Source organism: Bufo bufo, chromosome 6 (genome assembly GCF_905171765.1).
Source record: "Bufo bufo chromosome 6, aBufBuf1.1, whole genome shotgun sequence".
NCBI lineage: Eukaryota > Metazoa > Chordata > Amphibia > Anura > Bufonidae > Bufo > Bufo bufo.
Window position 1 is genome coordinate 38,998,923 of NC_053394.1, and position 1,099,402 is coordinate 40,098,324.

Consider the following 1,099,402-nt stretch of genomic DNA (forward strand, 5'->3'; position numbering starts at 1 on the left):
CATCAGAATACCAGTCTTGCGGAGTAGCCAGGGTTACAGAATCGGCCGGGCTATACTGTTTCCGTAAGGCCTTGTTCACACTGCAGTCATTTGATCGGGGATTGTGAGCCAAAACCAGAAGTGGAAACTTTGCATCTGCTTTGTGTTTTGGCTCAAAATTACGGAAGTGTGAACGAGCGCTAAGTCATAAAAGTGAATAAAATTAAAGTGATGGGGCGCTGTGCACCTCTTTATTCCAAATAGTTAGTCACAGGTCATTGCAGTTTTCAGGTGAGACAGGAGCCATCACAGAGATCACATAGACTTAGTGACTTTACTTATAAATACAACACGATAACATCTCAGGTAGAAAATAAATAGAACGTATCGCCACACGGACGGTGCAATGTGTTGTCAGCGTACGATGGCAAAACCATTCCAGTTCTGTGTCTTTTACAGGCAGAACGTAACAGGCGTAGGACCTGTCGTGTCGTTATCTGCTAGAGAAGACATTCGGTTCCTCTCTGTTGTCAGGTAGAAAGTATCCAAAGCACAAAAATAACAAACATGACGTAAAATCACCAGCGGCAGCCAGGGGACATTGCACGGGGCAGCTCCCAGACCACCTGTGGGCAGGGGCTCACTTTATTACTGCGGCATTCTGGACTGGGCCCCGGATCCGTGCCTCTGTATACCATCTGCCATCGACTTCTATGAAACCTACTTATAATGTGCAGTATGCAATAGTTGTTTTTTTTTTAAATTGATGGCAATCCTAGTTAGTATAACAGATAAGGTAAAGGTTTATACTTTAGCACAGGGGTAGGCAACCTCCGGCACGCCAGCTGTTGTGAAACTACAACTCCCAGCATGCATACTTGCTCTGCTCTTCTCAGAACTCTCACAGAAATGAATGGAGCATGCTGGGAATTGTAGTTTCACAACAGCTGGAGTGCCGAAGGTTGCTGATCCCAGCTTTAGCAAATGCATTCACATATTAAAAATCTAGATCCTCCCTACCCAGGCCCCCCTCCCAGTATGCCAACCATTGTGTACAGTTATGTCCACCGCTGCAACGGTGGCTGCACTTGTGCCGATCATTCGCCTAAGGCTACATGCACACGACCATATGTGTTCTGCGGTCCGCAAATTGCGGATCTGCAAAAAAAAAAAAAAAAAAAAAAACAACGGATGATGTTCGTATGCCATCTGTTTTGTTTTTTTGTGGATCTATTGTAACAATGCCTAAAACGGACAAGAATAGGACATGTTCATGTGGATAGCACACGGTGTGCTGTCCGCATTTTTTGCAGACCCATTGAAATGAATCCGCAAAGAAAAACGGACACGGAAACAAAATACGTTCGTGTGCATGAGGCCTAAGTTTGCATTGAGGATGAATGGATGTCTACTGCAGGCTGTAGGATGGCTCCTGTGCTGGGGGTCGGTTCTGTGGCGCCACGTACACAGGGCGTGCAGTATTAGGAGCGTGCAAATTGAAGTCATCCCGCTATTAGCTATATAATATGCAGTGGAACATGCTTGAGGTGCCCACCAAAAATGGGAGTGAAACGTTTTCTTCTGTGCAGGGGTCTCAATGTATAATGTTGCGCAGTCCTGAACGATAGGTTATAAGAACTCCGCCATACCAGAAGTGTCACTGTCTACACAGATGATAGTAAGCCTTCGCAGATCGTACAAGGAACAACTTGTGGTCCGATAACCCAGAAGTCCGTATCCGATGTGGTCTGGAGCCATAATGACTGCCTCTATGTACTTGTCAGACCTGTTACAGTCTCCTCAAAAATATACCTCTATATCACTGCAACGCTCTGTGGTCATGGATAGGGGCAGACTGGGAACTTAAAGTGGCCCTTGAAAAAAATACTAAAATTGACCCCGTATTGTAGTCAGGTCCAAAACTGATGGAAGGCAGAGCCAGCAATACCATATTGTGGCACATTATATCTCCAACAGAACCAAATACCACAGTCCATCACAAAATACATGCACAAAATCTTCCACTGGCCGGCCGCGAGGAGAACCCAGGCGGCCCCCTGGCATCGGCCCACCGGGAAATTTCCCTGTAAGGTCTATGGCCAATCCGCCCCTGGTCATGGATTAGTAAATGACCGGTATGAGGGGGGCTTGTGACAGTCATTCAGATTCTTAAAGGCAGTGCCTAACCTTATGAAAATATAATACAAAGTTCTGCAACTTTCTAATATACTTTGTGTTTCAATTCCTCCCCATGCGAAGGATCTCTTCTTGCTGTCAGTGAGCGGAAACATTCTTAGCTGAAAAGCGGTCTTTACCTAGTTCTTGCTCGTGTAGCTAGTGACAGTCCTCTGTGAGCTAATCTAATCTTTCCAGGCTCTTAAAGGGGGTTTACGGGATTCACATATTGATGGCTTATCAATAGGTCATTAATATGAGCTTGGCGGGGGTCTGACTCCTGGGCCCCCGCTGACATGTATGAAGAGGCCGCGAGCGCTTATTCCATGTAATGTCACGTTTATCGGTCACATGGCCTAGGAGCAAGTCAGTCTCATACAAGGGAACGGGGCTAAGCTGCAATACCAGGCACAGCCAGTATATAACTTATGGCGCTGTGCTTGGTGTGCTGTCAGGAGCTCCAGTAAATGCTGTGACTTCCTCAAACAGCTGATCGGCGGGGGTGCTGGGAATCGGACCCCCATCAAGAGATCATATTGCAGACCTATCCTGAGGATAGGTCATCAATATGTAAATCCCGGAGAACCACTTTAAAGGCTATGACACCTTCGAGGCAATTTTTTTATTATTGCATTTTACTCATTTTGAGATAAAAATAATTTTTTTCATTGGTCTTTATTAAAAAATATTGAGCCATTCTGTCACAAAGGGTTAACTGTTTGTCTAGCTGTGTGACTGGTACTGTCACTTTCACTCTGTGCCCCTTATCTCTAAATTACTAAAAAGTCATAAACATTTATTCACATTCTTATCAGTAAGATGAGGATTGAGCTGTAATGAATGTTTTATAATGTCAGAGAAGGAGCCGTCAGCTGAGCTGCCTGATGGAACAGAGTGAAAATACAGAACCTGCTACTAGAGAATCTCAAGGCTGTACAGAGAAAGGGGCTCAAAGTTTTAAAAAAATGAGTACAGTGCAATAATAAAGAAAAATATTGCCCCCAAAGTACAGTACACACTGGACTAAGGGTTCACTCGTCTGTATTCTGGACTCCGTATTCTTTCATGGTCCGACCATGAGTTTAATGACCCAAACTCGCCCCATCTTAGTTCCCTATGATAATGATAAATGAAGTCCCAGCAGAACCTTATTTATCATTGTTTTGCTACCAAAGGACTTACTTACCTGTTCCGTGCACCAGGGGCTGATTAAATCTACTAAAGGTGAGCTGGAATTTTACTATGGACGTTATATCCCTAAGATACTGTGAGTTTGGGTCAGTAAATCTGTGGTCTGGTTGGGACATGCTTTCGGAATACGGGAGTGTGAAATCAGATCTAATGTTGGGCGAACCGACCGATTTCAGCAGGACCAGCCATAATGTGTACTGGATGTTCAGTCTTTATTGGGGAATAAAAGGATCAGACATGTTGAATTTCACGCCTGATCTTTTTGTTCTTACGGCCTGTTTAAATGGAGCTTTTTGGCTCTGATTTTGGCACGTTTTCCACCTCAAAACACCGTCCCATTAATTTCAAAGGGAAGCAGCACTTGTTTTTTTTTTTTCATGTGGAAAAAAAGAAGCAGTGTTCCCTTTGTTGGTGCAGAATCCATGCTGAATCGCCCATTGAAAGAAAAAGAAAAAAAACAAAAAACACTCACATAGGGGAATGGAAGGAATAGCTGTTGGCTACTTAATGTGTTTCCATTTTCTGACAGCAAGCAGAGCTCTTCAAAAATAGTGAGGACGTGAAATGCAAAGCTTAAACAGTTGGAAGCCATTTCAGGTTGTGTCTGGTATTGCAGCTCAGCTTTACTGAAGTGAATGAGGCTGAGCTGCAATACCAGGCACAACCTGTGGCCAGGTGTGGTGCTGCTGTGGCAGAAAGTAGCCATGTTTTTCTAATCCTACACAGCTGGTCTGACCCGGGCATAATCACTTCATGGTTGTCGGGTCCCTCACTTTATCCTGTGGGAAGTCAAAGCGGTTTGTGGGGGTTCACAGTTTTAACAACGATGCGTGTACACTACATATATCAAACCACTGCTCTGAGATGGCTTGCCGGGGGAAGAGCCCATTGAGGGGCAGAGAAGGATTGGTCCGCCTGTCTTGGTCACTGACCACTCTCCAGAAGTGCTTCCCTTTAACGAGGAAGAGGGATTTGTGGCTGTAGGAGTAATACGCGGCGTCCAGGGTCGTGCTGGGATGGTTGTTTCGAACAACGGCGGGAAAGCTGTCCACGATTCTCTTCGGAAAACTCGGAACCACATGGTTTCTGTTCATATCAAAGGCAAAAACCTGCAGAGGAGGAGAGGATATTATTTATCAAATCCCTAGAAAATTCCTTTAATCCGGATTATTAGTCATAGAATAAAAAAAACAGACGCCGGATTACAGGAATGCACTACATATAAGAGGTTCGGTACAATAACATCCAATTTATACCTTTTACCTGTTTTAGTGACTACTTGCAATCCCCTTGTAATAACAATTCATATGTTCCTCTATTATTCCTACTACAAATTTGTGAATTGCCAGTTGTCTGCAATAAGGTTAGGGCTACACGGTGACACATGCTGACATTTTTTAAAATGACGGTCCATGGTGTCACACTGAGACATGCTGCGACTGCGACACAACAGTCACAAAAAATCCATCCAAGTTGGAATTTTGTGCGGCTGGCGCGTAGCAGTAGCAGTGCGACACCATTATAAAAAAATGTGGGGCATATTTATCGATCTCGCCTGTTTTTGGCTATAAAATTAGCCAGGTGTATTTCATTCAGCAAGTATCTACTAAAAGTCGCGCAGCCATTGATGATTTAGACTCGGCCTGTTATTAGTCTGACCTCTGGTGGTTGTTTTTCAGGATGACAGGTTCATATTCACTTTAATTGGTCCAAGTACAGAAGTACAGAAGTACGCCAGCTCTGGAGAGGAGTAGAAATTAGACTTTTTTTGTGACACATTTAGGTTAAAAAAAAAAAAAGGCGCACCTACAGAAATAGGTCAGAAAAAAGGCGCAAAACATAGAAAGCTTCTGAATTAGTCAAAAAAATCTAAATAGGAGAACAAGGTGCAAAAGCCTCTAAAACAGGCGCATTTTCAGTAGTAAAAAACAAAAAAAAGAGACTGTAAGGCCCCTTTCACACCTGTGTCACTGAAGAGGCTGAGAGCATTGAAGCTGCAGTTCTTATTTAGGCCACCAGGTGGCAGGCCAACATAAAAAATGAGCAATAGTCAGTAATAAATGTATTTAAAAAATTCATGATTGTTAAAAAAAAAAAATGCATAAATAACAAAAAAATATAAATATCATGGGTATCAGTGTGACCAACAACGCCTGTACTATTAAAATATAAAAATATTTTTCGGAAAAAAGGACTAAAAAGGCCAATTTCCCATTGCTTCTCTTCCCCCAAAATTTTTTATAAAATGTGATCAAAAGTCACACACACTCCAAAATGGTATCAATAAAAACTACAGATTGTCCCACAAAAAATGAGCCCCTAAACAGATTAGTTCACAAAATTATGGGGGTCAGAATATGGTGATGTAAAAAAAAAAAAATAAATTTATTAAACTTTACATTTATTTTTACACTTTTTAGACATAAAAAAACCTATACATATGGGGTATCATTACTGACCCAGAGAATGAAGGGCATGGGACAGTTTTGCCGCAAATGGAACGCTGTGGGAACAAAAACCGTAAAACGGTGAAGGAATTGCCTTTTTATTTCCAATTCCACCCCATTTGGAATTTTTTTTTACTGCTTCCCACTACATTGTATGCCATAATTAATGGTGGCATTAGAAAGTACAACTTGTCCCGCTAAAAATAAGCCCTCATACAGCTATGTGAACAGGAAGACGGCTCAAGGAAGAAAAATAAAAACGCAAAAACCTCTGGTATCCTAAGGGTTAGTGAATGTGCCCCAGTGGGCTGGTAAATATCGAAGAGGACGCTGTTCTCACACCAGCACCGCAGTCTCTTCAAATAGCTGATCAGTGGGGTGCCAGGAGCTGGACCCCCGCTCGTCTGCTATTGAGGACCTGTCCTGAGGATAGCACATCGATATCTGTAGCCTGGAGAACCCCTTTAAGCCGGTGAAGCTGCACCGACAGCTCAATGTGCGTCTCATTTTGGATTTAGCCGAGGATTTCACTCTTTGCAATGAATGGAAAAACGGTGACAGATCCAAGACATCTCCGCAAAAGGTAGGGCGTGCTGCGGATCTGAAAATCCACTGCAGACACTATGCACGTACAGTGCACATGTATACTGTGTATATATATGTACACTATGTGAATGATGGTCACACGTTGCCATGTTCTTATATAGTATGATAGAAAATCAAAGCACATGAATATATAATAACTATACAAGAGGTTATTAGAATTTCTCATAACGGAAGAGGTGCTGTCACCAATCATTACACGTCTTTTATTCTCCATGAAATAAGTATATTTGTGTTGTGCCCTTCCTTCATTATTCCTCCTGGAAATGTCTGAATACATTGACAACATGGTGCTAGCATTCATCTCTTACACAGTGGCTGTCCTGACTGTGTAGGGATAACCCCCCCTTTTCTCAAGAATAATGGTTCTCAGTGTATTCGTACAGTTCCAGGAGGAATAACAGAGGAACGGCTCAGCGCATTGTTCTAAGGAAAGATGCTGCAGATATGTTTGCTAAGACAGACGTCAGGAGAGGTGACAGGTCCTCTTTAATAGAAAACAGAGTCTCGAGAACACTGAAAGGACATTTTAATTCCTCCTTTTGGTTACAGCGCTTCCGTGTTCGTAAAAACTCCTCATTTTATGAGAACAGAACCGCGTAGCTAAATGTCAGACCTGGCACCGACTTGCCCGCTACAAAGTCCAGGTGGCGGTGGATCCCCTTAATTAGTATAGTGGGTGATAATTGCAAGACAGGAGCTGGTGCGCTGCCAAGTCTTAATGACATAGCAGAGTGGAAGGAGCTCATCAGCACCACGTTTTCATCTACACTACACCAAAGCCGATCCCGCGCGCCTTCCATCTTCAAGACGCAGTCTCATTAATAGGCTCTTACTAAATACATGTTAAAAATCCCAAATCTTGCAGGATTGTCTGGGCCACATAAGGGGGAGAGGGGGTATGCAGACATTTCCAGTAAAGAGGGCACTGCCACACTTCAGAAGAGGTTGTCGGTAGTGGTCCTCTGAGCACCCTGTTGTCAGAAATCTCCCATTCTCTGCAATGGAATTATAATCTACAAGCATGAATGGGGGGGATTACTGACAACAGACTTCGAGTGGGAAGACAAGGAGGAACATGTAGTCGGTGGGTGAGGAGGAGGTGGGCGTCAAACCCCCAAAGAACTTTCCCTTTAACAGCACCATTCCTTCCTATGGGTTGTGTCTGGTATTCAGTGAATGGGGCCGAGCTGCAATACCAGGCACAGCCACTTGCAGAAGGTGGCGCTGTTTCTGGAAGAGGTCAACTATGGGGAAACCATGTACATTAACGGCTATTGTATTTCTACAGGTTCCAGACTTGAAATGAGTTACTTTATGTCATGGACTGAGAACTGACTGTTTCCTCTCACCTGGGAGTCTTTAAAGAAGTAAATTCTCTGAGTTCTCCTGTCGAAGTAGGCTGTGTTAATTGGGCTGGGGATTCCAGGGAAACTTTGAGAAATCGGCCTGGGGTAGGTCTTCCCCTGAGTGTCTTCAGAGAAGGCTTTGTCATTTTCATTGTCGTATCTCCAGTACAGAGTCCCTGTAAATGCAGGGGAGACATTAAGGGCAGAGAATTCCCCAGTGCAGCGGTGACAGATCCCATGACTCCCCTGTATGAGGTGTCTAACAACACATCTCTTCTCGCCTTTCTGCTGGGGATATGTATTTTAATTCACACCCGTCACTGCTATCTCTTGACGATCCTACAACTGCTAATGTAGATTTTGACGTCAATCATCCTTTTATAAGGAACATACGTCTCAGAAGATCCTCCCGGAGGCAGATGGTCCTGCACCAATTCATTAGGGAGAGCATACTGCCAAGGAAGAGGAAGGATGCTTCTCGGTGACGGTGGTGGATCCTTGATAAAATCAAGACAAAACTTCCACCTGGAGAACATTGGACCAGCTTGAAGCCCTGTCTTATTTTAGACTTGTTATGAGAAGACCTTTTGGATAAGACAATTCTGCTTGGAGGAGTTGAAGGGGTAAAGAGGAAGAGGGTGAGAAGCACCAAAATCCTAAAACACATCATTGAGGAGCCAGGAGATATTCTGGCCACATGGATAAAAATTATTAAAGTGGTTCTCCGGGTGTTTAATATTGATGACTTATCCTCAGGATAGGTGATTAATATCAGATCGGTGAGGGTCCAAATCACCGCACCCCTGCCGATCTGGTGAGCACCGCAGCCTCTTACTAGGCCAGTGACATCACGATCATCGGTCTCATGGCCTAGGCACAGCTCAGCCCCAGTCAAGTGAATGCGGCTGAGCTACAATACCAAGCACAACCGCTATACAATGGATGGTGCTGTGCTTGGTGAGCTGTGAGGACCTCAAGGCACCTCACTGGAGCACCGTGGCCCTCATAAAACCTTTGATGAATGCTCGGGCGTGCTGGGTGACCAATCCCCATCAGTCAGATACTAATGACCTACCCTGAGGATAGGTCATCAGTATTAGAGACTTAGAAAAAAAAAAACTAAGACTCAGGAGAGGACATCCATGTTTGATCAATGGAGGATGGGTAAGAAATCACAAGTGATAGCTCTTCCATTTTGAAAATTGCAAATGTCCTAAAAAGGTTGTCTAGGGTGAGAAATGTTTTAGAAAGGACTTAAAGTAGGATAAAAAAAACCTCACTGATGTCCCACCATTCCCATTCTGATGCATACCGGGTTCCTGCTGGTCTCTACTTCCTGGTCCCGTCTTGAGACACAGGAAATGCCTGGAGATGCCTGCTCGGCCAATCGCTGGTTGAGGCGGGTCACTGTTGTGGCCAAAGATTGGCTGAACAGGCATCTCCAGGCATTTCCTGCATGTCAAGATGGGACCAGAAAGTAGACACCAGCGGGAACCCAACAAAGTATGGTGTGAAATATGTTACTGTGAGGACCTCTGCCACTTTAAAGCCATTTCTAAAGAAGTTTCTCTCACTGGACAACCCCATTAAAAAGGTTGCCTCAGCATCTGGACAGGGGTTTGTTCAGGGTCAGACGGGGGTTCCTTGGGCCCACCATAGCACATGATTCTAAGGGCCCAACCCCTATATCATCAATAAAGTCTAACAGGTTTTGAATCTTAGAAATAGATCTAGTGGCAAGTTATTGTCTACAAAGGCAGCTCCAAATGTGATTTATCTCCTGGACCTTTGGGGTCCATTGGATGATCCTCTGGTGGGCCAGTCCGATGCTGGGTTACTGTCTATGAGAAGATACAGATGTCATAAAGGAGGGTTAGGCCTTACAATTCCTCCCTATGACCCAGAACGGAGAACCACTCTGTAAGATCGTCTTGCCTTATGGTGGACTTTTCTATAGATCACTACTCACATGTAGCATTGATTTGTGTACCTTTAAAGAAGTAGTGGATGTCCTTGGTCCAGGTCCATACATGAACATAGGCATCGATGTTCTCTGCGGGAATGCCTTGCCACCCGGATGATATAGCAATGGGGTCTCCATAGCGTGTCCTGTTGTTCCTGTTCTCGTACATCCAGTACCAGCTGTTCCTGAAGAAGTACGTGTTGTAGCGTACCGCCATCTCTCCATATTGGTTCCTCTCCTTTCTCACAAAATCAAACACCGTGTCAAAAGGACCTTCACATGACCCTGTAATGGACAACATGTATGATAAGAGGAGGCATGCGTGATATGGAGATGTTCCATTGGATGACCCATATGGAGATCAGCTGGTCACTGCGGAACCGGCTGCTCTAACCTAAGCGTTGTACAGCCGTATAGTGACCAGGTAATACATGGGCATGGTGAGCCAATCAGAGCGTGAGACACACATTGCAGCTCCTCTTTGCTAGACGGGGGTATACTAAGTTGGAGGAACCCCCCCTTTATGATTTCCATATGTCCTTATACAGAACTAATGGACAACCCCTTTAAGATTTCTTGGTATGGACGTCTACTACTATGTTACATCCCTTAAGAAGATAAAGTAACACATGGACACTTTGGCCTGCAAACAGCGCCACTCTTGTCTATGGCTGTATGTAGTATTGCAACACAGGCCTGTTTAAATGAATGAGTCTCAACTGCAATACCAGACACAGTCTATAGACAAGAGTGGAGCTGTTTCTGGATGAAAGTAGCTTCATTTTGTCAACATATTGTCAAGATACACAAACCTCCTAAAGATTTAAAGGGTTGAGCCCTACTGCCTTTTCCGGGGTAACCTTTAAGACGTCATGCGTTATTTTTCTTTAGGTATTTTTGCTAGATTGTAATCTCTGCAAAATTTAAAGGGATTAGAAAAACCTGCTCCATAGGTGGTGTCTGGTATTGAGGCTCAGCTCCACTGAAGCGAATGAGGCTGAACTGCAATACCACACACGACCACTGTGACAGGGGTGGCGCAAAATTTTTTTTGGGGAAGAAAGCAGCTATTTTTCTAATCCTATAAAATCCTATTTGACGCCGTATAACTGGAATGTACTGTGGACCATAGACATAGGATAGTTGTTGGTTCTGGTAATAATTCCCTTGTTATTTCGTGTTTTATGTATATACATTTTTTTTAAAATAAATAAGCCACACCCTCAAATAATTGACCACACCCATAATTGTTGGCCACACCCAATGCAAAATATTGTGTTCCAGGCAAGTAGCACAAGCCCTGATGCCCTTAAAGTCGCCCAGTTTTCCCCAGACATAGGCCAAGTAAAGGTGGAACTGATGGGCACACAGGAGGCGCTTCCCCTTTAAGTCAGATTTCTTCTCGGCAGTGCATTGCAGTCACGTCTGCGCCCGTGCGCCATGTTATTCTCCGGTGAATTACAGCCCTCCAGCATCCTCCGTGTCTCCGCATTTACATCATTATTACTTACCTGCAGCCAGGGATATTACCTTGCGGGTTTTATTGGCATTTTCATGCGACTTTTATTAGCTTCTTATATTTTTATTTGTATGCCTGATACTTTGATTAAGGTTACTCTCCCGGAGATGATTTTTTCTTTTTTTTTCTTTGTTATTGCGCGTATTGAACAGAATTAAAGGGAAAATGAATGTGTCTGAATGTTTACAGGAGAAGAAATTACCTGGCGGCGGCGTCCTCCGCATCCACCTCCCCAGACTTAGATAAGAAGTGGCACCGTTGTTTTATATTCATAAGCGCGTAGATTTCTATTCATGTAGATTGCAATTTTACCGTTTTGTGCACTTTTTATCTGTTACTTTGTATCACTTTTTATGCTACAAATCAGCAGTGATGTTCTTGTATGTTTTTTGGTAAGTAGCGCTGCAGTTCACAGCTCTGTCAGAGTCATTAGTAGGTGCTGCGCCTGTGCAACGCAGGAGAACGCATTTATAGACGACCCGTCCTCGCTCTGAATGTGTCTGTTTTACTAAATACTTGTATTTCCCATGAAACAGCAGTTCTTGTCTTAGAATTAGGCATTGTGCTGTTCCTCTGTTATTCCTCTTGGGCGTTACCTTTCGCCTTGTTAATAGGGGGCGCGCACAGTCGGGCGCTGTCCAGCCAGAGCCGACAGTGTGTAGGGACGTGGCCCATTGACAAGTGGCATAAGTACACACCGCTGTGAATGTATTCAGATATTTCCCAGGGGAATAGCTGAGGAATGGCAAAATGAGGAGTTGTAAGAAAAGATCTAAAGAAGAGCAAAGAGATCCGTCACCCAAAAAGTGCATAAGGACCATAGAGGCAGCAAGATGTCTGCAGCTCCCTAGTGCTACTGTTTAGTATGGAGTAGATCTGGCCGGGTTCCTTATATTGCTATTGTAGGAACTGACATATCTGTTAATCATCCCCATTTTCCATGCTGTACTGTTTGATACTACCCTTAAAAGATAAAGCCCTGTTGTCAGGTCACTGCCTCTCACAAGGTCAACACACTCTTCTCCTGCTGCTGGAAGCCGACTGATGGACTACAGGGCGTTCTCATCCACTTCACAGCAGGGAGCACATAGAGTCAAAGGGGGTGAAAAATCAGACACTGGGGCGAGAGGCACAACTAAGAAGACACCCTGCACCGCTGAGACCATAAAGGACCAGAAGAGCCATTGTCACATAGTAACAGTAACATAGTACATAAGGCCGAAAAAAGACATCTGTCCATCCAGTTCGGCCTGTCATCCTGCAAGTTGATCCAGAGGAAGGCAAAAAAAAAAACATGAGGTAGAAGCTAATTTTCCTTACTTAGGGCTCATGCACACGACCGTATGTATTTTGCGGTCTGCAAAAAACGGATCCGCAAGAATACATCCGTGTGCATTCCGTATTTTGCAGAATGCGGACAATAATAGGACATGTTCTATTGTTTTACAGAAATACGGACACACGGAAACGGAATGCACACGGAGTAACTTCCGTTTCTTTTGGGTACCGATTGAAGTGAATGGTTTCGCATAGGGTCCGCAAAGAAAATACGTTCGCGTGCATGAGCCCTTAGGCTACTTTCACATTTGCGGCAGAGTGATCCGGCAAGCAGTTCCGTTGCCGGCAATCTGCATGCAAACGGACAGCATTAGTAGACGGATCCAGATGCGGATCCATCTCACAAATGCATTGCAAGAATGGATCCGTCTCTCCGTTTGTCATACGGACCCGTTTCTATATTTTTTTTCACATTTTACCGGTCTGCGCATGCACAGACAGGAAGGACAGATCCGGCATTGCGGTATTTTTAAAGTAAATGAATGCCGGATCCGGCATTCCAGCAACTGATCTGGAATTTTGGACGGAGATAATACCGCAGCATGCTGTTGTATTTCCTCCGTCCAAAATGCCGTTCAGTGACTGAACTGAAGACATCCTGATGCATCCTGAACGGATTTCTCTCCATTCAGAATGCATTGGGATAAAACTGATCAGTTATTTTGCGGTATTGAGCCCCTAGGACGGAACTCAGCGCCGGAAAAAAATAACGCTAGTGTGAAAGTACCATTAGAATCACTGCACACTTCACTCAAGCAAGGATGAATGGAAATTAAAATGTCACAGGAAGAGGTGAGAACATCCCGGACCCGGTGTCCTAATTTGCTGGAGCATAGTTAACGGCTCTTCCCCTCCCCCGGCCTGACGGAAGAAGTGCTCGACCATCAGTTTTTGGAGGTGGCGGGCCAACGAAAAGAGACATTAAAAATAATCCGGAAGGAAAAGTTCTCGCACAGAACCAGCCCTGTATATAAGGGGTACTGTGGTTGCAGCAAATAAAACCAATTCATTATGTAACAAACGGGCAATTTTCTAATATAATTTCTGTATCAAGATCTGCGCTTGCTGTCATTGAATTGAGGGACTGCGCTAATAAGCCCATTCTGGTCATGTGATGATCACACAGGTGCACAGCTCGTTAACACTGGTACTGCTACCGTAGCCCTAGTGATGATCACCAGGGCAGATATTCATCATCTGAAGGTTCCCATTCAATAGCTGCAAGCAAAGATCTTGAAAACTGTCAGTAATGTATATATAACGCAGATTTCTGCTCTTTATGCAACTATTGGAACATTTTCATACAATTAAAATAGAGTTTTTCGATCGGTCATGCTATTTCACCCATCTGCAGCATAACATGAGTGTCCGCCGTTGATCATTATTTCACATTCAGGTTAAAAATTTTGTGCTGATTAATTTCTTAATATATAATTATATCCACCTGAGCTTTGTTTTTCTGATACAGAGCTACTGCATAGACATAGATTTAGAGCATAACATGCTGGCTACTGGCAACCACCACTAGGGGGAGCTTTCAGCATACTCCTTTAAAGGGAACCTGTCACCTCCCAAAACCATCCCAAGCCCCCAGCAGTACCTGCGTGTAGCCAGCAGTGTGTTTCTGATGATGCCTTTCTTCCTGCAGGCAAAAGTACTGAAAACGTTGTTTTATCCCCTGCCCGGCGCGCTTCTCCACACATGCTTGAAGTGAAGGGGGCAGCGGCCTCCTTGCGTCAAGTCACGGTAACCACGACCCCTTCCCTGCCCCTTCGCTGTGACTGACAGCTGGCTGTCCGGCAAAGGCAGCCGAACCGTCGCGCATAAGCGCTGTCAGTCACACCGAAGGGGCAGGGAAGGGGTCGTAGTTACCGTGACTTGACGCAAGGAGGCTGCTGCCTCCTTCACGTCAAGCATGTGTGGAGAAGCGTGCCGGGCAGGGGATAAAACAACGTTTTCAGTACTTTTGCTGCATCGACCTTCAGGAAGAAAGGCATCATCAGAAACACACTGCTGGCTACACGCAGGTACTGCTGGCGGCTTGGGATGGTTTTGGGAGGTGACAGGTTCCCTTTAACCCCTTAACACATAATGCCATACATGCATGGTATTAGCATGTACCCGTGATGCACCAAGATGTATGGAACAAGGTCATGAGCTGAGCTCACTCAATACAAGGCAGATGCAGACTGTATAATACGACAGGCGCCCGCCAGCAGTGACTGGGATTGAAGATGCCGCCGATCCCAGTCATTTAAGCACTCAGATGCCGCTGTCAATAGAGATTTTGCATCTGTGGGGTTAGACGGAGGGAGGGGACTCCCTCTGTCCTCCTATCGGAGCCCCCATGGTGAAATCACAGGGCTCCGATCAGTTGCCATTACAGCCTCAGGCCTTTTGAAGGTTTCCAGGCCTGTCATGGTTAACTGCCTGTAAAGCTGTGCATGAGGCACTGCCTGACAGGCAGCCAGTGAAAATTCCATAGACTGTAATAGTATTCTATTGCAGTCTGTGGGACAAGCAATCAGAAGATTACAGGAGAATAAAAATGACAGGTAAAAAAATGTTTAAAAATAAATAAATAAATATAAATATATATATATATATATATATATATATATATATATACACATATATACATATATCTATAACCTTTCTTTCCCAATTTTACATATAAAACGAAATAAACAATACATACAATAAACAATATAAAAATAAAATATAACATGTATTGTGGCCCCCAAAAATGTCCAACCTATTAAAAAATCAAAATATTTTTCTGTGATGGAAAAAAAAATCCATCATTTGCCATTTTTTGGTCACATTGTCTTCCCCCCCCCCCCCATAAAGTTGAATAAAAAGTGCTAAAAAAAAAAAGTTATATGTACCACAAAATGGTATAATTAAAAACTGCAAAGAACAAGCCATCATTGAGCTCTATAGATTGAAATATAAAAAAAGTTATGGGTGTCAAAAAATAGCTATGCAGGGAATATTTTTATGTTTTTAATTATTATATATTTTTTTTTTAAGTAGTAAAGCAATAAATACTATACAAATTTGGTAATTGTGCCAGCCACAGAATAAGGAATTAGAACTTGATGTCATTTTTAGTGCACAGTGAACACCATTATATCAAAACCCAAAAAACCTTGGCAGAACTGTAGATTTTTTTAAATTTGACCCTACAAATATTTTTTTGCTGTTTCCCAATACAAGGTATGGTACATTTAATGGTGCCATAAAAAAATACAACTTGTCCTGCAAAAAATAAGCCCTCATAAGCCCTCATATGGCTAAATGAACGAATTTTTTTTTTTAAAAAGTTGTGGCTTTGAAAGGCAGATAGGAAGAAATGAAAACACAAAAACAATAATTGGCCTGGTTATTTAAAGGGATTCTGTCATGAGATTTGTGCCCTATAACCTAAACATATGGCCAGGTCCCTACTAATAACCTGAATCCGAAACTGTCCTTATTAAATGTGCCTGTGGCTCTATTAGCACATAAAACAGGTTTTTATAACCTGTCATTCACCTACCTAAGGTGCCCAAGGGGACGTCGCTTCATACAGGGTGCCCGGCTGCAGCCATCTCCGTCTGGTGCCCAGCGCCGCCTTCCCACTAGAAATCGCCGCCCTCCCTTTCTATAGAGCCGCCTCCCTCACCTCAGCACCGCCTCCGAAATCGTCCGCTCCCTCAGCCAGATCCCGTGCGGCTGTGAGAGGATGGCTGCAATAGGGCGGTCAAGGCAGGTTTGAGCGAAGTGCGCCGGATGGCGCATGCGCACTTCGCTCAACGAGGCCGCTGCCAGGAGTCCGCACGGGCGCATCAGGTTAAACCTAGTGCGCACGCGCGGGATCTGGCTGAGGGAGCGGACGATTTCGGAGGCGGCGCTGAGGTGAGGAAGGCGGCGATTTCTAGTGGGAAGGCGGCGCTGGGCACCAGACGGAGATGGCTGCAGCCGGGCACCCTGTATGAAGCGACGTCCCCTTGGGCACCTTAGGTAGGTGAATGACAGGTTATAAAAACCTGTTTTATGTGCTAATAGAGCCAGAGGCACATTTAATAAGGACAGTTTCGGATTCAGGTTATTAGTAGGGACCTGGCCATATGTTTAGGTTATAGGCCTCAAATGTCATGACAGAATCCCTTTAATGAGTTTAATGTCTAATGGTGTGCACTGGGCTCCCTCTAGTGGTGGCTGTAGGTAATCGGCATGTTATTTTTGAGAGAAATAACAAAAAGCAAAGCTAGATAGAAAAAAAGAGCAAGTTGACCGCTATACAACCACCTTGCTTATGGCCTCATGCACACGACCGTTGTGTGCATCCGCGGCCGTTGTTCCGTTTTCCGGAAAATGCACCGTTTGGCTTCGCGTCCGTGATCTGTTTTTCCAGTCCGTGAACAAAATATGACCTGTCCTATTTTTTTCACGGACAACGGTTCACGGACCCATTCAAGTCAATGGGTCCGTGAAAAATCACGGATGCACACAAGATAGTCATCCGCGTCCGTGATCCGTGTCCGTTTTTCCTATCATTTTCAATGCAAACTTTACTTTTTTTTTTTTTTTTTCACTTTTCATGTCCGTGGATCCTCCAAAAATCAAGGAAGACCCACGGATGAAAAAACGGACACGGATCACGGAACAACGGAAACCGTTTTTGCGGACCGCAAAAAAAAACGTCCGTGTGCATGAGGCCTATATCAGTGAGTAGATTATATTTAAATGTAAAAAAAATATTTAAATAGAGAGTTTATAAAGGGGTCCCTCAGGGGCTGAGGGCCACACTCGTGCACAGATAATGTTATTGCAGCCAGTTGAGCACCAGATTCATTTGTAATATTGATCCTATCTACTACAGAGGATGGTGAATTCCCAGCTACTGCATTAGGAAAACTTCCAGGTTTGACCCATCCCCCATTCGCTCGGTCTGCACTGTTTTGGGCACCTGGGAAATATTAGAGCCGTGAAACTGTCAAAGTGCAGTCCAGGAGTAAGTTGTAGGACGCTCGCTCTCCTCAGGTTTTTGCTGATGTGAGGCCAAACAGGATATCCAGACATTTATTACGATAAAAAAAACTCAATTCTGCTTCTCCTAGTACCCAATCAAGACCTAAACCATTTGATCCCTGCTGAGCTTACAGTCTTCTAAGACATCTTCTGAAAAATGTACAGTGTTACAGAACGCAGCCCTCCACATTTTATGACACTGTCCCTGATGCCTGCAAGCCTGTCTTCACTAAAAAAAATAATATAAAAATAAAGAGAGAGAGAGAGAGAAAAAAGATCACAGGAGTGGATAGGTCACTGCCTTCTGCAAGGTCATCACACTCATCTCCTGCTGTTATCATTTTTATGATCTGATTGACTACAGGATTCCCCCATCAAATTTATAACACTGCTCCTATCACACCCATCCCTGTGTTCTCCTATATAATGACATGGGTAGACAAGTCACTGCCCCCAACAAGGTAATCACACTCATCTCCTGCTGCTTTTATTCTTATGATCTGATCAGCCTATTGACAATATTATATAATCATGTACCAATTTGATAAAATTGATATATACTCTTTCTCTGTAACTTTTTATCAGCTTGAAAGAGGGTCACTAATTGAGAAAGAGAGAAAAGATCACAGGAGTGGATAAGTCACTGCCTTCTGCAAGGTCATCCCACTCATCTACTGCTGTTATCATTCCTATGATTTGATTGACTACACGATTCCCCCATCAAATTTATAACACTGCTCCTATCACACGCATCCTTGTGCTCTCCTATATAATGACATGGGTAGATAAGTCACTGCTTCCAACAAGGTCATCACACTGATCTCCTGCTGCTATTATTCTTATGATCGGATTGACTTATTGACAATATTATATAATCATGTACCTATTTGATGAAATTGATATATAGTCTTCCTCTGTTACTTTTTTTTATCAGCTTGAAAGAGGGTCACTCATTGAGAGAGAAAAGATCACAGGAGTGGATAGGTCACTGCTTTCTGCAGGAACATCACACTAATCTCCTGCTGTTATCATTCCTACGATCTGATTGACTACAGGATCCCCCCATCAAATTTATAATACGGCTCCTATCACACACATCCCTGTGTTCCCCTATATAATGACATGGGTAAATAAGTCACTGCCTCCAACAAGGTCATCACACTTATCTCCTGCTGCTATTATTCTTATTATCTCATCAGCTTATTGACAATATTATATAATCATGTACCTACTTGATGAAATTGATATATACTCTTTCTTTGTTACTTTTTTTATCAGCTTGAAAGAGGGCCGCTCATTGTAAGGGCCTGAAACGTTGCTATGTCTGCACTTTTCATGGCTGAATTAAATAAAAATATGCACTTTAAAAAGCAACATGAATTCCGATGTTTGCACCTTCTACCGGCTGACTGAAATACTACACAAATCCAATATACGAGTTGGAGTGCTGTCAGGAGCTGTTTTTTCTATTGACGACACGGTCCCCGGGTGGAGGAGGATCTTTAAGTGCCGAGCATCCAGTAGAAGCATAATCTACTGATGAGCGCTGCCGCCAGAGTATGTTCTAACTACCTACAAAAGTGGATAGCCTACTTCCTCCGTCAAGTTCATCATACTGATTTGCTGCCGTCACCATTCCTATGTTCTGATACGCTCCATCCAGTTTGCCACTGAGACGTACATCCCTTTTCCTCGCCAGTGGACAGGTCAGTGCTTCCAGCAAAATCAACACACTAGTTTCTGCTGCTGTCCTTATTCCATGATCTGATTGGCTTCAGGTTGTTCTATCTCTGCCAATGTCATAAGCAGGCCCTTGTCACCTGTCCTCACTATCGTAACCACAGGGAGTCAGGTCTCTGCTTCCTGTGAGGTCAAAACACTCCTCTTCTGCTGCTGGATTTATTCTCTTCATCAGAATACTTCACCGAGGTATACATATACAAAAAACTGCTATAGGCAGTAGACAGTATGTAGAAATGCCTCAAACAAGATCCTTGTAAACCATAGGAGATTGGCCAATATGCATCGAGGTTGCAGGCGACGCCATTTTTTGTTCCGCAGTGCACTAGGATTTGAAGGTGCACCGGGTGAATGTGAATCGCATCATAACAGAGTCAGATCCATAAGGCTGAATTTACACACAGCAAATGTACTGCCATTTCTGTGCTTGGAATCTGTCCCTGGGGTTGTGATGGCGGGAAGCACATGGATTCTGTAAGCCCCATTCAGGTGTATGGGACAGTCCCAGAAAACTCTGTGAAAAATCGACCGCATATGAATACGTGGAGCCTACGAATGTGCACATACACAGCATACAAATAATAAAACCGATCAATGGGACCAGATAGGGGACGGATTATTATATATAAAAATAATCTTATTTATCAGATGGTCATCGAAATGTATATAGCAACAGCATAGGCAAAGAGTTATCTTCTGAGGAAGAGAACCATCTCTATAGCGCCACCTTGTGGAAGTGGCTCCCTATGAGTCAAAATCACTTTTTAACAAACCTTGGGATTTGACAAGGGAATATAGCCGAGCCACATATATAATATAGCTGTTTCGGGGTCCTAGCCCCTGGTCAGTACAGAGTAGGATTCTGGCTGACTGGGTGCAATGCCTCAAGGGGTCGCTAGTGAGATGGTTTTCTTTCCTTGGGAGATACCTCTTTGCCTATACTTTTCCCATGGAGCATTACCCATAAGTCTCCATACATAGCTGGTCACTTTAAGGAGATCCAGCGCCCACGCCTAAGCTATATAGCAACTAAGAACCTTCAAAAGAAAATCTAAAATATAATGTTATCCCATCTGCTAAATCTATGACGTATCACTAGGATATCTCACAAATGTCAGATAGGATCGGATCCCAGAGGTGGGACCTGCACCGATCTCCAAAATGGGGCCCCCTGAAATGAAGTGAGAGCACACTACGAATCCCTTGCATCCTCGCCATTCATTGCTATGGGACTTCCAAAAATAACCAAGTGAGTATGCTGGGCTATTTCTAAAAGTCCCATAGCAGTGAATGGAGGGTGCACCTTACATGGGCAGTGCGCTGTCCCTTCGCTTTGGCACCCTGTTCTGGAGATAGGAGCGGGTGCCAGAGGTGGGATCTGCACCTATCTGACATTGAGCGCATATCCAGACACATCTCATACTAGAACTAATCTCTGATCAGTTTTCTGCTTCTGGTCTTTTGAAATTCCAAATGATGCTGTGCACCGTGTTGAAGACACACAGCGGTGCGCGGAGATTTGTTTTCTAGGCAATGCATCATGGGGAAAAAAGGAACTCATACCAGCCAAACCAGAGACCCCATCTGTAGACTGCTCTGTTCTGGGGGCTTTCTTCTCATCAGTGCAGAACTGGTTACTGGTTGGAAGGACAAGATGCCTCCGTTAATGTGCATTCTCTTTTCCCATGAAGCATTGCTTGAAAAATAAGTCTCCATACACCGATGTGTCTCTTCAATAAGAAACAGCACCCGACACCCTGAGCTGAGTCTTCGGGTACTTTCACACTTGCGTTTTTCTTTTCTGGCGCTGAGTTCCATCAAAAGGGCTTAATGCCGGAAAAGAACTGATCAGTTTTATCCCCATGCATTCTGACTGGAGAGCAATCCGTTCAGGATACATCAGGACGTCTTCCGTTCAATCATTTTAAATAATTGGGCAAAAGATAAAACCGCAGCATGCTACGGTTTTATCTCCGGCGAAAAAAACTGAAGACATGCCTGAACGCCATTTTTTTCCATAGGAATGTATTAGTGCCAGATCCGGCATTCAAAATACCGGAATGCCGGATTCGTCCTTCCGGTCTGCGTATGCCATCAGTTGGCATACGTTTTGACGGAACTGCTTGCCGGATCACTCTGCCGCAAGTGTGAAAGTAGCCTTAGGCATCTTATCCCGTCAGCCAGTACCCGGCTCTGTACTGATGGGGGCAAGAACCTGGAAACGTATCCCCCCAGAGTAAAAGAATATGGACAGATAGATATGTGATAGATAGATAATAGATAGATAGATGGATAGATGATAGGATAAAATAGATTACATGATAAATAAGATGCTAGATACAATGATAAGATAGAACAGACAGATAGATAATAAAATACATTAGATAAGATAGATATAAGATAGCTAAATAGATAGATATGAAATAAATACGGTAGATATGATACTTAAGATTAGATACGGTAGATATAAGAGATAGATACATATAGCAGATGATGGATATAGATAGATAATATATAGATATGAGATAGATAATAGATAGATGATAGATAGATAGATAGATAGATAGATATAGTAGATGATAGATAGATGATAGATAGATAGATAGATAGATAGATAGATAGATAGATAGATAGATAGATATAGTAGATGATAGATAGATGATAGATAGATAGATAGATAGATATAGTAGATGATAGATAGATGATAGATAGATAGATAGATAGATAGATATAGTAGATGATAGATAGATGATAGATAGATAGATAGATAGATATAGTAGATGATAGATAGATGATAGATAGATAGATAGATAGATATAGTAGATGATAGATAGATAGATAGATAGATAGATATATAGATAGATAGATAAATAGATAGATAGATAGATATGAGATAGATAGATAATAGATAGATATAGTAGATAATAGATAGATAATAGATAGATATAGTAGATAATAGATAGATAGATAGATAGATAGATAGATAGATAGATAGATAGATAGATAGATAGATAGATACAGATATGAGATAGATATAGTAGATGATAGATGGATAATATCCGGTGACGCTGGGTGACCCCCCTGTAGAAGCGGTTACATCAGCCCTATTACCTAGCTTTTCCAGAAACAGACGTAAAGCACTTTGTGAGAACTCCATGTTTTTGTCTGTCGGATTATCCGTCCCTTTCGCTTTTCTGGGAGAGGTTCCAGGCCCAGCAGGGTCCGGACAGACGTCGGCCGCCGCTCCCTACGAATGAGGACTAATCAGCGCCAGCGGCTCTTACCGTACAGGTTCTGTATCGCTTTCCTGTCAGACCAGTCCAGTTCAAAGCCTGACTCCTGGGGGATGTAATTGGGTTGCATTATTGATCCCGTCCTGTGGATGTGCGATAGTCCGAGGACATGGCCGATTTCATGAACTGCAACCTATTAATTGGAATAAAGACGTAATCAGCGGCGGGTTACCTTGTTAGAGTGGAGCACCGGGGGAAGGTTTAATTAGAGAAGTGATATATGCAAGCGGCCCAGGGCTGCAAATCCAACAACCCCGCTTGCTGTCTTCTTCCTTATCGTCTCTCTGTACACGTGAAAAATGGTGTTTTCATATATGCAAATGAGTCTCTAGGAGCAATGTGGGCGTTGCCATTACACCTAGAGGCTCTGCTCTCTCTGCAACTGCGGCGCCCTCTCCACTTTGATTGACAGGCTCAGGTGTGATGACTTTTCAAAGTGCAGAGGACGCAGCAGATCCTCATCCTCATTTGCATATATTAAAACATCACTTTTCTCAGTAATGTGGACACATATGAACATGGGACCAACACAGATGCCTTCAGCTGCCAAGTGCACATGTAACAGGTCAGCCGGTGTCATAGGTGCAAAACTGCTGACAGATGCCCTTTAAGCTGGAGGACATCACTTACTTTCAGCAGACTGATCCCGTTGTCACTGCTTGGAGCGGTAAAATGTTCATCGTCATCAAAATGGATATCTCCAAGAAACCAGGCATGGGCAAACTCCTGGCCCGATCCGTCGAATGCCCTGGTGCATCCCAAGTGCCGCCCTGCGGGTGACATAAACAGTTACATTGTAGCAAGTGAACGAAATATGTGTCAGCACTAAGACCGCCATCTAAGGGTCGCCAATGTCCCTAAAATATGCACCAGCTCTGCTAAGAAAAAATGGCGTCCCGTGTATCGGCGTCTGCGGGTTACTCCTCATTTGCATACGGCCGAGGAGGCGCTGCTTTCTTCACTTTCTAACGTTCATGACTTCTACAATAAATCACAGCAAAGTATAATCATGGAACATTTGCATATTAAACAATTTTATAATTATCCGCTGTCTGGGAGTATAATATACGGCAGAGCGTCGACTCTCGGTAGTTAAGTTTTAGAACAAATAGAGTTTTACGAGACTGAAACGCTCATTAAGGACATTGTCTTTGTTCTGTCTTTTATGGCAAAGGTTAACCAATATCTTCTCTGCAAAGATAAGCCGCTGATTGCACGTAGACGGTAATACCTGCGGTGTGGTCCCGAGCGTAGGGCCCAGCCCGTGGAGAAAACTTATTAAAGGGGCTGTACTGTTGAACGCCTCTTCTTGGGGCACCGATCGCTGGCTGCTGAGCTCCAGACGGCACAGCTCCATATACCGCTTAGTGACTGGAAATGGTACTGCAGCGATTATCCCATTACAGTCTATGGGGTCTGGTGGTGAACGACAGTGTCTGGCAATGCCGGATCAGGTTACCGGTGATGTGAAAGTATACTAAAGGGCTCTGATATGGCTTCCCAACTCATCCTGGTTGGAAAGAAACAAGTCAAGCATTGTGCCGGGTCTGCTCATTTTTGGGATCACTTAGAGTCCCGATTGTCATCCTATGTAAATCTTACACTAACGTCATGCCAAGGTCCATTAGAAGAAAACCCACTGAACGTTTCACTTGCATTTCTCTTGACTGTACACATTTCAGCCATTCGTGTCGTCTGCTGCTGCATTAAGGCCTGTGGCGACCCATGGGCTAAATATGAGGCGGGAGGAAGTTCTCACATTTTTAAAGGAGCGATAAAGGGGGAACAAAACTGTCTAAATAATAATAATGCCTTAATGTCATAAATAACCATAATAATGCAAATATGCAAAGTTACAATTAAATAAAACACAGAATAATAATAATAATAGCAGTGCCATATAATGCTCACTGAAAAGACCCTCACAGCTGTTATATAATAGAAACGTACAGTACCCAATTAAAACTCTCTTACGCGTTGGGAACTCCGGCACTGCAATCTGGTCGCTGTAATCCAGCGTACATGCCGGCTTTCAGATGGACAAAAATGCTACACATAACAATTTTTGTCCGGCCGAAAGTTGGCATATATGCCGGAAAGCAGCCAGATTACCACCGGATCCCATTACAGTGAATGGGGATCCAGCGGCACACGGTGGTATCCGGCTATGCCGGATACGGTGAACCTTGGCTGTCTTTCCCTCCGACAGAACAGACTGCCGGAGTTCCCAGCACACATGTGGCAGTGGCACATAAACAGTGACATGCATTGCTTTACAGTGCCAAAATCATGTCGCAGCTGGCACCATAAAGTAAACTCAAGACCAAGCTCTAAGAAGGGATTGAGAGCAGACTGCATGCAGTGGGGTTAAGGCTTAGGAGTCCCTGGAGCTATTGTCCTTAGATAAAACTTTCCAGTTACCAACATAGTACAATGTAAGAACATGGCAATAAAAAACTTTAAAAAATTATACTCGAAGGGAAAGATTTTATCAAGAATGGGCACCTACCTCGTCCAAAGCCCAGCTTGATATCAATTTGTGATAAAGGTGAGGTACTGTCTTCTTCAAAGTCCAAAGGCATGACCTCGCTCCACATGCGGAAGGCTAGCCTAAAGACGTATCTCTGCTCACTTATAGAAAGCTGGTTGCTGTATCCTTCCCCAATCATGCGCCATTTCAGGAGCTTTTTGCTGAATACCTTGCCTCCAGCACCCTGAGACGCTTCTTGTTCTTTCCTATATTTGTCTGAGAACATTAATTGGTCCAGGAACCTCTTGGAACGTTTCTTTGGAGCCCCGTCACCCTGGTTTGTGATGTTCTTCGTTGAGTTGATTTTGCTCGTAATTTCGACCAAATTTGGCTTTTCCTGGATGGTTTTCAACGCCTGGTTATCAGGAACACCGCATCTTGGCTTATTCATGGCATTAATGGTGACATCATCCAGCCTTCCAGTTACTGGTAAGTTATTCAGCTTTTGAAATTTTTTCAGTGCTTCTACGAAATGAGAACTTTTTGTTGGCTCGGGTGACCTTTTCCCCAAGTTGGCTGTCGCCTCTTGCATTGGATGAATGTCTTGCTGGTGTCCATTATCTTTAGTGACTGTGTCTTCCCACCTGACTGGCTCTGTCCAGCCATATTTTGACAAATATTGCTAAAATGCGTAAAAAAAGAAACAGAAAAGCACTGAGGATGCTGGAAAATCGACATGATTCAAAAAGTTGAAGAAGTAAAAAATACACATTTTATTAAAATCCCATCAGTCTCTGACATACATTTCATCAAATGTATAGTTATGTTAAACTGATCAGTGCTCTCATCAGTGATCTCCAGCTGCAGGCCATCAAAGGCATGCTAGGAGTAGTAGTTTTGCAACAGCTGGAGAACCACAGGTTGGAAGCCACTATAGCTCACGTCTTTGATATAATAGTGCACTGACCTGTGCTGAGGCGAAGTCTGTGACCAGCTCGGCTTGCTGCAGATTAGATGGTTCCATATCTGATTGATCCCTCCTATGGAAAAGCCTTTCGGAGTTGCTAAACCTGGACACCATTGAACAATGCAGGATCAGTATTACGAGGCCGTCAGCCTTCATGTCCAGTTCACTCAAAGGTTGAGCCCTCAACCAAGGACTGTCAAGTGATATTGCTCCAGATGATCTCACTTCTAGTTCCTTTTATAGACTGCTGACTATCGTCTTGCATTTTTCACACCCAACGAGTCTCTTTCGACACTATTTGGTCAACGCTTAGTCCTCAAAGTGTGCCTAAGATGTGTCAGGCCAGGACAAACATACATGAGTATCAGTTTGATGCCAACTTGTGTCCTCTGAACAATTATTTGACTTTTGGTTTGGACAGAGGTCACATCTCTGCATGGTTCCTTCTAGATGTTTCAGTTGCTTTGGAAATTTTAGGCTAATTGGCTTCCAGTGAAATTGGCCATAGAATGTGTCAGAGAGGACTATCTCCATTGGGGACGGGGTTTGATAAGAATGGGGACAATGTCTTGGACATATAATAATACATCATAATGACAATTGCTCAGTATAAATATACAAAAACATTGATTCTAATACTGTATCACTGATCTAAGCATCCATACCGGAAAAATGATCACTGTTGTTGGGGGTATCAGGAGATGCCAGCCGTAGGAATATTTACATTTGCCGAGTTCGGTCTCACGTTTTAAAGTGGTTTTCCACTTTAAAAATAAACTACCGAAGTTATTCAACGAAGTCACGTGCGACTTTGCGAATAACTTACTTCGGCTCATCGGAGCCCATACATTCTAATACTGTATGGAGATGGATCTCCATACAGTATTATTCTGAAGTTTTGAACAAAGTGACTTCACATGAAGCATCCGAAGCTTGCTTCGCTCAACACTACTCTCCACCATGACCAAGACCAAAGAGCTGTCTAAGGACACTAGGGACAAAATTGTTGACCTGCACAAGGCTGGGATGAGCTACAGGACAATAAGCAAGCAGCTTGGTGAGAAGGCAACACAAGATAACCGTCATCATCCTCAGTCTGGGGCTCCATGCAAGATCTCGCCTCGTGGGGTAAGGATGATTCTGAGAAAGGTCAGGAATCAGCCCAGAACTACATAGGAGGACCTGGTCAATGACGTGAAAAGAGCTGGGACCACAGTCTCAAAGATTACCGTTAGTAACACACTACGCCGTCATGGATTCAAATCCTGCAGGGCACGCAATGTCCCCCTGCTCCCGCCAGCACATGTCCAGGCCCGTTTGAAGTTCACCAGTGACCATCTGGATGATCCAAAGGAGGCATGGGAGAAAGCCATGTGGTCAGATGAGACCAAAATACAACTTTTTTGGTATCAACTCCACTGGCCGTGTTTGGAGGAAGAAGAAGGATGAGTACAACCCCAAGAACACCATCCCAACCATGAAGCATGGGGGTGGAAACATCATACTTTGGGGATGCTTTTCTGCAAAGGGGATAGGACGCCTGCATCGTATTGAAGGGAGGATGGATGGGACCATGTATGGAGAGATTTTGGCCAACAATCTCCTTCCCTCAGTAAGAGCTTTGAAGATGGGTCGTGGCTGGGTCTTCCAACATGACAATGACCCGAAACACAAAGCCAGGGCAACTAAGGAGTGCCTCCGTAAGAAGCGTTTCCAGGTCCTGGAGTGGCCTAGCCAGTCTCCAGACCTGAACCCAATCGAATATCTTTGGAGGGAGTTGAAACTTAATGTAGCCCAGTGAAAGCCCCCGAACCTGAAAGATCTGGAGAAGATCTGTATGGAGGAGTGGTCCAAAATCCCTGTTGCAGTGTGTGCCAACCTGGTCAAGAACTACAGGAAAGGTCTGACCTCTGTAATTGCAAACAAAGGTTTCTGTACCAAATATTAAAGGGGTTCTCTCACTTCAGCAAATGGCATTTATCATGTAGAAAAAGTTCATACAAGCCACTTACTAATGTATTGTGATTGTCTATATTGCTTCCTTTGCTGACTGGATTAATTTTTCCATCACATTATACACTGCTCGTTTCCATGGTTACGACCACCCTGCAATCCAGCAGCAGTGCCCGTTATTGCATACTATAGGAAAAAGTGTCCGCCTCCCTGATGGCTGGGACCATGGGAGCACACATAGGCTAGTGCTTTTTTCTATAGTGTGCAAGCACGACCACTGCTGATGGATTGCAGGGTGGTCGCAACCATGGAAACAAGCAGTGTATAATGTGATGGAAAAATGAATCCAGCCAGCAAAGGAAGTAATATGGATAATAACAATACACTAGTAAGTGCCTTGTAAAGGGTTTGTCTCATCATGGACAACGGGGGCATATTGCTAGGGTATGCCCCCATTGTCTTATAGGTGCAGGTACCACCTATATACAGAACGGAGCCCCGCAATGTGGTGGCTGGAGGACTCTGGTCCAGCCACCACCATGCCGGCTCCCCATAAAAGCTAATGGGAGCGTACCGTGCATGCGCAGCCCCCGCTCCCATTAATTTCTATGGGGCTGACAGAAATAGCCGAGCCAGCACTCGGCTATTTTCGCCGACCCCATAGAAAATGAATGCAGGGCGGCTGCGCATGCGCAGTGCGCCCTCCTTCACTTGCGGGGCTCCGTTCTCGATATAGGTGCGGGTCCCAGTCGTGGGACCCACACCTATAATACAATGGGGGCATATCCTAGCAATATGCCCCAAAAGTCCAAGAGGAGACAACCCCTTTAACTTTCTGTACATGATAAATGTCACTTGCTGAAGGGACACAACCCCTTTAAGTTCTATTTTTCTACTGTATCAAAAACTTATTTTATACAATAAAATGCTAATTAAATTATTTACAAATCATACAATGTGATTTTCTGGATTATTTGTAGGTGGGAAAACTTGCAAAATTGCCAGTGTATCAAATACTTCTTTTTTCAGACCCTTTGCTGATGTGACACTTGGAACAACCAATACTTAAAGATTTCACTTTCTCATGATTAGGTATTGAGTACAGAATGATGGGGAGAAGATTATTATTATTTTTTTTATTTATTTAAGCACAAGGTCGCAACATTAAAAAAAAAATTGAAAAAAGTGAAAGGATCTGAAGACTTTCTGACTGCATTGTGCATCTCGAAAAATTATCTGGGTCACCAGGGACCCAGAAAATGGATAGTAATTGCAGCCCCCCCATTTGGTTGTTTGGCTTTGTATCTGCTAATAGCCATGTACATGGGCCACCAGGATATTGATAATCATTGCATATGTGTGGAGGATTGGGAAAGACAGCTTGGGGGAAGGGGGGGGGGGGGGGCATGTCCTTCCTGCTGCAGCACTCTCCCTGTAATCGTCACTGCTTCTAACAGCAGATATCGCTGGTGGTAGTTAAAGGATGGGACTGAGCATGTGCGACCATGCTCAACCAGGTCTGGAGATGTAAATGCACATTAGTACAGCGATTAAACACCAGGGGGCGCCATTATAACGAACTAAAGTGAATATCTCACAACTGGAGCTATTTTTGTAACAGAAAGGAAAATATCAAATCCTTTAGTGTACCATGTTGGCCAATGTATCGACTACTATAGTACCTTGTGGGGTGTTCTGATCTAATACTAAGGGCATGAGCATGTAACCCTTTGACCGGCCCCCTTTAGAAGCCTTATATGTTTGCAATTGAATCCCCCCCGTATCTTGCTGGGAGCTAGTGGTCTATAGCAGTGTATCCTGCCCTGTATAGTCAGCCATATTGTCAAAAGATACCTGTACAACTTTTAACAATAGTTTGACAAAAGAGGACCAGAACTTCTACTATTTTTCTATTTAGGGGAAATGCTCTGTAATTCAGTGCACAAGTTCATCTAAAAGAAGGGAAAATTTCATTTGGAAAGGAGAAGTAAAGAGGAGTAATAAAAATTACATATTATACAAGGGATTTCTGCAGAACTGAAACTGTATTAATAATAATCTCAGATCGGGACAAAGGACTAATGCTAAAAATTACCATTCATTATCCTCTTTGAGGTAATTGCAAGCAAATCCATTTTTCTTCTAAGATGCCTGAAAATAAGTACAGTAAGGTTGGGCTGGCGAAGGAGATTTCATAAGAAAATAAATTTGAGAGATTATTAATTGTGTACAAGAGTTTTATTTGTATGGGAAAAATTATTGTCATTGTAATAATGTTCTCTCCGGAGAGTTATTATACAACATAATTGCAAATGAAAGAGCATAATGTTACTGCGGGGGCTGCTAACCGCTGCGGATTCCTTGCACTTACCCTACAGGCCAGATCTGTCTCCAGTTGCCCTTCCCCTGGTGGTCCCAGCCACCATGTGTGCTCCGTTTACCCTCGCAGACTGCTTGCTGGCTAGGCCTCTCCTACTGCACCCGTAGAGCGCGAGTGCGGGTGGCAACCCAAATAGGTCGCTTAGCTTACCAAGTTCCTGCTAGGTGTGCTGTATCTTGTTGTCTGCCCGTGTACTGACCTCTACCCGTTTACCCTTATTTGACCCTTTGTTGTCTGACCTGACTTGTGCCCGTTTCCTGTATTGATTCTACGCTGCTTGCCTTGATCTTGGACCTGTCACTGTATTGCATGTACTCTGCCAGGCCTAACTTTGGACTGTCCCTGACTACTAACCCTGCAGCGGTGTCTCTGAACCCAGTGGGTCAGGTGAACCACATAAAGACTAGTCTGGTGGCTTCCCTGCAGTGAAGTCCAGATCTCTGTATAGCGTGCCATGGGAGCACAGGAATAACGCCCTAAGGTTTGGCCCCAAGCTTAATCTTTTATTTAACAGTAGTTCCACATCCACTGCTGAAAGACATAGATTAGTAATTCTATGGACAATTAGCAAATGGACAATTCTGTTTTTGTGTCCTTAAAATGGCTCCACGGAGTGTAGGATGGAGAGGCGCCTTAAAGATGGCGTAATACTCAATAACGTCACGATATGGTGATGGTCACTCTACAATGAGCTGCTAGTTGACTTGAGAAGGTCTAGAGCAGGCGTCCTCAAACTGCGGCCCTCCAGCTGTTGTAAAACTACAACTCCCACAATGCCCTGCTGTAGGCTGATACCTGTAGGCTGTTCGGGCATGCTGGGAGTTGTAGTTTGGCAACCGCTGGAGGGCCGCAGTTTGAGGATGCCTTGTCTAGAGGCTCAGAGCAACATCCCACCATCAGTTACCATGGATGAGAAAGGACAAGGGCTAAAGTTGGAAGACGATGAGCTATAGGCAAAATGTTGACAGTCAGCAGATGAGGCACTCACAGGAACTTGAAGGCCAACGGGCAAAGTGTGGTAGGACAATAGCGGCTCATGGTCACAGGACAAATGGGGTGGGCAGAAGAATGGAAAATAATCTTAAATATGGGTCAAAGTCAGCAATAAAAGTCAAGCAGGCCAGCATGCAAATACTGTTTGATGGTGGTCAAATATATACAAGAGGGGTTAGGAATGGAAAGACAGGAGGTACCAAAATGCCAGTGCACTGACCAGACATATGTGGGACTTTGGATTATGGTACCACATGGGCTTACTGGAATTCCTAACCCTGCATGCATGGAACAAGTTTGCTTAGACCTCTAGGGTAGCAGCACTGCTGCTGTGGAAATGAATCATCGCATGACGCCAATGTAAATTATGGACGAAAGGGAGCAGCTATTTGCAACAACATTCCAGTCTGGAGGGCAAATGGGTAGACACTGTCTAATGTGGACATCCATTTTAAAGGAGGAACTACGAGACGTATATAAAAAAAAGCTTTTTTTTTTTTTTTTTTTTTAATAAATTTGCGGTTTGGCTTCTTAGAGTATAACTTGAATTGCTCTGTGTAAGGTGATCACTAAGGCCATTCAGTTATCTGGGGGTAGACAGAAGTGCTTGCAGGGATGTGTAAATTACACAGAAAGCGACCTCCTGCAAGGCGTTTGCCGGGCACACTTTGCTCGATGAAGGAGAATTGAGCGGTTTCCTGTTGCTCAGTTTGCACAGGTTTGTACGAAGCCTTTTCAATCAATCAGGTGACAGCAAATAGACTGCCGCATCCACCTGCACACACACCAAGCAGCTCAAAAACTGGCCGTATCCAAATAAATATAGACTGATATGTGGATACTCATTCATTCGCAGAGAAGGAGATATTGGCGGCAAGAAGACTTCATCTTTACATGACGTTAACTCATAGAAACATAGAATGTGTCGGCAGATAAGAACCATTTGGCCCATATAGTCTGCCCAATATACTGAATACTATGAATAGCCCCTGGCCCTATCTTATATGAAGGATGGCCTTATGCCTATCCCATGCATGCTTAAACTCCTTCACTGTATTTGCAGCTACCACTTCTGCAGGAAGGCTATTCCATGCATCCACTACTCTCTCAGTAAAGTAATACTTCCTGATATTACTTTTAACCTTTGCCCCTCTAATTTAAAACTGTGTCCTCTTGTGGTAGTTTTTCTTCTTTTAAATATGCTCTCCTCCTTTACCGAGTTGATTCCCTTTATGTATTTAAAAGTTTCTATCATATCCCCTCTGTCTCGTCTTTCTTCCAAGCTATACATCCAACTCCCCAGTGGCCACTATGGGCTCACTGCACACTGGCCCACATTTACTAATGTGTCTGCGCCTAGAATCTGTCTCGAGTGGCGCAAATTCGCGCAACAAAGGGGCAGGGTTTGGAGGAAAGGGACTGAGTTGGAAAGAGGACGTGGCCTAGGGTGTGCCGTTTTGCCCTCAAAATGCGCCACAATTCTGGCATGAAATTCTCTCTCAAAGTAAGAGTACAGGGTTAGATAAAGTTGTCCATCCCTGTGCCAAATTTATCATCCAGCCTGAGCCCCTGGGATAAATCTGGTGCAGGTCTAGATAGAGGGTCTGAGTCCACAACGTCTTTGTCTAAGCTCTACGCCTGACACATATGCCACTGGTATACACGGCAAAATGTAGGCATTCACCCGAAGGAGACCAAAAGTGTGATGGGTCGGCACGCATCAGCTTAGCTTTTTCAATTGTAAAGGAAAATGCACCAGATAATAAATTCATATCCAACGTGTAAGCATGGCCTTAGGATATCATATAAGGATCTAGTCAATCAATCTCAATGTATGCAGTCTATACAGTAGGTATATAAGTACTCTATTTGCCCATTCACATGGCAGTTTCTGTCATGGTTGCTCACTTTAGGACCTGCTCGTGGCGAGACATGTCCCTTCTTAGTGTGGTCAAGGCTGCATGACCTGTAGCGCTTATGGGAGGCACACCCCACCCACCTGGCTGCCGGCGCTGGATCTGTGAATGGGCCCTTGGGCTTCTGCTGAGCTTTCACTGAGGAACGCGCAATCCAATTTTGCAACAAAGTAATGTACGACACAAGTGAACAGGGATTTAACAAACCCCATTTAAAAACTGCATGCAAAAATAAATAGAAATAATCAGTGTAGCCCAAGCACGCTCCGGAGTTTCAAATCTGCTGCTTGTCCTAGACGTTGATTTTGGGCTTGGCTCTCGTCCATTGCATTGCTGTGGATGAAATCCCCGGCCAAAACTGAAGCAAAATCCACACATAAAATCCACAGAATAATTCATGGGTTTTGCTGTAGGTTTTTGGTCTGGTCCGGCAGCGCAAGTTTTATGTTCTGCGTGAATTTACTCTCCTTTATTTTTGGGAATATGCACATATTCGAGACTGGCTTTAGTTTATACGTTTTAAGTTGTATGATTGTTTTTATGGCACATGTTCCAGCAGCAACAGGTTTAAAAATAGTGGAAGGTTAGACAACCTCAAGAAAGAAGCTAAAAGAAAAGACAAAAGTCCCCCCTTGGAAAATAAAGATCTTTTATTTATTTAACTTTTTCACATTTTAAACACTTTACGTCTATGCACACCATCGGCATTTCTGCGCCACTTATAAGTTAGGGGGTCGGAGAGGCTCAATTAGTGCGTGCAATGTACTTTTTGGGAAGCCTTAACATTTCTGGAGTCTTTCCTTATGTCCTAATACCACTTGTCACATAATATTTTAATGGGGGTGTAATTGGAGAAATCCTATAACACGATGTGAGGTATTTTAAATAGATTTTGGGGTAACATATTTTTCTCTTATATGGGAGGGAAAAAAAAAAAATCATATTTTGTGATTATCAGCCAGTCCCGAATGCATTTTATTGCCTGTGAATTCTCTGTAGTCCTTCCGCCAGGTCCTGGGGCGTAGGGTTTTGCGCCGTGCAGCTAACAGCAAGTCCTTCCGCCACCATTGCCTCAGAAGTAGTTGGACCAATTGAAGCAAACTAGAACACAAGAAAGATACAGGAACATGGTCAAAGAGATTTCCTTATCAAACTATACAACCTATCGATTGCTGGGATCCCTACCGATCCCATTACAAGGGTTCCCTGGGCTCTACTTCCGGCAGATGGGGGGGGGACGGGACGCGGTCACTTCATTGCAGTAAATCAGGATGACTGCTAAAGCAATACAGTACTGTGGATAGTACATGTGGGCTAACAACACGTAATGTCGGGTTTAAAGGCGTTAGACACCTTTGCACAGTTTTTTTTTTTTTTTTATATATGAAAAATTAAAGCAACTTTCTAAAAAGTCTTCATTAAACATTTCCTTACCATTTTGCTTCTGCCGATTGTGTGCAAGTCCTTCACCTAGCTGTCGGTGATGCCGACTCTAACATAAATTCATCAGAGTGCTGCTCCTGTTTCTGACCGCTCTCTCTGCTGTCCCCCCTCCCTTCTAGCAGCAGGGAAAGGGAGGTGGTTGTACACGGCAGATCAGTGTAAGGAGATGGCGCAAAGCATCCAATAAGGGCAGCCCACACAGGCCGTAGATAGGGAGGAAAGCACACAGTTTGCAGGGGTAAGTTTACAGGATCGAGTTGCCCCACGACGGGTGCTCAATAAGGGCCTCAATTACAGTCTCACGGAACAATTCGATCCAGTTCGAGATTGACCTATTTAAAAGCTACTAGAAAGTTAAACCTCAAAAGATTATACGACAACCCTACAACCCCTAAAACACTTCCCAATCAGTTTGAAGGTGAACGACCTATGAGTATTGGCCCTTTGGGTTTCAGCGTTAACGCAAATTTCAGCGACGAGGAAATCTCCTGTCTTGAAGCTATGACAGATTCGGTCTTAAGGGATCACACACAGGGTAATGAATGCTCCACATTTACAGGGGGCATTCGCTCTACCCATTGTCCACCCTTGCCCGCCGGCTCTAGCATTGACCTCTTCCAGCAGAGGGTTATGAAGGATGTCAAGGCTTTCATATATCCTCTCGCAGAAAACAACCTCACAGATGTGGAGAAGAAGGCCTTGAAGTGGCTTAAAAACCGAGAGGATTTAGTGGTGAAGCCGGCGGACAAGGGGGTAATATAGTCATACTCAGCAGGTCTTATTGTGTCTCTGAAGCATTAAGACAATTAGACGATAGAGAGGTGTATGAGAAATTGACCGCAGACCCCACTTGGAAAATCCAGAACACTTTAAGAAGGTTTCTGCATACATATGTAGAGAAAAGCATTTTGTCACGCAAACAGGCAGAAAAATTGCTTCCTACTTTCCCGGGACGCCCCACCTGGTATTTTTTACCAAAAATACATAAGTCACTGACCCAGCCCCCAGGGAGACCTATTGTTTCCGGGACTGGGTCAGTGACTGAACCGTTGTCCAGGTATATAGATTGGCTTTTGAGACCGATTGTTACCATGATACCCTCACATCTGAGGGACACGTCGGACCTCCTCCGGTCACTGACTGATTTTCAGTGGCGGGAGGTGTTTCGACTGGTGTCCCTCGATGTAGAGAGTCTCTATACCCGGATCCCTCAAGATGGGGGCATTGCGGCAGTGATGGAAGTCCTACAAAATACAGATAGAAGTGAGGACTTCAAGATGTTCATCACAGAGGGCCTGAAATTAATTCTCACCAACAATGCCTTCATGTTTGGGGATTTATGGTATAAACAAATGGTCGGTACCGCGATGGGTACCCCTGTGGCATGTACGTTTGCCAATCTGTACCTGGCCCGTTTCGAAGATCGCTTTGTGTATTCTGTTTCCAATCCATTTTTGAAACATCTACATGCCCGTTACAGATTCGTGGACGATATTATTATTATATGGTCCAGCGACGAGGCACAGTTTCAGGATTTTGTGGAACACTTGAACGTACAGAATGATATGGATATGCGCTTTACTTACCAGTTTGGGGGCAATCGAATCGAGTTTCTGGATGTAGTGGTGTCCGTAGTGGAGGGGGAGTTGGTGACGGAGGGATTACGTAAGCCGACCGCCGCCAACTCCCTCCTCCACTTCTTAAGTTATCACCCAAATACAGTGAAAAAAAAATCGGTGCCATATGGCCAATTCAGACGACTTGCGCGTATCAATACTACCCCATTGAGCTACGAAAAACAGGCGCTGGATTTGCGAGAGAGGCTGAGAAATAGAGGCTATCCTTCAGATTTGTTAAATCAAGCTATGCAAAAAGCGTCAAAAGTACATCAGACCGAATTGAGGGAGGGTAAAACCATAACGAAATCCCCCCCCCCCCCCCACCCTTTGCTTTCTCCTTTAAATTTAGTCCCATGGCCGAGAAAATAAAACAGGTCATAGGAAAAAACTGGAATATCCTAGTGAGGGATGAATCACTAAAACAACTTAAAGATACAAAACCAGTGATAGCGTTTAGAAGGTGTCCTACAATACGCGATCAAGTAGTAACCAGTCATTACAGAAAAAAACGCCTCACATGGCTGTCTGAACAGAGACCAAAAGGGAATAGGAGATGCAGAAGATCACTTGCTTTAATTCCCAATTGCAAGTGATCTCTGTTGCAGGGATAGTACATAAAGTTTTTCCACTTATTACCTGCCGCAGCAAATTTGTGGTTTATATTATTTTATGTAGATGCGGACGCTTCTACATTGGAAAAACCATTCGCTGTTTATTTGAAAGATTCCGCGAACACCTAAATTCCCTAAAAACAGGGAAGGGGGTCCCACGGTTAATAGATCATGTGAACAGGGCACATAACGGAAATCCCAGCGTATTAACCTTTGCCGGTCTTGAAATAGTTAATCGCACTGAGAGAGGTGGTGATAGGGAGAGGGAGCTTCTGAGAAGAGAAACGAGGTGGATCCTACGCACAGACGCAATGGGTCCTCTGGGATTAAACGAAAAAATAGATATGAGTGTATTTCTGTAATGAAGCATTCTTGTATTAATTGTATTTACGTACTTATATTGTTTTTATTGGTTATGTATTTGCACATGCACTTTACACCAGTGAAGGGGTCCCGCCTTCGATTAACAATCCCTGTCGTTCGTTATTGAACCTCAGGTGTTGACTAAGTAAGCAATCACTGCGATGATGCGGCCTCCTGTGCACATTTACAGGTGCCGTGACCCCTGTCAATGGTGGAAAGCCAGAAGAAGCACATACACGCGTGAAACGGCTGTTGCTTGATGCTGTGTTTGCACCCCATGCACCCCCCTCCTGCTTTGGATTAAAGTATACCTTTCTACAAATCGGTGAGTGCCGCTCGTTTTGTTTCTCTCCTTTGAAGATTATTTTACACAGTTTGCAGGGGTAGGACAGCAGCATCCCGGACACACAGATCAAATATGTATTACTGGGATGGACACTGTCACGGCTGTGTCTCGGTCACGGTGTAGTTTGCCGTGACAGGTCTGCCATGCATGCAGTTGTTTCTGCATGTGTGTGCACTGCTCCTGTTTCCTGGCCTCTCCCCAGTCTGGTGGTTATGGGGTTAAGGTGTAGATCTGGGTGTGGTCTCATGGCTCTACTTATCCTGTTGCTCATTTGTATTCCAGCCTTGGTTGGTGATGGAGCCTTGTTCCTGTCCTGGATATTCCATCTGTCCAGTGTGAGGACCACCCAGTTTGACATACTGTCACCGTGCGGTGTGGGGAACTCCACACCGAACACCGATGGAAAGCAGGAAAAAGAAACTTATTCCTGCCCCCGGGATAAGAGAGCAGGTCACCTCCTATTGCAACCCTGATCCTAGCCATGACTCCTATCCGTATGAGCGGACCCAGATGGTAGGAGGGCTCATACCCTGAGTCGCCCTGATGATCCCAGAAATAAAGGTCAGGAACTAGAGACGAACTGTTCCTCCACAACACGGATGAACAGGAGTCTCCACAGGCATAGCAGTAAAGATAGGGGAAGACAGTGAACTGCAACTGGACCGGCAGGGAAAAACCCAGTGATACAACAACACACCGGAACAACAAGCACTTACCTGCCGCAGCAACAGGATGGAACACCAACACAAATAACTACCTGGACCCCCCATGTGGACAGGATGCATGGCGGAACCAGGCAGAGCTGCTCATTGACTTGTAGTTCCCCCTCCGGGGAACCCAGGAACCCTCTCACCGAAGGCACAGACAGACAGGGGAACATTCTAGCAACCATGCAGGACTACAAACACCAAACAGACCAGACATGGAACAAAAAAACTAGACATAACAACACACCCTGAACATAAACCACACCAAACAAAACAACAGGAAGGTAGGGTAGATTAAATAGAAACATAGGGAAGACATTGATGTCAAACTAGGTGGCCCTCACACTGGACAGATGGAATATCCACGACAGGAACAAGGCTCCATCACCAACCAAGGCCGGAATACAAATTACCTCATGCTCACAGCAACAGGATTAGTAGAGCCATGAGACCACACCCAGATCCACACCGTAACCCCATAACCACCAGACTGGGGAGAGGCCAGGAAACAGGAGCAGTGCACAAACATGCAGAAACAACACGTTGCCCCAGGCAACTGCATGCACGGCAGACATGTCACTGCAAACTACACCGGGACCAAGACACAGCCGTGACAGACACTTTCACATGATGATAGTCTAAACCTTGGAGCAGGGTGAAAGCTGGATATCAGAGGGTCTGAAAATCAAGGAAGGAATGAAGATTGCCTTCTGTAAATCAGTGCAGAACTCAAGGAACCACCTTTCTCGGGATTCATGGGGGAACCGGTCGTTGGACCCCCAGTGAACATACATTTATTAATAGCAGATGGCAAACGGAAAATGAATGAAGCAATGAAAATTGAAGCCTGAACCTCAGGCCCCAGTGGTTGGACACTCAGTGATCTTACATTTATCACTTATCCTGTGTATAAGCCCCTTCATCGATGGTACTGAGCAGCCAGCACCAAAGAAAGCGGATCCAGTCCTCTCATGTATAAAAACATGCAGAAAATTGAACTAAAAGTGCACAGGAGCATTTGACGATACTGTGCCCCCTGTCTCTATACTCACATAGTACTTTATGAATATTTTCTTTTTGCATTGGGTTACCTTAATTTCCTTTATTCTATCATTTGATAGCTCCTGGATAAATCTGAGGCAAAACTTCACTCCCGATGGGCTGAAAAACACGATGCTTCCCGGGACACCTTCCTAAAGAAGAGTAAATTCAATGAGAGAAACTGATGAATCTTCGCCTAGAACTTTTGATTAGTGAGAAGTCTGTAAAAAGCATGTCTATACACAGCGGGAAGGTCCAGCAATTACACCGCCACTTGATATTAATAGGTGCCCATTGACTTCCAGTCCTCTGAAGCGATAGCAGCACGGTGGCTCAGTGGTTAGCACTGGGGTCCTAGGTTCTAATCCGACCAAGGACAACATCTGCATGTTTTCCTAGCGATATGCCCCCATTGTCTGAGATGGGAATACCCCTTTAAGTGACTAGGAGCAGAGCTGCAGAAACCTGGCGGGGCCGCTGAACTGAGCTGTTCTTCCAGCTCCTTTCTCAGTGATGGTCCTGACATCGGTGGGACCTCCATCCATCTGATTTTAATGACCTAGCCGGATAGGTTATCAATATCTTTAGCCTGGAAAACCCCTTTAAAAAGGAGTTCTCTCACTTCAGCATTATCGTGTACAGAAAGGTAATACAAGGCACTTACTAATGTATTGTGAATGTCCATATTGCCTTCTTTGCTGCCTCGATTCATTTTTCCATCTCATAATACACTGATTGTTTCCAAGGGTCACGTTCACCGTTACAGTGCAGACACGGTGGATGGGACGGGAGCTGCTGCGCATGCGTGGCTATGTGCGCCGCCACGGTCCAGCCAAAATGCTTGCACACTATAGGCCAGTGATGGCTAACCTCCGGCACTCCAGATATGGTGAAACTCGGACTCCCAGCATGCTCTGTTCATTTCTATGGAGTCTGAGAACAGCCAAGCAAGTGTGCATCTTGGGAGTTGTAGTTTTACCACGGCTGGAGTGGCAGAGGTTAGCCATCACAGGTATAGGCAAAAGTGCCTCTCTGGCGGCTGGGACCGTGGGAGCTCAAATAGACATGCATGCGCAGCATCTCCCATCCTGGCCACTTTGTATCTGTGCTGCAGCCGCGGCCATAACCCTCGGATATGAGCAGTGTATAATGTGATGAAAAATGTGTATGGAAAAGGAATCCAGCCAGCAAAGGAAGCAATATGGAGAATCACAATACATTAGTAAGTGCCTGGTATTAACTTTCTCTACATGATAAATGCCATTTACTGAAGTGACACAAATCCTTTAAGGGAACTGGAAATAATAAAGCGAGTGTTTAGATTATGCGCCTCAAAGCAATCGTTATGGACTTTCCGACAAAATTTAATAGAATTCAGCAACTATTCCCCTAGTCATTAAAAAAGATAAACCACGAGCTACCCAACAAGCGCTGACAAAATTGATCTGCAAATTCAAAGGATTACAAAAACACAGCAGTGGGGTATTTTTATTTTTTTTCCTTTCTTTTACGGGGAAGTAAAACTGGAGCATTTATTAGGACGTGTAATGCTGCGCAGTTAACACGAATACCTTGGTGAAATAATCTGTCAGAGAGGATCGTATATCGGGATGCTGGGCCGTCTGATAAACTGTAAGGCTCTCCAGAGGTACATCTGTAATTAGAAAATAAAAAATGTATTTCTATACAACAGGCTGCCTCGTAACGCCGGCATATCACAAAGACCTACAACCTGCAATTTCACCGCGCTGGAAATGACGGCTTAGAATGTATTCTGGTTTCCTTATGGAAATCTGGATAATACAATAACTCATTTGCTGCCGGGAGGAGAGGCTTCATGACGCTCATCAGAACCCACTGAGGATGGCTCCTCTTTAAAGTGGACGGCTGGTACTGTACACGTTTTAGACTAAAACAGCGCCCCTCTTCTTTGTGGCCTGTGACCGGTACTGCAGCTCAGTCCCAATGCAAGTGACAAAAGGGGCACATTTATTAAGACAGGTCTTGATAAGGCCCTGCGCTGGCGGTGGATCCTCCGGAGCCATGTAGAGGCGCCAGCCTCTACATAACTTTGGCGTATGCACCGCTGCTTCTAAATGTTAGACAGCTTCCTACCCGTCTTACATTTAGACCACTTTCTATGCCTAAAACAGGTGTAGAAAATGATTAACGAGACGGGCTTCCCCGTCCCCTTTTTTAGACCTGGTGTGAGCGGGGAGAAGTCGCAGATTCCTGAGCAAAAGGACCTTTGCACCGCAATCTGTGCCAGAAATACGCCTAATTTGGGCGTGTTTCTGATTAATAAATGCCCCCCAAAGTGTGCAGTCCATAGTCATGGAGATACATAGGGCTGGGTAGGATAATTGTAACCCCTTCACTGCCAGTGGTTTTGCGACATTCTGCATACTTTTGACATACACAAATAAAATAAATCATGAATGTATAATATGGCTTCATGACCATATATTTTCTGAAAGTAGACACATGGCACTTGTGAAAACGACTCCCAGCACTTTAGGCTCATGGGTGCACTCATGGCATATTGTTTATAAATGCAATAAAACTGTATGCAGAATATATGCTGGCTTTCGACTGGACAAAAAACATTACATGCAGGATTTTTTTGTCAGACCGAAAGCGGGCATATATGCCGGGAAGCGGCCGGATCCCAATACAGTGAATGGAAATCCAGCAGTGCACGGTAGTATCCGGCTACGCCGAAAACTCCGGCAGTCTGTTCCTCCGCCGGAATAGACTGCCGGAGTTCACACCGCATATGTGGACGTGGCCTTAGAAACCACAATTCTGCAAAACTGATTTCCTGTCTAAAGTAATAAATGGGCCATATGGAAGGAGCGGGGAGTGAAGGCCACACGTCCTAGAGCCTCAGAGGTGTACCCACCGCACGTAAACAATGACGGTTCCCATTCAATGACTGCAAACAGAGATTTTGAATGCCACAGAATTGATACAGAAAGCATATGGTAAATTGTATAACTTTTCCATACTATAAATAATCTCTATTAGAAGACCAAAGCACACGAGCCTAAATACCGGTTACATCCTTCCAGAAAAAGGAGAATTGCATGACTGCATCTTGTAGGTACTCACTTTTTTCCTTAAGTCTTTTCGGTAGAACTTCCCTTTTTAAGGAGCCACATGGAAACAGGATGGGGGCAGAGTAAGAGATTGTCTCTGAAAAAAAGTAAAAAATAAATAAATAAAAAGTTGTTAAGTACAAAGCGCCATCCACTGTGAATGGGCGCAGCGCTGCAGTGATCAGCTCCATCGCTGCGCGACAGAGGGAGCGGTGTAATTGCGGTGCTGATTTCTGGCACTGGAGCCGATTACGCCCAATCTGTCCTGAGGATAGGTAGTCACTTGTAAAGGAGTGGACAATCCCTTTAAAGTGAATGCCCATTTGTAAGCGTTGTTCTCCATACACCGATGATCTATTGATAAGTCGGGGGTCTGCCAGTCAGGGAAGCGCCCTCCACACTCACCATTTACATAGGCACATCGCTGTACGGTCAGACTTTCCCATCTACTCCTGGAGGCTGAGAGCGTGACGTAACACGAGACTGCAGCATCCGACTACAATAGGGTTCCTTTGTAGTCTGTAACAATGGACACCCATAAGTCTGCATTGGAGCTGTATACATAAAGTTTACATGCACCGAGGCAATAACAAAAGGTGCCCGGCCTTCCTTCGGCACACGCCCGTTATTAGAATAATCAGTGTAACACAAGATATACACACGGGCATCGATGCTTTGTAAATCGTGCCGCCCATGGCAAACTTTAGGAATAGGAGGATAAAAAAACGGGATGATATAACGTATCAAGGAAATTAGTACTGATCTCCTCGAGACATACACTCATCTCACTCCTCCGTCGAGCTATTACACCACGCACGACCACATTCCCTTTGATCTCCGCGGCCTCAAACATTTGATTTAATTTTCAAGAAGAATCAGCAAACAGTCGATGTAAAGCAGGCGATAGATTTGCAAAATGCTAGAAGTGGATCTTGTTGTCAATTATAGCTTTTATTCCTCTGATTACAGGAGGAAAAAAAAGAGAAGCTGCTTGTCACTCTATGACATATTGCTAGGAACTGGTAAATACGGTTTTACATTTGGGAGACGATTAAAAAAATAATGCTAAAAGTTTGAAATTTATAAAGTAAAAAAAATCGTGTCTGCAGTCACCACTAGAGGGCGCTTACTGCATTTTGTTTTATCAATGAGTGTCAGCAGCAAGCAGTAATCTGAATACCTCCCTCTAGTGGTGAGTTCAATCAGCCCCAATTTTAATTTGGGTGTCCTCCGGGTACTCCGGTTTCCTCCCGCATTCCAAAATTATACAAATAGACAAAGTGGCTTTCTACAAAATTGATCCTGGTGTGCATTGTGTGTTGGGGTTGAGCCACTGACTTCCAAGCCACACAACTATCCCTTCGCTTTGGGTTCCTGTAAGAAAAGTGCATTACAAATGTTTGTCATTGCCTGTAGCAGACTATGAAGGGACAGGGAAACGGTAACACCCAATGGTAATGTGCTCAAATTTATAGTAGGAATAACAGAGGAATGGCTCAACATACATTTATAAGAAAAGACTCTTCAGAATTGTTATTTCACGGAGAACGCAAGTAGTTCCTAAAACAGACATAGTGACAGGTCCACTTTAATGCTATACATGGAATTTACAGTTCCAACCACTCCCATTTTGGAATTGTTTTTACCATATTGTCACCTGTAAAATCCATACCAGACCAGGTACCGGTATCGATGCTAGGTTTGGCTGCCTCAGCCAACTACATGCCTACCTCTCTCTCCTCGATTCCTCACTGCAATTCAGCAAAAACCGCTGTTTAACCAATTCGCACATTATGTCTTAAGTGCACCAAGGGCGGACCCAAGGCATTCAGTGCACCCTAGCTCCTACACTCTCCCTTCGACCACTCCATCCTCCACCTGACTGGCAGGGCTAGGCATCTGAATCCTCGTCTTGTCTGGCCCTGTCAGTCAAGTGGAATGGAGAGCGATTAGCGAGGGAGATCAGAGAAGCTAGGGTGCACCGAGTAGCTCAGGTCCACCCTTATTTGGCATATTAATGTAACAGCTTTTTTTTTGCAGCAAGGTATCGGGACGTGAGAGGTTTGCATTAATTTAGTGAGGCAGCCGTAAAGTGCATTGTGCCCGGTTTGATACGGGTTTTACGGGTGACAAATCCCTTTAAAAAAAATTCCCCGTCCGTTATTAAAAATCCTATGAGGCCAGTGACCAGCAATATGAAATCTCTGGGAAACCGCAGCAAAGTCCTATGTGTTGCATGCAGATTTTGGTGCAGATTTCACCCAATGCATTGCAGGGTGAGGGTGAAATCTGTGGTCATACGCTGCAACAAGTCGGCAGTAGAATTCACATGCATCTCCTCAATTCTGAACCGAAATTTACAGTGTGTGAATTTAGCCTTGTATTTCCCATAGAGGTTTGCCTAATCCCAGAATCCTAAACAGCAAAGTCTGTCCAAGCAAGAAGTATATTTCCAGCTACTTGTATCTCCGTAGCAACAGACTGCAAATACCCTTCGTAGTCTGATTCTGCAGTCATGTGCTATTTCTTCCAGGTGAAGATTAGCAAAGGGAGGGAGTAACACGACTGCGTGATCAGACTACACAGGGTTTGTCTGTAGTCTGTAACCATGGAAACACATAGGGCTGTATACATAACATTAAAATACTGTATTTTTTGCCCTTTGAGACACACTTTTTCCCCCCAAAAAGTAGGCGACAGTAGGACTCCTTGTGCTGGTCCTATACTCACTGCTCCCTGGTCTTGGTGTGCCGATGCCACACGCGTGCTCTGTGACCTTACGCTGTGTGACATCATGTCACAGCAAAGCGCAGCAGGAAGAGCGTTGGATCTCAGGAGCAGCAGCAAGAGTGGTAAGGAATTAACATTGGGGGGTCTGATCTGAGGTCAGATTAAAGGTGGGGGGGTCTAATCTGAGGACTGATGAAAAAAATAATATGTTTTTAATCAAAATTATTTGCAAGGATGCTTTGTGCATCATAAGGCAACCACTACACACGTTTTTAAAATTGCTGCACAGTAGACAATGATGACTTTGGTCTCGTCATAGAGCATCCTTTTCAGGACCAGACAAGGTGATTGGATCCAACAGTGAAAAATGAAGATTGTGTTTCCCCTTGAAGAACACAATCGACACATCAATGAAAAGTTCACTGTGTCCTTTGAAATCCAGCGAGACGCGTAGCACACTTTATTCTGTGTTTACCTAAGACGAGGGGGGACACTTCACACCGTGGCCTCCCGATGCTGCTGAATTTCAATCTGTGCCGGCGAACGTAGAAAAAAAAAATTATTTCCTTTTATTTTTGACTCTTCAAAGTCGACTTTGATGTCTGCAGGTAAAAACAAGCAGTCTGACACAAACCAAAATATTTAGAGGTCTCTGCGACATTTTTTGTGTAATATGAATTCAAGTGACTGGACTTGAAAGTGAAGCAGCAGTACGTGATATAGATGCTGGGATTGTGTGTGTGCTTTAAGGAGGTGTCAAGATCTGGACGTGGGGTCGGCGATAACAGCTATCATCTATCTCACAGTGAAAACACAGGATCAGGCTTTGCACAGCAAGCATGGGTTGCAGGTCTCCTGCGCTGAAAATCAATAAGCCTTTCAGGCCTCTCTTTAGCCCCACAGTAATGAACCCAGCAGTTACACCTAAGTTTGCTGTGGGCTAAGAGAGTTGTACTGGAGTGGGGAGGGAATGGCAAGTCCCCCTGACAACACCTGCCTGCCATTCCATAAAAAATTCAGCCCATTAATAAACTTGAACAAAGTGCCTCACAAAATTACACCTCACCCATCTGAGCATTATGGGTGTGATATACACCCCCTTCAGTATTTTACTACACACCATGCCCATCATGTTACAGTGCAGGTAACACCGGAAAGCAAAAAACGACACTGGAACACTGGTCCCTATTCAAAGGGGCACCGACCCATATCCCGTAACTTAAAGCGGTTGTCCGACCAAATATATTGATGAACTCAGCTGCTTGACAAGGAGGCGCTGCTTCCTGATCTTCACACTACACGTTGTGTAGGCGTAGTGTAATTACAAGTACTCACCCCATTAACTTGAATGGAGTGGGTACTTGTATTACACTGCACTTACGAGATGAAGTGCAGTGTAAGGCTGGTTTCACACGAGCGAGTTCAACGCATTGAACTTGCAGCGTGTGTCTGTGGAAGCTCCCGTCCTGACCTCCCTAGCACTGACGGGGGTCGCATAGCATTATAGTAATTTATGATGCTATGTAACCCTTAGAGGTCTGAAATGTATTGTTTAAACACTGACATAATTCTGTCAGTGTTATTAAATACATTCCAGAACTCTAATGGTTACATAGCATTATAAATCAGTATTATGCTATGCGACCCCAACAGTGCTGGGAGGTCAGGAAGGAAGCTTCCGCAGACACACGCTGCAAGTTCAATGCATTGAACTTGCTTGTGTGAAACCAGCCTAATGAAAATGAAGAACCGCTCTTCAAAACCGCTGATCGGCAGGGGTGCCGGGTCATCAGTAGGTTATCAATACATATGGCCGGACAACCCCTTTAAGGTTCACAACCACACTTAAAGGGGTTTTCCGGTATTACTCTGGATTTAACATATGCGCATATAGTTGCATACCTCAAGCACATCTTCCCCATGTTTTCTTTTTTAATTTGGACTCTTCTGACCGGATTTCACCATGTAAACCAATCCCTCTGGTTGTTTCCATCCTGTATGTAGCACTTCCTGTGTCAAACCAAACCCATGATGCACTTTCTCTGCCGCACCTACAGCACTGCCCCCAACATCCCGCTAGTTTATGATTGCTCCCACCCAGCTAGTTACATAAGAAATAAAGAGCGGCATGGACCATGGTCATGACATCAGAGGAATTAGAGAGCAGCATGGACCATGGTCATGTGCCTAGAATGGAAGAAAAACCCTTAAATTTTTAAACTGTATACCAGTAACACTGTAATGCCCATCACTAGGTCATGTACAGAGCTGTTATTTGGCGACTATAGGATGGCATTTACTAAGGGATTGTGTGGCACTGATACTTGGGCACTGTACAATATATTATTTTTGCAGTGTATGATGGTAGCAGCACTGGAAAGCATTGTTATTTGGGCAATTGTACAGAAGCGTGACATGGGCACCGTACTGTATGGTTATTCGTACACTGTATGACAGTACACTATTGGGAAGATGCTAACAAAAAGTACTGGACAGAACACCATCTATCATAAGGCCAACCTGGCTCTGGGGGAACCTGTCAGTTTTGGCCTTTAAGACCCCAAACATTTTAAAAATGTTGCCTTTTTTGCAATTTTAGGTCAACCAACCTCTGTTCACACTTCATTCTGTGAACGCGTTCAGTGTGTGCATGGAGAATGCTCCGGGCGCATATGTTAAACTCATCCGTAAGGCCTGTATGCAAAAAAAAAATGGTCTGGTATGCACTTTTTTTATTTTAAAAGGGGTTCTCCAGGATTTTCATATTGATCAACACCCATGGGATGAGCTCCCACTCTGCGCCGCGCCACTCCGTGGCCTCTTTCTAGACTAGTGATGTCAAGTTCATCGGTCGCGTGGCCTAGGCGCAGTTCAGTCCCATTCAAGTGAACTGCAATACCGAGAACAGCCGCTGTACAATGTGGGGCTTCCTCAAACAGCTGATCGGCGGGGGTGCCAGGCGTCGGACCCCCCCATGATCTCATATCGATGACTTATCCTATATGCAAGGGATCAGCAACCTTCAGCACTCCGGCTGCTGTGAAACTACTAGTCCCAGCATGCAGGCTTACTTGGTTTTTCTTCTAACTCTCATAGAAGTGAAAGGAGGATTCTGGGAGTTGTAGTTTCAGAACAGCTGGAGTGCTGAAGGTTGCTGCTCCCTGCTATAGGCCATCAATATGAAAATCCTGTTAATTGTATAGGAAAGTGTTGTCTTCTGCACTCTTCTATATGGATGGACACAGTAAGAGTGGCATACAAGGTATGTATATGTTTGGGAACTGTACCTATGATGTATACCTCAGAGGAAAGCAAAGTGTGAACGGAACCATATTGTATGAGTAATTTTTGCCGGACTGTACTTGTACTTTCTGACGGTGCTGGTCTTGGGTACATTTACAATAGAGATTTTCCATCATTCGGATTTTTGGATTTTTTTTTATCTTGAAAACTACATTCAATAGAGATTATGTACTGTGAGAACGTAGTGTTCATGTGTTAGTACATGGAACGGGATATACCTACTTGAGCATATGAGGTCAGCAAGCTTCTCCGCATTACCAGACGCTTCCCCTTCGGAAGAAAGGCCGAGGTCATCCACTAGAAGACAACATCCATAAGAGGGTCAGTGATACGGACCGAGACACAAGATACGCTATTTCCAGGTCAATAACTGGTTTGGTCGCTGTATCTTTATAGTGGAAACCAAGACGCATTGCTGGTTTGTCATGCGGCGGACACTAACGGTGCCTGAGGGACTCCACGGACTTATTTATCTTGTGTTTCAGAACCCACAGACACCACTGATGACCATTTCAGTGGACTATGACTTCTAATCCATGAGGCTTTGTCTGTTTCCCGACAGAAAATAACTGCAGCTGCCACTGAGGGGAGATCAATGCACAGAGATTTTACAGCTTCCATGGAGTTCAATAGTTCCAGTATAAATGCACAGAGCTCCGCCTAGTGGAGGCTGCAGGCAGCCAGTTTTATCATATACTTTGGGAGGCTTTAGAGCTGTAGGGAGGAGATGCACCTACTTATTTATGCCAGCTGTTTGCTGTAAATTTATTGAGAAAAAAAGCACCTGTTCCACTTTTTTCGACATGTTGGGTAAAGTGGGAAAAAGTGTGACTTTTCGCTAAACAATTTTTTTTAATATAAAATAGTGAGCAATATGACTAGGGGCCCTTGCTAAGTTCTGTTATGGGGCCCTATGAGAGTTGTGTATGTCCCTGTAATAATCTATAGTGTGAAGTGAGATCCGAGATATTACACTGCGCGCTCTCAGAATAATATCAGGAATGGCACTCGCCTCCGATTAAATATTTAAGATATTCTAATTACCTGGCTATTAAACCATGTTTCTCTTGGGGAAGGCAATTTCAAGTTTCCTTTACTGAAATTCACCCTGGAAACTAATGACGGTATTAAACATTCATTGGAGGAGCGTGTAATGACAACATAGATCAAGGCTTCCCTATTAAGGTGGCCAAGACGGTATTTAAAAGGTGAAGCGGTCAACACTTGCTTTGATTGAATTTTTTTTTATTTTATAGTATTACAATTCTAGCTGTTAAACACAAGCAAATGCACAGACGGTATTTTCACTTAGAAGCTAATTTCTGGGTTCTGAAATGGACTGAGAAAATCTGAGAAGCCGTAGTATCTCCACCAGTATGGCGAATCATGATGGTGCCCCAAGTGGGAGTAAGGGTCCATTCACACGTCCGTAAGTGTTTTGCGGATTCGCAAAACACTGGGCCGTTACCCCAACAGAAATGCCTTTTCTTTTCTGCAGCTGCGGACAAGAGTAGGACATGTTCTATTTTTTCTGCGGAGCTGCGGCCCGGAAGTTCAGGGCTGCGGCCCGGAAATGCGGGTGCGGACAGCACACTGTGTGCTGTCCGCATCTTTTCCGTCCCCATTGAAAATGAATCGGTCGGCACTCGTTCCGCATAATTGCGGAACGGATCCGGGCCCATTTGCGGACGTGTGAATGGACTCTAATAGTGGTTACTGGTAATAACATACAATCATGTAAAACTGTAAGAATAATCGGATACAGCCATCCGACCGGGTGACAGCGGTGGACCTTCTGTCACTCTCGGTCTACTGGAGCTTCCACTGAAAGCAATGCACCCATAATATAAAATGCACTGATGTAATAGGGTTAGTAAGGTTGGATAAAACATCATAAAAGAAAGTTAAAGGGGCTGTCTTCACTATCCTGTTTGGGTCCCCCTCTATGCTCTGTACGAGCCGTGTATACAAGCAGAGCGCTGCCACTGCTCATAGTGCTCTGCCATACATCCATGTCCCTGAAGAGCCACTCTTCACTTGGCGAAACGCGTCGGATGATGGAACAGATCTACGAGGGAGGTAAGCGTATAGGGAACTTTAGCACAGGCCCGAGGTTCCAGAGGTTGGGGGTCGACCTTCTCAGGGCGGGTGCTCCGATCACAGTCATTGAGGGATTCCCTGCACATAGACGAGGTGACACAGGGAAAGTGCTTAGGGAGAGAGTTACCCGCCTCATCATCCACCATTAGGCCACCCCCCTCTATACAGGGAGTGCAGAATTATTAGGCAAGTTGTATTTTTGAGGATTAATTTTATTATTGAACAACAACCATGTTCTCAATGAACCCAAAAAACTCATTAATATCAAAGCTGAATATTTTTGGAAGTAGTTTTTAGTTTGTTTTTAGTTTTAGCTATTTTAGGGGGATATCTGTGTGTGCAGGTGACTATTACTGTGCATAATTATTAGGCAACGTAACAAAAAACAAATATATACCCATTTCAATTATTTATTTTTACCAGTGAAACCAATATAACATCTCAACATTCACAAATATACATTTCTGACATTCAAAAACAAAACAAAAACAAATCAGTGACCAATATAGCCACCTTTCTTTGCAAGGACACTCAAAAGCCTGCCATCCATGGATTCTGTCAGTGTTTTGATCTGTTCACCATCAACATTGTGTGCAGCAGCAACCACAGCCTCCCAGACACTGTTCAGAGAGGTGTACTGTTTTCCCTCCTTGTAAATCTCACATTTGATGATGGACCACAGGTTCTCAATGGGGTTCAGATCAGGTGAACAAGGAGGCCATGTCATTAGATTTTCTTCTTTTATACCCTTTCTTGCCAGCCACGCTGTGGAGTACTTGGACGCGTGTGATGGAGCATTGTCCTGCATGAAAATCATGTTTTTCTTGAAGGATGCAGACTTCTGCCTGTACCACTGCTTGAAGAAGGTGTCTTCCAGAAACTGGCAGTAGGACTGGGAGTTGAGCTTGACTCCATCCTCAACCCGAAAAGGCCCCACAAGCTCATCTTTGATGATACCAGCCCAAACCAGTACTCCACCTCCACCTTGCTGGCGTCTGAGTCGGACTGGAGCTCTCTGCCCTTTACCAATCCAGCCACGGGCCCATCCATCTGGCCCATCAAGACTCACTCTCATTTCATCAGTCCATAAAACCTTAGAAAAATCAGTCTTGAGATATTTCTTGGCCCAGTCTTGACGTTTCAGCTTGTGTGTCTTGTTCAGTGGTGGTCGTCTTTCAGCCTTTCTTACCTTGGTCATGTCTCTGAGTATTGCACACCTTGTGCTTTTGGGCACTCCAGTGATGTTGCAGCTCTGAAATATGGCCAAACTGGTGGCAAGTGGCACTTTGGCAGCTGCACGCTTGACTTTTCTCAGTTCATGGGCAGTTATTTTGCGCCTTGGTTTTTCCACACGCTTCTTGCGACCCTGTTGACTATTTTGAATGAAACGCTTGATTGTTCGATGATCACGCTTCAGAAGCTTTGCAATTTTAAGAGTGCTGCATCCCTCTGCAAGATATCTCACTATTTTTGACTTTTCTGAGCCTGTCAAGTCCTTCTTTTGACCCATTTTGCCAAAGGAAAGGAAGTTGCCTAATAATTATGCACACCTAATATAGGGTGTTGATGTCATTAGACCACACCCCTTCTCATTACAGAGATGCACATCAGCTAATATGCTTAATTGGTAGTAGGCTTTTGAGCCTATACAGCTTGGAGTAAGACAACATGCATAAAGAGGATGATGTGGTCAAAATACTCATTTGCCTAATAATTCTGCACGCAGTGTATAAGGAACAACATCCGGCCATATATGTGACCATATACTTTGCTTACCCTCTAAATAGTGCAGTAATTCACTTGAATTAGTGTCTCATTTATTTTATTAGGAATAAATAAAAGTTACATTTTAACTTTCAACAATAAGGCATACTCCGTCCATTATATACAGCATAGAGACCACTGAGTTTATTCATTAGTAAGTCCATCTACCATAGACCTCTACTAAAAAACGGTTAATCATCCTTGTATAACATGGAAAATATATTCATGGGAAAAATTAGGATCTCAAAAGGTAAAATAACAATATTCACTGCCTGTAAAGATGTTAAAAGGGAAAATAATAAATCTTTAATGAAAAAATGTGTTTAAAAGGCAAAGATACCCGTTTCAGGCAATGAACTAATTTCTAGACCCTCCAGAATAGGAATATAAAGCTTGTATCGGCACAGTAGATGGAGATCGAGTCGAGTGTAGAACGTTCGTGGCATATTCAGTGGGGTCAGGGGTTAAAGGACCCACTGAGGACTTTTATTGGATATGTGAGCAGCAGAGCCAGAGCTTATATACCAGCTACCAAAGTGCCCCATCCTTATTTAGGAGCTCCAGATATTCGGTTCCCACTTATATCAGACGGCTACACAGATTACCAAAAACTAATCCTCCTGATCGCTTTTTCGCAGCCATCTATTGTGCAGATTACAAGCTTTATATTTCTGTTCTGGAGGATGTCGGAAATTAGTTCATTGCCTGAAAAGGGTATCTTTGCCTTTAAGGGCTCTTTCACACTTGCGTTCTTGTCTTCCGGCATAGAGTTCCGTCGTCGGGGCTCTATGCCGGAAGAATCCTGATCAGTTTTATCCTAATGCATTCTGAATGGAGAGAAATCCGTTCAGGATGCATCAGGATGTCTTCAGTTCCGGAACGGAACGTTTTTTGGCCGGAGAAAATACCGCAGCATGCTGCGCTTTTTGCTCCGGCCAAAAATCCGGAACACTTGCCGCAAGGCCGGATCCGGAATTAATGCCCATTGAAAGGCATTGATCCGGATCCGGCCTTAAGCTAAACGTCGTTTCGGCGCATTGCCGGAGCCGACATTTAGCTTTTTCAGAGTGGTTACCATGGCTGCCAAGACGCTAAAGTCCTGGCAGCCATGGTAAAGTGTAGCGGGGAGCGGGGGAGCAGCATACTTACCGTCCGTGCGGCTCCCCGGGCGCTCCAGAATGACGTCAGGGCGCCCCAAGTTAATGGATCATGTGATCACATGGACACGTCATCCATGCGCATGGGGCGCTCTGACGTCACTCTGGAGCGCCCCGGGAGCCGCACGGACTGTAAGTATGCTGCTCCCCCGCTCCCCGCTCCTACTATGGCAACCAGGACTTTAATAGCGTCCTGGCTGCCATAGTAACACTGAAAGCATTTGGAAGACGGTTCCGTCTTCAAATGCTTTCAGTACACTTGCGTTTTTCCGGATCCGGCGTGTAATTCCGGCAAGTGGAGTACACGCCGGATCCGGACAACGCAAGTGTGAAAGAGGCCTTAAACACATTTTTTATTAAAGATTTATTATTTTCCCTTTTAACGTCTTTACAGGCAGTGAATATTATAACACGGACCATTTAAAGGGGTTGTCCGAATGTTTAATACTGATGACCCATCCTCGGGATGGGTCATACGCATGTGATCGGTAGGGGTTGAACTTCCGGTACCCCTTCTTATTAACTGTTTGAAGAGGCCACAATGCAATGGTGAGCACCTCAGCTTCCTCGCAGTTATTTAAGCACACCGCCATCCACTGGATAGTGGCGGTGCTTGGTATTGCAGCTCAGCCCCATCTGAGCTGCGCCTAGGCCATGTGACCAGTTAAAGTGACATCCCCCGAGCGCCGCAGCTTCTTCATACAGCTAATCAGCAGGGGTGCAGGAGTCAAACCGCCACAATCAGACACCAATTTTAAACACTCCAACAAACCCCTTTAATATTACATTCCCCCTGCCAATACCAGCTGTTTGCTGGGAGCACCAGGAGTGGGACTCGGGGGTGTTCAGATATTTGACACATTTTCAAAGTTGCTGACTTTAAAGAGACAATCCTTTTAATCTAGTCCAACCTATTTGTAATGTTGATCCAGAGGAAGGCAAAAACTCCCACAAGGTAGAAGCCAATCTTCTTCATTTTAGGGGAGAAAATTCCTTCCCGACTCCAATCAGGCATCAGAATAACTCCCTGCATCTGTTGAGCACTGTTTACCTCCATCGTGCATATAGCTTAACTCCTTTCCGACCGCCTAACGCACGGATGCGTCCTGGCGGCGGTCGATTCATTCCTCCTGGACGCATCCGAGCGTCATCTCGCGAGACGCGAGATTTCGGTCTGAGCCGGCCCGCGCATGTGCATTGCGGGCCGGCAAAAGTTAAAGAACAATTTCGTTACCAGCCTGCCAGCCAATGATCGTCGCTGGCAGGCTGGCGATTTTCAAAAAATCGAATCACAAGCCATATAACACCTTACATTTATAAATATAAGGTGTTAAATGGCTTGTCTGCTCCTCTGCTGGTCCTTTTCGTCGGTTGGATCCAGCAGAGGAGCAGACATCACAGTGAGTAGCCACCAAACACCACACTTAGCCCCAGATCACCCCCCATAACCTCAATTAACCCCTTGATCACCCCTGTCAATCACCTAGTGAAAGGGAAAAAAGTGATCAGTGTAAACTGTCACTTTTTTTCCCCACTAGTATTGACTGTTAGGTTTTAGGGATAGTTTAGGCCCCTTGGTTAGGTAGTTTAGCGTCAGTTAGCGCCCAGCCCACCGCACCGCAGTCACTTTTATTCGCTGATTAGCGTACCGCTAATCAGCATTTGTACTTTTATAGTATCTGTAAGTGATCAAAACTGATCACGGTCAGATCTATAATAGTATTAGTGTCACCTTAGCTCGCCCTCCACCCAAAACGCAGTGTTTGCCCGATCAGGCCTGATCGGTCGCCCACACGTGCGTTCACCCACGCCCGCCCCACCGCAGTGACAAAAAATTATTATTTTTTGATCACTGCACAATCACTTTCCAAGCACTGCGGCGATAAAAAAAATCAGTTTTGATATTTTTTATCAACCGCAGCAGCCTCCGGTACTTCGCTAGCCTCCCATTTGTAAGACAGGCTTGCTTTTTTTCTTGGGTAGTCTCAGGGAATACCCCTAAATTTAGTAGTCCAAATGGCAAACAGGGGGTATTCTTCTGAAGAGGCCTACAGGATTCTGACCCAGTCGGATGAGGAATGGGAACCCTCATCTGATGAATCTAGCGGGTCAGAATATGAACCTGTAGAAAGAAGTGGCTCTCTGACCCAAAGTTCGGACGAGGAGGTTGAGGTCCCTGATACCACCAGGCGTACCCGGCCCCGTGTCGCTAGACCACAGGTTGCGCAGGATCCGCTTCAAGAGCAGCAGAGTGGGGCTGTCGCTGCCGGATCACGTGGTGAGGCATACACCAGCAGCGCAGCCCTCCCTGGACCTAGTACCAGCACTGCCGTACAACATGGTGACGTGGCGAGCACCAGAAGAGCAGTTGAAGCTGGTACGGTGGCACGTGCAATAGTTACCCCATCGCAGCCACCGCACAGACAGGCCCGTAGACCCCCTAGAGTCCCTGAGGTGCTGGCAAACCCTGATTGGCAGTCCCCAACTTCAGCCGCACCATTAGTTCCCCCTTTCACCGCCCAGTCTGGAGTTCGGGTTGAGACGGCTCAGATCGGTTCGGCACTGGGATTTTTTGAGCTGTTCTTGACTGCGGAGCTCTTGGACTTAGTCGTGGCAGAGACAAACCGGTATGCCATTCAATTTATAGCCGCCAACCCGGGAAGCTTTTATGCCCAGCCTTTCCGGTGGAAACCAGTCCAAGTTTCCGAAATTAAAATTTTTCTGGGCCTTCTCCTCAACATGGGTCTAACCAAAAAGCATGAATTGCGGTCATATTGGTCCACGAACCAGATTCATCACATGCCCATGTTCTCTGCTGCTATGTCCAGGACACGATTTGAGACCATCCTGCGTTTCCTGCACTTTAGCGACAACACCACCTCCCGTCCCAGAGGCCACCCAGCTTTTGACCGGCTCTACAAAATTCGGCCCCTCATAGACCACTTCAACAACAAATTTGCAGATTTGTATACCCCTGAGCAAAACATCTGCGTAGACGAGTCCCTTATACATTTTACCGGGCGCCTTGGCTTCAAACAATACATCCCAAGCAAGCGCGAGCCCGGTATGGGGTCAAATTGTATAAGCTCTGTGAAAGGGCCACAGGCTATACCCACAAATTTCGGATCTATGAAGGTAAAGATCGGACCCTGGAGCCGGTCGGTTGCCCTGACTACCTGGGGAGCAGTGGGAAGACAGTCTGGGACTTGGTGTCACCCTTATTTGGCAAGGGGTACCATCTTTATGTGGACAATTTTTACACAAGTGTGCCCCTCTTCAGGCATTTGTTCCTAGAACAAATTGGCTGCTGTGGCACCGCGCAACCTAGTCGCCGGGGCTTCCCCCAACGGCTCGTTACCATCCGTCTTGCAAGGGGGGAGAGGGCTGCCTTGTGTAACGAAGAACTGCTCGCGGTGAAATGGAGAGACAAGCGTGACGTTTACATGCTCTCCTCCATTCACGCAGACACGACAATACAAATTGAACGGGCAACCAGTGTCATTGAAAAGCCCCTCTCAGTCCACGACTATAACCTTCACATGGGAGGGGTGGACTTCAATGACCAGATGTTGGCTCCCTATTTATTGTCCTGCCGCACCAGACGCTGGTATAAGAAGGTGTCTGTATATTTGATTCAATTGGCTGCATATAATAGTTTTGTTCTCTACAGTAAGGCTGGGAGAACAGGATCCTTCCTCAAATTTCAGGAAGAGATCATCGAGAACCTCCTGTATCCAGGAGGTTCCGTGGCCCCATCCACCAGTGTAGTGAGCAGTCTACACGAGCGACATTTCCCCAATGTCGTTGCTGGTACCTCAACCCAACCGTCACCCCGAAAAAGAGGTTGTGTCTGTAGCAGGAGTGGAATAAGGCGTGACACCCGCTATTTCTGTCCTGACTGCCCTGACCACCCTGCCCTATGCTTAGGGGAGTGTTTCCGGAAGTGCCACACACAGGTACACCTAGCATAGGGATTGCATCTCACAGGACAGGCACACAGGGCTATTAGGGCCCTTTCACTCACAGCTGCTGCAAACCTCTCCTTTCACCTGGGATAAAGTGCATTACGTACTTCGCCACATCTTTGGGCGATTTGCGCTTTGCACATTGTCCCATGGGGAAGGAGAGGTTTGTCCTATAAAAGGTAAAAAAAACAAAACAAAAAAAAAATCACCGGTAAGCAAAAAAGTTAACGTTCAGTTCAAAAAGTTAAATAAAGTTTATATGTTCCGTTCAAATTTTATTATTAAGTTAATAAATTTATTGCGTTGCGGCCTGGTTTTTTCTTTTGTTTTTTTTACCTTCCAGGTGGACCAACCGATCGACTAGCTGCAGCACTGATGTGCATTCGGACAGAAGCATTGCGCTGCTGCCAGATTACACAAAAGTCGGTGTATGCGGCGCTGCAAGACGAAATTTCTCCTCTGCAGTAAAAGATACGTTTGCCGAGGCATATGAGCTGAGGAGGCGGCGGTGTTCATATACTTTGGCAAACACTTTGTATATAAAAAATAAATAAAAATTCCCGGCAATGATTTATTCATTCACATCGATTGCTGTGAATGGAGAAATCGGGTTTGCCAGGGCATACGAGCTAAGTGGGTATGGATGTTGGGCGGAGCTCCTATGTCCTGGCAGACGCCTTTCCCCTCCTTTTGTTTTTTTGGCAGAGATTTTTTCATCCACATTGATCGATGCGAATGAAGAAATCTGTGCCGTTCATTTTTTCTTTCAGCCCAGAGGCTGAACGGAAAAAAAAAATCTCATTACCCGTATGCTCAATATAAGGAGAATAGCAGAAACTCCTAATGCTGGCCATACATGTAATGATTGCGGAGACCCTCAAATGCCAGGGCAGTACAAACACCCCCCAAATGACCCCATTTTGGAAAGAAGACACCCCAAGGTATTCGCTGAGGGGCATATTGAGTCCATGAAAGATTGCAATTTTTGTCCCAAGTTAGCGGAAAGGGAGACTTTGTGAGAAAAAAAAAAAAAAAAAAAAATCAATTTCCGCTAACTTGTGCCAAAAAAAATAATAATTCTATGAACTCGCCATGCCCCTCATTGAATACCTTGGGGTGTCTTCTTTCCAAAATGGGGTCACATGTGTGGTATTTATACTGCCCTGGCATTTTAGGGGCCCTAAAGCGTGAGAAAAAGTCAGGGATCCAAATGTCTAAAAAGGCCCTCCTAAAAGGAATTTGGGCACCTTTGCGCATCTAGGCTGCAAAAAAGTGTCACACATGTGGTATCGCCGTACTCAGGAGAAGTTGGGGAATGTGTTTTGGGGTGTCATTTTACATATACCCATGCTGGGTGAGATAAATATCTTGGTCAAATGCCAACTTTGTATAAAAAAAAATGGGAAAAGTTGTCTTTTGCCGAGATATTTCTCTCACCCAGCATGGGTATATGTAAAAAGACACCCCAAAACACATTGCCCTACTTCTTCTGAGTACGGCGATACCAGATGTGTGACACTTTTTTGCAGCCTAGGTGGGCAAAGGGGCCCACATTCCAAAGAGCACCTTTCGGATTTCACAGGGCATTTTTTACAGATTTTGATTTCAAACTACCTCTCACATATTAGGGCCCCTAAAAGGCCAGGGCAGTATAACTACCCCACAAGTGACCCCATTTTGGAAAGAAGACACCCCAAGGTATTCCGTGAGGGGCATGGCGAGTTCCTAGAATTTTTTAATTTTTTGTCACAAGTTAGCGGAAAATTATGATTTATTTTTTTTTTTTCCTACAAAGTCTCATATTCCACTAACTTGTGACAAAAAATAAAAACTTCCATGAACTCACTATGCCCATCACAAAATACCTTGGGGTGTCTTCTTTCCAAAATGGGGTCACTTGTGGGGTAGTTATACTGCCCTGGCATTTTAGGGGCACGAATGCTTGAGAAGTAGCTTGAAATCAAAATGTGTAAAAAACTGCCCTGTGAAATCCGAAAGGTGCTCTTTGGAATATGGGCCCCTTTGCCCACCTAGGCTGCAAAAAAGTGTCACACATCTGGTATCGCCGTACTCAGAAGAAGTAGGGCAATGTGTTTTGGGGTGTCTTTTTACATATACCCATGCTGGGTGAGAGAAATATCTCTCGGCAAAAGACAACTTTTCCCATTTTTTTTTATACAAAGTTGGCATTTGACCGAGATATTTATCTCACCCAGCATGGGTATATGTAAAAAGACACCCCAAAACACATTCCTCAACTTCTCCTGAATACGGAGATACCACATGTGTGACACTTTTTTGCAGCCTAGGTGGGCACTAACTATGCCCATCAGCGAATACCTTAGGGTGTCTACTTTCAGAAATGGGGTCATTTGTGGGGTGTTTGTACTGTCTGGCCATTGTAGAACCTCAGGAAACATGACAGGTGCTCAGAAAGTCAGAGCTGCTTCAAAAAGCGGAAATTCACATTTTTGTACCATAGTTTGTAAACGCTATAACTTTTACCCAAACCATTTTTTTTTTTACCCAAACATTTTTTTTTTTTTATCAAAGACAAGTAGAACAATAAATTTTGAGAAAAATTTATATATAGATGTCGTTTTTTTAAAAAAAATTTACAACTGAAAGTGAAAAATGTCATTTTTTTGCAAAAATTTCGTTAAATTTCGATTAATAACCAAAAAAGTAAAAATGTCAGCAGCAATGAAATACCACCAAATGAAAGCTCTATTAGGGAGAAGAAAAGGAGGTAAAATTCATTTGGGTGGCAAGTTGCATGACCGAGCAATAAACGGTGAAAGTAGTGTAGGTCAGAAGTGTAAAAAGTGGTCTGGTCATTAAGGGGGTTTAAGCTAGGGGGGCTGAAGTGGTTAATAAAAGTAAATTTTCTACAAACTAGGGTGAGTGCCGTGGAATACAGCTACACTGAGCAAAAATATAAACACAACACTTTCGGTTTTGCTCCCATTTTGCATGAGCTGAACTCAAAGATCTGAAACATTTTCTACATACACAAAAGACCCTTTACTCTCAAATATTGTTCACAAATCTGTCTAAATCTGTGTTATTGAGCACTTCTCCTTTGCCGAGATAATCCATCCCACCTCACAGGTGTGGCATGTCAAGGTGCTGATTAGACAGCATGAATATTGCACAGGTGTGCCTTAGACTGCCCACAATACAAGGCCACTCTGAAATGTGCACAGTTTTACCTTACTGGGGGGGGTCAGAAAACCAGTCAGTATCTGGTGTGGCCTCCATTTGCCTCATGCAGTGCAGCACATCTCAGTCGCATAGAGTTGATCAGGTTGTTGATTGTGGCCTGTGGAATGTCGGTCCGCTCCTCTTCAATAACTGTGCGAAGATGCAGAATATTGGCAGGAACTGGAACATGATGTCGTATACTCCGATCCAGAGCATCCCAATCATGCTCAATGGGTGACATGTCCGGTGAGTATGCTGACCATGCAAGAACTGGGATGTTTTCAGCTTCCAGGAATTGTGTTCAGATCCTTGCAATTTGGGGCCGTGCATTATCATGCTGCAACATGAGGGATGGTCGTGGATGAATGGCACAGCAATGGGCCTCAGGATCTCGTCACGGTATCTCTGTGCATTCAAACATTTCACACACCGCACACGGCTATGTGAAGGCAGCCTTATGGCTCATGCACGTGTCACAGCAGATGGTACGGTTCCTATTGTAAAGGCTACGTGCGGTGCTATATGTATGGAGATGTTCTCCCCTAGGAGTAAGTATAGCAACAATGCAGTTTCCTTTTTCCCCCCATGAATTCCCTGTTTACTTATGTCTTTGTGCATTAAGCAGTGTGCTGTTACTTGTAGTTCTACGCATGTATTGTATTTTAGCCAAGGTAGTGTGCACCTGCGTCCTTATCTATATGCATTATGGAGGTGCTGGTTTAAATTTTCCCCTCCCCTAGGAGCCATGATTCTAGAGCAGATTACCACCATTTATTGGTCTCATTCATCCCATACGTACATTCCATATGTATGAAGTCAGTGGCATACAGAGGTATAGTAGACAGGCCTCATAAACGATGACCCTATTACGCCTCCATACAAAATGGCAGTTTGCGTTCTTGTGTGATTTACTCTTTAAATGGATTTTCAACAGCAGGGACTCTATCAGAATAATACTCACCTATCTGAATCCTCTCCAGTCCAGTGCAGTCTCTCCGTCCTCCCGTTAGGCTTTGTTCTCCTGACTGAAGCATTCACGACGTGCCCATATACCATATTCAACTGCTGCAGCCAATCAATGACCTTACGGTCTTGTGCCCTACCCTCCAGGTCAGTAAATGTCCGCAGCAGCCACGTGCAGTATAAGGCCTCATGCACACAAACTTATTTTCTTTCCGTGTCTGTTCCGTTTTTTTTTGCGCACCGTACATGGAACCATTTATTTCAATAGGTCCGCCAAAAAGTTACGGACAAGGATAGTACTGTTCTTTTAGGGGCCAGCTGTTCCGTTCCGCAAAATACGGAATGCACATGGACCTCATCCGTATTTTTTGCAGGTCCATTTTTTGTGGACCGCCAAATACATACAGTCGTGTGCATGAGGCCTAAGTGCAAGACATCCGTGCAGCCAAAACATTGCATAATGGCTGCGGTGGATTGGAGCAGGTGATGTAATGGAGGGGGCTCGGGACAGGGAGTAGAATATACACTGCTCAAAAAAATAAAGGGAACACAAAAATAACACATCCTAGATCTGAATTAATTAAATATTCTTCTGAAATACTTTGTTCTTTACATAGTTGAATGTGCTGAAAACAAAATCACACAAAAGAAAAAAATGGAAATCAAATTTTTTAACCCATGGAGGTCTGGATTTGGAGTCACCCTCAAAATTAAAGTGGAAAAACACACTACAGGCTGATCCAACTTTGATGTAATGTCCGTCAAAATGAGGCTCAGTAGTGTGTGGCCTCCACGTGCCTGTATGACCTCCCTACAACGCCTGTGCATGCTCCTGATGAGGTGGCGGACGGTCTCCTGAGGGATCTCCTCCCAGACCTGGACTAAAGCATCTGCCAACTCCTGGACAGTCTGTGGTGCAACATGACGTTGGTGGATAGAGCGAGACGTGATGTCCCAGATGTGCTCAATTGGATTCAGGTCTGGGGAACGGGCGGGCCAGTCCATAGCATCAATGCGTTCGTCTTGCAGGGACTGCTGACACACTCCAGCCACATGAGGTCTAGCATTGTCTTGCATTAGGAGGAACCCAGGGCTAACCGCACCAGCATATGGTCTCACAAGGGGTCTGAGGATCTCATCTCGGTACCTAATGGCAGTCAGGCTACCTCTGGCGAGCACATGGAGGGCTGTGCGGCCCTCCAAAGAAATGCCACCCCACACCATTACTGACCCAATGCCAAACCGGTCATGCTGGAGGATGTTGCAGGCAGCAGAACGTTCTCCACGGCGTCTCCAGACTCTGTCACGTCTGTCACATGTGCTCAGTGTGAACCTGCTTTCATCTGTGAAGAGCACAGGGCGCCAGTGGCGAATTTGCCAATCTTGGTGTTTTCTGGCAAATGCCAAATGTCCTGCACGGTGTTGGGCTGTAAGCACAACCCCCACCTGTGGACGTCGGGCCCTCATATCACCCTCATGGAGTCTGTTTCTGACCGTTTGAGCAGACACATGCACATTTGTGGCCTGCTGGAGGTCATTTTGCAGGGCTCTGGCAGTGCTCCTCCTGTTCCTCCTTGCACAAAGGCGGAGGTAGCGGTCCTGCCGCTGTTGTTGTTGCCCTCCTACGGCCTCCTCCACGTCTCCTGATGTACTGGCCTGTCTCCTGGTAGCGCCTCCATGCTCTGGACACTACGCTGACAGACACAGCAAACCTTCTTGCCATAGCTCGCATTGATGTGCCATCCTGGATAAGCTGCACTACCTGAGCCACTTGTGTGGGTTGTAGACTCCGTCTCATGCTACCACTAGAGTGAAAGCACCGCCAGCATTCAAAAGTGACCAAAACATCAGCCAGGAAGCATAGGAACTGAGAAGTGGTCAGGTCACCACCTGCAGAACCACTCCTTTATTGGGGGTGTCTTGCTAATTGCCTATAATTTCCACCTGTCGTCTATCCCATTTGCACAACAGCATGTGAAATTGATTGTCACTCAGTGTTGCTTCCTAAGTGGACAGTTTGATTTCACAGAAGTGTGATTGACTTGGAGTTACATTGTGTTGTTTAAGTGTTCCCTATATTTTTTTGAGCAGTGTATATTTTTTTAAAGGGCTTCCCGATACTTTTCTACTGATGACCTCCTCCGCTCGCCGTGGCATCACATGGCCTAGACTAAGCAGTACTGAGAACACCGGTGCCTTCTCAAAGAGCAGATCGGCAGGGGTCCCGGGTGTCGAACCCTTACCTATCAGATACTGATGACCTATTCTGAGCATAGGTCATCAGTAGAAAAGTCTCAGGAAAATCCCTTTAAATTATTCCAATAATAAAAAAAACCTGAAAATAAAATGTAACGCGGACAACCCCTTTAAACACCTTGGTAACTGCCTGAGTTGCTCTGCCCTTGACTCGACTGATGACTTCAGCAAGATTTCTGATGTGCATCGGCTTTCTGGACATATTTTGAAAAAATAAATAAATAAATAAATACATAAAAAAGTGAAACATCAGACCTGTAATTTTGCCGCAAGCCTCGGCTTTCGTAGTAGCTGCCCAAAAAAAAAGCCCCAAAAAAATATATATATAAAAAGCCCAAAAAAATAAATAAAATCACGTTTAAATGTCAGAGAAGTACGGCGGCCTTCAGCGCTCCTAAACAGTGACTTGTGCTGTCTATTATGGCGCCGCTCTGCAATGTCAGCCCCGGGTATTGGAGGAGAGAGGGAGAGCACCGCTCTCGGAGAGATCCCCGACACTGTAAGTCACATACAGAAGTAGAGTGTGACTAAAGCAGAGCACAGAGGTGACAGCTTTACAGCACGTCTTTAAAAGGAACAAAAAACAGCCTGCGCCAAAGAGTTACTAGCGGTTAGAAAACAAATTAACTCCGCCAGGCTACGGCGACGGTTCAAGGACAGTAGAGGATACTGCAGGAAAATATAAAAAAACTGCACCCATCCCCCCCCCCCCTCCTGCTGAAAATGCATTTGCTCCCACGATAAATAAGTCCTTGCTCCACTTACACGGAGGCACCAGAGTAAAATGGAGATGAGATTGTTATCCCCTCCAAGCAGCACAAAATATTATGCAGCGCGCAGATTACATCTGTCACTCGGTGACTTATCGTTCAACTCATAAAAATCACGGAATGCTTCCAAACGGCAAGAGTCTTTTTTTTTCTCTCCCCCCCCAGACGTGTCCATTTAATAATTGATGGAGTGGATGCATCAATCAATAATTCAAAGAGAGAGATGAAATGATGTGTCGGGATGAGGCGTATTTAGAATACGGTTTACAGGCCGAGCATACAGCTGTGAGGCAGATAATTATCCCACGGCGCGCGGCCGACCGGCTAAGGAGACTTTAAGGTGACAACTTCGGATTTTCTCAAAGTTACAGGGGGTTGTCTGCTTTATAAAATCCGACTTCTAATACCTTATTTAAGAGGGGTTTTCCAGCCAAATGCAAATCAGGGGCAGTGGCCTCAGAGGGGTTGTCTGAGTTCAATAAAAACTGCCCCTGTAAAGGTGACAAAATAACAAAACAAAAAAATTACACTTACCCCTTTTCTCCCCTGCCGATTCCAGCGACGCGCTCTGGGCCTCCCGCATGCTGACGTCTTCTCCAGGCTGCAGCGGTGACATTCCGTGTGCACAGGTCACCTGCAGCCAATCACTGAGCGAGCAGCGCATGGGCCCCCTGGGGCCACTGTTTGGCTGAGGGTGACCTGTGTGCGTGCACCATCACTGCTGTATTCGGGAAGACAAACAGGAGCAGCGAGGACTGGAGCTTACCAGAAATCACAGCTGAGGCCAGTAACCTGCTGCGGCGGTGACCTGTGTGCACGGGACATCACCGCTGCAGCCTGGGGAACAAACAGCAGTTGGGAGGACCAAAGCGCCTCGCTAGAAGTGGCAGCGGGGAAAAAAAAAAGGGGCAAGTATGGCTTGCTTTGTTATTTTAGCATATTTACAGGGGCTGCCTGAGTTTATATAGAACTCGGACAACCGCTATAAGAACGGATACCCTCGCCGATCCCCACCACTGCCATTCTGATCCCATTTCTCAGTTTGACATGCAAGAAATGCCCAGAAAGGCCCTCTCAGCCAATCACTGCCCCCAATGTTTATTCAGCTGGAAACCCATTTTATCGTAGGGGGGGGGGGTCTCCCATTTAGGACCCTTCTGTACTAGCCAGAGCTTCTCAGCTGTGGTGGCGCTACGGAGAATTGAACAGTTTTCACACCGATTATACCTGATCCTTGAGGGAAACTCTTGATCAGACACTTCTGACAAGAATGAATAGTCAAAAGCTGACAACCCCCTTAATTATTACAATGTAAGTGAATACATATATGTAATAAATACATAACTACTGGTAATTAAATGTCAGATAGATAATTGTATTTCATATAAATATAGGAATTTTCTTTCCAGGCTGACTCTAGAGATTTATCCACAGTGGTCAACAAATGTCCTGTTTGGTGGTATTAAGACCAGACCCTCATGACGACTTACCCAGGGCAGCAGTAGCTTTCCCCACCACGTAGATGCATTTTCTGTTCCACTTGTCTTTCAGGGAATGTTCCCAAGCTGAAAAAACATTAAACAAAGGACAAATTAATGCAAACATAATAAAAGCACGCGGACTTCACTATAGATGATGAATCAGGCTACATTTTATATTTGTGGAAATGTATAGTTATTTATTGTGTTTCGGTAAAACCTGTTAAAATAAATAATAATAATAATAATAATAAAATTTTAAAAACCTGCTTTCATCACTGAACACTTGTTTGCCATTGATGACCTCATCAGAGCTGGCTGGCTGGAGACACCTACCGCCATCACGCATAGTGTGGGGCACCATTAGCTACCATGGCCGTTCCAGTCTGATATTCACGGAGAGAACATTGACCAGCCTACAGTATATCTAGGAGATCATGGAACCTGTCCTACTGACTTTTTTTGACTCTGGAGAAGTAGTGCTCCAATGGGTCCATGGTCCGCATTTTGCAGGCAAGTATCGGACATGTGTTTTTTTTTTGAGGAAATGACATACAGATGAGGAAAGCACACGGATAACCAATGTCCTTTCCGCAACGGATAGAACATGTGCTATTCTTGGCTGCAAAATGCAGATCATGAACCCATTGATTTAAAAAAATAAATTAATGATGCAACATGGACGTCATCTGCATTTTGCAGACCGCAAAAGACATACGGTCGTATGGACGTAGCCTTAGTGTCCTAAAACACCGGTAACAACGTACTCGCAGACTGGCAACACAGGGGGATGTTCTTCTCAAATGTGCCCGACATTACCTCCAGATTTAGAGTTTCTTCAAGTCATCGGACATGACCCATGGATAAATGACTAAGGCTACTTTCACACTAGCGTTCGGGGCTCCGCTTGTGAGTTCCGTTTGAAGGCTCTCACAAGCGGCCCCGAACGGATCCGTCCAGACTTATAATGTAAGTCAATGGGGACGGATCCGTTTGAAGTTGACACAGTATGGCTCAATTTTCAAACGGATCCGTCCCCCATTGACTTTCAATGTAAAGTCAAAACGGATCCGTTTGCATTATCATGAACAAAAAAAAAAAAAAAAAAAAAAATTTTTTTTTTTTTGTTCATGGTAATGCAAACGGATCCGTTCTGAACGGATCTAAGCGTTTGCATTATAGGTGCGGATCCGTCTGTGCAGATACCAGACGGATCCGACCTAAACGCAGGTGTGAAAGTAGCCTTATCCAGTGGAAATTCTGGACAATTTGAGGCACTAAGGTTAGGTTCTTATAGTCATCATCCAGATATCATTGCAACCTGATGAACATGAGACAGTCTATAAAGCAGAATTAAGAGAATTGGAGTTGGAACGTCTTGATTAGTGTTCTACAAAAAAGGTACATGATAATAGACTGGGAAGAAAACAGATTGGGGGATGTCAACCTCAAAGCTGGCCACTAACACCCCAACCACAAGGCAGACTTAGAATTTCTTCAAATCGGTGTGCATGACCCATGGGTCAATTATTTATCCAGCTGAACCTCTGGAACTAAACTCAGGTTATTTGTGTGTGTGGACATCACTGCAGCCAGATGATAAGAAGTCTAGTAAGTTGTATTGGGCCAGTTTCAGACAGGTGTGATCACTACATGAAACAAGCTCTGTGAGGGTGCGTGAACTACCGTAGTGAACGCTGCTCCTTTCATCCATAATGCGGTGTGTCCCTGCCCTACTGGCCTAATGCCATCGGGACAAGTCATTACAGTTGAGGTCACACAGAATTATAAATCATTGTAATGCCATGGTGTCCAGTCAAAGAAGGAGAGTTCACGCTCCCACACGGAGCTTGTTTCATGCAATGAGCGCATAAGCCCGAAACTAGCCTTGCAAGAAGTTGGGTTGAAAACATTGGGATTAGTGACCCACAACACAGCCCCTACACCCCAGAAGCAATCCATATCTATGGCTCCAACGCAGCTCATGATGTTGTGGTTGACTCCTATGATATATGGTCATGCCGCAACGGTAGACATACAACTTAGATAGCTGTTGGCTGGACAAGTGTCCTGCTGGCGGCTATTCCTCCAAACCTCAATACAAATGTATGTCTTCTCGATGGGGAGAAGGGAACAAGCTGCTGCCAGACCCCTCTGATGGTGGCTTATCTCCCTTGAGAACCAGAGATCAAGCATGTTGAGTGGGGGCACCCCATACACATTAGGCTACTTTCACACTTCCCCTTTCCGTCAAAGCATCTCAATAGGGAAGGGGGGGGGGGGACAATTCCATTTTGTCCCCATTCAATGTCAATGGGGACAAAGCCGAACTGAACGAAACTGAGTGCTCCAGAATGCATTCTGTTCCGTTTGGTTGAGTCCCCATCGCAGACAGAATAACGCTGCACGCAATGTTTTTCTGTTCGCGATGTGCTGCGGAGCAAGACGTCCTGACACACAATGTAAGTTAATGGGGACGGATCCGTTTTTCTCTGACACAATAGAAAACGGATCTGTCCCCCACTGACTTTCAATGGAGTTCATGACGGATCCGTCTTGGCTATTTTAAAGATAATACAACCGGATCCGTTCATAACAGATGCAGACGGTTGTATTATCGTGACGGAAGCGTTTTTGCTGATCCATGACGGATCCAGAAAAAACGCTCGTGTGAAAGTAGCCTTAGATCTGTTTGGCTTATGTATGGACATCTTTACATTTTCCTATAGACTTGACTCCCGGAGAAGAGATTCCCTAACGCCTCCTCTTTGCATTTGTATTCTCGCCCACAATCGTGTCGATGCTCCGCTACGTTGCTGCCCCCTAACTCACCATGTTTACAGGTTTATTTTCTTGTTGCTTAATTTAATTACCCACGGTATAGTTTCCTATTTGCAGAGTTAATGCTTTAGTGGTTTATAAAAAGGAACAGTAAGGAAGGGAAGGGAAGGGGGGGGGAGCTTATAAATGCCAGCGGCTAATTTTGTGCAAAAAGGTTGTAATAACCCTATTCAACATATTAGTAATGATTAAAGATTTCATGGAGGGCGATTTTTCAGCTTAAAAATCAAGAGCCTAATTAAAAAATCTAAATGAGTCTGCAATATTAAATTTTCCAAGGAGGTTAATTTACAATAATTCCTTGTGTGGGACATAATAATTGAAAACAAAATGCGGTTATCTTTATTTAATTAGGAACTGACATCGCGGGTTTACTGAAAATGTCACAATATATGGAGGGCAGAGCGCGGTGAGTTCATCACCAAGGTGGCGGTCTTCATTACATTTCATAACTGTTATGGTGGAGACCCACACATTGTACCTGATAATCGGTGATGCGTTAAAGGGGTATACCGGTTACGCCCTATCGACAGGATAGGGGTTAACTGTTAAACTGTTGCAGGTTCGACCTCCATTAATCATGGTAACGCGGGTCATATGTCTCCTGCTTGAATGAGCATGCACACTGCCCCTCCATTCAAACTCGTTGGGACTGTCGGAGATATCCGAACACTATAGTCCACTCTCTCTGGGAGTCCCGAAGAGATAGATGGAGTGGCAGTGTGCATGCTCGACTCTCACTCCATTGATACAGGGGGACACAGGATCTCCCCATTCTTGTGACTGATGGGGTCCCCAGCAGTCAGACCCCCATCAATCTAAGGGTCCATTCACACATCCGTGTGTGTTTTGCGGATCGACGGATCCGCAAAACAAGGACACCGGAAATGTGCGTTCTGCATTTTGCGGACCGCACATCGCCGGCACTATAATAGAATATGCCTAATCTTGGTCGCAATTGCGGACAAGAATAGGACATGTTCTATTTTTTTTCGGGAACGGAAATGCAAACCCGGAAATGCGGGTCCGCATTTCCGGATCCGGGAAGCACATTGTGTGGCCCCATAGAAATGAATGGGTCCGCAATTCCATTCTGCAAAATGCGGAACAGAATTGTGGACGTGTGAATGGACCCTAACAGTCATCAACTATCCAATGGATAGCTTGTTCTTACTGGAATACCCCTTTAATTTGAGGATAAGATGGGTGAGAAAACTTGAATATAACACACTCCCTAATGAGGCATTCACATGACCATAAGCGCTTTGCAAATTGTGGATACCGGCCTTATGCACACCGCATTACGGTACAGACCACTGGTCCTCATGTTGCGGCGAAGTATAGGACATGTCCTATCTTTTGAGGCGCAGCCACATGAAAAGCTCTCTTCACAATTGCGTTAATGGGGTCTGTCTAGGGTTCTTACAGGCTTTCTGGTCTTTGACTGCACTAATAGCTCTGTGATCTGTAGTCCTTCTCTTGGCATCGCAGATACCAAAACCTTGACCGACCCGAATAAAGTCGAGAGGGCTATCAGGATTCATGGATCCAGCATAGCTGTTAGTTAGAAATAGAAATCATGATGTGTGACCACGCAGAAGAAGGAGGGGGGTGCCCATTATGAGGGTCCCAATGGTGAGACCTGCACCCATCAGACATTCATTGCATATCTTGCGGATATGCAAAAAACTAAAGTTACACCAAAGTACAGGGTGCACGCTACCAGAGCTGCAAGTGCACAAGAAAACAAACACTAAATGCAGCAGCACCCCGCAAAAACACCTACAAACACTGGAAACTGGAGACAAATCTGAATCTCACTACTGCTATACTTACAGAGGCTTTTTGCTCACATTTTTGTTTACCAGCAGCCTGTACTTTATATACATATTGTTTGGAGGTGCTAGTCTTTGCTTTTTGCATTGTACATTTCTGGGAGCGGCTGCCTCCATTTAGACCTCAACCTCCGCCCACTGGCCCCAGACTTCTAATCAGAATATAACACAGCTGAAGAGGCAAGTCTGATGTGTAGGTCCTGTCTGCTGGAAGCCACCTTGTCGCTGGTAGGTGGGCCCGACACAATATTGATCAAAATGTGCGCAAAGATGCTTCTAATTCTCATATAGTAAGTATAGCAGTGATGCAATTTCCATTCATTCAGAGTTTGCATGTGTCTCTGCATACAGAGCAGTGTGATGCTTCATGCAATATCTTGTGGATATGTCATAAACATCTAAGGTGGGAATAACCCCTTTAAAGACTAACTAAACCTTTATATGAAGTTTTAATACACTGCTCAAAAAAATAAAGGGAACACTTAAACAACACAATGTAGCTCCAAGTCAATCACACTTCTGTGAAATCAAACTGTCCACTTAGGAAGCAACACTGAGTGACAATCAATTTCACATGCTGTTGTGCAAATGGGATCGAAAACAGGTGGAAATTATAGGCAATTAGCAAGACACCCCCAATAAAGGAGTGGTTCTGCAGGTGGTGACCACAGACCTCTTCTCAGTTCCTATGCTTCCTGGCTGATGTTTTGGTCACTTTTGAATGCTGGCGGTGCTTTCACTCTAGTGGTAGCATGAGATGGAGTCTACAACCCACACAAGTGGCTCAGGTAGTGCAGCTTATCCAGGATGGCACATCAATGCGATCTGTGGCAAGAAGGTTTGCTGTGTCTGTCAGCGTAGTGTCCAGAGCATGGAGGCGCTACCAGGAGACAGGCCAGTACATCAGGAGACGTGGAGGAGGGCAACAACCCAGCAGCAGGACCGCTACCTCCGCCTTTGTGCAAGGAGGAACAGGAGGAGCACTGCCAGAGCCCTGCAAAATGACCTCCAGCAGGCCACAAATGTGCATGTGTCTGCTCAAACGGTCAGAAACAGACTCCATGAGGGTGATATGATGGCCCGACGTCCACAGGTGGGGGTTGTGCTTACAGCCCAACACCGTGCAGAACGTTTGGCATTTGCCAGAGAACACCAAGATTGGCAAATTCGCCACTGGCGTCCTGTGCTCTTCACAGATGAAAGCAGGTTCACACTGAGCACATGTGACAAACGTGACAGAGTCTGGAGACGCCGTGGAGAACGTTCTGCTGCCTGCAACATCCTCCAGCATGACCGGTTTGGCATTGGGTCAGTAATGGGGTGGCATTTCTTTGGAGGGCCGCACAGCCCTCCATGTGCTCGCCAGAGGTAGCCTGACTGCCATTAGGTACCGAGATGAGATCCTCAGACCCCTTGTGAGACCATATGCTGGTGGAGTTGGCCCTGGGTTCCTCCTAATGCAAGACAATGCTAGACCTCATGTGGCTGGAGTGTAGTTCCTGCAAGATGAAGGCATTGATGCTATGGACTGGCCCGCCCGTTCCCCAGACCTGAATCCAATTGAGCACATCTGGGACATCATGTTTCGCTCTATCCACCAACGTCACGTTTCACCACAGACTGTCCAGGAGTTGGCAGATGCTTTAGTCCAGGTCTGGGAGGAGATCCCTCAGGAGACCGTCCGCCACCTCATCAGGAGCATGCACAGGCGTTGTAGGGAGGTCATACAGGCACGTGGAGGCCACACACACTACTGAGCCTCATTTTGACTTGTTTTAAGGACATTACATCAAAGTTGGATCAGCCTGTAGTGTGTTTTTCCACTTTAATTTTGAGTGTGACTCCAAATCCAGACCTCCATGGGTTGAAAAATTTGATTTCCATTTTTTTATTTTTGTGTGATTTTGTTGTCAGCACATTCAACTATGTAAAGAACAAAGTATTTCAGAAGAATATTTAATTAACTCAGATCTAGGATGTGTTATTTTTGTGTTCCCTTTATTTTTTTGAGCAGTGTATGTTCTCCCTAATAAAACTATCTCTAATATACTTTATTAATGAATTTACTATTTTTACTATACTTTTTCCTACCTAAAGCGCACTATTCACTGTGCGCTTAAAACTCTGCTAGCTTAGCGGAGCAGGCAGAAGCAGGAGCCGCTCCGCTCAGCTAATCCTGGCATAGTACATGGGTACAGGGTACCCACATGCTATGCCAAGAGTTAGTAATCGTCCAGAGAGAAATGTGCGCTCCTGCCCGTACTCACAGCACTGCTGCAGCCCCATTGATAAAATGTGTACTCTGTACACCGCTGAGCTGTCAGCCGTGCACAGAGAACAGAGTTTTCTCATCCGTCTCATTGGGGGACACAGGCTTGACCATGGGTATAGCTGTTGCCGCTAGGAGGCGGACACTAAGCACAAAGTGTAAGCTCCTCGCTCTTCAGCTATATCCTTCCTACAGGGACCAAGCTAATCAGTTTAGTGCAAAAGCAGTAGGAGAAGCCAGACACAAGAAAATCACAATATGTGCAAACCCAGAACCACAGGCCCAAAAAGGCCCATAAACAAAAAACTGGGTGGGAGCTGTGTCCCCCAATGATCGGAAGAGAAACAGATTTTACGGTAAGTACAAAAATCTAGTTTTCTCATCTGTCTCATTGGGGGACACAGGCCTTGACCATGGGACATTCCAGAGCAGTCCCTGAGGGTGGGCATAACTACAACCCCCTGCCAATAAGAGAACCGCTGTTTGCAAGACTCTACGCCCCAAAGAAGCGTCAGAAGATGAAAAAGGTGTGCACTCTGTAAAACTTAGGAAAAGTATGCAAAGACGACCAGGTTGCCGCCTTGCAAACCTGAAGGGCCGAAGCCCCGTGATGCACCGCCCAAAAGGCCCCCACTGCCCGAGCCGAATGAGCAGTAACCCGGAAGGGCAGGGCCCGGTCCTTAACGGGGTACGCTTCCACAATAGCCAAACGAATCCACCTGGAAATGGAAGTCTTTGACGCTGCCAGCCCTCGTCTCGGCCCCTCTGGAATCACGAACAGGGAATCCGTCCGCCTGAAAGAAGCCGTCTGGGACAGATAGATAGGCACTGCACGCACCTGATCCAGAGTATGGAGCGACTGTACTCGAGGATGAGATGGATCCGGACAAAATGAAGGAAGCTAAAACTGATTAGCTTGGTCCCTGCAGGAAGGGTATAGCTGAAGCAAGGAGCTCACACTTTGTGCTTAGTGTCCGCCTCTTAGCGGCAACAGCTATACCCATGGTCAAGGCCTGTGTCCCCCAATGAGACGGATGAGAAACAGATTTTACGGTAAGTACAAAAATCTAGTTTTAAGTGCACAGTGAATGGTGCGCTTTAGGTAGGAAAAAGTGTAGTAAAAATAGGAAATGTATTAATAAAGTATATTAGAGAGAGAGAAAGTTTTATTAGGGCATTAGGGAGAACATATTAAAAGTTTAGATGAAGGTTTAGTTACTCTTTAAAAGGGGTTTTCCAGTTTGCATTGACATCCTTTAAAATGGTAATTATTTACAAAAGATAGCTGGAATTTTGTAATGGATTTCTTTTACCCTTATTGCTTCTATTTTCAGGGCTGTGGTCACATGACCATGTCCATGCAGGTCTTACTCCCTGTGAAGTGATGTCCATGGGCGGGGGAGTGATAGGGGAGTGTCTATGTAACTAGAGGTGGGAGGAGCTATAAACTAGATGGGCGTTGTTAGGGGTGGGGCTGGAGCTGTGGCAGAGGAAGGAGAAGTGCATCATGGGTTTGGTTGGATACAGGAACAGGAAGTGCTACATACAGGATGGAAGCAAACCAGAGGGATGGGTTTAAGTGGTGAAAACGGGTCAGGAGAGTCCAAGTAAAAAAAAAAAAAAGCATGGAGAAGATGTACATGAGGTAAGTAACATGAGCATATCTGTAAAAAAAAAAACATAGTAATCCCTGTAAAAAATCCTTTAAAAGGAATTGTGCAAGAATGGGGATCCATTTACGTCATGACAAATGGTTACACGACGCATGGGGATTTGGCCTCCGCTGAGGCCAGTGATAGGCTGCAGGCAATTGCAAACCAGATGTTTTCAGAGACGGAGTCCAGAGGAGCACTGCAGGCCGGGAGGAGAAGGAGTGGGGAGCCAGTGCCAGGAAGCAGGTAAGTAACCTCCACTTTACAGGTCCGGCCAGCGCCCCCACCCACCCCCACCACCACTCTTACACAACCCCTTTAAGGCAGACTCTTGGTCTTCTGCTTCTGGTCTTGAGAAATTCTACTTTAACTTGCTGTTCCATGTAGGTCATATGGGCCAGATTATCAGCTTTTCCGGATTATCCACTGCTGTATAAAGTAATTTCACCATACTATAGGGTCAAATACTTCAGAGTTTTCAAGATCTCTGCTTGCTGTCAGTGAACTGAAGGTTAGTCAGCAGATCACTTGAACATTCATGGGTTTTGTGGACCTACAGGTCATCTCGTGTCCACCAGAACGGAAGCATCTCCCCGTTCTGGCTCATAGAGGGGGTCCTGATGTCCATATATCCTTATGGGGCCTACAGACAAGGGCTGTCTTGATGAGCTATATAAAGCTCTGGAAGTCAGCGGCGGTCCGTGATCCCAGTCTTTCCTGATTATTTCACATCCATCTAAGACACATCAGAAGACCATTTTGAGCAGATTAACCCTTTAAGCAACACAAAAAAACTAAAATCCTTTCTTGGGGGAGTCTTGTAGGGTGATCAACTCATTTATTCCTCAGAGACCTCTGGGACTATTACTGAGAGTTGGGATTAGATGCCAGCGAAGAACATTGAATTAGCACGGTCAATTAAAAAAAGTCTTTAGCTCAAGTGACTGAAATACAAAAAAAAAAGAGAAGAGAAGAGAGACCCAACACAATACACAGAGAGAGCGTTTTCAGATCGACTCAATTCACAACACAGGGTGATTGTCGACTGGAAATGCACCCCGTGTATTTAAACAGATGGCATCAATCTCCGATGAAACCATGCTGATCATGTAAACAAGTGTCGGCAGAAGGAGCCACGGACAGATGACGAGACACCTAATTGTTCGACACAAGCAAAACAAGACAGATGCTCTTAAAGAGACATTTTTCTTCCCTGTATTATACATCACTCCTTCCACAAGTATCTCAGTAACGTCACCCTCTGTGCATTAATACACGTGTTATACAGTCAGGTCCATAAATATTGGGACATTGACACAATTCTAACATTTTTGGCTCTATACACCACCACAATGGATTTGAAATGAAACAAACAAGATGTGCTTTACCTGCAGACTGTCAGCTTTAATTTGAGGGTATTTATATCCAAATCATATGAACGGTGTAGGAATTACAACAGTTTGCATATGTGCCTCCCACTTGCTAAGGACCAAAAGTAATGGGACAATTGGCTTCTCAGCTGTTCCATGGCCAGGTGTGTGTTATTCCCTCATTATCCCAATTACAATGAGCAGATAAAAAGGTCCAGAGTTCATTTCAAGTCTGCTATTTACATTTGGAATCTGTTGCTGTCAACTCTCAAGATGAGATCCAAAGAGCTGTCACCATCAGTGAAGCAAGCCATCATTAGGCTGAAAAAACACAACAAACCCATCAGAGAGATAGCAAAAACATTAGGCGTGGCCAAAAAAATCTGTTTGGAACATTCTTAAAAAGAAAGAACGCACCGGTGAGCTCAGCAACACCAAATGACCCGGAAGACCACGGAAAACAACTGTGGTGGATGACCGAAGAATTCTTTCCCTGGTGAAAAAAACACCCTTCACAACAGTTGGCCAGATCAAGAACACTCTCCAGGAGGTACAGTCATGTGAAAAAATTAGGACACCCTTTGAAAGCATGTGGTTTTTTGTAACATTTTTAATAAATGGTTATTTCATCTCCGTTTCAACAATACAGAGAGATTAAAGTAATCCGACTAAACAAAGAAAACTGAAGAAAAGTCTTTTCAAGATCTTCTGTAAATGTCATTCTACAAAAATGCCTATTCTAACTGAGGAAAAAGATAGGACACCCTTGCCCCTAATAGCGAGTGTTACCTCCTTTGGCTGAAATAACTGCAGTGAGACGGTTCTTGTAGCCATCTACCAGTCTTCGACATCGGTCTGAGGAAATTTTACCCCACTCCTCAATGCAGAACTTTTTCAGCTGTGAGATGTTTGAGGGGTTTCTTGCACGTACAGCCCTTTTCAAGTCACCCCACAGCATCTCAATGGGATTCAAATCTGGACTTTGACTTGGCCATTCCAGGACTCTCCATTTCTTCTTTTTCAGCCAATCTTTGGTTGATTTACTAGTATGTTTTGGGTCATTGTCATGTTGCATGGTCCAGTTCCGCTTCAGCTTTAATTTTCTAACTGATGGTCTCACATGTTCTTCAAGCACCTTCTGATACACAGTAGAATTCATCGTGGATTCTATGATGGTGAGCTGACCAGGTCCTGCTGCAGCAAAGCAGCCCCAAACCATGACACTTCCACCTCCATGCTTCACAGTTGGTATGAGGTTCTTTTCTTGGAATGCTGTGTTTGGTTTACGCCAAACATGTCCTCTGCTGTTGTGTCCAAATAATTCAATTTTGGACTCATCTGTCCAAAGAACATTATTCCAGAAGTCCTGGTCTTTGTCAACTTTATCGCTGGCAAATGTCAGTCTGGCCTCGATGTTTCTCTTGGAAAGCAAAGGTTTCCTCCTTGCACACCTCCCATGCAAGTTAAACTTGTACAGTCTCTTTCTGATTGTAGAGGCATGTACTTCTACATCAACAGTAGCCAGAGCCTGCTGTAGTTCTCGAGATGACACTTTAGGGTTTTTGGATACCTCTTTTAGCATCTTGCGGTCTGCTCTTGGGGTGAACTTGCTGGGGCGACCAGTCCTGGGCATGTTGGCAGTTGTTTTGAAAGCCCTCCACTTGTAGACTATCTTCCGGACAGTGGAATGGCTGATTTCAAAATCTTTTGAGATCTTTTTAAATCCCTTCCCAGACTCATAGGCTGCTACAATCTTTTTTCTGAAGTCCTCTGACAGCTCTTTTGCTCTCACCATGGTGCTCACTCTCACTTCAACAGTCAGGAGCACACCAAACTAAATGTCTGAGGTTTAAATAGGGCAAGCCTCATTCAACATGCAGAGTAACGATCTACTAATTATGTGCACCTGGTGTGATATACCTGTGTGAGATCTGAGCCAATTTAAGAGGGAATACATGTGAGGGTGTCCTATCTTTTTCCTCAGTTAGAATAGGCATTTTTGTAGAATGACATTTACAGAAGATCTTGAAAAGACTTTTCTTCAGTTTTCTTTGTTTAGTTGGATTACTTTAATCTCTCTGTATTGTTGAAACGGAGATGAAATAACCATTTATTAAAAATGTTACAAAAAACCACATGCTTTCAAAGGGTGTCCTAATTTTTTCACATGACTGTAGGTGTATGTGTGTCAAAGTCAACAATCAAGAGAAGACTTCACCAGAGTGAATACAGAGGGTTCACCACAAGATGTAAACCATTGGTGAGCCTCAAAAACAGGAAGGCCAGATTAGAGTTTGCCAAACAACATCTAAAAAAGCCTCCACAGTTCTGGAACAACATCAGATGAGACCAAGATCAACTTGTACCAGAGTGATGGGAAGAGAAGAGTATGGAGAAGGAAAGGAACTGCTCATGATCCTAAGCATACCACCTCATCAGTGAAGCATGGTGGTGGTAGTGTCATGGCGAGGGCATGTATGGCTACAAATGGAACTGGTTCTCTTGTATTTATTGATGATGTGACTGCTGACAAAAGCAGCAGGATGAATTCTGAAATGTTTCGGGCAATATTATCTGCTCACATTCAGCCAAATGCTTCAGAACTCATTGGACGGCGCTTCACAGTGCAGATGGACAATGACCCAAAGCATACTGCAAAAGCAACCAAAGAATGTTTTAAGGGAAAGAAGTGGAATGTTATGCAATGGCTAAGTCAATCACCTGACCTGAATCCGATTGAGCATGCATTTCACTTGCTGAAGACAAAACTGAAGGGAAAATGCCCCAAGAACAAGCAGGAACTGAAGACAGTTGCAGTAGAGGCCTGGCAGAGCATCACCAGGGATGAAACCCAGCGTCTGGTGATGTCTATGCGTTCCAGACTTCAGGCTGTAATTGACTGCAAAGGATTTGCATCCAAGTATTAAAAAGTGAAAGTTTGATTTATGATTATTATTCTGTCCCATTACTTTTGGTTCCTTAACAAGTGGGAGACACATATGCAAACTGTTGTAATTCCTACACTGTTCACCTGATTTGGATGTAAATACCCTCAAATTAAAGCTAACAGTCTGCAGTAAAAGCACGTCTAGTTTGTTTCTTTTCATATCCATTGTGGTGGTGTATAGAGCCAAAAATGTTAGAATTGTGTCCGTGTCCCAATATTTATGGACCTGACTGTATATAGGAATGTGGTAAGAGGCCACGTGACAGCACTGGCTATGGGGAAGCAGTGCTTTCCTTAGTCTAAAAAATGATGGGGGCACGGATACTTCCTCTATAAATTACGCAGGCACAAATTGTACTGCCTCCCTGTACCCCCTATTATGTATTAACAGTAATTAGTAGTAACAGTAATTATGTTTCACCTATTACAGTATTTTTTGACTATAAGACACACCTAGGATATAGAGGAAAAAAGGAAAAAAATGATTTTCAGACCTCCAAGCTCCATCAGACCTCAGATCAGACCCCCCCCAGCTCCATCAGACCTCAAATCAAACCCCCATTCCTTCTCAGACCTCAGATCTCCATTCCTCTTCAGACCTCAGATCAGACCTCCAAGCTCCATCAGATCTCAGATCAGACCCACATCAGACCTCCAATCTCCATCAGACCCCCAAGTTCCATCAGACCTCTGTATTAGACCCCCATTCCTCCTCAGACCAGACTCGCAAGCTCCATCAGACTTTAAATCAGACGCCCATCAGATCTCTGTATTGGACCCCATTCCTCCCCAGACCTCAGATCAGACTCCCAAGCTCCATCAGACCTCTGTATTGGACCCCCATTTCTCCTCAGACCAGACCCCCGAAGTACATCAGACTTTAGATCAGTCCCACGTCAGACCTTCAAGCTCTATCAGACCCCAGATCAGACCTCCAAGCTCCATCAGACCTCATATCAGACCCCCCCTAGCTCCATCAGACCTCAGATCAAACCCCCATTCCTTCTCAGACCTCCATTCCTCTTCAGACCTCAGATCAGACCTCCAAGCTCCATCAGATCCACATCAGACCTCCAAGCTCCAACAGACCCCCAAGCTCCATCCGACCTCTGTATTAGACCCCCATTCCTCCTCAGATCAGACTCCCAAGCTCCATCAGACTTCGAATCATACGCCCATTAGATCAGATCTGTATTGGACCCCCATTCCTCAGATCAGACTCCCAAGCTCCATCAGACCTCTGTATTAGACCCCCATTCCTCCTCAGACCTCATATCAGACCCCCGAAGTACATCAGACTTCAGATCAGTCCCACTTCAGACCTTCAAGCTCCATCAGACCCACAAGCTCCATCAGACCTCAAATCAGACCCCCATGAGACCTCAGATCAGACATCTGTATTAGACCCCCATTCCTCCTCAGACCTCAGATCAGACCTCCAAGCTCCATCAGATCTCAGATCAGACCCACATCAGACCTCCAATCTCCATCAGACCCCCAAGTTCCATCAGACCTCTGTATTAGATCCCCATTCCTCCTCAGACCAGACTCGCAAGCTCCATCAGACTTTAAATCAGACGCCCATCAGATCTCTGTATTGGACCCCATTCCTCCCCAGACCTCAGATCAGACTCCCAAGCTCCATCAGACCTCTGTATTGGACCCCCATTTCTCCTCAGACCAGACCCCCGAAGTACATCAGACTTTAGATCAGTCCCACGTCAGACCTTCAAGCTCTATCAGACCCCAGATCAGACCTCCAAGCTCCATCAGACCCCAGATCAGACCCCTAAGCTCCATCAGACCTCATATCAGACCCCCCCTAGCTCCATCAGACCTCAGATCAAACCCCCATTCCTTCTCAGACCTCCATTCCTCTTCAGACCTCAGATCAGACCTCCAAGCTCCATCAGATCCACATCAGACCTCCAAGCTCCAACAGACCCCCAAGCTCCATCCGACCTCTGTATTAGACCCCCATTCCTCCTCAGATCAGACTCCCAAGCTCCATCAGACTTCGAATCATACGCCCATTAGATCAGATCTGTATTGGACCCCCATTCCTCAGATCAGACTCCCAAGCTCCATCAGACCTCTGTATTAGACCCCCATTCCTCCTCAGACCTCATATCAGACCCCCGAAGTACACCAGACTTCAGATCAGTCCCACTTCAGACCTTCAAGCTCCATCAGACCCACAAGCTCCATCAGACCTCAAATCAGACCCCCATGAGACCTCAGATCAGATGCCCATCAGACCCCCATTCCTCCTCAGACCTCAGATCAGACCCCAAGCTCCATCAGACCCCCATCAGACAATCGGATCCGGTGGTGCACGGTCGTGTCTGGATATGGAGAACTCCCATAGTCTGTTCCTCTGCTGAAACAGACTACTGGAGTTCAATAATGGAGATGTGAACATGGCCTAAGTAATAGAGACTCAGTTCTGACCTCCCATCCTTCCTGATAAGTTATGAAAGATGAGATAATACCGGCCTCCCAATCTCTGGCTGTACATACTGCTGTCACAGATAGCACTGACACACTGTCTCCAAGTACACAGAGAGCTGCCTACCTGTCTCTGCCGGTAAAAAATAAAGGGTCATATAGTGCCGCCTCCCTGTCTCTACTTGTAAATGATATCAGAACAGATAGTACTAAACTCCTGTCTCTCCCTGAGTTGTGAGTCATTATAAACCTTCTCATATTCTTTGGCTGAACATTAAGCAATAAAAAAGGAACATCCTGACAGAGGATGAGAAAATTAAAAACATTTCTGCTGGTCTTAGGAAGGAAAAGGAAAATATTTCATGGCACATTTGTGCTGCCTTCACAAGTATGCCTTCTATAGCTTTCTATGATAACACATGATATTTGATCATTGATCTGTCAGATATCGTAGAGGATTTTTGCTGCATATGAAAGTGATTCATAATGTAGTGTAATACGGAGGTGCAGCACGGGAGGTCCACATTCTGGGATAAGGGCCAGTAAGGTCACGAGGGATCCTGAGCTGTGTGACCGCTTGACAGGTCCTTCTGAATACACCGTGTTCATATAAAGGTCATTCTCTCCTGCAGGTTTTGCAGAACTCACCTTCTTTATTATTTTTCAAACATAATTTGACAGCTTCCACTGCCCTCGGACTGGTGAAAATGAGACCCTCGTAATTTTCAGGATGAGACAGCTTACAAGAAAGAAAAAGAAAAAAATAAGTATTTCAGACAGAGGTTCACAATTTATGGTGAATGCTGACATACAAATTCTGCAAAAAAAAAAAAAAATGTAAAAGGGGTGCTCTTGTTTGGACAACCTCTGTCCAGATGTCCTACATGGACATGTCAGAGAAGCATCCTCTGCACAGGACCCACCTCTGTAATCTAAAAACAGAGAAAATGGGCGACATGTAATACAAAATTCCCACCAAAATGGTCGCTGCATAGGACATCTTCTCCCAGGAAAACCAGCTTTCAAGGGCCAGTCCTGCAGTGATCACTGATCTGAAAGGGGATGTCATTAAAATAAAAATAAATCCGTAAATGTCGCCCTCATTTGTCAAGTTGTTTTAGGCCTCATGTATTTTCCGCATTCTTTCGATGAGGACCCATTCATTTCAATGGGTCCACAAAAAAATGTGCAGTCCACATCTGTATTTCCGCACGTCTGTCAAGCAAAAACATTTGCACATGTCCTATGCTTGTCCATTTTGCAATAGGGATTTTTACAATGGGGTCCGAGGAAAATGTAGGATGCAGACTTCTGGTGTCTGTATATTGCGAATTCGTGGACCACAAAAAACATACGGTTGTGTCACCCAACTTTCCCAGGCTCCTGAATGGCAAATCTGCCTTATTATACAGTAATATATACGATCCAGGGAGGCATAGGTGCAACAAAAAGACAGATTTGTCGTTCCAGTGTGCGGGAAAGACGGAAGACGCCACTTGTGGGATTGTAATGGAGACCTTTCATGGTTGCCACTAGTGGATTGCCGTATGTGAACCCAATCCGTTTGTAAACCATATAGCCTCTGTAAAATGTATGGGCTCCGCGGAGGTCTTTGCAAACTTGCGGCAAATATCGCAAGACTTGCTTCGCCTCGCGTCTTTGACGTGACCCTTCGTTTATTCGCAGAAATGACAGCTTTATTAACGAAGGCGAGTTCAGCTTCGAATTTTCACTCAAACAAAGTGTCACGTCATACACATGAGATGAAGCGAGTCTCGGGATATTTGCCAGAAGTTCGCAGAGACCTCCGCGGATCCCTTACATTTTGCGGTAGGACGGAGGCTATATGGTTAACGAAGTTTTCAAATGAATCGGGTTCGCTCAACACTAGTTGCCACCCATCTTTCCCAGACTACTAGATGGCAAGTTGGCCTTCTTATACAGAAATATACCACCCAGGGCTGAATTACTGCAAAATAGGCAGATTTACCATTCAGGAGACTGGTAAAGATGGGTGACAACACATTGTCGGACTGTGATGAACACCTTTCGTGGTTGTCATCCGGATATTGACTCCTGAGTGTCAAATCTGCCTTATTTATATTGGAATATAGGCTCCAGGGATGCATTACTGCAAAACAGGATAGGCTACGTTCACATCTGCGCTTTCCCTTTCCGCTATTGAGATCCGTCATAGGATGTGGTGCGGAGCAAGACGGATCCGTCATGACCCACAATGTAAGTCAATGGTAGCGGATCCGTTTTCGCGGACACAAAAGAAAACAGATCCGTCCCCCAGTGACTTACAATGGTTTTAGAGACAGATCCGTCTTGGCAATTTTAGAGATAAAATTCAACCATAACGGATGCAGACTGTTGTATTATCATGACGGACCCTGTTCCTACTATTTATAGAGTGGGGGGGGGGAGATTATATCAGTTTGTAACCCTTTGTGTGGCTGATATTACAGTAAATATGAGGTTAGAGGAGACTTAAAGGGGTTGTCCCATCTCGCCGTTTCCAGCATAAACCTAACAACGAGGGAGAAGATGATTAGGCTCAGTAATAAAGTGAGATCATACCTTGTCATAGAGATGCTCCAGGGACACAAATGTGAAGGATAACACTGGGATCAGGCCGGCCTCATATCCACGTGATGACATCTCCTAGGAAGGAGATAAATCACCTTCAGTTATACAATTCACACTCACATTTTTCTTTGCATAATTTCAGTAAAGAACGGACAGGAATCCAGAAGGAACTTGTCATGCTCCCCATATACTGAGGCTTTACCTATAGACGAGTACATGGGGTAGGTCATAGAATAAACCCCTTTAAATAGTGACACCTGTAAGATGCGCTAATAAAGATGAGCTTGCCCATGAAAAAAATAAAGTACCGGCATGGAGCACTGGGGACACGGACGTGATACTGCTAGGCTGTGTTGACACATATCCGTGCGGTGTATGTTCACCATATATGCTGCATACTTGCATTACAGAAATGCCAATGATGGGAACATGAATTGGCAATGTTTTTTCCTTATGTAACAGGCACTTATAGAGGACAAGCCCCACAACCTATAGCATTTGAATCATAAATAGTACATATGACCCCCCGCCCCAGCACACCCCAAAATACAGACCAAGCACCAGACTGCCTATAGATATAGACCGCAGTGCAGCCCATTGTACAGACCGCAGGCTAGATTCAATCTGTATATATACGCCAGACCAAACCCCAAGTCTATAGGGCGCAGACCAGATCCAACCTGTATACAGGCCGCAGACCAGATCCAACCTGTATACAGGCCGCAGACCAGATCCAACCTGTATACAGGCCGCAGACCAGATCCGACCTGTATACAGGCCGCAGACCAGATCCGACCTGTATACAGGCCGCAGACCAGATCCGACCTGTATACAGGCCGCAGACCAGATCCGACCTGTATACAGGCCGCAGACCAGATCCAACCTGTATACAGGCCGCAGACCAGATCCAACCTGTATACAGGCCGCAGACCAGATCCAACCTGTATACAGGCCGCAGACCAGATCCAACCTGTATACAGGCCGCAGACCAGATCCAACCTGTATACAGGCCGCAGACCAGATCCGACCTGTATACAGGCCGCAGACCAGATCCGACCTGTATACAGGCCGCAGACCAGATCCGACCTGTATACAGGCCGCAGACCAGATCCGACCTGTATACAGGCCGCAGACCAGATCCAACCTGTATACAGGCCGCAGACCAGATCCAACCTGTATACAGGCCGCAGACCAGATCCAACCTGTATACAGGCCGCAGACCAGATCCAACCTGTATACAGGCCGCAGACCAGATCCAACCTGTATACAGGCCGCAGACCAGATCCAACCTGTATACAGGCCGCAGACCAGATCCAACCTGTATACAGGCCGCAGACCAGATCCGACCTGTATACAGGCCGCAGACCAGATCCAACCTGTATACAGGCCGCAGACCAGATCCGACCTGTATACAGGCCGCAGACCAGATCCGACCTGTATACAGCCTGCAGACGAGAACCCTAATGTATACAGGCCGCAGACAAGATCCGACCTGTATACAGGCCGCAGACGAGAACCCTCATGTATACAGATCCCAGACTACATCCTACCTGTTTAAAGACCCCAGAAGAGTGTCTCCCATATACAGACCACCATTGCCTTCTTGGTGCCTTCATTTTCAACTGCATCAGGCCCTATTTATTTAGTAATTTGTTCAGATGTGTCATAGATTTTACCCACTTCTATGCATGTATGTGAAATTACAAAAACATGACCACTTTATTTCATGAATGGCGCCACTTCTGTCCATGGTCCTAGTCTGGTATTACAACATCACCAATCAAGTAATACCATAATCCACAATACACAGTGACGCTGGATCTAGATGATTCAAGCAACAAACAGAGGTCCCTCAGGAGGTTGCAACGCTATATCTTATATATTGTGAAGTTCAGAGGTCTCTAGGACCTAAGCGTAACATTTGCATCCTCTCTGTCTAGTAATATATAAAACATTATTCTTTATTGTTTACTCTTAAAACCACATATAACTCTTAGGAACTAATTAAAAATTCCTCAGGAAAGACAGGAGGGAATTTATGTCTTTGTATATTGTTGTTATATCATATGTTCAGATGAACCGTATTCTAGGTGGAACACCTGATCCTTTCTCAGGTCTTTCTGCCCTGCTGTTTGATTCTGTCTGTCACTATCTGAATGAACTTTCCCACTATGGGGTCCCTACCTCTCTATCCTGAACTAAAATCTATGCCTGCATCCCTACATGTTTCGCCGTATATTTCGGCGTCTTGAGAAAATGACGCGCAGGTTCGGCATGTGGGGGCGGTACCTGGGCTTTAAACCCTCGGTTTTTGCGGGCACCCACATGCCGAACCTGCACGTCATTTCCTCAAGACGCCGAAATATACGGCGAAACATGTAGGGATGCAGGCATAGATTAGTTCCTAAGAGTTATATGTGGTTTTAAGAGTAAACAATAAAGAATAATGTTTTATATATTACTAGTCAGAGAGGATGCAAATGTTACGCTGGATCTAGATGAACGCAGCCATATTTTTCTACCTCAACAACTTTAAATACAAAATAATGAGGAGTGATGTGAATGCAAAAAAAAAACAACAAAAAAAACAAACAACCAAACGCTGTCTAAATGTCAGTGTCTAGCAGAAAGTTTTTGGGTATTTTTTTTGGATCGTGTACAGTCCTCAGCTACCTCGGCAGCCCCATTGAATCGAATGCAGCACTTCGTTAGCACAGGGGACATGGGGACACTCAATCTTATGTGGGTTCCAGAGAAGTAGTGAGTGTGAAAGTGGTGTCAAAATCTTATTTTTCTATCGTACTCACCTGGACATAAGGGTCTGTGGCTGGGTCACCACTTTTGGGGTCTTTCAGTAGCAAAATTTTCATTATCCTGGATGAGTTCTGAAACAGAGGAACAGTATCAGGTCAGTGCCATCTGCGGAGTGGAATAGTCTGTATCTTTAAAAACCGCGGGGAATGATGAGTAAGGAGAAACCTGAGGAGGGGCCGCAGACCACTGATAAGAGACGTGTGCTGCTCCCTTCAGATACTACTGCAACTTATAGCAAAGTAAAGACTTAGGGCTCATTCATACGGCCACAGGCCGTCCGTGCCCGTATTGCAGGCCGCAAATGGCGGTTCTGCACTACACAGGCACTGGTCATGTGAAGCCCGAATCATAGGCACGGACCCATTGACTTGAGTCCGCAATCTACAAGATATGGTGCGGTGGCACCGATCGGAAGCCCACAGAAGTGGGCTTTTTGGTCCATGTCTCTACACCGCAAAAGTTAGGACATGTCTTATCTTTTGCCGTATAGTGTAGATCCGGGATCCATTCAAGTCAACAATACAGGATTCACATGGCCGGTGCCCGTGCATTGCGGACCGCAATATGTGGTCCAGAGCATGGGCAGCCTACGGTCGTGTGAATGGGCGCTTCAGCTTATATTAGACGTGCAGACCATTTAGGCAATTGTCGGGAGGGAAGCGTTCTCTCCCGGCGATTGCCTGCTCGTTAGCGGAGGAGACCATTTCTATTACAGGCAGCGATCTCCTCCACAGTATAGGAAGGAGAGATCGCTAATGCCATCGCCTGTCCCCATACTGATCACAGTTTGCCGCAGCAGATCGTGATTACACGGCAAGTTCTGCCGCCGGCAAACAATGATTTTCAAACCTGCTGAAAGATTCCAATTACTCAATGAACAAACGTTTGCTCGTTCATCGGCGGCAGTATTAGGCTGCGTTCACACGGGCGTGTCCGGATTAGGTCCGGATGCGTCCCGGTGTATTGCGGCAAACCCGCGCGAGTAGGAATGCAATTGCAGTCAGTTTTGACTGCGATTGCGTTCCGATGTTCAGTTTTTATCGCGCGGGTGCAATGTTTTTTGCACACGCGTGATAAAAAACCGACTGTGGTACCCAGACCCGAACTTCTTCACAGAAGTTCAGGTTTGGGTTAGTTGTAGTGTAGATTGTATTATTTTCCCTTATAACATGGTTATAAGGGAAAATAATAGCATTCTGAATACAGAGCATAGTAGGTGATCAATTGAGGGTTAAAAAAAAAATAAAAAAAATTAACTCACCTCCTCCGCGTAGTTCCCGGTCTCTTCTTTACTTCTTTAATGATGAACTACAGGCTAGGACCTGTGGTGACGTCAGATCACATGCTCCAATCACATGGTCCATCACCACGGTGATGGACCATGTGATTGGAGCATGTGATCTGACGTCACCAAAGGTCCTTTAGCCCACAGCTCATCAGAAGAGACTGGGAACTACGCGATCAAGAGGAGAAGGTGAGTTAATTTGTTTTTGTTTTTTTAACCCCTCCAGCGCTATTTTACTAAGCATTCTGTATTCAGAATGCTATTATTTTCCCTTATAACCATGTTATAAGGGAAAATAATACAGTGAATAGACTGTCACCTAGCAACCATGCGTGAAAATCGCACCGCATCCGCACTTGCTTGCGGATGCTTGCGATTTTCACGCAACCCCATTCACTTCTATGGGGCCTGCGTTGCGTGAAAAACGCAGAATATAGAGCATGCTGCGATTTTCACGCAACGCACAAGTGATGCGTGAAAATCATCGCTCATCTGAACAGCCCCATTGAAATGAATGGGTCGGGATTCAGTGCGGGTGCAATGCGTTCACCTACCGCATTGCACCCGCGCGGAAATCTCGCCCGTGTGAACGCAGCCTTACACTGCCAGATCATCGCTAACGAGTGTTACCAGGGCTACATACTGCTGCCTGACACAATGCAAAACATACCCGTCTTAGTATTCTGTGTATTTCCGAAATGCAGAAAATTTACTTTTATTCATATGCAAATGTGGTCTCAATGTGCCCAGCGGGGCGTGCAGAACTGTATAGGAGCCTGGAGAGGAAAGACAAAGCAACAGCGCTCTGCAAACCAGATAAAGTACAATAATGCCATAGTCAGAAAAAACATTTAAGTGCTAATGCTACTCTTATTTATAAAGTGAGATGCTTGGCAAATGCATTTTGTACAAAACCATTTGAGCCCGTCTGCCAAACGTCAAGGCGATCTCTGGAAGACGGGAACATAACACTAAATGCTACCTGTTATGCGCCATAATGGCCGCCATAAAGTTCAGAAAGTGTTGGTTCCACATGTATGCTGGGTCCACTCTGCCTTTTACCATTTTTGGTGCCATAAAGTTCCTCCATCACTTCCAGGGGATGCAGGTACCAACCACCTCTCTTGGCGCCAGACGGCTTCCAATGAATGTAGTGAGAGCAGGCCACAGCTGTAGGCCTCTTTCACACGACTGTATGGCCTTTTCAGTGTTTTGCGGTCCATTTTTCGCGGATCCGTTTTTTGTTTCCGTTGTGTTTGCAGAGTGCTGTTGCATTGTCTTTTTTCTCTGTTTCTAGCCATGGCAGCGTGCACCTACGCATTGGGATGTGCTGACTAACCCCCTTTTTTTTGTATACGAGCCTAGGCACGCCTTCTGAAGGAGCCCAATCCCTGCTCTTTACTTGTTCCCCATACCTCCCCTTGCTCCATCCAGCCCGTCCCCTCCACTGCAACGTCACAGTCCTCCTCCAGCTCCAGCCGGCTTGGGGCATAAGTATGGTGAGGCCGATGCCCACCGCAGGGCATTCAATGTGCAAGCACCGGCCCTTAACAATGCTCACCAGCCGGAGCTGAAGGAGGATTGTGGAGGGTGCAGGCTGGATGGAAGCCGCTGTAACCATCTAGCTTCAAACCAAATATTGCAACACAGGTATATCCAAGATTTAAAGGGGTTGTCCGGGCTTTTAATATTGATGACCTATCCTGAGGATAGGTCATCAATAGAAAAAGCCAGGACAACCCCATTAACTATGTTTGATTAAAGGGGTTGTCTCTCACTTCAGCAAACAGTATTTATCATGTAGAGAAAGTTAATACAAGGCACTTACTAATGTATTGTCATTGTCCATATTGCTTCCTCTGCTGGCTGCATTCATTTTTCCATCACATTATACACTGCTCGTTTCCATGGTTACGACAATCAATCCATCAGTGATGGTCACGCTTGCACACTATCGGAAAAAAAAAAAAGCACCAGCCTATGTGCTCTACCACGGTCCCGGACACAAAATAGACTGGCGCTTTTTCCTATAATGTGAAAGCACTACCACCAGTGATGGATTGCAGGGTGGTCGTAACCATGGAAACGAGGGGTGTAGAATGTGATGGAAAAATGAATCCAGCCAGCAAAGGAAGCAATATAGAGAATCACAATACATTAGTAAGTGGTTTCTATTAGGGCTCTTTCACACCTGCGTTCTTGTCTTCCGGCATAGAGTTCCGTCGTCGGGGCTCTATGCCGGAAGAATCCTGATCAGTTTTATCCTAATGCATTCTGAATGGAGTGAAATCCGTTCAGGATGTCTTCAGTTCCGGACCGGAACGTTTTTTGGCCGGAGAAAATACCGCAGCATGCTGCGCTTTTTGCTCCGGCCAAAAATCCTGAACACTTGTCGCAAGGCCGGATCCGGAATTAATGCCCATTTAAAGGCATTAATCCGGCCTTAAGCTAAACGTCGTTTCGGCGCATTGCCGGATCCGACGTTTAGCTTTTTCTGAATGGTTACCATGGCTGCCGGGACGCTAAAGTCCTGGCAGCCATGGTAAAGTGTAGTGAGGAGCGGGGGAGCAGTATACTTACCGTCCGTGCGGCTCCCCGGGCGCTCCAGAGTGACGTCAGGGCGCCCCACGCGCATGGATGACGTGATCACATGGACATGTCATCCATGCGCATGGGGCGCTCTGACGTCATTCTGGAGCGCCCCGGGAGCCGCACGGACTGTAAGTATACTGCTCCCCCGCTCCTACTATGGCAACCAGGACTTTAATAGCGACCTGGGTGCCATAGTAACACTGAAAGCATTTTGAAGACGGATCCGTCTTCAAATGCTTTCAGTTCACTTGCGTTTTTCCGGATCCAGCGTGTAATTCCGGCAAATGGAGTACACGCCGGATCCGGACAACGCAAGTGTGAAAGAGGCCTTAAAAGGGGTTCTCCAGGAATTAAGAAAATTAAAATACTTATTATAAATATATTCCCAAATACCTTTCATTATTTATAATGGCTCGTTTTGTCTGGGGAGCAATCATCAGGGGAAACAAAATGGCCACTGTCCTATTAGTTCACACAAAACCTGTCCTGATCACACAAGAGGACAAGTTACTTCACAACACTGAGATAAAGAGCTGCCTCATCCTCGTCCTCCTCTCTACTTGTCAGAGATTATGATCCTGAATACAGCTCATAAGATCTTCAGCTGAATCTCTGGGGAATTTAGTTCATGAGGAGACATGAAGTACAGAGAGGACGGACAGGACAGGCACTGGAGACCGTAAACAAGTGCTGCTGCCCGTTAGCCAGACCTCCCCCTCCTCTCATGTCTCATCATCATCTCCATTCCCACAGATTCACCTGTATTCAGGATCATGATTCCTGACAAGCAGAGAGGAGGATGAGGCAGCTCTATGGCTCATTGTGGTGAAGTAACTTGTCCTGCAGTGTGATTAGGACAGGTTTTGTGTATACCGATAAGACGGCGGCCATTTTATTTCTCCTAATGATTGCTCCCCAGACAGAACAAGCCATTATAAAGTAATAAAAGGTATTTGTGAATATATATATTTTTTTAATTCCTGGAGAACCCCTTTAACTTCCTCTACATTATAAATGCCATTTGCCGAAGTGATGCGTGAAAATCACCGCTCATCTGCACAGCCCCATAGAAACGAATGGGTCCGGATTCAGTGCGTTCGCATCACGCATTGCACCTGCGCGGAAAACTCGCTCGTGTGAAAGGGGCCTAATACTACTATATCAGAATGTTTGTATGAATGCTCGATCCTGAGCCCCTCATCACTATTTTTTCCTGTGTCAAGGGACCTTTGTAAGTGGGAGACATTTTTGTACAAACGCAGCGTTATGGTACACATCTGCCCCTGTTTATGGTACACATTATGGTACACATCTGCTCCTGTTTATGGTACACATTATGGTACACATCTGCCCCTGTTTATGGTACACATTATGGTACACATCTGCCTGTTTATGGTACACATTATGGTACACATCTGCCCCTGTTTATGGTACACATTATGGTACACATCTGCCCCTGTTTATGGTACACATTATGGTACACATCTGCCCCTGTTTATGGTACACATTATGGTACACATCTGCCCCTGTTTATGGTACACATTATGGTACACATCTGCCTGTTTATGGTACACATTATGGTACACATCTGCCCCTGTTTTTTTGTGCTGGGTCAGGAGGACTGATATTAAAAACATATGTATCCAATCAATAAGGAGACTTTTTTTTTTTTTGCAAAAATACGGAAATGCTTATTTTTATTCTGACATTTTTTTTGTCTCTTTTCTGTACATGATTACAGGTTATGTTTCACGCACAGTGTACTGGATGTCAGTAAGAATTGGTTAAAAAAGTAGTAAAAAAAAAAAAAGATTTGTGGGTAAATGTAGATGAAAAACTAGACAGAGACCAACACTGGGAGTGTACGATGGGGTGCACAGAAGGGTGGTGTACACCGCCACAGCTGTAGAGGCATGTCATGTAAAGGCTATATTACACTGCCCCACTTTTCGGCCGGTCATCTTGCACATGAACGTTGTGTGCCCGTGGCCGCATTGCTTCCGTGGTGTTTCTGTCCGTGCCTCCGCACCGCAAAAAAATAGAACTTGTTCTATTTTTTTTGCAGTGCGGACGGATCACGGACCCATTCAAGTTGAATGGGTCTCGATCTGTCCCGGCCGCCGCACGGACATTGCCCGTGCATTAAGGACCGCAGATTGCGGTCCCCAACGCACGGAACGGATGCACAACGTTCATGTACAAGAGGCCTAATACTGCCGCTGATTGGCCGATAACAAGAAAACACTCTTTCATCGGGCAATTCTGATTTTTAAGCATGCTGAAAAAGATTGTGCGATCTGCCGCCAGCAATCGACTGTACAGCACGGGGACGAGCGATGGCCTAGCGATCACTCCTTCCCACGCTGCGGAGGAGATCGCTGAGCAATCGCCTGCTCAATCGTCCTGTTTAATACAGCCTTCAGGCTACATGCATACAAAACGTATTTTGTTTCCGTGTCCGTTCCGTTTTTTTTTTTGCGGATAGGATGCGGACCCATTCATTTCAACGGGTCCGCAAAAAATGCGGACAGCACACCGTGTGCTGTCCGCATGTCCGTTCTGTAGCCCCCACAAAAAAGATAGAACATGTCCAGTTCTTGTCCGTTTTGCTGACAAGGACAGGCATGGTTACAATGGATCCGCAAAAAGGATGACATATGAAACGTCCTCCTTTTTTTTGCAGAACCGCAAAACACAAACGGTCGTGTGAATGTAGCCTTAGTTCCAGGGGCTTTACAATGGGGTATTATGTATGGGGGCACAATGGGCATTATTACTATGAAGGGGGCACAATGGGCATTATTACTGTGAAGGGGGCACAATGGGCATTACTACTGTGAAGGGGGCACAATGGGCATTACTACTGTGAAGGGGGCACAATGGGCATTATTACTATGAAGGGGGCACAATGGGCATTATTACTGTGAAGGGGGCACAATGGGCATTACTACTGTGAAGGGGGCACAATGGGCATTACTACTGTGAAGGGGGCACAATGGGCATTACTACTGTGAAGGGGGCACAATGGGCATTACTACTGTGAAGGGGGCACAATGGGCATTATTACTATGGAGGGGGCACAATGGGCATTACTACTGTGAAGGGGGCACAATGGGCATTACTACTGTGAAGGGGGCACAATGGGCATTGTTACTGTGAAGGGGGCACAATGGGCATTACTACTGTAAAGGGGGCACAATGGGCATTACTACTGTAAAGGGGGCACAATGGGCATTACTACTGTGAAGGGGGCACAATGGGCATTATTACTATGGAGGGGGCACAATGGGCATTATTACTATGAAGGGGGCACAATGTGCATTATTACTATGAAGGGGGCACAATGGGCATTATTACTATGAAGGGGGCACAATGGGCATTATTACTATGAAGGGGGCACAATGGGCATTATTACTATGGAGGGGGCACAATGGGCATTAGTACAGTGGAGGGGGCACAATGGGCATTACTACAGTGGAGGGGGCACAATGGGCATTACTACTGTGGAGGGGGCACAATGGGCATTACTACCGTGAGGAGGCACAATGGGCATTACTACCGTGAGGAGGCACAATGGGCATTACTACCGTGAGGGGGCACAATGGGCATTACTACCGTGAGGAGGCACAATGGGCATTACTACCGTGAGGGGGCACAGTGGGCATTACTACTGTGAGGAGGCACAATGGGCATTACTACTGTGAGGAGGCACAATGGGCATTACTACCGTGAGGGGGCACAATGGGCATTACTACCGTGGAGGGGGCATAGTGGGCATTACTACCGTGGAGGGGGCACAGTGGGCATTACTACTGTGGAGGGGGCACAATGGGCATTACTACTGTGAGGAGGCACAATGGGCATTACTACTGTGGAGGGGGCACAATGGGCATTACTACTGTGAGGAGGCACAATGGGCATTACTACTGTGAGGAGGCACAATGGGCATTACTACTGTGAGGAGGCACAATGGGCATTACTACTGTGAGGGGGCACAATGGGCATTACTACTGTGAGGAGGCACAATGGGCATTACTACTGTGGAGGGGGCACAGTGGGCATTACTACTGTGGAGGGGGCACAATGGGTATTACTACTGTGAGGAGGCACAATGGGCATTACTACTGTGGAGGGGGCACAATGGGCATTACTACTGTGGAGGGGGCACAATGGGTATTACTACTGTGAGGAGGCACAATGGGCATTACTACTGTGAGGAGGCACAATGGGCATTATTACTGTGGAGGGGGCACAATGGGCATTATTACTGTGGAGGGGGCACATATCTGGACAATACTACTGTGAAGGGGTACAATTTTTTTTTTTTTAAGTACAGTATAGGGGAAGGTGGTGTGTGCCAGAGAACGGACCCGCCCCGGGGGCCAAACACCTTAGGCACACCACTGGCAATATAAACCCTAGAGACAAGTTGGAAACGGGTAAAAAACGCAGTAGACGCGGTGAAAATCGCAAAAGCACTGGAACAATGCCAAAATGGTAACAGGGTAACAACCGGTAAACGGCCATGGTGACGGACTACAAGAGGGCCGCACCTATGGGCACAATCCTGCCAGCACTACGCCACTCACCGGGCACTGCCAGGCCTCCTCCAGCACGGCGCCTGTGGGCCCGTCCACGTGAAGTGAGGGGTGTCTGCACCATACACCAGAATAAAACTGACGGCAGAATCAGTAATAAAGGCTCCTAGTCACACGGTGATAATTAGCTTCTTCTAGTCCGTCATTCCATATCGCCACTAGTGTAAACCATTCAGCGGTGCAGCAGATAAGGTGACGGCGCGCACCCCTCTCCCCCCCCGCAGTTAAATGGTACAGTCCGGAGAGCATCCTGTTTACTTCCGCTAGGAGCACGCCGAGCCTGAGGGAGAGAGAGCAGCATGGCGTCCAGCGCGAAGAGGAGAGCCGTGGCCCAGGCTCAGCCACAGAGGAGGGCGGACGACGACGACGACGAGGAGGAAGACGACCTGGAGGGGGACATGGAGGGCGACGACGAGGAGGATTCCGACGACATCGAGGACGACGAATCCGAGCAAGACGAGGAGGTGAACGAGGTGAGGAGGCCGCGTGGCCTGATTGTCGCGCCGAACCTTTTCTAAATGTGGAACTGCAAGTCCCAGCGCCCCTTCTGCTGCCTGTCAAGGCATGCTGGGGCTTGTAGTCGTGTTAGAGTGTATGTTGGTAGAGCGCCAGCTGTTGACTATGGCAACCAATCAGATTTCACCTCTCATTTTTCAGAGGCCATTTGAGAAATGTAAGCGCTGATCCGATTGGCTGCTCCACTTTCCTGTACATTAATCTCCTCCTCGGTCTCTTATCCTATGGTCTCTTCACATTGGAGTATAACTCCTATCATGGACATTTGCAGTTGTAGCAAACTGCTCACCCCCAACACGACCACCATGTTTTTTCTCCTCTTACTGTTTTTGAAGAGTGGTTTCAGTGGAGGAGGAGTCCGAAAGTTTCATTAAAGGCGTTTTCCCATCTCAATGTGGGTTTATCGCTAGGATATGCCCCCAATGTCTGATAGGTGCGGGGTCCCACCTATGTATATAAAATAAAACTAAACCGGCAAGTGCTGGGTCCGGCCACCACCAATCGTTCCTATGGGCCCTCTGAAAATTGCAGAGTGGCGCGCTCTGCTATTTTCAGAATCCTCATAGAAATCAACGGCAAAGCGCTGCGCTTGCGCGGCCACCGCATCCATTCACTTCTATGGTGCTGACGGAAATAGCCGAGCCAGCGCTGGGAATGGAAGGCAGCGCGTGCGCGGTGCGCCCTCCTTCACGTTGCTAGCTGTGTTTACGTGCGGGCCCCACCTATCAGACAGTGGTGGGCAACCTTTTTTTTCAACTGAGCCAAATCTCGCCAAAACCACGATTGAAATTTATTTTGAGAGCCACATTTTTAAAACCGAAAATACATAGGATGGTACACTGTTTTTAGTTTCAATAAGTTTTTATTGAGAATATTGTGCATGCAAGTATCCACATAGGTCGGGTACTGTGGGACTCTTTGCACCAGCCCTGTCACGTGGACGTGACCAGAGCCTGTGCAAGGATTTTTTGGCAACACAAGCGAAGCTACATCTCGGTGACCCCCTTCTCCCCCCGCCCCGCCCGCAGCTCACCTGGTCCTGGTTCTGTCTGCAGCAGCTGGCTTCTCCTCTGTGTGGTCCTGATATCTTCGATCTGGTTTGAGGACTGTACTTTTCGCCCTATAAGATGCACATAGGTTTTAGAGGAGTATAATCAGAAACAATATTTTCCATTATACCTCAGGTCAGACCACCAATCAGACCCCCAATGTTAATCATACCTCAGATCAGCCCCCTATATCAGCCGTCAGCACCCCATCCATCATGCCCATGTCAGCCGTCAGCCCCCATGTCAGCCGTCATGCCCCTATGTCAGCCGTCAGCCCCCCATGTCAGCACCCCATCCATCATGCCCATGTCAGCCGTCAGCACCCCATCCATCATGCCCATGTCAGCCGTCAGCACCCCATCCATCATGCCCATGTCAGCACCCCATCCATCATGCCCATGTCAGCACCCCATCCATCATGCCCATGTCAGCACCCCATCCATCATGCCCATGTCAGCACCCCATCCATCATGCCCATGTCAGCACCCCATCATGCCCATGTCAGCCCCCATCCATCATTACCCCCCATGTCAGCCATCATGCCCCCCATGTCAGCCATCATGCCCCCCATGTCAGCCATCATGCCCCCCATGTCAGCCGTCAGCACCCCATCCATCATGCCCATGTCAGCTGTCAGCCCCCATCCATCATGCCCCCCATGTCAGCCGTCATGCCCCCATGTCAGCCGTCAGCACCCCATCCATCATGCCCATGTCAGCTGTCAGCCCCCATCCATCATGCCCCCCATGTCAGCCGTCATGCCCCCATGTCAGCCGTCAGCACCCCATGTCAGCCATCAGCCCCCCATGTCAGCACTCCATCCATCATGTCCATGTCAGCCGTCAGCCCCCATCCATCATGCCCCCCATGTCAGCCATCATGACCTTATGTCAGCCGTCAGCCCCCCATGTCAGCACCCCATCCATCATGCCCATGTCAGCCATCAGCACCCCATCATGCCCATGTCAGCCCCCATCCATCATTACCCCCCATGTCAGCCATCAGCCCCCCATGTCAGCCATCATGCCCCCCATGTCAGCCGTCAGCACCCCATCCATCATGCCCATGTCAGCTGTCAGCCCCCATCCATCATGCCCCCCATGTCAGCCGTCATGCCCCCCATGTCAGCCGTCATGCCCCTATGTCAGCCGTCAGCACCCCATGTCAGCCATCAGCCCCCCATGTCAGCACTCCATCCATCATGTCCATGTCAGCCCCCATCCATCATGCCCCCCATGTCAGCCATCATGACCTTATGTCAGCACCCCATCCATCATGCCCATGTCAGCCGTCAGCACCCCATCCATCATGCCCATGTCAGCCGTCAGCACCCATCCATCATTACTCCCATGTCAGCCATCATGCCCCCCATGACAGCCGTCAGCCCCCATCCATTATGCTCCCTAATGGGGGACAATGTTGGAGTCTGCACCATCGGGGGGGGTGACATGATGAGGGACAATGTTGGAGTCGGTACCTGATATATCACTGGGGTCTGGCTGGAGTGGGGTCGGTCTGGTCCTGGCTCCAATCTCAGCTGGCTCTGCCTTAAGGTGTCTTCTCCAGAGTCCAGACTAGAGTCCAGCAGGGTCGGCCAAGTTCCAACAAGTCGTGCCTCAGTGTTACTCTGTGACTGTGTTCTTCTGCTGCCAGCCTGGAGGGGCAGCTTTTACAGGCCATAGCAGACAGAGCAGCTCCGCCTCCTCGCCTCCCTCCGCCGCGGCCCCACTGACAGTCAGTGACGCCTCCTTTGGCCTGAGCGCCGCACGGCACACATGTAGGCAGGACAGCCGCAGGCTGCCGCCCCCGAGAGGAGGGAGGGGAGCGGGCGCCCGGCACACAGAACAGTGCTCCAGACTAAAAAAAAATTCCAAGTAGCCATTGGCTCCTGAACTGAAAAATTTAGGAGCCAAATCAAATTTTTAGTCGCCAAATCGAAACTCAATCAAAATGTTGGTATCGTGACAACGCTACGCCGATCAGATCGGCGTAGGGTTGTTTTGAAACCAAAATTTTGATTCGCTTTCGTCACCATAAAAAAGTATTGTGATACTCAATACCGTGCAAAAAAAAAAAAACACCAAAAAAAGCCGCGTGCATTTCGCATTTTATGAAACATTCGGCCCATAATAGAACAGTCCTATGCTATTTTTTGGGGTGACAAGGTGACTAAAAAGGCTATGTAATATGTTTATTTATTTATTGTTTATATATTTTATATGTAAAATTGGGAAAGGGGGGATTTAAACGTAATATTTTAAAGTACTTTCACACTAGCGTTTTTCATTTCCGGCACTGAGTTCCGTCACAGGGGCTCAATACCGGAAAATAACTGATCAGTTTTATCCCCATGCATTCTGAATGGAGAGCAATCCGTTCAGGATGCATCAGGATGTCTTCAGTTCAGTCATTTTGACTGATCAGGCAAAAGATAAAACCGTAGCAAAAAAAATGAAGATTTGCCTGAATGCCGGCTCCGGCATTTTTCCCCATAGGAATGTATTAGTGCTGGATCCGGCATTCAAAATACTGGAATGCACCCGCACTAAATCCGGACCCATTCACTTCTATGGGGCTGTGCACATGAGCGGTGATTTTCACACATCACTTGTGCGTTGCGTGAAAATCGCAGCATTCTCTATATTCTGCGTTTTTCGCGCAACGCAGGCCCCATAGAAGTTAATGGGGCTGTGTGAAAATCGCAAGCAAGTGCGATTTTCACGCATGGTTCCTAGGATGAAAGTCTATTCACTGTATTATTTTCCCTTATAACATGGTTATAAGGGAAAATAATAGCATTCTGAATACAGAATGCTTAGTACAAGGTCAATATAATAAACATTGGTGGCGCAGTGCGCCCCCCCATCACCCCAATATAATAAACATTGGTGGTGCAGTGCGCCCCCCCTCAATATAATAAACATTGGTGGCGCAGTGCGCCCCCCCATCACCCCAATATAATAAACATTGGTGGCGCAGTGCGCCCCCCCATCACCCCAATATAATAAACATTGGTGGCACAGTGCGCCCCCCCCCCATCACCCCAATATAATAAACATTGGTGGCGCAGTGCGCCCCCCCAACACCCCAGTATAATAAACATTGGTGGCGCAGTGCGCCCCCCCATCACCCCAATATAATAAACATTGGTGGCGCAGTGCGCCCCCCCTCACTATAATAAACATTGGTGGCGCAGTGGGCAGTGCCAATGAGGGTTAAAAAATAAAAAAATAATTAACTCACCTCCTCCAATTGATCGTCTCCTGTTCTTACTTCTTTCTAGTTTCTTCAGGACGCAGGACCTGTGGTGACATCACTGTGCTCATCACATGATCCATCACCATGGTAATGGGCCATGTGATGAGCTCAGTGACGTCACCACAGGTCCTGAAGAAACTAGAAAGAAGTAAGAACAGGAGACCGGCAGCTACCTGATCAACTGGAGGAGGTGAGTTAATTTTCTTTTATTATTTTTAACCCTCATTGGCACTTCCCACTGTGCCACCAACGTTTATTATACTGGGGGGGGGGGGGGCGCACTGTGCCACCAACGTTTATTATACTGGGGGGGGGGGTGCACTGTGCCACCAACGTTTATTATACTGGGGGGGGGGGGCGCACTGTGCCACCAACGTTTATTATACTGGGGGGGGGGGGGGCACTGTGCCACCAACGTTTATTATACTGGGGGGGGGGGGGGGGCACTGTGCCACCAACGTTTATTATACTGGGGGGGGGGGCACTGTGCCACCAACGTTTCTTATACAAATACAGGAGGCGGGTGCCGGAATCAAATAGCCGGCACCCGACCTTTGTGACAGGGAGCTGCGATCAGCGGCAGTTAACCCCTCAGGTACCGCACCTGAAGGGTTAACTCAACTGCAGCGGATCGCAGCTCCCTGTCACAGAGGTCGGGGGCCGGCTATTTGATTCCGGCACCCGCCTCCTGTATTTGTATTACAGGTCAGTTTTCTTCATTGGTGGCGCAGTGGCCACATCCCCTCCCCTCCTCCTCCTGTCTCTTATTGGCAGCGGCGGGGACAGCAGCAGCACAGGGGGGAGGGAGAGACTCCTCCTGCGCTGCTGAGAACGATCATCTCCTGTGCCGCGCCGCTGTATTGAGCAGAGCTGCGGCGGCGGGTCCAGTCGCAAATGGCATCTGGAGCCCTGCAGAAGAGCCGCATTAAAGTGTGTAAAGAGCCGCATGTGGCTCGAGAGCCGCGGCTTGCCGACCACTGTCCTAGCAGTAAGCCCCCGACGTCTGTGATGAGACAACTAGGGATGCGCAAACTTCTGTTCGGCGTACAAGGTTTGGGTTATCTACGAATTCTGTTATGGATTCCGCTACCACGGACCATAAGTTATGATCCTTGGTAGCGGAATCCATAACGGAATTCTTAGATAACCCGAACCTTGTACCCCGAACTTGAAACACAAGTTCGCTCGTCCCTAGAGATCGCCCCTGTGATGTGTATAGTTACGTAGGCCTAAATAACGTTAAAGGGGTTGTCCAGGCTTTTGCTATTGATGACCGACCCCTTTAACCCCACGGGGTTCTGCTCTGTAGATCCAGCGCCCACATATGAGATTACAGAGCAGAGCAAGGGGACAAAATAATACAGAGCGCTGAAAACGGACTGTTCAGCCCAAAGATGATATAGACCAGGGGTCAGCAACCTTCGGCACTCCAGCTGCTGTGAAACTACAACTCTCAGCATGCACACTAGCTCAGGTGTTCTGATAACTCCGATAGAAGTGAATAGAGGATTCTGGGAGTCGTAGTTTCAGAACAGCTGGAGTACCGGAGGTTAAAGATCCCTGATATGGAAGCAAACATCCTGACTTGCTGATCCCTGAACCAGCAGGCGCTGGCTGAGCACCTAATGCCCACATCCCCCTTCCTTCTTCGCTTATGCAGTCAGGGTCTCGCTCTGGTGCGGCATGGAGCAGCACGACAAAATTGGCCATTGAGCGTCCTCCCTAATAACCAAGCTCCTTGCTCGTCGCCTACACTAGACCTGCTTGTATGGAGCTGTGCTGTTGGATGTTTCATCCTGAAACCGGACAGGGCATCGCGATTCGCAGGTGACGCTAGGGAGGCTTGTCCTTGTCCCCGCCCGCCATTGGCTGCTCCCCTCTGCGCACGGGGAGAAGCGGTGCGGGGGTGCCAGGTAAGTATATTCCATGTGAGGGGCCCGGCATATGGGGGGTCAGTTTATAGTTTCAGATTATCCCTTTACGGAAAAATTCAGTGTTGGAAAGGGGTTAACGTACATTTTTGTATGATTCCTAAACAAGGGATCGGACCGTGTTGTCTGCAGAGCTCCGAATCTTAATGTGTAGTTTAGGCCTCTTTCACACGAGCGTGGTGGATTGGCTCCGGATGCGTTCAGTGAAACTCGCACCATTTTGCAAGCAAGTTCAGTCCGTTTTGTCTGCGATGTTGTTCAGTTTTTCCCGTGCGGGTGCAATGCGTTTTGATGAGTTTTTCACGCCCGTGATTTTTAAAAAACTGAAGGTTTGCAAACAACAATCAGTGAAAAACGCACTGTATCCGCACTTGCTTTCGGATGCGATGCGTTTTTCACTGAAGCCCCATTCACTTCTATGGGGCCAGGGCCTCGTGAAAAACGCAGAATATAGAACATGCTTCGTTTTTCACGCAACGCAGAACGCTCATGTACACAGACCTATTGAAATGAATGGGTCCGGATTCAGTGCGGGTGCTGTGCGTTCACGTCACGCATTGCACCCGCGTGGAAAACTCACTCGTGTGGAAGGGGCCTTAGGGGTAAAAGAATGAGAAGACCTGGCTCATGGTGGTATCTGAGCCGTCCGCCACTCAGCAGAAGACCCTCTTTGGGTGTCACCCTTACAACCTGAAAGTACAAATAAGTCAGTAAGATTGTGACGTGGTTTAGCAAAAAGCGACGTGTGTATCCTCCCAGTGTGCGTCTGGACGCAATTGGGAAAACCAGCGGAGGAATTCCTTGTCCAGATACAGGACGCCCCCTCTGTAGCCTTTTAGTTTTTATCCAAATATTGCACCCGAGGTAAATCCAAGATTGAATTATCCTATTGTATCACTGTGACGTGACATCTCATCTGCGGTCAGGTGAAGGTCCAAGCTGGACTATTGGGGTATGGCCACGTGTGGCAGGTCTGCACCGGATCAGGCTGCAAAAACTGCTCTAAAGGGGCTGATTTTTTGTGTAGACGTTGCTCCATTGCAATCTGCCGGGGATTTCAGATCTGCATCGGAGGTCAATTTACGTTGCAAGGTTTTGGCGCGTTGTACAGTGCTGTAGATTTGCTGCACAAAAATCTGCAACACAATATCCACAGCATTAACACTCACTTAAAGGGAACCTGTCACCAGGATTTTGTGCATAGAGCTGGGGACATGGGCTGCTAGATGGCCGCTAGCACATCCGCAATACCCAGTCCCTATAGCTCTGTGTGCTTTTATTGTGTTAAAAAACTGTTTTGATCAATATGCAAATGAACCTGATATGAGTCCTGTATCTGGAGATGAGTCAAGCGGAAAGGAGCCCAGCACCGCCCCGCGTCCTCCGAATCTCCTTCTTGCCGACTGACGTCACAGAGCTGGAGCGCCGAAATCTCGCGATGCGCGAGCTAGCGCATGCGCAGTGTCGGCATCATGTTCATTCCCTCTGCTGGCATCAGCACAGGGAACGAACTACGCATGCACTAGCTCGCGCATCGCGAGATTCCGGCGCTCCAGCTCTGTGACGTCAGCCGGCAAGGAGGAGAATCGGAGGACGCGGGGCGGTGCTGGGCTCCTTTCCGCTGGACTCCTCTCCGGACACAGGACACATATCAGGTCATTTGCATATTGATCAAAACGTTTTTTTAACACAATAAAAGCACACAGAGCTATGGGGACTGGGTATTGCAGATGTGCTAGCGGCCATCTAGCAGCCCATGTCCCCAGCTCTAAGCACAAAATCCTGGTGACAGGTTCCCTTTAAAGGGACAGTCCACCTTCCATGGTCTTTTGCCCAGATCCCGTGACGTGATCAGTCCTGCACAGGGAACCTGTTGCACTCTGGTCCCGTTCATCAGCATCCGGTTTGACAGGGTTCACGTGTGCTACTGCAGCCATTGATGTGGCCTACATGACCGCCCCATCTAACTGGATGTTGGTCAGCGGGAACAGTCAGAATCCTGGAGCATTGAGCAGGCACGTATGCTTCCCTAAAAGTCCGGCAAGCTGTGGGGGTCTGGGCAAAGGGCCCCCCTGATGGTGGACAATCCCTTTTAATGTTTGTCTTTGGCAAATTTGTGATATGATTTTGACTGGCAAAAGTTTTTGACACTTTTAATTAAAGATGTATTCACATCATAGACATTTAGGGCTGTTTCCCATGAGCGAGTCCATTGCGGGAATCGCGCTCCGTGTGTGAGCGTGATCCTCCGTTCTGGACTTGCAGGAGCACAGGGCATTATACTGATTTATAATGCAGTGTGTCTCTGCTTGACCTTGCTGATACAGAATCAGTGACCTAAAGCTAATGTCATACAGAGACACACAGCATTAGAAATCAGTATAATGCCCTTCGCTCCTGCAAGTCCAGAAGGGAGGATCACACTTTCCACAATGGACCCACTCGTGTGAAGCGTCCCTGATAGCATATCCAGAGTATATAGTGTATGTGTCTAGATTGAGGTCCCACCTCATGAGGCATAATGTCCATGGGTGGGAGGATGGAGAGAGCGGGGCACAAGTTAAACACAATCTTCTAATGTACAAGGTTTTTCTGAGTCTCCTTTGGAATGACTGACTTATGTCTCATTGCCTCTAGGAGGTGAACGTGGACTTTGAAGCCCATACTATGTCTGACGGCGACCATGATGGTATCAAAAAGCTTCTGAAGCAGGTAAGGGCTTGTAATTGCTTCTGCTTGAGAGCTCATGCACATTAGCGTAATGGCTTAGTGCCCGTGCTGCGGACCGCAAATGGTCCACAATACGTGGGCACTGGCCGCGTGCGCTCAGTCTGCAGGTGCAGACCCATTGACTTGAATACAACACGTCCTATCTTTTGTGGAGCGGAGGCACAGATCCGAAGAGCTTCCATAGGCTTTCGGGTCCATGCCTCCACACCGCAAAAAGGTAGAACATGTTCTATCTTTGGCCGTTTATTGCAACTTACGGACCCATTCAAGTCAACAGGTCCGCATCCACAAACGGTGTGCCCGTGGCTGGTGCCCGTGCAAATTGCGTCCCACATCACGGGCACTGAGCCATTGCACTCATGTGGATGAGCCCTTAAAGTAATATGTGATTTGTGTGATGGTGAAGTGGAGGTGCTGTACCATATCAGTGGGGTCAGCACAGCTTAACCCTTTCTACCCCAGAGGGTTTTTTGTTTTTGTGTTTTCTTTTTGCACCCCCTGCCTTCCCAGAGCCATCATTTTTATTTTATTTTTGTGTGTTCACATAGCCATATGAGGGCTTGTTTTTTGCAGGACAAGTTGTACTTTCCAACGCCACCATTTAATATTGCATATGATGTAGTGGGAAGCGGGGGAAAAAATTCCAAATGGGGTCAAATTGCAAAAAAAAAAATAGCAATTCCACCACAGTTTTACGTTTTTTTTTTTTAATTTACGACATTTGACGTGCGATAAAACTGACCAGTTACTTTTATTCTACAGGTCAGTACGAATCCGGCGATGCCTTATATGTATAGTTTTTCTTGCTTTTTGATAGTGCTAAAATAAAAAGTGGAAAAAATCTGCTTTATTTTTTCATTGCCATATTTTGACCCCTATAACCTTTTTTTAATTATGTGTGCGGAGCTGCGTGGGGGCTCTTTTTTTTTTTTTAGCCGGGTGATCTGAACTTTTCATTGATACTGCGGTGTGTATAACTTTTTGATACTTTTTTTTTTTTGTACAATATGATGCTTTTTCCGATTTACTGTTTGCCGTATGGGGAATATATTGTTAAACTATGGGCTTTTTTTTTTTTTTTTTTTTTTGGGGGGGGAAAAGGGTGTGATTTGAATTTTTATGTGTTTAAAGTTTTTAAAAATATATTTTTTATTTACACTTTTTTTATAGTTCCCTATGGGAACTATAACAAGCAATCATTAGATTGCTATTCTCATAGCATTGGAGTCCATGAGAAAATTGCTAGTTTCCTATGGAGCCCTATTACAGGCAAGGGCTCTATAGGAAATACTATGCAGCAGCCTCCTGTCATTCACAAAGACAGGGGCTGCTGCACACAAGCTCCGGCTCCTCCGATCGCCGCACAGGTGAGCCAGAGCATCACTGGAAGCACGCGCTTCTGATGTTTCACGCGCTCAGATCCCGTGGTCAGGATTGACCATGGCATCTGAGGGGTTAAATGTCTGCGATTGGCATTACTGCTGGTTGCGGTCATTGGCCGCGGGTGTCTGCTATAAGAAACAGCAGACCACCCGCAGCTATGGCACCCGCTCCGCTCAGGAGTGGGCGCCATCTTTAAAGCTATGGGAATCTCTGCGTTATCACATGCGCTCAGGGGATCCTTTAGACTAGAAGTCAGTCGGTTCACTGATCGGACCTCCATCTCCTTTTGACTTGTGTGAATACCCTGGTGTCACTCTCTAGGTGCCCTCTTCCTGGGTAGCAAAGACTTTTACCAGGATTGTAGAGGGTTATAAAACCTAGTGGCTTTCCTTCAAAAGCGGTGCCACACCTGGTTGTTCATGATATTGCAGCTCGGCTCCATTGACGTGAATGCTGTGGCGCTGTTTTAGGGAGAAATCAGTTATGTGTTTGTTCTAAATGTGGATGAATCTTTTAACCCTTCCTGTGTGACTGCTTGTGAGCTTCATAGCTGCCAGGTTTCTATGATATAAAACGGCAGTCACTGAGGTCTAATGTCTGCGATCGGTGATAATACCGATCAGACGTTTCATCCTTTCAGATGATCGAAATTGATTAGAAAGTCATACACACTCCAAAATGGTATGAATAAAAATTACGGATCATCCTGCAAAAAATGAGGCCCCACACAGCTCCAGAGACGGAACTGTAAACTTTTGGAGGTTAGAAGAGCGATGAGAAGAGAATCAATTTTTTTCAATTTATTTTTATTAATTTTTTTCCCCCAGTATTAAAACACACAAAATTGTATAAATGTGGTATTGTGGAAATGGTACTCGCCCAGAGAATGCGGGTAACAGGTCAGTTTTACCTCAGGGAGCATCGTAAAAACAAAACCTGTAAAACGGTGGCTCCAGGAAGGTGAGTGAGTGAAAAACGAAAATGCAAAAAATGGAAAATTGCAAGGGCCGGAAAGGGTTAAAGGTTCCTCCACCCAAACTATACAGTTCCCCTATTTTTTGTAAGAAAACTGCACCTTTCATATTAATTGGTGTAACTCTGGAGTCTATAGGCATCTGTGCTGCGCTGCCGCTGTCTGTTAAAGGGACGCTCCCATCTAGGATATTGATGGCATATTACAGTGGGGTCAGCCTGCGTGAGGGCTTATTTTGTACGAGACAAGCTGTAGTTTTTATTGGCACTATTTTGGGGTACATTTTGCTTTCTGGTTGCTTTTTATCTCCTTTTTGAGAGGTGAAGTCACACAAAAGCTGTTTGGTGTCATTTTTCTATTACACCATTCACTTGATGGGGTAGATCATGTGATATTTTTATAGATCCGGTCATTACGGACGCAACGATGCAAAATATGTCTTATTACGTTTTACACAATAAAAACATAAAAAAAAAAAAGAAAATTATGTTTGTGTTGCCATTTTCTTAGAGCCATATTTTTTTCATTATTCTGGCTATAGTCCTGTGTGAGTGCTTGTTTTTTGCGGGACAGGGTGACATTTTTATTGCTACCATTTTGGGGTACAAACGACTTTGATATGTTTTTTTGTGAGGTGACAAAAAAACTGTTGGCATTATTTTTTTTATTTTTTTACACCGTTCATTTGATGGGCGTAGATCATGTGATATTTTTGTAGAGCCAATTGTTAAGGACACGGCGATACCAAATATGTCATTGTCTATTTAAATTTTACACAGTAAGAGCATTTTTAGAAAAAATGTTTTCGATTGATTAACATGATGTTTTTTGGGAGGTGAGCTCACTAAAAAATCTGTTTTGTTGCAATGTTTATTCATTTTGTTACGGAGTTCACCTGATGAGGTAGATCATATGATATTATAGAGCCGGTCATTGCGGATGCGGTGATACCAAATATGTCTTATTTTTTATTTTTACATTTTAAAAAAAAAATTTTATTTGGGGAGGAAAACATTTATATTTTTTGAATGTGAAACTTTTTTTATTAAATTTTTATTTTTTTGTCTAAACCCTTTTTTAATTATTATTATTATTTATTATTATTATTATTATTATTATTATTATTATTATTATTATTATATATATTTTTTTTAACACTTTGTGTCCCCCATAAGGTCATACAAGACCTCTGGGGGACATTTGACTTAATTTTTATTTATTTTTTCCACTATTCATTTCTCCTGTAACTGGCGCTGACATAGTAGCCCCAGTTACAGAGGAAATACACCCCCCAGAGAGGCTGTACAGCGGTATACTGCGCTGTACAGCCTCAGTGCAGGGCTGATCGAGGTCCATGGAAGACCTCACACAGCTCCTGCACTCTCCCGGCGGTCACATGACCACGGGGCCGGGACAGGAAGCGGCATAGCATTTCCTGATCTGTACACAGAGCGCTCGTTGTATACAGCGATCTTGAAGGCAGGGACAACCAGGAACGGTCCCTGCCTTCTCTCTGGGGTGCTCTGCTGTCACGGACAGCGGGCCCCTGACACAGCAGCTGCACGATTAGCGTGCAGCTGCGATCTCTGAATGGACGTCCATGCAGAGATAAACAGACTGCCCAAGGTCGTTTATAGTCAATGGGCGGTCGGGAAGTGGTTAAACTGGCTCCGAAGAAAGTGTACCTCCAGAATTGTTTGTTTCCCTTTTATCTCCATACAAACAATGATAAGTGTTAAAGGGGTTCTGCAGTTTTTTTAAACTGATGATCTATCCTCTTGATAGATCATCAGCATCTAAATGGCGGGGGTCCGACGCCTGGGACCCCCGCTGATCAGCTGTTTGAGAAGGCAGCGGTGCTGGCAGTAGTGCCGCTGCCTTCTCGCTGTTTACCGCAGGCCCAGTGACGTCACGACTAGTATCACTGGCCTGGGCGCGGCTAAGCTCCATTCAAGTGAACAGAGCTTAGCCGCCCCCAGGCCAGTGATACTAGTCGTGACCTCACTGGGCCTGCGGTAAACAGCAAGAAGGCCGCAGCGCTACTGCCTTCTCAAACAGCTGATCGGCAGGGGTCCCGGGTGTTGAACCCCCGCCGATCAGATGCTCCAGAGGATAGATCATCAGTTAAAACAAACTGCAGAACCCCTTTTTATATCCCATGTACCCCAAAATGGTATCAAAGACGACATATGGTCCTTCAAGAAAGCGACATATGACTACACCAGGGCTGTGGAGTCGGTAGATAAATGCTCCGACTCCTCAGTTTTTGGTACTTCCGACTCCTCTGTATTTAATATGCGAATGTATTTTATACATTCCTTGAAGGAAAGAGGCAGCATACATGTCATTACCACAGAACTACTGGCTAGGAGCCGCTGCCTTCTCCTTTGTGCTGATCTTCTGCTGAAGATCGGGCAGTGGGGGGATCCAGGACGGGGCATTTATTGTAGAACATGATTTCCCCAGTAGAATCCCATAGTCATGTTTAAAGTTTAAGCTAACAATCTGAGTTTACAAGGTTTTATAGCCTTAGCTGAATGACAGCAGTTTTTCAAATGGTTTACAGCTTCAGTCTTGAACTATTGACCATCCGTTCCCTTCACTTATACAAGTGTCTCTAGTCCTGGAAAAATCATATTTACTTGATCAGTTATCAGTGAGAGGCGAGGTTAACCATGGGCGTTGCGTTCCCTGTAACAGCGGAACACAACACAATGGAAAGTATAAGTATTGCCGCTTCTTAACTGTGCGTTGCGTGCCATATAGTGAAGCATATGAAAAGCTTCTCCATGGTCACTTAACGTGTTCGTTTTGCGGTAACGTGACGCACTGCATGCATTGGCCTTTATTCATACAGTAGAGAAGTACCGTATTTTTCGGGAAAAATAGCGGTGCGTCTTATGGAGCGAATGCTGCGACCGTCCGGTAAATAGGCTGAGATGGAGGAGGGGCTGGGGGCCGGCATCTGTTTCTGTAATGGCAGCGGGGCCCGGTGCAGTCACTGTATTCTACTACACCGGGCCCCGCTCACTGTAGTATACGGTAATCATATCTAACTTGTGGGTATTGTTAAAGTATTCCAATCATCTTAAATCTAGCGCTCTACTACTTACTACTAACTTCTTGGCAGTCAGGAGGCCGGGTGGGCGCTCGTAGCGTAGCTCACTACGTCACGCGCCTGCTCCCCCCCCACTTTATGAATGAAGCAGGCATCCACAGATGCCCCCATAGCAGTGCCTACCACAGATGCCCCCATAGCAGTGCCATCCACAGATGCCCCCATAGCAGTGCCATCCACAGATGCCCCCATTAGTTCAAAACCCACCAAAAGCACACCTTTTGGTTCAAAATATTTTTTTTCTTATTTTCCTCCTCAAAAACCTATCATTAATTATAACTTTTTGTGAATTGGGACATTTAAGGCTACTTTCACACTAGTGTTCGGAGCGGGTCCGTCTGGTGTCTGCTCAGACGGATCCGCTCCTATAATGCAGACGTTTGTATCCGTTCAGAACGGATCCGTCTGCATTATAACTTAGAAAAATTTCTAAGTGTGAAAGTAGCCTGAACGGATCCGTTCAGACTTTACATTGAAAGTCAATGGGGGACGGATCCGTTTGAAGATTGAGCCATATAGTGTCATCTTCAAACGGATCCGTCCCCATTGACTTACATTGTAAGTCTGGACGGATCCGCTTGCCTCCGCACGGCCAGGCGGACACCCAAACGCCACCAGACTGATGCATTCTGAGCGGATCCGCGTCCACTCAGAATGCATTAGGGCTGGACGGATGCGTTCGGGGCCGCTTGTGAGCCCCTTCAAACGGAACTCACAAGCGGACACCCGAACGCAGGTGTGAAAGTAGCCTTTACTTGATTTTTTTATTTTTTATTCCAATTTAAATCTAGTAGGAGTCGGAGTCTGTTCATTTTTTGCCGACTTCGACTCCAGGTACCCAAAATTGCCTCCGACTCCACAGCCCTGGACTACATTGGCAAAAAATGTATGGCCAAGAAAGAAAAAAAACAGCCACCCAGCATCTTATTTTGTACTCCTCCACAGTATTTATACTCACAGGAAAATATGTAGTCCAACCCCTCAGTCCTCGTATTGTGGCCATATTACAACGTCTGAACCGTATTGTGGCCATATTACAACGTCAATCTGCTGCCTAAATTTTTATTTCCAAGGATGATATATAAAGAATAAAAAAGACAAGCAAAACAGGAGATAATCTTCTCACATGTCTGTATAGTCCAGGCGCTGCAACTCCTAGGTCTTTGGCTTTATGCAAAAGACATCTGTAATATCTGATTTCAAGTTATGGTTCAAGATTGTGTAGCCTTCTCAGGTTCAGCAGCTATTGGGTTTCTCCTGAGAATGGATTGAAGGTGGGACCCATTAGTGGGCTTTGTTCGACTTTATATCATCTTGTACCAATGTTGCCTAGTCCTTTGGATTGACTAGTACATGTATGCAGATCTCTGCCCAGGGTTTGGTACGTTGTCTATGTTCTGACGTGGTGAAGCAGATGACCCAACTCTTTGACTTCCTTTATGACCTTGGTATTGAAGAAAGTAGATGCGGTCTTGACGTCTACTCAAAAATAACAATGTAGTCCGGCTGGTTGTGGGATTGTCTAGATTACAAGTGCAGGCAACGCTAAGGTAGATTACAGCGCTATGTTGTGGATGCAGCTGCCATTTGGTTCACCAGTTGGACAGTCCTACAAGCCTTTTTATTGTTTGCGTCGCCACAAAAAAAATAACTTTGTTCCTTCAGTGGTCGATCCCTGTTTATTTTGTGTTCTCCCGTCCTTATCCTTTGGAAGAGCTGGCGCATCTCAAGTAATGTTTCCCGTGGAAAACCATTGTCTACGTGGAGTACTGGCTATATTATTCGACAGTGGTTCATCTGAAGTTGCTTTGAGCCACAAGAATCCGATTTGAAGGTATGTTTCAGAATTGTGCCTAGCAGAGAAGTGCCAGGGATAAGGGTGAGATGTAGAGGCACTGAACATGGACAAGAACCAAAGTTTGTCATACTAAGGAGTTTCTTCCACGCAACCCAACCCTTGGAGTAAGACTATCCGCATCAAATTTACCACTAGCAGGAATGAGTGCCTCTGACCCTACTGAGGAGTGGCATGCTGTCCAAAGCAGACTCCATTGGGATATGCTGGGGCCGCGACTGCAATAAACCCCTCGGTGAGCAACTCGTTGGGGTTTCATGTGTGCTGCACACTAGGTGGTATTGATTGTCTTGCATCTGGATCTTTTAGAATATTTGGTTCTTAAAAATGTCTTCCACCATACAAAAAAAAAAAACGCCTCCCCACCGCTTGTCCGTTGTCCTTGGATTTGCTCTAGCAAGGTGTGACTGTTCTGGAGAAAAGACGTTTGCCCAAAGTTGTGCAGTCTATATTTTTACATGTCCACCCTGGTGGTTTATGTTCTCTGTCTTCTCGTGATCTTTCAAGTTCCTTGCTCTGCTTGCTTTCATTAGCTTTTCTCTTGTTGTGCTTGTTCCTTTTTAGGTTTTGGCTTTTATTTTTTGCAGACTGCTGTGGCTTTTTTTTCTGGTAACTTTCGTTCAATGGTTGGCAATGCTAAATGCATGAATATATTTTATTTTTCTGATCTTTAACATATTGCGGGGGTCCATCCCTTCTTGGTCCCTTCCATTTTCAACTGGGGATTTGCCTTGTTGGCACTGTGCTTCTTTAAAGGAAGTTTTCTGCTTTTCGTGCCTTGCGAAACAAAATGCATAGCGTCTGACTTGTGGGTCAAAGCATGAGGAATACTCTTACATATGGCGTATCGGGTATGTTGGATAAGGTTCAACACTAGGTTTCTGACAGGGGGTCCCTATCTTGTCAAAATTGTTTCTGGCTGCTGCAAAATACTGGCCGGTCTGGATCAGATTTTCTGCAGTGAACACAACACCTATGACCATACCCTTCCACTCAGTCTGTCACTCACATTTCACTTGGAGAGCCAACTGAGCATCACACTGACACTGTTCACACACCCACGATACACAGCTCTCTGCCACCACCTACTGTGTTCGGAGCCGATAAATACCCAACCAACACATGCTCATTTTGAGCAGTCATGGAGTTAAAATGCTCTAAAAAAAAAAAAGGCTGTGGGTTATTTAGAGCATACAAGCACTAAACATCTTAAAGTTCTATTCTTTAATAAAAAAAAAAAAGTACGGCTCTTGCAAAATACAAGAAAAGATAATATGGTAACTTTGCAAAACTGTTAAAAATTTAAATATGAAATTATTAAAAAAGCCAAAACACTTGCAACTTTTAGGCCAAGTTTATTTATTTATGTTTTTGTGCAAATCATGTGGATTGCAGCAATATCCAGAAATCCACAACTCATCTAGTGTTGTGGATTGCCTATGGATCCAAAATTGGAACCACTGTCAAACGAAGAGGAATTTCTTATACGTTATAATTTTCCATCGTTGGCCGTGGCAGCTGCAAATCCAGACTCCGCAACAGGACCATGTATTGGAGGATGGACATGAAGGTCTCCAATTCATCCTGCAGGTAATGAGATTTTATATATATTTTTTTTTATATTGAGATGTAAATAAAATGTAAGTTATTTTTGTTTCATGTGACAATCCTCTTTTTCAGGTGAAGGCTCGTGGCTTGCTCTGGAATTCAACAGTCAGTGGATTTTGCGACCAAGAGCAGAACGGAAGAAGCGCGGGGTCAGGTCTCCAAGTCTCTGCGCCCCAATTGGGACAGCCTGTCCCAGCATGAACAGGATGTTGTCGGTGAGATTACAAAAATGATGGTCTTGTTGTAGGCTATTTTTTATATCTTCCTGTAGGGAATCTTCTTTTTTTTTTTTTTTTTTTTGTCTCCATTAGAAAGGACGTGCATCGTAGAGGAAACCTGACAGTGATTGTTCAGTTTCTCTGCAGCGCCACCACAGGAGAAATGTAGCATTACACAGTTCATTGAAATTGGTATATAGTCTGTATAATACAGGACAGGTCCTCCACAGTAAGAGATGCTCCGCTTTCCAGCGGTGGGGATCCTGAATGGAAGACCTCTCTGTTCCCTAATAGGTTTTTCTACACTGGACATCCCATTCGAAAAAACGAGGTTCATTGTTTGCAATTGCATGTATGTACTTAAAGGGGAAGTCCAACCTTGTCCATGGCAACCACACAGAGCTTTACTTTGCGTTCTTGTAAAACCGCTCTGGAGAAATGAAAGCTGAAAAGTTTGGTTATGTAATTATCTAAAATAAGGCTCATAATTTTGTAAATTTAAGGGGTGTTTTTGTTAACCTCTACACAGAACAAAGGGTGCTATGTCACTACCACAGCCAGAGTTCCCCCGTGAGGGTCCAGAGATGAGGCACCCACCACAGGTGAGGCGGCGTACTCAAGTGGAACCTGAAGGGGGGCTTGAAGAACAAGCGGATGAGTCATTGCAGGCCACTCCAACAACAGAGGCTAAAGGAGCCAGTGGCTCTGCGCCCTCTCTCCGTGCTCACCGAAGGAGAATTCGAAGGTCCCTCTGGAGTAAAGAAGTAGGGCTAGAGTCGGAGGTTCAGTCTCTGATCCAGAGACTCGAGGGCGAAGATGACAGATTTTTTTTTTTTTTTCCGGCTATACTGTGGCAGGCTTATGATGTTGCCTGCCAAGGGATAGGCAGTCGTCCTTTTGTCTGTTGTCCTTGCTATCTTGCAAGTCACCAAAATGTGGTGTAGTCATCAGGCAGGCCACACTAATGCAGCCTCTATGGCCCCTCCACCACCTCCTTCTTCTCATTATGGTCACTCCCAGCCTTCCCCATTACCACCTCAATGGCCACTCTGCCCCTTCAACTCATTCTTCTGATCCCTCCTTTTTTCTTTCAGGTCTTAAAATGGCCACTAAATTGGTCTCCATGAAACTACAAAATGCCTTTTGATGCCCACTTTTTTAGACTTTTTTTTTTTTTTTTTTATGTCTGGAGGTCCTGTCTTTGCATTCATCTTGTGTTCCTCCGGCTAATTTTTGTTTGCCTGCTCCTATCTCTCTCTCTATCTTTATATCTTGTTGGGGTGGAAAAGTTTTTGTCTTTTGGTAGGTGATGGGCTATTGGGTGTGGGAGGCAGAAAGGAAGTGGTGTGTATTTTGGAGTGGCTGTAAAGTAATGTTAAATAAAGGATTGTTTTCCCAATGTATTTGTATGGTGTATTTCTTTACTTTACTATACTAATAGTTATTTGTGACTCACTTGTAGGAGTTAATACGGAGACCTTTTTACTCAACACATCGACTAGTAACTACCAGTTAGTCGTGTTTCCTAAGGTCTACCTGTCTCAACATCTATGAAGTCCTGACGAAGATTGATGTGGAGCTATGAAATGGGTTTTCAGACCTATTGAAATGAATGGTTCCGCATACCGTCTGCAAAAAAAAAAAATGGACATGGAAAGAAAATACGTTTGTGTGCATGAGGCCTTAGGCTGTGATAGTGCTACAGCAACAACGTCTTGTTTGAAAGCTGAAAACCTAAGCTTTAAAACAAGACCAAGTTGTGGTGGTACATCGCAAGTTATACCCCTTAGAAATGGGTCCCAGTGAAAGGTGCATATACCTGCAAGTTTCACCCCTGACACAATTTCTAAAAGCTGTGTCTCCATGTGGCTTAGCTAGCACTGCGATCTTGATCATGTTTAAATTCTTTCTCCCTGTGTATATATACATGTCTCTAGGGGGAGGGTAACATGGACTTCTATGCATGTTAACTATCCCCCTCTCCCCATCAATCAGCTCTGATGATCACATATGGGTGTGAAAGGGGGTGCAGATGAGCCCTTGTTTATTTAACCCCCACCCCTTCACCTAATTAGTAGGCTGTTTAGTGACGCTTTGAGAAAAGTAGCCCCAAACATTTTGTATCCCCACCCCAGTTTCCATTTTACACGTTCCCTTTCCTGTCCATACACTTTTTAGTGTAAAATATGCTCACAGCTTCTTTAGTGATACCAATTACACGCTACAGTAATGGCGATAATACTGGAGTGGAATATCTCATGTATTTCTGACAGATGGGATAGGACATTTTCTCACAGACTGTAGCCATACTGTTTTCAATTAGTCTTATAAAACTAACCAATATAACAAACTAGGCTCCAGCACAGGGCTGTTTGGTTCAGGTGCATCACCATTTCACCTACCTCACCCCCCACAAAAAAAGTCAAACATTGTACGTACCCCAAAATGGATCCTATAAAAACTACAACTTGTCCTGCAAAATTTAAGATTTCGTATAACTAAATTTGAGAAAAAGAAAAGTTGTGATCGATCAAGAGAGAAGTGTTACTGGTCCTTAAAGGGAAATACTGTTTGTTATCCCCTATCTTGTGGATAGGGGATAACTATTTGGTGTGGGTCCTATAGCTGGGACTCCCCGTGATCATAAAAATGAACGGGAATGTCGAGCATGCACACTGCCGACCCATTGATCTCTACAGGAGTTCAGGAGACTGCCAAGTACAGAGCTCCCATAGAAAATGAATGGAGCGGCAGTGCCAAACAAAAAACTGGAGTGCTCTAAAACTTTTGACTGGTAGTGTATGTATGTGTGCATCTGTGTGTGTGTGTGTAGATATATGTACCTACCTAAAATGGCAGAAGGAAGAACAAGCGGTTGGCTGGCGACTGGGTCATGGGTGCTTGAGGCTTGTAGGGAATGAAGGGTAGGCTGTCTGGTCCAGTCTCGCGTAAGAGCTACTATAGATATAAATCCTCAGCAGTGTGTGAAATTGTCCTTAGTCTCTTCCGATTCCTTGGGGTTGGGAGGAATCTGGGATGCACACCTCAGACTTGGATCTGACCCCCACTGTCTTTTCTAAGTGGTTGCCTCTTAAATTCTGGTCACTGCTATAAGCTGTGGTCTGGCACATCCAGAACTACAAGTCCTGTTCCTCTGGCGAATTACAAGTCAAGCCTTCGTCTAGAAATTAAAGGGCATCTGTCGGCAGTTTTGTACCTATGACACTGGCTGACCTGTTACATGTGCGCTTGGCAGCTGAAGGCATCTGTGTTGGTTCCATGTTCACATGTGTGCTCGCATTGCTGAGAAAAATGTTTAATATATGAAAATGAGCCTCTAGGAGTAACGTGTTCCTCGTTACTTGTGGATGCCTCCTGCATTTTCTGTCTCCTGTTTTCTCTGCTTTGACTTAACCACAAACGGACTACTTTCATTTGAGTCTCTGCTCTCCTCTACTCTGATCTGTGTTAGGGTTTGGAAAAAGCAGAAAGCTGCAGTATAGTTACCTCACCACTCTCTTGGGAAGGTAACCAGGTTTCTTCCTTTTGGCAATGGGCATCTCGGGGGAAACCCTTACCGCTCTTTTCGAGTCTTGAACCTGAGACACTTCTGGCTCAAAGATACGGCACATGCTCCGAGCCTTTAGACACTTGGTCACCGCCTGTCTGCCCTGGTTATTCTCCTTTTAAGGACAGGTCGTCGGTAACAAGTCTTGGAAAAACTTTTTAAGTTTCAAATCCACACTCGAAACCACAGAACTATGAGGTACAGGTCCAAAGACTCCATCGTGGTAGTCTCAGACTCCATAAGATTTCGAGGGGTATGCTCACCACCCTATAGCTTTCTTCTACTAGGACTATACTGTTTCTGGCACAGTTGTCCCTGCTTCTGCTATCCTGTCCTTTCTCCCACGCACACTGTCCCTTTGGACCTGTGACCAGGACCTCATGTGACTTGTTTTGTGCCAGTAGATGGTCCATCAGGCACATACACAGAAAGCATTTTCCCCAGTTCACTTCCTAACGACACAAACATTTTGTTGGATACCTTTACCAGCACCCCAGATAAGTTTTTGCAACAGTCACTTTTGGATGTCATCTGGCCATTGACTGGGTACAGGCTTTTCAGGAATAATGTCCTCAGAGTTTATAATCCATGGAAGGAGCAGAGAAAAACTAGCGCCAACTTTTATTCCCCATGTCCCTTTACCCTCACCTTCACTGCTGCTCATCATTTTCTGTTTTACCACAGCCATGCATTATTGCCAATTTACTGGATTGACACTAGCTCAATCTGGACGGGCAGACATCTACACAAATCTACTTGATATAGCCGTTCTTCACGGCTTGTCCCGAACAGACTGGTGCTTCTTGGCTTGTTTCTCCTTTCAGCCTGGTGACCTCCACACTGATGCTCCATTCTTCGATTCTGGTGTCCTGTTAGTCTGCCATTTGTAGTGCCTGGTCAGTGGTTTTAGGCTCTAGATCAGACATGGTGACCTAGATCTGATGGATGGACAGATGTGGGGAAATTGGTTCTCGACCAAATCTTCAAAGCTGGTTACAGACTGTCCTCTGAAGCACTGCCAGAAAATGGTCCTCAAGCTATCTATATTTTTAAATTAGCTCTGCTTTTAACTGATCGTGATCTTTATTAAAGTCGCATGGAGGGTCAGAAAAACACAGGCTTTGCCTTTTAACCCTAGAGTAAGATGCTGTGCCCACCGCTCATGGGCCTGATGATATTGTCTGCGCAAAACAAAACCCAAAACGAAACCTGTTGAGGTCTATTGACATCGAGTAATTCAAGTACAAACACATGTAGTTGTGTAAGTAACCATAAAGGAGAAGGAAATTGTGAGACCTTTTTGTTTTCCCATGTACGCTGCTGCACTGGAAGCCTCTATGTACATGTCACTCCATCGGAGAGGATGGCTACCTGTGGTAAGTATCTATATTGTATAATGTATTAACACTCATGCATATATAATTTTTGACCCTTATTTTATATAGGTTTTTCTTATTTTTGCCTTGCAGTTAATGTTTTTATTTTTTTTTGTGATTCAATGCAGGTGGAAGCTCATCCTGTACTATGGGATACCTCTGAAAGCGGGTACGGTGACCGCCAGTTAAAGGACGAAGCCTGGAATACCATCTGCCGAAATCTGCACCTGGACTGGGATGGTCTGCCAGAGAAGGAGCAGGAGATCATCGGCAAGTGTCCCATCTGTTAATTAAGTCCAAATGATATCTAAAACTGTGTAGATTTTTTTTATATTTTTTAATGTTTTTATATTGTTTGTAGAATATGACATCAAGACCAAATGGCGCACTGTGCTCAACAGGTTCATAAGGGAACTGGCATGGGAGCAACAGGCCACGTTCTCCGCTCAGTTGAAGCGCAAGCCCTACGTATACAGGAAGGAGATGATGTTCCTTACAACCAGTGGGGAGATCCTTCAGTAAGTATTACATATACTTAAAGGGAGTCTGTCATCAAAGTTTCCCCTTTTTAACCCTTCCCATAGCTTTCTAGCAGCCTTACAGTTAATAAAAACGTTACCTTTATGAGCAATCCTGGACTTATAAAACCGGCAAAATACAACTTAGTATCATATGCAAATGAGGGCTCGCAAGTGCCCAGGGGCGGCGTTACCCTAGTAGGTGCCCAGCTAGCTCAGCCTTATTGTCGCTTCCCCCCGCCCGTTCTTTCCCTCTGACCGCCCATCTACTTACTTCTTGTTTCGCCGAGATCCCACGCCTGCGCACTCAGTCCGTCGGCCGGCGCACGCGCATTACTGTGATGCCGTACAAGGAATGGGCATCGCAGTGCGCCGGCCGACAGACTGAGTGCGTAGGCGCGGGATCTCGGCGAAACAAGAAGTAAGTAGATGGGCGGTCAGAGGGAAGAGACTGGCGGGGGGAAGCGACAATAAGGCTGAGCTAGCTGGGCACCTACTAGGGTAACGCCGCCCCTGGGCACTTTGCGAGCCCTCATTGCATATGCTACTAAGTTGTTTTTTGCCGGTTTTATAAGTCCAGGATTGCTCATAAAGGTAACGTTTTTATTAACTGTAAGGCTGCTAGAAAGCTATGGGAAGGGTTAAAAAGGGGAAACTTTGATGACAGACTCCCTTTAAGGGTCCATTCACACGTCCGTAGTGTATTGTGGATGCCCCTCCCCTTCCCCATAGAACTGCCTATTCTTTGGGACAAGAATAGCACGTTACAATTTTTTTGCGGAGCCGCAGCCCGGAAGTTCGGGCCGGAGATGCGGAGAGCACATAGTGCTGTCCGCATCTCTTCCGGCCCCATGAATGGGTCCGCACTTGTTCCCGATATTGCGGAACGGATGCGGACCCATTTGCGGACGTGTGAATGGACCCTAAAGGACCTATTGCATGGCAGCTGAAGGCATCTTGGGTACAAATCTGACAGATGCACTTTAAAGGGTTTGTCCAAGCAGGACACTCCTCTTCATAAAGCATATAGAGTGAGATCCAAATGGTAAGGATCATCACGTACTGCAGGGCTCGGACTGTCCATGTATTCATTAATTTCCCTGCAGCAGCCAGCGTAGTGGAAATGTCTGGTTTGCAGCAACCTTTCCCAGCAAAATCAATTGTTTGCTGTGGGTCTTGGGATCTGAAAAGTGGTTGTGATGCGACGGCCCCTTTTACATTTTACACAATTAATGCTACTGAATACAATAACCATCAGTTTGATATCATTTTTCACATTAGGGCTAACTTGGATGCTGACTCAGACTTTCCCGAGGAAGAGCACCAGAAGAAAGAGAAACGCTCGGCACAAACGAGAAAGGGGGGATCCAAACGTTCTGCAAAAGGAAAGAAGAATTCTTTGGTGATCTTGCCTCCGCGACCCCCTAGGATGAGGAAGAGACGTGTAGTCCGCAGCAGGGCCTTTATTTCCGAGCAGGTGGATGCAGGGCTTCTGACCCTTTTGCAAAAGAAAGCTTCTGAGGATGGTCTTAACAACTTTGGACGCGTAGTGGCTGCTCAAGTACGGAGATTGCCACTTAACAGACGTGCTGACTTCATGGCATTTGCCCTCAGCTCTGTGAAGTTCTTTCTCCCACCCTATAATCCCCCAGCAGTTGATACCTTGGTTTCTAGCCTCCGAGACGTGTGCACAGAGCAACCAAGCAGCTCCCATTCAGATGATTCCTAGACTTGTACTGTACAACTCATTCGGACAACCATGTCCCTGCTCCATCTCGGCTGTTATGTCTTCCCTCCCGTTTGTTTTTGTACTTGCCCCCCTCTAAGGGTATACTCCTCACATAGAATAGATGTGTTGCCTAAATTTCTATGATTGAAAATCTGTTACTTAGACTTGCAAACTACATTGAGATGAACGGGACAGTGTCAGACGTTTCTGCCGCAAATTTGCCGCTTGTGAGCGCATCCTAATTCTGCACCCCACCCTTCATTTTCCACAAATTATCTGTCCTTTGTGGTGTTCTCTTAAAGGTGTTGTCTGGTTTCCAATACTGACGACCGACTCCCAGGTTAAGTCATCGATATAGGATCAGCAGATGAACTTTCCTGAGGGTAGGTCATCAATATTGGAATCCCCTTTTAGCAAATTCAGATACAGAGAATGCGTTGAGTAGGTGGGAGATAGTAGGGTTGGATTTAGGTCCATTTTTTTTTTTTTATATAGCGGGTACATTTAGCCTGGAGATAAAAATATATAAAAATGTTATTTATACTGTTTGTGTTTTTTGTTTTTTTTAAGTAAAATTTTGGAAATTTTCGCGTTTTTGTCCTATTTTGTGTCTTGCCCAACTCAACCATGCCTAAAGTTGGAGATTCCGATTCTGGCAGCAAATTGCTGTAGATACCACTGCTTTAGATTGATATCCACATGTGGTATTCAATCTTGTAAGATTGTGTCACAGGACTGGAATAAGAACCTGGAGCAAAACTACTTGGTGTATGTGCATACATGGTGAATTCGGTGTAAAAGATATATGTTCATTGAGTTCAACCAAGGGATGGGAGGAGATGTGGATGGGGGACGTGTTTAGGTTTGCTGAAGGTTGACTGCGTTCTGCGTGGCAGAAGATGACCACATGGGCAAGAACAACCCAATCGAGAATGTCGTTGACCATTGTGGAAAGTATCCCATGCCAGCACAAAGACATGACTCTTGTGAGCGGTTTCCGGCAAGTTGTGTTATTGACCCACAGTCAAACGGGCAACGTGAACGTTGACTGCTGATGTGTCTTCTGTTCAGCTATTCACTGTAGAGGTTAATGACCTCACCAAATGAGGCATTTATTGCCCTGCCTACTACATGGGGCAGAGCCGAGGAGTCAACTGAACTGCGTTCTGAATACAAATTTCACCACACGGTGACTTGTATCTAACTTGGACGTCGACCTTGGGCCATTTTAATCATAAGCTGTAATTTGACTTCCAAGAGAATTAATTCACACCTACAATATACAGGTGAAACTTGAAAAATTTGAATATTATGCAAAAGTTCATTTATTTCAGTAATGCAACTTAAAAGGTGAAACTAATATGAGAGACTCATTACATGCAAAGCAAGATATTTCAAGCCTTTGTTATAATTTGGATGATTATGGCTTGCAGCTTATGAAAACCCCAAATTCACAATCTCAGAAAATTACATGAAATCAATAAAAAAGGATGTTAAATAGAAAAATGTGGGCCCTTTTGCATCAATTACTGCCTCAATGCGGCGTGGCATGGATGCTCTCAGCCTTTGGCACTGCTGAGGTGTTATGGAAGACCAGGATGCTTCAATAGCAGCCTTCAGCTCTTCTGCATTGTTCGGTCTCCTGTCGCTCTCATCTTTCTCTTGGCAATGCCCTATAGATTCTCTATGGGGTTCAGGTCAGGCGGTTTGCTGGCCAATCAAGCACAGTAATCCCATGGTCATTGAACCAGGTGTGGGCAGGGGCCAAGTCCTGCTGGAAAATGAAGTCGCCATCTCCATAAAGCTTGTCTGCGGAAGGAAGCATGAAGTGCTCCAAAATCTCCTGGTAGACGGCCGCGTTGACTCTGGACTTAATGAAGCACAGTGGACCAACACCAGCAGAAGACATGGCTCCCCAAATCAACACAGACTGTGGAAACTTCACATTGGACTTGAAGCATCTTGCATTGTGCGCCTCTCCATTCTCCTCCAGACTCTGGGTCCTTGGTTTCCAAATGAAATGCAAATGTTGCTCTCATCAGAAAAGAGGACTTTGGACACTGAGCAACAGACCAGTTCTTTTTCTTTAGCCCAGGTGAGACGCTTCTGACGTTTGTTGTTCAGGAGAGTCCTGACAAGAGGAATACTACATTTGAAGCCCATGTCCAGGATCCGTCTGTGTGTGGTGGCTCTTGATGCACTAACTCCAGCCTCAGTCCACTCCTTGTGAAAGTCCCCAACACTTTTGAATGGCCTTGTCCTGACCATCCTCTCCAGGCTGCGGTCATCCCTGCTGCTTGAGCACCTTTTGTCTTCCACCCTTGTCCCTTCCACACAACTTTTCTATTAATGTCCTTTTGATACAGCACTTTGGGATCATCCAACTTCTTTTGCAATTACCTTTTGAGGCTTTCCCTCCTTATGGAGGGTGTCAATGATGGTTTTCTGCACAACTGTCAGGTCAGCAGTCTTTCCCATGATTGTGATTCCTACTAAACCAGACTGAGAGACAATGTAAAGGCTCAGGAACCCTCTGCAGGTGTTATGGATTAATCACCGCGCAACAATGATTTTGCTCCTGAGAGAAAAACGTGATTTATACTAAAATGAGCGTGCTGATTCCAAATATGAACTTGGAATTTGCTTGACACGTCTAGATTTTAACCCCTTAAGGACCCTGGGATTTTCCATTTTTGTGTTTTCGTTTTTCACTCCCTGCCTTCCCATAGTCCTAACTCTCTTATTTTTTTCATTCACATAGCCTTATGAGGGCTTATTTTTTGCGGGACAAGTTGTACTTTCTAATGGAGCCATTTACGGTTGCATACCATGTATTAGGAAGCGGGGAAAAAATTCCAATTGGGGTAGAATTGGGGGGAAAAACTAAATTCTGATTAAAGATTTTTTTTTTTTTTTTTTTTTTTTACACCATGCTGTAAAATTGACCTGTTCTCTTCGTTCTCCAGGTCAGTACGGTTACAATGATACCACACTTGTATAATTTTTCTTGCATCTTAATACTAAAATGTGAGGGCTCATTTTTTGCGGGACGATCTGTTCTTTTCAATGATACCAATTTGAAGTGTGTGCGACTTTTTGATCACTTTTTATTAAAAAAATGATTGGGTAGTTGAAGTGACAAAAAATGGCAAATTGGCTGTTTTTATTTTTTTTCCTCGTTACGCCGTATGCCATTAATATTGTTATATTTTAATAGTATGGGCATTTTCGCATGCGGCGATGCCCATGATGTTTACTTTTTTCTATTGTTTAAGCATTTTTTATTTTAAGGAAAGGGGTGTTATTTGAACTTTTTATTTTTGTTATATTTGCAAAACCTTTTTTCTTTTACTTTAAATTTTTTACCTTTTTTTTTTTAAGTCACCTTGGGTGACAATAACTTGCAATCATTTGATTGCCTATTGTGTTCATTGATGTCTATATATTGGCCTGTATTGGTATAGTCATCTAATAAGCACTGAAGCCTGCTTAATGCTTCAGCCCATTAGATCAATGTAACAGGTTCCCCCATCTCAGCCGGGGAACGCTGTTACCGGAGTTAAAGTGCGCGACTTCCGCTTACGGACTGCGCAGATGCCGTGGTCACATTTGACCACGGCATCTGAAAGGGAAAATGCATGTGATCAGCCTTATGGCTGATCGCATACATGTGCCAGGGGTCTCTGCTATTTAAAATAGCAGAAACTCACCGGCTATGGCGCCCGCTGCACGTGCGACCGGGCGCCATGTTTGGGGCCCGGACTTCCGCTGTACATGTACGGCGGAGGCCCTTAAAGGGTTAAGTTCATGCAAAGCCTATTCAGTTATAATAATAATGCATTATATTGGAGATATTCCAATGGATATGTCCACACCTGTTCGGACGCAAGAATCTGACAAAGCGAGTGCGTCTTGCAGCTTGGGATGCATTTGTGCTAGTAGTGCAGAACTTGCTTGGGAACAGACGAGCTGCAAACTATGCTGAATTAGACCACATGCTTACAGCATATGAACAACTTGGCTGCCGAATGTCATTGAAAGTGCATTTTTTTACATTCCCATCTTGACTTTTTCCCACCCAATTTGGGACACGTAAGTGACGAACATAGAGAGCGATTCTATAAAGATATTTCTACAATAGAGAACAGGTATCAAGGCCGCTGGAATCACAACATGATGGGCACTACTGCAGGAAATGACCGTTCACAAAAGCAGATGCCTGAAGCACTTTTAACAGTTACTGGGCCTTGCTCAAGTAGGACTTTTAAACTGAAGACTTTTTGAAATTTTGTTGTTCCATTACATTTTCATACACTGTTTACTACGCAAACTTTGATGTACAGGGTGAGCCATTTATATGGGTACACCTTAATAAAATGGGAATGGTTGGTGATATTAACTTCCTGTTTGTGGCACATTAGTATATGTGAGGGGGGAAACTTTTCAAGATGGGTGGTGACCATGGCGGCCATTTTGAATCCAACTTTTGTTTTTTCAATAGGAAGAGGGTCATGTGACACATCAAACTTATTGGGAATTTCACAAGACAAACAATGGTGTGCTTGGTTTTAACGTAACTTTTATTCTTTCATGAGTTATTTAAGTAAGTTTCTGACCACTTATAAAATGTGTTCAATGTGCTGCCCATTGTGTTGGATTGTCAATGCAACCCTCTTCTCCCACTCTTCACACACTGATAGCAACACCGCAGGAGAAATTCTAGCACAGGCTTCCAGTATCCGTAGTTTCAGGTGCTGCACATCTCGTATCTTCACAGCATAGACAATTGCCTTCAGATGACCCCAAAGATAAAAGTCTAAGGGGGTCAGATCGGGAGACCTTGGGGGCCATTCAACTGGCCCACGACGACCAATCCACTTTCCGGGAACTGTTCATCTAGAAATGCTCGGACCCCTGACACCCCTAATGTGGTGGTGCACCATCTTGCTGGAAAACTCAGGGAACGTGCCCAGGCTTCAGTGCATAAAGAGGGAAACACATCATCTGTTAGCAATTCGCATATCCAGTGACCCCCTTAGACTTTTTATCTTTGGGCTAATTCTGAAGGCAATTGTCTATGCTGTGAGATATCGCAGATGTGCAGCACCTGAAACTCCGGATACTGGAAGCTCTGTGCTAGCATTCTCCAATCCACACAATGGGCAGCACATTGAACACATTTTATAAAGTGGTCAGAAACTTACTTAATAACTCATGAAAGAATAAAAGTTACGTTAAAACAAGCCACACCATTGTTTGATCTTGTGAAATTCCCAATAAGTTTGATGTGTCACATGACCCTCTTCCTATTGAAAAAACAAAAGTTGGATTCAAAATGGCCGCCATGGTCACCACCCATCTTGAAAAGTTTCCCGCCTCACATATACTAATGTGCCACAAACAGGAAGTTAATATCACCAACCATTCCCATTTTATTAAGGTGTATCCATATAAATGGCCCACCCTGTAGATCAGGTAACTGTTGGAGTAAAACTCGTTCTGTTCAAAATTATTCAATGCTTTCCAAGTGCGTAATTCATTTAGGCATACTTATGCATTCTGACCTCGGATTTGTAGTCCGCACACTCGATTTAGTATAGGACAAATTGTTTTTGCCCAGTAGCAGACGGAAAAAAAAAAAAAAATATATATATTTTTTTTTTTTTGCGTGGTGTTAGCTGACCAGAGTGTGACTCTTTGAGCCTAGAATATTGAATCTTTTCACAAAATTCTAATTTTCTGAGATTGTGACTTTGGGGTTTTCATAAGCTGTAAGCCATAATCCTCCAAATGATAACAAAGGCTTGAAATATCTCGCTTTGCATGTAATGAGTCTATCTCATATATTTCACCTTTTAAGTTGGATTACTGAAATAAATGAACTTTTGCACAATATTCTAATTTTTCGAGTTTCACGTGCATCTGTGATAGGCAATCTAGAACCAGAGCCACTAGTGAAGTGATGACACATAATATTCAGTGGTTGCCTGGGTTCAAATTCAACCAAGGTCAACCTAAAGTATACATGAAGTTTGTATGGTCTCCCCATATTTATGCAGGTTTCTTCCCACCCTAAAAATGGTAGGTTAATTGATTGCCATCACTCAATCTCTGCAGCTGCAGGCATAATGCACTAATTCCAGCTCTGCATGCATGACTGTGGTCTTCAATAGTGAATGTGCATCATACCTTGGTCACTGTATGCAACAACGGTGTCATCAGCAGTATACCTGGTGTATGGCTTAGGTGGTGCTTGATCACCATTTCTGGTATGAATGCTTCCCTGTGGAATAGGTCAAGTAATCATTCAAGTTTCATGATGCCTTTCAGTCTGTCAAGCTACCACAGATCCTTTCATCGTTGGCAATGATATTGTGTCCACTGAGAAGTCAATACTTCAACATTTGGCAACTTGTTATAATAAAAAGTCATCCAAAATATAGGATGCCAAACGGTTCCTCATGTTATTGCCTGATCTTTGGAGCACGGTGAGATGCTGATCAGCAAGAAATGCTCTCAAGAAAGCCAATTATTTGTATAGAGAAGACATGTCTTGGGCAAACACAACACCAGACATCTTGGAGTTGCTTCCAAGTGCAACCTCCTGCTTTACTTCCCTGCAAGCCTGAGCCCCATAAAGGTCAATGATCTCCGGAAAGGAGACTTTCTTCTCAACCCTCATGGCCATCAACTCTGCCCTTCGTCAAGGTTGAGAATAACTTTTGTGACCCTTGGAAACTAAAATATATATGGACTTTATTCTTTGGGAGTGCATTTTCTGACAGCAAATGGTGGTACCAGATATTTTCATACATCTTACCAATAGTTGCATGTTCCTTGAGGGGGGTTACCTGTATGACCTTGCCCTTGGACAGTCCCCATTTTGGGTGCATGGTGCCTGCTCCTCTATGAATTTACATTTGTGATCACCAATTTGATGATACACATCTGATTGTGACCAAACCTATCTTTCTCTACAGCAACCATATTAGCAGTAAGGGACCACAATGTTGTAATTAAGCAAGTACAGGGCAGGCCGAATGCTCCGGACCCAATCGATTACCCATTTACTTATTTGGTAGAGGGAGAACCTGACACCCAAGACTTCTTGCTTGCAGCTCTAGATTAGACCGAGACACCTCATCACAGGGAGACCTATATCTAGATAACGCATGATAAACCATTCAAAATCGTTGACGGTCACTGCTCAATCCTCCCCCTCCCTGCACAGTGACCTCTGCACGGTTCGCAGAGCATTCCAACACACTCCTATGACAGGTTCTTATATCCATGTGGTTGCTGTAAAGCTCTAAAAGTTAGCAGCTCAGGCCACTGTCCCTATAATCGTCTGTACAATGTAAAATAAATAAATAAAAATTCTACGATCGGCAATAAATAAAAAAAAAACAGATTTTAAGAGAATTTTTATCCGGTTTAAGTAAGAAAAATATCTAGGTAATACTTTTCTCTTGTGCTTCCTCAGGTACAATGCACCGACCACTGCATGTTGTGTTCTCGCTTCGCTTGCTCCTCCCTGGCTTTGTATGCTGGGGGTAGTTGTATAAATGATGGATTCTCACAATCCATCTTGACCGAGCTATTGAGGATCGGAAGCCTAAGTTGGCTGGTCCCTGGTGAGCCTTTAATAGTAGTAGAGCCCTTAGGCTTCTTTACAGTCTCTGCTGCCCCAGCCTTTTGGAAACCCCACAAAGGAACAGGACTTCCTGACAGATGAGAACACTAATCCCTATATATCCCATACAAAAAAGCCCTTGAGATGGGTTTGTTCTGTTTTAAAGAGCATCTGTGCTTTTAGAGTAGAGAAGGAAATGGACTACCTGGGGGGAAAAAAAAAAAGGGACCCTCTATACTAGGGCCGTACTTACTGTGATCATCACAATATGGGTGTATTAATGTCTAAGCAAACCTTGTCAGATACAGCATGGAGATCTGAGTGAAGCTGAAGGGCCACAACAATCCTTGAGAAGAGATGCCCATAAATTCTAGCCTCTGCCCTGTATGACGAACGCCCATAGGAGAATAAATGTAGGAAGAATCTACATTAGCTCTATCCCATAATAACCATAAGCAATCTTCCATCTAATGTTCTAGCTGTTCAGAATTGCCCATGTGAACATCTCGGCGTTGGCAGATCTCCTGATTCAGCAGAACCACATTGGCAGCGTCATTAAGGTAACCTGCATTTTTTTTTTATTTAAAGGGAGTTGGACCATGAACAACTGCTGAGGGACTGGAGAGCGCAGGACAAGCAGACTTGTTTCAGAGATTTTACCCTCACGAGTAGTGTGACCGAACATTTTATTCTGCTCCTGCAAGTGGAGCTTCACTGTGAACCCCCAACTGCATTGGGCCATTTATATGGATACACCTTAATAAAATGGGAATGGTTGGTGATATTAACTTCCTGTTTGTGGCACATTAGTATATGTGAGGGGGGAAACTTTTCAAGATGGGTGGTGACTGTCGGCCATTTTGAATCCAACTTTTGTTTTTTTAATAGGAAGAGGGTCATGTGAAATTCCCAATAAGTTGATGTGTCACATGACCCTCTTCCTATTGTTTTTTCAAAAGTTGGATTCAAAATGGCCGACTCAAAATGGCTGCCATGGTCACCACCCATCTTGAAGTACCCCCCTCACATATACTAATGTGCACAACAGGAAGTTAATATCACCAACCATTCCCATTTTATTAGTGTATCCATATAAATGGCCCACCCTGTACATTAAGCCATGCATCCAACCAGGAGACTGTGGGGAGGCACAGTGATGTTTCACCTCCTTCACTCCACTCCTGTTCAGACGCCCATCCCCACCACGATCAGCTGTTTGAAGAGGCTGCAGCCGCCCTCACGGCGTACCAAGGACAGCGCGGTACATTGGATAGTGGCTGTGCTTGGTATTGCAGCTCGGTCATCAATATCAGATCGGTTGGGATCCGACTTCTGGCACCTCCGCCGATCAGCTGTTCTCTTCACTATTTACCTGCATCGGTGATCCGGTGTAATTGCAGCTCCTCCACGCCGTGCACTTAGAACGGTAAGGAGCCGTTGTAGTTACACTCCATCTCATTTAAGTGTATGGGACGGCGGAGCTGTAATTGCACCCGATCGCCTCTGCGGTGGTGAACAGCTGATCGGCGGGGGTGCCTGGAGGATTGCTTGCAGACTCCCCCTGGATGCTGTATTTTGTACAGATTTTCCATTCTTGTTTTTTTCCATTGTTATAAAATGCTGCTTTCCAAATTTTACTCTTTGCTTTTGGAAACAGACCGCAGTGTGGTCCTCCCGCTGTCAGACATGTTGGCTGTAACCGTGGAATTGTCTTATGTTCTCTGGTGACAAAAACAAACTGATTCATGAATTTAGCTTTAGATCTGAATGGAGAAGAAGATAACGTGTAAGAAAATTTCTCCCCATTAGGGATGAGCGAATCGGTTTTGTTTTATTAGCAGGAGTCCTTCGCCTGTGAGGGGCTGCCCCCAGATTTGAAGAAGCGCCCACCTGCCGTATGATTGACAGGGGCTGACATCTCGCCCCGCAGCTACAATCTGGGCCTTACTCCACTACCGGGTTGAGTCGTCTGTCCCCTCAGTCAACAGGCAGGTGGGGCTTTTGGGGGACAGCCCCCCCACTCCTGGAGAGAGCCTGCTAATGAGACAAATTGATTACTCATCCCTATTCCTCGTGTTACGTGAAATAGATGATAGGTGTGGAAGGGATGAACGCGTCTCATTGGAATCCATCCTGATTCTCTGTTTTTGTTTTAAAGCAATCTGAAGCTTCGGAAGAGTGTGATGAAGATGAGGGGGAGGAGAACCACGTTTTCGGCTTCATTAGCCTTCTGAACTTAACAGAGCGAAAGGTTATCTATTTATCTATTTATCTATCTATTTATCTATCTATCTATTTATCTATCTATCGCAGCACAAGAATAAAACAACAAAAATAAGAGGTGCAAGCCCCAGGGAGCTTGACTCAAGAACTCAATAATATAGAAAAATACAAAAATAGTCAGTGCTCTCCAAAAATAAATAAAAAAATCTTGTATTCACCGATGTGGTTGCAACGTTTCAGCTCTAATGTTAATAGTGGCTGCCGACCGTCACTTACCTGCAGTAATAACTGACTAAAGGTAACAGTCTATACTTTATCTATCTGTCTAATCTCAGATATAAATGAGTTATAAATATCTGTCCCATTTATATCCATCTCATATGTCTGTTTCTATTTTCTGCTTCTGTAGTTTCTCATTTATATCTGATAAGGTCCTTATACACGCCTTGATTGACAGGCAATTATCAGGATTGAATGGTTTGTTCCCGCTAATTGCCTATCATTAAGCAGAGGAGAGAGCTGTATTTACATGCAGCAATCATCCCCTCTGAATGGAGATGAGCAATTACTATTGTGATCGCTCGTCCCCATGGAGATTCATTGTCTCTGGGCAGCAGATTGCTATTTACATGGGACGATCCGCTGCCAGCTAATGATGACGATGATATGTGCCGCATAAAAGATGTGGGCATCGGGTGATTATCAGGAAAGGGCATTCACACAAACGCTCCTCTCTGAGAAGTGCACTTGGTTCTTGGCTTGTGTGAAAGCCCTTTTATTTTCCTTGCTGCCTCAAAGGTGAAGTCTGATATTCTTAAAAACTTTACAGTAGAGGCTAAATTAGTCATAAATGCTTACTAGACACATTTGATCTGCTGCAGAACCTCATTTTGAAGTGTAAAGGGAGAAATTCAACACTAAAACGTCCTCCTCTTTTCCATAAAGGAGGTCTGCAGCAGCTGTGATGCCAATGACGAGGCTCTGCAGCAGTTTCGGTGCATATGACGAGGTTCTGCAGCAGCTGTGGTGCCTATGTCAATGTTCGGCAGCAGCTGCGGTGCGTATGACGGGGTTTGGCAGCAGCTGCGGTGCGCACTAGGGTGTTGTGTTGAAAGCACCATCTCAATGCACTGTATTACATAATCTCAGCTGAACAGTTGTGACTGAATTGAAGTAAGATCCAACAGAACTATGATGCCGCTCTGGATGTGAGTGAAGGTTTATATCATATCTGTGCCGTCATGTGATTAACTTTTATATAGGAGGTAAAGATAATATCGATGCTCTCCTTGCATGGGCTAGATTGCCATCTGAGCCCCAATCTAACGAATACCTGTGGCGGGAAAAAAAAAAATTATCATATTTTTTTGTTTGTTTTAGGATACCCCGTGTGCGGAGCAAATTGGAGAATTGCTTTGAGCCGTTGCGAAAAGAGCTGCGACCAGAGCGTTGTCGAACAGTTAGATAAGATATTAAATGACAACAGCAAGCCGGTGGGGCCTTGCTCCTGAGCGAGCGGTTCATAACGTCCCCGCGTCAGATTGCTCTGCCCATGTACCAGGCAGCTGCAGTACGTCTCATTTTCTCCTCTCCTTTGAACATTTTACTTTTTTTTTGTCTTCCATTCTCCCCTCAGTTGGCATCAAAGATGTTATTTAAATGTAAATGTCTGCACTGAATTTCCGTCGGTGCCGCAATGAAGTTGATGTGATAAGTGGCGACAAGATGTGTTTTGTGCGCGATTCAGAAGGAACAGTAGTAATTCGTTTTTATTTTATTGACCCGCTGCACAATATATACATGCCGATATTTTATACCTTTTAGTTTTACATGAATTATTTTCAGTTGTTACATTGATTTTCGAATAATTGTTTTTCACGTTTATTTATTTTTTCATTATTTTTACTTGATTTACATTTTTATTTAAACTTTTGACAATTTTATTTTTACACTTTATCAACCTTATATGGGGTGGCCGCTGCTATTTCTATGGCTAAGCTGCTGCGAGCAGGATGAGAGAAAGATGCGACGGCACGTGTGCTCTGCGTACGCTTCCCTTCATACTGTCTGAACGTCAGGGTACCGGAGTGTCGGACCCCCGCTGGTCTGAGTATCGTTGACCATCCTGAAGATAGGTCATCGATATTAAATGCCTGGTACTATCCCTTTTGATATTTTAATTTTTTGGAGACAGTTTTTCACCTACCGTTTATACTGGCTGTGACTGAAACACTTGCTTGGTTAGCAGCCGCCATCTTTCCAGACCTGATCATATGCCTGATGACAAATATTCTGGGTTATCTGGGATGGGCTAAGGTTCACTCATGGCAGGCTTATTTCTTTGCAGTAAGATATCTATTAATCCTAAAGAGGGTTTTCAGAATTCCATGTATGTGCATGCAGATCCATTACATTCAGATGCATGGAGCACCGTTTTCCTGTCAGAAAGATTGAGGAATAAAAGGCCGGTCTTGTCTGTTGACTTGTCTTACAGTATCTGATTTCTCAGCAGAATTCTGAATACAGCTCTGAATGTGACTGCAATCAGAGCCTTAACAGGAGATAAACCTAACCTCCACTGTCTGAATCGGGCAGAAAATACTGCAGATATCACAGGGGTTTCATCTCAGCTGGAGAGGGCAAGGCTAAGCAAGGGGGATGGGGCTTAAAGGGGTTTTCCGGGAGTAGAATATTGATGATCTTTTCTCAGGATAAGTCATCACTAAGTAGGGGGCCAACTGCTGGCGGTCCCCACTGATTGGCTGTTTGAAGAGGCCGCGGTGCTGCGGCCTCTCCCTGGCCCAGTGACTTCACGTTCATTGGTCACATGGTCTATATGCAGCTCAGTCCCGTTCAAGTGAAATGGGCTTGGGCTGCAATACCCGGCACAACCACTATACAACGTATGGCACTGTGCTTAGTCGTGACCACAGCTGATCGGCAGGGGTGCTGGGACCCACCCCCTATCGGGTACTGATGACCTATCCTGAGAGTGACATCAATACTGTACCCTTTTAACAATCTTTGTGTCCTACTGCAGACAGAGCAGAGGGGGGGAGGCTCCTGCTGCAGCCAGTTGTCTTACAGCCAGGCAATGGATAGAGAGGACGGAGCTGACTGATCTCCTAGGGCACAGAAAGCTTTCTTTATATAGCGTTTCTGTTGAAGAAGCAGGCCGTCCTCTCTGATTTGCTACAGCCTCCTTAAGGGGAATTTACGTGTTCAGAAAAAAAAAGCATTTACCTGTTGCCGATCGCAGCAGCCCCTATTATACGGCTGACCCCGGACTCTTTGTTAGGTGGCCCTTTAAGATGATGCATTGAGTGTACAGATGGCGTAGAGCGCTTGGTCTGTGTTATCTACTCTAGGGGAACCTGTGATTTATATGAGAAGGTTGTAGTTTAAATTGCTAATTGCAGGTCTTGCAGTAGAGGGGTCACTCCAGGGGGGGTCAGGAAATTACAGGATCGCTTCGCTGCAGTGAGTCTTATTAATCTTCTGCACAGATGAACTAGAATTGCTGGGGGTCATAGTCCCAGTGACCGCACTAAGTGCTTCTGTAGAGTAGAAGCGGATCATGCTGGAATCACTTGGCTTGCAGCCTGTAATTTAATAAGAAGCTGTCAGAGATATGTTGCACTTTTATGTCTTCCATTCTTTCCTCTTGCTTAAATGTCCCAGATAGGAGATGAGTCTTTTTCATGGGGCAACCACCTTAATATCGATACAGTTTTGTGAATTAAAAAAATGCATTTTCTTTTATCTAAATAGGTGTAAATCCTCAGTGTAGACATATAGTTGCAAGGTAAAAATCTGAATGTCTGCAGCCACCAGCAGGGGGAGCTCGCTGCATACTGTTTATACACAGCTCCTGAGCTCCCTCTAGTGGAGAGAACTTTTATCATTGTTGTTTCACTTCAAGTGGCATTTAACATGTAGAGAAAGCTAATACAAGGCGCTTACTAATGTATTGTTTCTCCATATTGTCTCCTTTGCTGGCTGGATTCATTTTTCCACCACATTATGCACTGCTCGTTTCCATGGTTACACACACCTGCAATCCATCAGTGGTGGTCGTGCTTGCACACTATAGGAAAAAGCATCGGCTTCTCTGGTGGCCGGGACTGTGGGAGCGCACATAGGCTGGTGCTTTTTCCTATAGTGTGCAGGCACGACCACTGCTGCTGGATTGTAGAGTGGTCGTAACCATGGAAACGAGCAGTGTATAATGTGGTGGAAAAATGAATCCAGCCAGGAAAGGAGGCAATATGTACAATAACAATACATTAGTAAGTGCCTTGTAATAACTTTTTCTCTACCTGATAAATGCCATTTGCTGAAGTGAGAGGGCTATGCATGGATTTGGAGCTCTGAACAACTGAAGATGCACAAGCTAAGGCCCCATTCACAACCATGTTTTTGGTCCGCATCCGATCCACATTTTTTCGCAGACCACATGCGGGCCCATTCATTTCAATGGGTCTGCAAATATGCAGACAGGACACAGTGTGCTGGCCACATCCGTATGTCCATACCGCGGCCCCGCAAAATAAGATAAGACACATACTATTCTCCATTTTGCGGACAAAAGGTATTATTGCAATGGAGCCCGAGCAAAGTGCGGGATTCACACGGACCGCATCCATATTTTGCAGACTGCAAAGCCGTTACGGTCGAGTGAATGCCCCCTAAACAGTTACACAGCGGCTTGAAACCCACAAATTGCAGAGCTCTGCTGCCATGCTGGGAGTAATAGATTCGCAGAGGCTCCAGTGCCATACGTTACAGATCTGCGATTCACGCTGTTAGGACATGTTGGGAATTGGAGTCTCGCAGAAACTTGAGCCACATGCTGAAGCCATTGCTGGGATTTGTATATCGGCAGAGGCTGCAGTGCCACAGATTGTAGACCACTGCTAGGCATTCTGCTGGGAGTTGTGGTTTAAGAATAGCTAGGGAGCCAATGGTTGCCAACTGGGAAGGCTCTCAGCGTGTACCAGGAGACGGGCAGGGTGGTGACTGGTTAGCACTGGGGACCTGGCTTTGATTCCAACACAAGACCACATCTGCATGGAGTTTGTATGGTTCCCTCACATACTCTGTAAACCTACTTGTAGGTTAATTGGTTTTCTAGGAACAGGGACTGAAATCTGTGCAAAGTGCAGAAAAGCCACTTGTTGCACGTTCCAGCGCATCTAGACCCTGTTGTAAACTGGGCCAAAATCTGGCCCAATCTAGTACTTTAAGAAATCCTCTGAGCGTAGCCTGGCGAGGGGAAAGGAGGCAGCAGGGCCCAATGTGCACCAGACTTATCCTCCAGCCTGAGCCTGGTGCAGGTCTAGACCACCGGTCTAAGCTTACACCAACTTGCGGCCCTCCAGCTGGTGCAAAACTACAGAAGGGCATGGTGGGAGTTGTAGTTTTAAAACAGCTGGAGGGCCGCAGGTTGAGCATGCCTGATCTATACGATTAGTAAATCTGCCCCGGCGTCCCTTTAAACCAGCACAGTGTTTCTGTAGCTTGGCTGCGAGTATTTACAGAGCAAATTGGACATTGGTGATTTCTCTGGCAGTCAATTTGCTTTCCTCGGAGCAGTCACTGTGAAAAAGCCTCCGTCCCGTTCGCCTCCCTCAATGAGCTTGGCTGAGTAGCGACAATTGGGCTCCATTGATTTTGGCTGAGTGGGGAAGGTGCGGCATCTCGTCCTGAAACTTGTATTAGTTCAGTCAGTTCATGATGAGCATGAAATGTCCTATCGATGCTCTACCATCCAGCGTTCCTTTTTTTTTCTTTTCAAGGCGACTTCTCCAATATAATTTGTCATCTTGTGAAATATTATTATTATTGTTCTGCCGCGTTCACAGATCCGTGCGTCCTAATTGTTCCCACTTGACCTCTTCAAACAGGAAAGAACTGGCTGAGGCACAACGAACCAACAAGCCCTGCGGGAAATGTTATTACTATCTCTTCATAAGCAAGACCTTCAAGGAAGCGGCAAAGAAATCGGGAGGAGTCGGAACTCAAGGGAAGGAAGAAATGATGTTTGCCAATGCGGAAGAAGAATTTTTCTATGAGGTAAAACACAATTGTTTCTTTACACCCCCGTCTCCCCTCTTAAAATTGTAAAATGTCCTAGAATTCAGTGATGGCTAGCCTCCGGCACTCCAGCTGTGATGAAACTACGACTCTCAGCATGCTCCATTCATTTCCTTGGAGTTCTGAGAACAGCCAAGCAAGTGTATATCTTGGGAGTTGGAGGTTAGGGTACTTTCACACTTGCGGCAGGACGGATCTGACAGGCTGTTCACCCTGTCGGATCCGTCCTTCCGCTATTTCGCCGGACCGCCGCTCCGTCCCCATTGACTATAATAGTCCGGCGGCCTTTCGCCGTGCACTGCGCCGGAGCTCTGCCCGGCGCAGTGCACGGGGACGGAGCGGCGGCGCGGTGAAATAACTGATCTGACAGGGTGAACAGCCTGTCGGATCCGTCCTGCCGCAAGTGTGAAAGTACCCTTGGCCATCACAGGCCAAGATAGTGTTTTTGTTTTTTTATACATCCGTTTCTAGGAAAGCTGGGTGACTATCAGTATGGCTGCGTTTTTAACTCCCACAAGGGCTGTCACTTATTATTCAGCTTTCCCGGACTCCTGAGCAGCAAAGGTGTGACTCTTCATCTTTTAATCCCATGCCATTTAGAAGTTGGTTGCGCAGTAGGTGAAGCACCTAAAACCATATGCTTCACCTGTATTTTACCGTGTGGCTGGGTGCGGCCACACATGGTCTTATCTAGTGATGGATTCATCACTGTGCATCCAAATCCATACGAGGTACAAGCAGATTTGGACGCGGATTTCTGCAGCATAAATTGACATGCTGTGATTTTTTAATTCACACTGCCGGCCAAGCAACGTGCGGATTCCACTGTGCAGAAAACGTTCGGCATGTGATCTAGATTTCATCTGCTTTGCTGCTTAATGTAAAATGCTAAAAGATATTTCTCACACAGTTCCACTTTTGGAAAATCCACAGCATCTATGCCACGTGTGGCCATACCCTTAGGCCCCATTCACACGACCGTGGGGCCGCCGTGCCAGTGTTGCAGACCACAAACAGCAGGTCCTCACAACACAGGCTGTATGTACTCCGCATCGTGGTGCCGACCCATTTACTTCACTGGGTTCGCGATCCAGACGTTGCGGTGAAAGATGGGATGGTATGAAATTAGACAAAAGTGTCTGTCCCTGCACCACATTTATCCTCCAGCCTGAGCCTCTGTTATAAATCTGGTGCTTAGGCTACATGCACACGAACGTTGTTTGTTTCAGTGTCCGTTCCGTTTTTTTGGCGGATAGGATGCGGAGCCATTCATTTCAATAGGTCTGCAAAAAACGTGGACAGCACACAGTGTGCTGTCCGCATCAGTATGTCCGTTCCGTTGCCCCGCAAAAAAAATTGTGCATGTCCTATTTTTTTTTTTTTCTTGTTTGCGGACAAGGATAGGCATTATTACAATGGATCTGCAAAAAAAAACGGATGCCATACGGAACATCATCCTTTTTTTGGCGGACTGGCAAACACATACGGTCGTGTGCATGTAGCCTTATAAGTACAAAAAATTCCCAGCTCTGATAGGTCCAGATTGGTGCGGGATTATTGGACTGAAGGGTGTAATAAATACACAAGTCCAGCTTTTCCAGCTACATCTGGCCATCCAATTTCTCTGCAGTGGCCTCTACAGGGGAAAAATCGTACTACACGGCGGCTGTTTAAAAAAAAAAATAAATGTAGTACCCACAGGCCAGGTCCACCTGAGTGGCATGCTTTTTGTGTGCCATTCAATGACCAGTCCGTATAAAGCAGCGATTCTGAACATGATCCCCTGATCAGGACACAAGGGGCCCTGAGCACGCATACAGCCCCCACTCTATACGAATATCTATTCTAAATCAGTGTCCACCCAAATGGAGGAATGAGGCTCTATTTTAGTGATTCATAAGAGGCTCTGCATTTGGATCCCAACCTCATGTTCCTTTAAGGGTCCATATTGTATTGCGGATCCGCAATACACCCCCCATAGAACTGCCTATCCTGGTCCTCAATTGCAGACAATAGGGACAGGTTCTATTTTTTTTTCGCGGACCGGAAGTTTGGGGGCCGCGCTCCGGAAATGCGGATAGCACACTGTGTGTTGTCTGCATCCATTCCTGCCCCATAGAGAATGAATGGGTCCACACCCTTTCTGGATAATTGCGGAACGGGTGCGGACACATTCTACAGACGCGTGAATGGACCCTAAACATGAGTCCAAGGGAGTGTAAATAATTTTTATTAGGGAATTGCTCATAATAGAATTCCCTAATATATGTGCCTGTAAAATGTCAAGCTTCACTGCACAAAGGGCTGTACAGAATTAGAAAATCATAGCTGCTTTCTTCCAAAAACAGCGCCACACCTGTGCACAGGTTCAGTTTGGCATTGCAGCTCAGCTCCATTGAAGTGAATCAGGATGATCTGCAGTAACATACAGAACCTCTTGTCAGATGTGGTGCTGTTGTTGGAAGAAAGCAGCCATGTTCTTCCAATCCTGAGCAATTCCATTGACTAGCATACCAGCGAGCCTAAAGGGGTTATTTAAAGCTGTAAACGCCCAGGCCCCTCATACAGACAATACTTACCTGGTCCCCGATTCCTCTAGGATCCCTAGGGCAGTCGCTGCATCTCCCTGGTGTGCAGATCTGGCATCTATAAACATCTGGCTACGCAAGGAGAGCGGGGTCATAGTCGCGGCCGGCTATTGGCTGCACGTCCCCATCGTCTGATGTTGTAATCTGCACAACGGGGAGATGCAGCAACGGCCGTGGAGGGATCCAGGAGGACACAGACAATGGATAACCCCTTTAAAGAACGTATTCCATTTGTAAGCCTTAGGCCTCTTGCATACGAAAGATACATTTTTTGCGTTCTGTATACAGAACCATTCATTTCAATGGATCCGCAAAAAAAAGGAAGGTACTCCATCTGCCTTCCGTTTAAAGATAGGACATGTTCTATTATTGTCCGCATAATGGACAAGGAGAGTACTGTTCTATCAGGGGCCAGCTGTTCCGTTCCGCAAAAAACTGAATGCACACGTACTTCATCCGTATTTTTTGCGGACCGCCATACGGTCATGTGCAAGAGGCCTTAGGATGCTGCAGAAAATTCTGCAAGAAAATTTGCAACTGAAAGTCAGTTCCATTAATTTGAATTGAGCCGCAAGCCCGATTCTAGTGAATGGAACAGATTTTCAGTCGCGGAAAATTCTGCAACAAAATCCGCAGTGTGCAAAGGCACCCTGATGTCTCTAAACTTGTAACTTTTTCTTTTTCCAGAAAGCAGTCTTGAAATTTAACTACTCCGTGCAGGAAGAAAGCGACACCCAGTTGGGAGGAAAGTGGTCCTTTGACGACGTGCCCATGAAACCCCTGAGAACGGTCATGTTGGTCCCGACGGACAGTATGACTTCTATCATGGAGAAGTTCAAGGAACATCTGTCAGTGTAATTGATATCTGCCCTCTGCAATATAACACTTTGCAGTTTTTGTACTGGTTCATTATGGGGGCTCCCCAGCTCCCGGTTGGTCTCTGAAGCCGGAGTAACACTTCAGCATTAGGAAACAGAATTTATATTTTATTACTATTTTACCAAGACAAAAAAAAAATAGAACATAAAAAAATATACAAAAAGTGAATTTCTAAAGTTGTAACAAAGATCTGCTGTCAGATTCACAGTCATTAAAGTCTTCAGTGTCTTTCCAACACATATTGCACTTGTTTGACGCCTTCTTTATCAGGCGGGGGGGGGGGGTTACTGTATATTACATCTTTGTTCCGGAGGATTAGCAGATAGACCTTCCTCTTCATCATCAGTCTCTGCTGCGTCGTCATCAGGGTCCTGAGGAGTAGAGTCTGATGCCTTCTGCAGTAGCTCTTTGCTCTCACTAGGGGGCAGGTTGCTGAAGTAATATTGGGGCGCCAACTGCATGAACCTACACAAAAGAAAAAAAAACACACACACACCTTTTAACCTAGCTGAGATGATGACGGCTGTGACTCGCGGCTTTCATCTTTTCTGATGTAACACCTTTGCACAGATTCAGAGTGGATTTTTCAGACAGATATGCAGACTCTACCCCCAGAGACTTTGGAGAGCTGCATATTACACCAATGAAAAGCTCATTGCTACTGAATCTTCTGTGCAAAGAACTGTAATATAAAAGGAAAGAAAGAGAGGGGAAAAAGTGTGGGGGCGGCCAGAGAACAAGGACATGCAGAGGTTTTTCCTGTTGTCCCCGCGCTGGAGAGAGATGTCACTTGCTGCAGTGGCAGCCAGGATAATCTGTATTTTATTGAGATCGCAAAAAGCGAGGAGCGTTTCATTCCCATTTACCTCTGCCTGTAAATCCCAGTTTAAACAACAGAGGAAATGAAATGTTATTACTTTTTCTATATAAATGCACTGTACGCTGGCTGTGTGGCCATACACGACATGGGAAGTGCTCTCCCTGCAGTCTGTGTGAACAGGAGCATACTGTAGAGCAGGTTTTCTCAAACTGCAGCCCTCCAGCTGTTGCAAAACTACAACTCCCAGCATGCCATCGTGGGAGTTGTAGTTTTACAATAGCTGGAGGGCCGCAGTTTGAGGATGCGCCTGTTTTAGATGGTCTAAATCCTGCAAAAAAGAATAATCTATAAAAATAAATAAATAAATTGGCTAAAAATACACAGCTCCTATTATCGGTGCATCCAGCAAGGGGCACACACATGCATTAAAGGAATTGTCCACTCCTTTACTATAGATGGTCTATCCGCAGGATACCCACCAATACCCCCTGCCGTTCTGCAGTTGCTCAAGTGCCGAAAGTACACAACATGTAGTGGACGGAACTAGTTACTGCAACGCTGCTCCCTTTGAAGTGCACAATGGATGGAGCTGTGCTCTTAAACAGCTGATCAGTGGGGGTGTGATGCACCGGACCCCCGCTGATCAGATATTGATGGCCTTTTGTGAGGAGCAATTCTTTAAAGGGGTTGTTCACTATCTCAGACATTTATGGTATAACCACAGGTAAGACCCTCATCTATCTCCATAATAGGGGGTGCCCTGCCTGGTGAGGTGGTGACTGAATGGACAGTTAGCCGCTGTACTACCCTGTCCATTCAGCCGAGTGGTGACTCCTATAGAAGTGAATGGACAGCACTGCGCACACGTGTGGTCACCTCATCACAGGTGAGACCCGCATCTATTAGACATTTATGACTTATCCTGTGGTTACGTCATGAACATCTATGATGGGAATGCCCCCTTTATTACCGTATGTAAATGGGTAGGTCCTCTTCACATAGACAGCACCTGCGGGGTAGGGATCGGCCACTGCCTCTTCTATATCCCATCAAATTCTCTCCTCCACCAAAAAATTCAAAGGAAAGCTTCTTGGACCCTGGAACAACTGCTTTTTAAATTAAGATCTGGGGTGTGAGTACTTACAGGTCTGGTGAGATTTCGGAGGCAACCCTGATACAGCTTCTGTCTGCTACACTGAATTCATGGAACAGGACCCAGTCTGGAATGACGTGGTTGAGGCAGTACCCAGAATCGGGATGGAGCTGCCCCACTTGTTTGTGTGTCAGCATGATGTAGTTTCCGGAGCCATCAACATCTCGAGCAATCTAGGGAAAAGAAAGAAGAAGAAAAAAAAGTGATACCCCTTCATATGTTGAAATTAAAGGGGTTGTTCTGGATTACTGTAAAATAAAGTGAATGACAACCCCTGAACATCTCATTCGGAGCCTTTTTTTCCCCCTAAAATTCCAAAATTCTGTGAGGTTTAATTTCTTTTTTTTTTTTTAAATGGAGCTTAAACCAAAAGATATGTTATAATCCCCTGCACAGACATAGAGGTAACAAAATAAATTATATGTAGCAAGCTCCCTCTAGTGGTGGCTGCAGGTAGCCAGAATTTATAATAAAACTATGCCAGGGATACTCAACTGGTGGACCACATTTCCCATCTGTCTGGATCCTTGCATGTCCTGATTTCAACTGTATCCGTGTCCTCAGGACGCAGACACCGTTGAATACAATGGTGAAGCAGAGGGCCGTCCGCTCAAGCAGGTGGGATGTAGTGACGTGCGCCACTGTGTTCATCGGGAGAACATGGGTTGGTAAAGTTTAAACTGGAGGCAATTCGGATGGCCATATAAGGGGGCATAACTGTGTGTGGGGGGCCACCTAAGGAGATATGACCATGGGGGGGGCCATCACTAATTGGGGCATTTAAAAGGGGACAATCATATTGTGTGAGTGGGGCACTTAGAGGACCACTTTGTGTAGGGGACAATTAAGGGGGAGCTTATTTTGTATAGGGCACGTAAGGGGGCACTTAGTGTCTCCCCACATGGGATGATGCCTCTAACACGGCGTCACACTGTCAGGGGCACCAAGGGATCACCCTGCTGTGAGAGGGCACTAAGGGGCATCAAACTCTGTGGGGAAGGGGGGCTGCACTAAGTGGAAATTCTTACTGTGTGGGGAGGGAATAAGGGGGCTCTTTTAGTTTGGGATTAGGTAGGCTTAGAGGTGTGGTTCATTGTAACAAAAAAATATATTATTGCAACTCTACAAGCCTCCTATCTTTTTTGCAGCGCTCTCTCTGCTATTATCGGAACGCCCACAGAAGTGTCTCATTCACTTTGGGAGGCTTTTTCAGGAGATAGGAGCCATTCCCAGAGGTGGGACCCACACCAAGGTATGATATGACAACTTGGACGACCCCCTTCCTTATGGAAGCAACCCCGATAGAGAGCTGATGATTGGGGAAGCAAGCTGCCTGAAGCCCTGTGTCCATCACTTTTTTCACTTACTAATTAGATTGCTCTTCTATGGACATTACGCGAGGCGGCAGGCTTGCATTTGGTCTCTAAATCACAATGTGCTCGGGGTGGCAGCCATTGCTTTCTTACTTGCATGAAGTATCCAGACAGCAGCGATCTCTTTATGTTCATTACATTTTCATCAGAGCCAAAAGCTGGTTCGGACACAGGAAGCTCAATTCTCTTCATGATGTCCAAGAGCTCTGCCCGTATGACACATGCCATCTCCAGCGCGGTGTAGTTCAGCAGGTGATCCTGGCACCATCTCTCAATGTCATCTGTTCAAAAAATTGAAAAAAAAACGCAAGTGAATAACACTGAGGATTTTACATCATCTGCAAACCTAAAACTAGGTCATATCCCATAGAAGGTCAACAGAGGAGAAATGAAGGATTAGGTCATCCATGGTCTTCAGACCAAGTACCACTCCTTGCAGTGCCTCTCTGTTCTGACTAATAGAGGTCAGAGGACTTCTATGATGTCCATATGTCCCAACATCACAACCTGAAATATAAGAACTCTGCAACCCATTGAGATATTTTTAGGGGAGCAATTTATGACTTATTGAGGCCAACTCAACCATTTGATCACCTTTATACCCGGTATGAGCAAGGAGTGGTGTTTTCCCTTGCAATTTGATAATGCTATAGATTTCTACCACCCATGGGATCAGGATAGGTCACCGGATCATCGTACCATGAGGCAGAGATGATGTACAGTACTCACACTGACTGGCATTGATGATCTTCATCTGGTCATATTCTCTGTAGATGTTTAGAAGAGTGAAGTGATCTCCTGCAGGGTGCAGAAACTTTCTTCTGTTGCTTTGCTTGGTGACATCAGCTTCATGGACTAAATCCAGAAAACAGTCAGGAGCTTGAAAAGAAAAAAAAGAAAGATGTTAAAGATTCAGGTGAACAGGTGGCTCGATGAGCTACAATCCATAAATCATCAAAAAATTTCTGGGATAATTAAAAATCTTGGACAACCCCTGCAAGGTCTTAAAATGTTCATATGTGCCCACATTGCTGAGAAAAATGAAGTTTTAAAAGGGTTTTCTGAGATTCTTTTATTTTTTTTTACTGATCGGTGGCGGTCAAACACCTGGGATCCCCGCCCATTCAGCTGGAGCGCTGCTGCCTTCTCTCCGCTCACCTAGCGCCGTACAATGCTTGGTATCGCACTCAGCCCCATTCACTTCTACTCCTAGGCCATGTGACAGATGAACATGCCGTCATTGGAGTGCCGCTGCCTTTTCGAACAGCTGATAAATGGGGGTCCTGGGTGTCGAACCCCCACCAATCAGATACGGATGACTTATCTCTTGGAAAACCCCTTAAATATATGCAAATGAGCCATTAGGAGCAACGAGGGAGTTGCCTTTAAACCTAAAGGCTCTGCTCTCTCTGCAACTGCTGTGCCCTCTGCACTTTGATCGACTTAGGAGAAGTCAGGGCGGGGTGTGATGTTTACACTGCCAGGACCTGTCAAAGTGCAGAGGGCGCGACCGTTACAGAGAGAGCAGAGCCTCTAGGTGTAATGGCAACGCCCCCGTTGCTCCTAGAGCCTCATTTGCATATATCAAAACTTCATTTTTCACAGCAATGCGGACACATATGAACATGGGACCAACACAGATGCCTTCAGCTGCCAAGTGCACATGTAACAGGTCAGCCAGTGTCATAGGGACAAAACTGCTGACAGATGCCGAAATATTCTACCTTGGAATAAAGTATCAAGGGGAATGTATCACAAGAAAATTGCTGTCCTGTAAATGCACCCTAAGACTGGCTGTTGTGTAAACCCAAGCCCAGAAGTCAGTGCATGGGGAACAGATCACTACTGCAGCCACTACCAACATGGGGTGTCCTTTACACCGCACTGCGTTAATGGGAGCATATCCGCCATAGTTTTGGGACATCCACTTGGCCTATGTGCAGTAATATACCGATGCCACAGCCTTTTCTGAAGCTACACTATCAATTCTCTGGCTCCAGGGTACGTTTGAAGTGTCAAGACAATGCAATCACATTTAAATAAACGTTTCGTTCCAAGAGATTTCCTGTGCAGAATATTTTCTATTGTACTGAGTGTTTCAATTGCGCTATCAGTGTCATCTGTCCTATTGAAACGCCAATTGTTTTGCAGTTAGAGGTAATGCAACTTTCATTTGCATGACAATAACATTGTTCCAGGCCGTGTTTGCTCATTGCAAGGCTGTGGCGCCCGATCAGACCCTGGCTCTCCAAGCCCTGGAGTGGGAAGCCCCCCCCCACCCCACCGTCTATTGTTTTACATGCACAATACCTGTCACCATGGCAGCCAGCGTCAGCAGTTCATCCACACAATCAAACTCGCAGGCAGCAAGAATAGATTTTGATAGCTGCGGATCCAGCGGAAATTCAGACATGATGATTCCAAATTCGGAAAGGTTTCCATCATTGTCAAGGGCTGCCAGGTAATCCAGGTCTTCTAAGGCTTGCATGAGACTTTCAGGGTCTGGAGGGAAGAACGTAGAGACAAGTATATTAGTGGATAATAATTGTCATCTCCGGGGGACTGCGGCGGCGGCAGCCTTCAACTTTTACCTTCCTTTACCCTGGAGGGTCTGGATGCTGGTATAATGAAGCAGACAGCGGAGCGGTGACACATCACAATATTACTCCTCCATTTCCAGCACGTGAAAGCTCTAAAAAAAACTCCGGACTAAACCCGATAGCAGCAAAAACTGCTCAAAAAGTGCAAATCAAGTCATCCAGGATAGCAAACCATAGGACGCCATTACTATACAGAAGCCAAAGTCATAAGGTGCTAATGTAAAGGCAACCAAATCCTAAGGATACGCAAGATGTAGGGCCCAACGTTCCATGGCTATGGAACCCCAAGGTGTGGGGCACCAATGTTCCCATGAAGTGAGATCTATAAAAATCTATCAAAGCACCTTTAACACTAGGGGTTATTTTTAGGTCCAAAATTCTTTGACGATTGACTTCTTAATATATCTTTAAGGCCTCCTGCACACGACCGTTGTGTGCACCCGTGGCCGTTGTCCCGTTTAACGTGTTTTTATGCGGTCCCATTGACTTTTAATGGGTCCGTGGAAAAATCGGAAACTGCACCGTTTGGCAGCCGCATCCGTGATCCGTGTTTCCTGGCTGTGAAAAAAATATGACCTGTCCTATTTTTTTCACGGCCAACGGTTCACTGACCTATTCAAGTCAATGGGTCCGTGAAAAATCACGGATGCACACAAGATTGTCATCCGCGTCCGTGATCCGTGTCTGTTTTTTCCTATAATTTCAATGGCAAACTTGACTTAGATTTTTTTTTTCATTTTTCATGTCCGTGGATCCTCCAAAAATCACGGAAGACCCATGGAAGAAAAAACGGGCACGGATCACGGTACAATGGAACCATGTTTTGCAGGACGTAAAAAAATACTGTCGTGTGCAGGAGGCCTAAGACAAATCAAAACTTCATTTTCTTAAACAGAACTCCAAATCCCTTGCATAGAGATAAAGGCTATGGACACCTTTGGGGCAATTTTTTATGATTGCATTCTACTCAATTAAGGATAAAAAAAAGAAATCTTTCAACCAATTTTTTTCAATTGGTCTTTATTAAAAATGTTCAGTCTTTTTTTTTTTTTTTTATACAAGGGTTAAAAATCTGTCTGTTTGCAGAGTATCACTTCTCAGTCCTGTCAGCTGACAGCTAATGTGTGGCCCTTGTCTCTGATCTCCTGACCTCAAACACTCATTTAAGCCATATTCTTAGCAGTTTTATAAGAGTTTAACAATAACGAGTGTTTAGGAGGTTAGGAGATCAGAGATAAGGCTTGACATGAGCAGTCAGATGACGGGACTGAGAAGTGATTCTCTGCAAAGAGACTGATTTTAAACCCCTGTATCTCAAAAACAACTAAACATTTATAATAAAGACTAATTGAAAAATAGATTATTATTTTTTTTGCCCAAAATGAGTAAAATGCAATAATAAAAAAATAATAATTACCCTGAATTTATCCATAGCCTTAAAGTAATACAATTCTGTATCTCTGAAGCCACCACAAGGGGGAGCTAGGATGCTTACCACATACTAACTCCTTGGCGACATCTGCCATACAATCTCAGGCCCTATTTCTAAGAATGTGATAGTTATAGAGGAGACTTGTAAATGGTTTCATTCTGCCCCTGGTGTATTGCAGATACTCCCGAATAAGTACAGATACATTTATTCCGCCTTGCATTCACCTGCTATGGCTTACTAGCCTTTATCAGTGCAAGATCAGAAAGCCATGGCACTAGGGAGCTGGGATTTTGAAAGCCCTAATCAAAGTTATAAGTCAAGATTAGGGTAAGGGTTAATAGAACCCATACAACACCTCTTTCAAACTATTAGAAATACACTAAGGCTTTGTTAAAGGGTTTGTCCAGGATTAGAAAAAAAAAAGTTTCCTTTCTTCTAGAATCAACAGAACTCTTGATCTACGGGCTGTGTCTGGTGTTGCAACATTCAACTAAATAGGGATGAGATGTAATACCAGACACAGCCTATGAACAAGGGTGGCACTGTTTCTAGAAAAAAAAAAAAAAGTGTTTTTTTTGGAAACCTGGACAGAAGACACTCACGTGCTTGGTTCTAAGGATACAGCTCTGGTACTCCATGCTATTTAGCAGCCACTGTTCTTACACCCCAGATGCCATTTTTTTTTGTTTTTTTTACCTATGACCACCGGAATGCCCATTTTAAGGGACTCTGAGATGCTTCTCTACCACTAGGTTAAGTACCAGAGGGGGTCCTAATAGCGGGATTAGATTGCCAGAAATGTCTCCTCCAGGCCTTCACTGATACTGGCCTGGAAATCCCATGTTTTGTGGACAGATGCTTAATGGTGTCCGGCCAAGGACTTTCTAGTACACCGGAATATTTATTAGTTGGAAGGTTTAATGCAAGCAGCGGCGAGACCTTGTAACGTTAAAGCGGTGAAGCGGAAAGAATGTCAGCAGCCGGCCAAGAAATGAGGAAGTGCATCTCAAATATAGGACACAAGACGGACGTTGGTGCTACTCAGAGGACAAAAAATGCAAATTACATAGTAATTGTGAGTAAAGGCTATGTACATCTTCGGGAAGGGGGGGGTTATGATTGCATTTTACCCATTTTTGCCCAAAAAGAATATTATATATATTTTTTTCAAAAATGTTCAGCCGTTTCTGAGATACAAGGGTTAAAATCAGTCTGTTTTCAAGCTTTCACAGTCAGTTTTTTTCTGAATCCAGTCATCTGACAGCTCGTGTAGCTCTTAACTCTGATCTCCTGACCTCAAACACTTAAGTTTAAAAGGGGTATTGCCATCACAGACAATGGGGGCATACTGCTAAGTGTGCAAGAACAGAACGGGGATGGTGGCGGAGGGGACACAGCGCATGCCAAGCCACCCTCCTTTCATTTCTATGGGGCTGCCGAAAATGGGATATCGCTGGATCGGCTATTTCCGTCGGCCCCCTAGGAAAGAATGGGAGTGGTGGCCACGCAACGCGGTGCGCTCTGATTCACTTGTATGGGGTGAGAGCTTGGTGGTTGTCCTCCTGACATCATTCTCCCCGTTCCGTTCTCTGTGTAGGTGCTGGTCCCAGAGGTGCACCTATCAGACAATGGGGGCATATCCTAGCGGTGGGAATACCCATTTAAGAATTGAGCTACAATGAGTGTTTATGAGGTCAGAAGATCAGAGAGAAGAGCTACACGAGCGGTCAGATGACAAGATTCAAAGAAAACAGACGGTGACAGACTTGCAAACAGACTGATTTTAACCCTTGTATCTCGAAAACGTCTGAACTTTTTTTTTTCATAAAGAGCAAAAGAGCAGCTGAAAGAACGATTTATAGCCCAAACTGAGTAAAATGCTGTATGGAGCTGTAATAAGGCTGTGTGCATACGGCTCACGTACTCCATTGCGGTACATTTTCTGCACACCACTTTTCTTTTGTATGTAGCCCTGATTTGCTGTGCAAATCTATTTATTCCCAGCTGCCGTTCCCAGACGCTTTGGCAAAGAAAGAGTTAATGAAGGTCATGTGAACTAGTCGGGAGACCTTGCACTCTATTATGTCCAATTCATTTTCATGTGCTTCGCTGCGCCTGAACAGGGTAACACGTTTGCTGGCTTTGTTCATTTCAATTACAGCAGGGAATTAGCTGGGCTACAATTGTACTTATAGGACAAGTAGTGATTTTTTTTCCCCCCGACAAAACCGTAACCCCAATTAATCTTCAGAAAGCGGCCCAGGATTTATTTGGAAAGTGCATCAATAAAACCACGAATGATTGAGCTGCACAGCTATAACGGCGGGGGCAATACTAAAAGAATTTACCTTAAAGGGGTTGTCTAACTTCAGCAAATAGCATTTATTTTATAGAGAAAGTTAATACAAAGGCACTTACTAATGTATTGTGATTGTCCATATTGCTTCCTTTGCTGGCTGGATTCATTTATCAATCACATTATACACTGCTCGTTTCTATGGTTACGGCCACCCTGCAATCCATCAGAAAAAGCACCAGCCTATGTGCGGTCCCAAGGTCCCTGCCACCAGAGAGGCCGGCGCTTTTTCCTATAGCGTGCAAGCACGACCACCACTGATGGATTGCAGGGTGGTTGTAACCATGTATACGAGCAGTGCATAATGTGATGGAAAAATGAACCATGCTAGCAAAGGAGGCAATATGGACAATCACAATACATTAGTAAGGGCCTTGCATTAACTTCTGCGCCTCCTTGCCGAGTGGTATAGTGCGGCCTAAAATGTCTCTTTATGCGTTTCACAGTGCTCCTACCTGGACACGGCTGGACCCCAGGCTTTGGCTCCGAAGTAATAAATAGGGGGAATAATTGTGGGATAAAAGAATAACTTGCGTCCAGACCTTGAGATGAAGTTCAATGGCAGCTTTACTTGAATAAACATTTCTCCAAATGGTTTACAGGCTTTGCCTTGGTTCCAGCAGGCTTTAGCATTAAACTGGCAGGCAAACTCCACTCTGCTATATCTGTTTCTCTCAGACTCTGCTGTACTGACAGGCTGGCTGTATAACTCAGCTTCTTCTGTATGCTGCACTTCACTTTGTAGTCTGACTCTAGGTTATGCCAGGGAACTTTCCTCCTGGCTTCTGAGGCTTCAAGCTTTGGCCTCCATGGCCAGCAGAGCTTACGGTGCTCTGGCTGGCATGGGCACGTCTAGCAGAGACATGCCCCGGCACACCCTTCCCCTAGCAGGGGGGGTAAACTAGACCTGACTAGAACTTTTGCCCCACCGTTCCTGCAGGAAGTAGGACTCGCCCACTCCCCTACAGAGGGGGGTTAGAATGGAATGGAAGGTTCCATTCTATCTAACTGTAGCTCTGCCATATTTTCTGCCACCTGCTGGTGAATCAGGCACATTACATGTGAACATAACAAAATAGAAATGCACATTGTATAGGACCTGGAATAAATGCATAAGATGACATGAGGTTAGACCAATAAAGACAGTAGCAAGGTGCAGAAGTGATAACACCACTTGGGGGGTGTTACACTTCCTCTACATAATAAATGCCATCTGCTGAAGTGAGACAACCCCTTTAATGTTTTCACCACAGATATGAACATTATTCTGCCCGTTCAGCTCCATATTCTCATCCCTAGGGGGGCGGGTAATGCTGCTGCTAGTTCTAGGAAAGTGAGAATACCTGTACACGAGTGCATATGTCATAACAGAAAATCTGGGCGTTTTTTTTTTTTGCGTTTCCGCACCAGATCCACACTAAAAACCGCATGTGTTTCTTGTGGTGCAGATTTGATGCAGATCTTCCGCAGATCTCACCTTTGCATTGAAAAGCACATAGATTTTAAGCTGTGCATAAAAAAGGCATTTTCTTCACAGGAATAGCCCTAAATAAATAGTATATTACTAAAATGAAGGGGAAAGAATGTCACCATTTACCAATCACCACGAATAATGTGTTCACCATATTGTAAGGATTATTATTAGAGATGAGTGAATTTCATATTTTAAAAATCGTTCACACTTCATTTGTTGGTTAAAGGTGAATTGCGTTATGGATTTCGTTACACACAGACCATAACGCAATTCTATGACGGCAGCATAATGGGGTGCCTTTAGAGGCATTCCTTTATTCATTCCGCCATAATAGAAGTCTATGGGCTGCAAAACGGATCCGTCCCGTTTCCGTCATGCAGGGAAGTCCTCTCCTGCATAACGGAAACGGGACGGATCCGTTTTGCAGCCCATAGACTTCTATTATGACGGAATGAATAACGGAATGCCTCTAAAGGCATTCAGTCATAGAATTGCGTTATGGTCCGTGGTAACATAATCCATAACGCAATTCACCTTTTACCAACAAACGAAGTGTGAACGATTTTTATAAGCGGTTTTTACAAGATTACCGAATCCAGTTTTGTGATATTTCATACTTAACTTATTTGTTACTTTTTGGTAACAATAACTTTGAAGAAAACTTTTACCATAAAAGAAAAAAAGCTGGAAAGTAAGAATTCTATTTTTCTGCCATAACTTTTACTATAAAGATTACTCTACAGATCTCCGTGAGATTTGAACCCCAGGCCTTCTGAGCTGCCTTATCCGTCCTCTATAGAAAAACTCTGCTGTCAAGATGAGATTTTTTATGCCTTATAGTATTTTTTTTATTTTTTTATTAAGACTAGGTTCACACCTGAGCGTTTTACAGCGCGTTCCTACGCCCTGTAAAACGCTCAACAGGCAAAAACCAATGTTTCCCTATGGGCATGGTTCTCACCTGAGCGTTTTGCAGCGCGTACGAACGCGCTGTAAAACGCCCTACGCCCCAAGAAGTACAGGAGCTTCTTTGGGGCGTATTGTCGCGCGTATTGTGGCAGTTTTTCATTGGGCGCCTCTGTGGCCAATCACACAAACGCGCGTTTCCAAAATACAAAAACACGCCAAAATACGCCTCAAAAACGCCCGATAAAAATGCCTGTAAAAAGCGCTTATCGAATACGCTCAGGTGTGAACCCAGCCTAAATATCACAAATAACACAAAACCGTATTTGATATCCCTGCAATCATAATAACCTGTACAAAATATACTAAACATATTATTCATGGTGATTGGTAAACAGCGTTAAATAAAAATGTTTTTTTCTGTACGGAGGCCTGAAATTCCAGATGGAAGCCCAGGGTCCAAGCCTGCTTGAAGCCATGCTGGGAAAACCACGCTCATAGACATCACATCTAAGGGTCCAGGAGAATGAGCAGAACACGGTGTCTACAGGGCAGAGCCTTACAAGCTTTACCACACCTCAGATGTAGACGTGATGTCATCAGGATAGGGAACCAACACCATGGGAAATGTCACATGAAAACGGGGTATTCCAGATAAACCATCACTATTAGGGAGTTATAACATGTTGTTTCCTGTCAACTGATGCTGAAAATTGAAAAACCAGAATACTCCTTTAACTTTGTATACATAATACTGTAATTGCCATTTGTAAAGTGAGACAACCCCTTTAATGTCTAGGCACCTTCTGGAAAGCAAATCTCAAAAACGCCACGTTGTGGAGTCGGTAATATACCAAATATATTGGTGTGGAGCCTTTGACGGTCGGCATTGAAGGTGACATCTGTGGAGAACATGAGTTAATGTTTTTCCTCCTCGCTTTGTGGGTCGTATTTCCAGCACAACAAGATCAATATTCCACTAATGAATATTGTTGCCTAGAGATGGTATGCGGTTTATTCACAGATTGCTGGGGCAGCCTGGTCCAGAGAACTGGTTAACCTTTTAAGCATCTAACTTCAGAGATGTCAATCCAATATTTCTGTAAACATGTAAAGCTGCCTTCACAGCAGTGCTTGCCTTTCTGCCAAAATGATGCCTCGTGGTCCACAAGTGCAGTTCCCCAGATCAGGGGGATTCTGCAAAATGTCTTGTATGGTATTGTACCCAGCATAGCCATGTATGGATGGCACAGCCAGGGTTAACAATCCTGGCTCAGCTCTTGTAGGAGGTTAGAGAGAGAATTGGAGACCTTAGAATTTTCATGGCAGGGCACTGGAGTCAGTAAGTATGCCCGCTACCAAAGCTGCTAAGACTTTACTGCAGTGAGGGACACTGTTAAAGAACACCGTTCACACACCTGGAAACAACTTGGTCAGTCGTATCTCTAAAAATCTGTTATCCTGCATTGGACATTTAGAGCCACCATGCCTGCCTTGATTCTGCAGGAAGAGACTTGAGACAGATAGAGAGGAAGAAGGCCATAACTCCCATCCTTGCCTAACTCCATACACCGCTATCTGGGAGATAATTACACTGTGTACAGCTGGAACTGTGTTGGATGTACTACAACTCCTATTTTGCAAGTACATACAGACATTTATTCTGCTACATCTGATATGGTTACTGACTCCTACACTATACGATACACCTAAACCATAAGATTGGGCGATTGATGGTTCTATTATTTGAGTCACAGTTTGCCATGGTGCCTTTACATGCAAATCTACGTTACAAAATCTATTCTCAAATCGCCCATTCAGGACCATAATCTATCAGGGACTACAAAGAGCAGCCCGTGTTCGAGGACCTGTTATCCTCACAGACAACACCCTGTGGCCCAGATTTACTAATGTATGTGAGCCTAAAACTTCTAAAAAGTGGCACGCAACATGCTTGATAAGGGGTGGAGCTTAGTGGAAAGGGGCAGAGCTTCACAGAATGGGGAGGGACCTAACATGTGCCATTTTGCGCCAAAATTGCACCACAAATCTGGCAATAAAATCCATCTCAAAGTAATCCAACCAATAGTCGGATCACGCCTCCAGCCTGAGCCCCTGTGAGTAAATCTGGTGCAGATCTGGACAGACCGGTCTAAGTTACTCGATCTATAGGATTAGTAAATTTGGGCCAATGATTTCAATACTTCATTTGTCCGGTGGTAGCACTTCAGCAAAATTGCACGCTTGCCGCTGAACCACCATAGATAGCAGGTGGTTTCTGGGGATCCTAAAAGTGGGAGTCCATGCAAACATCAGTCTTAGAAGGCTCTCCAGACAATATGCTGGATTATCCAAAGCACGTTGTGTAGACCGATCCAAAAAAACTCAAAAGAGGCAGCAGGGCTACAGCCTAATCGATCTCGAATAAATATTACAAATAAAAATAATACTAATAATAATAATAATAATATAACAACAGTAATACTAATAAAAAATAACAACACTAATAAATAAGCAATAATGAAAAAAAAAACAAAAAAAAAACAACACAACATTAACCCCTTCAGGACCCGACCATTTTTTGCAAATCTGACATGTGTCACTTTATGTGGTGATAACTTTAAAACACTTTTGCTTATCCAGGCCATTCTGAGATTGTTTTCTCGTCACATATTGTACTTCATGACACTGGTAAATTTGAGTCAAAATATTTCATTTTTATTTATAAAAAAAAAAAAATACCAAATTTACCAAAACTTTGAAAAAATTTTCAATTTTAAAAATTTCAATTTCTCTGCTTCTAAGGCCTCTTGCACACGAGCATATGTCTTTTTCTGTGTCTTGCGGTCCGTTTTTCACGGATCCGTTGTTCCCGTTTTTGTTTCAGTAGTGTTTCCGTTAAGTTCTGCCGTTCCGTTTGTGATCTGTTTTTTGCGGATCGGAAACGGAAGCATACAATAATGTTTAAACAGTAAGTACAGAAAAAAATTGGGCTGGGCATAAAATTTTCAATAGATGGTTCTGAAAAAACAGAAGACATACGGATGCATTCCGTTTTTTTTTGGCGAACCATTGACTTTAATGGAGCCATGGAACGCGATTTGCGGGCAATAATAGGACATGTTCTAACTTTGAACGGAACCGAAATACGGAAATGAAATGCATACAAAGTACATTCCGTTTTTTTTTTGCAGAACCATTGAAATGAATGGTTCTGCATACGGACCGCACACTGAAATCGCAAAAACGGAACAGAAAAAACAACAACTTTCGTGTGCAAGAGGTCTAAAAACAGATAGTGATACCTCTTAAAATAGTCATTACTTTACATTTCCCATATGTCTACTTCATGTTTGGATCATTTTGTAACTTACATTTCCTTTTTTTGGGACGTTAGAAGGCTTAGAAGTAAATCTTAAAATGTTTAAGAAAATTTCCAAAACCCAATTTTTAAAGGACCAGTTTAGGTCTGAAGTCACTTTGTGAGGCTTACATAATAGAACCAACCCATAAATGGACCAATTTTAGAAACTACACCCTCAAGGTATTCAAAACTGATTTTACAAACTTTAGGTGTTCCACAACAATTAACCTGTTGGGGACACAGTGCGTACAGGTATGCCCGGATGTCCCGGTACTTAAGCACACAGGGCGTACCGGTACGCCCTGTGTATTTCCAATCACCGCTGTGCGGCGGGTGGTGATCGGAACTGGGTGCCTGCTGAAATCAATCAGCAGGCACCCTGGGTCAATGCCGAGGGGGGTCCTGTGACAAACCGCACCGCCCCCCCCCCCCCCCCCCCCCCCGTATCGGCGATCGCTGCGGATTTGTGTTTGAGTGATCGCATCGAGTCCCCGCGCTGCTGTGGCGGGGACTCAAATGTCTCAGAAGGCAGCCCAATGCCGTGTAGAGGCTGCCCAATGCCTTGCACGGCATCGGGAACTGCCTTATACGGGTACCCAGGAGATTCAGCCTCAGGCCTGTCTCTTAGGCAACCTGTTAGTGTATGACTCAGTGTAATACACTAACAGGCAATGCATTACAATACAGATGTATTGTAATGCATTGCAGAGGGGATCAGACCCTCAAAAGTGAACATCAGAAATAAAGTAAAGAAAAAAAAAGTTAAAAAAAATGTTTTTAATAAAATTAATAAAGTAATAAAATTAATAAAGTAAAGAAAGAAAAAAAGAGCCCCTTTCCCCTTATTTTATAATAAAAAACAGAAAAAAAAACACATATTAGGTATCGCCGCGTCCGTAATGACCAGCTCTATAAATATATCACATGATCCACCTTGTCCAATAAATATCATAAAAAATAAAAATCAAAACGGTGTAAAAAAAGCCATTTTTGTCACCTTACATCACAAAAAGTGCAACACCAAGTGATCAAAAAGGCGTATGCCCCCCAAAATAGTACTAATCTAACAGTCCCTCAAAAAATGATCCCCTACCTAAGACAATCGCCCAAAAAATATAAAAACTATGGCTCAGAATATGGAGACACTAAAACATAATTTTTTTTGTTTCAAAAAATGCTGGTATTGTGTAAAACTTAAGTAAATAAAAAAAAGTCTACATATTAGGTATTGCCACGTCCATAACAACCGGCTCTATAAAAATACCACATGACCTAACCCCTCAGATGAACACCGTCAAAAAATTTAAATAAAAACTGCTAAAAAAACAAAAAAATGTTGTCACCTTACTTCACAAAAAGTGTAATAACAAGCGATCAAAAAGTCATACGCACCCCAAAATAGTGCCAATCAAACTGTCATCTCATCCCGAACAAAAATGAGCCCCTATACAAGACAGTTGCCCAAAAAATAAATAAAACTATGGCTTTCAGAATATGGAGACACAAAAAATGTATATATTTTTTAAAATGCTTTGTTATGTAAAACTGAAACAAATAACCATATTTGGTATCGCCGCGTCCGTGACAACCTGCTCTATAAAAATATCACATGATCTAACCTGTCAGATGAATGTTGTAAATAACAAAAAATAAAAACGGTGCCAAAACAGCTATTTCTTGTTACCTTGCCTCACAAAAAGTGTAATATAGAGCAACCAAAAATCATATGTACCCTAAAATAGTACCAACAAAACTTCCACCCTATCCTGTAGTTTCCAAAATGGGGTCACTTTTTGGAGTTTCTACTCTAGGGGTGCATCAGGGGGGCTTCAAATGGAACATGGGTGTCAATAAACCAGTCCAGCAAAATTTGCCTTCCAAAAACTGTATGGCATTCCTTTCTTTCTGCGCCCTGCCGTGTGCCCGTACAGCAGTTTACGACCACATATGGGGTGTTTTCTATTATGTAAGCCTCACAAAGTGACTTCAGACCTGAACTGGTCCTGAAAAAGTGGGTTTTAGAAAAATTTTCTGAAAAATTTTAAGATTTGCTTCTAAACTTCTAAGCCTTGTAACAAGCCCAAAAAATAAAATGGCATTCAAAAAATGATCCAAAACATGAAGTAGACATATGGGGAATGTAAAATAATAACTATTTTTGGAGGTATTACTATCTATTATAAAAGTAGAGAAATTGAAATTTGCAAATTTTTTCAAATTTTTTGTAAATTTGGTATTTTTTTTTAGAAATAAAAATGATTTTTTTTTAATCCATTTTACCAGTGTCATGAAGTACAATATGTGACGAAAAAACTGGCTCAGAATGGCCTGGATAAGTAAAAGCGTTTTAAAGTTATTTACACATAAAGTGACACTGGTCAGATTTGCAAAAAATGGCCTGGTCCTTAAGGTGAAAATGAGCCCGGTCCTCAAGGGGTTAAAGGCTATGTACACCTTTGGGGGCAATTTTTTTATTTTTTATTATTGCATTATACTTATTTTGAGCTAAAAATCTTTTTTTCAATTGGTCTGTATGAACAATATGGAATACTTTTTTCTGTACAGAGCTGACATGCTCTACTAGCTGCCTGTGGATTTTTGGTCCTTTCCGTCATCTGAGGAGCAGATTTGCAAAAAATGGCCTGGGCAGGAGGGTGAAAACTGGCCCGGAAGGGGTTAAATAAACTCCCCAGATTATTATTATAGACAGGATCAGAGCTGAGATGACTTCCAGGTATAGAGGAAAGCTGCCAGTGTCCTCTTCTCCCCAGGACCTACCTTCTCACACTTGCTGCAGGGGCCCCCATGTTCAACCATCTGGTAGCACCTTGCTGCTGTGTGAGCAGGTAATATGTGAATGTATCCGTACGCTGGGCCCCCAAAATACATTGTACTGGTGGGCCCTAGGCACCCCAGTCCGACACTGACCCAAATGAACGAGCTTTTGCTTGTTTGTTGGGTTATCGTTGGCCAATTATTTTTACAAATGCTCATCCCCGATAACTGGCTTGATTATCGGGGGGTGTAAAGGAACCTTTAGTGCGGTGTCAGAAGGACAACACAGACCATACACTTGAATTGGGCTGCAAACATACAAAAAATGGAGATGCCGCCATGTCAGAAAATGAGGAGGTTCATTATTCTCGTGCATTCGGCATTGAAATATCACAGGCAGAGCCATGGTAGTAATCAAAGTTAGTTACATAGAAACATAGAACATAGAATGTGTCGGCAGATAACCATTTGGCCCATCTAGTCTGCCCAATATACTGAATACTATGGATAGCCCCCGGCCCTATCTTATATAAAGGATGGCCTTATGCCTATCCCATGCATGCTTAAACTCCTTCACTGTATTTGCAGCTACCACTTCTGCAGGAAGGCTATTCCATGCATCCACTACTCTCTCAGTAAAGTAATACTTCCTTATATTACTTTTAAACCTTTGCCCCTCTAATTTAAAACTGTGTCCTCTTGTGGTAGTTTTTCTTCTTTTAAATATGCTCTCCTCCTTTACCGAGTTGATTCCCTTTATGTATTTAAAAGTTTCTATCACATCCCCTCTGTCTCTTCTTTCTTCCAAGCTATACATGTTAAGGTCCTTTAACCTTTCCTGGTAAGTTTTATCCTGCAATCCATGTACTAGTTTAGTAGCTCTTCTCTGAACTCTCTCTAGAGTATCTATATCCTTCTGGAGATATGGCCTCCAGTACTGCGCACAATACTCCAAGTGAGGTCTCACCAGTGTTCTGTACAGCGGCATAAGCACTTCACTCTTTCTACTGCTTATACCTCTCCCTATACATCCAAGCATTCTGCTGGCATTTCGTGCTGCTCTATTACATTGTCTTCCCACCTTTAAGTCTTCTGAAATAATTACTCCTAAATCCCTTTCCTCAGATACTGAGGTCAGGACTGTGTCAAATATTCTATATTCTGCCCTTGGGTTTTACGCCCCAGGTGCATTATCTTGCACTTATCCACATTAAATTTCAGTTTCCAGAGTTCTGACCATTCTTCTAGTTTTCCTAAATCCTTTTGCATTTGGCGTTTCCCTCCAGGAACATCAACCCTGTTACATATCTTTGTGTCATCAGCAAAAAGACAAACCTTACCATCGAGGCCTTTTGCAATATCACTTATGAAGATATTAAACAAAATCGGTCCCAGTACAGATCCCTGTGGAACCCCACTGGTAACATTACCTTGTTTTGAATGTTCTCCATTGACTACAACCCTCTGTTGTCTGTCACTCAGCCACTGCCTAATCCACTCAACAATATGGGAGTCCATGCTCAATGACTGCAGTTTATTGATAAGTCTTCTATGTGGGACAGTGTCAAAAGCCTTACTAAAATCTAGATATGCGATGTCTACTGCACCTCCACCGTCTATTATTTTATTCACCCAGTCAAAAAAATCTATAAGATTTGTTTGACATGATCTCCCTGAAGTAAACCCATGTTGTTTTTCATCTTGCAATCCATGGGATTTTAGATGTTCCACAATCCTATCCTTTAATAGGGTTTCCATTAATTTGCCTACTATTGATGTCAGACTCACAGGTCTATAGTTGCTCGATTCCTCACTACTACCTTTCTTGTGAATGGGCACGACATTTGCCAATTTTCCACCTTTTTTTTTACCTTTTGAAATTTCTTGCTGTACCTGTGGAAAAAACATACCGTGCAAAAATGCACAGATCTGCCGTATGGAAACCTAACTGTACCACGTGGGTACTGCTGCATATACCTTGGGGTATACCATTACATGCTGTTGACCCAGCTACTGATGTTACATGATGGCAGTTCTGCGCTTTTAATCTTCAGGTCTGCTTTTGCTTTCACATAAGGTTTTATGGAAACCATGCCCGATCCAGCTCACGTACAACTACACCTATATTACATAGAATTCAGGGTGGAGACAGAGCATCTCCTCAAGGTCTGAATTGTGGCCAGATTCAGGGGAGAACGCACGTGTACTTTACATCTGCAGTCAAGCCCAGGCACGGAGCAGATTTTATGCCTCCTTCATTTACAGTGGAGACGTGTGCACTGAAAGTCACACAAAAAAGGAAAAAAATTAGACACAATGTGGAATGCAGATCTTCTGAGACAACTTACCAGGTCGGTTGATGAATTCATAATGGCCCAGGCCGGCAATGTCCATCCTCTTCAGAAACAGAACCATCGACGTCAAGTTTGACTCCTCCACTTTTGGAGTCAGAAATGTTTTCATGTCCTTTTGGGCAAACTCCTCGGTGTAGAGGCAGAAGACTTTTCCTGCAGGAGGAAGGTTTCTTAGTATTTAAAAAGAGAGACTCCAACACTAATATTCAACCCGAGAGCAATTTAAGCAGCTAGAAGGATCCTGAGGCCTCCTTAGCTGGCGGGCCCGACATCATCAGGCGGGACTAGAGCTACATCCATGACATCTGTACAAGTCTATATCGTCTGCCACTTTGTAAGCAGGAAAATGTCTAAGTAATACTGCTCAGATTTAGAAGACAGCTCCATTACCAATTTACGCTACCCTTCTGACATTAGTCTATATGTCAGCAACAGGTACAAGATAGTGGTCAGACATTATTACAGCCCCAAAAAAATATTGTGCCCAAGGTTGTGGGCAAATGCATGATGAGGATGGACAAGCTTTTGGCTTTGGCTTGCTGAACTTCCAATCAAATTTTGGCAAAAAAAAAGAAAGTAAAAATAATACTTTTTGGCTGTTACCTGTAGGACAGGTGCCCAGGACCTGCTTCCTCATCTCAGCTCGTATTCTACCGATTGGCTGCGTGATCAGAGACTCGGCCCGGATTCTGGTATTGTAAACCTAGGAGGGGAAATTTCAAAATTAAAACATCACGACAATAAAAAGTAGTAATAAAAACCTGATGGGCGGCCTTCACCGCTTCTTGTAGGAGCCTTTCGCAAAGAAACGGAGATAAAAGCTTCAGCTTTATTTTTTGTGCTAGGGCGTTAACCCATGTTTCAGGGTCACACTGCCTTTAAGAAGTTTTCGCCCTCATGTTTTACTGTGTAACATCGGATCACAGAAGATTTGGACTTTCAGTACTGACCAACATACAGACAATTATGTTACCCACCTCACCCAGTTTCAGCGCTGTGTTGTGGCCGACCGCAACCCAATATTAGCTGTGTCCTCCCTGCACCCAGCCATGGCTCTCCTACTTTCTATACCTGGCACTTGCCGATAAGGTCAGGTCCTGCGGACTACTTAAAGGACATCCCACGCCTTGCCTGCTGATAGAGGTTCCTATTCTGTCCTGGCTCTCATTCTCAGCATTATAGTTCTTGATTTTGACTCCTGATTCATCCTTGGATATTGCTCCTGCCTTTCAGATTGCTGCCTTGATACCTGGTGTTCTTCTCCTGGCTCTGACCCTCGGCTTTGTTCCTGACTACTCTACGAAAGCATCAGCTGTTTTGGTAAATATTTGTATTCTTCATAAAATAACAAATGTGGAGCATCTTTTCCTAGACCTTTGCATTGCACCATTTCTCTGTAATTCCTCCTAGAAAGGAATGAAGAAATTGACGACTGGGTGTTACCAGTTGGGGGATGTGTCTCTACATAGTCTGACACTGTTCTATTTTGCTGACCTTCGAAAGTCTGTACAGACACACATGTGGGGAGTGGTAACGCATACTGTAGCTGTTTATTTATACACTTCCAGGAGTAGTAACTGAGGAATTATAAACCGCAAAATTACATGAAAAGATGTTTCATACAGCCAACTGTACAGGGAGTCAGAATTACCAGGAATACACCACAGGGCTGTATGTACAGTACCTCTATACGTTTAACCTGAAGTGATCACCCCGGGATGCTTAGACGGCAAGGTCCGCACTCCATTTCTAATGTAAAATTAACAAGACCTCATCTAATGCTTTTCCGTGAGATGTTTTAAAACACAAGCCCGGCTCAGCTACATACAGAGCGTCAGTCTCTTGGCCGTTGGTGTCCTGTGGCTCCATGCTCCTCTGCGCTCATTAGTGTCACAGTTATTTGGTAGAGGCGGCTGCGCGGCGTTTCATGATGTTTCCACATAGCGTTTTGCAGGTCCTAAGTGATCGCTGCTGTCAGTCCAGTAAACACACAGGTCGGAGGCAGTAGACAGACCCATCATCCTCCAGGAGAAAGCTTGTCGTTTGATTGCCTGCCATATAAATCATTCTACTTAAATACACCGCCGACCGTGCGGCCATAGTAATGGCGCGTGTTGAGCTGATTGAATGTTAAGATCAGAGACGAGCCTTCGCCTTCCTCTGCGACGTTCCCTGCTAGGAATGGAGGCTTTGAATTTATCTCTGGTTTAGGACAGATATAAAAGACAGAAGCACCATCTTTTATCTAGTGTTTGTCAAGTATACACTGAAGCGTGGCGCGCGCGGACGATACAACTACATCTTGCCATTCAACGTTCTGCTGTTAAAGGGCTTGTGCGAGACTTAAAGAAATTAAACTAACCGCAGGAAAGGTTATTAAAAAACACACACTACTTAACTTAAATCCCCCCCCTCCGATGCAGCGACGAGTATTTCCTAAGGTGATGATGGTTGTGTGAACTGGCGCTAGGGATTTGGAGCTCATTTTGGGAAAAAACAGAGCTCTGACCCCTGAACGAATAGTGGGCTTGCAGTATTTCAATGAGCTAAAATTAATTCAAAGAGCAGAGCACCCGTCCCCTCTCCTGACATGTCCGTTTTAGCAACTACGTGAATTCCCCACGTAATAACGATTCTGGAGCATCTACTGTTACAACTCTATGTTGTATCGACCCTCTATTATTCCTACTAGAAGTTTGTGAATGAATTGCCAGCAGTCTGCAGTAGAGGTACTTCTGGGTGGTACCAAGTGGGGATGTGCCCTTGCATAGTCCGACACTGGCAGCACTCTTTGGATAAATTAGGAATAATAGAAGCATGGCACAACTTAAAGCTAGGGATCGACCGATATTGATTTTTTAGGGCCGATACCGATACCGATAATTTGTCAACTTTCAGGCCGATAGCCGATAATTTATACCGATATTCTGGGTATTTTTATTTTTGAGGGAAAAAAAAAAAATTCCTACACAAATCTGCTGAAAATTAATGTTTATTGTTAACGTGTATTATTATTTTATTTTTTTTGTAAATCTTTTTCATTTATACTTAATATTTATTTATTTATTTTTTTTTACTAACTTTTAGCCCCCTTAGGGACTAGAACCCTTGTCCCATTCACCCTGATAGATCTCTATCAGAGTGAATAGGATCTCGCACTCTCCCTGCTGCCCTGTGCTCTGTGCACACAGCAGCATGGAGCTGACTATGGCAGCCAGGGCTTCAATAGCGTCCTGGCTGCCATGGTAACCGATCGGAGCCCCAGGCTTACACTGCTGGGGCTCCGATCGGAGGAGCAGGGGAGAGGGGATCCTGTGGCCACTGCCACCAATGATTAGAACTGGGGGGGGGGGGGGGGGGGCGCACTGCGCCACCAAGGTTTTTACTATTGGGAGGGGGTGGGGGGCGCACTGCGCCACCAATGACTAATACTAGGGGGCTAGAGGGGGGGGGGGGCGCACTGCGCCACCAATGTTTTTACTATTGGGGTGGGGGGCGCACTGCTTGAGGGGGGGGGGGGCGCACTGCGCCACCAATGAAGATACCTCTCTTTCACATACAGGAGGCGGGAGCTGGCTGCAGAATCACATAGCCGGCTCCCGACCTCTATGAGCGGTAGCTGCGATCCGCGGCACCTAAGAGGTTAACTACCGCGGACCGCAGCTGCCGTTTATAGAGGTCGGGAGCCGGCTATGTGATTCTGCAGCCAGCTCCCGCCTCCTGTATTTGAATTAATGAAAGACTCATCTTCATTGGTGGCGCTGCGGCCACAGCCCCTCCCCTCCTCTTGTCTTCCGTCCTGTCATTGGAGGCAGCGGCAGCAGCAGCACAGGGGGAGGAGACACTGCTTCCTTCTCCCCTGTGCTGCGGAGGGAACACAGAACGCGCTGAGAGCAGCGCGATCTGTGTTCCTAATACGTTATCGGTATATCGGCAAAATAGATGCCGATACCGATAACGTTCAAAATCCTCAATATCGGCCGATAATATCGGCCAAACCGATAATCGGTCGATCCCTACTTAAAGCCATATGAAAAGATGCAACAACATTGTTATTCCATGGGGAAAACAAGTAGTTACTAAAACAGAGATGTCAGGAGAGGTGACAGATCCACTTTAAAGGGGTTTGCCAGGATTAAAACCCCTTAAATGGCGTCTCTCACTTCAGCAAATGGCATTTATCATGTAAAGTTAATACCAGGCACTTACTAATGTATTGCGATTGTCTATATTGCCTCCTTTACTGGCTGGATTCATTTTTCCATCACATTATACACTGCTCTTATCCAGGGGTTACGACCACCCTGCAATCCAGCAGCAGTGGTCGTGCCTGCACACTACAGGAAGAAGAGCTGGCCTATGTGCACTCTTGTGGTCCCGGCCACCAGAGAGACTAGTGCTTTTTCCTATAATGTGCAAGTACGACCACCGCTGCTGCTGGACTGCAGGGTGGTCATTACCCCTGGGAACGAGCCGGAATGAAGCCAGCAAAGGAAGCAATATGGAAAATCACAATACATTAGTAATGGTGTCTGTATGAATGTTCATTGGGTGATCGGCAACATAATGCCAGATTGTCGGGAACGACCGTTTCGGTCTAGCGGCATCTTTTTCCCCGCTCCGTTTTGAGAGTGGATGCTCGGCTGAGCCCAGTTTGCATGGTGGAGTCAAAGGGAATGACTGCAGGCTGATGTCTAATGTGCATTGCAGGCTTAAAGGGGCTGTCCTGTTTCTAGAGGAAACCTGACAGCCCCTGTGATCCGCCAGCAGTAAAGAACAGATCGTTACTGTGACGGACTAGACCGTCACTGGGGCTGCTGGAGAAGCCTGAGGGCTAGCCTCCTTCCTACGGACTATGGACCCAGAACTATGGAGACCCTCTCAGACCCTTTGGGGTTTCAAGGAACTATGAACCCTGATTTATGTGTGAAGTTTATATGCCACATATTTCCTATTGCCCACTAAAGGCACTATTGCCCACAAAAAGGGTCAACTCTGCACTGAGACTCCCACTGATTGTGTTAGTGATGGGGTGAAGATAGCTGACTCTAGGAGTAGCCGACTCCGGTGTAGAGGAGTAGATCATCCTATGATACACTCAGGAGATAATCCCATCACATGTGTCTCCTCTCTCCCTATTCATTCATTAAGACACTGGGGAGGGGGATGTCTGTTTGCATGCTGTTCATGTTTGATTGAGTTATGTTGTTAGACTTCTTGAACTGTATATGTATACTGAGTTGGTCTTCAATAAAGGCAGTTCTTGATTTGTTTCAAGCTATATTTACTCTGGGGATTGCTATCGGTATTATACTCCCCTGGGATTACAACACGGTTCTACCCACTGGAAGCTGGATCCTGGTCTTGGGCCCAGGGTGGGCGGTGAACAGCGAGACCCCAGCCAAGCTGTAACGCTGGAAGTGGGGACTGCAGTGCTGATGGTGTCCGGTGGAGTGCTTAGAAGTACCCGGTGAGCACTAGGAAGCATCGATTGGCGGAGGCACCCTGTCGGGGTGGCAGGCGGTCCGTCGCAGTTACTTACCCAACAAATCCTGCACCGTCGGTCCGGTTCTCCCAGCAGGGCTCTATTTAACCAGTCCACATGTGACCACTCACCTCTTTCGCGCACTGCTGAGGCCAGTGATTGGCTGCAGGGGTCACAAGTTGTTGACGTGATGCCACCGCTGCAGCCGGGTAAACAGAGCCTGGCTAGGAGAACAGGAGCGGCAGCATGGAAGCTTTCAAGTAAGTCACGATCAATCGTTGGTTTCCTCCTGAAACTGGACCACCCCTTTAAGACCAGCAGGAATATTACAGGTTTGTCCATCCACATGGTAGAACATGGGTTGCATTACACTGACCATAAAGAGGACATCCATCTGTACTAATAGCTATTTTATGACAGGAAAAAAAAAAAGCCAAGTTTGGAAGCTGAACACAGCATTGCGAGAATTTGGCAGCCCCACGGGCAGACACGTATGAACCAGGCACACAGTAAAGACTTACAGAAAGAACGGTGGGATTTACCTTTCTCCGCTCCACTCCGACATCAATGACAAAGTGAATGTTGCTCATCCAGATGAGGGACTCGCCAAGACTGGTCGTCAGCACCACTTTCCTCCTGTGGTCTTTACCTCCGTAATCCAGACCCTCATACGGCAAGTACTGCGGAAGGCTTTGATGGGGATAGAGCGGGACTGGAAGCAGTTCGCCTAGTTTAGGATTTATGTACATGGCCTCCTGGTGGATCATTTCATAGGCCTGCTTTATTTCCTTCAAATAATTAAATATATTAATTAGTATTCTTAAAAAAAAAAAAAGTGTCTTACAATTTTTCTGGACAAACGCTGAGGTTCAGGGCAGTCATCCCTTCCCACACTCCGAGGTAAATGATGGGATAGCATTTTCAAATGTCCTAATAGGGGGTCCTAAGTTAAAGGGGTTCTCCGGGCTTTTAATATTGATGGACCTATCCTCAGGATAGGTCTCCAATATCAGATCGGCAGGGTCCGGCACCCCCGCCGATCAGCTGTATGAGGAGACGGCCGTGCGTGTACATAGACATAGCAGCAGCAGGAAGAGAAAGACGGGAGACAGCATGCGCACACGCCATCTCCTCATACAGTTGATTGGCGGGGGTGCGGGGTGTTGGACCTCCGCCGATCTGATACCGATGACCTATCCTGAGGATAGGTCATCAATATTAAAAGCCTGGAGAACCCCTTTAATAGATGGGGGGGCCTTTACTCAGGAAGAGAGTGCTACAAAGAGTTGCAAAAAAAGCAAAACCCAAAAACCAAACTGTAATGCTTCAGTTCGCCTGTGGAGGCACTGCAGCGAAACTGCATAGCTGGTTACAGACAACCCGTTTGAGTGTCAGAATAATTACCCGTATCAGTTGAACGTTTTTGGTACATTGGGACTATTTAGACTGTATTACACAGCCTGATGTTGCAGAGGGAAGCGTTCCCTCCCGGCAATCGTCTGCTCACTAGCGGAGGAGACTGCTGCTATTAAATGCAGTGATCTCCTCCGCTGGATGGGGAGCAGCGTTCACTATGCCATTGCTCGACCTCATGCTGTATAGTGGGGACGATCTCCCGCCTGCAAACGATCATTTTTTAACATGTCAAAAGATTTTGATTGCCCGATGCTCGTTCATCGGGAAATCTGCGGCAGTATTACTCTGCAAGATGATTGCTAATGAGCGTTCATGCGAATGCTTCTTAGAAATTATCTGCCAAAAATAAATAAAAAACGGCCAGTGTAATACAGACTATAGTCAGGGAATTGGTGGAACCATATATATGGGGCAATTATCTGGAAGGAAAATTTTCAACAAGCCGTGGGACATGACAAGGGAAAATTGTCATGTTCCAAGGCTTGTTAAAAAGTCAGATTTTGACTCGTAGGGAGCCACTTCCTCAAGATGGCGCTAGCGAGATGGTTCTCTTTCCTTGGGAGATACCTCCTCTTTGCAAATTATTTTTCCATTCAGCATTGCCAATAAGTCTCCATACACAGCTGGTCTTTTTAAGGAGACGTTGCACACTGTCTAAAGCCTCATTCACACGTCTGTATTTAAATCCGTGAAAAGGTGGCCAGTGATGCCTCCGTGAAGAATCTGTGTGTGGTCCGTGTGTCCGTTTTTTGCTGTCCGTGTGTCATCCACGAACCCGGACAAGATAGAGCATGCATCCGTTCTTAACACACGGACCCCACGGACCATGGTCAACTGATGAGTGAATTCACACATTAAAATGAATGGGTATGTGTGCTGTCCGTGGAGAATACGTACAGCACGCGTATGTGGAACGCTGACGTGTGAATGTGGCTTAAAGCTGCAATGTGGAGAAGGAAATCCATAGTGAATCCGCAACTCAATCCGCTGAAAAACTGCCATAGACACAGGTGCATATTTTGCTGTAGACTCGCTGTGGATCTGCAGTGAAATTCTGACCTTACCCTTATTGTTTTGGCGTGCTAATGCCCCTGGATACAAAGACAGAGGTCCTAGAGGCTCATTGGCATATATTAAAACATCACTTTTCTCAGCAATGCGGGCACATATGAACATGGCACCAACACAGATGTCTTCAGCTGCCAAGCGCACATGTAACAGGTCAGCCGGTGTCATAGGTACAAAACTGCTGACAGATGCCCTTTGACTCATGAATATCCATACGCCCTAATAGGCCATAAGGTCATGAGACAACATCTATAAACGGTTCAGAATTGAATGCTGGAAAAAGAAATGAGACCACAACTATTTGGATCCAAAAGATATACAATTTTATATCTTCTATAGCAGTGATGGCGAACCTATGGCACAGGTGCCAGAGGCGGCACTCAGAGCCCTCTCTGTGGGCACCCGCACCCTGGAAAAAGTCTATGGTGTACAATATGCCTTAGACCTTTCCTACCATTCACCAGCGCAGGGCGCACTATAAACGGCACAGGCAGTGCACTGAATTTAGGCAGGTTATTATAGCTAACTGATAAAGTACATGGAAGATATACTATATTGGACTGTAGTATTCAGGTTAACTTGCCGTGTTGGCACTTTGCGATAAATAAGTGGGTGTTGGGTTGCAGTTTGGGCACTCGGCCTATAAAAGGTTTGCCATTCACTGTTCTATATCATGAAGGACAACCTCCAGTCCAAATGACACATGTATGGTCAACATACAGTACCTGGTGCCCTCAGATTCTGCTTCTCCCTTCTGGTTCCCCATCTGAATCTTCAAGATGACCATCACCGTCTCCGACATCTCCCATGCACAGCATTGTAGGAAAGTCTAAGACACTGCCCCTCACCCCCATCCTCCGATGGACACAGGGCCTACATCATCGGTGCAGGTCCATGCGGTAGAGGAGGTCATGTCTTAGGCTTTCCTAGTTGGTGGTGGTCATCTAGAAAGAAATGAGGTCCAGAGTGGAGAGCACCATGGATGTTAACTCTACCTGTGTCACGTATGGTCAAATTTTAGGTTTGCTCTAAACCATAAAATCTGCAGAGCTTGCTTTAAAAAAAAGTCACGGAAAGCTAACTTCACAAGGTAGAAGTCACTCACAATAAAGAAAAAGATAAAAATCCAAACGGTATGCCCAATCCTCCCACCCCACCCCAATAACTACAGAGGAAGCAGCAGCAAAAAAATTATATAGGAAAAAGTTCCATCAATTTTTTTCCTTCCAGTAAACTTTTCATAAAAGTAGGAGCCAAATGATCAAACACATAGAAATGGCCCAGAACCCACCCACACCCACTTACTTGCTCACAGGCCAGAAAGACAACAATGTCCCCTTTCTCTTGTGTGTGGTGGATTTCGAAAAGGAGTCTCAAAGCCGCATGGAAATAGTCCCTTTGAATTGCCGAGGTGTATACGACTTCTGCTGAATATGTGCTTTCCACCTCAATGAGAGGAACATTTCCGTAGTAAGAGACCATTTTACCGGACAGTTCGGGAGGGGTGATAATCACAACCTTCAGTTTAGGTCTGGCTAAAAGGATGTCTCGGAGGAAAGCCAGGAGGACGTCAGTAGGTACAGAGCGCTCGTAAATGTCATCGATGATTATAACTCCGTAGCTGGACAACAGGGGATTCGACATCATCTCACGCAGCAACATCTCATCTGTACAATACCTGTGATGGAAGAATAATAGTACTTATGATAACCGAGGACCAGGAGCCATCATAGGCAGCAGGCAATGAGAAACTGCTGTCCTCAAGGACAGACCAAGGACTTTCGCTGTAGTCACTTTAGCGCAATTTCTTACTTTGCAGCGGCTCTTCATCTTATATAACAGGGCTTCCAGCGATAACCATTGATTTCCTGTCCTTTGTATTAACCATCAATGTGCCATTGGAGGGGTGCGACCTATTGCATGGATGGGGTTGACCTAAAGTACCAGGTATAGACACATGTAAGGATGTGCCATTAAAGGGGCCCTTTATTTTGAGGATTCTAGCTATAGACTATAAATAGTGCGGAAGATGGGGGTAGTTGGTGGCAAATGGAAGTGCAACGTGATGACATTACGGTACTGAAAGAACAGTAAGGACCGCCACTCACTGAAGTCGTCTGCAAAACACTTGTTTATTGTCACATAATCCAATATCCTGTGACGCGTTTAGACACTCGCAGGTGTCTTTGTCATACAGCAATTTGCAGGACGGCACAGACAGCCATTGATATAACTGCCTATTCTTGTCCGCAAAACGGACAAGAATAGGACAGGTTATAAATTTATTTTTTGCAGACCACGGAACGGAGCAACTCCGTGTGCTGTCCGCATCTTTTGCGGCCCTATTGAAGAGAATAGGTCCGCATCCAAGCCGCAAAAACTGCGGCTCGGATGCGAACCAAAACAACGGTCGTGTGCATGAGGCCTAATACAGATCGTAAATGTGATGCAAACCATTTTCAATAGTAAATCTGCCCCACTGACCAGAATAGGACATGTTCTTTCATTTGCAGAATGGACAGACGGATGCGGACAGCACGTGGACCACAAAATAAATACGGTCGTGTGCATGTATGTGCAGGGCCACCTTAAGGGGAAGTTCACAACTGATATTATAGCACAATTTTGGCGAGGATAGCCACACAAAAAAATCTTGCTGAAAACCCGCCGGCGCGCGCGTCCTTTCTGCCTTCTATTCATTTCAATGGGAGGCAGTGCTGAGGATCACGGAGCCGCGGCCAAGCCCATAATCTGATCCTCAGCGCTGCCTTTCATTGGAGATGTAGGGGAGGCAGAAAGGACGCAGGTTATTGGCAAAATTTAGGCGTGGATTTCCAAACCAAAATTCCGCTGTAAAACCCGTCCCCTAACACAATATTAGGCCCTGGTGGTCCAACAGACGACAACGCCAATCTCTTGCCACTAGGATCTATTACTTCACAGACGACCTACTAGACCTCACCGATGATCAGTCCTTACGGATACAAATCTACAAGTTACTTAATGCATTTCTTCAGTGTGACTGGAGTTCAGTCTGAACGTAGACAAAAGAGGCTTCGGACTTTGCACCGCGACTGCCCGTAGTAATAAAATGCTGCGCCTGTGGTTATTTTCCCATCTCTGAAATGCTATAAAACTCGTTATCTAAACATATTTCTCTTTAAAAAGGTTGCGCAATTCTAAAATGCCTCGTCACTGAAAGCAGCTGACAAAGTGAAACGCCAGCTGAATGTCGCTCCAGACACCGGACACTGCGTCTCCTCTACCCTCAGGACAGTGACAAGAAGCTATCCTAAGAGACATATTGGGAGAAAGACGAGACAGGGAAACACGACTGTCAATGCGGCTAAAATAACGAGCTCGTCTCCTATGGAAAACGCCTCACTTAGGAATTACTGGCGATAGCAGCCTTAAAGGGGTTGTCCTGCCATATATACTGATGATCTATGGTCAGGATAGGTCATCAATATCAGATCAGCGGGGGTCAGATCAGCTGCTTTCTGGTCTCCAGTGTAATTACAAGTACTCCCCCCATTAAAGTGAATGGAACGAGTACTCGTCATTACACTGCACTTCCGAGACGAAGGGTAGTGTAATGAACAGGAAGCAGTGCCTCTCCTCGGCGGGGTTCCAGGTGTCGGACCCCCACTGATCAGATTTTGATAACCTATCCTGATGAAAGGTCATCAATATATATGGCAGGACAACCCCTTAAAGGGCATCTGTCAACAGATTTGTACCTATGACACTGGCTGACATGTTACATGTGCGCTTGGCAGCTGTTGGTCCCATGTTCCCACATTGCTGAGAAAAGTGATATTTTATTATATGCAAATGAGCCTCTAGGAGCAGCGGGGGCGTTACCATTACACCTAGACGAGGCTCTGCTCTCTCTGCACTGTGATTGACAGGGCCAGGCAGTGAAAACGTCATCACAACTCGACCTGTCAATCACAGTGCAGAGAGAGCAGAGCCTCTAGGTGTAATGGTAACGCCCCCGTTGCTCCTAGAGGCTCATTTGCATATATTAAAACATAATTTTTCTCAGCAATGCGGGCACATAGGAACATGGGACCAACACAGAATAAAAACATAGAGTGTAGGGGCCGCACTTTTATCAGTCTCAGAGGTAACACAGATAAGTTAGTTGTTCGTGCGCTGCTTCGCTAATCTCCACCTCCCACTGCTGCAGCGTCTGTGTCTTTAAACCCGCGGGCTGGTCAGGGTCAATCTTGCTAAAAAAAACCCTCAAAGAAGTATTAACCTAGTGCAGACCCACTTTTAAAAAATTCTCAACACTCTTTATTTTACTCACAAGATGGTAGTCTTGGGATTCACATAACATAAAATAGGGCATGATCCCAAGACTACCATCTTGTGAGTAAAATAAAGAGTGTTGGGAATTTTTTAAAGTGGGTCTGCACTATGCAGACATCCCAACCTGCAAAAACTCATTTCAGGGAGGTTTTCTTTTTTTTTTTCTTTCACAAACTTTTTATTACATTTTCCAGACATATGCAGTATCTGCACACTTTGCTCTATGGTGTGGAGGCCTAGGCTCATTACCCGGCCCCAAATTATCCTATTTATGTATATGATTAAAGGGATTCTGTCACCACCTATAAGCCCTGTGAGCTAAACATATGCTTATGTCCAGGGTGGCATTCTGATTTCTAAGGTGGCCTTATAAAAGCTATTTGTGGCTTTATTCTGCGGAAAAACAGGTTTTACTAACCTGTCAATCATTGAATTAAGGTGCCCAAGCAGGGGAGGTCTGAGGATGCATGGTGCCCGGCCGCACGCATCGCCGTTCGTGCCCAGCGCCGCCTTCTACTCCTCAGTGCCGCCTCTCCCTCCCTCCCCCTCCTCCCGCTTTGAGATCCCGCGCGTGCGCACAGGCTCAGCCTGATGCTCCGTTGCGGACTGCTGGCATCGGCTTCTTCTTGCACTGTGCGCACGAGCCGAGAAGGGGACACTGCTACAGGTTGCCGGAAAGGTTTACTGCGAGTAAACTAGAGATGGGAAGTTCGGATCTTTCACATGAATCGGTTCATGAATCGAATCTTCGGTTCATTCGCTGAGATGACAAGAGGCAAGTGAACCCTGTGTGTAATTATCTACCCCACTGTAGGAAAAAAAACAAGCATCCAGGGGGGTGAATTTAACACTGGGGTAAATAATATAATTAAAATGGAGGGTTAAATGTGTAAATGTATTTAAAAAAAAATACATCTCTCTCAATAGTTATATAGCTACTGAATGAGACAGAAGAAGATGCCTTTAACATATATATCTCTTTGAGAAGCCAATTTGACCCTAAAGGGTTAATTCAACCTGTAATGTAAACTCTGTCCTGTCACTTCTCTTATCTCTCTGCTCTGCTATCAGTAAACCTTTCCAGGAGATATTGTCTCACATGGGGGTGTCAGGGAGCCGATATCTAATAGCGGGAGACTCCCTGAACTTCAGGGAGACTTGAGATCCCTGACTATGTTAAAGGATAACGGTCATATTTTTACTCAAAATTCCATTTTCCTCTATGTTGTTGCTGCTGTGGTGATCATCCATAATCACTAATTACTGTGTTCACATACCACTTGTTTTTAATAAGATTCCGTCCATAGCAACCGCTCCTCACAAGACTTCTTTCTGACTGTCTTCTCAAGATGGCCGCCGATGCCCTTGCCCTGAGGCTAAGACCTCCCTCCCTAACTACCCAGAATTCATTCGGCTCATCTCGGGAACGCGCAGCCTCACCCCAGCCAATCGGCTTTCTCTAGATTTAAACACGCCCTCTTCCTCCTGAGAAGTTGATCGCGAACATTCTAATCGCAAATTTTTTCACTAATTTTTATAGCGAATATCTGCACTATCCCGGTCCGACGGGAGCGCGCACGCAGCGTTTGGGACTGCCCACTACTACGTTCTCCGTCTTCTGTATATAGAAGATAGGAGACGGAGGACGCCTAACAACGCTGTTTTAGCCGCACCGCTGAGATGCCTGGGGGAGGAAAGAACATGCTGCAATTACTAGATAATTCAATACCTATACAAAAGTATTAACTAGGGAACTAAGGTAAACGTAGTCAGACCAATCCCATGACATAAAAAATAATAATATGACAGTTACCCTTTAATACTTCTTTGAGGGTTTTTTAGCAAGATCGACCCTGACCAGCCGGTGGAAGGTGCTGCAGCAGTGGAATGTGGAGATTAGCGAAGCAGCGCACAAACAACTAACTTAGTTGCAACCGCCCATGTGACACCAGGTGACCACCATTCAGTGTTTATATGGTGGTCACCTGGCCAGGAAAACAGTACAGTCTTCAAAAAGACTTCTGCGGAGAGAGATTTGGAGCATCCCCTTTACAGCAGTTACCTTACTGCTTCTCTGCGGGGCCCACAAACCGAACATGCAGGGCAGTTTTCTGAAAACAGGCGATCCAGCTGGGTGTTACCAGTCTGACATTGGAAGTCATGATTGGATAGTGTCAGACTGTGCAGGCACAACCCCCCCAACTGGTAACACCCAGCTGAACCTTCACTGCAAACTGCTAGTATTTCATGCATAACTTCTAGGAGGAATAATAGAGGAATGGCACATCATAGAGTCATAGGAATAGATGCTGCAGAATTGTTATTACATGTAGGGTGCAAGTAGTTACATAAATCAGACATGTCAGGAGAGGGGACAGGTGCTCTTTTAAGCGTTCACCGCGAAATGGCAAGTGGGCTTGTACAGTTTGTCAAAATGTGTACCAAGAACCTTAAAAGGGGTTTTCTCATCTCAGACAATGGGAGCATATTGCTAGGATATGCCCCCATTGTCTAAGATTACACAACCCCTTTAAAATTATGCCAAGTACCAAAAGACCAGCACAGATTGTTGGATGGATGGTCCAAGTCTTTTATTCTCTTTTTATACAGAGATACATGAGTATCTGGTAACATGTATATATATATATATATATATATATATATATATATATATATATATACACATACACACACACTGAACATATAGGGCCAGATTTATCATGACTCTGACAGCTCACTCCACTTTCACATATGGCTAAAGTCAGTTTTAGCCAAGTCAGATTTATGATCGGCCTTTTAAGACTGTAATAAATGTGGTTTGACGGTAGCAGTTTATCCGTCAGTAAGCAGCTTTACAAAAGTCGCACGTCTTTACGAAAAAGTCGCACGTTTTTACGAAAAAGTCGCACGTTTTTATGAAAAAGTTGCATGTTCTATTAAAAAGTCTCATAAGATAAGTAGTGAAATTGTGACTTTTTTGCGACTTTTTAAATAGTCCCAATAGTAAATCCGTCTAGAGATTCATTTACATAAGAAAACACGCCCACTTTCAGAAAACTGGCGAGCATAGTGCAGAGCAGAAAAAAGTCGCAAATTTGTGCGCAGTTTTAGCGTTTGGGACTTTTTCACTCCATTATTCTGACCTGAGCTAATGATAAATCTGGCCCATAGTGTATACCCTCTATAGGCAGAGCGCTGCACGCTGCCATACTTCTCCGACAGTCCAACCTCTCACCCTCTTCACGGACTTTGATAAATTAATAAAATGTTATGTGAAGGCGTGCGGTCGGCCTAAATGTCACCATTTATCTTGGCTCAGCACGTGAAGCATAATGATGAGCCCTGCAAGATGTAATGATGACAGTCGACAAAATGTGGAGATTGTAAGAGTAGAGCGCCCCGCGTCAGTGGGAATTCAGTTAGCCCAAATTTTTAAATAAGCAGAACGTTTCTTCTGATTTATGCCAAGAAACAGCGCCACTTGTATCGTCAGGCTGTGTCTGGTATTGAAGCCTTGCGTAAATGGGGCTGGGGATGCAATACCAGACACAGCCTATGGCTACAAGTGGCGCCGTTTCTGGATAAAAGAATTTTATAAAGTGTTGTTCACATGGAGCCTCCCATCATTTTTACATAAAGCAGAGCACCATACACAGCGCTATATTTCCCGTCAAAACAAGGGACGCTGTGGCCAAACCCAAGAGTACCCATAATAAGGCCTCATGCACACGACCGAGGTTTTGGTCCGCATCCAATCCGCATTTTTTGTAGATTGGATGGGGACCTATTCATTTCAATAAGGCCACAAAAGATGCAGACAACACACCGTGTGCTGTCCGCATCAGCACGTACGTTCCGCGGCCCCACAAAAAAAAAAAAAAATTGTCCTATTCTGGTCCGTTTGGCAGAACAGAATAGGCAGTTCTTACAGAGAACGCACACAGGTGGTATCCGTGGGTTGCGGATCCACAATTTGTGGACCACAAAAACTGCTACGGCCTTGTGCATGAGGCCCAAGTCACATGGGTCCACCGGCACCGATCCAGCACTTCATTTATTGCAGAGTCTACTCTCATACAACCTATTTCAAAGAGGGCCATTGTGCAAACTTTTTTCATCCCACAAAGGACATCTGTCACCTATCCACAGGATCGGTCAGAAAGGGTCCCATCACTAGGACCCCCCTGTTCCTGCTCATGACCGCAGGGGAGTTTGCATGGAGCAGTGGTTACGCATGCATGCTGCTGCTGCTCCATTCATTTCTATGTGGAAGACTATCCTCCGCTGGGTCCAGCAGCCCCATAAACATAGAATGAAGGGGCAGGGAACATGCGGGACCCCTGTTTGATTGAACAGCGGGGGTCCGAGTGATAGTTTTTGGGGGATAGGTGATAAATGTCCTTTTTTGGACTCATGGTGACACAGCCTGCTGAACAATGGGGAATGTAAACCACATAAAAATGTACAATCCTACAAAAAAAAAACAACAAAAAAACTAAAATTAATCATCCTGATGCGACGTGCGGATAAAGTGATTGGGCTGAGAACCAGCCGTGCAGTGTACTGTAAGATAAGGAGCATCTGCAGCCGCTGGAACGTTTCCCTGGGCTAACCACTACTCCGGGGGTCCGTGGAGGAGCAGGTGTCTCACCAGCCTTCAACATTGGGGAAAGTGTAACATGTTTACGCACATTACGTTTTTCAGTTCAGTTATATGCGTCTTACTAAAAATACGAGATTTATTGGAGCAGCGCTGCAGTAAGCAGCATGGCCAGCACACAGTGGATAGAGCCGTGTAGTCCAAGTGCCTGGTTCTGGCGCCGCCGCATAGCTGATCTCTGGGGGTGGGACCCCCATCACCCTAATATGGATGATTAGAGATGAGCGCATTTCATATTTTGAAATTCGTTCACGCTTCGTTTGTTGGTCAAAGGCGAATTGCGTTATGGATTCCGTTACCACGGACCATAGCGCAATTCTATGACGGAATGCAAAACGGGATGCCTTTAGAGAAATTCCGTTATTCATTCCGTCATAATAGAAGTCTATGGGCTGCAAAATGGATCCGTCCCAGTTTCCGATATGCAGGGGAGTCCTCTGCTTTCACCTTCTGAACTGCACCGCTGGCTGGCAAGCCTTGTCGCCGATCGCTATTGACCACAACACTAAGGGGTTAAATAGCTGGCATCAGAGCTTAATCCGATGCCACCTGTTACCTCTCAATCACAGCTGTGCTCCTGCTAATAAACCAGCGTGCAGCTCAGCGGCGCCCACAACTGGATTTTGGACATTTATTTACATACACATTTGCCCAAGGATAAAAAATATTGCCCACTTTGGACAAGCCATCTTTGTAAGGGTGCGTTCACATCACCGTTTCGCTTTCCGTTCTTCTGATCCGTCAGAAGAAGAGAGAATAAAAAAACGGATCCTGTTGCATCAGTTGTCATCCGTTTGAGCCATTTCCATCGGAGATCCTTTTTTTTAAACGGAAACAAAGTCCTGCATGCAGTAGTTTTTTTCACCATCTAAAAAAACGGATCTCAGACGGAAATGGCTCAAACGGATGACAACTGATGCAACAGGATCCGTTTTTTTTTTTTACAGGATCCTTTTTTTAATTTCTCTCTCTTCTTCTGACGGATCAGAAGAACAGAAAGCTAAACGGTGATGTGAATGCTCCCTAAGAAGGATCCCCGGGACAGTAAATTAAACGGGCTGTCCAGGATTTTGATAGTGATAGCCTATCCTCAGGACAGGTTGTCAATATCTGATTGGTGGGAGTCCGACTCCGGCACCCTCTCCGATCAAGAAGAGGCGTTAGCACTCTGGTGAATGCTGCGGCCTCCTCAAAGCTTACCAAGCACAGCGCTGTAGACTGTATAGTGGCTGTGTATGGTATTGCAGCTTAGGCCCATTCACTTGAATGGAATTGAGCTGCGCCTATAGGTCATGTGACCAATGAATGTGACGTCATTCGCCTAGGAAGAGGCCCCAGCGCTCACTGGAGGGCCTGGCCTCTGCAAACAGCTGATCGACAGGGGTGTTGGGAGTTGGACCCCCACTGATCAGATACAGATGATCTATCCTGACTCCGCATCATGATGTGGACCCACTGACTAAAATGGGTCCGTGATCTGCAAGATGCAGCGAAAGATAGGACATGTCCTATTTTTTGAGGCGCGGAGGTACGGACCCTGAAGCACACGGAAAGACACGGATGCCCTAAGTGTGATTTCCCCCTCCCTCCCCCACAGATAGGGAGACGCTCGCTGCTTCTGAGTGAAATGAATCTAGCTGTGCGGCTGAAACAGGGAATGATATGGCTGAAAGACATTAGGGAAGCCCAACAAGACCTGTTCCTTCACAGTTACGATTGTACAAAGAAGCACAGCCATTATGCAAACACGAGTAGGGATTTAGCCAAACCATAGTATCCTAGAAATAAAAGGTACACCCATCTGTAGACATCTTCCTTTAGAAGCGACTGGCTTGTTTAAATCCTTAGTCGTGTTTCGAGGCTCTTCTATGTTTTAGAGTTTGACATACAGACAGGGGCGGACTGGGAACTAAAAGTGGGAAAAAAAAATGTTGCAGGGGGTCCAAATTGACTTAAGGCGGGTCTAAATAATTAGGCAGGGCCAACGATACCAAAGTACAGAGCAATATACTGCTCAGCTGAACCAAATACCACAGTGCAGCACTAAATACTGCCACCTGCGCCACAGTATTCAACGGCATCGGCTGCTGGCCAGGTGCGTAAGAGAATCAGATCATTATGTACCTGGCTGGCGGCCGTGAGGACGGCTTGGGTGGCCCCCACCGGGAAACTTCCCTTCCCTGTAGGGTCTATGGCCAATCCAACCCTGCGTACAGGGTAGCTGCTTCCAACAGGTGGCACTAGAGAGACAGTTTTGTTCTTTTAGGAGAGCTACTTTGCATACTATTTCCCATGGAGCATTGCCTGCAAGTCTCTATATTGGCTGTGCCTCTTCAATGAGAACCAGTAAACCCCTAGAGGATATTACGGGTACGGCCACACTGCGAAAGTCGTAGGCCGGATGTGTGTCGAGCGCGACTTCTATTAAATTTAATGGTTAAGTCGCGCATGACATGCAACACAAAATCCTGCATGTCTGGATTTTTTGTGACTGTCACATTGAGACACCATTGACAAGGATTGCAAGAAATGTCTTGCTACACACTGCCACGGCGTCGAACCCTTAAAGAGTAACTAAACCTTTATATGAGCTTTTAATATGTTCTCCCTAATAAATCTATTTCTAATGTACTTCATTATTAAATTTAGTATTTTTCTTATACTTTTACTTCCCTAAAGCGCACCATTGCCTGTGTGCTTAAAACTCCGTTCTCCGCTGACAGTATGGACTGTAAGTTTTAATCGATGGGGCCGCAGCAGCGCTGCGAGTACGGGCAGGAGCGCACATTGCTGCTCCTGCCCGCACTCTCTGGACATACTATGCCAGGATTAGCTGAGCGGAGCGACTCCTGCTCCTGCCCGCTTCGCTGAGCTAAAAGCCGACATGCCGTTCCCTTAGCTTAGCGGAGCAGGCAGAAGCAGGAGCCGCTCCGCTCAGCTAATTCTGGCATAGTACAGGGTACCCATGTGCTATGCCAAGAGTTAGTAATCCACCGGGGGCAGGAGCAGCAATGTGCGCTCCTGCCCGTACTTGCAGCGCTGCTACGGCCCCATTGATAAAATGTACAGTCCATACTCCGTACACCGCCTAGCTGTCAGGGGTGTATGGAGAACATGGTGCACTTTAGGGAAGTAAAAGTATAAAAAAAAAATTTACAAAATTTATTAATAAAGCATATTAGAAATAGATTTATTAGGGAGAACATATTAAAGGTTTATATAAAGGTTTAGTTACTCTTTAAAGAGGAGTTTTTCCAATCAGACAACTCCTTTAAAATGCCCGTATGAAAACCTAAATTTAGTTTTTTTTTTTTACAGAGTTGGCCGCTGCAACTGAGCCATACAGAGATATGACGTCTTGCTGTGAGCCTGCTGAGAGATCTGTACCCACATCCTGCACTATTTCATAGATACACGTTTCTCAGTTCTTTTGTCACCTGGCGCTGCGTCTCAGTGACGAAGGCTGAAGGGCATAGAGCTGCGCCACAGCCAGGGCAGGATATCTGAGGGGGTTAACGAGACCCTGGGGACAAACCTGAGAATGGTGTCACTGGTACAACAGTTCTCGAAAGGCACAACATAACCAACTTCATGTCCAATGTTGACGTCCAGCTCGTCCGCTACCCTCATGGCGAGCCAAACGGCGGTCTGTCTCTGCACCTGGGTACACACCACGCTGCCGTGCTGAGACAGGCAGAACTCTGCGCACCACTGAGGGATCTGCAAAGAGAAGAGACACGTAACAGGTGACTGGGCTATAGGCACTGGAGTACACACAGAAATCAGGGCAAAATTTAGGAGGGCCCAACTTTTATGGAAAGATCCTTAGAATGTTTTAATCCTTTATAGTTAATGCTCCCCCAAAAAGCCTTTCGTTTTTAATGCATCTCTATTTTTCTGACTTTATAAATAATATCATTTTAGCCTGTACGGAGCCACCACTAGGGGGAGCTAACTGCATACAAATGTATACAACTGGAATTAAGCTCAATGGGAGCTGTATGAATCTGGATACAGTGGACTCCCCCTAGGGGGAGGCTAAGGCAGCGTTAGGGCAAACAGAGGAGGCGTTAGAGTGCCCACCCTCACACCACATGTCCCATAGCAGCAGAGTTCAATGGGAGTGGTGTGCATCCCTCTACAGTGAGCTCCCTCTAGTCTAGTAGCACCGACAGTCAGGCAGTGCATATTGGGAACTTTTGCCACTCCTGTGACGGCGTTTCCCTCTGTGCCTATATGGTATGTAGGTCACAGACTATGTACAATGGGCTACTCGTCATCAGACACCTGAACTGGGAGCTGTTCACACTGTGCTAACGATATACGTTTTGGGGCAGAGTCATTAATGTTTTCACCCCAGTTTTATGGTATACATATTTGCGCTATGGCGCTGTGACTTTTTACACAAACTATTGTCCGGGGCGTTGCAGGATCCTCCCAGTGCCCCCTTTGCGCAGCGCTGGGATGCTGCATTATCAGACTCAGGACCAACATCCTAATAACAATACTGAGGGGGTACGGCCAAGTCACAAAGAGGGGCATGGTCTCTTATATAAAAGTCCATGCCAATGCCCCCTAAAAAAAATTGGTATTACACGTTGAACAACGCATTGCGCTCTGAAATTTGAAATTTTTCACCACTTTTCAAAAATGGCAAGCGAACGGAGCTTAGCGGAGGTGGGGTGGCCACCCGAGGTCCTACAAATTATATATCTACACTTGCTCTTAGCTGGCGGGTTTAAAGGGGTTATACGACCACTGAAATGCCCCCCTATAGTCCGGGCCCCTCACCACTTACATCGCTCCCCGGCACCCGCGTTGCTTCTGAAGCCCGCACGGGCGCCGCTGCATCTTCTTGCCGCGCGGAGGGGGGCAGACGGTGACTGGGACGAGCCTCCCTAGTGTCGCCCATGATGCTAGGGAGGCTCGTCCCCATCGCAGCCTGCCATTGGCTGCCCCCAACGCCGGATGTTTTCATCCCAGCGACAAGGAGATGCAGCGGCGGCCGTACGGGCTTCAGAAGCAATGCGGGTGCCAGGGAGCAAGGTAAGTACATTGTGTGTGAGGGGCCCGGGCATATGGGTGGGGGGGCATTTCAGAGGTCAGATAACCCCTTTATCTTTCTGGTGCGCAGACTATCCGTAATTGCACCGAATTTCTTAAGAGGCCTGTACTTCTCAATAATGATGCATTCACACGACCATATGTATTTTGCAGTCCGTGTTGTATCTGTTTTTTTTGCGGACCCATTGTAACAATGCCTATTCTTGTCTGCAAAACGGACAAGAATAGGACATTTTCTATCTTTTTTGTGGGACTACGGAACTGCATTTTTGCAGACCCATTGAAATGAATGGGTTTGTATTCGACCCGCAAGAAATGCGGATCAGAAATACGGTCGTGTGAATGGGGGCTAAATTTGGCTCATTTTAGACTCCAATGGACTTTTCACTAAGGCTGGTTTATGGACACTGTAATGGGGTCATCTCATCTGACACGCTGATTCAATGTCAGATAGGAGCAGGTCCCAGAGGCGAGACCTGCACCCATCTCCAGAATGCGGCCCACCCTGAAGCGAAGATATAGCAGCCACTCTGTTCACCGCTGGGAGAGTTTAAAAAAATAGCAGCGTGCCGGTTTGGCCATTTCCCATAGCGGTAAATGTAGAGGAGCCTGCGCTTGCTCAGCTATTTCCAGAACTCCCATAAGCAATGAATGGTGAGCATGTTGTGCATGCGCAGTGCGCTCTCTTTCACTGTTCTGGAGATAGGAGCGAGTCCCAGAGGTGGGACCTGCACCTATCAGACATTGATGACCAATCCTAGCGAAAGGCTGTCAATGTCTGCGATGAGCCAACCCCTTTTTTTAAGCATATCCAACGTCCTAATGGCCTTCTTATTCTTTTACTGTATGCAATAGCAGAGTAGTTGCCGCTATTCCGTAGAGAGATGAAAAAAATTAAATCAAGCATACTGCGCGGTGTATGTTTTTCTATTACAATGGGACCCTATAGGCGTTGCATAAGCCTATACAGTGCGATACGTTGCAGCCCTCCATTGGGGGTGTTAGTCAGTAGCTTTTCCCAATGTATAGGGAGGCCGACATCATATCCCAGGTTCTCTTTGTGTCCCCAGATTTTATTATATGCAGTCAAAAATGTAATAAAAATAAATAAATAAAGGAGGAAAAAAAAAAAATTGTATTGCATTTGCCTCAAACTAATTGATCCGCATCAAGGTTAAATGGCGCAGCGGCTTTCCTACACCAGTTACTCCATTCTCAGTGACTGGTCGGTGACAAGTGAACAGGGAAATAAGGGCCTATTAGCCGGCAGCTCGCAGCAGGTGGCCGGCCAGGAACGCATTACATGCTCCGAGAACAGACACGAGCTCAGGAAGAAAAATAATACCGACTCTCCCCGGGAGGGAGAACAAACATTCATAATGTGACGGGTCCGGAGTGAAGAGATAATGGGCCGTGGTGCCGGCCACTCAGCCACAAGGAGGCACGGAGAATATGGTTTTTATTATATTAGGCACTGCTCACATCACATTTGGAGCCCGGGTTTAGCAGATACACCGGGAAATCAGGGAGGGGCACACCTGAATGGCTAATCTGCCTGCGGTAGGATTTCGTACCCCCTGCAGTGCAATATAGCTCAGCCCGGTACTGGTGCTCACCCAGCTTTCCCAGAAACAGATATAACTAGGAAACAGCTGGAGAATTTCAGCAACTTGAAAGAAAAGATTGCACCAATTTTTTTTTACATATAAAAGGAAGATGCTATTTAATGGTATTAAATTTGCCTCGGACCGGGAGGAGCCGCCGCGGAGGATTAGGATAGTAGTGGCTCTGGCTGCAACAATTTATAACAGTGGCTAGCCTCTCGACATAGCTCCCTAGGGTCGGGGCAGTGACAGGAGGGAGCACAACCTCATGTGGCTCCAGCTTGAGGATAGTTGGGGTGCCCTTGACGTTGTAAGGTTTGGTGTGGGGTGCCTGGCAGGAGGTGTAGGGTGCAATGGCCAGCGGATGGTGTAGGAGTCCAGGTCAGAAGAGAAGAATACAAGGTCTCTCTTTACTGAAGTGCAAAATGGGAGTTGTAGTAGCACAGATTCGTCTGTACATAGTGCAAATCCTTTCCCCAGATAGTGAGGTAGGGAGAGGGGCAAAGCTGGGAGTTATGGCCTTGACTATCTTGCTAAAGTCTCTTTCAGTACAATCTATGGCAGGCAACAGTACCTTGGCAATAATGGCTGTAATGTCCTCTGACGGCATGTCAGGCCAGGCCGTGTTCAAATGTGAAGGGTGTCTTTACAACATTGTCCCCCACAGCAGTAAGGTCTAAATGGCGGTAGTAGCAGGTTACCTTACTGACTTCTATGCTTGGCCATGCAAATTCTCCTCTCTCTGTTGATGTTACAGTAAATCATACAGAGATCTGTTAGTCTCTAGAACTTGGAGCATGAACCAACAGCTTCCTCTCTAAACAAACTCCAGTCTAGATAGACTTAAGATTAGATGTGGAGCCAGACCACATCTGACCTCCTATGAGGACTGAGCCAGGATAGCTAACCCTGGCTGTACCATCCATACCATGCTATGCTGGGTACAATACATGGCATAGCATTACATAACACCAAACAAACCATTTGCAGATACCCCCTGCTCTGGGATCTGCAGCATATATGCAGTATTTTTCACCACCAGAATTGCGGGTGGAAACTGCACATAATTTTACATTAGCAGCAATGTGGATGAGATTTAATAGGGGTTTTCCAGGAATAAATCATCCACCACTTATCCTCTGATCGGCGGTGTTCCAACACCCAGGAGTGCCATCGATCACCTGTGTGAAGAGGCTGCGGTGCTCCCTTGAGTGCTGCCGCCTCCTCCTCACAGCGCCATACATTGTATAGAGGCGGTAATTGGCATTGCAGCTCAGAACCATTCACTTGAATGGGACCGAGATCCACGTAGGCCATGTGACCGACGAACGTTACGTCACGTGATCCATCTTGAGGATACAGTAGGTCCTCAATATCTACTACCGGAAAATCCCTTTAAACAAATCTCATGCACTTGCCGTGTATAAAATCCACACGTAATTTGCACGGAAATTGACATGTGGTGCATCAAATCTGCCATGTGGAAAAGCAACCCAGCACCCCCATTCCCCATCAAAAGTTTGCAGGTTCTAATTTCTGTTTCAATTCCTCACCAGTATCAAGATCTCCGTTTGCGGTCATGAAAAAAATAAAATAATGTATTTTTTTTTTGTTTATATCCAAAGACTAAAACCTGATACTTCTCTGAGCTGTGCTACATTGTATACAGGATCATGAACAGCACCACAACTGTCCACAGGTTGGTTGTGGTATTGCAGCTCAACCCCTTTCACTTCAATGGAACTTGAGCTGCAAAAGGAGACATCGTTTCCAACCCTGGACAGGAGAGGCGCTGTTTCTGGATGGTTTTTCTAACCCTGGACAGCCCTTTTAATTTGCAGAGAATTTTCTGCTCTGGATACAACTGTAATGAACTGTCTGCTATAACCAGGCAAGTAAGCAAGAAGGCTGCCATTCACTGACAGCAAACAAATCTTAACATTGGCGAGGAACTGATGCACAACGTATATTCGGAAGCTGCAGAAGTCTTCACGTCTGTCATGATCCCGGCACGCCCTTTTAATCCCAGCTCCTGTTTGTAGAAGCTTTGGTGTATGTCTAAGGCCATGTTCACATCACAATCGTGACCTCTGCTTGATGTATACACCGAGAAAAGCTCCCACTAGCCCCCATGAGATCCAATTAAATAAAAGTGGCAGTATTGTGGATTTTTGCACAGATTTTTAACCTAAAAATGGGTGACGATATACAGTACCACGCAAAGTGAATGCGGTTTTCAGTTTTCAAACCGCATCCACATGTAGCGGAAAAATCTGGCCGAAATTCCGGACACGCTGAGGATTTTCAAATGGACGTTTTATTACAGAAATATTGCAGATTTTCACCACGGATTTAACCCTTCAGTGGATTTTCTACCCTCACTCCCGTGACGTTTTACAAAGTGGATGAGAGTTACACAAAGGTCTGCATAAAAATCCAACCGGAATCCACACAGGGATCGAAACGCGGCAAGGATTTTAAATCCTGCAAAGTGTCAATGCATATCATCTTTTGCCACGGATTTCATCCTCTACATTGCAAATCCACAGCAGAATATACCTGTAAGGGGTCATTCACACGGAATATCTTTTGCTGGTGCGGATGCTCAGCCAAAAATCCGACAGGCGGTTCTGCAGAATCCACCCCCCCCCTCCCAATGGGGAGGTCATTTTACCATTCATGCGGTCACACAGCCTGTTGCCTAGAAAGGGCACGTCCTGTGGTCAGGATACACTACAGTCTCCTATTGAAAACAATAGGAGGCGAACTCCGCGTGGCGGCCCAGCAAATTTTTGGTGCAGTACCTGCGCCAATTTCTGCCAGCCGAACACCCAGGTGAACGACCTCCAACTCAGATGTGCAGTCATGATATGAATTTTGGTGCTGCTTTTCACAACTCATGTCTCAGCGCTACCCCCCCCCAATTCCTCTATAAGAGTGACCCCCACAAGTGTGCCTGTCCACGGTGCCCCCATACAGCCAGCCCCGCATACAGAACAGCTACATTGCTGCGGGTATAAGAGGGGAGCCATTTAGCGGTACCCAAGGTGCACTGTGCTTTGCTGCCTGGAGCCTACGTCTGCCAGTGTTTGCTTATACAAATACAGTACAAATACTCCGCCGAGCCGGATGAAACTCAAACACAACACACGGGCGGACCCATCACACATACAAAGCATAGGACTGCTTGGAGTAATGAGATCCAAGAGCACCCATGATGAATGGTTACCCACAGGGCTCCAGAATGAAAACACCACTGGCCCCTAAATTAAATTAAAATAAATAAAAATTAAAAAACAAATGAACATTTAAAGAAAGAATCAAAAACAGGATTATTGTTATCCAAGAGACCGATGGCTGTAGACATAGACTTCTCAATGACAGAAGACTCCCAATCAGAATCCGTATTTTTGCCCATTCCGATCCAAAGAAACCCAGTTGGACTATTACCCCTGTCCTCAGCGGTGGCTGTGATTGGCTGCAGCAGTCATGTCCCATATCCCGGCATGTCTCCGCTAATGTTTGTAAAACAGCGGAAAGAGAATCGGACCAGTTGGGGCGGAAAAACAGCACCAGAGAATGGGGGAGTATAAAACATATTATTTTTAAAAACCATGTTAGGTCTTGTCGAATATTTTTTAATTATCTTAGACAACCCCTTTAATGACCTGTCGGATTTATGGTTGTTTGACTCCTGACACCCACCAGTCAGCTGACTGTAGGAGCCTCAACGCTCCAACTCCCGAAACACCAGGAGTTAGAGCGCTGACTTAAAGGGGACTACTGACACCTCTATGATCAGGTGACAAAGGGGTTGTCGGGAGTCAATCGTCCACCTATCCACAAGATAAGTGATAGATGCATAATTGCTGGGGGTCGGACCAATGGAACCCCCACGATCATTCGGTCCCTGTGCGAATGGAGCGGAATTGAGCAAGTGTGACCACCATTCATCACTATAGAACTGCTGGAGATAGCCGAGCGCTGTAATGATGGTCCCATAGACCGCAAAAGGGATGCGCGCCACCTTTCCATTCACTTGGAGAGCCCTGTTCTCTGGATCGATGTGGGTACCAGTGATTCTGCCCCAAGAAATTATACATTTGCCACCTAACCTGTGCTCATGGGTCAGCCCTTTTAAGTTAAAAGGGGTTTTCCAAGATTTTGATATTGATGACCTTTCCTCTTCGATCAGCCGTTTGAGGGGGCTGCGGCGCTCCAGTGTTCACAGCTGTGCATGGTATTGCAGAACAGGCCCATTCACTTGAATGGTACCAAGCTGCATTTAGGCTATGTGAATGATCAACGTGACGTCACTGCCCTAGGAAGAGGTTGGAGCTCTACAGGCTCTTCAAACAGCTGATCGGCGGGGTCCAACTCCCGGCACTCCTGTCTATTGGCTGTTTGAAGGGGCTTCGGCGCTCCGATGACCTATGCTGATGAATCACTATCAGAATCGCGGACAACCTCTTTAAGGGGGTATTCCCGCGTGGACATTTATGTCACATCCTCAGGTTATGCCATAAATGTCCAATAGGTGCACATTCTAGAAATCGGATCTGCACCTATCTTGAGGAAAGGGTCCTCAGACCCCAGTCTTGCAGGTGCCACAAATGGAGATGTGGCCCCACATGTGCAGTTCTCTCCATTCACTTCTATGGGAGTTCAGAAAATAGCTAAGCTAGCCTGGGACCAGCACCTATCTGCTATTTATTATTATTATTATAGCAGCGCCATTCCTTCCATGGTGCTGTACATATGAACAAGATGAGTTACAGAAGGAGAGAGGGTCCTTACAATCTACAAGGGATGGTGAGAGTAGGTGGGAGTAAAGCTGGTCATGGCGGTATAGAGGCAGCAGGGTTACTGTAGGTTGTAGTCTTGTCTGAAGAGGTGGATCTTCAGGTTTCTTTTGAAGGTTTCCACTGTAGGTGAGAGTCTGATATGTTGGGGTAGAGAGTTTCAGGTTACTGGAGACGCACTGGAGGAATCTTGGAGGAGATTGTGGGAAGAGGTGATAAGAGGAAAGTAGAGAAGGAGGTCTTGTGAGGTTACGTGTGGGAAGGCAGCGGGAGATCAGGTCACAGAAGTATGGAGGGGACAGGCTGTGGACGGTCTTGTATGTCATAGTGTTTTGTACTGGATTCTCTGGGACACGGGACTGGAAGAGAGAAGAGACAGGGGAGTAACGGGGGGAGAGGTGGATGTCTGGCAGCAGGATTGAGGATAGATTGGAGGAGTGTGAGGGTGCTAGATGGGAGGATGTTACAGTAGTCTAGGCGGGAGGTGATGAGGGCACGGCAAGCAGTTTTGCAGACTCCTGATTGAGGAATGTGCAGATCCGAGAGATATTTTTGAGTTGGAGGCGGCAGGAGGTAGAAAGGGCTTGGATATGAGGTTTAAAGGACAGAGCAGAATCAAAGGTTATCCCAATACAGCGGACCTAGTTGACCGGGGAGAGTGTGCAGCCATTGACTGCGATAAATAGATCTCATCGATTGTACGTTTTTGCGAGCAGGGCCCTCATTCCTCTTGCTTTAATTGCTAACCTGTTTGCTGCTATGTTATTTATGACTCTGTCTGTACATGAACCCCCGATTGTAAAGCGGTGCAGAACATGTAGGCGCAATGACAATTATTATTTATTACAGATGGGTCTGTTGGGGGGCTGAGCGTTAAGATTTAGGACCTATCTTGTGGATATACCATAAACGGTGAGATCTCTAACAACCATCTTCTGCTGCACGGAGCAGGACGGATGTCAGCGGGCTGTGCAGACGCTGGCAGCTACATAAACTTAGGCAAGTGTAAATTCTGCAATGTAATCCCCAGGAAAGGGAAAATGACAATATGATTGCAGCCGCCGCTGTGAAGACTGCCTCTTGTAGTGATGGGAGATGTCACCTCACGCTGGGAAGGTAAGACAGGCAGCCGAGCCGCGCGCTCCCATAAATCCTCATCATCTTGCGCTGTGTGCAGACGGACAGGGACAGACAGAAAGAATTTTTTGGCACATATGTACAAGGATTTTATAGCTTTATGATGTCAGATTTGAGGAAAAAAAGATCCCCTAATGCAAATGAATGGGTTTCTTCATACCTCATAGAGCGGAGAAAAACTGCGGAATAAAAAAAATAAATATAACGATGTGGACTTTAAAAATGGACAGCACGTTCGTGATTGCCTACGATGCTGTACAGAAATGCTACCAATTAGCTCCACTTGGTCATAATGGGACCAGGCCACAAGTGGAGGTTTCACCTTGGATTTCCGCCACCGATGCCTTGAAAAATCCATGAATGGCAAATCCAATAGATAGGACCATAACCTAACCCTGTACTGTGCGGAAACCACACTGCTTGACTTCTCTACCCCAGTCCTTCTATCCATCTGTCTACCTATCCACAGACATCCGGCCAATACTTCGATGAGCATCTCAAATCCCAACTGGAGAAAGGGCCAGCGACTTTCTCTAATCCTTAGAACGCCTCACAAGGATGAATGCTAAGCTGCCATTGCTGAGGCCTAGGGAGGTCTCCTGTGCTCTAGCTTCTATTATGGCTGCTACCCAAGTTAGGGTCCTTTTAAACGGGGTGAAGCGGGGCCATAACAAGGGTCTGTGTAAAAGGTCCTTTGGAACCAGAGCTCTGGACTAGATGACCCTACAGAAGAGGGTAGCATGGAGTTAATATACCTTATTACTGAAAGCAGGGGTTGTAGTTAGTTGGGGCAACTGGTCAGCGCATGTGCCCTGTGTGTAGGGTGCCTGGGGTAGGGAAGGGGCACCAACAAGACACTGCCTCGGGCAGAGCATTCGGATACAGAGCTAGGATGCAAACCGAACCTTGGCTCAGGTGAACCGTGTGAGGACCGTCTACAACTGACCCACTAGTGCCGGCCAGGTCATTTAGGAGGACGGATTTCGGGCCTCATTCACACGTGCACTATTTTTTCAGCATTTTGAAACAACTGGGGGGAAAAAAAAGAATAATAAAATGTTTCAAGTTCTACAATTTGTCAGGGATGGGCAATCTTACAGTGCAGGATGTTTAGGTCACACAGGATTGATAGGGCATCAATATAAAAGGAAACCCCCTTTAAGGGCTCATTAAGACGACCACGCCGTATTTTGCAGTCCGCAAATTGCGGATCCGCAAAACACGGATGCCGCTCGTGTGCGTTCCGCAAGGCCTGTTATAGAAATGCCTATTCTTGTCCGCAAAGCCGACAAGAATAGGACATGTTCGATCTTTTTTTGTGGGGCCACGGAACGGAGCAACGGAAGCTGACAGCGCCCCGTTAAAATGAATGGGTCCACACCCCCTGTTCTGCAAAATTGCAGAACGGATGCGGACCCATTCATACGGTCGTGTGAATATGCCCTAAGGGGGTTGACTTCCAACATACACTGCAAATGTATAGGTAACACATGTATGATCGCTGGGGGTTTGACCACTGGGATCCCCACCCCAGCGATCGTGAGAACAGGGGTCTTCAGGAGATAGCCGGGCGATGTACAAGCCAGTCCAATAAACCGTGAATGGAGTGGTGGGCCCACATGTGCACTACTGCGCTATTCACTCAGGGTCCCCCATTTTCATGATCAAGAGGGGTCCCAGCGTTTATACAATTAGCACCTATCCTGGGGATGAGTGAGAAAAGGTTGTTCATGAGATAACCCATGAGTGTTGTTAACTGAGTGTTGTTGTGTCAACCAAGGCAGCTCCGCCCCTGAAACGCGCTGTGTTCACCTGACACGGCTCTGGGATATGTTGAAATCACAGGGCAGAGTTCAATGGAACCAAATGCAGCGACACAAATAAGCTCCTGCCGTTTATTACCATTGCTAAATAAATATATGGCAAAAACTCCGACTCCTAATGCGTGGGCCGAGATAAAGAGACATAATTGCAGCTATTCCTAGTGACCTGGACAAAGTTTTCCTGCCCTGCCGGAGTAATTCAGGGCTGACTGCTCTGCACTTAGACCCATATTTCCCCTTGCAGAATTATCTGTGCGGTGGCGTCATGCCGCACACTGGTTTCTGTGTAATATACAATCATGAACCATAAAATCATATCACCAGGGAAACAGTCATAAACCAGGTTCCTGGATGACAGCTCTGCAATCGTTTCCAGGTAAAGGATCACCTGCCCTACAAAAACAGAACTTTAAAGGCCGAGTTCACACGAACGTGTGTGACCCGTGCCGCAATGCACGATCGCCGGCCATAGGTCAGCAGCATTGGATCGCGGACCCATTCACTTTAATGGGTCCGCGATCCGCCTGTTCCGCAAAAAGATAGAACATGTCCTATCTTTTTGCGGAACGGAAGTACGGGACGCAACCACACGGAAGCACTCCGTAGTGCTTCCGAGGGGTCCCGTTCCGTGCGGCCGTTCCGCAATTCCGGATTTGCGGACCCATTGAAGTAAATGGGTCCGCATCCGTGATGCGGAATGCACACGAAACTGTGGCCGTGTATTGCGGCCCGCAATTTGCGGGCCGCGATACGGCCACGGATCACACACGTTCGTGTGAACTAGGCCTAAGGCTGGTTTCACACAATGTGAAATGCGAGAGCTCCCGTCCTGACCTACCTAGCACTGATAGGATCGCATAGCATTAGGGCTCTCGCGGGAATCACGCTCTGTGTGAGAGAGAGATCTTGCAGTCTGGACTACAGAAGCGCACGGCATTATCGTGACTGATGATGCTGTGTGCCTCTGTGTGACCTTTCTGTAACGGAATCATACCGACATAAAGCTGTCAGTATGATTCCGTTACAGAAAGGTCAGGCAGAGGCACACAGTATTATCAATCATAATAATGCCCTGCGCTTCTGTAGTCCAGACCTCAAGATCTCTCTCTCTCACCCGAAGCGCGTGATTCCCGCAAGGGACACACTCGTGTGAAAGAGAACCTTATAAATCGATTTATGATGCTATGTAGCCCTTAGAGTTCTGGAATGTATTTAATAACACTGACAGCATTATGTCAGTGTTATGCAATACATTCCAGAACTCTAAGGGTTACATAGCATGATAAGTCAATGCTATGCGACCCAGTCAGTGCTACGGAGGTCAGGACGGGAGCTCTCGCAGACACACGCTGCGAGTTCAACGCATTGAATTTGCTGGTCTGAAACCAGCCTTAAGTGGCCAAACACTCTAGGCCTTCTTCTAGTCGACAGCTGTTATGCCCGACCACCCCTCATACACATGCATGCTCGGCTTTCCATCCGCAGCATGTCGGTTCATGCTGTGGAATATGTATCACAGATTTCACCCTTTGCAATGCAAATCAGATCCGCAAGCGGATTTTGACACAGATCTGATGCAGATTTTTCCTTCACAAGTTATGTCTCATGAGGACACGCCATTAAAGGGGGTTTTCCCCCATCTCATCATTTGTGGCATATCGCTAGGATATGCCACAAATGCCAGATAGGTAGAGTTCCACCTCTGGTGCATGCTCCTAACTCCAGAATGGGGCCCTCGAAGTGAAGGACAGCACGCCACACATGCGCAGCGTCCTCTACATTCACTGCGATAAGACTTCTGAAAAAAGCCAAGAGAGCGTGCCCGGCCATGTTCGGAAGTCCATTAGCAGTGAATGGAGAGCAATCCGTGCAAGAGTGGCCACCTCTCCATTCTCCGCTATGAGACTGCCAGCACTCTGCTATATTCAGAATTCCCGTAGCGGTGAGTGGAGGGTGGCAGTGCTTGCTCCGCTGTTCTCCCTTCACATCATGTGGGACCTGCACCTATCTGACATTTGTACCATATCCTAGCAATATACCACAGATGTTGAGATCTTTTCCCAGTGCATGTGTACAAAGTTACAAAAACTCCATTCACTTTCATGGAATGCATGGACTTGAGGGTAGGTTCAGATGGAGGATTTTGTCGGTGACGATATCCTCCGTGTATCAAGCGGCAGAAACCGCTGCGCTGCAGTTTCTGCTGTGGGTTTTCATTTGGACCCGCTCTAGGTTTAGCTCTACTGAACGGAGCCAAATCACGAGCAGGGTCCTGCTGCGGCTCTGTGAAGGGTGGGAAAGAATGGACCTGTACATCCTTGGTGCGGGATTGAAAACCATGTGGCAAAAAACCTGCATGAACTGCAGCGTGAAAACAGCGGGAGGTCGGTTTTAGCGCAGATTCGGCCCAGCTTTGGGCACTGAATCTGTGCTGGAACCGGCTCCATCTAAACATACTCTTAGATGCAGAAGGCCTCATCAAATCCTGGATATGAGAACGGGGCTGTACATATGATGGCAAGATCAGACTGCTCACTATTTGGTCTAACCCAAAGACTCTCCTGTAACGAGCTGTACTCTTCTGCGATCGTAACATGACTAGTCGTGGCCAGGAAGAGAGAGGCAGCAACAATAAAGCCCCCAAGGCACATGGGGTCATATATCATATAGTGACAGTGCTGAAGGGCCATACTATGGCACAGGGGCGGACTGGCCATAGACCTTACAGGAAAATTTTCCCAGGGGGCGCCTGGGCCCTCCCCATGTCCAGTGAAAGTTTTTGGGGATGTATTTTGTGCTGGACTGTGGCTCTGTTGGGGTGGTATATTATGGTATTGCTGGCCCTGCCTTCCATCAATTTGACCCGACTACAAAATGGGCCACTTTTAGTATTTTTTCCAGGGCCATTTTAAGTTCCCAGTCCGCCCCTGCTATGGCAGTTCGCCTCCTTAGAAGTCACTCTCAACTATTCTGAAGCAATAGGTGCAGACCGTTCTCAATAGAGACAAATTCTAAGTATTAAATAAGGTTCCTTTAGCTATGCGTAAATGGTACCACAAGGCCACCGCTAGGTCTACATCCACAAGTCATCACATTGTAATGCAAAATACATACACAGAAACCATAAAATTGTCATTAATCAGATCTCAGAAGCAACAGGTGCCAAACCAACCACTTACTTGAGAACTCTTCCCGCTCTTCGCCCGTCCGGACACCACCACAATTTGGTTGTGCAGCAAACTCTCCAAGAAGACATATTTAGCTTTCCAAATAGGAAGGTTCTCCCTTTGCTTGAGGAGCTGAAAAAAACGTGACGAGTACGGCAAACCATCAAAAGGATTTATCTCCAAGTCATCAAGCAACCCTTCGTCAACGTCGCTCGAGCCCGACTCATCCAGGAAACAACCTTTCTCAGGAGACACCTTTAGCAAATCGTTGGCTACTTCAGGAGTACCTGGCCGAAGAGCCATCATCGGAGGAAGTCAGGGATCCTTCCCATGAATCCAGAGACTCTGATCCAAAACTTTGCACCATCTGATTCCTGTAGACTTTCACTGGGAATTAGATACCTCCGAGCTGTCGAAATGAGTTTTGGAAGAGGTTAGACTTGTAGAAGAAACTCATATCTGCAGTAGAGAAGACAAGGAAGCCTCTAACAGAACTTCCCTTGTGTTCTCATTGTATGCTTGCCTAACTGCTCCTGTGTAGAGAATGATTAAGCAAAGACTGGCCTGGCCAACCCTCTCTTACACGTGTCTGGATCCTGAATGACTGTGTGAATACAAAGCAGTGGAGTGATTGTGGAGAGATGGTCATGTGGTGACCTAATCCCAAAACAATGGGACCTCAACTATGGGAAGTAAAAAAGGAGCTGACGGAGCATTGGAGCTTTCCTGGTCACCATATGTATCTGCCGCATGGAGGGTAAAAAAATAACTAAAAATAATTATTATTATAATAAAACAAATTACATATTATTTGTCAAAGCGGCTACAGAAACAAAGGCTGACATGACAGCTTGGGGAATACCAGAGTGTAACCTACATAGAAGGCTTTGTTATCTGAGACAGAAGGCTGACCTATATACACACACACACACGATGAGAGTGTGCGAGACAAATGAGGGAGGCGGACAAAGCTAAATGGATGGATAAAGCATAAAAACAGCAACACAATAACAAAACACAATAGTTAAACAGTGCATTCATTCTGATTGTATAATAGAGATGTCGGAGAAGTTCACCAGGTAGCCTCGTGTAATTACTTTTTGAAGATTCTGCTGACGATTTCATCAAGAACGCCCATAATCCAGGCAATTATAGGATGATTGGGGGATAAGAGAAGAAACACGTGGAGGAGTAGAAGAGCTGGAAAAGAACTTTCCCTACCAGAGGATTCAGTCACATGGGGAGTGCACGCTGCGGGGTGGCAAAGGATGAGGGCTCGTCCACATTTCTGTGTCCATTTAACTTCGGTGAAATAAATAAATAAATAAAGCATCCTTGTATTATCCGTGAAGGATCCGTGTGTCCGTTTTTACCGTCCGCGTGTAATCTGTAATTCACAGGCGCTGCTGATCTGAAAATTAATTTTCAAATCATCTCCTTTCAGTCATCAGTGAAAAACAGTGATTTTCACAGACCCATAGACTTCAATGGGCGTGCTTGGTCTGCATCACGGACCAAAGTAGTGCATGTCTCCGTGACAGCCCAAGTCATTGAAAAACGGAAATATGGACAAATTGTAGCCATGCGCTGCATTAAAAAAATAAAAGGTCAGCGGGAATTAATAAACCGTATGGATTGTTAAATCCAGCATATCAATTCATGCTGCAGATATCAATGCGAAATTCAGGGCAAATCCACACCAAAAGTCGTGTCAAAGTCTGCAGGAAAGTCCTATTTGGACACGGATGCATCGCAGATCTGTGGTGAGAGCCATAGCAGATTTTCTGCCTCAACGCTCCGACGATGACCCAGCATGCATGTGTTTGGGTCAGGAGGAACAGCTGTTGGCCTAATGCGTGTTTGACAGACAGCTCTCTGAAGTGGAGTCAGATTTACAGCACAACTAGTGTGACAACACGTGTGCGGTTAGAGACTGGCTGCTGGGCTTAAAGGGCATCTGTCAGCAGATTTGTCCCTATGACACTGGCTGACCTGTTACATGTGCGCTTGGCAGCTGAAGGCATCTGTGTTGGTCCCATGTTCATATGTGCCCGCACTGCTGAGAAATATGATGTTTTAATATATGCAAATGAGCCTCTAGGAGCAACGGGGGTGTTACCATTACACGTAGAGTCTCTGCTCTCTCTGCAACTGCTGTGCCCATCTGCACTTTCATTAACAGGACCAGGCAGTGTAAATGTCATAGTGCCTTGCCCTGTCTATCAAAGTGCAGAGGGTGCGGCAGTTGCAGAGAGAGCAGAGCCTCTAGGTGTAACGGCAACGCCCCCGTTGCTCCTAGAAGCTAATTTGCATATATTAAAGCAATGCGGGCACATATGAACATGGGACCAACACAGATGCCTTCAGCTGCCAAGTGCAGATGTAACAGGTCAGCCAGTGTCATAGGTACAAAACTGCTGACAGATGCCCTTTAAAGGGGTATTCTGGTAGGTAAAAGCTATCCCTTATCCACATGATAAGAGATAGCTAGCAGATCGGTGGGGGTCCTACCGAGCAGCTGGGGGTCTGCAGAGGGTATGGGGCCCCCGTCCTCATGATCGGTGGGGGTCCCAGTGGTAGGACCCCCAACAATCTGATAGTTATCCCCTATCCCGTGGATAGGGGATAACTTTTATCTACCGGAATACCCCTTTAATGTGCCCAAACACATTAGGCTAATGTTGGCCAACCATTGAATGTGTACAGGATTGTCCCAACTCTCCCCCGATGGCTCATAAAGAAGAAAGAAGGATTGAGAATGTTGGATATCAAAATAGGACTTAGTCCTCCCCTTCACTTGGAGAACACATGCATGCTTGATCAAGCCTAGCATGCATGTGTATGGGCGAGTCGAGAGGAACAGCTGTCAGTTATCTCAGGTGTAAGATCAGCTTTACATCTTGAGATGGAATATTATCGCTGCTGCATAGAAAACAAGGCGGGGGAACAGGGGACCGTGAGAAATGATTAGACGGCTGTAGTGACAGTGTTCTAGTCCCATACACAGACCGCAGAGCACCGTGCAGCTCACATCTCAGGGGCTGACCTCACCGCTTTATCTAATCCAGCTCAGAGGCAATTTAGCTTATGCCGAGTGAAAGGTCAATTTAAAGGGATGGGCAGGGAGCAGACTCTGCAGAGTTCCTGGCAGATGTCAATGTCTGGGCTGCTTTGTTCCATATAAAAATTTGAGGGAGATTCCATCAAAGACTAAAGCTCAAGGGCAATCATCGAATTCACCGCCAGCTGTCTTCTGATGCAATGCCGGCCCAGTGACCGGCAAGTAACTGCCCTGAAAGCTCCCGGTCTTCTCCACCGGGGACATTTACATGGGACTTTTTGCCACGATTTCTATATACACTGCAAATCTGCTACATTGTGTGTATATTATATATTTTTTTTTTTTTTACAAAAATGTCTGAGTTTGGGCTCAAACATACGACTATAAATATCTTCCTTTTTTTTCCAAGGCTAAAAAAAAAAAAACGTACCCACTGATTGCTTGGGAACTTGCATATGTGCATATATATTATTTTTTTTGCAGAACCATATGCTCCATCCCCAAATCTTAGCGCAGGTCCTAAGGGTACGGCCACACTGGTCACATGATGTGTGTTTTGCGGCCAGGATCGCAGAGTAGCAGTGAACCCATAGAACAGCCTGTCGGATCCATCCTGCCGCTAGTTCACGTGTGCCCCCGGACTACCGCTCCGTCCCCATTGACTATAATGGGGGCGGGTGCGGAGTTCCGGCGGCAGCGCACGGCGAGAGGCTGCCGGAATAAAAGTACTGAATGTCGTACTTTTAGTCCGGCTGCCTCTCGCCGCGCTGCAGCCGGAACTCCGCCCCATTATAGTCAATGGGGACGGAGCAGCAGTCCGGGGGCACACGTGAACTAGCGGCAGGATGGATCTGACAGGCTGTTCACCTGCTGGACTCCCCTGCCGCTAATGTGAAAGTACCCTAATTCTTGTCCATATTTGCAGTTGAAAATAGGCCTGTCTATTGATGGGGGTGAGAAGACTTTGGAATGTACAGAGAATATGCAAAATGTCAGGTCCCATCTCGTGGGAATGGAGAAGTGACCATGCACGTGAATCTCTCTCTATTCAGTTCTATGGGAAATCCAAAAATTAGCTGGGCACACTTACTTGGCTATTTTTGGAATTCTGATAGAAATGAATGGAGATAGCCGCGCATATGCAGCCACCTTTATTTCTCATCCGTCTCATTGGGGGACACAGGCCTTGACCATGGGTATATATATAAGGACCGGGGCCCGGTCCTTAACGCCGGTACTCTTCCACAATAGCCAAACAAATCCATCTGGAAATGGAAGTCTTTGACCCCTCTGGAATCACAAACAGGGAATCCGTCCGCCTGAAAGTAAAGTTTGTGACAGGATTTGAACTCACAGGTTCTGCATCACAGCCCAGAACCTTAACCACTACACTATATAGCTGCACGCACCAGATCCAGAGTATGGAGCGACTGTTCTCGAGGATGAGACACGTCCGGACAAAATGAAGGAAGAATAATCTCCTCATTTAGATGGAATGTCGACACCACCTTCGGCAAGAAGGGACTGCACAGGGCGAAGGACCACCTTATCCTGATGGAGGATCAGGAAGGGCGACCGGCATGACAGAGCCGCGAGTTCCGACACTAAGCTAAAACGGAGCTGTTTGCGGTGCAGCCTCTTCCCAGGGCAGCAACATCACGTTCATCGGTCATATGGCCCTAGATATGCAGCTCAGACCCAGTGAAGTGAACGGGGCTGAGCTGTAATACCAAGCACAGCCACTATACAAAGGATGGCGCTGTGCTTGTATACTGTGAGGAGGCTGCAGAGCTCATCAAACATCTGATCGGCAGGGGTGTCAGGTGTCAGACCCCCACCAATGCGATACCGATGAACTATCCAGTATTAAACACTTGGAAAACATTGGAGTTCCTTTCTAAAAATTTAAATTTTTAATCATCATATATTTTTAAGGCCTCATGCACACGACCGTTGGGTTCCGTTCCGCAAAATGGGGTTCCGTTGTTCCGTTATCCGTGTGTCTTCCTTTTTTTTTGGAGGGCCACCAAACATGAAGGAAAGTAAAAAAAAAATCTAAGTCAAGTTTGCTTTGCAAATGATAGGAAAAAAACGGACGCGGACGACAATCTTGTGTGCCTCCGCGTTTTGACTTGAATGGGTCCGCGAACCGTTATCCGCGAAAAAAATAGGACAGGTCATATTTTTTTGACAGACTGAAACCACGGATCACGGACGACAAACGGTGCTTTAGCCGAGTTTTCAACGGACCCATTGAAAGTCAAAGGGTCCGCAGAAAATCACGGAAAACGGAACAACGGACACGGATGCACACAACGGTCGTGTGCATGAGGCCTAAGTCTAAATTTTCTTCAGTAAAGCCTCTTTCACACGACTGTTTTTTTTTCCCGTTTACGGGCCGTTTTTTTTTTGCGTTCCTTATACGGTTCGTATACGGAACCATTCATTTCAATGGTGCCGCAAAAAAAACGGAATGTACTCCGTATGCATTCCGTTTTTCTGTTTTTCTGTTCCGTTGAAAGATAGAACATGTCCTATTATTGCCCGAAAATCACGTTCCGTGGCTCCATTTAAGGCCTCCTGCACACGACCGTTGTGTGCACCCGTGGCCGTTGTGCCGTTTTCCGTTTTTTTTCGCGGACCCATTGACTTTCAATGGGTCCGTGGAAAAAACGGAAAATGCACCGTTTTGCAGCCGCATCCGTGATCCGTGTTTCATGGCCGTGAAAAAAATATGACCTGTCCTATTTTTTTCACGGCCAACGGTTCACGGACCCATTCAAGTCAATGGGTCCGTGAAAGAACACGGATGCACACAAGATTGGCATCCGTGTCCGTGATCCGTGGCCGTAGGTTAGTTTTTATACAGACGGATCCGAAGATCCGTCTGCATAAAGCTTTTTCAAAGCTGAGTTTTCACTTCGTGAAAACTCAGAACCGACAGTATATTCTAACACAGAAGCGTTCCCATGGTGATGGGGACGCTTCTAGTTAGAATACACTACAAACTGTGTACAAGACTGCCCCCTGCTGCCTGGCAGCACCCGATCTCTTACAGGGGGCCGTGATCAGCACAATTAACCCCTTCAGGTGCGGCACCTGAAAGGGTTAATTGTACTATCATATCCCCCTGTAAGAGATCAGGGCTGCCAGCAGCAGGGGGCAGACCCCCCCCCCTCCCCAGTTTGAATATCATTGATGGCCAGTGCGGCCCCCCCCCCCCTCTATTGTAATTATTCGTTGGTGGCACAGTGTGCGCCCCCCCCTCCCTCCCTCTATTGTAATAATTCGTTGGTGGCCCCCATCGGCCCCCCCTCCCTCTATAGCATTAACAACATTGGTGGCCAGTGTGCGGCCCCCCCTCTCCCCCCCCCCCCCCCATCATCATTGGTGGCAGCGGAGTTCCGATCGGAGTCCCAGTTTAATCGCTGGGGCTCCGATCGGTAACCATGGCAACCAGGACGCTACTACAGTCCTGGTTGCCATGGTTACATAGCAATAGTACAATAGTAGAAGATTCATACTTACCGGCTGCTGCGATGTTCGTGTCCGGCCGGGAGCTCCACCTACTGGTAAGTGACAGCCTCAGGTCTGTGCGGCGCATTGCTAAATGAACTGTCACTTACCAGTAGGAGGAGCTCCCGGCCGGACACGAACATCGCAGATCCCAGGTAAGTATGAATCTTTTACTATTGTACTATTGCTAGTAACCCGCTGCCACCAATGATCGGGGGGGGGGGGGGGGGGAAGGAGATGGGAGGCCGCACACTGGCCACCAATGTTGTTAATGCTATAGAGGGAGGGGGGGGGGGCCGATGGGGGGCGCACACTGTGCCACCAACGATTTATTACAATAGAGGGGGGGGGGGCGGGGGGGCGCACACTGTGCCACCAACGATTTATTACAATAGAGGGAGGAAGGGGGGGGGGGGGGGGGGGGCGCACACTGTGCCACCAACGATTTATTACAATCGAGGGAGGAAGGGGGGGGCGGGGGGGCGCACACTGTGCCACCAACGATTTATTACAATCGAGGGAGGAAGGGGGGGGGGGGGCGGGGGGGGCGCACACTGTGCCACCAACGATTTATTACAATAGGGGGGGGGGGGCGGGGGGGCGCACACTGTGCCACCAACGATTTATTACAATAGAGGGAGGAAGGGGGGGGGCGGGGGGGCGCACACTGTGCCACCAACGATTTATTACAATAGAGGGAGGAAGGGGGGGGGGGGGGCGCACACTGTGCCACCAACGATTTATTACAATAGAGGGAGGAAGGGGGGGGGGGGGGAGGGGCCGCACAGGCCACCAATGATATTCAAACTGGGAAGGGGGGGGTCTGCCCCCTGCTGCCTGGCAGCCCTGATCTCTTACAGGGGGATATGATAGCACAATTAACCCCTTCAGGTGCGGCACCTGAAGGGTTAATTGTGCTGATCACAGCCCCCTGTAAGAGATCGGATGCTGCTAGGCAGCAGGGGGCAGTCATGTACACAGTTTGTAGTATATTCTAACTAGAAGCGTCCCCATCACCATGGGAACGCCTCTGTGTTAGAATATACTGTCGGAAATGAGGTTTCACGATCTAACTCATATCCGACAGTATATTCTAACATAGAGGCGTTCCCATGGTGATGGGGACGCTTCAAGTTAAAATATACTATCGGATTGGAGAAAACTCCGATCCGATGGTATAAAAGGGACTCCAGACTTTACATTGAAAGTCAATAGGGACGGATCCGTTTGAAATGGCACCATATTGTGTCAACGTCAAACGGATCCGTCCCCATTGACTTGCATTGTAATTCAGGACGGATCCGTTTGGCTCCGCACGGCCAGGCGGACACCAAAACGACTTTTTTTTCATGTCCGTGGATCCTCCAAAAATCAAGGATGACCCACGGACGAAAAAACGGTCACGGATCACGGAAAAACGGGACCCGTTTTTGCGGACCGCAAAAAAATACGTTCGTGTGCAGGAGGCCTAAATCAATGGGTCCGGAAAAAAAACACATACTGAAATGCACCCGTATGTCTTCCGTATCTGTTCCGTTTTTGCGGATCCATGTATTACAAATTTTATGCCCAGCCCAATTTTTTCTATGTAATTACTGTATACTATACATGCCATACGGAAAAACGGAACGGAAAAGGAAACACAACGGAAACAAAAAACGGAACAACGCATCTGTTTAAAACAGACCGCAAAACACTGAAAAAGCCATACGGTCGTGTGCAGGAGGCCTAAGGGTACATTCACACAACAGTGTGTAATCCTTTCCGTTTTGCGGTCCGCAAATAACCGAACCGTGTGTCCGCATTTTGCAGACAAATGACTTCTGTTTGTGTTCCGTATGTCTTCCGTTTTTTTACGGTCTGCAAAAAACAGAAGGAAAAAAAAGAGAGAGAGAGAAAAAAAAAAATTACAGGAACTGCAATTTGCGGATCCATTGACTTGAATGGGGCTGCGGACCGAGCTGTGCGGATAATAGTAGTACAAGCTTTATATTTTTGTGGACTAGAATACATACTGAACGCTGTCCGCACATTTTATTCACCCATAGAAATGAATGGATCCGCATCTATTCCGCAAGATGCGGATAAAATTATAGGGTGGTGTGAATGTAAATCTTCCAGTGTCTGCTCTGCGGTCACTTGGCAGGCAGTGATGCTGCTATGATCGAGGGCATGCGCTGCCGCTCGCCTTCATCAGCGCTGGCGCCAGCTTTTAGGCTTCTACATATTTTAAGTGGTCTCATTAACGCTAGAATCATCGCTGCCCTCCTAAAACCTCCAGCGCGCTTCCCAATATCCCAGACGCCGATCATGTCAATGGGCCGGGATTTATTAAAGCCTGTCATTTCCTATTAACGCTTCACCAATTTAAATTGGATTTTAAAGGTAGAAAGATGGAAGATTGAGGGTTTTAAACTGAGCTGCAACATTCATTTTGGGGAGGTGGAGGAGGGACTATGAGCGCCCCATGATCACTCCGGGGGCAGGAGGATCATTATTGATTATTCCTAGGACACTTTTGCAAAACTGTGCATTTTTTTGCTGCAGCTTTGAATTATTATTTTTTTTTGATGATGATATGCATTTTGTGACTACTCCCCGAGACCAGAGCTCTACAGTGTTAGGGCCCTTGCACATGACTGTATGCCCTCCGATATATACGGTCCGTGAGCGGGCCATGCACGTATGGGGCCGAACATGACGGGTGCAGGAAAACCCTGCAGTAACAAGCGCCCTTCCTGCACCCCACAAGTATATAAGGCCGGGTTCACACAGCTTTTCAGGCTTTTTCTGCAAATATGTTTTTGGCGCCTATTTTTATTTTATTTTTGCTTGGAAAAAAAATAAAAATAAAAAGGTCAGCTCCGGACGTTGGACGAAAGTCTATAGGAAATGTGAAACACAAGCTTTTTTTGCCTACTCATTATTTTTCCACTTGGGTGCATTTTTTTAAAAAAAAAATTCAAATACAGCACAGGTGCAAGGGCTTTAGAAAAGAGTTTAAAAAAATTTTTTTTTTTAAAAAGCATGCAGTATATATATATATTTTTTACAGGTAAGGAAACGCCAGAGCAAATCCGTGTGTGTAGGGACCCTCATAATATCTAAAATTACCATCGCAGATTTGTGTCTTTTTACATTACAATCTGAAATAAAGGACAGACGGATCGGGGGGGGATCCAACCACTGAGACCCCAAATGGTCACTCAGGCAGGGGCGATGGCTTAGAGATGGTGGAGGGGGGCAACATGACGTTCCAGGCCCCTAATGTAGAATTTGCATGGTGTAAAGTCATTTCCAGTCCTGGAAACCATTTGGACCCCCGACCCCTGCAGCCCCCTGTGTTTGGACTGGTGCAGGTGTCAATAGTGCGACCCTATGACATTACACACACATGGCATTAACAGTTGTCATGGGGGAAGGGAAGGGATTCCCTTTCATTGGCACCGGTCTGTCCTGTAACCACAGAGCCATAACCGCACGTAGACCGGGTATATAAACGTGAGGGGCGGCTAGTGACGTCATACAAGAGTGTATTTTCTATATCAGCCTGCCACGTTTACAAAGCCATAATCACAACACAAACCGCAGCCAGAGACTTTTTAGGCCCCCCGGGCTTCCGTACTCCGAGGCAGGCTCCCGGCCGTTACTATGACAACCGAACTACGCTTTACCACACCAACTCTAAAAGACCGGGGGAGTGAGAGGAGCATGGAGCCGGCAGGTAACGGACACGCTGGTGTATAGCTATACGTTACCTGTGTCTGCTGAGCCGGGGGAGGAGTGTCAGCTCCTGGGACTGCCCGGAACTCTCAGGCAGGGACTTGTATGAAGTGGTGATGATTTACTGCCTGGAGTAGAACCACAACTCCCAGCATGCTCCGCGCTGCAGGTGTCAGTGCATGCCGGGAGATGTAGTTTCCCACCAGGTGTGTGCACACTCTGGAGACACGTTGTTGAAAGGTGCACTTAAAGGGGTTGTCTCTCACTTCAGCAGATGACATTTATCATGTAGAGAAAGTTAATACCAGGCACTTACTAATGTATTGTGATTGTCCATATTGCCTCCTTTGCTGGCTGGATTCATTTCTCCATCACATTATACACTGCTCGTTTCCATGGTTATGACCACTCTGCAATCCAGCAGCGGTGGCCGTGCGTGCACTCTACAGGAAAAGACGCTCGACTCTCTGGTGGCCAGAAGCACACATAGGCTGACGCTTTTTTTCCCCCTATAGTGTGCAAACACGACCAAGGGTGCTGGATTACAGGGTGGTCTGGGGGGGGGGGGGGGGTGGTGTTCTAGGTCTGCCCCTAGGTGATCCCCTTATCTTGGATAGGGATAACTATTAGATCGGTGGGGGTCCTACTGCAGCGTACTCAAGTTGTGTTTAGAAATGTTCCTGGGTGTTGTAGTGCAATAGACACTAACCTGAGACGGCTGACTCTCTGCAAGGGCAGGTGATGGTAAGAAATGTTCGTGACGCCAGTGCCAAGTAAACGGTGGCACGCCGTTTGCGGATAGCAGGAATAAATGAGGAACCACGTGATGTTAAAACAGAACTCCAACTTTAGTAGTTATAAATATAGAGACATTCACGGAAGCGCAGTTCCTTGGCATACAGTCGATTTTTCAATACGGTTGATGCAGGCAATACAGATTGAGCAAGGTGACTACAGAGTGTTAAACACACAGGACTTACAGTACAGGAGCTTGCACTCTATCTCTGACTGATCCTGGAACATAGCAAATCTTCTCCAAGGCCCAATAACCTAGCTCTGGCTTATATCCTTGGTTTTCTCTTTATAAAGTACCTCCTCTGTTATCTTGAGTACCTCTTGCTTTTCTTGACTTTGCCTCTGTCTCTCTCTCTCTTTCCCCAGACTCTAGAAGCTTCTGAACAGTGGTCTTCCTGCTTCTGCATATATATATATTCAGGAGGGGAACCTTCTCCTTGGATTTGGAACCCGGTTACAGGGACTGCAATACCCTCTCCTGGTCCGCAGGCTTCAGGCCTGGACTTGTCTCTGACATAGTCTAAGCTCCAGCTTCAGACTACAGGCTGCAGCTTTAGACAGACACTTAGACTAGACTCACTTTTGCTTCCCTGACTGGGCCTTATATAAACTAGGGCTCCCTAGCTCCCTCTAGTGACTAGAAGCTGGAATGACACCCCTAGCAGGCCTGTACATGCAAGTGTCATAGTAACAGGGAAATACATAACATTACATTACATGACATTTTATAAAACTGACATATACCAACTTCCCCTACTGAGGAGGGACGACAGCACACCAAGTGACCCTTTTGTAGTGACGGGTATTACAGTTCCCGTACACTACATACCCCACTGCTTTAAGCTGAGTACGACCTCGTACTCCATCATGGGTCGCCCAACTGGAATCTCTACCTGAAATAGAAAAAGAGACATGCAGGCATACATATATGTAATTCATCTGCATTTACATTTACATCAGGTCCAATTGGCAAAGGTGAAGGATAGTGACAAGGGGCGTCGTTCTCTTCTCTCAGGATAATGAATGGAACTGGGGCGCTGACCTGGCACAGCGTAACATTATAACCAGGATAGTCCATGACAATGAATAAGTCCATAATAGAACAGCAAAAAGGATAAAACAGTATAAAAGTTCTTGGAGGCTCAAAGAACAAACATGAGTCCGTACCCAGGTTATTTTCCTATTAAATCACAGAGGCTCTCATGCGGTGGAGTCCATCTCTGGGCACATTTCCTTTAAAAGAGCAAAAATCTCAGAGGCTCAGGTTCTTTTGAGTCTGTCTCCGGGCACGGTTCCTTAGTATGAGGTTGCACAATAAAAGGACAGCAAAGACAAGTGCTGTAATACCCCTGATCAACCTGAAAAGGGGGTGAAGGGTAAAAGGTGCAACTAAGGAACAGGCACAACTTGGCGTGGGGTAGCAAAAGCAGGCAGGAGGTCCTGGAAACAAACTTGGCTTTGTTGACTTTAATACTTCAGTGGTCAACACCTACCACTGAGCCGTGGATGAACTGGCAGCCACAACAAACAACCAGGAAACATAGGACTCCTTATGTTAATACCCTCATTCATTGATGAAATAAATCAAAAGGCCTAGCAGGCTGATTTACAGAGGCATATCATAATCACTTGACCCTGCTGGCAAATATGGCCTGTAGTAGTCCTCTACAGGAGGATGGGCCCACATAACGGTGTTAGGGGGCAGCTGCAGAGTAAAGGGGCCCCTAATAGGTATTGGCCCCATGGGCCAAGGGGTAAACCCTTGGGTGGACTGTACCGGTCCCGGCATGATAATGGTGGGATGGAATGGAGCGGTTACCGCCGCCTCAAGCGGTCCGGTTGGCTCTGTGCAGCTACTCACAGCAACAGGAGGCCTTCTTTGGGGCACTGACGGAGCGGTGGCAGCAGAAGGTGGTCTACGGGTGGTGACAGGCACCCTTACCTCGTCCTTCTTTGGCGGCGTCTGGATCCTGGCGGTCGCGATCTTGCGCAGCTCCCGCAACTTCTCCTCCAGCCGGACAATCTGTTCACCGATGCTCTCCGTGTCGGAGTCGCTGTCATCTGCTGGCGCCGCCGGCGCAGGTACAGTCAACGATGGCGCGGACTCGGCCTCTGCAGGTTCTGGTGATGCATCGGGTCTCCGACCCCTCCGGATGTTCTCAAAGGTATTTTGAAGTCCTTTTAAATTTTCCATCTCTCGCATGGTCTTCTCCCGACGAGGCAGCTCGGGGGAAGGGTAAGGGCTCACCCATTTTTCCAACACAGTTGGCTGCCAGAAGACGTTAGGCCCAATGAAGAAGCTCCGCTCCTGGAAGGCGTGATGGGCCGGCTCTGGAGAGCGTTCCGGTTCCCGCTCGCAGCCAGAGTAGTCTTCTTCTTCTGCCTCCCAGTCCTCAGGTGCTCGCTTGGGACGGGTCACGGCAGTGGCATAAGGGCCTCTCAGGCTCTCGGCAGGGGTGAACTCCACTTCCTCTCCCTCGCGGAGGCTGTGCTGATAGGAAGGGAGGTAGTCTCTTTTGACAGACCTTCTATTGACATATAGGTCTCTGCCAGTCAGATAGTCTTGGATGAACCCGTAGCCACGGGCTTTGTCAAAGGACACCACCAACCCCTTTCTCCTTTCCAGGCGGGGTTGGGTGTTGGTGTGTCTTTCATGGACAGTCTTAGTCAACTCTTCATAGTAGATCTTGGTCTTGGTATTCCGCTTTATAGCGGCCTCCCGGATCTCCGCCATTAGTGAGGACCATTTGAAAGAGGGCTGAAAGAAGTCTCTCCACGAGCCATAGCAGGGCTCTGGTTCTTTCTCCCTTGGGCGGCAGGCGGGTTTCTCCGGTCCCGGAGAGTAGGCCGGTGGAGCCTCCTCTGGCTCTACACCAATATCAGTCATCTCTGGTATGTCAGGCGTGGACGCTGCAGCAACGCTCTGTTCACTTTCCAACATGCTCGATCCTACTCTGGAGAGCGATAGGGTCGCGTCAATTAAATCAGCCAGCTCCTCCCACTGCACTGGGAGGCCGCCCCCCAGGTATTCCAGTATATGGAAGGCGGTGTCCATGCTGGCAGACATGCAAATGTCCAGATAAGCAGTGGCGCCTGACCTTGAACTCTTTCCCGCTTTTTCCTCAGAAAGGCGCCAATTTTTCCCGTCTTTTCGGGATGAAGATGACGCAGCAGCTATTTCAGCAGCCTCAGCGGCCATCTTTGGGTATAAACGCTGTCTATTCACTGACAGCAAGCAGGATCATAAAAAGTCCATAAAACCACACTCCAATGTGGCGATTTTCTTCCTCTTGGTAGCGCAATACTGCACAGCGCTTTTTAGAGGTTTTGGGGACACTTTGGGTAGGATTTTCAGTTCACAAAGTCCACTTTAAATAAACAGGCAATTTGTCACTTTGGTCACAGGGCAACTGTATAAGGCACAAAGTTCACGCTTCTTGCACTAGAAAGCGTGCGAATCCTGTTCGTGACGCCAAAAGAGAAGTGCAGCGTACTCAAGTTGTGTTTAGAAATGTTCCTGGGTGTTGTAGTGCGATAGACACTAACCTGAGACGGCTGACTCTCTGCAAGGGCAGGTGATGGTAAGAAATGTTCGTGACGCCAGTGCCAAGTAAACGGTGGCACGCCGTTTGCGGATAGCAGGAATAAATGAGGAACCACGTGATGTTAAAACAGAACTCCAACTTTAGTAGTTATAAATATAGAGACATTCACGGAAGCGCAGTTCCTTTGCATACAGTCGATTTTTCAATACGGTTGATGCAGGCAATACAGATTGAGCAAGGTGACTACAGAGTGTTAAACACACAGGACTTGCAGTACAGGAGCTTGCACTCTATCTCTGACTGATCCTGGAACATAGCAAATCTTCTCCAAGGCCCAATAACCTAGCTCTGGCTTATATCCTTGGTTTTCTCTTTATAAAGTACCTCCTCTGTTATCTTGAGTACCTCTTGCTTTTCTTGACTTTGCCTCTGTCTCTCTCTCTCTTTCCCCAGACTCTAGAAGCTTCTGAACAGTGGTCTTCCTGCTTCTGCATATATATATATTCAGGAGGGGAACCTTCTCCTTGGATTTGGAACCCGGTTACAGGGACTGCAATACCCTCTCCTGGTCCGCAGGCTTCAGGCCTGGACTTGTCTCTGACATAGTCTAAGCTCCAGCTTCAGATTACAGGCTGCAGCTTTAGACAGACACTTAGACTAGACTCACTTTTGCTTCCCTGTCTGGCCTTATATAAACTAGGGCTCCCTAGCTCCCTCTAGTGACTAAGAGCTGGAATGACACCCCTAGCCGGCCTGTACATGCAAGTTTCACAGTAACAGGGAAATACATAGCATTACATTACATGACATTTTATAAAACTGACATATACCAACTTCCCCATGATTAAGGAGGGACGACAGCACACCAAGTGACACTTTTGTAGTGACGGGCATTACAGTCCCCGTACACTACACTACCCCTGATCACAAGAACGAGGAGCCTGCGGAGCCCCCCTGAAATGATTGAGGGCATATGTGCAGCTGTAGTAATAGGAAAATGAGCGAGCACTCATTCACTTGGCAACCAAATTGACATGTGCAGAAAATATTTGTTAAATCCCCATAAAATACAAGTAATAAAATTTATAAGAACAATGTAGCAATAATATACAACATTACAGTCACATATATTGTGGTAGATATGATCGATACTATATTCAATAAAAATATATTCGATAGAAATATTCGATAAATTGAATGGTAGAAAATTCAATGTTGAAATATTCGATACCACTCAATAGTGTTGATAAATTAAATAATATATATCACACCAAAAAACTTCAAGTATATGCTGTTATTTGGGAAAGAGGGGGTATACGCGTTTCGGGTAGATGAGGAAGGGAGAGTGAATCTACCCGTAACGCGTATGGTGAAACAAGTGATGTACCTGCATTGAAAAGCCTCCGATAATACTGTATGGCCATACAGAAGAAAATCTCTACAGTAAAGGATTAACTATTCTTATCGTCGAAAGCTGCACCAAAGGAAATTGCGGAACAGAGTGGCAACTCCCGCGATCTTTGGAACTCCCGCGAAATTTAAACCAGCTTGCTGTATGGAGCGACTGAATAAGCCGGCAAATATTTAAAGCTCCATTGAAGCAATAGGGAGACAGCAGACGCTAGACGGTAAGTCAAATATCGATTTAAAGTTTTCTCCAATCCAAAGCTCATATCGAGCTTAAAAGGATATGCTATAAGAGACTTTTCACATTATCAGGATTCCTGTGGACACTTTATGAACATGTTGCGCTCCCAGTGAATACACCTACAACATTTTCAGTGACATTCAGTTTCCCAAATTGGGATAGAGCGCTAGAAGATAATACCCCCTCTTCCCAAATAACAACATATAGTTGAAGTTTCTTGGTGTGATATATATTATTGAATTTATCGACACTATTGAGTCATATGAATATAGTATCGATCATATCTACCACAATATATGTGACTGTAATGTTGTATATTATTGCTACATTGTTCTTATAAATTTTATTACTTGTATTTTATGGGGATTTAATAAATATTTTCTGCACATGTCAATCTGGTTGCCAAGTGTATGAGTGCTCGCTCATTACTCTATTACTACATTTGCCTTTTAAGAGAGGGTGGGGTGATTCCCTCTATATGAGCTTGCAGCACCATACCTTAACTACTTGCTAGTGAGCCACCACAACCTACCACTATACACTCACCTAAAGAATTATTAGGAACACCATACTAATACGGTGTTGGACCCCCTTTTGCCTTCAGAACTGCCTTAATTCTACGTGGCATTGATTCCACAAGGTGCTGATAGCATTCTTTAGAAATGTTGGCCCATATTGATAGGATAGCATCTTGCAGTTGATGGAGATTTGAGGGATGCACATCCAGGGCACGAAGCTCCCGTTCCACCACATCCCAAAGATGATCTAATGGGTTGAGATCTGGTGACTGTGGGGGCCATTTTAGTACAGTGAACTCATTGTCATGTTCAAGAAACCAATTTGAAATGATTCGAGCTTTGTGACATGGTGCATTATCCTGCTGGAAGTAGCCATCAGAGGATGGATACATGTTCTCATTCTGTTTACGCCAAATTCGGACTCTACCATTTGAATGTCTCAACAGAAATCGAGACTCATCAGACCAGGGAACATTTTTCCAGTCTTCAACAGTCCAATTTTGGTGAGCTCGTGCAAATTGTAGCTTCTTTTTCCTATTTGTAGTGGAGATGAGTGGTACCCGGTGGGGTCTTCTGCTGTTGTAGCCCATCCGCCTCAAGGTTGTGCGTGTTGTGGCTTCACAAATGCTTTGCTGCATACCTCGGTTGTAACGAGTGGTTATTTCAGTCAACGTTGCTCTTCTATCAGCTTAAATCAGTCGGCCCATTCTCCTCTGACCTCTAGCATCCACAAGGCATTTTTGCCCACAGGACTGCCGCATACTGGATGTTTTTCCCTTTTCACACCATTCTTTGTAAACCCTAGAAATGGTTGTGCGTGAAAATCCCAGTAACTGAGCAGATTGTGAAATACTCAGACCGGCCCGTCTGGCACCAACAACCATGCCACGCTCAAAATTGCTTAAATCACCTTTCTTTCCCATTCTGACATTCAGTTTGGAGTTCAGGAGATTGTCTTGACCAGGACCACCCCCCTAAATGCATTGAAGCAACTGCCATGTGATTGGTTGACTAGATAATTGCATTAATGAGAAATAGAACAGGTGTTCCTAATAATTCTTTAGGTAAATGTATGTGCAGCTGTGTACGCCGCTATCTCCAGAACACCGATAGAGATGAATGGAGCGGCAGTGCACATGCCCGACCGGCCCCCCTGTTAATTTCCGGGGGCTCTTGAGGGCATGGGGTTTTGTATTACGCTTTGATGAATAATATGAATAGTCTTGGGACAGTTATGGTGACAGGTTGTGGCGGTGTAGGTTTTTTCTTTATAAGAAAAAAAAAGGTGCATTCACACTGCCGTGTCCGTTTTGTGGACCGCAAAAAATGGACGCCGGCTGTGGGGATCCATTGACTTCAGTGAGCTCACGATCCACGTGTTGAAGCCATAGGACATGTCCGCACTTGGAATGGCTTCAGCATGCAGATCGCGGACCCGTTGAAGTCAATGGGTCCAACACCGGGATGTGGGGTGCATATGGCCAGTTCCGTGTTTTGCAGATTTGCGGTCCACAAGACTGACACGGCCGTGTGAATGCACAACACAATAGAGCATGGATTGGCGCTTATTCCAGGAGCTTCACGGTACGTCTGCATGGGAGCGGAAGGAAATCTTTGACCAATTTATTCCAAAATACACATGACATGCAGATTTGCAGCGGATTATACCCCGTGCACGCCCTGTGTGGTATGATTTGACGCAATGGGGATTTAAAATCTGCAGCGCAGGTCAATTTCTGTGTGAATTGTGTGCAGATTTTTTTCCTGCAGCATGTGGATGAGATTTGGTAAAATCTAATTCACTTTGCCGCTGCTGAACGACGTGTGAACATTACCCTAAATCCTACAAGTCACCACTAGGGGGAGCCGTCTGCATTCTATGTTATTATAGACAGTTTGCAGCACGCTGCCCCTAGTGGTGGCTGCAGGCTGTCCAGGGAGCATCCAGGTGTTTAATAACACGGGCCCCTGGGATCACTTCTGCAGACGATTGACATCCATTCCAGCTTTAATTGGTGCCTGCAAAATCATATTATCCAGGGTCTGGTGTTGGGCTGCAACGAGTACTCGACTAAATCGTGTAATTCGACACCCAAAAAAAATTGCATTGAGGATTCGTTTGTGTCACATGACCACGGAGCAGGAGTATTACTCCGTGGTCTCCCGCTGCGCTCGGAATACTCACCTTTCCAGCAGGGGGCCTCCGGACACTGCACAGCACGTCCATGGTCCTGAACTGTACTGACCTGCTGACGTACGCACGCCGCGACCTGACGCGCTGTGTGATGTCAGGCACAGAGCAGCGCGGAACGATGGAGTGGCGGATTACAATAGGGACGTTCGGGTCGGCAGCCCGGGGCCCAACGCCAACCCGAACGCTCACATACCGCGGCGGGGCACGGGAGCGCATAGCTCCCTGTCCCGTCGCCGATCACCGCCATAGGCTTCAGGCCTAGTAGGCCTATGCGGTAGTGAAATCCCGACGCAGGCGGGCGTGATGACGTCATCGCGCGCCTGTGCCGGGACGCAGCACTGTGACGTGTGCACGCCTGCCCCATCCCGCCTTCCTCTGCGAGCAAGCGCCAGGCCCTGGACATAGGTGAGTATTTAGCTTTTAATTATTTATTTATTTATTTATTTCATGTGCCTACTTTGGGGGACATGTGGGTGGGGGGGGGGGAATACACAGGAGGACATATTAGGGAAGAGACATCGAGTACATCGGGGGGGGGGGGAATGTGGGGGCTGTGTGGAGCCAAATTATTATGGGAGGGACTACTATGTGGGGACAAATTACTATATTGGGCAGTGTGGTGGAAATTATTATGTAGGGGAATTTACTGTGTGGGGGCAAACTACTATATGGGGGCAGTTTGGGGGAAATTACTATGTGGGGGCCTTGCTATTGGGGAGGCACTGTAGGGGCCATTCTATTATTTCTGGGGACACTATACAGGGATTATTACCTGGAGCACAGTATAGGGTATTATTATTACTGGGGGCACTCTAGGGGACATTATAGCTGCTGCAGACGCTATAGGGACATCTGGGGTAATTTATCAAACTGGTGTAAAGTAGAACTGGCTTAGTTGCCGATAGCAACCAATCAGATTCCACCTTTCATATTTGACAGCTCTTTTGGAAATCAAGTTCTACTTTACAGCAGTTTGATAAATGACCCCAATTATGTCTGTTAGGGTCGCAATTTTTTCAGCAGTATAGTACCTGGGGCATTGGGGGGCACAACGGGCGCAGTATTGGGAGTGGCAACAGGATGACACTGTGGGGACACCAGGATGGGGGGGTTGATGAAAAAATTGTGAAATATTACGTGTCTGTGTTACAAACTCTGTAGAGACGAGATGCGGCTGAAATAATTTGTCATGGTGGTCTAACGAAGGAGAAGAGGAAAGAGAAGGTCTACATGACAGGAGATGTCCCTGGATGTAAGAGGTATGTGGTGCTGTATTCTCCTCCATGTCTTTTAAAAAAAATATTTATATGTATTTTAAATTTGGCGACCAAATTTTTCAGTTTAGGACCCAATTTGGGGTAATTTGGGGTATTTTTTTTAGTCTGAAGATGTCATATGGCCTAGGAAGAGACTGTGGCGCTCACGAAGCACCGCAGCCTCTTCATACAAAAATAATAATAAACTAAAATGAAGGGGGGGGGGGGGGGGGGGGCAAGTTGTGTAGACGGCCCCGGGCCTATCATGCACCTAATCCGCCCCTGAGTGTCAGAGGCGCCCCTGCTGGAAAGGTAAGTTGGTGTGACTAAGGCCGGGTGCCCGAAGTGCACAGCGTCATAGCAACCAATGACGCTGTGCACTCTGGGTGTCAGGAGTAACGGGGGGGGGGGGGGAGGGAGAGCTGCTGGCACAAGGGGGGGGTAGATGATGGCACAAGGGGGGGTAGATGATGGCACAAGGGGGGGGGCTGCTGGCACTGGGGTGGGGGAGAGCTGATGGCACTGGGGTGGGGGAGAGCTGATGGCACTGGGGTGGGGGAGAGGTGATGGCACTGGGGTGGGGGAGAGCTGATGGCACTGGGGTGGGGGAGAGGTGATGGCACTGGGGTGGGGGAGAGCTGATGGCACTGGGGTGGGGGAGAGGTGATGGCACTGGGGTGGGGGAGAGGTGATGGCACTGGGGTTGGGGAGAGCCAATAGCACTGGGGTGGGGGAGAGCTGATGGTACTGGGGGAACGGAGCTGATGGCACTGGGGTGGGGGAGAGCTGATGGTACTGGGGGAACGGAGCTGATGGCACTGGGGTGGGGGAGAGCTGATGGTACTGGGGGAACGGAGCTGATGGCACTGGGGTGGGGGAGAGCTGATGGCACTGGGGTGGGGGAGAGCTGATGGTACTGGGGGAACGGAGCTGATGGCACTGGGGTGGGGGAGAGCTGATGGCACTGGGGTGGGGGAGAGCTGATGGCACTGGGGTGGGGGAGAGCTGATGGTACTGGGGGAACGGAGCTGATGGCACTGGGGTGGGGGAGAGGTGATGGCACTGGGGTGGGGGAGAGGTGATGGCACTGGGGTGGGGGAGAGCTGATGGCACTGGGGTGGGGGAGAGCTGATGGTACTGGGGGAACGGAGCTGATGGCACTGGGGTGGGGGAGAGCTGATGGTACTGGGGGAACGGAGCTGATGGCACTGGGGTGGGGGAGAGCTGATGGTACTGGGGGAACGGAGCTGATGGCACTGGGGTGGGGGAGAGGTGATGGCACCGGGGGGAACTAATGCACTTGGGCTGATCGCACAGGGGGGAACGAAGGGTGTTGGGGTCTGATGAGTTTTTATAAAGGAAAACAGTCTATTAATTCATTTTTTCTTATTAGATTGCTTGATTAACCGTAAAAAATAATGGATAGAATACTCGATTTCTAAACTAATGGTTTCCTGCAGCCCTAGTCTGGTGTCAGTTCATCACACACAGATCTGCACTCTCCTCGCTCCTTACAAATTGTCTGTTGGGAGTCATTCTCTCTTATGATTCACTTGTTTGCAGCAAAATTGCTATTTCAGGCGGCGGCGGCGGTCTCCGGAGGCTGTTAACTAAGTCATGATTTGCTCTATGGCGCGGTGACGCAGCTGCCTCAGGTTCATAGGATATTACAGAAGCCACATCTGTGGAGGAGGAAGGAGCCGGAGACATAGAGCTTCCTGCGGGTTTCTCCGGCCGGGTATGAACGGATCTCACCACGCCTCCCTCTACTATACAGCTCGTCGCCCCCTTCTGACACTTAGGGGGTCTTCCTTGTTTGTTTCTTAAAGGGGTTGTCTGATTTACCCTCTTTTCACATAACCTTTTAGGGGAGGTCTCACCTGGGACAAGGTGCCAGATCGCTAGGATAGACCACCAATGTCAGATAGGTGCAGGTCCCAGAGGTGCGACCTGCACCTATCTGTAGCATGAATCTCTCAAAGAGAATGAGAGCGCACCGCGAATGTGTGGCCATCCTCCGTTTTTTTTTTTCTTCTGTGGGACCAATGAAAATAGCTGAGTGCTGGCTCGTTACTTTCAGCAGTTCCATAGAAGCGAGTGGGACTTCCGGAAATATCTGCTCCTTTGTAGTTGGGACCCCCACCTATCTGACATTGAGGACAAATCCTAGCAATATGCCACCAATGTCCCAGAGGAGACAACCCCATTAAAGGGCATCTGTCAGCAGTCTTGTCCCTATGACACTGGCTGACCTGTTACATGTGCGCTTGGCAGCTGAAGGCATCTGTGTTGGTCCCATGTTCCTATGTGCCCGCATTGCTGAGAAAAATGATGTTTAATATATGCAAATGAGCCTCTAGGAGCAACGGGGGCGTTACCATTACACCTAGAGGCTCTGCTCTCTCTGCAACTGCTGCGCCCTCTGCACTTTCATTGACAGGACCAGGCAGCGTAAAGGTGATCACTCCTGGCCCTGTCAATCACAGTGCAGAGGGCACAGCAGTTGCAGAGAGAGCAGAGCCTCTAGGTGTAATGGTAACGCCCCCGTTGCTCCTAGAGGCTCATTTGCATATATTAAACATAATTTTTCTCAGCAATGCGGGCACATATGAACATGGGACCAACACAACAGATGCCTTCAGCTGCCAAGCGCACATGTAACAGGTCAGCCAGTGTCATAGGTACAAAACTGCTGACAGATGCCCTTTAATGGAGGATTTTCTATAGTTTGAGGCTCGGCACTGTGAGATCGCAGTGAAATTCGCCATGCACCTCATGTAATAATTCTGCCATGCCTCACGCCGCGCTCTTCAGTTGCCACTCACAACCACAGCTGTGACTCCGACCACATTTCTTCTACGCTGTCAATTAAAATGCGGTTTAATTTCTGACATCTCACATGTTCTTCTTTTTAATCATATTGTCGACCATTTAATGTCGGTCACCACCCGCTATGAAGCGTCTGAATTCCACGCTTCCCTGCCTTCAGGCCGTACTTGCTGGGATGTGAACACTGCAAGGAAATTTAACCGAACGCATCCAAAGTCACAGGTGCACATCCATAAAGCTAAAACATGCAAACTGCAAGCAAAACATGGCAGCACGCCGCTCTACATGAAAACAATAGAGCTAGGGATTAGGGATCGTTCTGGATTACAGCAGTACTAAACCTACCATACATGAAATATGGAAGCTCTTTGAGCACATTTTTTTTATCAAATGTGTGTCGGGCTTCTACCGGCGTCAAGGTGGCTTCTGCAGATGGGTACCTTTTGCTTTGGGGTTTTTGGTCACCTCTCTTACGAAGACCCTTCTCCCCCGATTACTTACTTAATTATAGGAAGAGTCCTGGTCGTCCAAAACTTCTTCCATTTAAGAATTATGGAGACTACTGTGCTCCTGAGAATTTTTGATAAAGCTGATTATTTTTATTTATTTTTTTAGTTCCCTTCTCCAGATCTGTGCCTCCACACAATCCTGTCTCTGAGCCCTACAGGCAGTTCTTTCCTCCTCGTAGGTTGGTCTTTGCTCTGATATGTATTGTCAGCTGTGAGACCTTACATAGACAAGGCTGTGTCTTCCCAAATCATGTCCAATCAACTGAATTTACCGCAGGTGACTCCGATCAAGGTGTAGAAACATCTCAAAGATGATCCAGAGAAACGGGAGTCACCAGAACTAAATGTCAAGTGTCCTATACAAAATTTAACTTTTTCCTTTTTAATACATTTTCACAAATTTCTAAAATTCTGTTTCCACTTTCTCATTATGAGGTATTGAGTGCAGATTGATGGGGAAAACATAGATTTTTTTTATATTTTAGTACAAGGCGGCAGCATAACAAACTGCGAGAGGGTCTGAAGACTTTCCGAATGCGCTGTATATAAAGTAAACTTCCTATTAGGTCTAGCGCTAATTTACATAAAGGAGGGGGGGCATAACAAAGATCCATATGGGCTCCCCATTGTGGCGCCACATTTTGGGCTGGGTGTTTGCTTCTTCCTCCGCCCCTTTACATGACTCTTCCATTCCCCACTCCTTTGCTTGCTTGGGGTGTACATAAACTTTAGCTGTCAGCTTGTTCCTCAGAACCAACCCCCCCCCCCCTACCCGCTCCCTTGCCCACATGAGCTCAGGCTGAGCATGCGTGTGTTCTCAGTTGGGGAGAAGAGTAAGTCACTTCCTGACAACTCTGGTGGTGGCTTATCTCCCCTGAGAACAAAAGGATCGGGCAGCCATGAGGGGCGCTCGGAGGGGCCCCTGGACATTGGCCAACCAGGAAAATTTCCCTGTAGGGTCTACACCTCGGAGGTACCAACTTTTTCAGGTTACTATGGGTCCATGGCAATGTTGTATGTACCAGGAGCGTTCCCATCACATGCAGCAACCTTACCCAAATTGTTCCCGTTTAAAGGCAATCAAGCAGGTGATTTGTTGGTATGTGAGATAGCACGCTGGTGCCCCCCACCCATTGCAGAGTAAAGACTGTATATGGGGTCTGTATTCTGCACATAGAATAGTCATTCTGCACTTTGTGAATACAAACACCATATCGGCCTATCATTTACTGATGGAAATCACTCTCACTAGTGAAGGTGGTAAATACACAGGAGGCATCTGAGGTGCAGCCAGATCCAGCCCCCCCGGTCTTCTGGTCCTTGGCCATGGCAGAAAATACTCTTACTTCCCATATAAAGAAGTCTAATTGGAAACTCTGTACCTCCAGGCTGCAGACTATTCCTCCCAGTCCCTGTGTTCCCAGGCCCATGACTAATGTCTTACATGAAATTCACACTGATTGGTATTGAAACGTCTCAGTTTAAGTTTTCTCGGCCCCTGCATCTTAAAATGTCACTTTCCTACAGCATCTGATATTGTTCTATGGATTTTGGATATCAACTCCCCCGAATTCTTTCATCTGTTATGTTTTTGCTCTTGATTTTTAACGCATGGCCTTAGGGTAGACTTTGAACTGTTTAAGATACATCACAATCGGCAGCAAAACGACTACAATGGTGTGTCTTAATGCGTAGGCAGAGATGAGGCCGAAGATGAATCCTCAGATCAGACCCCCATTCTTCATCAGACCCCAAGCTCCATGAGCCTCAGATCAGAACCCCCAGCATCTTCAGATCAGACCCCCTAAGCCTCCATTAGCCTCAGATCAGACCCCCCTCCAGCCCTCATCATACTCAGATCAGACCCCCAGTAAGCCTCAGATCAGACTTCCCCCAGCCCCAATAAGCCTCAGATAGGACCCCCTCAGCCTCCATTAGCCTCAGATCAGCCCCTCATCAGCCTCAGATCGGACCCCATCAGCCTCAGATCGGACCCCCCCAGCCCCCATCAGCCTCAGATTAGACTCAATCAAACCCCACAGCCCTCATCAGACTCAGATCAGACCCTATCAGCCTCAGATCAGCCCCCCAGCCCTGATCAGCCCCCATCATACTCAGATCAGACCTCCAATCAGATCCTATCAGCCTCAGATCACCCCCCCCAGCCCTGATCAGCCCCCATCATACTCAGGGTCTGATTGGAGGTCTGATCTATCAGACTCCTCAGCCCCGCTCAGCCTCAGATCGGACCTCCAAGCCCCCATCAGCCTCAGATTAGACTCCATCAGACCCCCCCCCCCCCCCCCCATCCAACCCTATCGGCCTCAAATTGCACTCCCCAGCCCCACTCAGCCTGAGATTGCAATCCCCAGCCCCAATTAGACCTCAGATCAGACGTTAAATAGTTAAATAAATAAACTTGCCTCACTTGCTTCAGACGACGCTGCAGATCCAGGACTTGACGCTCCATTGCTTCTTCCGGATCCCGCTGTGTACGGTAACCTGACAGCGCACTGTGTAAGGTCATAGTGCGCGCCTACATGCGGCTGTGTGCAGTCAGGACACCACAGCGGGACCAGGGAAGGTAAGTACAGCCAGCGCAGTGCTGCCCTCTTCTCCCTGTGCCTCCCACATGCTAATGACTACTTCCATAATGGAAGCAATCATTAGCATTCAGACTATAAGACGCACTGTCATTTCCCCCCGATTGTGTTATTTTTTTGGAGGGGGGCAGGCGTCTTATAGTCCGAAAAATACGGTAACTAGATGACCTAGTTCCAGCACTAGGGCAAACGTAGTTCTTAGAGCACCGCCACCGCTATGCCTCCTTGTTCTGTACGCTAACTGCCCTGTCTAATGGTGCCTGCGCTGTGACTCACTAATAATCATTGGTGGTCCAGAGTTAAAGGGGTAATCCTGGAAATAATATTGATGACCTATCATCAGGATAGGTCATCAATATGAGATCGGTGGGCGTCCAACACCCAGGACCCCAGCCGATCAGCTATTAGGAAAAGCCGGGTGCTCCATGAGTGCCGCGGCCTCTTCCTAGGCCATGGGATGTCACCGTACATCAGTCACATGGCCTAGTTGTGGCTCAACCTCATTGAAGTCAAGTATTAGGCTGCCAGATCATCGCTAACGAGCATTCCTATTAACGCTCGTTAGTGATGATCTGGTCAACCATCGGTGCTAAAATATCAGAGCAAAGATTTCTATATCTTTTTTAAAGGTGTTTTCTGAGACTTTTATACGAATGACCTATGCTCTGGATAGGTCATCAGTATCTGATATGTGGGGGTCCAACACCATGGAACCCGCCAACCAGCTCATTGAGAAGGTATCGGCGCTCCTCTGAGTGCCATGGCTTTCTCCAGCTTTCCCTACTCCAGGTGACGTCACGTTCATCGGTCACATGGCCTAGGCGCAGTAGCTGTACATCATGGGTCCTATCCCTAAACATGGCGCCCGCTCGCACGTGCAGCAGGCGCCTTAGCCGCGGGGCCTCTGCTATTTTAAATAGCAGAGACCCGCGCCACATGTATGCGATCAGCCATACCGGAAGGCGCGCGCTTCCGGTCCGGTAACAGCGTTTCCAGGCTAAAATCAGGGGACCTGTTACCTCAATCTAATTGACCGAAGCCCCAAGCCGACTTCCGAGTCAATTAGATATATATATATATATATATATATATATATATATATATCTATCTCAATACAGGCCACTAGGTGGCAGCCTTGTATTGATATAGCGCAATTGAAGCCATCACTGAACACTATGGGCAATCAAATGATTGCCAGTTATTGTCACCCAAGGTGACTTAAAAAAAGTAAAAAAAACTAAAAGTTCAAATCACCCCCTTTCCTTAAAATAAAAATACTTAACCAATAAAAAAAAATAAACATCATGGGCATCGCCACGTGCGAAAATGCCCATACTATTAAAATATAACAATATTAATGGCATACGGCAAATGGCGTAGAGGGAAAAAAAATAAAAACAGCCAATTTGCAATTTTTTTCACTTCAACTACCCAATAATTTTTTGATAAAAAGTGATCAAAATGTCGCACACACTTAATTGGTATCACTAAAAAGAACAGATCATCCCGCAAGAAATGAACCCTCACACAGCCCCGTACACATAGCTACAAAAAAGTTATAGGGGTCAGAATATGGTTATAAAAAAAATTAATATTTTTTCCTCAAAGGTTTAAATTTTTTTACAGTCTTAAAACGCAAGAAAGATTATTCAAGTGTGGTATCGTTGTAACCGTACTGACCTGGAGAATGAAGATAACAGGTCAATTTTACTGCATAGTGTACAGTGTAAAAAAATAAAATTTATCCTTTCTCAGAATTGCGTTTTTTCCCAATTCTACCCTATTTGGATTTTTTTTCCTGCTCCCTACTACATGGTATGCAACCGTAAATGGTGCCATTAGAAAGTACAACCTGCAAAAAATAAGCCCTCATAAGGCTATGTTAATGGGAAAATAAAAAAGTTAAGACTATGGGAAGGCGGGGAGTGAAAAACGAAAACGCAAAAATGGAAAATCCCAGGGTCCTGAAGGGGTTAATGTGCTGTCCCCAGCTCAGCCGTTCCGAGGGCTATGTAAACAGCATAGCACAGACCGTCTACCCTAGCTGCCACATAAAATTGCTATTCCGATTTCCGCTGTCAATGGAGAATACCCCTTTAATTGCAATTTTGATATCCCGAAACATTGCCCCTTTTCCGTTTTTTTTCGCCTTTTTTCATACATATTTAGAAAGCCTCATAAAGAGCTGCACCAGTGTGACGGAGGGATTGTAACCACGTCCGCCTGTGCCCCTGCAAGTGATATGCAGTATAGTCTCCTCGCTTCTTTCTTATTAGGTGCAGCAGAGCAAGACGGGTGAAGAGAGAGGCGGCAGCTTATTTGCAATGTCCTCTCGATGCAGCGCCGTCTCTGTACATTATACAGGCCATGTAGAATAGCTGTTTTTTACAGTCGCCAAGAAATGAGATCTATTCAATTTGGGAAACGCGTCAGTCTGGTATTTTCTGGGTCAGGGAACAGGAGAAATTAAAAAAAACAAAAGCTTTCTGATTATTTTCTAATGCCAGCTTGCTTACAGGCTTACGTGTCGCCGATGCTCGCCTATTATTATTATTATTTTACGTTATTGCCGGTTTTGTTCCATTTCACAATCAGTTCTTTCTAAATAACACAAGCCGGGATCTCGCTGCCCCTTGGCGAGTAGCAGTTCATTGTGTATGAAAATGTATTTCTTCTATCCCCAAACATTGGGCTTACATTATTCTCGCCGCGTCTTTTAATAAAAGTATTTCAAGTGCGGAGCTGCGGTCAAATAAGACGCCAATCTTTTCTTCCTCTGCCGTACACGCATTCCGGATTGTGCAATTGCCATTATAACGGTATAAAGGCGCCTTTGGAACATTTGTCCTATGAGGCGTCTGGCTTGTACGCCGTTCCGATAACCAGTTATTCTGACGTTTTAGACGGTGTTAGCTTTTCACCTGGAGAAAATGGAAGACGACTTTCTTTTATTATTATGAAACTGCCGCCTTTGATTGCATAATAATAGTCATAGTAGTAACATCCTTCAGGGACTGTTCGCGCTTTGTTTTTTGAACGCTGAGCACTGTGCGTATGCCAAAAGAGTGTCCTTGTGGTATAAGCTGGATTGAAAATGCGTCCGAATCCTTTTTTCCATTTATTTATTTTTTTGTCTCTAATATACACAGTTTTGTACACTTTTGGGCATATGTCGACAAATTTGGTCTCATTTTTTGGTTTCATGCTTTGTCATCGGTGGCACACCTTCAGTGGAGACAGACCACACGAGGGCTATGGGAGACGGTGGCCAGGCGCTGAACTGCTTCCGTTCTGACATGAATACACTGCATTTTCATGCAGCCGCCACTAGGGGGAGCTCAGTGCAAAGAGATTTTTCCAACTTCTATTGCAGTCAGTGGTATCTGTGTAAAGGCCGATGCACTCAGCTCCCCCTAGTCGTGGCTTCAGCCATATTGTTTTACAATACGCTGTAGGAGTAAAGCAGCAGAACCGTATCTGGGAGGGGAAATTTATCAATGTAAAAATTCTGCCAGCTGTCTGGGGTAAATACAATATGGTGTGCAGAGCAAATGCCATATTTATGAATCACCTATTCTCTTTTTTTCTGTTATATACGTTGGATAAAGCAGGTAAGTAGGAGGGTATCCTTTTTTTTTTTTTTTTTTTTTTTTTTTTTATTACAATTTTTCCCCCCCTCATTTTTTCCTTTAAAGGGGTTGTCAGCCCCTCATGTCAGCCATATGTCAGCCCCTCATGTCAGCCATCAGCCCCTCATGTCAGCCATCAGCCCCCAGTGCAAAAAAAAACACCTCTCCTGCTCCTGGTCACCATCGCGATCCTCTTCATTCTGCTGTCGGCTGGCTGTGTATCGCGGCGCACAGTGTGAAATCACAGAGAGACCTCACGCTGTGCACAGCCGATAGCTGAGCCGAGGACCAGGAAGTGGTGAGTACAGATCCTTCACCGCTTCCTGGTCCTTCTGTACTAATGAAGTGCTTCCATAATGGAAACGCTTCATTAGTACAGCGTTAAAGACTGCCCTGATTGCCGCGGCCCGGCAAACCATCTTCCAGGGCCCGGTCCTGGGCCGCGACCCGGCGGTTGGGGACCGCTGCTCTAGATAGGTCATCAGCATCTGATCGGTGGGGGACTGACACCCGGGACCCCTGCCGATCATCTGTTTGAGAAGCCTGCGGCACTGGCGGTAGCACTGTGTCCTTCTTGCTGTTTACCTGTGACATCACAACTATGTAGTATCACTGGCCTGTGTGTGACTCAGCCCCATTATCATTACAGGCAGGATTACAAGGACAAATATCACTTATATTTAGATAACTGTCACGAGGGTATCAAGAGCCACGTCTGACTCCGTTATACCCGGGGTCAGGAAGTCGCAGCGGGTGGCTGCGCGCTCTATATCTAAAGATCACGTTGTTTCTTAGTGATTGTTTTCTGTGTTTGCCTTGCTATCCTTTTTGTCTCAATCAGGGATCCGTAGCTTCTCCTCCTCAGCTGTTTCTTGTCTGCCACTCCCAACCTCCTTATATTCTCCCCTCACACTTCTCTAGTTGCCAGTTATAGAGCTTCCTGCCTGGACATCTATACTGACCCACTGGAGTTGTGAATCCTGGTTGTCGTTCCAGAGTGCTACCCTCCGGATCCCTGTTGGGCTTCTTGTTGTCTCCTGTTGTCGCCCACCTGGGATTATATGTTGAGTCTGTGTTGTCTGTCCTCCCCTTGGTGTTTTCCCTTAGAGTTAGTGGTGCGGACTAGTGTTCCCACCGCCCTGTTCACTATCTAGGGCTCAGCTTAGGGAAAGCCAGGGCTTTAGGCACGTGATCGGCGTACGGGTGAGGAACCCGTCTAGGGACGTCAGGGCAGCCAGGTGCCAGCCGCCAGGTGAGTCAGGGGTCACCACCTTCCCTCTCACTTGGGCAGGGCCTTCCTCGTTCCCTCCCTCTGTGTCACGTATGTGATAGTCACGCCGACCGTGATATTATAACTGGCCTTTACTTTTTGAGAAAAAAAATTATAAAAATTTTTTTGTAGTTTTTTTTTCTCTACTTAGAATCCAATATGGATCCTATTGCTGCCTTGGCAAAACAGCTTCAAGGCCTGTCTTTGGAGGTGGCAGGATTGAGGTCGTCTGTCCTCCAACAACAGCAGCAAATGCAGCAGACCGCACCCCCAGCGGTTGCTATGGGTAACCAGGTTGTTACAGAACCCAAGGTTGTTCTTCCCGACAGATTTTCTGGGGGAAGGGACAAATTTGCGACGTTCCGTGAGGCCTGCAAATTATATTTTAAGTTGCGCCCTTACTCCTCAGGTCATGAAGAACAGTGGGTTGGGATTGTCATTTCCCTGCTTCAGGGGGATCCGCAATCCTGGGCGTTCTCGTTACACCCTGGTTCCCAGGCTCTCCGGTCAGTGGAGGGATTTTTTGGGGCTTTGGGTCTCATATATGATGACCCTGACCGAGTCGCCCTGGCTGAGTCGAAGTTACGGAGACTCCTACAGGGAGATCGGTCAGCAGAGGAATATTGCTCAGAGTTCCGTAGGTGGGCTACGGATACTCAGTGGAACGACCCGGCTCTCAGGAGTCAGTTCTGCTCTGGGTTATCTGAAAGGGTTAAGGATGCACTGGCGCTGTATGAGACCCCCCTTTCCCTTGATGCTGTTATGTCCCTCTCTATCAGAATAGATAGGCGTCTTAGGGAGAGATCGAAAATTCCTGAGCAATTGGTTACCTCTCCCAAGCAACAATTAGTCTGTACTGACTTAGATGAGCCTATGCAGCTAGGCGGAACTTCTCGTCAGGTCCGTCCTCCTGAGGTTCGCCGTAGGGGGGGGCTTGTTTTTTCTGTGGGGGGAAGGGTCATTTCATTAATGTCTGTCCCTCCTTTCTCAAAAACAAAAGACCGTCGGAAAACTACTAACCCCAGGCTGTGCGGAGGATGTCAGCCGGGGGGTATACGTTTCCTCCATACGAACATCTCAATTTGTGTTACCAGCGGTTATTGTTTTTGGTGTTAAGACGGAGACTATTTCTTTTTTTCTAGACAGTGGAGCAGGGGTAAATTTGATAGATGCCCATTTTGCCCGCACTATGGGTTTGTCTCTCTGTACGCTGCAGAGACCTATTCCCGTATTCGCTATAGATTCTGCTCCTCTGTCTCAGAGAAACCTCACCCACATTGTTCATAATTTACACCTTCGGGTAGGGGACCACCATAATGAGTGTCTTTCATGTTACGTTCTGGAGGGCCTTCCCTCTCCGGTGGTATTGGGTCTTCCCTGGTTGGTAGCGCACAATCCAGTGGTGGATTGGCAGGCCAGGGAGATATTGGAGTGGAGTGAGCATTGCAGAGAGAATTGCTTAAATAACAATTGCTTAATCGCCTCCATAGCTTCCCTACCTACATTTATTTCGGACTTTGAGGATGTTTTTTCTGAAAAGGGTTGTCAGAAACTACCACCTCATCGTCCTTATGATTGCCCGGTTAACCTGATTCCCGGTGCAAAATTACCCAAGTCCAGGTTGTATAATCTTTCGGGTCCCGAGAGACAAGCCATGAAAGATTATATCTCCGAGAGTCTGGCTAAGGGACACATCAGACCCTCTTCTTCACCCGTGGCTGCAGGGTTTTTCTTTGTTAAAAAGAAAGATGGGGGCCTGCGTCCTTGCCTAGATTTCCGTGAGCTAAACCAGATAACCATCCGAGACCCATACCCTCTTCCTCTCATTCCTGACCTTTTTAATCAGATTGCGGGTGCTAGGTGGTTCTCCAAACTTGATCTTAGGGGGGCCTACAATCTGATTCGTGTCAGGGAAGGGGATGAGTGGAAGACAGCTTTTAACACCCCTGAGGGGCATTATGAAAATCTAGTTATGCCTTTCGGTCTGACCAATGCCCCCGCTGTCTTCCAACATTTCGTTAATGATATTTTTAGTCATCTCATCGGCAGGTTTGTAGTCATATACCTAGATGATATCTTAATTTATTCGGCTGATCTGAAAACACATGAGGTGCATGTCAGGCAAGTACTGCAGGTCCTACGGACGAATAAATTATATGCGAAAATTGAAAAATGTGTCTTCGCCGTTCAGGAAATACAGTTCCTGGGATATCTATTATCTGCTTCAGGTTTCCGTATGGATCCTGGGAAGGTCCAGGCAATTTTAGATTGGGATCTTCCTGAGAACCTTAAAGCCCTACAACGGTTTTTGGGTTTCTCAAATTTCTATAGAAAGTTCATTAAAAATTATTCAGTGATCGTTAAACCCCTTACCGACATGACTAGGAAGGGGACTGATTTTTCCAAATGGTCTGACGCCGCTCAAAATGCATTTTCCTCTCTAAAAGAGAGGTTTACCTCGGCACCTGTTCTAATTCAACCTGATGTCTCCCAGCCTTTTATTGTCGAGGTAGATGCGTCAGAGGTGGGAGTGGGGGCTGTATTGTCTCAGGGTCCGTCTCCTGGCAAATGGCGCCCTTGCGCTTTCTTTTCCAAAAAATTATCTTCTGCAGAGAAGAACTATGATGTTGGAAATAGGGAACTGTTGGCGATTAAACTGGCGCTTGAAGAGTGGCGTCACTTCTTAGAGGGAGCAATCCACCCCGTCACGGTGATTACGGATCACAAAAACCTTATGTACCTAGAATCGGCTAAGCGTCTCACCCCTAGACAAGCTAGGTGGTCGCTATTCTTTACCAGATTTAACTTTGTAATCACCTATCGTCCTGGGGCAAAAAATACCAAGGCAGACGCGTTATCTCGTAGTTTCCCTGGAGGGGGTAATGTTAGTGATCCGGTACCTATTTTACAAAGAGGAGTGGTTGTCTCTGCTGTACACTCTGTTCTAGAGGGAAAGGTGTTAGAGGCCCAGGGGGACGCCCCGGCCTCTTGCCCCTCAGAGAAATTGTTTGTACCGTTAAACCTGCGTCTTGAATTATTAAAAGAACATCATAATTCGGCACTTGCTGGGCACCCGGGTAGTAAAGCAACCTTGGAGCTATTATCTCGTCGTTTTTGGTGGCCAAGGTTGCGTCAGGATGTAATGGATTTCGTGTCTACTTGCTCTACTTGTGCACACGCGAAAGTCTCTCATACACGTCCAGCAGGGTCTTTATTGCCACTTTTTATCCCCAATAGGCCATGGACACATCTGTCAATGGATTTCATCACTGACTTACCGTTGTCTGCGGGTAAAACAGTTATCTTGGTAGTAGTAGACAGGTTTAGCAAAATGGTACACTTTATTGCGCTACCCGCACTTCCTAATGCTAAAACTCTTGCTCAGGTGTTTATCAGTGAAATCGTGAAGCTTCACGGGGTCCCTTCCGATGTGGTTTCGGATCGGGGAACCCAGTTTATTTCTAAGTTTTGGAAAGCTTTTTGTTCCCGTTTGGGGGTACACTTGTCCTTTTCCTCAGCTTTCCATCCTCAGTCGAATGGACAGACTGAGCGTACCAACCAAAACCTAGAAACATATTTAAGGTGTTTTGTGTCTGAAAACCAAGAGTTGTGGTCATCATATTTACCGTTAGCTGAGTTTGCCATAAATAATCATTATCAGGAGTCCACTGGCAAGTCACCATTCCTTGGTGCATACGGTTTTCATCCCCAATTTTGTACTTTCAAAGAGGGGGGGTCTTCTGGGGTTCCCGAAGAGGAAAGGTTTTCTTCATCTTTTTCATCGGTATGGCAGAAGGTGCAAGTTAACTTGAAAAAGATGAGTGGTAAATATAAATGCATGGCCGATAAGAAACGGTCGCCAGGTCCGGACCTAGGGGTGAATGACTATGTGTGGTTGTCTACTAGAAATATTAAGTTGAAGGTTCCCTCTTGGAAACTGGGCCCTAGGTTCATTGGTCCTTATAAAATAGTAGCCGTCATTAACCCTGTGGCTTTTCGCCTGGAGCTACCTCAGACTTTTAAGATCCATAACGTCTTCCATAAATCGTTACTCAAGAAGTATGTTCCACCTCTAGAACCATCACCGCTGCCACCTCCTCCTGTTATTGTGGATGGTAATCTGGAGTTTCAAATAGCCAGAATTGTTGATTCTCGTCGGGTCCGCCGCTCTCTTCAGTATCTGGTGCATTGGAGGGGTTACGGTCCCGAGGAAAGAATGTGGGTTCCAGCGTCAGAGGTAAACGCCAACAGGTTAATTCAGGCTTTCCATGCCTCTCATCCTGAGAGACCTGGTCCTGAGTGTCCGGAGGCCCCTCGTGAAAGGGGGGGTACTGTCACGAGGGTATCAAGAGCCACGTCTGACTCCGTTATACCCGGGGTCAGGAGGTCGCAGCGGGTGGCTGCGCGCTCTATATCTAAAGATCACGTTGTTTCTTAGTGATTGTTTTCTGTGTTTGCCTTGCTATCCTTTTTGTCTCAATCAGGGATCCGTAGCTTCTCCTCCTCAGCTGTTTCTTGTCTGCCACTCCCAACCTCCTTATATTCTCCCCTCACACTTCTCTAGTTGCCAGTTATAGAGCTTCCTGCCTGGACATCTATACTGACCCACTGGAGTTGTGTATCCTGGTTGTCGTTCCAGAGTGCTACCCTCCGGATCCCTGTTGGGCTTCTTGTTGTCTCCTGTTGTCGCCCACCTGGGATTATATGTTGAGTTTGTATTGTCTGTCCTTCCCTTGGTGTTTTCCTTTAGAGCTAGTGGTGCGGACTAGTGTTCCCACCGCCCTGTTCACTATCTAGGGCTCAGCTTAGGGAAAGCCAGGGCTTTAGGCACGTGATCGGCGTACGGGTGAGGAACCCGTCTAGGGACGTCAGGGCAGCCAGGTGCCAGCCGCCAGGTGAGTCAGGGGTCACCACCTTCCCTCTCACTTGGGCAGGGCCTTCCTTGTTCCCTCCCTCTGTGTCACGTATGTGATAGTCACGCCGACCGTGATAATAACATAAGATGCAAAATTCACAGTAGGTGATGATCACAGCTTATCTACTCACTGTCCCTGTACAATGACCGCAGATCACAGAGCATGCCTAGCAAACTCCCCCATAGAAGTCAAAGAACACCTCCAGTCTTTTGGCTGCTATGGTCCATGTGGCCTATCTTAAAATGCTGTTAATTGCAGCTCAGACAAGATGGCCGTCTCCGTAATCATGTACAGAAAATAGAATTTAAAAAAATCTAATATTGGAAAATAAAAACAAACAAAATAAATGCTACACCATCTGGTTTTAATTGATATAAAAAATCAGTTAGAGATGATACATTCAGTATAAAAAACTGGACATTGACTGACAGTGGCTGCCTGTAGGTGGCACCATTGAGTCGTCTTCCTTGTGGAAGGGAGCTGTTTTGCATATATTAAAGCATCATTTTTCTCATCAATGTGGGCACATAGGAACACGGGACCAACACAAATACATGTGCACTTGGCAGCTGAAGGCAACAGGTCAGCCAGTGTCATAGGTACAAATCTGCTGACAGATGCCCTTTTAATGTAAAAAGCACCTTCGGGCACCCATCACCAATCATTGAGTGACAAATACTTAAAGGGTCACTACCCTTTCAAAAAACTTTTTTCATATGTCACAGAGACATAGCAAAAGTTCAGATCTGTGGGGGTCCAAGAGCTGAGACCCCCACCGATTCCTAGAATGAGGGGAGAGAAGCACATGCATATCGCTCTCTCTCTCTGCACGAGACGAGCTCCATAGAAGTCTATGGACTTGTCTTGATTCCATCCTCAGGAGCGAGGAGAGCTATAGGTGCGGGCTTCACGCTCCTCTTTCTTGGGATCAGTGTGGGGGGGTGGGGTCTCAGGGCTCAGATCCTCACCTTTCTAAACTTTTGATATGTCTTGTAGAAAGGTGCAAGGGGCCGTCATTGACGGAAGGTATGTGTCACCGAGGTTCCTGGCCTCGGTGAGGTAAGATACGGTAGTTTTTAGTGTCGGCGGCAGCTAGTGCTGAATGACACTGTTTGTAAAACCGATTCGGGCCTGCTCTTACTGGGAGTAGCCAAAGTGCTGGGTGGGTGGCTTCTCCCCACACTCCAGGCCGGGTCTTTATTGGCCTATATAAAACCCAGCCAGCAATCTCAGCTAGGTGTGGATGATCCTCCATCTGACAGGGAAGCTGTGGAGGTTTGGGTTCTGTGCGTTGGTGCCGTGCTAAAGGCTTGAAAGCCGTATGCCGGAAAACCGGCCCCTAAAGCCTGCTGTGGACGGCTGGGGGAAAGACTGCTAACCAGGTGAAGATTTAGTTCTATGGACATTGCATGGTGTGAACAGACACCAAGACTGTGAACGGTCATTTTTGTGTTTCCTTATGTGTGAACAAACGCCGAACTGTTTATGTTAAAGACTTTGTGATTGCCTCTGTACTGCGTCCGCTAGCCTGTCTACCAGAGCAAAAACCCCACAGTCTCTATTATATATCGAAAGTCTTTTGAGTTGACCCTTTCATTTTTAAAACCTAAAACAGAAGCGCACAGCGAATAGTAATGCTGAGGGCTGATAGACGTAGGAAAATGTAGAACGTGGAGCCTCCGAACACAACAAAGTCAGCACAGACATAGCGGCCGGTGGTCATTCCCATCTGTCGCTCTCCCCCGCTGTGTGTAGGCGACAGGTAATGAACATAACACTCGGCTCAGAAAGAGAAATCCATTCAATCCCCATCCGACTGTTCGGCGTCATAATTGGTTCTGTTCCCACACCGCTGTGTTGACTCTTTTTCTTTCTCATAACTCGGTTTTTTCGCTGGTGTGAAGAAATATACACGGATATGAATATTTCAATACCCCAGAGTCTCTTATTATTACAGAGAAATGTAACATTAGCATATCATATTGTGACTTAGTTCTCACAAGATACCAATGTCTTCTATTAATGGACGTAGTTGTAAGTTTGCCAGCCGCGCTGGCGTTTGCCTATTAGCCACATATAAAAAAGGTATATTAGCTCCCTCTTAATCAACTGCTGTAATTAGCATGGAAATGGGAAATTGTCTAAGCAAATGTTATTTACTGTGGCATAAACGTACAATAAAAAAAAAGGTAATTGGTATTTTATGACCCTACTTTATGTTACCGTCTCCTACCTTTTGCAATGGAGTTTAGATATTCGTTTGAAAATGTTTGGGGCGGGGGTCTGTCTAATGGTGCAAAAAGTTGCCAGAAAAAATAGCGGCGTTCACCGTTTCCGGATGTGGATCTGCCGTGTCACTGAAACAGATGTGACTTAAAGGGGTTATCTGCCTTTTTGACTGATGATCTGCAAGCGCCGCTGCCAGGTAATCGGCGGGGGTCCAACACCCTATCACATGCCGATGTCCTATCCAAAGGATGGATCATAATCCGTCAGAAAAAGGACAGAAAAGTTGATAGCCACTTAGTTACTCCAAAGGATGTTATCTACGGTAAGTGCCCCCACCCACAAGTCTTCACCCTTTAACCTCAGACAATGGGGGCATCTTGCTTGGATATGCCCCCATTGTCTGATAGGTGAGGGTCCCAGCGATGAGAACAGAGGCCCAAAAGTTGTGGCGGGCGCACTGTGCATACGCAGCCACCCTCCAGTCATTTCTATGGGGCCGCCAAAAATAGACGAGCGCTGGTTCAGCTATTTCCGCCGGCCCCATAGAAATGAATGGGAGCAGTTGCCGTTCAAGCGCGGTGTGCTCCCATTCAGTACTATGGGGAGAGTGCTTGGTGGTGGCCGGACCCGGTAAAACCCGGGGTCCTCTGGCCGCCATCTTCCCCATTCCGTTCTCGCCGTAGGTGCGAGTCCCAGAGGTGGGACCCGCACCTAACAGACAATGGGGGCATGTCCTAGCGATATGCCCCTATTGTCTCAAATGGGAATACCCCTTCAACCCCCTATACAGGGATATGGATTCCACTGCTGGGCAAGCACCAGGCAGCTGCCTCTTGGAGTAGACTCAGTTTAGTAGACTGCTGACCCATGGGGTGAAGAGACACCGTTTTGAAACACTGAGGGGTCAGGCAGGACCATGGTCAGGAATAAGCAGAGTTAGCGCAATCCAAAGTCAGTCCAAGGGTCAGGGCTCAGTGTCAGCATGTTAGCAGGACATAGGACATAACTAGGAGACATAACTATACATATATCATTTTTATTTATTAATATGATATTACTGCCCATACTGTGGACAGAAAACTCGATACTTTATGTAATTCTGAAACCAGAAATATATTAATGAGCACTTTTAAAAGGGTTGACCCATGAGGAAAACCCCTGTCCCTATGCACTACTGCAGTGTATATACAGTCAGGTCCATAAATATTGGGACATCGACACAATTCTAACATTTTTGGCTCTATACACCACCACAATGGATTGAAAATGAAACAAACAAGATGTGCTTTAACTGCAGACTGTCAGCTTTAATTTTAGGGTATTTACATCCAAATCAGGTGAACGGTGTAGGAATTACAACAGTTTGCATATGTGCCTCCCACTTGTTAAGGTCCCAAAAGTAATGGCCAGGTGTGTGTTATTCCCTCATTATCCCAATTGCAATGAGCAGATAAAAGGTCCAGAGTTCATTTCAAGTTTGCTATTTGCATTTGGAATCTGTTGCTGTCAACTCTCAAGAAGAGATCCAAAGAGCTGTCACTATCAGTGAAGCAAGCCATCATTAGGCTAAAAAAACACAACAAACCCATCAGAGAGATAGCAAAAACATTAGGCGCGGCCAAAACAACGGTTTGGAACATTCTTAAAAAGAAGGAACGCACCGGTGAGCTCAGCAACACCAAAGGACCCGGAAGACCACGGAAAACAACTGTGGTGGATGACCGAAGAATTATTTGCCTGGTGAAGAAAACCCCCTTCACAACAGTTGGCCAGATCAAGAACACTCTCCAGGAGGTAGGTGTATGTGTGTCAAAGTCAACAATCAAGAGAAGACTTCACCAGAGTGAATACAGAGGGTTCACCACAAGATGTAAACCATTGGTGAGCCTCAAAAACAGGAAGGCCAGATTAGAGTTTGCCAAACAACATCTAAAAAAGCCTACACAGTTCTGGAACAACATCCTATGGACAGATGAGACCAAGATCAACTTGTACCAGAGTGATGGGAAGAGAAGAGTATGGAGAAGGAAAGGAACTGCTCATGATCCTAAGCATACCACTTCATCAGTGAAGCATGGTGGTGGTAGTGTCATGGCGTGGGCATGTATGGCTGCCAATGGAACTGGCTCTCTTGTATTTATTGATGATGTGACTGCTGACAAAAGCAGCAGGATGAATTCTGAAGTGTTTCGGGCAATATTATCTGCTCATATTCAGCCAAATGCTTCAGAACTCATTGGACGACACTTCACAGTGCAGATGGACAATGACCCAAAGCATACTGCAAAAGCAACCAAAGAGTTTTTTAAGGGAAAGAAGTGAAATGTTATGCAATGGCCGAGTCAATCACCTGACCTGAATCCGATTGAGCATGCATTTCACTTGCTGAAGACAAAACTGAAGGGAAAATGCCCCAAGAACAAGCAGGAACTGAAGACAGTTGCAGTAGAGGCCTGGCAGAGCATCACCAGGGATGAAACCCAGCGTCTGGTGATGTCTATGCGTTCCAGACTTCAGGCTGTAATTGACTGCAAAGGATTTGCAACCAAGTATTAAAAAGTGAAAGTTTGATTTATGATTATTATTTTGTCCCATTACTTTTGGTCCCTTAACAAGTGGGAGGCACATATGGAAACTGCTGTAATTCCTACACCGTTCACCTGATTTGGATGTAAATACCCTCAACTTAAAGCTGACAGTCTGCAGTTAAAGCACATCTTGTTCGTTTCATTTCAAATCCATTGTGGTGGTGTATAGAGCCAAAAATGTTAGAATTGGGTCGATGTCCCAATATTTATGGACCTGACTGTATAGGCATATACATACGTCATAGAAGGGATTCCCCTTCCCTGTCTGTGTTTTAATGAATTGTATCTGAAAAACCTCAGCTGCTTCTCTGGCAGACTCGAGAGGTCTCCATGCAATTCTACACTCCCCCTGTAGTGGCCGCTGCAGAAGAAATCAGCATCCGGCTGCATCATTTCCCGGCAAAATCAGTGATCTGCTGAGTGTTGGCGCTCGGGAGAAGGGCGGTCTAACAGCTCCTTGCAGAACAAACATCCCAACACTTCACGCTATTTTCTTCTGACAAATGAGACTAAATGCAAAGTGTATTTTTTATTTTTTTGTATTTTTTGATCAGCAGTGTACAACTTGCTGCTTCACTGTGATGTATTTTTTATGAAGGCACGGTTAACTATACATCCATTAAAGTAAAATGAAATGGAATAAAATTTAACATGCGTTGTATAAACGCTGTATTGCCGGCATCTGTTCTTGCCCTGTATTCGGTTTAATAGGCCAGCTTGTAGTAGTACGGCATGATGGATAGCGGAGATCTGGTACGTGACCGTATTTTCCTACTTTTGCCCCTTTTTCAGTCTATTAGTTGGCTTACTCTGAAAACTGAATTTTATGCCAGAATTGGGGTTCAGTAGGCTACACCCCATTTACAGAAAACGCCGCCCCTTTCTGATAAGCCCCACCCCTTTGAACAGGCCAGAAAAAAAGTGTAGAAAAACGAGTTACGCAGAATCGCGCCAATTTGCTTCCGTTTTTAGACAGATTTTATGTGCAGACACGTTAGTAAATCTGGGCCAGTGCCTTCTTTTTGAAAATGAGGGCTCATTCAGACCGTAAGTGTTTCGGGGTCCGCCAGTTGCAGACCTGCAAAACACGGATACCGGCCACGTGTGTTCCGCATTTTGTGGAACACACAGGGCCAGCGCTGTATAGAAATGCCTATTCTTGTCAGCAATCGCAATCGGACATGCTCTATATATTATTTGCGGGGGCCGCGGAACGGAACTACGGATGTGGACAGCACTGTTCACCTGATTGGGCTGAGACGGGGAACACAACAGGTATGGATGTCGCTGTATGGAAGAGGCTGAAGCATCTGCTCTTCTGATCAGTAACGATCCAGTCCTAAAGATAAACCGAAAAAAAAAATCCCTCTTTAAGGGGAGTCTGTCCGCTGTATAGGCAATGGGGGAAGCAATGTAAACATACCTAGGGCGGTGGTCAGGCGGGATACACAACCAAGAAGTCCAGTTTATAATCCCCCTTGCGCCACAATTCCAGGCGCCATGGAGGCGGTGCCTTCTTGTAGAGTGCACTGAGCGCGTCCCCAGCCCCTCCCCTCTTAGTGGTGGCTTTAACAGTCTCCTGATTGGATGCTATAGCTGTCACTCTGAGCAGAGGGCGGGGCCTGAACAGGAATGAGCCTCCATGGCTCTTACAATGATAACAGGGATTACTTTGTCATGCAACCTGCATGACCATCACCCCAGATACGCTTACACTGTCCCCCCCACCACCTGCCCTATAGACTCCCCTTAAAGGGGTTTTCACCTTCCTGAGCTGACTCCCTCAGCGTGGTTGGATCCGCGGTGGTGAGCATACTTCTCTTTACCTGCTGATTCCCTCCACTGGGTTCAGGCTCCATCTCTCCCCCTCGGGATCCGTAAGTCATGGGTCTACCTGCGCCAACATCTGGTTTGACGCTGGTCACGTGACCGCCGCTGACAGTAACCGGTGAGAATGGTAATGTGTCACGTGATCCAGTGACATGACACAAGCCATGTCACCGCTGGTAGACCCCGGACCTGCTGTGCCCGGGTGGAGCGATGGCGCTGGAACCCTGCGGTGGGAATCAGCGGTGTATGAGTAAAAAAAGTGCAGAAGGGTCAACAAGCCCTTTCACAGCAGCCTTCTCACAGCTTTGCTTCGGCCACATGACGTCATAGGTATTGATGACCTATCCTGAGCGTGGGTCATCAGTATAATGCTGCGCACAGTACATATTATTAATCATACCGTCATATCCTCTGTAATGCAGATTTTGCTCCCATTTTTTTTTTTTTGTTTCTCAATATTTCTTAATAACTTAGTAACATTTACACCATAAATAAATATTGATTGTCGCTTCGGCCATCGCTGAGCTCATATGCATTTTTTAATATTCAGGCCATAGCCTCCAGTGTTTGCAGTTATCGGCACCTGACGTTCTTGTACCGGCTTTGAATTTATTACATTTTCTGTGACCCTGCGATGCTTTGCAGAGGTAGATGCTGATGGGGAATTGAGTTCAAGCACCAAACGCAGGGTTAAAGGTGCAAATTCCAGGTAACCAGACCCTCAGGACCAGTGCCATCCCCTCCGAAGACGCCTCCCTAAGGCTGGCCCTGAGCGGGGAAAGAAACAGTACTGAAGTGGTTAACGTGCAATGCAGAGCTTTAACTAGCCCTAGTATATATGTGATAGAGGGATAGATATGAGATACTTCACCCTCCTAGTCCTAGCTCATGATTAGTAGAACGTCTTTTCCTGGGGACTGGCGTGTGGGCCAGAATGGACGGACTTCTTCTCGTTGTACGGAGATCCGCGCTCTCGCACTTGGTATTCCTCTTATGCCGTTGGGTTGATTCACTGCTCCCGCTACAACTTCATGATCTCTAATGTAATTAGCTGTCAGAGTCTTATGAATGCTAATTTATGCTCCAGAGCTAAACCTATATAAATATATAAATCAATATATACTTTTTAATTATTTCAGACAAATGCAAGCCTCGGCATTGTGTAAGGATATCCAAACTAATTACTGAACGTTAACAATTCCCATTCCTCTTGTCTACATCTGACAATTCCATGGACTTTCTCTTACTCTGATTTCATTCTGTACCAACTTAGGAGAATATAAATGTCTCTTTCCAGGGGAAGTTTTCATCCAGCGTCCTGATCCGCCCGTGGTGGGAAAGGTGAATCACCACAGCATTGAGCTGTACTGGGACATCAGTCATGTCTACCAGCACATCGGGCCTCCTAACACACGGTGCAGGTTTTCCATTGAAGAAGAAGACGTTAAAACCCATATGTACGGCACCGTTTACTGGTAAGTGTCTATTGTGAAGATCGGTGCTCGGCAAGTTGTATTTATTAACCTTGTGACAGGTCATGTAGTGGTTCCTAAAAGAATACATAACGTTAGTTCCCAAGTGAAGTAAGCCTTGAGACATGGCTTGGATATTAAATAAGCCAGCATCTCATCTGCAGACAGCTGTTTCGGGGTGATTGCCCTGCTGACAGCTGTTCTCCCCCTGACCCGGACACAGGCCTCTCACCCAGTTAAGCCAGTACTCTCTGCTCTGTACTGGTGAGGGGCAATCACCCCGAAACAGCTGTCTGCAGATGAGATGCTGGCTTATTTAATATCCAAGCCATGTCTCAAGGCTTATTTTAAGAGCTGAACATTGACTTCTAGGATAGCTGCCTTACATCTGGTGGTATCCGAGGCAGAGCTTGTTAAGAGCTCATTTGCATCCCTTCCCTCCCAGAATTCCAGAGGAGCATGTATGGCCTATACGTCTCCTCACACTGAGTAAGGTGCTCTCTCCCTAAGGAGAGTTAGTTCCCCCCTGACATATAATATTGGAACACACCCAAATGTATCAAAACAATATTACATAACCACCCCTATGTAATAAGAACATCACAGTGTAAGAAGAACAATGTCACATATAATAGCCCAAACACCAAAAAGTAATAAAAATAATATAATGCATGTGTAATAAGAATGATATCACACTTCCACCAAAGTGTAATAGGAGCAATATCCCATATAATAGCCTAAACACCCAAAAGTAATAAAAATAATATAACAGACACACATTATTGTCATAAAAATACCGTAATATTACACCCCCAAAGAAATGCAATGCAATTTCACATGCAAAAGGGATAAAAGTAGTATAACACACATTAATGCCATAATAATATCACACACCCAACAAAATATAATAACAACAACCCCCCCCCATATTATAACAATATCACTCCCTAATTGAATATGAACAATATCCAATCTATCACGCACTCCAATGTAATGAGAACAATATCACATGTAATATCACACACCTTCACAATTATACGCACCACTGTAATAAGAATATTATCATATACATCATACACATTGACGCAATAAGAACATCATACAAGAATGTAACACGAAAAATAGCACATATAATATCAGACTCCCGCAATGCATGAAAAATGATATCATGCAAAATTTGAGAAAAATATCATTCGTGCTTTGGGGACCTCCCTCGCCGTGATCGCTAGCAGCCAATGTAGAACAGGTGAGCAGACGTGTGTCTGTGTATGACATGTACTTTACTGCAGGAGAAATGTCTGACTGTCAGTAGGTTGCACTGATTCCTAGCTCTGGTCCACACGTATTATGGCTTGATAGGCACTAAGCTCTGGACCATCTACTTAGGCCAGATCACTGAAATAATATCTTGGTAAAACTTTATGGAGTCGGCCATTTTCTAATAAAATGAATTCCTTAAAGGGGTTGTGTCACTTCTGCAAATGGCATTTATCATGTAGAGAAAATGGATACAAGGCACTTACTAATGTATTGTGATTGTCCATATTGCCTCCTTTGCTGGGTAGATTCATTTTTCCATCACATTATACACTGCTTGTTTCCATGGTCACGACCACCTTGTAATCCAGTAGCGGTAGCCGTGCTTGCACACTATAGGAAAAATTGCTAGACAGTGTGCACTCCCGCCGTCCCGGCCACCAGAGAGGCCGGAGCTTTTCCCTATAATGTGCAAGCATGACCACTGCTGATGGACTGCCGGGTGGTCATACCTATGGAAAAGAGCAGGGTGTAATGTGATGAAAAAATAAATCCAGCCAGCAAAGGAAGCAATATGGAGAATCATAATACATTAGTAAGTGCCTTGTAATAGCTTCCTCTACATGATAAATGAAGATAAAAGAAAGAAAGGAGGCAGCGCCTCATGTGTGGTGTTGTATAGTAAAATAATAAAAGATTAGTAAGAACTCTTACCAGAAGGTGTTGTGAGAAGTCACAAAACCTATATGAAGCTTGTGCTGATTTTCCCGATCAGCGTGCGGGGCGCCTGCGCTGCTGCCTAGGTTCCAGCCCGTGCTGTGAGAGCATTCGTCGGGGAGAGGTATCGATGCAGAAGAAGAAAGAAACTGAGCCTTTAGGATGGCGCTGTCAGCAGGAGTCAGAAACAGGTAAGTATTGGTAACACAATACTTTTTATTTACAGTCGACGCGTTTCAGGGGCGGAGAGCCCCCTTCATCAGGACAATATACAACATGAAGCAGCATTCACATATAGCGGTTATTTCAACTCAAAAATGGCGCATGAGACCCAGGAAAGGTGGAGCAGAGGGAGGGAAAGGGGCGGGGGATGGGCGTGTATCACAGACAATGGAAAAACGTCATCGGGCATTCAAGGTCCTTATGGACCTATTTAGTAATAGAACTGGTTTCTTTTAGAAGATATTTATTTATTTAGTTTTATTTAGTTGGGTGATTTTTCAAATGAGTAAATGTTGGAAAACTGATTTGTTTAAAAAAAGAGGGAGAAGAAAAAGCACAGGAGATTATCCTCTCCAAGTCCAGAAGGTAGTAAGTAGTAAGGATAATCTCCTGTGCTTTTTCTTCTCCCTCTTTTTTTAAACAAATCAGTTTTCCAACATTTACTCATTTGAAAAATCACCCAACTAAATAAAACCACTACACTCCAACTGGATTTTATACTCTGGTGTATTTCCCAGATATGCGAGTAGGAAACAAATACACCTTCTGATATTGATAGCGCACAGTAATTTTATTCATTCTCTCTCTCTCTCTCTATCTATCTATATATATATACTTTTTTTTCTATTCTTTAATTTTGAAACAAACGATTCTTTGACTCAGAATATAGAATAAACTAAATCAATGTAACCACCATACTTTAAACCACCCGCTGCCCGGTCCATGTCACAAACACTAGTATGAGATCTACACACCCGCAAACAACCTAAAATGCGGTCAATCCTACTACATTAGCACTGCCATATTTCACAGCACATTCTACAATAAATATCTTCTAAAAGAAACCAGTTCTATTACTAAATAGGTCCGTAAGGACCTTGAATGCCTGATGACGTTTTTCCATTGTCTGTGATACACGCCCATCCCCCGCCCCTTTCCCTCCCTCTGCTCCACCTTTCCTGGGTCTCACGCGCCATTTTTGAGTTGAAATAACCGCTATATGTGAATGCTGCTTCATGTTGTATATTGTCCTGATGAAGGGGGCTCTGCGCCCCTGAAACGCGTCGACTGTAAATAAAAAGTATTGTGTTACCAATACTTACCTGTTTCCGACTCCTGCTGACAGCGCCATCCTAAAGGCTCAGTTTCTTTCTTCTTCCGCATCTACATGATAAATGCTATTTGCTGAAGTGAGACAACCCCTTTAACCTTGTGGGCACTAGCCTAGGATGCCCTCTCATGTCTTACTTGAGCACCCGGTTCAGTGTCTTCCCGATGCCCACGGATCCCGTCTGTGTCTATGGCCATCAAGATGGTGGCAGTCACATGGTTTACCATTGTGACCGCTGCCCTCTTCTGCGCTTGTGCTGAAAGCATTCAGTGCATGTGCAGATAGATGTGGCGGGTTCTGCTGTATCTGTGCATGCATTGTATGCATTATGCCCAAGTGCAGAAGGCGATTCTTCACTGCAGCAGTCTTATGAGTAAATCAGGTGACCTCCGCCATCTTGATTGTCATGGATGCAGCAGCTGCATTCATCCACTGTTTACAGGCCAGATCCATGGGTGGCGGGGATAACAAGGTTGGAGTGTTAAGATTTTTTTTTTTTTTTTTTAGATAGTAGCCAACTCCTTTGATTTTTAAGAATCTTTAATAAAAAGCACAGTATAAAATACAATTACTTAGTAGTCAAGAAATGCAGTGGTCAGGCAAAGTCATTAATAGAAAGCTACTAATCCAACAGTACATCAAGATTAAAAGGGTTTTCTGACATTTTAATACTGATGACCTATCCTGTAGATAGGTCATCAGTATCTGATCGGTAGGGGTCCGACACCCGGGACCACCGCCGATCAGCTGTTTGAGAAGGCATCAGCTCTCCTGTGAGCGCCGCTGCCTTCTCAAGCTCATCAAGTACAGCGCCGTACATTGTATAGTGGTTGTGCTTGGTATCGCGCTCATCCCCATTCACTTCTACAGGGGCAAGCTGCTCCTAGGCCATGTGGAAAAGCAGAGAGCACCCTTGCCTTCTCGAACAGCTGATCGGTGGGGGGGTTCCCGGGTGTCGGACCCCCACCGATCAGATATTGATGACCTGTCCTGAGGATAGGTCATCAGTATAAAAACACTCGGAAAACTCCTTTAAATGCTTATGGACTGACCACTACTAAGACGTGGTTAGGTCCTTAGGCTTGGTCCTCATTTCTTAGCATCTATCCTGGATCCTGTGTCAAAGTAAAGGTCCTGCAGTTCAAGCCATACTTTATCAGGATAACAAAATAGGGATTTGGACCCCACTCCCGACTGTAAACTTAGATTCTGACCCAGATCCTGACCGTACTCTTAGATTCTGACCCAGATCCTGACCGTACTCTTAGATCCTGACCCAGATCCTGACCGTACTCTTAGATCCTGACTGTAAATTTAGATTCTGACCCAATCCTGACCGTACTCTTAGATCCTGACCGTACTCTTAGATCCTGACTGTATATTTAGATCCTGACCCAGATCCTGACCGTATTCTTAGATCCTGACCCAGATCCTGACCGTACTCTTAGGTCCTGACCCAGATCCTGACCGTACTCTTAGGTCCTGACCCAGATCCTGACCGTATTCTTAGGTCCTGACCCAGATCCTGACCGTACTCTTAGGTCCTGACCCAGATCCTGACCGTACTCTTAGGTCCTGACCCAGATCCTGACCGTACTCTTAGGCCCTGACCCAGATCCTGACCGTACTCTTAGGTCCTGACCCAGATCCTGACCGTACTCTTAGGTCCTGACCCAGATCCTGACTGTAAATTTAGATTCTGACCCAATCCTGACCATACGCGTAGATCCTGACCCAGATCCTGACCGTACGCGTAGATCCTGACCCAGATCCTGACCGTACTCTTGGGTCCTGACCCAGATCCTGACCGTAAATTTAGATTCTGACCCAATCCTGACCGTACTCTTAGATCCTGACCGTACTCTTAGATCCTGACCCAGATCCTAGCCATACGCGTAGATCCTGACCGTAATCTTAGATCCTGACCCAAATTCTGACCGTACTCTTAGATCCTGGCCCAGATCCTGACCGTATGCGTAGATCCTTACCCAGATCCTGACCGTACTTTAGATCCTGACCGTACCCTTAGATCCTGACCCAGATCCTGACCGTATGCGTAGATTCTTACCCAGATCCTGAACGTACTCTTAGATCCTGACCGTACCCTTAGATCCTTATCCAGATCCTGACCATACACGTAGATCCTGACCATACTCTTAGATCCTGACCCAAATCCTGACCGTACTCTTAGATCCTGACCCAGATCCTGACCGTATGCGTAGATCCTTACCCAGATCCTGAACGTACTCTTAGATCCTGACCGTACCCTTAGATCCTTACCCAGATCCTGACCGTATGCGTAGATCCTTACCCAGATCCTAAACGTACTCTTAGATCCTTACCTAGATCCTGAACGTACTCTTAGATCCTGACCGTACCCTTAGATCCTTACCCAGATCCTGACCATACGCGTAGATCCTGACCATACTCTTAGATCCTGACCCAAATCCTGACCGTACTCTTAGATCCTGACCCAGATCCTGACCGTATGCGTAGATCCTTACCCAGATCCTGAACGTACTCTTAGATCCTGACCGTACCCTTAGATCCTGACCCAGATCCTGACCGTATGCGTAGATCCTTACCCAGATCCTGAACGTACTCTTAGATCCTTACCTAGATCCTGACCGTATGCGTAGATCCTTACCCAGATCCTGAACGTACTCTTAGATCCTTACCTAGATCCTGACAGTACTCTTAGATCCTCACCCAGACCCTGACCGTACTCTTAGATTCTGACTGTATTCTTAGATGCCAACTCTTAGGTGCCCTGAGGAACCTAAAAAGTACCCAATCAATACTCCCTTTTCTGCTGTACCACTGTACTTGTACCAGTTTCCTCAGTGGGAGAGAAAACGTGGATTTATAGATGAGCGGTTACACATATGGCAGTTATATGCGTGCCATGCGGTAACCACTTTCATCTGTGAACCTCTGTTTCTCTCCCACTCATGAAACTGATAACATAAGGCCTTGTATTGCGGCATGAGGGGCCTTTCCCATACTGCCCTGTTATTGGTTGCTCTTAGTTTGTGACTTTCCCTGAGCACTGCATTTTTTGACTACTTGGCCATAGTATTCAATTGTGTGATTTTTTTTTTTTATTAAATCCAATTAAAAATGTTTTCAATGATTGTTTGTTGGAATAGTTCCTGGCTAACTAGCCTTATCCATTTTGCGGTCAGGATTTGTAGATTTTTAGCTGACCAGATGACAGATTTCCAGACCAGCAGTAAATTGCCAGCATTACTGTATTTTAATGCATGTGCTTCTCGCTGCTTCATTCACACATCATGTATTGAAGCTTGGACATATAGAAAGTTCTGATTCTGGTCTCTTCTGATTTTCCCCGTGATCTTCTAAAAAAAAAAATAATAATCTAGATTTTTGCTACTCTCGTGCATTCCTCTTGCCCTTATTGATTTACGTCATTGCACGTCACTTCTATGTGATGGAGTAGTTACCTAAAACAATTCCATGTGGTTTATTTTTCTGGCTACAAGGTCACAATAAGGGCTCATTCACACGACCGTGGTTCAGTTCCGCATCCGAGCCGCAGTTTTTGCGGCTCGGGTGCGGACCCATTTACACTCCGAGTGCTGTCTGCATCGGTTGCTCTGTTCTGTGGCCCCGCAAAAATTATAAGTCAAGAATAGGCATTTATATAAAGGGCCGTCCGTTCCACAAATTGCGGAAGGCACACGGGCGGCATCCGTGTTTTGCGGATCCGCAAGCCCTAACTATGTTCTGAATGAGGAGACGGGAGTTAGCCATCTCTGACTGCAGCTTACTTCCCTCGAAAACCAAAATTCGGGAGGGATAAACTCCAACTGCCTGAGATGGGAGGGCCCATACTCATGGAGTAGGTTGGTCCTATTGTCGGTTCAGCCTACATTAAAGGGGTTTTCCGAGTGTTTCATATCTGATTGTTGGTGGTCCAACTCCCTGAACTCCGCTGATCAGCTGCTTGAAGAGGCCACTTAGTTCCTGTGAGCGCCGCTGCCTCCTCGCAGCTTAACGGGCACAGCATCGCATCGTCCATTGGATAGTGCGTAGTATTGCAGTTCAGCCCCATTCACTTGAACGGAGCTTAGCCGCGCCCAGGCCAGTTGATACCAGTCGTGACGTCACTGGGCCTGCGGTAAACAGGGAGAGGGCCGTGGTGCTCCTGGAGTGCCGCTGCCTTCTCAAACAGCTGATCGGCGGGGGTCCCGGGTTTCGGACTCCCCCCAGTCAGATCCTTCTGATCTATCCAGAGGATTGATCATCAGTTTAAACAAACTGCAGGACCCCTTTACGTTTTTCAAACCAGCACCTGGATCTGAATACTTTTTCTAATTGCATGTAATGAAAAATGTAGTATGGCCACTGAGTTATAGCGGTTTCTTCATTTCCGCATTTCTCTTTCTACCTGAATAACATTGCTCAGTTCCATCTTTATCTACTGTTAGAAGTTGTGACGGTTACAGAGAGGGACAGAGCAATGGAAAGGACACCCCCCCCCCGATCAAAGCTGCAGCAGAAAGGAAACGCCCTGCGCTGTGATAGGGAGAGAGCTGTGGCAAAAATTTAAGGGATTGATGTAGATGAGGCCCAAGGCCATCCCATGCTGGATTACTACATTGTCTCACCATTAGGGCACATCCACATGGACATATACACTGCGGGTCAGACTCAGCAGATTTGCTTTAAGTAAATCCACAGTGTTTTATAATATCAGGAAAATGGTAAAAACACTGTAAAACAAAAAAAATTAAAAATCCACATCGTAAATGGCCCCAAATAACCGTTGTATGCCTTAATGCAAAATCATTAGCTCACAGAGGTACAGTGAGGGATTTGGGATCCACAGTCTGAATTCTGCCATATGCAAATAACAAATCTTGAAGGGCATCTGTCAGCAGATCTGTCCCTATGACACTGGCTGACCTGTTACATGTGCGCTTTGCAGCTGAAGGCATCTGTGTTGGTCCCATGTTCATATGTGTCCGCATTGCTGAGAAAAATTATGTTTAATATATGCAAATGAGCCTCTAGGAGCAACGGGGGCGTTACCATTACACCTAGAGGCTCTGCTCTCTCTGCAACTGCCGCATTCCCTGCAATTTGATAGGGCCAGGCAGTGAAAACGTCATAACCCCTGGACCTGTCAATAAAAGTGCAGAGGGCGCGGCAGTTGCAGAGAGAGCAGAGCCTCTAGGTGTAATGACAACGCCCCCGTTGCTCCTAGATCCTCATTTGCATATATTAAAACATCACTTTTCTCAGCAATGCGGGCACATATGAACATGTGACCAACACAGATGCCTTCAGCTGCCAAGCGCACATGTAACAGGTCAGCCAGTGTCATAGGGACAAAACTGCTGACAGATGCCCTTTAACTGTCTAATGAAATCTTACATACACGACTCTATATCCTATAAACCACCACTATAACTTGGCCGGGTGGCTCAGCAGTGGGTGTCTTTGCCGTCTCCGATTCCACACTGCACGCATTTGGCTTGTGCACCTTGGTTTTAGTTTTTGTGACCTGGCTAATTAACACAGTCTAAAATATCCCAGAATTAATTGGCTTCCTATGAAATTGGCCTTAGCGTGGGTGAGTGTGTAGGTGTCTGCTGAAGCAAAATGACCATATGAGCTCTGCTAAGACATGTTATGTAAATGATATTCGATGGAGGCATTTAAAGGGAGTCTGTCAGCAGGAAATTCACAGTTCCACCAGGCACAGTGTCTTGTCGGGCTAGCTCCGCTGAATGTAGTGATACCTTTCACTTAGGCTACGTTCACACTAGCGGCACGGACCTCCGGCAGGCTGTTCCGTCGGGTGAACAGCCTGTCGGATCCGTCCTGCCGCTAGTGAACGCGTGCCCCCGGGCCGCTCCGTCCCCATTGACTATAAGGCTGCCGGAATAAATGTCGGACATGTCGTAGTTTTATTCTGGCAGCTTCTCGCCGTGCCTCCGCCGGAACTCCGCCCCCGCCCCCCATTATAGTCAATGGGGACGGAGTGGCAGTCCGGGGGCACACGGTCACTAGCGGCAGGATGGAGCCGACAGGCTGTTCACCCGACGGAACAGCCTGCCGGAGGTCCGTGCCGCTAGTGTGAAAGTAGCCTTAGCGGTCCGCTGCTCCATTCTGGAGAAAAAGCCCTTTTAATCCATATGTAAATGAGCATCTTAAGTGCACTGAGGGCGGGCCCAGCACACTCTAAGCACCCTTGTTCCTCCTGCTTTCTTTGCCAGCTCCTCCCTCTTCCTGATTGACAGGGGCAGGTTCCTGCATAGTCCTCTCTCTTGGCCATGTCAATCAAGCAGAGGAAGCAGGAGGAGCAAGAGTGCACAGTGTCTTGGTCCCGCCCTCAGTGCACCTAACTGCTCATTTGCATATGGAGACGGATTGCTATGTTAAAGGTATCATTATATTCAGCTAGCTAGCCCTACAAGGCATTGTGCCTGGCCTAACTGTGAGGTCTATGGCTGCATTTATAAATATGGATGACTTGTCAGCTGATCAGCTGCTTGAAGGGGCCAGCCCTGCGACCTCTCCTCTGCCTGTGATGTCACATTCATTGGTCACATGACCTTTCTGCACCTCAGTCCCATGCAAGTGAATGAGGTGCAATACCAAGCACAGCCACTATATCATTTACGGCGCTGTGCTTGGTACGGTATGAAGAGGCCCCTTCAGCTGAGTCAGCTCTCCACCAATCTGATATTGATGACGTATACTCAGTATAGGTCATCAATATTTAATAAAAAATAAACACTTTAAAGAAGTTGTCCCACCAATAAATATCATATTCAAAGTATATATCCTAAAAAAAATTAAGCATATTTTCCATTTTCATATTGATAAACTAATCCACTTTCATTGTATGGCGCCATCTGGTGATCAAAGTATAGCAATTTGCACGTCCACTGAATGAGTTCAGTGCTGGTGGACACACATGCTCATTCGCTCCCCCCACAGCCAGGTCCCTGCCTAGTGATCCCCTGTTCACCGCTCAGCAGCCAATAGAAATAGCTTTCTGCCCTGCTTGTCAAGAAGGAGCAGATCCTCTGCGGTAACATGGCGGTATAGCTGGGCAGACTCCTTCTGCAGGGAAAATAAGAAGACTGTATATTGTCTGCTGCCAGAAGGGGAAGGAGACTGATTCTTTCCAGAGCTCGAACCCAGCAGCACAGATGAGCAGCGAAACAGGCGTGTGATACATGGAAGCAAAAAATGAATGATAAAAACTATATTTTTATGGTACAATGTAAATTGCTTTATAGCAATTAGTAACGATGGCTCATGACCCCTTTAACTAGGGCATAGCGTCCAACAGGCAAATCTTTGACCGCACTGCAATAAGATGAAGGGGGTTGGCACGCCTCCGGCGTTCTGCCAGACCTGCAAGGGGAAGATGACTTACCTGCTTCCCGCTCCTTCTCCTCCAGGCCTGCAATGCTCCTCTGGGCTCCATCAATGTCCACATCCGGTTTGACATCTCCGCAGCCAATCACTGATAGCGGCACTTTCTGGCTCCCCTTGCATCATGTGACCATTCGTCATGATGTAAGGCATGCCTGCGGCCCTCCAGCTGTTGCAAATCTTACAACTCCCATCATTCCCTGACAGCCTACACACAGCTATCATCCTACAGAAGGGCATCGTGGGAGTTGTAGTTTTACAACAGCTGGAGGGCCGCAGGTTGAGCGTCCCTGATGTGAGGGGAGCCGGACACCACCACAGCCAATGATTGGCTGCGGCGATGTCAAATCAGATGTTGACATCGATGGAGCCCAGAGGAGCATCGCAGGCCTGGAGGAGAAGGAGCGGGAAGCAGGTAAGTCATCTTCCCTTTGCAGGTCCAAGAAAAGGTTTACCAAAAGACCACCCATTCTTGCACAACCCCTTTAAGATCATTTGCACACTCTACGGCAGGGGTGCACAACCTGCGGCCCGGGGGCCACATGCGGCCCTTGATACCATTTTGTGCGGCCCCCAACCATCTGGTAACAGACATGTATGCCTATGTCTTGTGGCTGCTCACATGTATTTTTCATGTATTTCTCCCATTAGATGGAGTCCTGGAAGTGTAACTAGACATTAATGGTATATAATGTGTGTTTAATATGCCATAAGTACAATATTTCAGTTGTTAATACACCTTTAAATTTTTATTTCGGCCCTCGTCATTGGTTCAGTCTGGCAATGTGGCCCCCAACCAGGAAACGTTGTGCACCCCTGCTCTACGGCCTCTGTAATTGATAGCATATTGCCGATCGTCTCCAGCGACTGCTACATCTCGATACAACATTGATACATACATCTAATTGACAGATGTGCACACGCCATAGAAAACAGCAATAAACCGCTGTGCGCTGTCATCACGTTTCCAGCATATACCACTGCCTATGTGAACTTCAAATGACCCTCCTGGAATGGAGGCCTGCTACGTCGTTCCTATAGGATTCATGCTGGTAATGCCCCCGATCTACATAAAATCTTATACTAGTGCACCTGATCGTTTCCTATGATTATTCTTTAAATATAGATTATTGTTCTGCTTGAATCCTCATCGTAATTTTGCCAGATCTGAAGAGATTACACAAAAAAAAAAACATAAAAAAAAAAAAAAAATCCAGCCTGTTTTTGTCAAAGGAGAATGCAGAGTGACCACTAGGTGGCAGGCTGACCTAGTTAATATTCTGCCGCTATCACGTCTCCGGAGACTGCTTGATTTATACCTTCAGGTTTTAATACTTGATGGGGGAGAAATGCATAGACTATTGGAAAATAATTTTTGATTAAAGGTGATGAAGCTGCAAACAAGGCTGCTGACGTGTTGTGCTCCTTGCAGTCGGGGGCTGTTGGCATTTCCTGCATGCCCTGTAAATATTTCATCAGACGTAGGTTGCAAACCATGAAGCGGTCAGGTGGATTTTAATTACAGAAAATAGCGTTCGGCTGGTATTTTTTTTTTTTTTTTTTTGCATTTGTGCTCCGATGATTCACGGGGTTGATTGTCTTATGCATTATGTAAAGATTTTACAGCTCACTAACTCCCGTTTGCCTCCTGTGTAGTGGATACTCCAAGCAGCATGTTGTCGAGGGTTTAGAGCCCATCACCAGCTACAGGTTCAGGCTGAAAGTCACAGGACATGATGGAGAGTATGCGTACAGCCCGGCGGTCACAGTGTCCACTACACGTAAGTCAGTGTATGGCTTATGTCATCTAACAGCAATTCGGAAGGCCCAATAGGGCAGGGATGGCCAACCCGAGGCTCTCCAGATGTTGCAAAACTACAACTCCCAGCATGCCCAGACTGACTACAGCTATCAGCCTACAGCAGGGCATGGTGGGAGGTTGAACATCCCTGCAATAGGGGATACTAAATCTTTAGTGTCCCTTTAAAGGGTATGAAAACCTTTGGGGGCAATTTTTTTGCGTTGCATTCTGCTCATTTTGGGCTAAAAATCATTTTTACAGTTGGTCCTTAGTATAAAAATTTTCAAAAGTCTTTGTTTTCTACAGGGTTAAAGGGCATCTGTCAGCAGGTTTGTATTTATGACACTGGCTGACCTGTTACATGTGCGCTTGGCAGCTGAAGGCATCTGTGTTGGTCCCATGTTCCTATGTGCCCTCATTGCTGAGAAAATGATGTTTAATATATGCAAATGAGGCTCTAGGAGCAACGGGGGCGTTACCATTACACCTAGAGGCTCTGCTCTCTCTGCAACCGCCGAGCCCTCTGCACTTTAATTGACAGGTCTAGATGTGATGTTTCCACTGCCTGGTCCTGTCAATCAAAGTGCAGAGGGTGCTGCAGTTGCAGAGAGAGCAGAGCCTCTAGGTGTAATGGTAACGCCCCCGTTGCTCCAAGACGGTCATTTGCATATATTAAACATCATTTTCTCAGCAATGAGGGCACATATGGACATGGGAGCAACACAGATGCCTTCAGCTGCCAAGTGCAGATGTAACAGGTCAGCCAGTGTCATAGGTACAAAACTGCTGACAGATGCCCTTTAAGTTTCAGCCTATCTGCAGAGCATTCTGCTTTCAGTTTCAGACTGAACCCTTCAGGTTGCTGCTCTGACGGCTGTATGTGTAGTCCTTAACCTGGAACTCCTGACAGCTCATAAACACTCATTTAAGCTATATTCTTATCAGTTTGATAAGAATGTAGCTGCAATAAGTGTCTATGAGCTGTCAGGAGTTCAGAGGAGATATGCGTGGGATATACATTGAGCTGTCAGAGCCACACCTGACGGGTTCAGTATGAAACTGAATGAAGATGCAGATAAACTGAAACTAAACCCTGTAGAACAAAAACTGTTGAAAAGTTTTAATAAATACCAATTGACAAAAAAAGTTTTTTAGCCCAAAAAGAGTAAAATGCATAAGAAAAAACATTGCCCCTAAGGTTGTTCATGGCCTTTAAAAAAGAGCTGGCTGCTCATATCAAGGTCTGATGCCCACTGATCGTAAAGCCTTGGTATATCCTAGCAATGTGCCATCACTTTATGAGATGGTAATAACCATTTAAAGGGGTTGTCCATGATTTTAATCCTAGACCATAAATATCTGATCTTCGGGGGACTTACACCCTGCATCCCCACTGACCAGCAGTTTCAGATGAACTCATCAAAGCTACACAGCTCCATCAATTGTGCATTGGATGGTGATAGTAACAGCTCCATCTATTGTGCATTGGATGGCGGTGGTAACGGCTCCATCTATTGTGCATTGGATGGCGGTGGTAACGGCTCCATCTATTGTGCATTGGATGGCGGTGGTAACGGCTCCATCCATTGTGCATTGGATGGCGGTGGTAACGGCTCCATCTATTGTGCATTGGATGGCGGTGGTAACGGCTCCATCTATTGTGCATTGGATGGCGGTGGTAACGGCTCCATCTATTGTGCATTGGATGGCGGTGGTAACGGCTCCATCTATTGTGCATTGGATGGCGGTGGTAACGGCTCCATCTATTGTGCATTGGATGGCGGTGGTAACGGCTCCATCTATTGTGCATTGGATGGCGGTGGTAACGGCTCCATCTATTGTGCATTGGATGGCGGTGGTAACGGCTCCATCTATTGTGCATTGGATGGCGGTGGTAACGGCTCCATCTATTGTGCATTGGATGGCGGTGGTAACGGCTCCATCTATTGTGCATTGGATGGCGGTGGTAACGGCTCCATCTATTGTGCATTGGATGGCGGTGGTAACGGCTCCATCTATTGTGCATTGGATGGCGGTGGTAACAGTGCTGCTCACATTCAGTTTCAATGGCAGTGCTACAGCTCCTTTACCAGGTGCTACTCTGAAATAGCTGATGGGCGTGGGACCCCCACCAAGCATCTTGGCCTTTTCAAACAGCTAATCGGCGGGGGTCCCGGGTGTAAACCCCTTTAATCTCACTTTCCCTGGTGACCTAGAGTAGTAGAAGGGTTAATGTTTCCTACCTTGTGTTTAGTGGTTTACTAACCCCTCCGGGCTCTACCCCGTAGTAAGAAGGTTGAGACTGGAATGGACAGACTTTTCCCCCTTTCTCACACAGACTGTTCCACTTGGTCCCTCCTCTCTCTAACAGACTGCCCCTCATGCCACCGTCCCCTCTCACAGACCGCTACCCATGTGCTACCCGCTATGGCAGACACCTCATTTACCTATGTCAGTACTATCTGGGCCATCTCTCTACTTGCTTGACTTGCAAATCACTTTAAGAGTCTGTGAACTTCACATATACCTTTGGCAGTTTGATGTGCGTGTTTAAAGGGCACCTCCGACAGCATGCTCTACAGTGTTTCCCAACCAGTGTGCCTCCAGCAGTTGCAAAACTACAACTCCCAGCATGCCCGGACAGCCTTTGGCTGTGCGGGCATGCTGGGATTTGTAGTTTTGCAACAGCTGGAGGCACACTGGTTGGGAAACACTTCTCTACATCAACCTCCGTAACTCCAGCTGTTGTGAAACTACAACTCCCAGCATGCATAATTGCTTTGCTTTTCTCAGAACTCTCATAGAAATGAATGGAGCATGCTGGGAATTAGGGTTGTCACGATACCAAAATTTTGATTAGATTTCGATACCATAAAAAAGTATTGCGATACTCGATACCCCGCGAAAAAAATAAAACGCCAAATAAGCCGTGTGCATTCCGCATTTTATGGAACGTCCGGCCCATAATCGAACACTCCTATCCTATTTTTGGGGGGGGACAAGGTGACAAAAAAATGGCGAATCGCGCATTTATTATTTTTTTTCTGTCACGGCGTTCACCGCATAGGAGATATTTTTTTATATTTTAATAGTTTGGACTTTACGGACGCGGCGATATGTAATATGTTTATTTATTTATTGTTTATATATTTAATATGTAAAATTGGTAAAGGGGGTTATTTATACTTAATATCTAGGTTTAAATTTTTTTTAAACTTTTTATTTAATAACTATTAGCCCCCTTAGGGGCTAGAACCTGGGATCTTTTCATCCCTTGTCCTATTCACCCTGATAGAGCTCTATAAGTCCTCATGCACACGACCGTATTTTGTTTCCGTGTCCGTTCCGTTTTTTTTTTTGCGGATAGGATGCGGACCCATTCATTTCAATGGGTCCGCAAAAAACGCGGACAGCACACCGTGTGCTGTCCGCATCAGTATGTCCGTTCCGTTGTCCTATTTTTTTTTAGTTTGCGGACAAGGATAGGCATTATTACAATGGATCCGCAAAGAAAATGGATGCCATATGGAACGTCATCCTTTTTCTTTCGCGAATCCGCAATTTGCGGACCGCAAAACACATACGGTCGTGTGCATGAGGCCTTAGGGTGAATAGGATCTCACACTCTTCCTGCTGCCCTGAGCTTTGTGCACACAGCAGCAGGGAGCTTACCATGGCAGCCAGGGCTTCAGTAGCGTTCTTGCTGCCATGGTAACCGATCCTGGGGCTCCGATTAGAACTGCCACTGCACCACCAATGAGGAGGATGGGAGGGGACCCTGTGGCCACTGCCACCAATGATTTAACACTGAGGGGATTGGGGGGGGGGGGTGCACAGCTGGAGTGCTGACCCCTGCACTAGATCTATGCAGCGGCATGCCTCTATGGATAGTAGGGATGTCTGAATTAGAAAAACCCTTTAAAAAAATGTCCAGCGTGTCTGTATGTGGTTGCTAGAGTCGTCAGGTGCCGCAAAGAGCCCGCTGGAGGCCTTGCTCCAGTGAACATCTAGTGCTCGGGTCCCCTGCCAGAACCAAGGGGGTCTCGCTTTATATTGGGGGACCCAGCAGAAGTAAAGGGATTATCCAAACCAAACAACCTCCTTCTAATACACATGTCTAATAGGAGAACTCCAGTTACACATCATTGATAGCCCACGCTATCCGCTGTCTTATTTAGTATGCTGCCATACTCTTCCTGGCTTGGAAGGGGTTAACCGGCTCGCTACCGGTTTTATAGTCTCCCGGGGAGAAATATCTTGTCTCCGAATGTGTTCTGTAGGCATTCTGGATCTCTGCCATCGTTAGATTGCGCTGTGAGCAGTAAATAATAAATGGCAAATAATACTATGCTGTATACATTATTAATCTGTATATACAGCAAAAAGGAGAAGCGTGACCCGAGAGCTGCTGGAAAATGGCTTCTTATGTAATATGGTTGTAGTTTTTATTTTATTTTTTATTTCCTTGAAGGGATTGTCTGAGATTTTGATATTGATGACCTATCCCTAGGACCGGTGGGGGCCAACACTCGGCCCCCCTCACCGATCAGCATAACACAGCGCCGTACATTGTATAGTGGCTGTGCTTGGTACTGCAGCCCAGGCCCATTCACTAGTGTTGAGCGGCTCAAAGTCCATCCGAATTTCAGAAAAAATGTGATTTGCCGCGAAGCCGAATTTCCTCATGCTTCGTGTTAGCGATTAGATTTTCCCTGAAATGGTGTAAAAAACAAAAATAAAAAAACAAAAACAAATCATACTTGCCCTCATCCATTTGCTTGTGACGGGGCGGCGAACGCCATCTTGATTGCAGATCTCTAACGAAATCCCATGCATGGCGATGTATGATGTCACCACGCCGGCCGATGTGATGCACCAGATCTTCAATCAAGATGGCGGCGGCCACCCCGAGCAAACGGATGAGAGGAGTATGATTTTTATTTTATTTTGCACTGTTATTACTGTCAGATGCCACGATCGGCTATGAACGTGGCATCTGAGGGGCACAAAGACGGGGCGGATTTCCACAGGTTGGCACTAAAATCCGTACATAAGTCATTTTAGGTTTGCTGATATTTGCCATGTATTTCACCCTTTGGAATGCAGAAGGCGAAATCTGCCGCGTTTACACGCCAAACTCTGCACCATCCAGGGCAGATTGCGCTGCTGCGGATCTCGGCCGGATGCGGAGCCGTTACACGTGGTTGTGCTCTTAGGCCACATGCACACGTTGCATAGCATATCACGATTTGCTGTGCGGATATGTACGCTGAAATCTGCTGCCTAAGGCCTAGTTCGCACAAACGTTTTTTTTGCGAGTGTACGGGACGTTTTTTTGTGTTCCGTATACGGAACCATTCATTTCAATGGTTCCGCCAAAAAAAAAAAACGGACTGTACTCCGTATGCATTCCGTTTGCGTATTTCCGTTTTTCTGTTCCGTTGAAAGATAGAACATGTCCTATTATTGCCCGCAAATCACGTTCCGTGGCTCCATTCAAGTCAATGGGTCCGCAAAAAAAAAACCGGAACACATACGGAAATGCATCCGTGTGTCTTCCGTATCCGTTCCGTTTTTTCTGAACCATCTATTGAAAATGTTATGCCCAGCGCAATTTTTTCTATGTAATTACTGTATACTGTACATGGCATACGGAAAAACGGAAAGGAAACGGAAACACAACGGAACTCAAAAACGGAACGACGGATCCGTGAAAAACGGACCATACGTTCGTGTGAACTAGGCCTAAAGGCTATGTACACCTTGGGGGGGGGGCAATCGTTTTTTATCATTACATCTTTCTCGTTTTGATCCGCGAGAAGGGGAGATGCATCAGAGGCGACGCGGGTGCCGGGGAGCTGGGTAAGTACAATCTGTGTGAGGGGCCCGGGCATTGGGGGGAGGCATTATAGGGGTTGGATCCAAAGTCCCAGCATCTAATCAGCGTTGTGTTTGTGCAATTTAATATATATATATATATTTTTTATGTATATTTTGCAGCTGCTGCTGGGCCCGTCTCTGTGAGTAGGTTTGTATATACACTCATATATATATATATATATAAGGAATTCCACGACACCTCCATATGGTGAAAGACATTGTGTCCTTTATTCACCCACGCAATGTTTCAGTCCGCTTGCTGGGACTTTTTTCAAGATAGAGATATATATATATATCCGGTATAATTACATTGCATTGCACTGCTTCTCATTTCAGCGCACTCAAAAGACGAAAATTCTCATTTTCCACCCGGCTGTTAAAGCTCTTCCTGGATGAGACTGTATCGTGCAGCAGATACCTGCGCTCAGACACATTTCACTATTACCGTGGTAAAAGTCTCTAAAAATGGGATTTAATCTCGCCGCTGCAGCACTTTAAGCAATCTGCCGCAGCTCCTGAGAAGGTATTGTGCTGGAGATGCTGCGCGCTGGAATCCCATCCCGTCAGCCGTCGAAATCCTCTTTCATTCCATTTTATGTGCTTTTTTTTTCCAACTCCTAAGCTACAAATCTGTTTCAAGGCGAGATACAGGAATGTCTTTTTCAGACCGATGATGTTTCTGAACTGGAGAAAGTATGTTTTACAGGACAATGTCTATTGTGTCAGCAAATCCAGCGGAAGACGTCTAATATTGACTGAGAACGCCATTCGCCGGCTCCGGGAGAAATGCAGCAAGACGTTATCTATCTCTCTCTCTCTTTCTTATTGCTTACGGCGTAAAGTCTGATCACCTCCTGGATTCAAAAGGCTCTTTCAGTATCCGTGAAATGCAAAAAATATGTATATAACATTCAAGGGGTCCTTTAAGTTACAGTATTAGATCTCATGCACGCGACCGTGTGCCGGCCGAGCCTGTATCGCGGCGGCCCGCAAACAGCGGGTCACAACCGGACGTTTTTGCACCGAATCACGGATGTGGACCCATTCACTTGAGGAAAATTCACTCGTAATTGGTTCCAAGCCCCCAAAATGTCAGCTCAAAATAATACAAAAAGAGCATCGGTCAGCAGGATCAGGTCTCTTAAAGCAGGTGGGGTTGATCCTGCAGCGTTGTGGAGAAAATCAGCTTTGACTAAATATACAAGTTAGGGTTTGAAGGAGTTGTCCACTTCTTGGCTATAAATCAGGGCTGGCCAACCTGAGGCTCTCCAGCTGTTGCAAAACTACAACTCCCAGCATGCCTAGACTGCTTACAGCTATCAGCCTACAGCAGGGCATGGTGGGAAATGTAGTTTTACAACAGCTGGAGAGCCGCAGGTTGGCCAGCCCTGCTATAAATGATCTATTATAAATATCAGATAGGCAGGGGGATCCAACACTCGGCTCCCGCACCGATTAGCTATTTTGGTCAGCCACCAGCGCCAGAACCTATACAGTATGGGAGCTGAGCCGCAGTACCTCGGCACGGCCACTGCACAGTGAAGGGAGCCTTCTGCTTCCAGCTCCGTCCACCGTAGTTTTCAGCGCCGATGTCTGCCCAAAACAGCTGATCGGCGGGGTTGCCGAGCGTTGGACCTTCACCAATGTGATATTGATGATCTATCCCAGAAAAACCTTCTTAGTGCACCGAGGGGGAGGGCCTTAGCTCTTGATTGACAAGGCCAGACATCAGCAGTGTCAGGAGTCCCGGCCCTGCATTCCCGCGCCGGCATCATATAGATCAATTGGCGCATGTGCTGTAGATTCCACCGAAGTTCAGATTACTACTTTGCATGCGCCGATTGACCGCGCGATTATATGACTAGGCGCCATAAGCTACAGCAGCCAGTTGACGTGTAATATGATAAAGGCACACATTTTTATCATACTTTTCATCGTCGGGAATCGTGATACTTGTGTTCGACTGTCATTATTTTTTTTTATTTTTTTTTAAAAGGGATGAGAAAAAGCACAAAACAGCATCAAGTTGCAGACTATTGCACACAATGTGAAAGCCGACCAACGGTCATTGATAAACTCCCCATTTTATACATTTTTTTAATCTTTTTAGCAGGACCTTGTTTCTTTAGCTTTTAGGTTGTGATTTCACGGCAATGTATGTTCTTTAGGGAGTTCTAGTTCCATAGCTCTGACGGGCCGCGCCGCCTGATGTCTCAATTAGCATCGTTCCATCTTCCGTCTTGTAGGGGGTAACGTTTTTTTTATACTTTCCCAGGGGCAAATATCTTGTCTCTGAATATCAATGTCTCTCTACGTGTTAGGTAGGCTGAAATATGCGTAAGCAATCTGGATCTGCCCCATTGTGAACATGAGCAGTAAATAATGAAAGACACATAAATAATAGCGTGCTCAGACCCGGGACTGAATAAAGAAATGGCGGCACTTTGAAGTACTTCGTGGTCGTGAGGAATGAATTGGTGCTCACCTTGAAACATTGAATAAACGAAATAATTGCTGGGCTGCGCCAATTATATATATCTCTCGCTTCAGCAAATGGCATTTATCATGTAGAGGCACTTACTAATGTATTGTGATTCTCCATATTGCCTCCGTTGCTGGCTGGATTCGTTTTCCCATCACATTATACACTGCTCGTTTCCATGGTTACGACCACCCTGTAATACAGCAGCAGTGGTCGTGCTTGCATACTATAGGGAAAAAAAGAGCAGGCCTCTCTGACGGCTGGGACCACATGAGTGTGCATAGTCCAGCTCTTTTATCTACAGTGTACAAGCACGGCCACCACTGCTGGATTGCAGGGTGGTCTGTAACCATGGAAACAGGCTGTGTCCAATGTGATGGAAAAATGAATGAAACCAGCAAAGGAGGCAATATGGAGAATCACAATACATTAGTAAGTGCCTTGTATTAACTTCATCTACATGATAATGCTGAAGTGAGAGACAACCCCTTTAAGGCTTATTGCACACGACCGTATGGCTTTTTCAGTGTTTTGCGATCCGTTTTTCACGGATCCGTTGTTCCGTTTTTTGTTTCCGTTGTGTTTCCGTTTCTGTTCCGTTTTTCCGTTCCGTTTTTCCGTATGGCATATACAGTATACAGTAATTACATAGATAAAATTGGGCTGGGCATAACATTTTCAATAGATGGTTCAGCAAAAAACGGAACGGAAACGGAAGACATACGGATGCATTTCCGTATGTGTTCCGTTTTTTTGCGGACCCATTGACTTGAATGGAGCCACGGACTGTGATTTGCGGGCAATAATAGGACATGTTCTATGTTAAAACGGAACGGAAAAACGGAAATGCGGAAACGGAATGCATACGGAGTACATTCAGTTTTTTTTGCGGAACCATTGAAATGAATGGTTCCGTATACGGAACGCAAAAAACGGCCAGTAAACGGGAAAAAAAAACGTCCGTGTGCAATAGGCCTAAGGCTGTATTAGATCACCTGCTCGCTAGCAGAGGAGACTGTTGCTATTACATGCGGCAATCTCCTCCTCAGTATAGGAAAGAGCGATCGTTCTACCATCACTGTTCCCTATACGGAATCATTGTTTGCTGGCAGCAGATCGTGATTAGACACCACGATCTGCCACCTACGAACTATGATTTTTTTTTTTTAACCTGTCAAAAGATTTAGATTGCCCGGTTATCTGCGGCAGTATTACACTGACAGATCATCGCTGATGAGCGTTGCTACGATCGCTCGTTAACGATCATCTAGCAGAAAATCTGCCAATCTAATGCAGGCTTTATTCTTGTGCTGTGACATCATTTTGTGACCTTACAGCACACAAATACAAACAATGATGTCATAATACAAGGTGATGTCACTGTGTGTGTTATCCCTGCACTGTGATGTCACTGTGTGTGTTATCCCTGCACTGTGATGTCACTGTGTGTGTTATCCCTGCGCTGTGATGTCACTGAGTGTGTTATCCCTGCACTGTGTGTGTTATCCCTGCACTGTGATGTCACTGTGTGTTATCCCTGCACTGTGATGTCACTGTGTGTTATCCCTGCACTGTGATGTCACTGTGTGTGTTATCCCTGCACTGTGATGTCACTGTGTGTGTTATCCCTGCACTGTGATGTCACTGTGTGTGTTATCCCTGCACTGTGATGTCACTGTGTGTGTTATCCCTGCACTGTGATGTCACTGAGTGTGTTATCCCTGCACTGTGATGTCACTGAGTGTGTTATCCCTGCACTGTGATGTCACTGTGTGTGTTATCCCTGCACTGTGATGTCACTGTGTGTGTTATCCCTGCACTGTGATGTCACTGTGTGTGTTTTCCCTGCACTGTGATGTCACTGTGTGTGTTATCCCTGCACTGTGTGATGTCACTGTGTGTGTTTTCCCTGCACTGTGATGTCACTGTGTGTGTTTTCCCTGCACTGTGATGTCACTGTGTGTGTTATCCCTGCACTGTGATGTCACTGTGTGTGTTATCCCTGCACTGTGATGTCACTGTGTGTGTTATCCCTGCACTGTGATGTCACTGAGTGTGTTATCCCTGCACTGTGATGTCACTGTGTGTGTTATCCCTGCGCTGTGATGTCACTGAGTGTGTTATCCCTGCACTGTGTGTGTTATCCCTGCACTGTGATGTCACTGTGTGTTATCCCTGCACTGTGATGTCACTGTGTGTTATCCCTGCACTGTGATGTCACTGTGTGTGTTATCCCTGCACTGTGATGTCACTGTGTGTGTTATCCCTGCACTGTGATGTCACTGTGTGTGTTATCCCTGCACTGTGATGTCACTGAGTGTGTTATCCCTGCACTGTGATGTCACTGTGTGTGTTATCCCTGCACTGTGATGTCACTGTGTGTGTTATCCCTGCACTGTGATGTCACTGTGTGTGTTTTCCCTGCACTGTGATGTCACTGTGTGTGTTATCCCTGCACTGTGTGATGTCACTGTGTGTGTTTTCCCTGCACTGTGATGTCACTGTGTGTGTTTTCCCTGCACTGTGATGTCACTGTGTGTGTTATCCCTGCACTGTGATGTCACTGTGTGTGTTATCCCTGCACTGTGATGTCACTGTGTGTGTTATCCCTGCACTGTGATGTCACTGCGTGTGTTATCCCTGCACTGTGATGTCACTGTGTGTGTTATCCCTGCACTGTGATGTCAAGGTGTGTTATCCCTGCGCTGTGATGTCACTGAGTGTGTTATCCCTGCACTGTGTGTGTTATCCCTGCACTGTGATGTCACTGTGTGTTATCCCTGCACTGTGATGTCACTGTGTGTGTTATCCCTGCACTGTGATGTCACTGAGTGTGTTATCCCTGCACTGTGTGTGTTATCCCTGCACTGTGATGTCACTGTGTGTTATCCCTGCACTGTGATGTCACTGTGTGTGTGTTATCCCTGCACTGTGATGTCACTGTGTGTGTGTTATCCCTGCACTGTGATGTCACTGTGTGTGTGTTATCCCTGCACTGTGATGTCACTGTGTGTGTTATCCCTGCACTGTGATGTCACTGTGTGTGTTATCCCTGCACTGTGATGTCACTGTGTGTGTGTTATCCCTGCACTGTGATGTCACTGAGTGTGTTATCCCTGCACTGTGATGTCACTGTGTGTGTTTTCCCTGCACTGTGATGTCACTGTGTGTGTTATCCCTGCACTGTGATGTCACTGTGTGTGTTATCCCTGCACTGTGATGTCACTGTGTGTGTTATCCCTGCACTGTGATGTCACTGTGTGTGTTATCCCTGCACTGTGATGTCACTGTGTGTGTTATCCCTGCACTGTGATGTCACTGTGTGTGTTATCCCTGCAATGTGATGTCACTGAGTGTGTTATCCCTGCACTGTGATGTCACTGAGTGTGTTATCCCTGCACTGTGATGTCACTGTGTGTGTTATCCCTGCACTGTGATGTCACTGTGTGTGTTATCCCTGCACTGTGATGTCACTGTGTGTGTGTTATCCCTGCACTGTGATGTCACTGTGTGTGTTATCCCTGCACTGTGATGTCACTGAGTGTGTTATCCCTGCACTGTGATGTCACTGTGTGTGTTTTCCCTGCACTGTGATGTCACTGTGTGTGTTATCCCTGCACTGTGTGATGTCACTGTGTGTGTTTTCCCTGCACTGTGATGTCACTGTGTGTGTTATCCCTGCACTGTGTGATGTCACTGTGTGTGTTATCCCTGCGCTGTGATGTCACTGTGTGTGTTATCCCTGCGCTGTGATGTCACTGTGTGTGTTATCCCTGCGCTGTGATGTCACTGTGTGTGTTATCCCTGCGCTGTGATGTCATTTGCCTCCTTCTTAAGTGAGTTGGAGAGATAGAATCGTGTGATTATCTTTGCTGCCTCTTTTCCTCATTGGTTTCCCAACTGTCTGCATTCAGTTTTCCTCTGTCTCTCTGGCCACATCCACAGGCTGTAGAATTGCTCCTGATTTTCCGTCCGGATTTGCGTTAGGAAAATTGTCAGTGTATTTTTTCATCAACAAAGTGGATGAGATTCTAGTAAATTTCACTAGTTGAGGATGTCTTCAAACCAATAGTCCCTCCCCTGCTGCATTTATGTCCCATCTATGGTTAAGTTGACTGCTGCAGCCATTCACTGACCTCCCCAAGCGGCACATGTCTGCTGGCCCTGATTTCTGCAAAGCATGCCCACAACATTCTCCCATAGAAGTCAACGAATCATCATTTCTACAGGTTCCTATGGTCCATGGTGCTGCTGAAAATCATATTGCTAAATTCTGTTTAAAGCAGCTCGGGCAATATAGCTGCCCCCATGATCATTTACAAAAAAATTGAATAAACATAATCTACAAGGTAAAAAAAAACTATTAGAAAAAAGGAATTATTAGTGTCACTATCTGCTTTTAATTGGTGAAAAAATATCTTGATGTGGTAACTTTTAAAGGGGTTGTCCTACAAAAAATATTCTACAGTTTATATACCAGCTCCTGTATCTGAGTTTCTTTGTAATTGCATGCAATTAAAAATGTAGTATAGCCACTGAGTTAGGCCTCATGCACACGGACGTTTTTTTGCGGTCCGCAAAACGGATTTCCTTTGTTCCGTAATCCGTGACCGTTTTTTCGTCCGTGGGTCTTCCTTGATTTTTGGAGGATCCACGGACATGAAAAAAAAGTCGTTTTGGTGTCCACGGATCACGGACGCGGATGCCAATCTTGTGTGCATCCGTGTTTTTTCACGGACCCATTGACTTGAATAGGTCCGTGAACCGTTGTCCTTCAAAAAAATAGGACAGGTCATATTCTTTTGACGGACAGGAAACACTGATCACGGCCGCGGATGAACAACGGTGCATTTTCCGAGTATTCAACGGACCCATTGAAAGTCAATGGGTCCGCAGAAAATCACGGAAAACGGAACAACGGCCACGGATGCACACAACGGTCGTGTGCATGAGGCCTAATTCAGTGAAATCTATCGGTATAGCGCCACCTGCTGTTTGTTTTTTGTCTAATTTCTCTATCCACCTCAATGAAACGGAAGCACATGCTCAGGTCTATCCTTCAACTGCCTCCAGCTGCAGCAGAAAGGACACAACCCCTGTGCTGCCAGCTTCAAATAAATCTAGCAGAACAGTTGGAGCGGTGAATGGGGAGATCTCTGGATCCATGTGAGGTACAGGGCTGGTTCTAGCTTTGTTAGAAAGAGATCGGCATGTGCTATATGATGTCAGATTTTTATTTTTTACATCAATCATGGGTTAACCCCTTTAAGGCTACTTTCACACTTGCGTTTTGGCTTTCCGTTTGTGAGATCCGTTCAGGGCTCTCACAAGCGGTCCAAAACGGATCAGTTTTGCCCTAATGCATTCTGAATGGAAAAGGATCCGCTCAGAAGGCATCAGTTTGCCTCCGATCAGTCTCCATTCCGCTTTGGAGGCTGCCTGCAGCGTTTTGGTGTCCGTCTGATGAAACTGAGCCAAACGGATCCGTCCTGACACCCAATGTAAGTCAGTGGGGACGGATCCGTTTTCACTGACACAATCTGGCACAATAGAAAACTGATCCGTCCCCCATTGACTTTCAATGGTGTTCAAGATGGATCTGTCATGGCTATAGCAGACATAATACAACCAGATCCGTTCATGACGGATGCATGCGGTTGTACTATTGTAATGGAAGCATTTTTGCAGATCCATGACGGATCAGCAAAAAAAAGCTAGTGTGAAAGTAGCCTAAGATGTCAAACCTATTTTTGTGCACTATGCAGCTGTCATGACACCTTTTGGTAAGGTCCGTGAAATAATCCATCTTCGTACCCTTCTTATTTAGGAGAGCCCATGACTGGAGAACATCTTCACCGAGCCATAAATCTGAATGATGAAGCCGCAGTCCTAAAAATCCTTCAGACCGGGTTAGTTGTTCTGTGATATTTTATGTTCAGTAATAGTATTTGTTCTCCTGCTTATTGTAAAAAGAAATACATGTAGTGTAAATCTGAAGGGCGCCGAGCGGGACCTCTCCAGAACTGCGCAAGTGCCGAGAGTTGGAAGGCGCATAAGCGTCAGGTCTCTTCCTCAGGGTTTCCAGAAATCACATGGAAAGTTAACAGTCTGTAACATAGTAATAGACTGACGATTTCTATCACTGCGCAGACAGGTCCTTGAGCCACAACTTTTTAGACCACGACTGTCTCATTTGTCAGGCCCCATGCGCGCCACCAGATTTTGGATCATTTAAATGGGCCTGACAAAAAAATGTGCTGAATACAGATGCGTATCCACCATCCCGCAAAAAAAAAAAAAGAAGAAAAAATAGAACATGTCCTATTCTTGTCCATTTTGCGGACAAGAATAGGCATTTTTAAAATAGGGCAGGAAATTGCGGCCGGTATCCGCGATTTGCAGACCACAAAAAGGATACGGTTGTGTGCATAAAGCCTTAGACAATACATTTTAGAAGAATTATAAATTCAGCCGCCTAACCCTATACATTTTTATAGTGAAGAATAAGAAGAAGCAAAGGCAATAAAGCAAAAAAAAGAAACGTGCCAAAAAGGTCCAAATGTGATATCCTAATGCACTAAGATCGCTGTCACACTTCCGTTTTTTGGTCACTGATTTCAATCAGTGATTGTGAGCCAAAACTAAGACTGGAGCCTCCACAGACATAAGGTATAAGGCCTCATGCACACAACCGTTCCGTCTTTTGCGGTCCGCAGATCCGCAAAAAACGGAAGCCGCCCGTGTGCCTTCCGCAATTTGCCGAACGGAACGGGCGGCCCATTGTAGAAATGCCTATTCTTGTCCGCAAAACGGACAAGAATAGTACATGTTATATTTTTTTTCGCGTTTTTTTTTTAAGTGAATGGGTCCGCATCCGAGCCGCAAAAACTGTGGTTCGGATGCGGACCAAAACAACGGTCGTGTGTTTGAGGCCTAAGGGAGAGATCTGCATCTGTTCTGTGTTTAGAACCGCACCTGGTTTTGAATCCGAATCACTGATTGAAATCACTGAGCAAACACTGACTATCTGAAAACGGCCTAAGCCCTCCTCCACACGACTGTCTCTGTTTTGCGGTTCGCAAAATATGGATGCAGTCTGTGGCGAAACCAACCTCGCCACTGGGTTTTGGAGAGGACTGGTTGCTGGCCTCTTGCCCCTGGATTATGGGCCATATACTAAATTTTAAACCCCTGAACCTATTCAAGTGAATTTTGGATAGGTTTGTCCCCAAGTTATACTGTTTAAATTGATGTTAGTTATATGTATGGCCAATGTAAACTCACAAAGTTGTAACAATTTATAATAAGTGTAACTTGTCAGCTTAGGAGGAAATGCTGGGTGTGTTTCTATTGTGCCATTGTCCCATTGTGTGTTTAAAGGGTGATGTCTGTCCTATTGTCTGCACATGTGTATTGGTGACTTCTCTTTGTCTTGAGAGATAATTGGATTACGCCTCGGGTGTCTCGAGGGCAGAGAGGAGGAAACCATGATGCATTGTGGGGATGTGTTGTGTCTGTGTGTCCTAAGTGCTGTTTATCTGTCCTATGTCACAGTCTTCATTCTGGTCCCCTAGGGGCGTGTACACCAGATGGGCTGTACTTACATTATATGTGTTGTAAATTACTGATTGGTTATATTTCAAACCCCTGTGGGCAGTACTATGTTTGTGGTTTATGAATAAAAGAGGCTGTACGTGAAGTACAGTCGGAGCACTGCTTGACCCTCAACACGGAGCCTTGTCTCGTTATTGGGGGGATTCACTGTATGCTGTTAGAAGACCGATTGCCAGAAGTGTAAGCTGATCCCTGTTCGTCTGCTAGCAGCTATTCGTGAGGTTCCAGTTTAGAGTGCTATTTTGTATCCAGTTCGGGAGTTGGTGTTCTGCAAGTAGCTGTGCCTGTCTCTCAGAAAGGGGCTTATCGCCTAAATGGATTTTAACCCCTTGTCTGCTGAAATGGTCCGTTACATTGGTGGCAAGCAGCGGGATCGTTCCCACAGCCCAGAAGGACAGCTACAAAGAAACATCATTCCCTGGAATTACAATTTGAGGGCAACGCATGTCCCAGTACAGCGACCCTGACAGCACCAGAATGGAAACAGCAGTGGAGTACGATGAGGGTGTCATGGATGACCGAGATGCAGTCCGCAAAGGCATCTGGTACCAGGTACTGGGTATTGTGGAGTATATGCAGGACAAGAGACTCCCCACGGAAGACCAGCGGTTGCAGAAGCGAGTAGCCCTGCGGATGCCCTTCCTGGGAGAGCAGCCCCGGGAGGAATGGGTATAGGAATTGGAACTCCTAGCATGGCGGGAGCTGTGGCTAGAAGATGCCTACCAGGCGCTCTGGTGGTATGGGGCACAGTACCTACCCAGGACAGCTGAGCATGACAAGCCAGAGGGAGAGGAGTTTGATGGTCCTGGCTTGTTATGGGAGACTTTTTCAGAGCTGGAGTTTGGGAGCCCTACACATACCCGATTCCATGATCTCTTGGAATGGAGGGAGAGCAGGTATGACTGGGACGACACTCATGAGATTGAGCAGGACCTAGTCCACCTGGTGACCCGGGAGATGGAGCTGGAACAGGGCTACCAGCAGCTGTTCCACGCCAGTGAGAAGGCTCAGCAGGACAGTAAGGTGACAAACCCAGTCTCCATTCCCCAGCGGCAGTGTGAAGTGCAGGGAGAGGAGAGCAGCGTCCTCCCTCCCAGCGGCAGGCTGAGTTACAGGGGGCAGAGGTAGTTGTTCCTGCCCCCCAGCAGCAGAGTGATATGCCGGGAAGGCAGTGTGAAATGCAGGGAGAGGAGAGCAGCGTCCTCCCTCCCCAGCGGCAGGCTGAGTTACAGGGGGCAGAGGTAGTTGTTCCTGCCCCCCAGCAGCAGAGTGATATGCCGAGAAGGCAGTGTGAAATGCAGGGAGAGGAGAGCAGCGTCCTCCCTCCTCAGGGGCAGGCTGAGTTACAGGGGGCAGAGGTAGTTGTTCCTGCCCCCCAGCAGCAGCATGATTTTTTGGGAATTGGGAGCCCAGTCTCCATTCCCCAGCGGCAGGCGGAGTTACAGGGGGCAGAGACAGTCGGTCCTGTCCCCCAACGGCAGAGTGTCCAGCAGGGAATAGAGAGCCCAGTCTCCTTTCCCCAGCAGCAGGACACTGTATTGGGAGCGGAGACGGTCGGTCGCCCTCCCCAGCGGCTGGAAGTATGTATGGGAGAGGAGCTCATTACCCCCTCTCCCCAGCAGCAGCTTAACGCACCAGGGGGAGACAGTAAGCCCCACAACAGTGCAGATGGGACCGTGGTCTCTGCACTTACAGCACAGGGGGTAGAGACAGTCGGTCTCCCCCTCCAACAACCAGACTCTAAGCCAGGGAGCAACACAGAGACCGGGAGTACCAGCTTCCAACCTAACCTTGGTGGACTCACTGGACAGAGACAGGCTACCAAATGCAACAGGTCCAGTATTGGGTTGTGGGTGGGCTGCCAGACTAACTCAGGTACCGACCGGTGTGAGGTCAGGTACCTGGTTAGTCTTCCCTGGGGGGGGGAGATGTGTGGCGAAACCAACCTCGCCACTGGGTTTTGGAGAGGACTGGTTGCTGGCCTCTTGCCCCTGGATTATGGGCCATATACTAACTTTTAAACCCCTGAACCTATTCAAGTGAATTTTGGATAGGTTTGTCCCCAAGTTATACTGTTTAAATTGATGTTAGTTATATGTATGGCCAATGTAAACTCACAAAGTTGTAACAATTTATAATAAGTGTAACTTGTCAGCTTAGGAGGAAATGCTGGGTGTGTTTCTATTGTGCCATTGTCCCATTGTGTGTTTAAAGGGTGATGTCTGTCCTATTGTCTGCACATGTGTATTGGTGACTTCTCTTTGTCTTGAGAGATAATTGGATTACGCCTCGGGTATCTCGAGGGCAGAGAGGAGGAAACCATGATGCATTGTGGGGATGTGTTGTGTCTGTGTGTCCTAAGTGCTGTTTATCTGTCCTATGTCACAGTCTTCATTCTGGTCCCCTAGGGGCGTGTACACCAGATGGGCTGTACTTACATTGTATGTGTTGTAAATTACTGATTGGTTATATTTCAAACCCCTGTGGGCAGTACTATGTTTGTGGTTTATGAATAAAAGAGGCTGTACGTGAAGTACAGTCGGACCACTGCTTGACCCTCAACACGGAGCCTTATCTCGTTATTGGGGGGATTCACTGTATGCTGTTAGAAGACCGATTGCCAGAAGTGTAAGCTGATCCCTGTTCGTCTGCTAGCAGCTATTCGTGAGGTTCCAGTTTGGAGTGCTATTTTGTATCCAGTTCGGGAGTTGGTGTTCTGCAAGTAGCTGTGCCTGTCTCTCAGAAAGGGGCTTATCGCCTAAACGGATTTTAACCCCTTGTCTGCTGAAACGGTCCGTTACACAGTCCATGTGCATCCTGCAATTTTCGCGGGACCCACTGTAAAAATGGCCTATTCTTGTCCGCAAAATGGACAAGAATAGGACAGGTTCTGTTATTTGCATGAATGTGGACAGCACATGGATGTCATGAAATAGTCAGTGTGAAATCTGTAACACCCCGGAGTGGTGGTACCACTTCTGCACCTTGCTTCTATCTTTTATGGTCTAACCTGTGTGTCACCTATATATTTATTTCCAGGTCCCTCAACACTGTGCATTTATAATAATGTTATGTAACTGGTCATGTAATGTGCCTGGTTCACCAGCAGGTGGCAGCAAACACGGCAGAGCTATAGTTAGAGAGAATGGAACTTACCATTCCATTCTAACCCCCCTCTGTAGGGAAGTGGGCTAGTGCTGCTTCCTGAAGGAAGGGTGGGGACCTGTTGGAGTCAGTTGTAGTTTACCCCCTGCAAGGGGAAGGGTGTGCAGGGGCATGTCTCTTCTGGACGTGCCCACGTCAGCCAGAGCACCTTAACCTCTTAAGGACACAGGGCGTACATGTACGCCCTGTGTATTTTCGATCACTGCCGTGCGGCTGGCTGTAATCGGAACCCGGTGCCTGCTCAAATCATTGAGCAGGCACCTAGGCTAAATGCGCGGGGGGGGTCCCGTGACCCCCCCATGTCGGCGATCGCGGCAAACCGCAGGTCAATTCAGACCTGCGGTTTGCTGCGATTTCTGCAGTTTCTGGTCCGCGGGGATCAGAAACTTTATATGCCTAAAAAACGTTTTATTCACCCCCCCCTGCACCCCCGAATGATTTTATGGTGGCGGGAGGTGCAGGGGGAGGGTTGCGGGCGGTGTGGGCGGTGCGGCAGGCAGGATCGCGATCCCCCGCCCGCCTCCCCTTGTATAATCGTTGGTTTCTAGTGGGTATACCAGGGTGCCAGCACATTGCTGGCACCCTGGTATAAACGGCTGACATCTGCGATGCGATGTCAGCCGTTTAACCCTGTACGGACCGCTGTATGGAAAAGGTTAACAGCGCAGGGAGCTCCCTCCCTCTCCCATCAGAGGGGCTGCTGTGCCTTTGCAGCCCCCCGATGGGGAGGGAGAGAGCCCCCAGACAGCCCCCCGACAGATCCCCTCCTTACCCTTCCCCGTCTGCGAAGTTCTGAGCAGACGGGGAAGGTTCCCATGGCAACAGGACGCCTCTCAGGCGTCCTGCTGTCCGTGGTGCTGAACAGATCTGTGCTGAAGGCATAGATCTGTTCAGTGTAAGTAAAATACAGTGCAGTACAATATATATTGTACTGTACTGTATTATACAGACATCAGACTCACTGGATCTTCAAGAACCAAGTGGGTCTGGGTCAAAAAAAAGTGAATAAAAGTGAAAAAAAAGTAAAAATCAAAAAACAAATTTATCACTGATAAAAAATGAAAAAAATAAAATTCCCTACACATGTTTGGTATCGCCGCGTCCGTAACGACCTGATCTATAAAACGGTCATGTTACTTTACCCGAACGGTGAACGCCATAAAAATAAAAAATAAAAAACTATGATGAAATTGAAATTTTGCCCACCTTACTTCCCAAAAAAGGTAATAAAAGTGATCAAAAAAGTCGCATGTACGCCAAAATTGTAACAATTCAACCGTCATCTCATCCCGCAAAAATCATACCCTACCCAAGATAATCGCCCAAAAACTGAAAAAACTATGGCTCTTAGACTATGGAAACACTAAAACATGATTTTTTTTGTTTCAAAAATGAAATCATTATGTAAAACTTACATAAATAAAAAAAAGTATACATATTGGGTATCGCCGCGTCCGTATCGCCCGGCTCTATAAAAATATCACATGATCTAACCCCTCAGATGACCACCGTAAAAAAATAAAAATAAAAACGGTGTAAAAAAAGCAATTTTTTGTCATCTTACGTCACAAAAAGTGTAATAGCAAGCAATCAAAAAGTCATACGCACCCCAAAATAGATGCCAATCAAACCGTCATCTCATCCCGCAAAAAATGAGACCCTACTTAAGATAATCGCCCAAAAACTGAAAAAACTATGGCTCTTAGACTATGGAGACACTAAAACATTTTTTTGGTTTTAAAAATGAAATCATTGTGTAAAACTTACATAAATAAAAAAAATTGTATACATATTAGGTATCGCCGCGTCCGTGACAACCTGCTCTATAAAATTACCACATGATCTAACCTGTCAGATGAATGTTGTAAATAACAAAAAAAAAAACGGTGCCAAAAAAGCTATTTCTTGTTACCTTGCCGCACAAAAAGTGTAATATAGAGCAACCAAAAATCATATGTACCCTAAACTAGTACCAACAAAACTGCCAACCTATCCCGTAGTTTCTAAAATGGGGTCACTTTTTTGGAGTTTCTACTCCAGGGGTGCATCAGGGGGGCTTCAAATGGGACATGTTGTCAAAAAAACTGTCCAGCAAAACCTGCCTTCCAAAAACCGTATGGCATTCCTTTCCTTCTGCGCCCTGCCGTGTGCCCGTACAGTAGTTCACGGCCACATATGTGGTGTTTCTGTAAACTACAGAATTAGGGCCATAAATAATGAGTTTTGTTTGGCTGTTAACCCTTGCTTTGTAACTGGAAAAAAAATATTAAAATGGAAAATCTGCCATTAAATCTTGTGCAACACCTAAAGGGTTAACAAAGTTTGTAAAATCAGTTTTGAATACCTTGAGGGGTGTAGTTTCTTAGATGGGGTCACTTTTATGGAGTTTATAATCTAGGGGTGCATCAGGGGGGCTTCAAATGGGACATGGTGCCAAAAAAACAGTCCAGCAAAATCAGCCCTCCAAAAACCAAACGGCGCACCTTTCACTCTACGCCCCGCTTTGTGGCCGTACAGTAGTTTACGGCCACATATGGGGTGTTTCTGTAAACAGCAGAGTCAGGGCAATAAAGATACAGTCTTGTTTGGCTGTTAACCCTTGCTTTGTTAGTGGAAAAAATGGGTTAAAATGGAAAATTAGGCAAAAAAATGAAATTCTCAAATTTCATCGCCATTTGCCAATAACTCTTGTGTAACACCTAAAGGGTTAACGACGTATGTAAAATCAGTTTTGAATACCTTGAGGGGTGTAGTTTCTTAGATGGGGTCACTTTTAGGGAGTTTCTCCTCTAGGGGTGCATCAGGGGGCTTCAAATGGGACATGGTGTAAATAAACCAGTCCATAAAAATCTGCCTTCCAAAAACCAAACGGCGCACCTTTCACTCTACGCCCCGCTGTGTGGCCGTACAGTAGTTTACGGCCACATATTGGGTGTTTCTGTAAACGGCAGAGTCAGGGCAATAAAGATACAGTCTTGTTTGGCTGTTAACCCTTGGTTTGTTAGTGGAAAAAATGGGTTAAAATGAAAAATTAGACAAAAAAATTAAATTCTCAAATTTCCTCCCCATTTGCCAATAACTCTTGTGCAACACCTAAAGGGTTAACAACGTATGCAAAATCAGTTTTGAATACCTTGAGGGGTGTAGTTTCTTAGATGGGGTCATTTTTGGGTGGTTTCTATAATGTAAGCCTCGCAAAGTGACTTCAGACCTGAACTGGTCCCTAAAAATTGAGTTTTTGTAAATTTCTGAAAAATTTCAAGATTTGCTTCTAAACTTCTAAGCCTTATAACATCCCCAAAAAATAAAATATCATTCCCAAAACAATTCAAACATGAAGTAGACATATGGGGAATGTAAATTCATCACAATTTTTGGGGGTATTACTATGTATTACAGAAGTAGAGAAACTGAAACTTTGAAATTTGCAAATTTTTCCAAATTTTTGTTAAATTAGGTATTTTTTGGTGCAAAAAAAATTATTTTTTTGACTCCATTTTACCAGTGTCATGAAGTACAATATGTGACGAAAAAACAATCTCCGAACGGCCTGGATAAGTCAAAGCGTTTTAAAATTATCAGCACTTAACCACTTAAGGACCACAGGTTTATACCCCCCTAAAGACCAGGCCCTTTTTTACAAATCGGCACTACACTACTTTCACCGTTTATTGCTCGGTCATGACACTTACCACCCAAATGAATTTTACCTCCTTTTCTTCTCACTAATAGAGCTTTCATTTGGTGGTATTTCATTGCTGCTGACATTTTTACTTTTTTTGTTATTAATCGAAATTTAACGATTTTTTTGAAAAAAAATGACATTTTTCACTTTCAGTTGTAAAATTTTGCAAAAAAAAACGAGATCCATATAGAAATTTTGCTCTAAATTTATAGTTCTACATGTCTTTGATAAAAAAAAAATGTTTGGGTAAAAAAAAAATGGTTTGGGTAAAAGTTATAGCGTTTACAAACTATGGTACAAAAATGTGAATTTCCGCTTTTTGAAGCAGCTCTGACTTTCTGAGCACCTGTCATGTTTCCTGAGGTTCTACAATGCCCAGACAGTACAAACACCCCACAAATGACCCCATTTCGGAAAGTACACACCCTAAGGTATTCGCTGATGGGCATAGTGAGTTCATAGAACTTTTTATTTTTTGTCACAAGTTAGCGGAAAATGATGATTTTTTTTTTTTTTTTTTTTTTCCTACAAAGTCTCATATTCCACTAACTTGTGACAAAAAATAAAAACTTCTATGAACTCACTATGCCCATCACGAAATACCTTGGGGTCTCTTCTTTCCAAAATGGGGTCACTTGTGGGGTAGTTATACTGCCCTGGCATTCTAGGGGCCCAAATGTGTGGTAAGGAGTTTGAAATCAAATTCTGTAAAAAATGACCTGTGAAATCCGAAAGGTGCTCTTTGGAATATGGGCCCCTTTGCCCACCTAGGCTGCAAAAAAGTGTCACACATCTGGTATCTCTGTATTCAGGAGAAGTTGAGGAATGTGTTTTGGGGTGTCTTTTTACATATACCCATGCTGGGTGAGATAAATATCTTGGTCAAATGCCAACTTTGTATAAAAAAATGGGAAAAGTTGTCTTTTGCCAAGATATTTCTCTCACCCAGCATGGGTATATGTAAAATGACACCCCAAAACACATTCCCCACCTTCTCCTGAGTACGGGGATACCAGATGTGTGACACTTTTTTGCAGCCTAGGTGGGCAAAGGGGCCCATATTCCAAAGAGCACCTTTCGGATTTCACTCGTCATTTTTTACAGAATTTGATTTCAAACTCCTTACCACACATTTGGGCCCCTAGAATGCCAGGGCAGTATAACTACCCCACAAGTGACCCCATTTTGGAAAGAAGAGACCCCAAGGTATTCGCTGATGGGCATAGTGAGTTCATGGAAGTTTTTATTTTTTGTCACAAGTTAGTGGAATATGAGACTTTGTATGAAAAAAAAAAAAAAAAAAAAAAATCTGCATTTTCCACTAACTTGTGACAAAAAATAAAAGATTCTAGGAACTTGCCATGCCCCTCACGGAATACCTTGGGGTGTCTTCTTTCCAAAATGGGGTCACTTGTGGGGTAGTTATACTGCCCTGGCATTCTAGGGGCCCTAATGTGTGGTAAGTAGGTAAATGACCTGTGAAATCCTAAAGGTGCTCTTTGGAATATGGGCCCCTTTGCCCACCTAGGCTGCAAAAAAGTGTCACACATGTGGTATCGCCGTATTCAGGAGAAGTTGGGGAATGTGTTTTGGGGTGTCATTTTACATATACCCTTGCTGGGTGAGAGAAATTTCTTGGCAAAAGACAACTTTTCCCATTTTTTTATACAAAGTTGGCATTTGACCAAGATATTTCTCTCACCCAGCATGGGTATATGTAAAATGACACCCCAAAACACATTCCCCAACTTCTCCTGAGTACGGCGATACCAGATGTGTGACACTTTATTGCAGCCTAGATGCGCAAAGGTGCCCAAATTCCTTTTAGGAGGGCATTTTTAGACATTTGGATACCAGACTTCTTCTCACGCTTTGGGGCCCCTAGAATGCCAGGGCAGTATAAATACCCCACATGTGACCCCATTTTGGAAAGAAGACACCCCAAGGTATTCAATGAGGGGCATGGCGAGTTCATAGAAATTTTTTTTTTTTGGCACAAGTTAGCGGAAATTGATATTTTTTATTTTTTTCTCACAAAGTCTCCCGTTCCGCTAACTTGGGACAAAAATTTCAATCTTTCATGGACTCAATATGCCCCTCACGGAATACCTGGGGGTGTCTTCTTTCCGAAATGGGGTCACATGTGGGGTATTTATACTGCCCTGGCATTCTAGGGGCCCTAAAGCGTGAGAAGAAGTCTGGAATATAAATGTCTAAAAATTTTTACGCATTTGGTTTCCGTGAGGGGTATGGTGAGTTCATGTGAGATTTTATTTTTTGACACAAGTTAGTGGAATATGAGACTTTGTAAGAAAAAAAAATAATAATTCCGCTAACTTGGGCCAAAAAAATGTCTGAATGGAGCCTTACAGAGGGGTGATCAATGACAGGGGGGGTGATCAATGACAGGGGGGGTGATCAATGACAGGGGGGTGATCAGGGAGTCTATATGGGGTGATAACCAGTCATTGATCACGCCCCTGTAAGGCTTCATTCAGACGTCCGTATGCGTTTTGCGGATCCGATCCATGTATCAGTGCATCCGTAAAAATCATGCGGACATCTGAATGGAGCTTTACAGGGGGGTAATCAATGACAGGGGGGTGATCAGGGAGTCTATATGGGGTGATCACCACAGTCATTGATCATGCCCCTGTAAGGCTTCATTCAGACGTCCGGATGCGTTTTGCGGATCCGATCCATCTATCAGTGGATCCGTAAAAATCATGCGGACGTCTGAATGGAGCTTTACAGGGGGGTAATCAATGACAGGAGGGTAATCAATGACAGGGGGGTGATCAGGGAGTCTATATGGGGTGATAACCACAGTCATTGATCACGCCCGTGTAAGGCTTCATTCAGACGTCCGTATGCGTTTTGCGGATCCGATCCATCTATCAGTGCATCCGTAAAAATCATGCGGACATCTGAATGGAGCTTTACAGGGGGGTAATCAATGACAGGGGGGTGATCAGGGAGTCTATATGGGGTGATCACCACAGTCATTGATCATGCCCCTGTAAGGCTTCATTCAGACGTCCGGATGCGTTTTGCGGATCCGATCCATCTATCAGTGGATCCGTAAAAATCATGCGGACGTCTGAATGGAGCTTTACAGGGGGGTAATCAATGACAGGAGGGTAATCAATGACAGGGGGGTGATCAGGGAGTCTATATGGGGTGATCACCACAGTCATTGATCATGCCCCTGTAAGGCTTCATTCAGACGTCCGTATGCGTTTTGCGGATCCGATCCATCTATCAGTGCATCCGTAAAAATCATGCGGACATCTGAATGGAGCTTTACAGGGGGGTAATCAATGACAGGGGGGTGATCACCACAGTCATTGATCATGCCCCTGTAAGGCTTCATTCAGACGTCCGGATGCGTTTTGCGGATCCGATCCATCTATCAGTGCATCCGTAAAAATCATGCGGACATCTGAATGGAGCTTTACAGGGGGGTAATCAATGACAGGGGGGTGATCACCACAGTCATTGATCATGCCCCTGTAAGGCTTCATTCAGACGTCCGTATGCGTTTTGCGGATCCGATCCATCTATCAGTGCATCCGTAAAAATCATGCGGACATCTGAATGGAGCTTTACAGGGGGGTGATCAATGACAGGGGTGTAATCAATGACAGGGGGGTGATCAGGGAGTCTATATGGGGTGATCACCACAATCATTGATCATGCCCCTGTAAGGCTTCATTCAGACGTCCGGATGCGTTTTGCGGATCCGATCCATCTATCAGTGGATCCGTAAAAATCATGCGGACGTCTGAATGGAGCTTTACAGGGGGGTGATCAATGACAGGGGGGTGATCAATGACAGGGGGGTGATCAGGGAGTCTATATGGGGTGATCAGGGATGATCAGGGGCTAATAAGGGGTTAATAAGTGACGGGGGGGGGGGGTGTAGTGTAGTGTAGTGGTGCTTGGTGCTACTTTACTGAGCTACCTGTGTCCTCTGGTGGTCGATCCAAACAAAGGGGACCACCAGAGGACCAGGTAGCAGGTATATTAGACGCGGTTATCAAAACAGCGTCTAATATACCTGTTAGGGGTTAAAAAAAACACATCTCCAGCCTGCCAGCGAACGATCGCCGCTGGCAGGCTGGAGATCAACTCTCTTACCTTCCGTTCCTGTGAGCGCGCGCGCCTGTGTGCGCGCGTTCACAGGAAATCTCGGCTCACGCGAGATGACGCCTATTGGCGTTAGCGTAGCCTGGGGGAGCCGCCGCAATGACGCCTTTCGGCGTTACAGTTGCGGGAAGTGGTTAAAGGGACTCTGGTCAGATTTTCAAAAAATGGCCTGGTCCTAAGGTGTAAAAAGGCTGTGTACTTAAGGGGTTAAAGGATATGGACATCTTTGTAAAAAAAAAAAACTATTTTTTTTTTACACTAATTCATTTTTTGTGTGGAGAAAATCATTTCTACAATTGGTTCTGTTTATTTATTTATTTTCGTTTTTGGTCTACAGCCTGCTGTGCTTCATATGCACAGCAGGCTGTTATCAGTGGATTTACAGCGAATCCGTCATCTGACAGATTCTCTGTAACCACTCCTTGCTCCACACGGGAGCGCGCATGGTCTCCCTCTCCCTCCTCCAACTACACCCCCCCTCCCCTTCAGGATGGCAGAGCGGTGCAGACTGTCAGCTGTAACATACAGCTGACAGTCTGTTTTAAACTGCAGACATAACCCCTTCCTGCTGTGGCAGCGGCTCGATGCTTAAAGGGTAAACTGAGGAAGCTCCCTCCCCCATCGGGCCACTGCGCTGTGGCAGCGTCCCGATGGTTACCATGGCAACCAGAAGCTTTCACAGGCATCTGGCTTGCCGTGGTATATCTAAGCCTGATCAGGCTCCTGCTAAAGGCAGGAGCCTGATCAGGCTTAGGGCTCATTCAGACGGCCGTATGCTGTCCGTAAAAATGCGGATCTGTTTTTTTGAGGATTAGATGCTGTCCCATTCACTTCTATGGGGCCCTTTTCTTCCATTGCACGGCTCGGCAAAAAAATCAAACTGTCCTATACTTGTCCGTAAAAATCAGGACATGACCCTATTGAAGTCTATGGATCAGCAAAAAAAAAAAAAACTGAATGCAATCGGTTTTTTTGCGGACATGCATTTTTGCGGACAGCATACGGCCGTCTGAATGAGCCCTTAGTGTGAGCTCAATACACTGCAGTATACTATACAGTGTACTGAAGTGTATTGCAGAGGCATCAGACCACTGGATCTTCAAGAACCAAGTGGGTCTGGGTCAAAAAAGAGAAAAAAAATAAATCTAATTTCTTCCTATCCGCACATATAATTGGTTAAAAAAAAAAAAAAAAAAACGCGAAACATTTTTGGTATCGCCGCGTCCAAAATGACCTGCTCTATAAAAATATCACATAAGCTAACCCGTCTGATGAATGCCGTAAAATAAACAATATAAATACCGTGCCCAAAAATCCATTTTATATCACCTTACAACATAAAAGGTGTGATACCAAGCAATCAAAAAGTCATATTTGCCCCAAAATGGTACCAATAAAAGTCATCCCATCCCGCAAAAAATTAGCCTCTACCTAAGACAATCGGCCAAAAAATAAAAAAAATATGGCTTTCAGAAAATGGAGAAACAAAAACATGATTTTTTTTAAAAAAAATACTTTTGTGTAAAATAAAATTTAAAAAAATGCACATATTAGGTATCGCTGTGTCCATAATGACCTGCTCTATAAAAATATCATGTGATCCAACCCGTCTGATGAACGCTGTAAAAAAAGAAATAAAAAAATGTGCCAAAAAAGCAATTTTTTTTCACCTTACATCACAAAAAGTGTAATACCAAGCGATCAAAAAGTCATATGTGCCCCTGAATGGTACTTATCAAACCGTCATCTTATCCTGCAAAAAATGAGACCCTACCTAAGACAATCGTTCAAAAAATGGCTTTTAGAAAATGGAGATGCCTAAACATGATTTTTTTTTTTCAAAAAAATTATTTTATTGTGTGAAACAAAAAAAATAAAAATAGACGTATTAGGTATCGCCACGTCCGTTACGACCTGCTCTATAAAAATATCACATGATCTACCCTGTCAGGTGAACATTGTAAAAGATAAAAAAATAAAAACTTTGCCATTTTTTGGTTACATTGCCTCACAAAAGCATTATATATATATATATACACACACACGCGGGCGCGCAACTACCTTTAGCAAAAGATTTATATACTGCAGGAGTAACCGTAATATATATATATATTATATTTATGACAATGGCAGCACATCAGGCCAAATATAAATATGCAGGCCAATGGATCCGGCAACAAATCCAGGACAATATAAGAATAAAAAATAATGGCAGCACTCTCACAAAAAATGAGTAAAAAGAAAAACACTTTATTCACCCCTGTGGTCACAACTAGGGATGAGCGAACTTGTGTTTCAAGGCGTAAAAGGTTCAGGTTATCTAAGAATTCTGTTATGGACCATGGTCCGTTGTAGCAGAATCCATAGCAGAATTCTTAGATAACCTGAACCTTGTAGTACGCCGAACTTGAAACACTAGTCGCATTGTTTCAGCTCATAGGTTGGCTCTGTGAATGAGCTGAAAACATTGCGACCACAGGAGTGAACAAAGTGTTTGAGAGTGCTGTCATTTTTTTCTTTAAATAAATAAATATATATATATATATATATAGTCCTTTTTCAAACTGGTGAAAGTAGAACTGGCTTAGTTGTCCCATAGCAACCAATCAGATTCCACCTTTTCACAGCTACTTTGGAAAATTAAAGGAGGAATCTGATTGGTTGCTATGGGCGACTAATCCAGTTTTCCTTTGCACTAGTTTTGATAAATCTCCCCCACTGTGTACTTCTATATGTACAATAGCATTGTGTGTCGTCACACTGTACTAATCTGTGTGGGAAAATTGACCGCTCACTGTGCGGACTGCACACCATACTGTATTCAGAACTGTACAGAAAATTGTACTGTACAGAGCCCCCCATATAAAATACCCCTTCTTTGTGGCCTCAGTAGCCCCTATAGTGCCCCCAATCATGTGCCAGTAACAAGAGCAACCCCCCCAATCATGTGCCAGTAATAACAGCCCCCCCCATGTGCCAGTTATAACAGCCCCCCCATGTGCCAGTAATAACAGCCCCCCCATGTGCCAGTAATAACAGCCCCCCCCATGTGCCAGTAATAACAGCCCCCCCCATGTGCCAGTAATAACAGCCCCCCCCCCATGTGCCAGTAATAACAGCCCCCCCATGTGCCAGTAATAACAGCCCCCCCATGTGCCAGTAATAACAGCCCCCCCATGTGCCAGTAATAACAGCCCCCCCCATGTGCCAGTAATAACAGCCCCTCCCCATGTGCCAGTAATAACAGCCCCCCCATGTGCCAGTAATAACAGCCCCCCCCCATGTGCCAGTAATAACAGCCCCCCCCATGTGCCAGTAATAACAGCCCCCCCCCATGTGCCAATAATAACAGCCCCCCCCATGTGCCAGTAATAACAGCCCCCCATGTGCCAGTAATAACAGCCCCCCATGTGCCAGTAATAACAGCCCCCCCATGTGCCAGTAATAACAGCCCCCCCATGTGCCAGTAATAACAGCCCCCCCATGTGCCAGTAATAACAGCCCCCCCATGTGCCAGTAATAACAGCCCCCCCATGTGCCAGTAATAACAGCCCCCCCATGTGCCAGTAATAACAGCCCCCCATGTGCCAGTAATAACAGCGCCCCCCATGTGCCAGTAATAACAACTCCCCCCATGTGCCAGTAATAACAGCCCCCCCCCATGTGCCAGCAATAACAGCCCCCCCCCATGTGCCAGTAAAAGTATTGTGTATATATAAAAAAAAAAACAAAAAAAAAAAAACATACTTACCTCCATGTCAGCGATGTGATGCAGGCCTCTTCCGGCCTGTGTCCCGCGCTGTATGGCTCAGGCGGGGCGATGATGTCATCGCTCCGCTTGCGCCGGCCTCTGACAGGCTGCCGGCCTAGTGCCTGCAGCCTATCAGAGGAAGGGAAAGGGACATGCCTCTCCCTCCCCTGCCTCAGCACAGTCATCTGTATCGCTATCCTGAGGACGGCGATACAGATGACTATGGAGATGAGCGTTTTCCACAATGGAAGCGCTCATCTCCCTGTGCCCCGCCGCCTCGGCCCTTTGTGCCCCGCCGCCAATTGCCCCTTTGGCCCCCCCCCCCCTGGATCCGCCACTGCCACCAGGGGTATCTGGCTTCCTCTTCTGTTCCCATTGACATACACAGGGAGAGTCAGTAGAGGTACTTGTCGGCCAAATGAATGTTCGGCCAATAGTTGAAGTTGTATGGCCAGTTTTAGTCAATCCATTAAAGGGGTTGTCTGGGCTACAGATATTGGTGACCTGTCCTCTGGATAGGTATCAGACTGGTGGGAGTCCGACACCCCACCAGTCAGCTGTTTTGGGAATCTGCGGCATCAGAAACCATACAGTGTAGGGAACGGAAGGAGGTTCCATTCACTGTGTCGTTTCAGGCTCCAGTGTACTGCATTCACTTGAATAGGATCTAAGCTGCAGTACCGAACCATGGCCACTACACTGTGTATAGCGCTGTCTGCTTCTAGATCCGTATACCTGGGCTTCCCAAAACAGCTGATCCTGGGGGGTGTCAGTCCTCCATCGATATGATATTCATGACTTATCCGGTCGTCAATATCTAAGTCCTGGAAAACCATTTTAAGTGCACCGAGAGGTGGAACTTATCTCATCAGTGCACCTTAGATCATCTGCTCAGCCTTGTTGTATCCTCTCTCTCCTGTTGATTGTCAGGCGCATACATCACCAGTGTCATGAAGCCTGGCCCTGAATTCCTGCAGGCACGCTCACCTTTCTGATCTCCCTGTCCCCTACCATTCTCTCATCGTGATGACGTCACGAGGGTCGTGTTACTGCTGCAGCCAATCACTGGCTGTAGCAGGCCCCACGAAAAAATTTAAAAGTTATGGCTCTTGAAAGATGAGGATTAAGAAATGGATTGAAAACGGCTTGGTCTTTGAGGCTCAAACAGGCCTGGTCATTAAGGGGTTAAGCAGCGGTAACGTATTTTTAATTTCGGCTTCAATAGGTTATCCTTGGTGTTGTATCATAGGCGTGTAATAATTGCTTTGTGCTCTTATTCCTCACTGTTCTATGTTCTTATGTCTTGGCTCACCCTTCATCACTTGGGTCTGCTTATCGAAACCGCCCTCCCTTTTGGCGATCTACAGATGGATGCAGCGCCCGCCCAACCATAATCATTTCAGCGTGGTAGCCTCTGACCTGTAGAACGGTCACCACGCCCAATGAGGAAGGTTTATACCATCATTACCTAGACTACTAGTGGAGACTCCGGTTACACCTTTATCGTAGCACATTACACATTCCGGCCTGTTTTGAGACATGGCCCATGTAGGAACGTCCGTTTTTTTTCCCTACTTTAGATAATCTGCCAGACGAGATATACCATGTAGATCAGTTCTCATTCAGTAGATTTAAAGGGGTTGTCCGGGTTCAGAGCTGAACCCGGACGTAACCTCATCTTCACTCATTTAGCCTGTATGAATGGAGCATTTCTTGCTCCGATGCTCCCTCTTGCCTGATGCTGCATCGCACAGGACGAGGTCCATTTTGTTTACGTCCTCACTATACTAGACAGAGGCTTACGCCTAGCAGTGATCGCGGTGACATCACCGGCACAAATGGGCGGTCTATAGCGCTGCCCTAGGTTCTAATACAGCCTAGGGCAGTGCTATAGGACCGCCCATTTGTGTCACCGGGATTACTGCTAGGCAGAAGTCTCTGCCTAGCATACTCATGTAAACCCCGGCACGTCACCGGTAGTACAGAAAAAGCCCTTGCCCTGCGCAATGCAGCACAAGGCAAGAGGGAGCATCGGAGCAAGAAATGCTCCTACCCTCCACTCATAGGGGCTGAATGGGTGAAGATGAGGTTATGTCCGGGTTCTGCTCTGAACCCAGACAACCCCTTTAAGTGATGCAATCCTTGTACTATACAGGGACAAATGATCGTCAGCACGATCATTCATTCCCATACAAGTTGCATATTTTCGGCAGCTTGCCCCTGGTTTAGACAGTGGACAGCACAACGCGTGCTGTCCGCATCCGTATGTCTGATCCGTAGCGCCGCAAAAAAATAAAAAAGAAGTCCTATTCTTGTCCGTTTTGCAGACAGGGACAGGCATGGTTACAATGGATCTGGGGAAAAATACGGATCCAACACGAACGCCACATGGGTGTCATACGTATCTTTTGAGGATCTGCCTTTTGCGGGTTGCAAAATACATACAGTCGTGTGAAGGCACCCTAAGTGCTCACGCACACGACCGCTGTGCCTTGTGCATTCCGGCCCCTAATAGAACAGTCCTATCCTTGTCCGTGATGCGGACGATAATAGTGCGGATGATAAATGTTCTGTTTTTTTGTTAAATGGCCATGCAGAAGTACAGACATGGAATGCACTGTTTTTTTTTTGCAGTCCCATTGAAGTGAATGGTTCTACATACGGGATGCAAAAAAAAAAAAACGGAACGGACACAGAAAACAATTACATTTGTGTGCATATCCTCAGGATAGGTCATCAATGTCAGATTGTCGGGGGTCCGCCCAGAAATTTATGGACAGTCCGTAAGAATAGGTGACGTCTTTCCTGTGTCCCTGGAAAAAAAATTTATACAGTACAGACCAAAAGTTCGGACACACCTTCTCATTCAAAGAGTTTTCTTTATTTTCATGACTATGAAAATTGTAGATTCACACTGAAGGCATCAAAACTATGAATTAACACATGTGGAATTATATACATAACAAACAAGTGTGAAACAACTGAAAATTTGTCATATTCTAGGTTCTTCAAAGTAGCCACCTTTTGCTTTGATTACTGCTTTGCACACTCTTGGCATTCTCTTGATGAGCTTCAAGAGGTAGTCCCCTGAAATGGTTTTCACTTCACAGGTGTGCCCTGTCAGGTTTAATAAGTGGGATTTCTTGCCTTATAAATGGGGTTGGGACCATCAGTTGCGTTGAGGAGAAGTCAGGTGGATACACAGCTGATAGTCCTACTGAATAGACTGTTAGAATTTGTATTATGGCAAGAAAAAAGCAGCTAAGTAAAGAAAAACGAGTGGCCATCATTACTTTAAGAAATGAAGGTCAGTCAGTCAGCCGAAAAATTGGGAAAACTTTGAAAGTAAGCGCTAATTGACCATGAAGGAGAGTGATGGGGTGCTGCGCCAGATGACCTGGCCTTGACGGTCACCGGACCTGAACCCAATCGAGATGGTTTGGGGTGAGCTGGACCGCAGAGTGAAGGCAAAAGGGCCAACAAGTGCTAAGCATCTCTGGGAACTCCTTCAAGACTGTTGGAAGACCATTTCAGGGGACTACCTCTTGAAGCTGATCAAGAGAATGCCAAGAGTGTGCAAAGCAGTAATCAAAGCAAAAGGTGGCTACTTTGAAGAACCTAGAATATGACATATTTTCAGTTGTTTCACACTTGTTTGTTATGTATATAATTCCACATGTGTTAATTCATAGTTTTGATGCCTTCATAGTCATGAAAATAAAGAAAACTCTTTGAATGAGAAGGTGTGTCCAAACTTTTGGTCTGTACTGTATGTCTGTGATTTTTTTTTTTGAGGCTGGTGCTTCTGGAGTAGATTATTTTGACGGTAATTATCTTCAGTTTACAGCTCCGAGTAAATGCTGGTAATGAGTTCTTATCAGTATATTGACCTATAGACATGTGTCACTTAGAATCTTCATTCTTCATTATGGCTTTCTAATTAGTCCGTCAAGAAACGTTGGCTGTCCGTGATTTTGGGACAATTTGTCCAGAAAAAAGCAAAACTCTGGTTGGCAACCCTGCTGACGCCTGTTTCGGTTGTTTGAAGGGGGCGTGGCACTGGAATGAGCGCTGCTTCCTCTTCATCCTCGCCTGTGTAGCAGCGACGTAGGGTAATTATAACTGCTCCATCCCAGGGGGTGCTGGAAGTCGGACCCCACTGATCTGATACGACCGATCCTGCGGATCCGTGCACTGTATAGCTTCCAGCACCATGGCTTAGGCCCCCACCGAGGATAGGTCGTCAGCGTTACTCCACGGCACAACCCCTTTTATGTAACAGCCTAGGGTACATTCCTCATCATTCATTTACAATAGAAGATTCATCTTCGGGGGCTTTCATGCCTGGAAAGAATTTGGCGATTGATCTAAGGTACCGTTCAGACTCCAGCTCCTTTTCTGTGGTGTTATTGTGCTCCGTGTTCTTGGGGTTGCGAGTTTATTCTAGTTGGGGTCCTGGTAGGGGGCGCAGTTTTCAGTTTTGCTATGATAGTTGGCTTTGTCGTCATTTGCGGACCTCCCAGATAGAGCTTATATAAAGTGAAACTGAAAAATGTCAAAGGGGCTCACCATGGTATACCAGTCACAGTGCCTTGTAGGGCTAATTCAGCTGAATGGAATGATACCTTTCACTTAGTGATCCGTTGCTTCATTTAGGAGAAAAAGTACTTTAAAGCCATATGCAAATGAGGAGTTAAGTGCACTGGGGGCGGGTCCAAGACACTCTGTGCACGCTTGCTCCTCCTTCTTCCACTGCCAGCCTCTCGCTCTTTTTCTGATTGACAAGGCCAGGTTCTTGCATAGTTCTCTTGTCTTGCCCTGTACAACAAGAAGGAGGGGAAGCTGGAGGAGCAAAGTTGCACCCTTGTTGCCCTCGTTGCACTTACCTCCTCATTTGCATATGGATTCAAAATACTTTTTCTCTAGAATGAAGCAACGGATCACTAAGTGAAAGGTATCGTTACATTCACCGGAGCTAGACCTACAAGCCATGTGCCATTTACCATTCCCTGTGCACCAATGCTAGATTGTGTCACTGTTGACCAAAGAAAATTGTGACATCCCCATATACAAACATTTCTAGGAGGAATAATAGAGGAGCAGAGTTCTAGGAAAAAATGCAAAAGAATAATTTCATTAAAAAATACATCCTATCCGCAAAACAACAACGGTCGTGTGCATGAGCCCTTAATTTGTGTATTCACACATCAGTGTTTTAGCACGGTCCGTGGGTCATTGTTTTTAGCACGGATGCATGCTCTATTTTGTCTGTGTTCACAGATCCATCGCATCCATTATAGTCTATGGGTCCGTGAAAGCCACAGGTGCCATCCGTGTTTCACGGATCATTAGGATGAGATGCTTTGAAAATGATTTTTCAGCTGTGCAGTGTCACTGAAACACAGATGGCACACGGACACCAAAAAACACACAGACCAAACACGGATCCTTCACTGACCACCTTCTCACGGATTTGAGCACGGACGTGTGAATGAGGCTTTACAGCTCTGAAGCACAAACTGCTGCTGCTGCAAGTGAACTTCTGAGCATAAGCACGGGTAAAGTTTTCTAATTTGACCAGAGATCCACTTTCCAGTCCAGAGTGGCAAGATAACGTTAACTGAATCCAGATTATCAAGCGGCTTTGATTTTTATTTAAATATGGAAGATTTCACTATTTTATTCAAATCATTCTAAAAAGTTAAACGAGAAAGTGGAAACTACCTCTCTGACTTTTACAAGGAAACTCATCTACATTTAATCCATACAAATGTCACTTCTGGGCGCTCATAAGCGCTTCTACTGAGATAAGGCACGAGGGGGGTCATTCTGAAAATTACAAAAGGTTACAAGTAAAACTTCTTGAAAAGTTCTAAGACTTTAAGTTTATATATATAATATAAAAAAATATTCAGACCTGATGATTTGAATTAGAATTGCTGGAGGAAATGTTCCAAGGAGCCGTGTGATAAGAGGACGCACATTATTAATATCGACACTTCCAATGAATTATCTGCTTCAGCCAAAATATACTTATAATACAGTTCAAGGCATCTGGCCACAATGGGATACAAACACTGTGGTAAGGGTCTGAATTTGTACAGGATTTTCCTTGAAATGGACTTTGCAAAACCATGGTCTGAATCTGTACCAGGGACCTCAGCAGTCCGGACCTGAAATATGCTGAATGGGGGAAGAATCAGGAGGAGAACCTTGAATATGGCCATCCAGGAGAGTGGGGGAAGAAGCATGAGGAGAACCTGGAATATGGACATCCATGAGAGTGGGGGGGGGGGGGGACCTGGAATATGGCTGTCCAGGAGAGTGGGGGAAGAAGCAAGATGAGAATCGGGAATATGGCCATCCAGGAGAGTGGGGGAAGAAGCAGAAGGAAAACATGGAATATGGTCATCCAGGAGAGTGAGGGGAAAAAAGTAGGAGGAGAATCTAGAATATGGACATCTGGGGGATTGCGGGAAGAAGAACCTGGAATATAGCCATCCAGGTGGGAAGGAAGAAGCAGGAGGAGAACATGGAATATGGCCATCCAGGAGAGTGGGGAAACAAGCAGAAGGAAGACTTGGAATATGGGGATCCAGGAGAGTAGGGGGGGGGTGGAAGGAGGAGGATAACCTAGAATATGGGCATCCTGGGAGTGCGGGAAGAAGCACAAGAAGAACCTGGAATATAGCCATCCAGGTAGGAAGGAAGAAGCAGGAGGAGAACGTGGAATATGGCCATCCAGGAGAATGGGGGAAGAAGCAAGATGAGAACCTGAAATATGGCCATCTAGGTGGGGAGGAAAAAGCAGAAGGAGAACATGGAATATGGCAATCCAGGAGAGTGAGGGGGGAAAAAGCAGGAGGAGAACCTGGAATATGGCCATTTAGGAGAGTAGGGGAAGAAGCAGGAGGAGAACCTACAATATGGGCATCCGGGAGAGTGGGGGGGGGGGGAGCAAGAGAAGAACCTGAAATTCAGCCATCCTGGTGAGGAGGAAAAAGCAGGAGGAGAACCTAGAATATGGGCATCCAGGGGAGTGGGGGAAGAAGCAAGAGAAGAACCTGGAATATAGCCATCCAGGTGGGGAGGAAGAAGCAGGAGAAGGTTGTGGAATATGGCCATCCAGGAGAGTAGGGGAAGAAGCAGAAGAAGAACCTGGAATATGGGGATCCAGGAGAGTGGGGGGGGGGGGTGGAAGGAGGAGGAGAACCTAGAATATGGGCATCCGGGGAGTGCGGGAAGAAGCACAAGAAGAACCTGGAATATAGCCATCCAGGTAGGAAGGAAGAAGCAGGAGGAGAACGTGGAATATGGCCATCCAGGAGAGTGGGGGAAGAAGCAAGATGAGAACCTGAAATATGGCCATCTAGATGGGGAGGAAAAAGCAGAAGGAGAACATGGAATATGGCAATCCAGGAGAGTGAGGGGGGAAAAAGCAGGAGGAGAACCTGGAATATGGTGGTGGGGAGGAAGAAGCAGGAGAAGATTGTGGAATATGGCCATCCAGGAGAGTGGGGGGAAAAGCAGGAGGAGAACCTGGAATATGGTCATTTAGGAGAGTAGGGGAAGAAGCAGGAGGAGAACCTACAATATGGGCATCCGGGAGAGTGGGGGGGGGGGAGCAAGAGAAGAACCTGAAATTCAGCCATCCAGGTGAGGAGGAAAAAGCAGGAGGAGAACCTAGAATATGGGCATCCAGGGGAGTGGGGGAAGAAGCAAGAGAAGAACCTGGAATATAGCCATCCAGGTGGGGAGGAAGAAGCAGGAGAAGATTGTGAAATATGGCTATCCAGGAGAGTGGGGGAAGAAGCAGAAGAAGAACCTGGAATATGGGGGGATCCAGGAGAGTGGGGGGGGGGGGTGTGGAAGGAGGAGGAGAACCTAGAATATGGGCATCCGGGGAGTGCGGGAAGAAGCACAAGAAGAACCTGGAATATAGCCATCCAGGTAGGAAGGAAGAAGCAGGAGGAGAACGTGGAATATGGCCATCCAGGAGAGTGGGGGAAGAAGCAAGATGAGAACCTGAAATATCGCCATCTAGGTGGGGAGGAAAAAGCAGAAGGAGAACATGGAATATGGCAATCCAGGAGAGTGAGGGGGGAAAAAGCAGGAGGAGAACCTGGAATATGGTGGTGGGGAGGAAGAAGCAGGAGAAGATTGTGGAATATGGCCATCCAGGAGAGTGGGGGAAGAAGCAGAAGAAGAACCTGGAATATGGGCATCCAGGAGAGTGTGGAAAGAAGCAGGAGGAGAACCTTGAAGCTACCCTCAGTTCATTGCTCCAATTGCTCTGCTGGATCTATTTCAAGATGGTGTCCTTTCTCAGGGGGTGTACCCTTTCTGCTGTAGTTCTCTCCCTGTCAAAGCTCAAGGTGGGTGTCCTTTTTGCTGAAGCTCTCCTCCTATTACTGCTCAGGGGCTGTGTGTCCTTTATAAGGGGCATGTCCTTTCTGCTGTAGCTCTTTCCCTGTAACTGCCACAGCTTCTAACAGTATATCCAGTTTGGGGCAGTTGAAGAATGGGACAGAGCATGTGCGACCACCTACTGAGGTGGATAGAGAAATAAGGCAAAGGGCAAACAACCAGTGGCACTATACAGATACATTTTATGGGCTGTACTAAATTTGTAGTTACATGCAATTACAAAAGTATTCAGATCCAGGTGCTGTTTTGAAAAATGCAGAATGTTTTTTAATTTTTTTTGTGGGACAACCACTTAGGAGCCTTTTCGGTTTAGCCGTACAGCAGATCTGTTAGTAACCAAGTCTCCTGTTAACCATCATTACAATAAGGAAATCTGGATATTACCATGTTCTGAGACTGTAGATGATGTAGAGGCCCACTTTTAAGACCGCAAATCTTTTTTAATTATCACCCTTTCCAATTGCCCAGATGGCAGTGCTAGATTGTGTGGACTCACCAGCCATGCACGTGAAGCTGGGGCTACACTTAAACCTATTGGGGGTCATTTAAAAAGCCTGACATTTGTCTTCGATAGCCTCTGCGCTGCCGGAGGATACGCCTAATTTATGAGGAGGCGCGCGCCTCGTCTCAAATTAGTCTCATTCTCTTTCTGTCCATGCACCTAGTTTGAAATCTGCTCCAGTGAGGTGCCCTATTCTGCACCACACCTTATTAGCGAGGACGGCATAAAAACGCCTGTGCGACAAAATATATATATAATATTGTTGCATGGACGTTTTAAAAGTGGCAAAACAGGGTCTTGTGACTTTTTTTATGCCAAAAAGAGGCATAGTGATCTTGGTAAATGACCCCCTTTGATTTTAAAGGGAGTCGCCTATAACTTTTTCGTCTGCCAGTAAAAACCAGATGGTGACACATATCCTTTATTTATTTATTTATTTTTGGTATTTCTGAATTCAAATGTTTTTTATTCTGCTTCCTGAAAGTGCTTATGGGAGCTGCCATTTTGCCTGAGCTATTGTAAACAGCATTTAGAGACCTGCTCTGTGACTTGTACAAAGGAGCAGATAAGCAGTGACATCACCTGTTGGGAATGGTGAATCCTGCATTTTCTGTATATATAGGTGATATCTGTAATTTTAATCCTGCCTGTGATGATAAGGAGATGACTGCTGTGCAGACAAAGAAGTGGTGAATATTATGGGGCTTCGTGACCAGCGTGAAAATGGCAGGATTTTAGGATTTAATTTTTTTTTTAAACAAATCGTGGCATGGAAAATGAAAAATAAATTACCAAAAATTCTACAAATAATTTTATATAAATTTCTTTTAACAGAAAAACTTGATTTATGCAATTGGTAATTTTCTGATGGCACAGTCCCTTTTAAGGAGGACCTTTTCATTGATCCAGACATTTTGAAATAAGTTAAGGTAGTGTAGGGCATAGTACAGGCATGTAAGATCACTTACTAGCTTATCTGTCCGGTGCTCCGTTCCCCCGCTGTGCCCTCCGTTCACTTTTCCCGCCTGGTATGGAAATTAATAGCATCGGTACAGGGAGGAGGAGACTGCCCCGTTTCTCAATGGGCGTCTCCTTCTCCCTGGCTGTAGCGAGGTCCAATCACAGCGGAGAGCGTCACAGCCGGGGAGAAGGAGACGCCCATTGAGAAACAGGGCAGTCTCCTCCTCCCTGTACCGATGCTATTCATTAGCATACCAGGCGGGAAAACTGCAGGGCGGCACAGCGGGCGAGCGGAGTGGTGCCCAGACGAACTAGTAAGCAGTCTTACATCCCTGCACTATGCCCTACACAACCCCGTACTTATTTCATAATGTCTGGACCCATGAGAGGTCTTTTTTAACTATTGAGCTACACATGTAGTCCTTAGCAGCAAATTGACACGTATGCAATGCTGTAAACTGCAGCCATCCCTCAATTGATAGAATCAATCAAAGGTTTTAAAAAAAAAATCTATGAGGGTTGTAGTTATGGAATGAAGGCAGCACAGTGTTCATACGGCCCTACTCGGAATGGAATAGATTTCTATGCCAGGCAGATTCTCAGTCTCCGTCTCTAACCTGCTGTTTTTTGTTTTTTTTCCATAGACACGTGAAAGCCAATATTCCTGATAAACTGGGGTTCACACCTCTCATGGTTGCGGCACAAAGAGCAGATCTCAGGTAGAGTCTTATTTGTCGTCTTGTCTGCAGTCTCCTTGCGAATTCCTCTTCTGATATCTGGGTCAAGGTTTGCGGCAGGAGTGTATTTTTGTCCCAGACTTCAGCATTGATTAGAACCCGGTGAAATCCCTCAGTGTATGTATAGGGGGGATGGCTATGCAATCGGAGCAGCTGTACGAAGGTATGGAGAGAGCGCAGATTCCCTGTCTGTCACCTATCGGGAAGGACCCCCTGGACGCCCAGTGCCACGGAAGCTTCATAGGTAAATAGATATTGTAGAAGAGCCACAAATCTCCGTGATTTACTAAGCTGCATTAGGTCATGATGAGTGGAATTCATACAATGGAACTGATCCTCTAAATCTAGGCCACGGCATGCTATTGATTACCATTACAAGAAAAATACATGCTAAGGGCTCATGCACACGACCGTAAGTATTTTGCGGTTTGCCAAACACGGATCAGCAAATAATACGGATGACGTCCGTGTGCATTCCGTATTTTACGGAACAGCTGGCCCCTATTAGAACAGTCCTATCCTTGTCCGTAATGTGGACAATAATAAGACATATATTCTTTTTTTTTTTTTGCAGACCCAGTGAAATGAATGCTTCCGCATACGGTCTACAAAAAAATAAAAATAAATAAATGGAACGGACACTGAAAGAAAATACATTCGTGTGCATGAGCCCTAACGCTGCGTTCACACTTGAGCGTACGGGATGGAGCGCTCTGTATGCGCGTTTACAATCGCAGCTCCGGAACAAGCGAACGCCCATTGTCGCGCATTCCCGGAAGTCTGTGTATGGGAACGCGCGACAAGACGCCCCAAAGAAGCTCCTGAACTTCTTGGGGCGTCGGGCATTTTACAGCGCGATCGTACGCGCTGTAAAACGCCCAGGTGAGAACCATGCCGATAAGGAAGCATTGGTTTCTCCTTGTTGAGCGTTTTACAGCGCGTAGGAACACGCTGTAAAACGCTCAGGTCTGAACCGGCTGTTAGGGTCAGTTCACACTGAGTTTTTCGGTGCTGATTTTGGACTGTTTCTGCCTCAAAATCTGCTCCAAAAACGCCTCAAAACAGCCTCCTATTCATTTCAATGGGAAGCAGCACTTTCTTCTTTTTTACACGTGTTAAAAAAAGGAAGCAGCTTGTCCCATCTTGGGGCAGAATCAGCGCAGATTTTTCCTTTCAAATTAATGGGAAGCAGAAAAAAACGCACCTGTTGAGATGTGCGCATATATCAACATGCCAAAAAAACGCTTGTGGGAAAAGTACTATAGAATTTAATAAAGTAAAAAATCTGCCTGAAAAACTCTTTACAAAAAACGTGCGTAATTTTGAGGCATAAAAATCTGCTTGGATTCAGCGCTGATTTTTTACACATGTATTTTGAAAATCGGCCGTGTGAACTGACCCCAAGGGTTATTTATCAAGGGACTTGTGACTATTTTAGAGGTAAAAATAGTGGCAAGTCCCCTTTTTCTCAGACCCTGCGACAATATTAAGTGGCATGGACGGTGTCGAAACGTTTTTAACAGTTGAGCAGGACGGCGGCGGAGAAGGGGCTTGTCTGGGGGCAGTGCAGGGTATGGGACTCCGGCCCGGCAAATTTACTAACCTGTATGCCTGGAAACAGGTGTTACATGTTGGCTGAAAACTACACCAGCCTGGGGCCAGGCACACGGCTGCCGGAATATTAGCCAAATTTATGACTAGGTGCACGCCTCTTCATAAATGAGACTACTCCTCCAGCAGCGCAAGGAGAAACAAAGACTGGCATGAAAACGCTGGTCTTTGTAAATGTGCCGCAGGGAAACCCTATTAGGTCTATGAGTACATTGGCAATACAGTACATCAAGACGTGGGCATAATGTGGTGTGAACAGAGTCTAAACCCATCTAAAATCCATCTTGCTTGGTTTTAGTAACAAAAAAGACAGACACTACTCCAATGTCCTCCCATCACACAAAGAATCCAATCTAAAATCCTCACGGAAACATGTCCTCAGAAAATAACAACAAGTTTTTATGTTAAGCATATGTTTTTAAGCATTTTCTGTGATTTGTTAATTTTAAATGTTGCATGTCATTATCTATATTTTATTTTAAAAAATCTTGAATTGCTGCAGTTTTCACACTGAGACTGACACTTCCTGTTCTGCTGAGATCACTTCTCAGCAGTCATCTCATTATCATGACACGTAGGAAAAACTGGTGCCACCATTCAATATTGGTGATGGTCACAGCTCGCCTCCTCCCCCTCCCTGCACAATGACCTCTGTGCAGATCACAGAGCAGGCTCACTAAACTCCCAAAGAGGTCTATTTAGTCATCTCTAGACTACAGGTTCTAATGGTGCATATAGCTGCTGTAAGCAGCTCAGGCAAGATGGCTGGGCTGCCTCCATAATCATGTAAAAAAAAATTATATATATATATATATATATATATATATATATTTATATATATAAATCCAGTAAAAACTGTAGGTAATCAATTTTAGGTTAGTATTATTATATTCTACATTTCTACTGTAATTAACAAATACCACCTCACATACAGTCTCTGCTTTGCCAAGCTCAACCCCGTATACACAATTCTAATCATTTCATCACACTCTCAAATACAAGTCCTCCCTCGTGTTTCCCTTCTCTTCTGGAATTTACTCTTATGCTTTCTGACATTCTCCAACCCTCCAAACACATAGAGAACCTGCCTCCTCTGATAAGCCTATTACCTGGCCTGCAGAGACCCCCTATCAATATTCTACCACAGGGATGCTCAACCAGCTATTGTAAAACTACAACTCCCATCATGCCCTGCCGTAGGCAGAAACAGGTCGTTTTGCAACAGGTGGAGGACCGCAGGTTGGGCATCCATGTACGCCAGTTGGGCGTGATGGGGGCGGGGGCCATGCTGGGGCTGGATCTTCAGCCTCTACAAATTTACTTGCATTTGCAACTGGAAACGGGTGCAAATGTCAGCTAAAAACTATGCCAGCCAGGGGCACGGACTGCCACAGTTTCGCCTAATTTAGGCAATATCACCTATATCTATATGCACACACATAATTATACCTTTATAAGATATGGTTAATATATACAGGTTACGCAACACAAAAACAAATAATGGCCCAAGAAATGTAGTGGGCAACATCAGATCCCCTCAAAGGAAGCCAACTCTCAACATAGAGCAAACAAACCTCTACCAAAAAAGTCTGAAATGGCTCAAAAATTATAATCTTTATTAAATACATATATAAAAAATATTAAAAATAGAGACGAAATACATAAAAAATGAAAGTGCGGTATACACCTGAGGGAAAATATAGTAGGGCTCTCAATGCAGTGGTCCTTTCACTGTGAAGTGAAAACCATTTCAGGGGACTACCTCTTGAAGCTCATCAAGAGAATGCCAAGAGTGTGCAAAGCAGTAATCTAAGCAAAAGGTGGCTACTTTGAAGAACCTAGAATATGACATATTTTCAGTTGTTTCACACTTGTTTGTTATGTATATAATTCCACATGTGTTAATTCATAGTTTTGATGCCTTCATAGTCATGAAAATAAAGAAAACTCTTTGAATGAGAAGATGTGTCCAAACTTTTGGTCTGTACTGTATACATATATATATATATAATTATACCTTTATAAGATATGGATGAGATTGAATACATGCATGAAATGAGTCCTGTATGTAGACCTGCTACGGTATATACACTGCGTGCAGAATTATTAGGCAAATGAGTATTTTGACCACATCATCCTCTTTATGCATGTTGTCTTACTCCAAGCTGTATAGGCTCGAAAGCCTACTACCAATTAAGCATATTAGGTGATGTGCATCTCTGTAATGAGAAGGGGTGTGGTCTAATGACATCAACACCCTATATTAGGTGTGCATAATTATTTGGCAACTTCCTTTCCTTTGGCAAAATGGGTCAAAAGAAGGACTTGACAGGCTCAGAAAAGTCTAAAATAGTGAGATATCTTGCAGAGGGATGCAGCACTCTTAAAATTGCAAAGCTTCTGAAGCGTGATCATCGAACAATCAAGCGTTTCATTCAAAATAGTCAACAGGGTCGCAAGAAGCGTGTGGAAAAACCAAGGCGCAAAATAACTGCCCATGAACTGAGAAAAGTCAAGCGTGCAGCTGCCAAGATGCCACTTGCCACCAGTTTGGCCATATTTCAGAGCTACAACATCACTGGAGTGCTCAAAAGCACAAGGTGTGCAATACTCAGAGACATGGCCAAGGTAAGAAAGGCTGAAAGACGACCACCACTGAACAAGACACACAAGCTGAAACGTCAAGACTGATTTTTCTAAGGTTTTATGGACTGATGAAATGAGAGTGAGTCTTGATGGGCCAGATGGATGGGCCCGTGGCTGGATTGGTAAAGGGCAGAGAGCTCCAGTCCGACTCAGACGCCAGCAAGGTGGAGGTGGAGTACTGGTTTGGGCTGGTATCATCAAAGATGAGCTTGTGGGGCCTTTTTGGGTTGAGGATGGAGTCAAGCTCAACTCCCAGTCCTACTGCCAGTTTCTGGAAGACACCTTCTTCAAGCAGTAGTACAGGAAGAAGTCTGCATCCTTCAAGAAAAACATGATTTTCATGCAGGACAATGCTCCATCACACTCGTCCAAGTACTCCACAGCGTGGCTGGCAAGAAAGGGTATAAAAGAAGAAAATCTAATGACATGGCCTCCTTGTTCACCTGATCTGAACCCCATTGAGAACCTGTGGTCCATCATCAAATGTGAGATTTACAAGGAGGGAAAACAGTACACCTCTCTGAACAGTGTCTGGGAGGCTGTGGTTGCTGCTGCACGCAATGTTGATGGTGAACAGATCAAAACACTGACAGAATCCATGGATGGCAGGCTTTTGAGTGTCCTTGCAAAGAAAGGTGGCTATATTGGTCACTGATTTGTTTTTGTTTTGTTTTTGAATGTCAGAAATGTATATTTGTGAATGTTGAGATGTTATATTGGTTTCACTGGTAAAAATAAATAATTGAAATGGGTATATATTTGTTTTTTGTTAAGTTGCCTAATAATTATGCACAGTAATAGTCACCTGCACACACAGATATCCCCCTAAAATAGCTAAAACTAAAAACAAACTAAAAACTACTTCCAAAAATATTCAGCTTTGATATTAATGAGTTTTTTGGGTTCATTGAGAACATGGTTGTTGTTCAATAATAAAATTAATCCTCAAAAATACAACTTGCCTAATAATTCTGCACTCCCTGTACTAGGATATCTGTGTAGTAAGCTGTATTCTGTTCTGCTGTGCATCTAGGATTGTACAGTTGCTCATTGACCACGGAGCCGATATCAACCAAGTAAATGGAAGTGGAAAGAACAGGTATGTCCAATAATGCTTACAATATTTACATAAAAGAGAAGAAGTTGCATGATGGCGCACAGTATTGTCGCAGGTACAAGTTCTTGCAGTGTAAACTTCCACCACCTTTTTTACAGTAGATTTCAAACATAGAGTGAAGCGAGCCACACGATTTGCATGCGGAAATACTATAAAATCATGATTATACTTTTCACCTAATTTTGGCCTGGTTGTTCTTTCTGAAGCTACCTAAACGTGAACATCCAAGGACCAATTTTATACTCTTCATAAGGCCAGCATTCTATGCTGATAAGGCTACATGCACACGACCGTTGTGTGTTTTGTGGTCCGCAAAACACTGATGGCGTCCGTGTGCGGCGCAATTTGCGGAACGGCACGGACAGCCATTAATATAACTGCCTATTCATGTCCGCAAAACGGACAAGAATAGGACAAGTTATATTTTTTTGCGAACCACGGAACAGAGCAACGGATGCGGATCAGGGGGTTCCGGCTCCCCACACCCTGCCATTCAGTTGTTTCCTTCTAGCTCTGGTTGTGGATGGAGCTGGTTACTGCAGCACTGCTGCTTCCATTGAAGTGAATGCAGTAACCAGTTCCATCCACAGCACAATGGATGGAGCTGTGTACTTCTGGAAGTAACTTTTGCTGCCACATCTACTCTGAAGCATCTAATCAGAGGGGGTTCAGGGTACCGGACCATCAATGATTTGATATTGAAGGCTTATGCTGAGGATAGGCAATCAATATTAAAAGACATCTGTCAGCAGTTTTGTACCTATGACACTGACTGACCTGTTACATGTGCGCTTGGCAGCTGAAGACATCTGTGTTGGTCCCATGTTCATATGTGTCCGCATTGCTGAGAAGAATTAAGTTTTAATATATGGAACTGAGACTCTAGGAGTAACGGGGGCGTTACCGTTACACCTAGAGGCTCTGCTCTCTTGGCATCTGCCACACAGTCTCCACTTGGCAGGACCAGGTGTGATCACGTTTATACTGGTTGTCACTGTCCATCAAAGTAGAGAGGGTGTAGCGGTTGCAGAGCCTCTAAGTGTAATGACAACGCCCCCGTTGCTCCTAGAGCAGGGATCAGCAACCTTCGGCACTCCAGCTGTTGTGAAACTACAATTCCCAGCATGCTCCATTCATTTCTATGAGAGTTCTTAGAAGAGCAGAACAAGTATGCATGCTGGGAGTTGTAGTTTCACAACAGCTGGAGTGCCAGAGGTTGCTGATCCCTGTCCTAGAGGCTCATTTGCATATATTAAAACATAATTTTTCTCAGTAATGCGGACACATATGACCATGGGACCAACACAGATGCCTTCAGCTGCCAAGTGCACATGTAGCAGGTCAGCCAGTGTCATAGGGACAAATCTGCTGACAGATGCCCTTTAAAATCCTAGACAACCTCTCATAGTTCCAGTTTGTATTCAGTGATACTTTATCTCAAATTCCATAAAATTCAATGAAATCTTTTATTGAATTGAAATAGAAAAAAATGTGAAGAAAAGAGGAAACCACTGCGGATTCTTCCAGACTCTTTCTTCTAAGAAAATAATTAGACAGCAATGTAATAGTAGATTTTTGCAGCAGATGGGATGTGAAAGTCGTAACAATCAGCTTAATTTGCAGGAAGCAGAATATGTCTTCTTTAAAAAAAACTACGTATTGTACGCTAATTCCCTAAATAGATCATTGCGCGCCATCTAACCGCAAACAGCAGATTTAATTACTTATGGTGTTTGCTATCGAATATTACGCCCAGAAAATTTTTCTGTTTTTAATGGAGAAAGTAAGAAGAGATATCCGGAGTGTTTTACCATAATGTGAGCGCCTTTTATTTATGTGGAGGGGCGGTGGAGACAGAATTACCAAAGAGGATTTCCACCCAAAGCGTAAAAACGAGTACTGATCTGACTGGGTCAGGACTTGTGAGGTGTTCCTGGCATGCAATGGCTAGTACCTACCAAAAATGGTCCAAGAAAGGCAACTGGTGAACTTAGCATGGGTGACCAAAGCTCATTGATGCACATGGGGAGTGAAGGCTAGCCCACAGAAGATATACAGAAGGTTGCTGTCATTACAGTGGTTGCTACTTTGACACGTACCACCTACCTAAACATAGTAAAGGCCAAGCACTGTCCTTCATGGCCCTGGTATTACCTAATGACAGTGATCTCTTCTACTAGGATAATTCCCTGGACACACTACAGAACCTGTTGAGGAACATGATAAAGTGTTTGAAGTATTGACTTGGCCTTCAAACAAATCCCCAGATCTTAATCTAATGAGCGTCTGTGAGATGTCATGAGAAGTCCTGAAGGCCGCACTTCAGGACTTATTACAAGACTCAGGATCTACTGCTAACGTCTTGGTGCCATATACCAATGTACAGTTTTAGAGGTCTCTGCAAAGCCAACGAGAGACAGTTAGAGAGGGACCCCTATATAGCTTCACAGACCTGGTCCTGTAGGAGTAACTGAACTTGGGCCAGTTTAGATGAGCACATTGCATCCATGTTTATCAGTCTCTATCGGGGACATAACACCCAGACTCCTGTGCTCTCAGTGAGCTCCCACAAGACTTCAGGACTAGTGTTGAGCGAACTTCTGTTTTAAGTTCGGTGTCTAAAGTTCGACTTCCGGTTAGCGGAGAATCCCGATATGGATTCCGAATTCCGTTGTGGTCCGTGGTAGTGGAATCAATAATGGCCAATTATTGATTCCGCTACCCCGGACCACAACGGAATTCGGAATCCATATCGGGATTCTCCGCTAACCGGAAGCCGAACTTTAGACGCCGAACTTAAAACAGAATTTCGCTCAACACTATTCAGGACCAGGCTTGGACATGTCTTCACTGCCTGTCAGTCAGTGGTGGGACGCAGCATGAAGGGCATTGAGCGGAGCCTCTGGGAGCAACTAGGTGCAAAAGCACTGCCCTCGTTGCTCCTAGGGGTTTATTTGTATATTATAAAACATTGATTTTCTCAAGAATGCGGTCAAGAGCACGTCTCAAGTGAGACGGTTTTATTGCGACATATCTGACAGAACCTCTTTAAGACCTTGTGTAAGATGCAGCACCAGACATTCTTATAGAAAACGAGGATATTCATGAGTCCCTCCACTTTTGGCTCGAAATTAGGTAATGATGCTTACCTTAAGGTTAAGTTCACCTGGTCATATTTGGTCAGTATTTCCAGTATTCAGTCAGAATTAAACATTAACAGAGAAATATTCCAATAAAATTGGCATCTCTTGTGTGTTTTAGACAGTATTTCACATCTGTGGGACTGACATCAACGACATCAGAACTGTAGTCTGAATCTGGCCTTATATAGATAACACAGCTTTTAGAACTTCCTTAAAGGGATTGTCCAGGATTTTGCTTATAATGGCCTATCCCCAAGATAGGCTATCAATATGTGATCGGTGGGGCTCCGACATCCAATATCCCTGATGATCAGCTGTTTTGCAGTAGCTCAGGCACCGGAAGTCGCCGCTAGAACTACACAGCTCAGTCCACTGTGTATTGGACGAAGCTGGTTACTGCAGAGCTGCTCCCATTGAAGTGAACTACTGCAGTAACCTGCTCTATCCACTATATAATGGACAGAGCTGTGTAATACATCGGAGTAACCCTAAACCAGCTGATCAGCAGGGGATTGGGTGTCAGACCCCAGCCAATCAGAGATGGGCTAACCTCAGGATAGGTTACTAGAAGTACTCCATGGTATGGAGACTTATTGGCAATGCTACATGGGAAAGGAATAAGCAAGGAGGCATCTTCCCTGTGGAGGTATATCCAATGAAGGTGGTGGTCATAGTGCTGAAGAGGAGGGCCTTCTGCCAGGAAAAAGAAAGGGTTTTGCGTCGGCTGGGTATGCATCACATTTTATGCCTCCGTTTGACGTATACGTTACACAAAAAAAGATACAAAACCGAAGCACACCACGTTCTTGTATCCTGCACAGTGTAAAAGAAAAAAAAGAATACAGTCAGGTCCATAAATATTGGGACATCGACACAATTCTAACATGTTTGGCTCTATACACCACCACAATGGATTTGAAATGAAACAAACAAGATGTGCTTTACCTGCAGACTGTCAGCTTTAATTTGAGGGTATTTACATCCAAATCAGGTGAACGGTGTAGGAATTACAACAGTTTGCATATGTGCATCCCACTTGTTAAGGGACCAAAAGTAATGGGACAATTGGCTTCTCAGCTGTCCCATGGCCAGGTGTGTGTTATTCCCTCATTATCCCAATTACAATGAGCAGATAAAAGGTCCAGAGTTAATTTCAAGTGTGCTATTTGCATTTGGAATCTGTTGCTGTCAACTCTCAAGATGAGATCCAAAGAGCTGTCACTATCAGTGAAGCAAGCCATCATTAGGCTGAAAAAAAAACACAACAAACCCATCATAGAGATAGCAAAAACATTAGGCCTGGCCAAAACAACAGTTTGGAACATTAAAAAAACAAAGGAATGCACCGGTGAGCTCAGCAACACCAAAAGACAGGGAAGACCACAGAAAACAACTGTGGTGGATGACCGAAGAATTCTTTCCCTGGTGAAAAAAACACCCTTCACAACAGTTGGCCAGATCAAGAACACTCTCCAGGAGGTAGGTGTATGTGTGTCAAAGTCAACAATCAAGAGAAGACTTCACCAGAGTGAATACAGAGGGTTCACCACAAGATGTAAACCATTGGTGAGCCTCAAAAACAGGAAGGCCAGATTATAGTTTGCCAAACGACATCTAAAAAAGCCTTCACAGTTCTGGAACAACATCCTATGGACAGATGAGACCAAGATCAACTTGTACCAGAGTGATGGGAAGAGAAGAGTATGGAGAAGGAAAGGAACTGCTCATGATCCTAAGCATACCACCTCATCAGTGAAGCATGGTGGTGGTGGTGTCATGGCGTGGGCATGTATGGCTGCCAATGGAACTGGTTCTCTTGTATTTATTGATGATGTGACTGCTGACAAAAGCAGCAGGATGAATTCTGAAGTGTTTTGGGCAATATTATCTGGTCATATTCAGCCAAATGCTTCAGAACTCATTGGACGGCGCTTCACAGTGCAGATGGACAATGACCCAAAGCATACTGCAAAAGCAACCAAAGAGTTTTTTAAGGGAAAGAAGTGGAATGTTATGCAATGGCCAAGTTAATCACCTGACCTGAATCCAATTGAGCATGCATTTCACTTGCTGAAGACAAAACTGAAGGGAAAATGCCCCAAGAACAAGCAAGAACTGAAGTCAGTTGCAGTAGAGGCCTGGCAGAGCATCACCAGGGATGAAACCCAGCGTCTGGTGATGTCTATGCGTTCCAGACTTCAGGCTGTAATTGACTGCAAATGATTTGCAACCAAGTATTAAAAAGTGAAAGTTTTATTTATTTATTTATTATTATGTCCCATTACTTTTGGTCCCTTAACAAGTGGGAGGCACATATGCAAACAGTTGTAATTCCTACACCGTTCACCTGAATTGGATGTAAATACCCTCAAATTAAAGCTGACAGTCTGCAGTAAAAGAACATCTTGTTCGTTTTATTTCAAATCCATTGTGGTGGTGTATAGAGCCAAAAATGTTAGAATTGTGTCGATGTCCCAATATTTATGGACCTGACTGTATATGGGTTTTTTTCTTACAATGGATCTCTAGGGTGAATGGATGCCACTGTATGACATCAGTCTGAGGCATCCGTTTAACATATACATTTTTTGTATGCGTTAGGCTACATACACACGAACGTATGTGTTTTGCGGTCCACAAATTGCGGATCCGCAAAAAAATAGATGACGTCCGTATGGCATCCCTTTTTTTTTTTGCAGACCCATTGTAACAATGCCTATCCTTGTCCGCAAAACCGACAAGAATAGGACATGTTCTATTTTTTTGCGGGGCTACGGAATGGAGCAACGGATGCGGACAGCACACGGATTGCTGTCCGCATTTTTTGCAGCCCCATTGAGATGAGTGGGTGCGCACCTGAGCCGCAAAAAATGCGGCTCGGATGAGGAACCAAACCACGTTCGTGTGCATGTAGCCTTAAATAGATGGGGGAAAAACGTGATGTGAACCCAGCCTGAGGCAGAGACAAACATACACATTAGTTTCCTTGTGGCTGGTGAATAAAATAACAGGTTTGCCTCGACTCTGACAGTGTATGAGGAGCGGAGGGTGCAGAGCGTTCTTCTTCTGGCCTCCTTCTCTGTCACCTGTTTATAAAACACTTTGTGGGGAATAATTGCTGAAGACACGACCGGCCATTAATGTGCGCTAAACACACAGAGCTGGGGGGGGGCCCGGCTGGTTCACGGTGTCCTTGCCCTGCGCTCCCGCAGCAGATTTATTCAGACAGGTGAACTGCAGCACGTGGACATTATATAACAGGCTCTTCCAGTCACTGCACTTTATTTTTGCTTTAATGAGTCCCTATATGTACAAAAATAACCACAATGGCAGCTGGAGATGTGTATTAGGGCTCGTTCACACGACCGTGTGAAGCCCGTGCTGTGGACTGCAAATTGCGGTCCGCAATGCACGGGCCCCGACTGTGGCCCAGCCGCAAGGGGATCGTGGACCTATTCATTGAAGTGAATAGGTCCGCATCCGTGATGCGCAGTGCACACTGAACGGTGCCAGTGTATTGCGGATCCGCATCTGCGGTCTGCAATACGGCAACTGGCAGCACACGTTCGTGTAAATGAGCCCTTAGATATAGAGCAGCCAGGAATGTTGCATGTGTCCTGTAAAGAGGGAGATGGTTCTCCTTCTGTCACGGAACCATGAACCAGACGTACAACAAGAGATAAGTGAAAATAAGAAGGCTTTATTGAAAATAAAGCTGTAAAGCAAAAGTCCAAACGGATGGTGAAACCGAGCAGAGTCTTTGCGAAGCCAGAGGTCAGGAACCAGAAGGGTAGTCAGACGAAGCCAGGATCAGGAACCAGCAGGGTAGTCAGACGAAGCCAGGATCAGGAACCAGCAGGGTAGTCAGACGAAGCCAGGATCAGGAACCAGCAGGGTAGTCAGACGAAGCCAGGATCAGGAACCAGAAGGGTAGTCAGACGAAGCCAGGATCAGGAACCAGAAGCAGCAGCAGTCTTAGAAGCATGTGAACACAAGAGGACCAAGCAAGGAACTGAAGCCACAGACCTCCTATATATATGAGCTAGGCATCCAGCTCCTCCCAGGGGAAGGAGGAGCCGCAGGGTGGAAGGCTACAAGAAACCCAGAAACCAAGATGGCCGCCAGCACATGTCAAACGAAGGAGAGCAGCAAGCAGGTAAGACCATGACACCTTCCCTGGGAGATACCTCTTTGCACATTGTTTTCTCACAGAGCATCGACAGTAATTCTCCATACCATGGAGCACTTCCAGTTTTAGGCCTCTTGCACACGAACGTTTTTTTTTTTTTTCGTTTACATTCCATTTTTTGCGTTCCATATACAGAACCATTCATTTAAATGGATCCGCAAAAAAAAAAAAAAACGGAAGGTACTCCGTATGCCTTCCGTTTCCGTATTTCCATTTTTCTGTTCCGTTCAAAGATAGAACATGTCCGTATTTTTTGCAAATCTCTTTTTTTGCGGATCGCAAAACACTGAAAAAGCCATACGGCCTAACTATCCATACAGGACTGGACTCTTCAAGGAGACCCAGCACCCTACCTAAGCTGCACCCAAGACATCACACTCAGCCAGCCAGAATCCTCCTCCATACTGACTAGGGGCAAGGACCCTGAAACAGCTGGATATTTGGTTTTGATATTTTCCCTTGTCCTGTCCCAAGGCTTGTTAAAAAGTCAGATTTTGACTCCTAGGGAGCCACTTCCACAAGGTGGCGCTAGCGAGATGGTTCTCTTTCCTTGGGAGATACAGTTGCGAGAAAAAGTATGTGAACCCTTTGGAATGATATGTATTTCTGCACAAATTGGTCATAAAATGTGATCTGATCTTTATCTAAGTCAGAACAATAGACAATCACAGTCTGCTTAAAGAGGACCGTTCACTAGTTTAAAAACTAAAAACTAACTATATCAGTGGGTAGAGCGGCGCCCAGGGGTCCCCCTGCACTTACTAGTATGTCTGGAGTTTTTGTATTAGGGTTGTCCCTTGCTGCAGCGCTGGCCAATCGTAGCGCACAGCTCATAGCCTGGGAGTCCTCTTTAAACTAATAAAACACAAAGAATTAAATGTTACCATGTTTTTATTGAACACACCATGTAAACATTCACAGTGCAAGTGGAAAAAGTATGTGAACCCCTAGACTAATGACATTGGAGTGAGGTGTCAGCCAACTGGAGTCCAATCAATGAGATGAGGTTAGAGCTGTTGGTTACAGCTGCCCTGCCCTATAGAAAACACACACCAGTTCTGGGTTTGCTTTTCACAAGAAGCATTGCCTGATATGAATGATGCCTCGCACAAAAGAGCTCTCAGAAGACCTACGATTAAGAATTGTTGACTTGCATAAAGCTGGAAAGGGTTATAAAAGTATCTCCAAAAGCCTTGCTGTTCATCAGTCCACGGTAAGACAAATTGTCTATAAATGGAGGACGTTCAGCACTGCTGCTACTCTCCCTAGGAGTGGCCGTCCTGTAAAAATGACTGCAAGAGCACAGTGCAGACTGCTCAATGAGGTGAAGAAGAATCCTATAGTGTCAGCTAAAGACTTACAAAAGTATCTGGCTTATACTAACATCCCTGTGAGCGAATCTACGATACGTAAAACACTAAACAAGAATGGATTTCATGGGAGGATACCACAGAGGAAGCCACTGCTGTCCAAAAAAAACATTGCTGCATGTTTACAGTTTGCACAAGAGCACCTGGATGTTCCACAGCAGTACTGGCAAAATATTCTGTGGACAGATGAAACCAAAGTTGAGTTGTTTGGAAGAAATACTATGTGTGGAGAAAAAGAGGCACAGCACACCAACATCAAAACCTCATCCCAACTGTGAAGTATGGTGGTGGGAACATCATGGTTTGGGGCTGCTTTGCTGCGTCAGAGCCTGGACGGATTGCTATCATCGAAGGAAAAATAAATTCCCAAGTTTATCAAGACATTTTGCAGGAGAACTTAAGGCCATCTGTCCACCAGCTGAAGCCCAACAGCAGATGGATGTTGCAACAGGACAACGACCCAAAGCATAGAAGTAAATTGTAACGGATCTCCTAGCACCCCGACCGGGTACCTCCGTCGATAGGTGCTCCTAGTGCTTTCCGAGGACTCCAAGCACTCCACTTGACACCGTAAGCACTGCAGACCCCACGAACGGCCGAAGCTTGGTTGAGGTCTCACTGTCTCCTACCCACCCTGGACCTACGACAAGGCTCCAGGCTCCAGTGGGTGAACCTCCTAAAACCAGAGAGCAGGAACAGCTCTTACAAGAGCTAGTAGTAAAGCCAGGGGAGTATAGCAAATCTTCAGCGTATAGCAATCCCCCAGTGTTGATCAGTTACCCAAATACAGCCTCAACATGATGAAGGATAAAACAGGCACTCTTTATTGAGGGCTACCCGCCCATATTTATGCAGGTCCCCATCTGGTGGACACGCCCCTAGGGGACCAGAAGGAAGACAGTGACACAGGACAGATATGCAGCAATTCAGGATACACAGACACAATACATCCCCACAATGCATCATGGTTTCCTCCTCTCTGCCCTGGAGACACCCTAGGAGCAATTCAATTATCTCTCAAGACAAAGGGAAATCGCCAATACACATGTGGGGACAACAGGACAGAAATCACCATTTAAACATGCAATGTCACAACCCTTACAGTAAACACAGACATTTAACATATCCCCAGATAGCTCAAGTCTGAGTGCATATTATTAGGTGAATGGCACTCAGACTACACGAATACAATAAAATTAGCTATCTGGGTACCCTCACATAACATAAAATGCAATTCCAAAGACAGATTTAAGCTGTGCGGCCGGTCTGTCTTCTCCTTTAAAGTTAGTATGGGCCATAATCCTGAGGCAAGAGGCTGGTAGCCAGGCCTCTCCAAAACCCAGTGGCGAGTTTGGTTTCGCCACATAAATCAACAACAGAATGGCTTAAACAGAAGAAAATATGCCTTCTGGAGTGGCCCAGTCAGAGTCCTGACCTCAACCCGATTGAGATGCTGTGGCATGAGAAAAATATTGCTGAAAGGAAACAGTTCTGTAAAGAGGAATGGTCAAGAATTACTCCTGACCGTTGTGCATGTCTGATCTGCAACTACAGGAAACGTTTGGTTGAAGTTATTGCTGCCAAAGGAGGTTCAACCAGTTATTAAATCCAAGGGTTCACATACTTTTTCCACCTGCACTGTGAATGTTTACATGGTGTGTTCAATAAAAACATGGTAACATTTAATTCTTTGTGTGTTATTAGTTTAAGCAGACTGTGATTGTCTATTGTTGTGACTTAGATGAAGATCAGATGACATTTTCTGACCAATTTGTGCAGAAATCCATATCATTGCAAAGGGTTCACATACTTTTTCTTGCAACTGTACATCTTTGTATAGTAGGGGGTGACATCTGGTTGGCGCAGTGCAGGAGATAAGCCCATCCTCTCAGTAGGTTTGGAGAGGGAAGTAAATACCCCAAATCTGCAGGATACATGCAACATTCCGGGCTGCTCTACAAATACACATCTCCAGCTGCCATTGTGGTTATTTTTGTACATATAGGGACCTATTAAAGCAAAAATAAAGTGCAGTGACTGGAAGAGCCTGTTATATAATGTCCACGTGCTGCAGTTCACCTGTCTGAATAAATCTGCTGCGGGAGCGCAGGGCCAGGACACCGTGAACCAGCCGGGCCCCCCCAGCTCTGTGTGTTTAGCGCACATTAATGGCCGGTCGTGTCTTCGGCGATTATTCCCCACAAGGTGTTTTATAAACAGGTGACAGAGAAGGAGGCCAGAAGAAGAACGCTCTGCACCCTCCGCTCCTCATACACTGTCAGAGTCGAGGCAAACCTGTTATTTTATTCACCAGCCACAAGGAAACTAATGTGTATGTTTGTCTTTGCCTAAGCAAAACCCTTCATTTTTCGGGCAGAAGGCCCTCTTCTGCACTACGACCACCACCTTCATTTGATATATGAAAAAAGACAAAATAAAAAATCTAAAAAATAGAAAAATAATGCAGCATATAGGAGAGTGAGGTGAAGAGCTGCCAAAGTTAGATCTGGACCTGCAAATTCAGACCCTTAATTATTTTATTTTTTTAATGTCAATGAGAAGAAATGCAAAGAGAAGGCCACGTCCAATGGGCCAATTTCATTTTAAAGCCAGAAATGGATGTAAAATTGTACCTAAAGCAACAGTGGATGATCTTTCTTCAGCTGCTCTGTATGGATAGAACTTAAAGGGGTTATCCACTTTTTGGGACCCTTTTGGCCAGACCAACCTGCAGAGGGACGCGTACTCACCTGCTGCCCACCGCAGGGTTCCATTTCAGCACCGTTTGATCAGGCTAGGTTCAACAACGTGTGCGGAATGATTTCTTATTGTAGGGCTCTGTTTATCTCAAATCCCCTGCACAGTCAAGAAGGGAAAAGATAAAATGGTGTCAGCCTGCACCCTCCACTAGGGGGAGTCTGATAGAATACTTCCTGAACACTCGATTTTTTATTTTAAAAAATGGCGACTTTCTTCTATAAACAGCACCACACCTGTCATCAGGTTGTGTCTGGTATTGCAGTCCAGCCACATGTATTTCATTGTAATACTGGATGCAGCCTGTGGACAGGTAGGCGTTTCTGGAAGAAAACACCTATTTAAAAAAAAATCCCAGGCAGCCTTTGAAGTGTAATGTACAGGGTGAGTCAAAAGTCGCGGGACACCCTTTTACGGGTGAAAATGAAAATGGGGAAAAGGGAAAATGAAATATCCGAATACCCCAGCAAGTAATGGGTGGCCTATGTTTTAGGCTATGTCTGGAAGGTGGCTGCCATCTTGAAAGCTGCCATATGGGATCAAGAGCAAATTTTTTCCAATGAGAAGGGATTCATGTAGCATATCGGAGAAGACCAGAATCGATTGCCGCAATCAAGATTTGCAATATCTCTTGTGGTTCAAAAGTTATCAACACAAAGTTGCAACAACAACCGGGAACGTTCCCTGTGATGCACGTGTTCAATGTGTTGTCCGTGGGGCTGAACACAGATTCCATCTTCAGTTACCTGTAACAACAAAAGTTTTGAAATCTCTGTATTGATAACTTTTGAACCACAAGAGATATTGCAAATCTGATTGCGGGAACCGGTTTCTGGGAAAATTCTGATCTTCTTTGATATACTACATGACCCCCTTCCGATTGGAAAAATTTGCCAATATGGCGGATTTTAACATAGTGGCCATGTTCTGGACATAGCCTAAAAGATAGGCCCCCTCACCCGTTACTGGCTGGGGCCTTCAGATATTAAATTTTTCCTTTCCTTTCTGAAATTAAAGGGCGTCCCGTGACTTTTGACTCCTCCTATAGAAACTATGTGTAATAAACTTCTAAACTCCCCCTAGTGAAGATTAGAAGCTTAGGGCTCATTCAGACGACCTTTTATATGTGTCCACATCCGCTCCGCAGTTTTGCGGAACGGGTGCGGACCCTTTCATTTCAATAGGGCCGCAAAAGATGCGGACTGCACACCGTGTGCTATCCTCATCCATACTTTCGTTCTGCTGCCCGAAAAAAAAAAGATATGTCAAATTGCCGACAAGAATAGGTATTTCTATCATAGGGCTGGCCGTTCCATAAAATGCGGAACGCACGTGGCCGGTATCTGTTTTTCGGATCCGCAATTTGCAGACTGCAAAACAGATACAGTCCTCTGAATGAGCCCTTGCTGTTCTGTCTGTTTAAGGGTGCATTTACACGACCGTATGTTTTTTGTGGTCCGCAATACGTGGATGCGCAGAAAATACAGATGACATCAGTGTGACTTCCATGTTTTATCCGTTTTTTGCGGATCCATTGTAACAATGCCTATCCTTGCCCGCAAAATGGAAAAGAATAGGACATGTTCTATCTTTTTTGCGGGGCTACGGATCGGACATTTTTTGCAGACCCATTCATTTCAATGTGGATCGAATGAGGACCAAAAATACGGTCATGTGAATGGGACCTTAAGTCACATACCAGTTCTAATATCATATATGAACCAGTAATCTCAGGATGAACAGCTCTATATGTGCACAGTTAAAAGAAAACCCCAAATTCATGTGGTTAGAAGATATTTCTTATTCTGAGGTAACAATGTCCGGGCTCAGTATGGAATTAACGACTCGAGATTGGAAGCTGAGATCTGATGCAGACATCAGGAGATGCACATCTTCTTTTGGGACCAGGATTCCCAAGATTGATGTCCGTCAGTAACTTTTCCATTGCTTATTTTAACCCCTCACAAGCTGAAATGATCTATTCTTCTCCCAACTTGTCTATATGAAGTGCTTGTATATCTTTAAAGGGGTTCTGCACTTTGTTTAAACTGATGATCTATCCTCTGTATAGATCATCAGCATCTGATCGGTGGGGGTCCGACACCAGGGACCCCCGCCGGTCAGCTGTTTGAGAAGGCAGCGGCGCTCCAGCAGCGCCGCGGCCTTCTCACTGTTTACCGCAGGCCCAGAGGAACCTGAAGCAATGTCTTCTTTGAAATCCATGTCTTCAAGTTCTGACCCTTCTGTCTTTGCAGTCTAATGTTGGCTTGTTTTTCTGGACACCTGGATGTTGTGGAGTACTTAAGAAGACAAGGAGCATCTTGGGAGAACCGGGATAAGGGAGGATGCACCGCCATGCACTGGGCAGTAGATGGGGGCAATCTAAAACTCATTGAATGGATGATTGGTGATGGCTGTGAGGTACGCTACCAGCAGTTTGTTTTATTAGTGATTATTTCTGGATAAAAAACCTGGAATGTTGGATCCTCCTGGATCCTTTAGTGAGCAGGCACCCATCTTCACTGAAGGTGGATCTGAGCTGTAAATTGAGAGTTAGGCCTGTATTACACCAACAGATTATCTGACAGATTTTCTGACCAATCATTGGTCAGTTGGCCATTTACACACAGAGATCTTTTATTATATACACCAACTGTTGGTCTGATTGGACCGGAAATGGTCAGATAATCTGTTGGTTTAATAAGGCCCTTTAGTGAAGAGGAAGGCGGGAGAGGAGCCTGATAAGAGAAGAAGAAAGCATCTTTCTCTGATAAGATATATTACAAAGTTTCTTATATTCACTTGTACTATTTATTCATTCTCATTATTTTCCAGCTAAAAGTAAGGCTTAATGCACAGACCTTTAAAGGGGTTGTCCGGGTTCAGAGCTGAACCCGGACATCCCTCCATTTTCACCCAGGCAGCCCCCCCTGACTTGATCATCGGAGCAGTTCATGCTCCGATGCTCTCCTTTGTCCTGCGCTAAATCGCGCAGGGCAAAGGCATTTTCAGGAGTTCCGGTGACGAACCGGGCTCTCCATGGGGCTGCCAGGAAGCCCGGTGACGTCACCAGCACTGATGGGCGGGCTTTAGCGCTGCCCTAGACAGTAAAACGGCTAGGGCAGCACTAAAGCACGCCCATGAGAGCCGGTGACATCACCGAGCACACTGCCGGGCGTAAGCCTCCGCCCAGCAGTGTGTTATTGAAAACAAAAGAGCCCGTGCCCTGCGGGAGGGAGCACATCGGAGCATAAGATGCTCCGATGCGAGCATCAGGGGGGCTGCCTGGGTGGAAATAAAATGCTGCAATATTCAATGGAGTGAGCCAAAAAAGATCTGCATGCCTCCTGATAAAACCAGAGGCATTTGGAGGTCTGTGGGTTCCATATTAAAGGGGCTTTCTGAGATTTTAGGTCATCAGTATCTCATTGGTGGTCTGAAACCCAAGACCGCCACTGATCAGTTCTTTGACCAGCGCTCCAGTAGCGCCATAGCCTTCTCGCAGCTTAATCTAGGCCATATGATGTCATGTTTATCGGTCACATGGCCTATGCATAGCTCAGCCCCATTGAAGTGAATGCCGCTATACAATGTACAGCGCTGCGCTTGGTGAGCTGAGAGAAGGTTGCGGCGCTACTGGGAGAAGCAGTGACTTCTCAGACAGCTGATCGGCAGAGGTCCTGGGTGCCGGACCCCCACCAATCAGATACTGATGACTTATGCAGAGGGTAGGTCATCAGTTAAAAAATCTCAGAAAACCCCTTTAAGGCGTCTTAAAACTCGGAAGCGGTATGGATCCATGGTATATTCATATGCTTAGGACTTCATGTAGATTCTTTGACTAGCAATGTGTAGATCTGTGTGAAGCCTCCTGGACCTTTCATCATTTGGCTGATTGATTTCCTATAGGTTGATGTTAAAGATTCCTGTTCACGATGGACTCCACTAATGCGCGTTTCGGCAGTGACTGGAAACCCGGACGTCGCTCAGCGTTTAATTGCTGCCGGAGCAGACGTCAATGTTAAGGACAAGGATGGGAAGACCCCCCTGATGGTATGGACTGAGCTGTCATTTAAAACTATGTGCAATATAAAGATGTCGGAGGTGTCCTTGTACCATATCTGCTCGCTGGTTCTGATATAATAAGGTCAGATAAGCGGAAAAAAAACATGCTGAATGGTATACGGACTAGCACTGACAGAGGTGGAGGCGATGGAAGACACAGGAATGTAACCGGCAAGGTGACATTTAATTGTACGTCAATCTTATCTGTGCAGAACTCGGGAGGTAAATGTCACCCCCTCTGTCCTGGTATTCTCAGTAGCTGGGTTTCGAGTATACTGTACATACCTTTCTATATAATTTTTGATATAATTAGTTGCATTATATCATTTGTCTAAATGACATAATATTTGCATAATCTTCTTCGTCACATCTCGTTTCGGTCCCTACATTTGGCAGACGCGTTTTGGAAAGCTACCAGTATATACTCAGAATGGCAGGCATCTTTGTAAAAGCTCCTCAACTTATTCCTAGGCCCCCTATTGATGTATGTCCTTTTGGCATACACTCACCCGGCATGCACCAGCATGGTACACAAATGTATAGCACGTGATATATGGTGTTTTTTATTTTACTATGCGTGCCTAATTGCAGCCTATATATTCCGCTATATACCTGTACATCACAGCCTTCCATGGGCGGTATATGTCAGGAGTTCCTCTCGGACAGAGGGCTCTTAACAGATATCTGAGTGTCCAGAACTTGGAAATTGTGAGCTCCCTGGACTGTTGTGAGGTTTTCCAGTAGAACATGTACCGTCGCCCAGTTGTTTGCTGCATTAAGTTCACGGAGTCCTCATTTTACACATTTTATATTTCTTTTTTTCCTTAAGGTTGCAGCATTAAATAACCATGAGCGCCTGGTCCGTTTACTAATAGAAAAAGGTGCAGACGGCAGCATCACAAATGAGGTATTGAAAATCGCCAGAAGAAATTGTATTCCGCGCGGCAGCTATCAGACTGAAAGGTTAAGATAAGGTTCTCTCTTCTTTCTCTTCTTCTCTTTTTATTTTTTTCCTGCAGTACGGAATAGGCATCTCAGAAATGGCTAAAGCTTTCAACAGACAGGTAAGGAGATGATGGTTTGCGCTGCAGAATGAATCAAATGTTGAAAAGACTCTCTTTCTTCACCCCCGTGCTTTCATCTTCCTGACAGAATATGGTGGTGATATTAGAAGACATGAAGAAGGAGATTCTTTAAGAGACGCTTTGCATCTACATATAAACCCTCTTTTGATTATGCTGACAGCCGACATATGGAGCCCTCTGCTATGACAATACATTAAAGAGCGGCAGTTGTTCAAGGGTATACCCGCACCCTGCCGCTTCTCCTCACATTCCTTTTCTGGTCTTGTACGATTTTATAGTTGAAAAGTTGTAATCGCATGGCATAACAGTCCAGACTCACCCTAGCTTAAGGTGGGTGCAGGATATTCCCTTTGTTTAAAGCGCCGCATCTGGTATTATTTAAAGGAACACTCCAGGCAAAACTGATACAGTGCTATTCCCAAATAATAGCTGTTGCTTGACAGGGTCAGGTTCCTGCATCGTCATCTTGCCTGGCCCTGTCAATTGTATTTGTTGGCTTAGCTTACTTCAAAAAAAGTGCCTAGATTGCGGCACAACTTTTGGCACAAGGTGCATCCTTTAAATAGTCACTAACTTTTTACGCCACTTTGCATAAATCAATAGAACAAGCGACCACAGCAAACTTTGTAATATGTCTTATCAGTGAGAAATGTCTAGATCTCGTGTTATGAGCTGTTTACCACCCCCCCCCCCCTTGCTAATTGCTTTTCACGTTGAAAAATACCTTAGTACCGTCCAAGACTGGCCAGCTCCACAGGAGGCTTGTATTAGACATGTCAGTGCAAGTCTATGGAGATGGGAGGGGAGTGAGCAGGAGCGCACACAGACTAGCAGACTCCTGGAGCTGAGATGTAATGAGCTGAGATATAAGCTTTCTTTATTGACCACCATACAGGTCAGTACCTCTTTGTAATGTCCTCCATGATCTCAGGGCTGATTATGAGTACACAACAGAAGATTAGGAAGCAGATTCTTGTCTACTTTCTGCGTGCAGTGGATAGCAGCTAGTCTCCACCCACCATATCTGAGAGAACTGCAAACTAATCATTCACTTTGCACAGAGGAAACCGCTAAAACATGCCAGATACAAGTGATATAATGGCCAGAAATAGTGTTATTCCTTATGTACTGTACAAACGCTGTACTATTGTTTAATGCAGAGTTTGTGGAAATGTTAGTGGCCCTTTAAAGGGGTTCTGCAGTTCTTTTCAACTGATGATCTATTCTCCAGACAGATCATCAACATCTAATTGGTGGAACTGCCTGCCGGATCCGGCAAAAGGTATGTCAGCTGATGGCATTAGTAAGACTGATCAGGATCCTGATCAGTCTTAAAAATGCCTGATCAGTCAAAAAAATGCATTGAAATGTCAGATCCGTCTTTCCGGTGTCATCCAGCAAAACGGATCCGGCATTTTTTTCCCCTTTTCTTTCGGTCTGCGCATGCACAGACCGGAAGGACGGATCCGGCATTCCGGTATTTTGATCCGGCACTAATACATTCCTATGGAAAAAAAATGCCAGATCCAGCATTCAGGCAAGTCTTTTTCGCCGGAGATAAAACCGTAGCATGCTACAGTTTTCTCTTTTGCCTGATCAGTCAAAATGACTGAACTGAAGACATCCTGATACATCCTGAACTGATTACTCTCCATTCAGAATGCATGGGGATATGCCTGATCAGTTCTTTTCCGGTATAGAGCCCCTGTGACGGAACTCTATGCCGGAAAAGAAAAACGTTAGTGTGAAAGTACCCTAAGTCATGCCCCTTTCCAGTGAAGCCATGCCCGTTTTCACTAAGCCACACACCCTTGTAGGGCAAGTCGCAAAAAGTGTCTGAAATGTGCCTAAAACAATTAATAAATTTGTTGCAAAGCATGTGCACCAGTTGTTTGTTTATTTTGGCACAAATTGCACCCAAATTCTGGCACCCATTGTTTATTATCATATGATATATTTGTGTAATATATTGAACCCTGACCACCACCTTGGTGTATGTTATTAAAGCAACCCTCCGCTTCAAGAAAAAACAATTCCTTTTCAGCTGCAGATCTTCCAGTTCCCAGGCTCCTCTTCAGACGACCTGATTTAGGCCTCATGCACACGACCGTTGTGTGCATCCGTGGCCGTTGTGCCGTTTTCCGTTTTTTTTCGCGGACCCATTGACTTTCAATGGGTCCGTGGAAAAATCGGAAAATGCACCGTTTTGCAGCCGCATCCGTGATCCGTGTTTCCTGTCCGTCAAAAAAATATGACCTGTCCTATTTTTTTGACGGACAACGGTTCACGGACCCATTCAAGTCAATGGGTCCGTGAAAGAACACGGATGCACACAAGATTGGCATCCGCGTCCTTGATCCGTGGCCGTAGGTTACTTTCATACAGACGGATCCGAAGATCCGTCTGTATGAAAGCTTTTTCAGAGCTGAGTTTTCACTTCGTGAAAACTCAAATCCGACAGTATATTCTAACACAGAGGCGTTCCCATAGTGATGGGGACGATTCTAGTTAGAATATACTGAGAACTGTGTACATGACTGCCCCCTGCTGCCTGGCAGCACCCGATCTCTTACAGGGGGCTGTGATCTGCACAATTAACCCCTCAGGTGCTGCACCTGAAGGGGTTAATTGTGCATATCATAGCCCCCTATAAGAGATCAGGGGCTGCCAGGCAGCAGGGGGCAGACCCCCCTCCCTCCCCAGTTTTAATTTCATTGGTGGCCAGTGCGGCCCCCCCCGCCCCCCCCTCCCTCCCTCTATTGTATTATTTTCATTGGTGGCACAGTGTGCGGCCCCCCCCGCCCCTCTCCCTCTATTGTATTATTTTCATTGGTGGCACAGTGTGCGGCCCCCCCTCCCTCCCTCTATTGTATTATTATTGGTGGCCAGTGTGCGGCCTCCCCTCTCATTGGTGGCAGCGGAGAGTTAGAAGCATCATACTTACCTGCTGTGCTGTCTGTGACCGGCCGGGAGCTCCTCCTACTGGTAAGTGACAGATCATTAAGCAATGCGCCGCACAGACCTGTCACTTACCAGTAGGAGGAGCTCCCGGCCGGTCACAGACAGCGCAGCAGGTAAGTATGATGCTTCTAACTCTCCGCTGTCACCAATGATAGGGGGGGCGGGGGAGAGGGGAGGCCGCACACTGGCCACCAATGATATTAATACAATAGAGGGGGGGCCGGGGGGGGGCGCACACTGGCCACCAATGATAATACAATAGAGGGAGGGAGGGGGGGCCGCACACTGTGCCACCAATGAAAATAATACAATGGGGGGCGAGGGGGGCCGCACACTGTGCCACCAATGAAAATAATACAATAGAGGGAGGGAGGGGGGGGGACGCACTGGCCACCAATGAAATTAAAACTGGGGAGGGAGGGGGGTCTGCCCCCTGCTGCCTGGCAGCCCCTGATCTCTTATAGGGGGCTATGATATGCACAATTAACCCCTTCAGGTGCAGCACCTGAGGGGTTAATTGTGCGGATCACAGCCCCCTGTAAGAGATCGGGTGCTGCCAGGCAGCAGGGGGCTGTCACGTACACAGTTCTCAGTATATTCTAACTTGAAGCGTCCCCATCACCATGGGAACGCCTCTGTGTTAGAATATACTGTCGGATCTGAGTTTCACGATCTAACTCAAATCCGATGGTATATTCTAACATAGAGGCATTCCCATGGTGATGGGGATGCTTCAAGTTAAAATATACCATCGGATTGGAGAAAACTTCGATCCGATGGTATAATAGGGACTCCTGACTTTACATTGAAAGTCAATGGGGGACGGATCCGTTTGAAATTGCACCATATTGTGTCAACGTCAAACGGATCCGTCCCCATTGACTTGCATTGTAATTCAGGACGGATCCGTTTGGCTCCGCACGGCCAGGCGGACACCAAAACGACTGTTTTTTCATGTCCGTGGATCCTCCAAAAATCAAGGAAGACTCACGGACGAAAAAACGGTCACGGATCACGGACCAACGGAACCCCGTTTTGCGGACCGTGAAAAAATACGGTCGTGTGCATGAGGCCTAATACTGTGGATTTGATAGCCCAAGATACTTCCTGCTCCCCTGCTCACGTGAACAGTGCTGGGCAATCCAAGAGCAGAATGGCAGAAGATCAGCCTGAGAATTAGCAGATCTGCAACTAAAAAGACATAAAGGAGGTCACCAGGAAAGTGTTCTATTCGGTCCTCTGTTAATGTGAATTTTTTTTTCTTGAACTGTAGGGTCGCTTTAACGTAAAACTTTATAACTGATATTAGCATTTTGATTGCTGCTGTTTTGCCATTTATTAAAGGGCATCTGTCAGCAGTTTTTTACCTATGACACTGGCTGACCTGTTACATGTGCGCTTGGCAGCTGAAGACATCTGTGTTGGTCCCGTGTACATATGTGTCCTCATTGCTGAGAAAAGTGATGTATTAATATATGAAATGACCGCCAGGAGCAACGGGGGCGTTACCATTACACCTAGAGGCTCTGCTCTCTCTGAAACTGCTGCTTATTCTCCACTTCAATTGACAGGGCCAGGCATGGAAGATATCACACCTGGCTCTGTCAATCACAGTGCAGAGAGTAACGGCAACGCCCCCATTGCTCCTAGAGGCTCATTTGCATATATTAAAAACATCATTTTTCTCAGCAATGGTGGCACATATGAACATGGGACCAACACGGATTCCTTCAGCTGCCAAGCGCACATGTAACAGGTCAGCCAGTGTCATAGGTACAAAACTGCTGACAGATGCCAGAAACTGTATGTGAGAATATTGTTGTGGTGCAGATAGGTTCAATATCATATTGTGCTACAAGCGCTTTTATGGTTTTGTGCAGGACCTGAGTGGGTGGTGGCGGGGCATTCGAATGCTGAGAAGCTCAAAAAGTCGCCATAATGCGTGACTTTTTTTACGCCACAATTGTGGCGTAACGTGATTGATAAATGTCCCCCACTGGGTTAGATTTCTCAAAACTGGTGCAAAGTAAAACTGGCTTAGTTGCCCACAGCAATCAATCAGATTCCACTGTTCATTTTTCAGGCAATGTAACACAAAAAAACGGATTTTTACCATAGAGGATAGGCCATCAGTATGTGACCGGCCTCCTGTAGATCAGCCGTTTCAGAGTAGCTCTGGTGCGGGAACTGAACAGCTCCATCCATTGTGTAGTGGACAGAGCTGGTTACTGCACCACTGCTCCCATTGAAGCGGATTGCAGCAGTGCTGCAGTTACTAGCTCTGTCCACTACACAGCGGATGGTGCTATGTAGCACGGAGTTTAAATTCGGCTCTGGAGCTACTCTGAAAAAGCTGATTGGTGGGGGTGCCAGGAGTCGGAATCCCGCTGACCCGATATTGATGGTATCCTGTTGATAGGCCATCAATATTAAAATCCTGGAAAGCCCTATAACACTAAGTATGTTAAAATAAACCTCACTCACACAGCATTTTTATGAATTGCATTAGTTTATTACAACATTGCAGTGAAGAGATATTATTGGTTTGTTCATATTTAATGGTTTGAAAGTTTACAAAGCAGAAACAATACTTTCATGTCAGCAGATTAGTACATTGTCAACTTAAAGGGGTTGTAGGAGGGAAAAAATAGCTCCTCCCCCCCCCCCAAAAAACAAAAAAACAGCACCACTCTTGCCCATGGGTATTGCAGCTCAGCCTAATTCCCATTTTAGGCCAGTATTCTGTAGAGAATTCAGTGAATCAAGGTTTTATTGCTAATGTTCCACTAGTCACATATGGCCTGATTTAGACCTTTCTCCAACTTACAAGTACTCTCTCATTTACTTACTGCTTCATTCATGGTCCACTGAGGACCTGGATTCAGTATTAGGACCGTCCTGATAAAATGGCAGTCATGTCCTAAGCTGGTAATTCAGGTACAGTATCCTAGGTCACACATGTCTATGGCCATTTTTAAACTTCTTTTAACATCACCTCGTACAACGAGGAGTAGTGTGAATATGAAGTTTTATTCTGCCAGATTCTGCTCCTGAGGCAGAGCTCCACTGTGAAGTGCACTGGAGCAGATATACTAAGGGCTGTTTCACACGAGCGGATCCCGTGCGTGTCACCCGCAGCGTGAACGAGAGCCAAGCCCCGCTCAGGACAGCAGAGACACGGAGCAGTAACATGATTGATAACGCTCCGTGCCTTTCTGAGATCTTTTTACTACAAAATCACAGTGACCACTTTATCTCACTCTGATTTTGTAGTAAAAAGATCACAGAGAGGCACGGAGCATTATCAGTCATATTATTGCTCCGTGTCTCTGCTGTCAGCAGCGGGGCTTGGCTCTCGTTCACGCTGCGGATGACACGCAGGGGATCCGCTCGTGTGAAACAGCCCAAACAGTGACAGTGCAAAATTTACAAACACCAGTCTTGGTACAAAGTCCGTTGGTTCAGAATTCGGCAAAGGCCACCTCTTAATAAATTTGGCGCATCTCTAGGTAGTCTGTGGTCCAGAAATTCAAATGTATGCCAGCTGTTATTAGACAGTGTAAATCTGTTTGGCTTTGGGAGGCCATGATCCTCCCTTTAAGCCCCACCCAATTTTCTTGGCACTTTTGAAAAGTGTCGAGAGAAGTGAAAAGTCGCAAATTATGGCGCAGATATGACACGTGCTCCATAATCAGCGATTGATCATCTAAACTGAGCTTGACAGTCCCTCCCTTCTGTCGTGAGTGACAGCTGTAACATCCAACCAGGAGACCTCTACAGCTGTCACTCGGATCAGAAAGGAGAGGCCGTGAAGCAGCTGAATGCGCAGAGGATTTACTAGTGACGCTCCTCCTTGCAGGAGCAGAATCTGCCAGTATAAAACTTAATATTCACACTACTCTTGATAATAAAAGTTACACAAAATATATGTTTACTGCTCCTTCCAGCCTCTACCTAGTGCTGTCAGCAGCTTAGCATCATCAAAACTACTGACAGATTCCATTTAAGATCTTGACTTCAGGCTTAAAGGGCATCTGTGAGCAGTTTTGCACCTATGAAACTGACTGACCTGTTGCATGTGCGCTTGGCAGCTGAAGACATCTGTGTTGGTCCCATGTTCATATGTGTCCACATTGCTGAGAAAATGATGTTTTAATATATGCAAATGAGCCTCTAGGAGCAACGGGGGCGTTGCCATTACACCTAGAGGCTCGGCTCTCTCTGCAACTGCTGCGTCCTCTGCACTTTGACAGAACCAGTGAAATTGAAAACGTAATCACACCTGGTCCTGTCAATTAAGTGCAGAGGGTGCGACAGTTGCAGAAACAGCAGAGCCTCTAAGTGTAATGGTAACGCCCCTGTTGCTCCTAGAGGCTCATTTGCATATATTAAAACATCATTTTTCTCAGTAATGCGGGCACATAGGAACATGGGACCAACACAGATGCCTTCAGCTGCCAAGTGCACATGTAACAGGTCAGCCAGTGTCATAGGTACAAGACTGCTGACAGATGCCCTTTCAAAGGGTTTTCTAAGATTTTTATACTGATGACCTATCCTCTGGATAGGGCGTCAGTATCTGATCAGTGGGGGTCGGACCCCTCCTATCCTGAGGATAGGTCATCAGTATAAAAATCTCAGAAAACCCTTCCGAGCTGAAAAATATTCCATGGCTACAGAAGTAATTTTTGAAGTTACATTGATCTTTGTGGATAAACTATAGGATAATAATGGTGGTAAGATGGAGCAGTATCCATTGGCGAGGGGAGTAGTATCGTTGGTGAGGAGTTTCTAGAACCTGTTTCCAATGAAGAGGTGGTTAACCAAGTTGCAGAAACCCCCATTAGATCCCCCACATCTACAGGCACTCCACTTGCCGCTATATGGACCATCAGTGGTGTTCTCCTCCAAAATATCACCTTCTTATGGAACCTTTGCATGAAATAGGGGTCACATTGGGCTACAGTATGAGCCCATAGCAGTGTATGGGTGTTGTATTACGGATCCGCGAATCTTTAACGCGTCTGTGTGTACGAGTCATTAAAGCGGTTGTCCCATGAGAAATATTCTACATTTTTCAAACCAACACCTGGATCTGAATATTTTTGTATATTGTTATATAATTAAACATGTAGTATAGCCAGTGAATTATACACTGAAATCTATCTGTATAGTGCCACCTGCTGTTTGATGTTCTTCTGATCTCTCTGTCCACCTTGCTGTGGTGGACACACATGCTCAGTTCCATCCTTTTTTACTGCCATCAGATGTACCTTCTGTTACAAACTGAGGCAGTTACAGGACACGCCCCCGGAGCTGCCAACTTGAAATAAATGTAGCAGAGCAACGAATGGGGGAGATCTATGTGAGGTACGGGGCTGGTTCTAGGTTTCTGAGAGAGATTGTTATGTACCATATAATGTCTGATATTATTTTTACAAAAATCATGGGATAACCCCTTTAAAATTAGAATAAAAATTCACATAAGTGGAAGAAGACTTCTGGGTTTTAGAAGATACTGATGTAACACATTGCAAAAATAGTTGCCACCAGGTTCCTTATTTCCATAGATACTCTGTGCTTTATGCCAACCCTATACACTAATGAGCTGAGATCCTGATAAAGTGGTTTTCTGGTCCTGAGAAACATCATAGCAGTGGAGGTCCGACTCTTAGCAAGTCATCTGACCTGTTCACAGTGCTTATATGAATGCTGCCGGCCTCTTCATTGTAGAGGACAGCCATCTACTTAGTTGTGGTGACGCGGGGGTTTTGCAACTTCATCCTGTTCTAGAAAACGAGGCCAAGGCGCAATATTACAAAGGCGGAACCCAGGCAAACGGACTAAGAGAAACAATGAAGAGGCCACAGCACGAGCGCCAGGGTGAGGAGAGCCTGACCGCCACCAATCTGATATTGATGGCCTATCTTTAGGACAAGTGGTCAATACCTTGGACCTGGAAAACCTCTAACCAGGACCAATGTCTAACTTGACAACCATACTTATGACTGACCTAAACGCCGGAATATTTCCAGATTATCAGGTCCGGAGATTTACCAGAGTTAGCTACATGTGTGAAAGGCCATCACCCCAGAGATGTTCCCTGTCAGGTGCGTTCTCACTACAGTGGAAATGTTCCAGGTGCCTAGATAAGGGGCGGGAACGTTAGGCATGGCGGTTGTGATTTTCTGGAACATTTACTGCTGTTTTCAAACATGCGCTCACACGGACATAACCCGGAGTTAGTACTAGGGCTCTGGGGGGGGGGGAAGTCTGGGTAAAGTCCAGGACGGATATTGCGGATGTGTGCATTGTGGGTAAACTCCAGAAAATGTTAGGATTCCACTGTAGGGCCGTGCGGGCCCACAAATTGCGGGCCGCAATGCACGAACACCCGCTGTGGGGCAGCTGCAGCGGATTAAAGTGAATGGGTCCGTGGTCAGGCCGTACCGCAAAAAGATAGGACATGTTCTATCTTTTTGCGGAACGGAAGTACGGGACGAAACCCCACGGAAGCACTCTGTAGTGCTTCCGTAGGGTTCCGTTCCATACCATTCCGCATCTCCGGATAGATTGAAGTGAATGGGTCCGCAATCCGTGATGCGGAATGCCGACGGAACGGTGCCCGTGTATTGCGGATCCGCAAATGCGGTCTGCAATACGGCCACGGAGCGCACAGGAGGCCTTAAGTGTGAATGGGGCTGATGAGATTTGACTCCCAGGCAGCAGATATCAGATCTTCCAGGCACTTACGTGTCACTTTGAGTCCTTGTGGTGAGGAGATTGGATAGACCGCAGCGTGCATTCACTGATGCATTGTCGGTTATCCTCTGTAAACATTATCTCTGTTGTAATAGAGATGAAGGCTAGTGACGTGGACTTATTGGTGGCATAATGTCAACTTCACCAAATCCACCAGAATTTTATTTAGCACCTTTTTTGTGTCATCGTTTCAGTTCTCTAAATCCTCAAATGAAGAATAGTAACAATTAGCTGTGACTATGTATACCTTTGCAGCCTTTTTTTTTATTGGCTCCAGTGCATCTAAAATAACTTTGCACCCTTATGTGTATGCAGCTCCAATGCAGAGCTATGTGTCGTCCTAATTACAGACTGCAAATAAACCTTTGTTTGTAGTCTGATTCTTTAGTCATGTGTTACTTCCAGAGAGACTGCACACAGGGTTTATCTATAGTCTGTAACCATGGAGACATATAGGTATACATCGGAGCTAAGATATTTTTGATCAAAGCAACTTTTTTATTTTATTTTAGATGCATTTTATTGCAACAATGTAACCATCCTTTAGGCTACCTGCACACAGGTAGGTGCTGGCTGTCTTGCAGAAATTCCTCGCGGATTTGATGTGGTTTTGCAGCACATTTTAACCTTGCGTTGAAAAAGGTGAAATGAGCACAAAGAGTTGACAAGCTGCTGATTTTTCAAAATTGCATGGAGCGAAAAAAAGCTAAATTGTGCATGAGATTTTGAAAAACGAATGCACTTTGCTGATACTGTATTACGCTGCCATTTTTCAGTTTGGGAATCCGCAAAGTGTCAGGCACCCACAGATGTTGTAGCTGATCTTCAGTTTCTGCATTTAGATGACAACTACTGAGCTTCATGTACAGATGAAGAATGGAAATTAGTGGTGATCCAAGTGTGGTCCTAATGGATTAGCTGCAAGGAGTACAGGCACCCTTAAAGTTAAGCTTCCCCCTTTGTTTATTCTAGGCTGGGGGGGGGGTTTGCAGAAAGCAATTCTTTTGTAAATAGGTCTGATTTCAACCTTCCGGCTGTCTGCCACTAGAGGAAGCTTATTGCATGCTGTTTTATTTAGTTTTATATATAGTTAGTATGCAGAATACTCAAGTGCTCCCTCTAGTGGTGGCCACTGGAAGCCGGGAATGTTATCTATCAGATCTATGTCTATGCAGGGGATTTGGAGCTCTGTATCAGGAAAACACTGCACCGACCAGGATAAAGATATATATAAAAAATGTTGAACCTATATGGATTGAAAAAATTAAATTGTATTCAAAAGTTGATATTTCCTCCTGGATGTATTGACAATAGTGCAAGGAGCTTCTGCCTACAGTCAGCGCAGACGTTGCAGGTACAATCATTGCCATAGCACCTCACCAGCTCGTGAAACGTGTCGCTCCACCACTGGAATTATAGCATATTAAATACAGACTGACATAGCGGTTGATACATTGTAACATACAGCAATATACTTGTCTCTACCAAATGCTTTATTGACTAAATGCTCACTGTAAATGCTTAAAAATGGTAAAAAGAGTGCAGATTTTACAAACAAAACCTCCAGTTCTGACCGTGCTTATTGACGCCTACATATGAAGACCTCCTTCCATACAGTATACTAGAAAATGGTAAAATATTTCAAGTGTACTAGACGTTAGAAAAATATTTCCCTTCTTTGGAAAGTCATCTTTGGTTAAATATACCTAGTGCAATGCACTGCACTGTACTAAATATTCGACATAAATTAATAATTTACAAGTACCTGAGCAACTACATACAGCATAGCACCAAAGGCGACAGCTCAGTCCTTTTGTAGGATACGTCTTTTACAGTTTTAGGAAATTTTATAAAGTTCAGTTGACTCAGTAAACAGACTCCAACTTGTGTCAGAGCGTAGTGCAAACTTCACACAAGGCCTTGGCTCCTCACTTCAGGTGGGCCGGCTTAAAGATGGGTCGATGTGGTGGGACCTTCGGAGCGGGTCTGAAACCAAGCAGAACAGTACATTAACTAGAGCTATGGACAACTACAACCCATACCTTCCTTGGATTTGGAGAAGTGTTTAAAGGTGTTTTTCCGGGATTTTACTACTGATGACCTATCCCCAGTATCTGAAGTGAACGAGTGCAATACCAAGCACAGCCACTATACAATGTATGGCGCTGTGCTTGGTCAGCATGTAGAGGAGCCGGTGACTTGTCAAACAGCTGATCAGCGGCCCCCCCACCGGTCATCAGTATCATTAGCCCAAAAAGCCCCTTTAAAGCAAAGCATAAGGCTGTGTCCACATGTGGCGGATATCTGACTTTTTACGACCAGATCCACGGCAGTTGTGTTGTGGCCTTGGGCTAAAATAAAAAACAAACATTTTTTTCCCCATCAGTCTGCAATCAATACCCCATAATAAGGAAGTGAAAACTGAATTTTAGAAATTTTAGCATCTTTATTAACGCATTTCCGACCAACGCCATATATGTACGGCGCAGGTTGGGTCTTTAAACATGGCAGAGAACCAGGGCTAATGTCTGTGATCGACGTTAGCGTTGATCGAACACTTTTAACCCCTAAGATGCCATGGTCTGTTGTGACCACAGCAGCTGGGGCGGCTTTCCCTGGGAAAGCTGAGCTCCCGAGCCCATGACCGCTTTCTTGTGCTGAGAGGTTGTTCTCATTGGCAGGGCATAAGAACATGCAAGCTGGAGGTCCTGTGTCATCTGTGTTGACCGGGGTCCTGAACTTGGTGGCCTCTGCAGATAAAACTGCAACTGCATAGTACAGCAAGGCCTGGGAGCCAATAGTTCCCACCCCCATCATTCACTCTCATAGGCCACAGGCTGACTAGGCCTGAGGCCTATGAGGCAGCACTGCGAGTGCAGTCATGAAGGGATGACATCATTGTGACCAGGCCTCAAGCTGTGTGATGACCTAATTGTCACCGCCTGCACTGGGATGCGGGTAACTAAGGGAAGCATGAGTGGGACTCAGGTGCATATTTTTTTCCCCTTTCACTTTGGGGTAACATACTACTGGGGTGGGCACTACAGCGGCCCATTATAACTATAATATGGAGGGTTGCATTATAAGTATAATATAGATGGGTGCATAATAAGTACTGGGATATTACAGGGGGACATTATAAATACTGAGGGCATCATAGAGAGGTGCATTATAAATACTGGAGGCAGCATAGAGGGGCGCATTATAAATACTGGAGGCAGCATAGAGGGGCGCATTATAAATACTGGGGGCACTATAGAGGGATGCATTATTGCTACTTCCGACATTACAGAGGGGCGCATTATAGCTACTGGGGGCACTGTAGAGGGGCCTTATGGAGTGGGAATATTACTACTGGGAGCACTTTAGTGGGCCAAATTAGGGGGCCTTATTGCTACTGGGGGCACTTTGGAGAGCTTTATCAGAACCGGGGGCATTATAGGACAAAATGACTATAGTTAGTACTGTGGGAGGCATTATTTTTAGGCACAATATGTAGGACACTGCTATTAATGGGGGCGCATTTGCAGAGCATTATTACTGTAGGAGGCCTATTTGTAATGCGGGCACTATTACTATTGGTGGGACTTTTGGGAGCACTGTTAGTATGAGGGACTATCTATATCACACTGTTATATCGTCATTACAGCATTCTGGAGGCACTGGGGAGCACAGTGGGAATAGTATTGGGGGTAGCAGCAGGATACCACTGTGTGGGCACCAGGAGGAGGAGGAAGTTGATAGAAAAGTGAGGAGTCTAAGATGTATATATGGCAAACTGTAGAGACAAGACATGGCTGGAAGAAGCCGGTATGGCAATCTGGGCCAAATGGAGAAGATAAGGAAAGAAAACATCTATATCAGACATCACAGGATATAACAGGTATGTGGTGCTGGATACTCCTGTATGTTTGAAAAACAGGTAAATGGGATTGACAAGCAAAACACTTAGAGCTGCCAAAGCACCGTCCCCTGTAAACAAAGCGGGATGTGTAAAATTAGTACAATCAAATAAAGTCAAAAGTAAAATACATCCTCAGCAGATACAAAATACATAGAGTATATACAGACCCAAAGTTGGCACCTCCAGTCTTAATAAAGCCCTGCACTGGCGGTGGATCGGCCGCACTTATGTAGAGGCGCCGCTTGCAGGCCATGCCCACTTTTTTAGACCTGGGGTGAGCAGGGAAAAGTCGCAGGTTGCTTGGCAAAGGACCGCTGCACCGCAATCTGTGCCGGAAATACGTCTAATATATGGCTACCTATGTATTTTGTATCTGCTGAGGATGTATTTTACTTTTGACTATTGTACTCATTTTCTACATCCCGCTTTGTTTACTGGTGACCGAGCTTTGGCAGCTCTAAGTGGTTTGGTCGTCAATCACATTTACCTGGTTTTTAACCTGATTTATTGAATCTTTGAAGCAGCGTGTTATTTTTTTGTTTCATCAGTGTTTGTAGTATACAGATTGTACCTGCGATTATTTGACTATATACTGGGCCCTACTTTCCTGTATGTTTGGTGGCACGGAATGTAATGTTCATCCAAATATACCATTAGTACTGGGGCGGGGAGGGGTTCATATGCCCCGGGGCTTGAGCCCTTGATCTTTTGAGACCTTAGCAACGCCCCAGCAACTGTCTAAAAAGGGGGGGGGGGTCATTACTTGAATTGTTTGCCGTATTATGCAGCATGGAGCAGGATACTGCACATCTCACCGGCTACACTGAGCTGTAGTACCTTTGGCATACCTCCCAATTTTTTGGACGATTAAAGAGGGACACTTATGGTTTATTGTGTGAAAGATCCATTTTCCTATACACAGATCTATACATTTTAATAGTTTTCTCTTTTACGAAATGGTGCAAAAATAATCTGAATATAGAAATTTCTAAAATCCCATAATGGGAAAAATATACAGAGAAACACTTTATAATAGGTCAATATTGTGAATGTAATAATGCAAATCTTTACCTCCAGATTAAAAAGAGGGAGATTTAAGGAGCAAAGAGGGACAGGGGGACTTGGGTCAAAAAGAGGGACACTTGGGAGGTCTGCCTTTGGTGTACCGCATGCATGTTGTATAGCAAATACTTTGCACTTTCAGTCACTGTACCATGGCAGCGGCTCTGTTCTAGCTGTCGGCAGATCTGAAAGTGGTGGAATATCATCTGGTCTGATCTGTGTTGGGTAGGACTGAGGGGGTGATTTACCATCTGGAAATATTGGCAGTTCTGCCGGTGGTGAAGAACATTATGAGGCCATAATAAGAATGTACATGCTGTACCAAGCTTTATTAGTAAATTACTTTCCCCGTCCTTCCAGTTATGAAAATTACTGAACCGGCCTCTCTGCAAATTTCAGGAAAATATAACAATTACCATTCTCATGTCCATTTTCACAAATGTATTACAAACTCTGTACAGTGATTAGTTTTTTATTGGGGCGCGCAGGTACAATCTAAGCGCATGTTCTGGAAGGGAGACATTTCGCGGCATCGTCATTTCATCAGGACATTGGACACCAAAATTCATGTTTTTCAGGCCTATGAATTCATCCACATGTTTGTAGGAACACTGAAATTACTGTCACAACCCTCACTACCCCTATGCTATCATGCAGACTCGCAGAGCTCCTAAAACGCTCTGCCCAATCATAGAGCGAAATGTTGTGTGGCTGTTCAATCACCGCTGCACAGCGCGCTCTATTCCTTCCCTACATTGACCTCTATGATCAAAGCGGGACAGAAAAATGAAGTATGAACACTGTCAAAGGACAATGCTGGAACCTGTAAACGGAGACCAGGGATGAAATATTGGCTCCTCCACTGCCCTAAGTGAACCCCTTCACTACCCTTGACCACCACTGCATCGTTCACCATGTAATACATGGGTGGGCCAAGTCTGTCGGAGTGAAAAACCCTCCCCCAGGTTGTCCATGTGCCTTGGTAGAGGATATGGAAAGGGGCTCTCATCTTTGTGATCCGTTTCCTTTAAGATTTATCTACTGGGGTTCTGAAGACCACATCCAAATGTATTGTACTGTGGATCAGCAGTGTGGAATCCCGAGTGTGAGCATGGCCAAAGTTCTTTATTATGACATACAGTTTAGCAATTGTATCCATAGAGAAAATTGAAAAAACTTTTGATATGCCATAGTGACATATTGATGGGTGGGGGTTCTGAGTGCCGAGACCCCCCCACCAGTTGCTAAAAAGAGCAGAAAGAAGCACTCACACAGAGCTCTGACGCTCCTCACTGCTGACAATCTATTAGCCCGTCCCCTGCAGTGAGGAGAGACAGCGCTCTGTGCGCGCGCTTCTTTCACGTCGTTTTAGCGATTGGTGCGGGTCTCAGCCCTCGGACCCCCACAGATCAGAACCATTGATGTCACTATGACATATCAACTGTTTATTAAAAGTACAGGGACATTTTAAGCATTTACAAGTCCATGTTTTATTTTTTTTAGCAGAAAGATAATGAATTTTTCACTTGTACTAGAACTCTGCCTTTAATTCATTGTAGGTGTTCTGCTCGAGCAGTGGGATTGCTGTTTGTATTACAGCCTCCACCGTGCAAAGACCACGCACTGTAATAAATCTAACAGCCCCGGGATCCTCAGAAAGCAATGAATCTGAGCTAGCGCAGTCTGTTTTGTAGTCTTTTAAGAGATTCCCCTGATGTAGAGGAAGAATATAATGCACTTGTTGAATGAGAGGGACACTAATGAATGGACTCGGAGCGCACTGCTTTTCTGGCCTCAGAGTCCATGAGCAGGAGAAACGTGTTTTCTCTCTTCGTTTCCAGTAAACTTGCAATCGTCGCTGCAGTTCTCGACATGGCGGAATAGATCTGCCAGTTTATACTTCTGTGAGCTGAAATCTGGTCAATCATGTTGACTACGATACGCGTTCCGCGCACACGTTATCTGTCGACGTGTTCTGGTTGATGGGTGTTTGCAAGAGGCAGACCTTACAGATGCTATGGGCCTTAAAGCAGCGGTCCCCAACCACCAGGCTACGAACCAGTAGCGGGCGTGGACTGTTACTGGTCTGCAGCGAGCGCCAGAGTTGAGTTGCGATGATCCTACTAAGAAATTTGGTCAGGAAAAATAAAATAAATTGACATGCTGTGGATTTTAAAATCCGCACGGAAAAAAAATCTGCATCGTGTGCTTTGAGAATTTCAAATTCTCATAGAATACAATGTACATGACCTACAGTGCGGATTTTCCACGCGTGGAAAATCCGCACGCAATCCTGATCGTGTGCATTTAGCCTAACAGAACAGTCCTATCCTTGTCTGTAATGTGGACAATAATAGGACTATTTTTTTGGCAGAACAGCCATGCGGACATAAGGACGTGTACACAGAGTGATTTCCGTTTTCTTTTTGCGGCCCCATTGAAGTGGAAGAAAAAAAAGAACAGACACGGAAAAAATATATGTGCATGAGCCCTTAAAAGGGCATCTGTCGGCAGATTTGTCCCTATGACACTGGCTGACATGTTGCATGTGCACTTGGCAGCTGAAGGCATCTGTGTTGGTCCCATGTTCATACAGTATCTCACAGAAGCGAGTCCACCCCTCACATTTTTTTAATATTTTGTTATATCTTTTCCTGGGACAGCACTGAAGATCTGACACTTTGATACAATGTAAAGCAGTCGGCGTCCACCTTGTATAACAGTGTATACAGCCATTAATGTCTAAACCGCTGGCAACAAAAGTGAGTACATCCCTACGTGGTGATGGCCAAATTGTGCCCAATGTGTCAATATTTTGTGTGACCACCATTATTTTCCAGCACTGCCTTAACTCTCTTGGGCATGGAGGTCACCAGAGCTTCACAGGTTGCCTCTGGAATCCTCTTCCACTCCTCCATGAAGACATCACGGAGCTGGTGGATGTTACAGACCTTGCGCTCCTCCACCTTCAATTTGAGGATGCCCCACAGATTCTCAATAGGGTTTAGGTCTGGAGACATGCTTGGCCAGTCCAGGACCTTTACCCTCAGTTTCTTTAGCAAGGCAATGGTTATTTTTGAGGTTATCATGTTGGAATAGTGCCCTGCGGCTCCGTTTCCGAAGGGAGGGGGATCAGGCTCTGCTTCAGTATGTCACAGTACATGTTGGCATTGATGGTTCCCTCAATGGACTGTAGCTCCCCACAGCCGGCAGCGCTCATGCAGCCCCAAACCATGACACCCCCACCACCATGCTTGACTGTAGGCAGGACACACTTGTCTTTGTACTGGTTACCGCCACACACACTTGACACCATCTGAACCAAATAAGTTTATCTTGGTCTCATCAGACCACAGCACATGGTTCCAGTAGTCCATGTCCTTAGTCTGCCTGTCTTCAGCAAACTGTTTGCAGGCTTTTTTGTGCATCATCTTTAGAAGAGGCTTCCTTCTGGGACAACAGCCATGCAGACCAGTGTGTGGTCCGAGCACTGACGGGCTGACCCCCCACCCCTGTAACCTCTGCAGCGATGCTGGCAGCTCTCATACAATCTCTGGCTATGACGCTGAGCACGTGCACCCAACTTCTTTGGTCGACCATGGCGAGGCCTGTTCTGAGTGGAACCTGTCTTGTTAAATTGCTGTATGGTCTCGTGCCACCGTGCCGCAGCTCAGTTTCAGGGTGTTGGCAATCTTCTTATAGCCTAGGCCAGGGATGGCCAACCTGAGGCTCTCCAGATGTTGCAAAACTACAACTCCCATCATGCCCAGACTACCTACAGCTATCAGCTTACAGCAGGGCATAGTGGGAGTTGTAGTTTTACAACAGCTGGAGAGCCGCAGGTTGGCCATCTCTATGTAGAGAACAATTCTTTTTTTCAGATCCCCAGAGAGTTCTGTGCCATGAGGAGCCATGTTGAACTTCCAGCGACCAGTATGAGAGGGTGTGAGAGCGATAACGCCAAATGTAACACACCTGCTCCCCATTCACACCTGAGACCTTGTAACACTAACGAGTCACATAGTATTGGGAAGGGAAAATGGCTAATTGGGCACAATTTGGCCTTTTTCACTTAGGGGTGTACTCACTTTTTTTGTTGGCAGCGGCAGTGTGTTGAGTTATTTTGAGGGCACACCACATTTACACTGTTATACAAGCCGTACACCGACTACTGTACATTGTATCAACGTGTCAGATCTTCAGTGTTGCCCCAGGAAAAGATATAATAAAATATTTACAAAAACGAGGGATGTACCCACTTTTGCGAGATACTGCATGTGCCCACATTGCTGAGAAAAGTTATGTTTTAATATATACAAATGAGCCTCTAGGAGCAATGGGGGCATTACCGTTACACCTAGTGGCTCAGCTCTCTGTGCAACTGACGCACCGTCTCCAGCAAAACATCATAATACCGGGTCCTGTTGTTCAATCAAATTGGAGAGGCCGCAGCAGTTCTAGAGAGAGCTGAACCTCTTGGTGTAACAGCAACACCCACGTTGCTCCTAGAGGCTCATTTGCATGTATTAAAACATAATTTTTATATCTAAAAGGCTAGGTTCACACCTGAGCGTTTTACAGCGCGTTTCTACGCGCTGCAAAACGCTCAACAGGAAAAAACCAATGTTTCCCTCTGGGCATGGTTCTCACCTGAGTGTTTTACAGCGCGTACGAACGAGCTGTAAAACGCCCTACGCCCCAAGAAGTACAGGAGCTTCTTTGGGGCGTATTGTCGCGCGTAACACCTCTGTTTTTCATTGTACGCCTCTATGGTCAATAGCAAGAACGCGCGTACAACGCGCGTTTCCAAAATACAAAAACGCCCCAAAATACGCCTCAAAAAACGCCTGATAAAAACGCCTGTAAACAGCGCTTATCGAATACGCTCAGGTGTGAACCAAATGTAACATCTATCTAGCGATCTCTATATATTGCATCTATCATATCTACACTGCTCAAAAAAATAAAGGGAACACAATAATAACACATCCTAGATCTGAATTAATTAAATATTCTTCTGAAATACTTTGTTCTTTACATAGTTGAATGTGCTGACAACAAAATCACACAAAAAAAAATAATGGAAATCTAATTTTTTAACCCATGGAGGTCTGGATTTGGAGTCACCCTCAAAATTAAAGTGGAAAAACACACTACAGGCTGATCCAACTTTGATGTAATGTCCTTAAAACAAGTCAAAATGAGGCTCAGTAGTGTGTGTGGCCTCCACGTGCCTGTATGACCTCCCTACAACGCCTGTGCATGCTCCTGATGAGGTGGCGGACGGTCTCCTGGGGGATCTCCTCCCAGACCTGGACTAAAGCATCTGCCAACTCCTGGACACTCTGTGGTGCAACGTGACGTTGGTGGATAGAGCGAGACGTGATGTCCCAGATGTGCTCAATTGGATTCAGGTCTGGGGAATGGGCGGGCCAGTCCATAGCATCAATGCCTTCGTCTTGCAGGAACTGCTGACACACTCCAGCCACATGAGGTCTAGCATTGTCTTGCATTAGGAGGAACCCAGGGCCAACCGCACCAGCATATGGTCTCACAAGGGGTCTGAGGATCTCATCTCGGTACCTAATGGCAGTCAGGCTACCTCTGGCGAGCACATGGAGGGCTGTGCGGCCCTCCAAAGAAATGCCACCCCACACCATTACTGACCTAATGACAAACCGGTCATGCTGGAGGATGTTGCAGGCAGCAGAACGTTCTCCACGGCGTCTCCAGACTCTGTCACGTCTGTCACATGTGCTCAGTGTGAACCTGCATTCATCTGTGAAGAGCACAGGGCGCCAGTGGCGAATTTGCCAATCTTGGTGTTTTCTGGCAAATGCCAAACGTCCTGCACGGTGTTGGGCTGTAAGCACAACCCCCACCTGTGGACGTCGGGCCCTCATATCACCCTCATGGAGTCTGTTTCTGACCGTTTGAGCAGACACATGCACATTTGTGGCCTGCTGGAGGTCATTTTGCAGGGCTCTGGCAGTGCTCCTCCTGTTCCTTCTTGCACAAAGGCGGAGGTAGCGGTCCTGCTGCTGGGTTGTTGCCCTCCTACGGCCTCCTCCACGTCTCCTGATGTACTGGCCTGTCTCCTGGTAGCGCCTCCATGCTCTGGACACTACGCTGACAGACACAGCAAACCTTCTTGCCACAGCTCGCATTGATGTGCCATCCTGGATAAGCTGCACTACCTGAGCCACTTGTGTGGGTTGTAGACTCCGTCTCATGCTACCACTAGAGTGAAAGCACCGGCAGCATTCAAAAGTGACCAAAACATCAGCCAGGAAGCATAGGAACTGAGAAGTGGTCAGGTCACCACCTGCAGAACCACTCCTTTATTGGGGGTGTCTTGCTAATTGCCTATAATTTCCACCTGTTGTCTATCCCATTTGCACAACAGCATGTGAAATTGATTGTCACTCAGTGTTGCTTCCTAAGTGGACAGTTTGATTTCACAGAAGTGTGATTGACTTGGAGTTACATTGTGTTGTTTAAGTGTTCCCTTTATTTTTTTGAGCAGTGTATATATTGCATCTATCTGTCTGTCTATCTAATCTGCACTGCCCATTTACAAGCGTGGGCACAAACTCTGCACCCCCCTGCAGGCTATGCTTTAGTACCTGGCATGTCCTATGTCTATGTGGATAACTGAAGGCTCCTTTAATCCCGCCATTTCTCCAGGACTGGATTGCTATGTATGGCTGTGCCTCTCTCAGACTGCCGTATGTTGTCCCCCGGTCTCCTTGTGGCGCGACATCAATTCACTACAAATCTCTTATTATTTTCTTTCCACTGTTACAAAACACGATTGCAAAAGGAAGTCTGAATTGTGACATTTGGAAACTGCCCCTTCACCTGGGAGCGTGCACCTTCCCGGGTGGACGGGGGGGATCGGGGGCCGTCACTGATGATATTTCAGACTTCGTTGTAACAGCTAAAGGCAACTACAAGTCAAAACTGTTTCTGATCCAACTCATTTACAGTCCAGTTCCTCTGCTGCCTGAAGCGCTCAACTTTGCAAAAAAAAAAAAAAGTGAGGTGCAGAGAATAAAACCTAATTTCTCGTTCTGCCAGACTTAACCCCTGCAGTCCCAGTGAGGCTCCTCTGCGGTGTGTGTAGGGCATACCTCACAGGAGTGATCTGAGGCACGGCTCCTTGATCATACATGGAGCTGGAGGCACCATCCGACCGGGTATTCTTATTCAAAGGATCTGCCGGCAGTGGCTTCTGCGGAGGGCTGGGTATGTGCGATCCCTGGAAGCAAAATAAGAGTCATTAAATTCTCGTCTGAATAAATATTTCAGTGGGAAATGGTAAGAGGAGAAGCAAAATGTGATCTCTGCTGAATCTGCAGTAGCTTTGTATAGAAACGCCATAAAACTTAGGGTATGTTCACACGTGTCCAAGCTGACATGTATGCGCAGGTAAATGTGCCACGGATCAACGTAAAGGGGTTATCCCATGAATAATGTAAAAAATGAAAATGATACATAATCTAGTACATGACAACCTCTTTCTAACAAAGCTAGAACCAGCCCTGTACCTCACATGGGTCCAGAGATCTCCACATTCCTTGCTCCAATTGTTCTACCAGATTTATTTCAGACTGGCAGCTCAGGGGCAGTGTCCTTTCTAAGGAGGAGTGTCCTTTCTCAGGGAGAGTGTCCTTTCTCAGGGAGAGTGTCCTTTCTCAGGGAGAGTGTCCTTTCTCAGGGAGAGTGTCCTTTCTCAGAGAGAGTGTCTTTTCTCAGGGGGAGTGTCCTTTCTCTGGGGGAGTGTCCTTTCTCAGGGAGAGTGTCTTTTCTCAGGGGGAGTGTCCTTTCTCTGGGGGAGTGTCCTTTCTCAGGGGGAGTGTTCTTTCTCAGGGGGAGTGTCCTTTCTCAGGGAGAGTGTCCTTTCCATGAGCATGACAGAAAAATTAGAAAAAGAGCAAACAGCAGGTGGCGCTACACAGATAGATTTCACTGAATAACTCAGTAGCTATAATACGTTTTTAATTACATGTAATTATATTCAGATCCAGGTGCTGGTTGGAAAACTGTAGTATCTTTTGTGGTACAACCCCCTTAATGTAACTAATACGTGTGGGTTTCTGTGCAGATTTTTTTCAATGGTGCAAAATCCCACATTGACATGAAGTCAATTCTGCACCAAAATCCATGTCAAATCCACATTTTTTGAAGGGGGGTTGTTAAAGAACAAAACAAAACAATGTGGTGACCTAATCATGGCCTTTACGTCAGAAACTGGCACTAAAAAGGTGATATTTTTTTTTAAAAAAGCATCATTTTCACAAAAACTCAGCAACTTTTTGGATTATTGCAGCACTCCTGGCACCTAAAAAAAAAAAAAAAAACAGTGGGTGGAACTTGACAGGAGGGGCAAGGTCTTTTGCAGTGTGCCAGATTTATTGTCAGTTTCTGGCAAAGATGCCAAACCTTTATTAAGAGGCCCGTGCCTCCTAAGACATTTTTGGCATCTTACTAAGCCCGACACATGAAATGTCGGTCTAAGGCTATGTTCACATCTGTGGTAAACGTATCTGGCAGGCTGTTATGGCAGAGAACAGCCTGACAGAGTTCACCGAATCCGGCATTGCTGGATACTGCAGTTCAACGCCAGACACAATAGACTATAATGGGATCCGGACGCTTTCCAGCATGAGTGCCGGGTTTTGGCTGAACAAAAACCTAAAGTTTTTTGTCCATTGCAATCAACTGTTTTAGTTGACAGCAGGACAGCCACCAAAATCCGGGTTGGTTGGGAGGTATGACTAAATTACTGTGTGTATTTACATTGCTGCCTGTCTTTAGGTGATTTATAAAATGGCTGTCTGTCTCTAGGTGATGTTGTCATGTTTATAAAGTTTAGTGTAAAAAAAAAAAACACAACACACACACACACACACACACACACACACACAAAGATCTCTTTCTACACAGACTCTAACAGACATGAAGAGATACTGCTGCAGATAGTAATACTGTACGTAGTTGTCAACTGTCCTGAATTTGGCAGGACTGTCCCTGATTTTCCGAAACTGTCCCAGCAAATTCAGGCTGTCCCAGGCCAAAAACAGGTGAGGCTAACCTAAACACCGCCCATAAGCGGGCGTTCCCCGGTGGGGATCCGATGACTGTATATACTGTATATGTTCTGCTCCTCAGTGCACTAATATTTACATGTTAGACACCTGGGCAGTTAACTGAAAGTCAGGTCACATGACACTTGTAAGGGTCACATGACCGACGCCATGTTTAGTCCTATCCAGCTCTCTAATGGATGCCTTTTATAGGACTAAAGTGGACTGTACCATTTTTTTTTTCTTTAGGGAGAGGCAACTGTATGGATATTATAAAGGTCTGCAAGCAAAATTTTAAATACCGTAGATGTATATTAGAAAATCATTCAGCATCCTATTGTCTACATAAAAAAAATGTATTCATTAAAGCCAGAATACACGTTAATGCCTTCCTCTTACTCCAGAACACTTTGCAGTCATCCATTTAATGTGCAATGTGAAGATGTGGATCATCAAATATTGAGGAGCTGTGAATCCATCATACTTAGGATTGGTGGAGCGGATGGAATTTGTGCCTTATGGTCCCGACTCCCGACTTCTTGTTTAAACTAAAGGGGTTGTCTGAGTTTACAAAAAAGGTCTGCTTTTCCAGAACCAGAATCACTCTTGTCCATGCAATACCAGACACAGCCAGTAGACAAGAGTGGCGCTGTTCCTGAAAAAAAAAAAAAAAAGAACTTCATATGAACTATGATATCTAGAGAGCAAAAATTAATATTTGCCAGTATGGACGGTCTAAAGCTCCTGTTTACTGGGATCTGTGTGCACTGGGGCAGCTCAGATGTCCCTCAACATCTGCCAGTTTCCTGCCAGATAAGCTTTGACAGATGTGTCCAGACACTTGATCCATTTGCAGCACAAATCTTTCTCCTGTCCTAATGGTTTGTTACAATGTATCAGTGGAGGTAATGTGTGAACCTGGACTTCACACGGTAAAATGGATTTTTCTACCTTGGGCTTTTATGGCATAGTCAACCGATATGCCATACTTGAATGATAGATGGGGGATGTCTCACCTGTGGGATCCCCTGACCCATGAACCATGTGTAAATTGTCTGCCAGAGCTTCCAGGCAGAGGCTGATGTATGCAGCTTTCTCCATTATTCCATTATTCACTTCTATAAGAGTTACGAAGACAGTCGCTGCCTCTCTATTCATTCTCTGTCTGGATGTGGTCAGGGAACCCTATTCTCCACATAGGAGCAGGTTCTAGAGGTGTGAGCCGCATCTATCGTGATGCATCCCAAAGTGGGAATACCCCTTTAAAGAGGTTGTGCCACCATTAAATGTTATTTTAGTATAATTCAGCGTGAAAAACTAGTTAATTTTGTAATTAACATTTTGTTGCAAAAATGCTCCAGTTGTGAGATATTCTCTTTATTTCCTTACTATGGTGCCACCTGGTGTTAAATTTGTATAGTAATGTGCACGTCCACCTATTAGGGTGGTTGCACATGCTCAGTTCTATCCTTCAACTGTCACCAGACATATCTACTGATAGAAGCTGTGGCGAGAAAGCTGTAGCAGAAAGGACACACCTCCCGAGATGTGATTGGGAGAGAGCTGCAGCAGAAAGGACATGTCCTTGAACTGTGATAGGGAGAGAGCTGTAGCAGAAAGGACACGTCCCTTAGAAAGGACACACCTTCCGAGCTGTGATTGGGAGAGAGCTGCAGCAGAAAGGACACACCTTCCGAGCTGTGATTGGGAGAGAGCTGTAGCAGAAAGGACACGCCCCTTAGAAAGGGCACACCTCCTGTGCTGCCAGCTTGAAGAGAATCTAGTAATCACAATTGGTCAATGGGGAAATCTCTGTATCTGTGTGAGGTGCAGGGCTGATTCTAGCTTCGTTAGAGGGATTGTCAGGTACTGTATGATGTTTGATTTTTATCTTTTATCTTTTTTGTAACATTAAGGCCCCTTGCAGACGCGCGTGTCCGATTTCGCAAGCAAGTCCATTCAGCTTTGTTTGCGATCTCGTTCAGTTTTTATCCCGCGGGTGCGATGCAATTTAATGCGTTTTGCACGTGCGTGATAAAAAACAATGTACAGTATACAAACAACATCTCTTAGCAACCATGCGTGAAAAACGCATCGCATCCGCACTTGTTTGCGGATGCGATTGTCACGCAGCTCCATTCACTTCTATGGGGCCCGCGTTGTGTGAAAAACGCAGAATACAGAGCATGCTGCTATTTTAACGCAACGCAAGAGTGATGCGTGAAAACCAACGCACATGTACACAGCCCCATTGAAATGAATGGGTCCGGATTCCGTGCGGGCGCAATGCGTTCGCATCACACATTGCACCCAAGCGGAATACTCGCTCGGGTGCGTTGCGGGAACATGCACGATTTTTCCGCGCAAGTGCAAAACATTGTAATGCGTTTTGCACTCGCACTTCACAGAAGTTCAGGCTTGGGATCGGTGTTCTGTAGATTGTATTATTTTCCCTTATAACCATGTTATAAGGGGAAATAATAATGATCATCTCCTAGCAACCGTGCATGAAAATCGCAACGCATCCGCACTTGCTTGCGGATGCTTGCGATTTTCACGCAACCCCATTCACTTCTATGGGGCCTGCGTTGCGTGAAAAACGCAGAATATAGAGCATGCTGCGATTTTCACGCAACGCACAAGTGATGCGTGAAAATCACCGCTCGTGTGCACAGCCCATAGAAATGAATGGGTCCGGATTCAGTGCGGGTGCAGTGCGTTCAACTCACGCATCGCATCCGCGCGGAATACTCGCCCGTGTGAAAGGGGCCTTAGCTGTTTTAGGTCTGAACAGGGTATTCAGCCTCTGTCTGGTTTCGCTCACTGACAGCAAACAGAGATCTAATGATGAGGAATTCATATACCGCACTACCGTACATAGTAAAACTTTTGCAGAACATTTCATTGTAGAATCAATTCACTTTAGTGATATAAAAAGTGGTGATATAGGTTTAAAAACAGAAACAGCGCCTCCCTTGTCCAGAGGTTATGACTGGCATTGCAGCTCAGCTCCACGGACATGAATAGGAGTGGAGACAGAGTGCCGCACACAACCTGCGGACGGGTGTGGCGCAGTTTTTGGCAGTAAGTAGATATGATTTTCTAATGAAAACTTACTAACCTGAATCTCCATCCTCCTGCACTACAATTACCAGAACAACCCCAGTAAAGAAGGCACAGGAGGGTCTTATTGTATGCATTCACAGACCGGCGAGCAGTAATGTGGCGCCTCCATTCCACGTGCCGCCTGAGCTGCTCAGAACGGTTGTTTAATGTGTTCTGCTCTCCAGGCGAGCAATCAGGAAAACAGGCACCAAAACCACAAGTACAAGCAGCGGCGAGGAGGCCGCGGATACTGCTGCCGGCAACCCACAGCACTGCCGTCAGGCTGAGCTTATCAAGTATGAAAAAGAAGTGGGAATTATGCTGCGGAGGCAGAGAACGCACCAATTTCCCATCTAAATGGCAATTGCCAGGGAATAAGTGGAGAGAGTAGGATGTTCTCCTCCGTATTATATGCAATGTAATGTCCCCCCTTCTGTGAAATACAAGGATATTGAAGTCGTCAGGATGTTCCAGGAGAGCAGGCAAGGTAGGAGGCTGCAATCTGATAGACGAGTACTTATCTTACATCCCCAAAGTACACTTACTGGTCATAGGAACAGTTATAGATTGGGACATTATCCTATAAAGGACAGTGGGGCCATAACAATAATAGGTCACGCTAGATCTATTATTCAGGTGAACTGGGCTGTGCCGCAGTACCAGGCACAGCCACACACGCATCTATGGCGCTGTGCCTAGATAAACCATTAAACAAAGGACCCTTAGTTCTGCTGACTGGCTTGGTCCGGGGCTTGTGCCCGACCCATCATCCATTGATGCTTTATCCTAAGGCTATGGCTACACAATCAGGTTTGTGGATGCGGTTTTGGAAGTCAAAATCAGGAGTGACTTCAAAAAAGAGAAAAAATTGGTTTTGTCCTTTATACTTTTTTTTCCTTTTATGATCCAGTCCTGATTTTAGCTTCCAAAAGTGCATCTAGAAACCGGATCGCGGTGCCTCAGGCTACATTCACACGAACGTGGTGTTTTGGAGATCCGCAAAACACGGATACCGGCCCATGTGCATTCTGCAATTTGCGGACCACACATGCCGTCGCTCTCATAGAAAATGCCTATTCTTGTCCGCAATTGCGGACTAGAATAGGACGTGTTCTATTTATTTATTTTTTCGCGGATGCGGAAAGCACACTGTGTGCTGTCCGCATCTTTTGCGGCCCCATAGAAATGAATGGGTCCCCACCCATTCCGCAAAATAGCTGAGCCCACGGCTGCAAAAAAAATCTAGTCATTAACCCTTTCTTGACCAGGCCCAAAAAAGGCCTGAATGTCAAGGCAACTTTTTGTGCATATGGTGGTTTAGTGACCGTAGCTTTTTTATTTGTTTGACTGCGATTTTTTTTATGAATTTTTTTTTAACTTGACAGTTGGGACTTTGTATTAGGATGTTTTTTTTTTTTAGATTTTATTTATTTATTTATTTTTTACTTATATTTTAATTTATTTTTGGCACATAAGAAGTCCCCCAGGTGGTCATTAAAAGACCTCTGGAGGACACTGACTTTTTTTTATTTTACTTTTCTTTTTTTCACTGTTTCCACTTAGGGTGCTCGGGTGCTTGGGCTGAACACCTCGGGATGCTTGGGTGCTCTACAGAAAACCCGAGCACAATGGAAGTCAATGGGAGAACCCGAGCATTAAACCAGGCACCCCCTGCTCTGAAGAGGGGAGGGTGTCTGGTTCACAGGAAAAGGTCAGAAATTGATGGAAACACCACTGAAATGGTTCGGGAACAGCATGGGGAGGATGTCTGGATACATCTTGGACTCCCAGGTCACTGCTGGGAACCATGTTGTCCGAGTAGTACGCCACTTTTACAGACTGACAATAATATGCACAAAACCGAAGATAAAATCGATTTTCGAGGAAAAATTGTTAGGAAACATTCTTTCCTGTATAATTACTTGTATATAAAGTGCAAGTGCTGCCAAAAGTTACAAGGAAGAGGCACTCCGATACAACCTGTATATCACATAAAGGAGGGCCTCATTCACATTGTGGTACAATAGTACAGGTAGTGGGACTCCTACACTCATAAAGCCTATGCACTAAGGGAAAAGGCTCCCAAAAATTACAAGGAACCAGCACTCCAATACACCCTTTATTGCACAAAAAGGGAGGGCATCATACACACCCTTTAAAAAAAATATGATTGATGGCCTGCTGGTGACCCTCTAAAACATTAGGGGCGAGGGCCTGCTGCTGATCTGACCATCTAAAACATTATGGACGAGGGACTGCTGGTGACCCTCTAAAACATTAGGGGTAAGGGTCTGCTTCTGAGCAGGATGATGTACAGGAGATGTAGCTGTCACGGTCCCTCCTGTGAGAGAGGTGAGAAGATCGGATAGACTTGCTGCATGTGAGGCTATCTGACAGGTCTCTCTGTTGTCCTCTATGTATGTTGTTTAGCAGGATCTCACCTCTCCTCAGGTGCCGCTCGTTATCAGTGATGAGGCTCTATTTATAATTAAAGCGTTTATTGGGTTTTACACTTTTTTGAAAAAGAAAAAAAACTGAGGATTGTAGAGGTGACCAAAGTATGATGACTGATTCACATAGGTAATTGCAGGTACAATATTATAAAGTGACAAAACCTTAGAATTCAAAAGGGTAAGAGGTATGTAGTAACTAATAGTGCATGTATATTTAGCACTTTAAGTAGAGTCTAGGCTCTGCATAACAAAGTATTAACGTAAACATTCTCAGGAGCTTTTTGGAATATCAGTCTAATAGCAACGCTGAGAGGTAAGTCTACCCTTCTAATGAAAAAATAGAGCCTGATTGAATGTAAACAAGAATATACAAAAAGTATAACCAAAAACCACAACAATTGAAAAGGGAGAAATAAAATAAAATAAAAATAAGATTTATTGTATGGGGGGGGGGGAGACAAGAGAAAAGGAACACTAGGGAGGAAGCAATACAAACAGGATAAAGAGAAAAAGAGAAGTCAAAGACATATAGAAAGAGATATGTTTAGAGGTAAACCGATCCTATCATTGAGGCAGATTATAATGTCCTGTATGTCCCTGAAGTGCGAAAATCCTCCCATGGGCCCTAAGTCTTCAGGAATTGTGCGAATTTCTGGGGGGTATGGGCTATCAGTTCCTCCATTCTTTGATATAACATTACTTCCTCAAACCATTCTTCTAGCGTTGGGGAAACCGTCGATTTCCAATGTCGAGGAATCACTGCCTTCGCCGCTTGGGTGAGAAATTTGAGCAGTGAATTTTTATATGCAGGGATAGTAAGGTCGAAAATGTATAGGAGAAAGGCTTCTGGTGTGTTTGGCAATGGAAAACCTGTTATTTTGAGTATAGCCTTGTGGACCAAGTCCCAAAACGCCCGAAGGGCCGGGCATTGCCACCAAATATGTAGAATAGAGCCCTCAGCTGTCCCACACCTCCAACATCTGTCTGTGATAGAGGGATACCATTTATGTAGCAGTGTCGGTACCCTGTACCACCTGGATAGGATCTTATAGCAAGTCTCTTGTGCTCTTGTGGCTAACAATGCTTTGTGTGAGAATATGTAACATCTGAGCCAATGAGAACAGGACAACTGGATGCCTAAATCCTGTTCCCACGCCACACAGAACGGAGGAGATTGGGAGGATCTCTGCTGTAGGAGTAGTATATATATAAAGGATATGTCTCGAGACACAGTTGAGGGATTCAGACAGGCTTGTTCGAAGACTGTAAAATTCCTTGTAAAATTATGCGAAGTGCACATGGAAGTGAAAAAATGTCGAAGTTGGAGATATTCAAAGCTATGTTTTGGTGTGGGGGGGAGTTTACCTAATATAGAGGTTAAAGGTTTCAGGGAAGTCCCCGCGAGAACCTGGCAGAATCGGAGAGGGGAGGTTTTTGTGCCTGTAAGAAAAGGATTAGGGGATGCTCCGGGGGGGAATAGGTGGTGATCAGTAATGGGAGTGAGAGGTCCCTGCGGATCTATGAGAGAAAGCTCTGAGATGATATCCCCAAGAATGGCAAATGTATGGTTCGAAGTAAAGGAAAGAGCAGATCGCTCTGTCTTCAGGACTCTCCACAGCCACGGAAGAGAGGTCAATGCTAGGGGTGACAAGTCCCTTGCTATGTTAACCCATGCTTTCTGGGAAGAAAGTCAGAGCATGTCCAAAAGCCTGGAGTATGCTGTGGAATGGTAATACAACCTACAGTCCGGGAGGCCAACCCCACCTAAATCCTTAGCTCGGGTCAAAGTTTCCCAACGTATTCGTGGTCTACCAGGGGACCATACAAAGTTCGAGAAACACTTACGAATCTGGGTCCAAAAAGAGAGAGGGATCCAAATAGGGATGGTCTGTAGGAGATAAAGAAGTCTGGGCAAAAGGTTCATTTTTAATATACTAATCTGTCCGAACCAGGAAAAGTCTTTCCTGTGCCATGACTCCAGGTCTTTTTAGAAACGAGCCAGAAGTAGGGCAAAATTGTCTTTAAACAGATGTGATAAAGTAGGACCTATATTAATCCCTAGATATGTAAGGCCTTTGGTAGGCCAAGAGAAAGGAAAAGAGGCCTTGAGTGAAGTAACTAAACCCTGTCCTACACAGATATTCAGGGCATGGGATTTGGACATGTTGATCTTAAAATTAGACCACTTCCCAAATCGAGACAATTCCGATTGTAGGCATGGAAAAGAAATGCGGGTGTTGGTGATATACAACAGTAGGTCATCCGCAAAGGCCGGCAGGCCGCACACTTGTACTCCTGGTTACCTATTCGGATACCCTGGATATCGGGGTTATCACAAATTGTTGCCATTAGATGTTCCATAACCAAGACATATAATAAAGGAGACAGTGGGCAACCATTGGCGTGTGCCATTGTGGATGGAGAAAGGGGGAGAGAGGGTCCCATAGATTTTTTATCCTTGCTGATGGAGTTTGATATAAGGTAAGTATCTTAGACATGAACCAGGGGCCTAAGCCAATATGTGTAAGGGTAGAGCGTAGGGAGGGCCATGAGATGCGGTCAAAGGCCTTCTCTGCATCAAGAGACCATAAGGGGTATATTGTGAGTTTTAGCATAATGTCTAATGTCTTGAGGGTGTTGTCCCTTGCCTCCCTTCCCGGCACAAACCCCACCTGGTCCGAGTGTACCAGAGATGGCAAAAACACCTTCAAGCTATTCGCCAAATGTTTAGCGTATATATTAAGATCCATGTTTAAAGAGAAATGGGGTGACAACTCGCACAATGAGGCTCTATTTAGATCTACCTCACACTGCTGACCATCCGGTTGATAGTTTCTGCTTGGAGTTGCTAGTGCTGGTTTGTCTTGGATCTCCTGCTTCTCCATACATCTCTAAGCTAAGTACTTGTTGCCTTCGCTGTTTCTTATTATCTGGTGTGTGTTGTTTCTAGGCCTCAGGGAGATGCAGGTTCCTTCATTCTGGAAGGAACCAGCTATGTCATCCCCTGCTACCTATCCTAGGGCTCATCAGTTTTAGCAGGGCTTTAGGTATCTGGTGTATGAGTATTTCCACCATCAGGATCTGTTAATACTGGCAGGAGTTAGGGAAAGGCCTAGGGATTACTAGGAGGTCACCATAGAAACATACATAGAAACATAGAATGTGTCGGCAGATAAGAACCATTTGGCCCATCTAGTCTGCCCAATATATCTGAATCCTATTAATAGTCCCTGGCCCTATCTTATATGAAGGATAGCCTTATGCCTATCCCATGCATGCTTAAACTCCTTCACTGTATTTGCAGCTACCACTTCTGCAGGAAGACTATTCCATGCATCCACTACTCTCTCAGTAAAGTAATACTTCCTTATATTACTTTTAAACCTTTGCCCCTCTAATTTAAAACTGTGTCCTCTTGTGGTAGTTTTTCTTCTTTTAAATATGATCTCCTCCTTTACCGAGTTGATTCCCTTTATGTATTTAAAAGTTTCTATCATATCCCCTCTGTCTCTTCTTTCTTCCAAGCTATACATATTAAGGTCCTTTAACCTTTCCTGGTAAGTTTTATCCTGCAATCCATGTACTAGTTTAGTAGCTCTTCTCTGTACTCTCTCTAGAGTATCTATATCCTTCTGGAGATATGGCCTCCAGTACTGCGCACAATACTCCAAGTGAGGTCTCACCAGTGTTCTGTACAGCGGCATAAGCACTTCACTCTTTCTACTGCTTATACCTCTCCCTATACATCCAAGCATTCTGCTGGCATTTCGTGCTGCCCTATTACATTGTCTTCCCACCTTTAAGTCTTCTGAAATAATTACTCCTAAATCCCTTTCCTCAGATACTGAGGTCAGGACTGTGTCAAATATTCTATATTCTGCCCTTGGGTTTTTACGCCCCAGGTGCATTATCTTGCACTTATCCACATTAAATTTCAGTTGCCAGAGTTCTGACCATTCTTCTAGTTTTCCTAAATCCTTTTCCATTTGGCGTTTCCCTCCAGGAACATCAACCCTGTTACATATCTTTGTGTCATCAGCAAAAAGACAAACCTTACCATCGAGGCCTTTTGCAATATCACTTATGAAGATATTAAACAAAATTGGTCCCAGTACAGATCCCTGTGGAACCCCACTGGTAACATGACCTTGTTTTGAATGTTCTCCATTGACTACAACCCTCTGCTGTCTGTCACTCAGCCACTGCCTACTCCACTCAACAATATGGGAGTCCATGCTCAATGACTGCAGTTTATTGATAAGTCTTCTATGTGGGACAGTGTCAAAAGCCTTACTAAAATCTAGATATGCGATGTCTACTGCACCTCCACCGTCTATTATTTTAGTCACCCAGTCAAAAAAATCTATAAGATTTGTTTGACATGATCTCCCTGAAGTAAACCCATGTTGTTTTTCATCTTGCAATCCATGGGATTTTAGATGTTCCACAATCCTATACTTTAATAGGGTTTCCATTAATTTGCCTACTATTGATGTCAGACTCACTGGTCTATAGTTGCTCGATTCCTCCCTACTACCTTTCTTGTGAATGGGCACGACATTTGCCAATTCCCAATCTTCCGGGACGACTCCTGTTAATAATGATTGGTTAAATAAATCTGTTAACGGTTTTGCCAGCTCACCACTAAGCTCTTTTAATAATTTTGGGTGTATCTCATCAGGCCTCTGTGACTTATTTGTCTTCACTTTAGACAGCAAACTTAGAACATCTTCCTCTGTAAAGACACATGCATCAAATGATTTATTAGTCATCCTTTCTAGTGGAGGTCCTTCTCCTTCTTTTTCTTTTGTAAAAACTGAACAGAAGTATTCATTAAGGCAGTCGGCTAGCCCTTTATTCTCTTCTACATACCTTCCGTCCTTTGTTTTTAATTTAGTTATTCCTTGTTTTAATTTCCTTTTTTCATTTATATATCTGAAGAATGTCTTATCCGCTTTTTTCATAGACTGAGCTAGTTTTTCTTCTGCCTGCGCTTTAGAAGTTCTTATAACTTGCTTGGTCTCTTTCTGCCTAATCTTGTAGATTTCCTTATCTTCATTGCTCTGGTTTTTTTTTATAATTACAAAATGCTAGCTTTTTATTTTTAATGATTTGGGCCACTTCTGCTGAGTACCACAGTGGTCTCTTCCTTTTTTTGCTTTTACTGACAAGTCTAATGCAATTTTCTGTTGCCTTCAATAATGCACCTTTTAAGTAGTCCCATTTCTCCTGGACTCCATGTAATCCGTTCCAGTCTGATAAGGACTCATTTATGACTAATTTCATTTTTGAAAAGTCCGTTTTTCTAAAATCTAAAACTTTTGTTTTTGTGTGGTGGGACTCTTTCACAGTTCTTATATTAAACCACACTGACTGGTGATCACTAGATCCCAAGGTTTCGCCTACAATGACATAATATACCGAATCCCCATTTGTGAATACCAAATCCAAAATGGCCTCCCTCCGATTGGCTCCTCAACCACTTGTTGTAGAGATAACACCAGTAGGGAATTTAGAATATCTGTACTCCTGGTAGAACTTGCTATTTTGGTTTTCCAGTTTATATCTGGAAGATTGAAATCTCCCATAATGATAACTTCTCCTTTCATTGTCATTTTAGCTATTTCTTCAACTAGTAGATCATCTAGTTCTTTAACTTGACCAGGTGGTCTATATATCTCACCTACACGAGTTACTGCATGGTTAGCAAACTGCAACGTAACCCAAACTGACTCTATGTTGGCCTCACCAACTTGTATTAGGTTAGATTTAATGCTATCTTTCACATACAGGGCCACTCCTCCTCCTTTCTTGCCTTCTCTGTCTCTTCTGTATAAAGAGTACCCTGGTATGGTTATGTCCCAGTCATTTCTTTCATTAAACCAGGTCTCCGTAACAGCCACTAAATCTACATTCTCAGATGCCATTATTGACCCAAGTTCATTGATTTTTTTACCTAAACTGCGAGCATTTGTAGACAGGACTCTGAACTTATCATTTCTTAACCTCTGTGCTTCTGACCTGTTCTGGCATTGTTTCGGGGGGCAATTGGACTCTTTTATTTTCACTCTTCCTTAGCTTTTGAGGCCTAGATTGTTGTCTATTCGTTGTGGTGTGTATTTGGTGTTTTCCCTTCCCCTTAACCTGTGACAGTAGCGCAGGTAATGTAGCTGTCACCAGTGGCAAAAAAATTTGACTGAATGTCACAGATATTTAGGATGCGCAAACCTTATACAGGAGATGTAGTGGAGGTAATGACGGTGTCACCAGCGGCTATGAAAAAATTTACAATGAATGTCACAGATATTTAGGATGCGCAAACGTTATACAGAAGATGTCGAGCAGGTAATGTCGCTGTCACCAGCGGTGAGGTAAGGCAGAGAAAGGGGTCTCTCTCTGCCTTCTGATTGGAGCCCCCGCAGTGAAAACATGGGGCTCCGATTGGTTACTATGACTTCTGAAGGTTCCCAGGCCTGTCATGGTTAACTGCCTGTAAAGCTGTGTGCAAGGCACAGGTCAGCAGGCAGTTTCTCAGTATCCCATAGACAGCATTAGTATTCTATTGTGGTCTATATCGCAGATTCCAGTGCCCTAAGTGGGCTAAAAGTGATTGTGGAGAAAGTAAAAAAATAAAAATTCAAATCACCTCCCCCTTTCCCAATTTTGCATATAAAGATAAACAATAAAAAAATAAATAGGGGTTAGGCCCATCCTGCAAACTGACCTATGCACACTCCCCAAGTCCTGCCCACCAGAGATGCTTGCACTTTTTCCTACGGTGTGCAAGCACGACCACTGCTGCTGGATTGCAGGATGGGCGTAACCCCTGGATATGAGCAGTGTATAATGTGATGGAAAAATGAATCCAGCCAGCAAAGGAGGCAATATAGACAATCACAATACATTCGTAAGTGTCTTGTATTAACGGTCTCTACATGATGAATGTCATTTTTGAAGGTGAGACAGCCCCTTTAAGAGGTTAAAAATCCTAGACCTTTACTATTAAGTAGATAATGCAATAGTAGTGAGATACAAGTGACTAAAGAACTGGCATCTTAGGCTACGTTCACACTAGCGATAGGTTTGCCTGGCAGGTTTGTCTCGCATGCTGCAGTATTTGTCCATCCGCCTCTCGGCATGTTTGCCGTTCTGTGGGCGGACCTCTGGCCCATCCCCATTATAGTGAATAGGGCCAGGCCGGACTTCTGGCGGCACACATGTGCTGCCGGAACAGCCTGCTGTACAAACCTAATGCTAGTGTAAAAGTAGCCTTAAAGGAGTTCTCCACTTTGGACAATCCCTACATTTTTGGAAGGATCACTTGACAATAAGCAGATCACAAAGTGTCCATCTGCTGTAGTCTAGAAACTGGACAATAAAGGGCTCATTTGTTAAGACCGGGGTTTTCCATGCCAGTCTTAAGTTCCTCTATACTGCTGGAGGAAGCGCCAAAGTCGCTTCCTCCGGCAGGCCATGCAACAGACTTAAAGAGGACCTTTCATCAGAATCAAGTATGTAAATTGAATATACATACATGGAGAGCGGCGCCCAGGGATCCCCCTGCACTTACTATTATCCCCGGGCGCCGCTCTTGTCCTGTGGGCGTCTCCATGTGCAACAAAAGATAGAACATGTCCTATTCTTGTCCATTTTGCGGACAAGGATAGGCATTGTTACAATGGATCCGCAAAAAAAAAAGGATGCAATATGAATGTGAATGCGGATGGCAAAATACATAGGTTTGTGTGCATGAACCCTAATGGTCCTCCAGAGCAAGAAATGCTCTTTGGATAAGACACGAATATCCTGAGCAGGCCCCCCCATTAACTCACAATTCCTTAAAGCGGTATTCCCATATTGGACATCACTAGGCCACCCTCCCTTCATTTGAATGGGACCTCCAAAAACAACCTGGTGCGCTGCCTGAAGCCACCACTAGGGGGAGCTCAGTGAATACGAATGTTTACACTTACAACTGATTGAAATGGAAGCTGTAATTATCTGTTTGCACTTGTAACACCCCAGAGTTGTGTTACTACACGCCTCTACCCCGCTACTATCTCCTAAGAGCCTTTATACTGTCATCAGATGTGATTTTGCTCATGTCTTCCACAAATGTGCATATAAATCTATATTAAATGCAATTGTTCATGTAATTTGCCTGGTTACCAGTAGGTGGCAGCAACCCATTGGCAGGTACAAGTTACAGTTTAGTGTATCTGAGCTGGAATTGATTATTCCAACTTAGCTCCCCCTCTGTGGAGAAGTGGGCTGGACCCACATCCTGCAGCATGGGTGGAGAAGGAAGTTAGAGAGGAGTGTAGCCCAACCCCTGCTAGGGGTAGGGTGGGTGTGTATGGAGTTCCCCTGCATAGGGAAGACAGCAAGGACCTAGTCTCGGCTGAGACTTGGCCATATACCCAGCTAGAGCACCTTCAGCTCTGCTGGATGAAGAAGCAGAAACTACAGCCAAACTCCAGAGTTCCAGGAAGAAAGCATCTCCTGAGAATCCATCTGTGAGATAAATCCAGTGCCTAGGAGAAGCCAATTCCTCCTCAGATAGTCTGTCCCCACACAGCAGAAGTCACATTTAAAGCAGAATTACTCATTCCTGCCAATCATTGCCAAAACCTGCTGGGACCAAGCGACCAAAGCTGTATACTGTTTGGATGCAAGTTATTTCAAGTAAAGCAACGGAGGTCTGGACATCATTTATTCTGCAAAGTTCCTCTATTACTCCTACTATCACAACACGCAAATGTATTGCAAGTGAGCCAGGAGTCCGGCGTACCCAGGTAGGAGACACTGGGACACAACTACCACAAAACTATAGAGACATTATAGGCCATTACACCACTCTGGCATTCCTAACCTGGGACGTGCGTTATAACACCTTGGAAGGGCCCTGGGGTAGTACCCTGCGCACGCTGCAATTGGCGTCACGACAAATACAGACTATAATCCACCCGTACCTGGCCACTGCACACTCAGCTCTCCCTAGTGGTGGCTGTATGAAAATGCAGTGTTTTCACATCAGATAGAGAAGGATTTCAGCACCGGTCCCATCCTTCCCCCATCGCCACCGCACTGTGCCTGGTTTAACAGTGAATTTCCAAGTGACAGACTCCATTTAAATATTCTAATCTCTTATGTAGGCTCATGGGGTAAGCGGCTGCCAGAAACCTCAGAAACTGATTTAACATTGCTGATATACATGACTGTTCGTACATGTGCAGCATTGAGTTCCTTCAGAGCATATCCTAATTCACCGCTAGGACTATTACATGAGATGCTGTCTTTTGATCAGGCATTTTTGAGAAAAGCGGTCATTGAAATGAAGGATTGTGCTGTTTCCAGGCTCTTATTTCCATTTTTCTCCCTTTCCAGCGATGTTTTCCCATTCACTTTGCCCGCTTGAGCTATTGTCATAAACAGTGTAATCACTGGCTTCCTGCACGATAAGACTGTACAAACATATTTGGCTTATCTGTAATTGTTTGGAGACAGAATATTAGATACATAAAAAGGATGTATTACATACTTGAGAAGTCTCAGAACATGACAGAAAATAAAACGTCAGTCTGTTTGTAAAAGCTCCACCGATGGGAAGCGTGCCACTTGGCAAGCGAGCCACACACTGCCCGGGGAGAACGGCTCTGATTGCAGGTACTTAGCAGCAAATGGACTCCTACCAGGAGCCAACCTTGGGTGGTAAATTGTATTGTGCAAGGAATTACTGTACATCACACGGAGCCTGGGACACCGTATGTGACGTCTCATTCATTAGAAATGCAAATGTAAACGCTATGTTTATTCTGCTATTTCTATGCTTGCATTTAACGGAACCTCTAATACTGCTTTATAGGCTATGGACACCTTTGTGCAATTTTTTATGATTGCATTTTGCTCATGTTGGGCTAAAAATCAGGTTTTTTTTCAGTTTAATGTTCAGCTGTTTTTATTATTTGCTCATGTGAAGCCTTATCTCTGACCTCCTGACTGGGGATGAGCGAATCGACTTCGGATGAAACATCCGAAATTGATTCGCATAAAGGTTCGTTCTAATACTGTACGGAGCAGTATTAGAATGTATTGGCTCCGATGAGCCGAAGTTATTACTTTGCGAAGTCTCACGAGACTTCGCGTAATAACTTCATAAATTGATTTAGGAGGGGAAGATAGTGCAGATAGAGACCGGGGGCGAGGTAGTGGGACTGGGGGAGGAATGGAAGGAGGGACTAGAACAGTTCAGAAGGAAAGATGTAGGGTACAAAATATACATAAACCTCTCATATGTATGTATACTAATGCCAGAAGCCTGACTAATAAAAGTGGGGAGCTGGAATTAGTGATGTGTGAGGAGGACTATGACATAGTGGGAATAACTGAGACATGGCTGGATGATAGCTATGACTGGGCGGTTAATGTACAAGGTTACAGTCTGTTTAGAAAGGATCGTCAAAACTGGAGAGGGGGAGGGGTCTGCCTTTATGTAAAGTCCTGTCTAAAGCCCACACTCCGTGAAGATATAAGTGAGGGACATGAACATGTGGAGTCACTGTGGGTAGAGATACATGGAGCTAAAAACAACAATAAATTACTAATAGGAGTTTACTATAAACCGCCTAATATACCAGAGTCCACAGAAAATCTACTACTAAACGAGATAGACGAGGCGACAGATCATAATGAGGTGGTTATTATGGGGGACTTTAACTACCCAGATATAGACTGGGAAACTGAAACTTGTATATCTCATAAAGGAAACAGGTTCTTGGCAATAACCAAAAACAATTACCTTTCCCAACTGGTTCAGGACCCGACTAGAGGGACGGCCATACTGGACTTAGTATTAACCAAAAGACCTGACAGAACAGATGTGCAGGTCGGTGGAAACCTGGGAAATAGTGACCATAAAGTAATAACCTTCCAATTATCAATCAAAAGAGCGTTTCTACAGGGAGGAACAAAAATACCAAACTTCAAAAAAGCTAAATTTAGCCAACTAAGAGAGGCTATAGGTCTAACTAACTGGGACAAAAAGTCCTCAAAAATAAAAATACAGCCACAAAATGGGATATCTTTAAAAACATCCTAAAATCTCATTGTGAGAGGTACATACCGTATGGTAATAAAAGGTTAAGGAACAAAAAGAAACCAATGTGGATAAATAGAACTGTAAAGAAAGCAATAAATGACAAAAAGAAAGCATATAAAACACTAAAACAGGAGGGTAGCGAGGAAGCACTGAAAAACTATAAGGAAAAAAATAGTAAAAAACTAATAAAAGTGGTCAAACTAGAGACCGAGAGATTAATTGCCAAAGAGAGTAAAACTAACCCTAAAATGTTCTTCAATTATATAAATGTTAAAAAGTATAAATCTGAAGGTGTCTGCCCTTTAAAGAGTAATGAGGGGGGAGTCGCAGAGAGCGACGAGGAGAAAGCAAAGCTGTTAAATATTTTTTTCTCCAATGTATTCACTGAGGAAAATAAACTGTCAGATGAAATGCTGAATGTTGAAATAAATTCCCCATTAAAAGTGTCCTGTCTGACCCAGGAAGAAGTACATCAGCGACTTAAAAAGATTAAAATAGACAAATCGCCAGGACCGGATGGCATACACCCCCGTATCCTAAGGGAATTATGTAATGTCATAGCCAGATGCCAATATTCAAAAAGGGTCCAAAAACAGAGCCTGGAAACTATAGGCCGGTAAGTTTAACATCTGTTGTGGGTAAATTGTTTTGAAGGTTTTCTGAGAGATGCTATCTTAGAGCATCTCAACGGAAATAAGCAAATAACGCCATATCAGCATGGCTTCGTGAGAGATCGGTCATGCCAAACTAATTTAATCAGTTTCTATGAGGAGGTAAGTTCTAGACTTGACAGCGGCGAATCAATGGATGTCGTATATCTGGACTTCTCCAAAGCATTTGACACTGTACCACATAAAAGGTTAGTATATAAAATGAGAATGCTCGGACTGGGAGAAAACGTCTGTATGTGGGTAAGTAACTGGCTCAGTGATAGAAAACAGAGGGTGGTTATTAACGGTATACTCTCAGATTGGGTCACTGTCACTAGTGGAGTACCTCATGGGTCAGTATTGGGCCCTATTCTCTTCAATATATTTATTAATGATCTTGTAGAAGGCTTGCACAGTAAAGTATCCATTTTCACAGATGACACTAAACTGTGTAAAGTAATTTACACTGATGAGGACAGTATACTGCTACAGAGGGATCTGGATAGATTGGAGGCTTGGGCAGAGAAGTGGCAGGTGAGGTTTAACACTGACAAATGTAAAGTTATGCACATGGGAAGGAATAATGCAAGTCACCCGTACATACTAAATGGTAAAACACTCGGTAACACTGACATGGAAAAGGATCTAGGAATGTTAATAAACAGCAAACTAAGCAGTAAAAAACTGTGTCAGGCAGCTGCTGCCAAGGCCAATAAGATAATGGGTTGCATCAAAAGGGGCATAGATGCCCGTGATTAGAACATAGTCCTACCACTTTACAAATCATTAGTCACACCACACATGGAGTACTGTGTACAGTTCTGGGCCCCTGTAAACAAGGCAGACATAGCAGAGCTGGAGAGGGTCCAGAGGAGGGCAACTAAAGTAATAACTGGAATGGGGCAACTACAGTACCCTGAAAGATTATCAAAATTAGGGTTATTCACGTTAGAAAAAAGACGACTGAGGGGAGATCTAATTACTATGTATAAATATATCAGGGGTCAGTACAGAGATCTATCCCATCATCTATTTATCCCCAGGACTGTGACTGTGACGAGGGGACATCCTCTGCGTCTGGAGGAAAGAAGGTTTGTACACAAACATAGAAAAGGATTCTTTACGGTAAGAGCAGTGAGACTATGGAACTCTCTGCCTGAGGAGGTGGTGATGGTGAGTACAATAAAGGAATTCAAGAGGGGCCTGGATGTATTTCTGGAGTGTAATAATATTACAGGCTATAGCTACTAGAGGGGTCGTTGATCCAGGGAGTTATTCTGATTGCTTGATTGGAGTCGGGAAGGAATTTTTTATTCCCCTAAAGTGGGGAAAATTGGCTTCTACCTCACAGGGTTTTTTGCCTTCCTCTGGATCAACTTGCAGGATGACAGGCCGAACTGGATGGACAAATGTCTTTTTTCGGCCTTATATACTATGTTACTATGTTACTATGATTTCTACTGTAAAAGACCATATCCCGAACTCGGGTTCGGTTCCAAGGTACCATTCGGAACCGAACCCGAGTTCGGGAAATGTTTTTTTTTACAGTAGAAATCAATTAATGAAATTATTAGACTTCACAAAGTAATAACTTTGGCTCATCTGAGCCAATACATTCTAATAATTTGCGGAGCTCCTGCTCCGTACAGTATTGAAACGAAGTTTTATGCGAATCGACTTCGGATGTTTCATCCAAAGTCGATTCGCTCCTCCCTACTTCTGACCTCATAAACACTCATCATAGCTAAACCCATCAAACTAATGAGAATATGGCTTGAATGAGTGTTTATGAGATCAGGAGATCAGGCTTCACATGAGCTGTCAGGTGACGGGACTGAGAAGTGATACTCTGTAAACAGACTGATGTTCTTACCCCTCTATCTCAAAAACGGCTGAAGATTTTTAATAAAGACCAATTAAAAAAATGTTGTTTTTTTTTGCCCACAATGAGTAAAATGCAATCATAAAAGAATACCCCAAAGTGGTCCATAGCCTTTAACCACCTCCGGACCGATTAACGCAGATTCGCGTTCCGGAGGTGGCAGCCCTGCGCACAGTCACGCATCTACGCGTCATCTCGCGAGACGCGAAATTTCCTGTGAACGCGCGCACACAGGCGCGCGCGTTCACAGGATCGGAAGGTAAGCGAGTGGATCTCCAGCCTGCCAGCGGCGATCGTTCGCTGGCAGGCTGGAGATGTGATTTTTTTAACCCCTAACAGGTATATTAGACGCTGTTTTGATAACAGCGTCTAATATACCTGCTACCTGGTCCTCTGGTGGTCCCCTTTGTTTGGATCGACCACCAGAGGACACAGGCAGCTCAGTAATATGTTGCACCAAGCACCACTACACTACACTACACCCCCCCCCCCCTGTCACTTATTAACCCCTTGATCACCCCATATAGACTCCCTGATCACCCCCCTGTCATTGATTACCCCCCTGTCATTGATCACCCCCCTGTAAAGCTCCATTCAGATGTCCGCATGATTTTTACGGATCCACTGATAGATGGATCGGATCCGCAAAACGCATACGGACGTCTGAATGGAGCCTTACAGGGGCGTGATCAATGACTGTGGTGTTTACCCCATATAGACTCCCTGATCACCCCCCTGTCATTGATTACCCCCCTGTAAAGCTCCATTCAGATGTCCGCATGATTTTTACGGATCCACTGATAGATGGATCGGATCCGCAAAACGCATACGGACGTCTGAATGGAGCCTTACAGGGGCGTGATCAATGACTGTGGTGATCACCCCATATAGACTCCCTGATCACCCCCTGTCATTGATTACCCCCCTGTCATTGATCACCCCCCTGTAAAGCTCCATTCAGATGTCCGCATGATTTTTACGGATCCACTGATAGATGGATCGGATCCGCAAAACTCATACGGACGTCTGAATGGAGCCTTACAGGGGCGTGATCAATGACTGTGGTGATCACCCCCATATAGACTCCCTGATCACCCCCCTGTCATTGATTACCCCCCTGTCATTGATCACCCCCCTGTAAAGCTCCATTCAGATGTCCGCATGATTTTTACGGATCCACTGATAGATGGATCGGATCCGCAAAACGCATACGGACGTCTGAATGGAGCCTTACAGGGGCGTGATCAATGACTGTGGTGATCACCCCATATAGACTCCCTGATCACCCCCCTGTCATTGATTACCCCCCTGTCATTGATCACCCCCCTGTAAAGCTCCATTCAGATGTCCGCATGATTTTTACGGATCCACTGATAGATGGATCGGATCCGCAAAACGCATACGGACGTCTGAATGGAGCCTTACAGGGGCGTGATCAATGACTGTGGTGATCACCCCATATAGACTCCCTGATCACCCCCCTGTCATTGATTACCCCCCTGTCATTGATCACCCCCCTGTAAAGCTCCATTCAGATGTCCGCATGATTTTTACGGATCCACTGATAGATGGATCGGATCCGCAAAACGCATACGGACGTCTGAATGGAGCCTTACAGGGGCGTGATCAATGACTGTGGTGATCACCCCATATAGACTCCCTGATCACCCCTCTGTCATTGATCACCCCCCTGTAAGGCTCCATTCAGACATTTTTTTGGCCCAAGTTAGCGGAAATAATTTTTTTTTTTCTTACAAAGTCTCATATTCCACTAACTTGTGTCAAAAAATTAAATCTCACATGAACTCACCCTACCCCTCACGGAATCCAAATGCGTAAATTTTTTTTGACATTTATATTCCAGACTTCTTCTCACGCTTTAGGGCCCCTAAAATGCCAGGGCAGTATAAATACCCCACATGTGACCCCATTTCGGAAAGAAGACACCCCCAGGTATTCCGTGAAGGGCATATTGAGTCCATGAAAGATTTAAATTTTTGTCCCAAGTTAGCGGAAAGGGAGACTTTGTGAGAAAAAAAATAAATAAAATCAATTTCCGCTAACTTGTGCCAAAAAAAATAAATTTCTATGAACTCGCCATGCCCCTCATTGAATACCTTTGGGTGTCTTCTTTCCAAAATGGGGTCACATGTGGGGTATTTATACTGCCCTGGCATTCTAGGGGCCCTAAAGCGTGAGAAGAAGTCTGGGATCCAAATGTCTAAAAATGCCCTCATAAAAGGAATGTGGGCCCCTTTGCGCATCTAGGCTGCAAAAAAGTGTCACACATGTGGTATCGCCGTACTCAGGAGAAGTTGGGGAATGTGTTTTGGGGTGTCATTTTACATATACCCATGCTGGGTGAGAGAAATATCTTGGCAAAAGACAACTTTTCCCATTTTTTTATACAAAGTTGGCATTTGACCAAGATATTTATCTCACCCAGCATTAGTATATGTAAAATGACACCCCAAAACACATTCCCCAACTTCTCCTGAGTACGGCAATACCACATGTGTGGCACTTTTTTGCAGCCTAGGTGGGCAAAGGGGCCCACATTCCAAAGAGCACCTTTCGGATTTCACAGGTCATTTACCTACTTACCACACATTAGGGCCCCTGGAAAATGCCAGGGCAGTATAACTACCCCACAAGTGACCCCATTTTTGGAAAGAAGACACCCCAAGGTATTCCGTGAGGGGCATGGCGAGTTCCTAGAATTTTTTATTTTTTGTCACAAGTTAGTGGAAAAGGATGATTTTATTTTTTATTTTTTAAGTCTCATATTCCACTAACTTGTGACAAAAAATAAAAACTTCCATGAACTCACTATGCCCATCAGCGAATACCTTGGGGTGTCTTCTTTCCAAAATGGGGTCACTTGTGGGGTAGTTATACTGCCCTGGCATTCTAGGGGCCCAAATGTGTGGTAAGGAGTTTGAAATCAAATTCTGTAAAAAATGACCGGTGAAATCCGAAAGGTGCTCTTTCGAATGTGGGCCCCTTTGCCCACCTAGGCTGCAAAAAAGTGTCACACATGTGGTATCTCCGTATTCAGGAGAAGTTGTGGAATGTGTTTTGGGGTGTCATTTTACATATACCCATGCTGGGTGAGAAAAATATCTTGGCAAAAGCCAACTTTTCCCATTTTTTTTATACAAAGTTGGCATTTGACCAAGATATTTATCTCACCCAGCATGGGTATATGTAAAATGACACCCCAAAACACATTCCCCAACTTCTCCTGAATACGGAGATACCACATGTGTTCCACTTTTTTGCAGCCTAGGTGGGCAAAGGGGCCCACATTCCAAAGAGCACCTTTCGGATTTCACAGGTCATTTTTTACTGAATTTGATTTCAAACTCCTTACCACACATTTGGGCCCCTAGAATGCCAGGGCAGTATAACTACCCCACAAGTGACCCCATTTTGGAAAGAAGACACCCAAAGGTATTCACTGATGGGCATAGTGAGTTCATAGAAATTTTTATTTTTTGTCACAAGTTAGTGGAATATGAGACTTTGTAAGAAAAAAATAAAAATAAAAAAATCATCATTTTCCGCTAACTTGTGACAAAAAAAAAAAAGTTCTATGAACTCACTATGCCCATCAGGGAATACCTTAGGGTGTCTACTTTCCGAAATAGGGTCATTTGTGGGGTGTTTGTACTGTCTGGCCATTGTAGAACCTCAGGAAACATGACAGGTGCTCAGAAAGTCAGAGCTGCTTCAGAAAGCGGAAATTCACATTTTTGTACCATAGTTTGTAAACGCTATAACTTTTACCCAAACCATTTTTTTTTTTTACCCAAACATTTTTTTTTTATCAAAGACATGTAGAACAATAAATTTAGAGCAAAATTTATATATGGATGTCGTTTTTTTTTTTTGCAAAATTTTACAACTGAAAGTGAAAAATGTCATTTTTTTGCAAAAAAATCATTAAATTTTGATTAATAACAAAAAAAGTAAAAATGTCATCAGCAATGAAATACCACCAAATGAAAGCTCTATTAGTGAGAAGAAAAGGAGGTAAAATTCATTTGGGTGGTAAGTTGCATGACCGAGCAATAAACGGTGAAAGTAGTGTAGGTCAGAAGTGTAAAAAGTGGCCTGGTCTTTAAGGGTGTTTAAGCCATAGGGGCTGAGGTGGTTAAGCTTTAAGAGAATACTGGTCAAAAAGTAAAAAAAATAATTGCCTATTCTCGTGATGCTAGGCAATGAAACTGAATATTCCTCCATGCAGCAGTTGTCCTTTATTGTACTTTGTCTTAAGCACTTTTCTTGGTGGAGTTGTTGCATGCCTGTGCTAGGTATGGAAACCTATGGCAAGTCAGCGTGGGACAGATTTCCTAAGCCTGTAAATAATGTAAACTTAGATCGGCTGTCTAGACCTGCACAGGGGGTCAGGCTGATGATAAAGGGTGGTGCAGGAATAGACACTTCTGTCTAACTCTATACTAGGGATGCCCAACCTGCGGCCCTCCAGTCGTTGCAAAACTACAACTCCTGGCATGCCTGGACAGCCTACAGCTATTAAGGCATCATGGGAGTTGTAGTTTTGCAACAGCTGGAGGGCCGTAGGTTGAGCATCCCTGCTTATACACACTGGTTACTGCAGCTCCGTCCTCTACACCTTCAGAGTTCTCGGACCAGAGATAACCTGAAACAGCTGATCGGTGGGAGTGCAGGGTGTGAGACCCTCGGCGTTCAGATATTGATGGCCTATCCTTAGGACAGGCCATCAATATAAAAATCCTGGACAACTTTAAAGATACCCTAAAATTTTTCTAGGCAAGTCGTGTCAGTAAAATATGTCATTTTCCGCCATCATTAGATATTTAACGAGACGCATTACGGACACCAAGCAACCTAGAGAAGCGCTGATGCTCGGCTGCAGCTCCAGAAGCACCTACTAATATATCGCCACATTGCATTTTCGCTCGGCCTGGTGCAGCCAGCTCTTTCCCGTCCCAGTTATATTTTATGACTGCGGTGTGCCTCATATGGAACGTCTCCGAGTGTTCTTGGAAACTGTAAAGCTAAACGCCCATACATAATGTATATACACGAGCACCACATGTGTTTCATGGTTACCCCCAGGGTAAGGCATCTTAAACATTTACAATTTCATGTTCTGTTCGATCGCTGAGTAGCAGTAAAATAAACTATTATAGCAAATACTATTTACAATTACTGTGGAAAGGGAGATGGAACAGATTTACAGGGGTTGTCTGAATAAATAAAAAAGGTCAAATGCAGGGAAAGTATTAAATAATAAAGAAGTAAGCGCTGACGCTCCAATTCTGCCAGGCTTTGTTTACCTGACTGCAGTGGTGATGTGTCCTCGTCTATGTATACTGGATGTGACTGCAGCAGCCAATCACTGGCCTGAGCAGTATTGTGCTGTATATCACTGAGGCCTGCACCTCTTCATAAGTTTGGGATATAGGTCTAAAACGCCGGTCTTAATAAACGACCCCCATTGTCTGTAAGGCTGCAAAAAGACATCTGTCCATCCAATTTAGCCTACAGTCCTGCAAAGTTGATCCAGATGAAGGCAAAAGACCCTGTGAGGTAGAAGCCAATTTTCCTCATTTTAGGGGACAAAAAAATTCCTTCCCAACTCCAGTCAGGCAATAATAACTCACTGGATCAACGACCCTTCTTCAGAAAACTACTAACTATAGCCTGTAATATTATTACACTCCAGAAACACATCCAGGCCCCTCTTGAACTCTTTTAGTGAACTCAACATCACCACCTCCTCAGGCAGAGAGCTCCATAGTCTCACTGCTCTTACCGTAAAGAATCCTCTTCTATGTTGATGGAGAAACCTTTTTTCCTCCAGACGTAGAGGATGTCCTCAAATGACCATTTTACTATATGGGGCTCGGATACTATATTTCCTATAGCATCCCTATGGTTAGGTACGACCCATAGAAGTCTGTGGGCATTATTTTATGGCTCTTTACAACTCGAGAGTTGTAATGACACCTAGTAGGCGCCGTGTGCGTAAGCTTTAAGGGTAGGTTCACTCCTCCATTTAACTGATCCAGCAGACTGTTTTGTTAGAGAACAGCCTGCTAGAGTTCACCAGATACTGCAGTTCACTGCCAGACCCCTATGACGGAATCCAGACACTTTTTGATGAAAAGCCATCTTTCAGCCAGACAAAAAACGTTGCATGCACCGCCTTTCGTCTTACCGAAAGTCGGCAATTATGCCGGAAAGAGGCCGGATCCCTACCTTATCCCATTCTCGGTCCAAAGGAGTCCGGGCGTGAACAAGCAGTATCCAGCTAGGCCCAATCCCGTGAATTCCAGCAGGCTGTTCTTTGCTGGGTCAGTTAAGCGGAGTGTTGACCTACCCTTACAGTAAACTAAACTTCTCAGGCGCTCGGCAGGTTCTGCTCCTGAACATCAGTTTCTTGTCTCTTTATGCTGCAGCAGGAAGATGTTGACACCTCATAAATAAGTTATGATCATTCTTCCTGCCTGTAGGCCTGATTATTGAGATAAATGAACCGTCGTTTTACTCTTTAATGCAGAGCTTTCCGGGTCTTTGTCCCATTGATAAATGAAGACAAGTTTGGACAAAATCTGTGTGGTTTGCACTAACGTAGAACTTTAGAATTGCTAAAATATAGAAGTAAAAGACAAGCTCTTTCTTCTCGCTCTACAAATGTCCAAACTGCTTTGTTATGTTTTTTTGCCCCAGAATCTACAGTATTGGTAGTTTATCTAGTCGTGTGTGTATTGATATACAGCTTATGGCGTTCCTTCTTAAAGGGAGCCTGTCAGCAGGTTTGTCCATAGCAAACCAATCAATAGTGGCTGGTAGGGCTTAAAGAGACTATTAAAACATACCATAGTTAGGCCTCATGCACATGAACGTATTTTCTTTCCGTGTCCGTTCCATTTTATTTATTTTTTGCAGACCGTATGCAGAACCATTCATTTCAATGGGTCCGCAAAAAAAACTGAAGTTACTCCGTGTGCTATCCGTTTCCGTATGTCTGTTCCGCAAAAAGAATAAACATGTCCTATTATTGTCCGCATTACGGACAAGGATAGTACTGTTCTATCAGGGGCCAGCTGTTCTGTTCCTCAAAATACGGAATGCACACGGACGTCATCCGTATTTTTTGTGGACCGCAAAATACATACGGTCGTGTGCATGAGCCCTTATGGTAATCCTATACTGCATTCTATTATTCTAATGAGATTTTATGTGCACTGAGGGGCGGGCACTGTGCCACAATTTCGGCGCATCCGCTGTACAACATCTCGTTCCTGCCCAGGAGAGAAGAACTGTACTGTGCATGCTCTAAAATTGTGGTGCTCTGTTCAGGTGACAGACAAGAGCCGGATTCTGATGCCTGACCCTACTGAAGAGACAGTGGTATATTAGGAATTATCTTTCAGGCAATGCTCCATGGAGAAAAAAGGATGCAAATTAGCTCATACCACCCAAACCAGAGACGCCCATCTGTAGACGTCCGTGTTTCAGAACGGGGGATAGGAGCAATAAAGGCAAAAAATATAAAAATACATTACAAAATTTCAGCCACCTTCATAAAGGATTATTTTATGGGATGTTGATGCAAACTGGAAAAGCCCTTTAAGGTGCCACATGAACCAAATTTTGAGTGAGATTGTACCCTAAATAAGCTCCTAGTATAGAAAGTGATTTCCAGCTGATCTTTCTGCCTGTCATATGTACAGTAAGGGCTTGTTTATTTTCTGCAATCTTTAGTTCTTATTTTGGTATGACGTTTTTGGATGCTTTGGAACCAATTATAAGTTTTCCATAGAGCTACGGTCTCAAGTTACCATATTTTCACTTTATAATGGTCGCCCTGGAGCCACTTACAAAAGAAAATGTCCTAAAAGGCCATAAACTGTTATAGATGATCATCAGAAAATGAACTATTATTTAAATCCAGTTTTTATGTTAAATTCCCCCCTCCCCCCAATATATTTAACTTTTTCTTTTACTCCAGAAAAGTTGCATGGGAGGAATGATAAATTTCCTCCCAAAGTTAGAGGATTTGGGGGGGATGTTGTTTCAAATTTCGCATATTTTAAGAAAATTCAGCAGTTTTTACTCTGGACACTAAGCCTCATAATAGGCAAAGAAATCCTGTTCTGTAGAGATTACTTTGCCATCATTAAAGACAGGATTGAGGATATCACCTACATTTCAATAAAAGTTATGGGACAGCTCACCTTCTCTCCCTCCCTGCACAATGACCCATGCAAAGATCACAGAGCATATGTAGAAATCTGTCCCATATAAGTCAATGAACATCTCCAGTCTACAGATTCCTACATATAAGTAACACATGACCTATGTTTCAATCTAAGTTATGGGACAGCTCACCTTCTCCCCCTCCCTGCACAATGACCCATGCAAAGATCACAGAGCATATGTAGAAAGCTTTCTGATGCGAGTCAATAAACAGCTCCAGTCTACAGGCTCATATATATATATATATATATACATACATACATATATCCACACAGTATATATATAAAACACACGGTCCACATTTCAATAAAAGTTATGGGACAGCTCACCTCCTCCCTGCACAATGAGTCATGCCAAGATCCCAGAACATATGTAGAAAACTTTCTCATATAAGTCAATCTCCAGTCTACAGGTTCCTATGGTCTATGTAGCTGCTGTAAAGTAAATCTCTAGCTTCTGTCAATGCAGTTCAGGCAAGATGGCCGTCGCCATAATCATGTACAGACAATAGAATATACATAAACAAACTACATAAAATAACATAAAATAAAAACAGATTAGAAAAAAAGAATATGTATTAGGATGTAGTTTTAGTTTGCAAAAAAAAAAGTTGTGGCACATAAAACTTTAACAGTATTTATGCATTACCCCAGCTCTGCTTGTATGGGCTATGTAAGCAATGAAGACAGTCCATGGAACATACATTGACTGCAGCCACCTGATTTACCTGCTTGAGGAGAGTAGCCATGCTCCTTCTCTTTGTTTAAACCCTTAGGGCTGCAGTTTATTCCTAGAGTCACTCTCCCCATGCAGGTGCCACCAGTAGGCTTGAGCGAATCGACCTTTGGATCATAGATTCGAAGTCGATTCGTTCAAATACTTCCATTTTAATGCTGTTTCCGTACAGCATTAAAATGCATTGGCTCCGTGGAGCCAAAGTTCGTTTTACCCGGAGTCGCGTGAGACTTCTTTGAATTCCTACTGGATTCCTATCTGCGTATTTGAAAACAATTTAAAATAGCAAAGTGGGCTTTGGTACTGGCTGGTACCTTGGTACCAAAGCCCACTTCGGATTCCTATTTTAAATTGTTTTTAAATACGCAGATAGCAATACTGTAGGAATTCACCCAAGCCTCACGCAACTTCAGGCGAGAGGAACTTTGGCTCCACGGAGCCAATACATTTTAATGCTGTACGGAAACAGCCTTAAAATGGAAGTATTTCAACGACTCGACTTTGGATCTATGATCTGAAGGACGATTCGCTCAAACCTAGCCACCATTCATTCCATGCCTGGCTCTGTTCTTCATTTCCACCACTCCACAAGCTCTGCTCCGCCAACTGGCATACCTAATGTGTATTACACTGGGTCATGAAGGGTGGCATATGTATGTAATAAAGGCAGTAAGAGCACATGAGAGGGGACAGTGCACACAAGTCCTGCAACTTGCTATACGCCACATTTTGAGGTACCACATACATACCTGCATGTTTCGGAGAGATGGTTTTGCTGGAAGAGGTCGAGCAGGCACGTTTTTCTGGATGGGATAAGGTGGACATTGTGGTTTCTGGTGGACATTGCTCTCAGGGGATTCAAGTATTCCTATTGGATAACTAATGTCCACCGGTGGATAACAATGTAGTCTGTGCAGTTTTCCGTTCTGCAGATGACAAAGTCATTGATGGAAAAGCGTTGTCCTTTGTACAAACATCGTACAAGAGGTGCATAATAAGATGGCGGTTCCAAAGATGGCAGTGTAACGGGGATGCCATAGGAATGAATGGGCTTGCAGCGCAACTCAACGTGACATGTGAATAGCAAAGAATCCAGTAGTGTTGCAGCCGCAGCAAATGTGCCAGTTCTGCTGCGACCCCATTCATTCCTATGGCATCCCCGCTACCGATCTTTGCTCACGTGGCAGCTTACATGGCCAAAATCGCTGTGTAGACGTACCCTTAGAGCTGTGGAAATGCAGACATGTTAGAAGTCAATGGAGTAAAAGATCAAATGTTACACAGCACATGTAGCCCTAGCCTTAGGGCTCATTCCGACGGCTGTATGAATGAGTCCGCATCCGTTCCGCAGTTTTTTTTTCAATGGGGCCGCAAAAGATGCGGACAGCACAACATGTGCTGTCCGAATCTGTGGTTCCGTTCCGCGACTCCACTGAAAATATAAAGCGTGTCTTATTCTTGTCTGAATAGGCATTTTCTACTATGATTGCGGACATGTGCGGTCGGCAAATTGCGGAATGCACATGGCCGGTATCCGTGTTTTGTGGATCCGCAAAGCACTACGGCCGTCTCAATGGGCCCTTATGCTGAGGATTTTCATTGCTGATTTCACCTTTTCGAAGCAAATAGTAAAATCTGTGTCAGATCGGCAGCATTTCCGTAAAAAAATCAACAACAAAAAACGCTGCAGAAAATCTGAAGCATTTCAGTCTTATGTAGACATCCTCCTAGGGCACGCACACACGGCAGTGTAGTTCAAGGTCCCTTTAGACAGGACAAATCAAAAAATTCCGTTCCTTCCGACCATGGCTTGCTCATCAGCGGTGGAGACCACTGCAATTTCATGGAGTGATCTCCTCCGCAGTATAAGGAATAGCGATCACTAATGCCATCCTTCGTCCCCAGACCGACTCCTTGTTTGCCGGCAGCAGAGCGTGTTTAGAGCGTGTCGGCAAATAATAATTTATACGCCTACACAAATGATTCAATTACCCGACAAACGAGCGTTTCACTTGTTCATCAGGTAATCGGCGTCACCTTTACACCGCCAGATAATCGCTAACAAGCATTCTTATGAACGCTCGATTATCTGGCGGATTCTCAGCCAGTGTAAAGGGCCCTTTATGCAGATTTTCTACATGGATTTTTATGCAGATTTCATTGTGTTCTGGCACCAAATCCACACCTAAATTTGCATGTGCTACTTACAGATTTTTTAGCGGATTTGCCCTAGATCTCACCCTTTGAAAATCTGCATGTAGCCTTAGGGCAGTGATGGCTAACCCCCGGCACTCCAGCTGAGGTGAGACTACGACTCCCAGCATGCTCCATTCATTTCTATGGAGTCCTGAGAACGGCCAAGCAAGTGTGCATCTTGGGAGTTGTAGTTTTACCACAGCTGGAGTGCCGGAGGTTAGCCATCACAGCCTCAAACTCTGCGGGTTTGAAAACAGAAATTCTGCATGAATTTTCATGCGTATTTCTATGCATTTCCACACCAAATCCGCACCAATTCGTGGGTATTTTGTTGCGGTTTTGTCCCAAATCTTACCCTTTACATTGCAATCCACTCATCTGTGTAATCTCATTCACTGTGCTGGTACTGTATTAGGGCTCATGCACACAACTCTTGTTTTTGTCCACATCCGATCCGCATTTTTTGCAGGTCAGTATCAGACCCATCCGATTCAGTGGGGCAGCATAAGATGCAGACAGTGCGCAGTGTACTGTCCCGCATCCGTTTGTCCGTTCTGTGGCGTCAGCAAAAATATAGAACATGTCCTATTCTTGTCAGCATTACGGACAAGGGTTGAACTGTTCTATTATGGCTTGGACGTTCCGTTCCGCAAAATGCAGAACGCCCACAGCGGGTATCCAGGTTTTGCAGATTCGCCATTTTCAGGCTGCAAAACGGCAACGGCTGTGTGCATGAGTCCTTATGTTGTGGTTTTTCCACTTAAAAATCCGCTTGGGGGAAAAAGAAAAAAAAAACACACAATTCGCAACGCGTGAGAGCCTTACGGTGCCTTCACCCGCTGCAGATTATGTTGCAGAACATTTCTGTGCCTGAAAATCCGTTCCATTCGTCTGAAATTGAATGGGGTTGTATTGGCTGGAAGCACATGGATTTCTGCAAGATCCAGTTAGAGGGATGGAAACGATTTTAAAGTCGCAGGAATTTTCGGCGACAAAATCTGCCGCGTGTATAGGCACTATTAGGGTGCATTCACACAGTCAGGGCTCATGCACACCACTGTATGTATTTTGCAGTCCGCAAAACACGGATCCACAAAAAAAAAAAAGAAAAAAGGATGACATTCCTGTAACATCTGTGTTACATCTGTATTTTTTTACGGATCCGTTGTAACAATGCCTGTCCTTGTCCGCAAAAGGGACAAGAATAGGACATGTTCTATTTTTTAGGACATGTGGAAACGGAACGCACACTGAGTTATTTCAGTTTTTTGCAGCCCCATTGAAATGAATGGTTCTGCATTCGGGCCACAAAAAAACGGAACGGACACGGATGAAAATACATCTGTGTGCATGAGTCCTCATATTGTGATTTTTATTTATTTTTGCTTCAGATTTGAGAAAACTGATAATTTATCGAAGCTGTTAAAAATACTGCAATAATTTTTAATCGGAGGATTGCGCTAATTGGTTTTCTGTGACCAGTTTTTGGTCATGTGACATTCCAGATTATCAGCAGCCATGTAGCACAAAGCCTCAGAGCACTGACTACAGATAGAATCACGTACAGTATATACTGTATATATATATATAATCCTTCCAGCCGTGCGTTTAGTTGATTTTTTATAGACCGCCACTTGGATATTACATGACAAATAGCAGCAATAAGTATGGAGGTCTCACTCACCTCCTGGACCTGCGAGGACTGTTTGCACAGCTTTGCGCTATATTCTTGATTAACTTCATTTGAGCGGCCGGCTCTTGATGGACTCGCTGACCTGCAATATAAATAATTGAATAAAACACAGAAGAGCTTCAGTCTGGAATGACACGGCGAAGGGTCTCTTCATTTTTATTCACCATGGCAAACAACGGGAGTAAAAATGATCAAATACTCTTGCAGGACTGAAAATAAATATTGATTTTTTTTTGGAAGCCACTAGCCTGGTAAATTAGCTTCTGCAATCTGTGGAAATAACACCCAGGAGACTGTTCTAATGAATCCTGGCCAATAAAGGTCTCATAGATGGAGGCAACAGTTCAGCTGACTAGGTTTCCGTCAAGGGTTACACAGATAGCTGCGACTGGAGCAATTCCAAACAAAAATATATATTTTTTGCAGTTTGTTTTATTGCAAATTGATCCAATGTTGGTCGTTCTTCAAATTTGTTCCCATTTTATATTGGAAATGTGAGGCGTCCAGTATAAATTTGTGGCTTACAAATTAAAGAGGACCTTTCACCGATCCTGACATTGTGAACTAAGTATCATGACATATACAGCGGCGCCCAGGGATCTCACTGCACTTACTATTATCCCTGGGCGCCGCTCCGTTCTCCCGTTATGTCCTCCGGTATGTTCGGGGACTTGGTTATAGTAGGCGGAGTCTGCCCTTGTTCTGCTGGGCGTCTCCTTCTCCTAGGCTGTGAGCTCTGCGATGCGATTGGCCAGCGCTACAGCCTAGGAGAAGGAGACGCCCAGCAGAACAAGGGCAGACTCCGCCTACTATAACCAAGTCCCCGAACATACCGGAGGACATAATGGGAGAACGGAGCAGCGCCCAGGGATAATAGTAAGTGCAGTGAGATCCCTGGGCGCCGCTGTATATGTCATGATACTTAGTTCACAATGTCAGGATCGGTGAAAGGTTCTCTTTAAGGCCAGCCTGATGCTCGTTGGCAAAAAGCTAATTTTTTTAAATCTTTTAGAACAAGTTCATAAATATGTCTAAAAGGTAACATTGCCTCTAAAAGGCTATTCCCACAGGATAATAATAATAATAATAAACTTTATTTCTATAGCTCCAATATATTCCGCAGCGCTTTACAATTCAGGGGTATGATATCTCAGAAGTTACCGATACATCGTGGCTCGTTGTGCTATGCCAGCCCGTCTGTTTCTGTAGTCCTGACAATATCTGCATCCATGAAGGAAGAGTTTGGGGAGGGGGGGGGCAGGGTGTCCTGGGATGGGGCACACCCAGTTGGCTAGCATCAACCACTAATTCTTCATAAATCAAGCACACACTTTAGCATAGTAATATCTAAAGTGGTTTAAAGGGAAAATGGAAAAGATGGCAAAAACATGAGAATCGTGAATTTGAGGACTCCTTAGGTTAAATGGAGTCTGTCACCAGTTTGACCCCTGGCAGAGGTAGATAGGGGAGGGGTAAAAGTACATACACTACCTGGGTGGATGCCCATTCTTCTTGCATGACCTAGGCAAAAGCGTTTTAATGCTCCCATTACTGGAATTGCAAATGCCATGGGGAGAGTTCCTAAGTGCAGTGTCACAAGCTCTCTGCCCCCGTTAGACCACCACCGTGGCACTTGTGATTGCATTACCGTGGCCTTAAAGGACATCTGTAAGCAGATCTGTACCTATGACACTGGCTGACCTGTTACTTGTGCGCTTGGCAGCTGAAGACATCTGTGTTGGTCCCATGTTCATATGTGTCCGCATTGCTGAGAAAATGATGTTTTAATATGTGCAAATGAGCCTCTAGGAGCAACGGGGGCGTTACCATTACACCTACAGGCTCAGTTCTCTGCAACTGCTGCGCCTTCTGCACTTTGATTCACAGGACCAGGCAGTGTAAACATGATTATGGCCTTGTCAATCAGGGTGCAGCAGTTTCATAGAGAGCAGAGCCTCTAGGTGTAACGGCAACGCCCCCGTTGCTCCTAGATCCTCATTTGCATATATTAAAACATCATTTTTCTCAGCAATGCGGGCACATAGGAACATGGGACCAACACAGATGCCTTCATCTGCTAAGCGCCCATGTAACAGGTCAGCCAGTTTTTATAGGTACAAACTTGATGACAGATGTCCTTTTAAAATGTTTCCACCTTGGTCATGCTAGAAGCATGAGCACCCACCAAGACGTGTTTAAACTGCTTTACCTCTTACTTGTCTACCTCTGTCAGCAGTTTTGAGAGGTCTAAACTGCTGACAGACCCCTTTTAACCAGACAGACAATATCGTTATACAAAGGTATTTTGGACGTTTTGGGATGGAGAAGGCTTCAGACAACCATCAGATTTCTTCCACCACGCCTGAACTCCCCCTTCAACTGAAGCAAATCTAATTCTTAATTCTTTAATTACAAATTAAATAACAGATGATATCTTATGGCTCACATCTTTATAAGAAAATTCATGTCCTTGCAGGACAATGACCGGCTGTCTACATCCAAATTCCATGTGCCACCGACTTACAACACTGAAGTACAATCAGATCAATGGCCTGGAGGAGACAACTATAGGCTGAGGCCTCGACATTAATGAGAAGCTGTAGGATCGTTTGCAAATTCTTAAAATTCAGTAATTGTTGCCAAAGTACTTCTACAAATATCAGGGTTTTTATTAATCTCTGGTTCAGATTCCCATATAAATCTGTTTAATACCAATGGAGAAAGTAAAATGCAGCCATGAAGGATCTTCTAAACCAGCATTCCCAGCAGTGGTACCACACACTGCCTGTGGATATATGCAGATTGGGTGAGTCACCGCAAGTTGGTGACATGCACAGTACGAAAAAAGCCTGGCATCAGGAAACTGCTGCGTTACATACGGTACAATGCCATGACACTGACTATGTACTGTACATGCCAGGGCCCTGAAGACAAGAGAAGCCTTAAGAGGTCTGGTCCTGGTCATAGAAAATTGTGGTGTTCTTAGGTGTGATCTTAGGTCTAATTAGTTTAGAAGCCTGATTAATTTAGGAGTCTGATCTGGAGTCTGACTAATTTAGCAATTAGATTAATTTAGCATTTGATACGGAGTTTGATTCATTTAGTGGTCTGACCTTGGGTTTGAATTTAGGTATCTGATCTGGTGTCTTCAATTAATGGTCTGGTGTGGTCTCTGAGGAAATCTTGGGGTCTGATCTGGGATGCAATTAATTTAGGGGCCTAATTAATTTAGCGTTCTGATCTGAAGTTTGACTAATTTAGGGGTTTGATTAATTTAGCACCTGATCTGAGGTTTGATTAATTACGGGTCTAACCAAGGGTTTCATTAATTTAAGGGTCTCATCTTGGATTTGATTAGTTTAGAGGTTTGATCTTGGGCCTTAATTAATTTTGAGGTTTGGGCTAGTGTCTGAAATTTTGGGGTCTGATTTAAATTAGGGGTTTGGTGTGAGCTCTGGATTATTTGTCTGAATAATTTATGGGTTTGATTAATTTAACTTCAGATCTGGAGTTTAACTAATTCAGAGGTCTAAGCTTGAGTTTGTTTAATTTAGGAGTCTGATCGTGGTGTTGATTAATTTTTAGAGATCTGGTCTTGGGTCTGATTAATTTGGGGGTCTGATCTTGGGTTTGATGAATTTAGGAGTCTGATCTTGGGTCTTAAGTAAATTTGGGGGTCTGGCCTGTGGTCTTAAATTGTGGGTCTGAATTAAATTCAGAGCTTGGTGCAGGCTCTAACTTAAAAGGGTTTTCAGAGATTTTAATACTGATCGATGGGGGTCTGACACCCGGGACCCCCACTGATCAGCTGTTTGAGATGGCAGCGGCACTTGCAGTAGTACAGTGGCCTTTTCTTAGATTTTTCTAGGCCAGTGACACATTCATTGGTCACGTGGCCTAGGTGCAGCTCAGCACTATAGAAGTGAATGAGGCTGAGCGCGATACCAAGCACAGCCACTATACGGTGTACGGCGCTGTGCTTGGTAAGCAGAGAGAAAGCAGCAGTGCTCACGGGAGTCCCGATGCCTTCTCAAACAGCTGATCTGTGGAGGTCCTGTGTGTCGGACATCCACCGATCAGATATTTATTACCTGTCCTGAGGATAGGTCATCAGTATTAAAATCTCAGAAAACCCCTTTAATTTAGAGATCTGGGGTCTAAATTAATATTGCAGTATGGATTTTTCATTTAGTTTGGGGTCTGATGTTTAGAATCTGAATTCATTTGGGGGTCTTGCAGCATTACAGTTGCATCATTTAAATCTGGAACATTACAGTCTGCAGATGTGTTAATGCTAGTATGAGGAAACCACTTTTGTAAAATAATTTATTGGTAGGGGTCGAGAGATAAGATATTTTTCCAGAGGTTCCCTGAGGCCAAAAAGTCTGGGAAACCCTGTCCGTTCTAAAACTGGAATCAGCAGGACCATCCAGGAATGTAAAACTCCTATCCCAACAGAATTGATCTATCACTATCAGGAAGACAATATCATATGCAGATTGACACAGGAACACGAGTTACACGATCTTCCTTCTTGTGACACAAATGACAGGACTGTGGAAAAGACATGTCGGTGGCATTATAGTGGTTGGTACTGGAGAATATGTGGCTGGTATTTAGGCCACTGGGAATTAAAAAAAACATTGTAGTCTTTAAGATGTAAGACTGGAAGAACTTCTATAGGCCCACAAACCAGGCTGAAGTTACTTTTAGTCATTAGACATTTGTTGGAGGAGATCCTGCAAACCAGCCCAATGTTGGCTTGTTGACATCTGCTGAGACTTTTGATAGAAACATTTAGCAGCTTTTTACCTCCATAGAATATATAGAATTGCTTGACTGAGCCAAAAGTCCCTGTTAATGAGGGATCCAGGTATCTCAAATGTTGGTCAAGATCCTCCGAGGTTTGTTTACACCTTTGTGGCCTTGTTATATGGATACTTCTGAACCTCCACTTTCCACCATTGCCATTAAATACAGACCTGTAGGCACTCTATGGCCCACTGTATGGTGCCTCCATGAGGCACCGTATTCTTCCCATAAATCAATTTCTTGGAGCAAATAACCAAAGGAAGATGCCTCCATTTTTTCTTGCAAACTTTCATGCAATCTTTGAGACCTAGACTTCCTTGTTCCACCGTATAAAACTGGTGACATGTGGAATTCTTTGGACACCATATTATGGATCCATACGAGCATACTGTAAGTGTATTTCTTGTCCGTTAGCTGACAAGTACTATGATAGCAGTCTTCAAACAGAAATGACCGGAAAAATCTAAAAGGGGTTGTCCGGCCTAGGACAGGTGTTTTCTTTTTAATGGGGCACAGGTTAGGAGTGGACCATTGTGGTTGTCAGCTCCTAGGCCAGACAATCCCATTAAGCCCCATCTGCTGCATCCAATGATTTTATTACCTTGGAAATAAACATTTTATTTTAAGATGAAACGCCTGCAGAGCCATTAATAATGACTAATATGTGTTTGTGTACCTAATGGTAAGCACAGAGCAGAATTTTCACATATACAGTCAGGTGCATAAATATTGGGACATCGACACAATTCTAACATTTTTGGCTCTATACACCACCACAAGGGATTTGAAATAAAACAAACAAGATGTGCTTTAACTGCAGACTGTCAGTTTTAATTTGAGGGTATTTACATCCAAATCAGGTGAACGGTGTAGGAATTACAACAGTTTGCATATGTGCCTCCCACTTGTTAAGGAACCAAAAGTAATGGGACAGAATAATAATTATAAATCAAACTTTCACTTTTTAATACTTGGTTGCAATCCTTTGCAGTCAATTACAGCCTGAAGTCTGGAACGCATAGACATCACCAGACGCTGGGTTTCATCCCTGGTGATGCTCTGCCAGGCCTCTACTGCAACTGTCTTCAGTTCCTGCTTGTTCTTGGGGCATTTTCCCTTCAGTTTTGTCTTCAACAAGTGAAATGCATGCTCAATCGGATTCAGGTCAGGTGATTGACTTGGCCATTGCATAACATTTCACTTCTTTCCCTTAAAAAAACTCTTTGGTTGCTTTTGCAGTATGCTTTGGGTCATTGTCCATCTGCACTGTGAAGCACCGTCCAATGAGTTCTGAAGCATTTGGCTGAATATGAGCAGATAATATTGCCCGAAACACTTCAGAATTCATCCTGCTGCTTTTGTCAGCAGTCACATCATCAATAAATACAAGAGAACCAGTTCCATTGGCAGCCATACATGCCCACGCCATGACACTACCACCACCATGCTTCACTGATGAGGTGGTATGCTTAGGATCATGAGCAGTTCCTTTCCTTCTCTATACTCTTCTCTTCCCATCACTCTGGTACAAGTTGATCTTGGTCTCCTCTGTCCATAGGATGTTGTTCCAGAACTATGAAGGCTTTTTTAGATGTCGTTTGGCAAACTCAAATCTGGCCTTCCTGTTTTTGAGGCTCACCAACGGTTTACATCTTGTGGTGAACCCTCTGTATTCACTCTGGTGAAGTCTTCTCTTGATTGTTGACTTTGACACACATACACCTACCTCCTGGAGAGTGTTCTTGATCTGGCCAACTGTTGTGAAGGGCGTTTTCTTCACCAGGGAAAGAATTCTTCGGACATCCACCACAGTTGTTTTCCGTGGTCTACCGGGTCTTTTGGTGTTGCTGAGATCACCGATGCGTTCCTTCTTTTTAAGAATGTTCCAAACAGTTGTTTTGGTCACACCTAATGTTATTGCTCTCTCTCTGATGGGTTTGTTTTGTTTTTTCAGCCTAATGATGGCTTGCTTCACTGATAGTGACTGATCTTTGGATCTCATCTTGAGAGTTGACAGCCACAGATTCCAAATGCAAATAGCACACTTGAAATGAACTCTGGACCTTTTATCTGCTCATTGTAATTGGGATAATGAGGGAATAACACACATCTGGCCATGGAAGAGCTGAGAAGCCAATTGTCCCATTACCTTTGGTTCCTTAACAAGTGGGAGGCACATATGCAAAGTGTTGCAATTCCTACACTGTTCACCTGATTTGGATGTAAATACCCTCAAATTAAAGCTGACAGTCTGCAGTTAAAGCACATCTTATTCGTTTCATTTCAAATCCATTGTGGTGGTGTATAGAGCCAAAAATGTTAGAATTGTGTCGATGTCCCAATATTTATGGACCTGACTGTATGTGTCTGCATACAGTGCAAATAAAAAAATCACACAGCAGACTACCATGTTTTTGAAGAGGAAAAATCACCTCCTACAAGAAAACCTGCCATAACATATGTTTCTCCTCGCAGAATAAAATGTGCCTAACTGTCTGCCTTCTGTGCGGTCTCCCTCAAATCCTATTGTAATTCAATTACTACTTGCCACTTAAGCTGGCAAGGCCTTTTGCACGGCATATGAAGTCCCAAAGAGACAGTGTTAGGCTTCTTTCACACCTGTGGCCGGGCGTTGCGGCCGGCGGTTCCAGGAGACAATGCTGTGAATCGGCTGGATAACAACCGCGGATAACAACCACACGCAGCGGTATTTGTCCAGCCGAGTCACAACTCCCAGCATATTTTCCACATAGCAGTCAAGTCTCTGCCAGACCCCATTATAGTCAATGGGGTCGGCGAAAATTGTGGTACTGTCTGGCAATGCTGGATCCAGAGAGCTCCAGCAGGCTGGAAGTCTTGCTGACAGTGTGAAAGTAGCCTTACAGATCCATAGACTAGAACAAGACCCGGTCGCCCTGCAGTACGTCGTCTTTACAGAGGAAAGATGCTACATCCATTGTGAAATGGGGTGTCCCTGTAACTGCTGGCAGTGAATGGATTTCCTACTTACAGGGGAAGAGGTAACTGCTTTAAATACTTCCTTGGGAAGGACTGCTCTGACTTGTGGGGAAGTGTAGTCACTGCTGTGACTACTGGGGAAGTGTAGGCACTGCTGTGACTACTGGGGAAGTGGAGGCACTGCTGTGACTACTGGGGAAGTGGAGGCACTGCTGTGACTACTGGGGAAGTGGAGGCACTGCTGTGACTACTGGGGAAGTGGAGGCACTGCTGGGACTACTGGTGAAGTGGCGGCACTGCTGTGACTACTGGGGAAGTGGAGGCACTGCTGTGACTACTGGGGAAGTGGAGGCACTGCTGGGACTACTGGGGAAGTGGCGGCACTGCTGGGACTACTGGGGAAGTGGCAGCACTGCTGTGACTACTGGGGAAGTGGCGGCACTGCTGGGACTACTGGGGAAGTGGAGGCACTGCTGTGACTACTGGGGAAGTGTAGGCCCTGCTGTGACTACTGGGGAAGTGGAGGCACTGCTGTGACTACTGGGGAAGTGGAGGCACTGCTGGGACTACTGGGGAAGTGACGGCACTGCTGGGACTACTGGGGAAGTGTCAGCACTGCTGGGACTATTGGGGAAGTGGAGACACTGCTGTGACTAATGGGGAAATGAAGGCACTGTTGGGACTAATGGGGAAGTGGAGGCACTGCTGTGACTACTGGGGAAGTGGAGGCACTGCTGTTACAACTGGGGAAGAGGAGGCACTGCTGGGACTAATAGGGAAGTGGAGGCACTGCTGTGACTACTGGGGAAGGGGTTTTCCAGGATTTTAATATTGATGACCTATCCTCAGGATAGGTCATCAATATCAGATCGGTGGGGCTTTCGACACCCGGCACTCCCGCTGATCAGCTGTTTGAATAGAAGGCTGCGCTTGTGCAAGCGCTGCCTTCCCTTCATTGTTTACCTGCTTGCTGTGAAAATGTGTACTTATAAGCCGTCCCATTCACATCTATGGGACGTCTCCTTCCTATACAGGTATATACTACAGAGCCGCCGCATAGAAGTGAAAGGGACGGCTTTTACTTACACTGCTCACCGCTGCGATGTTGACGGCGATAAGATAATCAATGAAGGGAAAGCTTTGCTGGCACAAGCGCAGTCTTCTCTTCAAACAGCTGATAGGCGGGGGTGCCTGGTGTCGGTCCCCTACCTATCTGATATTGATGACCTATCCTGAGTATAGGTCATCAATATTAATATCCTGGAAAACCCCTTTAAGTTTGCTCTATTCTGACTACTGGGGGGCAGGTACAAAACTCTTGTATTGTAGGCTCACACATCGCTGTTTGCAGTGTGAACAGGGCCCCACAGTGAGTCTCTGTCCCTAACTTTTAAAACTTGCTCCTAAACCTGGCAAATATTTGTTCAGGTCTGCCATAGACGCACTGGAGGACTTTACTAAGCCATTTATACCGGTTTTCAGGCATATACAAATTATACATTTTTGCAGAAGCCACAATTTGCACCAAAGTTTCCACTTTTTATTGTTTTGCTGACACTTTTTAAAAGTGAAAAGTGTGTGTGGTGCAGAGGCAGGCCACATGACAGATGATTTACCACAATTTTGTGTGTTTGCGTGGGTTTCCTCCGGGTTCTCTGGTTTCCTCCCACACTTCAAAGACATACTGATAGGGACCTTAGATTGTAAGCCCCATTAGGGACAGTTAGATGCTAATGTCTGTAAAGCGTTGCAGAATATAGTAGTGCTATATACAGTACAGACCAAAAGTTTGGACACACCTTCTCATTCAAAGAGTTTTCTTTATTTTCATGACTATGAAGGCATCAAAACTATGAATTAACACATGTGGAATTATATACATAACAAACAAGTGTGAAACAACTGAAAATATGTCATATTCTAGGTTCTTCAAAATAGCCACCTTTTGCTTTGATTACTGCTTTGCACACTCTTGGCATTCTCTTGATGAGCTTCAAGAGGTAGTCCCCTGAAATGGTCTTCCAACAGTCTTGAAGGAGTTCCCAGAGATGCTTAGCACTTGTTGGCCCTTTTGCCTTCACTCTGCGGTCCAGCTCACCCAAAACCATCTCGATTGGGTTCAGGTCCGGTGACTGTGGAGGCCAGGTCATCTGGCGCAGCACCCCATCACTCTCCTTCATGGTCAAATAGCCCTTACTTTTAAAGTTTTCCCAATTTTTCGGCTGACTGACTGTCCTTCATTTCTTAAAGTAATGATGGCCACTCGTTTTTCTTTACTTAGCTGCTTTTTTCTTGCCATAAAACAAATTCTAACAGTCTATTAAGTAGGACTATCAGCTGTGTATCCACCTGACTTCTCCTCAACGCAACTGATGGTCCCAACCCCATTTATAAGGCAAGAAATCCCACTTATTAAACCTGACAGGGCACACCTGTGAAGTAAAAACCATTTCAGGGGACTACCTCTTGAAGCTCATCAAGAGAATGCCAAGAGTGTGCAAAGCAGTAATCAAAGCAAAAGGTGGCTACTTTGAAGAACCTAGAATATGACATATTTTCAGTTGTTTCACACTTGTTTGTTATGTATATAATTCCACATGTGTTAATTCATAGTTTTGATGCCTTCATAGTCATGAAAATAAAGAAAACTCTTTAAATGAGAAGGTGTGTCCAAACTTTTGGTCTGTACTGTAAGTGCATAGAATAAATAAATAGATTTACTTTCCGGTGCTCTCACAATCAAAAGATCCCTTAAGGACTAAAAATATCCAATACAATGCCATCCTTCCTAAGCACACATCCATGGTTACTTACCTTAATTTTTCTATGGTGGTCTTCTTATTTGCAAAAATCCATCTAAATACAGTCCTTCTTTTGAGGTATAGGATGAAGGCAGCAGCCATTATACAGAAGATCGTCACCAGCACTCCAATCACTAAACCTCTGTGATCTGTAAAACAAATGGTGTATTGTCATAATTATACGGTTTTCCAAAAATGAATTTCCAGTGAATAAAGGGTAAAGACGGATATTCTGTGCAGATAAGGTAGCTGCACAAGTATGTGTTCACATTATGGTTTCATATTCCGTATTTCTGGCATCTGTTTCAGCCATTTCTGTCTAAGATCCTTGCTGCATGAAAAAAAAAAAAGGTGCTGCATGCAGGATCTCAGACAGGAATGGCTCAAACGGATGCCAAGTGTGCATAACTGATGCTCAGGATTACGGATGAGCGAAACATCCGAAGTCGATTTGCATACTTCGTTCTAATTCTGTACGGAGCGGGAGCTCCGTACAGTATTAGAATGTATTGGCTCCGATGAGCCGAAGTTATTACTTAATAACTTCAGAAATCTATTTCTACTGTAAAAAAACATTTCCCGAACTCGGGTTCAGTTCCAAGTGGCATCTTGGAACCGAACCTGAGTTCAGGAAATGTTTTTTTTTACATAGAAATATATTCCCGAAGTTATATTGCGAAGTCTCGTGAGACTTCGCAAAGTAATAACTTCGGCTCATCGGAGCTAATGCATTCTAAGGGTACCTAACACTTGTGGCAATCCGGACGCAAACGGATCCGTCTGACAAATGCATTGAAATACCAGATCCGTCTCTCCGGTGTCATCCGGAAAAACGGATCCGATATAAATTTTTCTCATGCGCGGACTGGAAGAACGGATCCGTCAATGCGGCAATTTGAATGCACTAATACATTTCAACGGAAATTAATGCCGGTATTTGCAAGTGTTGAGAATTTTTGGCCGGAGAGAAAAATACAGCATGCTGCGGTATTTTCTCCAGCCAAAAAACGTAAGAGGGACTGAACTGATGCATCCTGAACGGATTGCTCTCCATTCAGAATGCATTAGGATAAAATTGGATCAGTTTTTTTCTGGTATTGAGCCCCTAGGACGGAACTCAATACCGGAAAAGAAAAACGCTAGTGTGAAAGTACCCTTATACTGTATGGAGCTCTTGCTCCGTACAGTATTAGAATGAAGTATTATGCTTCATCCGAAGTCGATTCGCTCATCCCTACTCAGGATCTGTTTTTCACAGGATCCTGTTTTTTTTTTTCTGACGGAAGCTGGAGATGATTGACTTATTCCAGCAGCAGATTTTGGGGGACTGTCTGGAAGCCTCTATAGAGATTAGATTGCTTTGGATCTTCTGGAAAGGCTGGGTCCATAAACAAAAATCTATTGTCTATTGTGTATGAAGAGTATAAACTAATGTAAAAAAGGTAACGTACCTGAAACTCTTACAGGTCCACTGTCCACACTACCACCATAACCTGGCCTGTCACAATATGGAGGTGCCCATTCAGCTTCACAGTGACAATTCTTCTTATTATTACAAACCTTGAACATAGCATCAAAAGTTAAGGTCATTTTTTTTTTACTATTAATACATACAGTATTTCAATGGCAGATATACAACATTTATCTTCATGCTGTTTTAAGGTGACCATATATTTTCAATAGCTGTTGGATTGGCCAACATCTATTCCTCCTGGCTCCCCCATACACCTGCCACCATCTTTGGATCATGTTCACTTGTACATATGGCATTTTGCTTGCTGTGTGGTATACATTGTTTTACTCAATTGGCCGAAGTTTATGCCAATCGGCAGTTCAGGGTCCATTAGTAGCTGGGTCACTGCATATGCTGTTTCGGGTGCATTTATTAATTAGTGTGCACCTCTTAATTTTGGTGCATCTTACTCTAACAGACTTATTAAGACATGAGGGAACACTTTTAGTCCACGTTCACATCTAATTTCTGCTCTAGATTTATAATGTATGCCAAAAGACCTCCCAACATATTTGATCAACGTGTCCATACTGGCTTCATTTGCCGAATGGAGGCCTATAGAGTGTGCTTTTGGCCTACGTCTGGCTGTTTCATGTCATATCCTGGCTAATGTTAATTATATACATCTGGAAGCCCCAGTGATGTCACTGCTCATGGACATTTATCACCAGAGCTTGTGCAGAGAGCTGTCTCTAGTGCCAGGTTAGCTCTTGCTGTCTCAAGAGTCACCACCTTTCCTTCAGGAACTCTCAGTCTGCTTGGTCGCATCCTCCCATCGTGTATATATCCTCCCATGCATTATCTCAGCACTACTTCATTGGTCTGCAACTTATATGTGTCCAGTTATTGGGAAACTACAATCCTCAGCACAGTGCAATGAGCCACTGAGGAGCAGGTGCAGAGGATGGGAGTGGTAGTGGCCCTGATAAGGTGCAGTGTCATGGTGTTTCTGGCACCAGATGATGAGGTTCCGTGGCTGGTTATGTGGCTTGAAGTTATTATGACTTGGTGGTTATTCTAGGTGATGAGTGTCAGGCCTGTTTTCCCTCACTGGCAGCAGGGTCTGTAATACTGAATTTTGCTGGTCATTCTTCTGAATGTATCTGCTGTAGCTTTTGGGAAAGCTATATCTCGATTCTTGTAATCTTCCTGGAGTAAGGGTCTCATAGGAGAATGATATCAGTCTCTTGGAGTAGGAGCTCATACATCAGCTTCCTATCTCCATTGTCTCAGCTTCTTATCTCCTTTCTGGCAGGAAGTAGGACCAGCCCACTCCTACCAAGAGGGGAGAAGAAGGATGGTTAACTCTGTTCCTGCCAACCATAGCTCTTCTGCTAGAGTACATGGCAGAACATAACATTACAATACAGATACCCTGAGGTCTGGGCTATAGCAACAGGCTTGGAGCTGGAATTCTACAAAAGCTGGACAGGTACAGACTGCAAATCATTGTGTTATCTAGATAAAATGTTGGTTGTATTCCACTTTTATTCTGTGCACCATCCAGCTTTGTTACCTGGCACTGGAAAAATTAGAATATTTCATCGACTTCAAAATTTTTGCCACCTTTAAATGTAAAATTGCTCATGAAAATTTGTCCAGCTTAGAATTTATTTCAAAACCCATATTTCCAACTTCTTTCTTTCTGAAGCAAATACCTAATTTGCTCTTTTAGGAGCCTGGGCACGTCCTTATGAGAACATAAGTATCACAAGAAGCTCCTTACGTTTCATACATTGGCGGACACACTAGACCAGTGGTGGCGTACATATGGCATGGGTGCCAGAAGTGGCACTCAATCTGTAGAAGGTTCACCATCACTGCCCTAGACTGTTAGTCACCGCTAAAGGTACACGGATTCTTGGAGCAGGGTTGGATAAATTATGGGACAAGGCTTTTAAAGGGCAATTCTGCTCTAATACAAACCCCTAAGCTCTTGCGGTGTGGACTGAGCAATGTGTATGGTCTATGGTGATAAAGTCTCCACACCTCTAGAAGTAGCACTTTGATGATTTCATACAGAGATGATGGAAATGATTCACTGGGATCTAGATTTGCAGATTATTTGCATGACGAAAAACCAGTGGAGAAGAGAACTTAAAGGGGTTGTCTCTCACTTCAGCAAATGGCATTTATTGTGTAGAGAAAATTAATACAAGGCACTTACTAATGTATTGTGATTCTCCATATTGCTTCTTGCCTTTTTTTCTTCTCAATATACACTAGAATCTGCAGGAACTCTCCACACACATCCTTCCTGTAGCTTTCAGACTAAACTCCTTACTAATAAACTAGGGGACGGACCCAGTCCATCACCTGGTAACCTAACCTCAGTCTGCCATATATATATATATTTTTTTCAATAATCCAGTTTTTATTGAAAGTATTATAAAAGAATACAGAGAAACAAACAATGCCATGTACTGTAGGAAACATGTTAGGTCAAAGACAGGATCATGGGTCAGAAAAAGTTGCGAGTCCGCCAAATAAAATAGAATAAATCACAACATGTAACTTAAAGGGAACCTGTCACCGGGATTTTGTGTATAGAGCTGAGGACATGGGTTGCTAGATGGCCACTAGCACATCCGCAATACCCAGTCCCCATAGCTCTGTGTGCTTTTATTGTGTAAAAAAACCCGATTTTATACATATGCAAATTAACCTGAGATGAGTCCTGTCCCTGACTCATCTCACGTACAGGACACATCTGAGGTTAATTTGCATATGCATCAAATCGTTTTTTTTACACTTTTACACAATAAAAGCACACAGAGCTATGGGGACTGGATATTGCGGATGTGCTAGCGGCCATCTAGCAACCCATGTCCTCAGCTCTATACATCAAATCCAGATGACAGGTTCCCTTTAAGAAAATTGTATTAACTTTTTTGGTATTAGTTAATTGGTCGTTACATCCGTCACAATACATTCATCTAATGTGGGAAGATGCTGTCTCTCACTACATTATAGAAATAGGGTTTTGACTGACAACAGAATTGTGAATGGAGCTCTGGAGTATAAAACAGGCTGTTACTCCTGATCAGTACAAGATAAGTAATGTAAAATATGCCATTTTTTATGCTCTTTTGGATTGAGGCTACTTGGGCCCCCCATCATTCTACACAGGACACATTATCGATAAGGTCTAATAGGTGATACGTGAAGCATCCTATAAGAAATAGACCCTTTGGACAAGTGGTCGGCTCCAAGTCACCTCATAGAAACATAGAATATGTCGGCAGATAAGAACCATTTGGCCCATCTAGTCTGCCCAATATACTAAATACTATGGATAGCCCCTGGCCCTATCTTATATGAAGGATGGCCTTATGCCTATCCCATGCATGCTTAAACTCCTTCACTGTATTTGCAGCTACCACTTCTGCAGGAAGGCTATTCCATGCATCCACTACTCTCTCAGTAAAGTAATACTTCCTGATATTACTTTTAAACCTTTGCCCCTCTAATTTAAAACTATGTCCTCTTGTAGCAGTTTTTATTCTTTTAAATATTCTCTCCTCTTTTACCTTGTTGATTCCCTTTATGTATTTAGAAGTTTCTATCATATCCCCTCTGTCTCGTCTTTCTTCCAAGCTATACATGTTAAGGTCCTTTAATCTTTCCTGGTAAGTTTTATCCTGCAATCCATGTACTAGTTTAGTAGCTCTTCTCTGAACTCTCTCCAAAGTATCAATATCCTTCTGGAGATATGGTCTCCAGTACTGAGCACAATACTCCAAATGAGGTCTCACTAATGCTCTGTAGAGCGGCATGAGCGCCTACCTCTTTCTACTGGTAATGCCTCTCCCTATACACCCAAGCATTCTGCTAGCATCTCCTGCTGCTCTATGACATTGTCTGCCTACCTTTAAGTCTTCTGAAATAATGACCCCTAAATCCCTTTCCTCAGATACTGAGGTTAGGACTGTATCACTGATTTTATATTCTGCTCTTGGGTTTTTACACCCCATTATCTTGCACTTATCAATATTAGATTTTAGTTGCCAGATTTTTGACCATTCCTCTAGTTTTCCTAAATCCTTTTCCATTTTTTTATCCCTCCAGGAACATCAACCCTGCTACAAATCTTTGTGTCATCAGCAAAAAGACACACCTTACCATCGAGGCCTTCTGCAATTGCGCTGACAAAGATATTAAACAATATGGGACCTAGAACAGATCCCTGAGGTACCCCACTGGTAACAAGACCATGGTCTGAATATACTCCATTGACTACAACCCTCTGTTGTCTGTCCCTCAGCCACTGCCTAATCCATTCAACAATATGGGAGTCCAAGCCCAAAGACTGCAATTTATTGATAAGCCTTCTATGTGGGACAGTATAAAAAGCCTTACTAAAGTCTAGATAAGCGATGTCTACTGCACCTCCGCCATCTATTATTTTAGTCCCCCAATCAAAAAAATCAATAAGATTAGTTTGACATGATCTCCCTGAAGTATACCCATGCTGTTTTTCATCTTTCAATCCATGGGATTTTAGATGTTCCACAATCCTCTCCTTGAGTATGGTTTCCATTAATTTCCCCACTATTGATGTCAGGCTTACTGGCCTATAGTTGCCCGATTCCTCCCTACTACCTTTCTTGTGAATAGGCACAACATTTGCTAATTTCCAATCTTCTGGGACGACTCCTGTTACCAGTGATTGGTTAAATAAATCTGTTAATGGTTTTGCTAGTTCGCTGCTGAGCTCTTTTAATAGCTTTGGGTGTATCCCATCAGGCCCCTGTGACTTATTTGTATTAATTTTAGACAGTTGACTTAGAACCTCTTCCTCTGTAAAGACACATGCGTCAAAAGATTCATTAGTCTTCTTTCCTAACTGAGGTCCTTTTCCTTCATTTTCCTTTGTAAAAACTGAACAGAAGTATTAATTGAGGCAGTCAGCTAGTTCTTTATCTTCTTCCATATACCTTCCTTCTTTTGTTTTTAATTTGGTAATTCCTTGCTTTAGTTTCTTTTTTTCATTTATGTATCTGAAGAATGTCTTATAGCCTTTTTTCATTGACTGAGCTAATTTATCTTCTGCCTGTGCTTTAGAAGCTCTTATAACTTGTTTAGCCTCTCTCTGCCTAACCTTATAAATTTGCCTGTCATCATCGTTTTCTTTTATTTTTATAATTACTAAATGCTATCTTTTTGTTTTTAATGATTTTGGCCACTTCTGCTGAGTACCACAGCGGTCTCTTCCTTTTTTTTGCTTTTACTGACAAGCCTAATGCAGTTTTCTGTTGCCTTCAATAGTGCCACTTTTTAGAAGTCCCATTTCTCCTGGACTCCATTGAAACTGTTCCAATCTGATAGGGACTCGTATACCACTAATCTAATTTTAGAAAACTCCAGATGAGATTGGTCTCTACAGACTATGGGGCCCATTATCATACCAGAGCCTCGGCTTCGACCTCTTGTACTCTGCGGGCTTGGTCCAGTTTTATGTAGACTATGGGGCACATTTGTAAGATTGGCGTTTTAGACACCAGTCTTAATAAGACCCTGCGCTGAATCCGCCAGAGTTATTAAGAGACTTCGGCCTCTACATAACTTCGGCATATCCACAGCCACTTCTAAATGTAAGACAGCTTCCTTGCTGTCTTGCATTTAGACCATTTTCTACGCCTAAAACAGGTGTAGAAAATGGCGAATGAGACAGCCTGCTGGCCTGTCCCCTTCCCTGCCCACGCCATGCCCACTTTTTTTATGGGCGGGAAGGGGATGGTCCGGCAGTTACCATTTTCTATGCCTGTTTTAGGCATATTTCTGTTTAATAAATGACCCCCAATATCCATACATAATGAATATTTACATCCTTGACAGTAACATACGGCCATGGGATCGATATCTCCATGTGTTTGTTTTTTATGACTCCTAATCATGTCACATATAGCATCTCGTTAGCTTTTCATTCTTTCCTATTACAATTTAGCTTAGCATTTATGCAAGAGGAACATCTAAAATATGTATTTCCACCACATATTTTACGTGCCACAATGAGAAATTTGCTTCAAAGTCAACCAAGACAGAGCTCTGTGTGGCGCTCACCTGCTCGGTATGTGGTCCCTGAAATTACTTTTAAGTTATATTCTCCATGCTTATGTATTGGCGATGGAGACCAGGGGTTCTAGTCTTCTATTACTTGTGATGTATTCAACTATCCTGTTTAATCCTACATTTGATGTTTCACTTCAAGCAGAAGCATCTCGTCTTTGGTTATATTTATTGCAGCGGCTGCATAAGTTTATGTGCATGGTCTGTCACCCGCATTGGTAATCAGAGGTGTAACGTGAAGCTCCTGGGCCCAGCAGTAAGATCTGTATATGGGTAAAGTGGTCATCTACTGTCTCTTAGGGCACCTCTGGCATCAGAGTCCTGGGTTCATCTACAACCTCTGCACACCCTATAGTTACACCCCTGATCTGAAGGGTAGACGCACATGCTGCAGATTATTGGCTGAAATTTCTGAAACATGTATGTAAATAAGTTCCATACATCCAAATAGGGATGCCTCTGAAGAATTCACATGAATGGGACAGTAGCAGAAAATTCTGCTGCGTGTGAACCCAACGCACGTAGGGCCTTATTGTTAAAACTACTGTGTTGCTTTCCCATTTGTATACAGTGCCCATGAAGGATGGCGTTCATCACTCCAGACCACCATTTGGCTTCATAGACAGGACCATTGGTGTTGGTGAGAAGTCAGTTTTTTTATGGTTGCCCTATATTAAAGGGGTTTCTCACTAAAAAGGGGTTTTCCAGGCTCCCTAGGATGGTTCCCGACTTTTGCCTCAATACTTACAGGGCATGTACCACAAAAGTAGAAAATATGGATGCTGTTGGGCCCTTGGATATAGGAGGACTGGCATTCGTTGCTTCCATATCCTTTATTACTGGATCCAATACATGACTCCCCTTTATAGAAGGACCCCATTTTTGTCTTGGCTGGCAAAACCTGGCACCATAATTCCATGGTGACACTTTTTTTCTACGTAGGCCCTTCTCATTATGCAACCGATTTTTTTTTATTTTTTATGCTGTTTTGGATTGAGGTTCCTTGGGCCTACCATCATTGTACACAGGACACATTATCAATAAGGTCTAATAGGTGATACATGAAGCATCCTATAAGAAAAAGACCCTATGGACAAGTGGCTCCATGTTACCTCCAGATGAGATTGCTCTCTACAGACTATGGGCCCCATTATTGTACCCGGGCCTCTGCTTTGACTCTGCGGGCTTGGTCCAGCCATGTTTTATGTAGACTATGGGGCACATTTCCAGACCACCCTTTGGCTTTATAGATGGGACCATTGGTGTTGGTGAGAAGTCTGTTTTTTGATGCCCTATATTATAGGGGTTTCTCACTAAAAAGCGGTTTTCCAGGGTTCCTAGGATGGTTAATGACTTTTGCCTCAACACTTACGGGGCATGTACCACAAAGGCAGAGCATATGGATGCCGTTGGGCCCTTGGATACAGGAGGACTGGCATCAGTTGCTTCCATATCCTTTATTACTGGATCCAACAAAGGACTCCCCTTTATAGAAGGACCCCATTTCTGTCCCGGCTGGCAAAACCTGGCACCATAATTTCATGGTGCCCCTTCTTCTTTTCTATGTAGGCCCCTGCTCATCATGTAGAGTACAACACATTCCCGTATGGAGGACTGAAGGGCATACACCGCCCAAGAGCTGGTGTCCTTCTGGAGAATTAAAAGATAAGCAGTAGAAAAATGAAATGCAACCCATTCCATTGTGATGTGTAATTTCTTATCAGCGTCCACATTAGCATTATATGTAAATGACCATGTCGTAACAGAGCGAGTTCCTCCATTGTCACCTTATCATCTCATTACTCGGCTTCGGTTAATCACTTGCTCATAATAGCTCGCCAAATGCGTTATGGCCGGTGATTAAACGTACAAAGGAACACTCCTATCTTTCAGCAGAGGCCACTTTCCAAGAACCCTTCCATCCTGCCAAACAGCTCATAAACCTTGTCTGCAATACTTACTCCGTTTCCGTGGCATTGAGCTGCACAGTCGTGGACGCCAAATACGCTGATGTTCTGACACTGACGATTGAGACAAATCTAAAAGGAAGGTAAAGGGTAAATATCAGACGTCCGTTAATGCCTTTCATCAGTAGCGCCCATAGAGGTGAAGCAGCCCAATAGCAAGGGGAACCCCTTTCTGGTGTTGGTTGACGTTACCAAACCTGCGGTGAAGGGGTCTCACCACCCATTAAAATAAGGGCTTCAGCAAACCTGGGCTGGGCCCCTCATCTTCACGGTCCATACAGGAACCACATGGCTCGCTTCTGTTGTACATTCAACGTTGCGTGTGATGCCCTCCCACTGTCTGTGTGCCCAAGGCTCAGCCATGTATATATGTGCAGACACTGTTTCTTCTTTCCTAACATGTGTGTGTTTTAACAACTACTTGATTCCTCCATCTATTCTCTGATGTGTCATTCCTTTATTATTCCTGATAGAAGTTATGGATGCATTACTAGCAATTTGTAGTAAAGGTCCAGATGGGTGTTACCAGTTGGGGGGGGGGGGGGTCCTGGCACAGTCTGATGCCACTATCCCATGGTTCCGCAACCTCTGGCACTCCAGCTGTGGTGTTTTCGAAACTTGTACAGAAGTGAAGGGAGCATGCTGAGAGTCGTAGTTTCAAAACATATGGAGGGCTGACTCCTGAATTATCCATTCAGTTTTGCCAGTGTCAGACTGTTTAAAGACACACCCTCACCTGGTAGCACCCATCTGAACCTTCATTTTCTCCCCCTTCCTTTCTGACCAGAAGCATTTTCTATTTTTTTTTAGTACAGTAATTATTTTTCTGTTTAATTATTTTTCAGCGATACATCAATGTATTTTTAAGTGATACATCAGGCTCTATTTTTATGCCATTTTTATTTTAGTAGTTTTTGTTTTTATTTTTTCAATGTTTGTAATAGATCAAAGTGCAACTAAAATAAAAATATTTTTTAAATTGTACCCCCTTTCCATTATGGTTATTTTGATATAGGGGACGCATAGATTATCACCGGCGAAGCTAAAAGCTGCTGTGTGGGCTGGTGGTGATATTTTTTTATATTTTGTTTTATCTTTTCTTTTTTTTACATTTTGTTTTCATGTTCCTTCCCTGTTGGTGGGAGTGGGCTGGTCCTACTTCCTGCCAGGAGGGGGGAGTTCCAGTCCAGAGAGTGATGGGAGAGGAAGCACATGCCTGAGCTGCTACTCCTAGGAACCCTATCCATCTCTGCTGTGAAACCAACACTCCGGAAAGATCATCAGTAACCAGAATACTGCTTACAGAAAGCATCAGTGTGCCAAGACAGCAGAGTGGTCAGTGATATTACAGCTTTACAGACACTGCTGCAGGTGAGGAACCACCGCTCAAACACCCATCACTTAGAACAACCACCAGAACAGAATGATATCAAGACTGAATCTCACAGTGGACACCTATATCCACAAGTGCCTGCAAGTGCTATTCAATTGCCACACAACCAGCCACCATATCTCCCCATCTGGTGCCAGAATCTGCACTTTGTACTTAATACTGCTGTTATTGAAAAAAAAAAACTATTATACTTTTACTTCTGGCCTAATTCTTCAAACTACCTTTTCACTGTACCGATCCCCAGGGAGCAACGGCCTGAGGGAGTACACCATGACACAACACCTTGCCCTAATGCCCATATGGTCAGGTTACCCCAGTATACCCATAGCCGACACTGTCCATGTCAAACCCAGCCCCGTCCTTGCTTGTATCAGAGGTTAGGTCACTGCTTCCTCCAAGGTCAGCACACTCATCCGCTGCTGCTATCATCATTTCTTTAGTCTGATTGGCTACTCTGCGTTTTTTCTGCAGGGTTCACACGTGGACAGATAAATACTATATGCAATGAAGTTTTCAGACCATCGTGCAGATTTATTCAGTTACAGTTCACATGAACTCAATGTTGTTTTTTCACGCTTCGTTAAATTAATTCTTGATATCCCATATAAATACATGCTCTGAATAAAAAAAATATAATGATGTTCTTTGAATTTGGCAATTAACAAGTGCCTGGAAACGGAGCGCTCGCGCAGAGTTTGAAAATTATACGTGAGCTGATGTATTTTAATGGAATGGAAATTAAACACAATGACAGTATCTTATCACGATAGGAGAGTAGAGTCAGGGCTGCTGATAAAGATAAGGACTGTGAGACACAATTAGCGGGAAGTCACATTGTGACGGGGCCAGACACACAGGTTTAATCAGAGGGTGTACAGTTGGCCCTCAACGGGCTTATTAAATCTGAGATGATCAGAGAGAGATATGGAAAGGGATTATGTCATTATTAAGGCTACATGCACATGATCATGCCGTATTTTGTGGTCTGCAAATTGTAGATCCGCAAAACACACGGAGTGCTGTCGGCGTCTTTTACTGCCCCATTAAGTAAATGAGTCTGCATTCAAGCTCGGCTTGGCTCGGATGAGGACCAAAACAACGTTCGTGTGCATGAGGCCTAATACCGTATGTCGGTTGACTTAAAGGGGTTGTGTCACTTCAGTAAGTGGCATTTATTATCTAGAGATTAACACTTACTAATGTATTGTGATTGTCCATATTGCCTCCTTTGCTGGCTGGATTCATTTTTCCATCACATTATACACTGCTCGTTTCCATGTTTATGACCACCCTGCAATCCATCAGTGGTGGTCGTGCTTGCACACTATAGGAAAAAGTGCCGGTCTCTCTGGTGGCCGAGACCGCAGGAGCGCACATGGGCTGGTGCTTTTTCCTGTGGTGTACAAGCACGGCCACCGATGCTGGATTACAGGGAATATAAAACACATTCGGAAAGTCTTCAGAAAAAAAAATGGTTTCCCCCATCAATCTGCACTCAGTACCTCATAATGAGAAAGTGATAACAGAATTTAATCATTTTTTGCAAATTTATTAAAAAGGAAAAACTAAAATTTCACATGGACATAAGTATTCAGACCCTTTGCTATGACACTTGAAATTTAGCTCTAGGGGCCTACCATTTCTCTTAATCATCTTTGAGATGTTTCTACACTTTGATTGAAGTCCACCTGTGGAAAATTCAGTTGATTGGACATGATTTGGAAAGACACTGTCCTGTATATACAAGGTCTCACAGGTAACAATGCATATCAGAGCAAAAACCAAGCCATGAGGAGGAAAGAACTTCCTGTAGACCTCAGAGACAGGGTTGTGTGGAGGCACAGATCCGGACAACAGTGCCAAAGATTCTGCTGCACTGACAGTTCCCAAGAGCACATTGGCCTCCATAATTCTTAAATGGAAGAAGTTTGGAACAACCAGGACTCTTTCTGGAGCTGGCCACCCCACCAAGCTAAGTAATGAGAAGAGAAGGGACTTGGTAAGAGAGGTGACCAAGAACTGAATGGTCACTCGGGCCGGGCCACAAAGATCATGTGTGCAGATTGGAGAAACTTCCAGAAGGTCAACCATCACAGCAGCATTCCTCTAATCTGTTCTTTATGGCAGAGTGACCAGAAAGAAGCCTCTCCTCAGTTAAAGACACATGAAAGCTGTCTGGATTTTGCAAATAAAAAAGCACCCACAGGACTCTCAGACTGAGATAAACAAGATTCTCTGGTCTGAAGAACCCAAGATTGAACTTTTTGGCCTCAATTCTAAGTCTCATGTATGGAGGAAAAAAGGCCCTGCTGATGACCACCTGCCCCATAGCACTCCTACAGTGAAGCATGGTGGTGGTGGCATCATGCTGTGGGGGTGTTTTTCAGTGGCTGGAACAGGGAGACTGGTCAGGTTTGAGGGAAAACTGAATGGAACAAAGTACAGAGATATTCTAAATGAAAACCTCATTCAGAGTGCTCAGACTGTGCTGAAGGTTCACCTTTCAACAAGACAACACAGCCAAAACAACACAGGAGCAGCTTAGGGACAACTCTGTGAATGTCCTTAAGAGCCTTGACTTGAACACAATCGAACATGGAAAGACCTGAAAATCACTCTCAACCAACGGCCCCATCCAACCTGACAGAGCTTGAGAGGATATGCAGAGAAGATTGGCAGAAAATCTCCACATTCAGGTGTCCAAACCTTGTGGCATCATAAAAGTTCTGAATACTTATGTCAACGCAAGATTTTAGGTATTTTTCTTTTCAACAAATTAGCAAAGAAAAATTCTGTTTTTACTTTCTCATCATGGGTTATTGAGTGCACAAGGCTGCAAAATAACAAAATGTGAAAAAAGGGGAAAGGGTCTGAAGACTTGTTTCCGAATGTATTGTGAAAGCTGCATGAGGAGAACGCTATATTACAGTAAGGGTATAACATATCATACGGCTGTTATGTGGCCCCTGGAGATTAAGGACCCAGACAAATTGGTCTCTTCTTCTTTTGAAAGCAGGAGTAGGATACACCTTTCCAGGGGTCCTGTAAAGGGTGTGAAGAGGGAACCCAACACCATGCCCTTCTATCCTGGGTGGCAAAGTCTGGCACTATAATTTTGATAGTTGCTATTGAGCCCCCTCTGTCTTGTATCTTGTCCTACAGTATCTCATGATTTTTTTGGAGCTGGGATACTTAAATACTGATGATATGAGAAGGAAAAATGTATTACTGTGGAAGCCTAATCTTCTAGACTGTGCTTGTGCTACTGTAAAAATGATACCATCAGCAGCGCTAACACTTACCAATCATTTGCTGGCAGTGAAAATCAATTATATGTGCCAAGATGCCGTGGAAAATCTTCTCATGCACCTACTGCTGTGTAAAAAGCAACACGTTTATAATGCTCCTAGTTTTGCAGATCTAAAACTCTGCCAGAGCCTGGAGGAGTGTTAAAGGGGTTGTTTAACAATGCTACTAATGTTAAATATAATGCTATAATGAAAAGCTTACTAATATAGTCCATAGTTGCAATACTGTAGTCCCTTAAAGAATGCTCGTTGTCAGGGGTTACGGCCATCGCTGCAATCCAGCAGCGGTGGCCGTGTTTGCTAACTGGGTAGTAAAGTGCCAGCCTGTTTGGTGGCCAGGATGGCAGGAGCGTGCATGCGCCTTGCCGCACTAGCTCATTCCCATCCCGGCCACCTCGTATATGGTGTCTTAAGCTGCTCCCAGCAATGGCAGTAGAAAAGGCAGCCAGAGAAAAGAAATCGAACCTAGTTAAAGCCATGTGAAGCCTCGGAAGCGCGCGCGCGCGCACACAGGCAAGGGGCGGAATTACATTATCCCAGCACTGCTTCCCTGTGCAATCATTCAAACCAAGAAGCACCGCCCCCTGCAGTTCAGAGAGTGCTTTATACTGTGAATCCATGAAGAAGACCTGTCTTATGGTTGAAACGCGTTGATTTTATGCAGGAAGATTACTTGTTTATACTTTTTTTTTTTATGAAGAAATAAAGAATCATTGATTTTACTCGCTGGATCCATTTGGACTTTTTTGCTGTATCTACGTTTGGGTGTGAACACAGCCCGGATCCGTGCACAGCAAGTCAGAGCACCTTTACCACTTGAGAGCTGGACTTTGTTCTATCTACAAGGTCCAGAGAGTGCACCTGGAGTGCTGCCTGGACGAGCAGAAATCAGGAGGTGAGACAACCCCTTTAAAGGAACACTCCAGTGAAAACTGTGTTATGCCTAGTGCAGGTCCTGAGAGGGTGGGGCATGACACAGGGATCCATAGAGATAATCCCTATATCATGCTCCACCCCTCTAGTCCTGCTCTAGACATAACCTAGGATATATTACAGGAATATCACTGTCATGCCCTGCTCAGGCTATGTGCGGAGGTCTGCCAGGTTGGCAGCACGTGTGTAGCCTTTTGTTTTTGTTTTGGAGTTGAGCTATATCCGCCTCCCTTCAGGTGCACTGGGTGGGGTCGTTGGTTTGAGTTTAAATTGCACCCACTCCCAGTGTCCTGTGCGGGTAATAGCTTCTGTCTGGCTCTGTGAAAGGAAGGAAGGAAGGATTTGCTGTTCCTGCTCAGAAAAGATAAGTTGGTTTTGGTTTTCTTGTGGTTGTCTGTCTAGGCTGTTAGAGAGACGCCTGCCCCCTCCAGGTCCTGAGGGAGCAGGCTGCCTCTATCCCCCTTTCACCATCTTAGGGATTTTAGAAAATCTTCAGCCTAGGCACGAGGACACGTTAGTCCCACCTTCAGGGTCTGAACGTGGACATAGAAGTCTAGGGAGAGCTGGTAGAGATTTGTCAGGAGGTGACCTTGATCCCCAGCTTCTCGCCTAGACACTTGTTTGTTTATTTTCTGTGTATATGGTATCCTGTCCGCCGTGACAATCACATAGTATATGTAGAAAGATGGCAAAGAGAGTATAAACTGGATTGGAGGAAGAAGGAGGGGTACTTTGCCGTTTGAAATTGTAAACCCCCCTTTAAGAAAAAAAACTGCTCGGTTCTTGTCCCTCTAGTCTAGGAGTCCTGCAGCACTCTACCTATTGTGAAACTGCAACTCCCTACATGCTTCATTCACTTCTATGGAAGCTCTGAGAACAGGCGAGCAACTGTGCTTGCTGGGAGTTGCATTTTTTTACAGCAGCTAGGGCGCCTGCAGGCTGCAGACTCCTGCCCTAGCTTATATTGTTCATGAAGCTCTTGCATCGCAACTTAGCGCTAGAACAATGGGGATTGAAAAATCTAATGAAAAGCATTCGAGACTTGGTATTAGAGGACCCCTAGTAATGGTACATAGAGTCACCAATCCAGAGACGGTTCCGTGCACAAATTCTTTAACAAACACTGAAGACCTTAAGCTACAAAAGATGCATTTGCTTGGCCTGTATAAAAGTGGGAAGTGAAGAGTTAATCATATTCATGCTAACTGTGCGTCTAACTACAGCGGGCACATTGTGTGTCTGGATTATCCTGCAGGCCGGTCTGAGCAAGTCTCCACATTAGAGCGTGAACAATGTCTCAGTTTTGTCTAAATTGATCACATTTTATGCTCAGCGGGAAAAAGAATGCTTGAAAACATCCATTCCCAAAGACAGATAATGCCCATAAAAATGCATCCCGGCAGAAGGAAATAAAAGCCTCCAAAGAAAAGAAACTTGGGGAAAAAAAGCTTCAATATTGATGACCTGCAGTATGCTCTGGATAGGTCATCAGTATTTGATTGGTAGGGGTCTGGCTCCCAGCACGTCGCCGATCATCTGGTGACGTCATGTCCATCTGTCACGTGCCCTTTATTCAAGTGAATGGGATTGAGCTGCAATATCAAGCCCAACCACTATACAATGTATGGCGCTGTTCTTGGCTTAGGCTAGGTTTACATCGGCATTACGGTATTCTGGTAGTCTATTCTCGCAGAGGATAACTTGAGGTATTCTATCATAGACTATGACTAATGGTGAAAGATGGAGATGTCCTCATGTAAACTCGGGGATGTGTTTTGTGTGATCCTAATGGAGAAGCATAATGGTGGGAAACCATTATAAGACTCATGTTTCTGACCACGAACAGAATCAGAATTCTGAATTTGATTTAGAAAATGTTCTGGAAGTATGCAATTAATATAAATGTATAAATCATATAATTAATACGGGTTACAATAAGAACGTCTCATAGAATAATAATTTCTATGTCCACACTTACTTTTCCATGTCCGCACTTTGTCCCAGCCAGTACTAGCCCTGGGTCTGGCATGTCATCCCCCAGATATACATGGGTACCGCGACACAAAATTTTTCCGCCTTCTTGCAGGGGGATGTTGGTTTCTATGGAGACAGCATTGGTGCCAATTACGGGTCGACTTGCGCCACCTTGACACTGTATTTTTCCACACTTAGCATCTCTTAAAAAACAAACACAACAAGGTTTTGTTCCACACCATGAAGTCTAAAATCAGTTGCCATAACATTATCCGATAATCTATATAGAAACATATAAAAGTAAACCTACCGGCTTTCACACTTCATAAAAGATCTAGCATTGTCTTTCCCGCAGTTTCCATAGGGATCTCCTGCAGAGTTCACTCTCTCAAAGCAAATACCTGGGGCGGGCTTCGCACCTGAAATATAATCATATTAGCTATGTCTTAGTTATCGCAATGAAAACCTCATCTGATGTTCTGCAGAGGGTGACATCTGTTGTCAGGTGAAAATTGTTGCAAATTTTATGAGATTTGCAAGATTCAAAGTAACACAGATTTAATTAGTAAAGATCATGTCAGGGTAAAATAATGGATTCTTTGCAGCATGCTCCTATTAGCATAATGATTTAGTAATGCATGCACATAGCTACAATACACGAACGCTAGGTTCCAATTACATCGTAGTGGGTAAGAGAATGTTAAAGACCAGGTAGAAGCAATCGGGAGAACTTATGGTGCTTCTCATCCAAGGACATAGGAGTGCATATTTAGTGAGCCTAAAATTATTATGAACTTATCTGTATCCTTGTGAATAAGAAGCCTGAACAATGAAGTTTTTGAAGTTTGGTGTTGGATAAGGCTTAGTAGACCCCTATGGACACAAGGCAGTGGAGAATTGACCAAATCAAGCCTTCTACAGAAAGACTAATTATATCATAGACCAGGTAGAACCAATTGGAAGAAACTAGTGGTGCTTTTCATCCATGGAAAATGATTGTGTATCAGCCATTTAACCTAGAATAATTGAGACTATGACTCTTTTGTGGATAAGAAGTTTTTGAAGTTGGCTAAGGCTTTGGAGAACCTTAAGGACACAGGGTACAACAAGGAAGTGTGTCTTCCTTGACCAAATCAAGGCTTCTACTGGAAGGGAACTTTTTGAAGTTTTGTGTTGGTAAAGGCTTTGGAGAACCCTATGGACACAGGGTGCAACAAGGAAATGGATCTTCGACCAAAAGATTACAATTACATTGTAGTGGGTAAATGAATTTTAAAGCCCAAGTAGAAGCAATCAAAAGAACTTGTGGTGCGATGCTTCTAATCCAAGGAAATAGGATTGCATATCTAGTGAACCTAGAATTATTGAAGCTATGATATTTTCCGTAGCCTTTTATGGATAAGAAGCCCAAACAATGAAGTGTTTGAAGTTTGGTGTTGACGAAAGCTTTGGAGGACCCTAAGGACACAGGGTACAACACGGAAGTGTAATATTTACCAAATCAAACCTTCCACTGGAAGGCCAAAATTAATTTTATCTCATTGGATAAAGAGGTCAAAGTGAAATATTTTTCATACTGAGAAGCCTAGCTCGAATTTAAACCAGAATTGATTTATTGGCCTCAGTTGCTAAAAATATGAACCATTTTTGCATCAAAGTCTTTGGAACTATTCAGATCTTTTCTTTTTTCACAAACTGCTGATTGGCGGGGGTGCCGGGAGTCAGACCTCCACCAATCATATATTGATGACCTATCCTGAGGATGGCTCATCAATATTACTGGCTGCACAACCCCTTTAATACAAGACACTTATTAATGTATTGTGATTGTCCATATTGCCTCCTTGGCTTACATTATTCATTTTTACATCACATTATACACGGCTTGTTTTCAGGGGTTACGTCCACCCTGCAATCCAGCAGCTGTGGCCGTGCTTGCACACTATAGGAAAAGGCACTGGCCTCTCTGGTGGCTGGGACATGGGAGTGTGCATATGCCAGCAATTTTTCCTACAGTGCGCAAGCATGGCCACCACTGCTGGCTTGCAACATGGTCATAACTCCTGGAAACGAGCAGTGTAGAATGTGATGGAAAAATGAATCAAGCCAGCAAAGGAGGCAATATGGACAATCACAATACATTAGTAAGTGCCTTGTATTAACTATCTCTACATGATGAATGCCATTTGATGTAGTCAGACAACCCCTTTAATTGCTCATTGAGAAAAGAAAAAAAAATCAAGAATTTTACAAAAAGTTGACGGCTATTCTTTTAGAGCTTTCACAGGTCAATGAGCAAACCAAGTAATTCAAAAGATATTATTTGGTTCCATTAAAGCTGAGAAGCGTCTCTTTCCTGTATCACATCAACCAGTACTTACCCAGTCAACATTATCCATTATTTCAAAGACAGGGAGAGAACTTGTGTTACGCTTACATAATTATTCATTTAAAGTTGATGCACATATATACACAATGATGGGCAACAGGGGCATAGCATCATTGGGTGCAGAATTAGCGATCACAGCTAGGCCCAAGTGCTCGCGGGGGTCCAAAGACCACTCTACCTCATAAGAACACACCAGTATTAAAAATGGCACATGGTAGGTAAGGAGCCCTGTTGCAGATTTAGAATTATGGCCGAGCAACTTATATCCCTAATGGGCAGTATCTAGTCTAGTCTAAGCTCGGCCACCCAGTGGCCATAAGGTCACTTTTGGTGTGGCAATTTGTGGAAGTTTGACCCACAAGTGAATATGTTATGTGGCTCTCCCAACTGTCCCATGACACCCCCCACCCACACACTGGTAACACCCAGCTGGACCTTCATTGCAAACTGTTAGTAATTCCTTCATAACCTCCAGCAGGAATAATGAAGGAATGGCACAACATTGTGATGTTCTAGAATTGTTATTACATGGGGGATGCACATAGTTACTATAAAAGACATGTCAGGAGAGGTTGTAGGTCCTCTTTAAGGTCAGGGAGATGCAACGTAGGAAAATATGAATAGTAGGCACTTAAAGGCATAGTCCTCTAGCAGTCCACCAGCTCAGCGTAGGTGGTATTACCACTGCAACAAGGAAAACAGTAGCCCACAGCATCATAACAGGCAAACAGATATGCTCCTTCTTCAAGACAAAGTTGCGCTCATTCTTGACCACATGTGGACTTCATAGGTGGCCCATCAGAGATGCCTCCTCACTTGTAATGATGTAAGGGGAAATGGACTAGCCATAACTCTCCCCCAAAGACAACAGCTGATCACCAGGGGCATCTGAATCTGACCCTTCCCCTGAAGATCCCGTGATTGAAATGGGTTGTCATGATAAGAAGAACCAATTACGGTTCAGATGCTACAGGATGTTTACAGTAGGATCCACAAACTAGGTTATGAAATGAGAACACATAGGTAATATCAATGGATCATCCGAGATTGTGGAACTGTCTCGCTATAGCTGTGGGAGGCGAGACGATCCATAGAGAGCGTCAGTAATAATCACTGCTTTATATAACGAGACAAAAATTGTCGATTAACGTTCAGGTAAAGATGAAACATTTAAGATGTGGTTTTGGACAAGAGAAAAAAAATGCTATTGAACAAAGTGCTATATAATAAACCACAGGCAGCTATTAGAGAACTACTCGAGCATCACAACAAAGCGACTATCCTGAGGAAAGCTACAACGCTAAATTAATTTGGTGCGCAGACGTTATTCCTCATCCTGATCTTGCTTTTAGTGGGGAACATCTCTTGTAAAACAATAATAAAATCAATGCCAGGGAAGCGAGACGTATTTGTTTCTAGTCTAGTTACAGCGAGCAAGTCCCAGAAGCCTAGATGTATCTAGATGTGGTTTTCAAGGACCATGGGGGTGGTTTTATCAAAATGGAAGTGTTCACCACCATAGCAAACGATCAGACTCCAGTTCTCATTTTTTGGCAACGCTTCCACTTTTCACTTGAACCAGATTTGATAAATCTAAGACCAGGTTTACTTGGAAACTTTGGAAGAGATGTATCGAAACTGATGTAAAGAGGAGGTGTTAATGGAAACCAATCCGAGTGCTATTCACATTTTCAAAATGGCTGCTGAAAAAAGTTGGAATCTGATTGGTTGACTACTTTGTTTTTTCCTTTGTTTAATCCATATTCCCAAGCGAGCGTGGTTGAGCTGTACACCACCTATGGCACCCAAAAAATATGCCTTTTTAAGCAACTGTACAAGTGACTTTTGAGCCAGTTATTGTGATTTCCCTACAGTTTTTATTCTGCATTAACCAAGGAGGTAAGAAGAATAGGGCCGCATTGCAGGTTCCCAAATCAGGAATGGTCCCCCCGCCTGTAGTAACACAAACAGCAGTCGTCAAGTGTGGATAATAGTGATCACATATCAGTGATCTTCAATCTGTGTCTCTCTACCTGTTGCAACTACAGCTCCCGTCATACCCTGATAACCACAGACTCAGGGCATGATGGGAGTTGCACTTTTGCAACAGCTGGAGAGCCACAAGTTGGGGAACTTTTGCTATATACAGAATGGTAGAGCTAGACTGCAGGAAACCTCCAAAGCTGTCCCTTAGCCTCCAAAAGTCAAAGCAACTGTTACTGTGAGCACTGGTGCCTTCTCAAGCAGCTGATCGGCGATGGACCCCGACTGATCACCAGAGGATCCAGAGGATAGGTCATCAGTAAATATACCTAGGAAAATCCTTTTAATTATGGATAAAAAATTTACTTTTTGACAATAAACAATGTTCAGATGTGGTCAGTTGACCTCTATGAAGTGTGTAAAAAACTTGAAGAGCAACCTTCTAAAAGTGTAAAAGTCCTGCACCAACTGACTAAAAACATCAAAGTAGCATATCAAAGAAATATTCATGGTAATGGCCATCATTGGATCAAGATTTACAATCCATACGTCCATTGTATAGCAGCTGTGTTTGGTACTTCAGCTGAGCACCATTCACCGGAGCGCTACGGTCTCTTCACACGGCTGATTGGCGGGGTGCCGGGAGTCAGACCCCCACTGATCAAATATTGATGACCTCTCCTTAGGACAGTCCATCAATATCAAAAAGACAACCCATTTAAATATTTAACTCCACAATATAATATAACAATATTATATTGTGGAGTTAAATATAATGTATCTCAATCAGTGGATGTACTGCAATATACACAAATATGTACGGCACAAGTGAAGACGCCTGTCAAGGTCAGCATTGTTTCCAGTCCTATCGGCAGTACAGAGGGCACACAAACAATAGAAATAAAAGGAAAAAATCTCATAAGATTATCACATTTTTCCAGTGAATTAGATTAGTTTAAAGATATCGGTATTGATTGAAAGTTGGTGATAATGGGATAAGCTTTGGCCTTCAGGGCAGAAGCTTTTCATATTATTCTTTATGTAATAGAGTGGCCTTCCATCTATGACATACATTACCCAGAGTTTGAGTTTCCTGCTTTTCTCTGCAGATATTCTAAAAGGAAATCTATCACTGGAAAATTCAATAAAGTAAATGCAAAAATAAAATAACCTGATTTATCTAATATATAAAGCTGAGTGTATGTGTATGTCCGCTAAAGGAATCCGCACCGTCGCATTTACAATCACTAAATTTGGCACACAGGTACATCAGGTGAAGGTTTTAGACCGGGTCTCAGCTCTCTAGCACATACCGTTCCTGAGATATTCCCAAAAAGGCAAATATGGCACATCACACGACCTACATTAGCCAATAGAAGCCTGCAAGTCTTTCTCTTCATATCCCAACTGCCATACACACGGTCACATGTCCTTTATCAGCCAATAGAAGCTCGCAGGCCCTTAGTCTCCACATACACACAGTTTTACTCCAGGTTTCCATAACAACCCAGCCATTTTTCTTCACTGTTGTAGGTCAGCTTTAAAGGGGCAGGGCGCTTTGGATGACACTGTTAAGGGAGCGGAGTGCTGTGGAGGTCACAGTTAATGGCCACCCTCAAAACACGGACTTAACAACCCCTCCCCCAGGTCCCGCTAGGCCACGCCCCTGATCTCGTTAAGCCACACCCCCTCTCCCTTCTTAGCTGACAGGGATTGAAAAAATGAAGGTAAAAATCAACTTCTGTCAGCTGCAGGGGTGGGAGGGAGGGTGGCTTTCTCTCTGCAGCTCACACTCAGACAACACAGTGCTGCTTTATGAGTGAGCTGTTCAAAAGGACATCCCTGTGTCCGTCCAGGCTCTGCGCCGGACGGAGGACAGGGAGTCTGAAAGCCGGACTGTCTGGTCTACTGTGGACTTCTGGCCACCCTAGGGGCAGGCTGCTGTGGAGGTCACAGTTAAGGGGATGGTCCACTATGGAGGTCAGTGTTAAGGGGCAGATTGCTGTAGAACCACTGTTAAGGGGGCGGGGTGTTCTCTGTTCACTGTTAAGGAGATGGAGTACTGTGGAGGTCACTAATAAAAAGGCAGCCACTGTGGAGGTCACTGTTAAAGGGGAGGGCGCTGTGGATGTTACTGTTAAGGGGGCAGGCCGCTATGGAGGTCACTGTTAAAGGGGCAGGCACTGTGGAGGTCACTGTTAAGGAAGGAGGGGACTGTAGAGGCCACTATTAAAGGGGCAGCGGGGTACTGTTAGGTCACTGTTAAGGCAGCGGGGTACTGTGAGGTCACTGTTAAGGGAGCGGGGTACTGTGAAACTCACTGTTAAAGGGGCAGTCACTGTTAAAGGTGCAGTCACTGTGGAGGTCTCTGTTCAGGGGGCCGGGAATGGTGGAGGTCAGTTAAGGGGACTCTAACCTATGGTCAGTGTTAAGGGGCGGGTGCTGTGGAGGTCACTGTCAAGGTGGTGGGTTGCTGTGAAACTCACTGTTAAAGGGGCAGGCTGCTGTAAAGGTCAAAGTTAAGGGGGTGGGCTGCTGTGGAGTTCCAATTTTAAGGGATGGGGCACTGTGGGGGGGGGGTCAGTGTTAAGGGGTGGGGGGCTGTGGAGGTCACTGTTAAGGGGGTGGGGTGCTGTAGATGTCACTGTTATGGGGGATACTGTCGATATCTTTTAACGACGCGCACAAAGATTAAATTAAATAGATTAAATATACCCGTGCGAAGCCGCGCCCTTCAGCGAGTGTCTAATAAATTCTAAATTGTTAGGATTTATTTTCTTACACTGATGAAGGTATTATCATTTTATGCATTAGAGATCAATGTATATATAAATTGCCCGCTAAATTGTGCATTTTCACTGACAGTATTGGCATAATAATATTTATAAAAAACATTAATAGAATCCTAAATGATCAAGAGGCGGTCTATTTGACATCTGTCACTCGGGTAGAACCCATTGGGCAACACTTAATGATCTAATTGATGCAAAGATAGGAAACCTTTCCTACTTGTTGCTGGGTCAAATGCACACTATGACCTAGTATCTCTATGCCGGCCCAATATCTGACCCCTCCACCAGACTGGTGAATGGATGGGATTAAGGCTACTTTCACATCTGCGCTTTCCCTTTCCGATATTGAGATCCGTCATAGGATCTCAAAACCGGAGGAACACGCCTCAGTTTTGTCCCTATTCATTGTCAATGAGGACAAAACTGAACAAACTGGAACGGAGTGCACCATAATGCATTCTGTTCTGGTTTGTTTGGCTCCCATGCTGGACAAGCAGCATTATGGGAAACTGAACATGCTGGATCCGGCACCAAAAAGCATGTAAGCCGTGTCCGGAAAAAAAACGTCGACCATTGACTTACAATAGTGTTAGTGCCGGATCCGACATGTTCATTTTCAATATAATACAACCAGGTCTGATCTGAACGGAATGGTTGTATTATTCAAACGGATGCGTTTTTCTGTGGTTTTGATATACCATGCCGGATCTCAATACCGGACAGCAATAACACATATGTGAAAGTAGCCTAACTCCTTGGTCAGCAGCCTGTCACCCAACTTGTCATCTCTCACCCAGGGACTTGATTGGCACAATAGAGGTAGAAAGTAAATCTGAGTATAGGGGGTATCTGCAAATAGGTTGGTTCTTAAAGGGGCTGTCTCAGCTCATCATGTCACTTTTATAAAGTTATTATAAGTAACTTACTAATGTACTTCAATTTAAAAAAAAAAGCTTCTGCTCACCAGTCTCATCCCTTTTCCTTCTTTTTAGACACTGCTCGTCTTTAGGGGTTACGGCCACCGCTGCAATGTAGCATCAGCGGCTGCGCCTGTGCACATCCAGTGAGAAAGTTGGACTTTATGGTCCTGATCTGTTGTTTCCATGGGAGATAAGCTTATCCCCCTTGCCTTGGGAGTGTTTCCCTGCACAAAATACTGCTGCCCGTGCCACACTATGAAACTGTATCACCACCCTGAGAAGGGCGATACAGCTGAATTCAGGAAGGTACCTGTGGCTGTTGTCCAGGTGCATGAGTGCCTGATGCTCCAAAGTATCAGATCTTTGTTGGACATGAGGTGGGCTTGGGCAGGCCCCTGGGCATCGTCCCACTGGGAAATTTCCCTGTAGTGTTTATGGCCATCCCGTCCCTGACATCCATTATCTTCATAGTAGATGCTGTCAGGTACAGGGACTTATACCAATAAAAGCAGGGGTGTAGCTAAAGGCTCATGGGCCCTGGTGCAAGAGTTCAGCTTGGGCCCCCCTTCCCTCAGTGCTCTGTGGCCAGGGGCAGGGGAGCACATAGCCTTCCTGCTGCCTGAGGCAAAAATTGAAACGGCACACCCCCAAGCTAAACTCTCAACCTAACCCCTTCCCTCCAGCCAGAGATGTGACGATCAAGGACTTTCTATAATACTGGTGTCTTCTTATGTGGCACAGGGGTCTTTGGTCCCCCTCAGGCTCCTGGGCCCGGTAGCGACTGCTACCTCTAAACCCCCTATAGCTACGCCCCTGAATAAAAGGTAGCCCATACAGGATGGCAGCGGGAAGTGCATGAAGCTCACCCTATTTGCGAGGCCGCAACTATAATTGTCAGCCGGCACCATTTGTACAGTAGAAGTGTGGCCTGGTAAGTGCTGGAGTGACCCGGCAATTATTGATGAGCCGCATGGAAATCCCACTGTCGGGACCGCATCATGTACGGGCATCTTCACACTACATACTCCGGGCAGTGATACAAGTAATGGACATCCCTTAAGAAGTTATATATAAATTATCACCTAAGCCCGATCCACATCTTGTTTCCATACAATACGCATCTTCCAAAGTTTGTTTTCGATTCCTTTACAAAATGCTTTTCTTTTGCACCTGCGAACCCCACGGCTCCTCGGGAGCATAATGAATTCTACAGCCTCTCTCTCACTAATTAGTTTGAAGGCTAATTAGCATGTTTTTCGCTGATGATATTTATATGCTTCTTCACTCTTTCAATCTCATTTAGGTGTCCTTACTTAAAAGCAGAGGTCTTCCTGATGAAATTATCAGGGGCGAGTTTAACTAGAACTCTGCAGGTTTGATGCTTTCCAAACATAAATCAGCCTGAGCGGGAAAGCTAAACGCTCTCGGCAGTTTGGAAGATTTGTCACTCCAGAGTGATAGGGCTTTAAGAATGATGGCTTTTGTTGCGATCTGCAGCATTTACTTTTGATTCATTTCATTGCTCCATCTGATGATACTGAACAGAATAGCTTTACATTGGCCAACTCAGCAGAATTGTTTGTTCCCAATAATTGCCTGCTCGTCTGGGGAGCTGCCGCTACATGCAGCAATCATCTCGGAGGAGTGATGGCTGCTCTCATCACTTGTCCCGATAGAGAATCATTATTTCTGGGCAGCAAGTCCATGTTTACCAGCATCATCTCCTGCCCAGAAATTATGATTTTGGTGTCCACATCAACAATGCTTTTACCCAATGAAAGAGCAAACACTTGAGTGATCGGTGACACCTTTACACGGGCAATTATCAGGAATAGCACAGCGTATCATGTTCAGAAGGTGACATTTGTGATATATCTATGGATTTCATAGTTGGAGGTTCCATCTCTGGGACCACCATATATCAGGAGAATGGTCCATTATCTCTGTGTCTGGCACTCCAGAGGCTCTTGAGAGTGTGACAATGTGCCCATGGGACAAAATAAAAAAGTATGTTTCACCCCGCTGTAACGGTATGAACATACTATGGACACGATAGATCAATCATTGAAGGACCCTTACGGTGGCTTTAAGAATGAGGGCTTTTGTTGCGATCTGCAGCATTTACTTTTGATTCATTTCATTGCTCCATCTGATGATACTGAACAGAATAGCTTTACATTGGCCAACTCAGCAGAACTGTTTGTTCCCAATAATTGCCTGCTCGTCTGGAGAGCTGCCGCTACATGCCGCAATCATCTCGGAGGAGTGATGGCTGCTCTCATCACTTGTCCCCATAGAGAATCATTATTTCTGGGCAGCAAGTCCATGTTTACCAGCATCATCTCCTGCCCAGAAATTATGATTTTGGTGTCCACATCAACAATGCTTTTACCCAATGAAAGAGCAAACACTTGAGTGATCGGTGACACCTTTACACGGGCAATTATCAGGAATAGCACAGCGTATCATGTTCAGAAGGTGACATTTGTGATATATCTATGGATTTCATAGTTGGAGGTTCCATCTCTGGGACCACCATATATCAGGAGAATGGTCCATTATCTCTGTGTCTGGCACTCCAGAGGCTCTTGAGAGTGTGACAATGTGCCCATGGGACAAAATAAAAAAGTATGTTTCACCCCGCTGTAACGGTATGAACATACTATGGACACGATAGATCAATCATTGAAGGACCCTTACGGTGGCTTTAAGAATGAGGGCTTTTGTTGCGATCTGCAGCATTTACTATTGATTCATTTCATTGCTCCATCTGATGATACTGAACGGAATGACTTTACATTGGCCAACTCAGCAGAACTGTTTGTTCCCGATAATTGCCTGCTCGTCTGGGGAGCTGCCGTTACATGCAGCAATCATCTCGGAGGAGTGATGGCTGCTCTGATCACTTGTCCCCATAGAGAATTATTATTTCTGGGCAGCAAGTCCTTGTTTACCAGCATGAACTCCTGCCCAGAAATTATGATTTTGGTGTCCACATCAACAATGCTTTTACCCAATGAAAGAGTAAACACTTGAGTGATCGATGGCCCCTTTACACGGGCAAATGACAGAAGCAGTCTCTGATACGTTGCCTGGACTTTCGGCACTGCAGCTCCCAAAAGTGCATTGAACTTTACATGGGCAATTATCATAAATAGCTCAACGGTATGAACATGCTATGGACACGATAGATCAATCATTGAAGGACCCTTACGGTGGCACAGACCATACAGATGTGTCCTTCTTTACCTTTCTTCTTGGCTCAACGTATCCAGAGATGTGTGGTGTGAGACACCCAGCTTTAGAAAGAAAAAAAAACATGATTTTATGATACTCCTTCCCATGAAATCTATCCTTTAAGTGTCACCATCCAGTGATTGTGAATTGTGGCCTTTCAAGGGTTTTGATAGCCTGTTGAGATATTGTATTGGATTTGTTAATGAGAATTTGGAGTCCTTCACCAAGTTTAAGCTATGGGAAAGATGGACACGTCTGTATTTCCTGGCAGATCCAACAGAAAACAAATGTCTCTTTCCGACCTGCAAATATGTCATAGCTGTAGCCTCTCAAAGGGTCTTTTAAACCAGGGTCTATCTACAGTACATTTATCTATAATGAGAATATGTGTCTCTGTCAGACACATAGAACCTATATTAAATCCATAATGTTCTTGCAAAAATGTTTTCAGCACCAAAATGTTCCCTAGTGTGTTATTTTGTGCACCCCAAACTTCAAGTGTAGCCCGAATTTCCTGATCCTCGGTCAAAAATATAATAATTTGGCAGATATAGTGCTGGCATCTCGTTATGTGGTAGTGGCCCATCTTCAGGTTCCCTCAGCCATCAGGATCTAGGTTCATTAGGACCCTTTGTACCCCTTATAGGGACTTTTCTCATCCAAAGAACTATTGCCTTATCTTATTTATATATATACACGCATATACATCACCATAGAACCTTTAACTGTTACAAAACAGAAGTGGATCCGCTGTGCCTTCTGAACAGATTTGACTTGGGACTACTCCTAAGGCCTCTTTCACACAAGCGTGACGGATTAGGTCCGGATGCGTTCAGGGTGCGTTCAGTGAAACATTTTGCAAGCGGTTCAGTCAGTTTTGTCTGCAATTGCGTTGAGTTGTACAGTTTTTTCCGCACGGGTGCAATACGTTTGATGCATTTTTCACGCGCGTGATAAAAAACTGAAGGTTTACAAACAACATCTCCTAGCAACCATCAGTGAAAAACACATTGCATCCGCACTTGCTTCCGGTTGCGATGCGTTTTTCACTGAAGCCCCATTCACTTCTATGGGGCCAGGGCTGCGTGAATAACGCAGAATATAGAACATGCTGCGTTTTTCATGCAATGCAGAACTGATGCGTAAAAAAAAGGCTCATGTACACAGACCCATTAAAAAGAATAAGTCAGGATTCAGTGCGGGTGCTATGCATTCACGTCAGAGCATTGCAACAGTGCGGAAAACTCGCTTGTGTGAAAGGGGACTAGGGGTGTCATCTAAGTGGCCCCTCTGTCCTTTACCCTTGAACCCCTATACAGGTATCACTGCAGGAGAACCACCAGGCTGCTACCTCTTAAAGTCGTCTCTGTTCAAGTGACTGCTGATCCACGGGGGTCAAGAGACAATGGAGGGGAACATCAAGGGATCAGGCAAGACCATAGTCAGGGACAGGGTGAGGTTGGGGCAGGCAGAGTCTGTGCAATCCAGTGTCAGTTCAAGGTCAGGGCAGGTAGCTCAGAGTCAGCACAGAGATCAGACTGGCAGAGAAAGCGCCCTCCCATCACTGCATGGTCCAGGGAGCAGTAGGGAGAGCATTGCTACCATGAGAGCTACCATCAACATAATTTCCACTGTCACCACCACTCTCCTCCTCTCGCTTTTCCCTCCTAGGCTCGCTGCAGAGGTGTCACTGATAAATAAAACCTACCTTTAGTGCATGTTGGCATCCATTGCTCAGGTCTGGCTTTACCGCTGACATGTCATTAACCCAGATCACCATAAATTAGGAGGTATCATATATATTAGTCCTCTCAAAGCCTACCTTTGACTTATTTATTATCACGCATCCTTTGATGGTTCTTTATGTTCTATTTAAACTGCTTATTCTTCCTTTAACTAAACATGTTATCTAATAAAGCAAGCTGTAGATTACTCTTCTTTGATCTAGCAGCTGACCTGGAGGCTCGACTCCCTTGCTACCGTTCTCCTCGCTCTCTGTTTTCCTTCCCCAGTGTTACTGACATTCAAAGGTATTTTAACAACAGCACCAGAGAGGAGAAAAGAGAACATGAAGAAATGTATCCCTGTGTGATACCACATTAAGACTTAAAGTGGTTGTCATATTTTACAATGCTTTTTTTGTTGTTAGAGAACCCCTTTGAAACTAACCAGATCACATGCGCTCATACTTTTTCATATCGTTGAACTGCTCAACGTTTATTGTATAATATATCCTCTTCATTTGCAGTTATTGCACTCTATCTGAACTGCACTGTGGAAAGGGTTAATGCACATCCTGCTAATACTGAGAGACTTTGGGACTTTTTACCTATGCACTGAGAAGTTAGAAATCTTCCACAGTTACTATAAGGGACTATGCAAAGTTTTGGAGGGTAAAAACAGACACACTCGCCTTCTGACTGTCTGGTTTAGCTCTGTTGTTTATGTCTGCCTATTCATTTCCATAGCCTTGAATTGAGGCTCTGTACAAGTCTGTGATAGACAAAAATTATAACAATGTTTCTGTTTAGGCTGTGCTTCTCCACTCCACCCCTCTCATTAGGTTTTAGTTCAGCTAGAAACTGTATATAAGGAGAGCAATCAGAGCCCATAGTTGTCTGCAGACAAGGACCAGTGTTTAGTAGAAGAGACGAGTAACTAAAAGAATACAGCTGAGATAGGGACGCTGATGAGGGAGCCAGCCAGACGACTGAGCCACAGACTCTGGGCTACCAGCCCTTTGGTCAGGGTACCAGCCTTCTAAGAGAGAGAGGGGGACAGCTAGTTCAGGCCTTTTTCCAGCATGAAACCCTCTTCTGCCAAGGAGGAGACTGGAGAAGAAGGCTCAGTGCCTTCCTTGTATTGTTTTGCACTTGAGTTACTACAGTAAAGTAGCACACTGGTTTACTACAGACCCCGAGTGTCTGGACTTCTTTTCCATTGGCTGTGCCATGTTTTACCCTCCCTTCTAGACGGTGTCCGGGGGACCTAGCGTAGCGTTGGGCCCCCCCAAACCCAGGACACTGCACGGTATATGTTTTTCTCTTGCTGTATACCTTTTTATAGAATAGGGTACTTTAATAAACTATTCAACAGCACAAAACATATACTGGGGTACTATACACCAGGACATTCTTTTGGCCTCCTGTGGATGCATTGTGGCTAAATTTGACACAAACACTTGGAGCTGTCCCTAGCCTATACGCCATATGTAGGCTCTCATTATGATTTAATGTGAACAGAGGTTTAAAAGAGCTCATTTTCGTCTGTGTGAAGGAAGAAGAAAGAGAACCCTTGGTAGTCTCCACACAAGGACCTCTTCCATATACATAGTCTTAAAGGGGTTATTTCTATCTCAGCCTTTCATGGTCGACATGGGAATAATCAGAGTAGCTTTATTCTGTAGAAAAATATGTTTAGTCTGCATGCAAATGAGCAGTTAAATGCACTGAGGGCGGGCCCAAGCCACTTTGTGCACCCTTGCTTTTCTAGCTTTTCTTTGCCAGACCCTCCCTCTCTTTCTAGATTGACAAGGCTAGGAAAGATCTTTATACAGAAGCCTGACCCTGTCAATCAAGAAGGAAAGGGAGGGGCTACAGAGGAAGCAGGAGGAGCATGGATACACATAGTAGCTTGGACCTGCCCTCCGTGTACTCATTTGCATATGGAATAAAAGTACTAAGTGAAAGGTATCATTACATTAAGCTGAGACAGTCCTACAAAGAATTGTGCCTGGTTTATCCGTGAATTTCCTGGTGACAGGTTCCCTTTAAGGAAGCATTCACACGTACTACGAAGGAAGTTCTACAATAGGGCCCACAGAAAGTGCAAGATCCACAAGGCCTGTATCCAGGGGCGGACTGGGAAATTAAAGTGGCCGTGGGAAAAAAAAAAAACTAAAAGTGGACCCATGTTGTAGGGGTGTCCAAATTGACAGAAGGTGAGGCAACACAAATAGGCAGGGCCAGCAATACCATAGCGCAAGATACTGTCCCAGCAGATACATATACCACAGAGCAGCACGATATATTGCCCCAAAAGCTGTCCTTCTTTTGTGGCAATCCATAGATGCCATTTTCTGTCTCCCTCCAGTTGTCTCTGATTAAGATATGGAGCAGGGGGCTTAGGAGGTGAGATGTGAGCCAGAGCAGTAGAATTCAGAGGGCATGTGTGGTCGCTGGTGGGGTACATGAGTTTCTGATTCTCACAGGGTTAATTACCGCTGAGAGCTCATTATGTACCTGGCCAGTGACAGAGAGGAGGACTTGGATGGCCCCATGGGCACCGGCCCACCGGGAAATTTTGCTGTAAGGTCTATGGCCAATCCGCCCCTGCCTGTATCTAAGTTTTGCGGACCGCAAAACAGATACGGTCGTGTGAATGCTCCCTAATTATACATATTGTGATACGTGAAACTAAAAATAAGGTGGAATTTCCTCTTTAAAATACTGAACTTTTAACATTAAAACTGAAGCCAATCCCTTCTGAGACCTCTTTTACCTTGTTTTGTGGGGTCCTGAAGTTAATGAAGCCAAGCTTACATTATTTTGGTAATATATGGAGCGGTTTTGTCTACACGAGTGAGAGAACAGTGACCTGTGAACATTAGAATGTCGTCTGGGATGAGCAAGAATGTCTCATTGTACGACTGTTGGCAAGCAAAACCTGCTTTATAAAGCAGAGCAGAGAAAACCTTCTGCTTAGTCATTGACTTTATGGGGTTTGAAAGGAACTTGATTAGACCATAAACGGTCAGCAGCCTGAGCTGTAGATCTAATTTGAGCTATAAGAAAAAGGATCATAGTCTCTCTGTGAGATTGAAGTTGAGGAACTTGGATGTGGACCAAAAATGAGTCATCTCCACATTAGCACATGAAATGGAAGCATGCTTGACTAAGGAAGACATTAGTCTACTAACCTATGGGCCAGCATGTTTGTCTCTTTAGGTGGCATACACAACAAACTATATCATATATATATATAGTGGTGTTTCGCTCTGGTAGATAGGGTAAGCGGGCGCAGTACAGAGGCAAAATACAAGTTCTCAACTCAAAACGTCAATGTTTATTCACTTAACTTTGCAGTCTTGGTGTTAATTCACACACAATGGAAAGTTCATATAACACAAGTCACCTTGCTGGCATTTCTGCCTCCAGTAGTCCACAGCAGGCTTTAGGGGGCCTGTTTCCCCAGCATGCGGCTCTCAGCTCTCCAGCACGGCACAAAGCCTCAGATCCCAAAAACAGAGACATCTCTGCTGAGCCCATCTGCCTATTTAAGGACAGCCAGGGGCTGCCAAAACCTGGATCGGCACTTAAACTCCGGTCCGGTATTTGACCTCACCTGGCTGGAAACCAGCCCAGCCGCACATGCTGGGAGGAAAATACCTGTCTTGCCAGACACAACCCCTCACTGTGTCACATTGATACATGGTTGACTCTCTATAGATTTTCCCCATACTGTGTCAAAGGCACAGCACTTAGGTAGGCAACGGAATCACAGTAGGCACCTACTTAGCTCATCCATGGCATGAGAACTGTAGATCTTCCTTAGGTCCTTCAAGCATTGTTGGTCCTGAAATGTATACACGTTTGTTCTGGATTATGTACCCCAACATCTCCTTTAGATTGTTGCAGTGAGCCCAGGAGGGGAGAAGAAGAGAGTGGTTGTGGCAGTGGCAATGGTGGGGTTGGTAGCCCTCATGGATGCATACTGCTGCTCCCTGGGCCATGCAGTGATGGGAGGGTGGGAAGGTGACAATCTTTCCAAATAAACACAGGTGTGCAATTCTGTTGTCATTAACACTTTCAGCAATGCTTAGTCTGCAGGGTACAGATCTTAGATTCAGATGGCCAGTCTGAATAGTGGTGGGCACCAGAGGCAATTAAACACTTTCAACGTGCAGTAAAGTCTGTTGTCATAAATAAGTGTTTACCTTACTGACTTTCCAAAAACGGCCTGTGTAGTAGTTCTCAACCATCTGAAAATGTCTGGAGTTGTTCTCTCAGTTCAGTGGCTTTTCTGGCAGCTTTCAGTCTCAGGGATGAAGGTTCCCTGGACTACGTCTAGCTGTCTGTAGCTCACACACATATGTCCTTCCTCTAGGCCTGCTCAGCAAAGACTGACAGTTAACTGTTTGCTGTCTATACACAACCATTGTGGGATTTACAGTGCACAAAAGAATACTTTAACCATTTAAGTACTGAGGCAATGAATCACAACATTAACCCTTTAGCAGTGATCCACTACAATGTTACCCCTTTAGCAGTGATCCACTACAATGTTAACTCTTTAGCAGTGATCCACTGGGTCAATCCATAGTCACTTAAAGGAATAAGCCAACTAGTCTGTTCTCTTTTAATTGTAGATACATTTAAATATTTTGGAATTTAGATACATAAGGATGTTCAAAAACTTTATTCTCTTAATGTGTTGTAAACTATGAAGTATATTGCTTGCAAGCTCAAGGTCTGGGTGAGCTTTCCTCTTTGTCTGGTTGGTCCCATTAATATGTTTAAAATGGTACTGTTGCCCAAACTGTGGCTCCTCCACAGAACGATCCCAGTGGCATTGCCTAAATCTTATTACATTGTGATTGACAAATTGTTGACTCTGTTTTTGTGGCCTAACACTGTTCCTAGATTGGCTAGAGATACTTTAAAGGTACCATTATATCTGCGGAGGTCTGACTCTTGCGAGTATGATATGTATCTATATTATGTAGCTACCCAGTTGACCTACGCTGCTTGGTGGATTCGAGTGGCCTTCAACAACTCAGCGGTAGTTCTAGGGGCCGCCATATTGGGCTCCTATGAGGCGCTGACTAGCCTTGTGTAAAGGGTAGGAGCATATCCAGCTCCTTACTATGCCTCCCATATGGCTGCAGTTATCACAGCCTGGAACTCCTACTCTGTGATATTTGGGGGGAAAGGAGAGACTAAGGTTTGGTCTCTAGTTATCCCTCTTTAAAGAAACTGTAAAATGTACCTCATTATGAGTTCTGGCCCCAAATGGGTATCAAATAACTTACAAGGATGTTTATTTTAGAACCTTCGACAGGAATTTAGTTTGCCACAATCCTTTTTATTCTGCTACTGGCAGTTTAGACATGCCTGTCTAGATCAATTTGATAGAGGACCCATAAGCATGGCATGTGGCATAGTAGAAAAAAACTGCTCGTCAGAAAATATTATGTAGACCAGTCTCTTCTTTCTCTGGAGTGTTTATGTTGCAGCAGCCCTCACCATTATCTAGGGCTTTTTGGCCACTGGAAGGTTGATATCTCAGTTGTCGAAGCATGTCACAAAAAGGAATTGGCAGTGACTTGACGCTCCATTGTAATCGGCGCCAGAGATCAATAAATTCAAATTAAATGGCTGCATAGTCTTCTTGCTGCGTATGCATAAACTTACTAGTGACTGGGTCTGTACTTGCTATATTGAGAATAGATATGGGACAGTCCATTCATTGCCACCTTTTTTGGCTGGGATACATGAGTTTCTGAACACCAGGTTGGACTCGCCTATGAGATGCTTCCCTGAGAATAGTCTGTTGGGTCTGGTTAATGTTCTTTTAAATAATAAATATATCAGATTTATAGACTTTTGATGATCTATGCTAGGAAATCTATCCTTCTAAACTGGAAGCCCCCCAATATACCTTTCCTTTGTCATTGAAAGCAGCTCATTGATTCAGCGTTGACCATGTATAGATTGACACTCTCTGCAAGAGGAGAACCTGAGTAATTTGACACAATTTGGGGTCCTAGGTTGCCTGCCAAAACAACTGTAGGGATCTGTGTGTATGTGTGTGTTTTAACAGGGCAAGTGGTGACACACTTCACTTGACTCTGCAGTTCTAAAATTCCACTTCATTTTTTTTTAGCATCCAGCAGACTCCAGGACAACCACGAGGTGCAATCACTTGGGTGAAGCCACACCACGAAAAATAAACACAAATCACAAATCTAAGACCTTGTCCATCTGGGCGCTTACTAATAGCTGTACTCGTGTGGGGCAGAATGGTAGGTCCCTCTACCAATCCTGCCTACCATTCCAAAAAAAATCCAGCCCATAAAGTCTGAATAAACTAGTTCCAGCAAGCTATAATTTGCTAAAACAATAGAGTCTTCTGGATTCCTTTTATCTCACTCATCTGGGCTAGATATAAACCCCCTCCAGTACTTTACCAAAGACAGTGTTACACAACCTAGAAGACTCGGTCTGATTTTACCCTGCCTGGTGCTGCAGTCCGAATGGTGTGAGATTGGTTGTACCTCAATTGAACAACAATTACTAGTTTAGGGCACAATTGCTATTGTGTTTCTATCACATCTCTTGATCATTTTAATTGCATTTCAGAGACTCTACTCTGCCTTTCTTGTTCTTCTATGACTTTGAGGGTAGGGAACGTATCTGCTGTTGTTCCCCTTTTCATTGTAGTTACTATGGTTACTGTTTTCTTCTTGAAAACGCATAAAGAAATACTTTACAAAAAACATTGTTGTCACATCAAAGTCTGATCAGTTGGGTTCTGACCACTGGGACCCCAACTATGAATAGAAAAAGGTAAATCAACAAGGCCTCGTTGGACTTTTGTTGATCTCAAAATATGCATTCTGCATTTTGCTGAACGAAACGTCTGGCCCTCAATAGAGCAGTCCCATTCTTGATACGGACAAGAATAGGACATGGTCCTGCAGAATGGACGTGCCCACGGTGTGCTGTCTGCATCTTTTGAGCCCCATTGAAGTGAATTGCTCAGAATTCGACCCGCAAAAAATGCGGCTTGGATGTGGACCCAAACCATGGTCATGTGAATGAGGCCTTAAACTGCTGGCCTCAAGGATGCCAGAGTCTAATAAAAAAAAATGGGACAATGGTTCAATGATGCTGCCAGGGGCTTTTTGGTGTGGAATCCACATCAAAATTCTGGAGTCAAAGGATGTCATGTGAATGGGCCCTTACTGGGCCCACCGCCACTGTTCCTGTTCCCGTGAGGTCTTCAGTCTTCATCTGTGGTCCTGAGGGACTGGTGGTAGCAGATTGCCGAGGAAACTAGCGCATGACTCTGGCAGCCTATTTAAAAAGCGTCTGTCAGCAGGATCAACCTCAATAAACAAGGTACACTCCCAGATCTGATGATGAGGCCTCATGCAGATGACTGTATCTATTTTGCAGTCCACAAATCGTGGATCTGCAATATACAGGTACTGACTGTGTGCATCCCACATTTCCCCTTCTGTGTGTTCCGCCGAATGTTAGAAATGCCTATTCTTACATGCAAAACAGACAAGATTAGGACATGTTCTATTTTTTATTTTTTTTGCTGGGCTGTGGAACAGATATATGGTACGGTGTGCAGTCCACATATTTTGCAGCCCCATTGAAATGTATAGGTCCGCGTCTGATCCGCAAAAAATGACGATTGGATGTGGACCAAAAATACAGTCGTGTGCATGGAGCCTTAGAATGGTACCTGTCTTGTGAAAAGTGGTTTCTTCGTTCCACTTAGGAATAATAAATGGCACATGGTACGTGGGGGCTTTGATTTTGCATTGGGGTCCAGGAACTTTAAGTTACATCTTTGGCTTTGACCATCGATGAATATCTTGAGGTCGAATTATGAACATTATAGAACTAAAACATTTGTCTTATTGCATCATTAATCCTAATTATAACATGGACAGAAGTGATCTGGGGGGATTGACCTCAGGGGTGACGGGAAGCAGCTGTCAGGCCGTAGGAAGCCATGGCTGGTTACATCATTACTTGTAAATAAGGACATGTTTATCTGGGGCTTTAAATGAGCGGAGAAGAAGTCACTGATAAAAAAAAACTAAAAACATTCAGTCAACATAATTTCCTGAGGAAGTTTTCCACTCAGGAAGCCCCGAGTTAAACATGTTTTCCAGCATCTACAATCCTGACCTGACGCTGCGGCGTGTCAATCCAACTGAGATAATTAATGGTTAGAGTCCTCGCTGCACTTCTCCTTCCAGAATCCTCCGGCTGTGCCCCTCGTATTATTCTGTATCTTACAGGGCACGTCCTGTGTTGGCGTTGCTCCATGAATACAATGCCAGAGACTTTTTAACCACTTTTTCGTAGAGCCAAAAAAGAGCTTTGCAGACCAGAAATTTTGGACATTTTTTAAATAAAAATATATAGAAATTTACCAAGAAACATTAACAGCATATTTTTTTTAAAAAAAGGACCTGTAATCTCCTGACCAGGGGTGGCCACTGCCAAGACCATGCAAATGCATGGGGCCCCCTGACAGCTGGTGAGCCCCTGTAGCAGGCACAACTTTCAAGTGCATCTGCGCCCTCGGGACAACAGTTGAATATAATGGTGAAGCAGGGAGCGGTTAGCTCCATACTCCACCGTTCAGGTCGTTGGCAGGTGATGTCATGGCGCTTGCTGCACCTAGCCGCCAAAACAGACAGGAGCAGGTCTGCAATGACAGACCTCTGTTTGTCCTGGGAACATGGACTAATGGTCTAAGTGAGAATTCATTTTGGAGACACTAAAGGGCCACCATATTGTGTTGGGGGAACGTAAGGGGGCATTATTCTGTGTTGGGGGGCACATAAATGAGCCGTGTATTGTGTTCACATAAGTAGGCATCATATTGTGTGAGGGCCACATAATAGGCATTATACTGTTTTGGAGGCACATAAAGGAGCCTTATATTGTGTTGGAGTTATATAAATGGGCATCATAATGTGTAAGGGGCACATAAAGCAGCATTATACTGTGTTGGAGGTACATAAGTGGTCACCATATTAGCGGTATGAAGGGGGCAGAGCTTAGCGATGTGACGGGGTGGAACTTAGCAGTGCAATAGGGGCCCCGAAACGTATCTTCTCTACTAAATACATGTATTTTCTATGAAACCACAATTAATACTCTTGAAACTCTGCTATGTACTGTTCCTTTGTTATTCCTCTGAAAATGGATGAATATGGACAGCACGGTGGGGACTGGCAGCGCTGGGGTCCTGGGTTTGAATTTGGCCAAGGACAACATCTGCATGGAGTTTGTATGTTCTCCCCGTGGGTTTCCTCCAGGTTCTCCGATTTCCTCCCACACTCCAAAGACCTTATTGATAGGGACCTTAGATTGTGAGCCCCATAGAGGACAGTGTGGTGCTAATGTCTGTAAAACACTGCATAATATGTCAGCGCTATATTAGTGCGTAAAGTAAATAATTGGCAACTGGGTGTTCCCCTTAAATGGGAGCTGAGCTGCAGTAAACCACCATCAGATTGCACAGAGAATGGAGCTGTGCTTCTGCCTCCACCCTCTGTGCTCGTTCTGACATTGATGATCAATCCTGGGGATAGGTCATCAATATCTAGAACTCAGCCAATCCTTTTAATGTACTATTGACCTCTAGACCACCGGTGATGTACAATTAACCACTTGACCATAAGGGTTTCTGAAATTATGAGAAAAACTGATTATAATTGGTGACGGGGAGGGGGGTTCCTTTGCACTTATCTGATATTGATCAATCCTCAATATCTAAAACTCAGACAACCCTTTTAGTGTACCCTTGACCTCTTCACTGCTCTAGACCACTGGGGAAATTAGAATTAACCACTGGCCCATAAGGGTTTCTGAGGTTATGGTAAAAACAGATTAAAATTGGTAGCGGGGAGTTCCTTTGTACATTCAACCTGATGAAGTCTAACAACTGCAATTCAAGGAGTACAGTGGTTCCACTCAAAGGTGCACCTACCTTGACCCCACAGTGTGATACATTGCTGTTCATGAGTCTGACACATGCCGCTATAGCAGTATCCATCCAGCGTGTAACAAGGGTGACCATCGTGTAGATAGACGTTAGCCGGGCAGTGTGCGCTGGCTCCTGTGCAGAACTCCGGTAGATCACAGAAGTTACTGGCATCTCGGCAAGGAGTCCCACCGGGTTTCAGCTGAAAAATGAGTGGACAAATGTTAGATAATGTCTGCATTTCTGTGCCAAATGGGGTTTAGGGTGTTCCCTAATCCCATATTCTGACTCATTGATGACTGACTGCTATGTTGTACTGCCCAAGGCCTCAAGCATGTCGCAACGTTTTACAGTCAGTATTAGATGGCGCTGTTATATGTGGCACTAGGGAATGCTCCTAATATATCCGTACTATGACATCCAATGGAGCAGATGGATTCCAGAAGGACCTATAGATTTTTATGGGGCTCCGTATATCTCAGACCTTACACACAGCTGAATCTGAGGCCTAAGGCTGTGTTCAAACAGCTATATATTACAGTGCCGTATACTTAGAGCCAAAATGACTGCAAAGCTTTTTTTACGTCTTACCATTGCTGTGTGAATGCAGCCTAAGACAAGGTTCATACTTCTGCATAGGGAGCCAGTTCCAAAAGGTGGTACTAGCGAGATGGTTTTATTTCTTTGGGAGATACCTCTTTGCATATTATTTTCCCATGCAGCACTTTCACTAAGTCTCCGTACACGGCTGGTTTCTTTAAGGAGAGACAGTCCCCTGTCTAAACTAAGTAAAGCTTTGTTATTCGCCGAAGTGCACAGACTACCTGATTTTTGCACCTGCTTTGACATCAATGACAAGATGAAAATGTTCTGTAAAATCTCGGCTTCATTGGTAGGGGATGGCAGAACGTTCCTTAGTGTCAGGGTTAGGGTGGGTTTCCATTAGTGTTATAGTGTTCCATTATAACGGTTATAACAGAATATAACGGAATTTCAGGATAAGAGGCATTTCGGTTTTGCTCTGTCCTGTCGACAGGACTTTTTTCCTGTCATATATAACGGAACAAAACGGGACCGTTATATGTGCCCATAGACATGTACTAGGACGGAGCAAAACAGAATGCCTCTTAAAGGGTTCCGTTATTCACTCTGTCTTAAAATTCTGTTATATTCCGTTATAACTCTGTTGTAATGGAACTCTCTAATGGAATTCCTAACGCTGGTGAGAACCCGCCCTTATAAGAGTCAAAAATGTTTAGAACGGCATGTGTTGGGCTCTTTCGGGCCATAAAATAAAAAGGTCACGATTAATTCCCCTCCAAAATAAGCATACTATAACTGATAAAAGTCTTGAGTGACATTTGAAATCAGGCTGAATATTGGAGAATGACTGTGGAAAAGAGAGAGTTGTACCAATAAAGAAGAAGCTTACGGGAGAGCTGCCTCAACGACTCGAACAAGTCTCCAGCCATTATCATTCGTTTCAGTCAGCTAATGTAGCCGCTGGATTACTTTCAGCAATAAAAAAAAAAGAAAAAATATACACAGTGCCTTGAAAAAGTATTCATACCCCTTGAACTTTTTCACATTTTTCATGTTTTGCACAAACTAAAATTTTTATGTGATAGACCAACACAAAGTAGCAAGTACGTGTGAAGTGAAAAGAAAATGATAGATGGTCTTCAAAATGTTAAATAAATAAAAATCTGGAAAGTGTGGCGTGCATTTGTATCAGTGACACTGATATCCCTAAATAAAATCCAGTGTCACTAATTGCCTTCAGAAGTCACCTAATCAGTAAATAGAGTCCAACTGTGTGTAATTTTTTCTCAGCATAACTACAGATGTTTTGTGATTAGTGTTGATCAAGCACCAAAGTGCTCGTGTGCTCGAGAAGAACATTTCGCAATGCTCAAGGCTCCACCTGGGTGTTGGGACTCTAGTTCGACTTAGGAGTCCCTGCTCTGACTCCATATATAGCGATGTCCATATATGCAGTCAGTGCTTGGGGACACCCAGTGTATTTAAACCTAATTTAGCCTGTATTTCAGAAGTGTTTCTGCCAGGATTCGAACTCACAACCTTCTGTATTAGAGGCAAGGCACTTAACCACTCAGCTATAATATCTGCATAGCCAGTTACTTAAAAAATATATATCCATATATATATACATATATATACACTGCTCAAAAAAATAAAGGGGACACTTAAACAACACAATGTAACTCCAAGTCAATCACACTTCTGTGAAATCAAACTGTCCACTTAGGAAGCAACACTGAGTGACAATCAATTTCACATGCTGTTGTGCAAATGGGATAGACAACAGGTGGAAATTATAGGCAATTAGCAAGACACCCCCAATAAAGGAGTGGTTGCGCAGGTGGTGACTACAGACCGCTTCTCAGTTCCTATGCTTCCTGGCTGATGTTTTGGTCACTTTTGAATGCTGGCGGTGCTTTCACTCTAGTGGTAGCATGAGACGGAGTCTACAACCCACACAAGTGGCTCAGGTAGTGCAGCTTATCCAGGATGGCACATCAATGCGAGCTGTGGCAAGAAGGTTTGCTGTGTCTGTCAGCGTAGTGTCCAGAGCATGGAGGCGCTACCAGGAGACAGGCCAGTACATCAGGAGACGTGGAGGAGGCCGTAGGGGGGGAACAACCCAGCAGCAGGACCTTTATTTTTTTGAGCAGTGTACATACACAGGTATATATATATTTTTTTTTCTAGTATTTACACATTTATTTTGTGGCATACATTTTTTACAATTACTAAAAAATATATAAAATATATAAATCGAATTTAACCTCTATTTCTGAAAAAGTTTGTGATGGGATTTGAACTCACAGCTTCTGCATTATAGACCAGAACTTTAACCCCTACACTATATAGTGTAGGCTCAGTGAGGGGGCGTCCTCCCCTCTTGTACCAGGAGTCTTCCAGGGGAAGCAGCTCGGAAAGCACCATGACTCCTTGCAGTTCATAGACTAAGTATTACAAGGGGGTCAATGACCAAAGGCACCCCACTCAGCGGTACCAGAACCTCTAGAAAGTCCAGTAACCAGACTGAAGCCAGAGATTAGCACAGCAGAGAGAGAGAGAGAGAGAAAGCAAAGTATTCAAGTTCACCCCTGGAGCCAAGAGAAGGATCAAGTATTGTTTGGATGACACAAGTTTATTGCAAGTTTATTCAAGTAAAACTGTTAAACTTCTGTCTGGACTCTACTTATTCTTCCAATTCCTTTGTTGTTATGGAGCCTAATCATAGGCAGCGACAGTATCCAGGTAGGAGCACAGTGACACAAATTTTTAGGGCCGCATCACTACCCTTCATTCCTAAACACTGGGACCCAATCGCCCTGGGGGACTGCCCGTTGGACAAGCACAGCATCGTACATTGTATAGTGGCTATACTTGGTATTGCAGCTCAATTCTATTAACTGGAATGGGACTGAGCTGCACAAAGGTCATGTGACCATTGAACGTGACATCACTGGCCTAGGAAGAGGCCCCAGCGCTTATTTGGCCCCTTCAAACATCTGATCGTGGGGGTGTCGGGAGTTGGACCCCGGCAGATCTCATATTAATAACTTAGGCCCCATCCACACAACTGTAATTTGCTCCGCAAAAAATGCAAAACCATTGATTTCAATGGGGCCCTTTAAGCTCTGCTCACTCCTCGCTAGACCCTAGTGGCTTCTTTTCTTCCTGCCTGGAGTTCCCTCTGCCCTTAGTGCACGTTTACATGTGCTCTCTATGACTCTTAAAGGGCCAGCCTAAGCACAACCTAATATATCCCCAGCCTATGAATAGCCTTCCCTGGCTATGGGTACCTTCCCCTATGGTTTCCAGTTTGTCTAATCCCTGTGAAGATGTGTTTTGAGTCATCTGACCTTCCCTGTGCCACCTGCCCTGACCTTTGGCCTGTTTACCGGATTGAACAAACTCTGCTTGCCCTGATCTCACCATGTCTTCTGGCTACGATTCATCCCGTCCCCATTGATGCTCAACATTGGTGTCTCTTGGCCTGTCTGGGTTAGCTGTCACTTAACGGAGGCTACTTCAAGCAGCCTAATGGTCCCACTGCAGCGGAGTCCAGATCCCTGCATAGAGGTGATAGGGTAAAAACCAAGGGGGGCACTCAAATCACGCCCTTAGGAAGAGCCCCAAGTACTATTCAGTGACACAGTAGGTCCACATCTAATGCGTTACAACTGGATTATATAGTTTTATAGTACATTTTGAGACAACCTACTTGCACACATGGCAGGCAGACATTCTACTGACTTGACCAATATTCCTCATATTATATCAAACCTTTCTTAGAAACCAGAACCATATTAGCCTGGCTATTGACATGGGAAGAGAAGAATAAGCTGCTGCCAGAAGAAGCCAAATATCTACCATGTTTAAATCCAACACACCCCAATCCTTCTTTCCTACTGAAATCTACCATTGGTTGAGAGTTGGAAGGCCCCAATACACATGAGATCATTGGCCAATCCAAAATTGGCAGGTTTGGTCAACTTTTCTCTTATGTGTGTGGCCAGAGTTAGCCTTTGTTCACAGTGGCCTTTTTGCCATTCTATCAGGGATTCTTGTATTTTTGATGGCAAGATCGGCACAATCTGAAGATCCAGTCTGACTGTCAAAGACAACAGAACCCCAAAGTCAATAATTTTTTATCAAGAGCCATCTGAAAATGGATCCAACATGGCTATGATGGCTTTGTCTAAGGCTCCATTCACACGTCCGTGGTGTGTTGCGGACCCGCAAATTGCGGATCCGCAACACACCCGCCCGGCACCCCTATAGAAATGCCTCTGCTTGTCCGCAAGCTGCGGACAAGAATAGGACATGTTCTATCTTTTGCGAAGCTGCGGACCTGAAGATCGGGGCCGCGCTCCGCAAATGTGGATGCTGACAGCACACTGTGTGCTGTCCGCATCCATTCCGTCCCCATTGAAAATGAATGGGTCCGCACCCGTTCCGCAAAATTGCGGAACGAATGCGGACCCATTTGCGGACGTGTGAATGGAGCCTAAGGCAGGGTTTCTCAACTCCGGTCCTTGGGACCCACCTACCAGTCATGTTTTCAGGATTTCCTTAGTATTGAGCAGGTGATATAATTAGTGTCCATGCATCAGGACTTACCGAGGATCGGAGTTGAGAAACCCTTGTCTAAGGGCTCATGCACACGACTGTATGTATTTTTCGGTCTGCAAAACACAGATCGGCAAAAAATACGGATGACTTCCGTGTGACATCTGTATTGCATCCAGTTTTTTTTGCGGATCCATTGTAACAATTCCTATTCTTGTATTCTTGCCCGCGAAACGGACGAAAATAGGACATATTCTATCTTTTTTGGGGAACAGACACACGGAAATGGAATGCACATAGAGTCATTTTTTTCTATGTGGAATGCACATAGAGTCATTTTTTTCCAGAACCATTGACGTGAATGGTTGACTATAACTTGAATGTGAGCTGCAATACCAGACACAGCCTAATGATAAGACTGGCGCAGTTTCTGAAACTAAATATCAGAATTTTTTCTTCTTCTATAATCTGATACAACCCCTTCCGCCGACCAGATATTCAATACTTTCCAGTTTATATTTTATTTTTACTCGGCAACACAATCGATCGCATTATGAGTTAGTATTCTATGGGCAGAATCGGCATGTGCTTATGTACAGTATGACTAAAAAGTAATATAAAATGGGAAGAAAAGTCCTTGCCATGTAAGTGCAACAACAATGCTGACGTCCCGGGGCGATTTGTGTGTTTATTAGTGCCTGGGAAGGAGGATGAAGAATAAGCAGACCTGGAAGCAGATACAATAGGCCTCAACTTCATTTGGGGTTTATTTGTCTGTCATGAATATAAGTCTTCCCACGTTCTCGCTAGTAAATAGGATTAAAGTGACAGAGGGAATACGATCTGCGGAGGAGAGATCGATGCGGGAGAAATGTTATTCTGTAGATGGCCGAAATGGAATCTGATAAAGAAATGACTTGACGTGTTGGATCTACGTCGGTTTTACTCATCCCGCTATCATCTGCCTGCCATGGAACGCTGGGATTTGAGCCTTCTGTCAGAGATACGTCGGGAATATTTCCCATAGAAAACTATAAGCATAGAGCGCAATACGTGTTCCATAGGTTCCTATGTTAAAAAACATATATATATATATATATTTTTTTTTTTTGGACTAGCTGCCTCTGTAGCATCACATATTGGATAAACACAAGACAAAACAACACCGTTTTGGCAACCGTTGGGTAAGTGGTGCCCTATGGACATGACTGGTAAATGTGGTGTGAACACAGTCTAAAACATAAAGAAGAATGAAATAAAAAAAAAATTTAGGACACCTGGGTCCACATAGGATGTCATTTGCGGCACAAAAATTTGCGACTAGTTAGGCCAGTTTCACACCTGCGGCAGAACCTCCTGTAGGCTGTTCCGGTAGAGAACAGTCTGCCGGAGTTCTCTGGATCCGGAATTGCCAGATACTGCCGTCGTCCCGATGGACTATACTGGAAGCGATCCGTCCCCACCCAGCAAATATGCCAAGAATCGGCCGATTCCCTTCATTGTCAGGTGGACCTGCCGGACGGAACGCCCTGCTGCAGGTGTGAAAGCGGCCTTATGCACGAATTTGCTGCAAATTTTGCTGTAGCTATGCAATGCAAAGGGTAAAATCCACGTCGGAAATCAGCAAAATAAATTGACATCCTGCAGTTTTAACCCCTTAGTGACCACCCATACTCCATTTTATGGCAGTCACTAAGGTGCCTTAGGCTGCGCCCGCCACATGTACAGCGCTGACAGAGGAAGCGGACTCCCTCTGTTTCCCACTGGCAGCCCGTGATCGCATGTGTGTAAAGGCTGGCTGGGGTCTGATATAGGCCCAATGCCAGCCTTGAGTATTTTCCAGGAGGCTGTGACTCTCTGGCGCAGCCTGCTGATCAATGTCAGTATAACACTGACATTAAAATGCAATCCACTATGGGGATAGTGCATTGTATTTTAAAATCAATCAAAATGTTGTCAGTTATAGTCCCCTTGTGGGACTATTAAGTGGTAAAAAAACAACAACACATTCATTAAATAAAAAAAATTCCACTGTTTTTTCATGTTTGGTATTGCCGCATCCGTAACGACTCGCACTACATAAATATCATGTAAATTATCCCCTACGGTGAATGCCATAACAAAAAATAAAAATGACAAAAAAGGTAAAAAAAACTATATGTATTAGGTATCACTGTAATCGTACTGACCCAGAGAATAAAGAAATTATGTTATTTATACCGAAAAATGAACGCCGTAAAATTTATAACGTGAAAACTCAGTGGTAGTATTGATTTTTTCCCCCCATCTCCCTCCCAGAAAGAATTAATAAAAGTTAATCAGAAAGTTATGTGTACCCCAAAAATGGCGCCATTAAACTACAACTTGTCCAGCAAAAAACAAGCCCGCATACAGCTACATAGACGGAAAAAAAAAAGTTATACCTCCAAACTTTTAGACGTACCCTAAAGCACAGGCTGTTTATAGGGCTTATCGCAGGGCGCTGTTATCTTGAATTTATGTGGTCAATTAGCATTTAAAGGGTCACTAATTTTTCTAAAAACTGTTGATATACCCTAGAGACATATCAGAAGTTTCGAGCGGTGGGGGTCCGAGTGCTGAAACCCCCACGATTCCTAAAACGAGAGGAGAGAAGCACGTGCACATCGCCCTCTCTCTCCTCGCTGCACGAGATGGGATTCATAGAACGATTCCGTCCTCAGCTGCTATGCGCGCGCTTCTCTCCCCTCATTTTAGGGATCGTGGGGGGTCCTAGCACTCAGACCACCACAGATTTAAACTTTTAAAATGTCTCTAGGACGTGTCCAAAGTTTTTTCTTTCATGAAAATGCAGTGCAATCGGCAGGCAGCAGGTCATAGGGCAGGTCGATATATAGTCCTATGGGAAAAGATTCTGTACAGCTTGTAATTTATACATTTAAATCGCGTATGCTATGCTGAGGAGTCATGTGGGCGGTCCTACTCACTGATTGACAGCTATGAGGGCATTAACCCCATCCTGGCTGTAGATCACCTTGTTGTGATCCTATTGTACTCCTTGTGTTTCAAAACCAGGTTCAAACATACACACACACCAGCGAGCGATTCGAGCTGTTCAGCTTTGTTAAATCGCAAACATCTTTATTGTATTCAACAAGGGGCGTCCATAGATCTCATGGGGTCCCACTTAGTATGGGCCCTCCTTCCCTGCCCCATTTTACCCAGCATGTGTGCATCACATTAGCAATGCAAAATGCAAACTATAACTCCCCAGATTTGTGAGAAATGTGTTTGAAAGACATTTTTTGCAAAAAAAAAGTGTAAAAAGTAGAACCAGTGCATTATAAATATGGTGATCATTGTGAACAGTGTAAAATTGAGGTAAATACATAGAGAAATCTCCTGTTTCCCTTTATAGTATATTCTAAAACTAGCTGCCTGCAGCCACCACTGGGGGGAGCTCCGTGCACAGGAATTTATATAGCTACTATTGATATCAATGGGAGCGTTGAATCATTTCTTTGCACCGAACTCCCCCTAGTGGTGGCTGCCGGAAGAAGCACTGAACCTATGTCAGGAAAAGGAGAAACAGTTCTGCATTTAGCCGTAAACGTGAGTGCAACGTCATGTAACTCATTTTACCAAGGTATTAAACCTCTCATTGCTCTCTCCAAAGTAGAGTTTTCCTTAAAATTTACTCCTATTTGTCTATATTACCCCTTTTCATTGGATGCATAACTTTACATTTTCCTTTCTAAACCATAAAGGCGTATGTTTAAATGTAAGGCTGTAAAGAAAATCACCTTGCAGTCTTCACAGCAGAGTCCATGAGCGCACAGGGCTCCCGGAGAGAGAAGGCACGTGCTGGCATTGCAGCAAGGGTTTGTACATTCCTGCAACGAAATTCAGAGAAAAATCTTAAAATGGGGTAGTCAACGTTATTCCATGTAAAAACTGAAAATCAGACATCATATAGGACATGACAATCTCTTCTAACAAAGCTAGACCCAGCCCTGTACCTCACATGGGTCCAGAGATCTCCCCATTCATTGCTCTGCTAGATTTATATCAAGCTGACAGCATCCTTTCTGCTGCAGCTCATGGGGGCATGTCCTTTCTGCTCCATCTCTCTCCCTATCACAGCTCAGGGATGTGTCCTTTCTGCTGCAGCTCTCTCCCTATCACAGCTCAGGGGTGTGTCCTTTCTGCTCCATCTCTCTCCCCCTATCACAGCTCAGGGGTGTGTCCTTTCTGCTCTATCTCTCTCCCTATCACAGCTCAGGGATGTGTCCTTTCTGCTCCATCTCTCTCCCTATCACAGCTCAGGGGTGTGTCCTTTCTGCTCCATCTCTCTCCCTATCACAGCTCAGGGATGTGTCCTTTCTGCTCCATCTCTCTCCCTATCACAGCTCAGGGATGTGTCCCTTCTGCTCCATCTCTCCCCCTATCACAGCTCAGGGATGTGTCCTTTCTGCTCCATCTCTCTCTCTATCACAGCTCAGGGGTGTGTGTCCTTTCTGCTCCAGCTCTCCCCCTATCACAGCTCAGGGGGCAGTTGAAGGATGGAACTGAGCATGTGCACCAAACTCAGTGAAGGGAACAGAGAAATAAGAAAAAGAAAAAACAGCAGGTGGCGCTATACAGATACATTTAATTGAATAGCCCGGTAGCTATGACTGACCCCTGGACATGACCATAATACAATTCTATTATACTCTATATATAGAGGACTACACCTCCCAACATGACCGACCCCTGGACATGAACATAATACAATTCTATTATACTCTGTACATAGAGGACTACACCTCCCAACATGACCGACCCCTCGACATGAACATAATACAATTCTATTATACTCTGTACATAGAGGACTACATCTCCCAACATGACCGACCATTGGACATGACCAAAATATAGTTCTATTATACTCTATACACAGAAGACTACACCTCCCAACATGACCGACCACTGGACATGACCATAATACAATTATGTTAAACTCTGTACATAGAGGACTACACCTCCCAACATGACTGACCCCTGGACATGACCACACATAGAAGACTACACCTCCCAACATGACCGATCACTGGACACGACCATAATACAATTATGTTAAACTCTGTACATAGAGGACTACACCTCCCAACATGACTGACCCTGGACATGACCACTGGACAGTTCCATATTATATGTACCAGTGAACTATGAGGTTGTGTTGCAGTCATCGTCTCGTTACATGAAGGTCATTCAGGACAGGCAGGAGATTCTTTCTGACCATGGGTGATGAAACGTTTGACCTTGTGCTCGATAACTCAAGGAAGAAGCTGTTCTCTGTGTAATAGGAACGGCGACGATCCAAGCTTTATCAGTCTGGACTCATCATGAATCACACTGAAAAGATTTTGGCAGCCACCAAACCTGGTTGAGAAATGAAGCATCTGTCCAAACCCGGACATCACCCACTGCATCCCTCACCCTGATACCAGGACTTGTATTCACAGATACCTGCATTTACTGAGCACTAGGACATCACTTGGGTGGCACAGGCTGGTCAGAAGCAGGATCGTGGTGCCAAGATTAGTCCAGTTAACAAATAGGAGTCATTAAAAGGAAATGGGTAACGAAGACAGACCCCTTTAAGTAAGAGCTGTATGTTCTTTATGTGTCTCTCATGGTCCTTTTGGCCTAGGATGCCATCAAAACAAAAGCGCGGCTCCTCTCTTGTTGGGTACATTGCTATATGGGCATCTGTGACTGACAATGGTATAGGAGCATCTGGGGCTGACACAATGGAATGGGGGCATCTGGGGCTGACACAATGGAATGGGGGCATCTGTGGCCGATACATTGGTACAAGGGCATCTGTGGCTGACACTGGAATGGGGCATCTGTAGCTGACACAATGGAATGGGGGCATCTGTGGCTGACATAATGGTATGGGGCATCTGTGGCCGATACATTGGTACAGGGGCATCTGTGGCTGACACTGGAATGGGGGCATCTGTAGCTGATACATTGGTATGGGAGCATCTGTGGCTGACACACTAGTATAGGGGCATCTGTCGCTGACACATTGGTATGCTGGCATCTGTCGCTGACACATTGGTATGGGGCATCTGTGAGTGACACATTGGTATGGGGGCATCCGCGGCTAACAGTGTTATGAGGGTATCTGTGGCTAACACATTGATATGGGGCATCTGTAGTTGATGCATTGGTATGGGGGTATCTGTGAGTGACACGCTGGTATGGGGCATCTGTGGCTGACAAATTGGTACCGGGGCATCTGTGGCTGACACATTGGTACCGGGGCATCTGTGGCTCACACACTTTTTGGGGCATCTGAGGATGACGCATTGGTATGGGAGCATCTGTGGCTGACACACTAGTATAGGGGCATCTGTCGCGGACACATTGGTATGGGGGTATCTGTAAGTGACACACTAGTATAGGGTCATCTGTGGCTCACACACTTTTGGGGGCATCGGAGGATGACACATCAGTATGGGGGCATCTGTTGCTGACACATTGATATGGGGTATCTGTGGCTGACATAATGGTATGGGGGGCATCTGAGGATGACACACTGTTATGGGTATTTTTAGATAATGTTTGCTATTGTGGGGAAACACATGAACGCTACATGCTGTGATGAGGACAACAATGGCTGACACACTGTTATGGGGGCATCTTTGGATGATACAAGCTGTGATGGAGCCCCTTTATATAGTGCAACTCTTGCACCAGAGGGTTAAAAAAAAACAAAAAAAACATTCATCATTTCTAAAATATCTACAATATCTGTCATCTTAATATGTAAAAATGACATAGAAATAAAAAATCCTCCCAGAACCTGGATGAGCGAAAGCTGGAAACCTATGGCTTCTGCGTAGGTTCAGCCGCTCAGGTGGTTTTACACAATACAGGGGCATTACACACATAATGTAACTTCTAAGAATTCGGAAAATATTTAATTTCATGAAAGAGAAAGAAAATATTTGAGGCTGTATTCATATTTAGTAGCGGAGATTAAAAAGTAGGCTGGGAAGACGGCCACCGGCATGATAACAGCATAATGCTGGGTATAAAAGTCACCGCTTCTAGCAGAACTAATAAAGTGTCGCCAGATAACAGTATTTTCTGCAGAAAATCACTGACCGAAACAGCTGAAAGGAATGAAAGATGAAAAAGGGCAGGAGAGTAAAAAACATAACCTCAGACACTCCAAAGCATTTATTATGTGGGGGGTGGGTGATTAGAATCAGCTTTCTTTTGGGATCCTGTTTGGGGTGCCCATGTGTAACCCAACATTAGACTTGGGTGCTTGCTGTACATAGTTGGACACTGATTTGACCATGGGAGCCCAGTGGTTAGTATGGGCATCATAATTCATCATGTTCCCCAGTTTTTGTATTTTTGAGCTATCTCTAGGCTTTTAATTGACCGTGGCAAAAACAAAAAAAAAACTGAAGAACCCTTCCAAATCTTGCAGGTGCATCTGGTGTGTATGGATCACAGGGTAACACAGTTATAAAAGTAAACTTTTAATAAACAATACTAAAATTAAGCAATAACTCCAAAGCTGTGGGATACTACATAAATATGCACCCACCATATCAATATCATGGTGAGGTTGATAAAACTAGAAAAAGTAGGAATGGGGGCAGGGTGGGAGAGGGGGAGGGTGTTAGATACAGCAGTGGCCACTTCAGTATCACCTACAGTAGATACCTCTATCTGTGAGGCACCCTACAAAGAACCACTGAACTGGAACCTACCCCTGTCTGTACCCTGATTACACCCTATACTGTCTTGTCCTGACATGTTATACCCCAGAATGTGGGATTTATTAGGGGACTAGGGAGGGGAAAGGGTGAAAACTACCTTCCACAGCAGAAAATGAATTAAAATTGTTAAAAACCCCTAGTGACCCTGCTCCCCCCTCCTCTTGTCACCTCACTAGTGACCCTGTTCCCCCTTGCTTCCCCTCATGTCACCCAACTAGTGACCCGGCTCCCCCTCCTCCTGTCCCCCCTAGTGACCCTGCTTCCCCTCCTCCTGTCCCCCTAGTGACCCTGCTTCCCCTCCTCCTGTCCCCCCTAGTGACCCTGCTCCCTCCTCCTCCTGTCACCTCACTAGTGACCCTGCTCCCCCCACTAGTGACCCTGTTCTCCCTTGCTTCCCCTCCTCATGTCACCCAACTAGTGACCCTGCTCCCACCTTCTCCTGTCCCCCCTATTGACCCTGCTTCCCCTCCTCCTGTCCCCCCTAGTGACCCTGCTTCCCCTCCTCCTGTCCCCCCTAGTGACCCTGCTTCCCCTCCTCCTGTCCCCCCTAGTGACCCTGCTTCCCCTCCTCCTGTCCCCCCTAGTGACCCTGCTCCCTCCTCCTCCTGTCACCTCACTAGTGACCCTGCTCCCCCCACTAGTGACCCTGTTCCCCCTTGCTTCCCCTCCTCATGTCACCCAACTAGTGACCCTGCTCCCACCTTCTCCTGTCCCCCCTATTGACCCTGCTTCCCCTCCTCCTGTCCCCCCTAGTGACCCTGCTTCCCCTCCTCCTGTCCCCCCTAGTGACCCTGCTTCCCCTCCTCCTGTCCCCCCTAGTGACCCTGCTCCCTCCTCCTCCTGTCACCTCACTAGTGACCCTGCTCCCCCCACTAGTGACCCTGTTCCCCCTTGCTTCCCCTCCTCATGTCACCCAACTAGTGACCCTGCTCCCACCTTCTCCTGTCCCCCCTATTGACCCTGCTTCCCCTCCTCCTGTCCCCCCTAGTGACCCTGCTTCCCCTCCTCCTGTCCCCCCTATTGACCCTGCTTCCTCTCCTCCTGTCCCCCCTAGTGACCCTGCTTCCTCTCCTCCTGTCCCCCCTAGTGACCCTGCTTCCCCTCCTCCTGTCCCCCCTAGTGACCCTGCTTCCCCTCCTCCTGTCCCCCCTATTGACCCTGCTTCCTCTCCTCCTGTCCCCCCTAATGACCCTGCTCCCCCTCCTCCTGCCCCTCCTATTGACCCTGCTTCCCCTCCTCCTGCCCCCCCCCCCTAGTGACCCTGCTCCCCTCCACTAGTGACCCTGCGTGTTCCTGTATGGAGAGGAGCCTGGCTGGAGTGTAGTGAGGCCTGTGTGTCTGTCCCTGTGTGTGTGTCTGTCCCTGTGTGTGTCTGTCCCTGTGTGTCTGTCCCTGTGTGTGTGTGTGTGTGTGTGTGTGTGTGTCTGTCCCTGTGTGTGTGTGTGTCTGTCCCTGTGTGTGTCTGTCCCTGTGTGTGTCTGTCCCTGTGTGTCTGTCCCTGTGTGTGTCTGTCCCTGTGTGTCTGTCCCTGTGTGTGTGTGTCTGTCCCTGTGTGTCTGTCCCTGTGTGTCTGTCCCTGTGTGTCTGTCCCTGTGTGTGTGTGTGTGTGTGTGTGTGTCTGTCCCTGTGTGTGTGTGTGTGTGTCTGTCCCTGTGTGTGTCTGTCCCTGTGTGTGTCTGTCCCTGTGTGTCTGTCCCTGTGTGTCTGTCCCTGTGTGTCTGTCCCTGTGTGTCTGTCCCTGTGTGTCTGTCCCTGTGTGTCTGTCCCTGTGTGTCTGTCCCTGTGTGTGTGTGTCTGTCCCTGTGTGTGTCTGTCCCTGTGTGTGTGTGTCTGTGTGTTTGTCCCTGTGTGTGTCACCATCACCATGCCCGCAGTGTTCCTATGTCTTGACACAGCTGCATCAGGACATTCAGTGCGGGGCAAGAAGAAGAAGATGGAAGAGGAGGCAGCGCTGCCAGCATGGAGTCCGTGCGATAGACACAGGGAGGCACACTAAGGACGTAGGTAACTCTACCACATTATCAGGACTAATGTTATCTGTGTTTTTACATAGGGCTGCAGGTAACACTACTACATTTTCTGTACTCAGATAGCCATCACTGTGTTATCTGTGTTGTTACATAGGACTGCAGGGGACATCTACTATATTATCTGTACTCAGAAAGTTATCACTGTATAGGGGGCCCACTGAGACTTTATCACCCAAGGGCCAACATGTGTGTGGGTGTGGCTTTAGGGTGGGCGGGGACACAGGGGCCCAATAATCTCCTATTGCCTGGGGGCCCCATAAGTTGTCAGTTGGCCCCTGATATAGCCTTTAAGTATGATTATGAACAAGTATTTTTTCCGCTTCTATTTAAACATACGAAAACGTGAAAGATTCTGACGTTCTAAAAAAAAGGAAAAAAGGAAATCTGCATTTGTCAAATTTTTTAGATACATTATATCCTTTTCTCCCTTATCTGCCTTTCCTTTTGATACATTTTGTGTACGGTTTTGCACCACGTTGTTTACTTTGTAAAAGCCTAAGTGCATAAAAGAAAACTATATAAAAAACCAATCTACAAGATGTAATCAGTAGAAGTGGCAGAGCAGACCGAGGTGACACAGGCAGAGGAGATGTATTTCTCCGTGGTGCGGTTGGTAACGCCGGGCCTCACACTGTTAGGCAGCGATAACATAAAGATCTCCTGCTTTGTCATGTTAAATCACCCCTTTTCAAACACAATGCCAGCGCAAAAAAAAAACACAAGAGAAAAAAATAAAGCTTTTTCATTTATCTTTTCTTATTCTTCAGCTCTGCGTTTCTCACTTTGCAATCAGAAATAATTCATCCAATTGGCGATATGAGTAATTTCAAGAAACCCGGGTGCATTTTAGAGGAGAGCAATGATCCCGCGCATGTAAATGATGAGGGTTTCCTGCGCATCGGCTACAAACAAAATACATTTTGAACATTTGCACGCAGAGAAAAATGATTGCTCGTAACTCATGGGCACGGCAGGTGTGGTAGATGTCGGCAGGAGCCGTGAAATGTAATGGACGCGAACTATGGATTCAAGGCAGTGCATGGAAGCATTTATACATGCAGGTCACTTAGCTCCAGATTAACCATCAAGTAAATCAACAGATTTGCGGAAACAGAATACAGCGAAAAATTTTTTCGATTTAAAGGGAACCTGTCACCGGGATTTTGGGTATAGAGCTGAGGACATGGGTTGCTAGATGGCCGCTAGCACATCCGCTACACCCAGTCCACATAGCTCTGTGTGCTTTTTACACAATAAAAGCACACAGAGCTATGGGGACTGGGTATTGCAGATGAGCTAGCGGCCATCTAGCAACCCATGTCCTCAGCTCTATACACAAAATCCCGGTGACAGGTTCCCTTTAATATATATAGAGTCTAGGTATAGCATGCGACCTGGTGGAATAAGCCAGTGAATAGTGAATAAAATATGTTTAAAGGGGTTGGTTTGCAAATTCCACCATTCTGTTGGACCTGTAAAGGGACGATGACTTACCTGCTTCTCAGGCACTGGCTCCTTCTCCTGCGGGCCTGTCATGCTACGCTGGCCTCCAGAGATGTCAACATCCCATTTTACACCGCCGCCAATCATAGCCCATGTTGGTGTCTGGATCCACTTATGACCATATGACCATTTGTCATGGATGTTGATGTTGCTGGAGCCCACTGGAGCATTGCAGGTCTGCAGGAGAAGGAGGGGGAGTCGGCACTGGGAAGCTGGTAAGTCACCTTCCCTTTGCAGGTCCGGCAGAATGGGGGGGGGGTTGCCAACTCCACCATTCTTGCACAACCCCTTTAACCCTTTGCTGATCTCTGCTGTAATAGTATGGCGGAAGTCGGGTCTTTAAAGATGGCACCTGCTCGCAAGTGCAGTGGGTGCCATAGCCGCCAGGATTCTGCTGTTTCATATTGCAGACACCTGGAGCTAATGCCTGTGATCAGCGGCATTTAATCTCTCAGATGCCGCGGTCAACTGTGACCTCGGCATCTGAGATTGCAAAATCCGAAAGTGCTGTGCTTCAGGGCCTGGAACGGCTCCCCCACGCGGCGATCAGGGGAGCTGTTCATTGCCTGCTGTGGCTCCAATACTTTTCATAGGGATATTGCAAGGTCTGCAGGTGCCAGCAGTACACTGGAATATACTGAATGTTCTATCTATTAATGGATTTATTTCCATTGATATGCAGAATTGGCAATCTAAGAATTGCATGATGTGAGGCCCGTGAGGATGTAAAAGAAAGTTAAAAAAAATTGAAAGTTTTAAAAAATATATAAAAAATATTAAGAAAATGTTACCTTTCCCGAGAGTAAAAACATCAATACATAAACGCTGAAAAAAAATAAACGACATGGGCATCATTGTGTGCAAAAAAAACTGTACTATTAAAATATGAAAATATTTATAACATATGGTGAACAGCGTAAAGGAAAAAAAAAAACATCAAAATGGCCAATTTGCCATTTTTTTTTTATCATTTCACCTCCCCAAAAAATTGTATAAAAATTAACCATAAAAGTCATAATACAAAATGAGCCCTCACACAGCCCCATAGACATAACTGTAGAGAAGTTATAGAGGACAAAATATGGTGATGAAAATAATAAAATAAAAAAATTCCCAAAGTTTTTTTTTTTTTTCCAAGAAAAATAATATGAATGTTGTATCGCCATAATCATACTGACCTGGAGAATGAAGGTCACAGGTCAGTTTTACCGCATAGGCAACGCCGTAGAAACAAAACTCATAAATCTGTGGCGGAATTGTGTTTTTTTCCCCCAATTTCAACTTGTCCCGCAAAAAGCAAGCCAATGAAAGAATAAAAAAGTTATGGCTCTGAATTGGCAGGGAGTGAAAAATGAAAATGCAAAAACAAAAAATTGGCAGGTGTAGAAGTGTTTAAAAGGGGTTTTCTGGGTGTTAAATACAGATGACGTATCTTCTGAAAAGGTCAGTATCAGCGTGTTGGGGGTCCGACTTCCTGCACCACTGCCAGTCAGTTGTTTGAGAAGGCCACGGCGATCCAGTGAGTGCCACGGCTTCCTTGCAGCTTACCAAGCACAGCGCCGTCCATTGTATAGTGGTTCTGCTTGGTATTGCAGCTCAGGCCCATTCACTCATGGAGCGCCGCGGTCTCTTCATACCAATGATCGTCGATGGTGCCGGGAGTCGTGAGAAAAGGCCATGAATATCAAAATCCCAGAGAACCCCTTTAAGAACAAAGAGATCGAGGAAGATGTATCAAAAATGGGTATGACTGCATATTTTGCTGAAAGAATTATAGGATTAGTTATTTAATAGATAATTATTCCAAATTAATTGGAGGATAAACATAGATTTATGATTTTCTGTTCTTTTCGGTGCCAGGAATGCAATCATTAGAACTCATTTTTAACATCTGCTCTTGATTAGCGACTTATTATTCTTTATTGCGCTCATCATTTTTGTGATAGTTTGCAGTAAATAATCCCATCGGAGAGGAGACTACACCTCAGTGTGAGACGTTGCTCCCGTGTCAGCAGAACACGGTCATTACATTAAATAATGAGGAATTTATCCTTAAAGCATCTCTCAGGGTTCTCCCTCACTCTACAGCAGGGGTCAGCAACCTGGCACTCCAGCTGCTGTGCAACTACAACTCCCAGCAGGCTCCCTTGCTTAGTTGTTCTTGTAGCTGCCAAAGAAGTAAATGGAGCATGCTGGGACTTATACTTTGGAGGTCGCTGATCCCTGGCCTACTGTTTGTGCAGAACTTTCATGATAATCTTTTATTTCTCACCTCTGAATAATATGTTGATGTACATTTTAGAATCATTTTGCTCTTGTAATTTATAAATCTGATCGATTTCCTGGGGAGCCTGTGCTGGGCTTCCATCACCTGTGAGGGCTGTTGGCTGTTCCCACAGGTAAAGAAGCGCCCATTGGCATGGGCGGACTGGCCATAGACCCTACAGGGAAGTTTCCTGGTGGGCCGATGCCCAGAGGACCACCAGAGCCCTTCTCTTGGCCACCAGCCAGCTACATAACAATCTAAAGCGCTCAGCATTAATTCATGTAGGAGCATCAGGCACTTACTCCCCTGGGCAGCGGCTGCAGGTGCCCTCCTTTCAACTGTATGACCCTCCTCAGGACGATGACACGGTTTAATACTATGGCACAGACAGAGGCATTTTGTGCTGCACTGTGGTATTTGGTTCCCCTGGGGCGGTACTTTGTTCTGCTCTACGGTATTGCTGGTCCTGACTATGTCTGTTGTCCCACCTTCAATTGGACCTATTTGGACCTACATACAACATGGGGCCACTTTTAGTTTTTTTTCCAGGGCCAATTAAATTTCCCAGTCCGCCCCTGCCCATTGGCCATTTGATTGATCGAAAAGCATCTATCTATCTATCTATCTATCTATCTATCTATCTATCTATCTATCTATCTATCTATCTATCTCTCTCATAGCTTTTACCTACCTCGCCAGGTTCCAGCAGCACATCCCAGTGAACATCTACGGCCAGATGCCAGTAGCCACGAATGTTTACCAACTATATACTTCCATCACTGCTGCTCAAGCTCTCAATTTCCCCCATGGCCCTTATGGTTTGGGCGAAGGCTTTTCCACTCTGGATGTCAGCCCTGGCTACCTATTTAAAGGGCATCATCCTGCCATGCATTATCTTTTCACTGAAGTCCATATCTTGTCCGGCCTTTTGTTCCTTGGTCTGTTGTTCCTGGTTTTCTCTCCCAATTGACCTTGATCCTCACCTCTCCTTTCTTAGTGTCTATTGCCTCTGCCTTTCCCCTTGGATCATTTTTCTGGTATTTGATGTTTTATTTCTAGTTCGGACCCCTTTCTCCATTCCAGACTACCATGCTACAACTGCACCGGCATTATTGCCACCAATCGGTGACTTCTTTGAGGTCCATACCCCCTCACAAAGTTTAACGGTGAAGACCAAGGGTTCTCTTAGAGTAGATCCACCTTTGCGGTACAGACCTCCGTCAGACTGTCCCAGCACAGAATTTCGGGAATTAAACAAACAAAAACCGTTTTTTTCTTGCCGAATCCCATCATATTTGCCAGGTAGCGTCCGTAACTCCATAGGACCCCATTATAGTTAATGAGGTTGGTGGGCATTCCGGTAACATCTGGTAATGCTGACTCTGGAGAACTCTGGCAAGTGGTTCTCTGCTGGAACAGCCTGACGGAATGTTATGCCGCAAATGTGAAACTAGCCTTAGAGTTCACATTCCAGTCTAGCCAGTGCCAAATGAATTCTGGCTTGGAGAATTCATGTCTCCCATATACTAGAAGATAAGGAAGTGTAAGGACTGCCAAGCGTTCTTGTCCTTTCTATATCATCAGTTCACTGCCAGAACTTTCTACAAATCATAACTGTTGGTGGAGAACCCCTATCAGACGAGTGTTATTCAGTCCCACCAAGTCCTAGACCAGTGATTGCATGGTCAAAGGTTGGAGAAAAGTGATTACGGACAAAGACATCAACACCATAATATAGGCAGGCCATGTAGCAGTTCAGGCTGACGAAAGAATTACTTGCACTTGTCAAATTGATCTCCATTTGGCTTTGGTAACCTGGAGAATGTAACAGTCTGAAATCACTGGCCGTAAAATAATAACTACGCCCTCGTCAGTAATTAATGTGTTCTTCATTTTCTAGTTCACAGCCATAATCTCATGTTACTAACCCTACTGAATGAAGATTAGAATTGATATTTTAACTGGTATTCCAATAGAGCCTGTAAATAATACTGTTCAATGGAGCAAGACAAGCCTTGTAAGACTCCCAGAGATGGCATCAGGTTGACAGAACAGGTCGGATTTTATTATTATATGAATGTGTTTAAAAATCCCAGCATATAAAATATCAATACAGACAAAAGGGGGAGATCAGGGGAGGTGTTTGGGTTCAGCCAAGATGGAAAGCCTCACAGCAATGAAGGCCCTTTCTGGAGCTGCTGGACATGGACACAACAGACTTCCAGTCAATTATCACATGAAGTTCCCTCAGACCAATTGTATGACCCTCGTTGTGATTTCCCTACCTAATTAACCACTTTCCGTCCACCCATAGGATATAAACGTCCTATAGGTGGACCTCTATTTCTGAAAGCACGTTTTAAAACGTCCTTTCAGAAATAGCAGCTGCACGCTAATCGTGCAGCTGCTGATCGGGTTGCCCGCTGTCAGTGACAGCAGGGCAACCCTAAGACAAGGCAGGGACAGTGCCCAGGTGTCCCTGCCTTCTGGATCGCTGCGTACACAGCGCTCACCGAGCGCTGTGTATGCAGAGCAGGAAGCGCTGTGCGCTTCCTGTTCCGGCCCGGCGGTCGTTTGACCGCCGTGACCGGAGTGTGCAGGAGCTGTGTGAGGTCTCTCAGAGACCTCGATCAGCCCTGCTCTGAGGCTGTACAGCGCTGGATTGCTGCTGTACAGCCTCTCTAGGGGTGCATTTCTTTGTAACTGGGGCTACTATGTCAGCCCCAGTTACAGGAGAAATCAACAGTGAAAAAAAAAAAGAAAAAGTGAAGTAAATGTCCCCCAGAGGTCTTGTATGACCTTATGGGGGACGAAAAGTGTAAAATAAAAAAAATAAAAATAAAAGGTTGAAAATAAAAAAATAAAATAAAATAGACATATTTGGTATTGCCGCGTCCGTAAAAACCAGCTCAATAAAAATATCACATGACCTAACCCCTCGGGTGAACACCGTAAAAAAAAATAAAAAATTGTCACCTTGCATCACAAAAGTGATCACCAAGTGATCAAAAACGCGTATGTCCCACAAAATGGTACCAATAAAACCGTCACCTCATCTCGCAAAAAATGAGCCCCTACATAAGAAAATCTCTCAAAAAATAAAAAAACTATAGCTCTTAGAACATGGAGACACTAAAACATCATTTTTTGGGTTTCAAAAATGCTATTATTGTGTTAAAGTGAAACAAATAAAAAAAAGTATACATATTAGGTATTGCCACGTCCGTAAAAACCAGCTCTATAAAAATATCACATGACCTAACCCCTCAGGTGAACGCTGTAAAAATAAATAAATAGAAACTGTGCTAGAACAACCAATTTTTTGGTCACCTTGCCCCATAAAGTGTTATAATGAATGATCAAAAAAATCATATGTACCCAAAAATAGTACTAATAAAACTGGCACCTTATCCCCTAGTTTCCAAAATGGGGTCACTTCTTGGGAGTTTCTACTGTAAGGGTGCATCAGGGGGCTTCAAATGGGACATGGCATCTAAAAACCATGTGGAGTTCCTTTTCTTCTGCGCCCTGCTGTGTGCCCATACAGCAGTTTATGACCACATGTGGGGTGTTTCTGTAAACCGCAGAATCTGGGTAATAAATATTGAGTTTTGTTTGGCTGTTAACCATCGATGTGTTAAAGAAAAAAAATTGATTAAAATGGAAAATCTGCCCAAAAAGTGAAATTAAAAAATTTGATCTCCATTTTCCTTTAATTCTTGTGGAACGCCTAAAGGGTTAACAAAGTTTGTAAAATCGGTTTTGAATACCTTGAGGGGTGTAGTTTCTACAATGGGGTCATTTATGGGGGTATCCACTATGTAGGCCCCACAAAGTGACTTCAGACCTGAACCTGGTCCTTAAAAAGTGGGTTTTGGCAATTTTCTTAAAAATTTGAAGAATTGCTTCTAAACTTCTAAGCCTTCTAACGTCCTAAAAAAATAAAATGACATTTCCAAAATGATGCCAACATAAAGTAGACATATGGGGAATGTTAAGTAATAAATATTTTATGAGGTATCACTTTCTGTTTTAAAAGCAGAGAAATAGAAATTTAGAAAATTGCGAATTTTTCACATTTTTGGGTAAATTTGGGATTTTTTCATAAATAAAGGTGAAATATTTTGACTCAAATTTATGACTATCATGAAGTACAATGTGTCACGAGAAAACAATCTCTGAATGACTTGGATAAATAAAGGCGTTCCAAAGTTATTACCACATAAAGTGAGATATGTCAGTTTTGCAAAATTTGGCCTGGTCAGGAAGGGGGCAAATGGCCCAGATGGCAGGTGGTTAAAATGGGGATAGTATTAACCAGGGCTGGGACCCCTCTCCCAAAGAGCATCTGAGGAGCTTTTTTAATCTATGACACATTAGTAAGGAAAATGCAACTCAAAGTATTATTTACCATGTGCACTTCATCCAATATCTGTAAGGTCTATATCCATATAGAAGTAATTTACATAATGTGGCACCACCATATCTGGACACAGCTTTTTTTCTAGATCCGACTTTAAAAAGGTCCAGTTGGACCGAAACATTGTGTAATTTATTTATATCTTGCTATACTCCAGTTTCTTTCCCCAAATTACTCTTCCGCAATTCTACATGTATCCAGACAAGAAGAGGTGGAGATGTACACATGAGGATCTCTCTTTTGAAGTCGAAGTAAGCTGCTGGCTCAGCGTTCTCCATAGATCCCATAGACCTTGCCTTGATGTTGCAGTGCTTTCCAGAGCCCCACCAGTCTCTGCCTCCTGGTCCCGTTTCAATTTGCAGCACTGGACCGCAGCAGTGACCCATCGTAGCCAATGATTGGTTGAGTAGTCATTTCCTGCATGTTGAGAGAGTACTTGGCGACTAGGAAGTGTACAGAAGCGAGCGATGGAGGATCGGTAAGGTATGATTTCTTTCTTATTTTACACCATGAGAAGCTTTCTAAAAAAAAAATTATATGGTTGGACAGGACCTTTAATGCATGAGTGTAAGTATAGGGGGTGCAGAGGTAGCAGTCACACCCAAGAACCGGTGGCTGAGGGGGTCCAAAGATCCATCTTGCACATAAGAAAATACCAGATTTATAATCGTACATGGTATAGTAGATGGTGGTCCTGTTACAGATTTACACTGGGGCTAAGGAATCTATACTTACTCCTCTGTTTCGGCAAAAAGCGTCATGTACACGTGCAGTCACCTTTCTTATATGTATCTAAAAGGAGAGGTAAATTGGATTCCATGGGTGGGATTTGGTTCCCAACCACCATTATTTTTTGGCTAGGGCCCTTCACCAAACTTAAAAGTAATTTCCATCTTAACATATTGCTAAAATTTTAGACCCCTTCCAATCCTAAAAACGAAGTGGTCGGTATAGCCTCTGCACAGTGGCGCCCCCAGCTGCCTGGCTGTGCAGGGCACTGCAGCATTCACTTACATGGTGGTCGTTCTTTCTACAGCAGGAGGCAGGGACAGTATAGTACAGTGATGACGAACCTTCTAGAGGCCGAGTGCCCAAACTGCAACCTAAAAAACACTTATTTATCGCAAGGTGCCAACACGGCAATTTAACCTGAATACCAATATAGTATATCTTCCATGTACTTTATCATTTTGCTATAATAACCTCCCTACATTCAATGCGCTGCCTGTGCCGTTCATAGTGCGCCCTGCGCTGATGTATGGCAGGAAAGTTCTAAGGCATATTGGTACACCATAGACTTTACAGGGTGCGGGTGCCCACAGAGAGGGCTCTGAGTCCCGTGCCATAGGTTCGCCACCACTGGTATAGTAGGTGGTGGTCCTGTTACAGATTTACACTGGGGCTAAGGAATCTATAGTTACTCCTCTGTTTCAGCAAAATGTGTCATGCACATGGGCAGTCATCCTTTGTATATGTATCTTAGAGGAAAGGCAAATTGTTTTCCATGGGTGGGATGTGGTTACCACCCACCATTATTTTTTGGTTAGGGCCCTTCACTAGGGATGAGCGAACCCGAACTGTATAGTTCGGGTTCTTACCGAATTTTGGGGTGTCCGTGACACGGACCCGAACATTTTCGTAAAAGTCCGGGTTCGGGTTCGGTGTTCGGCGCTTTCTTGGCGCTTTTTGAAAGGCTGCAAAGCAGCCAATCAACAAGCGTCATACTACTTGCCCCAAGAGGCCATCACAGCCTTGCCTACTATTGGCATGGCTGTGATTGGCCAGTGCAGCATGTGACCCAGCCTCTATATAAGCTTGGGTCACGTTGCGCTGCACGTCACTCTGCTGATTGAAGCATAGGGAGAGGTTGCAACTGCGACATTAGGGCGAGATTAGGCAGATTAACTCCTCCAAAAGACTTCATTCTGTGATCGATCTCCAGCTGTGGATCATTGAAGTGCTAATATTGACTTGCTCACTTTTTTGAGGCTGCCCAGAGCGTTTTTAGATCACTTTTTTTCTGGGGTGATCGGCGGCCATTTTGTGACTTGTGGTGCGCCAGCACAAGCTATCACCAAGTGTATTTAACCATCAATAGTGTGGTTATTTTGTGCTATATCCTACATCAGCTGCAGGCTGAGCCTGTGTCACCGAAGTGCATTTAACCATCAACAGTCTGGTTATTTTTTGGCCATATACTACATCAGCTGCAGGCTGAGCCTGTGTCACCGAAGTGCATTTAACCATCAACAGTGTGGTTATTTTTTGGCCATATACTACATCTGGTGCAGGCTGAGCCTGTGTCACCCAAGTGCATTTAACCATCAACAGTGTGGTTATTTTTTGGCCATATACTACATCAGGGGCAAGTTGAGCCTGTCACCCAGCGCCTAAAAAATAGACCTGACATTTCTATTCAACCAAATCTGTACTGTTTTAGCTGGTCAAGTTATTTGTAGTGACCGTAAAAGCACACTTTTTGTTCTGGGTTGAAAAACTTTTCCCAAATTTGCCATTCTCAAAATTGTGGTGAACGGGAACAATGAGGAAAACATCTAATAAGGGACGCGGACGTGGACATGGTCGTGGTGGTGTTAGTGGACCCTCTGGTGCTGGGAGAGGACGTGGCCGTTCTGCCACAGCCACACGTCCTAGTTTACCAACTACCTCAGGTCCCAGTAGCCGCCAGAATTTACAGCCATATTTGGTGGGGCCCAATGCCGTTCTAAGGATGGTAAGGCCTGAGCAGGTACAGGCATTAGTTAATTGGGTGGCCGACAGTGGATCCAGCACGTTCACATTATCTCCCACCCAGTCTTCTGCAGAAAGCGCACAGATGGCGCATGAAAACCAAGCCCATCAGTCTGTCACATCACCCCCATACATATCAGGGAAACTGTCTGAGCCTCAAGTTATGCAGCAGTCTCTTATGCTGTTTGAAGACTCTGCTGCCAGGGTTTCCCAAGGGAATCCACCTAGCTCTTCACCAGGGGTGGAAGAGATAGAATGCACTAACGCACAACCACTTATGTTTCCTGATGATGAGGACATGGGAATACCACCATAGCACGTCTCTGATGATGACGAAACACAGGTGCCAACTGCTGCGTCTTTCTGCAGTGTGCAGACTGAACAGGAGGTCAGGGATCAAGACTGGGTGGAAGACGATGCAGGGGACGATGAGGTCCTAGACCCCACATGGAATGAAGGTCGTGCCACTGACTTTCAGAGTTCGGAGGAAGAGGCAGTGGTGAGACCGAGCCAACAGCGTAGCAAAAGAGGGAGCAGTGGGCAAAATCAGAACACCCGCCGCCAAGAGACTCCGCCTGCTACTGACCGCCGCCATCTGGGACCGAGCACCCCAAAGGCAGCTTCAAGGAGTTCCCTGGCATGGCACTTCTTCAAACAATGTGCTGACGACAAGACCCGAGTGGTTTGCACGCTGTGCCATCAGAGCCTGAAGCGAGGCATTAACGTTCTGAACCTTAGCACAACCTGCATGACCAGGCACCTGCATGCAAAGCATGAACTGCAGTGGAGTAAACACCTTAAAAGCAAGGAAGTCACTCAGGCTCCCCCTGCTACCTCTTCTGCTGCTGCCGCCTCGCCCTCTTCTGCTGCTGCCGCCGCCTCGGCCTCTTCTGCTGCTGCTGCCGCCGCCTCGGCCTCTTCCTCTGCCTCTGGAGGAACGTTGGCACCTGCCGCCCAGCAAACATGGGATGTACCACCAACACCACCACCTGCGTCACCAAGCATCTCAACCATGTCACACGGCAGCGTTCAGCTCTCCATCTCACAAACATTTGAGAGAAAGCGTAAATTCCCACCTAGCCACCCTCGATCCCTGGCCCTGAATGCCAGCATTTCTAAACTACTGGCCTATGAAATGCTGTCATTTAGGCTGGTGGACACACACAGCTTCAAACAGCTCATGTCACTTGCTGTCCCACAGTATGTTGTTCCCAGCCGCCACTACTTCTCCAAGAGAGCCGTGCCTTACCTGCACAAACAAGTGTCCGATAAAACAAGTGTGCACTGCGCAACGCCATCTGTGGCAAGGTCCACCTAACCACAGATACGTGGACCAGTAAGCACGGCCAGGGACGCTATATCTCCCTAACTGCACACTGGGTAAATGTAGTGGCGGCTGGGCCCCAGGCGGAGAGCTGTTTGGCACACGTCCTTCCGCCGCCAAGGATCGCAGGGCAACATTCTTTGCCTCCTGTCTCCTCCTCCTCCTACTCAGCTTCCTCCTCCTCTTCTTCCACCTGCTCATCCAGTCAGCCACACACCTTCACCACCAACTTCAGCACAGCCCGGGGTAAACGTCAGCAGGCCGTTCTGAAACTCATATGTTTGGGGGACAGGCCCCACACCGCACAGGAGTTGTGGCGGGGTATAGAACAACAGACCGACGAGTGGTTGCTGCCGGTGAGCCTCAAGCCCGGCCTGGTGGTGTGCGATAATGGGCGAAATCTCGTTGCAGCTCTGGGACTAGCCGGTTTGACGCACATCCCTTGCCTGGCGCATGTGCTGAATTTGGTGGTGCAGAAGTTCATTCGCAACTACCCCGACATGTCAGAGCTGCTGCATAAAGTGCGGGCCGTCTGTTCGCGCTTCCGGCGTTCACACCCTGCCGCTGCTCGCCTGTCTGCGCTACAGCGTAACTTCCGCCTTCCCGCTCACCGCCTCATATGCGACGTACCCACCAGGTGGAACTCCACCTTGCACATGCTGGACAGACTGTGCGAGCAGCAGCAGGCCATAGTGGAGTTTCAGCTGCAGCACGCACGGGTCAGTCGCACTGTGGATCAGACACACTTCACCACCAATGACTGGGCCTCCATGCGAGACCTGTGTGCCCTGTTGCGTTGTTTCGAGTACTCCACCAACATGGCCAGTGGCGATGACGCCGTTATCAGCGTTACAATACCACTTCTATGTCTCCTTGAGAAAACACTTAGGACGATGATGGAAGAGGAGGTGGCCCAGGAGGAAGAGGAGGAAGAGGGGTCATTTTTAGCACTTTCAGGCCAGTCTCTTCGAAGTGACTCAGAGGGAGGTTTTTTGCAACAGCAGAGGCCAGGTACAAATGTGGCCAGACAGGGCCCACTACTGGAGGACGAGGAGGACGAGGATGAGGAGGAGGTGGAGGAGGATGAGGATGAAGCATGTTCACAGCGGGGTGGCACCCAAAGCAGCTCGGGCCCATCACTGGTGCGTGGCTGGGGGGAAACACAGGACGATGACGATACGCCTCCCACAGAGGACAGCTTGTCCTTACCTCTGGGCAGCCTGGCACACATGAGCGACTACATGCTGCAGTGCCTGCGCAACGACAGCAGAGTTGCCCACATTTTAACGTGTGCGGACTACTGGGTTGCCACCCTGCTGGATCCCCGGTACAAAGACAATGTGCCCACCTTACTTCCTACACTGGAGCGTGATAGGAAGATGCGCGAGTACAAGCGCACGTTGGTAGACACGCTACTGAGAGCATTCCCAAATGTCACAGGGGAACCAGTGGAAGCCCAAGGCGAAGGCAGAGGAGGAGCAAGAGGTCGCCAACGCAGCTGTGTCACGGTCAGCTCCTCTGAGGGCAGGGTTAGCATGGCAGAGATGTGGAAAAGTTTTGTCACCACGCCACAGCTAACTGCACCACCACCTGATACGGAACGTGTTAGCAGGAGGCAACATTTCACTAACATGGTGGAACAGTACCTGTGCACACCCCTCCATGTAGTGACTGATGGTTCGGCCCCATTCAACTTCTGGGTCTCCAAATTGTCCACGTGGCCAGAGCTAGCCTTTTATGCCTTGGAGGTGCTGGCCTGCCCGGCGGCCAGCGTTTTGTCTGAACGTGTATTCAGCACGGCAGGGGGCGTCATTACAGACAAACGCAGCCGCCTGTCTACAGCCAATGTGGACAAGCTGACGTTCATAAAAATGAACCAGGCATGGATCCCACAGGACCTGTCCATCCCTTGTTCAGATTAGATATTAACTACCTCCCCTTAACAATATATTATTCTACTCCAGGGCACTTCCTCATTCAATACTATTTTTAATTTCATTTTACCATTATATTGCGGGGCAACCCAAAGTTGAATGAACCTCTCCTCTGTCTGGGTGCCGGGGCCTAAATGTGTGACAGTGGCCTGTTCCAGTGGTGGGTGACGTGAAGCCTGATTCTCTGCTATGACATGAAGACAGATTCTGCGCTGACATAAGGCCAGATTCTCTGTTACGGGACCTCTCTCCTCTGCCTGGGTGCCGGGGCCTAAATGTGTGACAGTGGCCTGTTCCAGTGGTGGGTGACGTGAAGCCTGATTCTCTGCTATGACATGAAGACAGATTCTGCGCTGACATAAGGCCAGATTCTCTGTTACGGGACCTCTCTCCTCTGCCTGGGTGCCTGGGCCTAAATGTGTGACAGTGGCCTGTTCCAGTGGTGGGTGACGTGAAGCCTGATTCTCTGCTATGACATGAAGACAGATTCTGCGCTGACATAAGGCCAGATTCTCTGTTACGGGACCGCTCTCCTCTGTCTGGGTGCCGGGGCCTAAATATGTGACAGTGGCCTCTTCCAGTGGTGGGTGACGTGAAGCCTGATTCTCTGCTATGACATGAAGACAGATTCTGCGCTGACATAAGGCCAGATTCTCTGTTACGGGACCGCTCTCCTCTGTCTGGGTGCCGGGGCCTAAATATGTGACAGTGGCCTGTTCCAGTGGTGGGTGACATGAAGCCAGATTCTCTGCTATGGCATGAAGAGACTGATTCTCTGCTGACATGAAGCCAGATTCTTTGCTATGGCATGAAGAGACTGATTCTCTGCTGACGTGAAGCCAGATTCTCTGCTATGGGACCTCTGTCCAATTGATATTGGGTCATTTTTATTTTTTTAATTTTTATTTTAATTCATTTCCCTATCCACATTTGTTTGCAGGGGATTTACCTACATGTTGCTGCCTTTTGCAGCCCTCTAGCTCTTTCCTGGGCTGTTTTACAGCCTTTTTAGTGCCCAAAAGTTCGGGTCCCCATTGACTTCAATGGGGTTCGGGTTCGGGACGAAGTTCGGTTTGGGTTCGGATCCCGAACCCGAACATTTCCGGGAAGTTCGGCCGAACTTCTCGAACCCGAACATCCAGGTGTTCGCTCAACTCTACCCTTCACCAAACTTAAAAGTAATTTCCGTCTTAACATATTGCTAGAATTTTAGACCCCTTCCAATCCTAAAAATGAAGTGGTCGGTATAGCCTCTGCACAGTGGCGCCCCCAGCTGCCTGGCTGTGCAGGGCACTGCAGCACTCACTTGACCCAGGGTAGTTCCTTCCACAGCAGGAGGCAGGGACACCACCCTGCAGGCAGGAACAATGTGGCCACTAAGGATTGGTGGTGGTCCTAGGGGTGGGGCCTCATGAAATTATGGCACATCCTAATGGTAGGTCAACACTCATTATGAAGGGAACACCAGTCTATATAATACTATTCTAACCGTATATTACAGTATATTAGCAGCATTATGGAGAATCCGCTAAACCTCTTACGTCTGGTTCTCCGCAATCACACTGTTCTCCTTCTTCCACATATCCATTTCCACACTTCTGTTCTCCAAATGATTCTGTGACTTCAGGCATGTTATACAGACACATGCCCACTCCCTTTTCCAGGCTGGTGTCCAAGTCTTTCTTGCTGCAGCTGCTGAACACTGTTGGGAATGGGTATCTGCAGAAGAACAGAGGGAAAAGCAATGCTAAATCAGTCAGATCAGTGTTATTGCAAAAGAAATATTTGCTAATAATTCTCTATTTATAAAGAGCTGGCCTGGTTTCGGGCTGCCGACACCCAAGAAAAGTCAGCATGATACTGGTCATACTGGGATGCGTCCAGTCATTTGGTTGCATATCAACGGAGGACGTCACAGAGAGGGACTTTGTGTAAAAAATGTGAAGACTTTTCCCTCCACGTATGTGGCCAATATTTTACTCCTTACACAAATACAGTTTTTTGGGGATGACTGTGCCAAAACGTGCCTCTTGCATGATGATATTATATCTGGATGCAAACCATTTGGCACAAAAAAATGCAAACCCTACTTTCTCCCTGAAGACAGTGAACCACATCCTCAACACGCCTTCATAGCACAATGATAGCACAGAACTGTGAGTACGGTCGGTCTGTAGTCACCTACAATGAAAGGCCATGTCACCCTATAATGAAAAATAAAAATACGGTACTTAACTTTTTTCACAATCCCTTCTTGCTAGACAATTCACACAATGGTAAGCTGGCCATGGGGTATCCCACTGCTGGGACCACAAACAATCAGCAGTAATCTAATCAAGCAAGTGTACAGTTTTTCTGCAGCACCCCTACAGGGGAAATTAAGCATTGCATGGTGCACAATGAAATCAATGGGCTGTGCATGTGTAGTACCCCAGACCTAGGGGTATCTGGAATTGCTTGGATTATTATGTTGTAATGGCCGTTAATTCCAACAGGAGAGGTACTAACCACCCTGTTCCTCCCTTCTTGGTAAGAGTGGGCTGGTTCTGCTCCCTACTAGGGAGCAGACAGAAAAGGGTGAGGAAGCTCATGCTAGAGCTCCTAGTCCTACGAGCAGTTTTCAGTTTTCAGAGAGATCATCAATATCCAGAACACTGTTTCTAGAAAGCATCAAGACAGCAGAGGGATCAGCGAAATACAGCTTTACAGACACTGCTGCAGGTGAGGGACTATGGCTCAGACACCCAACACCTAAAACACCGACTAGGCCAGACAAACATCAAGCCTGTATCACAGTGGACACCTATATCCACAAGTGCATGCGAGTGTCATTAAATTGCGATCCAAATGGCCACCCTACCCCCTCATCTGCTGCCAGAAATTGCACTTTGTACTTAATACTGCTGGATGTGTCACATGTTATATTCTGCACTAAGTACTGAGAGACTGTTATACTTTTACTTCTTGCTTGATTCTTCAAATCACCTTTCCACTGCACTAACTCCCAGGAAGCAACGGCCTGAGGGAGTACAGCGGAACACCACAGCTCCAAACACTGCATAGTGGCCTTTCCTGGGTACTACAGCTAATGCTCCTATGCAAGTGAAATGTGCTCCCATAAGGCGACTAAGATAAATGTACTAACATATAAGATTATAGCAGCAAAAGGCAAGAAGACAAATGCTGAAGTGGAGAGAAATAAGACACATGCTTGGCTTGTACTGCTCAGTCCTCATCTATATGAGCCTAAATTGGAGAACATCTCTCATGAGACTCAGCACCAAGGTCAGGCGTACGCCCAGTTTATTTTGTAAGATAGCGGACGCTCATTCCCACTTAGATTGGGTTTGGTTCTTTAAAGAAAGCCAGAGCAGAACAGCTGCAATTGACAGATCTGTCAGCTGCAGAAAGCGAGTTCCAGCTCTGCTCACACTCCACTCTGGGCAGATATTTTTGAAGGATGCGGAGACGTCTGCTTGACCCGTATTTAAAGGGGTATGCATATGACTACAAACTACAAATGACTTATACATAGGATAAGCCTTAAAGAGGTTTTCTGGTGTGCCTTAGCATCCTTTAAAATAATCATTTATGAAAGGAGCTGTAATTTTGTAATGTATTTCTTATACCTTTATTGCTCCTGTTTAGGGCTGTGGTCACATGTCCATGTCCATGCAGCTCTTTCCTATTTCTTGTGGTGTTATGTCCATGGGCGGGGCAGTGATAGGAGAGTGTCTATGTAACTAGCTGGGTGGGAGGAGCTATAAACTACCTGGACATTGTTAGGGGCGGGGCTGTAGCTGTGGAAGCGGAAGGAGAAGTGCATCATGGGTTTGGTTGGATACAGCAACAGGAAGTGCTACATACAGGGCGGAAACAAACCAGAGTGATTGGTTTACATAATGAGAAGGATTCAGGAGAGTCAAAACTGAAAGAATAGCGTGGGGAAGATGAATATGAGGTAAGTAACTACATGAACATATCTATTTAAAAAAAACACAGTAATCCTGGAAAACCCCTTTAAATGACTGATAGGAGGGGGCCTGACCCTTTGACACACATTTTCTGTAGGAATCCAATGTGGCATGCATGGCTGTTTCCTTAACGCTTACAGGCTACAACAGTAAGAGTACCGCCAGTTCTCCAATTTGACTCCTACAGAGACATTTGATTGGATTCCCGTGCTCGGTTTGGGCGCTGTTACCCCATAAAAAGGTGTGCCTTACATTTATCAGAAATATGGGGCATATGTGCACTGCTAACAACTGGGAACTGTATAAAGAATTGCAACACAGTCCTATTCCAGTGAATAGGGTTAATCTGCACATGCCGGGGTTGTGGATGTCCAGGAAAAATCTTTATTCGAGCTATGGTTGCTTCTAGGGGTGTAGCTATAAGGGAGTACAAAGGTAGAAATGATACCAAGGTGCTTGACCAGTATTATGATTGGAATTCAATTATTTGGGTGTGCCTGAATTGTTGGAGCACAAATAAAGTGCACAATAGGGTAGTATATTCTAGACAGTATTATGTGATCAATAGAGCAAAACTGGATTTTGCTAAAGATAGGCACAACCCTATTGTAGACTTTTTGATAAAAGAACTTCGATCGCCAGGTATGCTGCCGCAGGAACAGATCCTTCAGGAAGAGATGCTCTATCTTTCAAGGAGATGTATTTGGTTAAAATAAGTCCCTGCTTCGGAGCAAGAACACCGGCATAGACAGTTTTTGAAGTTTCACGAATTCCTCTTTATTTCAGGGTAATTTGCTCATCAATAATAAAACAATGCGTTTCGGGGAATCTCACGTCCCCTTCATCAGGTCAACAAATTAATCTCCTAACCTGATGAAGGGGACGTGAGATTCCCCGAAACGTGTTGTTTTATTCTTGATGGAAAAATTATCCTGAAATAAAGAAGATTTCCTGAAACTTCAAAAACTGTCTATGCCGGTGTTCTTGCGCCGAAGCAGGGACTTATTTTAACCAGTATTATGATTGGCACATGGTAGGTCAAGACTCGACTATAAAATCTGTCAGAGTCAGGAATTTTCCTTCTAGTGATTGATGGACATCCCTGTAGTCGGCCCTCCATAAGTTTGGCAAAGATGGCACATCCTAGTGAGATGCAGTTCCTTTGAATGTTCTTCCATTTATCTTAGGAAGGTTTTCTGTGTCACTAATGACAACATAAGTCATGGTCGGAGTTCCCTCTTTAAAATTCAGCAATTCATACTTGGCAGGGATGACATAAGCTTCCAAAGTAACCAACCAACGAAAGTCCAGGTGGCTTCCATTGCTCTCATTCAGATACATTTTTATTGCATGCACATTGCAACCCACTGCTTACATTTTTAATAAGTCAACATAAAAGCTTATTACTTTTAAAAGCCATAGCCCACTGCAGTATATTTTCTAAAGAGCGCCATGAGTAACGCCGGACATTTATTATCCAAACCCGAAGCTATTCGTCCACTGCATAAAGCTGTGTCTCTTTAGAAGAGAGGAGCTGTCACGTTCCTTGCAAGAACCACATTCTTATTTATAAAAACCATTTTCCGCAAGTTTATACGTTTCTCTTGCCGTAAACTTTTGTTTGTTGCAAGTTATATCCCAGCTGAATAAAAAATAGTTGTCCTTCCCACACCTCTATTATATGCATTCTGCATGATAACTGTAGAAATGAAAGATGTGTATTGTTCCTAGCGATTTATTTGCTAAAACACCCACACTACCAGAAATGCTGCTCCTGCCGGAGGCAATGAATCATGCTGGATCTGAAATGCTTATCTCAACCCTGTAAAGAGAAATTAAGAACTTCAAAAAAGAATAACTTTATACAAGATGTACCTTTTATGCTGTACGGCTCAGGAGAATGAAATGTCATGCCTATTTTTTCAAGTGCTCTCGATCTCTTGGTTACTTTTAAATATTTTTTCAACCTGCACTTTTTTTAATTCAAATTTTTGGATTCAAAATAAATGTTTCAATTTCACCCTTGACTTTTAGCCTGGCGTCAGTGATGAACAGTCCAAATTTCGGAATCACCTTGTACCAATGGAGATTTGGGTTAGAAGGACGTGAGCTCAGTGGTTGCTCAGTGAGGGCACTGTTGAAGGAGAGTGGTCAGGGCAGTTTTAACACATTGTGCTCATTAGGCAAAGATTTTGTAAGCAGCCCTCCTCCACTCCCATAGAGATTTACACTTCAAAATATATTTATTTCCCTTTGCTTGTAGAGCACAGACATATTTGGCAGTGTTGTATGGAGACTGTTTCAATTCACGCCAGTGATGTAACTAGAAATGACTGGGCCCCAAAGCAGATTTTTGAACACCCCCCTTCCCCCAGCAACTTCATCACAACCCCGATTCATCCTGTGCAACCACCATTCCTGAGGCTAGTCAAGATCACTCTCTCAGACCAGTGAAAAAATGTTGTAGAGCAGAACCCACGGGCCTTTTCGACCTTACTGGAATGCACCAGCCAAACCAGGACCACAGATCCTCAGCAGTCCACAGATCAGCAATCAAATAACGGTAACGGCAGCATCTCCAGGTATTCCTTTATTAGAAATACTTCAACGAATGTGTACACGGAAAGCCAAAATGCAACGTTTCGGCTACATGTAGCCGAAACGTTGCATTTTGGGTCTCTCAGACCAGGTCCAGCAGCCACTACGTTCCTTTTTTTTTACAGTGTCTCTATATATAATGTCATTTTATAATACTGTTGGAGGGTGCCCTGACAATAAAATCTTTTAGTACTCCTCTTGGGTGGGCCCCTTATGAGTTCGGACCCCGAAGCAGCCACTTCCCTTGCTTCCCCTATAGCTACGTCCCTGATTCACTCCATGGGATGCACACATTAATATCCCCATCTCATACGCTAAGGCCGGTTTAATAGAGCTTTACCTAATAGTATGTTTTTGAGATTTGAGAGAGCACAAGAGAAACCTTTAGGAAGCCCAAGCCAATGCAGCCATAGTGAGAACATACAAACTGAGCAACCATGTGAAAACAGCTACTGGCCCCCCTAAGCATGCACTTCCCTGCTAAAAAGTAGCAAGCACATTTTTCTCACTGCTTTTATGACTATAGCTATTGCTCCTGACCCCACCAAAAACTTACCCGCTTGGCTTTTTTTTAAACTGAGACATGAGAATAAGCTGCTGCCATGCTCCTCTGACAATGGCTCATCTTCCATGGGGACAGAGGTTCAAACATATTGAATCTCCACATCTGCCTAGCCTTCCTTAGCTTCAGTTTGGGACAGGTTTATTAATGCAGTGGCCTAAGGCCTAAAGGTTCCAAAGATGTAAATCTATGGCTTTTCACCACTTTTTAGAACCAAGAACAATCTCAGAATTGACTCTTCCCTCTGGCTTTATACACATTTCTTGAATGATAATGTTATTCTGAAATGGAAAGAGACCTTGGACAATCCATATTTGCTAGATGGATCTCAATAAGCTTATCACAGGGTTTCCCACTGCTGAAATCAGCAGCGATCATTTGTAACCTGTGGTGGATTCTGGTTAGCAAAGGCTCAATTTCCCTACAGTGCCATCACAGGAGAGATGAGGTATTACACAGTTCCCTTAATAATTGTGCACTGTACATGTATGGATCGACATGCTGGGTCCTCCAAAGCGAGAGATGCTCCTTGTAACCACCATGGCTAATAGATAAGGAGTCAGAAAAATTCCTTAATATGCTATTCAAATTTTTCAAAACCAGACTCCAACGACACTAGCTAAATATTTTGCAATATATTCAAAGCGAGACTGAAGCTCCCATAAAAATCCCCACAGGAACCACCCTAATGTAGACATTTATGGCTAATAATACTGAAAAACTGATAGAAGGAGTCTAGTACATGTTCTTGGTGCACAATTTTCACCTCTAAAATTTCATAAACACACATCTGCTGTTCTTCCAGAAAATATTACAGACCTCAAGTATTGTGTGTTACCTTATAACTTCGTCACCAGCTGCAGTATACAGAACAGAAATCAAATTCACTCTGTACAAGGTGGGAGTGAGCTCTCCAAAGCTACCTCTCGAACTCCTTCAGGGAGCACCTAATGTGCACTTCAGCTTTACGTACTGGAAGGAGCATGCTTTTCAAAGGACACTGGATGTTACAACTGCTGAACGAAAGAGCGAGGCCCAATTTATGAGTGTGAAATAATAGCCAGAGAATTGCAAGCTGGCCATAGTATCAATTTACAGCATTGTGTGACTACTTGCTCTACAAGGTGGAGGAGAACAAGGTGGTGTGAACCCTCGACCTGCAGTTAGGATATAAGACATAAAGTGTTAATGTGCTGCAAAAATTGCAAAAAAAAAGAAGAAGTTCTAAATAAAATAAAAAAAAAATATTTTCTGTCAATCTGTAACGGCATGACAGGGAATCATATCTGCTGTAGCCTCAGGCAGGAATATTGCCTGCAATAACTTGCTGGCGATACTACCGACAGTTTATGACATACATGGCGGGGAGTAGTGTATATGGAATTTTAAGATGGTGACCTCAAGTGCTCTCTGGTTCTTCAGGTACATTCAACACAGATAATTCTTCTAGGAGAAAATTACTGCAGGCAGGCAAAATAAGGATTAGGACTTGAAATAATGTAAAACAGATTAAAAATGTATATATATATATGTATACATACATTAATATTCTAAATAGACTCCCAATTATTTGAATGGACATAGATTTGAATGATCACATTTTGTCTGCCTATAGCCACCACTAGAGGGAGCTCGGGAGTTGACTGCATACTGGAGTAATTTCTACATGGAGCATGCAGTAAGCCTCTTAGCTCCCTCTAGTAACAACTACAGATACAGTTGCAAGAAAAAGTATGTGAACCCCTTGGAATTATATGGATTTCTACACAAATTGGTCATAAAATGTGATCTGATCTTCATCTTAATCACAACAATAGACAATCACAGTCTGCTTAAACTAATAACACACAAAGAATTAAATGTTACCATGTTTTTATTGAACACACCATGTAAACATTCATAGTGCAGGTGGAAAAAGTATGTGAACCCCTAGACTAATGACATCTCCAAGAGCTAATTGGAGTGAGGTGTCAGCCAACTGGAGTCCAATCAATGAGATGAGATTGGAGGTGTTGGTTACAGCTGCCCTGCCCTATAAAAGATACACACCAGTTCTGCGTTTGCTTTTCACAAGAAGCATTGCCTGATGTGAATGTTGCCTCGCACAAAAGAGCTCTCAGAAGACCTATGATTAAGAATTGTTGACTTACATAAAGCTGGAAAAGGTTATAAAAGTATCTCCAAAAGCCTTGCTGTTCATCAGTCCACGGTAAGACAAATGGTCTATAAATGGAGAAAGTTCAGCACTGCTGCTACTCTCCCTAGGAGTGGCCGTCCTGTAAAGATGACTGCAAGAGCACAGCGCAGACTGCTCAATGAGGTGAAGAAGAATCCTAGAGTGTCAGCTAAAGACTTACAAAAGTCTCTGGCATATGCTAACATCCCTGTTAGCGAATCTACGATACGTAAAACACTAAACAAGAATGGATTTTATGGGAGGATACCACAGAGGAAGCCACTGCTGTCCAAAAAAACATTGCTGCACGTTTACAGTTTGCACAAGAGCACCTGGATGTTCCACAGCAGTACTGGCAAAATATTCTGTGGACAGATGAAACCAAAGTTGAGTTGTTTGGCAGAAACACACAACACTATGTGTGGAGAAAAAGAGGCACAGCACACCAACATCAAAACCTCATCCCAACTGTGAAGTATGGTGGTGGGGGCATCATGGTTTGGGGCTGCTTTGCTGAGTCAGAGCCTGGACGGATTGCTATCATCGAAGGAAAAATGAATTCCCAAGTTTATCAAGACATTTTGCAGGAGAACTTAAGGCCATCTGTCCACCAGCTGAAGCTCAACAGAAGATGGGTGTTGCAACAGGACAACGACCCAAAGCATAGAAGTAAATCAACAACAGAATGGCTGAAACAGGAGAAAATACGCCTTCTGGAGTGGCCCAGTCAGAGTCCTGACCTCAACCCGATTGAGATGCTGTGGCATGACCTCAAGAAAGCGATTCACACCAGACATCCCAAGAATATTGCTGAACTGAAACAGTTCTGTAAAGAGGAATGGTCAAGAATTACTTCTGACCGTTGTGCACATCTGATCTGCAACTACAGGAAATGTTTGGTTGAAGTTATTGCTGCCAAAGGAGGTTCAACCAGTTATTAAATCCAAGGGTTCACATACTTTTTCCACCTGCACTGTGAATGTTTACATGGTGTGTTCAATAAAAACATGGTAACATTTAATTCTTTATGTGTTATTAGTTTAAGCAGACTGTGATTGTCCATTGTTGTGACTTAGATGAAGATCAGATCACATTTTATGACCAATTTGTGCAGAAATCCATATCATTCCAAAGGGTTCACATACTTTTTCTTGCAACTGCATATAAAATTACTGTTACTATAAGATTGACACACTCATACATGCGGAGCCCCACGGAGTTTAAACAATTTATTATAACTGTACTTGGTTAAAATATAATAAAATACAATAAAATACCTTTATAAATAAAATGTATAAGAGAAAATTAAACAGTATATTCAGCTATTTCTATATTGCTCTAGTATACTTATTGCAGATACTGATATTATCCGAAATAAGTACAAATGCCCTGGATATAACTTGGTTGCATATATATCTCTTGTGGACCTGGATCATATAATCACATATCAGGCTTGATAGTAACTATCTGCTGAGTTTCAACAGTAAATCACCAACATACATATGTAACACTTCTTATTTGCGTAGTCCATACACTTCCCAAATAGTCTGTAATCAGTTTCTCATGAGAATCCTCTCATGGGCTTTCATTTGAATTTTCGAGAGTGTCCGAAAATTTTCTTTCGAAAATATCCGAAAAAAAGGGTTTTATCCGAAAGATTTTTCTATCCAGACTTTCATTTATATTGGCATTCGAAAAAACGACATCACAGAATCAATGTAAAAGATCACATGCGAAGATTCTCTATAAACAGAAACTGTGCTGATGTTTTTCGCAAGATGTACGTTAGAGTTATAGTCGATACCAATAACCCACAGATGTGGGCTTACCTTTCCTTTTTATTCAGCTGTTTTTTTTCGAGTAGTTAGTTCCGATTGCAGGCCGGCGTCCCGGTCTTTACTGTGTCGGTTTTTCAGTACTCTATGTTTCGCATGGGATGTGTTCCCAGTAATCACTTTCAGCTGATTGAAGGTAGGTGTATGCAAAAAGCCTCTTTCTTGAATCCTCGATATTCTTTGTTGTTAACAGTGCACTGTTTGATCAGGGTTCAAGTCTTTCAGGGGTGAAACTTACGCCAGACGCGTTTCGGGGATAACTCTCCCCTTCCTCAGTGAGATGAAAGTCTGGATAGAAAAATCTTTCGGATAAAACCCTTTTTTCGGATATTTTCAAAAGAAAATTTTCGGACACTCTCGAAAATTCAAATGAAAGCCCATGAGAGGGTTCTCATGAGAAACTGATTACAGACTATTTGGGAAGTGTATGGACTACGCAAATAAGAAGTGTTACATATGTATGTTGGTGATTTACTGTTGAAACTCAGCAGATAGTTACTATCAAGCCTGATATGTGATTATATGATCCAGGTCCACAAGAGATATATATGCAACCAAGTTATATCCAGGGCATTTGTACTTATTTCGGATAATATCAGTATCTGCAATAAGTATACTAGAGCAATATAGAAATAGCTGAATATACTGTTTAATTTTCTCTTATACATTTTATTTATAAAGGTGATTTATTGTATTTTATTATATTTTAACCAAGTACAGTTATAATAAATTGTTTAAACTCCGTGGGGCTCCGCATGTATGAGTGTGCCAATCTTATATTAACAGTTATTTCAATTTGAAGGGTGAATCATCAGTATGTGCACCTCCTGTGGTTGTGGGGTCGGTGAGCTATTTCCAAGACATCTATTCAGTGTATATAAAATTATGCTGGGTGGAGTGGGGAAAAAAAACACTGTGCCACCATTGTTTTTTGGGTTTTGTTTAACTGGCGTTCATTGTGCAGTAAAAATTACCGATTAGGTTTATTCTATGGGTTAGTAGGTTTATGGTGATACCCAATTGCTTTCTTGCTTTTGCCATATTCTGACACCTGTAACATTTTTTTTTTTTCATAGATGCAGCCGTGTGAGGGCTTGTTTTTTGCAGGATCAGCTGTAGTTTCTCCTGGTACCACATCAGGGTATATACATGTATGGCTTTTCAATAAGTTTTAGTGTATTTGACTTTTGTCGGAATAAATAACTTAATACTGTAATATATTGATATAGTAACAGACCTTGTGATACCAATTATGTTTATTGTTTTCTAAGATGATGAATAGGGAAGTTATTTTGAATTTTTTAAATTTTATAACACAGTTTTTTTTTGGCCCCTTGGTACTTGAACCTGAAATCTTTTGTACAATGCACAGCAATACTCTCGTATTGCAGTGCATTATGATTTCACTGTTATCCTATTACACCCTTATCTCCAATCCTGGCCTTTGCAGGTGCATAGTTGCCCACAGTCCCGAATTACAGTACCTGCAAATTTTTAGGCTGTCCAGGGCCAGAGGGAGTGGTGCTAATGTAAGCTCCACCTATAAATGGGTAGTCCTGCAAGGTTTGGGTGGCATGCCTGGGGGACGGGTCTACTTGTCCTTAATTTACCAACTTCAGTGTTGGTAAGTATGCAGGTGGGAGCGCGTAGTAGAACACAATCGTCTCTGATCTACTCCATAAACACTGAGGTTCAGTGAGGTTGCTGTTTATTAAGGGGCATATTAAAAAACGATTCAGCGCAGAATTTTAGACCTAAAATTTAAAAGGGGAATTCTGCTTTTTAACCCTTTACATACAGAGTTGATAGCACATTTCCAATAACCGCTGCAGCCCGTTCCTATCTGACATAAGCTCTAATGATTTAATATTTTTTTACGCTTATTACTGGGGGGGATCTATACAGCATGCAACTGCTAAGAAGGAGATGGAATAATTCCTCCTAAGCAAACGATTGATTCAAGGAGTGGAGAACAAGATCTATGTTTACTGGAGACGCCACTCCTCTGATGTTTACTCCAGGCAGCAGGCACCTAGCTGTCAGTCACTAGAATTGACGTGGAAAATTGGAGAAAAGGCTTACATCAATCACGAGGCACTCAGCCTATAACTCTATATGTGTAGATAGACATAACTACTGGACTGATATCCTCCACAAAAAGGATTAGAAGAAATAAACAGAAAATATATAGAAAAATCTGCAAAAAAATAAAATAAAATCAGCAATAAAAAACCATCAGGAATTATTCTGAGAGGTCAATGACAGAAAGTAGGCCAACGTCCTAGTGGATAAAGCTGTTTCCTGTTGTGTTTTTGTGTCTTTTCCGTTGACTGTAATTTCCTTAACAAATATATTAGCTCATATTTATTATGGGAGTCTTTGGGATGACCTTATAGAAAAAGTGAACTCTTCATTGCCATACCAATCTTTGTGCAGCAGAAATTTCTAGGTTCCAAAATGCCATAGGACGTGTGAGGTTTGGGTGATAAGCAAGGCAATATATTGAATTCCGATACACTTTATTGATCCCGAGGGAAATTTCACAATTAAAGGGGTTGTCCGACCTTTACAACGCCTCTTGATAGGTCATCACTATCAAATTGTTGAGGATCCTACATCCTGCACCTCCTCTGATCAACTGTTCTGCAGTAGCTCCGGAACTCTACAGCTCCGTCCGTCGTGTAGTGGACAGAGCTGGTTACTGCAGCGCTGCTCCCCATGAAGTGAATGCAGTAACCTGCTTCGTCCACCACACAACAGTCTCAGCTGTGTCTTTCTAGTTCTCACTTCTGATTCTGGAGCGACAGTACTCTTAGAACAGGTAATTGGCAGAGATGTAGGGTGTTGGACCCTTGGTGATATTGATGATTGTTCCAGAGGATAGGCCATTAATATTGAAATCTTGGAATACCCTTTTAAGTTATATCATTGCCCAGAGTTACACATAAGAGTGCATGCACATCACCGTTTAGCTTTCCGTTCTTCTGATCTGTCAGAAGGAGAGAGAGAAAAAAAAAAAACTGATCCTGTTGCATCAGTAAAGGTGGGTTTACATAACGTTTTTCCCATCCTTTTAACGTATACAAAAAAACGTATACGTTAAACGGATGCCTCAGACTGATGCCATACAGTGGCATCCATTTACCATAGGGTTCCATTGTAAAAAAAAAAAATTATATGTTTTTTTTACCATTGTAAAAAAAAAAATATACATTTTTTTTTACTCGACTGTGCAGGATACAAGAACGTGATGTGCTGCGTTTTTGTATCCTTTTTTTTTAATAATGTGTACGTCAAACAGAGGCATAAAACGTGATGTGAACCCAGCCTTATGCATAGGCTTGCATAGGATCCTTTTTTTTTTTTTTTTTTACAGGATCTTGTAAAAAACTGACCCTGTTGCTTCAGTTGTCATCATGCACGACTTTTCTTCCGTCTAAAAACGGATCTCAGACGGAAATGGCTCAAACGGACGACAACGATTGTTTTTTCCTCTATCTCTGACGGATCAGAAGAACAGAAAGCTAAATGGTGATGTGAATGCACCCTAACAGGTGGCGTGCGACATTGTGCAGTACCTCAGACCTGGGGGTATCTGCAATTGTTTTATTGTATTGTAATTGTCACGTACAGATGTAGTCGAGCTAAAATTGACTCCGATAAGACAAGTCACAGTTTTATCTCGGTTATTTTGTGACAATAGCCATTGAAATCTATCCTGCCATTCTTTACAATCAAGTTTAGCTCTGCTGCATCTGTATTTAATATTTTGTTCGTGCATTTCAGCAGAAGGGTCATGGATGGCAAAAGGTTGGCAGGAAAAAGAATAACCTCGCCGTTCCTCCTCTGCTGGAAGGAGTGGGCTGGTCCTGCTTTCTGTTAGGATGGTGCATTTGCAACAAGCCAGACCGCAGGGGCAATATGTAAGTGTAATGGTGTGCCGAATGGGTGTAGTAGTTGTACTCACTTTTGCCGTAGCTCCCTGGGCCGGCCTCACAGTGGAGGGGAAGACAGCACTAAATTCTTTAGGGCACTCACTGTCACAGGGAACACCAGCCAGATGGAAGTTGAGGTGCCATTGATGGTAGTGGGTATGCTTAGGGTGCTTTGGTGGCTGGGCCCCTGTGTTGTTTGTGACGCCAGCACCATAAGGTGTAATTTGGAGATAGAGTTGAATGATGAGAGAGGCAGTAGTTGAACCAAACAGGAACTTTACTTGTCTTGCAATAAGTATAGCAGCACTTTGTCATAAATCTAGATGGTAAAGCTGTAAATCCCAATAACAAGCTCAGTGAGGTGGTGTATGTAGGTTCCAGCTCAACTGTATAGGAGTGATGATCTTACTGGTACTTGGTTCCTGATCTTGATATGGTTACTCAGCCTTTCAATAATAGTTTGGCTCCTCTGTAAGTTCTATTCTGCAATTCAGCAATATTCAGTGATTCAATAATTCAGCAACCCAATGGAGGTCTCCCTCATGGCAGGCAAACTCTCTGCTCCATTCTTTGAAAAGATTGCACAAGATACAGCAATCATTCTCTTAATTCCCGGAAAGGTCCCTGGAAGGGATATTACAGTAAAGGATCAATAAGTCCTAGTCTTGGATAGTGATGAGCTGCAGGGGCAATTTTCGAATTCATGATATTTCGCGAATATTTGGGTGAATATTCTGCATAAATTAGTGAATTTGAGAATTCACCATTATTTTCATGATTGCTAAAATCGGCAATGTAATATGCGCGTATTGCGCGGGCAATACAGGCGTGGGTCACTTTTGCTACATTTTTCAAGCTGCTAGAAGTTTCCTGAGACTGGAGAAAATGGTTGGCACGGCAGAACATTACAATGTATGTATGTACAGCAGAACCTATCACACTACCTAACACCCTGCACTGGAACCAGGAATGGAATCAGCTACACTATATTACAATCTAACATACACTGACTATCTCCCACTAACTATCTGTATTATATATATAAGCTATCTAACTATGTAATCTAATGACACAGCAAAGGACAGAGCACAGCAATGACCCTGGCTGCTGGGGAAGTTCTTATATAGTAAAGGGGTAGGCAACTTTCCTATTGGTTGCTAGGGATGTTGCTAAGTTCAGACAAAGACATTGCAGCCTTCTCATTGGCCCACAAGCAAGAAGCAGGGAGGGATCATGGGTTCAGATAAAAAAAATCTAGAATATTCGCAAATACGAATATATAGCACTATATTCTAAATCTTCGCAAATTCTCGAATGGGCGATGTTCGCAATTAAAATTTGCAATTTGAATATTCGCGCCCAACACTAGTCTTGGACTACAAAGGTTGCAGTAGTATGGTTCCCTGGGCTAGGCCCAGGAGAACAGAGCCAAGTCTGTCTCTTCTCCTCTCCTCCTAACTCCTAATCTCTCTCTAACTTCACCAGCCTGTAATAGGAATTTAGCAGCTGTGACAAAGGAAATGCATAAAATGGCAGGAAATGACATATAGCAATTTTGGAGTGTTCTCATCCAACTGGAGTGGGACACAACACATTCCTATCAAGCTAAAAAAAGGAGAGGAAGCACACGCTAGAGCTCCTGCTCCTGGAACAATATTTGATACTCCAGAGAGACGAAGGTTTTCTAAGCTTCAGGAAAGCACTTGAGAGACAAGACAGCAGAGTGAACAGCAAAATACTGTGTTAAAGACACTGCTGCAAGGTGAGGGACTACGGCTCAGACACCCGTCACCCAAACCACTTCTAGGCTAGATACAGTACAAGTCTGAACATTACAGTCTGAACAAGAGCCTGTAATTACTAATCCATTGCCAGCTAACCTGCCACCATACCTCCTTAGCTGGTGATGAAAACTGTACTTTGAATTTGCGACAACCGAATGCACCGCAAGTTATACTTTGTATTAAGTAAAAAGCAACTGTTATCCTTTCACTATTGGCCTCATTCTTCAAACCACATTTCCACTGCACCGATCTGCACAGAGCAACGGCCAGAAGAAGTACACAGTGACACAGCATCTCATCAGGACCACTACCACTCCCATCCCCTGCACCAGTTCCTCAGGAACTTGCTGCAATTGCAGCTCAGTCTCACTTCAGTGGGGCCGAGCTGAGATAATAGGTACAACCCATGGACAGAAAGGAAGAAAGCAGACAGAAGTCTTAGGGCCCCTTCACATATACTGTATCTGGCGATCTGGTTCAGTTCCCTTCCGGCTTGAGACATGACCTGAACTAAGAAATGAAGCTAGAAATGATCCAATGCTACGTCTTCCTGTCCAGCGCTATCAGTCTATAGACACCATGTGCAGTATACACATATATACAGTTTCTTTTCATGGGACAACACTGAAGATCTGACACTTTGATACAATGTACAGTAGTCAGTCTACAGCTTGTATAACAGTGTACATTGGGTGCGCCCTCAAAATTATTCAACACACAGCCATTAATGTCTAAACCGCTGGCAACAAAAGTGAGTACATCCCTACGTGGTGATGGCCAAATTGTGCCCAATGTGTCAATATTTTGTGTGACCACCATTATTTTCCAGCACTGCCTTAACCCTCTTGGGCATGGAGGTCACCAGAGCTTCACAGGTTGCCTCTGGAATCCTCTTCCACTTCTGGCCTAAAACAACTGGTGGGGAACAACTGATCTATGTGAAGCGGCCCTTACTTATTATGGACAACTCCTTTAAGAAAATGATACGGCCGAATAGCAGAACTTTATAGAAATTTACGGTGTTTTCACGGAAAATGCTCCTTCGTGTTGACTCTCCTAGATCAATATGGCTTATGCTTTGTACATTCGTTTCTTTAGAACTGAAAAATAACTCACTTAATTGCATTTTGCCAGGACATTTACGGTGTTCTAATAAGCCGGTTATGTAAAACAAGTTGGGTAATGACCGGTTATTATTACATCATTTATCACTTGAAAAATGAATGATTAACTAAGAGAGTGCCGAGATGAGACAACATAAATGATAATATTGATCTCGACAGAAATTACAGAAGAGCCGCTGCCTGGTCAATCGATATATTTCTGTTGTGACTGCATGTTAAATAAACAGGTCAATTCTATCACTTTGCCTCCTTGTCTTTGTTTCCCCTAATTATCTAATAATGTTATGTCAAGAGAGAGAACTAATTAACTGTAGAGAGGTAGAAAATTGGGGGCACCTCGTAGGCTTCATGCAACCTCCATTCCACCAAGTAAGGACTTCTGGCTAATTTGGTTTCTATAAATCCTTCAGCGCTCAACAAAAAGGAGCCTTGGAGTAAAGTAAAGGATAAAAGTCCTGTATTATGCGTCTTTTCCTAAAGAAACTCTTACCTAACAGATACTGAGAGGTTATCAATGCAAGTAATGGTGGACGTAGATAGGGAAGTCCAGCCAAGACCAAGTTTGGTCCCCATTGTGGTGCCATGCCCTCTCCTCTTTGACAGGGTCAGGGAGTGTAAACATCATCACAGCTGACCCTGACAATCACAGTGCAGAGGGCGCGGCAGTTGCAGAGAGAGCAGAGCCTCTAGGTGTAACGGCAACGCCCTCGTTGCTCCTAGAGGCTCAATTGCATATATTAAAGCATCATTTTTCTCAGCAATGCAGGCACATAGGAACATGGGACCAACACAGATGCCGTCAGCTGCCAAGCGCACATGTAACGGTCAGCCAGTTTCATAGGTACAAACCTGCTGACAGCAGTAATTCATTTTTTACAAAAAGGCAGGAATGATATAAGAGTAATAAAGCAAAAGTATACTTGTCATCTAAAACCCTGTCATTTGCAGCCACACTGTTGCAGCCAAAACATAATGTTTTTGCGGGAGCAGTGAGATGCCTGTATACCGCACGTCACCGCTACAGCAATTCACTGGGCTCAGCATTATACTGCGACTGATCAGGAGAACACATCCCAGTTGGCAAGATAGAGGGCGGTGCGGTAAAGGAGAAGGTTCGGGACATAAAAATATAGTGTGTAAGGCTGAATTATTATTCTAATAACTCCTCTTTTTTTATATTACTTGGACAACCTCTTTAAGGACTCATTCACACGACTGTATGCATGGGTCCACAAAAGATGCGGACAGCACACAGCGTGCTGTCTGCATCTGTAGTTCCATTCCACGGCCCCGTAAAAAATATAGGGCGCGTCCTATTCTTGTCTGCAATTCTATCATAGTACCGGCCATGTGCGGTCTGCAAATTGCGGAACGCACACAGGCCGATATCAGTGTTTTGCAGATCCGCAATTTGCGGGCCGCAAAACGCTACAGTCGTCTGATTGAGCCAGAAAATAAAGCAATGCATGGGGCACAGCTGACCTAAAGATGCCTAAAAACATTAGACAAAACTTGTCTTTTGGCAGGATTGGCCAGCTACCTAGATGGGCTCATCCGATGGCACATAACAGTGGATACAAGGATTGAAATCCAACATGCTTGATCCCTTGTCCCTAAGGCCTTTTTCACACGGGCATCATGGATTTGGGCCGGATAAGATGCGGGTGCGTCGCGGGAAAATGCGCAATTTTTCCCCCACGCGAGTGCAAAACATTTTAAAGCATTTTGCACGCGCGTGAGAAAAATCGGCATGTTTGGTACCCAAACCCGAACTTCTTCACAGAAGTTCGGGTTTGGGTTAGGTGTTGTGTAGATTGTATTATTTCCCCTTATAACATGGTTATAAGAGAAAATAATAGCATTCTGAATACAGAATGCATAGTACAATAGAGCTGGAGGGGTTAAAAAAAATATAATATAAATATTAGAATATAAAATAATAATTTAACTCACCTTAATCCACTTGTTGGCACAGCCCGGCTTCTCTTCTTTCTTCTTTTTTCAGGACCTGGGTAAAGGACCTTTGATGACATCACTGCCCTCATCACATGATCCATCACCATGGTGATGGATCATGTGACGGACCATGTGATGAGCGCAGTGACGTCACCACAGGTCCTTTTCCTCCTGCACAGCAAAGAAAAAGACAGAAGAGAAGCCGGGCTGCGCGAGTAAGTGGATTAAGGTGAGTTAAATTATTATTATTTTAACCCCTACAGCCCTATTTTACTATGCAGTCTGTATTAAGAATGCTATTATTTTCCTTATAACCATGTTATAAGGGAAAATAATAAAGATCGGGTCCCCATCCCGATCGTCTCCTAGCAACCATGCGTTAAAATCGCACCGCATCCGCACTTGCTTGCGGATGCTTGCGATTTTCACGCAGCCCTATTCACTTCTATGGGGCCTGCGTTGCGTGAAAAACGCACAAAATAGAGCATGCTGCAATTTTCACGCAACGCACAAGTGATGCGTGAAAAGCACCGCTCATGTGCACAGCCCCATAGAAATAAATGAGTCCGGTTTCAGTGCGGGTGCAATGCGTTCACCTCACGCATTGCACCTCGCCCGTGTGAAAGAGGCCTAAGGGACATAAGCAAGTGCCTAGAAATGCAGCTTATTCAGCTTCCCAACACTTCATCCAATAGTTATCTAACCCGCATTGCAAGTTTAAAGGGAATTTGTCATCAGTAAATGATATATAATCATATATATATATATATTTAAATGCTATAAGTCAATGTTTGTCACTTTAAATAGACCATAGTCTGAGATGTTTGATCACTTCTCAGCAGTCGTCTCATTATCATCATAGGCAGGATTAGATTTCATGGACAGATGTCATCTATATAAAGATAGGAGACAAGACAGGATATGCCATCCACAATGGGTGGTCACAGCTCGCTTCACAGTCTACAGAGCATGCCCACAACACTCCCCCATAGAAGTCACTGAGGTCCCCTCCAGTCTATTGTGTCTATGGCCCATGTGGCTGCTGTACAGCATATCTCTAAATGCTGGTAACAGTAGTTCCGGTGGGATGGCTGCCCCCATCTTGAATAGAAAATAATTTTTATTTATTTAGGCCAGCCCTGTTCTGAGTTTTATTGCGGCAACTGATGGCAAAACTCATACAAAGGATTAAAATAATTTCACATCCGAAAAAATGGAACTGATGGCAACCCATAGGTGTGAGCGTGGCCTAATAAGAATTGTATTCCATTGGGTTGATCGTCTCGTTTGCTGCGGGCTTCATTGCAGCCAGATAATGGGAGATAAATAAGCCAGCAGGCGCTTCAGTAGCCATCATTCAGCTTCATCTACTGTCCTGCTCCATACGGACTGCTGCATCTCACAGCCAAGACGCTTAATTGGTGTCATTGCGCTAGTGAAATTTATAGGCATGATTATATTGCCTGAAGATGCAGCCCTATCTCCACTGAAAATCCACAGAAGCAAGTGACCAGCTGCGGATTTCAAAATCACTTCTCAGCAGTCATCTCATTATCATCCCAGGCAGGATTAGATTTCATGGACAGATGTCACCTATATAAAGACAGGAGACAGGATATGCCATCCACAATAGGTGGTCACAGCTCGCTTCCTCTGGCTTTTCTACATATATAAAAAAAATACCTAAAGTGAACATGAGATTTGTACATTTGTGTACTTTGCTGCTACTTTATTAGGGCTCATGTATACGACCAGGGCCGGCGTCAGAACCCGGCAAACCCGGGCAAGTGCCGGGGCCCACTGTAAGTTAGGGGGCCCACTCGTCTCGGCGGCGGCCCCTTTAAAATGTTTGCATACAGCCAGAAATATTTATGCTAAGCAGCGCCCGCCGCCCGAGCCATAATTATTCATGCTGCGCAGCGCCCGCCCCCTCTCTCACGTGATCCTCTTCTGACTCCGAGTCCAGGCACTGCAGTTTCCATAGCAGCGCACGCCGCACAGATCAACGATGATCATCATTTGAGTCTGACTGACTGTAAGCCCGCCCCCAGCCAGCAGCAGGACTGATAGCCGAGCCCAGAGCTGTAAACCTGGCGCCCAGAGGAAAGCAGACACAGCTGAATGCTGCTGCAGTGCTGTAGCTGGATTTCGTTTTAAGTTTAGAATTCAGATTAACTAGTAAGTCTAGTAAGTTACTATTAGTAACAGTCACAGAAAGACCAGTTCTTGTAGTATTTATTATTATGTTACATGAATGGGGGGCCTGCCGCCTGGGGCTATCTACAGTGTGTGTCACGACTCACTAGTCACTGTCTACACCAAAACACCTAAATAAAGGCTCAAAGGAGCCAATAATTGAATAAAGAACAATTAGCATGTGTTGCTTTGCTCTTGCTCAGCATCAGCAGCACACATCATGCCTGTAAGGCCAAATGCACACGGCTGTGAGCGGTCCGTGGTATCCTGCTGAGACGCGTATGGCGTCATTGGTTGCTATTACGCCGTGCGCTTCATGCCGCCGCTGCTGACTACAGTAATACAATGAACGGCAGCATGAACAGCGTCATAGCAGCAACCAATGACGCCATACACTCCAGCTCTCAGCAGGATACCACGGACCGCTCACAGCCGTGTGCATTCGGCCTAAAACACAATATAAACTCCTATAAGAAAATACCAGAACCCATAAAATCAATTATACAGTTTATTGGCAAAAATTCATAAGAGGAAATTTTCCTCTTATGAATTTTTGCCAATAAAGTGTATTATTGATTATTATTTTCTTATAGGAGTTTATGTTTTAGGCCTCATGCACACGGCCGTTGTGGGCCCATGGCTGTATTGCTGCCCGCATACGGCAAGTCCGCAACGCAATACACGGGCACCGGCCCATGTGCACTCCGCATCACAGATGCGGACGCATTCACTTGAATGGGTCCGCAATCACGGAGATGCAGAACGAACGCATGGATCGGAACCCCACGGAAGCACTATGGAGTGCTTCCGTGGTGTTTCTGGCCGTGCCTCCGCACCACAATAAAATAGAACTTATTAAAAAAAATTGCGGGAGTCGGACGGTTAACTTGAATGGGTCCGGATCCGTCCCGGCCGCTGCACGGACGTTGCCCGTGCATTGGGGACCGCAACAGATGCATAACAGCCGTGTGCATGAGGCCTAAGGGCTCTTTTATACGAGCGGGTGCCGTGCGGGTAATCCGCTGCGTGAAAGAGTGCCAAGCCCCGCTCCGGACAGCAGAGACACAGAGCAGTAACATGACTGATAATGCTCTGTGCCTCTGACATTTTTACTACAAAATCACAGTGAGATACAGTTGTCACCGTGATTTTGTAGTAAAATGATCACAGAGAGGCACAGAGCCTTATCAATCATGATACTGCTCTGCGTCTCTGCTGTCCGGGACGGGGCTTGGCACTCTTTCACGCAGCGGATTACCCGCATGGCATTCGCTCGGATGAAAGAGCCTTTAGGCCCCTTGCAGATTAGCGTTCCTCCCGAAGCGAGTCCACATCGCAGCACCCAGCGCTGCCGGAGGTCACATAGCATTATATTGATTTATGATCTAACCCTTAAAGTTCTGGAATGTATTGGATAACACTGGCATAATGCTGTTAGTGTCATCTAATACATTCCAGGACTGTAAAGGGTTACATAGCATCGTAAATCAATATAATGCTATGTGACCCCGGCAGTGCTGGGAGGTCACGTTGGTCTTTGTTTCTCCCCTACACTGGCAGTGGCAAGTAAGGACCTAATTTATGACAATGTCTTGGCCCTCGCCACTGCCAAGTAGGGAGGATAGCACAAAAACAGGGTCTTGCTATTTTTTTAATGCCTAAAACTGGCATGGCGCACTTTGAAAATCACCTACATAATCTGTAAATAGTCAGAAGTCTCTTCTGTCCCAAAAAATAGAATTCAGGGAGAAGTGTAGAAGTGGTGGATGCAGCTGCAGTCTCTCTATGTCTGTGAAACTGCATGCTGTGAGAGGGAAGAGAGAGACATTGCTTCGGCCAGATATCAGTAATGACAGACTCACTGCTGGCTGAGACTTGTGGTTCTCTCAGAGACCTGTCTACAAGGCTCAGCATGTCCAGTCTGTTATTGCTGATTACCAGAGGACAGTACAGGGAAGGAGTGTAAGACGGGCAAAGAGCTATAAGTCCGCTTTCACACGAGCGAGTTTTCCGCGCGGGTGCAATGCGTGACGTGAACGCATAGCACCTGCACTGAATCCTGACCCATTCATTTCAATGGGGCTGTGCACATGAGCGGTGTTTTTCACACATCACTTCTGCATTGCGTGAAAATCACAGCATGTTCTATATTCAGTTTTGTTTTACGCAGCCCTGGCCCCATAAAAGTGAATGGGGCTTCAGTAAAAAATGCATCGCATCCGGAAGCAACTGCAGATGGAATGCGTTTTTCACTGATGGTTGCTAAGAGATGTTGTTTGTAAACCTTCAGTTTTTTATCATGTGCATGAAAAACGTCTGAAAACACATTGCACCTGCGCGGAAAAAACTGAACGCAATCGCAAACAATATTAACTGAACCTGCTTGCAAAATGGTGTGAATTTTACTGAAAGCACCCTGAACGCATCTGGAGCCAATCCGTCACGCGTGTGAAAGAGGCCTAAGGCTCAGCACGTCCACTTCAGCCTTTGTCATAGTAGTCTGCTGCAGCCTGCCCTGCTGTGCCCCAAATTAAAATATCATCATATTGATATTTATTGGGCTTTGGGGGCACAGGGGCAGGCAGCAACATACTGCTATCAGCATTCATTTTGATATTTATTGGGTCATATCACATCACATATGTATAGCTGATATATACATATGTGAAGTGAAAAATGTACCAATTTTCTTATATATGGTGACACAGATCAATGTCATGCTGGTAGGGAACAGCTTCCCAGGGTTGACCTTTTGAGGTGATTACCGTGGAAGGGACTGAATAGGTGATATTGGTAGGGGCAGTTTATCTACATTGTGTTTACTTCAAATACCTCCAGGTACTGATGCACACAAGCTTACAGATACTAAGTCATCTGAAGCTCACCATCTGAAGCTCACCATCTGAAGCTCACCATCTGAAGCTCACCATCTGAAGCTCACCATCTGAAGCTCACCATTTTTGCGCGATAACGTGTCACCGCAGTCACAGAAGCCTATATTTCTTATCTGGGACCTACGATCTATACGTGGATTGGTGAGTGACCTATGGTTATGTCTGGCATTATTTGCTAAATTATGACATTGTTGTTTACTCATTTTGCGCGTACCACGGAGGAGAAAAAAAAAACACAGCTGCCACCTGTATGTGTCCATGTGCTGTCCAAGGTTTCCTTAGACTGCGCATTGACACACCTATTCTGATCTGTAAAATACAAATCACAATAGGACAGGCGGGGAGTTTTTTCACATGGACTTGAATTCAATGGGGCTGTATGCCGTCCGTAAAATATGGCCTGAACAACGGCTGTATTTCACGTTAGCGTGAGCCCTTAATAAGTGAACAGTAGGGTTGTCATTCTGTCATTCCAATCTTATACATAATACTATCCTATGTGAAGTATGGGCCTCCCAACCTTCCCTTCATGATGTTGGTGAGAAGTAAGAGTAATTATTTTGAATTTGGTTATGCTTGTTACTATCTTCGCCTTTGTCTGACAGCATCTTACACTCCTCTCCACTGTTAAAACACACGTATGCTCAGTAGGGCATGCATGAGTATGCTGGAGTCAGGAGGCGTTTGGCTGAACAAGTGTTTGGTTGATATTTATGGTGTTTGAGCACCTTCTTTAATCCATTTGTGCTGATTTCAAAGAAGTACATTACATTTTTAATTGTAAAATACTTCCAAATTAAAAAGAACACATATTGGAGGGTTAATTATGCTATGTGTTGCCAAATTGCATTATGAATTGTCTCACACATGAAGCAGGGACTTTACTAGAAGTTATATCTGCTACCAAAACAAATTGACAAAAGCATGAATACATCATTAAGAAGCTTGAAGAACCAAGCAGAAGACACAAGTTTGGGAGAAACAGAATGACTGCCTGCAATAAATGTTGCATGGACACAGCTACAGAAGAGAATGGCCTTCATTTTATTCATTTTTTTAGGCCAAAATGAATAGGGATCAAGACCAAGAATTGGCAGGTCAACAGGCACCTCCCACCAAGAAGCACAAGTCTGGAAGCCAAAAAAGAAAAGAGAAGCAGATACTGGAAGACAAAATCAAAAAGCTAGCTTCCATTGACCGCTTCTTCAAGAAAAGCACACCTAAAGAGTCCTCCATTTGCAGTACATCAGAATCAGATATTCAACCAAGTGTCACTACCTCTCAAGAAGCATGTTCCAGCATTGGAGAAGTCAGTGAGCTGGTTGTAGACCCTCCAGACCAGCCAACCGTGTCCTGTAATTCTGGACCTCTTCCAGAGCTTAGTGATGATCCAGCAGAATGGCCAGATGTAATCACCAATCTACTGAGATGCCAAGCTATCAAAAGGGGCCCTAAGCAAGTGAAGCTGGAAGATTTTCCACTTACAGATTTCCCAGATGGTACAAAAAGAAGATTCTCATCTGGTCATTATTACAGATTGCTGGGTAGTGGGAAAAAGGATCCACGAGATTGGCTCATTTACTCAGTGCTTGGAGATTCTGTATATTGCTTCTGTTGCAGGCTATTTGACAACGAAGCTAAATCCAATTTCTCAAGCCCATATGGATTTAAAGACTGGAAGCATGTCAGTGGTAAGGGATCCTTGCATTCCCACGAAATATCTAGCAGCCACCTGTCTAATTATGCCAAATGGAAAGATCTGGAATCTAGCATAAAAAAAGAAACTACCATTGACAAAGATTTGCGTCGACAACTCCATATGGAAGAACAAAGATGGCGCAAAGTATTGTTGCGTTTACTGCAAATAATTCGCTGGATGGCAAAAAACAATCTGCCATTCAGAGGATCATCAGATACTGTGTTCACAGAACATAACGGTATTTTTCTCCAATTACTGGAGCTGATCTCTGAATTTGATCTTGTTCTGAAGGAACACTTGCAACGTGCCAAAGAAGGAACCAATGCGCATTATCTGAGCAAGGATATGCAAAACAAATTTCTGCGTTTAATTGCTGATGCAGTAATTGAAATAATCATAAAAAAGGTGAGACAAGCTAAATATTTTAGCATCATTGTAGACTGCACACCAGACATCTCCAAACAAGAGCAGTTGTCACTTGTGCTGCGATATGTGGACATCGATGATGTTAGCAAAACAGTGGAAGTCAAGGAAAGCTTTCTGGAATTTCTGGCTGTCACAGATACAACTGGAAAAGGTCTTGCAAGTGTTGTTTTGGAAAGACTGACGGAACAACATGGACTGTGCGTGTCAAACATTCGAGGTCAGTGCTATGACAATGGTGCTAATATGAGGGGACAATACAAAGGAGTTCAGGCAATTGTTTTAGAAAAAAATCCTCATGCCTTCTTTGTACCATGTTCTCCACATAACTGGAATCTGGTAATAGTGCACGCTGCAGAGAGCTCAAGCCGAGCAAAACATTTTTATGATCTTTTGAATCGCATTTATGTGTTCTTCTCCGGAGCAACTAAGAGGTGGGAAGTGGCTTCACAGCATTTGTCACATCTGACACTTAAAGCTCTGTCTCAGACACGATGGTGTGCTCGCCTTGAATCAGTGAAAGCTATTTTGTTACAGTTTCCACAACTTGTTGATGCTTTAGAAGTTTTTTTACATGGTACCCAATATTCCAGTGACACATACAGTGAGGCAAAGATTTTATTGGATTCCATATGCACATACCCCTTTGTTGTCTCTTTATGTGTATGGTATGACATTCTCCTCCAGGTCAACCAAATTAGCCTGGCTGTACAAACAAAAACCATTAATGTTTCAAGCGTTATTCCACTTGTAAAATCTATTACCACAGCTTTTAAAGAATATAAGGTGTCAGGTTTCAAACAAGCTGAATGTAAGGCATCAGGTATTTGCGAAAAGCTGGATATACCAACTGAATACCCGACACACAGGGTTAGGAAGAAAACTCGGCAATGCAGTGACCAAAACTGTCAAGAGCCAGCATGCCAGCAGGCAAGTGGAACATCGTTTTTAGATGCAAGGCAAGAATTTGAAGAAATATTCTTCAAGCCTCTGCTTGAAACTGTCCTTGGTGAAATTGAAATAAGGTTCAATTTTTTGCAAACATTTACAGACAAGTTTGGATTTCTATATGACATCAAGAAAGAAGCCGCTGACTTGTCTAACTTACAGCTCCAGTGTTTAAAATTCTCTGACCCAGCAGTTGATGGAGAAGTTATGCTTGAGGAGATCAAGACACTGGCTAGGATGTTACCTGAACATCTGTGCCCACAGGAGACTTTAAAGTATATATTCTCCCACTCACTTAATCTGGCATTCCCAAACCTTGTGTTGGCATTACAGTTGTTGTTAACTGTGCCTGTTTCAGTTGCATCTGCTGAAAGGAGCTTCAGTAAATTGAAGCTAATTAAAAACTACCTAAGGTCCCAAATGTCGCAAGACAGATTAAATGCACTGGCGGTTCTTTCAATTGAATCTCAAGAAGCAGAATGTGTAGATTTTAATCAGGTAATCCATGTTTTTGCAGCTGAAAAAACACGTAGAAAAGTGTTTTAACTGATTTACACAAGATACCACTTTTGTGTTCTGCCCAAAAAGTTGGACCATCAATGCTGGACTCCAACAAGAAATTTCATAGTGTTCTGCATTAACTTCCTTTCGTACTTTTTCAAATGTTTTATGTCTTTACAGTATGTTCAAATAAAATATTTTCATATTCAATGCCTATCTGTTTCTCTTTAGGGGGTGTACAGGAAAAACTGAATACTGTGAGTAGACCTGAGGGATTAAAACACTGGGTAGATAAAAATTAAGTAGGGACATAAGGATTCATTCACATATATTCACGCTGTAGCATGTTCTGTCTATTGTATTTGGCACCATATATAAAACATGCAGTTTTATTGCACGCGTGTTATGCAAAATGCCACAGGGGGGCCCACTGAGGCTTTATCGCCCAAGGGCCCACATGAACCTGGAGCCGGCCCTGTATACGACCGCACGTATTTTGCGGAACGGAACAGTTGGACCCGAATAGAACAGTCCTATCCTTGTCCAAAATGCGGACAATAATAGGACATGTTTAATATTTTAGCAGAACGGACATACAGAAATGCGATGCACACAGAGTAACTTGCGTAACTTTTTTTTGCGGACCCGTTGAAATGAATGGTTCCATATACGGTCCACAAAAAAAAAACGGAACGGACACGTTTATGTGCATGAGCCCTTACGCTGCAGATTTTCCACATAAAATTCTGCGTGGGAAAAAAAACGCTTGTAATACACACCGTGCGCATATACCCTATGGGTGTAGGCAGGAGGCAGTGCACTTTTTGTGGCTTTTCTGTATGGATTTGCATGTGGTTTCTGCTGCTTTTCTGTACCAAATCCGCACCAAATTTTTTGTCGATTTTGAACCAGATTTGCATTGCAAAGGGTAAAATCTGCACCAAAAATCTGCAGAAAGAATTGACATACTGTAGATTTCAAAATCTGCGCCGCAGGTCAATTTCCATTTGGAAAATTTCTGTACCCTGTACCTGAGATTTGGTTATTATGCGCTGATTGTTGCATATTATAAATTCTTTTCAGCTTGGAGGGAAATGCCCTTTAAATAATGAATCTCTATTCAAAATGTAAATGATGTCAGAGCCCCGATATGAGCAATTACAGAGTTCCACAACACAACCATTCCTCAGTCCTAGGACCGGCAACCAGTAGCAGCAAGAGGTTAAGGGGTTAAACATCTGCGCAGTGATATAATGTCCTGCCTGGCACTCGCACAGAGAAGCTGCTCTCTCCCACATCCACTTTATTCAATTCCCTGTTGCGGTGACATAAAGAATTGTGACAGCCGGGCCGGTATTGGAAAAAGAAGAGCTGTATATTTTTAGGCTACAACTCCGTGCTACTGGCTTCTCGTGATTTAATTTAGCATCTGATTGACACCGACAGGCCGGGGTCTGGTCAAGTATGCGACACTTAACAGAATATTGAGTGGCGCGATTGTAAATGTAATTTAATACTCACACAATATAACCCAGTTATCAGTGAGGAAGAACTGTCTTAGTCCGGGCGTTACGGCTGTAAAATGGTACACTAGTCGCGACAATACTTCTATTTGGTTATATTTCGCTTGGTATGGAATATCACACGCTGAATGCTACATGAACACGACGATGAAAAAAAAATGGCCATGAAAAACGGATGCAACATCCGTTTATCATGGCCATTTTACAATTCTTTTTGCATCCATTTTTGTGGCCATTTTGCATTCACAATTTTAAAGGGTATGAAAAACTGGCAAATTGGCTTTTTTTTATCCCAACCCCTGCAATGCCCTCTGTATACATAATGCCCCCATGGTGCCCCCTGGACATAAAATCTGCCACCAAAGTGCCCCCAGTATGATTAATTCCCCCATATAGGTCCCCAGTATTAGTAATGGCCCCATAGGTCCCCGGTATTATTAATTCCCCCATTAGTGTGCCCCAGTATTATTAATTCCTTTATATAGGTCCCTGTATTATTAATGCCCCCATATGGGTCCCCAGTATGATTAATTCCCCATTAGTGTGCCCCAGTATTATTAATTCTCCCATTAGTGTGCCCCAGTATTATTAGTTCCCTTATATAGGTCCCCGTTTTATTAATGCCCCCATATGGGTCCCCAGTATGATTAATTCCCCATTAGTGTGTCCCAGTATTATTAATTCCCCCATTAGTGTGCCCCAGAATTATTAATTCACTTATATAGGTCCCCGTATTATTAATGCCCCCATATGGGTCCCCAGTATGATTAATTCCCCATTAGTGGCCCCAGTATTATTACTTCCCCCATATATCTGTGAAGGTTCTCATTTATGCAGGTCATGGTATATCTGTAAAGAATAAATCAAGGCAACTGGACGTACTGTAGATTTCTTGAAAACGTTTCACTCGTTCTTCCAACGAGCTTTTTCAATTCTGAGTGACTGTACAAGAATTCTCTGGGAATAAATATGTAACTGATTCAACATCTGGTAATTATACCCAGCCATACCCAGATTCAGCCGTGTACTTACATCTAAAAGAAACAGGTCACACCTTTGAAGACAGTCAAGTACGTGTTTTGAATAAGGAGGCCGATTGGTACAAGCGAGGTGTGAAGGAGGCCATCTACGTAAAAATGAAGAATTGTCTGCCACATACAATGCTGTTTTGACACCTCTTTCTGGGAAGTCTTTATTACCTATTGACTCCAATTAGGATAATGGAATCAACACCTTTGACCCCATGCTGGGTATAATGACCTCTGACCCCATGCTGGGTATAATTACCAGATGTTGATTCAGTTACATATTTATTCCCAGAGAATTCTTGTACAGTCACTCAGAATTGAGAAAGCTCGTTGGAAGAACGAGTGAAACCAAGAAATCTACAGTACGTCCAGTTGCCTTGATTTATTCTTTACAGATATTCCCCCATATAGGTCCCCAGTATGATTAATTCCCCATTAGTGTGCCCCGGTATTATTAATTCCCCCATATAGGTCCCCAGCATGGGCGTCCGCAGGGGGGGGCAAGGGGGGGGTAAGCGCCCCTCCCCCCCTGGAATCTGTGAACTGAGTTCTGCCTCTGCTCTGCAGCACTGGCGGATCTGGGGGGGGGGGGGGCAACGGGGCAATTGCCCCCCCCCCCTGAGCTGCTCAGAAGTGGGGGGGGCGGCGGCGGGGCACAGGGAGATGAACGCTTCCATTGTGGAAGCGCTCATCTCCATAGTCATCTGTATCGCCGTCCTCAGGATAGCGATACAGATGACTGTGCTGAGGCAGGGGAGGGAGAGGCGTGTCCCTTTCCCTTCCTCTGATAGGCTGCAGGCACTAGGCCGGCAGCCTATCAGAGACTGGCGCAGACGGCGATATGACGTCATCGTGCCGCCTGAGCCGTACAGCGCGGGACACAGGCTGGAAGAGGCCTGCATCGCATCGCTGCCAAGGAGGTAAGTATAAGTGTTCATTTTTTTTTGTGTACAATACTGGTGGCTACTGGCACATAATGGGGGGCTCTGGCTACTGGCACATAATGGGGGGCTCTGGCTACTGGCACATAATGGGGGGCTCTGGCTACTGGCACATAATGGGGGGCTCTGGCTACTGGCACATAATGGGGGGGCTGTCATTACTGGCACATAATGGGGGGCTGTCATTACTGGTACATAATGGGGGGCTGTCATTACTGGCACATAATGGGGGGCTGTCATTACTGGCACATAATGGGGGCTGTCATTACTGGCACATGATGGGGGGGCTGTTATTACTGGCACATGATGGGGGCTGTTATTACTGGCACATTATTGGGGGCACTATAGGGGCATCTACTGAGGCCACAAAGAAGGGGTGTTTTATATGGGGGGCTCTGTACAGTAGAATTTTATACTGGGACACATGGTGGGTACTATGAGGAAGGGGGAGAGGAGTACTATGGGGTCATCTACGGGGGGCACTAAGAAGGGGTATTTTATACTTGCAAATTATGGGGGACACTGAGGGCATCTACTGGGGCATTTTATACTGGTACATTATGGGGGGCACTAGGAGGGAGGGGGGAGAGGAGCACTATGGAGGCATTCACTGGGGCACTATATAGGGGTATTTAATACTGGCACAATATTTGGGCACTATGGGGACATTAGCTCAACTGGGGGCATTACAAGGGGGTATTTTTTGCACTTACATTATAAGGAGAATTAGTTCTACTGAGGGGCATTATGGTGGGCTTTATTACTCCCACATGGTATGACCCCCTAGTAGCAGCACCAGCCTCTCCCTGCTCTGCTATTCCTCTGCCCCTTCTCCAAATCCTTATTATGAAATCTTTCTCATTAGGATAAAACACAACATCAGCTCCGCCGAGCCCCTGGCCAAAGTGTTGAAGTGGTGTCCGAGATCCCCAAGGGCCAAGCCAAGTAATTGTAAGTTTTCATGTGAAATATGTTTGTTATACACATATAGCCTACACTGTGCCACACAATATACAGTATACCGCTACACTGTGTAGTCTGTTCTATAAGCACCATTGTTTTGTGGCGGTGGACAGAAAATAATCTAGAAGTGCCCCTCCCGAGACCAGGCTCTGGATCCGCCACTGCACAGCTCATGCGTTATTATACTTTGTGATAATGAATATGCCCCTCCCCTTTATTACATTCTCAGAAACAAGCAGAGCATGGATGTTAATAAAATTACGCCCCCCCCCCTGGAAAAAATTCTGCGGACGCCCATGGTCCCCAGTATTATTAATGCCCCATTAGTGTGTCCCAGTGTTATTATTTCTCCCATTAGTGGCCCCAATATTATTAATGCCTCCATATGGGTCCCCAGTATTATTAATGCCCCATTAGTGTGCCCCAGTATTATTAATTCCCCCATTAGTGCCCTCAGTATGATTAATACCCCCTTAGTGCCTCCCTGTATTATTCCCCCCACCCTTGTATTATTAATGCTCCCATTAGTGTCTCTGAGCATAAAGAATGCCCCCATGGCTTGTGTAAAAAAAAAAGACTCACTTCATTCACTTGCATGCGTGGACACTCGCTCTTCAAAGAATGCAGCAGGGCCTGTGCTCCCAGCGTGATGATGTCATGCTGCTGGGAGCGCAGGTCCTGCTGCATTCAATGATCAGTAAGTGTCTTGCGCATGCAAGTAAATTATTATTATTTTTTATTTTCACCTGTGAAAGGCCTATTTTTACCTAGTGTACCCAGTTTTAATGGCCGGTCGATGGGTGCACTCCTGTCTAAATGGGCGTTAAAAATGAGCCCATTGATAAAAGGGTTGCCCAAGATTAGTAAAACATGGTTGCTTTCTTCAGTAAACGGTGTCACAGCTGTATACAGGTTGTTTGTTGTATTTCAGTGGAGGTGAGCTACAACACCAGACACAACCCAAGGACAGATGTTGAGCTGAAAGCTACCATGATTTTCTAATCCTGTAAAATCCAGTTAAAGGGGCTTTAGAATAGAGAACATGTAGTGCATTATAATCTGGCCATCTTGAAACACTTACTGTAGGTGAAGGCAGATTATTTACATGTCAATTTAAAGGGGTTTTCTAATCTGAACAACCTCTGTTTTAAAGATGTGACCCAGAATCCCAAACTGATGATGTTAATAGCTGTAACCTAAATGCAGCTGTTCACTTTTCCTATAGTGCCTCCACAGGGCAGATGAAGCATTACACAGTTCACATTGAAAGCAATGCATTGCACGGACGTGTTGGCTCCTCCAGAAGGATTTAGATGCTCTATGAAGAGTAGATCTTCCTTAAAGTGACCCCAGTTAACTGTACATGTTTCTTTCTTTAGGGTTGCTTTAATTAACTAACATTTCTAAATAATGTATTTTAAAATACACTTGCTCGACTCCCATAGGAATAATTAGAAAGGAAAACATTAAATTGTGGTCATCATTGAATGAAATGTATGGAAAGGCAGCTGGAATTAGTGAATGGCGTTTCCCAATAGTTGATGGTCCAAGTGGTAGGACCTGCACCTACTTAAAGGGGTTCTCCAGGCCCACAATAATTTTTTTCTGCCTAGAGTACCTCAAGACTGCATATTTTTGCCCCATATACTGTTTTCTCATGTCAGAACTTATTGATCCCATCCCGTATTCTCAGCATTACTGCATCCTGGCAGGATGTTTCCATTCAACTTCCTGTTTTGATCGACTTCCTGTTAGGTTTGCTAACCAAACCCAGCATGCTTTGCTTTGTAATGTTTCTCTCTACTTGCTCTGCCCCTTCTCCATGTTAGGTAAAGCAAGCCCTGTGAAACATTACAGAGCAAAGCATGCTGAGTTTCGTATAAAAACAAAACAGGAAGCTTATGAATGAAAACAGGAAGTTCTGTATGTAAACATCTTGCAGGATGCAGTGATGCCAAGAACAGGGGAAAGGAAATTTATGCCATGAATACAGGTATATGGGGCAAAAATATGCAGTGTTTGGAGTAATCTAAACAGAATAAATTCATTAAAGGAGTTATCCAATCCCTGTAATGACCCCCAGAATGCCCAGGCCCCTCCTCTAGAGAGCACCGGCAATGCTAGGAGGCTGATCACCTTCGTGGCCTGCTATTGGCTGGTCCCTCAGACACCCAATGTTTTGATCCGCGCGATGGGGAGATGCAGTGGCTGCTATGTAGGGATCTGGAGGGACGTGGGTATCGGGGAAAAGGTAAGTATGCGCTAGAGGAGGGTCCCGGGCATTCTGGGGGTTATTATATTGGATTGGATAACCCCTGTGATTCATTATGGAACTGGAATACCCTTTAAGGGCATATGCTTTTGATATGCCATAACTGTATTTGAAGGGAATAACTTTTTAAAACCTGACTTCAAAAAGTGTAACTTCAGTGAATCCCCCCTGGTGGGGGGTTAAAATTTTACGACCAGTAAAATTGTAAAAATACTGTAATAAAATGAAAAGCAATAGTGAACTGGACAAATATTTAGGTTACTTCACATCTCAATGTTAATCTCTCTCAGCAAGGGCCCCTGCGAATTTTGGATAGTTCAATTTATGAGGTTTGTGTGCTTTAGTGCATTAACCCTTTGGTGCCATAAACAATTTTGGCTATTTCATTTTGTTGTTTTCCTTTCTGCCGTTAATTAGCAATAACCTTTTTATTTTTCTGCTCACACAGCTGTATGAGGGCTTCTTTTTTGCGAGACAAGTTGTATTTTTTAATACAACCATTTCATTATATGATAGAGTAACTATCATATAATGAAAAACAGGAAAAAAAAAAATTTGTGGGGTGAAATTGAAAAAACGCAATTCTGCCATTTTTGGGGGGTTTCACTTTAACGGTGTTCACAGTACTCTACAACGAACGTTACCTTTATTGCGAGGGTCCGCATGATTATGATTTATATTGCTTTTATTGTGTTTTATTACTTTCATAAACCCTTAAAAATAAAAATAAAATTTGCTTTGTATCACCATATTCTCACACCCATACATTTTTTTTCTATTTCCATGTACAGAGCAGGACTAGATGTAGTTTTGCTTCTTTACTATTTTGGTGTACAGATGACTACATTTTTTGCAGGGAATGAGGTGTGCAGAATAAATATTTTTATATTTTAATAGTTTGGACATTTTCAGATGCAATACCAATGATGTTTATTTTTAAATTGTTTATTTGTTGTTATAGGTAAGATTGGGAAAGGGGTGAACTTTATTTTTATTTTTATATCTTTTTAAAAACTTTACTGCAATTTAATTAGGTTAGAGCCTTCTTGCTTCCTTCTATGCTAAAGATACAGATTGGTCATCTGTTCAAGGAGTATGTCCCACACCTAGGCATTGTAGTTGAATATTTCCAGGAGAAGAGATAATGTACTTAGAGAAATTGCAACCCTTTGGCTGGTTTGGAGAGAAAGAAAATGCAGATATATTGGAAGAGTGACTCATTTTTGCAGCCCTACGATAAACTGTTCTAAGCAAAATTAAGAAGAACTGTGCCTACTTCTGAAAGTATGTGTCTTTGCACTTTACCACCATCTTCAGTAAAGAACTGCTCACGTGTTACATTAAATCAGTCTCATCACTGGTGCTACGGTTTGTTACCCTATTTCAAGGGTCCCTGCCTTGCACCCAACACCACCACCACCACCACGAAGGGTACTCCAAACACCATCAGGCAGGAGACCCCCACCAAAATAAGGGGTTCCCCAGGTGGGAAAAAAGCTCACCTCCTCCACAACTGTGAGTAACGCAGGGAAGGACCAACAACACCATGAGTAATACCTCTCATAGACACTGCTACCACTCCCATCCTCTCTGCCCAGCGCCTCCTGTGCAGTTTAGCTACATTGTTACAAATTTTGCAATGGGACCTTGCACTCTGCCTGCACTTACTAATAAAATGAATGTGTTATAATCAATTTTATTTTAATTGGAATCTCTCATTATGCTGTTTGTCACTCACAACAGGTGGATATCAAGATGTTCTTCTATCAGCCACCTCCGTCTGGTCCCCACAGACCCAGCGCTTATTGCCATGCCTCAATCATAAGCTGTTGTTAGGAATGCTTTAGTATTTTCAATTTCAGGCTCCGCGCTGGGACTTCTCAACAGTGGATGGTGAGTCCTGGCAGTGAACTGACATGTTAAAAGCCCTGTCAATAGATGTAAAAAGCGACAGAAGTGCACCGAGGGCAGGCATTTACCAGCCGGCAGCAGGGCTCTCCCACAGCTCCATGACTTTGCGGCCTCTTTTACTGGATGTGCTGTTAAAGGGTATGTGTACTTTGGCAATTTTTTTTTTTAATGACAACAGTTCAGCTAAAAATCTACTATCATTTTGTGTCTACCATTACCATGCAGACCAATGTGTCTACACGGTTACAGACTACAAACATACCTGCTGTAGTCTGATCCTGCCGTCATATTCCTTCCATCTGTTTCCGTCTTCTTTGATAATCAACTAAATGTATCTTATCAAGAAGTAATGGAAAGATCTATAGTCTTAGTGGATACGCTGTGTATGTTTTTTTCTGAATTTGTGTCACGGGTGGAGTTAGCAGATAGCTGGAACATATAAATAAACAAGCGACTGGCTTGATCCTAAACTAAGGAGCTTATAGGTGAGCCCTATAAAACCCTAAGAGCTCTCCCTGACTGCTATGCACATGCAAGGGTCTGTATGGTAGACGATTGCATGCCCGCGTACCTAATACTGTGTGACACCTGAAAACCCTATAATAGTGAGGGGACACGACCACCGGCTCCCTGCATTTAATACGGACGGAGTCAGGGTCACCTAGAATCAAGCCAGCAAGGAAACACAATAAAGTAAATGACTTATCTGAACAAACAGCAGAAGCAGCCTCCAGCAGTGAACACCTCATCCAGGAAGTAGTATAAACCGCAAAGTGAGGCAGTATGGGAGGGATTATAAAGGAAGACAATTAGTCGAAATAAGTGACACCTGGCAGAAGAAAAGGAGATGAGAAAGTGAAACCAAAACAAAGAACATCATACAAGAGGTAGAGAAGAACGTCTGCCAGATCTTCTCACAGAACTGGCGGTGACAATTTGTGGGTGTAAAGTGAATTTGATTTTCTCAAATCTGATATACGCACACTAGTAACTGGGGTCTGCCTCCAAAGTCACCTTCAAATAGGGTTGTCTTCTGTTGATTCTTTGAGGCTTAGTCCATCAGCCCCAGGTTTACACTTGTGTATTCTGTTGGATCAGCTTGAAATCAATTTACACTCACCTAAAAAATTATTAGGAACACCATACTAATACGGTGTTGGACCCCCTTTTGCCTTCAGAACTGCCTTAATTCTACGTGGCATTGATTCAACAAGGTGCTGATAGCATTCTTTAGAAATGTTGGCCCATATTGATAGGATAGCATCTTGCAGTTGATGGAGATTTGAGGGATGCACATCCAGGGCACGAAGCTCCCATTCCACCACATCCCAAAGATGCTCTATTGGGTTGAGATCTGGTGACTGTGGGGGCCATTTTAGTACAGTGAACTCATTGTCATGTTTAAGAAACCAATTTGAAATGATTCGAGCTTTGTGATATGGTGCATTATCCTGCTGGAAGTAGCCATTAGAGGATGGATACATGTTCTCATTCTGTTTACGCCAAATTCGGACTCTACCATTTGAATGTCTCAACAGAAATCGAGACTCATCAGACCAGGCAACATTTTTCCAGTCTTCAACAGTCCAATTTTGGTGAGCTCGTGCAAATTGTAGCCTCTTTTTCCTATTTGTAGTGGAGATGAGTGGTACCTGTGTGGTCTTCTGCTGTTGTAGCCCATCCGCCTCAAGGTTGTGCATGTTGTGGCTTCGCAAATGCTTTGCTGCATACCTCGGTTGTAACGAGTGGTTATTTCAGTTAACGTTGCTCTTCTATCAGCTTGAATCAGTCGGCCCATTCTCCTCTGACCTCTAGCATCCACAAGGCATTTTTGCCCACAGGACTGCCGTATACTGGATGTTTTTCCCTTTTCACACCATTCTTTGTAAACCCTAGAAATGGTTGTGCGTGAAAATCCCAGTAACTGAGCAGATTGTGAAATACTCAGACCGGCCCGTCTGGCACCAACAACCATGCCACGCTCAAAATTGCTTAAATCACCTTTCTTTCCCATTCTGACATTCAGTTTGGAGTTCAGGAGATTGTCTTGACCAGGACCACACCCTTAAATGCATTGAAGCAACTGCCATGGGATTGGTTGACTAGATAATTGCATTAATGAGAAATAGAACAGGTGTTCCTAATAATTCTTTAGGTGAGTGTATATTCCATTATTAATTTTGTAAGACAAAAAAATGGATCTATTGACAAGGAAGCAGATGCAGATTTGACAACTTATGTCAAAAGGGTATAGTTTTTTGGGGAAATAGAAAAGTCAGAATCTAACCAAGGCGATTCCACATGATACCTTGCCAAAACAAATTTCTTCCATACATCTGTATGGGTCTGTATCTGCAGCATCTGCGAAAACTGAAATGATGCCCCCACCCCCATGCCAAATTCTCAACCTAACCCCTTTCCTCCAGCCTTACTTTTGGAAAACATTACATACAATGCTACAAAACGTACTGGTTAATCTACAGTTGAATATGCAGAGATGAACGCTTCCACAATGAAAGCACTTATTGCCCAAAGCCTTTCTGCTGCCCCTCACATGTCCCTGGTGCTGCCTGAGGCAGTCGCCTCACCTCACCTCATTGGCGGTGCATCCCTGACTATATCCCCTAAAAAGAGAAAGACTGGCGGTTATTGGTGACTTTGTAGCAGTGCAAGAAAAGTGGTGAACTTCTTTTTCCTTTTTAGCAATTAGAACAACATCACATCCCTGTCTGCTTTAAATCCAGCAACACACTGAGGCAACAACTGGTTCACCCCAAAGACCCAACGCCTAAACACAAGATTGACAATATTGTGTACGCAGTCCAGTGCAATGAGGAATGCTCAGAACTGTATATCGGCGAAACAAAACAACAACTACATCAGCGTATGGCTCAGCATAGAAGAGCCAAAACCTCTGGTCAAGATTCAGCCGTGTACTTACATCTAAAAGAAACAGGTCACACCTTTGAAGACAGTCAAGTACGTGTTTTGGATAAGGAGGCCGATTGGTACAAACGAGGTGTGAAGGAGGCCATCTACGTAAAAATAGAGAAGCCAAGCTTGAATAGAGGCGGGGGGTTAGACATTTATTGTCTGCCACATACAATGCTGTCTTGACACCTTTTTCTGGGAAGTCTTTATCACCTACTGACTCCAATTAGGATAATGGAATCAACACATTTGACCCCATGCTGGGTATAATGACCTCTGACCCCATGCTGGGTATAATTACCAGATGTTGATTCAGTTACATATTTATTCCCAGAGAATTCTTGTACAGTCACTCAGAATTGAGAAAGCTCGTTGGAAGAACGAGTGAAACGTTTTTAAGAAATCTACAGTAAGTTCAGTTGCCGCCTTGATTTATTCTTTACAGATATACCATGACCTGGATAAATGAGAACCTTCACAGACAACTTGCATGTGTTCTTCAGGCTTTTAAAATCCAATTAAAGGGACTGGATCAGGACACAAACTGATGGCATATCAATATGTTGGCTTATCATAATCAATGTTCAACCACGAGATAAAATGGCAGGATGCTTTCCTAACTCTCCTGCAACTTTGTATAGTAATCGATAGGGGGACATATTTGGAGCCCTTTACTAGCTATTCTACGTAGGGAGCCATACTTCCACATAGGGTGTATTTTCTCTTTAAGAAATATAGTTTTTTTTAATGTTGGGTCTATGTAAGATTCGTGCTTTTACCGATTCACTCGATCACTCTGGATTGGCATGAATGCTCCATACAGATTAAGAACTAGCTGAACCTTTCACTTCCATCATGACTGTGTTTACCCTGATGTACAATACAGTAATGGCCATGTTTGCTCAGGAAAAAGAAACTCTAAAGCTTAGAAGTGTTTTGATACATTGGTTCTGTGTGAACTGATAAAGGGAGCAGGTTAACTCCCAGGAGCTTATCCATAAAAATACAATTATTCCAGGAGATGAAGAGTGAGAGGCCAATATGTCCTGCAGAACCTGCAGAAGAAAATCCCCAGGAAAAGAAGGGTAATTGGTGTGACTGAGGTGGAAATAAAGACAAATACACACAGAATATATAAAAAATAACAATAATGACATAAAACAAGCTGAAAATTTGATACTGCACCAAAAAAAAAGAATAAAAAATGAAGTACAGCCAGTGGCGTAACGATCGCGGTCGCAGAGGGAGCAACTTAAGTGCTTTTAATGGCCAGTCGGGGCCTCTGTGCCTGGCTGGCGGCTTAGCACTGCGTAGATGACGGGATTGCGTAAGAACAAGACGGTGTCAACTGAAGTCCGGAGCAGAGTAGGTAAGTATTTTTTTTTTGTATGTGTAATGTGCACTCCGCCGGCTTCATACCCACGGGGGGCGCCTGGCAGTGGTGGCAGTGCGGCACAGTGGCACGCCGCAATTGATAAACTTAATGGTCGACACGACAGCTCACTGCCGTGCCCCGCCGGCCATATGAAGGAGGGGCACGGCACTGGCAGCAAATCCTTCATACTGAGGGGCCCGGCCCCGGGTGCAAAATCATAAAATATATAGGGGCAAAAATCGAAATATATACAGAGGGGGCAAAAAAGAAAATATATATGAAGAGGGGCAAAATGGAATATATACAGAGGGGGCAAAATGGAATATATACAGAGAGGGGAGCAAAATGTATATATATATATATATATATATACGGGGGACAAAATGAAATATATACGGGGACAAAATGAAATATATACAGAGGGGGGAAAATGGATATATATACAGGGGGCAAAATTGAATATATACAGAGGGGGAAAAATGGAATATATACAGAGGGGGAAAATGTATATATATATATATATATATATATATATATATATACACAGCAGGAGCAAAATGGAATATATACAAAGGGGGCAAAATGGAATATATATACAGAGGGGGCAAAAAATGAAATATATACTCGGGGGGGCCCAATTCAGAGTTTGCCCTGGGGCCCATAGAACTCTAGTTACGTCACTGGGTATAGCATTAGACTGGAGATCATCGGGGTTGTTGTCATCATTACATATCCTCATTAAACATTAATCCCACGTAGACACTTATGACATATTGATAGGATATGCCATAAATGTAGAGTAGGTGCAGGTTCCATATCTGGGATCATCCAATGTCTCAAGAAAGGGGCCCTGTCATGAAGCGTGGCCACCCCTCCATTCACATCTCTGGGACTCGAAACTAGCTAGGCGCTGGCTAAGCTTTTTTGGGAAGTCCTATAGAGGTGAATAGATAGGAGACCGCACATGTGCGACTTGCTCTCCATTCACAGCTATGGGACTTCAGAAAATAGCTGACCGTGCTCATTTGTCTATTGTTGGAAGTGAATGGAGAGGTCGCCAAGCATGCGCTGCACACTTTCCCTTCATGGCGGGGCCCCGGTCTTGAGATGGAGAACTTAGTGGTCATATACACTCATCGGACATTTATAGCATATTCTATCTATATGACATAAATGTTGAGATGGGAATAATCCTTTAAAGTCTAATACGTTATTTTTGGCTCACCCCATAAGAAATAGGTGGTAGTAACAGGTAATTGCTTCCAAAGTCACCTCCAAATGTGGTTGTCTTCTGCTGGATTTCAGGCTTATTATTTTGTCAGAGCCTTGGCGCACCAGCCCCATGTTCACACTTGTGTGTTATGTTGGATCACCTTGAAATAAATTTATATTCCAATATTAATTTTGTAAGACAAAAAAAATTGGTCCATTGGCAGCAGAAGCAGATTTGACAATGTTTGCCAAAAAGGTATCATATTTTTTTTTATCTTGTATCCGATATCTTGGCAAAACAAGTCCCACTGTGAAATAAGACCTGTGCTAGGAGTGCTAGGCTATAGGGTGTGACACAGTGAGAGTTTTTGTCTGGGAAAACAGGTATTTTCCTCCCAGCATGTGCTGCTGGGCTGATTTACAGCCAGGTGAGGTCAAATACCAGACCGGATTTTAAATGCAGTTACGGGTTTTGGCAACACCTAACTGTCCTTAAATAGGCAGCTGGGCTCAGAAGCCAGCTCTCTGTGTTGGGATCTAGGAGCCTGGTGTCTGTATGAAGGCTTGCTACCTGTTTGGCGTGAAAACAGGTTGGTGCTGCTGTCAGCAAGGACTCTTTGAGGCAGAATTGCCGCATGGTGTGAATTACCACCAACACCGCAAGGTGACTTTTTGTTTGAATATGACTGTTTGTTTTGTCACTTGCCTAAAGTGTGAATAAAACACTGAACTGTTGTGATCCAAAGAACTTGTTGTTGACTCTATACTGCATCCGCTAATCCTGTGTACCAGAGCAAAACCCCACAATTGGTGGAGGATGCGGGCATGTGCAGTGAGGCTGGTGTGAAGGCTGAAATATTTTAGTTTTTCTGGGCACGGTTGTATGTCTTACATCAAACCAGCGAGATTACAACCCGTGTCTCTCGACAAAATGGAAGATGTCGTGAAAACCCTCATGGTGGCTAACCTGCAACAGTGGGAGGCCAATAAGCAACAGCAGGAAACAAACCAGCTGCTGTTACAACATATGATGGCTTTACAAGCGACAGAGCGTCCACGATGCCCAAAAAGCGGTCCGTGTGGCGATCCCTAAGATGACCCCCTCGGATGACATCGAGACCTATCTGGCGGAGTTCGAGAAGGTGGCCATGAGGGAGAGACTACCCTGAGATTAGTGGGCTGAGGTCGTCGCTCCGTTCCTGGCATCCTGACCCCAGCAGGTGTTTTTCAACTTACTAGATCATCAAGCGGTCGATGATACGACCATGTGTTGGTCCGGGCCCAGCTGGTTCATCAGTGGGAGTATAGCCCGGCTGAACCAGAGAGACCTCAGTATTATGATCTGTTACACCGGTTGCAAAAATGGCTGCAGCCTGACGTGCTGAGTTCCACTGCTATGCTGGACCGTCTATTGGCTGATGTATATTGGAGGGCTTTGCCATACCCTCTCCAGCACTAGATCGGCCAGGTGTCTCCTGGTAATGCCCTTAAGATGGTCGACCTGATGGAGCGCTATGAGGCTACCAGGACTCTACAGGGAGGTTATTTTGGGAGGGGGGCAGTCAAGCCACAGAAATCTCCACCCCAGACTAGGCGACTGGTGCCAGCAAAACCGGGATATGCCCCCTACAAACCTAGCTCCGATAGTCTGCTGGCGGTGTCAGGAGCCTGGCCACATAAGGGCCAACTGTCCACATCGGGGTGAACCCATGGATATTAACTATGGCTACCACCACTCCTTGTATGCAAGGAAGCTGTGTGCAACAGGTACCCCAGAGACTATAGACAATAGTCACCTGTGCCAGGTGGAAGTGGAAGACACTCTGGCGGTAGCTCTGCTGGACTCAGGGAGTCTGGTGTCCCTGGTAAGAGCTTCCCTGGTGCAGCCTCCCGAGTATACTGGCCGAAAAGTCAGGGTCGTGTGCATCCATGGAGACTTAAAGGACTATCCCACCGCCCTGGTGTCTCTGTCCACGGTGGCCGGCAGGTGGACTCATAGCTAAGGAGATGTTTTCCCGAGTAGGACTACCTAAAGAGGTTCTGACAGACCAAGGGACCCCTTTAATGTCCAAGGTGATGAGGGAACTCTGTAAGTTGCTGCACATAAAACAACTACGGATGTCCGTTCACTATCCGCAAACGAACGGCCTGGTAGAACGGTTTAACCAAACATTAAAAAATATGTTGAAAAAGGTAGTGTCTATAGATGGGAAGGACTGGGACCTCCTTCTGCCCCATCTCATGTTCGCAGTGCGAGAGGTACCCCAGGCCTCTACTGGGTTCTCGCCCTTCAAACTGCTATATGGCAGACACCCTCGGTGTCTCGTGGACGTGGCCAAAGAGACGTGGGAACAACCCACTCCACATAAAAGTGTCATTGAGTACATTACCCAGATACAAGATTGGATAGAGACAGTGTTGTCTCTTGTTAGGGAGCATATGGAGGCAGCTCAGCAAGCCCAGTGTCGGGTCAATAATCGGCAGGCTCGGGTCTGGATCTTTAACCCGGGTGATCAGGTTTTGGTTCTGGTGCCGACCGTGGACAGGAAGTTCGAGGTATTCGAGAAAATTGGAGATGTAAACTAAAAGGTACACCAGCCAGGGCAGTGAAAGCCGGAGCAGGTTTACCATGTGAATTTACTCAAACCATGGAAAGATAGGGAAACCTGTACAGAAGACCGCCCGCGGCCGGGATTTCTAGGAGAAGAGGTACTGGCCCCTCTGTCTGATGCAAGAGAGACGGCTGACACAGTAAAAATTGCTGACAGCCTCTCCTCTAAACAGACTCAGGAGGCAGGGAGTTCATTAGTCAGAACACGGATATGTTCTCGGACCTCTCTGGACGCACTTCCATAATCCAGCATGACATGGTCACTGAGCCTCAGGTAAAAGTCAGTTTAAAACCATACCGGGTGCCAGAGGCTCAGTGACAAGCTATATCGGAGGAGATGCAGCTAATGTTGCAGCTAGACGTCATCGAGGAGTCAAAAAGTGAGTCGGCCAGTCCTATACAGGGAGTGCAGAATTATTAGGCAAGATGTATTTTTGAGGATTAATTTTATTATTGAACAACAACCATGTTCTCAATGAACCCAAAAAACTCATTAATATCAAAGCTGAATATTTTTGGAAGTAGTTTTTAGTTTGTTTTTAGTTTTAGCTATTTTAGGGGGATATCTGTGTGTGCAGGTGACTATTACTGTGCATAATTATTAGGCAACTTAACAAAAAACAAATATATACCCATTTCAATTATTTATTTTTACCAGTGAAACCAATATAACATCTCAACATTCACAAATATACATTTCTGACATTCAAAAACAAAACAAAAACAAATCAGTGACCAATATAGCCACCTTGCTTTGCAAGGACACTCAAAAGCCTGCCATCCATGGATTCTGTCAGTGTTTTGATCTGTTCACCATCAACATTGCGTGGAGCAGCAACCACAGCCTCCCAGACACTGTTCAAAGAGGTGTACTGTTTTCCCTCCTTGTAAATCTCACATTTGATGATGGACCACAGGTTCTCAATGGGGTTCAGATCAGGTGAACAAGGAGGCCATGTCATTAGATTTTCTTCTGTGGAGTACTTGGACGCGTGTGATGGAGCATTGTCCTGCATGAAAATCATGTTTTTCTTGAAGGATGCAGACTTCTTCCTGTACCACTGCTTGAAGAAGGTGTCTTCCAGAAACTGGCAGTAGGACTGGGAGTTGAGCTTGACTCCATCCTCAACCCGAAAAGGCCCCACAAGCTCATCTTTGATGATACCAGCCCAAACCAGTACTCCACCTCCACCTTGCTGGCGTCTGAGTCGGACTGGAGCTCTCTGCCCTTTACCAATCCAGCCACGGGCCCATCCATCTGGCCCATCAAGACTCACTCTCATTTCATCAGTCCATAAAACCTTAGAAAAATCAGTCTTGAGATATTTCTTGGCCCAGTCTTGACGTTTCAGCTTGTGTGTCTTGTTCAGTGGTGGTCGTCTTTCAGCCTTTCTTACCTTGGCCATGTCTCTGAGTATTGCACACCTTGTGCTTTTGGGCACTCCAGTGATGTTGCAGCTCTGAAATATGGCCAAACTGGTGGCAAGTGGCATCTTGGCAGCTGCACGCTTGACTTTTCTCAGTTCATGGGCAGTTATTTTGCGCCTTGGTTTTTCCACACGCTTCTTGCGACCCTGTTGACTATTTTGAATGAAACGCTTGATTGTTCGATGATCACGCTTCAGAAGCTTTGCAATTTTAAGAGTGCTGCATCCCTCTGCAAGATATCTCACTATTTTTGACTTTTCTGAGCCTGTCAAGTCCTTCTTTTGACCCATTTTGCCAAAGGAAAGGAAGTTGCCTAATAATTATGCACACCTAATATAGGGTGTTGATGTCATTAGACCACACCCCTTCTCATTACAGAGATGCACATCACCTAATATGCTTAATTGGTAGTAGGCTTTCGAGCCTATACAGCTTGGAGTAAGACAACATGCATAAAGAGGATGATGTGGTCAAAATACTAATTTGCCTAATAATTCTGCACGCAGTGTAGTATTGATACCCAAGCCGGAAGGGACATTGAGGTTTTGTAATGACTTTCGAAAAGTTAACGAGGTTTCCAAATTTGATGCGTATCCCATGCCCCAGGTGGATGAGCTCATCCAGAGGTTAGGACAAGCCCAGTATTTTTCTGTTTTGGACCTCACAAAAGGGTACTGGCAGGTGCTGTATCAATATAAGGTCTTACCCTTTGGTCTGCATGGCGCCCCCACCACTTTTCAGCGACTAATGGACATTGTGCTTCGTCCACATCGTTGGTACGCATCAGCTTACCTGGACAATATTGTCATCCACAGTATCGACTGGGAAAGTCACCTACCCAAAGTGCAGGCTGTAGTGGACTCCCTTCGGAAAGCTGGCCTAATCGCTAACCCCAAAAAAGTGTGATAGGGTTAGAAGAGACTAAGTACCTGGGGTATGTCATTGGGCACGGAGTCATCAAACCCCAAGTGAACAAAATAGAGGCGATACGGAATTGGCACGACCTGTCACCACTAGCCAAGTAAAGTAATTCCTCGGAATGGTGGGCTATTACATGAGATTTGTTCCGCACTTTGATACTTTGACAGGACTCTTGAAGGGACACAAGTAAGTGATGGTTCGCTGGGATGGAAGAGGCTTTTTCCACTTTGAAGTCGGTCCTGTGCGGGTCACCGGTTTTGGTGACGCCCGACTTCAATAGGTCCAATAGGGAATTGTTTTGTGCATTTGCCTTAAGTATGAATAAACACTGAAGTTTTGCGTTAAGAACTTGTCTTTTGCCTCTGTACTGCGTCAGCTTACCCTATCTACCAGAGCGAAACCCCACAATACATAGAAAGAATCTGCTGGAAAACTGACCAGGTTCAAAGAGAAAAACAGAGAGAAATGTCTTTCATGTAGGACAGTGATCGAGCGCTGCAGTTATCATTCATATCAGTGACTTCCAGGGGACTCATAGACTAGGAATAGAGATGTGAGTCTCAATTTCTCCTGTAAATTATGGTGGTCTCTTTACAAGCAGCAGGAGTCTCACTTAGGAGGCTGCCCTGCTGTGTTCACACATATTCTACAAGACGACGGAAACTGGAAGCAGCAAAAGTATCATTCAAAGTGGACCTAGTTAAAAATACATTGCAGAAATGTAAAGATGAAAAAAATAACCCTGGCTTCGGCTGAAAGGGTTGTGTAACGCCCCAGAGTGGTATTACTACCTTTATGCGCACCCCCACTATCTCCTATGATGTACCTTATATCATCGTGCATATTTATTTCCATATCCTGCATAATGTGTATATTTATTTCCTTATAAATGGATGTTAAAATGTAATGTGTCTGGTTCCCCAGCAAGTGGCAGCAACACTTGGCAGTGCTGGTTAGCAGAGGATGGAACCTTCTTTCCATCTCTCTTGCTCCCTCTAGGTCAGTTCTAGCCTACCCCTCCTGGGGAGAGGTTGTGCGTCTAGCTTACCCCCCTGCTAGGGGAAGGAAGCAGGCCTCGTTCCTGCCGGACAGGCCCTGCCTGTGAGTTCTAAATGGTTGCATGTTCCCTCCTGGGCTTGCATTGCCTAAAGCCAAGCTAAGTAAGCTTGAAGGCAGGTAGAAGTTCCTAGGATTACAGTATGAGACAGACTACAAAGAGTAAGATGTTTCAGCAGAAAGCAAGCTGAAGGAAAGATTCCTATTTAATATTGCTGACATAGCAGAGCTGAGAAAGCTACTCACTAAAGGTACAACATAGAGAAGTTTGTTGCAGAAGTTGTTTGCCTGCCAAATCCATGTTAAAACCTAATGGGAGCCAAGACGAGTTCTGTGGATTGTTTTGGAACTATATACAAAGTCTGGACTCAATTATTCCTTTATCATCTAAGTTAATCACCCCTTTTGCACTGCTTCGGATGACCACGTCTGGGATCCAGGGATATCCAGGTAGGAGCACCGTGACACGTGCATACAACATCTACAGGGAGATTGTAGGTCACTCTTCACCACTCTGGCAATCCTACATCTGGGTACCAACATCACTATACTTCAAGAGGACTCCATTTCCTTGTTGCTTCAATGCAACTGGCATCACAACAACTTGCTCTATTAGAGGGACATATATCGTAAAAACCTTCTAAAGGGTAAGGGATACCCCTGACCCTGGCAACCGCCCGCGGCAGTTGTCCCATAAAAAAATATTTTACCGGTTTCACACCAGAACTTGGATCTGAATACTTTTGTAGTTGCATGTAATTAAAAATATATAACTAAGTAGCAAATCAGTTATTCGATATAGTATAGCACCACCTGGTGTATGTTCTTTTCCTTATTTCTCTTTCCACATTGCTGAGGTGGTCGAACATGCTGGGTTCCATCCTTCAACTGCTACCAGCCTTTTCTACTGTTAAGACGCTGAGACAGATACAGGGAGAGAGCTACATAGAAATGGAGCTGTAGCAAAAAGGAATGAGCCACCTCAACAGTGATTGGGAGAGAGCTGCAAAAGAATGGACACGCTACCCTGTGTTGCCATCTTGAAATAAATCTAGCAGATCAATTGGACAAATGAATGTGGCGATCTCTGGATCCATGTGAGGTACAGGGCTGGTTCTAACTTTGTTAGAAAGAGATTGTCAAGTACTATATGATGTCTGATTTTTATTTTTTACATTAATCATGGGATAACCGGTTTAAAATTTATTAGAGTGTTTTTAAAATTAGTAGTAGGCCGTCTTTAAACTGGTTAAACTTGACAGGGAAACCCATTTTAAAACTTCTTATTTGGGAATTCGGAGTTGACTATAGAAGACCCCCCATTTAGGACAGTCATCTGCAGAATCTGGTAGGTCCATATATTACAAGTACAGCAAAAAGTATAGTAATATAGTAAGGTTGAATGGTACTCGGAATACATCCCTGGTTCAAAGACCCTTCTCCAGAAATCTAGGGGGTCATATACTAACCAGAAAAACTCTAATATTAGGCATATTTCTGGCGCAGATTGCGACACAAAAGTCCTTTAGGCCGCAATCTGCGACTTTTCCCCCCTCATGCCAGGTCTAAAAAAAGTCAGCAAGGTGTGGGCTAGGAAGGGGGCAGGCCCGTCTCATTTATCATTTTCTATGCTTGTTTTAGGTGTAAAAAAATGGTCTACATGAAAGCCAACAAGGAAGTTATCTTACATTTAAAAGTGGCGATGGATCCGGCGAAGTTATGGAGAGGCCAGCGCCTCTTCATAACTCCAGCGGATCCACCGCCAGCTATAGAGGATATTAAGACGCGTCTAAAACGTGTGTCTTAATAAATTACCCCCCTAGTATCTATAACTCTTAGTGTTATTACTAGTGTTGAGCGGGTAGCAATCCGAAGTCAGGTTTGGTACCGAGGTATCAGACAATACCCAAACCCGACTTCCTATTTTAAAATGTTTTTAAAGACGTAGATGTGATTACCGAATTAATTCACTGCGACTTCGGGTGAAACAAATTTTGCCTACACTGAGGCAATACATTTTAATTTTGCACGGAGAGAGCATTAAAACCGAAGTGTTTGAATGAAATAATTTCAGATCTCTGATCCGAAGTTGATTCGCTCAACACTAACTATTACACAAGAAGTGCACCCAATGCATTGCACCCATTCCATTTATTACTTGGGTTGTCCACCTTCGAACCCACTCTAACTCTGCTCTGTCTTCCTTGTTCACTTGCACCTAAAGCTGTGCTCAGTACTCGCTGTGCGGCCTGACTAGTGATCCGTAAAGCAGCAGAACTACGTTCTTGTCATGGGCATCTATACCCTTTTGATCTTATGATCTCAATTGCCTAGGCGGCAGTTGCCTGACATTGATGCAGCAGTTACATTTATTTTTACCGAGCATACGTCAAGTGCATGTTCATTTCCATGTCCTTCTTAGAACAGAAAAAACATTAATTCTTATGTAAATGTGTAGAATTCTGAATTCTCACTTCCCCCAACAAACTCTATATGCACCAGCACCCTGCTCCATGCACAAGCACACAAGCAAATACTGGAACCATGAATAAATCCCAATTGTATCACTGCTATACTTACTATATGAAAATGAGAAACCTTTGTGCAGATTTTTGATCAAAATTTAGTTGAGCCCACCTACCTGCGACAAGGTGGCTTCCAATAGATGGGACCTACACTATCAGACTTGCCTCTCCTGGGCTTAAGCTTACACAATTCAGGGCAATTACTCTGATTGGAAGCCCTGGGCAGAAGTGCATGGTCCAAATGGAGGAAGCCGATTTTGTGCAAAGAAACAGATGGTAACAAACCATGTGTGGTGGGTTCAAAAGGACCTCCTACCCACATAATTTATCCGTATGTTATTATATATAGACAGCAAACTCTACTGCGGCCCCTGGCTTAGCATTACATCACACCTATCCTTACAATGTTCAGATGCAATGAGGTTGTAGATCTGACTGCAGTAGTCCATGAGAGTCCATTGTGGAACTGTTCAAGGACCTATTGACCTGTAGAATAATGTGCAAGCACCTTTACAGTGATTTCTATTATTTTGATCACCTGGAGTTCATCTAACATCCAACCATGTGCAGTTTCTTTGTAAATCTTCAGTAGAGGTAAGCTAATCCATTCTAAAATTCGGGTATTTGGCCTGAATTTTATTTTCTAAAAAGTTCAGGTTCGAAAGAATTAAACATTTTTGAGATTCAATTAGAGAACTTGTGACTTGAGTAGAATTTTTTTATTTTTATATGGCAGCCATGGAGAGACAACATGTGACAACTTCAATAAATATTAAAAATTAAAGCCTGGAAGTGTGAGAAATGTTCTACCTTCTGGGTGCTTGTTCTAGGCCTGAACCACATCTCTACTTTACTGACAAATTGAATCTTAAGTAAAATTTTTATAATAACCTAAAAATGCCAAGTTAGCCTATAGTAGACTCACATCAAACAAGCAGTACCAGAGCCAGGGTTTGGGAGTCTTTAGGGCACGATCCAAAAATGGGCCCCGCAACTAGGTACTGGGTATAACATGCATACTGATAAGCTTGGCCAACAGCTATTACTGCCAACTCCACCATAAACTCACACATTGGTGAAATGTCCATGATGTTTCAGTGAAGAGAGGGGAATAAGCCTCTGTCAGAATCCTCTCTTCTTAGAACCCATGAATGAGGTTCAAAATGCGTAAGCATCTTTTAAGGATTTTGCATAGATGTTTTTAACCAGATGAAATAAAATGTGGTGGTTTTAGCAAAGCTGAGAAAGCATGTGCTGGATACTGCTTGTTTTATTCTGTAGAACATAACTAGGCATGCTGTAGCGGGCAAACCTACAATAGACTAGTGTTGATCACGAATATTCGAATTTCTAACTTTTATCGCGAATATAGGTACTTCGAAAATTCGCGAAAATTTCGAATATAGTTATAAAGATTCGAAATTTCGAATATTCCAATTTTTTCTGATTTTTTTTTAATTATTTTTTTCGATTTTTTTTTATCAGTACACATGATCCCTCACTGCTTCTACCTTGTGGGCCAATAAGAAGGCTGCAATATACTTGACTTTAGGAGTAGTAGTGTTTGCGAATTTTGCTCTATATTCGTTTTTTTTGAATATTCGCTATATTGCTATATATTCTTGTTTTAGAATATTATAAATATTCGAAAAAACGAAGTTATAGCAATATAGAGAATATTCGAAAAAAAATTGAATAGAGCAATTTAGCTAATATAGTGATATAATCTTCTTTGTCTAATAGTTGTAACTTGAAAAATTCGCAATAAAAAATTTGAATCCGAAAATTTGCATATTACACAATCATTACCTTTCCATTTTTTTTTGTAAAAAAGAAAATCGTGAATTTTCAAATTTGCGAATTTTCGACGAATATTCTAAAAAATATTCGCGAAATATCGCGAATTCGAATATGACCCCTGCCGCTCATCACTACAATAGACTGCAATGTAATGCCATACAGGAGCATGTAGGTAAAAACAGGTATAGAAACGTTCAAGTCTTCTAGTGGGACTAATGTAACAAATGTAAATGATTGTTTTAAATAAAGAAGAAAAGAAACATGTTTTTTAAATAAATAATTTTCCTATAATAAAAATAATAAACATATACACCCATAGGCGTAAAAACCTGCAATAAACTCCTAGAATCAGTGAATGATGCTACAAAAATCTATCTATCTATCTATCTATCTATCTATCTATCTTGGTGATACATTCCCTTTCATGTGTACAATGGATAACTTGTCCTACGTAATGACAAATCTGTGAGTCTCTCGAATAACATTTCCATCTAGAAGATAACGGTGCATTTTGCTACAGTTTACAGATTGCGTTTATCTGGGGGTTCGGTGCGTGGATAGTACGCTGTAAAACGCGTTGTGCAGAATTTATAAGGTGTCTCTCCCCATGTCCTACACTGACGGGGAGAGTAAATGATGGAGTCCTCTCTGCATTATGGTTCGCTGTGATTATTCCCCTCACATACGATGCTCGGTTCCTTATGTCATAACCTATTTGGGATGCCAGATATGAATTATAGGGAAATGTATTATCGGGTTTCCATCAAACAACAAATAGACGGGTATGCTTCAGAATTACAGCCTGCCTGACAGGTGCGCTATTGCTGTGCTTTTTAACCAGAATCTTATTGATTTTTACTGGAATATAGTCGCCCCCTCGCCTTCTTTTCATTGTAGGAGAAGCCGAAAAAAAATGTCATCTTAAACGATTCTTGAGATCTTCTTAGATGATTTTGCTCTGTGCCCCCGCTGAGCTTTATTCAGTTCACCTTTACTATCCACAGGCAGAAAGTGAAGATATGTCTGTGTTTCACTTTTCATATGGAGTATAACTCTCATCATACCCAGATCAATTCCCAAATATCTGAGTAGAATGTAACAAAAGAGATACAGTAACAAATAAAATAACCATATGTTCTATGAGACACAGTGTAGAGTGAAGGGACTATACCCCAGACAGGCAACTGTCCCACATGCGTAGTCCGTTCCCTGAAGCTGATGCCAGTACAGGGGTGGAAGACCGCGCGGGCGCTTACGTGAGGAGTAAAGGCGCTCGGCCGAGATTAGGCTGAGTCCTTTGAATGATGTCAGAGGAGCTAAGAGGGGACTTTGGGAGGTGGGGCTCCCTCGGATTGGGTGCGGCTAGGCTCCACAGACGTTTGGTACAGCCCTTTGACTCTTTTCAAAGGTGATGACTAGTGTTGAGTGAAGAGGACTTTGATTTGAATTTCAGGATAAATTCGATTTGCCGCAAAGCCGAATTTTCTCATGCTTCATGGTAGAGAATCGATTTAACCTGAAATAGTGTAAAAAAAAATAAAATAATCATACTTCGCTCATCCATTTGCTCGCGATGGGCTGGTCGTCGCCATCTTGCTTGAAGATCCCCCACGAAATCCCGTGTGCAGTGGCGTATGGCATCACCACGTCGGCCGGCATGATGATGTCATCACAGGCCATGCGCCAGATCTTCAAGCAAGACGACAGCAGCGGCCAGCATGTGGCGAGCAACTGGATCAGGTAAAGTATTTTTTTTTTACACACTGTTATTTAAATCCGATGCCGCGATCCGCGATGAATGCGGCATCTGAGGGGTACAATGACGGGGAGCAGCGCAATCGCAGGGTATTGACAGGTATATGAAAACAATTTTATGTCAAAACTAAAGCAATCATAAATGTGACAATGCTATAGGAGAACTACCATAACCTATAAACGTCTCTATAGGCATAATGTGGCTGAAAGAATCCCTTTAAAGACTGGCAGCAGGATCAACCCTATTAAATCAGGCATACAGCCTGGTAGGGTCAATCTTGCTGAGTAAAATGATACCTGTCTTGTGAAAATCGGTTGTGTCGTTCCTGAGCAGACTCTTATTCTTTATGGGAATGAGGGCTTCTGTGTATGGAGGGGCGTGGCCAACGTTGGGAAGCTGCGGTGCACGGAGGAGAGGACACACCCCTAAGTTCACTGCAGTATTTACATAAAGATGAAAAATCTTTTTTTTTTCTCTGGAACGCCACTACCCATTTTCACAAGACAGGTATCATTTTAATCAGCAGGATCAACTCTACCAGAAGGTATGCCTGGTTTAATAGAATTGTTCCTACTGATAGGTGCCCTTTAAGCTTTGAAAATGAAGTAGCAAGATTATAGAGGCACGTGTCCAAACAAAGCTCATGCCTCAGTGATGTCTCTATACATAGACTGTCAGTTGCCCGAGTTCATGAAGCCCCCATGTATTTTGGGTGGGTAGGGGTCAAGCACATCCTGTCACTGATATTAAATTTGGATCATATCTTAGCAACCGGTTTACCACTTATCCTGATATTCCCTGTAAAAAGTTATTACGGCACTTTGACAGGAAGAAATATTTTGTGGTGCACTTCAGAGCAGCCTTTAAATAAAACACGAACATCCCCCCTCTCTGTCTTAATCACAATCCTCTCCATGATTACATATCTGCTCTCCGCTCCTGCTGATGCTCATGGCAGTGGCAGTAATGAAAACAAGTGTGTTTCAGCATCACTAAACCTCGGTGTCAGGAATCTTATGGGGCAATTACTGCAAAAACACAACATACGCAGAGGTGGAAGTGAGATTTTTAGCATCCTTAAGTAGACATGTAAAATGTGAAATTAACCTGTCCGTATTGGCAAGCTGGAAATCTGGAAAAAAAACAGTTTTAGAAATGACTAGTGTATAATTAAAAAAATATATTTAGATTTAACAAATTATTCATTTTTTACATAAAAGGTTGAGTTAAAAAAAACACCATTGCATTACGTATCTTACACAGTGCTGTGACCTGTATTATGCTCCAGAGCTGCATTCATAATTCTGCGGGAGACAACTTAGTTCCTATAATATTGTGGTGTGCAGCTCTGGAGCATAACAGAGTATGTAACTAAGTGTCAGCACATGATGTAATGTATGTGCACACTAACTACAGCAGCAGAATGGTGAGTGCAGCTCTGGAGTATAATGCAGGATGTAACTGAGGTTCAGTACAGGATAAGTAATGTAATGTATGTACATAGTAACTCCACCTGCAGAAAAGTGAGTGCAGCTCTGGAGTATAATACAGGATATAACTCAGGATCAGTACAGGATAAGTAATATAATGTATGTACACAGTGACTCTACCAGTAGAATAGTGAGTGCAGCTCTGGAGTATAATGCAAGCTGTAACTCAGGATCAGTATAGGATAAGTAATGTATGTACATAGTGACTCCACCAGTAGAATAGTGAGTGCAGCTCTGGAGTATAATGCAGGATGTAACTCAGGATCAGTACAGGATAAGTAATGTAATGTATGTACACAGTGATTCCACCAGCAGAATAGTGAGTGCAGCTCTGGAGAATAATACAGGATGTTACTCAAGATCAGTACAGGATAAGTAATGTAATGTATGTATACAGTGACTGCACCAGCAGAATAGTGAGCGCAGCTCTGGAGTATAATACACAATGTAACTAAGGATCAGTACAGGATAAGTAATGTAATGTATGTACACAGTGACTGCACCAGCAGCATAATGAATGCAGCTCTGGAGTATAATATACAATGTAACTAAGGATCAGTACAGGATAGGTAATGTAATGTATGTACACAGTGACTGCACCAGCAGAATAGTGACTGCAGCTCTGAAGTATAATGAGGGATGTAACTCAGGATCAGTACAGGATAAGTAATGTAATGTATGTACACAGTGACTGCACTAGCAGAATAGTGAGTGCAGCTCTGGAGTATAATGCAGGATGTAACTAAGGATCAGTACAGAATAAGTAATGTAATGTATGTACACAGTGACTGCACCAGCAGAATAGTGAGTGCAGCTCTGGAGTATAATATACAATGTAACTAAGGATCAGTACAGGATAAGTAATGTAATGTATGTACACAGTGACTGCACTAGCAGAATAGTGAGTGCAGCTCTGGAGTATAATGCAGGATGTAACTAAGGATCAGTACAGGATAAGTAATGTCATGTATGTACACAGTGACTGCACCAGCAGAATAGTGAGTGCAGCTCTGGAGTATAATACAGGATGTAACTCAGAATCAGTACAGGATAAGTAATGTAATGTATGTACTCAGTGACTGCACCAGCAGAATAGTGAGTGCAGCTCTGGTGTATAATGCAGGATGTAACTCAGGATCAGTACAGGATAAGTAATGTAATATATGTACACAGTGACTGCACCAGCAGAATAGTGAGTGCAGTTCTGGAGTATAATATACAATGTAACTCAGGATCAGTACAGGATAAGTAATGTATGTACACAGTGACTCCACCAGCAGAATAGTGAGTGCAGCTCTGGAGTATAATACAGAATGTAACTTAGGATTAGTACAGGATAAGTAATGTAATGTATGTACACAGTGACTGCACCAGCAGAATGGTGAGTATATAATGCTATATACTGTATAATTGGTGTTGGTTTCTATACCCATTAACTGCTCATTTGATAATGTGACCTTGAGGAGCAGATAGCTTGATGCTGTTGTAAAACAAGCTAAACCCATACATCACCTAAAATATGACCTCCAACAAGGAACAGGATACATTTGATTCAATGGAGCAAGAAATATTACAGGTCAAACAGTCAAAACTTGTAGGTTGAAGGTGAATCACTTAAATCTCACACCGCTGCAAGTAAAGGGTATGGGCAGTAATTGTGGTGTCCATGTGCCGCTGAAAACGTGGTGGGCAATGGCTGCATGGTTTTGAAGGTAATACCTCAGTTTTACTTGAAAAATTGCGCACCCATTGTACACTACGTGTTTTCGAGGCTTCGGCCACCGCAACGTCTACCGATGCCCAGAAAGTGCCAGAAAATACGTAATATATGAATGACTCACGCAGTGGACGGGGTCATGATGCAGCCTCCCTTGTCATATCCTTTGCAGTTGCATCCTCTCTCCATCGTGTCATGGTTCATCCCAAAATTATGTCCTAGCTCATGAGCGAGCGTTACAGCCCCTCCGAGTGGGTTATCCGAATAGTCCTGGAAAACAAAAGACATTTTGATTATGTAGGTTGGGAAATTTAGCCTGTAATCACAAAAGGCCAATTCTAGGCATGCTCCATTAGGATCGCCAACCTTGCCAAAATTGAAAGGGGTTCTCCGGGATATTTCTATTGATGATCTAGCCAGCAGCAGGAGTCTCCCTGCGTCCCCGCTGATCAGCTCTTTCCTTATAGCTTCAGCACTAGAAGTTGGGGTCAGAACTTCACAGCCACATCCATTGTGTAGGGCACGGAGCTGGTAACTGCAGAGCCGCCCCCACCGAAGTCCATTCTCAGTATTGGTCGTGTGACCAGAGTTTTATCTTTCCTACTGACACATTAGATAACCTTTTCGAGGAACAAGTCATATGACATATTGGAGGAGAAGGGGTTACCCCACAACTGATGTAAAAAGTGAAAACTAAATATCATATTGTACATGACAATGTCTTTCTAACAATAATAATAATCTTTATTTATTTAGCGCCAAGATATTCCACAGCGCTTTACAGTGCGGGGGGTTCATGTACAAACAGTCATAAATAATGTAGCAATAGACAAGTGAATAATAACAAAAGGAGTGAGGGCCCTGCTCGCAAGAGCTTACAATCTATGAGGAGATAGGGGTGACACAAAAGGTAAAAGTGCTTGTTTTGTACAATGGTCCAGCCATCTTGGGAGATGAGCCGGTCAGCAGCCAATATACTGTATGAAGTGCTTGGGTGCATGGGTGCAGTGGAGAGTTTGGTGGAGGATGAGGTTCAGGAAATGATAAATAGGCTGTATGGAGAGGAGTTAGATCAGGGGAGGTGATAGGCCACCCTAAAAAGATGTGTTTTTAAGGAGTGCTTAAAACTGTGTATGTTGTGTTTTAAAGAGGACCTTTCACCGATTCTTACCCTATGAACTAAGTATACAGACATGTGGAGCGGCGCCCGGGGATCTCTCTGCACTTACTATTATCCCCGGGCGCCGCTCCGTTCTCCTGCTATGCCCTCCGGTATCTCCGTTCCCTAAGTTATGGTAGGCGGAGTCTGCCCTAGCGCTGGCCAATCGCATTGCAGAGCTCACAGCCTGGGAGAAAATAACCTCCCAGGCTGTGAGCTCTGCGCTACGATTGGCCAGCGCTAGGGCAGACTCCGCCTACCATAACTTAGGGACTGGTATCTCCGCCTACTATAACTTAGTGAGCGGAGATACCGGAGGGCATAGCAGGAGAACGGAGCGGCGCCCGGGGATAATAGTAAGTGCAGTGAGATCCCCGGGCGCCGCTCCACATGTCTGTATAGTTAGTTCATAGGGTAAGAATCGGTGAAAGGTCCTCTTTAAACTGATTTCTTGGGGTAGAGCGTTCCAGAGAACCGGTGAAGCTCGGGAGAAGTCTTGCAGCCGGGAGTAAAAGGTTCGGATAATGGTGGAAGTCAGTCGTAAATCATTGGTTGAACGGAGGGCAAGGGTAGGGTGGTAGACGGAGATGAGTGAAGAGATGTAGGGGGTTGCAGCACTGTGTAGAACTTTGTGGGTGAGGACAAGCAGTTTAAATTGGATTCTATGGGCAACCAGTGCAATGACTGGCACAGAGCGGAGGCATCGGAGTAGCGGTTGGACAGATAGGTGACCCTGGCTGCTACATTAAGAATAGATTGGAGAGGGGAGAGTCTGGTGAAGGGGAGACCTATTAATAGTGAGTTAAAGTAATCAAGGCGGGAATGGATCAGGGCAACAATGAGAGTTTCTTTTGTTTCCATAGTGACAAAGGTGCGGATTCTGGAGATTTTTTTGAGGTGCAGGCGACATGAGCGGGAGAGAGACTGGATGTAGGACGTGAAGGATAGATCAGTGTCAAATGTCACCCCAAGGCAGCGGGCATGCTGCCTAGGCCTGATAGTAGTGCCACACACTGAGGGGGAGATATCAGGTTTAAGTAGGTTAGTAGATGGAGAGAACACAAGAAATTCCGTTTTTGAAAGATTTAGTTTCAGATAGAGAGAGGACATGATGTTAGAGACGGCGGACAGACAGTCACTGGTGTTCTGTAGTACAGCAGGGGTGATGTCGGGGGATGACGTGTATATTGTCATCAGCATAGAGATGGTACTGGAAACCAAATCTGCTGATGGTCTGTCCAATTGGGGCTGTGTAGAGAGAGAAGAGGAGAGGGCCTAGGACTGAACCCTGAGGAACTATGACAGCGAGAGGGAGAGGTGGAGAAGTGGAGCCAGCGAATGATACACTGAAAGAGCGGCCAGAGAGATAGGAAGAAAACCAGGAGAGGGCAGTGTCCTTTAGGCCGATGGATTGGAGCACTGTGAGTAGGAGGTGGTGGTCTACAGTGTCAAAAGCTGCAGAGAGGTCAAGGAGAATGAGCAGAGAGTAGTCACCGTTGTGTTTTTGTAACAAAGCTAGAACCAGCCTTGTACCTCACATGGATCCAGAAATCTCCCCATTCATTGCTACAATTGATCTACTAGATTTATTTCAAGATAACAGCTCAGAGGGCATAGTCTTTGTGCAGAAGCGTGTCCTTTCTGCTGAAGCTCTCTCCCTTTCACAGCTCAGGGGACATGTCCTTTGTGCTCCAGCACTCTACCTATTACAACTCAGGGGTTTGTCTTTTCTGCTGCTTCTCTCTCCCTATCACAGCTCAGGGGGCATATCCTTTCTGCTGCAGCTCTCTCCTTATCACAGTGCAGGAAGCCTGTCCCTTCTGCTAGAGCTCACATCCTATCACAACTCAGTGGGTGTTTTCTTTCTGCTGCAGTCCTCTATTTTTCATGTGGACAACCCCTTTAAGTAAGTATTAGAACACTGTGATGCTCCTGTTGTCATTCGCTTGGCCGTGTTCACACAGTTTCCTGATTTCTCAACCGAGCTGTCTATAACAATTTCTCTAATCAGTACATAGCAATCACTCCCTCACCCTTTAAAGTGGATGACTGGATTGTGATGACTTTTCCCAGGAAGAGCCGCTTCATTTCCCGTACACAGAGACCGGGCTGATGACGCATTTGCACCTGTCTGCCCCAATAATCTCCAGGTAATTACCAGCGCTTGATACAATTGCCTTTCTTTTGTCTGGGACTGTGGACGGTGTGGTCACTGAAGGGGTTAAGCAATGTGTGATGCTGTGATTAGCAGCGGGTAATTGCTGCGCAGCGCCACTGATGGGGCAGAGGCAGAGGCGCTTGCTTTCTTTATTAGCGCCTCTGAATCACATAAGGGTGTTTTGACATTTCCCATTAATATAGATTAGATATTTTTAGGATGTGAGATATATCTCGATGCTTTACGGCTCCGCTGGTCCATTACAGATAATTGTTTAGTGACTTTCCGCACATTTCTAAAATTAGCAATTGGATAAATTACAGGAAGAGCGATCCGGGCTATGGCGCTGCTTATCGCCCAGAGGCGTCGGTCTGCGGAGAGCATGCTGCCGGGGACTGGGGCCCGTTGTAGGGTCTTTTCTAAAATCTACATTTTAAGAGGACTGGTCATCTCTCCTGACATGTCCGGCTTACTAAGTAATTTTATTTGGTTCTGGAGTGTATTTTCTTATAACTGTCCGTTCTTCAGTTATTACTACTAGAAGTTTATTAATGAATTTGCATTTGAGTGTTTGCCAATTGGAGGTGTCTGTCTATCTATCTATCTATCTATCTTGCTATTAAATTCAATTAAATTCATATCAGCTTTATTGGCACAACTAAATACATATTAGCATTGCCATAGCAAGTGGGAAATAAATGGGTAGGAGTGGGACACATCCATCGTGGGGGTATAGGAGTCCATGGGGTATCAGTTTACGGCAGGCCCTGACATTTGTGCTGCTATGTTCTCCTTTTCCCCCAGCAGTATGGAGAGTCTCTCTTCCTCCTCCATGGAGGTGAAGTCTAGGCAGAGATCAGACAGTCTCCTAAAGTGATCGTCCCTCACTGCTGTGTATTTGGGGCACCGCAGCAGGAAGTGAGCCTCATGCTCCTCGGCCCCCTGGTGGCACTGCTGGCACAATCTGCTCTCTCTGGGCTTGTAGTTCTGTCGGTGCCACCCAGATTCAATGAGCAGGCTGTGGTCACTCAGTCTGTAGCGGCTCAGGATCTGTTGGTCTCTTTGTTTGGAATTCCAGATATGGGGCCAGTTATTACTCCCCCTGTAGGCTCTGGTAGATTGTCAGCTTCTGATATTCTTATGACGTTACTCCAGACGCTGATATACTCCTCTTTGCTCTTGTTTATTGTCTTCTGGATTTCCCCCTTTGTCAGACTGTATTGGTTGGTGGCTTGGGCAGGCCGGGTATGAGTGACTTGTTATGGGTTGCTCCGTTTTTCTGTGGCTTCTTGGTGCAGCAAGGCTTTGTGATGGTAGGAGCTGGGATTGCTGCTTTGCAGATGGGCTCTGAATGACATCAAGGTACAGTGGGAATCTGCCCGACTCTGTTCGACAGGCGCTGTTCGACGTACTCCTATGGATCCAGGGAAGGTGTTTGCAGAATTCTAGGTGGGATATTTCTGTTGGCCCAGAGTCCCGATTTGAGCAGTCTGGGTATGTATCCAAATCCCACACTTCGCTGCCATACAGGAGGTTTGGGATGAGGTTATCAAAGATTTTAAGACAGACGGTCACTGGTGCTTTGAGATGATACAGACGCCTTCTGATGACGTAGAAGGTTTTGCACGCCTCTCTCCACTATACTGTATCGGGTCTTGGCTGGGGTGAGCTTACGGCTGAGGAAGACAATGGGATGCTCCTCCCCGTTGACTTCCTGAGACAATACAGCACCAAGGCCTACATTGGAGGCATCGGTCTGTACTAAAAAATCTTTTAAGTCGGGCATCACCAAAACCGGGGACCCGCACAGGGCCGACTTCAAAGCGGAGAAAGCCTCCTCCGCCCGATCACCCCAGCGAACCATCATTGACTTGTGTCCCTTCAAAAGTACTGTCAAGGACGTGGCTAGAGTAGCAAAGTGGGGAACAAACCTTATGTAATAGCCCACCATTCCCAGGAATTACTTTATTTGCCTAGTAGTGACAGGTCGGGGCTTATTCTGTATCGCCTCTATTTTGTTCACTTGGGGTTTGATGACTCCGTGCCCAATGACATACCCTAGGTACTTAGTCTCTTCTAACCCTATCGCACATTTTTTTGGGTTAGCGGTTAGGCCAGCTTTCTGAAGGGAGTCCACTACAGCCTGCACTTTGGATAGGTGACTTTCCCAGTCGGTACTGTGGATGACAATATTGTCCAGGTAAGCCGAAGCATACCGACGATGTGGACGAAGCACGATGTCCATTAGTCGCTGAAAAGTGGTGGGGGCGCCATGCAGACCAAAGGGTAAGACCTTTTATTGATACAGCCCCTCAGGTGTGATGAAGGCAGTTTTCTCTTTGAAGCCTCCGTTAAGGTCACCTGCCAGTACCCTTTTGTGAGGTCCAAAACAGAAAAATACCGGGCTTGTCCTAACCTCTGGATGAGCTCATCTACCCAGGGCATGGGATACGCACCGAATTTGGAAACCTCGTTAAGTTTTCGAAAGTCGTTACAAAACAGCAACGTCCAGTCCGGCTTGGGTATCAATACTATAGGACTGGCACACTCACTTTTTGACTCCTCAATGACGTCTAGCTGCAACATTAGCTGCACCTCCTCCGATATGGCTTGTTGCCGAGCTTCGGGTACCCGGTATGGTTTTAATCAGACTTTTGCCTGAGGCTCAGTGACAATGTCATGCTGGATTATGGAAGTGTGTCCAGGGAGGTCCGAGAACACATCCATGTTCCGACTAACGAACTCCCTTGCCTCCTGAGTCTGTTTAGAGGAGAGGCTGTCAGCAATTTTTACTGTGGCAGCCACCTCTTTTGCATCAGACAGAGGGGCTGGTACCTCTTTTCCTAGAAAACCCGGCCACGGGCTGTCTTCTGTACAGGTTTCCCTATCTTTCCACAGTTTGAGTAAATTCACATGGTAAACCTGCTCCGGCATTCGCCGCCCTGGCTGGTGTACCTTGTAGTTTACATCTCCAATTTTCTCAAGTCCCTCATAGGGCCCCTGCCACCTAGCCAGGAACTTACTGTCCACGGTCGGCACCAGAACCAAAACCCGATCACCCGGGTTAAAGATCCGGAACCGAGCCTGCCGATTATAGACCCGACTCTGGGCTCGCTGAGCTGCCTCCATATGCTCTCTAACAAGAGGCAACACTGTCTCTATCCGATCTTGCATCTGGGTAACGTACTCAATGACACTTTTATGTGGAGTGGGCTGTTGTTCCCACGCCTCTATAGCCACTTCCAAGAGACTGCGAGGGTGTCTGCCATATAGCAGTTCGAAGGGCGAGTACCCAGTAGAGTCCTGGGGTACCTCTCGCACTGAGAACATGAGATAGGGCAGGAGGAGGTCCCAACCTTCCCATCTTTAGACACCACCTTTTTCAACATATTTTTTTATGTTTGGTTGCTGGTGGTAAACAGACGTCCGTAGCTGTTTTATGTGCAGCAACTTACAGAGTTCCCTGATCACCTTGGACATAAAAGGGGTCCCTTGGTCGGTCAGAACCTCTTTAGGTAGTCTTACTGGGGAAAACAAAAACATCTCCATTAACTCCTTAGCTATGAGTTTGGCCGAGGTATGTCGCAGTGGCACCACCTCCGGTTACCGAGTGGCGTAGTCTAGAATGACTAAGATGTGTTGATGCCCTCTGGCGGACTTCGGTACTGGGCCTATGAGGTCCATAGCTATTCGGTACTTCGATAATTGGGAGAAGTACTAGGGGACTATGGAAATGTGGCTGGGGGTTAGTTATCTGGCAGGTCGGGCAAGACTTACAAAACTCTTCCACTTCTTTGAATATGCTGGGCCAGTAAAACCGCTGTAGGATACTATCCTGAGTTTTCTGCAGCCCGAGGTGACCCTCCGAAAACGTGTTGGTGGGCTAGATCTAACACAAGCTTGCGATAAGCCTTGGGGACCACCAACTGTTCAATAGGCTCACCCCACCCGTGGGGTAACACTGACTCTGCCCCAGTTTGTTGTGGTTCACCATCTACTATTAAAACATTTTCCCAGGCGCGGGATAGGGTTGGGTCCCGACGTTGGGCGGTACCAAAATTATCCCCGGAGACATTGAGGGCTGCCAATTCAGGACCCCGGTCTCCCACTATCACACTTAGCGGAGTTGTCTCCCCCTCTCCCACCGAAGTGGCGGTCACCCCTACCGCTGGTCCTTTGGTCTCAGGTTCCCTGGGTTCTGGTCTCCCCCCTGAGTTGGGCCACTCTGCTAGGGTTACCCCTGTCTCATGTGTATCACACACTCTCATAGCAGGCCACAGTGCCGGGAAGCCGGGGAAGTCTCGACCTATTATGAGTTCATAATGTAGATATGTGGCGACAGCCACCTCGTGGGTCCATCTACCGGCCACCGTAGTTAGAGACACCAGCGCAGTGGGGTAGTCTTTTAAGCCTCTGTGGATGCACATCACCCTGACTTCCCGGCCAGTATACTCAGGGGACCGCCCCAGGGTAGCCTTTACTAGAGTCACCAGACTCCCTGAGTCCAGTAGAGCCTCTGCCGGAGTGTCTCCCACTTTCACCTGGCACAAATGATCTAGAGACTCTGGGGTACCTGTTGCACACAGCCTCCTGGCATATAGCGACTGACGGTAGCCATAGTTAGTGTCCCTGGGCTCAACCCAATAGGGACAGTCAGCCCTTACATGGCCAGTCTCCTGACACAGCCATCAGACTATCGGAGCCAGGTCTGCCGTGGGTACATACTGGGCGGGTTTTATCGGTTCAAATCTCTGGGCCTGGGGTGGAGATTTCTGGGGTTTGCCAACTCCCCTGCTGACAGAACCATCCTTTAGATTCCTGGTAAGCTTCATAGCGTTCCACCAGGTCCACCATCTCAAGGGCATTGCCAGAAGACACCTGACCGATCCAGTGCTGGAGAGGGTATGGCCCTCCAGAACATATTGGCCGAAAGACGATCAAGCATAGCAGTGGGACTCAGCATGTCAGGCAGTAGCCATTTTTTGCAAGCGGTGAAGTAAGCTATAATACTGGGGTCTAACAGGCTCAGCCAGGTTGAACCCACAATGATGCACCCGCTGGGCCCGGACCAACACATTCACCTCTAGTTTGCCAGAATCTCTCTCTTGACTTTCTGGTAGTCGGCTGCTTAATCATCCGGCAAGTCGAAATACACCCTCTGGGAATCGGATGCCAGGAACAGAGCGATGAACTCAGCCCACTGATCATGGGGTAGCCTTTCCCTGATGGCCACTTTCTCGTACATCGGCAGGTAGGTTTTGATGTCGTCTGCGAGGGTCATCTTAGGAATCGCAGCACGGACTGCTTTTTGGGCATCATGGACGCTCAGGGTTGCTCCTGCTGTCTACAAAGCCATCACATGTTGTAGCAGCAACTGGTCAGTCCCCTGCTGCTGATTATTAGCCTTGCGTTGCTGCAGGTTTGTCTCTCGCTGCTGCAGATTAGCCTCCATGAGGTCCTTCACAACAGCCTCCATTTTGTCATAGGGCACTGGTTGTAATACAGCTGGTTTAATGTACAACATACAACCGTGCCTGAAAAATGCTGAAACAAAAACAAAAAAAAAAATCGGCGTTCACGCCAGCCTCACTGCTTATGCCCGCATCCTCCACCAATTGTAGGGTTTCCCTCTCGTAGACAGGATTGGCGGACGCAGTATAGAGGCAACAACAAGTTCTTTGGATCAAACAGTTCAGTGTTTTATTCACACTTTAGGCAAGTGGCAAAACAAGCAGTCATAATCAAACAAAAAGTCACCTTGCGGTGTTGGTGGTAATTCACACCTTGCTGATAGCAGCACCAACCTGTTTTCATGCCAAATAGGTAGCAAGCCTTCATCCAGACACAAGGCTCCCAGATCCCAACACAGAGACATGGCTTCTGAGCCCAGCTGCCTATTTAAGGACAGCCAGGTGCTGCCAAAACCCGAACCGGCACTTAAAATCCGGTCCGGTATTGGACCTCACCTGGCTGTAAATCAGCCCAGCAGCACATGCTGGGAGGAAAATACCTGTTTTCCCAAACCAAACCTCTCACTGTGTCACAGTATCTATCTATCTATCTATCTATCTATCTATCTATCTACCCCGTTCAGTGAGGGTAATAGGTTATGTAGTAGAACAGTCCAGGGCACAGCCTTATCTAATGCAATCAAGTACAAGGAAGAAACCAAAAGACTAAAGAGAGATATATTACACTGGGTTCACATCACATTTCCCTGTAGAAATAATCTTCACGTTTGACTTTTTACAAGACTTGTTTCCTTCAAGAATAAAGTTTAACAAAATCACTGTTTTTTACCCTCTAGTGTCCCTGTCATTATTCCTGCTAGCGATGCTGCCGGCCCCGGGAACAGGCATTTTAATGGTGGCTCTGCAGCTAATATAAGGATCTTGGATCCTAGATGCAGCCATCTCCCTTCCCAACATGCAGCACAGATGTTATGTTTTACTTCTCTCCCATGTACAAGGGATGAAAATGATGGAGGAATCATTGCTTCCCATGAGGTGTAATGAAGAAAGAGCCAGCGCCAATATGGCTGTCAATTGAACCCCTTTTTCTGATGACTGCCCCATACACATGTATGCTTGCCTCAGAAGAGTATGACAACTTCCATGGGAGGACAGGCCCACATACATGTTATATAGTCGGCCAGTCCCATCAGCTGCTTTAGCCAACATTTCTCAAATGTGTATGGCAAGCCTAAGGCTCTGCAGAGCTGACAGAGGGGTGTCCCCGATCGGGACCCTCATTTACTAACTAGGATGGCTATTGAAATAATACATTGTTCAGTAAGAAGAACCAGCTTTTATTTGGGGAATCTGCCATGTTAGAGGGGGTTCCTATAGGTACAGGTGTAACCTCAAGCTCCTGGTCCCTATTACAAAAAAAGGAACTCCACCTACCATGCACCATTTATAATACTGGTGTCTTCATTTGTAACTAAGAAGCCTTTGGATCCCCTCTGGCATCAGGTCTGGGTTACAATTGCTAATTCTGCACCCCTATATCTAAGCCCTTGCCTCTAGGTGCATAAAACTTTAAGGGGTTGTGTCACTTCAGCAAGTGTCATTTATCATATAGAGAAAGTTAATACAAAACAATTACTAATGTATTGTGATTGTCCATATTGCCTCCTTTGCTGGGTTACTTAATTTACTTAATTTTTTTCCATCACATTATACACTGCTCGTTTCCATGGTTACGACCACCCTGCTAACCATCAGAGGTGGTCATGCTTGCACACTATAGGAAAAAGTGCCGGCCTCTCTGGTGGCCGAGACAGTTAGAGCTCACAAAGGCTTGTGCTTTTTTCTATAGCGTGCAAGTGTGAGCTAAAAAAAAAAAACTTTTTTTTTCAATTGGTCTTTATTAAAAATTTTGAACTACTTTCTCTGTACAGCCTTGAGATTCTCTAGTAACCTGCTGTTTTTTTTCACTCTGTTCCATCAGGCAGCTCAGCTAATGGCTCCATATCTCTGCTCTCTGACCTTATAAACAGTCATTATAGCTCATTTCTTATCTTATTGATAATAATGTGGCTTATATAAGTGTTTATGACCTCTTAGTAATTTAGAGATAAGGTTTATTAGATGATGGGCACAAAGTGAAAGTATGGTTCACACAGCTAGACAAACAGTTAACGCGTTTGACAGAACGGCTGAATATTTTTAATAAAGACCAATTGAAAAAACATTTTTTAGCTCCAAATGAGTAAAATGCATTCATAAAAAATTGTCCCCAAAGGTGTACATAGCCTTTAACCTCTTGGGGACACATGGCATACAGGTACGCCCTGATGTCCCGGTACTTAAGGACACAGGGCATAAAGGTACGTCCTGTGTATTTCCGATCACCGCCGCGCGGCGGGCGGTGATCGGAACAGAGTGCCTGCTGAAACTCTGTGACAATGCCGTATCGGTGATCGCTGCAAATCGAAGGTCAATTTAGACCTGCGGTTTGCAGCCCTTTTGGAAGTTTATGATCCACGCGGTCCGTGATCGCGGGGATCAGAAACTTCAAAATTACACATCCGCCCCCTCTCTCATTTTCAGGATGGGGCCGAGCGGTTACCAGAGTATCAGCACATTGCTGACACTCTGCTTGAAACGGCTGACATCTGTTCTGGTGTCAGCCGTTTAACCCCTTCCATGCCGTGGTCCGTAGGGACTGCTGTATGGAAGGGGTTAACAGGGAGGGAGCTCCCTCCCTCTCCCATCGGGGGCTGCTGTGCCATTTCAGCCCCGATTCTTAAAGGGATCACAGAGGCAGGGGGCCCCCTCCCTCTTCATCATCGGCTGCTCCGTTGTGGCAGCGGGTGATGGTTACCATGGCAACCGGACGCCTTCACAGGCTTCCGGCTTGCCATGGTAAGGCTAAGTCTGATCAGACTTCTGCTAAAGGCAGAAGTCTGATCAGACTAAGTGTAAAGTGAAAATACAGTACAGTACACCATATAGTGTACTGCATTGTATTATACAGACATCAGACCCACTGGATCTTCAAGAACCAAGTGGGTCTGGGTCAAAAAAAAAAAAAAAAGTGAAAAAAAAAGTAAAAATTAAAAAACACATTTATCACTGATAAAAATTTTTTAAAAAAATGCACCACACGTTTGATATCACCGCGTCCCTAATGACCTGATCTATGAAACGGTCATGTTCCTTTCCCCGCACGGTGACTGCCATAAAAAATAAAAAATAAAAACTATGATGAAATTGAAATTTTGCCCACCTTACTTCCCAAAAAAGTAAATAAAAGTGATCAAAAAAGTTGTATGTACGCCAAAATGGTACCAATCAAATCAGAACCTCATCCCGCAAAAAATTAGCCCCTACATGAGACAATCGCTCATGTAGGGGCTAATAAAGTAAAAAAAATATGGCTCTCAAACTATGGAGACACTAAAACATGATTTTTTTTCTTCCTAAAATGCTGTTATTGTGTTAAAGTAAAATAAAAAACTATACATATTAGGTATCACCGCGTCCGTAAGAACCTGCTCTATAAAAATATCACATGACCTAACCCCTCAGGTAAATACCGTAATTTTTTTTAAATAAAAACAGTGTCAAAAAAGCCATTTTTGTCACCTCACATCACAAAAAGTGTAATAGCAAGCGATCAAAAAAAGTTATATGCCTCCCAAAATAGTACCAATCAAACCGCCATCTCATCCCCACAAAAAATTAGCCCCTACATAGGACAATCGCCCCAAAAAATAAAAAAATATGTCTCTCAGACTATGGAGACATTAAAACATGATTTTTTTTCTTTTTTTAAATATTATTGTGTAAAACTTAAATAAAAAAAAAGTATACATATTAGGTATCGCTGTGTCCGTAAAAACCTGCTCTATAAAAATAACACATGACATAACCCCTCAGGTGAACACAGCAAAAAAAATATATATATAAATACGGTGTCAAAACCCATTTTTGTCACCTTACATCACAAAAAGTGTAATAGCAAGCGACCAAAATGTCATATGCACCCCAAGATAGTGCCAATCAAACCAACATCTCATACCGCAAAAAATGAGCCCCTACATAAGACAGTCGCCCAAAAAATAAAAAATAAAATATGGCTTTCAGAATGTGGAGACACTAAAAAATTATTTTTTGCAAAAATGCTTTATTATGTAAAACTGAAACAAAACCCCCTGCTCTATAGAAATAGCACATGATTTAACCTGTCAGATTAACGATGTAAATAACAAAAAATAAAAATGGTCCCAAAACAGCTATTTTATTTTTTCAAATTTTCCATTTTAATCCATTTTTCCAGTAACAAAGCAAGGGTTAACAGCCAAACGAAACTCTATATTTATTGCCCTGATTCTGTAGTTTACAGAAACACCCCATATGTGGTCGTATATGCTGTATGGCCAAACGGCAGGGCACAGAAGGAAGGGAACGCCATATGGTTTTTGGAAGGCAGATTTTGCTGGACTGTTTTTTTGAGACCATGTCCCATTTGAAGCCCCCCTGATGTACCCCTAGAGTAGAAACTCCAAAAAAGTGACTTCATCTAAGAAACTACACCCCTCAAGGTATTCAAAACTGATTTTACAAACTTTGTTAACCCTTTAGATGTTCCACAAGAGTTATTGGCAAATGGAGATGACATTTCAGAATTTAATTTTTGTTACCTTGCCTCAAAAAAAGTGTAATATAGAGCAACCAAAAATTATATTTACCCTAAAATAGTAACAACAAAACTGCCACCTTATCCCGTAGTTTCCAAAATGGGGTCACTTTTTTGGAGTTTCTACTGTAGAAGTGCATCAGGGGCGCTTCAAATGGGAAATGGTGTAAATAAACCAGTCCAGCAGAATCTGCCTTCCAAAAACCATATGGCGTTCCTTTCCTTCTGTGCCCTGCCGTGTGCCCGTACAGCAGTTTACGACCATATATAGGGTGTTTCTGAAAACAAAAGAGTCAGGACAATAAATATTGAGTTTTGTTTGGCTGTTAACCCTTGCTTTGTTACTGGATAAAATTGATTCTAATGGAAAATTTGCCAAAAAATTTAAATTCTGAAATTTTATCTCCATTTGCCATTAACTCTTGTGGAACACCTAAAGGGTTAACAAAGTTTCTAAAATCAGTTTTAAACACCTTGAGGGGTGTAGTTTCTATAATGGGGTCATTGTTGGGTGGTTTCGATAATGTAAGCCCCACAAAGTGACTTCAGACCTGAACTGGTCCTTAAAAAATGGGTTTTGGAAAATTTCAGAAAAATTTCAAGATTTGCTTCTAAACTTCTACGCCTTGTAACGTCCCAAAAAAATAAAATGGCATTCCCAAAATGATCTGAACATGAAGTAGACATATGGGTAATGTAAATTAATAACTATTTTTGGAGGTATTACTATGTATTATAGAAGTAGAGAAATTGAAACTTGGAAATTAGCAAATGTTTAAAAATTAAGTACAATATGTGACGAAAAAACTATCTCAGAATGGCCTGGATAAGTAAAAGCGTTTTAAAGTTATACACACAAAGTGACACTGGTCAGATTTGCAAAAAATGGCCTGGTCCTTAAGGTGAAAATAAGCCCGGTTCTTAAGGGGTTAAAGAGGACCTTTCATGGGTCCGAACATTGTAAGATAACTATCTGGACATGTAGAGCGGCGCCTAGGGATCTCACTGCACTTACTATTTTCCCTAGGTGCCGCTCCGTTCGCCCGCGGTGGCCCCGTTACCTTCTCCTGTGCTGTATGGTAATTGCTACTATCAGTAAACCAGGGAGGAGTCTGCCCTGTTTCTCCCTGGGCGTTCCTTCTCCCTGGCTGTAGCGCTGTCCAAGCGCAGCGCAGAGCATCACAGCCTGGGAGTTTTTTTTTTATCCCTGGTAACGTGGCACTAGTGGTGTTGAATGCCGGCTAGATTGACCGGCTGCAAGCGCCCGACCCGATCATGTGATCTGGATGCAAGCACATGACCCAGAGACTCCAGGGAGGAGCATGGGAACTGTGGCTTCTGCGATTGCGCAAATAATGCAGCGGACGTCTGACAAGTCGGACCTGAAGGGAAACTGGAGAGTAAACATGTGATCGTAGCTGTGATCACATGATTAGATAGGGCGGAGATATGGCGGGACTCGTCATTTGTGAGATATGCGCATTGAGAAACCAGAGACGCCAAGCTGTGACATGATGCATGAGGTGAGGTGTTCATTGGTGGATATTCTCATTGGCACGATTAAGTGCAGGTGCACAATTAGGATAATCACTAGTGGGTGTATTTCTATTGGTAGCCTTTTAAGTTAGGTGCATGTGAATAATAATCACCCATTGTAGTTTGTGTCTTATAAATGTTTGGAGTAAGCACTGCATACTATGCTTGACAAAGACTACTGCGTAGTCGAAACATTGCTGCTTTTATTGGCCTTTTTTGTACATTTGTCATGGACTAACTATTAATAAAGAATTTATGGAGAAAGATGCTGCCGTCACCTACTATCTGAACATCTATCCTTAGGATAGGTCATCAATATCAGATTGACACCCGGCACCCCCGCCGATCAGCTGTTTGAGGAGACGGTGCGTGCAGTGCTGTCTCCTTTCTCTCTTCCTGTCTGCTGCTGTATGTCTATGGGACAGCAGCGAGCAGAAAGACAGAAGGGAGATGGCACGTGTGCACTGTGCGCGCCGTATTCCTGTACAGCTGATCGGCAGGGGGGTGGCGGGTGTCGGACCCTCACCGATCTGTAATTGTTGACCTATCCTAAGGATAGGTCATCAATATTAAAAAGCCCGGACTACATCTTTAACAATCAGTCTGTTTGCAGACAGTCAGTTTCTGTTTTCTATGAATCCAGTCATCCAACTGCTCAAGTGTAGCTCCTATCTCTGATCTCCTGGCCTCATAAACACTCAATATAGCTCCATTTGATAAGAATTAAGCTATAATGAGTGTTTATGAGGTCAGGAGATCGGAGATAATAGATACACATGAGCCATCTGATGACAGGATTCAGAGACAACAGAAACCGAAAGTCTGCAAACAGACTGATTTTTAACCCTGTATCTCAGAAACAGCGGAACATTTTTATTGTTGAAAAAACGTATGTTTAGTCCAAAATGAGGAAAATGCAATCACAAAAATAAGCCCCCGAAGGTGTCCATATCCTTTAAATTAAAAACACGAGATGCAGCCAGACCCTTGATGCTTACCATAACTACTCCACCTGATTTGTCTGCTGTGCACATACTCATGATTGGTGCCATGCCAATGGTGGTACCCTGGAAATGCACCCCGCTGGAGAAGAAGAAGAAGAAGAAGAAAAAAAAAAACAGAATTGAGATAAAGGTAGACGAGACTTTGTTCAATGTAGCTGTCATCACTCAGGTTTCCATTATCACATATGAAGCCTGCTATTTAGTTCTGCCGGTTATGCTGCAGAGAAAACGTTTCATTATTCACACTGAACCTCCTAAAATGGAAAGACATCTCATTTCTACAAACTCCCATTAGCATGGCGCTGTCACCGCATTCATTGAAATATTTGTCAGCGCCGTTATGAAGGCAGTGAAGCAGAGGCCTGGTCACAGCGCATCGCCGGGAGCTGTCACACAACCCTCCCATCTCAATGTTAACGGCTTCTTCCAGGACGTCTCACTGAGGGATGCTGCAGATAAATAAAGTTCCTTATCTCCTCAGGAGGCGGCTTGTAGTTCATGGAGGTGGCCGGTAGAGATGAGCGAATCGAAGCTGACGAAGTGGAATTTGTTTAGAATTTCAGGAAAAATTTGATCCACAACGAATGCGAATTTTCTCGCACTCCGTGGTAACGAATCGCAATTTTCCCAAAATGGCGGCTATACGTGTGAGGACTGAGGACATGGGGCAAGGAACTCTGGGAAGGCGGGATTACCCAGTCAGCAGCCAGCCAGCCCTGTGATGTCACAGCCCTATAAATACGGTAGCCATTTTAGATTCTGCCATTTTACAACATTCAGAGTGCAGGAACAGACAGGTGAAGGTGCTTGGGACAACAAGTGGAAAAATGATTGTGGGGGGGAAAAAAAGACTGAAAAAAAGATTTATAAGTGCAAATCAGGTACTCGGCGGTGTGGAAGTTTTTGGGAAGAAGCCACAGGAGGGCAACAAGGCCATATGTAGAATATGTGGGCAGAAGGTGAAGCGTGGGCAGGGTGTCAATGTTGGCACCACGGCCCTGGTCAACATATGCAGCGTCACCATAAAGTGGCCTGGGAGAACCGTGGCTCTGATGTGGTGGTTCAGCCTTCTGCAGCTACCGCTACATCACCCAGTGGCACGCACCCAGTTTTTATCCAGTCAAGGCTCCACCACCTCAGCTGAAGGGAGCTGTCTGTCAATCCCATCTTCTGCTGGTCTTGATGCCCCTGCTCCTACTCCTCGTCAGTCATTCTGTCCGCAATCAATCACCGAAGTGATTGCCAAGAGACAGCAGTATACGTGTAAGCATCCAACGGCGCAGAAGCTGAATGTGCTACTGTCCAAGTTGCTGGTGCTGCAGTCCCTCCCTTCCCAAGTGGTGGACTCTGCACCTTTCAAGGAACTGATGGCTTGTGCCGAGCCGAAGTGGAGAGTCCCAAGCCGTCATTTCTTTGCGAAAAAGGCAGTACCAGCCCTGCACACATATGTAGAGCAGAAGGTGGGCCAGTCCTTGAGCCTGTCGGTGTCTGCCAAAATGCACAACAGCGCCGACATGTGGAGCTGTAACTACGGTCAGGGACAATACGTGTCCTTTACGGCCCACTGGGTGAATGTGGTTCCTGCACAGCCACACCAGCAACTTGGCCAGGTCACGCCGCTTCCGCCTCCACGTTGTCACGCCGTTGGTCCTGTGACAATGTCCACCTCTGCCTTCTCATCCTCCACCGTGTCCTCAGCCTCCACTGCAGGGGCAAGTCACAGTGCCCCTCCAGCATACCACATGTGCAGGGCTCGGCGGTGTCACGTTGTTCTGCACCTGGTTTGCCTTGGCAAACCGAGTCACACAGGGGAGGAACTGCTCTGTGTGATGCATCAAGAAATCGAATCCTGGCTTTCTCCGCGACAACTCAAAATCGGAACCATGCTGACCGACAACTTGATGAACATGGTGTCGGCACTGCGTCAAGGAAGGCTGAGCCATGCGCCCTGCATGGCACACGTGTTCAATCTGGTTGTCAAGCGGTTCCTGAAGTCTTCCACCCATCTGCAAGACATCCTAAAAATGGCCAGGAAACTTTGCATGCACTTCAGCCACTCGTACACTGCAAAACACACCCTCCTTGAGCTGCAGCGGCAGAACGGCATCCCCTAACATAGGCTGATATGAGACGTTTCCACCCGTTGGAATTCCACCCTCCATATGTTAGACAGATTATACGAATAGAGAAAGGCCATCAACGATTTCTTGATGATGCAAGCGGACAGGAGTACTCCCCTGTGTAACTTAAATGTCAGCCAGTGGCAGCTCATGCTTGACACCTGCCGTTTGCTCAGGCCCTTTGAGGAGGCCACGTTATTTTTCAGTCGCCAGGACCTCGGGATGAAGGATGTCATTCCACTGCTTCATGTCCTTGAACAGATGCTGGTAAATCTGGCTGGTCAGGGGACTGGAGACGTGGCGTCTAGATCTCACGGCCACATAAGCCCTGTGGGGGCTGAACTGGAGAAGTAGGAGGAGGAGGACATTGGAATACAAGCAATGTGTAGCCAAATAGGTGGTTTTTCTACTCAGCTGACAGGACTGGAGGAGCAGGAGCAGCCAGAGGAGCTACAGGGTGATGAGGAAGACGAGACAGAGGACCCGGACACACCGTGGCAGTATGCAGTGGAGATGGAGGCAGGGAGTCCCTCGACTCACTTGCTTGCATAGTGACAGCTGAATTGTCACCATTTGGCAGAGGAATGACTTCTGGCTCTACACCTTGTTGGACCCTCGCGGTCCAGAATGGGGGACTTTTTTACACCCACCGTGAGGGAGGACAAACTAAGCTACTACAGAGACATCCTATGTAGTCAGTTGGCCGCTGCCTATCTGCTCCATCGTCCATCCTCTCGCAGGTCTGACCGGGGGGGCCCTCTGCGCTCATGTTCCACTGCCATGGCTGCTGGGTAGGGGTGAGGTGGCAGGAGCAGTACAAGCTCTATTAGCAGCAGCTAGACATAGAGCAGAACCTGAACCAGCGGGTGGTGGCATACTTGGACAGCACCCTGCCACCCCACAAGGAAGATCCGCTGGACTGCTGGGTAGCCAAACTGGATTTGTGGCCGCAACTAGCAGAGTTTGCCCAGGAAAAGCTGTCCTGCCCGGCCATACCCGGCCATCCTTGGGGGCCATACTTACCCCAAGGAGAACTCGCCAGTCCACCGAAAATGTGGAGAGACTGACCTTTGTCAAGATGAATCAGGCGTGGATCAGCCAGGATTTCCAACCGCCAATTCCTGATATATCAGACTAGATAATCCATGGTGCCACACCAACACTTTGATACAAGAGACCGGTTTCTTCTGACTACCTGCTTTAGGCGGGTTGATCCACACATCTGATGCCAAGTGCTTCTTATTTCCCCCACCTTCGTTAGCGGATACTGGTATTGCCACCACCCCACTCTGTTACCTGGTCACTTTGTGGTCTCCTGATGCAGCTGCTGCTGCCAACTCCAAACTATGTCACCTTGCCACTCTGTGGTCTCCGGATGCTGCTGCCATATCCTCACTATGTCACTTTGCCACTCTGTGGCCTCCTGATGCTGCCGCCACCTCCAAACTATTTCACCTTGCCACTCTGTGGTCTCCTCATGCTGCTGCCATCTCCACACTATGTCACCTTGCCACTCTGTGGTCTCTGGAGGCTTCCACCATATCCACACTATGTCACCTTGCCACTCTGTCACCTCCTGATGCTGCCGCCACCTCCAAACTATGTCACCTTGCCACTCTGTGGTCTCCTCATGCTGCTACCATCTCCACACTATGTCACCTTGCCACTCTGTGGTCTCCTCATGCTGCCATCTCCACACTATGTCACCTTGCCACTCTGTGGTCTTCTCATGCTTCTGCCATCTCCACACTATGTCACATTGCCACTCTGTGGTCTCCTCATGCTGCTGCCATCTCCACACTATGTCACTTTGCCACTCTGTAGTCTCCGGATGCTGCCGCCATATCCACACTATGTCACCTTGCCACTCTGTCGCCTCCGGATGCTGCCGCTACGTTCAAACTATGTCACCCTGCCACTCTGTGTTCTCCTCATGCTGCTGCCATCTCAACACTATGTCACCTAGCCACTCTGTGGCCTCCTCATACTGCTGCCAACTCCAGACTCTGTAATTGAGCCACTCGGTGGCCTGCTCATACTTCTGCCAACTCCAGGCTCTGTCGTTGTGCCATTCTGTGGCCTACTCATGCTGCTGCCACCTCCAGACTCGGTCATTGTGCCACTCTGTTGCCAACTCATGCTGCTGCCACCTCCAGACTCGGTCATTGTGCCACTCTGTGGCCTCCTCATACTGCTGCCAACTCCAGACCCTGTCATTGGGCCACTCTGTGGTCTCTTCATGCTGCTTCCACCTCACCACTATGTCATAAGTCCACTCTGTGGAGTTTTCATGCTGTTCCTACCCTCCCCACTTCATGACTGGGCCACTAGTTTGCCTTTCGGCCTGGCTGACATGATTGACATGATTTATTTGACCTTTCTTCTGATCTGTCAGAAGGAAGGAAAAATGAGACGCATAATGAATACTGTCTGTGTAGCAGCTGTAAGGCCTGTATGGTCCCATCAGAATTGGCTTATGATTTGGTAGCCAAAAGCAGGAGTGGGTACAAAACACAGAAGACATGCAAATACTCCATTCACGTGTCATCTCTGTTTTACATCCACTCCTGTTTGTTTTTGGCATTAGCAATACTGATGGATTAATGAGCACATGCTGACTGAGTGAAGGCGGATACTCCACAGACAGGATCCGTTTTCTGTGGGTTATTGTTCTGACGGATCAGAGGAAGGGCAAAATAATCAGTGACGTCAACACAAACTTACTGCTGACACCCTCTCCACTCTGTCGGGGGGCTCTACTTGTATACGCGTTTAATAGAACAGGTTCTGTAGACATCTATGTGGAATCAGCTGCTGATGGTGTAAAAGGAGTGCGCTTCTTCTTGATGCTAACATCGACCTGTAAGGCTGAGTTCACACTTGAGTTATTTGGTCAGTTTTGGCCCCGTAACTGCCCAAATAAGTGATTGTGCAGTGATTCTAAGAGCGACGCCTGTCATCTGCCTGTCATACTGACTCACAGTATTATTTCACTACCAAAGCAGACTCCCTATGCCTGTTACTACAAGACACAGTGTTACAGCCACTTTTTTTATGTAATTTGGCGCAAATATATTCGGATCGAACTAATTTTTTCCCCGAGAAATTTGGCGAACTGGCGAATCGAATTTTTGAAAAATTCGCTCATCTCTAGTGGCCGGCCTCTTATTATCGCCCTGCCTTCAACCCTAATTATTAAGGGGATCACAGTGTTATGTCATTTGTATCTGCAGTTTTTGTAGCCTTATCTCTATTACTGTATATTGATTTGGGAGTTTATGTTTTGTCTCTGCCTTATTCAGTTGTCTTTTGTGTCTAGACCTGGATGCATCAGGTAAGGTCCTGCAGAATATATCCACCTCCTTCCTCACTTCCTGTAAATTGTCTGCAATGCATATGGTAAGGTACTGAGTGTCCCCTTTCCTTTGTCTTTGCATGTGTACGTGCTGCTTTCTATTTAGCTACCTGCCACCTCTGCCTCCCCTGTCCTGTCTATACCCTACCTATCTCCTGTGCACTGTCTATGCCCCTTCTCCCTCCTGAGTCCTGTCTATGCCCTCTCTCTCTCCTGAGTCTTGTCTATGCCCCCCCCCCTCTCTCTCCTGTGTGCTGTCTATGCCCCCTCTCCCTCCTGTGTATGGCCCCTCTCCCTCCTGTGTCCTGTCTATGCCCCCTCTCCCTCCTGAGTCTTGTCTATGCCCCCTCTCCCTCCTGAGTCCTGTCTATGCCCCCTCTCCTTCCTGAGTCTTGTCTATGCCCCCTCTCTCTCTCCTGTGTGCTGTCTATGCCTTTTCTCCCTCCTGTGTCCTGTGTATGGCCCCTCTCCCTCCTGAGTCTTGTCTATGCCCCCTCTCCCTCCTGTGTCCTGTCTATGCCCCCTCTCCCTCCTGAGTCTTGTCTATGCCCCCTCTCCCTCCTGAGTCTTGTCTATGCCCCCTCTCCCTCCTGAGTCTTGTCTATGCCCCCTCTCCCTCCTGAGTCTTGTCTATGCCCCCTCTCTCTCTCCTGTGTGCTGTCTATGCCTTTTCTCCCTCCTGTGTCCTGTGTATGGCCCCTCTCCCTCCTGTGTCCTGGCTATGCCCCCTCTCCCTCCTGAGTCTTGTCTATGCCCTCTCTCCCTCCTGAGTCTTGTCTATGCCCCCTCTCCCTCCTGAGTCCTGTCTATGCCCCCTCTCCCTCCTGAGTCTTGTCTATGCCCCCTCTCTCTCTCCTGTGTGCTGTCTATGCCTTTTCTCCCTCCTGTGTCCTGTGTATGGCCCCTCTCCCTCCTGTGTCCTGTCTATGCCCCCTCTCCCTCCTGAGTCTTGTCTATGCCCCCTCTCCCTCCTGAGTCTTGTCTATGCCCCCTCTCCTTCCTGAGTCCTGTCTATGCCCCCTCTCCCTCCTGAGTCTTGTCTATGCCCCCTCTCTCTCTCCTGTGTGCTGTCTATGCCTTTTCTCCCTCCTGTGTCCTGTGTATGGCCCCTCTCCCTCCTGAGTCTTGTCTATGCCCCCTCTCCCTCCTGAGTCCTGTCTATGCCCCCTCTCCCTCCTGAGTCTTGTCTATGCCCCCTCTCCCTCCTGAGTCCTGTCTATGCCGCCTCTCTCTTTCCTGAGTCCTGTCTATGCCCCCTCTCCCTCCTGAGTCCTGTCTATGCCCCCTCTCCCTCCTGAGTCTTGTCTATGCCCCCTCTCCCTCCTGAGTCCTGTCTATGCCCTCTCTCTCTCCTGAGTCTTGTCTATGCCCCCCCCCCCTCTCTCTCCTGTGTGCTGTCTATGCCTTCTCTCCCTCCTGTGTCCAGTGTATGTCCCCTCTCCCTCCTGTGTCCTCTCCTTGTCTTTGCCCCACTTTCCCTCCTGTGTATTGTCTGTGTTCCTTCTCCCTTCTGTGTCTTGTTCACGCATCTCATTCCCTCCAAGGCTCGATCTATATCCTCACGTCCCCTCTCTTCATCTCTGCATCTTCATCCCCACGGGGTCCCAATCATGCCCCTCTCATTCCTGTGCCCTATCTGTGCCCTTCTCCATCCTGCTTTCTTTGTATGGCTCCCTTTACTTCCTAAATCCTTTCTATTCCCCTCTCTCCCTCCTACATCTTAAATATGGTTTCTTCTCCTTACCACTTTTCCTTCTTTGCTTGTTCTTCATTCTCCTCTTCCTCCTTGATCTATGAGCTTTACTTCCCCAATATACAATTTATATAAGTCACATCCACTATATTTTCTATGATTTTTTTTTAGCTCCTTGTGGAATTGAATTTTTAAAATTAACAATACACGTGAGCCAGTTTTTGAAAACTATTATAACAGATGGTGTTAAAGAAAAGTAAAATGTTGTATCATTTTTGGTATTTTTGTAATGCTGTTGTTATTTTGCTTTGGTGCAATTGATAATACTGCAACAACAAATCTGAACAATACTGACACTATGTACAGATAATCTGTCAATATGGTCCATGTGTGTTAAATACAATGCATTCTGTAGCTAAAGAGTCCACAGAGTTCTCCATTAGTGATAGGAGGCAGATCAGTAGACTTCTCTTATTGCAGGGCATTAATCATACAAATGAATATTATAACTACACAATCAATGCAAATGGGAAATAAGTAAAAACGCTGTTGTGACATCCGTAAATATAAAGTATGGATTGCAGGGGAAGCATTGATCCGCTAATTCTGCTACTTTCTGATTGTGCAATGATTTGTATGGTTATTGGTGTCTCTCCACACTGTATAATAGATTGTGTGTACAGACACCAATAACTGTACAAATCATACTGTCCACTAATTACATATAAGTGCCATTAGAATCCATCTGCAAACATAACATTAGAGCCTTAATGAGGTGGCTTATCTCAGACATTAAAGGGGTATTCTCATCTCAGACATTGGGGGTATATTACTAGGATATGCTCCCAATGTCTGATAGGTTCGGGTCCCAGAGAACAGAGCCTGCAAAGGCTCCATGCCTTGTCTATGCCCCTCTTCCTCCTGTCTATGCCCGCTCTCTCCTGCCAATGCCCCCTCTCCCTCCTCTGTTATGTCTATGCCCCCTCTCCATTTTGAGTCCTGTATATGCCTAGGGGTAGATCCCAGAGTTATATTTCAATTTTATGCCACCAAATTCTGGTACCAAGGTGGTTGGTGGACATCACAGTCAATATCCCTGGGGGTCTAGAGTGGTTAATGGGTTACTACATTTTTATTCCTGGAAGTCTATGGGGGAATTATGCGGTTAATGGCAATACCCTTGGTGACCAAGGGTTTCCTGGTGGTCTAGTGCAGTCCAAGGGTATTAGATCAGTATTCCTGGTGGTCTAGGGCAGTCAAAGGGGTTTATATTACTCATCCTGTGACGTCTAGAGAAGGGCTATGTAGGAATGAATTCATATATGTTGGCCAGTTGGTTACACAACCCTCCGGGCTCAAGTATTTTGCCTGCTACATTTTCCAAGCCCAGCAATAAGTCGGAGAAGTGAGAGGAGCAGCGGACCTTACTAGCTGTGCATTGTCATGGGGCTTCTGAGGTAGTAATGTCAGTTTTCTCCAGTCCAGGAACTCATGAAGGCTGGTAAAAGGATCTTGGGTTATGGCGCATTTATCTTCATCACTCCAGATTTCAACACCAACCAGAGCTACCCGGATATTTAGTTGCCTGAAAAACTATATGATCAATAATAAAAAATATATCATTATTGCACATCATGTAATAAAAATAGAAGGTTCTTATTTCTAGTATTAGAGCCATGATACATGAATAATAATAATATAATAATACATTGTTTTACACAAGTGGCAGGAACAGAGCGGCAGGGGAACAATCTACAAAGGAATGTGTATTCGCTGTGATACTGCAGCAAAGCTACGTATTTACACGTCAGCAGGAAAATCATTGGCTCTGTCTGACCCATTTCCGTCTGAGATCCATTTTTTAGACGGAAAAAAAAGTCCTTAATGCAGGACTTTTTTTTCCCATTTAAAAAACTGATCTCAGACGGAAATGGCTCAAACGGATGCCAAATGTGCAACAGTATCCGAAATTTTAACGGGATCCTGTTTTTTCCCCCCTTGTTCTTCTGATGGATCAGAATACCGGAAAATTAAATGGAGATGTGAATTCTCCCTTAGGGCTCATGCACGCGATCGTGTGTGCACCGTGCCGTGCTGTGGACCGCAAATAGCGGGCTCCTGCCTGTTCCTGCTTCGCTAAGCTAAAAGCTGACATACAGTTCTCTTAGCTTAGTGAAGCAGGCACAGGCACAGGCAGAGTACCCATGTGCTATGCCAGCAGTTAGTAAACCTCAGGGGCACAGGCAGGAGCAGCAATGTGCGCTCCTGCCCGTACTCCCTGCTCTGCTGCCCCATTCATAAACTTCACAGTCCGTTCTCCGTACACCGCTGAGAAGTCAGCAGTGTACAGAAAAGTGAATTTAAAGCACGCAGGAAATATGCGCTTTAGGGGGGATATCTCTAGTAAAAATACAAAATTCATTAATAAAATACATTAGAAAAATTATTATTAGGGCATTAGGGACAGTTTAAAAAAAATTCATTAAAAGTTTAGTTACTAAAATGTAACCTAATGACCCATTTTCCCAATGTAGACTCATAAAAAAGAGCCCATCGCCAGTTCTAACAATAATTGCATTCCCCATTACAAATACAATCCTGGAACAGCTTTTCTTAGAATTTTGTTTTGTACTGCTCCTCTGTTAGGCCTCATGCACACTGTTGCCCTGCCTTGGCCGTATTGCGGCGCAAACAGCGGGTTCGCAATATGCAGGCACCGGCCGTGTGTTTGACGCATCTCGGATGCGGACCCATTCACTTGAGCTGCGGTCCGGAACCGAGGCACGGAACCCCACGGAAGCACTACTGAGTTCTGTAACACCCCAGAGTGGTGTTACCACTCCTGCACCCTGTTACTGTCTTTATTGGTCTAACCTCATGTCATCTTATGCATTTATTTCCAGCTCCTCCACAATGTGCATTCCTATTAATGTTGTTATGTAACTGTTCATGTAATATGCCTGGTTCACCAGCAGGTAGCAGCAAACATGGCAGAGCTGTATGTAGATAAAATGGAACTTACCATTAAATTCTAAAGGCCCTCTGGAGAGATGTGGGCTTGTCCTATTTCTTTCAGGAAGGGTGGGACCAGTTAGTTCCAGTTTAGCTTAACCCCAGCTAGGGGGAAGGTGTTCAGGGAAATGCTTAAGCTCTGCTGATCAGGGAGGCTGAAGCATAGAAGCCTCAGGAGCCAGGAGATTAGTTCCTCGGCTGAAGTTAAGTCCAACTAAAGAGAAGAAGTGCAGCATACAGAAGAAGGTGATTTATACAACCAGCCTGTCAGTACAGCAGAGTCAGAGAGTAACAGAGATATAGCAGAGTTGAGTTTGCCTGCCAGTTTCATGCTAAAGCCTGCTGGAACCAAGATAAAGCCTGAAACCATTTTGAAGAAATGTGTATTCAAGTAAAGCTGCCATTGAACTTCATCTCAAGGTCTGGACTCAAGTTATTCTTTTATCCCTCAATTATTCCCCCTTTTTATTGCTTCGGAGCTAAAGCCTGGGGTCCAGCGGTATCCAGGTAGAAGCACTGTGACACACACAAAGAAACATTTTAGGCCGTACTATACCACTCGTCATTCCTACACCTGGGACACGTTATATAGAGGGCCCTGGGTGGAGGCACCCATTGTAGTTCTATCTTCTATCTTTTTGCGGGTCTCGATCCGTCCCGGCCGCCACACGGACGTTGCCCGTGCATTGGGGACCAGAAATTGCAGTCCCCAAAGCATGGAACGGCCGAACAACGGCCGTGTGCATGAGGCTTTAATTCTCCTGGTTTTACTATTCCCTTCATGTGTCCCTACATCCTGACATTATCAGCACAAATTAGACCGTATTGGACTGCGTACGGACATGCCTTGTCGACAATGGTAATGATAGCTGTGTAGTTATTTATACATTTCCAGCAGGAATAACAGAGGAACAGAACAGAGCAGACCTCTAATAAAAGATTATCCAGAATTATTACTTTATGGCGAATACAATCATTTACTAAAACAGACACGAATTCTATAAAAAAACACACAGGCAGTTGGGGTAGTTTTTGCTAAAAATTGATGTCTATGAGTAGAAAGGATCCGCAGAAAACACCACAAGAACACACAGTGTATTGGTCATAAAATGTATCAAAATGATCTAACAAAAGAACTGTGCTTGTTGCCCATAGCAACCACAGCTTACGGTCATGTCATTTCTTAAAGGGGATTTCCACATTCCACAATCTTGTTAGAAGGAAAATTTGGAAAATTTTTGCATTTTCTGCAGCGCCTCCACAGGAGAGCTAAAGCATTACGCTATGCTCATTCACACCAATGGCTTAATGTTGGATAGGACTTAGGCTACTTTCACACCTGCGTTTAGGTCGGATCCGTCTGGTATGTGCCCAGACGGATCCGCACCTATAATGCAAACGCTTAGATCCGTTCAGAACGGATCCGTTTGCATTACCATGAACAAAAAAAAAAAAAAAAATTTTTTTTTTTTTTTGTTCATGATAATGCAAACGGATCCGTTTTGACTTTACATTGAAAGTCAATAGGAGACGGATCTGTTTGAAAATTGAGCCATACTGTGTCAACTTCAAACGGATCCGTCCCCATTGACTTTACATTGTAAGTCTGGACGGATCCGTTTGCCTCCGCACGGCCAGGCGGACACCCGAACGCTGCAATCTGCGTTCAGGTGTCCGCCTGCTGAGCGGAGCGGAGGACAAACGGAGCCAAACTGATGCATTCTGAGCGGATCCGCATCCACTCAGAATGCATTAGGGCAGTACGGATCCGTTTGGGGCCGCTTGTGAGCCCCTTCAAACGGAACTCACAAGCGGAGCCCCGAACGCTAGTGTGAAAGTAGCCTTAGTGGTCATTCTCTGCTCTACCCAACAGATTAGGATCCTTAGGGCGCTGGCACACAGTGCAGGTCTGACATACATTCAGGATGCATTTTTTATTGTAGCTAGCTGAAATTAATTAAATCATTTCCACTATGCAGAACACCAGGGGTTAATGAGGCTGCTAAACTGGCTAAATTGAAAACTGCATCCTGAATGCATGTCAGAACTGCTCTGTGTCCCAGCACCCTAACAGGGGTCCTAACAGGGTGTATGAAAATGGGTTTTCTAAACCTGACAACCCCTACAACCACTCTGCACATATGAAATCTGCACAATGATTGGCTCCATGGGCAACAGATCCAGTCTTTGTGTTAATCAGACAAATTAAGCATCTCAAATCCTGTCTTACATCATCAATTAAAGGGCTTTTCCAAGAGTTTATTCACTGATGACCTATGCTCAGGATAAGTCATCAGTATCTGATCTGTGGGGATCTGACACTCAGGACCCCGACCGATCAGCTGTTTGAGAAGGCACCAGCGTTTGCAGTAGCGCAGCGGCCTTCTCACAGCTTAGCCTAGGCCATGTGACGTCACGTTCATCGTTCACGTGGCCTAGGTGCAGCTCATTCCCATCAAAGTGAATGGAGCTGAGCTGCAATACCAAGGACAGCCACTGTACAATCTACGGCGCTGTGCTTGGTAAGCTGAGAGAAGGGCGCGCCGCTACTGCGAGCGTCGGTGCCTTCTCAAACAGCTGATCGGCAGGAGTCCTGGTGTCGGACCTCCACCAATCATAAAAAAAACCTCTCGTAAATCGCTTTAAAGGGGACCAGTCACATTCGACATGCCGTCCTATCTGCAGGCAGCAGGTTATAGAGCAGGAGGAGCTGAGTGGATTGATATATAGTTTTGTGGGAAAAGATTCAGTAAAACATGTAATGTTTTCACTTACATCTCTGATTTAGCTATACATAGGAGTCCAGTGGGAGGTCCTATCGAATAGGACCACCCACCAGACTCCTAAACATAGAAAGAGCAGGGATATAAATGAATGAAATACAAGTTATACAGAATTTTTCCCCATAAAACTATATAATATTCTGCTCAGCTCCTCCTGCTCTATAACCTGCTGCCTGCAGATAGGACGGCATGTGCAATGTGACTGGGTCCCCTTTAAACCGGATTCAATTCCAAACATCATAATAGAACACAAAAAAAATAAATAGTAGTAGGTTGTGGTGGCTCACTAGCAAGTAGTTAAGGTATGGTGCTGCAAGCTCATATAGAGGGAATCACCCCACCCTCTCTTAAAAGGCAAATGTAGTAATAGGAAAATGAGCGAGCACTCATACACTTGGCAACCAGATTGACATGTGCAGAAAATATTTATTATATCCCCATAAAATACAAGTAATACAATTTATAAGAACAATGTAGCAATAATATACAACATTACAGTCACATATATTGTGGTAGATATGATCAACACTATATTCATATGACTCAATAGTGTTGATAAATTCAATAATATATATCACACCAAAAAACTTCAAGTATATGCTGTTATTTGGGAAGAGGGGGTATTATCTTCTAGCGCTCTATCCCAATTTGGGAAACTGAATGTCACTGAAAATGTTGTAGGTGTATTCACTGGGAGCGCAACATGTTCATAAAGTGTCCACAGGAATCCTGATAATGTGAAAAGTCTCTTATAGCTGATCCTTTTAAGCTCGATATGAGCTTTGGATTGAAGAAAACTTTAAATCGATGTTTGGCTTACCGTCTAGCGTCTGCTGTCTCCCTATTGCTTCAATGGAGCTTTAAATATTTGCCGGCTTATTCAGTCGCTCCATACAGCAAGCTGGTTTAAATTTCGCGGGAGTTCCAAAGATCGCAGGAGTTACCACTCTGTTCCGCAATTTCCTTTGGTGCAGCTTTCGACGATAAGAATAGTTAATCCTTTACTGTAGAGATTTTCTTCTGTATGGCCATACAATATTATCGGAGGCTTTTCAATGCAGGTACATCACTTGTTTCAAATACTTGTATTTTATGGGGATTTAAAAAATATTTTCTGCACATGTCAATCTGGTTGCCAAGTGTATGAGTGCTCGCTCATTTTCCTATTACTACAAAAAAAAAAAAGATTTCCTCCTTTCAACTAGACGAAGACTTATTCATCTTTCATAAATTTATTGCCATTTTTTTTTTTCCGCCTTTAATCAAAACATCTCCCAATCTTTTCATAGTTCCGGAGATGACAGCACTAACACATGCAGAATGTTACAGATGAATAATTTAGCCGAGAATATGGCGCTCCACTCATCGGGCCGGGATGAAATTCTTTTTGGTATGATAATTATAGGCAGTCTTAAATGTTATCAGCTCTTACAGTTATTGCACTGACTTTGCTAAAAAAACAAACAAAAAAACCCCCCAAAAGTGTAATGTAGCTTGGTGATAATGTTGTGAAAGAAAAGGTAACATTGTATTCACGTCTTAAAGGGCTGAATTAAGGAACGTCTCACCCACAGGATAGAGCAATACAGGGATGGACAGCACTCCTTAGTATCGATGTGGTGGGTGCACGTCTCCAGGGGGTGGTAAAAAAGCCCCCGGTCCAGCATACATATCAAAAGGATGAAAAAACAAAAAACTGGAGACAGCACGTCCAAAGTAATGGAATTTATTCCGGATGCAACGTTTCGGCTTAAATAGCTTGACAAAGGGTATTTAAGCCGAAACGTTGCATCCGGATTAAATTCCATTACTTTGGATGTGCTGTCTCCAGTTTTTTGTTTTTTCATCCTTTTGATAGTCACCCACAGGATACTGAGTTTCCAGAGAGGGCTCATCTCATTTGATTAAGGAGTTGGGGATTGGGGGGAGAAGCTACATCAAATGACCCCTGTAAATCTTAAGGAACAGGGTAAGAAAAAAATAAATAAAAATTTAGACTAAAAAACGACTTTCCCCTTAGAGAAAAACAAAAGTACGTCTCTGCAGGGCTAATTAAAAGCCGTCATGCAGATTGAAAGGAGTCTAAAATGTATCCGAAAAAAATTAATATAATAAAGATAAAACGCGGCTCAGAGAAACGCTGAGGCTTAATAGGCGCAACGAAATTTAGACGTAACCTTTTGATAAAGTCTTACGGGGCGTGTAGACTTTTGCAACTCATCGTGTATTCTGCATCTAAAATAAAATATGCAAATAGTTTGGGTTAAAGGGGTTTTGTGGGACTTAGGGATACACCATCAGTGGGGGTCCGATCAGCTGACTGAAGGGGCTGCAGCGCTCCGGCCGGGAACAGTTCTGTGCATTTTGTTAGTGGTTGTGCTTGAAATTACTGCTTAGTCCCATTCACTTGAGTGAGAAAGTAACAGTACCGGGCACCAACACCACAATATGGATGGCGCTGTACGTAGTAAACAATGAAGGGGACCCGTGCATGTGGCCCCTTCAATCAGTTGATTAGTGGGGGTGCAGGGAGACTGACCTCCACTGATCGGATATTGGATGCTTATCCCAAGGTTCCCATAGGATGCCAGTGATAGGTTTGGTCTCGCGTGCATGGTTGTGCTTTTAAAGGCAATGTGTCGTCAGAAAATAACCCATTATTTAAATCATGGTTTTTAGGTTAAACACATTTTTTGTGAATTTTTTTAAATTTTCCATATCACTATCTATATATAAAAAAAATAAAAAAAATAAAAATGCAGTTTTGACACTAGCCACGAGGTCTAAAATATGTGAAGGGCAGCCACATAGACAGGAGGGGACCCCCTTGACTTTCCTAGGCATGCTGTGTGACCTGTGCAGAGGTCAGGATGGAGTAGATAAGCTGTGATATCACCTATTGTGAATGGTGGATCCTGTGTTATCTATACAGAGGTGTTATTTGTCATTGTAATTCTGCCTGTGGTGATAATGACAGTGGCTACTGAAAAGTTTAGAAAATCATGACCTACTATTAGACCTAGCGCCCACTGTGATAATTGCAGGATTATATAAATTTTTTAAGAATATTGATAGTGACATGAATATTTTTTTTAAAACACAATAAAAATTTGAAAAAATATTTTGACATAAAAACATAATTTAAACAATAGGTCATTTTATGATGACAAATTTCCTTTAAGTGGTCTGTGTGCCTATTTAAGAGGTAGATTTTATTAATATATAATTGATTACTGAACTTAATTGCACTCAATATCATAGTCAATAATATCATAGTCAATAATGGACGACCCACTGTTTTGTGTACACAGCTCCTATGCTTACTTTTGCGTCGTCACTAGGGATGAGGGAATCGACTTCGGATGAAACATCCGAAGTCGATTCGCATAAAACTTCGTTCCAATACTGTACGGAGCAGTTGCTCCGTACAGTATTAGAATGTATTGGCTCCGATGAGCCAAAGTTATTGCGTCGCAAAGTCTCATGAGACTTCGCGAAATAACTTCATAAATAAATTTGTACTGTAAAAAAACATTTTCCCGAACTCTGGTTAGGTTCCAAGTGGTATCTTGGAGCTCCTGCTCCCTACAGTATTGGAACGAAGTTTTATGCGAATCGACTTCGGATGTTTCATCCAGAGTCGATTCGCTCATCCCTAGTCGTCCCGGTTACAGACTGCAAACACAGCTTTTATGTAGTCTGATCCTGCAGAACAATCTAACCTGTAGGCTCCTTTCAGACGAGCAAGTCCCACGCATCGGACTCGCAGTGCGAGTATGCAGCGGTCCCCGTCCTGCCCTCCCAGCACTGTCGGGGTCCGCATAGCATTATACTGATTTATGATGCTATGTAACCCTTAGAGGTCTGGAATGTATTGGATAACACTGACAGCATTATGTTATTATGTGGGGAATGCAAGTAGTTACTTAAAGGGAGTCTGTCACCAGATTTTGACCTTCTAGACCGCTTACATAGCGCTCTAGCATAGCAGTCTATGATTCTAATGGTACCTTTGATGTTTTCTTGTGAAGTTCCTCCAAGGCAAAAACGGACTTTTAATTATATGTAAATTAGGGCTCGCAAGTGCCCAGTGCGGAGTTCACCTCGTCATATCCCCGCCCCAGCCTCTTCCTCTGCCCGCCTCGCTCTTCCTTTGCATCCTCCTTCTCAAGTTCTCTGCAGCGAGATCCCGCGTCTGCGCTCTCCATTGCTTGGCTGGGGCATGCGCAGTATCTACTGCGATGCCGTGCCCACAATGGGCATCGCAGTGCACATGCCCCGGCAAAGCTATGGATAGCGCAGGCGTGGGATCTCGCTGCAGAGAAGGAGGACGCAAAGGAAGAGCGGGGCGGGCAGAGGAAGAGGCTGGGGCGGGGATATGACGAAAAGAGGCAGAACAGCCTGGGCACCAACGAGGTGAACGCCGCCCCTGGGCACTTGCGAGCCCTAATTTACATATGAATGAAAGTCCGTTTTTGCCTTGGGGGAACTTCACAAGCAAACATCAAAGGTACCATTAGAATCATAGACTGCTATGCTAGAGCGCTATGTAAGCGGTCTAGAAGGTCAAAATCTGGTGACAGACTCCCTTTAAACAGACTTGTCAGGAGAGGTGCTGCCAGTGTCAGACAGTCTGGTAACACTCATGTGGACCTCCATTGTACACGGCTGGAAATGTAAACTTTTAGTAGGAATAACAGAGGGACAACACAACCTAGAGTCATAAGAATAGATGCTCCAAAATTTTTATTACATGGTGAATGCAAGACATGTCAGGAGAGGTGACAGGTCCTCTTAGTTGGAAGGCATTAAATACAAGTATATGACTAAAACACTAAAGGATATGTATCTCACGTGACCAGAAAGGGCACTGACCTTATCCACGTAGTTGGCCATTTCCAGCAGCCTGTGTTTAACTCTCTCCACATCTTTCCCCTGCCTCTGAAACTGGAGAGAGAAGTCATATGTGTAAATGAGAAAGTACTACATGGCTCAGCAAGCATCTGTACAATAGTGTACGAGCAGCAATGGCGGCGGCGCTATCAGCAGAATCAGACCTCGTTAGCGGCGGACATTAGACGAGGGCTGTGATGTTTATTGAACTGCATTCACGGAGTGACGAGTTTCCTATATGTAACTACGGGATCGGCACAGTCATAACCATTACTCTATACAATGGACCACCGCATATCACAAAAAACATGGCTGACTCAGCTAAACGGTCATGATCAGAAATGATATGCCAAATCCTCATCAGTTACTGTTGTTGTTCTCCGCTCTAATGAGATGTTTCTAAACTGGTTACAGAAACTTTGTATAAAAACTCACACCTCTGTGCCACTCCATCCTGCCATAGAATTGTGGCATCTTTATTACATTGCTATTAGTGTTGAGCGAATCGAAGTTAACGAAGTGGAATTCGTAACAAATCGAATTTCTTGACGAAATTCGTCAAAGCAGCCGAATCAAATTTTTGAAAACTTTGCTTATCTCTAGTTGCTATGTATATGCTATATATTTTGGTCCAGATGGGTGTTACCAGTTGGGGGGGGGGTGTCCCTGAAAAGTCTGACACTGACAGCACTGACAGTCACTCCCATCTGGACCTTTACTGCAAACCAATAGTAATTCATTCATAATATTTTAGCAGGAATAATAAAGAAATGGCATAACACAGAGCCATAAGAATAGATGCTCGAGAATTGTTATTGTAGCTGTCCAGCTAGGACCTGTCCTAGGTTGCTAGTATAGCTTATATGTGTATACAGCTAGACCTGCCAATAGCCTTAATACAGTTCCTATGTTTATGTGTTAAAGACAAAAGCAGAGTTATTTACTGTGACATCATGTTTTGGATGTCATATAACTGTTATACGTTTGTGTTCACAGAAGCAGAAAAAGATAATATGCCTTTAAGATTCATTTTGTAATGTAAGGTAAGCTCAGTGACACAGCAGAAAGCATAGTGTTAATCTGTTGTTGCTGGGCAGAAGTCTAGACCAATCACAGCCAGCTTCTCACACAGCAAGGGTTTTCACCAATCACAGCCATCCTCACACTCAGCTTGTCTGGGAATTCCCCTGGCAGGAGCTGCTATAATCATTATTCAAAAGAGACAGGAGCTGAAGAGACATTCACTTCACTGAGAGCTGTGTTTTTATGGAAGCACAGAGGCCTAAATAGGTATTTAAAACAGTTATATAATGTTCCTACTGTTTGTATAGTGATTAGAACTGTATACTGAACCAGTTATATGTGTGTTTACTTACAGTTCCACCAAATACAAATTCAATTGCAAACTACAAATTGCAAGCATACGAACCAGATTCCATACAAATTGCATACAAACTGCGAACTTCTCAAACCAGATCATAAGCAATTGCATACTGCAAACTACAAACCAAGTAGAGCAAGTAGAACTATTAGTTAGACCTCAGATATACCTCTCAGAGAGATCATAAAGTGCTTAAATAACTTAAAGTGAGAGTACAGATACTGAAGAGAGAAATATATCCACCATTTTATGTTAAATGACAAGATGGAACAGTTGAACCACCATCTTATGCATACCGCCATTTTGTGATATCTTTTCAACACGTGTTTGTATATGGACTATCTGCTGCAGAGGCGACAGTGTTATATATGAAGAAAAGTTGAAGTTAATAAAGAAGTTATTTCAAGCATTTGGTGTGCTCTTTAAACCTACTGTTTCAATAGAACGGCGCTAGAAGAATTACAGAGTAATAGACAGTCTGGTTAGACTAAAAGTCAGAGATATCAAAATTCTTCTAATGCCACAGCGCAAAAGGCACTTCATAGTGCTGCGCCTGCCACAGTTATTTTTTATGGAGAATGCAAGTAGTTGCTAAAACACACATGTCCGGAGAGGGGACAGGTCCTCTATTTCTCAAAGCTTCTCTTTCCTCAACCTTGAGCCAACAAAAATCTTGCCCTCATCATCTCTCACCGAGACTACTGCAATATCCTTCTAGGCGGACTCCCATCTCTCTTGCTCGTCTCCATCCTCAACCCTGCTGCCTGGTTAATCCACCAACCCCTCTACTAAGACCTACACTGACTCCAGCAACCAGCGGATTCAGTTCATAATATAAAAACAGTGTACATGTCCATCCATAACCTCTCCCCTCCATGCATCTCTGCCCTTATTTCCCTCGACCTCCTCAAATATAATCCCCGAAGATCTCATGCTTTATTCTCCTTTTTGTGCTCCTCACACAATTGTCTCCAAGACGTCTCCTGTGCTTCCCACACACTATGGAACTACTGTACCGAACAGGACGCAGATACAGCTGAATACAATGGGTAGGCAGGGAGCCCTAATGTAAGGGATGAATGTAAGGGGGCAGCATGAATGTAAGGGGGCAGCAGCACTAATGAAAGAGAGGCACTATGGGCACAACATGATTGTAAGGGGGCACTAAGGGGGCAACACTACTATATATGTGACACTAATTGGACAGCAGCAATAATCAAAGGGAGACACTAAGGTTGCAGCACAAATGTAAGGGGGCAGCCCTACTATAAGGGGGTACTAAAGGGGCAGCACTACTTTAAGGGAGCACAAAGGGAGCAGTATAGTTGTAGGCAGGGTATTAAGGGGCAGCACTATTCTAAGGGGGCACAACTACTGTGTGGGTGCGCTGAGGGCTGCATAACCACTTTAAGAGTTTACAAAGGGGACTGGGTGGGATTGGGTGTGAATATGTCGCAGGGAAATGATGAAAATGGAGATTTGATCAAATCCCTAAGGGAGATGATCAATTCACGGAAGATGATGTTCCCTAAAGAAAGTAAGTGATATTGTTTAGATATTAAAAGTATTTATTTAGTAAACTATGCATTAATAAATGTAGAGTAGGTAATACAACAATAGTCATTGAACCACAAATTATTAAAGAAAGTAAGTGATTTGATCATCAAATCCCTTAACTGTTTTAGTGAAAATTTTAATATTTTTGAGAATATAATAATAATATGAAATAATATTGTAAGAAATAGCCACTTAAGCTGATATTTTTAAAAACAAAAAGGATATTTTTAGTGAAATTTTAAACATTTTTAGTGAATGTAATTAATAAATAATAATGTTCATTCATTTTTATTAAAACACGTTGTTGATTTGTGGCATCTCGAGTTACAAAGTACGTTACTTTTTTTACAGGCACATCCTTTTGTTTTACATTGTATTTTGGATTGTTCACAAGAACATTTCTTAAATCCTTGACCTCCAAATAAGGATAATTTTCCTGCAATCTCATGCAGACTTAGGTCAGTTCGGGGAACTGTTTCGGTAAATGTTGTAGTAGCAATTTGAAGAGTGTCTCTAGGTAGCCAATCTTTTATAATTCCAACTGAGGTACCAATTTGGTATAAATAATTTTTTATATCTAATACGATCTCCACAATGTTATTTCCATCTAATGGGCCTCTAGCTACCTTCCATTTTGATCAAATCTCCATTTTCATCATTTCCCTGCGACATATAAATGGACATTGAGTGGAGTCAGAGTTGTGGCTTAGGCCTCATGCACACGACTGTATGTATTTTGCGCTCTCCGCAAAAAACGGATCCACAAAAAATACGGATGACATCCGTGTGCATTCTGTATTTTGCGGAACGGAACAGCTGGCCCCTAATAGAACAGTCCTATCCTAATAATAGGACATGTTCTATTTTTATGCGGAACGGAAATACGGACATACGGAAATAGAATGCACACGGAGTACCTTCCGTTTTTTTTTCTAGGACCCATTGAAATCAATGGTTCTGTATACGGTCCGCAAAAAAAACAAAAACGGACACGGAATGAAAATACGTTCGTGTGCATGAGGCCTTAGTGTTTAAACTTTGCAGTCACCTCCTTCAGCTGTTCTAAAACACAGAACGCAGATAGAGAGTGGATTAGTCCAGGGAGTGCGCTTGATTCACAGCGAGGAGAAGAGAACAGACAGATTTATAATAAACTGATAGAGAGAGAGAGAGTCAGACTCAGTCATTCAGTGTGTTACTTAGGCAGGCACAGGCAGCCATTGGGGTAGGCTATAAAATACAACTTTGTACATTAATTTGAGAATCACCAACCTTCATCACATCATTCACAAATGTTATTCCTCGTGCTGACAGCCTGCCACTGCCTTCCGAAAAACAAACGCCACAGACGATACCACCGTGTGTGTATAGACCAGAGATGCTCACTGCTCAACCTGCGGCCCTCCAGCTGTTGTAAAACTACAACTCCCATCATGCCCTGCTGATAGCTGTGGGCTGTCTGGGCATGCTGGAAGTTGTAGTTTTGCAACAGCTGGAGGGTTGCTGGTTGGGCATCCCTGGTATAGACCCTGGCAGGCATGTTCCCTCAAAAAGGGATCGTTTTTGGGCCGTTTTTTCAATAAAAAAAAAAAATCAGTTATTGAGCAGGCTGTTTGTTACTAGCGGGTACCCTCCATTTACCCATAGTCATACAGTTGTGTTCAAAATAATAGCAGTCAGACATCACTAACCTGGTGTAGTAGAGAAATAGAAATCCAACAGAGCCTACAATCATGACATGCATGCTGCTGATTCTGTGTAATTGAATCACTAATTGAAAGGGGCATGTTCAAAATAATAGCAGTGTGGAGTTCAATGAGTGAGGTCATTCATTCTTAGAAAAACAGGTGGCAATTATTGCCCTTATTTAAAGAAAGAAGGCAGCAAATGTTGTACATGCTGGTTACAGTGCATTTCTCTCTGAAATTCTGAGGAAAATGGGTCGTTCCAAACATTGTTCAGAAGAACAGCGTACCTTGATTAAAAAGTTGGAGAGGGGAAAACATATAATGAAGTGCAGAAAATGATAGGCTGCTCAGCTAAAATGATCGCAAATGCTTTAAAGGGCTTCTGTCACCCCACTAAACTCTTTTTTTTTTTATGTGTACTTATAATCCCTATCATGCCATATTGCCATACATTATGTTATTAATAATTTTCGTTCAGTAGATTTAGCAAAAAACGTACTTTTATGATATGCTAATTACCTTTCTACCAGCAAGTAGGGCGTCTACTTGCTGGTAGCAGCTGCAGAAAACCGCCCCCTCCTTCTGTTGATTGACAGGGCCAGCCGCGATCTCCTCCTCCGACTGGTCCTGTCAGCATTTCAAAAATCGCGCGCCTGTGTTCATTTGGCGCAGGCGCTCTGAGATAAGGAGGCTCGCCTCCTCAGAACTCCCTCAGTGAGCCTGCGCCGATGACGTCTTCTCTTTCGGTGACGTCATATTATAAAAGTACTTTTTTTTACATATCTACTGAACGAAAATGATTAATAACATAATGTATAGATATATCGCAGGAAAGGGTTTATAAGTACACAAAAAAAAAAAAGAGTTTAGTGGGGTGACAGAAGCCCTTTAAAATTGCAACCAAAACCTGAAAGATGTGGAAGAAAGCAAAAAACTACCATTCGATTGGATAGAAGAATAGCCAAAATGGCAAGGACTCAACCAACAATCAGCTCCAGGAAGATGAAAGAAGGTCTAACGTTACCTGTGAGTACTGTTACAATTAGAAGATGCCTATGTGAAGCCAAGCTATCTGCAAGAAGCCCCCGCAAAGTCCCACTGGTGGAAACAAGACATGTGCTGAAGAGGTTACAATTTGCCAAAGAGCACATTGACGGCCTAAAGAGACATTTTGTGGACTGATGAAAGTAAGATTGTACTTTTTGGGTCTAGTGGCCGGAGACAGTTTGTCAGACGACCCCCAAACACTGAATTCCAGCCACAGTACATTGAGAAGACAGTGAAGCATGGTGGACAAGCATCATGATATGGGGATGTTTCTCATACTAAAGTGTTGGGCCTATTTATCGCATACCAGGGATCATGGATCAGTTTGAATACATCAGAATACTTGAAGAGGTCATGCTGCCTTATGCTGAAGAGGAAATGCCCTTGAAATGGGTGTTCCAACAAGACAACGACCCCAAACACACCAGTAAACGTGCACCATCTTGGTTCCAGACCAACTAGACTGACGTTATGGAGTGGTCAGCCCAATCCCCGGATCTTAATCCAATAGAAAACTTGTGGGGTGACATCAAAAATGCAGTTTCTGAGGCAAAACCAAGAAATAGAGAAGAACTGTGGAATGTCGTCCAATCATCCTGGGCTGGAATACCTGTTCACAGGGGCAGAAGGTGGTGACTCCGAGCAGCACAGATGTCCAGCAGTTCTCAGAAACAGTGGTTAAACAACTAAATATTAGTGAAGTGATTCAAAGGAAAGCAAAATCCTCAAACATTTTTCAGTTTATATAGTGAATGTTTAAGTTTGTAAAGAAAAATACAAACACTGCTATTTTTTTGAACAGTCTAATATTCACTTTCTTCAAATTTTTTTAGAGGAACAACACAAATTTGATATATTTTTCTTCATGTTTTGATTTGGAATAGAATGTGTAGTGTTCCCGATGTATTTGTGTGTATGGAAATAAAAGCTATTAGAAGGATTTTGAGCTTTGTTCACTTTTTTAAACACACTGCTATTATTTTGAACACAACTGTATATGTCGCTGTCACTCTGACATAGGGGTAGGATATAGTCCTAGGAGGCCTTCAGTATCTTTTCAGGAGAATCAGGGCACTTTTCGATTTTGACCAAATGATTCAATCTCATCGGACACAAAACTTATTTTGGGGAAATTTACTCCTCTCTGTCAATAAGCTCAGCCTATGCTCTGCATGAAGAAGAAGAGGGCGGTAGACAAAACGGATGCCTCCGGGGAAATGTAGAAGAATATGGAAAACGGGTCTGACTGTAAATTCGGATGCTGAAGGACCCCATTGGTGGCAGATATATCTCTAGATCACCCTGCCGGGGGAACTGTTCAGTGCAATTTTCCTGTACACGTGTTTCATGGAAGCATCCGGGTCGCACTGTACTTTACACAAAAGCGATTTGCATTCGGCGCTCCTCGTCAGATCACAGCACTTGGCAGCGAACCTCCAACAATTGTTTTCGACTTTATATTCATAAGATGTACATCACAGCGAAAATGCAATTACATTGTTGTTATACTTTTATACATTATTGATTTTTCTCTCCTGTGTGGAGAAGACAAATATGACAAGCTGATTATGTTCACTGTCTAAAAAATGCCTAACTTGCCATTCATTGTAAGTCTAATGAGGTATCTAAATTTATCATATCGCACATACAGCCCATACATCACAGCTTCCTGTAGTCAGAAACCAGGCAAAACAACCAGTCATGCAATCTGGGCCCAAAAAATAAATAATGAATTCAGACATCAGTTATAAAAGTGTTATCCATGTAGACACTTTTTTTTTTTTATGGTTAAAAGGTATAGCGTGGCTTATACTCCATTCACATCCAAAGCTGCATTTAAACATATTTTTTTTTTGTCTTGCTGGAATTCTTTAGCACTTTCACAAGCACAAATACAAGAGCCTTAGCCAAGACCGCATAGATCACATAAAAATTGCAGTGGATTGTGGATTAATATTAGACTGCTGATGGCTTTGCCATTGCAGAGGATGCATGTACAAACAGCAAACTAGAATATGGCAGTCCTGAGGTCATGCCACATGAGAGATCAGCAGAAAGTTGAAAGCAGCTTTGGATATAACTAAAAAAGACCATTTGGTGTCACCCAATATTTCCACTTTTATGGACAATGACACATCTGTCTGACTGCTTGACGCTGGGTTCAGACCTGAGCGCTCTCTGTATGCGCGATTCTCCGGGCGTCACATACGCGGTTCCGGAAGTAAGCGAACGCCCATTGTCGCGCGTTCCCGGAAGTCTATGTACGGGAACGCGCGACACTACGCCCCAAAGAAGCTCCTGTACTCGCTCAGGTGAGAACCATTCCCATAGGGAATCATTGGTTCTCGCCTGTTGAGCGTTTTACAGCGCGTAGGAACGCGCTGTAAAACGCTCAGGTGTGAACCCAGCCTGAAAGAGGACCGGTCACCGCTCCTGACATGCCTGCTTTAATAGCTCCATGCATTCCCCATGTAATAACAATTCTGGAGCCTCTATTCTCATGGCTCTATGTTGTGTCATTCCTTTATTATTTCTACTAGAAGTTATGAATGAATTGCTAGCAGTCTGCAGTAAGGGTACAGACGGGAGGTAACCATTTGGGGGGGGGGTGTCCTGCACAGACTGAAAATGGCAGCACTGACTGGATAGAGGGAGACTGTGCAGGGACACACACACGTTATTACATGGGGAATGCATGAAGCTATTAAAACAGGCATGTCAGGAGCGGTGACAGGTCCTCTTTAAAGGGGTTTTCCAGTATTTTGATAATGATGGCCTTAAAGGGGTTGTCTCACGTGGAGCATTAGTGGCATATCCCAATGTCAGATAAGTGTGGGTCCCACCTCTGAGACCTGCACCTTCATCTCTAGAATAAAGCATTCACAGTGCGGGAGCGCGCACCGCGCATGTGTGGCTGCCCTCAATTCATGTCTATGGAAGCGCTGCTCGTCTATTTTCGGAAGTCACATAGAAATAAAATGCAGGGCGGCCACACATGCGCTTCGTTTTAGGCATGAGTGCGGGTCCCAGAGGTCCCATCCTGGCGATATGCCACCAATGTTCCAGGTGAGACAACCCCTTTGCGATAGACCATCAATATCAGATTAGTGGGGGTCCCATTCCCCCCCCCACCCCTGTCGATCAGCCGTTTAGAAATAGCTCCAATGTTGGAACTACAAAGCTCCATCCATTGTGTAGTGGACGGAGCTGGTTACTGCAGCGCTGCTCCCATTCACTTCAATGGATTCATTGCACAATAGATGGAGCTGTGTAGTTCCGGTGCCAGGGCTACTGCAGAACAGTAGATCGGTGGGGTGCAAGGTGTCCATTAGTGATGAGCAGCAGGGGTCATATTCAAATTCGCGATATTTTGCTAATATTTTGTAGAATTTTCATAGAATATTCGCGAATTTGAATATTCGTTATATTCAACTTTTTTTTTTACTCAATAAAACGTCAAGGTAATGATCGCGTAATATGCGAATATTACGTGATCAATACAGGTGTGGGTCAAAAACAAATATATAGCACTATAGAATATAGTGCTATATATTAGTTTTTTAGAATATTCGTCATTTTTTCCATCTGAAGTCATGATTCCTCCCTGCTTAAGTTACTTAAGCAGGGAGGAATCATGACTTCAGATGGAAAAAAATGACAAATATTCTAAAAAAACCAATATATAGCGCAATATAGCTAATTTAGTGCTATATTTTTTTTTCTGAATATTCGTAATATTCTAAAACAAGAATATATAGCAATATAGCGAATATTCGAAAAAAAACGAATATAAAGCAATTTAGCTAATATAGTGCTATAATCTTTTTTTTTTAATAGTTGTAATTTTTTTCTAATCCGAACTTCGGATAAGAAAAAAATTACAACTATTAGACAAAGAAGATTATAGCACTATATTAGTTAAATTGCTCTACATTAGTTTTTTTGAACATTCGCTATATTTCTATATATTCTTGTTTTAGAATATTACGAATATTCTAAAAAACAAATATATGGCACTATATCGAATATATTAGTTTTTTAGAATATTCATCTTTTTTTTTTTTTTTCAATCTATACAGTTGTTCCACTTCGGCATACTACACCCCGACAAGTGTCCCCGTCACTAAGGGAACACCTGGGGGTTAGAATATACCATCGTATCTGAGTTTTCACGATCTCACTGAGATCATGAAAACTCAGATCCGATGGTATATTCTAACCCCCAGGCGTTACCATGGTGACGAGGACGCTTGTCGGGGAGGAGTATGCCGAAGTAGAACAACTGTACAGATTGAAAAAAAAAAAGATGAATATTCTAAAAAATTAATATATTCGATATAGTGCTATATATTATTTTTTTTGAATATTCGTCATTTTTCCAATCTAAAGTCATGAATCAGGGAGGAATCATGTGCTCAGATGGGAAAAAATTAGGAATATTCACTATAACCAATATATAGCACTATATTCAAAATATTTGCAAATTCTTGAAGTTGCGATATTCGAGATAAAAATTCACTATTCGAATATTCGCGCTCAACACTAGTATCCATGGCCAGTATTTAAACTTAACAGGGTTTTCCCATTTCAGACAATGTCAGATAGGTGCGGGTCCCACCGCTGTGGAGGGTGCACTGTGCATGCGCAGCCACCCTCCATTCATTTCTATGGGGCCACCTAAAATAGCCAAGCACTGGCTTGGCTATTTCCATTGGCCCCATAGAAATGAATGGGAGCGGTGGCTGCGCAAGAGCAGTGCGCTCTCATTCACTAATATGGGGAGAGCACTTGGTGGTGGCTGGACGCGGGGAAACCTGGGGTCCTCCAGCCACCACCTTCCCTGCTCCATTCTCGGTGTAGGTGTGGGTCCCAGAGGTGGGACCCGCACCTATCAGACAATGGGGGCATATCGTAACGATATGCCCCCATTGTCTTAGATGGAAATACCCCTTTAATGTGGTTCATATAGGGGAGAATGGAGGAAGCATCAGACCTGGAGATCCATAGATAGGGTAAGAATTTATTAAAGTACAAAAAAAAAAAATCCACAAAGAATCTTTATGAGAGTTTAAAGACGCATTATCCCAAGAGTCTGGCAGCTGGGGAGACCCATCCGGAGGGTGTCTAGATTTTCTCCATTGGTTGAGCTGAGCATCTTTTATCAGTTGCATTACTGTGCTAGGCATGCTAACATCAACAGTCCTAGGTTAGTGATGTAGCAATGAGCCCCAGTGCAAAATCTGTACCAGTCTCCCCCTACCTGCCCATGGCCATTATTAATACAGGTGTCTTCCTACGTGAGATAGATGGTCAACCCTCCCCCTTAGCTACTTGTCTTTGGCCTGTTTAACATCTTCCCATTTGCAGGCTATGGAATTTCCAATATCTGAACCCAGGAGAGTACATTTTTTACACTGTGTGTAAAATATATGGAGAAAGTAAAAGGCTGTCAGATGTTCTCATTTCTTACCTCGCGATTATCAGCCACAATAACGAGCTCCACATACTTGGTGATCTTTGAGGTGTCTCTTTTGTGCTGCCAAAACAGATTACATAGAAGTTTAGTGATATTACCAGAAGCCATGGGACTTTATTTCCATGCTAGACCTGGACCTACCAAGTCACCATCTCACAATAAAGCCTTCCATAAGAATTTCCTTTCATCAACAGCTTAAAGTCTATGTACACCTTTGGGGCGTTTTAGTTTTTAGTGCATTGTACTCATTATGAGCTAAAAATCATTTTTTCAATTGGTCTTTATTAAAAATATGGAGCCCTTTTCTCTGTACAGAGCTAAGATGCTCTAGTAGCAGGATATGAATTTTCTCTATTTTCCATCAGGGAGGGAGCTGACGGCTCCTTATAAACACTCATTATAGCTAATTTCTTATCTTGCCAATAAGAATGTGGCTTAAATAAGTGTTTATGACCTCTTAGTAATTTAGGGATAAGGTTAATTAGATAACCGGCACAAAATGAAAGTGGAAGTAGGATGCACGCAGCTGGAAAATGCTGTCCACATTCGTATGTTTGTTCTGCGGCACCCGTAAAAAATAGAACATGTCCTACTCTTGTCCGTTTTGCAGACAAGGATAGGACAGTTTTGCAGAGGGCAGGACGTTCCGTTCCGCAAAGTGTGGAACTTACACTGCTGGTATATGTGATTTGCAGATAACCCTTTAGGTTATCTTTGGAACTCCCATAGCAGTGAATGCAGAGCACACCGCGCATGCGCAGCTTGCCCTCCTTCACTTCGGAAGCCCCGTTCTGGAGATAGGAGTGGGTCCCAGAGTATAACTTGTCCCAAAAATAACATGCGCTCAAATGGCTATGTGAAGGTAAAAATAAAAATAAAAGTTATGGCTTCAGGGAGGCAGGGAGTCAAAAATGAAAACTTAAAAATTAAAGATTGCAGGGTTTTGAAGGGGTTAAAATGAAGCCAAACAGATTTGTGTAATGAAACACGAAGGACTGATACTGAAATTCTGCATTTACCATCTTCAAATGCTGGAACAAATGATCATAAATCTTCCCAAATGTTATTTTTTGTCTTCTGCAAAACATCCATGGCAATGATCTTGTTTTCCTTAAAGGTTTTCACAATTTCCAGCCATCTACTTGATTGATACGTTAACTGCTGCGCTATTTATTTTCAATGTCTCCTTTTATAAATCACTCACATTATTGTTCCAGACCGCCACCAATATTTTCGCAGATCTGTGGGGCCCACGCAGGAACATTAAGACGTTTTCTGAAGACTTAAAGGACAAATATCTCAATGTGTCACGGGTTAAGTGTCATATGGGAGCCCTAAAAAACTGCTGTCGATAACTTTTGCTGAGAGGCAACTTGGGGATCCAAATTCATCAGAGGGCCACCACCCACCGCCGGCCATTTTTTATACTGGTGTCTTCTCATGTGGCAGAGGGGTCTATTGGTCCCCTCAAATGCCATTGCTTGGGTGCGGCTGCTACCTCTGTAACCAGATGGTGCTCTTCAATGGGTTAATGGTTAAGCTATGTAATTGTAACTCGGGGATACTGGTGGATGGCAAACGTAAGTTTAGTGACCAATGCCAGGCAGCTGCTGCCAAAGCAAAAAACGGAATGTAATAAAAAGAGGCCTAGACCATTGTTCTGTCTCTATACAGATTACTAGTCAGACCACACATGGAGTATTGGGTACAGTTTTGGGCGCCTGTATGCACGAAGGACATAGCTGAACTAGAGCGGGACGACCAAGGGAATAGGTGGATAACAGCGCCGATACCGGTAATAAAACTTGGGTTATTCAATTTGGAGAAAACCTCTCCTGACATGTATGTTTTAGTAACTATATGCATTCCCCGTGTAATAACAATTCTGGAACATCTATTCCTATGACTGTATGCTGTGTCATTCCTCTATTATTCCTGCTAGAAGTTTACAAATAAATTGCCAGCAGTCTGCAGTAAAGGTACTGCTGGGTGCTACCAGTAGGCAGTGTCTGGCTCTGTCCAATCAGTGCTGCTAGTGTCAGACTGTGCAGTGGACAACCCCACCCCTCCCCCTACACCCACCTGTAACTTTACTGCAAGCTGCTAGCAATTCATTTATAACTTCTAGTAGAAATAAGAGAGGAATGGCGCAGCATAGAGTCATAAGAATACAAGCTCCAGGGAGTGCAAGTAGTTACCTCGACAGCCACGTCTGGAGAGGAGATGGCTTAAGGGAAATCCAACTGCAATATATGAATGGACAGTACAGAGATCTGCCTAATGATATTTGTATACCTTGACCTGCCACAATGAGAAGTGGACATCCTCTATCTCTGGAGGAAAGAAGGTTCTTACATCATCCTCCTCCTAGGATTCTTTACGGTAAGAGCAGCGAGACTATGGAGCTCTCTGCAGGAGGAGGTGGTGATGGCTGATTCACTGCACCAGTTCAAGAGGAGTCTGGATGCCTTTCTTGAAAGTAATACATGCAATATATGCAAATGAGCCTCTAGGAGCAATGGGGCGTTACCGTTACACCTAGAGGCTCAGCTCTCTCTGCAACTACCGCAGTCTCTGCACTTTGATTGACAGGGCCAGGTGTGATGATGTTTTCACTGGCTGCCCTTGTCAATCAAAGTGCAGAGAGCGCAACAGTTAGGCCCCTTTCACACGAGCGAGTATTCCGCGCGGATGCGTTGCGGGAGGTGAACGCATTGCACCCGCACTGAATACCGACCCATTTATTTCTATGGGGCTGTTCACATGAGCAGTGATTTTCACGCATCACTTGTGCGTTGCGTGAAAATCGCAGCATGCTCCTCTTTGTGCGTTTTTCACGTAACGCAGGCCCCATAGAAATGAATAGGGTTGCGTGAAAATCGCAAGCATCCGCAAGCAAGTGCAGATGCGGTGCGATTTTCACGCACGGTTGCTAGGAGACAATCGGGATGGAGACCTGATCATTATTATTTTCCCTTATAACATGGTTATAAGGGAAAATAATAGCATTCTGAATACAGAATGCATAGTAAAACATCGCTGGAGGGGTTAATTTTTTTTTTACAATTTTTTAACTCACCTTAGTCGACTTGATCGCGTAGCCGGCATCTCCTTCTGTCTCCTTTGTTGAATAGGACCTGTGGTGAGCATTAAATACAGGAACAGGACCTTTGATGACGTCACTCCGGTCATCACATGGTACGTCACATGATCTTTTACCATGGTGAATGACCATGGTAAAAGATCATGTGACGTACCATGTGATGACCGGAGTGACATCATCAAAGGTCCTGTTCCTGTATTTAATGCTCACCACAGGTCCTATTCAACAAAGGAGACAGAAGGAGATGCCGGGCTACGCGATCAAGTGGACTAAGGTGAGTTAAATTATTATTATTCTTTTTTTAACCCCTCCAGCGATGTTTTACTATGCATTCTGTATTCAGAATGCTATTATTTTCCCTTATAACCATGTTATAAGGGAAAATAATACAATCTACAGAACACCGATCCCAAGCCCGAACTTCTGTGAAGAAGTTCGGGTACCAAACATGCGCGATTTTTGTTACGCGAGTGCAAAACGCATTACAATGTTTTGCACTCGCGCGGAAAAATCGCGGGTGTTCCCGCAACGCACCCGCACATTTTCCCGCAAAGCTTGTGTGAAAGGGGCCTTACAGAGAGAGCAGGACCTCTAGGTGTAATGGCAACGCCCCCGTTGCTCCTAGAGTCTCATTTGCATATATTAAAACTTCATTTTTCTCAGCAATGAGGATACATATGAACATGGGACCAACACAGATGCCTCCAGCTGCCAAGCGCACATGTAATAGGTCAGCCAGTGTCATAGAAGTCTTTTAAAGTGGTTTTCCAAGTGTTTTTTTTACGGATGAACTCTCCTTTAGATAGTTCACCAGTATCTAATCTGTGGGGGTCCGACAATCAGGACCCCCGCCGATCAGCTGTTTGAGAAGGCACTGGCACTCTCAGTAACACCACGGCTCACCAAGCCCAGCACCGTCCATTTGATGCTGAGCTTTGCCTAGTCCATGTGACTGATGAACGTGACGTCACTGGCCTCGGGAAAGCTGCGAGAAGACCACGGCGCTATTGCGACCACTGGTGCCTTCTCAAACAGCTTACCAGCAGGGGTCCCGGGTGTCAGACCCCCACCGATCAGATACTGATTACCTATCCAGTGGAAAGTTCATCAGTATAAAACACTTGGAAACCCACTTTAAGGGATGCCCCCCCCTTCTTAAAGCTACAGGCACGCTTTATTACTGATTTGCCGGAGTCTGGATTGGAAATAGTTTACCGGTGAACGCGTTTATGCTTTTCAATCAAGAGGCAGATGACTTTGTACCTTGTAATATTATCGGCCGGGGCCGACACATAATACAAGCAAAGCTTTAAGAGAAATTCTGTTTGAGCCGCGGCGTCCTAGAATAAAGCTGAAATAAGGGATCATTGGGCTTGGGAACTTGCAATATCCCTCTTTTCCATTTGCAGAGGACTTTTCTGTCTCGCGTCTGCTGCAGACAATACCGGCGAGTGCGGGAGGATTTATCATGCCGTTCATTTTATTTGTTAGATGCATTTAAGTACCATTCGCTCGTACAATAAAATGTCACATCTGATCAGTAAAACCGCCAAGATCAAAAAGCCTCTCAGTGTCTGGGAGTTAGGCAAAACAAACTGCTTAAGGGATCCATGAAAGTCTGAAGTGCCACAGGGACGGAAGCGGCCAGATGTCGTCAAGCTGGCAGAGCGCGCTGGGAGTTGTAGTTCCTTTACAGATAAACATGTGCATGCTGCGTAACACGTTCATTGAAGAGACTCGAAAGAAAACACTAAGGGTCTAATTTGTCATATGGTTTCACCAGTTTCCTGGTGTTAAAAAGCTGCAAACTACGTCTTTTTTTTTGCAACACCACCAGCACAAACATTTTTGCGCAAGTGGCATTTCTTTGCCACTTTCACGAAAAAGAGCAGTTTTCTAGTGTAGAAGAAGACTGAAATTTTAAGATCGGGTGCACGGCTGTGCCTGATTTATGACGAGGTGTACGCCCAGGGTTATCATAAGACCTCAATCACTTATAAGGGAAAATAATAGCATTCTTAATACAGAATGCTAAGTAAAATAGGGATGGAGGGGTTAAAAAAATAATAATAATAATAATTTAACTCGCCTCATCCACTTTTTCGCACAGCCCGGCTTCTCTTCTGTCTTCTTCTTTGATGACCTGGGAGGAAAAGGACCTTTGGTGACGTCACTGCGCTCATCACATGGTTCATCACATGATCCATCACCATGGTCACCAAAGGTCCTTTTCCTCCCAGTTCATCAAAGAAGAAGACAGAAGAGAAGCCGGGCTGTGCGAACAAGTGGATGATGTGGCTTAAATAATATTTTTTATTTTTTTTTACCCCTCCAGCCCTTATGTACTAAGCATTCTGTATCAAGAATGCTATTATTTTCCCTTATAACCATGTTATAAGGGAAAATAATAATGATCGGGTCCCCATCCTGATCATCTCCTGCGTAAAAATCGCGCAAGTTTCACGCAGCCCCATTCATTTCTATGGGGCCTGCGTTGCGTGAAAAACGCAGAATATAGAGCATGCTGCGATTTTCACGCTATGCACAAGTGATGCGTGAAAATCACCGCTCGTGTGCACAGCCCCATAAAAAAGGATGGGTCCGGATTCAGTGCGGGTGCAATGCGTTCACCTCACGCATTGCACCCGCGCGGAAAACTCACCCGTGCGAAAGAGGCCTTACTGTGTCTGCTTGCTGTCAGTGAATGGCCACATTCATTGTTTAGGCTCAGAGGATAAAAACTTGTTTAGATCATCCATCTGACATTGGTGCACAATTTTATATGCTTTCTCTATATTTTATGAGCTTTACAAAGCTAACATTTTGATAATATTGTGGATTTTGAACACCATCTCTATTGGAGAATTGCAGAACTCTTCATATACATCTCATGCACATGGTTAAGCTCTTAGTTGTAACTGGAGGCATGTTTAAAGGGGATGAACTGATGACATCCCTCACCTATCCCTTGGACTTCTGTCTTATTACATACTGTATATACATTGAACTCTATAATATACCTCTATAAGGGTATATTAAAAGGTATCCTATGTACAAAATATTCCACATTTTTCAACCCATCACTTGGATCAGAATACTCTGCATGTATCTGCATAGCGCCACCTGCTGTTTTTTTTGGTTTTCCTTATTTCTCTGTCCACTTCACTGAGGTGGTCGTACACACACATTTCAACCCTTCGGCTGTCACCAGCCATATTTATTGCTGAAAGCTGTGACAGCTGCAGGAGAAAGGACACCCCGCCTCAGCTATGATGAGAATGTCATGTACTAGATGATGGCTGATTTTCATTTTTACATTTATAAGAAATGAACTGGCATATACCATACACAGAGAGCAAGATAACAAGTCATGTTGGGTGGACAATCCCTTTAAGCTCCGGATATACTTCGGCCATGCTTGCAAATGGTAGGTACCATTATAAAGGTACCACCATAAGGGCCACTGCATTTGGTTGGACGTGAAGCAGCATTAGAAGTACAGTCATTTGCAATAATTGAATGATGATGTCTGCCATCTAGCAGGAGTAGGAGCTTCCAGATTACAGATGTGCACTTGGGAGCTTAAATTGTTTTCCTGCCTTATATGCTGCAATGGAGACATCCCTAAACGGTAATTAGCCATGGTTATTACACTTTCCGTATAGCAATTGCAGCATAGTAAAAACGTTGCAAGTGGCAGAATATAATTAATGGTGTAAATTTACGGGGTACAGCATTTGCAGTTACACTCTCTTACCTACAAGCCGATGTCCTACAAAAGGACACCAATGTTATTAATGTCACATAACTGTTGAGGGTCACTTATAGCGTTCAGCGAATCGAACTCTACGTAGAGCAATACATTCCGAATTTCAGGGAAAATTTGATTAGCTGCAAAGCCGAATTTCCTCCTGCTTCGTGGTAGTGACTCGATTTTCCCTGAATGGTGGTAAAAATTTTTAAAAAAAATCATACTTAAAGATCTTGCACGAAATCCCATGCGCGGTGATGTATGATGTCACCACGCCGGCTGGTGTGATGACATCATCACGGGCGGCGCAAGATTTCGCTCTAGATCTTCAATCAAGATGGTGGCGGCCAGTGCTTCGCGATCAAATGGTTGAGGGTTAGTACGATTTTATTATTTTATTTTATTTTACACTGTATTTTTGGTGTCAGATACCACTATCAGCTATGCGGCATCTTTCGGGTACAATAACAGGGAACGGCACAATTGCCGCTCCCTGTCATTACACCTACAAAGTGAAAATTCGGCGTAGCAGCCAAATCAAATTTTTGAATACTTTGCTCATCACTAGTCGCACAGATTTGTATAAGGGGCTCAATGTTCTACATTACATCACCCGAGCACAAGACCTAAATATGGAGTGTTAGTCCTAACTGAGCCTGACATTTTCTTATGAGACACAATCTGGCGAGCCAGCCAGGATGCAATCAGCAAGATAATGTAATACTCTTCTACAGTTCTCTTTAAATATCAGGGATTTCTGTTGTCAATGCCCTCTGTCATATCTCCTTCTTCCCAAATGTTCTGTCTATATGAACCTGCCCTGACCAGGAGGGTAGGACATGTCTCCAGCCAAATGCACAATTCATAATTGTGAGGAACTTAAGACATTTATCTGTGACATCCGCCACAGAGCAATGCTTACCCGCTGTAAAAAATCTTCTGAGAACGGCAACGTGTCATTTAGAGAAACGCCTGAGAGGTTAAAATGTTGGCTACAGGATCCAGGAGCCAGCTTGAGATGTTCGGCTTTGTAGAAGAGATGGTTGCTTGTAGAATTAGCCTGTGGCTCCAGGACATATGCTTGGTTTTCAAGTGTAATTAATCCCCTGAAAAATGAACAAACAATGCGGTTAAAGGAGAATAATGTGAAACAGTCATATGCCGTCTTCATTGTCTGCATGGATACATGCCTACATATATAATGTGGAGCTACAATGATGCACACTGGCAGTAAAGCTCACCATAGAGCAGCAGAGGTCGATGAGATCCACCAATAGTTTAAAGTCTATAGGAATGTCAAATTTACCTATCTTGCATGGGACATAACTATTATTCATAGGTCCCCATAGCAGAGTCAGGAATTGGTTCTTATCCATGACTCTGTCTTAAACAGAAGCAACCAAAATATGGATAGCAGTGTGAAATATGAGATTGTCTGTAGATAATACTATACTCCAGGACACAGCCTCCACCGCAGCTTTTCCTCACAAAAAGTTACACTAGTGCAGAAGGATCATAGCAACAATCATTCATCTCCATACAGAAGAGATGATCGCTGCATGTATAGTGCCCTGGAACAAGAGTACTTTGGACTATGGACGTTTGTGGACATTTGCCCCTATTGTTGCTATGCAAAGCTGTCAACTCACAACTTTATTGCACTTTGAAGTGTTAACTTGCACTATGATTGATTTACACTTATACTTTTATATTTTAAAAGTGCAGTTTTTATGCTTATTGTATTATATCCTGTACATTTTCATTATTATTGCACTGTTTCTGCACTCCACTGTGGAAAGGGTTAGTGCACAGCAAGCTAATACTGAGAGACTTTCGGACTTTCCATCCTGGGCACTAAGAAGCTAGTAATTTTCTGCAGTTACCATAAGGGACTATGCAGAGTTAAATTTTGGAGGGAAACACCAGACACAGTGAATTTTTGACCGCCTGGTTTAGCTCTGTCAAATAGTTGTTTACGTCTTGATATTGCAGTTATTCCCATTTACTTGTATTGAGGCACAATACAAGTATATGGCAGCCGTGAACTGCAACTTTGTTTCTTTTTAGGCTGTGCTTCTCCAGCTTCATCCCTCCTACTAGGAGGTTCTGGATCATTTAGAAACTGTAAAAGTAGAGTAGTCAGAGCTCTTAGTTGTCTGCAGATAGGGAACAGTATTTAGTAGGAAATACTCTGCCAGACGGCATGACTGACCAGAAGACGACACTGACCCACAGACCCTGGGCCACCAGCTCTTTGGCCAGGGCATCAGCCTTCTGAGAGAGAGAGGGGGACAGGTATCTTAGACCTCTCCTCAGCACATAACCTCCTGTCAGGGAAGAGACTAGAAAAACCAGCTCAGTGCATTAACTGTATTATTTTGCACTTGAGTTACTCCAGTAAAGAAGCAGACTGTTTTATTGCAAACCCTGACTCTCTAGATTTATTTCCATAGGGATGCACCACGCCTTACCGTCCACTCTGGAAAGCAGCAACACGTGGCAATTTATTTAAGCTACATAAGCTAAACACTATCAAAACGGCACAGGCAGAGGGTACAATAAATCCATGTTAGTTCCTTATTACACCTTTATTCCAGCAGACCCCAACCGTAAGGTTGCTGCTTGCTTGTCACGACTGCTATCCCAGCAGCAGTCGTGTCGCACCAGACGGAGGGGAAGGGGGACCCTTATCTACGGATGGGAATAGAATGGCCACCCCTGACTAACCCTAAGCTGGCACCTGTCTGCCCTGATACCCTAGACGGGGTGTGAACCCGTGCGGCAAGCTGTATGCCTAAACCCTCAGTCACCCTAACAAGACTGGACTGGGGAAAGGCCGATGGGAGCATTAGTCACCATCACTCATGTCTAGGAGAACAGCAGAGGAAGACAGCAACAAACAAACTATAGCAGAGATAGACTTATCCAGTCACGAGCAGAGAAGGCGATCCCAATCACGACAGTCCACGCCGGACAAGAGGCTCCACAGCAACACCATCAAACGATCTCCTTCAATGGTCAGAATAGAACTGGAAGTAAGGACTATATCTGGCAATGACTGCAAGTGAAACTGAAACTAATATAGTAGCTGGGAGTGGCAGACAGGACTCACCTGAGAAGGATGCCTACAAACTCCCAGTCAGGACAAAAAGGTTCACAAGGCAAAACCCAGATGACATACCCTGAACCACGGAGCAAACTCACAAGCTATCGCGAGTAGCAAGTCGCTGCGACCTTCTCCTCCCAGACCTGTCTGGATCAGTCACAGTCGTGACATTTCTATTATTAAGGTGGTAAAGGGTGCCCCTTATATTTTGGGCCTGATGAAGCTGGTGTCACATATGATATGTTCTCCCCGGTCATACTTGGTTGGTTAGTCCCCAAGTGGTGTTCCTTGATGTTCCTGATTAGTTCCTGAAAAATCTACTTAAAGTAAAGAGGGTGGTCAAACAGGATAACCCCTCAAACAGACTATATCTGGTATTCTTGTATATAGTGATACGTATTCCTCCATAAAGTGGTTTTCCAAACCCATGAATTTTGTTTTACAAACTGCTTAGATAACAAAAGAGTAATACTCACTTTACCAATCCTTGCCTCCCATGTGAGAAGCCTACTCTGGTCCCCACCTCTGTTTATCAGGCTCCAGTAATGACGTGTCTACATGTCATGTGACGGCTGTAGACCATCAGTGGTTGCAGAGTTGATGACCAGTCACTGCTACAACTAGTGATGGTCAGCAGCGGTCATGTGTTGACATGACGCCTCATTCATGCAGCTGCTAAAAAGAGACTAGTGAGTGACCAAGAAACCATCGGCACACGAGTGGCCAAAAATGTTAAGGTAGGTATAACTCAGTTTGTCATTTTATATTATTGTAAGTGGTTTATAAAAAGAAGTGTGTATTGGAAAGCCCTTAAAGGGGTCATCCCATGATTAATGTAAAAAATAAAAATCATACATAATCTAGTAGATCACAACCAAGAACTAGCCATGTACTTCACAGGGATCCAGAGATGTACAATAAGCAGAACAATCGGTGCACTGAATTGAGGGCTGTCCCGTTTGCTGCAGCTAGTGGCAGTTGAAGGATGGAAGCGAACATGTGCATCCACCTCAGTGAGCAGGACAGAGAAATTAGAAAAGGAGCAAACAGCAGGTGGCGCTATGTGTTAGCCCAGCGGTCCGTGCCGGCGCTGCTGCCCCTAACCGCGCGCAAGGGCGCCGGGCTCCCTCTTTCCCTGCCGTAGTTGGCACCAGAACAACATAACTCCATCCATTATGTACTGGATAGAACTGGGCACTGCAGTGCTGCTCCTTTTCACTTCACTGGGAGCACCCACTGGGTGCACGGTATTGGATCCCCACTAATCAGATATTGATGGCCTATCCTGAGGCTAGGTCATCGATATAAAGGCATACAAATATATTTCAACTTTATAAAGCAGAGAAGAAATTAAAAAAAAAAGATTAGGGTGAAGTGTCATAGAGCTGCTCACCAAATAATGAGCTCCTCCATCTATATTTGGGTGATATCCTCTTACTAGGCAGCTATAAGGATAGAGATACTATATGTATTAACACTAAGGATGTTTTTCTAAAGATGTAACATTTAAAGAGGGATAAACAGAAGTAAAAAAGAAAAAAATCTACTTGGAGCCATTTTCAAAGGTAGCCTGTTAATGCCAGTTTTTTGATAATTACAGTGATTAAACCTCACCGTGGGCAAATGCTGTGTTAATTATTGCATATTGAGGTCATTGTTTGTTAAATAATTGTATAATGAAGTTTAGAGCGAAAATCAACACATTTAGCAAGCTTGAAGCACAAATTGGTTAATTGCATTGCTCAGCTCGAGTCTTCACCTTAATGGAGCTAGCCTGTTGGTAAGATAATTTTAAGGTCTGTTTGGTTTACGCTTTGCAGTGCAAAGAGGTTATTTTATGAAAGAGGATTAAACAGGAAATTGCACTGTCATATTCTGTTAAGGAAAATGGGCTAAACCTGTTATGAATGCCAAGTCTGAAAATAAAATACGGCTGTCTACCTTTCAAGTAAAAAAAAAAAAAAAACGTTTAGACAAACCAAGCGATGTAAAGGAAATTGGCACTAATGTATGTAATGACAGTAGTGTTGATCGAGCATGCTCGGTCGAACACCAGTTCGGCTCGAGCATCGCGTTGCTTGGCACAGCGCGGTGTTCGGCCGAATATCGTGTGTGCTCGAGCGCGATGCTCGAGTCAGTGTATTTAAATCAAATTTAGCCTCTATTTCTGAAAAGTTTCTGGTGGGATTCTAACTCACAGCCTTCTACATTACAGCCAAGAATGTTAACCACTACACTATAGAGATGCATGGCCTGTTACTTAAAAAAAATTAAAATATATGAGACTTCTGCTGTATAGGAATACTTACTAGTAGCAAGTATTCCTATACAGCAGAAGTCTCATATTATTATTTTTTTAAGTAACTGGTCATGCAGCTCTATAGTGTAGTGGTTAAGATTCTTGGCTATAATGTAGAAGGTTGTGATTTCAAGTCCCGGCAAAAACATTTCAGAAATAAAGGCTAAATTATATTTATATATTTTTTTAGTAATTGTAAAAAATGTGTAATAAAAAAAATTATATATATATATATATATATATACATACAGTTGCAAGAAAAAGTATGTGAACCCTTTGGAATGATATGAATTTCTGCACAAATTGGTCATAAAATGTGATCTGATCTTCATCTAAGTCACAACAATAGACAATCACAGTCTGCTTAAACTAATAACACACAAAGAATTAGATGTCACCATGTTTTTATTGAACACACCATGTAAATATTCACAGTGCAGGTGGAAAAAGTATGTGAACCCCTAGACTAATGACATCTCCAAGAGCTAATTGGAGTGATGTGTCAGCCAACTGGAGTCCTATCAATGAGATGAGATTGGAGGTGTTGGTTACAGCTGCCCTGCCCTATAAAAAACACACACCAGTTCTGGGTTTGCTTTTCACAAGAAGCATTGCCTGATGTGAATGATGCCTCGCACAAAAGAGCTCTCAGAAGACCTACGATTAAGAATTGTTGACTTGCATAAAGCTGGAAAGGGTTATAAAATCTCCAAAAGCCTTGCTGTTTATCAGTCCACGGTAAGACAAATTGTCTATAAATGGAGAAAGTTCAGCACTGCTGCTACTCTCCCTAGGAGTGGCCGTCCTGTAAAGATGACTGCAAGAGCACAGCGCAGACTGCTCAATGAGGTGAAGAAGAATCCTAGAGTGTCAGCTAAAGACTTACAAAAGTCTCTGGCATATGCTAACATCCCATTTGCATTTTCCGTTTGTATATGTATTTCGCCATAGTGATGTGCACCTACAGACAGGTTGTGCTGACCCAACCCCTTATTTTTTTCTTTGTAGTATATATTGGAGGCGTGGCGATCTCCTTGGAGTCATTGCACACCTGACCAGTTAATCTGTCCTTGAGGCTGGTTTTAAAGTCAGTATAAAACTGAGTCTGCTTGTATAGAACCTACCATTAGCCATCTGGCTCCAGGAGAAGTATATGGTGGGTTCAGCATGCATGTTGGTACTTGCATCCCTGGATCCGATGAAAGCTGTAATGGCACCGGACGGGGTTACAAGCAAAGTGTACTTGGCTTGCATGCTGACCTGCATTCCCTGGATTTTATGTGGCTGTCATGGCCCATGAACAGGTAGGAACAAGAGTTAGGGACCACTCATGAGACAACCTTGACGCGGTGAGTGGCTTACTATGCTTTGGCCAAAATATAAACCAATGTCTCGTCCAGCATGGAGGGCAGAGTGCTGGATGTAGTGTGCGATCACATTTGCATTTTCCGTTTGTATATGTATTTCGCCATAGTGATGTGCACCTACAGACAGGTTGTGCTGACCCAACCCCTTATTTTTTTCTTTGTAGTATATATTGGAGGCGTGGCGATCTCCTTGGAGTCATTGCACACCTGACCAGTTAATCTGTCCTTGAGGCTGGTTTTAAAGTCAGTATAAAACTGAGTCTGCTTGTATAGAACCTACCATTAGCCATCTGGCTCCAGGAGAAGTATATGGTGGGTTCAGCATGCATGTTGGTACTTGCATCCCTGGATCCGATGAAAGCTGTAATGGCACCGGACGGGGTTACAAGCAAAGTGTACTTGGCTTGCATGCTGACCTGCATTCCCTGGATTTTATGTGGCTGTCATGGCCCATGAACAGGTAGGAACAAGAGTTAGGGACCACTCATGAGACAACCTTGACGCGGTGAGTGGCTTACTATGCTTTGGCCAAAATATAAACCAATGTCTCGTCCAGCATGGAGGGCAGAGTGCTGGATGTAGTGTGCGATCACATTTGCATTTTCCGTTTGTATATGTATTTCGCCATAGTGATGTGCACCTACAGACAGGTTGTGCTGACCCAACCCCTTATTTTTTTCTTTGTAGTATATATTGGAGGCGTGGCGATCTCCTTGGAGTCATTGCACACCTGACCAGTTAATCTGTCCTTGAGGCTGGTTTTAAAGTCAGTATAAAACTGAGTCTGCTTGTATAGAACCTGCCATTAGCCATTTGGCTCCAGGAGAAGTATATGGTGGGTTCAGCATGCATGTTGGTATTTGCATCCCTGGATCCGATGAAAGCTGTAATGGCACCGGACGGGGTTACAAGCAAAGTGTACTTGGCTTGCATGCTGACCTGCATTCCCTGGATTTTATGTGGCTGTCATGGCCCATGAACAGGTAGGAACAAGAGTTAGGGACCACTCATGAGACAACCTTGACGCGGTGAGTGGCTTACTATGCTTTGGCCAAAATATAAACCAATGTCTCGTCCAGCATGGAGGGCAGAGTGCTGGATGTAGTGTGCGATCACATTTGCATTTTCCGTTTGTATATGTATTTCGCCATAGTGATGTGCACCTACAGACAGGTTGTGCTGACCCAACCCCTTATTTTTTTCTTTGTAGTATATATTGGAGGCGTGGCGATCTCCTTGGAGTCATTGCACACCTGACCAGTTAATCTGTCCTTGAGGCTGGTTTTAAAGCCAGTATAAAACTGAGTCTGCTTGTATAGAACCTACCATTAGCCATCTGGCTCCAGGAGAAGTATATGGTGGGTTCAGCATGCATGTTGGTACTTGCATCCCTGGATCCGATGAAAGCTGTAATGGCACCGGACGGGGTTACAAGCAAAGTGTACTTGGCTTGCATGCTGACCTGCATTCCTTGGATTTTATGTGGCTGTCATGGCCCATGAACAGGTAGGAACAAGAGTTAGGGACCACTCATGAGACAACCTTGACGCGGTGAGTGGCTTACTATGCTTTGGCCAAAATATAAACCAATGTCTCGTCCAGCATGGAGGGCAGAGTGCTGGATGTAGTGTGCGATCACATTTGCATTTTCCGTTTGTATATGTATTTCGCCATAGTGATGTGCACCTACAGACAGGTTGTGCTGACCCAACCCCTTATTTTTTTCTTTGTAGTATATATTGGAGGCGTGGCGATCTCCTTGGAGTCATTGCACACCTGACCAGTTAATCTGTCCTTGAGGCTGGTTTTAAAGCCAGTATAAAACTGAGTCTGCTTGTATAGAACCTACCATTAGCCATCTGGCTCCAGGAGAAGTATATGGTGGGTTCAGCATGCATGTTGGTACTTGCATCCCTGGATCCGATGAAAGCTGTAATGGCACCGGACGGGGTTACAAGCAAAGTGTACTTGGCTTGCATGCTGACCTGCATTCCTTGGATTTTATGTGGCTGTCATGGCCCATGAACAGGTAGGAACAAGAGTTAGGGACCACTCATGAGACAACCTTGACGCGGTGAGTGGCTTACTATGCTTTGGCCAAAATATAAACCAATGTCTCGTCCAGCATGGAGGGCAGAGTGCTGGATGTAGTGTGCGATCACATTTGCATTTTCCGTTTGTATATGTATTTCGCCATAGTGATGTGCACCTACAGACAGGTTGTGCTGACCCAACCCCTTATTTTTTTCTTTGTAGTATATATTGGAGGCGTGGCGATCTCCTTGGAGTCATTGCACACCTGACCAGTTAATCTGTCCTTGAGGCTGGTTTTAAAGTCAGTATAAAACTGAGTCTGCTTGTATAGAACCTACCATTAGCCATCTGGCTCCAGGAGAAGTATATGGTGGGTTCAGCATGCATGTTGGTACTTGCATCCCTGGATCCGATGAAAGCTGTAATGGCACCGGACGGGGTTACAAGCAAAGTGTACTTGGCTTGCATGCTGACCTGCATTCCCTGGATTTTATGTGGCTGTCATGGCCCATGAACAGGTAGAAACAAGAGTTAGGGACCACTCATGAGACAACCTTGACGCGGTGAGTGGCTTACTATGCTTTGGCCAAAATATAAACCAATGTCTCGTCCAGCATGGAGGGCAGAGTGCTGGATGTAGTGTGCGATCACATTTGCATTTTCCTGATGTGAATGATGCCTCGCACAAAAGAGCTCTCAGAAGACCTACGATTAAGAATTGTTGACTTGCATAAAGCTGGAAAGGGTTATAAAAGTATCTCCAAAAGCCTTGCTGTTTATCAGTCCACGGTAAGACAAATTGTCTATAAATGGAGAAAGTTCAGCACTGCTGCTACTCTCCCTAGGAGTGGCCGTCCTGTAAAGATGACTGCAAGAGCACAGCGCAGACTGCTCAATGAGGTGAAGAAGAATCCTAGAGTGTCAGCTAAAGACTTACAAAAGTCTCTGGCATATGCTAACATCCCTGTTAGCGAATCTACGATACGTAAAACACTAAACAAGAATGGATTTCATGGGAGGATACCACAGAGGAAGCCACTGGTGTCCAAAAAAACATTGCTGCACGTTTACAGTTTGCACAAGAGCACCTGGATGTTCCACAGCAGTACTGGCAAAATATTCTGTGGACAGATGAAACCAAAGTTGAGTTGTTTGGAAGAAACACACAACACTATGTGTGGAGAAAAAGAGGCACAGCACACCAACATCAAAACCTCATCCCAACTGTGAAGTATGGTGGTGGGGGCATCATGGTTTGGGGCTGCTTTGCTGCGTCAGGGCCTGGACGGATTGCTATCATCGAAGGAAAAATTAATTCCCAAGTTTATCAAGACATTTTGCAGGAGAACTTAAGGCCATCTGTCCACCAGCTGAAGCTCAACAGAAGATGGGTGTTGAAACAAGACAACAACCCAAAGCATAGAAGTAAATCAACAGCAGAATGGCTTAAACAGAAGAAAATACACCTTCTGGAGTGGCCCAGTCAGAGTCCTGACCTCAACCCGATTGAGATGCTGTGGCATGACCTCAAGAAAGCGATTCACACCAGACATCCCAAGAATATTGCTGAACTGAAACAGTTCTGTAAAGAGGAATGGTCAAGAATTACTCCTGACCGTTGTGCACGTCTGATCTGCAACTACAGGAAACGTTTGGTTGAAGTTATTGCTGTCAAAGGAGGTTCAACCAGTTATTAAATCCAAGAGTTCACATACTTTTTCCACCTGCACTGTGAATATTTACATGGTGTGTTCAATAAAAACATGGTAACATTTAATTCTTTGTGTGTTATTAGTTTAAGCAGACTGTGATTGTCTATTGTTGTGACTTAGATGAAGATCAGATCACATTTTATGACCAATTTGTGCAGAAATCCATATCATTCCAAAGGGTTCACATACTTTTTCTTGCAACTGTATATACTGTATATATATATATATATATATATATATATAATGAAAAAATTGAGCAGCACTCCGAACCACTACACTATAGAGCTGCATGCCCAGTTACTAAAAAATAAAATAAAATATGAGACTTCTGCTATATAGGAATACTTACTAGTAGTAAGTATTCGTATACAGCAGAAATCTCAATTTTTTAAAAAAATTTTTAAATTTTTTAAATTAAAAAAAAATAATAATTAAGTAACTGTCCATGCAGCTCTATAGTGTAGTGGATAAGATTCTTGGCTGTAATGTAGAAAGTTGTGAATTCGAATCCCACCAGAAACTTTTCAGAAATAGAGGCTAAATTAGATTTAAATACACTGGGTGTCCCCAAACACTGACTCCATATATGGAAATAGCTATATAAGGAGTCAGAGCAGGGATTTCAAAGCCGAACTAGAGTCCCGACACCCTCCCCTCTTCAGAGCAGGGGGTGCCTGGTTTAATGCTTGGATTCTTCCATTGACTTCCATCAGGAAGTGTTCTACTTGAGCACGAGAGCACACAAGCACTTTGGTGCTCGATCAACACTAAATGACAGGCTTTTTAAAGAGTACGCACCCAGGTGAGCAGTATGGCAAGCTCTGAGCATTCTAATGAGCACTCTAGTTGTCACTGCCAGAAACCATAAGCATTCTAGTTACCAATTTATTATAACAAATTATTTTTCCAGCACAAAGTATTTTAGTGACCCCCCCTGTATCATGGAGGTAGTATTCTAATGAGCATTGAAGTTGTCACCACACACAAGGAGAATCTGAGTGATCACTCTACCATAAGCATTTTAGTTACCAATTTATCATAACAAAATATTCTCCCTGTACCATTCACAAAGTATTTTACTGACCACTGACCACTGCTATATTACTATATCATACACAGAGCATTCTGGTGATCACTATACTATAAACTGTGTATGGCATAGTAATCACTAGAATGTTCTGCTTATAGTATAGTAATCACTACAATGCTCTATGTATGATACACAGAGCATTTTAGTGATCATTATACTGTGAGATGGGGAAAAAGCTCTACGAGACCAGTTCATAGTAGGGCTCTACAACAAGATCTTACAGGACAAATTGCAAGAGATGACCCGGATGATGGCAGACATGACATTCTACAGCGTCTACCTAGCTGCCGTGGAGAGAGAGGAAGAGAAACATGTCCGGTCGGCCCATTGGACACGTGAAGGTGCTGTGGAGGACCCCAGTGAAGATCCCACCACGACAAGAACAAATATTGATGCTGCCGGTGGGGGCTGGACGACAACTGAATGGACTGGAGGTCCTGATCGAGCCCACTTACCAGGAGGAAATGCAGACTCGCCCGGGCCCTCGCTATTGTGAAGAATGGATGTGTGCCTGTACGCTGCCTCAACGTTGAAGACTGCGAGTTAACTGTTCCTGGGAATACCTTGCTGCCCAAAGTTTATATGTCCGTAGGGGACATTCCTCGACGAAGGGGCTCCACGCTACAGCCAGATAGGAGATCAGCCTGGACCTATGCTGTAGAGGTCTATCAAAGAGAGCCCGGATGGGGGTGGACTGCAAGACCCTGACTCCAGGACAGAAGTTGCTGGAAGACACCCTTTGAGAATTTCAGGAGGCGTTCTCGAGACATGATGAGGACTTGATGTGCTTCCGCCATCGAGCACAAAATCCCCACCGGCAATGCTGTACCGATCAGGGAATGTTACCAGCAAATCAACAAGGTTGTGGGGGAGCGCCTGGGACAAGTGGTAAACCCTAACCCAAGACCAGTGCAGAGGGATGGGTATGCCCCGGGTGATCGAGTGATGTCAAAGCCAAGCAGCCGTCTGGGAAGTTGGATGGGCGGTGGAAGGCGGTCCTATACATTGTGAAGAGGAGGGTAGACCCTGCCATTCCGGTCTATGAGGTATAGCAAATAGGGACTCGGGGGCCCTCACGAAACTTGCACTGTAACATGTTGAGGCGTTGTAATTTTGATGAGCCAGTGTGCATGGAGGAGATGCCTCCTCCTGCTAAGAGTACAGAGGAAATCCCCTTAGGCCCCATTCACACGTCCGCAATTTCATTCCGCATTTTGCGGAACGGAATTGCGGACCCATTCGTTTCTATGGGGCCGCACAATGTGCGACCCGGCTCCAGAAATGTGGACCCGCACTTCCAGGTCCGCATTTCGGCTCCCGAAAAAAATAGAACATGTCCTATTCTTGTCCGCGGACAAGAATAGGCATATTCTATTAGTGCCGGCGATGTGTGGTCCGCAAAATGTGGAACGCACATCGCCGGTGTCCGTGTTTTGCGGATCCGCGGATCCGGAAAACACGCTACGGACGTGTGAATGGAGCCTTAGAGGAGAAGGAGGAGGAATGGTGGGTTGTTTCTGCCCCGGTACCCACAGAGGCTCCAGCCGTGGCAGGTTTGCCACCAAGGGAAAGTGTTGAGCAGTCAGCAGCTCCTTCCCATTTGATGTGCCTGGCGTCCCCAGTGCTTCTGAGCCTATCACTCTGCGAAGGTCAACCAGGCCCAATGCTGGTGTGCCCCCACAGCGCTATGCCCAGAATGAGTTTGCATGGGGAGGGTTGCAGAGGATGACAAACTCTAGTCGGGTGTTTGTATAGATTAAATTAAATGATCTGGACTGACATTCTGCGTTTGGCCACAAGATGCCGCCGTTTCCTAAACACAGCTAACAGGCTGCATATTTTCCATATTCATGAGAGATGGAGTTTCAGAGCCTGGAGAAGAAAAAGGAAGCAGCCATCTTAGAGGAAGCTGAGACTGAGGAACTGTGTGAGCAGAGGATCCGACAGCATCCAGGTGTGGGAGCATACCTCAGTGACCAGAGCTGCAGCTAAGTGAAGCTGATCGTGTCTAAGACCCTGATCCTATCTGGAGGAACGAGGATTGATTCCAGGAACGCTGATGAGAGCTGAGGAGCAAAGCAACATACACTACGGGACCGCATGCTTGTTGGAGAGGCATTTGTTCGGTTCAGAGTCATGAGCAGATACAGAGCAGACCCGGGTCAGTAAGATCATGCACGCACCTCATTACAGTGTTGGCGCCTAGAGACTGAGACCAGGCCTGTAGTTAGTTAGTTAGGGTCTCTGTTTGTGTCAGGCCACAAGTGTTGCTACTGTTCATTGCAAGGACTCCATTACTTAAATTGACATTTCACATTAGAGAGCTGATAAACTTCACACAAACTCAAGCCAGGCTGGTGTTTTGCTCAGGAGGAATACTCAGGCACGTGCTACAAGACCAGTTTTGGGAGGGGGAATACTAGCCCGCACCACACACTGAAACAATTTTTTTAATTTTTTTTTTAGGGTAACAACAGGTAAGGTGTGGCTGTTTAGTTGTGCTCTCCAGTAGGTAAATTACCGCACTTTCCTCCTGCATCCATCAGAGGGTGCCGTGCTGTGCTGCACAAGGGTGTCAGCCTTCGGGCTGGACGTGTATGTAAAGTTATTGTATGTTCCCAGCATTTGTGGTTGTGTTCATTGCCACGTTTAGGTAAAATTCTGTTTTAGCAAAAGCTGGTGTTGGGGTTGCTTTCCTCGTTCGTGACTTCACTGTATCCTGGGGAGCCCACCACGGTACACGGCTTACACTACCATACACAGAATATTCTACTGAGTACTATACCAGACACAGAGCATTCTAGTGATCACTATACTATACACTGAGCAATCTAGTTATTACTATACTGTACATAGAACATGCTATTGATTACTATACCATATACTGAACATTCTAGTGGTTACTATACTATACACTGAGCATTCAAGTTATTACTAGAGATGAGTGAATCAAAGTTGACAAAGTGGAATTCGATCCGAATTTCAGGATTTTTTTTTTGTAAAATGGCTGCTGCACGTGTTAGGACATGGAGCAAGGAACTCTGGGAACGAGGGATCACCCACAATGCCATGCATGCAGCCAATCAGCAGCCAGCCAGCCCTGTAATGGCACACCCCTATAAATAGCCTCAGCCATCTTGGATTCTGCCATTTTCCAGTGTACTTAGTGCAGGGAGAGACATCAGCAGGCGCTAGGGACAGTGGTAGAAATAACTTTAAAACTTTTATTTTGCTGTATAGAAGCTCAGGGAAAGGATAGGGAGGAATCATTCCACCGTATTGAAGCAGAACAGGCTTCAGTAGGGGAGTTTACAGCCGGGGTAATAGAAACAATCCTATTATACAGCTCTGTAATTCCAGCAAACCGTTCTTGTTATTGGGGTGCAAGTGCTGTTTGATACAGCCATTAACAGGGTTTATTACAAGGAAATATTTATACGTCTTATTTGCCATTCTGCGGTGCAGTTATATGTTCTAGAACCTTTTGTGGCATGTATAAGTGGAAAAAAAGGGCTTATTAGCCATTGTGTGGTGAAGTGAGAAAATGACAGACTTTTTTGGGGTGTTTTAAATTTTCTTTTTATTTATTTATTTATTTATTTGATTTAACAGTAAAACATCTGACAGAGAAATACCAGGCCCTGCACAGGGGAGTGGCAGAGGCTTAAATGTTTCTGGCGCAGGCACAGGTCGCAGCAGAGTAAGGGGGTGTGGCAGCAGGAGTCGCAGCAAGAGGCCTAAGCTCCCAGTGTCATCTAGCGGTCATGTCTTGACCAGCAACCCAGCGGTTCTTGAATGGTTGACTCTGTCATCCACTTCATCGCAAGTGACATCAGACACCCCCAGCCAAGAGTCGGTGGGTTCGTCAGACACAACCTTTAGTTGGCATGGCCTGGGAGTAGGCCCCTGTGCCCTCACCTGTCCTCAACCTGCCTCTTTCCTTTTCTGTTCCCTCAGCCAGACAAGTATTATATGCTGTAGGCTCAGCTCCACTATACAGCGAGGACAAGCTACTAGAGTACAGTCAGCAGCTACTGGCAAGCCAAGATTTGGGGGAGACATCCGCCGCTTCCTCTGCTAGGCGGGCAAGTAGTGATGTGGAGAGTGGTGTGGGAGCTAGTGTTGCGAGCGGTCAGGCTTCTGACCCAGAGACCGTTGAGGAGGAAATCAGTGACGTACAGACACTACTCTGATGATGAAGCCGATCGCACTTGGGAGCCGGGTGAAGAACTCTTGCTCTACCTGAGGCTTGCTGTACCAAGTGGCTGCTGATTAAGTGGGGTTTAGACTACCGAAGTTTAAGACAAGGAGCAAAAAAATAAGGTTTGATAAATTTTCCTTGTGTGTTGTCGGCTTAATTCTAGCTAGTCCTCCAACTACAGCAGACAGGGTCTAATTCTAACTCATATTTACTGTTTTCCTACTTTACTGTTCATCCCCATTTAAACATGTGCTCCATGGACAATGCCACTAAGTGTGTGTCCTGTGCAATGTATGCGCGCCTTGAAGAGCCTTTCGAGGGCGAATACAATTGCACTAGATGCAATCATGTTGCATATTTGAAAGCCCAGATCTTGGATCTAAATAAGCAGCTTGAAATACTTAGGGGCATTGCAAACCTGGAGAGAGGCTTAGACCTCACTGTGCAGGCACTGACTGGGGTCAGTGAAATGGAGGTGGGAGGAGAAGGGCAAAATCAGTAATATCAGGTGAGCAGTTGGGTTAATGTAGGAAGAAGGGGTAGAGGGAATAGTGCCAGGAAGGCTAGTCCTGAGCTGGCACACCCTAGTAAATATGCCTGTTTGGCTGATATTAGGGATGAAAGCCCAGGGCCAGCAACACTGCAGCAGGGCATTTCTCCTAGCAACCAGGAGGATGACCGCTCCAGGAAGCATGGGAAAAGGTATGCAGCAAAGGTCAGGCAGATGCTGGTGGTAGGGGACTTTATTATTAGGCGGACAGACAGGGTCATCTGTTGCCGAGACCGTGAATACCAAACAGTGTGTTGTCTGCCGGGTGCTCGGGTTCGGCATATTGCGGATCGGATTGACAGATTGCTGGGTGGGGCTGGGGAAGACCTGGCGGTCATGGTACACATTGGCACCTATGACAAAGTCAGTGGGAGATGGAAGGTCCTTAAAAAAAGATTTTAGGGAACTAGGTGAGAAGCTCAAGTCCAGGACCTCCAAGGTAGTGTTTTCAGAAAAACTAACAGGGCCACAAGCATCACCAGAGAGACAACGGTAGCTTAGGGAGTTAAATAAGTGGCTCAGAAGTGCAGGAAGGAATGGTTTGGGTTCATGGAGAACTGGGCCGACTTCTCGGTCGGTTACAGGCTCTATAGTAGTCGGGACGGACTGCACCTTAATGGGGAGGGTGCAACTGCCCTGGGGAAAAAACTAGGATCGGGGGGGGGGGGGAGTCATACTAATAAGGGGGTAGATAGTGTCGATAGAGAGTGGGTAATAGAAGGGGACAGTGGGGATTTAGTGGGGGCTGGGGTTAGCGAGGAAAATAGGGAGAAGACTGGGCATAACTATACATTTATGAAAAATAGAACTGCTGGTAACAAGAACCTATTACATACAAAAATCAACCAAGGTAACCCAAAAATCCCGGATATTCACTTTACAGGTAATAGTAATTTATAATGTATTTTCACAAATGCCAGAAGTCTAGCTAGCAAAATGGGGGAGCTGGAGGCTATGGTACTAGAAGAACACATAGATGTAGTTGGTGTGGCTGAGACATGGTTGGACTCTTTGCATGAATGGGCTGTTAATATTGAGGGTTTTACACTATTTAGGAATGACCGGGTCAATAGAAAAGGTGGTGGCGTGTGCCTGTATGTGAGGAGTGATCTGAAGACAAGTGTGAAAGAGGCAATTGTGGGTGCAGATGGTAAGGATGTGAAAACCTTATGGGTGGAAGTTCAAAGGGATATAAACACTGAAAAAATAATACTTGGTGTAATCTATAGACCCCCATTACATCACAGAAGAGATAGAAACGCAACTGTATAACCAAATAGAGAGGGCGGCACAGGCTGGTACAGTGGTCATAATGGGAGATTTTAACTTCCCAGATATTGTCACGGATGGTGTTGCAGAAAACAAGAAGTAACAAATAAAGATCCAACTGACTTGATCCAAAACTAAGGAGCAAAAGGGGTGAGCCCTATTAAAGCCCTAGAGCTCTCTCTGGCTGCTCAGCACATGCAAAGATCTCAATGATAGAAAGTTGCATGTCCACGTACCTCGACTGTGTGACACCTGAACACCCTATAATAGTGAGGGGACATGACCACCGGCTCCCTACACTTAATACGGAGGGAGTCAGGGTCACCTAGGATCAAGCCAACAGGAAAACAGAAATACAGAAATAGACTTATCTTGAGGAACCAGCAGTAGCAACTTCAAGCAGTGAACAGAATCCAGGAAGTAGTATAAACCGCAAAGTGAAGCAGTATAGGAGGAGATATATAGGGAGGCAATCACTGCTAATAGATGACAGCTGGGAGAAGGAGAAGAGATGTCAAAGCGAAAGCAAAACAAAAGAACATCATGTAGGAAGTACTCAAGAACGTCTATCAGAACTTCTCAGAGATCTGGCGGTGACAGATATTGACTGGGGTCATGGTTCTGCCTCAACCGCAATAGGGAAGAAGATTCCTCAACTTGCTTCAGGACCAGTTAATGGGCCAGTTTGTAGAAGCTCCCACTAGGGACGATGCTCTGTTGGATCTGGTAATTTCTAATGATGCAGAGCTTGTTGGTAATGTTACTGTTCAACAAACACTAGGTAATAGTGACCACAATATAATTATATTCCCCCTAAACTATAAAAAGCAAGCTCTGTCAGGCAGAGCAAAGACACTGAATTTCAAAAAGGCTAATTTCCCTGGGTTGAGGGCAGCATTTCAGGGCATAGACTGGGAGCAGCTACTGTCACAAAATAATACTGAGGATAAATGGGAGAGCTTCAAATCCACATTGAGTAATTGCACTAAAAAATGTATCCATTTAGGTAACAAGTATAAACAGCTAAAATTAAACCCCCCATGGCTTACAGCTATTGTAAAAAGGGCAATAAAAGACAAAAAGAGGGCATTTAAAAAATACAAATCTGAGGGGTCAGCTGTAGCATTTGAAGATTACAAAGGGCTTAATAAAATCTGTAAAAAGGAGAAAATTAGCAAAAATACAAAACGAACAGCAGGTAGAAAAAGAGAGCAAAACAAATCCCTAAAAATTATTTAAATATAAATGCTAAAAAACCTAGGTCTGAGCAGGTAGGTCTACTAAATAATGGTAAAGGTGTGTGTGTGTGTGTGTGTGGGGGGGGGGGGGTAAGTCACTGAAGATAATGAAAAGGCAGAGTTACTAAATGGGTTTTTAGCTCTGTGTATATATAATATTATAAGTGATAACCAACATGGGTTTACCAAGGACAGAAGTTGTCAGACTAACCTGATTTGTTTTTATAAGGAGGTGAGTAGTAGCTTGGACAGAGGGGCGGCTGTGGATGTAGTGTTTCTGGCTTTTGCAAAGGCTTTTGATACTGTCCCTCATATACATTTAATAGGTAAAGTAAGGTCTATAGGCTTGGAAAGCATAGTTTGTAATTGGATTTAAACCGTCTGAAGGACCGTGTCCAGAGAGTTGTGGTCAATGATTCCTATTCAGAATAGTCCCAGGTTATAAGTGGTGACCCCAAGGTTCAGTGCAGGGCCCTTTATTATTTAATTTATTTATTAATGATATTGAGGGGATTAATAGCACCATATCTATTTTTGCAGATGACACTGAGCTGTGTAGAACTGTACAGTCTATGGAAGATGTCCACACACTACAAGCTGACTTGAACACTCTGAGTGATTGGGCATCAACTTGGCAAATGAGGTTCAATATGGACAAATGTAAAGTTCTGCATCTTGGTAGTAATAATCTCTGTGCTTCATATGTCCTAGGTGATGTAGCACTGGGAAAGTCACTTATAGAGAAGGATTTGGGTGTCCTTGTGGATAGTAGATTAAATTACAGCATACAATGTCAATCAGCTGCTTCTAAGGCCACCAGGATATTGTCATGCATTAAACGAGGCATGGACTCGCGGGGCAGGGATGTAATATTACCACTTTACAAAGCGTTGGTGCGGCCTCATCTGGAATATGCAGTTCAGTTCTGGGCACCAGTCCATAGAAAGGACGCACTGCAGCTGGAAAAAAGTACAGAGGAGAGCGACTAAACTGATAAGGGGAATGGAGTGTCTTAGTTATGAAGAAAGATTAAAATAATTGAATTTATTTAGTCTTGAGAAGAGACGTCTAAGGGGGGGGGGACAGGATTAATTTATGCAATTATATAAATGGGCCATACAAAAAATACGGTGAAAAACTGTTCCATGTAAAATGCGCTCAAAAGACGAGGGGGCACTGCCTCCAGTAGAGGAAAAAGTTCAGTCTCCAGAAGCGTCAAATATTCTTTACTGTAAGGACTGTGAAGCTGTGGAATAGACTTCCTCCGGACGTTGTCACAGCAGGAACAGTAGACAGTTTCAAAAAGGGTTTAGACAAATTTTTTAAAGTAAAAAACATTAATGCTTATGAAAACGTGTAGAAATCGGAGTCTCAATTCCTTTTGGGATTCGCATCCCCACCTATCCCTTGGTTGAACTTGATGGACGTATGTCTTTTTTCAACCATATTAACTATGTACTATGTAAGAAGGGGCTTCGTCATCATCAGGAGAAGAGGGTGGCAGCTTGCCCGTGAGCCAGCGGCGGAGCCAGCAAGTCGCTAGCGTGGCTGGGAGTCAGCAGGGTGGCAGCAGTGGGAGGTCGGGAGCCAAATGTGCCCTGGGTAGACTACCCGCTTCGCAGGAGCCTACCTGCCCGGAAAGTAGTGGTGCAAGGGTTCACGGAAGCAGCGGCGGTAGCAGTCAGTCAGTGCGGAATGTTGGGGATAAAATCCCCTACTCGGCGGTGTGGAAGATTTTTCTTAAGCCGCCGGAGGAAGTGAACATGGTCATTTGTAGAAAATGTGGGCAGAAGGTGAAGCATGGCCAGGGTGCCAACATGCACCATGGCCCTGCGTCAACATATGCAGCGCCATTATAGAGTGGCCTGGGAGAACCGTGGCTCTGATGTGGTGGTCCAGTCTGCCGGTTGTGGCACGCACCCGATTTCAGGCAGTCAAGGCTCCACCACCTCAGCCGAAGGGAGCTGTCTGTCCTTCCCATCATTTGCTGGTCCTGATGCTCTTGCTCCTCCTCCTACTCCTCGTCAGTCATTCCGTCAGCAATCGATCACTGAAGCGATTGCCAAGAGACAACAAAATGCGTGCACTCATCCAACGGTGCAGAAGCTGAATGTGCTCCTGTCCAAGTTGCTTGTGCTGCAGTCCCTCCTTTTCCAATTTGTGGACTCTGCACCTTTCAGAGAACTGATGGCTTGTGCTGAGCCGAGGTGAAGAGTCCCAAGCCGTCATTTCTTTGCGAAAAAGGCAGTACCAGCCCTGCACACACATGTAGAACAGAAGGTGGGCCAGTCCTTGAGCCTGTTGGTGTCTGCCAAAGTGCAGGGCACGGCGGTATCATGCTGTTCTGCACCTCGTTTGCCTGGGCAAACGGAGTCACAAAGGGGAGGAACTGCTCAGTGTCCTTAATCAAGAAATCAAATCCTGGCTTTCTCCGCAACAACTCAAAATTGGAACCATGGTGACTGACAACGGGAAGAACATGGTGTCGGCGCTGTGTCAAGAAGGGCTGAGTCATGAGCCCTGCATGGCACACGTGTTCAATCTGGTTGTCAAACGGTTCATGAAGTCTTCCACCCATCTGCAAGACAGCCTAAAAATGGCCAGGAAACTTTGCATGCACTTCAGCCACTCGTACACTGCAAAGCACACCCTCCTTGAGCTGCAGCGGCATCCCCCAATATAGGTTGATATACGATGTTTCCACCCATTGGACTTCCACCCTCCATATGTTGGACCAACTATACGAACAGGGAAAGGCCATAAACGATTTATTGATGATCCAAGCGGACAGGAGTACTCCCCTGTGTAACTTCTTTGCTCAGGCCCTTTGAGGAGGCCACGTTATTTGCCAGTCACCAGGACTACGGGATGAACAACGTCATTCCACTGCTTCATGTCCTGGAACAGATGCTGGTAAATCTGGCTGGTCAGGGGACTGGAGACGTGGCGCCTAGATCTCACAGCCACATAAGCCCTGTGGGGGCTGAACTGGAGAAGGAGGAGGAGAAGGACATTGGAACACAAGCAATGTGTAGCCAAATAGGTGTTTTTTCTACTCAGCTGACAGGACAGGAGGAGCAGGAGCAGCCAGAGGAGCTACAGGGCGATGAGGAAGACGAGTCAGAGGACCTAGACACACCGTGGCAGTATGCAGTGGAGATGGAGGCAGGGAGTCCCTCTGAGTCACTTGCACAAATGGCCCGATGCATGCTCACTTGCTTGCGTAGTGTCAGCCGAATTGTCAGCATTCGGAAGAGGGATGAATTCTGGCTCTCCACCATGTTGGACCATCATACAGGTCCAAAATGGGGGCCTTTTTTTACACCCGCTGAGAGGGAGGACAAACTAAACTACTATAGAGACATCCTATGCAGTCAGTTGGGAGCTGCCTATCTGCACCCTCGTCTATCCTCTCGCATGTCTGACCAGGGGGGCCCTCTCTGCTCACGTTCCTCTGCCATGGCTGCTGTGGCAGGGTGGGGGGGGGGGTAGGAGCAGTTCAGGCTCCATCAGCAGCAACTTGAGTCTAGAGCTGCTGTTGAGCAGCTTAAGAAACTACTCACCAGCAGCAAAAGCAGCTAGACCTGGAGCAGGACCTAAACCAGCAGGTGGTGGCATACTTGGACAGCACCCTGCCACCCCACATTGAGCACATTGGACTACTGAGCAGCCAAACTGGATCAGCTAGGATTTCCACCCACCAATGCCTGATGCATCAGACTAGATCCTCCATGGTGCCACACCATCACTTTGACAAAAGAGACCAGTTTCTTCTGGCTACCTGCTTCAGCTTCTACTCTGATGCTGCAACCCGCCTGATGCCGCACATCTGATGCCAAGTGCTCCTTCTTTCAACCACCATTTTCAGCTGGTATTGCCACCCACCTCCCCACTCTGTCAAAGGGTCACTCTGTTGTCTCCTGATGCTGCTGCCACCTCACCACTCAGGTCTCCTGATGCTGCTGCTGCCACCTCCACACTGTCATTGTGCCACCCTGTGGCCTCCTCCTGATGCTGCTGCTGCCGCCACCTCCACGCTCTGTCATTGTGCCACTCTGTGGCCTCCTCCTGATGCTGCTACCACCTCCAGACTCTGTCATTGGGCCACCCTGTGGTCTCTTCATGCTGTTCCCGTCCCCCCTACTTCATGACTGGGACACTATTTTGCCTTTCGGCCTGGCTGACATCATTATTTATTTGACCCTTCTTCTGATCTGTCAGAAGGAAGGAAAAATGAGTTGCACAACGGATCCTGTCTATGTAACAGCTGTAAGGCCTGCATGACATAGTCCCTATTTTGCATCATAATTGGCTTATGATTTAGTAGGCAAAAGCAGGAGTGGGTACAAAACACAGAAGACATGCAAATATTCAATTTACGTGCCATCTCTGTTTTGGATCCACTCCTGTTTTTTTTTGGCTTTAGCAATACTGATGGATTACTGACCAAATGCTGACCGAGTGAAGGCAGATGCTCCACAGACAGGATCCGTTTTTTGGGGGTTATTGTTCTGACGGATTAAAGGAAGTGCAAAATAATCAGTGACAAACTTACTGCTGACACCCTCTTTACTCTGTCGGGGGGCTCTACTCATAAAAGCGTTTAATAGAACAGGTTCTGTAGAAATCTATGTGGAATCAGTGAATTGGTGTAAAAGGAGTGCACTCTTTCACGCTATAGTAGGATCTTGGGCCTATGCACGGTTCTTTATACCTGGCGCTAACATCGACCTGTAAGGCTGAGTTCACACTTGAGTTATTTGGTCACTTTTGGCCCCGTGACTGCCCAAATAAGTGAAGTGTGCAGTGATTCTAAGAGCGACGCCTGTCATCTGCATGTCATACGGACTCACAGTATTATTACACTACCACAGAAGACTCCCTATGCGTGTTACTGCAAGTCACAGTGTTCTACACCACTATACAGGCTCTCTGCAGCCAGCCATTTACGCGATTCGCCACAAATAAATTCGGATCGAACCAAATTTTTTCAGAAAATTCTGCGAACCAACCGAATCAAATTTATGAGAAATTCGCTCATCTCTAGTTATTACTATACTATACACAGTACATTCTAGTGAGAACTGTTCCATCCTAATAGTCATACAGTCCTGATCAAAAGTTTAAGACCACTTGAAAAATGCCAAAAAATCATATTTTACATTGTTGGATCTTAACAAGGTTCCAAGTAGAGCTTCAACATGCAACAAGAAGAAATGACAGTGAGACAAAACATTTTTTGGGCATTCAATTAATTGAAAATAACAATTAAACCGAAACAGGCTGTTTTTCAGCTGATCCAAATTTTAGGACCACATGACTTTAAAAGGCCAAATCAGTGTAAAGATGTGGATTCATTGTCATTTTCTGTCAGGTAGTCACACGTTGTGATGGCAAAGGCAAAAAAACTCTCCCTTTTTGAACGTGGTCGGGTTGTTGAACTGCATAAGCAGGGTCTCTCATAGCGTGCCATCGCTGCTGAGGTGGGACGCAGTAAGACAGTCATTTGGAATTTCTTAAATGATCCTGAGGGTTATGGAACAAAAAAGTCAAGTGGAAGACCCCAAAAAATGTCATTAGGACTGAGCCGGAGGATCTAATTGGCTGTCCGTCAAGACACTGGACGATCCTCAACCCAAATGAAGGCCCTTACTGTTGCTGACTGCAGCCCCATAACCATCAGACGGCATCTGAGACTGAAGGGCTTCAAAAACAAAAAACGTCTTCAAAGACCTCGTCTCCTTGAACGCCACAGAACTGCTCGTTTGGACTTTGCAAGAAAGCACCAAACATGGGACATTTAAAGGTGGAAGAAAGTTTTATTCTCTGATGAGAAAAAATGTAACCTTGATGGTCCTGATGGTTTCCAACGTTACTGGCATGACAAGCTGATCCCACCTGAGATGTTTTCTACGCGCCACAGTGGAGGGGGCGCCATAATGGTCTGGGGTGCTTTTTCCTTCAGTGGAACAATGGAGCTTCAGGAAGTGCAGGGGCGTCAAACGGCCGCTGGCTATGTCCAGATGTTGCAGAGAGCATTCCTCATGACTGAGGGCCCTCGTCTGTGTGGTAACGAATGGGTTTTTCAACAAGACAACGCTACAGTAGACAATGCCCGCAGGACAAGGGACTTCTTCCAGGAGAATAACATCACTCTTTTGGCCCATCCTGCGTGTTCCCCTGATCTAAATCCAATTGAGAACCTTTGGGGATGGATGGCAAGGGAAGTTTACAAAAATGGACAACAGTTCCAGACAGTAGATGGCCTTCGTGCGGCCGTCTTCACCACTTGGAGAAATGTTCCCACTCACCTCATGGAAACGCTTGCATCAAGCATGCCGAAACAAAAATTTTAAGTGATAAACAATAACGGCGGAGCTACTCATTACTGAGTTCATGTTTGGAAGTTGGATTTCTGTTTTGGGGGGGTTTAGTTTTTTTTGGGAGGTGTGGTCCTAAACTTTTGATCAGCTGAAAAACAGCCTGTTTCAGTTTATTCATTGTTTTCATTAAATTGAATGCTCAAAAAATGTTTTGTCTCACTCCCATTTCTTCTTGTTGCATGTTGAATCTCTACTTGGAACCTTGTTAAGATTCAGCCATGCTAAATATGATTTTTTGCCATTTTTCAAGTGGTCTTAAACTTTTGATCAGGACTGTATGAACTGTACCACTATTGTACAAGAACTATTCTAGAGATCTGTTCTAAGTTACATTTTCACAATTAAATCCTGAATGAAGACTGATACACAATGCGTTACCTGAGACCAGAGCAGACGCTTAAACTGACAGATGAGCCAGAATATCCCTCTACCTCTCCGTGATAGTAGCAGCGATCCTTAAAGAAAAAAAACAAAAACAAAGAATGTCACCACTTTTCAAATGAACTTAAAACTTAGGTGCTTTGTTCTGCCTAATTTTAAATGTCAAATTACAATAAAAAAAAAATCCTTGCTAACATTTGCCATGCTGACTTTCTAAGGCCCCTTGCAGACGAGCGAGTATTCCACGCGGGTGCAATGCGTGATGCGGACGCATTGCGCCCGCACGAAATCTGGACCCATTTATTTCAATGGGGCTGTGTACATGTGCGTTGGTTTTCATGCATCACTTGTGCGTTGAGTGAAAATCGCAGCATGCTCTATATTTTGCGATTTTCACGCAACACTGACCCCATAGCAGTGAATGGAGTTGCGTGAAAATGGTTGCTAAGAGATGTTGTTTGTATACATTCAGTTTTTTATCACGCGCGTGCAAAACGCATTAAAATCGCATTGCACCCGCGCGATAAAAACTGAACAACTCAACACGATAGCAGGCAAAACTGAATGACTTTGCCTGCAAAATCGCGCACTTATCACTGAACGCATCGGCAGCGCATCCGGACCTAATCCGGACGCGCTCGTTTGCAAGGGGCTTAAGGATTCACTTTAAATTTTCAACTTAGCCAAATTTTCACAATAAGGAGAACTGAAAAGTGAAGGGTATTTCTCCCATACAATTCATTATTTTATTCAAGATGGTTTACGTCTTATGTCATGTTACTGTTGTGAATGATTGCCTTGTTTGAAAGTACAAGTTCTGCTCTGTACATTTGAAAGAGGTCACATAGAGGATAGGATAGGGGAAAAAAAAAAGCGTGACCCTGCCTGACTCCTCTCTCTTCCCCCGGAAAAAACACAGCTCCTGTTCATGGCCGGTTTCTGGTACTGACACATTCATCTGCATTGGTTTGAGCTGCAATGCCAGCCCATGGACATGAGTGCCACTCTTGTCAGCACTTTAAAGTAGCGTGTCAGACAAGAATGACAAAAATATATCAGATATTTTTTGAACAGTATTATGTCCTTATTTTGCACCTCAAAGGGATTTATGTCCCATTTTTTGCTTATATATATATAAACCCAGTCCAAAAAATAGATTTAGGTCTGAATTGATTCTACCCGAATCAAAAGTTCTCCAATTGGCCTAAAATTGGTATATGATACTCTCATATTTTCTCTATTATCTTTTTCTCTTTTTTAATTTTAATTCTTTATTTTCACCCTTCCCCCTTTTAAGCTCTTGAATACAATGATAGCATTAGTAAATAATGTCAAATGACACTGACATATATAGCTATGGGTAAACTCATGGTTGACGGTGTTAAAAAGCCTTTTTTAAAACACACCAACATAAAAACAGGCAGACAGCGGAAGTTGCATCATTGGGTTGGCAATAAATAGCAACTGTCAGCAATGGCAGATCTATTCATGGCCATCCATGTGCCTGATAGAACTGAACCTAGTTGTTCAGGAGGTACATGTCAAGTTACTTAAGTGCATCAGGTTGGCACGGTACTGGAAAAAACTTCCATGATGGAGCAAACTAAACTGGCTGATGTGGTTTCTACTACTTGTTTGAGCAGAGGCACCGGGGGAAAGGTGACTTGCATTTGGGTGACCCCCACATTTGGAGAATGACAATACACATTTGATGGACAACTGGCAAGAAATACTACTGCCCTTAAAATTAAATTTTGGTGAAGACATGGAACTGCTCTACAATTACCACAATTAAGTGGTACGGCAGCAACGGAACCGCCATTACTGGGTGGGAGTTCAGCTTGCTCACAACTGGATTGCTGGCCACATAGGGTTGTTTTCTGGCCACAAATCCCACTATCGATTACTGATGATAGAGCGGAGGAAGAGTGGGAGAACAAGTAACTGAGGATGACAATGACAAGAACATTCTACTGGTTGTAGATGTGACATGGCTGCCGCAAAGAAGAATAAGAGAAGGATGACAGTCTTGTTCCAATTGCTGGCCATTTCTATTTTCCCGAAAGAACTGGTGATGATGCCTCAGGTGTGCTGAATTACACAACATTTTAGAAAGCAGACAATTTTTACATACTACAGCCCAGAAGTAGTAGTACCATAAAACAGAATTAAATTTGGATGAAGGCGCAGAAATGTGCTATATTTACTTACCATCACTAAGTGGTACGGCAGCTTGCACACAAGCTAATTGCCGGTCGAGAATAGTTTTCTCATGGCCACATATTCCATTTTGGATGTCTAAAAATGGAACAGAGGACAAGGAGGGGGACAAGTTTTGTCCATAAGTTGCCTCTGTTCTTTATTGCCACTGCCGTGGCCACCATCCTCCTCCTCTGATGTCTCCTCCTCAGCACCTCAATCTGGCTCCCAGGTCTTGTCTAAAACATAATCATCATTAACGTGCTCACCCTCCCCTCCACTTTTATTAGACTGGGATTTGTCATTGTAGGCTCCTTGGCCCCCCTCCTGATTCCCTCCTCTGCCAATGTCACCACAGCTATCACTGCCTCCACCGTCGCCATGAAACAAAAAATTATGTTCTTTGCAGGCACTGAAGGATTTTGGTAAATTGTTACCGGTGGCTCACCCTGGTTTCTTTTCTTCTGTTTCTTTCATTTCTTTCCTTTCTTTTGTTTCTTTCATTTCCTTACCTTTTACAGTATTTCATATTACAATATTTATTTTATACTACAAAGAAAAAAATAAGGGGTTGGGTCAGCACAACCTGCCTGTAGGTGCAGATCGCTATGGCGAAATACATATACAAACGGAAAATGCAAATGTGATCGCACACTACATCCAGCACTCTGCCCTCCATGCTGGATGAGACATTGGTTTATATTTTGGCCAAATCATAGTAAGCCACTCACCGCGTCAAGGCTGTCTCATGAGTGGTCCCTAACTCTTGTTCCTACCTGTTCATGGGCCATGACAGCCACATAAAATCCAGGGAATGCAGGTCAGCATGCAAGCCAAGTACACTTTGCTTGTAACCCCGTCCGGTGCCATTACAGCTTTCATCGGATCCAGGGATGCAAGTACCAACATGCATGCTGAACCCACCATATACTTCTCCTGGAGCCAAATGGCTAATGGTAGGTTCTATACAAGCAGACTCAGTTTTATACTGACTTTAAAACCAGCCTCAAGGACAGATTAACTGGTCAGGTGTGCAATGACTCCAAGGAGATCGCCACGCCTCCAATATATACTACAAAGAAAAAAATAAGGGGTTGGGTCAGCACAACCTGCCTGTAGGTGCAGATCGCTATGGCGAAATACATATACAAACGGAAAATGCAAATGTGATCGCACACTACATCCAGCACTCTGCCCTCCATGCTGGATGAGACATTGGTTTATATTTTGGCCAAAGCATAGTAAGCCACTCACCGCGTCAAGGCTGTCTCATGAGTGGTCCCTAACTCTTGTTCCTACCTGTTCATGGGCCATGACAGCCACATAAAATCCAGGGAATGCAGGTCAGCATGCAAGCCAAGTACACTTTGCTTGTAACCCCGTCCGGTGCCATTACAGCTTTCATCGGATCCAGGGATGCAAGTACCAACATGCATGCTGAACCCACCATATACTTCTCCTGGAGCCAAATGGCTAATGGTAGGTTCTATACAAGCAGACTCAGTTTTATACTGACTTTAAAACCAGCCTCAAGGACAGATTAACTGGTCAGGTGTGCAATGACTCCAAGGAGATCGCCACGCCTCCAATATATACTACAAAGAAAAAAATAAGGGGTTGGGTCAGCACAACCTGCCTGTAGGTGCAGATCGCTATGGCGAAATACATATACAAACGGAAAATGCAAATGTGATCGCACACTACATCCAGCACTCTGCCCTCCATGCTGGATGAGACATTGGTTTATATTTTGGCCAAAGCATAGTAAGCCACTCACCGCGTCAAGGCTGTCTCATGAGTGGTCCCTAACTCTTGTTCCTACCTGTTCATGGGCCATGACAGCCACATAAAATCCAGGGAATGCAGGTCAGCATGCAAGCCAAGTACACTTTGCTTGTAACCCCGTCCGGTGCCATTACAGCTTTCATCGGATCCAGGGATGCAAGTACCAACATGCATGCTGAACCCACCATATACTTCTCCTGGAGCCAAATGGCTAATGGTAGGTTCTATACAAGCAGACTCAGTTTTATACTGACTTTAAAACCAGCCTCAAGGACAGATTAACTGGTCAGGTGTGCAATGACTCCAAGGAGATCGCCACGCCTCCAATATATACTACAAAGAAAAAAATAAGGGGTTGGGTCAGCACAACCTGCCTGTAGGTGCAGATCGCTATGGCGAAATACATATACAAACGGAAAATGCAAATGTGATCGCACACTACATCCAGCACTCTGCCCTCCATGCTGGATGAGACATTGGTTTATATTTTGGCCAAAGCATAGTAAGCCACTCACCGCGTCAAGGCTGTCTCATGAGTGGTCCCTAACTCTTGTTCCTACCTGTTCATGGGCCATGACAGCCACATAAAATCCAGGGAATGCAGGTCAGCATGCAAGCCAAGTACACTTTGCTTGTAACCCCGTCCGGTGCCATTACAGCTTTCATCGGATCCAGGGATGCAAGTACCAACATGCATGCTGAACCCACCATATACTTCTCCTGGAGCCAAATGGCTAATGGTAGGTTCTATACAAGCAGACTCAGTTTTATACTGACTTTAAAACCAGCCTCAAGGACAGATTAACTGGTCAGGTGTGCAATGACTCCAAGGAGATCGCCACGCCTCCAATATATACTACAAAGAAAAAAATAAGGGGTTGGGTCAGCACAACCTGCCTGTAGGTGCAGATCGCTATGGCGAAATACATATACAAACGGAAAATGCAAATGTGATCGCACACTACATCCAGCACTCTGCCCTCCATGCTGGATGAGACATTGGTTTATATTTTGGCCAAAGCATAGTAAGCCACTCATGAGACAGCCTTGACGCGGTGAGTGGCTTACTATGCTTTGGCCAAAATATAAACCAATGTCTCATCCAGCATGGAGGGCAGAGTGCTGGATGTAGTGTGCGATCACATTTGCATTTTCCGTTTGTATATGTATTTCGCCATAGCGATCTGCACCTACAGGCAGGTTGTGCTGACCCAACCCCTTATTTTTTTCTTTGTAGTATATATTGGAGGCGTGGCGATCTCCTTGGAGTCATTGCACACCTGACCAGTTAATCTGTCCTTGAGGCTGGTTTTAAAGTCAGTATAAAACTGAGTCTGCTTGTATAGAACCTACCATTAGCCATTTGGCTCCAGGAGAAGTATATGGTGGGTTCAGCATGCATGTTGGTACTTGCATCCCTGGATCCGATGAAAGCTGTAATGGCACCGGACGGGGTTACAAGCAAAGTGTACTTGGCTTGCATGCTGACCTGCATTCCCTGGATTTTATGTGGCTGTCATGGCCCATGAACAGGTAGGAACAAGAGTTAGGGACCACTCATGAGACAGCCTTGACGCGGTGAGTGGCTTACTATGCTTTGGCCAAAATATAAACCAATGTCTCATCCAGCATGGAGGGCAGAGTGCTGGATGTAGTGTGCGATCACATTTGCATTTTCCATTTGTATATGTATTTCGCCATAGCGATCTGCACCTACAGGCAGGTTGTGCTGACCCAACCCCTTATTTTTTTCTTTGTAGTATATATTGGAGGCGTGGCGATCTCCTTGGAGTCATTGCACACCTGACCAGTTAATCTGTCCTTGAGGCTGGTTTTAAAGTCAGTATAAAACTGAGTCTGCTTGTATAGAACCTACCATTAGCCATTTGGCTCCAGGAGAAGTATATGGTGGGTTCAGCATGCATGTTGGTACTTGCATCCCTGGATCCGATGAAAGCTGTAATGGCACCGGACGGGGTTACAAGCAAAGTGTACTTGGCTTGCATGCTGACCTGCATTCCCTGGATTTTATGTGGCTGTCATGGCCCATGAACAGGTAGGAACAAGAGTTAGGGACCACTCATGAGACAGCCTTGACGCGGTGAGTGGCTTACTATGCTTTGGCCAAAATATAAACCAATGTCTCATCCAGCATGGAGGGCAGAGTGCTGGATGTAGTGTGCGATCACATTTGCATTTTCCGTTTGTATATGTATTTCGCCATAGCGATCTGCACCTACAGGCAGGTTGTGCTGACCCAACCCCTTATTTTTTTCTTTGTAGTATATATTGGAGGCGTGGCGATCTCCTTGGAGTCATTGCACACCTGACCAGTTAATCTGTCCTTGAGGCTGGTTTTAAAGTCAGTATAAAACTGAGTCTGCTTGTATAGAACCTACCATTAGCCATTTGGCTCCAGGAGAAGTATATGGTGGGTTCAGCATGCATGTTGGTACTTGCATCCCTGGATCCGATGAAAGCTGTAATGGCACCGGACGGGGTTACAAGCAAAGTGTACTTGGCTTGCATGCTGACCTGCATTCCCTGGATTTTATGTGGCTGTCATGGCCCATGAACAGGTAGGAACAAGAGTTAGGGACCACTCATGAGACAGCCTTGACGCGGTGAGTGGCTTACTATGCTTTGGCCAAAATATAAACCAATGTCTCATCCAGCATGGAGGGCAGAGTGCTGGATGTAGTGTGCGATCACAATATTTATTTTATTCCATTTTATTTTACCCCCTTCATTCCATTCCAATTCACTTATCCCATTTCATTTCATTCTATGTTTTTATTTTTTATACCCCATTTTGGTTTGCTATATTTTCAGTAACTATATATATATTTCTGTCTTTCTGTATTTCTCGATTATGTTGTACTTACTGTATGTATGATAATTTTGTGTACATTGTTGCATTTACAATTCATATATTTTCTGTGAGCCAGTTGGTCTTTTTCATGAGACCTCCAGTCGTCTGTAATCGGAAGATTGTGGCTTCTTCCATTTTATAATTTTTACTACTGAGGAAGGGGACAGGAGCCCCGAAACGCATATGGCCAAATATTACAGTTTAAGCCCACCTTTGTATTTAATGGATTAATTTACAACTATAATTACATGTCTGAACGTTCCAACTGCGGCGCTAAATTTGACATCTGTGGAACAAGAAGACCAGTGTGCTCCACCGACCCAGGACCTGTGGAACTGCAAGATACAGTGTGTTTCACAAGCACTAGTATGCATGCACACTATCCTGCCAGTATCTACGGGGTTTAAGTCTGTTTGTAATCCCTATCAACAATTGTTGACAATTATACTAACCTCGTCCAATCTCCAAAACTTCAGAATTGCTTGACAAAAGAATTTTAGGAATTAGAGTTTATCGATTCGCCGAATTTCCAAGTGCTTCATGGTAGAGAATCAATTTTATCTGTAAGAGTGTAAAAAACAAACAAACAAAAAAATCATACTTACCTGATCCATTTACTCGCAACGGGCCGGCCGCCGCCATCTTGATTGAAGATCTTGCACGAAATCCCGTGCGCGGTGACGCATGACGTCACCACACCGGCCGGCGGCATGACGTCATTTTGGGCCATATGAGATTTTGTGCCAGGTCAATCAAGGTGGCAGCTGCCAGCCTGCCTCAGGGAAATGGAGGAGGTAAGCATGATTTAATATCCGAGGGGGGTACAATGACGGGAGAGGCGCAATTGCGGCTCCCTGTCATTACACCCACTACTTACAAAGAAATGGGCTTCGTAAAATTCGGTGAAGCAGCCAAATCAAATTTTCCAACACTTCGCTCATCTCTAATAGGAATCATAATTTTAACATGTTCCCATATGCTGCTCATGGTAGTTATGACATAGTGAGGCCCCAAACTAGTTTTGCTGCAGGGTCCTACTTTTTTTTTATATATTATACTCTTTCCCATTACTTTAACAATAATTTCAAAATTTAAGGAACATCCCAGTTAAACTCAAACTATGCCATGTCCATTACAGGGCTTAAAGGTGAATGGTATAGCTTTTCTTTTTGGTGATTTTTGAATCCCTTTGTCCCGTCAAGCCCTGTGCTAGCTATAACTCAGCATATTATTTTTTGTAGGAGTTATCCTTTTAGTTATTGGGGTCATAACAGATCCTCCTTGATTTCGATGGCTATCTTGGATTTTGAACCTTTACCAAAGAGCCACAAAGGCAAAAAAAAAACTCTATTAGCTCGTAACCTGGTAAAGATAGCTCTGGCCGAAGAACATCTCACATGCAAGTTATCAACCAAGTAGTGAATGGAGTTTGTCCTTTTTGCTGTAGCCATGACCTCCTGATACACAGACTCCTCCATTCATTTTTTTTTTACACCAATTGAGGCTGTTTCTCATCTAGGGTAATGATTTCCATTTGACAGAGATGTTATCCCACCCCCCCACACACACAGTCGTTCCTTTTCCATTCATATTTCCCTCAGTTAGGACTATGCATTGTCCACCATCCAACTACTCCTTCAGAATTTAGTTCAAAGACAAGGCTCTACTCCCCCCCCACCTAAAAATAAATAAATTGATAAGAGATATCTCTCATTCCCGTACATGACCTCAACTCATTATATGATGACTGCTCTGGAGAGTCTGGAACATATAAAGTGCTGCCAAACCCCCAGCCTCATTTCCTGGTGAAGAACATAATGCTGTTAGACTTAGAGGAATCTATTACACATCATCCCAAAGACGTTTCATCTGCAAATACTCGACTTAAAGCTGTTAAAACAAAAGCTGTAATACTATACATTTGTGCACATAGCGTTCTATGAGAGAAGCCAGAGGAGGTGGAACAAGTTCTATAGTGGTCATTCATCAAAATAAAGGTATGTCTGGGATATGGCAGCTAGCAAAGAGTGGAAGCATATATTTACTGTATTTAGCTATCGGTTGGCTTTATTTTACCTCTATAAAGTAATAATGCACAATAATTTAAAGGCTGCAGCGGTTGCAGCCAATGATTGTCTGAGAGATCATTTCCTGTTTGTCAAGAGAGACCAGGAAGTAGAGACCAGTGCGAACTTGGGAAGCACCAGGAATGGAGCTGCAGAAATGGGTGAGGTGGTGATTTTTCTTTATGCCTGGTAAAAAATGACTAGCTAGACAATAACTTACTAAGAATTTCAGTTATGGAAACCCTTACAATATTGACTCTTATGTTGCCCAATAGGTTTTTTCATTGGCATACTGAAAAAAGTTGCAAGGGGTTCCTACACCAGAGTTATCCATGCCCCTATTGGACATGACCAGGACAGGTTTTCAGCTCCCGGATAGTAATCATTTTTTCTGTGCTGACGTACAGCAGTGTTCGGTGTTCTCCTCCCAGCCCCCACTCTGTTACTGACCAGCCTTGTATATTTGACCATGTCCACCTTTCTTCTGGCCGTCCTGACCTCTGCCTGTCTACTGCTTGTGACCGAACTCCACCGGCCTCAATCTGTGCACTGTCTGACTACAATTCCTGAGTGCTACCTTGGTACCATGTCCTGGAGTTTACTCTCCATCTATGTACCAGTCACTGCTATTTGACACTTATGACCTGTAGATGTCTTGTGGGAAAGTCTATACCTCCTTGTAAAGGGGTTGCCCCACCATAAGAACATACCACCTATCAACGCCAGTCAGGGGTCCCCAGAAAATCATGGATTGCTCTGAGGGAATAATGGATGCGCCCTTCATTCACTGCATGGGCCCAGGGAGTGTTGGAGTGAAGTCAGTCGCCATGAACCACCACTCCTCCAAGTGCCACTACTACCACTCTCCCATCATCTCCACCTCTCATGTGGGCTCACTGCACCTGCTCAGCCAATCACTGGCTGAGGCGGGTTACAGCTGTGGCTAGTAATTGGCTGAGCAGGCATCTCCAGGAGTTCAGCAGAGCTGGTGCAGCATAGAAATGGACATCCCCTTGAAGGGTGAAAAATGTACAGACCCTTAGACTCCCTCCTTTATCCCTAATCCGAATCAGTTAGTGACTCAGTGGGTCCAATACTTTTGTGGGACTTGTTACAACCATGAATACTTCCATGAATCGACAGCAATATCTGCTCAGAAATGCTACTCTTTGCTTTAGCAACAAGGTGGATCCAGTTTTGTGAAGGTTTTTGTTCTTTGCCATGTTGGATTTGACCCAGGCTGTTTCCTGACTAGACTGTTGCCTCTGACATCTAAGGCTACTTGAAGGAACATCAACTGGGGTTTCCCTGCACAAAGTCCATACTCCCTTAGGGGCATTTAGAGATGAAGGTAGCAATGTCATCTGGACTCCATTTCCTCCGTTTTAGTCAAATCTAATAGAGGGTCCAAGTTCTTGTGTCAGGGACTGACGGTAGCAGTTCCATTTCCCAAGATCAATCTCTAGACAGATGGGTTCGATCTAACCAGTGCACTGACATTTTTTATTGTTCGAACACGGGCCATTGAATTGGCATAGATTGAAGGGGAGTATTTTAGGGCATTCTCTTTTGCCTGAGGATAGCTATTTGTATATTTCCTATCTAAAAATGATGTGGTATTCTCACAACAGGTTGCCCAACCCAACTTTGTCAAGTCAATACGACGAGGTTAAATAAAAAAGTTACCATCAATATATTACATTTTCACCTGTTGGAGGCACTTGAAGACTAAACTTGAAATCAATTTTATAGTTGTAGAGTGAAATTCTTCTACCTGGACGCATCCAAGTTTATCCAGCTCTTTGGAAAAGATCAAACATTTCCAGTAAGTCTGAAGAGCAGAACATATTCCTTGCAATCACCAAAATTAGGTTTCATTTAAAATAAAGTGTGACAGATCAAATTTCGAGAGCAATCCACTCCATGCCTGACTAATGCAAGCCTGTCTCAAGCCCTAAGCTGAACTGTCAGATGTTTGGTAACTTCATTTACACAATGGAAATGTGAGAATGAACCCTGTAACGTGCAAAGTTTTACAAAAAATGGGCTGAAAATCGGAAAATGATGTAATGGTGATATTTGCTAACAAGACAGGATGACTAGCTCTGAACACACAGCTTATGTACAAATGTATAATATATACAGAACCCCATACCTGGGGGTATCTGCAATTGTTTAATGTTTTATATGTAATGTTATCTAATGTATTGTACAGGGTGAGTCAAAAGTCTCAGGACACAATTTTATTTTAGAAACAAAAGGTAAAATGAAGTATCTGAATACCCCAGCAAGTACGGTAATGAGTGAGGGGGCCTATGTTTTAGGCTATGTCCTGAACATGGCCGCCATCTGAAATGTCGCCATATTGGATTAAGGGCAAATTTTTCCAATGGGAAGGAGGTCATGTAGCATACCAAAGAAGACCAGAATCGATTGCCGCAATCAGATTTGCAATATCTCTTGTGGTTCAAAAGTTATCAACACAGAAAGTTCAAAACTTCAAAGTTCTGTGTTCAGCACCAGGGACAACACATTGAACATATCAAATAGCTGTGCATCACAGGGAACGTTCCAGATTGTTGTTGCAACTTTCTGTGTTGTGTAACTTTCGAACCACATATGCTACATGACCCCCTTCCTATTTGCACTTTATCCAATATGGCAGTTTTCAAGATGGAGGCCATGTTCTGGACATAGCCTAAAAGATAGACCCCCTCGCCCATTACTTGCTGGGGTATTCAGATATTTCATTTTCACTTTTTTTTCTGAAATAAAATGGTGTCCTGCGACTTTTGATGACACACCTTGTATTTTCATGTTTATACCATTTATTCCAGCAGGAGAGGTAATGGTTGGCAGGAACAGGGCTAACCACCCTGTTCCTCCCCCCTTGGTAGAGGTGGGCTGGTCCTGTACCTGCCAGGAGGATGAGTTCCAGTCTAGCTAGGAGAGAAGAGATCCTGTTCAGATAGTGGGGGAGAGAGGAAGCACGTGTAAGAGCTCCTACTCCCAGGAACTGTATTTAACCTGCCACCATACCTCCTCATCTGATGCCAGAAACTGCACTTTATTGTATTTAATACTGATGAATTTGCCACAAGTTATATTTTGCACTAAATAAAGAGAGGCTTTTATACATTTACTTGATTATTTAAACTACCTTCACTGCACCAGTCCTCAGGGAGCAACGGCCTAAAGGAGTACACCATGACACAACACCTCATCAGAGCCACTCCTCAGGGGTTTGCTGCATTAATCTGATGTCACCAACAGCATTGGGCTTGTAAAAGAGTACTACTATTGGCCTAAATTGATGTGTAGTACCCCCTAAAAGTGATGTTATTGCAATAAATAAGATTTATTTGCTGCTGAACAGTGTGAAACTGTGCCAGTTTCACAGTGAAAAAAACTGTGCCATTTTTTTCACTGCGCTCGTCTGTATGCAGTGAATGGACATTGATTGCGGTCTCCAGTGATTCTATAATTTTGCGACAGCTCGGTGATTCCAAGAACTGTTTGTATTCGGTTACCTGAGCCGTTCGCATCCCGCTACCTGCGCACCATTGCCTGACCACGTGGGACACCACGTACTGAGTCAGCGCACACATCTATGCAGGTACTGTGCAACTGGGCATCGTGACACAAGCCAGCAATATCAGCTTCTGCATGAATACCCAGCACCTTCCGACTATAGGAGAAGGTGTATCAACAAACCGATCCATTTATTATTCAGCGAGATAGTCTCGTAGCCATCTTCTGGATTGGTAACGTAGCACCTTATGAGTACACTCACCTAAAGAATTATTAGGAACACCATACTAATACGGTGTTGGACCCCCTTTTGCCTTCAGAACTGTCTTAATTATACGTGGCATTGATTCAACAAGGTGCTGATAGCATTCTTTAGAAATGTTGGCCCATATTGATAGGATAGCATCTTGCAGTTGATGGAGATTTGAGGGATGCACATCCAGGGCACGAAGCTCCCGTTCCACCACATCCCAAAGATGCTCTATTGGGTTGAGATCTGGTGACTGTGGGGGCCATTTTAGTACAGTGAACTCTTTGTCATGTTCAAGAAACCAATTTGAAATTATTCGAGCTTTGTGACATGGTGCATTATCCTGCTGGAAGTAGCCATCAGAGGATGGATACATGTTCTCATTCTGTTTACACCAAATTCGGACTCTACCATTTGAATGTCTCAACAGAAATCGAGACTCATCAGACCAGGCAACATTTTTCCAGTCTTCAACAGTCCAATTTTGGTGAGCTCGTGCAAATTGTAGCCTCTTTTTCCTATTTGTAGTGGAGATGAGTGGTACCCGGTGGGGTCTTCTGCTGTTGTAGCCCATCCGCCTCAAGGTTGTGCGTGTTGTGGCTTCACAAATGCTTTGCTGCATACCTCGCTTGTAACAAGTGGTTATTTCAGTCAACGTTGCTCTTCTATCAGCTTGAATCAGTCGGCCCATTCTCCTCTGACCTCTAGCATCCACAAGGCATTTTTGCCCACAGGACTGCCGCATACTGGATGTTTTTCCCTTTTCACACCATTCTTTGTAAACCCTAGAAATGGTTGTGCGTGAAAATCCCAGTAACTGAGCAGATTGTGAAATACTCAGACCGGCCCGTCTGGCACCAACAACCATGCCACGCTCAAATTTGCTTAAATCATCTTTCTTTCCCATTCTGACATTCAGTTTGGAGTTCAGGAGATTGTCTTGACCAGGACCACACCCCTAAATGCATTGAAGCAACTGCCATGTGATTGGTTGACTAGATAATTGCATTAATGAGAAATAGAACAGGTGTTCCTAATAATTCTTTAGGTGAGTGTATATTACTTGTTACTGCTTGGTTATACGTATTATTGGACTGCCTACGCACCTTGCGGCTATAGCGATTACCTTCAAGAGGTTCACAATTGATATTCAGCTGATTTCAAACTGACTATACCGCACTCCATAAGTCTGTTGTAGTAACAGCCGCTCTGTTACATCTATCAGGGGATTGGCAACACATTATCTTGTGACTATAGTGATCACTATTAAAGGGGTTGTCCGGGTTCAGAGCTGAACCCGGACATACCTCCATTTTCACCCAGGCAGCACCCCTGACTTGAGCATTGGAGCAGTTCATGCTCCGATGCTCTCCTTTGCCCTGCGCTAAATCGCGCAGGGCAAAGGCATTTTCAAGAGTTTCGGTGACGTACCGGGATCTCCACGGGCTGCCAGGAAGCCCAGTGACGTCACCGGCACTGATGGGTGGGCTTTAGCATTGCCCTAGCCAGTAAGATGGCTAGGGCAGCGCTAAAGCACGGCCATCAGAGCCAGTGATGTCACTGAACACACTTTCAGGCGGAAGCTTCCGCCACTGCAGTGTGTTATTGTAAACAAAAGAGCCCGTACCCTGCACGATATAGCGCAGGGCAAGGGAGCATATCGGAGCAGGAGATGCTCCGATGCCAACATCAGGGGGGCTGCCTGGGTGAAAATTAGGGTATGTCCGGGTTCAGCTCTTCAACCCCTTTAATAGGATCACAGTTGATACTACGTTGGTCTTAAAACTGACTATACCACACTGGTTTTTATATATTTATAAAGGAGACAAAATCTATCGCTACGCTATATCACAAAGTATTCTACAAGAACTGTATGTGGGTAGGTACTGTATATAACCTTTACCACACAAGCTTCTGGACTATTGGATTGCTACCATTTATTCTATTTTATTATTTAATTTTTATTGATATATTCTACATTTGCTACTTTGATGTTTTTTCATTTATAGTTGATCAACTATTTTTGGGGGAATATAACTGTGTTTATATGCAGATAATTAATTAAATATATATTTTAATTCACATTGTGTAGTCATACAATTGCCAGATATCTGAGTGCCACCCGAACATTAAAATTTTTCTCTTTGAACACTCAAACGGTGGATGTGCCGTGGGGCTGTGCACCGTGCCATTGGTTCCTAAGTTGGTCGAGCCACTGTATCCTCTCTCATTTTTTCTTTGTGTCTTGTGTTTTGAGGACTTGCTCAGAAGCAGGAAAAGGTTACTCTGCCTAGCAGAAGAGCGGGAAAGAGATTGAAACACACAGAAAAAAGAAAGGGTGCAGTTTCCTATTTGCAGATAACTCTGATTTGGCTTGCCTGCCACGCGCTGCCTGCTGGATTACGACATATTGCAGAAAGAATGGCGAGGCAAGATGAAACCCTGGTGTGGAGTACTATGAGATGGGGTGATGAGCCCAAAGTGTTCCACATCGTGCAGAACATAGCTGCAGCTTGGGAGAGATCACCACTTCTACTACTACAACTGCTTTCTGTGCCCACTAGTGCGGTGCCCCACCACCCAGACAAGCATTTACAGAGGTAGTCTGGGCCTCTAGTCCCCACAGCTGCTTATGCAGTGATGGTGAGCCCCAACATCACCATCGACAGCAGTGCCACCTTCAAATATGAGCTTCCCTGGAAGCTGCTGCCTGAGCAACAGGCCCCATACAGAGCAGCCTATAGTAGTAGGCCTCCCCTTGAGGCTTTCCTACAACCACTGTTGGAGCCAGAACTTCTCCATCAGCCAACTTTAGCAAGACCATCTGTGGTGAGGGAGCCTTCTTTATTTGTACAAGTAGCCAGAGCTCCTGCAGTACTACCTGTGGACACAGGAGGTCACCAACACTCTACCCCAGTCAGAACTGCTGCCACAGGATCCTCAGCACCACGAGGTATTCTATCCTCAATGGGATGGCTCCTTCCTATTCAAGTGAATAGAATGGAGTCGTCGCATAGAATTGAATGGGGATGGCGCAGTAGTAATTACACCTGCTCAGTTGTGATGGTAAGCAGGTAAACAATGAATAGAAGGCAGCGCTTGTACAATCCTATCATGAGGATACGTCATCAATAGTAAAAAGCGAACAACCCCTTCCCCTTTAATCTTGGAAACAAAGTAAAGACTGGAGAGGACTTCACCCTTGTCTAAGAAAGAAAAAAGGAGCCATCTACAGGGACACTGATGGATGAGACAAATTGGCCGCTGTTATGTTTTTTCCGTTTGCTGTTGCCCCTGTGTAGTCCACCCTATATTTCTCTGCTGTAGCTCCAGGACTCCAGCTTCCACTCTCAAAAATATCCTAAGTTGTGTATCTCTAACACTTTCCCAGGTTATTGCTGTCACTTTGCCTGAGTGGGATGAGGGGGGGGGGGGGGGGGGGGGAGGGGGTCCTAAAGTTTAAGTGCTTTGTCCAAGAAAAGACTCCTTGATGCACCAGAGCACCTTGCACCCCTCACCCGTTTCTCCAGAAGCCTGCCGCAAGTGGGGGATCTACCAATTCAAAGCAACATTCCAAGTGTGTAACCACAACAAAGACTCTAACGGACCTAAGCTGTGGCATGCCTGATATCTGTGCTTCTGGGACTCATTCATCATAAGAAACGCAGGTCTGGGACTTATTTGTAATGGCAGTTTAAATGGACTTTTACCTCTGATACATTTTAATCAGTTAAATAGACAACATCCTACCTCACGGATTACTCCTTGGGACTCAAACCTTCCATATGCCCCTGGTAGCGAGAACTGCTAGCCTAGGTATTGAATTGTATTGTATGTGTAAGATCTCAGAGTTATGTTACTAAACACTCTTACCCCGCTACAACATGTTAAGTGTATTTATCTTGTCATCTGGTATAAGTTAATATCACATCCTCAATAATGTGCATTATTCTAAGCCTGTTACATGTATTTTGCTGTAATTCTCATGTACACCAGCAGGTGGCAGCAATGTTAGCAGAAACTTAGACAGTTTAGCTCCTCCTCTTTGAGCAGAAGTTGGCTGGCCCATGTCCTGCCTCATGGGGAGGAAAGGAAGTTCAGTTTAGTGTGTGCAAGGCACCCCAGCTAGGGGAAGGTTGTGCTAGTAGGAGCTCCCAGAAATAGGGATCCCAAACCAGGATCTGTCTCGGCTGAGACCAAAGATCACCAGCCCCAGACTGAGTCTCAGCCTCAGCTGGTTGACAAGCAAGCAGCACCTCCAGATCTCCTGGACGAACCATTCCCTGTGAGCAGAACTGTGAGTAACTATCCAGAGACCAGGAGAAGCCAAATTCCTCCTCAGCTAGTCCATCCCATACCAAGCAGAAGATAGATAGAGCAGAAGACAGATTCCTGCCATATTCTCCAGGCACATAGTATAGAAGCAGAGATATTGATCCCTGCCATACATTGCCAAATACTTGCTGGGACCTAAGAGACTAATGCTGTATCTCATATGGATTCAAGCTGCCTTAAGTAAAGACGAGTTGGATTATATTGCAAGTCTGGATCTCATTTACTTCTACTAAAATCCTCAATTACTTCTACTAGCAACACTCATTTATTTCAAGTGAGCCAGGATACAGGAGTCTAGCCGTACCAAGGTAGGAGACACCATTGACACTACACAGAGACATTATCCCCACTCTGGCATTCCTCACCTGGTACGTGAGTTGCAACACCTTAAAGGGCCCTGAGACTGTACCCTGCGCACGCTGCAATTGGCGTCATGAACAAACTATAGACTATTATACACATATCCTGACCCACTGCATAATTGGCGTCCGTGTAACCGTACCACGGTCCTGCTCATTGCATAAGCACTTATGCTCTTAACGTGGTCTCTCCACAGCAATAGGAGGGAGGGAGTCCGGGTGATCTGCGTCTTTGGTCATCTGTTGCTGGGCTATCAGGTGGGATCACAAGCACAGCCCAAGGATATCCTGACTTTCATCAAGGTGGTGTGCAGTGCTCCAGACCTGGGGGTATCGGAAATTCTTAAAGGTTTTATATGCAATGTTATGTAAGGTATTGTATTTTCATGGTTATACCATTTATTCTAGCAGGGGAGGTAATGGTTGGCAATGGTTCGCAGAAAAAGGGCTAACCACCCTATTCCACCCCTCTTGGATAGAGTGGGGTATGTTGATTCCTGCCAGGAGGCGGATTCCAATCTAGTGAGACAAAGGAGAGGCAACTTCCTGTTCTGATATTAAGGTAGTGAGGAAGCACATTTCAGAGCTCCTACTCCCAGGAACTGTATCTCAATTCCCTGTGAGACTAACTCTCCAGAGGAAAACTCAGGAATTAGTTCCATTTCTCCTGTGAGACCAACAATGCAGAGAGATCAGCAAAATTCTAGAGCACAGCTTCAAGAAAGCATCAATGTGACAAGACAGCAGCGTGATTAGCGAAATACAGCTTTACAGACACTGCTGCAAGGTGAGGGACAACAGCTTAGACACCACCACCTACCTAAACCATCGCTAGGCCAGACTAACATCAAGCCTGTACTACAGTGGACACTTCTATCCAATCTAGCCTGCCACCATACCCCCTCATCTGGACCCAGAAACTGCAATTTGTACTTAATACTGCTGGATGTGCCACAAGTTATATTTTGCACTAAGTAAAGACAGACTGTTATACATTTACTTCTGGTCTGATTCTTTTCACTGCACCGAACCCCAGAGAGCAACAGCCTGAGGAGGTACACCGTGACACAACATCTCATCAGGGCCACTCCTGTCTTTTGCACTGACTCTTTAGGGGCTTGCTGCATATATAGTAATAGAAAACATAGTGTAGAAGTTTTATTACTGCATAGGTGTGTAATGTAGGGTTTTACAGTCTCTTATTTGGATATTATAGTATGTACAGGGAGATCTTTCCAAAAGACCATCTCCTTGAGAAGACCACATTTTCATCCAGACCAGATATAATGGTATGTTATTCTAAAGTACATATATACCGTATATAATATACAAATGAGCAGTTAAAGGGGTTCTATGGGCTACATATATTGATGACTTATCCTAACCTATAAGACTTATCCTGACCTATTATTTTTATGAAACAACGGATCACTAAGTGAAAGTTTACATTACATTCAGCTAAGCTAGCCCTACAAGACATTGGGGGACATTTATCAAGACTGGCGCATACATATGCTAGTCTTGATCTCCGTGCACTGGCGTGAGATGCCTGTTAATAAATCAGGCACATTACTCCCCTTCCATGCGCCAGAAACTGAAGTCTACGCCAGCCTTCAGCTATAACTTCTGCCACTTTCTGGCAAAAGTTATAGTAAATACGGTGGGTGGCGCAAAGCCCCTTTTTCTTGCCACTTCAGAAAAGTAGAGAGAAGCCTAAAAAAGTTGCAAATTATGGCGCATACTGTATATGGTGTGTGCCATAATGTGTAACTTTTTATGCCATAATACTGGCGTAATTAGCTTAATAATTGTCCCTCACAGTACCTAGATTATCAGTGAATTTCCTGGTGGCAGACTCTCTTACAAACAAATTTCCACGAGGAACCTTTTCTGCTAAAGTAAAGTCTTTTTTTTTCTTTTGCTCAACTCATTTGGATTATTTGGCTTAGAAAATTGTACAAACGATTGGAAATGATGATCAAGGATTTGTTCAATCCCATGTATGGTAGATAGACTGATGCCAGGAGCGCTGAAAGATATGTTATTGTTGGCTTTGACTAACAGTTTTTTTCAGGCTTATTCTGTTCTGTTTTTTTCTTTTTTTTATTTTTGTAACTAAACACAACAAATGAACTGGGAAACCCACATTGTTCGAGGGTTTTCTTTTGTGCTATGATTAATCAGAGTTGGTCTATGGAAAAACCTTCTCCAGTGTATAATAAAAAAGCAGATTATACGTACTGTCCTGGAGCAGAATTGCTTCTCATGGGCACAGGTCTCTTGGTTTCTAAGACCTCGGCCAAAAAGGGGGTCACACATTAAAAGGGGTTCTCTTCTTTGGGCCCGTTGATGCTCAGTTCCATGTAGCGCCACCACAGGAGAAATTAAGCATTACACATCGCCCATTCGAATGAATATGTTGTCTAATGTTTTTGTAGGATAGGTCAGGTCCTCCAGAGAGAAAGACTCTCTACCTGCTCTCCATTCTGACTAAAAGTAAGGATCCTGAAAAGAAAGCCCCCTCTATTAAGTCAGTATATCCTAGCAGGATACATGGATTTTCTAAACTGTACAACCGCTTTAAGTCATGTATGGCTTTACAAAATAAAGCAGAACGTATGATGCACTTCAAGCACCCAGTGCAGCCTTCCCCTAGGCCCATTTTGGGTGCCCTACACTAAGCGGGAGCTTTATCAAAACTGGTGTAAAGGAAAACTGGCTTAGTTGCCCATAGGAACCATTTCATTTTTCTGAGGTCTTTTTGAAAATGAAAAGTGGAATATGATGGGTTGCTATGGGCAATTGAGACAGTTTTCCCTTACACCAGTTTTGATAAATCTCCCCCACTGAGTTTTTTTGTGAAACTGTCATTCCATAAAACTTTTGACACGTCCTAGTGACACATCAGCAGTTTTGACAGTTGGAGATCGTGGGGGTGTTGTGTCCCTTTGGCTCTGCTCATGTATGTACCTCAGTGAGTCAGCAGTATATAGACAATGTGGGGAATTTATTCGCTCCTACACTCCGGAATTCTGGCTTCAAAAAGTTGCAAATCGGGTTTTGTGACTTTTTGGTTTGTTTGTGCAAAAAGTTTGCAACCCCTATAATGCCCCCTTTGGTGCCCGGGCCCTCACACAGGTTTTACTTACCTTGCTCCCGAGCACCCGCGACGCTTCTGATGCCCGCACGGCCGCCACTGCATCTCCCCGTTGTGTGGATCAAAACATCCGGCGACAGGGGGGGAAAGCCAATAGCAGACCATGATGGGGATGAGTCTTCCTAGCATCGCATGTGATGCTAGGAAGGCTCATCCTGTTGTAGCCTGCTATTGGCTGCCCCCTTCCTTCCCCCGTTGCCGGATGTTTTGATTGGCGGGATGGGGAGATGCAGCAGCGGCCATGCGTGCATCAGAAGGGATGCAGGTGCTGGGGAACAAGGTAAGTAAAACCTGTGTGAGGGGCCCGGGCATTAGAGGGGGCATTATAGGCGTTGGATAAACTCTTTGAACTAGATTTATCAATTGCAACTTTTTTGACAATTTAAAGAATTGGAAACATTTCACATTCTTACTTCATATGATTTGCCATGGAAATGGGACAAGAGATGGGACAACCCTTTAAAGACATAAGACTTAAAGTGGTATTCCAGTAGGTAAAATTTATCTCCTATCCAGAGATAGCCAAGTACAGCATTCAGCTATCTCTGGAACTCCCATAGAAATGAATGGAGCAGGTGGGCACATGTGCGTCTGGCTGCTTCGGTCATTTCAGGGCAGCAGGTTATGGGCCCTGTTCTTGTGAACTCTGGGGGTCCCAGCAGTAGGACCCCCACTGATCTGATAGTTATCCCCTATTCTGTGGATAGGGGAAAACTTTAACCTACCAGAATACCCCTCTAAAGATGCCCCAAACATTGTGCGACATTTGATGATTTTGGAACAAATTACAGCAACGCAGACTCCTGCAAAACTGACTTTAGAAATCCCCCTCTTCGTGATTCCCCCAAAGGCCTTCTCTAATTTGAGCAGATGCACTTTAACAAGGCAACAATGTTGATTTTTCCAACAGAAATATTTGGAATATCCTTTGTCAACTGAAGTTGATCACAGATTGTCCCACAAAGAGCAAGTGTTCTATTTCCGTGCAGCACCCCCGTAGGTGCAATGAAGAATTACACAGAGCTCATGGAAATCAGTAGGCTGTCCATGGGTATGTTTGGCCCTCCAGAGAGAGAAGATGCTCTTTGTAACTTCCTTCCTTTCTCTACAATAGATAGAAGTCCTGAGTGGAGAAAACTCCTTGCCTTGGAATTGCCCAGTAAAGCATTTTCTAAAGGGTTTTCTACACCAGACAACCCCAAGCAGTGAATGGTGACAATAAACTGACACAAATGTGAAAATAGGAAAACTTTACCACCTAAAAGTGCCAAACAAAACAAAACAGAAAATACAAAGGCATCTACAGGTATAGCAACATAACACTAAACCGTCGACTCCAGAGGACACATTGTCCCTGATTAAGTGCAGATCTCAATGTTTTACATCTTTTTAACATATGATCCTAACCACATTGTTGAGTATTTTATGCCCCAGACTCTAAATACAATAAATATGCTCTTTAATGTGTATTCAGCCAAAAGACTGGGTCAGAAGAATTTGACAAAACTTAGGAAAATAGGACTTTCTATAGTACACCAGGCATACATCTGCATTCAAGGGGATTCTTGTAAAATGGATAATCTTTGCATATTCAAACATTATGCAGCATTCCATTAAAATACGTGGTTAGAAACCACACACATTTATTTGCTTGATGTCAGTGAATGGCAACACTTTTGCTTACATTCAGAGGACTAGCTGTTCTGATCATGGGCTGCTACTAGTACTTGTAACTAATAGAGCATCAGTGTCACTGGGATGTAATCTGGAAAGGTTTCTGACTTTGGATGGAAATATTCGCTAATAATAAGAAGACAGAGAAATTGAATTACCAAGTAATGGCGTATAAATATTAAATTATACAACGAATAATCTTTATTTCATAAAACTGAAAAAACACTGGCCCAGATTTACTAATCCTATAGATGGCGTAAGCTTAGATCGGCGGTCTAGACCTGCACCAGATTTATCACAGGGACTGTATACCAACTATTGCTCAGCTTACATTGAGACAGATTTTTATGCCGGAATTGTGGAGCAATTTTGGCACAAAAGGGTGTGTCTCGGTCCATCCCCTTTCCAGCAAAGGTCCACCTCTTTCCTGTAAGCCATGCCCCTTGTTGAGCATGTCAACAAATACACAAAAGTGTCCAATCCTAGATGTGCCAAACTGCATCACTTTGCTTAACATTTTGACCTATTTTGGATTACAAATTATCCTTGTACTGTGACATCACTGTATTTATTATCCCTGTACTGTGACATCACTGTTTATATTATCCCTGTACTGTGACATCACTGTATTTATTATCCCTGTACTGTGACATCACTGTGTTTATTATCCCTGTACTGTGACATCACTGTGTTTATTATCCCTGTACTGTGACATCACTGTTTATATTATCCCTGTACTGTGACATCACTGTGTTTATTATCCCTGTACTGTGACATCACTGTGTTTATTATCCCTGTACTGTGACATCACTGTGTTTATTATCCCTGTACTGTGACATCACTGTGTTTATTATCTCTGTACTGTGACATCACTGTGTTTATTATCCCTGTACTGTGACATCACTGTGTTTATTATCCCTGTACTGTGACATCACTGTATTTATTATCCCTGTACTGTGACATCACTGTGTTTATTATCTCTGTACTGTGACATCACTGTGTTTATTATCCCTGTACTGTGACATCACTGTGTTTATTATCCCTGTACTGTGACATCACTGTGTTTATTATCTCTGTACTGTGACATCACTGTGTTTATTATCCCTGTACTGTGACATCACTGTGTTTATTATCCCTGTACTGTGACATCACTGTATTTATTATCCCTGTACTGTGACATCACTGTGTTTATTATCTCTGTACTGTGACATCACTGTGTTTATTATCTCTGTACTGTGACATCACAGTGTTTATTATCCCTGTACTGTGACATCACTGTTTTTATTATCCCTGTACTGTGACATCACTGTGTTTATTATCCCTGTACTGTGACATCACTGTTTATTGCCCCTGTACCCTGACATCATTGTATTTATTATGCACTTGCTGTGACATCATATTATATTTGTGTTGACTACAATCATTACAATATCATCATTTACAAACAATTTCACTTTACTATGTACTTAACTATATTACTTTATACAAGGAGGGATTACCATTTATTTTCCATCTGTATCTGGAAGGTCCAACCACAAAAGCAGCAAGCAATTTTGTCACATCCAAATAACAATTAAAAAAAACAAAGCAGAAAACATAGCAAACAGTTCCACATGTTTAATCTGCTCTGCAAATTAAATTAAATATGCATGATTGAGCTGCATCTAGTAAATCACAGCTGCCAGACATGTGGTTCCTTATTTAGATTTTATTTTCTGGAAAATGACACCGGCCACCCTCGAGTAAAGATTACTAAATTACTTCTAAATGACTGAAAATATCTCAAGCCCATAAGACAAGTTATTATTCACAGTGCACAATGGGGATAGTGGTAAAGTGGAAGGATCATGGATTGGTAATGATTCCACTGGTTGGTGGAACTCGAAATCTATTTGATGTTCCAAGTTTCTCACATTTAGTTAACAGCCATAACAACCTTGTTAAGAGAGAATAACTGTGCTTTGAACAATTACATGGAAGTCTTTATGATCCTAATGGTTCAATATTGGTGGGTTGTGATCTACAGAAAAAAAATCGTAAGGGATATAAGACCGGTAAAGGATGTGCTCCAAAATTAGCAAATTCCTCTTGGATAATTAAATGTTGGTAAGCATGATGGCAGCCAGCCACCTATTGTTTTTGCAGCAAAGTCTTTCTTGCCTATATTCACTCCTGACTAGACTATGTTTGTAAGTTGCAGATGGACAAGTGAAAAATTTACTTCGACTTGACTTTGAGTAAGCAATGGCAATAATGGCAAACAATAGTTGCAGTTCCCCACTATTGTATATGCATGTGAACAGTCTCTTGAAAGAAGTCCACAACTGTGAACCAGGAGGTCGGTTCCCTTAGGCATTAGTCTTTCCTTACACCAGGTGCCCTTTTCCTTGTGTAGGACCATGTTAGTCTTTCCTGCAATGTCTTTTTCAAGTTGTACTTGCCCCTGCTCTCATTGCCATCCAGCCAGTCCAGATGCTATATTGGCTGTGGTTGGCGTCTCACCCTTATCCTGTACTGAGCCCCCAGAGTCTGGTTGACATAGCCATCACCACTCAAAAGAGCCTTTTCTGCAGGTCACATTTTAGCACATGATTCACATTTGCAACAGCCTAAAACATACTGCCTGCCCATTTCTGGTCAAGGCCTACCACCGTCACAGCAGCTCTGGACAATAGCCCCTTATTGTGCATCATATGCTCTTTATACCCAACAGATAAATTAAATCTCCATGGCCTCAATGCAAAATTTGTAGAAGGCTACTCCAACCCTATCCTATTTATGATATTAGTGTATTCTTATAGGACAGTTGGACTTTTTGGGGCCCCTTTAGACTCATGGGACCAGGTGCAACTTCTACCTCTGCACCTCCTATAGTTACTCCCTTTGGCATAGCCAAATCAATATCATAGGTGTTTCCAAGAGAGACTCATGACCATAAATCAGAGATAAAGTAATTCACACCTAGTCTCTACACCAAGATGTGAACCATACTTGCCAACTCTTCTGGAGGCTCTCCGAAAAAGAGGAGATCTCTCTGATTATCGCAGTAATTAGCAAATCTTCCAGAACAAGCATGGAGGGCTGCTTTTTCCCAAAAAGCAGCACTCAATTGTTTTATAATTGTATGTGGCCCCCGGGATGCTGCATCATTAGAATGTGCACTGAGAAGGTGGGCCACCAGGCAGCCAAGATAGAGGCCTGAACAATAGGGGCTGAGGTATGTAAAAAAGGGCAGAGCCTTTAATCATATGTCATAAAAGCCCAATATAGGTTAAAGATACCCCTCATCAAAAAATAAATTTAAAAACTTACAACACCTACTGTATGTATTGATCATAAACAGCCGTTGTGTGAAGAAACGTTCTTGACACCATAGTCTTGTAGATGGTAACAATTACATGCGGATTATTGATAGATTGCAGACATTGAAAATCTATAATGAAATTTAAAAAATAGAGGTGGACATTTTCTAATTAATTTTTCATTTATTAAAATTGGAAGCCTAATTATTTTGATTAATTTGGTTAGGACATCAGTGGTTACATGCATGGCCAGCTTGACTAACTACTGTATCATGTTGTCCACAGATATGGAAATTGTGGAGTATATTTACATTTGAACCTGCTCCTCGCCCGCTCCTTTCAGACGGCAATTTAATGGAACTCATTTACTTGAATGTTGTTTTTTTTTTGCTTTCCAGGCTGCAGAGCGTGCTGCTAGAAGCCAAATCTCCCTTAGGTCCACAAGTTATTTGATCTGTTAGTTCAACTTAATGATGATGTATTGTTTGAGATCAAGTCATGGTTCTCCTTCATGGGCTGAGATTGGAGAATCCTTCACTAATTAGCACTTCAATGATTTTTTCTCTTTTTTTTCATGACTGGTCCAGCCTTTGAATGGGCCATAATGGTTCTTCAGAGATAAAACAGTACATTGATAATAAAGAGTTTATTCCTCGAGACTCCTATAATTGAATTTTATGGCAAGTAAAGCTTGGAAAGCTATTCCTGAGTGAATCTACAGTATATAGATATCCATGAGCTTATAGGAATCTCTGAAGTGTGGACATGAAGGAGACAGCTTATTTTCCAGTTTACTGGCCATGTAACTGCCAGTCGTGGGATAGATCCGATTTAACACATAATATGTTATATTAAATATAATGAATATTGGTCTAGACTTGTATTATATACAGATGATGGCCGTAAATTTTCAAGACACTGTAAATTTTTTGCCCAATGTACTAGCTTGAAGAAGCAGCTTAACCCAGATGTATAAATACATGTGTTACAGAATTTTACGAGCCCTCAATGGTCCCTACTGTATGTCATATGAAGGAAGAGCAGTAACATAAATGGGCAGTGCAGAAGTGATGGAACTGTATGTGATACTTTGTACACTGAGCACCTAGACAGCGTGAAATCATATAAAACACAAAGACATGCATAGTGAGCTCTAGACAAATTTTTGCTTGGAGGCCCAGGAACTTCACACTAGATATGTGCACACTGATCAATTATAGTTATCATCACTCACAAACAAGTTAATGTTGAAAATTAAAGGCTATGTGCACCTTCAGGGGCATTTTTTTAAGATTGCATTTTACTCGTTTTGGGATAAAAAAAATTTTTTTCAGTTGGTCTTTATTAAAAAATATTTAACCGTTATGTCACATAGAGTTAAAGTGGTGGTCTGGGTTCAGAGCTGAACCCAAACATATCCCCTTCTTCACCCAAGCAGCCCTTCTGAGCTGAAATGCTTTGATGCATGTCAGCAGTAGTGTTGGGTGCGAATATTCAAATCACGAATATTAATCGCGAATATCTGCACTTAGAGAATTCGCTAATATTTAGAATATAGTGATATATATTCGTAATTTCGAATATTCTAGATTTTTTTTCCATCAGTAACCTCCCTTCTTGCTTGTGGGCCAATAAGAAGGCTGCAATGTCTTTGTCTGAGCTTAGCAACATCCCTAGCAACCAATAGCAAAGTTGCCCCTTACTATATAAGAACCTCCCCAGCAGCCATTTTCTACGTTTTTTTAAAGTTCTGAGAGAGAGAGCAGTGACATTGCTGTGCTCTGTGCTTTCCACTCATTACATTAGATAGTTAGTTAGTTAGTTAGTTAGTTAGCTTATATGTATAATACAGATAGTTAGTGGGAGATAGTCAGTGTAGGTTAGATCCTGATATAGTGTAGCTGTTGCAGTGCAGTGTGATAGGTTCTGCTGTCCATACATACATGCAGACCTGCTAAAATATGAAGTTTCACGTATTGCGCTAAAATATTCGCATCATTAGTGCCGATTAGCGCAATTGCGGATATATTGGAGCACTCTAACTGCATTTAAAGCCATTTTTAATGTTCTGCCGTGCCAACTATTTTCTCCAGTCTCAGGAAACTTCTAGCAGCTTGGAAAATGTAGCTATAGTGACCCACGCCTGAATTTCACGTGCATTACTCTCTGATAGGCGGAAGCTTCCGCCTAGCAGTATTCCTGGTGACGTAACCAGCACTAATGGGTGGGCTGTAAAACAGGCTAGGGCAGCGGTAGAGCCCGCCCATTAGTGCCAGTGACGTCACCGGCAATACTGCTAGGCGGAGGCCTCCGCCTAGCAGTGTAAGTTTGTAACCAAAAAAAACATGAAATGCTCCAATTCTCATCTCAGAGGGGCTGCCTGGGTGAAGAAGGGAATATGTCCGGGTTCAGCTCCAAACCCCGACAGTCCCTTTAAAGGGGTTATCCAATCCTAAAAATAGCCTCCCCATATGCCGGTGTCAGATCTGTGTCTCGGTTCCGGTGTAGTTTGCCGTGACACGTCTGCCATGCATGCAGTTGCCTGGGGCAACGTGTTGTTTCTGCATGTGTGTGCACTGCTCCTGTTTCCTGGCCTCTTCCCAGTCTGGTAGTTATGAAGTTAAGGTGTGGATCTGGGTGTGGTCTCATGGCTCTACTTATCCTGTTGCTGTGAGCTTGAGGTCAGTTGTATTCCAGCCTTGGTTGGTGATGGAGCCTGGCTCCTTTCCTGGATATTCCATCTGTCCAGTGGGAGGGCCACCTAGTTTGACATGAATGTCTTCCCAATTTTTCTATGTATACTACCCTACCTTCCCTTGTATATGTTTGGTGTGGGTTATGTTCAGGGTCTTTTGTATGTCTAGTTGTTTTTTTGTTTTTTGTTTTTTTTTTCATCAATAAAGTTTTTATTGAAAGTTGGTTTTGCTAATTTGAATAGTTATGTAATTATAAACAAATAAAGAAGGGTTCCATGCAAAATACACGTTACGTTGACATATTGAGGTTATTACAGTATTCATGTGCAATATACAGTAATCATGTGCAATATACAGTAATCATGTGCAATATACAGTTACAGACAGGTTTATTCCCCAGATTTTCCTGTTATAGGAGGTAATAAGGAAGTGGTTCAGCATATGAGCTGGACAGCCACAGTAGCCAGGAGTTATGCATTGCTATCCTATGTTTCAACGAGTAGGCAAAAATGAACTCACACTGCATATGGTAGTTTACCAGTTTGCGTACTTGACTGATTGACGGAGATTTCACTCCCTTCCATTGCCGTGCAATCACCTTTTTTGAGGCGGAAAGGATGTGGGCTACAGTGCCCCTAACATTGTGAGGAATTTCCGCCAGACCAATGTTTAGAACGGCTAGTTCCGGACTTAAAATTCCCTTTATCCCTGTTACCACTTCGAGGACACTGGATACTGATTTCCAGAAATGTGTGAGTGAAGGGCACAACCACACATATGGAATTGAGTGCCTATTTGACCACATCCCCTCCAACATAGGGGAGAATAGTTCGGGATAGTATGGGATAATCTGTTTGGTGTTAGGTACCACCTTAGTTGAATCTTCCTGTTCTGCTCTGTATGATTTATACATCTCGAGCATTTCATGGACCAGTACATAGCGTCTGACCAGGAGTCTAGAGTGAATTATTTTCCCATCTCAGTCTAATCTAAGTTTTTTTGTACTCTTTGTCTACTGACATAAGAAGCGAGTATCAAAATGAAAGACTAGAGTCGAGAGTGGTGCCTTCTTTGAGTAGGCCGCAGAGTGTGTCACTGTCTCTCCCCTCCGCACGAGCTGGGAGAGAGGAGAGAAAGTGGTGAATCCGCAGGTACTGGTAGAATAGAGAATTAGGCAGGTTGTAGGTGGAGTGTAATGTTTCATAAGGCTTCAAAATGGATTGGTCAAATAGGCTTCCCAGTGTATCCATCCCACAGTTTAGCCAGTTTGTAAGTAGGAGTGTAGGAATATGGTATTCTATGACCGAGATAGGAAAATGTTTATGATCTAGGGGGAAGGGTGTTTTAGGTCTGAACAGTTGTGCCCAAGCAAATATGGTAGCTTGCATTGTGCTTAAAGGCAGAGAGAAAGTAAAGGGTTTTAGTAGGTATGCTGCTAATAGTGTTTTTAGGGATTTCCTTCTAACAAAGTGTTCTTCGATGTGTAGCCACTGATGGGACGAGGAAGGGGACCACCATTCCATGGCTTGGTCTAACAAGATGGCTAAATAGTAATTATTTTGTTCTGGAACCCCCAAACCTCCTTTGCGTAGAGAGGGATATAGAGTTTTCTTATTAACTCTAGGTCGGGTACTGCCCCAGATAAAACTTAGCATATCATCCTGCAATTGCTTGTTACAAATTTTGGAAATCTTAAGGGGGATACATCTAAACACATATAGGATTTTTTGGGAGTATTAACATCTTGACTGTGTTAATTTTTGCTATAGCAAGGTACATCTTTCATGGATATTTAGAATAATCTTCCTGAAGTTCAGACCGTAGATTCTTAAAGTTAAGGGAAACCATTTCAGATAGTGAGCCTGTTAATTCTACCCCTAGATATCTAATTGATTCAGTAGCCCAGTTAAAAGGATGACGCTCGTTGATCTCGTGCTTCAGGCTATCCGGTACATTAATGGGAAGTACATTAGTTTTGTTAACATTTAGCTTGTAATATGATACCAAGGAGTATTGGTGAAGTATCTCAGTGGCTGCATCTAGTGAATTTAGAGGATCTGATAGCGTTAGGATGACATCATCGGCGTATAATCCAATGCAATGTGAACGTTTTCCCACCATAATCCCTGAAACCTAGTTACATTTACGGATCTTTTCTGCCAATGGCTCCATAACCAACGCAAAGATCAGGGGTGATAATGGGCACCCCTGTCTAGTGCCATTGGTGATCAAGAAGGGTTCTGACAGAAACCCCGATGCCAACACATTCGCTGATGGGGCTGAGTACAATCCTAGTATAGCTTGCAAAGTATGCCCACTAAAATCAAATTTCTTAAGGGTCTGGTCCAGGAACCCCCAGTGCACTCTATCAAACGCTTTTTCGGCGTCTAGGGAGACAAAGATCGTGGGGGTCCTGGACCACTCCGCAATTTGGATTAAGTTTATCATTTTTCTAGTGCCGTCCCTACATTGCCTTCCTGGCACAAAGCCGACCTGATCAGGACCAATCACAGCAGGTAACACAGTATTGAGGCGAGAGGCTAAAATTTTTGCAAATAATTTGAGGTCAGCATTTAACAGGGAAATTGGTCTGAAATTCTCAGGGGCATTAGGAGTTTTCCCAGGTTTGGGCAAAGTGACCACTGTGGCCGCTAACATTTCAGAAAGAATGTTTCCACAAGTCAAGATTCCATTATATAACTTAGTTAAGTAAGGGAGTTAACGTGGGATGAAAGGTTTTATAATATTCTGCTGGAAAGACGTCCGGCCCAGGTGTTTTATTAGATGGGGTGGCTTTGATAGTAGTGAGAATTTCTTTAGTGGTGATTGGCCTATTTAAGATGCTTAAATCATCTGAAGACACTTTGGGAAGGGTAATGGGGTCCAGAAAGGCCGAGATGGCATCTACAGAGGGTTGAGTGATGTTACTATCAAGCCGTAAATTGTACAAGGAGGAGTAGTATGATGCAAAGGCATTGGCTATTTCTTGAGGGTGAGTGAACACATTATTAGCATGCTTTAGACTAGTTATTCTAGCTGCAGCTTCCCTGCTGTTTAGTCTACGTGCCAATAATGCACCTGCTCTATCGCCTGTGTGATAGAAATGTGTCTGCAATCGTTTCATGCCCAATTCTTGGCGATATAAGAGTAAAGTTCTCAGAGCAGATCTGCATTCTTGGAGGGAGGCTAACGTTAGGGGGTTGTTAAGAAGCTTGTGTTTTTTTTCTGCAGTTTGTAGACGGGATAGGGCGACTTGCATTGCTTTGTTCCTGTTTCTGTTCAATCTCGCAGCTGACTGCAGTAAGATCCCTCTCATAAATGCTTTGTGTGTGAGCCATAATGTGTTAGCATTGGTATCAGGTAAATCATTAAAGTGCAGAAATTCTTGCAGCTTAGCAGAAAACCCTTTAACTCTTTCAGGACATTTGAGAAGATAAGTGTTCAATCTCCATTGTGGGAGGGGGAGGTTAGGCAGATCATCTTCAATAATTATGCTCACAGGTGCGTGGTCAGACCATGTCACTCCCCCAATGTCGGATCTCAGGACACTGTGCAAAAGGTTCTTTGAGACTAATATGTAATCAATACGAGACTGAGATAAGTGCGCCGTCGATATGAACGTGAAGTCCCGTTCGTCACTATGTTGATAGCGCCAAATATCATGAAAAGCTGACTCATGGAGAGTTGCTTGAAGATCTACAGCGTGGGCCATTTATATGGATACACCTTAATAAAATGGGAATGGTTGGTGATATTAACTTCCTGTTTGTGGCACATTAGTATATGTGAGTGGGGAAACTTTTCAAGATGGGTGGTGACCATGGCGGCCATTTTGAATCCAACTTTTGTTTTTTCAATAGGAAGAGGGTCATGTGACAGATCAAACTTATTGGGAATTTCACACGAAAAACAATGGTGTGCTTGGCTTTAACGTAACTTTATTCTTTCATGAGCTATTTACAAGTTTCTCTTTGTTTACAGCCATTGACATGTCGTCGAGGTTAACACGTGAGGAGCGGATAGAAATTGTGTTGATGTCTGGTGAACGCAGTAACCGGGTCATTGCAGCAGATTTCAATGCAAGACACCCTACGAGACCACACATCTCCCATGCTACAGTTAGCAAACTGCTTGCTAAGTTTCGTGAAACTGGTTCAGTGTTGGATTTGCCAAAATGTGGACGCATGAAATCTGTCTCTAATGAAGAAACATCAGTGGCTGTCCTAGCTTCATTCAGCAAGAGCCCACAGCGTAGCACTCGCCGCATGTCACTGGAGAGTGGCATTAGTCGAACATCCCTTCGGCGGATATTAGCTACTCACAAATGGCACCCTTACAAACTCCAGCTACTGCAGCATCTCAACGAGGATGACCCAGATCGGCGCACTGAATTTGCAGAATGGGCAAAACAAAAATTGGAACAGGACCCTCAGTTTACGCAGAAGATTTTGTTCAGTGATGAGGCAAACTTTTATGTGAATGGTGAAGTTAACAAACAAAACCACCGCTATTGGTCTGACACTAACCCACATTGGATAGATCCCTCCAAGACTGTTGGAACAAAAAAATTTATGGTATGGTGTGGTATATGGGGTACAAAGATAGTGGGGCCATTCTTCATCAATGGAAACCTCAAGGCCACTGAATATGCGAAATTGCTACATGATGATGTGTTTCCCTCTTTATGCACTGAAGCTGGCACGTTCCCTGAGTTTTTCCAGCAAGGTGGTGCACCACCACATTATGGGTGTCAGGTCCGAGCATTCCTAGATGAACAGTTTCCTGGAAAGTGGATTGGTCGTCGTGGGCCACTTGAATGGCCCCCAAGGTCTCCCGATCTGACCCCCTTAGACTTTTATCTTTGGGGTCATCTGAAGGCAATTGTCTATGCTGTGAAGATACGAGATGTGCAGCACCTGAAACTACGGATACTGGAAGCCTGTGCTAGCATTTCTCCTGCAGTGTTGCTATCAGTGTGTGAAGAGTAGGAGAAGAGGGTTGCATTGACAATCCAACACAATGGGCAGCACATTGAACACATTTTATAAGTGGTCAGAAACTTGTAAATAACTCATGAAAGAATAAAGTTACGTTAAAACCAAGCACACCATTGTTGTTCTTGTGAAATTCCCAATAAGTTTGATGTGTTACATGACCCTCTTCCTATTGAAAAAACAAAAGTTGGATTCAAAATGGCCGACTTCAAAATGGACGCCATGGTCACCACCCATCTTGAAAAGTTTCCCCCCTCACATATACTAATGTGCCACAAACAGGAAGTTAATATCGCCAACCATTCACATTTTATTAAGGTGTATCCATATAAATGGCCCACCCTGTATACGGTGACTCTCATGTATAGTCTTGCAGTCTAAATCTGAGTTAACCGGGATATTAAAGTCCCCTCCCATTATTACTTCACCCACAGCTATTTTTTGCACTTTCTTCTGCAAAAGGCCACTTGTCCGACATTGGGGGCATATACAGACACTAACGTGAATGGTTTACCATTTAGTTTGCATATCAGAATAACATATCTCCCTGCTGAATCTGTTATACAATCATTTAGAGAAAAAGTAAGCGTAGATTTTATACCAATAAATACCCCAGCTTTTCTCTCTTTCCTTGTATGAGAGTGGTGTATTACAGGGAAATTCTTATGTGTACGTCTATAAGCATCTTTTTCCAATAGATGTGATTCTTGTATGAAAACCACATCACATTTAGATTTAAGGGTTTCTGACCACAATTGGGTGCGTCTATATGGAGAATTTAGCCCACGGACATTAAGTGAGAGAATTTTTATCCCCATGTTCTGTAGATATAATCACCCTGTTAGATGTACTGCCACAACCCAATGTAGTAGTGCTGTGAAACTAAGCTGTACATTACACTTAGCACGTTCATGGCATTTGCAGGAACAAACTTAAAAACAAAACTAAAAACAGTTAAAAGAAACTTAAAAGTTTAACACAATAAGGTCATCATGGCGTATCAAGCCTGACCAAAAATTAGGGTCAAATGACCAAAAGCTCCCTGCTACGGACCAACACTGTTGACTACAGTCAATCAGCTACTCCCGAATGATGGAAGACTCACGTATCAGGCAGTGTCCCAGTCTGGAGGAATCTTGTCTGGATGCGGTGCGTTGTCTTTCATCCATTGAGAATCTTCAGTGATGAGACCCCATTCAAGTAGCCGACGAGACGCCTTTTGTGGTGAGTTGAGGACCTGCAGGGCTCCATTGTAGGTGACAAGCATCTTCACTGGGAATCCCCAGTGGTACTTTATCTGTCGCTGTCTTAGCACTGTAGTAATCGGAGCAAACTCTTTCCTTTTAGCAAGCAATGCTGCGGAGAGATCTGTGAAGACTGCTATTCCCTTGAAAACCTCCGATGGGTGGTGTAGAAGTGGATCCTTGCAATAACATTGCGTGGTAGGGATGCGTCTAGTCCCTTTGGTTTAGGCACTCTGTGAATGCGGTCAATTATCAAGTCCCTTTCTGTGAACTCAGGCACTGCTGCTTCGATAAGCTGTTTGAGGAGAGGTTCGAGCTCACCTGCCTCTACAGACTCTGGAATCGCTCGGATTCTGACATTGTTATGACGATGTCTGTCTTCCAGGTCATGTAGTTTAGCTGATATTTTAGCAAGGTCTTCCTCCATAGCCTCATGGGCGTCGATGAGGGTGTTCTGTGATGTGGCGAACTCCGCCATCTTAACCTCTAGGTGAGACGTACGTTCTCCAATGCTTTCAGAAGTCCCAGCATGTCCTCTTTCATAGAGGTTCGCAGGTTATCCAGCATAGACTGCATAATGTCCGCTGTGAGTTGATTAGTCTCATAGGTTTCCTGCTCAGGTCCGCATCTATCAGCAGAGTTGTGAGGAGGCGGTAATGGCGTTCCAGCCGGAGAGACCAGCGAGCATGCTGGCAGTGAAGTTCCTCTCTGGCTTGTCTCTACTTGCCCCGATTTACTGAAGAATTTGGTCAGTTTTGCTGGAGCAGGGCACCTTTTAACCTTCCCCATGGCTGGCATTCGGTGTGGAGCTTCAGATCGCTGGTTTAGATTGTCAGGAGTAGACGCTGTGAGCCGCTGGTTAGTGTCTTAGCCCGGAGCAGAAGCGATATGCAACCGGCGCCATCAGCGTGCAGGCCACGCCCCTGTATGTCTAGTTGTTGTTCCATGTCTGGACTGTCGTTGGTGTGTATTGTCCTGCATGGATGCTAGATGTTCCCCTGTCTGTCTGTGCCTTCGGTGAGAGGGCTCCTGGGTTCCCCGGAGGGGGAACTACTAGTCAGTGAGCAGCTCTGCCTGGTTCCATCATGTATCCGGTTCGCATGGGGTCCAGGTAGTTATTGGTGTTGGTGTTCCATCCTGTTGCTGCGGAAGGTAAGTGCTTGTTGTTCCGGTGCGTAGTTGTTTTACTGGGTTACTACCTATCTTCGTCTATTCGACCAAGCCAACCCAATAGCATACAGCCTTTATGCGACACGATTCACTCGCATATTTAATTGCCGATTTATCGCATGACATAAACTATCTTACATGAAGAGGAAAATTATAAATCAGTAATTAGAATCATTTAGAATACAATACGTTCGTTCGCGCGCACATAATAGCTAGCGACATAGAAAAGAATTTAACGAATACCATGAAATCACGATAACTTCGTTTTTTAGAATATTACGAATATTCTAAAATACGAAGTTATAGCAATATAGCGAACATTCGTATAATACACATAGACATAGTGCCATAGCCAACCAATAGAAAAGTTGCCTTTATGCCTTATACAGTTAAAATAAAATCGCAATACACGAATAATTAAATCGCATATTATTCGCGATAAATAGAATAATGACGAATATTCGATTTTGACGAATATAAAATAAATATTCAATCGAATATTCGCGAAATATCGCGAAATCGAATATGGCACCTCCCGCTCATCACTAGTCTGGACAGAAGGGCGGCTGTGGATGTAGTGTTTCTGGATTTTGCAAAGGCTTTTGATACTGTGCCTCAGACGCTTAATAGGTAAAATAAGGTCTATAGGCTTGGAAAGTATAGTTTGTAATTGGATTGAAAACTGGCTGAAGAGTTGTGGTCAATGACTTCTATTCAGAATGGTCCTGGGTTATAAGTGGTGCACCCCAAGGTACAGTGCAGGGCCCTTTATTATTTAATTTATTTATTAATGATATTGAGGAGGGGATTAATAGCACCATATCTATTTTTGCAGATGACACTAAGCTGTGTAGAACTGTGCAGTCTATGGAAGATGTCCACAAACTACAAGCTGACTTGAACACTCTGAGTGATTGGGCATCAACTTGGCAAATGAGGTTCAATGTGGACAAATGTAAAGTTCAGCATCTTAGTAGTAATAATCTTCGTACTTCATATGTCCTAGGTGATTTAGTACTGGGAGAGTCACTTATAGAGAAGGATTTGGGTGTCCTTGTGGATGGTAGATTAAATTACAGCATACAATGTCAATCAGCTGCTTCTAAGGCCACCAGGATATTGTCATGCATTAAACGAGGCATGGACTCACGGGGCAGGGATGTAATATTACCACTTTACAAAGCGCTGGTGCAGCCTCATCTGGAATAAGCAGTTCAGTTCTGGGCACCAGAACATAGAAAGGATGCTCTGCAGCTAGAAAAAGTACAGAGGAGAGCGACTAAACTGATAAGGGGAATGGAGGGTCTTAGTTATGAAGAAAGATTAACAGTATTGAATTTATTTAGTCTTAAGAAGAGACGTCTAAGGGGGGACATGATTAACCTATACAAATATATAAATGGGCCATACAAAAAATACGGTGAAAAACTGTTCCATGTAAAATGCGCTAAAAAGGCGAGGGGGCGCTGCCTCCGACTGGAGAGGAAAAAGTTCAGTCTCCGGAAGCGTCAAAGCTTCATTACTGTGAATCTGTGGAATAGACTTCCTCAGGACGTGGTCACAGCAGGAACATTGGACAGTTTTATAAAGGGTTTAGACGAATTCTTAAAAGTAAAAAAACATTAATGCTTATAAAAACGTGTAGAAAACTGAGTCTCAATTCCTTTTGGGATTCGCATCCCCACCTATCCCTTGGTTGAACTTGATGGACGTATGTCTTTTTTCAACCGTATTAACTATGTAACTATTTAACTTATTAAAGCCACATTCTTATCAGTAAGATAAGAACTGAGCAATAATAAGTGTTTATAAGGTCAGAGATCACAGATAAGGAGCCGTTAGCTGATCTGCCTGATGGAACAGAGTAAGTCTACTTTCACACGCACGTTTTGGCTTTCCGCTTTTGAGATCCATTCAGGGCTCTCACAAGCCGTCCAAAACGGATCAGTTTGCATTCTAATGCATTCTGAATGGAAAAGGATCCGCTTAGAATGCATCAGTTCAGTCTCCATTCTGCTTTGGAGACAGACACCAAAACGCTGCTTGCAGCCAAACAGATCCATCCTGGCACACAATGTAAGTCAATGGGGTTTTCACAATCTGGCACAATAGAAAACGGATCCGTCCTCCATTGACTTTCAATGGCGTTCAAGACGGATCTGTCTTGGCTATGTTAAAGATATATTAGAACTGTATTAGAACATGATATAACGCAGTGCTACACAGGTATCAAAATATATATAATCTTTATTAATTTACATAAATATTAAAACAGTAGATGGGGGTGGCGGACACACACAGATACATAAAACACACAGTCAGCAAATAATTATACATAATCCGCTGGGGGTAATTGATCATTGGTCGGTATTCATTCTGATTACTTATTGCTGGTGTTTAGGTCAATGTATTAACTGTATTACCTTCTTTCTGTGATCCAGTGTCGCTTTGGGGTTAGTAGATCTGGCACTATGCACTTTACTATGCTATATAACGTATATTAGATGCAAGGTCTAGTTACCTCTGAGACCAACCCAGCGGATTACGTATAATTATTTGCTGACTGTGTGTTTTATGTATCTGTGTGTGTCAGCCACCCCCATCTACTGTTTTAATAGTTATGTAAATTAATAAAGATTATAGAAACATAGAATGTGTCGGCAGATAAGAACCATTTGGCCCATCTAGTCTGCCCAATATACTGAGTACTATGGATAGCCCCTGGTCCTATCTTATATGAAGGATGGCCTTATGCCTATCCCATGCATGCTTAAACCCCTTCACTGTATTTGCAGCTACCACTTCTGCAGGAAGGCTATTCCATGCATCCACTACTCTCCCAGTAAAGTAATACTTCCTGATATTACTTTTAAATCTTTGCCCCTCTAATTTAAAACTATGTCCTCTTGTAGCAGTTTTTCTTCTTTTAAATATTCTCTCCTCTTTTACCTTGTTGATTCCCTTTATGTATTTAAAAGTTTCTATCATATCCCCTCTGTCTCGTCTTTCTTCCAAGCTATACATGTTAAGGTCCTTTAATCTTTCCTGGTAAGTTTTATCCTGCAATCCATGTACCAGTTTAGTAGCTCTTCTCTGAACTCTCTCCAAAGTATCAATATCCTTCTGGAGATATGGTCTCCAGTACTGAGCACAATACTCCAAATGAGGTCTCACTAATGCTCTGTAGAGCGGCATGAGCACCTCCCTCTTTCTACTAGTAATGCCTCTCCCTATACACCCAAGCATTCTGCTAGCATTTCCTGCTGCTCTATGACATTGTCTGCCTACCTTTAAGTCTTCTGAAATAATGACCCCCTAAGTCCCTTTCCTCAGATACTGAGGTTAGGACTGCATCACTGATTTTATATTCTGCTCTTGGGTTTTTACGCCCCAGGTGCATTATTTTGCACTTATCCACATTAAATTTTAGTTGCCAGATTTTTGACCATTCCTCTAGTTTTCCTAAATCCTTTTCCATTTGGTGTATCCCTCCAGGAACATCAACCCTGTTACAAATCTTTGTGTCATCAGCAAAAAGACACACCTTACCATCGAGGCCTTCTGCAATTTCGCTGATAAAGATATTAAACAATCTGGGTCCCAGAACAGATCCCTGAGGTACCCCACTGGTAACAAGACCTTGGTCTGAATATACTCCATTGACTACAACCCTCTGTTGCCTGTCCCTCAGCCACTGCCTAATCCATTCAACAATATGGGAGTCCAAGCTCAAAGACTGCAATTTATTGATAAGCCTTCTGTGTGGGACAGTATCGAAAGCCTTGCTGAAGTCTAGATAAGCGATGTCTACTGCACCTCCGCCATCTATTGTTTTAGTCACCCAATCAAAAAAATCAATAAGATTAGTTTGACATGATCTCCCTGAAGTAAACCCATGCTGTTTTTCATCTTTCAATCCATGGGATTTTAGATGTTCCACAATCCTCTCCTTAAGTATGGTTTCCATTAATTTCCCCACTATTGATGTCAGGCTTACTGGCCTATAGTTGCCCGATTCCTCCCTACTACCTTTCTTGTGAATCAGCACAACATTTGCTAATTTCCAATCTTCTGGGACGACTCCTGTTGCCAGTGATTGGTTAAATAAATCTGTTAATGGTTTTGCTAGTTCACCGCTGAGCTCTTTTAATAGCTTTGGGTGTATCCCATCAGGCCCCTGTGACTTATTTGTATTGATTTTAGACAGCTGACTTAGAACCTCTTCCTCTGTAAAGACACATGCATCAAAAGATTCATTAGTCTTCTTTCCTAACTGAGGTCCTTTTCCTTCAATTTCCTTCGTAAAGACTGAACAGAAGTATTCATTGAGGCAGTCAGCTAGTTCTTTATCTTCTTCCATATACCTTCCTTCTTTTGTTTTTAATTTTGTAATTCCTTGTTTTAGTTTCCTTTTTTCATTTATGTATCTGAAGAATGCCTTATCGCCTTTTTTCCCCGACTGAGCTAATTTCTCTTCTGCCTGTGCTTTAGAAGCTCTTATAACTTGTTTGGCCTCTCTCTGCCTAATCTTGTAAATTAGCCTGTCATCCTCGTTTTTTTTTTTTTTATAATTCCTAAATGCTATCTTTTTGTTTTTAATGATTTTGGCCACTTCTGCTGAGTACCACAGTGGTCTTTTCCTTTTTTTGCTTTTACTGACAAGTCTAATGCAATTTTCTGTTGCCTTCAATAGTGCCTCTTTTAAGTAGTCCCATTTCTCCTGGACTCCAATGAAACTGTTCCAATCTGATAGGGACTCATATACCACTAATCTAATTTTAGAAAAGTCAGTTTTTCTAAAATCTAAAACTTTTGTTTTTGTGTGGTGTGACTCAGTCACTGTACTTATAGTAAACCACACTGACTGGTGATTACTAGATCCCAAGCTTTCCCCTACAGTAATATCATATACCAAATTCCCATTTGTGAATACTAAATCTAAAATGGCCTCCTTCCGGGTTGGCTCCTCAACTACTTGCTGTAGAGATAATCCCAGTAGGGAATTTAGAATATCTGTACTCCTGGCAGAACTAGCTATTTTGGTTTTCCAGTTTACATCAGGAAGATTGAAGTCTCCCATAATGATAACTTCCCCCTTCAATGTCATTTTAGCTATTTCCTCAACTAGTAGATCATCTAATTCTTTGACTTGGCTAGGTGGTCTATATATCACACCTACACGAGTTACCTTATGATTATCAAGCTGCAAGGTAACCCAAACTGACTCTAAATTGTTCTCGCTAACTTGTATCAAATTAGATTTTATGCTGTCTTTCACATACAGGGCCACCCCTCCCCCCTTCTTGCCTTCTCTGTCTTTCCTGTATAGAGAGAACCCTGGTATTGATATATCCCAGTCATTACTCCCCTTGAACCACGTCTCAGTAACAGCCACTACATCTATATTCTCAGATGCCATTATAGCCTCAAGTTCATTGATCTTATTCCCTAAACTGCGAGCATTTGTAGATAAGAATCTGAGCTTGTCATTTCTTAACCTTTGTGCTACTGGCATCTTCTGGCATTGTTCCGGGGGGCAGTCGGACTGCTGGATTATCACTCTTTTGCCCCTATTTCCTAGTTTAAATGCTCCTTAGCAAATACTTGGAACTGTTCACCGAGGACATTCGTTCCTTTGAGAGAAAGATGCAAACCATCTTTCTTGTACAGTTCTTTTCCATTCCAACAAGAGCTAACATGAGACACAAAGCCAAACCCTTGGTTCCGACACCATTCACCAAGCCATACATTGAATTCCTTAATGCGCATCTTCCTGTCATGCTGAAGGTTATGCACAGGCAAAACTGCAGAGAATGAAACAGTTGATGCAACCTCCCGTATATCCTTTCCAAGTGTGTGAAAAGCTTCTTTCACCTTTGAAACCTCATTGCAAGCCAGATCGTTTGTCCCCAGATGGACAATAACATCCACTTCCCTTTCCTGTTTTGCTTGCCTAACAATATTAAGGATCCGTCGTCTATCCCTGCTAGCGGTAGCACCAGGGAGACATCTTACAACCCCATTCTCCTCAAACTTCACACCTCTTATGATGGAATCGCCCACCAACAGCTGCTTACTATCAGTCCTCACCTTCTCCTTTTTGTCTTTGGCTGCAGTCTTGCATACTTTAGGCATGGGAGATGATTGTTTCTCACCCACTGTGCTTTAGCCATCGGCCATGTTGCTCTTGCACTCTGAAAGTGCTGCAAATGAATTATGGAGAGCCACAGACTGTGGGACATGTCTTCTATCCACAACTCTCAGTCTACCAGAACCTACAGTAACCCATCTTCCATTTCTAGGGGGCCTCTGTGGCAGTGGCACTGCAATGTTCTCAGTCTGAGTTTGCTTAATGGTTAATTTACAAATCTCATATTTCAAAAAGGTAATTTCCTGTTGCATTATGGAGAGCTGTCTACAGATCAGACAGTATCCAAACCTCTGAAGAGTGGAACCTGAAATAAAAGAACAACAATTCCTGCACAGAACCAGGTCTGCCATTGCAAAGAGGGGGAAATATATATATATATATATATATATATATACAGTACAGACCAAAAGTTTGGACACACCTTCTCATTCAAAGAGTTTTCTTTAATTTCATGACTATAAAGGCATCAAAACTATGAATTAACACATGTGGAATTATATACATAACAAACAAGTGTGAAACTACTGAAAATATGTCATATTCTAGGTTCTTCAAAGTAGCCACCTTTTGCTTTGATTACTGCTTTGCACACTCTTGGCATTCTCTTGATGAGCTTCAAGGGGTAGTCCCCTGAAATTGTCTTCCAACAGTCTTGAAGGAGTTCCCAGAGATGCTTAGCACTTGTTGGCCCTTTTGCCTTCACTCTGCGGTCCAGCTCACCCCAAACCATCTCGATTGTGTTCAGGTCCGGTGACTGTGGAGGCCAGGTCATCTGGCGCAGCACCCCATCACTCTCCTTCATGGTCAAATAGCCCTTACTTTCAAAGTTTTCCCAATTTTTCGGCTGACTGACTGACCTTCATTTCTTAAAGTAATGATGGCCACTCGTTTTTCTTTACTTAGCTGCTTTTTTTTTGCCATAATACAAATTCTAACAGTCTATTCAGTAGGACTATCAGCTGTGTATCCACCTGACTTCTCCTCAATGCAACTGATGGTCCCAACCCCATTTATAAGGCAAGAAATCCCACTTATTAAACCTGACAGGGCACACCTGTGAAGTGAAAACCATTTCAGGGGACTACCTCTTTAAGCTCATCAAGAGAATGCCAAGAGTGTGCAAAGCAGTAATCAAAGCAAAAGGTGGCTACTTTGAAGAACCTAGAATATGACATATTTTCAGTTGTTTCACACTTGTTTATTATGTATATAATTCCACATGTGTTAATTCATAGTTTTGATGCCTTCAGTGTGAATCTACAATTCTCATAGTCATGAAAATAAAGAAAACTCTTTGAATGAGAAGGTGTGTCCAAACTTTTGGTCTGTACTGTATATTGATACTTGTGTAGCACTGCGTTATATCATGTTCTAATATAGGAGTTGCAATTGTTTGTTTTTCCGATACGGAGTGCTAAATTATTTAGGAGCCCTTTCTTGTATTGGGGTTATGTTACAGATAATACAAACGGATCCGTTTTGAACGGATGCAGACGGTTGTATTATCTGAACGGAACCGTCCATGACGGATCTGCACAAAACGCGAGTGTGAAAGTAGCCTAAAAATACAGAACCTCCTACTAGAGAATCTTAAGGCTCAAAATCTTTTAATAAATACCAACTGAAAAAAAGATTTTTAGCTCAAAATGAGTACAATGCAATAATAAAAAAATTGCCCCCAAAGGTATACATAAACACCAGTGTAGATATAGGGGGTGGAGAGATAAATGTCATTCCAGGAACTTGGTACCTGAGAAGGTCCAAAAGCCACACTGCTTCATAAGAAGATGCTAGTATTATAAATGTCAAAAAAGTGGGACTTGGTTACCGATTTTGCATTGGGAACCACCTATACTTAGCACGGTTGCTCAGAAGGTTAGGACTATTTCCTTGCAGCACTGGTATCCTGGGGTCAATTTCCACCAAGATCAACATCTACATGTTCTCCTCACGTTTGTGTGGGTTTCTTCTGCACTCTATGATTTCCTCCCATACTTCAAAAGAATATAGGTAGGTAACTCTCTTGTCTGAGGGAAATTATTTTGTGAGCCCCATTGGGGGCAGGGACTGATGTGAATGATAATTTCCATCTTTCAACTGCCTCCTGAGGTGCGATAGAGAGGGAGCTGCAGCAGAAAGGACGTGCCCCCCTGAGCTACAGCAGAAAAGGACCTCCCTCTGAATTGCCAGCTTGAAATTAATCTAGCAGAGCAATTGGAACAATGAATGGGGAGATCTCTGGATCCATGTGAGGTACTGGGCTGGTTTTAGCTGTGTTAGAGATGGTCACACACTATATGATGTCTGATTTTCATTTTTTACATTGATCATGGGATAATCCCTTTAAACATTGAAGGGTATGTCAACTTTTGCACCCAGATTTTTATTGCTCCAATGTAAGCAACACATAAATCATCAGTGCAAGTAATCTTGAATATCTTCCATAGTTTTTTGTTGTTGACAAAACCCATGTAGATTAATGTGTCTCCATGGTTACAGACTACAAAGAAACCCTGTGTAGTCTTATCCTGCAGTCAACCGTTATTCCCTTTCCTCTGCTACCGCTTTAAATGTCGGTATGTAAAAATGAAGAGGGAACAGATGGAAAAGAAGAGCCAACACCAGAATCTTTTTCTTGTATTACAATCAAGTTTGTTAGTGTAATGCAACATAATGCTATAAAAAGGTAATAACTAGAGATGAGCAAATTTCTTCAAATTCGATTCTGGTCTGATGTGGCTGAAATCGTCTGTATGACTTGATACGGGACTGAATAACTTCTACCTAAATTGAAAGTGCTCTGATTGCCTTGAAAAGTTTCTCTCTCCCAGATTCTCCCGAATCAAATAAAACAAAATTATAACTCTAATGAATCCAAATTTTATGAAAAATTCGGCTCAAATTTCCAAATTCCAGAATCAGTTAGCTCATCTCTAATAATAACCCATTGTGACTCTATTGCCAGATGCATAACTTGAATCTCCCAGGCATCAAAGACTCAATGTGACTACGACTTTTACTTTCTCAATAACCATGCCCCTAAACTTTGGAAAAAAGAAGCCTCTCTACTTGCCCTTTCTACCCTAATTCTTTGGAGGTATCTCAATCCTGCATTTGTCTAATTCTTTCCTGGGTGGCATGTTATTGGCACAATAATGTCAGCAACATTTAGCAGTTCTTCATTAGGTTCCCTGTTTTCAGTTTTAGTAATCAATGCCACCTGCTCAGTTAGGGCAGGTTCACATCAGCGTTAGTAATTCCATAATATCGTTCCATTATAACAGAATGGAATATAACAGAATTTTAGGACGGAGTGCAAAATGAAACTGTCAGGGTCTCTAACATGACAGGTGTCAGAAGATCTAAGAGACTGTCTGCACGTGATGTGATCTGACAGCCTCTTTGGTTTCACTTGTTTTCAGTGTTGTTGCTGGTAATGACCACACCTCTTGTCTCAGGTGTAGCTTAGTGGTCATTACAGCTCATTACAACTCCTCTATTTAGTCTGGCGTTACCCATCATGCTATGCGGTTGATCGCTTCAGTTTTGTAAGAGTTTTGGAAGAGCTGGTGTGTTGTCCTCTTCTGAGTTCCTACTCATCCATTTACTTCAGAAGTTAAGTGTTACTTCCCTTTTATATTTAGTTGTTTCCCCACCATAGGTGGTGACCGTTTCCCTTTCCCTAGCTTTGAGCCCTAGTTCCTTTTCCCTTCCCTCCTGTTGTCGGTGTGGTGTTCCCTGCAACAACACTTACGTGACAGAAACCCTTTAAGAGGCATTTCATTTTGCTCTGTCCTAATACATTTCTATAGGCACAAATACCGGTTCCGTTTTTTTTCTGTTATGCATGATGGAAAAAAAAGTTCTGTCGGCATATAAAAACCACAAGTATATAAGGCACTATTCTAGTCGGTTGAAAAATGAGAGTCTTTTGTAATCTAGTGCTGGGAAGAATTGATGGTATTCACAATAATTGTTGTAATTATTTTGTAAGATATATTTCCAAGGTCTGCCATCCATTAATACACGTCTCGCTCTGACAGAAGTTAGCGCTCATCTGTGTTTTGATATATTTAAGTGAAAAATTATTGATGCCCATATTTAATTTGTAAAACCGAACTACCCTTTGGCAGGCTAGCAGAACGGTTTGCTTTGACAATCCTAGTAATGAAAAAAACTGCAATGTTATAAAATATTACAAAGCATCTAGGGAATAACAAAGACATGGAATGGCCATAAATTACTGAAGTATTGGACAAGTTTCTAATAAAAAGGGGAAGTAACTCCCCATAATTAATTAATGTAAAATGAAGGTTGCTTTCACTTCCCCCAAGTATGCTGTTATCACATGGGCTAGATGTTTGCAGCCATTTTTCATTGTTCCAATAGATCTAATATGAAAAATAAGCACACGTTGAAAATGTTAGTAAATGAGTAAAAATGTACTTCCGTTTTGTGTGCACAGCTCCTCTGCAGACCTATACATACTCTTGAGGGTCATCTTCCTGCAATTGTGTTATTCTTTTCCGTCTGCTCCCTATTTATTTTGTCCTACAGGCAGTACAATAAGAGGCAGAGCAAAGGCTTTAACACTGTAACAGTTGACGGCAGGATCAGACTACACAGGGTTTATTTGTAGTCTGTAACCATGGAGACACATAGAGCTACATAGGAACAGTAGACACAAAAATGGTGGAACATTTCCGAGATCCGGCGTATGCCCAATAGAAAGCTATGGGCATCGGACTTACTTTCAGCTTCTGCGCATGCGCCCGGCACCCAATAGAAAGCTATGGGTGCCGGGCGCATGCGCAGAAGCTGAAAGTGAGTCCGATGCCCATAGCTTTCTATTGGGCATGCGCCGGATCTCTATTGGGCATGCGCAGGATCTCGGAACGTCGGGGACAGCAGAAGCCGCCCAGCGAAGTGAATATTGATGAGCTGGGCGGCGCTTCAAAACGGCGGTTGGGGGGCGGCTGGCTGGGCAGAAGTGAAGCTGAAACGCCGCCCCTTGGGCAGAAAGAAAAGCGATTACTTCAGGTTATAAAACATGAGTTTGCTGTATTTATAAGGTGGACAGGGGTTATACTTATATGTTTTTAATGCACATTAGAAGACCTGTGCATGCATATATATAGCTAATTATGCTTATTGGGCCTGTCAGTGTCCCTTTAAGGCCATCTGTCCACCAGCTGAAGCTCTAGAGAAGGTGGGTGTTGCAACAGGACAACGACCCAAAGCATAGAAGTAAATCAACAACAGAATGGCTTAAACAGAAGAAAATACGCCTTTTGGAGTGGCCCAGTCAGAGTCCTGACCTCAACCCGATTGAGATGCTGTGGCATGACCTCAAGAAAGCTATTCACACCAGACATCCCAAGAATATTGCTGAACTGAAACAGTTCTGTAAAGAGGAATGGTCAAGAATTACTCCTGACCGTTGTGCACGTCTGATCTGCAACTACAGGAAACGTTTGGTTGAAGTTATTGCTGCCAAATGAGGTTCAACCAGTTATTAAATCCAAGGGTTCACATACTTTTTCCATCTGCACTGTAAATGTTTACATGGTGTGTTGAATAAAAACATGGTAACATTTAATTCTTTGTGTGTTACTAGTTTAAGCAGACTGTGATTGTCTTCTACAAGATCATTAATAAATATATTGAAGAGAATGGGGCCCAATACTGACCCCTGAGGTACTCCACTAGTGACAGTGACCCAATCTGAGTATGTACCGTTAATAACCACCCTCTGTTTTCTACCACTGAGCCAGTTACTTACCCACATACAGACATTTTCTCCCAGTCCGAGCATTCTCATTTTGTATACAAATCTCTTATGTGGCACTGTATCAAATGCTTTGGAGAAGTCCAGATATACGGCCTCCATTGACTCACCCCGGTCTAGTCTAGAATTTACCTCCTCATATAAACTGATTAGATTTGTGTGACAGAACCAATCCCTCATGAACTTGCCATTAAGCGGCAGGATTAACGTATTTGTGAGTGTTGATAACTACAGTCAGGTCGATTAATATTGGGACATCGACACAATTCTAACATTTTTGCCTCTATACATCACCACAATGGATTTGAAATGAAACAAGATGTGCTTTACCTGCAGACTGTCAGCTTTAATTTGAGGGTATTTACATCCAAATCAGGTGAACGGTGCAGGAATTACAACAGTTTTCATATGTGCCTCCCACTTGTTAAGGAACCAAAAGTAATGGGACAATTGGCTTCTCAGCTGTTCCATGGCCAGGTGTGTGTTATTCCCTCATTATCCCAATTACAATAAGCAGATAAAAGGTCCAGAGTTCATTTCCAGTCTGCTATTTACATTTGGAATCTGTTGCTGTCAACTCTCAAGATGAGATCCAAAGAGCTGTCACTATCAGTGAAGCAAGCCATCATTAGGCTGAAAAAACAAAACAAACCTATCAAATCCAAAACAAACGGGCAATATTATCTGCTCATATTCAGCCAAATGCTTCAGAACTAAGTGGACGGCGCTTCACAGTGCAGATGGACAATGACCCAAAGCATACTGCAAAAGCAACCAAAGAGTTTTTTAAGGGAAAGAAGTGGAATGTTATGCAATGGCCAAGTCAATCACCGGACCTGAATCCGATTGAGCATGAATTTCACTTGCTGAAGACAAAACTGAAGGGAAAATGCCCCAAGAACAAGCAGGAACTGAAGACAGTTGCAGTAGAGGCCTGGCAGAGCATCACCAGGGATGAAACCCAGCGTCTGGTGATGTCTATGCGTTCCAGACTTCAGGCTGTAATTGACTGCAAAGGATTTGCAACCAAGTATTAAAAAGTGAAAGTTTGATTTATGATTATTATTCTGTCCCATTACTTTTGGTCCCTTAACAAGTGGGAGGCACATATGCAAACTGTTGTAAATCCTACACCGTTCACCTGATTTGGATGTAAATACCCTCAAATTAAAGCTGACAGTCTGCAGTTAATGCACATCTTGTTCGTTTCATTTCAAATCCATTGTGGTGGTGTATAGAGCCAAAAATGTTAGAATTGTGTTGATGTCCCAATATTTATGGACCTGACTGTATAATTGATTAGTGTGAATGAAGAGGAAGATCAATGATAAAACAGCCATTACATTGTTGATTTCCATCAATAGTGCCATAATAAGTGTTGGTGATGTGATCCCAAATGATGAATGCAGCTACATTTAAAAAGGGGAACTGTAGTACCTCATACCTGGGGATGCTACAATTGTATATATAGGCATGCATTACTATGTTATGCATTATATTTATTTTGACCACAGTTACCAGAAGGAATGGATGGCAAATGGTTGCTGGTCAGCAGCGGGAGTTCCCGTTGAGACACAGGGAGGGGAGAAAACAAACTGCTCCAAAAGAGAATTCTCCAAAGTGATCACTTACTCTCCATTCCTCAAGTAAATTCTTTAGAAGTCTGATAGCAGAGTGAACTGCTATAACCAGCATCTCCAGACACTGCTGCAAGGTGAGGGACTACAGCAAAGACACCCATCAACCAGAACGTTACTAGGCCAGTATGACCTAAATGCTTAACAGCAGCCAACAAACCTCCATCATCCTTACTGGTGCTGGAAATTTGCACTATAAAATTCTGTTACTGAATGTATTTGAAGTTCTATGTTGCAAAAGAGACTTTTATATGTTTAACTCCAGCTTCATTCTTCCATACTGCATTTACACTGCACCGATCCCCAGGGAGAAACAGACTGAGGGAGTACACCGTGACAACACTTCATCTGAGCCACTTCTGTTCCCATCCTCTGCACCAACTCCTGTGGGGCTTGCTGCAGAACCAACTTCCCATAAAATAGGACTAGACTACGGTATATGTTTTTTACCCCTTTTTAATTGCTCTACTATTCTTGACTCATTTGCTTGATTAATCTATCTTTACTTATAGGACTTGTGTGAAAATGTAGTTTTAGGAAAAATTTATGCAGGAATATACAAAATTCAGAAGGGTTCACAAACATTCAAGCACCACTGTACCCCTTAAAGGGGTTATCCGAGACTAACAAATTCCCCCCCATATGCCGGGCCCCTAACACTGAATCTACTTACCTGGCTTCGCGCTCCCTGCGCCGCTCCTAGTCCCCACACCGCTGCAGCTGCTTCTCCCCGTGCGCGGATGAAAACATTCAGTGTCGGCGGAGAGCAGCCAAAGGCAGGCGGTGACGGGAAAGAGCCTCCCTAGCATCACCCGAGCATTTGCCCATCACAACAAAGCAGAAAAATGACAATAGTGTAAATAAGGTATAGTTGCCAAAATTTGCGTACAGCATTAACTTTTACTGCAGAATTTCCCTGTAACCCCTTCTTGCACTGTGCTTTACTTGTACGGTGCAGCAATTGTTCATGCCCAACAGCTGTGCCTACTCCATCACCCACAGGAGGCAGCAGTAACTGGCATCATCCAATGGTAATGAGAGATAAACAAATTTCGGTCTGATTCGTCTGAAATCGGCCATTAAATTCGATTCAGGTCCGCAACAATTCTACCTGAAACAAAAGTGCTTTGATTGCCTGGAAACCTCTCTCTCTCCAGAAATTCTCATGAATCTAATCATAAATCTTTTTATTCTGATTAAAGAGCAGAGATTGAACCTCGATTCTACAGAATGGATTCGCTTATCTTTAGTAATAGTTGCTAGCCCAGGTTTTGGCTGTTTAACCTCTTAGTTGCCAAGAGTGAACCTAAGGGTGCAAACAAATGCAGGAGGCTTGCTTCTTCACGATCACGAAGTCTCCACTGCAGATGGATCTTTAGGTCATGACTTATAAATTTAGGGAATGTGTTGAGGCAAAAAAATAAAAATAAAAATATTGCTGTGTCCTTAAAGGGTTAAAATACTGTATTTACTGGATACATGTTGAGTTCACATCTCAGGATTGGAGTATTAAATTTTCCAAATTCAGATAACAACATTCGAGCAAAGCAAACACGATCCAAAGTATGAGCGTCTACCACCTGCGGCTTCAACAACACCGAAAACAAAAAGCCTATTTCCCATAAACCCTATGATCGTCACAAGGAAAAACTGTGCAAGGTATTTAATATCTACAATTGTTTGGACAAAGAGAGCCTAAAAACAGATGACAAAGGATTCTGGGATTCCATCAGCGAGGAGCCATGTCGCTTGCCTGCTGGACACTAGATAAGAATGCAAAAAGTTGCAAGGGAAGCACATTTTCTATTACAGGCAAATATTGAGAGTCATAACATATGCTGCCAACATTGCTTTGACTTTAAAATTGCTTCTAATTTTTATAAAAGCATATATTATATTCCGGGAGTCATGCTAGACTTTGGTCTTTTCCAGCTGTTTTTGCCTGGAGGCTCCGGCTAGACAGCTCAGTCCCGGGTCATCAGTAACATGAAACATAAATGAGGTCCATAGGGGACAGCCGGTGATGTAATTCACTCTTTACAATACAGGATTCCGGGAGACAAGTCGTTTCGGCTGAATTAATTTGCACCCTGAACACATCAACATGAAACAGAACTCTCGCAAACATTGTATATTTAGCTCCGAGGCTTCAATTTCATTATTAAAATAAGAAAAAAAAATGGCTCTTTGTAAAACATCTAAAAAATGGTTACTTTTTTACCTTTTCCTATAATACAAATGTTTTACTTCCAGTAGGTTATTCTTTATGCTGGGCCATAAGCACCACCATAAGGCGTTTCAGTTACTTCCTACTGGGCACCTTTTCCGATTTTGTAGGTGTGATTTTCAGTACATACATGTTAGTATTTAAAGGTCAATTTGGTACATTGATGACATATTAGTAGGATACGGGGCACTATACATACTACTGAGTCATCAGACACCGGGCACTATACACACTACTGAGTCATCAGACACGGGCACTATACACACTACTGAGTCATCAGACACGGGCACTATACATACTACTGAGTCATCAGACACCGGGCACTATACACACTACTGAGTCATCAGACACCGGGCACTATACACACTACTGAGTCATCAGACACCGGCACTATACACACTACTGAGTCATCAGACACGGGCACTATACATACTACTGAGTCATCAGACACCGGGCACTATACACACTACTGAGTCATCAGACACCGGCACTATACACACTACTGAGTCAGCAGACACCGGCACTATACCCACTACTGAGTCATCAGACACCGGCACTATACACACTACTGAGTCATCAGACACCGGGCACTATACACACTACTGAGTCATCAGACACCGGGCACTATACACACTACTGAGTCATCAGACACTGTGCACTATACACACTACTGAGTCATCAGACACCGGGCACTATACATACTACTGAGTCATCAGACACTGGCACTATACACACTACTGAGTCATCAGATACTTGCACTATACACACTACTGAGTCAGCAGACACCGGGCACTATACACACTACTGAGTCATCAGACACGGGCACTATACACACTACTGAGTCAGCAGACACGGGTACTATACATACTACTGAGTCATCAGACACCGGGCACTACACACACTACTGAGTCATCAGATACTTGCACTATACACACTACTGAGTCAGCAGACACCGGGCACTATACACACTACTGAGTCAGCAGACACCGGGCACTATACACACTACTGAGTCATCAGACACTGGCACCATACATACTACTGAGTCATCAGACACTGGCACTATACATACTACTGAGTCATCAGACACTGGCACTATACACACTACTGAGTCATCAGACACGGGCACTATACACACTACTGAGTCAGCAGACACCGGGCACTATACACACTACTGAGTCATCAGACACCGGCACTATACACACTACTGAGTCATCAGACACCGGGCACTATACATACTACTGAGTCATCAGACACTGGCACTATACATACTACTGAGTCATCAGACACCGGGCACTATACACACTACTGAGTCATCAGACACTGGCACTATACATACTACTGAGTCATCAGACACCGGGCACTATACATACTACTGAGTCATCAGACACGGGTACTATGCACACTACTGAGTCATCAGACACCGGGCACTATACATACTACTGAGTCATCAGACATCGGCACTATACCCACTACTGAGTCATCAGACACTGGCACTATACATACTACTGAGTCATCAGACACTGGCACTATACATACTACTGAGTCATCAGACACCGGGCACTATACATACTACTGAGTCATCAGACACGGGTACTATACACACTACTGAGTCATCAGACACCGGGCACTATACATACTACTGAGTCATCAGACATCGGCACTATACCCACTACTGAGTCATCAGACACTGGCACTATACATACTACTGAGTCATCAGACACTGGCACTATACATACTACTGAGTCATCAGACACCGGGCACTATACATACTACTGAGTCATCAGACACGGGTACTATGCACACTACTGAGTCATCAGACACCGGCACTATACATACTACTGAGTCATCAGACACCGGGCACTATACACACTATTGAGTCATCATACACCCGCACTATACACACTACTGAGTCATAAGACACGGGTACTATACATACTACTGAGTCATCAGACACCGGGCACTAAACATACTACTGAGTCATCAGACACCGGCACTATACATACTACTGAGTCATAAGACACGGGTACTATACATACTACTGAGTCATCAGACACTGGCACTATACATACTACTGAGTCATCAGACACTGGCACTATACATACTACTGAGTCATCAGACACTGGCACTATACATACTACTGAGTCATCAGACACCGGGCACTATACATACTACTGAGTCATCAGACACGGGTACTATGCACACTACTGAGTCATCAGACACCGGCACTATACATACTACTGAGTCATCAGTCACCGGGCACTATACATACTATTGAGTCATCATACACCCGCACTATACACACTACTGAGTCATAAGACACGGGTACTATACATACTACTGAGTCATCAGACACCGGGCACTAAACATACTACTGAGTCATCAGACACCGGCACTATACATACTACTAAGTCATAAGACACGGGTACTATACATACTACTGAGTCATCAGACACTGGCACTATACATACTACTGAGTCATAAGACACGGGTACTATACATACTACTGAGTCGGCAGACACTGGCACTATACATACTACTGAGTCATCAGACACCGGCACTATACACACTACTGAGTCAGCAGACACGGGCACTATACATACTACTGAGTCATCAGACACCGGCACTATACACACTACTGAGTCATCAGACACCGGCACTATACATACTACTGAGTCGGCAGACACGGGCACTATACATACTACTGAGTCATCAGACACCGGCACTATACACACTACTGAGTCATCAGACACTGGCACTATACACACTACTGAGTCAGCAGACACGGGCACTATACATACTACTGAGTCATCAGACACTGGCACTATACATACTACTGAGTCATCAGACACGGGCACTATACATACTACTGAGTCAAAAGACACCGGCACTATACACACTACTGAGTCAGCAGACACCGGGCACTATACACACTACTGAGTCATCAGATACCGGCACTATACACACTACTGAGTCATCAGACACCGGGCACTATACACACTACTGAGTCAGCAGACACCGGGCACTATACATACTACTGAGTCAGCAGACACCGGGCACTATACATACTACTGAGTCATCAGACACTGGGACTATACACACTACTGAGTCAGCAGACACGGGCACTATACACACTACTGAGTCATCAGACACTGGCACTATACACACTACTGAGTCAGCAGACACGGGCACTATAGATACTACTGAGTCAGCAGACACCGGGCACTATACATACTACTGAGTCATCAGACACTGGCACTATATATACTACTGAGTCATCAGACACCGGGCACTATACATACTACTGAGTCATCAGACACCGGGCACTATACATACTACTGAGTCATCAGACATCGGCACTATACCCACTACTGAGTCATCAGACACCCGCACTATACACACTACTGAGTCATCAGACACGGGTACTATACATACTACTGAGTCATCAGACACCGGCACTATACATACTACTGAGTCATCAGACACCGGGCACTATACATACTATTGAGTCATCATACACCCGCACTATACACACTACTGAGTCATAAGACACGGGTACTATACATACTACTGAGTCATCAGACACCGGGCACTAAACATACTACTGAGTCATCAGACACCGGCACTATACATACTACTGAGTCATAAGACACGGGTACTATACACACTACTGAGTCATCAGACACCGGCACTATACACACTACTGAGTCATCAGACACCGGGCACTATACATACTACTGAGTCGGCAGACACTGGCACTATACACACTACTGAGTCAGCAGACACGGGCACTATACACACTACTGAGTCAGCAGACACGGGCACTATACACACTACTGAGTCAGCAGACACCGGGCACTATACATACTACTGAGTCATCAGACACTGGCACTATACACACTACTGAGTCAGCAGACACGGGCACTATACACACTACTGAGTCAGCAGACACGGGCACTATACACACTACTGAGTCAGCAGACACCGGGCACTATACATACTACTGAGTCATCAGACACTGGCACTATACATACTACTGAGTCAGCAGACACCGGGCACTATACATACTACTGAGTCATCAGACACTGGCACTATACATACTACTGAGTCATCAGACACCGGGCACTATACATACTACTGAGTCATCAGACACCCGCACTATACACACTACTGAGTCAGCAGACACGGGCACTATACATACTACTGAGTCAGCAGACACCGGGCACTATACACACTACTGAGTCAGCAGACACGGGCACTATACACACTACTGAGTCAGCAGACACGGGCACTATACATACTACTGAGTCATCAGACACCGGCACTATACACACTACTGAGTCATCAGACACCCGCACTATACACACTACTGAGTCATCAGACACGGGTACTATACATACTACTGAGTCAGCAGACACCGGCACTATACATACTACTGAGTCATCAGAAACCCGCACTATACACACTACTGAGTCATCAGACACGGGTACTATACATACTACTGAGTCAGCAGATACCGGCACTATACATACTACTGAGTCATCAGACACCGGGCACTATACACACTACTGAGTCAGCAGACAACGGCACTATACACACTACTGAGTCATCAGACACCGGGCACTATACATACTACTGAGTCATCAGACACCGGCACTATACCCACTACTGAGTCATCAGACACCGGGCACTATACCCACTACTGAGTCATCAGACACGGGTACTATACATACTACTGAGTCATCAGACACTGGCACTATACATACTACTGAGTCATCAGACACTGGCACTATACCCACTACTGAGTCATCAGACACCCGCACTATACACACTACTGAGTCATCAGACACCGGCACTATACATACTACTGAGTCATCAGACACTGGTACTATACACACTACTGAGTCATCAGATACCGGCACTATACACACTACTGAGTCAGCAGACACCGGCACTATACACACTACTGAGTCAGCAGACACCGGGCACTATACACACTACTGAGTCAGCAGATACCGGTACTATACACACTACTGAGTCATAAGACACTGGCACTATACATACTACTGAGTCGGCAGACACCCGCACTATACACACTACTGAGTCATAAGACACTGGCACTATACATACTACTGAGTCATCAGACACCGGCACTATACACACTACTGAGTCAGCAGACAACGGCACTATACATACTACTGAGTCATCAGACACCGGGCACTATACACACTACTGAGTCAGCAGACACGGGCACTATATATACTACTGAGTCATCAGACACCGGGCACTATACACACTACTGAGTCATCAGACACCGGCACTATACATACTACTGAGTCATCAGACACCGGGCACTATACATACTACTGAGTCATCAGACACCGGCACTATACATACTACTGAGTCATCAGACACCGGCACTATACACACTACTGAGTCGGCAGACACCGGGCACTATACATACTACTGAGTCGGCAGACACGGGCACTATACATACTACTGAGTCATCAGACACGGGCACTACACATACTACTGAGTCATCAGACACCGGCACTATACACACTACTGAGTCATCAGACACTGGCACTATACATACTACTGAGTCATCAGACACGGGCACTATACATACTACTGAGTCATCAGACACGGGCACTATACACACTACTGAGTCAGCAGACAACGGCACTATACACACTACTGAGTCATCAGACACCGGGCACTATACATACTACTGAGTCATCAGACACCGGCACTATACACACTACTGAGTCAGCAGACAACGGCACTATACCCACTACTGAGTCATCAGACACCCGCACTATACACACTACTGAGTCATCAGACACGGGTACTATACATACTACTGAGTCAGCAGATACCGGCACTATACATACTACTGAGTCATCAGACACCGGCACTATACACACTACTGAGTCATCAGACACAGGCACTATACACACTACTGAGTCATCAGACACCGGCACTATACACACTACTGAGTCAGCAGACACGGGCACTATACATACTACTGAGTCAGCAGACACCGGGCACTATACATACTACTGAGTCATCAGACACTGGCACTATACATACTACTGAGTCATCAGACACCGGCACTATACACACTACTGAGTCATCAGATACCAGGCACTATACATACTACTGAGTCATCAGACACCGGGCACTATACATACTACTGAGTCATCAGACACCGGCACTATACACACTACTGAGTCATCAGACACTGGCACTATACACACTACTGAGTCAGCAGACACGGGCACTATACATACTACTGAGTCAGCAGACACCGGGCACTATACATACTACTAAGTCATCAGACACGGGCACTATACACACTACTGAGTCAGCAGACAACGGCACTATACCCACTACTGAGTCATCAGACACTGGCACTATACATACTACTGAGTCATCAGATACCGTGCACTATACACACTACAGAGTCATCAGATACCAGGCACTATACATACTACTGAGTCATCAGACACCGGGCACTATACATACTACTGAGTCATCAGACACCGGCACTATACACACTACTGAGTCATCAGACACTGGCACTATACATACTACTGAGTCATCAGACACGGGCACTATACCCACTACTGAGTCATCAGACACCCGCACTATACACACTACTGAGTCATCAGACACGGGTACTATACATACTACTGAGTCATCAGACACCGGCACTATACACACTACTGAGTCATCAGACACTGGCACTATACATACTACTGAGTCATCAGACACGGGCACTATACCCACTACTGAGTCATCAGACACCCGCACTATACACACTACTGAGTCATCAGACACGGGTACTATACATACTACTGAGTCATCAGACACTGGCACTATACCCACTACTGAGTCAGCAGACACCGGCACTATACATACTACTGAGTCGGCAGACACTGGCACTATACATACTACTGAGTCAGCAGACACCGGGCACTATACATACTACTGAGTCATCAGACACTGGCACTATACATACTACTGAGTCAGCAGACACCGGCACTATACATACTACTGAGTCGGCAGACACGGGCACTATACACACTACTGAGTCATCAGACACTGGCACTATACACACTACTGAGTCAGCAGACACGGGCACTATACATACTACTGAGTCAGCAGACACCGGCACTATACATACTACTGAGTCATCAGACACCGGCACTATACATACTACAGAGTCATCAGACACCGGCACTATACACACTACTGAGTCATCAGACACTGGCACTATACACACTACTGAGTCATCAGACACCGGCACTATACACACTACTGAGTCATCAGACACCGGCACTATACACACTACTGAGTCATCAGACACCGGGCACTATACATACTACTGAGTCATCAGACACCGGCACTATACATACTACTGAGTCATCAGACACCGGCACTATACACACTACTGAGTCGGCAGACACCGGGCACTATACATACTACTGAGTCGGCAGACACGGGCACTATACATACTACTGAGTCATCAGACACGGGCACTATACATACTACTGAGTCATCAGACACCGGCACTATACACACTACTGAGTCATCAGACACTGGCACTATACACACTACTGAGTCAGCAGACACCGGCACTATACATACTACTGAGTCGGCAGACACGGGCACTATACACACTACTGAGTCATCAGACACTGGCACTATACACACTACTGAGTCAGCAGACACGGGCACTATACATACTACTGAGTCAGCAGACACCGGCACTATACATACTACTGAGTCATCAGACACCGGCACTATACATACTACAGAGTCATCAGACACCGGCACTATACACACTACTGAGTCATCAGACACTGGCACTATACACACTACTGAGTCATCAGACACCGGCACTATACACACTACTGAGTCATCAGACACCGGCACTATACATACTACTGAGTCATCAGACACCGGCACTATACATACTACTGAGTCATCAGACACCGGCACTATACACACTACTGAGTCATCAGACACTGGCACTATACACACTACAGAGTCATCAGACACCGGCACTATACATACTACTGAGTCATCAGACACCGGCACTATACATACTACTGAGTCATCAGACACCGGCACTATACATACTACTGAGTCATCAGACACCGGCACTATACACACTACTGAGTCATCAGACACTGGCACTATACATACTACTGAGTCAGCAGACACTGGCACTATACATACTACTGAGTCGGCAGACACGGGCACTATACACACTACTGAGTCATCAGACACTGGCACTATACACACTACTGAGTCAGCAGACACGGGCACTATACATACTACTGAGTCAGCAGACACCGGGCACTATACATACTACTGAGTCATCAGACACCGGCACTATACACACCACTGAGTCATCAGACACTGGCACTATACATACTACTGAGTCAGCAGACACCGGCACTATACATACTACTGAGTCGGCAGACACGGGCACTATACACACTACTGAGTCATCAGACACTGGCACTGTACACACTACTGAGTCAGCAGACACGGGCACTATACATACTACTGAGTCAGCAGACACCGGCACTATACATACTACTGAGTCATCAGACACCGGCACTATACATACTACAGAGTCATCAGACACCGGCACTATACACACTACAGAGTCATCAGACACTGGCACTATACACACTACTGAGTCATCAGACACCGGCACTATACACACTACTGAGTCATCAGACACCGGCACTATACATACTACTGAGTCATCAGACACCGGCACTATACATACTACTGAGTCATCAGACACCGGCACTATACACACTACTGAGTCATCAGACACTGGCACTATACACACTACAGAGTCATCAGACACCGGCACTATACATACTACTGAGTCATCAGACACCGGCACTATACATACTACTGAGTCATCAGACACCGGCACTATACATACTACTGAGTCATCAGACACCGGCACTATACACACTACTGAGTCATCAGACACTGGCACTATACACACTACAGAGTCATCAGACACCGGCACTATACATACTACTGAGTCATCAGACACCGGCACTATACATACTACTGAGTCATCAGACACCGGCACTATACACACTACTGAGTCATCAGACACCGGGCACTATACACACTACTGAGTCATCAGACACTGGCACTATACACACTACTGAGTCATCAGACACCGGCACTATACACACTACTGAGTCATCAGACACGGGCACTATACATACTACTGAGTCATCAGACACCGGCACTATACATACTACTGAGTCATCAGACACCGGCACTATACACACTACTGAGTCATCAGACACTGGCACTATACACACTACTGAGTCATCAGACACCGGCACTATACACACTACTGAGTCATCAGACACGGGCACTATACACACTACTGAGTCATCAGACACCGGCACTATACATACTACTGAGTCATCAGACACCGGCACTATACACACTGAGTCATCAGACACCGGCACTATACACACTACTGAGTCATCAGACACCGGCACTATACACACTACTGAGTCATCAGACACTGGCACTATACATACTACTGAGTCATCAGACACCGGCACTATACATACTACTGAGTCATCAGACACCGGCACTATACATACTACTGAGTCATCAGACACCGGCACTATACACACTACTGAGTCATCAGACACCGGCACTATACACACTGAGTCATCAGACACCGGCACTATACACACTACTGAGTCATCAGACACCGGGCACTATACACACTACTGAGTCAGCAGACACCGGGCACTATACCCACTACTGAGTCATCAGACACGGGCACTATACACACTACTGAGTCATCAGACACCGGGCACTATACACACTACTGAGTCAGCAGACACCGGGCACTATACACACTACTGAGTCATCAGACACTGGCACTATACACACTACTGAGTCATCAGACACCGAGCACAACTTAATGGGGGGCTTTCTTTGCTATAGGACCCTTTAGCATCATATTTGCATTATTTGCTATATGTGCTCAGGAGTAGGGGGATGTTACTGCTGCTATGAGCCATTTCATCTGCTAATTACTGCTTGTCGATAAGAACCGTACCGTGTGGTTGTGCGCCGTGATCACAGCAGTCCCATCTTCCATGTAGTGGGTTGTAGTGAAGTTCCTAGCAAACAATCCCCTGAAAAATAATTAAGCATTTGCATTATTAGTTCTGCCAGGAAAAATAGCCACACATTTTACCGTCTTATTTCCATTAAAGACATGAAAGTGCTCTTTGAAAATATTAAAATAGAAGAATGGGTAATAACCATCTGTGTTTTCAGGGAAATCTCCACTTTGTGTTATAAATGGTAGAAATTCTAATTAATTGTTATACAGGAAATCGAGTAATTCAATGATAGTAAAGCAAATAAACTTACATTGCTTGATTCACTATAAGGTGTCTCCATGTCCAGCTATTACTGACACTCCATATTTATTATCAACACATTGAACTACATTACGTATGCAAAATGACTCTGTGTTTTTATGATCAGGAGTAGTGAGAATATGAACTTTTATTCTGCCAGATTCTACTCTTAAAGTGCCCAGGGGGCTTAGCTTCACTGTGAAGTGCTATCTACATTGAACTGGTCCAAAGACAGCCCCTCTGCTCTGGGTGACAGCTGTAGCATCCTACCAGGAAACCACTACAGCCATCATTTAGAGCAAAGGGGAGGGACTGTGAAGCAGATCAACGGAGAGAGCACTTTAAAGTGAAGCGCCACCTCCTGGGCACTTGTTGCAAGAGCAGAATCTGGCAAAATAAAAGTTCCTATTTGCACTACTCCTACTGATAAAAGAGCTACGCAAAAAAATATATATATTTGTATCGCTTCTCCTACCTAGTGCAGTCATCAGTTTAGCAGGGTCAGTACTGCTGACATATCCCATTTAAAGTGCAAATCTCAGCTGGCCAGAAAAAATTAACATGACAGATACATTAGTGTAAATTGTTGCTTTCATTGACGAGGACAAAAAATAAAAAGCTTTAGGAAATATCTAAAATATCTAGGTAAAGCCTTGCTAGGGACTTACTCCTAGAGGGGTTGTTCATGGAAAATTTAAAAAAGTGACTTACAACATGTTAGAAATAACCAAGAAGCTTTACTCATCTTGACAGATCCCCTCCACTGTCATTCAGACGCTGCTCCAGTCTTCGTTGCTCTGCACTTCCTGTCTTGACTCAACATGTAAAAATCTTTAGAAAAGGACCACTCAGCCAGTCACTGGACTTAGGGTACTTTCACACTAGCGTTATTCTTTTCCGGGATTGAAATCCGGTAAAGGGTCTAAATACCAGAAAAAAACGCATCAGTTTTGTCCCAATGCATTCTGAATGGAAAGCAATCCATTCAGTATGCATCAGGATGTCTTCTGTTCCGTCCCTTGTACGATATTTGACCAGAGAAAATACCGCAGCTTGCCGGATCCGGGATTAATTTCCTTTGAAATGTATTCATGCTGGATCCGGTACCAAGTTTTCCGGAAATTGCCGCATCGCCGGATCCGGTTTTCCAAAAATGATTTCAATGAATAAGTCTAACGGATCCAGTTCCGGAAAAAAAAGATATCCGTTGCCGGAACTGCCTGCCGGATCCTCAACGCTAGTGTGAAAGTACCCTTAGTCAGTGATTTCCTGAGTGGTCCTTCCTAGCATTTCTATTGTATCAATGCATGACAGGAATTGCAGATCAGCGGAGACTGAAGCACAGCGGAGTCAGAATAGCAGCGGAAGAGAACGGTGGAGGTGAGTTGAAGGGATCCTCTCACCTAGAAAATGCATATTAAACCGCCAGCAGTACCTTATTGCAGCCTGTAGCATGACTATGAAGGTGTCTGTGTCTTTTCTGTACAATGCGCCAAAAGTCTGAAAAAATACTTTTATTCAACAGGCCACGCTATGTAAACGATAGTCTTGAAGTCAAGGGGGCAGCGGCTTTCTCGCCTGAAGTCAATCGCGCCCCGCCCCCTTTCCTCCCCTTAGCGTTTGGGCATCCTATCAATCAAACGCTTTGGGGAGGTAAAGGGGGCGGGGCGCGATTGACTTCAGGCGAGAAAGCCGCTGGCCCCTTGACTTCAAGACTATCGTTTACATAGCGTGGCCTGTTGAATAAAAGTCTTTTTTCAGACTTTTGGCGCATTGTACAGAAAAGACACAGACACCTTCATAGTCATAGTCATGCTACAGGCTGCAATAAGGTACTGCTGGCGGTTTAATATGCATTTTCTAGGTAACAGGATCCCTTTAAGCTTCTTTATTATTTTTAACTCCTTCTGACCCCTTTAAGGTCATGGTCAGACCACAGCGATTTACTGCAGAAAACTTCTCAACAAAATGACATTAAAATCCGATTCAACTGCACATGACAATCATGGAGAATTTTTATGCAGATTTTGCTATGAATTTGACTTGAATATGATGGATACATTATACTGGGAATCCACCTCTAGAATAAAGCATGACGAATGTTTGGAAATCTTCACAGCATGTCAATGGATAGGATAGGCCACCAATGTGTGATCGACGGGGGTGAAACCCCTGGGGCCCCCACTGATCAGCAGAATATAGATGCTATGGCCCTAATAACGCTGCACAATAACTGGAATAACCTCACATTTTGATAGTATGATAACTCAAATTGTAAATGTCACAATTATTGTTATTTTGCGGCTGTAATAGAATAAATCCCGTCATAAACAGCATGCTATCAGGCCATCTGTCTCTAACAAAACATTTACATTCCGATCAGTTGTGTTCGGCTGGAGCTGCAGCAGGCAGCAGGTGCAGATTTGAAGTAGTGTCAGGCTCATTCTTATCTGTAATCTAATTCATTCTCCAGACCTATTCTGATGCAGCATCTAATTTATTGGTAATGCTAGGTCATTGACCTTGCAGGTCCTCGTCTCCTTGATTATATTACGCCCGGTGCTAGGTCACCATGAGACTAACAAAACAGCACTCAACTGAGATAATAATGAAATCTCCTCACAATGGAATATAATATTCAAAATATCAGGAAATATCGCTGGATTCTCCTCTAATAAACTAATCATAATTCAAAGTATTGCTGAGAAATATCTATTTATCTATCTTACTTTCATTCACAAGTATCTATCTATCTCTCTATCTAAAGAAGACATATGACCTACTCTATGTACAGCATCATTTTTTCAATCAGTTTTTATTAAAAGTCTTGAGTCCCTTTCTCTGTACAGCCTTGAGATTCTCTAGTAGCAGGTTCTGTATTTTTACTGTGTTTCATCAGGCAGCCCAAAATAAGTAAAATGCAATCATAAAAAAATTGCATCAGAAGGAGTATATAGCCTTTAAAGTGCATTACCATCAAAATTTTTAAATTAGCATATCTTAGTAAATACGAAGTTACAGCAACTGCAAAAGTTTGGTGATTAAAACCATTTTGAATAATGAGATATTGACCTTCTTCTGTTTTGCTGCGGTGGCCATTTTTGCCTGACAACAGGAAGTGTATTCGTGTCAGTGCTCACCTTTAAATTATTGCCCTAAACAAATGACCAATTCACCAATGTGATTGATCAATAAAAAGTAACAATTTTACTACCATCATAATAGATAATTCATAAGAAAGAAAAACAAACGAACCAGCACCTCCATAGTATGTCAATTTGAGAGCGCAGGTGTAGATTGTAGGCTGTAAGCCCAGGAGAGGCTTGTGTTAGAGGTAGGCCTCGTCTGATGGAAGCCACCTTGTCGTTCGGTAGATGGGCCCGACATATTTTTGATCAATTATATGCGCAAAGAGCTTCTAACTGCTTTTGTAGTAAGTATAGCCACCAAGCAGCTTATTTTTCATTTAGTATTTGCTTATATCTTTGTGCAATTGACTAGCAGTGTGCTGTTACTTGTAGTTCTACTAATCACATTAAGATAATTCATAAGTGACACTTCCTGCTGTCACTTTTGTGGCATTTGAATAGAAAATGGCAGCATTTCTGTTATTAATATTAGATAATTATCAAACTTTGACCATTAACTTCTAATTTCCTAGTCTATGACCAGTTTTAATCTGTGGTTAAAAAGCCTCCTTAAAAACTAACTTATGGAAGAACAGGTCTCAATAACGAGGAATTCCAGAAATATGATTGATAAATACACTGCGTGCAGAATTATTAGGCAAATGAGTATTTTGACCACATCATCCTCTTTATGCATGTTGTCTTACTCCAAGCTGTATAGGCTCGAAAGCCTACTACCAATTAAGCATATTAGGTGATGTGCATCTCTGTAATGAGAAGGGGTGTGGTCTAATGACATCAACACCCTATATTAGGTGTGCATAATTATTAGGCAACTTCCTTTCCTTTGGCAAAATGGGTCAAAAGAAGGACTTGACAGGCTCAGAAAAGTCAAAAATAGTGAGATATCTTGCAGAGGGATGCAGCACTCTTAAAATTGCAAAGCTTCTGAAGCGTGATCATCGAACAATCAAGCGTTTCATTCAAAATAGTCAACAGGGTCGCAAGAAGCGTGTGGAAAAACCAAGGCGCAAAATAACTGCCCATGAACTGAGAAAAGTCAAGCGTGCAGCTGCCAAGATGCCACTTGCCACCAGTTTGGCCATATTTCGAGCTGCAACATCACTGGAGTGCCCAAAAGCACAAGGTGTGCAATACTCAGAGACATGACCAAGGTAAGAAAGGCTGAAAGACGACCACCACTGAACAAGACACAAGCTGAAACGTCAAGACTGGGCCAAGAAATATCTCAAGACTGATTTTTCTAAGGTTTTATGGACTGATGAAATGAGAGTGAGTCTTGATGGGCCAGGTGGATGGGCCCGTGGCTGGATTGGTAAAGGGCAGAGAGCTCCAGTCCGACTCAGACGCCAGCAAGGTGGAGGTGGAGTACTGGTTTGGGCTGGTATCATCTAAGATGAGCTTGTGGGGCCTTTTCGGGTTGAGGATGGAGTCAAGCTCAACTCCCAGTCCTACTGCCAGTTTCAGGAAGACACCTTCTTCAAGCAGTGGTACAGGAAGAAGTCTGCATCCTTCAAGAAAAACATGATTTTCATGCAGGACAATGCTCCATCACAAGCGTCCAAGTACTCCACAGCGTGGCTGGCAAGAAAGGGTATAAAAGAAGAAAATCTAATGACATGGCCTCCTTGTTCACCTGATCTGAACCCCATTGAGAACCTGTGGTCCATCATCAAATGTGAGATTTACAAGGAGGGAAAACAGTACACCTCTCTGAACAGTGTCTGGGAGGCTGTGGTTGCTGCTGCACGCAATGTTGATGGTGAACAGATCAAAACACTGACAGAATCCATGGATGGCAGGCTTTTGAGTGTCCTTGCAAAGAAAGGTGGCTATATTGGTCACTGATTTGTTTTTGTTTTGTTTTTGAATGTCAGAAATGTATATTTGTGAATGTTGAGATGTTATATTGGTTTCACTGGTAAAAATAAATAATTGAAATGGGTATATATTTGTTTTTTGTTAAGTTGCCTAATAATTATGCACAGTAATAGTCACCTGCACACACAGATATCCCCCTAAAATAGCTAAAACTAAAAACAAACTAAAAACTACTTCCAAAAATATTCAGCTTTGATATTAATGAGTTTTTTGGGTTCATTGAGAACATGGTTGTTGTTCAATAATAAAATTAATCCTCAAAAATACAACTTGCCTAATAATTCTGCACTCCCTGTATGTAGAAGGTACTGTCCAGGATCGGCTTCCAGAAACGCATCACCTCAGCCAAAAAACCAGACAACAATAACAACCGAGGAAAGCAGCAACACCATAGAATAAATTACACAAGGACATAAATGAGAGACTAATTAGTGAATGACATTGATGGATGATTGAACGATGTTCTAATTCCGTGAAGCCGTATTAAGTTACTTAGTTATAATTCTGAATATATTATTATAGACCTTATTATTTGAAGAATGAGCTCCGAGTGAGAGACTGAATGTACGGATATTGCTGAACAGGTGTGATTGACGAATGATTGATAGATATGAGCTAGATGAGATAGATAGATAGATACGTAGATAGATACGAGATCTGACCAAGGACGACATCTGCATGGAGTTTGTATGTTCTCCCCGTGTTTGCGTGGGTTTCCCCCCACACTCCAAAGACATACTGATAGGGAACCTAGATTGTGAGCTGTATTGGGGACAGTGAGTGATGATAGATAAACTCTGCCCACTCCGGGCGCTGCCTAAAAGGGTTATTTATGGCTAGGATGGAAATAACTCTGGACTCCAATTTCTCACGATACCAATTCAACACAGCATCACCACATGTAAGCCCTGCAGAGGCAGCAACTCCCATCACGACCACTAGGTGGCCACACAGAGACACATATATCATAAACAACTCCCGACAGAGTATCGTGAAATTATTATTTTTCCTTTTTTTTTTGCCACACCACTTGGGGTAAAAATCTATCACATCATAATACACAGCATTAGGATAAAATCTCTCCCTAGAATGACCTGTGCACGAATACATAAATTACAAATGAATATGATTTAGGTAGCTCCATGCAAATCATTGGAAACATCTGTTTACCAGCATGAATTTCCCTCCGGCAGAATTAGGGCTGAGGGATGAACAAGTGTTGCAAGGTACGTACAGCACTGTGCAAGCGCCAGACGTCAGGACTAGCCAGTTACTGTATATTATTTAATATTTGATGTAGTAGAATTATCCACTGATGTATATTATACAGATATTACATTCCCAAATGGCCAAACTCTGCAGCTCGGTGGTCATCCCTTTCTTTGTCTGTTTGTTATTCGGCACATTTTGCATAAAGTGAAAGGTTAGGAATTGAACCAAGCAAACATGATCATAGAAGTAGACGGCCTAAAGGGGTTATGCAAGATTAGGAAGATGGGGGTTGTGTCTGGTATGGCAGCTCTGCTCCATTGAAGTGAATGGGGCTGAGCTGCAATACTACACACAACCTGTGGACAGGGGTGGCACTGTTTCTTAAAAAAAAATCTGCATTATTCTACTTCTTCTGGACAACCTCTTTAATTTTTACCATCCTCAATTTCTTCTGCTGATCATTGTACAGTGTCTCATTGATCATCACGATATTTTTATCCTGCCATGCCAATGATTATATATTTCCCCTATGAAACTACATCAGTCAAAGTCCGGCGTGGTCTCTCAGCTCCTTCCATATGGTACTATCAAACATTACTTCTTGTTCTTTACTATTGGAAAGAATGGCTTGCAGATCACGAAGATAGTGCCAGGCAATTAATATATTCAGCCCCGTTATCAAGAGGAAAACGCACCATATGCTAATTGTCGAAGCCCAGGTTTACTCCAAGGGTTTCCCACTGTTGGTATGGAGGCCATAGCTGTTCCCAGAAAGTCTAATTATCATTGTACGGCCTAATTAAGGGTTGGAAGCGGTTTCCGAAGAGAAAGTCGGAAGAATTTCATAGGGCAATGGAGGTGGGTATGATTTCAGAATAAAGGAGAATTCAGTGTAAACACTTGTCTGGTATCTTATCCTATTGATAGTTCATGCGGGGGAGTTCTCGGTGAAAGACCCTCAGGCCTCATCTATTAGCTTAAGCAAAGAGCAACCATAAAGATTGTTTCTTAGTTTGGAGGACCAACCCATGATCAACGGATACTGTGAAATGTTTCCTTTCTCCTGTGCTGACACGGCAGGTGAATTAAAAACTTAATGGCCATGGACTCCTTTGGGAAAATTTTTGGATAAAAATTATTTTTCAAATGGTCTTTATTAAAAATATTCAGCCATTTTTGGGATACAAGGATTAAAAATCACCATGTTTGCAAGCTGTCACAATCTGTTTTCTTTGAATCCCATTATCTGACGACTTATGTGTGTTATGTCTGATCTCCTGACCTCATAAACACTCCTTATAGCTCAATTCTTATCAAACTAAGGGGGTCATTTATTAAGACCAACTGTGCTTGCGGTTGATCGCCAAAGTTATGTAGAGGCACCGGCCTCTACATAACTTCAGCGCATTCACAGACGCTTCTAAATGTAAATCAATAATAATATAGGCTGGCTCACAGTATTTTTGCATATAAATGCTTCTAAATGTAAGCCCGATTCCTTGGTGTCTTACATTTAGACCATTTTCTATGCCTAAAACAGGTGTAGAAAATTATGAATGAGACGGAGCTGCCGGGCCTGCCCCTTCGCCGCCCACTTTTTCAGACCTGGGGTGAGTGGGGGATACTCGCAGATTGCAGTTACAGATAGCGTTGCGCCACAATCTACGCCTGAAATACACATAATATAGGAGTATTTGAGATTAATAAATGACCCCCTAAGTGTTTAGAACGCCAGGAGATCAGACTCAAGAGCTACACATGAGCCGTCACGAGATTCAAGGAAAACAGACTGTGACAACGTGCAAAAAGACTGATTTTTAAGCCTCATAACTCGGCAATGACAGAACATTTTGAATTGAGAAAAAAATTAGTAACATGCAATAATAAAAAAAATGCTCCTGAAGGTGTACATAGCCTTTAAAGGGATATTCCCATCTTAACATTTATCTCTAAGATATGTCATAACTTTAAGATGGGTGCAAGTCCCACCTCTGGGACCCACTTCTATCTCCAGAACAGGGCCCCTGAAGTGTAAAAGGGCACATCCCGCATGAGCGGGGGTCCTCTCCACCCGATGCTATGTGACCTCCAAAAATACCTGAACAGACACACTCGGCTATTTTCGGAAGTTGTATAGCAGTGAACGGAGAGCAATCTGTGCAAGTACGGCCACCTCACCATTCACTGCTATGGGACTGCCAGAAATATACGTAAATGGAGGGTGGCCATGCATGTACGTCTGCTCTCCCTTCACTTTGGGGGTCTTGTTTTGGAGATAGAATTGGATCCCAGAGGTGGGACCTGCATTTATGTTTCATTAATGGCATATCTTAGCACTAAGCCACAAATGTTAAGATGAGACAACCCCTTTAATGCCACTTTTCACCATAGGTTTCAGCTGATCACTAAGAACCACAGAAGCGGACAACCTATGAACAGCTTACAGTCGTGGTATACTTTTAACAAAAAAGGATTATGACAAGCAAGCAACCCTAATAAAGAGGTTTTCCAATGGAATAATGTTGTCATAAATCAGTGCAGAAAGGGTTAAAAATGTTTTAAACTCACGTTCCCCCCCTCCCCTTCCTGCTGCATTTCTTTCATTGCTGCTCCATTCCCTTCTGCTCTTCACTTCCTGGTACCAGGAAGGGGTTTTCCATCAGGAGGAAGTGATAGCATTTTGCAGTCCCGAACATGGCAGATCCTCAGAATAAAGGGGTCGCATCTCTAATTCAGATCTCTGGTGCTACTCCATTTCCTGTGTGTCAAGACTGGCACCAGTAAGAGGTAAATGGAAGGGGGTCCCCATTTCCTGGTGCCGGGCTTGACATGGTTTGGTCTGCCTGCTCAGCCAAAATCACTGACTGAGGTGGATCACTGCATCCAGTAATTGGCTGAGTCCAAGTCCAAGCTATTTCCTGTGTTCCTCCTGATGGAAAACCCCTTTAAGTTCAGATTAATTCTAACCCCTATGATCACTACTTTAACCTTCCATAAAAATTTACACTCCTGTGATATGAACCCTTCATATAATAAGCTGCGCTTTTATTAGGGGCCAACTTTGAGATGAACGCTCCTTCAAGGAGATATTTTATTTGTATTGTGTTGACCTTAGTAACCCTGCGCTTGAGCCGTCAATGTGATTATATGGTATCTGTGACATGTTATTAATCTAAAAATGGTGTTGGGGTTTGAAAACCTGTCCAAGGAGGCCCAAAATACAGACGACTGAGCCTTGGTGCACCACAAAATTACAGTGGCTTCCTTCCTTTAACATAACTATTAATCAGACTTGCATTTTGTTTCAAAAATATCCATACTCAAACCACCCATTAACTCTACAAACCTGATCCAAACTACAGTCCATAGGCAAACAGTACCAATATGTCAATGGTTAAATTTCCTGTTATTCGATGCTTAAATGTAGATGCCTCCTTCCTTGTATTTTCTCTTGCTATTAGATATTCAGATATCTATGGTTTTGAGATGACCTTGTTAGAAAAATAAATTTGCATTACTCTGTGGGGTATTATTTATGCTATATGTGTCTGCATGAAACTGGAGAACTTTTTCAAATTAATGAAAGGGTAAGGTTGGACACATCTTGACAACTGGCTTAAATCAGGCCTATAATCATTTCTTGTCTCTCCCCCAGGCTTCAGTTGTCAGCACACACAAGATCCACCTAGGCTCCACTAAGAATGAGGAAGACTGAAAATACAAATGAGAACTAACATTTTAAAGCTGAGCATCCATCAATTTTCATGGCACCCTACAAGTTAAAACCATCTGCATTGAGCCCCTGAGGAGCAGGAGCAGAGGTTGGGACTGGTAGTTGCCCTGAAGGTGATGTGTCACGGTGTACTCCCTCAGGCCATCGCTCCCTGGGGTCGTTCGGTAGTGCCCGCGGTGTTAATGTCCATGTAGGTGCTAGGCAGGGCACGTGAGGGAATTGCAATGGACAGCATGTGGTGTTAAGACAGTCAGAGACCAGGCCAGATTGATCTTAACAAGAGTCTCTCTTTACTGTATGCAGGAATAAGAATTGATGTACATCCAGCAGTATTTGTACACAGTGCAAAGTTCTTCCAGGTGTCCCAACATGAGCTAAGCAGATGAATACAGCATTGTCCCTCAGATTAGTATGGTTAAATTACCTGCTATAGGAATTTCTGGCTTATAGCTGTGTTTTGGCAAACGTGGCTGTAGTGTCCACTATTCTGAGGTAGATTGGGTGTCTTAACTTGTTATGCCTCTGCAGCAGCATGGTCTGTATCACCTTAAGTTGGGTTACCTTGCTGTCTCTCTCTCTTGCTGTAGCCATGCACGTCCTATTCCCTTCATTCTTGCTTGATTGCATATCCTGGAGCTTGTGAAGGTGACAAAGGCTCCAGGGTCTGGAGCTGGACTATATGGGAGAGGGGCACATTGAGACTGCTCCTTCTTCCTCCCTCTCTACAGCTACTCAGACTGAAAACATCTGGAGCTAGAGGTTGGACCTAGCCTACACCCTGAGCTACAGAGAGGGCTGGGCTAGGATTTTTAATTCTGGTCTTGTCTGTATGCAGGAATCAGGATTGAAGTTATAGTACATCCAGCAGTATTTGTTCACAGTGCAAAGTCCTCCCAGATGTCCCAACATGAGCTACGCAGATGAATACGGCATTGGCCCTCAGATTAGTATGGTTAAAATATCTGCTATAGGCATTTCCAGCTAATAGCTGTGCTTTGGCAAATGTGGCTGTAGTGCCCACTATTATGAGTTTAATAGGGTGTCTTAACTTGTTATCCCTCTGCAGCAGCAGGGTCTGGTTCACTTTAAGCTGGGTTACCTTGCCGTCTCTCTTTCTTGCTGTATCCATGCAAGTCCTCCTCCTTTAGTTATTGCTTGCTTACATATCCTGGAACTTGTGGATGTTACCAAGGCTCCAGGGTCTGGAGCTGGAGTATATGGGAGAGAAGAACACGGAGACTGCTCCTTCTTCCTCCCTCTCTACAGCTACTCAGACTGAAAATATCTGGAGCTAGGGGGTGGACCCAGTCCACACCCTGAGCTCCAGAGAGGGCTGGGCAAGGGTTGGTAACTCGGGCCTTGTCTGGCTCATTCTGGAACAACTGAGAGTTCAGAACATAGCATTAACATTGCAAACATTATATAACAAACTAAACTTTGTGGCTTCCCCCAGGTCTGGGTTACTGCACATCTATCCAGTGACATTGTGGGTCCAAGCTTTTTTCTAGAGGTGTGTGATTGATATGTGGAGGGATTTTGCTGTACATTTCAAGTTCCATCTTCCATTTCAACTCTCTTTTCTCCATTCACTACTAGGGAAATTGTGAAAACAGGCAAGCAGACTTACTAGTTTTTATTCAGAACTCACATAGAAGTGAATGCAAATATAGAACCAGACGATTTGGGGCATGGGGGACCTCCATTCAGGAGATACAGTCCTGATCAAAAGTTTAAGACCACTTGAAAAATGGCAAAAAATCATATTTAGAATGGCTGGATCTTAACAAGGTTCCAAGTAGAGCTTCAACATGCAACAAGAAGAAATGGGAGTGAGACAAAACATTTTTGGAGCATTCAATTTAATGAAAACAACGAATAAACTGAAACAGGCTGTTTTTCAGCTGATCAAAAGTTTAGGACCACACCTCCAAAAAAAAACGAACCCCCCCCCAAAACAGAAATCCAACTTCCAAACATGAACTCCGTAAAGAGTAGCTCCGCCGTTATTGTTTATCACTTCAAAAATTCATTTCGGCATGCTTGATGCAAGCGTTTCCATGAGGTGAGTGGGAACATTTCTCCAAGTGGTTAAGACGGCCGCACGAAGGCCATCTACTGTCTGGAACTGTTGTCCATTTTTGCAAACTTCCCTTGCCATCCATCCCCAAAGGTTCTCAATTGGATTTAGATCACGGGAACACGCAGGATGGGCCAAAAGAGTGATGTTATTCTCCTTGAAGAAGTACCTTGTCCTGCGGGCATTGTGTACTGTAGCCTTGTCCTGTTGAAAAACCCAGTCGTTACCACACAGACAAGGGCCCTCAGTCATGAGGAATGCTCTCTGCGACATCTGGACATAGCCAGCGGCCGTTTGACGCCCCTGCACTTCCTGAAGCTCCATTGTTCCACTGAAGGAAAAAGCACCCCAGACCATTATGGCACCCCCTCCACTGTGGCGCATAGAAAACATCTCAGGTGGGATCTGCTTGTCATGCCAGTAACGTTGGAAACCGTCAGGACCATCAAGGTTACATTTTTTCTCATCAGAGAATAAAACTTTCTTCCACCTTTGAATGTCCCATGTTTGGTGCTCTCTTGCAAAGTCCAAACGAGCAGTTCTGTGGCGTTCAAGGAGACGAGGTCTTTGAAGACTTTTTTGTTTTTGAAGCCCTTCAGTCTCAGATGCTGTCTGATGGTTATGGGGCTGAAGTCAGCACCAGTAAGGGCCTTAATTTGGGTCGAGGATCGTTCAGTGTCTTCACGGACAGCCAATCGGATCCTCCGGCTCAGTGCTGATGATTTTTTTTTGGGTCTTCCACTTGACTTTTTTGTTCCATAACCCTCAGGATCATTTAAGAATTTAAGAAATTCCAAATGACTGTCTTACTGCGTCCCACCTCAGCAGCGATGGCGCGCTGTGAGAGACCCTGCTTATGCAGTTCAACAACCTGACTACGTTTGCCATCACAACGTGTGACTACCTGACAGAAAATGACAATGAATCCACATCTTTGCACAGATTTGGCCTTTTAAAGGCATGTGGTCCTAAACTTTTGATCAGCTGAAAAACAGTCTGTTTCAGTTTATTCGTTGTTTTCATTAAATTGAATGCTCAAAAAATGTATTGTCTCACTCCCATTTCTTCTTGTTGCATGTTGAAGCTCTACTTGGAACCTTGTTAAGATCCAGCCATGCTAAATATGATTTTTTGCCATTTTTCAAGTGGTCTTAAACTTTTGATCAGGACTGTATGTGCATATCCTATGAATACACCATAAATGTCTATGGTCACCAAACCCGTTGGGGTTCTGCTGTGCTTTGATGGGAAGAATAGCCAACAGATGTAGTAAAACGTTTTATAGAATTTTGACAAAGCTCATAAGGAAATGCCATGTGGCAAAATTTGTTTTTGGCTTAGATGCATTTCAAAATGGATCCCTCATAGCTCTAATGGGTCCACAATCTCTTCTGTGAGCAGAGTCTAAGAAATTGAGATGCACAGTAAGTAGCAACATAAGTAATAACCATTCTAAGGCTTGTTTTTGCAGGTTTAGTAAAAATCTGAGGAATTTGCACAAGGGGAAAAAAGACCAAAAATGAGGAGCTAATGAATCATCTGTGCCCATTATTATTGTAAGGTGTTGTTAATGGGAAATTGGTGTGAAGGTTATTGGGACCGACACACCATATGCAGGCATTACAGCAAATATCAATGACTATTTCCACTGAGAATACAGCAGGTCATGTATCAGAAGAGAGATGCTGGCATAAAAAAAACACATTTATGCTTAAAAAAAAACTTTTCCAAAAGTGAAGAATACCAAAGCATACTTTGGATCCTAGTTTTTCCTCAGATCATTAAACTGTTGAAATAAACCTAGGAGACACTAGTGTTGATCACAAATATTTGAATTGGAAATTTTTATCGCGAATATCGTCACTTCGAGAATTCGCGAATATTTAGAATATAGTGATATATATTCGTAATTTTGAATATTCGAGATTTTTTTAAATCAGTACACATGATCCCTTTCACGCTTCTAGCTTGTGGGCCAATGAGAAGGCTGCAATATCTTTGACTTTAGGAGTAGTATTGATTGCGAATTTTTGTAATGCAAATTGTTAGCGCAAATTTTTCAATTGCCGGTTTCCGCAATCAAGAAAATAATGACTGGAGATAACGAATTCTCGAATTCGCGAATATTCGCCCAAATATTCGTGAAATATCACAAATTCGAATATTGCCCCTGCCGCTCATCACTAGTAGACACAGGTATATCTGCAACAAAGACAGATCCCGGCACTTGTATAGGACCAGTCATAGCTTTATCATGTGAAATGGTCACATTCTTCTTATCTACAGCTACCAGCAGGGGGAGCTCACTGCTTACATATTTTATACATCTCCCAATTGTGAGAAATCAGGGTTATGATCCTTAGGCAATGTAAGCAATGTTAACAATGATGAAAGCGCAATATTATGATACCCCTCTTCCATGTGACGTTCCTGAATTGGTCACAGGGATCAGGAGAATACAGATTATGGTCAAAATCCCGGAAAAGTCCCAAGGCTGATTTTGCATGTCATGTTTTCATGCAAATATACTGTAGTGCTGCAAAGTACTGTTTATTATTCAAGAATACTAAGGAAGCTCTTGTGTATGCCTCGTCTATACCTGTTTTAGTTCATGTAAAATAGAACTTCAGTCCCCTAATAGTCTCAGTGTATCTTAGGTGATGCAGCTTCAGCCTGTCTCTCCTGCCTCTTGCTTGTGATAGGTTTCTCCCCGTCAACCCTTCCAAATGGAAGTCAAGGGAGAGCAGTGTGAAGCTGCTCACCTAAGAGTATGCTTATGACCTCATCTATAATATAAATGCACTCCTGGTCTCTTAGGTAGAGATAGACAAGCCTACAACCAGTGACCCTCCTGCCTCTATAGCACCATGACCAACTTCACCCGCACCTACTGTGTCCTTCTCCCATACCATGTAGATTGTAAGCCCTCACGGGCAGGGCCCTCTCTCCTTCTCTACCAGTCTGTAACTCATCTTGTTTATGATTAGTGCAATTGTCTGTGTTATGTATGTATAACTCTACTCATATGTACAGCGCTATGGAATGAATGGCGCTTTAATAATAAATAATAATAATAATTCAGGGGGAATACAGTCGGGTAGGGAAGCGAGGAGTCTGAAAGGTGGCAGGAGGGATTTGATAGATGATGATCTAATCCTTTCACAGGAAGTCAGTCACACAGGAGAGAAGGACCTCCTGTCTACACAGGACAGCAAACTTTGGACGTGTTGTCAAACTGAGGGTCACATGACACAGGTGCCCATAATGAAAAGGTTCAAAATGTATGGATGCAACTGAGTTGGCATGAAACCAATTAAACTGTTAAAAAAAATTGCTGATGACTTAGCATTAGATATCCCCCAAAAATTGGTGGAGTCCTTCATTAATGCACTCTGGGTTACCATTGGGTTCTCTGGATAATCAGTATGCAGCAAGCTCTTGGGCTCCCCCTAGTGGTGGCTGCAGGCAGGCAGAAATGTATTATTGCCAGAATGGACTAGTAAGGATATTCAGTATCCTCTGCCTTGCCTTCATCTATTCCTTAGTTCTGTGCAAGATCCATAATGGCATTCATAGTTCACTCCACTTCTCTGCTCTGGAAGCGGACATATAATATGTTGTGTGCAATTAGAGGGGGGAGAGAAACGCTTGGTTATTACAGCAGAATATAAAGCGTGAAGATGTTTGTGCTCCACTGTGGAGCAACAAAACAACTTAAGTAACAGATAATGAGCTCTTCAAGCGCCTGAATTTATCAGCATTGTGATATGTATATGGACGCCCCTTTCAAAGACGGTGTTTTCTTCCCTGCCATGTAATTAAAAGAATCTGAAGAAGCTTTAGATCCGTCTTCTACCAATATTACAATAGCATGTTGTCCTGAAACAACTTTCAACATGAAAAACATAGAGCGTGCCTGAATCTCACAAAGCTTAATTAGTACGTTGTGCTGAAGCTTCGGAGGTAACACTGCAATCATTAAATGCCACACAATTGTAGTGTAAAACACTTCAGAATTATGGGACATGCTAATCCTCAGTAATTTCAGATTTCTTCAGCTTCTTTTTCAAGGGGGCTCAATATATTAAATGTGCATGAAGCATATGGAAATCATAATGTGCGGTCTCCCGCTCAGCACCTTCCTTTGCTAGAGGCTCTCCACACTGACTGAATAAGAGCAGCTCTCACTTTGCCATGCTCAGTCCAGACATCTATTATATGGTTGACCATTTTCTCAAATAGTTGACATGTAATACTACATTTATCCTGCTGCAACCACTGGGTTTCAGAAGCTGGACTCACAATGATCAGCTAATTACCAGGTTTCATTGCCTTAAGGAAAACATCTAAGCTCAGGACACTTGCCATTGTCCACTATATAGTTTCCAGCACTGCCAGCTTCCCAAAAGAGCTGCTCGTGCCAGGTGTTGGACACCTACGGAACTGCAGATATACATTAAAAAGAAGTGACTGGCTCATTGGGCACTTTCTGGTGTGTCAAGTGTAACACCTAGGAAACTGCACTTATCCAGCATTCAGAGCATGCTACATTGTCTAGGTGCTGTGTGTCTGCAGCGAGCCCCTGTTTGTGCAGAGGATGGGAGTGGTAGTGGCCTTGTTGTTGTAGTGTCAGGGTGTGCTCTCTCAGGCCGTTTCCCCTTGGGGTTCGGTGCAGTGAAAGAGTGGTTCGAAGGAACCAGGCAGAGATTGCAGAACAAATAATGTTTTCCTTTACTGAATGCAAAAGGCAGATTGAGGTACATTCAGCAATAGGTTGTACAATTAGATGTCTCAGCTCAGTGGATGGTAAAAGCAATGGCCCTCAATTCACTCTCTTTCCTGTTACATTCTTTAATCAAAGATCACCGCTAGCAACGGTCGCAAAGTCCACAATTCACACAACGGTGTGCGGTTCTAAAAATATGGCTGGCCAAATCATACCTGTAGTGTGCAGGGTGTCTTTACCTGTTTTCCCTCCACTGCAGCAGGGTCTAAGAATGCTTGACTCTGGTTGCCTTGCCGGCTAAAACACTCTGGCCTTGTGGCCGCTAATCTGGGGGTGCATCGGGCGTGTTCACTTTTTATCCCATTGCAACAACAGGGTCTATAATGCTTGCCACTGATCTCTCTGCAGTCTCTCACTCTGTAACTTTCAAGTGTGCAGTCTCTCTGGAGTAGAGTTCCTCACAGGAGATCTGAAAAAAGGCTCTTGGAGTTGTAGCTCTTCCGGGTGCTTCCTTACTCTATTCTGTCTTGCCTCACACTCCTAGAATCTTCTGGAACTAGGAGTTGTGGCGCATCCACCACCTCAGCTCCAGAGAGGGCTGGGCCAGGGTGCCACATGCAGGTCATGTTGGAATGGAGTATGTAGTGCATTATATGACATTATAGTGCAGAACATCATATTAAAGGGGTTTTCTGGGATATTTTTATTGATGACTTCACCTGCTCACTGCTGCAATGCTGACGGCGAGCAGCTCACCCCTTCTCTTCAGCCATCTGTTTGGCAGGGGTGTGGGGGTCGGACCCCTGCCGATCAAGTCTAAGACTTGAGGTTAGGTCATCAATAAAAATATCCTGGAAAACCCCTTTAACATACATTGCAAACAATTTGCAGATACATCTAGGTGCACTGGGGTACTGCATGTCAGCAAAAGGGAGGTGGAACCAAAGTTCAGGAGACAGCCTAAGAAGGTTTTTGAGCCTACACAGAGAAAAGATCCTACATTATAGTAGACAGAGAGTCTGCTGTGTGTCCTGGACAGGGAGATAGCAGAAACAGGTGTCTACAGACCTAGGTGGGGAAAGCTAGCCACCAAGGGTGTCCTGCTCAATTCAGAGAGAAAGAACTGGACAGAAGGCTGCAAGCTGAAGTCACATCACAAAGCCAGACCACAAGCTGTGTACCAGCCCCATAACAGGAGTAGATTTCAATAGAGGAGCAGCGCGATATCAGTACAAGCGCTGGATTAAAACTTGTACATATAGAAGTTTAAGAGTTATTCAGTTGTGCTGTGGTTGCACAGGTCACGTTGATGGTTGTATCCTACTGCTATTCACTAAAGAATTGCAAATTGCTTGACTTTCCTTAGTGTCATTGTCACCATCCACCTCCGGGATTAGGAAGTGGAGAGCAGCAGAGACTGGACCAGCTTTGGAGCACCATAGCATTTTACCAAATAATTTGCATTGTAACGAATTACTTCGTCACGAAACGCATTTCTTTGTAAGCAGTGGACGCAATGACAAGGAGCGGCGATTGTGCCATAGCGTAAAATAAAATAAAAAAATATTAAATCGCAATTGTCTCATCTATTTGCTCCCGATGGGCCGGTCACCGCCATCTTGATTGAAGATCAGGTGCAAAATCTTGCGTGGCCCGTGATGACGTCATATGTCACTATGCACAGGATTTCGTGTGAGATCTTTAATCAATCAAGATAGCGGCAGCCGGCGTGTCGCGAGCATATGGATGAAGTAAGTGTGATTTTTTATTTTTTACACCATTTCAGGGAAAATCGATTCGCTACCACGAAGCACGAGGAAATTTGGCTTGGCGTCGAATCTAATTTTCCCTGAAATTCCCTAGGTCGAAGTCCTATCACGGACTATCCATGATCTCTAATGTATTTCTCATTTCTCCGGGGACGTACAGGTATATACGATGAGTAATGTTAACATCTCCTTTGATATCATTCTCTTACACAAGCCATCGTCTTGGCCCTTACTGCCCCTTTAAGGACAAAAACAACTTCAAAGGATGGTTTTCAATAGAACGTGAAGAAACTTTCAAGGCTCTGCGACCTTGGGAAGATTGCGGTATCACTTTTTTTTCTCACTTTCTATAGGGTCTTTCTGTAAGGCTGCATTTACATTGCTTGCAGACCAATATCAGCACCGCGTCTGAATATGATTATAATTACAATGGAGTGCAATTGAATGCATGGCACATGTTTCTGCTAGCTCTCCGCAGTGCCTCCCGCCTGCCGTTGCTATGGTTCTGTCTACCTCTAATGTCTATTTGAAGGTCGCACCAGCTTCTGATAAGAATCTCCTCTGGATTGCGTGGCCAAAAATCGCTCTGTTCTGCCAACTTCTTCAAAGTGTTAACAAATTGAGCTCCTGACATTTGCTCGTCCTGCTTCTGCTGATGAAAACAAAATTGTTCAGCGATGATTAATGGCTTTTTGGTGAATAAACCTCACGATCCCAGCTTAAGTAGTGATGGGCATATTCATTGCAACGCAGAGGAAATCAGATTAAATGGCCAATGTTTTATTATGGACAGATGATCTGTGCGCGTAATGCAGATGAAAGCCTGGCGCCTTTCAAAGGGCTTTTAGAGACAGATCTCATTCAGACGTAGCAGTGTCCTACTTGAAAACCAATGTCTCTATTGCCGTTTTCGATGTAGGCCGCCCATATATTAACAATGCATAGAAAGCAGATTACAGGACAAATGCAAATCTAGGTCCACCAGCAGTATATATCCATATTATCTCAATTGTGGAACACAAGCATCAAAGCAATGATCACAAACCTTCCAAGCCTGTCCTTTTTTTGGAGGGTCAATTCCACAGTCGCCAACAGTCCCGAATTTAAAGGGACTGCAGTACCCCAGAACAGGTTGCTTGCTGTTCTTGATCTGATGTTAATCTGTTCATGCTTTGTATGTATTCCCAAAAGCTGTCTGTAGGTGGCACTGTTTAGTTAATTATTCCATGACTCAGCAGAGGGAATTGGCTTTCCCCTCTGACTGACTTCTGTAAGTCTGTCCACTCCCGCTTGGCATTCCCATACCGGCCATGAAAGGCTGTGGTGGGACACCCCCTTTAACACTTCTACAATTGTGCACTAACATAAAATGTTAGAAATATACAATGATCTATATATATATATATATATATACACACACACATACAGTAGCATGCAAAAGTTTGGGCACCCTTGGCTAAAATTTTTGTTACTGTGAACAATTAAGCAACTTAAAGGGATTCTGTCATCAGGTTTGGGGCTATAGAGATACGGACATGCACAGCCATGCCCGCCTGTGAAGGAGCCCAGCACCGCCTATGTCTCCTCCTTTCATCAACGATAGATAGCCGTAATCTCACGATGCGCGAGCTCGCGCATGCGCAGTTCTTTCCCTGAGGCTGATGCCAGCACAGGGAAGGAACACTATACCGGCACTGCGCATGTGCGAGCTCGCGCATCGCGAGATTACGGCTATCTATCGTTGATGAAAGGAGGAGACATAGGCGGTGCTGGGCTCCTTCACAGGCGCAAGTAAGGTTAGTGCAGCCCCTTGGACACATTCAACACTCATTTGCATATCTATAAAATCCTTTTTTAAAGAAATTAAAACCACACAGCCCTATAGGACACATATATTGCAGACATGCTAGCGGCGATCTAGCCGTGCATGTCCGTATCTCTATAGCCCCAAACCTGATGACAGAATCCCTTTAAGGGTGAAATGATCTCCAAAAAGGCATAAAGTTAAAGATTCCCTTTGTATTTTAAGTAAACACAATTTGTATGGTCAACTTTTACATTTTCAAAATAACAAAAAAGGAAAAGGATCCAAATCAAAATTTTGGGCACCCTGCATGGTTAGTACCAACTAGCACTCCCTTTGGCAAGTATCACAGCTTGTAAACGCTTTTTGTAGCCAACCAAAAGTCTTTTTTTGAGGGGTGTTTAGGATCATTATCTATTTGTAGAAGCCATCCTCTTTTCAACTTCAGCTTTTTATTTTTTATTTTTTTACAGTTGGTGTTTTGTTTGCTTCCAGAATTTGCTAGAATTTTTTTAATCCATTCTTTCCTTTACCCATGAAATGTTCCTCATGCCATTGGCTGCAACACAACCCCAAAGCATGATTGATCCACACCCATGCTTAATGGTTAGAGAGGTGTTCTTTTCATGAAAATCTGTGCCCTTTTTTCTCTATATAAACTTTTGGTCATTGTGGACAAAGTTTTATTTTAACCTCAACGGGCTACACGACTTGTTTCCAAAATGCTCAATGTTTAGATGTATTTTTTGCAAACTTCTGATGTTGAATTTTGTAGTAAAGACACAGGAGAGGTTATCTTCTGATTACTCTTCCATGATGGCCATATTTGTGCAGGTGTCGCTGAACAGTAGAACAATGTACCAAAAAATCAGAGTCTGCTAAATCTTTCTGAAGGTCTTTTGCAATCAATTGGAGGTTCTGATTAGCCTTTCTAGCAATCTTACGAGCAGTCTCTGAATTTTTTTTGGTCTTTTGTACTTTCTTTTGACCTGTACTGTTACTGTTAAAGGGAACCTGTCCTCAACTTTATGCTGACCTCACTGAGGGCAGCAAGAAATAGTGACAGAAATGCTGATGTCAGCGGTGTGTCACTTATGAGCTAAATGTAAGTGGTTGCCGAGAACCAGCATCATAATCATTGCAGCACAGGCCTTGAAAAGAGTAAAATCTACCTGAAAAGAGTCCTGGTTATTCCTAATCTCCTGCTCTCTCACCCATCTGCTGATGATTGGCAGTTCTCTCCTAGAGAGAAAGGGAGAAAACTAGGTAGAAGACTGTCAGTCATCAGCAGGAGAGCAGGAATTCATGAATAACCATGACTCTTCTCAGGTGGCCGGGACTCTTTTCCAGGCCTAGTCTGCAATGATATTGATGTTGGTTTTCGGCAACCACTTACTTTTAACTTATAAATGACAGACCGCTGAAATCAAGTCACCTGTCTCTACTTTATTCTGCCGTTAGTATGGGCAGCATAAAGTTGATGACAAGTTCCCTGTAACAGCCATTTCATAATTACATTTTAAATTGATGAAATGGTGACCTGTAAATATGTTGCTATCTTCTTATAGCCTTCTCCTGCTTTGTGGGCATCAATCGTTTTCAGAGTGTTAAGCAGCTGCTTAGAAGAACCCATTGCTACTGTTTTTTGGGACAAGGTTAGAGGAGTCTGGGTATTTATAAAGCTTTGAAATTTGCATCACCTGGCCTTTCCTAACTATGATTGTGACCAAGCCTTAACCTTAACAGGCTATTTAGGGTCTGAGACCTTGGTCAAAGTTATCTGAGTTCCTATACTTCCTATAGTTTTGCAAGGTACTCCTTTCCTTTTTTCACTCTAAAATTGTACAAAACAAAAATAATACACTGATATTGCTTAAAATGTTTTAAAGTGTGTTTCATCGTTAACTAGTGCTCTCTGCATTGAGCTACTTTATATAACCTCCCTTCTGCTCTGAGTGACAGCTGCAGCAGAGTGTAAGGCTTGTTAAGAGATAACATCTCCAGAAAAGTTATGTTTGTCCTGCTTTCTCCAGTCTCTACCTAGTGCTGTCAGCAGTTTAGCATGGCGAAAACTGCTGACAGACACCATGCAAACTAAGCAAATGCTTGGGGCCATGGAGATTGTGGGCTCCCTGCTGGCCACAAGCGGTTGCCTTAAAAAAGCAACTTAAGGGGCAGACAGCCTGTGCAGCCGGTTAAGGAGAACTTCCCAGCTATAGAGCAGTAGCGAAATTATCCAGGCTGCAGTGCTAACCTGAGAGAGGAGCTTATTGGGAGGAACTTAGTGGATTGATGGGGTGGAGGTGAGCTGTGTGGTGGAGCGGAGCTTCCCGGTGCAACAGGGGATCACAGACAAAACTTTGCTTGGAGCCTTAGAAACACCAAAAGCACCCCAGTAAATATTTCTTGGTGTAAGGAATTCCTTTGACTGAACCAATGAAGGACATTCTTTGAGGATGGGATGATGGTTCATCTCCAAAGCCGAGATAACAGGCACTTAGCTTCAGTACGCCGTGCACTTCCAGCATTAGTGAGGCGCGAGGTGTGACACTTTATAACCTGTATGCAAGATGTCACTTGGTCCGCGGGCAGAAAAAGGGAATTGAGAGTCCTCCTACAAAGTGTTGCTAGGAAACCATATCCAGGATAAATAGCAATAATTTAAATTCAATGCATCGAGTAGACCTCACAATTTGTTTTAATCAGCTGCTAGGAAATATTTTTAGGGAGGAAAAAACATTTACCATGCAACACCTCGTGCAAGACCTGCAAAGCCTTTTGTCAGGAAAGACAGAAGGAACGCCGCTATGAGGAGGGCTGATGGGATGCGGCGCCACTTCAATAACACAATATGAATCTCGGATGTGGAATGTGCGATGGATTCACGCTGACTTGTCAAGCAGACAGCGAGTGAAATCAAAACAAAGCCTTCGTCTCACGTGGTGTATCCGTCCTCGTTCCTGGCTACAGCGATTTATACGGAGACAGTTCACTCTGGTAAAATCAATTTCAAGAGTGAAAGTGAATCTCATTTTTCTGCATCAGACTAAAACCATTTGCCATGTGCGTATAAAAGGGATGATGAATATAAATTTCGTCTAGTAGAAATACAATTCATTCATAATGAGGTTTTCCAAGGCTAGATCCAGGTCAAAAATGACTTTGTAAACCCATCTCATCTTGATTCATTTTCGTTGCGGATTCAGACATAGAAGATGTTTCCTGTTTGAGTTCGGAGCTGATTCATCCTCAGGATTTCATTCTTGGTCATACTTTGAGGGGCCACACATCATCACACAACATTCAGGACAACAGCTGAATGGGTTTGATGCTTGACAACTTTGGTGAATCAGAAAGGTCTTCATTGCTGTTGTCGTTTTCCTTCCCCTTCTCTTAGCAGCTCAATGAGCTGCTAAGAGACAGATGAAGGCTTCTCCAAAGGTAAAAAGAATTAGGCCCCATTTACACAACTGTATTTTTGCTCCGCATCCTATTTGCATTTTTTGCGGATTGGATGCGGACCCATGCATTGCAATGGGGCCACAAAAAGTGCCAAAGAAAGACTGTGTGCTGTCCGCATCCGTATGTCCGTTCTGCGGCCTCACAAAAAAGATAGGACATGTTCTATTCTTGTCCGTTTTGCAGACAAGAATAGACATTGTTACAACAGGTCTGCAAAAACACACAAAAAAAAAACTGATGCAACACGAATGTCACACATATTTTTTGTAGATTCACGTTTTACAAAGTGAAAGTAAGAAGCCCGGGTGTCATGGCGGACAGGGTATAAGATACACAGAAAGATAAACAAACAAGTTTCTAGGCGAGAAGCTGGGGATCAAGGTCACCTCCTGACAATCCCTACCAGCTCTCCCTATACTGCTTTGCCCACGTTCAGACCCTTAAGGTGGGAATAACATGTCCTCGTGCCTGGGCTGAAAATACCCTAAAATCCCTAAGATGGTGAAAGGGGAATAGAGGCAGCCTGCTCCCTCAGAACCTGGAGGGGCAGACGTCTCTCTAACAGCCTAGACAGCAAAACCACAAGAGAACAAAAAAGCAACTTATCTTTCTGAGCAGGAACAGCCAATCCTTCCTTCCTTGCATACACAGAGCCAGACAGAAGCTATAACACGCAGAGAACACTGGGAGTGGGTGTAATTTCAACTGAAACCAACGACCCCACCCAGTGCACCTGAAGGGAGGCGGATCTAGCTGGACTCCAAAACAAAACAAAAGGCTAGACACATGCTGCTAATCTGGCAGACCTCCGCACATAGCCTGAGCAAGGCATGACACCGGGAATTCGAGATCACCTATAATGCCATGCAGCCAGCCAATCTGCAAACAGCCATCCCCTGTGATCTCACAGTCCTATAAATTCCTCATCCCGCGCGGTCTCCGCCATTGTCCTGTGAGCTGAGCATAGGGAGAGACATGGCAAGCGCTCATGCGCTAGGGACAGTATTGCTGAAAATGATTAATAGAAGAATATTGGAGCGGGAGAGTCAAGGGAGACTTATGCTGTGTCAGTTTTATATATTTATTCCTAAATCAGAAGTAAATGTAATACAATACCAACAAGATGAAAGCCTTTATTATTCTGGTGCCAGTGTGCCAACCAGTAACATCCAGTCTGCACCCCTTAGGGGGCCAGGTCTTAATAATGACCATCCTCATCTTTTGCTGGCTTTACTTCCAAATCATCCTTTTAAGTCTCCATGTCCTAGAAAAGTCAGCAAGATGCAGAGCTAGAAGGAGCTAGATGTTCCTGATAACATATTCTCATTGATATTAGATGATGTGGAAAAGGAGGAAAAGCAGATGGCTGAATAAGGGCTCCCGCCTGTGGGCCAGAAAAGCTCTGGGGTTGGAGAAGTGGGTATGCCAGCATATTGTGCCCCCAACTAACCAGCCAAACCCCATAACGGCAACAGTCCCTGTTTAAAGCTGCCACACTGCCATTAACAATGAAAAAGAACTATACAGTGCAGTCTTCATTGGCTGCGCGGTTATTCACCACAACATGGCCACAATCCGCCCGCATCACTGCTGCTCCGTGTGGCCGTACCCTAAGGCAGAGTGGCTTGGGTATACCCTTTTTCATAGCGATTCGTGACAAGTTAATTCAGAATGAATAAAATTTCTTTACTAACTTTGGCAAAGTTGCCAAATCAAATTTTTCAAAACTTTGCTCATTGTTAATTAAGATGAGGTAGGTAGGTATTTTTTTGCATTGGGACTTGACCCAAGAGCATAAAGTTACACCTCTGGCCAAATGAGACCAACTATTTATTTCTGGCTCCCTTAGACTTGCATGGAGTGGACTGTGCACATACTGACTGACCATGACGTTATAGAGCTGCCCCTCACCTGGACTGTTTGTAGAAGGAGGAGGATAGGTAGGATCGCGGGGAAAACACCTCGTTTCTTATTGGGGGAGACATTTAATTGGATACTCATATTTTCTAGCGGCTCTACTGGCCACCCTTTGTAATGTTAATGATGCTTAACATTCACATATCCTAGGGCCTTCTTAGGCGGTGGCCACATTAGGCATGCAAAAATATACCATTAACCAGAAAAACATTGAACTGCACTCATACAATTTAAGTATGGCAAAATTACTGCAAATTCATCATGCAACATTTTGACAAATTTGGTAAATTTTTTAACTCCACCAGTTTAGTGTATTACTACAGCAATATTTTCACCCATTAATGAGGACTTATTGGCTCTCCTGACGTCTGTTTTAGAAGATACCAATTGTGGAACATCTTTTCTTACAACTCTATGGTATGGCGTTCCTTTGTTATTGCTTCTAGAAATGTATTCATATAGTGACAACTGGGCGTTACCAGTTGGGGGCACGATACCGTCCAATGAATGCTGATAATGTCACAACGTGGAGGGACCTTTTTGACAAGGGAAATGGTAAGTAGTAGTCAATATATTGATACTTATTTAGCGCTACTATATTCCGCAGTGCTTAAACATTTGCATCAAGCTGTCCCCAATGTTGTCCATGGTCAGATTCAAACCCAGGACCACTGAGCCCCCATGAGGCCCCCAGAGAAAAAACAGGGGATTGGTACAACATACAGATCTAAGATAACATGCTTCAGGAGACCAGACAGGTCCTCTTCAATGAAAAATTACGTGGTATAGATTGAACAGGAATTTTCAGGCCAATGCACAATCACAGCAATGTTACAAAAGGGGCGCGAGTACGAAAAAGCTTTGATGAGAACCCCGCAGTGCATATTGAACCAGCAGCAGCCGTACCTTTATTGGATATTATTGCCAATGCATTCAGAAATAGTCAATTGCACCCCCAGCAGTGACATTCAGCATGTATTCAGAGACTGACGTAACGCAAGGATTATTAATAGCTCGGCAGGACTCTTAAAACTCTCAAATAGTCATGAGTCACCGATATCAAAAAAGAGAACGGAAATTTAGCAGCATTCAACGTAAATAGGGCAACCGTCATTCAAATAGTGAAGAAGAAAAGGATGTTAAATGCCAGAGAACAAAGAAAGTCAGAATCAAACTATAAGAACAATCCAAAAATACGCCTCACCCAGCCTGACCCAATATGGAATTAAAGAGATTTAGAAAATGAACTATTGTTTGAAGCAAATTTTTACATCAAGCATATTTTTTTTTAAAGAAATGGTGATTTTTCATTTTCCATATCACAGAGCATCCCGACACTGGTCACTGATCCCTGACACTTTCTGTAATTTTTCAGTGTTGGAGGCGGTCATCTCATTATCATCGGGATTACGATGAAAGGTAATATTGGAATTAAAAAGTTCTAGCCAGTTTACAGGATTACACCCCTGAAGGCTCAGCTCCTCCTGCTCCATGCACAGTGACCTCTGCTCATGACTCAGGGCATCCCCACACCAGTCACTGAGCCCTGAAGCGTTCCATAATTTTTCAGCAGTCATCTCATCAGGATTACAATGAAAGGTAATATTAGGATTATATACATGTAGTCAGATAACAGGATCACACCATTGACAATAATTGATGGACACAGCTCAGCTCCTCCTCCTCCCTGCACAGTGACCTCTGCCCATGACACAGAGAATCCCCAAAATACTCTTTTATAAGAGTCAATACAGCGTTTTCTGACTGAGGTTTCTTAGATCTACTGTAGGTGCCTGCTGTAAAGCAACTCTGAACTGCTGGTCATGGCTCAGAGCAGAAGCTTATCCAAGATGGCTACCACCATGATCATGTACAGAAATCTCAACTGTATGGTGCAATGCCATTGAAACCATGCAGATTTGTCCTTTTTCACCATTCCTCTTGGCTCTACGTATCCTGAGCTGAGTGGTGCAAGATCGCCACTTTTGAAAAAAAAAACACATGATTTTTTTTAAATTCTGTCACGAGATAAATATGCTACAAGTCAGTGTGGCCATCCAGTGATTGAGATCTGAATTGCAGCCTCACAAGGGTTTTGCAGGCATATTAGGATACTGTATTAATTTTCAAGAGACACTTAAGCCCTTAAAGGGGTTGTCTAGGTCCCCCCCAATATCCCCCCCCCCCCCCCCCAGCCAGCGGTACATGTGAAAATCCATACTTACATGTATCTGCTTCCCACCTCTCCATTCCGGTTCTGTGGTTCCAGTTATTTTTACTCAACTTGCTGTCCCCATCTGTCAACTTTTGCATGGGTCATCTGCACCACTGCAGCCAATGACTGGCCTCAGCAGTGACGAGGCACATCACTGTTGGGTCATATTGTGACTCACATGCTGCTTAGGGACACATCACGGCTGAGGCCAGTCATTGGCTGCAGTGGTGAACCTGACCCCATCTTTCTGGAACAAGGACTGGAAGACCAGTGAAGACAGCCCATGAACCACAAAGCCAGAACGAAGTGGAGAGAACCAGGTAAGGTATGGATTTCTTCAGGTACTGGTGGCTGGAATTAAAACACACAAAAAAATACAAAAAACTGGACAACCCCTTTAACCAAATTGTTAGGTAAATTACCCCATTGTAAAAAACGGAATATTGCATTTCTATGTAGTTCTAACCACCACACCAAAACCTAGCTCCTTAGCTGATCTGGGCCACATAAAGCCTAAAGCTTGTGGTAAAGAGATCATGTGTTAAAGTAGCTATCTTTAACCAGAGCGAGCGGTTGTGGAACTATAACTTCCAGCATGCTGGGACTTGTAGTTTTGCAGCAACTGGAGAGCCACAGGTTGGAGAGCACTGCATCAATGTCTCTTGGTCTACAAGCAGAGAGGCTATAATCTAGTCTAGTTCATAAATATATCAGAACGATGGCTGATACAGACTGAAGAATCACTTCACTGTCCACCTTCAGAGTCTGACTTTCAAAACTAAATAAAAATAATCTAAATGGTGACAGTCACATCGTAGTAATACAATTCATATGCTAATTTCATTCTAAAGTCCCAAAAGATTCCATGTCCTCCTCACTCGTGATTAAACCGACAGTCTAGAATTAACATGTCCTTGATGCCGTACTCTTTAGTCATGGAGAGGCGATTATCAGATGGCATTTCAACTCAAGATAATGCATTTTAAACCATGTTAAGGACACTTAAACCCAAATGCAATTAGAGACTGAAGAAAAAAACTTCACGACAACAAAGATTTGGAATTTTCCTCATCTTTAGAGAAGACATCTGTATTACTCATCATCACATGAACCCCGACTCCTGCAAGAACACTCATTTAAGAAAGTCAAGGAGGTCATTCTACATCATCTATTCATGTTTATATACGGAAAAAAAACAAGCGTTTCAAAGAAATCCACGATTTTGCAACTTTTCCGATAGCTATTTTGGCCCGAAGTTTTGGTTTATTTTTGAAAACCTGTTGAGTAAAAGAGAATACAATCTAAAAGGGGAAAACTGACCCATTTGATTTAGTCTTCAGTGATAACTGTTTCAAGGTTCTCATTCTCTAGAGGTCAAGATTGATAAAGGTCCCAGGTTTAAAGGAGTTTTCCCATATGGGACACCTATGGTGTACTGATAGGGTAGGCCATACAAGTTTCAAAGGTACAGGTCCTATCTTGGGACCCTGCTCCTATCTCAGGAACAGGGTCTCCTAGTGCATGGAGAGCAAGCTGTGCATGCATGCCATTGGCCACCAATACAATCCACCGCTATGGGACATCTGAAATTAGCCAATCTATCTGTGTGCTTGCTAGGCTACGTATTTTCAGAAGTGCCATAGCAGTGAATGGAAAGGACGCTGTGCATGGTGGGACCCGGGTGACATGCCTTTGAATACTCTGCTTTGTATTGGCAATGAGTAAGAAGCTGACTACAGATGGTGTCTCAGGGTATCGTTTCAAGGCTCTTTAAAAGGGATTCTGTCCCCAGATTTAACCCTATTAAGCTAGCTTAATTAGGAGCCTCTAGGAACAGGAACAACACCCCCCCCCCCCCCCCCCTCCCCGCTCCTAGAGGCTAATTAGCATATTGTAAAAGTTAGATTTCTGGCGTAACGAGGGCATAGATAAAAGTAGGAATAGGCTAGTTGGGTTTAGCAGACATTAGCACATCGCTAATGTCAGCTAGCTTAATAGGGTTAAATCTGGTGACAGAAACCCTTTAAGTGAGTCAGACATTGACTTACAAGGTAACTACCTATAGATGGCACTAGAAAGGGAGCTTTCTACCATCTGGAGTAGAACTAACTTGCATACTTTTTCCCAGACTTCCTACACCAGCTGAATCTCTTTGGAGAGAACCATCAATCCTCATGGGTCATGTTTCAAAAACAAAAAAATTGTTACTGGATTCCTTCCAAAGGTTCCTCTCTTTTGGAGGTACAGTCCCTACACTTAATCTGAGTCCCTCTGTTCCTCTTTTTGGGAAATAAATGGGCATAAAACTTACCAAACTTACTAAACTTAGAATCTGTCTGCTTTCTGTTTATTAGACCCCATTTATTTATTTTTTATCGATCATGATTTTTGTGCTAATATCTAAATAAAAAGAAAAAAAAACTACTCAAGAGTATAGATATACATAAACAAAATGGCCATAAAAAAAAGTGTCCCTCTTTGGCTATCCAATAAGTTGGGAGGTGTGCAATGGGCACATTTTATATATTACTATATGGTAATTAACAAGGTATAGCGGCTTTAATATGATGCACCAGACCAGTGGAACACAGGGATCCGATGATTTGCCAAGCCATCTTTGCCTTCAGCTAATCTCTGAAAGTCTAGCGATAATACTTTGATTCAGTCATCAGATCTTGATGGCACTCGATGATGCAGGAAAACCATTATTTGCATGCTTGCTGGGATCTTAAGAATGATGCACCTGTATTTCAAATGGGAGAAGTGTGATTTTGAAATTAAAATAACACTTCTCCCCTACCTAGAGGGTTCTCACTTTAAGGACCTCTGACGGTTTAGATTCTTAACGTGTTCTCAAATCCCGAGGACTCGATAGGGGAGTGAAGTAATTGTGTTTGCAGGTTTGTTATCAACATCTCATCTTTTATAATGAATATGTGCCTTGCTTTTGATGTTACGCCCCTAGCAATGTTTGAAAATCAAGCTCTTCCTAGGGAGGAAAATATAATTATTTTCCTCAAAGATGTCCTTGATTCAATATCCAACTGTAAAGACAGTTACGGGGTCCTCTAGATTTAGACCTCATGCACACAGGCATTAATGAGGAGCGAATCTAAGTTAGCGAAGTAGTGAACTTTGAACCGAATTTCAGGAAAAATTAGATTCACTGCAAAACCGAATTCCTCTTGCTTCGTGGTAAGGAATTGATTTTCCCTGAAATGACGGTAAAAAAAAAATACTTACCTCATCTATTTCAGCAAGGAGAGGCTTCCGTGGCCATGTTGCTTGAAGATCCCGCTCGAAAACTCGTGCCCGTTGACATATGACATCACCATGCTGGCTGACATGAAGATGCGGTGGTCGGGATCTCCGTGCTCAAATGAATGAGGTAAGTGAAAACTATAATTTTTTTTTAAATTGCAACCACTGAAATGCTTTTACATTGATCTCAGATGCTGGGATCAGCGATGAACGCGGCCCCTGAGGGGTTCAATGACGGGGACGGCGCAATCGCTGTTACCTGTTATTGCACCCACTACTTACAAAAAATGTGCTTTGTGACCAAGTAATTCGTCACAACGCTAATATTTTTTTTTTTATTCCACAAAGCAGCTGAATCAAATTTTTAAGAACTTCGCTCAGACATGTTATAGCTCCATACAAGATCTGAGCCCTGATTCAGCTCCCATACCAGTCTATGGGGCCCATACCGTACCTACGAGTCCTACAGAAAACAAAATTGTGCAATAGTTTGTCAGACAGAGGCAACAGTCAGAGGCAGGAGGCGCCTACTGTTCTGTATTATGGAGAAACAGCGCCGCAATACAGACTTGTGGCCCTGAGACCTAATGAAGTTGCATTAGACTATATAAATGTTTTTTTTTTTTGCTCTGTAGAAATAGTGCCACACGTATCTGTAGGCAATGTTTGGTATTGGAACTCACCTCCATTGAAAGGCTATGGGCACCTTCAGGGGCATTTCTTTATGATTGCATTTGACTGGTTGCATTTTTGGGTTAAAAATATATTTTTTCAATTGATCTTCATTAGATCATAGATTAAGTAACAGCACACAATGTCAATCAGCTGCTTCTAAGGCCACCAGGATATTGTCAAGCATTAAACGAGGCATGGACTCGCGGGGCAGGGATGTAATATTACCACTTTACAAAGCGCTGGTGCAGCCTCATCTGGAATATGCAGTTCAGTTCTGGGCACCAGTCCATAGAAAGGACGCTCTGCAGCTGGAAAAAGTACAGAGGAGAGCGACTAAACTGATAAGAGGAATGGAGGGTCTTAGTTATGAGGAAAGATTAAAATAATTAAATGTATTTAGTCTTGAGAAGAGACGTCTAAGGGGGGACATGATTAACCTAAATTCATGTCAACACCTATCCCTTGGTGGAACTTGTTGGACTTACAGTATGTCTTTTTTTAACCGTATTAACTATGTAAAAATGTTCAGCTGTTTCTGAGATACAAGGGTTAAAATTCAGCCTGTTTGCAAGCTGTCGCGGCCTGTTTTCTCTTAATCCCGTCATTTGACAGCTCATGTGTAACTCTTATCTCTGATCTCCTGACCTCCTAACCACTTATTTAAGCCATATACTTATTAGTTTGATAATAACTGAGCAATAATGAGTGTCTATGAGGTCAGGAGATCAGAGATAAGGGCTACACATGAGCCGATGATGGGATTCAAAGAAAACAGATTGTGACAGCTAGCAAACAGACTGATTGTTAAAATGCAATCATAAAAAACAAAAATTGCTCTGAAGGTGTCCATAGCCTTTAACACCTTCATACAGCCCTGATACAGCAGGCACCCGGATGCAATGACGGGGAACGGCGAACCCGCCGAAACCTGTCAGGTGTCGCGATCTATTGCGGCACCTGTGCGATAAGGCAGAGGGATGTGGCTCCCTCTGTCTTCCGATCGAAGCCCCCACAGTGAAATCATGTGGCTCCGATCGGTTACCATGGCAGCCTGGACGCTTTTTTACTCCTTCCAGACCTGCCATGGTAAGCTCCCTTCTGCTGTGTGCACAAAGCACAGCGCAACAGGGAACATGTAAGAATCCTATTCACCCTAATAAATCTGAATAGGGCTAATAGTTATTAAATAAAAAGTTAAAGAAAGTTTAAAAATATATTAAAATATTAAAAGTTTAAATCACCCCTATAGGTATAGTAGTTTAAATATACCCCTCAGGTATAGTAGCATCCCAAAATGTCAGAACTATTAAAGTATTAAAAAAAAATGGAAAATGGAAAAACACACGATTCACCAATTTTTTATCACCTTTCCCCCCCAAAAAAAATTGAATAGCAGTGATAAAAAGTCATACTGTCACGGCTGTATGTGAGCAACAAGAGCATGCACAGAAAATAGAGCTACTGACCGGACCCAAACTAGGGAGGATAAAGGGTGACCCCTGTCAGACCCTCAAAGCTCTCCCTATGCTGCTAAGCCCATGCCCGGATCCAAATGGTGGAAGGAGGCATGCCCGCGTACCTAAGACTGATGACCACTGTAACCCCTACAATAGTGGAAGGGGCACGGCCACCGGTGCCCTGCTCAGTATATGGAGGGAACCGTGGTCGCCTCGGATCCAGTCAGAAAACACACAGATACACAACAATGTCTGCACACTTAGCTGAAGGGGCTGCAGCCGCAGTGAAGACGGATCCAAAGACAGGCTGGCAATATCCGGAGTACTTGCTGCAGCAGAACACAGGTCCAGTGAAAGGATAGCATACAAGGGAAGATACTCAAGCAAGAGCTACAACTCAAATGAGAAATATAATCCACACCTTACAATAGGAGGAGGGGGAATATAAAGGCAGGGAAATCAAACGCAGGAGGAACAGCTGGGAGGAAGGAAACAGAGAACTCCTCCCAGCTCTAGTAGTGACATCATCACAGGGGTGGAGAAACAGAGCTGTGAGAACGTCCCAAAGCTCTGGTAGTGACAGTACCCCCCCTCTACGGGTGGACTCCGGACACCCAGGACCCACCTTCTCAGGATGAGCCCTATGAAATGCCCTGATGAGGCGAGTGGCTTTAATGTCCGACACCGGAACCCACATCCTCTCCTCAGGACCATAACCCTTCCAATGAACGAGGTACTGGAGAGAACTGCGGACAATGCGAGAGTCCACAATTCTGGAAACCTCAAACTCCAGATTGCCATCAACCAAAATCGGAGGAGGAGGCAAAGAGGAGGGTACCGTGGGCTGGACATATGGTTTTAAGAGAGATCTGTGAAATACATTATGTATCTTCCAAACCCGTGGAAGATCAAGACGGAAGGCAACAGGATTGATGACTGACAAGATTTTATAAGGCCCAATAAACTTGGGACCCAATTTCCAGGAGGGAACCTTCAGTTTAATATTTCTTGTAGACAACCACACCAGATCACCCACACTCAGGTCCGGACCAGGCACACGTCTCTTATCAGCCACACGCTTATACTTCTCACTCATCTTTCTAAGATTACTCTGAATCTTTTGCCAAATGGTAGACAAAGACGAGGAAAATCTCTCCTCCTCAGGTAAACCAGAAAGAGCCCCTCCCGAGAATGTCCCAAACTGCGGATGGAACCCATATGCACCAAAGAATGGCGACTTATCAGAAGATTCCTGACGACGGTTGTTCAGAGCAAACTCAGCAAGAGGGAGAAATGAACACCAATCCTCCTGGTTCTCTGCCACGAAACAGCGCAAATATGTCTCCAGATTCTGATTGAGGCGCTCAGTCTGACCATTCGACTGCGGGTGAAAAGCAGAAGAGAAGGACAGCCGAACCCCCAGGCGAGAACAGAAAGCCTTCCAGAACCTGGACACAAACTGCGTGCCTCTATCGGAAACAATATCAGAGGGAATGCCATGCAATTTAACAATATGGTCGACAAAAGCTTGCGCCAACGTTTTAGCATTGGGTAAACCAGGGAAAGGTACGAAATGAGCCATCTTGCTAAAACGGTCCACCACCACCAGGATCACCGACTTCCCTGAGGAACGAGGAAGATCCGTGATAAAGTCCATGGACAGGTGTGTCCAAGGACGGGAAGGTATGGGTAACGGGAGAAGGGAACCTGAAGGCCGTGAACGAGGGACCTTAGCGCGAGCGCACATCTCACAAGCAGCCACAAAACCCTCCACCGACTTACGAAGAGCCGGCCACCAAAATCTCTGAGCAATGAGATCTACCGTGGCTCTACTCCCGGGGTGACCAGCAAGAACAGTATCATGATGCTCCTTGAAGAGTTTGTGACGTAGCTCAGGAGGCACAAACAACTTCCCAGAAGGACAACGGGCAGGTGCCTCAGTCTGGGCAGCCTGGACCTCGGCCTCCAAATCCGAATTTAGAGCAGAAACAACTACCCCCTCCGCCAAAATGGGACCCGGGTCCTCGGAGTTTCCTCCTCCGGGAAAACAGCGAGAGAGAGCATCAGCCTTCACATTTTTGATCCCAGGGCGGAATGTGACGACAAAATTGAATCTGGAGAAGAACAGAGACCATCTGGCCTGTCTCGGATTCATACGCCTGGCCGACTCCAAGTATGCCAGATTCTTATGGTCGGTAAAAACGGTGATAGGGTGCCTGGCCCCCTCCAACCAATGGCGCCATTCCTCGAAAGCCAACTTGATGGCCAACAACTCCCTATCTCCCACATCATAGTTTCTCTGCCGGGGAGAGTTTTTTAGAGAAAAAGGCACAGGGTCGGCATTTGGCAGGAGAAGGGCCCTGGGACAAAACCGCACCCACACCCACCTCGGAAGCATCCACCTCAACAATAAAAGGTAAGGAAACATCGGGATGCACCAAGACGGGAGCAGATGCAAAACTCTCTTTAATCCTAGAAAAAGCTGCAAGCGCCTCCTCCGACCAAGAGGAAAAATCCGCCCCCTTTTTTGTCATGTCAGTGAGGGGTTTGACAACAGAGGAATAATTCAAAATGAACTTTCTGTAATAGTTCGCAAAACCCAGAAAGCGCATCAATGCCTTCTGATTCTCGGGAAGCTCCCACTCAAGTACAGCACGGACCTTCTCCGGATCCATGCGAAAACCAGAAGCAGAGAGCAGAAAACCCAGAAATTGAATCTCTGAAACCATAAAAACACACTTCTCCAGCTTGGCGTACAATTTATTTTCCCGCAGAATCTGCAGAACCTGAAAAAGATGATCCTGATGGGTCTGAACATCAGGGGAAAAAATCAAAATATCATCAAGATACACCAATACAAATTTCCCCATTAAATGGTAGAAAATACTGTTAACAAAATGCTGAAAGACGGCCGGAGCATTCATCAGGCCGAAAGGCATAACGAGATTCTCGAAATGCCCGTTAGGGGTATTAAAGGCCATTTTCCATTCATCCCCCTCTCTGACCCTGACCAGGTTGTACGCGCCTCTCAAATCCAATTTGGAAAAAACCTTGGCCCCAACAATTTGGTTGAAGAGGTCCGGGATCAGAGGAAGGGGATAGGGATCGCGAATCGTGATACGGTCCAGCTCCCTAAAATCTAGGCAAGGTCTCAAAGAGCCATCTTTTTTTTTTAACAAAAAAAAAAACAGCGGCAACAGGTGATTTTGAGGGACGAATATGCCCCTTATCGAGACTCTCGGAGATATAGGTTTGCATTGCGATTCTTTCCGGTTGTGAGAGATTGTAGAGGCGTGCTTTTGGCAGCTTGGCGCCGGGAATGAGGTTAATGGGACAGTCAAACTCCCGGTGAGGAGGTAGCTCCTGAACACCGCTCTCGGAAAACACGTCCGAGAAATCAGAGAGAAATGATGGCACAGTTTTAGTAGACACCTCTGCAAAAGTCGCTGTAAGACAATTCTCTCTACAAAAGTCACTCCACTCATTTATTTGCCTTCCTTGCCAATCAATAGTGGGGTTATGTCTAGTGAGCCAGGGTAACCCCAAAACTAGAGGAGAAGGCAATCCGTTAAGGACAAAACAAGATATATCCTCCACATGAGTGTCACCTACAGCTAACCGGATATTGTGAACAATGCCCTTCAGAGATCTCTGTGAGAGTGGAGCAGAGTCAATAGCAAAAACAGGTATATCCTTTTCTAATGTGCAAACCTGAAAACCATGCATGGCTACAAATTGAGTGTCAATAAGATTGACGGCCGCTCCACTATCAACAAAAATCTCACAAGAAATGACTTTGCTCTCTAGCGCCACCCTGGCAGACAGGAGAAAATGGGAACTGCAGGTCAGAGGAAAAGCATCAATTCCTACATCAACTTTGCCCAAAGTAGCAGATGAAGCAGAGTTTGATGATTTACCTTTTGAGGTTTTTCTCTTATTATCGCTCTTAGTACAGTTCAAGAATCTCCTAGATGGACAAACATTTGCCAAATGACCTATGCCCCCACAACAAAAACACACCATACTCTGAGGACTAAATCCTCTTTTATCAGGGGCAAGTCGACCTAGCTGCATGGGCTCCTCCTCAGAGGGGAGCGAGACAGGATGAGGCCCCTGCACACTGAATGAGTCCGCACCACTGCCCCTAGACTGACAATGGCTGGACAGAGAGGTCTCGTTTCTTTCTCTTAGACGCCTGTCAAGGCGTACCGCCAATGACATGGCAGACTCTAAGGACGTTGGTCTCTCATGGAAAGCAAACGCATCTTTCAATCTCTCTGAGAGACCATAACAGAACTGACTCCGGAGTGCAGCATCATTCCAACCTGAATCAGCTGCCCATCTCCGAAATTCAGAACAATAAAGCTCCGCAGACAGTTTGCTCTGGCATAAAAAACGTAAGTTAGATTCGGCCAGAGCAACACGATCCGGGTCATCATATATCTGCCCCAGGGCCACAAAAAATCCTTCCACGGATCGAAGGGAGGGATCCCCTGATGGCAGCGAAAAAGCCCAAGTCTGAGCATTACCCCTGAGCAGGGAGATGACAATCCTCACCCTCTGCTCCTGATTACCAGAGGAATGTGGACTCAAGAAAAAATGGAGTTTGCATGCCTCTCTGAAGCGAACAAAACTCTCACTGCCCCCGGAGAACGTTTCCGGAAGTGAGACCTTTGGCTCGCAACAGACTCCATGGGCCGGAGCAGAGCCCAATGCTTGAAGCTGAGTCATAGATTGACGGAGATCCGCTACCTCCAAAGAAAGACCCTGCATGCGGTCAACCAGGCCAGAAAGCGGATCCATGTAAAAAAAAGACGGTTTTGGTGGATTATAATGTCACGGCTGTATGTGAGCAACAAGAGCATGCACAGAAAATAGAGCTACTGACCGGACCCAAACTAGGGAGGATAAAGGGTGACCCCTGTCAGACCCTCAAAGCTCTCCCTATGCTGCTAAGCCCATGCCCGGATCCAAATGGTGGAAGGAGGCATGCCCGCGTACCTAAGACTGATGACCACTGTAACCCCTACAATAGTGGAAGGGGCACGGCCACCGGTGCCCTGCTCAGTATATGGAGGGAACCGTGGTCGCCTCGGATCCAGTCAGAAAACACACAGATACACAACAATGTCTGCACACTTAGCTGAAGGGGCTGCAGCCGCAGTGAAGACGGATCCAAAGACAGGCTGGCAATATCCGGAGTACTTGCTGCAGCAGAACACAGGTCCAGTGAAAGGATAGCATACAAGGGAAGATACTCAAGCAAGAGCTACAACTCAAATGAGAAATATAATCCACACCTTACAATAGGAGGAGGGGGAATATAAAGGCAGGGAAATCAAACGCAGGAGGAACAGCTGGGAGGAAGGAAACAGAGAACTCCTCCCAGCTCTAGTAGTGACATCATCACAGGGGTGGAGAAACAGAGCTGTGAGAACGTCCCAAAGCTCTGGTAGTGACACATACGTTTCACAAAAGTAAAAAGGAAAGTTTAGCAGCTCTCACCTGCCCCACCTTCACCTGTGAGCACGGATGACCCGTGTCAGGGCCGGGTAACACAGTGCAAAAAGGTTCGAAGAATCCAGCTCCACTTCGGTAAAGGAATATTTATTTTGCTTGCGGTAAAATCACATCCAGTTACAGTTACACAAAATCTTGTCTACGCGTTTCGGGCTACCAGAAACAATTCAAGCCCTTACTTACTCATCACAAAAGTGGTACCTATAAAAACTATAGTTCGTCCTGCAAAAAACAAGCCCTCATACAGTTTTGTGGATGGAAATAAAAAAAAAAACTATGGCTGTCAGAAAATGGCAATGCAAAGAAAAGGTTTTTATATATTTTTTTGTAGTAAATTAAGAAAAACCTATAAAAGTTTGGTATCGATATATTCATATTAAGCCACAAAATAAGAACGTCATGTCATTTTTAGCACACAGTGAATGCTGTGATGTCAAAACCCCCAAAACCTTGGCATTTCGCGAAGTTTTTTTTTATTTTTATTAAACCCCACAAATCAATTTTTTCCCATTTTCCAATAACAAACATGGTAAATTAAATGGTGGCATTAAAAAATACAACTTATCCCGCAAAACATAAGCCCTCATATGGCTAGATAATCTGAAAATTCAAAAAGGTTTTGGCTATTGGAACATGGGGAGAAAAAAAACTAAATGTTTTCCTAAAATGGCTTCTGAGCGTGTGAGGACATGGAGAAAGGAACTCTGGTAAGGCGGTATCACCTAGATTGCCATGCATGCATGCAGCCAATCAGCAGCCAGCCAGCCCTGTGATGTCACAGCCCTCTCTATAGAGGCAGCCATCTTAGATTCTGCCATTTACCAGTGTACTTAGTGCAGGGAGAGTCGTCTGCAAGCGCTAGGGACAGTGTTAGGAAAAACGATTTCATTGTGCAGAAAAAGCAATTTCCCAGTGCAGGGAAATATTATTCTAGGTGTAGGGAAAGGATAAGGAGGAATCATTCCACAGCATTTATGTTGAACAGGGTTCAGTAGGGGAGGTTACGGCAAGGGTAATAGGAGCAATCCTATTACACCTTGCTGCACTGACTGCGGATCCAAATTGCCATTATATAGCTCTGTAATTCCAGCAAACCGTTCTTGTTATTGGGTTGCAAGTGCTGTTTGATACAGGCATTAACAGGGTTTATTACAAGGAAATATTTCTATGTCTTATTTGCCCTTGTGCGGTGCAGTTATATGTTCTAAACCTTTTTTTGGCTTGTATTAGTGGGAAGAAAAGGGCTTTTTAGTTGTTGAGTGGTGAAAAATACAGCCCTTTTTGTCGTGTATTAGTGGCAAACCAAAAATATATTTGCCGGTCAGCGGTGCAGTTATATGATTGAAAGACTTTTGTGGCGTGTATTACCGTAAAAAGGAAAAATAGATTTGCCGCTCAGCGGTGCAATTATCTGTTTTAAAGCCATTTTGGCCGTGTATTAGTGGCAAACCAAAAATATATATTTGCTGGTCACCGATGCAGTTACCGTATATGTTTTAAAGCCTTTCGTGGTGTGTATTACCGTTAAAAGAAAAAATATATTTGCCACTCAGCGGTGCAGTTATCTGTTTTAAAGCCATTTTTGCTGTGTATTAGTGGCAAACCAAAAATATATTTGCCGCTCAGCAGCACAGTTATATGTTTTAAAGCCTTTTGTGGCATGTATTAGTGGAAAAAGCAAAAAATATATTTTCCGATCAGAGGTGAAGTTATCTGTTCTAAAGCCATTTTTCCCGTGTATTAGTGGCAAAACAAAAATATATTTGCCGTTCAGCGTTGCACTTATATGTGGTAAATCCCTTTTTGCGGTCTGGACCAAATTACATAGTGGTGAAAATTTTTAAATGAAACAAGCTTTTTTTGTGACAATTGATGGGCGATTGTAGGCTTTCTTCTGTATGAACCGAATTCCATTATCCTTTCATTGGTGAAATTATTTTTTTCAAAACATGTTGTTTCCTGCAAAATTGATGGGTGAATCTAGACCTCCTTTTGCTGTATGAACCGAATTACGTAGTTGTGAATTTTTTTTTATGTCAAACAGGCTTTTTTTGGGAAAATTTATGAGTTATTATAGACTTTCATGTGTATGAACAGAATTCCATTATCCTTTCATTTGTGAAAAAAAAAATTCAAACATTTTGTTTCCTGCATAGTTGATGGGTGATTGTAGACTTTCTTCTGTATTAACTGAATGCCATTATCCTTGTATTGGCAACATTTTTCATTGAAAACATGTTGTTTCCAGCAAAATTGATGGGTGATTGTACACTTTCTTCTGTATGAATCAAATTCCATTATCCTGTCATTGGTGCAATTTCTTATTTCACACATGTGGTTTCTGGGAAAATTAATGGGTGATTGTAGACCTCCTTCTGCTGTATGGACCGAATTACGTGGTCGTGGGTCCTGCAGTAAACATAATGAAGACGCTGATGACAACACACCAGCAGACTTTGCCTTTACCATCTATTCACAATGAAATCAAGCAGCTTGTGAAGTGAATGTGCAGCGAAGGGGGCAACATGTGATCTAAGGTGGGCCGATGGGGATAGTAGTAGTTTTAATCACGATTAGCAGTGCTCCCTGGGCCAGCGTGCAGTGAAGGGAAGGATAGCACCAGTTCCTTCGGGGCATACTCTAGAAAGATGGCGGCACAGTTTGATACATTTATCTGTTTACAGTCAGTGAATGGGAACATCATTTATCACAAGGATATGCAAACACCTACCAATGAGGTGTTAACCCCCAGAAGTAGGTCATAGGCATGAAGGAGCAGTCATTTTCACAGCTCAAGGTATCCTCCCGGAAGCTTGAACTCTGCATGTCGACGGTCTGCATTGCGAAGCTTGTCCAAAAGAAAAATCCCGCAGTGCACCCCCTTGGAGGAAACTCTTAATCCGGCACAAGCTGCTTTGCTCCTTCAAAAACAATGGACTCTGTACAGCGTGACACCGATGTATAATTTCTCATACACCAGACTAAAAGAGTATTCCCAGCATCTGTCTGCCCACATAGCTGCGGAGAAGCAGAAGGGTCTTGCCATTGAAGTGGGCTCAGAGCGGAACCTAAAAGCCAAATTTTCCTGTTAAGGACAGAGATCCACTGGCTGTGCTCATACAGATTTCATCCAAGCCTCCACTCACCAAGGCAAGCACAGAGGACCGGATTGTGTGGACAAGTTGGTTCTGCGGGACGTACACAGAGGACGATGTATTGGAGGTATTACCAGAGACATTTACTTCACTCCCGCTCTTTCTGTATAACAGCTCCGAGGTGCTCACGGCTATTGTAGGGACGTAGTTCCAAAGAAACTTTGACTATTGTTTCAGTAAGCTGCTGATCAGTTCTCAGGACCTTACATGGCTAGCAGCGATGTGGACCGGGTATGACGTGTCTGGATCAGTGTCGGCCACAGAGCTTGTTTTCTCTGTGGCCGTCGAACCTCGCACACAGCAACCCAGCTCGTCAAGGTGACGGCATCTGTGGCACCAGCGCATTGTGAAGGAAAAGTGAAGTTCCTCAGCAAGGGCTACCTAACCCGAGTGCTGGGATTCATCCCGGAGCTGGCCATCAATGACATCCAATATTTAACACATGGACGACTCTCATCTCGGACCTTGTCCACAATGTTTGCGACCCCCCCGGACGTCTTACATGTCTTAGACATGATGCCTGCAGTGCTTACTACATGTTACACCGCTTCTTACCATTCTGTTACAGCGGTTGTGGGACCTGCACATACTAAGGCTTATTTATGAAGATTTTCGGGTGTTGCCTGTATCGACCCGTTATCTTCCAGCTGTGATTGTATAGCCTGCACTGTAGAAATGAGCTGGAGTCGGCTTGTTTGCTGGACTGTCCTTCAGTTATCAGCCATAACTCCATACATTTCATGATCAATATGCATTACCATCGTGGTCACCCCGACACTGGTCGTCAATCAGTTCTTGTTGATTAAGCACTTTTGTTTTCAGTTTGTCTTTTAAATCTTGTAGTTTTGCCCCTCCTGCGCCTGCTGTGTCCTGTTTGTGAAATAAAGTTTTTTTTTCTTCCCCTTTCAAAAATAATAATTAAAAAAAATGGCTTGTGATTTGGTAGCCAAAAGCAGGAGTGGGTACAAAACACAGAAGACATGCAAATATTCCCTTCACGTGTCATCTCTGTTTTGGATCCACTCCTGGTTTTCTTTTTGGCTTTAGCAATACTGATGGATTACTGACCAAATGCTGACCAAGTGAAAGTGGATGCTCAACAGACAGGATCCGTTTTTTGGGGGTTATTGTTCTGACGAATCAGACGAAGGGCAAAATAATGAGTGACGTCAACACAAACTTACTGCTGACACCTGTAACGGTCGCGTACACACACACACAGGCGGGAGGGAAGTGACCACTGCGCTCCACCCTTACCCCTGGCCCTGCCTACTTGCCTCGCAAGTCCTAATGACAGGGGAGAACTGGACGGCAATCCCTAGCTTGAACTAAGTGCAGGGATGACAGACAGACAAACAACAGAACGTGAACGGACCGAGTCAATACCAGGAAAGCTACAAAGTACAAATGGAGCAAGCAGAGAATTGTCAGGAGAAGCCGGGGTCATAAATACCAGGAGAGTCGTGAAGTACCAAAGGAGTCAGCAGAGGATCGTCAGGAGGAGGCCGGGGTCAGAATACCAGGAGAGCAGCAAAGTACACAAGGAGCAGGCAGAGGATCGTCAGGAATTCAGCAGGAGGTAAGTACACCAGGAAAGACAAATCACAGGTGGAACCTAAATTAACAGGCAACCTGTGGCCAGCAGGCTGCCTGTATTTATAGTGGGGAGTGAGGGTCATGTGACGTGGCCAGCGTCACATGACCGACAGACCAACCAGTCGAGCACCGAGTGATCAGCTCGGTGCTCAAGGCAGACTTAGGAGCAGGGGGCCTCCCAGCTAGCAAAGCCGCCCTGGGAACGAGGTCAAACACAGATCCTCGCTCCCGAAGCTAAGCAGCAGGTCTGCGGCTAATGGGAGACCGAGTGCACCTTCGGAACCCTGTTACAACACCCTCTCCACTCTGTCAGGGGGCTCTACTTGTATAAGCGTTTAATAGATAGACATCTATGTGGAATCAGCTGACGATGGCGTAAAAGGAGTGCGCTTCTTCTTGGCGCTAACATCGACCTGTAAGGCTGAGTTCACACTTGAGTTATTTGGCCAGTTTTGGCCCCATAACTGCCCAAATAGGTGAAGTGTGCAGTGATAATAGCCATTTTTTAACACGCTTCGCCGCAAATATATTCGGATCAAGCCAAATTTTTCCCAAAAAATTTGGCGAACTGGAGAATCAATTTTTTTTTAAATTCGTTTATCTCTAGTCATCACTATGTATATTTAAAAAAAAAAAATCCTGAAATCCTGCAGTTTCCATATTAGCCACTAAGCCTCCTAATAGACTGACACGTCCTGTTCTGTAGTTTTCAGCAGTCATCTCATTATCATCGCAGGCAGGATTATAACAAAAGATAAAATATCTATATTCTGCACATAAAACACCCATCATTCACAACAGATGATGAGCACAGCTAATCTTCTCCCCCTCCCCACACAATGTCATCTATGTATGTCACATAGAAGTCAATGAGTTATCTACTGTCCATTCTGTCTATGATCCATGTGGCTGCTGTAAAACATATACATAAATGCTATTAACAGTAGCTCAGGAAAGATGGCTGCTTCCCATAATCATCATGAGGGGAAAAAAGTGAAATAAAAACAAAGAAAAAAATATTAAATCCTCTAATGACTTCTTTCTCCCCAAAACAGTGCCACCCTTGTCGATGGGTTGCATCTGGTACCGCAGCTCAGCCACATTCACTTCAATGGAGCTGAGCTGCAATACCAGGTCCAATCTATGGACAGGCATGGTGCTGTTTTTGGAAGAAAGCAGCCATTTTTTAAGAGATTGTATCTCTTATATATCTTTACCAGTTTGAACAGATGTGGCACAATGTTTGATGACCATGTTTTAAAATCCCAGACATTCCATTTAAACCACATTAAGTAGCCGGCATCTGCCAAACAAACCACTCAACATCTGCAAAGCACAAGTGCCTCCGACAACTACCAAGGTCCACTTTTATGTGAAAGAGTTTGACAACAGCTGCCAAACAAGCAACAGACTATTCTTTCAGTCCATATGACAACAACTGACATCTCTCAAAGCTGGCTCTTAAATCTCGCTAGCCATAAGCTCTGGCGACAGATGTGTCAACCATCTTTCCCATCACTACGGCATCAATCCCAATTATGCCGAAATATGTTTTCCTTCAGGCTGTGCAAAAAGTGGGAAAAACAGATCTGTAACAACATCCGTGAGCGCTCAGTTCAGATGTTGCATGTTACATTAGGGATGGCAATTAGGATTTGAGAGTGTCGCTGATGGATAGTACTCTCGTTAGTGGGGGGGACTTTACACCGTGAGAATTCAATTAGACAACAAATGTTAAACCAGCAGATAACCAGATGTCAACACATAACACCTAGAATCCCTCCAACTTACAATAGGTCAAGGAGGTCCATCCTAGAGGGTGGCTCCTTACCCCTTACTGTGGCCACGGTGTACCTCCATATGACTCCATGCTACACAACATTAAGGAGGATCTCCATGTGATGGACATTTTGGAGGATGTTTTTTTTACTTGAGCAGAACAGAAAGTGTCGGGACCAATCAAGGATGTCAACTACTATTCTAACACCCCTATAAAATATAAATGTAATTTTTTGTGCATTGCTTATTTTGTTACACCACAATATCACAACACTGCTGGGCAAATTAGCCAAGGAAAAGTAGGTGGTAACCCCAAATGGACCATGTCTTATCAGGAGCCCTTGTAACGCCACGTTCCCTTACTCTTCATCATGGGTGGTATTCCCTTCAGAGTTGCATCAGATTCCTCTGGTCCTCCCTCTCTTTGCCTATCATATGAGAGTCACCAGTCCAGAAGTGATCTGCAAGCTCTCAGGGTGGTCCCTCCCCTAGGGTGAGCGCTCACTCAAGCAGTCCAGAGTCCATTAGGAAATGTTCCTGTTGGCTCTCAGGCCCAGCTCCAACCACAGATCCTCCATCGATAGACTACTCCAAGGGCAGCAACCTTGGGTCTCCCTGTGGGAAAGTCTATACCTCTGTGCTAGAGTTTTAAGTTTAGGAAAACACAATTTTTTACACTATGTCCCCTTAGTCCCACAGCGAATCTTTCAGCAATCTAGTAGGTCCACATGGTTTCCTGTAGGCCTCGTGCCAGCTGTTTGATCATCACATGATAAGGACCGGTATTTATCCAAAGCAAACAATGATGCTTCCTATTGAATGACAGATAACGTGGATAGGGGTGGGGCTTAGTAAATGGGATGGAGCTTCATGGGAAAAGGGTTTAGTGCCAAACACGTGCCACAATTCTCCTGTGAAATTCTGCTTTCAAATAAGGTAACCAACAGTTGGTATAGAGTTGACAAGTGTCCATCCATGTACCACATTTATTCTCCAGCCTCAGCTTCTGTGATGAATCTGGCGCAGGTCTAGACAGTCTGTGTATGTTTACACCGTCTACAGGCATAGTAAATCAGGGCCTTAACATGTTAAATACACAGTCGTGGCAAACTTTAAGTTGACTTTTTCAATGGTTTTTGTTTCAAAGCGCACATGTCAGCAGTATAAACTCCATCAAACCACGTGTACGTCCTGGTGGGGTTGATCCTGCTGAATAAAATGACACCTGTCTTGTGAAAATCAGTTGCAGTGTTCTAGAGAAAATAGACTTTTTTTCTTTATGTAAATAAGAGCGTCAGTGCACAGAGGGGTGCGGTCTAGACCCTTATATCCTCAGCTTTCCAATGCTGGCTCCGCCCCTCAGTGCACTTGAGCCCTCATTTGCACAAAAAATAAAAGTGTTTTATCTCTGGAACGCCACAACCAATTTTCACAAGACGGGTGTCATATTAATCAGCAGGATCCGCCCTACCTGACAGTATGTCTGGTTATTAGGGTCAATCGTACTGACAGGTGCCCTTTAAATGTCAATTTAAAGTTTGTTTCAACTGTATATTTAGCATGTTGAGTGTCAAGTTAATGTTTGCTACCTTTGAGATATATATATATATATATATATATATATATATATATATATGGAACAATTGAAGGCACAACGTCCCAGTTTACTATGATGTCATCGTGTAGCTCTAGCCTAATCCTTTGCTGGAAAAGGAAGTGCCTTCTAAGGCTTTGGATAAACATAAATCTGTCTTTGCGGCTCTGTCAGCAGGTACGAATTACATCAAGTTTATTGTAATAAAGCTCATCTAAACGCAAGTGCCCCAAAGCTTTTAAATTGTTTTCCTTGCATTTCCCAATAATTAGAAACATGCTCGGCCACGGTTTTATGCCTGGCCCCAACTAGACGGCCTTTCACGATACCAAAAATATGCTGATAGACTGAAGTACTATTGCGTCCTTGTCCTTCATGCCTCATTAGCTCTCATTAACTTATATGAATGATTATTACATTATGTGAGCTGAGTTATAGGTGCAGGCTGCCCAATAATCGCCTCTGTATACTCGCTGCATAGGAATTCTTACACTGAGAATCTCAATGAAGGTAAAACAATATAACGCCCTTTATATGCAGCAGAGCCCAGGATGCTTGTGTGAATACTGTAACTGAGCAAGTTTAAGTACCAATATTTGGATCCCAAATCGCAGACAATTTAAGACCCTCCACCCACCCAGAAATTAGCCAACATACCACCTACCAGGACTGTCGGCAGGTACAGTTCTGCTAAGATAATGTGGGGGTGTTTGGATGTACAGATGTAGCAGAGCTGAATGTATAAATTGACTACATCTCCTGGTGATAAGTTAGGTTTCCTTCTTAGGTTAGTTTGTTGCCAGTTTTTATTATATAATGGTTACATTTAATTCACATAATTAAAGGAAACCCCTTTAACCCACATCCATTAGTTACAAATAGCGCCAGAAACCATCGTATGTATATTAGTCAACGAAGTCTTGTAGGCCATACATATTAGCCACCTTGCTTAAAGGCTATGGAACACCTTTGACATGGAAAGAAATTATTTTTACAGGTTACCTTGAGTAAAAAAAAATATAATTGCACTAAATTTCAGTCCGCAGTCTTCATTCCTTGGTTCCATTTCAGACCCCTGATATTCAGTTTGTAGTAAAAAAAAAAACAATCTGTTTTAAGGTGTCCATGTCCTTAAGTCTCAGTGCGCAATCATTCATTATCAGACCCCCTGATATTCAATGTGTAACCTACTCCTAGTTTCAGACTTATCATGTGGATGCGTCCCTTCTAGTAATAAATGCTGGATCTGTGTGTCCAGGATGCTGCAGTCTTCTCTTTACAAGCTGCCTTGTATGTGCTTTCCTTTCTATCTACTGCCTATGTGATCTGTCTTCCTCGGATACTATCCCCCCTCCCCACACCCTGATCTGCCGTGTGCAACAACCTCCCCTCCCTTCGGTCATTCCTAACACAGAGCCAGGGGATTTGGAAGAGCAAAGAGATTGGTCACCAACAGGAGCAGAGCTCTGACAGATTTATGTCAGATTCAGCAGCACTACAAGCTAGGCGAGGGACTTACACACACTCTGCAGGAGCAAAATGGTAGGAAATTTTTAATTAAGACTATTTAGTAATTTTACATTTATTAATGAAGTGACCATTAAAAAAAATATGAGTTCAGGTGTCCATAGCCTTTAGTTTCAGTTAGCAATCTTCATTCATTATTAAACCCTCTGATATTCAATGTGTAACTTACTCCAAGTTTTAGACTTCTCATGTGGCCATGTCCTTACCAGTAATACATGCTGGATCTGTGTGTACAGAATGCCATCATCATCCCTTTACAAGTTAACTTGTATTTGCTTTCCTCCCTATCCACCACCTGTGTTCTCTGGGTACTCTCCCTCTCTCCATACTCTTATCTGCCATTTACAACCTCCTCCCCTCCTGGCAGCCATCTATAACACTAAGGCCTCTTTCAAACGGCGTTGCGGGAAAAGGTGCGGGTGCGTTGCGGCAACATGCACGATTTTTCAGCGCGAGTGCAAAACATTGTAACTTCACAGAAGTTCGGGCTTGGGATTGGTGTTCTGTAGATTGTATTATTTTCCCTTATAACATGGTTATAAGGGAAAATAATAGCATTCTGAATACAGAATGCATAGTACAATAGGGCTGGAGGGGTTAAAAAAAATTAAATAAAAATTAAACTCACCTTAGTCCACTTGATCGCGCAGCCCGGCTTCTCTTCTGTCTCACTCCGGTCATCTAATGGTCCATCACATGATCCATCACCATGGTAAAAGATCATGTGACGGATCATGTGATGACCGGAGTGACGTTACCACAGGTCCTTTTCCTGCAATCAGCAAAGATGAAGACAGAAGAGAAGCCGAGCTGCGCGATCAAGTGGACTAAGGTGAGTTAAATTTTATTTATTTATTTATTTTTTAACCCCTCCAGCGCTATTGTACTATGCATTCTGTATTCAGAATGCTATTATTTTCCCTTATAACCATGTTATAAGGGAAAATAATAATGATCGGGTCTCCATCCCGATCATGTCCTAGCAACCGTGCGTAAAAATCGCACCGCATCCGCACTTGCTTGCGGATGCTTGCGATTTTCACGCAACCCCATTCATTTCTATGGGGCCTGCGTTACGTGAAAAACTCACAAAGAGGAGCATGCTGCGATTTTCACGCAACGCACAAGTGATGCGTGAAAATCACTGCTCATGTGCACAGCCCCATAGAAATTAATGGGTCGGGATTCAGTGCGGGTGCAATGCGTTTACCTCACGCATTGCACCCGCGCGGAATACTCGCCCGTGTGAAAGGGGCCTAAGAGAAGGGAGGGGGAGAGCAGAGAGAATGGTCAGGAACAGGAGCAGAGCTCTGACAGATTTATGTCCGATTCGACAGCACCAGCTGTGTCATCTGCCTTCTTTGGGTACTCTCCCCCTCTCCATACTCTTAGGGTCCATTCACACGTCCGCAAAATGGGTCCGCATCCGTTCTGCAATTTTGCGGAACAGGTGCAGACCCATTCATTTTAAATGGGGCCGGAATGTGCTGTCCGCATCCGCATTTGCGGATCTGCACTTCCGGATCTGCACTTCCGGATCCGCACTTCCGGATCCGCACTTCCGGATCCGCACTTCCGGATCCGCAAAAAAATAGAACATGTCCCATTCTTGTCTGCAATTGCGGACAAGAAAAGGCATTTTCCATTATAGTGCCGGCGTTGTGCGGTCCGCAAAATGTGGAACGCACATTGCCAGTGTCCGTGTTTTGCGGATCCGCAAAACACATACGGACGTGTGAATAGACCCTTATGTGCCATTTACAACCTCCTCCTCTCCTGGCTGCCATCTCTAACACTGAGAAAAGGGAGGGGGAGAGCAGAGAGATTGGTCAGGAACAGGAGCAGAGCTCCGATAGATTTATGTCCGATTCAGCAGCACCACAAACTAGGTGAAGCCGTGAAGGACTAACACACAATCTGCAGGATCAAAATAGTAGGAAATGTTTAATTAAGACTATTTAGTAATTCTACATTTACTAATGAAATGACCAGCAGCACCAAAACCTAGGTGAAGGACTTGCATACACTCTACAGGAGCAAAATGGTAGTATTTTTTTTTTATGAAGACTATTTAGTAACCTTGCCTTCAGGAAGGAAATGAACAATAAAAAATACTGGGTTGAGATGTCCACAGCTGTTAAATATTTTGACCAGTCACCAAGCATGACCATTCAATAAATAGAGTGAAGGGCACCCACAATGCCCTGTATGGGAAAGAAGCAGCTGTGATACAGAATGTGCAATAATAACAACCATGCAGTTCCCAGACAATGACAAATACAGTTTACTTGGCTCGTGTACTTTCAGGAGATCCGAGCAGTCGTCAGTCATTGTCAGAGGTGATTGGGTACCCCTCTAGATTTCACTGTTTGGATAGAAAAATAATGCTAACAAATAAGCGATCCTTCTAGTTGACAAGATGAGTCCCAGAGGGGAGCCCTTGCCAGTCAGGGTGGCCGGCTTCTCCGAATCATTCAGTCTTTTTAGGAAACTTCTTTTGAAGTTGTGCCATTTCCTTTTACAGTACTCCGTGGTGCGCTGCATCAGAGCTATAGCAATGACTGGAGTCTGGGGAAACGTTCTGCTTCTGATGAGGAGGGGGAACAAGGACCGACAGTGAGAGAAACAGGGGTCATGACGACTGGCATTGTAACTCTAGACTTTCATGTCCATGTTGGCAATTCTTAATGATATTTAGGTGGTAACCGCCAGAGACCACAGCAGTATACATTTCCGAATTCCCCGCTGCTCTAGCATGGTCTTCTGACTATGTCTCAGCATGCAACACTAGCTGCAAAGCCGTGACTTTTGCATCTTCTCTTTTGCATCTACCATCATTCTTTATAACGTACCATGTCCCACCTATTAAAAGGTGTACAAACTGAAACATAATGTGATTCTTGCAACCCACCCAGGAGTCTCCCAAAATAGGATGGAGGGCAGAGGCGTAACTTGAAGCTCTTGAGCTCCAATGCAAAATCTATAACAGGATTTTTTATGTGGGTGCTACCTCTGCACCCACTGTAGCTATCCCAGGTTGGAAAGGTGCAAGTCTTCAGTTGGATAAGTCAGTCATTGACACTGGGGTCAGGGAGTCTAGTATATACTGTATTTTTTTGTATCTGACACTGGTAGTGGGGCACAATCTGGCTGAGCCTACTTATGTGGACCCTATGAAGCTCACAATAAACCACTCTAAATCGGGACTGAAATGCTCCAAATTTGCCGCCAAGGGATCTCATCCATATGTTGTGAAAAAAAAATCTGCAGCATAAAATCACCTTGCTGTGCAGATCTTAAATCTACAGCATGTCAATAGGTTGCAGATTTTTACTGCGGATTTCAGTCTTTGCATTTCACCAGGTGCAGTCCACTGCAAAATCCACAGCAAATCATTTTTCTGCCAGAGATGAAGTCCCATGAGGATATACCCTTAATGGGAGCTCTTTACATGGTAGTCTCACTGGTATTTAAAGGGGTTTTCCAGGCTCTTGGTAACGATGACCTATCAGAATAGGTCGTTAATATTCGATTGATGAGGGTCCTACAACCGGCACCTCCACCAATCAGCTGTTCTCTACGCCTTTGGTGCTAAAACTAGCAATCTGAATGGAACAGAAAGCACAGCACCATTCTAAGTATAGTAGACGTGCTGGGTACTGCAGCTTATCTCCCACTTAAAGGGTAACTGTCATGTTTTCATCAAAAAAATATTTTAGCATATGTTACTGCAGCATTATGCATAAAGCAATCTTTAGTTTCTTCACATACCACTGTTTTCCTTGAGTTTTTCCCTTGGTTACGGCTGTTTAAACATTTACAATATGAGGACCTTCTCAAAATGGCTCCTCTGCCAGTTCTCTGAGGCCAAAACTGCTTTCCCTCACTTCTCATACACACTTGCTGTAGCCAGCAGCTCCCTGCCAGCCAATCAGATTGGATTACTGAGAGACACGCCTCCTCACTCTGAAGCCTAATGCAGGCATGCAGTGTGCAGGACCGCCCCTCTGTCTTCCTGTCTTCTTAGCCGGAGACAGACAAGCCATAGCAACTGTCTTTTAAGGGAGCAGTGGAAAGGGAGAGAGGACATTAATGAAAGCTGTTATTATAAGGTAATTACAGATCTTTTGACAATCATTGACAGACTAACTCAGGTATACATGCCTAGCTCTAATAAACTAGCAAATAAAATAAAAAAGACATTTAAGTGAATGGAACTCAGCATAGCCACTACACTTTGAATGGAGATGTGCTTTCTGTTCCATTCAAAGTGTTAGTTCTAGCACCAAAGGCTGCAGGGAACAGCTGATGGGTGGGGGTGCGGGGTGTCGGAAATATGATCATCTACCTGAAAGAAGTTCTTCAAAGATGACAAGTACACATTCGTCCTAGGCGAAGTATGCTCGCAATGCAAATTGCAGTTCAAAAGATTCTCTGACGCACAAATATAGTGTATTGAGATGCCCGAGGAGACCCTCATCTTAAATAGGTGATGGGTGTGAGGCACTTTGCAAATACCTAATGCACCTTCTTGCCAACCCTACCAAAACATCGAGAAGGCTTGCTGAAAATGGAGAGTCCTCCCAAGGAATCTTCCTGGCACCTCCTTGAAAGCAGCCTCTGTGTGTGGCACCAATTCTGCTTTATCAGACACAGTCCCAGTTTCCAACAATACACTGCTGGATGTAGTAAAGGGGGCTAGACCTGAGATCAAGGGGATCAAGATGTGCTCAAAAATGTCACATTGCCTCCTTATGCCACAAGGTATGCAAATGCCTCAGTTGCAAAAAGGTAGAAATGTAATCCCAGCTGAATACAACATGCTTCAGGCCTCATGCACACAGGCCTATTACAGGTCCACTGGTAACCCTTCACTGCCCTGTACCACCAGGGAATCTACTATGAATCCCTTCACTGCCCTAGACCACCTGAATCTTGACAAATAACCACTCCACTGTTTAGGCATCGTAAGGTGGTATTTAGAAATAAGCGAAGAATTTTACAAAAATTGTAAAAAGTAATTAACTTTGTGACGAATTACTTCTTCACGAAGCGCATTTCTTTGTAAGTAGTGGGTGCAATCACAGGGAGTGGCAATAGCGCCGTTCCCCATCACTGTACCCCTCAGATGCCTCGTTCATAGATGATTGTGGCATCCGATAGTAATAATACGGTGTAAAATTTTAAAAAAATTATTAAAATCATACCTCATTCATTTGCTCGCGAAGAGCCGACCACTGCCATCTTGATTGAAGATCTAGTGCGAAATCTCACGCGGCCCGTTATGACATCATCATGTCAGCCGGCGTGGTGACCTCATACGTCACTACACACCGGGTTTCGTGCGAGATCTTCAATCAAGATGGCCCGTCACAATCAAATGGATGAGATAAGTATGATTTTATTTTTATTTTTTTACCGTCATTCAGGGAAAATCGATTCGCTACCACGAAGCACAAGGAAATTCGGCTTCGATGATTTGCTCAACACTAGTGGTATTAGTTGGGCACTTAAAGGCCACATTATGTGGGTAATGTAGGGGCCATATGTGTTAACCAGGTCCTCATTTTCTATTAAACCAGCCCCGGATCCATGTACAAACTCTACAATTTATGATGCTGTAATATAGCACCCATTTTGAAGTTTCTAGCACCACACTATGTCTCTGCATTACATATGTAGGAAATTGGTTTTTAAATCTGCCAGAATCATATGGAATCCAAGAAAATATACTCGGGAGCATGCTCAATCTGATGCCATTCTACTAGGGTATTCACTCTTATGAACATTGCTTCTAGAGAAGAATACCTCGATGGAGGCGCACACAATGCCAGACTTGGTGCCCCCATAGGGTCTCCATGCTCCTGGCTCTGCCTTAATCAATATTTCAGGACTTGCACAGTCAAACATTTATTCACGGGCAATTAATGTGATTACCATTTGAATTATTCAGGTGGAAATAAATGGCGGCTATTTTATAATGTATGGCCCTTTTGAATGACATTTATAATTCATCAGAATCCTATACATTTAACTGTCTTAATATGCACCAGTCGTGCGAGCTCTGTCAGCTAATAGATGCAAGCTGGACCTCTGCCAGTTCTAATCTTTGTGATGATAGAATCTATGAAGCATGCTTCCATTTAATATGTATTAACCAAAGCCTCAGACCTTCTGCATTGTGCAGTTTGTTTCTGTCAAATAACAACTGTCTAATGACTTGGGAATAAACATTGAGTATTTAAGCTGAATTCAGGGGAAAGAAAACTTTGTCTTTATCATTTATCAAATTTTAATTTGCAGAAGGGCAACTTTAGAGAGGGCCATACATGTAACAAAACGGCAAAAATCTAACATCTACTTTATATTAAACACAGTGATGACACAGTAGAGGAATAATAAACACTGATGTCACAGTACAGGAATAATACACACAGTGATGTCACAGTACAGATATAATAACCACAGTGATGTCACAGTACAGAGATAATAAACACAGTGATGTCACAGTACAGGGATAATAAACACAGTGATGTCACAGTACAGGGATAGTAAACACAGTGATGTCACAGTACAGGGATAGTAAACACAGTGATGTCACAGTACAAGGATAATAAACACAGTGATGTCACAGTACAGGGATAATAAACACAGTGATGTCACAGTACAGAGATAATAAACACAGTGATGTCACAGTACAGGGATAATAAACACAGTGATGTCACAGTACAGAGATAATAAACACAGTGATGTCACAGTAGAGGGATAATAAACACAGTGATGTCACAGTACAGAGATAGTAAACACAGTGATGTCACAGTACAGGGATAATAAACACAGTGATGTCACAGTACAGGGATAATAAACACAGTGATGTCACAGTACAGAGATAATAAACACAGTGATGTCACAGTAGAGGGATAATAAACACAGTGATGTCACAGTACAGAGATAATAAACACAGTGATGTCACAGTATAGAGATAATAAACACAGTGATGTCACAGTACAGAGATAATAAACACAGTGATGTCACAGTACAGGGATAGTAAACACAGTGATGTCACAGTACAGGGTTAATAAATACAGTGATGTCACAGTACAGGGATAGTAAACACAGTGATGTCACAGTACAGGGATAATAAACACAGTGATGTCACAGTACAGGGATAGTAAACACAGTGATGTCACAGTACAGGGATAATAATCACAGTGATGTCACAGTACAGGGATAATAAACACAGTGATGTCACAGTACACAGATAATAAACACAGTGATGTCACAGTACAGGGATAATAAACACAGTGATGTCACAGTACAAGGATAATAAACACAGTGATGTCACAGTGCAGGGATAATAAACACAGTGATGTCACAGTACACAGATAATAAACACAGTGATGTCACAGTACAGGGATAGTAAACACAGTGATGTCACAGTACAGGGATAATAATCACAGTGATGTCACAGTGCAGGGATAATAAACACAGTGATGTCACAGTACAGGGATAATAAACACAGTGATGTCACAGTACAGGAATAATACACACAGTGATGTCACAGTACAGAGATAATAACCACAGTGATGTCACAGTACAGAGATAATAAACACAGTGATGTCACAGTACAGGGATAGTAAACACAGTGATGTCACAGTACAGGGATAGTAAACACAGTGATGTCACAGTACAAGGATAATAAACACAGTGATGTCACAGTACAGGGATAATAAACACAGTGATGTCACAGTACAGAGATAATAAACACAGTGATGTCACAGTACAGGGATAATAAACACAGTGATGTCACAGTACAGAGATAATAAACACAGTGATGTCACAGTAGAGGGATAATAAACACAGTGATGTCACAGTACAGAGATAGTAAACACAGTGATGTCACAGTACAGGGATAATAAACACAGTGATGTCACAGTACAGGGATAATAAACACAGTGATGTCACAGTACAGAGATAATAAACACAGTGATGTCACAGTAGAGGGATAATAAACACAGTGATGTCACAGTACAGAGATAATAAACACAGTGATGTCACAGTATAGAGATAATAAACACAGTGATGTCACAGTACAGAGATAATAAACACAGTGATGTCACAGTACAGGGATAGTAAACACAGTGATGTCACAGTACAGGGTTAATAAATACAGTGATGTCACAGTACAGGGATAGTAAACACAGTGATGTCACAGTACAGGGATAATAAACACAGTGATGTCACAGTACAGGGATAGTAAACACAGTGATGTCACAGTACAGGGATAATAATCACAGTGATGTCACAGTACAGGGATAATAAACACAGTGATGTCACAGTACACAGATAATAAACACAGTGATGTCACAGTACAGGGATAATAAACACAGTGATGTCACAGTACAGGGATAATAAACACAGTGATGTCACAGTACAGGGATAATAAACACAGTGATGTCACAGTACACAGATAATAAACACAGTGATGTCACAGTACAGGGATAGTAAACACAGTGATGTCACAGTACAGGGATAATAATCACAGTGATGTCACAGTGCAGGGATAATAAACACAGTGATGTCACAGTACAGGGATAATAAACACAGTGATGTCACAGTACAGGGATAATAAACACAGTGATGTCACAGTACAGGGATAATAAACACAGTGATGTCACAGTACACAGATAATAAACACAGTGATGTCTCAGTACAGGGATAGTAAACACAGTGATGTCACAGTACAGGGATAATAATCACAGTGATGTCACAGTGCAGGGATAATAAACACAGTGATGTCACAGTACAGGGATAATAAACACAGTGATGTCACATGATAAAGTTTTTACAGCATCACAATACGAAAGTAATGAATGCTGTGATGCCAAGGTAGTGATCACTTGTGCAGTATGTAGCAAATTGGCTTCTAAGCCCCAGCAAACCTTAGTGCCCAGATGCGACTGCATCCTCTACATCCATATAGCTACATGGCTCCCGGGTCCCATAGCAGCTGCTATGCTTACAACAAAGGTCGTTAATGTTCTGTCCTTACGAGTACATTACAAAGTATTATGAATATTATCTCACTATTTACGACGGTCAGGAGTTCATCCCTCTATCTAGAATACAGAGTTCCCCCTTAGGCCCCTTTCACACGGGCATTGCGGGAAAAGGTGCGGGTGCGTTGCGGGAACATGCACGATTTTTCCGCGCAAGTGCAAAACATTGTAATGCGTTTTGCACGTGCATGAGAAAAATCGGCATGTTTGGTACCCAAACCCGAACTTCTTCGGGTTTGGGATCGGTGTTCTGTAGATTGTATAATTTTCCCTTATAACATGGTTATAAGGGAAAATAATAGCATTCTGAATACAGACTGCATAGTAAAATAGGGCTGGAAGGGTTAAAAAAATAATAAAAAAAATTAAACTCACCTTAATCCACTTGATCGCGCAGCTCGGCATCACTTCTGTCTCCTTCTTTGCTGATTGCAGGAAAAGGACCTGTGGTGACGTCACTCTGGTCATCACATGGTCCATCACATGATCCATCACCATGGTAAAAGATCATGTGATGGATCATGTGATGACAGGAGTGACGTCACCACAGGTCCTTTTCCTGCAATCAGCAAAGAAGAAGACAGAAGAGAAGCCGGCTGCGCGATCAAGTGGATTAAGGTGAGTTTAATTATTTTTTCTTTTTTTTAACCCCTCCAGCCCTATTTTACTAAGCATTCTGTATTCAGAATGCTATTATTTTCCCTTATAACCATGTTATAAGGGAAAATAATAATGATCGGGTCCTCATCCCGATCGTCTCCTAGCAACCGTGCGTGAAAATCGCACCGCATCCGCACTTGCTTGCGGATGCTTGCGATTTTCACGCAGCCCCATTTACTTCTATGGGGCCTGCGTTGTGTGAAAAACGCACAAAATAGAACATGCTGCGATTTTCACACAATGCACAAGTGATGCGTGAAAATCACCGCTCATGTGAACAGCCCGATAGAAATGAATGGGTCCTGATTCAGTGCGGGTGCAATGCGTTCAACTCACGCATCGCACCCGCGCAGAATACTCGCCCGTGTGAAAGGGGCCTTAGGGTTTTATTCACACATTGCAGTCATGTTACATTTGGTGCCACAATTTTCTGAAATCATGACAAAAAATGCTGCAGTTTTGCCATGTTTCATGCAACGTGTGAATACTTCTTTAAGTTGACATTGTACTGAGCTGCTCCTCAGCAGGACGAGTACAGCCACACAGAGACATCTGCTTTTCACATTTAACAGTTCGTCCTGGTGGAATTGCATCTTGCGCAGTTAAATGAGAGACAGGCTCTCTGTATCAGATTGCAGCAGCATGAAGTTATATACAATTTTCATCAGCAGAGAGCACAGGTCAGTCAAGACCGAAGCCATCATGGACACAGCATTCAGCTGCGGCCGGTAATGTTTTCTTATTTGCTAAATGACTTCCTCTATGGTGATGTTGGGTAAAACTTTGATGAAATTGCACAGCCCCGAGCGATCTGTCCACATTTGCTGCAGCATGCACTGCGGACAAGAGAGCACTGAACACTTCATTAGTCTGCGGGCAAGAGTCACAGGAGGGTGCATATCTAAGTAAAACTAACCAGCTCAACTCCATAAATCTCCATAAAGGAAGGCGCAAGGGTCCGTCGTTGACAGAAGGTATGTGTCACCGAGGTTCCTGGCCAGTTTTCATGTGTCAGCAGCACTTGCTGTTTGACACCTAGATATTTAGTATAGCTGATCCTGGATGGCTCTTACTGGGAGTAGTCAAAGTGCTGGGTGGGTTACTACTCCCCACGTTCCAGGCAGGGTCTTGACTGGCCTATAAAAAACCCTGCCGGCAGTGTCAGCTGGGTGCGATTATTTCTCTCTGACAGAGGATCTCTGGCAATCGCTGGATTGGAATCTGAGCCGTGTGCTAGGCTGGAGGCCTGAGTTTGGGAGGTCTGCTCTGTCTTGAGTAATGCCAATCGGGTGTGAACCAACACCTAGGATAACAGGTGAATGTGTTGCTGTATGGACTGTTGTACTGTTTTGTTGGGAATAAAACACTGAAGTTTTTTGAATTACAAACTGGTCTTTGCCTCTATACTGCGTCCGCTTGTCCTGTCTACCAGAGCGAATCCCTACAATATATATATACATTTTTTATTTTTTATTTTGCAGATCAACATATTTTAATGTCTTGCATTGACCATTGTTCTTTGTAGGGCTTGTCTGGTTTTCAACCCCCATTTTCCAATGCCCTATTAGGAGCGGAGAGGAAGCAAAGAGCATCTCTGTCTCTGGAGGACTCAACTTATTCATGCCTAACATACATTGATTTCAATGAGCAGCATGTAAATGCTTTCTTTCCCCTGTGGAGGTGCTGCAGGGAAATGAAACACTTTCTGCAAGGTACCTGCATGGGTTACAGCTGATCGCTGGGAGGGAAGCACCGAGTGACATTGTAATCAAGTTAACTTTTTGGGGACTCTTGTAACAAAAACATTGTTGGTCATACTCTTCAGAGGATCTGTCGTGGAGACATTTAGGTACAGGTCTTACAAATAAGACCAAGACATGGCTGTACCATGTACCACGATTCCATACTGATGCAATTATTTTACTGGACAGTTTCACTTTTGCAGTTTTACCATTAGACCCTCCTAAGGCATCCACATCTTTTGCTCGCGGACCATTTGGTCAATAGGAAATTGGCCGAAGGCCTGGAACATTAACTGGGCCACCAGCCTTCCAACTAGAGAATAAGCCATACTTGGTAGCCTTGCCCCTTTACACATGACACACCATTTTTATGGTAGACCTGCCTCATTGCTGACACAATTTGCCAGCCGTGCCCCGTCTACCATTGTCCCCAATCTTTTTGCTGCTGTTTTGGGGCACTGAGACGGCATCTGATGCTGATCCTAATACCATGCACAATTAGGGCAACTCTCCGTGAGTCTTTCCTGGCACCAAAGAGATTTGCCACCTTTTGTGGGAGTTTAGGAGTCCTTGGGGAAGGGGGCAGAGTTCCCTCTGAATTACAGGTAGAAAGGGTCCATGTTCCTTATTGTCCAGGGGTCCCAAGCAAGGTAATTCTGCCCCTTTCATAGGCTATATTGTAAGCTAGTAGTTGTAATGAGTAGGTCCACCTTGCAACACATAGGGGCATAACTACATGGGGTACAGAGGTAGCAATAGAACACCTTTGGAGCTTGGTAGATGAGGGGTTCTGGTAAAGATTTTGGCTTCAAGTTACGCCTTTGGCAGCTTAGCTCTGAACATGGGACACTCTTCCAGATCAGATGGACACCTGCCTACAGCGAACTGCGAGCAGATTGTTGATATTGATGCGAAATGATATGTATGACCACAAAAATGGTGGATGGCTGCCCAACTACCATTCTGTCCTGATGCCCATTGACTCTCTGGTCACTGAAGATGGGCTGATGCCCTATGTTCCCCTAGGAGGCAGAATTGATGCCTGCAGTATGCTGATCCGGCTGCTCTTAGCATGGACACTGAAAGCTGGAGAAATTTAGGTTATTGGCAGTAACAAGCCGTAATACTACACAACTCAGCGTACATTTAGCAAATAAGCGCTGCGAGAAGAGAAGATGGCAGCCGGCACCTCATCTGTCTGCCAGCGCCGTATCATTGTGCTTTGACCCTTCTTAACATTCAGCGGATGCAGTCGTATATACGCCTACGCCAACGACTGGCACTTGTTTAGACGTTCGCCTGAAATCACCTGGATATCAGCATTCCCGTGTACGGCGCAGACTTAATTAATCCTGATTGGCACTCCATCAATACTGCATTTCAATTAAGCGGCATCCAAGAGTGGCAGCAATGGAGGAAATAATTGTAGAAAATGCTAATTCACCTGAAGATCCACATTCATGTTAAATAGATGATTATTTGCTGATGGAGTTGGCAGCGAGGGATATTGCACTTACTATCTTCCAAGCTGTGGCTGTTGAAAAACTACAACTCCCAGCATGACAGTCTTCTGTTATAGTTTCACAGTAGCCGGAGAGCCACAGATTAGAAAAAACAATTGCACTTAAAGGGGTTTTCCATGAGTTTTTTTTATTGATGAAAACAGGTCATATTTCCAAGATTATTATTTCAGTCTGCAAAATGTCGGCATTGGGGATCTGAGCGCAGAATCAAACATTTTTCTTAAAAAAAAAAAAAAAAGAAGAAGAAGAAATCTTTTCTGTAGAGTCACCATCTCAGCAATCCAGAGCGAAATTCTGCGTTAACTTACAAGCCAAGTCCAGATCATATACAGTAACTGGGTGAAAAAGGGACAACCCCCTTTCCCAATATCCTGCTGGTTAAATAAACTACAGCTGACCCAGTAGGGGTTTAGACTTTCAATTTTTGCTTCATTACTATACCCTACACCTTGAATAGCTGTTGGCCGACAGCTGTTCCTCCTGATCCACCTATACACATGCATACTCGGTTCAGCCATGGATGCATGCGTCTGTAACGTTGCAAGTGGAGGGCGATAACAACAGTAAGGCAGGTGATGCAATCTGCAGTTCTTTACTGAATAACAGTATGATATAACAAATAATGTGACAGGTGCAACCAGCATACAAACTGAATGCCTCATACACTTCTGGAATGCATTCAGAAAGTCTTCAGACCTTTTCACTTTTTTTCACATTTTGTTATGTTTCGACCCTTTGTTATGGGGCTGGTACACAGCTTGTGGTCAGGTTTTGTAATGTGACTTCCGCTTGCAGCCTTCAACCCAGTTCTTTCTCTCTGAATTGAGCAGGACATCCTTGGTGACTAGCTTTCCCCACCTAGGTCTGTAGACACCTCTGTTCAAGACACACACACACACACTAGACTTTTTGTCTATTACAATGTAGGACCTGTCCAGGCTCAAAAACCTTCCCCAACTGTCTCCTGATCTTTGGTTCCCCCACTCTCTTGCTGACACACAGCACCTAGACACAGCGGCAGGCTCTGCGCACAGGGGGAGTGCAGCGTCTCTGGACCTTACATGTTTTCAATGGCAAGACAGGAAAAAGTTTCTGTCAGATAAAAGCACTGGGTACTGAAATTCAACTTCCCCAATCCTTATTTTCCGTCTAACATCATCTCTTCGAGGAAAGTCAGGAGGCCCCCACGTTTGATAATCAGCCGACCCCACTGAATCATCTGGTTTAAGCTAGAGTGTATGTGGATCAAATAGAAAACTTTATTAGATTTCAGTTTCACTGCATCTGCAAACTGCTGCTTCTCCGTTTCAGTGAATCCATCAGAGAGCTGCTCTTACAGCTGGACCAACAGAGATAGAATCTCTGGATTCCTAGCGCTCATAAGCCCTCATTTAAAGGCTACGTACACTTTTGGGGGCAAATGTTTTATTATTCCATTGTACTCATTTGACCTAAAAATATATATTTTTGAAATTGGTCTGTATAAAAAAAATTTTTTTAGCCCCTTTCTCTGTACAGCCTTGAGATTCTCTAATAACAGACTATTTTTACTGTTTTCCATTAGGCAGATCAGCTGCCTGGCTCTTTACTGTATATCTGATCTCTGACATTATAAACACTCATTATAGCTGAGGTCTTATCTTACTGATAAGAATGTGGTTCAAATAATTGTTTATAGCCTTTTAGTAATTTAGAGATAAGGGTTATTAGATGAAAGTGAAAGTAGTTCACACAGGCAGACAAACAGTTAACCCTTTGTGACAGAACAGCTGAATATTTTCAATAAAGACCAATTGAAAAAATAATATATATTTTAGCCCAAAATGAGTAAAATAGAATAAAAAAAATTGCCTTTAAGCTAAATTCTTATCAGACCGATAAAAATTATGGCGTAAATGAGTGTTTTGTGAGCTGACGGGGAACTAGAGATAGCAGCTATCGATCCAGCCGTCAGAGTAGCTCTCTGATGAATTCACCGAGAAGAAGAAGCAGCAGAAAATGTTTAATAAAAAGCAATTAGAAAAATGATTCTAGCCCAAGATAAACAGAATGCAATAGTAAAAAAATGCCACAAATGTGTCCACAGCCTTAAAACTCAACTAAACAATGCTCAGAAGTTGAACTATAATGAATAATTTTAAACAAACATCTAGATGGATATGCCAATCAACGATGGGTGTTATGTGTCCCTCGGAAACAGGAGAATCCAACCCTGGTTGGTCCCATCCCCCTTTGCTACTGGATGATAGAACCGGTTCAGGACTCCCCTCTCCAGCAGAACTATATGATTATCATTCAAGTGGGTGAGGAACTGGTCCAGGGGTCATGGAAAGGGTGTGAAGAGGAAAACAAACACCAACCCCTTCATTCTGGGTGGCCCAGGAAAATAAACACTAGAACCAGTTCTGCTGAAACCAACATTGCAGAAACCCCATGGACAGTACAAGCCGCCGGCCCTAAACAACATACTGTTCCAAAAAGCAAATGGGATTTTCTAAAATCTCATTTACCAAACACACAGAAGAGGATTTTCTAAAAGCTCTTTTACAGACATAACCTTGGCCATGGTACACCGAGCGTCTAAGTGCACACAAGCCCAAAACACGGTGCCAACACCAGTCCGTGAGGCAGGGGAGACATTTCTGAGGAATGAATACCACAACATATTTCCAATTAAAAAAGACAATATGATCAATGCATTGACGGTTTTGTATGATGCACATATTAATATTTAGCAAATTGGAGCACGTGGCATGGTGCTAGACTTGTCACACTTATTTCTGCTCCTCATCACTGCTGGGCAAGTGTGGACTGGAGTGATTGGGATTGGAGCAGTGGTGCTGGAGTGGGGAGAAGTTTAAAGGGGTTTTCTGGGTGCAGAGTATTGATGATCTATTCTCAGGATAGGTCATCAATATCTGATTGTGGGGTCTGACTCTCAGCACCTGATGTGCTGTTTGAGGAGGCTGCAACATTCCGGTGAGGCCAGTGACGTAACGTTCATCGGTGCAGCTCAGTACCATTCAAGCGAATGGGCCTGGGCTGCAATACCAAGCCCAACCACTATATAATGTATGGCGCTGTGCTTGGTACGCTGTGAGAAGGCTGCAGCAATCACAGCAGCACCACGGCCTCAGCTGATTGGAACCACACCTGAGGACAGGCCATCAATATTGTACTCCCAGGAAATTATTTTAAAAGGTAAATAACAGTTTTTGTTTATTTTCTACTGGTTCCTGCCCCCTTTAAGGGCATAACTGCCATTTTTTGAGAAGAGATCAGGTGCTTCTGAAAAGGGGTGCAAAATGTTTGGTCACACCTCCACCATATGGAATTTAAATCATAAATGATACGTATGACCTTCTTAGTCACACCTCAAAATACAGAATACATGCCACAGACCAGACCCCTTAAAATACAGACCATAATTCTGATCCCGAAACAAATATAGACCCCCTGCGTCCTCAGAAATAACTAGACCCTTACGTAAATCCAGATTGGGTTACCCTTTGAAAAAAAATGCTGATCCCTAAAAACAGACCCCAGAAAAGATTTCCCTTGAAGGGTCACTGGGCTTTTAAAAAATATTTGATATGTTTTAGGGACAGATCAGTGGGAGTCCGAGCACTGAGACCCTCACAATCTCTAGAAGCACTCACTTAATGCATTCTCTCTCCTCACTGCAGGACAGGAAGCGAGATGGTCTTATTAGAAAGTCTATGCACCCATCTTTCCCCGTCTCGTGCAGTAGTTGTGAGGGTCTCAGCACTCAGATCAACACTAATCAAAATTTTTGGGACAGTGACCTTTTAATGGTATGGATTTGGTATTGGGTGGCGAGGGGTTTTACTCCTGTAGTGAGATTTCTTTCATCTGACCAATGGCTCAACTACATGAACCAAAAACCATCAACTACATCCAGCATCTGGAAAATGTATATAGAAGGAGCTCAGCATGAGAAGTTCGAGACATCGAGGACACAAGGGTCATTTACGTGTGACTGTTTTCAGTTGTTTTCATCATGCAGCAGATCTTAAGTGGATTTATGTTCATATATACACTGCTCAAAAAAATAAAGGGAACACTTAAACAACACAATGTAACTCCAAGTCAATCACATTTCTGTGAAATCAAACTGTCCACTTAGGAAGCAACACTTAGTGACAATCAATTTCACATGCTGTTGTGAAAATGGGATAGACTACAGGTGGAAACATCTAGATGGACAACCCCAATAAAGAAGTGGTTCTGCAGGTGGTGATCACAGACCACTTCTCAGTTCCTATGCTTCCTGGCTGATGTTTTGGTCACTTTTGAATGCTGGCGCTGCTTTCAATGTAGTGGTAGCATGAGACGGAGACTACAACCCACACAAGTGGCTCAGGTAGTGCAGCTTATCCAGGATGGCACATCAATGCGAGCTGTGGCAAGAAGGTTTGCTGTGTCTGTCAGCGTAGTGTCCAGAGCATGGAGGCGCTACCAGGAGACAGGCCAGTACATCAGGAGACGTGGAGGAGGCCGTAGGAGGGCAACAACCCAGCAGCAGGACCGCTACCTCCGCCTTTGTGCAAGGAGGAACAGGAGGAGCACTGCCAGAGCCCTGCAAAATGACCTCCAGCAGGCCACAAATGTGCATGTGTCTGCTCAAACGGTCAGAAACAGACTCCATGAGGGTGATATGAGGGCCCGACGTCCACAGGTGGGGGTTGTGCTTACAGCCCAACACCGTGCAGGACATTTGGCATTTGACAGAGAACACCAAGATTGGAAAATTCGCCACTGGCGCCCTGTGCTCTTCACAAATGAAAGCAGGTTCACACTGAGCACATGTGACAGACGTGACAGAGTTTGGAGACGCCGTGGAGAACATTCTGCTGCCTGCAACATTCTCCAGCATGACCGGTTTGGCATTGGGTCAGTAATGGTGGCGGTGGCATTTCTTTGGAGGGCCGCACAGCCCTCCATGTGCTCGCCAGAGGTAGCCTGACTGCCATTAGGTACCGAGATGAGATCCTCAGACCCCTTGTGAGACCATATGCTGGTGCGGTTGGCCCTGGGTTCCTCCTAATGCAAGACAATGCTAGACCTCATGTGGCTGAAGTGTGTCAGCAGTTCCTGCAAGACGAAGGCATTGATGCTATGGACTGGCCCGCCCATTACCCAGACCTGAATCCAATTGAGCACATCTGGGACATCATGTCTCGCTCTATCCACCAACGTCACGTTGCACCACAGACTGTCCAGGAGTTGGCAGATGCTTTAGTCCAGGTCTGGGAGGAGATCCCTCAGGAGACCGTCCGCCACCTCATCAGGAGCATGCACAGGCGTTGTAGGGAGGTCATACAGGCACGTGGAGGCCACACACACTACTGAGCCTCATTTTGACTTGTTTTAAGGACATTACATCAAACTTGGATCAGCCTGTAGTGTGTTTTTCCACTTTAATTTTGAGTGTGACTCAAAATCCAGACCTCCAGGGGTTGAAAAATTTGATTTCCATTTTAAATTTTTGTGTGATTTTGTTGTCAGCACATTCAACTATGTGAAGAACAAAGTATTTCAGAAGAATATTTAATTAATTCAGATCTAGGATGTGTTATTTTTGTGTTCCCTTTATTTTTTTGAGCAGTGTATATTACGGTATATATTCTGCATGCAGCAGAGCCCTGTATAATCTGTACAGTATGGAAGAAGTTCCTGACACTCAGAATTTACTTGATAGCTTTAGGTTTTAGATAGCAGATCCTGCTTGAACTATGGCTCCATGTAATTATTCAATACATTAAAAAAGAACTGAAAAAAATAATAATTTCTGACATAAAAGGCAAAAAACATATGTTCTATGTCACTGTCTACAAGAGGAAAACCATGCAGTGATCACAGAACTGGCGAGACAATGTTGTCTCTTCTCACATCATTTATATAGCGTCCTCTAGCAAGGGGGTCAGGCTCTGTGCACGCCAAGTGATTTATTGAGCGCTGTACTACATCTTCTAAAATATAACCCGTGTGTTTGGGGGGATCCGGTCAGTTGCAGGCTATCTCTTTATACCAAAAGATACCGCTTTAATAATAGGTGAGGTGCCGCCCTTTGTAAAGAACCACTTTAGGCACTGGACCTCCAGTGCCTTGTGCAAAATATGATCCTGCATGAAGCTTCAAATACTCAAGTTTAGATAGATAGATAGATAGATAGATAGATATTATATAGAGAGATAGATATTATATAGAGAGATATGAGATAGATAGATATTATATAGAGAGATATGAGATAGATAGATATATAGATAGATATTATATAGAGAGATATAAGAGAAAGAAAGAAAGAAAGAAAGAAAGAAAGAGATATGAGAGTAAGAAAGAAAGAAAGAAAGAAAGAAAGAAAGAAAAAAAGAAAGAGAGAGAGATATGAGAGAAAGAAAGATATGAGAGAAAGAAAGAAAGAAAGAAAGAAAGAGAGATATGAGAGAAAGAAAGAGAGATATGAGAGAAAGAAAGAGAGAGAGATGAGAGAAACAAAGATATATGAGAGAAAGAAAGAAAGAGATATGAGAGGAAAAGAAAGAAAGAAAGAATGAGATATGAGAGAAAGAAAGAAAGAAAGAAAGAGAGAGAGAGAGAGATATGAGAGAAAGAGAGATATGAGAGAAAGAAAGAGAGAGAGATGAGAGAAACAAAGATATATGAGAGAAAGAAAGAAAGATATGAGAGGAAAAGAAAGAAAGAAAGAAAGAAAGAAAGAGAGATATGAGAGAAAGAAAGAAAGATATGAGAGAAAGAAAGAGATATGAGAGAAAGAAAGAAATTGATAAACAATAGAGAGATATGAGATAGATAGATGATAGATAGTGTGAGGGGTAGCCTTCTTTCAGGGGATCATGCTCACAGATACGGCTTCAGGACACAAGGTTTAAGGTCCAAACAGTGCATTTATTGTGGCACACCAGCAAAAGCAGAACAACAAAACAATAAACACTCGCCCGTCCAGGCTCTAACTAATACATTAACGTCCCTGACTCACCTATTTGGTACAGTTCACACCCTGTGAACCGATGCGGCTTTCCCAGCCAATGTCCCACAGCCTCCTGGCTGTACAGAGCACAGTACACCCAATGTCTCAAGTCCATGACTCTTGTGGGGGATTAAGGTTCAGTAGTCCGCCTGACTATGGCCCTGCGACCCTCCCAGGCGTCGCTGCATCCCCCAACTCCAGGCTACCACCCAGCCTCCAGGCCCCTCAGCCTTGCCCGGCTGAGACCACACTCCCAGATCCTCCAGGCCTCTGTCCACGGGTAACACACTGCCCCCTTACTGACATCCTGGGAGGTGCTTTATGCCAGCCTGAGTACCCCCAGCGGGTCTCACCTGTGGTGGAATAGGGGTGTGAACCGCACTATCCACCCCTTCCTTGCCTCTAACCTGTGTGAGATCTGTCACTGTCTCACAATAGATAGATAGATTTATTGATATATAAGCATAGGAGGAACATGTTGTCCCTGATTATAGTAGAGGACCCATGTAGCAGAGCTGACACACAACCAAACCATGAAGAGAATGAGTAGTAGGTTGTACACCACCCCCATAACTGCACCTAATCTCTTTCATACTTCTATGGATTTGCACACAATTTCCTTCCATGGTATAATATATAACCCGCATTACAGCGTCTTGTAAGATGTCAGACGAATTTCGGTATACAGCTGGAAGTCGCTGTGATGAAACACATGGAAATTATGATTAGTTACGACCTGTCTCCCCTTCTCATTCCGGCAGGTTTACACACCTGCCGTTTCATTGAAGCTCGGAATTACTTTGAAAATATAAAGGAGAAGCCATTCTAGTTCTGCTTGGTAACAGTGTATGTCCCCTGCACAGCTGCTGCGGCTGCACCCCTGGAATACTAATCACCGGTGGTGGATAGTGATGAGCGGCATAGGCAATATTCGTTTTCGTGATATTTCACGAATTGTTCGCATAATATTCGCAATAAATTCCCGAATTCTAGAATTCGTGATCTCCAGTCATTATTTTCGCGATTGCGCAAATGAGCACTAATGATGCGCATATTTTTGCGCAATACATGCAACTTCACTTTTCATCAGGAACGTGATTTGCGGGCAATAATAGGACATGTTCTTTCAACGGAACGGAAATACGAAAACGGAATGCATACGGAACACATTGAGGGTTTTTTGCGGAACTATTGAAATGAATGGTTCCGTATATGGACCATATGCGGAACGCAAAAAAAAACTGCCCGTAAACGGAAGGAGGCCGAAGCGTTAAAGGGGTACTGCAGTTTGTTTAAACTGATGATCTATCCTCCGGATAGATCATCAGCATCTGATCGGCGGGGGTCCGACACCCGGGACCCCCACCGATCAGCTGTTTGCGAAGGCAGCGGCGCTCCAGGAGCGCCGCAGCCTTCTCACTGTTTACCGCAGGCCCAGTGACGTCACGACTTGTATCAACTGGACTGGGCGTGGCTAAGCTCCGTTCACTTGAATGGATTTGAATGGGAATGATTTATTACTAAAGCACTCAAATGTTTAAAGTATTCTTTTTCCTTGTGTCTTGTAAATCTCAAATGGTTGTTCATAGGCAGTAAATAGTTAAATCGAAAAGCATATTTTTATCGCGAATATCAGCACTTTGAGAATTCGCGAATATTTTGAATAAATGCCTTCTGAATTGTTCCGTCTATAGGGACCTTTAGTTGTCTGCACAAATGAGCATACTGCCCGACGAACGAGCGCTTCGCTTAGTCACCGTGTAATCAGCAGCACCTTTACACCGCCAGGTAGTCCCTAAAGAGCATTCCTATGAACGCTGGTTAGCGATTATCCGGCGGATTTTTGGCCCGTGTAAAGGGGCCTTTACTGACCTTCAGTCGTAAATGACTATGCAATTGGAGTAAGACAATACAAGCGTGTTTCCTCTGCTTTTTACAACGTTCGCCCCTTGGAAAAGCTGCACACCACGATTTATGTTCAGAAAGTCATCATAAAACTTGCTCTTATTTGGCAAAATATGAAATGCAATTATCGTGCAGTTACAAGAGGAAATCTATGGGGATGCCTTCAGAAGGATAAACATTTTGGTTTCTCAACAATCTCAAATAACCTGGCAATTATCCTGCAAATTCAGGGGTAAGAAATCCCATCCAACTCATAAACTGCCCCTTTAAATCAAGACCTTCCTGTGAGTACCTGCCGACAAAACACAATGCCGCCAGATGGGTGAAGCAAACAGCCAGAAACTCCCCCTCTTCCACCACATTTACCAACATATCCCACCACACAGGGAGGCATCCAAATGGCAGCTAATAACCTGCCCATGGCAGGCTTTCCCGGGAATCACAGGCGCACTCACAGCCCTGTGTAATGATAGCTGCCGACGCTCTCGCCGCCTGGCCGATGGCCATTCCTCTGCTGCAGACTTGGGCTTCAACGACCAGGCATAAAAATAAAAAACAGATGTTGCTCTTGGAAATAGCAGTGTCATATATGTGGCAAGTGGCCAGCTACAGCAAGAAAAAAAAGAAGTAGTTTAAAGGTGGGGATGAAAACTTTTAGGCTGCTTGCACATCTGCGTTTTTAGGTTTTGTGATCCGGCAGAGGATCTCGAAACCTGAAATCGGTAAAGAAAATGTTCTTAATGAAAGGCAATGGAGAAAAACAAAAATATAAAAATAATTAAAAAACGTAAGCAAAAATAAAAAAGCAAACCTATCCCCCTCTCAAATATATCATTGTGGAAGGTTAGAAATACATGGAGGACTTTTTGCCAAAATAGCGCCACTTCTGTCTGTGTTTGGTATTGCAGATCACGTTCACTTGAAAGCTTGCAATACCAAACAGTGGTTCTGTTTCTTCTATCATACAGCCCCTTTAGTTACTTTCCAAATGGAGTCTACATGGTCAAGGCAATTCGATAACGAATATCCTCTGAAGCCGATTTCAGATGTATGTATCAAATAGGCCTTCACTATTGAAGAGTGTCCCGGAATGCACCGCGGTTTTATGCTCCTTATTGCTGTTTCTTAAAGGCGTTTTAAATGTACAAAATACAAAAAATAATATAAAATCGTCCCGTAATCCTGTCCTGTCTCATAATTATAGCTGTAATAAATTATCTTCTCTGCTAAAAAAAAAAAAACTCTGACCAGACCGGTTTCTGGCTGTATGGTAACTGGCTGTAACAGAAGTCCTCCCCGCTGACCTATGACATGGCATGCTAGATCCTGTCCTCTTGATTAAAGGGGTTATCCAACCCCCTATAATGCCCCCCAAAATGCCCAGGGACCGCATACAGGTTATACTTACCCCGCTCCCCAGCACCCGCATCTCTCCTGATGCCCGCACGGCCGTCGCTGCATCTCCCCATGGTGGTCGTGCGGGCAACAGGAGCAATGCGGGTGCTGCGGAGCGGAGTAACTATAACCTATATGCAGTGCATGGGCATTTTCGGGGGCATTATAGGGGTTAAAAAACCCCTTTAAACAATGCCACTTTATCACCTGACAGAAATTAAAGGTGGCCGCACCTCACTGATACACCGTCTGCCGACGCTCAACCAAGCTCACATGTATTCTTAATGAGGGAAAGGGGATAAGCTGCCCTGTACCTCTGGCGCTGTTAATCTGCCTTCAGAAAAAATTATGTTACCATTCAACAGTCCCTATTTTCCTTTTCTCTGACATCTTCCATTGGAGGAGAGTCGTAACACCCCCGTAGACATCACATGGTCAGCCGGTAGGCCAGAATCGGTGCGTTTGGCCAACGTTCTTCTAATTTACATGGTGCATTAAAGGGTTTTCCGAGACTTTGCTATGGAACTGAGCTGCAATACCAAGCACAGCCTCTGTACTATGTATGGCGCTGTGTTAGGTAAGCTGAACGAAGGTTGTAGCACTATTGCAAGCCCCGGAGCCTTCTCAAACAGTTGATCGGAGGAGATCCCAGGTGTCGGACCCCCACCGATCAGATACTGATAACCTATTCCGACGGTAGATCATCAGTTAAAAAATCTCGGGGGGAAAAAAACCCAATGCCACAAGCAACATCTGTGCGGCTGCTGCAGATGGATGCAGACCCATTCAACTTGAATGGGTCCGTGATCCATCCGCACCGCAAAGAAATAGAACATGTTCTATTTTTTTGCGGTGCGGAGGCACAGAGGGAAACCCCATGGAAGCACTCCGTAGTTCCGGGCCTCCGTTCCACACCGCTCCTTCTGGATTGCGGACCCATTCAAGTGAATGGGTCTGTATCCGTGATGCGGGGTACATACGGCCGGTGCCCGCATATTGTGAACCCGCTGTTTGCAGGCTGCAATACAGGCACGGCTGAGCAATGGCCATGTGCATGAGCCCTAAGACTTGCATAATCTGCAAGATTTTCTACGGATTGTCTCTTTTATACTGTTTGTATCGGTGACATGAACTTTTTATAAGCAGTTATTAGACGAGGGAAAGTGAAAATCTATACTGGGGGAAAGAAAATGAAAGCAGGCAAAGTATTAATCCAGAAATAAAATAAAACAAAAATGTGAGATGTCAGATACGTGGAGAATACAGTAATCCCCCTGTGTTTGCTGAAGGATTTCCTAGGGTCTCCTGTTAAATCAGATTAAATTTCCGGATGGAATACAATGATGAAAAAAGTCAGTTATGATCTAGAAAATGGAGAAAGATTTGTATCCCCTGTGAGGCTGTTTAATCAGATCACAATGCGCCTCGGTAACATCCGAGAATGCTATTATTTTATGCCTCAATATATATCCCCATATTCATTTTTTGGGTATAGATAACAGAGAAGCAGGGGCTAAGCTATGGGGGGTCAGAGGTCAAAGCCCTACCCAGGCCCTGGTGTCTGATGGTGCCCAAAGTCCATCTGCAGCATGAGAAAAATAAAACGTTATGATGCAATATGGTAGGTGGTGGGGGCATTATAGAATTTACATTGGGGTCCAGATAAGGGACCTGAAAGAACTAAAAATGAAAACAGGAGATTGTAATCTGGTTCTGGATCTATTACAGCTTAACATAAGAAACTGGAATTAGGATGTTCTGCTCCTGACATGTCTGTTTTAGTAACTACTTTCATTCCCCATGTAATAACAATTCTGGAGCATCTATTCTTATGTCTATATGCTGTGCCATTCCTTTATTATTCCTGCTAGAAGTTATGGATGAGTTGTTAGCAGTTGGGGGGTATCCTTACACAGTCTGACACTGGCTATGCCCTAAAGGACTAATCTAGGTGGAAGGCATCATTATGTTATATCTGCAGTGTAGCTGTCCAGCTAAGACCTGTCCTAGGTTGCTAGTATAGCTTATATGTGTATACAGCTAGACCTGCCAATAACCTTAATACAGTTCCTATGTTTGTGTGTTAAAGACAAAATCTGAGTTATTTACATTGACTTCATGTTTGGATGTCATATAACTGTTATATATTGTGTTCACAGAAGCAGAAAAGATAATATGCCTTTAAGATTCATTATATGGATGTGAGGTAAGCTCAATGACACAGCAGAAACAACCAAAAACATAGAGTTAAACTGTTGTTGCTGGGCAGGAGTCTAGACCAATCATAGCCAGCCTCACACACAGCAGGAGTTTTGACCAATCACAGTCAGCCTCACACACAGCCTGTGTAGGAAATTCCCCTAGCAGGAGCTGCTGGAATCTATTTTGACCAGAGAGAAAAGCTGAACAGACACACACTCCACTAAGAGCTGTGTTTTATGGAAGCAGAGAGGCCAAAATAGGTATATAAAACAGTTATATAATGTTCCTACTGTTAATATAGTGATTATAACTGCATACTGAACCAGTTATGTGTGTGTTTACTTACAGTTCCACCATTTGCAAAGTTCACAATCCAAATTCAAATTCCATATTGCAATCCAAATTGCATACAACCATACCATCATATTCAACCAATCTGCAAATAGTTACTGCTAACTGCATACTGCAAGTTGTGACCAAATTCAGCAAGGGAACTATTAGTTGGACCTCAGATATACCTCTCAGAGAGATCATAAATTGCTTAAATAACAAAGTTAGAGTACAGACAATCAAGAGAGAAATATATCCACAATTTTATGTTGAATGACAAGATTGAACAGTTGAACCACCATCTTATGATACTTTATTCAACACGTGTTATGTACATGGACTATCTGCTGCGGAGGCAGCAGTGTTATATATGAAGAAAAGTTGAAGTTAATAAAGAAGTTATTTCAAGCATTTGGTGTGCTCTTTAAACCTACTGTTTCCATAGAACGGCGCTAGAGGAATTACAGAGTAATAGACAGTCTGGTTTGACTAAAAGTCAGAGATATCAAAATTCTTCTAATGCCACAGCGCAAAAGGCACTTCATAGTGCTGCGCCTGCCACATGCAGGATCTAAAAGGGTTCTACCTTAGGTTTGCACACCTATCTCCCTTTCCCTTCTGGTGAGACTGGCACTTGAGAAGCAGAGGCGTAATGTGTGCCTTGATGGCATATTAAGGGGTTCTCCTCTTTCAACAGTCCCTACCTGACAGAAGTATTATAGCCATGATTAATTTATCACAAAGTCTCCTTATGATCCCCACAGCTGTAATCTGGTAGAAAGTTTTTAGTTTGCCTACAGCACCTCCGCAGGTGAAATTAAGCATTACACAGTGAAACCATGGGAATTTTGCAGTAACGCACACCCCTGGGGTTATTATATTTATCCCTTCTACTACTAGAAGCATTTCCAAATATAATCGTTCTGTAACTTTTTTAGCCAGTACCTTGCAGGGATGCCCAACCTGCGGCTCTCCAGCTGTTGCAAAACTCCAACTTCCATCATGCCTGGACAGGCTACAGCTATCAGGGCATGTTGGGGATTATAGTTTATCAACAGCTAGAGGGCCGCAGGATGGGCATCACTGCCTTAAAGGAGTCCTCTGAGATTTGGAAAAACAATGTCTACTTTTTACAGAAAGAGCACCGCTATTGTCCATGATCTATGCCTCCAAATGAATGAGGCTAAGCTGCAATGCCAGACACAGCCTAGGGACAAGGGTGGTGCTGTTACTGCATGAAAGAAGACCCTTTTTTTTCTAACCTCGGAAAACCCCTTTAAATTCTATAATGCAGCGAATTTGCGTAGAATACACAGTCATCAGCCCTCGATCACTAGATGTATCATTTCACGTACAATTCCCCCGTTTAAGCTGATTATTTGCAGTCTGATCCTCAAAGGCTGAGTAAGCGGCTTCATTTCAGGCTCCCACGGTGCTGCACGTTATGGTGTCACAGGCTCTGATCAATCTTTCTCGTGTCAGAAGTCTTGTTTTCCAGTTTTAAGCTATTTCAAAAATTGATCAACAAGTCGAAAGCATTTTAATTCTGCCACGAGATAAGAGTTATATGTCAAGGACTCGTCAAGGAGCCGATTAAGAAATGAGAAATATGAAAGACATAAAAAAGATGAAGAAATGTAGAGTACATTGAGGGCGACTGTGCCGCCTGGTGACAAACCATTATGTACCCTCTTCTATATTATTGTGCTGGCATCAGGTAAGTGGCACTGTAAAGTATTATAATGGCCTCGTTATTGTCTGTCATGGCACCACTTGCCCAATTATTGAACCATGTGGGGGTCATTCTCACTGGCCCCTGTCATGCAGTATTTCTTTACTGATTTTGGGGAGCACATTACTAATTTTTTGCATTACTCATGTTTCTACCATCCAGATTGGTTGGTACCCAGGGGCATGTGCCTCGGGCTTTTGCCTCATGCATTGGGGGTCTGGGGCTGGCAATTACCGCTTTCTATTGTATCTTACTTGAAAAACTCTTCAGACAAGAAGAGGTCTGCCCAGCACAGAGCAGAGTGGCTGTTGTGGAGGGCATGGGCACAAGGCACACCACTTGTGGCCACACACTTGAAGAGGAGCCATCACCTCTCCTGACATGTCTCCTTTAGTAAATACATGTATTCCTAATTCTGGAGCATCTATTCTTATGTCTTTATGTTGTGCCATTCCTTTATTATTCCTGTTAGAAGTTATGAATAAATTACTAGCAGTTTGCAATAAAGATCCAGATATCAGTTACCAGTTGGGGGTGTGTCCCTGCACAATCTGACACTGGCACCACTGATTTTATAATCTAGCTGGCCAGCTGGGACCTGTCCTAGGTTGCTAGTATAGCTTATATGTATATACAGCTAGACCTGCCAATAGTCTTAATACAGTTCCTATGTTTATGTGTTAAAGACAAAAGCAGAGTTATTTACTGTGACATCATGTTTTGGATGTCATATAACTGTTATATTTTGTGTTCGCAGAAAAAGATAATATGCCTTTAAGATTCATTTTGTAATGTAAGGTAAGCTCAGTGACACAGCAGAAACAACAGAAAGCATAGTGTTAATCTATTGTGGCTAGGCAGAAGTCTAGACCAATCACAGCCAGCCTCACAGACAGCCTGTCTGTGAATTCCCCCAGCTCCTGCTGCTAGAATCATTATTCACCAGAGACAGGAGCTGAAGAGACATTGAGAGCTGACTTTGTTTGGAACAAGAGGCCAAAATAGGTAGTTAAAACAGTTCTATAATGTTCATATTGTTAGTATTGTGTTTAGAACTGTATACTGAACTAGATATATATGTGTTTACTTACAGTTCTACCAATTGTAACCATACAATTGTAAATACAAATTGCAAGCTACAAATTGCAAGCTACAAATTGCAAGCATTCAGATTCCACATTGCAATCCAAATTGCATTCAACCATACCAGATCATACTCAACCAATCTGCAAATAGTCACTGCTAACTGCATACTGCAAGTGAACTATTAGTTAGACCTCAGATATACCTCTTAGAGAGATCATAAAGTGCTTAAAAAACTTTACATGAGAGTACAGATACTGAAGAGAGAAATATATCCACCATTTCATGTTGAATGACAAGATTGGACAGTTAAACCACCATCTTATGCATACCGCCATTTTGTGACACCTTTTTAACACGTGTTTTGTACATGGACTGTCTGCTGCAGAGGCGGCAGTGTTATATATGAAGAAAAGTTAAAGTTAATAAAGAAGTTATTTCAAGCATTTGGTGTGCTCTTTAAACCTACTGTTTCCATAGAACGGTGCTAGAGGAATTACAGAGTAATAGACAGTCTGGTTAGACTAAAAAGTCAGAGATATCAAAATTCTTCTAATGCCACAGCGCAAAAGGCACTTCATAGTGCTGCGCCTGCCACAGGTTGTGCCAAGACAGAAACGTATTAGCTATTCAAAGGATAGGGGATAAGTATCTGATCGGTTGCACCCAGACGAAAGCGGGGGTCCTATATGAATGGAGTGGCAGGTTACAAATGTCTGCTGCCTCTCCATTCATTCTCTGTGGGGCTGGCAGAGATAGCTGAGTACTGCTGTTTCTGGCAGTCCCATAGGCAATGAATGGAGTGGCAGTGAACATGCCTGACCTGCCACTCCATTCATAGAGTAGCCCCGTTCTTGCAATCTCCAAAAACATCTTAGTAGTTAATCTCAGAGACTTATCTCCGATCCTGTGGATAGGGGAAAGTTCTCTCTGGGCCCAACCCCTTTAAGCCATCTATGATGAATTTGATTCTCAATGGGGACCTCTGACATAGAACAAGCATCCCACGAGTATATGGTCCTATGCAGTGACCTGGCGGTTCACTGCTTTAAGGGTTAAATTGTACTGTATGCAATGCTTTTCGTGATCAAGCAAAACTGCAGCGCTCACCTGTGTAGTCTCTCCGGGAAGCACGGAAAAGGCCTGGATACAGCCGCACACCAGATCACAAAAAGGTTTGTGAAATCCAGCTTCCCATAAAAAAGATGATCTTTATCCACTTGCGATAAAATCCAGACATCAAACACAATAGAGACTACGCATTTCGGACCTCTGCATAACGGTCCTTCATCATGACATATAAAAATAAAATGAAACCCCTTCCCTATAAGCATATGTTCAACCACTACCAATCAGTAATTCCCGTCACATGTTTAGTGCCGGAGGGGAAACTACCCACACCTGAGAAAGACAGACCAAGTTAAAAAACATATTACCTATATTGAAGAACTAAGTCATGTTTTTTATTCAGACCATTAGGGGCACAGCTTCCTGATTTAAACATCCAAAATCCCTGCTGAGAAGTTTTTGTTTGTGGTCCCCCCTCCTCTGATGGGAAAAAACACTCTCTCAATACCCTGTACTGCAAACGCTGCCGTGTCTCCTTTATGAACAGTGGCGAAATGCCAGCTTACAGCTGAAACATTGCGTGTCCTGTAGTGCGGAATATCGGATAGGTGTTTCCGTACTCTAGCTTTTACCTGCTTGGTCGCACATCCTACATACTGTAGACGGCAAACCTTACAAGTAATTACATATATTGCAAAATCTGTGTTGCAGTTCAAATATTGCTGAATCACATGACTTGCTCCATTTGCCGTGGAAGCGACAGTCTGGCAGACGGTCATGTGATGACAGCAGATGCATCTATTGCTGCCACATTTGTAACTACCTTTATAGGAAAGCCATGTCTTTTTGTTGTTGGAAGATCATAAAATAGGCTGGGACTGATCTTCTGACCTACGAGCAACACATCTGACTCCTGCTGAGACTACTTTCCATTCTATATCATAATTAAGTACAGGTAGATGCCGTTGAATAATTCTACAGATCTCTGTATATTCTTTGCTGTACCCTGGGACAAAAATGATAGGTTTTTATTTTTCCATATTTATGCTATTAGTTTTTTTAATTGTTATTTTTCTTTCCGATCTTTTTTTCTTGCACAGATCTATCCTTAAAGGGAACCTGTCACCTCCAAAACCATCCCAAGCCACCAGCAGTACCTGACAGTAGCCAGCAGCGTGTTTCCGACGATAATTTTCTTCCTGAAGGCCGATGCGGTTAAAGCTCAGAAAACGTTCTTTTATCCCCTGCCCGGTGCACTTCTCCACACATGCTTGAAGTCACGGGGGCAGCAGCCTCCTTGCTTCAAGTCATGGTAACCACGCCCCCTTCCCTGCCCCATCGCTTTGACTGAAGGCCGGCAGTTAGGCTGGCTTTGCGGAACTCTCTGCATAAGCGCCGTCAGTCACAGCGAAGGGGCAGGGAAGGGGGCGTGGTTATCTTGACTTCAAGCATGTGTGGAGAAGTGCGACGGCAGGGGTTAAAAGAACATTTTCTGAGCTTTAGCCGCATCGGCCTACAGAAAGAATATTATCGTCGGAAACACGCTGCTGGCTACTGTCAGGTACTGCTGGCGGCTTGGGATGGTTTTTGGAGGTGACAGATTACCTTTAATATTATGAAGGAACACTAATCCTTTCTATCCCGGGATAGTGCCTACTTTCTATGCATGGCAATTGATTTTTTGCTAACACATAATTTTTTATGTTTAACCCCTTAAGGACTCAGCCCTATTTTACCTTAAGGACTTGGCCATTTTTTGCAAATCTGACCAGTGTCACTTTAAGTGCTGATAACTTTAAAACGCTTTTACTTACCCAGGCCATTCTGAGAATGTTTTTTCGTCACATATTGTACTTCATGACACATACAAAAATACCAAATTTCCAAGTTTCAATTTCTCTACTTCTATAATACATAGTAGTACCTACAAAAATAGTTATTACTTTACATTCCCCATATGTCTACTTCATGTTTGGATCATTTTGGGAATGATATTATATTTTTTGGGGATGTTACAAGGCATAGAAGTTTAGAAGCAAATCTTGAAATTTTTCAGAAATTTTCAAAAACCCAATTTTTAGGGACCAGTTCAGGTCTGAAGTCACTTTGCTAGGCTTACATAATAGAAACCACCCAAAAATGACCCCATTCTATAAACTACACCCCTCAAGGTATTCAAAACTGATTTTAAAAATTTGTTAACCCTTTAGGTGTTCCACAAGAATTAATGGAAAATAGAGATACAATTTAAAAATTTCACTTTTTTGGCAGATTTTCCATTTTAACAATTTTTTTCCAGTTACAAAGCAAGGGTTAACAGCCAAACCAAACTCAATATTTATGGCCCTGATTCTGTAGTTTACAGAAACACCCCATATGTGGTCGTAAACTACTGTACGGGCACACAGCAGGGCGCAGAAGGAAATGAATGTCATACGGTTTTTGGAAGGCAGATTTTGCTGGACTGGTTTTTTTGACACCATGTCCCATTTGAAGCCCCCCTGATGCAACCCTACAGTAGAAACTCCATAAAAGTGACCCCATCTAAGAAACTACACCCCTCAAGGTATTCAAAACAGATTTTACAAACATTGTTAACCCTTTAGGTGTTCCACAAGAGTTATTGGCAAATGGAGATGGAATTTTCAGAATTTCCATTTTTTGGCAAATTTTCAATTTTAATCCATTTTTCCCAGTAACAAAGCAAGGGTTAAGAGCCAAACAAAACTCTATATTTATGGCCCTGATTCTGTAGTTTACAGAAACACACCATATGTGGTCGTAAATAGCTGTACGGGCACACGGCAGGGCTCAGAAGGAAAGGAATGCCATACGGTTTTTGGAAGGCAGATTTTGCTGGACTGGTTTTTTGACACCATGTCCCATTTGAAGCCCCCCTGATGCACCCCTAGAGTAGAAACTCCAAAAAAAGGCCCCATTTTAGAAACTACGGGATAGGGTGGCAGAATTGTTGGTACTAGTTTAGGGTATATGTGATTTTTGGTTGCTCTATATTACACTTTTTGTGAGGCAAGCTAACAAGAAATAGTTTTGGCACCGTTTTTATTTTTTTATTTTTTGTTATTTACAACATTCATCCGACAGGTTAGATCATGTGATATTTTTATAGACCAGGTTATCACGGATGCAGCGATACCTAATATGTATACTTTTTTTTTATTTATGTAAGTTTTACACAATGATTTCTTTTTTGAAGCAAAAAAAATTATGTTTTAGTGTTTCCATAGTTTGAGAGCCATATTTTTTTCAGTTTTTGGGCGATTACCTTGGGTAGGGTATGATTTTTGTGGGATAAGATGACGGTTTTATTGGCACTATTTTGGGGTGCATATGACTTTTTGATCGCTTGCTATTACGCTTTTTGTGATGTAAGGTGACAAAAAAATGGTTATTTAGCACAGTTTTTATTTTTTAATTTTTACGGTGTTCTTCTCAGGGGTTAGATCATGTGATATTTTTTTAGAGCCGGTCGATATGAACGCGGCGATACCAAATATGTATACTTTTTTTCATTTATGTAAGTTTTACACAATAACAGCTTTTTTTTTAAAAAAAAATGATGTTTTAGTGTCTCCATATTCTGAGCCATAGTTTTTTAATTTTTTGGGTGATTGTCTCAGGTAGGGGCTCATTTTTTGCAGGATGAGGTGACGGTTAGATTGGTGCTATTTTGGTGGGCAAACGCCTTTTGGATCGCTTGCCGTTGTACTTTTTGTGATGTAAGGTGACAAAAAAATGGTTTGTTTAGCACAGTTTTTATTTTATTTTTTTACGGTGTTCATCTGAGGGGTTAAGTCATGTGATATGTTTATAGAGAAGGTCGATACGGATAGGGCGATACCTAATATGTATACTTTTTTTTTCCCCTATTTTTTACAATTTTTTTATAACTTCATTTGGGGAAAATGACGTTTTTGTTTATTTTTACTTGAAACTTTTAATTTTTGGGGGGGAAAACTTTATTTTTTCAACTTTTTTTTCACTTTATTTTTTGTCCCAATTTGGGACTTGAACTTTTGGGGGTCTAATCCTTTACAATGCATTCCAATACTTCTGTATTGGAATGCATTGGCTGTATGAGTAATACAGTGTGTATTACTCATACAGCTTCCGGGGCCTGTGAGATCCAGGGGGCTGGATCTCACAGGCTCTTCACGGGAAGGCAGTGCGATGCCTTCCTTAGGCATAGCGCTGCCTGACATGCCATCGGGTCCTCCCCACAGCCCCATGGGGACCCGATGGCACCGCCGACTACCGCCGCCCGCACAATAAAAAGCCGCAAACCGCAGGTCTGAATTGACCTGCGGTTTGCGGCGATCGCCGACATGGGGGGGGTCACGGGACCCCCCCGCGCATTTAGTCGTGGTGCCTGCTCAATGATTTGAGCAGGCACTGTGTTCCAATCACTGCCCGCCGGGCGGCGGTGATCGGAACAACACATGACATACCGGTACGTCATGGGTCCTTAAGGACTCGGGAAACATGCCGTAACGGTACGTCATGCGTCCCTAAGGGGTTAATGGAGATTTTTATCTCCAGATCTCTGGAGTTTCCATGGGGCCAAATTCTCACCATCAATTGCCAACATTTTTATGGCATGGTGGGAGAAATATTTTTTATTTTCAGAGAATAATCAATTTTTTCAATGTATAAAATGGTATGGTCGCTACATTGATGATATGCTAATAGTGTGGCAAGGTACATTGGAAAACATATCATCCTTTGCAGAATTCCTAAATCAGGGGATTGCGTACCTAAAATTCAGTGTACAATGTGACCTTAGGCTAATTGAATTTTTGGATTTATACTTACAGGCTGATTGTACTTCTAACAAGGTATCAACATCTACTTTTAGAAAAGAGGCTGCGGGTAACACCACTCTTCTGGCCACCTCGTGTCACCCATTACACATGATAAAAAATATACCTAGGGGGGGAAATGTCCATAGCTAGATGCAATTGCTCCAATACATCTACTTTCACCCAGGAAGCAGAAAAAAAATCACAACTAGATTACAGGCGAGACAATACACATTGAAGTCTATAGAGAGTGCCAAACAGTAGGCACGATCCCGGGAAAGAAAGGAATTAGTGTTCTCTCATAATATTAAGGATAGATCTGTCAGACTAAAAAAGAGGGGAAAGAGAAATAACAATAAAAAAAACTAATAGCATAAATATGGAAAAAGAAAAACCTACCATTTTTGTCACAGGGTACAGCGAGGAAAATACAGAGATCTGTAGAATTATTCAACGGCATCTACCTGTACTTAATTATAATAAAGAATGGAAAGAAGTAGTCTCAGCAGGAGTCAGATGTGTTGCTCGTAGGTCAGAAGATCAGTCCCAGCCTATTTTATGATCGTCCAACAACAAAAAAGACATGGCTTTCCTATAAAGGTAGGTACAAATGTGGCAGCAATAGATGCATCTGCTGTCATCACATGACCGTCTGCCAGACTGTCGCTTCCACGGCAAATGGAGCAAGTCATGTGATTCAGCAATATTTGAACTGCAACACAGATTTTGCAATATATGTAATTACTTAAAGGGAGTCTGTCACCACATTTGGGCATATTAGACCGATCAAATAGGGTTATATGATCCACCCAGAACTTAAAAACGGTACCTTTGTTGTAGAAAACGGACTTTTCTTTTAGCCGAAAATGAACTTATAAGGTTATGTTAATGAGCCCTCTCAAGTGCCCAGGGCGGTCTCTCAATCCTCGGAGCCCCAGGCAGCACCTCCTAAACGGCTCATAACCCCGCCCTCCGTGCGCCTCTCCCCTGTCCTTTTCCACTGCGGCTGTGCGGTCCAAATCGTAGCGGGCGCATGCGCAGTAGGTATCGCGATGCCCTGCCAGGAGCGGGCATCGCATTGCGCATGCGCCCGCTACGATTTGGACCGCACAGCCGCAGTGGAAAAGGACAGGGGAGGGGAGTAAACGGGCGGGCAGAGGCGCACGGAGGGCGGGGTTATGAGCCGTTGAGGAGGTGCTGCCTGGGGCTCCGAGGATTGAGAGACCGCCCTGGGCACTTGAGAGGGCTCATTAACATAACCTTATAAGTTCATTTTCGGCTAAAAGAAAAGTCCGTTTTCTACAACAAAGGTACCGTTTTTAAGTTCTGGGTGGATCATATAACCCTATTTGATCGGTCTAATATGCCCAAATGTGGTGACAGACTCCCTTTAAGGTTTGCCGTCTACAGTATGTAGGATGTACGACCAAGCAGGTAAAAGCTAGAGTACGGAAACACCTATCCGATATTCCGCACTACAGGACACGCAATGTTTCAGCTGTAACCTGGCATTTCGCCACTGTTCATAAAGGAGACACGGCAGCGTTTGCAGTACAGGGTATTGAGAGAGTGTTTTTCCCATGAGAGGAGGGGGGAACACAAACCAAAACTTCTCAGCAGGGAAGTTTTTTGGATGTTTAAATTAGGAAGCTGTGCCCCTAATGGTCTGAATGAAAAACATGACTTAGTTCTTCAATATAGGTAATATGTTTTTTAACTTGGTCTGTCGTTCTCAGGTGTGGGTAGTTTCCCCTCCGGCACTAAACATGTGACGGGAATTACTGATTGGTAGTGGTTGAACATATGCTTATAGGGAAGGGGTCTCATTTTATTTTTATATGTCATGATGAAGGAGCGTTATGCAGAGGTCCAAAGCGCGTAGTATTGTGTTTGATGTCTGGATTTTATCGCAAGTGAATAAAGATCATCTTTTTTATGGGAAGCTGGATTTCACAACCTTTTTGTGATCTGTATGCAATGCTTGTATCCCAAAAGCTAAGTACTGTACGTAGATTTGAGGATTAAGGCCCGGGCCTCTTAGAAATAGGTGCTGGGTGTGGGCTGGTCTAACCTTTGAGGGCTAGGAGTTGTGGCTAGTGGGTAGCCAGCATACAATGTGTGAGCAGCTACAGTGAGAAGCAGCCGTCAGGGATACACTGACCCTGTGAGCAACGCCAGAAAAATAGCAGCCAAATAGCAGTGCCGGCCTCTGAAAGAAGAAGCATTGAATTTTACAGAAGGTTGAGGGCCATTACTAAGGCACAGTGCATGGACAGAATGTCAGTGCTAAGTAAAGCATGTATTTAAGGCTGTGGACTTCACTCCATTTGGTCGAGGAGAACCCTCAATTGCCCTACCGTATTTCTGAGAGAGACTGACTATACTCCACAGTTGGGAGATTTTTTGTGAGAGAGACTTTGCACCCCTTGGCCAATTCGCAAAGTTTGCTTGGAATAATTACGTCGAGACTCCATGAGGCATTTATGGTATGGCCTAGACCACCGTAAACAACCTTGGAACAAACAGTGTATCTGGAGAGACTGAACTCACTGATAAGAGTGCCTGTGTGTATCGTCTGCATTGCTTCTGTAAAGTGAGGTGGACTTTTTACCCCCCAAATCCCACCTCTTCATTGCCTTACACCACCGCTCTCTGTATCGTCCCATCATCATAATTCCTCCCGAGTACTCAGAGGGGGCCCTACCTTGCACCCCAAAACCCAAATAGCCCAAGGGCACCCCGCCTACCACCAGTCAGGAGACCCCAAACCAAGGTGTGCTCCCAGGTAATGAAAGGGTGCACCCCTTCCTATGGAGCGCCAGTGTGAGGACTGCTACCGTGACTACCATTCCTACCCTCGCCACCGACACCACTCCTCTCCTCCCCGGGTCGCTGCACCTATTTCTCCCAATCTCCAACCTTGATATAGAATACAATCAAGCCCTTCATAAAGGAAAATAGCAGATGATTTTTAAGCCACTTGAGCTTCCCTGTGATCCAGCTATTTCGTACTTTCTAGCAATAAGCTCCCTCTTTCCTGTAGTAAGTCGCCGCACATCTCCGGCATCTTAAGCGTATGGCTTCACATGGTTTCATAATTCAGATCTACAGCAAAGACTTTAATCTTAACACAAAAAGGACCAAGCGCGAACACAAAGTAATTGCTGCTCATGTCTCCTGCTTTTCATGAAGGTGCAGGAAAGAAGAGGGAGCCTGGATATGCATTTGATGTAGAGTGCCTGCAGTAAAGTAATATATCATTGCTTACTTGAAAGACTTGAAATGAAGCGCGGGGCTTGTCTAGTATTAAAAAACCGGCGTGTTGCACAAAGTGGAAATAAAACAAACTGTAAGCTAAATACCCCCCAGGTTTAATTGGTTTCTTGTGACTCTCTCTTTCGCATTCATTCAGCAAGATCGGACAGGCTGTATACATATATATTAGATTACGCTTTAGCATGCTCAAGCATATTGTCTTCATGCTCACTGGAGCGAGCCATTGATTAGGAGCGCGCGCGCTGGAGAACCACCCACAATGAACCGCAGAAAGGACTATTGACATCCTAGCAGAAAGAAATGCATAATGGCTTATCAGATTGGGCTCCGCAAGGTCTTCATTTTCCAAACTGAAAAATTCACATCTCCTGACAGTGGTGAAATCATAAGAGTTTAGCCCAAGCCTCCATACTCAGGAAAATAGTTATGTCTCCAGTAGTATCCCTAGTTGTGCACAGTCACTGATGTTAGGAGGTATAAACTTTCAGTTGTGACTGATGTAGGCTATGTTCACACAGGAGTCACGGCTTCTATTTATAATGAAAGCTATTACACTGTGCAGTGCTCATTATATGACCGATCAGTAAGGCACGTGACGTGACAAATCCAACTGATTTATAATGGTCTATGTTGAGGCCCCATCAGTCATTTTGATAATAAAAAATAGCGCCGCATGACACACTATTCTTGCCAAAGTGAAATTACACCTGACAATAACTACATTGCAGTGTGAAATGAGCCTTAATAAATATTCACAACCACTTTTCTTCTTTGAAAATGATCTGCTAATTTGTTTCTTAGTGCATATTTACAGCGGCCAGAGCTCCATTTTTCAGAAGAGTTAAAAATCATATGCATAGATAAAAGAGTTAAGGAATAACAATCTGGTTGCCTGCAGTCGCCACTAGGGGGAGCTAAAGTTAGGACTCTATAATGAGACAAAGTGCAGTAAACTCCTGATCTCCATCTAGTGGTGGCTGCAGGCAGTGTTGGACTGAGGTGCTTAGGGCACACCAATGAAATTCATTCTGGCGGCCGACTGTAAAGCTACATGCATATACAGTCCTGAACAAAAGTTCAAGACCACTAGAAAATTGGCAAAAAATCATATTCAGCATGGCTGGATCTTAACAAGGTTCCAAGTAGAGCTTCAACATGCAACAAGAAGAAATGGGAGTGAGACAAAACATTTTTTGAGCATTCAATTTAATGAAAACAACGAATAAACTGAAACAGGCTGTTTTTCAGCTGATCAAAAGTTTAGGACCAAACCTCCAAAAAAAAACTAACCCCCCCCAAAACAGAAATCCAACTTCCAAACATGAACTCCGTAATGAATAGCTCTGCCGTTATTGTTTATCACTTCCAAAATTCGTTTCGGAATGCTTGATGCAAGCGTTTCCATGAGGTGAGTGGGAACATTTCTCCAAGTGGTGAAGACGGCCGCACGAAGGCCATCTACTGTCTGGAACTGTTGTCCATTTTTGAAAACTTCCCTTGCCATTTATCCCCAAAGGTTCTCAATTGGATTTAGATCAGGGGAACACGCAGGATGGGCCAAAAGAGTGATGTTATTCTCCTGGAAGAAGTCCCTTGTCCTGCGGGCATTGTGTACTGTAGCCTTGTCCTGTTGAAAAACCCAGTCGTTACCACACAGACGAGGGCCCTCAGTCATGAGGAATGCTCTCTGCAACATCTGGACATACCCAGCGGCCGTTTGACGCCCCTGCACTTCCTGAAGCTCCATTGTTCCAATGAAGGAAAAAGCACCCCAGACCATTATGGCGCCCCCTCCACTGTGGCGCGTAGAAAACATCTCAGGTGGGATCTGCTTGTCGTGCCAGTAACGTTGGAAACCATCAGGACCATCAAGGTTAAATTTTTTCTCATCAGAGAATACAACTTTCTTCCACCTTTGAATGTCCCATGTTTGGTTCTCTCTTGCAAACTCCAAACGAGCAGTTCTGTGGCGTTCAAGGAGACGAGGTCTTTGAAGCCGTTTTTTGTTTTTGAAGCGCTTCAGTCTCAGATGTCGTCTGATGGTTATGGGGCTGCAGTCAGCACCAGTAAGGGCCTTAATTTGGGTCGAGGATCGCCCAGTGTCTTGACGGAGAGCCAATTGGATCCTCCGGCTCAGTGCTGATGAAATTTTTTTGGGTCTTCCACTTGACTTTTTTGTTCCATAACACTCAGGATCATTTAAGAAATTCCAAATGACTGACTTACTGCGTCCCACCTCAGCAGCGATGGCGCGCTGTGAGAGACCCTGCTTATGCAGTTCAACAACCCGACCACGTTCAAAAAGGGAGACTTTTTTTGCCTTTGACATCACAACGTGTGACTACCTGACAGAAAATGACAATGAATCCACATCTTTGCACAGATTTGGCCTTTTAAAGGCATGTGGTCCAAATATTATAATCAGTTGAAAAACAACCTGTTTCAGTCTAATTGTTTTCTCACTCTCATTTCTTCTTGTTGCATGTTGAAGCTCTACTTGGAACCTTGTTAAGATCCAACAAAGTAAAATAAGATTTTTTGCCATTTTTCAAGTGGTCTTAAACTTTTGATCAGGACTGTACTACCTGCCCACACTACCCAGTTTTTATATGAATATAGGAAATGTACTGTATGGCATCTCAGCTAGCCTAATTATATGTCAGTCTGTGACAATTGTACAGGGGGTGGGGGACTAGGGGATCACCTTGCACAGGGCCCCATCGGGGATTCACCTGTTCCCCTGTGGGCCAGTCCGAGCCTGGCTGCAGGCCCCATGGCAGCCACATGGTCTTCCTCTATGGTATTCATGCCCTTGAGTGTTACACAGAACTTTAGGGACCTCGCAGGCCACTATAAATGGGGGAGTCTGGTGCAGATCTGTATAGAGCTCCATGAGCTTCAGGATACACCTTTGAAGATGCTTTTACACATTGGACAGACCCCAAGATCTTCAGAATATTTCATTACTTTTAGCCTTAGTGCTTTAAATGTGTCTGCAACTGTAAGGCTACTTTCACACTTGCGTTATTCTTTTCCGGCATAGAGTTCCGTCACAGGGGCTCTATACCGGAAAAGAACTGATCAGGTATGTCCCCATGCATTCTGAATGGAGAGTAATCCGTTCAGTTTGCATCAGGATGTCTTCAGTTCAGTCGTTTTGACTGATCAGGCAAAAGAGAAAACCGTAGCATGCTACGGTTTTATCTCCGGCTAAAAAAACTGAAGACTTGCCTGAATGCCGGATCCGGCATTTTTTCCCATAGGAATGTATTAGTGCCGGATCCGGCATTCAGAATACCGGAATGCCGGATCCGTCCTTCCGGTATGCGCATGCGCAGACTGAAAAAAAGGTGAAAAAATAAATGCCGGATCCGTTTTTGCCGGATGACACCGGAAAGACGGATCCGGCATTTCAATGCATTTTTTCGACTGATCAGGCATTTTTAAGACTGATCAGGATCCTGATCAGTCTTACTAATGCCATCAGTTAGCATACATTTTGCCTGATCCGGCAGGCAGTTCCGGCGACGGAACTGCTTGCCGGATCTCTCTGCCGCAAGTGTGAAAGTAGCCTTAGGCTGAGTTCACACTTCAGTTATTTGGTCAGTTATTTCCATCAGTCATTGTGAGCCAAAACACAGAATAGGTGCAAATCTTTCCATTACACCTTATCTCTGAGTAGGCTTCACTCCTGGCTCACAACTGATGGAAATAACTGACCAAATAACTGAAGTGTGAACTCAGCCTTACTAAGAAAATATAGCAGAGCAAGAAGAACTAAGATACTAACAAAAAGGACTTCCACTTAATCAGTCGGTTAATAAGCTGGGTGATTTGAAAGGTCAGGACAAGTGGAGATCCCGTCTGAGTCTGTGAAGTATACTTAATCCCACGGGCTATAAAATGCAAATAACCAAAAACCATAAAGCTTATGATTTAGACAAAAGTCTTTAGACTAGCATTACTTAACCAGCCACAAAGCTATGTCATATCAATTAAGGGAAGGATAACAGATACACAGATTTAATGAAGTATTCCAGCTGAGGCAATGAAAAAATACTAAACAGCGCCTTCCAAAGCAAGCAAATTAACCCATCCATCCCATAAATTAATGCTAACAATGTTCTTTTTGCAGCCACTAAATTTCACCTCGCGCAACAGTGTTGTGCCACATGCTTTTACCTAACATTGCTAAAGGAGTACTGACTCGGTGAGATGAACTGATCATTCACAGTCATGAGGAGTACTGGACAACCTTAAGGGTATGCTTACACGTGACTGAAAACACAGCAGAAAAAAAATACAACAAACCCACATGTATTACAGTGCTTTGAAAAAGTATTCTTCTCCCTTGAATTTTTCCAAATTTTTCATGTTATACCCACAAACTTAAATGTATTTTATTGGGGTTTTATGTGATTGACCAACATAAAGTAGCAGTTGTGAAGTAAAAAAAAATATGATACATTGTTTTCAAAATGTTTAAATAAACATCTGGTAAGTGTGGTGTGCATTTGTTTTCAGCCCCCTGTACTCTGATATCTCTAAATAAAATCCAGTGTGACCAACTGCCTTCAGAAGTCACCTAATTAGTAAATAGAGTCCCAATATGTGTAATTTATTCTCAGTATAACTACAGTGTTCTGTGAAGGCCTCAGAGGTTTGTTACAGAACATTAGTGATCAAACAGCATCATGAAAACCAAGGAACACACCGGACAGGTCAGGGATAAAATTGGGGAGAATTGTAAAGCAAGGTTAGTTTCTAAAAAATATCCCAAGCTCTGAACATCTCACAGAGCACTTGTCAATCCATCATCCGAAAATGAAAGGAGTATGGCCCAACTGCAAGCCTACCGAGACATGGCCGTCCACCTAAACTGACAGGCCAGGCAACGTAAGTCGTTGTCCTGCTGGAAAATTAACCTTTGCCCAAGTCTCAGTACATTTAAGTTTGTGGGTGTAATGTGAAAGAAGGTGGAAAAATTCAAGGGGTATATTGACAATTATTTCCAAAGCTATTTAATGGGCTACATGGGCTATTCCCCTATTCATTTAAAATAATTAAGCAGGTAAAAGGTCTGGAGTTGAAAAACTCCTTCACAACATCCAGCCAAGTTAAGAAGACTCTCCAGGAAGTAGGTGTATCAGTCTAGCATAAAGAGAAGACTTCATAAGAGCAAATACAGAGGGTTCACCACAAGGTGCAAACCGTTAATCAGCCTCAAAAATAGAAAGGCCAGATTAAACTTTGCCAATTTTTTTTTTTTTAAACAAGCCAGCCCAGTTCTGGAACAGCATTCTTTGGACAGATGAAACCAAGACCAACCTGTACCAGAATGATGGGAAGAAGAAAGTATGGAGAAGGTTCGGAATGGCTCATGATCCAAAGCACACCACATCCTCTGGTGGAGGCAGTGTGATGGCTTGGGCATGCATGGCTTCCAATGGCAATGGGTCACTAGTGTTTATTATTGATGTGACTGAAGACCGAAACAGACGGATGAATTCTAAAGATTCAACTAAATGCCGCAAGGTTGATTAGATGGTGTTTCACAGTACAGATGGACAATGACCTAAAACATACTGCGAAAGGAACCCAGGATTTTTTTAAGACAAAGAAGTGGAATATTCTGCCAAGAATAAGGCCAAGTCAATCAACAGATCTCAACTCAAACAAGCTTGCATTTCACTTGCTTAAGACAACATTTAATGCAGAAAGACCTACAAACAAGCAACAACTGAAGACAGCTGCAGTAAAGGCCTGGCAAAGCATCACAAAGGAGGAAGCCCAGCAATTGGTGATGTCCATGGGTACACTTCAATTGTATGTCAGTTGTTTCATTTTAACTCCAATCTGGTGGCATGCAGAGCCCAAATCATGAAGATTTCTGGACCCAACTGTATGTTGCTGCTATATAAACAACAGGAAATCTCTAATATAAGCTACAGTTTTTGAGCATCTGCGTGCAAGAAGAGACATTCGACCAGATCTTTGTATTGAATCTATCAAAACGATTATTTACCGAGCATTTCATTTTCTCCATTTGTGGAAATAAGCTGCTCCGTTCCGACCTTCCATGAGCACTGAAATTATTTTAAGTATAGCTTTAAACCACATGTAAAAACAAACGTCTGCAAGAACAGGACTTGTTACATAGCGCAAAGCCCAAATGCTACACAAACAAGGAAGGAACAAGGTTTCCAGACCAGAGGAGGTTTGCCAAAGTATGAAAGAAAAAAACCTGTTCATGAAAGGCTTTAATTACCAAAAGCAGTCATAAAAATGCCTCTAAATGCCATGATATACAGTGTATTATGTTTTCAGAATTTTGTAACATTCAGCTGTCAAAAAGAATGGACTGTCCTCGGAGAGGGAGAAAGACACTCTTTCTAGCCTCTCGCTGCCTTTTCTAATTGATGAAAGGTTCTGGATGAGCCCCTTACCCCATCTTTTTAAAGGTATGCTAGTTTTGATCTTTTATTTTAGCAGATTAATCATATTCATGGTTGTACATTTTCCTGACTCATTCTTACAGTTTCCAAGATCTCTGTTTGCAGTAAATTCAATGGGTTAGATTTATCATGGCCAGTGGTGTACGCTGGGCTATGATAACCAGGCATGCAGCCGGGTACTGCACCTAATTTTATGACAAGGCGTACTCCTGGTCATAAACTAGGCGCAGCATCTGGCAGTCCGTGAACCTGAACTGAAATTTATGCCAGCTCCTGACTGGCGTAGATTTCAGTGTTTTTCTAAGCTAGAAAACTGGTGTAGAAGATGATAAATATGGTGGGACCTCCAGCCCTGCCTCCTCCCACCCTTACTGCACCCCCTTTTTGGAAAAGTGGTGAGGCCGGCGGAGAAACAGCACACGTGAAAACATTTTTGCGCAAGTGCCATGGAAAAAGTCGCAAACACACAGCTTACACGCGCATTAAGCTTATTGTACTTCTTTGATCTCCTTTCTGATCTCCTTTGATGCCTGGCAGTCTGTGTATTGTAATTCTAAGATGCTGGAATGGAGGAGACAGGGCAAAGGTTTTCACACATCCCTCGCTGTCAGAAAGGAAATCACTAATCTTTTAATGCCAAAAGTAGTAGTAGCTCACCATATAGTCAAAGAAGGGAAACTGTGGAGGAAAATGCAGACTGACGGCTGCAAGCCTTAGGCCTTATTCACACGTCCGTTTTTTCTTTCCTGATCTGTTCCGTTTTTTGCTGAACAGATCTGGACCAGATCTGGACCCATTCATTTTCAATGGGTCCTGGAAAAAAACGGACAGCTCAATGTCTGATTTTTTTCAGGACCCATTGAAAATGAATGGGTCCAGATCTGGTCCAGATCTGTTCAGCAAAAAACGGAACAGATCAGGAAAGAAACAACGGACGTGTGAATGGACCCTTACAGTGTTCTCACAGCACGTGTCTGTATAGAAAGACTGCAGTGCTATACCTGAGATTATATGCCATCCTTAGCACTATGTACAGTGATGGTGGTGGAGTGTAGGGGTGGATCCTGTGAGAAACAGCCCAATGATGTCCCAAGTTTCATTAGTCTGTGTAAACTGTGGTGAAGTTAAATATAAATGTGTTTCTATGCTTTTGGTCCTTTAAGACAGCAGCTATTGTAATATATGCTGGAGTGACACGCCCCCAATAATGATGTCAACCTTCCTGTTTTGCAGTGTGTGAGAAGAGAAGCAGACAGTGAAAAGACAGGAAGCAGCAGCCATCTTGGCAAGAGAGTGTGTGGAGATACTGGAGAACTTTACTGTGCAGCCAAGCTGTATGTATTTCAGTCCAGAGGTGGATGGAGTGTAAAGAGCCACGCTGAAGCAACTGTCCTCAGGGGGTAATCAGTGAAACCGACGGGCTATAGTTGAAGAACATGTGGAGAAGTTGAACTGGGGTCCCAAGCTGAACTTTCACACAGGGGCCCCTGACCAGGGGTGGACTGAGAACTTAAAATGGCTCTGGAAAAAATACTAAAAGCGGCCCCATTTTGTAGTTGGGTTCAAATTCATGGAAGGCAGGGCCAGCAATACCATATTTTGGCACATTATACCACCCCAACAGAGCCAAATACCACAGTCCATCACAAAATACCCCCAGCAGCACAAAATACATCCCCAAAGACTTCCGCTGGCCGGCCCCGTGTAGGGCGCAGGCAACCCCATGGGCATTGGCCCACCGGGAAATTTCCCTATAAGGTCTGTGGCCAATCTACCCCTGCCCTTGACTGTATAGACAGACAGTGGTATATTTCAGCTAATGACTCCTATTGTAAAAACCACATGTATAATGTATACCGCTCAAAACACATCTTTTTCTGTATTTGTCTGTGTAGGGAAGTGTAATAGACAGTATACAGTAAAAAAAAAAAACATCCAAATATGCCAATGCGTACTGGCCTAGCTTATGCCAAAATGTCACTATGTTGACATATGCTGGGAGCGTGGGGGGCTATGGATATGTTCAGTATAGTTATAGTGTAACATGACTAATATAATTAGTTTCCAAATTCACACAGCGCTTCTCTCGGGAGACTTCTAATTTAGGATCTGATTCCGGACCTTGATGATGTCACTGTGCTCCTGTGCTTCTGAAACTGTGCAGAGCTGGAACAGAACACGTATTCTACTAGTTAAAACCTATCACATTTCTATTCTGTAGAGAATATAAACTACTGCATAGACCAGGGTGTCTAAAACAACCAAAAACCGGAAACTGGATAAATTGTGAGAAGGCGTCATGATGACTTAATTGGCAAAGCTTGCATGGATAGAAGATACAACAAAGCAACAGGGACCTTAAAAGCAACGAATTGTAAACTGTCACCATGAAAACCCTCCTGAACCACTGACATGACCGGGGAGCTCAAAAGACGGATTCGTATTATACTGTATCATTTTCACCTCTCTTCCCACTTGTATTCCTCTGTAAAGTGTCTGATCTGATGCCTTTAGGAGTCCTTTGCATGATATCACAGCAATTAGGAGTCCTCTCCATTATATTGCAGAGATTACAAGTCCTCTTCATTATATTGCAGATCTTAGGAGTCCTCTCCATTATATTGCAGAGCTCAGGAGTCCTCTCCATTATATCCTAGTGCTTAGGAGTCCTTGCCATTATATGCCAGAGCTTAGGAGTCCCCTCCATTATACTGCAGCACTTAGGAGTCATCTCCATTATACTGCAGCACTTAGGAGTCATCTCCATGATATGGCAGAGCTTAGCAGTCCTCTCTATTATAGCACAAGAATGGGAACAGTGGCCATGCATTCATGCTTCTGCTCCGTTCATCGCTATAGGCCGCTGCTGTTAGTAGAGTACAGCTTTCACTTTTTCCTGCAGCCTGATAGAGAATCACTGGAGCGGCATCAGACATTTGCAGCCTGCCGCTCTTTTCATACATGAGCACAGGACCCCCCATTCTCATGATGAATAGAGAGGCTCTGACAGACACTAGTGATTAGATACTTACCTCTACCTGTGGATAGGGGATAAGTTATGTTTTAATATTTGCAAATGAGCCTCAAGGAGCAACGGGGGCGTTGCCATTGCACCTAGAGGCTCAGCTCTCTCTGCAACCGCCGCTCCCTCTCCACTTTGACTTTTGCGGGGCAATGGAATTGACATACTGATGCGGACAGCACACGGTGTGCTATCCGAGTTTTTTGCTGACCCATTGAAATGAATGGGTCCGCATCCTATCCGCAAAAAAAACGGAACGGACACAGAAACAAGCAACGTTTTTGTGCATGTAGCCTAACACTGTAGTACCCCAAAACAGGATTACTGCAAAAGGGTCCATTCCGTAAGTGTTCTGCGGATCCGCAAATTGCCGATCCACAAAACACGGACACCGGCAATGTGCATTCCGCAATTTGCGGACCGCACATCGCCGTCACTATAATAGAAAATGCCTAATCTTGTCCGCAATTGCGGACAAGAATAGGACATGTTCTATTTTTTTGCGGAAACGGAAGCATGGATGCGGAAGTGCGGATCCGCAAATGCTGATGCGGACAGCACATTCCAGCCCCATTGAAAATGAATGGTTCTGCACCCGTTCCGCAAAATTGCGGAACGGATGCGGACCCATTTTGCGGATGTGTGAATGGACCCAAAAGGTAACTGCTGTAATTTTATATTGCTAAGGCCTCATGCACACGACCGTTCCGTTTTTTGTGGTCTGCAAACCGCGGATCCGCAAAAAACGGAAGCCGCCCGTGTGCCTTCCGCAATTTGCAGAACGGAACGGGCGGCCCATTGTAAAAAAACGCCTATTTTTGTCCGCCAAACGGACAAGAATAGGACATGTTCTATTTTTTTTGCAGGGCCACGGAACGGAGCAATGGATGCGGACAACACACGGAGTGCTGTCCGGATCTTTTGCGGCCCCATTGAAGTGAATGGGCCCGCATCCGAGCCGCCAAAACGGCGTCTCAGATGCGGACCCAAACAACGGCCGTATGCATGAGGCCTAAGTGAAATTTTCGAATTTATCGTATTTGTATGCCTACTAGCATCGTATTGTCAGTTTAGGGTTAACCACCTTGGCTCATCTTTTTAGGTTTCCAGGGGAAGGACTTGGGTCTGCCTCCTGGTTAATTTAAAGGAGAGTGAGCCTAGCTGTGCTACTAAGAGGACCTACATGTGCATGCACCTCAGATCTATGGCCAAGCTCAGAGAACCTTCATCTCTGCGGCTTCTACAGCCAAAATAACCTACTTTTTCATCAAAAGTGCTCCAGAATGAAAGGAATGAGAAGGTCCAGAATCTACAAGCCCGTGCATTGGAGTCAGACAGCAAACCTCCATCATTGGGGAAAGATTGTACTGTGTTATCTGTTTTGGAACTGTGCCTTGCTATTGTCAGATGTACAGTACTACTACTTCTATTCTGCACTTTAGAAAAGAGAGAGTTATTTATTGATACCAATTGGCCTGGTTTCTGACCATTGCAACTGCTCTTCTGCCTTGCACCCAGACCAACACCTAACATCATGGGCACCCCAACTACCTCTAGGCAGGAGCCCCAACTCCAGGGAGGGCCCCAAGGGAATAAAAAGTGAGCCCTCCCGTCACTGCATGGCCCCAGAGATTACCACTGTGACCTGTCAGTACCAAAACCACCCTCCAGGCAAAAACTACCAGTCCCATCCTCTGCTCACTCCTCTTGGGCTGGTGGGACGGCGCCACCCTGTCCATGGGTTATGTCTGGTATTGCACCTCAGCTTCATTGAAGTGAATAGTGCACAGCTGCAATACCATATTCAACCTGTGGATGCGTGTGGCGCTGTTTGTGGAAGGAATTAGTCATGTTTTTCTAATTTTGAACATCGCCTTTAACAGATGCAAAAAAACAAAAAAACATAATAACATGAAAACATGATGATAAAAGCAGTCCTAAAAATGCAGCTTGACAATAAGAGACAGCTCATAATGTACTTGTACTGGGGAGGACGCTCAATCACTGCGCTGAGCGAGTAATCACTCTTCAGTGTTTTATTGCCTATATGACACATTCACGGCTATATGAATATGTAGCGAGTACATTAGCAGACAGGTTATCCATTTTCATGAGCTGTATGTCCTGTAACAGAAGAGGTGATTAATATGGAGATTGCATAATTGTCTCCGGATTTATTTAGATTTATTTAAACAGAAAATGCAGCCCTGAAGAGACTGTCTTCTAAGACAGAGCGTTACACTGCTCAAACGAAGTTACAGATCGGGAGAAGGGTGCGCTTCGGGGGGTGCGGGTCTAGTCCCATGGGTAATGTCGCACTGGTAAGGATGCCTGTTTCTATAAATGAATGGGCCGACAACACTGGGTGAACGTAAAAGGGGTTGCTTTGTTTAAAAACGCCATTGTCAAGTTAAAGGGGTTGTCCAATAATGATACGTTTTTGCAGCGAGCTCAGGAGGGGCGAGTGGAGGAAGAGCGTGGTAGTGGCTCTGGAAAAAATAGTGGTACACACGGATCAGAGTGGCAATCCTCACAATGAGGCTCCCTAGGGCTGCGCAGGAGGGCGCTCCCTTTTCTTCCCTCAGGGCACACCCCGATGTTGGAGATACAGCCTGGTGCCGGGTGCAGTGGCCGGCGAATGGTGGAGTCAGTAACTAAGCCAGTTGCAGTAAATAAATATGTCTCTCTTTACTAAAGTGCAGAATAGGAGTAGTAGTTAATTTGCCAGTATCAATGCATAGTTCCAAGTAAGTCACTGTGCAATTCCTCCCAAATGGCAATGCATGGATAGCAGCAATGATGGGGGTTGTGGTACTCTTTCCCTCTGTCTTTCTAAAGTCTCTCTCAATCTCTGCAGCACCTTAGGCACGCAACTCAGGTTAATGATTCTGTAAATCCGGGGGTGAGGGGTACAGAATTAATATGGCCAAACCATGTCAAAGTGTGGAAGGGCGTTAGCAATGTTCCTTCTCACTGCAGTAAGGTCTCTGTGGCATTAACAAGCTCAATACCTTGCTGTCTAACTCCAATGCACAGCCTTGAAGATTCTGGACCTCTAAATTCCCTTTCTTTCTCTGGTGCACTTTTGTAGTAGAGTAGCTTGCTTAAGTAGCTGTAGTCTCAGAGATGAGGGTTCTCTGAAACTTGGGCCTAGCTCGGAGAAGTAAGCACATGGAGATCCTTTCTCGTCCTCAGCTAAGCTCCAACTATCCACTGGCTGAGTAACGAGGGGGTGGACCTAGCAACCTAAAGGGGCTGAGTCAAAGGTGTTAACCCCGATGTATCCATACAAGGCAGTATCTATACAAATGCAGTAAATCAGAACACTTTTACTCAGAAAGACACCATTATAGCAGTTAACCTTTTGCAATGACCCTGTTCTGGAGTACTGCACAGTTTGAAGGGAGCTGCAGGGCCCAAGTTCAACTGCAGCTCCATTCAAATGAGGGGCACAGGAACCCTGTTCTCATGATCACTGAGGTCCTAGTGGTTGGATTCCCACCAATTAGACACTTATCACCTCTCCCTGGCTGTGATAAATCGTTATTATGGGATAACCCTTCTAATGGACATAATTTTTTAGATGTTTTGTCTATATCTATTTGTCTATGTCTCTCTCTCTTATGCATAAATGTATAATGGTTTATTTCACCTGTGGTGGCGCTGTAGGATAATTGAACACCCGCTGCTAAAATTCCCTACAGATAGCAGTGGATTTGCCAGAGGTGGGTCCATTAGCAGGACACCCTTTAATCAGCTTTTGTGGCTTACCCACAAGGAAAAAGGGATTTTAGCTGTAATAAGTAATAAAAACGAGTGCACTAGTGTTGATCGAGCACCAAAGTGCTCGGGCTGAACACCTCGGGATGCTTGGGTGCTCTACCGAGCACCCGAGCATAATGGAAGTCAATGGGAGAACATGAGCATTAAACCAGGCACCCCCTGCTCTGAAGAGGGGAGGGGGTCTCGTTCATAGGAAAAGGTCAGAAATTGATGGAAACACCACTGAAATGGTTCGGGAACAGCATGGGGAGGATGTCTGGATGCATCTAGGACTCCCAGGTCACTGCTTGGAACGATGTTGTCTGAGTAGTACGCCACTTTTACAGACTGACAATAATACGCACCAAACCGAAGATAAAATCGATTTTAGAGGAAAGATTGTTAGGAAACATTCTTTCCTGTATATTTACTTGTATATAAAGTGCAAGTGCTGCCAAAAATTACAAGAGGCACTCCAACACAACCTGTATATCACATAAAGGAGGGCCTCATTCATATTGTGGTACAATTGTGGTTAGGTAGTGGGACTCCTACACTCGTAAAGCCTATGCACTAAGTGAAAGGGCTGCCAAAAATTACAAGAAACCGACACTACAATACACCCTTTATTACACATAAAGGACGGCATCATACACAGCCTTGAAAAATTATGATTGATGGCCTGCTGGTGAGCTGACCCTGTAAAACATTATATGCAAAGGGGCTACAGGTGAGCTGACCCTGTAAAAGAATGTTGGTGAGGGCCTGCTGGTGAGCTGAACCTCTAAAAAAGTATATCCAAGGACCTGCAGGTGAGCTGACCGTCTAAAAAATTATATGCGAGTGCCTGCAGGTGAGCTGACCCTGTAAAAGATTGTAGGTGAGGGCCTGCTGGTGAGCTGACCCTCTAAAAAAGTATATGCGAGGGCCTGCAGGTGAGCTGACCCTCTAAAAAAGTATATGTGAGGGCCTGCAGGTGAGCTGACCGTCTAAAAAATTATATGCGAGTGCCTGCAGGTGAGCTGACCCTGTAAAAGATTGTAGGTGAGGGTCTGCTGGTGAGTTGACCCTGTAAAACATTATATGCGAGGGTCTGTAGGTGAGCTCACCCTGTAAAAGATTGTAGGTGAGGGCCTACAGGTGAGCTGACCCTCTAAAACATTATATGCGAGAGCCTGTAGGTGAGATGACCCTGTAAAAGATTGTAGGTGAGGGCCTGCAGGTGAACTGACCCTGTAAAACATTATATGGGAGGGCCTGCAGGTGAGCTGAACCTGTAAAACATTATATGCAAGGGCATTGTATGCGACGAATAAGCATGTGGATTGTAGAGGAGAAGGAGGATGAGAAAAGGAAGATTCAACCATATACCCATTTTTTTGGGTGGAAGGGGTACATGGGATTACAGTGTATTCAGTACATTATAAACAACACATTTAAAGTGCCTTTAAGTTCATCAGTATTCCTCTGGTGGAGTCAAGAAGTCAGGGTCAATCCAGGCCTTGTTCATTCTTATAACAGTCAACCTGTCAGCATTTTCAGTTGACAGGCGTATACGCTCATCTGTTATAATGCCACCAGCAGCACTAAATACCCGCTCAGACAAAACGCTGGCGGCAGGACAGGCCAGCACCTCCAAGGCATAGAGTGGCAGTTCGTGTCATGTATCCAGCTTGGACACCCAGTAGTCGTAAGGCACTGAGGGATCATTGAGGACGCTGACACGGTCTGCTATGTACTCCTTCACCATCTTCCAAACTTTTCCCTCCTTGTGACACTAGGCCGCGCATCAGGGTGAGGGTGCGGGCGGGGTGTCATGAAACTGTCCCAGGCTTTGGAGAGTGTTGCTGCCTCTGTTGAAACTGCTGTGTGTTCCTCTTGTCTCCCCTCCTCGGTTGCCCAAGGAACTTCGGACTCTGCCGCCAGCGTTGTCAGATGGAAATTAATTTGAGAAATTTTTCAAAAAGGACCTTCTGGTATTGCACTATTTTGCTCGTTCTCTCCACCAGAGGAATGAGAGATGAGAAGTTCTATTTGTAGCGGGGGTTGAGAAGGGTGAACAACCAGTAATCCGTGTTGTCTAAAATGCGTATAACGTGCGGGTCGTGGGAAAGGCAGCATAACATGAAGTCAGCCATGTGTGCCAGAGTACTAACAGGCAAGACTTCGCTGTCGTCATCAGGAGGATGACTCTCAATCTCCTCATCCTCTTCCTCCTCCTGCCCACCCACGCAGAACAGATGGAATTAAACTTCCATGGATACTACCCTCTGTAGGGGAGGCAACCATCTCCTGCTCCTCCTCCTCCTCTTCATCGTCCAATTCGCGCTGAGAAGACGAACTGAGGATGGTCTAGCTATCACCCTGTGTAATGTCTTCCCCCATTTCCACCTCTTCCACATGCAAAGCGTCGTCCTTACTTGTGAGCAGCGAGCGTTTGAGTAGACACAGGAGTGGGATGGTTACGCTGATAATAGCGTTATCACCGTTCACCATCTGTGTTGATTCCTCAAAGTTTCTTAAAACCTCACAGAAGTCAGACATCAATGCCCACTCCTCGCTTGTGAATAGCGGAAGCTGACTGGAAAGGTGATGACCATGTTGCAGCTGGTATTCCACTACTGCCCTCTGCTGCTCACAAAGCCTGGCCAACATGTGGAATGTAGAGTTCCAGCGCGTGCTCACGTCGCACAACAGCTGGTGAGCTGGCAATTTCCAGAGCTGCTGCAGCGTTGACAGACCGTCTGAAGCTGTCGATGACTTGCAGTAATGTGCACACAGGCGGCGCACCTTCACCAGTAGCTCAGGCAAATTGGGTTTTGAGAAACCACTAAACCACTAAGTTCAAGCTGTAGGTAGGCATGGGATGTGTGTGAGCTTGCCGAGCGCCAAAGCCACCACCAAGTTACGGCCATTATCACACACAACCATGCCTGATTCTAGGTTGAGTGGTGAGAGCCACAGCTCAGTCTGGTCTCTTATCTCCTGCCACAGCTCTGCGGCGGTGTTCTGTTTGTCCCCTAAGCATATCAGCCTCAGCTCGGCCTGTTGCCGGTTCCCCATTGCAGTGCTACACTGCTTCCAGCTACCGACTGATGGCTGACTGGTGCTGCACGCGGATAATTCGGAGGTGGAAGTGGAGAAGGAGGAGGCAGGGGAGAAGTGGGGGTTGGAGCCACTAACGTAGGTGCTAGCGGAAACACTGATCGACGTAGGGCCCGCAATCCTTGGCGTCGGTAGCACCTGTGCCATCCCAGGGTGCGACTCGCTCCCGGCCTCCACAACGTTCACCCAGTGTGCCATCAGGGAAATGTAGCGTCCCTGGCCGAATGCACTTGTCCATGTGTCCGTGGTTAAGTGGACCTTCCCAAGTAACTGCGTTGGTCAGGGCACGTGTAATGTTAGGATATGCCCCCAATATCTGATAGGTGTGGGTCTCACTTCTGGGACCTGCACACATCTTTAGAACGAAGTCTGCAAAGTGAATGAGAGCACACTGCGCATGTGCGGCCACCTCTATTCATTCTTATGGAAGCGCCGAAAATAGTCGTCAACTCCATAGAAGTGAATGGAGAGGTGGCCCCACTTGCGAAGGATGCGCTTCCCATTCATTTCAATGGGACTGTCGAAAATAGCTGAGCATGCGCTCGACTATTTTCGGAGCTCCCATAGGAAAGAATAGAGGCTGGCCGTGTATGTGCGGTGTGCCCTCCTTCACTTTGCGGGCTCTGTTCTAAAGATAGGTGCGGGTTCTGCTGACTTGGCTATTTCCATCAGCCCCATAAAAGCGAATAGAGCGGTGGACGGGCTTGCGCAGTGTGCTTCAAATTCATTTCAATGGGACTGCTGAAAACAGCTGAGCGAGCAGCTTGACTATTTTCGGCGCTCCCATAAGAAAGAATAGAGGGAGGCTGTGCATGCGTGGTGTGCCCTCCTTCACTTTGTGGGCTCTGTTATAAAGAGAAGTGGGACCCATACCTATCAGATATTGGGAGCATATGCTAGCATTATGCCCTCAATGTCTGATATGAGACACCCCTTTAATTACACATAAATGACCAGTAGAGGAAAGTTGCATGGATAAGCCAACCTCATCTTCTGAAAATTCTGCTTCTGCTGACATCCAGGTTTCCAGTCTGGGCTATGGACAAGATGTCTATTCAGCTGTGGATGGGGTCAGAACTTCTTTTCCCTCCTGGTGCATGAGGGAGGATGAGGGGGATTCAGGAATTTGCACATATGCCTGGGAGAACAATAGTTCTAGTCCTGTCCATAGCCCAGGCTGGAAACCTGGTAAAGGGCTTGATATCACCGGAAGCAGGAATTTCAGCAGAGGAGCATCTAGTGACTGGATTCCATTGTTATGTGTAATTAAGGTGGGTTTGCAGGACCCGCTGGGTCATGGAAAGCCCCTTTACATCTCTAACAACCACAGGTTGTTGGAGATCACTGCTTAAAACCATAATAGACCATGGAGAACTATGTAGAAAGGTCCCCTAAGGCAAAGACATCACCTCCCAAGATGCTCAAATGACCCTCCTAGATGTCTTGGAACCCAACGACGTTGATTTTAGTTATCTCGGCTCTTGTCCAAGCTACAAAACATATTATTTGGCTCTAACTATAAACTAAGCCCTGTTCTTAGTTTTTGGGATTTGTCCCAATATTGTGTAATATCTGCAGAGAGATATATGAAAAGTCACCTCGACAGCAACAAGTCCTATTACATCGTCAATAAAACCTAGTCAGGATTCCATTTCCATAATGACCTCTGGAACTTTTGTTCTTCATGAAATCATCTTATTTAATCTCGCAGAGATTGCCTTCCCTTTGCAGTCATCAAGAATGAATAGAAGAATTAAAATCCTCTTGTTCGAGCTCGCCGGGCTGCAGGATGAACGGATCTGTAGGAACTTTAAGAGTGACAGAGACTGCCAAGTGAAGGACATCTTCATGTTCCCTGGAAGACGGATCAGAGCTGCAGTGTATAATGTGCCGTGCATTAATAATCACTTCCAGGGGTGAATCATCAAATTAATTCAAGCTAAAATAATAAATCTAAATATAAGACAGATGTTGGGGTCTGTTTGCCTGGGAACAGTGGCTGCTGGAGCGTTACCTATGCTAAATACTCATTAGAGTCCTTTATTAAATGTGATCATTGATCCTGGTTCACAGGGAGCTTTCAGCCTGGGCTTCAGGGTACATTTCTGGTTGCTATAAAATAATAGCATTACTTCAATCACTAAACAAATACGTCAGACTTTTTGCAACAGTCAATATTAGACATGTCGCTGGTACTAGACATCTGGGCCTTGGATCCCCAGTAGAGCACCACCTCCAACCATCCACACCTACCATGGAAGCAGACCACGCAATTGACTGAAGGTCAGGGGCCTCAGCGCTAAACTGCTTTTCCTGTTCCTGACATAGGTTCACTGCATTTTCCTACAGCGACCACTAGGGGAAACCCAGAGATAACTGATTATTTACAGCTTCTCCTGATGTCAATGAAAACTGCATAAATTCCTATATACTGAGCTCCCCCTAGTGGAGGCTTCAAGCAGCCAGTTTTATAATATAACTTTCGAAGGGAAGCAGGAGATTTTACAATGCCTCTACGGCAGTTGCCGGATGTGAGTACATTGAGAAATTTTGTGTTCAGAACAAGATCCATAACCTGTTCCACTTTTCCTGACCTAGAAGTCGGAAGTGAGTGAGGTAGAAAGCCACTTTTTTTCTTGAAAATTTTTGTCCAGTTAATAAATAAAAAATAAAAAAAAATCATAGATTAGTCAGTTCCGCTTTGCCTGGTAGGGTTTGACACGTGAAACTGAGAAACTAGATGGGGCATTGGGGACCCATACTAAGTTTTGCTTTGGGGCCCTTTAGATCAGTGTACGCCCATAGGATGCAGATACAACTGAAAATTATAGGCAGAGCAGTGGCCCAACATTTACCTTTATAGCAAGCTGTGGTTTATGATGCCTCTGCGGGGTACAAAAGGAAACATTACTTCTGTGCAGGGCATAAAGGAAGGACATCATTGTTTTGGAGTAGAACAGGAGAACATTACATTACTACTGTGTGACACTATCGCTGTGTAGAGTAGAATGGTGGGGGAGGGGACATAAATTGCTCTGGGGTGCTAATATTTTTTCATTTATTTTACACACTTACATAGTGCTACAATATTCTGCAGCACTTTACAGACATTAGCATCAAGCTGTCCCCAATGGGGTTCACAATCTAAGTCCCCTATCAATACGTCTTTGCAGTGTGGGAGGAAACCGGAGAACCCGGAGGAAACCCACACAAACACGGGGAGAACACACAAGACCCCAGTGCTGCAAGGCACCAGTGCTAACCACTGAGCCACCGTGTTGCACCGCAGAGGAGACTATTACCACCTGAGGCATTATTTTGGTGAGACAAAAAAAAATCTGTCTTTGTGCTTGTGCCCCTGATCTTAAAGATTTCAGCAATACCTCTGGTCCTAACTTTTCAAGCATGGTGCAACCTAGCGGTGTGGCCTTAGTCTTAAAAGGAGCATATAATCAGAAGCTGAGATAGTATTATATCATTATATCTTAAAAAAATTACAGTATAAACCTGATTTAATTAATTCAAATAGTCACTTTCCTTTATTGTTAGCTTTGCTGTGTAGACTGGGACATGGTCAGCAGAGGGCTGAGGATTTAATGCCATTTTGCCACCGTTTTTGCCACTTTCCTGCTGCCCCGTCACATTTATCATCTCCTACATCAGTTTTCTGGCGTGGAAGAAGACTGAAATCTTGATGAAGATTTCAGTTCAGGTGTACAGACTGCTGGATGCTGCACCTAATTTCTGACAAGGCGTACATCACCAGGCTATGATAAATCTGCCCAAATGCTTCCAGTCTCATACAGAAAGCTGAGATCTTGAAATGGTAAGCATATAATACAGATGCTTAGCCACATTTTGTATAATCGTTGGTGCTTTTATTATGTATGGTATTTGGGTAGAAAACTGTGTTATATTGTTGCTATTTTTTTTAATTACACATATAGTAATAAGTAGACCCAAAGGAACTCTCATGAACTTCTGTTTTCAAGGGTATAATACCGGATTGAATACAGTAAATATTTAGTACTTAATATTCTGTTCTTTTATTGGAAATCTTATGAATAGGGATACATTAATTTAGCAAGGCAGTAGCAGGGATGTAAAAAGTAACCATGGGGACCCATAGCACCTCTTATGGGCGGCCCAGTTCAGCACGACCACCGGTATAAAGCTCACCACAATGTCACAAATCAATACAGGGATAATGCACACAGTGATGTCACAGACAGGGATAAAGGACTCAGTGATATCACTGTAGGTGGAATTAAAAACAGTGAAGTCACAGTACAGGGATAATAGACACATTGATGTCACAGTACAGAGATAATAGACACATTGATGTCACAGTACAGAGATAATAGACACAGTGATGTCACAGTACAGGGATAATAAACACAGTGATGTCACAGTACAGATATAATACACACAGTGATGTCACAGTACAGAGATAATAAACACAGTGATGTCACAGTACAGAGATAAACACTGTGATGTCACAGTACAGATATAATACACACAGTGATGTCACAGTACAGGGATAATAAACACAGTGATGTCACAGTACAGAGATAATAAACACATTGATGTCACAGTACATAGATAATAAACACAGTGATGTCACAGTACATAGATAATAAACACAGTGATGTCACAGTACAGAGATAATAAACACATTGATGTCACAGTACATAGATAATAAACACAGTGATGTCACAGTACACAGATAATAAACACAGTGATGTCACAGTACAGGGATAATAAACACAGTGATGTCACAGTGCAGGGATAATAAACACAGTGATGTCACAGTACACAGATAATAAACACAGTGATGTCACAGTGCAGGGATAATAAACACAGTGATGTCACAGTGCAGGGATAATAAACACAGTGATGTCACAGCACACAGATAATAAACACAGTGATGTCACAGTACACAGATAATAAACACAGTGATGTCACAGTACACAGATAATAAAAACAGTGATGTCACAGTGCAGGGATAATAAACACAGTGATGTCACAGTACAGAGATAATAAACACAGTGATGTCACAGCACACAGATAATAAACATAGTGATGTCACAGCACACAGATAATAAACACAGTGATGTCACAGTGCAGGGATAATAAACACAGTGATGTCACAGTGCAGGGATAATAAACACAGTGATGTCACAGCACACAGATAATAAACACAGTGATGTCATAGTATAGGGATAATAAACACAGTGATGTCACAGTGCAGGGATAATAAACACAGTGATGTCACAGTACAGGGATAATAAACACAGTGATGTCACAGTGCAGGGATAATAAACACAGTGATGTCACAGCACACAGATAATAAACACAGTGATGTCATAGTACAGGGATAATAAACACAGTGATGTCACAGTGCAGGGATAATAAACACAGTGATGTCACAGCACACAGATAATAAACACAGTGATGTCACAGTGCAGGGATAATAAACACAGTGATGTCACAACACACAGATAATAAACACAGTGATGTCACAGTACAGAGATAATAAACACAGTGATGTCACAGTACAGGGATAATAAACACAGTGATGTCACAGTACAGGGATAATAAACACAGTGATGTCACAGTGCAGGGATAATAAACACAGTGATGTCACAGTGCAGGGATAATAAACACAGTGATGTCACAGCACACAGATAATAAACACAGTGATGTCACAGTGCAGGGATAATAAACACAGTGATGTCACAACACACAGATAATAAACACAGTGATGTCACAGTACAGGGATAATAAACACAGTGATATCACAGTACAGGGATAATAAACACAGTGATGTCACAGTACAGAGATAATAAACACAGTGATGTCACAGTACAGGGATTATAGCCGTTTCTCTGCATATTTGCCACATTGCAGCTGGATCTCCACCGAACCCCATTTTAGTTAGCAATGCCAGATCCGTAGAACTCCGGCAGGCTGTTCTTTGCTGGAACAGCCTGTCAGAATGCTGTGCCACAGATATGAAACTAGCCTTAGTTTTTGGGTCTGCCAGCAACTTCTATGTCTGCTACCCTGTATTTATTCTCATGGCCAGATGTTAATTTAGTCATAAATTTCCAGGAGGAATAACACAGGAATTCCATAATGCAGAGTTCTATTAAAAGATGGTCTGTTTCACAAGGACTACAAGCCTTTGGGGCACCAGATATCTCAGGAGAACTGACGGGTGCTTTTTGAAACTGTAAGAAGAACAACCTAAGACTTCTTGAAAACATTTAGCCCAGTATCAAGTCGCTTGACTTTTTTTTGACAAGTTTGTGCTTGGAGACAAGTTAAGTGCTCCTTCTGAGCATATGGGACATTATGTAATGTATGTGCTTTATTTGGTCTTCTTTACAAAAATAACTCTCCAGCTCCACTGCAATTCCCCAGGAGGGTTTCACAAGTTTTCTGGTGATATGAATACATATTTATGATTATGTTATAGCGGAGACAATGATAAATGAGTCTCCTAGGTGCGCGCTCAGTGCAGTCGCTCCCCCTAACACAAACCTCACACTCTCTGCATATATTCTACCCTCACGCAGGCTCGTTTCGTTTCCCCTGATTGTCTTGCACAGCAGACTCTCAGACTCATTTGTGCCTTTGGCAACAGAATGCATAAGTAAGTCGGGTTTATTGATTTGTTGCTTCTATGCAAGTTGTGCCCAAGTCAGGATTTTCTTAGTTTGTGGTTACCTGTTATTATTGCTTATTCTATATGAGTGACTGGAGTTAAAGGGCTTTTCCAGTTTTAGGCCACTTTCACATGATCAGTATTTTGCATTAGTATCGGTTAGCCAAAACCAGAAGTGGAAACTACAGAGAAAAAGTACAATGGAAAGAATTGTATCTTCCTCTGTGTTGTGGACCCGGTGGCGGGGGGCTCCAACTCCTGGCGCCCTTGCCGATCAGATGTTTGAAAGGGTTGCAACCCTCGGAAAAAGCACTGCGGCCTCCTCACAGCATACCAAGCACAGCGCCGTACATTGTATAGTGGCAGCGCTTGGTATTGCAACCAAGGCCCATTCACTTGAATGGGACTAAGCTGCACCTAGGCCATGTGACCAGTGACCAATGGAAGAGCCTCTTCAGACAAGTGATTGGTAGCTATAGGGGGTTCAGAGGTAGCAGTCGCTACTGGGCCCAGGAGCCTGAGGGGGCCCAAAGACCCTTTTGCCTCATAAGATGACACCAGAATTATACAAACCGGATTCCAAAAAAGTTGGGACACTATGCAAATCGTGAATAAAAACTGAATGCAATGATGTGGAGGTGCCAACTTCTAATATTTTATTCAGAATAGAACATAAATCACGGAACAAAAGTTTAAACTGAGAAAATGTACCATTTTAAGGGAAAAATATGTTGAATCAGAATTTCATGGTCTTAACAAATCCCCAAAAAGTTGGGACAAGGCCATTTTCACCACTGTGTGGCATCTCCCCTTCTTCTTACAACACTCAACAGACGTCTGGGGACCGAGGAGACCAGTTTCTCAAGTTTAGAAATAGGAATGCTCTCCCATTCTTGTCTAATACAGGCCTCTAACTGTTCAATCGTCTTGGGCCTTCTTTGTTGCACCTTCCTCTTTATGATGCGCCAAATGTTCTCTATAGGTGAAAGATCTGGACTGCAGACTGGCCACTTCCGTACCCGGATCCTTCTCCTACGCAGCCATGATGTTGTGATTGATGCAGAATGTGGTCTGGCATTATCTTGTTGAAAAATGCAGGGTCTTCCCTGAAAGAGATGACGTCTGGATGGGAGCATATGTTGTTCTAGAACCTGAATATATTTTTCTGCATTGATGGTGCCTTTCCAGACATGCAAGCTGCCCATGCCACACGCACTCATGCAACCCCATACCATCAGAGATGCAGGCTTCTGAACTGAGCGTTGATAACAACTTGGGTTGTCCGTGTCCTCTTTGGTCCGGATGACATGGCGTCCCAGATTTCCAAAAAGAACTTTGAATCGTGACTCGTCTGACCACAGAACAGTCTTCCATTTTGCCACACTCAATTTTAAATGATCCCTGGCCCAGTGAAAACGCCTGAGCTTGTGGATCTTGCTTAGAAATGGCTTCTTCTTTGCACTGTAGAGTTTCAGCTGGCAGCGGCGGATGGCACGGGGGATTGTGTTCACTGACAATGGTTTCTGGAAGTATTCCTGAGCCCATTCTGTGATTTCCTTTACAGTAGCATTCCTGTTTGTGGTGCAGTGTCGTTTAAGGGCCCGGAGATCACGGGCATCCAGTATGGTTTTACGGCCTTGACCCTTACGCCCAGAGATTGTTCCAGATTCTCTGAATCTTCGGATGATGTTATGCACAGTTGATGATGATAGATGTAAAGTCTTTGCAATTTTTCGCTGGGTAACACCTTTCTGATATTGCTCCACTATCTTTCTGCGCAACATTGTGGGAATTGGTGATCCTCTACCCATCTTGGCTTCTGAGAGACACTGCCACTCTGAGAAGCTCTTTTTATACCCAATCATGTTGCCAATTGACCTAATTAGTGTTAATTGGTCTTCCAGCTCTTCGTTATGCTCAAATTTACTTTTTCCAGCCTCTTATTGCTACTTGTCCCAACTTTTTGGGGATTTGTTGACACCGTGAAATTTTGAATCAATGTATTTTTCCTTTAAAATGATACATTTACTCGGATTAAACGTTTGATCTGTCATCTACGTTCTATTACAAATAAAATATTGACATTTGCCATCTCCACATCATTGCATTCAGTTTTTATTCCCAACTTTTTTGGAATCCGGTTTGTAGAAAGTTCATGCAGGTCAAGTTATACCTCTGGCTGGAGGGAAGGGGTTAGTTCAAGAATTTGGCATGGGGGGTGCCATTTCAATTTTTGCCTTAGGCAGCATGAAGGCTATGTGCTTCCCTGCCCCTGGCCACAAAACACTGAGGGAAGAGGGGCCCAAGCTTAACTCTTGCACCAGGGCCCATGAGCCTTTAACTACGCCCCTGGCCAGACCCTCACTGATCAGCTATTAATGATCAAGTTGGATCGTTCGTGTTGGCTGACAACAGACCGTGGACCTTTCTCCTCAAATTAATGTCTAAAGCCACGAGTAGGCAAATTCTAAAAAACATCAAACTCTATGGCTTACCATCAAGGTATGATCGGTGAAGGTCCGAACCCTGCCTAGATTCTCCAAAGATCAGCAGAATGAATGTGACAGCACTGGCCTAAGAAAAGACCAAGGAATGCCGCAACCTCTTGAAACAGCTGATCGGACCCCCCCTTTCACTGATGAGATATTGATCCAGAGGATAGATCATAAATTTTGTACTCCTGGAAAACCACTTTAATCGCTGTGTACATGAAAGTTCTAATATAGGTTTCAATTTCCCCCATTTTCCAAAATCCTGTGCACATCTAGTCCTTTTGTCAGTTCAGAAGTAGATACAATCATATCCAATCTAGAGTCCCCCCTTTAGGGCTCATGCACACTACTGTAGTTTCGGACCGCATCCGATCAGCATTTTTTGCGGATTGGATTTTGACCCATTCACTTCAATGGGGCCGCAAAAGATGTGAACAACACTCAGTGTGCCGTTCCGTGGCTCTGCTCAGTATGGGCTCATGCATACGAATATTTTTTGAGTTCCGTATATGGGCCGTATTTTGATTCCGTATACGGTCTGTATACGGAAACCATTCATTTCAATGGGTCCACAAAAGATGCGGACAGCACTCTGTTTGCTGTCCGCATCCGTTGCTCCGTTCCGTAGCCCCGCAAAAATTATGCGGCATGTCCTATTCGTGTCAGGTTTGCGGACAAGAATAGGCATTTCTATAATGGGCCTCATGTTCCGTTCCGCAAATTGTGGAAGGCACACGGGCGGCATCCGTTTTTTGCGGATCCGCTTTTTGCGGACCGCAAAAAATGGCACGGTCGTGTGCATGATCCCTGTGTCTGTTCTGTGGCCCTGCCAAAAATATAGGACATGTCCTATTCTTGTCCATTTTGCGAGGAGGAGAAAAGAAAATGGTGGCAGGCTCTCAGTCGGTATCCGAGTTTTGTAGACCCCACAATTTGCGGATTGCAAAAACGGCAACGGCCGTGTGCATGGACCCTTAGGCCTCATGCACACGACCGTATGTATTTTGCGGTCTGCAAAATAAGGATCCGCAAAAAATACGGATGACGTCCGTGTGCATTGCGTATTTTGCGGAACATAACAGCTGGCCCCTAATAGAACAGTCCTATCCTTGTCCATAATGTGGACAATAATAGGACATATTCAATTTTTTTGCGGAACGGACATACGTAAACGGAATGCACACGGAGTACCTTCCTTTTTTTTTGCGGACCCTTTGAAATTAATGGTTCCGCATACGGTCCGCAAAAAAAAAACGGAATGGACACGGAAAGAAAATACGTTCGTGTGCATAAGGGCCAGAGAAGTGCCAAATCAATTCTGATCTGAACAGTAGTGTTGATCACGAATATTCGAATTTCGAATTTTTATCGCGAATATAGGTACTTCGAAAATTTGCGAATATTTCGAATATAGTGATATATATTCGTAATTTCGAATATTCAATATTTTTTATATTCGATTTTTTTTTTTTTAAATCAGTACACATGATCCCTCCCTGCTTTGGGACGCACACGGCCGGTATCCGTGTGCAAAACACTTACTGAGGTCTGAATGGACCCCTATAGAGATGGTGAAAAAAGGGGGAGTTTTGCTTGACTGGAGTAAGCCAAATTGATATGGGCTGAATCTAGCAGACGACCCATGCGGTAAGGGATTACGGCAGAATTATGGTCCAATTTTGGTGCAGAAGGTTGCATTAGGCCACACCCCTTTTACGAATCACCAAGCCTATAAGTCATGCCCCCTTGCCAGGCTAGGCGCCGGTAACTTCTCAAGACCTAGATGTGTGAAATTGTGCCACTCATCGAATCCCGAGCAATCGGTCTGTCTCAGACTACGCACATGACTTTCTGTACAAAGTCGGAGAGCCTCTTTAAGAAAACAGTCGTTTATTTTCTAGTTCTGAAATCTTCGGTAAAGCGATCAGGCATGTTGGAAAAATGTTTCTCTGCAGATGCCTATTCCAGCAGAGGCTACACATGTGAATGGACGTCTGCCAAGTCATTACTATGCGCTGCGAGATAATTAGTATGCCGGTGGTGGACGTCTGTATGTGAACCGCGTCACAAATGTTCCATGAAAACTAACAGAATTGAATGTGCTGAATGGAGACAAGGAAATGTGCGAAAATGGCATTTTCATGTGAAAATGAATAATTCCAAGATTTAAACAAGATCTATACTGAGTGTGATTTCCATCATACAGAGTTAACTATTGCTGTGCCAAGAGCTGCTGTAGATTTGTCAGAGATGGAGGGGGCTCTAGTGGTCCCCTCTATCCATGCATTACACGGACTGTCCTGTTTTTGAAATGTGGGTTCTAGACCTTCTAAGATGTCTGATCTCTTTTCTTCAGGAGTTGGTTCCTTAGGGCTCGTTCACACGACCATATGTCTTTTTCAGTGTTTTTTGGGCCGTTTTTCACAGATCCGTTTTTTGTTTCCGTTGCGTTTCCATTTCTGTTCCGTTTTTCCGTATGGCATACTGTACTGTATATACAGTATACAGTAATTACATAGAAAAAATTGGGCTGGGCATAAAATTTTCAATAGATGGTTCTGCAAAAACAGAACGGATACGAAAGACATACGGATGCATTTCCTTATGTGTTCTGTTTTTTTTGCGGACCCATTGACTTGAATGGAGCCACGGAACGTGATTTGTGGGCAATAATAGGACATGTTCTATCTTTCAACGGAATGGAAAAACTGAAATACGGAAACGGAATGCATACGTGTCACCGCCAGTTCTGTGAGAAGATCTGGCAGACGTTCTTCTCTACCTCTTGTATGATGTTCTTTGTTTTGGTTTCACTTTCTCATCTCCTATCCTTCTGCCAGGTGTCACTTATTTCGACTAATAGTCTTCCTTTATATTCCCTCCCATACTGCCTCACTTTGCGGTTTATACTACTTCCTGGATGAGGTGTTCACTGCTGGAGGCTGCTACTGCTGTTTGTTTAGATAAGTCATTTACTTTATTGTGTTTCCTTGCTGGCTTGATTCTAGGTGACCCTGACTCCGTCCGTATTAAGTGCAGGGAGCCGGTGGTCGTGTCCCCTCACTATTATAGGGTTTTCAGGTGTCACACAGTATTAGGTTTGCGGGCATGCAATCGTCTACCATACAGACCCTTGCATGTGCATAGCAGTCAGGGAGAGCTCTTAGGGTTTTATAGGGCTCATCTATAAGCTCCTTAGTTTGGGATCAAGCCAGTCGCTCATTTATTTATATGTTCCAGCTATCTGCAAACTTCATCCGTGACATTATAAACCACCATAACCGTCTTAAGCATAGATCCGGTTTCAGCCTTGATTGACCGCATGCAAGGTCTTTCACTGGAGGTAGCAGATCTCCGTAAAACTGTGTCTCAGTTTCAGGTGACCTGTTCTGCTGGCGTTCATGGAGTTTGTTCCGAGCCTAAGATCTCACTCCCGGATATGTTCTCCGGGGGTAGTGAGAATTTTGTTCGCTTTAGAGAGGCTTGCAAACTCCATTTTCGCCTACTTCCCCATTCCTCTGGTGATGAGGAACAGAGGGTGGGGATCATCATCTCGCTGCTCAGGGATAACGCTCAGTCTTGGGCCTTACCGCTGCCGGTGGGGGCACGGCCCCTCCAATCGGTCGATTAATTTTTCTTAGCCCTGGGGCAGATATATGATGACCCGGATGGTATTGCTCTGGCTGAATCTAAATTGCGTCTTTTATGCCAGGGTAAACAGTCCGCAGAGATATATTGTTCTGAATTTCGGAGATGGGCAGCTGATACTGGTTGGAATGATGCTGCACTCCGAAGTAAATTTTGCCATGGTCTTTCGGAAAGATTGAAAGATGCATTCGCTTTTCATGAGAAACCAGCGTCGTTAGAGTCAGCCATGTCTCTAGCTGTTCGTATTGACAGGCGTTTTAGAGAGAGAGAGGAGACTACTCCTTCCTGTCATATTCAGCCCAAGGACAGTGGGGCTGTCTCATTCAGTGTGCAGGGGTCTCAGTCTGTCTCAATCCCCTCTGAGGAGGAGGCCATGCAGCTGGGTTTGCTTGCCTCTGATAGTAGAGGATTCAGCTCTCAGAGGAGGGTTTGTTTCTGTTGTGGGGGGTATAAATCATTTGGCTAATGTTTGCCCCTCTAAGAGATTCATGGCGTTTTCTGAGGGTAATAAAAACAAAACAAAACCAAAAAAATCCTCTAAAAACGTTCCATTTGCTACTATTGGCAAGGTTGATGCGGAAATTGAAGGTTTGCCGTTTGCTTGTAGTTCCCGTTTTTAAGGTTTTTAAGGAACACCACGATACTGTCCTTGCTGGGCACCCGGGGAGTAGAGCCACAGTGGATCTCATTGCTCTGAGATTTTGGTGGCCGGCTCTTCGTAAGGCGGTTGAGGGTTTTGTGGCAGCCTGCGAGACCTGCGCTCGTGCCAAGGTCCCTCATTCACGGCCTCCGGGTTCTCTCCTCCCGTTACCCATTCCTTCCTGTCCTTGGACGCATCTGTCCATGGACTTCATTACGGATCTGCCTCGTTCCTCGGGGAAGACTGTGATTCTGGTAGTAGTGGACTGTTTTAGCAAAATGGCGCATTTCATTCCCTTTCCTGGGTTACCCAATGCGAAGACGCTGGCGCAAGCGTTTGTTGATCACATTGTCAAATTGCATGGCATTCCTTCAGACATCGTTTCTGATAGGGGCATGCAATTTGTTTCCAGATTCTGGAAGGCCTTCTGTTCTCGCTTGGGGGTTCGGTTGTCGTTCTCTTCTGCTTTTCACCCGCAGTCGAATGGTCAGACCGAACGCGTCAATCAGAATCTGGAGACATATCTGCGCTGTTTTGTGGCGGAGAATCAGGAGGATTGGTGTACTTTATTGTGTTTCCTTTCTGGCTTGATTCTAGGTGACCCTGACTCCGTCTGTATTAAGTGCAGGGAGCCGGTGGTCGTGTCCCCTCACTATTATAGGGTTTTCAGGTGTCACACAGTGTAAGGTACGCGGGAATGCAATCGTCTACCATACAGACCCTTGCATGTGCATAGCAGTCAGGGAGAGCTCTTAGGGTTTTATAGGGCTCACCTATAAGCTCCTTAGTTTGGGATCAAGCCAGTCGCTCGTTTATTTATATGTTCCAGCTATCTGCTAACTTCATCCTTGACAATACGGAGTACATTTCGTTTTTTCTTGCGGAACCATTGAAATGAATGGTGCCGTATACGGAACGAAAAAAACAGCCCTTATACGGAACGCAAAAAAAGTTTGTGTGAACGAACCCTTAGTCTCAAAGACAGAGGTTCTCTGAGCTCTGGCCTAGTCCATGCAGAAGCTCTCAACAACACATGTCTCTCCTGTAGATTCTCCTCAGACTAGACTATACTTAGTACGAACTGGGGTGGGGGGAACAAGTCAATCACCCTGGCAACCTAAACACAGTCTGCCAATTGTTAACCGTTAGTTTGCCAACACATTGCTAATGAGCGCATCAACACAATAAATCACAACATTTAACTTAAGAACATTGCATGACCTCTTTTAAAAATTTGTTAACCCCTTGCAGTACTTCTCTGACTCTCTCTAGCTGTGTCTCTCATGTCTAATTATAATTATTACAAAGCATCCATCAGTTTGTACACCACCAGGGGACTGGAGAATACTTGAAACTTTTTGTGACTTTTTTTGTGAAAACCTAGCTCTGTCCACAAAACATCTGGTCGCTCCTCAGTAAATGGAAACCACCGAACATGGCGCACCCCCCCCCCCCCCCCAAAAATGCCTATTCCACCAACTCAACAGGCACATTTACTCCACTATTTTGGGGCAGGGCATTTGATACATTTTCCCCTAAACCGCCTATAGGATTAAAGGGGTTGTCTCATTTCAGCAAATGGCATTTAACATGTAGATACAGTTGTTACAAGGCACTTACTAATGTATTGTGATTGTCCATATTGCTTCATTGCTGGCTGGATTCATTTTTCCATCACATTATATACTTCTCGTCTCCATGGTTACGACCGCCCTACAATCCATCAGCGGTGGTCGTGCTTGCACAGTATAGGAAAAAGCACCAGCCCATGTGAGCTCCCATGATCCCGGCAAACCAGAGAGGCGGACACTTTTTCCTATAGTGTGCAAGCACGACCACAGTTAATGGATTGCAGGGTGGTCGTAACCATGGAAACAAGCAGTGTATAATGTGATGGAAAAATTAATCCAGCCAGCAAAGGAGGCAATATGGACAATCACAATATATTAGTAAGTGTCTTTTATTCACTTTCTCTACATGATAAATGCCACTTGACGGTGGCGTACACAGGGAAGAAAGGGCTCCATAGCAAGGATCAAACCAGGCCCCCACACAGGACAGAAGGGTTTCCGCCTAAACCCCTTTCAATGACCCTTGGGCCATTTTTCCACTGCCTCATTTGCTAAAAAGTTGTTCCTTTAAAGCAGCGGTCCCCAACCACCGGGCCGCAGCCCAGGACCGGGCCATGGAAGATTGGTTGCCAGGGCGCGGCGATCAGGGCCGTCTTTAACGCGGTACTAATGAAGCGCTTCCATTATGGAAGCGCTTCATTAGTACAGGAGGACCAGGAAGCGGTGAAGGATCTGTACTCACCGCTTCCTGGTCCTCGGCTCGGCTATCGGCTGTGTAGGGCTGCGCACTCTGTGACCTCACACTGTGCGCCGCGATACACAGCCAGCCGACAGCAGGATGAGGAGGATCGCGATGTTGACCAGGAGCAGGAGAGGTAAGCGGTTTTTTGTTTTTTTTTGCGCTGACATAAGGGCCGATGGCTGACCTAGGGGCTGACATATGGCTAATGGCTGACATGGGGGGCTTATGGCTGACATGGGGGGCTTATGGCTGACATGGGGGGCTTATGGCTGACATATGGCTGATGGCTGACAAAAGGGGCTGATGGCTGACAAAAGGGGCTGATGGCTGACATAAGGGGCTGATGACTGACACAAGGGCTGGGGGCTGACATAGGGGCTTATGGCTGACATAAGGGGCTGATGGCTGACATAAGGGCTGGGGGCTGACATAAGGGCTGGGGGCTGACATGGGGGCTTATGGATGACATAAGGGCTGGGGGCTGACATATGGCTGATGGCTGACATAAGGGGCTGATGGCTGACATGGGGGGGCTGATGGCTGATATGGGGGGCTGATGGCTGATATGGGGGGACTGATGGCTGACATGGGGGGCTTATGGCTGACATGGGGGCTGATGGCTGACATAAGGGAATGATGGCTGACATGGGGGCTGATAGATTGCTAAAGGTTGGGGGGTTGATCTGAGGCATTGGGGGGCTGATCTGAGGTCTGATTAACATTGGGGGTCTGATTGGTGGTCTGACCTGAGGTGTAATGAAAAATATTTTTTTCTTATTGTTCTACTCTAAAACCTAGGTGCATCTTATAGGGCGGAAAATACGGTACAGTGCAGCAGAGACTAGTGCAGCAGAGACCAGGTGCAGCAGAGACCAGGTGCAGCAGAGACCAGGTGCAGCAGAGACCAGGTGCAGCAGAGACCCTAGTCAGTTTATATAGTCGTTATATAGTGTTATATATTTTAATATGCACCTTGTGTTTTGTTATGCGCGTGAATCAGTCAGTGCCGACTAGCACCCCTAAGCCCCCCCTTCCCCCCACCTAGTCCCTGGGAAAATGGTCTTGCATGAAACTGGTCCTTGGTGCAAAAAAGGTTGGGAACCACTGCTTTAGAGGGTCGAGTCCTGACCAAGTTTTCACACCAAGTAGAAGAGGGAATGATCCCAACTGGGCCCCTTCTTGTCCTGGCATGGTGTGCCGCTATGGTAGTTACGCCCCTGACACTTGCTGAAGTGACACAACCCCTTTAAGGCCACGGCTACATGATGACATGTGTCGTGTAACCTTTCATATAATGTATGTAATTACAACACGCAACATGCTGGGGCTGTGGAACAACAGTCGTATAAACTCTGCTGGATTTTGCATTGCGCGTTGCATGCGACTTTTCGCACGCAACGGGCGATGCACCTGCTACTTGGCTGCATTTTCAAAGCCAAATCCTAGCTCGAAAATACTCGACTTTTCTGCAACATGCTGTCGTGCGACACATCCGTACCCTAATAGTAAATCTGCTGCATGATTTTCTGTGTATTACTAACTAGGGATGAGCGAACTTGTGTTTCAAGTTCGGTGTACAAGGTTCGGGTTATCTAAGAATTCCGTTATGGATTCCGCTACCACGGACCATAAGTTATTCTTAGATAGCCCGAATCCAAACCTTGTACGCCCAACTTGAAACACAAGTTTTCTCATGCCTATTACTAACGCTTTGCGGTCCGTAAGAAAGTATTTTCGTATGGTGTCGCTGTAGTGTACGGGAACTGTAATACCCGTCACTACCAAAGTGTCACTTGGTGTGCTGTCGTCCCTCCTTAACTATGGAGAAGTTGGTATATGTCAGTTTTATAAAATGTCATGTAATGCAATGCTATGTGTTTCCCTGTTACTATGAAACTTGCATGTACAGGCCTGCAGGGGTGTCATTCCAGCTTCTGGTCGCTAGAGGGAGCTAGGGAGCCCTAGTTTATATAAGGCCAGACAGGGAAGTGCAAGGGAGACGGAGTCTAGTGTCTGTAATCTACAGTTGGAGATTAGACAATGTCTGAGACAAGTCCAGGCCTGAAGCCTGTTGTTCAGGAGAAGATTCCCTCCTGAATTCCCATATGCAGAAGCAGGAATATCTTAGGACTAAGAGCCTGCGGAACCATTCAGAAGCTGAGAGAGACAGAGGTAAAGATCAGAAGAGCCAGAGGTACTAAGAAAGACAGAGGAGGTACTTATTTAAGCCATAATCAAGGATATAAAGCCAGACTTAGGTTAATGGGCCTTGGTGAAGAATTGCTACATTCCAGGATCAGACAGAGTTAGAGTGCAAGCTCCTTTGCTGCAAGTCCTGTGTTCAACACTCTGTAATTACCCTGCTGTACTGAATTGCCTGCATCGACCGAATTGCAAAATCGACTGTATGCTGAGGAACTGCATTTCCTTTATTGTCTCTGCTTGGAAAACCTACTAAAGTTTGAGTTCTGTTTAAGACTACGTTTCCTCAATTTATTCCTGCATCCGCAAACGGCGTGCCACCGTTTACTTGGCACTGGCGTCACGAACATTTTCCTACCTATACCTGCCCTTGCAGAGAGTCAGCTGTACCAGGTTAGTGTATATTGCACTACATCACCCAGAAACACCTACTACACACAACTTGAGTACGCTGCACTTCTCTTTTGGCGTCACGAACAGGATACGCACGCTTTCTAGTGCAAGAAGCGTGAACTTTGTGCCTTATACAGTTGCCCTGTGACCAAAGTGACAATTTACCTGTTTTATTCAAGTGGACTTTGTGGACTGAAAATCGTACCCAAAGTGTACCAAAAACCCCTAAAAAGCGCTGTGCAGTGTTGCGCTATACAGAGGAAGAAAATCGCCGCATTGGAATGTGGTTTTGTGGACTTTTTACAATCCTGCTTGCTGTCAGTGAATAGACAGCGTTTGTACCTAAAGATGGCCGCTGAGCTTGCTGAATTTACTGCTGCGTCACCTTCATCCCGAAAAGGCGGGAAAAATTGGCGCCTTTCTGAGGAAAAAGCGGGAAGAAGGTCAAGGGCAGGCGCCACGGCTTATCTGGACATTTGCATGTCTGCCAGCATGGACACCGCCTTCCATATACTGGAATACCTGGGGGGCGGCTCCCCAATGCAATGGGAGGAGCTGGCTACTCTAATTGACGCGACCCTATCGCTCTCCTCAGAAGGATCGAGCATGTTGGATTGTGAACAGAGCGTTGCTGCAATGTCCGCACCTGAAATTACACAGATGTCTAATGTTAGTGTAGAGCCAGAGGAGGCTCCACCGGCCTACGCTCCGGGACCGGAGCAACCCGCCTGCCGCCCAAGGGAGAAAGAACCCGAGCCCTGCTATGGCTCGTGGAGGGACTTTTTCCAACCATCTTTTAAATGGTCCTCCCTGATGGCGGAGATCCGAGAGGCCGCTATCAAGCGGAACACAAGGACTAAAATCGTCTATGAGGAACTAACCAAGACCATACATGAGAAACATACGCACACCCAACCCCGCCAGGAAAGGAGAAAGGGAGTGGTGCTATCGTTTGATAAACCCTGTGGCTACGGGTTTATTCAGGACTATCTAACTGGCAGAGACCTCTATGTTAACCGAAGGTCTGTCAAAAGAGACTACCTCCCTTCGTACCAGCACAGCCTCCGCGAGGGAGAGGAAGTGGAGTACACCCCTGCCGAGAGCCTACGAGGCCCTTATGCGACTGCTGTGACCCGTCCCAAGCGAAACCCTGAGGACTGGGAGGCAGAAGAAAGAGAAGACTACTCTGGCTGCGAGCGAGAACCGGAACGCTCTCCAGAGCCGGCCCATCACGCCTTTCAGGAGCGGAGCTCCTTCATTGGGCCAAACGTCTTCTGGCAGCCAACCGTGTTGGAAAAATGGGTGAGCCCTTACCCTTCCCCCGAGCTGCCTCGTCGGGAGAAGACAATATCTGAGCTGGAGCAGTTGAAAGGACTTAGTGCTACCTTCCAGAACATCCGGATGGGACGGAGACCAGACGCATCGCCAGAACCTGAGGAGGCCGAGTCCGCGTCATCGGTGACTGTACCTGTGCCGGCGGCGCCAACAGAGGACAGCGGCTCCGACACAGAAAGTATCGGTGAGCAGATCGTCCGGCTGGAGGAGAAGTTGCGGGAGTTGCGCAAGACATACACCGCCAGGATCCAGACACCGCCGAGGAAGGATGAGGTAAGGGTGCCTGTCACCACCCGCCGACCGCCTTCTGTAGCCACCGCTCCGTCAGTGCCCCAGACCGGACCCGCGATTGCCGTAAACTGCTGCACCCAGAGCACCGGACCGCTTGCTGCGGCGGTGCCAAGCACGTCACACCCTGCAGTGATCATGCCAGGGCCGGCACGGTCCATCAGAGGGTTCACCCCTAGGCCTATGGGGCCAATACCTATTAGGGGCCCCTTTACTCTACAGCTGCCCCCTGACACTGTTATGTGGGCCCATCCTCCTGTAGAGGACTACTACAGACGGTACTTGCCAGCGGAGTCAAGTGATTACAATATGCCACTGTGATCAGCCTGCTAGGCCTTTGATTTATTTCTTTTGAAGTTTCATGTTAACCCTTCCAGGACAGGAGTCCTATGTTGCTGGTCCTTTGTTGCGGCTGCCAGTTTGTCCACGGCTCAGTGGTAGGTGTTGACCACTGAAATCACAAAGTCGGCAAGGCCAGGCTTGTTTCCAGGATCTCCTGCCTGCTTTTGTTACCCCACACCAAGTTGTGCCTGTTCCTTTGTTGCACCTTTTACCCTTCACCCCCTTTTCAGGTTGATCAGGGGTTTTACAGCACTTTTCTTGCTGTCCTTTTTTAGTGCAATTTTATACTAAGGAACCGTGCCCGGAGACAGACTCAAAAGTACCTGAGCCTCTGAGATTCTTACTCTTTTAAAAGTAATGTGCCCAGAGATGGACTCCACCGCATGAGAGCCTCTGTGATTTAATAAGAAATAACCTGGGTACGGACTCATGTTTGTTATTTGAGCCTCCAAGAACTTTTATACCGTTTTCTACTGTTCTATCATAGACTTATTCATTGTCATGGACTATCCTGGTTATAATGTTACGCTGTGCCAGGTCAGCGCCCCCGTTCCATTCATTATCCTGAGAGAAGAGAACGACGCCCCTTGTCACTACCCTTCACTTTTGCCAATTGGACCTGATGTAAATGTAAATGCAGATGAATTACATGTATGTATGCCTGCATGTCTCTATTTTCTATTTCAGGTAGAGATTCCAGTTGGGCGACCCATGATGGAGTACGAGGTCGTACTCAGCTTAAAGCAGTGGGGTATGTAGTGTACGGGAACTGTAATACCCGTCACTACCAAAGTGTCACTTGGTGTGCTGTCGTCCCTCCTTAACTATGGAGAAGTTGGTATATGTCAGTTTTATAAAATGTCATGTAATGCAATGCTATGTGTTTCCCTGTTACTATGAAACTTGCATGTACAGGCCTGCAGGGGTGTCATTCCAGCTTCTGGTCGCTAGAGGGAGCTAGGGAGCCCTAGTTTATATAAGGCCAGACAGGGAAGTGCAAGGCAGACGGAGTCTAGTGTCTGTAATCTACAGTTGGAGATTAGACAATGTCTGAGACAAGTCCAGGCCTGAAGCCTGTTGTTCAGGAGAAGATTCCCTCCTGAATTCCCATATGCAGAAGCAGGAATATCTTAGACTAAGAGCCTGCGGAACCATTCAGAAGCTGAGAGAGACAGAGGTAAAGATCAGAAGAGCCAGAGGTACTAAGAAAGACAGAGGAGGTACTTATTTAAGCCATAATCAAGGATATAAAGCCAGACTTAGGTTAATGGGCCTTGGTGAAGAATTGCTACATTCCAGGATCAGACAGAGTTAGAGTGCAAGCTCCTTTGCTGCAAGTCCTGTGTTCAACACTCTGTAATTACCCTGCTGTACTGAATTGCCTGCATCGACCGAATTGCAAAATCGACTGTATGCTGAGGAACTGCATTTCCTTTATTGTCTCTGCTTGGAAAACCTACTAAAGTTTGAGTTCTGTTTAAGACTACGTTTCCTCAATTTATTCCTGCATCCGCAAACGGCGTGCCACCGTTTACTTGGCACTGGCGTCACGAACTATTTCTACCTATACCTGCCCTTGCAGAGAGTCAGCTGTACCAGGTTAGTGTATATTGCACTACATCACCCAGAAACACCTACTACACACAACTTGAGTACGCTGCATCGCTTCTCCTGCATGTCCCATCTGGTGGCATGCTCGGAGTCTGTAACATAAAGTATGGCAGTGGCGGCTCAGAAGATGCACATGTCGAATTTATGAGTCATTGTAATTCATTTATTAAACATTAGGTTCTGCTTTTACAACTGGTTTTCATCAAAGATTTTCTCAGGCCTTCGCCAAGTCATCTTTTCTAACAAGACATAATGCACCTTCATTCAATTTGCCGCTTTCTCTGCCTCATCAGTCTCTTATTCTCCCGGGGAATGAGGCGTCCTCCATGCACGTAGAGTCCACAGATATGATTGTCCATTACCTTCTCTTCTTTGTCACATACGACTCAGTTATTCGGGCTCGCTCAATAAATAACTGATGTGATTAAATGCAAGAGGACGATTAGGATTCCAGAGAGGACGGATGCTTCTGCTGCGAACGTTCAACGCAAGCCTGCCACATCACGCTGGTTTCCCACCTAGTATCTCACTCCGAACTAAACCTCACGCACACAATTGTATCCATTCTGCGGTCCGCAAAGTACGGCTACTGGCCGCGTGCAAGACACATTTTTCTACTCACTTAGGACACGTTCTATATTTTTCACAACGGTCATATAGATGCGGTCAGCACATGGGCGACATCCGTGTGCTGTCCTCGTTGTTGGGTCCACGTGCGATCCGCAAAAAAAAAATTGGATCGGACGAGGACCAAAGCTAAGGCCGTGTGCATGAAGCCAATAGAATATTTCAGGCAGGAGAAGAAAAATAGCAATCCCGGGGGATCCCTTGGACACGTTGTTTGCATTACAGCTGGAATTTCAAGAGTTGCGTATTAGCAATGTGATGGGATTATTCACGTCGTCTGGGAAGTCATTTTGCAATGTGACGTGAGGCCTTCACTTCTCAAGGCTTGGACACAAATCTTTGGCACTTGCTCTCAATATTGTGACAAGTTTCATCCATTTTCACTTATAATACATGCTGCTGTCCTATCAAGTTAAAATTGTTTACAGGGGTTGTGCTTTCTTTTAAAAACAGTGCCACCCCTGTCCACAGGCTGTGTGTGGTATTGCAGCCCAGATCCATGCACTTTAAAGGGAATCTGTCAGCAGATTTGTCCCTATGACACTGGCTGACCTGTTACATGTGCACTTGGTAGCTGAAGGCATCTGTGTTGATCCCATGTTCATATGTGTCCTCATTACTGAGAAAAATTATATTTTAATTTATGCAAATGAGCCTCTAGGAGCAACGGGGGCGTTGCCGTTACACCTAGAGGCTCTGCTCTCTCTGCAATTGCCGCGCCCTCTGCACTGTGATTGACAGGGCTAGGCAGCGAAAACATCATCAAATCTGCCTGGCTCTGTTGATCACAGTGGAGAGGATGCGGCAGTTGCAGTGAGAGCTGAGCCTCTAGGTGCAATGACAACACCCCCGTTGCTTCTATAAGTTCATTTACATATATTAACACTTCCACACAGCCTTTATCTTTACACCTAGAGGCTCTGCTCTCTCTGCAACTACCACACCCTCTCCATTTTGATTGACAGGGCCAGGCAGTGAAAATGTAATCATGCCTGGCCCTGTCAATCAAAGGCAGAGGAGTAGATATAGGGGGTGCAGAGGAAGCAGTCAAATCATGGCCCTGGTGCTACATACAAGGACACCAAAATTATAATTGGCACGTGGCAAGTATGGGCTACAGTTACAGATTTTGCATTGGTGCCCAGGAGCTTCAAGGGACTCCTCTGGAAGGAGTTATGGATGGAACCAAGATATCAGCTGATAGGAACGATATAATACTATGAAAATGTATAAAGGGATGTTCTGGGAGTTTGATATTGATGGCCTGTCCTCAGGATAGGTCATCAAAATCTGATTGGTGCAGGTCCAACATCCACCACCTGCACCGATCCACTGAAGAGGCCATGATGCTCCGGTGATCGCTGCAGCCTCCTCTCAGAATACCAAGTACAGCCTCGTACATTGTATAGTGGTCGTGCTTGGTATTGCGGCTGAGCCTATTAACTTGAATGGGACTGAGCTGCCTCTAGGCCATGTGACCGATGAATGGGATGTCACTGGAATAGGAAGAGCACTGCGGACTCTTCAAACAGGTGATTGGCAGGGGTGCCGAGAGCGTGATCAGATATGGATGACCTATCCTGAAAATAGGCCACCAATACTGAACTTACGGAGAACCCCTTTAAAACTCACCATACATCAAGTCGGTCGATTCCGACCACTTTGGCTGAATGTCATTCGAGAATTATACGCAAACGATCCTTCGCGTTGGCTGATGGAAGACTATTGTCTGCCAAAAATGTGATCTGACAAGTACAATATGGAGCACCCTGCTTTTCAAATCAACCACTGTGTCCGAAACCATGAGTAGGGACATTACAAGAGACAACAAAATCTATAGCATACCGTCAAGGTATGATTGGTGAAGGTCCGAACCCTAGGCTCTCCAAAGATCGGCCGAATGCTTTTTGCAGCCTCTTCGAAGCATTTCCGGGCACACATTGGTGCACTCGTGTGCCTCGCACTGCAGCTCTGCCCCATATAGAGGCACACACAGAACATTGTGAAAAACCCACATTATAATAGTAACACCTAAACCAAGATAATTTAAGATTCAGTAAACCTATCCAATGATGAGCATACAAGCAGTGCCACAGTTTCTCCAGCAAGATCCATACTTGGTCGTTTAGTTCCCTACCATACCTTATTGATGGTCACTTCTCCAATTTAAACAGGGGGCTGTATCCTTCAGCTTTCGGAAAAGTAGTCAGCCCATCACCATTTAGCCATTTAATGCACATCCCTTTAATATGCCACAAATATTTTAAAATAAGGAAAGCGCCTTTAAGTGCGGCTGTAAGCATCAGGTCTTAGGTGCCTCATAACTCTTTGCGGTATCATTTAAAGTCACTAAAGTTTGGAGAAGTCATGCAGTGAAACTGTCAGACGTATATGATAAATTAAACAGGGGCTTAATGAGAGACATATTTTTGCAGACCTTCGGGACCAATTAAAGTGGCATCATTAGCTTGATGCTGGTGAATCACGTTGACAGTTTTGAACACTCGTGTCCATTCACAAAGCGAGGTCTGACAAACCGTACATAGAAATGTCCTATAAACAAAGTAATATCAGAGAGGGTGTCTGCAGAACCCGAAAAAAACATCATCCATTTTCCCTGGATGGAGAGATGAGCGCGATCATCTTGAATCATCATCGCAATGAAGGTCACCACTGAGAAACATACAACAAGGAAGATGCTCCCATTGGGGGATGTGGTTCACATTCAATATGGCTTCACTTCGGACATAGTCTTTGTGTCGTGCTTCTGCAGTTATGAGTAAGGTCTACTGATGGTGGATAAGTGGAAGATATGCAGCACCCCAGTACAGGGGATATCTGCAAATGGTTGCACCAATTGTTATGTACACCCAGCATGAGTTGGTATGATTGGCAGAGACAGGGTTAACCACCCTGTTCCTCTGCTCTTGGCAGGAGTGGGCTGGTCCTACTTTCTGCCTACAGAGAATTCTAGTCCAGTGAGTGAGAAGGGATGAAGCAAGTCCAAGTCTCCTTAGGCCTCCGGATCAAGAGACTAACTGATCTCTGTGAAAGTTACTGCTTCTGCTACAGCAAGAAGAAAGAACACGTGAGGAGTACTGTAGCCCTGGGAATGCTCCTCTAGGTTTCTGGGGAAAATATATACATATTAGCACATCTTACATCTGCTGGCATCAGAGAGGCTTACCTTAGTATTTCATGTTTTTTGTTAGCCTTTTGTATTGTTCCTCTGATGTTTCAGAGGTCAGTAAGTTATGTAGTGAGAATATGCCAAGTTGTCCTCCGCTAAGTCCCCCACGCTGCCTCATAATTCAGGTCTGGGTAGACGACTTAAGCAAAACAAACTACACTTGAATTCTCAACATTAGGACAAATAATGAAAAGAAGAAAAATCAAACCTTTCAAGGTCACTGTCTGGGTCGCAAAGCAAGATTACTTAAGAGACTGAAATTCTTGAAAACAAAACAAAAATAAACCAGAAGGCAGAATGCAAGAAGTTCATCACAACCCAAAATAAGAAGAGTTCTGATTATGAAAGTGTATGAAATCATTTAAAAGGGAAATCTCATGTTAAAGGGGTTATCCACTGACTAATGTAAAAAATGAAAATCAGACATCATATAGTACATGACAACCTCTTTCTAACAAAGCTAGAACCAGCCCTGTACCTCACATGGATCCAGAGATCTCCACATTCATTGCTCTGCTAGATTTATATGAAGCTGACAGCTGAAGGGGAGTGTCTATTCTGCTGCAGCTCAGGGGGCGTGTCTCAGCTCTCCCTATCACAGCTCAGGAGGCGTGTCTCAGCTCTCCCTATCACAGCTCAGGAGGCAGTTTAAGGATGAAACTGAGCATGTGCGGCCTTCTCAGTGAGCAGGACAAAGAAATAAGGAAAGGAACAAACAGCAGGTGGCGCTATTCAGATAAATTTTATTGATAACTCAGTGGCTATGTAGAATTTTTAATTACATGCAATTATTACAAAATAATTCAGATCCAGGTGCTGGTTTGAAAACTGTAGAATATTTTTAATGGGACAACCCCCTTAAGTCTGGGAACCAATCAGATACCAATTTAAAGGGTGACATTGAAAATGTAAACATATATAATATCTATTAAAAGTATTTGCCCCCAACCTCCCTGATATTCTATGTACTATTGCACATCTTTTGTTGATACTGTAGATATGAAATGTTTAAATACAATATGTGATATTTCCAAAGGTTACCCAAATCATGAGAGAATTACATATAGACTTTTTAATACAGGGAGCCAAACGACCCACATGAAAAAGTAACTGCACCCTTAAACTACAAACACCCCCTGTATAGTCTGATCCTCCAAACACATCCCAGTCCTCAGTAATACTAACTTTGTGAATGTATGTTGAAAGGAGAATGTCTTCAGGATCAGACTACAAAGGTTCGTTTGTTGTCTGTTACCATACTGACGATACTGCATAGACCTACATAGGAAATTGTTAATAAAGTCAGTTTAAAAAAAAACATTTTATTTTATTTTAGAGGAATTGGGATGATAAAAAACAAAAAGTGGAAATAATATTTAACTCTTTAACCCCTTAAGGACACAGCCTTTTTACACCTTAGGACCAGGCCATTTTTTGCAAATCTGACCAGAGTCCCTTTAAGTGCTGATAACTTTAAAACACTTTGACTTATCCAGGCCGTTCTGAGATTGTTTTTTCGTCACATATTGTACTTCATGACACTGGTAAAATGAAGTCAAAAAATTATTTTTTTTTGCACCAAAAAATACCTAATTTAACAAAAATTTAGAAAAATTTAGCAAATTTCAAAGTTTCAGTTTCTCTACTTCTGTAATACATAGTAATACCCCCAAAAATTCAGATGACTTTACATTCCCCATATGTCTACTTCATGTTAGAATTGTTTTGGGAATGATATTTTATTTTTTGGGGATGTTATAAGGCTTAGAAGTTTAGAAGCAAATCTTGAAATTTTTCAGAAATTTACAAAAACTAAATTTTTAGGGACCAGTTCAGGTCTGAAGTCACTTTGCGAGGCTTACATAATAGAAACCACCCAAAAATGACCCCATCTAAGAAACTACACCCCTCAAGGTATTCAAAACTGATTTTACATACGTCGTTAACCCTTTAGGTGTTGCACAAGAGTTATTGGCAAATGGGGATGAAATTTGAGAATTTCATTTTTTTGTCTAATTTTCCATTTTAACCCATTTTTTCCACTAACAAAGCAAGGGTTAACAGCCAAACAAGACTGTATCTTTATTGCCCTGACTCTGCCGTTTACAGAAACACCCAATATGTGGCCGTAAACTACTGTACGGCCACACAGCGGGGCGTAGAGGGAAAGGTGCGCCGTTTGGTTTTTGGAGGGCTGATTTTTATGGACTGGTTTATTTACATCATGTCCCATTTGAAGCCCCCTGATGCACCCCTAGAGTAGAAACTCCCTAAAAGTGACCCCATCTAAGAAACTACACCCCTCAAGGTATTCAAAACTGATTTTACATACGTCGTTAACCCTTTAGGTGTTGCACAAGAGTTATTGGCAAATGGGGATGAAATTTGAAAATTTCATTTTTTTGCCTTATTTTCCATTTTAACCCATTTTTTCCACTAACAAGGCAAGGGTTAACAGCCAAACAAGACTGTATCTTTATTGCCCTGACTCTGCCGTTTACAGAAACACCCCATATGTGGCCGTAAACTAATGTACGGCCACACAGCGGGGCGTAGAGGGAAAGGTGCGCCGTTTGGTTTTTGGAGGGCTGATTTTTATGGACCGGTTTATTTACACCGTGTCCTGTTTCAACCCCCCTGATGCACCCCTGGAGTAGAAACTCCCTAAAAGTGACCCCATTTTGGAAACTACGGGATAAGGTGGCATTTTTTTGGGGACTATTTTTAGGGTAAATATGATTTTTGGTTGCTCTATATTACATTTTTGTGAGGCAAGGTTACCAAAAATTTTAATTCTGAAATTTCATCTCCATTTGCCATTAACTGTTGAGGAACACCTAAAGGGTTAATAAAGTTTGTATAATCAGTTTTGAATACCTTGAGGGGTGTAGTTTCTTAGATGGGGTCAGTTTTGGGGAGTTTTTACTCTAGAGTGCATCAGGGGGGCTTCAAAAGGGACATGGTGTCAATAAAAAAGGCCATCAAAATCGGCCTTCCAGAAACCATGTCAGTCCTTTCCTTTTGCGGCCTCCCTTTTACTGATACAGCAGTTTACGACCACAAATGTGGTGTTTCTGTAAACTGCAGTATCAGGGTAATAAATATTAAGTTTTGTTTGGTTGTTAACCCTTGTTTTGTTACCGGAAAAAACGGATTGAAATGGAAAAGTGCCAAAAATAGCGGTTTTGGCACCGTTTTTTTTTTTTTTTTAACCGTGTTAATCTGGGGGGTTAGGTCATGGGATATTTTTATAGAGGAGATTCTTACGGACGCGGCAATACCTAATAAGTCTACTTTTTTTTACAATTATTTAGGTTTTTGACTATATTATCTTTTTTGATACAAATCTTTTTTTTGGGTATCTCTAAAGTCTAAGGGTCATTTTTTTTTTTTTTTTTTATCCAATTATCTCATGTGGGGGCTCATTTTTTGCGGGATGAGCGGACGGTTTTATTGGCACTATTTTGGGGGCTATATGACTTTTTTTTCGCTTGCTATTAAAGTTTTTGTTATGTAAGGTGACAAAAAAATTCTTTTTTTGCACCTATTTATTTTTTATTTTTTGACCATGTTAATCTGGGGGGTTGGGTAATGGGGTATTTTTATAGAGGAGATTCTTACGGACGCGGCAATACCTAATAAGTCTACTTTTTTTACAATTATTTAGGTTTTAGACTATATTATCTTTTTTGATACAAATTATTTTTTGGGTATCTCTAAAGTCTAAGGGTCATTTTAAAAAAAAATTTTTTATCCAATTATCTCATGTGGGGGCTCATTTTTTGCGGGAGGAGTGGACGGTTTTATTGGCACTATTTTGGGGGCTATATGACTTTTTGATCGCTTGCTATTAAACTTTTTATTATGTAAGGTGACAAAAAAAAACTTTTTTTGCACCTTTTTTTTTTTTTTTTCTTGACCGTGTTAATCTGGGGGGGTTGGTCATGGGGTAGTTTTATAGAGGAGATTATTACCGACGCGGCGATACCTAATATGTCTACTTTTAATAAATTATTTTAGTTTTTTTGGGTGTCTCAGGTCTGAGAACCATTTTTTTTTATCCGATGTCAGTGCTAAATTGGGATATAAATGTAGTACTCCATGGAAGTGTGATACTCCCTGAAGCAATCGATAATGCAGAGGCCCGGATGATCGGGGCACGTGTCGCACTGAGTAGTCGTGTCCTTCCGTATCCCCCTCCTGCGACACACTCTGCACTTTTTTTGGGTTCGTCCCTTCTTTCCAGTATGGGGGACCACACCTGGAAAGTGTTGGCCAGGGACGATCCGGGCACCTACAGTTCCCGAGGTACTCCGGCCTGCTCTTTCCCGGTCCGAAAAGATCAGGGCCTTGAGGACTGCCTCATAGAACTGGAGGAATGTCCCTGTGCTGCCAGCGCTTCGGGATAGTACAAAAGAGTTGTACATGGCAACCTGCACCAAGTAGACCGCAACTTTTTTGTACCATGCCCGGGTTTTGCGCATGGCATTATATGGCTTGAGGACTTGATCCGAGAGATCAACTCCTCCCATATACCGATTGTAGGCGACGATACAATCGGGCTTGAGGACCGTTGCTGCGGTACCTCGCACAGGGACAGGGGTGATGCCGTTACCATGAATTGTGGACAGCATAAGGACATCCCTCTTGTCCTTATACCTGACCAGCAACAGGTTTCCAGTGGTAAGGGCACGGGTCTCACCCCTGGGGATAGGTACCTGGAGGGGGTGGGCAGGGAGGCCGCGTTGATTTTTCCGCACGGTCCCACAAGCGGACGTGGATCTGGCGGCAAGGGACTGGAACAAGGGGATACTGGTATAAAAGTTATCCACGTAAAGGTGGTAACCCTTATCCAGCAGTGGGTACATAAGGTCCCACACAAGTTTCCCGGTAACACCCAGAGTGGGGGGACATTCTGGGGGTTGAATCCGGGAATCTCGCCCCTCGTACACACGAAATTTGTAAGTGTACCCTGAGGTACTCTCACAAATTTTGTATAGCTTCACGCCATACCTCGCCCGCTTGGAGGGCACATACTGGCGGAAAATGAGTCTCCCCTTGAACGCAATGAGAGACTCATCAACCGCGACCTCCCTTCCAGGTACATAGGCCTCCATGAATTTGGCCCCAAAGTGATCGATGACCGGCCGTATCTTATACAGACGGTCATGGGCAGGATCACCTCGGGGGGGACATGCTGCATTATCGGAATAATGCAGACATTTCCGGATGGCCTCAAACCGGGAGCGTGTCATGGCTGTACTGTAAAGTGGGGCCTGGTATAGGACGTCCCCACTCCAGTACAGCCTGACACTGGGTTTTTTGACCAGGCCCATATGCAGCACGAGGCCCCAAAATATCCTCATTTCGGCTGCACTGACCGGCGTCCAGCCACCGGGCCTGGCCAAAAAGGAGCCCGGGTGTTGAGCGACGAACTGTTGGGCGTACAGATTCGTCTGCTCCACCATCAGATTTACCAGTGGGTCACTGAAAAAATGACAAAAAAAGTCATATTCAGTGTAGCCCACTGTGGAAATCTGGATTCCTGATTGGCCTACAAAATCAGGAATCACGGGCTCGTATCGCTCTGGGCTACACCAGACAAGTTCACCGGCAGGGGGCTCCGGTGGATTTAACTGGTGGGCCGGGGAAACCAGTACGAGCCCCAGAGCTGCTCGTACCAGGCTGGGCCACAGGGTCCCTAACATGGCGGTCCCCTTGCTCCGCCTGGCGGCGTCTCCGCCGCCTTGGGGGCTCATCATCATCGCTAGATGATGAGGAGGATGCGGATGACAACAGGAATGTGGGGTCATCCTCATCCTCACTGGGACTCTCGGAGTCGGAGGCAAGCTGGGCGTATGCCTCCTCGGCCGAGAACGTCCGGCGGGCCATAGGGGAGTGTGTGTCTGCGTGTATATGTGCGTGTGTGTAACTCTTTATTTTGTGTGCGTGTGTGTGGGGGCACGGGTGTTCACGAACTCACCCTAAAACTATCAGAAAAAAAATAAAATAAACTAACTAAAAAAAGGGCAAAAAATGTGGGGAAAAAAAATCAAAACCGCTGATCAACTGTCCGAAGTTGATCAGCGGTGGGGTGTGCGATGCGCTAACAGTGGCCGGACACTAAGTGCCGGCCACAATCAGCGTACACAAAAAAAAAAAAAAAAAAGCACCCCAAAAAAGGTGGGGGGGGCAGGGGGTGGGGGGGGGGGCAAGTGGCAGCACCCCTGGGGGGTCTAGGGTCACACAGCTTCCTCAGGCTTGTGGCCACCCAGCCCTCTTGTCTGGGCCCTTGTGGCCCCCCACCCCTCCTGGCTGGGATCACACAGGCCCTCTGCAGGTCTGTTCCCTAGGGCCTAACTCCTCCTCTTACTCTGAGGATTGCTTGCTTTATCCCTAAGTGATTATCGCACCTGACCTGACCTCAGGCCTGGCAATCATGGGGAAAACACAGCAAATCATAACCTACATCTCCTCTAATAGGTTTCCTGCACCATTCTATGACACACATCTTCCCTCTTCATATATGAGGCCTGTCACTGCCTCACAATATGTTGATCCTCTCAACTAGTGGTCTGTCTAGGCCTGTTAGCCATGTGTGCATGCCCTCACATAACCACTGCTCCCAACACCTCCTAACAACGAGCTCACCTCAGCCTAGACTGTAGGCAATTCATTGAAACAACCATCCTCCTTCTCTCAGTGCAACGATGCACCCCCTCTCAAAGTCTGTCAACTGAGCAAAATGTATTTCGGTGCTTCCTAGAGGCATGTCTAGCAGTCAGCAATCTCTCGCCAAGAGGTACACTACCCAAAAGTAGCCTCTGAGAGCCTTTCTATAAGGGATGTGAGGTACTGGAAGCACTTTATGCCCTATTGTGGCAAGACCCAGTGTCTAATCAGACCAATCCTGTAATCATTTACATATCTGCCTGCTGAGTTTTGCAGCAATTTCTTGACATTTCTATTCTATCTTTTATTCCACGGAATGCATATTATTAGTTTCTTTGCTGTCTTTTTCTAGCTTCTAACAACAAATCCGATATGTAACTTAGCCCCAAGGTATAAGCACAAGTTACAAGGAAGCAGGGAATGTTCTTACTGTAGTAGAATGTAGTCATGCTGAGATCCTGTGAACTCAGATAATTGCAGAGAAGAATCTCCACATGTCCCACATGGTGTGGAACAACCCTTTAAATGCTTAAAATATGCATATCATTCCAGTAAGGACGCTGCTCTACATATGGGATTTAAGGTCAAGGCTGCAGATGTTCACACTAAACATAGAACTTACAGACAATCTGTCATGCTGGAGAATTTCATTGGAAATTTAAAGGGGTTTTCCAGTCTCTCAGTATTGCAATGCTGACCTACCGTCAGGATAGGCGATCAGTATCAGTTCGGTGAGGACCTGACCTATATGAATTGACTTTGGCAGCCGCCTGAAACAAATCAGTAGATGGAGCCGGAAGAAGAAGACTCCGTCCATTGTGTGCTGGCCATGCTAATATACTGCACCTCATCTTCCAGCGCTGGACCCCCACCAATATGATATTAATTACCGTATTTTTTGCTTTATAAGACAGTGGCAGTGCGTCTTATCAAGCGAATGGTGCAATTTTTACATTGCTGACACTGATACATCGCCGGCCGCTATGCTGCACAGCAGTCTTAGGCCTCTTTCAGACGGGCGTTGCTGGAAAAGGTGCGGGTGCGTTGCGGGAACATGCACGATTTTTCCAAGCGAGTGCAAAACATTGTAATGCGTTTTGCACTCGCATGATAAAAATCGTGCATGTTTGGTACCCAAACCCGGACTTCTTCACAGAAGTTCGGGCTTGGGATCGGTGTTCTGTAGATTGTATTATTTTCCCTTATAACATGGTTATAAGGGAAAATAATAGCATTCTGAATACAGAATGCATAGTAAAATAGTGCTGGAGGGGTTAAAAATAAATAAATAATAATTTAACTCACTTTAATCCACTTGCTCGCGCAGATGGCATCTCTTCTGTCTTCTTTTTTGCTGTGTGCAGGAAAAGGACCTGTGGTGACGTCACTCCGGTCATCACATGATCCATCACCATGGTAAAAAGATCATGTGACGGACCATGTGATGACCGGAGTGACGTCACCACAGGTCCTTTTCCTGCACACAGCAAAAAAAGAAGACAGAAGAGAAGCCGGGCTGCGCGAGCAAGTGGATTAAGGTGAGTTTAATTATTTTTTAACCCCTCCAGCCCTATTGTACTATGCATTCTGTATTCAGAATGCTATTATTTTCCCTTATAACCATGTTATAAGGGAAAATAATAATGATCGGGTCCCCATCCCGATCGTCTCCTAGCAACCGTGCGTGAAAATCGCACCGAATCTGCACTTGCTTGCGGATGCTTCCGATTTTTTCACGCAACCCCATTCATTTCTATGGGGCCTGCGTTACGTGAAAAACACACAAAGAAGAGCATGCTGCGATTTTCACGCAACGCACAAGGGATGCGTGAAAATCACCGCTCGTGTGAACAGCCCCATAGAAAAGAATGGGTCAGGATTCAGTGCGGGTGCAATGCGTTCAACTCATGCATCGCATCCGCGCAGAATACTCGCCCGTGTGAAAGGGGCCTTAGGCTACATGCACACAATGTTTTTTTGGGCTGATCGGATGGTTACCCATGCATTTCTATGGAGCCGTTAAAATTGCGGTGTATTCAACCATTTCTTTTCCGCGTCCGCTGTCAGTGTTTTCCGTCCGCAAAAAAAGTATTGCATGTTCTATTCTTGTCCGCAATAAACGTTTTGCAGACCCATTGAAGTCAATGGGTCCGCAAAAAAATGCGGATGACCAACGGAAGCCATTCGTATGTCACCCGCATCCGTTTTTTTTTTTGCGGATGGTTGCTGGGAAACCTGTATATAAGAAACACAACCTAAAAATTTTGCGGACAAATGGAACGGATGTGGATGTAAAAAAAACAGGAACACGGATCCGCTATTTGCGGACCGCAAAAAACATCTGTCGTGTGCATGTAGCCTTAGACTACATGCACATGAGCTATGTGTTTTGCGGTCCGCAAATTGCGGATCCGCAAAAAAAACGGATGACATTCCGTATGGCATCCGTTTTTTTTGCGGATCCATTGTGATAATGCCTATCCTTGTCCGCAAACTAGAAAAAAATAGGACATGCACAATTTTTTTTTGCGGGGCAACGGAACGGACATACTGATGCGGACAGCACACGGTGTGCTGTCCACGTTATTTGCGGACGCATTGAAATGAATTGGGTCTCCAAAAAAAACTGGCGGAGCAGGAGCGTGAATGAGTGAGTGACGTTACGCTGCCTGCCCGCCGCTTTGATAGGGAGTACTACTACAGATGATTACGCTAGTTTAACAAACCAGAGCAACTGCTTGAGGCATGAATAGACTTTATACATTACATACCGTATAAAGACTGCTGTGCGTGGGGCCTCGTGTAATGGGGTCACTATACATACAGGGAGATGAGAAGACACAGAGGGAACCAGCATAAGATGCTATATATGTGTCATCCACAGATCCCCCATAACAGTGTGTCATCCACAGATCCCCCATAATAGTGTCATCCACAGATCCCCCATAACAGTGTCATCCACAGATCCCCCATAACAGTGTCATCCACAGATCCCCCATAACAGTGCCATCCACAGATCCTCCATAACAATGCATCATTCACTGATCCCTCATAATAGTGTGTCATCCACAGATTCCCCATAACAGTATCATCCACAGCTCCCCCCATATCAGTGTCATCTACAGCTCCCCCCTTATCAGTGTCATCCACGGCTCCCCCCATATCAATGTCATCCACAGCTCCCCCCATATCAGTGTCATCCACAGCTCCCCCCATATCAGTGTCATCCACAGCTCCCCCCATATCAGTGTCATCCACAGCTCCCCCCATATCAGTGTGTCATTCACAAATACCCCATAACACTGTCATTCACAGATCCCCCATAACAATGCATCATCCACAGATGCCCCATAACAGTGCGTCATACACAGATCCCCCATAATAGTGTCATCCACAGAACACCATTAGTTCAAAACCCACCAAAAGCACACCTTTTGGTTCAAAATATTTATTTTCCTATTTTCCTCCTCAAAAACCTAAGTGCGTCTTATCATCAGGTGCATCTTATAAAGCGGAAAATACGGTACTTATCCTGAGGATAAGTCATCACTGTTGAGAAACTGGAAAACACTTAAGTATTCTCCACCCTGACTCACTGGGTCCTCCATAAATTTCCAGTGACCAGTAACAGAGGTGCACCACCAATGAAGCGAGGTGAGGCGATTGCCTCAGGCAGCATGAGGTAGGCGCAAGAGAGGGACAGCGGAAGGGGATTATCTTTTTTTGCAGTATATGCATGCTCGGCTTGGCTGGGCAGAGGAGTCTGGCACTAACATCCATATACTACCTGCCCACACTATCCAGTTTTTTTTTATATGGCCATAGGCAATGTACTGTATGGCATGTCAGCCAGCCTATCTATATGTCAGTCTACTGTGCCATATGCCACTTGAGGAGGGGGTGGTGGACTAGGGGCCCACCTTGCTTAGGGGCCCACCAGGGGGATTCACCTGTTCCCCTGTGGGCCAGTCCGAGCCTGTGTCTATGTGTATGGCCAGCTTTAATGTCTGGGAAAACAAGTATCGGCCATGTCTGATCATTTTATCCCTAAGGCTTAAAGGGGTTCTCAAGGACTGGAAAAAACATGGTTGCTTTCATCCAAAAACAGCACCACACCTGTCCATGGGCTAGATCTGGTACTGCAGCTACACTCCATTAAAGTGAATGGGGATGAGCTGTAATACCACACACAATCTGTGGATAGGTGTGGTGCTGTTTTTTTTGGGGGGAAAACAGCCTTTTAAAAAAAAATCCTGGACAACCCCTTTAATAAGGCTAATTGTTGCTGGCAGTTTATTCTACTCCTCTATTTTTGGCAATAAACACACAGTAGATAGCGAGATGTTTTTAGTTAGCCGTGCAGGCAAAGGGGGCATTCAAGAGAAAGGTGTTCAACTCCGAAGTCTTTTTGTTTAGAGTACCTGAGAAATGTCCCCAGGACCCCAGGTGGCACAGGCCCCTTTCGTGCTCCATATACTTCATGGGTAAAGTAGAGTACCCCCATATAACCATGAGAACAGTTGTTACCCTAGTTGGGTTGGAACCAATGACACCAGCCACAGAACTGCAGTTCTAACTACTGACACCACAATATTAGACACTTAGTATAGAAAGATCACATAGCCGGTGGTTCCGGCTATTAATGGAGCCCGCAAATTGAAGGAGGGAACACTGTGCATGTACGGCCACCCTCCATTCATTGCCATTGCAGCGCCGAAGATAGCCGAGCGACGCGCTGGACTATTTTCGGCAGTGCCATTGAAATGAGTGGGAAGCACACCAAGCAAGCATGCCCGCCGATCGATTACATAGAATGTGTCGGCAGATAAGAACCATTTGGCCCATCTAGTCTGCCCACTTCACTTCTATGGGGTTTTTGGAAAATAGCCAAGCCAGCGCTCGGCTAGTTTTGGCGCTCCCATAGGAACGAATGAAGGGCGGCCGCACATTCACAGTCTGTTCTTCATTTTGCAGGCTTCGTTCTAAAGATAGGTACGAGACAACCCCTTAGTGATTGATCAACCTGTGCACCTTAGTGATTGATGCTAACTCTACACGACTAGGCATAAATGGAAGGCTGTTAGTCACTAATAAGACCACCCACTGGACTCCTAAACGTAAGAGAAGAGTTTAAAGGGGAACTTTCACGTTGACCGTGGTGTCTGAGCTGCAGGCAGTATGTTATAGAGCAGAAGGTGCGGAGCAGATTGATGTATAATTTATTTGGAAAAGACTCGGCAAAACATGTAATTTATACATTTAAATTCCTGCTCATTCTGAACTTTGAAGTCAAGGAGGCGGTCCTATCAGTGATTGACAGCCTTCCCTCTATGATTATGTATACACAGATAGCTGTCAATCACTGATAGGACCGCCCCCTGGACTTCAAAGCCCAGAATGAGGAGGGATATAAGTGAATGAAAAATAGGTTTTACTGAATCTTTTCCCTTAAAACTGTATATCAATCTGCTCAGCTCCTCCTGCTCTATAACCTGCTCCCTGCAGCTCAGACACCACGGTCAATGTGAAAGGTCCCCTTTAAACTCTCTGCTCTCATGTTTAGGAGTCCAGTGGGCGGTCTTATCAGTGACTGACAGCCTTCCATCTATGCCCTGCATTTTCATGGTGACGGGTTCCCTTTAACAATACCAAACGCGCCCCCAACCAGACCTGCCTGTTTTTTGTTTTTTTTTAACCATGAAAAGTGGTAGCCTGTACTCAGCATTCAAGGAAGAGTTATTAATTTAAAGCACATTTATTCACTGAGGCCTAAGGCGACACAGAAAGTAAATACAGTTTTCATCAGAGGAGGCTGATGTAAGGCTTAATGCTAAACAGCTGTCATTTCTCCACTGGACGATTCCTGCTTTTTGACTAGAGTCTTTGTAATTGTTTTGGTTCTTATGAAGATCAACATTGGCCAAGAACATCCACGGTGAAGCAGAATATAAAACACTGCCCAGGCGAGGAAACCTCCACCCATGATTCACACCAGGTCCACAGGGAGCAAATCTAAGTTACATGGCAAATTTTTTTCTTGTATTTCTTTTGTGCACTTTAAATAGAGGAAAATAGATGTCCTGTTGCTACCTGGAAATTGTCCGCAAGCTGCTGCTTGATGCGTTTTCCGAATGACGTGTCTCGACTTATGATACAGTTCTTAGAAGCAGAAATGGAAGCTATATCCTTGTCCGGTTTCTTTAGATACATTCCTAACCCTTCTAAACTTCCTGATGGTCTCTCAACTTCCACACAAAGGACTTGGCTCAGAGAGGACATGTCCCCAAGTGGCTTGTGACCCAGCAGTGACGTACAGCTTGGGAACATGAGTCATTGGCTGTAGTGGCATATGTAACCCTGTCCATGCATGCGGAAATGACAGACAGACAGAAAGACAAGGGTAGACAGCAAGGGAGCCTGACTGGACTGGCAGGGATCAGGTAAGTATAGATTTCTTCTTAGGTATGGCTGGCTGGGGGGGGGGGCAAATATAAAAAAAAAGGCTGGACAAACCCTTTAAAGGGATTTTTGCAGCTTTTTCTCACTGATGATCTATCCTCTGGATAGATCATCAGCATCTGATTGAAGGCGGTGCGACCCACAGGACCCCCACCGGTCAGCTGTTGGAGAAGGCAGCGGCGCTGGCAGTATCGCAGTCTTCTTGTTTCCCGCAGGCCCAGTGACGTCACGACTAGTATCACCGGCCTAAGCCACATTGAAGTGAACGGGACTTAGCCGCTCCCAGGCCAGTAATACTAGTCGTGACGTCACTGGGCCTGCGGGAAACAACGAGAAGACTGCTACTGCCAGCGCCTCTGCCTTCTCAAACAGCTGATCGGTGGGGGGTCCCAGGTGTCGCACCTCCGCCAATCAGGTGCTGATGATCTATGCAGAGGATAGATCATCAGTGAGAAAAGGCTGCAGAACCCCTTAAAGGATTACTACATTGCACTGTAATACAGTTAAGCACATATGTGTGCTGCCCTATTCATGGACACATCATCCAATGCTGTTACTATGTATCGATATATTCATCTGAAGAGGTTATTATACAATGTAGAGTTAGATTCAAAATAAAACCATGATGGCTCCGTCACCAGCACCAGTTAGCCTGCTTCTTGATGGTTTCCAGGCAGCAATAGATTTATTTTCTACTTTCCACAAGAGCAAAATAGTTTCAAACATATATTACAAAGATGCTATATTATGCTCTGTTCATACCTACTTTTCCCATAGAACATGATAGGACTCCACCAGATCTGACATTGCCAGATTCTACAGTTCACTGTCATATCCCCATTGACTATAATAGGATCTGTGAGTAATCCGGCCTATTTCCTCCACAGGACAGGCAACAGCCGAAATAGCTCGTCGGATCAGACGTGCCAGAGATGTGAAAGTAGCCTTACTTGAATGGGGTTTAGCCGCAGTACCTGGCACAGCCACACACATGGAGGGTGCTGTGTTGCATATTGCTGATTCTGTTACAGAGGTTATCCCAAGTTTAATGCAAATAAATGTGTTATATGTGTGAGGGTGACACAGAAACAGGGAAAAACAAACAGACAAACACAAAGAGTAGTCGTACGGTAAAGGGTCAAATGCCAGTCGGACAATGAAGTACAAAAAACGCCAGGGGCAAACGAGAAAACCCAACACGCCGAAAGGTCAGAACCAGGAGATCAATACAATACCAAATCGCCAGGAACACCAAGAAACGTAGTGACAATACTAATCCAGAAATCCAAAGCCAAAGGTGTCTTCACTACCACAAGGAAACAGCAGGGGGAGCCAGAGGACAAGAAATTCACTGGCACCTGCACATGCAGGCGCTGGCCTTTTATGCTGAGGAGAGAGCAGCTCACAGCAACATGCACACCAGGTGGAGCTGCCGGCAGTGCGTCCTGACACTCTGGAGCCCCGGTGGGCCACCTCCGACGTCAGAACAGGGCGCTCAGCAGCTCTGGTTCCCCTGGCAACCATACGCCGCTACCGCATGGAGGCAGCCACAGCCGGGGGAACGGTGACACATTTCTTTTGGCTGTGTATTCTTTCTGCTTCAACTCTCTCCCTATCACAGCTCAGAGCCATGTCCTTTCAAGTTTCTGCTGCAGCTCTCTCCCTATCAAGGCTCAGGGGATGTGTCCTTTCTGCTGCAGCTCTCTGCCTATCATAGCTCAGGGGATGTGTCCTTTCAGCTGCAGCTCTCTTTTTACCACAGCTCAGAGCCATGTCCTTTCTGCTGCAGCTCTCTCCCTATCACAGCTCAGGGGATGTGTCCTTTCTGCTGCAGCTCTCTGCCTATCATAGCTCAGGGGATGTGTCCTTTCAGCTGCAGCTCTCTTTTTACCACAGCTCAGAGCCATGTCCTTTCTGCTGCAGCTCTCTCCCTATCACAGCTCAGGGGATGTGTCCTTTCTGCTGCAGCTCTCTGCCTATCATAGCTCAGGGGATGTGTCCTTTCTGCTGCAGCTCTCTTTTTACCACAGCTCAGAGCCATGTCCTTTCTGCTGCAGCTCTCTGCCTATCACAGCTCAGGGGATGTGTCCTTTCTGCTGCAGCTCTCTCCCTATCACAGCTCAGGGGATGTGTCCTTTCTGCTGCAGCTCTCTCCCTATCACAGCTCAGGGGATGTGTCCTTTCTGCTGCAGCTCTCTCCCTATCACAGCTCAGACCTTGTGATATTGACCAACACCATGCTTTAAAAAAACATGAGACCCTTGGTGAATGATTATGATAACCAGAAGAGTACTTGATTTCATCTAGAACACTTAACACTTTTTCTTCTAAGTTGTCCATGCAGATAAGGGACCCAAAAGGGCAGACATATTGACAGACAATTATATTATTCATGAACCCACTGGGCAATATCCAATACTATTATGAATGGTAATTCGATGGTGGCCAAATGTACAGAATCTCTCCTTGAACGGTGTAATTCATTAGGAACTTTATAAAAAGCCCATAAAACCATTTATCTTCCCATTTCTTCCATGCTTTAGAGATGACAGGAGAGTAATGACTAATCATAAAACTGTGACACCTATTTCTGGGCTGAGCAAATATAAGATGGAATAATTAGAACTGTTCATCTATCGGCAGCGAGCTGATAAAACATTTAGGAGCGTCGCTCCATTAACATATTGTGAATGTATTATTTACAACTGCTCAAAGGTTTTCTTTCTACAAGGAGTGTTTTTTTTTCTAAGCAGTCTTAAGAATAAAATATTAACCAATTTGTTATTTAATTATTGCTTTTATGTTTTTAGGTTTCCCTGTGATATTTCCTTTTCAATGCATTTTCGAGAGCAATTATTGCCTTTATGGCAAAACAAAATCTCAGTTTCGTTGTGACTTAATCATTGTAGACGGAAATGTATCCATTTTTTACAATATAGGTTTCTATTCATTGACTGTTTCCATATCTCAAAGTTAGCGGTCAGTGAATAGAAACACTGAAGAGTAGCAGGAAACATCTACAATACAGTATGAGTTTGCTACAATTGTATCCGGCCCAGACAATACTCTTTGAGCTTAATGCATTGGCCGAGGGTACGTGATGTTATCGCAGTGGATTATCAACCAGAAAACAAAAGGATGGGCCATGATGAAATCCAACATGTCCTAGCCTTCTCTCCCTTGACATTTTAAAGGGCTTCTGTCACCCCCAAAACACATTTTTCATTTTTGGGCTTGTTAAAATCCTTATTGAACGACTATTCCCTATATAGGGCTCTTACCTTGGTCTGTGGCTTCGTTTCATTAAAAATCGATCTTTTAAAATATGCAAATGACTTCACTACAAGCAAGTAGGGCGTCTACTTGCTGGTAGCCGCCGCATCCTCCTTTTAAAAAACCGCCCCCTCCTCCTGTTGATTGACAGGGCCAGCGAGCGCTCTCCTCCTCCGGCTGGCCCTGCATTTCAAATCCCGCGCCTGTCTTCATTCGGCGCAGGCGCTCTGAGATATGGACGCTCGCCTCCTCAGCACTCCCTCAGTGCGCCTGCGCCGATGACGTCACCGAAAGAGAAGACGTCATCGGCGCAGGTGCACTGAGGGAGTGCTGAGGAGGCGAGCGTCCTTCTCTCAGATCGCCTGCGCCGAATGAAGACAGGCGCGGGATTTGAAATGCTGACAGGGCCAGCCGGAGGAGGAGAGCGCTCGCTGGCCCTGTCAATCAACAGGAGGAGGGGGCGGTTTTTTAAAAGGAGGATGCGGCGGCTACCAGCAAGTAGACGCCCTACTTGCTTGTAGTGAAGTCATTTGCATATTTTAAAAGATCGATTTTTAATGAAACGAAGCCACAGACCAAGGTAAGAGCCCTATATAGGGAATAGTCGTTCAATAAGGATTTTAACAAGCCCAAAAATGAAAAATGTGTTTTGGGGGTGACAGAAGCGCTTTAAACAAAAACGGTCCTTCCTTGGGTGAAATTTACCAACAAACAACCATTTTAGCCAACTGATGATGTCATCTGAAAAATAAAAGCCTGCCGTATTTTAACTTTTTGTCCAATAGTCAGAAAAAAGATCTTTTGTGGAAAGGAAAATAGTTTCTTGATGAAAGATCATTCTATGAAGGAAAGATCCCAGAGAGATCATTCTTCCTTATCCCGATGTGTCATTAAACATGTACAGTATGGTCGACTGTAATAGGCAACATAGACTAAAATGAGTTGTGTCTGATCATTCACCAGATGATCGTTACTTGAATGGTTATTCAACCATCAGCCTTCTTCAGTCCAATATGTATGGCCACCTTGGGATCACTAGGAGAAATGATTCTGAGGACCACCTTCCATCTACAGAGAAGGTAGGCATGTCAATTGTGATTTGCATCCTAAAGTTATCGGTGCACATACAGGACATTTCATCAATAAGGTTGCCTCATCCTACAAGAAATAGACTCTGGTGACAATTGATGGGTTCCTTATATCAATGAGGTGGACAATCTCTATGGTTGTCTTTCTATATCCCTTTTCAGGACATATGGAGTGTCATAGAGTGGGCCCACCTGCTCAAGATCCCCATCTATGAGCCCCTGCACTGGAGGACTCAATCCACCACCTCAGTGTACCACTGCATTTAGTATGGTGAGATACATTAGAAACCTTCACCTGGTTTTCAGAAGTCAGATCCATGGTGATCAGTTGATCATGGCGCCAGCTTAATTTCAAAAAGAAGAATTCATATCTTAGTATACTGGCGCCTACACCTTTTCCCTATATAATCCGGGTATATCCAGCTGCAGAGTGCGAGTGCCTTCTGCTCAAGGCACCTATAGTTAGAAACCTCTTGTAGGATATATATCCTGGCACCATACAATGTAAATGCAATACTGAAATGCAAATGCATCTGTGAGAGCGGTACCTGGTCTTCACTGGTGGGGTTTCTTCTCAATTCTCCAGAGTCTAGTGATTATAGTTCGGGTGTCTGTTGGGAGTAGGGGGCACATTTATTAAGACCGCCATTAGACGCCGGTCTTAATAAGGCCCTGCGCTGGCAATGGATTTGCCGAAGTTATGAAGAGGCGCCGGCCTCTCCATAACTTCGGCGCATCCATTGCCAGTTCTAAATGTAAGACAGCTTCCTTGCCGTCTTACATTTAAACCATTTACTACGCCTAAACCAGGCGTAGAAAATGATGAATGAGACGGGCCTACCAGCCCTTCCTCGCCTACAATTTTAGACCTGGTGTGAGCGGGGTGAAGTCGCAGATAGCGGCATCTGAAATGTAAGCGTATTTCAAAATAGTATATGACCCCTTAGGTCTATGACTGACATCACCCCCAACATCACCATCTGAAGAGTGATATTACTCCCAACATTATCACAAGAACATCACCCTCAGCATCACCACCGGAAGAGTAAATGATAAAAGGAATTAATTGTACTTACTCATTTCTTTCCACATTCAGCAGCAGTTCTCCCTCTTTAGATCTCAGCAGGAATTTCAGTGCTGATGCATGACCCTTGAAGAAGACAAAATGGTAATTAAGATCCCGGTAATAAGACACAATGTACAATGACACAACAAACAACTTAGGTGGTCTGACTGTGGACTCAATTTTTCTACCTTTTCACATATTATGTTGCAAATGTAATAATGATAGAGCTGTATCCATCCAAAATTAAATGCAATTCAGGGGTGTGCAAAGGAAAGGGGTCTTCATAGCAGAAATCAATTAATAGTGCCCCCATTTATGGTGCTGCCACTTATTCACCCTGCGCATTCCCTTCTGCCTAAAGCCCCTACCCTTGCTTAACAGCATTGCAGTGTATGGAGGATGGAGTCCTTCACAGGTACTTGAAGGAAACAGCAAAACTTGTCAAGGTCCTCAATGTTGGTGGCAACATGCGCTCTCTATATGGCAGGGGCACATTGTACTCAGTACATCAACTAGCCCTATGGTTCTCACAGTCCAATCAGTGCTGAAAATACCAGACTATGTCTGGACACACGATTTTTGGAAGGAGAAGAGAAACACCCAACATTAGCATTTTTCCAAGAGGAATAACAGAGGAATAGTATAATATGCAGCATTACAAGACAAGATGCTCTAGAATTGTTATTTCAGAAGAAATGTAGCATTTCAGGAAAACCGACAGGTTCATACTTGGTGTTTTTCAATGTGTATTTGCATAAAAATACTATAAACATTTCCATTAATGTAAAGCAAAAAATTCTCACAAAAAATACATTTAATAATTCCCATAGATTTCTATTCAACACTGGAGCTAGAGTTTTTGCCTAAAAAATGCAGCAGAAAAAAAAATATATATAAAAAATGCTAGATTCCTTAAAGGGTTTCTGTCACCAGAATTAACCCTATTAAACTGGCTGACATTAGCGATGTGCAATGTCAGCAGACCCTAACTGTACTATTTTTATGCTTATGGATGCCCCGGTTACTGCACAATTTTAACTTTAATGATATGCAAATTGGGCTCTAGGAGCAGGGGGAGGGGGGGGGCGCCGCTCCTGCTCCTAGAGGTTCGGTTCTCCCACCTTCGTCTTCTCCTGCCGGCCCAGTGCGCTGGATAAATCTCGCGCCTGCACAGTCCCAGCACACAGGGACGGCAGGGGGAGACGAACGCTGCCTGGCCCTGTCAATCAAGGACGGCAGGGCGTGACTTTAGGTGGGAGAACCGAGCCTCTAGGAGCAGGAGCAACGCCCCCCCACCCGCTCCTAGAGGCCAATTTGCATATGATCATAGTTAAAATTGTGCATTAACCGGGGCATCCATAAGCATAAAAATAGTACAGTTAGGGTCTGCTGACATTGCACATTGCTAATGTCAGCCAGTTTAATAGGGTTAATTCTGGTGACAGAAACCCTTTAAAACATCTGTTACACCAGCCTAAAAAATTTTGCCATGATTTTTGATAAAAGAAAATTTTGAAAAAATCATGGCTATAACACCTATTTCCGCACACTGCACATGAACCCCCATTCCTCCTGGTTTTGCTTGTCATTCGGGCATTGCACTACCTCCTGCCATGTCATGGAAGCAGCAACCATCTTTTAGTCTCCTCGTCTGTTCGCAGTCATTCAGCACAAAGCAGAATAGAAGTGTTATTTCCTGGCAAGGCTTAATAAGCCCATAGGAAATTCCTGCTATCATTCCTTGTCATTATTGGCTGGGTACGCTGACGAGCTGCTTCCTATTAGTTTACTGCCACTTGTTGGAAAAAATCCAGCAGAGCAAAAAACACTTCTAAGAATTTTATGGCATCCTACAGCTCAAAGATGAATCCTAAGCAGACAAAGGCCTGAAAGTCATTCAAAACTATGGTGTCAAAATATAAGCATAAAGTGTAGACTAAAGTACAGAAACTGGTAGGAAAAGTGCTACAGGATTGAATTTAGTTTGCATATAAATTTAGGGTGCCCACATTGGCACGTGCATTTGGAAAGCTCAAACATATCCATAGACAAAAAAATTCTGCAGCACTAAAAGTTCCCAAGAGCACAGTGGCCTCCATAATTCTTTAATAGAAGAAGTTTGAAACAACCAGGACTCTTCCTAGAACTGGATGCTCCACCAAACTAAGTATTTGGTGAGAATAAGCCTCGGGAAGAGAGATGACCAAGAACCCAATGGTCGCTCTGGCTAAGTTCCAAAGAACCTGTGTGCACATGGGAAGAACTTCCACTGCAGCATTCCACCAACTGCTTTATGGCAGAGTGACCAGAATGAAGCCTCTCCTAAGTAAATAACACATTTGCAAAAAAGCACCTGAAGGACTCTCAGATTGTGAAAAACAAGATTCTCTGGTGTAATGAAACCACGACTGAATATTTCGGCCTCAAAGCTAAGCATCATGTCTGGAGGAAACCAGGCACTGCTCATCACTTGACCAATACCATCCCTACAGTGAAGGATGGCGATGACATCATCAGACTGAGCCAAAGGTTTGCGTTCCAACAAGATAATAACCCTAAGCACACAGCCAAGACAACACAGGAGCAACTCAGTGAATTTTCTTGAGTGGCCCAGCCAAAGGTCTGACTTGAACCCAATTGTACATCTGTGGAAAGACCTGAAAATGACTGTCCACCGATGTCCCCATCCAACCTGGCAGAGCTTGAGAAGATCTGCAGAGAAGAAAGGCAGAGAATCACTGCCAAAGGTGCTTCAGCTTAGTCCTGACTAGAGTCTGCATACTTATGTGAATGCAAGATTTTAGTTTTTCATTTTTAATAAATTAGCAAAGATTTCAAACATCCTGTTTTTATTTTCTCATTATGGGGTATTGAGGGCAGAATTATGGGGGAAAATTGGAATTTTTTTATTTTCGCAATATAACAAAATGTTAAAAAAGTGAAAGGGTCTGAATACTTTCCAAATGCATTGTACAATTTAACATAATACAACTAAGAAACAGGAAAAACAAAAAAAATAGGGTTTCTGGGATGACAATTGTCTTCACTGAGGGCAGGCAGGACATCGTGGTGGATCTTCAGTGACGTTCCTCAAAACATGTGAGCCCGCACTGCCAGGAGGTGCAGTTTCTAATCATGGAGCCTTTTCTACCCACAGGGACATAGCTATAGGGAATGCAGAGTTGCTACCGGACCCAGGAGCCTGAGGGAGCTCAAAGATCCTTGTGCCGCATAAGAAGACACCAATATTATAGAAAGTGCATGCTGGTCAAGTTACACCTCTGGCTGGTGGGAAGGGGTTAGGTCAAGAATTAGGCATGTGGGGATACCATATAAATTTTTGCCTCAAGCAGCATTAAGGCTATGGGCTTCCCGGCCCCTGGCCACAAAGCAATGAGGGAAGAGGAGCCCAAGCTGAACCCTTGCACCAGGGCCCATGAGCCTTTAGCCATGTCCCTGTCTACCCCTATGTAAGTTCAATGCCTGGAAATATTCATCCTCTCTTCTCTTCGTCTGCTTACCGATCTGACAGGCAGAGCAGCCAAGACACCTTCATTTGTCACTCTTACTCCTTTTAAAGGAGGGAAAAAAATGTATATTCTCTGGGAATCCCGACACAAGCCTCTCCAATTTGATATGTCAACTGCATATAAGAACTGGAATATGACACCATTTAATAATCGCGACTCTAATTAGAATAATCGCTAAATATTAAATAAAGAGAAAGACAGCTGGGGAGCATTTCAATTAAGCCAGAGGACTGAAGTGGGGGACACATATACATGTCTATTAGGGTTCATGTGCAAAAACGTATAATGGTTGCATACAACCTCCAGGTTTAACAAAGACATAATAGAGCACCCACAGCAAATCTATAGGGCTCTACTGCTAGGGCCCAACAAGCCAGGGTATTTAGGTACAGATTTAGAGAATTGTGTGAACTTATAAAGGGCCATACCACACAATTGTAGTGTAAAAAAACTGCATGACTTCTGCAGGCCTTACTTGAGCAACAATTTGTGATTTTTTGTCCTTTCTTTGCTGCTCTCACCACTTTCTTCTAAAAATGTTGCAATTGGCGTTTGGCCCAAAAGTTTGGACCAAAAACATGACAAAACTGTTTTGACTGGAAGAAGGACCTATACATATTCACATGACATCTGCAGGTCCTCAAGTCAGAGGGAAAAAACCTAGAAGGAAAGTTTCAGCTGAATACACAATACGTGTATTAAAGGATAACTGTCGTATTTTCTTTTTTTGGAGTATTGGATTGTGGTGATTAATATCACCTCGGTGGCCCTATTTTAACTTTTCACTGTGTATTCAATTACCCCTTAATTCCACATTTTTGTTCCCTTTACTGCCTACTTTTACCTCTGCTTAAAATAGGGTTGCTAGGCATGGTCCATCTATCTGTTGAAGGACGGAGCACACAGAAGCAGGCTCACATTACTGACAGCCAGGGACTGTAAGTAAATGATTAAAGCCAGGTCCTCCCCAGCAGCTGATAACAGTTCCTGGGCTGTGTGCACTTCTCCCTGTCCCTGCGCTTGGCAGACGCTCCCTTACTCAGCAGAGCTGGAGAATGCAGAGTTGAAGCAGCGCAGACCAGGGAAGGGAGATCTGCCGTCTGCTCAGTGTATAAATGAAAGCAACATGTGGTAAGAGGCTTCCTTTGTGCTGCAGGAGATTAACCCTTTAGGAGGGCGGCTCTGGTTACTGACACTTTTGGGGGGCTATTGTTACTGGCTAGTGAGGGCAGGCGGGATTAGCCTCAGGGTGAGGGCAGTGGCGGCCATCTTAACTGAATAGTGAAATTGCAGTTTTATGCAGACTGGTTGCTAAGTGCTGAATCTTATTAAATATGGGGTAAGTCAGTCTAATAGTAACTGAATCTGGAATATCATGTTATTAGTAACTACATATATGAAAATTTAAATTAGGGTCTAAATGTGACAGTTATCTTTTAAGCTGTATCAGCCTAGTGAGTCTCTGTTTAGGGCGTCTGAATTCAGTTAGGGGGTCTGTATTTACGGGGTTTGGTTTGGAAGTCTGTATTTATTTAGGGGGCCTGGTTGATAAAGGGACTTCCCTCTATTAGTGAACATTTAGATGGTGTAAATGTGCTCTGGTTTTTGCCATGGTTTTACTGTTTTAATTAGATTCACTGTAAAACTGCCTGCATTATTTGCCGTGAGCAGAAACTGGGACACAAATGCATGTGGCGACCATGACATCTCCTGGCTGTATAAACTGATGGCCAGATTGCCTGTATTCAGTAAAGTGATTTTCTGGATGGGACTAACTGACAAGGAAAAGGTTTATTTATTGCATTTTATTCATTTTTGGGCTAAAATAGTTTTTTTTAAGTTGGTCTATTAAACATTTTCAACTGTTTTTCTTCTACAGTTTTTAGTTTTAGTGCACCTGCAGACTAGCAGGCTCTCTGCTTCACACTGAATCCATCAGAGAGCTTCTCCGATGGCCCCATCTGTCACCCTTATCTCTGAGCTGCGGACAGCTCATAAACACTCATGTAAGCTAAGGGGGTCATTTATTAATCTCAAATACACCTAAATTAGGCGTATTCCAGGCACTGTTGGCAGCGCAATGGTTAGTATTTGCACCACTATCTGCGACTTCTCCCTGCTCACACTATGTCTAAAATTGGGGGCATGGCGTGGGCGGGGGAGGGGAGGAGCCGGTAGGCCCATCTCATTCATCATTTCCTACGCCTGTTGTAGGCATAGAAATGGCAGGGAAGCTGTCTTACATTTAGAACTGGCGCTGGATGCGCCAAAGTTATGGAGAAGTCGGCGCCTCTTCATAACTTCTGCGGATCCACTGCCAGCTACGGGCCTTTATTAGGATCGGCGTCAAAAACACCAGTCTTAATAAATGTGCCCCAAAATTCTTATCAAACTGATCAGAATTTAGCTATAATAAGTGTATATGAGCTATTAGCAAATTACAGAAAAGGGCGACAGATTGAGCCATCGGAGCAGCTCTCTGACAGATTCAGTGCGAAGCAGAGAGTAGTAGCCTATAGATACACTGAAACTGAAAGCTGTAGGGAGAAATAATAATGTAGGGAGAAAAAACGATTTTTAGCCCAAAATGAGTAAAATACAATAATAAAAACAATTGCAAAAAATATAATACAATTTTCAAACCAGCTCCTGGTTCTGAATACTTTTGTAATTGCATGTAGTTAAAAATGTTATACAGCCACTGAATTATTCAATAAAATTCATCTGTATAGCGCCACCTGCTCTTTGTTCTTTTCCTTATTTCTTGGTCCTGCTCATTGAGATGGCCGCACATGCTCAGTTTCATCCTTCATCTGCCTCCTGAGCTGTGATAGGGAGAGCTGAGACACGCCCCCTGAGCTGTGATAGGGAGAGCTGAGACACGCCTCCTGAGCTGTGATAGGGAGAGCTGAGACATGCCCCCTGAGCTGTGATAGGGAGAGCATGGACACGCCCCCTGAGCTGCAGCAGAAAAGACAATCCCCTTCAGCTGTCAGCTTGATATAAATCTAGCAAAGCAATGAATGTGGAGATCTGTGGACCCATGTGAGGTACAGGGCTGGTTCTAGCTTTGTTAGAAAGAGGTTGTCGTGTACTATATGACGTCTGATTTCCATTTTTTACATTGTTCATGGGAAACCCCTTTAACACTCGGTGTTATAAGAATTATTAGATCTGATTGTCGCCCCAGTTTTTTTTTTCTTTCAGCATCAGCAAGCAGAGATCTTGAAAATGGTAAGGAATTAAAGCACAAAGTTGCCGCTTTATTTACATCAAACTGGAAAACTTTTTAAGGGTCCATTCACACATCCGTATGTGTTTTGCGGATCCGCAAAACACGGACGCCAGCAATGTGCGTTCCACATTTTGCGGACCGCACATCGCCGGAACTATAAGGGTCCATTCACACGTCCGCAATTCTGTTCCGCATTTTGCGAAACGGAATTGCGGACCCATTCATTTCTATGGGTACGCACGATGTGCTGCCCGGATATGGAAATGCGGACCCGCACTTACGGGTCCACATTTCCGTTCCCGAAAAGAATAGAACATGTCCTATTCTTGTCCGCAATTGCGGACAAGATTAGGCATAATCTATTATAATGCCAGCGATGTGTGGTCCGCAAAATGCGGAACACACATTGCCGGTGTCTGTGATTTGCGGATCCGCGGATCTGTGGATCCGCAAAACACATACGGATTTGTAAATGGACCCTTATAGAATATGCCTAATCTTGTCCGCAATTGCGGACAAGAATAGGACATGTTCTATTTTTTTCGGGAACAGAAATGAGGACCCAGAAGTGCGGGTCCACATTTCCGGATCCGGGCAGCACATTGCGCGGCCCCATAGAAATGAATGGGTCTGCAATTCCGTTCCGCAAAATGCGGAACAGATTGCGGACGTGTGAATGGACCCTTAACCTGTTTTTTAGGAAAATCTTCAGTTGTTTGATGGAAATGTTGATCATTCTCCGCTGTTATAATCAGTTCCTTATATTTGTCAGGGGCAGAAGGATGGGAAAATAGTAACCGCGAGCCAATATTGTGGGCAGGGTGACAGATTTGCTGGTGCACCTTCAAGGGCTGTTCTTTTCCTCGTATTCCACTCTCACTCTTTATTTCAGATATTTCCAAATATCTGCCAAATCCTATCCAAATCAACTTCATGCTCGGTAAGCATCCTCTTGTAAGACTGCGGGGAGACAAGATTTGCTCATCTAAATTGTTATTGCATTCGCTAATAATGGACTTCATTTTAATCCCAGATGGTCTTTTCAATGTCTGCTCCCTCACTATAGGAGACAACGGGACGGGGGCCAATTGGAAAGAGTCTGCTCCTCCTATCCCCCTCTTTTAAATTGCTCAGTGTTTATTTGAGGATGTTCCAAAGATGATAAATGACTTTATAAAAAGTATATAGTATTAACCTCTGAACCTCAGGAAAGAACGGCATCAAATTATCGACATTTTCTCACCACCATTAATACTCCAACAACATAATTTAAAGTTAACAACTGAGGCCGGTTAATTTAACTAGCGCTCTGAATGTTACCACAGCCCGGCAGCTGTACCTAATTATCTCAATTACAACTGGCTGTGGGCACTTAAACTTCTTCTCGCTGCACTGGATTTTCTGCAAGGGTTATGTGGATAGAGCGATCTCTAGGATCACGCGACAATCACTATGCATTGGGATGAATGAGATCGCCCACGAATCGCAAGATGCAAGCAATTTGCAGCTGCTCTTTGCTTTGCAATTGGCTGTTTCTATAGCACTGTGCAGGCGCAAGCGTCTCTTCACCATGGTATAATGCAGGCGTTCCTGCAGGTACCAACTTTCTCCACAACTAGATCTTGCAGGAGAGATTTATGGCAAGAGATAAATCGTTGTGAAATCGCAAGCAGAGCTATATCTTTAGCGACAAATTGCTCCAACAAAGCTTGGGGGTAGCCCTAGTTCCCCCTTCCAAGGGTTCCATATTAGCAGCGATGAAGCGAGTGCTTCATAGCAACGTGAAGTCACCCACAAGTCATGGTAAATTCACGCCATTACTGCAACTAAAAGCTTCTCTTCTTGCAATGATTTCTGCCACAGGAGTGGCATCAGGTCAGCAAGAGAGCCAGCGTCTGAAGATTACATCTGACCGGGCAGCCTAACGAGAAAGGATACGCCCTGTGACTAGTCATTAAAGGGGCATTCCAAGATTTTAATATTGATGATATAATATCTGATAATAGCCTCAGGATAGGCCATCAATATCTGATTGCCGGGGGTCCAACACTCTGCACCCCCACTGAATGGTTTTTCAGAGTAGCGCCGACACCAGGACTATACAGCTCAGTCCATTGTGTCGGGGATGGAGCTGGTAACTGCAACGTTGCTCCTACTGAAGTCTAGCACTACTTCCTGACTTTGGTGTTGTTTCCTGCCTTGCCTGTTGGATACCATACCTTGTACTTGTAGCGCTATTCCTGTCCTGACTCCTAGCTACTCCTGACTTAGTTCCTGCCCTGCCTGTTGGTTACTATACCTAGTATCTGTACTGCTACTTCTGGTCATGATTCCTGGCTCTTACGGACTTAGTTCCTGTCCTGCCTGTTGGTTACTCCACCTGGTAACTGTAGTGCTGCTCCTGGTCATGACTCCTAGCTATTACTGACTTAGTTCCTGCCTTGCCTGTTGGTTACTATGCCTGGAACCTGTAGTGCTGCTCCTGGTCATGACTCCTAGATATTATGGACTTAGTTCCTTCCTTGCCTGTTGGTTACTATGCCTGGTACCTGTAGTGCTGCTCCTGGTCATGACTCCTAGCTATTACTGACTTAGTTCCTGCCTTGCCTGTTGGTTACCAAGCCTGGTACCTGTAGTGCTGCTCCTGGTCATGACTCCTAGCTATTACTGACTTAGTTCCTGCCTTGCCTGTTGGTTACTATGCCTGGAACCTGTAGTGCTCCTCCTGGTCATGACTCCTAGATATTATGGACTTAGTTCCTGCCTTGCCTGTTGGTTACCAAGCCTGGTACCTGTAGTGCTGCTCCTGGTCATGACTCCTAGCTATTACTGACTTAGTTCCTGCCTTGCCTGTTGGTTACCAAGCCTGGAACCTGTAGTGCTGCTCCTGGTCATGACTCCTAGCTATTACTGACTTAGTTCCTGCCTTGCCTGTTGGTTACCAAGCCTGGTACCTGTAGTGCTGCTCCTGGTCATGACTCCTAGCTATTACTGACTTAGTTCCTGCCTTGCCTGTTGGTTACTATGCCTGGAACCTGTAGTGCTCCTCCTGGTCATGACTCCTAGATATTATGGACTTAGTTCCTGCCTTGCCTGTTGGTTACTATGCCTGGTACCTGTAGTGCTGCTCCTGGTCATGACTCCTAGCTATTACTGACTTAGTTCCTGCCTTGCCTGTTGGTTACCAAGCCTGGTACCTGTAGTGCTGCTCCTGGTCATGACTCCTAGCTATTACTGACTTAGTTCCTGCCTTGCCTGTTGGTTACTATGCCTGGAACCTGTAGTGCTCCTCCTGGTCATGACTCCTAGCTATTACTGACTTAGTTCCTGCCTTGCCTGTTGGTTACCAAGCCTGGAACCTGTAGTGCTGCTCCTGGTCATGACTCCTAGCTATTACTGACTTAGTTCCTGCCTTGCCTGTTGGTTACCAAACCTGGTACCTGTAGTGCTGCTCCTGGTCATGACTCTTGGCCATTATGGACTTAGTTCCTGCCTTGCCTGTTGGTTACTATGCCTGGAACCTGTAGTGCTACTCCGGGTCTGGCTTGCTCCAGTCTTCTTCACTGTATCATATATTATCTACTTTTCATGGTGACAACCCTTGACTCTGTTCCTGACCAGAATAGCGCTACCGCTGGCAATACATGACTGTTCAGGGGACTTTGACTTGGGAATCCTCCACCAGCAAATTCCATACTTCCTTGGGAGGGTCATGGGTGAAGACCAAGGTATTCCTTAGAGTTTGCCCCAGTCTAGCCTATAGCCATATAGTTATCACAGCTAGAGATGAGCGAAGTTTTTAAAAATGTGTTTCGGCTGCTTTGCTGAAATTCAGCAAGAAATTTGATTCGTAACTAATTGCTTCATAACGAATCACATTCCATTGTATGGAACGGGCGTAATGACGGGGAGCAGTGATCGTGCCGCTCTCCTGTCAATTAACCCCTCAGATACAGCATTCAACGCTGATCGCAGCATCTTAGAGTCACATTCAGCCTATCAGTGGGTTAATCTGAGGTTAAAACCAAAAAATTTAAAAACTCACCTCATTCATTTGATCACGGAGAGGCTGTCGCAGCCAACTTGATTGAAAAAAACAAGGCAATTCTCGTGCGTGGTGACGTCATCACGCTGGTGATGTCACTGTACCCGCCCCGACATGATGACGTGGAGATGTCACACATCAGCGTGTGCGAGAATTGGGGCGTATTCTTCAATCAAGATGGCTGCGACAGCCTCTCCACGATCAAATGGAAGTATGTTTTTTGGTTATTTTTATCGCTATTTCAGGAAAACTTGATTCATTATCACGAAGCGCCAGGAAATTTGGATTCATGGCAAATCAAATTTTTCCTGAAATTCGGATGGAATTCCACTAATCATAGCCATGAACCATTCTCACAATCAATTTAGGAACAAGCATAGGATAATAAAACTGCATAGGCTGTATACATATGTAATAAAAATAGCAGCCGGGGGCCTGCTGTATTATGCAGCCTGCATCTGCCATGTATGGAGCGAGCTTATCATGTGAGCTCACTCCACTTTTAACACAGATCAGGTACATATTTGTGATTTTACGTTAGGTAGGGTGTTAAAGAGCATGTCCTTTCGGGAGGATGGGGGGCAAGTCCATTCTTCTGCAACTCTTTGCCAGTAAGTGTCACAGCTTCTAACAGAAATTATGCCTGGGGCAGTTGAAGGATAAAACTGAGCATGTACGACCACCGCAGTGGTCAGAGAATTAATGAAAAGAACATACTGTATACTAAATATTTGATTGCATACAATTACAAAAGTATTCAGGTGCTGTTTTAAAAAATGTAGAATATTTTTTTTGTGGGACAACCTCTTTATTAGAGGAGGTTCCTTGGCTGGAGAGCAGAGTGGTTAAAAAGACTTTCTCTTAGGGTCCATTCACATGTCCGCAAAATGGGTCCGCATCCGTTCAGCAACTTTGCGGAACTGGTGCGGACCCATTCATTTTCAATGGGGCCGCAAAAGATGCGGACAGCACACTACGTGCTGTCCGCATTCGCACTTCTGTTCTGCGGCCAAGCAAAAAAATATTCTTGTTCGTGGCATTTCTATCATAGTGCTGGCCTTGTGCGGTCTGCAAAATGCGGAACGCACATGGCTGGTGTCCGTGGTTTGCAGGTCCGCAAAACAGTTGCGGACGTGTGAATGGACCCTTACTCTGGAGGACTTGTCCTGTATTATACAGACAACCCATTGATTTGAATGGACACTATGTAGCGCTTTATTTCTTCTTTGGTGGCGCTGTGGGGAAACTACATGTATTGCTAGGTTTCCCGACAGATAGCAGCTGACCACTTGGGGTCGCAGCAGGAGGAGACTTCTTTTTGTCAAAAGGACCCTTCTAATAAGTAGGGATTGTCAAAGTAGGGAACCCACTGAGTAGGGACCGACCACAAAACAAGCTACTTGATAATTATTGAGCAAATCAGTATAAATGTGACATTTTTTTCAGCCTTCATTATCAGCAAAACTTTTGCAAAGCAATTTTTTAAAGTTTTGTCTCATCTCTATACAACCCCGTATATAATCCCGTTGAGGGAGGGGGGGGATAAACCAGTTTTATGATGAAAAACTTTTAGGAATCTTTTTAGTAATTTCTCAAAGTCTTCCAAACTGATGGCGAAGAATAAAAAAATGTGTTAGATATATCCATCACAAAAAGTAATTGGCGTCATGGGGGTTGGCTTTTCAATAAATCTGGCTGGATTGTCACAACCCAGGTTTACTGTCCAGAGAGTTTGATAAATGAGTACAAGCACCTAGACCTAACAGCACAGCCTATTAATACTTCATGTGAGTATGAAGCAAAGCAAATACCAGCAATTCTGTACTGGGTTTACCATGGAAAAATAGGACTACAGGAAACATATAAAGTGTGGATATACTGTATATATGCTGATATTCTTTTGATTAAGCTCTTAAAGTAACAATGGTTCCAAGTTCAAGAACATAATATAAAACATAAAAAGTGAAAAAAAGTAATAAAGAAAAAAAAGCAACCTTTGTAAATACATTGTTTAACTTATCTTATATAATAGCCCAGAGCAGCATTGAAAATTCGACTTTTTTATTAGCTTAGGCAGGGTGCTGAACTACCTTTAAGACACCAGTCCTCTATGGAGACGTTAATGGAAGTGCTCCAGGCTATGGAGGCTTATTGACAATGGTCCATGGGAAACGAATATGCAAAGAGGTATCTCCCAAGAAAGAGAACCATCTCACCAGCACCAACTATTGGAAATTGACCCCTATGAGTCAAGATCTGACTTTCCAACAAGCCTCAGTATGTGACAAGGGAAAATAGCCAAACCAAATATTCATCCGTATACAGCTATTTCAGGGAGCTTGCCCCTCGTCAGTACGTGGTCAGCAGGATTCTGGCTGGCTGAGTGCGATGCCTTGGAAGCGGCTTGGCCGGTTCTGCATCTCCATAAAGAGACAAGTCCTGAATGGAGACTTATTGGCAATGCTCCATGGGAAACAAATATGCAAGGAGGTATCTCCTAAAAAAGAGAGTCATCTCACATGCACCACCTTGTCAAATCCCAAGGCTTGTTGGAAAGTCGGATCTTAACTCATAAGGAGCCACTTCTAATAGGTGGCGCTGGCAAGATAGTTCTCTTTTTTTGGGAGATACCTCTTTGGATATTCGTTTCTCATAGACCATTGCCAATAAGTCTCCAAACAGGACTGGTCTCTTTAAGGAGATTCAGCACCCTGCCTAAGCCACTTCCAAGGCATCGCACTGAGCCAGCCATAATCCTACTCTGTAATGATGAGAGGCATGCTCCTTTAAACAGACATAGATGGATATCTGACTTGGCTATTTTGTTTCGTCAAATCCCTTGTTGGAAAGTTGGATCTTAATCAACAGGAGACACTTCTAAGAGTTGGTGCTAGTGAGATGGTTCTCTTTCTTTGGGGATACCTCTTTGCATATACTTTTTTTTATTGGAAACAGTCAATATGCATGTCATTAGACAGATCCCTGCAGGTGGCAGTGCTGCATTGGAATCTACTGAATTTACCATATACTACTGTATTAAATCACTTAAGTATATGGGAAAAGCAATCTAATGATTTCGCGTTCAGGTTCCATAGGGGGGCTTAAAAAAAGTTAAAAAAAAAGGTAAAAAAAAAAAGTTTTAAAAATATATAAAAATTTTAATCATATCCCTTTCCACATAAAAAAAAATTGTAAAAAAGGTCATATGCACTGCTGCATCCCAAAATGCCCGAACTATTAAACTATAAATACTTATCCCATACAGTGACCGCTATGATGGGGCTGCAGAAGAAAGGACTCACTTCCTGAAGAAGGACTCGTCCCCTGACCTGCCACCTTGAAAATAATCTGAAAGAGCAATTGAAGCAATGAATGGGGAGATCCCTGGATCCATGGGAGGTACATGACTGGTTCTAACTTTGTTAGAAAGAGATTGGCATGTATTATATGATGACAATATATTTTATATTATATGATTTTCATCATTTACATCAGTCATGGCATAACCCTTTATGGGAACTGCTGGTCCAAACCCAGAAACTACCAGTTTACCATCAACTCACAAACACACCATCCCAATGTACATGGCATGGTGTTGTTTTTGCTTTTTGAAATGATTTTTGAATTGTTCCCGTTCCCTCAATGATGCCCTCGGCAGCCGTCTACTCTGCAATAAGGTTTTCCTTATTAATTATTTAATGTAGTCGCAATATATTATTATGGCCACAATAAAACTGGGACAATTAAACCAATGTCTTTTTGTTCCCATAAAAGTCAATTCTGATCTATTTTACAAAATAACTACCTAATACAAAGACAAAGACAAAGCAATCAGAAGGGGAGGTTTTTTCAATTTGGCATTAGCTAATGGAAAGAAGAATATAACTGCTGCACCGAGAAGGGGCATACAAGGAACTAGTGATCTGTTTCTCAGAAGCATCAATGAGACATTTTTATAAGGGAATTACAAAGACTGTTCATTCTACAAGGGCAAAACCTTAAGTGCTGAAAACACATTAGACGCGTACAAATGAGGAGCTTACAAATAAAGGTGAAGAGTAGTCATGTGTTACATTTCATGTAAGAAAAATCATGAAGATCTGGAAACATGTTATGTTTATTTTATTTATTTATTTTTTAAATTAGGTTATTCTGAAATTGCATTAAGGAATTGAAGCAAATTAACTGGAACAAAATAGAATCGACTTGCCGTAATTTAATTATTACAATTATCATTGTTAATATAACAGATTGTTATATTATTTTAAATATCTTATTGATATTAGTATTATTTTATTTAAATAACATTCGTATTTTATAACGTTTTTATTATATGAATGAAATAATATAACAATATTATTAAATTTATCAGATTAATTACAAATGTTACATAAATTGTTGATTGTCCATCGTTTTCGATGAGGACCTTGACATCTGATAGATAGATCATTGGCCATTAGTGATGTATCCTTAGATGGCTAATAAGGCCTATGTTAGCATTAAATGTTTTGTTACATATTGAACAGACAAATATGGATGTTTTTGTTTTAACATTTGCATTTGCAGCTTTGTGTTTATGAAGTGTATGCCTCTCCCGTGCTAGGATTGTCCTTCTGGATTCGTATATCTGGCAAACCTGATGGATCAGGGAACGCTATTATTTATTTATTTTATGCACTTATATAGTGCTACTGTATTCCGCAGAGCTTTACAGACATTAGCACCCAACTGTCCCCAATGGGGTTCACAATCTAAAGTCCCTATCAGTATGCCTTTGGAGCTATGTATAACGATCATGCGCCAGAGATTCCCACGAGGTGATGTTGATATCCAGGGACTTGAGAGAGGCTTTCAGGGAATCTTTGTATCGCTTCTTTTGCCTGCCATGCAATCGCTTACCCTTGGACAGCTCACCATAGAAGATCTGTCTAGGGATGCGATGGTCTGGCATCCTTGCGACGTGGCCTTCCCAGCGCATCTGGGCTTTCATCAATAAGGTGTAGACTGATGGTAAGCCTGCTCTGGAGAGGACTAATGTATCTGGCAACTTATCCTGCCACTGGATCCTCATGATTGCACAGAGGCAAGTCATGTGAAAGTGGTTCAGCTGTCTAGCATGTCTTCTGTATACTGTCCAGGTCTCAGTCACTAGCATACATCAGGGTGGTTAACACTACCGCCTGGTAGACCACGGCGGTCCCACACAATGGTCCGCAATCTGCCAAATGCAGAACTTGCCTTTGCAATTCTGCAGTTGACCTTGATGTCAATTGTCACTGCACGGGAGAGGCTACCGCCAAGATACGTATATTGGTCCACTGCATGCAGCTTCTGTCCATCCTGGTTAATTAATATGACAAAGGAATGCGAATGTTATGGACAGCCATATACTGAAAGTTTTTTGTAAAAGCCAAAAGTTTCTACAGTTCATAGGCTGATTGCCAGCATCCCAATAGTAAAAAAGTTTCAATTCACCATTTGTAATTGGGGCGTTTTCTGTTCATGTTAGTGAATGCATTGTATTCCTGCAAGATAACGGTCATGGTGGGGAGTAGGGGAAACCCCCCACCGTACAATGATGAAAGGTGGGATATGACACTAGGCCTGGAAACCGGGATAAGGGGAGCAGGTCACCTCCTAACGCCACACTAATCCAATCCCTGACCTCCTAACTGTATGAGCCAGCCTCGATGGTAGGGGGGCTCATACTCTGGAACCTGGGCTCTTCTGACCCTAATGATCCCTGAAATAGGAGACAGGAATAAGAGACAACCGGTTCATCCATGACATGGATGAACCGGAGTCTCCCACAGGCCTAGCAACAAAGCAAGGGAAAGCCAGTGAGTAAAAAACTGGAACCCCTGCAACCCCTGGAACCCCTGCAAACGGACTGAAATCCGAACACCATCCCGGACTCAGTACATACTGACACACATAGGAACCAGCACTCCAGCAAAGGCTCACTGACTTGACTTTTGGTTTCCCCTCTGGGGAACCATGAGACCCCCTTTCGGAGGACAACACACAGGGAAACGCCTTGCATTCATGCTGGACAAACACCACCAAAAGACCAGACATGAAACAACAACAAGACGTACACTACACCCTGAACATAATCCCACACCAAACATCAACACAGATAAGGTAGGGAACATAGTTGATACAAAAGGGATGACAAACTATGTTCAACAAGGTGGCCCTCAAGCTGGGCAGATGGAAAGGTCCAAGATGGCAGCATAACTGCAGCTCCACCAGAAGCTGAAGTCAACTAAAACCTCTGGCTCCAAACACCAGTACTATAAGAGCCAAGAGGTCACACCCAGATCTACCTTGCTCACACCTTAACCCCATACACACCAGAAATGGGAAGGGAACCAGACTTAAAGGGAAAGTATCCAAACTACAAACTACACGTTGCCACCAACAACAAGCATGCACGGCTAAAGTGTCACGGTCCACTACCACCAGACCATGACAGAGCCGTGACAATACCATTCAGTTACAGCAAAGTTTTAAATGCATTTAACTGCAGTTACGCCATTAGTACACCAGTGTTATTGAATGCATCAGTTACAGCAAATGCATTTTACTGCAATAACACTATTAGTATACTAGTGTTATTGAATACATTGTATTACTGTAATATACCCTTTAGTTACAGCATAAACATTTTACTGCAATAACACTATTGTAAATTCTCAATACCAGTGTGCAGTGTGTTTGTATGGGGGAGGGCCATTTAATTGCACCTCTGTATTTAAATTACAGAAAGAACACTTGCAATTTTACTAGTACCATTTAAAATTCTGCGTTCCAAACCCACCACTTTTCCTTTATAGGCTTCATAATAAAATGTAGGGTAACAAAATAGAATAAGACAGCTCATCCAAACTCACTGTGCACAAAACAAGAACAAGGCTGGCCACGCTTTGTGAAACCAGTACAATTAAATTCCTTTGTTTAATCCACGAATATGACAAGATAAAAAAACACTGGAGAAACCTACGCGTTTCAAGAATGTAAACCACTTTTAGTCACGGCTTTAAAAAAAAAATGTTGCACTTCCCTCCTTATATTAGGTATATCAATCAAAGCTGGGGGGCAGAGGGCGTTACAACACAAAGCATCAAATACCAACTATGCACAAATATGGAAAAAGGCATATATTCCTGACAACAATATACATACTGTGTATTAATAAAAATAAGTTAAATCCGTTTTTAAATTGTGACTTTTCGGGAAGCGTGTGTCAAAGATCAAAATCCAACACACTTCTCTCTTTAATAGGATCCTTCTCCGGTCTCCTCTACGCCTGGGTTTGTTAATCCCTTCAAAAACCCTGACTTTCAAACTATCCGTATTGCTCTGATGTTTCTGGATTTCTGCCTATTACTTTTTGGATCTGAGATGCTCAAAAGATGTTCACTAATACTTTTTCTTAGTTGTCATGTTGTGCACCCTATGTACTAAAACTGACACACAGCGCATTCAATGACATATCAACCCTGCTGCCCTGTTAATCCACCTCTCCCCTCATTTCTCCTGTGCCTCTCCCCTCGGTCAATCCTTTCAGTGGCTCCAGCAAATTCAGTTTAAAATATTAACAACTTCATACAGTATAAGTAGAGATGAGTGAATCGAATCCAACAAAGTGGAATTCGATCCAAATTTCCAGATAAATTCGATTTGCCACGAAGCCGAATTTCCTCGTGCTTCGTGATAGCAAATAGATTTAAACTTAATTAGTGTAAAAAATAAAAAATAAATTCATACTTACGGTACCTCCTACATTTGCTTGCAATGGGCTGGGCGCCGCCATCTTGATTGAAGATCTCGTTCGAAATCCCGTACATGATGATGCATGACCTCGTCACCACGCCGGCTGGCGTGACAACGTCATCTCGGCCCATGCGAGATTTTGTGCAAGACCTTCAAGCAAGATCGCGGCGGCCGGTCCGTCGTGACCAAATGGAGGCGGTAAGTATGGTTTAATTTTTTTCCTGTTCATTTTACAATGTATTATTACTCTCAGATCCTGCGATCATGTATGAACTCGACATCTGAGGGGTACAATGATGGGGCGCTCCCTGTCACTGCACTCGCTAATTTAAAAAATATATTTTTTCTTAATTCGGCAAAACAGCCGAATCGAATTTTCCAAAACTTTGCTCATCTCTTCATATAAAGGCTATCCCCAATCTGTCCCATCCTTACATATATGAACTGTTTTCCCAATACGTCCCCACACATTATCTCTGATTCTCACAGGACCTATTTCTCTGTTCTCCCATCGACTGTTCCTCGCACAATTGACTATTAGATTTCTCACTTGCCTCTACTCTACTCTGGAACTAACTCCCCCAACACATCAGACTCTCCCTCAACATCCAAACCATAAGTAACCTGAAAGCCCACCTCTTCGGGAAAGCCCCCCACCTGGATAAGCATGTACCACCACAGAGTCAGATGAGTTGTCTTTACCCTCACTAACTGTGTTCTTTACCCTTAGGCTACTTTCACACTAGCATTTTTGCTGGATCCGGCAAGGTTCAGCAGAAACGCTTCCGTTACTGATAATACAACCATCTGCATCTGTTATGAACAGATCCGGTTGTATTATCTTTAACATTGCGGCAGAGAAAATGGATCCGTCCCCATTGACTTGCATTGGGGGTCTTGCTCCGCATTCCAGGACAGAGATGCATTTTGGAGCATTCCGTTCTGTTCAGTTCAGTTTTGTCCCCATTGACAATGAATGGGGACAAAACTGAAGCGTTTTTTTTCTGGTATTGAGCCCATATGACGGCTCTCAATTCTGGAAAACTAAAACGCTAGTGTGAAAGTAGCCTTACCTTGTAGACTGTAAGCTCTTGTGTGTCTTGCAAGGTTCTCTCCCTCTCTGTACCAGTCTGTTAATGGTTTCTTATTTATTGTATTTTTAATATTATGTATGTGTAACCCCCTCTTGATGTACAGCGCCATGGAATTCATGGTACTTTAAAAAAAAAATATTATAATCATCATCATCATCATACATGACACATGTCACTGTTGGTCCAAGAATATTTACAAGAAAAACTGAAGCAGAACTCCAATTAAGGTAAAAAGGTGGTGGACAGACTCTTAAGAAAGGCCTTATTGTGCTGGGCTGCAATTTCCTGGTTGGGGAAATAATGTGGATCCACCACCCTTTCAGATAGATAGACAGAGTGATGGAAATGGTCTGAACTGTGGTAAACTGTAGCTTTAAGGCCAGGCAGGTTCTGTTCTTTTTGTCTTTTATACACTGCCTGTCCCAAAAAAAAGTTGCCACAAAAAAAAAAAAAGGTTACACACTGTAATATTTCATTGGACCGCCTTTAGGTTTGATTACGGCACGCTTTCGCTGTGGCATTGTTTCGATAAGCTTCGGCAATGTCACAAGATTTATTTCTATCCAGTGTTGCATTCATTTTTCACCAAGATCTTGCATTGATGATGGTAGAGTCTGACTGCTGCGCAAAGCCTTCTCCAGCACATCCGAAAGATTCTCAATGGGGTTAAGGTCTGGACACTGTTGTGCCCAATCCATGTGAAAAAATTATGTCTCATGCTCCCTGAACCACTCTTTCACAATTTGAGCCCAATGAATCCTGGCATTGTCATCTTGGAATATGCCCGTGCCATCAGGGAAGAAAAAATCCATTGATGGAATAACCTGGTCATTCAGTATGTTCAGGTAGTCGCTGACCTCATTCTTGGAGCACATACTGTTGCTGAACCTAGACCTGACCAACTGCAGCAACCCCAGATCATAGCACTGCCCCCACAGGCTTGTACAGTAGGCACTAGGCATGATGGGTGCATCACTTCATCTGCCTCTCTTCTTACCCTGATGCGCCCATCACTCTGGAACAGGGTAAATCTGGACTCATCAGACCACATCACCTTCTTCCATTGCTCCAGAGTCCAATCTTTATGCTCCCTAGCAAATTGAAGCCTTTTTTTCTGGTTTGCCTCACTGATGAGTGGTTTTCTTACGGCTACACAGCTTGAGTTCCCTTCGCATTGTGCATGTGGAAATGCTCTTACTTTCACTATTAAACATAGCCCTGAGTTCCACTGTTGTTATTCTTCGATTTGATTTCACCAAACGTTTAAGTGATCGCCGATCACGATCATTCAGGATTTTTTTCCCCGCCACATTGCTTCCTCGAATACAATGGGTCCCCACTATCCTTACAGTTTTTAATAAGGCGTTGGACAGTTCTTAACCCAATTTTAGTAGTTTCTGCAATCTCCTTAGATGTTTTCTCTGCTTGATGCATGCCAATGATTTGACCCTTCTCAAACAGACTAACATCTTCTCCACGACCACGAGATGTGTCTTTCAACATGGTTGTTTAAGAAACGAGAAGCAACTCATTGCACCAGTTGGGGTTAAATAACTTGTTGCCAGCTGAAAGATAATCGCCCATGCAGTAATTATCCAATAGGAGGCTCATAACTATTTGCTTAGTTAAGTCCAGGTGGCGACTTTTTTTTTCCGGACAGGCAGTGTATGATGTTGCTAAAAACTGCTAACCTTGAGATAAGATGCTGCAGAAGCTTTATAACTACTAAGATGCTGTTGGTATGGTCAGGAAGTATTGCTTTATATCAGGGGTGCACAACATGATACCATTCTATGTGGCCCCCAACCATCTAGTAACAGACATGTACGTCTATGTCTTATGGCTGCTTGCATGCATCTTTCATGTATTATCCCATTAGATGGGAGTACTAGAAGTGTAACTACACATTTATGATATATATCAAAAATATAGTATTTCAGTTGGTAATACTCCTTTAAGTTTTATTTTCGGTGCTTGGAATTGGTTCAGGCTGACAACGTGGCCCCCAACCAGAAAAGGTTGTGCACCCCTGCTTTATATGAATACCTAATCAAATTACTATTTTCAATTTCCACCCCCTTGGCGGTGTGCCTCCTTTTTTTCCATTACCTATAAGACTGTATGTTTTGATAATAAAGTTGGGAAATTGCTTGAGACCATAGCTGGGTCTTGTGTGCTTGAAAACAGTCCCAGCATAAGGACTGAAACGTTGCTGTATGGGTGAATAAAGAACACCACATTTTTTCAGTATTTGGATGTGCTGCAGCTCTTTTCCTCATATATATATATATATATATATATATATATATATATATATATATATATTTAGAGAGAGAAAGAGAAAGAAAGAGAGAGTCCATATTTTCACTCCATAAGACGCATTTTCCCCACAAATCTGGGGGGAAAATGGCAGTGCTTTTTATGGAGCGAATAATAGCTGGGGAGAGGTGAATACAGTGTTCCTTGTGCTGGCAGTATGCTCCACTCCTTGGTCTTCTGAGGGCTCCACACTGCACTGTGACTTCAGGGTCTGGTCTGAGGAGGATTAGGAGTCTGAGGTCCGGTGCATCTTATGGAGCAAAAAATAACTATATATATATATAAAATAAATGAAATCCGCAGCACATCCAGGTAGTGAACAAGTGAAAGAAGCTTTAATCACCAAGCATGCGACGTTTCAATCCTCTCAATGGGATTTTTCTCAAGCAGTGACGTCACTGCTTGAGAAAAATCCCATTGAGAGGATTGAAACGTTGCATGCTTGGTGATTAAAGCTTCTTTCACTTGTTCACTACCTGGATGTGCTGCGGATTTAATTTATTTTATATTATTTGGAGGTGGATCGCCGACTCAGCCGCTGGCACTCCGTCTGTACCCTTCAGACAGTGGTGCTGCCCACATTCCTTGATTTAGTATATATATATATATATATATATATATATATACACACACACACATAATTGCATTCACGTTGCAGCTTCTATTTTATTTTTATTACTGTAATTATTATTATGATGTATTTTCAGTTTTTCCATTCACTGGAATTGAGCTTAGCTGCAACCCATGGACAGGTATGGTGCTGTTTCTGGAATAGGACAGCCATGTTTTTCTAATTTTGATTATAAATATCAGGTCAAAGTGGCCAAAACAGCCAATGTTGTCAGGACTGCCACATAATTTAATGGACAGCTGAATATTCCACCTTAGACAGGGAAAAGAATGATTGGGCATTCTGGATCTCTACATATAGTTCCAATGATACATAATTAATGGTTTGCAAAATGATATAATCCCTACTGGGGAGAGATGTGCAAATCGACTCCTTAGAATCAAAATTTGACATGAATTGTTTGTCGGAATCAGAATTTCTTCAGTTGAATTTTGATTCTAGAGAGAGTGAGAGAAGAGAGAAAGAAAAAATTTCTAGGCAGGAAGAGTACTTTTCTGACTTTTAAATTCATTCCGAATTTCTCCGAAAGTTCAAATTCACACAAAGCTTAATTTTTTATGATTCGTTACAGGAAAATGAGAGAGAGAGCTGGGACATTGGAGCTGCAATTACACCTGCTCCCTTCTGCACAGCAAGAGGGTAAACAGTGAGGGGAACACAGCACAGCAGTTGTATAAGCGCTGCTGACTGGCACGGGTGCTTTCCAGCCTTTTATATATGCTTATGTAGCAAAAATAGGAAAATAGCTAAGCCAGCCTTACATCTGCAACTAGCTCTTTCAGCTTTTCTAGTTGTAAGGCTTTGGGGGACCACTGGGAGGGTACTATTTCTGTTATGGAGACTAGCTGATATACGGATGGAGTAGAGTTAACACTCCTGTTTTCTGAGATTTCTCTGTTGTGTTATCTAATCTAAGCAAACAACTTCAATTGCTTTTCAAGATAATGCGATGAGTTAAGAAATTTTAGTTAAGAGCTGGAGTGCTAACCTGCTACATCTGTACGTGATGACTATTGTAGGCTAGACAATCCTCCTCTTGATTTCTGGGGAAAATATATGCAAATTATTATGTCTAACATCTGCTGGCATCTCTCTACGTCTCTCTACACATCAATTCATTCCTGTACCACATTTTAAACATGTGGCAAACCTGAAACTGACCAAATCTTGAAAGGTTCACTCATCTCTACAGCAAAGACCTATGCCTTTACCCATATCTCCTTGTTCACCAATCTTGTGACCTGCACATGTTCACATTATCCATGGAAAAAGACCATTTTGATTTCTACTTCTCAAAACTCACATTACCTACCGGCTTGTAGAACTTGGTACCCTTACTACTATACTCAGTCTGCAAACTGAATGCCCCAACTATACCCAATACAGATGAGCGAATCGAATCCCACGAAGTGGAATTCAATCCGAATGTCAGGATAAATTCGATTCCCCTCGAAGCCGAATTTCCTCATGCTTCATGTAAGCGAATCGATTTAACCTGAAATAGTGTCAAAAACTAAAAAATTCATACTTACCTCCTCCATTTGCTTGAGACGGGCCGCCAGCCGCCGTCTTGATTGAAGATCTCGGCCGAAATCCCGTATGACGTCACCACGTCGGCCGGCGCGATGACGTAATCTCATGCCGCGCCAGATCTTCAAGCAAGATGGCGGTGGCCGGCCCGTCGCGAGCAAATGGAGGAGGTTGTCACAACGGGGAGTGGGGGAAACCCCCCACCGTGCAGTATAAAAGGGTAAAGGGGATCAGCCTGGCCAAAAAGGAGTAATAAGGGAGTAGGTCCCTGATGGTAGGACGACTCATACTCAGGATACCTAGAGACCCTAAGTCGCCTTTGTAATCCCTCACCAAGGAGCAGGGGAGAGACGACCTGTTCATCCCAGTCATGGAGGAACAGGAGTCTCTAACTGAGACCAGGCTGCAAGGAGAGGGGAACACATACAGCAATTGAGATGGCAGGTAAGCGAAACCATAACACACTTACCTGCCACAGACACACTGACTGGAACCCGTGCACAAGTGCTGGTGTCCACACCAACATTAGAGGACACAGCACACACCACAAACCACACAGGGACCCAGGACACCCATAGCTGTAATAAACCTAAGACAGGGGAATGTCTAGCCAAACATGCTGGACACCAAACTAAACATACCAACAACCTGAACATAACCCACTCCATAAAAATAGAGACAGTCAGAGAAGGAGACATCGGGATAACATTGATGACCACAAGGGTGGCCCTCACTGGACAGATGGAATATGAAGACCAGGAGCATAGCTTCAGCACACACCATGGCTGGAGTACAACTGACTCCTGACCTAAAGCCACAGGTATTAGAAGCACAAGTGACCACACCCAGTCAGGGAGTTACCCCTACATCACCAAACAGAGGGAGTCTACAACTAAAAGGGGAAGTGCATACACAAGCATACCAAACACGTAACCACCGGCAACACGGCAACCGTGTCACGTCAATCACCCAGAAGGCCGAGACACTGCCACTGGATGCTCTCACAGCAACACGTTGCCGCGGGCAACCGCAAGTGTAGCAACAGTGTCACAGCGCAAACCAAAGGCCGTGACAGAGGTAAGTTTGATAAAAATAAAAAAATTATGTTAATTTTACACTGTTTTTACACTCATGTATGAACGAGGCATCTGAGGGGTACAATGACTGGGGGCGGCACTATCGCAGCTCCCTGTCATTGCACCCACTACTTACAAAATAATGTGCTTTGTGACGAAGTGATTTGTCACAAAGCACATTTTTCTGTAAAATTCGGCGAATCAGCCAAATCGAACTTTTCAAAAATTCGCTCATCTCTAATTCCCAAGTTCGTTCGACAAACATGCTACAGTTTCTCCTAGGTCCCGATTTTGTCAAGTTGATCTGTATCACTCGAGATCAGTTAATCTGTGTTTTCCAAGTCTAGCTCCCTGTGGTCCTCCTCATCTTTGTGTGCAAAGAGAACAAACGCCCGCACGCTTACTGCTAACTCTCCAATTGTCATCTTGACAATACCTGAAGACTTCTTCTTGTAACCCTTTAACCTTCATTATTCTGGCAAGAGTCTCGAGCCTCTCCATAGCTGAACTTACGCTGTATACAAAGCCGTAGTCAATTTCTTTTAGGTTATCAGCAAATTTGAGAAGCGTGCCAGCTATTTCTGCTTCAAAGATCATTTTTTTGTAATTCTTGTAAAGCCTAATAGCTCTTAGACTTTAATAAATCATGGGCAAGAGCTCACTTTCATACTTTGCAGGACACGATTATGTCAGGCAAACAGCTACGTCCTTCTGTCCCCTATTGGGGAATTCTTATTAGACAAGCATCCTCGGGTCATTATTTCTGACAAGAGAGCCACAGCTCCGCTTGACTATTTTATGTGTCTCTTTGACGGCTTTAAGCATCCAGCCTGTGAAAATAAGTCCTGTGGGTCAATCTCTGCTACATTCATATCACACCATATAATACTTTTTAGCGGTTTCCTTTGTAAACAGGGAGCATAGGGGAATTCTGTCCATGTCAATCACTTTGGTGGCTCCACGGTGGGGCAGCCATGTCTTCGCTTGTCCATGTCTTGAAGGCATAATGGAGTTTGACAGGTTTAATGAGTATTTTACCTAATAATCTAAAGTCATTGCATGTGACTGATTGCTCCGGTAGCAGTTTTGCCCTCGGCAATAAGGCGATATAAATAAAGAACAGTCTGCGGTTTGCATTACCTAGAACAAAATATAGACCTAACAAAGGGGATGAGAAATTATAAATTACAGTTTTTATGGAGGCTGTGATAAATGCAGGCTGTCAGGCTGAGAACCTTTGGAGAAAGTCAAAGAAATCCAGGTGTTGAGGACTAACTCCTCAATTATTTACATGTATATTTAAAGCATTGAGGGTAAAAACCTATACTTGAGAGAAAAATTATAAAAAAAATTACCTATGCATGTAATATAAGTGGTCTCCATGTAAACAGGTAAAAGCCCAGTTTGTGAATAAGGTAGCTCTCTCTGCCTCTCTTCCAGCAGGAAGTCTCAGCATGATCTCTAGCATCAATCTGCAGTTAAATTATGTCTAAGCAATGAGCTTTTCCATTACAAAACCTTTGTCTTTCTGTGCAAAAGAAGGGAATTTTTTAAGTATTACTTACAATTTCCCATAAAAAAAAGCTTAAAAAGTTGACTTTTTTAAAATGAGAATACAAGTAACATTTCTGATCAACAGGCAAAGGCCCTTCAAAAGCTAAATTGATTTCATAAATTTTTTTAGATTTTTTAGCTAAAAATCTACCTAGTCTGTTTTTTATAGTACCCTTACAAATGGCGTTAGGACGGTTACAAACAACCAAGATATGGCAACATTTTGGTGCACAAAAGCATTCTAAAATAATACGTGCTATGGGGCTAGGTGGTCTAAAGTAGCCCACCACATGTACTAGGAAGAATGTGAAGAGGAACCCTATTCTTACCACATAGGGAATATGTGCCCTCTCCAGAACTTCTGGTGGTAATTCCAGATGTCATGTGATCACTTTTAGCGCCAAGTGGAGTCACTAAGGATTGTGAAGCTACTACAAATGCTCACCATGACCATGTGTGTTGCCCTTCTCTGCAGCCCTTCCAATACAAACATTTACTATTACAATCTTCACTTTCTTGAAGGCCCCCAGGGTTAAAAAACAATTAAAAGGGTTGTGCCACCATTAAATGTTATTTTAAAATAATTCAACATAAAAAACGAATTATGTTTGTACAGTATTTACTTTCAGTTACAGAAATGCTCCAGTTGTGAGATATCCTCTTTACTGCATTAAAATTATGCCCCCTGGCAGGGCTGTCTCCAGGTTCATTTGGGCCCTTGGGCGATAAAGTCTCAGTGGGCCCCCTTACACAGTGATAACTCTCTGTACAGCTAATAAAGTAGATATCACCTGCAGTCCTATGTAACAACACAGATAACACAGTGATGGCTATCTGAGTACAGAAAATGTAGTAGTGTTACCTGCAGTCCTATGTAAAACCACAGATAACACTAGTGCTGATAATGTGGTAGTTTTAGCTGCAGTTCTATGTAAAACCACATATAATACTGGTGTAGAACATGTGGTAGTGTTACCTGCAGTCCTACGTAAAACCACAGATAACACTAATGTAGATCATGTGGTAGTGTTACCTACATCCTTAATGTGCCTCCCTGTGTCTCTCCCACGGACTCCATGCTGGTGGCACTGCCTCCTCTACCATCTTCTTCTTGCCCCACAGAACATCCTGATGCAGCTGCGTAGGCATAGGAACACTGTGGGAACACTGTGGGCATGGTGATGGTGACACACACACACACAGGGAGAGACACATACACAGGGACACACACACATACACACACACACACACAAGGACACACACACTGGGATGGTCAAATACACACACACACACACACACACACGGACAGTCAAATACACAGGAACACACATACACACAGGGACACACACACACAGGGACACACACACAGGGACACACACACACACAGGGACACACACACACACACACACAGGGACACACACAGGAACAGACACAAATGCGATGGTGAGATCGTCAACCAACTTCTATCTAATGTGTGTGGCCTCCTTTGGGGACATTAAAAGGGAATTCCACCTTTAGTTATGCTCCAACCTTTCATTACCTTCTAATATGACTCCCACTGATTCCCAGTACTGAGGAGACATGGACTGGGGTTTAAAAAGAAATTATCAACATGTACCAGAAGGTGGTCTAAACTGTAACCCATTAGGCACTGGCTAGACTGTGGTATGGAGTCTAAGCAATGCCTTAGACACACACACGGGGACTTACACACAAACAGGGGCACACACACAGGGACAGACAAGCAGGGACACACACACAGGGACAGACACACACAGCTAGGCCCCACCACATTCCGGCCTTGCTCTTCTCTGTACAGGAACACAGCTCTCTGCTCCTCTGGCTCCTCCCCCACTGGTCACATGGACGGATGACATCAGGAAGGTCCTTTAGCCCGGTAGGAAACTCCATCTACCCTGTTCTGAGTCATGGGGCCGCCCACCCCAGCAGTGCACATGGCGAAAATTGTCTGCATTGCTGGGGTAAGCTGCCCTAGAATTCAGAATAGACAGTTTAATGAAGACCAGGACACAGCTGCAGGAGTGAGTGGGCACAGTGGGCCCCCCAGGAGCAGTGGGCCCCGGCACTTGCCCGGGTGTTCCGGGTGCTGATGCTGGCCCTATCCCCTGGTGTTTAGCCTGTATCGTAATGTGCATGTCTATCTAATGAGGTGGTCGCACATGCTCAGTTCCATCCTTCAGCTGCTACCAGCTAGAGAACTGCAGCAGAAAAGATATCCTGAGCTGTGATAGGGAGAGAGTGGCAACAGAAGGGACATGCCTCCTGAGCTGTGATACGGAGAGAGCTGCAGAAGAAAGAGCTATGATAGCTATGACACACAACCTGAGCTGTGATAGGGAGAGAGACCTGAAGCAAAAAGGACATACACCCTGAGCTGCCAGGTTGCAATAAATCTAGCAGAGCTATTAGCGGAGATCTCTGGATCCATATGAGGTACGGGGCTGATTCTAGCTTTGTTAGAAATGTATTGTCATATACTATGTGGTTGATTTTCATTTATTACATCAATCATGGCATAACCTCTTTAAGGATTTGCTTTTTATAAAACAGTGCCACTCTTGGCCATGGGCTATGTTTGGTATTGCAGCTCATCCGTAAATAAGGTTAAGTTGCAATACCAGACACAACCCATGGACAAAAGCAGTGCTGTTTCTGGAAAAAGTAGGACCCTCTTTTCTAATGCCAAACCTCGACTTTAAAATTCACTGTCTTCTTTCCAAGTGGGGCACAAACAGTCCCCACTAATATAGAGACTTTTGATTTTCGGCACGGTTATGGCTTTGCTATTAAGCGGTAAGCACGTCTTCTGGGTTTTGCTTTGTAATGAATTTGAAATGTGTTATATAAGAAGATAATTGTGTTTTTCCTTTTTCTTTAGAAACACTTGGAAGTTTTAATTACAGAACAGCCTGCTCTATATAATAGAATAATGGCTGCTGGATTCCGCCTAATGAACTCCCTGTCACATCTCGTCTTGTTTTATCTCTTCCTTCCTCCCGCCCTCGCTGCGTAGTTAAACTTGTCAGGTGTTAAAGATACTTCATCATCCAGTTCTCCTGCTTCCAAGTCATTGTGCTCTTCTGACTTGAGTGCATGTCCTATCAGCTAACATTTTCAGATATAGTTGCTCACGTCTCAGACTCTGTTCACATTACACTTGAGCCGGCTGTTCGAGGGTTTTCTGATAAATCCGGCAACATGTGTCACTGTCCAAGTGCACAGTGGCTTACTTCGTCCATAGGTTCTCATGTACCGTATTTTTTGGACTATAAGACGCACATTTTCCCCCTAAAAGTGAATGAAAAATGGTTGTGTGGCTTATATTGTGAATGCTAATGACCTCTTCTGCAGAGTACTGGATACACTAGAAGTGATGTGTGGTGAGTAAGTGTACTAGTGATGAGGTGCCGAGGATAGTAGTACTCACAGTTTAGTTGTCCCCTGGGGCCGGCGTGCAGTGGATGGGAAGACAGCACTAAATCCTCCGGCGCACTCTCTATTGCAAGGAACACCAGCCAGATGGAAGTTGAGATGCCCTTGATGGTAATGGGTATGCTTAGGGTACTTTGGTGGCTGACCCCCTGTGTGAAGTTCGTGATGCCAGCACCACTAGGTGCAACAAGGAGATGGAGTGGAATGATGAGGGAGGCAATGGTTGAACCAGACAGGAATTTTACTTGTAAATTGTAGTCTTGCAATAAACATCATCCATTAGCAGCAATTTGTCCTAAATACAGATGGTAAAGTTGTAAATTCCCATACCAGGTTCAGTGAGGTCGTGTCTATAGGTTCCAGCTCCACTGTAAAGAAGTGATGATCTTACTTGTACTTGGTTCCTGATCTTGCTTTTGTTACTTAGCCTTTCAATAGTTGTTTAGATCCTCTGTAAGTAAGTATTCTGACAGATGGCCTTTCTGTCCTTGGTTATGGTGGTCAGCCTGTAGCTTAAAAACTCTCCACCTAATGCAAAGTTGACTAAAACCTGATAAACGGCAGTTATCTTCCTTTGCAAATAGTCTATAGTTCAATAATCCAGCAACCCAAGGGCGGTCTCCCATACAGCAGGCAAACTCTCTGCTCCATTCTTTGAAGAGGTTGCAGTAGATACAGCAATTATTCCCTAAGTCCCTGGAAGGATTCCTAGTAGGGATATTACAGTTACGGATCAATAAGTCCAAGGCTTGAACTACATGGGCTGAAGTGGCTTCACTCTCTGGGGCTAGGCCCAGAGGACAGAGCCAAGCCTCTCCTCCTAACTCCTCACTCCTAAACTCCCATTTCTAATGTCCTGTCTCTTCCTGTGTGCTAACCTATATATATGGTGTGAGGGTGACACCTAGTGTTGGATGTGTGTAGTACATCTACCAGCCTGTAGTAGGAACTTAGCAGCTGTGACAAAGGAAACATACATTCAACAGTCAAAAATGACATAGAATAGCATATAAACATTTTGGAGTGGCCCTCACACACATATGTGGAACACTACACTTTCATTATGGAAGCGGTCATTAGTATGCAGGAGGCATGGGAGCAGTGAATACAGTGCTGGTAGCTGTGGCTGTACTCACTGTTCCCTGGTATTTTTCAGTGTCCTGACTGTATGCAGCATCAGGACGTAGTGCACATAGGCACGCACTATGACCTGATGCTGTGCGACATCAGGTCACTGTCACGATCAGTGTGGGTGGAAAACTCCACACTGAACACAGGAGGGAAGGGGAACAGTAACTGGGCCTGGAAACTAGGGAAGAAACAGGCCACCTCCTAGACAACTCTAATCCGGGCCCTAACTATCTATCAATATGAATAGACCTTGAAGGTAGGAATATTCATATGCAGGATACCTAGACCTTTATATCCCCATAAGGCCCTGGAAAAGGTTAGGACCAGAGACAACCACTTCCTCCCCAGATGGACGAATGGAAGTCTCTGTCTCAGGCCCAGATACAAACAACAGGGAATATAACAAACACAAACAAACGCGACACTTAACTTCTGTAGAGACGGACGAGCAGGAACACCAGAGACAAACTCACACCAGCTCAGCCAAGCCCAAATGAAGCTATCGACCGCATAGTCAGAAGGGTGGGGTCAGACTATAAAGGGTAGAAGTAATGACCACTGAGCAACAGCTGAGAAAAGGGAAGTGGACATTAACCCTATCAACACTGAATCAAGAGATATCAAGGAGGCTGTTAGATTCCTCCATGCTCAGCCGATCTCCTTGATTTCCTGACATTAGTCACATGAGAGACCGTGACAGTCACACTGCAGTGTGGGCCGGAAGAAGACCAGGGAGCAGTGAGTGCCCGATCTGCAAAGTGGCAGAACTGTCCGGAGCAGGAGAGGTTAATTGATTTTTTTAATGTCTGATATGAGGTTGATGGAGGTTGGGTCTGACAAGGGTCTAGGTCTGATGGAGCTTGGGAGTCTGATGGGGGTCTGATCTGAGGTCTGATGAGGAATGGAAGTCTGATCTAAGGTCTGATGAGGAATAGGGGTCTGATTTGTGGGTCTGACCTCCTCTAAATCTTAGGCGTGTCTTATAGTCCGGTGCGTGTAATAGTCTGAAAAATGTGCCGTTAGATATGTGGTTTTTTTTTTTGCAAGAAGACTTTTAAGTGTAACTAAGATTTTCTATACAATTAAAGGGGTCGGGTATAACTGAAATATTAATGTCCTATCTTCAGGATAGGTGGTGGTCCAATTCCCGATACCCCCAGCTAATCAGTTGTTTGAAGGGCTGTGGAGCTTGGACAGGTGCTGTGGGTTCTTCACTGTATACCAAGCACATTGCCATATATTGTATAGTGGCTGTGCTTGGTATTGCAACTCAATCCCATTCTCATGAATGGGACTGTGCTGCACAAAGGCCATGTGACCAATGGACGTGACTTCACATGTGTGGTGAAACTAACCTCGCCACTGGGTTTTGGAGGGGCCTGGTTGCCAGCCTCTTGCCCCAGGATTATGGGCCCTCTCATCAGCCCATGCTAAACTAAAACCCCATGGCGATTTGACTGTGTTTGTGGCATCTGAGCGCTGTTTGGATATTTTGAGCGCTCAGATCCAAGCCATCTGGGGATATGTTAAATGTCTATGTTACTGTAATGGTTGGGACATTGTATATTTAAATAGTGATGTCTGTCCTATTGTCCCCACGTGTGTATTGGCGATTTCCTTTTGTCCTGAGATACAATTGAATTACTCCTCGGTTGTCTCCAGGACAGAAGACATTGTGTATTCTCCTGCCTGTGATAATTACATCAACCCATTGTGTAAGGTAATTGTATCACAGGCAGAGGGGAGGATTTTGTGTGGGAGTGTTTTACTGTATTGTACGTGTTTATTGGTTGTTTTTACAAAACCCTGTGGGTAGTACTAGTGTGTAACAATGTTATATAAGATCAATAAACCCACAGCTCTAGCTGACCACTGCTTGACCCTCAACACGGAGCCTCGTCTCGTTTTTGGGGGGATTCACTGTATGCTGTTAGAGACTGATTGCTAGGACTGTAAGCCGCTTGGGTGCGTTTCCTATTCGTCTGCTAGCAGCTATTCGTGAGGTTCCGTTCGGGAGTTTGGAGCATTGCCTTGTATGCCGTTACAACAGGCCTAGCAAGTGGTCGCATCACTTGGCCAAGTGCTGAAACACCTTTCAACAGCTGATCACAGTCTGGTGTTGGATCCTCACTGATCAGATATTGATGGGCTATTCTGAGCATAAGTCATCAATTTTTGAGTCACGGACAATCCTTTTTATAGAAAATGTATACTCAGGGTCAGATTGGCCATAGACCTTACAGGGAAATTTCCCGGTGGGCCGATGCCTAGGAGGGCCACCCAAGCCTGGCCAGCAGCCCCAAGTGTCATCCTGAATTCATCTGTATCAACGTCTTCAGGACAGAAATACAGTTGAATACTGTGGTGCAAGCAGTAGTATTATGTGCTGCCTTGTGGTATTTAGTTCAGCTGGGGCGGTATATTGCTCTGCACTATGGTATTGGCGGCCCTGCCTACTTCTATTATCCCTGCCTAATTATGTTGCCCTGCCTTCTGTCAATTTGGACCTGCACCTGCAACATGGGGCCACTTTAACCTTCATCTCCAGGGTCCCTTCTAGTTCCCAGTCCGCCCCTGGGTATACTGATGTATAATCACTGGTTGGATGCCAAATAGACACTATTTTGACACCTACAGTATATAGTGAATAGAGCCCTATGGATATGATTGGTGTATGCACCAAAAGCTTTCCTAAAACACACAAAAAAGGGTTAAATTAAACTATGTGAGGAGACCCTTTGGCGCACACGAGGAGGTGCCTGTTTTGACATAACAGCTGATTAGATGATCAAACCCATTGCTGATACAATTGGGTGTATTTTAGGCTACTTTCACACTAGCGTTTGGTGCGGATCCGTCATGGATCTGCACAAACGCATCTGTTCAGATAATACAACCGCCTGGAACCGTTCAGAACGGCTCCGTTTGTATTATCTTTAACATAGCCAAAATGGATCTGTCTTGAACACCATTGAAAGTCAATGGGGGACGGATCATTTTTCTATTGTGCCATATTGTGTCAGTGAAAACAGATCCGTCCCCATTGGCTTACATTGTGTGTCAGAACGGATCCGTTTGGCTCAGTTTCGTCAGACGGACACCAAAACACCGCAGGCAGCGTTTTGGTGTCTGCCTCCAAAGCGGAATGGAGACGGAACTGAGCCAAACTGATGCCTTCTGAGTGGATCCTTATCAATTCGGAATGCATTAGGGCAAAACTGATCTGTTTTGGACTGCTTGTGAGATCCTTGAACGGATCTCACAAACAGAAACCAAAACGCCTGTGTGAAAGTAGCCTAAAATGTATGTTTACCGATGCACAGCATGTTAGGGTTTTTCACAAGATGCAATAACCATAACATGTGAAAATACCCTTACTGCTTCACTTTACATAAAAAATTAAGTAACTTTGTAAATGCATTGCTTTACTTGTCTTGTACAGATCCTGAGTTACAGCCTTTGTTATACTCCAGAGCTGCATTTACAATTTTACAGCTTCAGAGCCGAAATCTCCCAGCATTAGTTTTCAGTTGCACAGAGATTGCTATAGTTATTTCCATTCCCGAAAGTGTCATTTTTTTCCTCTAATAGGCTTTAGTCCTAGTTCTTGTAGCCTATCAGAGGCTGGTGTGATCATTATCCCACTGCCTGAGCCGGGCGTTTCAGTTTTCACCTCAGGCAGCAGAATGGCTAGGTGCACTCCTGGAGAGACACCATTGCCCTGAGGTGCCAACAGTTGTGTCGCCAGCATGTTAGTGTAAGGCCCCTTTCACACGGGCGAGATGAGATCACGTGAGTTGAACGCATTGCACCCGCACTGAATCCTGACCCATTCATTTCTATGGGGCTGTGCACACGAGCTGTGATTTTCCCGCATCACTTGTGCGTTGCGTGAAAATCGCAGCATGCTCCTCTTTGTGCGTTTTTTACGTAACGCAGGCCCCATAGAAATGAATGGGGTTGCGTGAAAATCGCAAGCATCCGCAAGCAAGTGCGGATGCGGTGCGATTTTCACGTATGGTTGCTAGGTGACGATCGGGATGGGGACCCGATCTTTATTATTTTCCCTTATAACATGGTTATAAGGGAAAATAATAGCATTCTGAATACAGAATGCTAAGTAAAATAGGGCTGGAAGAGTTAAAAAAAAAATATATATATTTTTTTTTAACTCACCTTAATCCACTTGTTCGCGCAGCCGACATCTCTTCTGTCTTCATCTGTGAGGAAAAGGACTTTGATGACGTCACTACGCTCATCACATGATCCATCACCATGGTGATGGATCATGTGATGGACCATGTGATGAGCGTAGTGACGATCAAAGGTCCTTTTCCTCACATATGAAGACAGAAGAGATGCCAGCTGCGCGAACAAGTGGATTAAGGTGAGTTAAATTATTATTATTTTTTAACCCCTCCAGCCCTATTGTACTATGCATTCTGTATTCAGAATGCTATTATTTTCCCTTATAACCATGTTATAAGGGGAAATAATACAATCTACACAACACCTAACCCAAGCCCGAACTTCTGTGAAGAAGTTCGGGTCTGGATACCACATTCAGTTTTTTATCACGAGCGTGCAAAACGCATTAAAACTGAACAACGGAACGCAATCGCAGTCAAAACTGACTGCAATTGCGTACCTACTCGCACGGGTTTGCCGCAATGCACCGGGACGCATCCGGACCTAATCCGGACACTCTTGTGTGAAAGAGGCCTAACAGTGCACCATACTAATGAGCGAGTAGTCACTGGGACCCCCAATAAAGCTGAAGAATGTTTTGGAAAATTGGCAAAATGCACCCACATAACAATGGCTCCATACTGTAGCCACAGTGCTCCCATTTATGTCAGCCATGGAGACCCCACACAGTGACAATTGTATAAACTCTAGTTGTGCCAATTTGTGCCACTTTTTAGACAGATTTTAGGCACAGACATATTAGTAAATCTGGGTCTTTATGTGTAAGTATGATAGTTTATCATCAAAACAGATTGCAATCAGTTTAGCAATTCGTATTCTACCAAACCAATACTCCATTCATTGAGTTTCTATTACTTTAGGTCTTGCTGAGCTACTGATGCCATTACCTGCAAATTTCCAAAAAGTTATTAATCTATCCTGAATTAACTTCTTAACCCCGGGCCAGTTTTCACCCTCCTGCCCAGGTCATTTTTTGCAAATCTGACATGTGTCACTTTATGTGGTAATAGCTTTAAAACGCTTTTACTATCGTACTTCATGACAGTGGTAAAAATGAGTAAAAAAAATAAACATTTTTATTCATAAAAAATATAAAAAATTTTGAACAATTAGCAAATTTCAATTTCTCTACTTTTATAATAGATAGTAATACCTCCAAAAATAGTAATCACTTTACATTCCCCATATGTCTACTTCATGTTTGGATCATTTTGAAAATGACATTTTATTTTTTGGGGACGTTAGAAGGCTTAGGCTACTTTCACACTAGCGTTCGGAGCGGATCCGTCTGATGTTTCATCAGACGGATCCGCTCCGATAATGCAGACGTTCGCATCCGTTCAGAACAGATGCGTCTGCATTAAAACGTAGAAAATTTTCTAAGTGTGAAAGTTGTCTGAGCGGATCCGTTCAGACTTTCCATTGAAAGTCAATGGGGAACGGATCCGCTTGAAGATTGAGCCATATTGTGTCATCTTCAAGCGGATCCGTCCCCATTGACTTACATTGTAAGTGTGGACGGATCCGCTCGCCTCCGCACGGCCAGGCGGACACCCGAACGCTGCAAGCAGCGTTCAGGTGTCCGCTCACTGAGCGGAGCGGAGGCTGAACGCTGGCAGGCGGATGCATTCTCAGTGGATCCGCCTCCACTGAGAATGCATTGGGGCCAGACGGATGCGTTCGGGGCCGCTCGTGAGCCCCTTCAAACGGTGCGCACGAGCGGACACCCGAACGCTAGTGTGAAAGTAGCCTTAGAAGTTTGGAAGCAAATCTTGAAATTTTTCAAAATTTTTTCCAAAACCCACTTTTTAAGGACCAGTTCAGGTCTGAAGTCACTTTGTGAGGCTTACATAAGTGGATACCCCCATAAACGACCCCATTGTAGAAACTACACCCCTCAAGGTATACAAAACTGATTTTACAAACTTTGTTAACCCTTTACGTGTTCCACAAGAATGAATGGAAAATGAAGATAAAATTGATGGAGCGAGGGCGCACTGGACCGTTCCTGGCCACCTCTCGATCTCCACTTTCCTATAAGAAACAGATCGCTCAACCCTCTTATCATTGGTTGTCATGATCTGTACTGGGTCTGTTCCCGTGAGACTGCTAGTGATTCTGATGCACTAGCAGCTTCAGGAGCGCACGCGTACAGGCAAGGGGCAGGAATATATTATTCTAGACTGTTGCATCACGCTCACAGCAGAGGCACCACCCCCACTACAGCTCAGGAAGTGCCCGGGAGCCGTGCACGGAGGATTGAAATACGGAGGTGAGACAACCCCTTTAACACCCAAATGGATCATTGTTGCAAACTGCTCGAAATTCATTCATAAACTTCTAGTAGTAATAACAGAGGACTGACACAACACAGAGTTATAGGAATAAACTTTGCAGAATTGTTATTTTGTGAGGAATGCAAGTAGTTACTAAACCAGACATGTCAGGAGGGGTAATGGGTCTTCTTTTGCTAACGATGCTATAGCAGAAGTCTGCAAGTATTCCGGAAACGTGGGTAAACAGTCCGACCTTGAGAGATAAAATAACTCCTATAAAATACGGAGTGTCCTCTCGCTCCATGTCTGTGCTGCACTGTGAGGTAATGAGTGTAAATGGAGTGAACCTGGATACAAGGTAACAGACATCATCTGGAAGAACTCAAAGAATGTCTCACACTGAATTATACGTTGGGCGCTGGGCACCGAGAACGGTCGGAATTGTTTCTGTCCCTTACATTCTTAGCAAAACATATAATTCTGCCGTTTCCAATGTTCCCTTTTCATTCTCCATTGTGCAGCTCAAAGCATCATCTCACAGGGGCACAAAATAGAAATCTAACCTTGGGAAAGATGGTACCTATCGGCTTCCACTGTTCACCATTCAAAAGATGAGGGACTATTATTTCATAATGTCCGCAGTCTTCCTTTTCTGTCTGTTTCCTAGACGATCCCAAATTACAGTCCACATTCTCTCCTAGACAAGGCAAAGAAAAAAATAATAATACAGACTTGTTTTAGTACGGAGCGACCTGCAAACGCGCACATTGCCGTTCAGATGACTGCGCAGAGTCACCGGAAGATTAATCTGTTCTGGGAAATCTCTTAGTAAATCAAATCAATTAAATGTTTCTGGCAAATTTTCGCTTTGTGAAGCAGTAATAAAATTAAATAAATATTGTTGTATGAAAAAAAAAAAAAAAAAAAAAAAGAAGCAAAGAATAAGAAAGCACTTAATACGCAAAAGCTAAAAAATAAATAAATAAACATCATACTTTACTTTAGGTCCCTCCGCCAGGACACTCGTATTAGGCCCATGCACACAACCGTATTTTTGCCCCTCATTCCGATCCCCAAGCTTGATAAGAATTGAGTATGAGGTGAGGAGATCGGAGATAAGAACTACACATGAGCAGTCGGATGACGGGATTCAACACAAAGTCATAGCTTGCAGACAGACTTTTTTTTAACTCTTGTATCTCAGAATTTGCTGGACATTTTTAATAAAGACCAAATGCAATAATAAGAAAAAATTCTCACAAAAGTGTTCAGTATATGGCCTATTCTTTCAATAGCATGGGCAGTTGATGTACTAAAATAAGCCATGTATATTGCTGTTGGGGATGTTTCACCGGGCTGCAGTAGATTCCAATTTTTATTTTTTATATATTTTTTTGCCACTGAAATCAGCTAGAAGCAAATAAAGGCACCTTACCCAATAACCACAAGGCCCTTGGAGAGTAAATGAGAGTAAAAGTCGCACGACACATAGGGCACAACTGCACTGCTACATGTGTCGCGCGACAATTTTTATAATGAAAGTCTGTGGTGTCGCACTGCGACATGTGACGTGCTGCGACTGCGACGCGACAGCCGCAGAAAAATCTATCTTGGTTGGATTTCTTACGACTGTCGTGTCGCAGTCACAGTTTGTCACATGTCGCAGGGCAACACCATAGCCTATTATTATAAAAATTGTCATCGTGTAGCCCTAGCATTAAAGGGGAATGGCGCTGTGGAGGTCACTGTTAACGGGGCGGGCACTGTGGAGGTCACTGTAAGGCCTCTTATAAGGCTTTTTTTCCCGTTTACGCTCCATATACGGACCATATACGGAACCATTCATTTCAATGGATCTGCAAAAAAAATGGAAGGTATCCATATGCCTTCCGTATTTCCGTTTTTCCGTTCCGTTCAAAGATATAACATGTCCTATTATTGTCCGCATAATGGACAAGGATACTACTGTTCTATCAGGGGCCAGCTGTTCCATTCCGCAAAAAACGGAATGCACGCGGACGTCATCTTTATTTATTGCGGACCCGTTTTTTGCGGACAGCAAAATACTGAAAAAGCCATACGGTCGTGTGCAAGAGTCCTTAAAGAGGCGTTCAGTGCGGATGTTACTGTTAAGGGGCAGGCCGCTGTGGAGGTCACTGTTAAAGGGGCTGACACTGTGGAGATCACTGTTAAGGCGGCAGGGGCCAGTATTAAAGGGGCAACTGCTTTAGAGGTCACTGTAAAGGCAGCGGGGTACTGTGAGGTCACTGTTAAGGGAGTGGGGTATTGTGGAGGTCACTGTTAAGGAAGGGGGGGCCTGAGGAGGTCACAGTCAAGGGAGTGGAGTGCTTTGAAACTCGCTGTTAAAGGGGCGGGCTGCTGTGAAAGTCAAAGTTAAGGGGATGGTCTGCTGTGGAGGTCCCATTTTAAAGTGGCGGGCACTGTGGGGGGGGGGGGTCCGTGTTAAGGGGTGGCAAACTGTGGAGTTCACTGTTAAAGGGCCGGGGTGCTGTAGAGGTCACTGTTATGGAGAACAAACATTAAATGAAATAGATGAAATATACCCGTGCGAAGCCGGGTCCTTCTACTAGTGAACTATATATAATTATATAATAACACAGAACATCCTTTGGAACTGTTCATATATCTCATTGCATTTTATATTATACTGGAAAGAAAGAGAGACAATATAATTACATAAGCTGTATATCTTTTTGAAAATGCTTTCTGATATCTACAAAACATTAAAAACTGGATTCAATTAGAGGAGAAGAAATATAAGCAGCAGATAGAGACCCTGTTTGTAGTCCCTTATTGGTTGCTGTGTAGGAGGTAATCTAATCCGCTTGCTGCATACACAGCAAACAGAGGAGCATTTGTATATTTTATTTATATTTTAAATGCCGGCTATTTATAAATTTTCTATTCGTATTTACAAATAAATGTATACATGGATGATGTAAACCCAATATCTCTGAATTACTCCACATGAAGTGTGCCTGTCTATCTCTATAATTTAATTATTTAAGGTTGACGGTGTGAGTCATAAAGTCAGAGCACCTTATCCAGAGCAAGAAAGGGGGTGAGCCGCTAAATTAAACATTTTGTGTATTGTAAGGGTATTTTTAAGTACTGATTGGTTCTGTCCCCTTTAATTCTGCCCTCTTTTACATTATGTTAAATACTCCGTGTAATACAAGTTTACAAGTTTGCCTTGTAACGTGGTGGGTTACAGGTAGTACCCATCCCCCCATTGTGCTGAGTGATCTTAGAGACATGCGTGATGCACACGTGATGAAAATAAGTGTGGTCTGCACTAACAAATAATTAAGATTCTACCAGGCACTTCATCCTAGGTAGGATGCTAGTATGGATTTGCCCTACCTCTTGTACATCTTGGGGTGTCGGGCATGTGTTAGAACGTGGTAGACAGCCATGGTGTATTTACTTTTTATTATTCTGTATGTGATTTGTTTGTGTTATCGTATATTTAATCACGCTTTGTTATAGATTTATTCACTTAGCCTGTGTAAGTTTATTCATTCTCATATCTTTTGAATTAACATTATGTTACAATGGGCCTGGTCCGGCTCTATCCTATTTCTAGTTAGGATTGGAGACCTCTACGTGGTTTTTCATCTCAATGGCTACTAAAGCATCAGCAAACAAGGGAGATTGTGCACAAGGTTAACAGAAGGGGATGCAGAAGATGCAAGACTGGATGTGGTGTCATGAGCCAAATTAATCTAATAGGGCACCTTTCTCCTCTATTTACCCATTCTGTACCCCTTCACGAAATAATATGTGTGTGCATCTTCTGGAACAACCTTGCAGATTAGCATTAGGATTGGATTTTCTTAAAGGGGTGGTCTCACTTCAGCAAATAAAGGAAGTTAATGCAAGGCACTTACTAGTGTATTGTGGTTATCCATATTGCTTCCCTTGCTTACTGGATTCATTTTTCCATCACATGATACACTATTTGTTTCAATGGTCTTGACCACCCTACAATCCATCAGTGGTGGTCGTGCTTGCATACTATATGAGCAAGGGCCGGCCTCTTTGGTGGCTGGGACCTTCGAAGTGCACATAGGCTAGTGCTTTTTCCTATAGTGTGCAAGCACGACCACCATTAATGGATTGCAGGGTGGTCGGGAAACGAGCAGTGCATCATGTGATGGAAAAATGAAGGAGGCAATATGGAGAATCACCATACATTAGTAAATGCCTTGTATTAACTTTCTCTACATGATAACTATTTGCTGAACGGAGACAAACGCTTTAACAAAGTTGCTGCTCTAACCTTTTACCCTTACCAAGGATGAGTGGCTTTTGGCATCCCTTATGGCACCAGGACCATATGCTCGATCAGTCCCCCTCCTTCCAACCACTTAGTATGTGAATACCTGGGAGTTTTGCCTGCTATGGTCTACAATCTCTTCTTCAGCTATAATCCCTTCAATCAGACTATGATCTTTGAGGCTTCCCTTGCCGGCGCGGGCTGTCGGGTTGCATTAGCACACAGTGTGCTATCTGCTATAAGTTGAGGACTCCTTTTCTGCATTTGCTGAAGTTTCCTTTGTAAAAGGTCACATCGGCCGCCGAGTTGTACATAAAAAAAAAATTCTGCAAAAATATTAATAATTTTAAACGTAGGTAGAAAGAACACTCTCATATCCCCTTGACATTTCATCACTGGGTTGATGAATGTTTTCGGCAGCCTCCTGTATGAAATATTCCTCTGTATTCCTCTTCATCTTGTGCCTTGGATTGGTAAGTAGAGATATATATTGTATTTTATCTGAGACAGCTTTAGTGACGGAGAGGATTTATGCCGATGTTACATTTCCACTCTTGTATGCCAACACAGCGTGCTCCGTGTTACACAAAACTTGCCGTATATTATTATATACATATCTGAGAGGGGAATTGTTAGGGGATTATTGCTAACATTCACATAAATCTAATATGTATTGTAGGAGAAGGGGAAACAGTTCTAGAATGATCATTAAAGAGGTCGTCTCACCTGGAGCATTGGTGGCATATCGCTAAGATATGGTACCAATGTCAGATAGGTTCGGGTCCCACCTCTAGGAACGATCGAGTGCGCCACACATGCACAGCTGCATTTCTATGGCAGGGCTGAAAATAACCGAGCAAAAATGAATGAATGGAGAGGGCGTCAACGGAAGCGCATCAACTGTTCCACCGCTCGAGCTCGGCTATTTTGACACTCCCATAGATGGGAATGGAGGGCGGCCGCACATTCGCAGTATGCTCTAGTTCTCTTTGGAAGCTTTGTTCTACAGAGTTGGGACCTGCACCTATCTAATATTGCTGGCATCTCCTAGCAATATGTCACTAATGTTCCAGTTGATACCACCCCTTTCAAGAAGTTTTCTGGGACTTTCGTAAACGATCCGTGGAATCCCTTCACTGGCTCCCCATTGCCCAGTGAATTCACTTCAAAGTACTAACAAATACATACAAGGCCGTCCATAACCTGTCCCCTCCCTACATCTCTGAGCTACTTTCCCGATACACCCCCACACGCACTCTCCGATCCTCACAAGACCTCCTTCTCTCCTCTTATCGGCTCTTCCCACAATCGACTTCAAGATTTCTCCCATGCATCCCCCATACTCTGGAACTCGCTACCCCAACATATCAGACTCTCACCTAGAGTGGAATCCTTCAAAGGAAACCTGAAAACCCACTTCTTCAGACAAGCCTACAACCAGTGACCCTGCTGCCTCTATACCGCCATGACCAGCTTCACCCTCACCTACTGTGTCCTTCTCCCATACCATGTAGATTGTAAGCCCTCACGGGCAGGACCCTCTCTCCTTCTGTACCAGTTTGTAACGTCACCTGTTCATGCTTAGTGCAATTGTCTGTATTATGTATGTATACCTCTTCTCATATGCACAGCGCTATGGAATGAATGGCGTTTAATAATAAATAATAATAATAATAATAGGCTGTCAATATTTAGTTGGCAGTGGTCCAACTCCTTGCAACCCTGCTGATTGGAATGAAAGGGGCATAGGGGTAGACTGTGTATGGCATCCGATTCAAGCATAGCGCCATACATGTAGTTGTGGCTGTGTCTGATACTGCAGCTGAGTCCAGATCTAAGTGAGCTGCAGTACCAAACACAACCACAACTACCAGTATGGTGCCGTGCCTGGTAAACAATATGGTAGACCTGATGAAGGACTATGCCCTTATCAGTGGGATAGCAGAAATCCAAATAATATTGGGAGTCTGTCATCATGAAATTCATTGACAAACCAGACACAGTGTCTTGTAGGGCTAGCTCATAACTTTCCCTTAGCAATCCTTTGCCTCATTCTGGATTAAAGCATTTTAATTCCACATGCAAATGAGCAGTTAAGTGCACTTAAGTGCACCCTTGCTCCTCTTTCTCACTCTGCCTGCCCCTCTGTCTCCTATACCAGGCATCCTCAAACTGTGGCCCTCTAGCTGTTGCAAAACTACAACTCCCAGCATGCCCGAACAGCCTACAGGTATCAGCCTACAGCAGGACATTGTGGGAGTTGTAGTTTTACAACAGCTGGAGGGCCGCAGTTTGAGGATGCCTGTCCTAGACTGAAAGGGCCAGGTGAGATAACTATGCAGGAATCTCATCCTGTCAATCAAAAAGGAGAGGGAGGGGTTGGCAGAGGAATAAAGCAGCACTCTTTTACCAAGACATAGAAACATAGAATGTGTCGGCAGATAAGAACCATTTGGCCCATCTAGTCTGCCCAATATACTGAATACTATGGATAGCCCCTGGCCCTATCTTATATGAAGGATGGCCTTATGCCTATCCCATGCATGCTTAAACCCCTTCACTGTATTTGCAGCTACCACTTCTGCAGGAAGGCTATTCCATGCATCCACTACTCTCTCAGTAAAGTAATACTTCCTTATATTACTTTTAAACCTTTGCCCCTCTAATTTAAAACTATGTCCTCTTGTAGCAGTTTTTCTTCTTTTAAATATTCTCTCCTCTTTTACCTTGTTGATTCCCTTTATGTATTTAAAAGTTTCTATCATATCCCCTCTGTCTCGTCTTTCTTCCAAGCTATACATGTTAAGGTCCTTTAATCCTTCCTGGTAAGTTTTATCCTGCAATCCATGTACCAGTTTAGTAGCTCTTCTCTGAACTCTCTCCAAAGTATCAATATCCTTCTGGAGATATGGTCTCCAGTACTGAGCACAATACTCCAGATGAGGTCTCCCTAGTGCTCTGTAGAGCGGCATGAGCGCCTCCCTCTTTCTACTGGTAATGCCTCTCCCTATACACCCAAGCATTCTGCTGGCATTTCCTGCTGCACTATGACATTGTCTGCCTACCTTTAAGTCTTCTGAAATAATGACCCCTAAGTCCCTTTCCTCAGATACTGAGGTTAGGACTGTATCACTGATTTTATATTCTGATCTTGGGTTTTTACGCCCCAGGTGCATTATCTTGCACTTATAAACATTAAATTTTAGTTGCCATATTTTTGACCATTCCTCTAGTTTTCCTAAATCCTTTTCCATTTGGTGTATCCCTCCAGGAACATCAACCCTGTTACAAATCTTTGTGTCATCAGCAAAAAGACACACCTTACCATCGAGGCCTTCTGCAATTTCGCTGATAAAGATATTAAACAATATGGGTCCCAGAACAGATCCCTGAGGTACCCCACTGGTAACAAGACCTTGGTCTGAATATACTCCATTGAATACAACCCTCTGTTGCCTGTCCCTCAGCCACTGCCTAATCCACAATGAATAAAGGCGCAAGCGTATAGGATCCAGACCGAAATCCTTGTGATATAAAAGAAGAACCTGGAGCACTTCAATAGAATAACGTCCAGAAAGCTTTATTTTCTCATGTCAATGCAAAGTTTCACCTCTGTCATCTCAACTTTTTCAAGCCTTGACGCCTTGCAAAGGGTCCTATGACAGGAATGAAACAGTGTGTTGATGTGAGAGAATAAAGCCTTCTGGCCATTATTCTATTGAATTGCTTCGGGTTCCTCTGGTAGATAGATAGATAGATAGATAGATAGATAGATATGTATTAAAAAAGTTGAAGAGCAGCACACAAATCTGAGCTGGTGTAATACCTTGAAGCAGACCACGGACCCGGTCTTGTTAGATATATCCAAAAAAGGCCAAGGCAGCACTAAAATATCAGTGAAAAACAGAGGGTGTTTTATTAACCCATGTGGTAACAGCAACGTTTCAGCTCACTCCATGGAGCCTTTGTCAAGCCATGGCTTGATAAAGGCCCCATGGAGTGAGCTGAAACGTTGCTGTTACCACATGGGTTAGTAAAACACCCTCTGTTTTTCACGGATATTTGAGTGCTGCCTTGGCCTTTTTTGGATATAGATAGATAGATAGATAGATAGATAGGATAGATAGATAGATAGATAGATATGTAGTGGCCCAGAGGGACACTATTACTCCTACATTCCTATTGTTAGCCTTTTTCCGCCATTGTATTGGTTTTCACCACCAGCAAAGTGTCATTTTGTTACATGTGGCAGTGTATCTGGCAGAAATCTTTAGTCATAATGGAACTTACAATTCCATCACCCCCCCCCCCCCCCCACACACACTTTTGGGCAGAAGTGGGCTAGACCCGTTTCCTACCAAGGGAGGGGTTGCAGGAAGCTGTGAGGGAGTTGAGAGTTGGAGTGAGAGAGCGAAGCAGCATTGTGCAGTGGGAGTGTTTTCCCCTCATTGCTGCAGCAGCTTTGGGAAAGTAGCTCAGAGAGCAGCCCACTCCTGAGATATAAAAGGATCTAGTACCTCTGAGAGGCAAAACTTAGCAAAAGACACCCTACTCAGCAAAACAGGTCACAGAATACATCACTCATAAGAAACAGCAGCTGAAGCTGATAGGAACCAGACCTAAGCCAGAGATTAGCACAGCAGTGCAGAGATAAAGCAAAGTACTCAGGTGTACCTGACAGTTTACCCTTAGCCTGCTGGAGCCAAGAGAAAGATCAAATATCGTTTGGATGACACAAGATTATTGCAAGGTTGTTCAAGTAAAACCGTTAAACTTTACCAAGCCTGGACTCTACTTACTCCACCAACTACAACTCCTTTGTTGCTACTTAGCCTCACCCCGGAGAGTGACAGTATCCAGGTAGGAGCACAATGACACAAACTATTAGGACCACAACATACCACTTGGCATTCCTAAACACTGGGACCCGATCGCCCTGGGGGGCCGCCCGTTGCAGATAGATAGATAGATATACACAGAGAGAGACAAATAGATAGAGAAATAGACAGATAGATATGAGATGGATAGATAGATATTTGCCTGTGTAAACAGAAGTAAGATTTTTACTGTATGTATATGTACTTTAGGAAAGTAAAGATGAACTTCCAAGCACTTTCTCGCCATTCTCAACAGCTTCTCGCATTTACCAATGACACTTTATTTCATTAGTACTCTGAGTAATTAATGGATGTTCTGCTACCGTATGAGGAGATATAACATCTGTCAGGTTTAAAACGTCTTCTTAATGTTAATTATGCAGCATTAACACAGAGCCCCCAAACGTCTGAATAGTGGCACGGTAGCGTCCCCCGGCATGACCCAGCATCTCTCCTCCAAAGGACACAGGCTTCTAAGAGTGCTCATCTAGGGTATATAGCTATAGCTGATGTCGGCATGAGATTTTTCTATATGATGCAAACATTTCCCTTGATGATTCTGTATAAGGCTACATGCACACGACCGTATGTGTTTTGCGGTCCGCAAATTGCGGATCTGCAAAAAAAACTGATGACGTTCCGTATGGCATCCTTTTTTTTGCGGATCCATTGTAATAATGCCTATCCTTCTCCGCAAACTAGAAAAAAATAGGACATGCACTATTTTTTTTGCAGAGCAACGGAACGGACATACTGATGCGGACAGCACACAGTGTGCTGTCCGCGTTTTTTGCGGACCCATTGAAATGAATGGGTCCGCATCCTATCCTAAAAAAAACGGATCGGACACAGAAACAAAATACGGTCGTGTGCATGAGGCCTTAACCAGTACTGGACACTTTGAGGCCATTGATTCCTATGCTGACAATCTACAAAGACCTTGTTTTAATACAGAAGACAGAAGATTTTGAAACATTTTGAAACATTTCAATCACCATGGCCATGATGAGGAATAGTAAAAAATTCAATGGCACATTCTTACTAAAATAATAAGAATAATTTTGGTGCATTTTAACTACCTTGAAAGGGGTTGTCTCTCACTTCAGCAAATGACATTTATTTTGTAGATAAAGCTAATACCAGGCACTTACTATTGTATTGTGATGGTCTATATTGCTTCCTTTGCTGGCTAGATTAATTTCTCCATCACATTATGCAGTGTTTACAACCACCCTGTAATTCAGCATTGGTGGTTGTGCTTGCACACTATAGGAAAAAACACCGGCGTGTGTGTACTCCAGTGGTCTTGGCCACCAGAGAGGCTGATACCTTTTCCTATGGTGTGCGAGCACGACCGCCACTGCTGGATTGCAGGGTGGTCGTAACTTCTGGTATAATTTGATTAAAAAATGAATCCAGCCAGCAAAGGAGGCAATATGGACAATCACAATACATTAGTAAGTGCCTTGTATTCAATTTCTCTACATGATAAATGCCTAAAATGAGACAACACCTTTAATCCTGGCAGGTGTTGACTTGCTCCCAAACTTGTGCCATTGGTGAAATGTTACTATCCTCAGGATCAGGGCCGGCGCTACCATAAGGCAGACCAAGCGGCTGCAGCGCCGCCGTCGTCAGTGAACCCGCCCGCCCCCAGCCTGCGTGTGTCGGCCGGCGGCCGCGGCGCTCGTCGTAGTCAGGGCAACAGTACACAACAGAAAGTTTCACAGATAGGCATTCATTAGGCTCAGGCTGCCTCAAGTCACCTGCACAGGGGGTGTGACTGGTGTAAGAGCGGCTCCGCGGTGGCGGGTAGCGCAGGTACCATAGGCGAGGCTCGAGCTGACTGATTGTGTCTGAGTCAGACAGACACAGGCAGCCGCGCCCGCCAGTAAGATTAGATCAGATGATTCAGATCAGAGTCAGACGCACACTGGCACTCAGCAGGAGACGTGGTCAGGACAGGACAGGTCAGGACTTGTTAGGGTAGGTCCGAATTGAATTTTGAATGTTATTTTATAATAATTAATATGAGATCATTTGATTTAAAATTAATTAAAAATTATGAGATGAGCGCCCATAAGCGCAAAGCGCTAGGCTAGCGCACACACTGACTAGCGCCAGAGCAGAGGCGCTCAGGCTTAGCACGGCATCAATGATGTGTTTAAAAAAATTTATTACAAAAATTTATTGTCAATAGGGGGTAATGATGTGATCATGGATGGGGCCAGGGCCGTCCGGGTGGGGGGGTGGGGGAATGATGTGCCATGGAAGGGGGGAAGAAATGTGACACAATAGGGGGTAATGATGTGATCATGTATGGGGCCAGGGCCGTACGCGCGGGGGGTGGGGGGCAAAATGTAGCTTCGCTTGTGTTGGCAAAAATCCTTGCACCGGCCCTGCTCAGGATAGAGGACAACTAATTGATCAGTGAGGATCCAACCAATGGGATCCCCACCGATCCTGAGAACGGGGATTCCGTTCTATTGTCCTGATGAGGCATGCATCCCACCACATTCAGTCTATGGGGACACCTCTATACCTGGTTTCCTCTGACAGTCTCTAGAGAATAACTGGAGCAGCAGGATGTATGCTTGACTTGCCGCTCCAGGATCCCTGTTTTTGGGATTGGTGGGGGTCTTTGCAGTCAAACCCTCACAGGTCAGTTAGTTATCCCCTCTCCTGTGGACAGAGGATGACTTTTGATCATTGCACTGGGAACTCCTTTTAATACTTACAGGAGGGGTGCAGGAATTAAAAAAAGAAGACTCACCTGTCCTCAGAGCTTTGATCCTAGCTGCGAGCTCTGTTCTCCTGTGCCTGTTGTCCCTATTATACCGAAAGTGTGACACGCCATCAACGCTCATGTCACCACTGCTGGCCAATTAATAGCCTTAGGCCCGTGACATGTGCAGACAGAGCACGTGCCCACTGCCACTGCCGAGTCCGTTAATTGGTGGGCAGTGGTGACATGTAAGCAGATGGCGCTTTATATGTCCGGTCCAGCAGGGACTAGAAGCAGAGGAGAAGAGAGCTCGGTGCTGGGGAGTTTTTTTTTTTTTTGCCATATGAAAATGAATTTCTGGTCTCAGAGAACCCCTTTAAAGGGCATCTGTCAGCAGATTTGTACCTATGAAACTGGTTGACCTGTTTTAATATAAGCAAATGAGCCTCGGAACACCCACTATAAATCAGATTGTAATGCTTCACCATGTAATACTACATCTCCTGGCCACTGCAGGGTTAATGTCAGGCTAGATCCTTATGAAAGATGTTTCCATATGAACGCCTTTAAGCTATTGTGGGGACTCGCTTTGGTAGACAGGATTAGCGGACGCAGTATAGAGGCAACAACAAGTTCTTTGGATCAAACAGTTCAGTGTTTTATTCACACTTTAGGCAAGTGACAAAACAAGCAGTCATATTCAAACAAAAAGTCACCTTGCGGTGTTGGTAGTAATTCACACCATTCGGTAATTCTGCCTCAAAGAGTCCTTGACCATAACAGCGCCAATCAGATAGCAAGCCTTCATCCAGACACAAGTCTCCCAGATCCCAACACAGAGACATGGCTTCTGAGCCCAGCTGCCTATTTAAGGACAGCCAGGTGCTGCCAAAACCTGGACCGGCATTTGAAATCCGGCATGCAATAACTCTCAATAATCTTTCTGTAGTTCCCAATAGTAGGTTGAAGATCCTAGATCCAGATGGCTTGTCCATCTCAGAAGTGTGGCGGGCGCCAGAAGCAATAAGCCCTGACCATGTGCAGTAAAGTCCAAAACTATAAACGTGTGTTACCGCTACTGTTTATTCCAGCACAGCCTAAATGGTCCTCTACCTTTTGGATAAATTCAATCCTCCTTTCTCTTAGAGCTAATTCTCAGCAAGGTTAATCTTTCTGACAGTGTTAACCCCCAGCCATAGTGATTTTCTGGAGAGCAGTTCTTTTTAGATCCAACTTGGCAGAGCACACCAAGGCAGGTCTTCTCTCTAGTTCAAATTGCCAGGAACTCTCTAACTGGGGGGGGATCTGCCTGCAACTAACTAATGCTGCCGGTTAAAGTTTCATCCACCCACAGCCTCCCTGGATCACATATACCCCAATTGACAAAACAATAAGCATTCTAAAGTAGTGAACCTAAGTATTGTAGCATTAACCCTTTGGCAGCCACTACACTAGGTTTATACCTGACTTCATTGCATGCCGTATCTTTCTGCTATTCTTCTCAAGAAGCAATGCTGAATACAAACTCTGTGCACAAATCTTTGCCACTTAAAATAATATAATAGAGATCAAAATGTGCACCCCACAGGGGCGTAGCTAAAGGGGGTGCAGAGGTAACAGTCGCTATCGGAGCCCGAGGGGGCCCAAAGACCCTTGTGCCGCATAAGAAGACACCAGTATTGTAGAAGGTGCATGCTAGTCAAGTTACACCTCTGGCTTTAGGGAAGGGGTTAGGTCAAAAATTTGACGTTTGAGGGGTGCCATTTAAGTTTTTGCCTCAGGCAGCACAAAGGCAATGTGCTCCCCTGCCCTGGCCACAAAGCACTGAGGGAAGGGGGGGTCCAAGCTGAACTCTTTCACCAGGGCCCATGAGCCTTTAGCTACACCCCTGGAACCCCATTACAGTGCAACCAATGACAAAGGTGAAGTCTTACTAAATGTGGCGGTGCGGCCTCTCGCATCAGTTTAAGGCTTTGTTCACATCTGCATTGGGCAGTCAGGGGAACATGAAAATGGAATGAAAGCCAAAAGTGAAAATGAAAACCGTCGGGTTTCCTTCATGGTGTCCTTCATTTTACTGCATGCTGTGCTATGTTATCTGGCACGTTTGACAGAATCTGCAGATATGAACAAAGCCTAAACCAAAAGCATGTTACTGCACTGCATTTCTGGCTCCAGATAGCTCTTCCCTCGTACCCCAAGTTATCTCTACATATGAAAAATACACAAAACAACAAACTTGATCATTTTGCATCCAAGCCCATGTTTGAGCAGCGCAGAAACCAAGCGCAATGCATTTAATAGATACAGAAATCATAAATGTTGCTTTTTTAAAGCAATTACTGTACAAGAAGCAGAAAGCACAAAATATATGTTCTGTGGCTTCTACAAGACATCACTGGAAGTTTTCTTCAAAGGTCACCCAGAAGATTAAATGTCAGCAATGGACAGAAATCAATGGAGAACAATCTGTTTGGTTTCTCTGAAATACTCTCTAATTTCATCACAACAGGTGTCCGGCGCTCTGCTCTCGGATAATGAACACTTCAGCAGATCAGATAAGTGCTGAATGTGTACTTAGAATCAACTGTCAAAACACCTCATTACAATGTGCCGCGTACCAGCAAGAAAGCCGAAATTTCCTTGTACGCTGCATAACGTGGCGCCGGGATCACGAGGTCGCTTTTTCTAGCGACATTATTAAAGTATCCTATATATTAGGTGGGCATCCCTTTGATACCTCCTTCAAAGAAGTTAAAATGGCATGGCAGCTCTAAAAAGGCATATCAATATTATAGAAGGAAGCCATCGGGAAATTCCTCCCCCCTCATTAGTTATTGTCCTTTATTATTTTATATGGACAGGTGAGTGGGCACGTCCTTGTGACCACAGCTCTGTACCTTGAAACTACACCATATATCTTTAATAAGGCACAGAGACACTTCAGTTCCCCTGCTTCCTGTTAAAGAATAAATTAGCCTCTCTCATCAGGATCAACCCCATTAAACCAGGCTCACTCTCTGGTCGGGTTGATCCTGCTGATTAAAACGATACCTGTCTTGTGAAAATCGGTTGTGGCATGCTCAAGAAAAGAGAGCTTTAGTGCATGGGAGGGCGTGGCCTAGCTGCTCCGTACTCCTCAGCTTCCCAGAGCTGGCCACGCCCCAATGTGCACTGAGGCCCTCGTATGCATAAAGAATAAAAGTATTTTTTCTCGGGAATGCGACAATTGTTTTTTACAAGACAGGTGTCATTTTAATCAGGCAATATGGCTGGTTTATTAGGGTTGATCCTGCAGACAGGTGCTCTTTAAAGAGGTTGTCTCTCAAAGATAATATATCTCCTATATATAGCATATGGATATTACTGGCTCACCCCTCATGTGCCAACTCAAGCCATCCTTGTATTACAAGGACAGTCATTCCTCTGAATAATCCCTGCATGGGGTAATACCTGGCTGGCTGTGGTTTCTGGTTTCCTCTTGAAAACTCAGCTTTTTTTTTTTTTTTTTTGGGAAAAATAGGGTTTCCAGATCTCCTGTCGTAGATTTTCATAGAACTCAAGTAAATTTGATTCAGCAGTAGAACAGAAGGTCCAGGAATTCCATCCTTAATGTGGATGCTAAAATGTGAGTGCACAATAGCCAGCTGAAAGTGTACTACAAAAGATAGAGGCAGCGCCTCTACTGTGTTACCGCTGTGGGGGTAGATATACAACATAGGAGATATCTTGGTACTAACCTCATAGAGTTGTGATAAGTCACAACAGCTATGCTATGCAAGCATGTTAGATAAGGCCGTCCGCCGTAAAACTTCATATTCTCACTACCCCTGATAAAAAGAAAAAAAAAACTACACAAAAGGTATGTTTATCCTTCTCCCCCCAGCCACCTCCTAGTGCACTCACCAATTTAACACTGCCTTTTTAAAATAAATGGTCCGAAACCCCTTTAAATATTTTTCAGGCAGTAAAAAAATAAATATTTAGTGCTCCTTTAACAATGGAGGAAATATATTATTGCACAGCAGACAAGAAATGGTATTGTAACTTCAGCGCTACTTAACATTCTGGAGCGGAGTCCGGCAGCATTTTTATGGATCAATACTGAGGTGCTTTATTTGCAGGGGATTCAAGCAGTGAATTGCTATGTCACGTTGCAAATAAAGAGTGAAAAAATGGTTCAGATTAGTTTCCACAATGCGTCTGGAATTATAACAGTATTAGCAGCTAATAAGCAAACTGCAATGTGTGACTTATACCTACAGCTACGAAACGCATCACCTCCTCCTACTACTTTATAAATAACTTTTTAGAATGTCTTCACGGAGCTAACTATCTTCCTACAATATACAGAATACATTAGTAAGAACCCCAGCTGGCCTACCTAGTGCCTAATACTATCTCAAGAATGGAGCCCCGTTGAAATGTAGAGGTGGCCTCCAATGTGGGTCTCTCCACGTTCACTTCGTCACTTTTTCAGAAGGACCATAGCAGTGAATGGAGAGAGCAGCTCAGTCATAGCCTCCTCTATGTTATCGGCCACGCACACGGGGCCCACGTTCTTGATATAGGAGTGGGTGTCACGAATAATGGGATGGGGGACGACGACACCAGAATGACAACAGAAGGGAGAAGACAAAGAAATAGGACTCAAGGCTAGGGGGAGGGGAAAGGTCACCTCCTAGGAAACCCCTAGAACTGGCCCTGACTGCTGTCAGTATGTATAGACACTGAAGGTGGGAAAATACATATGCCAGAACTTAAACCCTAGAAACCCCGAAGTGACAGGGAATGAGACTACTGGTTTCGTCCCCTGAGGCCTAGTAACAACCAGCACAAGGGAACAACCAAATACAAAGAGCAGTACAACTTATCTTATCGAAAATGGATGAGCAGGAACACAGGAAAGGTCCACACACCAACTCTTCCAAATCCAAGCAGAGAATAACAACCGCATGGTATGAAGTGTTAGACCAAACTAAATAAGGAAGCAGTAATGACCACAAGCTGCACCTGACAAGGGGTGTGGTCATTGCCAAAAAACAATACTGAGAATCAAGAGTCTGTCAGTTAGCCTCACGTGCAGTCAGTCTCTCAGATCTCCTAACCTCTGTCACAGAAGGTACAGTGACAGTGGGTCCCTGAAGTTGGGCCCATATCTATCATAAATTTTTAGCATATTTTGTGGATATTCCATAAATGTTCAGATGGAAATACTCCTTTAACTAGCTAATGTCAACAGTTCTAGGTCAAACTGCATTTAGGTATTAGTGCATTAGGCTTTATTGGCACATGTGTCCTGGCAGTTCCCAATCTTTTGTATGATGCATACCACCATGGTCCAATGACTTACAGTGGACTTACCATAATTTGCGGTGTATCCAGGGAGGGTGGGATTAGGCATTCAGGATCCTCATCTATCAGTGTAGTGCCCAGGAGAAGGGGTACTTTGATGTCTGGACATTTGCCCCTATTTCCCTTATGCAAAGTCATCAACTCTTCACTTTATTTTAGCTTGCACTGTTTAATACTGAGTAACTGCATTTTATATGTTTGTTGTAACACATCCTGTTCATTTGCACTGTGTTTGCACAGCACTGTGGACTGGGTTAATGAATACTGAGAGACTTTTGGGACTTTCTAGCTAATAATGCAAATCTAATAATTTTCCACAGTTACTATTAGGGTTAAAGAAGAGTATGTTTTGGGGGGGGGGGGAAGCCAGACTTGCTTATCACCAAAACCAGATAGACTGACCTTTTGGATGTCTGGTTTAGCTCTGTCATTATGTTTGAAGACTTTTTTCTGGAAAATTGTGTCTGGAAAAACTGCTTGGTCACTCCCATTAGGTATCATTGAACTTCTGATGCAAGTCTATGAGAGATGAAAATTGTAACTTTGTATCTGTTTGGGCTAAGTTTCTCCACTCTACCCCTCCCGCTAAAAGGCTCTAGTTTAGCTAGAAACTGTATATAAGGAAAGCCTTACCTCCAAACTTTTGAAAATTGTAAAGAGGGACAATATGTACAGGGCCGTGGCAATTTTTTTCATACTAGGCCATGCCTCTAATGACCCTTTGTTCCAGCACATAGTAGTCATTCTCATATTGTGCCCGTTTGACAGTAGTCATGCCCATATGTGCCCCTTTACAGTAGTTATGCCCACATTGTGCCCCCTTAACAGTAGTAATGCTCCCATGTGCCCCTTCACAGTAGTTATGTCCAGATATGTGCCCTCTTCATAGTTGCTATGCCCACATGTGTCCCTCACAGCAGTTATCCCCAGATGTGCCCCCTCAAAGTAGTTATGCCCAGATATTTGACCCCTCACATTAGTTATGCCCAGATATGTGCCCCTCAGAATAGCTGTGCCAAGATATGCTCCCCCTTCACAGTAGATATGCAAAGATGTGCCCCCTCAGAGAAGTTATGCCAAGATATGTTCCCCATTCACAGTAGATATCCAAAGATGTGCCCCTCATAATAGTTATGCCCAGATATGTCTCTTCATAGTAGTAATGTCTAGATGTGCCCCCTCACCTTAGTTATGCCAAGATGTGCCACCTCAGAGTGTTTAATCCCTCATGTGCCCACTTCACAGGAATAAAAAAAAACCTGTAAATACTCACTTAGTTCCACCGATAATCACAGCCCAGCTACCAGTGCTCCCCAGGAGCAGGCAGGATGCTGTCATACATCGCGCTTGCTATGTAGGAGGAGCCAAGACTGAATCCTATGTTCCTCCTACACAGCCAGCAGTGTGATGTGTGAGGATATTGTGCTGCTGCCCTGCTGCTGGAAAGCACTGGCAGCTGAGAGGAATGGTGAAGCAGGGAGGGGACAGCAGGACATACCTCAGCCACCAAAATCTGGGACTGTCCCTCCGGATCCGGGATGGTTGGGAGGTATGGGGAAGCAGTCAGAGCCCTTAGTGTCTGCAGTTAGGGATCAGTGTTTAGAAGAAGAGACTCATGCCAGCCTACATGAGTGACCAGAAGAAGACGCTGAGATGGAGATGGTGAGCCACATACCATGGGTCACCAGCCCTGTGAACAAGGAGACAGCCAGACTACTGAGCTCCAGACCATGGGCCTCCAGCCTTTGGCCACGGTACCAGCCTTCTGAGAGAGGGTCAGCTAGCTCAATCCTTTCCTTAGCAGAAACCCCTCTGCCCGAGAGGAGACTGGAGAAGCCAGCTCAGTTCACTGCCTGCATTGTTTGCACTTGAGTTTCTCCAGTAAAGTAGCACACTGGTTTACTGCAGACCCTGACTCTCTGGACTTATATTCCATTGGGGTACACCATGCCTTACCATTCCTCCTGGAGTGTATCAACATGTGGACCCAGCGTAGCATTGGGTCCACCCCAAACCTGGCCACTGCATTAGCAAGTGTACAGAGCAGGGTGCCTGTTTTAAGGTAGCCTGTTATATGGTCTGCTGATGGCAAAGATGGTTTGCAGAGAGATCCCTAGACAATGTAGACCTTCCCAGATCTATTGCCCAATTTGCATTCCCATAGTTATAGAAAAAAACTTTTTTGTACCTTGCAGGGAACAACCAGTTTAACATCTAAATGGTGGTAACAGGGGGGTAACCTTTGCTGCACAGTGGGTTGTACCCTGAGATTATATAGCCAGGGGTGGACTGGGAACATTAAGTGGCTCTGGAAAAAATCCTAAAAGTGGCCCCATTTTGTAACATAGAAACATAGAATGTGTCGGCAGATAAGAACCATTTGGCCCATCTAGTCTGCCCAATATATCTGAATCCTATGAATAGTCCCTGGCCCTATCTTATATGAAGGATAGCCTTATGCCTATCCCATGCATGCTTAAACCCCTTCACTGTATTTGCAGCTACCACTTCTGCAGGAAGGCTATTCCATGCATCCACTACTCTCTCAGTAAAGTAATACTTCCTGATATTACTTTTAAACCTTTGCCCCTCTAATTTAAAACTGTGTCCTCTTGTGGTAGTTTTTCTTCTTTTAAATATGCTCTCCTCCTTTACCGAGTTGATTCCCTTTATGTATTTAAAAGTTTCTATCATATCCCCTCTGTCTCTTCTTTCGTCCAAGCTATACATATTAAGGTCCTTTAACCTTTCCTGGTAAGTTTTATCCTGCAATCCATGTACTAGTTTAGTAGCTCTTCTCTGAACTCTCTCTAGAGTATCTATATCCTTCTGGAGATATGGCCTCCAGTACTGCGCACAATACTCCAAGTGAGGTCTCACCAGTGTTCTGTACAGCGGCATAAGCACTTCACTCTTTCTACTGCTTATACCTCTCCCTATACATCCAAGCATTCTGCTGGCATTTCATGCTGCTCTATTACATTGTCTTCCCACCTTTAAGTCTTCTGAAATAATTACTCCTAAATCCCTTTCCTCAGATACTGAGGTCAGGACTGTGTCAAATATTCTATATTCTGCCCTTGGGTTTTTATGCCCCAGGTGCATTATCTTGCACTTATCCACATTAAATTTCAGTTGCCAGAGTTCTGACCATTCTTCTAGTTTTCCTAAATCCTTTTCCATTTGGCGTTTCCCTCCAGGAACATCAACCCTGTTACATATCTTTGTGTCATCAGCAAAAAGACAAACCTTACCATCGAGGCCTTTTGCAATATCATTTATGAAGATATTAAACAAAGGCAGGTCCAAATTAACAGAAGGCGGGCAATACAAGTAGGCGGGGTCAACAATACCATAGTTCAAAATACCATTCAAGCAGAACCAAATAATACAGTGTAACATAAATACTGCCCCAAAAGCTGTCCCTCGGTGGTGGCCATCAATAGCTATGATCTTCTGTCCTCCTCCTCCAGTTATTTATAGAGCAGGGGGCTTAGGAGGCGAGGTGTGGGCCACAAGAGTTGAATTTAGGAGCACAGTTGCTGGCCAGATACATGAGTACCTGATTCTCACAGCTTGAATTAGTGTTGAGAGCTCAGTATATAAATGGCCAGCGGCAGAGAGGAGGACTTGGATGGCCCCCTGGGGCATCGACCCACCAGGAAATTTCCCTGTAGGGCCTAAGGGCAATACACCCCTGTATATAGCGATCCCTTCTGTGTGAGCAGTGACCACAGCCAGAGCTGGAGGGGAGCTAGTCATGTCAGTGCCAACCATGCTCAGAGGCAAAAATAAGATCATTTTTCCATTATTTTAATGATATTTCCCAATAAAATCTGATAGGGGCTCTTGACATTCATTGCTTTCTATAACAGTAGTATGCAAAGCCCCAAATATAGATTTTCAATAAGTAAAATCGCTTCTACACCATACAGCTCCTTGAGGAAATAATTTACAATATTCTTATAGTAAAATGTGACTTTTCTGTATATCTCAGTGGTAGTTTTGGCAGTCAGTGAAGCTTTTGTTTCCTTAGGAAGTGAGGAAAACACCTGTGTTCGCCAGCTCTGTGCTGTGAACCTGACCTCTTACGTGTTGTATTCTTCCTTATATTACGTTAGTCACTTCCTGCCCTGTAATCTCTTTCCCAAACTAGGGCAATCGTGTGAGCGGAGGTCCTTCAGGGTTTAAGTGCAGACTCCTATTGGGTCCAATTTTATAATAAAAAATATGGTAAAAAGTCCATGGTGCATGTTCATGAAGTCAGTCACATAATTGTGAGGTTATCCTGTATGAAAAAAATGTGTGATTGGTAAAGATACGAAGAATTATAGTGTATTATATACGTGTTTATTAATCAATATAGCACTTACACACACCATGAAGAAATATGGACCTTGGAGAAAGCATGAGTTCCCCAATTCACATCAGGATATGTATGATGGAACTGTGGCTTTGTTACCCTCAGTAGATGGAGGTGGTACAGAGACGCATATTTAACTCAAAGAGTACTTGTTGCTGATATCTTTTCAGAATGAGCTGCCATATGTATATTCTGACCATTAAATAGTGTGTTTGTCATTTTTCTCCTTTGCATGCTGCATCTATATAATTCTCAGTCCTCCCTGGGCTGCTGGGTGGAGACTAGCTGAAATGATGTCTGCCTATAGACTATACAGATTTTGCTCTCTAACTCTGACACACTCAGAATCACTCACTTGCATAATAGAGAAGTACTGAGCTGTATAGATGTGAAAAAGCACATGAGGAATAACAAATACTGTTAACTGCCGAATCATGTCTGTCCCTCTGTTTGTTTGTCTTCCTCTCTATAGACTTCTCTGAGATTATGTAATCTGATCCTTCAATGAGCAGGCAGCCCATGCTGGTTTTAACAAGACAGATTAAACACGTATTTCAATAGACAGTGGGGGAGAATGATTAATATAGTTATGCTATGTGGCATAAAAAAGTTGCAGGATTATGGCACACACCATATGTGCACCATCATTTTAGACTTCTTAAGCTTCCTGGCACTTTTCTGAAGTGCCAAGAAAAAGGAGGTGGGGCTTTGCAGGAGGGCGGAGCTTTCAGCTATAACTGGCAGAAGTTATAGCTGAAGTCCACGCCAGCATCTGCCTCTTAATAAATTAGGAACTTTTCACACAAAAATTCAGGGAAATCCAGGGGGAGATTTATCAAGGCAGGCACTTTATGCGCAGGCCTTGTAATAAATTAAGGTTCATCTTCCAGCAGACCGTGCACCTGAACAGTGTCAGCTCTGAGATGCCGTATATTTCTGGCTTCATTTGCACCAGAAAACTGGTGTAAATAAAGATAAATTTGTCTTGGGGGTTGACTACCCCCCTTTCCCACCCTTGCCACACCTCTTTTGGAAAAGTGCCAAGGGCAGCGTAAAAAGAGGCACTTGTGACTTTTTTTGTTTTTCAAAAAGTCACATTTAAAAAGTCACAAACACAGCCACTTTTCTGGAACAAGGGAGTTGATAAATTCCCCCCTTCCCCAGTCTGGCGTATGGATACACTAGTCTTGATAAATGTCCCTCAGTGAGTTTAGAAAAGTAGGGGGAAGGTGATAAGTGGAGAGAGAATGCTAGTATATAGCGGAGGATGAAAAGTAGAGAACAAGACATTTTTTTCTGATATGATATACAGTTGCAAGAAAAAGTATGTGAACCCTTTGGAATGTTATGGATTTCTGCACAAATTGGTCATAAAATGTGATCTAATCTTCATCTAAGTCACAACAATAGACAATCACAGTCTGCTTAAACTAATAACACACAAAAATTTTTAATGTTTACATGGTGTGTTCAATAAAAACATGGTAACATTCACAGTGCAGGTGGAAACAGTATGTGAACCCCTAGACTAATGACATCTCCAAGAGCTAATTGGAGTGAGGTGTCAGCCAACTGGAGTCCAATCAATGAGATGAGATTGGAGGTGTTGGTTACAGCTGCCCTGCCCTTTAAAAAACACACACCATTTCTGGGTTTGCTTTTCACAAGAAGCATTGCCTGATGTGAAAGATGCCTTGCACAAAAGAGCTCTCAGAAGACCCATGATTAAGAATTGTTGACTTGTATAAAGCTGGAAAGGGTTATAAAAGTATCTCCAAAAGGCTTGCTGTTCATCAGTCCACGGTAAGACAAATTGTCTATAAATGGAGAAAGTTCAGCACTGCTGCTACTTTCCCTAGGAGTGGCCGTCTTGTAAAGATGACTGCAAGGGCACAGCGCAGACTGCTCATTGAGGTGAAGAATCCTAGAGTGTCAGCTAAAGACTTACAAAAGTCTCTGGCATATGCTAACATCCCTGTTAGCGAATCTACGATACGTAAAACACTAAACAAGAATGGATTTCATGGGAGGATACCACAGAGGAAGCCACTGCTGTCCAAAAGAAACATTGCTGCACGTTTACAGTTTGCACAAGAGCACCTGGATTTTCCACAGCAGTACTGGCAAAATATTTTGTGGACAGATGAAACCAAAGTTGAGTTGTTTGGAAGAAACACACAACACTATGTGTGGAGAAAAAGAGGCACAGCACACCAACATCAAAACCTCATCCCAACTGTAAAGTATGGTGGTGGCGGCATCATGGTTTGGGGCTGCTTTGCTGCGTCAGGGCCTGGACGGATTGCTATCATCGAAGAAAAAATGAATTCCCAAGTTTATCAAAACATTTTGCAGGAGAAAAGGCCATCTGTCCACCAGCTGAAGCTCAACAGAAGATGGGTGTTGCAACAGGACAACGACCCAAAGCATAGAAGTAAATCAACAACAGAATGGCTTAAACAGAAGAAAATATGCCTTCTGGAGTGGCCCAGTCAGAGTCCTGACCTCAACCCGATTGAGATGCTGTGGCATGACCTCAAGAAAGCGATTCACACCAGACATCCCAAGAATATTGCTGAACTGAAACAATTTTGTAAAGAGGAATGGTCAAGAATTACTCCTGACCGTTGTGTACGTCTGATCTGCAACTACAGGAAACGTTTGGTTGAAGTTATTGCTGCCAAAGGAGGTTCAACCAGTTATTAAATCCAAGGGTTCACATACTTTTTCCACATGCATTGTGAATGTTTTATATGGTGTGTTCAATAAAAACAAGGTAACATTTAATTCTTTGTGTGTTATTAGTTTAAGCAGACTGTGATTGTCTATATTTGTGACTTAGATGAAGATCAGATGACATTTTATGACTAATTTGTGCAGAAATCCAAATCATTCCAAAGGGTTCACATACTTTTTCTTGCAACTGTATTACAGTGTCTTATAATACTCTTGTAATGTATTGTAGTGTCTTATAATACTCTATTGATTTATGCAAAACTATGTGAAACTATAGTGACCAGGACATGTGAAATAACACTATATCTGTCCATTACATGGCATTTGTCAACATTTTCCCCTATGCAATCTCTATATGTCAGTTTTCTTTGAGTTAGTAGACAAAGACTAGCTGCCATCATGTCTCCTATACACAGCATACACTAGGAAGAGGAACTCCTGCTCCCCTACCTTTGTAGCGAACCCCCAGAACAGAAGAAGCATGGAAGACATTATACCTGGTTATTATGAACAGTGTAGATGTGAATCCAGCACGAGATAGAAAACCTATTAGATACTCCAGCAATGTATCTGTGTGTCTCTCTGCCTTTGTCTCCCTCCCGAACCCTCACCCTACCTGCTTCCATCTCCATAAACCTCTATGGGCCGCATGTAACCTGATCCCTCAGGTCATCCACCTTGTCTCTAAGGAACTGAATAATGGGCGAACTTAATGGAGATGTCAGTTTTTCCTTTCTTAATATGTCATTAGGTAAAAGCGACCATGCACAACTCAGTCGATGTTGGCACTGCTGTCAGACCCAATGCTCCTATAAGAACGAGTTCCTTCCAAGTGCCAATTACATAGGAGCAAAACAATGGGATGAGATAGGAAGAGCCACAATTTCTCCAATAACAGATGAACTGAGGGCATATCTGGCACATGCGACTAACGGGAATTTAAGGGCAGCTTAATTCATAGGATGTTTGGTACAAAATATCAAAATTTATAAAAAACTGTTCTTGAGTTAAAGAAAAGAAAAATAAATTTAATGTAGAATGACAGCAAATCTCAGGACAGTACACAGTAAAGTACAGTAGGCTCAGGTGCCAAATCATCTACACAGTGGGTCACCACTCTTGGGGTTCCTACATGTTCTCTCAGTCATCTGGTTGGGAAAAGTTATGTAAAAACCATTAAACTCACCAGGTAAACCGAAAGTATTGCAATTTGTTTTAATCTACAGCTTGTTAGTCTCAGAGATTGTAATATCCATAGAAATCTGCTGTATAAGAAAATTAAGGACAATATGTATCAAAACTGGTGTAAAGTAGCACTGGCTTAGTTGCCCATAGATGCAACCAATCAGATTCCACCTTTAATTTTTAAGAGCTCCTTTGGAAAATGAAAGGATCAATATAATTGGTTGATATGGGCAACTATTCATCAGGTAAGGAGGAGAGAAAAAACAAAGTTGCGGCACTCACCAGGATACCAGAGAGGTCTTTATTGAAGCTTCCTTAGAAGTGGTAACATAGAAGATCCAGGGGCGGACACAATGTTGCAGGCGGCGACGGCCGTTTCGCGCGTGAAATCGCGCTTCCTCAGGCCGCTCAATACGTCATGACGCAGGTAAGAACTTTATAGAGGCGGGCAGGGGACGGCCGGCGCCGTCGGCCACAGCTGTTCGCCCTCAGAGAGAAATGACACGTATTAAAAATCTGGATCCAGCAGTAACATGTACATAAAAAAGAACAACAATACAAGCACAAGAACACAATTGGTATACCCATATCCACAAAATGTGGGACAGATTTACAAGAGTAATGAATGGATACTTAGGAATATGATACAGAGAAATCGGTACTTATGATGATTGTGCAGACACAAGAGCGGTGCATAGCACCAGCGTAATTAAGAACAAACATAGAATATAGGGCTGCGTGGCATGAAGCGACTCGCGATGGGCAGAGGGTGGATAAAAAATAGAGGGCAGAAGACAAGACCCAGGATAGAAAAAATAGACGAATACTAATAATGGTGATTGTATTCACGAGGTAAGAACATATGGGCGCATACATAGGCAATTTGTTATAGAGCGCATTCAAATCACAGGAAGACAGACATGTCATTCCTGTCATTCATGCCCGCTGGGCCCATAGCACCGGTCCGGATTATCCATTTTGCCTCCCTCTGCAGGAGCAGGCGATGCCGATCCCCCCCGCGAGGGATGGGACGGACATGCTCTATCCCCGCAAAGGAGAGGCAACGCGGGTAGGCGTCGTGAGCGGCGCAGATATGGTCGATAAGGCGTGGACTGCCTCTACCTGACCTGATAGAGCCTACATGCTCACGAATGCGCTCAAAAAGAGGACGTATGGTCTTGCCTATATAAAAGCGTCCACAAGGACAGAAGACCACGTACACGACATAAGACGTGCGGCAGTTGATGAATTCTTGTACTGTGTGCGTTACCCCTCCAAACATCACATATTTGCTGCACATATTAAGGGCGCAAAACGAGCAGTGGCCGCATTTGAAGTTGCCCTTAGGCTTACCTAACCAAGTTTGGGCCTTAGGTGTCTTACATGTGGCTTGATTCCTCAACATATGATGGCTGAGCACGCCGACACCACCCTCACCGCTGATATGCTAGCAGCAAGTACTCCCGACACCGCATGTGGGCTCATCCAAGGTCGTGAAGGGGCGGACACATTTTTTGCTATCTGTGACCAGCAGGACTATGTGTGCGCTATTAGCACAAAGAATTTGGAAACCAAAATATTTCAATTGGCAGATAAAGAGGTGAGACTCTTCTGGACCATTGAGTCTCTTAAGTCCTATAAACAATGTGGACGGGTCCCTCGAGGCCTACGCCTTTTTAAAGAAATTGTTCAGTATGAAGATGATCCACAGTTCACAGGAGAGTGGAAGGCTGCTCATCAGCGTTTTTCTTCTGAACTTATGGAACTGGTGCTAACACGTGACCAAAAAGAATATGTTTTGGTCACAGAAGAATTAGCCAAGGCGCGAGAGGAGCTTCAGAGGCGACTCTTGGAATCACAGATGGCTGGGTTTGACAAGAGATTAAATAGAAAATTACTTATCACACAGGCAGAGATAAAAGACCGTAAAAGGGACAAATTTATTCGGGACAAGAACGACTATGACACAGACCGTGTATTCGACTGGGGAAAGAAAAGGATCCGCCCCAAACGTCCGCCACGTAGAGGACGTCACAACTTCTGGGCAACTGATTCCGAGTCGAGCCCATCTGATAGTAATGGAGCCAACTCGGGGGAGGAAACAACCCCTTTAGAAAAAGGACGAGAAGGGGGCGTTGCCGACGGTCAAGGAACAGCAAAAGAGATCAGAAAATCGACGAGGATGAGACGTCAAGTCACTTGGCGGCAGTAGAATCTGATGCTTTGGACTGTTGCGAATTTACCCAGAACATCGTCATCAATCTCACGGGCTCTGAACTGCCACCCGGCTGTATCCCACTCCTCAATCGGGGGCTGGGATACAGCCTGCCTGAGCAGTTCAACCTAGTAGATTTTGAGATTGATTTGTTCCTATCGATCCGTAAGTTGTATCTGAAGAAAGCGTTTGCTGAGACTCCCACCCCCTGTCACAATTTGTCACAGGGTGAGATCCCAGCTACTATATCTTTCACCGATTTTCATCTGTCAGGCAGATTCACTGAGGATGAAATTGCGTGCATACACTTTTTGTCTAACACTGAACCAACTGAATCCGTAGCCATAGGGGGTCAAGTGAGTAAATACACAGGGGGCATCAGGTCCACCTTCCTTCCTCCCATGCCGGCCGGCTCCGCTATTGATCTTTTCCACAAACGGGTATTAAGAGAAATTCGTGCGTTGGTGTATCCAGCAGCACCTTCCAATCTTTCGATGGAAGAATCTCGTGCCCTTTTGTGGTTAAGTAAACAGACCGACATGGTCATTAAGCCGGCCGACAAGGGAGGGAATGTGGTCCTGATGCCCAGGGAATATTATGTGGAAGAGGCACACCGGCAATTGGGCGACTGCACTGTGTACTCCAAATTAAAGGGGGACCCGATACCCGGAATATCATCAAAATTGTATGTTTTGATTAACCGTTATATTTTTGCTGGGTTCCTGCCTAATAATATGAAGGAGCGTCTTATACCAGCCTTTCCCAAAATTCCCACATGGTATTTTATACCAAAAGTTCATAAATCACTGACCCGACCCCCAGGTCGTCCCATCATTGCGGGGATCGGTTCAGTGACTGAACCCCTATCTGGTTACGTCGACTGGCTCCTCAGGCCCCTGTTACGTAGTACTCCAACTTATCTGAAGGACACGGGTGATTTCCTCCGTGCGCTCAGTCATCTTGAGTGGCAGGAGGGTTTTCACCTTGTCTCTCTAGATGTTGAGAGTTTATATACTCGTATTCCACATGACCTGGGCCTTCAAGCAGTCAAGACTATTCTGCATAAAACTGACAAAAGTGCTATGTTTATGGATTTTGTCCATGAAGCTTTGGACTTAGTCCTTAGCAACAACGTTTTCCAGTTTGATGGTCTCTGGTACCGCCAGGTGCTAGGTACTGCAATGGGCACCCCTGTTTCGTGCACATTTGCAAACCTGTACCTGGCGGTATTTGAAGAGACGTACATCTTTTCGACGGATAACCCCTATCTCCGTCACATTCATCTGTTTCTGAGGTATGTGGATGACATTTTTTTTTTTTGGTCTGGTGGGGGAGTGAGGATTTGTGCCATGCTTTCGTTAAATATTTAAATGCACATAACCAGATGAACATGAGGTTCACCGTCAAGTTTGGCGGAGAATCTCTGGACTTCTTGGACGTGCAGGTTACTATCAAAGATGGCACTGTACATACTAGTGGATACCGTAAACCTACGGCCACTAACTCCCTCCTCCACCAGACCAGCTTTCATCCACCCTCAGTAAAGCGTGCTGTCCCTTATGGACAATTTGTTCGATTACGCAGGATTAATGATACAGATGAAGGCTTTTTTAGACAAGCTAGGGAGCTTCGTAATAGGCTCCTGGATAGGGGTTATCCGTCGAATGGCGTTTCTGCGGCAATGCGTAAGGCCGCCAAACTGGACCGCACCTCCCTTTTAAGGGAGAGGGACATTAGTTCTGCACAATCACGTTTCGCATTTTCATTTCAATACAGTGCTGCCGCCGATTTAGTAAAACAGGTGATAAACCAGAATTGGGACCTCCTTAAAGGGGATCCCTCCCTCAGTAGCTTGACGGACGAAAAACCTTTGGTCGCATTTAGGAGATGCCCTACACTCAAAAACAAGCTTGTCAGGAGTGTTTTCTTGACACCTAAGGCCCAAACTTGGTTAGGTAAGCCTAAGGGCAACTTCAAATGCGGCCACTGCTCGTTTTGCGCCCTTAATATGTGCAGCAAATATGTGATGTTTGGAGGGGTAACGCACACAGTACAAGAATTCATCAACTGCCGCACGTCTTATGTCGTGTACGTGGTCTTCTGTCCTTGTGGACGCTTTTATATAGGCAAGACCATACGTCCTCTTTTTGAGCGCATTCGTGAGCATGTAGGCTCTATCAGGTCAGGTAGAGGCAGTCCACGCCTTATCGACCATATCTGCGCCGCTCACGACGCCTACCCGCGTTGCCTCTCCTTTGCGGGGATAGAGCATGTCCGTCCCATCCCTCGCGGGGGGGATCGGCATCGCCTGCTCCTGCAGAGGGAGGCAAAATGGATAATCCGGACCGGTGCTATGGGCCCAGCGGGCATGAATGACAGGAATGACATGTCTGTCTTCCTGTGATTTGAATGCGCTCTATAACAAATTGCCTATGTATGCGCCCATATGTTCTTACCTCGTGAATACAATCACCATTATTAGTATTCGTCTATTTTTTCTATCCTGGGTCTTGTCTTCTGCCCTCTATTTTTTATCCACCCTCTGCCCATCGCGAGTCGCTTCATGCCACGCAGCCCTATATTCTATGTTTGTTCTTAATTACGCTGGTGCTATGCACCGCTCTTGTGTCTGCACAATCATCATAAGTACCGATTTCTCTGTATCATATTCCTAAGTATCCATTCATTACTCTTGTAAATCTGTCCCACATTTTGTGGATATGGGTATACCAATTGTGTTCTTGTGCTTGTATTGTTGTTCTTTTTTATGTACATGTTACTGCTGGATCCAGATTTTTAATACGTGTCATTTCTCTCTGAGGGCGAACAGCTGTGGCCGACGGCGCCGGCCGTCCCCTGCCCGCCTCTATAAAGTTCTTACCTGCGTCATGACGTATTGAGCGGCCTGAGGAAGCGCGATTTCACGCGCGAAACGGCCGTCCCGCCTGCAACATTGTGTCCGCCCCTGGATCTTCTATGTTACCACTTCTAAGGAAGCTTCAATAAAGACCTCTCTGGTATCCTGGTGAGTGCCGCAACTTTGTTTTTTCTCTCCTCCTTACCTGATGAATCGTGCCTTGTGCTCACTATTGCAGAGCACCACCTATTGGATATCCCCATACCACATGCGTACAGCTGATATATACAGCGGTCACGTCAGTGGGGGCAGTGCCGCCTCGTTTTCTCTTCTCCTCTTACATGTGGCTTGATTCCTCAACATATGATGGCTGAGCACGCCGACACCACCCTCACCGCTGATATGCTAGCAGCAAGTACTCCCGACACCGCATGTGGGCTCATCCAAGGTCGTGAAGGGGCGGACACATTTTTTGCTATCTGTGACCAGCAGGACTATGTGTGCGCTATTAGCACAAAGAATTTGGAAACCAAAATATTTCAATTGGCAGATAAAGAGGTGAGACTCTTCTGGACCATTGAGTCTCTTAAGTCCTATAAACAATGTGGACGGGTCCCTCGAGGCCTACGCCTTTTTAAAGAAATTGTTCAGTATGAAGATGATCCACAGTTCACAGGAGAGTGGAAGGCTGCTCATCAGCGTTTTTCTTCTGAACTTATGGAACTGGTGCTAACACGTGACCAAAAAGAATATGTTTTGGTCACAGAAGAATTAGCCAAGGCGCGAGAGGAGCTTCAGAGGCGACTCTTGGAATCACAGATGGCTGGGTTTGACAAGAGATTAAATAGAAAATTACTTATCACACAGGCAGAGATAAAAGACCGTAAAAGGGACAAATTTATTCGGGACAAGAACGACTATGACACAGACCGTGTATTCGACTGGGGAAAGAAAAGGATCCGCCCCAAACGTCCGCCACGTAGAGGACGTCACAACTTCTGGGCAACTGATTCCGAGTCGAGCCCATCTGATAGTAATGGAGCCAACTCGGGGGAGGAAACAACCCCTTTAGAAAAAGGACGAGAAGGGGGCGTTGCCGACGGTCAAGGAACAGCAAAAGAGATCAGAAAATCGACGAGGATGAGACGTCAAGTCACTTGGCGGCAGTAGAATCTGATGCTTTGGACTGTTGCGAATTTACCCAGAACATCGTCATCAATCTCACGGGCTCTGAACTGCCACCCGGCTGTATCCCACTCCTCAATCGGGGGCTGGGATACAGCCTGCCTGAGCAGTTCAACCTAGTAGATTTTGAGATTGATTTGTTCCTATCGATCCGTAAGTTGTATCTGAAGAAAGCGTTTGCTGAGACTCCCACCCCCTGTCACAATTTGTCACAGGGTGAGATCCCAGCTACTATATCTTTCACCGATTTTCATCTGTCAGGCAGATTCACTGAGGATGAAATTGCGTGCATACACTTTTTGTCTAACACTGAACCAACTGAATCCGTAGCCATAGGGGGTCAAGTGAGTAAATACACAGGGGGCATCAGGTCCACCTTCCTTCCTCCCATGCCGGCCGGCTCCGCTATTGATCTTTTCCACAAACGGGTATTAAGAGAAATTCGTGCGTTGGTGTATCCAGCAGCACCTTCCAATCTTTCGATGGAAGAATCTCGTGCCCTTTTGTGGTTAAGTAAACAGACCGACATGGTCATTAAGCCGGCCGACAAGGGAGGGAATGTGGTCCTGATGCCCAGGGAATATTATGTGGAAGAGGCACACCGGCAATTGGGCGACTGCACTGTGTACTCCAAATTAAAGGGGGACCCGATACCCGGAATATCATCAAAATTGTATGTTTTGATTAACCGTTATATTTTTGCTGGGTTCCTGCCTAATAATATGAAGGAGCGTCTTATACCAGCCTTTCCCAAAATTCCCACATGGTATTTTATACCAAAAGTTCATAAATCACTGACCCGACCCCCAGGTCGTCCCATCATTGCGGGGATCGGTTCAGTGACTGAACCCCTATCTGGTTACGTCGACTGGCTCCTCAGGCCCCTGTTACGTAGTACTCCAACTTATCTGAAGGACACGGGTGATTTCCTCCGTGCGCTCAGTCATCTTGAGTGGCAGGAGGGTTTTCACCTTGTCTCTCTAGATGTTGAGAGTTTATATACTCGTATTCCACATGACCTGGGCCTTCAAGCAGTCAAGACTATTCTGCATAAAACTGACAAAAGTGCTATGTTTATGGATTTTGTCCATGAAGCTTTGGACTTAGTCCTTAGCAACAACGTTTTCCAGTTTGATGGTCTCTGGTACCGCCAGGTGCTAGGTACTGCAATGGGCACCCCTGTTTCGTGCACATTTGCAAACCTGTACCTGGCGGTATTTGAAGAGACGTACATCTTTTCGACGGATAACCCCTATCTCCGTCACATTCATCTGTTTCTGAGGTATGTGGATGACATTTTTTTTTTTTGGTCTGGTGGGGGAGTGAGGATTTGTGCCATGCTTTCGTTAAATATTTAAATGCACATAACCAGATGAACATGAGGTTCACCGTCAAGTTTGGCGGAGAATCTCTGGACTTCTTGGACGTGCAGGTTACTATCAAAGATGGCACTGTACATACTAGTGGATACCGTAAACCTACGGCCACTAACTCCCTCCTCCACCAGACCAGCTTTCATCCACCCTCAGTAAAGCGTGCTGTCCCTTATGGACAATTTGTTCGATTACGCAGGATTAATGATACAGATGAAGGCTTTTTTAGACAAGCTAGGGAGCTTCGTAATAGGCTCCTGGATAGGGGTTATCCGTCGAATGGCGTTTCTGCGGCAATGCGTAAGGCCGCCAAACTGGACCGCACCTCCCTTTTAAGGGAGAGGGACATTAGTTCTGCACAATCACGTTTCGCATTTTCATTTCAATACAGTGCTGCCGCCGATTTAGTAAAACAGGTGATAAACCAGAATTGGGACCTCCTTAAAGGGGATCCCTCCCTCAGTAGCTTGACGGACGAAAAACCTTTGGTCGCATTTAGGAGATGCCCTACACTCAAAAACAAGCTTGTCAGGAGTGTTTTCTTGACACCTAAGGCCCAAACTTGGTTAGGTAAGCCTAAGGGCAACTTCAAATGCGGCCACTGCTCGTTTTGCGCCCTTAATATGTGCAGCAAATATGTGATGTTTGGAGGGGTAACGCACACAGTACAAGAATTCATCAACTGCCGCACGTCTTATGTCGTGTACGTGGTCTTCTGTCCTTGTGGACGCTTTTATATAGGCAAGACCATACGTCCTCTTTTTGAGCGCATTCGTGAGCATGTAGGCTCTATCAGGTCAGGTAGAGGCAGTCCACGCCTTATCGACCATATCTGCGCCGCTCACGACGCCTACCCGCGTTGCCTCTCCTTTGCGGGGATAGAGCATGTCCGTCCCATCCCTCGCGGGGGGGATCGGCATCGCCTGCTCCTGCAGAGGGAGGCAAAATGGATAATCCGGACCGGTGCTATGGGCCCAGCGGGCATGAATGACAGGAATGACATGTCTGTCTTCCTGTGATTTGAATGCGCTCTATAACAAATTGCCTATGTATGCGCCCATATGTTCTTACCTCGTGAATACAATCACCATTATTAGTATTCGTCTATTTTTTCTATCCTGGGTCTTGTCTTCTGCCCTCTATTTTTTATCCACCCTCTGCCCATCGCGAGTCGCTTCATGCCACGCAGCCCTATATTCTATGTTTGTTCTTAATTACGCTGGTGCTATGCACCGCTCTTGTGTCTGCACAATCATCATAAGTACCGATTTCTCTGTATCATATTCCTAAGTATCCATTCATTACTCTTGTAAATCTGTCCCACATTTTGTGGATATGGGTATACCAATTGTGTTCTTGTGCTTGTATTGTTGTTCTTTTTTATGTACATGTTACTGCTGGATCCAGATTTTTAATACGTGTCATTTCTCTCTGAGGGCGAACAGCTGTGGCCGACGGCGCCGGCCGTCCCCTGCCCGCCTCTATAAAGTTCTTACCTGCGTCATGACGTATTGAGCGGCCTGAGGAAGCGCGATTTCACGCGCGAAACGGCCGTCGCCGCCTGCAACATTGTGTCCGCCCCTGGATCTTCTATGTTACCACTTCTAAGGAAGCTTCAATAAAGACCTCTCTGGTATCCTGGTGAGTGCCGCAACTTTGTTTTTTCTCTCCTCCTTACCTGATGAATCGTGCCTTGTGCTCACTATTGCAGAGCACCACCTATTGGATATCCCCATACCACATGCGTACAGCTGATATATACAGCGGTCACGTCAGTGGGGGCAGTGCCGCCTCGTTTTCTCTTCTCCTCTTACATGTGGCTTGATATGGGCAACTAACCCAGTTTTCCTTTACGTTAGGTTTGATAAATCTCCCAAAAAATGTTTTCGTTTAGATGTAGAGGTAAAAATATTCCTTGTCGCCCACTTTGAGTTGAGCACATTGACCACAGGCCATCCTAATACTTCTGACCCAAGTACTGTACATTCTTAGCTCATTTACGAATGAATTGAGAGCATCATTTCCATGTGGTATTTACTACTCATACTTTACTCAGAAGTTGAGATATGGAGGAATGTTGTCCCGCAGGAACTGATTCACATTCGAAATGTCCAACAAGATTTACAAATGTGTGGCAATAACTGTAGACTTGATATGATTAACTGGAAATTAAAGGATTAGTCCAAGCTCCAGCACAGCTCTGGTCAATCGGCCACGGACATTGGTGTGTGGGCAAAACTTAGAGGAGGCCGGTAGGTGGGGGGTCCACTGCTTAGGACCCATTATGAGATAAGAATAGCCCTTTAAAGTAATTTTCCAGGACTTAAAGTGTAACTTTTATTTTTATTTTTTTGGGCTAATCTGTGGGGACAGGGATAGGGAATTTTTTTTTTAATATACTTTATTTAGAAAAAACTTTATTTACAGGTGAAAACGGGCTGAAATGTCTCTTAGCAGTGATCTTTTTCAGAGCCACTGTTAAGGGACATCCATCTTTTTAACAGCGCAGTGCTGCACTGATTAGGAAGATAAGGAGACAGGCTGGGCTGGGAGCAGGAGGGCGTCTGCCTTTACTGCTCCCTCATAGAGTAGGGGCAGTAGTCATAACTATATATATACAGTACAGACCAAAAGTTTGGACACACCTTCTCATTCAAAGAGTTTTCTTTATTTTCATGACTATGAAGGCATCAAAACTATGAATTAACACATGTGGAATTATATACATAACAAACAAGTGTGAAACAACTGAAAATATGTCATATTCTAGGTTCTTCAAAGTAGCCACCTTTTGCTTTGATTACTGCTTTGCACACTCTTGGCATTCTCTTGATGAGCTTCAAGAGGTAGTCCCCTGAAATGGTCTTCCAACAGGCTTGAAGGAGTTCCCAGAGATGCTTAGCGATAGTCTCACCTGGCCTCATTGGTGGTGCACCCCTGCCAGCATGGCCAGCCAATATACTTTAACTGTCCCTATGTACAGTAGAGGAGCTTCCTTCCCCCTGCGTCCTTGCATTGCCTGTAATGAGCACTTACCGCTCCCACACGCATCACTCCCGCAGCTGGTTCATTAGTCAGCACGCTGGGAGTACAGAAGTGTAGTTATTTATTAATATATTAACGTAGATCATCATCTATAGTTATGACTATCGTCCCCACTATATGAGGGAGCAGTGAGGGCATACGCCCGCCTGCTCCCAGCCCAACTTGCTAGTCAGTAAAGCACTGCGCTGTTAGGAAGACGATTGTCCCTTAGCAGTGGCTCTGAAAAAGATCACTGCTAAGGGACATTTCAGACAGACGTTTTCTACTATAAATTTTTCCCTAAATAAAGTATATTAGAAAAATGTTCCGTGTCCCTACACATTAGCAAAAAAGAAAAGAAAAATATGACAGTTACACTCTTAATGGTCAATTTATTACCACACAACCCCTTTAACTTCAACTATCTGTTGTAGAGTAGGGGCTCATGGACACAGCCATTGCTCGGCTGTGCCCATATTGTGGCCCACAAACAGCAGTTCTGCAATATATGGGCACTGGCTGTGTGCACACCATATGACGGATGCGGACTAGTGTTGGTCAAGCACCAAAGTGCTCGGGTGCTCGAGTAGAACACCTTGGGATGCTTGGGTGCTCTACTGAGCACAATGGAAGTCCATTGGAGAACCCGAGCCTTAAACCAGGCACCCCCTGCTCTGAAGAGGGGAGGGTGTCTGGTTCACAAGAAAAGGTCAGAAATTGATGGAAACACCACCGAAATGGTTCGGGAACAGCATGGGGAGGATGTCTGGATGCATCTTGGACTCCCAGGTCACTACTGGGAACGATGTTGTCACTGACAATAATATGCACAAAGCCGAAGATAAATCGATTTTAGAAGAAAAATTGCTAGGAAACATTCTTTCCAGTATATTCAATTGTATATAAAGTGCAAGTGCTGCCAAAAGTTACAAGAAAGAGGCACTCCGATACAACCTGTATATCACAAAGAGGAGGGCCTCATTTACATTGTGGTACAATTGTTCAGGTAGTGGGACTCCTACACTCTTAAAGCTTATGCACTAAGGGAAAGGGCTGCCAAAAACTACAAGGAATCGGCACTCCAATACACCCTTTATTACACATAAAGTAGGGCATCATACACACCCTTGAAAAATTATTATTGATGCCTGCTGGTGACCCTCAAAAACTATTGGAGCAAGGGCCTGCTGCTGATCTGACCATCTAAAACATTAGGGGCGAGGGCCTGCTGCTGATCTGACCATCTAAAACATTAGGGGCGAGGGCCTGCTGCTGATCTGACCATCTAAAACATTTGGGGCGAGGGCCTGCTGGTGACCCTCAAAAACATTAGGAGCAAGGGCCTGCTAGTGACCCTCAAAAACATTAAGTACAAGGGCCTGCTGGTGACAGTCTAAAACATTATGGGCGAGGGCCTGCTGGTGACCCTCTAAAACATTATAGGCGAGGGCCTGCTGGTAACCCTCTAAAACATTATAGGCGAGGGCCTGCTGGTGACCCTCTAAAACATTATGGGCGAGGGCCTGCTGGTGACCCTCTAAAACATTATGGGTGAGGGCCTGCTGCTGAGCTGACCATCAAAAACATTAGGAGCGATGGCAGCCTAATAAGCATGTTGATATGATGGGGGAGGAGGACGAGAAAAAGGAAGATTGAACCATATACCCTTTTTAGTGGTGGAAGGGGAGCATGGGAATACAGTGTAGTCAATACACCATAAAAGCCACATTTAGAGTGCCTTTATGTTCAGCCGCTTTCCTCTGGTGAAGTAGAGAAGTCAGGGGCAATCCAGGCCTTGTTCATTTTTATAAGAGTCAACTGGACAGCATTTTAAGTTGACTGGCGGATGCGCTTATCAGTTATTATGCCCCCAGTAGCACTAAATACACGCTCTGACAAAACGCTGGCAGCGGGGCAGGCCAGCATCTCCAAGGCGTAGAGGGATCACTCAAAGTTGACTGGAAAGGCGACGACCATGTTGCAGCTGGTATTCCACTACTGCCCTCTGCTGCTCACAAAGCCTGGTCAACATGTGGAACGTGGAGTTCGAGCGCATGCTCATGTCGCATAACAGTGGTTGAGCTGGCAATTGCGAGCGCTGCTGCAACGTTGCCAGACCAGTGGAAGCTGTCGATGACTTGCAGAAATGGGCACACCTTCACCCGTAGCTCAGGCAAATTGGGGTAGGTTTTGAAAAACCACTGAACCACTAGGTTGAACACATGGGTTAGGCATGGTATGTGTGTGAGCTTGCCAAGCTCCAAAGCCGCCCACTGCTTCCAGCTACTGACTGATGTCTGACTGGTGCTTCAAGATGATAATTCAGAGGTGGAAGAGGAGGTGAAGGGGGATTGCAGCCACTAACGTAGGTGGTAGCGGAAACCCTGATGGAAGTAGGGCCCGCAATCCTTGGCGTCGGTAGAACCTGTGCCATCCAAGGGTACGACTCTTTCCCAACCTCCACAACATTCACCTGAAATGTAGCGTCTCTGGCCAAAAGACCTTGTCCCTGTGTCAGTCGTTAAGTGGACCTTCTCATTAACTGCGTTGGTCAGGGCACGGGTGATGTTACCGGACACATGCTGGTGTAAGGCTGGGACTGCATACCGTGAAAAATATTGGCGGCTGGGGACAGAGTAACGCGGGACAGCCGCTGCCATCAGGCTACAGAAAGACTCAGTGTCCACAAGCCTAAATGGCAACATTTCCAAGGTCAGCAATTTGGAAACGTGCGCATTTAGTGCTATGATCTGTGGGTGGGTGGCTGGCTGGGTATTTGCGCTTTCGTTTAAAGGCCTTGGGTATAGACATCTGTATGCTGCTCTGGGACACAGAAGTGGATGTGCTAGCTGATGGTGCTTGTGAAGGTCCAGGTGCATGGCAGGAGGCATACGGGCCTGCATCTCTGACAGGTGATGGGCCAGCACATAAGGCCTCATGCACGCGGCCGTTATGCGGCCGTTACATGCATTGGGGACCGCAATTGCGGTCCACAATGCACGGGCAACATCCATGTAGGGGGCCGGACCCATTCAACTTGAATGGGTCCGTGGTCTGTCCGCACCGCAAATAAATATGACACTACGACTCCGTAGTGCTTCCGGTGTTCCGTGACTCCATTCTGCATGTCCGGAATTGCGGACCCATTCAAGTGACAGGAGCTGACAGGAGCTGAAGAGACATTCACTCCACTGAGAGCTGAGTTTTATGGGAACAAGAGGGCAATATAGGTATTTAAAACAAGTTATATAATGTTCATATTGTTAGTATTGTGTTTAGAACTGTATACTGAACTATATATATATATATATATATATATATATATATATATATGTTTACTTACAGTTCCACCAATTGCAACCATACAAATTAAATTGCAAAGTACAAATACTAATTGCAAGCTACAGTTGCAAACTGTGAACTACTACAAATACCATACAAACATATTGCAATCCAGATTGCATACAACCATACCAGATCATTCTCAACCAATCTGCAAATAGTTACTGCTAACTCCATACCGCCATTTTGTGATATCTTTTCAACATGTGTTTTGTACATGGACTATCTGCTGCAGAGGCGGCAGTGTTATATATATAAAGAAAAGTTGAAGTTAATAAAGAAGTTATTTTCAAGCATTTGGTGTGCTCTTTAAACCTGCTGTTTCCATAGAACGGCGCTAGAGGAATTACAGAGTAATAGACAGTCTGGTTACACTAAAAGTCAGAGATATCAAAATTCTTCTAATTCCACAGCGTAAAAGGCACTTCATAGTGCTGCGCCTGCCACAGTGGAACTATAGCCCTCAGAGGGCGAAGCGATAGTGCTCCTTAACTTGCACAGTAAAGAGTGCATTAGAGCAGTGGAGCGCCAGCATATACCGCCGCGCAACAATTGTTCCCTGAGTGAGCAAGCAAAGACACCTCAGCGGAGCTACCATAAAGGCCATAGAATGTGTGCATTATACAAACTGCAGCTGACTCTTAAAGTGGAAGAACGGCAGAGGCAAAATAGTCAGAGAAAGAGCGCCAACCCTCCTGCGATCCCTAGAGAGATAAAAGGAGCATGGTGGGAGGCCAAAGTCCAGAGCTTGAGTGCCTGCACGGCTATCCATGAAGAGACCATGTACTGCAGTCAGCTAGTTTCCTGCCACTAGGCCCAAAGCCTGCAGCAGCGTATCCAAGCCAGCGGATCGCAAGTCATCACAAAGCATCACAAGTGTGCACAGAGCATTGCATCTCAGTGCAGAGCATCGCATCACATCAAGAAAAGACAAGTCTCCTTTAAGACAGACATTTGTTCGAGCAACCTTCAGATCGCAGTATCCTGCTCTTCAGAATAAGGTCAGAGCTTTCCTTTATTACTTATAATTGCATATAGGCTTTGGCATAAAGAGAAATTTTTTGTGTTCAGAAATAAGAGACTTTAAATAAAAAGAAAGGACAGTTTGTAGTACATGGACTCTAAAGCATTTAAAGTGAAAGTTATTTATTGCCTGCATTTATCGCTGTTACATTTAAGGTGAAAGTCATTTGTTTCTGCATTTGTCAATATTGCATTTCAAGTGAAAGGCATCTTATTATTCGTATTGATTGTGATAGCATTGAAAGTAAAATGTCTGAGCCTAGTATTACCATGCCACTGTTAGAGGATACAAAGATAGATAGAGTAGAGGGGGAAGAGCAAGGGAACCTGTCTGAGGTAGAAGAGTCTGATGCAGCATTAGTCTTGCCTCAAACAAATATAGCCCAAACAGATGAACTAAGACGTTCATCACGTGCCAGAAAACTGACCCCAAAGATGCTGGAAAATTTTGAGCAAGAAGCAGCATTAAAGGGAAAAAGGTTTGCCAGAATGTTTGATAAATGGAAATTATACATTAAAGACATTTGTAAAAAGCTAAAGCAAGAAAGTATAAAAGGGAACTTGAGTGATATGGTAGAGACGGTAGAAGAATCTGAATCAGAGCTTATGGCAGCATATGTCAACCTGCGGTCGTTTACGACACCTTCCCAGGATATTGTAAGGAACATGGACACGTGTACTGCGGTCACTAAAGATTAAGTAAAACTCATGAGAGAACTATCATCTGCAGCAAACTATGATGAAGTTAGAGCAAGAAGTAGAATGAACAAGCTTTTTATGAGAGACTATGCTAGGTCCTTAGGGGGAACCACAATCTCAAGTGTGACTTCCTTCACTAGCAGAAGTGCCACCCACATATCATAGTCCTCAATTACTTCAGCCAAAAGAAAGGAATTAGCTGAACAACTTGCTGTCAAGAAAGCAGAAATTGAAATGGAAGCTGCCATCGAGGCCCAGCATCAACTGATGGCGAAAAAGCAAGTTGAAAAGGATGCACAACGCCATGGGATGGAAGCTGAAATGGATGCACAACGCCATCAGATGGAAGCTGAAATGGAGGCACAGCGCCATCAAATGGAAGCTGAAATGGAGGCACAGCACCATCAAATGGAAGCGGAATTGAACATTCTGGAAAGGCAGAAAGAAGTTAAGATCATAGAAGCCAGACTCAGAGTACATGAGAAGGATATGAGTCAGAGTAGTCATAGGTTCAAATCTGTACTAAGTGAAGAAAAAGACTCCTACTTTCCTTCATATGCCCAGGAGAATAGAAGGAAATCTCCAGCATGTAGTGAAGAAATAAATTATTATCCTTCCATCCCTGCTCATAAAAACAAAGAGAGGCCTAGTCCAGTCTTAGGAAAAAGGTGTGTGAATTTACCTTCTATCTCTACCAGAAAATATAAAGAAAAGGACTCACCTAATTCAGAACTAAGTAAGAAAATAGAACCGGATGATTCTATTCCTAGATGCCACGGCAATGCTCAGGAGAGTGTTACAACTATTGTCCCAGCAAGACCACAGAGAACAGTCCTAGCTAGACTTCCCGTGCCGGAACAAACTGTATTTTCAGGAGACGTACTGAAGTTCATAGAGTGGAAGGCAAGGTTTTGAAATGATCATTGAGCATCATTGCTTCAGTCCAATCGACAAGTTATTCTACCTTCAGAGATATGTTGGTGGGGAAGCAAAGAAAGTTCTTGAAGGTAACTTCTATAGAAAAGACGAAGAAGCCTACAAGAAAGCTTGGGAAAAATTAAATGCAAGATATGGTCATCCTTTCTTAGTACAAAGAGCTTTTAGAGAGAGAAATTAAATAACTGGCCTAAAATAGGTCCTAAAGAACACTTCAGACTCCAAGAGTACGGTGACTTCCTGCAAGCATGCAGCAATGCCATCTCACATGTTCAAGGACTGAAAGTACTGAACGACAATCTAGAAAACCACAGGATGCTAAATAAGCTACCTGAAGAAGTGGCTTCTAGATGGAATCGCTATGTAACTGAAAAGTTAGATCTAGGTAAGGACTTCCCAAGGTTTAAAGAGTTCTCTGAGTTCATCAATAAGGAAGAACGGATAGCATGTAATCCAGTAACAGCATCTTACATCTTAAAATCGTTAGGGTCCATTCACACGTCCGCAATTCTGTTACGCATTTTGCGGAACGGAATTGCGGCCCCATTAATTTCTATGGGGCCTCACGATGTGCTGCCCAGATCCGGAATTGCGGATCCGCACTTCCGGATCCGCAATTCCGTTCCCGAAAAAAAAATAGAACATGTCCTATTCTTTTCCGCAATTGCCGAAAATATTAGGCATTTTGTATTAAGTGCTGGCGATGTGCGGACCGCACATTGCCGGCACTAATAGAATATGCCTGTTCTTGTTGGCAATTGCGGACAAGAATAGGACATGTTCTATTTTTTTGCGGAACGGAAGTGCGGAGACGGAAGTGCGGACCCGGAAGTGTGGATCCGCAATTCCGTGTCCGGGCAGCACATCGTGCTGCCTCATAGGAATGAATGGGTCCGCAATTCCGTTCCGCAAAGTGCGGAACTAAATTGCGGATGTATGAATGGAGCACCTGATGAAGCATTTTGGCCAGCCAATCATTGTAATGCCAGTAGCCAACATGGCTACGACATTACAGTGAATGGCAGTACTTACCTACAGGTTTATTGGCTGCGTAGCAGCCAACAAACATGCGGGAAGGAGGCTCGAGCATCGCGCTCAAGCACACGCGATGTTCGGCCGAACACTGCGATGTGCCGAGCATCGCGATGCTTGAGTAAAATTAGTGTTCGGCAGAGCATGCTCGCCCAACACTAATGCGGACCCATTCACTTGAATGGGTCCACAATCCCGATGATACAGTGCGGCGCAGAACGGAAATGCGGATCGGAAGCTCATGGAAGTTCATCATTTTCTGTCCATGCCTATGCACCGCAAAAAAGTAGTGCATGCACATTCCAGTGAATGGGTCTGTGTCAACAGATTGTCACGGATGATGTTGCAGATAGCTGGAACTTATGAATAAACGTCCGACTGGCTTGATCCCAAACTAAGGAGCATATAGGTGAGCCCTATAAAACCCTAAGAGCTCTCCCTGACTGCTATGCCCATGCAAGGGTCTCAATGGTAGACGATTGCATGCCCACGTACCTAAGACTGTGTGACACCTGAAAACCCTATAATAGTGAGGGGACACGACTACCGGCTCCCTGCACTTAATACGGACGGAGTCAGGGTCACCTAGAATCAAGCCAGCAAGGAAACACAATAGATGAAAAGACTTATCTGAGCAGAACTTATCTGAGCAGAACCTCTACGGGTGGACTCCGGACACTCAGAGCCCACCTTCTCAGGATGAGACCTATGGAAAGCCCTGATGAGACGAGTGGCCTTCATGTCCGCCACTGGGACCCACATCTTCTCCTCGGGACCATAACCCTCCCAATGAGCGAGGTACTGGAGAGAACCCCGGATAATGCTAGAATCCACAATCCTAGAGACCTGAAATTCAAGATTACCATCAACAACAATCGGAGGAGGAGGCAAAGAGGAGGGTACAGTGGGTTGGACATAAGGTTTTAATAGGGACCTGTGAAAAACATTATGGATCTTCCAAGTATGAGGAAGAGCAAGACGGAAGGCAACGGGATTGATGATGGACAAGATCTTGTAAGGCCCAATAAACTTAGGACCCAACTTCCAGGAGGGAACCTTCAGTTTGATATTCTTTGTAGACAACCACACCAGCTCACCCACATTCAGGTCCGGACCAGGCACACGTCTCTTATCCACCACACGCTTATATCTCTCACTCATCCTCTTCAGATTACCCTGAATCTTTTGCCAAATAAATGACAAAGACGAGGAAAATCTCTCCTCATCAGGTAAACCAGAAGACCCCTCTCCAGAGAATGTCCCAAACTGCGTATGAAACCCATATGCACCAAAAAATTGTGACTTATCAGAGGACTCCTGGCGACGGTTATTTAAAGCAAATTCAGCAAGGGACAAAAAAGAATACCAATCCTCCTGATTCTCCGCCACAAAACAGCGCAGATATGTCTCCAGATTCTGATTGACGCGTTCGTTCTGACTATTCGACTGCGGGTGAAAAGCAGAAAAGAACGACAACCAAATCCCCAAGCGAGAACAGAAGGCCTTCCAGAATCTGGAAAAAAATTGCGTGCCCCTATCAGAAACGATGTCTGAAGGAATGCCATGCAATTTAACAATGTGATCAACAAACGCTTGCGCCAACGTCTTAGCATTGGGTAACCCAGGAAAGGGAATGAAATGCGCCATTTTGCTAAAACGGTCCACTACCACCAGAATCACAGTCTTCCCTGAGGAACGAGGCAGGTCCGTAATGAAGTCCATGGACAGATGCGTCCAAGGATGGGAAGGAATAGGTAACGGGAGGAGAGAACCCGATGGCCAAGAATGAGGGACCTTGGCACGAGTGCAGGTCTCGCAGGCTGCCACAAAACCCTCTTACAAAGAGCCGGCCACCAGAATCTCCGAGCAATGAGATCCACTGTGGCTCTAATCCCCGGGTGCCCAGCAAGGACCGTATCGTGGTGCTCCTTAAAAACCTTGTGTCGTAAAGCGAGAGGCACAAACAACCTCCCAGGAGGACAAAGATCAGGAGCCTCTGCCTGGGCTGCCTGAACCTCTGCCTCCAAATCAGGATAAAGAGCAGAGACAACCACCCCTTCAGCCAAAATGGGACCCGGGTCTTCAAAGTTCCCCCCTCCCGGAAAACAACGTGACAGGGCATACGCCTTCACATTTTTAACCCCAGGGCGGAACATGACAACAAAATTAAACCTAGAAAAGAACAAAGACCATCTGGCCTGTCTCGGGTTCAGCCGCTTGGCCGATTCCAAGTAGGCCAGATTATTATGGTCAGTAAACACGGTAATAGGGTGTCTGGCTCCCTCTAACCAATGGCGCCATTCCTCAAAAGCTAATTTGATGGCCAACAACTCCCTATCTCCCACATCGTAATTTCTCTCTGCAGAGGAGAGTTTCCTTGAGAAAAAGGCACACGGTCGCCATTTGGCAGGAGTGGGACCCTGAGATAAGACCGCACCCACACCCACCTCAGAAGCATCCACCTCAACAATAAAAGGTAGAGAGACATCAGGTTGTACCAAAATGGGAGCGAAAGCAAAACTCTCTTTTATACTAGAAAAAGCTTTAAGCGCATCTACCGACCACAAGGAAAAATCTACCCCCTTTTTAGTCATATCAGTGAGTGGCTTAACAACAGAGGAATGATTCAAAATGAACTTTCTGTAATAATTGGCAAAACCCAAAAACCGCATCAGCGCCTTCTGATTCTCAGGAAGCTCCCAATGAAGCACAGCGCGGACCTTCTCAGGGTCCATGCGAGAACCAGAAGCGGAGAAAAGAAAACCAAGAAATTGAATCTCCGGAACCGCAAACACAAATTTTTCCAGTTTAGCGTACAATTTATTCTCCCGCAGAATCAGCAAGACCTGACGTAGGTGGTCCCGATGAGTCTTGAAATCAGGAGAAAAAAACAAAATGTCATCTAGATACACCAGAACAAATTTCCCCATTAAATGATAAAAAATGGTGTTCACAAAATGTTGGAAGACGGCCGGCGCATTCATCAAACCAAAGGGCATAACCAAATTCTTGAAATGATCCTCAGGGTTATTGAAGGCCGTCTTCCATTCGTCCCCTTCCCTGACCCTGACTAGGTTGTATGCCCCTCTTAAATCCAACTTAGAAAAAACTTTAGCCGCAACAATATTGTTAAACAAGTCCGGGATCAGAGGAAGCGGATATGGGTCACAAATTGTGATACGGTTAAGCTCCCTGAAATCCAGACACGTTCGTAATGAACCATCTTTTAAAAAAAAAAAAAATGCGGCAACAGGTGACTTCGAGGGTCAGATGTGTCCCTTTCTCAGGCTCTCAGAGATATAAGTACGCATAGCGACTCTTTCAGGTTGGGAGAGATCGTATAAACGTGATTTTGGCAGCTTGGCGCCTGGGATGAGATTAATAGGGCAATCGTACTCCCGGTGAGGGGGCAACTCCTGGACACCACTCTCGGAAAACACATCCGAAAATTCAGAGAGAAAAGATGGTACAGTCTTGGTAGAAACCTCTGAAAGAGGCAATTCTCTCTGCAAAAGTCACTCCAACCATTGATTTGCCTTGCTTGCCAATCAATGGTGGGGTTATGTCTAGTGAGCCAGGGTAGCCCCAACACTAGAGGAGTAGGTAATCCACTAAGGACGAAACATGACATATCCTCAACATGAGCGTCACCCACAGTCAAACGGATATTGTGAACTATGCCCTTTAAAGGGTTTCTACCACCAGAAATACTGTTATGTAGCTGACTGACATTAGCGATTCGCTAATGTCAGCACTACATAACAGTATGTTTCTAACATTAGTCCCTGCAGCCGTTTTTGTTAAAAAAGCACTTTTATAGATATGCTAATGAGCCTCTAGGTGCTATGTGGGCGTCATTAGCACCTAGATGGCTCCGTTCACTAACCATTTCAGCCGCCCATCGCGTCCCTCCAGCCCGCCCCGCTCCTGTTGATTGACGTGAAACTTCTCAGTATCTCGTACCAATTCCCGCGCCTGCGCCGTGCGCTATTGTATTCGGCGCAGGCGCAGTGAGTGAATGCCGCGCTCCTGGTGACGGCTTCCTCATTGTAACGTAGTTGGTGCATGCGCAGTGAGGAAGCCGGCGCCGGGAGAATACAGAAGCGCACGGCGCGGGAATTGGTACGAGATACTGAGAAGTTTCACGGGAACTACAAGCAAATGGCAAACCTTCAATTTCCGCATCAACCTTGCCAATAGTAGAAAATTGAAAGTTTTTAGAGGTTTTTTTTCTTTTTGTTTTTTTTTATTACCCTCAGAAAACTCCATGAATCTCCTAGAGGGGCAAACATTAGCCAAATGATTTATACCCCCACAACAGAAACAAACCCTCCTCTGAGAGCTGAATCCTCTACTATCAGAGGCAAGCAAACCCAGCTGCATGGCCTCCTCCTCAGAGGGGATTGAGAGAGACTGAGACCCCTGCGCACTGAATGAGACAGACCCACTGTCCTTGGGCAGAATATGACAGGAAGGAGTAGTCTCCTCTCTCTCTCTAAGACGCCTGTAAATACGAACAGCTAGAGACATGGCAGATTCTAACGAGGCTGGTCTCTCATGAAAAGCAAATGAATCTTTCAATCTTTCCGAAAGACCATGGCAAAATTGACTTCGGAGTGCAGCATCATTCTGTAATGACCGGCGTCACGCACAGGGAGGGAAAAGGGAAATCCCTGCCCAAGGGAGAGGGAAAGGTGGTGACCCCTGACTCACCTTGCGGCTGGCACGTGACTGCCCTGATGTCCCTAGACGGGTTCCTCACCCGTGCGGCGATCACGTGCCTAAACCCTGGCTTTCCCTAAAATGAGCCCTAGATAGTGAACGGGCCGGTGGGATCGCTAGTCCGCACCACTGACACTAAGAGGGAAACACCAGGGAGAGGACAGACAATACAGACAAACACATACACCCAGGTGGGCGACCACAGCAGACCACAAAGGTCCAACAGGGATCCGGAGGGTAACGTTCTGGACCAACAACCAGAGAACGCAGCAACACAGCTCCAGAGGGTCAGTATAGAAGTCCAGGCAGGAAGCTCTATATCTGGCAACTAGAGAAGTGTGAGAGGGGAATATAAGGAGGTTGGGAGTGCTGAACAAGGAACAGCTGAGGAGAAGGAGCTACGGATCCCTGAGTGAGCCAAAAAGGGATGCAAAGCAAACCCAGAAAGCTACCATAAGGAAACAGCCCTATCTTACATAGAGCGCGCAGCCAACCGCTGCGACTTCCTGACCCCGGCTATAACGGAGTCAGGCGTGGTTCTTGACACCCTCGTGACACATTCCAACCAGTATCAGCTGCCCATCTCCGAAATTCAGAACAATATATCTCTGCGGACTGTTTACCCTGGCATAAAAGACGCAGTTTAGATTCAGCCAGAGCAATACGATCCGGGTCATCATATATCTGCCCCAGGGCTACAAAAAATGAATCCACCGATCGGAGGGGCCGTGCCCCCACTGGTAGCGAAAATGCCCAAGACTGAGCGTTATCCCTGAGCAGCGAGATGATGATCCCCACCCTCTGCTCCTCATCACCAGAGGAATAGGGAAGTAGGCGAAAATGGAGTTTACAAGCCTCTCTAAAGCGGACAAAATTCTCACTACCCCCGGAAAACGTATCCGGAAGCGAGATCTTAGGCTCGGAACAAACTCCATGAACGCCAGCAGAATCGGTCACCTGAAACTGAGATACAGTTTTACGGAGATCTGCTACCTCCAGCGAAAGACCTTGCATGCGGTCAATCAAGGCTGAAATCGGATTTATGCTTAAGATGGTTACGGCGGTTTATAATGTCACAGATGATGTTGCAGATAGCTGGAATTTATGAATAAACGTCCGACTGGCTTGATTCCAAACTAAGGAGCATATAGGTGAGCCCTATAAAACCCTAGAGCTCTCCCTGACTGCTAGGCCCATGCAAGGGTCTCAATGGTAGACGATTGCATGCCCACGTACCTAAGACTGTGTTGACACCTGAAAACCCTATAATAGTGAGGGGACACGACCACCGGCTCCCTGCACTTAATACGGATGGAGTAAGGGTCACCTAGAATCAAGCCAGAAAGGAAACACAATAGATGAAAAGACTTATCTGAGCAAATAGCAGCAGAAGCCTCCAGCAGTGAACACTTCATCCAGGAAGTAGTATAAACCGCAAAGTGAGGCAGTATGGGAGGGAATATAAAGGGAGACGATTAGTCTAAATAGGTGACACCTGGGAGAAGGAAAGGAGATGACAAAGTGAAACCAAAACAAGGAACGTCATGCAAGAGGTAGAGAAGGACGTCTGCCAGACCTTCTCACAGAACTGGTGGTGACACAGATAGGGGCACATGGTCAGTGCCCATGCAAATTGCAGGCCGCAACATGGGCCCGGCTGGCACATATTCGTGTGCATGAGCCCTTAAAGGGGTTGCCCATCTTTTAGATTGTGATGACCCATCTCTGGACAGGTCTTCAATATCAGATTGTTGGGGGTCTGACACCTGGCGTTTCACCAGCTCAGCCCCCCCCCCCCCCCCCAACGGCATTCATCCTGCCAGATAAGTTGAGTTGCTAATGTGGCTGAGTGAACTGTAATCATGTGGCCGCCCTTTGAAGCAGGGTCCCCCTATGAAGTTAGATTTTCTCTGCCCACTCCTGGAGCAAATGGCAGGAATGTAACCATAACTCCACATTCCTCACAGTGACCACGTGTAGCTGCTCTCCGGAAGGGATGGTAAGACATGGTGCACCCCAATGTGACAGGGTCTGCAGTAAACCAGTGTGCTTCTTTACTAGAGGAACACAAGTGCAAAACAATACCGGCAAAGCACTGGGCTGGCTTCTCCAGTCTCCTCCCGGGCAGAAGACGGGTTTGATGCTAAGGAAAGGCCTTAGCTAGCTGTCCCTCTCTCCCAGAAGTCTGGTACCCTGGCCAAAGGCTGGTGGGCCATGATCTGTGGCTCAGCATCCCTATCTCAGCATCTTCCTCTGGTTACCCATGCAGTCTGGCATGTATCTCTTCTAAGCACTGATCCCTAACTGCAGACCACAAGGGGTTCTGACTGCTCATCTTATATACAGTTTCTAGCTGAACTAGAACCTTCCAGTGGAAGGGGTAGAGTGGAGAAACCGGCACAAACAAATACAATGTTACACTTTCTGTCTCTCATAGACTTGCATTAGATCTTCAATGATACTCAATAGCAATGACAAAGCAGTTTTTCCAGACAAAAACAAGTCTTCAGACATAAAAAACATAGCTAAACCAGACATCTAAATAGTTAGTCTGTCTGGTTTATGTGGTAAACAAGTCTGGCTTTTCCCCTCCAAAACATACTCTTCTTCAACTTTTTTTGTAACTATGGAAAATTACCAGCTTCTTATTATTAGCTAGAAAGTCCCCAAATTCTCTCAGTATTCATTAACCCTTTCCACAGGACTGTACAAATACAGTGCAAATGAACAGGATATATATCACAACAAACATATAAAATGCAGTTACTTAGTATTAAACAGTATGTTAGTTCAAGTTAACCCTTTAGGCTACATGCACACGAACGTTGTTTGTTTCCATATCCGTTCTGTTTTTTTTGCGGATAGGATGCAGACCTATTCATTTCAATGGGTCTGCAAAAAATGTGTGTGCTGTCCACATCAGTATGTCCGTTCCGTAGCCCCGCAAAAAAATAGAACATGCCTTATTCTTGTCCGTTTTGGATCCGCAAAAAAAAAAAAAGATGGCACATACGGATGTGAACCGTAAAACACATACGGTCGCCTGCATGTAGCCTTAGGCTACTTTCACACTAGCGTTCGGGGCTCCGCTTGTGAGCTCCGTTTGAAGGCTCTCACAAGCGGCCCCGAACGGATCCGTCCAGCCCTAATGCATTCTGAGTGGATGCGGATCCGCTCAGAATGCATCAGTATGGCTCCGTTTGTCCTCCGCTCCGCTCAGCAGGCGGACACCTGAACGCAGCTTGCAGCGTTCAGGTGTCCGCCTGGCCGTGCGGAGGCAAACGGATCCGTCCAGACTTACAATGTAAGTGAATGGGGACGGATCCGTTTGAAGATGACACAATATGGTGCAATTTCAAACGGATCCGTCCCCCATTGACTTTCAATGTAAAGTCTGGACGGATCTGTTTGCATTATCATGAACAAAAAAAAAAATATTTTTTTTTTGTTCATGGTAATGCAAACTGCAAACGGATCCGTTCTGAACGGATCTAAGCGTTTGCATTATAGGTGCGGATCCGTCTGTGCAGATACCAGACGGATCCGCACCTAACGCAGGTGTGAAAGTAGCCTTAAAATGAAGTAAAGTAAGGCGTTGATGACTTTGCATAGTGGAAACGGGCAAATCTCCACAAATGTCTAAACTTTAAAGTACCCCTGCTCCAGGGCACTACATTTATATTAGGATATAGTATAGCCTATTCATCATTTACACTGTATATTTATTAAACTAAATCAGGAGAGTGAAAGATTTTTTGGTGACATTTACACGTGTTTCTCACGTACTTTCTCTTTTTTTTTTATTGTAGTTGGCATAAAAGGGGAAAAAAGTGTCGACTTCTATGTTCCACCAAGTGAAGTCTTGAAAATGAAGATGAAGGCAGTTAAGGTCAGTGACTCACCAGCTGAATAAACTGGGGACATGTTCTGAATAAAAGCGCAGCGGGAGATGAACAAAAAGGGATTTTTTAGGAGTCACCCCTGAGCAGTATGATCATTTTAATCCCCAGGATTGCTGGAATATTGCAGCTCCAGCGCTGTGAGGCTGGGCACAGTAATGGCTTGTGTTGGAGCACACCATATGACTGAAAGCATTATGTAAGCTAGATGACATTAACCCGACTGCTGGAGAAATGCTGGACAGCAAGGCGACACATAGCTAAGACTCAAAGAAGGCCATGCATTGTATTATCACATTTTTGTGGATCACTATATCCTAGTAATTTTATGGGACTGTTAATAGAGGGTGTGCAGTTCTAGTGCAGAGGTCTGCAACCTACAGCTTTCCAGCTCATCCTGAAAGCCACAGATGGGTTCTTATCCTTGGCACATCCCAACCAGCTACAGATACCTACCAGCTGGCCAGCCACAACTGCCCCCAAAACCAGCCACCTCTAGAGTGCCCCCCCTGAGTTCCAGTCTCCAGACTCCCATCCCAAACAAACAGCCTCCTAGAGTATCAGCCATAAATTACCCCCCCCCCCCCCCACACACACACACACAGAATGAAAGTTACAGATGGCCCCATGGACATGCCAAAGATGCCCAAGAGTGTTCCAGCCACATATGCCCCATAGCCACAGCCCCGTGGGTTAAACCTCCTCAGATTTTCAGCTCCAACAGAGTGGCAGGCACAAATTCCCCCCAAAATCATACCACAGATTACTTTTAGAGTGCCCCCAGAGTTCCAACGCCCAGTGTTCCAGACCCCAAAAAGTGTCAGTAACAGATAACCCCTAGGGTACCAGCCATAGATGCCCACCCCCAGAGTAAAAGTCACAGATGACCCCAAGGGCATGCTAACAATGTCTCATACAGTTTTAGCCACAGTTTCCCTCCCCCAGGGTTACCACTCTCCAGTTCCCCTCCCCCAGGGTTACCACTCTCTCTCGTCTCTACAGTTCCCCCATCTCTACGGTTGCCACTCTCCAGATTCTCAGCCCCAACAGAGTTCCAGTCACAAATGTCCTCAGAGCGTCAGCCACATGCCTCCATAGATATCCCTTAGAGTTTCAGCTGCAGATTCCCATCCACATAGATTTACATTATCTACAGAATACTAGCTAAAGATGCTCTAAATGGGACAGTCACAAATGCCCACAGAATGCAAACCAAATACTTTTTACCAGGGTGCTTGCCACAGATGGCCACCAGAGTCAGAACGTTGGCCACAGATTCTTCATGGTGAAAACCACTAATGTCACCAGGAGTCCAGCCTACATTTGTTTCAGAACTGGGCTTGAATTCTCTCTGATTCTGTCACTTACTGTACAGTTTTGTAACTATCAATATTAGCATATGTTACTGCTGCTGCAGCATTATGCATAAAGCAATTGTCACGGCTATGTCACGGTCTCGTTGTTCGCCGTGACACGTTAGCCGTGCATGCTGGTTGCCTGAGGCAACATTTTGTTTAAAGCAGAATGTGTGTGCTTTGCTCCTTTCTCCTGGTTCCTTCTCTGTCTGGTGCGTGTGGGGTTAAGTTCCTGGCTGGGTGTGGTCACTTGGTGCTATTTAGCCTATGGCTGGTAGTCTGGGGTTTAGTTATCCTCCAGCCTCTGTTGGTGTTGGAGCTATGCTCCCTTCCTGGGTGTTCCATCTGCCCAGTCCTTGAGGTCCACCTTGTGAGACATTGATGTCATCTCGATGTCTCCTTCCCTTCCTTTCCCTATTCTAAGTGTGGTGTGGTATGTATGGGTTGGTATGTACTGTGCCTTTGGTGAGAGGGCTCTTGGATTCCCTGGAGGGGGATAAAGGAGTCACTGTGCAGCTCTGCCTGAGGCCGCCATGCATCCTCTCCGCATGGGGGTCCAGGCAGTTTCTGGTGTTCTGGTTCTGTGTTTGTACTGTGTCCTGTATGGTGTTTGGGTTCCAGTACATATGGATGGATTCCAGTTTGTTGCTCACTGTTATTTCTCTATGTTTCTAGGCCTGAAGGAGGCTCCTGTTCATCTGTATCTTGGAGGAACAGGTCGCCTCAGTCCTGTCACTATTCCAGGGATCTTTAGGGTTAGTAGAGCCCAAGGTTCCTGTGTATGAACCCTCCTACCATCTGGGTCTGCTTATACGGATAGGAGTCAGGGCGAGGATAAGGGATGCTTTTGGATGTTCTTGCTCCCTTTTCCGGTGTCCTGGCCTAGTTTCTATTCCCGTTTTCCTTCGGTGTTCGATGGGGAGTTTCCCCCCATTCCTGACCGTGACAGCAATCTTTAGTTTCTCCACATACCACTGTTTTCTTTGAGCTTTTCCCCTTAGTTACGGCTGTTTTGGACCCTACAAGATGAAAATCTTCTCAAGATGGCTCCTCTGCCAGTTCTCTAAAGCCAAAACTGCTTTCCCTGACTTCACATACACACTTGCTTTAGCCAGCAGCTTTCTGTCAGCCAATCAGACTGGATTACTGAGAGACACGCCTCCTCACTCTGAAGCCTAATGCAGGTATGCAGTGTGCAGGACTGCCGCTGTTCTGTTAACACTAAAGGGAAGACAGAAAAGCCATAGCAACGGTCTTCTAAGGGATCAGTGGATAGGGGCAGGGGGCATTAATGAAAGCTGTTATTATAAGGTAATTACAGATCTTTTGGCAATCATTGACAGACTAACTCAGGTATACATGCCTAGCTCTAATAAACTAGCAAATAAAAAATATATGACATTTCCACTTTAAAGGTTATGGTTGTATACATCCGAAGAAAGATATTGGATTGGTTATTGGCAAATGTTTTCCATTACTGGGACAATGTTTTATAGGCTAGAGTCTACCCTAAACATTTGCACCCAAGGCTAGCAATCCATAAACCCCCATGGACTGGGGAATCTAAATGTCATATCTGGAAGATGGTCCATATGGTTATTATACTGTAGGATATGAATGTATAAGTATATGATGGCTCTAACCAGCTACAATTTTGTTTTGCAGTACGAGTTAATAGTTAGGTCCTGGAGTATAGAGAAACAAAGTCAGATTAATGAAAAACGCCATTATTTCATTTCCTGGTCTCATTATTTCCCTGATGTCAGTAAACATACGTGATCCGACCTCCTCCGAAACGCTGTAAATATTTGTAAACCCTGTTCAGGTCAGTAACAATAGTTACAACAAGTCAAGACTGGATGGAGATTCACATAGTTATACAGATCTATGGGAGGTCGTGAGCTACAGAGCTGAAAAATGGGTTCAAAATAATATGGAACAAAAGCAATAAATGTATACTGCATCTTGAAGTAACATCCCCTTAAAGGGAGTTGGTCAACAGGAAATTCATTGATATACCAGAGACAATGTCTTGTAGGGCTAGCTCATCTAAATGTAATGATGCCGTTCACCTTTTAATTCCAATGCAAATGAGCAGTTAATTGCACCAAAGGCAGGCCCAAGCCACCCTGTCCACCCTTGCTCGTGAATTTCCTTGTGACAGATTCCTTTTAAAGAGGTTTTCCAGAGAAAATAAAAAAATATATATATAAATCCCTTCAAGATGTCTATGTAGGTATCATGGGGATCTTCAAATATGGAGCAATAACTTTGCTGTAACAAATCAATAAAGATAGAAACAAGCGTTATGAGCAGTGAACACCTGAATCGTATATGTAGCAGAGCTGAATTTGTCCTTCTCTTTGGGACAGCATTGCTGGTCGATTTACAAGCAGACCTATGCAAAATTACATAACATATATTATACCTAATATATTGCTTCAAATGAAAAACCCAGCATTGGCTGTGATACATCTGTAGCTACTTTATGATTTCATTAGTTATACATTTTATGCCTCGGGCTGATACAGGCGACTGCCCTGTGTTCATAGAGTCTCAGCAGCTCCATACGACGAAGGTACTCCCAGTGTCACCATAAGCTGCGTCTGTCCTAGCGTGGAGATATTGTACCCTTGAAGCAATGCTTCTTGGGAAAGATGCCTCTGTAATTTGGCATCTGATGGAGCATGCCCACAATTTATTTTTTCACCAAAGCATGACCATTTGTCTTTAGGCACCAACAATGGTTGCATACTGTAATATGGTATTATAGGAGTCCCTGTAGATTGGTACCACTAACCCACCGGCACGCCCAGCTGCCCCTTTCAGGGCTGGGACAAGGCCATTTGGTGCCCAGGGCGAAGATGGCAAACTGCGCCCCCCCCCCCGTTTTTAAGAAAGAATCAATGTTGTTTCAAAACAAGAATATACTTAAAGCAATAGAACAAAGGACTGTGGGACTTTGAAAGTCACAGACACTATAAAGTTCCCCCCCATCATCATGTGCCAGTATAAAGTCCCCCCCATCATCATGTGCCAGTTTTGTAATAAGCCCCCCCAATGTGCCAGTAACACTATTGTAAAAAAAAACAAAAAAAAAACACTTATACTTACCTAAGTGTCAGCGATGCGATGCAGCCTCTTCCTGTGTCCCACGCTGTAATGTAAGGCTCAGGCGGCACGATGACGTCATTGCGCCGGCCTCTGATAGGCTGCCGGCCTAGTGCCTGCAGCCAGGGGCGTACATAAAAATCACTGGGCCCCATAGCAGGAATCTAAATTGGGCCCCCATTCCCCTTTTATAGCCCCTCCCTTTGTTCCATGAACTATTCTTGCTGCTGCGTTTTATAATTTATGCCATCAGGGCCGGAATGGGATTACAAAACAGCCCTGGCACACAAAAGAGGTATAATAGATGCAGATGTATATTATATACAGCAGTGTACAGTTATGTGAGGTACGCGGTATAATAGATGCAGTGTGTACAGGTATATAGTATATTCCCTAGTGTTCTGATATGTGAGGTACAGGGTATAATAGATGCAGTGTGTACAGGTATATAGTATATACAGCAGTGTACTGATATGTGAGGTACGGGGTATAATATATGCAGTGTATACAGTATATACAGTAGTGTAATATGTGAGGTACGAGGTATAATAGATGCAGTGTGTACAGGTATATAGTAAATACAGCAGTGTATTGACACCTCGTACCTCACATATCAGTACACTGCTGTATATACTATATATCTGTACACACTGCATCTATTATACCTCGTACCTCACATATATAGTATATACAGAAGTGTACTGATATCTGTACACACAGCATCTATTATACCTCATACCTCACATATCAGTGCACTGCGGTATATACTATATATCTGTACATATTGCATGTATAATACTGTGTAATATATGCAGTGTGTGTGCATGTATGTGTGTGTATATATATATATATATATATATATATATACAGAGCAGTGTATTGATGTGACACATAGAAGGTATAATACTGTAGATGCAGTGTTTATAGAAATATGTGGTCAGTTATGCATTATAGTCACTGTGAGGTACATGAGGTAGTGGTAACTGTCTGAAGTATTATACATGAGTGAGCAATGAGTAAAAACAGGGCATGGAGGGGGGGGGGGGGGTAAATGATGAAAAGTGGAGGACCTCCTCTTACCTCTCCATTCCAGTCTGTATGGATCAATACAGAGCTGCTTGTGAACTTTTAATACTTGCTGTTAGGGGTTGAAGGACCTGTGATGATGTCATCACAGGTCCTGGCAGATGTACCTTTGAAACCTAGGAACTACACCATTTTTGGTGCAGTTCCTTTGCTAGATTCTGCAGGACCTGTGATGTTGAAGATGATGTCATCACAGGTCCTGGCAGATGCACTGTTCTAACCTGGGAACTACACTTTACACTGTGCAGTTCCCTTACAGGACCTGTGATGAAGTCATCAAAGGTCCTTTAGCTTTAGAAAGGTAAACAGGAGTAATTAGGGGGCGGGGCCTCTCCTCCACTTCGGTGCCTGCCTGCAGCCTATCAGAGGAAAGGGAAGGGACACGCCTCTCCCTCCCCTGCACCTCCGCTGGCACAGACAGTTTACAATGGAGATGAGCGCAATGGAAGCGCTCATCTCCCTGTGCCCGGCGGCGGCTGCTCACTTGGGGGGGGTCATTTTAGTTGGGGGGGCACAGCATGATGTAGGGGGGGCCGTGGCTGGCACTTCACCTGCGCCCCCCTCCTGTCCGCAAATGGTAGCGCCCAGGGCACCCGCTCCTTCGGCCCCTGCCTTGTACCGGCCCTGGCCCCTTTATGACGCCAAATCACTGAGGTATTATCCCCACTTAACAATAATAAAGCAATTTGAAGTTGAATATATTTTCAAAAATTTGACATGGAATAAAAATGGAATACTTCTTTAATTTAGCATCCAATGAAGCATGCCCACTACTAGTTTTTTGTCAGGTTCATATAGAGTCTGAATTTAGGACCCCAAAATAGTCTATAGGAACCACATACATTCTGGAGGCTGCATGGAGCTGTAATATGGTATTACAGGAGTCCTTGTAGGTGTAAGTGCCACCAACCCATAGGCATACCCAGTGCTGACATTAGATGACTTTGTATAGTGTCATATAATGGAGATATTAACCCCCTGAAAGCAATGTTTCTACAATAGAAGGCCTCTGTAATTTAGCAACTGATGGAGCATGCCCACAATTTCTCTCTCTGTCAGGTTTATACAGAGACTAAATGTAAGACCCCATAATAGTCTATAGGAACCATTCTGGAGGCTGCATGGAGCTGTAATATGGTATTACAGGAGTCCCGGCAGCTTCATACCCATAGGCCCTCCATGTGCTGCCATACGCTACCTCTCTATGGTGCCATATCACAGAGATGTTATCCCTTTGAAGCAATGTTTCTAGAAGAGAATACCTCTGTAATTTGGCATCCAATGAAGCATGCCCATAATTTCCTTTTCTCCAGATTCAAACAAAGTCTGAATGTAGGACTCCATAAGAATGTATGGGCACCGTATAACGGTTGCATACAATTTGGAGGTTACCGGGAGCTGTAATATGGCATGGTGCTTGAGCTCTTAATCTCCTTTCATTTTTTTTTGCTCTTGTTCTTTAACCAGCTGCAAGACTTGTATCAGTGGAAAAAACAAGTTATCACTTTCCTAATAGTCTCTAATTCCCCAGGACCCCCGGTTGTATCTGGGGGAGTTTTCATAACGATTGCACCTGCTCTTGGCACATTAAAAGCAAGATATAATGGGATTGTATGGGCTGGGTTCAATTACTGGAAAATATTAGGAATGCGCTAAATGGTGATATTTAACGCTGAGCCATACAGTTACTGTTTCAAGTCTCGACTATTCCAGCAATTCACTATTTCATCCAGGCCTTGTGGAATGAAAATCCCAAAGAAAACTCTTTTTAGGTATAAATGTTTCTTTCTTTCCAGCACGAACTCTGTGGAATTTACTGTCTCACCATAGTGCATGCCAGGTCGGTATCCAGTGTTTTATACTTCAATCCAAAATGTTTAACAGGCCATGAAATATTCACTTGTTCCTCTATTAGAGCCCAAGCTCCATAAAGAGAAGAAGATGGCGAATGAATGAAAAGACATCCAGAGTGATTGTTCTTTTAAAACCATGTCATTCTGGGGTTGTTAATCTTTCTTTATAGAGGTTGGAGTGTTACTTTTGTGCCATACAGTAGTGTAGGGTTCCAAATTCACAGCAAAATTTTTGCTGCTTCTCGTTGCCATTAGAGGGAGCTTAAGAGCTTACTGTTTATTATAAAAAGTACATGGTAAGCTCCAGAGCTCCCTCTAATGGTGGTCACTGGGAGACAGAATTCTATCATTTAAAAGGGTTATTCCATGAAAAAAACGGATCCCTTATCCACAGTATAGGCAATGTCTATGATTGCAGATGGTCCCACTGCTAGGACTCCCACAATCACTAGAACAGGGGATCTGAGTACTTGATCCCGAGGTGTTTGAACATGATACACACTACCTCCCCATTCATTGTCTATGGAGATTATGTGTTTCAATTCTTTAGACTTTAAAGGGGTTTTCTGAGACTTTTATACTGATGATCTATCCTCTGGAAGTAGCACCACGGCCTTTTCTCTAGCCAAGCACAGAGCCGTACATATGATAGTGGCTATGCTTGGTATTCACTTCAATGGGACTGAGCTGTGCCTAGGCCATGTGACAGATGAACAGGACATCACATAGGCCTAGGCTAAGCTGCAAAATGGCTGCAGCTCTACTGAGAGCTTAAAGGGGTTCTACAGTTTGTACCTCTGGGTAGATCATCAGCATCTGACCGGCGGGGGTCCGACACCCGGGACCCCCGCCGATCAGCTGTTTGAGAAGGCAGCGGCGCTCCAGCAACGCCGCGGCCTTCTCACTGTTTACTGCTGGCCCAGTGCTGTCACGACTAGTATCAACTGGCCTGGGTGGGGCTAAGCTCCATTCAAGTGAACGTAGCAGGCCAGTTGATACAAGTCGTGACGTCACTGGGCCTGCGGTAAAGAGTGAGAAGGCCGCGGCGCTGCTTAAGCGCCACTGCCTTCTCAAACAGCTGATCGGTGCGGGTCCTGGGTGTCGGACCCCTGCTGGTCAGATGCTGATGATCTATCCAGAGGATAGATCATCAATTAAAACAAACGGTAGAACCCCTTTAAGTGCCTTCTCAAACAGCTGATAGGCAGGGGTCCCAGGTGTCAGACCCCCACCAATCAGATGCCAGTGGATAGGTCATCAGTATAAAAATCTTAGAAAACCCCTCAGTAGTGCACATGTTTGATCTCCGCTCTAGTTAAATGGTTACACAGGACCTACATTCTGGTTGGACCTCTCGCAATCTAGCAATTGCCATCTATCCAATGTATCTTCAAGCAACATACAGTACAGAGCAAAAGTTTGGACACACCTTCTCATTCAAAGAGTTTTCTTTATTTTCATGACTATGAAAATTGTAGATTCACACTGAAGGCATCAAAACTATGAATTAACACATGTGGAATTATATACATAACAAACAAGTGTGAAACAACTGAAAATATGTCATATTCTAGGTTCTTCAAAGTAGCCACCTTTTGCTTTGATGACTGCTTTGCACACTCTTGGCATTCTCTTGATGAGCTTCAAGAGGTAGTCCCCTGAAATGGTTTTCACTTCACAGGTGTGCCCTGTCAGGTTTAATAAGTGGGATTTCTTGCCTTATAAATGGGGTTGGGACCATCAGTGGCGTTGAGGAGAAGTCAGGTGGATACACAGCTGATAGTCCTACTGAATAGACTGTTAGAATTTGTATTATGGCAAGAAAAAAGCAGCTAAGTAAAGAAAAACGAGTGGCCATCATTACTTTAAGAAATGAAGGTCAGTCAGTCAGCCGAAAAATTGGGAAAACTTTGAAAGTAAGGGCTATTTGACTATTAAGGAGAGTGACAGTGACCGGACCTGAACCCAATCGAGATGGTTTGGGGTAAGCTGGACCGCAGAGTGAAAGCAAAAGGGCCAACAAGTGCTAAGCATCTCTGGGAACTCCTTCAAGACTGTTGGAAGACCATTTCAGGGGTCTACCTCTTGAAGCTCATCAAGAGAATGCCAAGAGTGTGCAAAGCAGTAATCCAAGCAAAAGGTGGCTACTTTGAAGAACCTAGAATATGACATATTTTCAGTTGTTTCACACTTGTTTGTTATGTATATAATTCTACATGTGTTAATTCATAGTTTTGATGCCTTCATAGTCATGAAAATAAAGAAAACTCTTTGAATGAGAAGGTGTGGCCAAACTTTTGGTCTGTACTGTGCATTATTGTAAGAGTCCAAGATATAGACCCACATGGCTCTTCACAGGCAGGGCTGTAGTGCCCTACAGACAAATCATGATATACAGGGTGTAAGCAGCATATAATTTGATGGCAGGTCTGAAAAGTGCAGTCCTGTAGTGGATCAACCAAAGGTTGTCATGCAGGGGTATATAAGATTGATCAGGACTCCATAGCTGGTACTAGTGACATCCCTTTTGTGACATGCTTATGTGATGATGTAATTTAAAGAAAAATGCACAGACAATTTACTAGCTAAATATAGAGGAAAAAATGTTTCCTAACCGTCTCTTATTCCCTTAGAAGCAGCCCCAGTATCATGGAGGAAATTACAGTAAGGTACTGACCTGTATGGTTGTGAATAAAGCTCTTAGGAAGTCTATATCTCATCCCATGTAGTTTCAGCAGTCTGCTTGTCTGTGTGCTCCTGCGCACTCCCCCCCCCCCCTTTACACTCTCCATAGGCTTGCATTGACATATGTAATATAATGCTCCTGTAGAACTGGTATCCGTGTTTTGCGGATCCGCAATTTGCAGACCGCAAAACACTTACGGATGTGTGAATGGACCCTAAGTCTAATATAAAGTCACATGACCATGCTCCTGCTGTTTATCTCCTACTACTGTGACTTCTTATACACGTGGTTATCTCCCCCTCCCTGGAGTAAAAGACACATATTACATGCCTCTTCCATTGCTTACTCTTCTATCCCTCACCCCCTTTCTCTGGAGGTATGGTGTGTCATATGCGGAGCAGCAAGGCTAGTGAGCAACAGAATAGCAGAAAGGGGGTGGGAGGACAAATATAGCACCAGCTTACTGTTTGTAATAAAAAGGCATTTAAGCAGCTGTAAATAAAGACAATGTCTGTGAAAACAGAGCATTCATGAAAACTTTAGCCCTTTAAACTGGTAGTCCTACCCTCAGCAAGCCCTGGCAGCATCATAACGAAGGTGCTGCACAGATGGATGCAACAGATTAAAAAAAAAATATATATATATATAAATAAAATACTTCTGAACTACAATGGTATTATCTAGTTAGCAGGTAGGGTACTTTCACACTAGCGTTATTAGAATCCTGCAGGTAGTTCCGGCAACGGATATCCTTGTTTTCCGGATCCGTTAGATGGATCTGGTGAAATACAGGATTTGTCTCATCCAGAATAACGTATCCGGTATTTAAATTTTTCCAAAGATCAAAAGCGAAAATAGTTCCTCCTATGTCCCGGCGCATGTACAGACCGGAAAAAAACCGATCTGGCGATGCAGCAATTTCCACAACACTTGGTACCAGATCCGGCATTAATACATCTCTATGGAAATTAATGCTGGATCCGGCAATTGCGGTATTGTTCCGGGATTTTGGTCGGAAAAAATACTGCAGCATGCTGCGGTAGTTTGTCCGGTCAAATACCGTAAAAGGGACGGAACGGAAGACATCCTGATGCAAACTGAACGGATTGCTTTCCATTCAGAATGAATTAGGACAAAACTGATTTTTTTCCGGCATTGAGACCCTTTACCGGATTTCAATACCGGAAAAGAATAACGCTAGTATTAAAGTACCCTTAGATAAGTTTAGTTATGAAAACCCCTTTAATATGAGACCTTCCTCTATTTAATCAAGGTGTTTCACGTGGGATTTGTAATCCAGACACTCCTTTAAGTTCTGTCATTTGCAAGTGTTTCAACAAGAAAGCAAAGCAAACCCCCGAGATTAAATAAAAAAAAACATCTTAATCCATCCCTAAAGATACAGTTTACCATATGATAAAACAGGGCGATGAGCTAAAAACCCAGCTCCTTACCTTCTACAATAGGACAGCTATATCGACTTATATATAAGAATATACAGTATGTCTTGTAGAGCATCTTAAGACATTGCCTTTCCTTGACACATTATTCTGTACAGGGTAAGCCTCCTTCTCCGGCTGCAGCCAGCATGGAGGACACCATATGTTCCTATAAGCTGAGGTGTGACTTTTGGGAATTTGGCAGCAAGCAGACAGCCACAAGAAAAGGAAATGAGCGCTTGCAAACATAACAAACAGACTAAATGGAGCTGATGTAAGTCGCAAAACTAATGAGAAATTAAACAGAGAAAATGACTTGTATCTTTTGGATCCAGTACCAGGTAAATGCGTTAGACACGATGTTGGTTTTAACACAGCGCGTGCAAAAGACATCATTAATAAATGACATGTATTAACAAACTGTGATTAAACCTGTGTCAACCAAACTGGCATAGCTAATTGGGCAGCCTGGAACGCACCCCGGTGCCATTTGTCTTTAATTATACATATAAGTTCCATGAGGGGGAAGCTACAGTAATGTATATACATCTGCTGAGCAGAAGGCCTCTATCAACGCAGCCCTCTGCTGTTTAAGAAAATGGTTTGGAGGGCATTACTTATATGGGACAAATGCCAGGCGTAGCCACTCCTAGGGGTGCACAGTCCTGACATAGAGGCCTATTTCCCTTTGCAATGAACTAGGATAGGGATCTGTGCAGAAACTGACTGTGCATATTGATCTCTAACCCCAATGATCCAACCACTCACTTTAGGTTAATTCAATACATTTTAAGGGGTTGTCCAACAAAAAAATATTCTATATTTTTCAAACCAGCACCTGGATCTAAATACTTTTGCATTTGCATGTATTTAAAAACTTAGTATAGCTACTGAGTTATTTACTGAAATCTATCTGTATAGCGCCACCTGCTGTTTGCCCTTTCTCTAATTTCTCATCTCAATGAGATAGAAGCACATGCTCAGTTCCATCCTTCAACTGCAGCAGAAAGGACACACCCCATGAGAAAGTGCAAGCATGCCCCCTGAAGTTCAACCTGAACTGCCAACTTGATATAAATCTACCAGAGCAATTGAAGCAACGGATGGGGAGATCTCTGGAACCATGCTAGGTATGGGACTGGTTCTAGCTTTGTTAGAAAGATATTGTCATGTCCTATATGATGTCTGATTTTCATTTTTTTACATTAAAAATGGGAGATCATATCACTAGATAAAGACACTTTATTAGTCAGATTGTCTCTTTGGAGGACCCGGCATGTGTATGTAGATGCATGAGCAGCCATTGATTTAAGTAGAGACTGTGTAATGCTTTACATCTCCTGTGGTGGCGCTGTTGGAGATCTGAGTACTTGCTCTTCCAGGTTCCCTTGCAGATCACAGCTGATCACTGAGGATCCCAGCAGTAGGACACCCTATAATCAACCTATCCTCCTAACAAAAAATGATGGTGCGATCCAATTTGATTTATGACAGAGTCTAACTGATCAAACTATTGGACTTCACCGAAAAAACTGAGTATTTTCCCGCTGATATTGCAGATAAATGCAAGTAGTTTTCCAAGGAAGGCAGCTTTTTGGTATCACAAGAATCATAGCTCTAATATAGTAAGTATTCAGTGGGCAAATTATTTTGCCATACAGGGACCAAACATCCCCATACAGAGTATAAAATAATGCCATACTGTGCCCAATAGAGCCATATAGTGTTCAAATAATAAAACTGTGCCATACAGTACCCCAGTAATACCACCATAGAGTGGAGAGAGAGAGAGTGATACATTATGCCAATGCATAAGAAACAAGGGAAGTTGAATTGAACGGTTATATTTGCATTGCACCTTAGTCACAATATGACCCATATATAAAAAATACAAAACTATTCAAAGGAGTTCAACCTGGAGGTAATAAAGAAATGTAGTCATGTGACCAGCTATGTCCTGAAATCTGCGCTACACCCTGCTAGCTCCATTTAAAGGGCTACAATTCACAGTCTTTATAGGCATCATAATGTATACTTTCCAATAATAACTTTCTGTTCTCATTGTATATACCCAGCTGTGATAAGAATAATGTGTGCCCAACAGACCACAATAAAGTATAAGTAACCTTCATCTCAGTTATATTGAAATCTGTCCGACCTCAGACTATGTCCAACTGGGCTAATGTTCATTTATTACATAGCAAATGTAGCAGAATAAAAGAATAATAACCTGTTCTATACATACATTAGAAAGCTTCCAGGAGTCTCATGATATATAATAGATAGAGAATATAGACAGAAAGATAGAGAGATAGATGTGCCTGTCCGCCTCCGGCATGGCGATCTCTTTAGGAGAAGAACCTACACTAAGGTTCCACATGAATGCATAGGCTTATTTTAGTTCAAGTGCAAGTATAAAGCTGTAGCCTGCTCTCCCTGCATTTATTAGAAGCCATTTGGCACCAGGAGAGGTAAAATACAGAGTGGGCTCGGCATGCATGTGGAACCTGCATTCCCTGAATTTAATGGAGGCCATTTAGACACCAAAAGAGGTATAATACAATGTGGGCTCAGCATGCATCTGAAACCTGCATTCCTGAATTTAATGGAGGCAAGTATGGCACCAGAGGAGGTAGTATTTAGTGTAGGTTCCTGTCCTAAAGAAATCGCCTTGTCGTTGGCGGACAGGAGCAAATAATTTTGTACAAAATTTATTTGCCAAGAACCTCACATTAGCATTAGTAGAGCACATTTTCTATAGTGAGTATGGCACGATTGTACTGTATTTACTTTATTATTTGTGTTTGCAGAGCGCTGTTGCGTTATGTTTGTTTTTGTGCTTTCAGCCATGGCGACGTGCACCTGCGCACTGGGATGTGCTGACTAGGCTCCATTTTTTTCTTTGCTCTCTGACAAACCCTGGTACCCCTGACACTCCACCCCATGTGTAAGATGTGACAAGCTCTAAATACAGCAACAAGGATAAGAATGCTGATTTTGTTTCTTCCAATCTAGAATACTGATATAGCAGGGCTAAGCTTGTCATTCAGCACAATTTATCACAATGTCTCAAAGGGGTAAACTATATAAGATTTTACAAAGAACTGTATCTAAGCTTACTACAATAGAGGACTATTATGGGGAATGAACATGACACATTTGGCTCTGTTTTTCCTTTGCTATTATTTTTGTACCCCACTGTCTACTACTACTGGATATGGTATGTTCACCCACCCAAAAACTGCACCATAAACACTTGTAAATAAACTCCATTGATTTCAATAGGAAACCAGCTTGTTGATTTTGGCTAGCTTCAATCTGCTTTTACCTGATCCAGATACTGCCGTTCACTGCCGGACCCCATCCACTTTGATGGGATCAGGTGGGGATCTGCCAGGGTTCCAGCCAGGTTTCAACTGGACAAAAAAACGGTGCATGCAGCTGTTTTTGTCCAGCTGAAACCCAGCACACATGCCGGTATCCAGTCTGATCCCATTATAGTCAATAGGGTCCTGTTATGAACGGCATTATCCGGCTATGCTTGATACTGTGAACTCTGGTGAGCTGTTCCTCTGCCGGATCAGGTAAACGCAGAACTGAAACTAGCCTTACACAGTGCTGTTATTTTCTGCTCAGTTTCAAAAACCATAGCGTGGAAAAAAAGAAGTGACATGTTCATTCTTGGTGCAGATTCTGTGTTGAAATGAAATGGGCAAGAACAAAAACCATCAAAAAACATGCCAAAAATGGTGTCAGAATAAAAAGCTGCATCCAAAAAACTCAACAAAGAACCCTGAAGCGAATTCCACATCATTTTTTTCAGCACACAAAAAACTCTGTGTGAACATACCCTAACTGTAGTAGTAGTAGAAGAAGAATCCGTGTGGAGCCACCTGGTGGTGACATGGGAAACAGCAGTTGTTTCTACAAATAGATTTTTCAAGGTCTTAAAGAGGTATTCCGCTTATATTAAGTTATCCTCTACTCTGTGGACAACTATTAGATCAGTGGGGGTCCTAAAAATTGGGACTCCCACCGATCACAAGAATGGGGACCTCATAACCCGTGGAGACCCCAGAAATGAACAGAGAGGCTGGTCGGGCATGCACACAGCCTCTCTCCATTGATTTCTATGGGAGTTCCGGAGATATCTTCCCTAGGTCTCTTAGTAGTTCAGCCCCTTGCAATTAATCTACAAGACTGTAGCCGCTGCCTGCTGCCCTTAAAGGGGTTGTGTCACTTCAGCAAGTCAGAACATTGGCCAAACCATCCTGACTGGCCAACAGTCTAATATATATGAGATTGTCTAGATTTGAGGGGTCGGGCTGTTGAATTTTAACATACGGTACTTGATCCGTTGTCAGGAATTAGGCTAGGGCTACACGGCGACGTGCGTCACAGAAAAGTCACGCAGCATTTTTCAGAATGATAGCAAATGGTGTTGCACTGCGGCAAGCGTCATGCTGCGACACCATTTGGATTTCTGTGCGAATGTCGCATCACTATCGCAGCATGTCGCAGTGCTATCATTATAAAAAATGTTGCGCAACATATGTCGCAATGTAGTTGTACCCTTTTTGTTGTGCGACAATTGTCGCTGTGTAGCTCTAGCTTTAAGCTGCTGCCAGAGGTGCCTGGTTTACTCCCCCTTCCCCAATCTGAGCATGTGCATGCTTGGCTGAGCCAAGCATGCATGTGTATATGGCCAGCTAGGCTCCTGTGTACTTGCACAGGTTGCACATATAGTATGTCCATCCCTGCTCATAGGTAAGTGGTATTTGTAAGAAGGATAAGCAATTCTGGGTCAGGTGAACAGCCTAGACTTTAACTGGCTTTACTTGCACTCAGGGGTGCATTTGGCATTTCTGGGGCCCCAAGCAAAGCTATGCCTGGGGGCCCCAGTTATACCTCTAAGCTCCTCCCCATTACACACAATGCAGTGGGCACTTCTGCTACTGCTCTACAGCTGGGAAGGGCCCCTGTGCAGCTTAACTGGCTGCATCAATGGTATGTCTGCCTCTGGTTTAGTAAATTTTTCAGCCGTTTGCTTCTAGCCAGCAGGGGTCTGAGCCTTTGCTTGGTTTGACTGTTGGTAAAGTTCACCCCTGCTTACACTGATACATTGTAGCAGACCATAAGGACAGGGACTAGTTCTGTTTAACTTTTCAGCCTCTGTATGTAAACAAAAAAGTTTCCATTCACTGACTGCAAGGAGTGATCTTGCAATAAAACATATTAGAAAACTGCAGAAATTTTTATGACAATTTACTTATGAGTTTGGGGTGGCCCCAATGCTATGCGGGGTCCTCACAACAATGTTTAAGCGTCACCATGTGATGCTGCTCTCCAGAAGGGATGGTAAGGCGTAGTGTAACCCCAATGGGAAATAAGTCCAGAAAGTCAGTATGCTTCTTTACTGGAGGAACTCAGGTTCAAAACAATACAGTCAAGGCATAGGGCTGGGTCTCCAGTCTCCTCCCGGGCAGAAGAAGTGTTTTATGCTGAGGAAAGGCCTGAGCTAGCTGTCCCTCTCTCTCTTCAGAAGGCTGGTACCCTGGTCCAAGGCTTGTTATCCAGGGTCTGTGGCAGCGTATCCGTATATCAGTGTCTTCTTCTGGCCACTCAGGTAGTCTGGCAGAGTTCCCTCTTCCAAGCACTGTTCCCTAACTGCAGCACACTGGAGGCTCTGACTGCTCTCCTTATATACAGTTTCTGGCTAAACTAGAACCTTCTAGTGGGAGGGGTGGAGTGGAGAAACTCAGCCTAAACAAATACAATGTTACACTTTCTGTCTCTCATAGACTTGCATTACAGCTTCAATGATACTCAATGGAAATGACACAGCAGGTTTTGAAGACAAAAACAAGTTTCCAGACATAACAACATAGCTAAACCAGACATCCAAAAGGTCAGGCTGTCTGGTTTTGGTGGTAAACAAGTCTGGGGTTTTTCCCTCCAAAACATGGTCTTCTTTAAACCTTTTGGTAGTTATGGAAAATGACCAGCTTCTCATTCAAACACTAACCCTTTCCACGGGGCCTCGCAAATACAGTGCAAATGAACCGGATACATATCACAACACACAAAATGCAGTTACACAGTATTAAACATTGCCCTTTCAAGTGAAATAAAGTAAGAAGTTTATAACTTTGCATAGGGGAAATAGGCAAATGTCCAGACTTCAGAGAGTCCCTGTTCCAGGGCAGTACAGATAAAAGAGGTTATGCCAAGTTTATAAGGTATCCCCTATTTACACGATAAGGAATTACTAGCTGATCGCTGGGGGTTCTACTGCTGGGACCCCCACTGATCCAGAGAAGGGGAAGGTTCATTTCCCTACTCTGCACGCACCCTGCTACCTCTGCCACTCCTATAGAGAATGAATACAGGGCACATGCATGACTTGCTGCTCCATCAGAATGGGGAAACGGGATCCCCATTTTTGGGATTTGTGGGGGTCCAAGTGGTCGGACACCCAGTGATCAGCTAGTTATCCTGTGGCACAGCCCCTTTAAAGCCCCAACACAGTTACTTCTCCCCCTCCCCCATTCCGGGCTCTATGCTGCATTATTAATAAATGATAGTAAGGGCATGAATGAGATTTTGAAATTGGTTCCTTATAAGTTATGTAAAAGTCAGAATTAGAACCGCTCATCTACAAATAACTGAGGAATGCAGCATCGGTAAGACTATAATATATACCCTACGGGCATTCCCCTGGGCTACGCTGGGGGTTTATGAAGCATTTCTAACATGGCGCTGTGTACCTATGTATTAGGCTCAGCCGGTCCCTGCAGCGCAGCGATCAGCCCCGTATACAATGCATTTATTGCCGGCCTCATCGGCTATCTCAGCTGACTTGTTAGTTTAATGGAGCGCACCAGTTTTAAATGAACCGCAGGGTGTTAAACGAGGAGTAATTATAAATATAATGTAACACGTGTATGTACCTGAGCGCCGCTATTAAGAACCAGTACGAGGAAGATTAATTAAAACCACTTTATGGAAATGAAGCTCAGTCTTTGTGCAACAGAAAGTTCTGCAACTTTCTAATATCCTTTGCGTAACAATTTCCCACCATTTTCAAGATCTCCGCTTTCTGCTATTGAATGTAAACATCGCTGTTTGCATCCTGAAATTGTGTGTGTGTTTGTAGGGGTATATTCACACGACATGGTGAGAAGCGCCTGTTTTTGTAATGGCCGTTTTCACAACCCATTATAGTCCATGGAGCTATGCACATGTCTAGGGATGAGCGAATTTCATATTTTGAAATTCGTTCACGCTTTGTTTACTGGTAAAAGGTGGATTGCGTTATGGATTCCGTTATCACGGACCATAACGCAATTCTATGACCGAATGCCATAATAGAAGTCTATTGGCTGCAAAACGGATCCGTCCAGTTTCCATTATGCAGGGGAGTCGGGACGGATTCATTTTGCAGCCAATAGACTTCTATTATGACGGAATGAATAACGGAATGCTATTACACAAACTTATTTTTTGCCCCGACGCGATCTCAAATGGTGCCGCAAAGTAGCGGGTCCAACACTCAGGTCTTGAATAAAACCATTAATTTTTTATTTCAACCATTTTTTTTTTAAAGTACAAAAATGGCACACAGCAGGACATCTCCCCACTCCGTGTGCTGTCCGCATCCGTTGCTCCGTTCCGTGGTCCGCCAAAAAAATATAACCTGTCCTATTCTTGTCTGTTTTGCGGACAAGAATAGGCAGTTATATCAATGGCTGTCTGTGCCGTTCGGCAAATTGCGGAACGCACACGGACGCCATCTATGTTTTGTGGATCCGCAATTTGCGGACCGCAAAACACACAACAGTCGTGTGCATGAGGCCTAAGGCTAAGTTCACACGAACGTGTGTGATCCGTGGCCGTATTGCGGCCCGCAAATCGCGGGCCGCAATACACGGCCACAGTTCTGTGTGAATTCCGCATCACGGATGCGGACCCATTCACTTCAATGGGTCCGCCAATCCGGAATCGCGGAACGGCCGCACGGGACGGGACCCCTCGGAAGCACTACGGAGGGCCTCCGTGGGGTTATATCCCGTACTTCCGTTCCGCAAAAAGATAGAACAAGTCCTATCTTTTAGCGGAACGGGCGGATCGCGGACCCATTAAAGTGAATGGGTCCACGATCCGATGCGGCTGACCTACGGCCGGCGATCGTGCATTGCGGCCCGCTATTTGCGGGCTGCAGCACAGTCACGGTTCACACACGTTCGTGTGAACTCGGCCTTCGGCCTAGTTCACATGTCAGGTTTGATCAGTGATTTCCATCGTTGATTGTGAGCCAAAATCAGGTGCGGCTGTAAACACAGAACAGGAGCAGATCTGTCCCTTAGGCCTCATGCACACGACCTTGCTGTTTTTTTGCGGTCCACAAACCGCGGATCTGCAAACCGCGGATCTGCAAAAGCCCATTGTAGACATGCTTATTCTTGTCCGCAAAATGGACAAGAATAGGACATGCTATATTTCTTTTGCGGGGCCTCGGAACGGAGCAACGGATGCGGACAGCACACGGAGTGCTGTCCGCATCTTTTGGGGCCCCATTGAAGTAAATGGGTACGCATCTGACCCGCAAAAACTGCGGCTTGGGTGTGGACCATAACTATGGTCGTGTGCATGAGGCCTAATACCTTATGTCTGTGAAGGCTCCAATCCTGGTTTTGGCTCAAATTCACTGATGGAAATCACTGCCTTAGGCCTCATGCACACGACCGTATTTTTTCACAGTCCGCAAAACGGGGTTCCGTTGGTCCGTGATCCGTGACCGTTTTTTCATCCGTGGGTCTTCCTTGATTTTTGGAGGATCAACGGACATGAACAGAATGTGAACAGTCGTTTTGGTGTCCGCCTGGCCGTGCGGAGCCAAACGGATCCGTCCTGAATTACAATGCAAGTCAATGGGGACGGATCCGTTTGACGTTGACACAATATGGTGCAATTGCAAACGGATCCGTCCCCCATTGACTTTCAATGTAAAGTCAGGAGTTAATATACCATAGGATCGGAGTTTTCTCCAATCCGATGGTATTTTTTAACTTGAAGCGTCCCCATCACCATGGGAACGCCTCTATGTTAGAATATACCATCGGATTTGAGTTAGATCGTGAAACTCATATCCGACAGTATATTCTAACACAGAGGCGTTCCCATAGTGATGGGGACGATTCAAGTTAGAATATACTGAGAACTGTGTACATGACTGCCCCCTGCTGCCTGGCAGCACCCGATCTCTTACAGGGGGCTGTGATCCGCACAATTAACCCCTCAGGTGCTGCACCTGAAGGGGTTAATTGTGCATATCATAGCCCCCTATAAGAGATCAGGGGCTGCCAGGCAGCAGGGGGCAGACCCCCCTCCCTCCCCAGTTTTAATTTCATTGGTGGCCAGTGTGCGGCCCCCCTGCCCCCCTCCCTCCCTCTATTCTATTATTTTCATTGGTGGCACAGTGTGCGGCCCCCCCTCCCTCCCTCTATTGTATTATCATTGGTGGCCAGTGTGCGCCACCAATGACGGAGTGCTGTCCGCATCTTTTGCGGCCCCATTAAAGTGAATGGGTCCGCATCCGAGCCGCCAAAACTGGGTCTCGGATGCGGATCAAAACAACGGCCGTGTGCATGAGGTCTTAATTCTTCGTCCTCAGCAAGATTTCTGCTTGCTGTCAGTGAATGGAAAGGTTCTTGCTTGCGCACATCTTACAGCTGACTGTTTGTTACCAGTCTGTATCCAGTCTTTAATCATTTGTGAGCTGAACGGCCTGAACTCCAGGCTGATGCATCTTACCTCCTGTACACTGATACATCAGGAGGGAGAAGGAAATTCGTGTTGCTGACAGAGTATTGCCTGTACGGCATAGCATTGTAACAAAACCTCAGCTGTGAGAGGAACTAGGCATGTATAGATTTTCAGCCTCAGAATGTCAGAAAAGTGAATGTTTCCATTCACTGACAGCTAGAAAGGAACATGTGAATGGTGAGGAATTGAAGCACAAGGTACATTACAAACTTTCAGAACTTTTCATACACAATCATTAAAGGGATTTTCCAGGACTTAGTATGAGATCAGCAGTGACCTGACACCTGACACCCCCACTGATCAGCTGTTTAGGGCCCCTAAAACTGAACAGTGAACAGAGTTGAAAGCAGAGGGCGCCTTCCACTATGTAGTGGCCGAGCCCCGGTACTGCAGCTCAGCTCCCTGTATAGCTTCTGGTGGCGGCAGCTGCCTGAAACAGCTGATTTGCGGGGTGTCAGACGCCCACAGATGTGATATTGGAGTATAGCTCATCAATATTTAATTTCCGGAATACCCCTTAAGCTTAATTTACATAAACCCTTTAAAAATGAATAAAGTATTACATTTAGTACAGCAGTTTTGATTTAAGTCTTGCAAGATACATATATTAACTGTATACAAATGCAGCTGTCTGATATAGCAGAGTTGAGTTTGTTATTGCATTGTCCAAAAACATCTGTGATTTTCCATAGGACGGCGGGTAATAAGTTATCATATAGAGTTAAATGACACATTCATCAACAGACACTCATACATCGCCTAGGTTTACATGTAGCAGAGTTGTATTTGTCACTAAGTGGCTTTTACCTATTGTTATCAGCCCTACAAAAACTATGATGTATGTTATATCTGTGCATGACAAACTCAGCTCTGCTGCATCTGCAAGGTTATGTGCCCTCCCCCCGGCATCCTATACTTTTTATTGAATTAAACATGAGACTAAGGCTACTTTCACACTTGCGTTAAACTTTTCCGGTATTGAAGTCCGTCCGAGGGGCTTAATACTGGAAAAAAACGGATCAGTTTTATCCCCATGCATTCTGAATGGAGAGCGATCTGTTCAGTATGCATCAGGATCTCTTCAGTTCAGTTACTGTACGGTTTTTGGACGGAGAAAATACCGCAGCATGCTGCGATATTTTCATATTTTCTCCGTCCAAAATTCCGGAACACTTGCTGGAATGCCGGATTCAGCATTATTTTCCATTGAAATGCATTAATCCCGGATCCAGCCCCAAGTGTCCCGGAAAAACGGATCCGGTTTTGCGGTCTGCGCACCTTTTAAAAATGGGAAAAATATAAATACTGGATCCGTTTTTCCAGTTGACAACCAGAGGGACGGATCCGGTATTGCAATGCACTTGTGAGACGGATCCGCATCCGGATCAGTCTACAAATGGTATCCGTTTGCATACAGATTGCCGGATCCAGCAGGCAGTTACGGCGACGGAACTGCCTGCCGGAATCCAACAACGCAAGTGTGAAAGTACCTGTTACCACGGACCATAACGCAATTCTATGACGGAATGCATAATGCCTTTAGAGGCATTACGTTATTTATTCCGTCATAATAGAAGTCTATGGGCTGCAAAACGGATCCGTCCCGTTTCCGTTATGCAGGGGAGGACTCCCCTGCATAACGGAAACGGGACGGATCCGTTTTGCAGCCCATAGACTTCTATTATGGCGGAATGAATGACGGAATGCCTCTAAAGGCATTCCGTCATAGAATTGCGCTGTGGTCCGTGGTAACGGAATCCATATCTCGATTCACCTTTTACCAGAAAACGAATTTCATAACCTGAAATTCGCTCAGCTCTAATTAGACTACACGTGTTTCCTCCTCCGTTTGTTTCTTTTACTTTTGCCATACTACAGCTTGCTCTGACAGGGCATGCTGGCACTTGTGGTTTCTGTACAGTAAAACCAACTGCAGGCGAGCGCAGGACGGGGGGGGATTGAATGGCAGCAGCAGGTTTATAGCTAGCGTCTGACAAGAAGAGAACAATAGGGGGACGGTGAGCGCAATCAGTAAGACAACTTACAAGACGTGGAGGAGAAGTTGCCCGAGGCAGCGAGAAGGATAAAAAAAAAAAGAAAAAAAAGGCAAAAAGAAAAAAAAATAAGAAATGCAACAAGGAAAGTATGGACGTCTTACCTTGTGCTCTGGAAGAAATTAAAACCCAGCTAAGACACATCAGCGGGATGAAGGTCTGCGGCGCGAGCGAGGAGCCGTGTTTTGCCTTGAGCCCCTCTGACATTGTATCCTGACTGAGGCACGGCTTTCATCAGCTGGCTGCAGAGAACAGCACCATAATATACACTTACAGGGGACGGGGACTCAGGATGTGAGAGATTTCCTGAATGCAGCTCGGTTAACCCCTCCTGCCGGGGATGATCATCTAAGTCTTTTTTTTTTCCTTTCAAACTTTTTTTTTTTTGGCAGGGGGGGAAGATATGTTGACCGTTGCAATAAATGAGCGTTAAACTGTCTGTGTTGGCTAGCGGGAGGCATTAGGATCGTTAGTGGAGGAAGGCCGAGCCTGGGAGAGGCGCTCTTGCCAACACTTACAATTCTCAGTACAATGGAACAAATTATTGTCCTCCAGACTTTTCTCAGCCGCGCTCTGCAGGATCCTAAAAAAAAAAGAACCCACCGGGATGAAAGATCCTGCCTGTGTTTTACCGAGCAGACGCATGCGAAGTGGAAAGTAATGGGGCGCTTCGGGGCCAACACCGTCTCTGGGCGCACCACCCGCATACGGTGAGGTCATTCTGCATTGGATACCCTAGAACAGGGGTCAGCAACCAGCTGTTGTGAAACTACAACTCCCAGCATGCTCCATTCACTTCTACGGGAGTTCAGAGAACAGTTGAACGGCTGTGCATGCTAAGAGTTGTAGTGTCGTAGGTTGCTGACCCCTGCGCTATGTCTTTTTTTTCGTAGGTCAATGAATTTGCGGACGTGTGCTGTCCGTGGTCTCACGTAACCATTGACTTTGAAGGGGTTCTCCGGAATTTACCTAATGATGTCCTTTCCATAGGATAGGTCATCAATATGAAATTGGTGGGGGTCTGACTTTCGGCACCCCCGCTGATCAGCTGTATGAAGAGGATGCGGCGCTCCATGCTTAGGCCTCTTCCTAGGCCAGTGATGTCAAGTTCATCAGTCATATGGCCTAGGCGTAACTCAGTCTCATTCAAATGAATGGGGCTAAACTGCAATACCAAGAACAGGCACTACCTGATGGATGGCGCTGTGCCTGTCAAGCTGCAAGTAGGCTGCAGCACTCATGGGAGCTCTACTGCCTCCTCAAACAGCTGATTGGCGGGAGTGCTGGGAGTCAAACCCCCATCGATCTCATATTGAAGCCCTATCCTGAGGACCCCCTTAAAGTATGTGTGTACACATAAGTGGTTTTCCATGGACTGTGGATCTGTGTTGACAGCATAGAAGCCCACCCTTTTTTGTGTCATGCACATTATTGTGGATGGGTCCATGAAACCATTGCAACAACCTGCCGGGGGAGGGGAGTAGTTGTTGTGGCACTGATAGGAGTGATGGTGGTTCACGGTGGCTGTCCTCACTTCGTGCAGTGGACGGAGGGCACACACTTTTTTCCCTCGGGCCACACCCTGGATTTTCTGGGGTTCCTGTCTGGTGTTAGGTGGGGTGCCCTTGCTGTTAGGAAGATGGGTGCAAGGCATGAGAGCAGACGTAGGCACCAGTGGATGGGTCGCTCTCTAATTTCACTTTGCAGTCCTCCCAAATAACCACAGCTGTGCAATTCTGTTCTCATTAACTCTTTCTGCAATTCCCAGGCTGCGGGGTGCAAATCTTAGATCTGGCCAGTCTCCAAAGTGTGGTAGGCAGCGGAAGTAATAAACCTTCTCCACAACATTAAGGGCTCATTCACACTATCGTGGTTTGGTTCCGCATCCGAGCCGTTCGGGTGCGGACCCATTCACTTCAATGGGGCCGCAAAAGATGCGGACAGAACTCCATGTGCTGTCCGCATCCGTTGCTCTGTTCCGTGGCCCCGCAAAAATTATAAGTCATGTCCTATTCTTGTCCATTTTGCTGACAAGAATAGGCATTTCTATAAACTTGAATGGGTCCACAATCACAGAGATGCGGAACGGAAGCACGGATTGGAACCCAATGGAAGCAGTGTGGACAGATCACGGACCCATTCAAGTTGAATGGGTCTCGATCCGTCCCGGCCGCCGCACGGACATTGCCCAATGCACGGAACGGATGCACAAGGCCCGTGTGCAAAAGGCCTTAGGCCTACTTTTCAGGAGCTCACATATGTACATCTTGCCTCTAGATTTGATGACTAGACACTCACACTGAGGCCTCTTGCACACAAACGTGTGCACCCCGTGGCCGTGCTGCGGGCCGCAATGTACGAACAGCCACCGTGGGGCAGCCGCAACGGATCGCGGACCCATTCACTGTAATGGGTCCGCAATCCGGCAGTTTTGCAAAAAGATAGGACATGTTCTATCTTTTTGCGGAACTGGAGTCCGGGACGAAACCCCACGGAAGCACTTCCGCATCTCCGGATTTGCGGACCCATTAAAGTGTGCCCGTGTAGGCATTAGAGATGTCGCAAACCGCCATAGACTTCAATAGGCAGGCAAATTTTAAAACCTACAGGGACTTTTTCTGGCCACAGTAGTGATGGAAAAGTTGTTTCAAGGAAACTAACACCGGGATCCATGGCAAAACTCCCATGGAAAATTATGCAGTTGACGCAGAGTCGGGTTTTAATCCATAAAGGGCATAAATCACTTAACATTCGTAAATTGTTTGGAATAACGTGCTTTAAAACATCCAGTGTGTGTATACGATCAGGTATGATGTTGTATCGATCAGGTAGTGTAAGGGTTACGCCCGCTTCACAGTGACAGACCAAACTCCCCGTTTAACGCACCGCAAACAACCGCAAACTCCCCATTTGCATAAGGTTGGATACCAAGCTAGCCATGTCTCGTTCCTTGTCCTCACTGACGTCATTGAAGGTCTCTTCCTCCACCCAGCCACGTACAACTGTGTTTTGTCTTCCACCTCCTCAAAGCCACCTTCCTCCTCTGACTCCTCTTCTTCAGACTCCTCTCTCTGCATTGCCGCAGGTCCAGCAATCGACGACGACAAGGCTACTTCTGGTGGTGATGGTGACCACAACTCTTCCTCTTCATGCTCATCTACGGCCTGATCCAGCACTCTTCGCAGGGCACGCTCCAGAAAAAACGCATATGGGATGAGGTCGATGATGTTGCCTTGGGATTGACTGATCAGGTTTGTCACCTTCCGCAAAAGGACGCATGAGCCTACAGCCATTGTGCATGAGCGTTCAGTAACGCGGGCAAAAAATACCAAGCTCCGCAGAGGCTGTCCTCTTTTTTTTTTATTAAAAATTGGCAAGCGCCCGACTTTTTAGGGAGGGTGCTTAGGGACTGGTGGTCCCCCTTCCCCTTCCCAACCTTTGGTTTATGTGGGGCACCTTGCCCTGTGTGGTTTAGGTAGCTAAGGGGTTAAGGGATTGTGGGAGTTCGTCACTGTAGGGGGCGTAGGGTATGTCTCTCCTCCCTCTAACTGGGTTATATAACCCCCTCCTTTGCTGCTGCACTCCTCTTTGATAGCGGAAGCCAAGTTGCCCACCCTCCCGCCCTTGAATGGGTAGTTTCAGCGTGGAGTTGTCTTGGGACTCTGTTTTTTTCTAAGGTTTTAAAAAAAAAAAAAAAAAGAGAAGTAGAAAAGAAAGGTAAAGGAAAATGAATAACTGATGTTTTGGAGATATTTATGTTGTCTTCTTCTCTTAAGAATGGCAGTATGGTTTGAAATATGAAGTCACAGCTGGCGGCATTTGATACAGCGGAGAGTTGGAGATGGCTGATAGCGTACTTGCCCGCCGGGAGTCCGGCGGTTGGCATACCGCTCCAAGATGATAGTAATAAATAAGCTGTGGCCGATCATCACCCAGCTAAAGGTTACCTGTTGTCTCAAGTGTTTATTATCTGGTTTAGGTTGCAGTTAAGGGGAGCCACAGGTTAGGCAGAGGTGCCGGCCCGGTTCCTATCTCTCCCCCCCACCCCCTCCTGATTACCAACAGTCATCTGTTCTTACCAGTTTAATCTCTGTTTTGTCCCCTATCAGGGGCCGGTGTATGGAATAGATTTTAGGAACCGGGAGATGGAAAAAGATGGTTGGTCGGTCCTCTTACTTCCAATTTGGGGCACTGCGCGTGCGCCGTGCAATGTACTGTGCCACCCTATATGAGTGGTGTGTTAAGTAGTACTATTCCTATCAATTTAACCCCTGTTACGTCCCCTATCAGGGGCCGGTGTATGGAGTAGATTTTAGGAACCGGGAGATGGAAAAAGATGGTTGGTCGGTCCTCTTGCTTCCAATTTGGGGCACTGCGCAATGTACTGTGCCACCTTATATGAGTGGTGTGTTAAGTAGTACTATTCTTATCAGTTTAATCCCTGTTACGTCCCCTATCAGGGGACATGTATCGAATAGATTTTAGACAACCGCAAAGAGTTGTCAATAGTTGACACACTCATGACATAAATTTTATTCCTCTATGCGTCAATCTTGGTGTAGTGATGACTGTGCTCGTGCGCACGTTTGGGAGATTGCAGGTGATGGCGGTTTTTCAAAGCCTATGGTCGTGCTGAAGTAGTTCAGTGACCCAGAAAACAATGATTCTGCTGTGTGGGCCAGTTGTTGGCCTAGTAGGCTTTAATGATCACCTTAGATGATCACAAAGAAAATGTATGTTTTTTCTATGCAAAATTATCCAGCCGATCGCTTTTGGTCTGTTCACAATGAAGCAACGACCTTATCATCTGGGGTGTGCCAACATTGCCAACACACTCATAGAGGTGATCGCTTCATTGTGATACGCAAGCCCCTTCACCACAACAAGGTAACGATCACGAAGGGGAATTGACACATGTATGTGCCTTTTTTTTGTTTTGTTTTTGCAGCCACAGTGCAGCACCAGAGGCCAGAAAAATTATGCATGTACACCTGCCTGAAAAATTTGCTATTGTTGCAAAATTGATGTTTTCCAGGTAGAAAGTGCACTAAAACATTGCGGCTTGAACCCTAGTTGGTGGCGGAGAAGTCACGCAAGTCATCCGGCATGCAGAGATTAAATACAGCAGTGTGTGGACCATTTTTAGCCCAGGGCATCTCATCAGGCCTTTTTTAGTCGAATGCATCCCCCACTCTCAGTCCCTTCGGGATCCATGCCTCATTCATCTTAATAAAGGTGAGGTAATCTAGACTTTTTTGACCTAGGCGACTTCTCTTCTCAGTGACAATACCTCCTGCTGCGCTGAAGGTCCTTTCTGACAGGACACTTGAAGCGGGGCAGGCCAGAAGTTCTATCGCAAATTGGGATAGGTCAGGCCACAGGTCAAGCCTGCACACCCAGTAGTCAAGGGGTTCATCGCTCCTCAGAGTGTCGATATCTGCAGTTAAGGCGAGGTAGTCTGCTACCTGTCGGTCGAGTCGTTCTCTGAGGGTGGACCCCGAAGGGCTGTAGCGATGCGTAGGACTTAAAAAGCTCTGCATGTCCTCCATCAACAACACGTCTGTAAAGCGTCCTGTCCTTGCCGTCGTGGTAGGAGGAGGATTACTTTCACCTCTTCCCCTGTTAGATTCCCGTTGTGCTGTGACATCACCCTTATACGCTGTGTAAAGCATACTTTTTAACTTGTTTTGGAACTGCTGCATCCTTTCCGACTTCCGGTAATTCTGTAGCATTTCAGCCACTTTCTGCTTATACCGGGGGTCTAGTAGCGTGGCCACCCAGTACAGGTCGTTCTCCTTCAGCCTTTTTATACGAGGGTCCCTCAACAGGCATGACAACATGAAAGACCCCATTTGCACAAGGTTGGATGCCGAGCTACTCATGTCCCGTTCCTCGTCCTCACTGATCTCATTGAAGGTCTGTTCTTCCCCCCAGCCACGTACAACACCACGGGTACCAGATGGGTGACAACAAGCACCCTAGGATGCCTGCTGTGGTTGGTCTTCCTCCTCCTCAAAGCCGCATTCCTTCTCTGACTCCTCTTCCTCAGACTCCTCTTCCAGCGTTGCCGCAGGTCCAGCAAGCGATGCTGATAAGGCTGTTTCTGGTGGTGATGGTGACCACAACTCTTCCTCTTCCTCTTCAAGCTCATCTACGGCCTGATCCACCACTCTTCGCTGGGCACGCTCCAGGAAGAAAACAAATGGGATGATGTCGCTGATGGTGCCTTCGGTGCGACTGACTAGGTTTACCATTATTAACAAACAAATGGATCCCACAGGAGGCTGCCACACTAATAAATCAGACAGGGAAAGAAAAATCAGGTGGTCTCTAGGACCTTAGCGTGTTGTTGCAGCCTCACCGGCAGTATATTAAAGCTAATCTTTATTGTTTTGCTACTAAAAAGAAGAACCTGTGAGTTTCCCCTGAAGACGCCGAATCGCTCGGCGAAACATGTAGGGAAGCAGGCTTCAGTTTTAAGGCAGGAAGGTTGTGTAGGGATCCTGAATTAACACACGTTGGCATGTAGTGTGCGATCTAAACCCTTCAGGGTCACATTAGTGTAAGAGGTGAATCACATCTCAGCCAAAAAGACTGATATCCTGTTCATGACCGATTCCTGATAGTTTTAATTGTTTGATCCCGAGACTGACTAGGTTTGTCACCTCCTCAAAAGGACGCATGTGCCTACAGGCATTGCGCATGAGCATCCAGTAACGTGGCAAAAAAATACCCAGCTCCGCAGAGGCTGTCCTAGCACCCCGGTCATACAAATACTCGTTGATGGCTTTTTCTTGTTGGAGCAGGCGGTCGAACATTAGGAGTGTTGAATTCCAACGTGCCGGGCTTTTGCAAATCAAGAGCCTCACTGGCATGTTGTTTCGCCACTGAATATCGGAAAAGTGCGCCATGGCCGTGTAGGAACGCCTGAAATGGCCACACACCTTCCTGGCCTGCTTGAGGACGTCCTGAAAGCCTGGGTACTTATGCACAAAGCGTTGTACGATCAGATTCAACACATGTGCCATGCACGGCACATGTGTCAACTTGCCCAAATTCAATGCCGCCAACAAATTGCTTCCGTTGTCACACACCACTTTGCCGATCTCCAGTTGGTGCGGGGTCAGCCACTGATCCACCTGTGCGTTCAGAGCAGACAGGAGTGCTGGTCCGGTGTGACTCTCTGCTTTCAGGCAAGTCAGTCTCAAGACGGCGTGACAGTGTCGTATCCGGGATGTGGAATAGCCCCTGGGGAGCTGGGGGGGTGCAGTTGATGTGGAGCAAGACGTAGCAGCAGAAGAGGTCTCAGCCGAGGAGGTTAGCGAAGAGGATGGAGTAGGAGGAGTAGAGGAGGTTGCAGCAGGCCTGCCTCCAAGTCGTGGCGGTGTCACCAACTCCTCTGCAGAGCCACGCATTCCATGCTTCGCAGCAGGTTTACCCAATGGGCAGTGTACGTGATATACCTGCCCTGACCGTGCTTTGCAGACCAGGTATCAGTGGTCAGATGGACCCTTGCCCCAACACTGTGTGCCAGACATGCCATGACTTCCTCTTCCACAATAGAGTACAGATTGGGGATTGCCGTTTGTGAAAAAAAAATTCGGCCGGGTACCTTCCACTGCGGTGTCCCAATAGCTACAATTTTTTTGAAGGCCTCAGACTCCACCAGCTTGTATGGTAAAATCTGGCGGGCTAAGAGTTCCGACAAGTCAGCTGTCAGACGCCGGGCAAGGGGGTGACTCTGTGACATTGACTTCTTACACTCAAACATTTCCTTGACAGACACCTGACTGTGGGCAGATGAGCAGGAACTGCTGAAGGTGAGAAGCGGAGTGGCAGGTGGTTGAGAGGGGGCAAGGAGGACAGCAGTGGTTGACGTGGCTGAAGATGCTGGACCAGGAGGAGGATGGTGGCTTTGAGTTTCTGTGCTGCTTGTACTCATCATGTGTTGATCCCATAGGCGTTTGTGATGTGAGATCATGTGCCTTCGCAAAGCAGTTGTACCTAGGTGGGTGTTGGACTTCCCACGACTCAGTTTCTTTTGGCACAGGTTGCAAATGGCATTGCTGTTATCAGAGGCAGACACACAAAAAAAATGCCACACTGCTGAGCTGTGCAATGATGGCATTCTGGTGGTGGCAACAGCATGCGTTGATTGGCGTGCTGTCTGGCTGACCCCGGGTGCCGATGCATGCTGTCTGACTGTGCCACTAGCTCCTTGCGACGACCTCCCCCTGCTTCCAACTCGTCTCCTCCTCCTCTCTGTCTCCCCATCTGAACTTTCCCCCTGTTCTTCTTCTCTTCGAGCGGGGCCCACGAGACATCCACGGACACATCGTCATCATCAACCGCTTCACTTGTATCTGACAACGCGAAGGAAGCAGCAGCGGGTACAACATCATCATCACACCGTACGTCCGTGTGTGTAATGCTGCCTGACTGAGACATATCCCTGTTATCTACATCCTCTGGCAATAATGGTTGCGCATCACTCATTTCTTGAAAACTGAGGTGTAAATAACTCCTCTGACAGATCAAGTGAAGCGGCTGTGGTGCTAGTGTTGGTGGTGGCGGCAGGCGGGCGAGTGGTAACTTGAGAGGTGCCCGAAGCTGAGCTGGAGGAGGATGGTGCGTCAAGGTTCTGAGCGGAAGCTGTAGAAGATTGGGTGTCCTGTGTTAGCCAGTCAACTATGAACTTTTCAAGTTCAGGGTACGTGGCCTCTGAACACTGGGCATTATTCTAGGGCCAAAGGGAATCACAGCACCACGACTACGACGGGCCTCGCGGGGTGGCCTGCCTCTGCCTGTCATTTTTTTTTAGATTAGTGGTACTATGCGTGCAAGGTACTGTGCCACCCGATATGAGTGGTGGGCAGTGGGCACAGTACAGTCTGTGGGCCTGACACACACTGGCAGGCAACTGCAATTATATTACAGAGAAAAAATGGTATTACTTTATCTGCAAGCTACTGTGCCACCCTATATGAGTGGTGGGCACTGGCAGTGGGCACAGTACAGTACACTCTGTGGGCCTGACACACACTGGCAGGCAACTGCAATATATATATATATATATATATATATATATATATATATATATATATAAAAAAAGCAGACTGATGTACTAGCTCTAAAAAGGGCTTTTTGGGGTGCTGTCAGGACGCTGTCCTTACAGCAGATCAAATGAGTCTTTGAGGACTGGAGTGGACACAGAACACTGGCCTAGCTAACGATTTCCCTATTAATTCAGCAGCAGCAGCACTCTCCCTGCTCTCACTAACACTGCAGCTTCAGAATGAATCTAAGATGGATGCTGTACTTGCTTTTTGATAGGAGGTGGGAGGGTCTGGAAGGGAGGGTATGCTGATTGGCTGGAATGTGTCTGCTGACTATGAGGTACAGGGTCAAAGTTTGCTCAATGATGACGTATAGGGGGCGGACCGAACATCGCATATGTTCGCCTGCCGCGGCGAACAAGCGATGTTCGCCGGGAACTGTTCGCTGGCGAATAGTTCGGGACATCTCTATTGAGCATCGGAGCATGGAGGTCAGAAAAGATCAGGTCCTTGAGGACTGACTCTGAACTGAACTGAAGGAATTTCCCTGTGTTGCCAGCGCTCTGGGACAGCACAAAAGCGTTGTACAAGGCAACCTATACCAAGTAGACCGTAACTTTTTTGTACCATGCCCGGGTTTTGCGCATGGCGTTATATGGCTTGAGGACTTGATCAGAGAGATCAACTCCTCCCATATACCGATTGTAGTCGACGATACAATCGAGCTTGAGGACCGTTGCCGCGGTACCTCGCACAGGGACAGGGGTGATGCAGTTTCCGTGAATTGTGGACAGTACAAGGACATCCCTCTTGTCCTTATATCTGACCATCAACAGGTTTCCACTGGTAAGGGCATGGGTCTCACCCCTGGGGATAGGTACCTGGAGGGGGTGGGCAGGGAGGCCGCATTGATTTTTCCACACGGTCCCATGAGTGGACATGGATCTGGCGGCGAGGGACTGGAACAAGGGGATACTAGTATAAAAGTTATCCACGTACAGGTGGTAACCCTTATCTAGCAGTGGGTGCATAAGGTCCCACACAAGATTCCCACTAACACCCAGAGTGGGGGGACATTCTGGGGGTTGAATACGGGAATCTCGCCCCTCGTACACACCAAAGTTTACCCTGAGGTACTCTCACAAAGTTTGTACAGCTTCACGCCATACCATCCCGCTTAAAGGAAACATACTAGCGGAAAATGAGTCTCCCCTTGAAAGCAATGAGAGACTCATCAACCGCGACCTCCCTTCCAGGTACATAGGCCTCCAAAAATTTGGCCCCAAAGTGATCATAGGCAGGATCACCTTGGGGGGACATGCTGCATTATCTGCATAATGCAGGCATTTACGAATGGCCACAAAACGGGAGCGTGTCATGGCCATACTGTAAAGTGGGGTCTGGTAGAGGACGTCCCCACTCCAGTACAGCCTGACACAGTTTTTTTTTTACTAGGCCCATGTGCAGCAGGAGGCCCCAAAACGTTCTCATCTAGGGTGCACTGATCGGAGTCCAGCCACCGGCAGTTTGTTTGCTCCCCCATCAGATTCACAAAAAAAAAAAAGCTAAAATAGTCATATTAAGTGAAGCCCACTGTGGGAATCTGGATTCCTGGTTGGCCAACAAAATCAGGAATCACAGGCTCAAAATCCTCTGGGGTACACCAGACAAGTTCACCGGTAGGGGGCTCCGGTGGACTTAACTGGTGGGCCGGAAAACTAGTACGATCCCCAGAGCTGCTCGTACTAGTGTGGGCCACAGGGTCCCTGGCATGGCGGTCCCCTTGCTCCGCCTGGCGGCGTCTCCGCCGCCTTGGGGGCTCATCATCATCATCGCTAGATTATGAGGAGGACGCGGATGACAAGAGGAAAGTGGGGTTATCCTCGTCCTCGCTGGGGCTCTCGGAGTCGGAGGCAAGCTGGCCTTATGCCTCCTCGGCAGAGAACGTCCGGCGGGCCATAGGGGAGTGTGTGTGTGTGTGTGTGCGTGCGTGGAAAACCTTATTTAGTGTGCATGTGTGTGGGGGCACGGGTGTTCTCGGACTTTGCCCTAAACCTAACAGAAAATAAATAAATAAAAAGATTCAAACTCGCTGATCAACCGTCCGAAGCTGATCAGCGGTGAGGTGGGCGATGCTCTAACAGTGGCCGGACGCTAAGAGTGCCAGCCACAGTCAGCAAAAGAAAATGTGTGGGGGGGGGGCACTGGGGCAAGCTGCAGCACCCCTGGGGGGTCTAGGGTCACACAGCTATGCTGTGGACCCCAGACACCCGATCAGGGTGATGCAACAGTGAAACTTATTTATTTTTTTCCTAAACTTTCCACGAATATCCCTGCCTAACCTAACCTTTCCCTAACCGGTCCCTAAAGTACCTTTTAATGCCAGATGGCACTGTGGATGGTCAGAAGGGGGTTGCTGGGCACAGATCCGACGCAGGCTGCTCTTTCTCCTCGCTCCTGGACACAGAATGGAGGAGGAGAGCAGAGCTGCAGTAAGTTAAACCTCCCGCCCTGCAGCCAATCTAAAGCGATCCTGAGAGGTGATGTCACCATCACCTTTCAGGATCGCAGGATGGTCATTGGTGGTGTATTATCACACCACCGATCACCATCCTATTCCGGGTTATCGGGTCACCAGAGACCCGAATAACCCGGAAACACAGCTAACTGCAGGTCTGAATTGACCTGCGGTTTGCCGCGATTGCCATTACGGGGTGGTCACAGGACCCCCTCGGCATTGTGACAGATTTCAGCATTCACTCTGTTCTGATCACCGCGCGCCACGGTGATCGTAAATACACATGACGTACCCAACAGGTTAAGTACCAGGGCATCATGACGTACCCAACAGGTTAAGGGCCGGCGCGCATCACTTCCTGTGTTTTATCGATTAGCTCATGTGAACTCGCTGACCAATCCTAGCCCTCCTGCACATAAACATACCTCCCAACCATCCCGGATTCGGAGGGTCACTCCCGGATTTCAGTGGCTGTCCCGTGGTTCCGGTATGGGGGAGGTATGTCCCATTTTCCTTCCTTAGGATGCAGAGACAGCTTATTATAATGGTGAAGCAGGGAGCTCTCCGCTTCCCACTTCACCAGTCACCTCAGCTGTCCCTCCCCCACTTTCCACTAACCTTGTCATCGGGGCGAGGGCTGTGAAGCTCTAAGAAGGACTTATTCTTTCAGGGTCCTGCTCCGTCTGCAGTCGCTGAAGGACCTGTGATGAGGTCAGTAGGCAGAGCTCAGCTGTTGAAGGACCTGCGATGATGTGTCCATGTGATCAGGGCATGAAGGGGTGGGGCTTAGCAGTGGAGAGAACATACTGTGACTGATTCAATGTAAGAGGCTGAGAGCCTGGGATGTGCTGGGAGCTGTAGTTCTCCTGCTTGGAGGGAGTGGCTATTTGCCTAGCACTGTAGCTTTGAAGGGAGGGGAGTGATGTTATCTACATAGGACTGTATGTTGGGAGGGAGGGAATGATGCAATTTGCATGGAATTGTACATGGGAGGAGGCTGTAGATAGAGAGTGATGTAATTTACATGGGACTGTACATTGGAATAGGCTGTGGATAGATAGTAATGTTATGTACATAGGACTGTATGTTAGAGGGGACTGGGGGAGGGAGTGGTGTTATGTAGGTGGGACTGTAAGTTGGAGGGGCAGAAAGGAAGAGAGCGATATTATTTAGCCTATATGCACATTGATGTGAAAAATGGCAGTGTGAGGGCAGTTTAAGTAACAGTCGACACACGGCCATTTTTATAACCAATTAAAGTCTATGGGGTTGGTCATGCAGCTGTTTCTTTAACGGCCAAAGAATAGTGGCAGTCAGGAAGTAGGACATGCCTTATTTTTACCCGTGAGACCAATGGGGCTGTTAAAACGGGTATTTCAGAGGTTTAAAAAAATACTCACCTCAACCACTTGAGTGCACAGGGACACTCACTGCTCACTGGAGGCAGTAGGACCTGGGCTCCATGGATAATTATGTCACATACCTCCCAACCGTCCTGGATCTGGTGGGACAGTCCCATATTTCAGTGGCTGTCAGGCGGTCCCAGGCGGGTGAGGTATGTCCCACTCTCTTCCATAGGAAGCAGAGACAGCTGCCTGTAATGATGATGCAGAGAGCGGTCTGTCCACTCCCTGGTCCATCATTCCTCTCAACTGCCGGCACTCCACACTGCAGGTCTGGGCAGAGGGGGGGGGTTGCTGCTGCTGGGGAACAAGGTGAGTGGAGGTTTTTTTTTAACTGCCTGTGAATGGTGCACAATCCTGGGCATAGTACTGCCAGGGGCACATAGCTGGTCATATTACTGAGGGGGCATATATCAGGGCATATTACAGAAAGAGGAACAGGACTTTGGTGATAAAAAGACTGTACCCTTACCAAGCGATTATACCGATTCGCAGGTCGATCTTAAATCCATGGCCCTGCATTTGAAATCCACATTTATGCCCCCTAAGTCCTCTCCTGGCATAGAGACGTTTGTGAATCTCGTAAATAAGGACACTGCGGCATTTATGAAAAAGATGAAAGAGGGGGAATATCGCGTCTCACCCAATCTCTCCAACATTGAGCGTCAAACTCTCCTTTCTTTAACTAAGAATCGAGACCTTATTATCAAACCTCCACGTGGGACGCCACCGTTTACATACCCACTTCTCCTATCTAAGTGATGTGTTGATAAAGGTCTAAAGTTGCCTACCCCTTACTATATAAGAACCTCCCCAGCAACCCTTGTATGCAGTATTTTTCAGATCTGAGAGAGACATCAGTGTTATTGCTGTGCTCTCTGCTTTCCTGTGTCATTACATTAGATAGTTAGTTAGTTAGTTAGTTAGCTTATATATATAATACAGATAGTTAGTGGGAGATAGTCAGTGTAGGTTAGATTGTGATATAGTGTAGCTAGTAATCTGCTGTCCATACATACATAGTGCCGTGATGTCACAAGTTCGCAACAATACTTAGTGCACAAATCACTAATAAGTAGTCAGACCTGTCAAAATGTGAAGTCGCACGTATTGCGCCTAAATATTCGCATCATTAGTGCCGATTTCTAAATCGCGAATATATTGGAGCACTCTATCTGCATACAAAGCTATTGTAATGTTCTGCCGTGCCAACCATGTTCTCCAGTCTCAGGTTAGCTATAGTGACCCACGCCTGTATTTTGCGCGCATTACGGGAATATTACATTGCCGATTTTTCGCGATCGAGTAAATAATTTCGAATTCGTGAATATATGATGAATATTCTACCAAATATTCACTAAATATCGCAAATTCGAATATTACCCCTGCCGCTCATCACTAATGACTAATATATATGCGGAAAGATGAATATTTGATAAAAATATACATACTTACATATGTGACAGTACTAGACAGTCTCTGTACCTCTCTACATAATTTTCAGATGGTCTAACCCTTAGAACATTTTGACTTGATCTTTGATTTACTATTTACTACTTTGTACTATGAATTTGATTATGCCTGATACCTAATTGTACATATCAATGTATATGCCTGATACTTGACTGTACACACCTTTGTATATTCTTATCTATTGAATTTTATATACAGTCAGGTTCATAAATATTGGGACATCGACCCAATTATAACATTTTTGTCTCTATACACCACCACAAGGGATTTGAAATGAAACGAACAAGATGTGCTTTACCTGCAGACTGTCAGCTTTAATTTGAGGCTATTTACATCCAAATCAGGTGAACGGTGTAGGAATTACAGCAGTTTGCATATGTGCTTCCCACTTGTTAAGGGACCAAAAGTAATGGGACAGAATAATAATCATAAATCAAACTTTACTTTTTAATACTTGGTTGCAAATCCTTTGCAGTCAATCCCAGCCTGAAGTCTGGAACGCATAGACATCACCAGACGCTGGGTTTCACCCCCTAGCTCTGCCAGGCCTCTACTGCAACTGTCTTCAGTTCCTGCTTGTTCTTGGGGCATTTTCCCTTCAGTTTTGTCTTCAGCAAGTGAAATGCATGCTCAATCGGATTCAGGTCAGGTGACTGACTTGGCCATTGTATAACATTCCACTTCTTTCCCTTAAAAAACTCTTTGGTTGCTTTTGCAGTATGCTTTGGGTCATTGTCCATCTGTACTGTGAAGCGCCGTCCAATGAGTTCTGAAGCATTTGGCTGAATATGAGCAGATAATATTGCTCGAAACACTTCAGAATTCATCCTGCTGCTTTTGTCAGCAGTCACATCATCAAAAAAAAACAAGAGAACCAGTTCCATTAGCAGCCATACATGCCCATGCCATGACACTACCACCACCATGCTTCACTGATGAGGTGGTATGCTTAGGATCATGAGCAGTTCCTTTCCTTCTCCATACTCTTCTCTTCCCATCACTCTGGTACAAGTTGATCTTGGTCTTATCTGTCCATAGGATGTTGTTCCAGAACTGTGAAGGCTTTTTTAGATGTCGTTTGGCAAACTCTAATCTGGCCTTCCTGTTTTTGAGGCTCACCAATGGTTTACATCTTGTGGTGAACCCTCTGTATTCACTCTGGTGAAGTCTTATCTTGATTGTTGACTTTGACACACATACACCTACCTCCTGGAGAGTGTTCTTGATCTGGCCAACTGTTGTGAAGGGTGTTTTCTTCACCAGGGAAAGAATTCTTCAGTCATCCACCACAGTTGTTTTCCGTGGTCTTCCGGGTCTTTTGGTGTTGCTGAGCTCACCGGTGCGTTCCTTCTTTTTAAAGATGTTCCAAACACTTGTTTTGGCCACGCCTAATGTTTTTGCTATCTCTCTGATGGGTTTGTTTTATTTTTTCAGCCTAATGATGGCTTGCTTCACTGATAGTGACAGCTCTTTGGATCTCATCTTGACAGCAACAGATTCCAAATGCAAATAGCACACTAAAAATGAACTCTAGACCATTTATCTGCTCATTATAATTGGGATAATGAGGGAATAACACACACCTGGGCATGGAACAGCTGAGAAGCCAATTGTCCCATTACTTTTGGTCCCTTAACAAGTGGAAGGCACATAATGCAAACCGTTGTAATTCTTGCACCGTTCACCTGATTTGGATGTAAATACCCTCAAATTAAAGCTGACAGTCTGCAGGTAAAGCACATCTTGTTCGTTTCATTTCAAATCCATTGTGGTGATGTATAGAGCCACCAAAAATGTTAGAATTGTGTCGATGTCCCAATATTTATAGACCTGACTGTATGTAATTCTTTGTAATTTCCTCTCATTATAGTGTTTGAAAAGGGTCAGCGTTGACCTAAACATTACACTTTCACCTTGAGTTGCCTTGCATATAAAAAATAAAAAATACACTTTGATACCACCATACTGTTGAGGGCTACGAACCCCCAACTCCAGCACCCACACAACCTGGACGAGAGTGCCACACCATCTTACTTACCTAGGGCATATTACAGTGAGGGAGCACATATCTGGGCACATTACGGTGAGGGGGCACATAACTGGACATATTACTGTGAGAGGGCACATATTTGGTTGGGCATCGCTACTGTGAGGGGGCACATATCTTGGCATCGCTACTGTGAGGGGGCACATATCTTGGCATCGCTACTGTGAGGGGGCACATATCTGGGCATAACTACTGTGAGGGGGCACATATCTGGGCATTGCTACTATGAGGGGGCACATATCTGGGCATTGCTACTGTGAGGGGGCACATATCTGGGCATCGCTACTGTGAGGGGGCACACATCTGGGCATAACTACTGCGAGGCTGGACAATGTTGGCATGAATACAGGGGGAATAGTTACTATGTGGGGGCATAAAGGGGGAATAATTACTATGTGGGGGCATGTAGGGGACTGGCTGCGATTAGGTGTTTAGTTATGTTTTGGGCAGAGTTAGAGGCGTGGCCTAGTGCGGAAAAAATTTGCCGCGCCGCACTTTGCACATAATGTCCCTCTTCCTTGTTTTCAAAAGTTGGGAGGTATGTATATATAAGTGGCTCAACCCCTTCCCATGTGCCCTAAGCATCACGGTCCTTGTGTCCTGCAAAGGTTGCTGATATCGCTGCTTGTGTTTTCGATCCGGATTGCCTGACCTGAGCCGCCTGCCCTGACCTATTCCTTTTTTGACTTTGCCTCTGCCTCATCCTTTGGTCCTGCACTGTTGCTCCTGGTTATGACTTGGCTTGCTGACTACGTCTGTACCTCTGGTACCTCCTGGTCTTTATAGACCAGCTGCCTTGTGTGCTAATCCTCCTCAAGAGGTACCGACCTGGTGTCCCCCTCGGGAAAGTCTATCCCCACCATCAGGGGTACTGTGGAGAACGAGGGGTTCACTTAGACAACGCCCTTAGAGGAGGTAGGACACATGGCACAGTGGGTTCATGACAGCTGGCTATAGCTTTGATGATGATGTCTGATTTTAATTTTTTACTAGCTGAAGGACCCGGTTTTGCACGAGTATATTTCATGTATTTCATTTAATCTTTGTGTGTGTCGTTAAAAGATATTGACAGTATCCACTATAACAGTGATATCTACAGCACCCCACCCCCTTAACAGTGACCTCCACAGCGCACCATCCTTTAACACTGACCACAGTTCCACGTCTCCTTAAAATGGGACCTCCACAGCAGCCCACCCCCTTAACTTTGACCTTTACAGCAGCCTGCCCCTTTAACAGTGAGTTCCACAGCACCCCACCCCCTTTGACAGTGACCTCCACAGGGGCCAGTCCCCTTAACAGTGACCTCTACAGCACCCGCTCCTTAAAGAGGACCTTTCACCACTCCTGACATGTCTGTTTTAATAGCTACATGCATTCCCCATGTAATAACAATTCTGGAACATCTATTCCTAAGGCTCTATGTTGTGCCGTTCCTTTATTATTTCTACTAGAAGCTATGAATGAATTGGTATTAGCCTTCAGTAAGGGTGCAGAGGGGAGGTAACAAGTTGGGGGTGTGTACCTGCACAGGCTCACTTTATCCAATCAGTGCTGCCATTTTCAGCCTGTGCAGGTACACTTCCCCAACTGGTTACCACCGCTCTGTACCCTTACTGCAGACTGCTAGCAATTAATTTTTTACTTCTAGTAGAAATAATAAAGGAACGGCACAACATAGAGCCATAGGAATAGATGTTCCAGAATTATTACATGGGGAATGCATGTAGCTATTAAAACAGACATGTCAGGAGCGGTGAAAGGTCCTCTTTAACACTGACCGTAGGTTACAGTCCCCTTAACTGTGACCTCCACCATTCCCGACCCCTTAACATAGACCTCCACAGAGACTGCCCCTTTAACAGTGACTGCCACAGTACCCCGCACCCTCAACAGTGACCTCCACTGTACCCTGCTCCGTTAACAGTGGCCTCACAGTACCCTGCTGCACCTTTAATAGTGGCCCCCATAGTCCACTCCTCTCTGAACAGTGACCTCCACAGTGCCTGCCCCTTTATGTGACCTTTACAGTACCCTATCTCCTTAACAGTGACCTCCACAGAGCTCCGTTCCCTTAAATTGTGACCTCCACAACACCCCGCCCACTTAACAGTGACCTCTATAGCACCCCGCCCCTTAACACTGACCTCCATAGCGGACCGTCCCCTTAACTGTGACCTCCACCATTCCCTGCCCCTTTAACAGTGACCTCCACAGCATCCCGCCCCCTTAAAAGTGACCTCCACAGCGGCCCGCCCCTTTAACAGTGAACTCCACAGTACCCTCTCTCTCTCTTTAACAGTGATTTCCATAAAGCCTTGCCCTCTTAACACTGGCCTCTACAGCAATCTTCCCCTTAACACTGACCTCCATAGCGGACCGTCCCCTTAACTGTGACCTCAACAGCAGCCTGCCCCTAGGGTGGCCAGAGGTCCGGTTTTAGGCCAGACAGTTCGGCTTTCAGACTCCCTGTCCTCCGTCCGGCGCAGAGCCTGGACGGACACAGAGGAGTCCTTTTGAACAGCTCACTCATAAAGCAGCACTGTGCTGTCTGAGCGTGAGCTGCAGGGAGAAAGTCACCCTCCCTCCCACCCCTGCAGCTGACAGAAGTTGATTTTTACCTTCATTTTTTCAATCCCTGTCGAATGTGGAGTGGGAGGGGAGTGGTCTAACCGGATCGGAGGCATGGTTTAGTGGGACTGGGGGCGGGGCTTTTAAGTTAGTCTTTTGAGGGTGGCCTAAATGGCCACCCTACCTGATCCCTTAACTGTGATCTGCACAGCACTCCGCCCCCTCCTACCTACAGCAGTGAAGAAAAATGGCTGGGTTGTTATGGATACCTGGAGTAAAACTGTGTGTATATGTAGACTAAGGGCCTGCAAGCTTCTGTTGGCTGAGTAGGGACATGTGACTGTGTGTACGGCAGGCTTCTATTGGCTAATGCATTTTTGGGGAATATCTCAGGAACGGTATGTGCTAGAGAGCTGAGACCTGGTCTAAAACCTTCCGGGACACCTGATGTACCTGTGTGCAAAATTTCGTGATTGTAAATGCAATGGTGCGGATTCCTTTTGCAGACATTCACACACATACATTGAGCTTTATATATTAGACATCAATCATGGATAACCCCTTTATTAAGACTATTCCTCCTAGTGCATTCTGTACCTGGGCTTTGTGGTGGAAGCCCCCTCTTACATACATGGATCCCCTTGACTTGACGTTCCGTATTTACTATCTGTAACGTTTCAGGGCGATGTTCCTGTGAGAGACCATATGCTTTATACAAGGCTGCTGGATCCTGGCCAGCTCAGTTCAAATTGTCATTAATACGTCGAGCGTTGCTTCTGTACTGGCCTTTCTCCTCCACAGCTGCCCTCGGTGGAGGCATTTCCATGGGAAAAGAGCCTGTGAATTAGGGCCCAGTGCCAGTAAGTGAGAGCAATGGCTACTATTACACGGCACTATCACTCCCATCTGGTCAATTACATTTGCTTTCCTTAAATGTGGACGTGCAGTGGAAACCTTGGCTGTGTGGGCTGAAACACAGAGCCTCAAACATTGCTGGACTGTGAACAGGAACCAAGGATCACATTTCTTACAGTTTATTCTTTTGCTTTTGATGAAACTCTTGATATTACTTGTTCTGATGATGTCATTTTAACTTTTTGTACCTTCCAAACTTGTAAAGGGTTATTCGAGACTAACAAAAGCTCCCCCCTTACAATGATTCTACTTACCTGGCTCCCCACTCCCTGCGCCGATCCTGGTCCCCGCACCGGCGCTGCTGCTTCTCCCTATGCGAGAATGAAAACATCCGATGTCGGGGGGAGCAGCCAATGGCAGACGGGGACGAGCCTTGTGGGTGACGCTAGGGAGGCTTGTCCCCGTCCCAGCCTGCCATTGGCTGCTACCCACCCCCGACACTGGATATTTTCCTCCGCGCACAAGGAGAAGCAGCTGCAGCGGTGCGGGGACCAGGAGCGGCTCGGAGAGCCAGGTAAGTAGATTCAGTGTGAGGGGCCCGGCATATGGGGGGAACATTTGTTAATCTCTTTGATTAGCTCCTATGAGCCGAAGTTATTACTTTGCGAAGTCTCGCGAGACTTCGCATAATAACGTCCTAAATTAATTTCTACTGTAAAAAAAACATTTCCCCAAGTGGTACCTTGGAACCGAACCCGAGTTTGGGAAATGTTTTTTTTACAGACAGTAGAAATTAAGTATTATGCAAATCGACTTCGGATTCATCCGAAGTCGATTCGCTGATCCCTACTCAGCACCACCGGCCTGTTGACAAATGTAAGGCCTAGTCGTATCACTCTCTGGTTGTGGTGCCTGTTGCTAGGCAACCATAGGAAGCAGTGCTGCTTGCCCAGCACAGTCCTTCAATGGCTCTCCAATGAATAATTATAATGGGAAACCCTGGGTTTTACAGAATTGTCTCATTAATATTAATTATGACTGGGAACTTGGATAGAAATTGTAAGTAAAATACAGTAGTTGAAAGGTCTTCAGCCAAAAAATTATCAATTAACATAATGGAAAACAGCAAATCATTATTAGAAGTAAAGAATGACTTCATATTTTTACTTAAATATTTAAAGGGGTTATCTTATGATTAATTTAAAATCATAGATCATCAAGAGAATCAGAACCAGCCCTGTACTTCACATGGATCCAGAGATCTCCCCATTCATTGCTCCAATTCCTCTGCTACATTTATTTCAAGCTATCAGCTTAGGGGATGTGTCCTTTCTTAGAGGGTGTGTCCTGTCAGCTGCAGCTAGAGTCAGTTGAAGGATGGACTGAGCATGTGCTTCCATCTCAGTGGGCAGGACAGAGAAATTAGAAAATGAACAAACAGCAGGTGGCGCTATACAGATACATTTCATTGAATAACTCAGTAGCTATAATACATTTTTAATTACATGTAATTACAAAAGCATTCAGATCCAGGTGCTGGTTTGAAAACTGTAAAATATTCATGGGACAACCCCTTTAATGTAATAAACTATATCTATTTCATACCTTCATTATAAATAATTTAATTAGTCCACTTTCCCCAGGTAGCAATTCTCACTCCATAAGTCCAGCCAGCTGTTACAGACAGTGCCGTTGCCACTCGTCCAACTCCCCCCATTTCTTTAACCAATAAAAGAGTGTCCCTCTATGTGCCTGGCAGTGAGGAGGTCCCAACACACATTAGATGGGGGGCAGGTTGCACTGAAATCGGTAAGTTTAGCCAACATTATTTTAATTTGGTTGGCAACGTGGGTCATCATTAGCTTACCATTAAAATTCTACAATTCTTTGCATTCTTAACGTCCTATAGATACCCAACAGAATTTTTAATAGAATATCAGCGCTATAGTCTAGACTGACACATACATAGGTACATCGGTAGAATGAGAGGTAGGGATAGATGAAAATGTGTTACAGGTCATACGGTGTCTCTACAAATCTGTCTCTGTCACACACCCTTAGGGCAATATGATGAAAACTGAAATTGCTTTTGTCACTATTGTACGAATTATGGATGCATTAGTCATCTGATGTTACTGAAAGGCATCATCCTGGGTTTGAACCTATAGTATAATTGCTTTATTATTTTAACACCTTTCCAGTCATTTAGGAACTTTACCTTAACTTTGACAACTTTAAATACTGCAATAAAACCAAGCTGACTAATTACATATTGCAACAGAACCAAGTTTACTGTAGAGAGTAACAGAACCAAGCCTACTGTGTAGATAGAGTATCAGAACCAACCTTACTGCATAGATAGAGGAAGAGAATCAAGCTTACTGCATAGATAAACAGAACCAGGCTTACTGCATAGACAGAGTAACAGAATCAAGCTTACGGCATAGATATGGTAACAGAATGAAGATTACTGCATAAATAGAGGAACAGAGCCAAGCTTACTGCATAGATACAGGAACAATGCCAAACTTACTGTATAGACAGAGTAACAGAACCAAGCTTACTGTATAGATAAACAGAACCAAGCTCAGTGCATAGACAGAGTAACAGAACTAAACTCACTGCATAGGGATAGTAACAGAACAAAGCTTAGTACATTAACAGAACCAAGCTTACTGCAAACATACAGTAAAAGAGCCAAGCTTACTGCATAGACAGTGTAACAGAATCATGCTTACTGCATAGACAGAATAACAGAACCAAGCTTACGGCATAGATATGGTAACATAATGAAGATTACTGCATAGATAGAGGAACAGAGCCAAGCTTAGATAGAGGAACAGCACCAAGCTTACTGCATAGACAGACTAACAGAAACAAGCTTACTGCATAGATAAACAGAACCAGGCTCTGTGCATAGACAGAACCAAACTTACTGCATAGGGATAGTAACAAAACCAAGCTCAGTACATAAACAGAACCAAGCTTACTGCATACATAAAGTAACATAACCAAGCTTACTGCATAGAGTAACAGAACCAATCTTACTGCATAGACAGAGTAACAGAACCAATCTTACTGCATAGACAGAGTAACAGAACCAAGCTTACGGCATAGATAGAGGAACGGAGCCGAGCTTACTGCATAGCTATGATTTCAGAACTAAGTATACTGCATAGATATGGCAACATAACCAAGTATCCTGCATAAATACAGTAACAGAACCAAGTTTACTACATAGATATAATAACAGAACCAAGCATACAACGTAGATACTGTACTAGAACCAAGCTTACTGTATATATATATGGAAACAGAACCAAGTATACTGCATAGACAGGGTAACAAAACCAAGTTTCCTACATAGAAATGATAACTGTACCAAGCTTACTGCATAGATGCTACAACAGAATGAAGCTTGCTACAGTATATAGGGGCATAGAGGGTCTTAGTTATGAGGAAAGATTAAAAGAATTACATTTATTGAGTCTTGAGAAGAGACGTCTAAGGGGAGACATGATTAACCTATGCAAATAAATAAATGGGCCGTACAAAAAATATGGTGAAATGCTGTTCCATGTAAAATGACCACAAATGACAAGGGGGCACTGCCTCCGACTGAAGACAAAAAAGTTCAGTCTCCAGAAGCTTCAAAGCTTCTTTACTGTAAGAATTGTGAATCTGTGGAATAGGACGTGGTCACAGCAGGAACAGTGGACAGTTATAAAAAGAGCTTAAAGGAATTCTTAAAAGTAAATGACATTAATACTTATTAAAATGTGTAGAAATCTTTTCTAAAATTTGCATCCCCTCCTATCCCTTGATTGAACTTGATGGACTTATGTATTTTTTCAACCGTATTTACTATGTAACTATGTAATCTAGATATTGTAACAGAACCAATCATACAGAACTAAGCTCACTGCTCATATACAATAACAGAACCAAGCTAACTGCATAGATAAGGTATCAGAACTTGGATATGGACACAAATATGGTGAGGATACGTTCACATTAAGGATGAGCGAACCAGTTCAGACGGACCCAGGTTCAGTCCGGAATTTGCTATTTTTCGGAGGCCAGATGAACCTGAATATTTTCAGATTTGTTTCAGATAAATCTATTAAAACAGCGCATAGCGCCATTTTAGTGCACATGTCGGAGGGAAAAAAGCACTAGGGAGGAAGAAGAAGGGTTCTCACATGACCCTGAGGGGGGTTTCCATGATTGGCTCCTAGGCTGACAGACAGCCTGGATGAGCCAATCAGTGCTACAGCAGGCAGGTAGGTGCCCTAGCAGAATGAGCAGAACGCCATTCCGTGCCTGGCTGTAAATGAGGGTGGTTGGGTCTTACAGTGTCTGCCAGGAAAACAATCTTAGGGAGTCAGGGACAGTGAAAAATCAATCCGGTACAGTCAGAAATCAATCAAGCGTATTGTCAGGGAGAGTGAAGGGAAAGGCTAGGATCCCAAAGAAGAATTGTGTTTGTGTTGTGTAGAATAGGGACAAGCAAGGCTGTTGACAGAGAGAGGCCACAATCAACAACCTGATCAACTCTATGCGACGGAGATGTGTTGCACTGCGCGTGAGGCAAATGGTGGCTACACCAGATACTGACTGTTTTTCTGCAACCCCCCCACCCCCCCAGTTAGGCAAAACTGTGCACATTTCAGAGTGGCCTTTTATTGTGGGCAGTCTAAGGCACACCTGTGCAATATTCATGCTGTCTAATCAGCACCCTGTGAGGTGGGATGGATTATCTCGGCAAAGGAGAAGTGCTCACTAACACAGATTTAGACAGATATGTGAACAATATTTGAGAGTAATGGGTCTTTTGTGTATGTAGAAAATGTTTCAGATCTTTGAGTTCAGCTCATGCAAAATGGGAGCAAAACCGAAAGTGTTGCGTTTATATTTTTGTTCAGTGTATATTCAGTTTCTATATGGTTGCAATGAAAAAATTTTTGGGAGGGGGTTTAATTTAATTAATCTTTATATGTACATGATTACTACAGCAATACCCAAGATGTGGCAGCAATGTAGCCTCTGTGTATTAAGTTGAAATTGAGCATCAAGCCTCAATCGTGTGTTTATATATATTCAGTTTCCACATGGTTTCAATTATTATTATTTTTTTTTTGGGGGGGGGTTCAATTTAATTAGCCCCTTCCCGACTGCAATCCATTTATATACGTGATATTTGCACATGCCCCGTGCAGCTACCACGTGTATAAACGTCAAGCCAGTTCTTTAATCCAAGCGCTGCAAAGCACTTGGATTAAAGCTTCTGCCCCTGTCCTGCTGCTGTCACGGACAGCATCCAGTTCAGTAATGCCGGCAAGGGACCAATCAGAGTGGCCCCTTGCCGGCAATCGATCCGATTGGTTAGTCTATGCAGACTAACCAATCAGATCGCGGCAGTGAAAAAATGCCGGTTTCAGGCTCTGATCTGCGCTCTGCAGATCAGAGCCTGAAAGCAGGTAGTGTTCCTCGTGCCCCCCGATCTGTGCCCCTCCAAGCCCCCCCTTGTGTCCGCCTGCCCCTGAAGCTTATCTCCACAGCGCCTGCCCTGATGCAATGCAGCTCCTGCCCTGATGCGGTCCGCCCCCTCCCCGCCCCATACATTCCTCCTGCCCCCATTTCGTGCTGCCTCAGCCTCCCTCAATGTTGGCCATACCCCTCCCCCCCTTTCCAGCGCTGCCCCCTGCCCCCTATGCGGTCTCCCTGCTGTGTGTGATTGCCTTTTCCTATAAAAAATGAAAAAAAAAAAATACACATATTAGGTATCACCGCGTCCGTAACGACCGTCTCTATAAATATATCACATGATAGACCCCGTCCGATAAACACCATAAAAAAACTGTGTAAAAAAAGCCATTTTTGTCACCTTACATCACAAAAAGTGCAACAGCAAGTGATCAAAAATGCTTATGACCCCCAAAATAGAACCAATCAAACCGTCACCTCCTCCCGCAAAAAATTATACCCTATTTAAGACAATCGCCCAAAAAAAAAAAAGCTATGGCTTTCAGACTATGGAGACACTAAAACATAATTTTTTGGGTTTCAGAAATGCTATTATTGTGTAAAACTTAAATAAATAACAAAAAGTATGCATATTAGGTATTGCCACGTCCGTAACGATCTGCTCTATAAAACTGTCACATGACCTAACCTCTCAGATAAACGCTGTAAAAATAAATAAATAAAAACTGTTCCAAAAAAGCCAATTTTTTGGTCACCTTGCCCCATAAAGTGTAATAATGAATGATCAAAAAATCCTATGTACCCAAAAATGGTACCAATAAAAACCTCAACTCTTTCTGCAAAAAACAAGCCCCTGCACAAGACGATCGGCAGAAAAATAAAAAACATATAGCGTTCAGAAAATGGACACACAAAAACATAATTTCTCTTTCAAAAATGCTTTATGTAAAACGGAAACAAACAAACAAAGTAGACATATTTGATATCATTGCATCCGTAACAACCTGCTCTATAAAAATACCCTGTCGGATGAATCTTGTAAAAAAAAAAAACTGTGCCAAAACATTTTTCAGTTACCTTCCCTCACAAAAACTTAATATAGAGCAATTAAAAATCATATGTACCCCAAAATAGTACCAATAAAACTGGCACCTTATCCCCTAGTTTCCAAAATAGGGTCACTTTTTGGGAGTTTCTACTGTATGGGTGCATCAGGGGGCCTTTAAATGGGACATGGCATCTAAAACCAGTCCAGCAAAATCTGCCTTCCAAAAACCATACGGCGTTCCTTTCCTTCTGCGCCCTGCCGTGCGCCCGTACAGCTGTTTACGACCACATGTGGGGTGTTTCTGTAAACCGCAGAATCAGGGTAATAAATATTGAGTTTTGTTTGACCGTAAACCCTTAATGTGTTAAAGAAAAAAAGTAATAAAATGGAAAATCTGCCAAAAAAGTGAAATTTCTAAATATTATCTCCATTTTTCTTTATTTCTTGTGGAACACCTAAAGGGTTAACAAAGTTTGTAAAATCAGTTTTGAGTAACTTGAGGGGTGTAGTTTCTACAATGGGGTCATTTATGGGGGGTTTCCACTTTAAGCCCCACAAAGTGACTTTAGACCTGAACTGGTCCTTAAAAAGTGGGTTTTGGTAATTTTCTTAAAATTTTTAAGAATTGCTTCTAAACTTCTAAGCCTTCTAACGTCCTAAAAAAATAAAATGACATTTCCAAAATGATGCCAACATAAAGTAGACATATGGGAAATGTTAAGTAATAAATATTTTATTAGGTATGACTTTCTGTTTTAGAAGTAGAGAAATTTAAATTTAGAAAATTGTGAATTTTTCAAAATTTTTGGTAAATTTGGGATTTTTTCATAAATAGAGTTGAAATATATTGACTCAAATTTATGACTATCATGAAGTACAATATGTCACGAGAAAACAATCTATGAATGACTTGGATAAATAAAAGTGTTCCAAAGCAATTACAACATAAAGTGACGCATGTCAGATTTGTAAATTTTGACCTGGACACTGGGGCATCAATGACCCTTGGTCATGAAAGGGTTAAGCATCATATATACATGATTAATGCAGCAATACCCAGCATGTGTCAGCATCCGACAGGAGCCTTATAAATAATTTTTTTTCCATTTATGCCCTTATGCCCCCCCCCCCCCCCCCCCCCCAAAAAAAAAATTCTGCCAGCCTAGGCACCTGCCCTTGGGTACCTAGTGGGAAATTAAGCCAGGAGTACATATGAGATTTGAAGTTTTTACTTTTGCATATGAAGTGGAAACATTTAGAGCTTCATTAAACAAGTATATAATACACATTTCCTCCTGGATATTGTGCTGACTATAAAGCAGAGATGCAGATGTGTTCTCCCTCGCTGACTCAGCACGGCCCTGTTTCTCAGTAGGCTTTGTTTCAGGAATCTCAAACAAAGGATAAACTCATTATTCAAAACTCCTTATATACAAGGAGAGCCAGGGAAATATTGACAAGGTAAGTCACTGTGCAGAAAGCCATCCCGCTAACCTATATAATGGTTGCAAATACTTTCCTTAACATATGGTTCAGACCTTATAGAAAGAAAGATGGGGGTGGTACTGGCCCTGGCTGCATCAATTATTCACAGTGGCAATACTCACACCGATGCTCCCTAGGGCTAGGGCAGTGATAGGAGGGCTCACTCTTTCTTCTCTTGGGGCACCTACCTGATAGTACATAGCTTGGGTGCCCATGGGGTTGTGGGTCTGATGCAGGTGCAAAGCAGCAGATGTATGTGCTGTGGTTGGCGAATGGTGCTGGAGTCAGTAACCAGGCCAGTTATAGAAGATAAAGGTCTCACTTTACTAAAGTGCGGTCTGGAAGTTGTCATACCTCCAACAGTATCAAAACACAGTTCCAAATGATTCTCAGTGTGAATCTTCCCAGATAGCAATGTGTGGATATAGGGCAGGATGGGGATTGTAGTACTCCTTCCGTCTATCTCTCCAAATTCTCTCTGTGCAAATATAAGGCTGGCAATATTAATTTTGCAATGTTGGTTGTAATTTCCAGCTGAGGGATACAGAATTAAGATTTGGTAGGTCAGACCATGCCTAAGAGTGAAAGCTGTTTAACAATGTCCATTTCACTGCAGTAATGTTTATCAGCCTTAAACAGCAAATGCCTTACCAACTGACTCCACTGCTTAGGCTGAAGCTTGTCTGTACTTCTCAATGCAGGTTAAGGACCTAAATAATAAAGTCACACAACCAAAAGGTCCTATTTATCCACACAAAGCAAAAATAATACAATTGGCTAATGGGTGGCAGCATAACATCATTACTGCTTGCAAGATACACCTATACAGTGAATTACATTTATATCATAGTGCAGTATACATTACAGTGAGTTTCTCACTGCCCTCCATGCAGATCACCTTTAATGTTCATCAGATCCTGCCCAAAACAAGTTGACTCCCCCCAGAATGGTGACAATCCATTGCAGGCTGCCTGTGACTTTTCTCATGAGTGTGCAGTTATGTGCACACTGGGAATTTGAACCACTTTAGTGTTGTATACTTTTTTTTATAGTACTCTTGCTGGTGTTTTCTCAGTGGTACCAGGCCTACATCAGTGCATTATCTAATATATAGGAATGAGCGGACCCGTGGATGTTCGAGTTCACCGGGTTCGGCCGAACTTCGGGTCAAAGTTCAGGTTCAGGACCCGAACTTGACCCGAACCCCATTGAAGTCGATGGGGACCCAAACTTTGGTACACTAAAATGGCTGTAAAATAGTCATAGAGAACGCATAGAGAAAGTGCGCTGGAGTATAACAATGGCTGGGTGCGGCCGGTATAGATGTCTATTCAGCACAAGGTATAGACAAGTCCTGTGGAATCCATGTCTGGTTCATTTTAATGAACGTGAGCTTGTGGAGCTGTGGACAGGCGGCTGCGCTTGTCTGTGATCACCCACCCTGTCGTGCTAAACACACGTTCGGACAATACACTGGCCGCAGGGCAGGCCAGCACCTCCAAGGGGTAAAGGGCAAGCTCAGACCATGTGCCCAATTTGGAGACCCAAAAGTTGAATGGGGCAGAACAATCAGTCAGTACGTGTGGGCATGTGCACACATACTGTTCCACCATGTTGCTGAAATGCTGCCTCCTGCGTTCCATATCAGCTGGTAGTGCTGGTTGTTGTGGCGTGCTGACAAAGCTTTCCCACATTTCGGCCATGCTAACCCTCCCTTCTGAGGTGCTGGTGGTGCCCCAGCTGCATTGGCGACTTCTTCCTCCTCTGCCTACGCCTTGTGCTTTCACTGAGCCCCTGCTGTGAGGTGGAAATACCATCAGCAGCGTGTCTACCATCGTGGGCTTGTACTCGCACATCTTCCGATCAGGCTCCAGTGACGGAATTAAGGACGGAACGTTGTCCTTGTAGCGGGGATCCAGCAGGGTGGCCAGCCAGTAATCAGCACTGGTTAGAATGTGGCAACTCGGCGGTCGTTGCGGAGACACTGCAGCATGTAGTCGCTCATGTGTGCCAGTCTGCCTAGAGACAACGACAAGCTGTCCTCTGTGGGAGGTGTATCGTCTGTGTCCTCTGTATCCCCCCAGCTATGCTCCAGTGATGCCCATGAGCTGCTTTGGGTGCCACCCTGCTGTGAACATGGTTCCTCCTCCTCATCATCATCCTCCTCCTCCTCCTCAAGAACTCTGGCTGGACAGTTGTGTACCTGGCATCTGTTGCAGCAGGAACCCACCCTCCAAGCCACTTGTGAATGACTGGCCTGATAACTGTGGAAATTACCCCTCTTCTGCCTCCTCTTCCTCCTGTGCCACATCCTCTTCCATCATCGCCCGAAGCGTTTTTTTCAAGGAGACATAAAAGTGGGATAGTAACTCTGAGGACGACGTCATCGGCACTGGCCATGTTGGTGGAGTACTCGAAACAGCGCAACATGGCACACACGTCCAGCATGGGGGCCCACTCGTTGGTGGTGAAGTGGTGCTGTTCCGCAGAGCGACTCACTTGTGCATGCTGCAGCTGAAACTCCACTATCGCCTGCTGCTGCTCGCACAGTCTCTCCAGCATGTAGAGTTCCACCTTGTGGGTACGTCGCATATGAGGCGGTAAGCGGGAAGGCCGAAGTTATGCTGCAGCACGGACAGGCAAGCAGCAGCAGTGTGAGAACGCTGAAAGCGCGCACAGACGGTCGGCACTTTCTGCAGCAACTCTGACATATCGGAGTAATTTTTCAGGAACCTCTGCACCACCAAATTCAGCACATGCGCCAGGCAATGGATGTGTGTCAAACCGGCTAGGCCCAGAGCTGCTACGAGATTTCACCCGTTATAGCACACCACCAGGCCGGGCTTGAGACTCAGTGTCACCAACCACTTATCGGTCTGTTGTTCCATGCCCGTCCACAGCTCCTGAGTGATGTGGGTTTTTCCCCCCAAACAGATGAGTTTCAAAACAGCCTGCTATTGTTTACCCCTGGCTGTGCTGAAGTTGGTGAAGGTGTTACAATGACCGGATGAGGAGGTGGTAGAGGAGGAAGCAGAGTAGGATGAAGAGGCAATGAGAAACGTCCTGCAATCCTTGGTGGTGGAAGGACATGTCCCAAACTGCTATCCGCCTCAGGCCCAGCCGCCACTGCATTTACCTAGTGTGCAGTTAGGGAGATTTAACGTCCCTGTCCGTGCTTGCTGGTCCACGTATTGGTGGTTATGTGGACGTTGCCACAGATGACATTGCGCAGTGCACACCTGATTTTGTCCGCCAGTTGGTTGCGCAGGGCAGGGATGGTTTGCCTGGAAAAGTAGTGGCAGCTTGGAACAATGTACTGTGGGACAGCCACCGCCATAAGGTTTTTAAAAGTCTCCGTCTCCACTAGACGGAATTACAGCATTTCAAAGGCTAGGAATTTTGAAATGCTGGTGTGTGGAGGGGGAATTTCTGCAACGGGCCCACGGGTTACAGCGTCTGGGGTATCCCTCGCCCCTTAGGAGGTTTCCAGCGGAAGCTCAAGACTCTCTTTGTAGATGGTAATGTTGGTACCCAGAGGTAGGACTGCCAGAGTGGTGCAGGGTGGCCTACAATCTCTGTAGATGTTATATAGATGTGTCACGGTGTTCCTACCTGCAGTGTCGGACTGGGGTGCCTAGGGCCCACCAGTGGAATTGATTTTGGGGGCCCACCCTAGAGCTGGAGATATAACTTGTTCATTTTTCAGTCTCGCACACATGAATGTATGCATTTTAGCACACAATACAGTAACAGTATGCTAAACAGAACAGTATTGTGCACTGCACTATATCAAATAGTTTCTCTTTAAAGGGAGTCTGTCATCACAGTTTCACCTTTTTAACCCTTCCCATAGCTTTCTAGCAGCATTACAGTTGATAAAAACGTTACCTTTATAAGCAATCGTGGACTTATAAAACTGGCAAAAATCATCTTAGTAGGATATGCAAATGAGGGCTCGCAAGTGCCCAGGGGCCGCGTCAACCTCGTAGTTGCCCAGGCAGCTCTGCCTTATCGTCGCTTCCCCCCGCCCAGTCTTTCCCTCTGCCAGCCCATCTTCTTACTTCTTCTTTCGCCGAGATCCTGCGCACTGAGTCCGTTAGCCGGCGCATGCGCATTAATTACTGTGATGCCATACCAGGAATGGAATGCGCCGGCCGATGGACTCAGTGCGCAGGCGCGGGATCTCGGCGAAAGAAGAAGTAAGAAGATGGGCGGGCAGAGGGAAAGGATGGGCGGGGGGAAGCGACGATAAGGCAGAGCTGCCTGGGCACCTACGAGGTTGACGCCGCCCCTGGGCACTTGCGAGCCCTCATTTGCATATCCTACTAAGATGATTTTTGCCAGTTTTATAAGTCCACGATTGCTTATAAAGGTAACGTTTTTATCAACTGTAATGCTGCCCAAAAGCTATGGGAAGGGTTAAAAAGGTGAAACTGTGATGACAGACTCCCTTTAAGCAACTCATTTAGTTGATAACTGTATCTGTTATTTACAGTAGTTTGGACAGCAGTCACACGTGGACATTCCATGTCCTAGATGAACCACCCAGTCCCCCAGCCTAAACAATATCCAAAGTGAAGGAAATGTTTCCTGCATATTCAAAAGGATAAGTTTATTGAAGTGCTGGCAGTAGTGCCCCGGCCTCCTCACAGCTCACCAGGCTCAGCGCCGTACATTGTATAGCGGCTGTGCTTGGTATCATGTTCAGCCCCTTTCACTTCTATGGGGCTGAGCTGCTCCTAGGCCACTTGATCAATGAACGTGACGTCACATGGCCCAGAAAAATCACAGAGAAGGGCACAGGGCTCACAGGAGCCCCGGTGCCTTGTCAAACAGCTGATCGGCAGTGGTCCCAGGTAGGGATCGACCGATTATCGGATTTACCGATATTATCGGCCGATATTCAGGATTTTCAAAGTTATCGGTATCAGCATCTAACCTTACCTATGCCGATAACGAATCGCGAACATGGATCGCACTAGGGTTGTTGCGGGTATCGAAATTTCGATACCCAATCGATACCTTTGTCCCGGTATCGATACGATACCGGGATTTCCGTTTTTTCGATACTGGGCTGCGCTTCTGCGCAGTCTAGTATCTCTGAACATGAGCGCGCTGCTATCGGCGCGCTCATGTTCTCTCTCAGCAGCACGGGGAGAAGGAAGCTGTCCTCCCTCCCCCTGTGCTGCTGCCGCTGCCACCAATGAGAAGAGAGGGGCGGAGGAGGGGCGGCAATGAGAAGAGAGGGGGTGGAGGAGGGGCGGCAATGAGAAGAGAGGGGCGGGCGCACTGCGCCACCAATGATAGGATTACTATCGGAGCGATGGGAGGAGACATCAGCTTCACTAGTGGGCGTTCCTTTTCCCTGCGCTGCGATTGGACAGCGCTACAGCCAGGGAGAAGGAACGCCCACTAGTGAAGCTGATGTCTCCTCCCATCGCTCCGATAGTAATCAGCAGCATGTGGAGCAGGAGAGGAGACAGTAATGGGGCACTGCGGGCGAACGGAGCGGCGCCCAGGACTAAATGGTGAGTGCTGAGACATCGCTGGGCGCCGCTCTGTGTGGCCTAATAGTGAAAGTCTGGACTCATATACAGTAGTCAGTCTTTAACACATACAGGAGGCGGGTGCCGGCAGCAGAATCGCATTGCCGGCACCCTGCCCCTGACAGGGAGCTGCGATCAGCGGCAGTTAACTGCCGCTGATCTGCTAGTACCCGCCTCCTGTATAAAGGGGTAAAATCATTGGTGGTGCAGTGTGCCCCCCCCTCCCCCCCTCCTCAATCCCCCCATCCCATTAAAATCATTGGTGGCACAGTGCGCCGGCCCCTCTCAACCCTCCAGTATTAAAATCATTGGTGGCAGTGGCCACAGGGACCTCTCCACTCCCCCTCATTGGTGGTGCAGTGGCAGCTTCTGATCGGAGCCCCAGCTGTGTAAGCCTGGGGCTCCGATCGGTTACCATGGCAGCCAAGACGCTACAGAAGCCCTGGTTGCCATGGTAACATCCCTGATGCTGTGTGCACAAAGCACAGAGCAGCAGGGACAGTGTGGAGTCCTATTCACCCTGATAGAGATCTATCAGGGTGAATAGGAAAAGGGATGAAAGATCCCAGGTTCTAGCCCCTAAGGGGGGAAATAGTTATTAAATAAAAAGTGAAAAAAAAAAAAACACTAAAATATGAAGTATAAATCACCCCCCTTTTCCCAATTTCACATATAAAATATATAAATAAACATATTACATCGCCACGTCAGAAAAGTCCAAACTATTAAAATATAAAAAAAAAATCTAGGTGGTGAATGCCGGAACAGAAAAAATAAAATAAAAACTGCGCGATTCGCCATTTTTAAAAATGAGGAATGCACGTGGCTTTTTTTGTTTATTTTTTTCGCGTGGTATCGAATGGTATCGAGTATCGCAATACTTTTTCATGGTATCGAAACCGAATCAAAAATTTGGTATCGCAACAACTCTAGATCGCACTGCTATCAACGCGATCAATGTTCCCTCAGCAGCACACCAGTGAGAGGCAAGAGGGGAGGAGGAGGGGAGGGGCTGTGGCCATTGCGCCACCAATGATGTTAACTCAGTTATTAATTCAAATATAGGAGGCGGGTGAATCATATAGCTGCACCTGAGGGGTTAACTGTTGCGGATCGCAGCTACCCCTCATAGAGGTCAGGTGTCGCTATATTTGAATTAATAGGCAAGTTATCTTCATTGGTGGCAGTGGCAGCTTCTGATCAGAGCCCAAGCAGTGTAATTGCGGGGCTCTGATCGGTTACCATGGCAGCCAGGACGCTACTGACGCCCTGGCTGCCATAGTCAGCTCCCTGCTGCCATGTGTACTATGCACAGGGCAGCAGGGAGAGTGTGACGTCCTATTCACCCTGATAGAGCTCTATTAGGGTGAATAGGACAAGGGATGCAGGTTCTAGCCCCTAAGGGGGAAATAGTTATTAAATTAAAAAAAACACCAAAATATTAAGTATAAATATTTAATCTTAGATATATAATGGCATCTCTTTGTTTAACAACAGATTTGTGTAGGAATTTTTTTATTTTTTTAAAAAAATGAAAATGCACAAAATATTGGTATAAATTATCGGCTATCGGCCTGAAAGTTCACAGGTTATCAGCTCTAAAAAAATTAATATCGGTCGATCCCTAGTCCCGGGTATCAGACCCCCACCAATTAGATACTGATGACCTATCCACAGTCATATGTGACTGATATCAGCCGCTCCTCTTATAACGCTCTAGTACTGATATAACCTCCAGAGACCGTACATCACATGTGACTGATATCAGCCGCTCCTCTTATAACGCTCTAGTACTGATATAACCTCCAGAGACATTACATCACATGTGACTGATATCAGCCGCTCCTCTTATAACGCTCCAGCACTGATATAACCTCCAGAGACATTACATCACATGTGACTGATATCAGCCGCTCCTCTTATAACACTCTAGTACTGATATACTGTATTTTTCGCCCTATAAGATGCACCGGCCCATAAGACGCACCTAGGTTTTTGGGGAGGAAAATAAGAAAAAAAAATTTTTTAACCAAAAAGGTGTGCTTTTGGTGGGTTTGGAACTAATGGTGGTCTGTGGATGGCACTATTACTGGGGATCTGTGAAGGACACTGTTATGGGGGGGGATCTGTGAAGGACACTGTTATGGGGGGGGATCTGGGGATGGCACTGTTATGGGGGGGGATCTGGGGATGGCGCACTGTTATGGGGGATCTGTGGATGACGCACTGTTAGGCCTCATACACGACCGTTGTTTTATTCTGTGTCCGTTGTTCCGCTTTCGTGATTTTCTGCGGACCCATTGACTTTTAATGGGTTTGTTGAAAACTCGGCTAATGCACCGTTTGTCATCCGCGTCCGTGATCCCTGGTTCCAGTCCGTCAAAAAAATATAACCTGTCCTATTTTTTCCACGGAAAACGGTTTGCGGATCCATTCAAGTCAATGGGACCGTGAAAAAACGCGGAGGCACACAAGATTGTCATCCGCGTCCGTGTCTGTTTTTTCCCTATCATTTGCATGGCAAACTTGACTTTTTTTTTTTTTTACTTTCCTTCATGTCTGGTGATCCTCCAAAAATAAATGAAGACACACGGAAACAAAAACGGAAACGGATCACGGAACAATGGAACCCCATTTTGCGGAACGGAACACAACAACGGTCGTGTGCATGAGGCCTTATGGGGGATCTGTGGATGACGCACTGTTATGGGGGGGATCTTTGGATGACGCACTGTTATGGGGGGGGATCTGTGGATGACGCACTGTTATGGGGGGGGGATCTGTGGATGACGCACTGTTATGGGGGTATCTGTGACGGACACTGTTATTGGGGGGTATCTGTGGATGGCACTGTTATGGAGGGGGATTTGTGGATGGCACTGTTATGGAGGGGGATCTGTGGGATGGCACTGTTATGGAGGGGGATCTGTGGGATGGCACTGTTATGGAGGGGGATCTGTGGATGGCACTGTTGTGGAGGGGGATCTGTGGATGGCACTGTTGTGGAGGGGATCTGTGGATGGCACTGTTATGGAGGGGGATCTGCGGGTGGCACTGTTATGGAGGGGGATCTGCGGGTGGCACTGTTATGGAGGGGGATCTGCGGGTGGCACTGTTATGGAGGGGGATCTGCGGGTGGCACTGTTATGGAGGGGGATCTGCGGGTGGCACTGTTATGGAGGGGGATCTGCGGGTGGCACTGTTATGGAGGGGGATCTGCGGGTGGCACTGTTATGGAGGGGGATCTGCGGGTGGCACTGTTATGGAGGGGGATCTGCGGGTGGCACTGTTATGGAGGGGGATCTGCGGGTGGCACTGTTATGATGGGGGATCTGCGGGTGGCACTGTTATGGAGGGGGATCTGCGGGTGGCACTGTTATGGAGGGGGATCTGCGGGTGGCACTGTTATGGAGGGGGATCTGCGGGTGGCACTGTTATGGAGGGGGATCTGCGGGCGGCACTGTTATGGAGGGGGATCTGCGGGTGGCACTGTTATGGAGGGGGATCTGCGGGTGGCACTGTTATGGAGGGGGATCTGCGGGTGGCACTGTTATGGAGGGGGATCTGCGGGTGGCACTGTTATGGAGGGGGATCTGCGGGTGGCACTGTTATGGAGGGGGATCTGCGGGTGGCACTGTTATGGAGGGGGATCTGCGGGTGGCACTGTTATATATGTGCCATCACAGACCCCCCACCCCATAACAGTGCCATCCACAGACCCCCCCACCCCTTAACAGTGCCATCCACAGATGTCCCCCATAAAACTGTCATCCACAGATCCCCCCCCCACCGCTCCAGTATACAAATATAAAATGTCTGATTCAATTAAAAGTTATTACACATGCCCCCTCACTCCTAATATTACTGTACACCCTAACAGCTTCTGTACAACGCAGGCAGGCCGGGCGGCCAGCGCGTCACTCACTGACGTCACGTGCCTGCGCCGCCTGCTTGATTCATAAAGTAGGCGGCGCAGGCACGTGACATCAGGGAGTTATGCTGCCGCCCGCCCGGCTGTTAGGGTGTATGGTAATATTAAAAGTGTGTGTGTGGGGGGGGGGGGCCTGTTTAATCACTTTTAATTGAATGAGACATTTTATATTTGAATATTGCAGCACCGGAGCGGCGGGGCCGGAGTACAGTGACCGCACCCAGTCCCTCCCCGCTCTCGTATACATCGCAGCCTGTAAAAATGTCAGCATTCACCCCATAAGACGCAGGGGCATTTTCCCATTTTTTGGGGGAAAAAAGTGCGTTTTATAGGGCGAAAAATACGGTACCCTCCAGAGACATTAAATCATATGTGACTGATATCAGCCGCTCCTCTTATATCGCTCCAGTACTGATATAACCTCCAGAGCAGGGGCGTACATACAGGGGTCGCGGCTGGGCCCGGCACTCCAGGGGGCCCGGCCGCCTGTGGACCCCTGGCCCCGCCCTGCAGTAGTGCTGTGCCTGCCTGTATAAGGGCTGTTTCACACGAGCGAGTCGATTGCGGGAATCACGCTCCGTGTGTGAGTGTGAACCTCCGCTCTGGACATAGTGACATAAAGCGGTCAGTATGATTCTGTGGAAAAAAGGCCATGCAGAGACACATAGCATTATAAATCATGATAATGCCGTGCGCTCCTGCAAGTCCAGAGCGGAGGATCACACTCACACACGGAGCGCGATTCCCGCAATGGACTCGCTCGTGTGAAACAGCCTTAATCCGGGCGGCCGACCCGGGGCCCGCCACCCAGTGTTGCGTTTCTGCGCTGTAGTGCCAGGCCAGGCCAGCCCTACCCTCCTTGAGTGAGAGTCTCCCCCCCGATTCTCCTCCCCGTGCGGGTGCGGCGTGCCTAGTCATTTCCTGTTGGGCGGCCGCACCGGACACAACGTTTCCCTAGGCTGCGCAGGCGCACAACAACGCCGAGACGCAGCAGGAAGAAGGCACCGGAGAGCGTGAAGAAGCCGGTGCCGGTTCGGAAGTGAAGATAAGATTTGTAAAAAAAAAAAAAAAAAAGGTCTTCATAATTGCTCACCTCATTTATGGTGAGTGAGTTCAGAGTACACTCAGAGTAGGGTCTGATGGGGGCTGAGAGGGGCTGGCTTTATAACTAGCTCTGCTATATTTCTGTAGCCTGCAACCTCTGACTGCCCAGTTGGGCTGAAACTACTACACCCAGCATGTTCTGACAGTAATAGTAAATGGATATTGGTGCAATTCTGAGCTACTAGTCTATATAATATTATATTGTATTATATAGACTAGTAGCTCAGAATTGCACCAATATCCATTTACTATTACTGTCAGAACATGCTGGGTGTAGTAGTTTCAGCCCAACTGGGCAGTCAGAGGTTGCAGGCTACAGAAATATAGCAGAGTTAGGCTACTTTCACACCTGCGTTTCTGGGTCCACTTGTGAGATCTGTTTCAGGGCTCTCACAAGCGGCCCCAAAACGGATCAGTTCAGCCCCAATGCATTCTGAATGGATAATGATCCGCTCAGAATGCATCAGTTTGCCTCCGTTCAGCCTCCATTCCGCTCTGGAGGCGGACACCAAAACGCTGCTTGCAGCCAAACGGATCTGTTCTGAACGGATACATGCATTTGCATTATAGGTGCGGATCCGTCTGTGCAGATTCGTTTTGGTGTCCGCCTGACAATGCGGAGCCAAACGGATCCGTCCTGACTTACAATGTAAGTCAATGAGGACGGATCCGTTTTCACTGACACAATATGGTGCAATTGAAAACGGATCCGTCCCCCATTGACTTTCAGTATAAGTCAAAATGGATCCGTTTGCATTATTTATTTATTTTTTTCGTGGTAATGCAAACGGATCCGTTCTGAACGGATACAAGCGTTTGCATTATCGGTGCGGATCCGTCTGTGCAGATACCAGACGGATCCGCACCTAACGCAGGTGTGAAAGTAGCCTAAGGCTGCATTCACACGTCTGTGGTGTGTTGCGGACCCGCAAATTGCGGGTCCGCAACACACCAGCCCGGCGCCCCCATAGAAATGCCTATTCTTGTCCGCAAGCTGCGGACAAGAATAGGACATGCTCTATCTTCTTGCGGAGCTGCGGACCCAAAATCAGGGCCGCACTCCGCAATTGCGGCTGCAGACAGCACACTGTGTGCTGTCCGCATCCATTCCGTCCCCTTAGAGAATGAATGGGTCCGCACCCATTCCGCAAAATTGCGGAAAGGATGCGGACGTGTGAATGGAGCCTAACTCTGCTGCTGGTGGAGGGAGGTTGGGGGGGGGGGGGGCGGCGACGGGAAGGGGGGCCCCATGGTTTAGTTTTGCACCGGGGCCCCATGGATTGTGTGCACGCCACTGCTCCAGAGACATTACATATTATGTGGGGGTGAGGGGCTGGGAAAGTGTGAAATGCCACTGATGAGAGGGAAGAGGGGGACACTGGGAGACATAACTTCTTGCCCTGTATAAAGTATAGGTGAGATAGTTGGTGGGAAAGGTCTGTGAGGGGCTGGAACAGGGACACAAGATGTGCAGGGGCAGCAGCTTCAGGACTCTCTTCCCACTTCCCTCCCACAGTAACTTACCCCAGTTCTGCTGTGTGGAGTAGTGGGACCAGTGAGAGAAGAGAACTTTATACTGGAGGGAGGCACAGTGACTCAGAGAGAGCAGCGTCTCCATCTCCTGCTGCTGTCTCCTCGGCTCCTCTGGCTCCGCCCCCTCCTCACACATGATGGAATATCACACTGCAGAGAGGAGGGGGGGAGCTGTCTGCTCATGTCGGGTCGGTGAAGTTTACTTTGGAGAAAGGGACAAGCACTGCAGGGTATTGTGCTGTCCCTTTCACCAAAGTAACATGATATATGTGCCAGTGCTGCAGTCCAGCACCTGATAACAGCCAGGTGCCTGAAACTGAAAGTATAGCAACTGCCCTGCCCCTGCTGGTGGCTCTGGCTGCAGTATAAGCAGACAGGCAAGGGGCCCACCGGGCATTTCACCGGCTTCCCGGTGAGCCAGTCCGAGCCTGCCTACCTGGATATCCATGGATCCCAGACGTGATGTGATCCCAAGCAGTGCAAAAGGGGTAGGTGAACTTGGATGGTGGATGAGTAGAATAAATGGAGTCCAGACTTTGTAGTAACGTTGAACAGTTGCTTTTACTTGGTACAAATTGGTAATCCAAACAGCATTAAAATAGTATCTTGGTTATTAGCAGGTATTGGCTTAACTCTGGCAGGCAAATACTTCTTCGCGACAATCTCAGCTCTGCTATGCGGTAGCTCTCTCCGCTCTGCTATGTTTGGCTGGATAACTAGGAAACTCTTCCTCTTCTGCTGGAACTTAAGTTAGCTGTAGTCTGTCTCTTACTTATAGTCCTAGTCCTAGGAACTTCTTGTCCTGGCTTTAAAGTACCTCAAGCTTCGGCTCAGCTTGGAAGGAGGCAATTCGAGCCCAGGAGGGGACAAGCAACGATGTTGACTTCAGAGGCAGGGCCTCTGGACCCAGCAGAGCAGGCAGCCCCCTGCTAGCCGATAGACAACCTCTCCCTAAGGAGGGTGGCTGGACACTACTGCAGGCTCATCCAGGAGGGACGAGAGCCTGCTGCTTCCCCTTATAGGGGCTAAGCTAGACTGACTCACTAACTAAACTCCTCCCTCTTGCTACAGTGGGCTGGAAGGAACCAAAAGGTTTCTCTCCAGGAAAGCTAATACTGCCAATGTTGCTGCCGTCATCTGCTGGTGGACCAGATTATTACACTTGAACAATACAGTTTCAGGATTCAATATGCATGTTATTAGGCTATGACATCAAATACATCAGAGATTATGGGACTCTGGGTCATTACACTTCCTCTTTGTCTCCAGTGTTTGGGGGATGGACAGTTGAACGCTTCCATTAGACAGTGTGGAGATGCTGGGTGTTGCTGCCACATCCTCTGTTTGCGGGCTGGCTGGTGCCACTGTCACTCCAGAGGGGAAGAGGCCGAGACTGCAGAAGAGTGAGCAGGAGGAGCCTGAGATCTTTCGTGGTTTTTGAGATGTGTACTCCACTGTAGCTTGTGCTTTGCATTTAGATGGCTGGTCATGCAGGTGGTGCTCAGGTTTAGCACATTTATGCCTCGCTTCAGTCTCTGATTGCACAGCGTGCAAACCACTCGCGTCTTGTCATCAGCACAATGTCTGAAGAACTGCCACGCCAGGGAACTCCTTGGAGCTGGCTTTGGTGTGCTCGGTCCCTGGGTGCGGTGGGCAGTAGCAGGCGTACTGGCTAGGGGACGGTCACTCTGCATTTGCACCCTGCTCCCTCTTTTGCTTTGCGGTTGGCGCTGTGTGACCACCACCTCTTCCCCCTGAACTGCACACGTCACTCGCATGACCTTGATTCCTTGTGGGGTCTAGGACCTTATCATCCTGCACATCATCTTCCACCCACTCTTCACCCCTGCCGGTCTGCACACTGCAGAATGCCGCAGCAGTTGGCACCTGTGTTTCGTCATCATCAGAGACCTGCTGCGGTGGTCCTCCCATGTACTCATCCTGAAACATAATCTCTTCCGCTTCTGAGGCAGGGCTAGCTGGATGGCCCACGAAAACCCTGCCAGCAGAGTCATCAAAAAGCATAAGAGATTGCTGCATGACTTGGGGCTCAGACTGCTTGGCTGATTTGCAAGGGGGTGAGGTGAAATAAAGATGCCCATGGGCTGCAGGTGCCAACTCTGAGATTTCAGCAGGGGCCAGGGTGGGAGACAATGTGAAGGAACTGGAGGCACTGTCAGCCACCCAATCTACTACTGCCTCTGGCCTCACCATTCGTACACCGGTATTCGGGCCTTCAAAATAACACTGAACGTCTTGTCGCTATGTGCTCCTGAGGAAGGTGTTTCATTTGGGCATGTAGCTGGCACAGATCGACCACGTCCTCTCCCTGCAACAGGAACTCCACCAACACCAGCAGCACCACGACCAGGGCCACGTCCCTTATTTGATGCTTTCCTCATTCTTTGATGTCACCCACTGAACGAACAGACAGATTAACTATATTAATTTTCCTTTCACATATGCAGTGCAGGTGTACCTCACACCAAAAATGGTATATGTCACCCACTGAACTAACAGACAGATTAACTATATTAATTTCCCTGTCACATATGCAGTGCAGGTGTACCTCACACCAAAAATGGGTATATGTCACCCACAGATCTAACAGACGGATTAACTATATTAATTTCCCTGTCACGGATGCAGTGCAGGTGTACCTCACACCAAAAACGGGTATATGTCACCCATAGAACTAACATACGTTCGGGTACCCGAACTCGCAAAGTTCGGTACGGACCCGAACTTTGCAGTTTGGGTTCGCTCAACACTACTTATAATGTTATCTCTCACATCAGGTATGGTACACATGATGCATCAAACATGGATGCAAGTTATATGGAAGGCTGAAGTGCAGTGAGATACAGCATATTAGCTCATTAGCATTAGTATTAGCATATCTCATTAGTATTAGCATGTAATAAACATGGCTCCCAATGAGTCAAAACCTGACTTTCCAACAAGCCGCAGGATTTCACAAGGTGTTTGCCCCTCATTAGCATGGAGTAGGATTCTGACTGGCTGGGTGCAATGGGTTGAATGTGGTCTAAGTAGGGTGCTGAATCTCCTTAAAGAGATTTACTAGTGTAACGAACCAGTGGGTGTGTACCCACTGTGCCACTGACTGGTAATACTCTGGAGGGGCGTAACTAAGAAACACCAGGTCTTCACTAGCGCCTCTGATGGTGAGGATAGACTTGAGCCACTGTAGTTGGCAGGGGCAACTCTAGAGCGTAAACCAAGTCAGTGGCAGCTGGTCCAGCAGACTAGAAGAAACCAACAATGGTACCAGCAGAGTCAGACAGTGATACCGATACAGATTCACAGACAGGCAAGGCATAGCAAAGGCAGGAGCAGTTACCTGCACCGCAAGCAATAGCAGTTAGGCGGCCCCATGCAGAGCTGCACACGGATACAGACAGACAGAAGCAGATACCTGTGCCGCAAGCAATAGAAGCTAAGCGGCCCCAGGCAGAGCTGCACACGGATGGCGATTCCCCCTCCGGGGGAGCCAGGGACCCTCCTCCAAAGGCAGACATAAAACAAGCAGATACAGACATGGACAGAAACTGACATGAACAGAACAGGGACAGAAGCCATAGGCACTACAGGACAGACATGGGACAGGATACAACGGAAGCAGTTAAGCACTGCCAGGCTCTCAGATGCAGTTAAGCACTGCCAGGCTCTCAGATGCAGTTAAGCACTGCCAGGCTCTCAGATGCAGTTAAGCACTGCCAGGCTCTCAAATGCAGTTAAACACTGCCAGGCTCTCAGATGCAGTTAAGCACTGCCAGGCTCTCAGATGCAGTTAAGCACTGCCAGGCTCTCAGATGCAGTTACGCACTGCTAGGCGAACAGACGCAGTTATGCACTGCTAGGCAATACATGGAACAGAACAGGATAACAGACCATAACAAGATACATAGCAAGAACAGAACAGATCAAGACATAACATGATATAATACAGGGCAGGTACAAGCAGAACGGGACATGGCATAAACAAGATACAAAATACAGAATACAACAATGTTAACCTAGGCGGAACCATACAAACGGCAGATGGTAAAACCCCTTGGGTCAGCAGCAAGGAGCTACACCTAGAACAGAACAGGACAGACTGACCCCAAGCCCCACAGCTCACAGGAACTTAAAGCTGCATAACAGGCCCCCCTGAGAAGCCCCACCCAGCCACAGAACAGGGGAGTTAACCCCAACAGAACCAGAGTCCAGAACAGACCATAACAGACAGACTACAGCACAGGCCATTGCCCCTGGCAAACGACATACACAGAGACACCCGCAGCCAGTACGCTAGAGCACAACCAACCTGTGAAACCGCAGACAGACTGACAGGGGGATAGCAACATCCACAGGCGAGTTCACTGACCCTGCAGCCAGCACGCAGCCCCAAGCAACCAGCCTGCACAGGAATTCAGTCTGCAGCCAGTACGCGAGGGTGCATGCAGCCAGCCTACACGGGAAAACGTCACAGTGAACCGCACTGTGACAACTAGAAGTACTCCATGGTATGCAGACTTATTGACAATGCTCCATGGGAAACGAATATGCAAAGAGGCATCTCCTAAGAAAGAGAACCATCTCGTCGCTAGTACCACCTCTTGAAAGTGGTTCCCTACAAGTCAAAATCCAACTTTCCAACAAGCCTTGGGATTTGAAGGATACATAGTTTTCTTGTAAGAGGTGGTGCACCTTGTTTCTATCCTTTTATATGTTGATCTACTAACCCGAACCAACAGGTTTGACTCAAAGTATCAATGATTACCAATAACGGGTCGTAAATCTGATGGTGGCTTCTGTTTAGTGATATTGGTGTGGGTGAAGGCTCCTCAGCTAGCAGAGAACATAAATTATCCCCGAGTTCTTCTCCATGATAAGCTCTCTCCTGGAGCAGAGCTCTTCTCTCCATGTGCTGTGACTTACAATATCCTTAATGCTTTCTATTGTCACAGTGAAGATAAAGCGTGGCCATATAACCTCCTCCTAAAACATCTGCTCTGTGTTTACATGTCATCAAGGCCAGAACACAATCTCCAGGCATCTATCAGATGTGCACAGCGTGCGGGCGACAAGCACGCCATGTCATCAGCTTCACCATGCAGTGAAGGAAAATCATAATAGTTCTTACCTTATCAGAGCATAAGGGTGATACCTACAGATTTACACCCAGGGCTGCAAATCATAAGATATTACAGGCCATATAACTCTGCCAAGGCTGGACCGTCGAACTGGAGATTTATATATGTCTGTGTGTTAATATATATACGGCTTGCTGACGTGTTGGAATGGTGGCTCAGGGGTTATCACCGTTGTCTTGCAGCACTAGGGTCCTGGCTTTGAATACAACCAAAGACGAAACCTGCATCGAGTTTGTATGTTCCCCCTTCCCCTCCATGTGTGGTCTGAGTAGCGATTTGTATAGGAGCAGAACTATGGGGGAGATTTATCAAAACTGGTGCAAAGGAAAACTGACTCAGATTGATCCCATCATTTTCCAAAGGAGTTCCAAAACACTGAAGGTGGAATCTCATTGGTTGTTATGTGCAACTAAGGCTACTTTCACACTAGCGTTCGGGGCTCCGCTTGTGAGTTCCGTTTGAAGGCTCACACAAGCGGCCCCGAACGGATCCGTCCAGCCCTAATGCATTCTGAGTGGATGCGGATCCGCTCAGAATACATCAGTCTGGCTCCGTTTGTCCTCCGCTCAGCAGGCGGACACCTGAACGCTGCTTGCAGCGTTCAGGTGTCCGCCTGGCTGTGCGGAGGCAAACGGATCCGTCCAGACTTACAATGTAAGTCAATGGGGACGGATCCGTTTGAAGTTGACACAGTATGGCTCAATTAATTTTTTTTTTTGTTCATGGTAATGCAAACGGATCCGTTCTGAACGGATCTAAGCGTTTGCATTATAGGTGCGGATCCGTCTGGGCACATACCAGACGGATCCGACCTAAACGCAAGTGTGAAAGTAGCCTAAGCCAGTAGGCTTGAGCAAATCGACCTTCAGATCATAGATCCGAAGTCGATTCGTTCAAATACTTACATTTTAATGCTGTATCCGTACAGCATTAAAATGTATTGGCTCCGTGGAGCAAAAGTTCTTGCCGCCCGAAGTCGCACGAGACTTTGGTGAATTCCTACTGTATACATATCAGAGTATGGAAAAACTATTTAAAATAGCAATCTGAACTGGGCCTTGATATCGAGGTACCAGCCAGTACCAAAGCCCAGTTCGGATTGCTATTTTAAATTGTTTTTTAATAGGTAAATACGCATACAGTAGTAATTTTTCGACTTCGGTCAAAACGAACTTTGGCTCCACAAAGCCAATACATTTTAATGCTCTACACAGAAACATACTTTTATCCGACGGTCGATTTGCTGAAGCCTATAAGTCATATTTCCCTTGCACTAGTTTTGATCCCTCATTTGACACATCACCTTATTTTGTTTACCTTGGCAGCAGCTTCCTGACATTGGTCACTAAAGTTAAGTTTACTGTCCACCAGTATCCTTACATTTCATTTAGGGTTGCCTTAATGCAGTGTTTTCATTTATTTATTTTGAAACTTTGTTTTTCTCAGGCTAGGTTCAGATTTGTGTTGATGGCGCCGCTAAAAAAACAAACATAAGAAAAAACAGACAAAATGGTGAAGCATGTTACGCTATTTTTTCCCGTAATAGAGTTGAGTGGAGGAACATGAGCCTCCATTCTAGTGATCGGCTTGGGCCCCAGTGGTCGGATCCCCACTGATCAGACAGATCGGGATTAAGTTGTAATGGGGCAATATAAATTTTGCAGTTAGTGCTTGTGTGTTACATTAAGTAAGTGCCCCCTCCACAGTGCTCAGTGATATCTCAACCCATGCATGACTCCATGTGTACGTGTGTCTCTCCGCTAGATTCATCTTCTTTAACAGCTGTAATAGGTAATAAGTATTTGCAGATGTTTTATGGATTTGGAACGTCAAACGTTCTCAGATGGGCGATTCTAAAGGATAGTGAAATGCTCGATATTAACTACAAATGAAAATGCAGAGCTCGTAACTTTAAGCCCTGGTGAAATGTTCATTTTCAGCGTTTCCAAACTTTTTCAGACACACCTATCCTTTAACTGCTTCTTGGGATGTAGCAAGACCAAAAATAATATGTCAGAATCCAAGGCAAAAGGTTGCAGAATGCAGCATTTTCCCGTAAGAGTCCCTTACCATAGCTTAAATTGGGTTACAGACTCTGATATCTAATGAAACAATTACATACAATATTGTAGCAGCAGTTCATAACACAACCACCAGGTGGCTGCACATTTAGGATAGATATCTTGTGACAGAATATCACTATATCATGTTTTTGTTTTGTTGTTTTTTTAGGTTGCCTATGAAGCAGACATAGTCACATAAGGTTCATAAGTCTATTTCCTTTGGCGCCTGATGCTCCAGCCATATACCATATGAGGTTCCAGGCAACCTGTGTCTATAGGGGCACCGGGAGAAGTGTGCCTGCCGTAAATGTACAGCCGGAATCCAGGGTTTAAACATGGCGCCCGCTTAGAAGCTGAGCTAGGTTATGCCATCAATATCACATAGATGCTGGTCCCACCTATGGGACTCGCTCCTATCTAAAGTGAAAGGGAAAAAGCTTGTGCTCTCCATTCATCACTATGGGACTTCTGAAAATAGCCGGGTGAGGTCGGCCACCTCTTTATTCATCGTTATGGGACTTTAAAAAATAGCTATTTTCAGAACTCCCATAGCGGTAAACGGTGGGTGGCCATGCTTGCTCGACTCCTCTCTGTTCACTTTTGGGGACCTGTTCTGGAGATAGGTGCAGATTCCTCGTCACTGACCTGCTCCTATCTGACATTGATGCTGTATCCTAATGATATGCAATTCATTTCTCAGATGGGAATACCCCTTAAAAATGACTTATCTAGGACTAAAACATGGCTGCCTGTATTCAAAAACAGCGTTACATGCGTTAATCGATGTGTTCGCTCAACCCACTCAACCTTTGAGCAGCAATGTTACATTGTTTTTGAAAAGAAATCCCCAATTTTTCCTAATTATGAGCAACCCCTTTAGGGTCCATTCACACGTCCGTTGTTTCTTTCCTGATCTGTTCCGTTATTTGCGGAACAGATCTGGACCAGATCTGGACCCATTCATTTTCAATGGGTCCTGAAAAAAAATCAGACATTGAGCTGTGAAAATGAATGGGTCCAGATCTGGTCCAGATCTGTTCCGCAAAAAACGGAACAGATCAGGAAAGAAACAACGGACGTGTGAGTGGACCCTTAAAGGGGTTTTCCAGGACCCAGCAGGCTGAGCATGCCCGCCTTATTTATGCATAATTCACCTGTAGAAGAAAGTTTGGCACCTTTCTAAGGTTGCATGATTCGGCCTCCCAGGAACCCTACCATGTGACGCTTCTCCTGTGAAAACTCACCTTAAGTACACATAACTCAGGTACCCGTTCATATGATGCCCCTTTTCTGAAAATCTAGAATGTGGTCTATATGAGGAGGGGTGCAGTCTAGGGCACAAGACAATATGTGATAATAAGATCTTCATTGTAACTCTGTCACTTACTACATACCATTATTATTCCCCTTGTCATATCCACACGTGTGAATTAAATTACATGTACTCAGATTTACAGAGAGAACCTAAGAACCACCCATGCATAATAAAAACACTTCACAACGCCTTCCTTGTCGCCTTGGAATATCTCTGACTGAGCCTCTGCTTTGTCACTGGCTTTTCTGGAGAATTAAAATATTAGGGATTGACATATTTAAAGCAAAAAGTTCTGTTGATGGAAATGTGCTATCGCCATCTAGTGGTGGTCTTAAACATGAATTGGCTACTTTTTGACCTTAGTCTCTCTGCACAGTAATAGTGACTAGAATATATATTTTTTTTCAGAGATTCCTTAGGCGTCGTATCACACTGTTGGTTCCTTTTTATACGTTGATATTTCTTGTTGGAAGGTAATCCTCTGGTGAGATCCAGGGTATTGGGAGCAATGCAAAAAAATATCATAGATATGAAAATAGTTCTCCTCTTCCTGTAGGTGGCACTAAAGAGACTTTGTGTACATTGTGCTGCAGCAATCAAGTACCAATCTGTCTATGTGACTGCTACAGCCAATTCCATGTCCCAGTGCTGTACAGGTCACTGATGGGCTATAGCACTTATGTAGGTAGACGGGCACATTATCGCTGCAGTGCGTAAACAAATACCAGCGGGGTACTCCAAAGCACTAGCGCTCTAGCACAAAAGATTTTATGCTTGAGTATTGATTCCTTTGTTATTTTATACCTTTTGATTTAATTTTGTTATTTTATGCCTTTTTTCCCTCTGGATAGATTTTTTACTATCTCGGAAGACCCCTCAACATAATGGTACTTGCAGTTCTCCTGCTCTTGCGGCGTCGTAGATATGGTATTAATGTGCCTTAAGAGACATTTTTATTGTATACTTATGTAAATAGTCTATTTTCAGATTAGTGTCTTGTGCCTGTGCAGAATACGTCGCCTGAACATGGTTATTTTCATATTATCCGAGCACACAATATGTTTACCTCGTCAATATCAGTAATCAGTGGCTTATATGAAATATTGTATAAAAATAGCATGTCGCTGCAGCTTACAGCTGTGGGTTTAACGTGAACGGCCAAGAATCTCCCAGATTATGCTGTATATTTCAGCCAATGCGGCAGAATCAGCTCTATGTGCTGCACACTTTCAAATCTTAGGCTACTTTCATACTAGCGGTTCCGGCAGGGTTCAGCAAAAACACTTCTGTTACTGATAATACAACCGTCTGCGTCCGATCCGGTTGTATTATCTTTAACATTGCCAAGACGGATCCGTCATGAACTCCATGGAAAGTCAAAAGAGGACGGATCCGTTTTCTACTGTGGCAGAGAAAACGGATCCGTCCCCATTGACTTGCACTAGGGGTCATGCCGGATCAGTCTTACTCTGCATCCCAGGACGGAAAGCAAACTACAACATGTTGCCGTTTGCTCTCCGGTATGGGAACGCAACGGAATGCATTTTAGAGCATTCTATTCTGTTCAGTTCAGTCCCCATTGACAATGAATGGGGACAAAACTGAAGCGTTTTTTTCCGGTATTAAGCAACTATGACGGATCTCAATACCGGAAAACTTAAACGCTAGTGTGAAAGTAGCCTTAAAGGGTTATTCCCATCCTGGATATTTATAACCTACCCAAAGGTGGTACCTGCACAAGAATGCTCAGCTGTTTTTGGAACTCCTATAGAAGTGAATGGACAGAGCCGCTTATGCGCTGCCAACTCTCCATTCACATCAGCTGCAAAACGGGGGTCAGGGGACCCTTGTTCTCAAGATGGGTGCAGCTTTACTAACATTGTTTGAGGCAGGGGCTATGCAGACTTACACCTGATTCTGGTTCATTTTATCACCTTGCTTAGTCTGGTTAATTTTGGTCTTCGTCCTGTTTTTGATTGGTTAGTCTTCCTGCAGCGTGCCCAGGAAGGGGAATGGAGGATGAGAGTGGTGGTTGTGGTAGTAGTACTAACAGTTCACGGGATCAGTTCTCCCTGGGGCTGTGCAGTGAATGGAGGTCTCACCCTTTCTTCACCCAGGGCACACCCCAGTATTTGGTGGTATTTGGGGTGCCCTTGATGTTAGATGTTTGGTCATGGTGCAAGGCAGGGCTAGTAGAGAATGGAGACAATGATCAGGCCAATGGATTGAAATAAAGAGTCTCTTTACTAAGTGGATGATGAGAGCTGTAGAACAAGTAGCAGCAAAATAACATTTCAGAAGTATTTTACAGAGCAGCAATTTCTACAATGGCAGTGTACAGAAAACACAATGATGGAGGTAGTAGTACTTCCAGTCTCTCTCTCTATATATCTTTACCGTCTTTCCAAGCAACCGTAGGCATGCATATGCCGAACTGAGGAGTAGCAAGAGATATCAAGGCCTGTATAGTGGCTTCTATGTTTTGACCCACTAGTTCGTCTTTGATTCTCCCTGACAAACTGTCCAAAAAGGTTGCCAATAAAGCTTCATTATTCCAGGCCAGATCAAAGGCCATGGTTCTGGACTGGATGGCGTATTGGCCAACTGTGAGACTGCCCTGATGCAGTTGCAAGAGAGAGGGGGCTGCAGAGTCACCTGGGTTCATCAAAGAATGTGAATGCCTCAAGGAAGTCTTGCAGATTACCAATCACTGGGTCACATCTCTCAGAGGCTAGGGCATCACCAGACAGATAAGAATCAGAAATGTCATCTTGGTCTTATTGGTAGGAAATTGGTGAGACAGTAACTCAAAGTGAATTGTGCATTGATTAATTAAGCCATAAGATAGCGTGAAGTCATCATCATGGCGTGGAGAAGGTGATAGACAAGGAACAAACCTTGAGTAGGTGTAGGTTGAAGAGCTGGTAAACAAGGACCAAACCTCGAGTAGGTGTAGGTTGAAGAGCTGGTATGGGTGCTGTGGCTGCTGCTGATAGTTGCGGTTCCGCTGGGGTAGTTGTTAGGACATTAAGGCGGGCAGATATATTGTTCATAAATGACAGTAACTGCTCCTGATGGTCACTCTGTTGAGGCAGTTCTCAAAGTCAGTTCACTTCAGGGAGACCCATTTGGGGTCTATAGCCTGAGCTTACTGTAACAGGCAGTGGGTGTGGACTCACTGTGCCAAATAAACGGTTTAGGCTATACCTAAGGATGTTGTTCTGGTGGTCTCCTGGTATTCTCTCTTTAACCCCTATACCAGTGGTGGCAAACCTATGGCCCGGGGCCCTGGAAAAAGTCTAAGGTGTATCAATATGCCTTAGACTTTTCCTGCCATTCATCAGCACAGCATGAATGGCACAAGCAGGGCACTGAATGTAGGCAGGCTAATGTAGCTAAATGATAACGTACATGGAAGATATACTATATTGGACTGTAGTATTCAGGATCAATTGCCGTGTTGGCACTTTGTGATAAATATGTGGGTTTTGGGTTACAGTTTGAGCACTTGGTCTGTAAAGGGTTCTATGAGAGACCTGGACTTCGGTGCAGGAGAGATCTGGACTTCGGTGCAGGAAACTAACCAGGCCATTACCTTCTGGAATAGTCCTGGTGTAGTTGGCAGCTGACCCACAGGGGAAAAACATCAGTGTGAAGCACCAAAAGAGGAAACAATACTCATAGTCGGGAGACAGGACGGCATCAGGGCAGGCAGAGTTTGTGCGTAAATCTAAGGTCAGGGCAGGCAGCAGAGGATCAGAGTCGTTAAACAGGTAGTTTTCGTACATGGGTAGATAGACCAAAAAAACACATCTAGAATACATAAAGCTCAGGCAAAGGGATGGAGCAAGCAGCCCAGTATAAATAAGAGGCTGATCAGCACTTTAATCTGTAGCTGGACAGAGAGCAACAGAGAAGGTTAATTCTTGTTGCACTACAGAGAGATTCACTGAATACTGGCCCCAATACACACATGGTGACTGGAGTGATGCCTGCGCCCACACGGATAGCAGGGCAGCGGCATAAACGGGTTGCCAGTCTAGCATACCGTAATAATGACTAGAGTATATATGTTTTCTGAGATTTCTCATGCGTCTTATCACATTGTTGGTTATTTTCTTACATTGATATTGGCTGCTGGAAGGTACCGTAATACTCTGTGTGGTGACATCCAGCTAGTAGGGAGCAATGCACTCTGGGAAAAGTATAATTGATATGCAAATAGTTAACTTCCTATAGGTGGCACTAAAGAAAAAACTTGGGCCGAGTAATATGAAAAGGCCAATGCTTCCTTTAATGGGTTGTCTCATCATGACAAGTCCACTTTAAATGGAAGCTGGCACAACAATAGCCATGGATCTGGCTTCTTGAACTTTCAGGGATCACCCATTATAAACAGGGTCTGCTTCTGGCCTTCCCTTGTTATACATGAACTAGCCATGTGAACCTCTTAGTGTCAGCTCATGTCCAGACCAGGTGGTCCACCTCTTTGAGGTCCAGATATACAGTACTTTGCACCAAGCCCTTAGGTCTTCTTTGCTGAGTGGATAATGAGAGTTGTATTACAAGTAGCAGCACAATCACAGTTCAGATGCATCTTAAAGAACTGCCATTTCCACAATGGCAGCGTATGGGGCAACACATTGATGGATTTGGTAATACTTCCAGTTTAATGTATACGTAAACGGATAGGAAAAACGTGATGTGAACCCAACCTTAACTCCTACTGCAGTTCCTGGACTGGGCAGTGCAGATTACGACACGAATGGAAAGTTTGTATCAAAGTGTGGAAGGAGCTTGAGCATATTATGCCTCCAACAGCTACAAAATCCCCTCACCATAAAAAGTCTGTACCTTTCTGTCGTTATCTTGAATGGTCTTGCAGGTTCTAGACCTTCTCCCTCCTTCTCTCGGAAGTACTTTAGTGTTAGAGCTGTTCTTTGGTAAATTGAAGTCTCAAAGGTAGCAGTTCTCTGGAACTTGAGGCATTATCTGCAGAGCTTCTATCACACATGCAGCTCTTCCCAGACTAGACTCTTGTAACTAAACACGCATCACTTGTGCGTTGCGTGAAAATCGCAGCATGTTCTATATTCTGAGTTTTTCACGCAATGCTGGCCCCATATAAGTGAATGGGGCTGTGTGAAAAATCGCATCGCATCCGCAAGCAAGTGCGGATGCGATGCATTTTTCACAGATGGTTGCTAAGAGATGTTGTTTGTATACCTTCAGTTTTTTATCACGCGCGTACAAAACGCATTTAATCGCATTGCACCCGCGCGATAAAAACTGAACACGATCGCATACAAAACTGAATGAACTTGCTTGCGAAATCACACATTTTTCACAGAACGCATCCGGACCTAATCCGCTCACGCTCGTCTGCAAGGGGCCTAATGGACCTGTAATACCCCGGAGTGGTATTACCATTCCTTCACCTTGCTATTGTCTCTAATGGTTAACACCAATGTCATCTGTGTATTTATTTCCAGGTACTTCACCATTTTGCATTGATCTTATTGCTATGAAACTGTTATGTTCATATAATGTGCCTGGTTCACCAGCAGGTGGCAGTGTATATGGCAGAGAGATCCTTACCATTCCTTTCCCCCCCCCTTTAGGCAGAAGTTGGCCAGTGCTGCTTCCTATCAGAAGGGAGGGGTTGCAGTTCAATTTTTTTCCAGCTTAGAATCGATAGTGGAACTGAGTAGACATGAAAGAAGTAGCAGTCAGAGGAAATTGTTCTTTGGCTGGAGCAGGAGCCACCAAAGGGAAGTAGCTTGTAGAGCACCAAGACTCCATGCTAATTTACTTTATTAAGTGTCAGGCGGGGGATAACCGTTGAAGGCACCCGAATCCAAGGATACCAAAACTGACCAAAAGTCCAGTAACCAGACCCAAGCAGAGTTTAGCACAGCAGAGAGAAAGAAAGCAGAGTTATTAAAGAGGTTATCCAATCTTATAAAAAGCCCCCCAATATGCCAGGCACCCCCACACTTAATGTACTTACCTGGGTCCTCTCATCGCAGCTGCAGCTTCTCCCTGTGCGCGGATGAAAACATCCTGTGTTTGGGGCAGAGCAGAAAATAGCAGGCAGGGATGAGCCTCCCTAGCGTCAGCCGTGATGCTAGGGATGCTCATCCCCATCCCCGTCTACCATTGGCTGCTCCCACCCAACACTGGATGTTTTCATCCGTGTACGGGGAGAAGCAGCAGCGGCGATGCGGGGACCAGGAGCAGCGTAGGGGGCGGGGACCCAGGTAAGTATATTCAGTGTGGGGGGCTTAGCATATTGGGGGGATTTTTATAGGATTAGATAACCCCTTTAAGCAAGCCTGTCAGCCCAGCAGAGAAAGAGAGAAAGTTACCATGTTTGCCTGCCAGTTTATGCCAAAGCCTGCTGGAACCAAGAAAAAGCCTGAATGTAAGAAAAGCCTGAACATTGTCTAGAATCAAGTTTTCCCCTAGTAAAGCTGCTGTTAAAGGGAACGTGTCACCGGGATTTTGTGTATATTTGCTTTTATTGTGTAAAAAAAAAGATTTGATACATATGCAAATTAACCGGAGATGAGTCCTGTCCCTGAGATGAGTCTCAGGTTAATTAGCATATATATCAAATAGTTATTTTTTTATACAATAAAAGCACACAGAGCTATGGGGACTGGGTATTGCGGATGTGCTAACGGCCATCTAGCAACCCATGTCCTCAGCTCTATACACAAAATCCAGGTGACAGGTTCCCTTTAACGTTTATCAAGGTCTGGACTTAAGTTATTCTTCATCCCCTAACTCAAATATTCTCCATTATTTGTTTCGGAGCCTAAGCCTGGGGTCCCGCTGTATCCAGGTAGGAGCACTGTGACACAGTGGCATAACTAGAGTGCTAATTGTCACACCCCTGTTCCCTGATCGCCCAGTAATGCCCCAGTAATGTCTTTCACTGTCACCCAGTAGTATCCCCCACTGCCCTCAGTAATGTCCCCAGTAGTGCTGCCCACAGCCCCTAGTAATGTTCACCACTGCCCCCAATAATGTCCCCAGTAGTGTCCCCCACTGCACCAGTAGTGCCCCCCACAGCCCCCAGTAGTGCACCCCACTAGTGCCCCCCACAGCCCATAGAAGTGTCCCCCACTGCCTCCAGTAATGGCCCCTAGTAGTGCCCCCCACAACACCCCTAGTAGTGTCCCCCACAGCCCCCAGTACTGTCGCCCACTGCCCCCATTAGTGCCTCCCACAGCCCCTAGTAGTGTCCCCCACTGCCCCCAGTAATGTCCCCAGTAGTGCCTCCCACAGCCCCTTGTAGTGTCTGACTGCCCACAGTCTTCATGTAACGGGGCCCAGCATTTTCACTGTACTTAATGCCAGGCCCGGTCAGAGCACTCATCTCACCTGCATGATAGGCACTTCTCCAGTCTCTAGGCCTCCAGCATCAGGCCCCAGCGCTGCCACACTAAAACTAGTTGCAAATCAAGCAGATGTTTGGAGCCTGACTAACGTAGGTTAGACTCCACCCACCTGCTTAATGTGTGACTAGTTTTAGTGTGGCAGCGCCAGGGCCTGATGCTGGAGGCCTAGAGACTGGAGAAGTGCATATCATGCAGGTGAGATGAGCGCTCCGACTGGGCCCGGCATTAAGTACAGTGAAAATGCCGGGCCGCGTTACATGTGAGCGCAGCGGGCCCCCTCCCCCCGCCTTTCGTACCCTCTGCGACCGCGATCGTTGCGCCTCTGCCGTGACACATAGAGACTATTAAGGGCCGCTCCACACCACTCGGCATTCCTCTAAACCTGGAACATGATAGGGCCCTGGAGACGGCACGTTGCAGACCTATCAGGTTCTGATCCTGGGACTCAGTGTTCTTTTTAAATCCCTTCACTCTTGCTTGCTTGATTTTGTACCGTGATATCTGTCTGACTTTTGCTTAGCTATTTTGACTACCCTTTGTCCTCTGATTTTGTACTGTATTGTCCTCCTGGGTTTGACCTATTTCCGTACAACCTATCTCTGTGTGGTTGTGTCTCTGTGTCTGTCTGTCTTGCACTTAGCAGAACAGGGAATGTCGACCAGTTGCGGACTTGCTGCTTAGGGCTTGCACTACAAGTAGGCAGGGAAAGCGGGTTGGGTTCCAGTCAGGGCTTATTGTGTGCATGTTTCCCTGCCTACTGTACTGACAGATGAAACTGAGAAAAATAAAATAAAACACAATACCGCCAAGGTATCTCCTCACTCTCAAATAACCCAAAACAACTTTTTGACACTTTTCACTCTCTTCTAAGCTCTAAAGTTCCAGAACCTGTCACTGACCTCTGCGCTAATGGCATTGCCACTTACTTCAGAGACAAGATTGGCAGTATTCGGCAGGAAATAATCTCCCAGTCCCCAAATAATTTCAATCCTCCTCCCTCTAATTCCTCCACATGCTCTCTCTCATTTTCTGACCCTATAACAGAGGAAGAAGTCTCCAGGCTTCTCTCTTCTTCTCGACCCACAACCTGTAGCAGTGATCCTATTCCACCACACCTCCTCCAGTCCCTCTCCCCAGCTGTCATCACTCACCTAACTACAATTTTTAACCTCTCTCTCTCTCTCTTCTGGTATATTTCCCTCCTCTTTCAAACACTCTATTATAAGCCCCCTACTAAAGAAACCATGTCTTGACCCGACCTGTGCTGCAAACTAGCGACCTGTTTCTAACCTCCCCTTCATCTCTAAACTCCTTGAACGTCTTGTCTACTCTCTCTTAATAAGCTATCTCTCTGCAAACTCTCTTCTTGACCCATTACAATCTGCCTTCTGCCCTCTTCACTCTACAGAAACTGCCCTTACTAAAGTGTCTAACGATCTCCTAACAGCAAAAAGAAATGGTGACTATTCACTACTGATTCTGTTGGATTTCTCTGCAGCGTTCGATACCGTAAACTATAAACTCCTCCTCACCATGCTCCACTCAATTGGCCTTAAGGACACTGCCCTCTCTTGGTTCTCTTCCTATCTCTCTCGCTGCTCCTTTAGTGTATAATTCGCTGGCTCTTCTTCTCCTCTTTCTCTTGATGTTGGAGTTCCTCAGGGCTCAGTACTAGGTCCTCTACTCTTCTCCCTCTATACAGCCCTCATCGGACAGACTTTTAGTAGATTTGGCTTTCGATACCATCTCTATGTTGATGACACCCAACTATACACTTCATCCCCTGACATCACCCCTGCTTCACTCCAAAACACCAGTAATTGTCTGGCAGCTGTCTCTAACATCATGTCCTCTCTGTATCTAAAACTGAACCTCTCAAAAACTGAACTTCTTGTCTTTCCCCCCCATCTACTAACTCACCTAAACTTGATATTTCAATTTCGGTCTGTAGCACTATCATAACTCCTGTGCAACATGCCTGCTGTCTTGGGGCCACATTTGACTCTGATCTTTCCTTTGTTCCCCATATTCAATCACTTACACGCTCTTGTCGTCTGCACCTCAAGAATATCGCCAGAATCCGCCCATTTCTTACGGTGGAAACGGAAAAAACTCTTGTTATTGCCTTGATCCATTCTCGTCTTGACTACTGCAACGCATTACTAATTGGTCTCCCTCTCACTAAACTCTCCCCCCTTCAGTCTGTTCTAAATCCTGCAGCCAGGCTCATCTATCCATCCAACCAACCGCTACACTGATGCTACTAGTCTGTGCCAGTCACTTCACTGGTTGCCCATCCACCACAGAATTCAGTTCAAACTTCTCACCCTCACCCACAAAGCTCTCCACAGTGCTGCACCGACATATATCTCCTCCCTCATCTCTATCTATCGCCCTACTTGTGCTCTCCGTTCTGTTAGCGACCTAAGATTAATAACCTCCATAATTCGTACCTCTCACTCCCGTCTTCAAGACTTTTCTCGAGCTGCACCTACTCTCTGGAATACTTTGCCCCGGAATACTAGGTCAATCCACAACTTCTCCACCTTCAAACGTGCCTTAAAAACACATCTTTTCAGGCAGGTTTATCAAGCTACCTAAAATAACTTTTCCCCGACTAAACCTTCCCCCACCAACTCCTCTGGCCTAAACTCTATCCTCTAGTAGTCCCAAACCCGAAGCAGATCGGCCGGCACCACTCCTGTCAGTTCAATAATGGCTCAAATCCTACTTATCACAATCAACTACCTTATGTGTCACCCCTAATTCCTCATAGATTGTAAGCTCTTGCGAGCAGGGCCCTGACTCCTAGTGTTTCAGTTGCATATTATCCAGTTATTTTTGTTTTGTATATGAACCCTATGAACTTGTAAAGCGCTGCAGAATATGGTGGCGCTATATAAATACATTTTATTATTATTATTATTATTATTATGGTTTTTGGGGATTGATGTTACAGCATTCACTGTGCGCTAAAAATCACATGCTTATTCTGCAGGTCAGAATGGATATTGACTATACCCTAACTTTCTTATCTTTCCATGTACAGAGCTGTAAGAGGGCTTGTTTTTTTGCAGGGGAATTGTAGTTTCTACAAATACCATTTGGGGGTATATATGATTTTTTGATTGCTTGTCACATAGACTGCAATAGATTTAAATGCAGCCTATGGGATTATAAAAGATTGCCAGCCGAGCAGTGCCTCCGGTACAACTTTTCCAGCACTTTGTCATGAAAGGGTGGGGCCTTGTAGAGGTTCCCAGGCCTGTCATGGACTCATGGCTACCAATTGCAATCCTGCAATTTTTCCATGGGGGACTCAGATAGGAAGGCAGAGAGCCTCCCCTTCCTCTTCTTAACCCCACAGATGCCTGTTCGCTACTGGTAGTGGCATCTGAGGGGTTAAATAACTAGGATCGGCATCATTGCCGATTCCGATCATTGCGGCCGGGTGTCGGCTGTATTATATAGCTGGCACCTGCTATGTATAAAGTGAGCTCAGAATGTGAGCTCGCGCCATACATCTCCTTAAGATCTTATTCACACGGCAGTGTTTTGGTTAGTATCAGTGATTTCGAGCCCAAACCAGGAGTGGAGGCTACACAGAGATAAGGTATAATGGAAAGGTCTGCACCTGTTTTTGACTCGCACCTGGTTCTGGGTCACAACCACCAATGGAAATCACTGACTAAACTCTGTGTAAATAAGGCCTAACATTGATCATGTGCATTATTATAAATTAAGGGGTTAAATATTGAGAGTTTCTGTGCATATTTTCTGGGTATAGCTAAAGCTCTGTGAATTTGTTTCCAGATTCTTGTATCCTACTCTAGTCTATTAGTAGTCTATCAGTGTAACCTGGGCCTGTGGTTCTACTATCTTTCATTGCTGCTAGCATCGTAGTTGTGTTTGTTCTGGATTCTATTATTTGGTTTTGATTTGTCTTGGCTATCTTGCTGGGTTATATTGCAGAACAGGATCAGTTCAGCAGTGTCTTTGTTTCTGCTGTGATTCACTACCTGAATACCATTGCCATCTCCTTTGCTCCATTTCCGGATTTCCATCTACTTTATCTATTGCCATCATCAATCAGTCACTGCTATGAGTTATTTCTGTACATTTGTTGTCTGCCTGCGTTGATACATGCTTCATATATTTGTCACCATCTAGATATTATGCAGTCTTGCCGTATTGTAAATTCAAGGGTTATGTGAGTGCCAAGAGCCATTGTTAGAACATAGGAAAGATGTCTGCTATAGGCGAAAACGGCAAGGAATCTGTCTTACATTTAGAAGCAGCACTGGATACGCCAAAGTTAGGTAGAGGCCGGCACCAATGGATCTGCCGCCAGCTGTAGGGCTTATTAAGACTGGCGTCTAAAACGCCGGTCATAATAAATGTGCCCCTTTATGCTTACACTGAAATATTTTATCAAAACATCTGATGATTTCTATGATTTCTATTTGTATATCAATATGCAGAGATTTTTAGGAATTTAATGCATTTTTAAAAAAGAGAATTGTTGCTTTCAAAAGGGAAGAACCAGAGAAAGATCGTTAAAAAAGCCAAAGCAGAGGAGACGACTTTTCTTTTGCTACAATGTCATTTTTGAACAAAGCTTCAAAAATACTTCTATAGACATTTTAAAATGAATAACAAATTCATCAGTTTCACTTTCTAAGTGACTGAGTCCTTGAAATGTCATCTTACATTATTGTACAGGGTGGGCCATTTATATGGATACACCTTAATAAAATGGGAATGGTTGGTGATATTAACTTCCTGTTTGTGGCACATTAGTATATGTGAGGGGGGAAACTTTTCAAGATGGGTGGTGACCATGGCGGCCATTTTGAAGTCGGCCATTTTGAATCCAACTTTTGTTTTTTCAATAGGAAGAGGGTCATGTGACACATCAAACTTATTGGGAATTTCACAAGAAAAACAATGGTGTGATTGGTTTTAACGTAACTTTATTCTTTCATGAGTTATTTACAAGTTTCTGACCACTTACAAAATGTGTTCAATGTGCTGCCCATTGTGTTGGATTGTCAATGCAACCCTCTTCTCCCACTCTTCACACACTAATAGCAACACCGCAGGAGAAATGCTAGCACAGGCTTCCAGTATCCGTAGTTTCAGGTGCTGCACATCTCGTATCATCTGAAGGCAATCGTCTATGCTCTGAAGATACGAGATGTGCAGCACCTGAAACTACGGATACTGGAAGCCTGTGCTAGCATTTCTCCTGCGGTGTTGCTATCAGTGTGTGAAGAGTGGGAGAAGAGGGTTGCATTGACAATCCAACACAATAGGCAGCACATTGAACACATTTTGTAAGTGGTCAGAAACTTGTAAATAACTCATGAAAGAATAAAGTTACGTTAAAACCGAGCACACCATTGTTTTTCTTGTGAAATTCCCAATAAGTTTGATGTGTCAAATGACCTTCTTCCTATTGAAAAAACAAAAGTTGGATTCAAAATGGCCGACTTCAAAATGGCCGCCATGGTCACCACCCATCTTAAAAAGTTTCCCCCCTCACATATACTAATGTGCCACAAACAGGAAGTTAATATCACCAACCATTCCCATTTTATTAAGGTGTATCCATATAAATGGCCCACCCTGTACTGGTCTGACTAATTTAGTAAAAAAATAAAAATATGAATTATACACCATACAAATTGTTTTCACTCTGAATGAGATATCTGTTTTAACTAGTTGCATTGAAATTTGAGCAAAACGTTAAAGGGGTTGTGTGGTTGTCATATCATTGAATTCTGAGTAAATGTAGGGGGGGGTCCTTTGTTCAGGATCGGTACCTCTTATCGAGAGGAAACAGTGGTTAAATAGAGCGTCTCTTCCCGTGGAGGATATGTCCTGTTCTGCATTACAGCTCACTGGGTTGAATAGAAACTGTGTAATGCTTAATGTCCCCTGTGGGGGCATTGCAGGGAAATTAAACACTTGCTGCCAGTGTTCCCCACAGAATATTGCTGATCGTTGAGGTTCCCAGCAAGGGGAGACTTTTTGATCAGCTCTTTGTCATGGGACTAGTCAAGTCAAGTAGGGATTGTCCAAAACATTCTAGATTTTTCAGTCCCCTGAATGTTGGGCGCTGCCTAGCAAAGTGTTTTCATTAGGGAATTCAGCATGACAGTTGGAGTTTCCCTTTAAAAGGTTTGTCTCATGGAGATAACTAATGACCTGCAGAAATGAGTGCAGCAGTCTCTTCGAACAGTTGATTGGTGGGTATCCCGGATATCCCCTTTAAAGGGGTTTTCTGGTTTGCATCAACATTCTTTAAAAAAAATCAATTACGAAGGTAGCTGTACTTTTGTAATGTATTTTTTCCCCTTTATCGCTCCTACCTTCCATTTTGGGCTGTGGTCACATGACCAAGTCCATGCAGCTCTTTCTTATTTCCTGTGATCTCCTGTCCATGGGTGGGGCAGTGATAGGGGAGTGTCTATGTAACTATCTGGGTGGGAGGAGCTATAACCTAGCTAAGGCTAGTTTCACACTTGCGGCAGGACGGATCCGACATGCTGTTCACCATGTCGGATCCGTCCTGTGGCTGTTCGCCGTGCCCCCGCTCCGTCCCCATTGACTATAATGGGGATGGGGGCGGAGCTCCGGCGCAGCACGGCGGTGCACGGAGAAAGCCGCCGGACTAAAAAACCTGACATGCAGTAATTTTAGTCCGGCGGCCTTAAGCTGTGCACCGCCGTGCTGCGCCGGAGCTCCGCCCCCATCCCCATTATAGTCAATGGGGACGGAGCGGCGGCCCGGCGAAACAGCCGCAGGACGGATCCGACATGGTGAACAGCCTGTCGGATCCGTCCTGCCGCAAGTGTGAAAATACCCTAAGCATTGTTAGGGGCGAGGCTGGAGGTGTGGCAGAGGAAGGAGAAGTGCATCATGGGTTTGGTTAGATACAGAAACAGTAAGTGCTGCATACAGGATGAAACAGACCAGAGGGATTGGTCTACATAAGTGATGGGCAAACTGCGGCTCTCCAGGTGTTGTAAAACTACAAATCCCATCATGCCCTGCTGTAGGCTGATAGCTGTAGTTAGACGGGGCATACTGGGAGTTGTAGTTTTATAACAGCTGGAGAGCCGCAGTTTGCCCATCCCTGGTCTACATGGTGAAAACCGGTCAGAAGAGTCCAGATTGAAAAAAAAAGAAAGGAAAATGTACATGAGGTAAGCAACTAGATGAGCACAGCTGTTAAACACCATAGCAATCCTATAGACCTCCTTTAAGGTCCTTCATGATGATATTTTTGAATATTTAGATTTGCATTCTAGGTTTCTATGGCATTATTAAAATTTTTTGCCTGTTCCAGTGAGATTTGCTTTTTTAAAATCATCTTCAGACCAGTAGGTCCAGCGGTTCCCCTGTTCATTTCATCTTTTGATTTGACCACATAAATGCACAACATGTTATCCATTCATCGCCTTGCCAGTTGGAACCCCTCTCTGGAAAGAAATATGTACCAACTGTCTGCCTATTATCAGACAAAGCAGTCATTTGCTAGGGAAATGGATTTTTTTGGAGCGCTTGCGACGTCTTTGTGCTTTTTATAAACATGAAATTTAATTAACGCTTAGTTGGACGCTGGGCAACAGGTACGAGAGCTGCATGTTAATAATGAGATGTTACTAATGGGATAGGAGAGGGAAGAAGTATCCGTGCGCCATATAATTAAATTACCGGTGTAATCTGCTGCTCGTATTGAGTTTATGATGACACATCTGCGCAACGTTCGCTGTGAACTCTTCATTCATCGATTCTCGCTGAGCTGTCAGCGCCAACTCAATCTTGTTTGTACAGCTTGTGGAATGGCTTCGAGGGGAACTGAAGTCTTATTTGGGACACAAACCCCATAGCTTTGGCAGGGAGAGGTCAGAGATTAAAAGAAAAGTCACTTAATCCTCCTAGTTCCAGAATGGTGGCTCTCAATGGCTCAGATCTTCAGTTCAGGATTTATGGCTGATAATGCAAACCCTTAAAGGGGTTATTCGACCAAAAAAAAAAAATTATATATTGTGACAATGCGTCTTGCAAGCTCACCTTTCCAGGGTTGAAAAGTAGAGGAACAGTTACTCTATTACACACAAGGAGGACTCAGGAGACAGAAGTGCATTTAAACTGACACCATGCCAGTTTTATTTCCACAGGTTGCATAAAACAAAATCATAAACACAGCACCTAGCATTGTCTAAGCTCTAACTAAACATTAGGTCCCTCTCTAGGACATGGCTGAGCTATGCTCAATCCAACCAAATAAACACACAGTCTGCAACCTGGGATACTTGCGGTTTCCTTTCATAGGACCTTCAGTGGCTTCTCCCTCTCCCAAGGCTGAGAGAGCAAGTGAACTGGGCAGCCTGGTTAACTAGCACCTTGCCAGGTGCTCCTCATCAGGACCCAGGCTAGAGGTTTTAACCCTTTCCTAAATAGGTTTCCTCAGCATATGTTAGGAACCTGGGAGACTCATATACACCCTCAATTACTTTACCCTGTGAAATACCATGTGAGACACCACAATATATATATATTTTATATATATATATATATATATATATATTAGTACTGTCTCTAATGTCTAGCAAATAATGTCATCTGTGTATTTAATTCCAGGTCCTCTGATACTGTGCCTTAATAATATTGTTGTGCAACTGTTATTACATATACTATGCCTGGTTACCCAGCAGGTGGCAGTGTATCTGGCAGAAAGAGATATTTAGATAGAATGGAGCTTACCATTCCATTCTGCCCCCTTTTGGGCAGAAGTGGGATAGTCCTGCTTCCTACCAGGGAAGTGGTGGCAGCAAACTATAGTTGAGTTGAGAGTTGGAGGGGGATGAGACATGGCGCAGGGAGGGGAGCACCCCCTTACCCCGCTCCTGCAGCAGGAGTCATCTAGGGGAAGCAGCTCGTAGAGCACCACGACTCCTTGCGGTTCATAGATTGAGTATTACGAGCGGGTCAACGGCCAAAGGCACCCCACATAAAGGTACCAGAACCTCCAGAGAGTCCAGTAACCAGATGAAAGCCAGAGATTAGCACATTAGAGAGAGAAAGAAAGCAAAGTATTCAAGTTCACCTGCCAGGTTAACCTTAGCCTGCTTGAGCCAAGAGAAAAATTACATATTGTTTGGATGGCACAAGTTTATTCAAATAAAACTGTTGAGCTTTACCAAGTCTGGACTCAACTTATTCCACTAAAAGTCCTTGGAAATTACGGAGCCTAACCCTGAGGAGCGACGGGGTCCAGGTAAGAGCACCATAAACACAAAACTATCAGGCTGCACCACCACTCTGCATTCCAAACACTGGCACCCGATCATCCCTGAAGGGCACCACTTTGCATATATATATATATATATATATATATATATATATAGAAAAACAAAAAAGTTCAGTGGCAGCACCGTCAATGGAACAAATGCGGGTGCAGCTGGCCCAGTGTGGATGTAAGCCAATCCAGATAGATAAAAATAACAAAAGAGGGCAGCACTCCAAAAAGTAAAAGATTAAAAAATCTTTAATTACCCATATGGGACAAGCGACGTTTCGGCTCAATGTGTGAGCCTTTCTCAAGCAATGTGTACAGACAAAATACTGAGTATATATACCAGTGGGGGTGAATACAATCAATGTGCAATACAGGTGTGCTCAATTCATAATAAACAAATTAATTAAATACAAAGTACAGTACATGTATCAAATTTGCAGTAAATCTCATAGTGAACATCAGTGCATGATCGTATAATAAATAATCAATAAAAAAATGAGTATATTGTTCTGTGAAATATATAAATACATATAAAAAGTCCATAATTATCAATCATAAGGTGAATAGTGTCAGCTGTATGTGCTGATAAAGTGCTAAGTGCTTACTGCGTAGGTCAGGCAGACAGAGGGTGAAGGAGGATGGGGAGCATAAGCGGCTGCCATGGTTCATGCGGTTCGGCGTGCCTGTAGCGCAACTACGCATGTCACGGTGACGTATGAGGCATACTTCCGGGTTACAATGTGCTTGTGATACCGCAACTGCGTATTAGCCTTCTGATGTCTCTTGCGCCATCTTGGTTCAGGGCATCCTGCCTCTATTGCCAGGGAATTCTGATAGTGACAACCGATGCATAACAACGCCAGGTACGGGCACATATTAGTGCTCTTGTAGCCTATACTGGTGGCTGGGTGAGTTCAGACACGGGACGCAACAACATCAAAGTTGCAGCCCACATCCGTGGCCCCAGATCAGTTGCGCACCAACACGTTAGTGTAAGGTCACACTGCATCTGTGATCAATACCCACCCATTACCACCCAATAGGGAGGGATCTCCTCATATATACCTGCTATGTAAACAACGGACTGTAATCACAGAAGTACCAAGTGTATATAAAAGCAAAAAAATGTACTGACAAAAAGAGAGACAATCCTTGTATAAGCACGCCGTCCACAATTGCAGCCTCATATCTCCTCACTTCATACTCCGTGGCCCATCTACCGCAGAAAAAAGGAAAAGAAAAAAGAAAAGAAGAAAATGAATTTGTTATATTAAGAATGAATAAAAATTCATGAAAAACATATTTTTTGTGCTGTACAGAAAATCTCACAATACACATGAATACGGTCGACACCACAATGTACAGCATGAAGGCAAACCACAAACCTAACCCACCCCAATTTTATAGTCCACATTTAGACCATATGGTTTAAGGGAATTGAGTGTGTGAATCCACCTCAACTCCCGTCTGTTTAAGAGATTGGCTCTATTGCCACCTCTTCTGGGCATAGATATAAAGTCAATAATACAACATCTGAGATCTCTTTCAGTGTGTTTGAGGTCCATAAAGTGTTTAGGCACTGGCAAGTCAAGCCGTTTTTTTCTTATACTTAGACGGTGATTATTGAGCCGTGACTTGAAGTCAGTGGTTGTTTCCCCTACGTAAAGTAGATTGCATGGACATGTGAGTGCGTAAATGATGTAGCTAGAGTCGCAAGTTAAATAGTATCGTATCGGGTATGCCACCCCAGTTTGTGGATGCACAAAATTTCTACCTTTTACAAAATATATACAGTTCACGCATGATAGGCATGGGAAGCATCCCGTGCTATTTGTTGTCAGTGTTGTCTGTCTTGATTTTTTTGAAGTACCCACATCAGCCTTGACTAACTGGTCTTTAATGCTATTGGATCTGCGATAGGACATTAACCCCTTCACGCAACATCACGTACATGTACGTGGGGGAATGTGGTGCCTCACCGCATCCCCACGTGCATGTACGTGATCGGCTTTCACTGTCAGCGCAGGGAGCGAAGCGCTGAAGCTTCAGTGAAGCCGGCGTGCTGGGGTTGCTAGGCAACCAGAGAAGCCGGCAGGCACTGTATAGGCGCTCTGACCCGCCCACGATCGCTGTGATTGGTCCATTACTGCAGAGGGACCAATCACAGCGCATCGGGGCAGGTAAGGGGGGGTTAGGGAGGGACTATGTGCTTCTCCTTCTCTGATCGCCCCAATTCCTGTCAGGGAAGCGATCAGAGAAGGAGATAGTGTGAAAATATTCCCGACCTATGACGAGTATACTCGTCATGGCGCACTGCTACTTAGCGCGCCATGATGAGTATACCCGTCATGGCATTTAACTGTCACCATGTCTGCAGACATGGTGACAGCGCTGAGATCCCGGCTGTCACACACAGCCGGGCACCTTGGGTCAATGCCGAGGGGGGTCCTGTGACCCCCCCATGTCGGCGATCGCTGCAAACCGCAGGTCAATTCAGACCTGCGGCTTGTAGCGCTTTCTGCAGTTTCTGATCCCCGCGGTCCCTGACCGCGGGGATCAGAATCTTTAGTATGTCTAAAATAAAGCTTTTTCACCCCCCCTGCACCCCTGAATGATATTATGTGGGCGGGTGGTGCAGGGAGGGTGTCGCAGGAGGTGCGGTAAGGTGCGGGAGGCGGGCGGTGCGGCAGGCGGGATCGCGGGATCGGGATCTTCAAGAACCAAGTGGGTCTGGGTCAAAAAAAAAGTAAAAAAAAAGTGAAAAAAGTAAAGTTTCAAAAAAACACATTTATCACTGAATAAAAAAAAAAAAAAAAAATACACTACACATATTAGGTATCGCCGCGTCCGTAACGACCTGATCTATAAAACGGTCATGTTACTTTCCCCGCACGGTGAACGCCATAAAAATAAAAAAATAAAAACTATGAGGAAATTGAAATTTTGCCCACCTTACTTCCCAAAAAAGGTAATAAAAGTGATCAAAAAAGTCGCATGTACGCCAAAAAAAGTACCAATCAAACCGTCACCTCATCCCGCAAAAAATGAGCCCTTACATGAGACAATGGCCCAAAAAATAAAAAAACTATGGGTCTCAGACTACGGAGATACTAAAACATGATTTTTTTTTGTTTCAAAAATGATATTATTGTGTAAAACCCTGATTAAATTATAAAAAGGTAGACATATTAGGTATTGCCATGTCCGTAAGAACCTGATCTATAAAAATACCACATGACCTAACCCCTCAGGTGAACACTGTAAATTTTTTTTTTAAAAAACGGTGTCAAAAAAGCTATTTTTTTGTTACCTTACATCACAAAAAGTGTAATAGCAAGCGATCAAAAAGTCATATGCACCCCAAAATAGTACCAATCTAACAGTCATCTCATCCCGAAAAAATGATACCCAACCTGAGACAATCGCCAAAAAACTGAAAAAACTATGGCTCTCAGACTATGGAGACACTAAAACATGTTTTTTTTTGTGTCAAAAATGATATTATTGTGTAAAACCTAAATAAATAAAAAAGTATACATATTAGGTATCGTCACGTCCGTAAGAACCTGCTCTATAAAAATAGCTGATAATAGCGGTTGTATTATCAGTAACGGAAGCGTTTTTGCTGAGCCCTGCCGGATCCACTAAAAAAACGCTAGTGTGAAAGTAACCTTAACCCTCCAGCTGTATTTTTACTTTGCATTCACCATACAATTAATGGCAGCCCCCCCTCCCCCCATATTACACAGGAGATGCCCATGGCGGCCATGCATAGATGTCTATCAGTTGGAAGGGGAGGCCATACTCGCCGCCTGGGCTGCTGCGCTGTCATAGATCTGCAGGGGTTGGTTCAGATTTCGTATTGCGCAGATAACATTTACTGCAGTTTCACGCCAGTAATTCCTAGATGAGTTAACCCTTTGCTGTGACACTGCACTCCCTCACTTGATGCAGTTTTTGTCTTTCAGGGACCGCCGGATGTGTAGCGACACTGTTACATGACGCAGCTATGCAGGGCCGATCCTACACGGGGTGCAGTGGGTGCCCCGCACCCCAGCGCTGCGGCCCTGGTGACAAGTGGGGGCGGCCGCGGCCGGCGGCAGGGCAGAGCAGGAGATGAGCGCCTCCATTGCGGAAGCGCTCATCTCCATAGTCATCTGTATTGCCGTCCTCAGGACGGCAATACAGATGCCTGTGCTGCGGCAGAGGAGGGAGAGGTGTGTCCCCTCCTGTTCCTCTGATAGGCTGCCGGCTTAGTGCTGGCAGCCTATCAGAGGCCGGTGATGGCGCGATGACGTCATCGCGTCGCCTGAGCCGTATAGCGAGGGACACAGACGGAAGAGGCGGCCTGCATCGCATCGCATTGCTGGAGCTGGAGGTAAGTATAAGTGTATTATTTTTTTTTATTTTTTTATATAGGTACAATACTAGGCTGGCACATGATAAGGGGGGCTACTGGGCTGGCACATAAGGGGGGCTACTGGGCTGGCACATAAGGGGGGACTACTGGGCTGGGCTGGCACATGATAAGGGGGTCTACTGGGCTGGCACATGATAAGGGGGGACTACTGGGCTGGCACATGATAAGGGGGGCTACTGGGCTGGCACATAAGGGGGGCTACTGGGCTGGCACATAAGGGGGGACTACTGGGCTGGGCTGGCACATGATAAGGGGGGCTACTGGGCTGGCACATGATAAGGGGGGACTACTGGGCTGGCACATGATAAGGGGGGACTACTGGGCTGGCACATGATAAGGGGGGACTACTGGGCTGGCACATGATAAGGGGGGCTACTGGCACATGATATGGGGGGCTACTGGCACATGATATGGGGGCACTCTGGCTACTGGCACATGATATGGGGGCACTCTGGCTACTGGCACATGATAATGGGGGGGATCTGGCTACTGGCACATGATATGGGGGGGGGGGGGCTCTGGCTACTGGCACATGATAAGGGGGGGGGCTCTGGCTACTGGCACATGATATGGGGGGCTACTGGCACATGATAAGGGGGGCTACTGGCACATGATAAGGGGGCTACTGGCACATGATAAGGGGGTCTACTGGCACATGATAAGGGGGGCTACTGGCACATAGGGGGGCTACTGGCACATAAGGGGGGCTACTGGCACATGATATGGGGGGCTCTGGCTACTGGCACATGATATGGGGGGGCTCTGGCTACTGGCACATGATGGTGGGGGGGCTCTTATTTCTGGCACATGATTGGGGGCACTCTGGCTACTGGCACATGATATGGGGGGCTCTGGCTACTGGCACATGATATGGGGGGGCTCTGGCTACTGACACATGATATGGGGGGGCTCTGGCTACTGGCACATGATGGTGGGGGGGGGCTCTGGCTACTGGCACATTATATGGGGGGGGGCTGTGGCTACTGGCACATGATATGGGGGGCTACTGGCACATGATAAGGGGGGCTACTGGCACATGATAAGGGGGCTACTGGCACATGATAAGGGGGGCTACTGGCACATGATAAGGAGGGCTACTGGCACATAGGGGGGCTACTGGCACATAAGGGGGGCTACTGGCACATGATATGGGGGGGCTCTGGCTACTGGCATATGATATGGGGGGCTCTGGCTACTGGCACATGATGGTGGGGGGGCTCTTATTTCTGGCACATGATTGGGGGCACTCTGGCTACTGGCACATGATATGGGGGGCTCTGGCTACTGACACATGATATGGGGGGGCTCTGGCTACTGACATGATATGGGGGGGCTCTGGCTACTGGCACATGATGGTGGGGGGGCTCTTATTACTGGCACATGATTGGGGGCATCTATGGGGGCACATCTTACTGCAGATTATTGGGGGACACTATAGGGGCATCTACTGAGGCTAAAAAAGAAGATATTTTATATGGGGGCTCTGTATAGGGGCATTTTATACTGGGACACATTATGGTGGGTACTATGGGGAAGGGGGGGGCACTATGGGGGTCATCTACGGGGGCACTGAGAAGGGGTATTTTATATTGGCACATTATGGGAACATTAGCTCAACTGGGGGCATTACAAATGTTTTGCATATTATAAGGAGAATTATTACTACTGGGGGGGCATTATGGTGGGCTTTATTACTCCCCCATGGTATGACCCCCTAGTAGCAGCACCAGCCTCTCCCTGCTCTGCTATCCCTCTGCCCTTTCTCCAAATCCTTATTATGAAATCTTTCTCATTAGGTTAAAGCACAACATCAGCTCCGCCGAGCCCCCGGCCAAGTGTTGAAGTGGCGTCCGAGATCCCCAAGGGCCAAGTCAAGTAACTGTAAGTTTTTATGGGGGTTCTACAAAAGAGCTATCGTGGGGCAAAGTTCATATTCGTGTTTACACACGTGTTTTAAAATGAATGCTTTCTCCTATTATAAACAAGTAAATAATGACGCAATGCTGTGGGGCTGGTGTGCAACTTTTTCCAGGGCTGGTTTTTATCCCCAGTCCGGCCCTGGCCGAGCGAGCCGCCGGGACTTTTTTTTTTTTTTTAAGCCGAGCAGCCGAGCCGCCGATTCGTGGGGCTGAAGTTGGGGGCTGAAGTTGTTGCCATAGAAACATTGTAAAGGGGAGGAGTTAGTAAGATAACCACGCCCATGTGGGGGCGCCAGAAATATTTCTGCACCCAGGCGCCTGTGACCCTAGGATCGGCCCTGCAGCTATGAATCCGGCAGAAGGTGAGGAGCCCTGACGCTGGGCTTAAGTTATGTAAAGAGATGTTATTTCAGGGGGCTGCACTCATTGTCCGGTATTGAACCCCCATGCTGTTCTATGCCACTGCAGGAGCGTCGCTTATATTCCACAATGTACCCACCTCCTGGGGGTTAAATCTTGCAGACTTGTGTGGGCACTTGCAGTGGGAAGGAGATCTTAAGAAATTTACAACCTGCGGAAAATAATGTCTCCGTTCCCACGTTGTGATGCTTTTTTCTTAACATGGAGGTTAGGCCTTCGGTGCAATGAGGGTGTCACTATTGCTTTGCCACCGCCTGGCCCTGTCAATCAAAGCAGAAAGGAAGGGGCTGGCCACAGAAATTCGGATTCGGAGAAGCTCCAGGCACGGTTTCTGAGCGGTTCTCAGCCTTTTAATTTATCGTACCTGTTCTTAGCATGAGCAGAGGCCTCGGACTTCCACCCAGTACAACACGCAGAAAGAACCAGTCGAATGTGGTGTTCTTTAATGGGTTCCAGAGATTAATCTCCCCCCCCCTGAATGTCACCGCCAAGCACTACCATACCACCATGCGCCATTTAATCCCGCAACGTTTAGATCCGGAGCGAAACGCATTTCGGGCCGTGCCACCAGGCTGCAAATAACTCTTTTATTGGACTTTGACTGGAGCTTGCACCATCATCTCTGAGCTGGACCGTGTGCATATACCTTTTAATCGTGTCTGTTACAGCAGTAACCCAACAAGGGGCACATGGAAAGCTTCATTTTCCGGATTCCTTATCGAAATGCACTCTTTAAAGTTTACCATAGTTTCCAATTGCAGTGTCCTTACCAAAGTCTCGGCCCGAGACGGAACCGAGTCAGCGAGGCCGTTGTCACCACGCACACGTTGAAGCACTTACACCACTCCGGTGGCTAGAGACTTTTTTTTTATTTTTATCTAAGAGTTGGGAGATTATCTGTCTGTTATTTTTTGGCCAATTCACCTCCTTGAACTATTTTTGTAAGATGTCATTTTAAATTCCAGAATTAACATGACGGACGCCCCCCACGTGCTGCTGTACCGCGCAACATGACAGTAGGGTGTCTCACAGTACCGCATGCACCGGGCCTTGTTCCAGCAGGCTTGTCATAGGGCACGCAGTGTAGAATTGCAGGAAGGGGGGGTGACAACCATTAGCGCGCATCTGCTCCCCGGAAGAGACGCCTTGTTTTGCTTACAGCAAATGCACTTATCTGTCTTCTGATGACTCCTTAGTCGCGGCGCAGACATTTGACTCCCCACCACACCCGTCATTTGAATGTGAGATGACATCTGCTGTAGACGTGTCCACGTCATCTTGGGTACAATCTCCTCCAGTGCTTTATTTTGAAGCTGGGTTACTTTTTTTTTTTTTGTAGCTGACCTGTCAGATGAACGTTGTAAATAATAAAAAATAAAAACAGTGCCAAAACAGCTATTTTTTGGCAAATTTTCCATTTTAATTCATTTTTTCCCATAACAAAGCAAGGGTTAACAGCCAAACAAAACTCAATATTTATTGCCCTGATTCTTTAGTTTATAGAAATGCCCCATATGTGGTCGTAAACTGCTGTATGGCCACACGGCAGGGCGCAGAAGGAAAGGAGCGCCATATGGTTTTTGGAAGGCAGTTTTTGCTGGACTGGTTTTTTGACACCATGTCCCATTTGAAGCCCCCCCGATGCACCCCTAGAGTATAAACTCCAAAAAATGACCCCATTTTGGAAACTACACCCCTCAAGGTATTCAAAACTGATTTTACAAACTTTGTTAACCCTTTAAGTGTTCCACAAGAGTTAATGGCAAATGGAGATGAAATTTCTGAATTTCTATTTTTTGTTACTTTGCTCACAAAAAAGTGTAATATAGAGCAACCAAAAATCATATGTACCCTAAAATAGTACCAACAAAACTGCCACCTTATCCCGTAGTTTCCAAAATGGGGCCACTTTTTTGAAGTTTCTAACCTAGGGGTGCATCAGGGGGCTTTAAATGGGACATGGTGTCTAAAAACAGTCCAGCAAAATCTGCCTTCCAGAAACCATATGGTGCTCCTTTCCTTCTGCGCCCTGCCGTGTGCCCGTACAGCAGTTTACGACCACATATGGGGTGTTTCTGTAAACTACAGAATCAGGGCCATAAATAATGAGTTTTGTTTGGCTGTTAACCCTTGCTTTGTTACTGGAAAAAAAATATTAAAATGGAAAATCTGCCGAAAAAGTGAAATTTTGAAATTGAATCTCTATTTTCCATTAATTCTTGTGGAACACCTAAATGGTTAACAACGTTTGTAAAATCAGTTTTGAATACCTTGAGGGGTGTAGTTTCTTAGATGGGATCACTTTTATGGAGTTTCTACTCTAGAGGTGCATCAGGGGGGCTTCAAATAGACATGGTGTAAAAAAAAACAGTCCAGCAAAACCTGCCTTCCAAAAACCGTATGGCATTCCTTTCCTTCTGCGCCCTGCCGTGTGCCCGTACAGCGGTTTACGACCACATATGGGGTGCTTCTGTAAACTACAGAATCAGGGCCATAAATAATGAGTTTTGTTTGGCTGTTAACCCTTGCTTTGTAACTGGAAAAATAATATTAAAATGGAAAATCTGCCAAAAATGTGAAATTTTGAAATTGTGTCTCTATTTTCCATTAAATCTTGTGCAACACCTAAAGGGTTAACAAAGTTTGTAAAATCAGTTTTGAATACCTTGAGGGGTGTAGTTTCTTAGATGGGGTCACTTTTATGGAGTTTCTACTCTAGGGGTGCATCAGGGGAGCTTCAAATGGGACATGGTGTAAAAAAAACAGTCCAGCAAAATTAGCCCTCCAAAAACCAAACGGCGCACCTTTCACTCTACGCCCCGCTGTGTGGCCATACAGTAGTTTACGGCCACATATGGGGTGTTTCTGTGAACAGCAGAGTCAGGGCAATAAAGATACAGACTTGTTTGGCTGTTAACCCTTGCTTTGTTAGTGGAAAAAATGGGTTAAAATTGAAAATTAGGCAAAAAAATGAAATTCTCAAATTTCATCTCCATTTGCCAATAACTCTTGTGCAACACCTAAAGGGTTAATGACGTATGTAAAATCAGTTTTGAATACCTTGAGGGGTGTAGTTTCTTAGATGGGGTCACTTTTAGGGAGTTTCTACTCTAGGGGTGCATCATCAGGGGGCTTCAAATGGGACATGGTGTAAATAAACCAGTCCATAAAAATCAGCCTTCCAAAAACCAAACGGCGCACCTTTCACTCTACGCCCCGCTGTGTGCCCGTACAGTAGTTTACGGTCACATATTGGGTGTTTCTGTAAACGGCAGAGTCAGGGCAATAAAGATACAGTCTTGTTTGGCTGTTAACCCTTGCTTTGTTAGTGGAAAAAATTGGTTAAAATGAAAAATTAGACAAAAAAAAGGAAATTCTCAAATTTCCTCCCCATATGCCAATAACTCTTGTGCAACACCTAAAGGGTTAAAAATGTATGCAAAATCAGTTTTGAATACCTTGAGGGGTGTAGTTTCTTAGATGGGGTCATTTTTGGGTGGTTTCTATTATGTAAGCCTCGCAAAGTGACTTCAGACCTGAACTGGTCCCTAAAAATTGAGTTTTTGTAAATTTCGGAAAAATTTCAAGATTTGCTTCTAAACTTCTAAGCCTTATAACATCCCCAAAAAATAAAATATCATTCCCAAAATAATTCAAGCATGAAGTAGACATATGGGGAATGTAAAGTCATCACAATTTTTTGGGGTATTACTATGTATTACAGAAGTAGAGAAACTGAAACTTTGAAATTTGCACATTTTTCCAAATTTTTGGTAAATTAGGTATTTTTTTGTGCAAAAAAAATAATTTTTTTGACTTCATTTTACCAGTGTCATGAAGTACAATATGTGACGAAAAAACAATCTCAGAATGGCCTGGATAAGTCAAAGCGTTTTAAAGTTATTAGCACTTAAAGTGACACTGGTCAGATTTCCAAAAAATGGCCTGGTCCTTAAGGTGAAAATGAGCCCGGTCCTTAAGGGGTTAAGGGTGGGGAATGAAATTCTTTGACAGCACTATGGCATCCACCCAGTATACCTCAGTGGCGTCGGATGATGTTCCCTATCGCTATACTCTGTTCCGAGTGCATGGAGATAAAGGGAATCCTAGTTGGTTTTGTTTGATGTACTTTGTTTTTAAGAGTATCATTCCTGTTGAGTTTCTTGACCAGTTCTTTTTTATCATGGAGTAATTTAGAGGGATATCCTCGTTTCTTGAACTTATTGGTCAATGAATCAAGTGTGTCATCAAACACATCTTGGTCTGAGACTATGCGCCTTGCTCTTAAGAACTGGGAATAGGGCAAGGATCTGATCATATTTTTGGGATGATTACTGCTGTAAGTCAGTAGTGTGTTCCTGTCGGTCGGTTTTGTAAAAAGTGCAGTATGCAATTTACCGTCCGCCAGGATCACACGTGTGTCGAGAAACTGCATTTCGGTATGGGAATGCACTAAGGTGAATTGCAGTGCTTTATCAAACCCATTGAGAAATTCGTGGAATTCACAAAGCTGCTCAATAGTGCCAGTCCAGATGAGGAAGATGTCGTCTATGTACCGCCACCACGCCCTGGCATGCCTGAAGTGGTGGCTTCCATAGACGACATCTTCCTCAAATCGACGCATAAATATGTTGGCATAAGTTGGGGCCACATTGGACCCCATTGCCACGCCCTGTTCCTGTATATAGAAAGAATCTTGAAAAAGAAAATAGTTGGACCTCAGGACAATTTCAAGAAGGGACAATATAAATTGTTGGGCTTGACTGGTCAAAGAAGATCGATCTAACATGTACGTAACTGCTGATAATCCCTTGCAGTGATCAATTGAGGTGTAAAGAGAGGTGCAATCAAGAGATGCTAACGTCACCTCCTGTACATCTGTCAAGTCGATCATCTGCAACTTTAATAAAAAAATCGGTAGTGTCTTGTATATAAGAACTGCCTCCACATGCAAAGCTGCGTAGTATCCTGTCTAAAAAGATGGCAACATGACTAAAAATTGAATCAGAACCTGATACAATAGGTCGGCCGGGGGGATCGATGAGAGACTTGTGGATCTTAGGCAACACATACAGTACCGGGGTAACTGGATGCGTTACTGTAAGATAATCCACAAGTCCCTCATCAATAACCCCCGCGTCTGAGGCAGTAGCCAACACATTTTTGATCAATTCAGCAATTTTAAACTTGGGGTCAGCATCAATGAGCCTGTAGATGGTATTGTCACTCAATTGCCTCAATACCTCTGCAATGTATTTGCAGGTATCTAATACAACCACCACACCGCCTTTATCTGCGGCCTTAATAGTAAGTGCGGGGTCACGTGGCGGTACATAGACGACATCTTCCTCATCTGGACTGGCACTATTGAGCAGCTTTGTGAATTCCACGAATTTCTCAATGGGATTGATAAAGCACTGCAATTCACCTTAGTGCATTCCCATACTGAAATGCAGTTTCTCGACACACGTGTGATCCTGGCGGACGGTAAATTGCATACTGCACTTTTTACAAAACCGACCGACAGGAACACACTACTGACTTACAGCAGTAATCATCCCAAAAATATGATCAGATCCTTGCCCTATTCCCAGTTCTTAAGAGCAAGGCGCATAGTCTCAGACCAAGATGTGTTTGATGACACACTTGATTCATTGACCAATAAGTTCAAGAAACGAGGATATCCCTCTAAATTACTCCATGATAAAAAAGAACTGGTCAAGAAACTCAACAGGAATGATACTCTTAAAAACAAAGTACATCAAACAAAACCAACTAGGATTCCCTTTATCTCCATGCACTCGGAACAGAGTATAGCGATAGGGAACATCATCCGACGCCACTGGGGTATACTGGGTGGATGCCATAGTGCTGTCAAAGAATTTCATTCCCCACCCTTAATGTCCTATCGCAGATCCAATAGCATTAAAGACCAGTTAGTCAAGGCTGATGTGGGTACTTCAAAAAAATCAAGACAGACAACACTGACAACAAATAGCACGGGATGCTTCCCATGCCTATCATGCGTGAACTGTAAATATATTGTAAAAGGTAGAAATTTTGTGCATCCACAAACTGGGGTGGCATACCCGATACGATACTATTTAACTTGCGACTCTAGCTACATAATTTACGCACTCACATGTCCATGCAATCTACTTTACGTAGGCGAAACAACCACTGACTTCAAGTCACGGCTCAATAATCACCGTCTAAGTATAAGAAAAAAACGGCTTGACTTGCCAGTGTCTAAACACTTTATGGACCTCAAACACACTGAAAGAGATCTCAGATGTTGTATTATTGACTTTATATCTATGCCCAGAAGAGGTGGCAATAGAGCCAATCTCTTAAACAGACGGGAGTTGAGGTGGATTCACACACTCAATTCCCTTAAACCATATGGTCTAAATGTGGACTATAAAATTGGGGTGGGTTAGGTTTGTGGTTTGCCTTCATGCTGTACATTGTGGTGTCGACCGTATTCATGTGTATTGTGAGATTTTCTGTACAGCACAAAAAATATGTTTTTCATGAATTTTTATTCATTCTTAATATAACAAATTCATTTTCTTCTTTTCTTTTTTCTTTTCCTTTTTTCTGCGGTAGATGGGCCACGGAGTATGAAGTGAGGAGATATGAGGCTGCAATTGTGGACGGCGTGCTTATACAAGGATTGTCTCTCTTTTTGTCAGTACATTTTTTTGCTTTTATATGCACTTGGTACTTCTGTGATTACAGTCCGTTGTTTACATAGCAGGAATATATGAGGAGATCCCTCCCTATTGGGTGGTAATGGGTGGGTATTGATCACAGATGCAGTGTGACCTTACACTAACGTGTTGGTGCGCAACTGATCTGGGGCCACGGATGTGGGCTGCAACTTTGATGTTGTTGCGTCCCGTGTCTGAACTCACCCAGCCACCAGTATAGGCTACAAGAGCACTAATATGTGCCCGTACCTGGCGTTGTTATGCATCGGTTGTCACTATCAGAATTCCCTGGCAATAGAGGCAGGATGCCCTGAACCAAGATGGCGCAAGAGACATCAGAAGGCTAATACGCAGTTGCGGTATCACAAGCACATTGTAACCCGGAAGTATGCCTCATACGTCACCGTGACATGCGTAGTTGCGCTACAGGCACGCCGAACCGCATGAACCATGGCAGCCGCTTATGCTCCCCATCCTCCTTCACCCTCTGTCTGCCTGACCTACGCAGTAAGCACTTAGCACTTTATCAGCACATACAGCTGACACTATTCACCTTATGATTGATAATTATGGACTTTTTATATGTATTTATATATTTCACAGAACAATATACTCATTTTTTTATTGATTATTTATTATACGATCATGCACTGATGTTCACTATGAGATTTACTGCAAATTTGATACATGTACTGTACTTTGTATTTAATTAATTTGTTTATTATGAATTGAGCACACCTGTATTGCACATTGATTGTATTCACCCCCACTGGTATATATACTCAGTATTTTGTCTGTACACATTGCTTGAGAAAGGCTCACACATTGAGCCGAAACGTCGCTTGTCCCATATGGGTAATTAAAGATTTTTTCATCTTTTACTTTTTGGAGTGCTGCCCTCTTTTGTTATATATATATATATATATATATATATATATACATATATGTGTGTAAAGGCCGATTCATTGGCCTGTATTTGTGGGAGGGGCACTGCTGCCTTTATGTTCGGCCGGCCACTTTGTACATCGTTCGGCGTTCTGGAGCGGTACCTGGGTTCCTACTGTTTGGAGAGCGGTGTATGCAGAGAGCGGAGCGGTGTCTCATCGTCAGCAGTGTCCATTTACGGTGAGTAGCTGCCACGTCCTGCAGCCCAGCGCTTCTGAGTCCGGCCGGCGGTGGGTCGGCCCCCTAGGTGAGAGGGGCACCCCCACACCGGAGCAGTCTGCCAGGGAGCAACGCTAGCTCCCCACGTGGCATGACACGTTAGGGTGCAGCGTGTCCCCGCTCAGCAGTTTGTTTAATGTCTGGCACGGGCCGCCGCGCTGTTAGATAGGCAGGGATACGGGGTGCAGGGGGGAGCGGGGCTTTGAAAAGTTACAGGGTTGTCGCCGGTCTGTCCCGTTATCAGTACTGGCAGGTTGTGAGCCAGTGTGTGTGTGGAGCCCTGTACCGGGTCGGTTGGAGCCCTGTACCGGGTCGGTTAGTGGTAATCTTGAGGGTGTCAGTCTTTTCCAGGGGTAGAAGGAGGAGAATATACACTCACCTAAAGAATTATTAGGAACACCATACTAATACGGTGTTGGACCCCCTTTTGCCTTCAGAACTGCCTTAATTCTACGTGGCATTGATTCAACAAGGTGCTGATAGCATTCTTTAGAAATGTTGGCCCATATTGATAGGATAGCATCTTGCAGTTGATGGGGATTTGAGGGATGCACATCCAGGGCATGAAGCTCCCGTTCCACCACATCCCAAAGATGCTCTATTGGGTTGAGATCTGGTGACTGTGGGGGCCATTTTAGTACAGTGAACTCATTGTCATGTTCAAGAAACCAATTTGAAATGATTCGAGCTTTGTGACATGGTGCATTATCCTGCTGGAAGTAGCCATCAGAGGATGGATACATGTTCTCATTCTGTTTACGCCAAATTCAGACTCTACCATTTGAATGTCTCAACAGAAATCGAGACTCATCAGACCAGGCAACATTTTTCCAGTCTTCAACAGTCCAATTTTGGTGAGCTCGTGCAAATTGTAGCCTCTTTTTCCTATTTGTAGTGGAGATGAGTGGTACCCGGTGGGGTCTTCTGCTGTTGTAGCCCATCCGCCTCAAGGTTGTGCGTGTTGTAGCTTCACAAATGCTTTGCTGCATACCTCGGTTGTAACGAGTGGTTATTTCAGTCAACATTGCTCTTCTATCAGCTTGAATCAGTCGGCTCATTCTCCTCTGACCTCTAGCATCCACAAGGCATTTTTGCCCACAGGACTGCCGCATACTGGATGTTTTTCCCTTTTCACACCATTCTTTGTAAACCCTAGAAATGGTTGTGCGTGAAAATCCCAGTAACTGAGCAGATTGTGAAATACTCAGACCGGCCCGTCTGGCACCAACAACCATGCCACGCTCAAAATTGCTTAAATCACCTTTCTTTCCCATTCTGACATTCAGTTTGGAGTTCAGGAGATTGTCTTGACCAGGACCACACCCCTAAATGCATTGAAGCAACTGCCATGTGATTGGTTGACTAGATAATTGCATTAATGAGAAATAGAACAGGTGTTCCTAATAATTCTTTAGGTGAGTGTATATATAATTGGATAAAAAAATAATAATAACTGTGTCCAGGGAGGGTAGTGGATTAATATGGAGCAGTGTAGGGTAGGGAGTTAGGGCCGGGGGGCGGGGGAGGGGGGAATCGGTCTTAGAGGAAGTGCTGTGCAGTCTCTGGCTGCAGTTAATTTCTCATTCATGGGGTTCGTTAGCGCCTTATCACCTGAGGCTCTCCCCGTTAGGCTACTTTCACACTTGCGGCAGTGTGATCCGGCGGGCAGTTCCGTCGTCGGAACTGCCCGCCGGATCCGCCGATCTGCCGCTGACTGAAAGCATTTGTGAGACGGATCCGGGTGTGGATCCGTCTCACAAATGCATTGCAAGGACGGATCCGTCTCTCTGCTTGTCATGCGGACCGACGGATCCGTCTTGTACATATTTTCACATTTTTACCGATCTGCGCATGAGCATGCCGGAACGACGGATCCGGCATTCCGGTATTCTGAATGCCGGATCCGGCGCTAATTCATTCCTATGGGAAAAAATGCCGGATCCGGCGTTCAGGCAAGTCTTCAGTTTTTTTCGCCGGAGAGAAAACCGTAGCATGCTGCGGTTTTCTCTTTTGCCTGATCAGTCAAAACGACTGAACTGAAGACATCCTGATGCAAACTGAACGGATTACTCTCCATTCAGAATGCATGGGGATAAAACTGATCAGTTCTTTTCCGGTATAGAGCCCCTGTGACGGAACTCTATGCCGGAAAAGAAAAACGCAAGTGTGAAAGTAGCCTTAGGGAGGCAGGACAAAGCCGCAAGTTGTTTTCTTTTTTTCTTCTCCCAGGCAGTAGGCAGGGTTAATGGGTACGGCTCGCAGGCCGTAATTTGTGCGGTTGCGGTCACAGGTCATGTTCTTGTGATGAGGGAAACTTTTTGGAGAGGGAGAAAAAAAAAAAAAGGAAGGGGAGAGGTGATATAAAGAGTAAACAACATAAGTTAACATAGTCTCCTTCAATTCTACTCGCTAGTCTTGTTTGCTCACCCTCTTCTTACCGTTGTTTGTGGTTTCCTCCCGGCGTGGTGTGTAATCCAGTGTTGATAGCATAATTGATTGCTTCTAGGTTCAAGCCAGGATCTTGACTTACCTGCCAGGTAGTAGGGGTACACGTCGGGGGGGAGGAGAGAGGTTGCAAGTGTTGTTCATGTCTCATTCGCTGTCCGTTGTTTCGTGTTATATTGTCTCTACAGCTGAAATGTCACGAGCTTCAGATATCGTTGAGGCTTCCGTGGATGAGGATGTTGTGGGAATGTCTGAAGGCGGCAGTATTCCGTCCCTACGTGCATGGACTATCCCTAGGCTTACTACAGAACTAACAAAGAGGGGTATTCCTTTCCGCCAGGAAGGCTGAGTTGTACCGGCTATTGAAAGACTCATTGGCTCCGTGTCAAGATGACGTCTCCATGGCCACGGTGCAAACGTCACTCACCCAGTTACACGTCATGTTGAATATCTTAATGTCGTCCGTTACTAGTATACAAGCAAGGTTGGAGACGGTAGAGTCTTGTGCATCGATCGTTCCTGTCTCTTCTCCGGACCTACCCGTTGCCTCTACATCCGCAACAGGTGGCTGTCGTTCAACGCAGGCCGTTCCCAATGTCTTTCCTGCACATTTTGTTCTGGCCAACATCAAAAAGAATATATTAAAGGGTAGGGATGTTAACCTTGCTTCTTTGCTGATTGCCACCAGGGACTTGTCCGACAGTAAGGTCATTTCCGTGACCACAGGCTCAATCGCAAGTTGACGATCCCCGAATTTGTCATGGCGTTCAGTCTGTTCAGAGATGTGATATGTTCTGTTAGGCTTGATAGGAGGCAAGAACTTGATTTGTACCTTTTCCGAGTCACAGACTTAGGGTATAAGTATGGCGGGTGTTCGTTTTATGATTATCATTGTTCCTTTTCCGCCAAGGTAGCGGCGGCTTTAGAGCAGTTTCAGTTCGTCACAGATTGGTCCAATTTAGACACTGAGTTATTTTGTAAGCATTTTGCTGGTTTGAAAGCCTCTTCCTGTTAGTTATGTCAGTCGATTTTTCACTCAGCTAAGTGGTGCCACAAGTCAGCCAACAGTGCGCCGTCTAACCCTTCTGGTTCGTCGGCCAGACCTCTAGACGTTTTTTTAAGATCTTCCAGCTCAGTTGACAAGTTGGGTCGGCCTATTGTTCAGTAGGGTAGCGCCCAGATTTGTAACAATTACAACTACTTCTTGGTGGGTCATCCTAATCCAGGTTTCGTGGAGTTTTTGATTTCAGGATTTTCTAAAGGTTTTCATACCGGGATGGTCACTGTTCCAGAGTTTACGCACGAATGTAAGAATCTTCAGTCAGCTGGCAAGAATCCTAGCGCCATAGACAAGCTGATAAATGCAGAGTTAGATAGGGGTTTTTTGATCGGTCCTTTTAAGTTTTCCCCTTTCCAGCGGTGGAGAGTTTGTCCAGTAGGGGTGGCCACGGGTAAGTTTAGTAAGAAGGAGAGACTGATCATAGACCTGTCAGCCCCGCATGGTTCCCATGTTCCTAGCCTCAAGTCCCTTATTCCATCAGAGGAAGTGGGTATGAGGTATTGTTCCATTGACCAGGCTATCGCCATTATCATTCGGTTAGGACCCGGAGCAGCATTGTCCAAGGCCGATATCTCTGATGCCTTTAAGTTACTACCTATTACGCCAGCTCTCTGGGAGTGGCACGGCATTAAGTGGAGGGATCGATACTACTTTTCCACAAAACTTACTTTTGGTTCTAAGAACAGCCCGTGGCTGTTCGATCAGTTGGCTCGATCAGTGAATAAAATCCACTGTGAGCACGTCATCCATTACTTGGATGATTTCCTGCTGATCGAGAGGCCAGGGGTCTGGGGAAACTTTTGAGTTGTTTTTCTCAGATGGGCGTCCCTGTATCCCCCAAGAAAGTTGAGGGCCGATCCACAGTCATTACTTTCCTAGGCATAGTGTTAGATTCGGAAAACATGTTAGCCAGATTGCCGTCGGACAAGTTAGTTAGGATCAGGGAAGTCGTTCACAGGTTCTCAGTTACCACCGTGGTCACTAAGGCTGATTAACAGTCGTTACTGGGCATGTTAAATTTTGCTATGAGGATCATCCCGCAAGGCAGGTCATTCATTTCCCGCTTGTTGGCCCTTCTCGCTACTGCTCCAAATCAGGACAGCCCAGTACGTCTGGATAGTCAGGCCTTATCTGACCTACACATGTGGGACCACTTCCTCAGCCAGTAGAATGGGGTGTCCTTGTTTATTCCCGAATTGTCTAACCTGTCTCCAGTAATCTTCTCGGACCCGGCTGCTGGCACAGGTTTTGCTGCTATTTTTGGCACCCACTGGGCCGCAGGTGAGTGGCCAGTTGAGGTTAGACAGATCCCGGGTTTCCTGCAAACCTCAGCACTCTTCGAGCTGTACCCCATAGTGGCGGCCCCTATATATAGGGCAGCCGCTGGACAAATCTCACTGTGTTGTTTGTAACAGACAACGCCGCAGTGGTAGATATTATTACCAGTGGTTTGTCTAAGTCATCACATGTCATGTGTCTCATGAGGCGTCTAGTTCAACTCTCGTTGCAACATAATTTCTGTATTACTAGTACGCATGTACCAGGTTTGCAAAATTTGGCCGCTGGCGCCTTATCGAGGGCTAATTTTCCCCTTTTTTCACAGGTCATGCCAGAGGCGGATGTTACGGGCACTGCTGTCCCTCCCCACGAGTTGCTAATATTGGTTTGACTAGTCATCTGGCCACAGCCCATACCTTATTAGGCGAGTCACTTCTCCGAACACGGCTAGGGCTTACCGCACTGGGTGGGCCGTATATTGCAAATTCCTGGAGAAATGCCCTCAAGGAAAGTCCAGCTTCATCGAGTACATCCTTGCTTTTATAGGTTACTGCCACTCGGAACTTAAGCTATCACACAACACAGTGAAATCCTACCTGTCAGGGGTGCAGCATTTACTTTCCGTTAGTCATCCAGAACGGGGTTCGTTGTTTTCTGTTCATGCAGTCAAAGCAACACTGAGGTGGTTAAGCAGATGTGGCCCAGGAGGCCAGGTACGCAGACAAGCCGTTACTGGTAGGCTATTCCGTAACCTGTCTGACGTTCTGGATAAAAATCCTTTCGGGGTTTTGCCCAGCTTGGTGCTTAAAGCAGCTATTTATTTAGCCTTTTACGGTTTCTTGAGGCCTGGTGAGTTTACTTACCAATAGCAGTAAGTTTGTCACAGTTAGCCAGCTGGTTCCGCATCTTGAGGGTTTCACGTTACTACTGAAGACGTCCAAGACCTCTCAGATGGATCCTCCGATCTAAGTGTCCTACTTCTCCACGTCTCACCGATGGTGCCCTGTCAGAGTTCTTTAGCAGTTGCAGGCAGCCTTAGTAGATCACAGGCCAGATAGTCCACTGTTGCCTTTTGGGGTGTCGCCACTTAGTACTCACCAGTTTGTGTCTCACATACGCTCCTTAGTTGTGAGTCTGTGCTGCGACCCTGCTTCGATTTCAAGTCATTCGTTCCATATAGGAGCGGCGTCCGCGGCCTCCAAAATTCAGGACCAGAATTTCAGCCCAGGAGAAACAGCAGGGGGGCTTCCAGGGAAGAAAATGTAAAGGTCATAAAAAAATAACCTTAGTATATTTATATTGCATATATACTGCAGTAATACTTCATTTGAAATACCCTATTTATTACATAGTAACAGTTTTAAAGCAATTAACCCTCCTAGAGCCCACTGCACTGTAAGGTGATTTTAGCTGGGTTAGCTGCCATATTTTAGAAAGTGATCTCTGGGAGAGATGAGAGTGCATCATTGTGCTGCAAAAATTTTGTCCATAACTACACCTCTCCTTCACTGTCCATTCCCCTTTACACCAATCCAGTGGCCTGAATATGCATTTGGAGGTTCGGGCTAAGTCTGATAATGCAGCATTCTGGCGCTACACACAGTAAACATACATTGAGAGGCTTCTGCTGTGCTCAAGATAGGTATCTGACCACTGGGGCCCCCACCAATTCCAGAGAAGGGGGGTCCTGTGTCCCCTGTTTAAATGTAGCAATGGTTGAGCATGTGCATTACCGCTCCATTCATTCTCTATGGCACTGCTGGAGATAACTAATCACTGTACTCATCTGTCTTCAGCCACCCCATAGACTTGAGGTGTGCATCGACCATTGCTTCATTCAAACAGGGGACACAAAATCTCCAGTTGTTGTGAATGGTGGGTTTCCCAGCCTTCAGGCCCCCACCAAGCTTACATATCCCATATCCCACATTTAATACATAGGAAGTAACTTCTACCTTTTGTGGAACACCCCCAAATTGATTTGATCACCTTATTAGATTGCATAATATAGTTAAATGGGTTATCCGAGAGTTTATCATGGTCGTCATCAATATCTGATCGGTGGGGGTCCGACACCTGGCACCCCCGCCGATCAGCTGTTTGAAGAGGCAGCAGCACTCTGTGAGTGCTTAGGCCTCTTACTAGGCCAGTGACGCCACTGTACATTGGTTGCATGGCCTGGGTGCAGCTCAGTCCCAGGGCCGGGAAGACGGGTAGGTACCCACCTAGGGCGCCACCTCAAGTCATTACCCATAAGAGGGGGCACTATCATGGCTGCACCTGCGCCCTTTCAATCTCATAGCGGCCTGAAGCCTATGAGGCAGTAGAGCAGTGCAAGAGGCCTTGATGATGTCACTGCAACCTCCTGCGCCGGGTCTCGTGTGATCACGTCATTGTGCAAGACCCAGCACAGAAGCGATGATGTCAGGTGGACACAGCAACACAGGCCACGAATCAGAAGAGGTCTGTGGCTTACAGAGCAGATGGCAGGAGTGAGGTAAGTGTTGTTTTTTTTAAACACTAAGCAGTGGCATACTGGGGGAACCAAGGCACTGGCACTGGGGGAGCATTATATACTGGCACTGGGGGCAGCATTATATACTGGCACTGGGGTCACCAAGGCACTGGCACTGGGGGGAGTATTACATACTGGCACAGCAGGAGGAGCATTATAAATATTGGGGGCAATGGTGGCATTATTACTACTGGGGGTAGTGTAGGGCAGGGGCGTTGCTAGGCTAAAACATTTGGGGCCTTGGCCCCTGATGTTTTGTCCCAGGCCCCCAATGTACTGCCTGCCAGATAGATCCAACTGTATTGCCATCCTCAGGACGGCAATATAATTGAATCTAATGCCTTGCAAGAGCTAAAGGACCTGTGATGACATCACAGTCCATGTGATCATTCCTAAAGGCAGTGGTTGAGGGCCTGCGATGATGTCACCATCATGTGACCAGTGCAGGAGAGGATGGCACCCTGCAGTGAAGAGAAGTCCTGGGAAGAAGCTGTGGTGAGGTCTGCTACATGAGGAGAGGTAAGTGAAGGGGTAGATTACTAGTGTGAGAGGCAGAGCAATGTTGGGAGTTGTAGTTATTTAACTGGGACTGTATGTTAGGGCTGAAGTTATTTATGTGAGACAGTGGGGTGGAGTGATGTTATTTACATGGGACTGAACATTGAGGGGTGATGTTATTTACATGGGACTGTATGTTGAAGGTGGCTGGGGAGAGGGTGATGTTGTTTACAAGGGACTGTATTTTGGAGGGGGCTGTAGATAGAGAGGGATGCTATTTACATGGTACTGTATATTGGAGGGGGCTGGAGAGATGGTGTGATGGTATTTACATGGGACTCTATGGCGGACGAGGGAAATAATGTTATTTACATAGGACTGTATGGTGGAGGGGCTGAGGAATTATAATTCCTGAGGACAGTAAACAGAGGAATATAACTACAGGGGGCATTATAAATACTGGGGGCGCTTCAGGGCGAGCATTATAACAGTAGAGGGCAATATAAATACTGGGGGCACTGTGTGGGTATTATAACAGTAGGGGGCGATATAAATACTGGGGCACTTCAGGGTGAGCATTATAACAGTAGGGGGTATTATAAATACTGGGGGCACTGTGGGGACATTTTAAATCCAGGGGACATTAAGAGTTCTTATTACTACTGCGGGCTCTATAGGAGGGAATTATAGATCCACATTATTTCTAATAAGAGCATTATGGGGGGCCTTATTATTACTCAGGGGTCTGTAGATAGCTTTATTACCACTGGGATAATAATAGGTGGGCCTTATTTCTACTGGGAGCTCTGTGAGGACATTATTAATACTGGAGGGCTCTTCTACTAATGGAGGCACTCTTGGGGAGCACTATCACTGTTGGGGGCACTGTAGGGGCAGGATTACTAATAAGGGCATTCTAGAAGGGAATTACTATTGGTGTGACTATGAGGAGTACTATTAATATTGGGGACACTCATTTTTCTTCAGGATAGTATTTGGGGGTACAGAAAAGAAGCTAAGATGTCCGTGTGTCACACTCTGCAGAGACGAGGCGCGGCTGAGAGAAGTGTCCGGACCGAATGGAGAAGATGATGACAGAGAAGATTTACATCAGAGGAGACGTCACCTGGGAGGCACTGGATGTGAAAGGTACATGCTGCTGTATAGCAAGTACAGTAAAATGTCTTCAATGCTAGTGTTTGCAGGGAGAGGGGTTTGGGGGGGAGGGGGCGATTGGTTGACTTAGAGAATTGGGCAATATTCATTTGGGCTTGGACCCCGGATCTTTTAAGACCCTAGCAACGCCCCTGCTGTAGGGACATTATTATTATTGGTCACATTATGGAGAGCATTGTTAATCTGAGAACTCTTGGGGAGTATTGTCACTATTGTGGCACTATTACTAATCAGGACAGTCTGGGTGGGATCTGTATTGTAGTGTCCCACATACAGTCAGGTCCATAAATATTGGGACATCGACACAATTCTAACATTTTTGGCTCTATACACCACCACAATGGATTTGAAATGAAACAAACAAGATGTGCTTTAACTGCAGACTGTCAGCTTTACTTTGAGGGTATTTACATCCAAATCAGGTGAACGGTGCAGGAATTGCAATAGTTTGCATATGTGCCTCCCATTTGTTAAGGGACAAAAAGTAATTGGACAATTGGCTTCTCAGCTGTTCCATGGCCAGGTGTGTGTTATTCCCTCATTATCCCAATTACAATGAGCAGATAAAAGATCCAGAGTTCATTTCCAGTGTGCTATTTGCATTTGGAATCTGTGGCTGTCAACTCTCAAGAAGAGATCCAAAGAGCTGTCACTTTCAGTGAAGCAAGCCATCATTAGGCTGAAAAAAAATAAAAACATCGGAGAGATAGCAAAAACATTAGGCCTGGCCAAAACAACTGTTTGGAACATTCTTAAAAAGAAGGAACGCACCGGTGAGTTCAGCAACACCAAAAGACCCGGAAGACCACGGAAAACAACTGTGGTGTATGACCGAAGAATTCTTTCCCTGGTGAAGAAAACACCCTTCATATCAGTTGGCCAGATCAAGATAACACTCTCCAAGAGGTAGGTGTTTGTGTGTCAAAGTCAACAATCAAGAGAAGACTTCACCAGAGTGAATACAGAGGGTTCACCACAAGATCCTCAAAAACAGGAAGGCCAGATTAGAGTTTGCCAAATGACATCTAAAAAAGCCTTCACAGTTCTGGAACAACATCCTATGGACAGATGAGACCAAGATCAACTTGTACCAGAGTGTGGGAAGAGTATGGAGAAGGAAAGGAACTGCTCATGATCCTAAGCATACCACCTCATCAGTGAAGCATGGTGGTGGTAGAGTCATGGCGTGGGCATGTATGGCTGCCAATGGAACTGGTTCTCTTTTATTTATTGATGATGTGACTGCTGACAAAAGCAGCAGGATGAATTCTGAAGTGTTTCGGGCAATATCATCTGCTCATATTCAGCCAAATACTTCAGAACTCATTGGACAGCACTTCACAGTGCAGATAGACAGTGACCCAAAGCATACTGCAAAAGCAACCAAAGAGTTTTCTAAGGGAAAGAAGTGGAATGTTATGCAATGGCCAAGTCAATAACCTGACCTGAATCCGATTGAGCATGAATTTCACTTGCTGAAGACAAAACTGAAGGGAATTCGGAATTTGGAATTTCTTAAATGATCCTGAGGGTTATGGAACAAAAAAGTCAAGTGGAAGACCCAAAAAAATTTCATCAGCACTGAGCCGGAGGATCCAATTGGCTGTCCGTCAAGACACTGGACAATCCTCGACCCAAGTTAAGGCCCTTACTGGTGCTGACTGCAGCCCCATAACCATCAGACGGCATCTGAGACTGAAGGGCTTCAAAAACAAAAAACGTCTTCAAAGACTCCTTGTATGCAGGTGGGGGCATCATAGTTTGGGGCTGCTTTGCTGCGTCAGGGCCTGGACGGATTGCTATCATCGAAGGAAAAATGAATTCCCAAGTTTATCAAGACATTTTTCAGGAGAACTTAAGGCCATCTGTCCACCAGCTGAAGCTCAACAGAAGATGGGTGTTGCAACAGGACAACGACCCAAAGCATAGAAGTAAATCAACAACAGAATGGCTTAAACAGAAGAAAATACACCTTCTGGAGTGGCCCAGTCAGAGTCCTGACCTCAACCCGATTGAGATGCTGTGGCATGACCTCAAGAAAGCGATTCACACCAGATATCCCAAGAATATTGCTGAACTGAAATTACTCCTGATCGTTGTACACGTCTGATCTGCAACTACAGGAAACGTTTGGTTGAAGTTATTGCTGCCAAAGGAGGTTCAACCAGTTATTAAATCCAAGGGTTCACATACTTTTTCCACCTGCACTGTGAATGTTTACATGGTGTGTTCAATAAAAACATGGTAACATTTAATTCTTTGTGTGTTATTAGTTTAAGCAGACTGTGATTGTCTATTGTTGTGACTTAGATGAAGATAAAATCACATTTTATGACCAATTTGTGCAGAAATCCATATCATTCCAAAGGATTCACATACTTTTTTTTTGCAACTGTAGGTTAGCACACAGGAAGAGACAGGAGATTAGAAATGGAAGTTTAGGAGTGAGTAGTTAAGGCTACTTTCACACTAGCGTTCGGGTGTCCGCTTGTGAGCTCCGTTTGAAGGCTCTCACAAGCGGCCCCGAACGGATCCGTCCAGTCCTAATGCATTCTGAGTGGAGGCGGATCCGCTCAGAATGCATCAGTCTGGCAGCGTTTGTCCTCCGCTCCGCTCAGCAGACGGACACCTGAACGCTGCTTGCCGTGCGGAGGCAAACGGATCCGTCCAGACTTACAATGTAAGTCAATGGGGACGGATCCGTTTGAAGTTGACACAGTATGGCTCAATTTTTTTCAAATGGATCCGTCCCCCATTGACTTTCAATGTAAAGTCAAAACGGATCCGTTTGCATTATCATGAACAAAAAAAAAAAAAAAAAATTTTTTTGTTTTTGTTTTTTTGTTCATGGTAATGCAAACGGATCCGTTCTGAACGGATCTAAGCGTTTGCATTATAGGAGCGGAACCGTCTGTGCAGATACCAGACGGACCCGCTCTGAACGCAAGTGTGAAAGTAGCCTTAGAGGAGAGGAGAGGAGACAGGCTTGGCTCTGTCCTCTGGGCCTTGCCCCAGAGAGTGAAGCTACTTCAGCCCATGTAGTTCAAGCCTAGGACTTATTGATCCATAACTGTAATATCCCTACTAGGAACCCTTCCGGGGATTTAGGGAATAATTACTGTATCTACTGCAACCTCTTCGAAGAATGGAGCAGAGGGTTTGCCTGCCGTAAGGGAGACCGCCCTTGGGTTGCTGGATTATTGAACTATAGACTATTGACAAAGAAAGATAACTGCCGTTTATCAGGTTTTAGTCACCTTTGCACTAGGTGGAGAGTTTTTAAGCTACAGGCTGCCCACCATAACCAAGGACAGAAAGGCCTTCTGTCAGAATACTTACTTACAGAGGATCTAAACTACTATTGAAAGGCTGAGTAACAAAAGCAAGATCAGGAACCAAGTACAAGTAAGATCATCACTTCTATACAGTACAGTGGAGCTGGAACCTATACACACCACCTTACTAAGCCTGGTATGGGAATTTACAGCTTTACCATCTGTATTTATGACAAAGTGCTGCTAATGGATGATGATCATTCCACTCCATCTCCTCGTTGCACCTAGCGGTGATGGTGTCACAAACTCAACACAGGAGCCCAGCCACCAAAGCACCCTAAGCATATCCATTACCATCAAGGGCACCTCAACTTCCATCTGGCTGGTGTTCCCTGCAATAGAGAGTGCCCCGGAGGATTTAGTGCTGTTTTCCCATCCACTGCAGCCAGCCCCAGGGGACAACTGAACTGTGAGTACTACTATCCTTGGCACCTCATCACTAGTACACTCACCACACATCACCCCTAGGGTGTTGGAGGCGGCTGGAGAGGAGGTGATGTTATTTACATGGGACTGTGGGGTGGAGGGAGGATTATAACTGCAGGGGGCACTGCAGATCCAGGGGACATTATAGGCGGTCTTATTACTACTGGGGGCTCTATAGGAGGGTCTTATAGATCCGTCTTATTTCTACTAAGCGCACTATGGGGGCCTTATTACTACTGAGGGGTCTGTAGGGAGCTTTATTACCACTGGGGGAACAATAGGGGGCCTTATTTCTACTGGGGGGCTCTGTGAGGGTATTATTAATATGGGAGGGCTCTTCTAATAATGGGGGCATTGTTGAGGAGCATTATCACGGTTGGGGCAGTGTTACTAATGAGGGCATTCTAGAAGGGGATTACTATTGGTGGGACTATGAGGAGCACTATTACTATGGGGGGCAGTAATGTTTCTTCAGGATAGTATTTGGGGGTATTGGGAGGGGGGGCAGGGGCGTAACTAAAGGATCATGGGCTCCGGTGCAAGAGTTCAGCTTGGGCCCCCCTTCCCTCAGTGCTTTGTGTGTCTTCTTATGCAGCACAAGTGTCTTTGGGCCCCTTCATGCTCCTGGGCCCGGTAGCGGCTGCTACCTCTGCACCCCCTATAGCTACACCCCTGGGGGGGGACAGCAAGCAGCAGGATAACACTGTGGGGACTACAGTTGGGGGATAATAATAGAATGTGAGGAAGCTAAGATGTCTGTGTGTCACACTCTGCAGAGACGAGGCGGCTGAGAGAAGTTGTCCAGACCGAGTGGAGAAGATGATGAGAGAGAAGATCTACAGAGAAGATGATGACAGAGAGCAGACGTCACCTGGAGGCCCTGGATGTGACAGGTAAGTGCTGCTGTATAGCAAGTACAGCAAAGTGGGGGGGGGGGGGATCCAGGGGGCCCAAGTAAATTCTTGCCCAGGGTCCCATCAACATTAAAGACGGCCCGGCCAACAACAGCTGAAGTACAACTGCCTCCACAGAAGATATAAGGAAGTGACCACACCCAGTCAGGGAGTTAACCCTTACAGCACCAGACAGAGGGAGGCTACAAGTTAAAGGGGAAGTGCATACACAAGCATACCCAACACGTTACCACCGGCGACAGCATGCGTGGCAACCATGTCACGGCAATCACCCAGAAGGCCGAGACACTGCCACTGCATGCTCTCACAGCCAATACATATGTCTTGCCTTCCAGGCTTACTCACAATTTCCAAGCGGGGTGGAGCCGTATAGTAACACAACTCTGGGGTGTTACAGATAGATAGAAGTTACAATAGCCTGAATGTGACCAGAGTTAATACCTCACCAAGAGCCTGTTATTAGGATTATAGATAGAACTAAATTGTGATGTCCTTTGAATGGATTACACCTACTGCTTTGCATTGCAACAATCTGTACACTTACCCAGGCTCAGACTGGGCCAAAGGGGTACAGGTGAATCCCCCGGTGGGCCCCTGAGCAAGGTAGGCCCCCTAGTCTCCCCCACCCTGCACAAGTGGCACATAACACAGTAGATTTACTGCACTACATACATATATATTTATTGTACAGCGCCTCAACCAGCCTTTGCTAATATAAAAAACACATCTTGCTGCTGTGTGATCAGGTAATTTTTGAATGTCTCTATAGGATGGGCCCCCAAAATAAATTTTACTGGTAGGCTCTAGGCAACCCAGTCCGACACTGCACCTACCTCAAGGCAAGTGATTCTCAGTAAATGTTCCATTTCTTTATTCAAACGGACTCCTCTTTATTTTACCACCTGCTTTGCACCCAAGGGTGCTGGTGTCACGAACCTCAGGGACCCTGCCTTCCTTGCACCTAATACCCATACCACTAAGGGCACCTCAACCAACATCTGGCAGGAGATCCCTTAACACCAGAGTGTGCCCCGAAGGAATCCGTTGCCTTCCTTCCCATCACTGCACGCCGGTCCAGGGAGCTGCAGAAACATGAGTACACCCATCAGGCTACTACACTCACACATTGCCCCTGAGGTCCTGGTCACTGCACTCCTGCCTGTTATGGTCTGGAGTCTGGACCAGATGGAAAAGAAAAGGAAAGTGAAGAATCTGGAAGTCGTGGGTCTGGCCTTTGCTGCCTCTTTTAAATGTGTTTAAACTTAAAGAGGACCTTTCACCGATTCTTACCCTATGAACTAACTATACAGATATGTAGAGCGGCGCCCGGGGATCTCACTGCACTTACTATTATCCCCGGGCGCCGCTCCGTTCTCCTGCTATGTCCTCCGGTATCTCCGCTCACTAAGTTATAGTAGGCGGAGATACAAGTCCCTAAGTTATGGTAGGCGGAGTCTGCCCTAGCGCTGGCCAATCGCAGCGCAGAGCTCACAGCCTGGGAGGTTATTTTCTCCCAGGCTGTGAGCTCTGCAATGCGATTGGCCAGCGCTAGGGCAGACTCCGCCTACCATAACTTAGGGAACGAAGATACCGGAGGACATAGCAGGAGAACGGAGCGGCGCCCGGGGATAATAGTAAGTGCAGAGAGATCCCCGGGCGCCGCTCCACATGTATGTATACTTAGTTCATAGGGTAAGAATCGGTGAAAGGTCCTCTTTAATAAATGTAACTTTTAATTGATTTGGGGGTGGGGGTGCAATTTGCCAGCTCCACCTAGGGCACCGAAATACCTCGATCTGGCCCTGCTCATTCCTGTTCAAGTGAAAGGGCCTGAGCTACATACCAAGCACAACCACGATCCAATGGATGGCACTGTGCTTGGTAAGCTGTGAGGAGGCCATGGCGGTCATGGGAATTCCTGTGAGTGCAACGGGCTCTTCAAACAATTGATCGCAGGGGTGATGGGCGTTGGCCCCCCACCAATGTGGTATTAATGACCTATCCTGAGAATAGGCCATCAATATAAAAATCCCAGAGAACCCCTTTAAAGGAACATTCCAGACAAATTTATGTACTGGGTTATACCTGGTGCTGGACCTTAGGGGGCGCCGCCCCCTCGGGCAATTCAGTAGGTTTGGAGGGCTCCTTTAACTGATCTGGGAACCCTATTTATAGATAGGAAAGATTTCTATCCTTCTTCTTTATACTTTACAAGTATTTAATTTCAATTACTAATATACAAAAGAAATAAAAGGCGGCACTCGATGGTCTCGAAGCATTTTTCTAACCTTCCCAAGAAACTATAATGCAAAATCATGTCATTAGCTGTAAATTGCTTATGATTAATGAAAAAAATTAAGTTACAAATAGGAAACAATACTTAATCTCCAGGTAGGACATGTTCAGCAGAACGTCGCTGCCGCCTCCGCCGCCGCCTATTCTAAAGACCTTGCGGCAGAGGGCGGAGAAGAGAGGTAATTTACAATTATAAGCACCATTTTGCTGGCTGTTTAATGGCACCGCTCTAAGAATATGAGACCCTGTAGCTGCTATACTGATACACAATACCATGGGGAGAAGAGCTTTAATAGTAGCAATTAATGATTCTGGCAACTGTCCTCTGGAGCTCCATTTGAAGCCTTTGCACTGAGTATGTGATCTTGCATATTTATAATTATACCTGTGCAAATGTCATCTCTATAGAATGTAACAGAAAAAAAAAAAAGTTTGATTTTTGCAAACTCTAAACGGTTTCTTTTAGTAAATATTACCTTGAAATGTGTCTGTAGCTTGTAATGAGAAGAACAAAGTGTCTCCTAATAGGTGGTAATGTTACCCCGTGCAGGAGAGAAGAATCGCTCTGTCGTCTTATGCAAATCACCCCTAGATTGTAAGAAACTCAGGAATGAATGCGAAGTGTGGCAAACAGCAGAATAATTCATTGTATATATTTTGCAGTTAGGAAGGATTGGCTGCTGGCTTATCTTTGCTTTACCTTTAAGGAGCCTTAAAGGGAACCTGTCACCTAAAAAACACCTCACAAACCACCAGCATTACCTTAAAGTAGCCAGCAGTATGTTTCTAAAGATCCTTTTCTTCCTCCAGCCAGATGCACCAAAATCTTGAAAAACGAACTTTAATCCCCTGCACGCGCTATGTAACAGCAGAGTTTGAAGTCAAGGGGGCAGCGGCCTTCTCGCTTCAAGTCAGGATAACCACCACCCCCCCCTGCCCCTTCACCACTGATTGACAGCCGTGCACGTAAACGTCCTGACGCGCACTCACACTCGGGAGCCTGCAAATTGAGCCGCTAAAAACTACCTAACAGTGGTATATAGCAATGTATAGGCACGTTAATAGAGACTTCAGGGCGCATGTGTGAGACTTTGGCCAGCTTTGCTGAACAGCCGAAAACTATCGGCTGTCAATCAAAAGCGAAGGGGCAGGGAAAGGGGGCATGGTTATCTTGACTTAAAGCGAGAAGGCCGCTGTCCACTTGACTTCAAACTCTGCTGTTACATAGCGCGTGCAGGGGATTAAGGTTCATTTTTCGAGATTTTGGTGCATCTGGCCGGAGGAAGAAAAGGATCTTTAGAAACATATTACTGGCAACTTTAAGGTAAAGCTGGTGGTTTGGGAGGTGTTTTTTTAGGTGACAGGTTCCATTTAAAGGGAGTTTCCAAACCACCCATGCCAGAGGTGCACACTTGCATTACATGAAATATTTTCACATTGGGTGGTATAAGGGTTAAAGGGGTTGTCTGAGTTATTTTTTTGTTCTTTATATGTTTCTAATCAAATTTAACAGCTTTACCATGAACTTACTGCATCTGTAGTTGCTCCTTTCTCAGATTTCACTGAGGGTCACATAACCTGTGATGTCAGCTTCTCTCCCTGCTCTGATAATGATTCGTGCACAAGCCTGAGAGAGCAGATATGAGTCAGACCTCGCTGTGCTGGCCACGCCCCCCTGCACTGCTGGCTGCTGCTTATTGGTCTCTCCCTGGATTCTTAACCCCTTTAGCAGCACAGACTCAGGGCTGAAAGCTTTACTGAGTAGCTGTAGGCATTGAGGAGACAAATGCTGGGCACAGGAGCTGACAGAAGAGTTCTGCAGATCATTGCACAACAGGTAGGAGGAAGATCCTGTGTGTATCAGCAGTGTCATTGTACAGCTGGGACTTGTAGTCCTACACATACAACATGCTGCTGAGTCTCCCAGCAGGCAGATATGTCACTCAGGTCAGACTTATTCATTCCCTTTGCAGAGCAGAGGGAGGGGTAGAGATTGTTGTTATTGCAGGTAAACAAAGGGCCAGAAAAGAACCAAGGAAATTAGGAAAAATATTATTTTTTACCTAAAACTTGCTTAGCTCAGTTATTTATTGCTCATATATATTTTTTTTCATAACTCGGACAGCCCCTTTAATAACTGCTCCTGTCATACTCCTGGTGGTCTAGAGTGATTAGAGGTAAATATCTAGTATCTCTGGTGGCCTGGCATCAGGCTCGAACTGGCCCACAGGGGTACAGGGGAATCCCCCAGTGGGCCCCTGAGCAAGATGGGCCCCTAGTTTTCCACCTTTGCACAAGTAGCACATAACACATTAGATTTACTGCACTATATACACATATTCAATGTACAGCACTTCCACTGGCCTATGTTTATATAAAAAAACTTGTTAGATTATTTATTATACTTGAATGTATATGTATGGTGGGCCCCCAAAATAAATTTTACAGGTGGGCCCTAAGTAAACCAGTCCGACACTGCCTGGCATGATGGGGAGGTTAACACTGATACTATCTATTGTGGGGACTCGCTCTGGTAGACAGGAGTATAGAGACAACAACAAGTTCTTTGGATCAAACAAGCAGTCACAAAACAAGCAGTCATAATCAAACAAAAAGTCACCTTCCGGTGTTGGTGTCTGCCTCAAAGAGTCCTTGCTGATAGCTGCACCAACCTGTTTTCACACCAAACAGGTAGCAAGCCTTTATGCAGACACAAGGCTCCAGATCCTAACACGGAGACATCGCTTCTGAGCCCAGCTGCCTATTTAAGGACAGCCAGGTGCTGCCAAAACCCGGACCGACATTTATAATCTGGTCTGATATTTGACCTCACCTGGCTGTAAATCAGCCCATTTATAAGGCAAGAAATCCCACTTATTAAACCTGACAGGGCACACCTGTGAAGTGAAAACCATTTCAGGGGACTACCTCTTGAAGCTCATCAAGAGAATGCCAAGAGTGTGCAAAGCAGTAATCAAAGCAAAAGGTAGCGACTTTGAAGAACCTAGAATATGACATATTTTCAGTTGTTTCACACTTGTTTGTTATGTATATAATTCCACATGTGTTAATTCATAGTTTTGATGCCTTCATAGTCATGAAAATAAAGAAAACTCTTTGAATGAGAAGGTGTGTCCAAACTTTTGGTCTGTACTGTATATATCTATCAATTCATTTAATTCTATCTATCTATCTATCTATCTATCTATCTATCTATCTATCTATCTATCTATCTATCCATTTCATTATTTTATCTTTTTCTCATCTTCCTTCCTTATTACTTTATTTCTTATCTATCTATCAATCTATGATCATTCTATCTCATCTATCTAATTATCTATCTATCTATCTATCTATCTATCTATCTATCTATCTATCTATCTATCTATCTATCTATCTATTTATCTATCTTTACTCATTTCTTTGGACAAACCTGTAAAGCTGTGGATTTTCCTTTGGAAAGAAGCTCACTTGGCGACCACACTCCATGTATCTGCTCTCAGATGTTTTCGTGGCCACATCTTTTGCCAGATGCTGTTGAGCGTAGTTTTCCCACAAATGTTTCTTGTTATGGACGTGAGCCACACATTGTTTATTGCCTTGGGGAAGAATCCCCTTCTTGCACAGTCTGTTGGATAATACGTACACTGTGGAAGATTTTTGTTTTTGTCTACGCCAAGAAGCCTGCAGACGCCTTAGGGAAGAGTATTTTCGTTTTCCCATCCATCAGTTCATTCATCTCCTGGTCGTCCCTCACGTCAGACACATTTGCAAACAAAGAAAAGGGAATTACATTGTATTTATAAGCTTTGCAGCTCCGGCGCTTGACAATCCACCTTTGAGGAGTCGGGGAGCGTCAGACCTCGGAGAGGACATCTATAATGCACCATTAGTCTTTGTGTGAATTAGCCAGTCATGTATCAAGCTGCTCATTAGATCTTCTCCTGTCTGGACTATTTACCATCACTGGCATCCTGACTGGTCCTAATCATCTGCTGCCACTCAGCCTTAATCAGCCATTGACTCTCCTGCCATGCACACATCCTGGCACTTGCAATTATCGACCGTCAAAGTTACCAGAATTCCCCAACTTTTTGTTGCAACCTTCGCCTTATCTTATTTCTTCCTGTTCCACTTTATATATACATAATGTATTTTCTTATTGCATTTTAACCCCCTGTGGACTGAGGAACGATTTTATACATTGCAGCAGGTAATATATAAAGATTACGGGATATTGAAGATTTATCCAACCGCTGGGATCCCGACTAGTCCCTAGTTCCCTGCAACGGCGAACTGGGAACTTAAAGTGGTCCTGGAAACCTAAAAGTGGCCCCATATTGTAGGCTAGTTTAAATTGACAGAAGGAGGTGCAAAATAAGTAGGCAGGTCCAGCAATACTGTAGTGCAGCACAAGATAACGCCCCTGCGGAACCAAATACCATAGGGCAGCACGAAATATCACCTTCCCTCTAGTATTCAAGTATATTCCTGTTCTAAGGATGATGATGCAGTTGAATTCAGGAGGATGCCTGCGGCTGATGGCCAGATGTGTAAGTATATGATGCTCCTAGCATTAAATAATGTTAAGAGCATCAGATTGTTATGTACTTGGCCAGTTGCCAGGAGAAGAGTACAGGCGGCCCCCTGGGCATTAGGCCACTGGGAGATTTCCCTGTAGGACCTATGGCCAGTCTAATCCTGGTTCCCTGTTCCTCGTCTTCTCATCTGCTACTACAATTAGTCCTAGCAATCACGTAGGGGGTGCATCCTAGCAATCATGTAGCAGGTGCATGGAGCTGGGTTTCAGTAGCCATGACTGGGAATGTGTCATCTGAAAATATTTTTTTATGGTAAACATACAGGCTGGCATTTTATTTTTTTATGTCGTATTAAGGTCGCAGATTGTGTCGCAAAGGTGCTTTGCAACAAAGTATGTGCTTTTACCTTGCTCGCGCCACTTTTCCAGGGGCAGGGAAGAGGGCCGGCCAGCCCGTCACATTCATCATTTTCCACGCCAGTTTATGGAGTGGAAATAGCCTTAAGCTACTCCAGCAAGGCACTGTATATTTTTTAGAATTTTTGGCGATTTGTTATTTTAATTTACCATGGCACTATCTATATTTAAAAAATAAAATATCCTAAAATTCTGCAGTTTTCACACTGACCACTAGCCCTAAAATATGTCAAGACTTCTGGTTCTTTGAGGGCAGCCGCATGGTCCATAGACACAATGAACAAGATTTTTCTAGGCATGCCCTGTGACCTGTGCAGAGGTCAGGAGGGAGCAGATAAGCTGTGATATCACCTATTGTGAATGGAGGATCCTGTGTTATCTATACAGAGGTGATATCTGTCATTGAAATTCTGCCTATGGTGATAATGAGATGACTGCGGCAGAAATATGCCTAATACAGACGTATTTCTGGTTGAGACTTTTTAATGACACTTTTCAGGCACAAGGGAGATGATGATAAATCTCCCCCTTTAACCCTAAAAAAAACATTGAAAAGTACAGAAAATGAAAAAAAAAAAAGTGATTACATGGCTTAATAGTTTTGTAGGGATCGTTTCCATTGTTTTGCACATTAATGGTAGTAAAATAAATGTATAATTGGTATTATAAAAAATCCTGGCCCCTTTATTGTTTTTGATGGTCCTTGGACATGCTTACATTGTGGCTGCAGCCCTGTCTGTCCCTGAGCATGGAGTACAGCCCCCATGGTGGACCGCATGATCTTCCCACATGAATGTCTCATACAAAATTCAACCAGGGGCGGATCTATGACATTTAGCAGTCGGGTGACTGCTGTACAGAACTGGCCAGGCTCCATCATGGCAACATGACAACAGACAGGAAAACTGGAAGGTCAGGGGCATAGATACCATGATGCGGGTCCCTTAAGGAAAGGGGGTCTAGCCCAGTTCTCCCATCTCTTTGCTACTGGAACCTGTGCTGGAGTTTTCACTGTAAAGGAACTTTATTGCAAGCAAATGATGGGGTAGGAATTGGATATGAAGGGGGCAACAAACACCTCTATTTGCCCTAGAAGAGGCGGGTCCCTAACTTATAACCATGGCTATGCCGTCTACCATGAGACTATATAAATTTTTGGATTATCTGCGACTACAGAACTTAAACAGTTGCTGAGGTGTCTATTTAGATGTAGCAGAGCTACGTTTGTCACTTATCCATTTTCATAGATAGTTTGAACCTTGTTCCACCCGACGGCCCCCTGCCACCTCCAGACAAGGCATCGTCAGTGTACATCTGTACATTATCATAAGGCTTTAGCAGTTCCACGGAACGTAGATTTCTGCTTGAACAATCGCTCGGCATCAGGAGAGCAGCGTTTTTGTCAGATATTTATACAAACTTCCCCCTTTTTTCCTCCTGGGTGTTTTGATCTCCTTTAGTTTTCCACTTCTGACTATCATGTTGTAAAACCCATCCATAAATTTCTGAAACCTATCTCTATAAATCTCTCTTTTTCCCCAAGTCCCTAAACTGTCTCTGCAAGTAAAAATGTCCTTCTTTAACCTTTCCGTATTTTTCTGTGATGCCAGATTTTTTTCGCCTCTCAAAGCTATTAACTTATGTCCTCCTTTCTGCGGATAGCGATGTGTATTACACTAGAGAGTGCGGAAGCCGTTTGCTGTGTTCTCGGTTGCAGCCTGTAAGTATTGCACATATTTGTCTCATATTCATATATAGCCAGGAAAAGCACATTGCACCGAATAAATAATGCCGTCTGCAAAGGACTCCGTATGGCTCATACCTACAGAGGGTTTCCAATATTAAATGGATGTTTTAAAGTCTACACAATGCTTCTCTGTCTGCTGTCCTTAAACAGTTAATCATGCCTGCACAAAGGCATATACGCTATACCGCCATATCACTTATTCTATAAGCAATATTACATGGACCTTGACAAGTAATATGTAAGTGAGGCATTTGTAGCTAGAACTAAAAAGTTCTTAAGATTTGCTTGATAGTGTTATGAAAGGATAAATAGTAGTGTTTGTAGTCTGTTACCATGGAAACACATTGGCCCAAGAAGGAGCTGTGTACGTAAACGGTCTGATATTTTTTAGGTAAGACTACTTACTGAGTTCCTTCATTTTTCATAGTAGATGCAATGAGGCAATACAAAAAATTTGTTGCAAAGTCAACATGGCGGGTCTAGTGCCATGTTATTTTTTAAAACACTGCTCCTATTCCAACTTCTAAAACCAGGAAGAACAATGAGAGTAGCAGATCCTTTATTCATTTCAGTAGATCCTGCTCTACCGCTTGTATGAAGTAAGTAACAGAGCCAGTCACTGATTCTGGATGGATCATTCTAAACAATGGCGTAATAACGTCATTAAGAATGAAGGATGGAAAAAAGGAAAGAAGCAAAAGGACAAAAAGAGGCAAAGAAGGAATGAAAGAAGGAAAGAACAATGGAGATAAAGAAGGAAAGGAGGAAACATGAAAAGATGGATAGAAAGAATGAAAGAAGGAATGAAAGAAAAAAGGAAAGAAAGAAAAAAAGGGAAGGAGGAAGCAGTGGGAGAAAGGAAGAAAAGAAAGAAAGAAGAAGAAAAGCACAAAGGAACAAAAGGAACGAAAGAAAGAAAGTAGGAAAGAAAAAGGGAAAGGAGGAAAAAGGAAAGAAAGAAGAAAGTAAAGAATAAAAGACACAAAGAAAGAAAAAGGAAAGCAAGAGGCAAAGATGGAAGACGGAACGATGGAAAGAAAACAAGACGTAAGGAAGAGAAGAAAGAATGAAGTAAGTAAACAAGGAAGGAATGAAGGCAGTAAAGAAAGACGCAAAGAAAGAAAAAGGCAAGGATGTAAGAAGGAAGGAAAGAAAGCAAGACGTATGGAACGGAAGAAAGAATGAAGTAAGTAAACAAGGAAAGAAAGAAGGCAACAAAGAAGGAAGGAATGAAAGGTGAGAAAGAAAAGAAGGAAAGGAAGTCATGAAAGAAAGAAGGGAAGAATGAAGTAAGAATAAAGAAAGAAAGAAAAAGAAAGGAAAGAAAGGGGAAAAAGAAAGGAGGAAAGAAGGAAAGAAAGAAGTAAAGAATCAAGAAGCAAAGAATGAAAAAGGAAAGAAAAAGGTAAAGATGGAAAAAGGAAGGAAAAAAAGAAGGAATGAAGAGAAGAAAGAAGGAAAAGAGGATACAAGGAGAGGAAGGAAATAAAAAAGAAATGAGATAGTATTTAGTCCCCCACAGTCCTTCACAGCAGGCAGAGAGGTAACAGAAGGCGGCGTACAGTAACTTTGAATACAGCTCAGGATTTCAGTGGACATGAGATAACTCAAGATTAGTACAAGAGGAGCAATGTAAATGACGGAACGATTTGGCTCAGTTTAAGAATTTCTATGCAAGGAAATACCACAAAATAATGTTTGCTAATTAAAATGCACTGTGAGTCTTATTTGACGGCAGTTAAGGTAAATTTGTTTAATACTTTGAGGGAAATGATTAGCAATAAATACAGGAAACGCCCAATGTTACATCTGTATTCCGGATGCCACAGATCTGCTGTTAAAGCCCCATTTACCATTTATCATATCTGCCTTAAGGTAACCTGCTGCCGCTGAGCTCATTCTGGGGCGATATGTGAAACATTTCTACATTCTGGTTTTCAAGAGCATTTTAAATCAGAAATTCTTATAGTTCAATGAGGAGCATAAGGGGTAATAAGAGTTTTCAATTGCCCCCACTCCGGACCATTATGCACTACTGCATATAGAAGTATAGATTGTGCACAGTGTGGCAGATTTATTTATACGCTGCACAGAGGAGGCAGCATGGTGGTGGCCACTGTTGCAGCACTGGGGTCCAGGTTTCACTAAAGGCTCAGGCACATTGACATGAAGCCTGTAGAGCTCCAGTACCATACGGCCTTTGTGCACTGCCATACATTGTCCATTGTGTAGGGCGATATTCCCCAGTAATGTTCCTGGTGGAGAATACCCCCAGTGCTTATTTATGACTTATTTATGTCCAACAGAAGAAAAAGCTTACCTTTTCCTCCATATGAAATCGTAAGGATACATGAGCAGTGGAGGACTGGCCATAGACCCTACAGGGAAACTTCCCAGTGGGCCGACACTCAGGGGACCACTTGGGCCCTCCTCACAGCCACCAGCCATGGCAAGAAATTATTCAATGCTCTCCTCCTGACTCCTATATTAAACTTAGGACAGAAGGAGGCAGCTGGCACTGGCCACCACAGAGGGGCAGTTTTTGGGGCACTATTTTGTGAAGCACTTTGATAATTGGCTTCGCTGGGGTGGTATTATGTGCCACAATATGACAGTGCTGGCCCTGCCTACTTGTGTTCACCCTGCCTTCTGTCAATTTGGGCCCACTACAAAATAGGGCCACTTTTATTTATTTTTTATTTTTTCCAGGGCCACTTTAAATATCCAGTTCATGCACCTCTGTGGAAGCCCAATTATGACTCTGAGTCAAGCAGAAGTCTCAATTCAGGACTTTTTTTTTTTTACCATCATGCATAACTGCTGTTTGTGCCCATAGAAATGTATTAGGACGGAGCAAAACAGAATACCTCTTAAAGGGTTACGTTTTGCATTCCGTCCTAAAATTCCATTATATAACCCTCTTATAACGGGACTGCATAATGGAATTACGAACGCTGATGTGAACCCGCCCTAGGTAGTATAGTTGAGATGCTCCAGTTTTGACTCACATTCCAAAAAGTGATTGATTGGATTTCTATAAAATTGGATCTAGTAGGTGTGTGTGTTTGAAATAAAGAAATGAAAGGGGCTTTCCGAGATTTTTATACTGATGACCTATCCCCCTCTGATTAGTGGGGGAGCGACACCCAACACTCCCGCCGATCAGCTGTTTGAGAAGGCACTGTGAATGGCTGTGCGCGATACCAACCACGGCCACTATAAAATGTATACAAAACAGCTGATCAGCGGGGGTCCTGGGTGTCGGACACCCACCGATCCAGAGGTGTCATGGTCTTACCTGCTTGCTGCTCTCCTTCGTTTGACATGTGCTGGCGGCCATCTTGGTTTCTTGTAGCCTTCCACCCTGCGGCTCCTCCTTCCCCTGGGAGGAGCTGGATGCCTAGCTCATATATATAGGAGGTCTGTGGCTTCAGTTCCTTGCTTGGTCCTCTTGTGTTCACATGCTTCTAAGACTGCTGCTGCTTCTGGTTCCTGATCCTGGCTTCGTCTGACTACCCTTCTGGTTCCTGATCCTGGTTTCGTCTGACTACCCTGCTGGTTCCTGACCCTGGCTTCGTCTGACTACCCTGCTGGTTCCTGATCCTGGTTTCGTCTGACTACCCTGCTGGTTCCTGACCCTGGCTTCATCTGACTACCCTGCTGGTTCCTGATCCTGGCTTCGTCTGACTACCCTTCTGGTTCCTGACCTCTGGCTTCGCAAAGACTCTGCTCGGTTTCACCATCCGTTTGGACTTTTGCTTTACAGCTTTATTTTCAATAAAGCCTTCTTATTTTCACTTATCTCTTGTTGTACGTCTGGTTCATGGTTCCGTGACATTAGGACCAAGCCATGAATTCTGACGGTACAGGGCCATCCTCGCTACCCACGCTGGTTGCCAGACTTGATCAGCAGGATCACCTGTTGGGTCGGTTCGCTGTGGCGTTGCAAACCCTGCTTGAACGCACGGCTCATTTCGCTTCCGTTGCCGATGGGTCGGTTGTCGCTCCTGGGCTCGCTCCTACTGCCGCTCCGGTTGTTGCGCCAGAGTCTACCCCGACACCTGTTGTTGCGCCTGCGGTGTTTCGGGGTATGACCGGTTCTGCCCCTCTTCCACAGCGCTTTGGGGGAGAGCCAACTCAGTGCCGAGGTTTCCTTAACCAGGTGGGCATTTATTTCGAGTTGCTGCCACATGCCTTTCCTACTGAGAGATCAAAGGTGGGCTTCTTGATCTCGCTGCTCTCGGACAAGGCCTTGGCCTGGGCCAGCCCTTTATGGGAGAACAACAATCCGGTGGTTGCCGAGTTTTCCGGTTTTGTTGCTTCTCTTCGGAAGGTATTCGATGTGCCGGCTCGTGCTGCCTCTGCTGCGAAGCTCCTTATGTCCATCAGACAGGGTTCACGATCCGTAGCTGAATACGCCATTGAGTTTCGTACCCTGGCAGCAGAGGTGGGCTGGAATAATGAGGCTCTGGTCGCTGCTTTCTCTCATGGTTTCTCGGATGCCTTGAAGGATGAAGTTGCAGCTAAGGACCTACCAGTTGAGCTCGAGTCTCTTATTTCTTTCCTGATTTTGATTGACACCAGACTCAGGGAGAGACCTTCCTTTAAGGAGAACCTGCGGAGGTCTTCTAACAGATTGGTGCCTACGTTTGCTGTCCCACCCGTGCCTCCCTCTCCTCCCACGCCTCCTGGGGATGACTTGTCTGGGGGTGAACCCATGCAGCTGGGGTTTGCTCGCCTGTCCGAGGGGGAGAGGGCACTCCGGAGACGTGAGGGCCGATGCATGTACTGTGGTCTCGGTGGGCATTTTCGGTTGGCATGTCCGAACCGTCCGGGAAACGCTCGTACCCTGAGATCCTGTCGGGGGCAGATCTTGGGTGGAGTCTCCTCGTCCCCGGTTTCCCGTGTTGACAAACCACTGATCACTGTTGTCCTCTCCTGGGTCGGGGGCTCGGTGACGACCCAGGCGTTGGTGGACTCTGGTGCTGGTGGTTTGTTCATTGATAGTGTGTTCGCTGCCGCCAATTCCATTCCTCTGCAGGCTCGAGGTTCCCCACTGGCTCTTGAGGCGATAGACGGCAGACCCCTTCTGCCGCCACACGTGACTCATGAGACCCTTCCAGTGGGGATAGCCATTGGTGCCGTTCACAGAGAGTCGGTCTGCCTCCAGGTTATTTCGTCTCCACACTACTCGGTGGTCTTGGGGTACCCCTGGCTCCAGAAGCATAATCCGACTTTCGATTGGAGATCGGTCGAGATCCTCTCGTGGTCACCGCAGTGTGGGGCTAGTTGCATCCATGGGTCTGTCAAGTTGCTGTGTACTTCCTCGGACTCTCTGTTGCCTCCTGAATATGAGGAGTACCGGGATGTATTCGATAAGGTGCGCGCGGTTGCCCTACCTCCGCACCGCCCATATGATTGTGTCATAGAGTTACAATCTGGTGCCGTTCCTCCTCGTGGCAAAGTCTATCCACTGTCGGTAGCGGAGAATGAGGCCATGGAGGAGTACGTGAGGGAGGCGCTTTCACGCGGACACATTCGCAAATCTTCGTCCCCGGCAGGGGCTGGATTTTTCTTTGTGAAAAAGAAGGGCGGTGAGTTGAGGCCTTGCATCGATTACAGGGGTCTCAATCGCATCACGATCAAGAACGCTTACCCGATACCCTTGATTTCCGAGCTGTTCGATCGCCTTAAAGGGGCCACGGTCTTTACCAAACTCGACCTGAGGGCGGCATATAACCTGGTAAGGATCAAGGCGGGCGATGAGTGGAAGACCGCGTTTAACACCAGGACCGGTCATTACGAATCCTTGGTTATGCCCTTTGGGTTGTGCAATGCGCCCGCAGTCTTTCAGGAATTCATCAACGATGTTTTCCGTGACCTGTTGCAGCAGTGTGTGGTAGTCTATTTGGATGACATCTTGGTATATTCTGAATCCATGGAGGCCCACATTCTGGATGTCAGACGAGTGTTGCAACGGTTACGAGAGAACAAGCTGTTCGGTAAGCTTGAGAAATGCGAATTTCACCGATCCCAGGTAACCTTCTTAGGTTACATCATTTCCGCTGAGGGGTTCTCCATGGATCCTGAGAAGGTTTCGGCTGTCTTACAGTGGCCCCAGCCCAGTGGTCTTCGTTCCCTGCAGCGCTTTTTGGGCTTCGCCAATTATTATCGGAAGTTCATCAGGGACTTTTCCATGCTGGCCAAGCCTCTCACGGATCTGACCAGGAAGGGCAGTAATTCCCAGGTCTGGCCGCTCGAGGCCATCCGAGCTTTTGAGGCCCTAAAGTCCGCCTTTGTGTCGGCTCCGATTCTGTCGCATCCCAACCCTGGGTTACCCTTTGTCCTCGAGGTGGACGCGTCTGAGACGGGAGTAGGCGCCCTTCTGTCTCAGCGTAGAACACCAGAGGGTCCTCTGCTTCCTTGTGGGTTTTACTCCCGGAAACTGTCTTCCGCGGAGTGCAACTATCAGATTGGTGACAGGGAGTTATTGGCCATCGTGCAGGCCCTTAAAGAATGGAGGCACTTGCTCGAGGGTTCGGTGGTTCCGGTTCTCATCCTGACGGACCACAAGAATCTGACCTACCTTTCTGAGGCCAAGAGATTGACACCACGTCAGGCCAGATGGGCTCTGTTCTTGTCACGTTTTAATTACGTGGTCTCCTACCTACCCGGTTCCAAGAACATCAGGGCGGATGCCTTATCACGGCAGTACTCCGAGCTGTCCAGGGAGGAGTCGATTCCGACTTCGGTCATACCTCCGAATCAGATCCTGGCCGCCATTCGCACCAGCCTGACCTCTCCCCTGGGTGAGCAGATTTTGGCGGCTCAATCTGGTGCTCCCTCTGGGAGACCCAACGGCAGATGTTTTGTGCCTGAGGAGTTGCGCACTCGGTTGTTGCGAACCTACCATAACTCCAAGACCGCGGGGCATCCTGGAAAGAATCAGCTGTCCTGGGCTGTTTCACGTCTGTTCTGGTGGCCTTCCCTACGTTCCGACATCGCCGCATATGTAGCGGCATGCTCCGTTTGTGCCCAGAGTAAGTCCCCTCGGCACCTTCCGTTGGGCCTTCTGCAACCCATAGCCACCGGGGAGCGTCCATGGTCACACCTGGGGATGGATTTCATTGTGGACCTCCCTGCATCCCGAGGCCATACGGTCATTCTCATGATTGTGGATCGGTTTTCCAAAATGTGCCACTGTGTTCCTCTCAAGAAGCTACCCTCTGCACAAGAGTTGGCCACGATTTTTGCCAGGGAGGTCTTCCGGTTGCACGGTTTGCCTAAGGAGATTGTGTCGGATCGGGGGAGTCAGTTTGTGTCCAGGTTCTGGCGCGCCTTTTGCTCCCAGTTGGGGATTCATCTCTCCTTCTCCTCGGCCTACCACCCTCAGTCCAATGGGGCCGCAGAACGATCCAATCAGGCCTTGGAGCAATTCCTTCGTTGCTATGTCTCCGATCACCAAGACAATTGGGTTGACCTCCTGCCTTGGGCTGAGTTTGCCAGGAACACGGCGGTGAACTCTTCCTCTGGGACGTCTCCCTTCATGGCCAATTATGGGTTCCAACCTGCCGTGTTACCGGAGGTATTCTCTCCCCAGGATATTCCGGCTGTGGAGGATCACCTTTCCGTCCTACGTGCTTCTTGGGTACAGATCCAGAAGTCCCTTGAGGTCTCTGCGCAGCGCCAGAGACTCCAGGCTGATCGCAGACGAGCGCCTGCTCCTTCCTACCAGGTCGGAGACCGTGTATGGTTGTCCACCCGCAACCTCAACCTTCGAGTGCCCACTCCCAAGCTGGCGCCTCGCTTTGTTGGTCCCTTCCGAGTGCTTCGCAGGGTAAACCCGGTAGCCTATGCCCTTGCGCTTCCTCCTGGCATGCGGATCTCCAACGTGTTTCATGTCTCCCTGTTGAAGCCACTGGTGTGTAATCGTTTCACTTCCTCGGTTCCTCGGCCTCGTCCGGTCCAAGTGGGCAATCGTGAGGAATATGAGGTGAGCAATATCCTGGACTCACGCCTGGTCCGCGGTCGGTTGCAGTTTTTGGTCCATTGGCGTGGTTATGGTCCAGAGGAGCGTTCCTGGGTTCCCTCCGCAGATGTCCATGCTCCTGCCTTGCTCCGAGCCTTCCACGCACGCTTCCCTCAGAAACCGTTTTGTGCTCCGCGGAGGAGGGGCCCTTGAGGGGGAGGTACTGTCATGGTCTTACCTGCTTGCTGCTCTCCTTCGTTTGACATGTGCTGGCGGCCATCTTGGTTTCTTGTAGCCTTCCACCCTGCGGCTCCTCCTTCCCCTGGGAGGAGCTGGATGCCTAGCTCATATATATAGGAGGTCTGTGGCTTCAGTTCCTTGCTTGGTCCTCTTGTGTTCACATGCTTCTAAGACTGCTGCTGCTTCTGGTTCCTGATCCTGGCTTCGTCTGACTACCCTTCTGGTTCCTGATCCTGGTTTCGTCTGACTACCCTGCTGGTTCCTGACCCTGGCTTCGTCTGACTACCCTGCTGGTTCCTGATCCTGGTTTCGTCTGACTACCCTGCTGGTTCCTGACCCTGGCTTCATCTGACTACCCTGCTGGTTCCTGATCCTGGCTTCGTCTGACTACCCTTCTGGTTCCTGACCTCTGGCTTCGCAAAGACTCTGCTCGGTTTCACCATCCGTTTGGACTTTTGCTTTACAGCTTTATTTTCAATAAAGCCTTCTTATTTTCGCTTATCTCTTGTTGTACGTCTGGTTCATGGTTCCGTGACAAGAGGATAGGTCATCAATAGAAAATTCTAGAAAACCCTTTTAAATTGTGTTCCTCTGGTATCTGGTTTTAATTAATAAAGACATCAGAGTAATACATCCCCTATCATTTTTATTAGAGCAGGTCCTGTACTGTATGAACGCATTCTGTGCTCTGTATGGGGCTTCACAGGGTAACACAATGGCACTGGTTTCCCGTGAGATCTTTTTCCATTTTCAGTCCTAGAAGTGATATTACATCCTGAATACGCTTCAAAAAAGGACAATTATTAATGATGTATCTCGCTGGTGTATATTAAACAGAGGAAACAAGTGTTGATGGGTTTTATGATGTGTCTTTCCCACCTCTAACGCATCTTTGTAAATGAGCTACTTCTGTTACATCTAAAATATAATATATGCAAATGAGTTTTTGCTACAGTCCGTTCCTCAACAATAAAACCCCCGACAGTATAAATCATATCATCCCGCACATGTTACAGATTCATCCTAGACTTCTGTCTGTAAATTGTTTTAGCAAAGCGGCAAGCAGACATTTTCTATTTAAAAAAATAATAATAAAGAGAGAGAGAGAAAGACTTATAGGGCACTTCTGAGAAGGATCCACCCTATTAATCCTGTTATATTGCCTGGTAGGGTTGATCCTCCTTGTTAAAATGATACCTTATTGGTGGAAATCGGTTGTGGCGTTTACAAGAAAAAAACGCTTTTACTCCTTATACGAATGAAGGCTTCCCTGAACTGAGGGGCGGGGTCTGGCTTGCCACGCCCCTCAGTATACTGAAGTCCTCATTTGGATAAAGAATAAATAAAGGTATTTTTTTCTCGGTAATGCCACAGCCAATTTTCACAAGACAGATATAATTTTAATTAGCAGGATCAACCCTACCAGACAGTATGCCTAGTTTAATAGGGTTAAAGTGGTTATCCAAGACTATAAAATGCTCCCCCATATCCCGTGCCCTTCACAATGAATATACTTACCTGGCTCCCCGCTCCCTGCGGCGCTCCTGGTCCCCGCACCGCCGCAGCTGCTTCTCCCCGTGCGCAGTCCGGTGTTGGGGGGGGGGGGGCTTGGCAGCCAATGGCAGGCAGGGACGGGTACGAGCCTCCCTAGCATCGCAGGTGACGCTAGGGATGCTCGTCCCCGCCTGCCATTGGCTTCTCCTCCCCCCCCCCCCGAAACCGGATTTTTTCATTCGCGCACAAGGAGAACTAGCCGTGGCCGGTGGCCGGTGGCGTAGCTTCTACTTTCGTTTTTTCGCGCATGCTCACAGAATGGAGCGGGTGATGTCACCAGAGCTACGGTACCGTAGCTCTGGTGACGTCACCCGCTCCATTCTATGAGCGTGAGCGAAAAAAACTAAAGTAGAAGCTACGCCACCGGCCGCAGCGAGCTTTGAAAAACATTGCCTACAATCAGCGGAGATCCCTGTTGAGCTTTCCAAAGAATAAAAGTAAAACGACTCCACACATGGACTAACAAGCAGCTGCGAGGAGGACCAATAAAGATGATAAGGTAAATCCTGCCGTATATCTGGTATCGAGTAGCGGTCTCCCTATACAGTGTGCAGTAGTTCAGTGGAGGTGCGCGGTGCCCCCACACTTATTTAGAAGTTGTTTTTTATACAGTAACCACAGCGGAGGTACGGGGCTGTTTTGGAGCACTGCTGCAGAGTTGTAATGAGATAGCGCCGATGGATCGTGGTGTCGCTACACAGTAGATACAATCCCAAAGCAGAAGGACTGTCTGAGACTACCCAGTGGCCTAACAGGGGACCTGGATACTGTCACTTGGAGCAGGAGCTCTGGCATGTGCTACTTTCCTCCTTGCAGTCTGGACTCCAACTCCCCCAGTGGACCAGCCCACGAGGGGTGGATCGGTTGGATATCCCTGTTCCCGCCAGCCATTGCCAACCATACCTTCCCAAGATGGAATGAATGGCATAGCATAACATGACATAATATCACAATACAGAATAAAACATTACAGGTCTGGGGTACTGCACCAGCGTAATGAATGAAGGAAATGGACTGTGTAGGACCTGATGCAGATCGCAAAGCTGAGTGTGTGGTGCCCGAACATCCCTGCATGGCAGCCAGGGCCGTTTCTACGGAATTTTACCAACAGGGTGAACATTAATAAAGCGCCCCAGCCTTGTAGCCGGCAGCCTATCAGAGAAAGAAGGAAGGGAGACGCCTCTCCCTTCCCTGCCCCGCCGCAACACTGCCATCTGTATTGCTGTCCTGAGGACGACGATACAGATGACTATGGAGATGAGCGCACAATGAGAGAGCGCTTCGCTCACCTCCCCCAATGCGCTCTCCGCCCTGACTCTCACTATATTCTTGCTGGAGACATGCGCCCCGTGCGGTTGCACCCCTCGCCCGGCTGTAGAAACGACCCTGATGGCAGCAGAAGGCTTTAGACAGCTGCCGTATGCATGGCGTCAATAGAATTACTTACAGAAAAGTTTTGACAGAAGTCATAGCCCCAGGATGTGCAATGAATAAGTCAACTTAGGTTTCCACAGCTGGATAACCCCTTATTAGAATGAAGCCCCCCTGGTTCTCAGCTGATGGGCTCTCGAGTCCCCGACAGTAATCACCAGGGAACCTCTGGGTGTTCTCGTTCAGTGTATGTTCAATACTCGCTGGACTTGAGCTGCCCTGTCTTATGGTAGGACCTCTAAGAAATCCATATGTCAGGATAGAGAATATGGAGAGGGGGTGTTGTCAGGATGGAGTTGTCATGATATATAAAACTCTAATTTGTACATATATATATATATATATATATATATATATGTATATATATAGAGAGAGAGAGAGAGAGAGAGAGAGAGACATACTATATAATTTATAGGCATGGATTGCTTCTCCTGTGATGATAGATGCAGGAGATTTACAATGCTGCTTCATTCCCAGGGAAAGAGAACCATCTTGCCACCTTCTGGAAGTGGCTCCCTGTGAGTCAAAATTAGTGTTGATCGCGAATATTCTAATTGCAAATTTTTATCACGAATATCGGCATTTCGAGAATTTGCGAAGATGTAGAATATAGTGCTATATCTTCGTAATCACGAATATTCTAGATTTCTTTTTCATCAGTAACCTCCCTGCTTCTTGCTTGTGGGCCAATGAGAAGGCTGCAATGTCTTTGTCAGAGCTTAGCAACATCCCTAGCAACCAATAGGAAAGTTTCCTACCCCTTACTATATAAGAACCTCCCCAGCAGCCATTTTCTGCAGTTTTTTGCAGTTCTGAGAGAGAGAGCAGTGACATTGCTGTGCTCTGTGCTTTGCCGAGTCATCTAGATCCGTATTCAATTACATTAGATAGTTAGTTAGTTAGCTCATATACACTCACCTAAAGAATTATTAGGAACACCATACTAATACGGTGTTGGACCCCCTTTTGCCTTCAGAACTGCCTTAATTCTACGTGGCATTGATTCAACAAGGTGCTGATAGCGTTCTTTAGAAATGTTGGCCCATATTGATAGGATAGCATCTTGCAGTTGATGGAGATTTGAGGGATGCACATCCAGGGCACGAAGCTCCCGTTCCACCACATCCCAAAGATGCTCTATTGCAGGGGTGGCCAACCTTACAGACACAAAGAGCCAGAAAAAAAAATCGTATGACTGCCAGGAGCCACAAGCTATCCGTTTACTTTACACAAATATGCGTGCACACGACAGTATTACTGCAATTGAGTTATCAAACATTTAAAATTGCATTTAAACCACCTTTCCTACCTGTAGTGTAGACAGCTTTAGTGAGACTTCTGGCAATCTTTGTTTTTCACAATGTGTTTCAAGATTTCTCAGATGACACCCTCATGCTCAGATGACCGCCCATGCTCCTATGACCGCCCATGCTCAGATGACCGGCTTATTATCAGATGACGCCCCATGCTCAGATGATGCCCATGCTCCTATGACCGCCCATGCTCAGATGACCGGCTTATTATCAGATGACGCCCCATGCTCAGATGACACCCCATGCTCAGATGACACCCCATGCTCAGATGACACCCCATGCTCAGATGACCGCCCTATGCTCAGATGACCGCCTTATTATCAGATGATGCCCCATGCTCAGATGACACCCCATGCTCAGATGACACCCCATGCTCAGATGACCGCCCTATGCTCAGATGACCGCCTTATTATCAGATGATGCCCCATGCTCAGATGACACCCCATGCTCAGATGACACCCCATGCTCAGATGATGCCCCATGCTCAGATGACCACCCCATGCTCAGATGACCGCCTTATTATCAGATGACACCCCATGCTCAGATGACACCCCATGCTCAGATGACCGCCCTATGCTCAGATGACCGCCTTATTATCAGATGACACCCCATGCTCAGATGACACCCCATGCTCAGATGATGCCCCATGCTCAGATGACCACCCCATGCTCAGATGACCGCCTTATTATCAGATGACACCCCATGCTCAGATGACACCCCATGCTCAGATGACCGCCTTATGCTCAGATGACCGCCTTATTATCAGATGACGCCCCATGCTCAGATGACACCCCATGCTCAGATGATACCCCATGCTCAGATGATGCCCCATGCTCAGATGACACCCCATGCTCAGATGACACCCCATGCTCAGATGATGCCCCATGCTCAGATGACCACCCCATGCTCAGATGACCGCCTTATTATCAGATGACGCCCCATGCTCAGATGACACCCCATGCTCAGATGACCGCCCTATGTTAAGATGACCGCCTTATTATCAGATGACACCCCATGCTCAGATGACGCCCCATGCTCAGATGACACCCCATGCTCAGATGACACCCCATGCTCAGATGACGCCCCATGCTCAGATGACCGCCTTATTATCAGATGACGCCCCATGCTCAGATGACCGCCCTATGATAAGATGACACCCCATGCTCAGATGACACCCCATGCTCAGATGACACCCCATGCTCAGATGACACCCCATGCTCAGATGACACCCCATGCTCAGATGACCGCCCTATGCTCAGATAACCACCTGATTATCAGATGACACCCCATGCTCAGATGACACCCCATGCTCAGATGACACCCCATGGTCAGATGACCGCCCTATGCTCAGATGACCGCCTTATTATCAGATGACACCCCATGCTCAGATGACACCCCATGCTCAGATGACCGCCCTATGCTCAGATAACCACCTTATTATCAGATGACACCCCATGCTCAGATGACACCCCATGCTCAGATGACACCCCATGGTCAGATGACCGCCCTATGCTCAGATGACCGCCTTATTATCAGATGACGCCCCATGCTCAGATGACCCCCCTATGTTAAGATGACACCCCATGCTCAGATGACACCCCATGCTCAGATGACGCCCCATGCTCAGATGATGCCCCATGCTCAGATGATGCCCCATGCTCAGATGATGCCCCATGCTCAGATGATGCCCCATGCTCAGATGATGCCCCATGCTCAGATGATGCCCCATGCTCAGATGACCGCCTTATTATCAGATGACGCCCCATGCTCAGATGATGCCCCATGCTCAGATGACCGCCCTATGTTAAGATGACACCCCATGCTCAGATGACACCCCATGCTCAGATGACACCCCATGCTCAGATGACGCCCCATGCTCAGATGATGCCCCATGCTCAGATGACCGCCTTATTATCAGATGACCGCCCCATGCTCTGAGGCTATTTGACATAGGGGAGATGTGAGCATGGGGTGTCTGATTTTTAGTGTCTTATGTGAGCACTGGGGAGACTTATTTTGTGGGTTTGATGAGGATTTGGGGGTCTTATCTGAGCTCATACTACCCCCATGTCAGATAAGACCCCCAGATCAGTATTTTAATAAAATAAAACTGTGTAGGAGGCTTATCCTACCTCTGCTGCCGCTGCTCTGAAGACTGGTGACCTCTCCACAGTGACCTGACGTGCACAGCGTCAGTTCAGAGCACGGGCCTGCATGTATTAACCGGGGGGGGGGGGGGTGCACAGATACAGGGGGCGGGTGCTGGCAGAATCACATAGCCGACACCTGGCCTCTATGCTGCGTTCCCCGTCACTTAACCCCTCAGGTGCGGGCTATATGATTCTGCAGCCAGAACCCGCCTCCTGTATTTGAATAAATGAGTGAGATAACTTCATTGGTGGCAGTGGAAACAGCCCCTCCCCTCCTCTTCCCCTCTGCATTCTCATTGGTGGCAGCGGCAGCAGCACAGGGGGAGGAGGGGACTGCTTTCTTCTTCCTTCTCCCCTGTGCTGCTAATATTTTGAAACCTGCGACATCCCTGGCCCGCTCCCCTCTGCGAGCCGCATATGTAGAGCGGTCTGCGCTCCTCTGAGAGCCGCAAGTAAAGGTCCGATGAGCCGCATGCGGCTCGCGAGCCGCGGGTTGGCCACCCCTGCTCTATTGGGTTGAGATCTGGTGACTGTGGGGGCCATTTTAGTACAGTGAACTCATTGTCATGTTCAAGAAACCAATTTGAAATGATTCGAGCTTTGTGACATGGTGCATTATCCTGCTGGAAGTAGCCATCAGAGGATGGATACATGTTCTCATTCTGTTTACGCCAAATTCGGACTCTACCATTTGAATGTCTCAACAGAAATCGAGACTCATTAGACCAGGCAACATTTTTCCAGTCTTCAACAGTCCAATTTTGGTGAGCTCGTGCAAATTGTAGCCTCTTTTTCCTATTTGTAGTGGAGATGAGTGGTACCCGGTGGGGTCTTCTGCTGTTGTAGCCCATCCGCCTCAAGGTTGTGCGTGTTGTGGCTTCACAAATGCTTTGCTGCATACCTCGGTTGTAACGAGTGGTTATTTCAGTCAACATTGCTCTTCTATCAGCTTGAATCAGTTGGCCTATTCTCCTCTGACCTCTAGCATCCACAAGGCATTTTTGCCCACAGGACTGCCGCATACTGGATGTTTTTCCCTTTTCACACCATTCTTTGTAAACCCTAGAAATGGTTGTGCGTGAAAATCCCAGTAACTGAGCAGATTGTGAAATACTCAGACCGGCCCGTCTGGCACCAACAACCATTCCACGCTCAAAATTGCTTAAATCACCTTTCTTTCCCATTCTGACATTCAGTTTGGAGTTCAGGAGATTGTCTTGACCAGGACCAAACCCCTAAATGCATTGAAGCAACTGCCATGTGATTGGTTGACTAGATAATTGCATTAATGAGAAATAGAACAGGTGTTCCTAATAATTCTTTAGGTGAGTGTATATAATACAGATAATTAGTGGGAGATAGTCAGTGTAGGTTATATCCTGATATAGTGTAGCTGATAGGTTCCAGTGCAGTGTGATAGGAATTACTGTACTGTGCATTTTCTCCAGTATCAGGAAACTTTTAGCAGCTTGAAAAATGTAGCAAAAGTGACCCACGCCTGTGTTGCGCGCGCAATACGCGCATATTACATTGCTGATTTTTCGCAATTAATAAAATTATGACTTGAGATCACGAATTCTAAAATTTACAGCGAATATTAGGCCAAAAATGTGCTAAATATTGTGAAAACTAATATTGCCTATGCTGCTCATCACTAGTCAAAATCCAAATTTTTAAAGGGGTTTTCTGAGACTTTTATGATAATGACCTATCCTCAGAATAGGTCATCCATATCTTATAGGTGGTCTCAAACACCCGGAACCCATGCCGATCTGCTGTTTGAGAAGGCACCAGCGTTCGCTGCAGTGCTGCGGCCTTCTCTCAGCTCACCAAATACAGCGCTGTACATTGTATAGTGGCTGTGTTTGGTATTGCAGCTCAGCCTGATTGACTTCAATGGGACTGAGCTGCTCCTAGGAGGCCATGTGACCCATGGACGTGATGTCACATAGCCTAGGAAAAGCTGAGAGAAGGCTCTGTTGCTACTGCCTTCTCAAACAGCTGATTGGTAAGGGTCCTGGGTGTTGGACCCCCACCAATCAAATACTGATGAGCTATCCAGAGGACAGGTCATCAGTATAAAAGTCTCAGAAAAGCCTTTTAACAAGCTTTGGGACACGACAAGGGAAAATAGCTAATGCTGCTTCAAGAAAAGCCAGTTAACGTTATCCCATTATTGATGTAAAATGATGTTGTACATGACAATCTCTTCCTACCAATGCTAGAACCAGCCCTGTACTTCACATGGATCCAGAGATCTCCCCATTCATTGCTCTGCTAGATTTACAGTCAGGTCCATAAATATTGGGACATCGACACAATTCTAAAATTTTTGGCTCTATACACCACCACAATGGATTTGAAATGAAACGAACAAGATGTGCTTTACCTGCAGACTGTCAGCTTTAATTTGTGGGTATTTACATCCAAATCAGGTGAACGGTGTAGGAATTACAACAGTTTGCATATGTGCCTCCCACTTGTTAAGGGACCAAAAGTAATAGGACAGAATAATAATCATAAATCAAACTTTCACTTTTTAATACTTGGTTGCAAATCCTTTGCAGTCAATTGCAGCCTGAAGTCTGGAACGCATAGACATCACCAGACTCTGGGTTTCATCCCTGGTGATGCTCTGCCAGGCCTCTACTGCAACTGTCTTCAGTTCCTGCTTGTTCTTGGGGCATTTTCCCTTCAGTTTTGTCTTCAACAAGTGAAATGCATGCTCAATCGGATTCAGGTCAGGTGATTGACTTGGCCATTGCATAACATTCCACTTCTTTCCCTTAAAAAACTCTTTGGTTGCTTTTGCAGTATGCTTTGGGTCATTGTCCATCTGCACTGTGAAGCGCCATCCAATGAGTTCTGAAGCATTTGGCTGAATATGAGCAGATAATATTGCCCGAAACATTTCAGAATTCATCCTGCTGCTTTTGTCAGCAGTCACATCATCAATAAATACAAGAGAACCAGTTCCATTAGCAGCCATACATGCCCACGCCATGACACTACCACCACCATGCTTCACTGATGAGGTGGTATGCTTAAGTTCATGAGCAATTCCTTTCCTTCTCCATACTCTTCTCTTCCCATCACTCTGGTACAAGTTGATCTTGGTCTCATCTGTCCATAGGATGTTGTTCCAGAACTGTGAAGGCTTTTTTAGATGTCGTTTGGCAAACTCTAATCTGGCCTTCCTGTTTTTGAGGCTCACCAATGGTTTACATCTTGTGGTGAACCCTCTGTATTCACTCTGGTGAAGTCTTCTCTTGACTGTTGACTTTGACACACATACACCTACCTCCTGGAGAGTGTTCTTGATCTGGACAACTGTTGTGAAGGGTGTTTTCTTCACCAGGGAAAGAATTCTTCGGTCATCCACCACAGTTGTTTTCCGTGATCTTCCGGGTCCTTTGGTGTTGCTGAGCTCACCGGTGCATTCCTTCTTTTTAAGAATGTTCCAAACAGTTGTTTTGGCCACGCCTAATGTTTTTGCTATCTCTCTGATGGGTTTGTTTTGTTTTCTCAGCCTAATGATGGCTTGCTTCACTGATAGTGACAGCTCTTTGGATCTCATCTTGAGAGTTGACAGCAACAGATTCCAAATGCAAATAGCACACTTGAAAAAAACTCTGGACCTTTTATCTGCTCATTGTAATTGGGATAATGAGGGAATAACATACACCTGGCCATGGAACAGCTGAGAAGCCAATTGTCCAATTACTTTTGGGACCTTAACAAGTGGGAGGCACATATGCAAACTGCTGCAATTCCTACACCGTTCACCTGATTTGGATGTAAATTCCCTCAAATTAAAGCTGACAGTCTGCAGGTAAAGCACATCTTGGGGCAATGCTACGAGCCAAAATCATTTCAATTACCATGGTCTCAGATTGGTGTTCGGGGGTGGGTTGTATTGGGGGGGGGGGGTGAGCTTGGGACAAGGGCTGATGGGTGGGTAGAGAGTTGGGATAATAAGATGTGAAAATGTGATTTGAGAGTCAAGCAATACCATCTGCCTGTACAATAATTTCTGTTGCAATTTTTGATAAGTGTGACTTACATTTGCTTATTCATTGTATGCAACCTCTCATTTCAATAAAGAGATCTTTAAAAAAAAAAAAAAAAAGCACATCTTGTTCGTTTCATTTCAAATCCATTTGGTGGTGTATAGAGCCAAAAATGTTAGAATTGTGTCGATGTCCCAATATTTATGGACCTGGCTGTATATCAAGCTGACAGCTCAAGGGGGGTCTTTTCTGCTGCAGCTCAGGGGGGCGTGTTTCAGCTCTACCTATCACAGCTCAGGAGGCAGTTGAAGGATGAAACTGAGCATGTGCGGCCATCTCAGTGAGCAGGTCAAAGAAATCAGAAAAAAAACACAGGTGGCGCTATACAGATGTATTTTATTGGATAACTCAGTTACTATGCTTAATTTTTAATTAAATGCAATTACAATTGTTTGAAAACTGTAGAATATTTTTCATGGGACAACCCCTTTAACCCCTTAGGGACCCATGACGTACCGGTATGGCATGGATCCCGAGTCCTTAAGGACCCATGACGTACTGGTATGTCATGTATAGTTCCGATCACTGCCGCCCGGCGGGCGGTGATCGGAACCTGGTGCCTGCTCAAATCATTGAGCAGGCACCTAGGCTAAATGCCCGGGGGGGTCCCGTGACCCCCCCGTGTTGGCGATCGCCGCAAACCGCAGGTCAATTCAGACCTGCGGTTTGCGGCTTTTTATTGTGCGGCTGGAGGAGGTGCCATCGGGTCCCCATGGGGCTGTGGGGGGGGGGACCCGATGGCATGGAAGGCAGCGCGATGTCTAAGGAAGGCATTGCGCTGCCTTCCGGTGAAGAGCCTGTGAGATCTAGCCCCCTGAATCTCACAGGCCGGAAGCTGTATGAGTAATACACACAGTATTACTCATACAGCCAATGCATTCCAATACAGAAGTATTGGAATGCATTGTAAAGGATTAGACCCCCAAAACTTCAAATCCCAAAGTGGGACAAAAAATAAAGTGAAAAAAAAAAAGTTGAAAAAATAAAGTTTCCCCCCCCCCAAAAATTAAAAGTTTCAAGTAAAAATAAACAAAAAATTCATTTTCCCCAAATAAAGTGAAAAAAAAATTGTAAAAAATAGGGGGGGGGGGAGTATACATATTAGGTATCGCCGCGTCCGTATCGACCGGCTCTATAAACATATCACATGACCTAACTCCTCAGATGAACACCGTAAAAAATAAAAAATAAAAACTGTGCTAAATAAACAATTTTTTTGTCACCTTACATCACAAAAAGTACAACAGCAAGTGATCAAAAAGGCGTTTGCCCACCAAAATAGTACCAATCTAACCGTCACCTCATCCTGCAAAAAATTAGCCCCTACCTGAGACAATCTCCCAAAAAATAAAAAAACTATGGCTCAGAATATGGAGACACTAAAACATCATTTTTGTTTGAAAATAGTTATTATTGTGTAAAACTTACATAAATAAAAAAAAGTATACATATTTGGTATCGCCTCATTCATATCGACCGTCTCTATAAAAATATCACATGACCTAACCCCTCAGGTGAATACCGTAAAAAATAAAAAATAAAAACTGTGTTAAATAAACCATTTTTTGTCACCTTACATCACAAAAAGTGTAATAGCAAGCGATCAAAAAGTCACACGCACCCCAAAATAGTGCCAATAAAACCGTCATCTCATCCCGCAAAAATCATACCCTACCCAAGGTAATCGCCCAAAAACTGAAAAAATTATGGCTCTCAGACTATGGAAACACTAAAACATGATTTTTTTTGCTTCAAAAATGAAATCATTGTGTAAAACTTACATAAATAAAAAAAGTATTCATATTAGGTATCGCCGCATCCGTGACAACCTGGTCTATAAAAATATCACATGATCTAACCTGTCAGATGAATGTTGTAAATAACAAAAAATAAAAACAGTGCCAAAACAGCTATTTCTTGTTATCTTGCCTCACAAAAAGTGTAATATAGAGCAACCAAAAATCATATGTACCCTAAACTAGTACCAACAATACTGCCACCCTATCCCGTAGTTTCTAAAATGGAGTCACTTTTTTGGAGTTTCTACTCTAGGGGTGCATCAGGGGGGCTTCAAATGGGACATGGTGTAAAAAAAACCAGTCCAGCAAAATCTGCCTTCCAAAAACCGTATGGCATTCCTTTCCTTCTGCGCCCTGTCGTGTGCCCGTACAGCGGTTTACTACCACATATGGGGTGTTTCTGTAAACTACAGAATCAGGGCCATAAATATTGAGTTTGGTTTGGCTGTTAACCCTTGCTTTGTAACCGGAAAAAAATTATTAAAATGGAAAATCTGCCAAAAAAGTGAAAATTTGAAATTGTATCTCTATTTTCCATTAATTCTTGTGGAACACCTAAAGGGTTGCTGTGGAAATTTTATTAGGATGTGTATTTAATATATTGAGTATTGTCATTATGTCTCTCAGTGTCAGGGTAAACCATTGGAGTGGATATCTTCCCGTGTATGTCCTGTATAAAAGGAACATGCGTTTGTTGTCTCTAGTGCGCCTGATCACCCGCTGGAGATAATGACGTTGTCCTGTAAATAAACATGCATGAGGATCATAGTAATTTTATCTGGCATTGATCACTGAGCAAGGCTAGATAAAGTTCGCTCCAGTGGTTATTGTATACTTGTGTTTGTGAGCTGGCTATGTTCTTGTCTTCCTATGTCATCACTTCCTGTATGTCATCACTTCCTGTATCCTTGTCTTGGGCCAGCCCCTTTTACACCTTTTTTTAGTAAATAAAAGGATCAGACTGAGCAGGGCGGGAGGAATTGCTCAGCAAGAATTCAATCAAGATGGTAACACATGAGTCTGTCTCTGACTGTGGTTGAGGGAAGAGAGATTTACCTATTTCTTTACACAAAGTTTGATGTGAGCAGATTACAACTATTAATATTTCTACAACAGTTTGGCGAGCTAGGAAGGATTCAACTGATCTGAGTTGATTGTACATAGATTGTGATGTGTGTGCTGAGCCGTACAGGGTATTGTGTTTTGTTGTAACTTCTTAACTTTTATGTTACTGTGATTTTGTAAGAGGCGATTTTATAGAGGTTTATAGAGGCAGCAATTGGTTTTAGTGTTTGTACATTAGAGACAGCATTTAGAGAGTATTTTTATATTGTTAACCTGTAAATCACCCACAGAGCGGAGGTTTTGCTCTGGTTTCGGGGGTAGGGAACAGGGACTATAGAAACTGTTCTTATTGCTGGATATTGTAGACACTATCTTGATTTCCTTTGTGTGAAGGCCGTGTGGCTTGTCGGCCATCTTTATGACCATGTGCTATGTCGGCCATCTTTAAGTTGCTATGGAAAGCGATTTGATTGTTTTTGCCTGAAATGTTAGTTTTGTCCAGAATAGTTATCTTGTCTTTTTGTAACCTTTCTATGTACAGTTCGATTTTGTTTTGATAAGTTTTGTGCTGGATATCAGTTGAGTGTTCGGTTATGGTATAGCGCAGTGACCAGTCTGATACAGGAATCATTGTGTGAACATCAGTGGCAGTTTAGCGGTGAAATCGTCCTATAGTTGATGATTCTGCTTAATGTTTGTATATCTGTGGCTTTTACACTGAATTGTAGACTTGTTTGGCATAATTAATACGGGTATTACAGTGAAGAAAGGAGGTGCTTGGTAACAGTGTTTTTTTTTTCTTGTGCAATGGAAAGTATTTTTAAAGTAGCAAAGTTGAAGGACACGGCGGCCATTCTTCAGGCTATGCAGGATCTACTGATCCATGGCTGCAGGCTCAGAATTGTGTAGCAAACCTGATCGGTACCAAAAAATGGCGCAAAAGGAAAGGCAAGTATGCTCTGATTTTTGCTGCTGGGTGGATAGCGGATAAATATCAGGAGTCTTGCAGGCTGAAGCTGAGTTTGGAAGGAGAAGTGGAAGATTTAAAAGTGGAAATTGTTAAATTGAGAACTCTTGTCCAGCAGGCAGCTGAAGCTAGCGCTAATTATGAATGTACTGTGAGGTGTAATACTGAGCTGCGCAAGGAGAATGAATGTTTATCTGAAAGCCTGACGCATGCACAGCGTGCTGTAAGGGAATTGCCAGAGTTATTGAAACAACCGTTGGAGAGTAATGTGTCTGGGATTAGAGGAAATGTATGGGCTGTAAGCATGGGGAAGTCTGAGGACTGTGGTTCAGATAGTGGAACCGACACAGGAATGGAGATGGACAATGTGTCTGACCCTGGAGTTGGAAGTATTAACACAAGGCCAGAAGATTCCTCAGATTAGTCCGTTGTCTTCTTCTACTAATCCATTTTTATTTTTTTTAGGTTTTTATTGAAGTTTCTTTCAGTTTTTCCTTATTTACCAACCCATTTTTATTTTTAGTCTATTATAAATTTTTTCCTTTTTCATCTTTTTCGGTTTCATTTTCAGTTATTTTTGTCTATTTTTGTTTGTGTATTTCTTTGATTAATTTACATTTACATTTTTCTTCTTTTACTAATCCATTTTTATTTTTTAGGTTTTTATTGAAGTTTCTTTCAGTTTTTCCTTATTTACCAACCCATTTTTATTTTTTGTCTATTATTAATTTTTTCCTTTTTCATATTTTGGCTCTTTTCTCTTCTTCTTTCTTTTTCTCTTTCTTTCCCTCTCTCTTCTCTGTAGATTTGGTTAGGAGTACTGGGGGTCTCATGATATTGTGTAGAAATTACTGTCTGAATGCAAGGGTTGCTGCTGAGCAAGAGGTTTTTGATCAGTCACTGCAAAAAGGGCTTCGTGTGCTGTTCAGCTTGACTATATAGAATCATATCGGCAAAGGAAAGTGAGTTGATGAGCTTTTTTTTAAGGAGACAAGGTGATATATATCACCCGGGCATACCAATAGCTGTGTAAGTAACTCCATTCCCCACAGGAGTACTGTGTGTTTGTTTCCTGTGCACCCCTCGCCCCCACAGAAGGTACTGTGTGTTCTCTGTGCACCCCTTTTTCCACTCCAGGTCAATTGGAAGCCCTATCCTGTGGTCAGGTCACTATTCAGAGCCAAAACCGAGGCTGGTATATCTCATTAGGAGACTCAGAGGGCCGCCGTGTGTCGGCGAGAGCCCTTTTCCTCACACTGATTACTCCTTTTCCTGAGGTCTAACTAGGGTGAACGGAGTCCGTGTGTCGGTGCCAGAAATCCTAGGGCAACTCAGAGGCGAACGAAGGGGAGTAGCAGCCGTCCAGCGTGTGTCGCAGGACAGTCCATAGCATAGGTCGCGGGACAATTCCTTGCATAGGTCGCGGGAAACTGTAGGGTGGACGCATCTACTTTTAGAAGGCCCGAGCATGAGTTTAAGGAAATTTAGGGAACAGAAGGGTACCACTTCTGACTATAGGACAGCCAAGCAGTGCATGAAATCCATCTATGGAGGAGGAGTTGTTAAGCCCCTCAAAGATTGGCACCAAGGGACTGTAGGTTCAGAGTGGACCATCCCCAAAGAAGGGACCTTTGAGGTCTGGATTGGGAAAAAGTTTGTCCGTAAATTCCCCACTAGACTCCAAAGCCATGGTTCCCTCTAGAAAGCAGAACTGTGGCTGCACAAATCCATCGATCTCCAGCAACAGGGCATTCAAAAGTCCCAGACAGTGCAAACTAACACTGTCATGTACTCCCGTCCCGCTAAGACTGCAGAGTCCAAGAGAAGTGCTTTTCTCTTTCTCCTTTTCTCTTTCTCTCTCTCCCTCTCTCTCTCATCCCTCCCTCATCTCTCCAGCTAACCTTGAGACAATGCACCATGTCGAATCCAGCTTCTCTTCGTCCTGGTTTTAAGGACGATGAGAAGGGGGGAAAGTGGTGCAGAAAACAACGATCTTCAAACTTTCTAACCTCTCGAATGTCAATCAATTTCTAACCTAGTAGAGAATTACGTTGAGAACCATCACGACTGCCTTTTCTTTGATGGTACTTGGGTCCGATTTTTGCAAATAAGGTTAAAATCACGGCCGATCCATGGCCTGAATGTTCCGCTGTAACCCTTTTATTCCATCAGGTATGCCCCCAGGCAGCCCCACGGGTTATCACCCGATGTCCACCACCAGGTTCGGGAGTTTCTCCCAGACCCAGACTCAATAACCAGTGTTCATTCTAGTCAACCAGGTGATTGGGTCGTGCTAAAGAAACATCCGAGGACGGGACTAGAGACGAGATATCTTGGGCCATTCCAAGTGCTGCTGATGACGCCAACCTCTCTGAAGTTGGAGGGACGAGACAACTGGATCCACACCGGTAACTGCAAGAAGCTGCTCAACTAAGTCAAAGAATGCAGAGTATCACTTTTGTTTATTTGTTACAAGGAGGCATTTGTTAATAGCACATAACGCCTAGAGGGTAATATTAATATTAGCTCTGGCTCCTGCTCCTCGCTTGTTAATCCTGTATGGGTGTCCCGGCAGCTAGGCGGCCCGTAGATGTGGTAAAGGGCATAAGTTTGTGGGATCCTCCAGTTGTGAGGAAGGTATACAGTTATGCCTGGCTAGCAGACACCATTGACAAGGGTCAGGCCCATACTGACAGGAGCAGGGCAGAGGCGGAGCTATGACTATTGAGGGTCAGAATCCTTTTTAAAGCTTTGGGAGGTCTTGGGGCTCACTGGTTTTCCATTGGATCTGGGCGAAAGGAAATAGGACATGTACTTATGTTTTTTTGTTTCCATTCCTTCTATACGCCGGAGTGAGATGTTCCTGATGTCTAATCGACTGAGTTACCGAAGCCCGAACAGACAAGACGCCCTGAAGACCAAACCATGGACCAGATGCAGAGGATCCCAAACCAGCCGGCGACCAACGCGAAACGCCACCTCCTAAGTCACCTCCCGAAGAAAAGAAGCTACGTGTCAAGATTGACTTTCTGTTTTCCATCATCTGTTCTGTTTTATGGATTTAGGACTTTTCATAGACAAGACTGTTTTTTTTCAAAGAAGAAGATCCAGATTCGTCGAGGGACACTGGGGAGCATATGACAAAGAGGAGGGACTGTTGTGGAAATTTTATTAGGATGTGTATTTAATATATTGTGTATTGTCATTATGTCTCTCAGTGTCAGGGTAAACCATTGGAGTGGATATCTTCCCGTGTATGTCCTGTATAAAAGGAACATGCGTTTGTTGTCTCTAGTGCGCCTGATCACCCGCTGGAGATAATGACGTTGTCCTGTAAATAAACATGCATGAGGATCATAGTAATTTTATCTGGCATTGATCACTGAGCAAGGCTAGATAAAGTTCGCTCCAGTGGTTATTGTATACTTGTGTTTGTGAGCTGGCTATGTTCTTGTCTTCCTATGTTATCACTTCCTGTATGTCATCACTTCCAGTATCCTTGTCTTGGGCCAGCCCCTTTTACACCTTTTGTTAGTAAATAAAAGGATCAGACTGAGCAGGGCGGGAGGAATTTCTCAGCAAGAATTCAATCAAGATGGTAACACATGAGTCTGTCTCTGACTGTGGTTGAGGGAAGAGAGATTCACCTATTTCTTTACACAAAGTTTGATGCGAGCAGATTACAACTATTAATATTTCTACAACAGAGTTAACAACATTTGTAAAATCAATTTTGAATACCTTGAGGGGTGTAGTTTCTTAGATGGGGTCAATTTTATGGAGTTTCTACTCTAGGGGTGCATCAGGGGGCTTCAAATGGGACATGGTGTCAAAAAATCCAGTCCAGCAAAACCTGCCTTCCAAAAACCGTATGGCATTCCTTTCCTTCTGCGCCCTGCCGTGTGCCCATACAGCGGTTTACGACCACATATGGGGTGTTTCTGTAAACTACAGAATCAGGGCCATAATTATTGAGATTGGTTTGGCTGTTAATCCTTGCTTTGTAACCGTAAAAAAAATTATTAAAATGGAAAATCTGCCAAAAAAGTGAAATTTTTAAATTGTATCTCTATTTTCCATTAATTCTTGTGGAACACCTAAAGGGTTAACAACATTTGTAAAATCAGTTTTTAATACCTTGAGGGGTGTAGTTTCTTAGATGGGGTCACTTTTATGGAGTTTTTACTCTAGGGGTGCATCAGGGGGGCTTCAAATGGGACATGGTGTCAAAAAAACCAGTCCAGCAAAACCTGCCTTCCAAAAACCGTATGGCATTCCTTTCCTTCTGCGCCATGCCGTGTGCCCGTTCAGCGGTTTACGACCACATATGGGGTGTTTCTGTAAACTACAGAATTAGGGCCATAAATATTGAGTTTGGTTTGGCTGTTAACCCTTGCTTTGTAACTGTAAAAAAATTATTAAAATGGAAAATCTGCCAAAATAGTGAAATTTTGAAATTGTATCTCAATTTTCCATTAATTCTTGTGGAACACCTAAAGGGTTAACGACGTTTGTAAAATCAGTTTTGAATACCTTGAGGGTGTAGTTTATAGAATAGGGTCATTTTTAGGTGGTTTCTATTATGTAAGCCTTGCAAAGTGACTTCAGACCTGAACTGGTCCCTAGAAATTGGGTTTTTGAAAATTTCTGAAATATTTCAAGATTTGCTTCTAAACTTCTAAGCCTTGTAACATCCCCAAAAAATAAAATATAATTCCCAAAATGATCCAAACATGAAGTAGACATATGGGGAATGTAAAGTAATAACTATTTTTGGAGGTATTACTATGTATTATAGAAGTAGAGAAATTGAAACTTGAAAATTTGCAATTTTTTACAAATTTTTGGTAAATTTGGTATTTTTTTATAAATAAAAATGATTTTTTTTAACTTCATTTTACCAGTGTCATGACGTACAATATGTGACGAAAACACAATCTCAGAATGGCCTGGATAAGTCAAAGCGTTTTAAAGTTATCAGCACTTAAAGTGACACTGGTCAGATTTGCAAAAAATGGCCAAGTCCTTAAGGGGTTAAACAACATTATTCATTTTATTTCTCTATTTATTTGTTAATGTATTCATTACCAAGAGGAATAACACAGGAACAGCACAATACATGAGTTTTAAGAAGAGGTTATCCAAAATGGTTAATTTATATTTAACACAAATATTTACTAATACAGATGTGTCAAGAGAGCAGATCAACCAGAAACTAGATAATGCCGCCAAGCACTACATAACATTACTGGGTGCAGTGGCGTACCTCCAATAGAGGCAGACCACGCAGCTGCTATGGGGCCCCTGGGGGAAGGGGGCCCACAGTGGAGGATAGGCCCCGCCCACTAATTACACTTGTATGGCTACCTGAGAAAGTAAGAGGTGGAGAAGGACCTTTGGTGATGTCATCAACCATGTGACCAGTGCAGGAAGCCAATGAATAGCAGAGCAGCAGAAGTCTCAAGGACCTTTGGTGATGTCATCAACCATGTGACCAGTGCAGGAAGCCAATGAATAGCAGAGCAGCAGAAGTCTAAAGGACCTTTGGTGATGTCATCAACCATGTGACCAGTGCAGGAAGCCAATGAATAGCAGAGCAGCAGAAGTCTAAAGGACCTTTGGTGATGTCATCATCATGTGACCAGTGCAGAGGACTGGTGAAAGACCTGTGGCATATCACTGTGAGGGGGCGGAGCTTCTGTGTGGTGCCTGAAGGAGAGGTTAGTGGTGTTCTGGGATAACATAACATCCTAGAAAAGCTGGGAGTTGTAGTTTTGTCGTATTATATGTTTCTCAATGTAATTTAAACGTATGCCCTAGTACAGGCTGGTAATGCTGGGAGTTGTAGTTCTCTCCTCTTATACCCTCTCTTTGGAATGTATACTGATGACCCATAATAAGTCTGGCCATACTGGGGGTTATAGTTATTTCTTTTTAAAGCTCTTACCTGGTACAGCTAGATGATGTCCTATAATCTGGACATGCTGAGAGTTGTAGTTCTCTTTTCTTAGGCTGGATTCTCATCACAGTTTAGTTTTCCGTTTTGCATGCAGGACTTTTTTCTGTCTAAAATAACGGATCTCCGACAGAAATGGCATAAACGGATGCCAAATGTGCAGAACTGATGCTTGAAATACAGGATCATTTTTTTTCCTTTATTTTTCTGTTTATCTGACGGATCAGAAGAACTGAAAACTAAACGGTGATATGAACCCGGCCTTATACTCTGTGTAATATCTACTTGTATCTGATCATAACAGCCTGGACATGCTGGAAATTGTAGTTCTCTCCACTTTCACCTCTCCCTGTGTTGCCCCCTAATTTCCAATAATAATCTGGTGATGATGAGACTTGTAGTTCCCTTGTCACTATTATAATGTTCTGCAGCAGCTGAGGTGTGTATTACTTGTTCACTTCTGTGCTGGTGACGGTCGCTGTTCTGCCGTCATAGGAGCACAACAACGAAAATCACTGCAGTTCCGGATCTGGCACTTCATGGACGACAACACCTGACGGATCCCGCTGCTATGATGAGATCTGTCAGGTTTCCATCTTCCAGGCTATAAAATTGTGTCCAGCATTTATGACCTGATCCACGAATGAGGCCCCAACACAGATGTGAACGAAGCTTTATATGTTCTGCAGCAGCTGAGGTATGCATTAGGAGGTTCTGACAGTTCATAAGGCAAGGGGGGCTATGGTGGCACTGGTATACTATTATGCCAGCACCACCATAGCACCCCCTGTGTGCTGCTTATAGTGGACAGTGCCCTCAGACAATGAATGGGGACAATCAAAAGCGGTTTTTTTCCCGGTATTGAGACCCTATGACGGATCTCAATACCGGAAAATAGAAACGCAAGTGTGAAAGTAGCAACTAATGTCTACACGGCTGCAACTGCTGGGGGTATGGCAGGGGAGAAGCCAGGGCAGGTGGTGGGATGGGCCAGTGGACGGAGTTAGTGGGGCCCCATTAAGATTCTTGCTATGGGGCCCAATGATTTCTATGTACGCCCCTGACTGGGTGATTTTAGTTTGATTCCTCGTAAAATGCAAATTTTGGAGCATCTTTTCCTAGAACTCTGCATTGAGCTGTTCCTCTGTTATTCCTCTTGGAATTGTATGAGTAAACTGACAACTAGGCATTCACATCTTCTTTGTCATTGGATCATGTCTCTACATGCCCTGAACTGTTCAGTCTGTGTATAGGTAGACTCTATTGGCAGGGGGAATGGTAACATCCAGTTGCCAATTTATTCATTAATTTCCAGGAGGAATAACAGATGAACGGCACAAAGCACCAGTTCTAAGAAAAGATACTCCAGATCCGAAATTTCATCAGGAATACAAATATTCACTAAAGGAAACAGGCCAGGTACGACAGACAGGAGCCAGGTCAGGCCAAGTACGAGACTTCAAAAATGAGGGTGAACAACGCTCTTACCAAACATGCAAACAATGAATATGCAAAATATGAGATTAGGCGCCCATGACCTTAACTATGGTGTAAGAAAATAAAGTCTGCATTAATATTAACGGCACAGAGCAGGAAGTGTGGCACGCATTAGCAAATGCTGCCTTTTTAACGATGACTTTGTAACCTGACAATAGAGTCTATAATAAAACAAGACAAGCAGAACTAACGCGGGAACCCTGATACATGAACGCTACATATACTCACAACTCTTACATCCTTCTGCCGGGGACCTTAAGTGAAGCGTGCCGTCCATAATTAATTAGCGCTGATATATTATTTTTCTCTGCTGTTTGTCTTGTTGTCTGCCACTTAGCGGAGTTCATGTTTTTCTTCTAGTTTTAAAGGAACGCCACACTAGCCACAGAAAACCTACAAAACCAAAAATGCTGTAATTGCTCCCTTAGTAGAGAGACTCAGTTTGCTCCCCTAGCCCTGTATTTATGCTACATGGCCTGGTCAGGGCAAAGCGGCTTGTTGGCATCCTGTTTGGCGCTCAGCACATGCTCTGCCTGCCCCCAGCTCTGCCCCTGCTTAATATCCTCCTTCCATAAATAAACACAACAATTGATACTTTATCTGAAAGAGACACTTCCATCATTTTTTAAATAAAAAATTAGCAGCCTATATGTGAATATTCTATGTATTTTTATTTATATATATATATATATATATATATATATATATATACAGAATATATATATATATAAATGGGTGGATGGGTGGAATATAATTTTTTTAGGTCACTCCATGTATTCTACTTCCTGTCCTGGCTCTTTAACTTTCTTTTCTGTTTGGACTTTTAGCATGGCAGACAGCCTCACTTGAAGGGGTTGTCTCATCTGGCATATCACTAGGTCCCGCGCCTGTCTCCAGAAAGAGCCCCCAAAAGTAAAGGAGAGCACACAGCGCATGCATGGCGTGCTTTTAAATAATTTCTATGGGAGTTTCGAAAATAGCCAAGCGCTATTTTCGGAAGTCCCATAGAAGTGAATGTAGAGCGTACTGAGCAAGAGTGGCCACCGCTGCATTCACTTCTATAGGACTGCCGGAGATAGTGGAGCGAGCTCCACTAGAAATGAATGGAAAGTGGCTGCGCATGTGCAGCTGCTCTCCACTCACTTCAGGGGTCCCGTTCTGGAGACAGGTGTGAGTCCCAGAGGTGAGACCCTCCCCTATCTGACATTGGTGCCATTAATATCTACAATAAGACAACCCCTTTAATTCTCTCAGAGAGGCCATCACTACGACCAGATAGAGCCTCTCTGTATTTACCCTGCTGTTACATCACACATTACAGTAATCAGGCAATGCCCTTCTATGGGCATCTTTATCTAGGCCTTTCAATATAGCTATCAATATTGTTACCCAACCCTACTATTATCATGAGGATTACCCTTCAGACAACATCGTATCCTCACAGCAGCAGTAAACTGAAAATGGGTTACCTATTTTTATAGAAGTTGTATTTCTATGTGCTGTAATAATATGTATCGTTATCAATGGCATTGCACTGCTGAATAGAAAAAAAGCCCAAAAAAAATAAAATAGTTTTCTATAAATTTTGAGTTTAAAAGTATACCCCTTTCTGATAGAAGCACCCCTTTAAAGAGATTTTTCTGGACTTAGGAACAGGTCATCAATATCAGATATACAGGGGTCCAACTCCCAACACCCCTGCCGATCAGCTTTTTTCATGAACTCCAGTGCTATAAACTGGCAGTGGTGCTTGGAGTCAGACCCCAGCCCCACAACTACACAGCCTTATCCACCATACAGTGGTCCTGCCTGATTACTGCAGTTCTACTCTCATTCTGGAGGACCTCCTCCAATCTATCTAAGGCATGGAATGAGTGGAGGACTAGGAGACAACCCATTTCTTGCCTGGCCAGACATTGCATGAGCGGATGAACAGCTTTCCATGTAATACTTAGATGACTTTAGGTCAGAAGGAGGTAACAAGAGAAATTTGGGTAAAAGGACCTACAGTATAATACAATGTACGTTAATATTTGGCGTAACAAGCTAGGATGGGAACCAACCATTATGGTCCTCCAGGTGGTTCCCTCATGGCATCCAGAGATTGGCGTTGTTAGTGCAGACTCTAATGAACCCCATTTTTGGACTGTTCTATATGCAATCTACATGTTGTGGCTCTGACTGTCCCTTTGGAAACAGGTGTCAATTAATTGCCACTAGTACTGTAAGGGGCATAGAAGGCCACAATCTAGATTATAAAGCTCAATGTTTGTCTGTCCATCTTTCCTCTATAGGCATCCAAACGCCTGGACCATGGGAAACCAAATGTATCAGATTAGTTACATCGGATGTCTGGAAAGGTTTTCATAAAGGTCTCTAGGACATACCGTTCTTGAGATATTAAAAAAAATACAAATATGGCACCATCACATGACCCGTAATAGCCAATAGAATCTCGTAGCTCCTTCACTCATATTCTAAGGCTACTTTCACACCAGCGTTATTGCTGGATCCGGCAGGGTTCAGCAAAAACGCTTCCGTTACTGATAATACAACCGCCTGCATCCGTTATGAACGGTTACATTATCTTTAACAAACCCAAGACCGATCCGTCATGAACTCCATTGAAAGTCAATGGGGGACGGATCCGTTTTCTATTGTGTCAGACTGTGTCAGAGAAAACTGTCAGAGAAATTGCTCCGCATCCCAGGACGGAAAGCAAACCGCAGCATGCTGCGGTTTGCTCTCTGGTATGAGAACGGAACAGAATGCATTTTGAAGCTCTCCGTTCTGTTCAGTTACGTTTTGTCCCCATTGAGAATGAATGGGGACAAAACTGAAGCGTTTTTTTCCGGTAATGTGACCCTATGACGGATCTCAATACCGGAAAATATTAATGCTAGTGTAAAAGTAGCCTAACATACACATGGTCATATAACCCTTATTAGCCAATAGAAGCTCGCAGGTCCTTCAGTCTTTGCTTCACTGACATACACACAGTTTTACACCAGGTCTCCATAACAACTCAGCCATATTTTGTCTTTTCTGTTATAGGTCACTGTTAAGGGAGCGGGGAGCTGTGGAGGTCACTGTTAAGGGGACGGGGACCTGTGGAGGTCACTGTTAAGGGTAGCAAGGTCACAGTTAAGGGGGTGGGGTGCTATGAAGGACACTGTTAAGGGGTGGGGCATTGTGTAGGTCACAGTTAAGGGGCGGGGCTCTGTAGAGATCACTATTAAGGGGGTGGGGCACTGTGGAGGTTACAGTTATGGGTGGTAAAAAATAAAATAAACAGTGTGTAACTGCCAGGGTATATACGGTTAATAGCAATATCTCCGTAAAAAAAAGAACAAGGGAAGGAATTGGGTCCTAGGCATTCTTCGAAAAAAATCTAATAAACACCCAAACAGTCCAACACTTCATCCTCAGGCAGCGCCGGGGACTTTTTCTAGTAAAAATATAATGACCAATGATGGAAGTTGTTAGAAATAACGTGTAACAATAAAGCAGTAGAAACAGGCAACACTAGCATGCATGGAGACAGCACATTGTCTGGAGTCTCTCTTTCTTCACTTCACACTTTGACTAGAAGTCCCCAACACCTTTGCTACTGGCCACCAAGAAGAAGGTAGCAGTTGGGTGGATTTGGACTGTGGATTTGGGGGAAGATGGTAAGATTTGTGAACCATAATATCAAAGCCATCATTCAGATGTCAGAATGAAGGTGTCTTCAAAGCACTGGGTGACAATTTTGAAGGCTTGTCACGGCTTTGGTCACCACTATTATGGTCACCTTTGTTGGGAACACGTACAGCAGATGTTCATATTATTCATCATGTGTAATGCTATGCTTTCTAGAGCAGAAAGGTTGCCATGTACACACTGGCCACTAAGCATTCATAGGTTAAAACATCGCGCCTGGTAGACATCATTCAGACAGCAGTCATCTATCATCACCAGCAGGATTACAATGACACCTAAAACCTTTATATAGATAATACTGGTTCCACTATTCACAATAGGTGATGCTCACAACTCATCTCTTCCCCCTCCCTGCACAAGTGACAAAGCATGCCCACAATACTCTGCCACACAGGTGAATTAGTCATCTTCAGGCTACAGGTTCCTATGGTCCATGAAGCAGCTCTAAATGGTGTTATAGGCTCCGATTAGAGGCTTGCCCCCCCAAAATCAAGTTCAGAAAATAGAATTAGAATTTTCTATAATCAGAAAATAAAAAAAATTAGAAAAAAAAGGACGATGTGTCCGTACCTCCAGCTGCTTAGTACTGAGTCTACAGGAAGCAAGGGATATATTACAAAATACCTCTGATTTCCCGGATCTTGAAGTGAAATGAACGGTTTAGAGCTTAGGGAGTAAAAATTGCTTTACACCAGTTTATCCAGTGATTTTTGCAGATTTCAAAACCAAATGCAGTTGTTACAACTGCTGATATTTTGTGAAACAAAAAAATGCTGTGCAAAGGGGAAAAGCATGATAAATAAGGAAGACGTGTAACCTAACGGTGCAACTTAAATCCTTGAACAAAATGCTCTGATTTGTGTTATAGCATCTTTTCTGCTCCATTCACCTTCAAAGCTAATTTAGATTTCTACTGGCTTCCTGGAACCAGCATAACTCTAGGGCTTGAGGTAACATTATCTGCCTGGGATTTCTTGGATCCACCAAATAAGGTTATTCTGATGGATACCATCTGCACAGAGCATATACAGTTCCAATTTCAATTCCATTGGGTTCTTACCATTGCACAAACAAGACACATCATCAATAATGTTGAGCGCGAATATTCAAATCTCAAATTTTTATCGCGAATATCGCCCCTTGGAGAATTCGCAAATATTTAGAATATAGTGCTATATATTCGTATTCGCAAATAGTGTTAATAATTTTAATCGTGAATTTATCGCGAAAATATTACATTGACGATATTTTCGCAATCAAGTAAACAATGACTGGAGAATACTTGCAGCTATCTCTTCTAAATGGAGCTAAGCTGTGGGTAGACAGCCACTACTCTTCAAATGGCAGCTGTCCTCACACCACACCAAGAAGGGACACACCACACGAGAAAGGTCACAGCATTAAAGCGCCAGTCCGTGAACTTCAGTGCTGCCTTCAATTGAAAACAATGGAAGGCAGATACTAAGCTGGCAGAATTTTGGTGCCAAAATTCCACCTGCAAATGCTGCCATGTGAGCGGACCCTAAGATATAGACCTCTGCCGAAAGTTATTGACTCCAAAGTCAGTTCCAAATGGGTTGTCTTTGGAGCCATTATGTAACATCCTGGGCTTACCAGACTGGTGTGCCCACCCTATGCATGGAGCAGCATTGTACCTACCTGGAAGAGAACAATATTCTATATCCAGTATATATGTATATTGTGGGGACTCGCTCAGGTAGACAGGATTAGCGGACGCAGTATAGAGTCAATAACAAGTTCTTTGGATCAAACAGTTCAGTGTTTTATTCACACTTTAGGCAAGTGACAAAACTAGCAGTCATATTCAAACAAAAAGTCACCTTGCAGTGTTGGTGGTAATTCACACCATGCGGTAACTCTGCCTCAAAGAGTCCTTGCTGATAGCAGTACCAACCTGTTTTCACGCCAAACAGGTAGCAACCCTTCATCCAGACACAAGGCTCCCAGATCCCAACACAGAGACATGGCTTCTGAGCCCAGCTGCCTATTTAAGGACAGCCAGGTGCTGCTAAAACCCGGACCAGCATTTAAAATCCGGTCCGGTATTTGACCTCACCTGGCTATAAATCAGCCCAGCAGCACATGCTGGGAGGAAAATACCTGTTTTCCCAGATGAAACCTCTTCTGTGTCACAATATATATATATATATATATATATATATCCTATATACAAAACAAACAAGATACACTATTCACAAAAAGTTAGGGATATTTGGCTTGTGGGTGAAATTTCAGGAAGAACTAAATGAACTCTAACCTTTACAGGTGAACTTAATGTGACCTCTAAACCTCTGAATGCACATGTCCAACTGTGTTCAATATTAAAGTACTTTTTGCACAACTTGCTGTTCTCTAACATCATGGGACCAAGACGACACCTAACAATTGAATAACAGTACCTCGAGGCTTCAAGCAGGATGTTCTCAGATAGAAGTGGCCACTGAGCTTAAAGCGTCAAAGAGTGTCATCAGCAGGTTGCAACAGAGATACAGAGAGACTGGAAGAGTCACAGAAAGGTATAGAAGTGGATGTTTTTTGGCCACATCTCACACTGATGACCGCTTCATTGTGAACAATGCCCTGCGGAACCTGATGATGAATGCCACACAACTCCAGGCACATTTAAGGAAGGTGAGCGGCACCCAAGTGTCACGTCAGACCATTTGAAACTGTTTACGTCAGCGTGGTCTGCAGGCTAGATGACCTGACCACACCACCAGGCAGAGGCATCATCGTCTTGCATGGGCCAGGGAGCATCTATGCTGGATGAGAGACCAGTGGGCCTCAGTGCTGTTCACTGATGAAAGCCAATTCACACTGAGCAGAAATGATGTCCGCCAACGATGTTGGAGATGTCAAGGAGAGCGCTATGCATCAGCTACTGTTGTCACCAGACGAGCCTTTGGTGGTGGTGGTGTCACAGTATCTAGTCAATACAGAACTGCCCTACACTTTGTGAACGGTACAGTGACATGCACATACTACTTGAATAACATCATTACTCCAGTCATTGTGCCTCTGCATGAACACACAGGCCTAATTTTATCTTCATGGACGACAATACACCAGCTCATCAAGGTCGCATCATTAGGAAACGGATGCTGGAGACTGGGGGGACCTCAAATGGAGTGCCTGCACTTTCTCAAGACCTGAATCCCATTGAAAACCTATGGGATCAGCTGAGTCACCGTGTAGAGGCTCGTAACTCTGTACCTCAGAACCTCAATGACCTGAGGGTCGCCCTTCAAGAAGAGTGGGATGCCCTGCCTCAGCAGACCATAAGTCGACTTATGAACAGCATGAGACGTCGGTGTCAAGCTCTAATTGATGCTTAAGGCCACATGACAAGTTATTGAGACACTGACATTTTTGTGGGGTATACCCCCCACTGGTGTTGGCTTTTGTTTCAATAAATTGCTTTGAGATGAGGAAATCACCTTTACATGCTTTACTTAAAGGGGTTCTGCAGTTTGTTTAAACTGATGATCTATCCTCTGGATAGATCATCAGCATCTGATCGGCGGGGGGGCGACACCCGGGACCCCCGCCGATCAGCTGTTTGATAAAGCAGAGGCGCTCCAGCAGCGCAGCGGCCTTCTCACTGTTTACCGCTTGCCCAGTGACGTCACGACTAGTATCACTGGCCTGGGCGCGGCTAAGGCTCCGTTCACTTGAATGGAGCTTAGCTGCGCCCAGGCCAGTTGATACTAGTCGTGACGTCACTGGGCCTGCGGTAAACATCGAGAATCGCCGCTGCCCTTCTCAAACAGTGAGAGCATTTGCCTATAACAACCAATCACAATCAAACTGTCTTTTCCCGATGTGTGAAACCTAGAAACCCCATTGGTTCCCATTACCAACTCACCTTCTATATAAAATGAGACATAAATATACATATAATGAGACTTCAGCAATCAAGTGAGTACCGGTCAAGTGCCAGACCAGAAAATGTGACAAGATTAACCATCAATCCTATGCTCCACATGCACTCCAGTCACACTTGGCCCTAATTTGCAGCATTCTTACAATTACCTAGTCCACTGGGTCGCCATTATCCTCTTTGATGTTTGAATTGTGCATTCTCCAGCTGAATCTAAAGATTTCCTAGATAAGTTACATGCCTAATCAATGGGTGAAACCATCCCTTTGTATCCCTTCTCTTCGTATGCCAGGCACACGTAGCAATTATGAAGCGGAGGGAGAGAAATCTGCATCGGTTCTATATAGAAAGCAGATTATTGCTGCTATTGTGTCGTGCTGAAAGGGCTGGCGGCAGACGATGTCATCTGATGCGAGTTATTAATAAAGACGGGGGGACTATAAATGCATCCTGCTAAATATTTCAGGAAAATTGGATTGTTTTCTGATAAATCGCACAGCCAATTACGTATTATATAATTATATCCTGCATAGAAGTGATTACTAACAAAGTGTTTCTCATCTAATTTCACTTGGAGTCATATTATGGCAGAGGATATGCCATCAATGTATGATAGCTGCAGGACCCAGCTCTGTGACCCGCTCCTATGTCTAGAATAGGGCCCTGTCTTGCGCATGCTCAGCTCTCTCCATTCACTTCTGTGGGTTTCCGAAAACAGCCAAGTAGGCTCACTTGTGTTTGGCCACCTCTCTCTTCATGGCGAACTGAGACAAAGCCCCATTCTGAAGACAGGAGTGGGTTTCTGAGGTACACCCTGCACCTCTTGGACACATAACATGTCCTGTAGACCACCGTCTATCCGTGGCCTCAGTGGTCATGTGCCGTATCACGGCACAGAGCAATGATGCCAATAATATGTTCCGGGATAGTTGTGGCCACTGATTGACTGTAGCGTAAACAAAGACTAGGTGGACCGCCAGAGCCCCTATGCTGGATCGGTGGGGGGAATTGAGGAGGTTATTTTTTATTTTATTTTTTTATAGAATTTGCTGCTCTTTTTTCTTTATTTTTAGGTAGCTCCTATAACATTGGACAGGTCCTGTAGAGCAGAGCTAGAAATCACACTACATTGCCATCCAGCTTGAGCTGCTCAGACTTGCAAACAATGGATGCAATTCAGCAACAGCCTAAGAGGATTTTTCTAGTGTTTTTATTACTCTAAATGCACAGTTTTATGATAGTAAGCCATAATACAGCTTTTTCATACATGGTAACTCTGGAAAAAAGCCATTACCTAAAACAGTAAAGTGTAAATTGTGCCCTGAAGAGCATTTTACAATATTTTGCAAGACAATTGGCTCTATTTTCCTGACCATACACAGGTAAACTGGTATGTGAATCTTACATTTTAAAACTAAAAATGTACTGTTTCAAAATCTCAGTAAAAACTTTTTTTGGAAGTGACTTGTACTCCTTGTAAATCTATAGGGTAAGCACCATCATGGATCAGTGGGATATGGGAGATCGACCCCTAAAGAGCCCTAACCTCATGCCCCTGAACCCATCACCTCATTAGAAATCAATGACAAAATTGAAATTGAGCTCACGTGGGCATCGGCTTCTGACATGTCTGTACTTTCTTTCCCATCTGCAGGAACCACTTACAGAATTATCTAGTAATAGTTGTTGTTTTTTTTACTTTGGAGGTAGGAAAACAAACAATTCTGATCCTGTAGTTGAATAAAGAAGTATCTGCCCCCACATTGACATCTGTTAGAAACCTCTTTATTATGATAATGCAGCATTAATAAGCTGTAATCCCCGTGGCCAGAACTCGCCATGTGTTACAGCAAAAGGTCACGTGTTAAGAGGATCTGACCATTCATAGGTCATCAAAGCAAAGAAGTTAATGATGTGTGCAATATACTAACAGCTATTTTTCATCATTAAGAAAGATCCTTGCTGCCTCCTAATACAAACATTTGCTGATATAACTTGGGCTGATTTAGGTGTCTATGTAATGTAGGGTATATTTAAAGAATAAAGTATGTGCTCAGAATAGAGACTGGCCACATCGGTGTTAGTCAACTTTCACACTCGCGTTTTGGCTTTCCGTTTGTGAGATCCGTTCAGGGCTCTCACAAGCGGTCCAAAACTGATCAGTTTGCATTCTAATGCATTTTGAATGGAAAGGTATCCGCTCAGAATGCATCAGTTCAGTCTCCATTCCGCTTTGGAGACAGACACCAAAACGCTGCTTGGTGTCCGTCTAATGAAACTGAGCCTGACACAATCTGGCACAATAGAAATTGGATCCGTCCTCCATTGACTTTCAATGGTGTTCAAGACGGATCCGTCTTGGCTATGTTAAAGATTTTACAAACGGATAAGTTCTGAACGGATGTGCAGACAATTGTATTATCTGAAGGGATGCGTCCATGAGGGATCCGCACAAAACGCGTGTGTGAAAGTAGCCTTATAGAGTCCATGGTGAGATGGAGCCCTGTAGGTTCCTAAACGATCCCCTAGTGCTCATCCTTTACTCCCTGTACAGAAATCTGCACTTTGCTAAGTGAAACTCCATCGTAGACGCAGGAGTCAGCTCCACAAGCAACAGCTGATGTATTGCTAGAAAGTGACACCAGGATGTGGTACAAGTTTGGAATACAGAAGTACTGTCACGGCGGACATACACTTAGTACAAACGATAACACACCAACCAGGCTCTGGACGAGAGACAGGGGAAGGGTCACCTCCTAGCTTATCCCTGACCTCTTTCCCTGCACTGCTCAGCCCACAGCAGACCTAGATGGTAGGTGTGCTAGTGTCCTCCAGCCTGGGCTAACAAAACCCTGAACTCCCTAAGATGGGGAAGTGGGGAGATAGGAGCAGTCTGCTCGCACAGAACCTGGATGGAATAGAAGACACAAACAACCGAACTAGAAATGACACTTATCTCAGAGAGCAGGAACTGACAGCCAACCTTCCCTCCAAGACATCAGCACCCTTCTTGGTCATATCAGTAAGGGGTTTGACTAGTGTGGAATAATTCGAAATAGATTTTCTATAATAATTCGTAAACCCCAAGAACCGCATCAAAGCTTTCTGATTCTCCGGTCGGTCCCACTCCAGAACTGCCCGGACCTTTTCGGGGTCCATACGAAAACCGGAATCAGAAAGCATGTATCCTAAGAAGGAAGCTCTTGCACCGCAAACAAACATTTCTCCAGTTTAGCATATAACTTATTCTCCCGAAGGATCGTCAAAACCTGTCTCACATGATCCTGATGGGTCTTCAGATCAGGAGAATAAATTAAGATGTCATCTAGGTAAACTACTACGAACCTCCCCACCAAGTGATGAAAAATATCATTGACGAATCGCTGAAATACCGCTGGCGCATTCGTCAACCCAAAAGGCATTACCAGGTTCTCAAAATGACCCTCGTGCGTATTGAAGGCCGTTTTCCACTCATCCCCCTCCTTGATCCTGATCAGATTGTATGCTCCTCTCAAATCCAACTTGGAGAACACCTTGGCTCCAACAATCTGATCAAAAAGATCAGAGATCAAAGGCAGGGGATATGGATCCCGGACTGTAATACGGTTCAACTCCCGAAAGTCCAAACACGGTCTCAGTGATCCATCTTTCTTCTTTACGAAGAACAAACCTACTGCCACTGGAGACTTAGATGGTCTGATATGACCCTTTGCCAAACTCTCGGCGACATATTTTCGCATGACCTCTCTCTCAGGTTGAGAGAGGTTGTAAAGCCGAGACTTAGGCAATTTAGCCCCCGAAATGAGATTCACTGGACAATCATAGTCTCGATGAGGGGGCAATTCCTGAGCCCCACCCTCCGAAAAGACATCCGAAAAATCTGAGAGATACTGAGGCAAGGCTGTAATGGGCACTTCAGCGATAGATGTGTCAAGACAATTATCCGAACAAAATTTGCTCCAACCAATGATTTGTCTTGCTTGCCAGTCTATAATTGGGTTATGTCTAGACAACCATGGCAACCCCAACACTATTGGAGCTGACAAATCCTTCATGACAAAACAAGAAATAATCTCAGCATGTGAATCACCCACCCTTAAATGAATACCATGAACAATGTGAGTAAGGCTCCTTTGAGAAAGAGGGGAAGAATCAATTGCAAAAACAGGAATCTCGTTCTCTAACGTGCAAGTACTTAGTCCCAAGCCCTGAAGAAAAAGAAAGTCAATTAAATTTACCTCAGCACCACAATCAAGGAAAACATCAACAAACACATTTTCTAGACTCTAGCGCCACCATAGCTGAAAGGAGAAAACGGGAACTGCAGGGAGCTTGCATACTCGTCTGCTCCACCACACCATTCATACAACCAAGTGTGAGGGGAGTTTTTTTTTTCTTTTTTCTTTTTCTCTTCTACCTGTGGTTTAACATAAGGACAAGAAAAAATAAAATGACCCTTCTTCCCACAATAGAAACATAGATTGTGCACTTTTCGAAAGTTTCTACTATCAGAATGGCCAGTAATCTGACTTAGCTGCATGGGTTCCTCCCCTACCCCAGAGTAACAAGCAATATCACCCTGGGCAGCTGGTGAAACAAAACCGCACGCGGGAGGAATCCCCTGCACAGAGGGACCCTTACACCTCTCTCTGATACGTCTATCCAAACGTATAGCCAAAGACATCGCATTCTCCAAAGTATCTGGGTATTCATGAAAAGCCAGGGCATCTTTCAACCTTTCAGATAACCCCTGACAAAACTGACTACGTAACGCGGGGTCGTTCCACCTCGACTCAGTAGCCCACCTCCTAAACTCAGTGCAGTAAACCTCAGCAGTATGTTTACCCTGTAGTAAGTTACGTTATCTCTACTCCGCCATCGAAACTCGATCTGGGTCATCGTAAATCAATCCCAGGGCTTCAAAAAATTCCTCCACCGACTGGAGGGCCGGAGAACCGGGCGGCAGAGAAAAAGCCCAGGATTGCGCGTCCCCTTTAAGCAAAGAAATGATGATACCCACCCTCTGATCTTCATTACCTGAAGAAAATGGGCACAATCTAAAGTACAACTTACATGACTCTTTGAAGCGGAAAAAATCATCAGTACCCCCTGCAAATTTCTCAGGAAGAGCGACTTTAGGCTCCCCAACAATTTGACCTGTACCTGCTGCCAGCACCCTCTGACACTGTGTGACCGAACTACGCAGATCCGCAACCTCTAGGGATAAACCCTGCATGCGGTCAACAAGTGCATCAATTGACGCCATCACAAAAGCGCTGAGCAATGGCCGTCACAGTATGGTGGATTATAATGTCACGACGGACGTACACTTAGTACAAATGATAACACACCAACCAGGCTCTGGACGAGAGACAGGGGAAGGGTCACCTCCTAGCTTATCCCTGACCTCTTTCCCTGCACTGCTCAGCCCACAGCAGACCTAGATGGTAGGTGTGCTAGTGTCCTCCAGCCTGGGCTAACAAAACCCTGAACTCCTTAAGATGGTGAAGTGGGGAGATAGGAGCAGTCTGCTCGCACAGAACCTGGATGGAATAGAAGACACCAACAACTGAACTAGAAATGACACTTATCTCAGAGAGCAGGAACTGACAGCCAACCTTCCCTCCAAGCTTCCCAGACCAGAATGAACTGTATAATCGACTCAGGACACTGGGCAGTGTGCTATTTAAACTAAAGACCCCACCCAGTGCACCTGATGAGAGGCGGATCCAGCACGGCTCCAAAACAACATTAAACTCGTGCTGCTATACTGGCTGATCTCCGCACATTGTCAAAGTAGGGCATGACAAGTACTCAGGAATAAAGGACAGGTGGAGTTCAGGCAGCACAGTAGCCATGCAGAAGGTCATGACTGGTAAAAAACTGGTTGTGAGATTAAAGGACTAGCCGGATATGAAACCAAAAACACAATACAGCAGGATGCCTTGGCAGTATGCAAAAAAAAATGGACCTATTGCTCAGGCTCAGGACACTGGGGGAAGCTTTGATCACCTGGACATTGGTTGACAAATAGGACCTTGGCATTCACTGACTCTTTAAGGGCTAGCAATCGGTGCACATGGGCAAAGGAGCAGTAGGGGACTTGTCTGAACCCAATTTCCCTGCAATGGACATCAGGGGATGCCCAGGACTCCAGCCATGCAAATGTAGTACCCCAGAGTGGGCACTACAATCTTTATACTATCTCAACTGGTTAACATTGTATACCATCTTTGTGCATTCCTTTTATGGGTCTTCTCATTCAGTGTCAGTATGCAACACTTAATGTATTATATTACATGTAATGTGCCTGGTTTCCCAGCAGGTAGCATATGTTATGGCAGAGTACCTTTAGATAGAATGGAACTTACCATTCCATTCTCCTCCTTTTTGGGCAGAAGTGTGCTATGAAGAGAAATGTGACTCCATCTTGTCTTCTCTAAATATGTAAAGAATTGTTATAACATCTCACCCACACACTGTTTCACCTTCCCCCGCTGTGAGTTAGGTTTCCTTATCTGTCCCAGGACAGATTCTGGGAATATCCTAGAACTAGAACAAACGTACCTAGTATTTAGAGTATAAGATACATAGATTGTTAAGATTCATCTGTTTGTGTGAGAGCTATTGTTCTGGTGGTAAGTGTAAGAACATATCTCACTGTAATATTATCACTCCGTCATTTGGTGAATTTTCTTACTGTGGGTGGAGGAAAATCTAAGTGTGAGTTTTCCCCTCCCAACACAGGGACTGCAGGCTGCAAATAGTGACAGCCTAGTTCTCCTTCCCAATCTCATGTTGATTGTAAAGCAGAGAGTTTTTTCATGGACCTCAGACAAAATACAAGACTTTGAGAAACATTTATATGAGAAGGAGGCAGCGGGATGCTTTGAGATCAGGAAGATACAGACCCCCACACATAGTTACAAAAGTTCAGGAGCCAAAACCGTGAGTAAACAGAGACAGCCGAGACATTTCTCAGTTGCTCTCAGTCATCGCTGCAGATGTTGTCTGTTTCAGCGTGATAGACTTGAAAAATGCTTTCTTCTCTATCCCGGTTGACAAGTAGACCAGACTCTTTTTGCTTTTTCCTTTGAGGGTCGTCAACTCACCTGGTGCAGGATGCCCCAGGGATATGCTGATTCACCTGTAGTGTACAGCATTGTCCTCCAAGCCAGTTTAAAACCATGGCACCCCCCCCCCCAGGGTTCTGTACTCTTGCAATACGTGGATGATTTGTTATTGTGAAGTGTGTCAGAGGAGGCCAATGTAACAGATGGTTTATCTTTGTTGAAATGGTTGTCTGAATGTGGACACAAGGTGTCACGCAAGAAAATGCAATGGTGTAAAAAGCAAGTTGAATACTTGGGCTTTGTTCTCACAAAGGGAGAAAGGAGAATCAGCACAGAAAGAGTCCAGTCTGTTGCGGGCCTGGTCACCCCGCACACCAAGAAAGAAATGTTATCTTTCCTTGGTATGATAAACTACTGCAGACAATGGATTCCTGATTGCTCCTACTATGACAATGTAATGAGACAAGCCACTCTGGCAGACATGCCAGATCTCATCAGGTGGTCTGAGGAAATGTTTAATGCATTAGATTTTTTGAAATGTTCTTTAATGACAAGTCCGGGTTTGGGCCTCCCTGACTACAAACTCACATTCCACGTATATGCTCGACAAAATTGTAAAACCATGGCGGGTGTGCTGACACAATTTCACAGAGGCAAGTTACGTCCTTGTGCCTTTTTCTCAAAGGTGGTTCCGGCATCCGTCCAAGGAATGCCGGCCTGTCTGAGATCTCTTGCAGCCTGTGCTATGATGGTTGAGCTTGCAACGCCACTCATAATGGGACATAAGACTATCCTGTACACCACACATGATATAGTAGGCCTTCCCAAAGGCATACACACACAGCACATGTCCGCACAGAGACTGTCTGGATGTGAGATTCTACTCCTCAGCAATCCCTCCCTCCAAATCAAATACGCAACACACACTTCAGGTCCAGCACCTATCTTGAATGCCCTATTAGGACTTAAAGGACCTGAGGATCACTTGACAGAGGCACATGATTGTATACACGCCATACAACATGAGACATCACCCTGCTCTGATTTACAATCTGTACCAGTAGAAGGGGCTCCTGATGTTTTTGTTGATGGATCCTGCAGCAGACCAAATGACAACACTTATCATGCAGGATATGCTATTGTTATGCTACCCAATGTTGTCCTGGAAGCCAGACCCAACACATACCAATCTGCACAAGCAGCAGAATTGATTGCACTCAGTCACGAGAGCATGCATACTACATGAAGGCAAGCTAGTCACCATTTACACTGACAGCAGGTACGCACATGGAGTGGTCTGGGACCACGGGTCATTTGGCAAAGGAGAGGATTCATTGCAGCTGATGGTAAGCATATCTCGCATTCACAACTTGCCATACAACTTTTAGAAGCCATAAGATTTCCCTCACAGATTGCAATTGTCCACTGCCGGGCGCATACTGGTGGTAAAGATCATGTGTCCCAAGACAATGCCCTGGCAGACGCGGAGGCCAAGAAGGCTGCACTGATGGTCCCGGCCACATTGCAAATGGTGAATTTAGTACCTCCTTCACTTGAGTTAACTCAGATGCTTGTGGATCTCTAGTCCTCCGCTACTGACGATGAAATGGCCGATTGGTGTTATCCAATCTTGCAGAAGAATCCTAGGACAGGATTAATCTGCAAAGAGGGGAAACCATGCATACCACAGCACAGTTCTCCTCTGTTCATTGCACATTTTCATGGACACAACAGCATTCAAACAACACACATGCTGCTAGCACAGAATTTCTATATTACAGGCATTAAACAGTTAGTGTCAGATTATGTGGGAAGTCATATCACATGTTTGAGGAACAACCCAAACACCAATGTAACCAGATTGATTAAAGCCCTAAGTGAAATTGAGGAAAAAGTTGCTTGTAAGTCTCCTTGTCTTCCACAGGAACTAACTCACCCATTCCAAGTGGGAGATATTGTGCTGATAAAAAAATTAAAGAAAGGAAAATTTGCAGGAGACTTCACCTACGGACCACCGACTACAGTGGTAGCCGTGACACGCACAGCTGTACTTACAGAAGAAGCAGCTACCTGGGTCCATGCCACCAGAGTAAAACTGGTAAAGGATGCACCCCAAAAGGAGGTAATAACGGAGACAGACAGTCCTGACCTCGAAAAAGGACAAAGGGAGGTACTAACGGGAGCAGACAAATCTGAAAGATGGCACAGATGATCCACTTGGACTGTGGGATTACTGACGATCCTAATGACTCTGCCGGAGGATAACAAAGCTAAAGTTGCTTTAACTCAGAAAGGTGGAATCACTACCTTCTGGTACAATTCCTTCAGTACTCACGTTGCAACTTACTCCTTCTATTTATGCAGCATAATGAAGGGCAGTCCTTTCACGAGATGCAGCAACCACTATAAGAATGGACATACCCTCAGAAACAAACATACCCTCTAAAAACCCATATACAGTCCCTAGGAAACATACTGGCTATTTCTGACCCTACCTATGAGGATACCCTGGCAGCAGAAACTGGGTTCTCTGATGCCAACCTATGGTTAGAATGGATGAAGTACAGTGCAGCTTCAGTAAATAAAAGTAATTGTTATATATGTGGGACCGCTAAGCCCACCTAGTACGTGCCCTTAATATTGCTCCCAGTGTTGAGAATGTTTTTGCAATTATTCTCAAATTCATCTAGTAACCAGTCTGCATGTGAAGAATGGAAGCAAAAATACCCACTCCTCATAAAAACTCCCCCGCCGTGGTGCAGGTATACATATCTATCCTGGTAACTATACCTGCCACAGAGGGGGAGATCAAGGAAGATCCCTGGGTAATTTCACTGAAGGATACTGTGCAACTTACAGTGAACAGATACCTTCCTCACACAGAATCAAGTATACTCGTTGGAGATGTACACTAACCTAAAGAATTATTAGGAACACCATACTAAAAACGGTGTTGGACCCCCTTTTGCCTTCAGAACGCCTTAATTCTACGTGGCATTGATTCAACAAGGTGCTGATAGTATTCTTTAGAAATGTTGACCCATATTGATAGGATAGCATTTTGCAGTTGATGGAGATTTGAGGATGCACATCCAGGGCACGAAGCTCCCGTTCCACCACATCCCAAAGATGCTCTATTGGGTTGAGATCTGTGACTGTGGGGCCATTTTAGTACAGTGAACTCATTGTCATGTTCAAGAAACCAATTTGAAATGATTTGAGCTTTGTGACATGGTGCATTATCCTGCTGGATACATGTCTCATTCTGTTTACGCCAAATTCGGACTCTACCATTTGAATGTCTCAACAGAAATCGAGACTCATCAGACCAGGCACCATTTTCCAGTCTTCAACAGTCCAATTTTGTGAGCTCGTGCAAATTGTAGCCTCTTTTTCCTATTTGTAGTGGAGATGAGTGGACCCGGTGGGGTCTTCTGCTGTTGTAGACCATCCGCCTCAAGGTTGTGCGTGTTGTGGCTTCACAAATGCTTTGCTGCATACCTCGGTTTGTAACGAGTGGTTATTTCAGTCAGCGTTGCTCTTCTATCAGCTTGAATCAGTCGGCCCATTCTCCTCTGACCTCTAGCATCCACAAGGCATTTTCGCCCACAGGACTGCCGCATACTGATGTTTTTTTCCCTTTTCACACCATTCTTTGTAAACCCTAGAAATGGTTGTGCGTGAGAATACCAGTAACTGAGCAGATTGTGAAATACTCAGACCGGCCCGTCTGGCACCAACAACCATGCACGCTCAAAATTGCTTAAATCACCTTTCTTTTCCATTCTGACATTCAGTTTGGAGTCAGGAGATTGTCTTGACCAGGACCACACCCCTAAATGCATTGAAGCAACTGCCATGTGATTGGTTGACTAGATAATTACATAATGAGAAATAGAACAGGTGTTCCTAATAATCTTTAGGTGAGTGTATAATGGATCTGTGGGATGGAAAATAAGAATCTAGACTAGAGGGTTCCTGGAAAGGTGAATGTGCTCTTGCTAAAGCCATCATGAACATACACATCTTTACTGAAAATGAAAAAGACACCAACACACATATACGCAACCGTCGCGCCCTCCCCAAAAGGAGCTTCGACCCACATCTGTATATAGATGCAATAGGCTTCCAAAGGGGGTCCCTGATGAATTCAAGGCCAGAGGTCAGATGGCAGCAGGATTTGAATCCATAATTCCCGACATTAACAATCAACAAAAATGTAGACTGGATCAACTATATTTACTATAATCAACAAAGGTTTGTAAACTACACCAGGGATGCGTTACAGGGTGTAGCAGAACAGTTACATGCAGATTCCATTATGATATTTCAAAACCGCATGGTACTCGATATGATACTTGCAGAAAGAGGTGGTGTCTGTAAGGTATTGACAGACCCCTCATCATGCTGCACGTTCATACCCAACAACACCGGCCCTAATGGTAAGGTCACACTGGCAATAAAGAAACTCGAGGATTTATCTCAAAAGAAACTCAGGTATCGATAACCCTTGGGATCAGTATTTTGGCTGGTTCACTAACTGGAAACAGGCACTTGTACAGTTGGGAATCATTATCCTGATAATTATTATAGTAATAGCAATAGTTGCAACATGTATCATACCATGTGTACGGAAACTGATAATGAAACGAGTATCAAATATGTCATTTTATGAGACTCTGCTGCCTAATCCTGAAGACAACTCACATGAAGGATATGGAAAATATCTGGCGGTATACAGGGAAAAGGGCAAGGGTAAGAACCATATTAACTAAGAAATTTGGTTCTAAGAGGGGATTGAAGAGAAATGTGACTCCATCTTGTCTTCTCTAAATATGTAAAGAATTGTTATAATATCTCACCCACGCACTGTTACACCTTCCCCCGCTGTGAGTTAGGTTCACTTATCTGTCTCAGGACAGATTCTGGGAATATCTTAGAACTAGTACAAACGATCTTGTCTTATTCAGGGTCATTCGGCACAACTGCGTTCATTCTTATATGTGACTGATTACATACCATATAAGGATGTTCCGGTAGTATCTGTGTGAGCACCAATGTTTATCTTTATGATTGGTTTAAAACGCTGTTGTTATGCAAACTTTTCTACTGCCTATATAAGGCCAATATAAGTGAAAGCATAATAGAAATAGAGTGTTTCTCAGTGATACCGTGTGTGAGGTCTTGTATTGCCAACTGAGAAACATCTCTCCTGACGTCAGTGTCTCAAACCAAGGTTGTCGTAGAGGTCCAGAAAGGTCCAAATCCTTTCAGGCTAGTCACACTTCTTACCAAGGTGGGGGTTGATGAGGAAGGAGTTAGTTGAAGTTAGTCCCTTGTCCAAAGGGACAATACATGGCGCTGTGAGAGGAGCGGTTCCCTCTACTGTTGAAGGAGCCCCTGGGAACAACTTGCAGAGCACCATGACTCCTTTAATTTAATAGACTGAGTATTGCAAAGGGGTCAACGGCCAAAGGCTCTCCCACTCAATGATACCAGAACCTCTAGAAACTCCAGTAACTGTCCTGAAGCCTGAGATTAGCACAGAAGAGAGCAGAGTACTAAGGCCTGCCAACATATTGCATTTAAAACCGCACTTAGTTTTACCAGATTTGCATGAAGTTTTTGTAATGTGCCATGCACTTTTCCAGTAGAAACCATATTGTATTTCATTTTGATAACCACATCACAAAATCACAGTAATCATGGTAAAACCAAGTACGTATTATTTTTTTAAATTTTATGGTCAAAATCATTTTATGTAGCTCCTGTGAACCCTCAAGTCAATAGGCAGCTATAGCCAAAATAATAAGGGGTGTAAGCACTTAACAAGCCTAGGGCTGCCTAAACTTTAAATACAGCCCTGCTTTCCAACCATATAGCACCATAGCTTCGTAAACTTGCCACAACTTGCTTAGCATGTTAGACAAAACGTCTGGTGTAGTAAAATAGTGCATTCTGTTATGTTGATGGTCTGTGCCAGCCCAAGATCCTCTGCTTTCAGTGAGCACAGCCGCCGGGTCACTCACAAGTCTTCTGCTGTTTTTATAACAGTCCATGCCCATTGGAGGTCCCTGCCGCCCTGTGTGCCCTGCCTACATCCTCTCCTGGTATTCCTAGGGCGCATACTTATCTTTGCCTCTGAAAGAGCCAGTATCTACATACCTCCTGTTGCTTTCCAGGCTATGTAGCCTTCTATTGGGTATATAAGGCATCCTCTCTAGGACCCCTCCCTCCTTTCCTGAAAATGTGCTCCATGGTCCTGTTTGCTTTCCCATGCTTACCGATCTCTTCCAGTTGTCGGAATTGATCTTTCTCTGCCTGACCTGACATCTGCCTGTTTCTTCCCTTTTGTTTCTTCTTTTTGACTATGTGCTGCCCACTGCAACCTTTGGACTGCTTACTGGTTGTAGTACTCTGCCCACCTGACATCGCCTTTTTTTCCTGACTACGGTTTTGCGTGATCCCCAGGATGCTCCACATCAGTGTCTCTTGACCCTCATGAGTTAGCAGCCACTGTCAAGATCTCTGTACAGTGGTGTTAAAGGGTAATGACAGTGGTGGGGGCACTTAGACAATGTCTCAAGTTTAAATTTATTCAATAGAGAGTACTGCCACAATCCACTTCTGTAACACGTAAATTTTACGACTCCGCTACTTACATCTTGGTACATTTTAAATATTAAATCTCCCCCCATGACGTAGTGACGTATAGTACATTATGTTTGATGATGTGACCTAGTGTTTAATTATTATGTATTATGATGATTATTTGCAGTCATCTTAACTGTATGCATTTCCAGGTTTTTAATTTACAAGACACAAATCACATATTGATCCCCCCTTCTGATAACAGCTGTTACATTGATGTGAAATATTACCCACCCCGCTGTACCCTCATTACATTATGGATAGATTGACATGACTAATGCGCCTGCCATGCCATATTATTTCATGTCCTTTGCTGTCAGACCGACATCTTGATACAAGTGAAGTAAATTTGCTTGTACTTTGTCATGTGTATATCTGGTGAAGTCACTTTATAAGGAGCATAAGTGACACTGAATTTTAAATCATTCTATAACCGCTGTCACTTCTACACACTTCACATCTGACGGAAATAATGAAAATGTACAATAGTATTTACATCGAAGAGCACCTATCCCCCGCAACTTAGGTAAAGCCACCTACTCTCTAAGTGACTTACCTATGGAAATCTAAATGTGACCTCATTTTTGAAAATGTTACAGTTGCCAACAGAGATTACTTGCGCATGGTGGGACCGTCCCTTGGACTGGACTTCAGCAGGGGTGGGGATTATGCTCATTACTGCAAAAGCGACATGTCTGTGTCATTTTTTGGGCATTCCTGGCGGACCAGGGGCAACACCTTAAAATGCTCCACAATTTCGGGTCCTAGAATGTTGGTAAGTATGGATTGGCGATCCCACCCATGGCAACACTATCAACATGTCAATGCATTACAATTATGACGATCCAAGGGATAGGGGAACGAAGAAGAATTTGAAACCTAAATGTATTGCAAAGTTCATTATTTTTAATTGGAATAATAGCTTTATGAAGTTTCCTGTTTTTGGAAAACCCCTATAGTTCAAAACACATAAAACAGATCCAGCATAGATGGGTGTCTCCGTTTGGTAGAACCAAGACGTTTTTATTTCATCTGCATGATGGCCAATCCAATACACTTAGAAGATCAGTATAGGATAAGCGGCACTACAGACCCCAATTTGAGAAAAACATACCGGTGATGTGGATAGTGGTAATGGTGCTTGCGGGTAGAGATCCCGTCTCAAAATAAGTAATAGAAATCTGCAGCTCTCGCCAGTTTGAATGAACAAAATCCGCTTACTTATTTGTACCAGCATCATATAGACGACATTCGACCATCTCTGGTCTTTCTCAAGTAATGAAATCACAATACACAATGTGCCACAATGAGTTTGTGGGTGTGTACATACCTCCCCCAAAGTGGGGGTGTAGAGACCATGCCAAAATCACATCACATCTAGCTCATTTACATACGGTATAGCCTACTCAATACTATATCATAGGTCATATTGTACCATAAATATTGCCTTATATTTCCCCCCTGTGTGTTATATATAAAAAAAAACTTACAGGTAGTAGAGATCCATGTGAGGTCCTGCACTGTACACATTAAAGCCACGAGTGAGCGCCAAAGCCCGGCGTGACTCTGAATCCAACCGCGCATGCGCCGGACTCCCGTGCACGAGGAAGGGAATCATGCGGCAGCCAATAAGAAAGAGGCACCAGTGACGTCCATTGTTTGTCAAGGGGAGGAAGGGATCCCGAGGTAACAGGAACGCTCCCCGCCCGGCAGCAACAATTAGGGAAATGGGCCCCGGGTGACGTCCATTTTTGCTGAGGGGAGGGGGCGATGCCGAGATAACAGAATCGCTCCCCGTCCACAGCATCAGCATAAATTAAATATAACCAACAACTAACAGAGGACATGGGTTTACTAAAGAAACCATATTGAAAGATAATGGCCTGAATATGCTAGATGTAAAAGGGGGGTTCAATCGGCTGGTGTCAGAATTTAAACGACCCCCAGTCGTGTCAGAATCCTCAAACTAAGCATGGCCCCTACAAGAACATGGTCAACATTTAGTTGACCATCAATCCTTAAATGAGGGGCACAGACGCCATTCAGCATCCCCAATGTAAACAGTGTGACTGCAAAACAAAATGAGCATATCCACACTGGGGTACAAAGACCAAGGGGTAATAGGGTCGCATATAGATACCCCTGACTGATCATTTTTTAATGAAAATCCTGTCACAGGGTTACAATGCTTCCCCTAATATTCACACCTGCGTTATAAGGGCTTCTTTCACACCTGCGTTATTGTCTTCCGGCATAGAGTTCCGTCGTCGGGGCTCTATGCCGGAAGAATCCTGATCAGGATTATCTAATGCATTCTGAATGGAGAGTAATCCTTCAGGATGCATCAGGATGTCTTCAGTTCCGGTACGGAACGTTTGTTGGCCGGAGAAAATACCGCAGCATGCTGCGCTTTTTGCTCCGGCCAAAAATCCGGAAACACTTTGCCGGCAAGGCCGGATCCGGAATTAATTGCCCATTGGAAGGCATTGATCCGGATCCGGCCTTAAGCTAAACGTCGTTTCGGCGCATTGCCGGAGCCGACATTTAGCTTTTTCAGAGTGGTTACCATGGCTGCCGGGACGCTAAAGTCCTGACAGCCATGGTAAGTGTAGCGGGGAGCGGGGAAGCAGTGTACTTACCGTCCGTGCGGCTCCCCGGGCGCTCCAGAGTGACGTCAGGGCGCCCCAAGCGCATGGATCACGTGATCGCATGGATCACGTCATCCATGCGCATGGGGCGCTCTGACGTCATTCTGGAGCGCCCCGGGAGCCGCACGGACTGTAAGTATACCGCTCCCCCGCTCCCCGCTCCTACTATGGCAACCAGGACTTTAATAGCGTCCTGGGTGCCATAGTAACACTGAAAGCATTTGGAAGACGGTTCCGTCTTCAAATGCTTTCAGTACACTTGCGTTTTTCCGGATCCGGAGTGTAATTCCGGCAAGTGGAGTACACGCCGGATCCGGACAACGCAAGTGTGAAAGAGGCCTTAGGCCAACTTTTCATGGAACAACTCACCCCTGCTGTGCCAATAATAGTTGCCAGAAATTTCCAGTAGAAATAATAGAGAACTAGGCTGAAAGGAGTACGTACAGGCACAGTTGGAGGAGCCGATGGTACTACCTGAAAAAAGGAAAGGTGAAATTAGTGTCGTAAATAAAAACAAACACAACAATATATTATTGTTGGGCACTACACTTATGTTGCGATACTATATAGCTAAGTCAAGGCAAAGGAGGAATAGGGACATAACTGGAGAATAACTCACTACATAAAGATACTAAAATGAAAGTCTCTGTTGAGTCCTTCTGGTTCCGAGGTTATCCAATCTATGGATCCATTTTAGTTCATGTTAACACCCCAGAGTTGTGCTACTAACTCATTCTACCCGCTACAATCTGTTAAAAGCATTTACCTTGTCATCTCGTGTATTTCACATAATATCCTTACACTGGGCATTGAAAACCTGTTAAATGTATATAGAAATAAAATTAACTGGGCACTCTCAGGATATCTGCAACCAATTGAAATTTATTAGCATATATTACATTAGCACTGAACAACAGTATATATTGGCGGTAATAATAACACTATATAACAATATATAAAAAAACACACAACATGCAGTAATATCATGTAACACAACTGGAAAATAGAAATCAAGGATTAAATTGGAATACTCTATAGTAAAATGATCGTATAAATATTCAGCCGAATATTTATATGGAAAAGTCACCTCGGATACTGTCGCAATAAACGGTGTCCTCTAATATTGTCCTATTCAATTGAATCACAGGGGTATCCAAAACTACAGTCCCAATACGTGGTCCACTGACCAACTTTAAGCGGCGTCCGCTTATCACATCCACCAGCAGCGTCTCACTGGACTAAGAGTCATATGAATTAAAAGTGCTGGATAAAATCAAACGGTCTTACCGTCTCCCTTGTTAGTTCAACAAAGGTAATAATATGGTCCTCTGAGTCTGTGGACCCGATAGTTCGTCATAGCTTTGCACACTGGCAATTGTTTGGCACATGTGTTTAGGCCTTCCACATGGACTCAGGCCTTACAGGTTGTATTCCAAGTGAGCCTTTTGTGTGACAGACGATTCTTCTTAACAGATATCCAGTAGATTCTCCAGATTCCCAAAGTGTCCAGTTTCTGGGGGTCCTGTCTAGGCTAGAACGCGTTTTGGGGTATCACATTAACCCTTCCTCATAGCTACTAGGGGAGGGGGATTGCGGGCGGTGTGGGAGGCGGGCGGCAGTGTGGGGGGCGGGCGCGCGATCTTCCGCCCGGCCCCCGTTTATTCTATGATGACCGAGCGGGTTCAAGCAGAGTGTCAGCTCATTGCTGACACTCTGATTCAAACGGCTGACATCTGTGCAGATGTCAGCCTTTTTACCTCTTCCATGCCGCGGTGGTGTGGGTTTAGTGCCGTGCAGGCAGGATCCCTGGTGTTCGTGATGCCAGCACTGTAAGGTGCAAATAGGTGATAAGTTCGCTCAATAAGGAGAACCGATCACGCTTAACAAATTCCCAGTACTTTACTGAAGCTGATCCAAAGGTCATCAATGTGCGCAAAAGTCATTACAGCAAGGCAGCTTCTACGATGCTCAAGTTAGTTCCCAGAAGTTGCATAAGGGGTAGTTTTACTTATAGCAATCAATCCCTTATTTCTCCAGGCTGGAGGGATGGACTATCTCTGCAGTACTGTAAAGCCATATACTTCTGTATCCTCTATAGGAATACTATCTCCTGACCGATGGCCTTTCAGTCTATGGATATGGTGGGCAGCTGGTAGCTTAGAATCTCTCCACCTTATGCAAAGGAGACTAGAGCCTGATAAACGACAATTACCTTCCTTTGCCAATATTCTCACTCCCTCTCTGGGTTGCCTGGATCTTCTGTAATCTTTCCCATCTATGGGCTGGTACATGGAACTAACTCTGGAGTTTTGATAACTCTGCAAAATGGCTGCCGAGGTGCAGCTTTTCCTCAGACATCAAACTCTCCTCCTTCTTCTTCCTCTCCAGAGAGCAGGTCTGAGTCAGCACTGGGAAGGTTTGTTAGAACCCCCCATCCCCCTCCCCGTGCAACTTTATGGAAACTCAGACACAAGCACATTTTCATGAAACACAATCACAATATTAAGCAGTGTGTTTCAGGACACTGCAGGACCTTACTGCTGTTAGAGGGGATATTGCCAGTGCACACTTCCACACTCACACTTCGTGACTGTCTATATTATATCTGCACCCCTCAGCCCGGGAATTTGCAAAAGCATTTATACAAAGAAGCTTGCTGCCAGCTCATGGCTATGTTAACAGACTTAGTAAGACGGAGGGAAGGAGCACTACTGTGAGATGGGGAAACATCTCTCCTTGTCTGAACACTGTGTGATTAAATTAAATGTTCTGACTGATATTCTGCTGTTTGGCCACAAGATGCCGCTGTTTCCTAACATAGCTACAGACTGCACATATATCTACATATTCATGAGAGAGGTGGGGTTACACAGAGTCTGGGGAGAGGAGGAGAGAAATGCAGCCATCTTAGAGGGAGGTAAAACTAAGGATCTGTGGGAGCAGAGAATCTGACGGCATCCAGGTGTGAGGACATCCCTCAGTGACCAGAGCTGCAGCTAAGTGAAGCTGATAGTTCCCAGGACCCTGATTCTGTCCAGAGGAAGGTGGATTGCTTGGCCAGGAAAGCTGATGAGAACAGAAAGTAGAAAGCAACATACACTGCAGTACCGCATGCTTGTTGGAGAGGCATTTGTTCTGTTCAGAGTCAACCAGCGGATGCAAAGCAGACCCGAGTCGGTACGATCGGCATGCACCTCATCAATTGTCTGAAACACTGTTTGTTTGATTAAATTAAATGTTCGACTGACATTCTGCTGTTTGGCTCAGAAGATGCCGCTGTTTCCTAACATAGCTACATACTGCACATATATCTACATATTCATGAGAGAGGTGGGGTTTACACAGAGTCTGGGGAGAGGAGGAGAAGAATGCAGCCATCTTAGAGGGGAGGTAAAACTAAGGATCTGAGGGAGCAGAGAATCTGACGGCATCCAGGTGTGAGGACATCCCCTCAGTGACCAGAGCTGCAGCTAAGTGAAGCTGATAGTGCCCAGGACCCTGATTCTGTCCAGGGAAGGGGATTGCTGCCAGGAAAGCTGATAATAACAGAAGTAGAAAGCAACATACACTGCAGTACCGCATGCTTGTTGGAGAAGGCATTTGTTCTGTTCAGAGTCACCAGCGGATGCAAAGCAGACCCGGTCAGTAAGATCATGCATGCACCTCATCACAGTGTTGGCGCCGTGAGACTGAGACCAGGCCTGTAGGTAGTTAGCTAGCTTTCTGTTTGTGTCAGCCACAAGTGTTAGTATTGTTCATTTCAAGGACTCCATATCTTAAAGTGACATTTCACATTGGAGAGTTTGATAAAATTCCACAAACTCAAGCCAGGCTGACATTTTCTTGCTCAGGAGGAATACTCAGGTACGTGCTACAGGACCAGTTATGGGAGGGGGAATACTGTAGAACTTGGTAAGATTGTAAGCTGTTGTGCTGCACCGCAGGATAGCCCGTAACACACACCCATACAGTGGTTCTTGTTTTTAGGATAATAACAGGTAAAGTGTGGCAGTTAAGTTGTGCTCGCCAGTAGGTAAAATTACTTCATTTCTCCTCCTTTATCCATCGGAGGGCTCCATGCTGTGCAGCACAAGGGTCTCGGCCTTCGGCTGGGTGTATGTAAATTAATTGTATGTTACCAGCATTTGTGTTGTGTTTATTGCAACATTTAAGTAAAATTCTGTTTTGGCAAAAGCTGGTTGTTGGGGTGTCTTCCTTGTTCATGACTTCACTGTATCTTGGGGAGCCAACCTCGGTACAAACGGCTTACACTATAACCCACCAATTATGCTGCAGTGCAAACACTGTCATTGGGGACAGATGCACTGTGTTATATGCCTGGAGCTTTGCCTTGTTATCCCTGTATGTACTACAACACCTATTCTGCAATATAGTGAAGAGCGACTATATTTATTGATACCAACTAGCCTGTTGTCACGGCCTTTGGTGTGCGCTGTGACACTGTTGCCACGCTTGCAGTTGCCTGTGGCAACGTGTTGCTGTTATAGCATGCAGTGTCACGGCCTTTGTTGTGGGCGCCGTGACATGGTTTGCCACGCATGCTGTTGCCTGCGGCAACGTGTTGCTTTTATGCTTGTGTGTGCACTTCCCCTTTAAGTTGTTTCCTCCTGTCTGGTGGTCGTGGGGTTGATGTCTTCCTTGGTGTGGAACTGGATGTGGTCACTAGGCTCTATTTATCCTTGTGTTTTGAGCCTGAGATCTAGTTTTGTCTCCAGCCTTGGGTGTGTGTTGAAGTGTTGATGTTCCTGGATTCCATCTGTCCAGTCTTAGGGCCATCCTAGTTGAATATCAAAGTCATCCCCTTGTTCTTTGTTCTATCCCCTATGCAGTACGCCGTCCTGCAGGGTGAGCGAATGTGAGGTCACGGGGGTCAGTTAACAGACCGAGGGTTGCTCTTTGTACTCACAGTTTGTGGCATACCCTGGGCAGGCGTACAGCAGTGATGGAGAGGCTGGCACGTAGATCCTCTGGGGCACTCTCTTTATATAGGGACCAGGCCAGGTGATAGTTGAGGTGCCCTGGGTGTTGGAAGTTTAGCGTGCTGGTGCAAGATTCCTTACAGTTCGTGACGCCAGTGCCGGAAACGGTGGCACACCGATTTGTTAGAGGAATAATTGAGGTAACCACGATTATGGTGAACTAGAACTTCTCTTTAACCGAACAGTTCAACTATATACAGGCTTCAGACAGTTCATATGAAGTAGATTTGGTAACAGGCAGGCTTACTAAATGGCAGGTAGAATTCCTAGCAAGATAACTCAGAGGGAATAAACTCACAGATCAGGCTGTACTTTCTGCATAATCCTGTCTGACTTTCTCCAAGGCCCGAATGCCTACTAGCTGGCTTTATCCTTGGTAGGGAAACCTTCCTCTGGTATATATCCACTTCCTGAACAATAAAACTTCTGCCCTTCAGCTTTTACTTGGCTGGATACAATTAGCACTGCTCGTACTTTGCTTGATGCAGAAATAACTTCAGGAGGGAACTTCTTATCCTGGTAGCAGGTAGGAACCTGGGCTATCTAGCTGCATGTTAGAAGCTGGACCTCAGCTACTGCCTGGGCTGAAGGCAATCTAGGCTTCTCCACACACACACCTTTCCTGGACTGGACCTGACTATATATACTAGGAGCTCCCTAGCTCCCTTTACAGCTTGGAAGGAGAAACTACACCCCTAACAGGCCTGGTACACAGGAGATAACATTAAAATATACGTTATAATGTAATACAAAATACCATGACCATGTTCCACAGGAGGTGGAGAACAACGTGACCCAATTGACCCTTGAGTAGTGCCCACCTTTACGTAGTGGGACACTACACCTACCCTTACCTGTTGTTGTGTTTGGTGTGGGTTATGTTATGGGTGTGTGGTGATGCATGTTTGGTGTTATGCCTGGCATGGTTGCTAGACATCTCCTTGTCTGTCTATGCCTCCGGAAGGGGGCCACAATGGTTTCCCGGAGGGGTGAACCTAAAGTTTAGGAGCAGCCTTGCCTGGAGCCAGCTTGCATCCGGTGTTCGCAGGAGGTTCCAGTTGTGTGGTTGTCGTTGTTCCGTCTCTGCTGAGGCAAGTAAGTGTTTGTTGTTCTGGTGTGTTGTTGTTTTACCTGGTGCTTACCTGCCATTCAGTTGCTGCTCTATCTATCTTTCTTCCATCTGTTACTAGCCACTGGAGACTCTGGTTCGTCTGTGTCCTTGAGGAACCGGTTGTCTCCTATTCCTGACCCCTAGCAAGGGGCAGTTAGGGTCAGCAGTTTCCAGGTTCCAGTGTATGAGCCCTCCCACCTTTAGGGGCCGCTCATATGGTCAGGAGATAAGGGTAAGGATTAGGGCAGCTGTAGGAGGTGACCTGCGCCTTTTCCCTGTGTCAAGGATTAGTAACAGCCCGCATAATACGGTGGGGAGTTTCCCCCACTCCCCACCATGACACCTTCTTATTGACTTTACCATAAATCATTTGCTGCACCCACACTCCTGCCTTGCATCTGTCAAACATCTAACATCAAGGGCACCCCAACTACCACCAAGCAGGAGCCCTAATACCAGGGTGTGCCCCAGGGGATGAAAGGGTGCACCCTCCAGTCACTGCACTGTCCCAGGGAGAGCCTGAGGAGAGATTGCCACTGTGGACTGCCGAGTATTACTACCACCATCTAGGCCACAATCACCACTATCATGCCTCTCCTAGAATGTGAGTAAGACTGTTGTTCCAGAGCTGCCTTGGGAGTAGGGGCGGGAAGGAGGGGGGGTGGCGCACTACGCTGCTCTGCAAATAGATGGCAATGATGTGTGCTGTTCAGCTATCGTTTCTGAACTAGAATTCATTATTGTATTCTGTTATGTCTGTTTGTTAACCACTGTACTTAGTGTGTTTTTTTGCCATCTTGTGGCCATTGTTATATTTGATTTTATGATGTTAGCTATGCTGTAATTTCTATGTTATTCATCCTGTAACTAGTCCTTTTCTGTGAGCACATATTCTGTTTGCCTGTTTGGTCAGACATGCACACAGAGCTGAAGAAAGATTTTTTCTTTAACCTTTCTATCATCATTTCTCAAGGTACATTCAATAAATTATCCAAAGCATATCCATTGTATTTCCCTCACTGCAATTCTACATGCAACTACGCCACTAGGGGAAAGAGTATAGTGAGTTCACCATCTTCCATCGCTTGTACAAGAGATTGCCACTCATACTCAGAGATTTCTTTCACGTACATTGGTTGAAAAATAAGTAATTTCTTCCTATAATATGCCATCATGACAGCAAAACTCAACAATACGTAGTATATGTAAGTGCCAGGTTGTACTGCGTAGTGAAGCCCCGACCCCTCACCTTCCTAAACAGCTCTGCAAGTGAGGCAAACAGTCCTTGCTAACATTCTAGGACATTTTTAAATTATCCCTTTAAATAATTTTTGGTTTTAAATTTTTTTTTAATTTTCCGTGTATTTCTATATTTAAAAAAATTCTAAAACTAAAATTCAGCATTTTTCACATCGGCCACTAAGCCTAATAAAATGTGAAATCTTAGTCTGCACAGATCACTTTTCACCAGTCATTTGCTTTTTAATACGGCCTGATTATGATTACAGATATCACCAATACATATACAGATAAAACAGGATCCACCATTCAAAAAAGTTGATTCTTAAAATTTATCTCCTCCCCCGCCCTGTACAATGACCTCCACATAGTCAGAGATCATGTCCTAGAGGAAGTCACCTCCTGTCCATTATGTCTATGGCCTATGTCTCTAGTTTGGTCAGCCCCATAAAAATTCTCAGAAAATAAAAATAAAAAAATAAAAGTTAATTAAAATAAAAGAACTGGCAGAAAAAAATGATTTGTAATTCTCTTGGAATTGTTTCACAGCCTTAAATATACATTCTTAATGAAGAGACAGAAAGTGATCTTGAAAACCTCCCGCTGAACTCTCTCTCTCTCTAATTAGTCAATGAGGGTTGTTATTAATATTTCTACATTAATGGCTCTTTAACCTTGCTTAATTGTCACCTGTCTAGCCTTGTAGAGATGTCGGCAGGCCAAGAACAAGTGTTCTTCACATTGATGAGACATGTTCTGAAGAAATTATATATAAACCTTTAATTGTAAAAACATGATACAGTATATAGTAATAAAACTTGCACTTGTTAAAAAGTTACAACCAATGAGAATAAAACAAAAAGTTAGGAATGTTGATATGTGAATATAACCTTTAGGGAAACTGTCAGTAGGATTTACTCCGATAAATTGCTCCAGCCACTGTTTGTGATCTGAAAAGATCTTTCTAAAGTTATATCCATTAGCCAACTGCAGTGCCATTATCTTTATAAAAAGTATTTTTTTTTAAATTCCAGTGTCATATACAAATGACTGTGACTCAGGTGTCTGATGGGCTTATCAGGACCAATCTAGTGTCCTAGTCAATCTTTGTTAAAGGGTATCTGTCAGCAGATTTGTACCCATGACTGGATGGCCTGTTTAAGTGCGCTTGGCAGCTGAAAGCATCTGTGTTGGTCCCATGTTCATATGTGCCCGCATTGCTGAGAAAAATAATGTTTTAATATATGCAAATTAGCCTCTAGGAGCAACGGGGGCGTTACCATTACACCTAGAGGCTCTGCCCTCTCTGCAACTGCCGCACCCTCTGTACTGTGACTGACAGGGCTAGGCAGTGAGTACACCATCACACCTGACCCTTTCAATCAAATTGGAGAGGGTGCGGCAGTTGCAGAGAGAGTAGGGCCTCTAGGTGTAATGGTAACGCTCTCTTCGCTCCTAGAGCCTAATTTGCATATATTAAAACATAATTTTTCTCAGCAATGCGGGCACATATGAACATGGGACCAACACAGATTCCTTCAGCTGCCAAGTGCACATGTAACAGATCAGCCAGTGTCAAAGGTACAAATGCCCTTTAGGCCCCTTTCACACGGGCGAGTATTCCGCCCGGATGCGATGCGGGAGGTGAACGCATTGCACCCGCACTGAATCATGACCCATTCATTTCTATGGGGCTGTGCACACGAGCTGTGATTTTCACGCATCACTTGTGCGTTGCGTGAAAATCGCAGCATGCTCCTCTTTGTGCGTTTTTCACGTAACGCAGGCCCCATAGAAATGAATGGGGTTGCGTGAAAATCGCAAGCATCCGCAAGCAAGTGCGGATGAGGTGCGATTTTCACGCCACGGTTGCTAGGAGACGATCGGGATGGAGACCCGATCATTATTATTTTCCCTTATAACATGGTTATAAGGGAAAATAATAGCATTCTGAATACAGAATGCATAGTAAAATAGGGCTGGAGGGGTTAAAAAAAAAATATATATATTAAACTCACCTTAGTCCACTTGATCGCGCAGCCGGCATCTCGTCTGTCTCCTTCTTTGCTGATTGCAGGAAAAGGACCTGTGGTGACGTCACTCCGGTCATCACATGATCCATCACATGATCTTTTACCATGGTGATGGATTATGTGATGGACCATGTGATGACCTGAGTGACGTCACCACAGGTCCTTTTCCTGCAATCAGCAAAGAAGGAGACAGAAGAGATGCCGGCTGCGCGATCAAGTGGACTAAGGTGAGTTTAATTTTTTTTAAAAAATTTTTAACCCCTACAGCCCTATTTTACTATGCATTCTGTATTCAGAATGCTATTATTTTCCCTTATAACCATGTTATAAGGGAAAATAATACAATCTACAGAACACCGATCCCAAGCCCGAACTTCTCTGAAGAAGTTCGAGTTTGGGTACCAACATGCACGATTTTTCTCACGCGAGTGCAAAACATTGTAATGCGTTTTGCACTCGCGCGGAAAAATCGTGCATGTTCCCGCAACGCACCCGCACCTTTTCCCGCAACGCCCGTGTGAAAGAGGTCTTAGGGTCCATTCACATGTCCGCAATGTTTTGTGGATCCGCAAAACACTGGGCCGGCACCCCAATAGAAATGCCTATTCTTGTCCGCAGCCGCTGACAAGAATAGGACATGTTCTATTTTTTTCCGGAGCGCGGACCGGAAGTTCGGGGCCGCGGACCGGAAATGCGGATGCGGACAGCACACTGTATGCTGTCCGCATCTTTTCCGGCCCCATTGAAAATTAATGGGTCCGGATCAATTCCGCAATGTTGCGGAACAGCTCCGTACCCATTCATGCGTACATGTGAATGGACCCTTAAAGGGGTTATCCCATCACTGTTAAATCTGTTAATGATTTGACAGTGATCATTTTTGTAAATATATTTGAGCAACAAATTCTCACCGTTTAGGATAAACGGCCACCACTCTTCTCCGGACTCCTTCTTTTCTCCCGGTCGGGCCGCTCGCTGTGCTAAACGCGCACGCCGCCGTGCATGTGCGATGGTGACTTCTTCCTGGCCAGAATAGTACAGAGCGTGCACGCCATCTATGTACTATACTGGCCGGGAATAAGTCACCATGGCGCATGCGCGGTGGCGTGCGCGTTCAGTTTAGTGCGCAGCCCGGCCGGGAGAAGACTTCAATCAAGATTAAGACCGCCCCCAGCCAAAATCCAGGAAGAGAACGGCGCACTGGCATCAGGTAAGTAAGAAAAGGCGAAGTGGGATAACCCCTTTAACCACTTTAAGTGCTGACAACTTACTTTACATTTCCCATATGTCTACTTCATGTTTGGATCATTTTGGGAATGATATTTTATTTTTGGGGGATGTTACAAGGCTTAGAAGTTTAGAAGCAAATCTTTAAATTTTCCGGAAATTTTCAAAAGCCCAATTTTTAGGGACCAGTTCAGGTCTGAAGTCACTTTGCGAGGCTTACATAATAGAAACCACCCAAAAATGACCCCATTCTATAAACTACACCCCTCAAGGTATTCAAAACTGATTTTACAAACTTTGTTAACCCTTTAGGTGTTCCACAAGAATTAATGGAAAATAGAGATACAATTTAAACATTTTACTTTTTTGGCAGATTTTCCATTTAAATTTTATTTTTTCCAGTTACAAAGCAAGGATTAGCAGCCAAACCAAACTCAATATTTATGGCTCTGATTCTTTAGTTTACAAAAACACCCCATATGTTGTCGTAAACCACTGTACCGGCACGCGGCAGGGCGCAGAAGGAAAGGAATGCCATATGGTTTTTGGAAGGCAGGTTTTGCTGGACTGTTTTTTTTGACACCATGTCCCATTTGAAGCCCCCCTGATGCACCCCTAGAGTAGAAACTCCAAAAAAGTGGCCCCATTTTAGAAACTACGGGATAGGGTGGCAGTATTGTTGGTACTAGTTTAGGGTACATATAATTTTTGGTTGCTCTATATTACACTTTTTGTGAGGCAAGATAACAAGAAATAGCTGTTTTGGCACCGTTTTTATTTTTTGTTATTTACAACATTCTATAAATTGATCAGAGCACCGAAACAGTTCAGGCTATGAAAAACACTCCAACTAGATAAGCAGACAATGGGCCCCAAAGGCAGGAGGGGGGAGTATAGTTATTTAAAATGTAACTTTTAATAAGGTCAAAAATGTCAGACTAATAAACCTCACTACATAGATAAGACATACATACACATAGACAACCAATGATGGTGCCTGGCTGGTATAGACAAAATTCTGTTCCGTCCGGGGAGACGTGAACAGTCTTACCAGACCCTTTGTAGATAGTGATGGAGGTCCTTAGGTACAGGAGGCAGGAAGCGTTTCAATCAAGCCATGTGGGGATGGTTGTGGTTGTAGAACCGCGTAGATGGAGCGATAGGAAGTGTCCTAAATGGCCCTGCCTCAGATGAAGGGGGCTATTATGCTGCTACCTATCTACACGGAGCACTCGCCTTGAGAAAGGCGACCCCGTCCGGTAGCCTGTCCCTATAGTGGACCTCACCCTAAAACTACAGGATAGATGCCAGTGGATAAGATGATGGGAATGCTTCCGGGGGTCTTCCGACGTGGCACGTTTCTGTCCGTGACTCTTCAGGGAAAGACTGCAGGAAGACAGTAAGTGGAAGGCCGCAGGTATCTGGCCTGTGGCTCAATGACACACTGGGGATAAAGGAGACAAGCTAAAAAGCTTGTGTTCTGCTATCCTGGTGTAGGATGCAGTAATGCACTGGAGGGATAGTCCTGTGCTTGGCGGTCCGGGGGACACAGTGGTCCCAGGCTACAGAAACCCTTCTGGTTTGGGGTAAAAATGCAGTGAACCAGCATTACTGCATCCTACACCAGGATAGCAGAACACAAGCTTTTTAGCTTGTCTCCTTTATCCCCACTCATACAGCTTCCGGGGCAGCGCAGATGCCTCAGGAAGGTATCGCGCTGCCTTCCATGCCATCGGGTCCCCCCCCCCACAGCCCCATGGGGACCCGATGGCACCGCCGCCGCAGCAGGCAAAAGCCACAAACCGCAGGTCTGAATTGACCTGCGGTTTGCAGCGATCGCCGACAGGGGGGGGTCACGGGACCCCCCTGCGCATTTAGCCGGGGTGCCTGCTCAATGATTTGAGCAGCACCTTGTTCCGGTACATCATGTGTCCTTAAGGACTCGGGAAACATGCCGTACCGGTACTTCATGTGTCCGTAAGGGGTTAAGGGGGTTCTCTCACTTCAGCCAAAGGCACTTATGATGTAGACAAAATTAATAATAGGCACTGACTAATGTATTGTGATTGTCCATATTGCATCCTTTGCTGGCTTGATGCATTTTTCCATCACATTATGCACTACTTGTTTCCATGGGTTAGGATCACCCAGTAATCCAGCAGTGGTGGTCATTAGAGATGAGCGAATAAAAGTTGACGAAGTGGAATTCAATCCAAATTTCTGGAAAAATTTGATTCACACCAAATCCGAATTTCCTTACACTTCGTGGTAATTAGTGTTGAGCGAACCCGAACCCGAGCTTTACCGGAAAAGTTCAGGTTCCAATTCGTTGTTCGGAATTTAATAAAGCTTTTGAAAGGCTGCAGGGCAGCCAATCAATAAGCTTTTAAGCTGTGGGCAGTTAGAAGCCATCACAGTCATGCCTAGTAATGGCATGGCAGTGATTGGCCAGTGCATCATGTGACCCAGCCTCTATACAAGCTGGATCACGTGTAGCACCACCCATCAGCTCTGAGTAGTGCAGGGACAGGAAGCAGGCAGCTGAAGCAAGGTAGAGTGTTAGGAATCTGGCTATTTGTTTTGTGGGTGACCTACGGTATAATGATTTTTTTGTGGGTGCCATGCACCATCTTTGTCACCCTGACACAAAAATATAATAGTTAATCTGACTGTTAGTTCGGTCAGTGACATATACCCATTTTTGGTGTAAGATATACGTGCACTGCATATGTGACATGGAAATTAATATAGTTAATCTGTCTGTTAGTTCGGGGGGTGACATATTCCCATTTTTGGTGTGATCTACACCTGCAATGCATACGTGACAGGGAAATTAATCACTGATATTTCGACCCGTGACATATACCCATTTTTCGTGTGAGATACACGTGCACCACTTTATACGTGACAAGAAAATTTATATAGTTAATCTGACTGTTAGTTCGGCCAGTGACATATACCCATTTTTGGTGAGATACACGTGCACTGCATATGTGACAGGGAAATTAATATAGTTAATCTATTTGTTAGTTTGGTGAGTGACATATACCCATTTTTGGTGTGAGGTACACCTGCACTGCATACATGACAGGGAAATTAATATAGTTAATCCGTCTGTTAGTTCAGTGGGTGACATATACCCATTTTTGGGGTGAGATACGCGTGCACTTTATACGTGACAGGGAAATTAAAATAGTTAATCTGACTGTTAATTCGGTGGGTGACATATACCCATTTTTTGTGTAAGATACACGTGCACTGCATATGTGACAGGGAAATTAATATAGTTAATCCGTCTGTTAGTTCGGTGGGTGACATATACCCATTTTTGGTGTGAGCTACACCATACGTGACAGGGAAATTAATATAGTTAATCTATCTGTTAGTTCGGTGGGTGACATATTCCCATTTTTGGTGTGAGCTACACCATACGTGACAGGGAAATTAATATAGTTAATCTGTCTGTTAGTTTGGTGGGTGACCTCAAAGAATGAGGAGAGCATCAAATAAGGGACGTGACCCTGGTTGTGGTGCTAGTGGAGCTCCTGTTGCAGGGAGAGGATGTGGTCGACCTGTGCCAGCTACACGCCCAAATGAAACACCTTCCTCAGGTGCCCATAGGCGACAGGATGTTCAGCATCATTTTGTAGGCCCGAATACCGGTGTACGAATGGCAGGGGCCCCTGATGTTTTGTCCCCGTCCCCGAATGTCCTGCCTGCCAGATAAATACAACTGTATTGCCGTCCTCAGAACGGCAAGACAATTGCATCTAATGCCCTGCAAGAGCTGAAGGACATGTGGTGACATCACAGGTCATGTGATCAGTGCTAAATGCAGTAGCTGAAAAGGACCTGCGATGATGTCACCATCATGTGACCAGTGCAGGAGAGGACGCTCAGTGAAGAGAAGTCATGGGAAGAAGCTGTGGTGAGGTCTGCTACATGAAGAGAGGTAAGTGAAAGGAGAGACAGAGTAATGCTGGGAGTTGTGTTTTTTTAACTGGGACTGTATGTTAGGGATGAAGGGAGGGAAGTTATTTACATGGGACTGAAAATTGAGGTGGTGATGTTATTTACATGGGAATGCATGTTGGAGGTTGCTAAGGCAGGGTGATGTTATTTATATGGGACTATATGTTGAAGGCGGCTGTGGAAGGGAGTGATATTATTTACACGGGACTGAATGTTGAGGGGTAATGTTATTTACATGGGGCTGTATGTTGAAAGCGGCTGGGGAGGGGGTGATGTTCTTTACATGGGACTGTATGTTAAAGGCAGCTCGGAAGGGGGTGATGCTATTTACGTGGGACTGTATATTGGAGGGGGCAGGAGAGACAGTGTTATATTTACATGGAACTGTATTTTGGAGGGGGCTGTAGGTAGAGAGGGATGTTATGTAAATTGGACTGTATATTGGAGGGGGCTGGAGAGGTGGTGTGATGGTATTTACATGGGACTCTTTGATGGAGGGAAATAATGTTATTTACATGGGACTCTATGGTGGAGGGGCTGAGGAATTATAATTTCTGAGGACACTAAACAGAGGAATATAACTATAGGGGGCACTGCAGGGGGCATTATAAATACTGGGGCGCTTCAGGGTGAGCATTATAACAGTAGGGGGCAGTATAAATACTGGGGGCACTTTAGGGGCATTATAACAGTAGGGGGCCATATAAATACTGGGGCACGTCAGGGTGAGCATTATAAGAGTAGGGGGCGATATGAGTACTGATTTCACCCCACCAATCACCATCCAGCGATCCTGAGTGGTGATGGTGACATCACCACTCAGGATCGCTTTCTGATTGGTCTGTAGGCGGTCCGGCGGCAGATTCAAAAGAGGCAGGCGCTCCTCTCCTCCTCCTTTTGTGTTCCGGAGCCGGAGGAGAGAGGAGCTGCCTGCACGTGTGTCTGCCATCGCTGCCAGCACCCCACAGGACCTGATCTCTGCCCCCAGGACCCGATCTGTGCCCCAGCACCCCCCATCTGGTACATAGGGACAGCACAGGCAAAGTTTGGTTTAGGCAGGGAAAAAAAAGGGAAAGTTAGTTTCTGAACTTTTCTAAACTTTGATTGCATCACCCTAAGTTAGGGTGTCTGGGGTCCACAGCACAGCTGTGTGACCCTAGACCCCCCAGGGGTGCTGCCACTTGCCCCCCCCCCACACCTTTTTTGGGGTGCATTTTTTATTTTTTTTTGTGTACGCTGACTGTGGCCGGCACTTAGTGTCCGGCCACTGTTAGCGCATCGCACACCCCACCGCTGATCAACTTCGGACGGTTGATCAGCGGTTTTGAATTTTTTTCCCCACATTTTTTGCCCTTTTTTTAGTTAGTTTATTTTTTATTTTTTCTGTTAGTTTTAAGGTGAGTTCGTGAACACCCGTGCCCCCACACACACGCACACAAAATAAAGAGTTACACACACGCACATATACACGCAGACACACACTCCCCTATGGCCCGCCGGACGTTCTCGGCCGAGGAGGCATACGCCCAGCTTGCCTCCGACTCCGAGAGTCCCAGTGAGGATGAGGATGACCCCACATTCCTGTTGTCATCCGCCTCATCATCTAGCGATGATGATGAGCCCCCAAGGCGGCGGAGACGCCGCCAGGCGGAGCAAGGGGACCGCCATGTTAGGGACCCTGTGGCCCACACTAGTACGAGCAGCTCTGGGGCTCGTACTGGTTTCCCGGCCCACCAGTTAAATCCACCGGAGCCCCCTGCCGGTGAACTTGTCTGGTGTAGCCCAGAGCGATACGAGCCCGTGATTCCTGATTTTTTAGGCCAATCAGGAATCCAGATTTCCACAGTGGGCTACACTGAATATGACTTTTTTTGTCATTTTTTCAGTGACCCACTGGTAAATCTGATGGTGGAGCAGACGAATCTGTACGCCCAACAGTTCGTCGCTCAACACCCGGGCTCCTTTTTGGCCAGGCCCGGTGGCTGGACGCCGGTCAGTGCAGCCGAAATGAGGATATTTTGGGGCCTCGTGCTGCATATGGGCCTGGTCAAAAAACCCAGTGTCAGGCTGTACTGGAGTGGGGACGTCCTATACCAGGCCCCACTTTACAGTACAGCCATGAAACGCTCCCGGTTTGAGGCCATCCGGAAATGTCTGCATTATTCCGATAATGCAGCATGTCCCCCCCGAGGTGATCCTGCCCATGATCGTCTGTATAAGATACGGCCGGTCATCGATCACTTTGGGGCCAAATTCATGGAGGCCTATGTACCTGGAAGGGAGGTCGCGGTTGATGAGTCTCTCATTGCGTTCAAGGGGAGACTCATTTTCCGCCAGTATGTGCCCTCCAAGCGGGCGAGGTATGGCGTGAAGCTATACAAAATTTGTGAGAGTACCTCAGGGTACACTTACAAATTTTGTGTGTACGAGGGGCGAGATTCCCGGATTCAACCCCCAGAATGTCCCCCCACTCTGGGTGTTACCGGGAAACTTGTGTGGGACCTTATGTACCCACTGCTGGATAAGGGTTACCACCTTTACGTGGATAACTTTTATACCAGTATCCCCTTGTTCCAGTCCCTTGCCGCCAGATCCACGTCCGCTTGTGGGACCGTGCGGAAAAATCAACGCGGCCTCCCTGCCCACCCCCTCCAGGTACCTATCCCCAGGGGTGAGACCCGTGCCCTTACCACTGGAAACCTGTTGCTGGTCAGGTATAAGGACAAGAGGGATGTCCTTATGCTGTCCACAATTCATGGTAACGGCATCACCCCTGTCCCTGTGCGAGGTACCGCGGCAACGGTCCTCAAGCCCGATTGTATCGTCGCCTACAATCGGTATATGGGAGACTGTTGGTAGTCACTTTCAGGAAAGGAGAAGGGGTGAGGGAACCATCTAACCCTTGGCCCCGACATGCCCTCCCACCACAAATGACACAGACAACCTTGTCACGTTTATAACTTTTATTTAACAATTTTGTTGGGTGGTATTCGGCCACAGCTAATTCTTTAAACGGCATAACCATAGCTGAGCCCATGCGATCCGCCAGCCGCTGGACTCCCAGCAGGCGGATTACGCCAGTTCACCTGCTCAGTAACCAACTTCTCTTTACCAGCCGCCAGCTGTGACTTAATAGGATGCCCCAATTAACAAGACCTACATGACCAAAACCCACTAACATAAACCTCGTATCCAAACAATAGGGAGGGAGGGACACAGCGCTTCTGCAAAGAGGAAGAGGGAGGGGACGCAGAGCCTTATAAAGGGGCACTCAGCAGCACGCCCCTTCCTGCCGGCAGGATGCAAACATTAACCCCCAATGCACCAGAACCTTAACCCAAACGAATGGGGCCCTATAACAAGGATAGGGGACCTAGGAAAAGGGGAAGGGGGACCCACAGTCCCTGTACACCCTCCCAATATGGTCAGGTGCCCGCAAAACCCGGGCATGGTACAAAAAAGTTGCGGTCTACTTGGTGCAGGTTGCCATGTACAACTCTTTTGTACTATCCCGAAGCGCTGGCAGCACAGGGACATTCCTCCAGTTCTATGAGGCAGTCCTCAAGGCCCTGATCTTTTCGGACCGGGAAAGAGCAGGCCGGAGTACCTCGGGAACTGTAGGTGACCGGATCGTCCCTGGCCAACACTTTCCAGGTGTGGTCCCCCATACTGGAAAGAAGGGACGAACCCCAAAAAAGTGCAGAGTGTGTCGCAGGAGGGGGATACGGAAAGACACGACTACTCAGTGCGACACGTGCCCCGATCATCCGGGCCTCTGCATTGACGGTTGCTTCAGGGAGTATCACACTTCCATGGAGTACTAAATTTATATCCCAATTTAGCACTGACATCGGATAAAAAAAAATGGTTCTCAGACTTGAGACACCCAAAAAAACTGAAATAATTTATTAAAAGTAGACATATTAGGTATCGCCGCGTCGGTAATAATCTTCTCTATAAAACTACCCCATGACCTAACCCCCCAGATTAACACGGTCAAGGAAAAAAAAAAAAAAAGGTGCAAAAAAAGTTATTTTTTTGTCACCTTACATAATAAAAAGTTTAATAGCAAGCGATAAAAAAGTCATATAGCCCCCAAAATAGTGCTAATAAAACCGTCCGCTCATCCCGCAAAAAATGAGCCCCCACATGAGATAATTGGATAAAAAAATTTTTTTAAAAATGACCCTTAGACTTTAGAGATACCCAAAAAAAAGATTTGTATCAAAAAAGATAATATAGTCAAAAACCTAAATAATTGTAAAAAAAAAGTAGACTTATTAGGTATTGCCGCGTCTGTAAGAATCTCCTCTATAAAAATATCCCATTACCTAACCCCCCAGATTAACACGGTTTTACGGTAACAAAACAAGGGTTAACAACCAAACAAAACTTAATATTTATTACCCTGACACTGCAGTTTACAGAAACGCCACATTTGTGGTCGTAAACTGCTGTATCAGTAAAAGGGAGGCCGCAAAAGGAAAGGACCGACATGGTTTCTGAAAGGCCGATTTTGATGGCCTTTTTTATGGACACCATGTCCCTTTTGAAGCCCCCCTGATGCACTCTAGAGTAAAAACTCCCCAAAACTGACCCCATCTAACAAACTACACCCCTCAAGGTATTCAAAACTGATTATACAAACTTTATTAACCCTTTAGGTGTTCCTCAACAGTTAATGGCAAATGGAGATGAAATTTCAGAATTTCAATTTTTGGTAACCTTGCCTCACAAAAATGTAATATAGAGCAACCAAAAATCATATTTACCCTAAAAATAGTCCCCAAAAATATTCCACCTTATCCAGTTTCCAAAAAGGGGTCACTTTTAGGGAGTTTCTACTCCAGGGGTGCATCAGAGGGGTTGAAACAGGACACGGTGTAAATAAACCGGTCCATAAAAATCAGCCCTCCAAAAACCAAACGGCGCACCTTTCACTCTACGCCCCGCTGTGTGGCCGTACAGTAGTTTACGGCCACATATTGGGTGTTTCTGTAAACGGCAGAGTCAGGGCAATAAAGATACAGTCTTGTTTGGCTGTTAACCCTTGTTTTGTTAGTGGAAAAAATGGGTTAAAATGGAAAATAAGGCAAAAAAATGAAATTTTCAAATTTCATCCCCATTTGCCAATAACTCTTGTGCAACACCTAAAGGGTTAACGACGTATGTAAAATCAGTTTTGAATACCTTGAGGGGTGTCGTTTCTTAGATGGGGTCACTTTTAGGGAGTTTCTACTCTAGGGGTGCATCAGGGGGGCTTCAAATGGGACATGGTGTAAATAAACCAGTCCATAAAAATCAGCCCTCCAAAAACCAAACGGCGCACCTTTCACTCTACGCCCCGCTGTGTGGCCGTACAGTAGTTTACGGCCACATATTGGGTGTTTCTGTAAACGGCAGAGTCAGGGCAATAAAGATACAGTCTTGTTTGGCTGTTAACCCTTGCTTTGTTAGTGGAAAAAATGGGTTAAAATGGAAAATAAGGCAAAAAAATCAATTTTTTCAAATTTCATCCCTATTTGCCAATAACTCTTGTGCAACACCTAAAGGGTTAACGACGTATGTAAAATCAGTTTTGAATACCTTAAGGGGTGTAGTTTCTTAGATGGGGTCACTTTTAGGGAGTTTCTACTCTAGGGGTGCATCAGGGGGGGTTTCAAATGGTACATGGTGTAAATAAACCAGTCCATAAAAATCAGCCCTCCAAAAACCAAATGGCGCACCTTTCACTCTACGCCCCGCTGTGTGGCCGTACAGTAGTTTACGGCCACATATTGGGTGTTTCTGTAAACGGCAGAGTCAGGGCAATAAAGATACAGTCTTGTTTGGCTGTTAACCCTTGCTTTGTTAGTGGAAAAAATGGGTTAAAATGGAAAATTAGACAAAAAAATGAAATTCTCAAATTTCATCCCTATTTGCCAATAACTCTTGTGCAACACCTAAAGGGTTAACAACGTATGTAAAATCAGTTTTGAATACCTTGAGGGGTGTAGTTTCTTAGATGGGGTCACTTTAGGGAGTTTCTACTCTAGGGGTGCATCAGGGGGCTTCAAATGGGACATGGTGTAAATAAACCAGTCCATAAAAATCAGCCCTCTAAAAACCAAACGGCGCACCTTTCACTCTACGCCCCGCTGTGTGGCCGTACAGTAGTTTACGGCCACATATTGGGTGTTTCTGTAAACGGCAGAGTCAGGGCAATAAAGATACAGTCTTGTTTGGCTGTTAACCCTTGCTTTGTTAGTGGAAAAAATGGGTTAAAATGGAAAATTAGACAAAAAAATTAAATTCTCAAATTTCATCCCCATTTGCCAATAACTCTTGTGCAACACCTAAAGGGTTAACAACGTATATAAAATCAGTTTTGAATACCTTGAGGGGTGTAGTTTCTTAGATGGGGTCATTTTTGGGTGGTTTCTATTATGTAAGCCTCGCAAAGTGACTTCAGACCTGAACTGGTCCCTAAAAATTTAGTTTTTGTAAATTGCTGAAAAATTTCAAGATTTGCTTCTAAACTTCTAAGCCTTATAACTAGGGTTGTCCCGATACCACTTTTTTAGGACCGAGTACAAGTACCGATACTTTTTTTCAAGTAGTCACCGATACCGAATACCGATACTTTTTTTAAATGTCATGTGACCGTTTTGGGGGATCTGTGGATCTGTGGATGACGCACTGTCATGTGGGGGATCTGTGGATGGCACTGTTATGGGGGAACTGTGGATGGCACTGTTATGGGGGATCTGTGGATGGCACTGTTATGGGGGATCTGTGGATGGCACTGTTATGGGGGATCTGTGGATGGCACTGTTATGGGGGATCTGTGGATGGCACTGTTATGGGGGATCTGTGGATGGCACTGTTATGGGGGATCTGTGGATGGCACTGTTATGGGGGATCTGTGGATGGCACTGTTATGGGGGATCTGTGGATGGCGCTGTTATGGGGATCTGTGGATGGTGCTGTTATGGGGGATCTGTGGGTGGCACTGTTATGGGGATCTGTGGATGGCACTGTTATGGGGATCTGTGGATGGCACTGTTATGGGGGATCTGTGGATGGCACTGTTATGGGGGATCTGTGGATGGCACTGTTATGGGGATCTGTGGATGGTGCTGTTATGGGGGATCTGTGGATGGCACTGTTATGGGGATCTGTGGATGGCACTGTTATGGGGGATCTGTGGATGGCACTGTTATGGGGATCTGTGGATGGCACTGTTATGGGGATCTGTGGATGGCACTGTTATGGGGATCTGTGGATGGTACTGCTATGGGGTGGGATATCTGTGGATGGCATTGTTATGGGGTGGGGGGATCTGAGGATGGCATTGTTATTTGGTGGGGGATCTGTGGATGGAACTGTTATGGGGAGGATCTGTGGATGACACTGCTATATGTCATCCACAGATCCCCCTCATAACAGTGTCCCCCAATACACCGGGCCCCGCCGCTCACCGAAGTATTTATAAACGTGAATCCTTATCCTGTTGTTAAGTTGAACTAACGCTGCCCTCTCCCATGTTCCCCTGTATCCCCCTGTATCCCCACAGCACTTACTTAAGCTTCCATAGCAGGCAGAGCGGACGGCACCAGTAACGTCACTCACTGACGTCGCGCGCCTGCTCCGCCTGCTTCACTCATAAAGTGGGCGGAGTAGGCGCTCTACGTCAGTGAGTGACGTTACTGCTGCCGTCTGCTCTGCCTGCTATGGAAGCTTAAGTAAGTGCTGTGGGGATACAGGGGAACATGGGAGAGGGCAGCGTTAGTTCAACTTAACAACAGGATAAGGATTCACGTTTATAAATACTTCGGTGAGCGGCGGGGCCCGGTGTAAGAGTACAGTGACTGCACCGGGCCCCGCCCATAGTTACGCCCATAGTATTCTATTTATGTATCGGGGCGGGGTATCGGCGGCTGAGTACCGCCGAGAAAACTCGGAATCGGTCCCGATACCGATACTAGTATCGGTATCGGGACAACCCTACTTATAACATCCCCAAAAAATAAAATATCATTCCCAAAATAATTCAAACATAAAGTAGACATATGGGGAATGTAAAGTCATCACAATTTTTGGGGGTATTACTATGTATTACAGAGGTAGAGAAACTGAAACTTTGAAATTTGCAAATTTTTCCAAATTTTTGGAAAATTAGGTATTTTTTGGTGCAAAAAAATTTTTTTTTTTTTTTACTTCATTTTACCAGTGTCATGAAGTACAATATGTGACGAAAAAACTATCTCAGAACGGCCTGGATAAGTCAAAGCGTTTTAAAGTAATCAGCACTTAAAGTGACTCTGGTCAGATTTGCAAAAAATGGCCTGGTCCTAAGGTGTAAAAAGGCTGTGTCCTTAAGGGGTTAAATCCACGGGACATTAGGCATTCTTATTACTATTGGGGGCTCTATAGGAGGGACTTATTGATCCACATTATTTCTACTAAGAGCACTGTGGGGGCCGAATTTCTACTGAGGGGTCTGTAGATAGCTTTATTACCACTGTGGGAACAATAGGGGGCCTTATTTCTACTGGGGGGGGCTCTGTAAGGGCATTATTAATACTGGAGGGCTCTTCTACTAATGGAGGCACTCTTGGGGAGCACTATCACTGTTGGGGCACTGTAAGGAGCAGTATTACTAATGAGGGCATTCTAGAAGGGAATTACTATTTGTGGGACTATGAGGAGCACTATTATTATGGGAAAGATTATCTGTATGGCACTCATTTTTCTTCAGAATAGTATTTGGGGGAATAGAAAAGTCAGGAACCTAAGATGTCCGTGTGTCACACTCTGCAGAGACGAGGCAGCTGAAAGAAGTTGTCCGGACCGAATGGAGAAGATGATGACAGAGAAGATCTACATGAGAGGAGACGTTACCTGGGAGGCTATATGTCATCCACAGATCCCCCTCATAACAGTGTCCCCCAATACACCGGGCCCCGCCGCTCACCGAAGTATTTATAAACGTGAATCCTTATCCTGTTGTTAAGTTGAACTAACGCTGCCCTCTCCCATGTTCCCCTGTATCCCCCTGTATCCCCACAGCACTTACTTAAGCTTCCATAGCAGGCAGAGCGGACGGCACCAGTAACGTCACTCACTGACGTCGCGCGCCTGCTCCGCCTGCTTCACTCATAAAGTGGGCGGAGTAGGCGCTCTACGTCAGTGAGTGACGTTACTGCTGCCGTCTGCTCTGCCTGCTATGGAAGCTTAAGTAAGTGCTGTGGGGATACAGGGGAACATGGGAGAGGGCAGCGTTAGTTCAACTTAACAACAGGATAAGGATTCACGTTTATAAATACTTCGGTGAGCGGCGGGGCCCGGTGTAAGAGTACAGTGACTGCACCGGGCCCCGCCCATAGTTACGCCCATAGTATTCTATTTATGTATCGGGGCGGGGTATCGGCGGCTGAGTACCGCCGAGAAAACTCGGAATCGGTCCCGATACCGATACTAGTATCGGTATCGGGACAACCCTACTTATAACATCCCCAAAAAATAAAATATCATTCCCAAAATAATTCAAACATAAAGTAGACATATGGGGAATGTAAAGTCATCACAATTTTTGGGGGTATTACTATGTATTACAGAGGTAGAGAAACTGAAACTTTGAAATTTGCAAATTTTTCCAAATTTTTGGAAAATTAGGTATTTTTTGGTGCAAAAAAATTTTTTTTTTTTTTTACTTCATTTTACCAGTGTCATGAAGTACAATATGTGACGAAAAAACTATCTCAGAACGGCCTGGATAAGTCAAAGCGTTTTAAAGTAATCAGCACTTAAAGTGACTCTGGTCAGATTTGCAAAAAATGGCCTGGTCCTAAGGTGTAAAAAGGCTGTGTCCTTAAGGGGTTAAATCCACGGGACATTAGGCATTCTTATTACTATTGGGGGCTCTATAGGAGGGACTTATTGATCCACATTATTTCTACTAAGAGCACTGTGGGGGCCGAATTTCTACTGAGGGGTCTGTAGATAGCTTTATTACCACTGTGGGAACAATAGGGGGCCTTATTTCTACTGGGGGGGGCTCTGTAAGGGCATTATTAATACTGGAGGGCTCTTCTACTAATGGAGGCACTCTTGGGGAGCACTATCACTGTTGGGGCACTGTAAGGAGCAGTATTACTAATGAGGGCATTCTAGAAGGGAATTACTATTTGTGGGACTATGAGGAGCACTATTATTATGGGAAAGATTATCTGTATGGCACTCATTTTTCTTCAGAATAGTATTTGGGGGAATAGAAAAGTCAGGAACCTAAGATGTCCGTGTGTCACACTCTGCAGAGACGAGGCAGCTGAAAGAAGTTGTCCGGACCGAATGGAGAAGATGATGACAGAGAAGATCTACATGAGAGGAGACGTTACCTGGGAGGCACTGGATGTGAGAGGTATAGCTGTATAGCAAGTACAGTAAAATGTCTTCAGTGCTAGTGTTTGCGGTGGTGGGGGGATGGGGTCGGTTGGTTGACTTAGGGAATCGGTCAATATGCATTGGGGCTGGGGCGCCGAATCTTTTGAGACCCTAGCAACGCCCCTGACGAATGGTGAGGCCAGAACAATTACAGGTAATAATAGATTGAATGGCTGACAGTGCCTCCAGTTCCTTCACATTGTCTTCCACCGGCCCCCTGCTGAAACCGCAAAGTTGACACCTGCAGCCCATGGGCATCTGTCTTTCACCTCACCCCCTTGCAAATCAGCCACGCAGTCTGAGCCCCAAGTCATGCAGCAGTCTCTTATGTTTTTTAATGACTCTGCTGTTGGAGTTTCTGTGGGCATTCCAACTAGCCCTGCCCCAGAAGTGGAAGAGATTCAGTGCACTGATGCCCAACCACTTATGTTTCAGGATGTGGACATGGGAGGACCACCGCATCACGTCTCTAATGATGACGAAACACAGGTGCCAACTGCTGCAGCTTTTTGCAGTGTGCAGACCAGCAAGGAGGGCAGGGTGAAGAGTGGGTGCAAGATGATGTGGAGGATGATGAGTTCCTAGACCCCACATGGAATCAAGGTCATGCGAGTGACCGATGTAGTTCGGAGGAAGAGGCGGTGGTCACACAATGCCAGCTGCACAGCAAAAGAGGGAGCAGGGTGCAAAAGCAGAGTGGCCGTCCCCTAGCCAGTATGCCTGCTACTGCCCACCGCACCCAGGGACTGAGCACACCAAAGCCATCTCCAAGGAGTCCCCTGGCGTGGCAGTTCTAGACACAAGTGGTTTGCACGCTGTGCAATCAGAGCCTGAAGCGAGGTGGATAGCAGTTAGGTGCATGTCCTACCACCACGAGGAGTGCAGGACATTTCTCGTTGCCTCCTGTTGCCTCCTTTTCCTCCTACTCCGCTTCCTCCTCTACCACCTCCTCATCCGGTCAATGTAACACCTTCACCACCAACTTCAGCACAGCCAGGGGAAAACAACAGCAGGCTGTTTTGAAACTCATCTGTTTGGGGGAAAAACCCCACACTGCGCAGAAGCTGTGGACGGGCATGGAACAACAGAACAATGAGTGGTTGGTGCCGCTGAGCCTCAAGCCCGGCCTGGTGGTGTGCGATAATGAGCAAAATCTTGTAGCAGCTCTGGGGCTAGCCGGTTTGACGCATATCCCTTGGCTGGCGCATGTGCCGAATTTGGTGGTGCAGAGGTTCCTGAAAAATTACCCCAATATGTTAGAGCTGCTGAGGAAAGTGCGGGCCGTCTGTGCGCGCTTTCGGCGTTCTCACCCTGCTGCTGCTCGCCTGTCTGTGCTGCAGCGTAACTTCGGCCTTCCTGCTCACTACCTCATATGCGACGTACCCACAAGGTGGAACTCCACCTTGCACATGCTGGAGAGACTGTGCGAGCAGCAGCAGACGATAGTGGAGTTTCAACTGCAGCACGCACAGGTGAGTCACTCTGCAGAACATCACCACTTCACCACCAACGAGTGGGCCTCCATGCAGGACGTGTGTGCCGTGTTGCGCTGTTTCGAGTACTCCATCAACATGACCAGTGCCGATGACGCAGTCCTCAGAGTTACTATCCCACTTCTATGTCTCCTTGAAAAAACACTTCAGGCGATGATGGAAGAGGATGTGGCACAGGAGAAGGAGGAGGAAGAGGGATCATTTCCACGGTTATCAGGCCAGTCATTCACAAGTGGCTCGGAGGGATTCCTGCACCAACATAGGGCAGGTACACAACTGTCCAGCCAGGGCACAGTTTTGCAGGATGAGGAGGATGATGATGAGGAGGAACCATGTTCACAGTAGGGTGGCACCCAAAGCAGCTTATGGGCATCAATGGAGCGTGGTTGGGGGATACAGAGGACACCGACAATACACCTCCCACAGAGGACAGCTTGTCGTTGCCTCTGGGCATCCTGGCACACCTGGCAGGAGGCAGCATTTCAGCAACATGGTGGAACAATACGTGTGCACATGCCTACATGTACTGACTGATGGGTCTGCCCAATTCAACTTCTGGGTCTCCAAATTGGGCACATGGCCTGAGCTTGCCCTTTACGCCTTGGAGGTGCTGGCCTGCCCTGCAGCAAGTGTATTTTCAGAACATGTGTTTAGCACGGAGGGGGGGGGGGGTTATCACAGACCAGCGCAGCCGCCTGTCCACAGCCACAGTCCACAGGACTTTTCCGTACCTTGTGCTGAGTAGACAAGTATACCGGCCGCACCCAGCCATTGTTATACTCCTGCTCACTTTCTCTTTGTATTCTCTTATCTTTTTCCCAATGTTTTGGAGTTTTCCCAAATAAAAAATAAAGGAAAAAATAAAAAAATTTAAAGCAATAAAAACAGTGTTGGCTTCCTCCTCCTCCACTGCCATGTCCACCGCCTCCTCAACCTCCTACTCCACTTTGACCTCCGCCTCCTAGTTCAAGTTTATAATTTTTTTATTTTTTATATTCTGTTATTTTAAGTCATTTCCCTATCCACATTTGTTTGCAGGACAACTGTCCTGCTCTTACCCCCATTTTGCTTCCTTTTGCAGCCCTCTAGCCCTTACTATGACTATTTTACAGCCATTTTAGTGCACCAAAGTTTAGGTCCCCATTGACATCAATGGGGTTCGGGTTTGGGGTCGAGTTCGGGTCAAGTTCGAGTCCAGAACCCGAACTTTGACCCGAAGTTCGGCCGAACCCGAACATCCATGGGTCCTCTGATCCCTAGTGGTAACGAATCAAATTTTTCTTAAAATGGCTGCTGCACGTGTTAGAACTAGTGTTGATCGCAAATATTCAAATAACGAATGTTAATCACGAATATCGTCACTTCGAGAATTCCCGAATATTTAGAATATAGTGCTATATATTCGTAATGACGAATATTCGTCATTTTTTTCCATCTGAACACATGATTCCTCCCTGCTTCTTGCTTGTAGGCCAATGACGTCATTGGCCCACAAGCAAGAAGCAGTCAGAGGAATCATGTGTTCACTTCAGATGGAAAAAAATGACGAATATAAAAAAAATATATATATAGCACTATATTTAATAGTGCTATATATTCATTTTTGACCCACGCCTGTATTCAGCACACAATATTCGCATATTACGCGATCATTACCTTGCCGATTTTTGCGTAAAAAAAAAGAATGTAGAATATAACGAATATATACGAATTCGCGAATATATGACGAATATTCTACTAAATATTCGCAAAATATCACAAATTCGAATATAACCCCTGCCGCTTATCACTAGTTAGGACATGGAGCAAGGAACTTTGGGAATGAGGGATTACCCACAATACCATGCATGCAGCCAATCAGCAGCCAGCCAGCCCTGTGACGTCACAGCCCTATAAATAGCCTCAGCCATCTTAGATTCAGCCATTTTTCAGTGTACTTAGTGCAGAGAGAGACGTCAGCAGGCGCTAGTGACAGTGGTAGAAATAACTTTAAAACTTTTATTTTTCTGTATAGAAGAGTTTACAGCCGGGGTAATAGAAACAATCCTATTACACCTTGCTGCATTGACTGCGGATCCAAATTGCTATTATACAGCTCTGTAATTCCAGCAAACAGTTCTTGTTATTGGGGTGCAAATACTGTTTTATACAGCCATTAACAAGGTTTATTACAAGGAAATATTTATACGTCTTATTTGCCCTTTTGCGGTGCAGTTATATGTTCTAAAGCATTTTTTGGCTTGTATTAGTGACAAAAAAATATATATTATTTGCCGTTCAGCGGTGCAGTTATATGTTCTAAAGCCTTCTTTGGCGTGTATTAGTGGGGAAATAAAGGGCTTATTATCCATTGTGTGGTGAAGTGAGAAAATTACTGACTTTTTTGGGGTGTTTTAATTTCCTTTTAATTTATTTATTTGATCTAACAGTATGTCAGACAGAGAAGTGCCAGGCCCTGCACAGGGGAGTGGCAGAGGCCAAAATGTTTCTGGCGCAGGCACAGGTCTCAGCAGAGTAAGGAACCATGGCAGCGGGAGTCGCAGCGAGAGGCCTGAACTCCGGGTGTCATCTAGCGGACATGTTTTAACTAGTGTTGGGCGTGAATATTTGTATTGCGAATATTAATCGCGAATATCGCAACTTCGAGAATTCGCGAAGATTTAGAATATAGTGCTATATATTCGTATTCGAGAATATTCTAATTTTTTTTTCTTCTAAACCCATGATCCCAATGAGAAGGCAGAGACTGTTAAGGAGGACATCAGTGACGTGCAGACAGTACTTGATGATGATCATGTAGCTGATTTAACTTGGGAGCCGGGTGAATTAGGGGCTTCATCATCATCAGGAAAAGAGGGTGGCAGCTTGCCCGTGAGGCAGCGGCGGAGCCAGCAAGTTGCTAGCGTGGCCAGGAGTCAGCAGGGTGGCAGCAGATGGAGGTCGGGAGCCAAACGTGCCAAGGGTAGACCACCCACTTCGCAGGAGCCTACCTGCCTGGAAAGTAGTGGTGCAGGGGTTCATGGAAGCAGCGGCGGTAGCAGTCAGTCAGTGCGGAGTGTTGGGGGTAAAATCACCTACTCTGCGGTATGGCAGTTTTTTGAGGTGAACATGACCATTTGTAGAATCTGTGGGCAGAAGTGAAGCATGGCCAGGGTGCCAATGTTGGCACCACGGCCCTGCGTCAACATATGCAGCGTCACTATAAAGTGGCCTGGGAGAACCGTGGCTCTGATGTGGTGGTCCAGCCTGCCGCAGCAACCGCTGCATCACCCAGTGGCACTCACCCGATTTCAAGCAGTCAAGGCTCCACCACCTCAGCCGAAGGGAGCTGTCTGTACTTCCCATCATCTGCTGGTCCTGATGCTCCTGCTCCTCCTCCTACTCCTCGTCAGTAATTCCGTCAGCAATCGATCACCGAAGCAATTGCCAAGAGACAACAGTATGCGTGCTCGCATCCAATGTCGCTGAAAAATGTGCTCCTGTCCAAATTGCTGGTGCTGCAGTCCCTCCCTTTCCAAGTGGTGGACTCTGGACCTCTCAGAGAACTGATGGCTTGTGCCGAGCCGAGGTGGAGAGTCCCAAGCCGTCATTTCTTTGCCAAAAAGGCAGTACCAGCCCTGCTCACGTATCTAGAACAGAAGGTGGGCCAGTCCTAAAGCCTGTCGGTGTCTGCCAAAGTGCATGGCAGCACTGACGTGTGGAGCTGTAACTACGATCAGGTACAGTACATGTCCTTTACGGCCCACTGGGTGAATGTGGTTCTTGCACAGCCACACCAGCAACTTGGCCAGGTGATGCCGCTTCTGACTTCACGTTCTCACGCCGTTGGTCCTGCGACAATGTCCGCCTCTGCCTTCTCATCCTCCACCGTGTCCTCAGCCTCCACTGTGGGGACAAGTCACAGTGCCCCTCCAGCATACCACATGTGCAGGGCACGGTGGTGTCACGGTGTTCTGCACCTCGTTTGCCTGGGCGAACGGAGTCACACAGGGGAGGAACTGCTCTGTGTCCTTCATCAAGAAATAGAATCCTGGCTTTCTCTACGACAACTCAAAATTGGAACCATGGGGACAGACAACAGGAAGAACATTGTGTCGGCGCTGCGACAAGGAGGGCTGAGACATGTGCCCTGCATGGCACACGTATTCAATCTGGTTGTCAAGCGGTTCCTGAAGTCTTCCACCCATCTGCAATACATCCTAAAAATGGCCAGGAAACTTTTCATGCACTTCAGCCACTCGTACACAGCAAAGCTCACCCTCCTTGAGCTGCAGCCAGGGCCTTCTTTAGTATTGATAGGACCCTGGGCAAGAATTTACTTGGGCCCCCTGGATCCCACCTTCCCACGGCCGTCGCCACGATCCTTGTTGCCTGCGCTATGCCAAGTCCGCTCCATGTCTGCAACAATAATGTTTGATGTCTGCAATAATGATGTCTGAATAAAGAAGCTACATTTTTGGCGAGTGACGCCCACATTTGTTTTCTCCTTCGTGACATAAGTTGTTGTGATTTGGAGGCAGAGGACCATCTGTAGTGAGGAAAACTCGGAATCTGAGTTTTTTTGTGTCTTGGGAGAAAGTTGTGGGCAATGTCACCCTGTTGTGCTGTTTAGAAAATTTTACTTTCTTAATTCAGACATTAGTGCCGGCCGCACCAAAGATCATCCAACGCCACCCCCCAACCCCCCCTCCTCCCCAGGTATGAAGGCAGTGTGTGCATTATCCATTCTTTCTTATTCAGAGTTACTGCCGGCCGCACCACAGATCCCCCAATCATCGCCCCCAATCATCGCCCCCTTCCCCCTCGAGGTGAAGCCGGTGTGCATACATTGACAAAAAAAAAAAAAACTACTTTACTACCACTAACTACTTCTTCCGCTCCATACTTGCAGGCTGCCCAGGCGTGAGTTATTTGCGCAATCCCGTCGGCGCGTGCTTCCGCTAGACTCGCCGCGGGAGTTCACAGTTAGAGGTAGTTAAGTAGGTTTGCTGACATTGAGCGCAGCGCAGCCGCACTCAACGTATAGGGAGGGCCCGCCGCCGCACTTAAAAAAAAGCACTTGCGCGGCTGCGGGCCTTCCCCCCCCCCACCAGTCGCGCAGTGGCCAGTGGGGCTCAAGAGGCAGCTGCCTTGGGCCCCCAGGAGCAACTGGTCCCGGGGCAGCTGCCCCCTTTGCCCCGCGTTAAAGACGGCCCTGGCTGCAGCGACAGAACGGCATCCTTCAACATAGGCTAATATGCAACGTTTCTACTCGTTGGAATTCCACCCTCCACATGTTGGACCGACTATACGAACAGAGAAAGGCCATAAACGATTTCTTGATGATCCAAGCGGACAGATGTACTCCCTTGTGTAACTTTGATCTCAGCCAGTGGCAGCTCATGCATGACACCTGTCGTTTGCTCAGACCCTTTTAGGAGGCCACGTTATTTGTCAGTTGCCAGGACTATGGGATGAACAACGTCATTCCACTACTTCATGTCCTGGAACAGATGCTGGTAAATCTGGCTGGTCAGGGGACTGGAGACGTGGTGCCTAGATCTCACGGCCACATGAGCCCTGTGGGGGCTGAACTGGAGGAGGAGGAGGTCATTGGAGCACAAGCAATGTGTAGCGAAATGGGTGGCTTTTATACACAGGTGACAGGAGAGGAGAGGCAGGAGCAGGCAGAGGAGCTACAGGGCGATGAGGAAGACTAGGCAGAGGACCCAGACACACTGTGGCAGTATGCAGTGGAGATGGAGGCAGGGAGTCCCTCCGGGTCACTTGCACAAATGGCTCGATGCATGCTCACTTGCTTGCATAGTGACAGCCGAATTGTCAGCATTCGGCAGAGAGATGACTTCTCGCTCTCCACCTTGTTGGACCCTTGCTACCGGTCCAAAATGGGGGCCTTTTTTACAGTCGCTGAGAGGGAGGACAAACTGAACTACTATAGAGACATCCTATGGAGTTAGTTGGCCCCTGCCTATCTGCGCCACTGTCCATCCTCTCGCAGGTCTGATCAGGGGGCCCTCTGCGCTCACGTTCCTCTCTCATGGCTGCTGTGGCAGGGTGGGGGGTAGGAGCAGTTCCAGCTCCATCAGCAGCAACTTGAGTCTAGAGTCGCTGATGAGCAGCTTTCTTCACCTGCCTAGTGAAGAAACTATTCACAAGCAGTAGCTAGACCTGGAGCAGGACCTGAACCAGCAGGTGGTGCATACTTGGACAGCACCCTGCCACCCCACATTGAAGATCTGCTGGACTACTGGGCAGCCAAACTGGATTTGTGGCCAAAACTGGAAGAGTTTGCCCTGGAAAAGCTGTCCTGCCCAGCCAGTAGTGTGGCATCAGAGTGGAACACCCCAGAGTGGTGTTACCACTTCTGCACCTTGCTACTGTCTTTATTGGTCTAACCTCATGTCATCTAATGTATTTACTCCAGGTCCTACACACTGTGCATTTATAATGTTTGTAACAGTTTATAACACGGCAGACTTGTACTTAGATAGAATGGAACCTTCCATTCTAACACCCACTCTGGAGAGGTGTGGGCGAGTCCTACTTCCTGCAGGAAGGGTGGGGCAGGAGTTCTATTTAGTCTAGTTTACTTCCAGCTAGGGGAAGGTGTGCAGGGGCACGTCTCTTCTGGACGTGCCCACGCCAGCCAGAGCACCCTAAGCTCTGCTGGCCATGGAGGCCAATGCTTGAAGCCTCAGGAGCCGGGAGGAAAGTTCCCTGGCATAACCTAGAGTCAGACTGCAAAGTGAAGTGCAGCATACAGAAGAAGCTCCGTTATACAGCCAGCCTAACAGTACAGCAGAGTCAGAGAGAAACAGATATAGCAGAGTTGAGTTTGCCTGCCATTTTAATGCTAAAGCCTGCTGGAACCAAGATAAAGCCTGAAATCTGCTTTGGAAAAACGTTTACTCAAGTAAATCTGCCATTAAACTTCATCTCAAGGTCTAGACTCAAGTTCTTCCTTAATCCCTCAATTATTCCCTTTATTTATTGCTTCGATGCAAAAGCCTGGGTTCCAGCAGTATACAGGTAGGAGCACCGTGACACACATAAAGAGACATTTTAGGCCGCAACATACCACTCGGCATTTCCTACACCTGGGATGCGTTATATGGAGGGCCCTAGGGGGAAGCGCCTGTTGCAACAGCGGGTGTTTAGTGCGGCGGGGGCCATAGTTACCCCAAGAAGAACTCGCCTGTCCACCCAAAATGTGGAGAGACT

General features: G+C 44.7%; 6 protein-coding genes across 12 annotated transcripts; 2 read left to right on the forward strand and 4 right to left on the reverse strand.

Moving 5' to 3' along the window:
- Positions 1-4,154: 4,154 nt before the first annotated feature.
- Positions 4,155-26,206, reverse strand: MMP21 (matrix metallopeptidase 21). Its single transcript, XM_040438254.1, has 7 exons — positions 26,051-26,206; positions 25,123-25,765; positions 23,244-23,383; positions 22,605-22,746; positions 9,735-9,992; positions 7,748-7,920; positions 4,155-4,454 (listed from the first exon to the last, which is right to left on the reverse strand). The coding sequence occupies exons 1-7, from the start codon at positions 26,204-26,206 to the stop codon at positions 4,155-4,157; spliced, it is 1,812 nt and encodes a 603-aa protein (XP_040294188.1).
- Positions 26,207-32,843: 6,637 nt separating this feature from the next.
- Positions 32,844-95,666, reverse strand: UROS (uroporphyrinogen III synthase). Of its 5 annotated transcripts, XM_040437746.1 has the most exons (11): positions 95,445-95,582; positions 88,934-89,039; positions 86,972-87,049; positions 84,156-84,239; positions 82,221-82,311; positions 66,223-66,297; positions 48,776-48,850; positions 42,534-42,617; positions 40,994-41,076; positions 39,473-39,574; positions 32,847-34,393 (listed from the first exon to the last, which is right to left on the reverse strand). In XM_040437746.1, exons 3-11 carry the CDS (start codon positions 87,032-87,034, stop codon positions 34,268-34,270), a joined length of 783 nt encoding a protein of 260 aa, XP_040293680.1. In that variant the 5' UTR covers positions 87,035-87,049; positions 88,934-89,039; positions 95,445-95,582; the 3' UTR covers positions 32,847-34,267. The 5 variants fall into 5 exon arrangements, with proteins under 5 accessions (XP_040293683.1, XP_040293680.1, XP_040293682.1 ...); XM_040437749.1 differs by lacking the exon at positions 88,934-89,039 and having other exon boundaries at positions 32,844-34,393; positions 42,530-42,617; positions 95,445-95,578; XM_040437748.1 differs by lacking the exon at positions 88,934-89,039 and having other exon boundaries at positions 95,570-95,666.
- A 37-nt stretch (positions 95,667-95,703) lies between these two features.
- On the forward strand, positions 95,704-140,941 carry LOC121005173 (BRCA2 and CDKN1A interacting protein). Its single transcript, XM_040437751.1, is given in 10 exon segments — positions 95,704-95,926; positions 104,845-104,919; positions 129,396-129,476; positions 131,075-131,167; positions 132,520-132,550; positions 132,553-132,638; positions 132,641-132,700; positions 135,904-135,911; positions 137,046-137,214; positions 140,511-140,941. Coding segments are annotated over 10 exon segments (948 nt in total). The 5' UTR covers positions 95,704-95,752; the 3' UTR covers positions 140,682-140,941.
- On the reverse strand, positions 140,645-206,239 carry DHX32 (DEAH-box helicase 32 (putative)). Of its 3 annotated transcripts, none has more exons than XM_040437742.1 (12): positions 206,188-206,239; positions 195,865-196,261; positions 181,791-181,975; positions 170,584-170,956; positions 167,337-167,582; positions 161,913-162,012; positions 161,304-161,462; positions 146,359-146,550; positions 144,778-144,927; positions 144,142-144,329; positions 142,667-142,848; positions 140,645-141,167 (listed from the first exon to the last, which is right to left on the reverse strand). In XM_040437742.1, exons 2-12 carry the CDS (start codon positions 196,156-196,158, stop codon positions 140,987-140,989), a joined length of 2,250 nt encoding a protein of 749 aa, XP_040293676.1. In that variant the 5' UTR covers positions 196,159-196,261; positions 206,188-206,239; the 3' UTR covers positions 140,645-140,986. The 3 variants fall into 3 exon arrangements, with proteins under 3 accessions (XP_040293676.1, XP_040293675.1, XP_040293677.1); XM_040437741.1 differs by lacking the exon at positions 206,188-206,239 and adding an exon at positions 196,950-197,083; XM_040437743.1 differs by lacking the exons at positions 195,865-196,261; positions 206,188-206,239 and adding an exon at positions 182,666-182,798.
- Positions 206,104-317,093, forward strand: FANK1 (fibronectin type III and ankyrin repeat domains 1). The gene is made up of 11 exons (XM_040437744.1): positions 206,104-206,153; positions 239,809-239,986; positions 252,363-252,487; positions 266,697-266,778; positions 293,767-293,841; positions 299,150-299,215; positions 312,948-313,113; positions 314,602-314,745; positions 315,587-315,664; positions 315,777-315,821; positions 315,910-317,093. Exons 1-11 carry the CDS (start codon positions 206,141-206,143, stop codon positions 315,952-315,954), a joined length of 1,017 nt encoding a protein of 338 aa, XP_040293678.1. The 5' UTR covers positions 206,104-206,140; the 3' UTR covers positions 315,955-317,093.
- An 8,290-nt stretch (positions 317,094-325,383) lies between these two features.
- On the reverse strand, positions 325,384-909,382 carry ADAM12 (ADAM metallopeptidase domain 12). The gene is made up of 23 exons (XM_040437739.1): positions 909,208-909,382; positions 834,410-834,543; positions 795,995-796,068; positions 648,706-648,784; positions 587,137-587,213; positions 562,432-562,615; positions 554,650-554,715; positions 543,489-543,560; positions 534,242-534,411; positions 525,645-525,729; positions 509,772-509,917; positions 453,124-453,301; positions 431,365-431,454; positions 422,483-422,678; positions 399,727-399,835; positions 399,421-399,619; positions 391,803-391,880; positions 383,711-383,819; positions 382,273-382,408; positions 371,680-371,770; positions 368,549-368,725; positions 337,665-337,792; positions 325,384-327,551 (listed from the first exon to the last, which is right to left on the reverse strand). Exons 1-23 carry the CDS (start codon positions 909,308-909,310, stop codon positions 327,494-327,496), a joined length of 2,739 nt encoding a protein of 912 aa, XP_040293673.1. The 5' UTR covers positions 909,311-909,382; the 3' UTR covers positions 325,384-327,493.
- Positions 909,383-1,099,402: the final 190,020 nt, after the last annotated feature.

Coding starts and splice junctions, on each gene's coding strand:
- MMP21 (XM_040438254.1), bottom strand. CDS start 26,206: ATGAAGGCTGACGGCCTCGTAATACTGATCCTGCATTGTTCAATGGTG. Junction 22,747..23,243: donor ACGGGATCAGTCTGCTGAAA/GTAAGTGATGTC, acceptor TCCAATTAATAG/GTTGCAGTTCATGAAATCGG. Junction 9,993..22,604: donor AGCGATACAGAACCTGTACG/GTAAGAGCCGCT, acceptor TGTCCATTACAG/GGTCATGTGAAGGTCCTTTT.
- UROS (XM_040437748.1), bottom strand. CDS start 87,034: ATGAAAATTTTGCTACTGAAAGACCCCAAAAGTGGTGACCCAGCCACA. Junction 84,240..86,971: donor CCACAGACCCTTATGTCCAG/GTGAGTACGATA, acceptor TCTCCTTCCTAG/GAGATGTCATCACGTGGATA. Junction 39,575..40,993: donor TGACAGATTATTTCACCAAG/GTATTCGTGTTA, acceptor ACTCTTCTTTAG/GAAGGTGTCCCGGGAAGCAT.
- DHX32 (XM_040437742.1), bottom strand. CDS start 196,158: ATGATGGCTCTTCGGCCAGGTACTCCTGAAGTAGCCAACGATTTGCTA. Junction 167,583..170,583: donor TCTTTCTGGCCTGTGAGCAA/GTAAGTGGGTGT, acceptor AATTATTTGAAG/GAAATAAAGCAGGCCTATGA. Junction 161,463..161,912: donor CCTGGGCACCTGTCCTACAG/GTAACAGCCAAA, acceptor TTCCTCCTGCAG/GAAAAGTCTTCTGCCTCTAC.
- FANK1 (XM_040437744.1), top strand. Junction 239,987..252,362: donor ATGTACGGCACCGTTTACTG/GTAAGTGTCTAT, acceptor CCTCCTGTGTAG/TGGATACTCCAAGCAGCATG. Junction 315,665..315,776: donor ACGGCAGCATCACAAATGAG/GTATTGAAAATC, acceptor TTTTTCCTGCAG/TACGGAATAGGCATCTCAGA.
- ADAM12 (XM_040437739.1), bottom strand. CDS start 909,310: ATGTCAGAGGGGCTCAAGGCAAAACACGGCTCCTCGCTCGCGCCGCAG. Junction 399,836..422,482: donor TATCACACTGTGGGGTCAAG/GTAGGTGCACCT, acceptor ATTATATTTCAG/GTGCGAAGCCCGCCCCAGGT. Junction 391,881..399,420: donor CAAAGTGCGGACATGGAAAA/GTAAGTGTGGAC, acceptor CCTTCCTTTTAG/ATTTGTCTCAATCGTCAGTG.